Here is a 1,153,433-nt window from a genome sequence, read left to right on the forward strand (position 1 = left end):
AAAGCTGGAGGCTGAGCTAAATCCTGTGGGACCGACTGCTTAAGTCCCTTCAGGACCCAATCAGGGCGTCCCCTCAGGGCGGCCCCTCCGGCAAACACACACCGTCCTTCCTCACGTGGAAGGAAAAACAGCAGAAAGTGACGAGGGAAACCGCTTCAAACTCCTAAATGAGGACTAATTTCTTCTGCAGATGGAACATTTTTATAGCTGGAGGCTGAGCTAAGTCCTGTGGGACGGATTGCTTAAGTCCCTTCAGAACCCAAACTCTCCCGTGATTCTATATTCACGGTTAAAAGCAGGCGTTTTCCCAGGAAAAAGTTTGGGATAGCAGCATATATTTGTGGAGAACACACGTCACGGCTCCTAGGAGTTTGAAATAAAGTTGCAGGATTCGACAGAAAAATTTCTGTTGCTTTTTCTTATTTTAATGTAAGCTTAGAGGTACCAGTCCTAAATTTCTATTGAGTTAAGGGGCTTTACATGGAACAGGAACTCAGAATCAGTGCTTGAATTAATGTAAAGTAACGGAAATAAGTGCCTAAAGTGTGTGGGGAGAAAAGAGTAATTGCAAAAAATTGCTAGTTGTTGGGTTGAAAGGAGAGGCACCCGTTTTCCTCGCAGGGTTAAAAAAAAAGCCAAAAAAAAACCAAAAAAAAAAACCCAACCAAAATATAAACAAACAAAAAAGGTAAGCATTGACACATTGACATACAGCCTGAAGATCAGAGCAGATGTAAGTGGAGGAAACCGAATTATATAATTCAGTTAAAATTTTATCCTGAAGAGATACAATCCTGCAAGAGGACCTGCTGCCTGTGAAACTATTGTTTTGGCACTATGCAGAGATTGTCACACAGGATTGCCATTCCTCTCCCATGGCAGACACATTCTTGAGAAATGACAAGTACTTTGGCACTGTCAAAGTCTCCAAATTGTAATAAAACAACAGTGTTTTGGCACAAGATTGTCACAACACTGCAAAGATGACAAGAACTGTTGTATTCCCTCAAATTCTCTCAAACACAGTTGTGTCAGAACTTGAACTCAGCTGGTTTCAAGGTAGAGGGCAAATGCTGATATACCTTTCTTGATCTTTGATGGTTGGGATTTTCCACCCCTTCATATTAAACTCATGTGACCAGAACAATGTTCTTTCATCATATCCAACCCACCAGAGGCATCCTGAACTCCAGCAGAGCATCTCAAAAAAAGAATAAGCAGAAGTGGCATCACGAAGCACAACATTCATCAGTCAGTACTCCTAAACTACAGATTTAAAAGGTGATGACACTGCAAAAGTTGAACTGGCTACAACTGAAGGCATCATTCTCTTAGGGATGTTTCCCATTCCACCACAAATCACAAAGTGTAAGTTTATGTCACACAGGCTAGCACAGCTGTTTAATTTAAGTTGATGCCACTCAAGTCTCTCATCAAGGTTTGCTGTTAGCCTTCACACAAAGAGTTGAACAAACAAAATGCCAAGCAATACCCTTCTCTGAGTTCTCTCTCTCTGCAGGTTTAATTTCTCCCTACAAATTATTCATAGGACATGTCTGTCTCACTAAAACATGGAAATGTGTGGTATCCACAAGTGAAGAGTGATGCAAGCTTAAAAAGGGCTTAGAAAGGTTCTTCAGGGAAGATTATGAAAACAATTAATAGTGGCTGACAAAGGGATCTCAGTCTTCTTGGTTTATTTAAGGCATCGTTAAAAATCAGTGTCAATGGGTAATGGATTTGGTAAGAAAGGCTATGCAAAGATAGAACCATATCAAGAGGGTAGATCTAGGTTAGATATTAGGAATAAATTGTTCCCTGTGAGGGGGTGAGGCCCTGGCACAGGGAGCCCAGAGAAGCTGTGGCTGCCCCATCCCTGGAAGTGTCCAAGGCCAGGCTGGACAGGGCTTGGACCAACATGAGATAGTGAAAGGCATCCCTGCCCTGGGAAGGGGTGGGATTGGATGAGTTTTAAGGTCTCTTCCAACCTAAACCATTTTGGGATTCGATAATACCCATTAATACAGAGAATTTGCTAAAAATAAGTCATAACTAAAAGCAAAGAGTAAATTTTTTAGCAAATCTACCAGATTTTCAAGTATCCAGAAGGATTTTAAGAACCACAGGGTTCTTTTTTAAAAGTTATATTCTCTATTCAGACCCCAGCTAATTCAGGACATCCTATGGCTCCCATTTTCAGAAGTCAGATCTATAGTCAGGGCGCTTGCTATGAAAAAAACTTGAAGCGAAAAAATAACCAATTCCATCATACATGGACGTTTGCCAGTACTGTAAAGGACCCATAGAGTTTATTTGATTACTTTTAAATAAAAGTCAGTTGGTCAAAGATTGTTATTTCCCAAAGATTTAAAGCTTTATTTGGAAACAATTTTTGTTTGGCAACTTCCAAACTCTTTATGTCACCCCACTGTGACTGTATAAATGGCCTCATCGTACTGACATTTTCCTTCAAAAGGCATAACAAGCCAACTAGTTTCTCTCTACCTCGTTCAGAGCCACCTGCCATAAATACTTTGTATTTGATTATTGCTAAGCTGAATTCCAAGCACCCAATTCACCCCAGTTTATAGCTTCATAACAGTCTGGGTTATAAATGATTATCATCTCCCAAATGGCAGCAACCAGTGCTGTTACTGTATCCCATAACTTCTCGTGAGAAAGACATGGAAGCAGCATCTGAGCATTTCATTAGGCAGGCTGTTTGCTTTTCTCACAGAGTGAAGCGTGTATCTCCACCAGATCTGCCTGACAGATCAGCCAGACAAGATAGAGGATTTAAAGGAGATCATTTATGAGAACTGGACAAACTGGAATGCTCCAGAAGCATTGCCTGTGCTCCCAATCCTTAAGGGCCAGGTACTCTTACCTTTCTACCACACCTGAAAGACTGAGAGACTCTGCTTGCATTCAGAGCAAAATATCCCCTCCTGCTGAATTCAACAATCAAACTGGCTACAATTTTGACAAATTCTGTTTAAAAACCAGAACAACCACGTGAGCTCCTTTCAGTGACTTTCCCTCCCCTGCAGGAACACATCCAAAAGTTTCAGTATATGCACTTCATCACAGCAGACAAGCAGCCAACAAAGAATTATCTGCCCCACTGACTTTCACACACCCATTTCTAATTGTTCTTCAGCGCAGCTTTCGGGGAGAAAGGATGAGGCAATGTCAGCAATTCAGCTTTCCGAACGAGCACAAAGCGTGGCTCTAACAGCACCATCACGATGACAGTCAAGGGGCCATTGTCCACACGGTCATGGTGGAGCACGGGACCACAGCTGGGAGCCAGAATGAGTTGGCAAACATCTTGTTCCAACTTCTGCTGTGCCATCTGGCTTCCAGAGAGGTGACTGACGTTAAATGTATTTTCTCTGTATTGCCATCTGGCAGCTGCTTGTACAACAACAGAGTAACATGCAGAATTTGGCTAAGGCTTATCCCAAGAACCACATCAAGGATACTTGTAACACAGACTCTGAAATGGAAAAAAGCTTACAAGGAAAGTTTTGTCAGCTGCGGGCATTACAGGCACAGAGTATTGCAGGTAGGTAAGAGGCAGTGGGAAATTATACATCCCTATGTTTTGTGTGTGTTTATTTTACAGAGTTCCCATCAAAGTTTCTACAGGCAAGGAAGGGACACGCAGGTTTCCAAAGGACACAAATACTGTATCCAGTGAAATGTCTGTTCTTAAGAAGCATCAGCACATCGGCAGTGCTGTGGAAGCACGATCATTTTCCCAACTTTAGAAAAGCAGGGCTTTCTTTTCCTGCTGTAATGTTGAATGCCAAAGGTACTTCCGATAAAGGAAGGAGATGGAAGGAATTGATTAGTACAAACAGTCTCAAAAAGAGAGAAACTGCTACTTTAACAGAAATTTCATCTAAAAATGTCAGGATTGCCAAAAGCAGTGTAACTACAGTGTAATAATCCCTGTAATGCCAGGTCATTTTTATAAAGGTCACATTTGCAAAGCCATAGTAACCTTGCTGAGCTTTAAATGTAACAGAATAGGGTGCTTCCAAAAAACAGAGTAGGATTTCTAATAAATATGATCCCATGACAGCTTAAATCAATCAACTTTGTACTCTACCTCCTGCTGGGCACTCCTGCTTTTTTCCTTGCTCCTGTGTTGGTGCTCATATGATTCACAAATAATTTAAACCTAAAAAACCTAATCCAGATGATTTCTTTTGTGAAAGGAGGTGAGGGTGGGGGTGTTAGTTTTCTTCTTTTTTTTTTCTGTTTGGTTACTTTTTTTTTAATGAGGAAAAGTAACACTTAAATGCTAGAGGTTTGGCATTCAGAGTTATGTTGAAATGACTCAATGTATTTTATCTCTACTCTGTAAGAAGAACATTAAATAAGGCTCTGCTTCATTTCCAGGTATTTCTATAAATTAGATGTAGGATACACTAAATCTCTTTAAAAAGGGTTTGAGTGAAGATGATATGAAAACAAAAATGTCTGTTTTCCAACACATTAGCAGTTCTGCTGATGGTCATTCTCCTAAACATTTAATTGAAGCACAATGAGAATTAGGTGGAATACTAGTTACACTACTTAATCACCAAATACAAAACATTGCTTTCTTTAGTAAATTTCTAAAATTCAGCCTGATTTCTGCCTTCACTGTTGCAGAGCTCTTTCACGGGAAAGAAAGATACAATAACCTGCTTCAAACCCAACAATATAAGTGAAAACAGAAGTATGAAGAGTTTTGACTGCACTTAGAGAAAAATTTGGGAGCCAACAGCCAAGCATTTTGTCAATAATACAGCAAAGACCTCAGCCCAGCATGAACCCAGGGCATGGCTCTGTGGAGTGCAGGTGTCCCACTGCAGACCTGGAATGGTAATGTATGCAGGCCTGAAATTTCAGTCCAGTCTGTACACTGCAATGTATAATAGAAGAGTCATTCCATCCACACTGGAGCTGCTCTTGGCAAGAACTGCAGCCTCCACACCTCTGGCTGGTGCTACCTTGAAGTTCAGCAGGAGCATTAGGTTGGCTCTGCCTGTTCTAAATTTGGGAGCATTTCTGCATCACAGAGAGAATAAATAGTGCTAAAAGATAACAGAGGTGCCACATAGTAACTTTTTATTTTACAAGTGGGTGGAGTGAGCAGTGTTCTCTGTAAATTCCAGCTTCATGAACTCAAGTATTTATGCAGCTTATAGGGACTAATGATCATTGGTTCCTGATAATTAGAGGCTTTCCACTTCATATGTTCTTCTCCCCTTTGAAATTAAGTTTAGTTAAAATGCTCTTCAAGGCACCTGTGACCACAAAGCAGCTAATACACTCCTACTAAAAGCTAAAAAAAAAAAATAACAACATGTGGCTGTAGTAAAAAGGAAAACCACCAGCCTTGGTACAAAAGACCAGAAAAACAAAGTGCTGTATTTTTTCCTAGTCTGTACTTAGCAAGAGAGGCAAGAATTGAGGCACCACCACATCAGAAAACATGAGCTAAAGGACAAGCAACACAAAAGCTTGCAGAATCTGTTCCTTTTTCTTATTTTACCATGCTTCCATGGGCTTCACTGCTTGTTACCCAGGTGATGCATCTTCCCATTGGAAGTCTCAAGTCTCATGCCTGAATCATTTTAGGTGGTTTCCTGCTGTTTTGGTTTGGTTTTTTTTGCTTTTTGGAGGTCATGTATGTACATGCTCGCATTAAAACCAGACATGACAAAGTTTTCTCTGTCAAAATCAGATTTAAAAATTTACGTAAAGGAACACATCTACCAAAACCATAAATTATTCAAAATGATTGGGTGCTTCAACAACAGTTTCTCCCTTCACCCAATCCTGTCTTTTATCTTTATTAAGATAGAGTGCAGTCTCCTTCACTTTCTTCCTTCTTGTTGCCCCAAAAACACTTGCCTGCTCTTTGATGCTTTCCTTGCTTGGGCTCACTCCTCCCTTTTTTTTTGCTGTAGCTTTCCCTATTCTGACCAACCATTTACATTTCTGTTTTTAGCACCTTTCATCATCCTCTGCTATTTCTTCAACCTGTGTTTTCAGATATAGACCTAGAATAAATGGTTTATTCTTGTTCTAAAAGAAACCAGGAAATTATACCCAAAAAATGGTCCAAGAGGTCACAGAATTTGATGCAAAATGGGCAAAGAGTAGCAGGGGATTTGTAGCCAAAAGCAACATTTCCTAGCAGAGCTTTTAGCCAAGCATTTCCTAACCTGCTTAAAGCTTGTTGCCTTGATGGTGACCAAGCATGGAATTTTAAGTTCCTCAAGCATTTTCTTTGGTTTTTTTGCAGTGTCATTTTTTCCACATACAGAATATGAAAATATAAATAATTTCAAAATGTCCACCTCTAATCTGTCTTAGCTGAGCTGAGGGTGGCAGTGCATACTGGTTTCTCTAGATTAACACATAATGAGGACTGCACTGGCTTTATGTTCATCCCTTTGCTTTATTAGTATTAACAGAAATATAGAACTCTGGGCAACAATTCTATAAAAATGCACCATTTGGAAAAGTTTTTTTAGAAAAAACCAAAACTCTTCTGTGTCCAATACTGATTGTCATTTCTGATGTGAATGAAGCATTTCATGGCTTTCATTTTCACATGCCTCTGATGAAAATAGTAGTACAATATTGGCACCCTGTACCTAAATGTCAAAGCATTGCTTTGTGGGGCTTTTAATATTTTGTTTAAATATTGAAGTGCCACAAAATTGAAACCTGGAAATGCTATGTTTAAGTTCTTTCCTTTTACTTTCACACTACTTATAGCACAGCCATAACTTTTGCTGTCAAGCCATTTGCTTATTTTTGTATAGAACAGAGTGAGCAAATGTTGGTAATTCAGCTTCTCAAACTAGACCTAAATCTTGGGCACTCAATATTGCATTTAAAGATGCCCAAAGGGGTTTGAAATGGACTAGCTCACACACTGGCAGCTTACCTTAATATAAATTCTTCTCATAATTATACTTCAGATATGTTCCCAGTAACTTAGAGCCAAATATTTAACATAAAGTGAAAATCTAAAGAGGCCCTACAGGGACACAGGAACCTGAACCCAAGAGGCCTTCACTGACCCCAAATCCTTAAAATTGGCTCTGCCAACTTGTCCCCTTTCTGGAAATGGCAGCTGCAGTGCCTGTGTCCAAGAGAGACTTGCTGCATCTGGGCCCCCAGTGATGTCCAGTCCACCTCCTGGATCCCAGCCCCCAAGCAGAATGTCCTTTCAAATAAACTCTTTCCAGTGCTGCTTTGACCAGAGAAAGCATCTCCTTGCTCTGTGTTGATTTCCATCCTCCCCTCCCGAGGCTGTGAGCTGTCCAAAACAGTCGTTTACAAGGCAGTCTGATGGCTGCTGGTTCCTCTCCACTGGCCAGGCACAGAGAGAAATGTAGCTTTACTTTTAACAGCAGCTTACTCCACTGGAAGTTGGATATGAGGATGAAGATGGAAGGTGATATAGCTATTTAAGGAATACAAAAATTATCTGTTTAAATTAACTCCACTTTAAAACAAACGCCTCCCTGTAAACGCGTTTCTGACCCTTCAAAATACACAGCTGAGTTCAGAGGAGAAAAGTCAGAATTTCCTCACATAAATTCACCTTTAAACTTCTGAACACATATTCAAACTTTACTGGGACATAATGTGAGTATCTTGACAGGCCAGCATGACCATCTTTTGCTTCACACAACAACCTCAGCTCACCTTGCTGGGCTTTGTAGGGTTGATGACTCTAGAAATGGTTCTGTTCAATGCCAGCTAGGTAAGGTGTGGTTCTCTAGGTGTTGCCCTTCCCCAATTCAAACCCCACATCAAAGTGTGCTTCCTTATACTCCATTCTTTTGGCAGTGAGAAATCTAAAACAAAGCCAGCAAAGAAAAGCAAAGTATGTGGAGTAACCCATCCATATCATCCATATTCCTTTTGACATTTCCATCAGAGATGTGCAATTTTCACTTCACATCTTTCACCAAGTTTTTTTAAAGCACAGCCAACATTAAACCTTTACAAGCTAGGGACTACAAATCAGTTATGTCTGAACATATGACAAGCGGCTACAGTTGCAATTCCCACCCTTGCAGAAGGCAAGATCTGTTGCTTGAAAAACCCAAAACAAACAGCAACAAGAAAAAAATCCCAGTAACAAAAAACCAAGACAACCTTGTGGACAAAAGCATCTTTACACATGAAGCTGGGGTTCTGAGTGAGCCAGAATTTTTGAAGGAGTACCTATGTGTCCAGACCCCAATTCCTGCTCCCTCTCTCCTGTCCAGGAGGGAGCATGCCTGTATGGCACAATGCAAAGTACCTATGTGTCTTCAGCTGTCCTGGGAGACTTCACACAAGGTCAAACCCTTGGTGGGCCATCAGCTGGAGCACTTCTGAGCCTGGACAGCCTTTCTTTTGCACTTCAGCTGGCAAGGCAAAGCATCTTGCCAAGTCTTCACCCTCCTTAGCCCATGCCGGGTGATTTCACAGTGAGCCAGCAATTAGTCAGACGGGCATGTTGTCAGGTCATGTGTCAGATACATTTATCTCATTTACAAGCAGAAGATTCTCCAATGAATAATTCAGAAAGAAATAATCACCTTCATGGTCCATTTTCCCAACCCCAGGCTCTGTCTCTAACAAGCACCCACTGAACCTAGTGAGACATGTTGCCTACAGAAGGAGCAATTTAAAAATCAGTGTGTGCACACGCAGACATCCCCCCCCATGATTTTACTTACTGCTAAAGGCAAACAGCAATCTGTTGGCCCAACCCTCAGTCAAATCATGTGAGGCTTTCCTATCAACTGAAAATGGAGCTGGACTGAATTTAATAATCTGAACCCATAAAGTTCATCATTCACAGGCTCTCATCATCACACGTAAAATGATCTGCCTTTTGGAAGCTACTTGTTATTTTCTACTCACTAGCCTCTGGGAACATGGGTTTCCACAAAGCATATAAAAATATCAATAGCTACACTTAAGATACTGCCCAGCAAATCTAGGGCTAAAGGAGGTAAAGTTGCATCAGAAATGTTCCCTTGAGCTTTCCTTTTTTAAATTATAATTGCCATACTTTGTAAATCCATGCCCAAGTCTGTTTTCTCTTCATTGGTGCACGAACCTCAATTGTCAAACTATTAAGATGGTGCAGAGAACCTATTTTTTCATCTGTATACTACCTCATGGATTACCTTACTTTGTGCAAACATAGCAGCAGAAATTTTGGTAATTAGATTACGTGGGATAATTTGTGCTAAATAGCAACTCTGATGAAAGTGTTAAAACATAACCCATTCCCCCAGCCTGTATTTTCATGCTGAGAATGGCTGGTGAGATCTGTGTAATTGTGACATCCAGCCCAAATCCCAGTATCTGAAGGAATACGTGGAAGAGCAAACACCAGTCCATTTTTCCTAACTATATCAACTAGTCCAATTCAAAAATATTATGATTCCTCCCAAACTATGCTTGAAGATCAGCAATTTTAATCACAGGAGGAATGCAGGAATAACCCCTAAACTTCACACACAAAATTATGTCAGAGACAGAACAGACCTATAGATTCTGCCTTTATGGCAAGAGGCACAACAGAGGATTGGGACTCTAAGCTGGACATTTTCAGACTTGACATCTCACTTGCTTCAATTTCCAGAATCCACCATGAGACTTCCTGAAGGAAATTGGGCTCAGAGCAGGTTGGCACCTGAACTGGACAAAATCTGCTGGCATCTCCAGCTGCATTCCTGCCCATACTCCCGTTCACCTGTGAGATGAAGGTGAGTGCCCTCCAGCCAAGTGGAGCTGTTCCCAGTAAGCCCAACTGAGGAGTTCAGCCTGTATATGAAAATCTTGTGACCATTTAACACCTTGCCTGTCCCATCATTACACAGAACACAATGCTTAATTAGCTCTTGATTATTATTCCCATTACTGTAAATTAATATTAACAAGTAGCAATGATTCTCAGCCTTGATGAAATGGGTCCCCTTTTCTGGGTTTGATAACTGTTCCCAGACACACAGATCAAAAGACACACTGAAAATCCAGAGTGCACTGACACTGGGAGCTAGAAACCAGCTGTGGCTCCAGGTTCATAGGTGGACTTTTCTGAGTGCTTATTCTTGCACATGTATGTAAATGTAGATCTCAGTTCTGCAGTTTTAGTCCACCATGGAGTTACTAAGCACGATGGCATTTCATTGCCAATATAATTTTATAGAGGCACTGGTTGTTAGGATGCATCTTTGTTCACCACAGTTAACCATACTGTCTCAATTCATCATGCACCCACCAGACCATAAATCTGCTAATTAAAGAGAGACACATCTCCAGCTACAGTATTTGGACAGTGCCTTCCTCCCAGGCATGGATTCAGGGATGTTTCTCTCACAGCGCTGTGTCAGCTTGATGCTTTCACTGGTCACAGCTAATTAGGACTGAGTGAGCTGTGCTATTGTAGCTCTAAAATGCTGGTGTTATAAGCAGCTCATACCCAACACAGGAGGCTGAGAGGAGCCTCCTGAAGGCACAGCAGTCTCCATAGCAGCCTCCCTGCTTCCCTGACCATAGTCACCACTTTATACATTTTTTATTATGGTCAGGGACGCTGTTATGGAGACTTCTGTGCCTTGGAGCTGTCCAGGAGCAAAGACAAAGCACAACTTGGAGCAGGCTCAGTTGGTTTCAATTCCAAGACTCATACCCTTCTGCTGCAAAGTGCAATGGATCAGGTATGAAAGTTGTGTAGGACAGGGGGTCTCTATCTGAACCTTACAGAAGGGACCATTTGACCTGGTCACCATTAAGCCACGTGCCATTATCAATGCTGAAAGCCTGCGTGAGCACTGCCAGCTTTGCCCATAAAAGTTCCCTGCTTTTCTGTAATTATATCAGGGATAATAAGAGCCCTTAATGGGGTTATTTATAATCTTTGTCTGATCCATCCTCTTTACTCCTTAGCCATTACCACATAAAGATCCCTACTTCTGCACAGGGAATTAATATTCCAACCATGTCAACAGTGCATTGTCTGATCCTTTCTTAGAGGGAAGTTTCCAGCTCTGTTAAAATCAAGGAAAAGATCCTATGGGTGTCAATGGTCTTTGTTTTAGGACCCCATGAAAACTTTTTCCTCCTGACAAAGCAGAGTAAATTTTCCATAGACCAAGTGTTGCTGAGGCAACCTGTTAATACTGAAAAATCAAACATTTAAAATTCCTTCCCATCTTCTCAGGTGTTGCCACATCTACTTGTCCCCTGTGGCAGTGATAAACCCTGGCACTAAGAGCACATGCATGTTGTCCACAGCCAAAGGAGAGACAGTGATCCTCTTACAAAAGTCAGGTCATTTCAAAACTCCAGGCATCCCAGAATGTCCTCTTAGTGAGCAATTAAAATTATTCTTTTCTAATATTTGAAAACTTTTAAACTAAAAAGCACTTTTAAATTATCAGGTATTTTGGCCTTAAGGGTGAGCACACCCCTTGCATTCATTGTGGTGTTTCCCCAAGGATGTGTGGTGCTACCCAGTTTCTCTCTCAGCTAGCAAGTTCACAAATTGACAAACTATAAGAAGGGCTTTTTTTATAGAATGAAGAATCAATAGCTGTCTACTTGGATAGCCTCAAAAAGTGCTTAACTTTTAATTGAATGCTGGAAAAGAAAATGCAAAGCACAAGAGCTCAAAACAGCATGAAGCCTGCATAATTATCTTTCTCCTTGCAGTTCCTCATGTGGGCTGGAGACTAATTAAACACATGTGCAGGCTACAAAGTGATTTGCAGGGATATATCTTTTGTCAGTTTGCAAGGGGACCTAAGCAGAAGGAAAGTACCAGCAAGGAACAGGAGCCACAGCCAGCTGTCTGATACTGTCATTTTCACTGGTACCTTGGCTTTAACTTCAACCATCTAGAGCAAAGACAAATTAGATTTTGCATCTGCTTTGCAATGAGCCAAAGTTCAAGACAATGGTGAACTCGGGCTTCTAGAGTGGTATAAACACACATACAGGAGTTTTGAAGCACTTGAATGCTGACTTCATGCCCTATACAGTTATATTTTTCATTATAGAGCTACCTAGCCTAACATGAGGCATTACATAACAGAAATAAATTAAAATTAACATTTTTCTTCCTTCTGGTGCAGAAACACAAAACCAAGTAAAGCTTTTAATCTTAAAATCCCTTCTTTACCATATATCATGTTAACAAACATGATAAAACAGCCATTAAAAAACATATCTGTTTTTAAATTTAATACTTTTGTAAAGTATTTCTCCAGCAAACAAGCCCTACCTCCCTCTTCTCCCTCCTTTCCAGAAGAAAAAAAGATTTCAGCCTGTTCACCAGGGCCTTAAATCATGTCTCTTTTCACATCCAAAGTAAAAGCACCTGCCCAGTCTGGCAGGATTGAATTAGAGCCCAGCAACCGTTGCCCTAATAGGAGGAAATATTATTAACTTTAATTCATTCACATCAGCATTGATCAGAAGCAGTTACTGAGTACCAGGAAGATACTGGGATGTCAGTACATGGCACTCAAGGCCAGTGCAATTACCACAGAAATGAAGGATGCTGTGAGCTGTCCAAACAATTGTGTGCAATTATAATGGAAAGTTCTGATCTGTGGATTTCACCCTGCAATGCACTGTATGAAGGCTCTCACATCCAAAGGCTTCTGTGAGTCTGCAGTCCCCAAAAAATTGTCAGCTACTCCATAAACTGTACCTTTTTTTAAAAAGTACATTTTAAGGTGATGATGAAAATCTTCAAGTGATATTTCCCACCAGTGAAGCACTGCTCATAGCATGGTGCTGCTCCAGGGTGTGCAAATTAAAATGAAACTCTCAGATGTGGCGGAGTGTGGCTCTGGCAGAGTAGTTCAATGCCACTCTAGAATCCCAAGAGCTCTGGTGGAGCAAGACTGGAAGACTTTGGATGTGTTGTCAATCTCTCAAAAAGCCATTAAACTTTTAGATACCCAAAATCCAGAAATCCCCAAACCCAAGGGGTGCCTTCCTGAAAACATTTGCTGTGAGAGGGGCTGTGGTAGAAGTTGGGATGGGTGAAATCTTCTAAGATAAATGATCCTCTCTCATCTTCACCAACATTTGCACTCCATTTTAAAGCCTCCAATGTGAATAAATGCACCACTGAATCTTCTCCATTTCACAACTCTTCTTCTGCCCAGCATTCCCATTCTCTCTCCATGCCTGGGGAAGCCCAGGAGGGGTTGTGGGGACACAGCATAGGTGGATGACTGCTGTCTTTTGGTCTCACTCAAATGTTCTCTGGATGAAGCTCCTTTCATCACCATTATTGCCCCACACTCCAGCAGGAACTTTCAGTTGCCAAACTCCCTCTCTCCCTTTTCCAAACCACTGAAAGCGGGAGGGGACAGCGGTGACAACAGGGCTGGCTGCTCACATGTGTCCCCACCTTGGCAAGCACCACGCTCAGGTTCAGCCCAGTGAATACCAGCTGAATCCGTGTGAGCTGCCTGGGGCTACTTCAGGCCCTCAGCTATCCCAGAGCTGTCCGGGAGTAGCTCTGATTTCAGGTGTCCCCCGCTTGCCCAGCCCGTATAGCTCGGCTCCCATGGGATGCACAGCTCCTGGCCGCCTCCAGTCCCCATAGCGCGGCCAATGCTGCCACCCTAATGCGAAGCAAAGAATTTTCTGCACCCGGCAGGAGGAGAGAGCCTCTGTCACTGTCCCTGCACTGAGTGCCCTCAGGGAACCAAGCTGAGGGCGCGGCTGGAGGGGATTTTGTCCGCTCGTTTGCAGAGATTTAAGAATAGGCATCAGCAGCCTCTTGCAAGGCAGGGGAGTTTCTAGGAAAGGTATGCCAGGCTGGGGAAAGGGATGAAAAGTGTTAGAAGTACGGCCCTGGCTGATGGGGAGCAGGGAGAAGAGAGGCCACTCACCCTTCACAGCCCCTGAGCAGTCAAACAAAGAATTATTAGCTTCTTATATTCTCTTTCTCACAGTCATATGGTGTTGAGCTCTTTAGCTTGTCAGAGTGACCTCGAGAAAAGTTGGGAAGTTTCTTTTCCCAGTCTGGCACTTGAAGAAGGAGCCAGGGTTCTTCAGTTCTCACTCTCAAGGTTGTTTATTGTATCTTATCTATAAAATTCTTTCTCCTGCCCTGCCGAGGTGAGGTCCGTCCAGCAGGGCAGTTCCAGGCACTCTGCCTGCCCCCAGGGTGTTGTTATGTCTTTTTACTAAGAACTACATCTACAATGTTTACAATTACTTCCCAATACCTATCACCTATGTTAGACAGAGAGCTTCTACTCTAAACCAATATAAAAGTGCCAACATCTCAGCAGAAGATGGAGGCCAAGAAAAAGAAGGAGAACGGCTGGACAAGCTCAGATCCTTCCATCTTGCCCCCCTGAATCCCTGTTCTAAAAACCCCAAAACCTACTTTTTCACCTTGTGATAAATTTACTATCATTCTACTTAATTTGTCATGGCTTAAAGATCTTCATCTAAGGCTGGTAACTTGCTCCACGGGTCATAATGAAAACCACAGGCATTTTGGGCTCTGTGCCAGGGTCTCTGAGACCCCTGGCAGGGGTCTTTGCTACTCAGGACAGCCAGAGGGATATTCTGGGTCCTGACAATATGATGTGAAAAATCGTTGAAGAGAAACCTTCAAAGCATATCTGGCAGAGCATTAAACTGATGAGAAAAGACCACTGTCACTGTTATCCATCCTAAATCATTAGGTAACATGATTTAAAAAAAAAACAAACAACAACCTAGAAATATGCAGAATAGCTAAAACAATTGCTGATGCCTATTAGTTGAATATTTTGTCTCTGTGAACGTCTCGGTAGCTGGTGCCCGGAGCAGCGGGGAGGCACAAGGCAATGCTGACATCTACCGTCGGCAGCCCCGAACCGCCCGCACCTCCCAGCGCCCGGGAATCCCGGCTCCAGCTGGGGCCGGGCACACGCATCAATAAACCGAGGAAATATAACCCCGGCCATGATGTTACAGCCCCAGAGAACGAGTGAGCCGAAGCGCAAATATTTATGGAAGGGTCTATTGCACTGCTCTCAATTTTGTTGCTGGGCTAAGGCACCTTCAAAGTACATATTCTCAGAGCAGGTAAACATTTGCTTTCTTTAGGACACCCACAGGACTTTGGTTCATTAATTTCTTCCCCCTTCTGGATTTATTTTCTCTATTAAATTTTACACTGTTCCTTTCATCCAATTAGTACTAAAATCTTCCCCCTTTTTTTATCATATAGAAAACAGGTTTTATTCCCTGCAGCAAGAAAGCATAAACTGCCAAAAAAAAAAAAAAGCCCCGAAGATTACAAATGAAACTTATAAAGGTGTTTGTACTTGTGCTACAGTGTTTGAACGCTGTGTCTGTAATAACAGCAAGTGACATCCAGGAATGCCTTGTATTGCACCTTACAGGAGCCACCAATGGGGGGAGGAATAAACCTTGGAGCTGCAAACCAACTGCAATACTGAGAGGCACTGGGAGTTATTAGAAGCAGAGAAATTGTGTATGGCTGTGCATCTGTTAGGGAGAATAAGCAGCACCCACCCCTTCCATGCACAGCAAAGCAGGCAAAGTGGCTTTCAGGTGTGTGTGAGAAAAGGTTGTAAAAGTTTATTGCAAGATGAGCAATACTGCAAGATGAGCTATTCCTGCTTAGTGGAAGAGTCTAATTAGAAGCAATTAATTTACTTACAAAGTGGTATTACAACCATTCCTGCTGGCATCTCCCTGGCTCACTGCGCACAACAAGCAGCTATTGTTGCAAAGTAGGACAGACATTGGAAAAGATCCTGCTATTTCTGACATATCTCATCAAAAGTCACTTGAAAATAAAAGAGGCTTTGGGCTTGTCTTTCCTCTCCCATCCTTATCTATATTCTGTGCTGGTATGCACGAGGCCCAGCTGGGGAGCACTGGCACAAAACTCTGTAAGATCAACACCCCACAAGCATTTTAACCCAAATCCAAGGTGTATTTGGACAGGGGTGGTGGCCTTGCTGTGACTGGGGAGGAGAGCAGAAGCTGGGCTAGTCAGAATTTTTCTGATGGAAGAGTTCATCAAGAAAAACACCTCAGGCTGATAAAGGTGATGGGGCTCTCCAGTGCTGTTGTTCTATTTCTAGAGACCCATACTGTTGTTATCATCAGATTTCTAAAGTCCATACCTCCTTGATGTGTTCTCACAGCCGCAGATCTTCCCAACACAGACTCCTTCTTCTGCATGTTGCTCTCCCTCAGTTCAGGGCTCCTCCAAGGTTCTCCCCAACTGACTAACCCACTCCCTTTTATCCCAGTTATCTTCATTGGTCACAGCTGCAGCCCAGTTAAGGACATCACAGCTGCAGCCCATCAAGGACAACCAGGACCTCCTGGGGCAAAGCCTATATACAGATATTCAAATACAATACATGCATTTTGCTAGGACTCAAAGGCCACCTCTACTATACTCCAGTATGCTGGAAAGCTTGAGCTAATCCCCTTCTGTTGCTCAATTTGGGCTCAAATCTCTTTCCTGCTTCTTCTTGTTTTGGTTAATTTAGAGGAGGAGCAGGGAGCATTTTCTCCCTGCTTTAACAATGTTGTGTTCCCTCGAATAAGAAAGGGGGCAACCTTGGGAAAAAGCTCCCCTTTTTCAAGCTAGAAAAGTGGTATCTAGCCAGACTCTTCTCCTTCCTCGTGTTTATATTCTAACACCATCTGCCTCTCGCAATGTGTTTACTGTACACACGTACCATAAAGAGTTGTTTGTTTGTTGGATGAGCGGGGTCACGGTGCTCTCAGTATCCCAGCTGTATCCTCCTGGTTGGTTCTGACTGTCTCCTTGCAGGAGCTCACAGGTTCCCTCTGCACAGGAGGTAAAATGGCCTCTGTGTTGATGCTTGTTTTTATTAAGAGAACATTTGTAGAGCCGCAGTAGGGTGGAGAGCTTTGTTTTGTGGGTACTGAGCATAAATAATTTCCATGTGGGTGGGAAGGAGGAGGAGGAAGGACTGCATGACACAGCAAGGTGGGGGACAGGAGTCTGTGGGATCCTGGTGGCCACAGGCCACCCTCTGTCACCCCTCAGCAATGGGGACCTGAGCTGACACCTTGTCATCTTGGCTGGAAGCACTTTGGGGAATAAAATGGGTCTGGATGGTCCCCAGGAAGCTCCAGCCCTTTTCCTGCAGCACAGGAGGTCCCACCTGCAGCCCCTGAGTTGGGGGAGGCTCTGGCCTGTCTGGAAAAGCTGTTTTGAGGGAGATGCTGTGCTTTCTAACACAGTAGCAAAATAAAACATCTCTGTGTCTAAAGGGAAAGAAGAAAGTACTGTTCTTGTGCCGTGGCTCAGATTATTCAGCCCTACCTGCATGCCAGGGCACTTAAACCAGCAGAGCAGACCAGGGCTGGCTGCTCTGGGGCAAGGATTCCCTTGGGGTTTGGGAGGTGCCCACAGCTGGCACCTTCCAGCTTAAGGAGAGTTGAAGGGAGCTATTTTGAAGCAACAATATAATCCCACTCTATTTTTTTTCAGTGTATGAGGTAATGAACATCTTTAGTGCTTAAAGGTGCTGTGAGAAGCTGCAGGGCATGTGTGAATGCCAACATTTTATAGAAGGGGTAGTTTTACTGCCAGCAGACTTTAAAAAAAAAATCCCTGCAGTTTATATTAATAAGAGTGGATGTTATTGCATGTCAGGAGTTATTGTGATTTATAAAGTACTTCTTAGGTGGTGTGTAATGAAAACCCTTGGCTTTCAGTCCCAGTCACTAATGGGAGATGATAGCAGCTTTATCTGCAATAGCCAACTTGACCTGGAACCTTCTGTCACTTTTAATGATGCTTCAGTGCTGCCTTCTGCTTTCACCTGAGTTTGGGGTAGAGTCAACTTTCATGAAGTGAAAAAATAAGAGAATCCTTTTAGGGAAAAAAAAAAAAAACAAACCCAAACCTGTTAAGGGGGAGGACTGCCCTGCTTGGTATTCATGTCCCAAACAGCCCTGCTCTGGAAGTGCAGTGCTGCAGAGTTTGTCCTTTAATAACAAGCTCTGTCTGCTCTTCCCAAGCCTCTCATTCAGGACTATTACTCTTCTCTTGAGAATTTCACATCTTAGAGTTGACAAAAACATAACAGGGGGAAAAGGTGTGGAGATGAGTGTAAGTACATGGATGGGTCCACAGCTAGGAAATTGTTTCTAAGTGTGCTTCTTGAAAAGAACTTTTAAAAACCAAACTGTATTAAGACCCTCACAAACCTATATTCAACACCAAAAGTGTATTGCTGTGAGTGCAGAAGAGACTCTTTCAGAAGGGGATTCCATGCTGTATTATTCCTTGTCCCAAAAGCATGTGTGTGTGTGTGTGTATATAAATTTTCAAAAGCAACAGGCACAGGGCTCCTTTGTTACTTCTCTGTTGAGCTGTCCTTTAAAGGATTAGGTAAGGTGTGGGTACAGGTTGATAACTGGGCATCACCATCCTGCCAGAACACAGCCCAGCACAGAACTTCTGACCTGTGCATCAGCTTTGCAACATGAGCTGTTTATTTAATATAGTCCTATGGCACCCCCTGTCCTGGAGCAAGTGGGAATTCCTGGAAAGGCAAAGAGCTTGGTAAACTCCCTGGGTCAGGAAAGGTGTCTCAGAAATGGCTCCAGCCTGAGCAAAGCCCAGGACACACTCACACTGCTCTGGCTCCATAGGGCAGCAGGAGGAGGTTTCATTAAGAATTTTATTAATCCAAAGTAATTAATGTATCCTGTTGGGCTAAATGCAACAGAGTTGCTGGGAATCTCCCTGCAGAGCTACATTTTTTCTCTCTGCATGCTGCATGTGACTGTAGGGCTGCAGGCACAGCAAAATCCCCACCCTGGCCTCTCCCAAGTCCCCTGGGGCAGCCTGAGACCCAGCTGCTGGAAACACATGCAATAACACTCTTTTCCAGAGGTAAGGAAAGGAGCTTCCCACCTAGGGGGCTGAAAAAAATTCTCACAAATTCCTGGAAATGGGGTCATTTTTGGCAGTGAAGATGGGTGATGTCACTTGGTCTGGGTTGGACATTTTGTCACTGAGCAGGGCTGGCCCCATCCTGCCTCACTGGACACAGAAAAAGCTCCTCTCAGGCTCCTGCAGGATTTTCACACCTGTAAAACCCCCTGAGCTATTTTACTGGCAGCTGGGACATGTGGGAAGGCTGGAAAAACCTGTCTGAATGGAATTGCTACTGGATAAATTGTAATTGTACTTGGCAATCCAGTCTTTTAGGTTGTGCTTTCTTTATTACTAAACACAAGACTAGTTCAAGGCAGAAATATGATGTAAAAGGAAAATAAAAATAAAATACACTTAACTTTGGGTGATGACTGCCATCCTCCTTTGAGATGCAAAGGCACATCAGGAAAATGGCAAGGAATTCTATAGAATCAGCATAGCAGGCACCAGAGCCAAGTACAAGGGAGGGTACAATTGCCTTAGAAAATGGCAAATATTTTACAGAGAGCCTCCCTGTGAAATGCAGGTGGAGAATGACCACAGATGCTTCCAGGAGACTTAATTGTCCTTGCCAGCAAGGCTCATTATCCATACATAAACATATGTGCTGCCTCTCAACAGCAAAATGCAGTTTTTTCAAGAGAGTATTTTAAATCTGAGCTGCTTGAGTGTCAAATTGGTTCAGTCTGGCTTCATTTTAATTACAGCATCCATTGGATCATGCTGGTGGGTGAGGGAAGATATGCTGCTACTTCTGTAGGCAAAGAAAGGTGTGTTTGCAAAATTACTGCCTATAAAACACTGCTCTGTCTTCCAGCATCACCACAAGAGTGAGAATGGAGGTCAGCAATGAGCCTTAGTGCCTGTTCCCCTGGGGTTTACATCTGGGCTTCGGCCAGGGTTACCTTCTTAAGAGAATGCTGCCTTTTGTTGTTGGAAACTATGAAAAGTGAGAGCTGCAGCTTGGGTTTGTTGCCCCACAGCACCTGCAGCCCCTTTTACCAGAGCAGGCACATGGAAAACACAGCCAGGTTAGACCAATAATGGTGTTTAATCCTCATTCTGCATTTCTGTGAGGCACTGGAGAGCAGAGCCCTAGGGAAGCAGGCAATTTCCTGCAGGTATTTAACAAGGTGTGGCAGGAAAATGAGGAGAGGGCAGCACCTCTGCAGGCAGGATTAGCAATGAAGGGGCTTTCTCCCCTCAGGCCCCATTTGTAACCACCTCACTGGTGATGAAGGTGAGGCCCAGGTACTTCAAAGTAAAGTGTAATGTTGGGAGTGGGCTCAGAAAGAGCTGCCTTTGAAGTGTGACTTGAGAATAGTGGGTTGGGCATGGGACGAGAGGGATGTCTTGACAAGTGGAACAATTTGGGTGGAAGGAGGGAGAGGATTTTTTTTTTTCCCTAAGCTATTGTATCAATGCTAACCCAGAGACCAGTTCCCATCTCCTCAGCTTGGCCAGACTTCTCAAATAATAGTTACTTGTGGTAGCAATCAAACTGCTGGATATTCTGGTTGGTGAAGTAGAATTGAAAGGTGCCAGGATGCAGCTGCTGTCAGGATTATAATAGGGTGGTGGTCACTCTCCTGGGAATGAACCAAACCCAGTTCAGCAAGCTGGGCTTGGCTGGGGTACAACACCCTCAGCTTTCAGAGCTCAGCAATCCTGCTCTTCACAGAAAATGAAATAAAACTACTGTGGTTGTTTTTTGTGTACCCCAGCCCTTGGTGAAGGACCCTGGGGGCCCCACCACTGCAGCTCAGCAGCATGAAGGGACACTGCTGACATACCACCTTTTCCCCACAGCCTGAGCACAGTCTGTGAGTTTTATTTACTTTTATTTCCTTGGTCTGAAAAAGTATGAGACGCACATGTGCATGATCTTCTCCCATGAGCAGGATTGCAGACTTTGCAAGCATTATTGTTGGGGTGTCTTCCTTCTTCAAATAGCCAAGTCACTACACTTAAATGTGAGTTTTCAGGGATGCTGAAAGCCTTTTAGAAGTTCATTTGTCCTTGTACTGTAAACTTAGCAGCAAAACCTTTGAGAATGCAGGAATGGAAACTCGATGCCTGCAGCAATTTTCTCTAAGCTCATACCATTTGTGAATAAAGGTTAATAATGTTTGAAACTCTTAAAACTCAGTTCCATTTACCATCCTTAGGCAAAGCAAAACAAACCACTACCAAAAAAAAACCAACCCACCCTGTAAATATTAATTCAGGAAAACAAGTAGCAGGTTTTGTCCCATCCACTATCTAGAACAGCAACCCAAAGTGTACAATCCAGCCCAGGCACTAAAACCATCACCAATAAAGCCAAATGATAACTGACCTAACAGTAATAAGTTAAAAACAAGAAGACCTGACAGTCCATCATCATCTCCAACTCTGTTCTTGTCAGTGTTTAGGGCTCTGATTCTTGCTGGTCCCAGCTAAAGGTGGCTCAGCTTCCACTGCTCTCTACCTCCTTACTGCCATGAGCTTTTACTCACAAGACAGGAGTTTTCCAAGTCCAATGGCACATTTAGAAAACAAGGTGTTTTTCCCAGATGGAGGCTGAAGTCCCTAACACAAGCAGTGATAATACATTGAACCCACTGGGGACAAAACAATCACAAAAACACCCTACATGTTTCTAGCTCAGTCCTCATTAGTAAAACCTCAAAAACAGCACAAACCCACAAAAAGTGTCCTCTACACAAGGCCAGGAATATCTGAGCCCTGCTGGCCAATTCCTGCTCCTATGGAGGAGTGGTGACTGTAGCCTCACAGCACAGCTGTAGCTGAACAGAGTTTGAGGTGGACAAGAGGGGATGTGGAGCTAGAGAAGTACCTGAGGTTGAGGGGTGCTGCCAATGTCTTGCCCTTGTTTGGATTCCAAAACTCCCAGTACACAGGCTTCTGCCCTGTATTCAAAATTTATGAGCCAAATCCTGCAGAAACAAAGACAGTGATTTTAAAGAAAAATCACCCTGAACTGGAACTTCTTATTGATTTGTTTGTTTCCCCTCTGGGTCTTTCAGCCTGCTGAGTGTTGCTGAACCAGGGTTTTCCATAACCATGAGAGGTACACGTTTTCCTCTAAAAAAACCCTCTGAAAGCACTTGGGGTGCTGACAAAATGCCTGGCGTTGGAGAGGCTTTGGGATCTGGCTGCAGCTGAAGGTGGTTGCATTAACAGCTTTCATCAGCTGCAGCCTGGGGTGTGGGGCTTGTTAGGAGTGCAGTGGCTTTGGTATAAAAGTCTGCTGCACCCCACTTTGGTGTGTCCTGAGTGAAAAGTTTGTGTTCTTGGTGGTGGGTGTGTTTGATGTGGTCTGGTGTATTTATCCTTTGGGGGTTTGTTCTCCTGTGCTGGTTTGCAAGCCTGGCCCTGAGTGTAACTGGGGACTGCTCTCCACAGCAGGTGGGGTCTGGCTTTTGTCACCTGAGTCCTAACTTCATCCTCTAGGAGTCCATAGTGTGCAAAGAAGTACAATCATATTCATTTTCTGTGATAGTTTGGCTTTTCCTCCTGCCTTGTTTGTTTCTAAAGAAACAGCACCACAGTTAGGACTCCACAAACTTGCCCCCTGTTCTGCAGCAGAACACTTGCAGAGCCCAATCTCAGAGCAGTCCCAGTCCTGCTAGGAAAGCCTGGCTTGTGTTAATAAGGTCATTGAAGATCCTAAACCTTCCCCAGCCTTCTGCTGGGGTGATTGACCTTCTGAGGAGTTCACTTGGAGCCTCTGAAATGAGTCAAGTCTCCCACTGTGTCCATCAAAGGAAGCAGCTCTCTGTGATGAGGCAGGGCCTATCAGGATGTCAAAAAATAAATTGGACTGCTGGCCAAGCTGTCAGAGCCTGTGTCAGAACTCAGGTGGGTGACAACCAGGCACTGTTATTATTATGGAAATCACCATTTCTGAGATTATATCCTCCTTGCCCTTTTCCCCAGGTGCTGTATCTACTTGGAGCTACTTTCTGCTTAAGCAGGGCTCCATGGGCAGGAAGGGAATTTCTCTGGGTTATGTGAGAGCCAGGACAGAGCTGAGGCTGGACATGGGCTATTCCAGCTGTCCCAGCAGAGCTTGTGTCTAGCTCCCACAACAGGAGCAGCTGTAACAATCATCTACAGCTTCTTTTTTCATCTCTTCTTGGTCACTTTTTGATTTCCCAGGGGACTTAGGTTGCCCAGAGAAGCTGTGGCTGCCCCATCCCTGGAAGTGTCCCAGGCCAGGCTGGGCAGGGCGTGGAGCAGCCTGGGATAGTGGAAGATGTCCCTGCCCATGGCAGGAGGTGGAGCTGGATGAGCTTTAGGGTCCCTCCCAACCCAAACCATTCTGGGATTCTCTGGCATCCCCTGAAAACACCAATTCCCTAGTGGGGCAAGCTGGCTCCAACATTTGTTCCCATCCCTCCAAAGCCATCCTGAGTGCCAGCTGCTTCCCTGCTCTCTTCCCACACACCTTCCTGGGGAGCACAGCCTGCAGCCCCCTCCAGGTGTGCTGCCCAAAAGGCCTTTGCCCGTGTCTTGCATACAAATTGCTGCCATTGAGGTGGGGTTTATTTTCCCCTTACCTGAACTACTGTGAGAATTTCAATTTACTAAGAGAATAGCCTTTAAGGTGTTAGCTTCTGTGTCCAGGGAGATTGTGCTTTTAAGGTTTTCCTGAAAAAAGTGCGGGTGGCAGAAGGGAAGCCCATGCCCCCGAGGCCAGCAGCTGGCACAGCAGCCTCCTGCTTGGCTCCTCTCTGCCATTTTTGGGATACTCAGGTGCTGTTTCAGGGCACACCAACAAATTTTTCACTGCCAGCCAGCCTGCAAGGAAAGGCTGCTCTGCGTGGGTGATTATTTTATTTTCTTGCATTTTTTTTTTTCCTTTCCCAGCCCAGGCAGAGCCTTGGCAGAACTTGTGGCTCTCCTACGTTGCCATCTGACGGCAGCACACGCCTTGTGTGGCGCTTGGCATCAGCAGGGCACCTCGGGCACAGCTTTGGCTGAGGAATGGTGGAGCCTCTGCCCTGCCTTAGGGCTGTAAGAGCCCTGGATTCATCTGTGATATCCCACCTGGGGCTCCTTCCCCCTGGGAATCAGGAGCTCCTCTCTGCAGAGGAGAGAGCAGGAAAAGGAAAACCAAAATTCAGGTTTCTGCAAGATGCACCGTGCATGCACCAGCTTGCTTTCAGTGGCTGCAGGGGGATACCAGCATTGTTTTGCCTCTTTTTTTGAGACCAGGCAGAGCTCACTCCTTTCTTATCATTGCAAATGCATAACATCCAGCTCTTTCCCTCTCCTCTTAAAGAAATTGCTTTGAAAATAATCTACTTTTTTTTTTTTCCCTTTTAACTGAAGGAGGTTCATTTGTCACTCAAACATACTTGTTGGTTAGCTGCATGCATGTGTACTTCTCAATTTGCTTAGAGGGCTGTGATAATCCTTAAATCTGCTTTTAAGCCGGCCTGGTCTCCCCATCCTGTCTGCTGTGGGCAGCTTGTGGCAGCCTGAAGTTTAAATAGCTGGGGGCACCCAGGGATGGGCCATTACCACATTTAAATGTTCCTTCTAAATACTAGGAAAGGCCTCAGCAGGGAGAAAAAAAAATATTTGCATGCTTAATTAACTGACCAAGCTAATTAATACGTGCCCAGCTCCAGGCCTGCAGGGAAGGTACCAGAGTCAATGGATCCAGCTGTTATTTAACAGAGCAAAAGCTTTACTGCCTCAGTGAGGTTAGGCATGCAGTGGGCTAATGCCTCTTATAGCTGAAATATTTGGAAAAAGCCATCCCAACTCTGCTAGAGCATCAGCAATCAGTGGATTTTTTTACTCCTGGCCATAGGAGGCTGCCTGCACTGGGCAGGGCTTGCTCCTGCTTGGCCCCACACGCCTGGGGCAGTGGATGGGGATGCTGAGCTTCTCCAGGTGCCTTTAGGAAAGTGCTGCTGGCTCAGGATCTGCCAAGCCTTCCCTGTGGGTAGACTGGAGGTGAAAAACAAGCAGGTTTGTTCCATGCTGAACATGCCCACGTCTTGTCACACAAATGTGCAGCACGGATGAAAACAAAAAACAAGCTACAGATGGACACTGGCAACCTGTCGCTAAGCACAAGCCTCTAAATTCAAAATAAACATAATGCAGCAGCTCAGTGTGGTCTCAATGGGATCCATGAATTTCCACAGTGGATATTGTAATGTCCTCATCCTTGTTTGCACCTGAGGCTTGATTTCAGATTTCATCAGTGTGTAAAATAAATTCCTGAATGGGTCATAAAGTCTTGGATTGGCTATTGGCTACATAGGGGAGTGTCCAAGTGCCAGTGAGGTGGAAGGCCCTTGGGAATCCCTGGAAGCTTTGCCAGAAGTGGCTCCTGAAGGTTCCCTGATCTGTCCTGGGGCTTGCAGATGCTGCCTGGGTCACTTGAGGGAAGTTTCTTCAATCTCAGTAGACACTTACAACAAAGACATCACAACTTCAAGGGCCTTCAAAAGGATTTTTCCTTTTGAAAGCATTATTCCCATGCCTGTGTCCCTCAGCTGTTCAGCAGTTTTTCCTTAATGCCTCTCCTTGGCCTCTGTTGCTGCAGGAGGCACCTCCTGTCCCCCCAGCAAGCCCAGAGAGGAGGCAGCTCTGCCCAGGAGGTCTGACAGCTGCACACAACAGAAACAGCCAAAGGCAGCCATGCAAATGTTGTTTTCCTTATTTCTGGAGGGCAGGAGCTGCAGCAGCAAAGGCATTTCTCTAGAGCTGCAGCTCCTCTGGGCTGCCTCCCATGCAAAACTTTTTTTCTGGAGGCACTTAAGATTTAATTCCGGATTCCAAGGATTTCTTCTCCTACCCAAGGAGATAAGAGCAGCTGCACTTGGCCAGGCCCAAGCTCCCTCTTGTCTGGTATTTCATCTTTGGCTGATGAGAGATCAGAGGTATCTGAGGAGGCAAAAGCAGACACTTTCCTCGGCTGACCTCCCCACCAGCCAGACATCTCCTTCCTGTGGCTGCCAGAGCCCCAAAAACCCCAGTGCCTGCCCCCTGGAAAGGGCTCCCAAATGTGCACATGAAAATCGAGACCCAAATGGCTCTGGTGGAGGGCCTGTGAAGCTCACAGAGTTCTGAGTAATTAATTGTGTGGCACACAGATCTGTGTGTGTGTGCCAGAGTAATTAAGTGAAGTGAAACACATGCTCTTCCAGTCTTACATGCTGTGGTTAAGACAGAAATGAAGAAATGAAGATGACCATCAAAATGAGTTATTTCTCTATTAGCCAGGCTCATGGACATCTCTCAGCTATGTAATTAATTTTAATTGTGAGTGAGTGACTCCTGTCAGGGTTTCAAGTGAGATAGAGCATCTCTCTCCCACAAGGCAGACCATAACTATTCCTGTATACGAGGGTCTATGGAGAGTGGAGATTTTTTCATATTTGAAAACGCTCCAGCTGATGGAAATAGAGAAGCTCCTGCTCAGAATGTCCCTCTTCACCAAGGGACTGAAGGGGTCTCTGCACATCAGCAAGGAACACAATGCCTTGTACTTGGGTTTGCACAGCCAGAGACAGAAACAAATTAATACTCTGGTCCTACAAAACATTTTTTTCCTCAAAGGCCATGACTGACACCAACCATCCCCTGGTGAGGTGAGAGGACCTTGTAGATGCTCAAACTTCTTCACATGCACCTCAGTTGGATCAGCTGGGTTTGTTACCCTGTCTCTGCTCCTTTAGGTGGTGTGCAGCCTCCAGCTGTGCCAGGGACTCCTGAGTACAGGAATTCATGCACAGAGGACAAGTTACAGCAGAGGGAGGAGCAGAGGCCACAGCAGGACTTCACTCTGCTCTTCTCTCTGCCATGAAGTTGCTGAAATTCCTGGACAATAAAGGGTGCCTTGTTTCTGCTCTCCCCAGCCTCACCAGGGGTGCTCTGAGGTCCTCACCAGATGAATTATCCATGGCTGAGCCTGGTGAAGGAGATGCTCAGGTGAGAGCAGCACAGCTGCACATGGGGGTCAGGGAATGCCTGGATGGGAAACTTTGAGCAAGGCAGGTCCTGCACTCTTTGTTGTCAAGCAGGTACAACTCCATGTGACACACACGATTTTTAACTATTTGCATAGTAATTTAACTTAAAATGCATTTAAAAGGTCAAAGTGCTAGAGCACAAAGACTTATAAAGTATAACCTTTATAATTACCCTTATGAAGAAAATACTTACACTGTCTTAGCTTTCATTTGCTGCTGAAATACCTTCTAGTGGGATGGAAAAAAAAAACCCCAAACTATGCTATGTTTTAATTGCAGCCTGGCTTTTGATCAGATGTGTATTTTGAAGGCAAAAAAAGGAAAAAAAAAAAAAAAAAGAGGAGGAGAGAGAAAAATGTGGCTTTGTGTGTATTCTGCGTTACATTATTATTCAGTAAGCCTTAAACCGTAAAAGCTCCTACGGGAAGATTCATTATCGCATTAAGTACGAGATAGGGAGGGGATGCCTTGCTGGCAGCCACAGACAATATGTTGCTGTTTTACTTTGTTTGGGCTGATCCCCCCGCTCCCCTCCCCTCTGGGGGCTGTTTAAGACACAGTTGGATGGGGGGGGGCATAAAGAAAAAAAGAAAAAAAAAAGAATGAGGAAGGCAGGAAGGCAGACGGAGGCAAGTGACCGCAGTGCAAAGCGCTGGAGGTTTCTAACGGCTCCCTCCGACTTCAAACACCTCCCCAGGCTGCAGAGAGCCCTCAAAATGCGGCTTCACGGGGCCCGGCATCCCCCCGTGGAGCCCGGCATCCCCCTGCAGAGCCCGGCATCCCCCTTTAGTGCAATACAACACTGCAGAGCCCGGCATCCCCCTTTAGTGCAATACAACACTGCAGAGCCCGGCATCCCCCTGCAGAGCCCGGCATCCCCCTGCACAGCCCGGCATCCCTCCATGGAGCCCGGCATCCCCCCATGGAGCCCAGCATCCCCCTATGGAGCCCGGGATCCCTCCACGGGCCCGCATCCCCCCATGGAGCCCGGCATGCCCCCATGGAGCCCGGCATCCCCCATGGAGCCCGGCATCCCCCCATGGAGCCCCGTATCCCCCCATGGAGCCCGGTATCCCCCCATGGAGCCCGGCATCCCCCATGGAGCCCGGCATCCCCCCATGGAGCCCGGTATCCCCCCATGGAGCCCGGTATCCCCCCATGGAGCCCGGCATCCCCCCATGGAGCCCAGCATTCCCCTGAGAGCCCGACATCCCCCATGGAGCCCGGCATCCCCCATGGAGCCCGGCATCCCCCCATGGAGCTCGGCATCCCCCCATGGAGCCTGGCATCCCTCCATGGAGCCCGGCATCCCCCTGCAGAGCCCAGCACTCCTCCATGGGCATCCCCCGTTCCCCTGTGCTGGGCTCTCCAGCCCTGCATGGGCCATCCCTGCCCTCTCTACTCCTTTGCAATGTTGTTTTCTCTCCCCTGGTGCTTTCCCCTCCTGCCCTGTGAAAAGTTCTCTTTCTATCCCCGGGGTGGTGGGATCGTCAGTGGTCCAGCTCTGCCAGGGAAAAGAATTTCTGGAAACAACCAAAAATATTTGCAGAGCACCCAGATGTCCTAGCTGCAAGAAATGGGGAAATAAGTGTTTTCCTCCCTTAATCACTGATTTACAAGGGCTCAGCTTGTGGGTGACTGATCTGAGCCAGCAGTGGGGGAAAAAACAGAGCGGAGATTTTGGAAAAGGCTCAACACCTGTCTTCTGACAGGAGGCAGGTTTCAGGCATCTCTTATGGGATGCTCACTAATGAACAGCCTAGCAAGCAGGGTTTCTTTTTAAATAACAGTGTAGGCCGTCTTCTCATACTGATGATACACTTAAAAAAGAAGATATTAAAGCCCATTTATTCTGCTTTGAAAACAAAAATCCTTGCGACAGAGGCCTGGCTTGGATTGTTCTTTTGGTTAGAAACCTCATTCTTCCTGCAAGGGAATTCTGCAGTTTCAAGACTGACTGGTTCCCTAATTTGTGTCTTAAAAAAAAAACAAAACCAAAGATACATCACTTGCACATTATATTTTATTGATGTTACTGTAAAATACATATTTGCTTGCATTCCTAATTGGGGAAGCACAGATGGCAGTGGCTTCTGCTGGAGTGATACGCTCTTTAAAATATCTGGTAACATTACAACAAAGTGTAGTCATTAAAATAAGTGTCTGTGTGTGCTGCAGGATTTTCGTTCTTAGGAGCAAAGCTCTCCCCTGTTTTAAGGAGGGAAGGCTTGGTTTAACCCATGCCTGGGCTGGTACCTGGCATGGAGGAATAAATCCAGCACAGTGGGATAAATCCGGCATGGTTCACCTGACCGTGGTGCTGCCAAAACCGCTCGTTTGAGGGCAGATTTATTCTTTCTGCATGAAGGTGTTCACAAGGGGGTGATATGTCCACAGGATCTGGAGCTGGGAGAAGTCATGGATGAATTTATTTTGGTGTCGTGTTTGTAACAGAAGGGTAGCTGAGGAGCAGCCACTGCCTCCTGGAAAATGCATTGGTGCTTAGGGTGTCCTGAGGGCTTGGCCCTTGGAAGGACACTGCTGTTCTGGAAGGGGAAAAATAAGAAGAATTAAGAGAAAAACAAGAAAATGAGGTTGCATGGGATAAAGGCTGTTCATCTCCAGAAGACTATTTTAATTATCTCATCCAAATCAAACTGTCGTGAGCAACCACAGAGCAAGTGAGCAGCACTTTACAGAACACTTGCCATGTGTTGGCAGCAAGCAGTGAGCACGGGTGGAGAAGGAGGGAGAAGCTCTTTCAGTAGTTTCATTTTAAAAGCAGCTTTGTGGTGAAGCCATCAGGTGCCCTCTGCACTCTGACCTGCTCTTCTCCCCTGCTGCAGCTTTGCCATGGACACCTCAGGCCCTACAGCTTAGGTACAGCTCTGCAGCATCACGTGTGGGCCACACCAGTGCCCTGATGCCTTGCCTTGTGTTAGGAGGGTTAAAATGCCAGCACCTCATGGAAAACTGGAGTTTCCTTAGCTCTGTTTTCAAAGGCTGCACCCCAGCCATGCACTCCCTGGTGTTCCTGGTGAGTTTGGCAGCCTGTGCAGAGGCTCATCCTCTGCCTGGATTCCCACTGCAGCAGCATTCCTCATCCTGCTTGGCCACACACTCGGAGCCATCAGCTCCTTTGTTTTTAATTAGCAGCCTTAACGACCCAGCTCACAGAGCCCTGTGGTTACCAGGGCCTCCCTGTTGTGGTTTGCTATGGAAATGAAAATAAAATCTGTTGGCTGTAAAAATCCAGGCCTTTGGCACAAGAGGGAGTGAGCAACGTGAGAGCAAGGTATGGAAACCATCTATCACTCACCTCCCCTGCCTGCTCTGCTCCTGCTGGAGGGGAAGGTGCTGCCATGGCATGGGATAGGATGGCTGTAGGGTCTTTGTGTGCTTTCTCATGGCAAGCTTGCCCTTTGTTCAGATTTAGCAGGATTGAAAAACCATAGGGAATGCCATGGATGTAAATATGGCTCGTTGTTTAACACAAGGTGTGATTTGCTGATGAGGGGTTTTGGGTTTTTCCCCCTACTATTTGTGTGTTGAAATTACCAGGTGTGTGAGGATTTGGGGGAGAGGGGCAGGCAGGTGAAGCCCTGGGGAAGGGTTTCCCTCATGGCAGCACAGCTTCCTGATAAATGGATCAAGAGCAGCTTGGGGGTGTGGAGGGTGAGAGGCTGGACATGACCTGGACATGTGCACTCACAGCCCAGACACCAAACCTGTCCTGGGCTCATCCCCCAGCCTGGGCAGCAGGGGAGGGGGGATTCTGTCCCTCTGTCCCCTCAGGTGAGACCCAGCTGCAGAGCTGCCCCAGCCCAGCACAGGAAGAACATGGCCCTGTTGAAACCAGTCCAGAGGAGGCCACTGAGATGATCAGAGAGATGGAGCAGCTCTGCTGTGAGGGAAGGCTGGGAGAATTGGGATTGTTCAGCCTGGGAAAGAGAAACTTCCAGATGATCTAATTTTAGCCTTCTAGTGCCTGAAGGAACCTGCAAGAAAGATTGAGAGATTATTTACACCGGCCTGGAGGGCCTGGCAGGACAAGGGGGAATGGCTTCAAACTGACAGAGAGTAGGTTTACACTGGATGTTAGGAAAAATTCTTCCCTGAGAGGATGGTGAGGCCCTGGTACAACTTGCCCTGAGAAGCTGCTCCTGGAAGTGTTCAAGGCCAAGTTAGACAGGGCTTGGAACAGCCTGGGATAGTGGAAGGTGTCTCTGCCCATGGCAGGGGGAGCAACTGGATGGGCCTTAAGGTCCCTTCCAGCCCAGGCCATTCTAGTCTGTGTTCACATTTTGGAATGAGAGGAGTTTCCAGTGCCTGGGCATGGGAAAGGTGGGAGAGCTGACTCCTCTAAGCTTGGAGCAAGCTGTCAGTGCACTGCTAAGAAAGAGTCAGCCAGGGAAGAAGACTCCCCTGGCTCTCCATTCCCCCAGGCAGCATTCCCCAGGGGCACCAGGGAAGGATAGGGTGGTTTTGGGGAGTGCTCCAAATGGAGCAGGTCAGCAGTGCTGGCTCTAAGGTATCAGTGTGTGCCTCCAGCCAGAGCAGGTGCTGGGGGAGGAGGCTGGGAAGGAGGGGGGTGAGGTACCAGCTGCGTTATTAAGCCGGATCCCAAAACCTTTGAAGTCAATAGAAAAATTATCCTCGACTTTGATACACTTTGGATTGCGCCTTTTAAGTCATGAGAAAGACATCCTCGTTATTAAACCTGCAGCAGAACGCTACTGTTGGCTACATATGCTTTTATTTTTTAATGGCAGTGGTAGGCTTAGCCTTGGGCACTATCTGAGACTCATAAATAACCCATGTCAAGTGTAACACACCTACTGAACAGCCGGAGAAGACAGAGGACTTGGCTGTTTATCTCCCTGCATTTTTCAGTAACGAGCCACTTGTACCTTAGGAGGGGTAGATGTCCTCTAGCATTCATTAATAAAGCATCCCTAAACAGCCAGCCTTCTCCTTGATCATGCAGGGCTAATGTGATAAATATCTTCTTTCCACACTCTCCTGACAACTGAAAGGCAGGAATGCAGTCTAACTCCCCATGGCAGTTGGGCAGGAATAGGACAGGGCTGATTTCTCCCTCCCCTCTGTCATGTGGAGCACCCGCTCGCTGCCGGGACAGCGAAAGCAGAGCAGGGAAACCTTCTGGGAAAGCATTCCCAGCACTGCACTGGGGTCACCTCCTGTGGCTGTGGGACAGCTGAAACCCCATGGGAAAAGCTATCAAAGTCACTGTGGGTGGGACTTGGAACAACCTGCTCTGCTGGACACTGCCCCTTCCCATGGCAGGGGGTGGAAGGAGAGGAGCTTTAAGGCCCCTTCCACACCAGTTCTAAGATTCTTTGATAAATTCAGAATAATTTCAAAATATTATTTAATAGGCACCCACAGGGATGTGTATGCAAGCCCCAGCCTGTTTGGTCAGCAAGGGGAAATTGTTGAAGGTCAGATGCCACCATCAAAATAGGTTGGGGACCACCAATTGCTCTCAGGAGCCAAAACAGGCCTAGAAAGCATCTGAATTTGTTCATCACTGCATGTATACAGTGTTTTGGTATTTTCCCCCAGTGGCTCATTCCAGCTGGAAGGCTTTATGTGAATTTACATCACTGAGATATATAGATATAGATATAGACACATATATATATAGATACATATATCTATACATATATATACACATATATACATACATATATTTATACATATACATATGTATGTGTGCAAATTTAAATTACATATACATATATTTATGTAAATATACATTACATATATATATGTAAACATATGCTGATAAATTGTAGATATCAGCCATGCAGCCATTAACCTGTCCCACAGCAGCCACAGAGACACTGGTTTAATTCAGGCAGCAGAGAATTGCACCAGGGACTTAAGTTAGACCCTTACATCACTTGCAGCACAGCAGTCCTTGAAAGCCCCTGTCTGTCAGCTTGTATTTGGGTTTTTTGCTCAACTAATGCATCCCACCTCTTTCCCAGCATGCAGATATCTCACCTGAGCCCTCCTGGTTTTGGATGGGGCAGGACAGACTCCCCTGCTGGGACTGCTGTGTACAGGTATTTTTTTCTCTCCCCCGGCCCCGTGTTGTTACTCTCCCTTCCCACCTTTTCCCTCCCTTCCCTGCTAATGACCAAGGAAGGCTGAATTCCTGCATGGCCTGGCTGCTCTGAGGCTGACACAGATGGGTTAGCTCAGCTCTCTGCCCCCATTTTATTGTGCTGATTTAACTGCACAGCAAAGCCAGGGCTTCCTGCTCAGGAGGTTTGAGATGGCTGGTGGGGAGCAGCTCTGTGATGGGCTGGGTTTGCACAGCAGGATTACTGGGGATGCCTGCTCTAGAGCAGCCTCAAACACTGAGCCAAAGCCGGTTTGCTTCTAAGCCATTTAACCCTTTCAAAGGAGAAAAAAAAAATAAAGGAGGTCAACCATGAAAGAGAATTTAATAATTGCAGCTCATACATAAATATTTGCTGCTTCTCCCAAGTGCATGATTCCTCTAGTTAAAGAGGACTACCCATGAGACTCTTGGTTTAAAAATATTTCTGTTTCCAAAGCCTTTTAAGGACCTTATGTAGTCCATATTGCTGTGGGGGAGGGCCAGGGAGAGGGGCCAGAAGGGGCCTGGATATGCAGAAGCAGCTCTTTGTCATGTCCTCTATTCCCTGGGTCAGGGTGCAGAGGAGACCCCCTCCCTCCAAAAAGCTGTTCCCTGTTTCCTTCCCCTCCCTGCCCCCTGGCCTGGCAGGAACCAGAGTAACAAGCCAAGGTCTGTAGAATTTTTTTCCCCCTTCCCAAGCAGCTTTCTCCTGGCACAGCAGCCCTGTGCCATCCTCAGGGCAGCAGAATCCACAGAGGAGCACAGTGAAACAGCATCCTGGTAACTGGGAGTGTATTTCCAGGCAGCCCTGCTGCAGCAAGGGCAGGCTGAAGGACAGAGCTCAGTTCTTGCCTTGTGTCTGAGCTGGGCTATGGGAGCCAAAACAGGAGGGAGCAGACAGGCCTTCAGGCAGGAAGCTGCTTTAGGGGAATGTGGATTAATCCCCCTCCTTAGCCCCTCTTTAAATGATCACAGGCTGGAGGGTATTTTAAAAGAGGCTAAAAGGAAGACACTTCACTGCTTTATCCCCATGGCTTTGGATTTTCAAAGGAATTTGAGTATCCAGAAAGATTTTTTTACTTTGCACAGGCCATGCATTCTCAGCAGTCTCCTTTTCTTGTGCCATCTTTTCATCTCCCTGATCCCTTTCTCCCCATTGCTGAGCCACATCTGGCTTTCCTGAAAGTAAAGCCTCAAAAAAATAAACAAAAAAAAAAAACAAACCCAAACAACCCATACATGGTGTTCCAGCACTCATTTTCCCTCTGAGAGGCTGGGACGTGCAAGGACAGCCCTCTGCAGCAGAAACCTTGGAGTAGAAGTGTTAATTGCTGAAGGTTTGGGGTTTGGTTTTGCTAACCACAAGTGCAAGTGGAAACAGCCTCATAGGATACAGTTGCTGTGAGAGCTGGCAGGTGTTAAATAGCACACCCAGGGCTCCAGCATCCTCCTGCTGCTGGCCTTTGTGGTGGTTTCTGACTAATAGGCGTCAGCTTCACTTCTGCCTTTGAGGAGCCTTGGCAGATGCTCACTGAGCCACCCCCAGGGCTCCAGGCAAGCTAAGTTAAAACCTTGTTCCAACCCCGGGAGGCACAGTCCATCCCACAAGCTGATGTATCAAATGGGGCTTCTCCGAGGGCTTAAAAGCAGCTTTCCACTCTCTTGCATGTGGGCAGAAACCCCAAATCCTTATGACATCTATGTGAAACTGCCTCTTTCATGTTGAGCAGTTTCCATCCAAGACACTGAACTGAAATTTTATTTTGATGTACCAAGTGTGCCTGAGGTTAGTTTCTTACAGGGCAGGACATGGTTATACAAAGAAGCAAAACTGACTTTTGGGGGTTGTTTCCCCTTTCAGAAAACAGGTCTTTCCCAAGGACTCTTTAAACATCTCCCTTCTCCCCTCAGCCTCCTCTTTCCACCTCCTGATCTTTTTCAGGGGTAGGACCAAAACTCTTTGTGAAATGCAGCCTTGCTATTTTTCTAGCACCAGGAACCCCAGTGGTGAATTCCATGTGGAAAATTCCATGTGGTTGGGAGAGCCAAAGCCTGGCCCTGCTCTCGTTTTATGTCCATGATCTGTGTGTGCAACAGGGCTTTGTTAATACAAGAAGTTCAAGATCAGGAACGTTCCAAGCTTCTCTTTTAACTTCTAAAAAATTAAATATGGAACGGCTGGGGAGTTCCTGGTTTTCCCAAATATCAAGCATTTTGCTTATATGAAGAGGATTTGGAATGAGAGTTTTTTTCTGAAGCCCTTGAGCTTCCAGCTGGAAGGCCAAGTGTGGTGTGTGCCAAGAGCCCAGGCTGGAAGGGTAGCCAGGACCAGGGCCATAAGTTAAAGATGGATTTTCAGGTGGGTTCAGGGAGAAGCAGCCCCGGTGCTGGCAGCACTACTCCAAACACAATCAAACCAGCATTCCATCTAGGACAGCTCTCAGGCAGGGATCCCCCATTCCCCTGGCACCTGCAGAGGAGATGAGGCTGAGGCTCTCCCTGTGAGGCACACAGACCATGGTGCCACGGGCAAGGAAGTGGCTCTGTGCTCCTCCTGCCTGTCTTGGATACAAACCCAATTCCTTCACTGCATCTTTTCCATCTTTTCCCACCCAGCCCCTCGTGCTGCCCTGAGTATCTCCTCTCCTGCACACCTGCCTCTCTCTGTTGTGGCTTGGCTTCCCTGCTCTGCTCACAGGAAGGGCCCAGGGGACATCCCAGCTGTGTGGCACCTCCATTTCCCTCTCTCCCCCAGCTCTCACCTACCTGGGTGCCCTGGCAGCCTTTTGGCCACGTTTGACAGAGGAGTGACTGTCACTGTGATATTTTCTGAAAAATCCCTTTGCCAGGATTTCTTCTCCTGGGAAGCTGGGAAGCTTCAGCTTCTCCCTGTTTTGCTGCTTTGAATGTGATTTGGAGAATTGTTTACCCAGCATGGGAATTGTTTTAACTTAATGACCAATCCCAGTCCAGCTGTGTCAGGACTCTGGTCAGTCACATGTTTTTATTATTCATTCTTTTCTAGCCTTCTGTCTGTATCCTTTCTCTATAGTTTAGTATAATTTTAGTATATCATTTTCTTATCATATCATATCATATCATATCATATCATATCATATATCATATCATATATCATAAAATAATAAATCAGCCTTCTGAGAACTTGGAGTCAAATTTTCATCTCTCACCTGGTCCTGGGGACCTCACAACACCACAGAGTAACCACGGTCAGAACAAGCAGCACCCTTGGTTTTCACCACTGGGAGCAGGGGAAGCACCTGCAGGTGGGGTCTGCTCCTCACCAGCACATCTGGAGCCACAGCTGCCAAGTGGAGTTGGCTCAAATAGAAGGAGGAGGCTTTTCCTTGCAGAGAAAGATTTTTTGGGAGGAGAGGGTTAGAAATGAAGGAAGTGCAAGAAATGCACAGAGGCTCGCAGAGGGTGACGGGGAGTTGGTGCAGCTGGAGCAGCGCAGGAGGTGCAGCCAACACCTCCTGTTCCTGTGCAGTCCCTGCAGCCAGCCTGGCTGGCCCTGAGCTCTGGGTAGCTCACCCAGCCCTCTGCTATCAAAGAACCCTCTGAGATCTGCTTTTCATGCCCAATATGCTCCTCCAGACTGGTGTGGTGCAAACATTCTGCAGGATGTGACCCAGCCAGTTCTCCTGCAGGAACCCTTCCCAAACCCTGGCAGCACAACCCCCTCCTCCCTCTGCCTGTCCTTGGCTGTGCCCCTTTGATGCTGCAGCACTCTTCCTTGGGGTGCTGCAGCCTGAATCCCATGGGAATTCCAGGCTCATGGCCTTGGCCAGACAATGGGGATGTGCAGTACATCCCATGGGGTGCTCTGGTCCAGCAGCAGGTGGTTCAGCATCAGTGCTGCATGGCCCAGTCAAACCCATCTTCCAAACAAAAGGAGACTCTTAAAATGCCATGGGAGGGGTAGAAGGGAGTCTTTTCCAGGAGCTGTTAATACAGCATTTTTGCATTGGTTTATTTTATTATTTTTTACATAAAACTATAATTTGAGGACTGAGTTTATCAGAATGTCCCTTATTGCACACCTGGCAAGAGGGAGGAAAAGAGATTTATTTATTTTTTTAACCTGTGGAACATAAAGGAGCTAAAACATCCCTGCAGATCCTTAAATCCTTGATACTTCTGCATTCCCTCAGAAGCTGAAAATGAGCAGAGTTTAATTTTAAAGCCCTCATTCTGTGCCTTTGAAACAAACGTTCTCTCCCTTCTGATAAATGATTAAAGTACCAGCGATTTATTTTTTAAAGGAAAAGACCACAGGAATTTCTGAGCTCCACACCCCAGCTCAGGTATAAATTTGTCCTTGCTGAGATGATGTTCCTGTACTTCACTCCTCACACACTTCCCACCTTAATAACACAGGGAACAAAAAGGGGTTGCCCCAAAATAATAAATGCTATGATAAAAAATGGTGGCTTTAGTAAACCTATGCTCAATATGGCACTTTCCAGGGGTGATATTCTGATGCTGAATTCAGTAACAGTGAATTTGGTTTTTCAGGGTTTTTTTTTGTATGTGTGTGTGCACACTTTGGCTTTTAACAAGGTTATTGCAACCAATGTTATGGACGAACTTGAAGGTGCAAGATTTTATTCTTTCTCTGCCACCACGGATAATGAAGTTTTATCAACTCTCTTTTATTATAGTAATCTAAAACTGTATCCTGTAATAGGGTCATAAACATTTACTGAAACAGAATGCTGAGTGAATTAGAAAAAGAGAGCAAAGCAGGCTTTAGGGTGGACAAATGGAGAACAAAAGGGAACCCAAGTAGCTCAGGTGTCTCTAGTCCAGAGCCTCAGTGAGCAGTGCTTCTCCACCCTCATCACAGGGCCAATGTGTAGCCTGGGCATCTCTTGCTTCATTCCCATCACTGGGATTTCCCCTGGGTTTAAACTTTACCATGCCCAAAGCGAGGTGCTGAAACGCTGCCCTGATATCTCTATTTGATCTCTATTTCTTGTGATATCTCTATTTTTTTCTCCCTACAATTTAAACCCTTTCTGGTGTGTTCTGTGGTGACTTCTGAAGTATTGTTTCACTGTGTAAGTGAAGCAGGGGGCTGTTAATTCCTGAGCCCCCATGAGCAGCACAAATGCTGCCCAACTGCCACCCCCGGTGCTTTCAAAGAGCAGCTGTGCAGGGCTGTGCCATGGCAGTTGCAATCACTCTGCAATGACAAGAGGAAAAACTGATAATCAACATCAAACTCCTCTGCTGCCTTTTACCACAGAGAAAGTTCAAGTGTGGTGGAAAGTTTTGGGGGTTGCTGTGTGAATTACCCCTCGCTTGCTGGCTCTGTAACCTTTAGTGGGGAAAGTTTGCAGGCTGGGGAGGAGGGCAGGCATCCCACGCCTCCCCAGATGTGGGAGAGGAGCTTGGGACCCTGCTCGGGGGTTTTGAGGATGGTGAAGAGCTTGGGAAGGATGGATGCCATACACAGGGGGATCTGGAGAGCTCTGGGAGCTCAGGTAGTGGAAAAATGTGGAGTGTGTTTCGCTCTAGGAGAGTTCAAAGTGATCCCCTACAAACACATGCAACTGCACAGGCAACTTTGTCATCTGCTCTTGGTCCTTCAAAAAAGCACACCTAAAAATATCCATCACTAATTTTGGGAAAATGTGGAGTGTGTTTTGCCCTAGGAGGGTTCCAGGAGATCCCCTGCAAACACATGCAACTGCACAGGAAACTTCATCATCTGCTCTTGGTTCTTAAAAAAACCACACCTAAAAATATCCATCATTAATTATGGGTAGCCAGCCTCCCCAAGGTGTAAATGTGTAAATGTTAAGGTGTATTCCCTTGCTGAGAAATAGCTGATATCACACAAAATAATAACCTGGCCTGTTATCAAAACATGATAAGGTGGCCTTTGCCATGCCAAAATTGGCTCACAGCACCCTAAAACAAATAGGCATGGGTAGGCAAACAAAAAAATGGCCAGAAATGTGATCATTCCTTGTGTGCAAAGGCCACTTGGTGGGAAGTGCTCAGGCTCAGCCATGTGGACTTGAGTTAGTGTGGGGGGGTAAAAATGATCTGGAACACGCTGGTGTTTGTGTGTAGCCTTGATTTCACTTGGTAAATACTGTGGTTAAAAAATCACTGGTTGTTGGAAACTTGATCAGAGTGAGCAAATAATATTATTCCTTAGTTATCTCCACGTGTTCTCCTTTCACAGAGCTTGAGCTGGGTACTGCTTGTTTCTGTCCTCTCTTCCCTCTGTTGCCATGCCTGCAGCTATGGATTAACAGCAAACATAAAGATTATAACTAGCTGAAAATTTTTAGTGATTTCATAATATAAAATTCAAATTTAAAAAAGGAATTGCCAGTTCATTAATTGCCATTCACCAACCTGTTTGTTTTTTTTTTTTGTTTTTTTTTTTGTTTTTTTTCTTGAGAACACTGAGGATCATGAATCATGAAATATGTTTCCAAAAGTAGCAAACTTTAGTTCAGGTGGACATTTTTCAAGTTTGACTGGCAGAAATATAAATGGAGGGAAAAACCCCAACAATTCAGAGTTTTGATGGAAAAGATTCTACCAAATTGCACATTTTTCTGTGTCAAGGTACATTGGAAAGGACATGCCTTCACTACAGTAAACTTGCAGAGCTGCTTGGTTTTCTTCTGTTTCTCCTACTCAGGACTAATGATTGTGACAAATTTATAGTAGTTTGTACTAAACCCTAACTTTTCCCTTTTTTTTTTTTGTCTTAGTGGAATAAGTTGTGGCCCAAAAGGACTAATGTGATGTAGGGAGTGATGTGGTTGAAATTTTATTCTACAACTATACAGGTTTTCCTTTAGGTCTGTTGCAGGTGGGGTTTTTTTCCCCCCCTGCTTTGTTTTAGTGAAAATGGGGAACATCATTGTGGAAAGAGAAGCTTTAAAAATAACACAGGATCTGGAAGCTGCCTAACACAAAGTACATAAATTATCAGAGCCAGCTTTCAAAATGTGCCTGTGCAAGTGTTACACTCAGACACGTTTCCAAAAGTGAACTGGAGTGGTTGTAAGATAAATGGTGCCCCAGAGAAAAGCAATAAATAGCCCGGCCACGTGCTCGCTGTGCCTCGGCTCTGTGCTCCCATTATTTATGAAAAGATGGAACTGCAGCTCCAGAGAACCCTTTGATCAGTGTATTTATTTTTCTAATAACCTTTAAAGACAATATTAAACCATCCAAAACACAAGAAGCACTGCAAGACTGGAAATTTGAAATGGATTTTTAATATGCATTAAGGGCAAAAAAATTGGGATGAGTGCAGTTTCCCTTGAAGTCTCTTGCTGATAACTGTGATACTACAAAAAAATTCTTAGTCCACTGGAAACCAGCTCTTTTCTGCACTTTATATTGCTCTTTGTGCTCTGTCTTTGCTTCTTGCATATGTGGATTATAAGACCTTTCAGCCCTTCTGTCCTGTGATGGTCAAGGGAGACTCTTGCAGAAATATAAGTATTGTAGCTGTTAATATGCATGGGAAGGTTAATTTAAACTGGAAGAGGCACTTACGGAGCTCACTCAATTTCTGGATGGCAAAAAAAAGGGCTAAATTAAAATGAAGATATTGGTTTAAGTACTCTGTTGAATTGAGACCTAAACATGAAAATTGAAAGGAGAAAGTCTATATATTTAATGCCACTGAAAGAACAAGACAAAAAAACCCCAGCCACATCTGCAGTACTTAGTTATCAAAGTAAAAGACAAGCCTTTGTCTCACAACAGAGAAAAAGCTGGTAAAATGACAGAAATTCTGCTTGTGAGTCTATAAACAAGATTGCATTAAAAACACTGTTAAAACTGGCTTCTGGGAATTTCCATCTGAATTCACATTACTTATAGAAAGTATCTAGATTGTACTGGATGGCTGGATCTCTGTGTAGATTTTGAGTTATCCCAGCAAAGGTACAAGAAGTCAGCAAGGCTGAACACTCAGCCAGCAGGTGAGTGCATATAAACACACAGTAACCCATGGGATATGGAATATGGAATATAGAATATGGAATATAGAATATGGGATATGGGATTTACCCAGCAGCACTGACTGGCTGGGGACTGTTTCCATGCAGGTGTGATCCCAGTGAAATACATTTATAGGTGACTTTGGATGGTCTCCATGTTGTCCCTCTCTGAGGGACTTCTCAGCATCCAAACCTTCAGATGTGTTCATGTCAGTTTGCTGAAGGATCTCGTGTGCAGTTCCCAAATTATCCCTCTTTGAATAAGTAAATACTCTTAGGTGATGGGGTGGGTTCTTTTTCAGAAATTGCTTTGAGAAGTGAAATTTGAAAGCTAAACAGCACAAGGCTCATCAATATAAACAATTCTCTCCCTTAGAGTCTCACTATACAGAGATAAATCTAGTCTGAATAAGGAAAAAGAATTTTCAAACAGAAGTCAGCAGAGAAATGCATCATTTGTGTGGGCATGAATCAGGATGGGGACTTACCTGCAGTCTCACAACCCCATGATTACTTTAAGGCATACCCTGAAAATTCCAGGACTCTTTATTGAACATTTTTCCCCTTCTCTGTATAACATAAAGAACAAATTGTTCTGATGTTATGCAATTTTGCATGCCTGAAATCATGGCTAAGCTTTAAGCAGGGAAAATCAATAAATGATGTGTTGCCATCAGCCATTTCTATAGCAGCTTGGTGTTATTTTAATGTGTTCCTGCTGCAAGGGGAAGGCAGGGGAGCTGTACCTGCTGCTGCAGTTTGGTGTTAAATGTTACCCCCTCTCTGGGTGGGGCACAGGGAGCCCAGTTCCTCCCAGTGAGGCTGCAAGGTGTCCCCTCTGTCCCACCAGTGGCTGCCACCCCTGGGCAATGGTGACATCGGGGGATGAACGGGCTCCTTGTTCTCCAAGGAACCACCTCAAGTTGGTCTTCTCCTCAACCACCTCTGGCCATGAGGCTGCATGTTGTAGTTTGGGAGAAATGGTAATTCAGGCAAGAGCAGAAACTGGAGGGAGGTGCAATAATGACTATTTGTACTGTGAGGGACAGGTTGGCACTTCGTGTAATAATTCAGCTAGAACCTGCAACCCTTCCTGCTGTGCCTGTGCTCGGATGGGACTGTCCCTCCCACTCCTTCCTCACTGCTCCTGAATGCTGGGGCAGGCAGGACAGCTCACAAATATGGATGGGACTGTCCCTCCCACTCCTTCCTCACTGCTCCTGAATGCTGGGGCAGGCAGGACAGCTCACAAACATGGATGGGACTGTCCCTCCCACTCCTTCCAAACTGCTCCTGAATGCTGGGGCAGGCAGGGCACCTCTGCCTGCTCACAAAGAACACCACACAGCCCTGGGCCGAGGAGTTTTGACTTCCTTGCCCCTCAGGGACCTCTGTGAAAGGTTAATTCTTCAGACCCAGGACTTGGGAAGTCAGGGTGGGATCTTTGTCCCTTGTAATAGTGGTGGATGTGTGGCAATGAGTGTCCCTAAAGTCTTTGGGCAGCTCCCCCTGATGGCACTGTCTGGGGATGTTTGTGCTCTCCCCAAGGACTCCCAGCCTCCATGCAGCCTGTCCTGAAGTCAGGAATTTGTTGAAGCTAAAGTGGATAACTATAGCACCAGGAAATACAGAGCAACACTGTGCCACTTCCTTAGTGAGGTAGCTGTCACTTGTTGCCTTCAACTTATTCATTAACCCACCAGGAAACATCACCAAATAATGTGTCATCAATAATGTGACATCAAATAAACTTTTAACTTCATTGAGCTCCTCTAAGATAATGGATGGGGTTGTTTTGCTTGCCCGGAGAATTTAAAAGCTAAAAGGAGAACTGTAAAATCAAATCAGAGTATTAATTTCTGAGTGGAATTTGAAAAAAAAAAAAAATGAGAGTAGCTTGGGATGATCTGAAAGTGTTCAGAAAGAGAGAGCACAGTCTACCCCAGTTTCCTTTTTCCCCTGAGGTTGATCCAACTCCAGCCCTGGCAGGAAGATTGTGCATGGATGAAGCTGCTCAGTGTTAAAAAAACCTCTTCCCTGTCTAATGCTGTAAGTTACCCTACACTGTCTGCAAGCTGTGATAAGAAACAGGACAGTGCAGTCGAGATACCATGCTTTAAATTTTGGATAATGTACTAGTGGGGTGTTTAAAACAGCTAAAGTGTGAACTGATCATGCAGGCATAAAAGCTGCACTGGTTACATAAAATATAATAATGTTCCCTTCAGCTCAGTGACATGTTCCATGTAGGATATGATGCACTATATGAAATCAGGAACATATTAGAGAGCAGAGAAGAGTTTCAAAGTCCAGACAGGAGTAAGGAGTAATAGCAGAGAGTAGAACATGATGATATATGACATGAGGAGGAAATAAGAATTAGATTGAATCTCAGGGAAAATTGAAGTTCTCCATGAGAAGATAAATATAATCTAAAACAAAGATATTTGGTAGGAAGGAGCTACTTAAAAGGCAATCCCATTGGAAGTGCCTAAGTGGAAAAAATCAGATATGAACATGGGATGTGACTGAAAAATAGATGTGTAAATGGCAGTGCAATTCTGGCCTGTTCTGTGACAGGAAGGCAGGAGGAGACATTTCCTCACACAACACACAGGTGACAGCACTTGGTAGGAAACATTACCTTTGGGAGCCTTGATAATAACACCCAGTGACTGCAGGAGAGAGGATTCTGCAGAGAAGTTTGGGATGCATTAGAGACAGAGCTGTGCCAGAGCACAGCTGAGCAAGTCTGGCTGAGTGGCCACCAGCACATGGATGGGTGCTTGCAAAGAGCTGATGCAGGGAAGTGTGGTGGACCGTGGGCACAGCAGGTCTGGGACTGATCAAATGAAACATCTGCTCATATTTCTGGGGAAAAAATGGTCAGTTAAGCTGGTGCAGCTTCAAACAAAGGGATGGGAGCCCTGACATTTGTCATGTAAAAGGAGTTTTCACCACTGAGTTTTTACCTTTGCTCAGGAGCCAAAGGGAGTGTAACACCATGTGTCTCCCCATTTTGTGGCAGGGGGGTTTTGGGGCTACCACTGACAAAGCCGAGGCCTGTAAGGAAGAAGGGCTGAGATGAGCTGGGAGGTTGATCCACCTCTCATTTGTCCTGCTCTGCCCTGAAGCCAGGACTGCTCGAGAGCTCAAAGTGTTTCAAGTACTGGGGGTGGCCAGTGGGTGTCAGTTTTGCTCTATGAAGCAGCTGATGGAGCTTCCCTTATCTCAAGTGAGAAACCACCTTTTAAAGGAGGCAGTGGAAAAAACCATTCCCATGGAGAAATCTGAGGTCAGCCCCACAGCTCGGTTATTCTGGTTTTTCATAGCTCTGTCATACTTTAAGAGCACTCACAGACAGTAATTCTTAGACAAGTCAGTTTTCCTCTTTCGGTATCTCTGATTTTAGGGCAATGACAACTAAATGAGGGTTTTCAACAGAGCTCTTTTGTCTTACAAAAGAGGAAGCCACCACCTACATCCAGACAAATGCTTTATTTTAAAGGGTCATATGTGTAAATGTGCAAAAGTCTCGCATGAGCCTTCCTGGATAACCTCATTGAGGGTTGTGATTATGTTGCCAGCCAATTAAGCTAACTCAGTATAGTGCAGAAATCACTTAAAGATCAAGTCAACATTAAGGACCTATAGTTAGTTTGGATAAAATTTCCATAGAAAACATTGTCTGATTTTAAGGATCTTTTTCAACAGCTATTTTTAATGAAACTTCAGAGCTGAATGTAAAATTATACCTTTGTTGAATTAAAAACCAGCCCAACAAACCAGCAGCAAGCCACTAGGAAAAGCATTTGCCTTTATAATGCAAGGATTAAGCTGAGACCTCGGGCTTCCATAGGACTTCTTAATCCACTCTGTGAGTGTTTGGCATGAAGAAATCTTGTTCTGAGAGCGTTATTCTCAGAACTAGTGTATGGATGCAATAAACCAGCAAAAGCAACAAGGAGAGTAATTTTGAAAACAAAGATAATATCTGAAAAAGTTCTTCTATTCATGTCCTCATTCATAATGCTGTAAAATTTGAATCTTTTATTTTTCACTTTCGTAGATTTTAGACAGTCTTTTTAGATGAGGTCAGTAGGAGGAATCTGTTCATGTTAGTGGTATAAGCTCAGGCCTGTTTATTAAAGAAAAGATACCTGATAAAATAATGTCTTCTTTAGCCATCATTCCACTGCCCAGAATTTTATTTGGAAGAATCCCCTGAAGTTACTAATAAATAGAAAGAAACACACATCTCAGAAGAAAATGACCACATATGTAGCCAGGAGCAAAATATTGCCTCTTTAATATAGAGACCAAATGATGTGTTCATTGATTTATATCCCCAAAGGAGAACTAAAAAGTAGAAAGGCCTCCCTCTTAAAAACAACAACAAAAAAAAAAAACAGGAAAAAGGAGGCATTTTCAAACCACAAGAATGAAGTTATGTTTTCTTTGCTTCCACAGTTATGTGTGGGTAATGTCTGGATGTAGAGAAATGTTATTCCTTTCCTCAAGTCAAATAAGAATAATAAATAAAACTTTGGAAAATGAAGAAGTCTTATACCCACTAAAAGAATCAGTCTCCTAAAAAGGGCTGTGGAGCACTCTGTCAGCTCTGCTGCTGGAGCGAGGCAGAGCAAAGCTTTGCAATAAAAGTTAACATGCAGCTTTAAAAGGCTGTGGTCACGTGTTGCTTCATGCAGTGCTAAGAGGAGCATAAAAAGATGCTAATGTTTTATTTTTATGATCTAAAATGTTATTTGCGGTTAATCAAAGTTAACCTAGCTCTGCTTAAAGCTGATTATGTGGCCAGTTAATTTCAGGTGTCTCTTTTCACAATCAAGCCCCAGGACACTTCTAGGATGACACTTTGCTTACAGGCACAAAGGAGGCATAAAAACCCCTTTTTAAAATGTCCCTTTGCCCGCTGGCATTCCCAGCTGTGTGCAAGTCCCTGCCCCAGGGGTGTTGCTGATTCTAACACAGCTGACAGAGGAGAAGCAGTACCATCAGCTTTATTTCCTCAGTGAAGAACAGAAGTATGGACAGGGATATTCACCCACTCTGAGGAACTGATTTAGCCAGCTGGTATATGCAGCCTCCCTCTGTGGTCATTGGAGAAAGAAATGCTCCTCTGGAGAGTGACTACAATCAGGAATCTAATTTTGGTGCTTGGAGCTGCAAAATGGACACATCAGTCATTTCCATGGACTCTAGAAGAAGATGAGGAATAGGAGGTGAAGCAAGGTGCTTATGGCAGAAGAGCCCTTGTGAATGGAGGGGAAATAAATAAACTCCTGCAAAGCAAGCATTGTAAGCTAGTCACCCACAGTCCAGACTTGGGCCTAGGCCCCAGGCTGTCCTTCATCTCTGAGATGACAGTGTCAGCCTTTGTTCAGCTGTGCCTCTTCTGGAGGTGAAAGGCTGGGCGTTTTTGTTTTCTCAGATTATTTTGTGTTCTGACTTCATGACCCATGAGACCCACAACACCCCATTTCTGCAAGGACCTAAGGACTGGTTTGTATGACAGCTTTTCAGTGCTCAGTGCAGCTGTGATCCCTCACACTGCACTGCTCCCTCTGAGTCCATGCCTTGTGCTGAACAGCTCAGAGGGGACTGATTAATCCCTGACCTGGGACTGCTGCACTCACCCTTGAATCAGGTCTGACTGCAGAGCCACACACCTGCAGCAGTTGTTGTCAGGCTGAAAGACCTGCTCAGTCCCTGACATCCACAGGAATCACTTTTACCAACCTAGCCTTTTCCTGGCCCTCTACAAGCACTGGCTTGATACTGGAAAAGCAGAGAAGGAAGAGGAACAAGAACTAATGAGGGTAAAGTGTGTTCCTGTAGATTCATGCTGACTTTTCTGTAGCTATGCTCACTGAACAGGGGTGGTGGTGTTTTTGGAAATGTGGTGAGTGAGGACTGAAATGATTTAACAGGACATCCTTCAGGTGCTTTGAAGAAAGGCCCCACAACCACCCAAGTAGAATAAGGGAAAACAGCCTGTTTAACTTGCAGGGAGATCTGCAAGCTCCTGCAAAGTCAGGTGTGATGTGAGTTCAACTCACCAGTTACACCCCTCATGCACAGCACTGCTCTGCCAGCAAAGGAGAGGGGGACACATAACCAATGGAGATGTGGCACTTGGGGACATGGGTTGGTGGCAGGCCTGGCAGTGCTGGAGCAACAGCTGGACTCCATCTCAGAGGTCTCTTGCAAAACCTAAATTATTCAATGATTTTGTATCAGCTCCTGCCAAGTGAGAGTGTGCACAGTCAGTGACACAACCTCACTCCATGAGGTCATGACCTCACTCAGGTCAACTCTTACTTTCCTCCTTGTTCTGTACTTTTCAGAGTTCAAGCTGCGTTGGCACAAACAGACCTAAATGACCTGGATCAGCCTCAGCATAGCTTTCACCCATGCTCCTAGCACAGGTGAGGAGCTCATTTAAGCTCAGCCCTGGAATCTGGCTTTGTTTGAGGAGGGGCTGGTCTCCTACAAGCCATGGACCCTGATGTTCCTGACCTGCAGGCTGACTCCTTGGCTTTACCTCTGAGCTGCCTCATCGCCACAGCTTCCCTGAAGATCAGGGTTCTTGGTTAGACTGACCATCATCTCTGGCCTGGGTGCTGTGGGATGGACCCTGGGCTGCTGAGGCTCCTGCCAGGCTGGCCTGGGGCACCCCTGTGGCTCCTGGGCCTGGAAAGCCACTTGTCAGTGCTGTGCACTTAGAGGCTGGATTCAGTGAGAAAATGTCCCTATTCCTCAATTCTTTGCCAAGCTTTAAAAAGCTGTAGTAGAAACTCTTTTCAAGTACAGAAATGCATGCATTGAGTGGCTGTATCTATTCTGTATTTCACCCAGCATGACAAGAGCAGGCTGAACCCAGCAGGTCAGTGTTGGAAGCCCTACAAGAGCTGCTCCCACAATGTTCATAGCTGAATTTGGTAGAAGTCTTCTGTGTTGTAGAAGCCCTTTCAAACCCAAATGGCAACTGTGACATTTTGACATTCAACATTCATGGTAATCCTGTCATAGAGAAGTGGAAGAACTCCATTTCCCCCAAATTTTCAGCTGTTGCAAAGCTGTGAGCCTGGTCATTTTTCACTGAATCTTCCCTGGTACTTTGCAATACTCAACATAATTCATACCTGTCATTTTGCCAAATTTTGAGTAACAACTGTCTCTCTGCCTAAATGCCTCCAGCAGCTCCAGTAATTTAAACAGATCCAGCACACTTCTGTATTGCCTGCTTCACAAGCTTCATAATTCTGTGATGTTCTCTGTGCAATACAGGATGTATATCATTCTCTTGGTACTGTGTTTTCCAGCCATAAGCAGAGCAAGAGTTAATTCTTATTTTTGTTGAAGTACTAAGTGGGAAGCTAGGTCATGCATAAATCCTCATTGTGCTAGGTGCTGTACAAGCAACGAATAAAAATGATCCCAGGCTCAAGGATTCTCTGTTAGTAGCTTGTGTCATAATTAAATTTTGTTAGGACACTTTAGAATTTCCCTTCCTCATAAATGAAATATCCATATACATTTATATCTCTATAATAAAAGACAAAATCTGTACACTTTTATTGTGGATGATAAAAAAGAAAATATAATACTATTTTCCAAGTAACTTGGATATAGCAATTGGGATGTGTGAGGGTGAGGGAAAATATCTGTTTCTTGTATACTTCTGGGTTTTATACACCTAAAGTTGTCCACTTTATAGAGAAAGGAAGAAGTATTTGCTGTAAAAATAGTCTCACACGGAGCACACTGAATTCAGGTGGAGAGCACAGAGCAGGAGCTGGTGCCCTTTTAAGAATCAAATATTGTGTCTTCATGAATAAAGCTCTGAGAGTAAAGATAAGAGAAGAAAATACAGGAACCATGTGATATATTAGCAGAATGTTTTACAAAGTCCCCCACAAAGCATCCGCTGCGCTTGAAAAGCCTAACCAGCCCAAATGAAAAACTATTCACAAATTTAGTATTCAGATTACATACTCTGCCTTTTCAACTGCTCTCTGTACAATGAATGCCTGTACAACTACACTAACAGACACAGATCTACAGTTTCTGTGGCCTTTGAGCTAATATGAGTATTATGCCTCTCCATAAATTACATCTGCATGTCCTGAAAATACCAACTGTTTTAATAGGAATTAATCTATAGGCTTTTATCTTGGTGAAATACAAGGGGTGCAGTATGTTGCGTCCCTTTTAAAATTAATAGAGTATGCTCTGAAGGTATTCAAGGATGTTCATTATTTTCTTTATAGGTCCATTTATTGATACATATAAGCATAAAACAGTGCTTCATTGTAGGGAAGAGGAGGAGATGGAATAACGAATAAGATTGGTGCTTATATGGTTTTTAGATTGCCCAACGCACAGTTAAGTAAAGAAAGGTCTGTGTTTGTCCTCTTCAAAGTATATTGGGACTGGATCCAGTTTGCTTCAAAGTGCCCCTTCTGTGGGAAGGGAAGAGAGCTCAGTCCAACAGCAGAGAGCCGGTGCAGGGGTCTGCTGCTCAGTGTGGCACATCAGCCTCCTTTAATTTGCTAAGTGTACATAAGTCTGGACTTACACTGTGCTGAGCTACTATTTACATATAGAAGATTTTGGGAGTGAATTCCTAGAGCACCTTGACCTTATACAGGCATATAAAAAAGGGAAATTAGAAACTTTAAACCAGAATTTACATAAAAAGTATGATGGAGGTTTCGAATAATAATTCTCGCGTGTGCATGTGCATATACACACACACACGCATATATGGGTGAAATGTTTAAATATTTAGCTGAAAACAGGCTGAGCCCATCAAACCTATCAAAGCACACTGCTGTCAAATGATGAGAAATTAAACCCTCCTGTGAGACCAGGGAGCTCTGTTATCTGCAGCACACAGGAGGGGAACCAAGGCTCATGGAGACTGAGCAAGTGCCAAGGAGGACATCACAGGACATCACTCTTGAGCAGGTGGCTGTTGGCACAGCCTGTGATCCCAGGGACAGCTGGACTTGGGTGGCAGGACACTGTCCCAGGGCAGGCAGGGGTCCTGTGGCTGGCAATGGAAAGCCCAGGAGCTCCAGGAAGGGCTCTTGCAGAGGTGTGCCAGAGGGACCTCTGTAATGTGGCAAAGCTGAGAACTGCTCTTGGGACACTGCTTGGCAGAAGAAACACTCTCATTGCTTTAATTGCTGTGTTTCAGAAATGCAGAACTGAAATACCGGGCAATAATGGCTTGGCCAAAATCATGCAGAGGCCCTCTGGTCATTGATGGATGTGAATCTGGCTCTCCTGATCCCCAAGCCATCACTTGGCCCTCAAGATCACCAGAGCAGCTTTGCTGAGCTGGGCAAGCGAATCACTGTGGAGCTCTTGCTACAGGCCAAGTTCTGCCAAGTTCTGCCTTGAAACAGTGATTCAGCCCAGTGTTGCTGTAGTGAGGATGTGCTCATCTCTGCGGCCCTCGGAGTTAGCAAGCTGATTTACAAAGCCAAGTCCTGCCACTTTATTCCCTGTACTTTTCCCTTGGTCACTCCTTGTTTACACAGCTTCGTTTGGTTTCAAAAGCTTGCAGAGCAGCTTGATTTAAAAAATCAGAAAATATTTACTGTAGAGGATGGGTCTGGCTTTTCCCATCAGCTTCCATGGCTCAAGCAGGTTCCAGCAGCTTTGGGAGAAAAGCTGTTAGCTATTAAGTTATTACCTGTATGGAGAGCCAGCTGGAAGCTTTCAGTTTTCAACATTTTGATGAAAAGCACCATAAAAATCTTGACAACAAGAGTTGTACCATTTCAATGACATGTTTTGCATTTGTCCCCACTTTTAATGGTCCGTAAAAGTGATCGAAGGCTTCAAATTGCTGCCGAGGCCCGCATCTCAGGAATTTTTACCCCCCAAAATGAAGAGGGGAAGGAGGGGTGGGGGGAAAGACAAAACACCAAGTGTGTGCTGTTGAGTGACTTCATTTGGACAGCTTTTGGGAAGTCACTTTCCATCTGGAGGAGAGTGTCCGCAAGGAGAGTTATTCCGGCATAAACTGTTACGGTGTAATTACCCAGCTCCAGCTATGCCAGTCTATTTTCTGGTGTAGGCAAGCCAAGTCTAGTTGTTGATACGTAGGCGTGGGAAACACGAAGTCTGCTTTCTAGGCTCAGCTCAGAGTGCTCTCTGTGGCCAGTCCCCTGACCTTTCTGCCTTCTTCCTATGCAAAAAGAGAAGAGTTAAGTTAAACACGCTTCACAGATGTGGTGTAGTGACTAATTGGCTCAAATTTGTGGTGTTGGGGAGAGAGCTGTCAATTAACTTTAGTCTTGGGTTGGCTGAATCATTTGGTGTCTTTTCCAAAGTGGGGTTTGTCTCCCTCTCTCAGGGTTGGGTGGCTCTGCTGCTATCCTATAAAGCAGAACCTCACTTGATGTGAAGTGGCAGTGCTTATAAAACCTGGGGTTCACCTTGCCTCTAACAACAGTATTGTGCTTGTGTGTAGTGAGAGCAAGAGTTAAGGCTTTTGCTTCAAGATTTTGTAGTTAAGATTTTGCCTCCAAGCAAATTTTTCCAGTTCCTAGAGTCTTTGATATACAAAGAATGTGGGTATGCAGTGATGGTGGTACTTCCATGGCGTTTGTCTGAAACTCAGTGGCAAAATTCAGGTGTTACTCTCCTTTGGTACCAATGAAAAGCAAGGATAACTCTTCCATTATTCCCATCAGTTGCTCTGTTGGGTCAAAAGGCTCCAGGGTGTATGGGCAGCCTGAATACTGATGCTTTCTAGTGCGCACTTGCTTAATTTTGCAAATTGAAATGTCATAATTTCAACCTCAGCTTCTCAATGGGCTGTGAACTCTGGTGCCTCATGATGGCATTACCAGGGTCACCAGCGCCCAGCAGCTCAAAGAGAAGAGAGCAAGGACAATGCTGTTGCACCTGGTCCAGGACCTGTGGAAAGCAGGGAAAACTTCCATGAAGAAACATAGCAAAAATTCACCCTCAGACACGAATGTTGGGTTGGGCCAAGCCCCTGAGGGGGTTTGAGAGGGTGTCCCCTCAGTGTGGGGATGTCGCCTCGCTGTGGGAAATACTCGGGGCCGTTCTTTCACCCTTGGCTGTAGGGCAGCGAAAGGACTTGCCTCAGGACATGAATGCTGCTTTTTACACTTTTCCCACACACCGACTTCCCGGGACCGGGATGGAATACTATATAGAGGCTTTACTCGCACCCCGGCCGTCTCCACGCGGAAACTCCGCTCGTATCAGCCGCGAATGTTTAATTAAGCAACAAGCCGGGCCGCCCCCCGGGCGGTTATAAATAGAAGTGCTGAATCATGACTCCGCCGGTCCCTCCACCCGGCCGGCGGGAGCCCCTGGGCGGCGGCTGCCGGCGGGGTGCGGGGGGTGCCCGCCCTGAGGGGCCGCGGCCGTGCCCTGAGGGCGCGCGCTCCCGCCCGCCCGCGTGAGGCGCGGGGCGCGCACTGTGGCGGCGGCGGCGGCAGCGGCGGCCGCACTTGTCCTGTAATCGATTGCCGAGCGCGCTGAGCGGCCTCGCGCCGGCTGCGGGCACCCGCCCCCCGCCGCGCCGGCCCCGCGGGGGCTGAGGCGCCGCGGGGCGGGAAGGGGTCTGAAGGTGGTGGGGGAAGCGAGTGTGTGTGTGTGTGTGAGTGTGTGTGAGTGTGTGAGGGACTGAGCGTGAGTATGTGAGGGATGAGTGTCCGTGGGATTGAGTGTGAGGGTGTGTGAGGGGCTGAGTGCGAGTGAGGCAGCGAGTGTGTCCGTGTGAGGGACTTTGAGGGGAGACCTGAGTGTGAGGGAGTGAGTGAGTGAGTGCGTGTGCAGGGTTGAGTGTGAGTGAGGGAGTGAGAATGTGTGAGTGGCTGGCTGTGCGTGAGGGGAGAGAGTGTGAGCCCGTGAGGGGGTATTGAGTGTGAGGGAGGGAGTGAATGAGTGTGCGTGGGTTTGAGCCTGAGGGAGGGACAGTGTGTCTGAGGGAGTGTGTGTGAAGGAGGAGGTGTGTATGGGTGTGAGGGAGTGCGCGTATCTCTGAGGGAGTGTGTGTGTGTCTCAGGCAGGGTGTGCGCGTATCTGTGTGTGAGGGAGGGAAGGGAGTGTGTGAAGGAGGGAGCGAATGAGTGTGTGTCTCTGCGTGTGTGTGTCTGTGGGAGGGAGGGAGAGCGGCCGCCGCCGCCGCCGCCGGATCGGTTTCTCGGGGTTTGACCAGCTGTCCCAGGCTAACCCTCTGCTCTCTGAAGATGGAGGAAGTAAAAACAGGATTACCCTTAGCTACGGCTCCTCCGCCGCCTTAGTCCCCCCACAGCCAACTGCCGTGCACAAACACACCTCCACTGGGCAGAGGGAGCCGACACTAATAAACACACAAACAAAAGGGGGATGGAACTGACTCACTGCCTGCGCGGCTGAGGTAAATCTGCGCCTGGCTTCTTATTATTTCTTTCTTTTTCTTTCTCCCCTCCCTTCCTCCCCTCCTCTCCTCTCCCTCCTCGGTCCCCCCTTCCCCGGCGGGAGGAGGGACAGCTCCGTTCCGGGGCCGGCGGGACGCGGGGCTCGGTCCGTCCGTGCGGGTCTGTGTGTGCGGAGGGTCCCCGAGCCGAGCGCGGCTGTGCAGCATCCCCGCGGGCGCCGATGACTTGTTGCTGTTAGCCCAAAATATATATTAAAAAAAAAAAAATTTAAAAAAAACCCCAACAAACCAACCAAACGAAAAAACCCCCACGAAGACCAGAAGGCAGCAGGGGCAGAAGCCGCGGCGGGTCTCGCCGGTCCGTTACCCAGCCCGGCCCCGCTGCCATTTCCCTCAGCGCCCGCCGCCACCTGCGCGCCCCCGGGGGGCTGCGGCCTGCGGCGGGGAGAAGGGGGGAAAGGGAATAAAATGACAAGCGAGGCAGGACTTCCATGACTTTGACAGGTTGTGGCAGGGGCGGGGAGAGGCAGGATGAGGCGCGGAACCCGGCGTCGCCCAGGGCCGGAGCGGCGCTCCGGGGAAGTTGGCCCGGCTTTGCTGCGCGGGGTGTGAGTGCGCCCGCCGGGCCCCCCTCTTCCCATCCCGCCCCTCATCCCCTCTTCTCATCCCGCCCCGCAATCCCTCCGCTCCCCCCGATCCCGTGGAATCCGTAAGGAACCGGTGGATCAAGTTTTCCTCTCTCTCTCTCTCTCTCTCTCTCCGCGCTAGTTAATCGCATTGCTGTAGCACCGGCTGACCTCCCTCCCTCCCTCTCCCTCCTTTTTTTTTTTTTTTTTTTTTTGTTCTTCATCTTCCTTCAAAGTATGTGCCATTCCTGAGCGAGTTTCCCCGCCGGCTCATCCCGGGGCTTCCCGGCTCCCCGGCTCCGCATGCCCCACCTGTAAGTGGCGGGGGCGAGTTTCTCTCCCCTATCCCTCTCCCCTTCCCCGTCTCTCTTTCCCCCTCCTCTTCTCCCCCCGCCTTTAAAAACCATTTTTTTAAACTTTCTCCATCTTTCTGTGTCTTCAGCTCGAGCAAAACTCTCTCCCTCCATTCCTTGTGGAGAGGCTCAGCAGCTGGGATTTGCCATCACCAGCCTAAAAATGGTGACCAAACTTTTTCTTCTCCCTCTCCTCTTCCTCCTCCTCTCCCCATTGAAGAAATAAAAAAATAAAATTCAAGCCGTGTTTTCATTTAGGTTATGGATGTTTCTGTGTTTCTTTTTGTCTTCCTTTCTCTTCCTCCTCCCTTCCTCCCCTTTCTTTCCTTCCACTTCATTGGCTGGGATGATCTTTCCCTGTTGCTTCTGATGTTTCTTTCTTTTTCTCAGTGTGTGCCTGCCTACCTGGACTAGGGGAAAGATAAGGTAATTTTGAAGGGCTTGAGGAAGTGGCTTACCTGTTCTGAAAACTTTTTTGCTTTTTGGTTTTTGTTTTTGTTTTTTTTTTTTTTAGATTTCTTTTTAAGAGTTGTGAAAATCAGTAATTGAAGAGAGTTTGGTAGCAGCTAGGCAGGTTGAAATTTAAGTGTTATGTGCTGAATGCCTTGGGAATTTGATCTGCTTTATACCAAAGAAGAGCACACAGAAAAGTATTTATTTATTGGGGGAAAGGCAGGGAGTGGGGAGGGAGGGAAGGAAAGAGGGTTAAGGGAGGGGGAGGGAAGTGGTTTTGGAGACAAGAAGTGAAGCTGCCTGTTTTCCAGTAAGTAATGGAGAAATTCCAGGAGCCAGGGCTAAATATACTTGGCGATCAATACAGAAATGGCTCATTGTGAATAATTTAGCTGCCTGGTGCAGTGAGAGTTTTGAAACTAAAGGCAAAAAAAGAGGCCATGGAGGGAGAGAGGAAATAAAATTTTCCTCTGGTCATGTCAGATTCTTAACTTTTCTACTTAAAAGAACATAGTTATGATTATTGATCTCTCCTTTTTTTTTTTTTCTCCCCCCCACAATATATATCAAATGATAGCTAGGGGGTGTCATTCTATACAGTTACTTGGGTTTCGGGAAAGTAATAGCTTGTTCTGTGTCAGCAAAGTGCTTCCAGAAACTTTAATATTGCTTCACACCACAAAATGTGTGATCTGGGAGTATGAAATGTGATGTTTGGCCCTGTGCTGTGGCAAATAAATAGGGTTAGAGTGAACAGGTGTGTGTACAGGTGTGTGTGCACACAGAGGTGTGGGACAAAGCTGGAACAACTGTGTCCAAGGGGAATGGACACAGGAGGGTTTATTTTGTTTAGACCAGGAGGCAGTGTCTTGTAGTGTGTGTGAAAAGAGCAATTGTTAGTAATATCCATATCCTCCAAGTCTCTTCTGGCTGCAGATAATTGATAAAGCAGTACCATCCCAGCTTGAAGAAACAAGAAGAAAGTCAGGAAAAGAACTCTCAGATCAGGCAAAAATGTGAGTGGGGCACAGAGAGAGAGGTATGTTCAGACCAGGATGATCCAGGTGCCACCTGGCCAGGAGGCAGCTGCATGTCTGCTCACATAATTTACAGGAAGAGTTCAGTGATTTGCAAACGAGCATATGCAGCGCGCTTGTGTGTTTCTCTAGGCAGTGGTTGCAACAGCAATAAAATGGGCAACTACTTAGGGCTTTAAGTAAGTTTAATCATTTAATGGTTGATACTGACAGGCGTCTCTGAGGGTGTACTTTTCTGCCTTGCAGCACTGCACTTTGACTATGGAAGCAGAGGCTGTTGATGGATATATTACATGTAAGTAGTCATTTTGATTATTCTGAATTACTTTTCTTTTCCTACTCTCCTTTGTATAATGCAGAAACCTGAAAGTTTAGCTTCCTTGTGTGCAGTGTCGGCACTGACACTGAATTAGTAGCATTTACATATAAGTTCTCTGTATGACTGAGACATGCATGGGGATGGGTGCATGGGTGATTATCTCTAGGTTTAAATATTTGCTGAGGGTGAATGAACTTTGCAAGTTAGAGAGAGTTGCTCTCCAGAAATTCAAACTGCAGCCAAAAACTTTTTATACCTTTCCCTATGTATTTCTCTTGTTTTCTGTGTGTGGGGGGTCGTGCTTTGTTTAACTGTCAGTTAACCCAGAGCTTTTTGGGGAAGGTCTGTATGGTGAATTACTATTCCAGTCTTCCCTTGCCCAGCCTGGATTGTCCCTGTCTGCTAATGGAAAAGTAATCCTAACTTATTTAAAACCAGCAGCTGGGACAAAGTTTGCCACAGGAGTGTGAGTAATAAATAGGGTTCTATTAAGACAGTAGCTTTGAGGGAGCTCTTAAAATCAGCCAAATCTTTCTTGGGGCAACTGAGAGTAGAGGTGTGACAGGCTCTGGAAGACCCCGCTGGTGAAGGAGGGAAGGGCAGGGGCGAAGGGAGCGAGCGGGCTGTGGTTCTTCATGTTAGTGTATCTGTGCCGAAGAAGGGATACAAACGATACAAACTTACGGGACCTGTGTTGTGCTCGCAGGTGACAATGACTATTCGCCTGAGAGGGAGCACTGCGGCATGGCCATCGACCTCACCTCTAGCACTCCCAATGGGCAGCACACCTCCCCCTGTCACATGGCAGGCAGTAAGTCTCCTCTTAAGCCTGTTTCTCTCTAGCTTAGGGTTGGGTTGGCTTGGTCCTCCTGGTCCTTGCTTTGCTTACCAGGTCTTAGCCACTGCTGTTGGCATTGCTAATAACAGAGGAGGACAGGGAAGATTTTCTTTTTGTTTTTTTGGTTCTTGTTCGTGCTGGTGTCTCATCTAAACATGAATGGGATTACTAGTCTGAACTATCCCAAGGTGGCATTTGAGAGCTGGTCCGTACCCGCTCCAGGTAGGAAAACACTAGGGTTGACATGTGCTAGTTTTGTTTCCTCAGGTTCTGAAATCCAAATGGAAATTATTGTTGTTATTATTATTACTACTTTGCTTCCCAAAACAGCTTGAAGTAGCTTTATTTGAAAACAAACACGTTTTATTTACAAAACTATAGTTGATTTTAACAAACTGGAATTTGGTTTGGAATGTTGGGTAGAAACTGAGAGTTTAGTGAGTCTGCACAGTAAGTGTCAAGAGCTGATAATATTTATAGAGTTATTCTCCTTTTATATATGGGAGGTGGATAAATGTAGTTTACGCAATTTCATAAAAGCAACAATCTTCATTTTCTGTGTGTGTGAGTGCCCTACCTTGTTTAAGTGTTGGTTACAGTGTTATATCAAGATATTTACCTTAATGTAACCTCTGCACTTAGAGTCCTGAAAAAATGTAGCGTGCTTTGCTTTCAACATACTTAGTGTTCCTCTCTATGCGATACTAATTTTCTTTCTGGTTTGTGTGTACTACAGATACATATTTAACTATTTAAACCCAGGGTTAGTATAATACCCTACCAAAATCTCTCAAAGAGAGAGCTTCTAGGGTTGCTTGCTTAAAAATGCACAGTGTATTGTTCTCAGAGTCTTTCTGAGAAAAAGATGTTACTTCCCTTTAAGAATCCTTTCCGCTTGCAAATTACGGGTAAAGCGCAGTTTTACGAGCCTTTAAACTGAGGGTTATTATGAAGATCTCTCAATTATATACATGTTGCTGCAGAATATGATTTCTAATACCATGGACTGAACTTTATATGACAACCACCCATAATTCAGCATCTTTAGACAATTCCAATTGTGCTGCACTGGGATTCTGATATACTTTATTATGTTGTAAAAGTTTTACTACTCACTTTCTTCATTTTCTTTGTTTCCTTTTTATTAATGGGAAGGCTTCGTTGGAAGGGAAAAAAGTATCTGTGTTTTAAATCTTCTTTATAATCGAGACTGAAAACCAAAGTCAAATTAGGAATAAAAAGATCTAGAATCAAGTCATGCAAAAGACTTTAACACACTCAGTATTTTCATGTTCATTGTGTTAACATTTTCAATGGTTTTTAAACTTCATTAGTTCTTTGCAACACATATGTATCTGCAACCTTGGTGAATATCTTATTTTTTTAGAGGGTTTTTTTGGCCTATCATAGGTGTCTCAAATGCTTTGAGATTAGGACATGCTGCTGTTGAAAAATTAAGGGCTCTGCCTGGGTTTCCCAAGCCAAACAAATCACAAGCTTCTTATATTTATTGTAATTTATTTACTCTTTGCAGGCTTAGGATTGTTTTGCAGAGAGGCAGCTTGTGCTGCCTTAAACATGGAAGGTATTGATCAGGGGTTGTGGGATTTTGTGGCAGCTGTTACATTGGTTCATTTAAGGTTTTTGGCCAAATCTTGAATCTGGCACATGTAGGCTAAATCGCCAGGCTGGGCTTTAGAGCTTTCCACCTGTTTTGTGGGGCACAGGAAATCCTTTTAAAGGTTTGGTAACTCAGGGGCCTGCACCTCTTTTTAAAAACTCTTTTGGGGTTTTTTTGGTGTTGTAAAAGGAGAGATAGAGATGGAATAGCTGTTTGAAATATTTTATATGAATTTAGTAGCTCCAGTGGACTGATCCATCATTTTAGGTAGAGACAGTGGCTGTGTTCTATTTCAGACTGGTTTGATTTCCAGTGGGTTGCTGGAGATTAAGTGATGTTGGCTGCCATTACAGCAAAGCCCAAGGCATGTCATCCTGGCTGGGTAGGACATGGGAGTGGAGGAGGTGATACAGAGGGAGCAGACCCCAAATATTTCACTCCTGGGTTGGTTGCCAGTCACTGCCAGAAGCACATGGCCCTCTTTGGCTGTGTGCTCTGGATGTGCACCTGCAAGGTAGAAATCCAGGTTTTGACCTTTGTTCTCTTCTTGCCTTCCACTGAATTGTTTTGAGCCACAGCTCTTAATTTAGTCGGAATTTGTGTCTGGCTCAGAAGGAGAAACACCAAAAGAAGGAAATTTCTTGGATCTGTGCTGAAATGACTGAGTAGTGCTCTCCCAGCAACAGCAAAATTATGTGCTGGGTAAAGAGTTTTCTATGTTCATTAGCCCCTGGCAATCTGTGTAAGTAGTTCTGTCTGGATTACTGATGTTTTCAGGTTCTATTCCAAAAGGGTTTGGGTCGAATATTTTGGCTGCTGCATCCTTTAACCTATTGTCATTTTCAAGTATCTAGATGGTATTTGTAGGTTACGGACGAGGATGACACTCAATTTTCCTTGTGAATGAGATGATCCTGAAAGATGAATCACACTAAATCACCTGTCATAGCTAACTGATGATCTTACATATACCTGCCTTTAGCAGAGCACTGCATGTGTGTTGGCAGATGCTCTGTTCTAAAATACTTCACTGTAGTTTTATGTAAGCAAAGATTTAAAATACATGTAAATAGTCAAACCAAAGAGGTTGATAGATCATCTCACTTTTCTCTACAGCAAAAGATGAATTAGTGTTACACCTGCTGAGTACAGATGATATATTTACATAGCCCCAAATCTGGAAGTCCAGATTTTCTTTTGATCTTCTATAGGAAAACTCTTACAAAGGCTGACAGGCAGAGCTGGGTGTCACAGGCTTGCTCAATTAACTTTGTATTGGTACTACAGAGTTCCCTGCATGGCCCTAAGCCCCCCCACAGACCCCACCGAGTTCAAGGGAGTCTGTCTTGTTCCCGTCCGTGAGTGCTGAACTGGGCTGTGAGTGATCAGAAACCTCCGAATAGGAGCTGGCATGCTAATTAAAGGCTAATGGGGAATCCTTATAAAAGAGGCTTTAAAAAGAAATAATTCCCAGTCACCTCCCCACAATGCCACACTGAGTTCTTACTACAGTTATTAGAGATATTTTTTTCCTGTAGGTTAAAATGGACTTAGAGGAATGTCTGCTTTAGAAGCTGCAGGGGCACAGTTGTTCAATTAGTTGACTCAATCGTTGCTTTGTATAGGATGAAGGACACTTCTCCAAGATCCCTGGCCTGGTATCATAGGGAAAATAGTAGCAGCAGCTATTAGCATCTGACAGTCAGCAACAAAGGCAATTTCCCCTTAAATTAGAGGCTTGACAGTGGGTGTCCCAGTTAACTTTCTTATCTTTGCTTTCATAGACAAAAGGAGCCCTTAAATGAAACAGAGTCAGAACAATCATAAATATCAAACCCAACATCTGATGTTTGAAAGCGATTAAAATTGTGGTATGCTTTCAGGAGGTGTTTATAGTAGCTGGAAGCGTTAGTAAGTTATGAGAATTAATTCATTAAGAGAATCAGCCATGGCGGCTGACTCTGCTGCTGGAAATAATGAGGCGATGGCGTTTTCTCCGTGGTGGGGAACGATTGTGCTGGCTGACGAGATCACTAATTGGGACAGCAGCACTAAGTGGGGATGATTTCAGCAGTGCTGTTTAAAGAGAACTTGGGTAAGGTTTCATTATAATGTAGCCAATACTATTTTACAAGTGATCAGGGTGGACTGTCGGTTGTACTTTTTTTTTTGTGGCATCAAAGCCCCAGACCTTTCCTGATCACTTTCATTTTTGAAGCCTGAGTTGTCATACAACTCCTGTTTTGTCACAGTTGTGTTGTCCTGAGCAGAGAGTTACTTGTACCGCAGCTGTATCAGCACATCTGTAGGTATAAAGAAATGTAATTTTGGAGCCTGATTTTGGAATTTTCGTTCCTGTTGGAATGAAACCACATCAAGTTAAAAGTTGCTCCATGCCTCAGCTCCGGGGCAAACAAGCCTTGTCACCACCAGAATTTACTCCCAGGCATGTGAGGCTGAACCTTGCTCTGGGATTCTTTCCTGGCTCAGGATGTGTTGTGGGCTTTTCAGTAGGATGAGGTGATGGAGGCTTTCCTTTAGGGAGGGTGGTTGAAGCTGGCCAGGCTGGGCTGCAGAGAGGGACTGAATCAGTGCTTTGAGGCAGTCACTCCCCTGATGTGTGCACTGGGGCATGAAGAATTCTGGCAGCCAAACTACTGTGCTTTGAGCTGGGGATTCAGGTCTCCTTTTCTTCCAAATATCTTGGAAAGTGCTAAAAACTTGGACCTGATCACCTCGAGATGCTGAGGAGTGTTCTTTCCTCAGCAGCCTTTCAGGAGTATGGGAGGCAGCATTTATTGGGCTGGGTATCTCCTGCCTCAGTGCAGGGAGGTGGACTTTTCACAGTCACTTGAGATGCCCTCTAGTCCTTTGTGTCTGACTTTGCAGTCTTGACCCTTTGATTTTTTAGCACTCAGCTGTGGAATTGCACGGTGATGCCCAATACAGATGTACCTGTGGTTTGGCAGGTTGAAGGACAGTGAAGATGGACTTTGCCAAGATGAGCTCAGACATGAGGGATGAGCTCAATAAAGTGTGGCAGGGAACTGTAAGAAGTGAACTCCTTGGACACTTACAAGAGCACAGTCTTTGCTTCAGTCTTTTATCCTCAGACTTCCTGGGAATTGCCAGGGCAGTAGTGGTAATCTAAGTTTTAGCCATTTAGCTTTCTTGGAGTTTGAGAAGAAAAAATATTAAATGGAAAGGCAATCATCAGGATTTTAACAGAAATAGAAGGGTTTTCTACACCTAAGAAATCAAAGCTCTGCAAAGTAGTGTTACACTGTGTTTTTTGAAAAAAAACTACAACTCAAACAGAGGAAAGGGTTAACTGGAAATTAAGCATTTCCTGGGATGTAAATTGAATTGTTATACCTTTATCCACATCAGCTCGGATTTTTCACAGTGATGTGGTTAAAATCATGACATAGTTCCTCTGATAGGAACTCTATGTAAACCAAGCCAGAGTAGCCACTGAAATGAGTTGGTGTTTGAGTATCTGTAGCCCACACTGCAATGGTGAAGGGCTCTCCTGTGTGTTTTTCCTGTCTTCTGTCACAGTCCTGGCATTCCCTATGGAGCTGCATACTCAGCTGCAAAAACATTCCTCCCTCTCAGTGAGTGTTATAACGAGGGTGGAGTGAAATGATCAGTTAATCTCATTAAATAAGTTTTTATTCATTCTGATGGAAGTCCCTTGAAAGGTCATCTGCCAGGGCTTTGTTGCAGCACACACCTTCCTTGGGAAGCTTCTGTTATTCTCTTGGACTGTCAGGTTCAGTTAACTTTCCCTGGTACACACCCTGTTACAACACTGTGCTCTTGCTAGCTTTGTAGTCAGCAAATTTTCAGTGTTTGCTTCTGGAATTTCAGTTCCTTTTCAGACATGCCAATGAAAAGAGCAATCCTCCTCTTCCATGAAATATGACACGTTGATGGCAGCTGGATGACAAGATACCTGTTGGAGGAGAGTGTTCTGTGTTTCCCATCCCTGAATCTGGGGGAAGGTGCTGCTTCTGTTGAAATCAATGGATATTTTCTCTCAGGAAATTGCTTCAAAGACTTGTTTCTAGTTCCTGTGGGCCACAGGCTGTGTCTAGTCCTTCAGCTAAGTGATGGTTTGCAGCTTTAAGTTTTAGAGGTGGAAATGCAGCTGCCTGTGCTACCTTTGTGCAGTACTGAGGGTGAGCAGTGCTCATCCTTCCAGTACCAAGAGGGGCACCCTGAAAGACTGATCCCATTCTATCTGGGAGAAAAGACAGAGCCTCCTTTTCTGCCTTTTGCTTCAGTAATCCCAGTGAATGAAAATCCTTGAAGAGCCCACCTTGAAACAGGTCTAAAATTGACCTGTTCTGAAATTCTGTAAAAAATTGAAGAGAGGGCTGAGCCATTGCTCTGTGTAGTGTCAAGACGTGCTACCAGCCCAGGTGAGGAGCCTGTGCCACAGCATGTTGTCCCTTCCCTAGGGTGCTTGTTTGGGGTCAAGGCAGCCGACTGCCACATCCCAATGGAAGGAAGCAGAGCTGGGTTATCTGAGAAGCAGTGAATGTGACAGATATGGCTCTGGGCTAGGTCACCAGAGGCCCAGTTTTTCTTCAAATTCTGGTCATTGTAGGGAGTCCCTTCATGTTTCTGTGCCTTGTTTTTTTTTTTTTTTCCCCTCTTGCCTTTTATTTTCTGAATCACAGAAGCTGTAGATCACTTAGGATGGAGACTTGGATGGTACATGTTAGCCTTTGTCTAAAGTAGGATGTTTTTACAATATCTTTTTGCTTAGGGGTTATTTTGCATTTAATTTTTGCAGCCCCACAATGAGACGCAGTCAGAAGTACCTTAATACCAGTGCAGCTTATTTCCTGTCCAGCACAGGAATAATTGTGGTGGTCCTGAAGTACCCTGTTGTGGTGTATGTGTGGAATTTTAACTCTTCCCACACCACTGAGCATTGCCAGGTCTGTGTGTGGATGAGCCCCTATTCACACTGCCCAGCAAAATGTGCCCTTGATCTGGAGCCAGGTCTACATTACCGGCTTCTGCTGGCACTGCTGTGTCAGCCTGTGGCTTTGAAGAACTGTAATCCCTCACAGGCAGAGAGATGCTGGCAGAAGCTCCAGCTCTGAGCACAGCCCTGGCTGGCAGGGTCACCTGCAAGTGCTGTTACAGGTGTTACATTGGAAAGTACCGTAAAACAGCAGGCACTGTTCCTGGAAAAGCATGGGCTTGATTGATCCCCCTCATTTCTATGCTGATAGGTTGTGTCAACTTCTGTGAATTAGAATGTCTTTTTTGGGTTTCTTCACTGACTTTTGCTCTCTCTCTGCCTCTTATTTTTAAAAAAATCTTTCAAGTTTGGGGGTTTATTCCTGTAACGCTGTGTGGCCATGGCATAGAACCACAGAGGTAGTGGGCCCTGCGTGCATTGTATGAGATCCTTTAGCTCATGGTTTCTCTGTGTTTGTCCTGTCCAGAGAGGTCACAGGGCTCTTGGTCTTCCCTTTGGTGAAGCTCAGGTTGGTGGTCAGATCCCTGTGTCCTCTCAGGTATGGGTGTAGGCACAGAGTTTGTGGTGATTGGGAGTGAGGCTGGGCCCAGCCTCATCCCCAGTGGGCACAGCTGTGCAGGACAGGTGAATGCTATTGAAGGGAACAATAGGGGCACTGAGCAACCACCAAAGGGAACAGAGGGCACACAGGTGCAGGGCATCAACAGGAAGGGATAAAAGGCTGGGCTGAAGAACAAGAAGGGCAGATGCTTGCAGCCTGCTGAAGTGCTATGATATTAGTCTGTATGGGCAGGTGCCTGAAGCCTTCTGAAGAGGTGAGGTGTTCCTGTGCATGGGCAAATGCTTAAAGGCTTCTGGAATTGTGTGGTGATGCTCTGTGCATTGTGGCCATCTCAGCTGTAGCATATGCTGTGACATATGGGGGGGAGGTCAGTCCTAGGGCCAAACCATGCTCCCACCCCCAGTGTGGATGGTGTGTATATCTGTGTGTCTACCAGCTGGTAGTGAAAAAAAAGAGGAGTTGAAGTGTATCGTTCTCCTACACAGGTAGGAGACCCTCTTCTTAGCAGACTGTGGGCTTTACACAAGGCATCAGCCAGGGAATCTGATTCACTGCAGACCTGTGTGCTCTCTCCACCATGGTTTCATGTTACTTGAAGAAGCTGCACAGACTGGTTTTTTCTAGCCTCTTTTCCTGCTGTGGTTTGGTACCTACCTCCTGTGAGGTTGCTCTGGGCACAGGTGTAGTCACTGCAGTAGGGAAAGAGAAGGGGAAGATCAGTGTGAATATTCAGGTCCCTGCCCTGTCTGGAGGACTTGGTTCTACTGTCCACCCTGAAACTTCATGCAGTGGGGTAGAAGATCCAGCCACACCTTGGTGCTGCTGTTGTCAGGCCCTTTGTCCTGGGGGTTGGATGTCTCAAATGTTTTTCAGAGGAGGTAGGAAATCCTGAAGTAGATAAACCTTATTTATCCATTCCCCTTGTTGCCTGCCCCACTACCATGTTTTTTTGTTACAAACTGTCTGGTGTGAGGAGGTGAGGTGGGCTGGGTTTCCTCTGCAGCCAATGGAAGATCTGGGCAGGGCTTACGGGAGAGATGCTCCGTTGGCCGTTAAACCGCACTCATGACAAAGCCTTACATTCCCATGGCAGGGTTTTCTTGTTTATCCCCTCTGTTCCTCCACTTGAACAAAACTGTGAACTTCAGCATCAGGCTGGAGTTTTCTCAGCTTCTTTTTAGTGGTGTTTTCCTTGCATTCTCCCCCCCCCCCCCCCCCCCCCCCCCCCCCCCCAGCCTTTAAAACCTCCCAATTCCGTCAGAAGAAAGGGATGTTGTCCTGGTTTTTCTCAAGGGGCATGTGTTCTTTCAGTCCATGAAAATTGATGTTGGTGAGTGGCACAGAATGCTGGCTGCAGAGCCTTGTGATATGCTCAAGTCCATGGTCATTTTTCTCAAAATTACTCTTTGATTTGGGAATGCCTGTGTGCGGTTCTGTGAGAATTCATACCTAATCTTTTCTAGACAGCAACTTAGCTTTTGGAGATTTTATGATTCCTTTTGCAAGCAAAGTTGCTTTTTTAGGTAATGATCTAGCCATAAAACACAAACTGAGTAAGTTTTTGGTAACTCTATCTGTGCATCATTTAAACTTCAGCAGTGTGAATTAAATATCTGCTTTACTCCAAGGAGCAGCAAACAGGATGGTGTGAGTTCCCTTCTTTTGAAAATGAAACAAATTGCTTCTTTCTGTATGAAAACAGCAAGTCTCTTTACCCAGAAGAGATATGAGGTTTATTCATTTGAGGAAGAGTAGCTATTCTCTTAAAGTTGTGGATGGTTTAAAAGCTTCCAGGAAAGAGTGGCAGTAGACTGAAGACCTTGCTCTGGTTAGCAGCCAGATCTGTGATAGAGGGAGGCAGCTCAGGCAAAAGAATAAAATGGTTCGGTTTTTAATCTTATTTCTTGAGAAATTGATATCCTGCAGGGTTTGCCTTGTCAAGATAACGGCCCCTGAAGGAGAATAAATCTTATTAATTAGCAGTTTTGCATACTGCTTTTAATTGTTCGTTCCCAGGTACAGGCTTTGTATTGCATGTGCATTGCTGTCGTGGTGAGGGGCCTCTCTCCTGCAGCCCTGGAGAATCTGCCTGAGTACAGAAATATTTCAGAATACACCACTGGGCCTTAAATTTACTCAGTGCCTTAATCCTCATCACCTCTCAGATTTAGGCATGTCCTAAATGCAGTTGTAAGTAATAGTTTTACAGTTTAATCTCCCAAAATTGGGTCAACCTTACCAGTTGTTTTGACCTTGTTACCAGCACAGGTAGTTCCTGGTTGAGTCTAACACATCCCTGTGCAGCTGTGTGGAACAATCTGGGGTATCAGCTTTACTTGAAACCCCCTCCTTGAAATTTTCTCCCTACCTTAAATACACAGGTCTTTCTATTCCTGTAGGGTATTATCCTTTGGATAATCTAAATAGTATCACAATATTTTCTTGGTATATCATGCTTTTTCAGCTTTAAGAGCATTATAAAGAATACCAGTTGAAGAGATACAAATGAGTGGACAAAATTTTAGGCTGAAGAGGTGGAGAAAAAGTAGGGAAATTAATCTTAGAAGAATGCAGCTCCTGCAGGTGGAAGGCAGTCAGCTTCATAATTTGTGTATGTGACTGCAAATTGTCAGAGTATAGGTAGCTCTCAAGAGTTCAGAAGAATGCTGTGCTAGTTGTGTATGTTAGGGTCAAGCAGTACATAACGTTAGCAGGCTGAGAGCTCTGTGAGTTTATTCTTGGCCTTCTTTTAAATTTCTATTCTACGAATTGCACAATTTATTTTTCTAAAATCCCGTGTACCTACACGTGAATCCCAGAGTGTTCTCATAGTCTAAATGCTATGACCCATCGGCTGCCCCCAAATTACCTAATATCAAGTAGAGAAGGTTGGCGGCCAAAGAAAAATATAGGAAAATGTGTCCAGCCCTGGTTGCTAACAAGCCTATGCATGTGCAGTGCAGTAATACAAATGGAAGGCACTTAGCGAGGGTTTCAGCCACATATAACAGAGAAGTACAGGCTTGAAAAATGCTAGGAAAGTGCAATTCTTATGAAATGAGGAAGCCAGGAAGAGGAGAAAGAGGTATGTGAGTTGTGCCTTGGCTGAAGGAAAAACTATTTAGCACCACCCTTTTCAAATGTCAAATGCATGGGGAAAAGTTGTTGGAAGCCAGTCTCTGCTAAGTTTGCTGCTTGCAAAACCTACTTTTTTGTGAGATGTTTGTGCAAAATCACCTCTCTGCTCTGCCTGTGAGACCAGACATGAGTCAGGCTATCAGCATCTAACATGGTTTCAGGTTGCTGTCTTACTGCTCTTGGTCTAAAATGCTGGAAAGAAGTGTTTGCTTTTTTCTCACTTTTAAAGTGCTTCATTCATTTAATGTCATTAGTGCTTTTGTTACTTAAATTTACCTTCTGACTGGTAACCATTAAATATTTATAGAGAAATCAATAGTAGTGAGATTTTTGCTCAAGTAAATATATATCACATATGTACTCAAAACCAAAGCAAACTGCAGTGCATTCCAGGAAATAATCTATAGTGCTGCTCTGTAATGTTCTTCCTCATCTTCATGTCAGGATGTTTTATCTGTGTCCCAGCTCACCCATTCCTGCCCCAGAACTCTGGCTGTTCTTTTTAACAGCCTAGAACAATGGAGCCTTAGGAAAAAGGTAGAAGTGTTTTCAGAGTAGCAATGTGAATGATAATTGGTATATAATTACCCAAGGTTCCTTAATGACTGGATGCAGGGAGATCCTTAGGTTTGATGCTATGTCTGACGGACAGAGACTGCTGTGCTGGAAGGAGAGAATGGAACTGGCTGGAGGCAAAGCCAGCCCTTCCCAGCATTTGGGAAGGGAAAAGTATTTTTGAGAGAAGGTGGTGATGTGGCAATGGAAGATGATGGCTTAAAACCAATGCCTAATAAAACAAAACAAAAAAAAATTAGGACTGGGCTTAAAATGGCTTTGGAACCAGGCTTAATTTCGTTGGAGGGGAATAGACAAAGGTGTGATATAGACAACACAGCCAATGTGCACAGAGTAGTTTATTCTCCATATTGAGTCTCTGCAGCATTTTCTTGAACAACTACTGATGAAATAAATCTTTGTAGACAATCCAAGAGATGACCTTAATCAAGTGTTCTGGCCAGGTGTTTTGGAAGGTGGAAAGTTTCCTTATGAGTCAGTGATGAAATTTCAATTTATAATTATGACTGTAGTTTATAATAATAATTCTAATTATATATATAAACAGTTTAACCTACTACAATGTAAAATGGTAACATTTGCTGAGCTTTGGCTGCTTTCAGATGGTGAAAATGTGCTGGTGGTTGTTGGCTGGAATTCAGAAATATTTGTCAAAATTTTGTGTGCTATGTGAACAACAAAATTTTGTGTGGATTAAGCAATTATTAATTCTCTCCCATTATCCGTCAGATAAAACTACAACTAGCTCATTAACCAAAATTAATTGTAAATAAAGCCGATCTGTTGTTGAGGAAACTAGTTAGAATGGTAATTGGGTAATGATGATGCATTTAATTTCCAACTGCAGATTTAAAAGCTACTCCTTTTGGCAGTGATAGAGCAAGGTGTTCTGAAATGAAGCCCGGTGCTTGTCACTGTCATTGTCCTCTTAATTAATGCCGCCAGGACCGCCTGTGTTTTGAATCTAATTAGTGTCCCCTGCAGAGCACTTGGAAATGTCCTGATTGTGCTCACACTGAAGCCAGTGGTTAAACTATTTAGTGACCTCTGTGGGCAGGAGGTAACACAGGAGGCCGTGGTGGTGTAGGACATTGTGCACTGCTGGCTTTGCTCCTGCAGCAGCACATCCTCGTGCCTGAGCTCTGGGAATGGTGGCTGTGCTTTGGGATTTGCTACTCACTTGCCATGGAGATAGATCTGGAGTTTCAGGCCAACAAAACTGAATTGTGACTCAACGTTTTAAAAATGATTGAGTGAGTAATTTTCTATGCAGTTTCATTTCAGTATCTTTTGCCCCAAGGATTATTTACTGTAGAGTAACTTCCAGCATGGTTTTGCTGCTATTTGTAATGTTGAATTTTAATAAGAGAGGACTTGTTTAAATAGGATAATGTTTTTATCCTAAATTGCCCTGTTTTAATGGTAAAATTGGCTTCACAAATAAAATCAGCAGTTGTACCTTCTAGCCACGTGCACAATTTCTTGATTATTTTTTTACTCTGTTTTCAAAATGTATTAAATGCTATTATGAGATGAGCACAGTGTTTGATTCTAGCCAACCACTACTTCAATCATTAACAAATGGGCATTGGGTACAGAATACATCATTCAGGAGGGCCACCAAGTTGATCAGAGGGATGCAGCACCTCTGCTATGAGGAGAGGCTGAGAGAATTGGGATTGTTCAGCCAGGAGAAGAGAAGGCTTTGGCATGACCTAATTGTGGCAAGAAAAATGGAGAGAGACTATTCACAAGGGTCTGGAGTGACAGGACAAGGGGCAATGGCTTCCCAGTGCCAGAGAGCAGGGTTAGATTGAACATTAGGAATAAATTTCTGACTCTGAGGGTGGTGAGGCCCTGGCACAGAGCAGCTGTGACTGACCCTGGATCCCTGGAAGTGCCCAGGGCTGGGCTGGAGAGGGCTTGGAGCAACCTGGGAGAGTGGAAGGTGTCCCTGCCCATGGCAGGGGGTGGGATGAGATGAGTTTTAAGGTCTCTTCCAACCCAAACCTTTCTCTTATTCTCCTTATCCTATCATTTGTAATCACTCTACTGATTTTTTTTTTCCCTTCTGACTTGGTTTAGAGGGAATTACAGAACTAAAGCATCGACTTAATCTCTAATGTTCCTTCTTACCAGACTTGAAGAAAATATAGAATAAATACATTTTACCTGTTTTATTTTTAACTATTTCTCTGTGAGGCTTTTTTTTTTTCTTTTGTGCTTCCTGGTCCATGGGGAGAAAAACCCTTCAAGCATGTTTTAGTTACATCACTAATATTAGAACTGAGTAATCGGGTGGCTTTGGCAGCAGTCTCGTTTATAAATTGTTGGTGAGCAGATGGCTCACCAAGTTGGCATGCCAGCTCCAAACTTTCACAATCATGAGTCAAGTTTTAAATCCCAAGATTGTCTTACATACCATGAGGGTTTTTTTTTTATTTTTAATGTGTGTTTGTTTAATAAATGTAACTCTCGATGGATCTTCTCATTCCTGAGCTGTGTTTTGCACTGAAGCATGGCTTTTCAGCAGTCTCTGGCTTTGGGAATGCCTTTTTTCCTTACTTTAATGAAAGCAGAGACTTTTTTTAGTCACATATCTGAAAATCTTGCTGCTAAGAAAAACTAATAAATGTCAGTGTAAGGGACATAAATGTGAGACTTGTCAGTTCTGGCTAATGTCAAACAGTTCAAATGATTGAGATCATTCACAAATGAACTTAGAACAACTTTTGGTTTGTATGCACAAATATTTTTTAGGAATAATGTGCTGGTATTTGTTATCCTGGGTAGGCAGCTCTATGCCAATTTGTTTGTTTTCTGAGTGCAGGGCTTAAGTCATTAGGCAGCATCGAGTTCAAATGTTGCATTTTGAAATGCAAGAGTGAATATTTTCTGTAAGCAAAATGTAGCAATAAGGAAACTGGGCCGAGCAAGAGTGCTCAGACGTTCTCCCTGTGGACACAGTGAAGTTCCAAAAGGGTCAGATCTTGATCCACTTGAGAATTTGGACTAATATTATTGGAAGGATTTCTGCTTTTTTCTTTTACTTTTTCCTTTTCAAGCTATTCCTTTAAGTAAAATTAATATGCTATATGTGGCTTATAATGCATTGTGGGACCTGTTATGGAATGATAATTAGACCTTATTTCTAAATGATTCCACACAAAGTGTGCTGTTGTAAATGCTAAACAACTGTGTTTCATCCATAATCATGTAATTGGTGTGTGCAGCTAATTAGTGTGTGTTCAGTTTAGGCCCAGATTTTTTGGAAATGTCTCCTGTTCTGGTCCTGATTTAGCAAAGCTCTTAAACAGATGATTAACTTCCATTGGCTTTAATAGGACTTAAGCACATTCTTAATCAGGGCCATTGTGTCAAATCATGTCTCTTGGTGACAATCAGAAGAACCTGCCAGAGCTGTAGTAAAAATATCTGTAGGTCCTTCTTAAATTTAGATTAATCATTTCTTTAATTGGTGAAGCATTTTGTTTCAGAATCTGAAACTCTGTGTAGGTACCTTGCGCTCTCTCTCTCTCTCTCTTTTTAAGCAAATGGTTATTGTCACAATCTAATTGTATGTGTAAAGTTTAAAGATTTTAACTAGCTTGGCAGGCTGTTTACATCAAATCTGTTCAATACACCTTTGAGATGGAGAAGAAGAAAATAGGCATCTGAGAGTGCCTCACTGGAATATAAATGTCAGTGCTGATAGATATCTATGATAGAAAATTTGTGTGGGAGTAATAATTTAGTAATAAAATAGGTCAAATTAATTTTTATGCTGAAGGGGATACCTTACAATAACCATTTTGTAATTTTATGTTTGACAGTTTGCTCTGCATTATGTGGATAGGTGGAGCTGAGATAATGTAATCCATTTCCAGTTGTAAACAAGATTGCTTTAAGAGCTGCAGTAGTAAGATGCATGTTGGCTGACTTTAAGCTGAAAGGTAATTGCCTCTGAATATTAATGTGCATGTGGGGATTTTGTGTTTAATTCTGGGATTTCATATTTGCCCTATAGCAGCTCTGAAGAGGCCCTTGTTTTCCCAAACCCCACTTTGCTGCTAATTGAAGCTGATGGCAAGTGTTGAATTTTGGGTCCTTTGCTTCAATTTTATGTGGCCTCTGTTCCTTGGAGAATGCTGCTTGCTTTGGCTGTTTTTTTTTTTTTGCTGTTTTTTTTTTTTTTTTTTGTTAACCACCTTTCAAGTTGAGGATTTTTGGAGATGTTTGTTGTCCTACAGCAGCTATGAGTAGTTCTTGGGATGGAGGAGCAAAGATGGAATTGTAGCTTATTGAAAAGGGGAGAAGTTGCTGCACTAAGTAAATTGGAGCCTCTTAGAGAAATGAGAGTTAAGGTGCTGATCCATGTACTCTGTAGCTGGCAAGCTTTCTCATGAGTCATTTAAGACCTATCCAAAGCCCACTGCACTCTGTGGGAGATTCTCTAATTCCACACAGTTGTGGAGCAGACCCCTATCACAGGGGCAAGCTGTAGGTAGTGACAAGCATTGTCTGGGGGAACATCAGCTGGCTGCATTTGTTTTTGAAATTGTTTTAGGCATGGAAGGCCTAATTACAAGCCAGATTACGAGCAAGCTGTACCTCAGCTTTCCATTTCAATTCCAGCCCTTGGCTTGTACAAGCTGTTCCATTAGCACTGCTTCCAGCAAGGCCCAGCACTGGGAACAGCAGGACTGGTGTTGAGCAGGGTGTAAGTGCAGCTCTGCTCTGGAGCAGTCTGCAGCTGAGCAGTGCTGCGGGAGCTTGGCAATCTGTTGTGTGCAGGGTTTTAACCTGCACACCTTTGAATTGCACCGGGTGTGTGGGCTGTCATTAGTTAGGGCTGTTTAAAGGTCTTATAACTGGCAGGTGCCCCAGATGCCCTTCTAGCTGAGATGACTATTCCTGAGACAAGCACTCCAAGCAGAGTCCAGCATTCCTTGTTCTCTGTGGCAATGCCAGCGTTTTCTTCTGAAAAAGAAAAGCCAAATAACAAAAAGGGGTATTTTTAGCTTGGATCGATTTGCTGATCCAGTTTAGTGCACGGTCTCACACAGTGAGAGGGTGGTGTCTGAGCAGGGATGGGAGCTCCTGGCTCTTTTTCTGCTTCTGCAGAGACAAAGGCACTCTGAGCTGTGCTGATACCTCACACAGGTCATCAACTGTGTGGTCAACAAGGCGGGCAGTTGGCTTTTCTGCTGCCTCTGACCCAGTGCAAAGGGTGGCTGCCTCTTGCAGAGGGATGGAGCCAGCAGCTCAGAGGTGCTGGGTTCACAGCCAGCCCTTTCACAGGTTGCCTTTATCTCACAGCTCACATTTGGACTGTAACCTCATATAACAGCTTTAGTTAAACAGTGCTGGTGGTATGAGTGGGAGCCACTGAACAGAGACAGACTTGAATCTTCCACACTCCTGCACCTTGCACAAACTTTGGGGTATTGAGCGTTTTGGTTGAGAATGATTTTTAAATTTCTGTAGTGCCCCATCTCCAGTGATTTGGTCTGACACTTCCTGAAGTTAGGGGAGTCTTGGTGGTATTTCAGTCATTTTTGCAACATGATGCTGCTTGTAGCAAAGCTGTTCTATGGATGCCTTTGCTAAAAAATTACTTAGCTACAGAAACATTTGACTGTAGGCTGATAAGCAGAAAAAGTGAGGGTGTGTGGGTTTGTGAATGTATGTTGCCCATTAAGGAGTCTCACTCAATGCTGGGTGCTTCATTACAATGAGAAAAATAACATAAAAGGATTTTAATAGCTAATTAACTTGTTCACCAATGGATCAGGCACTGTCTTAAGGGCAGTAGTTTAAAAGAGTCCATTTAATGAAAGTTGACTGGTGGCTATTCCAAACTTTGTTTTATAATAGCATGTATTTTTCAGTAGCTCCTTGCCATGCTGTAATGTGGTTGGAGTGGGAGAAATTAGAAAACTGACCATTTCCCGGCAGATAGCGATAAGTTTCTACTCAGTCAGAATGCTCTATACACTGTGATAGGTTTATAATTATTATCCTAAGATTGATGTTTTTGGGGAGGAGTGTAAATTTGTGCAGCAGTAATCCATTAAGAAATCAATAATCATTCCATCCTCAAATGCAGTTTCTCTTCAACATTATAAATACACACCAAAGATTTGAAACTCTGCCGGTTTCCCCTTCTCCACCCCCCTCCTCCCGCTTCCCTGAACTCCCAAGTTCAATGCCCTTTGTTGTGCTGGAGAAGCAGTTCCATGGTGGGACTCTTCTGTCAGGAAAAATAAGGCTGATGGTATTAGCAGCACCCTGAGAGCCAGTAACACTTCTTAGTGCAAACTTTGCTTTCCCACCAGAAGTACCCTTTTTATCATGGGGAAATTCTCCCTCTCCACTGCCAGGATTTCATCCCTGCTAGATGGGGATGATGAAGATTCATCCCTTGTTCCTCTGCAGAGAACAGTGGAGAGGAAGTATTATAGAAATGCAAAGTCGTTGTATGTGTACATTTCCTTTTCCTCATTCAGACTTGGTTCTTCATGTAACAGTTCAGAGGTTTGGCTATCAGAGACCAGCACATCCTGCAGGACTTCCCTTTTTGCTCTGAATTCTGCCTAGCTGGGCAAACACATTTTTGAATTGCTGCTGTAAGTTATCCCCTGATGCAGAGAGCTGGAAACATCCTTTATCTAGGAGTGAGGGTGATTATAACTGATAAATGGTAGCTGAGTGAGGAAGAGTGGGAGTATTATTTATGTTTCTTTGTGGAGGAATAAATTAGATGGGGTGAGGTGCTGGGTCAGCCTGGTTTTGATCTTGCCAGGAAAATTGTGGATGGAGCAGGGAGATGCTATTGCTGTAGCAAGAGCCATAACACACAGAGTACATCTAATATTATGTTTCCATGTCTTTTACTTTTATTATTCCTCTACTTTCTTTTTGCTAGAGCTGGTTGAAAAATCATTTCTAATTTAAAAAAAAAAAATCTCATTTTTCCATTTCAGTTTAAATTACTATTATTTTTAGCCAGCTCTGCTGTTGGTTGAAAAAAGGGGCATTTGTTAATGACAGAGTTGTTTTTTACACCCATCATAGTTATTTAGGTCTAAATTCCCTCTTGTCATCTGCCCTGAAAAAAGCATGCTTGGCTTGGTATGGGTAACTCAGATATGCCTTTTCTTCATCTGAGAACATTGTCATCCAATTTAGGGATGGTCACCACCTCTTCAGCTTTCAGAGGGAGAAGAAACAGTGTTTATGGTACCTTTGCTTTTGAGATTGGAGAATCTCAGATTGTCTGGAGTCTAACAAGTGTAAAGTGTGAGTTTTGATTGTGATTTGGTACATGTGCCTTGGCTTATTTGGGAATAACCATGGGTAGATTCATACATGTATTTTAGTGTTTGCAGACAGGGAGTGTGGGTGAGCTGGTGATGAACAAAACTGGACACTGAGAAGCCAAACACTGATTCTCACCTCTGTAAGTTGTTCTAGAATAATCCAATGCTATTGTCATGGTAAATTCTCTGACTGTGATCCAGTAGGGAAGGAGCTTTCACATGTGGTTTGACCATGGGGACACTTGCCTCTCACTGGAAAGTGTAAAGTTGGATGCTAATAGGAAAAGATGCCAGCAAAAGAAAGATCTTGTCAATTGTGTTCAGTAGATTTTCATTCAGCATTGACTTCTTGTCTGGTGAATTTGAGTGGGTTTTTTTTCTGTAAGGCCATGAACCCTATACTGGGTACTTTCAATAAAGAATAGTTCTTCATTTACCTAAAATGAAGAAATTTACCTCTCTCTTGCTCAGATGCTGGCAGCATGTAAGTTTAGCAAGGACTAAGGAGCAAGGACACTTTATGGGTTTTGACTCTTCTTATTTCAATACCTTGTAACTGGCTTCACTTCTTTGGTCTTCATACTGATTAATGCTGTTATACGTCACTAACGCTTAATTTTGAAAATATCTTTTATTTTCCTCTTTCCATCAACTTGTGATACTGAAGCAGCAGCTGATTGACAGCTGACCTTTTTCTGCAATGGTTTGCTGAAGAGTTCATGCCAATGACATGTGGCTTTTCAGTGAAATAGGAAGACTTTATCACATCTTTTTGTTTTACCCATTACCTTTTTTTTCCAGTGGTTTGCAGAACAGTGAGTGCTAAAAGCCCAGTATCAGCTCACAGGATGCCGAGTTTAACAGATAGGGCTTTATTAGCTCTCGGTTGCATTTGTCTTTACTTCACAAGTCCCTATTTAGAATTACCTGTAAGTGGTTATTTTCCAGTGCGGTTTGCAAAGACAAACCACTTTTTTTCTTATTGTTGTTGCTGCTGGTTTCTTTAACTGCTAAAAGCTCATCACCATGTATATAACTCTTATGTGTCCACTGATAGCTTGAATGGCAAGTTACAGAAAGTGGTGTAAGTGGCTTTTTGGAAAGAAAATTCTACAAAGAGAAATATTTAACAAGCTGAACAATTAAGAGATGCCATCTCAATCAATAAGTTAGAGTTAATTGGCTGTGTACAAAGCATTTTTAAACAACTTCCCTGAAGAGTCTGTGTATTGAGCTTAGAGTGCCTTTCTAGTGAGGCTATTTTCAAAGGCTGGTTTCTTCGAAAAAAGTGATCGTTTTCAATTTTTTTTTCCTAATTTCCAGACTGAATGCCATCTTGCATATGGGTCTCATTGAGCGAATATAAGAGTATTTAATAACAGCTTTTAATTTCTTCCTTTGTGAGTGTGTGCCTCCCTAGGAGTATCCCATGTTCTAGTGACTGCAAACTGCTGGTCTAGAAAACAGCAGCTGCTCTCAGCCTGTGGGCAATAAAAGCACTTCAAATGTGCTGCATTCAGGCATCTGTGTTACCTCATTTTTCTATTTCTGTTAACTTTATCAAAGTCTCCCATGTGCAAGACATTGACCACAAGCCACGCGTTGGGAACAACGGTCCTAAACTGATAGTTCATCTTCATGCTTGTAGAGGTGTCATAAACCCTATTGGAATCAAAAGGAAAAAAACTCCAAACCCCCTTATTAGTACCCTCAGGTTATGGATGCATTTTCAAAAGGGTATTTTAAGCCAAGTTTTCAAAACCCTCTTCAATGATGGACAGGCATCATTCTCTGAACCTTGGGAGACTGGAGGTTGAAGAAGAGCTTCCTCTCTCTTAGCGGGAGCCACCTGTCTCTTTGGAATGCCTTCCTCAGGATGTTGTAGGGCTGACTTTCAGAAATGGCAGAGATTGCTAGCAATTTGATCAGGAATTTGATCAGCAGTTTGATCAGGAATTCGTGCAGTTGGACATTGGAAGAGTTGGTCCACGTGGCTCGGTCAGTGAGATGGCAACCAAGCCTCACGCCCGCTGCAACACCTGTCTTCTATCTGCAAGTTCATTTCACCAGACCAGTGTTTCTTGCTTTGTGGGTTGTGTAGAGCTCTTAAATGTATTTAATGAAGCTGCCTCCCTATGTTTTTTTCCTTGACCCCAATGTCACCTATAAAAGTCAAGGTAAATGGTAAGAAAGGAAGAAATCGCTAGCATGAAATTTGGAGAAATAAGTAGTTCAAACAAAATACTTCCTTAATGCTTTTCCTGGAAATTGTTCTTCCCTTTTGACCCACAAAAGGTCTTCACTGTGACTTGTAAGCTAAAGGACTGTTATTCTGGGTAATAGTTCTCATATAATTTGAGCAGTGCTGCTTTCAGATGAAGAAATGTTAACAGGTCTTGTTCAGGCTGGCTCTCCCTTGTGCAGTTGGGTAAAGGAGTGGGGAGTAAATCATTGAGTAGGTATATCTTCCATTCAGCAGGAGCTGCACATGATGGGATTATTAGTATTTCTAAACTAAAGCCCCTGACAGATCCTTGGATGCTTAAAGCTGTTGTGATGCTTTACCAGATGGTTCAGAAACTCAGACTGGAATATCTCATTGGCTGGTGCTAAACAATGACATTTCAAACCCACACGTTTGTTTGGATTTTAATTTTCAGGAGGATTAAAGCTTTTTGGGATATGGGCTGTCTCTTTCCATATATATGCTCAGCACCTTATGTAGTTTAGATGCTTTTGCAGTGTCTTTATAATTCATCATATTACAGAATATTTGGAACTGTTGCACATTTTTAGCCATGTGGTCCAGCAAAGTGCAGACAGGGATAAGTGTGCAAGTTGTTCAATGCAATGAGTGTGATGACTGCGACTGCTTTGTCTTGTGTCTGGTAATTGTGTGAGCAGGTGATTGTGCTGAAATGTGCCACTTTGGATTATGTATCCCTCTGTTCTTTTCACTTCTCAAATCTTGTCTTTGAAGGCTCAGTTCTGTAAATACTAATGTGTTTGCATAACTTGTATTCAGTGCAGTGTTGATGCTTATTCCTCTTAGAGGTTGAACTGTTCAGTCCTGACTCTACTAAATACATTGAATGAGACCCCGCTGCTCTTGGGGAGAAGATTAAAGGAAACTGGTTGGGTTTTATTCTCTTTCAGTCCCATGACATTTTGAAAACTGGATGGAGTGTCCCTCTGGCAAAATCTAAAAAATTTTTACGGCCTTCCAAATTAGGCAGTCCTCCCTGGCTTCCAACATGTCTGTCCTGGTTAAAACGATGATCTCTCTGCTACTTCTGAACTGCCTTGGAGCAGGAATGGAAGTATTACTATGAAATTCCCTTCTTAATTCCTTGGGGCAAAGATTGCTGTTTTGTTGTGTGCAGATAATACTGGGTAGAGGTAGGCTACTATGTGAAAATGTGCACAGATCACTTTGGGATCGGGGAAGGATTTGAGATAAGTGTTTGAGGAACGGAGAACTCGTTTATAATGCCTGTTTAAACAACAGTGTTGATGTGCATTCTAGAGAGCAGTGAACCAGGATGCTTTGTTGACAAGTCTGGGAAGTTTGGCCTTTTTTTGTCCCTCTCTTACCCCTGACAGCTCAATTAAGAGAATAGCATCAGTGGGAAGAGGGTTCAGTTACGTTGAGAAGAAAAAGGACGTTTGACATAATCATTTTTGTGTTAGACTGGTACATTCTATCCCGCTGTTCTCCATATGATTCAGTCTATTTGTGCATGATTGTTGCACAGTATTAAATAATGTGCCTTTTTTTCTTTTTTTTCTGTTAAACAAGTATTCCCTTAGCTTGTCTCAAAAAGCTGACACATGTTCATTCTTCACTCAGGGAGTTCTGCATCTGTCGACACTTCAGACATAATCAGTTTAGATTTCAGCAGCTGATTAGTGCTCACCTCTAACCAAACTCAGAAGCTGTTGCTCCAAATGGTAACAAATAATATCCTAATTAGTCCCCTGCATAATGATAGCAGGGGCCGTAGCTGAAAGCTCCTGCTCTCTGAGGCCTTCCTGTTCTAGTCCACTGGCCTCGCAGACTGTTGGATCAGCATTTACTCTGAGCTTTTCTTCCCCCGCCTTAAAATGCCTTGCAGAGCAATTAATTATGCACCTGAAGATAGGCATTAGGCACGCAACAGTATTCCACACACAGCCATGAGCGTTTCATTAGAGGCAGGTAATTTGTGTGTGATTATGAAAGCAGGAGCAGGAATGCTGGGCAGCACTCCAGGATTATCCTATAGCGCCTGGAGCCGGTGCGTGTCCCTGCCAAGCTGTTTGACCCGGCCGGCTGATGCAGCCGAGCGCGGCTCACGCTGCCTCAAATTGTGCCTCAAATACGAGCACGACTCCTCTCGACTCCAGTGCCTGGCTGGCTGTGACAACACCAAGTTTTACCAGGAAGTTTTATATGGCTTTATGCTTTTCTGAGTCTGATTAGCTAGTTAGCAAAACATGCCCGTCCCTGTCCATTAAACTCTGTGTACTTCCTCTTAGCTAACACTTATTTTGCACAAGCCTGGGGATTTCTTTTTTTGGAAATAAATCTATGTCTACAGAGGCGTAGTTTAATAAGTGCCACTCACCGGGATGGTACAGTAGCCACTGGCATCTCTCAGAACAAAAGTCATGTGAGCAACTATAGCTGGATTAGTGTGACCTCAATAGTACAGAGAATTGAGGGAAGAAAAGAGAGAGGATGAGGGGGAAAATGCCTTAAGATGCCTTCAGGAAGCTGTGCAACTAAAGTTGTCCGAAGGCAGGCTGAGCCAGCTGAATACCAGAGTACATAAATATCCATTCGTTTAAAAAGGAAGTTTTAAAATGTCAATTGGATTTTCAGGTTTGATTCAATAACTTTTTTAAACCCTGCTTAACTTTGAAATTGAGAGGGTCTATTTTAAAACATAAATCAACAGTAACAGAAAAATCACTTAAATAACGGCAAAACTGCTGCTTAAATATTTGCCGCTGAAATGTTAAGAGTGTCTAGCTACTAAAATTGGGAATGTCACAAAATCAGCACCTAAAAGCAGAGCTTGTTGCTGAAAGTGCTTTATTGCTGTAGCTGTTGCTTTTTCTGTTGGTATGGGGATATTTTCTTCACTTTATTCAGAGTTCAGTTGAAGTGGGTAAGGCGGCTAGTAGGTGGAAAAGCAGAAAGATTTGTTCTCCTCTGCAAGCTGGTGAATAAAAACTGGTTTGAGAGGTTGAGGCCAATTCCATTTTGCATTCAGGATAAGGCTGACATGAGTGATGAATTAAAAAATCACTTAGAAAATGAAGTTGTTAATTATCTTTAATGTATTAACATGTAAAACAAATGTGTGAATAAATGAATGTTAAGCTTTTTAAATAAGTGCACAGTCTATCCCCTGAGGTAATAAAAAGTGCCTAATCCACTATAAAGCTTTCATTGATTTGCAAAATCACTGGTCTCTGTGGCTAATAGTTTTTGTATAGAAAACAACTGAGAAGTCCAAATACAAGATTTAGCTGCAGTATTTAAACTGAAATGTCCCGGTTGCTTTATTAAAATGCAACTTTAAAAGACTATTACATTGCTTTGAGTATGAATTGATGCACCATGTCTTCTTTTATAAAATATATTTATCTTGGAAACAAGGACTAGAGTATACCCAATCTATCTGCGTTTTGGTTCTGTATTCCTGAGAAAGTTGTTAGCTTAACTAAGATAGAAATTATACAGCTTTTTCAAAGTGTATGTCTAAATGAGAAAACGTCTAAATGAAACATTGTGGAAAGCTATAAAAGATGGGACTCATCAGGCTACAAGGAGGTGGCAAGCTCCTTCAGTCCCAAACCAGATTTGTTTCAAATATTCGTTAAGGAATTGCCATTAAAAATGAGGAGGTACTTAGGACTTTCCGAATTCATGTCAAATGACTATATCAACATGAAAAAATCAGAAAATTGTACAGGAAGAGTTGTCACATTTGGGCTGGAACACTGAAAATGAGATGAAATGTGGGAGTGCGTGGTGCACGGTCGGAGGCCAGGGACTGAATTTCCACTGTAACCTGCATGCCTGGAAATGAGAGAGGAGGAATAGGCTGGGTTTAGGTGATGTTGAGATATCTCTCAGGCAGCAGTGTGATAAAGTTAGGAAAATGGCACGTGCTATGACGTTGTCTTGCAGGTGGAGTGTTTCCAGTGGAGAAGGGAAATACTGATGCTGTTTCACCAGCCTGAGCAGCAGGGTAGCCTTGTGGCCCACGCAGAGGTCTGTGCTTCAGCCACAAGACATCTTCTGTTTCAGGAGCTCCCTTTTCAGTCTAGTCTGGGAATCTCTCCTCTCTGTCAGGAAATGAAGGTCTGTTCTGCCAGGTCCAGTCCACCTGGTAAAATAAACCTAAAGCAAGGCCATGGGATCAGGCCCAATGAGCAGTACAGGAAGGGGTATATAGCAGGCAGGGTGGCAGGTTATTTAAACTTACACAACTGTCACGAGAAGCAGCAGACTAGGAATGAGGCAGAGTTACCCTTTTGCTTGTGCCAGAATGTGGGCAGCAGTCTGACACATTTCTGAATGGGATCATATGGCACGATGGCCTGACGGCAGAGGGCTCAGAGTCACGTAGGGCAACGAGGCACTTTTACCTCTGCAGGGGTCACCAATTGTGTGTCTGTCTGAGCCCTAGGCAATGCCTTCCTCATCTCAAATACTCACTCCAAGGCTGGTGGCAGCCCCTCTCCACTCTCAAGTCCAAGCCAAGGCCTGCAAAGACTGTGCATGTACACCAGCATTCCCTTTACATGGATCACAGAGCGGCTGTGCAGCAGCAGAAATGTCTTGTCCATGTTCTTTTCATGACTTTGTGCAACTTGAGTTGGCTACCCTGTTGATTGGCATGAGCTTCAGTAGGAAAACCAAGATTTTCCTTGGCAAGACCTATGCTAGGTCTATGCATAGCTCTTGCCATAGGTCTCTTCCTGCAGTTGCCTACAGGAAGTCCTGGGATAGATGAAGGTATGGTTACGAACTCCCTTTAGCTGGATGAGCTGTTCTGTATTTTACTACAGAGCTGGGGGAGCTTGGAGTTAGTGAGGACTAAAACTTTGTTCCTGTTTGCATTTGCTGTGCCACAAGGTAGCACAAAAATGAAAATCTCCAGACAGTCTGTGTTTCAGATGAATGAGTAGCAGCAGCAATCAATGCTCAGACTTAGGTCTGAACCACTGGAGATTTAACTCTCCCTTGGCTAACTGAAGTTCTCATGGCTATGAGAATTTTAGCTGAACCACATACTATTTTTCATGAAACCTCCTGCAAGTTTTGACTAAGTAGGCTGGCCAGTTTGCTTTGATTTTTATGGAAGATGCTTGTACAGATCAAAACCCCTCAGCTGGTGCCAAATTTTCATTTGGTGTAAAGTGCCCTAAGTATGGATCTAATAAGGGCTTCTCATTTAGAGCATCTGATATTCTAGTTTGCTAACTACTGGTTTTGGTTTTTTTTAAATGTGCAGTCATTTTTATTTAATGTAAAGCTCCATAATAAAACAAAAGGTTTTGTTTCCTTTCCCATGTGCTTATCATAAGAAGAAAATAAGTGCCATTCTGCTGTAATAAGGTTGAAATAATGAATTCACTGCAATGATCAAAATTCAGTTTGGTCATTCCTTCACTGTGATTTCTGTCAGACAAACAAGCTGTGCTGCCCAGGTAGAAGATGAGATAAACTGGAGATGGCTGCCTGGAATTTTCAGACAGCACTTTGTAGAAGGAATAAGTTTTAATGTTTTTGAGATCTGTAAATGTGCCATGTTAATGCCAAAACAGCCTGAGATATATTTTCAAAGTACAGTTCACTAATCCTGCGATCAAATAGTGGGATTTATGCATGTACCTCCCATGAGCTGCTTTGAAAACATAACTTTAACTGTCAACAGTTTCCTGGACACACATTTAAAACTTAGTGAATTCTTTAATTGCTAGGAGTAGGAATTGGCCAATGCTCTCAGCTTTGATCACATCTGAGGTACATACTGAAAGGAGCTACTACAAGAGAATTTTTGGTATCTATGGCCTAGAAAAGCTGGGTTTTTCTAGGAGATGTATTTCTGTAGGAACATCTATCTATAGTGCCGTTCAGGAGAGGCCATTCCAACCACCCTTACCTCAAGGTATCTTGTCTGTCAGACCTGAACAATACAAACTTGTTCATGGATATATGCACTGAATATAATTTGGTGGTTTGGTGGGTTTTTGAGGGCATAAGATTGACCACAGATTAGTATGTGCTCACCTCGAGATGGGTTCTTGGAATGTGATCCTTCATTATCTCATGGATAGTGTGACAAATGGGAATCAGGCCTTGCAAATTCATTTCCATGCCTACACCTCTTTTGGCTGCTGGGTTACTATCACTGCAAGGGCTGCTTGGCAAGAGGAAGGAAATGTCTGGTTGAAAAATATTGCTGACTTTTTACCTGCTTCCTTGGAATGGAAGCCTGAACAGCACATATCTTTTTTTCTTCTTATCAAGGAATTTGTTTCCTGGAGGCAATCTGAAAAATGGCACCTGGTATCCCTGTGTGCAAACAGACCTCAGTGTAAGGAAGCATCCTGTAAATACCACATGAGCAATACTGGGCAGACCTGGTGGCTTCAGCATTTTTCTGCAGTAAAGCTGGGGGAAAGTAGAACAGTTGAGTTGAGAAAGATAGATTTAAAAGCCAGGAAGAAAAGTGTCTTCCTTGGTTCTCTTGGTAGTTCTGTGGAATAATCACTTTGGAAGCAGCTGTGACACATGAGAGGAGCTCATGATTGCCATTTAGATATGGGATATTTTGAGAGACCAAGGACTTTGCTAATATTTTGTTCGATACAGGACATGCTAAGAGATAAGAATGGTAAATTTCCTGTTTTTCTTAAACCCTCTCAGTGATCTGTAGCATTTGAGGTTCTTAGCTCAGTGCAAATGAGCAAAGTTGGTGGTTTTGTCTGCTCGATGGTGGTGTAACTAGCAAAATTGAGGACATTTTAGGGAAAGGAGGCAGTCTTTGGAATAATTTTGTTTTTCACTTTTCTGAAAGGAGTATCAGGTGGCCTATGCTCACTGTCTTTTATTCCTTCTGAGCTCCTGGTTGTGGAGCTTTTGCTGTTGGCTGGCTTTTCAGCAGTGACTGGTCCAACACAAACCACTAGATCCAGGAGCTTCTGCAGATTCATCCAGGGCTGCCATTGAGTAAGTCTGCTCTAAGCTCAGTTAAAAACTTGAGATTTCTTCTCCAAGTTACATTTGCTTGAGTTAACCAGGCATTGAAACAAATCTGTGTACTTCTGTTCTTCTTTTTACACTGCTGCTTTTTTCTGGACCTTTTAGCCCTGTGAAACAGTTGGCGTGTGAACGATGTCTGTCCCTCCTGTACTGATAAAAAAGCTTAAAAAGGTCTCCTCAAAATTGTCTCTTCTGCTGGGAATCAACCTGCCTCCTTCAGTTGTTCTTGATAATGTATAGGGTTTGGTATTTGGCATTTCCCTGATTGTTTTTCATTGGACTGTTTCTGGAATAGTAATAATATGCTCTTGAGAAAATGAATTGGGATTTATACAAGTTCTTCAGAATTAGCAAATGTCTTGGATCTGATTTTGGAAATGCACTAAAAGCAGCATGGGTAGAAGGGGTTGGAGGAGAATCTGTCCCTCTGCCCCCTCAGGTGAGACCCCACCTGCAGAGCTGCCTCCAGCCCAGCACAGGAAGAACATGGCCCTTTTGAAACCAGTCCAGAGGAAGCACCAAGATGATCAGAGAGATGGAGCAGCTCTGCTGTGAGGGAAGGCTGGGAGAATTGGGATTGTTCAGTCTAGGAAAGGGAAGCTTTAGGAGACTTTTTTGCAGCCTTCCAGTTCTAGAAGATGACAAGGAAGATGGAGAGAGACTATTTATAGGGCCTGGAGTGACATGGCAAGGGGGAATGGCTTCAAATTGACAGAGGGCAGGGTTAGATGGGATAATGGGAAGACATTTTTCCCTGTGAGGGGAGTGATGCCCTGGCACAGGGTGCCCAGAGAAACTGTGGCTGCCCCATCCCTGGAAGTGTTCCAGGCCAGGCTGGATGGAGCTTGGAGCACGCTGGGATAGTGGAAGGTGTCCCTGCCATGGCAGGAGGTAGGAGCCACATGGCCTTTAAGGTCCCTTATAACACAAGGTATTTTTTGATTGCATGAACATTTATGTGCTTGTTTACCTTGGAGTAATGCTCTCCTCATTCCCCAGGGGTCTGAAGACACTAGCAAGCCCCTTGGGCTGGTACCAGATTTGAGTGACACCCAAGAGCCTTGTTGAATGAAGCTTTCTCGATGCATTAACCCCATACTTTGCTTCTTTCCTGGTTCCCATGTGTGGTACTGGCATTTCTCAGCCACATTTCTGCCATGATCTGTGGTTACAAATGAAGGACCCTCACTGAATCTAGTCCTGGAGGAGGCAACTCTGTCTCAGTTTCCTTAAGCCCCCATCTTAAACTTGGCTAGACTTTTGTCCTCCTCTCCTCTGCAGCTTTTCTATAGCTGCTTTAGTTTCTAGAGCAAACATCTTTACGTACAAACATCTTTGTGACCCTCATCTGGGTTTTTTGCTCTGTCTGGTGTGCTGAGCTGTGGTTTTGAGCACTTGTGCACACTAACCCCCAAGCAGTGTAGGCACATATGGCTGTAAACTGATGAAGCTATTTCAAGCTCACTTCTATCAAACATCACTTGACATACGATGGCTCTGTTCCTTCACTGATCTAGTCCTCTTTCAATTTAATTTCATTACTTTGCTTTTTAGCAACTGTAAAATGATGTGCAAATGTTATACACTCAAGTATGGTAAGGGGAAAGTCGACCACAACCACATTTTGGGCTTTCTATATTTCTGTCCAACACATAAATAGACAAGAAGAGTTTTTCTAAGTAAATAACTACCTATATATTTTTAAATAGAGGTTTAAACTGACTTGTGGAGTCATCTTGTTATTTCATTCCAACATGAAATATTTTCACTTTTGGCACCCTTTGGCTCCAGCCCTTATCTCTATTTACTCTACAGGCTCCTCCTTAGATCTTCTTCCAAAATGTTTCACCTTAGCTATTGCTGTCTGGTGCAGAATCTTCTGCTTTTTAGCACTCTGAGTATACAACATCCCATGAAATTCCTTCATGTCACTGCAGTACCATCCCTGGGAATTCCAGAGGCTTTGCTAAGCATGACCTCTTCTGCCTCGCTCCAGCTGCTGCAGTCTTAAGCACATTGCTGTCCACATTATGCTAGCATTTCATTCCTGTGGCATGCAGTTTCCAAAACTTTCCCACCACAGCTGATTTTCTGCATTAGGGCTAATAATTATTCTTCTTATCTCTTTACCAGATAGAAAGTGATATTAAACTGAAGGCCTTTCTAATATAAGTCACTGGAAATTAGGTCTGTGTTGTAGAAATTTTGGTAGGGGGTCCTTTTTGTGACAGCATAATTCTTGTGATAGATGAGAGTTAAGCTCCTTTCTATACAATAGGTTATATTCCTTGTAAAAGTGTGATGTGAATAAAAAAGGTTTGGGGTTTGTTATTCATGGGGATGCAAGTTTGTGGCATTCCTTCTTTTTTTCTTTTTCTTTTTTTGATGGTATTATCTGAAAACAACGTAATAGGCTTATTTCTGGTTTGCAGGGAAGGCATTTTTAGTGCTAGCTGATAGTGAGCCAAAGTCTCTGAAACCTTAAAGTTGTGGTTAGCAGACAGCCAGTCTAGGAAATTAGGTCACCATTACCTCACTATTCTGTTTTCTTTTTTTTTTTTTTAAATTCTGTAGTATATCCTGTAGTTGACACTGCTGCTGTCTTACCAGTGACACCCAATATGGATTGGATCCCATGCTGGCAGTGAGAAGGGCCTGAAGGCAGAAAGGGGTGAATTCAGAGTGTGAAATTAGTGCCAGGTGTGAAGAGCAGTGGGGGATGGCTGGCTTATTCCAGAAAAGTCTGGGCACAAACTAGGAGGAGTGGCACTGTTGGATCTGGGGGATTACAGAGCTCAGGGCTGGAATTGCTTCCCTGAGGGCTGTGGCTGGGTGTGATCCTGGTCCTTGGGGAGGCAGCTGTAGGTGCTCCTCCTGCCTGAGTGGGTATTTGCCCCTGCACTCTCAGCTGTTGCAGCCTCCACTGCAGCAGAATCATCCCTGTGTGGGTTGGTGGGATGAGGTGGGAGCCAAAGTAACTTGAAAACCCATACCTATTTATATAAATATAAAAAAAATTTGATTTTTCTTCTCTTAGAAACGCTATTAGCGGAGTCTGGGAGTAGCTGAAAGCTTTATCCCCATCTGTTACACTATGCATGGCTCTTCTAAGGTGTGACCTTATCAAAGCTGGAATCAAAACACACAGTAAAACTCAAGGCAGGCTTGATCTAGTTGAGATTCCCTTCAGTAGACCATGGCAATGGGGAACAATGGATGTTCATTCTTTCTTCAAGTGTGGTTTTATCAGCAATTAGTGTGTAAAAATAGTGCTTCCAGGCTTCAGGATCCTTCCCTCTGCTTTCAAATTTGTATTTGCTCACTTCAGCTAAAATAAGGAAGGCTTCTACTCCAACTTCAGTAGTGACTGAGCCAGTGGAGTCACAGCAGCCACGTTAGAAGAACAGGTATTTGTTCCTTGTCAGTGGGGTTATTTGTTAAGTTCCAGCTGCAGATCTTTTACTGTTGAGTTTTCTCCACAGGCCAGCAGGAGAACAATTTATTGTTGGATTAGTCTTCCAGGCCCAGGGCAAAAAACCTTTCAGAGAAACCTGACATATCATTATACAGGGCTGGATTTTTTTTTTTTTTTTGATTGCTTTTCAGGTGTGCTTTCCCTGCTTTGGGAGGGCTTTCATGAGTCAGTGGGAATACTGTGACTAACTCAGGATATATTATAGGGAGTGAAGAGACTGGGAAGGGGAAAGAGAGATCCAGTGGACACATTTTGTACTTGTCTCTAAGCCCCAGACTCCAGCAGAGGAGCAGATGACTTGAGCAGATCAAGGCAAAACTGGCATCTCCCCCCTTAGCCTGAGTCTCTTAGCCTGACTTAGTGCCCAGGGAGACTGTTCAACCATGCAGGTTTGGGTTTTTGGGAGGGGTGCTTGTTTTTGGGGGAGGCAGTTCCTGACACAAGTTGCAAGGTGGGAACTGTAATTTGTATATTGTTGAATTAGCTTGCAGGATTTTAATAAATACAATAAATACTACAGCATCAGCTTTTTTCTTTTTTTTTTCTCCTTCTTCACCTGTGACAGCTTCAGTTTACAGACTCCATTCTTCTTGTGGAAATTTTATTGTGTGACCGTTTCCTTGTTTAGTAATACAGTGGCTTGGGAGGAAGCAACTTTATACTTTTGATCTAATTTTAAAGCCTCAGAATAGGTCATTCACTCCTCCAAACAATTTCTGAAGATTTTCAAATAAGGCATAACTTGATTTAGAAGGTGAGGAGTAAAGTGTCAGGGCCAAAACTTTGAAGGAGCTTTTATGTGTAACCTTATTGGGATTTTTAATGGGCTAAATACAGCACTGTAGGCAGAAGCTGTAAGCTGAGAAGCCCTCCATCTCAGCAGATCCTTGGGGATATGCCCTTGGGAGGGTTTCAGACTGCAAGAAAATGTGGAAAAACAAGAAGATTGCTCTGCAGGGATGGACATAATGTAGGGAGAGGTTGGGAAAGATAAATCCTTCTGGCCCCCTTCATTATGAGAGTAAAACGACACTTTTGGCTAGAAGCCAGTGAAACCTGGGAGATCTAGGATGGTGCAGACAGGACTAGCAACAAGTTTTGTCAGGGAATGGATTGGATGAGTGCAGATCTGCCTCAGCTCTGTGGTTTTTGTTCTGAATACAGAGCATTAACCCCTCTGTTCCTGCTGCTTTCCAGAAGCAGAAAACACAGCCGAGCCACTCAACCCCTCAGAGCAGATGGGGGAAAAAAACTGCGGTGGATTTTAATGAAACTTGGGAAAACAAGCGGAGGTAGAGGAATGCTGTGACAGGAGGTGTAGGATGGCTGGAGGAGCATGTTGTTGTGATGCTGACCCGATGATACAGAGGTTAGCAGCCGTCCCATCTTCCCCACGCAGTCAAAATTCAGCAGCAGCGTGTAGAGGGTGGGGGCTGCCAGCCAGATTGGCTCCCTCAGAAGGAGCGTTCAAACAAACAAACAAAAAATGTATTTTTTTAAATCAATAGAAACTGGAAATTATTTTTAGCAAGAAATGCTGCATTCCATCATCCCAACAGGTGATTTTGATTGAACAATTTGATATTTTGGTTTCACCTGTGTTGGCCCACCAAGGGTATGGCTGAGATATGGTGTTTTTAAGGAGACAGGAAAAATGCCAATCATCTTGAAAGCCTTAACTCTTAAATTAACTGAAATGCTGCACCTTTCTTATTTCTATAGAAACTAATTTTTTTTGTAACTGCTAATTTATCTGTGCCTGTGATAGGCATAAAGTTTGACTTGGAAATTAGACTTCAAGGCTAGTTTTTCAAAAGCTTTTGGGGTTGTTCTGCTCCTCTCAGAGCACATCTACTGCATGCTCAGAGACATGAATGCAGCTTCTGGGCCAGCTCTAAATGAGCTGGTGTGTGCAGGCAGGGAGGGCCAGGAGTGCACAGGATTTGGCTATCAACCCTCCCAGCCCAAGGCAGCCCTGGCACTGCAGCTGTGCCCCAGCACCCAGAGACAAAGGGAGCAGCAGACAGAGGAACCTCCAGGTTGAACATGCTCAGTAGCCTGTGGGCACTTGCACAATCCTATGATCTTCAGGGGATGCTATTTCATTTTTTTTATGGAAGTTGCATGTAAACAAGCCAGGGTAGAATTTTGACCTGGAAATAGGATCTATTTGGGAATAAGCCTTTTCCAGAGCTATGTAATGATAGTTTTCATTTCTTCAGTTAGAAGCAAATGAGGGCCACAATCCTAAAAAGGCTCACATGGAGGCTTTATTTAAGATTGACCAAGTACTGAAATTAGCCTGTAACTTCAGGGCTCTGAAGTTCATTGTGCTCTTTTTGAGAGTTTCTGACCATGGAGTGTTTTACCTGGGAATTTTTGTGCTAACTGCTGTAAGTCTAGCCATGATATCTTTTTTGTTTCCAGAGCCTACAATTTAGTGTCAAGTCCAACTTTCTACTGCCAGGAGTTAACAAGGAGCATTACTTTATAATGATCCGAGGTAGAGCTGTCAGGTTTATTAAAATGTCCTTTTTCTAACATGGAGGAATTAGCAGTTGTATTTTAGAATAGGAGGTCAGAATGATGAAAACACCCACGAAGGGTAACTCTGAACAGCCTGATGTCACTGAAGCTTTCAGCAACCAAAACCCTTAAAAAATATTTTACAAGATTTAAGGACACCAGGCATTTAATTTTACATCCCTTGGGGTTTTGCACTGGCATTGACCTATGGAATAATTCCACTGATAAAATTGGGATTTTTTTCATGAAACTTATAACTAATCTGTTGCTGCATAGGAGGCAAAATATGGGGGAAGGGTGCTGAGGTGTTAACTGTTGTAGTACCAAGGAATCATGAATGAAATCCAAATTGCCTTGTGTCTGAAGGCTTCTGAGGGCACTGGGGAAGTGTGAAAGGAGTTGCTGTTTGCAGTCAGGTCATCACACTTAGAACAGCGTCTCAGCTCCAGTTCTAATTTTATGCTCTTACTTGGCTTGCTTTCAAATAATAACAGTATCTACCATTCCCAGGGTGCTGGTTATAAACCACACCAAACCTTTGAATCCTTGAGTCCCTTTTCTCTATGACTTTTCCTCCTCTGGGGTATGAAGTACAGGAGTGTTATCTGCCCACCTGGAGCAGATCTGAGAGATGCTGTGGTCTGCAGGAATGAGAACTGGCTTGGAAGGCAGGAGGTGGTGAAATCTACTTCTGGATCACCGAGCAGACTTAAGCTACTTCACCTTTCTGTTTTATTTTCCTCCCCAAGGAAGTAAAGGGGTAGGGATGTTTCCCTGCCAGCCTCCAGGATGGGTGGTGGGCAGACAGTTGATTAAATGCCACCTGAATCCAGGACAGGAATGTCCTTTAGAGGCTGTTCCCAGTGGCCTGGCACAACCAGAGTGGTCTTTCCGTGTGCTTGCTCTGTGTGATCTGTGCTTTCTGCATTCCTGCCCGTGTTTACTTGTGGCTCTGGAGAGGGAGATGTCACAAAGGTCAGCCAGCTCTGTGCATTTTCACACAGACATCTCCAACCCCCCGGTTTCTTGTGGGGTGCCCTGGTGCTCTGAGGACACTTCCCTGGTTAAATGTGGTCAAAGGCTGTGTGTCCACTGAACACCAAGAAGTCACTTACAGGAATCCTGCCTCTGGTTTTTGGCTTTTCTTCTGCAGTTTTACTTTATGAGCACCTTTCCTCCAGTTGGGGGAAAGGCTGGCAAACAAACACCCTCTCACCTGCCAGCAAGGACCACACCTTGGCCTTCCTGAGAGTCATAGCAGTATGTAATTTATTGCAGGGAGTACAAATCTGTTTTCCAGTTCTGCTCAGACAGCAACCAAAGAACTCAAACCAATTGGTGATAATGCCTGTTAGAGTAACCTCTAACCTGAGAGCAGCTGCTCTTAATAAAAGACAACTAGTCTTTGCTTTTTTATATTTTTTAAAATTCCTTAAATACTACAAAAAACCTGTTGATCCTTCACAGTTTTGCTGTAGGAAGAAGTGATTGTTTTTCCATCCCTCAGGTAAGGACCCAGGCTCCCATGGTGTGTCCCATTCCTGGCAGCAGGGAAATGATAGGACCCTCATCCCTTGCCTGCTTGTTCTCATGTCCTTGCTACCAGAGGCTGTGTGTTCCTCTTCTTCTGGTTGAGTTGTGTGACCAGGCTGGGCTTCAAAAATCAAGTAAAAACCTGAAGCTGTGAAAAACCAGAGTTCAAAAGCTAAAAGTGTTTTCTGCAAGAGGATTTCTTAATTTTCTAGTTTTTATGTGGCTGTTCTGGTTTAGAACATAACCAATACATCTCTCTTGAGCAGCTACAGCTTTTATAAAAATTACTTATAAGAATCTTTTACATTTAAGAAAGTGATTTTTCTCCATTACTTTTCTTTAAAAAAATCCTCGAAAATATCCAAGCATGTGTTTCTATAGAATCTTTTCTTTTGTCTTTCTTTTTCTCTTTTTTTGTGTTTCAGGAAACCTGTAAAAACCTTCTTTTCTCTTTCAGTTCATAGGTCTTTAGGAAGATTGTTTCTTTCAGGGCGGGTGGGGAGCTGTGTGAGTCAGCCTGCAGGACTTCAGCCCTAGCAATACTTGCGGAGTAAGGAGGAACTCCAGCTCCTGTTAATTCACTCTTTTCCAGCAGTATGCTCCCATGCACACTCATAACCTAGGATTAAAGCTGGCCTTGCTCAGTGTCCTGGCTGGAAGCTTGATGGGAAGGAAGGCTTTGCATGACGGATGACCGAGTGCAGCCGTGTGTTCTGGCATTTTCAGGGCAGATCACAACATGCCTGTGACAAGTCCTGAGTTAATTACTCTGGTCACACCATTGGAGCTCAGGCCTGTCCCCAGAAGAGCAGGGTATGTAAGGGCTTGTTGTTTACTAGGCAGTGAAAGGAGCTGATGAGAAACCTTGGAGCTCCCTGCCCCATCTTCAGTGGAGAGAGTGTCAGTGCTTTAGGGAAAGGGAACAGCCAACAAGCTGTGGCTTCTGTGCAGCCATGGACAGGAGTCCATGGGGGTGGACAGGTCAGGTCCTAACAATCTCCTCATCCTAATGTCTCTCAATGCTGCCATTCTCTGCACTCCTTAAACCATCCTCCCCCCCTTCATTAGTGGTGGTTTTCCTTTTGCTGTTTCACAGGATGTTAACAGCAGGTTCTGCCTTGCTGTGGGATGCTCTGTGCGAATGCACGTAACCTTGTTGTAAAGTTGTAGGATATGAAAGCTTTCATAGGTTAGTCTGTCTCTCCCTGTCCTTCCCCTCCTGCTGTTTCTCTGTAGTTGTTTCTTTCATGGGAATAGGGGAAAGAAAAGGGTCAGTTTTTACTTTTTAGAGTGGATTTTGGGCATTATAAACCAGGATCAATGGAAAGATTTTGACTGTATGTGAAAGACAAGTGCATGTTATCTTTCCCTCTTCCCAGCTTGAGTTTCTATTTCTTTTTCCAAGAATCAATAAAGTAATTAAGATAAGTACAGGATTTTCTTCTCTCATAAATTAATCTGTAAAAGGGAATTTTGTATAAGCAATTCCAGTAACATAAAACACTCTTGACTAAAACTTTCTCAATGCCAGACGAGGCCTATAATATTGCAAGGAAATGACTGGAACATCACATGTAAAACATGGAAATGAAGGCACAGGTAAGCCATGGAATTTTAGGTTTTTTGAAGGACCAAAATAAGCAAGAAAGTAGAACAGGGGGGTGGTGGGCCATCTGAGTGTCCTCCCCCAAAGCTGGGGAGGCTTAGCAATATGGTCCAGCTTTACTTGTTATCTGCCAAGAATGACTTGCTCTAAAGATGATTAGGGACCATTGTCTTAGTAATAAATGGTTTCAGCTGGAATGGCTGATAAAAGATTGTCCAGCTTCTGTGTGGAAGGATCTGTGAAGTTCTGCACTGAATAATGCCATCCACGTGGAGTTCATTTTGAGGAACTTCAGCCTTGCAGAGGTGAGGTATCTAGTCCAAACTAGTAATTTCATCTTGTCTGTGGGCTTCTCCAGAAACCAGCATCTCACAGAACAAGTGGGATGAAGTTATTTGCCCTCTGGAGACGCTTATTTCTTTGGATTGACTTCACAGGGAACCTAGGCAGTGCTAGCAGGGACTTGGATAAACTAGCTGTTAGATCTGTACAACTAGGTGGCATAAACTTGCCCTTGCAGCAGTAAATGGTGAAGTGATGGTTTAACTCCCCATGGGGAAGGACCAAGAGAGATGGGAATGTGTGCCCAAAACCTTTCTGGAATTTGAGTATGGTGAGGCCACCTCTCATGTTGGTTACTTCAAATGCAGTGGTTGTTTTGATATGCATGCTCATAACAGTCAGGATCTTTGTAGCAGCATCCAGGGTGCTGTCTGCTAGTGGAACTCTTGTGCTCTAGAGTGAGGAATTTGGTTAAATATACACACCACCAGATGATTCTGTCTGAGATTAAACTGGGGATAAAAATGACAGACTTCTGTATGTTTGCTCAAATAACAGAGATATAGTGACTGCTGTACAAGCTTGATAGTACTTTTTATTCCTTCTGGTGTTACTGTGGTACCTGGAATCCTTAGCAAGGAGCCAAATCCTGAGAATATTTATGGAACTTCATAAATATGAAACACTTTCACTTTCCTCTGCTTATTTTGCTGATATGACAAACTAAACTAATCAACCTCACTGAAACATTAACACTGCTTATGCAACATATCATTCAGGCTTATTGCTCTCTGTCCCCCCTTGCCCATCGCCATTCTGATTATTTAGTCTGTGGACTTTATGGTGTTTTGTGTGACTTTTACATGGAATGGGGAAAAGGATCTCAGTCTGGAAAGTGCTTTGACTTACATCATGGTCAGAATTATGTCAAGGATCTTCCTTGTTCTTAGGTGGAAGAACACCTCCCTGAGCAGGAGTTGTGCCAGCTTTCCTCTCCTTGCGGAAGTGACTGGACCAGCATCACACCCTTGGTTAGAGCAGATACTCATCTGCAGCTCAGCTGAGTCACAGTGGCTTTTTGAGGCTTCAGTGGCTGCCCCTGGCCCCATCCTTGGGCAGCACAGCTGCTTCACAGAGGGCTGGCTTCACTCGAGGAGCCTTTGTGGGTTAAGAGCCAATTTAGCATTTGTGAGGTTGTCACAGCGATAGTACAGCCTGACAAACAGCATAGTGGATAAAAGGATGCAGTCCCTCTAGTGCAGTTCTCTGCCCTAGATGAGGTGCAGAGTCCAATTTTGGAGTTACTAGGTCTGAAGCTTCTCTTGATCACATCTTGATCACGTGCTCATTCTTTTGAACAACTCTTGCAAAAGAGCTGTTCAAAAAATTTAGAACATATAAAGCTTTATTTAAATGTGTCTGAGGCGTTGCCTCTATCTTCCCCCTTTTCTGTTTATCCAAGAGGGATTTCAGAGTGTGATGTGTTCTAATGATTGCTTGACTTGTGGGAGAGTATGGAATGCCAAAGGTGTGACGAACACCCCAACCCATTAAAAATGTTGCTGCTTTTTTCCCCGACAATACAGAAAAACTGAAGGTAGCAGGATGTAGGGGATGTGTAAGACCTGCCAGTGCCAAATCTGGGCTCATGAGTGCTGGTCCTGAGTGTGAATGGTAGAGAGCTTACTTAATTTCAGCTCATAGTAATGTCTTGCTTTCTGCTGCCCATAGCTGTTGGATTTTTTTTTAAACGTAGAATTTCATCTGAAAACATGGAAAGTTTGAATAAATATTCCAATATGAGGCCACTCTGTCATCAGTGTGTTCCCCACTATCCATGTTGTATCTCCAGGTACATAATATTGCAGGCTGACTAGACCTTTCCTCCCCCCAGGCCCCCTAATCCATCATACCACATCCAGACTGCTCCAATTCTGAAGTTTTCTGTTATTGTTTGGTTTGTTGGTTTGGGATTTGATTTTTATTTTTGGAAAAATGAACAAGTCCATATTCTCAGTAACAAATGCCCTGACACCCAGCCAACACTAAGTACAGAGTCCTGGCTACTGGTCATTTACCATTTCTTGTAAACTATTTTTTTGCTAAGTTCCCTCACTAGATCCACAGTTAAGAGAGCAACTGTGTGTTAATCCAGTAAGCAGAAAGGGTGCAGAGAAGCTGCTGCAGCCTTTGACCAGCAAGGAGCAGTCCTGATAGCATCTGTTGTGCGAGGATAAGGACTGGAAATGACAAGGCCAGTGTTGGAGCAATGGTATCCGTGTTTCTCTACCCTTGAGGACGAGGGGGACAAGTGCCTACATGTGTTGGATTTTGTTAGCTGGATCCAGTTGCTGTGTTGAGTTAATGAAGGTCATGCTATTCTGTGGAATGTTGGGAAAGCAGGAGAAGCCGAAACCGAGCTGGCCCATCCCCAGGCAAACTGGTTTTAACCAGGAAAAAGTCAGAGAATGCTAAGAAACTTCTTGTACATCACCTCAGGCGGTTATGTATTCTGTTTCCTAGTTACATTTTTTTTTCCTGGTATCAATTCCAAAACAAACAAATGGAGAGAGAGAGAGAAGGGAGAAAGAGAAAAGCATTCCTTAAAATAACCCTTTAACATCTTGGGCCAAATTCTCTTCTCCTCGGGCCTGAAGATGCAGCCTGTCTGTGCTGATACCGGTGGGGAGCACCCCAGATCTGTGCTGCAATGGTTGTAAAATGAAACACTGATCCCTTTTTCTTCGTTCAGATGTAGTGTCACAGGACTGTGGCCCATCTTAGGCACTGCAGTAAATGACAGCATAGGTGAATAGGCAGTGCAGGTACAGACTTCCTGACAGACCTTTCTTCTGTCTCTTGGGTAAAACAGCACTGGGCAGGAAGGAACCCCTGGCACTGTTTGGGATCTGCAGGCACAAGCTTTGATATTCTAGCAGTAGCTTGGGTATTCAGAAGTAGTTGTTCAGCACTAGTGTTTCCTGTGGGGCTTACTGGGAGAAATGGCATGACCAAAGGCCACTCCCAGAGCGCTGCAGTTTACTGCCCTGCCTTGGGAATGCTGAAACCTCAGGCTCCAGGGCTGACTGCACATTTTCACTTCACTGGGGCATTTGCATTGCATGATTGTCATACTGCAATGCTTGAATAAACCTTCTTTTTTTGTCTGTGGGTGAGCACATCCACTTCCACTCCTACTCTGTGTTATTCTAGTCTTTCAGCTAACTTTTGCCTCCAAAAAGTTAGGGAGTTGATCATGCCCCACTTTGGAATTGACCATTTGATCTGCTTGAGAGCAAAAGTAGAAGACATTTCTCAACTTCCCTGCACTGCTGCCCTCTGTGTCATCCTGTTTTGAGCTCCTCTATACAGCTCTTTAAGTGCTATATAAGGTTCTGAAAAGTATCACGTTGCTTGGCTGGGTGCTGGAGGCAGGAGGGCACAGAGTCTCTCTGGCGTGCTCCAGCAGCCAGTGGAAACAAGGGTAAGCCAGCTCGTGTACGTCTTAGCTTTGGCAGGGATGATCAGAGCTGGAGCTCAGCAAGAAATCAGCATTCCCTCTGCAAGTGAAAGGTCAGGAATGCAGCAAGCTCACTGCCTTTTTAAGAAGGTTGAAAGTTTTGAAAGTTTGCCCTCTGTTTTTTTTTTTCTGAAAAGAGAACAAATCGGAGGATAACAGTCCCATTTTCTGGTGTGTGTTTGGCTGAGAATGTGTCATCTAATCTGCTTAAGAAGTGGTCACATGTAATATTTTGAAAAATTGGTAACCTCTGGGTCAAATCCATTCCATTCAGTCCTGCTGTTTGCTTGATGATTGACCAGTAGCCAATGATGTTTGGTATCCAGCTGACATCCGAGTCCTTTCCTGAATTCTCCTGCCAGCAGTTAAAGGTACAGTAGAAACAAAAGCTATCAGCAGATATTTCCTCATTAAAACCTGTGCTGCTGGGCTCAGGGCAGACTGATGAGTTCAGGCTGCTGCAATGTTTTTCAATCAAGGACATCCAAACCCAAGCTAAGAAAAGAGCAGAGCTTCACCAGCAGCAGCACATGTGTCTGCATTTGTATATATGTGTGTGTGTACCTCTTCTATCAAAAGCACTGGCACAAATGCACTGTTATCAGTCTTGCTGTGAGAGTGGGTGGGAAACTATTCAGAGCAGCTTTTTCCCACTGGAAGCCTTTGGTGTCTAGAAATCAAAGCTCTCTGCAGATGTGTGTGAGTCTTGATGAGATCTAAATTGAGAATTCTGAAATCCAGATGGAATTTGTGATGAAAACAGATGTGTGATCAACACCCTTGCCAGCTTAGAAGGCAGAGGCTGCAGCAGCACCATGAAGAGCTTAGGCTCTTCCAGCCTGAGTAAGAGTGTCTGGCAGATGCCAAAGGGAGGCAGAGGTTCTTCCTTCCACCTGAATCAAGGTCTGCTTCCTCTTCATGACTTTCACAATGTCAACCTTGATATTTTCTGTTCATGCAACCCTCTTTAAAGCTGGTGCTTGTCGTGTTGTTTATAGAGGATAAAATGGATTGAATATTAGATTCTGTTCCCCATCTCTTCAAAGAGATGCTACTTTGGTGGATGTTGTTTCTTCTTCTTTCCAAATTACTATTAATTACCTATTTTCCCTTAAATTAACGTCCAGATTCTGTGTGCTTAAATCAATGTATTCCGGTTGCAATATAAGAAAAAACTACAAAATAATTTCCCTTCTTAGTATGGTATCCAGCCATACTTTGAATTTGGAAATAATGAGTCATGGAATCAACAGCACGTGATGTGGTCTTTGTCAAAGACATCTCAACAGGCATGGGGTCACATTTGTAACATTTATACACTTCTTCCCATTCGCTCAAACAATTTCTCTATTGTACAAACATATGCAAAGTCCTGCCTTTCTCTTCCTTGAAGCCTGTGTTAAACTTCAGTTGTCACTTGGATTTATATTCCAACCTTTTCTTCATCAAATTCATTGAACCTAACAGTAGATAATTTAAAGGCTGTATGGTGATATCATTTTCTGAAGGACTCATAAAAGAGGCAGACTGCTACTTCTAGCTTGAGCCAAAATATATGGAGGGAATACTCTGCAAGTTTCTTTGCAAGCAGATGTATCTTGTCCGTGACAGAGAAGGCACTGGCTTTACAAATGCTGGGAGTCCTGTAAGTGCTCTCTGTCACCCTGAATTAGGATTTGTTTCTGCTTCCATTGACTTAAGCACATGAACATTAATCTCCAATGTTAATCAATTTATTGTCTCTGAACCCCCACAAGATAAAGAATTACAATCTCTATTTTGCAGATGAACTGAGTTGCAAAGAGATTTAGATTCCTGTTTAAACATGTGTTTAGGCACCTAAGGATGCAACTAGATGCCAAGGAAGATTTATGAAAGTGTCTTAACTGATCTTGAGTGGAAGTTTAGAGCCCAGAGAATTGAAGGCATTTATAAATTCAGTAAGGCACTGGAGTATCTATAGGAACCTCGTGCTGACTTCCTTGGTCTCACCTGTGTGCTCACCTCTGGGAGCAGAGCTGGATCAAGCCAGGGTTGTGGCAGGTAGGCAGGAAGGGCAGTAGGGTCCTGGAAGAGCCTGAGCCCTGTGCTTGGGGACAGCACTGTTCACACACACACAGCCTTTCTGTTTGTTCAAGCCTTGTCATTCCATCGCTGCCCCCTTCCCACCCCAGGGGAATTTTCAGATGCTTTGTTTCCAGGCACAGCAGAGGGTGCAGCTCCAGAACCATGGAGGTGTAGTGGCTGCAGAGCTGCTTTGTCCTGTTGTGCCTGGGCAGCCAGTGAAGGCCTCTGAATTAACCATCTGTGCTGGAGAACAGGATAGGAGGCTTAGCTGTATCACTCTCCAAAGTATTATGTAATTGTCATATATAGTACAGTTAAGGACATAGAGAGATTTCAAATTTTTGCTTTTTTATTTTTAATTTTATAAAGATAATTATTTAAACTATACCCATTTCAGAAATCCTTCCGTAGCTCCTGATGCAAAAGACTGACTTGAGACTTGTTTGCCTCCTTGCTGCCTGCTGGGTATGAGCTTGTTGTGGAAACCACTAGGTGGAAATGACAAATAATAAATTTGTTGGAAAAGGCAGCTTGTAAGCAGGAACCAGAATGAAATTTGAGTCAAGTTAGATGAAAATGTTGGGGGAGAAAATGCTTCAGCAACACTAAAATGGCTTTTGATGTTTGAAGGTAGAAGATGTTTCTGTGTTTGCTTCAAAAATATGTATTTCAGCTCAAAAGGGCCAGCACTTGAAAGGGGGTGGTGACACAACTTCAGGAAGGTTTTATTTTCTTTTTGCCCAAACAAGTGTCTTGAGTCAACTCAAATGATTTTCATTGCAAATGAAACATTTGTTTGTCTGACCCATATGATTATTTCTTTGTGTTTGGTAGTCATTGTGAAAACTCTCTTTTCCCTGTGTCTCCTACCAGAACTGCAAGTTGGAGACTGGAATATTCCACCTCCGTGTGTGCGGGGTGCAGCTGCCTGAAATAAATCTCCAAGTTTTAAACATCTCAGGCTCTGCCTCATGGTAGATGCTTTATTCTTACCCTGGAGTGAGAATCCCCTGTTGATGGTATCTTTTAAGGAAGCTGCTAATCCCAAAGCCCCAGGCCAGAAACCTGGCAACAAAACAGTAAGAAGGCATTGTTATATGAGCAAGTCACTTTGTGCAAAGAGTCTTTAGCATATATGCACTAAAAAAGGTGGTTGTGAATGTTCCAGAACTTTAAAAGAAGTCAGTGAACTCACTGTGCACATGCAAGCAGATAAATGAAGCATGGCATGTGATATATAAAATTATATATCCCTCCTGGGAGTACTCACAGTGCCTTCCTGAGCCCCTCAGATCAGATTTGGCATAGGGGTAGTTGAATCTAACATGGCTCTGACTGTAGCCTTCACAACTAGAATTGTGCAGGTACATAGGCGTGAGGGGAATGTGACAAGGGAAAATTGAATGTAAAGTCTGCTAGACAGCCAATAAATTTGGTTTATATCTTTATCTTTTCCTTGCTTGGCAATTATTTCAGCAGGTGCTGAACTACTTTCTGCCTGCTGTAAATGAGGGGAACTCAAACGACCTACTGTAAATTCTTGATATTTCCTGTACTTGTGAGAAGACATAATCATCTGAAGAACTTGTATATTTAGTGTGGATTAAGATGATTTTTAAATAATGCCTTTTTTTTTTTTTTAAGCCCAAGATTGGTCATAACTAGTGTGAGGTTGCTTAGTACTATATAAATGAGATGTGTTCATATTGTCACCAAATAGGTAACAATGTATTTTTAAAATGGTAGGGTGGAGTTGCTGCTCAGGTCATTCCACATTATTTGTTGTAATTCAGTAGCCAGTTAATGACAGCATCTCGCTATTAGGTTATAGCCCTTCTAGGTTATGGTTTTTAGAACCGTAAAGCAAGAGTTACAGGGTTTCAGGGGTTGATTACAGAGAGGTTTATTGTTATTTCTTACACTTAAATCTGCTAGGTAGGTTAAAACAGCCAAGTAGGAGATCTGGAATAGCAATGATGTGCAGTTAAACACTGAAAAATGCCTACCTCTTCTAGAGAGTAGAGCTATTAAAGTATTGCTTACTGTACATTAATATTCTGTATTCGTTACCTGCAGAGCTCCTACAGGCAGTAGAGTGAGCAGGCTGTACCATTTGTGACTTCATGCTCCAGCATTCTCGCTTGCCTGCACAGTTGACCCGATCCTGTATGTCATCAGGGAGGAGATGTTTAACTTGTGACACTGCTAATCCTTTCCTGAAGGCTTTTCGTTCTTCCTGCACGTTGTCCTTTCGTAGCTTTTGTGAGCTGGAACATGCTTGCTCAGCCCACTGATGAATTCATGTAATTACCTATGGATGTACCCAGGTCCTGTTGACTTTACCATTAAAGATCAGGGATTGCCTAAGTATTGCACTGAATCAGGACCCCCAGGCATTTTCACATGCACAGGCTAATTTGGGAATTGGTGTACCTTATTGTAGTCCTCCACCGCTGGGAATGGAGAGCAGGCTGGGGACAGCCAGGAGCACAGCAGCCAACAGGGTGCTTGTGTCCCCCAGGAAGTCCTGCAGTTCACCTAAGTGGGATACATGGAAACAAATCATGATGTGTTAGACAAAGTTCAGAGTGTGTGTTTGTTTAATCCAGTTCTAGCAAGTTGGTCTGTGTGCAGGTGGGAGTTCACAAAGGCACACATCCCTGCAAGGAATCTACAGGGTACTGCTGTGTGTGTAGTGTGTACCTCTGCAGGAACCCCCTTTGCAGGAGCTCTGGGGGACAGAGCCCTTCCTGGCTCAGCCAGGTTCTCATGCAAGGGTAGGGGTGACTTGTAGGTGCTCTTGGTAAATGTGCTTGTCTCCACATTTTTATTATGCTGATACAAATGCAGCTAATGAATGCACTGTGATAGTGCTGTGTTTTACAGGGAATGTTTCAGTACTGTCAAGCCCGAAGAGTCTGGGCTGAGCTTGCTATGTGGAGGCATCAAGCCTTCAGAGAAGATGATTGTCCTCAGCTGGAATGACTGACACTCCTGGGAATCACAGTTACAAAAAACCTTGGGTCTCTAGTTCATATATTGTTCCAAGCCAGTAGACACATTCTATATTCCCTGTAGGGGCTCATTTGTGATCCTTGCTGGTACAGTTTGCACTCACAGGAGTGCTCACCCCTTAACAAGAGGGGAGATGTTCCAGCCTGGCCTTCTGTGGCATTCCAGTTTTCCCAGGCTGGTGATGGAGAGGTGGACCTTTCCTTTCTCCATCCCTTCAGAAGCCATCCGTGCTGCTTCCTCAGTGCTTTGATATTCTGCCAGCTGAGGGAGGGAAGAGCCATTTATAAATATTTCTGGTAATACAGTAAGTACTCTCACATGTTTTGCTCACTCATTTTCCGTATCCAGAAATCTATCCGACCAGAATCAGTTCACTCTCTTTTATTAGCAGAAATAGATCCACAACAATTAAAATTGATTTAAAAAAAAAAAAAAAGGAAAGAAAAAAGAGAAGCAGCAGCAAGCACATCATATTGACTGTGTGTATATTCACACTGGCTTCCAATCCATGGATAATTACCCCTCAGAGATCGTGTGCTATGTACAGTATGATGATGGAATTATGCACTTTAAAGAGCTTTAGTGAGCCTCTCAGGATGCCAATTTCTTTCCCCTTTTCTTCTTTTTTTCCCCTTATTTTCATTGCAGTGAGTAATGATTTTTAAATGCACATGACCTGTCCTCAAAACCAAAGTTGTGTCAGTGATGTTTTGTCTTTGGGTCTGACTTTCCTTGAACTGATGCAGTAGAAGTGTACCCATGAGGTGAAGTTGGATGGTCAGGGGATCTCTTGGGATTGCTGATCCTCATTAGTGAGGGGAAAGGCGAGTGGAACTTAAAAGTGCTCATTGTCCTTGGCAGCAGGTACCCAAATTGCACTTCCTGGAAGGAAAGAGGGCTTGAATGAGGCTGTGGGTACAAATCCATAGGAAAGCAGGCTTTGTTATTTGGCTGGTTGTGGATCACCTGACCTGAACACTAAGAACTAAGAAGGTAGTGGTTTCTCTGACCTCTTTGTCAGAGCCAGTTGAACTGTTTTGATTTGCAGTTTCGCACACACTCACAAAATTAAAATATTGTCTATACATTTCAGCCTAACTTGTTTTTGGCAAAGTGATAAGCAAGTAAAAAACAGGGCCTCATCGTAGGAAGTGTCAAGCCATCTTAATTTTAGGCAGAAATACCAGCTCCTCCTAGAGGAAAAGAGCCAGTCCATAAATAGCTCCCAACAGATCCTTTACCCAAGCAGACAAAAGGGTGTGACGTGCAGGAGTTGCTGCTAATGCCAGATTTCATCTTTCCACTGGTAATGTGTCACCTGGGTTTGAGTTTGTCTAAGGTGTGACTTGGTGTTCAGGCAGGAGTGTTCATTGATACTCAGTGAGCAGCTCCCCAAATCCTTTGCAGCTCTTGGGAGAACATCTCCAAAGGAGTTGGAAGGGGAGGTACCTATGGAACCACAGCCACAGGGACTGAGGTTGCAGGGCTGCTGCTCTCTGTGTTCTGTGACTGCAGCTCTATTTACAGATTTTTATCTTTTGTTGACATCTTTAATAAATGTTTGGTAACAGCAAGTGGTGCTGCATCCTGTTCCACCAGCCTGGACCAGCGGGCTCTTGTGTTAAAGGGAGAGCTCCCAAACACAGCTTATTGCCCAAAAAGAGTCTTTTTAACTGATGTTCTCACAGCTGCCCTGCTCCTGTTAAAGGATGAATGAAGGCAGGCCTGGGAGTGCTCCCAGGAGAAGGCTGGTGTGTACAAGTCAGCCCTCTCCTGCCATCCCACCTTCCTCAGGGCTCTGTGTCCCGGGAGGTGCAGTGTCCTTGCTGTCCCCCTGTAATCTGGGCTGCAGAAGCAGGAACTCCTTCCACCATCCACCAGAGCCTGTGTGCGTGGCTCTGCAGGGTGGTTGGACATGTGGGTCCCATGGAGCAGCTGAGTTCATGGGACATGTTTGGGAAAGGCCATCTGAGGAAGTATCAGATGTTTCAGTGTATGCAGCTCTTATGTCTCTGACTTCCTGGTTCCCCTGGCTAATGGTGAGTGGTGCTCAGAGGCACTGGCAGCCCTTTTCTGTGTGCTGGGTGATGGCCTGAGCTCCTCAGCAGCCTGAGCTCTTCCAGCTCAGCCTTCAGTCCTGCACTCCCTGCTCTGTCTGGCCACTGCAGTCCATGGGGGCTCCTGGCTGCTCTGGTGAAAATGTGCTGGGGGCTTTTTGTGCTTCAGGAAATGTCCCTGTTTGTGTCCCTATTGTTATTGTTTTAATCTAACTTAGGGAGTCATTCCTTACTCGTTAAAGATGTAAATTTTAGGTGCCTAATTGTGTGTTTTACTTGCCAACTCTCTTCATCCCCTTTCTTCCATGATCCCACCACTCTCTTCCCTTCTCATTCCTTTAAATGTGTGTAGATGATGAATAGCAAATCTTCTCATAGAATTCTTCAGGAATATTTAGTGTAGGGTTTTGCTTTTGTTTGCTTTTCTGGTGACTTGGAGATGGCATGGTGAGAAAAGAAACATGTGAGCTAAACCTGTTGGTTTGAACATTGTGTCAGAAAATATCCATAAATTGCAAGTTACTACACAGATGTATAGATTTAATGAGACTGTGTAATGCCATTTATTTATGCTAAAGAATCTGACACATACGGTACTGAAAAAAGTTAATACTCTAAGAGTTATTTTATATTTTTCCATTGCCATCTGTCACTGCCTACATAATAATGATACAGGTGAAAGCCTAGCACTGCTTTAAAAAAAAAAATCAGAATGAATAGTCATTTAAATGTCTTGCTGCTTTAATAGCTGGTGTGTTTTAAGTTGTGGGAAGGAGGCAGCAGAGATACCCTCCCCCTGTTTTTAGTATATTAAAATTTGAGTTTAAACAGATTTGGATTCTTGAAGTGACTTAAGAAAATGGAAAATTACTATAAACTCTACAGTCCTTTACATTTGGAAAAGTTAAGGGACTAAACCAGATGCTGCCATCCTTGTAACATATCATAAGTGGCTCTTGGAGCAGCCCTTTCATGTGCATCTTGAGATGTGGGTGAAGTTTTGTGCTCTAAGTTCTGCCTTAATGGGCTGAACTCAGTACTGCTGGAGTCTCTGAACTGTGAGCAGGTATTTCCAGATCCCTAAATCCTCATCCTCATCTTCCATCTCAAATAAATTAAAAAAAAAAAAAGTAACCCTGTAAGGACATACAATTTTTTTCTTTAGCTGCCTCAGGTAAAAATACATGTTTCAAAGCTGCACCACGCTGACAGAAGCCAGCATTTACAAAGACATTGGCTCTTAAGAGGTCTCCTTCAACATTGTGTAGCCATAGTGTGCTTAGGCAGAGCTGTTTCCCTTTTATTTCCTTTACTCCTGCAGGACTCCAGCCCGGCAGTGGCTGTGAGGTGCACGGGGAGAAGTCCCTGTGCTCAGGCATTTGCTGAGATCCTGGGCTGCACATGGACCTGGGGAGCTGCCCATGGCTTTGCAGCAGCCACCTGCCTCCCAGGGTGCAGACAAGGCTTTGGCTCAAACAAAAACAGGTTTTGTTGTTCGTCTGCTTTTTACAATATAATGACAAAGACAGAAAATATTTTGGTGGCAGGTGCTTATCCTATAATTTTCCATGGGTTGATGAGTTGGGGAGGTGCCTTATTTAGAGGAGGAGGACATGGCTAGGTCAGGTTGCATTAAGATGATTTAGAGTTTATATAATGAGAAATAAATAAAACTTTTCCTGAAAGCTGTGAATGATGATGTATAACTTGGTAATGAAAGCCTTTCACTGATTTAAGATAATGTCTTTAGTGGTAAAAATGCCAGAAAATGAAGCAAGGTTCTGACCCAGAGAAGTGATTCCACTGGCTTCAAACAATTTTTTCAGGTATATTTTCAAATATAGTGTAGATTTCCTAATGGAAAGTTCCTTATAAATGAAATAATGATTACTGTTATAATTACTACCCTTTGTGTATGCTGGAAAGCATTTTAGGAAGTCCTGCACTTTTTAAGAAGCAGAGACAGCAATGAGTGAGCCAATAAGGTTTTGGTCTCTTCAAATGGATGTTATCAATCACTTTATTTTTGTTTATAAGGGATGATCCATATATAGCTGTAGTTTGTCAGCATTTTCCATTACAAACTTCTGGTTTTTGTACGGTATAGAGCTCTCAGCAGCCTCTTAGGGGTGAATGTTGTGTCACTCCTCAATGAGTGTTTCTTCTGCTCCCTCATTAGAATCTGAACTGGTCTTAAAAAAGTGTTGATGGTTTCATGTTTTGAGAAAAGCGTGGTTCACTACAGGACTGAGCCTTTATTTTCCTCCTCTCTCTGCTTTTCTGTGTGCATCAGAAATAGCTCTACTGAAGTAAAGAGGAGCTGTGGTAGGAGAGGAGGCTGACAGTATTGAATGTACACATTACAGACAGTAGGAGACTTGCTTTAGGTCAGCAAGGAAAAGAGAGACCACCCACAGCACCAAACCTGCCTCCTGCACTGCACAGCCACTGTGACATGGAACTGCACAATGGAAGGGGCCCTGGAGAGCACCTGCTGGGCACCACTGCCCCCAGCATCACCTGCCCCTCAGAAACAAGTGGGAAATCATTCACACAAAGGCACAGAGTCCCAATGGCTGCAGCATGCACGAGGAGAGAGCAGGGGAGCACAAGGGCTGGGCAGGTCTTGTGTAAAGACAGAATTTGCCAGATGACATTTCTCAAAAAAAAAACATGTCTTGTACAACAGCAAAAGGAGAGGAAAAAGAACCATCCTGCTGCCTCTAAGCCCGTCAAAACAGGGGAAAAAAACAAGAGAACAATGTGTTAGATATAAAGATATATCCAACAATTGATCCTAGTTTGACCTTAGGGAAAAATCCATGAGTCCAAGACTATCATCTGAGTTATCTTGAGCATCTGTGGAGGAGGCAGCAGCTAGGAGCAGAGTCCTGCTGTGTTCACTCATCTTGCAAAGGGATCAGGTTCTGGCCCTGCAAAAGGGTGGGGGGAATGGGAAAGGGAAACTCCTCCTTGCACCTGTAGGGAATTGGCAGAAACCTTGTATGAAGTTAAGCACAGTATTTGTTGCACTGTATGGCTGTGGAAGTGCAGGCACACAGGGAGGGGAGGCTGGGTCGGCAGGAGTACTTTTCCTACCCTGGGATATGAATACACGACTGGCTTGTGTAAGTGCCGCTTGCGTCGATGCATCTGGGGGTGAAATTTGGCCTGAGGTCTTTCTGGAGAGGAATCTTGCGACACTGAGCAATCATATATATTCAATTAGGATTTCATCCTCTTGCCAGATGGAGGTATGCAGCATGGGTGACTTGTGGTGAGCAAACAGTCATGCCTGAAGGCTGGGCATCTGGGGCAGATTCCAGGCTAGGTACTGCCATGCTTGCTTACACCAGGGAACTCCTCACTCAGTGTCCCAGCCTTTGGACTTGAGCAGGAATCTCACTGAATGTGTCCTTGTGGGAGACTGGAAGGATTGCTGGCTCAAAACATTTCTGGCATGTGTGTCACTGAAACCATCAAAATTGGGCTCTGTGATAGAAAAGAGATCTCAGCTATTAATGCTGCTCTTGCTGGGATGCTGTTTCCTTAAATCAGAGCCCTTCCAACTTTAACTGTGATCTTTTCAGCTTCGTATTTGCATAAGCTTGTATGGCCATTTGAGCTTAGAAGTTGTTTCACACATTACAGTGCTGCAGTCTTCATTCCTTGTGTCTGGTCCTGGAGAGCTGCATTGAGAGAAGCCACCTGGTGATTTAGAACCATTGCTGCTCAAAGTGTGTGGTGACATCTGGGGTGCTGCTCCACGTGAGCCAAAGCTGCTTCTTGTGATGGCACAGTAGGGCTGGTCAGGAGCCTGATCCAGCTGAAAAGGGTTGATTTTTCTCAGGAAGATTGGTTTTCAACCAGATTGGTGTAGCACCCAGTTCCATGATCACTGGTGCCAGTGTAAAAGATGGAAGGGGTGGGGATTGAGGGAGGATGGCAACCACAGTTTGTGTCAGCTAAAACCTGACTGAAGCTTGGCTTAGCTATGCAACAGCATCCTAATTTAAACTAAACTTGGGTGTAACAGACCTGTTAGTCTACACTTACTGCACATACCACCTCCAGAAGATATGAAATAAGTCTTCTGTTGCATGTAGTGAGAGTTTAAATTGACTTCAGAGGTAGCAGGCTTAAACTGAGATTCTTCAATGTGAAAACTAAAAATTTCTAAGGATCCCTAAATAAGCCGATCAGTTCTCACTGAATTTCTGGCGCATTAAGCACCTCCTTGTGGGCTTGAAGAATCCCGTTTGTGGCATGCAGAAAAGGACTCTGCATAAAGTTCCTAAAGCATTCCTTCCTCTTTTTTATTAGTTGTGAACTGTTTGGTTTGATTGAACTGGTGTGAACGAACAGAACCCTGCGGAGTTCGCTCATGACAAGATGGTATCACCATCTACCATCACCCTAACTTGGTGGCCAAAAGCGAAATCTTTAGAGCTCTCAGTAAAGAAATTTGACATCCAGCCTTGGGAACGTCCGTGATCACACATTTTGGTACTTGAGTCAAGAAAAGAGTTGGGTCATTTCCTCTTTTGCAGGTGACATTCACCCTCATTTGTTCCATCCAGATTCAGCTTTACTTCTCTCTAAGTCTCCAGAAAGCTCCAATCTACCATGAGAGCAAAACTGGCTCCTTTCAAATACATCTTTATAACCCTTGGCTGAAACATCTTGCATTATCTTGCATTTCAGTGTTGGAAGGACAGCACTGCCCACAGCTGCCATTGAGGAGACATCTTCCTTTCTAATGAGCAGCAGATGTCTTGAGCAGATCTCACTGTGCTTATTCCTCAGCATCACAGCTTTGGAGTGATGCCTGCTCCCCAGGAGAATGGGAGACCTGCTCATTTCTCAGGAACTAAATAGTATTTGCTAAAGCTATTTGTGTTTTATGTCAACCTGTTGGCTAAGTGCTTTGTGGCTATGAGGTGACAACAGAGCCGATTCTGTGCCCTGTTCTGCCGCTGCTTGGCTGGCATTCTCACCCCTTGTGTGTGTGCCCTTTTTAAAAAGGGGAGACTTGCTGGTGCTCCCTTGTTTACACATTTAATAGCTCACAATTAAGCTGAAATGAACTTGAAAAGAGTCGTTAACTAAGGCCGAAATTCTATCAGCAACAAGAAACTCAAAGATTAAGTTTTCTTTCACCCAAGACTATTTTGTACTATTTCAGGAGGAAAGTATGTTTGAACATGCATTAAAGTCTCACTACACTTCTGGAGTGATGTAAACACCCTCTTTAAGGACCCTTTTTGCTACCAGAGAGCTCTTAGACTGAGTAAGAGCCAGGGATCATTGTTTCCAACTTCTGGCATTCCCTACCTTGAACTTTGAAAGGTTTCTCCTTTGAAGGGTTCTCCCCGTTTCTCCTTTAATTTTCATCTTACAAAACACTCATCGGTTTGCCATTCTGGTTCTTAAAATTAACTGTATTACACTCACCCTTGCTGAGTGCTTTTGATAGTGTAGAAACAGGGAGTTTAATAGTTTAGGGACACATCAACTCCTAGGCTTGTGATGTGCAAGAATTGGGTTCAAAACCTGTTCGAAACTGGGTCATTTTCTATTTGTCTGTAGCTGCCAATTAGCAATGTCATTAATCCACTGCCTAGGAGAAGTGCATGATTAAAATAGACAGTGTCACTGACCACTGACAGGACAAGATGCACAAGGCTATGCTGTAGCTGCCTGTCATTGTGCTGCTGTAGGTTGGGCTCAGCCTCGTTCTCCAGAGGAAAGCAACAATTTCTTCATTTCTTTGCATCTGAGTGTAACATCATACAGGCTTTGAATGCTGCTTTTTGTTGTGTTCTGGACAGGGAGCCTGGAGCAGACCCTGGGTTTGCTGTGCCCCACCTGGCAGCCACTCTCTGGCCCCTTTGCTTAGGGAGCACCTTGTGTCTGTGAACGTCCTTCGCTGTGCTCGCCCACAGAGCCATCCAAGGCTCCTCGGGGGCGGCGGTTTGAATTTTGCTCCTCAAGGATGAATGTCTGAGGCTGGGCCAAAGCTTTGTTTGCTGCTGGTGAGAGAAAGGGCGGTGGGGGAAGAGGTGTGGGAGGCCTTGAGGGGTCTGGCTTGACTTGCTGCTGCTCTGGGAGCAGCAGGAAGGGGCTGGTGGTGCATGGCTGCTGCCAGGAAAGGCCAGCCTCCAGCTGGAGACCACAAACCCCAGTGACAGTGGCCAGCCTGGCTTTCCAAGGCCACAGATAAAATAAGCATTGACCTAGGACAGCAGACAGTGGAGGAGACAGAGGGGGACAGTCCAGACAGTCCTGCCTTCTCCCTGGTGTGTGACAGGAGGAATTCTGTTTCTTACTGGGAATTGCACTCTTGTTCCTTGCTTAAGATGATACCCAGTGCTTTATTTTTACGCTCCACCTGAGGATCAAGTCTCTCAGCAAGACAGAAGGGTTTTTTCCCCCCATCTCACTTTTGAGGGAAAAAATTTCCATGACAGAGGATGAAATACCAGGAATGTTTTTTTTAGGTGGACCTTCCAACTTCTGGTTTGTAGCCACACTAATTTGTGGGTGAAGGAAATATTTTTGTACTGAAAAGTTCCCAGGAAACTGTTTAATAGGGAATTGGAGTTTAATTGGCACTTATGAGACATTAACAATAATTGTATTCAATTTGGCCACTCAGGATAAAGTGTGATTCAGGATCAGCTGATTTATGTGCTGAACAAAAAGAAAGAAAAAAACCCCAAACCCACCAAACAAAAAAAAAAATAAAGAAAAAGGAAGCAACATTAATGTGTGGACTGGTGAATATGTGCCATTAGCTTCGTATTCCCAAGTAGAAGCTTTTGTGGTGCTTGTCATCTGTTTTTCCCCACAAGGTGTTTTGCCAGACTGGAAAAAGTAGAAGGAACGTATATTAGCTGGAGGGAAATGGTTTGACTTCAAGTTGATGCTTTTGCAGTGAGCTGGATTACAGTTTTATCCCTGCTATCTCTTTTGCTGTAATTTTTTTTTTTTAGGAATGTCCCAAAAACTTTAAAAAACCCCAGCAAAATCCATTTACTTATTTATGCTTTTATCAAGCTTGTGGACAAGAAAGGCAAGGGAACATGGGGTAAAATTTGATGTAGGGCCTTGTGTGTGATGCAGGATAGCCATCCACATCCCTCGAACATTTATTTTTCCTTTGCAGCAGAGTTCATTGTGAAAACAAAGACAGTGCCACTAGTAAATGATTGCAGCTTCCGAGGCTGGCTGAGAACAGAGAAAACAAACTATATGCAATTTAAGTGCCTGTTTGTTTGCAAGCTGCCTAATATATAGAGCCAAATGATGTAAGGCAGAGGAGGTGACCTGATTAGCAAAGCCCTTGCAACGAGCTGAGGAGATCCCTGCTCCCCTCCTTGGAGACCTGGTCCCAGCTGGAGGAAACCTTTGTGCAGCTACAGAGGGTTTCTGAAAATGGCAGTGCACTGTGTGCATGAAGGTGAGGGAAGGAGGAGGAACAAGCAGACTGCACAGCTCAGGGAATAGCTGGCATGTTTTGAAGGATGCAGCTTGAATTCCTTGGGCTTTGTGGGGAGGCTGTGCTTCAGCAAACGGCTCGCGCCCACTTGGACGTGCCGCTCATCCTGTTGCATGAAAGCATCATTCAGCAGAAAGAAGTGCTAGGGGAAGGAAGATAAAGTAAGTGGTCTTACCATTTGTAAGCTCTCCCAACCTTGTTCTCATGTGTGCTGAGCAGGCAGAGCTCCACAGCTGTGAATGGGAAGTCGTGGTGCTCAGTCTGCACTCAAGTGTTTATTAATCCAAATCAGAGAAACTGACAAAAATTTATATATGTAAGAAAACATGTAAGATCCAAGACTTTCTCTTGTGAGTACATGTATATATGAACAGTTGGGCTGTGGCTTTTGGATATTTTGTGCAGTACTATGCCAGGACAGCGTGCAGGCTCGTGGCAGCAACCTGGGGTTTTAGATGAGGAGCCCAGGGCACTATTTCTGGCTCTGCTGTAGCTACTTGTGTGGCCGAGTGTATGAAATGCTGCTCCTAAAGGCAGTGAACCGTTTCTTTGGGCTTCATTCTCAGACTTGCTGAATGCCCCGAAAGGCTGCTATTATTAGAGGGAACTGCCATTCCTTCCCTCTGAAAGTGGGCTGTCCATAAATCACCAGTGTGTGCTTTCCATGGGGAGGTGGGTCTGGGACCTCAGCTCTCTCCCTGACAGCCCACAGAGCTGCCAGAGCTCCTGCTCTTCCTCCTTTCTGCTCAAAAAGGGTGGATCCTCCCAGGCAGAGGGCTGTTGGCTGTGCCATTTGGGCTTGGCACCAGGGCAGGATGGCTTCCCATGGCTTCTCTTGCTGCCATGGTGGGGCCAGTCCTCTCGTGCTCCCCCATGCAAACCGTCTCCTCTTGTCCTGTTTTTATCCCAGGGCACTGCCTGTGGCCACGTCCTAGCTGACCTCTCAGTTTGTTTTGACCCAGACCTCTCAGGGCTGTTTTTTACTCTTTTAAGAACAACAAATGTATCTCTGTGGCAACAACAACAAAAAAAATTAATTCCCTTCTCTAAGTGATGCACTCAAATATTTTGTAGTTACAAAAGACCATTTGGATGGCAGTGCCTGTGCTGATACTGGTCTGCTGTGATCTGATGCAGCAGTGTCCTTGCTCTGGATGGGCTTTCTCATAACAGTAGTTTCTTTTTATTTTTTTAGCTCCCATTAGTGCCTTGATGAGTAGTGGAAGATGTTTCAACAGTTTTATGATTAAAAAGAAACATCTTACCATTGCTCGGTCTCTGGTTCCTTTACTTTGTTCATTATGCTTTCCCTGGTAGGAACAGCAGTGATTTAGAATTGCAGTGTCAACATCAGTCTTTGAGCCTTGAGTTTTCTGGGAAGGGGAAGAAGGGAAGATGAAGGAGGAACTCTAAATAGTAGGGTTTTTTCTTCTGACATTTCCAGGCCAGCTATTTGAAATGGTGATGCCTCAGAGTGTTTACTTATAGTTCTGTCATTGGGTTCACGTATGGGGACCCCTTGGCAGTTGCCAAGGAGTACATGTGGCCAGAGTTTGGTGTGGCTGGGCAGTGCCAAGGCACAGATTTGTGCTCCAGCTCTGCTGCTGTCACCAGCGCTCATGCCAATGGCCTTAGTACAGAGGTCAAAGACTGCTTAGATATGAAGGCTGAATCACCTCCTTGTTAAACCCCTCAGCAGGATCAAGGCTTAGGGAAGCAGACACGTGGGCTTGCCTTCTGGCTGACACTGTGGATGGAGGCTCTGACTCTGGGACAGGCCTTTTGGCAGCTTTGACCAGCTCTTGAGGCATTGAAATGGGGGCATTTGGTGATTAAAACACCCCTGCACTGACACCCCTTTGTGAAAAAACCCGGTACATTTGTTTCCTTTAAAGGCTTGCTGATCCCACAAGCTCTCAGTGGTTAGAGGAGGTTTATCCTGTCACCTGAGGATCACAGAAATCAGCAGTGAGCCTGCCAGTCTCACCAGGCAGATGTGAAAGTTCTTCAACTGCACGTATTTCGCTTGCAAATATAAATAATCCAGCAGTGTAGGCTTTGCTGCAGCCCTGTTTGCCTTGGCAGTGTCCCATTGACATGAATCAGAAGGTGGGAGCAAAAAAGCACTGGAGGCTCATCCTGAGACTGGTCTCCCCTCCATCAGGGAACCTGTCCGTGCAGGCAGGGTGATTGGGAGATTACTGGCACAGCCCACAAGCCTGGATTCACTAGATCTTTGCATTTGGAACAGTCCTGCTTTGTTTCCTTGTGCTGTGCCTTTGGGAACCTTGCCTCTCTGGGCACTGGGCAGGAGAGGCCTTCAAGGAGCAGCCCTAGCTTTGCCTTTGGCTCCTTGAGAAGAAGGCAACTCTCGTGGTCCAAGTTGAGAAGCAGGAGGTCAGTTCTTAATCCTGCATCTCTGCAACTTTTGGCAGGTGTCTGGGTCATACTGTACCCCTTAAGATTTAAAATAAGGTAGAAATTAGGAATTGAAAAAAAAAACAACCAAAGGCTTAAAGAAATAAGCAGTTTTAACTTGTGATGCCATCACCACTGTGAGTCTCGTGATGATTTGAGCTTCAAGGCTTTGATTTAATATTGATAACAGTAAAAAGTTTATCATGATATTGGGATGTGGAAAATACATAGGTTTAACTTGATTTTATTTTTTCTTAATTTCAGCAAATTCAGTGAAGCTAGAAATGCAAAGTGATGAGGAATTTGACAGGAAGCCCCTGATTCATGAAGATATTATCAGAGCTCACGATGGAGGAAGCAGCCTGGAAGATCCCTTCATTGGGAGTAACGAGATGGTGGATAACAGAAAGATGCAGGAGCTATCAAGCGAGGGAGGAATCCGGCTTCCCAATGGTAAACTGAAATGTGACGTCTGTGGCATGGTTTGCATTGGGCCCAATGTGCTAATGGTACATAAAAGGAGCCACACTGGTAAGCAGCTGAAAGAAAACTGTGGCGGTGTTGATGTTACCTGACAACTCTTATCTCTTCCCTTTTCATTCTTGGGGTAGCAGGAGGCTGGGGAGGGGGAAAATGGGCTCCGTTGGTTTTGTTTCTCTTCCTGCTTTCCAAACTCTGGTGCTGCTCTCTTGCTGGTGAGCATGGTGATGCCTTTACTTTGATTTCCAGCCTTTTGTTCATAAAAACAGTGCAAAAGTCTGGAAATTGCTTTTCTTACTGTTCTTGACTGGAGCACCATGGTGGGAGTCATTCTCTGGCACGGGGGCGGGTGGCTCGTGTTCTTCCTGTGTGTGCAGTGCAAAGCTTCTGAGCCTTTAAGAGGAGTCTTAGATGTTCTTCCATTGGAGGTGCTCACAGGTGGACAAGACCAGCAGCTTCCTGGCGATCTCACACTTCTTTTGGAAGTGGCTGGGCCTGGGATGAGCAAACTCTGCAGGGGACACTCATTACCCAGTGATCCTGATGCCAGGGAGGGCTTGCTGCTTGTGTGACAGCTCCCTCAGGGAGACCTCAGCTGAGGCACCCACCTGGCTCCCCTACACCACCTCAATGCCATTCTGGAGGCAGATTTCAGTGCTTGGTCTCTCCTAGCACTTGTATTTTTATTACCATTTGGAGTCCCAAACAGCTTATCAGGCTTGTGGGTTTGAGAATTTGAGAGGCACAGGGAACCTCTGCAATATGCTGATTGGGTGGGTCTTTGTGGTTTGAAAAACAAGGCCTTGAGCTTAAACTGGGGTATTTTGGGGACGCTATGGCTAAAATGGTGTGCCCAGGAAGCTGGTACTCACTCCCCTGTGCTGCCCACTTCTCAGGTGGGAGCAATAGTCATCTCCAACAGAAGTGGACAGGTGGTGCCAGAAGATGATGCTCTCTGGTCTTGCAGCAGTCTACCTTTGATTCAAAAAAGCACTTAAGCTTGTGCTTAACTTTTATGAGATTTAAGCACATGTAAGTCACCTGAAGGGCTTCAAGATATGCTTAACTTTGGATACGTGCTTAAATCTTATTAAGGTTAAGCACAGGTTTTTGTGGTGGAGCCTCAGTGGGTGTTTGTTGTTTGTATTTTTTGGGTATTTTGCTTTTTATCTTTGTTATTATTTAATGGTGTGAGAGACTCACACTGTGAAGATATAAAAAGAAAGGTGGAGATCTAGAGTAAGAAAGACTGTGTAATCCCTTTGTAAACCTGGTAGTTTGTAGTCCAGTAGTGTGCTCTTGATGGGCAAGAAATCAATAGAATTTCTGTACAGAGGAATAATAAATATATATTACATAGTTAATCTCCTCTGTATGAGTTGTATTGATAAAAACTTGACCTAAGTGTGTAATGCAAAGCGTGGCAGTATCATTTATGATGCACTCATGATTTTAGACAGAAATTATGAGAGGGGGAAAAGCATTAGCTGGAGAATCAAAACCTTGATTAACAATTTGACGTGCTCTTACTAGAAGAGGGGAAGAGAAACCAGAATGTACCAGACTGAGTCTCCAGCTTTCAACCTTCCAAAAAGTTTTCACTGGCGCTTGCACGTATCTGAGCATATGTATTGTAGGTGCATCAGGGTCCATGTATTTGAACTTGAGCAGCTAAACTAGCTGTGCTAAATTTAGATTTAGGTACTTAATTAAATGGTCTGAGTTTCTGAGATACTGAATAGCTGGTGCATCTTTTAAAAAACAGGCAAGCTGCCTTTTTCATGTTAAAAGAAAGATGTGTAAATTCAAAGCGAAAGAAACAAAATCTCCTCTGCGTGCGGGCGAGACGGCCGTCTGCGGGTGCATGGGCAGCAATTGCATAACTGGTAGCTTTTTCCTTGGGGCTACTGCTGGTTCCTCAGAGAGCTCTGACTCTTTTCCCATCAGAGCAGAGGAGCTGGGATGTGCTGTTCTATACAGATGATTTCAAGCATATAGAAATGGCATTTCTCTTAATGCGCAGCTCGGTGCTCTGTTCTCAGTAAACCAGTTGGCAAATTTCGCAGAGGATTTTTTTTCCCTCCACTTTCTTTGTTTGTTTTTTAATACATGCTGCTACTTTGCTGTCCACAACAGAAGGAGAAGTTTGCTTGGATTTCCACATCCTGGATTTTGAGGCATATTTTTAACGTACTGCTGGTATCTGTCTTGTAAAGTGCAGTATTTTAAAATATATTGCCACTTCCTCAGCAGTGGGGCGTGATGGGCTGGCCCCAGCTCTGGAATGAGCCCTGACCTGTGGGTAGTCTGGTTTTGCAGCCCAAGGGAGAATGGTGGAGAGAAGGGAGGTTGTCCCTAGTGAGTGGAAACAGATGACATTCTTTATCAGCTAATCCAAGTGGCATGTACATCCCTACCTCTCAAAGCCAACTCAAGTATGTTTTGGGAGCTGAATCCTGCTTTCCTCTCCTCTTTAACTGCACACAACCAGAGCATGATCTGGCCAGTTGTTTGCATTGGCAGAAACTGAAGTGCTTTTCCCTTCCCTGAAAACCTGTCAGCATTTTATGTAAGTCACCCAAAATGCTGTGGTCCATAGCAGAGGCTGTAATTTGTGTGTGTGCTGGGATGAGTGCAGCTTTCCTTGCACGGGGGATCGAGGCTTGGCAAGAAGCTGTGCTGTGGGCTCTGGCTGTGCTATGCACAGAGAAGGGCATTTCTCCAGCCATGATTCCTTTGTTCCTGAAGAGCAGTTGTCTTCCCTGCCAGATTATGGTAGTTCAGTCAAACAGATACAGGGATGGGGAAAATAATCTGTGGCATGGGTGAGGCCAGAGTAGGTGAGCTCAGTGTCCCATCTTGGATCCTGGTGTGCAGTCACCTCTTCCTGTGGTAGATGATCAGGCTGGGAATTGCTCATTCATACCTCAGATCGTGGTCCAGGTGATGCTCTGGGCTGCAGCCCTGCCATCATGGAGCCTGTGGCACTGCTGATTGTGCCAAGCACAGCATTTCTCTGAAAAACTGCTAATTGAGGTGAAGTGTTTTTGTACTCTGCCTGGGCACCAGGAGAAGGCCTTTCTATTTATTTGTCATTGCTGACAGAAAATAAATAAAATGCTTGGTGTGGGAATTGAGCGTGATGCAATCCCTGCATTAGTGAGCAGGGTAACCCCCTCCCTCATGTGCCACATCCTTGTGTCAGAAAAATAGCATGAGCTGCATTTATTTCCCTCTTTTCCCATACTGTGTTCTTTTGGTCCAAATTTCATACTCCACAGCACATTCCTTAAGTTGTAGGGTCTCTATCAGGTTTTTGTCATAGAATATTGCCATTGGATACTCCAGGGATTTGTTCTTAGGGATGGAAAGGGAAGGGGGGAGGAACAAGAGGCAAATAATCCAGGTTTTCTGAGATCATGAGAAGGAACCTCAGTGATTTCGCACCTCTTTACTCTTTCTGCTGTGGGCCTGAATTAAAATTTCCTTGCTCTTTGTTTCTGGTAAAGCAGGAACTGTATTCTGCTATAGCTGTGCTCTGCAAGGCCCACGTGTTGTTCTCCCTTTTGCTGTGAATTGTGACCCTTTTTTTTAATCTCTTTTTTTCTCTGCTGTAGCATTCAGTCCCTTATCCAGTTCACTGCTAGATTTGGAAATGCTTTCCCTTTTCTAAGGGAAGGCTGGCATCATAGAATCATGGAATGGTTTGGGAAGGGACCTTAAAACTCATCCCATTCCACCCCCTGCCACGGGCAGGGACACCTTCCATGAGCCCAGGTTGCTCCAAGCCCTGTCCAAATGGCCTTGGACACTTCTGGGGACTGGGATTCCACAGATTCTCATCCTCATTGTTTTATGAAGCACAGAGGTTAAATGCTTTCTCTGTGTGGATGTAGCAGCAGCACAGTGGCAAAGCCCAGCCTGGGCAGAGACAGTGGGGACATCAGCCTTGCCCCACTCTTACTTTGGGCTGCTGTATGTTTCTTTTAGGCTTTTTTGGGGGTGTTAACTTCAGGATAGTCTCAGATCTTTGCTTGGACTCCACAAGAAGAATTTTGATACCATAAGTCAGTGAAATGAGTTGTGTGCCCACGAGGGGGATGTTCAACCTCTGCTTTAGCACTCGTAGTGTTACAACTGAATTTATGCAACCCTGGAACTCTGAAAGAAATTTAACTTTTATTCCATGCAGAGTTCAAGTTTTTAGGACAGAAGTAATAAATGAGGAAAAAGCCCAGTTGTGTTGTTCCATGTAAAAGGCTTGTATGCCTAACCAGCTAACCAGGAGCAAATTTAAACAAATGGTCATATAAACACATTTTGATGAACTCCACTGGATCGCCTCTCTCATTTTGCTGGCAGAAAGGGTTTTTTTGTTTAATTTCTAATTTGTAACCTAGTGCAGCCTTCTTGTCTCTTGCAATGTTAATAGATTTGGTGCTGAATCAAAAATTTTAGGGCTAAATTTCTGAAAGTCCAGTTTTCTACTTAGGTTCTGATGTCTAACTTTATGAAAAGTCATCTCTTTTCCTACTTAAGCATTAAGGAAGGGAAGCTGAGATTTTTGAAATTGCTCTGGGCAGAAGGATGTGTTTTACTTGCAGTTCTCAATAACCAAATTCTTTTGATAGTTTTGCCAAGTTCACTTAAAAGATTTTTCTGTCTTAAGAATGCAGAATCATAAAGAATCATAAATTTGTGCAGAGGACAATTGGAAATCACCCAGGATTTCCCAGGAATTTTTCACGAGAGATTTGTCACTAGTGTTTTATAATAAATTGCCCTGTCTGGAAGCAGGTTTTTTCCAAAGAAAACCCCTGCTAAAATCACTGATTTCATGTGATGTACAGGCTGTTGAATGAATCAGAACAGTAAGGAGGTAGTTATGGTCCCTGGAATAACTAACAGAGAAATGGAGCAAAGTCTGCTGCTCTGTGTCTTATTTGGGTAAATGCAGGTTGGAGCTGACTGCTGTCACTGCTTTGGGAGCACTGCTGGTAATTCCCTTGTGTTCCTGGGACAGAGCAGAATCACAGCAGTTGCAGCATCTGATGGATTAGGAGAAATGTTTCATTTTAACAAAATGAATATTAACAAAAAGCTTATTGTGGAAGGGTGAAAATCGGTATTGTTAGTAAGAGCAAATACTTTCTGATGGCAGCATGGGCACAGTAATTTTGTATTAAGAGGCTGGAAAGGAAAAATCCCGTTTGAGAAGTACTTAAGCTGTACTTTGCATATCAAAAGTATCTGCCACACAAAAAAGGTTGAGTTCCCAGATACACATTTAACCAGGAGAGATTTTGAAGCCCCTCTGGACCTGGTTTTTATGTAGCAGGACTGCTGCTGTAGGAATTCCCTAACTGTGTTATTGAGAACCAGTGCATTCATTTGTGAGTCACTCCCCGTTTGATTTCAAAAGGACAAATGGAGGAAAATCTAAATCTCCTTGGTTGCCAGGTCTGTGGGCTCTACATCCTCAGACAAATTTCTGTTTTAATACAGAAAATATCTCAGCTTTGCAGCGAAAATATCAGTGTTTTGCCACTGGTCTGAGATTCAAAGAAGGTTCACTCATACTGAAACTTCTGCACAGCACTTCCGTGCCAAGGCGGGAAAGGAGTGCTGTTGTGCAGGGAAGCTTCCAATTAAGCAGAAAAAGGAGTTGGTTTGCTTTGTGAAACAACATTTGACATCTGTGAAATCTATTAGTAGGAAGTTCATCGGTTCATTCGCCTGGTTTCAGGTTGTATCAGCCAGCCAGCTCTCGTAGCTCGTGCAGTGAAGTCTCCATCCTGCTGTCAGATATGAAAGATGCTGTGAAAGAAAGGCCCATGTCTTGCCTGTCCTGTCTAAAGGGGGCCACTCACCATTTGTCTCAGGATTTGTTTACATGAGAGCAAGTTAACCTGTGCACTTCAGATACCTGTGTAACTCAAGAGCAGTAATATTTCATTGCTGTTTTTCATTATTAGTTTTCCTGGAGGAGACACAGCAGTAACGGATGCATGTTAACAGTGAACTGTGAGGTTTCAGCAGTATATTACTATAACTTAGAGGCAAATATTGAAATAATACCTTTTAATTAATATTTTATTTAACTGTAAAATGATAAAAGTCTATGGATGTATTTATTTATTAATTTAATTATTCCCTGGCACAAGCCCCTCTTACAAAGCCTTTAGGAAAGATAATACTTGGCAGCTCTGGCTTATCTTGCCTCGTCCATTCCTGAAGTAACTTAGGTAATTAAATTCCCTCTGCTGGAGAGCAAGGGTTTTTAGGCATTCCTGGTTTTGTCTGGCTTCAGACTCTAAATCTGGAGTTGAAAAGAAACATCTTTTTTGTTCTGTTGGCTCTCCCTCCCCCTCTTGCCACTCTGAAAGTCACTGAGTTGGAGGCATTTCTGCACTGGTTTAGCTCAATAATAGAGAAGAGGTTTAACACTTAAAGTAGATGAAAAGTTTTTTGTAGTTACGTTGCAGTCACATAGTTTCCAGTGCTGAAAAGCATAAAGCTTGCTTAGCTGCCTTTCAGCAGAGTTCTTATTTTATTAAATCAGTGTAAGTACATAGAGTCAAGCAGGAAATACATAGCTGTAAGTGATGGAGAAGCACACCATGCTTATCATTGTCATTACTCTCTTGGAGTCGTGTGTGCTGCCTTTAATAGGTCCAGAGTTCTGGGTATGGCTGTGTTGCCATCACCCCCCAAAAACACTTTAAGCACAGTCAGGGACCATCATGTAGAGAAAAGCTGTGTTTAAAGACTTTTTGTGAGTGGATGTTTAGTTTGAAGTATGATTGATTTCAGCTTATGGATAAAACCTCTGAGTTTTCACAGAAAAGTGAGGGAGGTGAATAAGGATGTCAAGGTTGTTATGTTGTTACTGGTAAGTAATAATTCAGGAGAACAGTTCACAAAACTACCAGGAAAAGGCAGCAGGAGAAATAATTGGAACACAGTCTTCTCAAGGCATTGAAGTGATAAAAAAAGGCTTGTTTGTTAGTATCTGGGGTGGGCATCAGACAGCACAATTCTTGGAAAACCAACAGAATCTTCTTGCTATGCAGTCGTTACTGCTCTGTGCACCCTTCTATTGGCTAATGGCCTCTCAGATTAGCTGTGCTAAATGTAAAAGCTGCTAATCAATAGCACGAAGGTGTGACCAAAATTGCATCCCTCAAGCCTGCGGCTTAAACAAGGAGCTGGAATCGAGTGATTGGACAAAAGTGTAACAAACACATCAAAGCAGCTATTTACCCGGAATGGAGCCAGTAGGAGAAATGAATTCAGGCTGCCTTAAATAGATACAAAGGTTATTTAAGGTAAAGTGTGCTATTGGAGCGGATCTGGCTGTTGCAAGAGAGGAGCAGACTACGGGTGATTTTGTGGTGAGTGTTTTCATGTCGTCTTTGCCATCAAACTGTGGTGCAGTGGCTATTTGAATTCCTGACTGAAAGCTTTCAGCATCTTTAGAGCAGCCAGTTTTTGGGGGAGTAATACCTGCTCATATGTGGCCTCCAAAATGTCAGAGATAAGTGGGTGATGTACTGGGTAAAACGCAGTAGCTGCATAATTTTAAATACAGCAGGAGTAAAAGGAAAGACTTTAGACTTGGTAAGAAACGTGCTACCTTCTTTCATGTTGTCATCCTGAAACTGAAGCTATCATTCCAGAATACTCAGAAATGTGTCAAAGGAAAGGGTTTTGCCTGTTTTCTCAGACAGTGAAAGCAAAACAGAAAAGAAAAAAAAGAAAAACCCCATGTATTTTTCTACTGCAGTCTCTTTACAGATCTCTGTTATGGACATTTTGAATTGATGTAAAAGAAGATAATGGCTAATCAGATCATTTAAGTATAGTGTGGGAGTTTGAAAGGGAAACCACAAACTCTTTATCAATTCTAATGAGCTCGTGTTCAGAGTATTGGAAGAAGAGCTTTATGCTGTGATTTTTTTTTATTATTATTACTCCATAATGTTCTCAGTGAGACTGTAGGAACCTTAGTATCTCCTTGAGTACCTCTGTGGCGGCCTCAGATGTGATTTCCATCTCCCACATGTGAAATAAAGTTGCAGAGTATGGCATACACGTGGCACACCTTGTGCTGCCCTCCTGGCAGCATCATAGTCCTGGCAGTGATTTGATCCACTGACACAAGAATTGCTTGTGGACATCTGTAAGAGCTCTGTCCCTCCCTCTTCTTCCATTTGCATCTCCAGATGTGTTTTGGATTTCACCCTAGACAGGCATGTGAACTACTTTGATACAAAGGTAGCATTCATTTTGTCCAGCGAGGGAGTAATTGGTTTAAAGCAATTGTAAAAGGCTTTGAAGAGATGTGAGAAATCACAGAGTGTGTTTGTTTTTACAAGGTGCTTCAGGCCACTGAATTCAAACTCTGAAGGTCCCAGCAGGATCTGGCCAAGATTCTATAATCGATGATACGCTGAAAAATGTGGATGAGGTTGCTTACATCTGAAATCTGATGATCAAAACCTTGTGAGCTGGGGCCCTGCTTTGTGTAGACATTGGGAAATGCTTTAAATTGGAAGAGGGTAGATTTAAATCAGGTATATATGGAAGAAATTCTTCCCTATGAGGGAGGTGAGGCCCTGGCACAGGTTGCTCAGAGGAGCTGTGGCTGTCCCATCCTGAAAGTGTTCAAGGCCAGGCTGGAGGGGATTTGGAGCGATCTGGGATAGTGGAAGTTGTCCCTGGCCATGGCAGGGGGTGGAGCTGGATGGGCTTTAAGGTCCCTTCCAACCCAAACTGTTCTGGAATTCTGTGATGTAAAGTCCAGCTGCAGTAAGGCACTTGGATAAATGGCTAGCACCAGTATATGCTTGTGTTCAATTGATCTGCTCAGCAGGTGATCAGAGCTGACTACCTGTGCAAGACTGCTGGAACAGTCTCACTGTCCTCAGCAAATGTTGATATCAAGTGTGGTTTTGATAATCTTCCAGAAAGCCTGTGTGAGTTCATCAGGGGTTTTCCCCTAAATAATTTTTTTAAAGGTGGGGTTTTTTTAATGGACCCAATCCCCACTGTTTAAGGCAAATATGAAGGCTTAACATAAAAATAAGCTTTGGATGTGTGTGTGAGTGTGTGTGAAGACATGGGATGAAGTGATAGGGTAAGGACTAGGGTTTCTGTTAGTTTTTCATCAAATCAGTCTTTTAAATTTATTTCATATAGAGTGCATATTTGCTTGGTTTACAGTTTAATGGTGTAAGATTTTTCTCAACTTTCAGTACTGCCCAGAGCTTGCAACCCTGATCCTCACTTGCATCCATGCCCTCCATATCACTCTAGCAATGCAAAGCAGCCTTTAAAAAGGGCTGTCAGTTAAAGTATAAGGCAAGCAGAAGGTTTGGTTTGAACCAAAGACCTTAACACCTTTGCTAAGGTCCAGTTATGATCAGTTCTGAATACTCATATGGATTGGACCTATTCTAAATATAAGTGCAAAACCACAGCTATGGATCTAAATTTTCAGCAGAGCTCATCTTTTATGAAGGTAGAAGCTCTGAGGTGAAGAACTTTCAAGAAAACCAGGAAGCATTGATCACCTCAAGGAAAGAGCCTCAAATCACTATTGGAGGCTTTGCCCATTGTGCAAAAGAAACGGCCTCTGACTTTAGAAGAGCCGTGTGATGGTGGTGGTGGGGACTGTACCCATGTGCAATGGCACTGGTACAGAGTGGGAAAGTGGCCTCTGTGCATCCTCCGATGTGTGTTGACAGCTCTCTCCCTTCCCCTTCCCTTCCAGGTGAACGCCCCTTCCACTGTAACCAATGTGGAGCTTCTTTTACCCAGAAGGGGAACCTGCTGAGGCACATCAAGTTGCACTCTGGGGAGAAACCGTTCAAATGTCCCTTCTGTAGCTACGCCTGCCGGCGGAGGGACGCCCTCACAGGACACCTCAGGACACACTCTGGTGAGCCCACCTCGGCTTCTCCTCACACCTCTTCCTTCCTTTATCACTACCGTCCCAGTGCAGCAGGTAGTGAAAACAAAGCGTAGCTCTGGGTCCCTACCGTCCTCTTCAGAGAGTGCAGCTCTCAGCTTTGGGAAAGCCTTGATGTGAATCAGAAAAGTTGTGGTTCAGCCACACCTCTCCTTTTGTGTAACTGAGCTCCTCTGCTGATGCTATCGCATTTCCCTCTCAGTGTCTCCTTGGGTGTATCCCGGCTTCGCTGGCAGATTGTTTTGACATTCTGGGGCCCAAAGTGGCTGTGAAATTCCAGAGATCACAAAGAATAACTGTGGGCTCTTGGAAGCCGGCTTTGCAGTTCATACCCGTTTCTTCATCTAATAAATGCCATATGCTGGTTGAGTTCAAACTTGTTCATCTTTCAAAGCCCTCTAAATTGCATTTTTGATTCAGTTAGATCTTGCTGTAAAGTCTCCTAGCTCATGGCAGCCACGGCACTCACCCTAGAGCTGAAGGTGGTCAAGAGAGACTGGGTTTCTCTTTCCTTGTTAAGTGATAGGATCATGTCTGTATCATTTCTACTTGATACAGTTTCTTGATGAGTTGATGAGAAATACCTGTCTCATAGCTGTGTGGTGTTGGAGCCCCAGCAGTCAGGATCAGCTGTGGTTTTAGTCCCTCTCCCTGCACCAGGGGACTGCATTCTGCTCACTCACTCATCTGTGCAGGACTCCCAGTAAGATCTTATCTCCTGAATGTTCAACTGGTGTGTTTGGGCCATTTGTAAGAGGCTGTGTGTTTAATTGTTGAATGAGCAGAGATAATGGGACTGGTGGCAAGTGGCAGCATTAGGAGTAAACTTCTTTGAGGTGTTAGCAAATGTGTGACTACTGAAATACAGTGGTGGAAATGCAACTGCAGGCAGAAATCCTGCATGAGTTTCCTGACCCTTTATATGTATTTCTTCTCCAGAGTCAACCTCACTTCTGTAGGTGTTTCTGGAGCATTGAATTGGTCTTAGGATACAGAGTTGCTTTGGCATTTCCAAGAATAGGAAAGGGTAAGCTAGCAAGCTTCTTCAAGCAGATTTGGGAGCATGCAGGATGCTGTATTGATGGCAAATGCTGAAAGAAAGCTTTGAACTTCCAAGGGAGTACAAGAGTTGGGACCAGGTTGTGAGAGAAATGCTTGAGCTGGATTTGATCTGAAGGTCAGTGGGGAAAATGTCTGTGGAACTGTGAGCTGCAATTTTCATACATCTGACTATACCTGAAGTTTCAACTGGAAATTTAAAAAGAAAACAGGCCACAATGCAAATGTTCACAATTGAAACAAAAAGGGAGTTGTGACAAAAACATATCCCATATTACCAAACACCAACATTGCAGTTGGAGACCTTCTCACAACATGAATATAGATTTTGTTACCTGCCATTGACAGAGATTGTTCTTCCTGTGTGAAGAACAACACGTGGCTGACGGTTCTGTGTTTTGCGTGAGGATGGAATGTCAAGGTGTGGGATTTTCAGAAGGCACCTAAGCTGCTTAGCATGAGTTCCCTGGAGCTCCTTCCCTAACTGACTTAGCAGTGCTCAGCTCTGCTCAGTTTGTAATTTTAGGCTTTGTTTTCAATGGAGAAAGTGTCACCCCTCTAAGCACTCAGGTACAGCAGCTTTCAGCAGAGGGCCGGCAGGAACAGACAAATGCTCTCACAGTACTCTCCAAGGCAGTTCTTAGAATTCTTAGCATTCACAGGTGAAGAGTTAAAACCTGGATAATTACCCTAAAACCTGCTGTCCCCCTGCACAAAGGTGAAATGCCACTCTGGCCATGGAAGTTAAGGTCTGTGCCTGCCATATAAGCAAGCTGGGTTGGCTTATGCACACCTGGATGATGGAGAAGAGGGGTAGATGTCCCCAAGGGACTTAAAACAGTTTGATATCAGTGTGCTGTACAAGCATGCTGTGCTTTCATAAAGTACACATCAAAGTCTCTAAGTAGGCTTGGAAGGTGGAGCAGATCCAGCAGCTGTAGGGAAGGTCTTTTCCAACCCAAATAATTCTATGATTCTGTCAATGTTTGCATCTTCTGCTATTTCTGACCAGAAAAGAGGATATTGGATAAAATACAGAAAGAAGAGGTTGAAAACTGTTTTGAAATAGGAGACTTCAAGCCAGTTTCAATCTGGCACACCTAGTGTCTAAATTGAGGTGAGTCTGAATATATTTTTGTACGAGGAAAGCTCTTTAGATCAGATCCTCAGCTGATGGAGATTGGAATTACATCCTCTAAGTAAGGAAAGTACTTCTGTTTTACACCAGCTGAGAATCTGGTGCACAATTTCATGAATGCAACATCAATTCCCTTTTTTTGAATATTCTTTGGATATTCTCTGAATATTTTTGTATATTCTTTTCCTACTTAAATAAGAGTTGTATAAATTAAAAAATACCCAAGCAAAACCCCTTAATCTTTTCTCCTTCCTAAGAAGGTGTAAACTGCTATGGAAGACAAATTATGCAATGAAGGAATTGAAGAATTCTGTCTTATTTTTTTTTCCCCCCCTCTCAGTTAGTTTGACTTGTGGATTTCAGAGCACTTTGCTTGTGTCCCCACTTAGTCAGTGACATCGTCTCACTGCTGCTTTTTAGTCAGTTCTTCCTGTGCTTAGTGAAGTTTTCGTACAGTACAACAGAAAAGGTAAAAAATAAGGAAATGTAGATGCAAACAGAAATTAGCAGAAGCATCTCTGAGATATGTGAAATAGCTACTACTTAGTACTAACATAAAAATAATGACCTTTTTTTTCTGTGGATTGATGTTTGTTCATGCTTTTTAATGTTATTTCCTGTTAGTTTGAAAATGTTTCTAAGCATCATAATCTACATTTTACCTCCTCTTCTTGTGCAGAATCTTATCTTACTGTGTAAGTGTTCCCAGGCCAAGTGGTTAACAAAATATTGCTTCTCATCTGTAATGCTGCTACTGCTGTTTAGCCCTAAATAATTAAGGACTTATCGTGCTGTGATTTACTCCTGCAGTTATTTACCTTTTAGGGACATAGACAGTTCTGATGAACTTTATGTCTGTATTTTCCTCCCACATGCAGCTGCTTTGGTTTCAGGAATATAATGATGCCTTCAGGACATCAGTAGGATAATGCCTGGGGAGAGATTCATGCTCAGAATTACACTAAGAGTGGGCAGGTACCTCAAGGTACTTCCAGGACTTTCAGGTGTTGTTTTCTGAATTAACTCCATATTTCCACAACCCAGATAATATAAGAGAGGTGCCAGAGAGGGCTTCCAGGATGGGAATGTAAGGCTGTGGAGTGCTGGAGCAGAAGTTGGTCGCCCCTTCCTGCAGGATGCACTGGATAAATCAGCAGGGATTGGCTTCACCTTGCCTGGCTTTTGCTGTTTAAAGGGGAAAAACATCCAGAAAAAGCCAGTCTGCTGATGGCATCCACAAAGTACCTTCTGTCTCACCCTGAGACATGCCTGTCTTCTCCATCCCCTCTGGAATTGCACAACAAAAGAATGGTAAAGACAAGCTACATGAGAAAAAATTTCTGCTGTAGGCAGTTAATGAGCAAATCCCAGAAGTTTTAAGGAAGGGCAGCAGAATCTGACAGGTCAATCTGATGGTTAAAGCCATTCAGATGTTGGCCTCTATATTTTGAAAGGTATGACAGTTTTACCCCAAAATGTTGATGCTCTTTTACCCCAAAAAGCCAGGCATCCTCAGATGGGCACATAAACTTAGCAGTTAGGTTTTGGCATGGATTTCTCTTGTGTCTAAAATGGAGCTGAGTCAGCCCTCCCCTCATAATGCTATTGTAAACATAAATGCTCTGACAGTGCTTGAAAAAGTCAAGGCTGCAGTCATGAGCAATGTGGAAGAGCCCATAGCAAACACAGGCACCTCAGTTTGCAGAGCAGGACTTGGGCAGTAAGTCAGAAATGAGGGATGGGATCACTTGCTAAGGAGAAAACAAAACTCAGAGTAGGTTTTGACTAAGTGAGCATCATCCATCCATTGCACTAAGTAAGGATGGTCCTGTGTGCCAATTGTTTAGTGCTTAAAAGGCTGTCTCATCATATGTGTCCACACAAACTGTCCACATGGACATTAATTCTGGAATTTCCTGATTTTTCTTTTTACTTGGCAGCTTCAGTCATGTTTGTTGCTGTGGGAGTATCTAAGTGTTATTCATATATGAAAGCAGTTTTACTGTCTCTTTCTTCCTAAAAAAATGGGTAGTCAGATTATTATTTTTTCATAGAAGATTATCCTCACAATACATTTTAAAATTTGCTTTGAAGGTACTGCTTTCCTGTCTAGAAAGTGTCCCCTCCAAACAATTTTTTTGCTTTTAAGAAATATTTTTCTTCCCACTCTTTCTCTTGCATTGCTGCTGCATGTTGTTTATTTCTGCCCAGCTCTCCAATAGCACTGCACTAATGGTAGCCCTTTATTTGCAAAAGAAAAGCAGAAAGCCTTTGTTTTGAAAAGAAAGGCTTAGGCAAAAGCTCCCAAAAGCACAATCTTAGCAAACCATGTACAGTGTGCAAGATGAAAGGCACCTATAATTAAAAAAGAAAATACCCTGTTCATGGAAACTCCTTCCATATTTATTGGTTAGCAAATCCATCCTTCTCATGTCTTCTTGTCCATGAGGACTTTCCTTTCAGCCCTGCCTGGGAGCCCTCCCAGGTGTGCCCACAGCCCTGGAGTTGGATGGCAGACCTGAGGTGCAAGGAACCTGTTCCCCAATCCTGATCACACACTGGCCTCAATGCATGTTTGGGAGAGCCCCACTTCTGAGCAGCTCGTTTTGGCTGAAAAATTGGATGAACAAATGCTGGAATACACAGTGCTGTCCATGAGTTCTCAGCTGTGAAAAGCCAGTGAGAATTACTGAAAGAGTGGCAAGGATGGTTATTAAGAATAATGAAGTCAATGTTTTAAACTGCTCTTTTTCATCTTGAGGGAACTTTTGCCACTATTAACATCTCCACTCTAAAAAGGCCCAGTATCTGCTCTGTAACCATGTTTTTGAGGATGGGAATGTCATAATTAGATGAATCTTGTGATCTGAAGTTCTCATTACACTCTGAACTGGACTGACTCAAACACTTTGTGAATGGGGAAAAAAATTCAAAGCAGACACATAGGGTACAATCTGAAAAATCAAATGTGTATGTGAAGAGGCATGGGGATATTCTGCATACAAATGCCATTTCTCCAAATAGGTTAGCAAACAGCATCTTCCCTGAGTTGTGATGAGCTGGTGGGTATTTATGCTGTTGATCTGATACTTAAAGCTCTATTTAATCAGGCAGAGCTGCTCTTCCTCTCAGGTTTTCTTACGCTGTTTCAGTTAAACTCAGTGGAATTACCCTCGTCACAAAATCATTTGGGGTTTTTCTTATCAGGCTGCGGGTTCCAAACTGCTGTGAGCATGTGCGCAATCCTGCAGCAGCTCTGCTTCTCATTACTGCTTCCAGCACCTTGAGGCCTTCACTCCATGCTGGAGAGAGCCTAAAATCTCTGATATTCTGCTTTCCATTTATTTCTGTGTGAGTTTTTAGAGGGGAGCTCAGAATGTGTACAGGGTGGGAGTTTGCTATGCCTGAGCTTTATGCCCTGGGGATCCTTGTTTAAAATTCAATCCTGTGTGGAGCCCTCTTGTATCCCATGCTTTGCTAGAGCCCCACCTGGACCTGATCCTTGGAGTGAAGGGGTCTTCTTCATTTCCAGAGCAACTACTGTAATAAATACTCGTATTTATAGCCAATACCAATTAAGGTATTGGCTATATGGAAAAGTTATCTTTTATGTTCAATATTATCTCAATGTAGAAGCTTGGTCTTATCTACAGAGCATAATTACCACTGAGAAATCATGAATCAAAGAAATCTTTGATTTAAAGATGCTGTAGGATCTTGATCATTCCAGGAGAAGCATGTTTGGTCTTTGTTCTCAGGGCAACTTGTGAAAAGATATGGTTCCACCCAAAGCAAGGAATGTTCACTTTTATGTTTTTGTCTTGAAATTCCATAAAGATTACCTCTTACCTGCTGTAATTTAGGAATCAGTCTTTAACTGTTCAGTGCAGGAAATCTGCTTTTGACAGATGAAACAGAGAAACAGGAGGAGTGGTCCTGGCAAACAAAGGTAGATGGGCTGTGTACCAACTCACGAATCCCTCTCTTAGGGATTAGGTATCAACTTTGTTTTCCCCCACTCCTGTCTGGAGTGTGTGATTGAGACAGCAGGAGCAGATGTCCTGCAGCTGCCTGTGTCTTGTGGTGTCCCAATGCAAGTGGAGGAGGTGGTGGCACTTTCAGTGCCTGGGTGCTCCCTGTAAATTGGCTGCATAGGGAATTCCCCCTCTCCTAGAGATCACAGGCACCAACACCATGGGAACATTGTCATTCTTAGTGTCAGTTCACAGCAAAATCAGGTGCTAAGGTTTGTCCTGGTGTCTGGGAGAAGGTCCCTCCTGCTGCCTCTCTCAGTGGACCATGGCTTTGCCAGATCTAGCAGCAAATCCTCTGCAGTGCTTGGAGGTAACAAGGCTCTTGTTCAGTCAGGAGCATCACAGTGTAAGATTCACATGGGGTTATCTCTCATGAACTGTGACTGGTTCATTCCTGATGAAATACCCATGCAAGGATGGAAGCTTGTGTTTGGGATGGAACTGCTGCCATCAGTTTTCTGTGTGTCTCCTGTCTCCCCTCCATGTTAGCAATGCACATCCTGGCATCTTTACCTGGATTCTGTCCCTCTCTGTGTTGCCTCAGGCCACATGGAATGGAACAAAGCACCTAGTCCTGCCCTTCTGGGCTACAATTTGGAGCACACACAGGCCCCTCTCTGCTGCTGGGTGCTGCCAATTCCTAGGCCAGCCTTGCTGTTCTGGCACAGCAAACAAGACAGTGCTTTCTGTTTCCTCTGGGCTTTTATTCTGCCACACAGCTATATGTGGGATTTCACTGGCATCAGAAAAGCATGAATGTGGTAAGACTCCTGCATGTTGAGCAGCAGTGCTTCTAAACACCGTGCCTAACCTGTTTTTTAAACATCCAGAGAGACTGTTTCTGTTGCCTCCCTAGGGAGACAATTCCACTTCCCATCTGCTTTTTATAGCTGTGACTCTCATCCTGATATTTAACCTTAACTATTCTTTCTTTTGGTGTAGATTATTGCTCTTTCTAACACTGTCTTTTGTGACTGTGAGTTATTCTTGTGCTCAGTTTACACTATGATAGGCTGTAGTTGTATATCTAGCATTGATTCTGTTTTAGTCTGCCTTTATCTTCCAATCCTCCAGTGTCTTTTTTATTACTAATTTTGAATGTTTTTGCTACCCTTATTCACTCGTTTATGAGGGAACTAAATTACAAAGTCATTTGATGCTTTGGAAACAGGGGCCAGTACAGATGCAGACCCCTTAACCTTATCTCTGCCTCAGCTGCCTGCCAGTAAAATGGAAATAAAGAGCATTTCTCCACCTAGTTGAGATGGTGAGAGGGCAGCACATGGGAATCATGGCAAGGCACAAACGTATTGCTGCGATGAAGGTCATGTAAGTACATCACAGAGTACTCAGTGGTGCTGGTGCCCCAGCTGCACAGCACTGTACATGATCTCCTTAGGTTTACTTAGCCTTTGTGCAGTAGTGAAACGAGATAATTACAAAGTGGAAGGAATAATAACTTTGTATTGTTGCCATAACCACTGAGGTATTAGACCCCGAGAGCAGTGTGATTATCTCAGACACAATAGTAAGGTGATTATTAATAATACTAAAGGACTTACTACTTAGCCTGCAATTTTTGCATCATTTCTTTAAAAACCCCTATCTATTCCATCAGCCCCAAGCCTGTGTGAAGTTGGTATGAGTTGTTGCCTCCTTGTTATCTGTTTTTCAGTGATGAGAAAATGAAACAGGAAAACCCCCATGAGACCCAATTTGCAAATTCAGGGACCTAAGCACCAAGGTAGCTTTGTGTGCATCACTTGTCTTTCTGCACCACAACTGCTGCGGACAGGCTGGCAGGTGAGACTCTAGTAGCTCAGGTATTTAAAGATCTGTAGTCCTTTACTCCTTTCAGTTCCAGCTAAAAACAGTTGCCTTGTTCTTCTTGTCACCAGGGATTGTTTCAGAAATGCGGTATTTTTATGCTCAAGTTAGCACATGTACATACAAACCCTGGATTTAAGGTGCAGGTGTTGCATCTGAGGGATTTGGGTGTCTCATTGTGTTAGGATAAGCTGGAGGGACATGATGCAGCACACCAGGAGCCCTCCTGCTCCAGAGCCAGCTACTGAGGTACCTGCAGTGGGTTTTGCAGACAGAGATTCAAGGGGTGACAGAGAACTTTTTCATGCAGTTGAGATGCAGACCTGGTTTTGACATGAGCAAGCCTCATCTCAGCAAAGCCAAGGCCACTTCTGAGCAGCAAATATCACAGCAGCTCTAAGGAGCAAAGAAGTGTTTTGTTCCTTTTTCCCCCTGAAAATTCTTTTCAGGGCAAAAGCTTCCGCATATCATCTCTGGGGACAGGAGACCCAGCATTTGGAGCTTTTGTCAGTTCTTGAAGGAGTTTGTGAAACCTTTCAGTTTGGGAATGTTTGAGCTTGGAGCCCAACAGTGGTGTGAGGCCTTCTTTCATTGATATCTCAGAGCTGTGTTACAGGGCAGTGTGACAGGGAGAACCACCCCTGACATTTTTGACAGCATATGTTTTAAGGTGTAAAGAGGTATTTTTGCCATCTGGAAAGGAAGCCAAGAGAAACTAAAGGGGGACAAAAATAACCCATAACCCACGCCACAGCAGAGTTTAGGAAAGCTGCTACTGATATATTCTCCTGAGCTCTCAGCAGCCTGTAATTATGAATTGGCTTACAGCTAAGATATTGATGGATATCACTCAAGAAGGAAAATGAGAATGTCTAGATTTTTTTACAGTGAACCTGTACTGAACTCTGTGTGACTCTCCTCCTATTTATAACCCAGAGTGAAGTTCAAGGAAACTTGTCCTGGAGGTTTCCCATGAGAGGGAACTGTTTTTACCTGACTAAAGCTCTCTGGATATTTTCCCATTTTTTATTTGATCTAAGTGTGAACTTTCTCCACCCTCTGCCCCTCCTTCCCTTCTGGAGTGGTTAGAGAGGTTGATTGCAGCCAGGATTACACAAGAGATGCCAGTTGCACACATGTTTTGCATAACTGTGCTGTGTTGATTTCAGACAGGGTGCCCCAAGTTCCCTCCCTGCCTTGCAACAGCCAGTCAAGATCTCTATCTTCATTCCTGAACTGGAGAAATGCTGGTGAGGCCCTGACTACTGAACCTTTGACAAAGAGCACCTGGATGGGACAGAGCTATCCCTGTGGAATAGGGATTTTCTACCTAGAATTTGTTTGGGCTCTTTGTATCAAAGGTGCCAGAGTTGTTGTGCCACTGGGAAGGGCTGCAAGCCATCTGTGCCAGCTGCTCTGTGTTAAGGGAATGTGCTCCCCAAGCACATGTCCTTTCCTTCTATTCCAGCAAGAGGCATGAATGTTCTCATGTGCTCTGAGACAGCCAGGGACCTCTCTTGGGGAGAATCCTGACTGGAAAATTGAGACAGGCTCGTCCCAGTGCTCATTTTGGGACTAGTTCCATGTGGCTTTTATCTTTAGGAGCAGTGAGGTCTGCTTGATTTCAATGAGAGTTAGGGGCTTTGACAGCCTAAGCCCTAGCCTGTGTTCCAGTTCCTTTTGCCAGGAAATAGGTGGATCCTTTCTTCCTCCTGCCTCATTTATTTGGAGTGCAAGTCAGACCAAACTGCATGGGGCTTTGACCAGCCTGGTCTAGTGAAAGGTGTGGGAATGGGATGATTTTCCACCCCAAACCATTCTGTGATTCTGTGACAACAGCACAGGGTCCCCCCCAGCCAAACAGAGCTGGGGCTGTTCCCAACAGGTGTTGCCTCGTGGGACAGAGCTGCCCTCACAGGTAGCCAGAGCCCAGATGATTTAAGGACTTCAAGGTCTTTCTAAAAAATAAATCACATGCAAAAAAGACACTGCAGAGAATCTGATGTTGAGATTTTTATATAGAAAAGTGACATGGGCCATAGACTCTCTCTCACTTGGATACCCTTCATGTGCCTGCTTTTTGCTTGTTTCCTTGGAGACAGTGTCTTGTCTGAGAGCAGTTAGCCTTGGCTGGGAAAGGCCTGACATTTCTGGTTTGTGGGATAAAGCTGTGCTGATGAATTTTCCAACAACCACAGAGGCAGGATTTGGTACAGACATAAGCAGCTCTGAGCAGGGTTATCATGTGGGCATCTCTAATACCTCTCTGGGGACACCCCTGAAGTCCCTGGTGTGAGAGCAGGGTTCAAAGATCCTCAAGGAGAGCCCAGCAATCCCTGTCCCTCAGGTATCAGAAACGTTTGACAAATTTCTCCCTTCCCTTTCCTTCTTCCAAAGAGCTGAGTCAGCTGGACTGGCATGTCTGGAACTCTGTGGCACCAGAGCAGGCAGTCTGCCAGCAGCATTACACACTGCATCCAAGGGAACACGTCACTCCTCTCTCTCTCTCTCTTTTTTTTTTTCCCTTTGCAATCCCCACCCTCTCCCTTTTATTTTTCCTTGTTGATCCGTGTAGGTGAGTCAGAGAAACCTGCTCATCCACAGCCTGTTCCTTCTTGCCAAATCCTGGAGCAGCACTCCCAGTTCTTGTTGGGTGTCAGGAATGGGTTATGAAAACAAAAACTGATACAGTCGGTGTACTGGGTATGGAGCTCATAGGGTAAAGGCACACTGAATGTGCCACCTAGAATGGCTTCCTAACAGAGTGATGCCTTTTGTAGGAGACACCTTATTCTGTGATTCATATATAATATTAGTTTTATTCATATAAAACACCAGGGTGGAGCAGGGAGATTATTTAAGGCATAAATTGGGGAGAAAATCCATCTTGATTCTGAATTTTGAAGCAATGGAAGAATGGAAAATTTCAAGTAGGAAAACAGGGAGTTCACGGAAGTGGTTTTGACTGACGTTTTGGTATCAATTGTAGTTCTACTAATCTGAATAAATTCCATGGATATTGCCACATTTCCTCAGAGTGTACACTATTGATGAGTTTCTGACCCCAGGAATTAAAACATCACAAATCTGGCTTCCCATATCAGATACTAACAAATAATAGCACAAGGTGATAAACTGGCCTTTTTATTTACCTTACAATATTTATTTCATGAGTGGGAAGGGAGTGAGTGAGCAAACATGCAAGGTAACTTTTCCTTTTTGGTCAGCTGACTCCAGGAAGCCGGTGTCTAACTTGGGGTGAAACTGCAGGTGTTGGTAATGCTGTAGGGCCAGGTGTGTCTACTATCCATAGCTACATTTCCATCAGGCAGCATCAAACCTTGATTTTTGGCACCTTCTGTTGGAATGAAGCTGTTCAGCTGCAAAGGATAGATCATTCACCAGGAAAAGTGCTTTGTTGGACTTTTAGGTGCCATAGTAAAATGTCCGTGTTAGCTATATTGTGAAAAATGTATCCATTATGTTCATATGGTCTTCTACAAGCAGAGAGTTTGTTCCAAGAGCTAAAAATGAGCCAATTTTGAGAGGCTGCAAGTACAGCTCTGGCTGAGAAGCACGAGATTTCTGCCTTGATCAGCATCAAGTGCTGGAGGGCAGGCCCCGGGACAGGATCACACCATGGTGAAGAGAAAGCAAAGGCCATTTTGTGTCAGGTGATCAAGAGGACTTTGTGTCAGATCACCAAGATGACTCTTGGTGAGACACAGTCATTTCTCTGAGTTCCAGCCCAAGAGAAGAGGAGAGAGGAAGGTTTATTGCCCAGCCACCTTGTGCAGGGGAGGAACCCAGACGGCCAACAAAAAGGGGCTTGACACAGGCAAGACATCAGTGTCACAGTGGGAATGAACCCAGATGTTCTAAATTCCCATCTGCTGACCTAGTTACAAGACTTTCCACACAAATTAAAAGAATAGATATTAAAAAAACATTTTTTTCTTGATAATGAGGAACAAGAAAATTTACATCTTTTCACTCTTGATCCAAACTTCGGGGTGAAATCTCCTCTTTGAAAGAGCTTAGTGTAGCTTTCAGTGTGATTTTTTTTTTTCATCAGGGAATGTAGTTAAGTATATTCAGAGTTTCCTAAATTCCTGTTTTTATAGGAAACCTTTTTAAAGTATTTCTGCATGCTTATAGAGCTATTTTCTGTTGTTCAGCTTTTCTGTCTTTACTTTCAGCCTAAGTAGTTGCTTTTTCTTTTCTTATTTTCTTTTTCTTCCTTTTGGTTTAATTTCACACCCATATTTAATTCCCTTACATTTTGTCAACTTCCCTTTCAGTCACAATTAGTTTCTGAATCTATCCAGGACTTGTAGTGCAAAGCTAATTGCACCAAAAAGGAAACCTCCTAAACCCCCAAATCTTTCCTTCCTTCTTTTCTACTCATTCTTTCTACTGAACAAACCTAAAAAATCCTGGGTATTAAGAAATACTCTGATATTGTTGGGTTTTATTTTTTGTATTGAAACAAACAATTAACAACCCCCTCCCCCACAAAAAAAAACCAAAAAAACACAACACAAACAACAGCAACAACACAAAACTAGGAAAAATAGTGAGGCTAGCAGGAATTGCAGAATTTTATTACCTAGAAAAGATTAATCTAGCTTCAATATCAGACCTAGATACTTGATGTAGATGTTTGTGCTAGAACAGAAGCTGCCCAGTATCTCAGATTCCTCCTTGAAAGGACCCTATCATCCTTTAAAGGATACCTGTGCTGTTCATATTGCTGTGCTGAGATCTGCTTTTACACAATGCTCATGATTTCCTCCTGCCAAATACTGTGGTTAATTCTGACGGTGGAGCAGTAAAGACCACTGGTGTCAGTGAGAAAAGTCCCACCTTTATTTCGAGCTGCTCTGCATTATTGGTGCTAAACACACCCAAGTTGATCAGAGTTGTGAGGCAGACAAAGCGCAGGGGATGGCAAGGCTGCACAGGTGGAAGGACACAGTCACTCTCCTGCTGTTTGACCTCATTTGACACTGGTGCAAGACATGGCAGAACTGCATGCCTGAGCAGCAGATCTTGATGAGGGTGACACGAAGGCATGGGCCACACTGATTCCTGGGCAGTTAGAGAAGTGTGAATAACAATTTTCATGTCCCAAAGGAGCCCATTAGTTTCACAGCCTGACCTGCTTTTGGAAACAAGATTTCCTTCAATGTTGGCCTTGATCAAAATAAGCGCAAACTCCCAACATCAGTGGTTAGGAAAAGAAGAGGAGCTGTCAGTATTACTCTTCCCAAGTTGCTGTTATCTTCATGACAGCTTGGTCTTAATTGTCTGTTTCCAAAACTTTGTTTCTGACAGTGACAAGAAAAGGGAAAACTTACAGGAAGGGAGTGTGTTCTTCCTACCTGCTAATACAAGACATAAAACTGAAAGGTGCCAGGTGCTAAAGATGTTTTTTCTCACACAGGAGCTTGTAGGTGGAACAGGGGAAATCATTGCCACAGAATGAGAAGAAAAGAGTTAAAGGGCTTGCTCAGTGATTTTATACAGGAGAAAACTTACCTATTGTTATAGTGAAAGCTAAACATGGTGTGTCTCTATCTCCTGTTGTTTGTATAGTATAGGATACCTGCTAGCACTCTGGCACTGCCTGCTCCAAATAATTCTTAGGTTCTGTTGGCTTCGTAATGCTCAGGGGTTTCTGCAGGATATGCAAAGGGGCTGCACTTGAAATAAATGCAAACTGCAGAGAGCTGATGTGAATTGGCTTCCTAGAGAAATCTGGCCCAACATCTACATTTGTTTTACCCAAAGAGGAAACAAAAACCCCCAAACAAAAGCTCTTGTGAAGGGAGTGTTTGTCCAGCAGCATTCCTGATCTGCACTGAGGTGCCCACACCCAGTGCTGCCCCTGGGAGCTGTTCCTCCCCACCTGCAGTGGAAGCTGGGCTCGTGATGGATGACGTGTGGATCTCCAGGCACCTCCTGACATTCCTGCTGAGCTGTGCCACTGCCAGGGAGCACACAGGACAGGCCAGAGAGGAACAACAGCCCAACCTAAACGTGTTTGTATTTTACCTGCTCGCTCTGTTGCTGGGGCAGGGTTAAAATGAAGAGTAGCCAACAAGCACATTTTGGAAGGTTTGCCTCGTGAATCAATTAACACTCCACTTATCAAGTCAACTTTATATAATGTTAAAGGTCTGAAGTGGAGTGGAAAGTCACAGAGTTAAGGTTTAACCTCTTTCTTCAGCCTGTTCCTACCCACATCCTGATAGCATGGAGACTTTGCAGGTTGGACTTGCCAAAGTCACCTCTTGTATTCCCTGGAAGGCCTCTACCCCTTTTGAAAGTTAGTGATGATAAACCTGGCTGCTTGTAAGTCACTTTGAAGCCAACCAGGTGATAAAACACCAGTTATTTTGTGGACTTCCTGGTTTATGTTAGTTCATCTCAGCACCAGAGTGCAATCTAAACAGAGTCCTGTTCTAGTATTATTTAATCATGTCAGAATCTATGTAGAATTCCTAGTAACCCTATCAGTGCTGGGGTTCTGGACTTTCTGGGACATGTTGGTATGGGACTTGGACAGTGCATCCAGGTCAGTGGCCTCATAGCATTAAGTGCAAAGCATTTGCACTTGAAACTTTCAAATACAAGTGGGGAGGGAAATCAGAATGCTTCATTGGCATTAATGTATACTAAAAATTGAGTGTCAGGTTCCTTTTGCCAGACGTGAATGGAGGAAACAGTTAAACCACGAGAAATACACGAGGAGAGCTTCTATGCAGTGTAATATGTGATTCTTGAGACATAGAATTACAGCACCCACGAATTTCATCTCTTTCAAAACTAAATGCAACATTATTGTCCCTATCTGTGTTTTCCTTAATTTGGTGCATAATTTATTTACATGGTTTCACATAGACAGGTACATTTTCCTTTGTTTTTTGCACATACACAGATACAACATACAAACCTGCAAAGTGAACAGGTGCTGCAGGAAAAAAATGTGCTGCATGGGAAAAAAATGGGGTGTAAGATTCTTGCTTTTTCTTGGTTTGAATGGGTGCTGCAAGATTGTGGCAGAAGCTGTGTGAATATTTGGACCATTTGGAAGACTTCAGTAAATCTGTGACTGTGCCAATGAAACAGGAGTTTGTTTGTTTGTTTATTTGTTAAACTTCTGGCACAAAAAGGGCACCTATTTATTTATAACCCTGGTGGCAGATTGAAACATTGTTTTATCTGTAAAATTCTGCAGATTAGTTAATAAATAAATACAATCTAATGAATCATATAACACAGCCACTAATAGCTGCAAAATAAATTGAAACATCTATTAAAGTAATAACAGGCTGCAGGCAGAACCTCCTGAAGATACAGATAAGGACCCAACCCCTTAAATGCTGTACCTGAGCACTGATATTTGCAGGTTTACTCTAGATTCTGGCTGTGTCTTTCTTACAGACAGGGTATGGATAGGAAAAGTTTCTCTTGACTAGTGCATTTACTTCTTGGATGAAGTCCTCAGGGTTTATGTATAATCTGGTGTTGAGCACTGTTTGTTGTGACATACTGAGGGAGAACTGAGCACTGGTACAGTACTCACTGCTTGCTGCTTGTTTGACAGTGCTGTAAACAACTGGCAGGTGGATGCAGGTGTCAAGCTGCTGGTTTGTGCCCTGGAGGTGTTTGTAGGAGAGGCAGGTATGTCTAGAGAACCCCAGAGTTGGAGGTGTGATGTTTTGCTGTTGTTTTACTAGGTGCTGATGTCCCACGAGGATCCAGCTGGGTTTCACTGCCAACTGTAATAGGATGTGGTAGCTGTCAACAAAAATCACTTATCATTGACTGCCACTGTGCAAAGAGTCAGGACAAGCTGCTTTTCACTTGCTGAGAACCTCACAAAATGTTGTGGCTGTTGAAGAGCCACGTATGTATCAGTTACAATTGATAATAATGTTGACTGAGAGGCATTGGGCCACGAGGTCATGAAGTCAGTCAAGTGCTCTGTTGTGAGTTCCAAGTCAAGATCTGTATGTAGGCTTCTCCTGTTGTACTGCTGCATTTTGAGTTTTGAACCTTTTGAGGTGCCCAGAAACCTTGCTAAGCACAAATCTACTTGTGTGACTTCTGTGCCACATGATCTGGTGACCCAGCCCTTTACTACATGGGTCATTATTAGGGCTCATGGACCCTATTATTATTAGGGTTCATGGCCTCATGAACTCTAATACTTGGCCCAAAATACATTAATCGAAAAGGTCCTTGTGAAATGGAGACATCAGAATTCCATGATGAATTCAGAAATGTATCCACATCCCTTGAAACATAGCCCAGGTATTGCTGCCCCTTCTTGGACTGGGAAGATTAAAAAGTTAATGTGAAGTTTTCATAATGTGACTAGAGATTTTGTTCTTGCTGAAAATTAGATTGCTTTAAGATGTCACAGGTTGGGCTCTCAGGAGAGGATGCACTTGACACTGTGTGTTTCCAGTCCGTGTGTTTGTGTGCTCCAGCCTTTACTTCAGATGTTTATGCATTGTGACTTTTGCATGCAGGTTGTCTTGGACAATCTTGGGCTGGCTGTGGGACTTGACCTTATTTCTGAAGTCCAGTATATATGAGTATTGTGTGTGTAATCTCACAGGCAAAAAAAAAAAAAAAAAGAATAAAAGGCAACGCATCAAAGAGCCCCCATGAATTTCAATTAACACATTTACAGTCATTAAGCACAGCAGTGAGATACAGCTTCAGAGCGGGATGCAGTTCCCTTTGCAAAGCTACGTGCTGCTCAGAGCCAGCATGGGCTTAGGTCTCACTCTAATTTTTTTGTGATTAGTTCGTTCAGGGGTCTGTTATTCATGTAAATATTTTTGTGTGTGAGCCTTTGAGCCAGGCAGCTCCAGACAAGCCGAGGTGCAGTGTTTAATTACAGTAGCGAGGCACAGCCACCGTGTTGCATCTCCTGAGCCTCAGCCCTCCTGCTGCAGCCTCAGCTCTGCCTCGGCCCTCTCTGCCTCTCAGAGCTGCATCAAGGGCAACAGCAGCTGTTATTGCCACCTTCCTGCAACTATTGCACCCTCTCTTTTTTGTCCCTTGTGGGGTAAATGACGTCAAGCTCGGGGCATTTGACATCCCCCTGTGCTCAGTTTCCCAGTCTGAAGGACTCCATGCAGCACGTGGCCTCACAATGCCATGTATTATTTCTGATTTGATTTTCTCATTGTTCCTCTGTTCTGTGCCATCCTAAGTATCTCCTCCTGCTCTTTAATGTTCACTCTCATATCTAATATAATCATAGTGTATTATTAAGTCCTTAATTTCTCAGTAGAGGTACCAGTGCTATTTTTCTGTGTCTCTCTACTTGTGAGTGCTCCACAAAATTAGCCTCTGTGCATCTGGCAAAGTGCACAAGTTCATTTACATGCTGTGAAGAAGGGAATTATTACCTTAATCATACGTATGAATAATTGAAGCCCAGGAAATCAGAATAACTTGCCTGCAGTCACAAATTTGTAGTGTAACCAAGAGTTGAACTGTATGCTCCTAGTCCCAGCCCAGCACCTTAAATCACATTTCCTACCTCTGTATTAAAGCTGATTGTGCTCTGATAGGTCCCATTCAAGGCAAAGGGCTGCTCTGTAGGCACTGTGTGACTGCAGAACAGTCCCCTTCACTTAGGCACCTTCCAGTCTGAGGGAAGAAACCAATTAGTGAATGAATAAAGGTTATGATTATGATGGGGGACTCACTGATATGTTGAGATGCTCAAATGCATCCAGGAAAGGGCAACAAGGCTGGTGAAGGATCTGGAACACAAGATCCTGTGGAGGAGTGGGTGAAGGAGCTGGGGTTGTTTAGCCTGGAGAAAAGGAGGCTCAGGGGAGACCTAATTGCTCTCTAGAACTCCCTGAAAGGTGGTTGTGGTCAGGTGGGGATCAGTCTCTTGTCTCGGGCAATAGGACAAGAGGATACAGCCTTAAGCTGTGCCGGGGGAAGTTCAGGCTGGAAATTGGGAAAAATTTCTTCACAGAAAGAGTGATTGGGGATTTGAATGGTCTGCCCAGGGAGGTGGTGGAGTCACTGTCCCTGGAGGCGTTTAAAAAAAGACTGGACGTGGCACCCAGTATCATGGTTTAGTTGATAAGGTAGTGTTAGGTCATAGGTTAGACTTGATGATCTCAAAGTTCTTTTCCAGCCTAGCTCAGTCTGTGATTCTGTGAAGTATCAGCTCAAAAAAACATTCTAACTTTAACACTGCTCCAGAAAGCTTCAGTTGGAGAATACTGATGTTGCTCCTAGCTCTGGGGAGCTGGGGGCTGAGCAGGAGTTCAGATTCTACAGAATTAAGTGCCACTCAGTGCACTGCTGTCAGAGGGTCTCTTGGTCTGAGCCAAAAGTAGCTGTGTTAGATGGCCATGCAGTGCAAAAGTCTTGGCTGGCTCCACTTCCACAGGCAATAGAGCAAAAGTACTGGAAATCTGGGGCAAGCCTGTGCTCCTTGCACTGGGCCAGCCCACGTCACACGGGCAGCCATGCCCAGCCCTGCCTGAGCAGTGAGTGCTCGAGCTGTGGCCATGGACAGGAGCCAATGGACAGGGAGCAATTCTGCTCTGCTTTGCTGCACAGGACAATGTGCTGCACAGGACAATGTGCTGCCCAAAACAGGCACTGTAGAGTCTGTGCTCTTAAGGGATTTTAGCTCACTAAAGTGCATTGCAGCTCTGAACCCATTCCATAAGCCTTTCTTGCTCTATGTGCTCATGGCAAGGTGGGACCTGGGATGCCTTGTTGTTTCCCTTTGACTTACTTTATATTCTGCTATTCACTCCCATCTCTTTTGAGAGCAAAATGCTCTGTGAATGCCTTGAGGGCTCTTTCTCTTTCACTGACCTCTTTTTATGACTGTAAAGAAGTTTCCTTAGGCCCAAGTCTGCTTTCTGTCTTGAATATTGACCTTAGAGTTACGCCATCTCGTTGTCGCTGCACACAGACTTCCCAGCTATCAAAGTTCACCCACAGGACTCAAAGTATTCCTAACTCAGAAACACCTTGCTTTTATGTCCTCCTCCTCCCTCCACATGAGCATTTTAATTTCACAAGCAAAATCCATTTTACTGTGAATTTCGATGAGTGGTTCACCTGTTTCCAGGGCAAAAATTGTACTTCAAATTTAAATGTCTTTTTCACTGTGACTGTCATAATATTTTCCATTTGAGGCTGAGATTCCACCGTGGGTTTTCTGTGCCATGTTGTCATCTGTCCAAATCTAAGCTTAAATGTGTGGAAATTCTGACATTTCAGTAAGAAATATAAAGTGGGTTTTTTATGTTCTTCAAGTTGGCTGTTTCATAGGTGTGGCCACTGGGTTTTGCCCAGCACTCTGGCCTTTCCCAGTTCAACAACAGATCAAAGATTTCTCAAGTTTTTTGGGCTTGTTTGCATTGACTGTGCCGTGTCATTTTTGTGAGAGTAAGTGACGGTGATTTTTTATCTGATTGTTGATCCTGAAAAGCTGATAACAGAATAATTACCCCAAACCAGGCATTTCCTGCCTGACTTTGCTTGGCAAGAGATGGTTGTGTGTGATGCTGAACGTGGTGTCCGTGTACGTGTGGATCTTGGAGAATGCAGCTTCAAATCAAGCAAACTTGGAGTGGTTTCACAGTGAAAATGGCTCTGAGGTATAAAGAGCCATTCTGCTCTGTGGTAGAAACTCTCTCTTTAGATTTGAGAGGAGTTTCTTGGGGTTTTGAGAGGGGTTTGGTAGATGTAGTGCTGTTGGACTCCTTCCCCTCAATGCCCTATAGTCAGAGACTGCTTATGCCCAGGAGTGTGAGCTACATGTTTTGGGGGCAAATTTTGAATATTGCTGTTTACCTACACTCAAGTATTTGACAAAGGCTGAAATATTTTTCGTCAGTCATGTGGTGTCATGTCAGGTTGTTATGTGGAACAAAGTATGCCGTTGAGATTATCACTGAAATTGAATTCTCTAAAAGGCTTTTGCAGCTTTCTATCAGGTAATATGAAATACATAGAAATGTACACCCACTGGCAACATTCACTTCCAATTTTTTTTTTTTTTGTCATTAACTTCTTTGAGAATACAAGGGGATATTTGCAGCTCTTTCAGTGGCTTGACATTTGTCACAATGATACAATTTCGAAAATGTTGACTGTAATTGCTACCTCAGCTCACTGAACCTCTTAGCAAACGGGCTGTGAGAATTGCTGGTGAAACAAACTCCTGCTATCAGAACTGATTCCATTGTGGTCTGACCTGATCAATTGCTCTTCAATGCAAGTCCCAGTCACTCTGTGTAATTTTATAGCGTAAATCTCTGTGTCATTTTATAGCATAATATTTTACACCTCTGGGGCTATGATGTGATTGCAGCTCTAGAGCCAGCAGGGACAGAGTTGGGAAATGAACCCAAGGGAGATGTGCTTGATACTACTCAACTGGTGCTCACAAACTTCATTCTTTGCAGCTGTGTATTAAGCAACATGACCAACATTTGCCACATGTTGTTTATTCTCTTATCTTTTCCCCAGAGAAGAGAAAGTGTGTACAGCCCCTATTCCTTTCCTTGAGGAATTATGTTCCTCAAATCCCATATTGCCTGTAGAAATCATGTCTTTATCATTAACTTTTATCCTCCCTATTAACCTTCAGATTTGATGGAATTTGGGTAGCTGACCGTCCGAGATATCATTGGAAAAGCTCTGCCATGTTGTATGTGAATAGTTCCTGAAATGGTTGCAATGCAGGGAGCAACCATTTGAAGAGGTCTAATAAAACCTCCTTTTTGACTGTTAATTATTAATTTTTTATAATATGAGCTTGTAGCAGAATATTTCTCTCTGTGTTAAATGATAATAATGTAATTAATTGTAGCTACCTAAAATAGCAGCAAGCAATCACCCCTTTTCCTTGTGTCTTAGAGTTTATCTAAGTTGCTTGATAGCTTAGTGTAGCCAAACTGGGTGGGCTAATTCAGCCCTGCTTCAGCTCAGTTAACATAATTCCTTCCATTGCACTGGATTTTTTATTAGACACCACATTAGCTTCTAATGAAGGTGTCAGAGTGACAGACATTGATGCCATCTAGATGCACAATGAAGCATTGTAATGGTGATTATAGAAGCCTCTCCATCCTGGGGAACCTCTGGTGTATTTTCCTAAAGGTGCCTCCAAAATGAACTGGCTGGTTTATGTTTAAGAGCTGGGGCTTGATCCACATCGTTCACATCAAGGGCAATTATTCTGGGAATGATAATGAGTCTCATGCTGGGCCTCCACTGAGAATTCCATTACCAGCGTTCAGTTATGGCAACAGTGTAAGCAAGTGAGCAAACTGAAATGAGGGCCACAACAACTCTTTGGTCTAAGACACACTTTCTTGAGGATAAGCCTTGTCTCAAAACAAAGAAATCGACCGTTTGCATACTTACTAAAAGCAGGGGTTTTTTTTCCCTTCATTGTGCCACTAAAATGTGCATGCAAACTTTTTGGGAAAACCTGAAACTTTCTGCAAGCATGTTCTTTTCATCAAATTCCTTTTTTCATGTTTGAGCCCTCTGCCCAGCTCATTCTTGGCTGTGCCTGTCCCTCCACAGATTCCTTGTGTTCCCCCATCCCAGTGGTGACGATGCAGTTTGGCTGCAATTCGTACAGCTCAGATTTCATTAAGTAAATGACTGTGAAAAGCTTTCAATATTGGGACAAACCCAATAGAAACATGTAGATTACCCAGCAGAGGATGTTCTCAACTTCTTTGGCCAGAAACTAAAATTCTTACCTAAGATTTTCAAAACTCTGGAAGAAGTTTGACCTTCCCCTTCCCTCAGCCAGCTCTGAAGTTTGCAGCCAATGGTGTTTTACTAGACTTGCAGCACTGACTTAATAGCTCTTTAGTTATTAGAGGATAAATGTTCATGTTCTACAAGTTTAAATTATATTAAAAGCCTTTATTAGCACCACTTGGCAAAATACCTTCTGGCTAGCTTTCTGGCCTTGGGCTAGGCCATTCTTGTGGTTTCTTAATGACATACTATGAAATGGATATAATTTATGAGAATTTGGTGCCAGGTTTTGCGTGTATTAAGAAGCATTTGCCGTTTGTGCTTAATGCTGCTGAGCAAAATGAAAAAGATTAAAAACTTGAGTTATGTCTTGCATTCATCTGGCTTGATTTTCATTGTACATGGCTTTTTGTGTTTTTAGGTATATATATTTATTCTATATATATTTTTTATATTATCTGGTCTCTGAATTACTGGTGGTTTTTCAGTTCTGGCACGTAGCAGTGCTGTTACCAAAGTTACTTTCAATTTATTTTCTAACCCTCCCTGAGTAATTTTGGCAAAGTGTTCTCAATGAAAGAACTCTGAGCCATGTAATAGGTTTCCCCACAGCTGGGAGAAGAATTAGGCCACTGGGGCAGCTCATTTTTGTGACAGCAACTGTGCCAAGGGCCAAAGGCCTCAAAAGTTTCTTTCCCACGAGACTTGGTGCTGGGGTGTGATTCAGCTGCTTGGTATTTTCCCCCCTCTCAGCATCTGTTTATTTGCTTTGCCACCGAGGCCGCCTCCTTTTCCTTCTGCTGCTACAGCGTCAGTGTGAAAAACGGATGGGGCAAAGCACCTGGCGGGTGGGAGGAGGCGTGTGCGGTGGGAACACGGGCCTGGGAGAGAGACCTGGGGCTCGAGTAACCTTTCTTAGGTGTGTTTCCATCACAAGAGTTGTTTGTGGCGGAGGCGGGAGCTTTGCTGATGGCTGCCGTGGATCTGACCCCGTGCTCTCGTTCTTTCCGCAGTGGGGAAGCCTCACAAGTGCAACTACTGCGGCCGGAGCTACAAGCAGCGCAGTTCTCTGGAGGAGCACAAGGAACGCTGCCACAACTACCTGCAGAATGTCAGTCTGGAGGCTGCAGGGCAGGTCATGAGTCACCATGGTGGGTGCAAACCGCCTCCAGAGCTCTCTTGGACTTGGAGCGGCTCGTGCGGGTTTCTTTCCATCTCTTCTTCTTCCTTCCTTTCCATCACCTCCATCTCAGAGATTGCTTACACTCAGAGAGGCAGGAGGAGGAAAAAAATGATGGGCTGAAATCCTCACTCTGTCTAGTTCAACAGCCCTATTTGGGCTTATTTTGTTTAAGTCAGTATTTTACTTTTTAGTATGTGCACATATGCAGACATGAAAATAAAGCCAAGTCACCTGTTCAAAATTACCCAAAAAGTCATGTAACAGAATCATAGAATGGTTTGGGTTGGAAGGCTCCTTAAAGACCCTCCAGTTCCAGCCCCCTGCCATGAACAGGGACACCTTACAATACACCAGGCTGCTCCAAGCCCGATCCAGTCTGGCCTTGGACACTCCCAGGGATCCAGGGGCAGCCACAGCTTCTCTGGCAACCTGTGCCAGGGCCACCCTCACAGGGAGGAATTTCTTCACAATGTCCCATCTATGCCTGCCCTCTGGCAGTGGGAATCCATTCCCTGTGTCCTGTCCCTCCATCCCGTGTCCCAAATCCCTCTCCAGCTCTCCTGGTGCCCCTTTAGGTGCTGGAAGGGCTCCAAGGTCTCCCTGGAGCCTTCTCTTCTCCGGGTGAGCACCCCCAGCTCTCCCAGCCTGGCTCCACAGCAGAGGAGCTCCAGCCCCTGGAGCATCTCCAAGACTTCCTCTGGACTCTCTCCAGCAGCTCCATGTCCTTCTAGTGCTGGGAGTCACAGCCATGTATAAAATGTATGATTCTCTGCCCCTTCCTTTCTGATAGTGAGTGATCATTAGAAAAGATAAGGAGGGCAGAGGTATTCAGAAGTCATTATTTTTACCCTCATGCCTCCAAAAAAGGGAGGGATGGATGTAAAACTCTCTAGAGCAGAATGGAATTCAATAGTGTTGTAAAAAGTAATTGTAACAAAAAAAAAAATGTTTGTATGCATTTACATTTGCTGGTATTAATATGTTAACTAACACTGCATGTGTTAATATACATAAGGGCTGAAGATTGCCAAAAAGATTGTTGAAAGCAAGAAATGTCAAACTCTGTGAATTTGTTTTCAGAAATTTCTGGAGCTATTAGTATGGATAATGAGCATAATGTCTCAGACTGCGGGGTTGAAGGCTTATCTGTAGCACTAGATGCTAAATGGTAACTGTCCAAAAACACTTAAAATTTTATTCAAAATTAGTGTCTCACAAACTCTTCTAAAACTGAACTTCTTTTAACTTTTCAAAGTTGTCTTTAGATGTTTGATACTTGAAGACTTTAATTTTTTTTTACTATTCAGAAAATATAAAAATGGGATGTTTTCCCTTTTAATTTAAAATTACCATATACCTACAAATACCAAAAAAGTTAAGTTTGTGGGTAAATGAAAAGGCAAAACAACACTTCCATTTTTTTTTTCATTTTGCTTATCAGGACTGAGTGGAGACATTGGGCTTAATCTGGAAATAATTTCTTTTAAATAATTTTTAAAACCCTGAAAATGCAAGCTGAAATAAAACCTATTCAGCATTGCTACTTTAGGCTATATTTTGGTGACAGAAATCTCCAAAATTTTTTAAATAGTACTTTCCCATGACCAATTTAGGCCTATAAAGGCACATTAGACAGTTTTAGTACATGTTGCCAAAATATTCATACAGCTCTATTAAGTAATTGCTCTCTTTCTAGACACCCTGGAGACTAAAGTCAACATTTAAAATGTCATGGATGTTTTAAAGATATTGACACGAGTGATTATGTGCCTGAGGTGGCTTTTTTTTTTTTGTAAAAGTCAGTGAAAAGGAAGATTTTCAGGGCTTTGCTCTGGAGGTACCTGTTGTGGGCTTGGTCAATTAGGTAGGAGTTGAACCACTGAATTGATTCCCAACAAAATACCCACTCCTTGTGCCTGTCTTGTTAACCAGGGAGGGATGCCTTCAGTCAGCCTTTCCTTAGGGAATAACAGGAGCCTGCCCACAGCTCTGACAGCCAGGATGTTTGAGATCCTCTTGTGGAGGAGCTTCCCAAATGCTGCTCCATGTCTGGATTTATTAGACAGTTATTTATTAAAACAATAAATCAAATTAATTAAAATTTCTGAGGAAATCTAAAGCTTTTTTCTAAGCTGCCTAATGCCATGACAAGAAGGGTAAGTCCTTAACCTTGTCTGCCCAAAGAAGCTGCAGTGATTGACCTTGCATTGATTTTTCTACCACCTGAAGTTAAACCAGTGCAAATCCCATGTGGACAGTTCTTTTATTTACAGCCTGACTGACTTTGCTTGGGCTTAAAATAGAAGTGTTCACACAACCACTTCACTTTTCTCAACAAAATTAGCTTAAAGCAGCACTTTGAATTCAACCAGTGCCTCTTTCTCCTCTGGGCAAATATGTCTGTGCCTCCCCTGGTGAATGTTTAAGGGGATGTTTGATCCAGTGTCTTCCTTTTAGTTGTTTAGTGAGGGCACAGCGAGGCCAGGCAGTGACAGGAGCTCCAGATTCAGCTGGGACCAGTCAGAAATCTCAGCTCCCATCCCAGCACCACTCACACCAGTGAAGCTCAACATGAGGGTCATGAGCACCAGCCTGTAGAGGTCTGCTGCAAAGTCCTTTTTCCTGGGACTGTAAAGACACCAGGGAAGAGTACAAAAATGGTTACTCAGCTTAATCTTAGGCCTTATACTAACCCTGAAAAATCTGTATGCATTTCCTTGTCTCCCATGTTGCACATGGAAATTATATTCCTGAGGATGACTAAGACTATGTTTTGGAGACTTTTATTTTGCATCCCACTGGGGTGAGCTTTCCTAATTCTATTTCCAAATACTTGATGTTTTGTTTTTTGCTGGGCATTTTGAAGCATTGGAGTGTGTTTTGGTGTGACTCCTGCTCTCAACTTCACCACTGCACGCAGAACAGGGAGACGTGGGGATTTTCTGATCCCTACCAGCATCCTGCTCCTCCTGATTTAACAACACCAGCATTGGCCAACACTAAGCATTGATCCAGATTATTTCTGCAGAGACTAATTGTTCCAGAAAACTGGAAGCAGCCCCTAGAGGGTTTGGATTTTTTTCAAGCATTGTGCTCAAGCCCATCAGTTTACAGGCATGCTGCAGACATCTACTTTGGTGCTTTCAATTATCTCTGTCTTGCAGATGGCTAGATTGCCTGACTGAAGCCACAAGGGGAAACAAGAGAGGAGGAAGGAGGGCTGGTTTTGGGGACTGGGGAGGAATATACAAATCTCTGGGTCTTGCTCCATCCTCTTGCAGGGTGCCAATTGCCTGTCGAACTGCCCCTCCTTGTGTTCCTGTTCCCTGCTCAGCAGGACAGATGCTGCAAGAGTGATCCCATGATTTTGTTGTTGAAATTTTTTACCTAAGCAGTGCTGGCTCTGGAAGGAGAAATTAGTCTGCAGTGTGTTGGGGGTGGCAAAAGGGACAGTCCCTGCACGCCAATAACATGCCCTTTGCAGGAAAGAACAGGGAGAAATGTTGAAGGCTGGCTATGGTTTGCACCCGGGTATATCTTCTTCTCCACTGCCACAAAGCCCAAAGTCCAGAGAAATTCTTCCAGGAATGGAGAAGGGTACTCTTTTCAGGAGAAGGAGAAAGAAGCCTAGCCCTAGGCTGTGAGGCTCAAAGGCCAGCTCCACATAAAACACACAATGGCCTTGTGTCTTTCCCTCTTACATAGTTGCTTAAAACATCGTTAAAATGCTGGTCCCACAGGACACTTCCCACCAGGGTCCATGGGAATATTTCCTGTCATTTCTCTGCACACACACACTTCTTTTAAATAGCAATATTGTGAGCCTCAGAAAGGAAATTGAGGTTGATGGAGTAATACTAATTTATACCAGCTGAGACTTAGCCCAGTGTCTGGTGTCTGCGCACAAAATATTTATCAGCAAAACACACGCTGGGTAATTTTTTTGCTTCTCTTTTTTTTTTCCCCTATTCTTTCCTCACTGGTACAGCATAAACTATTTTAATAGTTCATGTGGTTTCTTAAAAATTAAGAAGTAAAAAGTTAAAGATATTCACTATGATTGCAAAAATAATGTCTTCAGGAAAAGAAAGACTGTTCTGAAGACTATCCAAGTTTATGAATTCAAAGTTTAGCTCAGAAACAATACTTTTATTAATTACAATTGGGTATTGACAGTGTCAGAGGCAGTGAACTCTTCCATGGGCAGTCCAGCAGCACACCCTGATAGCTGATGAAGAACATCCCTGAACAGAAACATACTCAAGCGTGGGCTTTTCCTGGGCTGGAAGTTGGATTTTTAGAATAAAAAAGTCTTCCTGAGCTGAGACTGTAAATGCTCAGCATAAAATGAGTTGCTGTATCTGAGCTAGTTATATCTTGTCAGCTGTTCAAGGTAATGAAGTAGGATGTACTACAACAAAAAAGGAATTGCATTTACTGCTGAGTAAATGTGTACACGAGCTTCTACTACAGAGCAGCTGATTGTTGAGAGCTGGTAGCTGTGTGTGATCATTTTGGTTTCCCTCTTTCTTATTTTGTTTTTCCTTTAAAAAGAAAGCAGGCTGGACTATGTGTCCTTTATTTGTGTGTTTTTTACATTGAAATGAAATTTAATGTATCTAGAATTGTCAATGTGATATTTAACTTTTTGGGTTTCTGAAATGTGATATCTCATCTGTTTGGTCCAGTTTTGCCTGCTGTTTAAATGGTTTCAGAAACTAGATTATTTCCTTCTTTCCCTTCTCCCAGGAAATCTGCATAACAAAACACACTCTGGTAATGTATTTCCATCATAACACAAATATTAGTGTGATTCAGTGATTCTGTTGCAAAAGAGAAGTGCCCTGGATTATAGACTTTGGGTTCTGACGTGGGAAAAAGTACCTTCAGCATGAAAGCTGGAAAACAAAATGCTTTTATTGTTGATAATTTTAGTTTTAAAATGAGTCCAAGCAGGATTTTTGCCTGACTTAGAGAAGAGCAGATGTCTTTTTTAGCACTATTCATTTTTCATGGAAGAAAGGTTTCAAATTATGTGTAGGAAATTTTACACACATATGCCCAGCAGCAGAATTATTTAATTATTACTTAATTGTTAGAAGACCATACAAATGTCACTACATTTGGGGCTTATTCAGATGGCTTTTAAAATAATCAGGAGCTTTGAACTGGTTCAGGATGCTTTGTAGAGGTGTTCCTAGGAGGGATTGAGCACCTTCTTAGTACCACACCACCAGCCTTGTGTGTCCTGTGCACCAAGGGCTGGAAGTGGCACCGGCGTGGACATGGCCCTTGGCTGTCACATCCCAGGATTCACACCCTGTGTGCATGCATCCACTGAGCCTAGGTAAGCCAAAAAAGGACAGTCAGAGGCCAGTTCCCAGTGAAAATCAGCTGTCATCATCTTTTCTTTCTGCCCAATTCTCCTTGGTAAATACTTGAGTAGTGCAGATAGCTCCTGACCAAGCACGGTATTTAATTAACCTTAAAACTTTACCCGTAGCTATTAAAGTATTCCAGGACTCCCAGTCTGCACTGGGCATTAATTAGGTCACTTCAACACTGCATCCCATTTTGTTGCAACATTAGATTCATTTCATATTTATGCTTTTTTCCCCTCCCTTTCAGTGATGCCAGCAGGACTGCCTTGTAAATGAGAAACCATTGTGTTTCTCAGGGGGAGCATCCTGTACAAATAAAAAAGCAGCAGAGTAAATCATTTTACAGCATATGGTAGATTCTAAGCCTCAAAGTACTCAGCTTTCCATAGCAGCAGAGGCACAAATGGAATCAAATGAATAAATTGCCATGTTTTCTTATTATGGATGTCTGAATTGAGAAGTTCACCTGAGCAGATACTCTGTTTTGTAATTGCCTGGTATTTGCTCTTCCTTACTAGAAAGATGGCAGAGACAAGGCTTTTATCACCCCATTTTTGGAGTATTATGTGCTAGCAAACAGCTGTGTTTAGGAACAGGGGGGTGATTATTCCATGCCAGGATCCTGAAGGTAGTGCAGTTCCCATGGGAGGAAAGTGGGCTGGTGGTGTTCATTTATGGCACTGTCTGGGAGAAGGTGTCTGTGACACAAAAGGCTGCCATGGTGAGAGACAGGAGGAGGGCTGGCAGAACAGGAGGGTGCCAGGCCTTCTCTGCCACCTCTGCAATACCCAGCACCTTGCTGGGAGCCTGATCTAAGACACAGAATGCAATGGGTTCCTCTCAGTTTACAAACTGGAGGAATTCTGTGCCACATCACCCTAGTTTCTGTTTTTCTGCCATCCATTCTTTATACCCCAGCCATCCCATTAGCCCATGCCCTAGTGGCTGATCCCTCTCAGGTTTTTCTTGCTACCTTCTGAGGATGAATGCAGGACAATTAGGCCTGGTATTAAACTCATAACAGCAGAGCAGAGCTGCCCACTTGATAGATAATGCAAATGACTGAGGCTCTCCAGTCCTGATCCACAGTCTGGTACCCCTGATTAGAAGAGGATGATTAGAAGAGGATGCTCAACAAAACCAAAGTACTTTGTAGGTGCTTAAGAATGGCTGTATCAGCAAGTGGCATAAAACCCCATGCAAGTGGCTCACTACCCTGGTTAGGAGCCTGTGCAATTCCTACATTTTAGCTCTAGCACCTTATTCCCTAAACTGACAAATGTCTGGAGTGAAATGAGTAAAGACAGAAGAAGTTATTGATTTTTTTTGGTTTCTCTCAAATACAGTGTATGAGCATTCCCCCTGATGTAGTTAGCACAGGAATGCTCCCTGCTGATCCCTGCTCCCTGATGATGTGAAGTGAGATGCAGAAAACCTCTGTTTGCAGACAGTTAGATCTGTGCTTGAGGGGATAAAATATTAATCAAAAAATGGGTAGTTTCTGTGTCTGACTCTGAAGGGAATTTCCATGTGATGGTAATCTTGCAATTCCAGTACAGTGTGTGTTGATTTTACAGTCTCATTACAGTGTGAAGAGAGGAAATATGCATTAGCAAACTGATCCTTCATTTGAGAACCCTTTGTCTTAGGGAACACACAGCCAGGCCCAGCAAACACAGCTCATCAATGCCGTGTGTGATTTTTTAATCATTGAGATTAGTGCAAAAAGATAATACTGAGAGTGATTATGCTGTATGTGTGAAGGGAATACACAAAGAATGATAACTAAAGGTTTACAATGTTGACAGGTGACCATATTGAAGAGAGAATAATACAAAATGTTGCCTAGAGAGTGAGTTTTCAAAAGTGTCCTCTCCTCACTGGTATTATGAGTGTCCAGAACAAAAGAAGCCCTTTTATAAATGCTTAAATTTGCATTTCTGCTAAATAAGATGGTCCCAAGGAGAGATATTTTGTGAACGTGGCTCTGCTTACAGGTGATTGCTGTCTTGATGCCCAAAATGTTCTCACACCTTGTTTTATGTTGTGCTGCACTTGTTGCACAATCAGCAGGGCCCAAATTATTTGTGTTCTGTGAAGTGTAGACCAGACCTGTCTGATACCATTTTTTTGGTTTTATGTAGTACCTGCTCTGGAAGATTGTAAGGAACAAGAGCCTGTGATGGACAACAATATTTCTGTGGTGCCTTTTGAGAGACCTGCTGTTATAGAGAAGCTGACAAGCAACATGGGAAAGCGTAAAAGCTCCACCCCACAGAAGTTTGTGGGTAAGCTGGAAATGAGCCTTTTATTCTTTTTAGTGCATGGCTATGGGTTATGTGGTATTTGTAATAGCCAGAAGAACAAGGGGAAAAGTAGCACTCTCACAACTTGATTCTGATACAGCAATGGAGGTGGTTAAATCACAGCAAGAAATCATGATAATTATTGAATTCATTTTACCAGTCCAGAGAATTCAAAAGTGAAGTCCACTATCATGAGAATGCCTGAGAAAACTTTGAGTTTTCTACTTCACACTGTTTTGTTTGTGAGGTTTTTTTAAACTTCTCTCTAGCCCTTTTGAGATTTAGATTTGTCATCTTCCCTCTCCTTGCTCCAGAAAAACAAAAACAAGCTAAGACTGTCATATAATTATCTGTCTCCATATGTGTTAAAGAAACAAACAACAAGTATCTCAAGACTTCTAATTTGTATTAAATTCCTGACACTTGGCAACAACTGGTCTGATAATACTGGAATGAGGAAGTAAGTCACATCCCTTGTGTTGGAAGAAGAAGTTCTTGCTCCTACTGCAGCACTCTGCTCACAATAAACTTATTAATGCATGAATAAGAAACAGCATTGGATGGCTTTTGGTTACCAGATTTAGAATCCTAGGTCAAGAATTCATATTTTACTTTGTGTCTTGACATATTAAAATTATTCAGCTTGTAACAGGTGACAGTATGGAGAATTTTACTTGGGTTTAGCTGTAACTTAAAGCTTCTTTTTACTGCTACTGAAGCAATGCAAAACTTCTTAGGAGGGAAGCTGGAACAGAGAATTGTTTGGGGTAAGTGTCAGACTCTCCAGTCACATAATAGGCGTTTTCCTCACTCACTCACTCCCTGAAGGGCAGTCACACACAACTTAAGGGTGTCTCATGCTGCCTGCTCTGAGGACACTTACAGAGAGCATCACAGGACTGTAAGTAATTAGCACAGCCATTTAGAAAAATTGTTGCCCCTCAGGTAAATGGAGATTCAGATGGATTAGTTAAATCACCCCTGAAGGTGGCTGTAAGTAAGCTGCATGGTTTGGAATAGCAGGGGGCCAGCAGTGTGCAGCAGCTCACCTGGGGGGACTGACACACTGACCTGGCTGCTCTCAGTCAGCTGACCATTCCCAAATACCAGTGCCAAGCCCAGGTAAGGCCAGCAATGATCCATCCCACATGGGGAACGCTGGGAGACATCAGTATTTCCTATGTTGTTATATATTTAAACCAGAAAGGTGATTTTACTTGTCCACTCGTGCAACCATTGACCATATGTTGTTCTTGTGTTCAGAGGTAAATTTACTGATTGGAAATCTTTGCCTGAGAGATGCTATACCACATTATTATTCTCTTCAGCAGGTTATATACTTTGTTGTTAGATAAATCCTTTTTTTATCTAGTATCTAGTAACATATCACTATCCGTATGTAGGATAAAAAGTACCTCCTTTCATTTTTACCATATCTTATTTTTCTGATCTTTAGTGGCATCACAGTGTTTAGATTAAATAATAGCAGTCTTCACTTGGCTGCCTTTTTTTTTTTTCCTCCCCTCCACCATGACCTCACTTTTCTTCCCCTTTTCTCCCCAATTAAATATTGTTCAGCTCTATCAGGAAGAATGTGTAATGGTTCTGTTGCTTGCAGGAAATTTTCCTGTGCATACTGCAAGCATGGCACCTGTCCAAAACAACTTAATGGTGTTTATGAGAAGGTCATGTAAGCATAAGCTAAAATCTTTGCATGCTACATCTATCAGTGCTTTACTGCTCTTTCTGATCAGCAATCTCCAAGGGACTGTGGTTATGGACCACAGTCTCTCCTATGGCTGAATTTTCAGGAGGAAAGGAAGCAGCGTACAGCAAATAGAATGAATTCATTTCTGCATGAGAGATTTGGTTATATATCTGCTCTTGAGGTACTAGTCTTACCAAACCAGCTGAAATAGTGGAGGCACACTCCAGAGAAAGTAAAATTTGTGATGTGCAGGAGTGAGAGTACTTCATTTTGCTTCTTGTTCAATGAGGGAGAGGCAGATACCTGTTAAATTAAAAGCAGCCATCTTCAGGCTGATCATGTGAAGCAAATTCATGTATTTTCAGTAGGAATTTGGAGCTTCCTCTCAGAATGTCACCGAGGTCAAGAACTGGCAGGATGCAAAAGGAGACATTTATGTGGCTTACGATAAGACCATGGTTGTTAGAGTAAGAATTAAAAATACACGGGCGTCTCAGAACAGATGAAGATCAGCCGGCTGCCAAATTACACTCAGCTTCTGGTTAATGGGGGTCAGGGAGAAACTTCCCCAGGGGCAAATGCTGGAACAGCTTCCTCCAAGGTTTCTTGTAGCTTTCTCCCAAGTGTCCAGCACTGCAGCTGCTTTAGATACTTGATGAGATGAACTACAGGTATCACAGGACAGCTGTGCCTGTGTGCTTTGATCTAGCTTCAAATACCTGTTTGGGGGTTTATTTGAATGTCATATGGCCAGAGGGGAGAAAGTTTTTTCTTCTGCTTCACTAATGTAGGGCAAGGATAAATAGACTTTGAGCATAGTTTAAATGAAATTTCAGAATGATTGGGCTGATTTAAAGTACAGAATTGGCTAAAGAGGAATTTAATTTGGAAACCACATTGTACTGGTCTATTGGACCGTTTATTGGTTACTTCTGAGCTCTGCGTTTTACGCCCTCTCCTTCCCATGTTATCATTTATTTTGCTTTTTTATGTCACACTCCATTTCTCAGACTCTGACATCTTTGGAACTGGTTCATAATTAAAGGAATAAATAATTCAGGTCACTGGCAATTTACAGCTTTCTTTGCTGTCTGTGCTGGAGTAACTAAACATGGATGATGAAAGGAATCAAAATAAGGTTTGCATCATTTATGCAAGTAGCCCATAAAGGATGGGTAATATTTCTTCATCTGTAAAGCCTACAAAGGACTGACAGTGTGTTTGGGAGCTGGATCAGACCCTCAGCAGATCTACTTCTTATCCAAACACAAGAATGACACAGGAGGCCAGAGCAGGTGACAGGCACCAGTGGGCACCAGACAGAGTGTCCAGTTGCAGAGCTGTCCATCCTGTCTGTGGCAGCACAGCCATCACAGCTTGCCAGACCACAGCAAAACACTGAAAGGAGGATGTTTGATGGCAAGAATCATCCACAAGTTGTGTCAGATTACCCAGGACCATCACTGAGTACACATCATAGGTACACAAGCATGGTATGGTGTCCAGCCATGTGAACAGTATTGCTGAACAGAGGAGGAATATTCATGTGCTTCACTTTAGACTTATATTTAATTACCTTGATAATCAGGGCTAAGTTCCTCAGCAGAAGTGATGCATCATCATCTCTAAGGACATCATGGTTCTTCTCTATGCATCACTTTAGAATAAGTCACTCTGAGTGGAATGAATTATTATAGTCAAAAATAAAATGCTGAGTGATAGCTGTGTTGAAATGTACTAATGCAATTTGGAAGAGATTTGGGATTACAGTTCTGTTTCTTATAGTGGTTTATACACACTGTGTTCCAAGCAATTTTGGCAAAAGGTGATAGAAGAAGCTTCTTGAGTAATTTAATTCTTGAGTAGCCAAACCACTTGTAAGTGGTGACTTCTTGAATATATTAACTTATGCTACTGGGAAAAAAGTCTGGTTTTATGTACCAAGGAAGTGAAGTAACAAAGACAATGAAAACCAACCAGTATTGTTTATCAGACTTCATAAAATCAGCTTTAAAAGTTAGCTGTCAACAACCAGCTAATTGCATGTGTGAACACATAGGAGCATGTGCATCTTGTATCATGTACATATAACCTTTCCTGTTTAAAAAGAAGTTATTCCATGAGCTTTGACTCTCCAAAGCCATCACTGAAAAAGCAGTGCTGCTGAGCTGAGCCCTGGTGTAAGCAGTGGTCAACTTGTTCACTTCCAAGGAGAGCTGTGATGTGTAGCATGGTGCCCTGTGACTGCCATAATGTACCAGCATGTGGTTCTGGTTTTGCACATCTGTCATGCCATTGATGTTAAAAGCTTACAAGGATGTGAGTGAGGATTCACAGTAATGAACCAGCCAGCTTCAGCATCATTAGGTATAAATTTATCCTGTGTCAGTGAAAGGTGCTTTTGTCTTTTACCAAGTGAAACAAAGCTATACATCTGCTTTCTCTATTTGTTTTCTTACCTTATTAGACACTAGGAAGGGAGCAGTGTGTGTGTGTCTTTTTTTTTTCCTCAGTCCAAAAAGGATGGAATATTTTTTTTTTTTTGAGGGAGGAAAACTGCAAAAATCAGCCTCCACTGTTCCTGTAAATGGCTTCATTCTTGGCCACATGCTGTCATTTAATGTTTGGGGGTTTTTTTCTGCTGGTTAAAGGATTTATATCTTGTGGCTCTTAAGGTGCCACCATAACAAGCCCCCTGTACTTGTTGTTTGGGTTTCTCACTGTTCAGCTCTGTTGTTAGGTAGGTGCAAGGCACCTCAGATTGTGAGCCACGTGTGAAATGGTCCCTTGAATTTTGGGGAGAGTATGTCTAATGATATACTCTGTCAGAACTTCAGTGGCCTCAATATTTCAATCCAGTTGTATTTCCTAACTTGAAGTGTGGACACAGTCAGGCTCAGTTGAAGATTTGGAATTGCTCTGGAAGTTGCTACAGCCACATGTTCCAGCTGGAATAAATTTTAAAAAGAAAAGAAGAAAGCTCTTGGTGAGGTTACTGTTTTATCCATCTCAGGACAGGAACTTCTTAGGAGGTCAATAATAAATTGAAGGAGGTTAACTTTAGACTCTGGAATAATTTCACCCCAAGTCAGGAGGTTTCTGTCTCTTTTGCAGTGAAACATTGCAGTGATTGTGTTGATTTTGCTCATGGATTTGCTTTTATCTCTTAGGTGAAAAGTTCATGAGATTTGGCTATCCAGATATCCCCTTTGATATGAACCTAAGCTATGACAAGGAGGCTGAGCTGATGCAGTCTCACATGATGGACCAAGCCATCACCAATGCAATCACCTACCTTGGAGCTGAGGCACTTCACCCCCTGATGCAGCACACACCGAGCACAATTGCAGAGGTGGCCCCGGTCATCAGCTCAGCTTACGCTCAGGTCTATCATCCCAGCAGGATAGAGAGGCCCATCAGCAGGGAAACAGCTGACAGCCACGAGAACAACATGGATGGCCCAATCTCCCTCATCAGACCAAAGAGTCGAATCCAGGATAGAGAGGGCTCCCCCAGCAATAGCTGCCTGGATTCTACTGACTCAGACAGCAGCCACGACGACCGCCAGTCCTACCCAGGAAACGCTGCCTTAACCCCCAAGATCAAGCCAAACCCGGCTTACGTGAAGGAGGAGGCCAAGCCTTTGGATGTCACAAAAGCTTCTAAGGGCTCTTTAAAGGATATGTACAAGGTGATCAACGGAGAAGGGGAGCAGATTAGGGCTTTCAAGTGCGAGCACTGTCGCGTCCTCTTCCTGGACCATGTCATGTACACCATCCACATGGGCTGCCACGGCTACCGGGACCCGCTGGAGTGCAACATCTGTGGCTACCGGAGCCAGGACCGCTATGAGTTCTCGTCGCACATAGTCCGGGGGGAGCACACATTCCGCTAGGCCTTCTCATCCAAAGGGGACTCCTATGAAGTACAAGAACTGCACATGAAGAAATACTGCACTTACAATCCCACTTTTCCTCAGACATTGAGACGCCTATTTTGTTGTTGTTGCTGTTGTCGTTGTTGCCGTTGTTTAATTATTATTATTAACCTTATTTTTTGTGGACCCAACCTCATTTGCTCTGCCCAGCTTAAGAATGGAGAGAAGGAAGGGAATGGATAAAAAGAGGGGTTTGTTGTGGCAATCAGTTCTTGGGGAGTGACCCGCCTTGCTTGCTGTGGGAATTGGAAGGCAGTCTGTGTCCGTCTCAGTCAGTTGTACACCATGTCCTCTTTTGGGATGTCGCTCAACCGTGCCAGGTGCTTTCAAGTCCCAACAAGATGCCACTCATTTGGAATTTCAGAGGAATAGGTAGAAACATTTCAGAGGAGAGCCTTTTTCTAATGTGAAGATACGGTGCGAGCTTTCGGTGGCTGGAGGAAAGGGGGGGAACTTTGTTCTGCAGAATGAACAATTATTTTCAAAGCAAAACTGGTAGGGAGTTAGGAGCATGAATCAAAGTCAATATTCCTCTCAAAATTACTTTCAAGGGTGAGCTGTTTTCCTGGGTTCAGTGTGTATTGCCCCTCTAGAATGTAAATAAATGAAAAAAGAGAAAAAGAAATGTATGTCTTAACACTGTACCACATTATAGCAGTTTAGTTTCATAAGTCTGAGGGCCTTCTGTGGTAAGTTTGAGGCTTTGTTTTTTTTATTTTCCTTAACTTATGAAGCACCTTTTTTTAGAATTGTTGATATTCTGTTACTCCATACCTATGTGTTGTCTCACTGGCTTCTTAGAGACCCTTGGGAGCCTTATTTCTTTAGTTGCACCCTAAGTTTTAAGAAAGAACATTTAGAAATAACATTTAAACTTGCTTCTAGGACAGTAAGTGGCCTAGGGGTGGGTGAGAGCCTGTAGTTTACTCAAGAGGTTCTGCTGCTCTTCAGAAATACTTTTGGGTTAAAATTATGGATTTAAAAATTACGAAAGTGCTAGTAGCAAAGGATTCTTTAAATATAGGTATATATAGATACATAATTATGTAAATACTTTCTCATTCTACTATCACAGTGTTAACCTCTTGGCAAGAGCCTAAACTAAGACTTGCAGCTGGGAAAGCGTTACGAGCCATATCCTTGGCCAGCATTAATCCTCTTGGCTCCATTGAATTTAATGGAACTGCCCCAACTATTTCAGCTACATCAGGATCCTAACCTTGACTGTTTTTTCTTTTGTTGACTTCTTACTTCTTAATTTGCTGAACCACTGACTTCCTTTTGTTTGTATATCATCAATTCTGCTGAATTTAGGGGTGAAAGTATTAGCAGGTTTTGCTGGATAGGCTTTGCTCCCAGTGAGCACAGAAGCCCAGCAAACCAACAGGTCACATATGATCTTCCCTGCTTCTTCAGAAAGGGATAAGTGGAGATGTAGGTGCTGGGTATTGATTTGGGCTTAAAGATTTCTTTTTTGTTCCTAATTTAATAATTTCCCTGTAGGGAAAGCAAATGGAGAAGCACACTCTAGAGAGAGTCCTTGAGCTACAGACTGGACAAGAAAACAAGTCCACTGATCTGTTTGGTTTCTTTCTTTCTCTCTGAGTAAATAACAAAGCCAGCAAGCACCCGGCAAGTTGCATCAGTAAAAACTGGGCTTAAACCTACAGGACAGATTGCCATTGAAACCCAACTGTTTGTACCAATCACAATTGAAATGTTGTTGTTTGGCAACAAGAGCACAGCTTGAGAATGGAAAGATCTGGATGGGTTTAACCCGCTCCGCACACACGGTCTCCATGCGCCTGGGGAGACCTTTTCCAAAGGATAAAGTTACTAAAGTATAAAAGAGAGAGCAAGATCAGGCCATAATGAATTCCCATCTGCTCCCTCCAATCTGTGCACTTGATGCATATGCCAGTTTGCTGTTCGTTTTGAGGGTACTGGATTTTTTTTTCTTCTTCTCTTCCTAGACCTGGAGCATTTGAAAGTAGGAGCTGAAAGGTATTGATTGAAATCTTTTTATGGTGACATTCTTGGCAGCTAGAACCTGTGTTTAGAAAGAATACAGTAGATCATGGCCAGATTACCTGATGACTGCTTCCCAGCACTGCAATGCTATTAAGTAGGAGCTGGTAAAGTCTTGCAGTAGCCTATTAATTATAATACAATATGGAGAGAAATGTCATCTTGTGTAATGTGAGACCTATCAAGGCTGGGAATATGCAGGCTTTGGAGAGACAGATTTAAAGATCTATTCCCAACATTGTTCTTAATGTCGTTGGGTTCCTCCCCCTCCTTCTTTCTTCACCCTAATGTAGAGGAAACTGGGGCAAATGAACCAGTGCCATCCTCTGAACCATTCTCATTGTCTTGTGCCTGGTGCAGCCAAATTTTGTTTGTGCAGGAGAAAAGCAGGGAGATGCTGGAGGGCATCACTTGCATTCTGTGTGGCTGCTTGTCTGCAGTGAGGGAGGTGGGCTTAGGGGACGGCCGGCTGTGCTTCATGTCAGGATGTGCCTGGAAATACAGAAAAGAAAAAAGTGGCAGTGATTTGCTGAGGCAGGAAAGGTCATTTAAGAACAAGGTGGAAAGGAAAAGGTTCTTGGACCTTGAGGGTTGCTGGGCTTTCCTGGGCCTCCAGAAAAAAACATGCCCAAGCTAGAGAGAAAGGTTGCCGGCAAATCCTTTCAGTCTCTGAGGGAAACACTCCATTCTCCCCTCTGTGGTCAGTGAAAGAACATTGGGCTGTGGTTTCTTGGAATAGCTAGCACTAGGGAAAAGTGTTTAAAATTTCTGCCTTTGTTTGGGAAAGCACCAGAATACGGGAAAGGTAGAGAATCTCTTGTGTATGTACAGATCAGTTGGCTGCAATTACATCTGCAGTTCATCTGCACTTGGGGTCACTGATGACTCACTGCTACCTCCAGTAAGGTGTATTCTGTGGGAGTTTAAAGGATCACATGGGGACACCCACTGATTTTGGACCTGGCTTCAGTTAAGTCCAACTTCTTGATCTAATGGTAGCAGATGAGGTCTGTATGTCCTGGTAGCACAGGGAACTGGACAAGTACTGGGGAATTATCTTAGTGAAACCACATTTTTTGGAGAGGAAGAAACTTGAGGGGTCACATTGATTTTTTTATTATCAATGTCCTTTTCTAAACACTCACAGGAGACTTTTATCCTAGAGTTAGGAAAAGAGGAAAGATTAAATTCTAGTTCAAATTTTGAACAAAATTTTGAATTAACATGTACTTTAGAATTCAATTCCTACTGAAAATTATTAGAGAGCTTTATGTAATGCAGTTTGTTCCTTCCAAAAGTGAGCAAAATGGGGCAGCAGAGATTTCTTTGGGTGTTTTTTTCTTGTTTGCTCCCTGCAAGAATTGGATTTCTAAGAAAAGCTCTTGAGTTTCATCAAGTTCATTAGTCATTCATAGTGTACTAGGAATTTCAGTAGCTAATCCCTGGCCTCTAAATCCCTTTGTTCTGAGTATTTGGTGCTGGAAATCAAATCTGGCTGATTTTTATTCGACTCTTTTGAAATTCTTGGAATTGGGTTTCCGGTTAGAAACATACATTTGCAAATTTAGAGTTGGCTTCCTGTGAGCATTCCCCATTTTCATTAAAAAAAAAAAAAAATCTGGGCACTTCTCTGCCAGTAAACCCTTTTGCTTCTTTTACATCAAAAATGGCAATACTCTGACTCAGTTTAGAGGATTACAAGCCTATTAATTTAAAGAGAAGTGTGACTGCTTATTCTGCTCTTGGTGTGATCCATATCCTTGGAGCAAAGGGCATTATCTATATATCTGCAGTTATGACTGATTTATTTTACAGCCACCTCTCTTTGTAATCAGTTAGGAGGGCACATCAAAATATATTGCATTTTTCAGTAAAGCCTACTCTTTACTCAGTAACTTATGAGATTAAAATAATTTTATTCTCCTTAAAAAGTGCTTTCATCTATGATGTGATGTGAAGGGTGTCTAGGTATTAACCTGTAGTGGTCTGTAGCAGAGAGGAAGATTTAAAATGGGTTAATGGGCCTGGTTTTTAGTGGTACTGGTTTCTACAATGTTAGGACCCAGCTCACAAAGTAGCCATGAGGACCTAAAGTATGTTTACTGCAAGGTGAAGAAATTCTCAATTGTCAGAGTTTGCAAATTTCTTTCTGTTTACAAGGGCTTCCCTAAATTTGTGCTTTTGGGCAGGAGGTCAGTAATGAAACCCAACCCTTCAAAACTGGGCTTTCATGGGGCATTATTACTGTTGCCCAGGCCCTGGGCTAGCTTGTTCTGGTTTGAAAGAAGCCAGACAACAGACACTCCTTCCTCCAGAGAGAAACTTTGGAGATAACTGCAGCAAAGGTGCTTATTTCAGCCAAGGGCAGGAGCTACAGTAATGCAGTTCCTTCACTGAATAAATTCCTTTCCTTAACTCTTGCTGTGCTTTTTAATGTAATGAGGAAGGCTGCCAGAGTCACCTAAAGTCAGTGTGGGATTTTAGGAAAAGGGTGATGAAATTGGCTTTTCTGCCAGTAATTCACATCTTAGCTTGGTTTAATAGCATTTAAAAACAAAAGTGGATGGCCTGTGGTCTGGGGCAGCTGGAGAGCTTGACAAAGTACATTTATATATATATATATATATATATGGTATTGTGTAGTTAGAGGTATGCTTTATTATATATGTGCCTTTTCCAAATGCATTTTGGGAGATCCTGATGTCGTTTGTGATATCCTACCAGACCCTTTCAGAATGCACAACAAAAACCAACCCAAAGGAAACATCCCTCCTCCTGCTCTGCACCCTCCCTGGCAGCTTGACCCAGAGAGAGGACCCTGGTCAGTACTTTGCTGTGAGATTTCCTGGAGTCAGACAGCTTTTAGGAGTGGGGAGGGCTGAAAATGACCCCAGCCAAGTACATTCCAGCTGTCCAGCCAGAGCTGGTCTGCAGCTGGTCCCAGGGAGCACAGCATTCCCAGCACAATGGCAGGACTTGCTGTGGGAGCCCTCAGCTGCACCGTACCCTGCAGAGAGCCAGGGAAGCGCCTCCTGTTTCCTCCCTCTTTAAGTAAAGCACCCTTTAGTGGACTTTGCTCTGCTTTAGAGTTCCCACTTAGGTCTGGGAGCAGACTTTAAAGCTCTTGCTTCTTGCTTCAGCCTGGAAAAACAAATGTGGTGAGTCCTTTGGAAGTGGTTTGCAAGTTTGCCTGTCAGGCTGCTGCCAGCGCAGGAATTGGCACAGAGAGCAGAGAAGCTCATCAGCAGGAGGCATTCAGGGGGCTCATGAGCTGGAGCACTGCTGTGAGAGCACAGTGCTGCTTCTGGGACTTTCCCAGGGGTTGGTGACCTGGTTACAGGTGCACTTGTTCCCCCTGCAGGGCTGCAGAGCTGAGTGTGCCAGGAGGGCCACCGTGGGCAAGGTGGCTGGGCCAGCAGGCTTTGGGCAGAGCCTGAGCCCAGCAGCAGCCCAGAGCCACCCCCTTGGCAATGCTCTCCCAAAGAGGGGTGCTGAGGGGAGCAGTTAGGTAGAAAAGAGCTAGAATTTGCTTCATAGTGAATCGAATCCCTTTTATCCCATTGATGTGTTCTGAGATATAAGCAAAGGAGAACATCACTGCTTTCCAATTTGGTTTCTAATTTGACCTTCTTGTGTCCTTCTACCCAGCTCTGAAATGTGCAGAGGACAGTCAGGAGGAGGGCTGGGCTCAGGCTTTGCCATGCTGCATGCTTAACAGGCCAAGGAAACAGTAAAACCAGTCTCTGTTTAATTCACCTACCTTCCCAGTTGATTGTGTAGATTCCTGGTTCCTGTTCACTTCCAGCCTTTGGAAAGGTGGTTATCAGTGTGCACACTTAGGTCCTCATCTTTGAAGATAACTTCCCATGCTATCTCCTTCTGTACAAACTTCTCCTTTTCATCTTGGGGTCTAATTAATCAGTGGACAGAAATGACCATTTCAACAGAAACCTGCATAGTTGTAGTAAAACTAATATTTTTTTACCATTGGAAAAAAAAAAAACCACAAAAAACCTGTGATATTTTGACTAGCAGTACTAGGTGAAGTATTTCAACAGAGTGAATGACAATGAAGTTAATCAGATCATGTCTTGAGAGGGGCTGGTTTCTCCTGTTGGGAGAAAGGGAGCAGCCTGGCCCAAAGCTGGGGCCAGCACTTCCTTTCCATAGCAGGTGTTGGTTTAGGCGACTGCACTGCAGCCCAGGAAAACATTTGAGCACCATCAGCCTCGTGCCATCCCTTTGGCTGGATGTGGACATGCACAGGAGCTTTGCAGCTGGCTGTGTGTATCCTGATCCCATTATCTGTGGGATCAGGGTGCAGCACAGCAGCTCTGGGCAGGCTGGGTGGTGGTGCTGGAGGCATTCCCTTATTCTGTGTAGCAGCCTTAATCCCTGGCCCTTGGTGGTACCTGGGTACCCCCAGGCTCTGTCTGTGTCACCCAGCTGGATAAAGGATGGGAACCTCCTGTCCCTTATGGGCACAATGGGGCCAGTTTGCAGTAAATTGGGCCATTTAGTTTTACCTCAAGTGACATCGAGTGAGAAAAGCTTCTTGCAGGGGTGGAGGTCACTGAGTCCCTACTATGCACTTACTGGGATTTGACTTTGCTTACTGGAAATGGATGTTGGTTCCTGAACACACTGTAACAAGGGAAGGACTTTTTTTTTGGTTGTTTTTGTAGTCATTCAGATTCTGAAACTGTGATCAATTATTTGACAAATTGTCAAGTGTCCTCAGAGCTTGAACACGTTCACTTCCTCACCATGTAGCAGTCTCCTCTGGCTTTCTGTGCTTTTCTCTTTCCCCCTTTTCCTTCTTGGAGCTTTAAGTCTGGGCCTGCTCTTATCTCCTGTAGCTTTGGGCTGTCTAGGGGTTTGGGGGGGGTGGTTTTGGGGTTTTTGGGTTTTTTTTTGTTCATTGGCTGTACAGTCTGTTTACATATTTTTGTACTCAAGTGTAGTTTTTTATTAAAAACAGAAAAAAAGAAAAAAAAGTCAATTTGAGAAAAAAAATAAGGTACGTACTCTTTGTAACACTTTAAAGATCTAGGGTACCTTTGAGATGACTCTACAGTGATGTAATTATAATACTGTATATTTGCCTTCCTTTTTAGTTGGTTTTATTTTCTGTTTTGTTTTGGTTTTTTTTTCCTAAAATATATATCTTTTTATGAGAAACTGGAAACTTTTAATGCAAATGTTTAGAAAGATTTAAAATTGTAAAGTTAAAAAAAAATGTCATATAATTTTTTTTTCCTGTTGGAAGAAAATGCTTTAAAAAAAGTTTTACTACTGTTATATTCCAGGGTGGGGGTTACCAACCCCAAATTTGCTTCTTATGCTTCATTCTTGGATCCTGCTTTCTAAACATGATCATTGCAGACATGGATGATTTGCTTGTATTAATTCTAAAAGCAAAAATCGCCAACATTTGGGTTACTTTTCTGTTCAAGTGCAATACTTACCCTGACATCTTATTAATGTACAGTGGTTTCTGTGTTCCTTCCTCAGTCCACACAAATCAGTGAAACAAAATGCTCTGCCCTAAATGCATTTAAAGATATGGTTCAAGTAAACTGATTGCGACTGACAAAACATGAGAAAGTGTAAATTAAGGCTAAAGCCCATACTTTACCTCCTGCTTGTCGTTGGCATTGAAAGACATCCACATCCAGAATTAAGGACATACCTGTTCTTGACTCTTCCTCCCTCTTCTTTTCTAATTGCAGCTTTTTTAAGAAAAGCACTTAATATTGATGTTTATTAAAAATGACAAAAAAAAAAATAAAAAGATCTTTTGGTCTGATCCAAAACCCACTCAGTGGAGACTCCTGTTGACTTTGAGGATGGATTTTGGATTAGGCCTAATCTCTTAGCTAGGGCAAAACTGCCCTTTACTCTAGGGAAGAGATTTGCCTGCGTAAGAATTACAGGACTCGTGTCTTTTATCTACCTGAGAGACCAGAAAAGCTTCTTTAGAGTTGTCCTTGTCTTATATAAGTTTAGATGGGACTTGTTTTACATATCATACGTATTTATATATAGTGTATTTTTAATGCCTTCCCTCCCACCCCCCAGTAGACTGAAGCCGCTGTTGTGTAAATATGTATTTAGGTACGTAATAAAGAAAAAGGAATAAAATCCCATGGAGACTTCTTGGAAAGGCAGTTACTGCGCATGCACAGTAGCCACTTTTGTCTTTTAAATTTGTATTTAAGAGATTTCTTTTTAATAATAACAAAGGCGAGGAGACTGTATCTATCCCTTTCTGATTGATTGCCAAAATCGTTGCCCAGCCCCCAGTGTCTGAGCTGAAGAAAAACAAGGTTCGGTGTGCGGCTGTGGCGGTCCTCGCTGGTCTCACTCCTTGAGCCACAATGTGGGAGCCTCCCGTGGGCAGCTCGGCTCCTGCTGCTCTCGGGGCTGCGCTGAGCAGCGGGACCCGGGCCCGGCCGGGAGCGGAGCTCCGGGCTAAGGGTGCGGCCGCTTGTCCGGCATCTGCCCCGGCATCTGCCCCGGCCGCTCCGGAGCTGCGCTCTGCCCCCCGCGCTCCTCTTTTCCTGACCACAGCCAGGCGGCTCATCTGGGAAATGACCCCTTTTTTCTTCCAGGTGTAAGAATTTTTGGTTCTGCGATAGATCTGCCGAGCTCAAATTGAGGAATCTTTAAAATTAAAAAAAAAAAAAAATTAAAAAAAATATAAAAAAGACATCAGAGTTTACTCCAAAAGCCAGTGAAGACACTGGGAGTTGTCCCATTTATGTGTTCATTGGAAGGTACTCTTATAAAAGGAGTTGAGAAACAATCCCTTTGACAGTGGTGCATGTGAGCAACCCTAATGTAAACCTGTATCCCCCTGCTAAAAGAGTTTTGCCGCTATAGACTGAACTATGGGACTTGTTGTTATTTTTATTTTCTTCTTAGCATACATGCATACATATGGTTGCACATCTGTATGTGTGTGCTCTGTACCTGTGTGAGTGTTGTACAGCCATGTGAGAGTGGGAGTCCGTGTGTGTGTGTGTGCGTGTATAAATAAAAGAAGCTGCAGAAACTTTGTAATACTTTGTGAAAAGGATTATATTATAAAGGTTTGTACTGTCTTGAGTGCACAGCTACTGGAATAAATGTAGGGAATCTCAGGAACAAGCATATAATTTGTCCAAGAATTATTTCTTCTCAGAAGTGTAAGTGCAGTTTTTAATTCTGTATATTATTTAATATTTTACCAATAAAAATAAACTTCTGACATGAAAGGGTTTTCCATTCAAGCTTTCTGGACACGTTGGTGTATGCATGCACGTTTCTTTCTTGCAGCAGGAAGCACACGTGACGGTTTGGCAGGAATTTCATTTCTACCTGCTCACAAATCCTGTTAATTAGTTAGAGAGACTGAGTGTGTTGTGGGTTGGGGATCTAAGCATGGGTTCTGAGAGGGGAGAGTTGAGCACAGATCTGCTTTTAATCATTGGAGCTAAAGAAATGCCTTCCATCAGCTTCAGCATCCCTGAGAGAAGTGTCCCCAAGGGTCCTGCTGTGTCAAATGGTGGCATCAGCCACCTGCCAATGGCTCTGTCATGTTTTTGAAATGAATTAGTGCCCTTAGGTTTTTCTGGAAACACTTGGACTGCACACACATTTCCTTTGAACCCTTCCCTCAGCATGGGTTTTTGGCTGAGTTTCCTCACCCTTCCAGAGGTGATGTAGGGATTTGTTGGGCAGTTCTCATTGCCCAGCCTGTCCTTCCTTTCCTAACCCAGCTATCGACCCGGTAGCATTCACAGTACAAACTCTTCCGACTAAAAGGAAGATCTCATGGACCTTCAGAAATTGTTTGTTGTTTGTTTTACAAATCTCTTGTAAATTCTTGGTTAAAGATTAACCAGCCTCTCCCCATAATAAAAGTGTTCATCATTCACATGAGAATGGAAATTCCTTAAGATATCACCTGAATAAAAATTAATCTTCCTTTAAGTCATGTTTGATGTCTGTTGTCTCCAAGGAATGCTTCTGTTCAGTGAGCAGAATTTCCTGATTCCTGTCACACAGGATTGCTGGATTACTGATTTTGCTTTAAAAAAACCTCAAAATTCAGCTAATGGGACTGTCTGAATCTTTAGTGCATGAAGGAGAAATCCCATTGTGCCATTGTAGGACAGAAATGACTGGCTTGATGGACCCAAGGTCCTGTTCCAAAATTATTTGAGATATTGATGCTCTTTTCATTGACTTCAGCTAAGAGTCTGAGATGATGAGGGAAGAGCTCATAGGCAGAAATTAAATGACTTTCTAATCCTTAGGACTGCTGAGTCATTTTCAGGGGTGAGACTGTGTGTGGCCTCACATTATTAAGGAAGAGGCTCTTAGAAATCTCCTGGCCTTGATTCAGGGCCAGCATGGTGGTGTGCCTGTCTCTGGGCAAGAGTCACACCTTGGGGGCCATTGCCTTTCCCTTTAGATCACCCTGTCAGCAGCTGCAAGCAAAGGGCAGGTTGATCTCACCAGTTAAACTCTTATCTAGGCAACAGGGAATCATGTCTGATCCTTCCTCTGCGTGGCTTTTCCTGGGAAACTCTCACTGCATCAAAGACAGCCTTTTCTTCTTCAAAGCAACAGATACTTAAAAATTACTCCAGTGATCAGTGTCAGCAATGATGCCATCACCCAGTTCCCTTTGGTCTGTGGGAGGCCAGAGGTTCAAAAATACGGAATTATTTTCTTTGTTGCAGCATCAAATGATGCACCTGCAGTGGTCTTTGAACTACAGCATCACCCCTCACATTGATAACTGGATCAGTCTTGTAGCCAGGTAAGCTTTTTCTGTTTTCTTTATTTCTGATCTGCCAGTCCAGCCCTGCATTCTGCCAGTGGCCTTCTCCAGCTTTACCAAAACCAGTATCATTTTCCCACTTAAGAAAGGTCGAGCCTTGGTTTCTGGCTTTGGCTTCTATAGCACTAATATTTCTATTTTTATGCTGTACTTTCAAGAACTTACTGGAGTTTCTTCTGAGGGTGAGTTTGTTTTTAAAAGGTGGTGAATCAAAGCAGGTTTTCCTCCATCCCTCTGCTCAAATGTCAAATCCCAGCCCTGTCATGAATCATTTCCCACCATGACACTGTGGAATATATAACAGGGCCCTTGTTAATGGGACACAACGGCAGGGCCTCAAAATCCCATTATGAAACTCGCAATAATCGAGGGACTAAAAATAAATTTTGCTTGGATTGCAGTTTGAACATGCTTGGGTTGTTTTTTTCTTTCTTTTTAGTCGATCCTAATGTAGTTAGCCCTCAATAAACCCAGCTTTACCCTTGTGCCCTTCAGTGCTTATTTTTGTCTCTTCTGGGTGCATCATATAAACATTGTCATAACTTCCAGCATGCAATTATAAATGTTTGTTTTGGGTTTTTTCACAGCAGAGTACCTCAGGAGCCACAATGACTTCTGGATTCAATGAAATATGAGTTGAAAGGATTACTGTGTAAATGCAGAGTCGCCTAAAATTTTAGACTAAGAACGAAAGCTCTTTTCAAAGGAATATACTTGTGAAATAGCCTTTGTGTTTCCTGTTAATTCCTGGTACAAAGATTAGGACTGGAGTCCCAGAGTATGGTATTTTCCAGGGATTTCTGTCAGTGGAGAAACAGAGCCCTTGTAATGAGACTACAGAAGTGCTCAATATTATCTCATTATTTTTCATTAATCCGCGCACACCAGCCCGCCTCCACACGCTGTAATTCCATGTTACCACCCATGTTCACATTAAAATAGGAACAGATTATTCAAGACTCCCACACAAATCGTGAACCTCTATCCCTTCTGATCTGTCACTGGCCATCCCTGAGACAGAGAAACCTCTTCCCTAGGCAAGGAATCATCTTTAAAGGCTGGCAACCCAGCCCTTCAGAGCTAAATGCCTATTTTTATTCCTGGCAAATGCTCCTGTGGTATCCAACATCCAAGCCTGGATGAAACTACCCTGTCAGAACTGATTTTTAACAGAAAATTGCTTTTCAATGAACCCATTCTCTATGGAAAGTGTATGCTTTTCATAGATTTGGGGGATTTGGGGATTTTTTCCCTCAATAAGAAAGCCTGAAACTCTAAACCCTCGGAAGGTTTTCTGTGCTATTTTCTTTTTTTTTTTTTTGGTTTCAAGAGGAAATACTTCCCTGCCCTCAACTCCTGTTTTCATATCAGTTCAAATAATGTCAAGACACTCTTTGCTGCTCTTTCCCATTATTTTTGTTACTTTTCCTGTTTCAGGCTGCCTGCGTGTAGTTGATAGGGTGTGGTGAGGAATGTAAATTATTATTTTCACGTAGGTGTGGTAGCTATTCAGTTGTAAATCCTGTTTTCAATCCTTCTGACTATTTTATTTGTGATCTGTAATATTGATTTGTCTTCTGAGCAGAGAACACTGCAATCTATCAGGAGCAGGGACATTTTATTCCTTGCTAAAATAATTCAAAGCACTCCCAGAAATCTGCAAGATGGGGAAGAGATCTTCCTTGAAGCCTTTTTTTTCCCCCCTCTTTGAAATGAGTTGAGGAATTTGTTTCTGCGGTTGATTTGTTTTTATCAGTTAGTTGCAAAATCTGACCAGCCTTGCCTTTCAAACCCATCTCCCATGATAACCTGCCACTGGCTGCCTCTTGATAACTGACTTTAAAAAAAATACAAGTTAAAAGGTTTGTGTCTGAGCACAGCTCGGGGTGGTGGAGGAGCAGGGCTGAGCTACCACAGGCAGCTCTGCAGTTGCTGTTGGAGTCGAGGGAAGATGCCAAGCTGTTCCCAGCTCCACACAAGCCGTGCCTGGAACACAGCTGTATTTTCCCACAAGCTGTGAGCGCCTTTTGGCAGCCACAGATGCTCCAGCTCTCCAAAGCCTTTCCAGCTGCTCTTGCCTTGGGAAGGAGGAGATGCTGGGTCAGGCACCAGGGGTATCTCACCCATGGACCCAACCCTCTGCTGCTGCAGATCTGCATGGCCTGAGCAGCCTGGTGGGAGCTGAGCTGATCTGCCCCGTGTCTCTGAGAGATGCCAGTGATGCCTCAGGTTTTAGCTTTTATATTTTTCAGATTCTGTGCTGCTTTAGTGTGTAATTCTGAGCTTCAAATGAGGGGATGGTAAGCTCTCTTCACTGAGCAGGGAGACAAAACAATTCCTTCTCCAGCTGGGGACCAAGGACAAATGATCCAAATTTCAGGCCCAAGAACATAAACAATGTGGACTAAAGAGAGAAAAATAAGGATGGAACTTCATAACCTAAAGCTGTAATTGGAAAATAAACTCCAATATGCAAATGGACCAGAACTTATCAAAGTGACAGACCCTGTTACCAGTTGTCCATTTTGTGACCATTTTGGTGCATCTTGGGTACAGCCCTGGCTGGGCTCTTGTGCTGCCCAAGGTGGATCCATTGAGGCCTTTAATAAATCCCCACTTTATTCTTTAGCTCTGTCTGGCCTGTGCTCTAGGTCAGCCTTCACAGGGCATCACCAGTGCTGCTCTCACCCCCAGGGCTGCTGTGTGAGCTCCTCTGGCTGTGCCTCCTCTGTGCCCAGCCCCTCCTGATTACCTGTCCTGGTAACAGCTGTTATAGCCAAAACCATTGTCACAGCTTCTGCCTGTGTTAGTGCAACTTGGCTTCTAGCTGTCAGTTCAGTCTATCTCATTTTGGGATAAATCTGGAATTTAGGAGTAAAATCACTGCTGATTTTTTAAAAATTATTTAATTTTTTTATGACTAGCTTTAGGCCTGTAGCATCCTTGTGCCTGAGGCTGACTAGCAAGAGTTGATGGTGTCTGTGAAAACTGAAGTTTAGGTGTCACAGGCTGCACACTCAAAGCTGATGGCCCATTCAGGCCAGTGTACTACAGAAAGCCTGCAATACAGTTGTCCTTGGATACCTCTGCATATTGTTCTCTATCAAAAAGATCTTTTGAAGGCTGACCTGAGAACAACCCATGTCCTTGCAGCTTGAAAGGCTTCTCCTTTCCCTGAAGTGGCAGAAGTGTGCAGTGTTTGGACACAGGTTGCATTTCCCAAGCAGTGAGTGCATGGTTGGGATGTCTGCAGCACATACTGAGTGCTATGCTGCTGCTGTGTGGCCATCAGGAGGCATTTAAAGTGCTTTTTCTTGGGAGTTCTTTACAAAAATTTATTTCTTTGGTCAAGTGTTCTCTTTTTTTGCCTTGAGCTTTCCTCCCCATTTCTTCCATTAAGAAAACAGTAGCTGTCACTAGACATTAGAACACAGCAAGGTTTAAGTTAAGGCAGGTTAATACTGATTATTTGCATGATGTTTGTTTCTAGAAGCCCCTCTGAGCTTGGTTGTGTTCTAGCACTGAGAAAAAATAAGTCCTGGCTCACAGTAATGTATTTAACATCTAATTATAGAAAGAAACCGAGCTTCTTCTCTGTTTCAGAAGTCCAAAGACCTTTCTTTTATTTGTCCAAGCCTGGTTATCAGATTTGGAGACAGTGTTCCAGTAACTGCCCCTTTGGCATTTTGCTGCTGCTTAAGACTACTCCCTGTGTAGTTCCATGTGGCTGTACACAGAGATGGATCTCCTTGTGTCCCCAGAGCAGCTCCACAGGATTTGTGGAGCAGTGAGATGAGCTCCCAGCTGTGCCCTGTGGTAGCTGAGCTCTGAGCCTTGGCTCCATCCCCACTCTCAGGACACAGCTCCCAGCCCATAGCCAGCATCACTGGGCCTGGGGTGCTGGATCTGAGGCTGGGATGTGCTGAAACACGTGCTGGCCAAATGAGTCCAGCTGCCCAGCAGATCCGGATGGCTTTGGATAACTGACATCCTGATCTTTATCAGCTCTGCCTCCTCTGTGAATGTTACCGGCTCTGTTTCTCTGGGGTTTTTTGTTAGATCTTTTGATAAGATATTAAATTATCTGGGTCTAAACCAGATCTGCATTGCTCAAAACACTGCAGCTGGATGATGTCCTAGTCGTAGGTCCTAGGTGAAACTCACTGGTAGAAAGATGGGCTTTGATCCTTTTAATATGTGAGCACTAATTTTTTGTTTTCTCCAAAAGCAAAAGAGAGGGAGAAAGCATTAACAGTGTCAAACAGATACCAATTTTACCCTGGTCATATCTGCTGGAAAGGAAATTTCTAGGCTGAGACTGGTGTGATACACCCTGTGCAAGACACTTCAGCTGCTCTTAGAAGACAATTTTATGTAGGAGTACATGTAAAGGACGTTCAGTGTTTGGTACAGACTCAGTTCTAGAAGAAACCCTGAGCTCTTAAGGAAGAGGATGTTTTGAAGATAACATCCCTAGCCAGTTGCTTCAGCCTCATGTGAAATTGCTGATATTTTAGTGATCTCTGGCTCACCTGTTCTGCCAAATTGAGATGACTGTAAGGCTGCTCACACACTTCATTTCATTGCATAAATTACTGTGTTGCCAAGACTTCTTTGAGACCCAGGCTGTCAATAGAGAAACCTTTGCTGTTATTTCAGGCTGATCTGTGCATGCCTAGGCAAGGCTGAATAAACCACAGATGACCTCTGATGTAATTTTACCTTTAGTCATTTGCCCCATTCCACTGCCAAGCTTGCACACACAATCTCCTAACCTGGAGGTTCTTTTTAGGGCAAAATAATGGTGGAATGAGCCAAATGGGGATTTTCACAGCATGGTAATTCTCACATCGCTGCCCTGACAGGGTACCCTCTAATTCATCATTCCCAGAGCCTTTGCACCACTTGGCTTATTCCTGAGCAGAGGGTTCAGTGCAGGCACTGCCTGTCTGTTTTGGGAGGTATTTGGGCAGGAGTATTCCACAACAGCTATTTTGGGCTATTTCCCCTCATCGAGAGAAGCTCTAGTGCTTATCTCAATGGAACGAAAGTCAAGCCTGTTCTTCTAGATAAAATGCTTTCCCCTCCAACTGCCTGATGCCTTATCTCTGGTCTTGCAGCATCACCCATAACCCCTCTCCTGACCCACTTAACTTTCTGCTTTCAGCAGAGCTGGGCTGGGGGCAGGGAGACTTGATTAATGAATAATATTCACTTTCTTCTAATGTGAAAACTCTTCAAGTGGTCCATGCTCATGTAATTAGGAGAGAAATCTCTATTCTTAATCAGCTGATAAATTATCTATGGGCAGACCTTTAAGAATGTATTTCAGGTAGCTTTGGTTCACATAAGTTATTGGGTTTTAAGCATTTTTCAGAATTTCCTGACAAAGAAAAGAACTTTAATGATATCATTTGACACTTGTCACCTTGTTTTTCGTTGCCTGTTTAAAAAACAACCCAAGACTGTGTTGTCTCTTTTCCAAATCCAAAATAATTTCTACAAAATCAATATTTTTGCAAGCATAGCAATAAGCTAATGCTTGCCTCTTGAGCTTCAAAAATTAGATAGAGACTGAATATAGGCAGTTAAAGCAGTGAATGTGTTGCCTCTTACATTCCAATTTCAGCAGCAGGTACAGCCAAGGCAAGCTTGTTTGTTAATTATTTGGAATTAAGCAGACACTTTTAAGCCATTTCCTAGTGAATGATTATCTATCAAAATGTTTTTATCAGCTGGAACTGACTGATGTTCATTCAGATAGTTTCTTGGAGAACCAGCATGTGTGTAGTTAAACAGAATTCAGTCTAGTTTCCTGTTTGAATCTTATTTTTTTTTTAGTGCCTCCATTCTTTCCAGTGTGGGAGAGACTGCTCAGAAAATGCTCTTCTCCCTGAAGCTGTGTGCAAAGAAATCCACTGGTGTGAACAACACATTGGTGTGAACAGTCCTGTTCATTTGTTGCCCCTGGATGGTCTGGTGAAACACAGAAGGATAAAAATTCTGATCCTTGTGAGTAAGATTGCTAAATCTGGGGACGCTGGACCTTCCAGGATGGAATTCTGGAGAGGACACCATGGACACTGCACTTGCAAACATGATCAGGAAGTGGGACTGACATAAGGGTCTTCCTCCTCCTCCCCACACCAGTTTAGGGCACTGGTGAGTGCCTTAGAGAGGCTGAGCCCTGCCAAGGTACAGGTGACCAGACTCTTGCTTGACTTTATCGTTTCAGCTCCAAGAAAGGGGTGTGATCCCTTTCCCACATCCAAGAGTTGTCACTGGGTTCTGCTACAGGGAAATGGCAAAGCAGCAAACAAATCAATTAATGGAAGTCTTCACAAGGCACACAGCCTCTCGTGCTCTTGCCTTTGCCTTCCTTGCTGCCACTCTGTGAGGTGTCACTGTCACACCTGCTGCTTCCCAAGGACAGTTTCACCACATCACCTCTGGTTTTTGAATTTTTTTTCCATGCCTTCATTCACAGGTGGGGAGGAAGAGTGAAGCCTGCCATGCTTGGCCAGCGTGGAGCTATGATTTCACTGTGCTGGCATATTGCGTTGCAGCCATGTGTCACAGATCTTTTGCTTGTCATCTCCCATGTTCTCACTATTCCCTGTCACTTTCAAATTAATTCATTGTTAATCACTTACCCCACCCAGACGATACCCATATTCTTCTACTTGCAAAGCACCACCTGATGCTTCATTTGGGGAGAATGGAGGGAGGGACAAACAAAGGCTGACAATTGCACTGTGAACCAGTAGAATTAATTTGTCCCATATGCAAAATTTAATTTGAACAGGATGAATAATGAAGCTCTTTGGTCAGGGCACTGCTTTTCTGATACCACAGTGAAGTTTTTCTATACAAGAGAACAGAAAGACAAAAGGAGTGAGATCTTCCTTTCCAAGTTGGTGTGGGATACTGGATGGATGACTGGGGGAAATTGGCATTAATCATGGTTATATTCAAGGGTAACCATCTTCTCAGTGCCATTGCCTGAGTCACTTCTGGTAGAATCACAGAATCATGGCATGGTTTGGGTTAGAAGGGGCCTTAAAACCCATCCAGTTCCACCCCCCACCATGAGCAGGGACACCTTCCACCATACCAGCCTGCTCCAAGCCCTGTCCAACCTGGCACTGGACACTTCCAGGGATGGGCAGCCACAGCTTCTCTGGGCACCTGCTCCACTGCCTCACGCCCTGGGTAAGAATTCCTTTCTACCATCTAATCTAAATCTCTTCTCTTTCAGTTTGAAACCATTCCCCCTTGTCCTACCACTATCTGCCTCTGTAAAAAGTCACTCTCCCTCTTTTTTACAGCCGTGCTCTGAGTCACAGAATGCTTGAGGTTGGCAGAAACCTCGAAAGATCACCTGGGACAACTCCATCCTCAAGCAGGGCCACCTAGGGCAGGTTGCCCAGGGGTTTTGAATGCCTCCAAGCATGGAGTCACTGCCACCTCTCTGAGCAGCCCATGCTGGTGTGTGACCACCCCAAGAGTTGTAAACACGTTTTGTCTGGTGCAAAGCTCCTGTTGGGAAACAGGATGCCCATGTGGAGCAGGGTGGATAAGATCAGGGCAGAGTTCCTCCCTGTCTTGGCCGGCCTCTGGGCTCTGAGGAGCCACCTCATCTGCCAGCCCCCAGCAAGGAAGCCTCAAACCACAGCTGGGAACATTTTGAAACAGAGTTTTGTCACCCCAGAGGAAACATTGTGGGGGGAGAATAGGCCCTTGTAGCTGTGAGCCAGTGATGACAAGATAAAGGCACCCAGCTCACCCTCTGTACCTGTCCAAGGAATTTCAATCCCTTCCCTTCAGGATATGGTGGAACAGGGACATTTCTCTTTCACAGCTCTCCTCGCTCTTTTGTTTCCTAATGCAATGTATATGCACACCTATTTTTGAATGTATGCATATGTAGATGGTCTGGCAAAGTGGGACGTGCTAAAATTGTGATTTTTGGTGCACAGTTTGGGGAAACACAGCCAGGAGAGTCTACAGAAGGATTCCTACTGTGTTATGTGGTTCATCTCAGGTACCATTTGGAGCCCAGAGATGGGCTTGGCTGATGTTTGACCTCAAGCCAAATCCCTTTGTACCAGAGCACCTTCCTCAGTTCACAGGAGGCCTTCTGCCTGCAGAGGAGTTGCAGAAGAACAAAAGAGTCACGAGGTGCCCAGAGAACACAAAGTGTGGTGCAGAAGGGGCTCTTCAGGTGGCAGCTTGGTGATCTGGTGAGTGATCAGGTAATTGACAGCTGGTCTCTGCCATCCTCCTTGAAAGAAGGGACTCAATGTTGAATCTCTCTGGAGAACAGAGGGAAGGGAAGCCAGAGAATCCCTCACAGGTGGAACGAGATCATATAAAAAGCTGCAGAATTCCAAATGAAATTGATTCACTTTGCTCCCAAACAAGCACCTGAATCGGTATGAATCAATACAAATGGCATCAATAAATGTATCTTGTTTTCTTCCAGTTTAATATCTGTTTTCAGAAGGTTCTCAGAAAGCATTTTGATACACCAGTGAGTGAAATACTGCTGTCAGATAAATTCAGATTATCCTGGGCCACTACAGGGTATTATATCACAGAATGAAAACAGGCAGCAGAGATATAAAAGCAAAGTAACTGTTAGTGCTGATTTCTTGGGAAATGTCAAAAAGGCTGATTTGAGAAGTGGTGGTGTTTGAATCCCAGCACACACTAACATTAGTTTTGCTGCTGTTTGCCCTGAACTTCTGCAGCACTAGCAGAGAGAGCTCGGTCTCCAGCAATGCCAAATAATACTGTTATATTCAATTTTGTGAATTTTACCAATAAATAAGAAGTATGACTTGGGTTTTTTTTCAGAATTTAGTCATCTCTGGCATATCTGGCACTACTTCTGTTTTAAAAAAGGCAGTATCGTTACCCAAATTGTAATGACTCCTGAATTCTTTGAAACCTAATTGCAGAGTATGTTAATCTGGCTTTTAAGCTGTTTTCTAACATGAATTGGTGTTGGTGCATGTTTCTACTCAATATGTGATGTGTGCCACCCAAAAAACATGAAGTTAACATGAAAACCAACCAAAAGCTGGAGTATTGAAAAGGTCAAATACATTATTAAGCATTAAAATTCTGAGAAGTCCCTGTTGTGCAGGAGATCGTAACAAGAAGAGGAAACAGCACAACACGAGCGATCTCTTGTGATAAAGATCTGGTGGGCAGAGAAGAGCAGAGGAAGTGGAGCATGTGTGATGATTCCTGTTACAGGACGTGGCCCTCTTCTTCCTCCTCCCCATCAGGTGGTGTGCTCAGGGCTTTGGCTGAAATATCCTGGAATTTGGTTCAACTCTAGAAATAACGTTACATTTTTGTTTATTTTGTCAAGCGAATGGGAACTTTTGTTTTAATAATTCTAGAAAGGCATCTGAGGCTGAAGTTGTCCCATCCCTGTAAAGCATCCTCTTCTCCTCTGCCTCCCAGATCTGAGCTAGAAGGAGATGATGCCACGGGTGCAGGGTCATTGTCTCTGTGTCATGACTCAGACACCTTTGTCCTGAGACCTGGCATGGATCTCACTGTCCCATTTTGACACCAAGCAGGTACCCCATTGCTACTGACAAGTAGGTCTTCAACAAATATCCCTATTAAAAAAAAAAAAAAAAAACAAAACCAAAAAAACCAAAACAAAACTGTAAAGGTTTTGAAGCTTCTGTTGCCATTTTAAAGCTTCTGTAAAGCTTGAGCAAGTTTGTGGTATTGAGATATTGGCACCATCTAAGGGATGAGCCAAAGTTGGTTCAATTTCCTCAAATATAAAGAAGTAAATTATTGTTCCTGTCACTCAGTATCATCTGCTGTGTGCCTCCACCACGAAGGCTTGGTTTTTGTGTCAATTAATCATTCCCCTCTGCCTTCACCCACAGGTAAAGCTGATGAAGGGGGGAGGGTGCCGGATGCTCCCTGCGTCCCTCTGTGCCTCAGCTGCCGCTCATCCCAGAGCATCCCGATGTCCCAGAGGACAGGAGTGAGAGCATCCCTCGGGATACCCCGCCTCAGACTGGCCCTGGGCACGGCTCTGCCCCACAGTGAGTCACTGGATGAGGACACTGAGGGGCAGGAGCAGGAATGGTTTTCCTAGTGCCTGCGGGTGCTGGGATGGATGCTGGGGTCTTGCAGCACTGCTGAGCATCAGAGGGGACATCGGTGTTTCTTGGTTTTATCTCTAGTGTAGGCACACGAAGACAAAAAAAGAGAGTTGAGGAGATGAGTAAAGCCGTCCAATTTCCCAAAGCTCTCTAAGAGCCATGGGTGATTAACAGCTGGGAGCACTCAGGCAGATTGGGTGGGGTTTGCTAACTCAGCCAGGCATGCAATCACACCGGGGAAGGGGTGAGGAGAGGTGATGGCATGGGAATGTGTCATGAAAGTCATCGAGGGAGTGAGGAGCCAGGGGAAAAACCTGCTCTGTGCCCGGGGAGAACAGGCATCACATCAGTGACTGTGTTAGGGAAGTGCTGCTACATGCACAGAGATTCAGGCACCAGCCAGGAGCCCACGTTGGCTCAGGGGAGTTTTTGACTTGAGTAAAGTCACTCTATAACTTGATTGACCCAAAAACAAAAGGTGAAAAAAATTACTTCACCCCCTTCACTCCCCACACAAGCTTTATCTAGCTGCACTAATAAGTTAGAAGCACAGAGGTACAGACCTGAAATGGGCTGTGAGAGACCAAGCAGTCTAAAAACACCACAAAGAGACAAGAAGTTTAACTGACATGGCAAAAAATAGCTTAAATCAGGGTAATATTTATTAAAGTCTTCATGCAGATCATATTCACATATAGTGTGCAAGGCAGGTGAAACCCACCTACCCTGTCCTGGCTCAGGTGGAGACAGTACATTCTGGCAGAGTGTGGTTCATCTCCCCAGCACCCTGAAGAACCCCTGGTCCCCTGCTTTGTGTCTCCCCATCCTGCCCCAGCAAAGGTCACTGCTGCAGGGCAGCAGGGCTGGCTCACCCACCTGGCCCCGGGCCTTGTGAAGGGCTGGGATAACACAAACCCGTACTTTCAGCTGCTGTCATGCTAATTAGTCAGCACTCATCAAGATAACTAGAAAAATAATTTTGCAGATCGTATCAGACTAGTTTGTGGTTGGCTTGAACTGGTGCTTCATTCTGCAGATACAGAAATGTGCAGCATTTTTAAAAGGCCAGACTGTTAAAAAATGTTGACTTATGAGGTTTCTTTTTTCCCATTCACCCCAAAAGGAAAAAAAAAAAAATCCAAACAGAAGCCTAATCAGCGTCTGTTGATTTGCTTCCTTCCATGGCTTTATTTCTCCTTTTTGCTTGCTACCTGGTGTTTTCCCTGTCTTTTGAGATCCCTGTGAAGCAAAAGGGGCAACGAAACTGGCAATGTAATATTTTCCAGCTACCTCTACGCTTTGCTGTGCTGATATGAAAAGGTAAAACATAAAACCAGCCCTGAGATGTTCCAGTTTCAGGCCTCCAAATAATGTTCCATCCCTCCTGCTAGGACAGCAACTGCCTTGCTTTGTGTGTAGGTAGCAGAAATGATTCTTTGCTGGCTGTACCACGGGAACCCCTCAGCTGATGTTGTTGTACCCCTCATGCAGCTGGTTTGAGGATCCCTGGGATTTAGTCTTGGAGAAAACAAAGTAAGAGAAAAAAAGTAATCATTCAAAAACCAAAGAGCTTCCTTTTACCTCCTGACTCCTTTCTAACACGAGCTGCTTTTTTTGGTCAAGAACCTTCCTCTGTTTCAAGCAGAAGCTTCTCGGGCAAGATTTTAATTTTTTTTTAAATTTATTTTTTTTTGTCCCCCACCCCCATGCATGAACGATTGGCCTAATTCAGGAACACTAAAACTCTTACTCTTTTTTCTGAGCAGCAGAAGCACACCCGTAATTTCTCAGGGAATTTCTTGCAGCAGCAGAACCTGGTCCCCTCCCAGAACGCATCCTTATGTAAGGAGCAGCTCAAGCTCGCGTTGATTGCTCCATCAGACTGGCGGCTGTATGGAAACGCCTGGCGTGTTTGTTTGTGTGCCGGTGGTTAATGCTCATTAGCAGCGAGACTAATAGCACTGCCTGGAGCCAGGCAAAGTGCGAGGCGCTCTCTGCGAGAATTTCCCCAGCCGGCTTTGGCAAGCGCGGCCGGCGCTGAACCTGCGGCACCGCTGCTGCTCCTCCTGCCCGGGAGAGCTTTGCTCCAGGCTGTAGGACAGCATCTCCCTGCTCGAAAACCTCTGGGGGCTCAGTGGGTTGCTGCTGTCCAAGGGACAGTGATGGAGCCATCCCAGCAGTCCCACTGCACCTGTGCTTCCTCTGTTTCTTTGTGATCTCCTTCCTCTGCTGCCGGCTGCTCCCCCCCAGGCACCCCCTGCTCTGTTTTTTTCAGGTTTTGCTGGCTCATTTCTCCCCTAGCCTCTGTTATTTTCTTTTCACTCAGGGGATTATCTGTGGGTGACAGCAAATGGGAAACTGAGGCATCTAGCTGCAGAGTGTGTCATGTGAAATATGTCAGCAGGGCTGTAGTGCTAAACGGGGAGAAAATACCACCAGACTGACAGCTCAGAGGGAGATAAGGGTGCTGATAGCTCTGCTCTCTCTCCTAGGCTTTCCTGGACACGTTTTTGAGTAAGAAGATGCTGTCCTGGGCTTTCCTGGCCCAGGAGAGATGGGCTAAAAATCTGACACAGCCCAAGGAGCAATACAGGTTTCCCCCAGTTCTTTTGCACTTAGGGAAAAAGCTCAGTTAGGGAGAAAGATGAGAAGTTTGATTCTTGGGGATAAACAAGATTTAGGTGCCCAGAATCAGTTGCCCACCCAGAAATGGTACCTGTGAGGTTGAGGTGTCTGTTGAGCTGGCCTGTATGTGTGAGTAAGCATGAGGATGGCTGCATGCAGTCAGAGGTGTCTGCAGAGACTATGCCCAGAGACAATGCTGATAGCTCTCTTCTCTCTCCTGAGCTTTCCTGGCCAGGTTTTCAAGCAAGGAGATGCTGTCCTGGGCTTTCCTGGCCCAGGAGAGATGGGCCAGGGCTAAAAATCTGACACAACCCAAGGGACAATATGGGTTTCCCCAGCCCTTTTGCACTTAGAGAAAAAGTTCAGTTAGGGAGAAAGATGAGAAGCACTCTTAAGTTTGAATCTTGGGGATAAACAAGATTTATCCCCAAGTTTCCCTCCCCAAAAACGGTACCTGTGAGGTATGGGTGTCTGTTGAGCTGGCCCCTATCTGATGGTAAGGATGAGGATGGCTGCAGTCAGAGGTGTCTGCAGAGACCATGCCCAGGGGATGTGCCTTGTCTGAGGCACTGGATCCCAGCTCTGACAGCTATGGACTCACCTTGTCAGCTGTGCTGGGTGGGGGAAACACAGCACAGGCCTTGGAAGGAGATAATATTTTAGGTGGTTATCAAGGAAGGAGCTGGGCTCCAAATAGAGTCACTCATTTCTACTGATGGCATTTTATTAGCGTTGTCCTGTTTGGGCTTAGCAAGATTCCAAGTCTCTCTTGTGGCAGGAGTGATGGTGGGTGTGAATGGCCAAGGTTGGGGTCTGAAGGTAACTTTGAAGATAAAATACACTGTGGTGCTCCCTGTCATGGCTGGAGACTTCCCAAGGATGGGAAGGGGGACATGGGGTCATCACTGCAGAAGGGCCTGGACAAGGGATGGCAGTGTAGTGTCTTAGTGGAGAGAGGGCTGTGCATCACTTGGAACCAAGGGAGTGCTTTTCTCCAGGATCCCTTGGGAGGAGAAGAGCCAAGGAGAGGGGGTCTTCATTGTGGTTTTGGGTGCTGCAGGTTGGGCTGGGGACAGAGGAATGTGGATGGGGCAGGGAAGCTGCCATGGCTGGGCTGAAGAGGCCAAGCTTTGGTCCAGGCATGTGCAGAAAACCATGCCTGGGTAATTGTCAGGCTGGTAAAAAAAAAAAAAAGCCAGTTAAAGAAGAGGTAATAGGTCTTCATGGATGTGACTAGGGATTCTGCTGCTTGTGGAGCACCTGATTTTAAGTCTCTTGGGATAAAATCCATCACACATTTCCCTTGTAGAGAGAGGAAGATCTAGTGTCCATCAACACAGGCTCTGCTGGATGGTCACACACAAATGAGGTCTGAAGAGGAATGTCCTCAAGGGTTTTAGTTAAGCAGGTGGTTAAAATGCAGAATGTTCATGGCCCATGCTTATGGGCATCCATAGGGTGTTTCCATTCTGGCATCCATAGGCTGCTCCTCTGAGAAGAGTGTCCGAGGGATTTGGCCACCACAGTCTCACTCATTTTTTTCAGACAGCTTTGGGCTTCTCAGCCTTCTGCAAACATTGCCATTGTTTGTCTGGATGATAAGTCCTCATGTTCCATGTTAAATAACTGACTATCACTGAGGGATGGTGGCACCACAGGAAAAGTAGCCTTTTCTCCTGGATGAGATAGTCTCAAGTGACAATTTCACTCTGAGTTCACCTCATCTTCTGAAAGAGGCTGAAATTAGGTCTCATGTTGGGTAAAAATGAGATACTGAATGAAAGCTGTTGGTTTTACTATCTCCTTCTCCTTTTTTTTCTTTTTCAAAGCAGAAATTCTTCAGTACCCAAGTTCTTGATTTGAAAGATCAAAGTGCTGAACTGAGGAGTGAATGCAGACTTATGAGGAGGTAAGATAAGACAACTCCATCCTCATCATCCAGTGATGGCTTCCTGGTCCTTTTGTTGAGCTGGGGCCACTGCCCCTCACGTGTGGTGCTTAAAATTATCTTGTCTTGAGATGTGCAGCTCTTCCTACCTGTTCACAGCCCAGGGAATACTCCATCCACCCCACAGGTTTTTGCTATGGGGATCAGCCTTTTGGGAGCTCCAGTAAGTCTCAAGACTGCAGCCCTTCAGCCTCTTTTCAACAGCCTGACCTAATAAAGTCAATTAAAGTGGCCTGTGAGAGCCTTTGGACTCTCACAGATATAAAACAGAACCATAAAAACTGACGCACTGAATAAAATAGAATAGCACTCATTCTGGAATAGAAGCTGATTTATTTTAACTTGACTTAATACATTTTTTTATTCTAGCTTAAGAGCATCCAGAAAAGTTCCTCTAGTCAATTTTCAAGTGTCAACAAGCTGTTTTTCTTGGTCTCACAAACTCATCTTTGAAATGGGAATAACTTAGTCTCCCATATGGTGTCGAAAGCTACTTCATAGCGGAAATCTCCTGTATATTCATACAAAATTTTAGAGGAGCAGGTGGAAATTATCTGGCAATTAAAGTTAGTGCTATGGAGCTAGGACTTGGAATGACATAGCCAATCTATTCAAAGACCTCATCTCCTTCTGTCAGCAGTTGGTTACGTGACTGTTCATGGTGCTGCTCCTCATGGGGGGGAAAAGCCCTTGAGGAGATGGCAAAAGATACCAGCTGATTTCTGATAACTTGCTTTGAGCTGATGGTGGCATTTATCTGAAAGGAAATGGTTAAAAGCAGGTCTTTAGCAGCTCTGGTTCTGACATGGTTCTGCAGACTTATTGGGGTATTAATGAAGAAAAGTAGCGTTCTGTGAATGCAGGAAGTGGCCTCCAATAAAGTTCACAAATTTCACAGAAAAACGGACATAGAAAGGTCAAGACTCTCCTCAGCCATTTGTCTAATTTTATTTTGAGCAGTAGATTTCTCTACTCATTTAAATTACTCAGGTCTGAGCAATAGCACAGGATGGTTGCCCCCATCTCAAGGGGAAGTCTTCACCAGCCTCTTGCAACAACAGTCCAAGGTTTATCCCTCACCATTTTTCAGAATTGCTCAACATTTTCTTGTCTGTTCGTAGCTGGTGTTGGATCACCACATTTTCCTCCATTGCAGAAATTACAAACTTCAGGGGTTTTTTTGTTTGTTTCTCTGGCTTTTTCCAAATTATGCAGAACTCTTCTACTTCCCTCAAAGGGTTTGATCAAACTTTCTAAACTTGACTGGAAGACCTGATGAACTAATTTACCTCAAGAGTGCATGACTGGTAGGGAGGTATAGGCATGTGTAAACACCTGTTTTGGCTGAAAATTGATTTGAAATATTGTTTCAAATATCTATAAAAATGAAGCCTAGCACTTCATGGAGACACTGTCAATAGAGAGGAAGATTTGCAGCCTCTTTTAGACACTGCTCCTGTTTTAATTTTCCTGTGATGTTAAGGTGAGGAGCACTGTGGCATGGCTGTGAGGTCTCTGCTGTGCAGAGAGAACCCCAGGTGAGACCAGTTCCCTGTGCAGCAGATGCTCAGGTGACATTCCAGAGCCATTGAGGGCCTGCTGCTCAGGGAGCTTTCTCCATCCTGCTGAGGCCAGGAGGAGAGCAGGGAATTCACTGCTTGGCACGAGCAGTCTTGGAAGAGGGGAGCGCTCAGCTGCCTTAAAATTAAGCAATCAAAATTAAAAGGAAACACGACTGACCTCGGCTGGAAGTTGGTACATTTTAAATATGGGATGGTGCTTTTTTGCAACCTGCCTAAGAAGTTTGCTAATGCCCCTGATTTATTAGAGAGGCTGAGAGAAACAGCTTTGCACAGCAGGATAAGCATGCTTTTGACTTGGTTCCAGGTATGACAATAGCTGAGAGCCATCAAAAGTAGGAAGAAAATAGCTGCCAACACTTCTGTCTGACTTGGATGATCCTGATTTTCCTCTTGCTCTGTCAAACCCTGCTTGCTCAGTCCTTTCTGATGGAATTGAGGGCAGAACGTCCTTCTGAGAGCAGCTTTTGTTCCTATCAGCATTTAACTGTGCTTCCTTTGTAGGGTATGATCTGCAGAGCCCTCTCCTCTGCCTTCCTGTGCTTCTCCAAGAGGGAATGCTGGGTGCTGAGCACAGACAGTGGGTTGGACCTCCAAGTTTCACAGAATGCCAGCAGCAATATTCAGAGACAATATTCAGGAAAAAGGTTTGCCATTGGAAGTGAACTTCTGAAGAAATATTGTCTCCTGCTCCTGACTATGGCAACTGGAATTAGCAGACCAATCCTTTTCTTCCCTTCTCCCTGAAAAAGGCAGTGGGAGGCCAGGTAAGCCTTCACCAAATCTCGGCAAGGAAATACCTGAGCTGGGGAAATTAGCTAGAAAATCATGCTAGAAAATGTGGAATATTAGACTATATTAGGATTTTGCTCCAAAATAAAGCCAGAACCCGAGTTTTGGAGGTTTTGTGGCACTGGCAAGGAATATTTTTGCAATGTTTATGAGGGGGATGATGTGTGGGCTGTGCAGTTGTAGAGTTTTGTTCCACATGCTCACGTGCCACTGCAGCTTCAGCTTTACAGAGCTTGTCCTCTTCTTCTGGGAGAGGGAAAAGACAAGTACCTGTTTGGATGACCAAATAGGTAAGGTGGTGTATAAAACAAGATTGAAAAATATGACCTTCTCACTGGAAAAAATACAAACTTCAGGCATTTGGGCACTTTCCTAGTCCTTTTACAAAACTTGGAAGCAAATGGTTAAAAGCAGGCTAAGAATATTTACCCACAGATTAAACAAAATGGTAAGTTTTTTGCCTGTTTTTCCCCATCAAGCTGTTTGAACCTGCTAAGAAATTAGTTTTGCTATGAGTTTTCATGCATAATTTGGGTTGCATGCAAAGGGATTTTTTTTCTTCTAATATGTAAAATAATTGGAGTTTGAGCAATGTTGTATGTTTGAAGCTAATACTGCATGTAACTAATGGGTATGAAATTTGAAGGAGGGTACAGATCATTCTTTGAAGGAAAAAATGCCACAGTTTGCATGAGTTCAGTTCATGTATTTTGTCAGCTGCAGCTTTTGCTCTGTCCTTTGAATTTCCAGGACACAGCCTTTATCTGAAGGCTTATACTGAAACTCTGAAGCAGCAGTCCATGATTTTGAAGGAGAGGATGAGGGCTTTTTCCCTTACCTAAGGAATCTGCTCTTGAACTGAAGACCACAGCCTTTAAAAGCCTGGAGTGGTGATGTCTGTCTTTCAGAAATCCATGCAGGTGTGTAACTCATTACTTTTTTACCCAAAGGCATTTCTCCATGTGTTCCTTCACTAAGACTCAAAAATTCCACACTGGAATGCAATAATATTGCTCAAGGAAACTGGAGATTGCCTTGCCTTGAAATAAATCCTGTCCCCTCATTGCTAGAAGTGCCTGAAGGTGTGTGCACTACCTGTCCTTAGAGTCATAAGCTATTTAATCATAAACTACAGGTACCTATGAGTAGCCATAAACAACTTGGATACACTAAAAACTGCAGAGGGGGGAAGGATTAAAAGTTGCAGGAGGGCAGAAAGAGGAGCCTATGCTTAGGGCCACATCTGCCCTGGTACCCAGGGATGTGCTGGAGGGGAAGAGGGAGCTGGGAGAGAAGAGGGTGTGAGGCTGGAGCCTCAGGGTGCTGCTGCCCTGACCCCAGGCTGCTGCCCAGCTCCAGCAGGGTCCAGCTCATTTGCTGCTCTTTGAGGGTTTGTGTCAGCTTGGGAGGGATTTTTCAAGGCTGTGCAGAGTGTGAGGGTGGCTGGGTTTTGTTGTTAAGGAGAGCAGGGTGTTTGTTCACCAGCTGCTGACAGCTCTCTCTCAGGGCAAGGAGGGAGGGGGACAGGATCTGTCAGTTTGGGGGACAAATCCTTTTCCAGACTATCCTGCCCTGGCCAGCAGTTTCTGTAGCTTTACAGCATGTGTACAATGTGTGAAGGGCTGGGAGGTGGGGATTTTTTTCCCCTCCATCAGTCCCCAGCTCCTTTCCCCTGAAAAATCCTTGTGCTGCACTCACCTGCCCTGCACTAGGCATGTGGGGTCTGGCACTAAGCAGCCCCTTACTTTTTCTTCCCCCACACCTTTCCAAGGGGTCTCAAGTTTGGGACATAGGTCTCTTTTTTCCCTTCCCTCCTCTCCTGTGGTGGATTCATCCCAATTCAAACCTGGAGCTTGAAGGAGGTGGGCACAAGGAGGCTGAACTCAGACACTGTGGGTCAGATTGGGCTGCCTGACAAATCTGAAGTGTCCCTGGGACACTGCACTGTGCTGGCTGACAGGGAAGAGGGGAGAGGTGATAAATGAGTCCCAGAACTGCTGTTCTGAGTGCACAGCAAGGGCCACAGGGCTGCAGAGTAGATGTGAAAACACAAGCACTGGCTACAGGCAGGCTGTCTCTCCCCAGGCTGGGAGCAGCTCCTTGCTCCCTGCAGCCCAGAAGCAGCTGGGGAGGATGGAGTGGTCACAGTCATTATTTTATGGCATGTCAGTAAAACTCCTGTGGGAAGGGACAAGCAGGCTGCCCAGCTTTTCCCCCATCAGTGCTCTTAAAAACACAACATCCTCTTCTGAGGCCCCAGCAAGAGGCTCTGCACACCTTTTCAGGTGCTTGTCATTGGTCTTGAAGATGCAGATTGGCAATAAGTGAGGAGATTTTGTTTTTCCTGAGGTTGGAAGTGTTGTGTCAGCTCTAAATTAAGACAGGTTTTGTCTGGGTGGTATCTGACACACAGCTTGCCACTTGCTAAATCTGAAATTAAGATGTTTGGACCAAAACAAAATCCCCTTCTATTAAGATATTTTAGCTCTGTTGTCTTCTGTGGGATACTGAACAGAAGCTGCTATTTAAAGGTATTTTAGTGGGAAGCATCCATGGATGCTGATGGCAGCTCTCTCTCCACTCTCTGCTTATAGGATGCAGACATTCTTCTTCAGCTTCTAGACACTACATCTGCTTCTTAAAGACTGGGTTTTTCTCAAGCTTTTCCAGTCTGACTCAGGGATCATGGTGCAAATGCTGCTTCTTTTGTGCAAGATCAGTGCAGCCAGGCCATTTGGTCTGGCTGTGCCCTGAACTGAGTGGTCACACTGCTCATCCCTGAGTGTCACTGATGGATTAGGCTCCTTTGGGTTTTGGTGCTGGCAGTCCATGTCACCCAATGGCCACAAGGCTCGTGCAGGAGTGTTTCTTTGATATCTAACCACACTTCTAAGGAGGATCCCTCAGGGCTTGCAGTTCACACTTGATGTTTGCTTATTTTCAAATGCAACACTTCAGCAGAAAGAGGACACCCTTAATATGGAAAAAGTCAAATTCCAGCAAATCCAACTGTGGATCTGGCCCAGATTTCTGGCCAGAAACTCTGATTAGAGCGAAGTAGCTACCCTGAAGTTCCTGCTCTCCAATTAGGAAGATGTCACAGCTAAGCAGCAGTCTGGTAAACTTAGGGATGTTTTTATTAAACAGCTTTGGGATGCAGAAGTATTTACACTGACCTTGTTTTTCAACTCTTCTGAGGGCCAAGGAGGAAGCTGGAGGTTCTGTAGGAAATAATCCTCCTTCATGATATTGCTTCCCATCTGTTGGGTTCGTTTTTAGGGTTTAGATTTATTCATCTCTCAGGGAGCACAGGGATTCATCTCTCAGGGATTTCACAGGCAGGAAACTTTATCAGGGAATTATCTCAGAGCACTTCTGTGTGGCATGGACAGGAGCTCAGTGCCAGGTGAGGGGGTTCAGGACAGGAGCTCAGTGCCAGCTGAGGGGGTTCCTGGGGGGCCCAACAAGCTCCCCCCAGTTCTGTGCTGTACCACAGAGCGCAGATCTGTCCCTGCTGTGTCCAGAGCACAGATGAATGGGGCAGGAGGGTGAAGTGGGACCTCAGGTCCACGTGCAGGGAAGTCAAAGCCTTTGTGCTGCATGAGGAAGGAGGGATGAGCTGAGTTCTCCCCTCAGTGTCTGTGGTGATAGTTTCCCAAAAACATCATCCACAGTTGGGATTCTGTGCAGTGGTGGAGAGGATGACAGGCAGTCAGCACTCTGGTGCTGTCACCAGTCCTAAGCCTGCATAGAGGGTACAATTTTCCCAAGCACTTGAGAGACTCATCATTTCCACTTCAATCCTATGATAACTCAAGGGGATGTTTCCCATTTTCCTTTTGGTGCCCAGTAAGATGGTCAGTGAGTTAAAGCAGGAGCAGCCACCACATCTGAAATGCAGAGTGCCACATGTCCACAGCCACACAGGGCTGTGAGTCAGATCCTGACAGGATCAGGTGGGCAGAAGGCTGTGAGGAGCAACCTGGGCTCCCAAATCTGGTGTGGCACTAAGCAGGATGACCTGCAAGAGGTGAGGTGACCCCAGGCTTGACAGACAAGCACCTGGTGGTTGGTGTGTGCTTTAATGGAACTATTTATAACCTTTTGGAAAATGTCATTAGAAGTGAAATCACCCATTTGACTTATGGTTTATTGGTCCCATCTAATTAAAGTGGGAGAAAAATTTCCATGAGGAGAAAAGTGAAAAGTGCTGTGGTGAGTGCAGGTGGGATCCCAGTGAAATGGGATAAATAACTCTGGCTGCAGGAAATGGGGGGAATGGTTTCCTGTCACACCCAGCCTGCCTCTCCTCATTGAGGCAGGGTTGGGGTAGTGCTGCACTCATTATGTGATCCTTGAGTCATTCCTGGAGCTGGCAAATGTGGTTTTGCCACCTTTCTGCTCAAGGCACAGTGACCTGTGTGTGCTGCAGTGCTCTTGACCTCTTTTATTGAAGGACCTTGAAATGAAGGCAATGCTGAGTCCTTTAGCAGTAGACCTGTGTAAATTAGGAAATAGCCTCATAAAAGCATCTCATTCTGTATTTTCCCCTGCTCAAATTGGAATACATTATAGGAGTTTCAAGGAACAGGGAAGCACATGGTGTGGAGCCATGGAAATTATGTCCATCAGCCTTTTCCTCAGCAGCCTTTACCTATCTGGGCACAAATGCCATGGTGTTGCAACAGGGCAGCTGGGCATCACTAGAGCAAGCTAATTTTCATTTCAGTATTGCCCTCACAGGGTATTTTCCTGCTCTGCCAGTGCCTGGTGTTTCACCTAACACCTGGCTCCAGATCATTTATGGGGCATGGAAGATTTCTGCTCCCATTTGAAAAGCTTGGGTTTGTTCAGGTGGCAGCAGCATCACTTGGCATGAGTGAAAACCTTGATAAAGTGGGAGACAAGTAACCTTTCTTGCCTGGTTCACGAGTTTCAAGGCAGTGTTGGACTCCATGAGGAACAAGGGGTTTGTTAGCTCTTAGAGGCAAAGAGAGTTATTCCATTCTGTGCCCATCTTCTCAGAGGCAAAGCAGTCATGGCACCTCATCCTCCAGCACCAAGCCACCTTTAGCCTTTCCCATGGCTCTTCCCAGTTCTCCATGGCCAGGCTGCTCCAGACTAAGGCAAAGCTTGGAAGGAGCCTGAGGGAGGGCTCTGCAAAGCCTTTCCCATGGCTCTTCCCAGTTCTCCATGGCCAGGCTGCTCCAGACTAAGGCAAAGCTTGGAAGGAGCCTGAGGGAGGCTCTGCAAAGCCTTTCCCATGGCTCTTCCCAGTTCTCCATGGCCAGGCTACTCCAGACTAAAGCAAAGCATGGATGGAGCATGAGGGAGGGCTCTGCAAAGCCTTTCCCATGGCTCTTCCCAGTTCTCCATGGCCAGGCTGCTCCAGACTAAGGCAAAGCTTGGATGGAGCATGAGGGAGGGCTCTGCAAAGCCTTTCCCATGGCTCTTCCCAGTTCTCCATGGCCAGGCTGCTCCAGACTAAAGCAAAGCATGGATGGAGCATGAGGGAGGGCTCTGCAAAGCCTTTCCCATGGCTCTTCCCAGTTCTCCATGGCCAGGCTGCTCCAGACTAAGGCAAAGCATGGAAGGAGCCTGAGGGAGGCTCTGCAAAGCCTTTCCCATGGCTCTTCCCAGTTCTCCATGGCCAGGCTGCTCCAGACTAAGGCAAAGCTTGGCAGGAGCCTGAGGGAGGCTCTGCAAAGCTGCCATGGCAGAACAGGGAGAGCTTTCCTTGTGCTTGCTGCAGAGCTGGGCTCCTGGCACCCCCCTCCATGAACCCCTGCTCTCACACCTGTTCTCACTGCAGAGACACTTCTTGCACCTCCCACAAGTGCACATGCTTGGGCTCCAAGAGCCTCCCTGGATTTCGGACCTTCGTGTGATGGGAATGAATTAGACTTGGCTGAGGGATGGGATTATTGCAGACCTGTCACTTCACAGTATGTTCCTGTTACAGCCCACACTCGTGTCTGCTAGTATTTTAAAGTAAACTTTAATTAGCATTTTCCTAAGAGTGTGAATAAATTGTTTTATTGTTGTTTTGCTGTTGGTTTTGTTTTAAGGAAAAGAGTGTTTACTCACCAAGGACATGTTTCCAAACTCTCCATCCGCAGCAGTCCTGGTTTTTTTGGTGTCTCATCACAGATCCCTGTAAAGCTCTGCCTGGGGCTGGGAGCAAGGCTCCTCAGGGCCGGGGTAAGATGTGCAGTGGAGGTCCATGCAAGTGTTGGAGTATTTCTGAGTTGGAGCAATGCTGTCAGACTCCTGATGGCCATGTCTCACCCATTTACTAGCAAACTATTCCAGGGGAGTTTCTCCAGTCTCAGTAAAGCTGTGTCTGCCTTGGTTCGGTTACCTGTGGGCTTAGCTTGGGCTCATTGACCTCAAAAGTCCTGATTAACTCCTGTCTAACCAAATCCAGCAGCACTGGGCAGATCTGCTCTTATTGTAAATACTATCTGAGCTGCCCTTTGCAGGGGATGTTGAGTGTGTTTTCCAGCCCTCAGTCCAGGAAGGGTGAAGCAGGTGCCTGATGTGGTGCAGAGATCTGCTCACAGACAGCAAAGGAATGGCAGGGACGTTTTGCATGTGGCTGAATTCCTGCAGAATTACTTTACTGCTGAAAATAAGCACACTAATAATGTGTGAAGGGTTCTACCCACCCAACCCACCTATTAGGTGGAATTTGTGAAAGTGGTGGAGTAATGGATGAGCTATGGTGGAATAGGGGATGAGCTACAGACCTGTTTGTCCTCTTTGTGGGGACAGAGTTAAGGGAGGGCTGGGAAATGGGGCTGGGGCCGGGCTGTTACCTGGGAGTGCTGGCACAGACTGGGATCCCCATCCCATCCCACCACTTTTAAAAGGTGCTGTGAGGAAGGTAAACCCACTGCCTGGAATACCAGAGGCAGGGAGAAGTAAACCAGCAGCTGGGGGGAAAAAAGGAGTAAATTTAGAAGCCTGGGTGGTAAGGAAAAATTTTGGAGGGAAGAAGGTGCTGCCTTAGGTGAGCCACTAGGACTCCAGTGGCTTTTGCATTGCAGGGAAACACACTTGAGCAAATGTGCTGGTGTGAAGTGTTCAGGCACAGAGACTGCCTCCTTTTAGTTTCAGCCATGCATGGCTTTGGTTCCACCCATCTTGTTTAAACAAATACACTCGGTGGGGATGAGGCAAGGAAAATCCTGTTCTCCGCTCGCCTGCCTCCTTCCCTCTGCTCCTCCAGCAGGGACACTCAAAACACAGATGGAGATCAAGGCGTTGGGTTTTAACAGATCCAAATCAATTTGATGTGTCCTTAAAAAATCCCACAGTCATTTCCAGTGGCATCAGCAGAGCTGCTAACAGCTGAGCGTGTGCCCAGTCACTTGTTGCTGCTTGCACTGGTTTTCTCATCATGAAACCATTCTTTCCCTGTCATGTGAAGGCTCCAAGTGTGGCTTTTTGGTGGCAGCAACACAGGAGCATCTTGAGAAGTTACAAAGTGGGTTATCTGGAGTGTCACCATGGGAGCAGCAAAACTGGGCTGTCATCTTGTGCTTCTGAGCAGGGCTTGTTCCCAGTTGCCTGGTGAGACCTCTGTCAGTGAGTGCCACATGAAAAGGCTCCAGGCAGGTGATCAAGAAAAGGATAATGGATAATGAATCAAAACACCCAAATCTCTCACCTGTCAGTAGGAAAAATGGGCTACTGAGGCCCTGCCAGCAGTTCTCCACAAGGCACAATCTTCTTATCAAAGGAGATGTCTCTGCCCACTGGGAAGGAGCTGCCCCCATTTCTTCCTAATATCAGATGGGCAGCCCACGCTGCACTTACCCACTGGTAAGTGCAGTTACCCATTGGTAAGTGCATTTTTTCACACAAAAATGTATTTTGTGTGAAAATACATTTTTGGTGACTTGCAAAATCCCATGAGGCTTCAAAATAGGTAGGATTATTCTTTTTATGCCACTTTTGCTTTATTACTTTCCCTAGGGAAGACCTCAGACCTCTGCAATCCAACCTCCCACCTGGAGCAGGACTTTCTCCAATACCAGATGATGTCAGCTGTGGCTTTGGCTGCCCAAAGCCTGATCACTGCTGTGGGTGTGGATGCCACCACTTTCTGGGTGACCTGTTGCAGGTTTGTCTACCCTTCTAGTCCATTTTTTTTTTCACAATATCCAATCTGAACCTCATAAGCCACAATATGTGGTCATTGCCCTTACCTGCCAATACCAAGAGGAGTGGCCCTCTCATCATTGCAATCCCCTGTCAAATCCAGTGGGCAGGAACCTGTAGAATTTGGCACCAGTTTCCCTTTTTTACTGGAGGAGAATCACTCCTTTTACTCCTTGGCATTGCTGCTGAAGGAGAAAGGGGTTTCCTGTGGCCATGACCTCCCCAGCTGGGGAAGAGCAGTGCCAGGCTGCTGAGGAGAGGTGGGAATGTCCAATCCATGCAAATCTATAGGGCAAACTGTTTCTTTGAAGAAAAGTTCATTTGTTTTCCCTTGTGGCTTATTCTACCAAAATTGAAGAGAGAGAACTCAGAAGTTATTGGAATCAATTTTTAGTATAAAAGATTACAAAGAACTGAGTGCTGAAGCACATTCCAGGTCTCTCCTATTGTTTTACCCTTCTCCTGACTCACCTGGTCTGGTTGTTCTGTGTTGCTCCATCCTGGGGGAAGCAAAGCACTCAACATGTTGCTCACCTCTGCTGTGACCTCTCTGATGCCACACCTTTGTTGGATGACAGCAACAAAAACAGCACAGAGAATTCCCAAAAGGGTGAGGACTCCTTAATCCCTTCAGAAAACCAACCTGATACTTCATGGGTGGGTCCCTGCTAGTCTCAGGGTGAATTAAAATCTCCTTCCTCATCCACAGCTCCCAGCCTTTCAGATCACCCTGAATGAATGCAAGGGCCAATCCCCCGTGCCTCTGGCCCCTCTTGCCTCCTTGTTTGCAGAGGTGGTGCTTCATGGGGACAAGGGTCTCACCCTCTTAAAATCCCAGCTGTCTTCCCTTTTCCTAATTCCACACGTGCCTGTCTAATCCATGGGTCAGTTGTTTGCCTGGAAGCCAGCAAGACAGTCCCCTCATGACCAGTGCCTTAGCCCAGCTGACAGTTTTGCTGCTCCTCCAGTGACCTCCCTCAATGTTTTCCAGAACTCTGTTTCTCCCTGGACTGAATTCTGTGCCTGTTTATTTAGCATCTTTCTTCCATCCTGTGTTTTGCTCAGACACGTCACCATGGTACCGAGGTTCCCTGTGGTCAGTATTAGATATTAATCATTGAGATGGTGGAGGATTTGTCTCCATTTGCACAGGAAAAGGATAAAAAGAATTCAGTTTTCCATGTTATGGGATAGATTGTGGGTGAGACCAGACTCATGGACCCCATTCCTGTTTAGTCAGTCCAACCTTTCCATTTGGGGCTTAAAGAAAGACACGTTCCATAGGTCAGACCCCAATCCCTATGTTATAAAATCTTGACATTTTCCTGCCTTCCCTGGATTTGCAAGGTTGTGATTTATCAAGCAAGAACACAGGAAACCAACACCTTGTTCTACAGCCTAACTGCAGGGATGATTCATATGGGCTGCTGATGGCACCTGACACTGCATTTTGGCTGCTCTTCTGGAAACAGTGAGCCCTTTGTGGATGTCTGGTCATTAGATGATGAATTTTTGTTTGCTCCCACCTGAGCTTACCTCAGGCTCAGATGCCACACATCTTCATTAATCCTCTTAGCCCTCCCTGGTTTGGTTGCACCTTGTTCCCTGAAAGAAAGGAATTTGATAATGCACCAGTGAAATGAGCTGCAGTGATCTGACACCCAAACCCAGAAACAAGCAACACCTTCTCCACAGAAAAGCCCCACCAATTACTCTGTCAGTTGTATTTGCCTGGCACAGTCCCAGACCACCCCAAGGCTGGGATGTGTGCTGGGCAGTGGCTGCTGGGATGGACTGGGGGCACACAGAGGGGCTTCTGTGGGCTGGATGGGGCTGTGGCAGTGCTGAGGAGCAAAATCTCCAACACATAACAGGCACAGAATCTGTCTGAGTTCAGCAAAGCACGTTCTGTAAGCTCGGGCTTGTTTAATGGGAAAAAATTAAAAAAATAAAATAAAAAAAAAGAGGAACCTGCTGGAAAAGAGGGGATTCCATGGCTGTGGAAGGTGCAGACAGCCCAGATCCCATCATGTCATGGGATTCCCCAATGGATCCTCTGTGCCCTCAGCTCACAGTGAGTGGTCAGGGCTGTGCCTTCACCTGCAGCACCTCAGGGGTTCCAGAGAGAGGCCTTTACCCCTCTGAGTCTGATGGCTCAATGGTTATGGCTTGCTTATGGTTTAATGATATATAATGATGTAATACTTGTCACTTTTAGCAATTTTCCATGGAAGGCAGGGGTGACAGTAAATACATTTTGCTCTCAGGTTCTATGGCATGGCAGCTGTTTGTTCGTACCTGCATGACAAAGCCTGTCCCAGCCCTGTCTCCAAAGGCAGTGCAGGGCCAACCTGTGAATCCCCAGTAGGTAATTACCTGCTCCTCCACAGGAATTGGGAATTTCTGGTGGATTTTATGTGCATATGCACAAACAGGAATTCACCGAGGTTTTTTTCCCAGCAATCTCCTTAAACCTTTCAGAATAAGTGAAACCTTTCAGAATAAGTGAAACTTCAGTGCAGCAACTGGAAAAATGCAATTTTTTTTCAACTTTCTGCAAGGGGGTAGCCAAAATTTGTCCTTTGATACCAAACCAGCTGCTTCCTTAACTGTTGGAGAGCCTGTATCCCTCTGTTCTTCCATCTTCCCAGCTGCCCAGAAGCCAGTGCTGCTGCAGGATCTGAGGGCCAAACCCTGGATCAGCCTGGCTTGGTGTCACACACACCAGACATGCAATGGCTTTTCCTCACCATGACTCATGGAAATGGGTGTGCCTTCAGCTTCTTTTGGAGCACTTAACTGGAATAACTCAAATGGAGAGGGAACACCTTGTACCTTGCCTGGTGTGCTTGTGCTGGTCTTGCTACAGCCCTGGAGCAAACCCAGGGTTCTCATCCTGCCTGAGAGAGATCCTGGGCACAACATTTGTAGGTTTTCCAAGTGCCACATCCATGCATGCCCTTCTGGATCACAGAAACAGAATGTTTTGTGTTGGAAGGGGCTCTCAAGGACCATCAGAGAAGTCCTGACTCTGTTGTGGTGAATGGCAGAGTCCCCATGAAGCTGAGATTTCACAGGACTCTCCCAGAAATACAGCTCGTCAGGTTTATGGTGTAGCTTCTTCTTTTCCTTTGGTGCAGAGTTCACTAAAAATCACCTTTTCCATGTTGCACATCTGCCTTCTACCCCAGATCCTGGGATTTATGTATCAGGCTACTGACAACCAAGCTGTTCTGTCTGAAAACCAAAGTATTTTTGTGCAAAAAGCATTAGCATTTCCCATGGGAACTGTGGTTTTCCAGTACCTTCTGCTTCCATTCTCCTTTCAGGACCAACTTTTGTTGCAACCTGCAGCTCCCAGGGTGTGCTCCCAGCTTCCCCAGACAGAGAGTGGCTGTGCTAAGCTAGGAAAGTCTTTAGATTTCAAGCTCTTATTAATTTGGGTGGAAAAAACTTAGGTGGAAAACCTAAAGGCTTTAAGGGACAAAAACTGAAGCCCAGTTTTGGGCACATTTTTGAGTCATGGTATTTTGCTGAATTTTTCTTTTCTCCTGTGTGGAATTCTGATAAAACCAAAATTGTGTATCAGCACTTTCTGAAGGAAAATACCTTTTCCTCCTAATTTCAGTCGAGTTTACTCCTGTAACAAGAAGGAAGTTTTCACAATAGTCGGCTTGTGTGAGATTTAACAAACACACCAAAAGGAACTTTTTAAAATTTCATTTTTTTAAAAAAAAAGATAATTTTAAAATCTATTTGTTGCCACAGTAGTGGCTTTCTGGCATTGAGTTTTGTAAATGATAGCACTGACGTAGTGATAATTGGGTGTATGCTAGTCCGCCTAAGAAGAAAACGGGGCTGGTTTTTTTTTAGCCGCAAAGTTCCTCCCGGAGTCAGAAAACAATGCGCCCAGCTATTTCCAATCCATGGAAATCACTGGTTGTGTTTATGCAGCAATTAAAGGGGGATTACAGCCGCTCCGGAGCTCGGCATCCCGTCCCTTCCCTCCCCTGGGCACCCCGGGAGCCTCAAAGCCGCATTGTTCCCGCAGCCGCCAGCGGCAGCCCCGGGCCAGGGCGGCATGGGAGAGGGGAGCGGAGCGGAGCGGAGCTCCTGCCGGCAGCGGCATCACCGAGAAAACACAAAGCGAAAGGGCGGGCCAAGGAACCGGGCTTAGGCTCTCCTCTTCCAGAGGTGTTTTCCGTGCCCATCCTCGGCACAGGGCAGCGGGAAGGGAAACGTCCCTGCCAAGCCCAGCCTGGCAATCAGTGGTCCTGCGGGGCATGTGCCGGGCAGGGCGGGGGACAGGCTCCCGGTGCTGGGAGCCCTGATTTAGCGGGATGGGCTCCCTTTGGAGGTGGCATCCCCAGGGACAGGGCTCCTGCTCTTCTTGGAGCTCCGGCTGGGGTGGAGCAGAGGCGAACGTGTGTCCCCGTGGGCAGGGTCCCCATGAGCAGGGTCCCTTTTTGAGCAGGGTCCCTTTTTTAGCAGGATCTCTGTGAGCAGGATCCCTTTTTGAGCAGGATCCCTGTGGCTCCGAGTGGCCCTGTGAGCAGGATCCCTTTTTTAGCAGGATCCCTGTGAGCAGGACGCCGTTTTTAGCAGGATCCCCATGTCTCTGAGTGGCTCTGTGAGCAGGATCCCTTTGAGTAGGATCCCTTTTTTAGCAGGATCCCTGTGAGGGGGATCCCTGTGAGCAGGATCCTGTTTTTAGCAGGATCCCCATGGCTTCAAGTGGCTCTGTGAGCAGGATCCCTTTTTAGCAGGATCCCTGTGAGCAGGGTCCTTTTTAGCAGGATCCCTGTGAGCAGGATCCCTTTTTGAGCAGGAGCCCTGTGAGCAGGAGCCCTGTGGCTCCAGGTGGCTCTGTGAGGAGGATCCCTGTGAGCAGGATCCCGTTTTTAGCAGGATCCCCATAGCCCCAAGTGGCTCTGTGAGCAGGATCCCTTTTTGAGCAGGATCCCTTTTTGAGCAGGATCCCTTTTTGAGCAGGAGCCCTTTTTTAGCAGGATCCCTGTGAGCAGGCTCCCTTTTTTAGCAGGCTCCCTTTTTCTCAGTCTCCCTTTTTAGCAGGATCCCTTTTTTAGCAGGATCCCTTTTTAGCAGGCTCCCTTTTTAGCAGGATCCCCGGCTCCTTTGGCCCCAGTGGAGCTGGATTCCTGCTCCCCATGGAAACAGCCTCCCATCCCTGCCCTGACAGCCCTAATCCTCCCTGCACAGCCACCCTCAGCAGCCTCTGGCTCTCTTATCCCCAAGGATCTTTTTTTTTGACAAATATTTACAGGCAGCTGCATTGCAGAGGGGGCAGTGAGCCAAGGAGGGCAAGGACAGAGTGGGGGGCATGGCATGGCCTGGGGTCCCTGCAGCCTGTCCCCTGCCACCCTCCTGTGTGGGGAGACGTGGCCGTGCTCCCACAGGTTGCAGAGGGAAGCAGAGGATGGGGGACGAGGTGCTGGGCACAAGGACACAATAGTGCCACCGAGTGCCACAGAGCGACTCCGAGTGTGGGACTGAGGGAAAAGGGACCGAGGAGAGATGGGTGATCCCTCCAGGAGCATCCTGGGCACACCAGGAGAGCCCAAGGGAGCCAGGAGGTGCTTCCTGCCCAGCCCCTCCAGCTCCCAGAGCTCCCTCACTCCCAGGGCAATGCACACAGAAACCCGGCTTTGGACAATCTCTGCAAGAAACAGATCTGCAAAGGAACTGCAAAAGAAACAGCACCACCAAAACCAAAATAAAACCCAAGCCCCCCACCAAAACAGGCTTTGTGAAGGGCAAGTGTTCTGACCCTGACCTTGGTCATGGCCACAGCTGCACCAAACCTGAGTGCCTCACTCCTAAAAATGACAGCACCTAGGGCCAGAAATACCTGTGCATGCAGGTGGAAGCTTACTTTTTCTTTCTTTTCCCTCTGTAGAGTGCAGCCAGTGATTCCTGAGAAGGGAAGATGAATGCAAAAGCTGAAGGGCCTTCATTACCCTATTAATGGTAGGTAAAATAAATGGGGGCCTGAGAAGCATTGAGCTGGGAGCAATCAACAGCCCATGTGGTGACATCCCCCCCCTGGGCAGGCAGCATTGAGAGCATGTGTGGGGATGAGTTGATGCTACATAATGCAAGAAAGGATACCTGAATTTTGCAGCATTTATTGGCTTTTTCCATCTCCCTGTGTGGCTCTTCTGCACTGTAAACTGGCCAGTGCAAAAGATGTGCAATGTCACAGGGGCAGATCAAGGGCCAGCGGGTTTTGGGTTGGTTCTGAAGCTCTTTGGCACACCCATGGAATCATGGATTAGCCTGTGTTGGGACAGACCTCTAAAGACCATCTAGTCCAGCATCATCTCCAGCTAGACCAGGATGCTCTGAGCCCAGCCCAGCCTGACTGTGAATGCTTTCAGGGATGAGGTGCTTGATGATGATTGATGATGATGATGATGATGATTTCATCCATCACTGCTCTGGGCCGTCCCGTGTCCCTTGCAATGCTGGTTACAGAGGTAACACCTGCTGCCAAACCCCTGGCAAAGAGCAGGCTCCATCTTTTCCTTGGGTTTTGCCTCAGCTTTGTCTCTCCTGCCTGCGGCAGCCGGCACTGCCCGGCAGACTGCGTGGCTTGCAAGGGCATCTAGTGGCCGAATGCTGCAGGAGGGATGCGGGCAGCCCGAGGTCCCCACGCAGGGGCTGTCCCACAGCCAGCACCTGCAGAAATGCTGCCAGGAATGCCGTGTAGAAGATTTCCACCAGCACTTCCCAAAGTTTTTTGGAGGAGCAGCACTTCTCCAAAACTGGAACTTTTCAGGTGGCATCGACCCTCCTTGTGCCGAGGACGTGGCACTGATGTCAGTGACAGTGGCACCCTGCACACATCACTGTGGCTCCCTGGCTGCAAACAGCTCTTTGGAGGGGCCCTCTGCTGCTGCACAGGTTTTGGGGGTGGGATTTATTGAGCTCGGACATCTCTCAGCTTAAAAAGAATCTCAGAATTGGGTGGGAGGAAGAAAAACCATCCTGTGCTGTTTGCAGAGCCAAAATTTCTCTCTAGCATGGTACAGGTGAGCAGAACCAAATCTGCTGCTGCCCAGAGGAGCCAGGCACACTGCAGTGACACCCAGCACTGCTTTCACTCTCTTTAAATGTTCAGAGGAACACACCTGTGTCCAAAACTCCCAAAAAGTAAAAGTGCAGTGTGCTGTATTGGAGGCTGATAAACAAGGCTCTTTTTTAAGGCCCCGTGACTCATGTCTCCTGGATTTTATAGGAAAATGCACATAAAAGCAATTACTGGGGTGTGAATTATTTAGTTTCTTAATGGCCTGACAGCTTTGACAGCTCCTAGCTTGTTATCTAAGCTGTTATCACAAACCCTCTTGATCTCCCAACTTTAACATGACTTTTAATTATGCTTTCATAAGAGTAAAAGGACAGACAATCTGCAGTCTGGTTTCCATTCAGTCAAACTTATTTAAACAAGGGAAACTTTTCCTCCTAGTGAGTAAAAAGGGTGATTTGGATGTGTAGGGAGGTTTAAAGCTATGTCTGACGAGGTGTCCAAAAACAATTGCACAGATAGCTTGGAGTCTGTTCTTTGTATGATTGCAGGATGGAAAAGAAAAAAAAAGTCAATTTAAGAGAACTTGGAGAACTTGGCAGCAATGGTGATGGACATCACGTACACAGAGAGATGTGAGCTGGAAACACAGTGTAAAAGTTAGAAAGGTAGCACTAAAATTACAGTAAAAGACACAATGAACAATGTTACAAAGTAAGTTTTCTTTAGTCTTCCAGATCAGTCATCAAACAGGTGGGAGGGACCAGGTTAGGGGGTTTGTACAACCTGTTTTCTTTCTCCCTGGGCATGTGCATTGAAACACATCCTTAGTGCAAACATCATATATTCATTTTTCTATATGACCTACTATAAGCATCTCTTATTGGAAAAGAGCAGCCTATATGACCAGGAGGGCTCTGGAGTTGCAGAGGTATTAAATAGATCCCATACATCAGTTTTTTGTTGGTCTGTCCAGTGACAGGCTGCTGTTTATCTTAAAAGATAAAACAGCGTGTTAGGGAAATGCCTCTCTCAACTGCATTTCTGTGGAAAATGTTTTTGTAGGGGGAAAATGTAAGGGAAAGGTAAGATGAGAAAAGGGGGAAAAAAAAAGAAAAAAAGTAACTTGAGAAATTCAGGGGCAATAAATCAGCACACCAGATGGTATTCATCTGTGAATGCCGTGCAGAGCTACCAATTTAAAAAGACTGCACGGGAGTGTGCCATTAGAATGCAGACACAATATCTGCCCAGTCTCACTGCCCTTCTCTGTGCTGCCTGGCCAGGGGACTTGGCTCTACCTGCCCACATCTCCAGGTGTCTTCAGAGTCCACTTGGCATCCCCACTGCAGCCTTGGAAAATTTTATGTGTCTTGGAAAATTCTGTTTGCTGCCTAATTCTCTCAAGTGCAGCTAAGTGTATTCTGAATAATCTCCTTGAAATCCAAGAGACTGATTTGCAATGGTCTTTCTGCCAAGTGACACTCCTGCAGAGGAAAATGCTTTATGTTGAGCTCACATGCCTTTCCTGCTGGGTTTTAGATGGCTTTTGGGTGCCCTGGCCCTGTGTAGAGCAAAACTGAGAGTTTGTGATCCACCTGCACGTGGAACTGAAGGTCAGCAGGGAAGTTTGGTGCTGCTGTCAGTGTGTGATCCAGCAGAGGCTGCTCCTGGTGTCAGTGCCACTCTACAGACCGTCCTGGCCATGCTGAGTGGGGCTCTACAGGTAAATCTCCTGGCTGGGGTGCACTGGGTGGGAAATAAAATGGTTTAATCCAGTTTTGGGGCTGCAGCACAGGGCAGCAGCAGGAGAGAGCATTCCCAGCTGGCTGGAGGGAGCTGCCTGCACTCCCAGGGAAAAATGCCAAGTAAGGACCAAGCTGTAAAATACTGGGAGGGTGCACTCAGTGTGCCAGGCTCTGAGGAAAACAACACACTTTTGTCCAATTTGGGATTTTTAGCAATTCTTTGAAAGCAAAATAATGGGAATAAGGGAATGCAGGACAATATGTAGAAAAAGGTAGCAGGTAGATTGCAAAGCCCTTGTTGGGAGTTTGGGAAATTGCAGCCTGCACAAACTGGGAGGTCAGTGACATTAAGCAAACCCCCCTGAATCCTATTCCCACTCTTCCTTGCCTTGAGGATAAATTCTGTAAAAGTGTGAAGCTGCATAAGACAGGGGACTCTTTTGGTTTGGGGATGAGCCACACATTTTTCCCCTCTTTTAGATTAAAGGGAGATACTGGTTGTGAGTCCTGTTTAGAATATATTCAGAGTGTCTCAATTAAAAAAAAAAAAAAAAAAAAAAAAAAAAAAAAAAAAAAATTGTTCTTTCATTCTCCAGTCTGAAAATTATGATTTGTAAAGAAAAGAAAATTGATTTAAAGGCCACAGAAACAAATTGAGGGGTCAATTTTGATTTTAATTCCAACAATTAATTAAAGAACTCTTCTGGAGAGGTTTGTAAAATTAATATTGATCTCAGATACCAGGCACTCTGCAGTCATTCTCCATCCTGGTTTCAATCCTCCTGTTGTGATTAATGGATGGGGTTTAGCAGCAGCAGCAGCAGAGCTCTGTGACAGGGCAGCTCAGCAGTGCTGTGCTGGGACTCATCCCAGGAGCACAGAGCTCCTCCTGACAGCAGAGCTGGCACCTTTCAGCCACATCTGGCCACACCAGTGTCACATTCACTGGGTGCTTTGGTGTCAGCTCTGCTTTGTTGGGGAGGCAAGAACACATTTGATGCTGGAAGAAGCAGAAAGAGCTGGTAGGCGCTTGGAAGGGCCTGGAGCACAGGTCTGATGAGGAAGGGCAGAGACAGCTGGGAGTGTGCACCATGGAGAAAAGGAGGCTCCAGGTGGACCAAAATTCTGGGGTCCGTCTCTTCTCCAATGTGACAAGTAACAGGACATGAGGAGACAGCCCCAGGTTGCACAGGGGAGGTTTGGATCAGATGTTAGAAAATATTTCTTCTCCCAAAGGGCTGTTGACCACTGCCATGGGCTGTCCAGGGCAGTGGTGGAGTCCAAGTCACCATCCCTGGAGGGATCTGGAGGATGTGGCACTTGGGGTCGTGGGGTGGTGCTGGGATCACAGCTGCTCATGATGATCCTTCCCAAATGGAACAATTCTATGATTTTAAAAGAAAATTATCTGTAGAAAGATTGCCAGAATTGCTTCATGGTTTTGAGTTGTTTTGGGCAGTTGGGTTGGGATTCCCTCATGGGCTGGAGTGTTTCACCAGCAGGGATCTCTGATGGCCAAAGAAGAGATGCTCAGAGTAGGTGCAGGAGGCAGAAGGGCTCCTCCTGCTAATGGGATCTGTTCCATCTGGGTGTCCTGTTCCAGAGAATAGGCACTGCAATGGGCAGAAGTACAGCCTTCACTCCCTGAGCAATGTGCCTCTTCCTGCCAAGATCTCATCCTATCCTGTGGTAATAAAAGGGAAAATCCTGAAATACTTACAGAAAATTGAAAAAAATATACCTCATAGGTGATATTTTCTCTATCTTCTCTTTTCTTTATTCTCTCTCTTCTCCCTTATGAACACTCGTTTTAAGGCAGCAGATTTCAGAGGCGTGGAGGTGGGTGAAGGGCATAGTTCTGTTTCTGACCTCTGCTGTCTCTGTTTCTGTGCCATAAACATAAACATTTAGGAAGGGTTAACCTGAGCAGCTGCCCAGAGCACTGCCCCAGTTCCCCTTCTCCTTGCAGGTGCCCTTTATACCAACTACAAACCACACATTTCTCCAGCTGTGTGGGAAGAGTTTGCCAGGAAAATCACCTCTGCCCAGGGAGTTTGGTGAGGCAAAAACCACCTCAGTATTTGCAATCTTACAGTGACAACAAATGGATTTCTAGTGTCACCTGGGCCTAACCCAGCTTTAACAACATTACTGAATTGTATGTATAAGCCTGGGAAGTGAATTTCCAGGCTCAGACATAGTTTCTACCTGCTCAACATTAGTCATGTTCACTTTATGGGAGAGATTAACAGGTGAGAGGTATTTAGCATAACTTTAAGAGTTAGGTGCAATTCTAGTCACAATGTAGCATGAAAAACAAAAGTCAAGGTTTTCAACGTTGGGAATTGCTGCATGGCTGGAAAAGTATCCCTGACAATGAAATACAGCTGATATTTAGTGTCTCATTGTTTTATTTACTACTGCCTTTACAGCACACCCAGCTAGTTAGCCAGCTACTTATAAAACATATTTAATGTTTGGAGACACTCAGTACAGCTATAAAATGATTTTTAAGGGCATGCAAACATCGTGTTTTAATGACTACAAGCACACTCGAGTTCCCTCTGGAAAAAAAACCCAAATAAACCCCCATTTTCTGAGCAGACTCAATTGTGTCATCCTGAGTTTTGTAGATGAGCTACACAGCTCAAACTGGTTGACTTCCCGGCACTTGATGGGAACCATTTAAAAGGATAAAATTGGAGAGATCAATACCCCTTACATACTGTAAGTGATGCAGCACCGAGTACTCAAGGGCTGTTAAAACCCTGTGAACGACTGCTCAGAAATCAAACAAGAGGGGGGAAAAAAAATAAATAAACAACGCTGCACTGTGGTTTTAGGGACTTAGTCCTATTTTGTTGCACGGAGGTTTTTACCTGCAGAGCTGGCGGTGATCTTTCAGGCAGGTTTCCCTGGGTTTTATTCTTTGGTTTTATTCCCTTGGTTTTATTCCTTGGTTGATGCGAGTTGGAAGGAAGGCAGTATCCCAGCGAGCAGGCAGAGATGGGAAGAGGCAGCCGTGTGTGTTTCTATCTGCTTGTGGCAATGGGGAATCCAGAGGCAAACGGGCTCAGCAGCCCCTGGGTGCAGGTAATTGAGTGCTGGAAGCACCCGCTCGTGTTTCATGCTCCAAGGGTTAATGCTCTGCTGGGGCACTTAAACCGAGCTCCTTGGAGAGCTCACATGATATCTCCTGCCTATCCCTCAGCCACCACTTTGTTCCTCCTTTCAGTAAATCCTGATTATTTAGGACAGGGTAGGTTGGTTTGTTTTTTTTTCCCGTGGCAGGCTCATGCTGGCTCACCCTTTGCACATTATATTCATCAAGAGGCTCTGCTGCATTCCCTAAGGATCTGTGCTTTTTCCTGGAAGTGTGAGGAGGGACTGGGAGTCTTGGGAGAACCATTAGTTCATTTGGAAAGGATTGATATGGATCTGGCCTTCTTCCAGTGCCTCCACTGTAGAAATGATAATTTATCATTGAAAAGCACATATTATTTTTGTTAGCAGATCAGCTACTTCAGTCTCAACTTTTCTGGACGGGTGCCATGGAAACCCAAATGATTTATTATAATTTAGAGGCTGGGATTGAAGAAGCACCTCTTTATCTCTCTCTGTACATCTCCATTGACTCTGAGCTGTCCTGTGGCATGTAGGAACACTCCATGTGCTACACCAGGGAATTTATAAACCACAGTGATGCTGCACGTGTGCTGCTGCCTCTCATCTGCAGGTACCTGTGGGCAGGTAATGGGAAGCTGCCTTATGTTATCAGCAGGGTGGCCAAATAGTACAGGACAGCAAACTTTCTCTCCTGTGATTATTTTGCTGGTGCAGACACCAAGACTGAGACATTTAAAGGAGAAGATACATATCCCTGAGGCTGAACATAAAATATTTATATGAAGAGGCCGTGGACTAATAAATTTCAGTTATAAATGTTTACAGCTGAAGGTAGTAATAAATAACCTTCCAAAAGCAATATTTCAATTTGCACTTATTGTACTTTACTGCACGTTATATTTTCAGGAAACAATAATAATTATAACAGGACATGGAATTAGCTCATGTTTAATGAATGATTACCCAGTTTAGCTGTGATCATTATAACATCAGGGCACAATTAAAAGTGGGAAATGTTGTTTATTCTGGAGAGACAGGGGACTGTACCTCCATGTATACATCCAGCTAATGCATGATTTGTTCATTAAGTTGGGACTGAGGTGGGTACTTTTTAATAAATTTGTCAGGTGACTCCCCAGCTTCAGCTGTGCAGGCTTCACATGGTCTTCAGCAACAGAGGGTTAAAGCCAGGACAAAATTTAATTTTCAACGACCTCAATGTCCATCTCCTACTGATTTGCTAGAACCCAGCTTCAGATCATCACTCTGGTGTTCACTGCACCCAGCCTGGCTGCTCTCTCCTCATTGCTTAGGGCAAGACTGTTGTCATCTTTAACCTGTGTGTGCCTTGTGTCTTTGCTTCGAGTTGTCACCTTGCAATCAAATGTTTGGGATGGGTTTCAGAGAGAAATCTCTTACCAGGTGATGTGGATGGAAATGCTGCATTGGCATCTCTGTTGGGTTGATTCAGCCTTGAGTGGTGCAGGTGGAGTGGTTTGTACTGCCTAAAAATGAGTCACTGGGTGCAAAGCAGGCACCTGCTAATGAATTTGATTGTCTGTCTCATCTTATGGTGACAACAGCTGTGTTGTGACAGGGACCAGTAAGCTCTGGCCATAAGGGGAGAGCTCCTGGGTTGTCTGTCTGGCACATCAACCTGGGACAGGGAGGGAGATAATAGTTACAGATAACTGGATATTGCCTTGGCAAGCAAGCTAGAGGACTCCTATCTCACCCAAAGCCCTGACAGATGGGCTTCACCTTGTCTTAGGAGGGGCAGCTGTACAAAATACAAATTGTTAAATCTGTGGGCAATGCAGAGACAGGGACAGGCTTCCACTGAGGTTAATTTCACAGACTGACAGAATATTTGGAGCTGGGAGGGGCCCATGCAGAAATCAAACCCACAAGCTGCCATTCTTAGCACCACCTGTGGCTGTTTGCCTCACCCTAGTCCCAGGGAGCTGTGGCTCTCCTAGGGGGGCTTCTTACTTGTTGCTGACTGTGGCCAGCCCTCTCCATGGTCTCTGCTTGGCTTTCACTCAGCAGGCAGCTCCCATGTGGCTGCACATGATGAGATGACATCTCTCTTCTCCAATGTTTGATATCCTTTAAATGATTGTCGGCTCTCCAACTACACACTGTGTTAATTTTTCTCTTCTGTATCTTTTCTGCCTTTCCTCTGTGTCTTTCTGCTTTTCTGCAGCCCACATGTCTCTGTGGATGAAAGACTGACCTTGGCAGGAAAGGTGTTCTTGGCCTTTCCCTGTGCTGCAAGGACAGACTGGAGCTGCAGCCAGGCTGAACCACGGTGCAAGGTGCCTCCAAAGCTCTCTACAGGTAAGTCTCAGAAATGTTTTGGCCAGTCTGGTACTCAGGATACCCCTGGGAATATGGAGATGCCTGTGGGGTGATGCCTTGAATGGGAAGCACCTCTCTAAAATCAAGGCTTGAGTCTTGGTGCTGCCACTGTGCTGGTTGAAAGATGTGGGTGAGACAAGGAGTAGGGAGTGAAATGAACAGGCTGCTTTCTTAAATCCTATGGGCAATGCAAAGACAGGGAGAGGTTTCTGCTAAGGTTAATTTCACAGAATGACAGAATATTTGGAGCTGGGAGGGGCTCATAAATATCATCAATTGAACAGCCCATACAGAAAGAGCAGGCAGTGAAATGAGCAGGCTGCCACAGCCAGCAGGAGGAAACAGAGGAGCCTTGCTTGGAGCAAGCAGGGAGCAGGAACAGCTTGGCAATACAACCTGCACTTCCCAGTGCTAAGTGCAAGCTGAGTTTCCCCATGTCTGGTTGGATGAGAGAAAACAGGATGGGCACACTTGCAGGAGAGGATTGATTGGCAGCACGGGAGAGGAGGCTGTCTCCTGAGGGAAAGGTGCCAGCCATTTATAATCCTTGTACTGGACAGCTTTGTACTGCTTTTCCCACTTCATAAATGAAAGGAGTGTTTTCCAGGCATGTCTAGCCCCATTTGGAGGTGTTGGACTGCTGCACCAGCTCCTCCTGAAGTTTGGCATCCACAGGAAAGATGTCTGGAGATGGGACAGGGCAGCACTGGAAAAACATTGGGACAGAGTTCACTTTTCTTAGATTCTCCCTGGCCTAATGTGCTTGGTGAGCTTCCTTGTGGCTTCCTCTTCTTTTCTAGGGGGGCCTATGAGAAATTTGACAGATTTCCCCCCATAGTTTGCAAATCCCTGAGATGAATTTAGCTGGGAAACCAAACCAGTCGGGTTGGCTTTGCCGGGAAAACAGCTCATCTGGAGGCTTTGATCTTCACTGCAATGCTTGGAATGTGCAAGAGACAGGGAAAAAAAAAAATAGAGAACTGGGCAAATACTTAAGGCCCACTGTGACAGCTCCCTTTAGCAAGCACTTCACCCAGGAGCCATTTGGAGAGCTTTCAGCTGCTTTGTCTCAGGAGTGGCCCTTAAATGGGCAGGGGAAGGCAGCAAAGGCAAGACTGAAAGTAGGGACACGGCTGTTAGGGATGCACGGTGTTTGCATGCTCCCCTCCACACTTCTGGGCAAGCTTTTGTATGAGGCTGTGACCCTTGCATCCCAAAATTGTATTTCAGACAAATTTTTCCCGTTGTGAAAGCAGAAGGAGCGTTCCCCAAGGCACATGGGCAGCTCTGCTGCTCTGGAGTCAGGAGCACAGCTGAGCATTTCTGTGTGCTGGCATGCAGGAGTAGATCGGAGATCCTGTGCTCTGCCCTCAGGAAATGCATCACTTCAGGCTCCTGCTCACCTGCTTTGCAGCAGCTTTGTGCAGGACAGCCAGACAGATGGAAAAATGGGCAAAATGATGAAAAATATTCATACATATTAAGGTTCCCATCAATTATTGAGTTACCAGTTCACTTATTGAAGAATAATTATTAATATTTATAGCATCCAGATTGCTGATGATAGATTAACTGTGATGGCATAATTTAGCAAATATTTTTAAAATAAAACATTTAACAAATAACATTTCCACCATTTTTCCATCTTAAAAAAAGTGTGAAGGCCTCATGAATATATTCAATCCTTTTCTGATTTTAAAGCACGCTTTTGAATATTTTATTATTATTATGGATTGCTTTATTGCAGATTTCATCCTCAGGTTGTTTCCCAATGAACTTCTACACTCTAAGGCAGAAAGAAACCTATGGCAAAATAAGCTTATGGTAACAGCACCATAAATCCACTGTGTAAGTACAGTAGTAAGTAAATGCATTATATGGCTCTATTTCATTCTACTGATTTCTCTTTCTGAAGCCTCTGTAGAACAATGATTGATGTATATGAAAATCATTTAGCACATATTAAACCAGGGAGTCAAAATATTATTTTAAAATTTTCCAAGACCCATTGATCTAAATTTATGTCAGAATCTCCTAAAAGGTTACATTGCCCCATGTTTTGCAGTATTCATTTTTCATTGTAAAAGTTCCTACGTGATACTGCAGCAAAATCTAAGATAAATATGGGTGTAAAAATGCAAAATTCCACAAATTTCAGACACAAAACAACAAGGGAAATTTGCAGTTTCTTGTAAATGTCAGATTTGTTAAGGCTTGTTTGGGCTTCTTTGTTAAAAATGATTTGCTTGTATTTTTATCCCTGAAAGGTTTATTTTATTGGAAAAAATGGTTTTGGGGCAGATCTTTCCACCTGATGTTAGGACAAGCCTATGCCTGCCATATTCTTAAGGCAGGAACTCTTCCACCAGATGTTTGCTGTGAGTGATACTGCAATGTTTTCTAAAAAATTACTTAACTGCAGTTCATCAGGAAAAATGATTCCTTGGCTTCCTTCACAAAAACACGGTGTCAAAAATAGATGTGAGATCTTGTTATTTATACTGCTGAAGTGCTGAATGGCCTTGCCTGAGAACAGACTGTTCCTGCATCAGGAGCTAGGCTGGGAGATGGCCTTCCACTGAAGAACCAGCTTTTGAAGGGGACAAATGGAGCATCCTAAAACTGCTGCACAGAAGTGGTGGTGGAATACCATTGGCAATCCTGAGCCATTTCCCCAAGAATCCCCGGAAAATGAATTTTCTGTTCATTCATCTCTCCTCCCCATCCTTCCTCTCTGGCAGCCAGGATGGGCCTGAGACTTGCTCCTGGTGAAAAGAGGTAGAAAATTCATGCTTTGCTTCAGTGTTTGTAGTGAGAAATGAGCTTTTTAAGGAAGCAGATCTGGAAATGTCCCGGGCTGTACCTTGTGGCTCAGCTGAAGATGAGCTGATAGGCAATGAGGATGACTAAATTTGTTCAGTCAGTGGGTGGACATCCCTGTCTTGCAAAAACCATGATGACTGATCCATCATAAAAAGTTGGGCTATCAAATTTGCTATTTAGCAAATACAAACTGAAAAATCCTCTTGTACATCTGAAAAGATGCCTGCCTGCAAGGTGTGAGGGTCCAGCTGCCCGACCTGCCCTTTAGTTACCATTTCATAGGCATGGCTAGTCAGGCTGGTCCTTTAGGAGGTCATCCACCCTGAAATTCAGAAAGGAAGCTGGCTTGCAGGTTCATTTTGTTTAAATGTGTCTATTGTAGTTTATTTATTCAGGGTAAAAAAAGAAAAAGAAAAAAAAGAAAATGCACAGTTTTTCCAAAGCTAATTGGAAAATTGTGTTGCTAATTTCTTTGTTAGTGCCCTTTTCAAGGTGCAGGTGCCACTCCACGAGACTCCTCTGGACATCAATTTCTTCTGCCCAGGGTCATTTTGCAGCTGTAATCTCCCTGCCATTTTTATTCCTGGAGAATATATAGAGTTTGCAAATAATATTTCCTCGCCTGAAAGACAAGACGGTGCTTCTTTAGTAGCTGCTGTTCTTTGAAGTGTGTGCAAGGGCTTTGCCATCCTGCAAGCTGTCTTTGGGGTTCTGCCTCCTCGGGTGGATCAGAGGCTATTTCTTGGCATGAGGTAATTGGAGGCACCGCAGTTGTGCAGCGGGAGGCAGGGGCTGCTCGCTGCTCGCTGCCTTCTCCCCACAGCTCTGTGCTGTGCCTGCTGACACAGCCCTGCTTGCTGCAGGCACTTGTGCTTGCTGGGCCAAATCAGGTCAGCAGGATGTGCAGCTGCCTGGTGGCTAAAGCAATCAGCTGGAGCTCCAGGAGATGGAGCAGGGCAGCGCTGACGGCGGGGGAACGCGGGCACCCTGCGCGGCCGAGGTGGCCATTGCCTGCCCACCTGGCAGAGCGAGGGGCTGGGAGCTGCTCTGCCAGGCTGCTCATTTGCAAATAGATGCTTGTGCTCATCCAGGTGTGAGGAGAGAATGGGAGATGGCTTCTCTTGCCAGCAGAGCTTAAAGGTAGGTGAACTTTCATAGTGTCCCGAGCACCCGCAGAGGGGAAACAGAGCTGCATGAGGCTGTCACACATCCCACACACAGCACCAGCGGTCCTCAAAGCACTGAGCATTTCAGAAACACCTTTGAAATCACCACCCTGGTCATTCAGGTCTTTTTACCCATGAGTGTAAATGCAAATTGAGGTTTTCTTTGTAGAGGATATAAGTGAAACTCGGATGTGGCGTGCCTGAAAAGCCTGACCTATTTATCTCCCTCTGCAATTCGGGTCATGGTGATCTTCCAAAAGCAAAGCTCTTCTCATTCAGACATGCAGAGCTTGAAGGTGCTGCTTGTGTCAGGTACAGGACTAGGGTGGGAGTGTCATGCCAAGAGCTTGTTTTGTGAGAAGCAGTTGTTGGGTAGATGTAGCTTCTCCAAAGAGACAGCAGTTTCCTTCCTCATCTTTGTCACCAGAGCCTGAAGCCAAAATGGATTATTTTTTCCAAGTCTTAGGTTCCTGCAAAGTGGAGCTTCACTTGGTGGGACTTCAGTCTCATTGTAGGTTTTCCATGGAGCTGCTGGGCTTTTCCTGCTTCCCTACTCCCACCAAGGTGGTGGGTGCAGCACTAGGCCGTGGCTGATGGATGGGGCTGTCATTCAAAACCTGCAGTTCCTCAAAGGTTGCTGCTCAGGGGCAGCTGCATGGCAAAACAGGAGTTTCCTTTGGAAATGGGGGAAGGGAGATAGGCAAAAATGGTGGCAGTAGCACAGCAGGCTTTCCTGCTTGCACCAGTTCTTATTCTCAAAGTTAAAATCCACCATCCTTGCAGGAGGAGCAATGCAGGACTGAGCAGTGCCTCATCCTTTACTGGTGGGGTCACACCTGGCAAGGAGGGAAACCATCCACAAAATGGTTTTCTTGGAGAAAAGATGTCTTCTGGCAGATGGCTTGGCCAGCCAGCAGGGATTACAAACCTCTCTGGGAACCTTTTCTTTATGGCTAGTGAGAAGGTGATATTGCTTGTGACAGCGCAGAAAGATTGGCTGAAATAAAATAAAGAGGTTTCCATGGTGATCCCTTCATATTGCAGTAAATTTTCATCTTGCAGTCAGCTGGGTTATATTTCTTCCCCCAGAGGAGGAGTCCTTGGCTCCCCCTGCATTATTAGTTCCTGCTGGTGCTAAGGGAAGGCTGGCAGGCCCTGAGTGGAGCCACTGACATGGACAGCTCTGTGGTGGCCTTGTTAATTATCCTAAAGAGGTCAGGCTGCCCAGACAGCCTGCAGGTGCTTCAGAAACAATCCTGCTTTCTGGCTTGAGCTGCAAATAGACCAGGAATAGGTGTGAAGATGTAGCTGTGGCTAGAGGCAACAGGAAGGAAGTAGGTTTCTTCCCATTTTACAGCTGGGGAAAGAACCACAGACAAATTGGGTGGCTGCCCCAAAACTAGAGCCCAGGTGCTGTCAGAGGAGGGAATTGAGTGCATAATTCCCAGGGAATTGAATGTGTAATTCCTAGGCTGTGGCACAGAAGACAACTTTTCTCCTGAGGTTAATACTGGGGAAGAAGAGGAGGAAAGGGGAAAGGCAAGGAAAGGGGAGAGGAAAGGAAAGGAAAAGGAAAAGGAAAAGTCTTTGCGAGATCACCTGCGGGAGCACCACAAAGGGCAGAGGCAAGGGATCCTGCCAGGCTGTGGCTGTCAGGGGTGAAATCTCACCCCTCATTTCAGGAGTGGAATCTGCCCAGCAGAAGAGTGACCTTTCATTTCAGGAGCCAGGGAAGCCCCCTGAGCTGTGGCAGGCAGTGACTCACGGGTTCCCCATCAGTGTGATCTCTCCTGCAGAAATGAGCAGCAGCACGACGTGTCTCACTGTGGGAAGGCTCAGCAGAGACTTTCCCGGCGTGTTCCCATCTGCATCTGAACTTGAGAGTCATGCACACAGTGCTAGTCGAGCTCTGCCACCCAAAACATGCTTCATGTGAAAAGCATTTCCCTGAGAAGGTGTGTCATTGAATGCAAATGAATGCTGCCTTGAGATCATGGTAATTTATGCTGCAGAGCAAAGCTCTTCTATCTGCTTCATGCACACAAAGCCAAAATAACCCTGACCCACCTGTGGCCTCACTCAAACCTCACTCAAACAGTCTTTGGGCTGTTGTTGTGTATTGAGTACAATTCATAATGGGCTGGAGACTTGAGAAGCACTCAGGGATGCTGTGATTGGGCTACCTGGTATGGTCCAGGGTGTGTGGGCACCCTTGGGAGAGCAAAATGTGTGTGAGGATGAGGGGACCCTTGGGAGAGCAGAATGTGGGGATGAGGGGACCCTTGGGAGAGCAGAATGTGGGGATGAGTTGCTCCTAAACATCAAAATTGCCAGGGTCAGCCACCTGCTCCTGTTCTGCTGGGAACTCATCACAGGGAATGATAAAATGAAGCCTCTAAGACATTCTCCTTATTTCCCTTGAAGGTTTGATTTCTTCCAGAGCTTGGGAAAGCTGAGGGTTTTTTTGTCTTTTGGGAGGACACAGGACAGAAGGGAGCTTTGGTGGGGAAAGGAATGGGCATGAAGTAGCCACTCTGAGCAAGAAAGTCACCCCATTTCCTGCCACTGCCAACTGGGGCTCAAGCCTTTAGCTTGGTAACTGCAGTAGGGCAGCCATAAAAGCCTGATTGGCAGCCAGCTTTTAATGTGCAAGCAGTGAGGTTCTTATTATTAAATTAACAAAAAGCTGTGATTCTTTCTGTAAAGGAAAGGAGCTATTAATAAGAAAACAACAACCAAAAAATAAAAAAAAGAAGAAGAAGAAGAAAAAAACCACAGAAAGAGATCACAAGCTGACCAACTCTGCAGAGAGAGGTTGAGAAAGTCTCATTTTAATAATAAATAAAAAGGCATGTAAGAAAATAGAAGGCATAGGTTGGAGGCAGTGCTGTTGAGCTGCAGTGCCTCAGGTCCCAGGAAATCTGCTTGGGGTGATTGCCCCCATCTTCCCAGGAGCCACACGTGGGTTTTGCCAGGGTAAATTTGCTTTGCTAATCTACCTTTGTGTCTATGGATTAGCTTTATTTACTCAAGAATTGTGGAGGTAATGTGGAGGAATATTCATGGTTCTATTAGTTAAAAGTCTTCTCTTCTTGTTATCATCATTTCAGCATGTCATTCAAGGCAAGCACCAAAAGCAGATGTTTTAGGGATTAGAAATGCATTTTTTCCCTTTGTTTTGAAATAGTTTCTCTCCAAGTTAGGTATTTAGTTGCCTGGCTTTGCCAGAGAAGCCTTGTAATGCTCCCCCACCATCCAGTTCTATTCCAGCAGAAAGGTTTATAATATATTTCTTTCTTTAAAGCAAAGTGGAAACTCCTTTCTGTAGGAATTTTTACCTCAGACCAGCCCTGCTTCTCATCTGCTGCGTGTCGAGATTACCCTGGACAGCCTAACAACCTCAGCACTAAACAGGATTTTCCATCAAAGACCCCAGGCATGTTTGGGGAAGACTCAAAGGCTCCCCAAAGCACATGAGGAGGGAAAGAGAACCATTTATAGCACAGTCAAACACGCGCCGAAATTGCATGGAATGGTGACTTCAGATCTCAAAACTACCTTTGGCCATGTGGCCAAAAGGAAAATTCATCTTTTTTACCAGCAAGGCCTGCTGAAGATGGGCTGGAGCTGTGTTTCACCTGTCCTGCAGGTCCCAGACACTCCAGGGCACTGCTCCCGCTGGGATCCATCCACTTGGAACATGCTCAGAAATCCCATTGAGGTAGGCAGACACCAACTCCAGCGACACGGCAGCTGCAGGAATTTGTTACTCTTTATTAAAAAGAAACTGGGGAAGTTTTTTTTTTTTCTTATAATTCCTGTTTGTTAAGAAGCGTGCACGCACCTCATTAACTCCGATGGTGTGGTATTTTTGGCCGGTTGCATTGCTGAGCATGTGTTAAGCGCCCATGAAGTGCAAGAAATTACCTTTGTAACAGCAGTGGTGTCTTCTGAATGCAGTTATCACCTCCCCAGCGCTGATAAGGTGTGAAAAATGATCTTCCCATCTACAGTTGTGTCAACTGAATGCAATTAGCACCTCTACATGTGTTTAAAATCATGACCGCAGGTTATAAGTTTGCAATACATTAGCACTTAGTCCCATCTTTGTGAATTGAGGGGGAAAAAAAATATCTCAGCAGAACTGGTGCAGTGAATACAATTAAGTGCCATTAACATTCCATTAACTATTTTTAATGAAGTAAATCCAGCCCCAGATGAGTGAACGATAGGTTAGGGACTTAGGACAGGATTTGCCTGCTATGCAGACATGTGTCAGTGGAAAATCTCTTTATTCCAGCTGGACCTTGGTTAAACAGCTCTGTTAGGCTGGAATGGACAAGCCAGGCTTTTCCCTTTGCTCTTGGGCTAGAGGCACAGCAGGATGTTGCATGGAGAGCAGGCTGTGCCTTCTTAAAGGGCTGCCTTCTTTAAAGGGAAAAAGAGAGAGGAAGAGGCAGAAAAAACCCAGTAAGTAGTTTTTCCTTTGCTGCAAGTAGCCAAGTCCCAGTGTATTGATCATTTATTGTATCCTTTTCAGGGTATTAATCTCCAACTGCAATAAAATAGAGCCTGACTATGTCTGTGTATGGAAATCTTTCCTGGGGGGAATAATTATTGCCAGCAGGCTCCAAACTTCTTCATTTTTTGCTGTTTTCCTTCCAAGTTTGACTGAATAAAACTTTTTATACAGAGGCTCAGTGTGACTTACACAAGAGCTTCAGGAACTTTTTAATGCAAACATGGCATTCATACAGAATGGTCATCTTCAGACATCAAACACTTGCACTTTCCATAGGAATAATTGAAAGGTGCAAATAAGAATCAGTGCAAAACACCCCTCAACAGGACTGAAAGGTGTGAAGGAGTCCAGACCAGTCTCTGTGCTGGGACTTGCCCAAAGCCATACTTGTCAGGAAGTGTTTCTGGTATCACTGACAATGCTCCACAACAGTGAGAATCCCCATATTGGGGCTTGGGATGGAAGATGGATGCAGCAGCACCAGCTTCTCTATCTCACCTAGATTTATTTTTAAAAAGCTATTGATTTTTCACTTTCCAGATGCATCTGGAACAGCTGGGACTTTTAATTTTAATTTGTATTTAAATTTTATTTTCCTTTTTTTCACTACATTTGTAATTGAAAGGGATAGCTCCTCATCTGAGAGTGGATGCACAGGGCTTCTCCCATCGCTGGCAGCAGTCCCATGCTGGTTACAGACCCTGGGTCTTGTATGGGGTCATTTCTCCCCCTGCATCACACAGGACATAAAGCTTTACTCAGTGATCCCTGCACAGAGCCAAGTAACTTGTGGCTGAGCTAGGGCATATCTCTGAGAAAAAAAATAACCTATTACTGACCTTCCCCTGTTTTCTCTGATTTCCACACTGCAGGGCAATCTGCACAGCAATAACTGCTCTGAGAATGATGAGCACCTGCAGAGGGCTCTCTGACAGTGATGTTGGCCTGGTTTTAACCAAAATCCAGTCCAAGGAAGCAAGGGAGCTTGGCTAAGTCAGTGCATCAGTGGTGAGGTCTGGCTGGGGTTGGCTTTGCTCTTGGTTTCTTTGACTTTCTGGTTATATGAAATCTACAGATCCCAGCATGAAAATTGTCTGTTGGGGATTCACACCTGTACTTTTTCTTTTATGAAATCATGTCTTTTAGTAGTTCCCTTACTGCATGGGGATAAATGCCTCTCTGCTATGTATTGTCCACACTTAGTGATACCCTACTCAGCTCTGTTTTTCAGTGCCTGGCACTGGTGAGAGCTGCAACATCAATCTGCTCCTTTTCTCAGGGTAATTCCTGCTGGCTCCACGCTCTAGGACTCACTCTGCTTGTCACAGTGGGAGCTGCCAGCAGGAAACAGCATCCAGACCAGATAAGGTTGCACCCTGTAGGCAGAGCAGAGCACAGATCCTGCTGGCTGTGGGGGAATCTGAGGCACAAAGGGGCTGTGCCAGGTGATTGCCCCCTCTCTGAAAGCCACTGACATGTGGTGGGCATAAAGTGGGTCAGGGAGGAATGAATCTGTTCAAAGGAAAAGGCTCAAAGCCAGAAGTGAGAGGAGACAAGCCAGCATTGTTAGGAGTGAGTGGGTTTGGGGCTGGAGTCCTGCGGCGCTGCCGGGAGGATGCGGCACTGACAGCCATCCATCCATCCTGGAAATGAAATTAATGAAATTCCACTCCCTCAGCCGGCCTGGCCTGCGGCCCCACGCTCCCATGGAGGATTGCTGATGGTGCACATTGCTGCAGGCTGAGTCCCAAGCTGTGAGATCAGCCAGAGAGGCTCCAGCAGCCCCAGGAAGGAGCTGGGGACTCCAGGACAGGGGGGGACAGCTCATGTGAATATGAGGGTGGTGTAGGCACAGGGTTTGTGGTGATTGGGAGTGGGGCTGGGCCCAGCCTCATCCCCAGTGGGCTGCAGCTGTGCAGGACAGGTGAATGCTATTGAAAGGAACGAGCCATGGAGTGCCCAGGGGCACTGAGCAACCACCAAAGGGAACAGAGGGCACACAGGTGCAGGGCATCAACAGGAGGGGATAAAAGGCTGGGCTGAAGAACAAGAAGGGCAGATGGTTGCAGCTTGCTGAGGTGCCCTGGTGTTACTGTGTGTGGGCAGGTGCCTGAAGCCTTCTGAAGAGGTGAGGTGTTCCTGTGCATGGGCAAATGCTTAAAGCCTTCTGGAATTGTGTGGTGATGCTCTGTGCATTGTGGCTGTCTCAGCTGTGACAGGGTGGGATGACACTGAGGCCCTTCCTTGGCTGCTGGAGGGCTGCAGGTCAGCCCATAAACCATGGGATGTTCTGGGAGGCAGGAGCTGATCTCAGTGTCCTGCTGCTGTGAGCAGGACAGGTACTATTTCCCTGGAGCCTGCCTGGCTTCTGTTTTCTAGTGGACTATGGAGCCCAAAACCTCTTGTTGAAGCAATGGGAGGGGGCTGCAATCAGCCCCAGTTTGAAGTGTCCCTTCCTGAGCTGAGGTGCAAATCTCCACTACCATCTCCTAGCTCTGTGAGCTGAGCTCCAGGTATGTAAGGAGAGGAGAAGGTGGCCAGTAACTGAGGCTGGGAGAGTACCTCTGTGTCAGTAGGGTCTGACAGGACCTCCTGGCCTCAGGAGCAGAAAATTCCAAAATCAAAGAGCATGATCCTTGCTTGTGCCTCCTGCTGGGTTTTCCAGTGGTACACTGGGGGAAAACAGTTCATTTAGGTTAATTGCACAATGCAGATATTTATAAAATGGTATCTGTTTAAGCAGAGGAATGTGCCTTTTCCTGATGAGGGCTCTGCAAAAACAGCAGTGTGTCACTTGACCCAGGCCTTTAACTGGAACCGTCTTGGCAATTTAATGAAATTAAATGGCTGGACTGTGGGGAGTTCATTAGTAAGTAATCCAAAGGCTAAAGCTCTGTGAGCTAGTTCAGCTCTCAAGTGCTTATTTGTGTTTGCCAGATCCAGTAAAGTGAAACCCCTTAATAGGTGCTGGCAGTATTTGTAGCATACTCTCCTCTGGTCTGGAGACCATCACACAGGCACTGGTGTGATTTCATATTTCTACATGATTTTTTTTAAAATAAAAAGCACTTCCAGGACAACCATAGGGTCCCCTCTGTGCTGGGTGCCTTTGCAGAGGCACTCTTGTTCTTGATGCCATGATTCTCTTGCTTCTGGCAAAGCAAGTAAGGGAATCTCATTTCTTTCCAAAAAAGCTTTCAGAGATGGCTGCTGCTGCCAGCAGTGCAGTGCTGAACCTGAGAGGGACTCTGGCTTCCTTGTCATGCTGGGACTGTGGGCAGTTTTATTTTGTGCCCTTTGCCCAGGGGTGGGGAGCAGGGGGGTAAAGTTCCTCTGGGATTCTGGCAGGTTGTTTAAAAGGATGCTTGTTTCATGTGAGGGGGGATTCAGAGGAGTCAGGAGGGGCTATGGATCTTCCTCCTGCTGTGTAAAGGACCTCTGGGTTTCCAGAAGATAATGTGCTGAAGTTTCACTCTTTAAGTCACCAAATATAAGCAAGATTTACAAATAAGTGGACTGTGGCACTACTAAAAGTTTGGCAGGGAGTTTACTAAAGGATATTCTAGATAGTCAAAGGCCTAACTCCAAGATACCTAAATTTATTTTTTATCCAAACCATGTGCTGGCCCTTAAGGCTTAACTACCATGAAAGCCCTCAGGGAAAGTTCTCTACCCCATGTCCTAGAAGCAGCACTTAATTTTTAAAAACTTTTTAAAATCTGTTGGTGTCTCCAAGAGTCCAAACCTCTTGTGTAGTCCAACACCATCATGTGGTCAAGCTCTTGAGCTGGAGTTGAAGTGCTGTGGATTAGATCCACGCAGGAAAATTTCCCTGACCTGAAATCCTACAAAAAATGGGGTTTTCATTAATGAACTCCCCTTTGTGGGAAAATTCTGGGATTTACTGTAGCTGCTGCACGAGTTCTTTTAAAAGTAAATAATATGATTGGACAGGTGCTCCTGCCAAAGAAATTGAACATTGAAAGATATGAATATTGTAAAGGGGGAAAACATCAGTCTGAGCAATAGATATCCCAAATATTGTCCAATCAGCAGCACAGTTTTTGTCCTGGAGTGTATGAAATGCCTCTGGAATCAAATAGATTTTGAAAGGATGGTCAGTGCCACACATGCAGGAGGCCTGTGTCTGGTTATTTACAGCATGGCTCTGCAGTCCCAACAGAGCTTCTGCTAAATTAGGCATTGCCAAATGAACTTAAATTTACACCATGGAAAAAGGGATTGTATCCAGAGCTGGGGTGTGAAAGGTCCCGTGGCAGCTACAGGAGATTTTAAGTTCAGCTTTAGCCCTTGTAACAATCCTGTCTTGTCTTCTCTTCTGAGGGCCAGCTGCTGACCTTTGCAGGTCCCTCTTCTCCTTCTCCTCCTGGCTCGGTGAAATTCAGAGGCTGATAAAAAGACAGAATTAGCCACAGCTCTAAAAATCTCCATTTCCAGTGTGGTGCTGGGAAGAGCCCTGCTGTGCCCCTCCCCAGTGGTGCTGCACAGCTCCCAGCCACAGCAGTGAGACAGGTGGGGTTTTGTTCCCCAAATGGGATGCAGCATCCCAGAGATCACATCCAAGCAGTCTTTCTGTGTCGGCAGTCCTGCTCTCACGGTCCAGGCAGGACAAAATCCACACACAGCCCAGCTCCAGTCTCAGATCCTGCATGTCCAGGCTGTGTCCATGGCAGGGAGGTCACACAGGGAGAAGAGTGCTGAGAGCAGAATGTGGGTACTTCCCTCCCAGGCTGGTGTTTTAGCAAGGGAAAGCTGTGCAGAGCTGTCAGAGGAGGTGCAGGGTGCTCCCCAGCCTGGAGCGCTCCTGCTGGGGTTTGGCTGGCAAAGGAGGAGCTCTTCCCAGCGAGGGAAGCAGGGATGGGCAGCAGGGACAAAAGCAGCACAGCAACGACACCTTGTGCTGCACAGCGACGGCTGCGTGTGCCTGCCAGGAGAGCCGAGTGCTGCTCCTGCTCCTGTCCCCCTGCCCAGCTGTGCAAACCCCTTGTCCCCCTGCAGTCCCCACTGTGGAGGGGGGGTGGAGCCGACAGATGGGGGAGAGCCTTGTCCACAGGGCAAAGAGGCAGAGCAGGATTTTGGCAGCAGAAGGCAGGGAAGAGGAGTGAAAAGGCTACAAAAGAAATTTCTGTGTATTGCACTCTCTTTTTCCTTTATTCTTTTGCCATGGCATCACTGCAAAGCACTGGAATATCCCCTGAGTGCTCTGTGGAAAGCTGTGCCTCACCCATCTGCAGGTAACAGGTACACCAGCAATATTTAATTTTCTTCTTGCAAATCATTTGTTAGTGCAAATATTCTGTCATATCTGGGGATCACTGTGGCTGAAGACCCATTTAAAGATACAGACTGGCATTTTGTCCCAAACAAGGGCACTATACCCATCCCTCACCACTCTGCACCAAAATTCCTCCAGACTTGCATCCCGGACTCAAAATCCAAGGTTTCTGAGGGCAGGTTGGGTTGGTGCCTCACCCCTGCCCAAGAGCAGCCTCAGTGAGGTGCCAACCCAGCCCACCACATGGACAGTTCTTTTTGAGACCCTTCAGCTGTAACCCTGGTTGAATTGTGACCATGTTTGTGCTGAATTCATGCCAAATCAGCCAGCTTTGGAGCAGTGGTGGGTGAATTTCTTTTTGAAGCTTTGTCTTTGCCCACCAGTGCCTCTTGGCACAGCTTGCCAGAGGGAGGCCATGCTCCAAGATGTGTCAGGAATAAAGAAAAACCTTGGCATGGAATTCTGCAGCATCCAACTGCTGTGCTTTGGTATCCATGAGCAGAAAGCAGCTCCTGCCTGGCCTGTGCTGCATTAAGTCTCTGGGTAGGATTTTTGGAGATGCCTGCAGCACTTAGCAGCAGAATGGCTGCCCAAAGTCAATGAGACTTTGTTCAGAACAGCCTCGGGTGCTTTTCAAAGGCTTGGTCTCTTGTGGGCCTCTTTAAAGACTTGTAAATTACAGTTAATTCCTGTGGTTTAGGTGTATTGGTTGATAGAGCCCAGGATTACATTCCTGTCCTCCTTAGGATCCCAGCCTGGATTGAAGGGTTGACAGGGAGCAGCTCCTGCCTTCACCTTCAGTGTCCCATTCCCCAGCCTGGAGGGACAGGTCTGCCTGCTGCAGCTGGGACAGTGCACAAGAACTGAAATTCATCCAGCAGAACTTACTGGAGAACAAAACAAAGCCCACTGAGATGTGTTCATCATCCTCCAGGTCACCTCCAGCTAGGAGATGGGGCTGCTTGCAGGGCACCTCTGCAGGGAAAAAAAAAAAGAGCAGCTGTGGTTTGATGTGTTTGTGATGCCAGCTTCTCTCTTTCATGTGGAAATGGAGGTTCCTGTTGCACCCAGGCTGAAAGGAAAGCCAGGACTGTACCCAGGCCACCTGCCTACAGAGCCCATATGCCATTACATGGCTGTGAGGGCTTTCTCACTGACTTTGGTTTGGTTTTTTTAGGGAATATCAGATATTTCTGATAGGATATCAAATATATCCTTCCCATGTTGTTTATAGATCATCAGGAAGAAGCTCCCCCCAAAATGAATTAAAAAACCTGACAAGTTCCTATCTGACCTGTTATTCACTTTGGAGCAACTTCTGGAATTGGCTGTGGGTATTGAACCAGCTGCAAGGTTTCATCTGCTCCATCACTGAGTTTTCCAAATTGTTCTGATCAGAAGGAGCTTGTTGCCTCCCATAGTCAAGGCTGTTGGCTCCAGGGCCAGATTAAGTGATCTTGGCCTGTAGGTCAGTCAGGTAAAACACAGTCTGCAGGAAATAATAGAGGACTCTAGGATATGGAAGGTGTGTAATAAAAGGATTTTCAGAAAAGTCACTGTTTTTGTCCAAAAACCAGTGTCACAGCTCAAAGAATGGTAGACAAGGGCTGGTGTTTCCATCTGGATGCCTGTGGAGCCATCAGATTCTACGATTTTTGTTGTGATGTTGGGCTTTAGTGCTGGACTCCATCAGAAAGGAGGCACAGTTGTGCCTGTCCTCTGGGTCTGATGGGAATGTTCCTCTCCCAGAGGCCATTTTCAGTGTTGTGACAGCACATCTCAATTCTGCTGAGATTTCACAGAAAAGAAAAAAAAACTCAGAAAAACCTTGCATGCCTCAATATCTTCTCATGCAGGTTCAAAATGGAGACCAGGGTTGTCCTCTTTGTGTGTAGTGCAATAAAAATTATATTCAGAAATATATCCAGGTGGTTTGCTGCTCTGAATCTTCCTCTGCTGGACTGGAAAAGGGTCTGTATAATTTAATTTGTGGAATCTTGGGGAGCTCAGAGTAGAGGGTGCTGAGCAGAAGACAAGGGGCTCCTGTCTATGTCCTGGGTTGTAGATCAAGTCTTTGAGGTGAATATTTGGTTCTGTGAGCCTTTCCCAGCATGGTTGTCACAGCCCTGAAGGTGGCATTGTGTCATGGAGCTGTGAGTCAGCACTGCCATCAGATCCTGGTTTGGAAACTTTTTTTGGAGGCTGCCTGACCATGCCTTGGCCAAAGCAGGGGGAGAGCCATGGCCATGGCTGCTCCCTCTGCTCTTTGGTTTTCACTGAGGATGTTTGAGAAGCTGTGGCTCTTCCATCCCTGGAACTATCCAAGGCCAGGTTGGATGGGGCTTGGGGAAGCCTGGGCTCATGGAAGGTGTACCTGCCCATGGCAGGGGTGGAGTTGGGTGGGCTTTTAGGTCCCTTCCCACCCAAACAATTCTGGGATTTTTTGCTCACCCCAGAAAGTGCATTGGGTGAGATCATACTGGGGATGCAGCATGTCCAAGGTCAGCTGTGTCACCTTCCTTTTCTGAATCTCTGCACACAGACAGCCCAGCTGCTGGGGAATCAGGGAGCACGGATTGAGAGTAGAAATAGCTTTGCACTGAGAAGCCAATACTGTGTCTTCACTCTGCCCACACGGAAGGCTAAAACCTTTCCACTGAAACTGGGAAGGATAGTTGGATTGCTCTTAGTCATCTCCAGTGCCTGTGTGGATGGGGGCAAGGGTGGGTGACACGTGTGATTCTTCCCTTTTTTTTAATTTTAAATTATTTTTCTTTTCCCCTTGCACCTGCAGATTGAAGTGTTGTTGTTCAGAGCAGCTGAAGGGCCACCTCAGAACAGTGCTGGGAGGTCCACAAGTGCTCAGGCTTTCTCTTGGGGCAGCAGAGAAATAAATGAAGGAAGGCAGGAGAGCAAGTAAAGCTGTGAGTAAGTGCACTGAGTGTTGGGGAGCAAAAGGGGGCTTGGCTGACCCTGGCTTGCTTGTTGAGGAGATGCCTTCCTGGGTGCAGCATGAAAAACTCCCCAAGTGAAGTACTTGTGAATTATTTTAAGGTGGGGATGGCATTGTTCATCATACTAAGTCAAGTGTGAAACCCCTTGTGTATTTTTAATCTCTTAAAATAGATCTTTAGGAGCTGGGTTTGCTGCTAATTGATGCACAAAATGGTGCTAACATAGAAGGCATCAGCTCGTATCAGAGAGAGGTTGTCTGTTGAGTACAGCATTTGTGCAACAGCTGCTGGTAGGATTTTTGTGAACAAGGAGAGGTCTTGTGTCTGTATGAGACCTCTCTGGGCAGGTGTGAGCTCCTTGGCTGATCTCTGTCCCATTTTGTGGTTCCTCCAAGCCTCATGAGAAGACGTTGGCAGATGAAACACTCCCCAGAGTAAATCCCCACAGAGGAACCCAGAGCTCTGGGTACAGGTTCACCTTTTATTATTTCCCAACACTTTCAGCAGCACATATAAGCAGAGGAGAGGGGACTTGAGTCATTTTGCTGCTCATGGAACTGACTACTGAGCTGTTTGTACAACTGCACGGGAGGACAAACCCTCTCACAGCCTCTCTGTGCTGACTGCCATCTATAAAAAGATCTTGACAGCCTCTCCTGTGAAAAGCTCTCACACCTCCCCTCTGCAGCATGCCTTTGATGCTGGAGCAGGTGGGTAGTCCTCAGGCTACTCAAGTGCCTTTCCTTTGTCTTCCACGCTGCTCTGTTCCTGCCTGCCCACCCACGTGTGGCTCTGTGAAGGTTGTAGGTGACCTCTTGGAAGTGTTGGTGCCCTCACTCTCAGGGAGCAGGAACAAGGAGGTGCTTGAGACTTTTTTTCTGCTTGGATGCTACAGGTTTGTCAGCTGTGGTGACTGTAATCTGTAGATCCTCAGATTTCTGGGAAAAGGAAGAAGATAGCACTGAGACTGAGCTTGGGTCAGATCCTCCATCCTTCCCCAGGCAGGAGTGCACGAGCACTCTATTCTCTGCTCCCCAGCTCCTACTTCATATTGGACTGATATAAAGGAAAAATCATCCATTGGTGTAATGGGATCACAGAAACCCAATGAGGCATGAAATTATTTTCCTTCTTTCCTGGATAAATCCCTTGTTGTAAATTAAACAGTTTACCCATTTAACTACAGGTGGATCAATGTCTGTGTCAGTCTGCTGTTAATAAGGAGGGAGATTATCCAGGACAAACTTGCTGACCTCTTGGGTCTCTCTTGCTGATGATGAAGTAATGTTCTTCCCAAGTTGTGCTACCACTGAGATCCCTGGGGAAGCTGGGAAAGGAGCTCAGCATCAGCAGCTCTCAGGGTGGGGGATCTGGATGGAGGGATATCTCCACATTTTGGGTTCTCTATGCACAAAAATAGTTTCCATTCCAAAGAAAGTTGGGGTTAGCACAGGATCAAGTTGGTAGACCTTGATCTACCATGCTGGTAGACCTTGGAGCAGGTGGAGAGAGCTATCCTGAGCTAACAGGAGCAGCCTCTGGCTGGGCTGTGCCCTCTGGACAGGGTATCCTTTCAGGGGCTGTGCTGAGCAGCCTGGCACAAGGAGGGAGCTTTGTATCTGTGAACTTCCCCAGCAAAATCTGCAATTGCATCCACGCTCTAGCAAATGCAATCAAGTATGACTAAGCCAACTGAAAGACAGGACTCATCTGGATTTTCACTGAATTGTCTTTCCAAAATGATTTTGAAGTACTGTTTGTTTTACACTGTGGATGTAAATTATTTTTCAAAGTGCTTGAGGCATGGCAAGAGTTTTATCCCCAGGCTTTATCCCCTGAGGAGGTTTGACTGTGTGATAGGAGGAGTAAGTGATGGGAAACTTAATAGTAAGAAGAAAGAGTTGAGCTTCTCAGACTGCTGAGTGCAGGAGTCACTGAAGGTTGGATGGGGTTTGGAGGAACCTGGCCTGGTGGAAGGTGTCCCTGCCCATGGCAGGGGGTTGGAACAAGGTGATCTTTAAGGTCCCTTCCAGCCCAAATAATTCTGTGACTCTATAAAAACCATTTTGAGTCACAACAGGCCAGGAGAAGTCTGGGTGAGGAATAAAACATGAACCTGTTACTTCCATGACCCCTGCTGCTTGCATCTTCTTTGTTAGGACCCTGACCAGTCAGAATCTGACTGGTCAATCAATATCTGACCAGTCAGAATCACAGGAAAAAAAAAATTGGTTTGGGCTGGAAGGGACCTTGAATATTATCTTGTTCCACCCCTCTGCCATGGGCATGGACACCTTCCACAAGACCAAATTGCTCCAAGCCTTGACCAACCTGGGCTTGAACACTTTCAGGGATGTGGCATGCACAGCCTCCCAGGCAGCCTGTGCCTCACTGCCCTTACAGTAAACAATTTTTCCCTCATATTTAATTTGAACCTACTCTTTTTCAATTTGAACTCATTCTCCCTTGTCCTGGTACTCTAGGATCTTGTAGATAATCTTGCCCCATTTTTCTTCTAAGCTCCCTTCAGAAAGCCACAATTAGGTCACCCCTGTGCTGCCCTGTCCTGCTTGGTAGGTTCAGGGGAAGGTGGTTGGATTCACTCTGGGCAGGGTCAGGAGAAACAATGGAATTCTCAGAGTATTCAGGAGTGTCATGCTCACAAGAAACAGGATGCTGCAATCAGTCTTCTCAGGGGTCACCCACTCCCTCTCTGCTGAGGCAAAATCTGTCAGGTCAAACATCTCCCAGGGGTGGGTCCAAAGAAGGCTCCTCACCCTTCCCAGCCACCTGGTGTTTCTCACTCTCATCATCATCAATCTCATTCTTGATCTAAGCTTAAACCTCTGGATACTTCCATCATTCATGAGCTTCATCTTCAAGAAGTAATTTCCTTCCTGTCAATAGAAGTGATTTCAATATTGTCTCCTTTCCTCTTCCTGTGGTCTGATCTTCCACTCTCTTCTCCTGGGCCCTGTTTTCTGGACACGTGCTCTTGCCTGTGCTCCTCTGCAGTCCATACCTTTGCCTTAAAGCCAATGCAGCACTTATCCAAGGGCTGCTTTGTTTCTTAATGATGACAGTTAAGCTGCAGTAATCCTGCAAGGGCTTCTTCTACCTCATATCAAAGGCAAATTGTTCAAATTTTGATCCTCTTGTTAGAACCAGCCTCCTCTATCACAAAAGCTGCAGTCAGCATGAGAGATTTAAGTTAAGCAGCACTTTTCCTATTACCTAACACATTTTAACTTTGGACTGGGAGTAGAATTAGTTCTGCAGTTATCACTAAAATAATGTAATCTTTCTGCATAAGTTAGCAAAAAAAAATACCTGATTAGTGCTCTAAAAACTGGCTGGGTGCTTATAACTCATGGTCATAGTTGGCAGGGCTCAGATGCAGCTCTGTAACAAACTGCAGGGAAAGCCCTGCCCCACTGCCTCTGACTGCTCCCAGATCATTCCCCTCATCTCCAATTTCATTTGATCTAACTATAGCTCCCTGGCAAATGACAATTCATAGCTAGGTGGTGTTCAAAGTCTAATTGCTCCACAGTTTTCTGAGTACTTCAGAATTTCTTAATTGCATTAGCCAAGGTGAGAATAATTGCTGCTTTCATATCCTTGAAACTTCTCATACAAAAGAGGCTTATGCAAGAATCTGCTCATTCTCTCCAATAAATGATCTCTCTGTTATTACAGAGAATGTTTTGGGGGACTGCTGGGAAGCATTCCACCACCCCATTATGCACCTGAACAAAACCTGAAACTTGCAGGCACAAGACTAAATTATAGTCTGGGGCAATCATCAGAACACACTTTGGGTTTGAGTTTTTTGGGACTTTCTTTCCTTTCTTTTTTTTGTTTTTACTTTCCTGGAAGTTGCTCTTTCAGAAGAACGAACCCCAAACCTAGAAATAACCCAGTATTTTGTATTTGGGGACCTTCTGGGTAGAGGAAATCTGGTCTTTACAGGTCACTGGTGCTCTGACATTGCTCCTGGTGACAGATGCTGATGTGGAACTCCTAGCCTGTGCCAGTCACTGTCCTTATTTTTCCTTTGTCCATGGAATCCTTGATCAGGGACCATTTCTCCCCCTGGTTTGTGCATCTTCAGGATCTCGAGCCGTATTCAAGGTTTCTAGATGTGTTGGTATTGTAGCTGTGTGCCTGTGCCTCAAGTGCAATAAAGCCACTCAGGCAGGGAATTAGACATAATGTTCTTCCTTAAGCTCCAGCAATTAAGTATAAACATATGCATGCACAATAAAATGTCATGCATCCCTTCTGAGGCTGTGACTACCATTAGAAAAAGAAAAAAGAACCATGTGTTTCCTAACATGCCAATTGGATCCACTTAGTGTGAGAAGAAGCTATTCAGTGAGTCAAGCACTTAATCCAAGAAGCAAGTTGTATATAAATTTCTGATAAGGTAGACAAATTTCACACCCTGTTCTGGGGAAAATATTACATTTCATGGTGCTTTACAGATGATGACAAATCCTATTAAAATCCTGAAAAAAAAAGTGTACAAGTTAAACATGGATATTTAAAATGATCTGGTTTTTTTGGATGCAGGAAAATAAGTAAAATGGGTATTTTGTAGGAATAACAGCAAGTGCCATGGAGGCTTTACACAGAGTCCTTGGCAAGAAGTAATCTGATTACAGCTACAGGGCCAATTTCTCTTGCAGCACATGAAATAATGCTCAGGAATAGTCCAAGTACTTCTTCTAGTTGCTAGACAAACTCAGAGGATAAATAGGATGGAGACTCTAATGGTGAGGTTTGAAGGACTGCAAGAACATCAAACCTCTCAGGTTTGCTCCAGAGCTGTAAATCAAGGTGGGTTATGCCATCATTCTGAGGCAGCCAAGCTATAATTTAGCTTTTTCCAGTTGCTGTGACTGGCTGAAGTACAATGGCAGGAGCTTTGCAGAGGTTTAAATGATTGCTTTTTAAGATGAGATGCCAGAGCTGTGGGTGCAGACCAGAATGTGCTGTATCTATCCCATGTCCATCCCATCTGGGCTGGGGCAGACCCATGCCCCTGGGACCCAGCAGCTGTGCCTTCTGTGTCAATTTTGCTACAGAAGCTTCCAAATCCTCCATCTGGACTCCAGTGTGGTGTTTGTGAGGTCCCCAGGACAAGGTGAGAGATGAGAATCTGACTCCATGTTCTCAGAAGGCTGATTTATTATTTTATGATATTATAGTAAAGAATGCTATACTAAAGAAAGAGAAAGGAGACATCAGAAGGTTTAACAAGAATGAATAATAAAAACTTGTGACTGACTCCTCAGTCTGACACAGCCGATGGTGATTGGTCATTAATTAATAACAATTCACATGGAACCAATCAAACATGCACCTGTTGGTAAACAATGTCCAAGCCACATTCCAAAGCAGCAAACACAGGAGCAGCAATCAGATAATTATTTTTTTCATTCCTCTCTGAGGCTTCTCAGCTTCCCAGGAGAAAATCCTGGGCAAAGAGGACTTTTCAGAAAATATCATGGTGACACTCCAGGACTAGAAAGGTCTCAAGGTAGCTCTAAAGGTCTGGGGAGCAGTGTGAAATCACATTCCTAGGAGTTGGTGCCACATAATGGCCCAAGAGAAAAGCTCTGATCCTGAAGGACAGAGGCTTGTAGAGGCCACAGCAAACATTTTTGGGAACTTTTCTAGTGTTTTTTGACAACAAAGTGGTGTGGAGCAAGAAATTCTGCTCCAAGAGTGTGGCATGCTTTGGTTGGGAGTACAAATATGGACCAAATCCAGACATGCCCCATTTCCTTGCTATAAACCAGGTGATGCTGAACTCCTGGTTTTCTCTAAGCTGTAGTAGAAAACAGAACAGATTCCAAGGCATGATTCCTAGTGGTGTGATAAAGATCCTGGCAGATAGAGCCATTGAATCTATCTGCCATGGATCCAGGAGAACCTGGTTTCTCACAGGCTTGTCCTGCTCCTTGGCACCTCAGCATGCTCCTAAGTCCAAGCAGGTGTCATTTCTTGCCTGCGACCGAATATGAAACCAATATTCTGGGACAATTTGTCTTGGAAACTTATTTCCAACTTATTTACTCAACTTCAATAAGGACCATGATGTCTCCATGAGAGTTAAGTACTGGGAGGTGCTAAAATGGCCATGAGTGACCTTCTCTGGTCACATAGGATGACAAATGATCACCTCGTGGGGACTGTGCTGGTTATCAAACACACATAAATATTTGAGGGGGAAAATTGCCTCCAAACACAGATTAGTTTACTAAAAATGGCATCAGGAATGACTCTTATGTCAGATGGTGTGAAATGATGTAAGGAACAAAGCCTTTTTCAGAGGCTCTATTACAAGGGATGTATGGGATGCTGCTACCATAGTAATTTATATGGTTTCCTGCAAGCAGGTCCATAGATTTGTTACCTACAAAGACTGTCCATGCCCTTGGAGGGAAAAGACTGAAATTTTGTCAAATTCTCTTTAGAAAAGACAAGAAATTTTTTTTCTCAAATCCTAACAAAATAGGTTATTCTTTTCAGAAGGAGAGAGGGGCTCTCAAAGGAGAATTTTATTCCCAGTTGCTCCTTCTGTAAGGTTTCCACTTTGGGAGTGGGAAGAGGACACAAGGTTTTCAATTTGACTGTCAAGCTTTGGACATGAAATTCTGGTTGAACTGAAGGAGATGAAACAGGCAAGCTTGCACGTGCAGCTCCAGGAGGGTGGGAAAAACATCCTGGAAGAACTGGAAAATCACCCCTGGAAATGAAAAGGAGACTTGAAACAACTTTCAGGTGTGAAAATATATGACTACAGTGAGGATGCACTTTTTGATTAATATTTTCAACTAAAAGCTGGCTGAATGATAAGTGGCAGGAGAAAACACCATGATGTGGTTCCCTTAACATGTTCCTCTACACAAAGGGTAAAAGAAGATCAATGTTGGCATGAAGTAGTAAAAAAACCATCTGCCTTTAGTCAGAGGAGCTGTTGCCATCATTATCAAACAGAAAATCCTAGGAACTGGTTTTGCTCTCAGGACATGCAGTGTTTGTTCTTACAGAAATACGTTCTTAGAAAGATGTTTTTAGGTGTTCATGTGAAGTGAAAGGGGGCAATTGTGGGAGAAACTGGAAACCCACTTCAGAAATCTTGCTTACTCCTGATTTCAAAGGGAGCTGAGTGCAAACTGGGACCAAAGGAGGTTTGTGACTAATTTTGGGTCCAAATGTGTGCTCAGGACCAAAGGCTGGTAAGATTTCCTGGCATTCACTGACTTAGTAGCAATGCACAAGGTTTATGGAAAATGCCTTTCAATGTGCATTTTTCAAACAGAAGGGATGGGTTCATTTTCCTGGGAATGAGATCCTAAATTTTCTGTGGTATTTCCCTGTAAGTATTGAGAAGTTTCTCACCTGCTGGAGAGGCAGCCCTGGCTCCCCAATAAGGAGGCTAAAAGAGCTGTTTATGTGATTTAAATGGTTACAGCTTCCCTCCCTTCCAGGTGTTTGGAAAAACCCCATCCTCCTGCCAGGAGTGCTCCTGAGCCCCTTGCAGAACTGCTGGGGAGTTTCTGAGAGCCCAAAGCAGGGCTGACTGCCTTCCCACTGAAACTTCTCATGCTGAAGGAGCTGGTTTGCTGCTCATCAACTCTGCCATTTCAGCAAATGACATTCTCAAGGGTTTCTTCTTTTGGCTTTCTCTTTTAATAGTATTTTTCCTGCACTACCAGAGGTACTTTCTGTTCCCCATGAAATCTCCTGAAGTGTCACTCTCCCCAGGGTGAAACAAGGAACCCAGAGATGCTTCAGGAGGCTCCACATGGTCCTTGCTGATATGCCACACAAGAAGATGTGTGAATGTGACACCTAAAGATATGGTTTAGTGGTGGGCCTGGCAGAGCTGGACTCAATGATCTCAAGAATCTCTCCCAAACGAAATGATCCTGTGATTCTAAGATGATGTGAGACCTCTGGTAGGAGAAGAGGGAAGGTCAGGACTCCTGGCTAGGAACTGGTTGTAAGTGAAAGTGATTTGGAAGTTATCTGATGGGAAATGTCATGTGTGCCTAAAAGGAGCAGGTGGGGCTGTTTGTTCTTAGTTGTCTGTGTGAGTTTTAAGCTGGGGGACCTTTCTGTGGCTGTGACCTAAGGCTTTCTGTCCTGTTTTTCCTATATAATGCTCTGAAATGTGTGTCCTTCAGCTCTTGAATGTTTGCCCTCCCGTTGTATCCCTTCAGTAGAAGTGGATGAGCTGATGAGGACCTGGCTTTCCCTGGCAGCCTGCTCAGAGGGTGCAGCTGTGAAAGAGGAAACATCTCCTTATCTGGTACAAGGTCTTATGCCATGGGAATGTAGACTTCTCTTCTGTGTCTTGTCAGCCTCAAAGGTGGGCAGAAATAGTGTGGTGTGGCCTGATGCTGTTGAGATTTTACAGAGACACACCAGCAAGGCTTCCAGGGCCACTGGGAACTTGGGGATATGAGCACCCTGAGTGCCTGTTGCCACTGCTGTGATTTGGGGTGTATTTGCAACACTTTCTGGAAGTGTTTAGATAACTTAATGGTCCCTTTGTGGCATCTGAGGAGACAGGATTTGACACACCTTAGTCAGTGCTTTGACAAGGAGAAGATTTGTATTTAATTAAGTCTGCCCTGCAGGACTGGGTGCGAGGCTGTGGGAGGCTGAGCAGGTATAGAAACAATGTTGTCCAAGTCCAGAAATGCAGAAAGAAATTATGAGTTTAATGGGGCATGAAATTATCCATTCTGTTTTCTTCAAAGTTAATTGTAGTTCACTACATAGCCTGACAAAACCCTTTCAGAAACCCAGAAACATTTGCCTTCAGTGTAGGATGCTGATGTGTAGCTCTGAGGGCTGTTAGCAAATTACTTGCCCCAGACACCAAAAGGCACCAAAGAATGCTCCATGTTCCTCAGAAGAGTCACAGATGCTGATGGAGAACGTAGAACATGCTGTATTTGCTCTCTGAATTTTTGAGTGCCTGTGATGTAGGAAACGAGAAACTCCATGGCTCTCTTAGAGCTGACAAATGTTAGTTAGGAAATTGATGGATGACAGTATGATGCTCTAAGGAGTTGGTTTAATCCTTCCCAGGGAGGGGAGCTGAGTTTTGGGGCTGGGTTCCTGGGCTGCCTTGGGCACACAGGTGTGAGCATGGGACAAAAATATTGCCCCAAATCCTGGACAGACTTCTGTGTCTGCATCCTCATTTTGCCCCATTCAAATGGTTGAAAATTTGCTCAAATGCAGAACTGCTTCAGCATAAAATTCTTTATGTTCAAGTAGTCTTAAAATTTAGACAGTCATGTGAGTGTTTGAAGGTCTAGTAGTAGGATGAGGGAAAAAGGAGTGAACAGAAATTCCCCCAGTCCAAACAGTACCAGAATCTCAGACTCTTGCAGTCAATTTGTGTTGAATATAAAGCAAGTGAAAAACTTAAATATTGACTTTTACCTCAGGCTTGTGCACTGTCCCATTCCCACCCCATTTGAAGCCCACACCAGCTATTCCTGGCTCAGCATCCTTTACCTCTGCTGCCTTCTCTGTGTCATTGGTGGGAGGTTCTTCAGCAGACAGGTTTAATGACAGGAAGATTTATTTCTTTTGCTGCTGTGCAGGTGAAAAATTGGCTGCTCATCCAGTGTTATTTAGGTGTGGCTCAGTGGCAAGTGACAACTTTCTGAAGTTCTGCCACAAAGAGAGATGCTGTTGAATGTGATAGAAAGGGGAAGAACCTTTAAAGCTAAAATAGAAATGTAAACCACTAGCAAATACATGTCAGTTGGCTGAAATTACACCTATTAATGGCTTTATATGGAGTGATTGAGAATCAGCCCTTTGAGTATCAGTAACTGTTCTGGCATTGGTTTCCTAGGACCAGAAAAGAAGGCAAATATTTTCTATTTGTTGGAGACTGTAGTTGAATCATGAACAACTCTAAAAAGGAGGGAGTAAAACCCTAGGGCCGATCTACCTCTTTTTACCTTGAATTGCACAGGGCAATACTGATTTCTGCCTGCCTCTGATACCAAGGCTCATATTTCTTCTATGCTTTTGTGGTCTCCAAACAAGGAGACCATTTTATGAACCATGTCTTTAGACAACAGTGGGATGTCTGAGGGCTCTCCATCAGCTGCATCCTGTCCAAACTAGAGTGACTACAAGGAGAAGTTTGAGGAGTGAATAGCCTGCAGGACACAGATCCATTCTGCTCTGCCTGGTGGCAGCAGCTGCAACCCAAAAGTTGATGGCTGATGTCTCATTCACAAGGCTTGACAGGTTTGGGTGCTTCTGCTTTGGAGGGAAAGGCTGCCACAGTCACAGTTTTGCTTCAGCACCACTTTGTTCTGATGGGGCATTTTTTGATGTCATCAGGAGCTGTGGCAAGCCACACACTAGGTGCTGACAAGTGCTCCTGACATAGTTTAAAAATAAACTTGCTGTGGATTGTTAAACTCTTGCAGTGTCTGTCAACTGGCTCTCCTTTCTCTCCCTCTCAGTGAGCTGACTTGGCTTTTCAACAGAGACTGGGTTTCACCACAACAAATTGATGTTCTGTCCTGTGCTTTAAAGTTGTTTTATGGTTGATTGTATGATTTATTGCTTCCACCCAATCAACAGCTGGAATGTCAATTTCTGTTATCTTTCCTCCAAACCTATATTAACAGTGACCCTCTGAGCCACTGTTAAAGCAGCAGAACAAAAGACATCTGGGAGAGATCTCCAGTCACCTGCTGGGACAGTGGGACACTCTGAAAGCTCTGATCCACTCTGCTTTCCACCTCTTTCTCTGGGGAAACCACTGCAGTGTGTGAAAAGGTTTTTAAATAAAAACCTGTGCTTCACGTTTAAAAGGGAGGAAATTCCTGTTTCCTTGCTCCTGCTCCATCCTGTTGCTTCTGGATCTGCCTGACAGATGCATTCCTCCCTGCAAACCTCTCTCCTAATTGTGAGTAGCAGATGCCAGTCTTCCTCAGCACATGTTGGGATGTAATGTAGCCCACAGCCATTAGATTTGCTTTGACTCGTTCAAACCACACTGATTCAACACAGATTCTTCAGGCTGAGGCAGCACTAATGACTTGTCAGCATATGGAATAGGATGGATCATTAGATGGTCACTGATAGTTTCATTTTGGTTCTGTTGGGTTTTTTTTTTCCCTTATTCTTCAGGAAATAGACCAGAAAATTGTATTTTTTTTTCGTTTTCCCCAGGCTTTGTCTAAAAATAAGCCATAAATGTAGCGTTGTATTTGGCTGTGTTATTATTTGAAGTGCAAAGGTCTGTGATTGATTCTTCTAGAGGGCAGCTTAGCCTTAGATTTTATTTAAATTATGAGTGTATCCCTTCCTTTTAGTGACGTTTTCTAGTTTTCCAGACTTGCTTGGAATCTGTGTGATCTTTGCAACACTTCATTTATGAACAGTGACATAACAAGATTAACACTGACCTTTCTGTAGCAAAGGCACCCCCTACCTTTCCCCCGAGACCCACAGGCTGCTCTTGGGTACAGCTACCACCTCATACTTGGAATTCTTTATTGATTGTAATGCATAGGCAGGCTGGAGAAAAAATAAAAGAGGAGGATTTACTCATTTTGTGGAGCACAATTTCTTGTTCAATTAACATATGGAAAGTGAGATAGTTTTTGTCTTTTGTCCATCAGTTTACATATATGCTCTATTCTTAAAGTTTGTAGATGGGGTTCATCTTTCACTGTGTTCGTTGTTTTAGTTTAACTTCACTTTTTCTGATGTATGAGTGCTCTGAAGGGCCAAGGAAAACAAGTTGTGGTTGTCCAGCATGGAGCACCTGTGGGAGTCAGAGGGAGGTGAGAGGATGCTCTCCTTCATCCCTGTGTTGGGGAAGGAATGGGAGTAAAGGGGGTTTGGGGAGAGGAGCAGAAATGTGATACATCAGAGACAGGACTGCCTGGAAGGCAAAGGGAACTCCTAATCCCTGCAGTTATTGCTGTCTCAGGGGTTTGCATGGGCTAATTTAAACTGTATTTGTGCTACTGTAAATGGTATTTTTACAAGTGATTTGTGCAGACAGACTGCATGCACAAGGAGTAGGGGTAAGACTGTATTTTGAACTCTGTGACATACTGTTAATCTGATATTGAGATGACAGTGGAATACAACAACCCTGGGTACAATTTTTCTTAATAGCTTGATTTGAGACATTTTTGATTTTTTTCTAATTCAAACCTAAAGGAGAGACAACATGAAGCAAATGTTGAAGATACCATTTTTAGTTCATATTGTGAACATGTTTGATCCCAGTTTGTTACCTGGACTTAAAAGCAGTTTAAGAACTCAGTAAAATTGCTTCTGACAAAATTCTGAAGCTTTTTCTAATAGCTAAAAACCCCCATTTTCTCAGTTTCTTTTTCAGGATGAATTGTATGTTATACAGTGTAGAAAAAGAGGTTTCAAAGAAATGGGTGTGTTTCCTTCTGAATATTAAAACCTCTTGGCCAGGTCTGTTTGCAGCTCTTAGAAAACACAGGAATATTTTATATTATATAAAAATATATATATAGTGTATATATATTGCAAGGTACTTTTGGTGTAATGCATGTGTTTGACTCAGCTCTTTCTTAAATTAATGTTTCTGTGTATAAACAAACTGGGGAGAAGGGAAAGTCCACTTCCTTTTGGGCACCTGAGAGAAGGAGAGGTTTGGCTTTGGTACTGCAGGTGCTTTACGTTGTTTATTTATTTATATATTTATTTATTTACTGTTACCTCTGCTTTCCCAATGACTGGAAATTTCTGTAAATGTAGGTAAAACACTGACATCTAGTGCCTGGAACCAAGCAGCCAAACATGCTCTGAGACTCCTGCTTTGGAGCCCTCCTGGGCTGGGTTTAACTGCTCAATAATAATGTGGACTGCAGTATTTTATGGTTATTATATTCATGTTTGTAAGTTCAGACTGAACACATTTGGGGCCATTTAGGCTGATGTGCTCTTGTGCCCTTGCTAACCATGGCTTTCTCCAGGAAACAGGAGGAAAAGTTGAGCCAAATATCAGCTGAGAGAAACAACTCCTTCAAGTGAACTGTCTCACCACAGCTTTTGTACTTGCCTATCTCCTCTGAAAAAAAAGGTCTCCTGATCCCTTTTGGAGGGCTTTTTGTCCTTTTTTTGTAGCAGTCTTATGCTGGTGGTCCAGAGGCAGCCTAGAGATCCCTGATGAGCCATCAGAGGTTTCCCTTTCTCAATTTCCAGCTGATGGACTCCTGCTGTCAGCAGAGCTGCAAAATAAGTTACTTAACATTTTATGCCTTTATTATCATACAGGTGCTTAGAATTATTTACTTCTTTCTGCTTCTGATGATCTCTTTTAATGATGACTTTTAGGAAATTATTTCAAAGAATCTCAAAGACCCACAATGTCCAAAGACAAAAATTTAAAGTAATTGGCAATTCCTGGCAATAGGACTCGTCTCTCTGGCTTCATTCTTTGGGCTGCCCTTAAACACAGAAAAAACCCCAACCAACTAAACAAAAACCCCAAACCACAAGAAAAAAGCAAACCCTCTTAAACATGGTTATCCCCCTAGATTTGATAATTTTTTCCCCCACTACAAACAAAGAAGTCAGTGTAAAGTCTGCTTCAAAGACTATTCTTGCTAAATAGATTTTTATAACTTACTCTCCCATTTCTTATGCTTCTTTTTATCTTCTTAAACCAGGATTACCTACTGATTTTTAACTGGCATTTAAAATTATTATTATTATCTGTAGTAATAATTTTTAGGCCATTTTGAAGATGACAGAAGAAAGCTCTGGTTTGCTTTGCTACCACTGCCCCCTCATGCCCTTAACCCCAATTCCCTTTTTTTCTAATGCTTAATCAGATTTTTTTTTTCCATTCATTCTGCAGGATGAGTAGAGAAGGCATGCACAGCTAGGGCTACCAAGCTGTGCATTTTTTCTCCAAGGGGGAGCAAAAATGCAGTGAATGTTGCAGGGCTCATTTCTGCAGGTCAGGCTTTGCTGACTGGACCAGTTCAAAACACATTATCCTTCTTCAGATCATAAAGAAAGTGTTTGAAATTCACATTCAGACTGATAATGTACCAACCTAAATGTCTTTAAACAAAGAAATAAAATATTTGTCAGGAATTTCCATGTGCAGAAACCAGTGAGACAAATATTTAGTTATTACTCATGTTATTTCTACAGGTGACTCTGATGTTTTCAGGTACAAAAATGAATGAAGCCAAGTTGGTTAGGGGTAGATGGTTTCCTAAAAAAAAGGTTTATCAGACTTCATGGATGCAACACTACAAAGATCCTTCACTTTGCTCCTGCCACACTGTGCTGATGGGACAACAGAAGCAGAAATACAAGCCCACAGCACAGGCTGGGAGCCACAGTGAGTGGGCTATTAAAACATGTATATATACCAAGAGCTGGCTCTTCTTATTTCTCCAGAGGAGGTAGTTAAGCCTTTAAATCAGCTAAGAAACCAGCTCAACAGTGTGGAATAATTATAGGGCATTTCTTGCTCATTTTTATATAATCCATTAAGTATCTCCTAGATTTATCTTCCTATCTCTCCTGTTATATGTCATTTGCAGTTTCTACTCTAAATAACTATATTTATGGGATTAGCCAGCAGACAGGCTGATGAGATTTAGTATCTGGGATCTAAACTCAGTATTTCTTTCAATCTACCATTAATAAACCTTTTTTTTTTTTTTTGTGCATTTCTTGTCTAAAATGACAGTGTGAGTATGTTCTAGATACTTTTGCTTTATTCTGACTACAAAAATATAGGAATTGCTGAATGAAGTTCTATGCCAACCTGTCTTTTAGGAAACCTGAAATCATATCTGAGCTATTAAAGTTTAATAGCTAGTGGGGGGAGAGAAGTAATTACTTCCCATAACATCTTTCTCTATCAAGAATTTCGTTGTAACATTGATGCAAAATTATTCCACTGGCATTATAAACTGCCATGTAATGTCTGATAATGACACCTCTTACTACCACAGAGAAACCTTTGTTATGACTTAGATTACACATTCATATCCTGCACCAAATATGAGGCTGAATAAAATGAAAGTAGATAGCTAATATATCAAGGTGGCATTTCAGCTGAGAGTTATAATTTTTTAAATACATATGTGAGAACATGAAATAAATTAGCCAGATTTTTGTCTCGCCAAAAAGGGGCAAAACTCAATTTTTCTGCATAGCTATTTTACACATTTCCCATCAATAGGAACAGTGTTAGCAAAGCTCAGTTTTCCTTTTGCCTTCACTGTTGGCTCTTTAGTGAATTTTTTTACATGGCTGCTGGTGATTTTCCTTATGCCATTTTTTTAGACAGGACAGGAAAAGCCTGAAGTTCATTTTGCCCTCCCTTTTTCAAGCTGATAGTCCCTAGTTTAAAGTCTCCCTCCATCCTTTGCTTTTCCCCCTTTCTCATGCCACAGTGTCATTCCATAAAGCCTAGGCAGGCATGAGTAGGATGGCAGTGAAGAGGCTCCCAAAATTGTTTTGCTGTTGGAAAATATGGGCTTTGTTGCAATCCAACACAATGAAGCAATGTAGATCCCTTCAGATGCAAGATTTTATTTGTTACCTGTTCACTCTTTTGTTGAAAAGTCTGGCTCAAACTTTCTGTAATTTAGGTTTGACTTGGTGCTCTCTTTTGTTTTAACCTTAAATATAGGATGTTGCAAAAATTTCATAACATAGGGAAATAGGATTTTATGTATAAAATTTCAGCTTTCTAATGAAAGAAATTATTTGGTATTTTTGAATAAGACTATGTTGTGACCTTTTTTGTCCCTATGGACTTTTGATATATCTTTAAATGCTACATTTTTGGGATGGAGAGTTAATTTCTGACTTTTTCTGGTCAACCATGCTTGTATGGGAGCTGAATTCTTTTAAGGGGATTCAAACATATCACCTATAAATTCTTCAGATTTTCAGACTCAAATCAGCTTCTCTCTCTGTCAGCTACAGCCTGAATTGCTTTTTAAAATTTTTCAATTAAAATTTTAATTTTTAATTTAATTGTTCTGATTTTTCTTAATCATATTACAGCAAGGTTGTTTGCCTTGCCCAAAGTTTCACTAATGCCCATCAGCAGGGCCAGGTTCCTAACACACATGGTGCTCCTGCTGATGGCATTTCAAGTGACCCTTGTAATCATTGAGCATCCACAGGCAGTGAAGTTTCAGCATTAAACTTTCACTTCACTCATTTGGGGTCTTAATTGTGCTTTGAAACGTTTGATGGCTTGGCTGACCTTTCTCTGGGTTAACTGAAGACTGAGATTTGTCTGCCAGGAGGGAGCTGCTGAGGAGACCTTGGAGCGTAGCACTTGATTGGTGTCACTGAGGCAGAGTGCTCTGGTATCTCTGGGGTTAGAAATGCCTCTGAACTTTTTATGGGCTTTAACTGGAGCTATAGAAAAAGGAAAACCTTGGGAATGCCAAGAATTTTACAAAGAGTAGGTGATGAGTATAAATTGAACAGCCACTTAACATTAAATGCAGGGATTGGAGGCTATAATCCCTTTTTGTACTTGTAAAGCATTTCTAACCCTTCCTTTCCCCAAGGGAAATCTCCCAGGGGAGCAGTGAATTTCCCTGCTAGTGAGAAAGTCCAGCATTGCCATCTCCCCAGGCTGCTTTCCTGCTGGCATGCAGCAAGGGCACCCCAGGTAGGACTGGGGCAGGACTGGACTTTGCTGAAAATCCTGTTTGTAAATTCCCCCTTTCCTGACCCGAAGTTATTCTGGAGATCTGCAGAGATAAAAATTACTAAAACTAATTTTATCTTTTTTTCTTTAGGTCTGCATAGAGGGCCAGATGATGCCCACAATGAGTGCAGGTATTGCACCTGTAGATTTTCTCCTGCCCCTATGAATGCTCCTGATTTTGATGCTGGCCTTATGGCTCTGTGCTGACATTTGTTCTGGCAGTCCCTGTGGAACCTGGCACTGTGTCCTGCACCACCCACCTCTCATCTCTGTGTAATTAGCCTGAGAGCCACGAGGCAGGAACCTTTCCTGGCTGTGTTTGTGCAGGAGGCCAAGGGCAATAACAAACTCAGAAGGTGAGCAGTGGGGCAGGCAGGGGAATTCAGGCTGAGGGATGATTTGGATCAGTGTGACTGATGAAGGGGGGCTCATTTCAGGGGTCTGCAGGACCTACATGTCACACCAAAGAGACAAACCATCCTTTGGGGTGCTGCTCTTCAAACCTCCTTTCTTGATGGCAAAAGGGAATTTGGTGCCTGAAAACAAGTCCTCTGCAGAAAGGATGCACAGCTCATCCCAGGCTGCAGATAAGTGTCCATATTCCCACTGTAAGTGCTCTCATTAGCAGGACCTGGGGGCTCTACATCAGACCCTGGTGGGGAGGGTAGAGTGAGGAAGAAGATGAGGGCCAGTTTCTTTCCAGCCTGTGGGAAAGGGGAAAACCCTGTGGTGTTGGGAGTGACATTGACAGCCTGGGATGGGGCACATTTTGGCAGAGATTATGAAATCAACTAATATAAACCTGGCATCTTGTCTGGGGCTGCCCAACAGTCACACTCTCAAGCACAGAATCCCCATGCATTTAAAGTGCTGTCCCCTTGGCTGATACCTTGTTAAATATCAGCCTCCTGCACTAATATTTTATCTTGTAATTACAATCCCAGAGCATGCAAAAGAAATACCAAGATGAATTTAGTCGATTACCTTCCCTTCATCCTTCAGAGCATTGAGTTAACCCCAGCCACTGAATAATTGCACCTGCAAAATAGGTTTTATTGCAAGAAACAAGAGCAGGAGGACTCTGCAGCCAGCAGAGATCAAGACTGGTTGCCTCTGCAAAGCCATTTCAAGCCTCTTGGTTTGAGACTATGTCATTAGCTTGTGTCAGTGATTAATTTGAGAAGTATATATTCAGTAATGGACTATTTATTGTACAAAGTTTAGTCCATAATCTCTTTACTGCTAGCACATCTCACAGTAGCATTGTAGCTAATATTGAACAAAACCCTGAGCAGTGCAGTATCACCTTTTGATTTCTTCACTTACCATTTATTTTTCTTACCAGGGAGAAGTCCTGCACACCTTGATCTCTCAGCAAACCCATGCTGGTAGTTTTTCCTGCTTTTCCAGGCCTTGGTCCTCAGCTCATGTGATGCTCAGTTAAAACATGGTTTAAGCACCATCCAGGGGGGACACTGAGGGGCAGGACAGTGATGGCACCTGAGGAGGAAAGGAGCAGGGCTGGAGGCCACAGGTCTGCAACAGGAAGGTAAATGTTGAGAGAAGAAAAAAGTTGTTCAGTGAGAGGCAAATCAGGAGAAAACTGGAGTGGATAGACTGAAACTTTTTTGCTTACTGTTAGGCTGTCAGAGTGCAAGTGTAGCTCATGTTTGTACCAGCCAGTTGTATTTCCAGCTCAGGAGCATGAGCTCTGCAAGGGAAGTGGATGCATTGTCCATTTTTAGTATATCTTGTGGTTTTTGTGGGGGGGGTGGGGTAGGGAGGGCAGATAAAAATGCTTGAGGTGCCCAGGGTGTGTGAATCCAGGAACTGCTTACATTAAACTGAAAATGCCTCGTTTGGTACAGGCACAGTTGATATGCCTGGGCCAGAGGGCATGTCAGATTCTGGGGAAGAGGGATAAGAAATGCCCTGGGGACCTCTCATCCCTTCTTAGTGCCAGACTGAAGGGTCAGGGGAGAACCATTTTTCTTTCTTTCCTTTCATCCCAGCTGTCTGCTGCCTACACACCCTGAACCATCCTCAAGGGCCTCAGGGTAGCACCCAGCTCAGCTTTTCCAAGTGTCTGCAGCAGCAAACCTGCTGCCTTGTCATCTATCGAGGCTTCCGGGCAACTATCTGCTTTACCCGGGCTTAAAACCAGCTTGATGCTACCAATGGAAATGTTTCCGTGTTGAGAAGGAAAACCATCTCTTTCCAGTTTGTTTGCCAAAGTCAAAACAAGGAGAGTGTGAGGTGTCATCAGCAGTTGATGCAGTGATGTGCTCTTCTGGGATTTTCACCTGGGTGAAGGTGGCTTCACCCGGTGTGAAGGTGGCTCACTGTGGATGCAGGGTGTAGCCAGGGCTGGGTAATCAGCTCCCCCTCTGATTCCGTGTCCCCCTGTGTTAGTGATGAGAGTCTCCAGGGCAGGAATCCCTCCCACCTCCCCCGGTTCCTGCGGGGTGCGGCTGGCCGGATCCCTGCAGCGCTCTGCCCCCGTGGGACACGGGGGGCACCCTCAGCGACGGCAGAGCTGTAGCACGGTGGAACCCCGTGGTTTTTAGCCAGAGTTGCGTGTGCGGCCCCGCCAAGGCCGGGTTTTGGCAGCAGCAGAGCCGTGAGAGGGCGGTGTTGGACCGCGGCTGCGGCGGCCGCACGGGGCAGCGCCGGCAGCGCCCGGCCCCGGCGGGTCCGGAGCGTCTGCGCTGCATTTTGGGGTGTTCAGGCCTTGGTATTTTGCAGCAGAGATTCGTTCCGATAAGATCTCCTTTGCCCCTTTCTCCTTTTTTTTAATTTTTTTTTTTTAATTTTCCCTCTCTCTCGTCGTCTCTCTTGTCGTCTTTCCTTTCTTCTCTTCCTCCTCCTCATCTTCTTTCCTTCCCTCCTCTTCTTTCCTTTCCTCCTCTTCCCTGTTTCTCCTTTTCTGTTGAGGTCTTTCCCAGACCTTCCCGCAGTTTATGAAGCACTCCAGCACTGGAGGGTGACTCTTTGCCAGCTGAACACCCCTGTGATCACAGGTGAGCAGCTGGCACAGCCAAGAGCTCCCTGATGTCCCCCCACACCTGACGTGGTCCTGAGAGGGCTCCCAGCCAAAGCTCAACACCACGGCCACCTCTGCCATGTGCTCCCTGAGGTGACCCTCTGGATATCAAGCCCTGGAGGAGAGGTTACACCTCAGGTTTTCCCTGGCTTGAAGAGAATAAAAAGCCTCCTTGGTGAAAGCAATCTTACCTGAACAGGTAAAAATATTCCTGGTTATTTTGCTTTGCACAGTGCAAAGCTGCATCTTTCCCTACACTGCTTTGTTTTATCTTATTTTTCGTGGTTGCAAATTATCTTCTTTTCTTTTCCAACCCCCAAAACTTTCTCTAGATGCAAACTATTGCACCTGAGTGAGTGTGGTAGTGAGCTGCCTTCACCTTTATCTGCTGCTGTGGACAGATGACTCCACACTACAGCAGAGCACTTGCAGATTACTGACTTTCTTCTGTGAAAATTTGCCTATCAGTGTAAGTGGCACCTGGAGATGGTAAAGCAGAGCTTCAGGTACTCCACCTTTCTTTCACCAGGTCAACAAGGAGATTGATTTTTCTTCTTGCTATGCTTGCAAAGCCACAGGTTTGTTTTTGATTCCTACTCTGTATGACAAGGATAGGAGTTGGGGGTGGGGGGGAATGAGGAAAATTTTGAGGGACCAGCTCTGCCCCTTGCAGTTATTGAAGGGATGCCTACAAAGGGGGAGTGAAGGGAGAGGTCTTGCCAGGGCAGGATCAAGACAGGTCTTGTCAAGACAGTATGATATCTCTTATAGCATCAGTGGGTCATTAATGTTTGAGCCAGCCTCTTATTTCACTGCAGTTGTCTGTGTTGTCAAGGCTTTCCTCAATACATCAAAAATGTGAAGGACTAAACAGCCCCAGCAATGGCTGGAACAGGAGTTATTCCTGATGTAAAGCAAACCCTGCTGAGGGACTCTCTCTCTGTGATATTTGTGATGGTGGGCAAAGGGAATGACCAACATGAGATGATTACTTTTCCCTTTGTGCTCCCTTAGGTTAAAGTTTAGAGAGGACAAGGATAACCACCAGGTCTGAATCCTGCTTTTGAGCTGATGGGTGCATTGCAGGCTCTGCTCCCTTTGCACCCTCAGCTTCCCCCAAAAGAGGAGGAGATGTGTGGGAGCCAGAAAGCCAACCATTGGCAGCCCTGTGTTGTGTGAGATATTTCATTTTCAAAGGTGGGGCCATTTGTACCATCACCTTCCCCTGATGGCTCCCCAAGCCTTGCTCTGCCAATAGAGCTCAGCACAGAGATGTCATTAGAAAGACTAACATGAATACCTTGTAAAGATCAGGAGGCTGTTCTGCAGAAAGTCCCTTCCAGCACTGAATTTTACAGTGGTCCAAGTGGCTGGCAGGTGCAGTTTGTTTTACCTGGTTGCTTGGTTGCTTTGATCTTTAAAAAGTCTCGTAAATACCTAGGGAAAAAAAAAAAAAAGTGGTTCACTTGTTCTGCATAGTAAAAAAAAAAATCCACCCCAAATTGGGGTGGAATGGAGGGAATATTTGCACAATGGAGGGAATATTTGTCAGTAATGCTAAACTAGAATTTCAATGGGAGAGGGCCCAGCCTTGGACAGGTTTTCCAGGTTAATTGAAAGGAATGTGATGACATCTGAAATGCTACTTGCTCTATGTGCTCGTGGCTTTGTTAAGCATGGAGATCAACAGAAGTGCATAGGTAACATCGCTCTTTACACCTGAGCCTGTGAAGAGAAGATGAGCTAGTTTAATGGCTCTATCTTTTTACTGAAATCCCTCTTTGTTGGGTATCCTGGGGTTTACACTGACTAACACCTTTCCATAAGACATCTCTCAATCAACAGAGACAACTATATTTACTGGGCAGCACTTTCCCCCTGCTTATCAGCACGTCAAGCAGTACCAAAGCACACAATCTCTCCTCAATCCCACAGCAAATCATTCCTTTTTTTAAACATTACCTACTGTCAGTAATGGTGTTGGAGATGGGTTAAGATAGCCACGCTTCTGCTTCATACCTATAGAGAGAGGTGAGCTTAAAGCATCTACCTGAGAGGTGCCACCATTTAGGAGGGAGACCCTTCTCGGCACTGTTTTGCTGTTTGGGTTTTTTCCTTGTAGATACACTTGAAAAGGGAAACAAAAAAACCCCAAAGCAGTGGGCTATGAAGAAGTGGGTTTAATGTTGACAATGGCACTGTGCAGTGGGAGTGTGATCTGGTTAATGTTCCAGAGCAGAACAGCCCCTCAGTTCACATCCCTTTCCTTGGCAGTACTGGCAACGCTTCCCCCAGAAGTTAAAGCCATGTGTCTCGTTTCTGAGAGAGGCTTATTCATAAAAAGGGAGGAAAAATTGATTGTCCGATCCGCAGAAGGAAAAAAAAACCACACAAGGGGATAAATTATGGGAATTAAGATGGGCAGATAGATTTCTACGACTCGTGTATGTAAAAATCTGTTCCTGGTAGACTTGAGCTGTGTCATTTTAGATGCATTTCTCCAACCCACGTAAATATTCCTGTCAAAAAATCAAATCTGGAAAAGAAGGAAATTTCATTTTTCATCAAAGCTCTACAGTGATCTCGTTATTAAAAACAGAGGGAAAAGATATATCAGGAAGGCAAAGCAGTTGCAGCCACATAGTTGTTTTCAATAATCCAGTGAGTCACTACATAGAAGAGCCTTTCATTTCTCCCTGTGGTTCAGACAAAATTGTTTATTAAGATTTTGGTGCATTATTTAAAATTAAAAAAAAAAGGAAATTGTACCTCTTTATTTTAAAGACTGTTGCAATAAAAATTCAGATTATTCAAATTTATCAAGTGTATTTTATAAGGCAGTAAGCACAGCAATTTTTTCCTCATACCACAAGATATTCCCTGGCTTTTCCATCTCATTCATAGTCATACATAAGGAAACTGTTTACAAGGCATTGATACAGGGAGAAAAAAATATTATAGAAATGAAAACTTGATCCAACCAATGGCTGGATTTGTAATGAAAGACCTAAGTGGAAGGTAAACAGCAGCCTAATGTAACACTTTAAAAGCAAATTATTATACATCACTTATTGAAAAGTGATGGATAATAGCTGCAAAGGGGATCTGTACTTCAGATCTTCACCCATGCAGAGGTGTGGAATAGAAGCTAATTGCATATGTAGCTATAATGCACACTGAGCAGCCAGAACAGACAAATACACATATTTAAGATGTTTCACTTTTTTAAAATCCCAAGGTCGTGAACTTGCATTTTGTTTTTGTTTCTTTTTCCCCAGGAAATTGGACAGGAGGCTGGCTGAAAGTGTACCAGTGCTCTACAGGGATTTCTTGTGCCTTTTCAAGGAAGGATTTGCTGTGTTTTAGAATGTGTAAATATTGTTTGGGGCTTGTTTTGTTTTGTTTTGTTTTTTATCTCAAATGCTTGCCAAGGAAATTGAACTGTACAAACATAATTAGCCAGGGGCTGAACATTTAATCTTAAATTCTGAGTCTTCATTAAGTCTTAATTTAACAACCTTAGGAGGGAAGCTTGCATCCACTCCTGTTCATAAGGATGGATGGAATTTGTGGCAGGTTTTTATGGCAGAAGAGGGAAACCGCTCAAATGGGGAAAGCTCAGAAAACTGCTGAAGCCAGTTAGTGGTCAAGTGGTCATGTCATGGGTAATAGGACCATGGTGGGTGGGGCTCTGGGCATCCTGATCTGGTGGAAGGTGTCAAGGTGTTGTGTTTTTGGCCTTGGGATCAGATGAACTTTGAGGTCCCTTCCAACCCTAACCATTCTGTGGCTGGGAATTTAAGAAGGTGCTATGGGAGAACTGGAAGGCTTGTGGGGTGAAAAAATGAGAGCTTTGCCTTTGTATGAGAGTTAGTCCAAATCAGAATGGGGTGTTTGGGGATAGGTGTTTTTTTTCCATGGGTGATCTTCCAATGGTATTGTTATTTTTACCTGAAAAAGGGATAACTCCTGAATTTGAATCAATTTTAGTCTATCAAGATAAAATAAACTACTAGTACCTTTTATTTTTATCTCAATTTACTGAGAAAATTATACACTATGCATGATAGGGGAAAAAAATCTGGAGGGAGAAAAATTAAATAAAACAAATCCTTTTATTCCCTTCTGCAAGTATTTTTATAAGCTGGGAAGCCATGGAGAAATGTGAAAGTACTGTGATTTCTCCTACACCTTCCTTTGCCCTTTTTCAGTGATAAGAGCTATCAAATCACATCTTTGTGAGGAACCCTCTGCACATCGAAAAAAGTCCAAAAAGCAGCAGCATTAATTCCTGTGAGTGTTCATGCCAAATCTGTTCTTTTGTTTACTGTTGTCAGGGGGGTGGGACCATTGTCATAATTTGAAGTAGCCCTCTTTTTTTTCCTGATCACCAAATATTCAGAAAATAAGTAACAGAGGTTAAAAATAAACATGGAAATCCATTTTAAACCTTAATAATAAGATTTATATAGTACCTAGTACTTGCTGAAAGTTTCTTTTCTATGCATGCTTCTAGAAAGTAGAAAAAGAAAAAGTTGCGCAAGAAGAGAGCATTCACCTTGCAAATGGCTGGATTCCAGGAAAGAAGAAAAAAAAAAAGGGAAAATTTGGGCAGAGATTTGCATGGCTGCCTGCAGACAAGGCGACCCACTGGCCTGCTGCCTGCTCCTGGCCTGCCAGCGGAAGCTTTGCCCTTGCCTTGGCAGCAGCACCCTGAAATGCCACTGGGCTTTGTGCTGCCGTTCCTGGTGGGCAAGGCAAGGAGGGGTGGCCTGCATGGAAAGGCACCCCCAGGTACCACCTCAGCCCCATCGCTCCTGCTTTTGCCACTTTGGATGAGGACAAGTGAGTCCAGTCCCTGAGTTTGTAACAAGTTGGATTGTAAATGCTCTTTGGTGCAGTCTGCTAAGTTATTGAGTGCTTCCGCTCACCTACAGCTTCACGACTCCTACAGCTACATGGAAAATTTAGAATAACAGAACTATTTCACATGGCAACAACGACCTGGAAGGATCTGACTGGTGCAGTTCCTTCAAATCAACCCAGTGTGAGCTTCTAAGCCAATGGGCTGGTCCCCTGTGAGCGACCGAACATCTCGTCCTGGACGTGTTAACAGCAAAGCTTGAAATAATGGTGACTTCTGGAAACCAATTTTGATAACCAGACTCTATTTGTAAGGTATTTAGAGCTAATAAAGCTGCTGTGGTCTTGGGAGTGCCCTTTTCCTTGAGCACAATGGGAAGCTCTTCTTGTCAGGATTGCTATAGAAACAATGAATTATCAGGCAAACGGGACCATCCAGCCAATTGTGCCAGACGGGGGATGTGTGCTGATAACGCGGCAGCGTTAATTTGCTCTGCTTTCTTGTAAGTAGAGCTTGCATTGCCTATAGAAATGTAAAGAGGCAGGTGAGCTGGAGTGTCTATTATTTATAGACACAGTTTGTGCTGTATAAATGAATTTTTCATAGGAAGACTTTTTAGAAAAAGAAAAAAGGCTTGAGAAACTGTTTGGTAAATAATTATGACTGGGAGTTTCAAATGTGCTTTCAAGAATGTGTGGGCATCCTTTAGTCCCCCTTAAAAATTTTCAGATGCAACCTTGAATCTGTTGTAAAGAGTGGGGTGCTTTGACCATGTGTGAAATACCCCAGCCCCATTACTGACACTGAACCATGGCTGGTATTGCCTTGTGTCATCTTGCAAAACTGAGTCACCCACAAGCAAATGCAGATATTATTAATATGTTGATGTCCTTGTACTGTATGGCTTGAGAAGTCAGCACCAGACTGAAGTATGATCCAACAAGAAGAAGAAGAAGAAAGAAGCAGAAACTTCAAGGTATCAAGTGGATAACCTCTATATTTTCTTTATTGCATGTTGCTCAGTGCCACTTGGGAGGATGTTCCTCTATTTTTAAAAAGAAAAAAGACGTGAACTATGGCAGGAAATCACTGAGCTGAGAGGAGTTTGGCTTCAGATGTGAGAAATACCACCAGGATCACAGAGAAGGCAGGGGAGAGGTGGGAAAGAAGGATGAGTGAGAGAGGACTAGGTAAGAGACTGCTGTATTTGGATATCATATAGGAGTTGGGAAGAAAACAAAAACACCCATGTTTTTTCCATGTGGGTGATGGGAAAAATACTGCATCTTCTCCTGGGTTGAATGAGGGTGGTGAGGCACTGGCACAGGTTTCCCAGACAAGTGGTGGATGCCTCAGCCCTGGAAACATTCAAGGTCAGGTTGGATGGGCTTCTGAGCAACCTGATCTAGTTGAAAATGTCCCTGCTTATTGCAGGGGGTTTGAAAGTACCTTTAAATCCAACCTAAACTATTCTATGATTCTGTGAAACGTAATGGAGGCCCTTGGGAAAGGAGGTTGCCAAGGAGTTTGATATATACAGGAGGAAGATTAAAAAAAAAAAAGAAACAATATGATACTCTAATTCAGAGTGGACAACATAGGCCTGTTTTAGGACTCTTACAATAACTGAGAGTGTACTTATATCTTTTTGCTATGAATGAGATATAAACACCACTAAACCCCAAGTATGGTATAAAATGTTTTCTTGAGATCAGCCTTTAGTTCCAGAAAATACAATTAGAAAGCCTGCATTGTATTGGCTGCTGCTGCAATTTTGTCTTTATAAGATATTTTTTCTATTATCTAATTGGGTGGCTTCTTTCAGGTTCCCAGAGTACTCTTCTTTGTGCTTCAGGGGAATTTTTGTTACTCCTCAAACAATAATTCTGAAAAAAAAAAAAACCCACACACAAAAAAAAGACAAAGTAGTGCATTGCACCACCCCACAATGGGCCCAGTGTTGATGCTGGATTAACTGTCCCTGGTGAGTGGCTGAGCTCACATCTCTCTGCCTGCCTGGAGCTCCACTCTGCTCTGCCTCTGGGGTTATGATATCATCTCTCAAGTCCTGCAAACACAGCTGAGCTCCACACTGCTCCCATTGTGGGTCCCACTTCTCGAAATGTGGAGCTGGGGATCTCAGCTGTGCAACAGAGTATCAATGGAGGAGGTGGGGACACCTCCATGCCACTCTTTCTTCCCACAGATGTTCACCACAGGTATCTGCAAAGGCCTTGGACTTCCAAAGAGTGTATTTATTGTTCTGCTTCTTCAGGTGTTAAATGAAGAGCCTGCACCTATAAAGAAACACCCATAATTGTCTTGACATCAGTTTGAGGTGGGCTAGTAGGTATTTCCAAGGGTCTTAGCTGTCTGCAGGTGAGAAGTCATCATTCTCTTGCACAAGTTTTCTTCTTGCATGGGCTTTTGGCTGCTTGTCGTGTGTGAGGCTGTGCTGGCAGGCAAGAGGATACTCAACTGAATATTTCTCTGACACCAAGTGTTTGTATTTGTTTCAGGGTTGCCCACTCTGTGCAGAGATGCCTGCTTCCAGCTTTGTGCACTCTGGCACGTGTTGCCTAATGGACCAGGGCCTCTCGTTCAGCACGGCTGACAAGGAGCATCTCTGTCACCACAGCTGACACACACTTGCTTTGTTAAGTGACATGAGATGCTGCAGTGCAAGGCACAAGTTCTCCCATGCTTTCAGCTAAACAATTTACTACTGTGCTGCCCACATCCTTCTCTGCCCCAGCGAGTGGGAGGGCCTGGAGATGGTTAGATGTGTCCTAGCCTGGCCAGCTCTCTCCCCCCAGATGTTGCAAGGAGCAGTGGAAGCAAAATGAGGTGTTGACCTAATGCCCTACATGTAGGGCATTCCAACCTGCCCTGCCTGACAGGTCCCAAACTGCCTGCTGAAGTTCAGCTCCATGTGGCATTTTCTGCTCTGCTACACCACAGCTGCTCCAACCCTCCTGTCTCTGCACCATCCTGGGTGCAAGCAAAGCCAGGGGTTTGGAATGTGCGTGTGTTTCTGGCTGCAAAGTGAAGTATTTTCTGCAGATCAGATGCTCATCAGCAACTGGGAACACAACCAAGGAGGTTGGGGAGGAGAGGAGGAAGCCACACTTGATCCCACAGAAACCACAAACCTAATTTCAGACCGAAGGCAATTAGCCAACACACATTTGGTTAGGGTGGCTGTGCTACTCTGTAAAACGTGACCTTTTAATGGGCTGGGGAGGCGGATCTGAGTCTGTGCTAGTCTACACTGGCAAAGGAAAACCACCAGTGGTTAATTATCATCAGGAGAGGGGAGCAGGGGTGAAGTGGCCCTCAAAACCATCTCTGTGCACTTCCAAGTCCTGCTTTGCACAACGGGATCGTGTCCCTGACTCCATGCCATCACAGCCAGCCACCCTCCCAAAGGCACCAGGATGCTGCAGCATCCTTGGCTGGGCAGTGCTGACTCAGGCCCAGGGTCCCGTGCCTGCTCCCTGGCACTGCTGTCCCCCAGATATTTCACAAGCAGATATAAAAATCCCTGAGTTAGGCTCTTGTGGCTGTGCTCCCTGCAAGGGGAAGCAGTAAAAGGCTGATTGATGCTCTGAACCACAAAAGCCTTTTATTGCTGCTTTCTTTTTTTTAATGTAACTGTCTTGCCCTTAAATGTCTAATCCCTTTCTAACAGTCTCGTGGAAGTGGCAGGGCTCTCCATGGGTTAAGGGCGGTGTTTTTCAAGAGGATCAAGTTGTCCACCAGGTCCCCAAAGCCCCTCTTTCCCTGGCACAGCAAAGGAGGTGCTGTGTGGGCAGCAGGTAAGCTATGTGCTGCCAGCTCCCAGCCCTCAGCTTTCTGGGGTTGTTGGAGAGTTATTCCATCACTTGAAGTATTCCCTGACAGTCTTGGGCACTGCTGCTCCTTCAGGGGAGAATAAAAACCCCAAGCTGATCTAAGAGAAGCAGGGATTTAGGAGTTTGACTCCAGGCATATACATTTAAAGACATTGCCCAATTATTTCTTCATTTTTATTAATTACTATTAGTCATTTATGGCCCCTTTTAAATTCAACTTCTCAAGAAAAATATTGCTTTAGAAAAAAAAAAAAAGGAAAGTCATTTCATGAACAATTAGCAAAAGCTACAGCTGCACCATAAAAGAGAAATACTGGGGGGGAGGAATATTTCAAATTGACTGGGGCATGCAAGTTGTTGAATGGATGGAAAGCCAGCCAAAATCCTAAGGAAGGGGTGATGCTGGAGAGGGGCAAAAGTACACAGTGTGGCATTGCTTGGTTCATTGTCAGGCCTGCTGTTAATTACTGGCTTTAATAATGATTTGGAAGCAATAAGAAGTGTTAATTGCATCAGAAAATGATGCTACATGGGGAAGAGCTGAAAGCAGAGGTGAGAGCAGAAGGAAGTGCAGTGAGAGAGGCAGGGAAGGCTGAGGGGTGTAAGAAGGATTTGATTTCATTCAGGCTCTGGGGGCTTTTCTACAGTTTCCCCCAGTAAAAGAGCACCAGTAATGTTTGTAGACAAGGAAGGGGCCCACAGATGTCAGACAGGAGGGTTTGGTTTGAAGCAAGAACCATGGAGACCCTTCCTGTCACCCTCGAGGGAGGAACAGAGACTTGTGGTGTAAGGCAGGCAGAGTCACAGAGGCAGGCACAACAAAACAATACATGGAGGGGCAGCTGACTTCAGAAGGACCCCAGACAGTATAGCAGAGTGTGTTTAAAGGAAAACACTAAAAAGGCAATACATTGCTCTGCCTGAAGGAAGGGGGAAAACAGAACCCAGATTAATGTAGAAATTGCATTTAATGATCATCTTGAGAAGCCATTGGACAAAATCAAGGGAGTCAGCTGCCACAAGCTGTTAAGGAGGGAACCCTCTGCCCACCGGATGCCAGTGTTGCCCAACATTAAATCACATGGAGAAAACTCCTCTGGCAAGAGAATATTTGGTGCTTAAAGGCACCCATCACTCCAGCTACCCAAACACCACCACACTCAAAAACGCACTCGCAACTTCCTTGGTGGCACCCTTAAATCTATTTGCAACTCATCATTCTGGAGGTAGGCAAAGGTGACAAAGCCAAGGACGAAGCACTGTGTAAAATTTGACTTGTACTGAGCGGGCCCTAAAGAAGCCCAAGCAGAGTTTTATTGCGCGGCTCCTCGGGCTGACAGTCTCCATTAACCATCGGTTAATACTGCAGCGTCAGAGCAAAGCCAGAGTCGCAGCCCTGTGCTGTTAGAAAGTGTCCTTCAATCCAGCAAGAGACCTCGGGGTGAGAATATTTTGCATGAAGAGCCACTGGTGTAAAGAGCTGAGCCTCTCAGCTCTGCATTGCAGTCAGCGTGTCGTGTGCCGTCCCTCCACGCCACAAATATATCTACAATTTCTCAGCTGGGTGCCTTTGGAAGCCACATACTAATACGCTTATATGGGAAGAGAGACCAGGCAAGGTTCAAATAAAGAGCTCATGTAATAAATAAACATGAGGTCAGTATGGGAACAGCAATAATTGCTTTGTATGACAAGATTTGCATAGCAAACATTTGTGATTAATGTACAGCCGGCGTCAGGTAAGGAGCCTTCGCTATCGTTGCTCCATCTGCACCTTCCAATCTAGAAGGTACAGCAGCTCCAGCCAGAGCAATTAGTCACTGTTTACTGAGAGGCAGATTGAGCAAAATTTTTCTAGTTCAATATTTGAGCGAGTTTCGCCTCACAGCCTCCCGTTGGATCCGCTTCTGCGCCAGGCAGGGATCGCGCTTCCTTCCAGGGGGTGGCAAGGAGGGATGATCAGCACTGCTGCTAATCTGCTCAGCAAGGGCACGGGCTGGCTCCCAGCCTCTCCTGCTGGCCTCACCCAGCTGGTGTTCTCAGGGAAAACCCTAAGGAAGAGGCTGAACACCCTGCATGTCAGGGCTCTGCTTCCCTTTCTGCCTTTTCTTTCACCTGCCTCTGCCTGTCATTCTCAGTGTCCCTCTGCCGCTGCTGATGCCACCACAGTGGGATGCAGCACCGAGGGCAATGACACCTCCTTCTTTACAGCCTCCTTCTGCAAAGCCTGGCTAATTCATTCCAGCTAAACTTCCAGCTCTTTGGCCAAAGAGCCATAATCTGACTCAAAATACTATTTTGATTTGGGGATTTTTTTCTTTTTTTTTTTTTTTGGAAAGGCATGCAAGCCTCTGGCTTCCCTGGAAAGGAGGCAGTTTGGCTGGAGGGACTGGGGTTATTCCTCTGAGGTTAATTCCTATGGGAAAACCATTCCACTTGCTGCTGCAGTCTTCCACTTAAGCTGCTTGGGGGTGCCAGGGAAAGCTGTCAGGATCTCTGGGAAGTCACTCCAAGAAGTACTTCACAGACCAGCTGGAAAGGCATAAGGAGGGTTCCTTCATGTTGGTGAGATCCAGACCAGGGTGAGCACGCTTCAAAACCTAGGGCACACCTTTTGGGGAGATGAAGTGAAGAACTGAAGGTGTTCTTCTCTTGTGCAGAGTTCAGTTGTGACTGAGGATGCCAATCAACTCATCAAGACCAATAACTGGCAGCTGCTGTCTCCCACCTCTGATGAGATTTTGAGATTTTCAGTCTCTGCCTTGCCAAGACAAATCTTGATGAGACTCTGGTCCCCTGGACCTGTTAGGGAGGGTGTCTGTGTTGGCATTTCACCCTTGTGCTGGGGTGGGTGGTAGTGAGGGGGATGCTGGGCTGATGCTTGCAGGTCCCTGGCACTGCAGCTGTCGCCACCTGAGAGCATCTAGGAGGTGCCACCAGGCTGGCAGGGGACATCAAGGAGGGGATGCATTGGTGGGAGATGCCATTACACCTCTGTGCCCCATAGAGTTGCAGGCAGGCTGGAAAACGTGGCTCTTATCAGCTGCTTCATTGCCAAGTCCACCCACTACCGCACTGAAGAGGGATCTCCAAGGTGTTGTCAATCTGCCCTATTGCCCTTACAACCTCTTTCCCTCCTTTCCAGCCCTGCCACCCTAAAGCTTCCCAACTGCCTCGGCTGAGCACTGGGAAGCCCTACACTCACCTTGGCGCTGAGAGTGCAGGTGGGATGCCCGTCTCTGCATGAGGGGCTGTGAGCATTCACGGGTGTTTTGGGGCACAACCCAGGCACGAGGGCGACATGCCACGTCCTTGGCCGGATCAGGCGTACGGCGGTGTCCCACAGCGGAGAGGAGCCCGGGCGCGCTTCAGCTGCCCAGGATGCTCCTCACACCTCAGGCGCGGCAGCCGCTGGGACGGGCTCAGCCCGCACTGGGGCTCTGTTATTTCGGGGGGCCGTGTCGGGAGGTGTCCCTGTGTCCCGGAGCGGGGTGTCTCCCCGGAGCAGAGTCGCTACCCGTGCTACCTCACGGCAGAGCCCCCTCGGGGTCCCGCTCCCGGCGGTGCTGCCGCGGCCGCCCCTCACGCAGGGCCCGGGCCGCGCACCTGCCCCTCAGGCCGGGCGGGGCGGGGCGCAAAGGCGGGAGCGGCTCGCGCACACGGGCGCGCGCGGCCCCGCAGGTGCGGAGCCCCCGTGTGGGGAGGGGGGGGCGCGGGGCGGTCCCGCGCGGCGCCGGCCCCCGCCCGCCCCCTCGCTCCGTCCCGCCGCTCCTCCTCCCTCACCCCCCTCCGCTCCTTCCTCCTCCTCCTCCTCTTCCTCATCGTCGCGCTCCCGCCGCTCCGCTCCGCGCGTGCTGGCGGCGCAGCGCCCCGCGGCCCGGCAGCGGCGCGGCCGCCCCGTCGGCGCCGCGGCGCGCCCGCGGAGGGGCGGCGCTGGGGGCGGCGGCTCGGCGGCGGCAACTTTTGGGAGCCGGCGGCGGCAGCGCGGAGGCTGCGCGGGGGATGGCGGCGGCCAGGCAGCGGCGGCGCTGAGGCAGCGGCGGCGGCGGCGCGATGCCGGCGGCGGCCGGGGGGCTGCTGTGGTGGAGCTGCTGCGTGCTGGCGGCGGCGGCCGGGGCCCCGCGGGCCGCCGCGGCGGCGCAGGCAGGTGGGTGAGCGGCCGGAGCGGCGCGGCACAGCCGGCGGAGCGGCGCCTTCCTCACAACTTCTCCGCTTCCCGGTGCGGGGTGCGGGAGTTCGTGCGGGTCCCGCGGAGCGGCGGCGGCCAGAGGGCGACAACCCCCCGCGGGAAGCGGAGCGGAGCCGGCGGTCGCGGGTCGCCCGCGCAGCAGCGCTCCGTGTCCCCGCTCCGTGTCCCCGCCCGGCCCCGGGGCCGCCCTTGCCGGGGGAGCCCCGGGCGGGCGCTGTGCGTGTCCCCGCAGGTGCCGCTGCCGCCCCGACGGGGCTGCGCTGCCGAAGTTGGCGTGGCGGCGGACGCGGCAGCGTTGGTGCCCGTACACCTGTGCGTTCGTGTGTGTGCGTCGCGCGTCCCGGCCCCGCCGCCTCAACACCGGGCCCAGGTGTTCACGCACCGGGGAGGGCGAGCGGGCGGCTTGGAAGTTAACGCTGGAAAAGGCGCTTTTTCCTCCGGCAGGGTCTGCCCGGAATTTTTAAGTTTCTGGAGGGAAACTTGCAGCGTTGGCTTGAATTTTGTTTTCCTTTTGGCATCCGAGCGGCGCTTTCTCGCCGCCGTAGTACGAGCTGTGCCGGCTCAGTCGCCCCGGGAGGGCACGGGGATCGCCCCCCGCTGCATCGCCCCTTTGCTGTGAATAAAACATTAAAAGGAAATTTCTTCCGTCTTTGTAACTTCGCTTTCTTTTTTTTATTTTTTTTTCCCTTTCCTCCCCGGTGATGCAAAATTTATGCTGTTTGGGCGGTATTGGTGCAACAGCTCCTCGTTCTCACAATTTAGTTTATATTTTGGGGCTTTATGTAACAGAGAGAAGGAAGGATACGTTTGGTAAGAAGCGAAAGGAGCGTGTCCTGGCTTTGCCTGCCTGATTGGGCTTTGAAGGCGGTTTTTGATCTTGGGACGCAGTTTACTTTTTCGCTGTGCGATTGTTTCCTAACCCTCGAAATCGGGAGGGGTGAAATGCTGGGCTGCTGCTTTCTTTTGTATATTCTCTTCCTGCCGTTTGAATCGGTAAATCCCCGCTGAAGAAGAAGAATGGCACTCCTCGTTTCACAGGCGCTGCTTCTCTGTACCTTTTTGCCTGCCTCCCTGTTTACACGCAGCCTGACTGTTCGCCTCACTTGATACTTTTCTTGTCTCACACTTTTCCCGTAGCCTGCCCCGGTTTTGGGCAGCAGCCGTCCCCACTGGGATGCTCCCGTGCTCTCCAGCAATCCTTCCCACTGCTCGGACCGGGCTGTTGGCGTGGACGATCACAAAAGCCTCTCCATTGCTGGATTTATACCCCTGTGAAAATAAAAAGCATCGGTCCAGGGTTGCTCGCCTGCCTTCCTGTCGCCTCTGGGGAAGCCTCCCGGATCTGTGCTACTGAAAATCCTCTGTGCCCTGCACTGTGCAAAACAGAAAATCCGTTTATTAAAATAGAAGGGCTGGAATGACATTTCCTATTTGGCGGGGTTTAGGCACTGCTGTGGGCACTGGCAGCTAGTAATGATTAAGCCTTGCTACTTGGTGATTGCTGGAATAGCAAGGCAGGCTGGACAGGGAGCCATGATTTGCAAGTATTTAGGACCCCCCAGAATTTGGGCTCTCTTGGCTTTTGGGGGGCAATAGGATGGGGCTCTGGCTGCCACCCTCATTTTCGGTGCATCGAGAGAGATGGTGATGCCGTTGCTCGTGCAAGCAAGCTGTTGGCCAAACTTTTGATCTCATTATCCTGTGTGCAAATATGTAAACACGTTGGGGTTTTCTGATTTCTTCTGTCTCCGTGCTTGGGCATATAATGTTTGCAGTGCACAGCTCAGTCGGGGTCACGTGAGCCAAACAGCTTGGGCTGTTACCTGGAAGCTGGCGAGTCTTTGTTCTGCTTGAAAATAGCTGATAAATTAACTCCATTTTCTGATATGTGGGGTTGGTGAGTTGTTAAATAATTACAGCCAAATTAACTTAGTCCTGTTTGAAGTATTCAGCTGTTCTGAGGGTAATTGTACTTCAAATATTTTTGCAGTTCATTTTTCCTTTTTTTTTATTTCCTTTTTTTTTTTATTTCCCAGTGAGAGAAGCGTGTTCAGGCTGATGTATGGGCAGTCTTTAATTTCATGCCTTTACTCCTCTCTGGGCCATGTCGGATGGGACATGCCACACGCCTTCAGAGAGATGCAGCTCCTCTCCTTTGCTACAGCCCTCCTTGGCACCTCTCCCGTTTATCCCGCCTCGATGTCTATTTGATGGTTAAAATTAGGCTGAGCTCTGAGTGCCTTTGCAAAGGCACGATAAATATTGACTGGGAGTTTCAGAGGGCCTGGCCCCTGCACGGGGGTCGTTCTGTCTGGGCCTTTCACCAAAGGGCAGCGGGTGCTGTTGTGGGCTCAGCACCCTTCTGGTGTCCCTCCCGTGCCACACAGCCCTTCAGGTGTCTGCAGGAACATCTCTGCATGGGAGCCAGGACAGCCTGCTGCTGTCCCTGCGTGTCCCCTGCGAGCCAGCGCTGCTGCAGGGCAGAGGAGCCTGGTTCTGGCACCGCTCTTGGGGCATCCCCAGGGATCCTGGGGCAGCTCCAGCACGGAGTTGCGCCACGCAGGCTCTGTGCCTGCACCTGCCCTGCCGAGACCGGCACTGCTGCGTGCCCCAGTGACTGAGTTGTGACTTTGCTTTTTTAAAAAAAAAAGAGATGGTAATTGATGTTTATGTGTATGGAATTTGGCACTAGGAGCTGTGCTTGTAATTAACATGAAAACAGTAATAATAAGGACCTGAAATACATGCCTTATGAGTAAAGCAAATGAGACTTGGCAGGAGCAGCTCGTGAAGGGGGAAGCCTTTCTCCTGAGCCTGCACGGTAGTGAAGTGGGCTGGGAAGCAGAGAAAGGCACATTTGTCCATGGCAGCAAAGGGCCCAGCACCCTGTGGGCGCTCCTGGCTGAGCCCCAAGTGCTGCATTGCACTCCTGGCCGTAGTGCTGGGTTGTTCTGAAATGTGCCCTCAGTTTTCTAGCCACGCACCCTAATGGAATGAATGTTTTATTCTAGTTTTCAGAGGGTTTTAGTTCGGTTGGGTTTTTTCTGTTGTTTTGTTTTTCAATTCAATTTCAGCAAACCGCAGCACGTTGACTTGCGCTGCATCTGGATCCAGAGCGTGCACATCTTCCAAAGGCTTTTTGGAGAAACACCTTTCTGTGGGTCACTGGTCAGAGCCGGGGAGCTGCTGGGGTGGGAGCTGAGTGTTTCCTGGGCGGTGATGGTGGAAGGGCTTGCAGAGTGGCCAGCCCGCAGCCTGGCTCTGTGAGCATCTCTAGATGGCAGCAGCCCCCAGGAGCTCCCGGCATGAGGACGAACCGCCCGGAGCTGGGGCTGTGATTTCCCAGGCGCTAGTCCTCCTGCTCAGCTCTCCTCCGCACCCCTTTCCCAAGCCGAGGAGCAGCTTTTCAGGTGGCTAACGGGGAACCAGCCATCCCTGGAGTCCTGTCCCCACCTCTCGTGCCCCTGCATGTGTGACAGGGCAAGTGTAAGAGCACACTGGGAGAGTGACCCAAACACTGAAGTGCTTAATATGAACAGCCAGAGGAGCTCAGGTGACTTGCTCTGGGTGACTCCTTGAGATAAACACTAAGTCGGTACCAGACCAATGACTGGGGGTGCTGAAGGTGAATGAGTTCAAACTGGGAATCAAGTGCTTGGTCCTAATAGTGTAGGAACTGTTGTGGTAAGCTAGGAAAGAAAATAGAAGATACACGGTCAGTCAGCAGCATGGGCTCAGATCAGATGGTCCTTCTTGCTCAAAAAGATGATGTAGCCCAAAGGTTTCATTTATTTTTTGTGTTTTTGCATGACAACAACCCCCTCCTGATTTCCTTAGGACAGTAAGGGTGGGCCAGTACATGATGGTTGGTGAGGGGCAATAGAATGGCTCCCTGGAAGCTTCTGAACTTTGTGTCCTGCCTGTGCAGATTGGGGTTTAGTGCTGTGCAGCCAGGCATTTATGCTGTTAAAACCACGGGCAAGTGATGGCAGCTCCGTGGAAACAGCTAAGCCAGGTCTGCCCTCGTGCTCTCCACACACTCTCAATGCACTGAGGCAATTTTGCTGGGAAAGGAGAGGGGGCTGGTTCCTGGGATTTGGTTTTTACTGTGGCAGGAGCGAAGGCAGGATGAGGTGAGTGCAGCTGGGCTGTTTGCCGTGAATCACTTGTGTGCTGACAAGTCCTCGGGGTGTGCAACAGGCTCTGATTTTCACTGACTTAAAGGGTTTGCTTTTGCAAACAAGTGCAGGCTGCTGGTGGATTTTATGTGTGCCCACGTAGCCAAAGCTGAATTATCCCATGGGAGCATGCAATCTGCCAGAGAGATTCATCATTTCAGCAACTTTAGTTAATGTTTGTTTAGCGACTTCTTGTTTTGGAGGAGCGGTTTAAGCCGTGCTCGGTGGCAGTTCCCTTGTGATGAGCTGTGTGTCCACGTGATAAATGGTCTCATTTCTACTGTCCGCTACCTCTGCTGGGCATATGGGCACATGCCAAGCCTCCTGAAGTCTTTGAACAGCTGCTGCTATATATATCTCCTTATTTTCTTTTTTTTTTTTCCCCCAGCCTGCCAGGGAAACTTGTCCTTCTTCCCACTTTGTATAAAGGGTGTACAAAGTCCAGGGCAGATGAATATTTGCTCGTGCATCAGTGATTCGTGAGGGTCTGATGTGGGCTGATGTTTGGGCAGCAAAGTCAGTATTTCAAACTGCAGGAGTACATACTGGTCACACCATAGGCTTGTACTGAATACCAAGAATATAAATATTTATGAGGAATAGAAATTTATACTGCAAAGAGTATTAAAAAATTTTTACTTTTCCGGTGGTAACTGCTTTTTGTTTCCATGCCTGCAGCCTATAAACTCTAGCTTTTGACAAAGAAGGAGGTAGGAAAATCAAGTAAATAAAAGGCAAAGTAAGCCTCAGACTTTTAGCAGATACAGTTCTTTTTGAACTATAAAAAAATGATCAGTCATTGTATAAGTGTTCCTGTAAAGTCCTTTTTAGTGATTTCTAAGATTATACTCATGCTATGTTCAGCTCCTTTCTCTCCCAGTGTCTGTGCAGCTACATGTACAATAACTGAATGGGCATTTATAGCTTGATCTTTCTTAATCTCCTAATAAGTCAGCAGTGCAACGTGGGCTCTTGTCACATGGTGACATGCTCCTGTGTCTCATCACCAGCTGCTGTTGAGCTTACAGAAATACAGAGCTTGCAAAATCTTCCAAAATCTCACTGGGACCACCCTGAGCTCAGAGCAGTGCTGGCTGCGGTGCCAGGGTCCGAGCTGCCCCATGGTCTCCCTCCTAGGCTGTGTTCCCAGAGGAGCTGAGGAGGAAGCTGGGCTGTGGGACGTGCTGCTGATGGGTTTTAAATTCATGTGCAGAGGCTACTGTGGCACTGCAAGGCATTATGTGACCCTTTGCCTGCAGCTGCTTGACTAAACTGCCTAATAAATGTCTATTAAATAGAGTTGTGATACCTGACCTCTCTCTTTTTCTCACCCCTCCCAGTTGTGATTCATGTAGGAAATGGATCGTGCCAGAGGGAGGTTGAATAAAAAAGCTTGCATTGCTGTAAGAAAAAGAGAAACCAAAAACCCCTTCTGAACAAAATTGGGTTATGGAAAATTTGGAAAAGCCCAAAACTGTGAAACAGCGGCACAGCCTTGGCTGTGAGAGCAAGACACTCTCAATGTCCCAGGTTGGTGATGATACACTGGATAAAGCTCTGCAACCTATGCCTGTCTTACTGACTTTAGCTGTGGCTTGGCTCTTTCTGCTCCACTGAGACTCTCCAAATGGTGCTTCCACCCCTTTGTCTCCTGTTTTCCCAAGAAAGCCTCTCCTAGGGGGGCAGGCACCTCTCGATTGCTGCCTCTTGCTGAAGTCCCTGAGCAGATATTGCAGATGTGCTTGCACGCTTTGCATTTCAGCATATGCTTAAATAACCTTGGTGTGCAGAGCTGAATGTGCAGGGAAGAGATTTGTGGAGGTGTTTGGCTCATTTGAAGCCCTGTGAGTGCTGAGGACCTTCTCTGGACATGGCTCCCGTGGCGGGAGCTGGTACGGGCAGGTTGGAGCTGCTTTGGTGCACGCACAGGAAGCAAAACCATTACACTTAACTTGATACATATCCCAATGTTCAATTTCCATTAATTGAAATTACGTTGAAATATTGAACATTTTAAACATAAAAGTTTATGTACCGTGCTTAGTATGCTAATGGAATATTTTAGTAGTCTTTTAAGGTTAATGTCGCAGCCAGATGCAACGATAAGCATTTGTTCCTAAGAATTATTTTGCTTTAACCCCTTTTGCAAGATTGTCCCTGTTCTGGTGAGTGTTCATCGGCTGCGCTGTGCCTGCCAGCCAGCTGTCATTTTAAGGTGGTCTTTTTGTCATCCAATCCACTATGCAAAGTTGAATTGTAGTTATTTTTGCTCATTATCTTTGGCAGTAAAAATGTATTTATCTAAATTTAAATTGCTGTTTGCTGAGGATATGTGACAGTATTTAGAATTCAGTATTATTTTATTATCTCTTTGAAAGGATAAAAAAGGCTCATTTATTTCAAGAGATATTTCTGCAAGCATGTAAAAATACCAATGAAGTAGCTAACGTTTTCCAGTTGTTGTTGACTTCAAATTTAGCAACCATTGTCCCTGTTGATATATTTGATGCTCTAAAAATGTACTTGCCATTAAGTAGGAAGCTGAAGTGATTGGTAGGCAGATAATATTCTTCAGTAGCTATTAATAATGCTCAGAGGACATAGGCATTGGAGTGTATGGAAAAAGCCATGGAATTGTGTAGGACGGAGGCAGAAATAATGCATGTAGCTGTTTGATTTGAAAGCCATCCTTCTGCAGCGCAGCGGCTGCTGCCTGAATTAGCACGTTGGGAACGGGAGAAACCGATATGCAAACAGAGTGCTGTGCAGCTCATTCTCTTTAGGAAATTCAGGTTTGATCCCTGCTCTTTCTCTTCTTCCATGAGCTGACTCGGACCCGGTGCAGTGTGTGGGGACCCTATTCTGCAGGGGGCTTTGGTGCTGGAAGCTGGGAGTTGTTCCTCCCAGAGCCAGCTTAGCTCATGGGAACAAGGGAGTTAATAGCCCATTCAGGGAAAATGGCAATTTTCAAAACAAATATGAAGTTATTGCCACTCTTTCTTCCTTTGTCTGTTTCTTCAGCCACAGGAGGACCTCTGTGCCAGCACAGCGAGTTTCTCCCTGGATTTCTCAGCAGAGTATTTCTTTGTCTCCTGGAGTTTTGAACTGCTCTTACAATCATGCATGCTTGGATCCTCTCGTGCAACATGTTTTAAACTGCTGCCAGCTCACGCAGCTGTGTGGCCCTGGTGTCACCTGGGGCTGCACTGTGTGTGGGGAAGATCATATTAGAAAAATGTGGAATTATTAGAGCCTATAAATAGTGGTGATAACTTGTACAGCATTTATGTCACCCTCGTGCTGCATAACACACTGAAATCCTGGGCTAGGTTTGTTTCTAGTGTTGCTTCACGTGCCACTGTGAAACTTCATTATATCACGATATAACAAGCAGCTGCTGTGTAAGTAATGTGGTGCCTGCAGCACAGGTGGGGGGTTCTTTCTGGAGCAGCCAGCAACTGTAGTGATGCTTCACATTTTCCCTGCCTTGGTCCAGCTTCTTGGAAAGGAAACAAAATCAGGTCTGCGCTGAATGTTTCTGCCTGTCCAAGGGTTTTGGTGTTCAGCTTGAACCTTTAATAAAATTGCTAATAAAAGATTATTTAAGAAGCTTTTACTTTCTTGTGGTAGCCTGAGATTGGGGACAGGAAGAGATTGCTATTTTTCCTTCTGTTTTTGGAAGATTAGCTAACAGATTCACACAGTGTTATTTGCTGCAAATTTCTTCGTGTTAATTTAAATCCAATATCTTGGATTGTGAGACTCTGAGTCTTCACAAAAAGAAGAAAAAATCTTTAGCTCCTCTGTGTGCAGAGAAAAGTCAAAACTCGTGTAGCTTAAGAAATGGGGGAAAAATTCCAGTGATTGTTTTTATAAGCCATATTTTTAAAACCCTTTGTAGTATTTTATTCAGAGGCTGATTGAATTGTGGTTTTGCAGTGTCTTGCAAATATTGCTGGTGAAATTGGCAATGGAAACGTGGGTTCATTAAGACTTAATAGCTTTGGTCCAATTGCTGCCACGACATGTGGTTAAGGCATTAAAATGTGTGGGCTATACCTCATGCTATGGTACAGCAATCACTGGGTAGGTGTCCTTTGATACTGGAAAACAATCTTGCCAGACTGTTGCTGTCAATTTGAATAATCCCACTCTTGCTGAAGGCCCATGGAAATGAGACAAAACATGGCAAATAGTGGCTCTTTCCAAAACAAGACTGCAGAGTGTGTGTGATTTCTGTAGGTCCTCTCTGGCCCAGATGGATCCTGTCCTTGTGGGCGTAAACCTTCTGCTCCAACACTCTGTACCTTGGGCTTTTCCTGTGTTAGAAGTGTCCAAATTGTTCCAGGCTGTGTGAGAATTGCTGTGACACTAGTTCCCTTTTGGTTTTTTTTGGATCTAGTCTGACTGGTTTTTCAGTGATGTGATGAAGTGACATCAACTCCTGGTACATTCCTAACATTGGTGTTTGGGAGTCCATCTTTTTTGGCTTAGTGGTGACTGGGTCCTTGTGTTGGGTAGCCCCTGTCAGGTTCAGATTTGTTTGTCTTGCCTTTTGGGGCCAGTGTCAGGTTTTCATTGTTTGTCCTGAGCTTTAATCCTGGTGTTTCCCTTGGGCACAGATGGTGTTTCAGTGCTTTATGAGGTAGTGCTGCTGTAGGCTGCTGAAGGATGAGCACTGGAGCAATGCCAGCAAGGAGGAGGGATGCACTGCTACCTGCCTTGTTACTCCTCAATTTGGCCAGTGCTGATGTGAGCCCAGGTGCCAGGGTTTCTTGGGGGCCCAGCTGACTCTTGCAGAAGATCACCAAAGCTCATCTTATGTGTGTTCCTTAAACCAGCAGTTGATTAAATTCCCTGAGAACTAGTATGATCTGCAGCATGCCTGTTTTTCTAGGAATATCTGGAATAAAACCCCTGTTTATTTGATGGCAAAGTCTGAGGTTTATTCTGGCAGGCAAAATAAAGCTTTCCTTGGGATTCATCAGTATAAGGTGCTACAACAACATCATTTCTTGATCACACAAGCCTGGCTTAGTAATGTTAAGGAAGGTGTATCTGGGTGCCACACAACACAGGACTTTAGTGTCTTGTGGAGATGTAATAAAGAAAACTATCAGTGGCAGGCTCCAAAGTATCAGGGAAGGGCAGAGAGGAGAAAAAGCCACCTCAGATCCTCTCTGGTTTGGCTGTAGTTAGGGGGATGAAATGAATAATGAAAATGCCTGAGGGAACTGGAGCTGCTTTTCCTTGGGTCTCTGAGGGAATTGGAGCTGCTTTTCCCTGGATCTCTGAGAGAACTGGAGTTGCTTTCCCTGGGTCTCTGAGGGAACTGGAGCTGCTTTTCCCTGGGTCTCTGAGGGAACTGGAGTTGCTTTCCCTGGATCTCTGAGGGAATTGGAACTGCTTTTCCCTGGGTCTCTGAGGGAATTGGAGCTGCTTTTCCCTGGGTCTCTGAGGAAACTGGAGCTGCTTTTCCCTGGGTCTCTGAGGGAATTGGAGCTGCTTTTCCCTGGGTCTCTGAGGGAATTGGAGCTGCTTTTCCCTGGGTCTCTGAGGGAATTGGAGCTGCTTTTCCCTGGGTCTCTGAGGGAATTGGAGCTGCTTTTCCCTGGGTCTCTGAGGGAATTGGAGTTGCTTTCCCTGGGTCTCTGAGGGAACTGGAGTTGCTTTCCCTGGATCTCTGAGGGAACTGGAGCTGCTTTTCCCTGGGTCTCTGAGGGAATTGGAACTGCTTTTCCCTGGGTCTCTGAGGGAATTGGAACTGCTTTTCCCTGGGTCTCTGAGGGAACTGGAGTTGCTTTCCCTGGGTCTCTGAGGGAATTGGAGCTGCTTTTCCTTGGGTCTCTGAGGGAACTGGAGCTGCTTTTCCCTGGGTCTCTGAGGGAACTGGAGTTGCTTTCCCTGGGTCTCTGAGGGAATTGGAGCTGCTTTTCCTTGGGTCTCTGAGGGAACTGGAGCTGCTTTTCCCTGGGTCTCTGAAAGTGTCTGTGGCTCAGGGACTGTGCTATCAAGTCTTCCTGCTGATATGCTTCTTGAGTGAGGTGGCAGTGACTACTTCAGTGGTAGTCTTTGTTTTTAACTCTCTAGTTAATTTCTTTCCCACCAAGTTTGGGTTTCCAGCAGTATGATTACTTATGGATTTGTAAGTCAGAAATAGCTTGGTAATTGCTATATTCCTTTGCCCCCGGTAGCAACAAGCATCTTAAATTTAACGCGTCATCCACACAGAAAATTGATATTTGGCCAAAACTCACGGGCTCTGACAGCTAATCTTACAGAGCTTTTGCTTGACATGTAAAATAGAGACTTGGGGTTGACATGCACAGGAAAATTGACGGTATTTAGGATTATTCCATGAAAGAAAAATACTCCTTACGATTGGCTGAAAATAGTTGAGGATGATTAAATTTAGATAAAAACCTCTCCCTAGAGGTCACAATGTGAAGGCCTGGGACATCAACTGCTTGGATCATGTGCAGAAAATCCTGCATCACCTCATATTTCAAAGCTGGATTTTGCTTTATCTTCAGGATTTGTCTAAAGAAACTGTGCTCATGAGCTGCTGACCAGCTTGCTAAGAATAGTTTTCTTTTAATGTGTTTTTGCTTTGATTTTCCTCCCTAGAATACATCCTGAGTAGCAAGAAAGCCCCAGATGTCTTTCACTGAAGGAATTACAATAAGGAACATTACAGTGCTTCTGATGGAGTTACCTGCCATGTTTGTACAGATATTTGGCTCTCAGTTGCAATTTAAAGGACTAGAAGTTTCAGCAGAGAAACTTATGGCACAGTTTGATGGTCATGTACTGCATTGCACCAGGGTTATGTGATGCTCTTTTTTGGGCAAATACACATTTCAGCATCTTTTTTCAATATTTGGTTTGGGGTCAGTAAGTCTGGTTGTCTGGGCTTCTCAGAACTCCTCAGTATCTATTTATTAAACAGAGCATTTGTGTTCAACAGAAAATGTAAGACCCAATTTGAAAATTAGGCCCACGCAATTATGCAGTCAGGTAATAGCACATGTAATTGCTTGCACAAATGGTCAGTTAGATGTGTAACTGTCCATTTGCATGCAAAATTAACCTGTTTTGCAGATTGGGCTTGGAATATTCATGGTAGAAAACATGGCTTTCTGGAGGTGGGTGGATTGTCACACCTTGCCCTTTCATTGGTGTCTTCTTTTTATGGGACTGATGTGGTTTAGTCTTCACCTGTGTTAGAAACCTGAGTAAGTTCAGCCCCCTTGGGCTCTGCTTTTGTTGTACTACAGATCTGTGACAACTGTTGAAAAGATAGTGAGGGGAATGTATGTGTTACACCCATGCATGTATTAAATTTAAGAATAAACACAAATGCACACAAACAAATTGCTCTGGAATTTACTGCTTTGATGACATTTAATGTGATGCTTTCACAGTAGCAAAAGAAGTTAGTTTGATTTGTATATTTTTTTATGTGTATATTTTCACATACACTTCAGAGTTACTTTTATTTTCCTTTTTTATCTGGTATGCTGTCAAAACATTTCAGTGAAAGAGTTCAAAGCAACAGCTGAGGAATCTGTAGAAATACAGTCATCACTTTGCAGTTAGTGCAAGCACTTGTTCCTCTGGCACAGTCCCTGGGTGCTCACATGGGCAAGGCTTTTTGTCTCTCTGTTGCCACTCCATGTGTTTGAACATTGATTCTCCTTTTCCTGAAAATCCAGAATAATTGTGTAACTGGCTCAATGTGTGTAGGCTTTAACCTCCAGAGAGAGGTGGTGGCGATTTGTTATCAAAATTTGGTGCTGTTTCTGAGGAGGGAGTACTTGTTTGTGCCTTTAGAGAAAGGTGTGTGCTTGTGTTTCTCTCCAGACTGGGATGCAGGAAATACTGTTGTTCTCATAGAGCAGGGAGCCTTGCTGCCACCCATGGCATCATCTGACTGTGCACATTTTAGGGCTCAGTGTGGCACTGCCTCATGCCTGAAAAATTAAATTTGGCAGAAACCTTCAGTTGTTGTTGTCTGGGACCCCAGAGTTTTGAAACTCTGAACAGCTGAAACCACAGGCTAGGCAAAGCCTTCAGGCCAGACCTGGGGCAGTGGGGAGTGCAAGAGGGCATTATAAATGAAATCTCTCTTCTTTTAAATGCTTTGGATGGAGTTTTTCCTCGCAGCTTCAATGGCAGTGGTGTCGTGGGGCGCTGCCTGTGTGGCTGCTGCTGTGCAAAGTGCCCAATGCTGCTGTGTCAGCTGCTAGAGCTCCAAGTGTGCATGCAGCTCCTGCTGCTGTGCTGCTCCCTCCCAAGGAGGGATTTTCTGCGAGGAGGCCCCCAGTGTGCTTCAGCTCTGGCTGAAGGGCAAGGTGGCACCTTGGTTTTGTGCTGGCTTGTCTCCCCAAAGCGATGCTACGCTGAGCCCGAGAAGGATTAAGCAGGAGCATATTAAGGTCACTTTTTATTCCTGAGCTAGAGGTTTATGTCCTCTGTGCATATTAATTTCACAGCTTGAGATATGGTAGAAAGGAGAGCAAATAAGAGTGCAAGTGTGTTGGGTAGCCTCGGCAATTGAGCTGGAAGAGAGAGCAGAAGCTAACAAGCTGCTTTTCCTTTCCATGCTGCATTAGCATGAATGATGGAAAAACAGTGGAAAGATTCAAGCCCAAAACTCCAAAATTACCAGCAATATATTTTAATTTTGTTTATGTCTGCCTGGCATTTAATTCATTTTAGCTGGTGTTTGTGGGAGGTTATGGGGAGAAAGAACAGAGAATTGCAGGTTGCTGTATGCAAAACTAAAATCTTTTATGTCTTATATGCTTATAAAACAGAGGTTGCAAAACTCTTCCTTGCACCTTCCCAGTAGCTTTGATGAGGGTTATACACCCACAGAGGGTGAGGGAGATGGTGTCAGAAAAGCAGAGTTTGTAGCTGACCTGCAGCCAAGAACACAGTTGGAGGATTGCCCCTGTAGGGTGCTTGAAAGAGGCAGCCGGGAGTGGGAGTGGTGTCAGAGCACAGGAGGCTCTTTCAGCTCTGTCCTGGCAGCCTTGATAAATTGAAAATCCTTTTTGTGGGATGCACAGGCAGTCTTTTCAAATTCCAGTGTGGGTGATTGCATTTTCTTTATTCTTCTGTGTAGGACCTGTCAGCCTTTGGGGAAGGTGGGAGCTGGACAGGGGGTTTGTGGGCAGGAGCTGCTGGCTCTGTGATGTTAAATGTGGGATTGGCCTTGCTGGACTTCCCAGAGCATTTAGATGTTGCTGGAAAAGTTTTTGAGGCCATTGATGACCACCTGCTCTCTTTTCTGCTGTGGGAAACGTGGTCCTGAAGCTCTCCAAAGCCATGGATTTCTAATCCATGGTGTCAGTTCAGCTTCATGAGATGGACAGCCTTCTGAGTAAAAATATAAACCCATAAAGCATTCCAGGATAAGAAGGGATAACAAAATGCGCTGTGGAAATTACAATACTAATTATATTACATTAGTACAGAGGAGCTAATAGCTCTCTCTGCTCCATAGCAACTGCTGTGCTTTGTCACAGGTACTGCTGTGGGAGAAGGCAGATGAAAGGGTTAAATCAGGTTATCCAGGAGCAGCAGGACCTGCTCTCTTCCCAGTTCTTGTTCTGGAGCTGTGTGACTGAAAGCACTGTGGGGTCACTGGGTTGGCAGGCTTGACCCCACGATGGGAGAGGGGCATGAAAGCTAGTCCCACAGGGAACTTGCAAAGCCTTTTTACACTTGTTTTTGTATCACTCTGCCTCCTCCTGAGTCACCTCTGCAACTTCCACAGCCTCCACTACAGACTGGTTTATCTCTTAATCTGGCCATGTAATAAAATATTACAGGTGAATTAAAAGATGTTTTTATTAGGGCACTTTTGGCTTACTGTGAGCAATCTAAAAATAGACTGTGGATATTCTTGATCTTTAGAGACATTAGCCTATCTTTAAAAAACAAGTAAGGAACGAGGTATTTTATACACAGCTCTCAGAGCTGTATGAAAAAAAGCAGACTACAAAGCACAGCGCAGGAAAATTGATTCATCATCAATTTATTGCATGGAGCTCTAGGCAAGCTCATCTCAAGACAGAACAGAGATCTATAAAATCTTTTCATCTGAAACTATGAATTAAATTGGGAGGAACTGCTGATGATGAGAGGCCAGAACCAACTCTTAAACCAGGCGTTCTTTTGGGAATGGGTCTTCTGCTGCAGCAAGATTTTCACCAGCCAGGGATGTGGAGCTTAATTCTTATTACCCTGCTTCTCTCCTTACAGTGAATCTGGCTTATGCAGGAGCAAGCCTGCAATACTCCCCCTGTTCTCCCCACCCTTGATTTCAGTATAATTTTTCCTTTCTTCATCAGTGTGTCTTCTTAATCTTGCAGTTTCTTTGCCTGACGTGTTCTTCTCTTCTTCTATTGTGTGTGTGGATTCTTTAAACCTCCTACTGCCAAGGAAACTTGCCTTTTTCAGCTGGAGACAAGCAGATGCATCTCCATTGTAAGATCACTATATAAATAAATAAAACTTCTTCATATATTCCCTTTGAAGAAGCAAGTGAGACAATGCTCAAGAACTCCTGCCTGCTTTTTTTTTTTTTTTTTTGGCATTGGGGGAAGCTGTATTATGTCAGCGACCTGTAATAAATAGCACTGCAATGAGAAGCGACAGCCTCATTCACTTTGCATCCATGCAGAAACAACTAAGCTCTCTTCCCATGCCACAGGAAAAAAAGAAAAAAAAGAAAAGTGAGAAAGAAGGGAATTAAAGAAAAGAATTGACCTTGGCTTGCAGTTGCTCTGGTAGTAGCGGGAAGCAGTGAGACACTGAAGTTTTGCAGGGGCATTGCCTGTGTTACTGCAAACTGTGCAGCCCAGAGTGCAGCCTGTGCCTTCCTCCTGCCTGCAAGTGAATTCAGCCAAGCTCTTAACTGGCAAAAAGTGCTTTGGAAGGCTCCTCAAGTATTTTGACAGAGGGTGGGGAGGGCAGGAAGAAGGGCTTACACAATACTGAGGTGCGGTGTAGTCAGACCACTTCTCTGCATTTGGTTATTTTTTCATCTCTCCTGGATTTGTCAGAATTTATGGTGATGTTAAGCTAATTTGGAGGCTTTCTTGCAAATAAGAGTATATGCTAAATAAAAGGGGGAAAATGTAAAGACCTTTGAGAGCACTGGTTGAAAGCAGGCTGTACTTTGTAACACTTGCTGTTAAATCTGTGGATGGTTTTCTTTATTACTTTCTCATTCAGGTGTTTGGTTTTTGAAGTTTGTAAAACTTCTACCAAAAAAAATTACTTTTGTTATGTGCTGGGGTTTTATATCAGCAGGTGCCCGCCCTTTCCCTGTGTGGACTCTCCATCTGTTTGTGCTGGGATAGCCAGAAAGTTTCTAGGGATTGGGGACTGCAAGCTCCACTGGCTTTGGGGTGCTGTGGGTGTGGATCCAGCACTCCCCATCCCCTCTCCTGGTAGCTTTTCATGGGAGCTGCTCACCCTGTTATAGAAACCTGGCTTTGCTGTGGGATCCAGCTGGTTGGGATGGCTAAACCCCTCCTTTGCTTTGCCTGGGAAGGAGAATGGCAGCTGGCACACTCTTTTAGCATCAGGCTACTGCTGAGCACAGTGCTGGTGTTCCTGTTGGTGTGTCTGTGTGTCCATCTGTCTGTTGGCTGCTGTCTCTATTGGGCCGCACAGGCCTGCACTGGAGACATGAGAGAAGATCTCTTGCCTGCAAAGGTGTGGTTTCCCATGGCAAGGTGAGGAAGGTGGAAGGATGCAGCAGGAAGAGGGCAACAGGAGAGAGAGAATACTCAAATCAGTTTTGTTTGGTTATGGTTAGGAGTTTTTAATGGTGTTTTTTGTTTGTTTTGTTTGGTGTTTTTTAGGAGGCCTTTCAGGCAAGCCTCGCTTGCCCAGCGTCATCATCTGCTGGGGTCATCCTGCAGTAAATACAGTTATTGGCCCTGCCCCTCGCTGAGCAGGGGAGGGGTTGCTCAAATTGCACTCAGTTATCTCCCCCAGCAGTGTGCCTGCTCAAGGCTCCTCGTGGTAAGAAAATGCAGCTCTTGTAGCAGGAAAAACTCACTTCCCACTTTTGGGGAGGGTTCTGGTCCCTGTGAGCTTGTCAGAAGGAATACCTGTGCATTGCACTGGTGGCTGCATGCCTCTGTGAAGTACATCCTGTTCATGTAGTGGTGCCATGTCCCCAAAAACCACACCAAACCTCCAGCTGGGATTTTCCATGTGCTGACCAGCCACATCCTTTCCTGCTGGCAAGGAGCAGAGATGCTCTCTGGGAAGGAGATGGCACCATCCCAAACTTCAGTGGGGGTCACAGCAACACAGAGGGTGTCTGGTGAAAACTGGGGGAGCAGGGTAGAAGACATCCTCAGATGGCTCTGCACCAGAGAGGCTTTGGGACAGAAATACAGGGAGGAAAAAAAAGCTTGTTTTGTATTTAAGCCTCAATATGAAAAGAGTGGGACACTTAACCCTTTCCTTCTGTAGGGTTCCAGGGAGTGGGAAGATGTGCAGTAAAAGCAGTTGTCATGCTGCTTCTATGTCTTTGTGGGACAAAGTTTTTTTGCAGCTGTTTCTTTATTATAAATTCATTTGATATTCAGCATATAAGCAGTAAAAATAATTAAGCCATTTAGTATTCCTGCAGATACCCTGTGTACTTCTGGAAGTATTTTGTTGTGTTTCAGCATTAGTTAATGGATGCTTACAATAAACTATCACTTGGATTGCCTCTCATTTCTTTCTACTGAGTGTTTTTCTTCTTTAACATAGAGTGCCACACAGTTGTAGTGGATGGTTAATGTGGCACATGAAACACTGTGCAGTGTAATTTTCAGAGGGAAAAGGATAAATACACATGTGTACTGCTGGCATGATGCTGCCTGACCCCTCTCCGTGACCAGGTTTGGGTTGGGATGAGGAGGTGGTCATTGCTCTTTGTCTCACCTGAGCGCCTGGGAAGGAGTTGCCCATGTTGTGCTGAATTCCTCTGGATGTGAAGATGACATTTTCTGTTCTTGACTTTGTGGCTGGGCAGCCTCTCTGGGTAGCTCCTCTTTTCTGCCCAGTTAGACCTGTGGTAACTTCAGCATCAGGTTGGGCAGTTGAACTTGGCCCAGAAGTGCCAGGATTTGGAGCACTTAGACGGATGTAACCTGCTTTGCAGCCATCCAAAATCTAATTTCTGAAGTAACTTGGTGAAAAATGAATAGGAGAAGTTGTCTGCCCATTTTTTTTTTAATATAGTGTTTTTAGGAGGTCAAACCACTTTGTTTTGTTATCTAACTATTCTTTCCAGTGTCTCATTGTAAAGCTTTTGTTAATTAACATTTAATTACTGGGTTATGATGGAACCATGGGAGTCTTATCTGAAAGCAAAGCAATTGGCATACGGATTCATTATGATCAGAGCAACCCTAATGAATGTCAAATTAATTCATAATAATGTGACACTAAAATGTTAGGCATATTGTTAATAATTACTGATGTGCTTTTTACCTTATCCACTTTTAGTATTATTGCTTTTTACTATGTATACCAGAGAGCCAGCTTTTCACTACCTATCTTTTTACACTGGTAATGCCAGTCTGCTTTATCTGCAAATAGCTTAATTATCTGTTCATCTCTTTCACAGTAATTAGATACAGCATGAAAGCCAGGAAGTTGATGTAAATAAATGTAATTTATTTTGGAGATTCTGTAACTGCGTGTTGTTACATAAAAGTGACAATGTAAATAATGAGGATGGTCTGTTGCTTGCTGTCTTTCATGGGAGAAAGGGGAGGGGAAATACGTCAAACATTGTCACACTTGTGATTAATACATCTGTGGTTCCTTATTACAGCTATTTGACAACACATAGTGATTTATTTTAAATAAAATTGTGTATTTGATTCTTGGTTTTAACACAAAATACCTAAAACCAGTTTTCTGTGTTAAATGCAGTTCTGAGTTTTCTAGCTTGTATTTTATGGCTTCGCAGCCATATTTATTTTGTTGGATTAGTTTTCTTGCAGTTTCAGAACAGGAGTTCTTGAAATATAAATGAAAAAAAATCACTGTCCCAATGTCTGTGAGATATAGTGGTGGGAGGAAGCATATTTCTGTGAGATAGGAGGACAGTGTAGTCTGTCAGGCATCTTTATTGCTTAGAAACACCCATTGCACAGTGGTTCAGGATTCAAAGCTGTTTATTAATACTTGTTCACCTACCCAAAACACTTCTTGTGTGTTCCCCTGATCACAAAATAGTTGCAGTGAGGCTGCAGGTATGTAAAAATTTGACGAGATAGCATGTCTGTCTTTCACACCACTGCTTGCCCTACCTGCCTTAGAACTTGGAGCCTGGGGGATGTTTCTGAAACAGCAAGGAAAATAAAATTAGAAATTTCTAAAAAATCAATTTCAACCTGGCTACAATGAGTGTAAAGTTACTGAGAGCTTTTGTGGGTGTCTGTGCAGGGTTCAGGCTCCACTGCATCATCATGGATCTCATGCTTTGCTCTGCTCACAGGCCAGTGTGGATGTGCAGGTTAGGTTGAACTGGTGCTGGGGCATGCCGTGGTCCATTGCATCCTGCTGAAGGAGTAATGTCCCACTATGGTTTTGTCTGGCTAAATAAAGTTGGTTTTGTGCAGAGGGCATTGCCCTTGGGTTGAGCTGCTGTGCCAAAGCCGCTCTCCTCCACCGAAAGCAGCAGGGCTGGTTTCTGCTCAGCCCAGTTTCTGCTTTTAAATCCTACCAAGATCCAAAGGGTGTATTTTCTTTTGTCCAGAAGGAAACAAGCGGAATGCTTTTCCTGTTGGTGGAAAATAGTGATCAATAATAATTAACTTGCACCATCTTCTTTCTTTTCCCTCTGTGAGGAGTGCCTTACTATTGTTTTTGCAGAGCTGCTGGAGGTGCAGTGGTGCTGCTTCCAGCTCCAACAGTTCCTCCCTCTTAAAGCTTTGGCAACATAACCTCTGCCAGGAAGGTGGCTGTGAAATCCCTTGAGTCCCACGTGCTGCCAGGCAGCCCCTCGGAGGGGTGTTTCTATTTTATCTTCTCTTTTCCCCGCTGCAAACAGCGTCGTGGAAACGAGAGGAAAGGCTTCCATGGGCTGTGCCTCCAAAGGTCATATAACACTTTATGTTTTCTCCGACATGACACAGCGTGACAGAACAAAGTATTTATCTTGTGTACTTGTCAGCTTCGTTCTGCCAGCTCCCAAATGATGAAATACTACCGAATATGCTGCTGCTTGTTTCCTTTAGGGACTTGCGCTGATTTGTTTAAAGTGTCGTCTGCACCCAGTAAACGCTTCATTTATTACAGCTGACACCTGAAAAATATCTGAGGGAAATATATCAAGGCATCACACAGATATTATTTTTGTTATTTGTTGTTTTGTACTTATGTCTTAACTTGAATGAAGTTCCCTAATGGTTGGTTGTGTTTTTTGAGGTGCCACCTGTGCGTGTGTGTGTGTTTTGAACTGCTGTGATGGGGTTTCTGGAGATGCGCTCCAGTTCCGTGACAAAAATGCATTTTGACTCCTGACGGGGTCAGCTTAACTGTTAATTATTGCGGTGAGTCACTAATGAGCTCTCGCCTCAGGAACTTTGTACAGCCTCTCCTCAAACTTTTCCCCATTACTTGTTCTGATGCTTAAGCGAAAATAAAAATAGATCTCTTGCAAAACGGGTGGGTGGGGAAGTGAATGTTTGAGATGGTTAAGTGACCCTTGTAATGGTAATATGTGATGCAAAGGCTTTCAGATATAGCTCTCAGTATCATATTAGGCTTTGTGGGGGATTTTTAAATTTTTTTTTTGTTTTACATTAAGTATTTCTCCATTGTCCCTGAAGAATAATGTGAAATCGAAATTCCTCTCTCAGCAAAACAATCAGTGTAAAAATAACAAACATCAAAGAGAGAGGGAAGCAGTTTGCTCGCAGTACTAATTGCTAACATTATCATGTGTCAAAGTGAAGAATTAAAATGTGACTCTAAGTTCCTAAAAGTGCACTTGCTGTGCATTCAAAGGCCATGTGAGGTTGAAGATGTGTGGGCTAGCAGGGCTACAGCCAGTACTGGACCTCCTGCAGTTCACTGATGAGTGCAAATAGGAGCTTTGGGCATGCAGAGGAGCCCCTCTGACTGCTGCTTCAGCAGCACAGCTTTGTTTGGGTTTTGAAAATGCACAGCACAATGTGTCTGCAATGTCCTGCTCTGTATGCAGGACATCTCTACAGTCACTGTACAGCATGTGTGTGCACCTATGCAACACCCCAGTGCTGTGTATAGGCAGGGGAAGCGGTGGGGTCTGGATTTTGGGTGTTTTACGCTATTGAGCCTGAGTCATCCGCACAGGGTGTGCCACAGAAGCTGTGGATGCACTGGGAAAATACAAATCTAGGAGAAATATACGTGTATTTATAGGTTTTCCTACCCCTAGGTAAATAAGCAGTGCTGGGGAAAGAAGGCCTTTGCTATACGATGGGAAATTGTAAGTTGCAAGTATATTGCGTGCTTTAATGTTGTTTTGTTTTACAGCCATTGTAACAATTTTAGTTAGTGAAATTAGATTCCTTGCTTGAGTAGCATCCTTGTTCTAATTTACTGTGATGTGCCTCGGTGCATGCAGGCTGGAGAGGAAGAAGGGCCCCACTCCTCAGCTGTATTTTCTCACTGTGGCTCTGGACAGGGCAGCTGGAGAGGGCTTTGAAGTGATGCTCTAAGCTGGTCCTAGGGTTTACTGGCATACCCCCACTTCTTCCCTGCCTTGGTTCCCACTCCTTTCTCTTTTTTCTTCTTATGGAGAGATTTTTTGTTGCAAGGACTGTTTTTTTCCCCCATGTGGCTGTGCACAGTGGCACCCAGATTTCAATTGGAGGTGGGAGCATTAGGGAGACAGTTGCCATGATGGTTATACAAGGGTAAGCCTCATGAAGATGGAGCTGAGGAGCAGTGTTTGCTGCAGTTTTCTGCTGGGCAGTGTGATGTGCATGCCCAAGGTAGTCCTGACCACAAGGTGCTCCTTGTGTGTATTTGCTTCCAGAGGTGTGAGAAAGTGGGGCTTGACAGGTGGCCAAGTTTCCACCCCAGATGGGGAGGATTTGGCTTGAGTGGGAATTGCCAAGGGAAGCAGGTGATGCAGCCTTCTGATCTGACATAAAGCAGGGGTGGTATTTCTGTCCACTGTTCTGGATGAGCCAGGCAGAGCTTGTGATAGCTCCTTACTCCACCAAAATTTGGTTAATCACAGTGAATTAGGAAGCTACCCTAGGTAGGGGGCTGCCTTTGACATATGTGAGGCTGAACATCCTTTTGGAGAGGAGGATCTGAGTGCCCCTGCAAGAAGGATGAGTGCTTGCTTGAGGCAATGAGAACTGAGCGTGCTGGTTCCATTAAATTGAATATGCTGGGAAAAACCATCCCCACTAAGCTACTGGTTTTATGCTCAGCAAAGTTTGGCTGCATCTCTGTCTTATTCCTTTTGAACAGAAATTGCCTCTCATCACAGAGAGAGCTTCAGTGAGGTGATGAAGTGTTCTCTGTGTAAAGGCAAACTCCTTAAAAGCTAATTGGTGTCAGTCATTTCTGTGCTGATATTTCACTGCTGCTAATTTAGCAAACAGATGGTGGTCCGTATTATGGCATATGAGTTGGGTTTTTCCCAGGGCCAAATGATTACATCCCTGGTTTTCAATTAGGAGAGCTTGCCAGTTACCTGGAGTGCTTTTCCTTTTAATTATGCACCTATTAGGGCAGGTAGGTGGCCAGCCTAGGGGAAGAAGCGGAGAACTCAGTGGCATGGACAAATCCTTGTTAGGAAAAACCTATAAAACTGAACACAAACTGAAAAACCACATGATGGGAAAGAGGAGGAGGTGCACAACAGGGCAGCATGATGCACAAGTCTTTTTTTCTGCTCCTGTGAGCATTGATAAATAGCTTTGAAATGCCTGTTTGGCAGGTTGTGGCACATAGGTGGCTGCAGCACATGGGAGGAAAGGTGAGGTCTGGAAGATGCTGTCTGCAGGCTGTATGCTTATTTTTAGCTCAGCAGAGTTCACTGGTTGAAGGAGACAAGCCAGGAGGAAAGGCAGCCCCGAGCAGCCTGCAGGAGCCTGCTGTCTCCCCGTGCTGGTGCAGGTGAGGGCAGATGTTTGCTTAATGCCAAGGAGCAGCAGCACGTGCTGCTGACAATTCATGAAGTCTCTGATTGTCATCTTCCTTCCTATCCCAGCTAATAACAGTCCAGGCAATGAAGAGATACTTCTCTCATAATTATCAACATCTCATTTTCACTTTGAGTCTCAGTTTAAATCATCAGGTCTCCTCTTAATCTGAATTGTTTCCTCGAGCTTATTTTCCTCTGTGGAGCGGGCTTTTATTGTATTTTATTTTGATGAGACCATTCATCTTCCCTCTGCTCTGCTGCTACCCAAACCTGTTTCCTCATTGTCCTCAAGGACCAGGAAAGGAGATGAAAGAGGCTTTGGGCTTGAATTAGCCAGTGATGAAGTTTGGTGTCCTTTGGGATGGAGACATTAATGCAGCATCATGAAATATGAGCTCTGTCTTCACTTTGGGTAACTCTGATAATGTAAGAACACAGTTAATCATATTTGGCTCTGCAGAGGGTGTCTAATCTGGGAAAAACACCTGCCCTGAAGATGGCAGGAATATGTGAGAGGAGCAACAAAATGGAAGGAGGAGCTCTAGCAGGGCAGGCTATTTGTGTAGGAGGATGCAGCACTACTTGGGGCAGCCCTAATTGACAGGATGTTGTTGCAAATGTCACAGATTCTCCATTTGTTGCTGTGTGCAGCCTTTGAGCGTGCACCTTCTTTGAAGTCTTCCCCAGATGAGCAAAACCTGTTACTTGGTGCACTTTATGGCCTATTAAAAGGCAGCACTTTGTTGCTGAAGTGCAAGACTGGGTTTGAGCTTTGTTTGGCTTTACATTGTAAGTGGGGAGCCACTCGGAACTCTCAATTTAGTCAAAAGCAGTTGCTTTGCTTACTTCAGGAAGCAGGATTCAGGCCCAAAATAATTACCTTTTATTTATGAGCATGTTTAAATGCCTTTAATTGGGTTTAGTTGCAGTATCTTTAGTCTTTTAACTTGAAAGTTTTTTTTCCTCAGTCATAACTCAGCAGTCAATCCTTTGGTGTGGTGTTACAGCTCTGCAGATTATGTGTGGAGGTAATTAAGTAATAACGATTGAGGTGCAGGGTATTTCCTTGGGATTAATGACTGTCTGGGAGGAGTTGATGGCCCAAGGTGTAGCCAAGGGCCATTAACACCAGCCAACTAATAATTGTAAGAAAATGCCATGTGCCAAGGTCATTACTGCTATTAGAAGTTGAGGGCAATGAGGAGGTAGGTGTGGGGGGAGATGAAGTAACACAGGAGGTATATGGATTTTGGAAAATGTAATATGGTCTTAATGGGTATCTGCATGATGTACTTGTTGATTAGCCAGTCTGCTCCTTCCCTCCATTCCTCACTGTTCTGTCCAAAGCTTAATGGCGAGGATCAGGGTGAGCAAGGATGATGCTTTTCTTGTCTGGTGCCCTTTTTCTTAATGGTGCCTTGTATTTGGTCCACTTTAGAGGACACTTTATGCATATTATTAGTGCCATTTTTTTCCTCTAAGAGGGAGTGTTCAAAACCCAGCCTAGCAGCCACCAAAAGCATTGAGAATACCACAGCTCAGTGGGATAAATGCTGATTTGTCTCTATGAATAGGAAGGAGAAGATTGGTGCTTTTGAGAAACCTTCAGGTTGGCTAAGTGCAAATGTTACAGTGTGTCAAAGCACTTGGGGTTTGTAGCAAAAGGACTGTGTTTCAAAGCTGAAATGCAGCTGCAGTGTGGCAAACAGCATTTTGGGGGTTTGGTGGACAGCTAGACCTAACTGCCCCCCAAAGGCTGTAGGATATAAATATAAACCTTCAGATAACATATTGTGTATATAGCAAGTTAGAGGCTTAAGAGGTTGGGTGCACACAATTTGAATTCTTGTTGTTTTTGACTTCAGTTATCAACTTAAAATTTGTGGCAGAGGAAGAGACCTGTTTTGTGCAGATTTTTTCTTTAGCTTAATATTCCCAGCATCAGAGGAGTAGGACTTCTGTTTACATGAGGCTGTTGAGTTTTCTCTGTGTTCTTTCCCTGAAGGGTAAGCTCTGCTAGGAGTACTTGCCTTTTTCTCAGTCCCAATATATCACTGATCTTCAGCAAATGGCACCTGGATTTATGTTTTTAAGGGTTCAGAGCTGTAGGACTCGAATATCCCAAACTGGCAATGCTGGAGGCACTTTGGAGGAGCCTTTTCCTGAGTGGTGGATCTCTCATGGCTGGAAGCATTCAACCATCTTTATCTTGACATGGTGGTTTCTATGAGTGCGTAACTAAAAAAAAAAAAAATAATGGAAGTGGAGTGCTGTAGGAAAACTCATCAGAGGGATCCATCTCAGCTGCTGAAGGATGGAGCCAGATTTGTTGGTATCCATGGTGGCATCCATGTCCATATCAGATTTGATGCTATCCATGGTATAAACAACTGATTTCTTCCTTGCCAAGCTCTGGTCTTTGCTGGAGCAATGTGCTTGCCACTGTTTAAAAAAGAGGTTCCAGTTGATTTCTCTGTTATTACTCACTGTGAAACCTGCCCATTTTCCCATTTGCCTGGAGTTCAGGACGAATGCTTCTTTTAGAGGTAGGACTTCAAGGTGTCCTTTTCAAAGGGGGTTTATTGAAAAACATTGTGAGGTCCAAGCAGTTTTGGAATAGTTGAGCATCCTTCCTACCTTGGGAGAGGCTCCCAGCAGCTCAGGTGAGCAGCAATGCAAAAATCAGCTTTAGGAAATCTCCCATTGCTGGCATCTTTCCACAGTCTCTGGTCATGTCCCAAAATAGGTGTGTCTGGCTGATTAAATGAGTGTATTTTTAGATAGGTGGATTTTTTTCTTACACTCTTTAGTTCAGATATTTAAGAAAAGTTTTGAACAGAGTGGGGGACAGATGCAATTGAAAAATCATGTTTTTCTTAACTTTGTAATTTTCTTGCATATCATTGTAATCTTAATAATGATAAATAATCTGGTAAAAGCAATTATGGCCTGAATAATAATCCTAACTAATAAACAGAATGTACTGTGTAATTTTGGTCGTTCTCAGCCATCTGGCTCCAGTCTTACTAATTGACTTAAAGCATAGCAACAATGTCAGCAACATACAGTGTTCAGTTCAGCTGAAGTTCCTGAGCAGACATTCCTTACAGAAATCTGTTGGTTTTTTTTTTTTTTTGAATAAAAAATAAATCAATAGATCAAAATTATTGCTAGCTCTATTACGGCAGCACAGATCATGAATCCATCAGTACTGTCTTCCACTGAGCTCAAAAAAACTTTATTTATAATGATTTGATTGTGTATGGTTTCATTATATTCTAGTGAAACTGCAACTGAAAGACTTTGAATGTATCCAGGGATCTAAATTCATGCTGGCAGTTACTTCTGAAGCTGACAGAATTTAAATGTTTTCAGTGTTGGCTGGACTTAAGGTGTCTCTTAAAACTCAAGCTCTCCCTTTGGTGGGTTGCTATTTGCAGTTGGGTTATTTTTTGATTAATGCATATCATTGCTCAAATTTCCAAGGTTTTCACTCAAGACTTTTAGACCCCTCAGTTTAATTGACCAAAATGAAGCTGTGTGCTCATCTCTGTTTTTTCAGATGTAATAGTTTGCCAACGTGGAGCTGGTTATTTTTTTTCCTTACTTAGTGCAGAGGTGATTTTCTATTTTTTTCTAGCCAAAACCACAATGTAGTGACTTTGTGGCTGATTTTGCTCATTCTGGGTGCTTGAGGTCTTTTATAATTACTGTGATGAAGTATTTATAACCATTCCAGCCCCCAGCTTCACCACTCAACACCTATCCCTGGGAATTAGGGTGCCTGCTCCTTTGCAGTGGGGCTTTTTTGGGGCAGGCAATTAGTGAGGGGAGAGTTGAGTGCTGAAGTGGGATCAACCTCTGGTTGCCCTGATGGAGTTTTTGGGTTTGGTTTTTCCAAAACACTGACGGCAAAGCTTTGGTGGGCCCTGTGAGCAGAGCAGGGTCCCTGTTGGTCACAAGCCTGTCCTTCACATCACCCTGTCCTCCAATTCATCTGAGCCATGGCTGCCCTGTCAAGTGTCTGTTCTTGGGGAGGACATGGAGAATTGCCTGGATTTGCATAATGAAGCAAATATCCTGGTTTGCCATTCCAGCCACTGGCATTTTCTGCATAGTTGGCTAAATTTGTTTATGCCATTTGGACAAGTTCTTATACTTACACACTCTTAGAACAATTTAAGTGGTTTCAAGAAGTGGAAAGACATGAACTGTAGTTTCACCCCTCAATTTTGTGGAATAAGCTGTGGTTAAAGGAATTACATGGCATACTGAGTAGTTGCTTATTTATTTTTATCTACATTACTGTATATAATAATAGCTGCACTCAAATACTGTCCCCTGTCCTGTATCATCAGATAACATTCACCTGTTTGAGGGGTTGGATTTGTTGTAAGCTTTCAGTAAATAATGATGGGAAGAGTTAGTAAGGAAGAAATGCAATTTCTGTGAGGTCTGGTAAGGATGCACGGGTAAAGACTTGAAGTTCAGAGGGAGCTCTGCAGTCTGATCCATGTTTTTAGATGTCTGTGTATGGATCTAGATGAATTGGTGACTAATCCCAAACTTTGCAGCCCTCTGAATGGGAGCAAAGAGCTCCTTTGGTTCAAGCAAAGCCTTTGGGTCAAAGCCATGTGTGGGATGTGTGCCAAAACGTGGGATGAAAGTTGTTTCATTTTGGGCTGAGGCAATAAGATGCTCCCTGGCAGTATTTTTAGATGGTTTGTGAGTGAACCTGCTGTGCAAAGAAGGTTGGACTCCATTCAACATCTATTCTGGGTTTTGTGGATGTTGTTTTGGTTGGGTTTTCTTTTTGTTGTTGTTTTTTGGTGGGTTTCTTTGTTTGTTTGTGGTTTTGGTTTTTTTTTTTTAGTATGGTCTGCTAAATTATTCCCTGTCTGAGGAGCAGCCTTTATTGGTGTGTTTCTGATCAGTGCAAAACCAGAGATCTGCAGGGAATACTCTACTAAAGTGAATAATTTATTTTTTTTAAAACAAGAAGCTGTATTTGCAGCGTGGGGCACTCGGTCTGTGCCTGACAGGAACATGTAAAAGCCCTTGCTTAGGTTGATTGCCTTCATGATATGCTCAATCTGAGTTAACTTGTTTTCTGTACCCTCTACCATTTCATTTTGTAGTAGCAAATAAAACTTGGATGTGGTAAATGTAATGTCTGCTGCTGCTTGATAATACAGGCCAGTGAATAAATGAACTTCCTCTGATATTCCATATCTTCTCCTAATAAACAGAAATGCTGCAGTGGGACTGCGTGTGAGTGACTTGGAATTACTTATTTCTACCTTCTCTCCTTAAAGTTGTTTTTCTCATGCACTTGCATGCTTTCAGTTTGCCAAGAAAATAACTTTTGACGTGAGATTTAGGATTGGTGATTTAAAGCAGAATCAGGGTACTCCCCACATGATTGTTGAGTTGGGGTCTGTGATTCTGCAGTGTTTCAGAATTTGAGGACTTTGGAAATGAAGTCCAATGGCTAATTGAATCTATTGAAACTAAAAATGAAGGAAAGTATTTAGGAATTTTCTGTGTTGGAGAGCAAAGGGAGTAGCAATGACAGATTTTTAGATGGTTCTTGATGGTGTACTGCTTATTACAGTTTTCAGTTGTTTTCCAAACATGTACTTTAAAAAAAAATGTCAGTGTGGGAGGCAGTAGGGAGGCAGAGACTGTGAAGATTTTGGTACATTAAAACCCAGTCATCCTCCAGATGGGTCCTTCCCATGTGCTGCAGCATGTGGAGGTCTGGGAGCAGGGAAACTTCTGATGGGAAGCGGAACAATGCCCGGTAGTGCAGATTTCCAGGCATGGAATGATGCACTGCCAGCATGCATTGGTACCATGCAATGCTGCAGCCCTCCTGTGCTTTCCATGGTGCTGTGAGCCCCTGAGAGAGCCCTTGGCACCTCCTGCCCTGGATCCTGACTTGGATTCATCCTGATGATAACCAACAACAGGATTTGAGGAGGAGCCTTTGGAATTAATGCTAAAAATATTCAGGTAACCATCTGAGCGCTTGAAGTAGGTTTGTTTTTTTTTTCCCAAGGCATGGTGAGGAAGGAGATGAAGACTCCTCATCTGTTTGCTGTCCTCATAGAACAGCCTGGCTGCTGAATAGCTGAGTGACAGGCAATCTGGCCTATCCATATGACCATATTGTTTTCCTCCCCTAATTAGCCTGGTCCTTACTGTGCTGATGAGGAAACAGATGCACTGAGCAGCAAATTACCTTCATCTTCCCTCCACACAGAAAAGACACAGCACTTAATTGACTCATTTGATCTCCGGCAATTCAAAGCAAGTAAAGTGGAAATATTTAAAAGTGGCACTTCATTTTTGAATAGGGGAAAAGTATGTTGGGATGCATGCACTTGTGTATAATGTGGCTTTACAGTGTCAAATGTGAGGGTGATGGTGAGGCTTGTGATGTCTTTAAAGAGAGGCACAAGCAAAACCAGTGAAAAAGTACCCTATTACTTCCTTTGTCAACAGCAAAATATTTGCATACTGAACTGCACTGATATTTCTCTACAGATCCTTGGCTGTGAATGTTCCTTTTCTGTGCAGCATGCCTTGCTGCACATATGGCCAGCTGAAATGCCTCATTCCTGCATCTCTGAGCTCTTGTCTGTGCTCCTGCCTGGGCACTGGTGATAGTGCAGGGGTCCCCTATTACCCCTATTGTCAGTTTTTCCTGCATTTACACAGATATGTATGTAGTTTTCCCTGTTATGTTTTTTTTTGGGGGGGGGGGGGTTGGTTTTTTTTTGTTTTTTTTGGTTTTTTTTTTTTTTGGTTGTTTTTTTTTGTGTTTGTTTGTTTTTGGTTTTTTGTTTGTTTTTTTTTGTTGTTGTTGTTTTTTCGTTTTTTTCTTGTTTTCATTTGTTTCTAATGCAGATATATGTGGGTACATTTTGAAGGTGCTGCTGAAGGGATTGAGGAGAGTCCTCAATGGCTGGTGCCTGACATGTGCCCCAGAGCTGGTGTGGGGCAGTACCTGGCCACTTCCTTGTAGCCCTTGGGGTCACTGGGAAGCTTTGAGCAAAGCTGCACACTGCACATTCCAAAAATTCCCATGTGGACAAACAGGATGTGTCTGGCACAATGCAGTCTAGCCTTAAAGATGGGGGAGAAAGCTGGCTTTTACTCTGTACCCTGTGTGCATTTATGTCTTGGGTCCCCAGGGTGGAAGTCACCTGGTCCAGGTGAGCAGTCACTCCCTGAATTTACCAACTCAGGGGGGCTAAACGTTTCTCATGATGTCTGAATCCTTCAAGAGGTGCTTTCTCCTGCAGCTCTCTGCAGAAGGGAAATGGTTACCATGCTGACATTGTGGTGGCCATCCCCTTTGTTGGGACACTGTACCTTAGCAGATCCTAAGGGAACTTTGAGGTGCAGGTATTTCTTCTCCTTTGCCTCTGACCTAATGTGTCCTTCACCATGTAAGATTGCATCGCATGGTTCTGCTGCACTTTATTAAAAGCTGCCTCCAAGTCTGCTTCCATTTCCATTGAACTCTCAAGTGTTTAGGCAGTAATGTAAGTACAGTGAGAAATGATACTCACTTCTAAAAATTTTAAAAGTTTTATTAAAACCTTAGCAAAAAACACAACAGAAGACTGAATAGAGAAAATAATACAGTGCTGGGAGTAAAGGATTTTTTCTCACGATGTGCTCATTTGCACAATGGATGTTTTGCTTTTTAACTTTTTAGTTTCTCTTAAAGTTTTGTCAATAGACTCGGCCATATATGGGTTTTATTCATATCACCTTGCATTTCTCACATGAGGGATTTTTTTTTAGAACTACAATTAGAATTAAGAATACAATTTAAAAGATTTAAAGTTTCTCTTTCTATTACTAAAGCTCCATATTTATACTGGCAAGGTGATCACTGAAATGTGTTCAGGTAGTACCAACTTCCCTCAGTGGACTGCATGTCATCTGCTTCTTCCCCTTTCCCTAAGCTTTCCACCTTCTGCATTTGTTACAGATGCCTGTTCAATAGATTGCTATTGCTGCTGGCTTTGAGTTGGCTTTCTAAGACCTTTTGCTACTTGCTTTCCAGTTCTACTTAATGTTTTCGTCCAGTTTATAAAGTGTAAGTGTGAAAGAAAACTTTTGGATTGAGTGGGCCCAGTTCCTTCAGAAAAGCTCCTGAGTGTGCACCAGCCCAAAAGTGCAGTGCTAGTTCAGTAAGCAAAGTGCTGTAAAGAAAGGCAGATGTAATTAGAGGGGACATTTTGGATGCAGTGGGGATTACAAATGCTCTATTTGCCATGGTAAGAATCCTGACATATCTGTTACCTTGGTGATTTTTTTTTTTTTTTGGTAGCAATGAGGTAAGGGATATTTTTTGCAATGAAAATTGCATTATTATGCTTATTCCAATTTACAACCTTCCAGGGGAAAGAAGTGGGAGCAGGTAGTAGAGTCAAATATCTCTAAGCAGGTGTATTTTTAAAGCTTTTTTCTCCCTCTCTGATTACCTGATGCTGAATTTCTTACATTGAACCAAGAAAGTAGAAACAAACTGCTACAAAAGGCAGAAACTACAAAGGCAAAGATATCTGTAATACAAGGATACTGGAAACATAATTTTAATTAGTGATACAGTAAGTGGCACCTTTTTACCTAGTGTGGTATTACTCTCATTTGTGTGATTATCTGTTGCTTTTAACATTGCATGAGCTATAACAGAACTGATAAATGAAAAGTGTGTCTGCTGTTGAGTCAGACTGCTATGTTTGTGATGAGCTGTTCACATTTTAAACAATTTGTGGGAGTCTTGCAATTTATACTAGTAGTTACATATTCTGGGTGAGAGACCATTTGAAATGCAGTTGGTGCATTCTTCACCTGTGTGCTTACTGTGCATTCTTGTGAGAAAATTGAGAGTCAATGAAAGGACAACTCTGCTAGTATTGGTTATTTGAGATTGTTTAATTTTAATTACTGTTTTCAAGTAGCTGTGATGTGCAGCATGTCCAAGGCTCCAGACTCCTGCTCTGGGGTGATGTGCACAGCACAGAAAAAATAGAAAGGGCTGTGCTGCCCTCACAGAAGGGGGATGTGTAGGGCAGCCCCTGGATGATGAAACAGCTTCCCCAGGGTGCCATCCCACACCTGTGGGTATTTATGGATAACCACAGTGTAAGTGGGAAACACAGACATCTCCTCCTGAAGTGGATGGGCTTGGTTTGCTGAGCCTCTCGGTGGGTGCTGTGCACTGTTGTTGCTCTCCAGGTGTAACTGCAAGGACATCTTGAAAAGCACAGGTTGCATGGTTGAGTCAGGAGCAGAGCAAAGCTGCTGAAAGGTAAAAGCAGCTGCCTTGCTAGTCCTGCCTAAAGAAACCTATAAAACTCCTGGGGGTTTGAGCTGAGGAGGGGTGCTCCTCTGGGTGGGAATCAGAGCTGGGCTTGGAGTGTTGTTCTGGGACAGCAGCTCTTGGCAGCTGTGGCTCTTGTGCCTGAGAGATGTTTTGCAGTGGGTCTGAATGTGGCTGAAGGTCTGAACTCTGCTGCTCAAAAAAATGTGGAAGGTGCTGAGGGGATCCAGTGGGAAAGCTGTATCTGCAGGCACCAAGTGTTACCTGAGGGGCAGTCTGTGAAGCCTGGACTTGAAAATTTACTTTGTTACTGCCTTCTTCAAGATATAGTCAGGATTGAATGGGTTTAGGTTTGTTTTGAGTGGGTTTTATGTTTGTTTGTTTTGTCTTGGGTTTCTTCTTGATTTTCATTGTTCTCATTCTTGTTCTGCTTGGGCTGTCCTTGCTGACAGATAATTATATCTTGCCACTTTTAGGCAAGAGTTCTTTGGAAGTCTGCAAATCAGGGCTGATATTTCAGACCAAATGAGCCCTTGAAATGATTCCTGAGTACTCAGAAATGTGTCCAATGCAGGCAGAGTGTCAGAGACCCCCGGGCAGTGCTTGGAGGCAGGTGCTGGTGCTCCCTCCTGCCTGGGTCTGGAGCTGTGTGGGCAGGCAGAGCAAGCCTCCTGCAAGGGGTCAGCAAAAGGGTTGGGAGCATTGCTCCTGAGTTTGTTTTCCATTTATATTTATTGTCCTTCTGTTCCTCAGCCCGGGATGAAGGAGTGCCCTAAGCATCCCAAGTGGCTGATGTGCTGAAAAGCACCCAGAAGTGTATACTCCCCTCCTGTCAAGGGAGATGTATAAAGGAAGAAGATTACGTTGTTTAACAATGTTTTGTTACATTGTTAAACAACAATAAAAAACAAACAAACAAAAATTTAAAAAATGAAAAAAAGCATTAAGAGCAGGGGGAAAAAAGCCATTGGTCTGAAAAGAATAGTGATTTTAAAATGTGGCAAAAAGGATCAGCTTTTGTGTGCAGCAGTTGCCACTCAAGGACTTCCAGGCATTACTGACAGTGTATTACTTGTATTACTGAGGACCTGTTTTGGTGCTCTCCTGCCTGAGGTTTTGAGTGCTGACAGACAAGTATTTATGCATGTGCTGCACCACTGTGTCGGTCATCTCATCACACAGTGGAGAATTAATTGTTCCACTGTGGAGAAGATCTGAATGCCAAGTGCCTTCCTCCTTCCCCTACTTCCCTGCTTTTCTTCTTTCAATATTTAGGCAAGGCAGCTGAGCTTTAATATAGATTTCCCCATGTCTTTGCATACATCATTGAGGGACTGTAATTCCACAAACTAGAATAGGTCTCAAGTAATCACCTCTTGAACTCAGTGGTGAAGCTAATTGAACAAAACTTGCTGGGAAAGACACAAAATAATTTAGTTTGTGTCTGTTAGGTTGTCAGAGTGTGGCTATTGTAACAAAGCTTCCTCTCCCCATTCCCCCCCCCTTTTTATTCCCATGACTACAGTTTAGGTATGTTTAAAGTATAATTAACAGGAGAGCCAGAAAATATGTTTTCTTTCTTGGTGCTGAAAGTGACTAATTGTTAGTTGTCAAGATAACAGGATTTCAGGAGCGGGGAGATAATGCTGTTTCATGGGGGGCATACCAAATGCATTTCCAAAGTGATCCAAAGGTGGGGCTTAGGGAGTGGTGAGGCTCCAGTGAGAGTGTGGCAAGATGGAGGAGACCTGGGTTAGAATTTTGTCTCATTTCTTGACCACTGGTGAGGGTTTTGTCCTCTCCAAAATGAAATCTCTCCTTTGCGCTTTCCCTCATGATATTTGCCAAACTGCGAAGTGATAGAAATGAGGTTTCCTTGTGTTTGCAAAATGTTTTGAGATTTATGTGTGAAACTCTTCATAACCCAGGTAGTACTCATTACAAATGCGGTCTCAGCTATGAGGCTTGTGCTCCTTACTTGAGTGAAATGCCTTTGATTCACTGGGAGCTGGACCCAGGAAAAAAACCACGTGTGGCTCACTTTTCTCAATGTTTCATCTAATAGAAAAAAAAAATATACAACTAATGAAATGATTTTTTATTTAACTGATTGGGAGCTCCTGGTAGATACAGATCCCATCCTGGTGCAGGGACACCTACAGTGAGCAAAGATGTTTCCACCTGTGTTGGTGGGGCTCTAAATGTGAGTTCAAATTGAGGAGAGAGTGAATTACTGGTGCTTCTTCCTCCTGGCAAGGGAGATAACCGGTAGCTATTGTCAGTGCCTGTGGTAAATTGCAGTGTTTAGAGTTGGCAATTTCGCAGGACTATGGCAAGGACAGGTTTCTGGCTGCAGCCAGCCAGACGGAAATCCTCTGACAGGGGGCTCAGCTGGAGCTGGCTGCAGCCAGGGCTGCCCTGCCGACATTCCTTCCTGTCCAGCTGAAGCGTTTTCACTCACAATTCAATTTCTCTCCCCTTTTAGCAGCAAAGGAGGTGTAATTTTGGTGACTGCCTGAACATTACAGTGTGCACAGAAAAACTGAATGCATGATCCATCTCGCTGTGGCTGCAGCGTGCCTGAGCTGTGCAAGGTGCAGGTGTGCACCTGCAGGCTGTTAGCGGCAGAATATAGACCAAGTCTGTCAAAAAGTGGCTGTTTCATTAATTTGAAATAGCTGCCTCTCCCAGGATCTGGCTTGCTGATTGATTTCTGTGCTTGCAGGGGTCCCAGGCCCCTTGCAGCGGACGCTGTGCTTGCTTGTTTGCCTCCCAGCATTTTGGTCCCCTGCATCTTCTCTCAATAGCACTTTTCTTTGCAGTGAAAGCTTCGCATAGTAAGGACCTCACAAGAAGAATGAGTGTTACTTCCTTTTCTTTCTTCCTTTTTTCCCCTCTCCCCCTTCTGCTCCCTGCATCCACAGTTTTTGCTCTGTGCTGCTGGGCCAGGAGCTCCTTTGTTGTGTCAATAGGACTGGCTGAGCCCAGGGGCTGTAGCCCTCTTTTACCCATGACAGCTCACTAGGAATATGTGTGTGTTTCCCTGTATCCCTTTCTTTTTTCCTCGTTTTCCTGTCAGAGTAATTAGTGTGGCTTTGTGGCTGAAATCGGTGAAGAGAGGAACAGTGGAATCTCTCTGCGCTGAAGTGCAGCAGAGGCTTTCATTAACCTTATAATGGAGGGAAAAAACTCAAAATTAAATAAGTCATGCACTGTAAGGAATGTCACAACTTGCTGCCCCTTTACTTTGTGCAGGACAGGAGGCTGCAGGGAGGCTGAGCCCTGTGTCTTGTGCATTTCTAATCCTCAGCAATTTGGGGCTGCAAGGGAGGGGGGCTGCACCTCGTGCTCCCATTTCCCCCTCTCCCACCACAGATCTCTATTTCCTATCCCAAAGATGAATTTGCAAAAGTTGCAGTTCAAAGTGATGCACAGGGAAATGGTTTACAAATACTGTATGGAAAGCTTGGTGTTCTGATAAAATGCATGTTTGGGGAAAAAAACTAAAGTTAGCATGATGAGAATGGACTTCTGGAAGATTTTGGCTCACTCTCTTCCTCCATGTCTGAGCACTCATTCCTGTGTAAATGCCAGCTTTTCCCTTGTTGGTACCCCTGGATTTGAATACCAGTGTAATATCCAGCTGACTTTATGCTTAGGTGACTTTCTTGTAAAATACTCAATTTTCATTAGCTTTCTTATTAGTCTACTTTTTTCCATGTGGAGTTTCATGTAATATTAATTGGACATTAGGTGAACAAGTGTAAGTCAGCAGTTTTCAGTCTATGGAGTATTTTTTCTTTTTTAAAATTTTTTTGACAGATGAAATGCTTTTTGATGAGAGGTGGTGGGTTGGATGCTAAAGGTGGTGAGCATTCAGCTCCTGTATTTTTGTGGCTTTGAATAAATTAGTGTCAGAGATCTGGATTTAAATTCTGATTTCCCTGTTCATTCACTTAGGCCAGTTATACCTGTTATATCTAGAGCTGCTCAAACTTTTTCACATAAATAAGTTTCCACTAAGAATATGTTTGGTTTAAATCAAAATTCTCTCGGAGAAAACTGCTCTTGTGTTTTTATTTTTTTTTTTCTCCTAACAGCTGAGTTTTCACACTGCCCTAAAGAAACTGTTAATTCCTTCTTCCCCACCCCTGCCCCTCTTCTCATCTCATTTCTTTGTATCTTTCTTTTTACACGGAAATGAAATGAAACATTTTAAGATGCTGAAATAGTCATCCAGAGGTTACCAGGGGGTAACAGTTACATCCCATGAGGAGGGAGGATAGTCAGTGTCACCCTGTGGTCCAGATTATACATTTCACATGTTCTTTGGAGCTTCATATTCTCTATGTTTGAGCAAACAGCTGCTTTTCTAACTCTGAATGACCTAGTTTGAGGTGTGTATTTAATAAGATAATTTAAATGCCATGAGAGTAGAATGCACTTTTTGTAAACAGGACTTGGAGTACTTGAGTGCTTACATTTTGCTTTAAAAATCTCCTTGCTGGTTCATTATCCAGGGGCATGTCTGGCATTGGATATGATTTTCAGTACTTCCCTTATAAGTGAGTAGTTTTATAAAAGACTAGGAGTTATTACAGCCCTAACTCTGTGTGTAGTTAGAGAAAAAAGTGAATAAAAAGTCTAACAACCATCATCAGTCTGTAGGAGCTGGAATGAGAAGAGCTAACGATCGCTATCCGAGTGATAAATGGGGGAACCATCTGAGAGGGCTTTGGCAACAAGAGAAGACAGATGAAGGCAAAATGGCTCCTCTCTGCTTGCCTTTTGTTCTTTGAGGACTATTGTGATTAAAGCTTATTTAGCAATCTAGCTCCTATCCTGGGCTTAAATGAGGTTGTGAGTTAACTGGCACGCAGTAATAAATTAGAGCAATTAGTGATTACATATTCCTTTTTCTTATGGGGGTGGTGTGCCCACCTGGAAAGGGAGAACCTGATCTCAGGGCTGAGCATGTACCTGAGGGAAACACGTGTTGGGGTGTCTTCACTGAGGGCCTCTCCTGCCCTCTCCAGTGGATGGACTGCATCATTGTTCATGGGGTGGGGATGCAGGATGTTGGAGTCTAGCCTGTGTGGAGCACTTGTGCTAAAAGGTGGTGAAAGGATTGAAATAAGACTTAAGGAGTTCATTTTGGAAACAATTTTGATCAGGTGCATTTGAGTGCATTTGATTTGCTGTGTTTAGATGATTTTGAATGGTTCAGCTAATGACAATCCTTCTGGAGAGAAGCATTGTTCTTTTAATGCCAGACCAGCCCAGTTCGGCAAGCTGGCAAGGACCAGGCTCTCCAGAGGCACCTTAAGAAACTTCCATGGTACATAAGATAGTGCTTAAAGTTCATCATCAGTGCTTTAATGTGGAAAGATGAGCTTAAGTGTGTGTAAAAAGCTTTATGGGATTGGACTGCAAGCGGGAGAGGGACGTGCTTTTTTCTCTGTGCTTCTGGAAAGGTCACTGACTTGGTGGGATCCTATCCTGACAGAAACCACGGCTGTTTCCTTTGTCAGATGTACCTGGAGCAGCTTTTGGGCAAGCAGGAGGTCAGGTAAGATGTGGTGGCAGGCTGCCTGCTCCTGTCAGTACCAATGAGGGGCTGCAGCCATCCTGGGGGAGAGCTGTGCGCTGTCTCACCCGCTTTGTCACCGGCTGGAAATGGCTCTTACAGGGCACGGTGCTGCTGCTGCCTCCAGTGTGAAGTGTCACTGCTGCCTGGCCTTTATGGGGCTCATTTCCCAGCTGCTCCACCCCTGAGGACATCAAGCCAAGTGCCTGTGGGCTGACTATCATCCTCTGGTTTGTAAACTGTGCTGACACTTTTCCCTTGCTCCCAGAGCCTGTAAAACTTTAATCCTGGAGAAGACACATGAGTGGGAAGTTTTTAAACTGGTGAGAGCGAAACTCCTTCAGTTACTCCCATATTTGCAGAAGGGTGTGCAGGGGAGCCCTGTGTGATTTGTGCATCTATAGGAGAGAGGACCTGAGGCAGATTTCATCTGGTTGTTTTTACCCAGACATTGCAATTTCTAAGCTTATTTACTGTGCTGCCATGCTGAGCCATAAAACTTGGAGGTGTACAGGGAAAACCCTTGTGCTCCTCTTCTTGTACCATTTGGGCTGGAAATAGCAAAGCAAATTTGTCATATGGGAACAGCCAGGTTTTGTTCCCACTTTTTACCATGTGAGGAGAGCACATGCTAAACAATTACACACCTTTTTTGTGTTCCTGCACAGCAGGTGCAGCAGGAAGGGAGGTTTGGGCCATGGTGATGTTAGAAAGAAGGATGTGAAGAAAAAGTAAAAGTGAATGCATTCTAAGGATAGATCTTACTGGAGAGGTACCTCCTGCTTTCCAAGAAGATGAAAGGCTTATATAAATAAGGTAGGCAGTGAAGTTTAACTAAGAAATGGAATACCAAATTAAAAATGCGAGTGCCAACTCACTCAATACAGTGTCAGCCCTTCTGATAATGTGCTGGTCTCTGCAACTTAGAATTGATTATTCAGTCAACTATTCCTTTCTTAAACAAGCAGTTATATACTGGCAGGAGGAAGTATAGTGGGGTTTGATCCTGTGCATCAGATAATTAACTATACATTCATACAGTGATATCTAGGCTACAATTCTATAAAACCACTGATAATAAGATCATAAGTGTTAATTAGTTGACATGAATTTATTCTGGTAAATTCCATAGCTGCTGCTTTAATTGAGTGACTCATTTCCTTAGGTAGGCCTTAGTGCTGTGCTACTCTCCTGTCACAGTTCCCAATTTAGAAGTAGCTCAGTCTCACAAGATTGGCAGTGATTTGCTGTTGTGCTCAAAGTAGGTATTTTGATGTCTTCCACAGAAAACAGAAGAGAAAAAAGTGCTGTAAAGGGACATTTTAGAGTTACTAGTTAATACTGTATAGTTTGGTCTCCAGTGCAGTTACCAAAAGTGCTCAAGCTGCTGTGGGGGGAATGTTTTGATACTGACCTTAGCCTTGGATGATCTTTCTCTGGTTTCCTTAGATTTTGTTTTGTACGTGCAGCAAACTTCTTTCAAAGCTGTTTGTCAGCTGCTCATCACTTGTATGACCTGAGAGTATAAGGGATGTGCCACCCACCCAGCTGGCTTTGGATGCCTCTGTGTTCACAAAGATTCAAAGTGGAGAATTGGGTTTCTTCTGTTGTTGGGCATAGTAAATTAGAAAAAGGACTTGTTTTTTGCCTCCTTTCAGGTTTCACAGGTACTTGGTGAAGCCTTGTGGTAGCCTTGGTGGTTTTCAAGTCTAGTTTATGTGAAGCAGTGGAGACACAGTGATTCTATGCTGTTTACTAACTTCAGAGATAAAAGTGCTTGGCAGATGGGATCTCTGAACTGTTCACAAATTCACATTGTGGGGGACTCAGCCTGCTTAGTCTGGTGTCACATCCCTGAATTAGGTGCAGGATGCACTGCTCCATCTTTGTGATTTTAGGGGGATTCATGCTTAATGAAAATACCTCATTTTGTTACCAGAATGAACTTCTGCAAACAAGCAATTGATTGTCCCATCAGATGGTGCATTGTCATGGTTTGACACTGGCCAAACACCAGGCACCCACAAAAGCAGTTTGCTCACCCTCTCCTTCTACAGCTGGGCAGAGGAGAGGGAAAAAGAAATTATTGAAGGGCCCATGAGTTGAGATAAGGACTGTGAGAAAACACTCTTAAGGGCAAAACAGGTTCAAATTTAGAGGTAATTTACCAAATTTAAGGTAAATTTATTATTAACAGGGTCAGAGGAGGATAATGAGAAGTAAGAGAAGCCTTTAAAACACCTCTCCTTCCAGCCCCTCCCTCTTTCCCACCGACAGCACAGGGCAGACAGGGCACGAGGGTGTTGGTCAGCTCATCATTCAAGGTCATCTTTTGGTTCAGGGAGAGGAGTCTTTCCTCTGCTGTGCTGTGGGGTCCCTGCCATGGGACACAGTTCTCTGTGAACTTCTCCAGCCTGGATCCACTCTGATGAGCAGCAGTCCTGCCCAAACTGCTGCAGTGTGAGTCCCTCCCTAAGGCAAACAGTCTTGCCAAAACTGCTGTGGCATGGGTCACTCTGCCACGGGGTGCAGTGCTCCAAGGACAGGCTGCTCTAGTTTGAAAGCAAGGGCTCCCTCTCTCTCTGTATCTCTGGAAGGATGGGCCCTCTCTCTCTGTTCAGGACTCTACTGCATCACAGCTCTCTGGCATCCACCCTCTCCAGCATGAGCACTTCTCCCACAGGCTGTGAGTGATCTCTGCAACCCTGTGGGCCTCATCCATTGCAGGGGCACAGCTGCTTCCCCATGGTCCTCACCACGGCCTGCAGAGGAATTTCTGCTCTGATGCTTGAAGCACCTTCTCCCTCTTTATTTCCACTGCCCTTGGTGCCACCATGTTGTTTTCCCCACGTGCCCTCACTTCCTCCTCTTCTCTGACTAGAAGAAAAACTGCTGCTCGTGGGTACCACTGCCAAAATGTTCCACTAATTCAAAGATTCTTGCAAGATTCTGCAGCACCAAGAAGTTGATCTCATTTAGGTTCTGTGTCAGGGAATTGCTCACCATGTTTCTGCTGCTGTTGCGGCAGCGCTGTTGCTGTTCAAAGCCTCTCCTCATGTGGGGTGCCAGGAAGGAGAAGTCCCTGCCCCTGGAAAAAAACTGCCTGTGCCCTGTTTTGATTTTCTTCTTAACTATGTCATCACAGAGGTGTTACCACCCTCTCTCATTGGGCCAGCAGCATGTCCATCTTCAGAGCCATCAGAGATTGGCTCTGCTGGACATGGTAGGAGCTTCCAGCAGCCTCTCACAGAAGGTACCCCTGTGGCCCTCCCCTGCTACCAAAAATCAGGCTGTGCTAAATCAACACATTTATTTACTAACCAATTTTGGAGATGGAGTAAATTCCCTTCTTTCTTAGTTTTCTTCTGGAGAAGCCTGAAGTCTTATCTGGACCTAATCATTTGCATTAATATTATGGTGTCACAAAAACAGATTTATGTCTGAGAAGGGCTGCAAGGAGGCACCAAGAAAGGCACAGTCAATTTGATCAACAGTGCAGGTAAAGCTTTGGGGGAAAGCTCTGAGGCTGAAGGCCATGAGAGCTTGGTGACCTCCTTGAGGAGCAGGTGGGTAAGACACTGACTGAATTAGGGAGTGAGGGCATATGGTCACAGCTGAACACTGGTTACAGGACTAAGAGGGCTTTGAACAAGGAAATACTTTGATGCTTGAGTAGGTCTGGACAGCAAGAGGATAAGGTGCTGCTAGAAGGAAGGAGCCATAAGCCTATGGGTTTTGAACCTATATTGTTCACATTTATTAACTCAAAATTATTAAAAATCTGGGAATAATCAGGGTCAGAGGTGACATTACATGGACATAACCTTTCTGGTCCAGTAGGTTGTGTGTATATTGGTAAGCTGCAATCCCATAGTGGTTTTTTCCTATCCTGTGGTGCCCTCCTTGGCTCTCCAGCCAGAGGTGGGCTGCTCCCACTTCCCTCCAGTGGGAGGGGGCATTTGGTGAGCAGCACTGAGTGTGGTTCTCTGCAGCCTTTTTGGGATCAAGGCCTTCAGTGTGAGCAATTATCTCCTGAAGGGAGATGTTGTGAGACTCTTAAATTAGAGACATCTTATTAGCCACACTTCACGTACCAAGCGTTTGCTATAAAAAGATGCACCTTGCTGCTAATACTGAGTGATTAATTTGCAAGCCAGCAAGTTGTTAGATTGTGCTAACAATTACCATATTTGATAGATTAAAGCCCACACGAGGGTATTGGTTACCTTGGGAGTTTATTTACAGTTCCTGATCTGTGGCAGGCAAAGAATTCACATGGTGTGACAATGACTATATCATATCTCAGTGATCCCATCACATTTAAAAATTATGTCCAAGCTGAAAGTTCTGAAAAAAATGTGCCCATCTGTTTGTTATGAATGGACTCAGCCCTTTCCATTTTGAAGCTTGGCTTCTTCCTACAAGAAGCCATCAGCTGGATGTATGGTCTGTGGAGAACTTCCCTCCCATGAAAATAAAACTAAGAATCCAGGAAACTTGTGTTTTGCCCTGAAATGAACATGTTACCATTTAGACTAGAATTGTATGTATATATTTCTGTATATATATATATATATATATACACACTGTGACCATCAGTCTGTTTTTGTGTGTGTGTAAGCTGTATGTAATATATAGTTTGCACAAGAAGCTAAAGTTTTTCTTGCTGGAGTCTCTTTGGTTTGGCACCAAAAGTGTTTAATTGTTTAGTCAGAGGAGGAACATGATTGGCTTTATGGTCCAATGGTCTCAAAGTTTCATGTTTTTCAAGGCACAGGTGGAAACAATTGATGGTGATGGTGGCAAAGACAAGGAGAAAGTCACTGCCTCAGCTCTTTTTCTGATCAGAAATAATGTCCTATGAAGTGACAATGAAATTCTCTTGGTATTCTTTTTTTGCAAACTGATATCCACCCAACCAAGAGTTATTGCTCTCTGCAGGACTTGGTGTGAGCATCGGAGCTGATGTTAACAGCCCTCCTCTGCAGCAGTGGCACCTGGGAAGACAAAAATAGATGTGCCCCAAAACACCCATCCCTTCAGGAGATTTTTGACCTGCATCCTTGCTTATGTAAAGTTTTTGTACCTTTTGTCTCTCTCTTTTCCAAGTGGTTTTATTCATTCTGACTTGTGTTTTAATAACTCCTGAGCTGCTGTTGTCCTTGCAGAGCAGAGAGGAGGACTTTGCACGTCAGAAACCTTCAGTGGTGGGCAGCACACCAAAGGTCATCCTCCAGCTGGTGAGATTCATGGGCCATGGGCAGCCATTCCCTGCATATCTCTGTGCCCATGTCATTGCTGGGCACTCTCCCTCTCTCCTCCCCTTGTATTTGCACTGCTATTTTTCTGAATGTCGAAATGAACGATGGAACCGCGCCCTGCAGAAAAGCTCTGGGGAAGAGCAGTGCTGGGATCTCTGGCAGCCCAGGCAGTGCAGGGGGAACAATGTTGCCCTTGTTCTGTCACCCTTTTGGGCATCTGCAGCTCCTGCAGCCCCGGAAGGCAGGCTCTGTCCCAGGGACACGGCACGCTGTGCCAGCTTGGGGCTTGCGAGGGCTGGCACGGCCCTTGGCACCCTGCTGATGTGGCACTTGGAGCAGCACCACATCATCTGCACAGGTTTAGTAGCCATGGGGCTCAGATGAGTCACTTGGGGTTGTTTTTCTTGTTTGTCTGCTATCCTGCAGCCCAGTTAGATTTAACAATGTGATTCATAGTCATTTAGTCTCCGTCATCATCATGTTTATTCTGCAATCATCACTAAGAGATCTCTTTCTCTTGGTTTTTGGTAAATTTTCTGCCTTCTGCCCCTGGTGAAGCCAGTAGCAGATGATAAAAAAGCTTTGAAATTATGTTAAAAGAACCACAGCTGGTATAAATAGATTTTACTTTGATGTATCTGATCTGATTTGTGTTACCTGAGGATCAGGCCTTAACTGTTTAATTCTGCTACTTTAGTTAAAAAATAGTACTCAGCCATGAATTGCTTTTCACTGTCAGAGCCATCTCCAGCTCAAGGTCTGAGGTGAGTGGTTGGTACTGTGCCATGAGGGTGGCTCAGGTGACAGTGGTTTGGGGCTGACCATGAGGATGGTACAAACATGTTAGCAAAAACAACAGAGTGCTTGGTAGCATCTAAAGCAAAACTGAACAAGGTCTCAGTGAAACTCAGCATTTCAGTTGGAAAGGTTGATTTCTTAGGGAATGTTCATAGTCAAAATATTTTGAACAGATTGGCCTGTGGTCCTTCTCCTCTCTGTTTAGACATGGGTTTTCTCCCAAGGAGGACTGCCTGGTCTGTGAGAAAACCAGGTGCCTGACATAGCAGTAAGACCTGCCATGAATGATTTGTGCAGAAACCAAGAGGAAGATTGCCTAGAACAGGAAAGGAAATGGAAAATTGTGTGGGTGTTTTTTTGGTGACAAGATACAGAGTGGGGGTAAAAGAAGACAAGACTGCTGTTATTGCTAAGCTTTAACATTAGCTAATTATTAGCAGTTAACAAACAGGGCAGTGTTATTGATAGTAAATTGGTATGAGCTAACAAAAATCTGAGCACAAGCACAAATTTTTCCTCCTTGCATCTGAACCCTCTGGTGGTGATACAGGCTTTGCACTTGTGTGTTGTGCCCATCCAGAGTAGTTAAGGGAAAAAAGGTGGAGATACAATCAGAGTTCAGACAGGAGAGATGCCTGCAGAGGGAAGTGTCATATAGATTTTGGTATTAAAAAAAATTAAGGTAATCAGTGTAGACACAGAAGTGAAAGAGAGGCTATAACCTCAATGGCCATATGCTACAAAAAAAACAAGCAGGAGGAGGATCAGTGTAGTGCAATATAAACTGCAAACCCTCTCCACTGGGCTTAGCAGGACTTAAAATAAAGGAAGAGAATAGTGCAGCAAGTATGACAGAAGAGAAAAACACTCCAGTGCTGCTGAAGAGATCAGCTAGTGTCTGCTTTAAAAGCTGTGGTGAGCAGTGCCTCACTTTGTGAAACCATGATCTGGGGTCCTTGCTTTGTGCCAGGATGCAGCACAGAGTGTGTGTACCAGCTGTAAAATCCCTCAGCAATGAGGGGCTGCTCATATTTCTCACAAAGGGGAAACACTGAAACCAAGAAAACCTATGGCTTGATGTCTGGGTGTTTACTGTTGCAAGCACATGTGCCTCAGTTTCCCTATCTGTAAAATTATTGGAAGGGCTTCTTCATGAAATGTGTTTGGAGATACTTTCTCTAAATAGCTGCAGGAAGGCTTGGGGAGATACCTGACTGTGCCCAGGAAACACTTGGGAGTTAAGCAAATATTCTCTTGAGAATGAAGCTAAATTTACATGCCTTCAGGAAAATGGTTGTGCCTTTCCTGAAAAGATTTCCTGATTTCCTGAAAAGACATTTTTTTAAATTCTCTGCAAGGGACGTGACAATATTTGCAGCATTAATGGAATATTCTATCTGAGGAGGAGATGTAGGACTGTTAATCATGGGCCCTTTTTTCTTCTGTGTTTGCTTTGGTCCTTGACTATTACATCAATATTTAGCATTTGTCTTAAGTTCATTTTAATTCAGTCTCATTACATGTACTTGTTACTTGTGATGCTGCTGATTTGAAAAGCACTCCCAAAGTCCTGGGGATTTTTCTGGCTTTGTACCATTCTTTGAATTTTGTGTTCTACAAGTTTTTCATGTATCGCAGACTGATGGGGTTTTTTTTGGCTGTAAGTCAGAATAATGTTCCTGGGGATGACGAGAGTTCACTTTTTCACCCATTTGCTTGTCTCTAAAATGCAGCAAGATGCTTTTTTGTTGAGTGCTTGATTCCATCCTCCCACTCTCTCCTGGCTTTAAAAAAGGGCAATTATCCAAAATTCACACTTACCTTGTCACCTGTAGACAAGGCATCTCTGGTGCCTTGTGTGAGCTGCTCCATGCTGTCTGACAGGCAAGTGTGCACCAAAGCTGGGATGGGGAATTGCTTGGGCTGGGAAGGAGCCCATGGATGGACCAGGCTCCAGGACACTGAGGCAGTGCCACAGCTGCAGGTGTGGGTGTGTACCTACAAATGAGGGGCTTGCAGGTTTATGGGATCCTCTGTGAGGCTCCTAGACCTGCTGGCACTGAAGATTCCCACTGTCCTTATTGCCAGAGTGCTGCTTTGGGATTGAGGAAGGTAGAAAATTAAACAGCAAATAGTACCCCTAGTGTGCCCAAAAGGCTCAGAAGTCTGTGCTCCCATGTTTGGGGAAGCCTTTCTCCTGAAGGCACTTTGGGTTTCACTTGCTGCAGCTTTGGTTCAGCTCTTCTGAACCAGAGGTCAGTGCACACCCCGAAGCACAAGGATTTGTGTTTCTTGCAAAGCTTTTAATCATGGCAGTGGTAACCCTAGTTGGTCTCCTTTTAATTTGTGAGTTATTCACATGTGGTAGAAAAGGCAAAATGTGTTGAATGAGTTTTGCATGATTAATGGTTTTGTCCAGAATTATTGCTGGTGAAGATGCAGTATTTTATATTTTGGCTGACATATAAAAGCAAGGGAGAGCCAATTTTTTTTTTTTTTTATTTGAGAGTTTAGAATGTCTGTCTCTTTATTGGCTTTATTTTTAGGGATATAGACGAAGCAGATTGTAAATTGTGAGTAATTTAATTTTAATTAGCTCTACTAAAAGCTTTATTACTCTTTCCTGTTCCCTTTCCATGAAAGTGATAGCAAGGCAAACGTTTGTGATCCTGAGTGCTGTAAGAAGGTGCTGTTTTTCAAACCTCCTGGCACAGCTTGTCAGCATCTCTAAAATTCTTTGTAATCCCAAAAGCCAGCACTTCTGAAGTGCTCAGCTCTGCCCAGAAAAGCTGTGACAAATGGTATCTGTGCCAGGGAGTGGGCTGAGATTATTAAAGAATTTGCTGTTATGGTTATTTTAGCAAGTGAATTGCTTGTTTGTAGGGGTTCCCCCCACCTCCCCCAAAAAGCTTGTTAGATATAGATTAGCAGTATCTCTTATCTGTAAGGCTTTGAAGTTGCTCTTACTCAAAAATGAAGGAACTAAAAAGAAACAGCCAAACAATCAAAAGCCTGAAAAAAAAAAAGAAAAGAAAAACAAAATGAAAAAATCCCAGAGCCAGTGAAAGAGTAACTGCTGCCTGTTCTGTGGCACTCTGAGGCAGATTTTTGTTGCTCTCCCATCTGGTCCAGGCTCTGCTGATGGAGGCTGGGGGAGATTGTAAACCTGGAGTGCACCCACTTGCTCCTCTCCTTCATCTACTTTCATGAGCTTAAAACTTTGAAAATCATCCTTCATGGGACATCCTGCCTAAACCTCCCATTGCTGTTGTTTATGCAGAAATTAACTTGCGTTATAGTAGAAAAACAGGGTGCAAATTAATTGAGAAAGGAGATGGTTTTTAAAGTTGCAAGGTACGGTGATCCATGCTGGTCAGTGGGCTGGTGCAGCTTCTTTTCCTTACTGTATTTCTGTATTACCTCCATTGCTGTTGGAGCACAGGGCAAGGACCAGGATGTGCCTGGGGACTGGCCATGGTTGCTGGAGGGCATCAGTGGTGCCTTTCCCAGGGGGCAGGGACAAACATGCCGTTCTCTTTGAGCCTGCTGTGGCCCTCAGCCCTCCCTGACCAAGATTTCCAGCTTGCCTTGAGGTTTTGTGCTATATTTGGGTTCACCTGTGAATGCTATCAGATGTCCTTGCCACTGGAGAGCTGTGCAAGGTCGGAGTTACCTCGTTTGTCACTGCTGCCCTCCATGGCCGTGGAATGTGCTCCTGAGGCAGCTCTGCATCCCTCACCCAGCCCTGGCCATGGAGACACCCTCCTGAGTTGCTGCACAAAGGGGGTGCCTTCTGCAGGCTGATGACTTCTGCTGGCCCTCCTGCACTTTTCCTGGCTCAGTCTGGCTCTCCCTGTGCCTTTCTCAGGGAAGAGTTTGTCCAGGGCAGGTTTCCATGTCCAAGAGATCTGTTGTGCATCCCAACATTTGGATCTCCCTGGTTGCTCTGGGAGTGTTGTGTCACCACCAGGGACATTTGGCTTCCATTGCTGCTGCTGTTTACTTGTAGTGGCAACACAGCCGGTCTGTCCCTCTCACTGTTGCTGTTTGTCCCAGAAACTAATTTCCTCTTTCCTCTTCTTTCCTCTTTACTCTTTCCTCTCTCCTCTCCTTTCCTCTCTCCTCCCCCTTTTCCTCCCCCTTTTCCTCCCCCTTTTCCTCCCCCTTTTCCTCCCCCTTTTCCTCCCCCTTTTCCTCCCCCTTTTCCTCCCCCTTTCCCTCCCCCTTTCCCTCCCCCTTTCCCTCCCCCTTTCCCTCCCCCTTTCCCTCTCCCTTTCTCCTTTCCTCCCCTTTCTCCTTCCTTTCCATTATTTTCTTTCTTGGCTCATTCTTCTCAAACAGCACCAAAACCCACCCCCAGCTGACCAGTTGTGTGCCAGGGACTGGGTTGCACAGCGTGAAAATGCAGCTCAGCTGAGTGTGATGATGGCTTTGGAAAAAAACAAGGAGGGGGAGGAAAATTCCAAATGGGATTCTCTCAGGTAATCTCACAGTGAAGCAATGCAAGTGTTAATTACTGCTCTGAGTGACAGGTGGAATTATCCAAGTGTAATGCTGCTTTCAGGTTGAAAAAAGAAAAAGGGCTATATTTACAAAAATAAGTTATTTAACACTCACCGGGGTGCATCTTGGCTAGCATTGCAATGCACCTATTAAATTTTTAGTGCCAGATTATTATTCACAGCCAGGGTACAGAAGTTGTGGAGCAGCATAACCCAAGCAACAATTATTAATTAATCAGGTGTTGTAAGTGCCTAAAGAGAGCAGTAGGCAAATGATAAGAGCCTCCCTGGGATACAATATACTTTTTTTTTCCAGATTGCAAATTAGTTAAAGCATGTATAATAATGTGATGTCCCCTTAGCAGATATTGCATCCATTATTCTTTCTACTCATATTAATAAACCCATTGATGAATACCCTCATTCTGTACACTGTTCCCAAAAATGATTTGCAGTTGTAAAACCTTTTAACTCTGCAACTGTTTGTACTGAAAGGCAACTTTGGGAGATGCAGTAAATTATTTTGAGGGATTTGAAAATGCTGTTTATATCCATTAGTTGCTACAAATGCCAGGGTGCTATGATTTAACTGCCTCATTCTTCCTTACCAGAAGAGGATGTGTTAGATAAATTTTCAAGTTGGTAAAGATTGAGGGAAAAACTTCCTGTAAGAGAAAAACACCATGAGGTATGTATGTAGTTTTAGTTTTCTCCCAGGGTTATCAATAAAGTTTCCCTCTGGGAAGGGTCTCTGGAGCATCCTGCAGAGCATGCAGTTCTGGGGAGGGGAGAGCTGCCATTCATTCCCATGGGGATGATGGAGGGGTGGGAAAGCCAAGGCAGGACTGCCAGAACTTGGCATGCAAGGTGCATTATGAATGCCATCACTTGGCAGGATTATGTTTGCAAAAACAAATCAGATTTTTTTCAAGCTTCCCAGACTTATTTTGAGTGAGAAACTATGTGTTAGAGCTTATTATCACAACTTAAATGGTCATTTTTGGTGTCACACTGGCTCTGTATAGCTCATCATTTTCAGTGTAATTAGTTTGCTTTCTGGGAGCTCTAATGCATATGCATTTGAGCAGCTTGACCTCTCAATGTAATTTTCCTTTCTTTTTTTTTTTTTTTTTTCCCTTTTACCACTGGCTCAAGAGTATTTGTAGGAGGACAGGGGGAAAACCAGGACACTGAGGTAAGTCCTGTTCCTGAAGAGCAAAGCAATATCATTGGAAGGATATATTAAATAGCAGCAGCCCTGCTGAGGCAGAGCACGGTGCTATTTCCACTCTGGCTGGGCAGCAGTCAGGGAGTTTATGGCTGTGTGCCATCCCCGTGGTCTGCACAGCCATTCCCCTTGCTGGAGGGTAAATGAGTTTGCAGGCAAGGCATGAAATGATCCCACCAAGTAAAAAGATGCCTTTCTCTCCCCTCTCCATCTTTGTGTGGCCACAGTTGAGAGGGAGCAGCTGTGGGTGGGGAGGGATAACTCCATTAAGTGCTCCCCAGCACAGAGCTGGAGACTCTTCTCTGCCTGCCTTACCTATGAAAGTGGAACTTGGTGGTTAATTCCTGCCTAAAGAAGGGCTCCCTGGTGTTCTTCCTGGTACAAAGTCAGCTTTGTATAGTAGATGCTGACTTCATCCCTTAGCTCATGGGGTTGGGACTGAAAACTGGAGATGGGGCAGGGTTGGGTTTTTCTGCCCTGTGGTTGGTTTGAATGATGAACTCCTGCAGGTGCACAGTTTTTGTTTTGCTTCTTCCCTGCAGCTCTCTTGGGAAACGTGGGTCCTTTGGTGTGTGTCACTACTTGGGAAGGCAAATGTGGACCTTTTGTGGTGCAGTTCTCCAAGTATTTTCTTGTGATAAGTGGCTTTTAGTTGGGAAACCTCCTGTGCTGAGCTGGAAGCAGGGTGGGTGACACACTTGGTGTATCATAAGTCGATTTTTGGAGCCTTGTCATGAAGTGTTTGGTATCTGGAGCTGAGGAACTGTCTGGTTGTCTCATAACTGGGTATTCTGGTGGGGGCCCTGGGAATGGCAATATGATCTATGGTCATATCTTCACCATTCAGCTGTCATTCTTGCTTTTCATTTGCAAATGAAGATGTGGGTAACCTGCTTTTTAACATATGGCCCATTAGCTACCTCCTGCTATTCAGATGGTAATGTGGTGGACCAGTGGTGATTTAGCACTCTGACTTGTATGGACAGTAACAGATTGTTTATGCTGGTAATGACACTCATTTCCATATCAATTCCTCCTGCTAGACCAATGCCTTAAAATAAAAAACTTATGGCAGGACAGTACTTACCCAGACCGGCTAATGGAAAAGCCTTGTGTTTGTCTTGGGTACTGCCTTGAATTGTTGAGGAACCAGACAGGAGAGGAGAAAAGGCTCTTGCAGATAAATCATGTATATAAGTCTCAGGGTGAGTTACAAAATCCCAGCAGGAGCAGTGGATGTGAGGAGTTTGAGGCTGAAAATAATAACGACTTTGAAGGATTAGTCAGAAAATACTGTTCTAGGTTGCTAGCAGATAAACGTCAGCAGGGGACTCTGGGGATCTGTCTATTTTTAATATGAACAGGGTTCTGGCCTTCTGACTTCCCTGGAGTGGCAGTGATTCCTACCAGTTGAGCATCTGAACAATTTCAATGAAGGACTTGCTTTGTAGCCATACCAGCATCTGAGATCTTCCTGCTGTGCTTGGTAGTCAACAAGAGATGGCCATCAAAACTTGTTTTGTTTGGGTTTTTTAAAGCTTTGAGTGGCAGGTGGCTGGAATTCTAAACATGAAGCTGGCAGTGATAGGTTTGTGGTGAACAGACCTGGTGCTGCTCTTTGGGCAGAGGTTGTCAGAGTAGGTGCTTCTAAGAGGTCAGTGTCAGCTGACAATTGACAACATCAGTCCATCCAACCCTTTCCCCTCTTGGATGCTGTGACAAGTGAAGCTAGTGAGGGTGGTGAGCTCATGAATTTGTCAGACTCGTGTCAGCGTGGCAGTGACAGATGGGACTGATGGGACAGTCTGCCCACAGAGGTGCACCAGGACTGCTGCTGAATGTCAGCACTTGGACTGCACCTTGCCACCTCCTGAAACTTTGTTATATTTATTTGTTTGGCAGTCTCAGCTTGAGCACTGTTCTTGGATGGATGTTGAGTGTCCAGATGGGAAAGGGGAGCTGGGAAGAGTGTGAACGGAGCAGCAAGAATGATTGGGAGCTTAGGGGACAAAGGATTTGGTGACTGCTGGTTGTTTAGCTTACAGAGAAGGTAGAAGGTAGGCCTGGTGACAGCTTTGAGGTGGCAGGATGTGCAGAGAGAAGCAGGTACCCACATCAGGCAGGATAAAGAGATGTAGCCTGGAGCAGTAGCAAGAGACTGTCAAGTTACAGATGCACTCTGTTGGAAGGAGGAGGCACAAGTGGGAGACACTGTGTTACATAGCTCCTGCAGATACTTTGGATTAGGCTTGTAGACACTGCTGGTCCTTCCAGGTCTATCTTACTCTGTGTTTTTGTTATTTTAAGCATAGAAGGGAAATCCACAAAGAAATGTACATGTCTATTTTTAGGGAGTTGGGTAATGGTGTGAGAACAGAGAGCTCTGCAGAATTTTGATATTACTATTGCACTCTATTACACAGAAATGCTTCCAGCACCTGAGGAAAGGTGAGGCACCAAACTGGAGGGGTGAGTTGCTAACAGAGCAAGAAAGGATCCCAATGTTAACAGCAGTGAAAGAGGAACTGAGCTGGGGAGTGCGACACATCCCAGGTTTGCTCTGAGCACACAACCATGGGGAGTTTTGCAGCACTTCATGCATGGGACAGCACATTCTTGCTTGTGCTTGAGCTGCCAGGCAGGAAACTGCTCATGTCTCAGTCACTGCAGCTGGCAGCAGTGCAGGAAAAGTCACCATTATTTAACAGCTATCAATTGCAAATGGAACAAAGAAGCAAAGAGTAACAAAATGGGCTCCCCAGACCACAAACAGAGTGGGCAGCTCAAAGTGGAACTGGTGGGCAAACCTGGTGCTGGGCAGGAAGTGTGGGTAGGTAAGGTTCAAGAGGCACAGGTTGTGGTTGCCACTTAGAAGTTCAGTTACTTTCCTGAAGATCCCAGGCTGCCTTTATTACAGGTTGATACTTCTTACATTGTTTTGATGCAAAACATAGAAATTACGTATGTATATTCCAAATGTGATGGGTGCATTATATTTTGAAATGAAAATGATCTAGAAGAGAAATAACAGAGAACAAATAGATATTTCAGGACAGCTATTACAATTATTGTAAATGCTGTGCAGAGCTCTTCCCTTTTCTTCCACATTTGGCTTCACAGCCATTTTCGGGAATGGAAGACAATTACTCAGGCTGAATGCTCCTGTGAATAGAATAAAGACACTTGGTTATTAAGAAATCCAGTAGACTACAGCTGAAGTATCAATAAGCATTTGTCCTGTGGTATAACGACACAGGTGTATTTTTGAAGGCATGTAGAGAAATGTTGCTTGCCATTGCAAAGGCCAGGAGCAGGTTTTATGTCATTAAGCACTCCAAGATGTGCAGCATCCATCAGCAGCTTTTCTGCAGTAGAATATCTGATCATTTCTGGAACTTGTAGAAGACTTTGCTCAAGGTGCAGGAGTGCATAGACCAAATTTCTTGGACATCAGCACATTTTTGTTTTGGACATTACCCACTGAGGAGCAGTCATGTCTGATCTGTGTGAGACTAAAAGAAGTTGGGCATAAAAGTCATATTCATAGAGTGGTTTGGGGTGATGATTGATCTGTGGAGCATAGGGCATGGGAGTTGCTTTAGCAAGTTGATGTGCTGCTGGGTGGAGTTGTAGATTCTTGCTTTATCTCCTCTTAAACAGGTGGATTTGAAGTTGTTGTTTCCCAGAACTGGGAAAGGGCTTTATGTAAAAAGTTCCATTAACTACGGCTAATTAGGTAAATATCAACCTGTAAATGCTGATGCTGCCTTGCACTATAAATTCTGAGGTCTAAAAACAGAGGGGGGGAAGTAAATGCCTTCCTTAAATGGAGTTGCTAAATACACATAAGTCTTACTTATCAGAAGGAGCTGAAAGTTGATTAGTTTTTCTAATAAATATTTTCCCACCTGTTAGTATACAATTTTTATATGAGAAAAAAGACAGCTAAAAATTTGGTTCTAGGAATATCTGGACGGTGCACTCTGTGGTAGCAGGATGCTGGAGAAAGATTAATTAAATAATTGTGCCAAAGAAGAAAAGGCAAATTGCACCATTTAATAAAAAGGAAGACGTGTGATGAAAAAGTCCAAAATGACAGCATGAACAGCTGCAGGCTGCCATGGAGAGCTGGTGCTAACTTACAGCATGAAGATGCAGTGAGGCATCTCACCTAGGATTTACTCTGACAGCTTTCACTTTCCTTCATCCCTGTCTCAACTCTGTTACTAAAAGCTTTCCCATAGTTACTGCTAAACTTATCTCTCCTTTCTGGAAGAAAGCTTTAGCTGCAGTTCCTTGTGAAAAGTGGCCGATTATAAATAACTTCAAGATAAGAAGTTTTAAACAACCTGGTACCCTGAATGTCTCTGTTCTCCAGACACACAGCTTATATGGTGGAAAATGTGCAGTAAAGAAGAGGAAGGCATCAGTATCTCAGTGGGAAAGCACAGTCCATGTGTCATAAAACCCTGTGTATTCCATCGCCTTCTCATCACTCACTCCTCTGGAGCAGCCTGGCAGTAAGGACTCGCCTTCATGTGCATTTCCCCACTGTCAACTGTAGTAGCCAAATGTGATGCAAAAGTCACCTCAGTCTCAACAATCAGGAACTTGCAAAGGAGGAACCCTTGGAGCTTGTTCCAGGCCAGTTTGTGCATTTCTGTGCATGTTTAATAGGTTTATTTAGCAACACCTTCAAAAAAGTGCATTGAAATAATCAGCTTGTACTTCTGTACTCCTTCTGCAGACATCAGGAGTGAGGATGCTGTGTGTTCAGTCCTGTCAGTTACTGAAGAAGAGATCCAATCAGGTTTAATAATCCATGAATTGCCATTGTGTCTTTGTGCCTTGCCATGCTCTTCTCGGGCTGAGGCCGGGCTGTGGCTGAGCAGGGGGCAGGCTCACATCTTGGGAGCAGTGCCAGCCAGCAGGGCCACTTACAGCTCACATGCCTGTCTTTCCAGAGCCACCAGAGGAAGAAGATGAGGTACCCTTGGAGCTACTTTGGCTGTTTAAGCTACAAACAGAGCTCCCAACACAGTGCACAGCTCTTTGTGCCTCCAAGTAAGTCTCTTGGACATCGTCATGTGAGAATTACAAGGACTTTAATTTTCCTGTTAGCACAAGCAGTGCTGTATTTTTTCCCCCTGCAGCACTGCTTTCCCTGCAGGAAAAATAATCTGCAGTAAAATCTTATCAGGACTATTCCAAGCTCTGCGTGGACCAAAGGAACCCAAAACAAATCCAGCTTACGGTTTGTGGTCGGACTCAGCGAAACTCAGAATGCCAATGTGCTGATTTTTATCTTGGACATCAGAGAAACTGAGAAAGGCTGCTAAAAAGCACTCTTTTCCAGCTGTAATTTAGGAGCTGCATTTCTTTCCACTGCAACTGTGCATCCTGACTGGGGCTGTCTGGGAAGGGAGGCTCAAGGCTCACTATTTAGGCACCACGTTCTTCCATATCAGTCAGGCTCAAAGGGACAGAGCTTTTTCTTTGTGCCAAAGGTGTAACACCAACAAGAATCCAAACTTGGCAATTTTTGTTCAGGAGCCAATAGCAGGGTGGGTTGTTGGGCCCTTTGCCTTTGGACACTGGTTTGTGCTTGCTCAGTACTGGAAAACAGCGTGGTAGTGGGTTAGTGGGATATTTTTAAGCCCATTGCATAGTGCACTTTGGCAGGTGATTTCCTGCTGTTCATTGGTTTGTATTCCTGCTGTTCATTGGTTTGTATTCCTCGCCTAGCAGCGAATGTTAAGACTGCTGACCACATCTGAGAGGCAGTAAGATGGAAAGACAAATATTCAACATGAAATATTACCTGCTCCGCTATTAAAAACCCCTTCCAAACACACATTTTCTAATTTTTGGGTTTTCCATGTCAGACTTTTGGTTTAGAGCTTGTTGTACTCTGCTCTTTTTTTTTAGGAGCCAAATATTTTCAGCTAAACCTGAACTATTATGTTTTTTCCTTCTGTTTTATGAGTGCTTTTCCAGGATGAAAGGTTCGCTGGAAATGTTTCTTTTCATTCAAGTACCTATATTTTATGGTAAATTAATACCTGCTGTAAGTTCCTTGCAGGTATTTATATAATCTGTATCAACAAAGGATTTTGGTATTTTTCCTGCTTTTAGCTTCATGCATGTAGATATTTCTGCTTGGGGATTAGAATAGATATGTGAAACTTGAAGGGAGGTTGAGGCTGAAGAGGAGTGTTCCCTTGGCAGAGGATCTGCCAGAAGCCTGACCTTCTGTAGAAGGTTTTGCTCAGGAAAATTGACTGTTCAGACAGAGCCAGAGGTCACTCCCAGCTTGTGGAGCTTCCTCCAGGCCATAGCTTTTGGCCTCTTTGTTTTTAAACTCGTTTTTCTAAAATGGAACAAAGCAGGCACATGGGAGAAGGGGCTGAGCACCGTGAAGGCTTGCCAGCAGCAGGACAGCCCCATAAAACCCTGCATCACAGCATCCCTGGGCATCAATGTAAATCCATTCAGTATGCTTCTTGCTTCCCAGCCTTATAAAGTCGTTGGAAAATGAAGTGAAAAATGGTGCACTGATTTCTAGTAACTTTACTCTGCGGGAACCAATTTGGAAGCATTTGAGTGCACATTTGCAGGAGGATTTGGGCACGAGGACCGCGAGGTCTCCAGCAGTACATTTCCTTTTAGAGGCTGTAATTGGAGCCCTGAAATGTCTTTAAACGCTTTATTTTAGAAATAGCTGAGGGTTTGGAATGAAGTCATATAAAGTTATGGCAGCACTTGATGATTTTAGGAGACTTTTAGCCTGCCAAATTGGAGTGCCGGTGTCGGTGGGCGCAAGCCTCTGGCCGGCTGTGGCAGTAATCAGGGCTGCTGTAAATCACAGCTGTCGGTGAGAGCAGTGGGAAATGAGAAATGCAGGGTTTTATGATCTTTTCTGAGCAGGACAATGAGCATGTAGCTTAGGAAGTTTTACAAAACATCCCCTAAAGGAAGGGAGTTTCGTTGGTGACATTTCATGTGAGCAGATATCATTAGTGAACTTGACTGCTGGCGGCTCGGGGAAACGCGCCACGTTCTACATGGAACTGAATTTCCCAGATGCTGGCGTTTTCCTCCTTACATCTTCCTTTCTTATTTGTGTAGGTGTGAGTGCAGGAAAGCAGGGCATGAAGAGCTGGGTGTTGGTTGGTCTCAGCATCCCACTTAGTGATTCTTTTATGGGTATTGCCTTTAACTGCTGGTTTCTTTTAACCACCGCTTTCTTTTTTTTAGCTGATGGAGAACTATTATTTGCAGATCATTTTCCCTGACGTGGGCATCCCACCCAGTGCTGCAGGCTGAAACTCATTCTCAGGACTAGAATTGGTATCAGCTCCCTGGGAGGTACCAGGGCAGATCTCAGCACCAAAGAGTACCTTCATATCTTTGGGTAAACACAAAGTAAAACCTTCATATTTGGCTGTCATTTATACTTCTAGCAGTAATTTAAGGTCTTCATAAATTGACAAACCCCCCCTGTGGAACCAAATCTTAGTTGACAGCAAACAAATGAATGAAACACATCAGTTGCATCCTTTGGTTGGGCTTCATGGGGAGCAGAATGGCAAAGGAAATGAAGTGAAGACCCAAGCTCATGTGTGAGCTCCCTCCCACAGGTGTATTTGTATCCAGAGAGAATTTTTTTCTCTACAGGACCGGAAAACCAGAAATCAAATCTTAGGGAAAGAATCAGCAACTGAAATATGTTTTCAGTAAAGCAAAAAAGCAAAGATACCCTTTTACAAAGGGTAAATTTATAAATACAAATTTTTTACAAAGGTACAAAATTACTCAGAGAGTAATTTTGACTCTCTGCTTTTTAAATGTGTTTAGGTCTCTAATGGCTTAATGTGTGCAGCTGTAAATCTGTCTTGGCACTGTACTGTGATAGCAGGCTTGGTTTTCCTTCTGTTTTTCAGACCCAAGAGTCTGAACCAGTCCTGCAGGCACTGCCAGTGCACAAATGGACTCTGGCTGGTGGGCTCATGGACCACCCTGGACCCTCCCTCTAGAACTCTAACCAGTTCTGGTTAGTAGATGGTTTTGACCTACTGATCTGCTCCTCCTCTTGCATCAAATTACTTTATTGTGTGGGCATAATTTCTGTTGTTCAGGTTGTCCTTCCCAGGTTCCAGTTGCTGTGCCACGTTGTCTGTTTAGCAGAATAAAAAGAATGGTGAGGAGAAAAATAAAGCTCAGCCTCTGTCCTGCCTCACATCTGCTTTACAAGGCAAAATTTTCTGTGTGTGCTGTTAGAATTTTTCAGTATTAATATAAATGTAACAAAGCATTTAGAACCAGGCAAGGTTTTATCTGGTAGAGCCTTCTCTCTCTCCCAGGCGGCATGGGGCCAATGAGCTGTCACAGGGTTAGGAAACTTCAACATTTTGTAACAAAAACTCTTCAGAACCTTTGTTCCAAGAAAATAATTAGGCTAATTTGACACTGTTGTCTTGATCGAGGATATATGCCCTGTGTCTGGCTGGCTGGCTGCAGCACTTGGAATTTGAGAGCACCAGATTCAGGATGCAGTTCACACATCCTCTTAGTGTTTATAAACAGGGAGTTTTAAGTCATGTAGCTGAAATTTTTTTTTATTGATGAAAGTTTTCTGCTGCCAGGGTTACCCACAGTGGAAGAAATCAAATCTGAATTACACTTGACATCTTTTAAGAGTAGCCAGGAGGGTGCCTCAACACATCATAATATCTCTGAAGTATTTTATTTCATGTCAGTGTTGTGGTTGATATTGTGTGCATGTCTTCTTTTTTTTTTTCCCTTTGTACACACCACTTGCTTTGCTGGTCAAAATGAAAATGATAGAAAAACATTTCTGTAGCCTAAGTGACTTCAGGAACTTGTAAACCCATTGAAATTAAAAAAAAGGAAGAAGAGCATACTTGACTCTGACCTTCCCCCTCTTCAAGAAAAATAATAATCCTTTTTCTGTATGCATTGGATTTTGAATGAAAGCTCCCTTAGTTGTCCTTCAGGCTTTGGATGTTGGATACTGGGGGGGAAGGTTCCCCCTTCTCCCAACAGACATTTGGGAGTGAGTGACCCACTGCTTCCCATGGTGTTTCTCAGACTTTTCTGAGTCTGAATTACCTGTTTATTGTGTCCAGAGGTCCCAGTGTTGGCCCAAGCCCCTCCCTATCCCTCTGTTGGTTTCAGCAGAATTTAGTCTGTGTCAGTTTTAATCTCTAACGACCTTGTGAAGTCATTCACGCATTAACTCTGCTCCTCCTCCCCACATAAATCTCATGTCCAGCTTTGTGGGTAAGGAGGGAAGGAGCGCAGTGCACTCATTTCAAATAAGCAGATGCCCTTGGGCAGAGGCTTTGGATCCTGGCCTGGTGCTGGGAAGCATTAGAGGAAGAAATTCCCAGTCCTGTTGTGTGAGGGTGCAGTTGCCCTGCTGGTTTGGGGATGTGCCTTCAGACACTGTGCCATCTGCCCACATCTGATGCAGCACCCTGCCTGGAGAGCATCACTCTCTTTAGACCCTTAAAAAGGTCTTTGCATTCTTTGTTGTTGTTGGTCCTTAAATATTTCTTCCTTCTAGTAGCCTCTATCTTCAGTGTTTGTCAAATCCAGAACAGGGCCAGTTTTTCCTGACTCAAACCCCCAGTTGGTTATATTTATTGCAAAAATCTGGTCTATAAGGCGTAGGAGCCAGGACTTGTGGAGGAATGTTGATTCTGCTCTGCAGCTTGTCTTTAGACATTAAACAAGACTTCAGAGTTGGAAAGGAAATGCACTATTTTAAAATTGTATGGAATGGCCAGTATTGAAAAAATAATTTAAAAATAATGAATCATCTTGTGTGTATAAACAGAATGGCATTGAGTAAAATAAATAGAAATATAATTCAATTAATATACGTGTCTAAATATAATGACAGAGTTGAAACACAGCTGCTCTGTGCTTATTGAACAGACATGTTTTGACAGTATTGAAGTGAAAAAGCAGAAGCAATTATCCTACATTTTTACCCATTACACTTTTGCTGAAAATTATCTGATCCATTTAAATACTCCTATTTCAGTGAAGGGGGATTTTGCAGTATATACGATCCTGACTGAAAAAAAAATCCAAACCCACTAGTAGGAAATTATGCCTTTGTGGCATGTTAAAATTCCTGCCACTGATAGAATAAAACTGTGCAGGATAACCAGTGAGACTCTCCTGTTGTAAAACATGAAATGCAATTATCATTGCACCAATGATGTCTTCTCAGGTTGAAAGAAGTGTTAGACATAAGTGAAGACTTGGCTGAATAGTTGTGTTTTGGGGAATGGGGATCAAGATTCTCACCTATGTCTTCATTTACTGCTCTCAATTGCAGAAGAAGTTAAGGTGTGTTCAGGAGTCCAGACATTCCTCAGTCAGGAATATCATCACAGAATCTCAGAATGGTTTGGGTTGGAAGTCACCTTTAAAGATTATCTAGTCTAACTCCTCTGCGATGAGCAGGGACATGAGAGTTGCTCAGAGCCCTGCCCAATCTGACCGTGGATGTTTCCAGGGATGGGGCATCCACCACTTCTCTGGGCAACCTGTGCCACTGTTTTACTACCCTCATTGTACAGAAAAGAAAAATAAAATTCCAGTCCAGCTGCTGCTGGTGCATCCTGAGAAGGGGGAGCTGGTGCTGGTGAGCTTTGGAAAAAGCACGTAGCAACACATTTCAGCTTCCCCTTCAGTTCAGAGTACAAAGGGATTTGTGAGCTCCAGGGGTTAAGGCTGGCAGTAATCCGACTGGCAGTCCCTCAGTGAGCTGCCAGTGGGAAACCCTGCTATGCTAATGGCATTGGACTTTCTGTTTCTTTGAAGCCTGACTTTCATGGAATCAGTTAATGATGGTGAGTTAGGAAACTGGTTGTTTTGCAAAGTCAATAAATGGTGCCAGTGTTGGGTGATTTTGTTACAAACCTCTCATTAGTGCCCTGAGCAAACAAAGCAACTTCCAGTCCTGATATTTATTGGCAGCCAGGACCCATGGACAACTCAGTATCTTCTCCTCTTAATGTATCAGAGGAATAAATAAAACAGGGAAATGTATGAAAATATGCTGGCAGAGCTTGATTAACCTTACTGGAGGCAGCTTTTGAATGGAATATAGTAAATTAAAGTCCTGATTGCATTCAGTGATACTTGTCTTTCATGGCCACTCATTTTGGGAAAGAACCATTGGAAGACTCCAGTATGCCAAGGAGTTTGGGTGCAAGCACCTTTCACACTGCAGATTTCCATGGCATAGCCAGCTGTGAGTTAAATGTGTATGCCCATGCATACAGGTTCCATTTTACTGATGAGAAACAAATACCACAGAAAGGTGCATGCTGGTGGTGCAGGCCAGGAGATGACACATCCATTGCCTCCTTCCTCTGGCAAGTCATTGCATCTGGTGATGTCAGGATTGAGACCTGTCCTGAGCTGTATTAGGAGAGAGGTCCATTACATGAAAAGCAGTATTTGAAGGCTACTTTTGAAGTCTTAGGGTCTTCATACTCTTAGTTCTTCCTAAAGAGTACTGATAGTGCTATGTATTTGAAACCATAAAAGCCTACAGATACCATATCAAGTTGTTCAGTAGAGAAAATCCACCATGCCTGCAGTTAGGCTTCCACCATTCCAGTCATTTCACATCCTGTTGTCATCCCTCTGCAGCCCTCAGGGGTCTGAATTCCTGTTTTGTTCAGTTTGATAGATACATCATTCTGTGCATGCTGTCACTTTTTGCATGCTGGGTGGTGGTGTGCTCTGCGATATATATGGAAGTGCTTCAATAGGAAGAAAAAAGTCTCTGTACGTAGGCATTACTTGCTATCAGATCCTCATGGTTTGGGCCAAGTCATTCCTGAAACAGGCACACATTTGTTTGCTCTGCCTAGGCACTAGCGAGATGCTTTAGTATCTGTCATTAATAGCAAAGGAAAATAGTTGGTTTAACTGGGGGAGAAAGCAACAGTGGAGGATGAAGGTCCAAGAGCAGGTGCCAAATTTCTTTCAACTAAATTGGCTGCCAGTGTATACTGTGAATGAAGAAAATTGAGAACGGCAGCTAAGGCTTAACTAATGCAATCCTATTTGGGGCTGCAAACAAAGGCTTTGGCCTCTGTCCACGGGATCTGACCTTTCCATTGTGGATTGAAAGTTAAAATGATGGCTGGATTCTGTTTGACTAAGAAGGTACGAGGAGAACGAGACGGAAGCAAAAACCTTGGCCAGGTCTTGCTGAAAAGTGCAATTTGTTCAATGCTGGAAAAGCAAAAAGCTCTGTCTTCATCTGCAGCTGTCACTTCGAAGCAGACTGAACAAAATCCTTCAGGACTTCAGAGGGTGATGGTGTCCATCCAATGCCACTGGCATGCTGGGCTGTTAAATAATCCTCAGCCCTGCCAGCCTTGGGAGTTATTAACCATTGTCACAACTTGCCTCCAGCTCTGTCTCTTGGGGCATCTTTTTCCCATTTGCAGTTATTCATATGAAGAGCTCTTTGGGTCTCGTCCAGGCTTAGCTCTTCGTTTTCCCCTTTGTTGGATGCCCAGGGAAAGGCTCTCTGAGAGGGGCCTTTCATTGCTGCATTCACAGGCCAGTCTTGGCTGACTTGCTTGGAAATACACACACCAAAGAAGCAAGCCCAGCTGTTCCCTTAAAGCAAGTGACAGTAAAATTACTGCAGCAAAAACCTGATACAACTAATGGGTGATCTGCTGTACACAGGTATGAGCACACACCTGAAAACCTGCTGGTACAGCCTCCTGGGGGTGGCTGTGGGATCCCCAAACGTGCTGATCTGGTATCCCAGACAAAGGAAGGAATGAATCTGACTCCACGTTCTCAGAAGGCTGATTTATTATTTTAAGATACTATATTATATTAAAGAATATTAAGCTAAACAATACTAAAGAATACAGAAAGGATACTTACAGAAGGCCAAAAGATAATAATGAAAACTCGTGACTCTTTCCAGAGCCTTGACACAGCTTGACTGTGATTGGCCAATAAGTCAAAATAATTCACAGCAGAAACCAATGACACAATCATCTGTGGGTAAACAATCTCCAAACACATTCCAAAGCAGCAAAACACAGGAGAAGCAAATGAGATAATATTGTTTTCCTTTTTCTCTGAAACTTCTCAGCTTCCCAGGAGAAAATCCTGGGCAAAGAGATTTTTCAGAAAATATGATGGTGACATGCTGAGACCAGAGGGCAGCCCAGAACACCTTGGGGAAAGAGGTGGACACAATTCTGTGGGCATGCCCTGGGTGCTGTGTCTGTCCAGGCTGGGGTGTCAAATGCACAGTAGCATCAGAGGTGCTCTGGCTGGCCTTGGTTCTGCTGCTGGGTATCTAACAGCAGCATAGCTGACCTGAAACAATGTAGGGGTTTGCTTTAGCAAAATATCTATGGTGTTTGAGTGCTTTTCTACTCCAGTATTTTGGTTTTTTTTTACAAGGCTAAGTCAGAAAATCTGGAGTTGTTTTAGAGTACTGCTCATAAAAATTGTTTTAAGAGCCTTATAACTGTAAATGCAAAAGCAATTATTAGCAGGAATCTCTGTTAGATCCATGCCCTAGCCAAAGCCTAAAATTGTCAAATGCAATGGCAATTAAAGTATTAAAGCCAGCTTTCTCTTTTTCTTTTCTTTAACCTTCCAGTGAGATTTTACATAGTCCGCTACTGGATGTCTTTTAATGCTGTGCACGTGAGGCTTTGGGGAGGTACAGGCAGTCAGTACTTGGCTTTTCTATCAATAATGTTGAGAAAGTGGTTTCCTTATCTGGTGACAGCAGACTGCTACTTTAGTGGTGCTTAGGTTGCCAAGAGCCTCCCTGGCTTGTTAGGGGTGAGCTGTCAGGCCATGAGCAGTGGTCTCCTCACTGGAGGAGGTCCTTCTGTGGATCTGCCTGTGCTGGGGATGATGTTCCTCATCCCAGTGTGATGAGCTCCATGGCATGGCCGGCTAGCAGCTGGGAAGGCATCTCCATCAACACAAAGATTTAGGGAAGAGTAATTTCCCACAACAGAGTAACTACCAGAGAATTAAAGTTAGAAATAGGAGACATCCTGCTTATAGTGAAAATCCATCTGCATGTTCAGCAACAGAGCATTATGTTCAGAGAGGGTGAAACATCTCCTTTCCCTGATTTTTTTTGCCCTAAAATGCACCATTTACGTCGCCTCTCCACCGTGCTGAGCTTCACAGCCACGGCGGGTACCTCTGGCAGCCTCTGGAGCCCCATGGCATTCCTGCAGAAACAGCATGGAAGACTATATCAGTTTTGTGGGAGAGGTGACCAGCAGCTCCAGTGGTGAGCCAAAACACTTGAAAATGGAACACTTTTTGACTCAAGTGAACACTCAGACTCTTCTTCCCTGCTGATCCTGCCACTCTGGGGGACTCGCCTCGAGAAGAAACCACTGAGGCATTGCAACCCAATAGGGTTGGTTTTTGGAGGAGTTTTTCTTCTTTTTTTTCAAAGGAAACTAACATTTTCTAGTGGGAAAACATACTCTCTTTCTGTCCAGAATGTTTTCCTTTAAAAATCAAAACAGAAGCAAAATGCAATCTGTTCTGACAGGAGCAGGGAGGGAGGGAGGAAGTATTGGCTGGCTGTATGTGTGCTGTTTTTGGTTTAACTCATGGAAGACAAATTTCTTGGAGTTTCCTTGGAATGCCTGCACATCACAGGAGGCTCCCTTCTAGAAGAACAAGAGCATAGCTGACCCTGAGCACCCGTTCAGGGTGGAGGCAGTGGATAGAGAGATGAAAGCAAGAGCAAACACTCTTGGGTCCTTGCTCAAGGAGGAGGGAAGAGCAGTGGGAAAGGATTCTTCAATACATATCTGAACTCTTTCTGAGGAAAAGAGGCAAGGCTTTACTTCAAACGGAGTAGTTATGGGTTGCCTTTTTTTTTTTTTTTTCCTTCCCCAATTGCTGTTTCTTTTGAAATTTCTTGGCAGTTTTAGGAATTAAAAATGTAAAAAATCTTTAGATTTACATTTTCTTGTTCTTTTTTCCTCAGTGTTTTCCATTCTTCATTTTCCCAGAGATAAAATTAAGGAATGTGAATAGTGAGAAGAATAAGATAACCACAAAAAACAAAAACCGCATTTGATTTTTTTCCCCTTGAAAACCACTGAAAATTCCCTTTAGACCCCCTTACATTCTAAGATATGATTTCAGTAAACTCTTCAGCATTTCTTAGCTCTCTTTCTAAAGATCTTACTTTCCACAACATCACTGAATTTAGGAAGAGCCTAAGATTGTATTGCATTCGGTGTTTCCTGGTGGGTCTTGGAAATGAGATGTTTGTTTAACAGTCCCGCACTTCATCTGCTAATTGCTTGGGGTTTTTTTCCCCTGTATGACTGAAGATCTGGGTTTTAAATGGCTGGTAAATGCACACATGAATGTGCACACCCAGACACTGGCAGGCCAATCTGTTTGCTACAAACTCACTTTTTTAATGCCTTTTCTTTTTTGGTTGTTTGAAAAATCATGTAAGCATAATAGGGATAATTAGCTTTGACTATGAGCAAATCTGGCAATAAAACACATTAGCTACAGCTTTAAATCAACATCTCAGCCTGCAGCCTTAACTCATAGTCCTGGTAAAATCTAATTAAAACTGAAATGATCATCTAGGCATTTGATTTTAATTGCATGTGCGTGTGTGTTTGGCTATTTGGCCTGCACAACCGATTTCCGAGAAGCGGCCGAGTTTGCTGAGAGCTGCTTTGAAACCGATGCCATAATCACAGGGTGAAGACACAAAAACTTAACAGACACAGTTCAAAGCCTTCTGATGGGTGATCTGAAAAAACAGTCCTACAGGTAGCATGTCTGAGTTGTGTTATTAGGTGCTGCCTAAGAATATTAGTTACGCATTGCAAGGGAAATATGCCAGAAACTTGAGCTGAAATGTACAATAACAGAGGAGCTTCAGCTTTCCCCTCCCTTGAAAGAAGAGCTCTGCCTCGACTCCAGCCATGAAAAGGCATTTGTCATGCAGATTAAATCTCTTCACATGGGCAGTTTGTGGGGAATCACAGATGCATGTTGCCTGCACATTGTGACTTCCTCTGCACTGATTTCACCTTGTCAACCAGCCTTCCACCCTCTGGAAGAGCTCGTGGAGGGCACTGGAGGCACCAGACCTACTCCTGCCATTTGGAAAACTTGCTGGGCACGTGCTGGCAGCCCCTGTGCCCCCAATGCCTTTGGAAGGGCACCTAAGGACGACACCTAGGTGCTCCCCTCCTGGAAATGTCTGTGTTCCCACTGATCTGTTCTGACTGGGAATGTCACCTCCGCTCTCTAACTATAATACCAACAGAACAAATAAAAACAATGCAAATTGGCTTGTGTATTTCAGGAAGAGCAACCCCTTTGGGATCAGGGAACCCTTCTGGAAGCATGATAGATCTTTGGGAACCTTGGAAATCTCCCAGGATGTTCCTGGACACCCTGAAGACAATGTAGGCTTAAATTGTGGTTGGGATTTATGCAAAATACAGCTTAAAACTGAAAGCAAGGACCTGGCTATTTTGATGGGATGTCACTGAATTTAAGTAAAGCTAAAGTTGAAGTGTGTTGCTCCCATTTTATTTCCCAGTGCTACCCAAAATAAGCAGAAGAAAGTTGCCATGTGCTTTGAGAAACCAATGCTGCAGTGTTTTAATATGGAATGTCTACAGTGGGCTGAGTGCACCCTGAATTGTGCAAGATTATAGGGTCGAGGCACTTCTGCAAAATGCAAAAAAACTCTTGATGTAATGGCTACAGTGGTTGAAGATGATGGGTTTTTTTGCAGGTTCTCACTGACAATAGTTATAGGTGTGTATAGGAAGTGCTGCAAGATGCAGTGTGAGCAGAGTATTTGGGAAGGGCAGGAGCTCTGGGCTGAGCTCCTATTGCCAGAGCTTGTGCTGTGGTAGCAGCCCTAACACTGAGTACAAGGTGGCTTTAGGCGTGGTGAGCGTTGGTTTGTTAGTTTAGTTTTTGGTTCATACAGGGCACTTCGTTATGTTACTTATTCAGACAAACTGACAAATTTTAGATGTTTCTCAGGCATCCATAGGGTGTGGCCCTTCTGGCTGACGATGTGGGAGCTTTTGCCTCTCACTGACTTCATCGTGGGCTCCAACCAAGGTGATCCAGCTTTTGGTCTGCTGGTGGATGGCTCACCAGCACAAGTGACTGATTTGGCCAACTCAAATGGATCTGGCCTATTTCTTCAAGACATAGTATTGAACTTGGACCATGGGCCTCTCTTCTCTTGACTGAGGGAAGTTCTGTACATAGTTTGTGATAATTGGGAGCGGGGCTGGGCCCAGCCTCATCCTTAATGGGCTGCAGCTGTGCAGGACAGGTGAATGCTATTGAAGGGAATGAGCCATGGAGTGTCCAGGGCCACCGACCAACCACCAAAGGGAACAGAGGGCACACAGGTGCAGTGCATCAACAGGAGGGGATAAAAGGTTGGGCTGAAGAATGAGAGGGGCAAATGCTTGCAGCCTGCTGAAGTGATGTGCTGTTTCTCTGGGCAGGTGCCTGAAGCCTTCTGAACTGGTAAGGTGTTATTCTCTGTGGGTGGAAGCTTTCTGAAATTGTGTGGTGATGCTCTGTGTATTGTGGCCATCTCAACTGTGACATGTGCTGTGACAAAGTTCAGTCTAAATTGAAGGAAGAGATGAGGTTGGTTATGGTGTGTGCTGGCCTCAGCCTTGGAGTTGTTGTTCAGTGCTGCACAACAGGAGTTTGAAGAAGAAGGACAGGTATGGGGAGAGAGTTTGCTTGAGAGTTAAGGGCAGGCTGTTCACCAGGGCAGACTATTCAGAGCATTTCAGCTGGTGGTGCACGGTGTTCCCCAAAGCCTGGTAACTCATTGCCTAAAGTCAGCTCCAGCCTGAATGCTACTGATTAATGCCTGGAGATCCCAGTGGTCTTGGAAGCAATATAGTTAAGTAAAAGGCAATGGGTTGGATAAAAGGTCTTAAATCAGACTAATGTTGGCAAATGTCACTTGAAAGAGAGGGATTTTGGAGGAGAAAAAAAGAAATGTAATTTCAGAATAAATTCAAAGGCAGGGAAGTGGGCATTCCCACAAACTTATAAAATCTCTGCAAATGAGGAAATCAGCCTGCTCAGATTGAAATTTAATCACAGAAAGGATTTCATTGTAACGAGGAGAAATATAATTACCACTCAAGAAAGGAGAGGGCTTTGTGCCTCTCGGCTGGCACGCGGCTGCAGGAGAGATGGTGTCAAGAGGGGAGGGAAGGCCCACAGCAATTGTCCCCCCAGTAACAAACACAATCCCTGCTGAAAACTGAGCCAGATTTGTTAGAGAGGCAGCTGTGGCTGCTGCATGTGTAAAAACCCTGGAAGCATTGCTCCAGGAAGGAGCATCCATGTTCCCCAGTGGTCCAGGAATACTCCTTGTGGATTTTCAAGGTGCTGCTCTTCCACCTCAGCTCCAACCTAGGCACAACTTGAGTCACTCAAAATGCCCCTGGGGTTGTGCCACAGCTGTAGTTACACTTCAGACTCATTCAAGGGCCATCTGAAAAGTCAATAAAAACAGCAATGAAGTGTGATATAAATACAGAAGTTTTTCTGTGGCCATAAAAGTATGTATTGGTGTGCCCGCCCTTTTAAAAATAAGCAGGTGTTGATATTTTTATTTTAAGAAAAAAAAAAAAGACAATAAAAATCCCACCTGTTGTTCATAGTGCAGCAGCAAGAATCCTTCCAGGAGCAGGCTGACCACACTGCTGGACTTTAGCTTTATTTAGAAACAATTACAGCCTCCTCAGAGCTCAAAATATGTCCATAGTTTAACAAGTCAATATTTTCTCTGTTATCCCCTGCTGAACAGGCTGTTGTTGCCTCCCTTGTTTTGTTATAGATGCAATTCAGCCTGGGTTGGTTTGATTGATATGTTCTGTTTCTTTTCTCTATTTATGGCATTGAGCTCCTGGAGTCTCCACTGACTTCATTAGAGTATTTTAGAAAATAAGTATCCTCAGCATTATTTTCTTTCCTTGGCCTAGTGGGGGAAGAAAAAAAAGTACAATAGAAAAGCACATAGTTTAAAACCAGGCAGGTAGTTTGGGCATTCAGTGGAGTGGGGAATGATACCAACAATATTTTTAAAAGTTCCTCTTCAGCATTCTATCAACTGCAAGGTTTTTAAAAGAAATTAAGATTAACATATTTGACAGCTTTTGACCACATTTGAAATTGCTGCTGAAGTGCTTAGTGGGCAAAACTCACATTCTGCTGCTTTAATTTGCTTTTAAAAAAATTATTTTGTATCCCCCTCTTTCCTGCTGAATTTTAGCAATGTTGCTTGCTTCATCTCAGATGCTCTCATGGCTGATCTCCTCAGGAGGAGGGGATGCATTTCAAGTGGCAGGGAGGAGAATTAGCGTGTGGCTGTACCAGCCACCTGACATGGTGCAAGAGAAGAAATTAATTACAACCATTGCTGTCAAAATACACGAGGTCCCACATTGATGAGTGCTCTGGGTCTTTCCCTGAATGTAGTGGGCTACCCCAGTGGATTGCTTGAAGAAAGTCCCATTAACTTTTAAAATAGGAAGTTTAATGGGACAGATGTCTTTGTGTCAGCACTAGAAGAGTTAATAAGATTAGGTGAAAGAAAAAAAAAAATTAGAACTCTTTAATTGGCCAGAATATGCAGTGCTACATCTCCAGTGCTCCGTGCCAGCAGAGGCGTTTGGCTGGTGGGAATTAAACAGAGAATTGTGCAAATATTGGGAACTGTTGCTAAAATTATTCAGTGTTCTTTTTTTTTTTCCTTGCTACTTTAGGATTAATTTGTAAATTTGCTCTTGATAATCATTTATAAAATAACCATAACCCTGGAATATTTCAGGTCACGTCAAGATAGTGGTTTAAACACGCTGAGCCTAGTAAAATGAAAAGTCAATCAGAATAGGAATGACTCCTGTAGTATTTCATACTGCTTTGAAAAAACTGGTTCCAGGGAATGAAAAAAGAGAAGTGAGTCCTTCTATGTTCATGTCTAGTGCTGCTGCTCTCAGAGAGTTGTATGTCTAGGAATTCTGTGAGAACATAAATACTTGATTTTTTTTTTGTGGTTTTTTTTTTTTAATCTGTGAAAATACTGTCTTTTTTCTTAATTAACTCCACTATTAAACAAAGAGCAGTGAGACATGCTCTTATGGTGTGTATTTTTACAGCAGAGTATTTAAAGCAGCCTGTTGGATAATTTCATGCTGCATTAAGTTCAGTAAGATCTTCTCATATGCATCATTTTTACTGCTTCTTATATCTTTGGCCATAAGCTTTTTAATTGCCATGCAAAGAAATATAAAACAAAATTCAATAAGAAATATATTTTTGGTTGTTTGGCTCCATCTGAGGCAGTGTTTCTCAGATGATGGAGTGAACCATGGCTGTAGGTTTTGTTTGGAAATCGCTGGGTTGCCTTTAGAGTGCTGCCCTTGCCTCACCAAAGGCTCTAAAAGCAGCTGGATGTGAAGAAGAGAGGTTTTCTTAGGGCAGAAGGCTCAGCCTCTGGAACAGAAGAGTGCTGGTAATTCCAGCACTTACAGCCATTTGTTAAATCTCTAGGATTTGGGAATGAGCATCCCAAAAGCACAGGAAACACATGGTTTAGGGGTTGTCTTGCCACTTCATTTTCTGTCTGGGTCTTGCACCTGTAACCCAGATAACTTTGTCTTAGCCCACAATGTTTTTTTGACTTTCAAAGGCCAGAAATATCAGAGGTATTGAAATTATGTGTTTTTCTGAACAAAGCTTTTCTCAATACCAGCGTGGTTGGGTTTTGAGGAAACAGCTCTTGCAGCAAAGGAAAATGTTGTCAAAAAATGATTCCTTGCATGGTCTAATTTAGAGCTGCAGATTTAAGATGGGCAGGCCTGGGACACTTTGCTTGGTGGTGTTTTTGAGGCTGGACCATTCCATAAATATTTAGGTTTACATTTCTAATGCTCACATGCAGGGAGCCTTTATGAATGCAAATACTGTGCTCATGACTGAACAGTGGGTAAACTAAAAAATGGAAGCTGATGTTGTATGTTTTAGAGAGGAAAAGGAGAATTAAAGATGAAGAGTTGGACATTTCTGTGACTCTGAGTGCCTGTGGGTGAAAGCCCCTTCCCAGAGAGCTGCTGCCTGGTGGGCCAAAGAGAGATGCCCTGAGGTTCACCCTTGTGTGTTTCAGGTTGGATTATGGCTCTGGTTTGGTGTTTTGGCATCAAATAGAAATCTCAAAAATGGGGTAAAAGCCAACTTGATACTTACCCACTGTTGCCTGATAGTGTTTTTAATTGTATGACAGCCAAGAACTCCCATTTTAGCCATGTGTTTGCTAACTGGCTGAGCTGATGTAAAAAGCAGCCTGAAAAGCCCAAGCTGAAACTGATCCTAGTTTAGTGTTAAATCCAGACTTTAGCTGCTGAAAGATTATATAAAAACTAGGCTTTTCTTATTGCTTTGCATTTTCTTTGCTCTCTGTGAAAGAATTTTTTCAGACACACTGACCAAGAGGCTTGGGGGCTATATTGGGTACGTGCATTTATTTGAACCCTCTGTGCTCTGAGATTTAACCCAGTTGTAGAGGACTATAGGGCTGCTCCAACACTGCCCCCTTCTCATCTTCAAATGCAGTCAGAGAGGAACTTGTGGCACAAGTTGTGGTTTGTCTTCCATGCTGATTATTAAAAATGAATAGGGGGAAAAAAAAGCCTGGCTGTGGAGGATTGAGCTTGGAGGTGTTCCCCTGCAGCATGGGAAATGAAGACTGCTCTGTGGCTGGGGGATTGGAGGTGGATCATTGTGCTCACTATGGATTATGGCACTTCCCTTTTGCAGGGGTCAAAGGGCTGTGGGCTCTGTGTACACCCCAGGAGAGTAAATCTCTCCTGCTGGCTTTGTCTTAGGATAATTATTTGGCATTGTTTGCTCATAGACAGTCTGGGGATGGACAGAAATTGTTCTGTTTCTTCCCAGTGGATTTATTCTTTGGGGCTTTTTTGTTCATTCTTTGAATTCTAGTTCAAGTAGGTGGAATATTCCTTATTTTCTTTCATTATAAGGTAAACACAATTACGGTGATATATCCTCTCCAATTTCTGTTATGACTGTGCTTTGAAACTATAACCTGTTTTTAGCTGAAAATCCTTAGAGGAAGTCTAAGGAGCCAGAAAATGCTTTAGTGGGAAAGCTATATGTTTAAATAAACCTTACAGAGATAGTACTCACCCAGCAGATGAAAAAATGAAGTCTGAGTATTGTTGGGTAGGAGAGTAGCTCTGAATCTCTCATTCCTTTCTATCTAAGGTAACTTGATTATCACTGTAATCTCTTTTGTTCTGTCACTTTGAAAAGACAGTCTCATCTGTCATTCTGTGGGGAAAAAAAAACCCTGACAAATAATTGCAGGCAAAAGCAAATATTCCTTATTTAAGCATTGGTTTAAAAATGAGAGTAATATTTATATAGCCAGAAGCACGCTTTATATATATTTTTATATATATATGCATATATATATATATATATAAAACAAAAGGCACTGCCTCTTTTGAGCCAAGTACATGGCACAAGGTTTGTGCTTTGTATGGTTTCTGCAGGAGGTACCTGGGTTGTTGGGACCTTACCTATTAAAGGCTTTATTTTCTTAGCAGATAGCTTCTGCAAAGGGGCACTGGCATTGCCTGGTAGTTGGGGCATACAATGGGGTGGGGAATGATGCCAACAATATTTAAAATACTGTGTAAAGTGTAAAAATATGTAAAATACATGTGTATGCATCTGTGTGCCAGCACATACTTTTATCTTCAGGAAGGGACTTTGGCCGTCTGTAGGACTAAACTGTAGTCAGGCACCTGGGAAATGGGAGGTATTTTGTTCCACCAGCTAAGGTGCTTATGAAAATAAGATTCAGTTGGGTTAAATAATAAAGGAGAGGCATTCAATTATTTTTTGGTTTGTTGGTGCACCCTGTGAAAACTACTCTTCAGTCAATAATAGTAATTACTATTACCAACTCTCTGTGATGTGTGATAGCACATTGGGTTAATTAAGGATTTCTATCCCCAGCATGACCAAACCCAGCACTGAGTGCCTCTCCCATAACCAAGGGCCACATTAGCTGGGCAGCAGATGCACTCAGATACACAGATCATTGTCCTCTGTCACCATCCAGCAGCTCCCAGGCCTCTCCTGCTCCTCCTGGGCATCCCTGGAGCTGGATGAAGCTTTGGGGGCCGGCGAGGCGTCGGGCTCTGGCTGTGCATGAGGATACCCAATTCAGGAGTGTGGGTTTTTGGCTGAGGTTGGCACAGCTGCTGCCCTTGCTGGCAGGCAGGGAGGACACCTGTGTGCCCCTGTGAATGAAGGCAGCCTTCACTTGGGGGATGCTGCCACAAGAGCCATGCCCCGCGCGGAAGCGTGAAGAAAAGGCTGATGCTCGGTGCCACGCGTGCTCGGGCGCATACTAAGGAAGCAGCAGGGGAAGAATAAAAGGCACTGGCTCGTTGGCTGGCCTCGCTGCTATTCAGAGCCTGCCTGAATTAGCAAGGCTGGTGTAAAACCATTCTGCACACCACAGTAATATGGTAATCCTGGAAATGCAGGAAAGGGAATCCCTGCACTGTTAAATTCGTGGGAGCTTTTTGTGATGAGATCAGTGGAGCTTTCATCTCGTTTGTTTAGTGTTTGGGAGAAGAAGTAGTTCCTCAGCATCTGAAACTGATTTTGTTGAAGTAAGAGTGTCATTTGTTTAAGAATGCACGGTAAAAAAACCGATGACTTTCCAGTCTGAAGCAAAACTGGGACAGTCTCTTCTTAGTATTTCACTGCAGTTACAGCTGGTGTGAGCCCCTCTGGGCGATGCCTGTCAGAGGGAGCTGGAGCACCTGGGAAAGGCTTTGAAAATCAATCAGGGCTCCCCTCTGCTCTCCCCTGCTGCCGTTTCCCCCTGGCTGGAGGAGCCTTGTCCTGTTGGCAGAGGTCCAGTGGCAAAGCCCTGCTCATGTCCAGATGCCATTCGAGAGGCAGCTCCCGTGGCCGCCTTCAGCCCGGTGGTTCCAGCTCTGCTCTTGGTGCTGGCCGTACATCTGCCCTTGCAGTCTCAGCACACACAGCAACATCTTTAAGCTGTGGCTGCCCCTAACACTGTCTGAATCTGCTTTATTCTCTTGATGGAGAGACATCTCCCATCAGACATTTTAAATAAGAATTTAGTGTGAGTGATGTCTAGTGATCTCTTAGTAATTTCTTCAAATGCTTAATCATAGCTGTGTCCCTGAATATCTTCTCCATCTCAGCCACAGGACTTTTAAGTTGTGACAACTACTTCAAGATAAGAGTGGTGTGTATAGAATTTTTGTGTTTCTTTTTGCAAGAAAAAAATTATATATGTTTGCCTTATGTTTTGTTCCCTGTACTTTCCTACCTAGTGCAATTGGACCTGAAAGTGAACCACTAGACCTCTAAGACAGACCTTTTTTTTTTTTTCAGATGTTACCTGTTTTTCAAGTTATTGTTGTTCTTTCTTTGCATCACCTCAGCAGAACCAAAGGATAACGAAGACTGATAGTAATCATAATTAAGCAAAATCTAACTTACAGGAGCTTAAAAACCAAAGGATGCTGTTCCTCAGGGGACAAGGGATTAGAACTGCTTCTGTTTCCTCTTGGTAGTTGGTGTCACTGGAGGTCTGTAGGCTGCAGATAATTGTGTCAAAATTTTGCTGTCAGGTGTTGATCTCTCAAGACAGAAAACAAGCTCTCTCTGCCCACCTTTGAGCCTCTGTAGTCTGGAAAATGGCTTTCAGCATCACTCTGGTGAAGCTTTCTTGCTGCATTCAAGCCTGAACTTCCCCCTAAACCAACTGCGTAAATGTCTGGATGACTGACTTGAGGGAATGAAGTAGTGGGGAAAAATAATTTTTAAATTAAATATATATTTAAAAAATTTAAATATATAGTAAATATATTTTTTTTGGGACCTGACTGTATTTTTTTCACTTTGCTTAGCCACACAGCAATTTCACAGGGTATTTCAGCAAATTAATTCTTCTGTACTAATGGCATGCATGGATATGTGAAGGCATTTCCCTGTTTGTAATGATGTACACCAGTTACATTCATATTCTGGAGGAATCCTCCTTACTTGGGAGGGTTTCTTGCCCTCTAGTTCTTGGCCCCAGTCCACAGGGTTTGGGATTTGGCTGTTCTTGGTGTCTTCTCTGAGGTGGACTCACTCTGGGAGTGAGATGTGTTATTTCTGGTCTCTGTTTAGAGATGAACAACAACAAAAAAAAAAAGGTTGTCTTTCCCAACATCATTGCACTTTAGCCAAATATTTGCATTGCAATTTGTGATGAATTATAAATGAATCAACAATGTGTCATGAATTTAATATTCAAGAATACCCTACGTGTCACATTACCTTGATTTCCCCCTTTATTCCTGAAGCGTAGGCAGGCTGCTGAGATTGGCAGATGCAGAGTGTGAACGAGGTACTTTCTGAGTCAGTGGCTACAGCTCAAATTCCTTCACGAGGAATGGTGTCCCTCATTTCAGGCTGTCAAAACAACACTTGATGGAGGCTGCAGTTGCACAAGCACTGTGTGGAGAGCAGTGTGAATATTGGAGCTGTGTCTTCCTCCAGGGCTGGCTCTTCAAGCAGGGATCAGCTCTCTCGTCCCTCCCCTGTGGACTGGCATCAATGAGATGGTCAGCTTAGCTTGGGTGGCCCCACCCAAGGAGGATGGAGGTGGTCTGGGCCAGCCCTGGCCCCAGGTGAGGCCAACAGGGGCTTTGCTCAGGGTCCTGCTGATTGCTGTGATGGAGGCAGAGCTGGGGATGTGTCCAGCCCAAAGTGACTCCTCAGAAGGCATAACAGACACATCATTACTAACTTGTGCTGAGTAGTTTGCTGACAAAAATGAGCCTGGTTTTTATGCTGTATCACAAATGATTGATGGTTTTAGGGTTGTTGGCCCAGGTGGGCAGTGGGAACCATTGGGCTGGTGCCAGACCTTGCACTGGTGGTGTCAATAAGCAAAGGCATGTCGTGAGTCTCAGTGTAGCTCACCAAGCTCATTCCCAGGTAGTGAAATGTTTATAGAGTGTCTGTGCAATTAAAAACTAGCTGAAGACACAAATCCTGTGCTGCTAATTCCAGTCTCTGCTGGAATACCCCAGTGATCAGTACTGGGCTTTCTGAGCAGTCCCAGATGATGAACTGCTGATCATGCCCTTTCTGAGCTCTCCATAGTTAGGTCTTTGTTTACCTAAACAATTCAGCTTCTATTTGGTGTATTGTAAGCACAGTCATTAGCTCCTGTGCTTTGCTAAGGGAAGTAAAGCAGCATGTTTTCTGCTTTGTTTTTAATGCCATTAAGTCAGAGGCTGAGACTGAGCTTTAGGTTTTGCCCCAGGAAACAGGAAGCTCAGAAACTCCAAATACTGATACTTTTTCTGTTGTACAGGTTTATAACTGACACAATTTTCAAGGTGTGAAAGTTGTCAGGAGTTTTGCTGTGTACTTGGAGAGCAGGAAAATGAAGTTTTTTTTTTTTTTTAAGGGAGGCTGGGCTAACACTGACGTCATCTGAAAGACTGTGATGTAGGAGCCTGCTCTGAAGTGGAAGTATCCTGGTACTGCTCCACAGCAGAGCAGACCTTTGTGTTCCCATGTCCATTTTTTCCTTTTGAATCATACCAGACTGATTAACTCATTCTCACAATTAATCAAAACCATGTTTTGCTGGCATTGTGGCAGAGTTGAATCTCAGTGTAACATTTCCACAGGTCCTATTAAGTTACTGTGGAAGGATTAAAGCTCATTTAATTGCCCATTTTGTTACCACGGCAGCTGGTCTAATTTTACCATCTTGTCATCCACAAGATCTGCTTTCTGTTCTCAGATACCTGGCAGTCCCAAGAGTTCACATTTTTTTAGGTGCAATCATTCTTGACTCTAAATTTCCATGCCTGTATGAAACCTATACCTCAACAGCTTTTAGCCTGGGGAGTGTAACTTAAAGCAAGGGCTTTGAAGGGATGCTCCAGATCAACACCAGGTAACAGACACTGGTGATTCAAAGGAATCTGCCAGCAAGGATCCTTTTTGCTGCTCTTCCTGCCAGAGCAGACCTGTACATCACTTTGAAGGACTCTTGGTGACTTTCAGGCGTTTTGTGTTATAAGTGAATACATTTTCCTGCCTGAAACGAGTGATAAATGCTCGATATTCAGTATTATAAGGAAGCAAACTGTTAGATACATGGAAACTGTTGGATGTGTGAAGAGAGTGCTGTAGGAATACTCGAGATGGTGAAGAAAACGGAAAATTGAAGGGAGAAAGGAAGGAAAACTAATGCAGGCTTTTTTTTTTTTAAATATTGTTTTCTACAAATGGACATATTCCCCATACAGCTTTGAGAGTTCTTGACAGACATATGTGCAGCCATGGAATCAGCAGACAGGCAGCTTTGAACTGTGCAGTGGATGCACAAAGAATATTGATTCATCCAAGCTTTCACTAGCCTTGGTAATAAAATGCTTCAGAGTCCAGAGTTTCAAATGGCCAAACTGTTCTTCAACCTTGCTTGCACTGTACTAATGACAAACTGGCTTTTGTTCAACAAAAGGCATCGGGACTTCTCTTTCCAGCAACCTTTTAAATAAAAAAGTTATGGATGTAGTAGCAATCTTCCCTCATTGTGGTGAGGTCTTTTCTATGTCCCTGTTCTGTCTAATGCTGTTTGTTTGGTTATCTGGGGTCCTTGGAGGGTAATTCATAGGGAAAAAACCTCTAAAAAACCCATCTGGAGCACTAATGTAACTTGTTGCTGTTTTTCTTCTTCATTTTAGCAGCTATTATGGGAATTAGCTATCATTTAGATGATTTTTTTTACATACAGAAGAAAGAGTTCTTTTCATTAAATCTCTCCAAGAGGAGACAATCATCATGGGGCAGTTTTGTGGGGTTTGTTCATGCTCTTGACATTGCACCAGACAGATGCAGTGATATAGTGAGAAAGGCATTTTTTTTCCTGAAGCAATGTAGGAATTTCCCTCTTGCAGGTTTTAGGCTGGTACCCCATGCTTCTCATGCAAGGTGTGCACTCTGCTTTAGATCCAGCAGAGCAGAAAGAGAGGTAGCTGAGCAGACTTTTTGAGGTCAGAAATGTTCTGTGGTTCCACCCAGGCTTTCAGTATTGACTGAAGGAATTGTGGGTTTTGCAGCAGAAACACACAGAAAGGATGAGGAATGAAAGGAATTAATGGTTCCATTCCTCTGCTTCACATGAGGAACTGCTAAGTGCTTCAAGTCAACTTTTAGTTGTCAGCCAGCCCTGTGGCAGGAGGTTTTATCTATGTTACCAGGATGTATTTCAGTGTCAGAAAGGGATTGGGAAGATGGGGGAATGCATTGGTGGTTAATAAATTGCAACATTTCCTGCCAAAATTTTCTCCTGCCACTGCCACCATTGATCTTTATCCAGTCGTGCATCTCTCTGAGGGCTTGTTTTGGGGTGTTTGCCATGCTGTGCCACATTTGCAACATTGTGTTGTGTTTCTCTCTCCTTGGGTTGAGTTTGGATAGGGAGAACAGTCCTTTTTTTCTGGGGAGCCTGTGCCCAGGAGTGTGGCTGGATGGTGATGGTATGTACCTTCACCTTGGCAGCAGAAGTGAGCAAATCTCTTTGCAGTTCTCACATTTCCTGAGCCTCTCTTAGGATTTCCCTGCCAGATGTTTCCCATTCAATCCATATTGGTTTCCATTACCACCTTGGAAATTGACTTGAGGTGGAAATGAATATTGCAATTATTTTGCTGACTTTTGCATAAATTAGTGTCATTTTCTCTTAAACCTCCTGCCATTTTGGACACGTAGTTTATTAAAAAATAATAGTAGCCACTTGCAAGTGTTTGTTTGTGAGTTCAGTGAAAGGCTTGGTTTTGTGTCCTTTAAGATGCCTGGCTCCCAAAGCAATATTCTGTTTTTGAGGCAAAAATCTGAGGAGTTCTGGCAGGGGCAGCCCTTGGCTTGTTCCTCATGGGTATCCTGAGTGTTTCTCACATCCATGCTCCTGTGGCTGCCCTGGCAGGGGTTGAGTGGAGGATGCAGAAAGCGGAGGCACAGCTTTGTGTGGAGTTGTTGTTCATGGGAGCCCAGTGCCAGCACACAAGAGTTAAATGGAACTCTGTAAAATCCTTAACACTGCACTTGATGTTCTCTTTAGGAATCACGAAGCATGTAACGTCCTTATGTTCTCCAAAGGGTTTATTTGGCAGCCTGTTAGCATCTCACTGTGACGTGACTGAAGGGGGAATAACCACAACAACAAGGTGCAGGGAAAGGAGGCAGCAGACTCCAAACTGGAGTAACAGCTTCATAGCACAATACCTTTGAACCTGTGACCCTTCTTTTCTTTCCCTGGATGGGTAGCAGGCCTTGATGACCTGGAAGACAACAACATGCTGGTCAAATGGTGATTGGGACTCAAGTAATTGTCCCTAAGGTTCCCCCTCACTGCTGGATTCCAGTATGTGTGAGGATGAGCCCTCCTGAGCAATCCAACACAGGGTTTGCTCATTCCCTTTGGTCTTCTGCAATTATCCAGATTTCAGGCCCAGAGCTATCTTTGCAGCTAATCAGGAGCATTGTGAAGCTGCAAGGTGAATATTTCCATCATTGGGAAAGGAACTCTCTGCTGTAGGTGGAGATGGCTGCTTATGAAGAGGCAGTAAGTAATCACGGTAGGAAAATGAAAGAAAAGGGGTGAGCAAAGGATTAGGGTATTCAAGTAGCTGGTAGATTAATGGGGCACAGTGCATACCTTTGGGTCCTCACTTCTTTGATTTGAAAAACAAACCAACTTCCAGCTCATCTGTAATATTAGTTTTCATACAGATGCCTTTAATCCTGCAGCTTCCATTTTCAGAGCAAACAAAGATGTGTTTATTTTCCTTATAAACCCTTTTTCCTATCCTCAATGCAGTTCATGCCTGAGATAGAGAGCAGGAGGAAGTGTGCAAATGGCAACTTGTCCAAGGCAGCTTGGAGAGCCACAGGCTGGGCACCCTGGGGGCATCTCTGCTTGGTTCCTTGGTTCCAGCATGGTTCCTGCACCTCCAGACAGGGAGTCACTGGCATGTGGGCTACCCCAGGCTGTACACTCTTGGACACACACACACACATATATTTGTGTTACTAGGAAAGTGACTGCTTTGTGTCACTGGAACAATTTTCCCTCCAGGTGAGCATCTCACCACATCTGAGCAGTCCAACTGATGCCTTGTGAAGGGTGACCTAGAGCAGAGGCTGGGCAGAGTTAAAGAATAAAGCAGGGATTTATTAAAAGGATTTCCTCAATGGATCTGCCTTGGGCAGCACAAGAGCCCAGCCAGAGCTGCACCCAAGATGGACCCAAAATGGTCACAAAATGGACAACGGGTCATAGGGTCTCTCACTTTTATAAGTTCTGGTCCATTTGCATATTGGAGTTAATTGTCCAGTTACAGCTTTAGGTTATGAAGTCCTATCCTCCTTGTTTTTCTCTCTTCAATTCACCATTGCTTGTACTTTTTGGGCCTGAAGCTTGTAACAGCTGTCTTTGGACTAGCTGGAAAAGGATTGTTCTGTCTGCCTACCCTGTGAAGAGAGCTTGCTAATGCTTAACACAAAGCTCAGAGTTAAGCACCAAAGCAGCACAGAATCTGAAAAATATGAAAGCCAAGACTTAAAGCATCACCACCCACCACACTTATTAACTTCCACTCTGACAATCTACTGGAGTTCCTTTTGGAACCACTCCATTTGGGAAAAGGTGTTGCCTTGCAGAAAACCAGGAGAGGAGGCCATGCAGTAGAAGTGATGCTGCAATGTGAAAAATTAGCACATGTTTTGTAGAGGAATTCCAGAGGGAAGAAAGCTGTGGGAAACCTTGCAGTCCTTCCCTTATCTTCCTGCTGTTCTCCTTTATTTTAAATGTCTTTCCTTCCTCTCAGTTTGCTGTGGATTTGGACTGGGACAGCTTTCTTTCCCCTTCTTCCTGCTTCCCAGCTTTTCCTCTCCCCTTGCCCAAAGGAGTTAAGGGGCTGTAGTCCTGGAAGATCCATGCAAAACATGGGAAAGAATGACATCCCCCTTTTGTAAGCCTTTTTTGTGTCATTTGGGATTTTCAGAGGCTGTATCTTGTTTCTTTTTTTTTTTTTTAATGATCCCCAGAATTAATGCAGTGATTCAGTGTGTCTGAATGTGTATGTCTATGTGTCTTAGGGTGATTTTGTGATGATACTGTATTCCCCTATACTCTGCTTTATGTCCAGAAATGGTTCCTGTAGCTTTCACCTGCCCAGTCAAAATAGCTCCCCAACACATCTATTGCTGAAAGAGATGAGCTGTGTCTGAATTTTGCAATATTTAAGAATTCTATACATTATTGTATTATTGTATTATACACACCTGTTGGTCCAGACAGAAATCTCAGATTCATTACTGGAAGAACAAACACCCAACCATAAGCTCTGCAAATACTTAGGTTTGCAGTAATAATGTTTACAGCACAACAATTAACCAGCCCAATTCCCCCCCACTCAATTATTTTATACGGTGCCTCAGCTGATTTAATCAGCTCTCTTTCTAACAAGTCTATCCTTTTTAAAACAAATGGATTTCCAGTAGGATCAGATTTTCTTTCCAACTCTTTTTATTGCTGGTTTCTTTAGAGATGATTTAATTGCTGTAAAAATGGTCTTCATACTTGCCATTCTTGATTATATTGCTACTTAACAAGCTGTATTAAATGCGTGAAAAAATCAAATCAGAAAATTGAGCACTAGACAGTAACAAGGAATTTTTTTTTTACTTCAGTACTGTTGCCACTGATGGGAAATCTGTGTAATCAAGTTATTTTTGTATTATCTTCAAGCTGGGAGGAAAAGAAAACTTGGGATAATGAATAATTTGAGAGTAACTACACAGAAATGCCACTAAAAATGATGGCTCATGAGTTGATCTCAGTCTCTGCCTCCTCAGCTGAAGCATTTCCTTTACCTTGTGCATGTCACAGGAGCATGTTGGGAGCCTGTCACAGTGTGGAGGTTCCCAGGTATTTTGAATGGAATTAGTGCTGGGGAAAGGGGCCTCTCTGTGGTGGTGTTCACAGGGGTCCCAGGACGAGGGAAGGGAGTGTTGACTCCATGTTTCAGAAGGCTGATTTATTATTTTATGATATATATATATTAAAACTATGGTAAAAGAATAGAAGAAAGGATTTCATCAGAAGGTTTGAAAGGAAAAAGAATGGAATGATAATAAAATCTTGTGACTGACCAGACAGTCTGGACAGCTGGACTGTGATTGGCCATTAATTAGAAACAACCACATGAGACCAATCACAGATCCACCTGTTACATTTGACAGCACCAGATAATCATTGGTTACATTTTGTTCCTGAGGCCTGTCAGCTTCTCAGGAGAAAACATCCTAAGGAAAGGATTTTTCATAAAACATGTCTGTGACAACTCTCCTTGTCTCATCTTGGCAAATCTTCCCCAGACAGAGCAGTTCTGGGTATGTGCAGCAGATCCAACCCATGGTGGACACATGGGCTGCTGGGCAGCTGCTGGGGCAAGTTTTGGGTGGATTCATGATCCTAAATTGCTGTCACTCCACAAAGAGCTGTGGTACATTGCTGCAGTGGTGTTCTCCAGAAAGGGGAGCCCTGTCATTCCCCTAGAATGGAAATCAGATGCTTGTGAGGTCCATAAATGAATGTCATCCTGATGTGGCTGAAGGCAGTGGTGAAGCTCTTGGGGCTTCCTTGGTACAGGTCAGGGCTGGAGAACCCCAGCCTCTGTGGGCAGCTGCTAAATATCAATAGTCCTGTCTGCTGCCATGGTCCTTGTGGTGCCCCCACTTTCCTTTCTGCAAGGGGAAAGGCCTTGCAGGAAAGGTCAGCAAGCCTCAGGTTCCAGCACCTCCCCTGTGGGAAACAGGAGCAAATCCCGGGTGCCAGGCAGGATGCAGGTGCACAGGAGAGGGACAGTGTGGGGCCAAAGTGTTGCTCTCCATCAGAAAAGTGAGTGGCACCGTTGGGATGTAATAACTTGCTCAGAAGGAAAAGTTTCTTTCTAATGTCCATCATTTAATGGTTGGCTTATGCCCTTGAAGTGAGATGTCTTATATGTGTAATTCAGCCACGGTAATTTCATTCTAAAAGTACCCTATTTGATTAAGAAGCGGCCATGAAGGCAAATATCAAATCTCCAGGTGGGAGCTTGGCCTGGCAGGAGAGGATGAGAAGCTGCCATTAAGTGAGGCCGGGCTGGGGTGTCCCCTCTGACCAGGGACACAGTGTGGCACGGCCCATTTGTCGCAGCAAGGATATAAATTTGTTTTCTAGCACTGACATGTAGTTGTCCTTTCCTTTATTGCAGCAATAATTTCTTAAAAATACCGTTAGAAAAAAGACAAAAGGAAGCGTCGAGAGCATGAAACTTGGATCTTAATTTTGTCCTAACCTTTACAAAATGGATTAAATAACTCCTGCAGGTAACACCCAGCAGCATTTCTCACCTGAGTGTTGATGGCCCATCAAAAGTGCTTTAGAAGGGGGAAGCTCTTCACCTTGTGCTAGTCCTTAAAGCATGAAATGTCGGGTGCATTTAAAGAACAAAAGAGATTATGTGGTCTGGTAGAAAAGCAGGGAAATGTTAAACCAGTCTTGTTGAACTGGAGATCTCTCTGCCGCTGAGGTGGGGTCTTTTAACTTGTGATTTTTTATGCTGCCTCTATAAAATACTGAGATGCTCTTGTGTGGTGGTCCAGCATCAAGTTATCAGAGAAAGTGGAGGAAGGTGTTTTCCATCAGAGAGGAAGAATTGCTTTTCCCAAAGGTTTATGGCAAAGCTTAGTGCCTGGCATTGTGCTGGCACCCAGGACACAGCTCTGGGCAGGAGCCTGGGATTTAGAGAGCTCCTGCTGCTGGTTTTATGGAGCAACCTGTGCCTGTGAAATGCTGCCTCTGGAGCAGCTGGACACATTTTCAGCAAAGTGAGAACAACTGCACAGTATGGAAATGGCCTGGCTAAGGTGATTTTTATCCCAGCACACCTGGAGGATGTTTTTGCTCTTCCTGCTATTTGGGGGTTAATAAATTCAGAGAGGTGGTAGAAGGGTACAAGAATAAGGTGGTTGTTTCTTGGAGTGAACTCCCTGGGGTAAACCAGTGCATTTTAAAATAAGACAAAACATTTACACCCTGTGCATCTGCCCTAGTGACTCACAGGTGCCTCTTGAGGTGTCTTCTGATCTGTGGAGTGGGGAACAAAGAGGGGAGGTGGGATGCTGTGTTGGGAAGTTAACCATCACATTTATGTTTTCTGAAGATACATAGGAGTGAAATCAGGCTGATAGCTGCTGAATTGCTCCAAAAGGACTGACCTCTCCATGCATTCCCAGACTGGTGTGTCCTTGGCTGTATGGTCTGCTCCCAGCTTTGCCTTTGTGGTCTTGGTGCTATTTCCATCCTGGAAGAAGCCCACACAGTGCTTCTGGCCCTGTTAAATGGCTACAGCACATTTTGCTGTAATAAAACTGGGGTGATGAAATAGTGGTGGAGAGGCTGATTTAACTGCTTTTGCAGGAAAAGAAAAAAGAATTGGTTTTGTTGGTTCTCTTATTTTCCTTCTTTTTAGAGGAGGGAAATGAAATACAAATACAATAGAAATTTGAAATACAAATACAGTTTACAGAGGGAGAGTGTGTATTTGTTCAGCAGCATTCTTAGTTCTTCTCTCCACTGTTTAGCCCTCACAAGCAGCCTGTGAGAGTGCTGACCAAGGCTGTTTTAGTAGCAGGAGATAAGAGCCTTGAGACAGAAGTGCATCATGTAGTTTCTAATACATTCAAGTAGGAGGTCCAGTTGGAAACACCAGGGAAAGAGCATTTGTGCAAGTTCTTGGGCAGAACAGCCTGTACCTGGGAAGGGAACAGAGGCAGCAGTGCTGAGGGTGGCTCTGGGGATGCAGCAGCTCCAGCTCAGGCTCTGGTTTCTCAGCCCTCCTTCAAGATTCTCCCAGGGATTTCCCTGACTCCTTTACATTAGAGTCCCTGTGCATAGTTTAACTGTTCTAAGCATTTTCTGTGTAAAGAGTCAAGCTCTGTGTGTGATCCTCTAAATCATTAAAAATGGGTCAGTGAGCAGTTTAGCAGGAGCATGAACTGGCATCTCCCCCTTTTCTGTTTATCATCATTCATCTCCACCTGCTTGCCTTCAGAAAAAAAGGGCTCAGGGTAGCCCTCTGAGCTGCTACTGCTGTTGTACTGAAACCTGCTGTGTGTGGGCACTCAGACACGTGCTACCATGCTGCAGGAGAGGCCAAGGCACACATAATGCTCACACAGCTTCTGTTCAGGATTCACAAGCATAAAAACCACAACAGATGATATTTTGTAGCCCTCTATCACTGTGGTGTTCACCTGGTAAAAAGCTGTTTTGTTACTGGCACATGAACTGCCAGGCTGTTGGCTAATTAAAAATACATTTAATTAATAAATAAATGATTCAAACAAAGGTGCAAAATGAAGGGAGTGGACAGGGAGGTAGAGATTTGGGGGTGGGTTTCTTTAGCCTGGCTACTTGCTGGTGGGTTTTGTACTCTGGATGTTGTGTTGATGCCTTGTGAAGGCTGACCTAGAACAGAGATTAGACAGAGCTAAAGTAAGGATTTATTAAAAGGCCTCAATAGATCCACCTTGGGCAGCACAACCCAAAAGGGCTGCAAAAATGAATGACTGCTCATGGGGTTTCACACTTTTAGAAGTTCTGGTCCATTTGCATATTGGAGTTAATTGTCCAATTACAGCTTTAGCCCATCAAGTCCCATTGTTGTTTTTCTCTCTTCAGTCCATGTTGTTTGTGCTCTTGGGCCTGAGATTTGGATCATTTGTCCTTGGTCCTCAGCTAGAGAAGGAATTGTTTTGTCTCCCTGCTGTGAGGAGAGCTCACCATCCCCTAATATGAAGCTGAGAACTACACACTAAAGCAGCACAGAATCTGAACAATATAAAAGCTAAAACCTGAGGCATCAGTGTTGTACTGAAATGTGCAAAAGTATGACTCAGTGGTAGGTCCCAAGTGGTGGTCAAACATTTCTCCTGCTCTTGTAATGCAAGGTTGGTTGTCAAGCTGGTGTTTTATGTGCCGAGGTGTGGGGATGTAGCCATGCAGATCTCCAAGGAAATGGCTTTTCAGTGGAGCTCCTCCAGTGGACACAATGTGGGGGCTCCTTCCCTATCTCAACCTGAGGAAGCCTTGTAGCTTTCCAGGGGTGAAGAGCTGAGAGAGGGGAACAGGAGGAGGCTGGAATCTGCTGTGATGCTTTTGCCAAGAGTGGGGAATTGGTCCCAAACATGGGACCAGTCACCAGTCCAGCCCAAACCCTTCAAGGGAAGCTGGCTTTTCTGTGTGCCTTGGGTGGGGGGAACCAAATTAATCTCTAACAGCAGTAGGCACAACCCACTGCTGGAATTAATCACTTGTTTATGGTGGTGACAGCTTTTAAGCCCAAGTTCCCAAGTTCATTTAAACACCACTAAAATCTTTGACACGTTTTAAAATACAGCGAGGAACACGTTTGTGGAAGAAAATTCCACAAGGAGTCATTAAAGGCCGAGAAACAACCTGTGGCTCAGGAGGTTCTGCTCTGTGAGCTGCTAGGAACTGGGGGAGGATTCTGAGAAATATGGAGAGATGAATGATGGTACCTGCTCCAAACATATCCCTGTTGGACCTTCACTAGAACAGGAGGAAGCCAGCTCAGGTTTTCCATGTGCTCTCTTGCTGCCTTTTGGGCTGGTTTTGGAGCTCTGTGTTCCCCAGCCTCACCTCCACACCCCTGAATTTCCCCCAAAACCCCCTTCTTTCAGCAGATTCCTTACCTGTTATCAGGGGAGTGTTATAGCAGCTAAATATCTCAAGCACCTTGTCTGGGAGACTTATGGTGATAATTAAAGCAGTGCTTTCCAGCCTTCTGCTGCTCTTCCTTGGATTGCTGGAAAATGGGGAACAAGGGCTTGTGCCAGCCAAGAAGGAACCCTGGAAATCCATGTTGATTGATTTGGTGTATTTATTTGACCTGTTAGTGAATCCTTGCTGATGGGTGTGGGTACCTGCCTTGTGAAAACCTCCAGGTAGAGCAGAGATTGCCCAACTTACTGTAGGTCATGTTTATTTTACCTTCTGTTCTAAAACAAAACAAAAAAAAAAAAAGGCATCATTATGTGATGTAATTTAATCATCATAAACGTACTGTGAGTTGAATTATTCAATTATGGGGAAGGGTAGTAGGATGTTATCTTTTGGGATTTAAAACAAAAAGAGCCAACTGATTTGTCCCGTGCTACAGTTATGGATGAAGCAGCACAAAACATCTAGCTCAAAAGACAGGCAGAGGTCGTGGCTGGTAATCACAGTGACACCAGGATGAGTTTTTCTAGACCAGCTGTGAAATTGTGCAGTAAATTACATTGCATGTGATGTGTTATTCCCTGGTTTGGTAAATAAGCTTCTTGATGGAGGCCTAGCAAGGCAACTGCAGGGAGCTGTGCTGGACTGGGTAGCCAGGTGCTCATGTGCTCACACAGCTGCAGTTGTCATCTTTGCTGCCTTGATCTTCCTTTGACCATCCCTTCAGCTGGGTGCTTTCCCTTCTCTTCCCAGCTTATTCAAAGTCTGCTGTGTCTTAAAGCCCTGCATTGCCTGTTTCTGCAGGTGAGCAAGGGCTGCCTGGCTCATGGCTGGTGCATGGAGGATGCTTCACACTCTGCTCCATTTATCTGCCCATGGCATGGCTGATCCCAGCCCAGAGCCACTCTGATCCCTCCATGTGCCCATGGCATGGCTGATCCCTGACCAGAACCACTCTCTAATATCTTCATCTGCTCATGGCATGGCTGATCCCTCCATCTGCCCATGGCATGGTTGGTCCCAGCTCAGAACCACTCTGTTCCCTACATGTGCCCATGGCATGGCTGATCCCTGCCCAGAACCACTCTGATCCCTCCATGTGCCCATGGCATGGCTGATCCCAGCCCAGAGCCAGTCTCTGATCCCTCCATGTGCCCATGGCATGGCTGATCCCTGCCCAGAACCACTCTGATCCCTCCATGTGCCCATGGCATGGCTGATGCCAGCCCAGAACCACTCTGATCCCTCCATGTGCCCATGGCATGGCTGATCCCTGACCAGAACCACTCTGATCCCTCCATGTGCCCATGGCATGGCTGATCCAAGCTCAGAGCCAATCTCTGATCCCTCCATGTGCCCATGGCATGGCTGATCCCTGACCAGAACCACTCTGATCCCTCCATGTGCCCATGGCATGGCTGATCCCAGCTCAGAGCCAATCTCTGATCCCTCCATGTGCCCATGGCATGGCTGATCCCAGCTCAGAGCCAATCTCTGATCCCTCCATGTGCCCATGGCATGGCTGATCCCAGCTCAGAGCCAATCTCTGATCCCTCCATGTGCCCATGGCATGGCTGATCCCAGCTCAGAGCCAATCTCTGATCCCTCCATGTGCCCATGGCATGGCTGATCCCAGCTCAGAGCCAATCTCTGATCCCTCCATGTGCCCATGGCATGGCTGATCCCTGACCAGAACCACTCTCTAATATCTTCATCTGCCCATGGCATGGCTGGTCCCAGCCCAGAACCACTCTGATCCCTTCTGGGCAGGAAGAGCTGCTGCCCCTGGCCATGTCTGAGGCTGGATCCTGGAATTATCTTCATTTTTTAACCAGGGAAGCACAGAATAACTCTTGATGAAATTGAACTGAGGCCATCAGGATCTGATCTCAATAAAAATAGACATTTTTTTGTGAAAACAATAATGCAGTGGGAACATCCAAAGGCTCAGCTCAGGTATGAAGCTGTGGAGTGCATCAGGTGGAAGTTTTTTCTGTAGCCTGTGTCTGTTACCCAAATCAGGTAGGAGACTTTTCTCCCCTCACTTTGTTCAGGGATACCTTGTCCCTACCTGGAGGAACAAGTGAGCAGTCACCTGCCTGGAGCAGGTATGAGCTACTGTGGGGGTAATCCCTCTGCACATCACCTCCCTGGCAGCAGGTGCTCTCCAGGAGCTGAGAAATGATATTACAGTATCTTCAAGAGGTTTAATGACAGCATAAAAAATGTGGTCAATATTCAGTTAACTTAAAGATTCAGTGTTCAGTGTTAGTTTTTGATTACATGTAGCTGTTCTCTTCCCGGTGGTAGCTGTTAGGATCATTTGCCATGGCAACTCTGTGGTATAGCACTGAAATCTTTGGCTGTAGTTTCTTCTCCAAATCCTATTTTCACTCAGATGTCCCCATAAGCAATGAAAATAGATGTACTCATATGTTTATTTGGAGGCTTCCTTAGTAAGGAGGTGTTTAATAAGCACCTACCAATGGAAGCAAATTGAGTTCCTTCAGTCACAGCTGGAGTTGCAACTTTTTCTCCCTTGATTATCAAGGAATATAGTCTGCATGGAAGAATTCAGAGCTCACAAAGACATCTGGTTGCTAAATAATAGAATTAAAGTAGCTACAGCATAACGGGGAGCTGCTCCTGTGTTCCTAATGAGCAGAAAGTAGGGTTTGGGTGAGGGAAATGCATTAGCTGGTAGAGGGAAGGAAGAAGGGGAGAAAAAAGAAAAGCTATGGAGGGTAAGCAGAGAGAAGGGACCAAGTGAAGTGAGGAGAGTGCAGAAGAGAGGAGATGAGGTGCCCTGGCCTGGAGCCTGAAGCAACACAACACCCAGGGACTGTTTGCTGCCAGAAGCTGATGATGGTGGTGCTGGAGGTAGCTGGTGATCCATGTGGTCCCTCAGAACTTGTAGGACACTGTCTCATGCAGCATCTAGCTGTGTCCCCAAAGTTTAGAGGTTCTTTTTCTCCCTAAGTGACTGTATAAAGGGCATTTTTCTTCCTAAGTGACTGGCTTGTTGGTTTTTATTCCTTTACTAATTTAGAGAGCAGGAAGCCAACTTAACAGCTCTGTGCACAGTTCCTGTATTTAGCTATGGGAGACAAACTGCTCACGAGAGCAGCCAGGTGAAGCCAGTGGGCTGGGCTGAGCTGCACTTTGCAAGCCACAGTGCTGGAGCAGTCACTTGGGGAGCTCCAGAAGGCTTTCCCACTCCTTCCAGGTGAGGACCAGCACAGGCAGAGTTAATGGTGCCTTGAGCTCTCATCTCCTGATGGAGTCTTTCCCAATGGGCAAAGCCCAGGTGCTGCTGTTGCCTAATGATAGGTGCCCCCTTTCCTCCATGACAAAGCCAGTGTGGTGTTTGGGAGGGGTTCCTGTGGGGTCTCATCCCCAGGGCTTGGCTGTGTGAATATCCTGGCTGTGCTGTGTGGTGGATGCTGCTTTTGCTACCCGAGCTTTGCTTTCTCTCACTTGGCAGCTGCAGAGTGCACAGTGGGGTCCTCTTCCTTCTTGGAACTCATCTGCAGGATGGTTTTCAAGAAGAATTCAGAAGTGGTCTTGGGGGTCTCTGTGGTCCTGGCTTGACCCCAAGATGTGTCAGAGTGTTTTCCCAGCCTGGCAACCAAAGGAGGAGTCAGGATTCTTCTCTTTTGGTTTTCAAGGTTGTTTATTTGTTGTTATCTATAACTTTCTTTTCCTGACCTGCTGAGGTCCGTTCAGCAGGTCAGTCCATGGCACACTGCCCACCTTCAGGGCAGTGTTGCCTTTTTATACTAAAAACTATGTGTACTTTATTTACAACTCTTTTCCAATACTTATCACCTATGTTAGACATGTGTTCCTACCTTAAACCAATCCAAAAATGCCACCATCACAGCTGAAGATGGAGGCTAGGAAGAAGGAGAAAGAAGGACAAGGCATGCCCAAATTCCTCCATCTTGGCACCCTGAGCCCCCATTCTAAAAACCCCCAAAATTCTACTTTTCACCCTGTGACAAACTAGCTATCATTCTACTTAAACTTTTGTGGCTTGTAACTCCTCATATAAGGTTGATAATTTTTTCCATGGGTCAAAATCAAAGGCACAGGTGTCTTGGGCTCTGTGCCAAGGTCTCTGAGCCCCCTGGCAGGGGTTTGAGCCATCCAGGACAGCCAGGGATGTCCTTGCTTCTGACAAAGTGGTTCCTTTCTGGCTTTGTGTTTGCACACTATTCAGGCATAAGGGGAAATCTCTAAGATTTGGAGGAGTCTTCAGGCCAAGAGTATTCTTCCTGCTCCATTGCAGACCTGGGTTATTTAGGCAGAAGAACACATTTGAGAGACCCTGGCAAGGCAGACTGTCCAGAGGATAATTTTTCAGGTGCGATGTGGAGAATCTCTGCTGAGATAACAAACCCCACATGTGGTTGCATGTGAGCCTGTCACTGCCTGTTTGATCCTCGTTGTAGCCAGCAGGAATTGAAGGCAGCAGTAACTTCCTTTGTCCCTGATGATCCCAAAGAGGCTGCCCAAGGATGGAGCCTCACATTGCTGTGGAGAGTGAAGGATGGAGAGGCCACCCCTCAGGGCTGCTGCAGGAGATGCAGCATGGAGGGATGGCTTCTCTGTTTTCTTTACCTTCCACAGACAAATCACGGCTGAGAAAAGCCTGAATGTGGGTTGGTCTTATCCCCCTACTGCACTACACCTCCTCCAAAGCATTCTGTGTTTGTTATTCCTCCCCTCTTTGTTGGGAAACCACCCTGAGGTTAAGTGTTGTACGTACCAGCTGAGAGGAAAGGTTGGCTGAGGTGATAATGCCAGAGCAAGGACTCTGGTTTTATGGAAAAACAGGCAGTAACTGTCCTTATCTCTTATGCATCACTGCATGAACCTTTCATCTACTCTGCTCCAAGGAAGATTTTCCCATCTAGTACTGTTACTAAATATATTTTCAATGCAACCTGAAGTGATATATTTCCTTACTGTGTGTTATTGTAATTTTTGTGTGTCTGGTTTTATGGGCACAGCACTGACATGCATGTTCTCTTGCACCAGCAGTGTGCAGGTATCAGAAATCTTTATAGTAAAAATCCCCTGTGAACTTCCAGTGTGAAAGGCAAAATGACATCCAACTATCATCCAAAACATCTCATAGGGGGTGCTTTGAGTTTTGTCCACTTCTGAGCTGCTATGAGATGGAAAGTTTCACAAGGTCATTCTCTTTTCTTCTATACCTATGTGATTTTTGAGCTGGTCACATTGTTACAGGAGCAAGCAGAAGTGTCTGTGTTTACCTTGCTCACAAAATATTGCCAGATAGCATCCTGGCATTTCTGGCTGCCACATTCCTCACTGCTGTTTTGCTGGTTCCCAAGAAGAGCAAACCTGGGGAATCAAGAAATTGAAGCTTTTCTTACACATTTTTGATTGCACAGACCACAAATGGATTAAATTCTCAATTAGTATATTCCTGCATTGAAAGCTTTGTGTGAGGAACTGATTTATTTGCTGCTTAAACATGCAGAGCAGTAGCATATGTGAAAACACATGCAGGAAATGTAAGGTGCAGGTTTTGTGTTGGTTTATTTATTTTTTTTAAATGGGGTTAGTTGCCCTCATAATGGAGAACATTCATTTACGTGGTGTTCTGGTAGCTCTGTGAGCTTCACAGGGAAAACAATTTGCCTTTGGGGACAAATGTCTAAGGATAAATTAATTTTCCAGGGTGTTCATACCTGAGTCACAGAAGGGTGCAAATTCAGCACACTGCCTCCCAAAATCCACCCATGTGATGTCAGCTGTCTACTGCACAGATGGGGAAGGAGCAGCGCTTTGCAAATCCCCAGCAAGGAACTCTCTGAGCCTCTGGTGCTCACTTTATTAAATGGGCAGCCTTGCAGACCATCTAGAGTTTCTGTAGGTATTGGCTTTGTAGCATTAGGTGCCCTTTTTTTGGTTTTGTTACTTTTTGTTGAGAGAGCACGTGTGTATTTTACAGAAAAATGGTGGGGACGGTTCTGACTGGGGCAGGGAAAGTGGAAGATAAGCCAGGCAGTGTTAGCAACATTTTGTCTCACCTCTGTAGGATTTTCCAGTGCTCTTCAAAAGGCTAAGTTTGGGGGAAAAGTGACACAACAGCAATTTAAGGACTGCCAGAGGTTTTCAGTGGCGTAGAGCATTGCTGTGAAGTGACGTATGGAGAAAACACTGGTCCTGGAGCCAGTCTAAATTTATCACAGTGTCACAACAGATGGTTTAATTTAAATGTGTGTCCAGCAGTTGCCATTTCAATAGGTTGCAATCAGCTTGAATTGATATTACCTGAATAAATCCGAGAGCTGAATAGCACATCCATTTCTGATACGGCAGTGCAGGGCACATTATCTGAGAGTAAAAGGAGTTGGTGCAGCTCTGACTGTTTTTGTAACCCAGCTCAACACTGCAGAAGAAAAGAACAAATTTTGGTATATTCTGGACTCCTCCAAATGCAAAGTGCTTGCCACTGCAGTGTCCAAGCTGGTCAATGGCTGTGGTTGCTTGTACAGGGATGGATGTACGGTCTGCTGATTGCTACGTGCCATCATCTGCCCAGGCTGGCACTATTCACATGGCTGTGAATGGGGCATTCTTCATTGGAATTAAAAGTTACAGCCAGTTTTCTGCAGCTACATTTGGTCTTGGGACAGGTCAGCCCTGGGCAGCATGCTGCAGTTAGGCTTCCCTGTGGTGCATTTGTGCTTTTTCCTAGGGAGAAGTTTTTTCTTGTCACTATTCTGGGTCACATCACATCTGGAGTGTGTTTTTGACGAGACTTTGCTGTCCCCACTTACTGAGTTTGGGTTTCTGCTGTGGTACCTGTACTCAGGTACTTTGGGCTGGAACTCCACTGGATGGTGTGCTCCAAATCAGCTTTAGTTGAGAGCAGCTAAAGCTCTCGAGTGGCTCAGAAGCCTTTAATCCACAGGATTGGTTGGATCTGGTCTGCTCTGAAGTTCCCAAATGCATGTACTGTGGATGTTGGGGCCTGAGTGCTGCTGTGTTCCATTTTCCAGGTCCCTTGGCAGTGCTGAGCTCTCTTAGCTGATGTGGGATCAGGATGCTGTACACGTGGGTACAGCTGTCCCTGCTTTTCCTGCCCTGGGATATTTCCATCCAATGGGATGTGGAGTGTTGGATGGGAGAGGAGGTCTCCTTGCAGGCTGGACAGCCTTTTTACTGCCTGACTTCCTCTCTGAGATCCTGGGAAAACCTCCATACTAAATCCACCTGATCTGATTTTATTTGGGGGAACAAACTGCTTCCCATCTTATGGCTCCATCAGCTTTGTAAAATCTTTCATTTTGCTCAAGTTCAATAGTTCTTGCAGACATATGGAGAAATAATTACATCCCTGCTTTTCTCTCCTCTTTTCAACCCACCATGAACCTTCTGCTGCTGTCCTGCCTCATTTGTTTCTCCCTCTTATTCTCCTCATTAAATAAATTTCGGCCAGATTGTCCTGTCAGATGAACAGTAAATTAATATGTTGTAGCCCAAACTTCAAAAAGGAAAAAAGTATTTAATTGCAATTACTTCTGTTCTTATCTCACCATTGTCAGTTTTAAAATGGCTATTGACTTAACTGGGGACAAGGCATTGCTCCCTCTAATTTTGTGTTGCTTCTTAATTTTCATTAATAACTTCCTGTCCCATTTGTGTGGTGAGCAGTTGTGCCAGTTGGCCAAAATCTTTCCTCTTTGTTGGTATAATGGTTAGGGAGATTTTGGGGCTCTAGGCCAGCAACCTCCCTGATTGAGCTGGAATGGGGAAGTACCACTTCCAGAAACTCTGCAATATAAGATAGCAAATAGCCCAGCAAATGGCTCTAAAATGCATTCATTTAGCTCTGACATTTTTTTTTTGTTAAGTTCTGAAGAGGAAGCATATGGAAATTATCTTTCTGGGTTATATATTGAAATACAGGGGCTCAGGGGCAGAATTGTAACTGGTGCACTTATGAGTTTATTTTGCAACTCATAGGTATGTTTCCTTACCTTGTTATATGGCTGCTTCTAGGAAGAAAATATTTAAGTTTGCATTGCACTGCTTTTGATGTCTGGAAGCCTTTGGTTTTTTTTTTTTTTAGATGACTCTTTACATCAGGTTTACAGTTCTCCTGATAGTTTAAAGGAAAGGGAGAATGTGATCTCATGACTCTCAACAAGGCCTTAAAACTTTGACACTCTCTTTTCCTGGAGGACAAGATATATTCTGGTCATCTACAGGCCTGTGTTTTTCAGTGGCAGCAGCTTTTGGTGCTGTCTGGAAAGCAAGGCTGCTCACTTTGATGGAGAGAGGGTTTCTGTCCTCCTTGACTTTAGAAGAAAGAAAGAAAACAGCACTTCAGTTCTTTTTTCTTCAGTGTATATACACTGTGTCATTATATAATAAACATGTTATTCCCCTTTTCTCCTGAAAAACCTTTTCCTTTCAGTCACTTGATGCTGTGGGGGCATTTCTGGTTCTACACACTGCAGCATCTTTGTTCTGCAGACAACAGTGAACCAGAGGCAGCACTGGGGCAGGATTTGAAGCTCTTCACTGGGAAAAGGAAAAGCCAAATTTACACCTGTATTTTAATGTGTGAGGCACGATCTAAAGCACATCACAGACTGGATTTTTGTTTGCTGTTTTCAAATTGTACATCCAACTTTGCCATGTTCCCATGACCTGATGGAGTAGAAATGAGTAATTTCTGTATCTGGAGGGCTTTTGCTCTAGCACCTCATTACCTGCCAGGAATGTCTTAATGCCTCTTGTGCCAGTTCTGGTTTTCCAAGTGTGACAGCCAGCTTTCTGCATTTCAGGGCATCAGAGGTCAGCCTGTGCTAAGGCAGGTGACATCCCACTGCTGGGGGACACAGAATTCCCTCTGTCCTGGCTGAACCAGGCTCCAGCAGAAGGCAGGTGTTTTTCTGCACCTGAGGCATCAAGAGCTAGCTGATGTCTTTGTGGCCTATTTGTCACCCTGAGACTAAGCCAAAGGAGAGAGAGGAAATTAATAAATGTTAATATATGCTGGTTTAATTGAGAAGCACTGTTTTCATCAACTGCTGTTTGAAGAACAGGCTTAAGTATGTTTGTAAGCCCAAACAAATGTTGGCTTTTTAAAGCTGTTGCTCAAATACAGGGATCTTAGTGCTGCTAAAGAGGTTTAAAGCCATGAGCCCAAATTCTATGGATGAATAATGTGGCTGGGATTCAGTAAAGCCTATTAAAGATAATATTTTTCTATTCAGGAGCTCAAGCCAAGCTTAAGCCAAGTCAGCCTTCAAATCCTGACTTACCAGCCTTATTTTGTGTGTTGCTCCAGCACCACAGCACTCAGCATTCTGTGTTGTTTGGAACAAGGGGAAGTGATCTCCATCTCATTCTTGTTTCCAAAAGCATAAATGTGTTTTTCCCTTCAGACCTTTCAGAGGCTTCACCTGTGGTTGAAGAGAAGAACAAGATTGTTCTGCTGCTGACAGAGTTCAGCTGTTTCTGCTGTTCTTCTCACCATCTCCAAGGCAGAGGAGTCCTGGGGCAATGATTATTACATAGGGGAGTAGGATCCCTGAAAGCCAAAGTGAGACTTGTGCTCAAAAATATTTGGAAGGAGTTCTTTTGCTTTCTTAGGGAAACAGGCTGAGACATCCTTGCATCCTGAGGCTCACATGACATTTGCCTAAGAAACATTTTTAAAATTGTTTTTAGGTGAAATTAAGGTCATATCTGTAAATTAATTACACTTGAGACTTGGACAGCATTGCAATTTAAAAGTTAGAAACCAGAGCAGCCTTGTTCAGATTGGTGGAAAAGTCTGCAGACCTGTTTCTACATGTAGTCATGGTTACTTGGCTTCTGTCTGACAGAAAGGTTTGTGCCTAATCCACCAGGCAGGTAGCAAAGATAAGACCTGTTGACTACAATGTGTATCTGGAAGACCTTTAAGGAGTTTGCTTGGGGAAGGGATGCATATTAATAAGTACATGTGAGTTCATGCACAGCAATGTGCATGCAGAGCGTGGCTGCCTTGCTCTGCATGCAGGCCCAAAATAGGGCTGTTTTGTCAGAGATGTGGTGCTCCAGGTACCAGAATTAGGATGTCCTTGAGTTCAAAGTGAATTCTCTGGTTGAAAGCAGGTTATGAGGGTCCTTGTGTTCTGGTTGATTAATTCTTGTGGTTTCCTATGGAAATGGTTCTTTCATTATTTCATCGATACCAAAATTAAAGCGTGGCCCGTACTCAATAGCAGAACAATGAGCTCATTGTGGCACACCATATAGCACTGACCTTTCTGAAGCAGAGCAGCAGATCCACATCTATAATATTAGGCACAGCTTGCTGATTGTGCTGGCTGAGATCTCTGCAAACTGGGTTTCTCCAACTGAGATAACCCTGGAGAAACAGCCCTTGTCGCTGCCGAGGATGCTCCAGCAATGCATAAATTTGTGTAGTGCCTTCCACCCTCCTCCCTGTCTGAACCAGGGTTTATTTTACCCTGCTCAGGGTTCAGTGGGGAATGCAAACCTTTGAGGAGTGAAGCAGACTATTGAGGCTGGCCAGGCTGGGCCTGCACTGACACAGCTCTGTGTGTGCACAGACCGCTATTGATTTGGGGGCACAGACGCCGATTCACGGGCAAGGGGCTGGCCAGCAGTACCCCTGCCTGGGGATTCGGCAGGGAACAATTTCCCCTGCAGAAAAATGGGCCACTTGAAAGGCATTTGTGTATCCAACCCCAGCTGAGGGGCTGGGGAACAGAAACCCGAGTATGGGCACTTTTTTGTTTTAAAAGTGCACAAGAAGGGAGTTTTTGTGACTCCGGGCGGATTAATTTCACGTTTTTGTTGTTTGTTTGGTTTTTTTTTTTCTCCTCCCACCCCTTGTACTAGTTCATTTGGCAGCATTAAATCAAAATTCAGGAAGCTGCTGGCTGTGCTCATGCTGTGTCAGGTGTTTCAGACAGCCTCCGTTGTGACCAAGAACCGTTGCAAAAATCTAAACTGGGCAACTGCTGGAAGCCAGAGATTAATGGCATTTCCTGAGTAATTTTTGAGTAAATAATCCCCTGTGTTTATTTTTTTATCACAAATAGCATCAGGAAACCTGAGAAGATATATCAACCTCATTTCCTAGGTGCTTTGACATCCAGGCTACAGAAAAACAAGGAGGTAGAAAAGCAATCAGATGTGCCTGTGCATTTAAAAAAAAATCAGTTTTCTTTCTTTGGATATGTATTTATGTTAAGGAAATAATCCTTGCACATAAGGCTCATAGGGCCAAAAGAAAATATTTCCAAAAAAAGATGGAAGAGCTATTTTCATAGATTGATCATAGGATCACAGAATGGTTTGGGTTGAAAGGACCTTAAAGATCATCCAGTTCCACCCCCTGCCATGGGCAGGGACATCTTCCACTGTCCCAGGCTGCTCCAAGCCCTGGCCAGCCCGGCCTTGGACACTCCCAGGGATCCAGGGGCAGCCACAGCTTCTCTGGGCACCCTGTACCAGAACTTGGGCCAGCACTCTCACAGGAAGGATTTCTTCTCTATAGCTAATCTTAACCTGCCCTCTGTCAGTTTAAGCCATTCCCCACTGTCCTGTCACTCCATGCTCTTGAAAATGTCTCCCCTTGGCTTTATTGTAGGGCCCTGTAGGCACTGCAAGGTGCTCTAAGGATATTTGAGATGGTTTGGCTATTTTTGTGGATAACCAAAAGCCACAATTCTCAGTTGTTAATTTTGGTGTAAGCAGAGGTTAATTAGAGGCTGGGGCTGGCTTCTGTATGTGGTATTCACATTCTCTGAACAGGGAGAGACATAATTCTCTCTCCCAGGATTTTTCCTGGGAAAGACAGTGAGAAACCTCAGAGAAGAAAAGAGAAAACAATTCTTATCTCTATTCACTGCTCCTGTTGTTTTGCACATGTGGAATGTGTTATGGAGATGGTTTACCTGAAGTCATCTGTTAATTGGACACCGGTGAAAGTTGTTTTGAGTGATTGGCCAATTACTCAAAGCTGTTGTGACTGTCTGGGGACAGTAAAGGGTTTTTCTTTAGTATAGTTTAGTATAGTTTTAATATAGTATTAGTGTAATATAGTATAGTTTTAATAGAGCAACTGTTCAGCATTCTGAATCATGGAGTCAGAGCACGTTATTCCCTGGCTGCTTCTGTGATATCGGTAAGCGCATGGGGGCAAGGATCTTGTTTTGCTGCCTGAGGGTGATGGGGATTGGAAAGAAGTTGCTGCCTCAGGAAGATGCTGATGGTGCCTCCAGCAGCAGAAAGGATGCACAGGACCAGCTGGAGAAGGTAGGATTTGCATTGCTCACTGTCCACAACATTCCAGTCCAGAGAACAGGAGAGTAAGCACTGGCTTAAATGAAGCAAACAGCACAGTGTGGACCCTTGAACCAAAAAGCAATTAAAATGTGGAGGCTGGGAAGGATCATTTCCATTTAGGGCTGCCCAGAGAGCCTGTGGGGTCTGCTGGGCAGGGGTGGTGGTCAAAGAGGGGGAGAGAAGCAGCACTCTTGAGAGGAAAGCAGAGCAATGTGCAGTATTTGAGGGTTTGGGAAAGAGGGAAGTGAACATTAGGACTATAAAACTCAATGCCTACTAAGAGCTGCCTGCCACAAGTGCTCTGCAGAGAGCTGTGATGGTTATTTTCCCCGTCTGTTTTTTAATTTATGGTACCAGAAGCAGGAAGGCAATGCCCAAAGCCTAATGCAAAATAAAACAGAGCAGTTTTTGATTGCGCTGCACAGTCAAGTGGAAAAATGAGATAACTGGGACTCCAGTTTAAGGCCCATCTGAGCCAAACCCAAGAGGAGCCTGGCTCCAGGTTGTGTGGTGGAGCCATTGGGGCTGCCTTCAGGAGGGGAGCTGAGTGAGGTTGCTCAGCAGCCTCCAACAAGGATGCAGATCAGGAGAAGTGAATTTTTGTAGACGTTAGAGTGGCTGTGCTGTTTTGAATGTACCTTACGTGTCTGAAGTTCAGCTGCTTTATGATGGGCAGAGTCCTCCAGCCTGGTCTTACAAGAACTGCTGGGGTTCATGTAAGATTAATGGTGCTGCTGTCAGAGGTATTACCTAGGCAAAGCAAAATTGGCAGATGGAATACTGGATTCTTTTAGAAAGGTTAGTAGAAAAAAAAATTCCTGTGGTTTTTTCCCTTCCTCCAGGACTGAATTAGTCAGGATGCCTGGGAAATCAAACTGAGTCACGGTGTTTACTCTCTGTGAAAAGTAATGCTCTCTTTTCCCCTCCCTGGGGTTATGTTTTTACAAAGGGCAGTGCGTGAGCATGGCTGGCTCCTTTGGCACCTCCTGGGCCCGGGGGCGTGGGAATGTGCCAGCAGGAATGGGCTAGAGGAGGTGGGGGCCGTTCTCCCCTCTGATGGCCTCCCATTGTGCTGCACCCTTGGCATCCAAGTGGGGAAAGAAGGATGGGAAGAGAAACTGCTGGCTGTGGCAGCTCCCGTTAGACTCAGAGTAACGTGCTTTATTTATTGGTTTTGCTGAAGAAATAGTCAAAAACAGAAGGCAAAGCAATACCATCTTCCAGAAAGTTAGAGATGCCTGTATGTGTCACTGGAAACCAGTTGAGCTCTTGGAGAGGCTTCCAGCAGGAGTGCCCACCCACCCTCTGGTATTCTGGAGAATGGCAGCACATCCCTGTTCTTGAGGCAGTGCTGCAGTGAGGTCTGAAACCTTGCTCAGATGGGAAAAATATGTTTTGGAAGTTGACAAGCACCAGCAACACCTGGGGAGTTGTGTTAAATTAGTGATTGAGAGGTGGCATCAGAACTGGACTTTTGGAAGGATTTCTTTGTAAGAGAAAAGTGGTACAATGGAAAAGTAAATGAAGTCAGGGCAAAGGGGAAGGTGCCCGGGCAAGGACTGGGTGATTTGTGAATCTCTGACTCCCAAAAAGTTCTGGGCTCACCAGCTCCTGGAGAGAAACAGGGTGCTGTGCATGGAGGGCTTCTGACCACCATGGGTATTTGTAGGTGAGCCATGTGCTCTCCTTGCAGGACTCTTCCTCTGTCCCCAGGTTAAATTGGTACCAAGCACATCTCGGCCTCTCACATGTTGTACGGCGTTACTTTAATCTATGGAGAAATTCATAGGAACAAAATGCTGTGTTTTGCCTAAATTCTCTCTGAACAAGTTATCCCTTCTTCTTTGGCAAGCCAGCTTGCAGAGATGCTGAATCCCAGGCAGTGTGAGGCAGGTATTCCCCAGAGATTTACACTTTCAGTATCAATCCTATTGTGAGCACCCAAATACAGAGAAACCTGAACACATTATGCAACTGCTGACCTTGATCAGGTTCAAAATTATCTTAAACGTTAATCAGTAGCAAGCACCACTTTTATTGTGGGAAGTATTTCATGTGGCATTCAAGCATGATTGCTGTAGTCTGGGGTCTGCCTTTGACTTTATTATGCTTCAAGTTTTCCCAGTTAATTTATCAAAATGACATGCAGCTCTGGGGGGCAGCTTTGTGGTGTATGATTTACTAAATAGCACTCTGCATTTCTGAAAGGCTTTTAAAGTTACTGCTTTCACACCAGGTATATTTGTTGTTCTAATGCAGGTGACTTCCTCTCCTAGTTGTGCTATCCTCCAAGCAGAGCCCTGTAGAAATAGTTTCTAATAGCAGAAAGTGAATTGCAGGGTTGGACAGTGTCTGGAAAAAGGCTGTTTTCTCACCCAAATGCTACTGAGCCAGTTGTTCGGTTTCCTTTTGACACACACATCCATTAACAGATTAAATGGTGAATTTTGGTTAGAGGTTTGGAGGCAGCCATCATTTTGTGAAGTGGCTGCTGGCATTGTAATATTCTTTTCACTCAATTTGAAATTCACCCGTTGCTTTCAGTAGAAAACGGAATAACTTTTTAGACCCTCTAAGTATCACTCATGGCACAGTAATTTTAATTGTTGTCAGTTCCTGGCTGCTAATGAAAGAACATGAAATTTGAGTGTTTACAATATCTTTGTATTTCAGAACAGTGGAGGAAGGGTTGAAGAGGAGATGGAGCCTGGGTGGTTCTGATTAGCGCAGCAAAGCGAGGACACTGATGCTGTTTCAGGATGGGGCTCATTTCTTTTCTTTCCAGGGAACATTGGCATTTCTAGTTCATTAAGTTCCAAAATAGGATTTTAGGCAGGAATTCCAATTTTTGACAAGTCATTTGTCTTTACACCTAGGAAAAGACCATTTTCTTATTGTATTAGGGAATTTGGCAGGAGTGTGTTCTCCTTCCCCAGTCATTCATAGTTGTTACTGCACTTTGCTATGTGATGATACAGTTGTATGTAGGGATTTCTTCCTTCCAAACCTATTTTCCAATCTTTTTCTAGCGGCGCACCTCAAAAGAGAATGATTATTTCAGGAACGTGCCAAGGGTTAGGTAAGGACTGAAAGGAGTAAGCAAGTCAGAGAAGAGGCATCTCAGTAACAAAAGAAGAGGCATCTCAGGAATAAAGTAGATTTTATTGGTGGAAGAAAGTAGAGAATGGATTCAACGATGTGGAGAAGTGGAATTGCCTGAGCCACAGATTATTTTTGTCTCTGAGGTAAAACTCAGAGCCTGGCTTAGGTCACGTTGTGTGAACTGTTGGCCAGCACTGGCTGCATACCTTGGGAGGTTGACACAGCTTGATGACTGGGTGAACTGCTGTATTATTTCTATTTTAGAGAAGCTAATGAAGCAGTTGTGAAGGCCTGAGAACAAGGTTGAGAGGAGAGGCTGATCAGGGAAAGCAATACACTGAACAATAAAGGAGCTCAGGGTATAGGGACAAGCTGCTGTCAAACCTGACCCAGAACAGGAATGAAGTGCTGGGAGTGCTTGGCACTGGAATGTGATTGTTTCACTTTGGAGGTCTGTGGTCATGGGTGAGGCCACTTGGAAGTGAGACAAGATGATGCAATACCATCCCTGCCTGGGTGAGTACGTCCCTTCTGTGTTTTGGAGCCTCAGCACTTGTACAAACCCAGAGTGTTGTGGCTTTCAAACAAATACTCTTACTAAAGGCAACAGAAAAATACAAATTCAGAAAGAATTGTGGGAGTAGCTCTTGCAGACAGTGCATGGAGATTTAAGCTGCCTCCAGTTGACATCAATAGGAGGGGTGTAGTAATTCTTTTCATCCCTTCTCTTAATTGCAGATGCTTTTTACAAATCTCTCGAGAGTGACATCTGGTCCTGGTAGGAGGCTCTAAAATTGTAGGTTTTCTTTACTGCCACTGTGCATTCTGTGGAGTCTGCTGAATCTTGCTTGCCTAGTTGCAAATGGGAGGTTTTAATTCAGTGAGTGTGGGATTGGTGATGTAATCCGAGGAGCTGTACCTTGCAGCAATCACACAAATGTCTCTGACCACTTTCCAGTAAACTTTTCAATGTCTGTGCCTGTTGTAAGTCTAAAAGTCAGTGCCCTGTGACATGCTCCACTTTGGCTCCTGTGGCATTTGCACTGTCTGCAGCTGCTGTGGCAGATTAAATTGTGTGTGACTCAAGCAGGGAGTGGGGCTGATCTGACAATAAATGTGTATTTTAAGTGTGGCTGTTGCGTTGCATTAACGTTGTTTATCTTGCGATGGTCGCCGTGCGTTGGCACATGACGTGGGGGATATTAATGATGTGGAAAAAGGCAGGGCTTTTGGAGGGGCTCTGCTGCTGCTAAGTCATGTGCAGTGGAATTGGAGTAGTATCTGGTCTGCTGAGAAAATAAAGGCAGCTAATTGCCAGCATTTCTGTTTTCTTACTCTTTCTTACTTACAAAAGACTTTTCTCAGCTTGGTTAATGTATTCCTTTCAGGAACTCGTGTGCTTTCACATGCAAGGTAACTTGTGTGAAAGCATTTGCAAGATTAATTTTCACTTTCTCCCCCAATACTCCTGAGAGTTAAAACAACCATGTACATTCCTATTATTTTTTGGGCTATATTTGCCCATTGGGCTCTTCCTGAGATGTAGAAGCTGGAGATAACAAACCATGCAGCATGTTGTGCAAAGGTAGCCTCTTCCCACGTACAAGGCCCATTAGGAAATTTTCAGCTATCATTTATTGAGACAGGAGGTAGATTCTCCTTTTAACAATAATTTATTGGCCGATTTATAAAAGTTGCTAGTTAAATTAGGTGGAGTGGGAGGACTGAAAAATGGGGGTGAACAAGCAGCCTACTGAAGAGCCAGCCCTTGTTCCATGAGCCATGGTCCATACCATTTTTCAAGCATTAGTAAGAATCAGTTATTTCTCTTGGTTTTCTTTCATCTTGCTGGAATCCACATGGTTCTTGTTCCACTCCACGCACTCTGATGAGACTCCTGAATCATCTGCTAGTTAAATAAAAATTTAGAAGTCAGTTAATGTTTTAATGCAGAGGATTTGTAAGCTTGGGTTTGGAATCTCTTTAGAGGGATACATTTAAATAAGGTAAAGAAATATTATGTATAGATGTGTGCTGTTATGTGGAAGTCTATTTCTGTGGAAATTACCTGGCATTGTTAGCATCTTCCTCAAAGATTCGTGTCAAGGTTCTGTTATTTATTAGGTATTTTCCTTTTATTTAGGAAAAAAAAAAGGATTATAAGATTTTTGCCAGCCTGTATCGCATTTAAGTCTGTTAAATCCCCTGTATCTCTCAGAGACAGAATACCAGAGGCTTGGAGGAAAGTGTTAAACCTGTGAAGCTGACGTAAAAGATAATATGGCCACAGGCTTCACCCTGAGCTCTAATAGTGAGAGACTGCCTCTCCCAGCAAGGTTTACAGTTTAATATCGCTCCCGAGACGTGCTGTCATTAACTGTGACTCTGGAACCAAATCCTGGGTCTTGTTCCATCTTAGGGACACTCTGAGGGCTTACAGTGTTTATAGTCTGGAAACCAGAAGTTTCATGGCATCATGGAGATTGCAGTTCCTTCCGTGCATTAATTCTCCTGCTCTGTCAGCTGCAGTGAGACGAGGCAGAGCTCCTTCACTTGTGCTGCGCTGCTGCTCTGTGAAACGCCACAAAAACTGAGTGCAGCTGCTCAGGCTTGCTGAACTTGGGGAAAAAATTACTCTTCTTTTAACAGATGCCACTTAATTTGTTTCTGGAGGATGCAGCTCCTTCTATTACCTGTCAGTGCCACAAAAAATGATGTTGACTCCTTGGTAGTCCTTCCTTTATATTTTCTTCATAACAACCTGTGTACGTTTTGCCCACTGCAGTCACCAGAGAAAGTTAGAAGGGTCACAGAGCACTGTGGAGTGCTATTTTCTGTTTGTGGAACCCACACTGCAAACCTCCTGTCCCTGATTACTGTCTACTAAGTGCAAGAAGAGTAAGAGCAAGGATCAAGTCATTTTTGGAGGGTAAACCAGTTTTGAAGTTGTGAAGACAACTTGCTAGGAGGTAAAAGAGAGGCAAAAGCTTAAATGACTTGAAAGTAGAGTTTAAGCTTCCACCTGCTGTGGTTTGAGGACTTCTCTTGGGGAGGTAGCAGCCTCAATTGATGGCATCCCTCACTCTTCCTCTCCCCTGGAGAAGCTGTGCTTATCCCCGGGTGTTGTGGTCTGTGCTTCTGAGTCTAAGTCAAAACTGAACTTCAATTTACAGTAACTGAATAGGAGAGGCTGAAAAGCAAACCTTGGGTAGAGCCAAGTGGAAATTTTGTATGTGAGATGTGGAGTTCTGCAGTGTTTAGTAATAATGTAACAGGATGGAAATTAAAAATAAGCAACTTGTGTAGGCTAGCACCTGTGACAGCTGTAGTTTTGCTGTGGTCATGAGATGATCACCGTGTAACAGGCCTGAACTCCAGCTTCTAATTCTGTAATTCCTGAGCAATTGTAACTGTCAGGGGAGCTCAGTGTAAGCTGTTGCATAGACCCTTGTAACATGGCTGGCAAAGACAGTGACAATGGATGCTGGAAGCCTCAGGGATGTCTGACTGTGGCATCCCGTATTTATATCTGCCTCAAACCTCTTATTAACCTTCCCATAATGGATCTTCTGCCTTTCTTGCTCAGGAATGCACTTGGGCTGCTGCTCAGCTCTGAGAGTATTTGTAAATCCAGCTGAGCCCTGTGGGAATTAACTCTTGCTGAACTGTGTGCTCAGCTGAGACCTGGATTCAAAGGCCACTCTTTTTGTTCCACAAGTTTCTTTTCCATAGTCAGCTGATGTGATGTGATGTCTGTGACTCCCACCCACGGCAGATGCCCTCTATCCCACTATTGGTCTACCAGACTCTGCCTTTTCTCTCAGCTCAAAGAGGCTGTGGCCACCTGAGAAAAAGATTTTCTTTAGTCTTGGGTCTTAGTGGCACCAGTGAGGAGCCCTCACTGCATGAAGGACTTTTGGCCACAAACTTGCTTTTGGCTGCCATCTGTGCAAATTTATGTATTTTATCAAAAAAAAAAAAATTTATTTGTTAATTCTTATTACTAATATTTTATTATAGATTATTATTTATATTTATTATTTGTATATTTTTGTATGCATATATATGTATATGTTTATGCATACATACTTTGCACATGTATTGATTTGCACATGTTACTCTACATAAACATCTGTGTATAAATACATATATATTGTTACTTTTTGGTAAACAGCATTTCCTCCTTATGTTTCTGTGCATGAGAACTAGAACTGTCTACTTCAGGAGGTATCTACCTGAAGAGAATTAACATCAAGAGGCCATAAATTATATTAAAAAAGTGTTTGTTGTTAAACTGTGATAAACTTAGCCACAGGGAAGCAGCTGGCACTTTATTGCCAACAAGTTCCTTTGTGTTCCCCTTAAGCTCCAGCCAGACAATGGCACATTTATAACTTTTTAAAAATTAAATGTGGAGCAAAAAGAGGCATATTGGTGGGATTGCTCCGAAGTCACACAGCTGGTTATGCACCCATTGGAAGCCTTTCTTCCTCCTTTTGTGGCTGATGAAACTGGGGGCAGTGGTAGAAATAAAAGCAGAACTTGAGGAATCCTTTTCCGGTCTCTAGCTTTGCCATCTATCAGCAATTAAATAGAAAATAAACGCCAGCAAATGAAACCAACCTCAAACTGCACATTTGCTATGGAATAACTTCATGGACAGATTTTTCTCTCCTTCTGGAGAAAAGGCACTCAGTTTGAAGTCTCAAGGCTCAAGTAATTTTTCTCTGCAGTGAGAAATGGCAGGCAGTGCAGTAACCTTCAGAACATGTGAGTAACACCAGTTCTGTGTCAGGAAGCCCTATAGCTGAAATGGTTTGGCCAAAGCACCTGGAGTCAGAGTGCATTCAAAATGTGCTTGGTCACAACTCACCTTTTATAGGGGTGTAAAAGGAATGGAGCTCCCTCTGAAGGGTTTTAAAGGCTGGTGGAGCGAGTTCCTGACAAATTGTCTTGGTGCTACTAAGGCAAGTCTGGAAAGTGTCTCTGGAAGGGGGGAGTGTCCTGGTTTCAGCTGGGATGGGGTCCATCATCTTAGTTGCTGGTGCAGTGCTGTGTTTTGGATTTAGGATGAGAGTAACTCATCCTAAAACTGACATTTTAGTTGTTGCTGAGCAGTTCCTACACGAAGTCAAGGTCTTGGAAGCTTCTCATGCTGCATGGGGGGAACACAGAGGTGGAAGGAGGCAGGTCAGCTGACCCAAGGGGTATCCCACACCATATGGGATCAAATGTATAAACCAGGGGGAAAGCTGGTCAAGGCCAGCTTGGGCATTGGTCAGCAGGTGCTGGACAACTGCATTGTGCAACATTTGTTTTCTATATTATTATTTTATCTTTATTGTTATTATTTTCTGGTCCTATTAAACTGTCTTTATCTCAGCCTGTGAATTTTAGCTTTTCCCCCTATCACTGTGGGGCAGAGTGAGTGAGCAGCTGTGTGGTATTTCACTACCTGCCAGCTGCAAGGGTCACTGACTCTGTCCTGAAGTGTATTTGCACCTTGTCCTGCTGTGAATGAACTCCTGGCTGTGGATGGGGAAATGTGGTGTAGGAAGGGAGGCATGTTTAAGGAGAAGGAGCATGAGCACTGAATTGAGGGTTTCCACATTACGAGGCAGCATTCCCTTTTCTTTGAACAACACTGGGATGGTGGTGGTAGAAGTGTTTCTGTTGGGAAAAATAGGAGCTGTCACCTGATGGGGAGCAGAAGGCTGTCCAGTTTTCTCCTCAGTTCTAGCAAACTGTTGTCTTGTGTAATCCCTTCTGCAGAATTTACTGTGCCTTGCTCTAGAGTGCCAGGTTGCCACGCTTTTGTTTTTCCTCTTGCTGTGGGTTAAGAAACTCTCATTGCCAGTCTGAGTCCCCTCATTGCCTACATTGCTCTCACTCTGGTGCCAGCATTGTATTTAGCAGGTTCAGTTTGGGGGTTTTTGTTTCTTTGTTTAGTGGAAATTTATTCTATCTCTTTGGTAATGTATATGTAGGAAACAAGTAAATGCCCTGTTAAACTTTACTTTCTAAATCCAAATAAGTTAAGTTCCTGAGTCTACCTGCAGAATGTGGGCTCAGTGTTTACTCTGCATACCTGTAGCTCAGCTTCTTTCTGCTTGAAACCATCTCTCTGAAGGAAATTCTGTGGCTCCCTCACCAGGCACTAACACAGGTCTTGCTCCACCTCTGCAGAGACCCTGCTTGCAAAGCTGCCCAGCTGCCTCATGGTATTTTCAGGAAAAAAAATCAACAAAACCCAGCCAGCTGACCAAACCAAAAAACTCCTCAACAAGAAAATCCCCAAACCAGAACAGAACCAAAAAACCCCCAAACAACATCCTCAAAACAAACAAAAAACCTCCAAACAGCACTTGCTGCTTCACTTCTTCCTTGCAGTTTTGTCTTTGCTTTCTTGCTGTGCTCTCTTCTGCAGCAAATTTACTCCTCCAATCAATTTCTAATTTCCTGGGTTGTTTTTCACTTTTTTTTTTTGGTGCCATAGATGTATTTTTCTTGTGTGAAATCTGCACGTAAGTGCCTGTGGGTCTTGAATTGTCCATGCTGCCTCTCTGCTGTTACAGCCTCATTCCCTCTGGCTGAACTCTGGCACCTTTCCCAAAAACTTCTCTAGTCTTTGTACCATTTTGGTGCCACTCTTCAAGGTGTACTTTGTGCATCATTTCTGTCAGATATTTACTCAGTGTGCATCCTCTAGATCCCATATACTTTCATGTTTGTTGTAATTCTCAAATGCTTCCTCAATGCTGTAATCTCCTTTTCTCCTGTAGTGCTTGCTTATAGTCAGAGAGAATTCGAGCAAAATCATCAGATCTGTTTCCCTTAAGAAAATGTCCTGGTTTGATTTCTGAAGAATCAAAACTTCTTGGGCCTAAGCCCTGTTTTTCTTGCCCTCCTGTTTCACCAGTTAAGCTCATCTCTCTGCTATAGCAGAGCTTAAAGGCAGGGAGGGTGCCTTCACCTTCCACTCTTGATGTGCAGCCACCACCTGAATGCAATCTTCAAGCAGCAGGACAGCCAACCAGGCAGGAACATGCTGATGTTCATCCACACCAAAGGAATACAGAACAGCACAGGAACAAATTCCAGGGAAGCTCCCTTGGTGATTTTGTTGTTGTTGTTCTCTGCTTTTTAACTTCTCAGCAGGGATAGAGGCTTTTTGCATTCCTGCCTGGAAGCTGACAAACCCACACTGCTAGTTCAGTTTTGTGTTAGAGAGCCCCTCTGAGCTGGAGAGGAGCCCTGCAAATCTTGCAGATACCATCCTGGAGGCAGACACAGCTCTGTGTCTGAATTGATTTCAAACTGCCGTCCATAATCTGGATAATAATCTACTATTCACAATTAGATGTAGTTCCAATTTCTTGAATGCTCAAGCAATCATTTTCTTTGGTAATTGAGTTCCCCCTAGAATTCCCTCATTCTGATCTCCTGCTCAGAAAACGAAGCATATTAATTTGAAAAGCTGCATCAGTGCCTGCCCAGGACAATGGCAGCAGAATAATTGCATGGAAATCTCTTACAACAGGTTTATTTTCATCTAATAAAGCTTTCCCTGGTGGTTATGCTGCATGCCATGAATGTGATACAAGCTCTAAGGTCTGCATCTGTGTGCTTGCATGGGCAACTGGGTTTAAGTCTAACATTGCAAGATATCTTTGTTAGATTTTTTGCAAGTGTTTAAAGATCAATTTTTAAAGTATTTACCATTCTGTCTTTCTTTTCATGATGAATTTTGGGTAAGAGAAGGGGTGTGAGAGGAGAAGTGTCACTACAGGACATGAAATAACATGATGCACACACACTGCTGTTCTCAAGGCAAAAAAGGAAGTTTATTTTCTGGTTCTAACATTTATAGATTTTTGAAAGTGACTGTGGATTGGAGGGTGACAGTGCCACCCCTCCAATGACGCTGGACAAACAGTCTAGTAAATTTTTCTTCTTCTATAAAAGAATGCAAAACAATAAGTTATTTACAGAAAGTGTGTGAGAAAGTTCGTTACAAGAATGTAAACTTCAGAAGGCTTAGAAAATCTTAAACAATCAGGGTGACAGAGAAGTGACTCCTTCTGCCTGCAGGATTTATGCATGTACAGTATACATCTACACACAGGGGAATAAAAGTTTATCTTCCAGTCTTCAAATGGAGATGAAGTTGAGTTCTATGCTTGGGCATTGGTCATGGGATGCGGGGCAAACAATTAATAAGGGACTAGAGGCCTTTACAAAGAGCTGATAACTCAGCAGGGAAACAAAGGAAAGCAGAGAACAGGTGCAGAGGGATGACTACCCCTAGTGCCAGGAGCCTCAGCCCTCTGTGTCAGTGTGGTTGGGATTTGGTGACAATAAATATAAACCTTGAGCTTGTCAGTGATCACCTTGTCTGGCTTATAGTTTGACCAGGAATTGCAGTTCTAGTTCTGCAGTTTAGGGTGTTGTCCAATACCTTTTCTCTTGAGGGTTTGCCCATGGGGACTATCTGTGTATGTTCAGACCAAGTAGCAGATGCTATTATCATGAGAGATGTGTCTAGAGAATGGCCTTCAAACATTATTAATTAGTGCTTTTGAGCTCTGGGCTGGAAGTTGGTGGATGGTGGGCCTACTGTGTTTCAGATTTCATGGAATTACTCTCAGTATTTATTATAATGATTATGGTTATTGTTTGTTGTTTCACTTGCTGGGGTATTTTGTGAATTGAATGCTTAAATAACAGAAGATGTGAAGAAGATGAAATAATTATAAGGTGATAGCAGGAACCCTCATATGGAGATGGAATTCATGCTTGTCTTATATTTCCAGATAGGACTTCTGTTTTCTCCCCTAACAGGGTCAGGTGGCATAGTCTGGCATTTCCAGAGGGTCTGTGTGGCCAGCTCCTGTTGAAGCTGACTGGATTGTGTGAGTCTTACACCTTGATATCCCAAACACATTTTGGGCTTGCTTTCCTGCCATGTCTGTTCAGCAGTTTGATGGACTTAATGAGGCCCAAGGATGCAATGACTTGAATCAGAATAAGAGAAAAGCCATCAGAAATGTGTCCCACAGTGGGGCTGAAGTATTCTGGGGATGCAGAGTTAGTTATGAATGAAAGATCTTTCCTTTTCAGACTTGCAACCCTCCCCTTTCCATAAAGGGTAGCACAACCTGTAGATGAATGCCTCCATAAATAGTCAGAGTATGTCAACAGTTATGGAGCACTATAATAAAGCCTCCATTCTGGCCTTATTATCAAGCAGTGCAAGATGGCCTGGGAGCCCAGTCCTCAGGGGGACAGGGTGCCCAAAGCTGGGCTAGCTCCAGGCCGATGGCTGTGGGCTGACCCCCTTAGCAAGTTTGGTGATTATCAGCTCTCAGTGACTGCAAGCTCTCTTAGGATCTCAGCTCTTGCTTGCTAGGTAGGGAGCCCTTGGCTGAGGCTGCAGCAGAGGGCAAGAGAGGAGAGGGAGAGGTCCTGGCGTTCCACAGTGATGTTTATTGGGGGAGTCTGTGCAGGGTCCCAGCCACAGCTCTTCTTCTGGCCAATGGGCTAAAGTAGGCCCCTTTTGTAGGGTTAAGGGGAATCCAGACTTGACCAATAGTAAGGGTTAGGTAACATAGCCTACAGGGTTACAGAGATAAGCTTTGGGGCGGGGCTCAGGGAGACAGGAACTTATGTTGCTGTCTCAGCAGTTCCTATTGTTTGATTCTCCATGGGGCCTTAGCCAGGTCCGTGGGGTTTACTACAGAGCACAGTGGTGTAGCTTTTTATTATTTACAAGGAATTGCTGTAGAGTTTTTACACAGTAATCCTACAGCTGCACCATTTCATAACAGAACCTTTATTTCCTGGCAATCAGATGAGTGATGTTTCAGATGTCAGATTTTCCAAGAAAACTTGAAGTGCAAAGCCCTGTTGAGAACCTCTCCTTTCCTCTCCCACTAATACTGATCAGCTAAAACTATTTCAAAAGAGTCTTCTTTTCCTAGTGAAAATGCTAAGAAATGCCAAAGAAAGATCTTCCTTATGATCTTAGCTGTATATGAATATATAAAACCAAGGAAAATACAATGTATGTACCAAGCCACACCTTTGCTGTTACATTTCCACTTGCTAGGTTGGCTTAATGGGATGTAATGACAAGAGGCTGAATGTTGAGGCACTTTTCTTCTGCTTCTGTCAGTGAAGTCGCTCTCAGTTTCTGTAATGCCTCCCCTTCTGCCAGATATAAATATCCTTGGCAAAAGCACATTTATTATATATACAAAAAACAACCAATCCCTGGCGTATTTATTTTTTTTCCTGCCTCAGTTTATTGGATAGTTGAAAAAGCTACCTGTGCCTTCCTAAGTATGTGTATAGATGTGGAACCATAAATGTTTAACTATTATTGAAGGTGGCATTTTATGTAAAGCAGAGGGTAAGCTGCAGAAGCCAAGCTGCTCTTTTTGCCAGTGGGTTTTCCCTAGTTCCTGCTGTCAGCAGTGCTGATCTTCTTCTTCTTGCCATGTTCCACATCTCTTTCTGTGGGTGTTTAAGATTCATTGCTACCAATCTTTACAAAATAGTTTTGGGGTAGGACTTAGAGTTTTCCCCACAGCAGCCATCAGCAGCTTCCCTCCTTGCCCATTATTTCTCTGTGAATTAACATTTTGGATGGGGTCATTCTGCTCTGTGTGAATTGTAACATTGTGCACATGCACATGACTTAGTAGTGGTCTCAAAACCCAATGAGTGTGAAGAAGTTCTCCTGATGTAGCCCTCATGCTGGAATGGGAGTTGGCATCCTGTTTGGAGAAACTGCCTTTGCTTTTATCTGATGGACTCCTGTGGCTCTATCTCCAAATTAATAGAGAAGTGAAAAGGTTTGCACATTCTGGATTTGTGGAATCAGAGGGGATGATAGGTTAAGGAAAATTTACATTCCTTTCATCCCCTCTCTGATGTATTGGTCCCCAGAGGGTAGATGAGCTGTCCTTAGGGCTGGCAGCAGCATTCTTTCAAAGAAAAACCCTTCTGCCTTGTTCTTAGAAGAGAGACAAAGCATGTCATGTAGGAAGGGGCATGACTGAGAGAGAGAAAAACAAATTACATGTGCTGAAATAAAGGGACTAACAAGTTCAATCAGGCCAGCCACAAATTCCTTGATGTCATCTGTGATTGTGTCAGGCCTCTGGATAAAACACTTGAACTTTAACAATAGACTGTGGAGTTCAGCTGGCTGCTTGGGGTTTTTTGGTTGGATTTTTTTCTTTTCTTTCTCTCTTTTTAACACAATGTTTGTGTTTTTTATAACAAACACCAGAAACTGTGTAGGTAGCCTACACCAACAGAATATAGTTGTTAATATATTTTGGCATTCAGAAGTAATCTGTGTCAAGTATTGAGTAGCTGCTTCCCACTCTGCTGGCGAGTCCAGGGAAATGGCAGGGCACGGGAGGAGCATTGATTTCTAGCGTATGTCATTAGAATTGCATTATCAAGCTTGGCACCAGGTCTGTCTTAATCCATCTTTTCACATCCTTTGGAGGGGAGAGAGAGAGAGAGATGAGTGCTGTCAAACCAGGCAGTGTTCAAAGCTCCCCTATCTGATGGCAGGAGAGCCTGGGCATGGCTGTTCTTCCCAGCCCACATCCGTGATCAAAAGCGAATTGAGACACCATCCTTCCAGCCATCTGCTGCCTTTGGCATCTGCTGGGCTGAAGGATGGCCATGGAGATGTCTTCTGTCCCTCCTTTTGTGTGACAGGCAGTGTCATTGAGCTCCACAACGACAGGTAGCTGTTGATTTAGCTCACTGCTCGCTTTCCATTTTTCTACCAGCCGGCACGCTAAGAGTGATGGAGAGAAATGCAGCAGTAAACCTGAAGGACAGGGTTGGGTGGGGGTTTGAAAGAGTGCTCATTACTCTTAAAAATTTGCTTGTTTTGCTTTGGCTAAATGGGCTTTAGTGGGATGAATCTTGCAGGGTTTAAGGAGGTAAATCCTGGTGGCTGCTCTTGTCCTGACGTCGCTGCCTGGAGCGAGGTGTGCAAACATAACCCTCTTCAGTTTTCTCAGCTGACTCAGGGGGGTTTAAAATCAGGTTAGCTTCAGATTTGTTCTTTTTGTTTGCATTAGAAGTTTTCCCACTTCAGCCCTGTGTTTTACAGCTGTTCCTTAGAGGTCTGATGCTTTCAGTCGTATCTTGCTCAATCTGTAGCTGTGTATTTGTCTTTTCCAGCTTGGAGAGGTATATAATATGTCATTTCTGCCAGCATTTGTCTGCTTTACCTAAGACACCTCAGTGCTCATTGTGGAGCCACCTTCTCAGAGGCAAGTGCCTAAAGATGAGTGAGATTCTGGCTGTGATGTATTAAAAACTGACAATACAATATCACCTTTACAAATGTGTGTGGATGAGCCCATACCTTATTTATGTATGTGTAGATAAATGTAATATAAATGAAGGGATGATTAAAAAAAAAAAACAACAAACCAAATGTGTCCTGCAAGGGACCTAATTATAAAGAGGCAACAAGCCTAATTAGGCCAGATGACATGGTAACCTTAATTTTTAACACTCCTTGACTCTGTAGATCCTCAGCAGTTGTAACTTGGAGTTAATGCCAAGACACAGAACTTTTGTCTTGGTATATAAGGTTAGAGCTAGGAGTTTCTGGAATGCCACAGTTATAAAGAAGGCATATTCAAGCTGTTGGTAGCTTGAAAAATAAAAATGCCTGGAGCTATACAACCTGTTAAACATCAACATCCACTTTCAAACCAAAAAGAAAAATATCCTGTTCTTCATTAGAGAGAGGCCAAGCTGGAATACTGAATGAAAAATTAATTTTTTACAGGTATTTTAAAAAATAAACCATCTGGGTCTGAATTTGTTCCTGTCACCTAACAATTACCCTGTTTTTGTTAAAATAAACTTGTTGCTCAGTTCCTGTCCATCATCTGGTGCTCCATACTTCAAACAGGGAATTTCTTCCAGCACTAAATTGACAAACCACTTTTATCTGAATGCCAGGGGTGGTGTGGGTACAATTCTGGGTAAGAGTGATGGGGCCCCTGCTCAGAGTCACTGGGGACTGTGAGGTGAATTTGCTGGAAAGCTTTCCTCAGCATGAGAGAGAGCTACCAGCAGCTTGTGTACACTGAGAAGGGGAAATCTGATGATGGGAGACAGAGAGTGAGGTGGGAGCTGGAGTTGGTATTTGCTTGCTGCAGATGCACAGGGTTAAATCCAGTGAAAGGGTAATTTTGGGGTTCCTGGATGTTTGTCATAGCAAGCCAGCCAGCTGTTTTCCCTGCACACATGTGGTGTTGGTGTCTGAGTCATGTTTTCCTCAAAGGTGAGGCATGGTGAAGTTTAAATGCAGTCCTTTGCTGAGCAAGGCTGTGAGCCCAGTGTTCGTCAACAGATTTTGCTTATTGAAAAAATGGTCATGACAGTAAAAATAGGAATTCAGGACCCAAACTAGAGAAGTTGGATGCTAAAATATACAGAGAGGCCTCGGGGGACTTTGCATCTCTTGTAGAAGCTGAGGCCAGCTGGTTTGTGCAGTTTGAGAGCTGATTCAGTTTGTTGCTGGCCAATGTACACAAGTGGCACAGTGTTAGCAGGGTTAAATGCTATTTCCCAGGGCTCAGGTTGAGGACAGACCTGAGCTTGGTTTGACTTCAGGATGCAGAGCTGAGGTCAGCTTGGCCAGAGGCTCCCTGCTCTTGTGCAGGCTGGAGGAGACCTTGGGATTGATCTCTTGTGTGATGGTTGTGCCTTGCCAGATTGGGCTGTGTAAGCACCCGGTACTACAGATAATCCTTTCTTGTCTTGGTCACATGGAAAAATGGCATTTGGGTTGATCTTAAGTAGCTCCAATACCTGTTTAAATGTTCTTGACTGATTTACAATTGCAGCTTCAGTGAGAGGGGGATCATACTGAGTTCTTCCTGGTTATACCAGATCAATTTTACCACAGATATGGGGTCATTTATTAGCACTGCAGTATTTTATGTTTGTGCATCTTTCTCTTCTAGAAGGCTTGGGTAGCTGGTTTTGCAAAGATGTGCAAAAATACAGCAGGAGGCATTTGAAAAAGAAATTGGTAGTGAATTTAGACACTAATACTAGATTTTAGACTAGACTCAGAGGTAGGACCAGGCCTTTTTGGGAAAAGTACTTTTTTGGGAAAAGTACGTTTCTTTCAGTAGGTTTCATACCCACACTGAAGCCACCCAAAATAGCTAGATACTGAAATGTAAATCTTGTTATTAATCTCAAAAGCTGTGGAACACAATCATCTCATTGAGAATTATGGCCCTTAACAGCTCCATCTAAGACTGCATTATTAGCTGAATAGTCTCATTTTGCTGGACATTTAACCTTACATACACGTAATTTATGATGGATTAATTTAACAAGTTTTAAAACTTCCAGAGTAGAACTAGGGTTGTGATCCCAATTCTGATTGTGAACGAGCTTTATTCCAATTTGTTGTGCTTCTCTTTCCTTTGTGGCAGTTCACAGTACCTGTAAAAGCCAGCAGTGTACTCTGTGCTCATCCCACACAGGTCCAGGCCATCAGATCCACATCAGACCTGGAGCTCATCTCAGTTTTGTGGTTGACTGCACGTTGGGATGGCCTTGATTGTTTTGATTCTCCTTGAAACATTCTGTGGTTTTGTGCGCATGTGATTTTTTTTTGGTTGTTCTCTGCTGTATTTTGATATGCAGGAGGTATTCAGATAGGTGAGCAGACAAGGAAAAACAGGGTTTAGTGGTGGTGGCAGGGAAGAAACACTCAAATGGAATCACTCTGCTGTGCACCCAGCAGGGATATTTCATTTCTGGCAGGACTGCTTTGCATTTACTCCAGCTACTGAGGAGGCCTGTCGCCACAATTAAAGTAGTTTTTGTGGCAGTGGGTGCATCAATATCCAGTCTATTCTTTTCCCAGAAATGCCCATTTTCTCATTGGCATGCACGACTGCATCCTGTGACAAAGCTGGAAGTCTGCAAGAACACCTCCAGCCATAAGTAACCCCTCAAAAACCTGTAAGAAATTAACTCAGATTTTCTATCTAACTTGGATCATTAATTAATTCTATCTCTGCCCCCATTACACAATTAGAAATATTGCCAGTGTCCAAATGTGCGATTACTACATCTGTTAGGAAAGGGAAGAAACAAAAGAATTAATGTTGATGATAATTTATACTGACACACCAAGGATGGGGAAAACACTCAAGGCACTGAAGACCTGGCTGGAGCTTTCAGCTGAGCATTTGGAACAATCTAATGATTTGGACATTGTTCTTCTTTCTTATCCTATTGTTTTTCCTTTACCTCCTGCTACTGAGTGACCACAAAGTGTTTTAAAGCACACTAGTGTACTGTCCACACATCAACACTGGAAAATGTTCCAGGGCTTTAGAAAGAGTTGTTTCGCAGGGAAGTCTTTGAAATGGAAATATATAAATCTGTAACTTAAAAAAAAAAATTATTTAGCTTTTTGAAGGACTGTACAGGGTTTTTCAATATAGCATGTTGTGTTAATGTCACTGAGCCTGCTGAGTGAGAAAAGCTTTCTGCCTCTTCACCTTCTTGTCTCTTTTGCATGGCAAAAGGGACTGGTGCTTAGGGGGAAGAGGCAGCCTGGCCTCTCCTGCAGCATCTCCCTCTACCCACAGTTCTTTTGGGGATGTGAGGTCCCTGCCTACCTATTGTCCATGAGTGCCTTTTGAGTCCCCTGGCACTGCCTGCCTCTCCAGTCCTGTGCCAACAGCAAGGTGTTCACCACCTCCTGTGCAATTTTTTTTTTAATTTTGTCTCTTTTGAATCAATCTCCTCCTAATTTTACCAGTTGTCCCTACTTCTTGTTCTGCAGCACTTGGCAAACTGCACTTCTTTAAGCTTATCCACTGCATCTATGTTTTGGAACTGCAAACTCCTCACCTTCTGCCCACAAACTGGGTAGTGTGGACCCTTGGGCAGCTCCATCCCCTTCTGGTGTTCCTTGGCTTTGCTCAAGAGCTGCAGCCTTGCCCAGGCTGGCAGTGCCCACGGGATGGGGACGTGCCAGGGCCCTGTGAAGCGGCAAAGCAGCACCTGTCCTTCTCACAGTGTCCCTCCAGATGATTCACAGCTTTGTGGTGATTCTTCTTTTGGAGGCCACTGCACAATGAGGAAATGATTTCAGATAACTGTCAGTGATGACTCCAAGATGTGAAGCTGTGACTCCCAGGACTTCAGCATGGCATAGGCAGGGTTTTGGTTATTACCCCTACATGTGAGCTCAGCTAGTGAGGCTCAGCTGCCTCCTCCTTGCTTTTTGACTTTGTGCTGGTGTTCTTCCCCATTGCTGCAGCATTTGACTTCCCCCCCCCCCCCCCCCCCCCCCCCCACTGGCTTAGTTTCACCTGCAGGCTCTGAGATTTTACCATTTCTCCCTTCTACAGGCCTGTGATGAAGGTACTGAATGAAATCTTCATGAATATGTACCCCTGGGGGGACCCTGATGCTGGCTTTTCTTGATTCCCAACCCTTTTGCTTCCTAACCAGCTTTTAGTCCATAAAAGATACTTTTCTTCAGGCCCATGACAGCTTAGTTTCTTGAATAATCTTTTGCATGGGCTTTGTCCAAGGCTTTTTGAAAATCCAATTATTTTGAAAATCCCTTTTATTCACACACCAGTTGACTACCTTATATGACTCCAGGTTATCAAGGCAGGATTCCCCTTTGTAGAAGACATGCTAGCTCTTTTCCCCTGAGGTCCTTCTTATCCATATGACGAAGGAGTTTATTCTTCATAATAAACTCTACAACCTGAGCAGGGTTGGCAATGGGACTTTGTGATCTCCAGCTCCCAGGACCCTGACCTGGGCCATTTTACTGCAAAGGTGCTCCTGGTCCTTCTGAGGGCCAATGAGGTGGGTCCCTCACTGGGAAGCTGCCCTGGGGGTCTCCTCAGGAAGTGTTTTCAGCTCTAAATGCTGAGAGAGAGGTTTGAACCCTCTGGTGCTGCCAGACTTGCAGGTGATGTTTATGTTTGGGGTGGATTCCTGGGCAGCCCCTGCAGGTGCTCGCTGCTGCCTCAGCAACAACCACCAAAATGTCTGGACACAACCAGGATCCTCCACTGCCTTTGGGAGGATTGATAGAGTTTTCTGGATCTCCTTCAGGTGTCTTGCTTGTCCTTTTCCTTCTGTTTTTCCTGTGAAAGAGCTGCTCAGGGCAGTGGGACATCAGAGGAAATGGTGGCCGCTCTCCAGCTGGCTGCACCCTCACCTCAGGGCTGCTCTGGAGGGATCAGCAGGGCTCTGTCCTGCATGAAATGTCACTTTTCAGCCCCCTTCTCCTAAAGGGGAACATGACTGCAGCCACATGTTGCTGTGACATAGAGCCCTGGAGGATCTGGCACTTTTGAGGCATTTCTGCCCTGAGAAGAACAGAGTGGCCATGGGTGGCCCCTGGGCTGGGGCAGCTCTGGGGGGGTGGGTTTGTAACAGGCAAAGCTGCACATCAGTAACGAAACCACGTGTGCTCATCCACTGGGGAAAAAAGAAACTTGTGAGTCCATTCCAGAAACCATACATACATGGAACAAATTAGAGAAAAAAAATAAAGAGCTGTGGAAAGAAGAAACTTAGTGTCCACATAAAGAAACTTAGTCTCCACATAGTTTGTCCCTGTGGCTCTGGGAAACTTGGTGTGCATGCAGAGCAGAAGGCACAAAGTCCCTGAAAATTTGTGGAGGCTCCAGTGAAGCACCATCAGCTCTTTAGTGTGATGGTTGTCAGAAAAGAATTCAAATGTGCCAGGTCTCACATGTTAGCAGCTCAACAGATGCTACTGTAAACATGATGTCCCAGCAAAACCATGTGATTAACGCTGCCTAGCAGGCTGGCACACAGAGAAATGCAACTTGAAAGAGCATTAGAATGGTGTTGTTATTGATGTATTCTGTTAATAGCAGTGGGTGGTGACTCCTGAGATTTCTGATGAGTTATGCTCATACACAGTTGGAATGAGAAGGTGCAGTGTGGGTAGATTTGCTGTGCTGCTCCCTTGTAGTCTTCTAAATATTTGGTAAGCAGAGGAAGGATTTGTTTAGACCCTGGAGAGCAGGTTCCTGTTGTTCTGTTGCAGACAGAGCATTTTGTTAGGCTCCCATGAGTGATGGCTCATGGCATTGTGCTGGGCTGTGTGTGGTGTCCTCAAGGCCACGCCTGTGCCTGTGGAATTTGTGTCCATCACTGTGGAATTGGTGGGCATGGTGCAAGAACCTGCCTGTGCCCCCTGGCCTTTGTCTTAATGAGCAACTTTCCCTTTTCAACTTGGGAGTGTGGGGAGGGGGAAATCTTGATGATTAAAGATGCTGTGCTTGCTTTTTGATTTCTTCTTATCGATGACTCCTCACGATGCTGCGGCAATGCGTATTCCCCATGAAACATTAATAGCTACAGGCTTCTCCTTCCTGAGGCAGCCTCCTGATGCCCTGTCAGGGGAGCCACACACCAGCTGGCAGGCAGTGGAGCTGCAAGTCAGGCTCAAGATATTCCTACAGATGCAGAGGATGGCTGGCCCCTCTCATGTTCTTGTACTTAATTTAGCACAACTTTAAAATCGGCATTATGGATCCTGCCCAAGTCACTCTGTGCATCAAATCCTTTCCTTGCTCCTTTAGTGAGTTTATTTGAAGTGGTCCTTGTGAAGAGCCTGTCTAGTTTCAGGAGATGCTGGAGGGTTTTACACTGTGCTGGTCTCTGCAGCACATGCCAGGCTGTGATTGTGGCCGTGCTCAGGACCGGGACAAGCTTTTCACCTGATTTGAGTAGGGGCAGGATGTTGCCTGATGTGTTCATACAAAATAGTGTGCTGTTCAAGTGTTGCCTTTTGGTTTGTGTGCAGGTTCTTCACCACTGGATATGCAGATATATAAATTAATTATATATACAGACATATATATATATATTAATTAAATATATACACATACATATATTAAATCAACCATGTCAACCGATGGTGCTCCACTGTGACTGCTCAAAAGCTGAGTTGTTGCACTGACTTGGCTTGATTTCTTGTTATATAAGTGAATTTGCTACATGCATAGCTGTAATTGAACTTTTTGGACTAGATTTCATTGGGATAGCTTTCTTTTTTTCCTTCTTTTTCTTGATTTCTTTCCAGAAAATCTGTAGTCATATGGTGAGATAAGTGGGAATATTGACACTACGGAATACTTGTCTCAAGCTCTACCAGATCAAAGCTTTTAGGGCCCTCTTTCTTCCTTTTGAAACTGAGCCTGAAATTGATCTGCGCAGCTTGTTTCCTAAAATTGGAACAAAGATGGGTATCTTTATTCAAACTGAAATTCTGATCCATAAAAATGTTCTTAATTTTAGATGGAATTTCATTGATTTTTGTATGGCCAAGTCCCAGTTGGTTCCCTAAGTTGGTGGATGAAATGCAGCTGAGGGAAGGTAGGCAAAACTAGGTTTTCAAGGACTAAGAAAATGTTTTCCCTTTTGCTGGTGCTTCTTTCCTTGTTCCCATTGTGATGGCTGTTAGTGGATGGACCAGCTCTGAAGCTGTAGGACTAGTCAAGCTGTATGTTGTATGCTGCAAATTAAGAGTAATTTAGTAATAACTTTTCAAAAGTGTCTGCCATTTTTGGTGGCCAGCTGGAGCCTCTAGAAGAAAATTTTCTTTGCAGTGTCCTGAAAGGAAATTCCTTTAAAGCTTGTTATAAATGAGGTGTTTCAAACTTGCCTGCTTTAGATCTTGTAGATGATGTAAGCTTGCAAACAGAGATATTTGATGTCTTCAGTTTTGCTTTGTTTTGATTTCTTTTTTTAAGTTCTCTTGCAAAAAGGCAGCTTCTGAGGGAAGTTAGTCAAAAGGAGGAATAATTTAGAGCAGATGTTTTGTACATCTATGGCTGTGTGTGCTGCTAGACACAGTGGCTGTTTTAGAAAGGAAGTATTTTATCAACAGATCTACAATCTGTCAAACACAACTGACTGCTGGAGAGTCTGTCAGGAACAGCAATTTGACAACTGAGATAGACTTGCTGGAGCTGTTGAAAGCAGCACCTGCTGTCAAAGGGGTAAGGAAATATTTAGGCATTGGTTAACATAGAGAAATAAAGAATTTTTTCTTGAAATCATGGAGTACATATGCTCGAATTTAGAACAATCTTCATGTTCTGAGGTATCAGCATGCACCTGTCCTCCTCAGATCTCCTGGCAGGTTGAGGAGCTGCATGTGGTGAATTAAGCACAGACTCTTTTCTGTTTGTTTGTTTGTTTGTTTCTAGAGGATCTGATATACGAGAATCCTAATTTCTTAATGAGCATTCATGGGGAACAGGAATGTCATGTCATGGCTTTTTAGTTTCAGCCTGAAATTGGAAAAAAATATTGACTTTCCTAATGCATGATTAATATTTTTTCCTTAATGAAGAAAACAAGCAGTGAGCTAAACATGGTAGGCCGTAAGTGCAGCTGGCATTTTCAGTGCAGGGCTGAGAGCTGGCCGTGTGGGAAATGCTTTTTTACAGAGTGGAAAGAATTCCTCCCTGCAGTGCTAGACCCAGGCAGGCACACACACATCCCCTGACACTCTGTCTGTGCTCTGGGCTGGCAGGAGGATGGGCTCTGATGGATGGTTGCCTTGCTGGTCGTGGATGCCCCTCACCCGTTTCATTATTTAATTACACAGCAATCTGAATGCTGGGCAGTAAAACTGCATTTTCACCCAGAGCTGATTTCCATTTAGTCTGTCATGTTAATAGTGAAATAAATTGCTCTAATTGCCTGCAAACTTCATCAAATTCATATTTCTTCCTTTTTTTTATTGAATATTTATTAAACTTCATGTCATGTCTTGCTTGGTTGGTAAAAGTGGTCCAGTCTGTGCATAACATTATGCTTTAAAATGCAGGGTGTCACATTTTCCCTCTTCCTCTTGAATTTTAATTCAGATTGTGAAGTTTTGCATTCATGTTCATATTAATCATGCAATTTGAAGAAAAAAAGAGCCAGTCTGCAAAGCATCCTTGTCTCTACATGAGCTCTGATTCTGCTGAGCCTCTTATTTAAAGGAAGGAGCCTCTTTGGGGCCAGACCTGAGGCTGGTGTGAGTTTTCCTGGCAGAGGGGTCTGCTCTTGGTGTGCATGGACTGAAAAATTCAGTTTAAATTTCTGAAGTGCTCTCCCCCTTTGAGCTGTATTCACATACTTATCAACTGCAGGCATGTGCATGAGTGGTGTGTGTGGGGCAAAAAGTAGCAACAACTGAATTTTAGTGGTACTATTCAGCTGTCAGTGTTTCCCATTCCTATTCCAATATCTCTTAGCTAGTCAATGACTCTCACTTACTCTTAGATAGTTTTCTCTTGAGAATCTTTGTGCTTGGATTCTTTTTTCCCAATTTTTTGAAGGTAATTTCTGGACATCACATTCATGGGGAATATGTAATAGAAGTAAAAATGAAAGGCTCCAAAACCATATGGCAAAGGAAAAAAATAATGAAAGGACTAAATGGTATTTTCAGGGATTGATATTTATTTCCCCATATCTCATTATTTTAGAGGCAATTTGATGGTTTTATTTATTTCTGAGCAATTGATTTGCATACTGTGTGTATTTGTGAGACTGACTTGGAAACCTCCAGGTAGTACCACACTTAAATACATAATGCTAAGTAACATGCACAAACCTTCCAAAGACTGAGGAATTCAGATGGGGCCAGGTATTTTGGGGCAGTTGTAGGTGCCTTAATTGCCTGAGGAGGAAGGTAGATCACCTCAGCTCTGGTGAGAGTGGTGAAGAAATACTGCAGTGCTTGGAAAATCCTTCAGCTGCTCTGTAGAGTACCATTGGATTTTAGCTCCTCTGGAGTTGGTCTGTTTGAGTGATGGGCCTCTGACCTTTGAGGCTGAGAGCACTTTTCTGCCTCTCAGATCTTTGTCAGTGAGTGCTCACCAGCTCCTCTTACCACCTGGTTCTGCCCAGTGCCTGGGATGGCACTGCCAGCAGTGTCAGGGACATCTTCCCTCCCCTGCTCGCCTTCCCTAGGGGGTCTTGGAACCAATTGTAAGAGCAGTTGCATTTTTATTCTTTAGATAAATTGTTGTGTTCAAATGCATACTTAGATTGCTATGTTTTGCCTCCCTTGTCAGCTCTGTCGGTTCCAAAGCTCACAGGAGGTAAAATTCAGCCTGTTCAGACTCCAAGGAAGGTGGTTTCATGCCAAGTGATCTTTTTTCCAAGTGCTTGTAGGTTTAAATTGCTGCATAGTCTCTTCTTTTTTCCTGCTCTGCCATTTATCCATTGAAAACATGCCCCTTAAAAATTGTGATTAACTATCCCTTTCCTTGGTTTTTCTATTTTTTGGTTATTTTTATTTCCTGCCCTCCCCAAGCTTTTAACCACACCAACTGGTGTTATTTATGGCTATGATTAAAATACAGTACATATACAAAATGCTGAATTGGGAATAAATCTGCATTTAAAAATATATAAAGAAATTAACCAGGCTATTGATCAACCCAAGTGGCAAATGCACTGAAGAGGGTTTATCTCTGTGTCAAATGCTTCTGTCAGAAAAACTCCAGTGGAATTGTATATCATGATTTCATGCACCATTCATAGTCAGTGGTGGTGTTACAATGATAGAGACTTGCTGAAGGAGTCTTAGGCCTCTTTAACTCTTTTTCTTTGTTTTTTTTTCTTTTAATTAAAAGTATGATTTGTATTCCAACTAAAGAAATGAACGGGTAAGTACTTATCAACAGGCACAGCTTTTGTGTTTATTCATCCGAGGACTAGAAGCACATATTTTAGCATCTGAATGATTATAAATATGTTTACTAGCTATCAAAATCAGAGCTGTTTAATTTGAGAATACCAATTCATATTCAGATGCCTTTTGCTTTTCACTACTAGTATTAGATATCCTGTTCAGCATTCATAGTCCTGGCATTCATCATTTTTGGCTCACAATGTATTGAGCTGTAACTGAGGCTGGTGTCACAGTGGTTAAGGGACACAGGGTGTGTTTGGATTACTCTTACATCAATGTGTCTTGTCAGAAGGACTGAATGGAGGCATTAGGAGTACATGCAGTTTTACCCACTGCAGCAGGAAAGCCACACTTTTTAATTCTTCTTGTTTCTAGTGCTGTACTTGTCCAAGGGAAAAATGAAGTACAAAGTCAGTAAATAAGCCTGGTGCAATTAAAAATGATTGGTGCCTGCCTTGAAATAGCCATCTCCAAAACACACCTTTTGTGGCTGGAACAAAGCTGTTAATGATGATGATCTAGGAACTACCAGGGCACACTTGTGTGATGCTGCATTTGTTTCCTGTGTTGTCTCTTCCAACGTGACAAAATGTTCATCTGCTGCATATCCCCGTTTTTGCTCCTTTTTAAAGTGCCTTTTCAAGGTGTCTTTCCCAAAAGTTCATCCAGATGGGACCTTACATCAAGAAAAAAATAAAAAGGGAAAAGAAAAGAGCAGGTCAGCAAGCCCAGTGCTTCCATGTTCTGGATGGAATCCTGACAGGCTTTGAGAGCAGCCTCTGATCCTGTAACCACTCCATTGAAAACAATGGGAAGGAAACCCCTTCCTCATTTAGCATGGGTAGGTTTTGTTGTAAAACCTGTTCTCAAGCTACACTCTCATTTTCAAAAGTTGGAGGCAAAACACTATTTTTATTTTAAATTTTTTGTATTTTAAAAATGTCATTTTGGGGCGTAATTCCATCTTTCCTTCCTGTCTCTGTCCTAGATGGTCTCTCCTTTTTCCTTCCTCACCCCTGTAACAGATATTATAGCGGGTGTAATAACAGATACATGGATATAATAATAATGATCATGTTTAGCAGCTCAGTTTCTCCAAAGCCCTGGGCTTGCCTCCCAAAGCAGAGCACAGATCACACTCAGATGGTTGCACAGTGATTTGTGAACATCACTTTTCACTTCAGCAGCTCTGTGCTGGCCTCTGAGCTGGAGGGCCTTGGCAGTTCCTGTCACTCTGGTGCTGACTTTTCCAGGGTTTTGGGTCTGCTGAAGTTGTGAGAATTCACGCCAGTGTTTGTGAAGTCTACCATGGGCTACCCTTTTGCAACTGAAGGACAGCTGGCAAACAAACTGTCCCAGAGATTTCATTGGGCTTTGAAGGGTCACTCAAAATGCTTTGCTAGCAACTGTGAAGACCTGCTGACGTTTCATGGATGTCCTTGATGACTCACAATAATAAATAGGAGCTAAATATAGGTGTTTTTATCAGGTTCCTCTGGCCATTTGGAAGTTTGATTTTGTCTCTCTAGTTCTTTCCATGAGAGCATTCTGCTGCTGAGCGGTGTGTTCATAGTTCTCTCCGTGCTTACTCTGGTAGTGCCCTACTTGCTAAATATGGTCAAGTCTTTCTGCCACAAGACAGCCCTTTGCTGTTCTTCCATTCCTTTCCTGGTAGTCCTTTCCAATTCTTTGACCTTTTGTTTTCTTGATGACTGATTTTTCTCTTGAAATAATCTCCTTTAATCAGCAGAAGTCGCCTGGGTTCCCCTCCATACATTAGACCTATTGCTGGGTATCACTCAAACCCCTGAAGCAGGGCTTCAGATGAAATTCAAGTTTTCCTGATGTTGATCTTCTGTCTAGAATTGCTTATCATGTTTCCAAGCTCCTCCTGGCTTCTTGCAGGTCTGGGAGATTACTCAAGGGATGCCTGTTCTCCATCTGTACATCCCCTCACAGGATGGGGAAACAAAATAATGGGACTGTTTTCCTGTTGTGTAGTGAAGATTCTGTAAGCTCTATAATTTTTCTTCCTGGTAAGTTTGTTCTTACCTAGGTTGTGCATTAATCATTTTGTTTTCCAGTGTATAATATTTTTCCTCAGGAGATTTTTCCCTTCTCCCCCATCCCTGCCTTGCATACCCTCTGGTTTTGTGTGATGCCAGCAGTGGCTGAAGGTAAATACTATTAATTTGAAATCTGAGCATGCTGTGCAAAGGCTGGGGGGGGGGGGGGGGGGGGTCCAATATGTTTGTTTTTGGAAAAAAATAGCGCTGTCCTGGGAAGTGATATTATCATACACTTGTCTCACAGACTCTTCAGGGCTCACATTTCTCACATTTTCAAGTGCCCTGTGGTTAAGAGATGGATCTTAGAGGTGAGTGTCCAAAAGCACTTGGCATCCCTCAGCTCCTGTGGGGAACAGCTGTGCCCACAGAGGGTGAGCCCTGCTGTGGCAGGCAGGAGGATCACCAGGGCAGTCTCTTGCTGCCTTGGGTATGGGCTGTGTTAACCTCCTGCTGCAGCATCTGTCTGGTGACATTCTGGGGAGATGGTTGATTTGATGTGAAACTCCACGTGGGATAATCCATTTAAATTACCATAACTGCAGCCATGCTCCAAGTCCAATGGAGTCAAAGCAAATTGTTTGCCCATTATAATTCTCACTAATTGCTATAGTTTTGATACAGCAAGAAGTACACAAATTCAATAATTTTTGAAGAAACCTCGAGGTGAGCAAAGAGCTTACTGGGGGAGGGGAAGCCTTCAACTTAGTGATGGATTTCATTCATAAGAATTATTGTTTTGCCAGCAAAGCTTTCAGCATGCTTTGCAAGTTCCAGCTGTCCTTTTAAAATCCTATTCAAACGGTGTTGCAGTGGTGATTTCCCAGAAACAAATCTGTTTCCTGTCAGTTAACAGGAAAATTGCCCATAATGTTGGGGTTTATCTTCCTCCTCAAGTAAAACCTGGTAGCTGGACCCTAGTTAGTGTGTGAATAGTCACAAATACTGCAACACCCAAAGGTGGGGACATCTACAAAGTACTTGCTCTATTTGTTTTGTAGGCAGGGGGATCCTCAGCGCTTTCTGAAGATTGATCCTTTTTCTCTGTGTGGGTTTAAGTAGCACAAGTGGTTGCTACTGTAGGAAAAAATCATTTTCTTTGATATTGCCACTTGAAAGGCAAGTTACAGTATTGAGCTTAGTTATTCCCTACTTTATTTACTCTTTTTTATAGAAAATATGGGAGGAAAAAATATTCAGCATTTGTAGAGAGATACTTGTGTTCTTCTGCCAGATACAGAGGCGTGAAAGAAAGCATTATGCATAACAAGATATTCTCAGGAGATCTGTTTAGCAGAAGGGCACAGTGTTAGATGTAATTTGTTTACTGACAGAGTTTCCAACAATGGTGCAATGGACCAGGAAACATCACTAAAGTAATGAATCCTTTCCTTTTTTAAACTGATTATATTTGAAGAGTGCAAATTAACCCGCTTTTTGAAGCTGCTGCTTAGGTGAAACAATTTGCTGATGAAAAGGCATCCCCCAACTGGCTTCAGCAGCTGATGTGGATAAAAGGTGCAGAGGCCATGTACACATAGGAGAAAAGCTGTTTTCTGTAAATCAAATGCCAGTAGCAACCAGGCTGATCTAATCCAGGACCTACTGTAGTGAAATGGTGGGGCTAGGAACAAAGGCATTACGTTGTGTGTAAAGAAACTACTGTCAATAAAGTTGGCTTGCCTGAAGATCAGCATAACTCCTGGGTATTTGGTTAGCAGGGGACTACCCAACCACTGCCTGATCTCCTCACACAGCACAAATGTCTGTCAGCTAACCCTGCTCATTGGTGCCTGAGTTGGGTGTTCCTGCAGCCCACTCTTCATCCTGGCGGCTTGCAAGGGATAGGGCACAGATATTATGGGGGATGTGATCTGAGAATCATGCAGGGTCATTACTGCTGTGTCTCAAACAGAGCACAAGGATCTCTCTACAAATGCTGAATGCTTTCCTCCCATGTTTTCTATCAAAAAAAAAAAAAAAGTAAATAAAGTGGGGAATAACAATGATCCAGCTGCATTCTGAGTTCTCCAGAGAAATGGCTCAGGATCTTGCAGAGCACCTGAAAATAAGTGAATGTTTCCCATGTTTTAGGCAGGTGCTATTGGTTATCCATGCCTGACAAAAGCAGAGGTACACATTTATAGCATTTTCAGCCACCTGTGATTGTGACTTGTCTGTAGTGGGCTCTTTCCTTTCACGTCGTGTGCTTTTTGTTTGTAGTGAATGCAAGAACCATGTGCTCATCTGAAAATGAATGCAAAAGGAGTATTTGGCAGGGAAAAAAACTCATATGGGAGATTTCCATATGCCCTGCTGAGAATTAGGCTCAAGTATCAGTGGGAACTCAGTGCCCAGCTGCCATTTGTCTCTGCTTTTAAAAGAAGTTTTTCCATAGAAACAGTGCGTTATAGTAGATGAATCTGGTATTGTTTTTAGTTTGGTCAAGTGAAGGTTCTTTTGGAGGAGTAGTCTGGCTTGTCCTCTTAATAAATCATTACAAAATGATCTGGACATGTAGTTTTGATTTTCTTAAGCACTGGAGTTGGGCTTGAATGACAGAAACAAGCATTCAGTGTTATCTGATGCACTTGAGACTCCTGATGGATAAATAATTCAGCCTTTCAACACAATGTTTTGTTAGAAATTAGTGTGTCTACTGGGTATAAAGCAAAGAGGTGCCATTCATAGTAATGCAGACACCTCCCTGGGGTTATTGACTATCCTCAAGTGAGATCTGCTCACTTGAAATGATCACCTTTTTCAGAAAAACACATTTACTTTAATGGCTTTCAGTATCTCTAGCTTAGCTGTTTTGGTGACTGTTTCCATTTCAGTGATTAATGCTGTTAATAACTATAATCAGAATTCTTTTTAATGCCATCCTCTGGTAAAACTAGTAATGCTAGAATTTCTGTTTTCCATGGTTAAATGTATTTTCTGTATAAAAATTACATGCATATCTGTTTCTTTCTGAAGTAGAGCAAAGCTACCCAGGATGAATGCTTGCCACAGCTTCTGCTTCAGTGTTTGAAAAGCCAAATATGAATGTGCCCCTTTTTCCTTCTCTTAGCTGAATTGCACATGAAAAACCAGAAAGTAGATGCCAATTTCATGTTATAGAACCTTTATAAGTTGTTCTGCTTCAGGCTAAACCCAGTTTCTTCCACCTCCTGGCACACTGAAGATGATGATGACCTCTCAGCAGCCTCTGAAGTATTCCATGATGTTTAATTCTCACTTAAAGACTTGGTGTTTGCCAGCAGATGATGTTCTCACATATTTCCCTGCCTTTGGCCTAGGTGGGGAATGCCAGACAGCATTGTGATATTCTGCTCTGCAGTGATTTTTGGCAGGAGGTGTTGAAGGCCATATGGATTTTACCTTCTGTAAGCTCATCCCTAATCCCATTCCTCCCGTTTCATTTTTGCAATTGAATTATTAGCTGGCAAAGAACTTGGAGTTAGGTCTGTGAGAAAAACAGGAAGCTCTCAGAATAAGATAGGAAGACAGAGATGGATTGAAAGTGCCTGTTCTGTGGTTCACTGCCCAGTCCAACAGGAATTGTGGTGCTGGTGCAAGTAGCTCAAGCACAGGTGGAAAGAAAAAAATTAAATTAAAATAGCATGACTTTCCTACCACTAGATTAATAGATTTTATTATTTATCCCACCACTAGATTAATAGATTTTATTATTGATTTTGTTTTAAATTTTTATTTTATAAATTTTATTTTTATGCACTCATGTCTCTGACTTTCCCTTGGTCTATTTGGTAAGAAAATCTTCTCAAGAATTGTTGTTTACTGAATTTTCTACTCTTTATTTTCAAGTCTGTGACTGAGAGTTTTAGAGTTTGTTGGTTTGGTTGGTTTGTTGTCCTTTCATTTTTTTTCCTTTTGTGGCCCTACAATTTAGAAATATTTACTAAAAATCCTTAGGAATGGCTAACTCAATGAAAATAACTTACTTTGCAGAAGAGAGTTTCACTCAGGCTACAAAGCACTGCTTTGTTCACAGATAGACAGTGGAGGACAACAGTGAATTATGAATGCAATGGGTACCTGGAAAATTACCCTTACTTATTTTCCTAGTGGTGATGATGCTTTTGAAAAGCACCAGTTAAGTGCAATAATGATTTTGTCTTCATATTTTTCTTGCAGTACAAGTACTGGAAAATGTTCAGAGATATTGGTGCAATAATTTCCAGGGGGAAAAAACCCCAACAAACTGTCTCCATTCAGACTTCTGAATTTAATATGCAGGTGAATGCAGATGCAGTTGAGCTGGAAAGGGGCTTTGAAGGGCTCTTCCTCTTGTCTTTTTTCTTCTCACCAAAATGACAAAAGGTGCATTTATGGATCAAACTGAGATTTCATTGTGCAAGTTGTCTCTCCAGAGTTCTTCCCCCAGGTCCATGGAAGCCCAACTCCCTGCTTTTCCTCTTGCTTGGGCAAGAGACTGCCTGGTCTGTGGTGATTCAGTTCCCAGAAAAAAACGTGATCAGAATCAACAGGTGTTTATTGTACCTGAAAGATTTATTTTTTTAAGCACTAGCATATTGTGTTTATTTTGATGTAAGCTAAATGGCTTCTCTCAAGAGATACCAAAGCTGCTTCCAGTTACTGATGTTACTTCCCTTTAGCAGTAGCTCATGGCAAAGCACCATAAAAGTGGTGTCTTGTAATAATCTGCAGTAGAGCTGTTTGGATTTAAGGAAAATGCCTGTGTTTGAGTTTGATCACCTCTCACTGCTGTGTGCAGAATGACATCAAGGATTAGGGAACCAGTTACACAAGACATATCAAACAATTTCTTGCTGTTAAAAGACAAACTTAAGTAGTACAGCAAACTTTCTTTTGAATGCCTTTGTGTTGTTCTCTCTTATTTAAAAGGGGAAAGAGGTGACACTGTACTATCAGCCAATTAAACCAAAAATAAAGTATGGATATCTGACTGGTTAGCCAATCTGACTTTTTTAATTTAAGGATCAGGGTTTTGTGGCACTGTTAATTGCAAGGAGAATGCCATAAAATGTAGCTCATCCTCAATTTAAATGTTGTTTGATTATCTATCTAAAATACTATGCATGGCAATTGAAAACATAGGAGTGTCCTGTTCCTTTCCCCCAGTCAGTGGCTGTTTATTAGGAGACTGTCTTCTAGAAACTGATTTCAGTGTTCAGTCTTCCCTTCTTTTTTGTTTGCATTGGCATCCCAGGTGATTCCATGGCTACAGCATTTGTCTGTTCTGCAAGATCTGTGCATCATATTACAGATATTGCATTTATGTGCTGGGAACTGGGTGCAAGGTGGTGATCACACACCATAACATGGCAGTGAAAGACACGTGCAAACCCACATCTGGCTCCAGAGGCTCCAGGGGTTTGTTGGGAGGCTGCTGTGAAGGGGGGGGTGTTTGTGCATGGCACACTCTTAGTTCTCTGCAGGCACCTGCTCCAGCTGTGCTGGGCTGCAGGCAGAGGCTGGGCTGCTGTCTGATGGTGCTGCTTGGCCCCTGCTGTCCCTGAGCTGTTCCATGGGGCTGTCCAAGCTGGGTGGGGGCCTGCATGGACTCAGCACTGGTGGAAGAACGTGATGGAGCCCATGAGCTCTGTTACCTGAGTCTGGCAGCTGTCCAGGAGCTGAGTCCAGCCAACTCACTGCCTGCTGTTCCACCACAGCTCGAGTTGGGAGAAGGCAGGATGTGAGTCTTTGCCTTTGATTCTGAACTAGAGAAATAGAAAACGCTCAAACCAGTCTCTCAGAAGTATGACAAATACCATAATGAAATCTGTTATAATTTCTTTTGCCACGAGTGCTTCTTTTTTCCCTTGTCTCAAATAGTTAAGCACAATACCAAATGCAGCTGCTGAATGCTATCCTGTGTGGCAGTAAACTGTGGAGCTGTCACTTGTGGAGTTGTTCAGGGTGTTTGGGGGCTCTAAGTTTGTAGCTAATGACCTCTGTAGTGGTCATGGAACCAAAAAGCTGGAAGTCAGAGAAGCATCCGGGCCACCCAGTATATCAGTGCTTAATTGACAACGTGCAAGACCTGCTTCTGATTTATAGCCTGATAAAGGGACACACTTTTTATGTTCTGCCAAGACAATTGGCAGAATATTTTAGGCACAGATGGCACATTAGCCCTGGACAGCTGGTTCCCTCTCTGCTGTCACATCCAAGGACCATCTAACTAATACTGTCACACATGACCCAGTTCACTGGGTAACCGAGAGGGGTTCTCACGCGTGGCTTCGTGTCGGCCTGAAGGCACATGAAAATCAATCTGCTAAAAGACTTGCCTCCAAGAGCTTTCCAAGACTTAGCACCCCACCATGCCCTTCTGGCTGTTCACTTGCTGACCTCCCTCTTTTCAGCTGCGTGAGCGTAACCAGAGTTTGTTTCTGGTGCTGGAGTGTGCACATGTGCAGCCTGCAGAGCGTGGTTCTCTCCTTGCAGTGTCCTCTACTCTGCATCTGCACAAATGTGCATTTGAAAACACAAAAAGGCAAGAGGCAAAACACACATATGTAGCATGAATCTCTTTAATGTGAGGAAGTAAGGGATCACTGGAAGGTGGCTGTATTGAAAGGTGTATCTTTAATACTTGGTAAAAAGGAAAAAATAAGACATGTATTATTTATATAATACAGTATATAGTGATAGTATAAATTATGTGTAGATGATAGTGAGGATAAAAAGAACAGAGGATGAAGTAAAACTTCAAATGCTTTTGGAAAGAAAAAAATCTAACCCCAGATTTTTTCTAGAACACAGGCAGGAAAGGTCTGAGGTGGAAAGCTGAAAGTTATGTTTGTTGGCAGATGAAACACATTTCTGAGATCAGAAACTTAGTATTTCAAGGTATGGTCCCAATAAAAGTAAAACAGGTTTTCCATAATTTCTTGCTGTTCTATCAGAGCTTCACTGACTTTGCTGCGAACTGCTGTGCCAGAAAGCCTTTAAAATGTATTTTGGTTTACACTATCAGATAGAGTCCAAGAAGAGGTGATGGGATTAGTGTGAGCTTTTATTGATGCCAAGGTATTAGACCAGAAACATTGGAGTCTTGTGTTTGTGTTTAAAGATACAATTTTAATAAGGTAGAAGACAATTTATCACAGGAACAGTGGTCTTGGATTGTGGAGAGGTAAACAAGCAGGAACTAGGAGGGAGGAAACATCACCCTGCCAGGGGAGCACTGGGAAAATATCCACTTGCATTATCCCTGATCTCTGCTGTCAGCAGAGTTTCACTGTCTGTGCCTTGTGGAGAGCAGCTTGGTTTGTCCTGGAGCAAGGAACATGGGGATGGATGTCTGTGTGCAGCATGATGCTCATGGAATGCAGGGGGTGCCAGGGATCCCAGTCACATCTTGCAGAATTTCAGCTAACTGGAGCCCCCGATCCTCTAGGTGCTACTTATAGAAATTGCGTGCTGTTTTAGGGGTTAATGATAACAAAAGAGAGACTGAAGAACCATTCGAGTTATTTTCCAAATTAAAACTGAGGTCAAGGCTTTGGATTTTTATTACAGTATTATCTGCTGTTTTCATTAGGGTTTGCCCCCAAAGGTGAGAATTTCATTGGTTTAGTGGAGAAAGCTGCCTAAACATATCATGAAGCTCTTTATTTAACAGTAATGGAAGCAGAGAGCAGTAGTTGAGCTCTTTTTAAACCAAATCAGTATTAAAGACATCTCTCTGAGCTGTTTATTAAATGCCTCTGTAGAAGTTTCAGGCTTTCATTTTCAGGGAATCTGGAATATTTCAGCATAGAATGTGCAGCTCTAGGTGTGAGACCACAGTGTCAAATTTCATTTGCACTGGAGTCACTTACAGGTGACATGTAAGAGTGCCTTTTAAATTTGCTTTCAGAGGCACTGGAATAGATTTGTAAGATTTCCAGTGTACTCTGTGCTGTGTGTATTACTTGACTGACCAACTGTCTCTGAAGAATAACAATTTTGAAGGCTGTGGCAGAGTCAGGTAACCTTTGAAAGACTTTGTGCTGCGGTAACAGAGTGAAGTACATCACACTGATTCAGCCTCCCAAGGGATTTGGTAATCTATAATTAACCAATTAGTGCCAATCACCAGCCTGGTTGGACATTAAGGATCGATTAGCATTGGGACTGACGTTGATGTGCTCCAGAGTCCTGGAATTTCATTGAGCAGATGAAGACCTTTGTGCAGCAGAGGATGACACTCTGCCATGGTCTCAGTACAGAGAGGAGGCTTGTTAACCCCAGGTAGGAATTAAGAAGTAATTGGTTGTTCCCAAGCTGAGCAGGTGACTTTGGGGGGTGGAGGAGCCAGCTTTAGGCTGGGAATCCTGCAAGTGGAATGACCTTCCCTCCCATTTTTTCCTTCCTTTTCACTGCTGCCTGTTTCCCTTTAAACAGTGGGGAAGTGCTGAAATTCAAGCATATGTGCCAAAGAAGTTTGCACCGTGCCACAGAAAGGCAGGTTTGCACTGTACACCTGGAGGTGTTACCTCCCTTTCGTGTTCTTGGCTTCAGAATTAAGCTATGGGTAAAATAAGTATGGACAGGAGTGAAAAAAAAAAATCTATTTGAGCTTGTTTGATTATTTGTAACGTTGAAATTAAAAATTTTAACTGCACTGAAAACTATATATTCCATTTGGTGTAATTACAGACAGCACTTCTGATTGCATATGAGCCATAGGCAAAATTATTAGCAAATGGGTGCACTTGTGTGTGCTCACTGGCATGCTGGTAATTGTTTCATCCTTTCAGATCATCTGTGTAATGACAGAGATTGTGAAAGCCCTTGTCCTAAGCTTTTATTCAGTAAAGGAGCTGTGCTTGATAAGGCATTATGGTTGATAAGAACCATGCAGCTAAATGAGTACATGACAGCACCCAAGTGGACAAGTGGATGAGTAATGGAATATCCCTTCAGTGACTAAGGAAAAGTTTACTTCATTTTCAAGAGCAGGTTGTTTGCTGGTGCTTTGAATTTCCCAGTGCCTGTTTGTTATCTCTGGGAGTATTTTTATCTCTTGCTGCCCCTCCAAGTTTTCGCTTGGAGGTTTTGCTGCAGTGTGAGAGGAGTGTCAGCTGATGGAACCAGCTCTCCCAGACTGCTCTGGCAGGAGCAGTGTTGCTCTTTGGGCTTTGCACTTGCTGGGCAAGACTCCTCCATAAATTGGAGACTCCGGGTTGCTGCCATATCCATAGGAACCAGCACCAAGCATCCATGTTCTGAAAATGCCAAAAAGAGCCCTGGTTCACTTAGTGCTGTGTTAGACTGGCAGGGAGGACTGAGGAGGCAGCTGGAGGTGGGCACAGGTGGTGGCTCTGACCCATTTCAAAATATTCCTGCTGGTTTTGGCCTGTAACAGGGGAAATGGCAATTTGGCACTTTGGGAGTGTCCTGGGCTGCCCTGTGTGAGCTGGGAAGATTTCCCGAGGAAAAACTCAGTCAAAACTCAGTCAAGAGTGGACTCCATGTGAGCTGTTAAGGTTTTTGGCAAAATGAAGATGGTGTTTTGAGTGAAAGTTCACTCCAGGTGAAATTTCAAAACCTTTTTGATCACCTCCATGAGTTTCATGCAGACTTTTCTTTCCTCATATTGTGGTAGCTAGTTTAGGAAAAAGAAGGATGTGTCAGAGTTGGTTTTGTTACAGTTGGACACTTTACCCAAGTATTCTTCTCAAAAAAAAAAAAAATGAAGTGAAATCCAGTGTAGACGTAGAACAAGTCATAATGACAACTTTAAATCACTGCTCTAATTAGTGAGCACTTCCTGGGGACTCATTAGAATTATAAAAGCATTATTGTTGGTATGCAGTGGCTGGAACATGTCGAGTTTTGGCCAGTTCAACAATATCACCTTGAAGAAAAGAGTTTTTGCAGCCTTTAAGAGTTTTCTGTGGTTTGTGAGAAAGCACAAATTGCAGTGTCCTAGAAATCCTTTATGAATTGGCCCTTATGTTCGCTCTTATAAATGAGGAGGGGTTTTGAGTTTATATGCCACAGTCTAATAGGTATATAGTGACTGCTTAATGGGATTTACATTCTCTCAAACAAAATTAGGGTGGTAAAAGACAATGCAACATGCTGTAATGTAAATGGGACTGACGGCAGAATTAAATGTTTGTGGAAACAGGGCAGCAGATCTATCAAGAGCTAATTAGACAGAGAGTTCAGAGACAGACTTGGGAGTAAACAGCACCAACAAAGAGAGAGGGAGAGCAAGAAAGAGAGAAAATGGAGCCTTTGTGCACTGATGAAAAGGAGCTATAAACAAGGTTATTTAAATTGGAAGGTCTGATGGAGCCTGTCCCGTGAGAAGGACTTACTCTTATCTGAACCTGTTGATTAATACAAGTTGAATGGCAACTCTGATAACCCCTTTTATGTGCAAATAGTTCCTCTTTGTTGCAGTTTGCTATTCTTGGTATCTTCCTCTCCTACACTTTTTCCACAGGATAATGTTTCCATTTGAGCCTTTCTCTCAGGCACCAGTTTAAAAACAAAACTTTGGCCAAAATATTTCCAGAGAGCAGCACCAGGGCAGAGAAGAGTGTTTAGCTATGTCCTGATCCCTGCAGGGGTGTGTGCATGGCAGGAAGGCAGCCCTGCAGGGAGCCATCAGGTGAAAATGATGAAGTGATGCTGTGCAATAAGGGCACAGGGGATGAAGCTGGCATGTAGAGGATGCTGCTTGCCTGCCATGCCATCAGCTGGGCTGTCCTTGCCATGATTGCACCATTTGGCACAGCCACTGCCTTGTGCAGACTTCTCTTGTCACATGAAGGAAGTGAGATTTGTTTGAGGAAAACCCTGTGAATATTTATTTCACAAGGGTTAGTCCCTGAATTTAGCAGGAACAGGATTTGATCCAAATAAATTTGTTGTAAGGGAACTTGCAGAATCGTTAATAATCCATTGCTGAGGTGTTTAAATGATTTTTCTTGAGTCTTCATAACTTTTCTTCAAACCTACCCTAAGTAAGTCTCTGGAATTAAGAAATTCTGAATAAGAAATAACATGTTAACTTTGTGATTTTATATTTATAGAAGGCTTATTCAGGGCAGTCCATGGCATTTCCCTTATTATCATCTTTGGCAAATCTTGGTCTGGGTTTGGTTGTTTTGGTTTTTTTTTTCCTTTGAGCTGTAAATAGATGGGCCTTGCTGAATTTTGCACGCTGATGTTTGTACTGGGAGGGGATCAGAAAAACTCTTGTGGTTTTGGGTTTTTTTTAAACAGGAGAAGTGCCATTTTAACATTTGATTTTGCTATTTTAACAGCAGAGAAGCTGTGCTGGTTTCTCTGACAGAAAATGCCATTTTTCAGAGGGAACCATAAAGCCTTGCCACGAGGGGTTGGTGAAGCAAGAGGGAGTGCCATGTCTAAGGACCTTTCCCTGTAGTTTGAGCTCAAATTTCTGTCTGAAACCAAATCCACTGCCTCTGAAAGCCTGATCAGATAGGAACTCTCTGTGTGAAGTGTATGACAACTCTGGTTTCAACAGAAATACACTAAGCCTTGTCTTACTTGCTCAGAGATGCTGACTCTGGTAGGGAGCATGATTTTATCTCTTGGGGAGTGTTATTTGATGAAAGACATCTGGGCTTGTGCCAGGAAGGTGGAGCCTGTGCTGAGTCCTGGAGCTGTGGCATGGGGAAGGTGGTTTTTGCCTTGGCTCAGGGCTACTCCAGCAGATCCTCCTGCATTCTCATTTGTGACATAACTTGGTTTTTGTTGGGATGCTGGAAATCCATACTGCTTGAAGTTTATTCCTTTCCTTGGAATAATACTCCTGCAAGGATTAAAATCATGTGTTTTTTTGTTTTTTTAATTTTATTTCATCTATGAAGATGCATTCCCCAGGGAGAAAAAAAACCAAAACAAACTGGCCTGGGTGTAGTAGTTACCAATCAGAAGTCAATTACATTTTTCTTTTTTGCTTGCTTAGTGTTCTTACAAGTATAGGTCACAGTTTTCTTTGCCTTTACTTCAGCAGAGCAGCATCCTTGTGTTTGACAAGGTCTGTGGGAAACCATTGACTTTCATGTTTGTTTGATTGCACTTTAAAAATGAAAGCTCTGCATTTGGGCTCTGACAACAAAGGCACGGGGATGTTCTGGATCCCCTTTCTTTGGTGCCTCATGCAAAGAGCAAGGAGAGCTGGTGTGTTTGAGAGGTTTTTGTCAGGGATGGGATGTTTTTGCTGGGGGGTGAGCTGGTGACTGAGGGGGAAGTCTCTTTTTCCAAATCTTCTGGCAATACCCTCTGAAGAAATTTTATTTAGAGAAGGGTGCCCCTGCTCAAATGGCAGGGAAGAATCTGCAGGTAAGAAGCCAAACTTGCCATGAATCGGAGAGATCTCTAGCTGTAATAATAATAATAGATTATAGTAGCAGGCAGCAGCAGTGGTGCAGTGTAAATGGCACAAGCCTGAGCATATGTTATTGCTTTGCTGGTAACTGGCACCAAGCTTGTGATTGAAGGCAGAAGGATAAAAGCAGACACCTTTTTTACCTGCTTTCAGTCACACTAGAACCTTTGACAAATTATTTTCTTGTTTCATGGGTTTCAGCTGAAGAACACAAATGCAACAACTCGAAATGTGTGAGGGAATTTCACCACAACTGCACACACAGAGCCCCAAATAGATCTCCTTTGTTTCTCTGGGGAAAAAAAAAAAAAAAAGAGGTAAAAATATTAGTGCTAAAGAAATATGGTTTGGTGGCTTTCCTTTCTCATTTTTAGGAAGAGTTTCCACTGAGAGTTTCTCAGAAGAAATGACCATTCTGAGCTTGGTGCAGTGAGTCCTTTGCTTGCCTACCCTGTGCTAGCCCTGGCTGCAGTTCATTCTGTGAAATGGGAGCAGAGGTGTTGCTTTGGCAGGGAGGTGCCAGTTTGAGGTCTTGGGTCCAGCTTTGCATATAGCCAGTGTCTGCAGTCACAGTCACTGGCTGTTCCAGGCTGCAGGGCACTCTCACTTGGTTTTATTATAATACTTTGAGCTTTTATATGGACCTTTTTTTCCTGTAGGAAGCAAATATTTGTCCTAAAATTTCATCCCCCTCTTTTTTTTTTTTGGTACTTTTAGAACATCATAAAATGCATCAAATAATGTAATTTTGTTAATTTTGTGCTGTTACATACACAATATAATTTTAGTGCAGTGGTGTTCTTCCAACAACTTTGTGGGCAAGTTTCATTTTATTTCGTGGCAGGAGAATTTAGAAAGCTCAGAGTGAATTCTTGGGTGTAAAACCCTGCCCCTTTGAAAAAATCTGCCCTCTTTGAGTTTCAGCTTCATGAGGCTGTGCTGAAAGCCTGGGTGGCTCTGCTGCTTTCTTCTGTGGTGTTCTAGTAATACAAAAGTCTATTGATTGATTACAGTTGCCAGATGCAAGTACTGTACAGGAGTAGCCTGGCTTCAAATTCCAGCTGTAAGCAGATTTTTAGCCCAGGCTGCTCATTGTCCACCCCCTCCCAGCCAGCATCCTCGCCTGCTCCCCCACGTGATAAATAACAGTGTCTCATCAAGGTCACTGGGAAAGGCCCTTTTTTACATATCTCATAAATTTTAGCCAGGTGCCAGTGATGTGAGATTAATGTAATGGCACTCCAGCAAGCACTCAGGCTTGTCTTAATTATGCTAAGGTTGCTGGTTCACCGTTTCTCTTCATCTGTCTCCTGCTTTAGGGAACACTAAACACTATGTCATTAGATTGTCTGTTCCACAACATTGGCCCTTTGCATTTACAAAGTCATCAGGTGCCTTATGACCTAGCTTTTCTAAGGTATTAAATTAAATAAATAGTGAAAACAAAACAAAAAAAAATAATTAAGTAGAAAAGGAGGCTGTTGGTGGAAGGAGGGCAGAAGGAAGGGGTATAAATGCACTACCACCCACTACCTCTGGTGGTAGTGGGAAGGGCTACAAGCTTGGGGGATTGATTTTCCTGTTTTATTGTGGGGTTTTTTTCCCTCTCTTTTTTTTTTTTTTTTTGTGTGTGTGTGTGTTTTAGGTTTTGGTTTTTTGTTTTTTTTTTGTTTTTTTTTTTTTTTTTTTTTTGTTTTTCCCTTTGGAATTTAAAAATCCTCTACTGCACTGTTTGAGGAATCAGTTGAGAAGGGGTTCCCTGAGGCTCAAACCAACCTTGGATGTTTCTTCCCTGAGCTCTGGGAAGGGGACAGGGGACAGCAGTCCCATGGCACTGAGCTTTGTGTCCTGCCATAATAAAGCTCCTGTTTAAGGCAGGGAACCATTTCCTCCTACATCTGGGGCAGTATGAGTAATATTTCTTGGACATTTGTTCCCTTCCATCTGCAGGCTCTGTTTAGCAGCCTGGAAAAAAGGCTGACCTTGATTTTAGTTTTATTTATTTTGTGTTTTATGGCCACAATGAAATAGACTTTTGTTTCTAGTCTGAGCATCCCCTGCTGGCTTTCCAGGGAGGAGAGTTTGGAGATAAGCAGAAAGGACTCTCTGATGGACCAGTTCTCATTTCTGTGAGAATAAATGCCTCCAAAGGGCCTGAACAAGGCTTGGGTGGGAGCTGCTTGGTGGCTGTACCCAGACTGGGGCAGTCTGAAACTTTGCCATGAGAAAGGAGAAATCAGGGGTCTGGGATGTTCAGTGTCAGCTCTCTGTGATGTTCTAAGATGGCTCACTCTAACTTTGTCCAGCAGTTCCTGAAAATCAATCTGGGGATTGCAGATGAGACAAGTTTTTCTGTTGATTCGCATGTTTTGAATACCTCAGGTCCCCATTTCTGCAACCAAGGCTAGATCAGAGTGTCGTGCTCCCTTCCCTACCTAGTACTTGTAAAAATCTTTTAAAAAGGACAGAAAAAGTATTCTTCACAGAGGAGGGCCTTATGTGAGGCACAGAGATGCAGGCAGAGCAAAGCAGCCATGCTCTGAATAGCACACAGGGCCCACCAAGGCAAGGCAAGGACCCAGTGAAGAGGTGGGGAGAACAAAATCTGAGTTTTTCTCAGTTTTGTACACAAAGCTGCTGACTCAGGGCTGCTGCTGTGTGCAGGGAATTGTGTGCCTACACCTCCCTCTCTGCCTGGATTTCCAGAGCCACCACAGGACCCTGAGCTCCCTGCCTTGCTTTCTCTGCTGTTGGGAATTAATGCCACAGCCACACCTAACACCATGGGGTGTTTTCCTGCTGGCAGGGAAAGAAAGCACAGTTGGACCTTGTAAAAATCAAGTGCAGAGGTTTAATGTTTTTAAATACATCAAAACTGATCTCTTCAGTCCATAGCTAAAATTACTGAAGACAATCTTAAAGAGTCCTAAATCACTTACTGGGTACTCCACCAGCTGCTGGTGGCTCCAAGGCACAGATCTGTCACCTGGATGTCAAAGCATCAGGTCAATAAAATAGGCATGGGATGTCAGCAATTACCAGTGACACAGGAATTACTGCTGTCACTGTATTAACATAATTTTGTTAACTTTTTTTTTGTTTGCCAACAGCCTTTCTGTAGTTGACTATCCATGGAAGAATTATTTGTTATAATTTATTTTATCATTATTTTTAACCCCCAGACATTGTTTTAAATTCTCCTGCAGTGTATGTGCAAACAACTTAGCTGAAAGTGTTTTGAAAATAGTCTTAGCACCTCTGTACAGGTGTAATTGCAGTGGAAGCTTCTGTCTGCAGCAGAGTTTGCTGGTTATTCCCAGCCACAATAACTGGGAATGTGCTATCTAGTAATGATCTGTGCTGGTGCATTGTCATTATAGTGAAAATAAACCCTGTCACCACAGTAGGAAACACACCTATGGCTTCCTCTAAAATGTCTGTGAGAAGAAACCATAGCCATGACAAACCCAGTCCTAATGGCACATTTCAGAGCATGGAAGGTCTTGCACCACCAACTTCTCTTAATGGCACAAGATTTATTTTATAAAGTCATCTATTAATCTGAAATTACCATGTTTGTACACAGCTTCAATTTTAGCTTTGTTTTGCTTGTCTCTTGGTTTTGTGAGTAACCTTTTTGCCAAAATATTTTGGGGGTGGGTTTAGGGCTAAGTGCTCCCAGACCCTTGTGTCTGACCACCAGAAATGTGAGCAGGATACATTTTTCTTTTCAAAACTCTTGACTTTACTGCAGGGACTATTGACAAGTGTGTGAACATCTATCCTGATGGCCCTTGGAGGAAGGCTGCAGCAAAAACATTGATTTTGTTACCTGATTGACCCCTATTTTCTAAGAAATAAAGGCAAAAGCTGGGGAATGTAGATGTAAAATGAAATAGTGCATTGCCTTGTTTTGGTCAGAAGTGAAATGTTTAACAATCAAGTGGCAAATGCAGTGGGGACAGATGTGCTTTTAAAACACCACTATTTTTCACTGGAATTTTTCAATCTTCTGAGGGTTTTGTGTTTACCCAACTAATTTATTACTTTGATTGAGTGCAGTAATTGCATGTTTAACTGAAGAAAATTGCTTCATTTAAACTAAAGGTTTATCTCTGTGTCAAAAAGCTTGTGAGCAGGCTGGGTGGGTCTGGCTCTTTTCCTTGCCTACCCACCTGGATTGGTGACTGGATTTTTTTAGACCTCCTTGCTAACAACAAGAGCTCTCCCTGTTACCCAAGACCCTGGTGATTATGTCAGCTTCTTTTCAGGTGCCACATCCTTATTTTAAAAAGAAAATATTGGGGTGGAGAACCTGCCTAAAAGTTTGCTGCAGACCGTGGTGCATTTTTTTGGCCTATGGAGTGAAAAATGTGTGCTTTAAGGAAAAGGGTGGGGTAAAAGCCCACCAGCTCCAAGTGTTTTGAGGTGAGAGACAGTTTTGGAAATGCTTTGTTCACTTTGAGGGGGCTGGAGTTAAAAAATGAAAATTGCTTTTGCAGCAAAGTGCACCATAAGGTCTGCAGGGACAGATTAGCACTTTGGCTCTGTGTGCCTTTTATAGTAAATGCTGCTTCAGTGGTTGCTCTGAGATGGGATGTGAAGGTGAGAGCAGTTAGGAATTGCTCTAGCCCCTGTGATTCACAGTTACCATCACATTAAAATATGGGGAAGCTCTGGTTTTATGCATTGGCAGAGACAGCAATGGATCCATCAGGCAGTTCAGGGCAGGGGTTTTGGGTTGGATGGCTTGTACCTTCCTGAGCTATTTCTGTGCAGCTGGGACAGAGGAAGCTTCATTTTCCCCCTGAAATGATGCATTTAGTCAAGACTGTCTGGATGATGGCCTGCTTTGATCCTTGCTGCACATGGGCAAAAGGAAGGGCAGGGGGGTTAATTCTGAACAGGCTGGAGAGGAGCAGAGGCAGCAGGGTTTTACCTGTGAGTGCAAGGTGCTGCATCTGTTGTGGGCAGGGGTGGCACTGGATAATCTCCAGAGGCTGAGGTTCAATTCACCCTGGTACTGAAATTAAACCCTCAGCCCATGAACAACTTGATAATCCCAAATTAGGGATCCCAAAATTTGATAATTCCAAATTAGGGCCACACTATCACTGTTAACTCCTTTGAGGACATCAGAATTGCCCTTCTTGGGCAAAATTTATTTATTTATTTGTGTTTGTTTTAGAGCTGCCTCAAGCACACCTGTGACTTGGAACTTTGCACTCAGCTCAGGAACATTGTTCATGTATTTTCTGTGAGCCCTTTGTCTTCATCCCTGGTAACACAAATCTGATCTCCCTTTGATCCTAAAGCAAGAGATAGCTGAGAAATACCTATGAGAAGGCAAATCCACTTCAAGGTGTTCATGATTTGGTTTAGGCTGGGAAATAGAGAGGGTAAACTGGCCAGAGAGCCAAGTGCTAGAACAGTTTCCTGCCAGGGGCACTGGGCAGAGGCATCCTGGCAGGTTTGGGCTGGGAAATGTGAGGCAGGTTGTGCAGCCTGATGATGTGCCATGCCAGGGGCTTGCCCAGAGGTCCTGGGGGCCATCAACCCAAATTCCCCACTACTGAGGGCTGGGAAGGTGTCTCTTGATTTTGTGCAAGTTATTCATGCAAATGCAGGCTATTCTTGGTGCTACCCAGGGTCCACGTGCTTCAGATGGTCTAACACTACTCTTCTCTTCTCCACCACTGTCTTCTCACTTCCCTGAGCTGAACAGGAGCCAAATTTTGGCCATGGTGTGCAGTCAGTGACCCACAGGTTTGTGTCCACCCACTTCAGTCTGCAGGCTGACAGAGAAAAAGGGGATTTCTGTTAATGCAGTGGTGTCTGAGATACCTGGGCAGCTGTGGGTGACTCCCCTGAGCAGCTCTGAGCTAGGACAAAGCCTGGTTGCTGAAGAAGAAAATGAATCCTATAAATGGCTTTGATACTATTAGCAGAGAGGACATCACAACCTATATGCAGAAGAGGAAAAGGTCATGGCTGGGTTTGCTACCTTAAATGTAGTTTAATTTCCTACACTACATCCAAAAACATCTTTTTCAGTAGGGGATATCCTTTAACAAAGACATCAGTAATGAGACACAAACCAAATATGTATATTTATATATCACAAGGGGAAAAAATCCCTCCAATGCTTATTTACACTCTGTGTATGCTGGGTGGGCCATGCTTATGGGTTGTGTCTTGCAGATTTTAGGGCCACAGAAACAAGCAGTCTCTGCTCAGGAATAGAATTTCTTGCATTTTCCAGGTCACAAAGACAGTGACTCAATATATGTTAAAAATAATGAAAACCTGTACAGAATAAAATGATGGTATGAGTAAAATGTTGTCCAGAACATGCTGAAATAAGTGAATTTTTAGTAAAAGAGACCCCTCCCCTTGCAATTTTCTTCCTCCCATTTTAGTGAGTGCCTATTTCACTAAGCTCAATCAGCCCAGTTGCTTCCAGTTTGGCCAAGTCTCTGGCTTGTGCTTCATTGGCCAAATATGTGTCAAAAATAAAGCTTGACAGAGATCTTGTCACAAGAGGGACTTCCTCATGAGGGCATGTAGTGCTAAGACTCCAAGGGGAAATGGCCTTAAGCTGAAGGAGGGCAGCTTTATATTGGATATTAGGAAAGAAATTCTTTATTGTGGGGTTGGTGAGGCCTTGGAACAGTTTTCCCAGGGAAGTTGTGGCCTTCCCATCCCTGGAAATGTTCAAGGCCATGTTGGATGGAGCAGCCTGGTCTAGTGAAAAGTGAGGGGGTTTTAAGTGGAGGATCCCTGAGGTCCCTTCCAACCCAAACCATTCCATGATTAAATGCCTGAAGTTTTGCTTATAGTGGACTTGGAGGTGTAAAAGGTGAATATATCAAACATCTGCCTGGAGAGACAGAGGTTTGTTTCATTAAAGACTGAAGGAAAGTTCTTGGTACTGAGTTCTTGCCAACTTTATCCCAGTTCAATATTTGCCTCTCGTTTTAGAGAGTTTGTGTTTGCCTGCAGGTGCAGAAAAGGAAGAGAATTGCTTCATTTAAATGAACCTTTTGTTTTAAACTATAAATAGGAAGTCATCCTTGTTTCTCACTCGTTTAATCAGGCAACTTTTTATTAGTCTTATTTTGACATTTGTGTTGGAATTAATGTGATTGGCAGCAGAATCCAATAAATGAGAATTTCAGAGGTGTTTCTGCGCCACTAAATGAACCTTTGCCTGCAGTTTGACTTGGCAGCACTTGTAGAGTTCTGCATCAGCTGGATTTTATTGTGTGGGGAGATAGATAATCAAAAAGGGAATCTAGGTGCCTGCAAATTAAACATTTTGCTCAGAGAGTGCTCGCTGGTGGCTGAGCAGCAGTGTAATGTCAGGGAGGGAGGGTGGGGGAGCGCTAAACGCCTCGTCCTGCAAAAGCACAATGGCAAATGTTCAACAACGCTCTTGTGTCAAAACAAATCAGATCATAAGCAGCACCAGCTTGCTTTGCTTTGTTTGCAGGCAACTTCTCATCCCTGCCTCGTGATGAATGGTGCTGATAAGCACAGGGGGAGTTGCTGTATATAGTTAATGTCTGCTTTAATACCTCTCTGAATATTAATTTCCTAGCAGAGATGTTCTTTACGTTTAGCCCTTTGCAAGACTTCCAGAATAAGTCATGGTGCTGCTACACTAATGCTGGAATTGGTTGAATTGTGCCAGTATATGATTTTTTTTCCCCTTTTTTGGTTTGTTGCATTGATGAGGCTTTGCACTGTGCAGAGAATGGCAGCATCCAGCAGTGGACTTGACCTCACTCGTGCTGGGCCAGGAATTTCAAAATCAATGGGTCACACTCTGCTTCTTGGGTACAGAGCCAGTCCTACTGAAGCACACAGTGCTAATTTGTCTGAATATTGATAATATGTTGGGAGAAGTCATCCCATCCCACTCCCTTACCTCAGTGGACCTATTGATCTTTTTTTGTTGTGTTTCTGTAATATATAGAATTTGGTCTGATGGTTAAAGAAAATTATCCATCGAGGAAGTTAATTTTCAGTCATATGTGGTTGGACATGGCAGGAGCCCTGTTGCTACCCAGTTTTAATAACTTCAGGGGTATTTGGCTGAGTCACAGTTGCTGAAAACAAACAATATTTAAATTTTATAAAGAACTCCAGTGATCCTTGCTGTTTTCCTATTTGGAACACTGTGCAGAGATGGAGATCATTGTTGTTGTTGCAGCTTTCCCCAGGACAGGACCAGAACAGATGACTCACTGGTTTAAGCTGGCAACAGTCAGTCTGTCCCCAGCACTTTGTGCTGTATTTCTGGGAGCCAGTACTTTTCCCACAGACCCCACTTTTGCAGTTACCCTCCAGAGAAACTTGGTGCTTTCCTCCATGACAAATGGGTTGGGGAACGGTGATGTATCCTGCAAACTTGTGCTCTGGAATGTTTGTATGCTGCTAACTGGTACCACCATCCACATTTTGGGACAGGGTGAGGAGCTTTGTGCTGTTGAAGCAAAGGAGGATTCAGATATGGAGCCTTAAAGTGCTTTGAGGACGTGCTGCAGGTGTAAAAGCACCTGGCTGAAAAAAGCAGAGTGCTGTCCTGACCCCCTGCTCTCCACATTGACACATGGCCTTCCTGGGGGCTGCCCTGCTGGAGCAAAGACATGTCAGATGTGTTGGTTATTAGGTTATTAGGGCTGGTATTAGATTATTAGGGTTGGTCCCACAATATTCACTGAGCAGTCTAACCAAGGCTGATGATTCAACAAATGGCACAGGACGGTTTTTGATTATTGACTTAACTGAGCAAATGGAAGGTGTTGAATGGAACAAATACCCCCCAGAAACCTTACTAAAAGAGCATTTTAGATGGTGAGCATTTGCAGAACACCTGAGGAACTGCACTGAGCATGTACCTTTAAGTCTGCCTTTTTCAGATGCTCTGCAAGGCAGTCTTCAGCTGGATGTTCTTTTCTCCTGAAAAAGGTTTTCCTTGGGCAGGCTCTGGTTCAGACAGGCATTTAATGCTGTTGACTGGACCATCAGTGTATTCATGTGTCTGCTGGAGGAGGGACACAAACATGCTAGTGGCACTCAGGCTGCTTACACATGGTCTGTGATGGAGAGCATGGGGATAAGGGCTGTTTCCTCCTTTATTTAAATGTGCTGTCTATGCACAAATACACATATGTGTTTCTATTCCTCCATCAAGCATCCAAAATAAACTTTCTTAACCCTTCATTGAGTCTGGGTAAGTCTCAGAACTCCTGAGAGTTCCCAGGAAGATGTGATCAGGTATGTGGGCTCTGGTTTTGATGGTGGGTTTGCTCATCACTTTGCTACAATGAGCACCCTTCACAAAAATAAAGTAACAAAACATATGTCATGGCTTAGCTTCAATATATTGTTTATTTAAAAAACCCAAACCAACAAAACACATCCCAGCACTGTTGTGGCCAATGTTTCAATCACATATGAGGCAGTAGGACTGAAGACTTTTTCTTACTGCCTTTTTTCTCTCCACTTACCATAAAAAGTATAAAGGGCAAGCAGCAGATTATGAACTGAAGCTGTGTATCCAAACAAGCAAGAAAAAAGCATCTCAAGGAAAGCCACAGGTTTGAGATCTGATTTTTCTAAATCATAAATAATGTATTTCATCTGGCTTTTCAGATCAGGGGTTTCAGCTCTAAAGGGCATGCTGGGCAGAGCTGATGGGCAGAACTGAAAAGATTAGACATGTAAATGACATGAGCTGCAGAGAGGATTTCATCTTTTCTGGAAGGTGGGGGGGAATCCTTCATCAAGTGTGTAAAATTTCTTTAATAACGAGACCTGGCAGGGAAATTCATGGAGTTCCAGCAGTGATAATCAGTGCTTCAAGTCTCTAGAATAGCCAGTGAACCAAAAGATTTGTGTTTGCCTAATTCCTTCAGGACTTGAACACGTGAAGGTCATTGCATTCATGCCAAATAAGGGCACACACAAAGAAAAAAAAGAACCCCAAAAGAAAACAATAGAAAGGTTGGATCTTGCCTATAATTATATATTTTTTTGTGATTTAGGGATTGCTTTCTGCAGATCATTCTTAGTGCTAAGTCTGTCCAGCCCCACTGCAGGCAGGGATCAGCCTTGGATCCTCTTGGACAGTGCCCAGAAGCTGGTGTTGAGCCCAAACTCCTAATGTGGTGGGAGAAAGAATTCACAGATGCATGTACTTACCTCCTGCATCCACCACCCCCAGTGGCAGCCAGCTGAACTGGTAGCTGCAGATCAGGGCTTAAAATTTCTCACTCAGACCTTGTACTGGTTTTTTAATGTGCAAACCCTTGCCAGAATTAGTCAAGGTGGGCAGAGCTATCCTGTGAGGGAGTTAAACACAGGGAAATTGTGCTATTTGCTGGATCCCCAGGATGAAGGAGGAATTGATGAATCTGACTCTATGTTCTTAGAAGGCTAATTTACTATTTTATGTACTTAGATTAAAGAATGCTATACTAAAAGAGAGAGAGGATCCTTACAGAAGGCTTAACAAGATACTAATGAAAAACCTGTGACTCTCTCCAGAGTCCCAACACAGCTGGCTGTGATTGGCCCATAAGTAAAAACATTTCACATGTTGGATAAACAATCTCCAACCACATTCCAAAGCAGCAAAACACAGGAGCAGCAAATGAGATAATATTGTTTTCCTTTTTCTCTGAGGCTTTTCAGCTTCCCAGGAGAAGCATCCTGGGCAAAGAGGGTTTTTCAGAAAATATGACAGTGACAGGGAGGTAGCCCTGCACCATCCCAGGGTGGGCCACCACCTCTGTTCCTGGGGGTGCAGGTGAGGGATGACTCCCTCAGAGTAAAGGGAGGGAGTCTTTTCTGTGCTTGGACACAGGATTTAGGAGGTGATGTGTCACTTGTCACCAGCTGTTTTCTCCTTAGCTCGTGTTTTGCTGGAATGTGTAAATCCCAAATTGTACATCCCAAGTTGTGGCTCTTTTTCTTAAAAGGCTAATTTGTTATTTTATGTACTTCCATTATATTAAAGAATGCTATACTAAAACTATACTAAAGAATAGAGAAAGGATCCTTACTGAAGGCTTAACAAGAATAATATTGAAAAACTCGTGACTGAGTCCTCAGTGTTCTGACACAGGTGGACAGTGATTGGTCATTAAGTAAAAACAATTCACATGAAACCACATTCCAAAGCAGCAAAACAGGGAGAAGCACATGAGATAATTATTGTTTTCCTTTTTCTCTGAGGCTTCTCATCTTCCCAGGAGAAGAAATCCTGGCCAAGGGGTTTTTCATGAAAATATGACAGTGACACACAAAGGTTCACCATCAGTGAGAAAATGTGTGAGCTGCTGTGAGGAGCAGGAGGGTGCTCCTGAAAGGGATCCAGGCTGGGCTGTGGTTGGGATATTAATCAGGACATTAATTGGGAGCAGCCCAACCTGGGAGTGAGCTGGAGCCCCTGCAGGCTCTGTGAGAAGCTGTGCTCAGGGTGGACTAGAGCTCAGATTTAAAGGCAATTTAGAGCTCCACTGACTTGTAAGGTAGAAGGGTGGTGTGGGTTTGCTTCATTCCTCAGAGATAGTGAACCAGTGCAGGGGAAATCCAAGCTGCCTTCACCAAGCAGAGCCTTGACACACAGTGTAAAGGTGAGCCATGGCCTTGGCAGTGCCCAAGGAAAATACCCTTCTTCAAATGCATCAGGGAGCCTAAGTCTTTGTAGTGGCACCAAAAAGCCTGAAGGAGGAAATGGTATTTGTGCTGCCAGAGAGTGTTTTCTCTAGAATTCAAATAAAATTCTTAAGAGTAGGAAGGTGAGGGAAAATTTGCATGTGCTTTGACAAAGCCTTATGTTTTACTCCACCTGATGCTTCCCTCACTTTGGAGCTGGGAGAATTGTCATCTTTTCTTTTTGGTGATGTCACTTAATTTATTTTTTTTTCTCTTTCTTGGGGCAAATAACAGTAAACCTCAACAGTGTCTGCAGAAGTTCTGGGTTGCCTAACCAATAGCACCCCTGCTTTCCTAAAAACATGAGTAGCTTGGGGTTTAAAAAGTGGCATGTTTAGAAGCCTGTGGGTTTGATTATGACCCACAGAAAAAATTACCAACCTTATATGAGGATCTGCAAGCCACAAAAGTCTAAGCAGAATAATAATTAGTTTGTCATGGGGTGAAAAATAGGTTTTTGGGGTTTTTAGAATGGGGGTTCAGGAGGCAAGATGGAGGAATCTGAGATCGTCCAGTCTTTCTCCTTCTTCTTGGCCTCCATCTTCTGCTGTGATGGTGACACTTTTGGATTGGTTTAAGGTAGAAGCTCACTGTCTAACATAGGTGATAGGTATTGGGAAGTTATGGTAAATAATGTACAGGTAGTTTTTAGTATAAAAAGATAACACCACCCCAAGGGTGTCAGTGTGCCTCTGTCTGACCTGCTGAATGGACCTTGGCAGGCCAGAGAAGGAATTTTATAGTTTAGAAACAATAAACAACCTTGAGAATGAGACCAGAGGAGTTCTGACTCCTTTGACAGCTGGGCTAGGAAAAGAGACTTTGTAACACATCTCAGGGTCACTGTGACCAGCAGAAGTCCCAGGACTCTTCTGCACCAGAGATGGAATGATTTGGGGTTTTGCCACCAAATTCTCCTATCTGACAGATTAACCTGGGTTTGTGCTCTGGCTCTGTGCAGCAATGTGTGACCGTTGCTTTTGTCACTTGTGGAATCTTGTGTTTTAGCTCATTTGTCTTCATAATGAGCTCTGTTTCACACTTCTTCAGACAGGCACAGATGTAGAAATGAGACCATTAGGGAAGGAGGAGGATCCTGGAGGCTGAACTCTCAGAGAGAACTCTCTGGCAGTACATGGAGGGGGCCTGCATCTCAATACCTAGCAAGCTACCATGGAGGAGATGCCCCTTGTCCTCCTCCTGCTCTTTCAGACCATACCAGTTGTCCATTGCTAGCCTGTGGAACATAGCCAGGGTAGGTCTGTCTGTCTGTCTGTCTTCACAAAAGCTCAGCTGTTGTGAGCAGTGCCTGAGATGGGGACCTGGAAGAGATGGAGCCCTCCCTCCATCACAGCCTCAGTTTTGCAGTTTAAAGCAATGGTGGACTCTGTGCCTTTTTTTTTTGCCTATTGTCTTTTTTTTTTCAGAAATCCAAGTCTGAAAAAGGAGGATTCCTCTGTGTAAAGTGTTTGTTGGGCTGTGCCCCCAGCAAGTGCTGTGAATCAAAAGGCTTGAGCTTTTTTTGTGAAATGAGACAGATTGCTGCCGAGCCTCTCCAGAGGACAGCTGCTGCTGCTCCTGGTTTTCAGGGAAATTGTGTTGTGGGAGAGAGTGGCAGGGAGGGCTGGAATAAACCCCTTGTTTACTCTTGGCTCTCCTTTTGTCCTTCCCAAGCTGCAGCAGGAGCTTGCAGGAGGACAGGGGCTACCAGGACAAGGCTTTGCAGAGAGCTGCCCACGGCCACCAGGCAGGGGTTTGCTCCCTCAGAGGTGGCTCCTTGGATTGCAGCTGCCATGTGGCTGTGGGAAATGCTTCTGCCAGCACTGTCTCTGAGATGGGTTTCCAGGAAACCTGGATTATGATTCCAGATATTATTTTATTATAATTATAGTGAATTTAATATTTTAATTATTATTGCGCTCTTTGGGGCGTTCATTGATCTATTTATTTTTATGGCACGAGACTCCTGCTGTGTTATCTCATCTGGGCTGTGGTCCTGATGCCTGATGGGGCAGAGATTTGTTCAGGGGACTGATCCCTTCCTATCAAGGTCTTGCTTAGAACCTGTTAGTCCCATAGTTACCCTTTAGGCTCTCCAAGGTAGGACTTCATTTGTGTATTTGTGTGTGCTTGACACAGAAGAGCCATGACCTTCCATTGAGTGTGTAGCTATTCCTGCAATGGAAATACCACTTTCCTCTCTCCTCTTGCATGAGAAAAAACATGCAAAAGTTATACAGGGGTGGCCCCTCTGTGCAAAATAGGACAAGAGTCCTGCAGGTCCTTGGGTATGGAAGGCTTCTCTCTTCTCTGTGCAAGCACTTTGGCCAAGCTGGTTTTTCTTACACTTTTTGTAGTAACATGGAGGAGGTAAAAAAAAAATGCTTTAAAAGCACAGAACCATGAATGTAAGACAGAGCACTGATACCCTCTGAACCTCAAAGTGAGTAGCTGCAAGCTGAAGGGTTTTTTTGTGATTTTTTTTGGGTTTTTTTTAAATTTTTTTTAAAACCCCACCAAATTAGCTCATTGCAAGTGTAGGGATACTATATATTCTGAGAGATTTTCCAGGGTTTAAGTGTAGCTATTAGCTGCCTCCTTTTAAATGAGCCATTTCAGAGTGATAATCTCTCCCTATCAGATCATGATTTTGAGCAATTGGTATCTCTGATATTAGCTTTAACCTTTCCTGTGTAAGCTCATTAAGATGGAGGAAACATACACAGGGGAGACCACACAGAGCTCATCTTTCAGAGAGCAGTCCTTCCTCTTTAGCAAGGGAAACTGCTTAAAAACCAGTCAATAGAATGGTGTGTTTTTCCCCAGGAGAGCACCATGGAATAAATGAGATCGTGGATTCATGAGAAATCGTGTCACCAGTCGGTTCCAATGCTTTGGTCTGGGTTGTTGATCTCTCAGCAAAACCTGGGGGAGTGGAGCAGGTGAGGGAGAGCACAGTGAGGAGGAGCAAGGTGCTGATTGGTGCTGAGGAAAGGATGATTTTTCAGAAAAAACCCCACATATGGGGCTTGTTTCCTTTGTGCTGTGATCCCTGCAGCAGATCTGTTGCTGTTTACATTTCACCCTAATCTGTACAATGTTGATCTAGATGTTTAATGAGTGGATTGGTGTGAAATCAGGCTTTAGGCTCCCAGGCAGTGGCTTAGTAAATACAATAAGCAGCCACTGTTCTAGCCTGGAGGAGGTGTTATGAATTTTTTATCACTTTTTTTTATCACATACCATTCTGACAGCATTTGGATTCGTAGAAAGAAAATAACCCCAACCCCTCACTTTCCCAAGAAATCTCCATTTCAAATATTTACACAGTGCAGCACAACCACTACCTAATTGTTGGTGAGTAAGCCCTTCATGTGGTTATGACAGTGGGGGAGACAGACACTTGAAAGAACCATTGCAATATTTACTCTGACAGGCAGATTGAGACAGACCTGCTGGGAGAGGGGGGTGTCAGGCAGCCTTGGGGACAGGCATAACCTGCTGCAGGCCCTCATCAGTGTTTAATTTAACTCTTTCTGTCAGCTGGAGGTAGGGTTTTGAGCAGGGGTGGTTTTGCCATCCCTGTTCTTTATGCTCAAAATGCTTCCTGGAGCTGCTGGACAAGCTATATGCAGTTGCCCCAATAATACTCTTTCAGAACTACTGTCTTGCTCTTAGCCTCTTGTAAAGAGACTAAAAACCCTCCAGAAGACTGAAAGTGAAGAGCAGCCCCTTCTAGGTAGCTGTGCTAAATCAGAGGGTGAAGCCTTTTGAGCAGGAGAGCTGAGGGCAGTGGAGGCAGCCCAATTCTCCAACATTTTGGGGAGATTGCTTACACTGCAGGGACACAGAGTGCTGAGGGCTGTGCAAATCCAGCCTTGGAGCAAACAGAAGAGAAAGCTGTGCCCTGGCTCCCCAGAGCAGCACAGGAGGAGGGGACACCGAGCCCTTGTGCTGGCACACCTGGGGAGGGGCTGGGGGGCTGCCCTGCCAGTGGCCACCAGCTTGCAGCCCTCCCTGGGGCCCTGCCCTGGCCCAGGGGATCCTGGTGAGGCTCAGAGGGCTCCAGGTGTACTCACAAGTGTGCCAGGCTGCTGTGGTCCTGTTATGTTTTGCACCAGAAGGGTGCAAAATGCTGAGCACGCCCTCTGTGTGTTCACAGAATTCAATTTTCATTCCCATTTTCATTGTCATGAAGCAACCAGGGGACAGGAGCCCAAAAGACCTGCACCCAGGTGTGCCAGCAGAGCCTCCTTGCTCTGTGCTGCTTGGGGATGTGGGGCTGCAGTTGCAGTGCCTGCTGCAGCACACACAGACTGGAGAGACAGTGAGTCCCTATTAAAAACAGGTAATGGGCCGTGACGTCCACTAAATGAGGTCTTGTGATAGTCACAACAAATGCAGTGGTTCAGGCAGATGAACATAATTCTGTCAGTGGGATTAAAAGGAAATGCTTCAAAATTACACAGATGGTTTTCAAGGAGTCATAAAAATTTAATTGAAACGGGGTTTGTTTTTCTGGTTGTTTTTATTAGTTCTTTGCCACGTTGCCATAGAGCACTGGGTGTGTGAATTAAAAAGGATTTTTAGGGAGGTTAGGTCAAGTGGGAAAGGATTTGATGGGACCTGCTTATAAAGAGCTCAGGGGAGGTTTCTTCTTGCCCTCTCCTGCAGCTTTGCATCTGCCCAAAAGGAGGATGCTCCTGCTCATTCCTCCTAGCAAGGCCACCTGAGGGGAAAAGCAGGAGCACTCAGGGATGGGGTGGGCAGGGCTGCTGGGAGAGAACCTTTCCTCTTCAGGAGAAGAACCCATTTTGAATTGTTCTTTGTTGATTCTTGTCTGGGCAGTGCCATTTTGCTGGTGCTGAGGAGCTGGCCAAGCCCACAGCCTGCCCTGGCAGCTTGTGCACAGAGTGCCAGTGTCCAGTCTGCCCAGCAGCCTGGCTATGAAAAATGAGAGCAGTCTGAGGAACCCCGGGGTGCATATGGGCTCTCCCATCCAAGGCCTGCAGCCCTTCCAACTGAGCTGCAGGCCTTGGCTTTCAGCCTTCTCAGCCAGTTTGGTTCCTTGAAAATTGAGTGTGTGTCACAGATTACAGCAGAGCTATGACTTCGTTGTGAGGGGGTTTTGCCTTCCTGCTGCTCCTTGCAGAGCTGGAACCTGAAAGCTGGTGGATGGGCTTCTTTTTCATTGCAGACCTGATGATGGCTGGTGCCTGTCTGTAGAATTCACATATGTGGCAGTTAACAAGTCAAGAGTGGCTTTGGTATGATGGTAAGATAAATACACAGAGTTCAAAATACAATTAATTTATTATCTGCTTTAAAAATAGCAGTGATGCACCCTGAGATGTGGGATCCTTGTGTAGGAGGAGATGTGGCAGCAACTGACAGAACCAGAGGACACAGTCTGAAGGTGTGCCAAGGGAAATATAGGTTGGATATTAGGAAAAGGTTTTTCACTGAAGGAGTGATAAAGTTCTGGAATGGCTGCCCGGGGAGGTGGTGGAATCACCATTCCTGGGTGTGTTTAACAAAGCCTGGATGGGCACTGGGTGCCAGGCTCTGGTTGAGGTGTTGGGGCTGGGTTGGACTGGATGATCTTGGAGGTCTCTTCCAACCCAGTCATTTTGTGATTCTGTGAATTTCTGTGAGATGATCTCCATCCCAAACACATCATGGGTTAGTTGGGAATTGAACCAAAAACCAGAGGCACAGAGTCCAGGCACTCTGGCTCATCCTGGGGCAAATTCTGCCTGCAGTATTTGGGCATCTGATGTCTGGGTGGGGGGTTTGGATCCTGGATACCCTGCAGGTACTCAAGATCTCTGCCAGAGTGCTCATGGGTGCCACGGGAAAGTTTAGTGCCACCAATGAAACATCTCCCTCTGAAGAGCTGTGTCTTTATTCAGTGTTTCACACTGACCTTGTGTGTAGTGATTTCATCCACTCTTTGAATTCTTGTGTGGGATTTAAAGTTAACTCCTTGGGGGGAAGGATTTTCGCCTCTAAACACTCGGGTAAGGAGATGTGTTTCAAAGATTTCCAAAGTTTAGTGCACTGTTGGAGAGTTAATTTCTCCTTTTAGTGCTCACCTGGCATTGCTTTGCCTGTTGTGCAGCCTGTGGAAAGCTCTGCAAAGTTTGGCATGGGATTTGTTTGACCCTGCCATGTGATGAGCAAATTCTGCCTGCAATGTTTGGGTATCTGATACCTGGGTGGGGGTTTTGGATCCTGGATACCCTGCAGGTACTCAAGACCTCTGCCAGAGTGCTCCTGTGCTCATGGGTGCCATGGGAAAGCTCAGTGCCACCAATGAAGCATCTCCCTCTGAAGAGTGGTGTCTTTATTCAATATTTCACACTGACCTCGTGTGTGGTGATTTCATCCACTCTTTGCATTCTTGTGTGAGATTTAAAGCTTACTCCTTGGGGAGGGCTTTTGGGCTCTAAAGACTCGGGTGGAAATCTCAAAGATTTCCAAAGTGTTGCAGTGTTCAGTGCACTGCTGGAGAGTTCATTTCTCCTTTTAGTGCTCACCTGGCATTGCTTTGCCTGTTGTGCAGCCTGTGGAAAGCTCTGCAGAGATTTGCATGGGATTTGTTTGACCCTGCCATGTGATGAGCAGGATCAGGTTTTAGTGGTTTTATCAGCCTGTCAGCGTGCATCATTTTCTCTCAGGGGAAATAAGTGATCTGCTTGCCTTTCCTGCTCATTTCACATTTGACTTGATGCTCCCACTGTAATCCAAGATACCCTGAACTCTTTTAATCCTGCTGCTTTGGAGGCAGGGATAAAAGAATGTGTTCTCTGAAGACATTTCCTCTGCCTGTGGGCTAATTGGGGCCAGGGGTGATTTGAAGTAAGCATCCCTGTAAATGAGCCCCTGACCAGGTTTTGCATTTCTCTGTCCCTAGTCTGTCCTTACATTTTAGGGATTTTGATCATCAAGATCAAGTCTGAGGCAGCAGATCTCAGTCAGAGCTGTGCTTAAAGCAGCTCCTTTTATCTCTCTAAAGCAAACTCTCCTAATTTTAAGCAGGTAAGGAGGATTAACACTAGTTAGCAATTTGTCTCTTGCTCTTTAATATGCTTGTAGCCCCGTGGGGACAGACACTGCCTCCAGTGCCTCAGAGGAGGCCAAGAGCTGGACAAACAAGGCAGCTGGAGGGCTCAAGTGGGCCTTAGGCAAGAAATAAATCCCTGCCTTTTGCTCAGCTATTCACTCAGGCTTCCCTCTGGCTGGGTAGCTCGGAAATCTCCTGCTCCAGCAGCCCTGCAGCAGTTCTGCAGACAACTGTTGAAACCTACCTGCAAACAGGAGGCAGAACTGCTCTGTTTTGTCAGAAATTCGCCCTTGAACGTTTCCTGCATCTGTGATGCACCTTGGGGGATGAGTTTCAGATTTCCCACTGCAGTTTTGTCAAATTTGCTTTATATGAACTGCTTTGAGACCCAAATGGAAGACGTGGCCTTGCCAGGCACCTTGCTTTGTGATTTGTGCTTGTTCCAGCCTCAGTCAGTGAGGAAAAACAATAGCAAGGAAACACCCCACCTGTGCTAAAGCATTTGAAAACGTGGGATTGAAGGGTGTCTGCTGCACAGTGACATCCTGCCACGTGCTGGGGACTTGCAAGGCCACTGCAGGGTTTCTCAGAGGTTGCCTTGTGCGACCCTTTGAAGGCAGAACACGATGCAGGAAAAGCCTTCTCACCAAAAATCTTGGGAACTTGGCTGAATAAAAAGGTTTAATCAAGACTGAAGAGGGCTTCAGTGCTTCTGAAACACTTCTGTAGTGCTTGGGTGAGTGGGGATAGACTGATAGAAAGAAAGCCTAAGGTTTGTTTTTTTTTCCCTTGCACACAGACACTGGCAAAATCAATAGTTTCATCTTTGCAGTAATTCAGGTGACAGTGTGCATAGTCACAATCAAAACACTTCACATGAAAAACTGCCACTGTTAATAGGAGCTTTTTAAACAGAGCAATTGGCAGCTACCTGCTTGGCTTGAATGAATTTATTAGAATAAATTAGCCATTTTTCTTTGTTTCCTCTACTCCTGTGTTGCAGGTTTTCACACAGCCTCCTACGCCTTCCTGTGTATTTAAGGTGCATAAAACAAATGTGTAGAATCTGCCTCAATTCCTGGCAGCTTCAGCAATTAGTTGCAATTTATTGGCAAAGAAGAGGCAACTTTGCTGTTTTCCTGGTGAGAATTGAGTTTACTGCCCTGTGTAATGGCACACAGAGGTGCATCCCTCAGAAGCAATGACTGTCTGGGGACTCCTCATTGCTTGGATGTCCACTGGTGCTGCCAATCCACTGTGCTTTAGCTGTGGGGGGTAAGAACCCTGCAGTGGGCCAAAGAATCCATGGAGACTTGCAGAAGGATTTTTGGGCCAGGCAGGATGCATTGGGTTACTCATAAGAAAAGCAAATTTTGTGCTGGTAATGTCTTGCTGCTGGGAAGGGATGTGAACTGGTGGGGTTTGTGCAGTGCACTCTGCCAGGTGAAGCCTCAGGTTTTGGCTTTTATATGTTTCACATTCTGTGCTGCTTTAGTGTGTGGGTCTGGGCTTCATATTTAGGGCATGGTGAGCTCTCTGCACAGAGCAGGGAGACAGAACAATTCCTTCTCTAGCTGGGGACCAAGGACAAATGATCCAAATCTCAGGCCCAAGAGCACAAACAACGTGGACTGAAGCGAGAAAAACAAAGAGGATGGGACTTCATAACCTAAAGCTGTAATTGGACAATTAACTCCAATATGCAAATGGTCCAGAACTTATAAAAGTGAGAGACCCTGTGACCAGTTGTTCATTTTGTGACCATTTTGGTTCATCTTGGGTGCAGCCCTGGCTGGGCTCTTGTGCTGCCCAAGGTGGATCCATTGAGGCCTTTTAATAAATCCCTACTTTATTCTTTAACTCTGCCCAGCCTTTGCTCCAGCTCAGCCTGCACAGGGCATCACAGGTGCAAGAGACCACATTGTAAACAGAAGCACTTTTTTTCTCCTAATTTAACAGTTTTCCTTCACCTTTACAAATCTTTTTGGTGTGTTTTGGTTTTGTTTCTTTTTTTTTTTTCCTCGGTGCACTTGAACTTTCCTGACCTCTTTTCAGACAATTTCAGTATTTTCTGCTTTCCTCCATAGAGCCTTGGTCTCTTGCACAGCAGTGGCTGGGCAGCAAGAATGCTTGAACAGTTGCCAGGAAAGTTCAGCAACATTCAAAAGCAGCACAGAAGAAATTATTATGGATTCTGGGTGCTTCATTCCACTGTTTTCAGCACTGCTTGATCCTGTTGTTCTGCCATGTGTTTTGGGAGACCCTGTTCTAGCTAAGATATGATGGGATGGTGCTAGATACCCCCGGAGAGTGCAAACAGAACTTCTGACAGCTCAGGTGGGCTGAAGTGGATTGAAGGAAGAACAGCCAACCAACAGTAATCATCATTAACCAGCAATTAACTTGTCTTGGTTCACTGTTGTGGGCCAGTGCTTTTTCAGATGTCACAACAGGATCTGGGCAGCTACAACCTCAGGTTGTATCACTGTGATAATTTTTCCTCCCTTTGTGCTGTCAGCTTTCACTTCACTCCTGTTGAGACAGGCAGGATGCCTTATGAAAATCCCTCTCCAAGTGCCTTGTTAGTGTCATTTACAGCCTCTGATTTTTTTTTTTTTTTTTTTTTTTTTTATGGCATCTTCTTAAAACACCCTGTAGCACAAGATGTTGTTTGGTCACTTGAGCACCCAACACCCTTCTCTGGTGATTTTCTGAGCTGTCCAGATGAGCATTCTGGGCTTCACCTGCATCACTGGACAATGTGTTGAGCTGTTTATCTCTTTGGCTCCCCATCACAATTGATGTTTTTGGGAGGTACAACTTGCTGCTGCCTTTTCTGCTGTGGGTGGTGAAGCCCTCCAGAGGGGAGTGGAGCAGGAGTGTGGCTGGCTCTGATGTAGCATCTTTGGGGACGCTCTACTTGCCCTAAATAATGTTACCATAGGGAATGTGCTATTGGTGCTTTGCCCCTTGAAGCTATGGTTGCTTCTCCTAAAACAAATTGAGGTTCTCCCTGCATTGGTGAAACGTGCACCAATTCCAGCCAGTGGTGGGCAATTAGTCTGAATCCAGCAGAAGCTCTGCTGCCACAAATTGGCAGCTTAACTTTGATTCCTCTGCTTCTGCTGCCACAGCTGCCACTGGGTCAAACACTTCAGCAAGGGATGCACTTCCACTGCCTACAGCCCCTGTGCCATCAGGGAGGACCTGCACTGCCCAATTCCCCCTGGCACAGCCCCTGTGCCACCAGAGGGGACCTGCACTGCCCAATTCCCCTTGGCACAGCCCCTGTGCCACCAGAGGGGACCTGCACTGCCCAATTCCCCCTGGCACAGCCCCTGTGCCACCAGAGGGGACCTGCACTGCCCAATTCCCCTTGGCACAGCCCCTGTGCCACCAGAGGGGTCCTGCACTGCCCAGTTCCCCCTGGCACAGCCCCTGTGCCATGTCCAAGGTGGCAGAGAGCAGCTGGTGGCTGCCAAGCCCCGGCAGGGCTGGGGCTGCAGGTGGCACTGACCAGGCCTGCCTTGTGTGAATTGGTTTTATGACAGCCCTAGAAGGAGGGGGGACAGGATGCAACACCTGGCCCAGTGTTTTTGATCTTCTCTTCTCATGTGAGATGGCAGTGACGATATGGAGAGGGTACCTGCCTTGTTTTAGGGCTGTTCTCTGTAATTTGAGCCCGTCCCCGTTCTGAGAGCTGCCTGGGTTCAAGTGTGAGAGCAGTACAAATTGTTTCCATTTTTCCTGATGGCGGAACTGTGAGACAGAGCAGTGTTTGACCTCCCACATCACATTGCTGACATTTGGCACAGCTGAGTATTTTGAGCACAGATTTCTTGAATGTCAGGCCAGTGCCCTATAAACACAGGTTGCCTTTTGTTGTTTGCTGGGCACAACTGTGTGGGAGAAGCAATAAAGCCGCTCTGTAGGCAGGGCACTGAGGAATGCTGCTCCATTTGCATATGAAAACATTTATCCTAACACTCCGAGCTAACACTGAGGGGTTTCCATGGGCCCCGGAGTCTGGCAGAAAGAGGGTCACACCACCCTCTTCAAATGAACTGCGTTAAGTTTAATTAAGTCCACCACCTCCTGGGAAGTTGCAAGCTCCCAAATTTCTTAATTGCCGACTGTGCAAGCGAGGCTCGATTGTAATGTAGGGCTTGGAGATTGTCCCTTTCCTTCCTGCCTGTAAACAGCAGCAGCAAGGAGTGCGTGGAGCAGTGGCTGCAGGGGCAGTGATGGATGAGGCAGCAGTCAGGTGGCAGATTGGCTGTGGGTGCTTTTGGGGCTCTGGGAAGGAGGCAGAGAGGGGCTCTGCCGGCTCCACCATCTGGACGAGGCACTGGGAGGTGCTGAGCTTCACGTGAGAGCAGGAGGAAGAGGAGGGTGCTTTTCGCTCGCTGCAGATCAGAGCTGACACTTGGATGTGTTCAGGGTGCCATCTACCCTCTCGAAATATTTATTTCTTGTGCTGTGCTCAGTCTAATGCAATCAGACCACGGTGTGGAGGGCTGCCATATCCTCTTAGCTCGGGATTTGTCTTGCAGTGAGAGGCTCTGCTGCCCCCAAAGCACGCACGCATATTGCAGGGGGGAAGGAGGAAGGCTGGAGCACCAGCTCCGTTCCAGCAGCCTGGCCTTGCCTCCCTCCTGCTGTCACTTCCATCCCGCAGCCCTTGCTCCATGCTCCACCCTGGCCTTTGTCACTTAGCCCAGGTGGTGTGAGCCTAATTCCCTTGCATTTCAAAGGGAAAGAGCCTCATTGCCTTTTCATTCCCTTATCATATGGAAGATAAAGGAGCCAGTTTAGTTCTCTCTTGAAATCCAAAAATGTGAATGGATTTGTGCTGGTGTTAGTTTGTTTTACCATTTCCACTGAACAGTAATGCCCTCTGCCTGTTTGCCAGGCACTCCCCCCAGCTGCAGGGCAGTGTGCTGTGCCCGTGCCAGCCTCAGAACCTCTGTGCTGAGCAGAAATGTTCAGTTTGAGCGTGCTAACCCTAAGTTAAATTATCCATTGTGTGTGTACAGTGAGGGAGGAGATGGCTTAGGAGAAGTTTGGTTGTGTTTTTAAAAATCACCTGAGTCCCTTGGACCTGGGCAAGATCCATTCCAGCAGCCTGGCCTTCCCTGGTGTCACTTCCATCCCACAGCACTTGCTCCATGCTCCACCCTGGCCTTTGTCACTTAACCCAGGTGGCGTGATTCCCTTTTCATGAGGGAGAAGATAAACCAGCCATAAATCTCTTGAAATATAAACATGTGAATGGATTTGTGCTGGTGTTAGTTTGTTTTACCATTTCCACTGAACAGTAATGCCCTCTGCCTGTTTGCCAGGCACTCCCCCCAGCTGCAGGGCAGTGTGCTGTGGCCATGCCAGAACCTCTGTGCTGAGCAGAAATGTTCAGTTTGAGCATGCTAACCCTAAGTTAAATTATCCATTGTGTGTGCACAGTGAGGGGGGAGATGGCTTAGGAAAAGTTTGGTTGTGTTTTTAAAAAATCACCTGAGTCCCTTGAACCTGGGCAAGATCCATTCCAGCAGCCTGGCCTTCCCTGGTGTCACTTCCATCCCACAGCCCTTGCTCCATGCTCCACCCTGGCCTTTGTCACTTAACCCAGGTGGCGTGATTCCCTTTTCATGAGGGGGAAGATAAACCAGCCATAAATCTCTTGAAATATAAACGTGTGAATGGATTTGTGCTGGTGTTTGTTTTACCATTTCCACTGAACAGTAATGCCCTCTGCCTGTTTGCCAGGCACTCCCCCCAGCTGCAGGGCAGTGTGCTGTGGCCATGCCAGCCTCAGAACCTCTGTGCTGAGCAGAAATGTTCAGTTTGAGCATGCTAACCCTAATTATCCATTGTGTGTGCGCAGTGAGGGGGGAGATGGCTTAGGAAAAGTTTGGTTCTTTTTTTAAAAAATCACCTGAGTCCCTTGGACCTGGGCAAGATGCAGTGTTGAATTTGTTGAGCATAACACAACCACTGGAGCCTGTTATCATCAGTCCTTCAGTACCTGTGCTCTTGGTCCTCTGAGACTTGTACAGAACTTGGACACTCATTGCATAAACACACATTGAATAAAGAGAGTGTTTTACTGGAAAGAATGCTTATTCTGCTCACCTCCTAAATGATTGTGATAGTTTGATTTAGCTCTTTGCTCTTGCAGACTTATTAAATTTTTTTTAAGAGACTGGTTAACTTGGACTCACCACCCCATTGTGTCTGCAGTTCAGGCTAAAACTGTTTCAGATCAATAACATGGAGAGCAATTTTTCAAGCTTCTCTGTGTGGATGAGCTAAATCATCAAGGGCTGCTCTTGTAGCTCTGTGTGTTACAGCAGCATGTGGAGGGAAGAAGCTGAAATACAGTTCAGGAGGGGCTTGACCCCCATGGAAAGAATGCACTGTTAAGTATTCTGATTTTTTTTAAGTGAAATTTACCTCATTTTGGCTTTACAACCCATTTGTTATAAATATACATTTGTTATATTTGTTTGATATGTAGTAGGCATTTGATTTAATAAATTTAAAGCAACAGTGATGGATAAGAGATAGTCTCCAGCTTGATAAAGGAATTACAGGAGCAATCCCTGAAAAAAATTGTTTTGTGTATGTGCATTTGCAAATCAATTCCCATGATCTTGTTTAATGTGTGTATGGCTGCATATGTTCACTGTGGGATTTATAGTATTTACTGACTGAGTTGAACATCCTTTTAAGTTGTTCTCACAATTTAGTGCCAGATAAATAAAAATGCTTGTGATTTCCAGGCACCCTCAGCTGAATGAGAACTGGTGAGCCCAGCAAAGAGCAGAGGGGTGTCAGCTGTGGACCTGGTGTGTGTTTTTGGTAAGGTGTGTGAGCCAATGAGTGCTGATAGATGAGAGGCACTGGGTGAAAGGTTGTCCCCCTTTCAGCCAGCCATTCCCAGGAAACATTTTTGAGATGCCATGTTGTAGTTTTTTTTTCTTGTCTGAGAGGTTAATTTTGTTTTTACAAAGCAGCATAAAGGCTGTTGCTGTGTGTCAGGCAGACACAGGCATCTGGAGGGGCTCAGACCCAGAGGTGCAGCAGCAGGACAGGCTTGACAAGCTCTGAGGGGACCTTGCTTCCTCATCCTCTGGTGAGAATGAGGGTAGGAGACAGTGGGAGCAATAGTAACACTTAATTAAAAGGTACACTACTATCCCCTGTGTATATTTGCAAGTGTGTATAATGTAATTAACATTACTTTAAAGCTGCATGGAAAAATACCTGCTCCTCTGGGGACTTGGTAAGCAGCTAAAGGACTCTGTGTGCAATGCCACCTCCTTTCTGAAGCAGCTAAATGGAAAATCAGTGTTGGAGCAGAGCAGCAAGGCTCATTAGGCTCTATAGCTGCATTGCAAAGTGGGTTGTATTGGTCTGTATTTGTCCCCAGCTGGGCTGGGGGAGCAGTCTGTGTTCCTCTCTCTCTCATGGATGGTGTCCCATGGCCATGGTGGAGCCACAGCAACCCCTTCATCCTGCCTGGCCAGTGGCTCTGGGGTGGCAGGGAGAGATGCTCCAGCTCCTGGAGTTGTCAAAAGATGCACAGGAAACTTGCTGGATGCTCTCTCTTATCTTCAGCAGGTAAATTAGAACACAGGGTGAAAGAGAAAGACAGGAATGGGGCTGCAGGAGAAGCAGGGGAGACTTGCATGCTGCTGCTGCTGCATGGGGTCAGGCTCTGACTGTGCTGTCAACCTTCAGATGTGTGGGTGGAAAAATATAGCAGTGATGGACAAGGTCTTCTGTGCTGTCTTTGTGGCTGGAAATTTACTGTACTTCTTCTTGAAAAGTTCTTAGAGAAGCCCTGACCCTGCCACCCCCCAGCAAACAAACTTTGATGCTGATGGGGTTTGTAACTAGAGCCTTTGGTACAGCTCCCAAAAAAAGGTGCTCTGCTTAAATGTGCAGGTATTTTACCACTCCAGTATCCTTCTACTATCTTTGCTTAGTTTGCCCCTCAGAGATTGTTTGTAGTTCTTCACTGTGTTTGCATGAGGAATATTAAAAAAAAAAGGTGTTATTCCTAGCTCTGTGTGAGATTGCCCTGTTTATGAAATCACACCAGCTTGAGACACAATTACCACAAATAATTGCCAAGAATGCTTGCTCTGAAAACAGAATCTTCCAGTTATTGTTGGCAATGCTTTTCACAAATGAAGGTTGGCTATTTAAGGCTGAATATTATGTTTTTGTAGTCAATTATCAGGCATTGAGACTGTGAAGTCCAGTAAGATGCTATCCTTAAGTGGCATTTTTTTTAATTGAAGGAATGAGAGGAGCAATGTTCTTGGTCCTTCAGGTGATGGGGACAAAGAATTTGGCAGTCATTTCATCATCATTTATATCATCCCAGAGAGGTGCCACAGTGAACTAAAAAACCAAACCCACACAGCCAGAAAAACCCTGTCCTTTCTGGCAAAGAAAACTTTAGAAAATGTGGTTGTGTGTGCAGCAAGAAACCTTGTTTAGGTTATTTTCCAGCTGCACCTGGTGTGGTGTTGCTGTGCCTTGTCCCTTTGCTGTGTGGTGGGTGACAAAAGAGCCCCCCTGTGCCCCTGAGAAGGATTAACTCTGCTTATCACATGGCAGAGTTACTTTTGATTCCTTCAGTCTTTGGATTCCTTCTCTCTCAAAATCCTAATTTCACGTACAAATGGACACGTCTCAGATTTTTATCCAAATAAGAAGTAAGTGGCTAAAGGCAAAAAAAAAAATTTTGGGAATTGTTTTGGAAGGAAATTCTCAGGTTCTACTGAGAAAGGCATAGACACATTCCTCCGTCATCAAAATAGCTAGCAGGGCTGCAGGGAGGGGGTGAGGGATAAGAAATGGAAACTGAAAAAAGAGCTTTTCATTCCATCTGCTCCCTTGAGAGACAGGGGGACACAGGAGAATGATGCCACTAATCATTGATACTGTGGGGTCCTGACTCTTCAATCCATCTGCTGAGATAAAAAGCTGCCATTAGCTGAGAATTTGGTGCTGAGCCCTTGCTCTTTGCAGGGGTTGGACAGGAAGGGCTGTTTGCTCTGGTCTGATGGAAATGGGCAGGTTCAGGGGGGGCTCTGCTGGGTGCTGCCCTTGCTCTGGGGAGCTCAGCAAAGGGCTGGATAATGCTGCACTGTGCTCTTGCCTGGGTTTCTGGCAGGCACTCAGCTGCTTGGGGAGTGCATGGCTTTAATCTCAATAGCATTTTGTTGCTGTTTACCCCAAGGACTGGTGGATGCTTTTATTTTTAGATATGGGTGCTGGTGGGGCTGTTTCTCCTACCACTCCCTTCCCTCAGGAAAACCTTTCAGCGTGTCAAAATGTTAAAACCAAGGTGGACCATCTCCCTTGCAAGGGAATCTGCCCTGAGCTGTTATTGATGAGAGAAGTGGTCACTGGAAATGAAGGATTTTAGGAAGAATTCTGATGAAAATCAAGAGATTGGGAGAAACACTGACTGCCAGAGATGGTTGGGTTGCTTTGCTGTGTGCTGGAGGTTCTGTCTCCTAGAAGAAGTGGCAAGTTTAGATCCTGCCAGTGCAGGAGCAGAGCTGACTTGGTCATTTCATGGTCAGAAAAGCTCCTCACTGTGGAAGGAAAGGTTTGGATGCTATGATGATAAAAGTTTCTGTAACTTTAAGCAACCATGAAGCAGAACAGCTCCTTTTGTATTTTAAATTTATTTCCCAGATACAGTGTATGAACTCTCTTTTTTTTAACTGTGCAAAATTATTGTTTAAGCTGTGACTTTGCCATACCAAAGCATCCAGTCTAATATTCAGATGCTGAGTATCTGCAGATTCCCCTAATTCCAGTTTTATGTCCTTTCAAAATCGATGTTGTGGAGTTTTGCATTCCTGAAAGCCAAACTCCAGAATTGCTGTGATTTATGGGAATTTCAGCTTTGATAAAAAGCAAGTTGCAGAATGTGAGTATTAAATGAATAAAACCAAGGAAAACTCCGAATATATATTTTTGTGTGTGTGTATATATATATATACACACACACACACACATACATACATACACAAAGATAGATATCTTGTGTGCATATGTGTATAACAAATGAGTCTGAGGAAGTCCATTCCATGGTGATGCTGATGTGGTTAAATTAAAAGCATTAAAAATGTCACATTTCAAATGCAGCGTCTTCACATTAGGAAATAAATTATTTTAGATGCCTACAGATGTTTCCCTGAGTGCAATTCCAGGTCACAAGTTCTTTTCCTCTCACAAATACAGCACAGAGTTGTAGCAGGATGTCCTTAAAAAACAATTCCTTTGTGGAGAATAACTAAGTGAATTTACTGCAGGGAAAGCATTACTTAGTGACAGAAATATAGCAGAGCTCTGGACGTGTGCTTTTGGTTACTGAGGTAATTGAGAAAATTAAAGGATGATTCTCTTTGGCATGAAGTGCCTGCTCATGCGTTGGGCTGGGAGCCTCATGCAGCCTTCTTGGAATTCCCTGGCAGGGGAAGGAGCTGGGAGTTCTGCAGGGCTGGACTCACAATGTTTGTTTTTTTGTTTTTTTTTTTTTTTTTTTTTTCTGTGTTGTTCTCACTGGAGTTGTTCTGTTTGAAACTGGAGAATCAGTTAAAGAGTAATTTATTAACGGGACAGTTTTCTCCATGTTTAAAAGCTTTCTCTATGCCTGTGCACGTCCAGCTCCCAGGCATTTGTGCATCTTAAAACACGTGAGCAGCTCCCACAACTCAAGGGCATTGCTCACGTGCTCTGGGAGTTTACAGGACTGAGCCCTCCTAAAGAAAACCTAAATCTGAGGCTGCCTCATCTGCCAGAGATCCTGTTACACTGAGAAGGTGCTTTAGGTGAACTTTCTTGTAGGATGAGGCTCTAAAAAGTGGAAGGAAAGAGCCCAAGTGGTGTTCTCAAAAGCAGCCTTTGATTTGGGGTAACTCCCACCTTGGAGCTCCCTGATCTTATTGTGAGCTGAACCTTCAGCCCTGTTGATTTTTGGGATCCCAAGGACTGTGTGTCAGTAGCCATTTCTGGAAATGCTGGCTAGAAGAAAAAGGAGATGGGGAAGAAAAAGAAAAAAAAATGCCAGGAATAAAGGGAACAAAAGCTAGCATGAGTAAATGGTTTTATTCAGAATTGCAATAAGTGATGGACAGTTATTTTCATATAAGCTGTTCATCAGGGTAATAGCATGACTGGTGTGGCATGGCCTTTAGCTGGCAGGGAGCCACTGGGTCTCAGTTGTTTTTTCCTTAGGCCATTGTCAAAGGATGTGATTTGGGCTAACTCCCATCTTTAGGATCCCACCTTGGAGCTCCCTGATCTTATTGTGAGCTGAATCTTCAGCTTTGAAATGTGTGATCCTAAGGACTGTGAGCCAGTAGCCATTTCTGGAAATGCTGGCTAGAAGAAAAAGGAGATGGGGAAGAAAAAGAAAAAAATGCCAGGAATAAAGAGAGTAAATAGGAAAAAAATGCCAGGAATAAAGAGAGTAAATAGGAAAAAAATGCCAGGAATAAAGAGCTAGCATGAGTAAATGGTTTTATTCAGAGATGGAGATAAGTGATGGACAGTTATCCCTGTTTTCCTATAAGCTGTTCATCAGGGTAATGACATGACTGGGGTGGCATGGCCTTTAGCTGGCAGGGAGCCACTGGGTCTCAGTTGTTTTTTGCTTAGACAGGGCATTGTCAAAGGACACAGTGGCTCCTCACTGTAAATCTCACTGCTATTTATGCTGCACCAGCGTGCCTGAGTCCAGGCAGGACTCATCTTTCATGAGGATTTTTTTATCCACTGACCAATAATCCATAGGGTTTGAGCATGGTCTCTTCCCTCTCTAGTCAACATCAAAAGAAGATCCCAGCGTGCTGAATAGGGATTTTTCTCTCTGCTGCTGTGGCTGGGGGTGTAAAGCAGAGCACAGTTCAAAGATCTGCGTTGCTGAAATTGCCTTGTAATGCTTTATTCATATCTTTGATACTGCCTGACAGAAGGCAAATTTATTCATTCTGTTGCCTGGCTCTGATAGAGAGCTTAAGTCCTAGAGTAAGTAAGATAAGTAGTTTGCAGAGATGCTGTTTAAAGCCTTTACCTGTTTTTAGGGTTGCAGGAGGACAGGGAGGCCAACACAAGTGGCCCTTGGGAGATGACCCAGCTCCAGGGAAGCCCCAGCACCAGAGTGGGTGACTTAGGCTGGTCCAAGGAGCATCACTGCAGGCAGGGATGGGGCCCTTCTTCGTGTTGGAAGATAAGTGTGGGCAGCTGCTTACTTCCTTCCTAGCACAGGGAGCCCCAAAAACACCCCAGTGCCTCTGGTGGCCCTCTGGCCCTGCTGTGGGCCACAGCTCCTCTGCCACTGCATGGTGTTAGGCTGCACCCCGAGGCTGGAACTGGCCCTTGGCTTCTCAAACCCCACTTGGCTTCTGCTAGAGTCCACCCAGTTTTTTCCAGTGGTTTTCCAATTTTCAGTTTTACAGTTTGGGTCTTTTTTGTTGAGTAAGTGATGTGACACATACACAGAGGAGATATTACCAGCTGTAAGGTTTTATGGTGTATCAGGAATGGAAGAAAGCAGATTTAGGACCTTGGCTTATCAGACCTCACTTGGCTTCTGGTAGAGTCCACCCACAGGTTTGTCAGGATCCCTCTAGTGCTGGGTTTCAGCTGTTCCTTAGGTTGTCACCTGCCATGACCTGCAGAGGACATGGTGTTGTGAGGATGGTGCCATTTCCTGCTTGTCCTTCACTGCTTGGAGATGGATGTCAGGAGGATGGGTGACTCACCCACTGCCCTCCCTTCCCTAGGGATGGGGAGAGCACCAGTCCTTCCCAGATGTCAGCAATCTCTCCTCATCCCCTGTTTTTCCAATTCTCAGTTTTACAGTTTGGGTTTTTTTTTTGTTGAGTAAGTGATGTGACACATCACACAGAGGAGATATTACAAGCTGTAAGGTTTTATGGTGTATCAGGGATGGAAGAAAGCAGATCTAGCTGTTGGCAGCAAGTATTAAAAATGAAGCAGGTTTAGAAAGGATTATTTCTGCCTTTTTATTTGGAGAAATAATCTCTCTTTTAAAGTTAGTTACTAATATGCCCCATGACTATACATTTATCTCTACCCCTAATAAAGGATTTTATCATTAATACACATGAATTTTCACTTACATTATAATCCAATCAGAGGCAAATCTCCCCCTTTAAATGCAAAGTGTTCAGCAGAACAGGGACTCTGGGATAATTTGTTGAGTAAGGTGGCTCAAACACAGCAGAGTCAGTTTAATTTTCACTATGCTTTTTGGTGCAGCAGAAGTTGCTTTTTTCTCTTTAATTTGTGTTTTCATATGCACATCGTGGAGGGCTGGAAAAAACTGATTACAGTGGGCAAACTTGGAGGCTGAGGGGTTTGCTGGGTGTGGGGAAGGAGCTGATGGAGGAGCAGTGGGAACAGGGCTGCCCATGGGGAGCAGGCAGAGCACAGCTGAGTCAGGCTTGTGGAGAGGAGAGTGCTTGCTTGCCCTTGATATTTGGCTTTTCTTTCCCTTTTTCTTCCATCAGAAACCAGTAAAACCAGTACTCAGTTTGCCCCAGCCTTATTTTTACTTACACTCAACTGAGTTTTGGTTTTCTTTCAATAAATGCCAAATGATTGTGAAGCTCAGTTGGGCAATTTCAGAGTGGTATTTTTTCCCTCGATGTGACTTTGTTTCTCCCCAGTGTTACAAATTACATATTTTAGCAAGTCAGTAAAGTAACTCCAGGATCCACAACAGCCTGAGACTGCTTTTCTTTTTTTTTTTCTTTTTCTGTCATCTGCCACTCTGGCATTTCTGATGTTTGAATTTCTGATGTTTGAAGTGCAGCTAGCAGAACAGACAAACTTGTGTGCCTACCCAGTCGGGAAGGTGAGGAAAATGCTGGGAGCAGAGTCTATCCCAAGCAATAATGTGATACTGCTGTTTCCTGCAGTTTCTAGCAGTGTGCACTCAGGACCTGTGTAATGCTTCCCAGTCTCAACTGTGGCTCCTAAAGTAGTGACAGAGGAGAGGAGTAAATACCACTCAAATATTTCTTTTTATTAGGGCCTGACCTACCCATCCCTGAATTAGGGGAGTCCTTGCAGAGCCAGGTTCCAATCTCTTCCCTTCCTGCATTGCCATGGAAGCAGTGCCAGCCCAGCATGGGGCAGACGTGGCAGCAAATCCAGTAGCCCTCTGTGAAGCTCAGGAGGTCACAGTTTCCCAAAGTGTGGCACTCTGGTGTCCTCTAAAACCCTTGGAAGCTGAAGGGAAGAGCTCAGTGCTTTGCTGAATTTCAGTCTGCCCTAGCGAAGCACACAGGGGATCCCTTGTTCCAAGGCAGGGAGATCCATCCATCCATCCATCCATCCCTCCATCCCTCCCACCTCTCTCCATGGTCATTGCCTCTCCTACCACCGCTGTTTAATTGGCATTAAATCCAATTAAATCCCCCTCCACGGATCCATCCCTCCATCCATGGATCCATCCCTCCATCCATCCATCCCTCCTCTCTCCATGATCATTGCCTCTCTTACCACCACTGTTTAATTGGGATTAAATCCAATTAAATCCCCCTGCATCCCTCCATCGATGGATCCATGGATCCCTCCATGGATCCCTCCATCCATCCCAGCTTTCTCCATGATCATTGCCTCTCCTACCACCGCTGTTTAATTGGCATTAAATCCAATTAAATCCCCCTCCATCGATGGATCCATGGATCCCTCCATCCATCGATCCCTCAATCCCTCCATGGATCCCTCCATCCATCCCAGCTTTCTCCATGGTCATTGCCTCTCCTACCACCGCTGTTTAATTGGCATTAAATCCAATTAAATCCCCCTCCATCCCTCCATCGATGGATCCATGGATCCATCCATCCATGGATCCCTCCATCCATCCATGGATCCCTCCACCCCTCCATCCATCCCGGCTTTCTCCATGGTCATTGCCTCTCCTACCACAGCTCTTTAATTGGTGCCGCAGAGCTCCATCCTCCATCCCTCCCTCCATGGATCCCTCCCTCCATGGATCCCTCCCTCCATGGATCCCTCCCTCCATGGATCCCTCCCTCCATGGATCCCTCCCTCCATGGATCCCTCCCTCCATGGATCCCTCCCTCCATGGATCCCTCCCTCCATGGATCCCTCCCTCCATGGATCCCTCCATGGATCCCAGCTTTCTCCATGGTCATTGCCTCTCCTACCACTGCTGTTTTAATTGGTGCCTCAGAGCTCTGTGCTGCAGCTCTCCCAGCAAAATTTGCATCTCATTTTGCCACATCTTTATATCTTATTATTCCTTGGGCAGAGGATATCAGTGGGGTGTCTGTTCCCCCCAGTTTTTATGGCCTCTTGTGCTGAGCTATTTTGGTTTTGGTTGTACCTTGGCTTTGTCAAGTGCATTGGCATGGTGTAGGATTGGTGTTGCTCAGGTCTTACAGGACCCTGATGCAATATGGGCTGCTCAGGGTGAATATCTGGGTGTACCCTTTACTTCTTGCATTTAGGGTGTGCCTTAAAGCCTCTGGTGCCTCAAGAGGGCATTGGGATGCAAAGCAAACCTTGCCCATAGGCACTTGACCCTTCCTGCAGCTCCTCCCGAGGTGCCTGGAGGAGGGTGGGGGTCGGAGGTCTCCATTCCTACAGAACCACTTGGGAGGGCAAAACAACCCTAAATTCCCTAAATCACAAAAGCCTAAAGGTGTGCCCCAAAATGGCCCCAGTGGCACAGAAACTCCAGGCAGAGGGATTATAATTAGGGATTTACCAGGTCACCTAACACACGCTCCTGCAATTTAAATTGTGCCACGCTGGTGTCTCCTGGTTTGCAGCATTCAGAAAGGTCCTGTGGTGAGGGACACTGACTTGCCACGAGGTGATCTGGGCTGAGCTCTGGTGCTGTTTCACATAATGGGGTCAAAATTGCCCATGGGGAGAGCATTTAGAAGGAGGTAAAAATAAACCCGCTAAATATTTGGATAAACCTGTAGCTGCTCAAAATGCTGATGGCTTGATTATTTGTCTTTGTCTAGTTAAATGCTGGGTTTTTTTAATCTTTTGCTACCAAATGACTGATCTCAAAGAGGCTTACAGTAAAAAATACATATTTAATTTGGAAAAAGTCTTGCAGGGAGGAATGTATTTTTGCTGGTTTGCACAATAAAAGAGCAAACCACTTTTCATTCTTGCCTGATTTCAAAGACAGAAAATTGTCATTTTGCCATGAAAGGCTGTTTTTGCTGACACAATTGGTAGTTTAGCTCTGCTTTGATTTCCTATTCTAAATATGTTGCAAGATTATAGGGTGCATCCCAAGAAATATTCAGCAATTTTTTTCCTTTTGAATTGCTTAAAAATTAAGATAATGATTATGAACATGGCATAAGTCTATGCAAGATGTATTTTGTTTCCCTCTCCTTGACACTCACTGTGTGCGCTCTTGGGATGATATTTTATTACAGGACAGCAATTCCAGGATGATATTTTGAGCACATCAGTAATGAATTCAAAACTCAATGTAAGACCAGAGTCTCAGCTGGTGTAAGTCAATGTCATTCCATGGAAATCAGTAAAGCCATGCCAGTTTGTCCAAGATGGAGATGTGCCCTGTGGTTATTTTCTCCATCTGTCCTGTAGCACAGAGCTGGTGTTGCCACCACAGGTAAAAATTAAATGTATATGAGGAATAGAAGAGGGGCTCAGGCATTTAAAATTGTGAGGAAACTCTAAATTTAAATGTTTTCCCCTCCAAAACAGGCAGAGACTGCTAATGATGATCATTCCTAAGAAATCTTGAGATCATCTCATCTATTGATGACTCTGTATTTGTTTCCTCAGTGGTTTCCCAGCAATACCTTGCTATGGAAAACATCACCCATTTATGCTTCAACTGGGAGCTGGTTTGGGACAGGCTGAGCCTCTCAGAAGTTTCCCTCAAATCCCCTTTCCAGTGAGCACAGGTTGTGCTGCTCAGCGTGGCCACAGCCATTTTTTTTAAATATTAAAAAGGTGTTGCTGAAGCAGCAGGGACCACTCTGATCTCCCTCCTCTCCTGTGACAGAAAGTGGATGCACTGCACATTTTTTACTTTCCCAGTTTCTCAGTGAAACAGGGATAAGAATTATTGTTACACGTGGAAACCATATTTTTCTTAAATCTTATTTGTACAAATGATGAATCTGTTTTGGAGTTTCCACCATTACCCTTGCAAAGGAAAAGGAGACAGGGATGTACATCCAGTAAGGGACGTTGGGAGCCTGAGAAATGCTTTTGGATTAGAACAGGAAATGTAGAGTCAAGGTAGAGGTGCAGCCCCATTGGAAATACCTCTATTACCATGGCATTAAATTAACCTTGAGGTTCCACAAGTTCATTACATGCAGCTGTTTACATTGGCTTTTTATGAGAGGTTTTATTCAGGGTGAAATCCATAGCTGCACTATTTTTACAGACAAGGAGCCCCTCGTGGTGAGGGTTGGATTTTTTGCCTACTTATTGATGGCAAATGCTTGAAATTGTGTTGCAGATCGAAAAGTAGAAAAAAAAAATACAGCTTTTGTTTATGTGGAGTCACTCTTGCAAATGTCATGTTTGCATATTTTGAAATTAAAAATCAATACACCATTACATATCAAGAAAGAATATTTCACAGCATCTGTTGTAAAAAGGTTATGGATTTCCTCATTAGCAGCTGGCTTGGAATAGAGTGAGAAGGAATGGGGCTGTTGGCAGGGCACTTTGGGAATGAGCTGCTGGGCCTGGGAAAACAAATACCCCTCTGCTTTTGGGAGCTTGGTCACTCTCTGAGTTGGTGCCCTGTATATCCCTTCTCAGGCCACATCAGAACTGCTTATTCTTGTTGTACTTTATGTATCAGGTAGAGGACTAGTATTTTTTTTCTTGTAAGTAGCTTCTGATGCTAATTTTCCAGGACAGAGCTAGAGAATGAATCTTAAATCCTCTTAAAAAAACCAGCTAAGACAGACAAGGAATGAAAATGATAAAACTTAAAGCCTCTTTCTTTTCTTCTTGTCTTTGTTTAACCAGTCAAGGCAACTTAGTCACAAAAACGTGTTTTGCTTTATGTATTTTGCTTTCACAGAGTTTCCCTGTGTGTCAGTGGCTAGGCTGGTGCAAATCAAATCCTACCTGCAGCTGTTCAGTGTGGTGGATGCAAGGGCATGTTTTTATTAAGAACACACACCAACAGCCCTTTTAGCAGAAAACCAGAAATAACTGCTTACTGGAAAGTGAATTATTCTTCTTGAGTCAAAGCCAAGGATCATGTATTAAAGTAAGAATTTCCTTGTTGTTGCAAGAATAATGTTTTTTTGGTGGTCAGCATGTAAGATTTATGTTATGATTCCCCTATTCATGTCTTTGATTTTTAGGAGCACAAATTTTATACGTGATGTGCCACTAAATACAGATTTGACTAGCCCTAAGTTCCTTATTGAATGAGTGTGTGTGACTAATTCAGTGTCTGGGACAGAAGCAAACTGTTCTCTTCATTAATCACAGAGGCTCCTTATTGGCCACCAGTTCCAAGTGATCTCATTTTTGTGCATTTCTTTGAAGTTTCTGGAATGAGCCAAGGCACAGAGCTATCTGTAGGCTGTGTTGGATTAGGTTAGCTGCTGGACAGATAAGTTTGTAGCAGAGTATCTTCTAGAACTGATCTGGGGTTGCAGCCTCACCTATCTTTCTTTCCAACCACTGTGTATTTTATCAGCCTTCACCAATTTTATAAACTCCCCCAGGACCAATCTCCTTCTTTTTATGTCTGTAGGAGATCATTGTGGAGATGAAATGAGAGAAAAGGAAAACCAATTAAATAAAATACTTGGGCAGTATCTTGGCACCCAAGCTTGAAGGTTGAGAACTTGTAGGTTTTCATGTCTTTTATCTCTAAAATTATTCAATGGCACTGTAAGAAAATGTAAGGATTTGAGCAGTTTGTGTTCTTCAGAGGGGTGACACCTCAGCCTGGGGAATTTTTGGCTTGTTTGTTGAGTTTGGCCCTTGCTTTTGGTGCCTGGTCCTCATGCTGTGGAGATGTGCTGGTAGCCAAAGGAGCCAGGAGAAGCTACATTGTGCTTTGGAGATGGGATGGCAGTGAAGCCACATCTTCAGTCTGTACTATACCCATTATCCTGCCTTTCTGTGGGGCAGGAGAAGGGGACATGAGTGGTTATTTACCCAACTCAATCATGTGCTTCCTTATCAGGCAGTTCCAACCAATAAGTCCCTAAGCTCAGCTGTCATTAACTCTGTGCATATGGAAGATTAAAAAGTGTACTAAAAAAAAAACAAACCCAACATGAAAGAACAAGCACACAAATGCATTTTTAAAATATATATTAAAAAACATACCAACCCCTAAGTGGAAAAGGTGAATAACTGCTTTTCTGCTGGAAGACAGTAAAAAGCATGCTCACACAAATCGTATTGTCAACCCCTTGAAGTAAGAGAGTTTGGTAAAATGCAAATGACCATTCCTCAAAAAGCTGCTGGGAAGATGAAGTGACTGCCTGTGCTGGGATAGATGGTCACTGGGTAAAGATCTATTGTGCAGTGAGTCGTGTGGCAATAAAAATAGACAGATAAATGCAGGTCAGCAGAGGAGATAAGACAGGCTATATAATGCCAAGCCACCTTCTGAGGGAATATATAAAACCACGAGAGCCTTTGCAACAGATGACATGAAAACTTACAGCACTGGTGTTTTCCACACAACAGCAGCGCAAATCTTTTTTTTATTAACTAAGTTGAACTTCAAAATTATGTTATGACCAAAAATCAATAAAGAGAAACTGATTTAAGTTCATCCAAGTGTGAAGGGGTTTATTACCAGTGCTACATCACTCTAATGATGTACTCTTAAAAATTTGGTTTTGTGATATATTACATCTATTATTGCTAAAAGGATAAAACTGCAAAGCAACAGTGGACATTAATAAATCAATTTAAAGAAAAATGGGCAGGTAGCCAGGGGAAAACGAAATCCAATTTGCAGTTTTTAAACACTGTGCAATTGTAATGTATGCAAATGACACCCACGCCGAGGCCCTGGGTTTTCAGTTGCTAATGGGATTCTCTCCTTTTGTTTGTTTGGCCTAGGATAATCCTCCTCGGAAGCTGCTCTGTGAGAGTGCACTGATATGTAATATTTCTGCAGCTAATTTTCTCACTTAACCTTCTAGATTGATCCACACTATAAAAACAGCCCACAGGGCTTTGTTGATCAGGTTGCATGAAGCATTTCTTGGGGTTGTTGAAACACAGAACATCTGTCTTCCTGTCTCTGTTTCCATCCTTGTCCCGCTTGTCAGGCGTGTGCTGTGCTGAAATGATGCTGAAATGATGCTGGCTTTCTGCTCATTCATACAAGAGTTAAAGTGCAGCTGTGCTGGTCTGGTTTTGAATAGTAGCTAGGAAAATATTCAAAAAATACAAAAAAATTTCCTTGTTCTCTTCACCTAATTTATAACCAAAATGAGGTGTATTTTTGGCAAAGCCAACTTTGAATTCCTGTTGGGAAGCATTCATTGCCCTGTCCCCTGATGCTGTGTGCTTGCAGTCTGTGCTCTTCGCAGAGAATTACAAAAGATCCTCTTTGCCCGTGACCTTTCTTATTCTAATGGCATCTGACAGTGAAAAATGCTAGGATTTTCAAAGGAGCCCGGGAATTTAATTGGACATCCACCTCTTTAAAACTCCTTCAGCAAGCCAGGCTTATTTATTTTTATTAATATGCCCCCAACTCCAGGAGAGAGCAACAGCGCGTCCATGATTACAGAGAATTTGTGAAACGCAGGGATTCAAATGAGGTGCCAGTGAATAAATGTGCTTTTGTCAGCCCTGCTCTAGAAACTCTTCAATCTGCATTTAGTCCAGGGGCTTCTTCATTAGGGAGAGATGTAGGGGACAAGTGACACCCTGGCAGTGGCAGTGTCAAGCTCCAGGTTGGTTATTTCCTAACGATCAGCGTGCCAAACTTGCTGGGATTCTGGAAGGGAGGAGTGAGGTTTCTTCTCTGTTTCTTCTCAGTTTCCTCTCTCTGTCTTTTTTCCTCTCTCTCTCTTTTCTCCCTCTTCTCTTTCTTTTCTCTCCCTTCTCTCTCCCCTTCTTCTCTCCTCCTACTCCTCCTTAGAGGAGATGCTTCATCCCAGGTGGATCAGGTCTGTCCTGCTCTCTTGTCCACATGCTCACCCTGCAGAGCTGGCAAAGATGAGGAGCTCTAAAAACAATGTTTGCCCTTTTTTTAATGCCCTTGTTGTGAGTTCTGTTGATTATTTGTGTCTGTATTTCTTACTTGCTGAGTGCTGGCCAACATTGTGAGAGGGCTCAGTGAAATTAAATTTTTAAGAGGTTGGTTGTGGGTGTTTTTAATAGCATGTAGTGCTCAAGGAATGTGTATTCAAATTAGTTTCTGTAGTATCCTCCAACTGCTCCCTCTAAGCTTGGGGAAAGCTGAATAAAACATAGATGCTTTTGGAAATTGTTTTCAGCACCAAATAGGACTGGGATCTTTGCTTTCTCTCGTGTAATCTCAAGCTTGTTAGCAACCACTTCAACTTCTTGTTAAATCAGTTTTTAATTTCTTATAAAGTTGCACATGACTAATGCAACATACAGACTCCGGAAAGAGGAAAGTTAAGATGCTTCTATATTCAGGAATTGGCTCAAGTGGTGATTTTTGATAGCCAGAGGCTGAGGCTTCCAGCAGTGTGCAGATCACCTTCAGGAGGCTGGAAGGTAAAGGCAAGGCAGCAGTGAGCAGAGACATGGCAAAGCTACTGCAGGAGGATCACTACAGTGATACTTGAGTGCACATCTTTATTAATATTGAAATGTCAATGGTATTTTTAGCCCAGCATTTATTACCCCTTTGAGCAGGGTGCCTAAATGAATCCAAATGTCTTGATAGATGTCTTTCCTTGATGCCTGCCCCAGAATAGTTGAGAACCAAACAATAATTACAATCACTTCTATACAGGCAAGAGAATCATAATCTTGGATCTTGCAATTTTCTTCTGTCTTTAGCTATCATACAAGTCTGTCATTCTTGCAAGTTTTAATTTCTGGCATCTGCTTGGCAGGGGTAAAATTAGCTTAATTGCTGTTAGATTTTTCAGGAAGTCTTCCAAGCGTTACTCCAGCAGACAAATTGTGTTTGCCTCTCCACAAACAGAAGCAAGTGCTAGTACGTGTCCCAGAATGTATCACAGCCACTCACCAAGGCTTTCACAGCAGCCCTCACAGCCAGGGCACTGACAGCAGAGCCAGCAAGCAGAAAACTTCCCTGGGAGCAGTGATCTCTCATCAGTCTGGAGTCATGGGATGGTATTGTGAGGGTCCCCAGGACGAGGTGAGAGATAAGATTTGACTCCAAGTTCTCAGAAGGCAGATTTACTATTTTATTATATGATATTATATTAAAAAGGCTATGCTAAAACTATACTAAAGAAAGAGAAGGGAGACATCCAGAAGGCTGGAAAAGAATGATGATAAAAACTTGTGACTGACTAGAGTCCTGACACAGCTGGACTGGGATTGGTTATTAATTAAAAACAATTCACATGGAATCAATCAAAGATGGACTTGTTGGTAAGCAGCCTCCAAACTACATTCTAAGCAATCAGATACTTATTTTTTCCATTTCTTTCCATTTCTTTTCCGAGGTTTCTCAGCTTCTCAGGAGAAAAATCCTGGTGAAGGGATTGTTCAGAAAATATCATGGTGCCAGGATCGCACCACAGGTCTCACTCACTCACTGTGTTTGTAGGGCTCACTCCCCACTGTGTTTGCTACCAAAATTTGTCCTGTGGAACATTGGACTGCAGCTTGCAGGCAAGGATGAAGGATGAACATGGATCCAGTCTTTCCCGAACCTTTGGGATCCTGAAGCCTCTCAGGGGCCCGCTAGTGAGAACACAGCAAAGAGCACACTGAATGTGTCCATGTAGGAAGAGGCAACACCCACCCATCCACAAGAAATTGGAAGCAAATATTTATTAACTTCCCACAGTTGAGGAGGAACTCTTGTTGTCATTTCAGTTCAAATTACTAATGTGGGTGCTAGTTTCAAAAAAGGTATCTGAGTCCCCAAATCCTGGCTGTGGTCTTGGGCATGGGATAATTGAGCAAGTAATACTTCCTCAATATTGAGAATAATTAAGGATGTTGCCACATGCAGGATTATTTGTGTGCTGCCAATTCTACCTGCTCTGGGAGGATTAATTAAGACAAAGAATGTAAAACTTAAGCCTAATCTATTTTTTTTTTAAACACTGAGGGAAAAATATATCTAAAAGAGCATGAGGAAGTAATTTTATTGAACTTGCAGTTTCCTTTTGCCTCTCGTTGTGGTTGGATTGTTTGTCCACAAAGGATTAATTTGTTACTCTTTTTTACTGATGGGATTCTTTTGGTCATGAGCCTATTTAACAAAGAGTAATAAAAATAACACCTGTGTTGTTCAGTGGCATGGACAGGGCTTCAATATTTTCTTCTTTCTCATAATCTAGGGATTCAGCTTTGGGAAAACACAGTTGAGCTGGGGAGAGTAAAACTTCTGTAATCTCCTCTAAAGCTCAGCCTTTCCACTTCATTCAGTGCATCCACAGTCATGTGCTGTGTGGGTTTGCAACTGATTGAAACATTAACTTTCATTTGGTGTTTTGTAAATACTGCTACACAATTTGTACCAATGTCCTGCAGATGTATTTCAGGCATTGATGGAGCTTTTTCAGGTTTGTGCACGGTGTTTCCTGTGCTGTGTTTCTTTTGAGCAAGTTGTGTGATGCTGTCTGTCCAGCTGCACTCACCAGAGAGCAAAATATGATGTGTTCCTCTACGGATCCACAAGATTTTCAACTTCTTCCAAGAGCTGTGTGTGAAAGCTTCATTTCAATTAAAAAAAAAGGAAGGATTTCTGATGTTTTGAATGAGGCTACTCTTCATGCCATCTTAAAAAAATCCAGTTTCCAGGGAATTCTATTGATTTTGGAGAATCTGTCAGGTTAGTCCTTACTTCATCAGTCCTTCCTCTATAAGCAGAGCCTCTAAAATTGATGATAAAAGGCAAGCATCAAAAAAGGTGAGATAATTACCTGGAGCAAGCAAGGAGGAGATTTGCTCTGCATTATGCAGGACTGCTACTTGATAAAGACTTCACTTTTATATGTTTGTTTCTGCAAGGGCATATTGAGTGAGAATTAGATGGAGCCAGTTTGGCTGGATTTATATTGGCAGGAGATAACAACAGTAGATGAGAAACATGCATGTCTGGGCCAGAAACCTGGTGTTGCAGAGAACAGGCCAACAATATTCACTGATGTCCAGTTCTCTTGGCATAAGCTGGTGCAGTTCTTTCTTTTGAGGTACCTTCTGCTTCCCCTGGTAATTTAGCATGATTGCATAATGATAGCAATTTAGTGTTAACAGACCCTTAAGTTCAAAGTCATTAGCTGCAATGAACTCGAGATGGAGTCAAGATTTATTTAATCTGCATTCTGCCAAAACTAGGAGGTAAAAGCTAACATCAGTCAAATAAAGCATTGCCACTTGTCAGATTAAAAACCCCCTGGTTCTGGTTGATGGGTTAAACTAGGCTGCTGATTTGGTCACTTCTGAAAGGACATGCTGTCTTGTACTTGAGGGATCAGAAAAGCTGTAGATGTCATCCCTCTGAGCCATAAAGCTTTCTTCTGTCTCTTTTACAACCTTTCATCAGCCCTTCAAAAGTTCCTCAGGCTTGTGTAGTTAGGAGTCTCTTTATCTGTCAGTTTGTTTGAGTTTAAATACTTGGTGGAGCCATCAGATTTTCCACAAAACATTTGGGATGTAAATGTGCTTTTGTAACCTGGGGTAGAAGGGACTGGGGTTCCAGTTTGCCTGATATGGCAGCTTTTAATGGGACTTGTTCTTCTCTGGGACTACACAGCTTGTCATTCCCCTAAAAAATTCCCAGGTGATGCTTCAAGTCAATGTCTGGGCTTTGTTCAAGTAACTCTGGCCAGCCTGAAGCAAAAATGGGGGCCTGCAAGTGAGTAGTTATTCTCCCAGCATGCTGGTGCAGTGGTTTATTGGTGAATATGGAGGAAATAAGGAGTGGTGAGAGTATTACAGCTCCCTGGGGAGATCCAGCTTGGGAGCACTCAGGACCTTGGATGGGAAGCTCCCAGCCCTTGGGCACTGACCTCCAGGCTGACCAGTGCTTTCCAGAGTCCCAAGATCAAACCCATTGGCTGATTTTGGTGCAAAGTGCACAAAATGCACACCTAATCGTTCAAAGGAATGATTAGAAATGGATTTGTAAACCCCCAAACAGCAGCACCTGCCATTGCTTGCCCTGACCCCCCATCTCCCCTTCTTCTCTCACCCCTCTGCAATTTTATGGCACAATTTAGCAGATATGCAACATACAGGGCCTGGCTGCTGCTTTAAACATATTAAGATATTTTTTAAAAAATGATAGTTATGTCTTTAATTGCCTATTACCTTTCCTAGGCCATTAATAATGAATTTCCAAGCTTGCAAACTGGGAGGACAAGAGGCAGCAATGTGTTTTCTGCCAGGCCTGGTGTTGCAGGGAATAGTTTCTGTGTCTAACACACCATGTCTGTTTGCATTTTCCATCGAATTTTTCTTCCCTCCATGTTGAGCAGATGATGTTGGTGCTGAAACTGATGTTGCTTTTTATTTTTCTATGGGTTGTAATGCATTAGAACATCTCTCAGAGGAGAGGTGTGTGGGAAGAGTTATTTATACTTGGGAAGAAGTGTGCCTTCCCATTTAATGCCTGGTCCTTGAGTTCAGCAGCTCTTTAACTGTAGTATTCAGTAAGTGGGACTGAATGTCCCATTTAGCAAGGTAATTTCTGAAGAATGTTGTTGAAAACAAAAAGGAAATTGGCAAGAATTGTGCAGCTGGTTGCTTTTGGCCAAAGTCTGTTGACATAGGTGACGTTTTCACTAAATGGAATAAGTTGAAAAAAGCAAAACAGAAGGCAAAGACTTTAATAATCTACACAAAGTCTCACATGGGATCTCCATGGGCATTTTGCTTCTTTATATGTGTAAGAAAAAGGCAGAAATGATGTCTGTGTGGGTATTTTTTTAACTGGTGCTGCATGGCAGGAAAGCAGTTATCATTCTGCCTTGATCCTGGGGCTGTGTGATGCCTTGGCACTGAGCCACAGCCAGTGCTGCCAAAATAACCTGGCTGGGACACCAAAGGCCAGGAAACAAGGACCAGCTCAGGGCTGGGATGATGGAGTGATGAGGACTCTGTGCTTGCAAACCTCTTGGCACCATTTACAGCTCCTCTGTCATCCGTGCCCTTACTGGTTTCTGTTACTCTGCTTTCCTCTGGGCTCAGTCTGGAGGCTGAGGTGGACTTGGCAAGGTGGGGAAATTATCTGTGACCAGACACATAATGGGATTTTTAGACATTCAAACACTTTGGGGCTAAACCCTGCTTTATTCAAAGCTTGTTGGAAAAAAACCCCAAGATGGTGCAATCAGCTAGCAGGGAGTAGGCAGCAGGAGAGAAGTAATTTTTGGGCTTTTGAGTGTTTTTGTTAATAAGAAACCAGTGGTTTAACATGCAGGCCTGGGAGCAGGAGAGCTCCCAGGAAAAGTTTTGTCTGGCACTTCAGGCTTCTTTTGATGGTTAAATTCTGAGCAATCAGATAATTATTGTTTGCATTTCTTTTCTGAGGTTTCTCAGCTTCTCAGGAGAAAAACCTGGCGTGAAACTGGTGCACCCAGGTGTAAAACTGGCCTGGGTTTGGAGATCCTGGACAAGGCTTTGTTGCCAGCTGAGCTGCAGAAGTGGCAGCCCAGCACAGGAGCTGTGTGATGGGGCCCTTACTGGTTCTGGAGCTCTTACTGGTTTCTGTTACTCTGCTTTCCTCTTGGCTCAGTGGCTCTGGGGGCTGAGGTGGACTTGGCAAGGTGGAGAAATGATCTGTGACCAGACACTGGGCAGGATGCAAGTCTAGGGGCAGGAGAACTCCTGGGAGAAGTTTTGTCCAGCTCTTCAGGCTTCTTTTGATGGTTAAATTCTGAGCAATCAGGTAATTATTGTTTGCATTTCTTTTCTGGGGTTTCTCAGCTTCTCAGGAGAAAAACCTGGTGTGAAACTGGTGCACCCAGGTGTAAAACTGGCCTGGGTTTGGAGATCCTGGACAAGGCTTTGTTGCCAGCTGAGCTGCAGAAGTGGCATCCCAGCACAGGAGCTGTGTGTGATGGAGGTTCTCGTGCCTTATCTAATGAGGTCTGTGGTGACAATGGATTAAATCACAAGCCTGGGGAAATAAAAATGTAATGGCTGCCTGTAAACAGCATCTAAGGTTAATTTAAAATTTTCTCCTAAGATAATCAGTGTTTATTAAAAAAAGACATAGGTAGCTGTCCCTAAGACCAGTGGATTGTGCCGGTGTGTGCTGTGCCATGTCCACAACACTTCTCTGTGGCTTTGTTGGAACAACAGAATGCAATATATGCTGTTGGGGTATATTAAGAAATCTCTGTGGTTATATTCTTTTCATCAGATGGGGTTAGAAACATGGAACTTATGGCAATAACTCTGCTCTGGTTCTGATGAACAACCAGCAGTCTTGGAAAAGTGCTTGGTTGGCATCTGCGTGGGTTTCTGCAGGTCAGCCAGATCATCTGATACTGAATTGCAAACTCTAAAGGAAACCAGTCCTCAAATCCTGTGCTGTTTATTGATCTGATACATTTGCTGGTTCTGGAATACAAAAGCAATGAAGGAATGAGGAAATTCAGGGCTTTATCTCCAAGGAGGGACACACCAGCCGTGTGTTCATTCGAGCTGTGGTGAGCACAAGGCAGAGCCAGTCACGTGCCGGTGCCACTCTTTCCCTGAGAGAGAGAGACAAAGAGAAACCTCTGGTACCTCTGGTATGTTAGGAAAAATGCATGTTTACAGTTTAGAGCCTTCCATTTTTGCCTTGAAGATCAGTGGCAGAAGGATTTTTTCAGAGCTGTCCCTTTGTCACATCAGAACAGTGCTCACAGAGCGTGCTGCATTGCTGAACCCCACAAGGGAGTTAGAAGAGTCTTGAGTATTGCTTTCTCTTTTTTTAGTTTGTCATAACCTTAATGTAATTTGAAACATGTCTCTGTACTTTGTCAGCTGTGTAAGAACATGTATTTGTCACAAAATCCCATTAATATAAACACCTTCCCTTTCCAGTTTGATAGAAAGGAAACTTCCAGTTGGAGTTGTGTTCCTTCTCTCTTCCTGTGAGTTAGTTAAAACAGAGGAGTTAGCATAATAACTAAATTAGTTAGGGTCAGTTTATCTGATACCAAAATGAGCTCTGCAATGCTGCAGCTGCTTTGCAGCAAAACCACCAGGAAATTCGGTTCTTGGGTGTTTTGCAGTGAGTTTCCTAACATCAGTGTATTTATTTCTCATTAACTTAATGGAAACACTTAAATCTGAATGATATGTGTAATAGCAGATCCTGTCTTGCTTCAGAGCTTAGCAAAAAAGAAAAGGAAGTCAGTCTGAAAAACTTGGTCCAAATACTTTTTTGCTCTTGAGAACTTTGGTCCAAGGACTTTTCAAAAGATGATTAGAATCAAAATGAGTACTGTCAACCTCTGTGCTGAGCAGCCATCTCCTGTGTCTTCCATGGTTATTCTGGTATTGTTCTCAAGTATGATTTTGTACATTCTAATGGGGGAAAACAACACACTCTGTTGGTTTTTATCATTTTAAGGTAATTTGATGTAGTAGGAGCTGCATGTTGATCAACTGATGATAAAGAGGGGAGTTAATCAACACCTATTAGGTACTTGAACATTATAACAAGTGAAGAGACAACTTGTGGAGGAAATCAAGAGTTCTTTTTGTTGTCCTTTTGGATTTGTTTTAATTCTGGCTTCCTGTAGTTGCTTATTTGAGAGGAAAACAAACATTGTAGGTGAGACTAGTTTGAATTAAAATCATACAACCCTGAAAATCTACTTTGTGCATATCCCCTTGAAGCCAACATCCATGAGCAATTAGTATTTCCCAATGGGGAGCTCTGATTTTTCAGTTAATTTAATCCCAGGGAGAGGTTAGGTTTTTTGACATTTCTGTTTGTGGGGACAGCAGGGAGTGGCACAGGAGGTGCCACAGTGGGCACTCACTGTTTAAAGGCAGAGCTGGTGCTCTCTGCTACAGCCACAGCCACCCCTGACACCACAAAGTGTTTCATGCTCAGCTGCTTGATGCTGCAAAGTGTGAACCCACCCAAACTTCTTATTTAGGTCCAGGAGGGTTGTATAAGTCATGTTTTTGATGCATTCCAAATTGTAATCTACCATTTCTGTGTAGGTAATGCATGGTTTTAAAAAACGTTGTTTGGTTTGTCATTTACTCAGTCTTGAGGGAAAATAATGGTATTTTTAGACATTCAAACATTTTGGGGCTAGACCCTGCTTATTCAAAGCTTGTTGAAAAAAACCAAGATGGTGCAATCAGCTAGCAGGGAGTAGGCAGCAGGAGAGAAGTAATTTTTGGGCTTTTGTATGTTTTTGTTAATAAGAAAGCAGTGGTTTAACATGACCTAGAATCACACATCATAAAAACAGATCAAGCAATCCTTTATTGGCTTAGTTGTGTCGCTTTTGTTGCTTTCTTTAGCTGTGCATTTGTACAAAGATTTTGAATTGAGAAATTGAGTTTGAGTGACACTTTTCAGTGGTGTGGTTCAAAAGGGAGAAAATGAGACATTTTGAAATGTCTTGAAGCACAGCAGGCTTCACTGCTGTGAGGGTGGTGACATTGCAACTGCATGGAGAGAGTCCCATTGGTCTCAGTGGCCTCTGGATTTCTCATGTGATTTACATCTTAGTGTAAGTGAAATTTATCCATTACCCACCTATTTTCTGTTTCTTTCTCTAGTTTTGTGGGTTTTTTTTTCTCTCTGTGTCTCATATTTACTATGAAATAAAACCCAAACTGTTGTCACTGGCATATTTGCACCTTAATTTGGGCAGAGGCATTTCTGAGAACTTGCATGCCAGTGCTTTTGTGCTGCCCCTTTGGCAATGAGACTGTTCCTAAAGAACTGAACAGCAGCAGGGACCAACAATCCCTTCCTCCCCTGGGGGAGGTCAGTAACCAGAATAGAATGAGCATTTAGTGCCCTGAGCAGCCCCACCTGGGACCTCCACCCACAGACCAGGATCTCCAACCAGGACTGTTGCCATCATATTTTCTGAAAAATTCTCTTTGCCCAGGATTTCTCTCCTGGGAAGCTGAGAAGCCTCAGAGAAAAAGGAAAACAATATTATCTCATTTGCTTCTCCTGTGTTTTGCTGCTTTGGAATGAGGTTGGAGATTGTTCATCCAAAACAGAGGTTGAGGTAACTGTTTCATTAATTTCATGTGAATTGTTTTAACTTAATGACCAATCACTGTCCAGCTGGGTCACACTCTGAGAAGAGAGTCAGGAGTTTTTCATTATTATCTTTTAGCCTTCTGTCTGTATCCTTTCTCTATTCTTTAGTATAGTTTAGTATAGCATTCTTTAATATAATATAATATAATATCATAAAATAATAAATTAGCCTTCTAAGAGCATGGAGTCAGATTCATCCTTCCTCCCCCTTGCCTGGGGGACCCTGAAAATACCCCAGCAGGACAGTCCTGGCCTGACTTAGGACAAAGGAGTGGTGGGGTGAGGTGCTGGAGCCTTGTGCTTTGCAGACTTTGGTGCATGTCCTGCCTGCAGGAGATGCATTGTGGAGGACAAGAGTGCATTTTACTGAGCCCTCCAGGAGTGCTGCTTGTGCTTTCTTGATGTAAACTTGTCTAAAGACAAGTTTGGAGAGCATTTTGAAGAGCTGGGAGGAGAGAGGAGCACCTCTAGGTATCCATGCTTGGCTGCATCACGCTGGCAGCACGTTTTCCCTGCCTTGCAAAAGGAGGGCAAGGTGAAGGAAGGACCAGTGGAGCAGGGGACTTGTAGCCATGTGAGTGTTTATTGCCTGTTTCGCTTGGTTTGGTGTTTCCTTGGCAACATCCCCCGTGTGGCTTGAGATGCACAGTGAAGTGACACCTGTTGTGTCTGTGAGGGACTGGGAGAAAAATGGGTTTTGTGAAGCAGGTAGAAAATCAGTCAGCTTGGGGCACCCTTGGCTCTGAAGTTACACTGCATGACAGACACGGAGGCACAGACCCCGGGAGCAGCAAGAGTCTGCTGGGGTTGGGTTGTAGTTCAAGGGACACAGGAGGGGAAATGCAGAGTAAAATAATCTCACTGAAGTGATTCTTGTGTTGAGTAAATGAAAGTGCTGTTTTTAATGGAGACTATGGAGTGAACTGTGGTGATTGAGGGCTGTGAATGAAGCACATCTTGTGGAAGAGGATAATATTTCAAGGTAGACAGTAGAGAGAAAATGAACACAGCTCTTTGGGGTTGTGCTTTCCTTTTCCAACTGCTTGTCTACCTTTTTTCCTGCTACTGAGTCAGCCTATTAAAGGTACTGCTGTGTTTAGTATTGTGCAGAAGCTGAAAACCTCAGCACAGAGTGCCCAGTTCAGACTGAGCAGTTACTCAGCTCCCATTAATTCACTTAAACAAGAGCTGGATTTTGAAAATTGCATGGCTCTCAGGCTCTGTTAATAAAGATTTTGGAAATCAGAACTCTCTATTTTAATGCCTGAACAGGCATTTATCTCATCTGAGAATGTTCCAAATGTTTTTTCCCCCAGCAGCATGATACAGGAGGGAGTCAATGTGCTTGTAATGGGTTGGAGTGGGACGAGTGGCTCAGACAGTGAGGGAGGTCCTGCTGGAGGCTGAGCCCTGAACTATGGGACTCTGCACAAGGGGATGAGCCATGAGCAAGCCCATGCAGCTCCAGAGTTCCCTGTCTGTAAAAGAGCTGGTGGTTGAAACCACTGCTGTCCTGCTGCACAACTTTGGGATCTGCCCCTGCCCTGAGCTTGGAACATGCCCATCTCTGTGCCACATCATGAACATCCTTCAGTTCTGGAAGGGACACTCCTGGTTTTCCTTGTGACAATAAGTGTTTGTAGTACTGGATAGGGCAGATCTGCTTCTGCCAGGGAAGGGAGCTCCCTGGGATGTGTTTGGTTCCTGTCAGCTCCCTGGAAGTGCCTGGAGGTCATCTCACCTCTGCTCCTATCCCTGACCCATCAGAGATAGGTATTCCATCCTGCAGGATTGTGGGATTGATGAATTGTGTGTAAGGCCCTTTGCCTGTCACTGCTCTGCATTCCCAAATCCTGAGCTGCCACTATGGTTGTTCCCCGAAATATTAATCCCTAAATCCTTTCCTTACACCGCTAAATCCGAAGCAATTACAATCTCTTCCCTTTCTCTGCTAATTGTATTCATTTGCAAGCAGACCTAGCAGTCTCCAAGGGCCATCCTTTTAATTTCCCTTCCACGTGTAGCAATTAGCTGGGGGCTGTTACAGCCTGAAACAATGAGTGCACTGAACAGGTTGGAGAATCCAGTACAGCAGCAAAGTTGTAGGGCTCTGATGGGTGGAAGTGAGGAGGCATCAGCCAGGGCTTGGCATAAACATCTCATTGTCAGCTAATCAAAGCCTGGGGAAGCCCAACCCCTGGGGCAAACAATGGTGGAATCCTGTTTTAGTCAGATTTTAAAGGAAAAATAGGAATAATGGATCTCTCTCTCTCTCTTTTTTTTTTTTTTTTTTTTTTTTTTTTGTGTGTGTGTTTTGTTTTGTTTTTTCCTTCACAATATATCAGATATGAGTCCTGGATTGCCCTGGGGAGACAGGTGTGTGTTTTTTCAGGGCTGTACAGAGAATTCATATGGTGTAAGAAATGTTTGTGTCATCTGGACTGCTTGGTTTTTCATTGTAAAATAAATGCACATCTCTAGCCTTTTTAATGCCTTTTTTTAGAAAAAAAAGTCTTTATCACTTGGCAGGGATGTAAAAAGTTAATAACAGATTTATAATTTTATTAGCATTTATGCTGCAAGTACTAGAGCGTTCCCCAACCCAAGTTTAATGCATCCTTAAAGTCCTTTTTATTAGCTTGTTAATTCCCAGCAGTACCATTTTATGGAAATGTGAATGAATTTTTTTTTTTCTGGAGGAGAAACAGTGATTTAGATCTGGATGATGAAAACACAGAGGTGTGGGTTTTTTTGGTTGGTTGTTTTTTTTTTGGGGGGGGGGGGATGATTCTTCATTTTTATTTCTCCAAAAGTGCCTGTTTGATTGTAGCATTACAATTCCTCCTGACAGATACAGGTGACAAGGAGTGGGCACCTGGTGTCGTCCTTTCCAGCAGGGAACCCTGACAGAGCCCTGGGCAGGCAGGAGCACTGTGTGTGTGCTGGGAGGGAATGACAAAAAGCTTCTTGGTGACGCAAACCTCCTCATTCCTTCTGCTTTCTGTCAGAATTGGCCACTTCCAAACTCAGGTTGGGTGGGATTTTCTTTTTTTGTTTATTTCCTAGGTGTGTCTGTCAGACATGAGGTCCCTTTCTGATAGGTTTATTTTGATAAATACCCTTTATGTTAACAAGATACTTTGACTGACCTTTCCCCTCTAAGGACAGGGAATTATTTTAAAAACAAAACTGATTTTCTCATTCCACTGGCACATTAAAAATTAAATTACTTTGAGGGAGGAGCCGTGCATATATTTCAGTCTATTCAAACTGTGGTATTGTGCCCATGTTATTTGTATTTTTAGTTCATATAATGGACAATATGGTGTAAATTAAAGATGTTGCACCCCATATAAGCCCTTTTCATTGCTTGTATAGTCATCCATCCGTGATTCCATGTGGGAGCCACTGAATTTGTGGTTATTGTTCTGCTCTGCACATAGCAGGAGCAGACTTGTGCAGTAAAATAGATTTCAATCGTTTCCTGTATCACTAATTGTAATTTCCAGGGCTCCCTCTGTGACAGAGCGAACAAAATAGAGCTTTGAGAAAAACTGTCATTAGCCCCGTGGATCAATATGGTTTAGGAAATACAAAACAACTTCAGTTGTTTAAAAATAGGAAGTGCCAGAGGGGGTTCCCACCACCCTGCTGGAAGCAAATCACAGCATTGATCTGTCTGCAGTGTAACTGCAAAATTTGCAGAAAACAGGTGAACCAGCTGGGAATATAAATGGAGCCTCTCTGCAAGGCATGCCTGTGTCAGGCCTGGCCCTCCTGGGATCAGCTGGAAGTGAGACAGTGGCTGGTTTTTGGGGGATGAGCAGGGAGGGAGGCAGTGCCAGCCTGAGGATGCCTCTCCCAGCACAGCCCTGCAGTTCCCTTCCCATTCATGGTTTTTCTTTTTATCTCACTCCCTCTCTCAGATCAGAAAGATTTCTCAGGGAAGTCACAAGTTTGAAGAAATCTACCCATGAGCACAGGACAGGTGATAAAAAGAGAGAAACCCCAGGTGAAATGACACCAGTAGCCTTAGCCCCAGGTCAGGAAAAATGCTGGGAAAAAAAAAAAAAAGGACAGTGACCCTCTGGCTGTTTAAAATATGTGGAGCAGTTGTATGGGCTCAGTAAAATGTTTCTCAGGTAATTGGCTTTGAGGTTTCTGAAATAATCTCTGGCAATTTCATTTCTTATTTACTTGTCAAGGTTAAACTTTTTTACATCCTGCTACAAAAGACATTTCCCCTTCTCTCCTTGCAAACTTCACCTCCAAAGTGACTGGAGGGCATCAGTGCCCTGGCCAGCACATCCTCCCTGCTTTGATATGGGGAGGGGTGTAGAACTTGGGAGCTGTTTTGGAGAAATGGAATTTTGGGAATTTGGAGCGTGCCCATTCATCCATGTGTGGCAGAGGTGAACCTGTGAACCTGTGTGGGGGCTGTTAACACTTGGTTTTTGTGCACTCTTCATGCACAGTATGAAGTGGGGAGAGCCCTCCCAGGATCACGGCCGTGGCGCTCACCGGGCTTTGCAGGGATTAAGGGCTGAGGCTCTGCTTGCTGCTATTTATTAATGAATGATTTATGAAGGCAAGGCTTAGCCCTCCACTGGTAACTCCACAGATCCTGTTACATTCCTTCCCAGCCCTCAGGCTTGCTTTGCAGGGAAAATGCAGCAAGGCTAGGGCAGCAGCAGCACTGGTTTTGCTGCACGAGTTTTGCTCCTGAGAATCAATGTAGGCAGCTGTAGGTGTCTTAAGGAATTTGAAGCACCTGGGGGGTCCTGGGCTTTTGTCTTTTTTACTGACCAAAACTGAAGTTTCTTTCCTATGTGTCATGTTAGTTCCAGGCAAGGAGGAATTTTTGACTGTTTGGCTTGTTCTATTTCTATCTCAGCTTGCCAATACTGAATCTGCTACTTATTTTAACTGGTATTTTAGCTTGCCAGTAGAATCCCAAATTAAAACATCAGGGTGATGAAAGCCATCTTTGTCTTGACCAAGAAAGAAACTGTGGCATCCCAGGACTAAAAAAGTAAATTTCTGTGGGCTGAGCACATGTCTGAGAGAGTTTATTTACTGAAGCAATTGCTGGCCAGTCCTCTGAGCACAGGATTCCTCCCAGTCTGGCAATGAATGTCAAACCAGGGCGTTAAATCAGCTTCTGGGGGAACTATCCTTGTTTGCTTCGAGTCCTACTTGGAAAACCCTGTTTGCAGGACACTAATTAATGGTTCTCAGTGAGGGTGAAATCAATTACAAATTGCTGGAAAACCCTGATAAGCTCTTTAAAGCAAAAGAACCCAAATCTAAGTAAGCCTATATACAAAAACTAGAGAGGTTGGCTTCAATTAGCTTTAAAAGATGCTGAAATATAATTTTGCTTGAGTACCAAGATAGATGCATGCCAGGATCCCTCTTTTATAAATGGGTGCCTCTAAGCATGATTTAATCCCAACAGGAGCAATCATTTGCAGTAGAATTGAGCAGTCATTGCCCCCTTTTAGTAGCAGGCTGTGTCCCAGACTGCTGGCAACACTGACTGGTGGCAAGATATTCCATGTTTGGATGGCTAAAAATCCACAGGAGGAACCCCACTCCTCCTGTTTTTAAGATCTCCCTATATTCCTGCATTTTAAGAATCACTAGGCTAAAGATAGACAAGACTGCTTAATCCCTAATTAACCCCTTTAGTGAATCTTTATGGGTTACAATAATAATATATTAGAGGGTTTCTGTGGTTTCTCAAGCCATGCTTAAATGTTGGATTCTCCTGCTATGTGTTCAGAGAGCTCCTTGGCATTTGTGCAGTAGACAATAGCTGAGGGAAATGGTCTTTTGTCAAGTTAGAATCATTCACTGAGAGCTGCCAGGGTTTGCATCTGAAAAAGACATCTTACACAACTGTTTCTTTAAATATATGTATTTATTTCTTTTGTCATGTGTGCTTTGTCCATGCTGTCAGCACATTTTTGAATACTACAGCATGGTATTTCAAGACAAAAAGTCAGACTTTGCTACACCTCAGAAAGCTAAGTGAAGTTTGGCTTGCCATTCAGGAATGTACTGTATGTGAGGCAGCACTTCTATAAATGCCAGTGATGTCCCAAAGATTTGGGCTTTTGAAAATGCCTGGTGTAAAGAAATCTCATCTTGAAGACCTAGTTTTCTTAGAGTTGTGTTAAAACATGAAATGTTATTTTCCCTGACTTTTCCTTTGTTACTGAAGGACAGCCTAATAAATGATTTCTTAAAACTTTTTCTTTTCTCCTTCCAAATTTTGCATTTTCTCAGTTTGACCAGGGTTTTGCAGAGCAAACACCAAAAGCACAGCTTTGTGGTAGAACACCTTGCTGTCCTGAGAGCTGCCTGCCCTTAGAGTTCCACTGGGGTAGCTAAATCCCTCATTTCTCTCTTTCTAGTGCCTGGGATGCAGAACTCCAGACTGGCAGGGAGGAAATAATAGCCCAGATGAAATGTTGGGAGGATGCTGTGCAGCTGGGAGGGTGGCAGATATTCCTGTTGGCAGGCTGGTGGTTGTAGCAGAGCACAGGGAGAGGCAGGCAGTGCTGGTATTGTCAGTGATGGCAGAGCATCATCTGAAATATTCAAACAGCAGCTGTGGTGTTTTGGCTGTTGCAATCTTGATTGTGTCAGCACAGATAGATTTCTCTCTGTTTTTCCTGGAGAACATAATAGTCAAATGAAACCTGGCTAACTACAGCCTTGGGGCTGAGTTGCTGTGCTCTACCTGGGATGTGGTTGCAATTTTTGACAGGAAGACTAATGCCTGTTTTATTGTGTATTTAAATTTGATTTGGGGGTAGAGGGAGAGAACGTTTTATTAAAAAGAGAAGGAGAATAACTTCTTAAAATATTTCCTGTTGCTCCTCAGGCAGGCTGTGGAAGAGAGGACAGGGAGATTTTCTTTTTCAGGAGGTTTGGGTGCCACAGAAGTGCTTCTGTAATAATTCCAGCACAATACTGACGTAGATTAAACAAGGCAGTGTAAGTAAGGGCTTAAATCAATCCTGCTTCAGCCATTCAATGAAGCTGGAAGTTAGCACTGGCTAAGTTACACCTATATTTTGCAGGAATGTAGTTTAAAATCATGGAGTTCTCCCACCCAAGCAGCTTGGCTCAGATGAAGGGGTCTCTGGCTCATGAGGTTTGTGGCACTGATTTGTTGTGTTCAGTGGCAGCCATGGCAAAAGCCCCTTTGAGCTCCTAATTTGTGAGCACCCCTGCTCTCCTGGATGGGCAAAGGGAGCCTGAGATGCTCCTGGGTGCCACAGGGAGTGTGCCACGTGTCCCTTGGTATGGTCAGGGATAGTTTTGTGGCTCTGTTCTGCTGTGTGTAAAATAAGGATGTGATTTAGCCATGGAAAGTCTTGGAAAAGTCTTATCTTTCACAGGCTGAGGTTATTTCTCCCATGGAGCTGCAGAGGTCCAAGATATGTGGTGTTGTCACCACCCAGTGTAGCTGTACCCAAAGCTGAGCTGCTGAATGAGCTGGGAAAGTTCAGCAGCTCATGGGGGTTTTTCAGAACAGCTTTTGAATTTGGTTATGGTTCTTTTCTTCTGGAGAGCACCTGTATTTGGAGAGGAAAGTGGGGTTTGGGGCCTTAGATACAAATATAAACACTTTTCATCAAAGTTACATATGTGAGATCTGCAGTCTGTATGTCAGGGGCTGGCAAACAGCTCAGGATCCCTCCAGCACAGGATTTGAAAATTGTCATTTGTCATCTTAGGCTCCCATGTGCATTTTGTGAGGAGCTCCATAAAACACAAGGGAAAGAAGAGGTTTGCTGTAAACTGATGTGCATTTTCTGTGCACAGTTGCAAGGTCTCACTGTGAAATTTCTGGACACCAGCAACTGAAAAAGATTAAATCTGCTCTTTTGGCAGCTCTGCCAAAATTCTTAGATTGCAAAGCCTTGTGAGAGCCCTGGGCATAGAGAAAAAAAAAAAAAGTATATATTATATAAAAATATATAAAATATAATATTATTTTTATATATATATATATATATATATATATATATATATATATATATATATATATATATATGTAATAATAAGAGGGAATTATGGGCAAAATGACACCAACTTCACAGTTTGGTTTGTATTTGGAGACAGACTGCCTTGGAAATGCACATTTTCAGGAGCTGAACATACGTTGGCATCAGCCAAAATTATGGGAGGATTTTTATTTTTAGGTATGTGACGCTCCTGTAGGTCCAGTAAAATAGAACAAAATAAAAATCCTGTGTGGCTTTACACAGGCAGTTTGCAGCTCAGTTCAGCAGCAGTTTGGTCACCCTCAGGTGTGCAAGAAGCTCTGTGATTCTTGGTTTGGTGATTGCCACAGCAGTGCAGATGGCTCAGCTGCTCTTTGTCTTGCTGTCTTAGAATTTTTTTTTTTATTTAAATGAGGAAAGGTAAATGTGGGTGGGCAGGAGGGGGAGGACCTTGTGCTGTACTTGCTATTTCCATCTCACTTTCCAGAATTTTCTCAGGGCAGGGTGACCTTTAGCAGTCTCAAAATGAAGGCGCGTTGAACTATTTTTTTCATTTTTTGATTTTTTTTTTAATATATAATACAGGTGGCTAATAAATATAATATTGTGATGGGTAGAGGACTCTCCCAGACATAAGGCACGTGAAGAGCATGTGGCCAGTTGAGAGCTGCTCTCTGGAGTTGGCTGTGGTTGTCAGCTGCTCCTTGTGTCAGTGTGTCCGTGGACTGTGGGGGAGCCGGTGGCTGAGGGAGATGAAATAGTTTCAGTGCTGAAAATCATTAGGAGAGGAGAAATCGAGTGTGAACAGCCCTGCAGGTTGTTCCTGTCTGTGCCATGTGGTCCTGCCTGTCCCTGCCCTCCTGGTGCAGGTGCTGTGCTCAGAGTGGCAGTGGGAGAAGCTGTGGCAGTCGTGGATGACAGCAGCATAAGCTCGACAGTAAACTGCAAACAGAGAGGTGTTTGTGAGTGTATTCACAATGAAAGGTGAGATTTGATCCCAACTCTCTGCAGATTTGTGTATTCATTATTTCAGCATTGTAGAATCCTGCAGTTCCTCTGTAGATCCTCTTGGAGTTAAATTTATGTTAGCTGGGCATCACCTAGAGGATTTTTCACCTAAAAAACCCTCAGCAGCAGAGAGTTTCATGGGTTAGTGGGAGAGATTGAGCTGTTGAGCTGCTCTGAAATCCCAGGGGAGTCCTGTGGGTGTACAGCCTCAGGTGAGCTTTCTGGAGGCTGGCTGGAAATTGTCACTCTCCCCAGAGCTGGAGATGTCACAGAGGTGCTGCCTGACAGGTCCAGAAATGAGACATTACCATCCAATTAGCAGGACTACTTAGTGACCAGTTTTGGGGGGAAATAATGAGATAAATGCTAGGGTTGTTGCTGCAGATGGCAAAAGGGGTATCCCAGATCCCAGGTCTTGCAGGTACAATGGGTTGGGAAAGGGAAGTGACCCCATTTTGCATTAAATTTGAGTGCATGAGCTGGGTCTGACTTCTCCACATCCACTGACTTCAGGCTGCCTCTCTGCCCTTCTCTTCACTGCCTGCAGTTGTCAGCTTCTGGCAAAGCCTGTTGAAGTTGCTGTGAATTTTCTTTCTTCCCCCCAAGAAAATTTTAAGTGCCTTATAAACCAAACTGGGGTCTGTTGTAATTTGTGTGAAAACTGGATGGAGTAAACATTCTCCCTAAACAATTGTTTTTTGTTTTGCCTGTTGTTTGAAAGGCTGATGGTGGTGTTTTCCTCCAGCCTTTGGTTTTAGAAATTATTCTAAATTCTAAATATTATTCTAATATTCTAAATCTAAATTGTAAAATATTCTGACTCTTTTGATTTGGGCTGTTGTTGGGGTGGTGTACACTTGGTAGAAGTCTGACACTGTGAACACTCCTCTGTGAGGTGTCCCCTGCATTCAGCATTTTTCTTCCATAATAGTGATTAATGAATAGCACAACATTAAATTAGTTTGAGGCTTATTAGCAGAGCTGGTCAAGTGCAAAAATATTTAAAGGTGTGTCATCATTCAAGAATCAAATTTAGGGCTGTAAATTGAACTTGTGTTGTCTTTGGAGTTACATGCACCTGCAGGGGCTGGTTCAGCATGAACAGCAGAGGACAGTCTTATATTCAGAAGGATACAAAGGAAAACAGCAGAAAAATGTTTGGGTTTTTCCCCCTTCCTTTCTTCCCCATCTCTTACCTTAGGAGCCTGCAGGCTCTCCAATGATTGTGGGCTGTAATTGGAAATTGACTCCCTTGCTTTTCAAATCTTTTCATAAGACTCTCTCCTACTTCATTAAATCATTAAATGAGTTTAGCAGGTATTAGTTTTGAGCTTTATTAATTGTGACTTGTTTTTCATTATGAGATAATTGTCAGTCACGAAACATAACTGCTGTAACATATCTAAGCAGACAAAAGTTTCCAGGAGGCAGGGAGATAAGAAATGCAGAAAGGTTGCTTGTACAGAAACTTCTTGAAATAAATCCTTCTCAGAGGTATTTAAGCATTCCTGGAGATGCCTTGTTTGGTGTGTTAAACCAGCAGCCTGGAAGCTTCAGGATTTCTGGCAAGAGCTTGGTGAAGCAAGTGATGTATTTATGGTTTGGGTTGACCATGGATATAACCAGTCCTGCCCTCAATGGGAAATATTTCCAATTTCCAAGCAGGGCAGAGATATCCAGCTTCTTGGAGGCTGTGAAAAATGAGGTTTACTCTCCTGGTAAAATTTAGAAGTTTAATAAAGGACAATAGGAAACAAAGATAATAAGGCAAAGTTTTAAAGGCACTCAGCCAAGAGCACACCTGCTATTTTGGAGACACCCTTTACATACCTTTTCTATTGCATCAGCTTATTGCATATTCATAAGCAATTATGCATATTTAAGCTTTTCCCCAAACTAGTTTACTTGTTCCAAGAGCTGTTCAGCATGGCTCCTCCTCAGGTCTGCCTTTTTAGAGCATGCCCATTTTTTGGCTGTGGTTTTAGTCCATTCTTGTTATCACCTCCAGCTTGGGCTTTGGTCCATATTTTCTGCAGGCAAGTAGGTGGGTGCTGATAGTTGGCATGTCTGTAGCAGGGGTCTCCATCACATGTTCATTGCATTTTACCCCAGCCAAGCAGGCAGTTTAATTATCTATTAAACGATCTATTATAGTTTAATTACAAACATAACTGTATCAGCTGTTTCAATACTAAGTTTAGTCAATAAGAGAAATAAAAACGATATCTTTATAGCAAAGTTACTTAAACATTATCCTTATAGAATCCATTTTTAATATTTGTGAAAAGCCAGTATTATAATATGTATTTTGAACAGAAGCTCAGTGCATACTGTGGAGTGCCAGCCTTGTGAAGGCTGACCTAGAACAGAGGCTGGGCAGAGTTAAAGAATAAAGTAGGGATTTATTAAAAGGCCTCAATGGATCCACCTTGGGCAGCACAGCCCAAAATGGCAGAAAATGGATGACTGGTCACAGGGTCTCTCACTTTTATAAGTTTTGGCCCATTTGCATATTGGAGTTAATTGTCCAATTCCAGCTTTAGGTGATGCAGTCCCATCCCCCTTGTTTTTCTCTCTTCATTCCACCATTGTTTATGCTCTTGGGCCTGAGATTTGGATCATTTGTCCTTGGTCCCCAGCTGGAGAAGGAATTGTTTTGTCTCCCTGCTCTGTGAAGAGAGCTCACCATCCCCTAATATGAAACTCAAACCCACACACTAAAGCAGCACAGAATCTGAAAACTATAAAATCTAAAACCTGAGGCATCCCCAAGGGAGATTTAGGCCTTCTTTCAGGCCTGGAGCCGCTCACAGCCAAAATTGCTCTGATTTTCAGAGGCCCCATGAATTGTGTGTGTTCTGTGGGTCCCCCTGAGCATCCCCAGGAAGGCACTGGGGTGATGCCCGTGGGCTCGGGGCTGTCCCTGCCCTGGCACAAGTGAGACTGGCACAGGGAGCACGGGGCCTGCCTGCTCTGTGCTGACAACAGCAGTGCAATTTATCTTCAGCTCTTTTCCCAGAACTTCTGGGAAACAAACTATGCATCATTTTAAAGATGCTTTCATGAAACAATTAGGCTGCATTAAATTATTTCTACTTTAGTGTTGCAGCGCTTTCTCAGCACAGACAGACCTTGATGCACAACTCCAGGGACTGGAGAAAACATCCAAGCTGCATGCACAGTTTGGAACTAATGCCTGGTAAATACATTTCAAAGTTTTTTGGGCTAGCAGTTATTAATCTAAATGTAATTCATCCTTCCACTCAGAATGAATTACAGTTGTAATGCCAACATTTGCAAGCACTAGTGAGTGATACTAGTAGCCTCTGAGCACCCATTCTTTATTGAAAATAGATTTGCCATTGCCAAGCAATAAGATAAAATCTTTTCTGCAGATGATGGCTTCTGGAATATATATAAAGAAAAATATACAGTTTCTGAGAATCCTGAGAATAAAAGTTATGTGGTCTTTTAAAGGCTGTGTCTTAGAAATGACAGCACTGCTGTGATTCCAGGAGCCTGATATTTCATCTGTTGTTTAATGGGCTAACAGAGTAAAATATCACCCTGTAATGATTTTGAATGTGTGTGGGTTTCTTTATAGCCTTTCATGGAGATGCAGGCTTCAGTTTTGTCCTGGAGAAGTTCCTGATATAAATTGGTAACAGATCAGTAAATCAGGCAGTGCTGCTGGAGGGAGCTGGTGGGCAACAGGGAACTTGTTGACTTTGCAGGGAGGTTGGAGTAAACAAATGCACCAAAAACTCTAAACTGGGCAGCTCAAATTCATTTTTGGAGCACTCACAGGGGGATTAATCTGTTCAACTGTTAGTCCCCTGTTCTTTACTGCATTAATGGAAGTAGTTCATTCAGCAAATGTAACCTGAAGCAAAAGCTATTACGCAGAGCAAGTTTCAGAATTGGAGTCTAATCCTGTGTGTGGCAGGGCCTTGCTGTAAAACATTCAGCAGGTTGTGTTGGGATGGATGCAGAAGGAAAGAATTTCCCTGTCACAGGCATCATTAATGCAGGGATTATGAGGATTGTAATCTGAAAGCCAGGCATGAGTTCCTGTGAAGGTAGTTAGCATCATGTTTGGTGTTAGAAAATTACTGTTTTCATCAGGGGATGTGAAGCTGCTCCTTGGCATTGCCCCCAGTTTTGGACAGAAAGAAAAAAAGAGAAGAAAGATGAAAATTTGGTGTGGAAGAGACCTGGGGCAGAGGAAGATCACTGTATAAAAAGTGCTGCAGAGAAGGACATGGAATGAGCCATGGTCTTAAATGCCAGCAGGGAGGACACGAGGCAGGAATTAGGGGGGATCTTTGTAACACTGAGGATGACAAAGCATTGCAATGAATAACATGGAGAGATGATGTTCTTCATCCCAGGAAGGTGCTGGGAACAGAAGTGGTTCCAAAGGCCTGTGTGTTTGTCCCAGAGATGCAGCATGTCTGTGTCAGAAACCTGTAGAGGGGTAAGCAGCCTCACCATTTTCAAGTTGCTCAAGAGTCACCACAAGTCAGTAAAATAATTTTGAGCTCGTTCTAACGTAGCCAGTGAACATTTTTAGGTGACAGGATTTACTTCTCCCTCAGCTGGTTGGTGACAGAAGCTGAGTTACTAGGTTAGGATTTTCTGAAAAACCCCTGGCTTGTAATCTGTTCACATTCATAAACAGATGCAGTTTCTTCTTCTTCAAGCTGATATATATCTTTTGCTTACAACCCAGGAAGAGAAATAGATATTCTCCTGTGTGTACTTGGAAAGCTTCTACCACAGATTTCAATTCACTGCACTCAGTGGAGTTCAAGATTGTGCAAAGCCAAACAGCTCTTTTATGGAGTCAATGGAAATGTTGTTTTTTAGGGCTTTTTTCATCATGATCTTCCTAGGCAAAGTTGCCATTTTCCCCTCTGCTTACAAACTGCAGCAAAAGCTAAATGTTACGGGCTGGAGTTAATCAAAAGGCTGAACCTGATGGAGTTCCTGTCATCATCTCCAGCTCTCCCTAAACGATGGAGGCAGCTGGATTTAACTGAGCAGAGCGAGGAGAAGGAGCAAATACTGTGTTAGGCTGATTTTCCAAAAGATCTGTGCACCTTGGCAGGCTGATTTGTTTATAATCACCTTGCAGGAGTGCAAAGTGAGCTCTCTGGCTGCAACACTAAAGCCATTAGGAAGGAGGATTATTGTAATGAATGCAGGTTGACACGGAGAGCTCTCCCTTCCAGTCTCTCCACACAGCAACTGTGAGGGAACCCCCCAAAATATGTCTGCTTTTGGCTGGCTGTCAAATCCAAAATGAAACACCTGTGTGCAAGATAAATTCATGAGGATGAGTGCTAACTGGTTGTCTGTGGTCCTGACCACCTGCCAGGCTTTAGGAACTTGCAGTTCTTTGTGTGTCTGGGTATTTATTACCTGTTTGTGGTTTGTTTGTTGTTTCTTTTTTCCCTGGGTCATCTCTAGTAAGGGTCAGGCAGTCTGTGGATATGTTATTTGTGCATAAGGTGTTGTGGCAGGGAATGGGAGTTGTATTCACTCTTTGCTTGTTTACCTTTAATCTAGATCCCTCTGTTTATGTTTCAAACAAGTGCCCATGGTAGTTTTGGACTTTGCAGCTTCATTTTTTGTTTCGGTGAGCTTGAACTCCCCCTAAAATCCATTCCCCCCAGAGGTACTTGGCTAAGGTGGATGGCCCTCCTCCACACAGAGGGAAGGATTCAAGGTCAAACTTGATGGTACTGCCTCATTATCTGGCAGTCCCATTAGCATTCACAACTGAGACTCTCTTGCATTTCAGTCTCCCTGCAGAAATATATGGGCTCTCCATGAAGAGAGGATTCCATATGCACCGCTTTTGGTGAAATCTGTTTATCCTCGCAGTTGGCCAAGAATAAATAAAACAGCCTTATGGTTCCCCTGAGTATACACTATATGCTTCAATTATTGGTGCATTATATTAGGAGCAGATGCTACATTCCCCCATATAAAAGGGAAGAAGATTTCTGAACAGTAAAACCAATTTTTTTTTGCTTATGCACTGTAATTATCACCATTTCTTCATTTCAAAGGCATCTGTCTGAGGCACCCTCGTTGTGTTACCATTTGCATTACATTTTACTCCTGAAGATAACAGTGACAGTGGTTGTTAAGGTTGGAGGGAGGATTCTGCTCCTTTCAAGTACTTTGAACCTTGCCATAGCATGGGGTTTTTTTAGCTTGAATTGCTTCAGGCATTTCTTCTGGGCACGTCAAATTGCCAATTTGCTCTCAAGAGAGCTGGCATGGATATAGACCTGCTTGCTTAAGGCTCTGTGATTTGGGCTGCTTGGGAGCTGCCCAGGGCATGGGGCGGGACAGACAGAGAGCTGTGGCATCTCCACACATCATTTGATTTGATTTTGCTTCTCTTAAATACATTACTACCATGCATTCTGTCTCTGTAAAGTACTTTGGTCAAGTGAACCTATGGGCTCACTTGTCCTGAAACTATTCAACAGAAAGTTTAGAGGGGTACAAAAAACCCCACAAAAGCACTTATGCTGATATCAGATACCTCCTGTAGACTATGGTATGAAACAAAATAGATAATTTTCAGTAATTTTTCCAGGCTTCCTTCCTAAAGGACATAAAACTTGCTTTACTTCAGTTATTGAGTCTGCAGCTCCAGCGTGCAGGAGTGTTACCTCTCCTCTTGTGCAAAGCTGAACTGAGAGCTGCTCTGAAGCTTTGCCCCCCTTTCATGGTAGGCATTATGATGGTAACACCAAAAAGGGTATTTCAGCTGTCTCAGATTCTTGTACCCATAAAACTTTCCTAATATATTTCTAGCTTCAGCACACTTCTAGGTGAGATATTCTGGCCCCTAGGAGATCAGCTCTTGGTAATTTTTCACCTGCGTCCGCTGTGAAATCGAATGTATTGCTTACCATTTGATTTTATCCCTGTAGCCTTTGGCAGATTGAGCTTTCCTGGAATAGGATGGTGTTTTCCCTCCTGTTGAATGCACAACTGCATCCTGTTCTGCATCTCTGAGAGCTGCTGTGACAGGGACTGAAGGAGGGCTTGAGGATGTGAGTGGCCACAGCCCCTCCCATAACCATCACATGAATGTGGCTGTCCTGAAACAGCTCTTGTGAGTCATTTTTAGGGTGTTTCACCCTAATTCTTGCCTTCCTGCAGCGTGGAGTCCTGCTCAGGAGGCTGGCAAATAGCAGAGCACTCCTTGGTGGCAGCAGGAACAGGAACAGTAGCGGGCCCTGAGGTCAGTCGGTCTTGGGGGGCTTGAGGATGTGGGTGGCCACAGCCCCTCTAATAATCACCACATGAATGTGGCTGTCCTGAAACAGCTCTTGTGAGTCATTTTTAGGATATTTCACCTCAATTCTTGCCTTCCTGCAGGGTTGAGTCCTGCTCAGGAGGCTGGCAAACAGCAGAGCTCTCCTTGTTGGCAGCAGGAGCAGGAACAGTAGCAGGCCCCGAGGTGTGTTTATCCAGCTTCCTCCCTTCCTGTGATATATTAACTGCTCTGGAAGTTTCCCAGCTGTTTCATGGGATAAATGATGGCAGTGGGAGCCCATATTTAACCTTCACTGCTCAGGCTGCATGCTTTGTAGTTGTCCTCTTTTATCTGCCTGGCTATCTGGGAAAAGCTTCAGACGTGTCCCTGCTGCTCCCCCTGCCCGCCTGCTGCCTGCACAGGGAAGGCACAGCCACTGCTTGTGTCCTTCAGAGCTCAGCCTCCACCTTCTGCATCCATGGAGGCACCACAGGTTCCTCCAGGGAGTTCCCAGAGGCTCCCCCAGCAATGCCATGGCATCCTCTGGCTCCAGGTTATTTGCTTGGATGTGGCCTGTCATTTGCTTTTGTTGTCAGTTTCTCTTCCTGCAGCTCAGGCAGAGGTGATTGGAGTAGTTTTCCATTATTTCAGGGAGTGATGGATAGAGGTGGTTTGGGTGAATAGCAGTGAGTGTCAGCTGTGAGATTCCCCACCCTTGGTTCTCCCCAAAAAGGATCCAGCCTGGGAAACTGTGTGTGAAGGAATTTCAGGTATTACCTGTGTCAGTGTTGCACCTGGCTGCATTGGGAGGCGTGTATAGCTATGCTGAGACACCCTGCTGATCCCTCCTTTAACCCAAATGTTATATACCTGGGATTATTTTTCTGGTTTTCCATGGATAGAAGGGAAAGAAACGGATGAGCTGTTGGGGCAGGCTGAACTCACCTTGTCTAAACCCCAGTGGTGACCTCAGGTAGGGCTGACACTGAATGGCAAATAAGCATTTAATCTAATTAGTGTGGATCTGAAGCTATTAAATCCTAAACTGTTTGAAAATAGAAGGGGGAAAAAGGGGGATGTTCTGCACTATATTGGACCACAAAACTGTCACTTGATGGACCCTAGAGCCATCAGAGGGCACTTGGGCATGTAGGGCTGGGTGTACACCTGCTGCTGTTACCCACCTGAAGCAGGGAGCTGGTCTTGACCCTGCAGAAGAGATTGTCATGCTGAGTGTTGAGCTGGGGTGGCTGCAGGGAGGTGAGAGATGCTGTCACACACCATCAGTGAAAAGCATGTGACACCTTTTCTCCTTAGCTGTTGTGTGTGACCTGCAGTAATGAGTCACCTGTACAACATCCAGGGATGGGAGATGCAGGAGGAAGCTATTTTCTGACTGGTAAGAAGTTAGCTGTGTAAAAGCCATGAGGGTGTGGGGAGGAACAGGCAGGGTGTTCTCCTTCACATTTCCAGAAGGAAGAGAATCAGTTTGGTTACTGTTCCTCTGAATAAGGAAAAATTAAAATCTGATTGACAGTGTCACAGGTGCTATGCAAATAATGTAGATAAAGTACAAGTCCTCAGGATCTCACAGGTAGTATTTGGACAGCAACAAGTAAATAGGGACAAAGGAGACAGAAGAAGTGGCAGGATTCCAGCAGAAATGCATGGGCATAAATGTTCATTTTGACCAGGGACTCAGGAATTTGTGAGCATGACACACCCACACACCCACATCCAATAGTTGTCTTAGTCTTTAGCAGTATGTGAGAGTACACAGAGAATTTGAAATTATATTAGGTAAGATTATGTGGCTGGGCAGAGGGAAGAAGGGCTCTGTGGCCACCCAGGGCTTCCTCTAGACCTGCAGTTTTGATTCTGTGATGAGTTTTCTCAGAGTATTTTGCTGCAGAATTCCCTGGTTTGTTTGTCTCACTGCTTTACTTGCACTTCTGTGTCCACCCAAAGAGCCTCTTTAGGTTTAGGGCTGAGTCTGGGTTTAATGCTTTAGGTTTAGGGCTGAGTCTGGGTTTAGTGCTTTAGGTTTAGGGCTGAGTCTGGGTTTAGTGCTTTAGGTTTAGGGCTGAGTCTGGGTTTAGTGCTTTAGGTTTAGGGCTGAGTCTGGGTTGAGTGCTTTAGGTTCAGGGCTAAAGCACTGGGTTTAGTGCTTTAGGTTTAGGGCTGAGTCTGGGTTTAGTGCTTTAGGTTTAGTGCCTCTGTCTACTCTGTTTTACCAAGGTACCAGCTCAAGGAGCCACAGGCTGAGATATTCCTACTCTTGTGAAGTATGTATGAACTTTAGAATTATTCAGAATACAAAGCAATCTTGCACGTTGTTTTTTGTCTGAATCTAAATTTCAAAATGGAAAGGGTTTGTTCACGGCAGTTCAAGGGTGCTCACCTTTGTTACATTCCCAAAATGAAAATACATGCTGTTCCAAAACAAACTGACTTCTGTCCTTGGTGCAGAGATGAGTGAGGTTCTATTTTCTCGTGTCTCTGACTTGGAGGCTGTGGAATTATTGTTGCTGACTGTAAACTGTATCCTTGACTAGAAATGGTGTGGGAACATTTTGTTTTAAAGTACAAGAGAGATGGGAGATGTGCAGTTTATTCAAGACTAGCGCTGCAGCCCTGGGTCTGGCAGTTCACAGTGGACATCTGCCAGCTAGATAAAGCCTTTTGCTTAATAAAGTTACAGGACAGGCAGTGGGAGCTGTGATTTATGAGCAAATAATCTGAAGCAAACTGATAGTGGGAAGTTTTTATGCACTTTGTGTTCCATTTGTTCTCAGCCTGCCTCCCCTTAGACTCTGAGCAGTGTCTGGTAAGGGGAGCTCATCTCCTCACTTGGGGTCAGGTGTATGACCCAAGATTGGCTTCAGGCACTGCCCATTCCTAACTACATGAAAAAGATCTTTTCTCAGTTGGAAGTGCAGAAAATAATGTGCACTTTCAGTTTGGGAGCAAGTTTTGACAAGCTTATCACCTTACTTGAGTGTATTTGGTGTCCAGCCTTCCTTTAAAGCCTAAACCAGCATCGTCAGTGTCCCCAAATCATTATTGCTCATCCCCCCCCCTAAACAGGTGAGAGGCAGCAAGTGCTGCAGGGTCTCTCCTTGAGTTGTAGCTTTTATTTGCCTGCCGAGGGGCTGCAGTGGAGGGCACTTGCTCTGCTAATGAGTGGTGCTCAGGAGCCATTTGAGCCCCTGGGAAACTCAATAACTGCACAGGTAGCCCCCGCTGAGGTCTGCAGAGCTGCTGCTGCTGCATCCTCCCTGCTGTGCCCGCTGATAAGGCACAGCTTGAATCTTCAAATGCCACTGGGAGGATGATCAATCTCAATCCAGTCCTTACTCTCTCCCCCCAGACGGCTTCTGCTGAGGAAGAGAGGAAAACATAAAAGCTGTGGCTTTAGGGCGTGAGAACGTGGAAGTTGGTGGAGTTAAAAATCAATCATGACCCGCAACAAAGGACTTGCAACTTCATCTCTGGCAGTGTTACTGCTGTGCCATCCCAAAAGCAAGTGAAAAACCATAAATGCAGACACAAGCAAAGATGAGAACTTGTGTATTCTTATTATTATCCTCAGTGGAGGAAAAACTGCTTATTCTATCCACTTACCAGGCAAACTGAAGTTAAAATAAAATAGGGGGGATCCTGCTTATCTGATGTTTGCAGCAATGCTGTGCATACCTTAGACAACAGGGAACTGACACAACAAAAAGTAAAATCTAACATTAATTCCCCCAGAAACACTTTACAGACCTGAACACATGATGCTATGGCTTTTATTCAAGGAGGATTTTTTTTTTTTGAGGGACTTTTTTGGGTTTTTCACTAATTTCAGCAAACTGATTATTTCCAGGAATGTACTTAATTCTGTTACTTTCCTAAAAGGGAGTAACAATGTTGTAAGGCTGGGGGTTTTTGGTTTTTCTTTTTTAATTTCAGGAATGTGTTGACACCCAGGTGCTCTCAGAGGTCTTCTTTCTTTTGCTGAGATTTTCCATCACATACATATATATGTATGTATGTGTGTGTGTATATATATATATATATATATATATATATATATATATATATATATACTTTTAATACTTTAAAGATAGATACTTTAAATATAGGATTAAAAATTCATATTTTGGCATGCTTCATGTCAAAATGTATTTTCAGGTAAGCAAATCCACAGAACTGCCTGAAATCCAGGAAGTGATTAAGTGCCTGCCTGGTCCTTAAGTACATGGAAGAAGGCTTGCAAGTTTTAAAATCAGATGTGAATTCTTACAGGGAGGTTAATTTAGTTGATGGTGTTTAAAATAAGAAGAGAAACCCTGTTGTTCTTACTGATTGCCAGGCAACTGATTTAAAAACTTCAAAAGCAGGGATGAAAATGCTCTTATTTCAGACTTAGTGATGCTTTATACCTTCCTGACTTTAAACCATTTTTCTTCCTTATCATGTGTTCCTCCACTGGCTTTTATTTTCCTCCTTGTTTTGGCACATCCCATATTTTTGATTATCTGGTATTGAGAATCCCAGATATCTCTGAACTCTTCCCAGGTGATGGTTTGGGATCTGTGAGTCTCCCCTTTGCAGGAGCTTTCTCTCTTTAGTGTTTTTTTGAGACTGAAGGCAAAATGGACAGATATTGTTACACCCAGAATATCCTAAAATGGAAAAAACTTGCTGCCAAGGTTACTTTCTCCCTAAGTTACAGATTCCTTTATAATCAAATGATCTAGCAATAGCTGGGGAAACAAAAGAGATAGCTCTGGGAAAGAAAGAGAAGATGCCTGAGTTTTCAGTTAAGCTTCTTTTTAATGAAATGCAATGACCTGCAAAAGTGGAAATCCCTCTTCCTGTTTGCTTTTACACCAGAGCAGAGGCTTAAGGTGTGTTGTGTGCTCCAGGTCTGCTCTTTGCAAGGTGATTTATTTGTGTCGAGTTTGCTGCGTGTCTGTAACATCAGGAGCCTGGTTGGGTAAATTAGAACTGAATGACAAGTTTTCTTTGTCTGGATAAATTCACCAAATCAAATGAACCTGAATTTTTGCTGGGTAGTGGTGCTTGATATTGCTTTATATTATTTCTTACTTTGTGTATATATCTTGCTATATATGTAAGACTTTATAAGAGTTGTAGCAATTTCTCCCAGCTGAGAAAAAGAGATTTCCCTAAGTTCATACATTTACTTTTTTTTCCCCAACTCCAACTGAACTTTTACAAATAATGGCATTACCTCCAGATCTAGAAATAGGTTTTTGTCTGCTATTCTTTGAGCTGTCACTTGCAGAGGTTTTATTTCAGGCTGATGAAAAAGTACACATGCTTTCCTCCTGCACACGTGCTTTACATCTCTCGCATTGCCTCTCAAATCAAACACTGAAATGCATTTGGAGAATTTCACAGTGGAAATGCAAACCACAACTTTTGTTGTCAGTTTAATTCCGAGGTTAAAATAGGCATTTAATTAATTTCTTCCCTGAAGTTGGGCTTTGAAATGGTGCCCAAACAAAATGATTCATTTTATCTACTCGGATTTTTTCAGCAACAATGAAATGTGTCGGGGACCTCCTCTGCTAATTTGTCTTTTTATGGTGGAGAATTCCATTGATTTTTGCAATTATAAGGTTGGAAAAATGTGTCCAGAGTTTGCACACAATGCAGCAACAGCCTGTGGGAGTGGGGAGAGGGAAGGAGATGATATTGCACAAAATTTCTTTCAGTCGCAGTTCACTCCTCTCACCTGAATCCTCAACACTTGCACAGGGGCTTCTGGAATTTGCTGAATCTCAGCCCTTGCTCCTGCAATTAGCCCAGGGCTGTTGGAATTCCCTCCCAAGGGAAGGGGCTGCAGGGAGGGTGCTCCCAAGCTCCCAAGGGCTGGGGTCTCTTGGCTCAGCTGCTGCTCTTTGCAGGTTTCTGCTTTTGGCTCCCAAAAGGACACGGGTGTGAGCAAGAGGATGTTGGTGAAGGGATGAACCTGCTGCTGAGGCACTTGTGGGAGAGAGGGGAAAAAGGAAAGGTGATAAGGGAGAAGGACAGATAAGGAAAGAGAAGCATTGCCAAGGAAAACCTTGAGGGCAGGGAGGAGGCTGCTTCCCTGGTGAATGCCCCTCTCCCTCGGGTGCTGTGCTCAGTGAACTCGGGGTGTTAAGTGAATGTATAACCAGGTAATCCAGGCCCATCAGCAGAAATTATTTACTGAACTGTCAGTAATAAGGAAAGAAACCCTTGCAAGGTCTTTGGCTCCTCTGTGAATAATTCCCACTTCTGTTTTGCCATCACTTTTGGTGGTGTTCTCCACCAGGTGGTACAGCAGGCACAACAGAAAGGAAATCAAAAAGACAGGATGATCCTCAAGGGAGTGTGTACAACCTTGATGCTTTAATGAAGCAAAAGTAATCTGTCTTTAAGAGAAAGATTTTATTTATTCGATTATACTGGACTGAAATGTGTTAATATCTAATAACCTGTGTGCTGGGAATAGCTGGTGAAGGAGTTGCAGCCCCAGTCTTTTTTCAAATATGATTTCAGGGGTAGTTCTGAGGCTCAGGTTCAAGGAGAAGTAGCATGAGATGAGAAAGAATTTGATCAGTGTTCTTAAAGATCGGTGAGAAGCCAGCTTTTAAATTTAAATATGAAGTTAGTGCCTTATAGTAAATGGCACAAGAAAAATCCCAGTTACTCTGCAAATCAGGAAGATTTTCCTCTGGAAAAGCCCCTGTTTGTGCTCAGGCAGGCTCATTGGTGGCACAGTGCTTTGTTGGAAGCAAGTTTCATGGACACGAGAGTGAGGTTGGTGCAGTGGCCACAATTCTGGCTCTCAGCCTTTGTTTTCTGCCAAATATTCCTGGTACACTCAAGACTGAGATGTGCAAGTGCTGTAGTAATCAGAGATGTAGTTTTGGTGTTTTGATAAAAAAAAGAGAGATGTGAGTTGCAAACTGTGGGGTCCTCCATCTTCCTCTACAGCCACACTATAGGTTACCTTTCCTAAAAGCATTCCTTGATTCTCCTGATGGCCCAGAATTAGTGGGGGCACTTTAGGATCCAGGAAAAAGGAAGGGATGTAACTGGAAGAACATGCCAGGTGTGGTTTCAGATTGCATAAATTCTGTTTCTGCCATGATGCATTTGGCTTTTGTTATGTGCAAATCCATGTGCTGACAACACCAGGGGAAGAACTTGTGGAAAGAAGCATCGATCTGACAGCAGGGGAGTGTGCACTGGCATCCCAGGTGGTCAGCTCTGTTAGTAAACAGGATGCAAAGAAGATAGAAAAGAAAGTAATTTTGGCACCATCATTTCTACTTCTCCCATTACAAAGAAATTAGGAACAAGATGTGTTTTGAAATAAAAAGCAGCCAGTTGTATAATACTGCTACGAAGTACCTGAAGGAAGGATCGTGACAGAATCAAACTGCCAGAAAGAAAAGCAGTTGTGGCTGTGGAAAAATAATTTTGGTGCTTTTCCAACTCAAATACAGGTATGTGGAGGAACATCACAGCATGACAATGAAGTGATACTTGTCATTTGTGTGACAGAGACAAATTAGAATCCAGCCATCTCAGGGTGGGAACGATTTTCTTGAAAATTAATGACTTGATTAGAAGGAGAAATGAAGCTTCTTCAAGGGGACATGCAAATAAAGGAGGAATCACTAAAACTGTCACCTGGTGTAAAGCGAACATTACACAAAGAAAGATTGGTGGGATAGTCTACAAAGACAAATTTGATGTGATATTAATCACACAGCACCAGTGGGCACAGGGAGGAGAGGGAGAGGAAGGATTCAGCAGGTGCATGACTGCTGAGAGGTGTTTCCTGCTGAAGCAGGGGAGGAGTATCCCATTCATCCCATTCCCCAGCTGGGTACATCCCCTGCACCCCCAGACTGGGGTACCACACTCAGGTGAGTTTTCCAGGCCCTGTATTGTTCTGGGTGGTGCTGCCACTATCTCCAAGGCCAGTGAAAGAGGTTTGCCTCCTTCCACCTGGACACAAAGGTCACAGAGAACCATTAATTGCACTAAGTGCTTATTGTTCCCCAGGGGCAAATCTGCAGAGCTTGGTGGGTATTTCTGTACTGGGAATTTCTGCCACCTTTCAGGAGGAGTTGGTGCCTTGTGAAAGCTGACCTAGAGCAGAGGCTGGGCAGAGTTAAAGACTAAAGTAGGGATTTATTAAAAGGCCTCAATGGATCCACCTTGGGCAGCACAAGATCCCAGCCAGGGCTGCACCCAAAATGGTCACAAAATGGATGAGCCATCACAGGGTCTCTCACTTTTATAAGTTTTGGTTCATTTTACATATTGGAGTTAATTGTCCAATTATAGCTTTAGCTTATGAAGTCCCATCCTCCTTGTTTTTCTCTCTTCAGTTCACCTTGTTTATACTTTTTGGGCCTGGAACCTTATAACAATTGTCCTTGGACAAGCTGGAAAAGGATTTATTGTTTACCTACCCTGTGAAGAGAACTTGCTAACACTTAATATGAAGCTCAGAGTTACACACTAAAGCAGCACAGAATCTGAGAAATATAAAAGCTCAAACTTTGGGCATCAGAGTGGGGCCATGAAGAACCAAATCTACGGGGGCAATTTGTTTGGAGTTCAAACCCAACCTTACCTTCCTGGGGAAGGAACCTGAGTGAGGACAACCTAGGCAGCTAAACCAAAAGTGGTGCTTTTCTTAAGCCCAGGAATATTACCTGCATTAATGACTACAGATAAGTAATATATTCACAGAAGGCTGTGGTTTGAGCTTGAGGTGTTTTCTTAGGTTTTCACTGAGTCCAAGTGACCTGTAAGATGTGTATTTTCCCATTCTCTCCTTTCTGTGGCTGTGAAGAGTTACAGGCCTTTCAGCCTGATGTGGGTAACACAGTAGGACCCAAAGCTCTTCATCAAACACTGTTTTCTCTTGTGCAGCACTACCAATGCAAAAGAGACTGATACCAACCAGTTCTCTTAATTACATCAGATTTATCAAATGCAAGTTGGATGGAAATTTGTCATGGTCAAGTGAGGGAGTCTTACAGAGACCTAGGAGAAAAAGAAAGTCTAGTCCCATGCTCTAGCTGCAGCTGACAGAAGCAGGTATGAAGATGAGCTGGCAAGCTCATGATGGGGTGATTTCCATTTCCTTGGCTGCTGAACATTAGCACCAGTGGCACTGAGGCAGCCGTGCACTCTTTGGGTGGTGATGCCAGGGACAAGCAGGGTGGATTTCTGCTGCTGGGAGAAGCAGATTTTTGGCCCATGTATCTGCAGGCTCTGCCAGAAGCCCTGGAAGAGTTTTCATACTTTCAGACATATTTTTACAACAATATGGCTTAGATTTTGTAAATGATAAGGAAGGCGTACATTACCGAGCATATGATTTTCCTCTGGGAGCTAGGGCTCAGCTCAGGCAGGATTTGTGGCAAGTCTTAGGGGCAGGAGCCACTTGTTTTCATTCCCAGTGTTTGCCCACATGTTCTTGGTCTGCCTACTTTAGAAAATGCCTGTTTTACTGTTGGTAAGTAGTGTGAAACACTTGATTTTCTAGCTGCATTGCACCTGTATCAGAACAATTCCCAAACTTACTCCCTCCAGGCCAGGCATTACCACCTGGAATTCCCTCTGCCTGCAACATGGCTGTGATACGTTCTTTTCTTTTTGCCAGAAAATAAGTGTGCTTTGCTGGTCCATACAGGACATTTGTTTTTCCTGAGATCAGGGTGATGGCTTCCTGCAAAGCCACAAGAAACCTTGTGAAAATTAACATCGGCACGTGGGTGCAGTTTTCACGCTGGTTGTCATGGGCTTGCACAAATGCCCTCATGTGTTCACATTTAACATGCTGGGTGCACATTTCTGTGCTTTTTCATGCTCTCAAAACATGATCCTGTACAGTCACTTCATGCTTTGTTTGCTTGTTTTAAAGTAAGATGACACCAGCCTGGGAAAGGCTGTAATAGCAGGGCAATGAACTCTCCAGCTACAAATTTCTCTTGATTTGCAACAGAAAGTTTTGAAGCCTCCACCTTTTTGCTGCTGTTTGAAAGCAGTCACTTGGACTGTCTTCTTATTACCCATGTATATTTAAACATAAATTGCATCTGACTGCAGTGACACTAATGGAGGTGGAGGCACTGAGATGCAGCCCCCCTTGCGGGGAGCGTGGCCAATAAACCCGCCGTGACTGGCAGCTGTTTCGACCACTTTAGACAACAGCAATTTCAGAAAGTGTCCTTCCCCTTCTCCTTGACAAGGAGGGGACAGCCAGGCCCCCTCTGAGGCATCCACGACCAGGTGGCCTCAGGGAGCACCCAGCTTTCCCAGGGTGTTACCTGTTGTCTTTTGTAATCGGGGATTTCAACCCCACCCTTTGCTAAAATATAAAAGGATTTTGTATTATCTCAGTGGTTTTGTAACATCCCAGCCATGTGCACCTGAGGTATTTGACCAAATATTATTAAAACTCTGCAAGGGCTGATAATCCTGGAAGTAGCGCGACGCCTTCCTGTGACATTGAAATAATTCAGTAATTTTACAGTACATTGGAATTTTGGCATTGTTCAGCCGCTCAGCTCCCATTAACTTCGCCTGGAATTTCTTATGTCCGTGCACACAAGCAAAAGTGTCAAGTTTCTCCTTCATGCTCCAAAACGCCATCTGAATCACAATTGTGCTGCAGCTAATTGTTATTAATTAAGCTGTTCCTAGCAGTCCAAGCTGGATTGTGCTTTTCTCTGCGTGTAATGAAAAGCGAAGGCGTTTAGTAAGCACGGCATTTGGGGAGGGTGGGAAGAACAAGACAGCCCTGCTCCTGGGAATATCTCTCTGAGATGCTTTTGGGGAGGGTCTGGGTGTTTTTAAGGATGGGGCCACCAGCTCAGACTCCATCCCACGAGCTCTGCTGCCCTTGGCTGTGTTTCCAGTCATGGGCAGGCAGCTCCAAGGGCGTTCTGCAGCGGGTGAGTTTGCACGGAGCCGCTCCGGCCGCACGTGCTCCCGCATCACTTAAGCACCACAAGGCCTTGGCCAAGAGCCCCCGGCACAAGGTTTGCCCAGGAATCACATGGCAGGTGCCCTGTGCCCCTCCTGCCACCTCCCTCTGCTCTCCCAGCTTCAGCTGAACGGGATTGTGGAGCGGAGGGAGTGAGAGGAAGGGATTAATGAAGTGGAGACCCCGGGAGCAGCCTCCTCGCAGAGGGAAAATTGGGAAAATTGCTTCCTGGTTTTTTTCTCAGGAGCAGTGAGGCACCTGGCATTCATCTGCCTTCTTTTGTGTTTGCTTGTGAAAATAAAGTCAAGTGAAGAGGACGTTGGGCAGAAATGTCATCTTCATGTGAGAGGTGGTAATGGGAAGCTGCTTCTGCTCTGTGCCATCCAAAAAAAGCAACCTGCCCTCTGTTATGTCTTTTATCCCCCTTGCCTTGTCCTTTTGTCCTTTTATCCTTGCCTGTTGTCCTTTTGTCCCCCTTGCCTTGCATTAAGAACCAGAAAACAGATGATTTTGGCAATGGCTGCAGGCTGTTATTCTAACAGTGAGATAATGGTTACCCTGTGCAGGATGAGAGGTCAGGAATAGTCTTGGGACTTCTCCAAGTCCAAAAGGATGGGGAATGGCTTTGTGTGCAGACCTTAGAAAGAAACCCAAGGGCACAGTCTGGTGGTTGCTCCAGATTCCTCACTTGAAGCCTTGCTGGAGCGAGCAGGGTGGAAAGGGAGAATCCCTGGAGAATCATCATGGCTGGGTGGGAATCTCCTGCACCACGCTTAGTGTTGGAAAATCCTGCAGATTTTCTCCTGCCATTCCCTCCACATGCCACTGAACTGAAGCTTTAATCTGCCCATGCATCCTCCTGGTGCTGCCACCACTTTTCTGGGGTCAGAGTTTTATATGGCATTGCATTTCTTTCATCCCTACAAATTCCCTGGCATTTTGCTGGGACACATCTGTTCTTCTGCTGGTGGTGTGTGCAGAAAAAATGACCAAATCTCAGCTAGCAGCCTGGGATGGAACCTGGAAGTCAGTGAAAGGCTTTATGGCTGTTTGCAGGGTAAAACCCCTCACCCTGCACTTACAACTTCCTCCCAGGGCTGCTGTTTGTGGCTCCTGTGATAAACTAGTCCTGCTGTTGCTGAGTGGAGGATTCTAAACTAATGGTGCTTCTGCTCCCGGGATTTACCATTTGGAAGATGCTTTATTGCTGTCTTGTGACATTTCCCTGCACTTTTATGCTCATTTATATAACTGATTTCTTTGATTTATGGCAGGTTTTCTTCATGTGTAACAATGTCATAAATTGCACAGCCCTCTTTTAAGTGGTTATGAATGTGAGATATTCAGTAAACTATGGCATGGGGGAAAGGGTTGGATGTCTTTTGAAGAGGCTTTTGACCCCAATCCCAAATAAAATAACCTGTTCTCTCAAAAGAAATCAGAAGGAAGCATCAAAGTAAGTTAGTATAGTCTGTTTCTTGACTAGCCAGCTGGTTGTGGGGCTTTTTAGTGCAAAATGTAAGTTATTCATATAGATAAAAGGATGCATGAGGCCACAAACACACAGAGTGGTGATGTTTGTGGGGTGATCCCTGGAGCTTTGTTATCCAGGGTCTGCAGAGGCTTTCAGAGAAGCAGCAAATTAATGTTGTTCTTTCAATAAACCTTTCTCTTCCCTTTCTGTTTGTAAACCTACTATTTCAGATGTTGCTATTTTTTAAGACCCTCAAACAAGCTCATATTTCCAAGGAGTGTTCGTTCAGTGGCCATCAGGGATCCCAAGCCTATCAAAGGCACTGGTCAGGCCTGTGAAATAAAGACCTTGGGTTTTGATTGTGTTGGCATCTTGCTTTGTAGGGGAAGAGAAACAGCACATTTAAAAATTACTTTCTGAGTTCAGCTGTCAGAGAAGCTTTCTGTTGACCTTTACAAATTGATACCGTCACAATCAATGGACAGAAGTTTAAGGGCAGTCTCTGGGGTGGGGAGGCAGGAAGGAATGAACCCAAACATTTATAAAATATATATGGAGTGTGTTTTAAAAAGCCCAGCAGAAATAACAGCAAGTATTAACAGGGAGTGTAGTTGAACAAATTGTTTCATGAAGAATTTATAACACCTGGTTCTAAGTATGGTTAGTTAAAACTTAGCTGTTGAGATGATTTCTGAAAGTATATAAAACCAAAAATAAGAAATAAATGTGCCTTAGGTTGGTGCAGTGCAGCAATAGGTGGGTGAGGGAAGCAATTAGAAATGTTCAAGTTCCTTTGTGAGATTGAACCACAGGGAAACTGCATTTGAGGTGCAGCCTGGACTCCCCCATGCTCCCTCCGGCCTTGGGAGGCCAAAACCATTGCCAAAGGCTCAGGAGGAATTGTGTGAAGAGAGAGCAGCCAGTCTGTGATTTCAGCTGCTGCCTTGCCAGTTTTTAAAGAATCTGTGAGACACACTGAGAAGCTCCTGGAACTCAAGCACGCAGTCCTCCCCTCCCAGGTGTAAAACAGGCAGGGGCTTCAGTGCTGCAGGAGCTTGCCCTGAATATTCTGCTCATGTTCAGGGAGGTTATCAGCACACCAGGGATGGGCTGTGCAGAAGAGGCTGCCTCCACACTGGGGCTGCATGTTCTTATGCACAGCATATTGAGGAAAAAAAAGGGTTCTTGCCTAGACTTTATGTACTGAAAGTTTGTTTTTCCTGCCTGTAAAGTGCTGTCTGAAAGCACCTGTTTTAATAAAACATATGGGGTTTATTACTTAGTGCAACCATGGGCAATTAGGCAAATAGAACCTTTGGTGTAAGGAAGTCTTGTGTAAGAGAGCACATGAATTCTTTGACTTGATGACCACTGCATATACAGCCCCCACAGACTCCAGGACGTGGTCTCTTTTCCTAGCCTAGCATATTTTGGCTCTAGATGAGGTGTGGCATCCACCTGGGGGTCCAGAGAGCCTCAGCACAGCCCTGCCTTCCCCTCATCTGCAGTACTCCCAAGTCCAAGTAATTTCCATTTCAGCTGTCTTACGTGAGCTGGATTCTCCTGCCTGCTTGACAAGGTTATCGTGTTGCTTGAGAACCTGTTATTTTCATTAATGAAAAATAAACTGCATTCAGTCTCAATTTAATAGATGTGTGTGTATTGGCTCAAATAGGGTATTTCTGTCAGCACCTTCTCCTGCATTGCACAGTCACCTTGAAGCACTTGGGCGAAGCAGCTCTGAAGTGTTGGCTCTGTTCTTGCCTTTTAATGGGGACACCCAAACCCTGCCTTGGCTATTTCAGGTGTGAGATACTGCTTTTCTTTAACTCCCAGGTGTTTTTCCAGGGACTGTTTAAGTCCCCCTGCAGTTTTGCCTTGTTGGTTTGCCAGAAGTTGGGAAGGCTGTTCTTTTCTTTAGGCGTTGAAATTTCACAGTTCCTTGAATCATTTTATTAGGTGGTATTTGGGTTATGTGATAATTACTAATGTAATGCCAGGAAGATTTCTGTGGGTGATCTTGGGGAAATACCTTTTACATGTCACCAGTGGCTTGTGCTTAAGCTGTAATGAGGCGCCTCTTGCTGTGTGCTTTAGTGGTGACTAATTACCCGTGCTGCAGGAGAGACATAACAGCACCTGTCCCACCCACCCGCTCCGAGCTGCGGCTCTTACATAAATGATGCTTAAATACTACTAAGGGGGATCTGTCTGAGGGCTTTGGGAGCACCTTGCTGTTGTATTTTCAATCCAGTGCAGGCAGCCAGGGCTGCAATCCCGTTCCCATCGCGGAGGCGGAATGAGCGCGCTCCCCTGTGTTTGCACAATGGTAATTAAAAGGCATTGGAGTGAGTGCTTGTTGTGGTGTCTGGGGGCTCTCTGGGGAAGGCAGGAGCAGGGAGGGAGGCAGACAGACCTGTGGCTGTCAGGAGCTCTGTGGAGTGGCAGGAGCTGCCACTGGGGAACGCGCCACCACCGCAGCACCAGGGCAGTGCTCTGTGCTAGCTGGGCACCCCTGGAGACCCCTGCCAGGGGGAGAGAGCCCTTTGTGTCCCAGCAAAGCAGCCTCCTCTGGGAGCTGGGCAGTGATTTTGGTCCAGCCTCACAGCAGATCTTACTTACTTGGCAGCCTTTGCCAAATTGATTTTTGTTGAAGGCGCAAAGACCAGACCAAGTGCCCAGTTCTCCTGTGCTCCCCCTGCTTCCACCTGTGGATGTGCCCCCCTGGTGCTTGTGGGTGCATTCCCTCCCCTGCTTCCCTTGGCATTGAAAAAACAATCCAATTCCTTCTCACTGCTGGGAGCTGTAGAGATTTCCACCACTTTGCCCTGGTGGGGAGCCAGGACACAGCGTGACACAGGGATAGAGGGACACAGGCTGCCCCTGCTGCTGCACTGGAGCAGGACTTGGGAAGAGTGAGGGCTGGAAAGCAGGGAGAGCAATATTTGGGCACTCTTGGACCTTTAGCTTGGCACTTGGAAGAACACATGGCCTTGCATTATGGTCATTTATCTGCAGGCTTATTAGTCTTAGAAGGTATTGGTGATGGTCTGTGCTTTGGTGCTGTAGGTGGAATTTTGGTTTGTGGCATTAAGAGTTAATCAAACACTTAATTTTGGGTGCTGCACTCAAGCGCCTGACTAGTGCAGGAATTGTCAGTCTGTAATGTTCTTCTGCAGCAACAGGGAGGATGATTCCACTGTGTGATGGTTTAGAGCAGCAATGTTTGCATGGACTAACTCTCACTCTGGAGTTGATTTCCTTGGGGAGGAAACATAGGTCAGCTGGAAAAGGGATGCTGGTGGTATTTCTTTTGTACTGGCAGGCCCAGTAAGGAGCCCAAAATGGGAGCCTGGTAAAAGGAGAAGAAGCTGGAGAGCAGAGGAGACCAGTGTTGTATTTCAGAGCTACCTGAAAATGATTTTCTTGTCTCAAAATGCAGCTTTACCTGAGCTAAGGCAGGTGCTGGGAGCAGAGACCACTCAAATCTTCCTTAGCTAATGTATGCTAATTGCTTGTTTGGATTATGTACTTCATTGGGAAGAAGCTCCCAAATGCTGGAGATATTTTGATAAACTAAGTTATTTTTTGCATCTGCTATGAAAATCCCACAGTCTTCCTAAGCTACCCCGCTGCATAAGTGGCTGTAAAAAAAATATTTTAATTTTAAGTGTTTTCCTATCACAACATGAGTGCTGGTAGCTTGCCAGTTTGACCACTGGAGCCACAAGCAGCTCCTCAAAGCCATCCTGATGGGGTGGTGGGTCAGCAGCGCGCTGCCACGTGTCACCCCCGTGTCACCTCCATCCCTCGGCTTCCCCACCAGCTTGGAGGCTTATCTGCTGCCTCCTTGTCAGAGTGAGTGCTTCCAGATTCACAGCAAGACCTCAAGGAGAGACAGATGACAGAGCAGATGGTAGATGACTAATTTGGCAAAGTTAGATGAGTGGAAATGGTTTGCTTTAATTGCTTGTCAAGTCCAGTACCTACATTATAGTTAAGAAGTGACTATTTACCCTCAAACAGAACAAAATGTGGAAAGGAGGTGTGTGTGTGTGTGTGTGTTTGTTTGTGAAGAGTAGGGAGAAAAAGTGCAGAAGTACACAGAGAAAAAAATTTGGTACCAAGGCTTGAGGCAGAAGAACCATTGTTAAAACTTCTTGTTTTCATTTCTGCCTTTTCTCAGTGGTAGCTGTGGGATACAGGTCCTGCTTAACATTATTCCTATTTATTCCTTTCTGGTTGCTGTGCCATTATAGAGATGTGACATAACTAAAAGAGAAACAATGCTGGAAATAGTGGCATAAAACAAGCTGGTGATGATGGCTTGATATGGTCATACAAGTGAATATCCATGAAATGTTGCTGTATCAATCTGGTCAACATTTTGATGGTATTTTTTGGTTGGTATGAACAGGAAGGCACATCAGTAAAATATGCTGTGTACCATCCACCGAAGGGATTTGGAGAGTTTGGCACAAGGAGGAGGTTCCATCAGCTCAGAAAAGCATTATCACACATAGCTAATCCTTCTTGATGGAGCCACAATCTCTGTCAGCCTCTACTGTGCCCAGCTGTTTCTGTTCATAAAATTGGGAATGAGCTTCCATTTGTCGGTGGCGCATGATCAGCTTCTCTTGGAGGTGGGACCAGCCTGGTAACACATATCCTTGCAACTTTTCTGGATGTGCTGGAAGGCTTTCACAAAGCTGTCTGAAATGATATTTGAGATTTTAGTGACCAAATTTTGGGAAATGAATTATTTTGGTCCCTGGTACTATCCAACACAGGGCCCGCTGTGCGGAAGAAATGCTCTGGAGGATGTGTTGGTGCTGCCTGTCCTGTGTCACCTCATCCCAGTGACACCCTGACAGCTGGGCAGCAGCTGGGTGGCCATGCTGAGCTCCTCCTGTGGCCATGTGGCTGCCCAGGGCTTGGTGGCACTCTCAGGGGTTGATTGCATGCAACTGGATTCAAATGGGATGATGATTTTCTAGTGTAGAGCAGACCTTGCGGAAGGAAAACACTTGTGCCAGCTGAGCTTTTAATTAGGAGTACAGGGAAAATTATGCTCTCCTTCATTACAGTCTCCCACCTAGGGAAAGAAAGCCTCCAATTCTAAAGCACTCTCCCAAACCACTGGGAAAATGGCTTGTGACCTCCAGGAGTGTTTTGCCTTCTCAGGGGAAACATCTGCAAGACTCTAAGTGCAGGCAGCCCTGGCTTCATTAGGACGTGCCTAATTGCAAGAAAATGCAGGGCTTTTGCAGCTCATTCAAGGAGAACTGTAAAATAATAATGAAGGGATTAAAAGTGTGTTTCCCCTTCCTGTGTGCCTACGTGCCAGGGTGCCCAGGCTGTTGCTGAGAGCGTGGAGCAGAAAGAAGTGAATGGGGATTGCTGGTAATTAGCTGTTCCTTAAGGGGCTGGAGTATTCCCCCCCATCTGGGGGGTCTTAACAAATTGCCACGAGTGTTTGCAATTATTAATAAACAGTTCTGTTAGCTGCCTTTCAAGAAAGCCTGATAATGGTGCTGTCTGTAAAAACACAGCTAATTAAGTAAATAAGTGGGAAGTACAGGAGAAGAATGTGTTAGAAAGAGATGATGACTGTTGTTGGGCTCATCTTTTATGGGGTGAAGGAACCTGTGATTATCCTTTTTATAAAGACATCCCTCAAAGCAGTTAGTCCAAGAATTTAAGGCTCCCTTTGTGCTTTTGGCCCGCTTGACAAACTGATTGACAAAGGGAGGTTGTGCTGCCTCCAGGCAGAGGCTGGTGCAGGGCAAAGGCACTGCTCTCTTGCATCCTTGCCAAAGAGATAATAATAAATGTTTTATGATTCAGAGGAAAATCTATTCAGATGCTTGAGATAACTCCCTTGGAGTTAGAGAGGAGGATGCCTCATCACTGCTTCTTTGAGTGTGCTTTGGGAGAGCAGCGAGACACCAGGATTTCAGGTGGGGGTGACTGTGGTGGAGATAATGGATTCCACTCTTCTTTAGTACTCCAGATGTGGGCTGATCTGGAAGGGGGTTGAATAAGAAATGATCTCCTTCCAAAAGTTAATCTGGGAGGATTATAAAATCCATTAGTATTAGAAGGAGCAGAACGAGAGGGAGGCAAGTGTGATTTCTTAATTTAACGTATAGATTTATCATCAACAGAGCAGAGCAAAATAATGGGCTAAAAAGCAGAATCTAATGGGCATTTTTAAATGTCTCCATTATTTGCCACCCTTAAGTGAGCATTTGAATGATTTGGCTATTTTATGAAAAAATGTCAATGGAAAATTAATTTCCGAGTCATGTGCATGAATATTGATGGAAAGCATCATTTCAATACAGACGATTATTACTGTTGTAATTGGGGCCATTAGGAGCTGCAACCCTGTCACTTTAGGTAGCTGGTGATGAGTAAACAACTGACTGTGAAGTGTGAATGTGTGAGCAATGCCTGAAATCCACTTTTGTGATGACCAAGCAGTGCTCTGCTCCAGCACCCACCCAAAATCCCCCATGGCTGGGGTGCAGGTGAGAAGTGGCCGCTGGCTTGGTGCCATCACTGCTGGTTTGGGATTTCCCAGATGGAAGAGGCGTGTCCTGGAGCTTTGGGATAACCTTAGTGGGTGACTCTGCACATGAGCACTCTGTGAGGTTTGTTGTCAGTGTGGAAAGAGCAGGAATGGCTGAGCACCTTTAGGTGGAGAGATGGGATTGAGGTGTGTCAGGAAATCAGGTCAGACTTGGGCAAAATGTAGGGGAAATGTGATTTTCCTGGCTGTGCACTGGAGGGTTTCCCTCATGGAGATGCCTCCCCTGAGCAAGGCAGAGAGTACATGACCAGAGATGCTCAATAAGAAGAGCAGCTTCACACTGGAGGCACATCTAAAGCTGCTCCTCTTTGCCCTTAGACACAGAGGATGAATATTTTTTATTAACCAGCACAGGTTCTGCTGCAGGAACAGTTAAAACACACAATCTTGAGGGTTTTTTTTTTTTTTTTTTGCTGCTCATCCATTTCTGGGGTTCTGTAAGACTTCACATCTAACAATACACACCAAAGTGCTTCAAAGAGGGTTCATGAAATACAGATTATGGTGGTTTTGGACGGTGTGACAAGGAAATTTTGTTGTGCTTGTGTTTATGCCTGTTTACAGCTGGAACATCCCTGCAAATACATATTATTTTAGCACTTAATTTTAAAGAGCTGCTACAACACATAGATGCCTGTTGCTGTTCCAGGAGAAGAGCAGGAGGTGCATGGGATATGTTCCTGCTCTGTGTTGAGCTCAGGGACACAGGGATTGGGAATCTTGTGTGACTCCTGCTCAGCTCCCACTTCACACACAGTTACTTCAGTGCTTTTTAACTTGGCAAATCACACCCAGAACAATTATTTCTGCCCTGGAGAGGCTGGGAATTGCCTCACATGGCTCAAAATGGGGCATAAAACTTTCAAAGCAGGAGTTCACAGCCTGCTTTCTGGCTGGTGTCCCTCCCAGGTTTGGCTCCCTGGCATCAGTGGGCCAACAGGAGCACCTGTGTCATTGTCCCTGGCAGCAGCATCTCTCTCGTGACAAGAATGCCTCTTTTTACCCCTTTGGTGGTGATTTGCCTTGAAAAACCTGCTGAGAGCATCTCTTATCTCTCTGTTTTAAAGGATTCTCTGCAGAGGATGGGAGGTGCTGGCCCAGCCCTTCCTCCTGCAAGTGAAGGACCTAACCTGCTTTTCTTAAATGCCGGCAGAGTTTCCTCTTTTGTGTTTTGAATGTGATATAATTATTAGGTGCATCAAAAGCATGCATTGCAAAGCTGAGACAGAGAGATTAATGACTTGCTGTAATAATGGATTATTAATGATCCATGATTATACCCACATTTGCTTTGTGACTTCAGCTTGTTCGGGTCAGAGCTCTCTCCTGCTCTGAGTTCTGTTTCTGCATCAGCTTCCACTGCTGGTTGGGTACCAAAGGAAAAAAAAAAGTGAATTCTGCTCCTCTCAATTGATGTAGGATAATCACTTTTGGTGTGTGACTTGATTTGAGGCCATCTGTGACCAACTTCTTGTGGAAGGAAACTTCTCTTTTTAAGATAGATATTAAGTGCTTAGAATTATCATGAGATAAATTTAAAGCATGATTTATTCTAAATTAGCTTTAAAGGGTTTTTGTATTTTTTTTTAATCCAAAAGAATTGATTACTAGCCATACCAAAAACTGGGAGAAGTTACTGCAGTGGTTTGGCTGTACAAAATTAATCTCAGATATAACTCCTAGCCCTGCTTCACATCTGGGCTGGCTTCAGCCCTGCTGAATCCTCTTGCAAGAACAGGCTCCAGGTGTTCCTGCCTCCTCACAGCAAACAAATGGCTGCATTAGCTTTCAGGAAACGTTTAATGGGTGTGCAACATGGAATATCAGTGTTGCAGTGTATGGCTTTATTAGCTGAGCTGCAAGAATTGTTGTCTGAGCTGTGTTGGTCCTTAGCACGGATTGCAGAATGGAAGGGAAGGTATTTATTAGTCCTTGGGAGCCTTGAGACAGAATAATACTTACCTGGCTGGAAATATGATCAGTCCTGTAATGGATACTGCTGTATTTAAGGAAGGAACACACAAACCCATTTTGGAACTGCTAAGCAAGAATTTTTAGGTGCCCTGGCAGGCACAGGGATGTGTCTCCCTGAAGACTTGGCACACAAGGGCAAGTCATGAGGGTTTTCTGAATAAAACTGTAGGACAGGACTTTCTATTTCAAAAATAAAGATATGCCATCTCCCAGTTGCAGTGCTTAATCCTTCCAGTGTTCCCAGTCCACCAGAGCTAAGTGAGGTCCCAGTATGACCATGTCTTTCCATCTCCCAAAATAGCTGTTAAAAATGTTATGAATGAAATTGTGTTTTGGTATGATTTACTCTAAGTGATAAGGTTTTACAGAAAATCTAAAAATTGGAATGTTCATGCTTTTAAGTTAAGCCTCAAAATGAGGTGCTAACTTCTGTTTTAAAACCTGAGCAAATCAAGCAGTTCTGTTTTTCTTCAACACAGTATAATGAACATAGGTCAAATATTTCAAAATTTTAACTGTAGCAAGAACTTTGAAATTGTACTTTTACCAGCTCATAGAAAGAAATAATATTCCAGCATTTCCTGTGGTGGGTGTGCCTGTTTAGAGAAGCAGCCCTTGCAGTGCTTGTTCAGCTTTGCTCTGTGCTCTTTAGCCCCTGGAAACACAACCCACAAATGGTCTGATCAACCCTTCACCCTGTGAATGGTTTGTAATGAAACCAGCCCAGCTGGTCACAGGAACAGCCTTCTGCTGCCATTTTTGGGGCAGAGGGAGATTCCTTGGGAGAAAACCTTGAGCAGGTCATGGGCTTCTGGCTGCCTCCTGAAGCCCTTTGCCGAGAGGCTGCTGGAAGCTTAAGTTGACCCAGAACAAGAGCAAATAATTCTGCAGCAGAGAGAGCACAGGCTAGAATTGTTCCCTCTTCTAGTGAGAAAAAAAAAAAAAAAAAAGGGGAAGGGGTATAGTAAATAAAACAGTCAATAATTGTAGTACTCTGAAACCTAATTACTTTTGGTATTTATAAAAAGGACCTGCATCATTCAAAATAGTGTGTATTAGCCAATTTTACTGATTATGCCTGCAGTCATGGAGAGTTTTGTTTGTATTGATCTGATCCAGAAGTGGGATTGGCTCCAGAAATGCCATTCTTGTCAGGCTCCTGTTTTGCATAATATAATGGCCATTTCAAAAGTTTAGATATACCCTGATTAATTTGCTCACAGATAAGAGCAACCCACAAGCTGATTAAGAGGAAAAGAAAGTTCTTTGAAACAAACAAACCAAAACCAGCCCAGCCCCACACCTGACCATTTAAGCAGCATCCCTGTCCCAGCAGGCTGAGCAGTGTGTGAAAAGGTGATCATGTAAAATGCTGCTTCTGGATTTATTTCTCTCTCTTTTTTTTTTTTTTTTTTTTTGTCATTGCATGATGGCAGCAGGCTGATACCCTGAGCTGAGCTGGGATTCTGTGCTGGATTTTAACTGGGCTTCAAAATGTAGAACAGAGCAGTGTAATATTAAAGTGTGTCCTTTGGAAACTGTACTAAGATGGTGTTTCCTGACATTTCTTTGCTGTGCATTCAGCCTGGGGACTTGTGGAGAGACAATGTGTTTTTTACTGTTGTTTTTCTTCTATTTGATTGCTTAAAGCTGGGAAGAGGTGGGGTCTTAAGGACAGTGATAGGGCAAACAATGTTGGGTGTAGGTCTTCTGCCCGGGTTGCTCTTGGCTTGTCCAAACTTCTAATCAGAATAGTGAAAATGCTGAATTATCCAGGTCAGCTTGGATACCCAAGTCTCTCCAGCCTTGTGTCCTTCAGCCCATGATGGGACTGGCTCTGCCCAGTGTCTGATTCTGTCACTGGTGGAACTCGTGAGGCTTTGCTGAGACCTGAGTTTGACCCTTTGGCTGCTGGGGTCAACCTGCTTGGCCTTTTTCCTGCATTTCTGCCTTTTTTCAGCCTTTCTGCATTTGGTGGTAAACACCAGCACTTGAGCCCATTTGGTGAGAGGTGTTTAAATTGCAGAGATGATCACAGGCTGTATTTCCACGTTCCTATCTCCACTGCTGATATTCAAGTGAATCATTACAGATTTTTGTTGCAACTCCCTGTATCAGTTTATACAGACTTTATTGTGCTCCAGTGCCCCTGTTCCATAGTCCTGATGGATTGTGCTGTGTTTCTTTGCAGTGTGTGCTGGCACTGAGAACAAGCTGAGCTCCCTGTCTGACCTGGAGCAGCAGTACCGGGCCCTGCGCAAGTACTATGAGAACTGTGAGGTGGTGATGGGCAACCTGGAGATCACCAGCATCGAGCACAACAGGGACCTCTCCTTCCTGAGGGTAAGCAGCCTGCTCTTCTCCTCCCCTCCTTCTTCCTCCCTCCTTCCCTCTGCTTCTTTTTTGGGGGAGCAGCCATAGGTGCTGGGCTGGAAAAGACCAGCCAGCTCCTGTGCTGTGATGGAAGAGGATGATAAAATGCCAGGGAAGTGCAGAGAACAAGAGCAATGTCATTGCTGTGACAGGTGCTCTGAGTGTGAGTCATTTAGATTTATCCAGGATGTGGGGGAGAAAGCTGTGCCACTGGAAGGTGACACCTCGCAGGTCTCTCACTCTGTGTTGCCCCAGGGCGGGTTAGGTGGGGTTTGGGAAGGTCAGAGAATCATGCAGATAAGCACTGGAGGACTGGGGAAGCTAATCCTACTAAAATGCTAGATATGGACTGATTTATAGACTAAGCAAGGCAAGAAGTCTGGGAAATGTTTGTGGAGCATTTAAGAGAAAGAAAAAAGTGATTGCTGAATGAACATGAAGACTAGAGCTATAAGCCTAAAATCTCTAGAATCCAGGGGAAGTCTGTGATAGATGAAGGCTGTAGTGCTTTTGGGGAACCTTGGTTGTGCAGTCCCTCAGCCCTCTTTGTATCAAATTTTGGAATTTTGAAAGAACATTTCAGTATGGTTTGCAGATACCCTGTTGCCCAGCTGACAACCACAAGAGGGAAAGGTGAATATTGAGTTAAAAAAACTTAAGCCCATCGTTATTTGGCATTTCACATTCTTTGTGTTTAAAGAAATATCCCACTAAAGGAGTGATCCAGGTGGGCATCTGAGGATGCTGCAGGTGATGTGGCTGTAATATGGAAGGTAGGTCTGAGGGCCAGGGTAGAAAAAGCAGCCTGTGCCAGTGTGGTTGCAGTCTGTGCTGTGATTGTACTCCCCATGACACAGATAAGAGTTTACACTGCTCATATTGCTCTCCTGTACCTCTTAAAAACGCTGCTGTCATGCTGCAGGATGTGTGTCTGTGTGTCAGTGGCACGTTCACGTGGCAGGAGTGCTGGAGTTTAAATCTGGCAGCAGGAAGAGGCAGTGGGAGGCAGCCCCAGCTGGTTGGGTTACACTCACTCATTCCCTGTGCTGGGTCCTGGGTGAGCTGAGTGCTCAATTCCAGTCTGTGAAACTGTGAAACTGAAAACTTTGCAGCACAGTTCCTAGCAAAGGCACAGCCAGGCAGTGTGTTTAGCTCTGCTTCATGTTGAATTTTTTTGGGGTTTCACAGCCTTGCCACTCCATCCATGGGTGTATATTTACTCAACATGTACACCAGGCTGCTGAAAGATCTGTGAGCAAAACTCAGCTACCAGACACGTCTGGAGTAGAGTTTGGGGTGCTAATTGCACCCAGACTAACAGGTTGCCTGTTAATTTGAGTGCCAAATGCCTCGGAAGTGGATGCTGCCCGTACATTTCACAGTTGTGACAGGTGGGGAAAGCACATATGCCTTTGAATAGAAATAGATACAGCCTTGGTGCAGCTGGAGCAGCGTTGGACAGGTGGCAGATCCTCCTCTGTGAGGGCAGGATCCTTGCTCTGACTGGGGCATCTCTGCAGTGTCAGATGCCTGCTGGTTCAAATTCATGGCAGGCAGTCCTTCCGCTTCAGCTTTCCTTCCTCCTGCTGGGAGGTGGGGAAAGCAAATTACTTGGAAATTAGGAATTAGTGTTCCTCACAGAGGGCTGCCATAAGCAGTGAGAAACATTGGTGGAAAGAAGGCAGTCAAATCATCAAATGAGATCAAGAAGGAAAGGCCCTGTTCAGTAAATGAAGGTGGTTTGGTCACCTGTGCTTTTTGGGTGACAGCTACTATTGCTTTTTTATTAGTTTTATTACTTCTTTTACCTGCATCTGCTCCCTCACAGATGTCTCAGCAAAAAAGCAGAACTTGAAGCAAAACTCAGCAAAGTGGAAGGCCTAGTTAGTATGATAAATTGTAGTCATTAAAGAAGAAAACCAAACAGAAGAGAACATGTTCTCGGCGAGGCAAATAAATAAATAAATGTTGGCACATTTACGCCGATAATTCGACATTCATTAGTCAGGCAGTATTACTCCTTTTATCATATTAAAAATGGTTTTAATGGCCAAATGAAGGTGGCAGATGGGACATAACTAAGAGAAAGGCTGTTTGTCTCTCTCAGACTTAAATGCAGTGAACTCTCCGTGCAACATCACACTCCTTCAGCCTTCTCCAGTGTTTTAGTCTCTGTTGCAGGAATTGCCCTCTTCCTCCACCAAAAACACTTCAGGTAGATGCTGGGTTATCTGTGTCCCCAGCTGATGACAGCCATGGCTCTGTGTGCCCACCTGCCCTCTCTGCAGTGCTCAGCTTAGCTGGGCAACTTCTTGCTCCAGGGCAGAGGGAAGGCCTGGTAAGCTGTAGGCTTCATTGCTGCTTCATTTTTTCTTCATTTCCTCATTGACTTCACTGCCTAGCTCTGAAGAGAGTGGTTAGGGATGTAGGTGTAAAGTGAGTTTGATGCTTGGTGGACCTTTCTTCTTTCTCTTTAAGCGACTACTCCCTTGTAATTTTGAAAAGATTGCAGCTTATCTGGCTGATGAATGTGTGAAGCTGAGCTGGGAGCACAGCGCCAAAATTCAGCAGTGATGTGGTCACCTGTGTGGGTCAGTAAATGTGACAGGAAACAGAACATTGTGTGTCACCTGCAAAGCACTTGGTACCTCAGGTGGCTTTTAGACAGCTCTAGGAAAAATGTGTAAAGTTTGCACTGGCACATGCATGTGACTCTAAATAATTACCCAGATCTAAACTAGGTAGAAGAACTTGAGCTGTTCTGATAGTGGCATGGAGCAGAGAAATCCTGCAAGTCCCACCACTTTGGACCTGCCCAAGGCATGTTGATGTTCACAGAGGAAAAGACATGCTGAGCCTTTTCATCATGCAGTAATAAACAAATAGCATAAATGAATTGAAGTGAAAAAACCCCATAATTTTATTTACCCGGCAGAGGAACATTAACAGATCAGCTTCCCATCTCTCATATTTATTTAGACATTTATTCCCTAAGTAGATTTGCTTTATGTCTGTGAGTTAGCTCTCTGGATATCTGCTGATGAAGACTAAGAGGGGCTGTCTGTCACCTGAATGAAGTGCTCAGCCACTTCAGCTTCCAGCCCTGCACTTCATGAGGAGCTGGATTTCTGATTGCATGTGCCAGTTTTTCCTTTTCCTGCTGTTCTTATATGTGAGCAGGGCAGGAGGACATGTCATCTGTGTTACTTTAATATCTATTTTATTTTGGTTCCTGGTTGTGTTATAGTCTGGGTATTGCTTTCCTGTGAGAGCTGCAATATGAACTCGTGTTCTGCATGTGCTGCCTCCAGCTCTGTCCCTGCTGCTTGGTGCTTCCCTGTGCTGTGACCACAATGGAGTCATGGCAGAGGAAAGGAGAACTCAGTAGCAGGAAAAATTGTGTCTGTGCCTGAGTGCTGGGTAAGGACAGATATTCCTGACATCTGTCTGACAGCTGCCTTGCTTTGTCCTTCTTCTGAGGCTCATCCTACTCACAGGAAATGTTCAAGGGCTCATTCAGTTTTTGCAGTCTTAGCTGTGGCATGAAATGAGGCTGAAGTTAATCAGCCCACGGCTGCTGCAGTGCCACCTCCCTGTGGCAGCCAAGGCAGGCTCTGCACTGGCACAGAGTGTGATTGAACTGGGCAGGACAAATACTGGGGTGGGAAGCAGTCCCTGGGAGCTGCCTTGTCCCTGTGGTGTGTCCAGGCTGCCCAGGGAGTCAGGAATAACAGTGGGAAGGGTCAGGCTCCATCTCCCTCTGCTTCCCAAGCCACCAGCATGCTTCACCTCACTGCACAGCCAGGCTCTTGCACTGGGATCTGCTCCATGAAACCAGATAAGCTGCTGGAGCTGCTGCTTGTCTGGAGTCTGGTCTAGGAGAGAGCTGAGATTTACTTTCCTGCATTGGACTTGAGGAAAAAAAACCTTGAGAAAAGCTCAGGTTGTTCACTGGTTCATGTTGCAAACAACTGTTTGAAGAACAGAAGGGGGAACCTATTTTAGTTTTGCTTGGCAGAGCTGGCAGTTCCTATTGTGGGCTGTACTTATTTCTTAATAACATCTCCATATTCAATTTTCAAAATAAAATACACAATTAGTGTATCACATACCAATCTTCTGCAAGTGCTTCTGTTAAACACATTTGGTAAATGAGAGTTATCTTTGACTAATCCCCTGGCTTTTAGCAATTCACAATCAGTAAATTGTCTTCTCAAGCCCAGATTTTATTTAACCAATTCAGATTATTTATTTTTAAAGACATGATCAAAGTTCTGTGCTGTTCCCTGCCATAACTCCCCCAAGTGATTATGAAACTCTTTTTTAACCACCATCAGCAGTCTTCAAAAATTATCTACCACTGCTTTATGGCTTCTTTTTTTCATTCACCTCAGCAGTGCTTGTGTAGCACCTCCAGCCACAGTTGCAGGGCAGCTGTCTGGGTGGCTGTTTGATGGTGAATATTACATTTATTGCAGAGATGCAGGGCCCATCTCCTCTCTGTCAGCACTCATGGCCCCATGCTTGGTGAGAAGCCCTGCCAGCCCCACCTTAGCCCGTTCCTTACATCACATTTAGGCTCTGTGGCAGGTGGGATTTGGCCATTTGGAATTTATGTCCTTTGCTATTGGTTGTGTTTCATGTTTGGAGGAAGTCTTGGTGGAACAGATCCCTCTGCAGGGTGAGGACTGTCAGAGAGCCAGGGGAAGAGTTGGGTTGCCAATGCTGCCTGGCCCCATGGCATTAAACAGAACTGGAGGGGTTTATAAACCCTTTTTGGTCTTTTGCAGCAAATCAGGGCTAAGCAGAGCCTTTTGCAAGCTCTGGTGGCAGAGCTGAGAGGAGATGTTGGCACAGAGAGAGGCTACATCAGAACAGGCATGTTGGGGAGGTATATGGGGATAGAATATAAGAAAATAAAGATAGTGTAGAAAATAATCTTACCCCTAAGGGGTTGCAGCTGGGTTAATTATCAGAAATTAGGAGCAGGCCTGACTTTCCCAGGCCACAGCTGTAAGCAATGAGCAGAAGAGGGCTGTAGGAGAGTGGGGTGGCTGGGTGAGAGGGGAACTGGAGTCAGTGGCTGCTTGGTGAAGAAGAAAGAGTCAGTGCTCTGAGGAGCAGCTCAGGAGAAAACACCAAGGGGGTGTGAAACTTTAGTGATAAGGAGACAGCAGCATGGAACCCCTGTGATAAGATGACAACAGGGAGGGGTGTGCAGGGATGGAGGGCATTGCTGAGCAGAGCAGTGTGATGCTGTGGGGGGTTCCTGCACAGCCCTGCATCCCTGCTGCAGCAAAATGGTGTCTGACTGCCCAGCTGCCAGGCTTCAGTCATTCCCTGCTCAGCAGAAGGGGCTGTGCAGTTCTGTGCCTGTCAGGAGCTCCCACAAGGGCTCTGGGGTGGCTGTGGCTCTGTGCAGGGGGATTTTCCCCAGAAGGGCCAGGAGAGCACTGCAGTGTGGCCCTACCCCAGAATGGGGATTTCCAGGAGGGGTTTGCTGTGGCATTTGTCGTGCAGTGAGTTGCATCACTTGCCAGGGTGTGTTTTGTCCTTGGCTGGCAAGAGGCAAAGTGGCCTCCAGGTCATTGCAGACATGGACATTGAGCACATTTATTTATGTGTTCCTGATTGCCCTCCCAGGACCTTACCTGTTAGAAAACCAAACATGGACAACAGAGGTGTGATGGTCAGAGCTGTGCATGCCACACTGGTGACTTGAGAAAGCTGAGCTGGAGCAGAGGCTGGGCAGAGTTAAAGAATAAAGGAGGGATTTATTAAAAGGCCTCAATGGATCCACCTTGGGCAGCACAAGAGCCCAGCCAGGGCTGCACCCAAGGTGAATCCAAAATGGTCACAAAATGGACAACTGGTAACAGGGTCTGTCACTTTTATAAGTTTTGGCTCATTTGCATATTGGAGTTAATTGTCCAATTACAGCTTTAGGTAATGCAGTCCCATCCTCCTTGTTTTTCTCTCTTCATTCCACCATTGTTTGTGCTCTTGGGCCTGAGATTTGGGTCATTTGTCCTTGGTCCCCAGCTAGAGAAGGAATTGTTTTGTCTCCCTGCTCTGTGCAGAGAGCTCACCATCCCCTAACATAAAGCCCAGACCCACACACTAAAGCAGCTCAGAATCTGAAAAGTATAAAAGCTGAAACCTGAGGCATCAACACAAATCTGGGTGGAAAGGGAACACCTCCAACTTGCTGTTGAGCACAACTGCTGTGCTGGGTGGGTTACAGGGGAGCACTTGCATGCCAGACCATGCTTCTGGTGTGGACAGAATGTTTCTCAGGGGCTGTGATCAGCTGCCAGCTGTGCTGGCTGAACCTGAGCTGAGTTTCAAGTGAGCTGCATCCCAGACTCAGAGGGTGGAGTGGGAGCAAAGGCTAATTGCAGAAGGCATGTGTGATACAGCTCTGCTGCTCAGGAATTAGGCTGCTTCTGCCATTTCCCATTACTTGTGTAGAAATAGCAGCTTAAAATGATCACAGCAGTTTAAACTCTTCTCAAAATGCCTAGGAAGCAAGGAAGGGAATGCCACAGGTTTGTCAGCAGGCCTGTCCTGTGCAAGTTCTGAAATGCTGCAGGCACAGTGAGTAGCTGAATCCAGGCACTGCTGTGTTAACTGGTGTTCCCATGGCCCCCCTCCCTTTGTATTGACAGATGTCACACTCCTCCTAGTCCCTAACAGAGAGTCAGCCAGCTCCATCCTGACCCCACCACTCCCAGAGCCCCCAAGCTGGTAGGGAAAAGGCATCCAGCACTTCCTGACCTAAATGTCTTCAGAGGTGTTAGATTATTTTTGTGCTGCTGTTGCTTATCCCCCTTGTGTTGTCCTGACTTTGCTGTGCTGTCCCAGGTGTGTGTAATTGAGGTATGTCTCTGTAGCTCTGCAGGCTGGCCTTAGCAGCCCCTGTGCCTCCCTTGGATGCTCAAAACCCCCTTTTTAGCATTGCCTGTCATGGTTTCAACCAAATTTGTAGGCACAGGACGTGGTGCTGCTCATTTTGTGTCAAAGCCTCTGGTCTAAGCCTCAGGATGCTGCTGCTGGATGCAGCTTTGTAGCCCACACCTCCCCTTCCTTCTCCCTGAAAAGCTGGGTCAATACACAATTAATCCTCAAACTGAGTTTGCCAAGCTGTAGCCAAATTTGTTAGCAAATGTTATACCAAATTTGTAGCATATCCTATTTAGCAATTATTTTTGGTGGCTTGGCATGAAAGGTACATTTGAAATTACCAGTGGTGTTTAGGAGGAGAGTGGGTGCTGTGGGGATGCAGGGCTGGAATCTCTGGGAATGCAGGGCTGGAATCTCTGGGAATGCAGGCTCCTGTTTTGGTGCAGCCATGAATTGTGGAGTGAAGATGTGTGTCTGTGCCTGCTGAGTGCTCTGAGGCTCCCCAGGAATCATTTTTTTGGGGTGGGGAGGTTGTTATGGAGGCTGGCTGCAGATTTCCAGGATAGCCTGAGTGTAATGGGGATGGCACTGGGCTGCTCCTCACATCCCACCTGCTGCAGGGTGCCCTTGTGGGTGCTGCCAAAGCCACTGGGGCAGTGACAGCCACGTCCCTGTGTCCATGTCCCCGTGGCTGATTTGCTGTGTAAAACTCAGGCCATCATTCTCATGGGGGGACAAATATCAGTCTGCCCCTTGCTGTGCATTCCCCCATGAAGGGAGAGCTCAGAGGCTCCCCTGCCAGAGCTCTTGGGGGCTTTGGGGGTGGATCCCACCATGGGGCTTTGTTTTGCCCCTTCTCTGGGCTGGCAGTGGCCAAGAGCTCCCCCAGCTCTCCCACAGCCTTTCTTTGCCTGTGTCTCCTTCAACAAGCAGGAGCATCCTTCAGCTGTATCATGTGTAGAGAGGAGAGGTCAAGATTTGAAGTCCAGCTTGATTAAGGAGTCTCTTTAAATTGTCTTTCAGCATTTTTCATTCAGCTCCTATTGTACAGCAGGCACCCCATGCCCAGCTGCCTGGGAAGCCTGTCTGATTCATGTGCAAGGCAGCAGCAGCAGCCACTCTGGATCAGGAGAGAGATCAAAGGAGCCTGACTTAAATAATTCAGAGTAGCCCAGACCCCCACACATGCTCAAGATCAGCAATGTCCTTTTCACTCCAGCCCATTTTTGTGTTGCAGTGAGGCTGCCCTTGGTTGAGCAGAGCACTGGGGAGCTGATGTGGGGTGGCTCCCCCGTGTCTGGGGGGTGGAAGTCTGTCCTTCTCACTGCTCCTCTGGAACCTCACAGGCCCCTCTGGCAGCTTTTGGGGTGCCCAGGCAGCTGTGGGATGCACAGCATGGCAGTGCTCCTGCTTGTGCCAGTGTGCCATCCCACAGCATTCCCACACCTTGCTGGGAAATTATGAGGTGCAGGAGTGTCCAGGACCAAAAACATGCCCAGGACATAAGGATCACTGCTCCAGGTGGAGTGTTTCCCAGTTTTGCAGAGGTACATGCTGGGTGGGTCACATGTGGAAGGGGAAAATACAGACCAGGAGTCAAATACTTCACATGAACAAAACTCTTGTGGTTTGTGGCACTGTCTAGGCTTGTTACTTTCAAAAAAAAAAAAATACAGACTCTCAATTTATTTATTTTCCCACTCTTTAGTGCCTGATTAGAATCTTCCTTCTGTCCATCCATGAAGGGGTCTGATGCCTGGGTGTGTGTAAAATACATGTGGCTAAGCCAGACCACAGAAGCTGCAGGGATGAGTACTATAAAAAATGTTGGTAGTGGAGAGGAGGACATTATTAAAAATAAAACAGTGCAAACCTTCTTAATTAGGTGCTGTTTCTCTTCAATGTTGATCTTCCCTCTAGGCCAGTGAAACCAATTATACCCTCTCTCAACCACCTTATGTTGTTAATGATCTTACTCTTTAAATGTAAACCTCTCCCCTACAAATGGGATTGGAAATGCTGGCCTTACTGAAATTGAGAAAAACAAACAGCAGAGTAAAGTTAAACCAGCCAATGGAAAAAAAAAAACAACCCAAAACAACTGTGGTTGCAAACACTTTTAAATTATAAATGGATTTGTTAGGTTGTAAAGCAAATGAGGAGTTTTCTGTCAAGCATACTAGGAAAGGTTATGTGGTGTAAATGGTGAGTGTAATGGGATGTGAAGTCTTAACCCCAGCTAGAAGATGGTATAAACTCTACCATTTCACTCTGTTCACTGACAAGCTTTGCTCAGATGTCATTGAGACTTATTTATTTTCCTTTTTGTCCACCCACCCTCTCAAATCCTCCAGTGGAACAGGGATGGGAGCACAGATGAGGTATGCAGAGGGATATAGCTACCTATGTCATTGAGGTATAGCAGCTGTGCCAAATGGAAGTGTGTTACACTTTCCTTTGAGTAACATTCTTCTGTTTTCCTGAACATTTAGGCAGCACATTGCCAGTTTTTCCTCTCAGCCTCCCTCCCTCCAATCCCATTTTACTATGGAATGAAATGAAATTAGACAAACCAACTGTGAGAGAGCTGCATAATCTTGCATTGTAATACACCGACTCGGAGTCCTGGATCAATGGGCTTGAATTACTGTTAAAATCCATATGAAAAGAAAAACAAAGTCTTTTGCTGTAAGCTGTGTCAAGGGGTGGAGGAGCAGAGGGATGGATTGAGGCTTAGCCAACAGTTTTTTGTGCTAAACTGGATCAATTTTAAAGGTTTCCTCTGTAGATGCCAGCTGCAGGGCTTTTATGGTTCAGAAATGTCAGCACAACTGTGCAGATTGCAGAATTCAGCAGCAATGCTCCCACCCCAAACCTGGCCACTAATTACAAATTACAGCCCCCACAGTTGGGCAGATCCTAGGTGCCCAGAAAGGCTGGGAAAGAGGGAGAAGTTGGCTTTCCTGAGCATCCTCCTTGAAAATAGGAATATCTCTGTTAACCATGTGGGAGCTGGTTGTGCAGCTCAGGAATTCTGAGGAATTTTGAGAAATTCTGAGAAATTCTGCAGAGAATGAAGCCTGGTACCACTGACTTCTCAGTGGAGATGTGCCTGGGGTCATACATCATGATGGGAAGGTGGAATGGGAAAAATTAGTTTAAAAAGTCAAGGGTTTAGTCCTGGTTCAAGGCAGTACTTCCACAGGGTAAGCACAAGCTGTCTCATCCACTGGTGCTCAATATTTGAAGTTAACTCAAAGGCTGATAGAGTCTGCATGCTGTACTGAATGGCATGAAGTGTTTCTTTTCCCCCTTTGGTGGTCATTAGTCCTTCCAGAGAGAAAGAATGAAGTGCTTTGAGGTAATGTCTGAACATAACAAACCTGAAAATGTCAAAAGGCAAGGCAGAAATATCACGCTGATTTTGACAAACCTGCACTGCTTGGTGCAGGGGAAAATAATACTGATAGCTTAATGCTGCTTACTGGGGAGTGGCTGTACCAAAAATGAATTTTGTGAGAGAGTTTGTGCTCATGCTTTAAGAAAACAACCTTAATGAGCACAACGTGGAGCTGAAACCCTCAAAGTAAATGCCATTCACTTTGAATATGGTGAAAGGGAGATTTGTAGCCAAGTGGTCCAAGGGCTTGAGTGGTGACCAGACCCTGATGTCATCACTTACTCTGATTTCTTATGTTTTGGAGTGTTCATTTATTTCTGATTCTGATGTTTTGGGATTGACTCAGGTCCTAAAGTGCCAGCAAAAAACCAATATTACACATTGGTGTAATAATGCAATATTACACATAGGTGTCTAATTCAGTTTAACAATGGTGGTGGTGGAAGTGTCTGTAAACTGCTGCCTCCAGACAGGGGAGCCTGAGATGTGCAGCAGGGTTGGCTTAAATTCTGTAAACCAAAAAACAAACCCCTGGTGTGATACATACCCCAGGAATAATAATTACAGTTCTGCCTCAAAACTGTGATGCAGAGTGATGGCCTAAGGAAGCAGAATTCACTCTGAATATCAGGGAAGCACTAGGGAAAAAGAAAAAGCAATGTTCTCCATTTCTGTCCCATTTGTGTGATGGTCTCAGGAGCACATGATACCTTACCTAAAATAGGGAAATGTATTAAAAACATGCCTGGATTCATGTGGAAGGGCACTGCAAGAAGGGACACAATGAACTTCAGTTCCAGATAATTGTCAGCTGTACTCAAGCAGAGAAAAATAGTGTAAAAGAAAATCTTTGCAGGTATTTATGCTGTGTTCTACCCACCATAGAGACTGGAAGCAGCTGCTCAGTTTCAACCTGCAACGTTTTTCTGGTGCTGGTTGCAGTCCCAGCTCAACAACTGGTGCTGGGCATCCTCCTTGCCCTCCTCCTCTGCCTGTTGGTTTTTTGGTTTTTTTTTTTCCCCTGGAAATGCTGACATTCAGAATTGAGGGCAGGTGAGGTCCATCAGTTTGGGAAGTGGGAGCTGACCCCCTGTGCTGTCAATTATCTCTGGTGCCTGGCAGCAGCGTGGCCGGAGGTCGGGGCAGCGGTGCCCGGTAATGACGGCAGGTGCTGGAACGCGCTCCCCTGTCAGCTCATCATTCCAGTGCCAAGGCAATAATTTGATCTCAGCAGAACAGCTGGTTTTAGACTACAGATTATCCACTATTTCATCTCCTCACGGAGCTGCAGAGCTGATTTGTTTCAGCTACAGATCAATTATGTCCCAAAACAACACTCGGTTCACTTGTATCTTGTGAAATGAAGATAAAATGGGTTCAGGCATTAAGGATGGATCTTGTATTACAGACCCTCTGTCCCTGCACATAAATACCCATCGCCAGGGAGTGAGAATTCATTCATTCCTGGGGCCAGTCCTGCTCATTTCATTAGGAGGCAGTGAATTATTTCAGCAGAACAGTGCATAGATAAGAATGAACTGTGCTTAAAAGGGCATTTATTTCCTGCGCTTCCTGTGCGTGTCCCTGGTTGGGGGATACCCTAATCACTCAAAGTGATCTAATGTATAGTCAAATACATCTGCTTAGAGCCTGTTGGGAAGCAGTGCATATTGTGTGGGAGGAGATCAGTCCTTGCATAGGAAGTGTTTTCACATAGGCTTTTCCTTGTGTTATTGGCCTTTTAGGCAAAAGTTTGTCAGTGAAATTGAGAATTTTTGCTTCATTTGCAATGAAGCCCCCTCACCTTGCAAATCAATGTGGAGTGAGCTCAGCCAGTACAGCCCTGGACTGTGCTAAGAAGCAGCAGCGTCCCAAAATCATGGAATAATGACTTAGCTAGAGCTATTCCTAGTGGGCAAGGCAGCATTTCCTTGGGCAGAGCAGGTCCAGCACATGTAAATCTATACCAGCATGGATATGTTGGCATCTTTCACAGCAGCCCTGCCATCCCCTGCTTGGGGATCAATTCAGCTCGTGCTGGTGGCTAAATAGAGCTGGCTGTAAGTATTCACCAAGGAAATGATGGTAAAATGCTAAAATGCAGCTTTTGCTTTGGCTTTGTGAGCCTGGTATTTGACCAAAAGGTGCAGTGTTTATTTAATAGAAGAGGTAATCTGCACGTGCACAAACACGTTGGAGCCAGCCAAGCCTGCAGCCAGGAGTTATAAAAATCCTATTTATTTAAATGACTTTGAATAGAGTTCACCTACTCCCTGAGATTTCAGTTTAAAAATAAATCATTTTGGTTGTGGTTCTGCACCTCAGCTCCTCCTGTAAAAGGTCACCTTTCTCCAAATGTGCCTTCAGGTTGTGAGGCCCCATCATGGTTTTTCTTTTAAAGTTTCAGTTGTTGGGTAAAGCCCTTGCTGTACCCAAAGTGTTGGGTTGTTCCTTCTGGAAGGAAATCACATATTCTTTTATATCTAATAAGGGCTGAAATTTTTCTAGGTGAAGCAACTGGTAGTTTTACAATGTCTGCTGACTAAACTATCCCTGCAACTCAGAGAAGCCTAAACCCAACAGCTCCTTAAACAATTTTCAATTTTTCTTTTTCTCCCATGAAATTTTAATGCTCCATCATGGCATGAATTCATAGTGGATGCAAATGTTTATCAGATCTGCTGCAGACAGCATCCACTGGATGTTAATTTGCCAGAAGCATGAATCCCATTGTGTGTGTGGTTAGCAGGGACTTCTCAGAAGCAAAAGGAGCCTGCCTTCATCTTGGCTTCAGAAAAGCTCCCAGTAAAGGTTTCTCTTGTTTCCTTAAATAAACATCTCCAGCTCCATCCTCCAGAGGCCTCTCAGAGTGCCCCTCTGGGGCTCTCAGGAAACAAAAAGGGCTCTTGTCTGATAGCACTCTTAAAAGGCAGTGCTTTTTCTTACTCCTCACTGAACTGTCAGGTAATCAGCCATCATCTGGTTCAGTACAAGGCTTTGTTTTTGTTTGTTTATTTTTTAATTGAGCTAAATGCCTCCTCTGCTTTCCCTCTGCCTCTGATCTCTGCTGGAGAGAACAAACCTCAGCAGTCTGGAACATCACACGTTTTCTTATGTCTCCCATATGCTCTGCTTCAGTAACAGTTTTGGCTGATCACTGTGACAGAAAAACACCTTTTTTATTTAAGCTACAGCTTTCTAGAAATATGTCTTTGGGCTTAATCAACATAACCTTCAGCAGTTCTTTGAAACCCAGGATCTGAAAGCCATGAATGTCAGAAACACTTTATGGCTTGTGGGAGCCTTCAGTGCTTCTGACAGATAAAAGTGGAGGAGGAGGCCATCAAAAAATGCACCACATACAGGCTGGAATGGGATCTTGCTGGTGGCTGACAGTTGTGCCCCTGCAATGGAAAGGAAAGGCTACTGGAAGGAAAATGTGGGACTAAAAGATGGGATATGCTTCGCGAGACATCCGTGCATGCTGAGCTTGGGCACCCTTTGCTGGCAGAACCAGTCCTCTGCCAAAAGGTCTTTTGGACGTCAGAGCTGTTGGTTTATTATTAGGACAGTACTGTTGTTGTTATTTTTAAGAAGGAGAGGATAAAATGAGACTAAATTACAGTAAAATGTCAGCAACTGCTGAAAATAGAGGAGTAGCAACAGTGTGTCTCTGGCATTTTTGCAGCCAGGCAAGCACACGCAGCAGGAACAGTGCCAGCGTGCAATTTCCATCAGCTCCAATTACTACCTTGGCCTGCTTTTAAATATTTAAAGTTTCATGTTTAATTTTGGATGATGTTGAATAACAAGAATCAAAATATGGAAATTCACTAAGGAGTATTGGTCGTAGCAAGCGGGTATCAATAATGAAAGCCGCGTGGGACTGAACGGCCCTGGTCTTCTAAGGCTTTTCCATTTCTCTTGTGTTCCCTGTCTGAAAGTGATTTATTAAACAATCCTCTGAAGGGATTGTCCTTCTCCACTATCTTTTATTATTGGTGGGAGCCAATTTGAGGCTCACTCTGTTGTGCAAGGGACCGGCTCCCTCGTGTGATTGATGAGCCAGATGGGAAGTGATTAGACTTTTACAAGCCCATGCTGCTTGGAACAATATTACCAGGAGGGGAAAAAAAAAAAGAGACTGTTCAAATTTCAGATTCATAGGCTATTATTGTTTCTGAGGTTCTCCTTCCTCCTCTTCCTTGTCTCCACATTTTTCTGGCTTGCTTTGCACTATCAGAAGGGTGCGTGGAAGAGCGGCCGGCGGAGGTAACCGGAGGAGGCAAAGCTGCCAGCTGTTGTGGGCAGCCACGCTTTTTTCCTTTATTGCAGTTATTTTTTATGAAGACTGATTGTGATTTGTTGCTGATACGCTTCCCCAGAGGTTTGCCTTCTTCAAAGAGAGGCAATAAACCAGGCAGGCTGTGGAACAAGGCTGGTGGGAGGAACAGGAGGACAGGTAGGACAGATGTGCTGCTTCCCTAAGTGCCAGGAGGGGCAAACCACAATTTTTTGTATTGGGCCTGTGTCAGGGTGAAACCTATTGGGGCTGTCAGTGTGAGACCTGTTTGCCCCTATCAAAGAGCATTTACTGGATCACTCCATGGATTGTGTGCAATGATGGCCTAGCAGACACTTCTCCCAAGGATCCAGTGGCGTATCATCACCCTAAGATTCCTAAATCATGTTTTCATTCAGGAGTTTTCACCTTGTTATTTTTTTATTTTCAAAGTCTTCCTCAGGAAATCTGTAAAAGTTTCCCACTGGAGCAATGGCAAATTGCAGCCAGACAGCTGAAACACAGGCACAGTACAGCAGCCAGGTATTGCAGTGACTGGGGAATCCCACTCCCCTGGTACAAGTTAAATGGGTTATTCCATTTTAGCTTTAAAAATGTGTTCTTTATGCACTCACCAAAGCCTTGGGGGACTCTCCCCTGTCAGAGCTGTTCTCTGAATGTTATCACTGAGGCCAGACTGAGGTGATGCCCAGCCCAGAACCTTTGGAGACAAAGATGCTGGGGAGATGAGCACCAGCACTGCTGCTCGTGGCTCCTTGGCATCTCAGGGGTGGGATTTCATCCTGGTCAGCTGCAGTGGAGCTTGGGCTGTGGCTGCTGTTCTGGTGGCATTGAAAGGATGCTTCATGAGCATTGTCCTGCTGTTGATGTTAAAGCTTTTGCAATAGGGAAAAAAAAGGTAATGGGTGATGTTCTGTGAGAGAGCTGATTGTAGATCACAGCACCTGGGTGAGGGAGGTGGGAAAGAGGAGGATTTGTGACCAAGAAAAACAAACCTCTATAAAATCCAAAGATGTAGAAATATTTGATGCTTCAGCTGAACAGGGAAAGAATTAGAAAAGTCAATTGTGGTTGCCCTAAGTGAGAAATCTTTTTATTTTACTCATCAAACCAAAAGTCCTGCAAAGCGTTTCTTTACAAGAATTGAATTTTTTTTGTTAATCTCCAGGCTCTTAATTTGTTTTAACTAATGTGTCCTAGTAAACTTCAAAGCAGTAAGCACCTGGATTTTTCAAGTGTGTTTTTCCTTCCCCTTCCCAGGCAGATCTATTTGCCACACTCAAGATTAATATGCATTTTACTTTGGTCAACCAAAAATTGATTTTTTTTCCCCCCCACCTCGTGCTGATATGTTTATTCTTTGAAAGCTTTCTCCAAACTAATAAGGATGGATTTTTTCCATGGCGTTTTATCAAATCTGCCTTCTCTTTTCTGGGTTAAAATTTGATGGAAACAAGCTATTCATAAAAATGCAGGTCAGATTTTGTTGTAATGAAAAGAGTTCTTGCCTCCATAAGAATTGTTATAAATGAAAGAAAATGAAGATCACAGAAGTTGTAATAAAATCTGTAAATGCGTGTATCATTGAACTTCATTGAAATGATTGTAAATGATGCTGTTAGATTGTCTAATTTTGCACAATTATCCCAGGAACTGCTCAGTCCCTGCTGGAGCCTTTTCTCTTGGATTTGCAATAGGTCATGGTAGAGTATTTTTCCCATTACTGTGTCGGAAGCAGTAATTGAGCTGCATCTGATCTCCCACATTGACTGGCTTTATCCATAGAAGGATAATTTATAAATGTACAACCAGTTGTCTTTGCCATTTTTAACAGGAGCCTGGAGCAGGCATAGAAGAGAAGGCAGAATTTATAGTCCACCAAGGCATTTTTTATCAAGAGTTACCTGTGAAAACTGATTTAAGCATATAAAGCAGGAGCAAGATAGTTCTGCTGAGTCTTGGACGTGCTTGTCTTGTGGCCCAAGGACTGGTGACTCCCTGGGCAGTGGGGTTAGGGTTTGACTGCCTACATATATTCATTGGGAATCCTTCTCCAAATAATCCAGTCCTTGCAAAGACTGATCTGGTGGATGCGAGGATTTTGCTTTGCTAAGCATTTCAGTGCATTTGGGGGTTTCTTCACATTGATCTGCCCAACCCGCTCAATAATATCATAAATAATTTATCTGCTGACACTTGGCCCAGCCTGCTCTCTGTGCACCTCAAAGAGATGTGCTGGGAGAGCTGTGTGTGTTAGCTCTGTAGGCAAACCCAAAGTTCAGCTGAAGCCTCTCCTGTGGCCTGGGCTGCCTCAGGCACGTGCCAAGGAGAGAAGGATGGATCTGCTGCAGAGCCTGGAGAAGGCTTTGGCTACTGGGAACGCTGTTGGGTGCTGTGCAGGGCTACCAGCTCCTGCCTGGGCACAGCAGCTTCCTGTTGTGTTGGAGCTTGAGCCATATGGGATTTTGGGTTTTAGGAAAGGCACCAAACCACTTGAAGCTTTTCCCTGCCCACCTGTAAACAAACACAGGCTGTGAGTACGGCTCAATGTGCGCGCACCGTACTCAGGGAGGGTCACAGGGGTGACTGCCTTGTGTCTCTGCACCAAGGCATCTCTTGGCCCCAGCTGCTTTATGCAGCCCCCACCTTGCTCCTAAAGCAACAGCACATCAGAACTCAGGCTGGCAGTTCCTGGCAGGTACCTGTGGATGGACTGGAGCTGTCTCAGCAAACACTGAGCCACGTGCAAGTTTATTCAAAACTGTTTCCATCAAAGGAAGAGTACATTATTTATGATTCCATTTTCCTCTCTGTTTGGAGAGCATTTATCAAATCAATCAGAGAATTAATTAGGTCATTATTATTTTTTCATTATTTGCCTAAGCCTTGGTGTATTTACACTACACAAACAGAAAGGCCACCAGTAAATGGGATCAGGAGCTTGAAATAACTGTTTTCTTCCCCAGACTTCAGTGGAGGAGCCTGAGAGTGGCTCTGCAGTATGACAGTTGGCAATGAAGTTTTGATATATAAGAAGCCATGGGATGCTGTCAAGTGTCATTTGTCATCTGTGTCCTGAATGACATGGGCTCTGTTCTGTGCTGTTGGACAGGCAGGGTCGTTTTGGGCCCCATTTCACAACCGAGGCACCAAGAAGTTATAAATCAACACATGAAAGGCCCCTAGGAGCTGTGACCCCTCAGCTTAACCCTTTTGCACAGGTTCCCCTGCATCTTTGTTAGCATCCCCTCCCACATCTGGTGTCACCTCCACCATCTTCTGGTTGTGGCTGGAGCTTCCCAGAGCAATGCCAGCCACCATTCCTCTGGTCTTTCCTCAGAAACAGGTTTGGTTTTTTTATTCAGACTGACTCATTTGGCCAGCAGGAGCATTGTTCCCCTGTACTTGGCACTGGTGAGGGCACACCTGGAGTGCTGTGTCCACTTCTGGCCCCTCAGCTTTGGAAGGACCTTGGGATGCTGGAGGGCATCCAGAGGAGGCAACGAGGCTGGAGAGGGGCTGGGAACACAAACTCTGTGAGGAACCACTGAGGGAGCTGGGGGTGCCCAGCCTGGAGAAAAGGAGACTCAGGGGTGACCTCATCACTCTCTACAGCTCCCTGAAAGGTGCCTGTGCTCAGGTGGGGTTGGTCTCTTTCTCCAGGCAGCACTGACAGAACCAGAGGACACAGCCTCAAGCTGTGCCAAGAGAAATATAGGTTGGCTATCAGGAAAAAGTTTTTTACAGAAAGAGTGATAAAGTTCTGGAATGGCTGCCCAGGAAGGTGGTGGAGTCGCCATCCCTGGGTGTGTTTAACAAAGCCTGGATGTGGCACTGGGTGCCAGGGTTTGGTTGAGGTGTTAGGGCTGGGTTGGACTGGATGATCTTGGAAGTCTCTTCCAACCCGGTGATTCTGTCAATTCTGTGAATTTGGTGATTTTGCCAAGATGAGACCAGCAGTGGGTGGCCTGGCTGGCTAGCAGGCTTGGGGGCTCAGAGCAGTGGGGACAGGGCCATTCCTGTCACCACATTTGCCATGGTGGCTGCACCTACAGCCTCTCAGACTGGGTTCTGTGCTTTGGGATTTGCTGCTCCCTGACCTGCATGAGAGGCAGGGAACATTTTCCTGCAGGGGCATGTTACAGGGAGCTCCCTAGTGAAGGAGGCCACCAAAATGGTGCTTCCCATTTCCCAGAGCATGGGACCTACTGGGCCAGGTGCAGTGGATGGCTGAGAGCAGGTGAGGAGGACAAGGGCTGTGGGGGAATTAGGGCAGCCCTGTGTGCTGGACCTAAACTGCTGGACAAAACCCAGATGTGTTTCAAGAGCATCCCAAGGTGAGGAGCCAGAATGGCTGAGTGTTTTCTAAGACCAGAGCAGGAGAAGGGGATTGTTGGGAATATGATGCTGCATGACCCCCGTGCCCCACCTCATCTCCTCCATGGGGCTTATTTTGAAGTAACTCTTGGGTTTTGTTCTTACAGCTGCTTGGGGTGTTAATGAAAAAGCTTTGCAGTGCAATTTTCCTCCAGGTGACCCAGCTATTCTGAAAAGCACTAAGGGCCACTGAGCAAAAGTGTATAATGTATAATTAATGCAATAATTGTATAATTTCATTCCCCTTTTCATCAAAGTTGCTGTACACAGTGCATGTATTAAATATGACTACAATGCTGTTTCCCAAGACAACTGCTGAAGATGAGTTAGGAAGTTCTCAATAGGCTATTCCATTTAAACATTTTCTTTGCAAAATAAATACAGGCTGTCTTGTGAATAAGAATGAGATTTGCTGAAGTCATTAATTAGTATGACTTTTTAAAAGGAAGATGTAAATGGAATAATTTACCACATACAGCATCTTAATTTTCTTAACTGTGAAATATTTTTCTTTTTTTACAACTTCCTCTCTGATGCTGTTAAAATGTTGCTGTTCAAGGCCTTTCATAAGTTCTGAACTTTGTCTTTGGTGGTTTTTTAGCTTGTGTTTTTGTCAGCCAGTCATCCAGCTCCCAGATTTTGGACAGAGGGAATATTGTAATTGTGACTGGACCATCTTTGCCTCCCTTCCTTGTCTCTCTGGGAATTTCCCATCACCAGAGGGTTCAGCTTGGTGACCAGAGCTCAGGGCCCAAGACAGTGAGTTTTGACCTGCAGTCAGATCTATTTTTCTAATAGATGAGAAAAGAGATTGCAGGGCTGGAGACCTCTGAAGGAAGCAGAGCTCAGTATTGCCATCATTGTCTCTTGGCACGTGAGCATCATGTAAGCTCTGGCAGTGACCTGGAGGCCTGAAATCCTGGAAAGGGACACAGGAGAGCTCTGCATTAGTGTGTGTTGACCTCATGTTTTGTTTGTTTTCATTATGTAGTTCAGTTTGGAAACTGTGAAGGAGGGAGATGAAAAAAATCCTTTTTGTTGGGTGGAAGGGGTTAAACTAAAGTTTAAAAAGAAAACTTTTGAGGGATTGTTTCATAAAGAAATTCAGAAAGATGAAATTAAGATCATTTAGTCTCAGAGCTTTTCCCTAAAGCTTGGAGCAATTTGTTTAAACATTGATTTTAAGATTTATTTTCCTACTTTTTTTTTTCAGTGGTGTGATTTTCATTCCTTGTCTGGTGTGCCTGTTAATTTTGCACGCTATCACAAGCCTAATTCTTCTCTGTTTCAAATGAATATCATATAAATTAATTGCCATATGATTACCATGTAATTACATTGTGACTCATGACAGTTTAGACAAAGTATCATAGCTGCATTTTAAGAAGTGATAAATGTTTGACTAATGTGTCAGAAAAATGTAAATATATTGTGATTATTGTGGCACTGTTAAACACATTAATTCTCTCCCTAGTTTCTGCAAGCTGTCAATCATGCTGTGGCAAAAAGCAGTCAATCCAACTTGCTAAATTTATCTGTGTTTAGGCAACATTTAGCATTTGGGAAGGTTTTTGCACCAAAGGCCAGGGAAGAAGGGAGGGGGCCTGAGTGGCACTGCAGGATCATGCATGACACTCTGGAGACACCTGTATTTTTCCAAGTCAGCTGCTTATTAAATAAATCTATCAAGTTCTAACTTTAGTTGAAAATTAGGAGCTTTTTTCATCGTGTTAAAACTGAGTTGCTGTTCAGTAAGTTCTGTGGCCAGTGTAAATGGGCAAAGCCTTCCACCAGCTGCTCTGTGGTGTCAGGCAGGCTCCTCTTGATGACAAAACCGTGTCTAGCACCTTAAAATGGTGTCTTTAGTTTAAATGGGTCTGAGGTTGAGGGGAATTTGAAATGCAGGGAATTCTCAGAACTTTGGGGCTGTAAGCCAGAGCTTAGAATTAAACACAGGATTTGATCTGAGACCTTGGGAAAAGCTTCCAAACTTAGGTGCTACAAGCAAAAATGTGGATTTATAGTTTAAAGCAGAGACAGGTTAAGTTAAGAAGAGGAAAGTTTAGAGTTTAAGATATAGAAAAATAAAAGTAATTACAAAGGTAAAGAAGTTTAGAATACAGTACTACAGGTTTGTATATAAAAAGCTTAACACTATCATCTAAATTAGCTTAGAATTAAACACAAGATTTGATCTGAGATCTTGGAAAAGTTCCCAAACTAAGGTGCTAGAAGAGAGAATGTGGATTTATAGTTTAAAGCAGAGACAGGTTAAGTGGAAGAAAGTTTAGAGTTTTAGAGTTTAAGATGCAGAAAAAAATAAAAGTAATTACAAAGGTAAACAACAAGTTTAGAGTACAGTACTACAAGTTTGGATATCATAACATGATTGGCTAAAAAAGCTTAACACTATCATAGAAATCCATAAGATGAAATATTTAAGAATTGAATCAAAAACATAATTAACATAAACTGTATTAACAGTGTTAACATTATTAACAGTGTTTTATTAATTAATAAATCCTTAAAAAGGATTATAATTAAGAAGATCTTATAACTAAGAATCTTGTAACCTTCTAAACCATACGATAAAGATGTGAGCCAAACTCACCCTTCCTGTTGATGTAGAAAATAAGAAAATAAATCACATAATCTAAAAATCTCAGAAGTCCTGTCTCTAACTCATTCAAAATTCCTTCAGAAATCCCCATGTGAGGTCTTTAAAGGTATTATTAGGAAACTGAGCAGCCAGCCCAAGGAAGCTACTGGAATCCAGATAGTGGGTGTTTGCTCTGAGTTATGGATGCCATCACCACTGATCTGGTCTTATCACTCAGGGTGAAGTGTCCCAAGGGAGACAGCGAGATTACAGAAGAGCACATTGCTGTTTTCCTGCTTTCTTTGGTGCCTGGCTGTCAGCACCACACAAAAAGTGTGGGAAACGTGGTAAAGGTGGGAAGACTTTCAGGAAGCTGAGAAAGCAGGGCTCAGAAACAGAGAGCAGAGGGATTAGCACTGCAAAGTCTGAAGGTAGAAAAGTTGCAATAGTACAGCAAGCAAGGAACAGGAAACAATAGCTTGGGTTTTAGGCTAAGATACTTGAAGACTGCAGGAAAATATGGTTAGCAAGATAGTAGAAGGTTTTAAGCTTAATAATGAAGTATTGTGTGTTGTTAATAGAGAGCAGACAAGCATTGTGTGAAGCAGGTGTGTGGGTGCTTTTAGTAATTAATTAAAACAACTGTCTGTGAGCTTTAGCAATGTGCTGCTGGCTGGGAAGTTTTTAAAATGCTCTGTAACAAAGAAATCTTTGGCTGCTGCTGGCTGTACATGAGCTTTTCCATCTTCCAATTGTCTCAGCCATGTAATGAGGCTGAGGCTGCAATAAAGCTCAAGGAATGAACCCCAGCAGTCCCATCCTGTTTGTGAAAAGCCACCAACACAAAAAGCTCAGGGTAAAGCAGAGTTACCCAGACCCTCAGTGACTCAGAGAGCCTCTGGGCTGCTGCAGGGATTTGGGTTGGGAGCTCACAAGTGCTTGTTTTGTCCTCTTCTGCTGCTCTGCCCCTGGCCCTGCCTTTACAGCACATCCCTGTGGTACTTGAGGCCCTTTCCAAAGGTGTGGAAGGGCTTCAGGAGCAATTCCAGAGTAGATCTGATCACAGCCCCCCCACCTTTCCCCCCACACCCTGCCTTGACACTGTGCCCTGGGGATTGGGTTTTGCCTGGATTAGCAGTGTAGTTGCTGATGTTTTGCCAACTAAATTAAGCAGCCATCAGGTGAAATGATTAATTGAACTGAGCCAGCGGGACAATGTCCTCTGCTCACTTCAGGCCCTGCTAGAAGCAGGCTGGTGGCAGCTGACAGCAAATAAACAGGCCAAATGCATTTGAAACAAAGCAAGCTGTGGAGGTGGTGAGGAGAGGAGGGGTGAGGGAGATATTTCTGGTGGATTTACAGGCTGGAAAATATCGGCCCCGTGGCTTAGGATCCCCTTCTTAATGCTGAGTGACAACTGAGTCACTCATCCATCTCAGCTGGGCTCAGAAACGCAGGGATCCAGCCTAGCAGGGCTGCAGGGAGCTGCTGAGGATGCAGGCATTTCCCAGCCACCTATTTGCAGCTGTCCAGCTGGAAAACAGTGTCCCAATGCCCTATAAACCCAGCTCTAGAGAAATTGTTTCTAGTCTGCAGCAGCAGTGTAAAAAATAAGATAAAATCCCACCCTAATTCTGGGAAGGGTGAATTTCAAAAGCCTGCACAGAGCTCAGTTAAGTTTTAACAGTTTTGGACATGGAGAGTTTCTTTCCTCTTCCTCCTTGCTCTCCTTTATTAGCTGAGAAAAGTGGGCAAGAAAACAAATGGAAGGACTTGGCTAATGCAATGTGTGACATTAGAAATTACCTTAATAATGGAATGCATGATTAGACCAATTAGAGAAGTGGGATGGAAATGCTGTGTGTGTGGGTAGTGCATGCTCAGCATACACAACCCCTAAAACCAGGGCTGGTAACCATCAGGGAGGCAAGAAAATCACTGTGTGCTTCCTCTGCTCCAGAGCTCTGCTTTGATGGCCTTTGCTGTGGCCAAAGCCAGGTCACCTTTGTCCTTCTGACTTCAATTATTTTTCTCTATACCTTTGAGAAAAGACATGGCTGTTTCAGTGAGCAGGGTGAAAATGAGCGTTTTCTAACAATTGTCAGTTTTTCCTACTCAATCTAAATGTGATGTATAACTTTGGGAAGGCTTAGACCAAATGCTGTGATTGATGCCATGGATATGTGACCACAGCCATGCATGCTTGAGCTATGTACAGCAGTGGTTTGCTTGAAAATGGGTTGAAAATGAGAATATTTACCTGTTTGTAAACTATATACATATAAATCCTATAGGATAGCAGCTTATGTGTCCCACCCCTCTAGGATTACCCATCTAAAAAATCACTCCCTCAAAAAAAAAAAAATTCTAAGAATTTTGTGTCTTTGCAAACTGAAAACTGATTTGTTTTGTTTTTTGGGTTTTTTTGTTTGTTTGTTTTGGGTTGGGTTTTTTGGGGGGGGATTTTTTGGGGGATTTTTGTTTTTTTTTTTTTTTTGTTGTTGTTGTTTTGGTTTTTTTGTTTGTTTGGTTGGTTTTTTGTTTATTTGGGTTTTTTGGGTTTTTTTCTGTTTTTTTTTTTTTCTTTTTTTTGGAGTTTTTTTTTGCGGGGGTTGGGTTTTTTGAGGGTTTTTTTGAGTTTTTTTGGGGTTTTTTTTTTGGGGGGGGGTTGGGGTTTTTTATTTTGTTTTGGTTTTTTGTCTCTGAGGGTTTGAAAAATAAAACCACTCTTTTCCAGCTAGGTCTTTTCACATCTCCCTGTATGAACACAGCAGCACTAACATTGTGGTAAATGATGTTGAAATGTGTTGAAATGCAAGAAAAAGCTGTAAAAGTTAATTCAGTGAGAAGTGCTGGGTAGATTTTCCAACATTGTTATTAGCATGCATGATATGAAAACCACCTACTTCTCACTATAGGAAAGACTACAAGTGGCTGACTGAGGAGGAACATTAAAATCTGGGGCAGTTCTTAACATTTTTCTTTGTATAAAATTTGAGTGTTCAGGGTGTACAGCTAAGCATTTTTTATATGGGACATGTTTTTCTGGCCTGCCACTTCTCAATATTGTTTTTTACTTGGTAGTCCCAGTGCAAATTTTGTTATGGGTGAACTGAGAGTCAGAGCAAAGTTTTGCTTGCAGGAAAGCACAAGCATCACTTTGGTTAAGAAGCTGGTGGCAGAGGCAACATTTCTGCTGTGTTTCTCAGGGAAATAGTGCTTTAAATAGGATTCTTTAGAAAGAATTAAAGGGGAGAAATAGGATTGCTCCTCTTGCCTTGTGATATAGGGCACTGTCACTTCTCTCTTTGTTTTCTGCTGCTGCAGTTTCAATCACAGGCCTGTGCTGGTGTGTTCTCCTTGAAGGCTGTTCTGCAGATAGCTGAGGGTTAAAAGCATAAACAGGCATAAACAAAGATGCTGTGTTGAGTAATAGGGTGTTCAAGGGCCTCATTTCAGATTGATGATGATGAATGAAAGAAGGGTTACAGAACAGAACAGGCAGGGGTGTCTGCTTATCCACAAGAAAATACTTGACACAGTAGAAAAGTAGGGAATTAAAAGTAATTTGCCTATTTCAAGTGCTGTACTTTCTGTATGAGAGCTAGCAATTGTTTAAATAGAGGGAATTGAAATTATACTACCTTTTGGCACAATAGGACTTATTCTAATTTTATCAATTAGAGTATAAACTTGGCAGTAGGAATGCTGATTAGGGGCACTTGGGCTGGGGTGTGATGGGACAGGTTCAAAGAGGTGCCAAGTGCCTGGCTATTGGCTTTATTAAGTGGAATTTTTTTTTTTTTGTTTTGCTTAAAACACTTCCCAGAGGCTTCCAGGTTTAAAGTAAGTCTTGTCCTGTGTGTGCACCTCTAGGAGTCCACACTCTCTTGCTTCAGGAGCCCTGGGTAGGAATTCAAGCCTGGCCATGGCACAAAAAGGTGACCCTGCTGCTCTAGTTTCCCTCTCAGGTCTGCAGCGTGGTGCAATGCAATTCCTGCAGCACTGTCACTCTTCCCCTCTGGAGCTCTGTTTTCCTCTGTGCCTGGGCAATGCTGATTGCACACTGCAGTGAATCCTCACATTGCTGCCCTTCCTGATCTTCCATTGCCCACACTTGTGCCTAGCAATACTTCTGGCCAAGAAAAGAGGTGGATTTTGAGGACAGGCATTTTAAAAGTTTATTTCCCAGATACGTTTGTTTGTTTGGGTTAAAACTTGCCCACCTCCAGCTGCCTGACCCCTCAGGCTCAGGATGTGGCTGCTCTGGTGTTGGTGACAGTAATGGGGTGACCCTGTCTGGGCTCCAGGCACCCACCAAAGGCACTCTCTCACTCCCCTCTGCAGGGGGACAGGACAAAATAGAGCAAAGAGTTCCTAAGTTGAGATAAGGACTGGGGAGATCACTCACCAAACACCATCACAGGCAAAACACGCTTGAGTTACAGCTATGAATTGATTTTTTTACAAACAGAGTTAGAGCAGGATAATGAGAAGTAAAATGAAACTTTAAAAACACCTTTCCCCCTTCCCTCCCTCCTTCCAGCTCTACCTGCTACCCCAGTGCTGCAGGGAGACAGGAATGGGGATAATGGTCAGAAACCTGTGGTTTCTCCTGCTGCTCAGGGAGAGGAGTCACTCTCCTGCTCCACCATGGGGTTCCTCCACATGGAGGAACAGTTCTCTGAGACCATTCTCTTAGTTCTCTGTGAACTTCTCCAACACTAGTCCATCCCATGGTCCACAGCCCTCTTCAGACTGCTGCAGCATGGGTCACTGTCCCATGGGATGCAATTCTTCAAGGACAGGCTACTCCAGAGTGGGCTCCTCTCTCCATGGATCTGCCACAGGATCACAGCCTCCTCTCAGGCATCCCCCTGCTCTGGTGTGGGGCTGCTCCAGGGGCTGTGCATGGATCTCTGCATCCCCCCTGGATCCCCAGGGGCTGGGGATGGATCTCTGCACTCCTGTGGATCTCCATGGGCTGCTAGGCTACAGCTGCTTCACCCTGGTTTCACCAGGGCTGCAGAGGAACCTCAGCTCTGGCCCCTGGAGCACCTCCTGCCCCTCCTTCTGCACTGCCCCTGCTGTCTGCAGAGTTGTTCTTCTCACATGTTCTCACTCCACTCTTCCCTGGCTGCAATTACAACTGTGCAATAACTTTTTCTTCTTTCTCCTTGAATCTGTTATCCCAGAGCCATCAGCACCATTTGTAACTGGCCCAGTTTTGGCCAGCAGCAGGTCCATCTCTGGAGCCACCAGGTTCTGGTTCCAGCAGCCTCTCGCAGAAGCCACCCCCATATGGCAGCCCCATAGCTACCAAGCCTGGCCATGGAGCCCAGAGCAGAGTCTGGAGGTTCAGAGCAAGCCCAGCTCCGATGGCAGCTCCGTGTTTGTGGCTCTGTCCCCTCCTGCCCACGCTGCTGCTGCTGCAGGCCTGAGGCACAGACCTGGACATGGCCAAAGTCTCAAACCAGCACAGCAAGACTCACAAGGGACCATCTGTCACTGCCCAGAGCCCTGCTCCTCTGAAGGCAGGAGGGATTTACAGAATCAGGGGAGCTAATTGCTTTAGTTGCTCTTCCAAGCTGCACCCAGCAGTCACTGCTCAGCCCAGCTGTCCCAGCCCTGCACGGGGCCTGGCTTTCTCCACTAATGGGGCTCTTGTATTTCTGCCCCTTCCTCTGTTTCTCTGGGGTCTCTGAATTCCCACACCCATTCCCACACACCCAGCACATGGCCATGCCTTTTGTTCCCATGGATCTGCCATGCTGTGGCATTCACATTCTCTGAAAAATTCCTTCACCAAGGGTTTTTCCCCTGGGAAGCTGAAAGGCAGAGAGAGAGGCCTTAGAGAAAAGGAAAACAATTCTTATCTCATTTGCTTCTCCTGTGTTCTGCTCATGTGGAATGTGTTTGGAGATTGTTTACCCACAGGTGATTGTTTCACTGGATTCTGCCGTCAGTTGTTTTGACTCTTTGGCCAATCAGGGCCAAGCTGTGTTGGGACTCTGGAAAAAGTCAAGAGTTTTCATTATTATCTTTTTAGCATTCAGTAAGTATCCTTTCTGTATTCTTTACTATAGTTTAGTTTAATATTCTTTAACATAATATAGTATCATAAAGTAATAAATTAGCCTTCTGAGAACATGGAGACAGATGCATCATTCCTGCCTTTGCTGGGGCTCTTTGATTCCAACACTGGCCCAATTGCTTTTCCTGTTTATCCCAAAGGAGGGGCAGTGTTTGTCCCCACTGGTTTTAGCATTTATTGTCTCCAGGCCTCCTGTGGGCCCTGCAGTAGGAGCTGGAAGCTCTGGTGTTGGCCAAGATGTGGTGCCTTGAGTTGAATGGTGGGGATAGAAGGAGCTGTCCAAGAGCTGCTTCTTTTTCCAGCTCTGTGCAGCCTCACAGGCTGAGAGGGCCATGAATTCCTTTGCCTCAGAAAACAGCACTCTCTGCCATGCTGGTGAGGCCTTGATCTGACAGAAGTCGTGCTAGAGGTGACTGTCAAGATGGTTGAGATTTTTTTTTTCTGTTTTTTTTTTTTCTGCTATGAATTCCTTTGCCTCAGAAAGCAGCACTTTCTGCCATGCTGGTGAGGCCTTGATCTGACAGAAGTCGTACAGGAGATGACTGACAAGATGGTTGAGATTTTTTTTTCTGTGTTTTTTTTTTTTCTTTCCTGTAAATGATGAGATTTCTGCTTAATAGGACTACAGAGATGTGGATGTGCTGTGAAAAAAAATTCCCCTGGCATGGCAGGAGTGAGGAATCCCCCCCATTTCCCATGTTGGTTATTGGAAGGAATTGTGCACACAGAAGTAATCAGGGTCACTGCTGGCAGTTTAACTTACTTTGCTCCTCAGTTACAGCTTTACGATAAGAGGTAAAGGCCATTTCAACATGACTTCTGTGTTTTGTCTCACAATTGACCATATGAATATGTACATGCCATCTTTGAAAACTACAACTTATTTAATCTTGGAATGGGTCTGCCATGGCACTTCCTTGCTTGACAATGTGGAAGAAATGGTGACATGACCAAGAAACCCAATTAGCAGCTCCAGTCCTTCCAGCTAAAGGAAGGAATCACAGCCAGGACATAAAAGGAGGAAGAATTGGCACAAGGATGCATTCCATTTTGCCAGTTTCCACATCTGGTGTAATTTCCAGCTAATGCAGGTGAAGCAGAGCAGGTTGCAGGTATTGCATCCAGGGTGAAACCCACAATAAGCCAAAACTTACTATTTTATCAGGATTCTTTTGGTATGAATCACAAGATTTTTTCCTAATTGTTTTTCCTAATTTGTTTCCTAATTTTACTCTGTCTAACAACCTCAGTCCCAAAAGTAGCCATGTTAACTCCATACAATCTAAATACTTGCTAGAACTACAAAAATTACATATCTTGATTTTATTTGGATGTGATACAATCAAACAAACCTGCCCTAATACGGGGCACACAAATTCTGTCCACACTCAATGATTTCTGAAATTTCAGTAAATACCTTTGAGTGCTAAAGGCTCTACCTGCTGCCAGTACGGTTGACTGATGCTGTGGGAGGTTTTATGTTTTATTTTTTCTTGATGCTGGCATCCCACAAGCACAGCCCTCAGTGTGGTTTCAGAGGGAGCAGAGACCCTGTGCTTCTGTGAGTGTTGTCAGTCTGTGCCCAAGTTTTTCCCTAAGTGCTGTGTCAAAGGGTTAAGTAAATACAGAGGCGTATTTAATCCTGCAACCTGTGTATTTGAAGAGATCATCCTTGAAACTACCACCACGTTCACCAGGAGCAAAATCCACAGCTTTGTGAAATTCAGTGGAAAATTGGCTTCAAGGAGCATTAACTCAGATTCTCAGTGAATGTCTTTCTTCTTGATTAAGAGAGAGGGGAAAAAAATGGAAAAAGAGCACCTTTAGATACACTTTTTTGCTTTCCCTACAAGTTTGAATTTGTCCACTACCAGGACTGTTTCATCATTTTATTTATTGATTCTGAGACAGAGCTAGGTTTAGGCTTAATTCTAGGCTCCAGCTGGTTTTTAGAAGGAGATCACGTTTACAGTGCTGAGATTTGTGCAGGGCTCTTTCCCCTTCCATGCCTCACAGCTAAACCCTGCTCGCTCAGATGTGGGAATTCCGTGGAATTTCACAGTTTCCATGAAGGAAAATATCTTTTTCTGCAAAGCCTTGAGCATGATTCCCAAAGGAGATGGCAGTGAACTTTTCCCCCAGCACCCAGGGATGCGTGGAGGGGTCATGGCCAGCTCTGACTTGGCCGTGGGGGCTTTGGAAAGGGGCATTTCTCATCCAGTCCTCCAAGATCCTCCACTGGATCATTTTTCATCCAGTCCTTCAAGATCCTCCACTGGATCATTTTTCGTCCTGTCCTCCAAGATCCTCCACTGGATCATTTCTCATCCAGTCCTCCAAGATCCTCCACTGGATCATTTTTCGTCCAGTCCTCCAAAATCCTCCACTGGATCATTTTTCGTCCAGTCCTCCACGATCCTCCACTGGATCATTTTTTGTCCAGTCCTCCAAGATCCTCCACTGGATCATTTTTTGTCCAGTCCTCCAAAATCCTCCACTGGATCATTTTTCATCCAGTCCTCCAAGATCCTCCACTGGATCATTTTTTGTCCAGTCCTCCAAAATCCTCCACTGGATCATTTTTCATCCAGTCCTTCAAGATCCTCCACTGGATCATTTTTCATCCAGTCCTTCAAGATCCTCCACTGGATCTTGGAGGACTGGATGAAAAATGCCCCTCTCCGAAGCCCCCACGGGGCTCCTACACAGACGCACAGGGTCTCTGCTCCCTCTGAAACCACACTGAGGGCTGTGCTTGTGGGATGCCAACACCAAGAAAAAGTAAAACATAAAACATAAAACCTCCCACAGCATCAGTCAACTGTACTGGCAGCAGGTAGAGCCTTCAGCACCCAAAGGTATTTACTGAAATTCCAGAAATCATTCAGTGCGGACAGAATTTGTGTGCCCAGTATTAGGGCAGGGGTTTTGGTACATCCAAACAAAATCAGGATATGCATTTTTTGTAGTTCTAGCAAGTATTTAGGTTGTATGGAGTTAACATGGCTAGTTTTGGGTTTCAGGTTGTTAGACACCCAATAAAATTAGGAAACAAATTAGGAAAAACAATTAGGAAAAATTCTTGTGAGTCATGGTCACTCAAATCAAGAAGAAACTGGATCACGGTTCTCCCAGTCTGCCAGTGGGGCTGGAAGCCCCAGAATCTGAGGCATTGTGTAGTGAACCCAAATGGCAGCTCTGCTATGGGTTGGAAGTGATGAGTGGTGCTTTTGAATCATTTGGCTTGTTTTTATCAAGTCATTCTGAATTAAGAGATATTAAGAGGAGAATTCTTGCTGCTCTGGGTCTGTTCAGTGTTGGAGGGTTGTGTAAAAACACCAAGGACCCTGTGGTTCCCCTCCTTGGAGCCTGCAGAGGCCCTGCATGGGTGCCTGCTGTATCCTCCTCCCAGCATGGTGTGGGAGAGACAGGCTCTGCAGTCCCTTCCTGCTCTGGGTTGGATTTATTTGATACCACGTGTGATAATTTTATTTTAGGCACCATAGTATGGCCACGTGTTGTTTTGTAGGAGCAGCACTGTGTCAGCCAGCTGGTGGCTTTTTGTTTTGCTTTTTCTTTGCAAAGACAAGCTTCAAACTCAGCTTTTACAGTAATGCAGGCGCATCAGCAAAGTGCACCAAGGCAGGATTTGCCCTTCCCATGCCCTGTTCCTGTAAATCACACTGTTTAGTGTGCAAGCTCTGTTTTTCAGTAGGAACTCGAAAAAAATCTGTCTTGTTTTAGCAAAAAAGTATGCAGGAGCTGTTTGCTTGAAGAGAGGTGAAGGCTACCAAGCCCTTGCTGAGTATGGGTACCAGTGAAGGAGAAGAGCATGAGTAAACACTTGTTCCATCATTTCTTTGCATACTTGGTTTTCATCTCACTTGTGTTAAGCTTTTCAGCTTTTGCATCTGCTATGTCATTTTGCTTTCATTTTTTAAGTGTTCTGTGTACATCTAAACCCACATGAGGATGATCTGTTTTCTCCTTTTTGATTCTTTCCACGGCAATAAGACATCTGGCTGCTCCTAGTGTGAATTATCAAGTCTCATTCTTTTAACCCCCCTCATCACTTTATTTGTAAAGTGCTCACCCGCTGAGATACCAGGGGCCATGTGCAAACAGTTTGAAACAACATTGGGAAATGAATGGCATGGGCAAAAACGATGGGATGCTTTTTAAAGCAGGAAATCTGTGAGTGCTGAAGAAGGCATGTTGGGGAGTGGGGGAGAGAGGTCACATCAGGCCAGCCTTGCTGCATAAGCCCAGGGCTGACCCTTCTTCCAAAAAATGAAATGTAAAGTCCAGCTCTTCCTCCCTGGGTGGTGACCCCAGCAGGCACTGGGATGTGACTTAAATCTTCTTCTGGGTTTGGCCAATGCTGTAAGAAAAGCCACCTGTGGGAGAGCAGGACCCCAGCATTGCTGGGGTGATGATCACTGCAGGAGTAGACTGAAAAGCTTTCAAAAGCTGAGCTGCCCTGCCTGAAAGTGTCCAAGGCCAGGTTGGATGGGGCTTGGAGCTCCCTGGTGTAGTGAAAGGCATCCCTGCCCAGGGAAGGGGGTAGGATGAGATGAGCTTTATGCTTCCTTTCAACCCAAACCCTTCTATAATTCCTGTGGAGACAGCTAGTGGGGTGAAGTTTTTGCATGAAGGCACTGGGTGCCCTGGTGTTCAGATCTCCCTGTGCCAGGAGAGTCTCTGGGGCTCTGCTGGAAGTGGAATTGTGGTGCTGAAGCCTGCCTGAGGCACGCTTGTGGCTCGTGGGAAGTCCTTGGAGGAAGTGTAGGGATTCAGGCTGAGCAAATGAGCTGGCTGGCTCTGGTTGCCTGCCACAGCTGCCAAATGGCTTTTTTTGGGAAGAGCCCTGCCAAAAAAAGGCCCAAAACAACATCATGCATCCAAGATGTTCAGCTTTCTGTGCTTGCTCCAGCAGATAGAGATAGCCAGGAAGACAAAGCACTGCTGGGATGTTCCTCTTTCCCCTCGTTCAGGCACTAGGCAGCTTCCAGGTGCCCAGATGGCAGCACCAGCCTGTGGCTGCTTTGGGACTGGCAGAGATGGAGGGACCTGTGTGTGCAGGGATGGGGTATCAGAGATCAGAGGATGGGAAATCATCAGCCCCACCTGCTTCTTTTCAGCAGTTTGAGGTCTTCAAGCATTGCCCTGTGCTTTCACAGCATCTCTGCAAAGAACCTGGTGGAAAACCAATAGGAGTTTTCATGGAAAAAAAGAGGGTGATAAATAACACATCACTGATCTGTGTAATTTTAAAATAACTGAAATGCAGGAGAGTTGCCAGTAGATGAAAAGAAACTCCAGATCTGATCTCAGCTTTGAGTGGCTGCAGGAGCTGAACAGTCTGTCCCTCTGTCTGGGATTAACTCAGTTTATCCTGAGCACTGTGGGAAGCAGCACTAGCATCAAAGAGGATAAACACTGGTTTTCCTGAGGCTTTTCCATCTGACAGAGCCTTCAGACCCTCACACTCCACCCAGAAGTGTTAGGACTAGTGCAGGCAGGAGGGGAGTGAACTCCAACCCTTCCTGGGAGCAGATTGCTCACATGGAAATCTGTCCCTGCACTGGGGGCTGCAGAGCTAGGGGGCAGGACTAAGCCAGGCTTTAGGGGACAGATGCCAAACACCAACAAGGGCATTATTTATTAATAGTGAGGTGGGTGCAGGTGTTGCAGAGACAGGGAGCCTTCAGCAAAGAGTCAAAGCAAATTCCTCTATGCCAACCTTCCATCCTCTGGCTGTTTATTCAGATGCCATACATTTTTAGCAATCCTCACTGGGATAAATTTAGTCAGCTCTTTCAAGGTTTTCTTGGGTAGAGATGAAGGTAGGCACAGCCCATGAGAACTTCAAGGGCAGGTGCCTATGGGAAATGAGAAATTTTGACCAAGTAACAGCTTGAGCCTGAAGTTGAGAAATTTGGCTTTGCTGTGCTAGATGGCAATGAGAAGACTCAGTGGGTAGATCTGAAATTGAGGAATTTATTCAACATAGCAAATGATGGGTTTGATTTTAAGCACTTGTCTTTATCTTCAAATGGGAATGAAGGGTTTGTGGAGCTAAGAGAGATGGAAAAAGACCCATAAGGGAGGTGGCTGTAAAAAATCAGTGTTGTTGTTCTGGTCAGATGACACCAGCAGGCTCTGCTGTGCTGTTTGTACTGAGGTGCTTGGCTGATATTTCTGTGTTACTAAATCAAAAGAACTCTTTGATTGCAAAGTGTTGATTGAAGAACAGCAGCCATGGCAGGAAGGTGTGGCTGAAAGCCCCAGGATGGAAACCAGTGCCACCTAAACCTGGTGTGTCTGGGATTCCCACCAACACAGGGCTGGAGGCATCTCACAACTGCACTGAAAGGATTTCAGCCAGGAGAGACAGGGGGGAGGCTGTACAATAATACAACTTGCTTGAACTGATTGAAAATCAACTGGACAATTTTCAGCCACAGAAATCAGGTGGCAGGACAAAGCAAATGAGTCCTACAAGACCATCTAAGAATCAAGATAAATGCTGAAGTCCACACAACATTATTGTGTGCTGTGCAGTGCTTGTTGGATTTCCTAAATGCCCTGAGAATGTCCTGGTGCTGCTGTCTAGATTGAGTCAGGCTTCTCAGATACTCACAGTGAGCATATTATCTATGCTTTCCTTTAAGGTGTTAAAGAAAAAAGTGCAGAAATGCTTATGATTATTTCACTGAGGTATAAAATAAATAAATATGAGGATAAAACTGATTTTGAGGGGTTTAGCCATTTCCTCCCTATTAGCAAGATTTGTGCTATGGCTAGGAAGGGTTTTGAAGAAGTAATTAATAATGCATTTATTTTTTACACAAAAATTCCTCTAATACTTCCCTATTCTTGTTAGCTCTTGGAAAACAAACTCAGTTTGAACTTGAGGGAAGAGAAGTTTGAAGTATTTTAAGCAAATTAACTTCTCCTAGGACCTTAACTACCATGCTGTCTCAGAATTTTAAATCAAATCTGTTTGAATAAAGCATATGAGGTCCTTTTTTTAAAATGGAGCAAATAAAACCCCAACCTCTGAAGCAGACCAGAGAAAAAGAAAGACAATAGTGCTTGGAAAGCAACCTCTTGGCAAAGAGGAACAAGAGCAGTGGAATAATTTAATTGCTCATCAGCTAATTATACGGTATTATAATGTTAATGTGTCTTCATCATGACAATGTAATAGGTATAGATTGAAGCATATGAAAAAGAAAGTGTTGATGCAGTAATTATAACTAAGAGTAGAGCTGTTAGAGTAATTACAGCGCTTCATCAGGTAATTAACGTATTGTTCAACTTGAGATGGAGAACAAAGAGTGAAGAAGTTAAATATTGAAGGACATGCCTTCCCTGCTCCCCAGCTCCCTGCACTTGCAGCAGGAGGTGATACTCACTATTGATACTGTGATTTTCTTATTTCCTTGGACATCTTTTGTTGAGCGGGGGTGCTTGCAGCCAAACAGGCCAGCAGCCTGGCAAGAGGTATTTTTAGCAGTTTATGCTTGTCTTGGTTTGAAAAGCCAGGTGTCTGCTAAGGAAGGCAGGAGCTTCCCTTGAAATGGAAAATGTAAACCCCTTTCCCCCAAATTGTTATAATTTTTGAAATTAGGAGGATCTCAGGCAAAGATATGGGAACAGGAATAGCAGCTCTTTACTAGGAAAATTAAAAATACAAATGCCATAGTACAAAACACCACTGCCAGAGTCAGAACAGGAGCTGACCCTCTGTGTGTCAGGATGGTGGCACAGTCCCATTTCATGGTGGCTCAGCCCTCCTGCAGTGCCAGCTGTGGTTCTGCTGGAGCAGGGATCCTGCACAGGGGGGGAGTTTTCCTCTGAAGCTCCAGGGTGGTGGAGATGGGCCTGGTGTCCCTCTGGGAATGCAGGGGAGCAGAAAGCTGCTCCTCTGGGAATGCAGGGGAGAAGAAAGCTGCTCCTCTGGGAATGCAGTGGGCAAAGGCTGCTGTGGTGTTCCCAGGGTCAGATTGTATCCAGGTAGGAATGCTTGGCTCCTCCCCTGGGTGGAGCATCTCCCCATGGGATGATGGAATTTGATCAGCCATGCAGGGACACTCAGTGGCCATGAACAGAAGAGATCTCCTCTCACAGCTCCCAGGCTGGGGGTTTGCTTATTTGGGTCAAATCCAACATGTTCCCCAGTCAGGTCTACTGTGGGGAAGGTGTTGGGCTGCCCCTGGCACGGCCCTGCCTGCAGCCAACACTGGGGGGAACCACTTAAGGACTAATCAGGGTTTTCATATTGATCACTGTTCCAAAGAGTCATGTGAGGTCTGTCCTGCCAGTGCAATTTGACTTAGGCTGTAGGAAAAACCTGCTCAGAATCTAGGAACAGTGCTGGAGAGGGGGTGTGATATATCTGGGTTTGATTTTTCATTTGCTGGTGAAACAGAGCAGGTTGTTTTCAGCTTTGTACAAAGCTAATGAGGAAGCCCTTGTGTCCTGGACAGCAAGTACTTGCAACATAAACATTACTTGGGTAATGTTTAAATTACTTAAGTAATGTTTAAATTACTTGAGTAATGCTAAGGAGTGGTTAAAGTTGCTAGAGCAATGCTGTAAACATGTGGATGCACTTAACCATGTACATTTACTTCCCTATTTGTCTGTACTGGTCTGTAAGATCTTATTTCCACCTTGGTGGGCAGATTTTGTCAGATCAGTAATTTTTGTCAGGGTATCTCCCAGTCAAGCCTACCCTTAGGCTGTGGCACTAGCACAGGGTGGGTTTGTTCCCTGTCCTTGCTCCATCAGGACATCCCAGCGCTGCTGCCTTTTACCAGCCTGCACTCTGCACACCTCCCTGGACAGCTGATGATGATACTGGTGGCAGCACTTTTTCATTTTGGAATTTTTGAACTTTCCTCCTTCACCTCAGCACAGGTTTCTATTGAAAATCAAACCACCTCACAGCTGATTGTCATGGCTAACAGCATAACTTGGAATGAAATTAGGGCAACAGTGGTGGGTTCATTTAGTGATGTGCTGATTTTCAGGTCAGTTTGATGCCTTGCTGCAGTTTATTGAAGTGTTGCATCCCACTTCAGTCTCTCTGGGTGCAATGTGTAGTCCTATATCCAGCCTAAGTGCTCAGAGTGTCTGCTCAGTTGGAAAAAATTGAATGTTAAAATGTTATTTTAAGGTAAATTGTGTCATGCAGCAGGAAGGAGGATGTTGTTCTTGTGGTGAAAGGGGTGCAAACAGATACTGTATGGTAACAGAAAGGTGGGATCAGTGTAAGAAAATGGGATTTGGATGAGGTGAGCTGCAAGGAGCTTGCCTGCAAAGGCAGCCAGTGCAGAGCCCTCAGGATCATGAGCTGAAATCACTGAAGTGCAGAAAAAGAGGGCTGAAAGGAAATTGGATTGCTGGTAGGGAAGGAATAAACCCAAAAAGAGCAAAAAGAAGTATGATGGCTAAAAGGACAGAGTTAGATAAGGGTGAGCTGAGTTCTAGGTTAAAAAAAGATGCCCAGGTATCAGAGAGCAGAAGCTTTGGAGCAGCCACATGATGATAAAGGCGAGGGGAATTTCAGGGTGGAGGTTGTTAAATTCATAAGGGGGATTACATGCTGTAAGGCCAGCAGGAGCACCTCCTTCCACTTGATCCTGAGCAACCTAAGTACATCCTGAGGGGTTTGGAGGGGGGTGAGAGAGAGGAGCTGGGGCTCTTGTGGCTCCATTGACCATGCCCTGGGATATGTGGGTGCATTAAGCTGACTCTGCCTTGGGAGTGAAGTAAATAAATGTGATTAAATATGTAAAAGAATATATAAATCTATATAAACAAATATAATTATATAAATCTCTTATATCCTCATCTGGAATGCCATAGTTTAGCACCTTGATTCACAATTGTTTCAGAACAGTGTTACTAAGGTCATGTATTAGCAGTAGGCTGTGTTTCAGTGCAGCTAACCCAGTCTGCCTGAGAACAGCTTCAGTTACTCTTCAAAATGAATGAAAAACAGACACCTATGTATTTTGAATATCTCTGGGGAAAAAATAGCCTGAAAATACAGTTATAATGACATGCCTCATATGCAACCAACTGTAGGCAAAATGGAATAAGGCTATGGGATCAAAAAAAAAAGCACATTTTAATACACTTTAATATTTTTCTAAATTGAATTTGCCATGTTCTGCAGAAGAAAAACCTTTTATTGAGCAGAATGATATATTAAATTTGGTTGGCCCTTTGCTGTTAGAAGCTGGGGAAGTTTGTTCCCTGGTAAAAAGCACATTTCTCTGTCTTGAAGGGATTTAATTGTATTTCTGTGAGAACCTCTGTCACAGGCATGGAAGATGTGTTCTCTCTTAACAAGTCTGTCTGTTTAGGCTTCAGAGTGTAACATCAATAGCACTCAGGAAAAGTTCCTTTCAGTGAAACAGGAGAGCTCAGTGTGGCACTGATGGATGGATGGATGGATGTAGAATATCTCCTGCTGGATTGCAGCTGGCACTCTGCAAATAGCTCAGGACTTCCTCAGCACTACCTTTCCTGCTCAGTCATGGCAATCTGATCCAAATGGAGCCCCTCAAGAACTGGCACTGCTCAGCTCAGCTTGAGGATCTGCTCTTAGTCTGGGGTCCCCAAAATCCTACCAGGGTGAAGCTGCCAGGGAACAACCAGGACGAGTGATCCTGTTGGTTCACCCACAGTGGGTCCTCAGGCTTGATGGGATTCTTTCTGGAGAGGTGAACTTGTTGGTTTTGAAATACTCATCATTCAGCTCCTTTACCTCTGCAGTTCTGGTGCTGGGCCAGACCTAGCAATTGAAATGTGGGAATGAAAATAGGAAAGTTGGCTCCTGCAGGAAGCAGCAGGATCAGCAGAGGAAGTCAGAGGTGGCTCTCCAGGGGAGGCCAGAGGTGTGCCATGCAGGCACTGGCTCCTTCCCCCCAGGCAAAGCTCCTTCTTGGCCCTGATCACAGGCACAGCTCAGTGCCCCCGGCCTGGCTCTTGTATTTACACCTTCAAAAGATTTGCTTTTATACCTGGGAATACTCTGCTTGTCTCTTCAGCTTTGGCATCCTGGCTGGAATCCTTTCCTAAATGCATGAATTCAGTGGTTCCTTAAACTGGCAAGAGCCACAGCTACCTGGTATTGGAATTAATTTTTTAGATAAATTTACCAGGTCTAATTTGGTGGCTTTTGCATCTTTTCATTGTTGGTTATATGTTTGCAGTGGGGCTGAGCAGGACTTTGCAATCCACCTCCTCTCCACCATTTAGTCTTGGAAATATTTTTATATTTCTCTCCTCTCCATTTCAGTGGTCACCCTTTTATTGTGGTCTTCTTTATTCTGGCTTTATCCTTGCTGGTTGTAACCACCATGTCCCATGTGGTTCTGGACTGCCTACAGAGTGTGTTGGAATTAATTTTTTAGATAAATTTACCAGGTTTAATTTGGTGGCTTTTGCATCTTTTCATTGTTGGTTATATGTTTGAAGTGGGGCTGTACAGAACTTTGCAATCCATCTCCTCTCCACCACTTAGTCTGGGAAATATTTTTATCATTTCTCCTCTCTGTTTCAGTGGTCACCCTTTTATTGTGGTCTTCTTTATTTTGGCTTTGTCCTTGCTGGCAGTAACCACCATGTCCCACTGCCTACAGAGTGTGTTGCAGCATCCCCCTGGTATTCACTTGCCCTTTAATCTTCCCAATATTTTGCATTCTGTTCTAAAGCACTTCTATCTGGGGTTGTGCCCAGGGCTGTCCTGCTCAGAAGTGCTTGGTTCACATTTGCCAGAGGGAATTAAGCCCCAGGTCAGACTCAGTGGCCAATGGGAAGTGCTGACTCTCTCCTCTTTAGCCTGCCCCATGTCCCCTTGTCCCTTGGGAAAATGTCACCCAGCATCACCAGGGCCTAATGCTCATGTCCTCCTCCCCATGCAGCACCATGCAGCTTTTTAATTTCTCTTATTTTCTTGCAAGTCATCCATTCAGATTTCCTGGGAGTGGAGAGTTATTGACTGTCTTTTCATGAGCTGTTATGAAGCAGTAAATAGAGGCAAAAGACAAATGAAGCCACATCCAGGAAAAGAAAAATCATAATTAATATCTCACTAGAATGAAGTGTCTTTATAAGGGCAAGAGGGGAAATGAAAGGAGAAAGAGAGATTAGCTTGACATATATCAGTGTTAAGCTAGATGTATATTCACTGCAGTTGTGACTAGCATGTGATGGACTAATAAGGGAACACAGAGACAGCATAGAAATGAAGCCTTTGAATGAACTCCTAAAGAGTTTCCATCAATTGACAGAGATGAAGATAAATCCTGGGTGTCAAAATTGTGGGAGTCATGGAATTGCATTTCCTTGTGGTGGGGATGCTGTGAATACTTGGAAACGGAGTGTTTAACTGCTATGAAAATGTTTAAAATGCACTGTATGAAGTGCATGCATCACAATGCAATGGGTAGCTCTGGTCCTCATGGGGAGGGCTGCTCTTTGCAAAAAAGGGTTGGCATTTATGTCAATAACAAGAGTAACCCCAGGTATGGTGGGCTGTGCTGAAGGAGAGATCTCAGCCTTCAGCACACGTGTTAAAGGTGAGAAGACACAGGATATATTCAAAAGCTGAGACATCTTCCCCTAATTCATGTAATAATTTGAAAGTGTAGGCCTGAGGCCAAGAACAGATAAATTGCTCAGGCAGTACCCAATAAATTACAGCTGATGTGTGACTGTTAGTAATTGTGGGGTCTTTTACAAGATCCATGTCTTGCACAAATACAATTACTGTATTTTACAGCAGCCAGTGCAAATCACACATTTCCATATTGCATACCAACATGGTATCTGATTAGCACTAAATTCAATTTGTGTTAATAAGCCTAAGGCAAAATTAGCTCGAGACAGTGTCATTTAGCAGTATTTAGACATGAAAAAAACAAGTTGTTTCATTTTGTTTTGAGTAGGTGTTCTGTAGCACAGCAAACAAGGGGATCCGGAGTGTTAGCCTGAAAGGTTTTTCTCTCTAGGAAAGATGGTTTCTGTTACCAGGGAGGCTGGAGGTGTGAATGTTGACATTACAGAGGGTGTGACAGTCACAAACTCAGACCTCTGGGCTCACAGGCAAGAGTTCAGTCAAAATAATGTGAGAGTATCAATGGAATTTTTCTTAGGAGTCCAAGAAGCCCATGATACAGCTCAATCATACATTTCTAGATGCTAGCAGTAGTTGCCTTTGGTGGTGTGTTGGACTTAGGTACTTAAAGCTTAACATGATTTAGGAAAGATTATCAAAGTGTAGCCCACAACACAAAGTTGCTACAAGGGATGCTGAATCTTGCATGTCAAAATTGTGGGAGTCATGGAGTTGCATTTCCTTGTGGTGGGGATGCTGTGAATACTTGGAAACTGAGTGTTTAACTGCTATTAAAATGTTAAAAATGCAGTGTATGAAGTGTATGTATCACAATGCAATGTGTTGGACTTAGGTACTTAAAGCTTAACATGATGTAGGAAATATTATCCAAGTGTAGCCCACAACACAAAGTTGCTACAAGGGACACTTTCCTGCTCCTGAGCCCTGCAGAATGCTGTCTTTAATTGTACCTGAGAAACCCCATTGATGTGGACATGATAGTTGTGTTTTGCCCAGTCAGCTGTTCCCAGCAGGATTAGCCATAGCTGGACCTGTGTCCACTAATACTGTGTGAAATGGCTTTTTAAAGGGTACTATTAATCCCTTTAGTGGCAATTTTCATATGCAAATCCATTAGGAGTGCACAAATCCCTTGGCTGTTTGTAAACCCTCAGGGCACTGAAGAACTCGTGTAAGGTTATTTTTTCTTTTCCCTTTGAGCTGCCCTTCTTGATGCTTTCCAGTTCACTGCTGTACCAAGCCTGATTTCCTCCCTAATTCTACTGGGGGGAAAAAAGTATTTCACTGGAGCTGAGCCTTTGCTTGGCTTTCAGGAACTTGAAGAAGTAACTTTATGTTGTGCCCCTCTATTTATGTATGCACTTAATTAAAGATAACACACTGTTACCCCCATATAAATTGTGAAGTGGCCCAAAATAATTTTTTTCCTGTGTAATGAGCACGCTGCTCTGCTTGTTTTATTAGATATCTGCTGATTTACACTTGCTAAGGATCCATCCTGGACCTCCTTCCAGTCAGATGGGTGTGAAACTGCCTGCAGGACCTTGATTGTCAGTAAAAAGCCAATGTTAGCAATTTTCATCAGGCAGCATGGAAATTAATTAGCCCAATTTTATGGAAATTAGCTCATTATAAATAATTTTAGTTGGCCCATTCACAAAGCACTTTACACATTAGGGAAAAAAAAAAAAGGAAAAAGGAAAAAGCAAAGCTTTGTGAATTGGATACCGAAAAAACCCTTTCTAAAAACAAATGCTCTTCAGCAGCTGTGCCATTGGCAGGGGAGGGGTGGTACCCGCAGATTGAGCCTCTAGACTGTGCTTTTTTCCCACTCAGAGCCTAAAAGAGCAGCAGGGAGGGATCTGTTGGGAGCTGCAGATGTCCTTGCAGAGCCTGAGGTTGCACGTTCTGCTCCTGCAACCTTTGGGCTTGGCCAAGGGAGGAGGAGGAGGTGGTGGCAGGGTGGAGATTGACGTCTCCCAGGGGTGCTGGTCCTGTGGCTGAGAAATAAAACAGTTCAGACACAAATACATAATTACAGGGGTGAGAGTGAGTCCAGGGGCTGGAGAAGCTCTGCCATCTCCTCCCTTTGGATTTTTAGGCTGTAAGGAGTCAGCAGGAAGGGCACCCGGGGTCTGAGTGATCTCGTGTCTGTCACAGCCCCAGAAGGTCCCATGGATCAGCTTGGCCCTGGGACATCTCCAGGCAGTCCAGACTAGACAATCCTGGGGCTGCTGTGTTTTGATCCCCATCTTTTTTTAGGGTTTCTTGGTTCTGAGGAGCAGCTGGCACAACCTCTGTCCCCTGTTTCAATTTTTACCCACTTGGGTGCTTTTGCTAAGGAGGGTTTTTGGATAAAACCTGTCTCCAGACTAGTCATGGAATACAGAGGTCATGCAAGGGGACAAATAGCTGCACCCCAAGGGAAGCATTGTCACTTTTCTTGAGGTGTTTTCAAGATTTGCTATCTTCAGGATGTCTAAAAGTTTGCCTGGGATTCAGACTAGTTATGGAATACAGAAGTCATGCAAGGGGACAAACACTTGCTCCCCAAGCTCAAGCCATGGTCGCTTTTCTTGAGGAGTTTTCAAGATTTGCAGTCTTCAAGGTGTCCAAAAGTTTACCTGGGACTCATTATTTTCCTCTTGAGTTACAGAGCAACCAGCATGAACTGTTGAAAACCAGTTTTTCTTTCTGGAACTGTTCTCTCTCAGCCCCCGTTTCATTCTTCTCTCAGAACTGTGCATTTTGTGAACTGTTGTCTCCTTTTGGGATGGCTTGGTACATCCCCACTGAGCTACATGGGTGGGTGCCTGGCTTAAAATCTCAAACAGCATTCTTGAAACACCTGGAAAGAAGCTGGGGGAAAAAAAAAACTTCCTAATTTAGGGAGTGATGTGTCCTGTGTTCCCAGTGAGCCAGCTGTGCTCAGGTTGTGCCCTTGCTCAGCCACAGCCTCTCCTGTAAATAAATCCACTCAGTTACAGGAGTGGATCAGAGCATTGTGTCTTGGGAGACAGATTCCCATTTGCTTTTTGTATCTCTCTGGGCATTTTCCTGGGAATAATTAGCATCCAGCTGGAGCAGCAGTAGGATTTTATTTTCTTGCAGCTCCTTCCTTGGGTGTCTGGCATTGCAGGTGGGTGAGAGAGGAGCAGAGCACCCCAAAAGGCTCCTTTCTCTACCCTTTTGTGCAGCCTCATGAGCATGTGAGGATGCTCCCAAGCGTGTGGCAGCACACATGAATCAGTCCCTTCTATAATTCTCAATTTTCTCAACCCCTCTACATAAGGAATTATGGCACAAAAGATGTGGCTCATGTTAAAGTGTGAGCTTTAAATAAATTGAAGCTGAAGGAAAGTTTTGGAGGTGAGAAAAATCTTTCTGGCAAGTGACAACATCAGAATTATTACTCCTTCACGATTTGCTTAAGCAGCCACTATAAACAGCTTCTAATCAGGCTCCCTTGGTGTTTAGAGATATCTGTGGATTGATTTTAATTAGATTGGCACCTCTTTGTTAATTCTATAATGTTTGTTTGCTTATAAGTTAAGAGTATTTGGATGCTGTGAAGCTGTTTAACTTCTTTAGTTAAATTTGAATGAGTGGGCTCCTAGACATGCTGTTTTCTCTGCTAGTGGGGTTTTACAAGGAATAAGTGTGGGCTTTTTGTTTTTTTCTTTTTTTTTTCACACCCCTTCAACTGCAATTTGAAGCACCTTAGGCAATCCACTGTATTTAACAACATTACCATACTGGTAATGGCACAGACACAGGAAAAATGTCAGTGGTTGGGTGTCTTAGAATGTAATTTTTTGGTGGTTATTCCAGAGCAACAGGTTTTGGTGTTGATAAAAATCAAATGATGGAAAACATATGTACAAGATGTTTCAGTGTCATTAATGCCCATTAATAAACCTGAGTTTTATCTGGAGCACCCCAGTTCCCCTGCCTGCTGCTGGAGCTGCCTCTGTTGGGCTGGAGACCCGAGCCAGCATTTTTCCAGACTGAGGAAGAGTTTAGATCTCTGTCAGCTGTGAAGATGCTTAACCCACATGGACAGAATTGGGGCTGGAAGTTGGATTATGCACTCCCTTCTTTCTTTCTTTGGTGTGAAATTGCTTCACTGGAAAAATAGCTGATTATCTCTAATCTGCACTTTTTCCATTATGTTTTTTGTTGATTTACCTTGATTTCAGTTTGTTTTTCATAGTTATTATGGACTTTAGTCTACTTCCCACAGATTGTCAGAGCTCTTCCTATGCTGAACCCATTTCTGTCTGATTATGCAAGGGTGCCCCTGATGTGATCCTGATGAAAAGTACGTAGGGGGCTTGTAAATTGAAAAATGAACTTTGAAACACACCCTCCCTCCTGCCCAAAATGGAGAGTGTTCTCCATAAAAAGAACATTCAGCAATGAAATACCATTTGTGCTGTGCTGCCTTTATAAATCTGGGCTCAGAAAATGTGACAGGGCATGTTTTATCACTGATGTTATCAGGTCTGCATAATTGTTTCTGCAGCATCCTGCTGCAGCCAGGCTGAATTTGCTTAAGTTCACCAAAAGAAAATAACTTAGGAGTAAAAGCTGGGCCACAGAGAAAGTGGCTATGGAGCTGTCCATGCTTTACTTGCAGCACCTTTGTGCTTTTGAGTCCTTGGGTTTCATCCCTTCATCTGGCATTTCTGCCTTTCATCCTAGATCATCTCATCTCTGCTTGATCTCAAATCTGATGACAAAAACAACCCAAACTTTCTCCTGCTGCAACAAGTATTTAATTCAAAGGCTATCTGAAAGTCAAGAGAAGAAATTTCACTGTTTGCTGAACTAGTTGGTCCAAGCAGCCAAACATAGCACAGTATTTTCTTTTAAAAAGATTGATTATAGCAAGCAAGATGATTCTTCTTGGCTGTGATAATTTTGATTCTTAAATTTGAAAAAAGAGCACAAAATTATGTCTTGGGTCTAAAAATGTTTGTACAGTATTTGCATGATGGCACAGTCCAAAAAAACCTCACCTGAGTATCATGACAGGAAAAAATATTTCAGAAGAGGGAGTTCTTCTCTGTGGTGTTTCAGTTCAAACAGTCCAGGGGCTGGAGAGACTGTGGGTGATGAAACACTGACCTAGAGAAGCTGTGGCTGCCTGGAGTGGTTTTGGTTCAATAATTTGAGATTTTTTTTTTTAAGACACATCCCTGGAAGGGTCCATGGCCAGGCTGGATGGGGCTTGGAGCAACCTGGGATAGTGGAAGGTGTCCCTGCCCATGGTATTAGAAGTAGATGGTATTTAAGGTCCCCACCATCCCAAGCCATTCTGTGATGACTGGGATTTAGGGTTGGATGGACAGGTACATCCCCACTGAGGTACATTGGTGGGTGCCTGGCTTATAATTTGAAAATTTTAGCCATTAGAGGGGTATTGGTGATGGTTTCTGTATGACATGCCAAGCAGCAACCAAGCCGGCTGTCCTAGGGAGGCTGCTGCTTTTCCATGTGCCTTCACCTCCACTTTCTTCTTTCCAGTGGCAGATTTGATTTCACTTCCCCCTGCAATCTTTGCACTGGGATTGGGATTAGTTTAAAAAATCCGGTGCACTGTTCTCCCATGGAAGCATTTGGAAGAATATTAAAGTCCAACAGCTTTAATTTTTTCAGTCATACCCCTCTGGTGAAGGAGAACCCACAGCCACATTTCTCATGTTCCATGTGGGCTGAGCTCTCAAACATGCTGATGTTAACCATTAACTTTTAATAAGACACACAAAATCCTGCAGAAAGGGGCTCTCAGTGCCTTGCTCCCATAAACTTCAGCTTTGACTTTAGTGATGGTTTCCAAGCCCCTCTCTTTGAGAAATCCCCATAGCAGTTTTTTTTCCTCTGAGGAGGAGGTGAGCCCCTTGCCTTGACACCAGCAATGCCCATGGCTCCTGACTTGCAGGCTAAAGTGCAAGTGGAAAATGGGAATATATTCAGTAGAAAATATTCAGTAGAAAATGGGGAAAAGAGGGGTCTGGTCTCACTGCAGCTGTATCCAGTGATGAATGCTGGTGTGGGACATCCATACTCCCTCCTACACAAGGAGATTACCTTAAAGACAGTTGTAATAGTCTGACTTAAACCTCTAAATGCAATTAAATCCTGAGTTAAGCCTGAAAAATGTGATCTGACATCCTGTCTTTGACTCACCGGGTTTTTGTGTTAGGGTATTACGGCGAGCGCACTGTAATGGATCACACACTCCAAAGAATGTGCTGAAAGGGCTGGGGTAAAGCAGGGACAGCACATCAGGCTGGATTTTCTGAGTCAACCATCAATTTCCTTTTTGTAATGTGTGCTAACGTCTGACAGCTGAATATGTATTTAATGAGATTTTGAAAACATGGACTTTTGATCTATTAGAACAACACGCCTTGTGAGAAGGTGCCTGTGCTGCTGCATAGCTGAATGCTTTAGGAAAATGAATTCACTTGAAAGCTAAAGAAGGCTGAAAACCAGCTTGTTAGCAGAGGAGATGCCATCCACTCTGTCCCAAAACATTGCCTCAGCTGAGGGGGAGCCTTGCCCTTTTTTAAAGGCTCAGAAATGTTTAATTAACCTCGCTCTTTCCCTTATTTTTCACTTTATTTTTATGCCATGTAACCTATGAGCCCTTCCATCCAGATGTCCCTCAGATGCTGCCTCCCACCTCTTTGGTGGGAGAGCTCTTGATGAAAGCTCAGAAAACTTCAATTTGACCTTAATTTCAACTCCCTTGAACACTCACCACTGCCAGATCAATTCTCTCAGCACAGTAAGTGTGAACGTGTTTTCCCCAGCTGATAATGCTTTTCAGCTTCATACCTGAGCCCTCTGCTTGCTGTTCACAGGAGATTGCTGCTTTTCGTGGTTTTCTCATGGCCTGGGAGTTTGGCAAAGGGAGGGACTTGCCCTTTGGGTCAGTGTTGCCCCCAGCCTCTACTGCAGTGCAGGTAATAAGTAATATCCAAAAGAAATACAGCAGATATAGTAAAAAGTATCAGGAGTACCAAAAATCTGTCAAAGATTGCTTATGAAGAACTTGTGCTGCAAAAGGGGCCAGGGTGATTTAGGAAAGCATCTAAACCACCAGGATTTCTCTGAACTTTGAGCATTGCTGCAGCTTTCCTGTTACTCCTGTGAATCAGCCTACATCAGGTTTCAGCAGAGTGAACTCATCCCTGGTATGAGAGCAGTAGTTTAGGACTGGTTCTTTAAAGCTAAGATTAGCCCTGTATGCTGGAGATTTGCAATTATTTCCAAAATCTGGAAGGCTCCTAATTATTAGCATCCTTCTGTGTGGAAAAGCATGATAAAGTTGGCCATAGAGCAGTGCCTGGGCTATCAGTTTTCATAAATATTTAGAGGTGCTGGAATAAAGGAGAGCAGAGAGTGAGGTGATGTGCTCTTACTCTATCCCATTTCATGGTTATGATAAGGGCTGGTGTGGCACTTTCACCAGGGGAAATGTGGCAGTGTTGGAGCCATCTGGAGGGATTACTCCACAATTTCCATTGTGCCTTTAGATATCTTTTCCTTTTCTGTGCCTCTGCCTGTGACTGAGCCAGTTGAAATTCATTTACCTTCAGTGACAGGCTGGTACCTAAACAGGCATCTGCTTCCAGCCTGTTGCAAGTTTGTTTTTTTTTTTTTTTTTAAGCTGCACCAACAAATTTTTTTGGGGAAAACAATCGATAGAAGCAATGACGAGCTTCGAGCTGCCCAAATTGTGAGGCAGTAATTGCAAGTGAATGGTAAATTGTGCTGCACTTCACCTGAAACACTGCCAGCTTAAATAACTCCAGGTGTTTTTGCTCTCTGACTGTTTTTGGATCTTTATTCGTTGTGGGAGATCTGAGCTGAAAAGTTGGGAAGGGCTGTGAGCAGCCACTTGCTAAGTGGCCATTGCTACAAGTGGGGCAGGTGGGATTTCTCTTGCTTTATAAAATGTTCCTCTGTCAGGGTTATGTCTTGCAAAACAGTATAAAACAAGAGCCTGGTAATTGCAGACAAGGTGCAATTTAAAATCTCGTGTTTTCCAAAGGCAGAAAGCTGGGTGATATAAAAAACAGTCAGAAAAAACACTGTAGAGGTGTCATGTAATGAGATAATTGTATTTTTCTTTCAAGCACTTCTGTCTTGCCTTGGTGGGCAAAAAATATTTACTAAATACAATGCATTTTCTATTTTTCTTAGATCTGCAAGAGAACAGCAAGTAGTCACAGAAAGGGAGTCAGCTAAAGGCTCAGGGCAGCAGATAAAGCAAGTGCAAGTTCTCTGTTTGCAGAGGATGCACTTTGATGCAGAGCAGCTGGGAAAGGTATCACAGGGTTTCATAGTGCAGGCAGCACTTTCCAATAATTATTATTTTTTGTATTTGATGCTTAATATTTTCCATGATCCTCAGCTAAAGAGTAGAGAGCAGATTTTCAATTTTTCCTAGCTACAGGTGTCCCAGAAGTAGCTGGAGGGGTAGAAGGCAGCACCATCATCTTCAGCATAGCTCAGGGTCTCCAAAATAGCTCAGTTCATATGCTTCAAAGCTGATCAAGTGGTCCTGGCTTGGGTGAGCAAGATTAAAATAAGGAATACCCACCTGGGTGATTTTTTTTTCCCTCCATGTTTGCAATGCAAGTTGTTTTTTTTTTCCCTTAAGAAAGCAGAGGTTTCTAAAACTGCCTCAAGGATCAGATTTTGTGTTTGTTAAGGAAATACTGCACTATTCCTTTGAAGGTCTTTGCCTTTGATAATTTTGTGTGTTGTTTCTAACACTGCTGTTTCCTGGCCAGCCATGTTTCTGGCAGTGTCTCCTTTCCCCTGGTTGGATATTGCTCTCACCCTTTTTGAACCTTTTTCACACGGTGGGGTGAGGGAATTCTCACCATTTCTTATGAAACTGCCATGTTAGAAATCGTGATTCTGGCTAGCAAGAGGCAGGGATCCCAGCCATTCCCTTGGCACAAAGTCACATCACCTGAACTCAAGCCTGCCTTCAAACCCATAAAAAAAATGTCTCTTGAAGGATTTAATATACTTTAACTTAATTTTATAGGGACCAATTTTGTCTGCAAGCCTTATGTAGGTGCAAAAAGGTTTGTTTATAAATGCTGACAGTGTATCTCTGTGTCAGATCCATAGAGAATCCTCTCTTATGGGGTGTAGGAAATATATCTGCTAGAGATAGTGGCACTCAAGGAGTGTCCAGTCTTTTTTTGAAGTCTCTGTCCCTATAGGTGAGACAAAATCTCTGAAGTATGGAACAATGTAGGACAGATTGGAACTTGTGCCAATTGCAGTGACTGGTGAAGGAATTTCAGGTGAATCAGTTTGTATCTGCAAAGTATAAGTCCCCCCTCAAAAAAAACCCCAAAAACCAAAAAAATACCACCAACCCAATCAAAACCTTGTAAACTTTACTACTCAAACCTCCACAGATTTTGAAGCCAAGAAATATATAAATAAAACCCCTCCCAGATTTATCCAGTGGTTTGGTTTTTTTTTTTTTTTTTTTTTTTTTTTTTTTTTTTGTGGTTTTTTTTGTGTGGTTTTTTTTTTTGTTTGTTTGTTTGGTGTTTTTTTTTGTTTTTGTTTTTTTTTTTTAAAGTGTCCTGGCCCAAAGACCATGATTGCTAAGGCAGGTGGAATTTTCTTGGAGTGTAATAAAAATAGTTTTTCAAAAACCCTCTTCAGCTATGAAAAAAATGTTTAATTAATAGGTTTTTAAAAAAATTGTTCCAAGTTCTCTAATCCTTGCCTCAGTATTTGTATCAAGTCTGTTGGTGAGTTTTTGCAGAGGGTTCTGTGATGTCTTCTGTCACCAGCTCTTGAGCCAGCCTTACAGTATTTTGGGAAGGATTTCCATGTCAATGACACTTTTCCCTTTTCCTGAGCAAGCAATTGAGCTGGCTTTGTGTTTGAGTTAAAAGGGCCCCAAAATGTGTTGTAGTTTCATGTACTCTGTTGGGCTTGGTTGAACTGCTTTGCTTGTGGAAGCACAGGAGCTGTTTTATTTTGTGTTTGTGTTCTGAGAGAACAGTGAGCAAGTCTTCAAGAGGACCATGAGGAGATTTTAGCCACAGCAGACCCCTTCCATAGCTGGATAAATGGCAGGCAAGAGAAAGCCAGGCCTTTCTAATCTGAATGCAAGCCAAACTTCTCCAGGGGATGCTGCAAAGTGAGATTATTTACCCTCATATGGGTGTTTTGTCAGTTGGAAGTGACCCACCAAGGTGAAAAGAGAATATTTGTGGTGTTTTCAGTCAAGGCTTGAACATGGGCACCAGGAGGGGCTTGCAGGTCAGTCCCTTCAGAGATGAATGAGATGAGAGACTTTGCCCTTGTCTCACTTCTGAGAAGAGGCCTCGAGACCTAGAGAGTCTGTTACTTTAAGCTTGAGATAAAGCTGCCAATGTTCATTGTTATACTCTTGTAATTTGTTACCAAGGCCATAGACAAAATAAAATGCAATTACCCTTGTTTGTTTTGCAAACTAGTGAAAAATTTAGGAGGCTGTGAGAAGTGGCAGTGAATCATGCAAAAATGTTTGTGGTTAAAATCAAATCTGCTCCTTTCCAAAGAAGAGGGCCTCTACACCTTAAGGCAAGGCTCAGGGGAGAGAGCTTTGGTCTGGTGTCAGCAATGCTCAGGCTCATCCCAGTGGGTGTAGGTCAGGACTTGGTGTACATAATCATAAATCAACACAAATTAACCCAGCTCTGGCTTTTGGGTTATTTTTTTTTGACTGGACCTAGTTTTTGGCACTTAAAGGTGTCTTAGCCCTGAAGTGAGTGGTAGCCCTAAAATTGTAAGAGGGGAGTTGGAGTTGGCCGCTGCTGACGTGACCTGCAGTGAAGCTTCAAAAGTTGTGTCCTGGGGAGCTCATTTACCTCCTGGTTGCTGTTCTTCTCTGAGTGCCTCTCTTGCTGTGCCAAGATAACCTTCAAGTAGCTCGAGTTTGAGGCATGGAGAAGATGATAACACTTAGCATGGATGATGCTCTCAAATCACTCCAAAGAGATTTGGGCTTGGGGAGCCGTTGGATGTTTCTTAAAAAGAGTTTGACAAGCTGAAGTTTCTCCGGTAGGATTACATGGTTTGAGGGAAGACCACATATATCAAAAGCTTCACAGCACTGGCTTAGTTATTGTGTCTTCCATTCAAAGCTTTTTCTGATCAAATTTGGCTTTGAATCCATGCCAGCCTCATAAATCTGGTTGGTGGTGGTTCTCCCCTGCCCAAAAGTTAAAAATAAAAATTACAAAGACTTCAAACTGTGCAGTAATGATATGAATAAACAGTCTTTGTGTACTTAATACAAAACCAGTTAAGAGCTTTCTTTTTCTCATAGATTAAAAAATAGCCAGAAAGGAAATTCATTGAGCAAATTTAGTGCCTTGAAATATTTCAAAGAACTTGCAGGCAGTGAACATTTTCCCTGTTTGTGCTGGTGACCCTTGTGGTGCCTGGGGGAAATTTTAGTGTTGAGAGATACTTTGAAGCATTGAAGAACTACTGTGGATTTAGGCAATAGTCTCTAGTGGATTATATTTTTAGGACTTCATTCCTTTTTGGAGATGGGCTCCATCCTAGAGATTTTGGGAATGTACAGTATGGAGTCATACTAGGCATTTTTAATACTATTCAAAATAAGCTTTTTAGTTCTTAGAAGATGCAATACTTTTCTACGCACATGCTTATTTTCCTGGGGAACTTGTTTTCTAAAGAAACTTTCCTGCTGTTTAAACTTTCCTGCTGAAAGTTAATGCTCTTGGTGAGACTTCTTGGAATGCTGCACAAAATCCCTCCTCTGGACCAGGGATGCAGCAGATTGTGTCGATTGCCAAGAACTAATCCAACACCTTTGACTTTTGAACAGCATATTTGCATGCTGTTTTATCTTCTGAATGTCACTGTGTTGCTGTTTCCCATCACTGATCGTGCCTGGAGTTCTTCTTGTAGATGCATCAACCCTCCATTCCCACTTCTAGCCTGTTGCTGACCATCCAGCAAAGCTTTCTGACATCTCTTTAACTCAGAGCATGTGGGTAAATGTCTTTGGCTTGCAGGACTCAAGTACGTGCTTCACTTTGCTAAAAACAGATGAACTCTTAGGCACTTGCTCGTTTAAAGTGATTGTTTTCTAATGACATGAGGTTTCTTCTCTTAATGTGGTTAACAAACTGCTGATGGCCTGTTTCATATTCTTCACACACATCTAATATTCGCAAGAATTATCCATCTACTGTACTTTGGAAAAGTGCCATGAGTTGGCACTGAACTATTCTGAGGGATATTTTTGCTAATAAGTTGTGTTCAATCACACCAGTCTTTGTTACCATCTACATACATCATCCTTAATAATTTCTGTTCTCTTACTGGGTGACTGGAGCTAATTTTTAAAATTGTTTTCATGAGTTACTGAAGACAAATAATGTTTATCTTATGAATCATCAAATGGAGTTTTTGTGCTAAAACTATGTAACTATTAAATATGCAAATAGTTCTTTTGACAGAATTCAAATTCTCCTAAAACTTGACTCAATAAATGAAGGTGAATCAAACTTATGGTTATGATTCACAAAATTACATGTGAACCTCACAATATGTATTTAAACTGTGCCCACTCTTAGGAATAGAAATCACAGAGCCAAGTTGCAAACTGGTTTCCAGGGAGCTGTGACCAGCTTCTCCTGTGCTTTGCCCTTCCTGCAGCTCCTGGCTTGGATGCCTGTGTCAGAAATCTGACATTTTTGCATCAGTTTACCAGAATTTCTGAGAATGCCTTCAGTGGGAACTCTGTCCTCATGTGGCTTTGATGTAGCTGTGCTTTGCATTGTGGATGTTTTCTGCCATGTAAATATGCTGTTTTATTGGTGTGAGTGTGTGAAAGGCTAGTTCTTTGAGGAATCTGAAATGGGCACAGTCACCACTAGCAGTGCTCCCACAGGATGATTGATCTTGAGCCTCAAATATGCAATTGAATAGCTTTTAGGATTGCTCCAGTCCTTAACATTTCAGTGACATTCTAGAGCCTGTAAATGTAAGTTCAAATACCTGGAATCATCTAGTGCATTACAGACTCTGTGTTGTTGGGTACAAGCTTGTTATTTTTCCCCAAAAAGTGCTGTCACAATTAGGTTGTATAAGCTTTTTCTGTAAATCAATCTATTAAGCTCCATATTGAAGGGTGACATAAATAAATGCCTGGCATTCCTTTGTTGCTGCTTGGTAATATTGAACCTAAATCTTAACATTCAAAGGATGAATAAATTATAGACCTGTTAGTTTTATGTTTTTCCAGCTTGCTGGTAGCAATCCCATCATCCTGCACAGCTGTTCTGCCTTTGTCTTGTTCCACCAATAGCGACATCCAGTGCCTTGGCTCATTATCTTCCTTTCAGCCTTTCTCCCTCCAGCCCTGTCTTGGTTTGAAAGACAGGTGTCTGCCAAGGAGGATTCTCTTGGAACAGAAAATGTGACCCCGAAATTATAATCACTTTGAAATTACGGGGCTTTCATGCAAAGATGTGGGGAAGGGAATAACAGATCATTACTAGCAAGCATTTGTATTACAAGAGAAACAAAAAAAGCAGCAATGAGCAGGAGCACAAACCCCAAACCGGCTCCTTGTGCCCTTCAGGTGCAGTTCCTGTCACGGCCACCAGGGGCGCTGCTGGCTGCCAGCCGGGCAGGGCGGTGCGGTGATTCCCGCCCAGCAGGGGGCGCTGTGCGGCGGGCCCTGAGGCGCCGCGGTGATGGCGGCTGGGCTGAGGGGCACCCGGGTGGCAGCTGCTGGCCGGGCTCCTGCTGAGGCGGCCGCTATGGGGACACCCCACACATCAGCTCTGAGCCCCCCAAACTGCCAGGAAACAAAAAAAGAACCAGCAGAGTTGCAGTGCAGGGAAAGCACAGCAGAGTGGGGTCTCCGAGCCCAGCGCTCAGGAGGGGCCGTGGCGGCGCCTCACAGGCAGAGGGCCCGGCAGAGCCAATCCCAGTGTTTGGGTGCCTCACGGGCACAGGGCCCGGCAGAGCTGATCCCAGTGTTTGGGTGCCTCATGGGCACAGGGCCTGGCAAAGCCAATCCCAGCGTTTCAGTGCCTCATGGGCAGAGGGCCCAGCAGAGCCCATCCCGGTGTTTGGGTGCCTCACGGGCACAGGGCCCAGCAGAGCCGATCCTGGTGTTTGGGTACCTCACGGGCACAGGGCCTGGCAGAGCCCATCCCGGCGTTTCGGCGCCTCACGGGCAGAGGGCCCAGCAGAGTCCATCCCAGCGTTTCAGCACCTCATGCGTGTCCTGAGCTCTGAGCGACAGGGAAGCAGGTAAACAGCTCCTTTGTCCCCTGATCCCAGACTGAGTAAAACCCAGCCAATCCTCCAGGGGAGCCCCCTCATCTTTTTCTTGCCCCCAGGCAGGAGGAATTTCAATGGAACATTTTCTGTTTCCCAATTGTCCCATTTGTCTCGCAGGCAATGCTGTCCAACCCCTGCATTGTCCTTCCTCCCGGTAGCAGATGGGAGAAAAAACCAAACCCAGAACAAGCCCTTTTTAATTATTTCAATATATTTTGACTAGTTATGCAAAATTTTGTCTTCCTCTTTGGAGATGCAACATTGCTCTGCCAGTGCATGGAACATTCACAGGGCCCTGGCCCAGGGCTCCCTGGTGACTTGATCAAGGGCTTTCTTGAAGGATGATGGTGGAGGAAGGCTCAGTAATGGTGATTATATTTTTATTAGGTACTTACACATTTCTGGTGAGGAATCTGTTCACTGGGGAGCTGTGCTAAAGGAGGATGACAGAACATCCATGTGATTGTCCTGGTTCCTTTTTTAGTGCCGTTTCTGCTTCGTGGACAGAGTCTAAAATCTGTTCATTTCCCAGAATCTCATTAAAGACTAATTTGGAAAGCTGGAAAAGAAAATACCTACTTTGGATCAGTCTACCTACGTTTAAAATAATTGCAGTTGTTGAACTGACCAAAAGCTCTCCAGGTAGTTAATCGGTAGTTTCTGTTTCCATAGGTTCAGCAGTCAGGGTGAAGAAAGAGAGGAGACAAGAAGGGAATTACTATTCCTCCTGTTATAATAAGGCCTTGATTATTCTTGCATGAAACAGATTTTATTTATCTCCTTGAGCATTTCATAGATTTCCTTTTATAAGGTTAGTAGAGGTACTTTTTCATCTTGTCACAGCTCATTCCTCCCACCCTTCCTGGTGTTGATTTTCACTAGCTGCAGGGTCAGTGAGTCCAAGTGTATTTTGTCTTTCAGCTCTTTGATCATTCAATCTTGGCAGGGTTATTTTGAAGGTTTAAGGCTTTTAAAATATATTTTAAGTCATTGCTAAATGATTTTGGATAATGAGCTATTGAAGAGCAGCAGAAGACTTCCCCACTACTACCAGCAGCAGGATAAAACAAAGATAAATGCAGCACTGATATTCCTGCCTTTTGGGAAAGTTCTGCTCCTTCAACATTTGTGGTAACCCTGATGTGGGATGACAAGTTAAAGCATCCAGAAATTCGGCAGAACTAAATGCCCAAAATGCAGAAATGTATTGGCAGTGACAGAGGGAATTGTGCTGGGAGATGTGACGGCACGAGCCCGCCGCTGCCTTGTCTGAGCTGCAAGCTCAGCTTCCAAATCAGCAAAGTGGGAAATCAGAAGTGCCATGAAGCAACACATTGGCAAGCTGAGGATGAGCTGAACTGAACCAGGTTATTCCACTCAGCTCCTCAGAAATATTTCAATCTGAGCTCGCAGAAATGTTCTGCTTTCCTTCGGGATTCTCAAAATTACCGCAAAGGAAAAAAAAAACATTAGGGAAAAAGAAAATATTATCAGTTAAATAAGCTGATAAAAGGAAGAGAAAGAGGCACTGCCAGGAAGCTGGGCTTGGGTCAGTGGAGCATTTCTGGCTCAAAGCTTGAAATCCATCTCTGTTGCCTTTCCCTGCTTTACAGAAGCTGTGACTGTCATTTCGGGGCTGAACAACTGTGAAATGGTTGCTGCAATTTCAGGCTATGAGTTTTTGTCATCATTCTTGTCCTATTTTACGTAATCTGTAACAGAGCAGGTATGGATTTTATTCATCCTTATTGTTGAGAGGAACATTTAGGTGGGAATCTAAACTGAGCAGAAACAGGTAAGAAATGGTAGGTGACATCATCATTCATTCCCCCATCAGGACAAGAGACAAGCACATTGCCAGGGTTTCCTATGGCCTCCTAAGGAGGGCAGTGGGAATAATGAAAAAGTCTGAAACATGTGCAACAAAAGGCAATGGATTTTCTCTGAAACTGCCTGCTTTCCTGATGGCTTAGTTCAAATATACCCAGAATTCTGGGGTATGCCTATCACAAAACATCAAGCAAATCCTTTGGGCTGTGAATTTCTGTGTAATAGATCAGGGATCACTGGCAAAGTCCTCCAAGGCCACTCTTCTGCAAATAACAAGTGGTTTTCAGGAGGAGAGAACCTTTTGAAAACATCTGTATGTCCAAGGGAGCTGTTACCAGGTGCTGAACAGTGGACATAAGCATAAGGAAGGTTTGAGAAAAGCACTGAAAGATTTACAATTCTGTTGAAAGAATGAGCTGGTAGGAAAAGCAATTCCCAGAGCAATTATAATTCACCTCTGAGGTGTCCAAAGTTCACAGAGAGGCAAAGACAGCCCTAGATCTTGGCAACAGATAGAAATGTGTCTTGTTTTGACAATGAAAAAGTAGCAGCTTGAAAACCAATGTTTAGAATATACATAATTCTATAATAAAAAAGGTTAGTAAGGTAGAACAGTTAAAAAGAAGAATCTGTTCATAAATCTTCCTCATGTCCCTACCACAGGAGCTAAATTCAGTGCTCAGTTTGCTTTGCTTTTAGACATCCTGCTTCATCCTACAGGGCCAGGTCTGTGATGTGCCTGGGGTCAGGTTTGGATGCTGTTGCTCAGTTTTTCAGTGAGATACTTGCCTTAGAGTGTTCATGATACGATGCAGAGGAGCTCCCAGGGGTGGGTTCTTGTCAGTTTTCCATAGTCTGGAAGATTTCGGTAGCAAAGGTCGTGTGGAGACCCAAGAGCAGCCTTGCAGTGTCTCAGGAGGGTCTGCCAGACTCTTCCTCAGCAGCTGCAGTGATAAAACAAGAAGGAATGGGTTCAAAGTGAAACAGAGGAAATTTGGTTTAGGTATGCAGAAGAAATTCTTCCTTGTGAGGGTGCTGAGGGTGCAGGTTGCCCAGAGAAGCTGTGTCTGCCCCATCCCTGGAAGTTTCCAAGGTCAGGCTAAACAGGGCTTGGAGCAACCTGGGATAGTGGAAGTTGCCCATGGCAGGGGGTGGAACAAGATGGGCTTTAAGGTCCCTTCCAATTCCAACCATTTTGTGATTATAAAAGCTATAAAATCTGTTCTGCTCCACTTCACATCCACCAGCAGCATAATCTCTCTCAGATGCTGCAGTGCCTCAGAAAAAGATTCTCGAATGGAAGCCTGACAGTCCTTGAGTGCCTGCTGTGCCAGGGTCTCTCCCTGTGTTTGACACTGTATTAAGAATTGCCATGTGCCTCTAAAGCAATTTCCTAGCACAGCATTCCCAGGCTGGCTGTGCCCCGGGGTCACTGCTTCCCAGGGACAGCCCTGGGACTGGCAGCTCCCACAAAACGCCTCTGTGCCTGTTCCTCTGGCAGCACACAGCGTGCAGCCCCCTCTGGCCTGCCCCCACACATCCATGGCATGTGCAGAGCCCTGCTTCCAAAGGAGCTGGGCTCTGCAGTTCAGCTGGAAGGCAAAGGTTAGTACAGTTGTAATTATGGAGTTCTCTCTGAAATAAGACATGAGGCCCCTGCTAGTTCTAGGCCTGTAGGAAAAAGTAACCACTTGACACGAGTTTGCACTGTGTGAGCTCTCCTTGGAGAAACCCTCATGCACTTCACAGGGATGTGTGCTGAATCTGAGGATTTCACTGTAAAAGAGAGCTACTGGGAATGGGGAAAAAATTCCTTAATTTTACTGAGTGTGCATGATGTTCCCAGTAGGCAAATTATTATAGCTTAAGATTATAATTAAATTAAAATGCAATGTCTTAGTATTTCCTGGGTAGTGCCTGCATGAAACACCAAACTATTTATTTCAGGGAGAGATTGTGTAACTTTCCTGGTGATGACTGGCTAGAGATACATGAATAGTCTGGAGCAATGAAGGAGTGACTGGAATACTAAACCTTGTTCCCAGAGGCACGGGGATGAGAGTGTGCATCCTCTGTGGACACCCTGAAAAAGGAGCATTGCTGTTTTACCTCTCCTGCCCTAAGAGCATGGCTTCTGACTGGTACAGAATGACAGCTGGAGGGAAAAAATACATATGCTAATTACTCCAAAATGAATTAATTGCTGTTAATTATTTTATCACAAAATCAATTAATATTGTACTGCAACCCATTTTTAATTAAAGGAGTCGATAAAAATCAGATAAACTGTGGACACAGCAAAATTGTGGCAAAACTCCAAAGTTAGTCTCTAATAAGAAATGAAGCCCCAAACAGTTCAGCACTGAGATTGAATTAGTTGTTATTTTTATTAAAAAATAAGAGCCCACAGCAAAAAAATGAAAGCAGAAGCTTCTTTGTGAGGGAGGGTAAAGCTTTTTGTGGTCGTGAATGAAGTTGAAAAGGACACTAGTAGCTTTAGGTTTTTTGTAGCTATCTACATGTTTCTGAGGTAATTTTCATCTTCATTTAAAGGAAAAAAAATAAAAGAATCACTGTGTTCCAGTGTTTAGCTTATTGTGCTTAAAGTGATGCTTGAAAGGGAATAGATCTTCAATACTTCAATACTTAATCACCCCTTGAACAAAAGCATGCTTTATATTCTGCACCAGCAGTTAAACAAACTCTCAGTAATTTTGGTTGTGTCTTGGAGTAAAGAGGATTCTAAGGATAAGAAAGCAAATGAAAAAAAAAAAAATCAGTTCTGTGGCAGTATCTGGGTAGGAATGTGATTGAAGGGGCGGTATGTAATAAATTCAGGGCCAGATCTCAGGGTGACAACTCAGCACTGCTCTGCTGGCATTCCTGGGGTTTGTGCTGTGCCCATCTGAGAGCCACAGCTGAAAGAGGCTGCTGGGAATTCAGGGACACCAATCATTCACAACTGGATAATGGCAAGAACAAAACCTGGAGAACATCAGAGGCATAATTAATCCACTGCCTCTGCTTTTGAGTCATTATGTGGGGTATGTGAGTGGGTGGAAGTTTGCATTAGAAAGGAAGATGTTGTACTGCTGTCTAGAAAAGGATTTGGATGTCTGGTGTGTGGCAAAAACATGCAGGTGTTTGGATGCTGGTATCTTATTTTTGGAATGATTTGCTGGCTGGTTAATGATGGCAGCCAGGAGAAATGGATACGGGCTTCCAGAGGATGGGTGGGTTTTGTGGGGAGATGCAGGAATGCTGTAATGTATGTGCCTAATAGAGATAAAGTTATCTGGCCTAAATTTTTCAAACTCATGAGCAGAATTTAATGTTTGGGGCTTCATTGACTAATGCACAAAGCAATTTGAGTAATGAAAAACTGCTCTTTGTCAAGCAAAAGCAAGAGGCATTGATGGAAAAGCTAATTTATTTACTCTTTTATGGAGAGAACATGCTTTGCTGAAGTTCAAAACTGACTGTGCAGCTATTGATGAGCATTCCAGTGAGTAAAATGGCTAATGAAAGCACTGACACCCTCCCTGTGCCTCTCTTTTGAGACTTGGAAGTTGCAGCTTTGCTGAATGTTTGTAAAGGAAGGGCTCACAAGTGCTCTTTGGTGTTGTGTGGTAAAAACTTGCATTTTTCAAGTAGTAAGTGCTAGAAATGGCTTGTTTCAGAGCACTGAATGGCTGGAAGGCTTTGGGTATTCATGGGCCTGGCTACCCCATCCTTCCCTTGCCCTCTCCTAAAGCCCTCTGCGCTCCTGCTGCAGCTGTGGCTCCCTCAGAGAATCTGTGCTCCACACCTTGGGGGCACAAGAAAACTTGCTCATTTTCCCTCCAGCTGAAAGAGGAGGGTCGTTGCTGAAATTCACCCTGCCCCATGTCTCATCAGCAGTTCTGACATTGTTGTGTATTTATGGGTCCCCATCTGCTGTGTTGTTTAGGAGCACTTTGGTTCATAATTCCTGATTCTAGAGACTTGTACAATTTTGCTCTGACCAGTTGTGTAACACCCACGTGTGGAGCTGCCAGATGAGTTGTGTACTTCATCTGGCTAAAGTCAAGTCCATCTTCCTCCCTAAAGCTGTGTCCATGACCTGGCTACACCAGGCTGGTTGCCTGAGCATAGGAATGCTGTGTGTTGTTGGCAATTTGAAGTCAGGGTACGAATTAGGAATTTTGCTAAAGCTTGATTGACAATCTGTGGTTTCGCTCTTCTCTGTGCCATGGGTCTGAACTGGGATTTTAAGCTGCAGCTTTTGCCCAAAGCCATTAAATGGGAGGCGTTGGGGGTCTCTTTAAGGCTTAAGGGAAGGGAAATTGTGTTTGGGAGATGGAAGGAAAGAAGAGAAGAGCTGAGATTTGGGCAATTTAGTGTCTGCTCTGACAAATTAACTCCCCTAATAAATGGGGATTTGAATCCTCACCTGATAACTTCTCTTAGACTCACTGTATCACATTCACAAGCTCTTGTTGTTATAAAGCTTAAGTTCTGTTATGTGACAACAAGGATATTGCAGTGTGTGTTAAAAGGTATCAGCTTCTTATAAAGACAGAGGTCTTTGAGTAAAAAAATGTTAAAAATCTGACAATCCTCTCTCTGGAAATCAGGGGGCGATTTGCCTGAGAAGACTTTTGGCTATGGTCCTGCAAAATTAATTCCCCCCTGTACCAACTCCTACGTCCACGTTCAGAAATGGAATGCCAGCTGAACAGTGCTCACACACACAAGTATGCTGCAATGGCACAAGTGCCTACAGTCTAAACTATGTCAGTCCCACAGACATTTTTGGTGGAATTGTATCACAGTAACCTGTGGTGGTTTTGTGCAGACCTCTGCCCACGCTGGAAAGCCACACTCATGTTTAGTGTGGGGAAAGCCTATCCAGACTCCCACACATCGTGCAGTGCCAGGCAGCTGATTGGATTGAAAGGAAAATACAGGAATATACCAGTGTAAAACACACCTTGTAATGTTAATATTCTTTTTCTATTGACCTCCTTAAAATTAAGTTGTGACCTGAGCTAACAAACACAGATTTTAATGATGCACCTTAAAACCAATAGCAAAACTGTGTTATTTTCATGTCACCTACACAGAAGTCAGTAATGTCCCCTGTCTGGGTACTCCAAGTTACACGCTTTTTGCAAAAAAAAAGGTGCAATTTTTTAAAAGAAAGATATGTCTAGAGATTTCTCGTTCTGTTTTACACTTCATGTAATTATCACTGTGTTGTTCCATCATGTTTTGTAGCATGATGTAAGAGGACAAGTGCAGTTATGTGCTCACCGTGGAGATGGCAAATCTGAAGAGATGGAGGGAGTTCTCTCTGATATATGGCTGGGCTTCAGTCATGGATTTTTTTTAGGTTTTTTTAATGCTTCACTTTTTGCAAAGGTCAGTCTGTCTGCAGAAAAGTGACATTTCTGTGAGAAACACAATCTAGTAGGCATGTACAGAAAAAATGAAATGCAGACTACACCACATCCTCCTTGTTAGTGCTCTTGAGTATACACACTCAGCTTTGAAGATCTCCAAGCCACATTCCTGGTGACAGGGGTTGCTTCAGAGGAGGTGGGATCCTGCCTGGCACGTACTGAAGCATCCCTTATGCAAGGGTCTCATGTGTTAGGCAGAATCCTCAGGTGTTAGGCAGAATGTTACAGAGAGTAAACAGGCAGAGATGAAATGTTCTGACTGACCATTTGATGAAGGTGGGGCTATGAAGTACCCATTCAGCTTTCTGGCTTTCAGACATTTTCTTGCTCTGCTGTCTCCAACATGTTTGTCTGCCCTGGCCTCCTCCTCCTCCTCCTTGCCTTTGATCGATTTTTCATGAGCTTTGTGCAGAGGGTGACTCATGTCCAAAACATGAGCACAGCTGTTTACTACTGAGACCTGTGTGTACTTCACAGAAGGGTGTTTTCTCTGTTTCTGTGAATCTGGCAGAGCTTCCTTTTATCCATAGCCATGTTTGTTCAGAAGATGGAAGGTTATTTAGAGAAAGCAATCAGGGGACATAACCTTTTTTCCCCTTATTATCAGAGGTTTATGCAACATGACTTTGAGAGTCTTTATCACAGTTTTATGCATTTAATCCACTTAGGTTGGAAGAAAGCAACCAGGAGAGGGGCAGGTGCTGCACAGTATCCCACAGATACTAGTGAAACCAGAGATTGTCCCCAGAGCAGGATGTCTCCCAGTGCTTTATCTCCCTTCAAAATAATGCTGACTTTGACTATAGGGCAACAGGCAGTGCTGCAGGGAGTGGAGGTGATGTGCTGGCTGTTCCTTGGATTTGGAGCAGGAGGTATGGCAGGGTAGGGTGCCCAAGGTAAGTACTCTTAGAACCCCTTTGTTCATCTGGGGTTTAGCCCCTGGTTTTGGGGGGTGTGTGTGTATGGTCAAATGATGGCTCTGGAAAATACCAGCACATTTCCTGTAATCCTCAAGATCCTGTGCTTTGCACGTGCGTTGCTGTGACTTATGGAAAAGCTGAGTGCTGATGCCACAGCCCCTAAGCTGTGGTGCACGGACCTTGGTGGTCACTGGCCTCATTATTGTTGAGACCATCCTGATTTTGGATATTAATTACAAACAAGTGAATATTCCCCTGTGTTCAGAGACTCACCTGCCCTTCAGCAGGCTGGCTCAGCAAGGCAGCCTGATGCCTTGTGAAGGCTGACTTGGAGCAGAGGCCCGACAGAGTTAAAGAACAAAGTGGGGATTTATTAAAAGGCTTCAAGGGGCACAACTTGGGCAGCACAAGAGCCCAGCCAGGGCTACACCAAAGATGGACCAAAATGGTCACAAAATGAACAACTGGTAACAGGGTCTCTCACTTTTATAAGTTCTGGTCCATTTCCATATTGGAGTTAATTATCCAGTTACACCTTTAGGTTATGAAGTCCCATCCTTCTTGTTTTTCTCTCCTCAGTCCGTGTTGTTTATGCTCTTGGGCCTGAGATTTGGATCATTTGTCCTTGGTCCCCAGCTAGAGAAGGAATTTTTTTGTCTGCCTGCTCTGTGAAGAGAGCTCGCCATTTCTTAATATGAAGCCCAGAGTTACACACTAAAGCAGCACAGAATCTGAAAAATATAAAAGCTAAAACCTGAGGCATCAAGCCTGACAGGGCTTCTGACCACTTCATGGGGACTTCTGGCCAGAGCTAGGCAGCAAAACTGCTCCATACCTACTGCCTGCTGCTGCCCATGGAGGGATATCCTTGGGAACACCTTCCTGTGGGTCTGTTAGTCCAGGAACCAACTGCTGTCCCCCGGCACGTGCCTGGGAACAGTGTGAGAGCAGCAGCAGAGGCTGACAGGCTGTGTTTGCGCTGGCCCAGACGGCCAGTCTCGGGAGCCGTGCTTATAAAGCACTTCCTAATGAAGGGAAAAGAAGCCAGAGAGTTATTTTCTAAGAATAAAAATCCCTTTATGGTTTTTTGAGAACTACTTTACACTTTGCACAAATGATCGCCTAGCATCTGGCAGGCTGGGTTTTTGCCATGTGTGGCAGAGGATACAGTTTGTGTAGTTGCAAGCAATCAACTCAAAAAGCTTTTGTGTGGTCCTGGAGCCCAGGAACTTGTTAATTTTGAGCAGTCGTTTTCTGCATTTAGCCCATTAGAGACTCTATTTTTGGTGACCTAGTTTGAGCTCTTTAAAAAATAATCAAGCAGCATTTTTCAGATCTGATTTGTAATGGGACTGTGGATTGGTTTTGCAACTTGAAATGAAAGTTAGGGGAGGGGGTAGAACTTTTATCTGCCTGGTCCTTCAGAGCCAACATTTGCAATTGATTTTAGAGGGCCTCTAGGAAGGTTAATCTGACAAAGACTGTGGCTTGGCTTCACCACTTCAAGGGTTATTGTTTGACTTGCCGCTGGGAAAATAATAAGGTAGCCAGGTTTAAATAATACTTTCTGTGCAATAACCTCCAGGAGTGCTAGCAAGTATTACTGGGCATCATCCAAACACTGTCAGAGCCTGTGGATTTGCCTGCTCCCCAGTGTAGGATGGGGTTTGGATTGGAGAGGAGCAATTGGAGCACATGCCAGAATGTCTAGCCGTGGGTTACGGGCTGACTGCCGTGGCAGAGCTGGGTCAGGGCTCCCACACAGAGATCCTGTTTCTGTGCTCTGGCTCAGCTCTGGGAATTAGTGTCATGAAGGAGAATTGCTGGCCTCTGCCTGCCTGTGACTGCAGGGGGTCCCTGGGCAGGACAGACTTGCAGTTCCTGTGAGAGGAGAGGGATGCTCACAGTGAGAGCAGCTCTAGCCAGGCCACGGCATTTTCAGGTGTGCACTTGGGACAGTTCCAGAGAAACTTAAACAAAGAAAAATACCTACAAATCAAATCCCAGTTTCTGACTTTATGTACAAATTGTTTTTGCATTTTCTGGCCCTTCAAGATTATGTTCCCAAATACCAGGTTGGCTGGAGTGGCATTGTAGTGGAAACATACTTTTTTTACTTGTTTGTCCTTCAGTTTCTCTGGATACCCCTTTTCTCACTGTGCAAGGAAGCTGCTGGGGGAGCAGACCCCAATTTCAGGCTCCCTTTGGAGGGAGAGCAGCCTGGTGAAGCTGGCATTGCAAACACAGGCACAGTGTGATCCTCTGAATCCCCATGAAGAGTCTCTGTGATATTTCTAAGGATCTGAAAATTAGAGATTGAATCTGCCAGCTCTGAAGGAAGGGAGAAGGCAGCTCCCCTTCTCTAGGAGACACAGCAGTCCCTGGTGTGGAAATGTTCACAGGTTGTTGAGGACAGGACAAATGTGCAGGCAATCATGTTTGGTGCATGTGTGCTCCTCCTAGTCATTGTCCCCAGAAAATCTGTCTCTGGGGCCCATGGAATGGGAGGGATAGAGCTGAAACATGTAGAATTACACCAAAGGTTTGGAGCAGCTGTGAAACTCTTCCTTGGTTCAGCTGAACCTTCTTGTCACTGAGGTTAGAACTGGTCCTTTGTCCCTCTTGATCTCTGCTCAAGGCCAGGCTGTGTGGGGCAGAGTGCAAGTCTGGTTTAAATTGGAGTTTCTTCCTGTTGAATGCTCTGTGCCTCTCTTTTCTCAGCATAAATATTCTTCCAGGGGCCACAAATTGTCAAAGATGAGAATATAATTCAGTTGATATTGGATTGTAATTAAAAACGTTTGGCCTATTAGAAATATGAGAATCCTATATTTAATTTATATTTGATTTTTTCTTAAAATTAGAAAATCAGTAATTTACCAGTTTCCATGGCCATTTTCCTGTTCCTGTAGCTCAAAAGTATCTTGATCCAACAAACAAGATGTAGCAAATGTTCTAAATAGTGTTCAATTTTATTTTTTTTTACTGAAAAAATATGTAAATGCCCGAGAAATTATACTTGGAAAAGTGGCTACTGCAAATTAACAGCATTTCACATGGATCTTACTTTGCATTTTTAATGCCCATAATGGGTGTCCCAAATTACATGATTTGCATTATAAACCAGAACAGCTCCTGTGTCGCTGCTGCTGTCCAACAGTTGAATAACAAGGCTTTTCTTTCCAAACTGTATAAATACATATTTACCCAAATGATGCAATTTAGGGCTCTGTTATTTATGTTTTTCTGGTCGGTCAATCACGCTGACATCTTTAATTGCCAATGCTTTTTAAATGCATCTGAGTGAGTCTGGTGTTTGAGGAATGGAAGTGCCAGGCATAGGCTGGGAGTGATCATTTTGTTGTTACACTGACATTTTGGCTCTTGAGTTGGTGCTGTCTCTTTCTCTGCCTTTGTCTTATGGGAAATGTTGTGTTATTGTGTTGTTCCATGTTCAGCAGTGATGGTTTTACCTTTCCCCACAGGGCCCCTGACACTAAGGCAAGGGTTGGGGACATGCTGCCTCCTTGGGCCACTCCTGTCCCATGCTTTCATTGTGCAGGTGAGCTGGCCCATGTATCATCAGAAACCCAGGATGCAATGTCCAGCCACTTAAGGCAGGAACACCTTTGGTGTCTTTGTCCTCCTTGTCCTGCCTTGTTTCTCCAGGCTCCTGCTGTCTGAAGCCTCTGGAGAAAGAGTTGAATGATCTCCATCACGTAATCCCACCATCATCAATGTTATTGATTGTTCAAAGTCCTAGCTTGGCTCATCTACACCTGCCTTCAGTAGTTTTTTGGGATTGCTGATCCTCATTGTCCAAGGAGATTCAAGGTATCAATTCCTGCATCATTAGTGTGGTGTCCCCAGTGCTTGAATTTCACTGCAAACTGGTGGTTAGAATCATAAATGATGAACTCCTTTGAGTCAGCTGGAGCCAGCACGTGTTGACTTCTGGCTCAGATATGAGGAGGGAGCAGGTAAATGGGTGGATAAACTCATACAGAGGTTCTTTAGTGCTGTCTCCCTTACCCAGACAGGTTCCTGAGGCATCCAAGGATTCTGTGTACCTGTTACTCAGTGCCTTTCCCTGTTGACTGTCATTTTCTGGTTTCAAACAGATTTATCAGGTTCCAGTGCCAGCGTGTTCCAGCAAGGATTGGAAAATCATCACAGGGTAGATGGCAGGGACCCAAATTCATTGCTATCTGATGGGATACTTATGGCCTCCCCACAGAGATTTACTGGAGTTCATCTTCACCACACTGTTAGTCTCAAGAAGGGGAAACCAGCAGCTGTGCTTTTTGTTGCTCATGAACCTGCTGCTCTCCCCCACCTCTGGATCTTGAGCAGAGCCCTGCAGTCTCCCCAGCTTTTCTTATCTGTCTCCATGCCACTCACAGAAGAGGTTTGTTGTCGTGGGCGAGGGGGTGATGCCAGTGGAACAGTTTAAATAGATTTTGCTTTGATGAAATAAACCCTGGAGAAAGGTAGGAGTTGTGGGTTGTGTCTTAGTACCTCATAAACAGGCATGATGTCTGCTGTTTGAGTCAATGTCATAGCTCTGTCTGCAGCTTAGAAACTAATGTTCACTGACAAATGGGCTTCAGGAGGAGGGGGAAAGGCCAGTGCCACAAATCTAGCCATTGCTGAAATGCCCAGGATCTGAGGCTTTTCAGAGAAAAGAAATGCGATTATGATGAATGATGGAGGCAACAGCACTTTGTGCTGCTCTAATAATACCTAGCCAAGTGAAAAAATGCAATAAATGCCTGTGGTTACCTGGCTGTGCAGGAGCTGTGCTGGTGCCAGCCAGTGTCAAACACAGCCCTTTCAGCCCATGGGGGATCAGGGAGGAGAGCTGGTTGATGTGTTGGTGGCTCAGGGGATTATTTCCCATGCAGGAACTGCAGATGCAGTGTCGGGATCTCAGCTTGTCAGAGTGACCCTGAGAAAAGTTGGAAAGTCTCTTTTCCCAGCCTGGTGCTTGAACAAGGAGTCAGAGCTCTTCAGTTCTTGGTCTCAGTGTTGTTTATTGTATCTTATCTATAAAATTCCTCCTCCTGTCCTGCCGAGGTCCATCCACCAGGACAGTTCCAGGCACTCTGCTTGCCCCCAGGGCAGTGTTATGTCTTTATACTAAAAACTACATGTACAATGTTTACAATTACTTTCCAATGCCTATCACCTATGTTAGACAGTGAGCTTCTACTCTAAACCAATCTGTAAGCCCCAACATCACAGCAGAAGATGGAGGGAGGCCAAGAAAAAGAAGGAGAAAGGCTGGACACACCCAGATCCTTCCATCTTGCCCCCTGAACCTCCATTCTAAAAAACCCCAAAAAATTCTTTTCACCTTGTGATAAATTCACTATCATTCTACTTGATTTTTCGTGGCTTGCAGATCTTCATCTAAGGCTGGTAACTTGCTCCACGGGTCATAATCAAAACCACAGGCATTTTGGGCTCTGTGCCAGGGTCTCTGAGACCCCTGGCAGGGGTCTTGGCTGCTCAGGACAGCCAGAGGGATGTCCTGGGTCCTGACAATGCAGGAGCTATCACGGCACCCAGCAAACACCATTGCCTCAAGAGGGCTGGTGGAAAGCAGGCAGTTTGTGCTGGCCTTTCCCCTCCACTCAGAGTCTGAGTGCTTCCCAAAAGGAAGCTGCTACAGTCCTCCTGTGGGTTTTCCAGGAGCTGCCATGCTGAGCCTTGGCAGAGCTGAAGGTGGTGGGAAGGGAGTTGTCGCGGCTCCGGCGGTGGGAAGTGAGGGCTGTCTGGACAGTGTCTCACTTGGGGATTGCCAGGGCAGCCGCCAGCTTCAGGGGATGCTCACCAGTGACACAGCACAGGATCAAAGGTTTTCCAGCACTTCTGCACTTGCCTGCATTATGGAAACAGGCAGATTCTTGGCTCACTCCCTCAAACCACCAGGGTTGGTTTTTTTTCATGAAGAGAAGCAATGTTCTGCTTTTAATCAACATTTTCCTGGCATCCTGTTTCTTGTGTTGACCTCAGTGCAGCAGTGCAGTATGGAGGCATCTCTCTCCCTGGCTCTCATTTATTTGCTACTTCCATATTACATGGGCCTGACCTCCTTCCCTCGTGTCCCAGTCCCTGAGCCGTGTTTGGCACGTTGCAGCAATTCCAGACCTCTGGTAAAAGGCTGTACACTGCATTTCATGCATATGTGGAAGGCTGTGTCCTTCTGGAGTGAGTAATTAAACCCAGAGCTGCCAAAGGGGAACCACACACCATGGAGTCACCGTGAGTCACCTCTCTGTTTACAGGGCTGCAGGAACTGTCCGTGGTGTCCCATCCTTTGACCCCAGCCTGTGCCCATGGTGTGGTGAGCAGGAGCTTCTCTGCTGAGCAAAATGTACAAGTACAAAGGAGCAGAGCTGCAAGCTGCATCAGTAGCAACACACATGCACCTCTAAGACAAGGAGAGGGTGGGAATAGCAGCAGTGGGATTCTGACAAATCAGGAATTAAAGATACATAACATAAACAGCTCATTTGCCAGATGAAAACCCAGCAGGATGATGATAAAGTGCACAATGTTTATTGATATCTGAATGACTATTTGTATTAAAAAAAAATGCATTTTAGAATTTAGCATAAACTCAGTTATTTGATCCTAGCACAGCTTACTATTTATTAGGAAATATATGGGGGTTTTATAGCCATTGTTCACCTTAGGGAGAAAATTAAAAAAAAAAAAAGAGATACACATTTTATTTTAATAGTACTGACTTCATAATCTAAGCACTCTTAGCAGCTTGGCTGCAGAGTGGAAAGAAATAGTGGATATTTCCATTTATCCTTTGTTATGGAACACTATCACCTCTCTCTATCTCCATCAGCAGAGCTAGGTAATAATTTACTGCAGTGGACGCTGAGGGATATCAGCTCCAAGCGCTCCAGTCCAGGTAGTTTGTCATCATGAGCTTTCAAGAAGTTAAATTAAGTTGATTAAGGGAGAAGATCTGTCATGTCAGCATTTTTGCCCACCTAGAAGGCAGCACTCCTTCCCTCCCTCCTTATTCCAGCCCGTCTTCCTTGTACTGAGTTTTCTTGTGTATGGAAGTAGCTTTGAAGAGCTGCTTTCTTAGCTGTGCCTCAGAAATAGCAAATGTTATAAATATGGAAATCTAAATGATGCTGATTAGCCAAGTGTTGTAGTTTGAGGCAAAAAGTTCAATGAGAATATGAAGAGCAGGAAGGGTATTTGGCCACTGTGCATGATCAGCCCTTCAGCAGCTGCAAGAGAGATTCATATTAAATCTTGGGCCTAGGAAAGTCACTCAGTAGCTGTAAAGGATGAACACACATGCCTGGTATAACACTGTCTTTCTGGAAATATTAACATCTTGACCCATAGCAAAATTTCCTCATACATCCTTGATCTGCTTCAGGATCCTGTTTGGTGCTGTCCCAGCACAATGTTTGGTGCTGTGGCTCAGAGCCCTCAGTGGTCCCTCAGCTGAAGTCCTCAGGCTGAAGCTGACTTTGACTCTTTGTCCTCCTGCCTGCACCAAGGCTGAGCCTTGGCCAGGGAAGATGGACATCATGGAGGAGGACATGGTACTGCAGTGATAAGTACAGAAAGTCTCTGGTGACACCAAAGGGAGTTCCTGGTGTTATCCCAGCTCTCCAGATTAGTCCTGAGCTTGTTTTCTTCTCTGAAAGGAAAATATTTCCTTCTTCTTGGCCTGTTGCATAACTGCTAATATTGAAATAAACACTCAGTGCTGTTGGTACAGCTGAAATTAATCCCAGCACAACTTCCCTAGAAGGAAAATACCTGTTGTGAGCAGCCCTGGAAGGAGGTAAATCTTTTTGTCTGTCCTCCTGCTCTGTAGCCCTTCCCTCTGTGGACACACACACATGCAATCCCATCAGCAGCTCTATCCGGTCCCATTCCTTGGGTGTCCTGCAGTGCAGCGAGGGATGGCTTGCTGGCAAAGATACCTCCAGTTCCATGAAAGGATATAGCATGAAGATAATTAATTAAAACTGTTGGGAGTTCCTGTGAAACAGCCTGTGATTAAACATGAGGATTTCTTGTGGAACAATTAGATGAATTTGGCCTCAGGTATCTCCCCTGACTTCGTGGCCACTGGTGAGCAATACTGAAATTGTTGGAATTGTTGGAGTTCTGTCTGTTTTAATGGATTCACTTTTAGTTATGAATCTCATCAGGAACAGCCAAAGCAAAGGACAATTTAATTTAATTTGTAGGTGTCCTGTGAATTAACTTTGACTACAAAAGAAAAGGAAAATTCAGTTTGCTTTGTTATTAGAAATACCAACATGTGAAGAGATATGAGGATGTGCCTTCCAGATCCTTGTCTCACACCTGTGTCTCCAGTCTCATACTTGCAGGGAGAGTGACAAAGGCCATGATAGTGAAATTTCTCGAGCTAACATTATCCCTTAGAGGCAAAGCTGAGTTGAGAGCCAGTTCTTTGTTCCCTGGAGTTTGCTGTGAACCCAGCTGTTGGTATTTTTGGGTCCCATTCTGACAGATATTCTGGCAAGGGAAAGCATTGGAGTGCCAGGGCTGTAGTGATCTCTTTAGACAGAGGGAGTGCCTTCTGAGAGTTAGGTGCTGGTGAGACACACTAACCTTGGCTCAGTGCAAGCCCAATGTGATCTGCTGGCAAGGAAAACATGGATAGGCCAGTGAACCTTGCCTGGAAATGGCAGGCTTGCTGGGATGTGCAGACCTTACCACTGGCTCCGTTTTAATGAGTAATTTGAAAGTAATTCTTATATAGAGCATCAACTTTCTTCTCTTTTCACTAAGCTCTTAGCATTGGCTTGCAAAGATCATGGCTGTTTCTCTGTAACTGCTGATAATTTGTGTTTTACTCTTGACTTTTCAACTTCATTTCAGTTAAAGAATTCCATTACAGAGTGTAAGGGCACTGTGTGACACAGACCTTTCCCTTCTCTGGAAAGCATACAGCCTAAATGCACGAGAGAGGGCAAGAAGGCTGGCAGTTTTCTGAAGGTAAAGGAAAAATTGCTTAATCCTCTCTTGGGGACCAGCAAAGCAGAGAGATGAACTAATGGGCTGGTGGAAGGGGAACGGAGTCTCTAAAGGAGGAGGAAAGAGAAGAGCTGAGCTTGGCTTGTTTTGTGTAGAGAACAAAAGCTTAAATGGTCAACTAATTGCTGCCAATACCTGGGAGCAGTTCAAGCTAAAGGATAGTGGCAGCACACAGGCACATGCCGAGTAAAATGAGCCCCCTTGGCTTTGGAGAAGGCTTGGGCAGGTGACAGTTCCCTTCTTTCTCAAGCTCTGGTTCAACAGAAGCCAAAGCCCACAGCTCTTGCAGTGTCGGGTCTTTAACATTCACACCACCAAATGTAATTAAGCTCTGCAAGGGCTGCACCCTGGGTAGAATTTATCTCTTGGTTTGTAATGCTTTAATTTAGTATCAAATATTCATGGACTGGCAGGGTCAAGTGAGGATAGAAAAGTACTGTAACAGGCATAGGCAAAGTGGGATGAGAAAGAATTCAGCTTAAAGGTTAGTCATCCATGGAAACCCATTAGGAAAAATACTGTAAATAACTTCCTGCATCTGTGAGTCTCAGAGCTAAACATGAGCCACTCCTCCCCTGACCCATGGAACTGCCAGAGCACGGGCTGTGCCAGCTCACACACAGAATTCAAAGCAGAACTATACAGTTACACATCCAAACTCTTCCAAATCCTGCAGCACGTTTGGTGTGCTCTGCACTGAACAAGTCTTTTGCATCTCATGGGTTTAAGGACAGAAAGGGGACAGATCTCATGGGTTTCAGGTTTGAGACATCTTGTAGATATCTGCGAAGGGTTTTTGTGAGACCAAATGATTTTTTTGGGAATACCCTGCCTGTTTAAGGACATGGTTCAAAGCCTGTAAAATTATGCTTATTGACTTCAAAGGATCAGGATCGACACTGTCCAATTTAATATTCACAAAACTAATTTATTCAAAAAATGAAATCACTGAATTGAGAAAAACTGATGGATTTATTCATTCAGGAAGATCTTTATGTGGCCTGGAAGGTGTGTTTGGTGTATTTGTAGGGAGTTCTCAGGTTGGGCAGACTGGGTTGGGAGGAGGGGCAAGCACTTTAATCCATGGGACCATGCAGGGAGGTAACTGAAATTCAGAGCAGCTGGGAATAAATACTGAGCTGGTCAAAGTCCAAGTGCCTTCTTTTGTCTGGCACCAGGTTAGAAATAAGGAGGAGAAAAAGAATTGGGTGAGCAGGCCATGGAGCAATGTGGAAAGAGGAGCTGCACCATCTGGAAGGGTGTGGGACTTTAGGAAGTGTGTGGACAGAGAGGGAGCTGATGCTGAGCACAGACTGGATGCTCCATCTCCAGCAGTAAAACACCCATGGCCTGCTATCTTCTGGTTTCCCAGATGCCTCTCAAAAGCACTGCTAGCTACAAGTAGAAGAGAATTGGGTAAAAAGAAAAGCAATTTCGAGCCAGAAATGCCTGCAACTTCAACCTGGTGCTGGAGCTGCCAATTGAGCTTTCAAGGCAGGCAGGGTGCTGGGAGAATGAGAACTGAGAAAAACCTGTCACTTGAGCCAGGATTTCCCCCTTATCTCACAGCAACATGCAGTGAGGAAACTACCTAAGGACTGCATTTTTAGACACCCAAGAAATCCAAAGACAAGAAATTCTGCAGGAATACAACACACAAGCACTCTTTTAAAAACATATGTGTATCTGTAAATATGTAAAAAGCCATATATAGCTGAACTCACACACCTGTGCTGTGCAGAAGTCCTGATATTTCTGAAAAGTCCACAGGTGCAAAGCTTAATTCTGCAAAATCCTCAGGCACCTTTTAGAGTTAAATTAATACTGATGTAATTAAAATGGTAATGCTATTTGTTAAAAAGAAGAGTATTTAAATAATTCATTTTCCTATTGGTTCTGTGGAGTGTGCTTAGGTTTAGCAATTATATGCTAACTAAAAACAGCCTCTCCTGTAATGATTTCATGATAATCTGACCTTTGATGGTCCTGGCTCACAGCAGCTGGCACTTTCTGCAGAGTTTACAGACTGTAAAGTAATTAATATCAATGAAATACCACTGCTGGCCCTTTGATGTGTTTGGGTCCTTGAACACTCCCTTTTCTCTCTCTCTTGAGCATTTTTTTTCCCCTGATGTCCCTGACTCTTGGGAGTCTGGCCACTGGACTGCTCCTGATGAAGGGCACATCCCAGCTGAGGGGTGCACTGGTGAGCACCCTCTCTTTTGGGGTTCAGAAGACATAATAGACAATATGCCAGGCTTAATTTAATTTAATATTAAGCACAATAATAGCTCTTGAAAAGCTGTCTTTCAGGGAAAGGTAATAAGGGTATTAATAAAAACAGGTGAGGAGAGATGCCCTGGTTTTAGCTTCCTGCATTATTTCATTACTGTCAGTCAGCACAGAACTCCCTTGAGATTATTCCTGTGTAGTTAATAACATTGTTTCTGTGATGACTTTAATGACTGAGCCTTTCTTCCATCCTTAGCTGTGACAATAACCACTCTGCTTTTTTTCCTTCAGCAAGCTATTGTGTGGGGTTGAGCACATTAAGGAACATTTTTAACTATAGAGGTTTCCTCTAATTAAGTTATTGGCAAAAGATTGCTTGTCCAGTCATTTGCTGGTGATGAAAGAAAGAAAGAAAGAAAGAAAGAAAGAAAGAAAGAAATTATATCTTGTAGAGAGTATTACACTTTTCCTGCCATGCTTCCCCTAAAAAAAGAACAAAATGATATAAAAATAAGCAGTAAGATTGCAAACTCAGGCACTCAGAAATTAGATAGTGCCAGCATGATTGGTGTCTGGATCTGTCCTTCCTCACTCCTGATCATGAGCTTTTCCCCTTTCTTTTCTTATCTCTTGCTCTGTACCCCATTTTTTCTTTTCATAAAATCACATTTTCTCCAAAAGTTTTAATTTTTAACCTTTTTAGAATTTTTATGTCAAGACCAAATATCTTTTTCTGCTCTTGTGTCTCAAAAAGAGACAAATAATTTTCTCCACAACTTTTCCAACACCCCCCTCCATAAACTCACCTGTAATTCAAAAAAAGGTGTTTGCACACCTTGAGGGAGCCACCATTTGTTCATTGGTGCAGTAACTGCATGTAGTAATAATGGTACATTTAAGATGTCTGGTCATTCTGGACATGATTTAAAAGTTCCTGTTTCCTATAAGATTGTGCATGCAACTTGGTTCAGAAACCACACAGAAAATGCAATGAGTGGGAGAAGTTTCAGTGTGCCCCCTTGAAGAAAAGTAGTGGAATTAATGCAGAGAAAAATCTTATTTTAGGGCCAGTGCAGTCACTGCAGATTAATGATGGTTCCCCTGGTTGGTGGCACCCTGCATAACCTCAAAAAGTGGAGTTTACATTTCTTTCTTAAAGTAAACCTCTGCATTTGAAAATCAGATCATTTACTAATTGCTATCATCTTATAAATTATGGATCTATCCTTGAAGGAGATTTTAACAATCTATTAAAGCCTGAGTAACACAGTTATTCTCCAGCTTGCAGATAAACAAAACAAAAACACAGCTTTAAAAACAAGAAGCCTCTTCACTTTTTATCTAAATGGAAATAAAGCCAGCCAGCCAAATCAAAAGCCAGCTATTAATGAATCTCTTCAGGGTTTCTATTCTTGAAAAGATTAGAGTTAAAAAGGCTGAAATAGTTTCAATAGGTAGGTGTGATGTTGAGCTCAGACATTGTATTTATATATGCTCAGCTAGAAGTAAGAGTTGCTAAAATCCAATATCTGGATGAAGATTCTCCTCTTGAGTGAAACCAGACAAACAGTTAAGAACTCCAATACTCACTAATTTCAGTGTGCAAAAATGTCCTAGAGCACCAATAAAATCTGTTCCTCCCAGGAAACGCTTTTAAAATACTCATTAAAAAGTGGATGTTGCAAATATGAAACAAACAGAAAGTGGGTTTTTAGGAAACTGATTTTCTTGGAAAAGTGAAGCAAAGCTCTCCAAAAATAAGCCAACTGCTTTTCTAGGATTGGACAGCCAGCTATTTGCTTCTTGCAAAAATGTAGACTGAGAATGTTGAGCTGAAATTTGGCAAGGTTAACACATTTTCACTATGTGTAGTCAGTTCCTGTGTCCAGAAATAGAAACAGCCTTTTGCTTGCAGGAGTGGTGGGGCACCTTCACCTGCAGTTTAAACAGAAAAAATAGAAAAGTCCTGTTGTTCAGCTCCACCTCTGTACCAGATCTCTGGGATGTTTAATTCCTTCTGCATTATTCTAAAGAGTAGGAATTGCAACAGCCAAGAGCTCCTGTTGCTTCCACTGAAGAAATGTTAATAAATGCATTTAATTTACTTGTATAACTATATATTTTCCTGTAATTCCTACCAACTAGCCTGGCTGTGTATTAGGAAAAAAGCAATCACAATATCTGATGTACAAACCAGTCACTCACCATATATCAAATGAACAAATAAAGGTCCCTTGTTCCATTAAATGACCACAAAACATTCTTAGGAGCTTCACAGGCACCTTGCTTACCATGGAGTGCAATTCTGGACACCTTGTTAGAGCTTGCACTGCATTTGTCATGGGTACTCTGACTTCAGATCAGACACTTGACCTTCCAAACCCATCCTGGAGAAGGCATCCTTCTTCACCTCTGCCTTTTGTTCCCTGTGTATTTTGTTCTCTTCAGCCATGGGCTGCCTCTGTTTATAAGCTGGAGAAGCTGGGAGTGCTTCTGAGCTGTGAGAGACTGGGCATCCATCCTCCTCCTCCCTTTCTTTCATTTTCTGCCCTTGGGAAGACTTGGGAATGGATAGATGGGCTCCCTGTGGTGCTCCAAGCAGTCTCATGAGCCAGAGCACCAAGGAAGCAGACTGCTAAGACTTTCTTCAGCTTAGACATGAGCAAAAATGTGAGGGGACAGTGAGGAATGTAATGCTCTTTTCTTCTTTGGTACGTAAAGAAAGAAAGTATACAGGAGAGAGAGAAGGGCAGGAAAGGAGAGGGGTAGTAGAGAGAGGAGCCCCTTGGAGTCAGAGATCAATCCTCATGGAGATAATGATCAATGCTCGATTTTTTGCAGATCTGAGGGTACATTTATATGGTAGTACAGGGTTCAGCTACGTGAGGATACATATAATTGGTTACAGAGTATTATGTGTAAGACAAAGAGCTAACATATCTTTGGTCACATAGCATAGACTGGCAAAGGTGCCAGCAGAAATACTGCCCCATATCTTCTCCTCACATCCTTAAAACATCCTGCTTCACATCCCTTTTCCTGGGGTACATCTTGGCAAACTTCATTATGTTGTTTGCCCAAGGCAGGGTTGTGCAACCCTGCCCAAGCAGAGTTGTGCAGCTTGCTTCTACCCAGTGTCTGCTTAAAATGCTCTCTACAAGTTTGGGATGCCTTATTCTGCCAAAATAAATGCACTGCCTTGGTTCAGCCCACTGCCATCTCAGGATGCCTGAGGTAGTGCAGGCACTGTAAATGTGACCATGAAGTTTTGACAGCACAGCCCTCACCTTGGCTTTTTCAGTGAAAGTGTCCCAAGACCCTTGGATGCACTCAGCTTCTCCTGGGCTGTGGCTCTCAGAGGGAAATTGATAAAAAAGGATATCTTTGCACATGGTTATTACTTTCCTAAAACCCTTCCTGAGTGTTGATATTATTTAGTTTATGAAGTAGCAGTTTGTGCAATTTTATGTTGCCTTGAAAGAAACTGTGATTTACTCGATTTGAAGCTCCCAAAAGCAGAGAAAGCAAAAGGCATCAATCTGTGCTGTTGGAAATCCTGTAACTGGGTGTGCTGCTATAAGCTGGTGTGCTTTGAGTGTCTGCAAAATGCAGCATCTACTGAACGGCCTGAGTGGTAAAGCATTTTGTAACAGCATAATGCTCTCATTGTAGTCTTTTCAGTCTCATTTAGGACTAAGCTTTCCCTTGGGAGATGATACAATAAACTCCCCTGGAAACCACACTGCAAATACGTTGAAGCCAATCAGGGAATACAGTGTGATGTCAAAAGTCTTACTGGCTGGCTAAACGTGTATCTTGCACAGTGTTCCTCAGGACAGACAGATGTTAGCTGTGAGGATGGGCTTGTAACAGAGAGCAGGCTTTGTCTAGGTCATAATGTGGCTCAACATAAACAGCTTGGGATTTATTGTGCGCTCTCAGCCAGCCTGGGCACCTCAAAGTTCTCAGCAGACACTTCTAAGCAGATATACAAACAGAGGAATTATGTTTTAGACTGGAAACATTGGGAAGATTCTCAGATACTGATATAACCCTGCTCAGTTTCTCTGTTCAGAGGATATTTACAGCTGAAAAGTGGGCAGAGACACGTGGGGCAAGCTGACACCTGAGCTTCAGTTGAAGAAGTATTAGCCAGGCTGAATACTTGGGTACCTCATTAGAAACTGTATTTCAAAATTTGAAAGCAAAAGGGTTGGGGTTTTTGGTCCTGTTATGTGCCTATTTCTACTTAATGTTCCCATTCCCACATTATTTTATTATTATTTTGTTTTTCAAGTCCCAATTATTATTTTGTTTTCTCATCAGTACTTTAAAAATGACTCAAGATACATATTTCAAAGGCTCCCCATGTTTTCACCCCTCACCTTTCATTCCAAATGCCAGATTTGGACACTGTCCTGCAGTTTAAAGGTTTCTAGACTGGAATTTGTTTTTCTTCCAAGACCTCCCTAGACCCTACTGTAATGTATATTAGCTCAGACCCAGCCAAACATCCCTCAGATCAGCAACAATGTGTTTCCTACATCAAGCTCAGTAAATAAATAACTGCATAGCTAATCCTCCCATTTTAATGTATGAAAAGTCCCACTCTTGGAATAATGCAATATAAAGACCAGCCACTCAGAAAACAGAGCTTTAGTTGAACAATTCCCCAGGTGGGTTCTGTAAATTATGTAGCAAAATCTGCACAAATTTCCAGTTGCCTTAAGAAAAGATGCATCTGACTAACTGCTGCTTTAGAGGGAATTGAGTGCTGTGTTCAGTTCACTGATCTGCTGCTCAGGGTGTTTTGTAAGCATATTACCAAAGAGGACCAGATGTCTGTGAGGGAAAGAGTATGAGTTAAAGTTCCTACCAACTGTCATAAATAACTGAATCACAGTTCAATCCTGCAGCATGCAGCAGTGCAAGGACAGCTCTTAACAACATTAAATCCAAGCCCTTCCTTTGCTGTTAATGCAAATTGAAAGACTAGCAGAAGATCCTCTTTCTTTAGTAACCAATTTGAATAAAAACTGCATCTTTAGTGCTGTGGACAGTAATCTTTCTGCAGCTGCCAAGGCAGCTCTAGTTAGCATACACTGCTTGCTCCTGACCAGGCACTAGGAAAGGTTTTCTACAAGCTGTGTTCTGGTATGGATCAGTGTGCTCAAACTTAAGGGATTTCTACTGAAGCTGGTAGAGAGTACCTGGAAAACCACTGGTGCTCAGGAGGGCTTAACATCACAATTCCTTTCACAGGTGTTGACATAATTAAAGGATGCAAGACATGAGCTTGTAGTGGGACAGAAATTCCTTACATGAATGCCATGTTTGCTCCGACATAGTCTCTAAATGGGGTGTCCTCTCAGACAGGAGAAATGTCAGTGTGTGCCACATATTTCTCATCTGAGAGAAGCTGACAAAGGCTGGATCCTGTAAATACCTGAGCTGCTTTGAAAGTCTCAGCTTCTCATGTCATTAGAAATTCATAACTCTCAATGAGCAATGCATGGAACAGCTAATTGAGCTCCATAAATTGCTATTTCCACATTTTGGTTGCTATTATTTCTCCCAGAGTTAGAATTGCAAGTGATGTAGCTGCTTAGAGACTACTTTATGGTTATTCTCACAAATAAAAATTTTAATTGTGACAGTGACAGGTGTGTTGCATTGCATGGATACAAATGTATGAAAAAAAAATTAATTGATGGTTACCAGTATGCTCACAAACATGCCCAACTGAATTTTTGAACTTCAAGTTAGGCAGATGTTGACTTTGTTGTATTGTGGGTTTTTTTCTTGTAATAAATTTTGTTTTCTCAAAATTTAGCCAGCTGGGTGTTGGGAAGTTCTCACCAGATACAAATGCATAAAAAAGTGAAATGGGAGATACTCTGTTCAAGTCTACTTGAGATGTGAAAAGTTATTCTTTTTTTTCTAATGTTTGTGAATTAAGCACACTTGTTCTTCAGGTGATCATTCCCTCCTGCACTAGAGTTTACTGATACTTTCAAGTGAGATTGAAGTAGATCAAAATGTTCTTAGCTTTTATGGAAAAGGGGAAAAACACCCTAAAAGAGAATTAATTGTCAGTGGTCCCACAGGTGTGAGCTGACCCCTGTGGCAGGATTTTGTTGCTCTGATCAGCTGAGGCAGCAGGGACATTACCAGATCAAGTTCAGCAACTGGATAAATGTGTCTGCAGCTGAAATAAACCCCACAATAGAGTTCTCCTCGGTGCCTCTGCCAGAGCCCAGCCTTCCTGATGGATGTTAAGAAGCCTTGGTAGTGTTTATAAGAAACATCAGCTTCCCTAATCGTTCATTGATCTGTTGTTCTGGGCAGAATGATGAAGCTTTCGCTGTTATTTTGCTCTGCTTCACTCAGATTCACTTGATTCAAACCAAAGGACAATTTAAGATGGCAGGGCACAATTTTACTCTCATTTACTCCCAGCTGACAGGATAATTCTGGTTTTGCTGTTGGGAGCTTCAAGTGCTTCATCTGTGCTCAGCTAGTATTAGTTGTAATTAAGGGAATGGGCTGTCTAGAGCTCAGTTTTAGTTCATCACCTGAAAAAGAATCTCCAAAAAGAACCCTTTTGCTTTTGGTGTCATTTTGAGTTTCTTCTTCAGCCTCTGCAGGGCTGCCCATCTTGGGCAGGATCCCTGGGGAGGGCAGAACCTTCACTAGCTCTGTTCTTATCTCAGGGTACCTATTTTTAGGTTTAAAAATCAAAAAATTGGCTATATTTTATGTAGAGTCTGTTAGGAGACTGGTTTATAGACTGACATGGCTGTTCCTGGGGTGCAGGACACTGCTGGATACAGGGACAGCAAACTGTGGAGTACAGGTGCTCATCTCCTGTTTGAAAATGAAGATAAAGGGCTTTTTTCCTGGTAAATATATCAGAACCCTGTGGTTTGGTATGTTTTTTAAGCAGCTCATGAGGCATTAGATATGTGAAGTGTGGGCACCGAGTTTGTGGTGATTGGGAGTGGGGCTGGGCCCAGCCTCATCCCCAGTGGGCACAGCTGTGCAGGACAGGTGAATGCTATTGAAGGGAACGAGCCATGGAGTGCCCAGGGGCACTGAGCAACCACCAAAGGGAACAGAGGGCACACAGGTGCAGGGCATCAACAGGAGGGGATAAAAGGCTGGGCTGAAGAGCAAGAAGGGCAGATTTTGCAGCCTTCTGAAGTGCTAGGATGTTGCTCTGCATGGGCAGGTGCCTGAAGCCTTCTGAAGAGGTGAGGTGTTCCTGTGTATGGGTTGGAGATTTCTGAAATTGTGTGGTGATGCTCTGTGTATTGTGGTTGTCTCAACTGCACCATTCTAGCATGAGGAAAGATGATGCAGAGCATCATATCCAAGGTCTGAAGGAACATGAAGTTCCTTCTGAAGCACAACCCAAGGCAACTAAAGAACCAGCAGCCAGAAAACAGAAGCTGTCACTGGGGTTCAAGGGGTTGCACAGGGCACATTTCCCTGACCATAATGTTGGACATGCAGACCATGCAAGTTTGTGGGGAAGAGGGGGTGGCTTTGAACCAAAGACATTGAGTGGGATGTCCCATTGTTTGTAGGCACAGAGTTTATCGTGACTGGGAGTGGGGCTGGGCCCAGCCTCATCCCCAGTGGGCACAGCTGTGCAGGACAGGTGAATGCTATTGAAGGGAACGAGCCATGGAGTGCCCAGGGGCACTGAGCAACCACCAAAGGGAACAGAGGGCACACAGGTGCAGGGCATCAACAGGAGGGGATAAAAGGCTGGGCTGAAGAACAAGAAGGGCAGATGCCTGGAGCCTTCTCAAGAGGTGAGGTGTTACTGTGTGTGGGTTGAAGCTTTCTGAAATTGTAGGGTGATACTCTGTGTATTGTGGCCCTTTCAACTGTGATAGTCAAGGATTAATACTTTTTCCTCCCCTGACACTCCTTTTATTTCTGTTGGAAGCTTGTCCTTACCCAGGGGCTGATGCTTGATAGTTTTTGTTTTTCCTGAGGGACAGACTCACAGGAAATGTTTTTTGCAAGTGCCTGCAAGCCCCAGCTGGAGAATCAGACTGGGAGATGGCACTCAGCGTTGTGAGCCACTTCACCTTCTTGGGAACACAGATGGAAGCTGGAATGTAGCAGCTGAAACAGAGCATTAGGATAGCTGAGTGCAGGATACCTGCTCAGGAAAGTGTCCAGCCTTGAATTCAAGGGATGAGAGGTTCAAATCATGCCTGACCCTGGCATGAGGTGCAGGGGAGGAGATCTGGCACGAGGACTGGCGAGTCAGAAGCCAACAGGCATCTTTGCAGTGACTCCAGCAGGGCTGGGAGTGAGCTCCAAGTGGGCAGGTGTCCACTTTCAGTCAGAAATTGTGCCTTTCAGTCTATCTGAGTCAGAGTCATGTTAAAACTTGCAGTGCCTGGCCAAATGACAGTGTTGGCCAGAAGTGGCTGAAATGTGAGATGCCTTCTGCCTTGCTAGTACATTTTTTTTCAAGATGGACCAGTCAGAAAACATCCTACAAACCAGGTTATTGTTCTGCATTTTTCATTCCTGTTTGAATTTAAACCCAAAATGAAACCCTGTCTTAAATGTATCAGACTACTAGATTTGGTTGTCAGGTGGTTGTTTCCTAGGAAATTAAAAACTCTTTTGGATTTATTTTAATAATTCTGTATTGCAAGCATGAACATGGCAATGTCTCCAGCAATTAAGTGTGTTGCAATATGGTGGAAGCCATGGGACTGCAAAGAACCTTCTGGTTTGTCACAATACTTGCCATACTTTGTCATTTCAGCTGGTTAAGACCAAAAAAAGTGCAGGGCTTCTGAGACACTTCACAATTATCAGCAACAGGGCTTTGTTGTTTTCTCTGGTGGGCTGTTGTTTTATTTTGGACTTTTTTTGGCTTTTTTTTTCCCCCCAAGTTTGGAATGAAGATTTTCTGCTCTGTGTGTGTGTGTGGCGTTTCAGTCCTGTTCTAAATTGCAGCCCTTTCAGGTGGAATTGCTGTTTGGCAGCAAGACATACCCTAAAAATAGAAAATGTGGTTATAAGTGACAACAATTGGCAGGGAGGACCTGTTCAGATGCAATTTTGGAACTGCTTTTAATTTTTTCCACTCAATTCCAAGTTAAACATCCATTTAAATTAATTAAAGCAATCACAGTGTCCCTAGAATATCAGTGGAGAAACTGAAGCTGTGAGTGTAATTTAAGTATTTCCTGAATTCTGAGGAGATGCTAAAAAAGGCAGCTTAAAGAAATTTTTGCATATGATGAAAAGCAAATTCCTGACCAAACTGGCTAAGCTCAAATGTCTGAAGGCAAAGAGCTATCATGAAAGTGCTGTAAAGCTTCTGATTATAATGGAATCAGTGTCCCAGGGTATAATGCAGCTCTACATTTAATACCTAGCTGCTGAACCCTACTTCTCAACCTACCTCCACTGGCTGGGTTCTCATCAGAGTCCTGTCAGGACAGTGGGCTTTGTTTAGATGCCAAGCAAGCCTGGAAATGGCTTTTCAGCAGCTTCAGCTGAGCACAAGTGCTTGACTTCAGAAGGATAGCTAGTGCCTGGATCTTGTGGCCTAGAAATCATTCCTTATGTACACTGCCACACGTATTAATAACCTTGCAGGCTTTTATAAGCCTAATTAAAAGGCTTGTGCACACTTAAATGTGAAATCACGGCAAAGCGCTGAAGCAGCAAAGCAGGATCCTGTCCTTGGTGCTGCAAATCCATTGCTGCCTTTCTTTATTAATGATGCATACAGGACAGGTTGAATTCTCTGCCTGCTGTTGCTTGTCAGGTTGTTTTCATTGCAGCATCGACTGGAGTCCCCCTCATGTTGGTTGTAGTCTGGGCACGTTACTCTGAGCAGGATTTTTCTTTCAGTGTTTTGTTGAAGGTATCGACTTTGCCAAAGGGAAGGGAGAAGGGAGTGCAGCCACTTAAGCACACAAGTGGTGGTATCAATTCCCATCCATTAAAATATGCACATGCACACAAACACACCACTCTGTGCAGTGGTTGCAGGCACAGGGTGAGGTGAGCTCTGAAAAACAGACTCAAGAGACTCTCTCCAGTATGGAGATTCTGTTTCCAGGGTCTGTCTAGGAGCATCCTTCAGACTGTGCCAAGTCCTGCTGAGGATGGTGGGGTCGTTGTGAGTGTTGAAATGACATTTTTCAAAGGTATTTCTAGGCCGTTTATTTCAGTTCCTTAGAATGAACTTTATTTTCTAAGGGAGTATTTTTCTCTGGGTTTGGGTGTTCTGTATTTTTTTTTCCTAACAACATCTTAGTTCTGTTAATCTTTTGGACTTTGAGAAAGTTTTTCTAGTTATTGGGTTTTGGGGTTTTTTTTCCTCTTTCCAGCCCAGGCAATCAATTCCCAAATATGAGCAGGAGGGTTATTGAGCAGTTCATGTAGAGCCAGCAAAGATTTCAGCCAACTCAAAGGTGCAGCAATCATTTTGCTAAAGGTTTGGATTGCAGTTTTGATCCAAAACTAGGATATATGGGTGTGGATGGTTCCAGCACTGCCAGATGAAAATTGGAGATGAATCTTTGCACATGTTCAGTGATCAGTTCCATTTGAAAGTACACAAAATGGGTGTTAGTACAGATGTGTGTTATCTTTGCTTTGTCGTCCAAACTGGCCCCCATGTCTCCCATCTGTTCCTGTTTGATGGTGAGCTCTTCCAGAGGTGTTTTCCATGTTATGTCCCTTCTGCCCCACCCTGAAATACACTGTACAACACAGAGTTACTTGCAGACAGACAATCTCATCTGAGCTGTGGCATTGCCCTAGTGGTTTCTGTTCATGTACTGCAGAGGCTTTTGACCTGCTCTCTCCTTTGAGTTGTGCAAAGTCATCCTTTTGTGAATCCTTAATGTCCTTAATCAGACATGAAACAACACGAGCACACACACCACTGCTCTCAAGGTGAAAAAAGGGAAGTTTGTTTTCTGATTCCAACACTTATAGATTTCCAAAAGTGACAGTGGATTGGAGGGTGAAAGTGCCACCTCTCCAATGACACTGGACCAACCAACAGTCCATCAAATTTTTCCTCCTCCATAAAAGAATGAAAAACAGTAAGTTATTTACAGAAAGTGTGTGAGAAAGTTCATTACAAGAATGTAAACATCAGAAGGCTTAGAAAATCTTAAAAAATCAGGGGGACACCTTAATACCTTACAGTGAATTTCTGTTCATTCCAATAAACTGATAAAAATGGCTACCTCTTTATTTTCTACCTTTTAAACAACTGCTTCCAGTAAACTCACTAAAATTAAAACAGGAATGTGCTTGAAATCATTAAGTTGAAACAGAATTTGTTTTTCAGATGATTTGGTTTCTTTTGTCTTGTCCTAAAGCATCCCCTGCCTGGGAAATCCAGGACAATTAAAGATGGGCCATGTCTGATGTGCTTGTTTCATTTGTGCCTTTCAGTCTATCCGAGAAGTCACGGGCTATGTGTTGGTGGCTCTGAACCAGTTTGAGTACCTGCCCCTGGAGAACCTGCGCATCGTTCGTGGGACCAAGCTCTACGAGGAGAGATACGCTCTGGCCATATTCCTGAACTACAGAAAGGATGGCAACTTTGGACTCAGGGAACTAGGCTTGAGGAACCTGACAGGTAAGTGAAACTTGGAAGTGTGGTGCATTAGTTGCAAGGAGGAAAAGGAGCTTGTTGAGTATTTGCCCGCTGCCATCAGTCACTTGCGTTCTGCAGGAGACTGAGGTACCACAGGAGCCTGGCAGTTGTGTGTTCAGTCTTTTTTTGGTTCACTAAAGTACTTCTCTCCATAATGATCCATGAGCAAGAGCATATTTGAAACAAAACCAGTTGTTGAACGATAGTTTGCAGTTCTGTGTGTTGATATCATGAGTATGTTGTGATCCTTGATTATTGCACATGTGTTCCTTCAGGTGCTGGCTATATTCTGCCAGGTTACCTCAGCTTTAGCATCCCCTGTGCCTCTGTATCTTTGGATTATTTAATTGTATAACTCCCTTTTCTAAGCAAAAATAGTCAATTATATATAATGAGAAAAATGAAAAAAGTACTCTTTTTTTTTTTTTTGAGACAGAAATGTAAGCAAAGTCCACAGCTTCATGTTTACCTGTAAATTCAGGGCTGGATCATGCTGTGGGGTAGATCAGCCATTCATTTCCTCCATCTGAGGATCCAGACTCAGTGGTTTGGGAGATTAAAACTTGCTAAATATCAGTGGACTGAAACTTAATAAAGAGCAGGCAGTGGCTCTTCTTAGGGAATTTGCTGGAAGTATTTTATTTATACCTAGTTCCTCATCAACTATGATAATTTCTACCCTAAACTTTGGTAATTTTGATGTGGCCTTGTATCTCTTGGTGGCTGAAAGCTGACTGATAATCACTGACCTGAGCTGGCTGTGGAGGCTGAACCTCAGTATGGAGAGTTGGGAGCCTTCTGAGCTATATTTAGGCACCCTCCTCTCTCTGCTTCTTCTGTCTGTCAGTATTCAGAGTAGCATGAGTGCTTACAGTTCCCTGTTCAGCCTCACCAGGTTGTAGAGCAAGGCTTTTAAAAACAGGAGGGAAAAGAAGGCCTGAAATATTTTATAAAATAAACCAATTTTGGATGACTCTGATTAGGCTCTTTGCTCTGGTCATATTTTTGACAATTTTCTTTAATGAGACCATCATGCCAATATCAGAGTGCTTCCCAAATGTCTCTAAATCCCTGCCATCTACTGCTCTTCGCTCTGTCGCTGTCATAATCCAATTTCTTCCTCTTCTGTTCCCATATTTCTCCCTACCTTTCTGATATAGGGAGTTCATTGTGACTTCTCTGCCTTCACATCATACAGAGACACAGCATTGGGTGACAACAACATTATCTCTTTCTTTGTGTATGTTTTCTGGTATTTGGGTCTCAAAATGCCTTGTAAGGACACTGGGCTAGGTGAAACTAAGAGAGGTGAAGTGAGGTCAAGGCCAGACAATTATGGAAGTCTTTCCTCTTGGGGCTGAGGTGGTTCTGCCAGGTGAGAGTTTTACTCCTAGGGCTCGTTTAGCTATGGCTCCGCTGCTCAGGAGGGTAAAAAAACTTATCTTGTAGGCTTCTGCTCCAATTTTGGTCTTGAACCAGCTTTCCTGTGCTATTTGGCAATTCCTCAGACTTCAGAGGTGCCCTCTGGGAGCTGCTGTGATGTGACAGACGCAGCACCAAAACTGCCCATCAAGTGGTTTCATTTTCTTTTGAGGTGTCTAAGAAAACTGGCCTTAGCTCAGCCTGTGAATCTCTCCCAACATGACATCATCACAGCCACTTCTTCTGATTTAGGTGTTTACAAAGGCCTCTGATGGGATTATTTGACTCGAAATGAATTGTTGTCTTCTGGAAGAAAAGTGCCCTAATAACACCAGCTTGTCTCCATGGAGCACTTAAAATAGCTTCTGGGTGCTGAAAGTGAGCCAATGTGTGCTTGAAAATACTCTTAATGTTTTCTAGCTGCCATGGCAGGGCCTCATGAGTCTCTGCAGCAGCTGTTCTCTGACCAGTTTGTGCACTGGTGAAGATGCACTGGGCTATTTTAACCACAACCCCTCTCTTGTTGTGCATGCTCTTCCCAGAGCATGCTCATCCTTCATTAATTTTCCTGACACATCCTTAGCACTAGGAGCTGCATAAATATAACTGGTGGATGTGGGAGTTGGTGGTGTTGCAAGGCAGTGATGGATCAGCAGTATCTGAAGCTATTCTTTAGTTTTACCCCAGAAACCACGGGTGAGCTGCTAAACTGAAAAGGAAGCAGCCCCCATGGGCTCACATTCTTCAAGTCCACTGCAGATTTGAAGAGACTGGCTTTGAGTCGTGCATGTCTTCCATTTGAGTAAAATATTACATGGCTCTTGTCTTGCATGTGAAGCATTGTCATTCCAGGGCTTATGCCTTGTTCACCAGAGTCTGGGAAATTCTGTTTTTATTCGTGCAGTGCTGGATGATAGGCTCCTGAGGGTATTTCTGCCTAGTGCTGTACAGTGTACAAACACAAGCCCTACTCCCTGTGTTAAATAAATGAGGAAGCTGCTCTCACCTGCAGCTTCTCCTCAGACACAGAGTTTCAGCCTCCTGTGCTGTACCACTGCAGTATTTTCTACGTGTTGTTAACAGCTGTGTTTTTATTGCCAGATATGTCTATCAAGTCTTCATATTTAAATGTAACTTTAAATGCTTGAATTTCCTCCCTTGCACTATAAAAAAAATGACAACTGTGAAGGCAGTTAGTTTTATCTCACACAGAAAACATGATCCAATTCTCACTCATAATGTCTGTCAAACCACAAGGGAGTTTTGTTTGTATAGCTTAGCCCAGGACCGTGTCCTAAAATGCGTGTGACACTTGCAAAAAATCTTAGCTATAAAAATGCTGTTCTCACTTTTTACAAAAACTTAGTCAATGGTTCCACAAATGTGTCAAAACTGAACTGACACTGAACTAATGAAGTGGCTGCTGCCATCTCAGCTGGACTCATCTCAGTGTGCAGATTCAGCTGCCAAATAGCCTCACAGTGAAAAGGAGGGTTTGACATCCTGGCTGTGATCTTCAGCCTGAGATGAGCAGAGTAGGTGGTGCTGAGGCAGAAGGTGTGCCAGCTTCTTCTAGCCCTTGCCCAGGAGCCACTGCAGGTCACCAGGCACTCAGCCTCAGCTTACCCAGGGAAAGGGCACCATTGGTGCTCATGTTTGGAGCACTCCAAACAGAGAGGGAACCTGATGGCTGCATCTCATTACTGCCTGAGAGGGGAAAGAGGGACAACTCACAGGTGCCAGAACCATTTAGGAAGTGTCTTGGTTTGAAAAGACAGGTGTCTGCTAAGGAAGGCGGGAGCCTCCCCTGAAATGGAAAATGTAAACCCCCTCCCTCCAAATGACCATAAATTTGAAATTAAGGGGCTCTCAGGCAAAGATATGGGAATAGGGGTAACAGTTCTTTATTAGGGAAGAAAATAAAAATAACATAAACAATGCAGTAATACAAAACACCACTGCCAGAGTCAGAACAGGAGCTGACCCCCTGTGTGTCAGGGTGGTGGCACAGTCCCATCCCATGGTGGCTCAGCCCTCCTGCAGTGCCAGCTGTGGTTCTGCTGGAGCAGGGATCCTGCACAAGGGGGGAGTTTTCCTCTGAAGCTCCAGGGGTGGTGGAGATGGGCCTGGTGTTCCTTTGGGAATGCAGGGGAGAAGAAAGCTGCTCCTCTGGGAATGCAGTGGAGAAGAAAGCTGCTCCTCTGGGAATGCAGGGGAGCAGAAAGCTGCTCCTCTGGGAATGCAGGGGGGCAAAGGCTGCTGTGGTGTTCCCAGGGTCAGATTGTATCCAGGTAGGAATGCTTGGCTCCTCCCCTGGGCAGAGCATCTCCCAGTGGGATGATGGAGTTTGATCAGCCATGCAGGGACACTCAGTGGCCATGAACAGAAGAGATCTCCTGGAGGGAGGATGGGTTGTGGAAGAGATAAAGAAAACTGCTCAATGAACAGAAGAGACCTGCCCCACCTCTGCCAGATGGGAAATACAATACAAGCCCAAAATCATACCTTACAACCTAGGACAAAAGTATCCCATATTTTCCTCTGTGAAGATGAATAAGAGAGCTCTACTGCAAGTTATGTGTCTTTGAGCAGTGACAACCTCATCTTCCCTATTGGCCTTGGGGACAGAAGGGTCTGGGCATCCCTTGAATTCTTTGGATATATTAGAATGAGGTGGATTCAGCAGTGATAAGTGCAATAACACAAAAAAAAAAAAAAAAAAAACACAGCAAAAGATTTACGGGTTTTCATTGTTTTTCAGGAATGCAGATAAATTAAGTGATAAATTAAGATAACTGAGGTTCATGTGAGAAATAGATATTGCAGGTTAAATGATTTGATCAGTGATAGCCAAATAAAGGAAATCTAATTTTATGAGCAGGAGAATCATTTAAAAAGGACCATTTTCACAGGTATAGAAAGTAAATTTTGCAAAACTGCAAATTTCCCCTTCAACAGATGTGTGTAATTGATTTTTCTACCTTTTAATTTTTGATTAAATTTGGTTTTTATTTTTCTGCAGAGCAAAATTTTTATGTTTGGTGGTTATAGTATTCCCCCCCACAGGAAACTGAAAATGCTAAATGGTACTTTGGAGTAGCATCACTCCTTGAAAAGGTTGCTTTTCGAGCAGTTTTTTGCCTTTTTTTCTTTTAACAAACTCATTTACTGTAATTATAATGAAGCTCATTCAGGTTGGAGGGAAGGCCATGGGAGGAGTCAAGTTTTGTTCGCTGTGCCTCTTTTGGACCTAAAATTCTTTTGGAAATCTTGCTTAGATGTCTGCACAGGACCTGAGTGATGGCACATCAGGCAGGGATGGCACATTTTTGTGGCAGGGATGAAGGCCACCCCTTTTTTCTTGCCTTCATCACAAAACTCTTTTCTCAGAGGACAGGCAGGAGCCAGTCCTGGTGTCCAGGGTGCCTGTGTGTGACACCCACCGGCTGCTTGTGGCACATTCCCTCACTCCTTAATCGGGATGAGCTGGGAAGAAAGCCATGTGTAACTTGCCTCAGGCTGGCTGTGCAACAGGTGGGGGAGGCATCACATCTGTAACCTCGGAGAGGGGTTGCTAGGATACATGGAGGCGTGAGGAATTGGTTTAAAAATCCCTGCAGTCCCTTTGCGTGCGGGGCTGCGCTGCCGCAGGAGTGCTCTGTAGGAGAAGCTGCAGCGGCTCTGTGCCTGCCCAGGCGTGCTCCTCTCCTGGATCCTGGCAGCTGCCCTGCCCACTTGTGTATCCCAGCACAGCTTTGTGGCTGGCCAGTGGGGAGGAGAAGAGGGAGGAACAAGGGAAGCGTGGCTGTGGAGGTTTCTCTGTGTGCTGCTGATGCCCCAGGTTTTAGCTTTTGTATTTTTCAGGTTCTGTAGTGCTTTTAGTGTGTAGTTCTGAGCTTCATATTAGGGGATGGTGAGCTCTCTTCACAGAGTAGGGAGACAAAACAATTCCTTCTCTAGCTGGGGACCAAGGACAAATGATCCAAATCTCAGGCCCAAGAGCATAAACAATGTGGGCTGAAGAGAGAAAAACAAGCAGGATGGGACTGCATGGGCTAAAGCTGGAATTGGACAATTAACTCCAATATGCAAATGGACCAGAACTTATAAAAGTGAGAGACCCCGTGTCCAGTCAGGCATTTTGTGACCATTTTGGTTCATCTTGGGTGTAGCCCTGGCTGGGCTCTTGTGCTGCCCAAGGTCTATCTATTGAGGCCTTTTAATAAATCCCTGCTTTATTCTTTAGCTCCATCTAGCCTCTGTTCTGGGTCAGCCACAGACCTGAGGGACATGCAGAGAACCAGCCCTGAGTCTCCCTTGCTCATCCTGTCCCTATGGAGAGAGGGAACAAGGCTTGTGGCTGCCCCCAAGCTCAGAAATGCAAGTGTGCCTGCTAGAGCATGTCTGTCTTTTCTCCCCCTGTTAGACTCTTTCCCAAGGAAAAAAACCAAACATCCTATTCCAGCTGCTGCTCTCCTCAGCCATCACAGGTGTGATGTGACAGCTGGGAGAGCCCAGGACCCACCCCTGGTGGCAGTGGGAGCACGGGCTCAGGCTGCTCCCTGCCACTTGGCATCAATGCCTGGGAATGCTTCCAGCCTCTCCTCAGCTGCAGATGTGGCCCTGAGGAATCCCAGATAAGGGGCCTGCAGGCTGAGGAGCAACTGCCTCCAGCTGGCAGAAAATTATTCTCAGGTCTCAGCAAGGCAAAAAACTGTGTTTTATATGGTCAGAAATAAGTAATGATTTTGAGCCTTGTGAGATTTATATTCGTGAGTTTATTTTGCCCAGTAACAAAGGTGGGACATTGGTTTTAAATTTCAGCAAGGCTAGAATTTTGTGCAGTGTCCCTGAAGGGTTTGGATATGCATTTTTCATGCTAAGTAGTATAACTAATGTCTGTAGTTCTTTTCAACTCATTGATCAACAAATTATGCTCAGTTTTTTTTTTTTTTTTTTTTATTTCAGAGCACTTCACTGTTTTCAAATCTGTTTGTAGTGTTAGAAATGTGCAACCTTGTTTGGAATGACTATGGTGAGGATTTAAGCAAAAAGCTCATCTGAATAATGATATACTGGTAAATGTTTTTAACTGGAAATTCAAAGGATCCCCCATGTGTGCTGGTATTTTCCTTGCCCCCAATGCTTTCACATGAACTAGGGGTCACATCTACTGCAAATGGTCTAAACCAGTTTATTGAAAGTAATGCACAGAATTATTGACATGAGCCAGTGCTGTCATGCAGCAGGATAACTTCATGTCACACAGCCTCTCCTGCAACAAAACAGAGTTTAAAATCAAGGGGAAGTGAAATGAGGCCTAATCCTTATCTGGTGTAAATTGGCTTACTTGCTTTGACTTTGTAATGAACTGAAATTTAAATTGCTGTTTACTTCCTTCAGTGGATAATTTAATTCATACTTTAATTTATAAGTTAACTAGTGCCTAACATCCACTTAAGACCTTTTAAGGATGTTGTGTAGAGGGTGCTCTGCCAGGATTAATACCAGCTAATGACAGCTGACTCAGGGCATGTCTGCCCTGGGAGCTCTGGCTCCTCCTTGAGCCAGCATCCAGCCTTGCTAGCTTTGAGAATGGTGTTGACCACACCACTTGGGCCCTGTGCTTGCTCTGAATAACCCAGCAGATCATTCCTGCTTAACTATGGTCTCTGCAAACAGAAGCACCTTCCCCTGGTTTTTCAGGGTCTTAATTATGTGGCTACTGGCTAAAGAAGGCTCTGCAGGTAAAGACTTGGGTCTAGGGTAGATGGAAGAAATCTTTCCTAACCCTGCAGTAATCTCCACATCCGCTGCTTTATTTGGTGAATCATACCACTTCTACAACAGAGCAAATAATGCTTGCCTGCTTTAATTAGACCAATTTTGAGGGTGTCATTGAAAATTCTATTCAGAGAGGATTTGGATTCATGTGGGATTCAACTTTAACACTGTCAAATGTTAGTTTAAATGCCATTTAAAAAATGCATCTAGGTATGTTGCCGATGTTACCTGATAATGCCATGTAAAATAATAACACCACTCATTCTATTTTTTTGTGGCAATTTCGCTCTTTCACCTCTCTGCAGTAGTTCTATCTGTGCATTTTTCAATTATGAAGCAAGAAATTCTCCCAGTTCTGGAGGTGTGAAACACCCTTTAGCTTTCTGGAAATGTGGGCAATCAAGATAAGTCCAGTAATACTGAAGCCTTGTGGTAATGGAGTAGCTGTGCCTGGCTTCTGTTACTCGAGAGCTTCAGCAGCATAGGGATTTCTCTGTCTGCATGCTTCACAGGGAGTTAAACATCTGAACAGAGTAATCCCTCCATTTCAATCACACGGGTCAGGAATGGGAGACATTTCAAAATATCCAACTTTGGCAGACAGATCTGTGCTGAGCTGCACTATAACTTCAGTAAAGTGCAGTAAGCCATACAGTCAGAAGGGATCTTACAGTTTATAGAGACAGCACTGCTGAACAAATAGATATCCCAGCCTCCCAGCAGCTTGGGAAAGAGAGGAACAGCTGGGTTGTTCTCCCCAGCTTAGGCTAAGTCTTGACTAGTTGTTCTAGACATTGCTGCTCCAGTAGTATATCTTCTTCAGATGAATGAAAGAAGCATCACTTTCAGTGTTTCTTGTTTGGTTTGGGGTTTTTTATTTTTTTATGCTTTCCCCCCTTTCTTTCTACAGTCTTCTGAATTCATTGATTTTCTCATTTCCTTCTGACAGGCTACAGCTGACAAGGAATTTTGTGCTTTTGTAAAGTAATTAAAGTCTTGTGTTACATGGGGAATGTAATCTATCTGCGCTCCCTGGCTAAAGGCAAGTTGCAGAGCACGATAGTCCAGTTGTCACCACCCACAGTGGGGACGTGAGCTGTGAGCCACTACTGGGGCAGAGGGGCCAACCTCCAGGCCTGTGGAGCTGCTGACTTCCAGGGCTGAAAATGGCATGAAACTGTAGGGATCAGGTGTCAATTCAATGCCTTACCCTAAAGCTCAGCAGAAGCATTTCAGTACACAGGTCTGGAAAGCAGCATATGCTCACAGACCTTCATTTTAACCTAAGTCCAAGAACGAGCTCCTTTTTCTAGCTTTTCTTGCCAGCCTATAGGAGTAATAAGAAGTAATACAGAAATTAATATATATAAAATAAGAATTTACTATAGAAGTAATAAGTTTGGGTTTAGGTCACCATTCATTGCAAAAAACCCAAAAAGTCCTGAGTTCAAAGAAGGTTGGATCACACCCCTAGGTTTACATATTGGAACTAGCTGGTGTCCCTAGGATATTTTCATGCCTGTTAATTTTCATGTCATTTGCTGCAGAGAGCAATTCCCTAGAAACCCTATATGGAGAGACTGGAGAGGCAATGAACCAAAAACTTTCCTTTGCTGCATTTAGCTCCCAGAAAGCCCCTGCAGACAGGGGCCACAGGGCAGCCTCCAAACACTCAGCACAGGGGGTGGGTGTCACGGAGGCTGACAAAGGCAAGGCTCCAGCACAGCTTGTTTGTTCCTTGGCTGCACAGAAGCCTGTTTGCTGCAGTGTCACAAAATCTCAGCCTGCCAGCACAAGGATGAGTCTCATTAAAGCCCCCAGGGGGTATTTACAGCTTGGGTTGGTCTGCAGTGGCCTGGGGATGTACAGCAGTGCAGGGCTAGCACTGAGCAGCAGGTCATTAGAGCTTATCTGAAACAGAGTTTGATCACACAAGCTTTGTCAGCTGGGATGTGACAGGGAACCACTGCTGCCTCGAGCATGTGTTGGGTGTTGGTGTGCAAAAGAAGCTGCAACAGACTCAGCCCCTCTGCATCTCTGCACTGACAAGTCCTGCCTGCAGTGTCCAGGGTGAGGAAAACTCTTGGTAGCATCCGAATTTGCACGCAGGTAACAGCAATCCCTGGTGGGGAGCAAGGGGTTTGCTGCCAGGAGCTTCTTTCTGTGACTGGGGAAAGGGAACTGCAATAACAATTGCAATCAACCCTTCCTGACCTGAATCATGGAACTCCCTGCCCTGGGATGCGTCCAAGGGCAGCAGTTCCAGGCAGCTGGGTGTGAGTGTGCTCTGGAAACAGGGGAAAGACAGGAGGCATCTGCCCTGCACTTCTGCAAAGACACTGGGGCAAGCCAGGCATGGGCAGGAAAAGGTAACCTCGAGGGCAAATAGAAAGAGGAAAACAGAAATGCAGCCCTGCAGATGGGAAATCAGAGTGCACAGAGGTAGGGGAGCCCAGCAGGTGCCCCAGGGGGAACAGCAGAACAGCAGTGCTCAGCTGGACTGTAGCTGCACAGAGGATGAAGGAGCAGCCAGGCTGTTGGATACAGAGCTGCTGGAGTTCTCTGGGTCAGTCCCACCTGGCTTCAGCCATGGAAAATGAGCTGAGACTGGTGTGAAGTGCCAGCGTGAGGCAGTCAGAGCTGGAGGCAGGTAATGTGTGTGGACAGGGAGCTGTCCGGGGGCTGCAGGAGCCTTTTGTGCATCGCGAGGAAGGCGCCTGCGGGCTGGAGTGGGGGAACAAAGGTATCACATGAGGAGAACACGCTGGAGGCCTTTTTCTTTGATGTTTGGAAATCGCTCAAGGGGCTGTCTTCTCTGAAACCCCTTTGCCTTGCCTTTTTTTCTTCTTTTCTATTTTATTTTTTTTCTCCTTGGTGAAACTTTCATAGATGTACTTTAAGGCTTAGAAGTGAAAGCACATCCATCCATCCAGCCCTTGTACAAATGCTGTGCTCACGTTGGAATTCCTTGGGGATCTGACTTCTGCTTCTGCCTGTCAGAAATAGCAGAGCCACGTGCTTTGGGTTTGAAACTCTTGATTTGGAGGGAAGCTGCACAGGAGGAAGGGCAGCATCAAAGACATCCCTGTCTGCCATGCTGTGGAGAGAGGAGGTTGTGGTGTTGCTTTGGGGCTTTTTTTATTGTTGGTGTTTTTTTTAGCTGGTTAGCTGGGCATGCATTCAGATTGATGGTACAGGCTGTGAAAACTTTGGGTGATGGTTCCATCAGAAGGGAGGTCAGTCACCTTCCAAAATGACTCTGGGGTATGGGTATCCAAGGGCAGGATTTACATGGGGAGATTCAAGATATTCTTGCTTAAACTGCTGCTCTTCCCCTCCAGCCTCATGGTGTAGACTTGGGGTGAGTGGAAGATTCTCAGGGAGCTTTTTTAAAATTGAGAAATGACTGACAGGGCAACCTTCTGTGAGAAAGGAACAGTTGGAACAACAAGGGGGAAAGTGCTGAAAGTGCTAGGCACTACCTGTCTTTTAAAAATGAAAAGGTATGGCTTATTTAAGAGCTTTTCATGCTTTCTCCTAACAACTAACTTGCATTTTCAATCAAACAAATTATGTTAATTGAACAATAATAATTGAATCTGGTTTAGACTGAATTTTCTTTTATAAAATCATGCTGCTTCCTTCTTGTTAAGCCAAAGCAACATCAAATAAGTGCACCTGAACTAGTGGTGAACTTGAGGTCATGACTGAGTTCATTCCCTGGCTTGAGGGACCAGGCCAAATCCTGCTGAAATTACTCTTGACTAGCATTGTACAGGAAGCAGAGAGGATGTGTAGCCCAGGAGATGGCTTTCTCATCTCTGGTGGAATTAACATTAAATAGTCATCTTCCCCTAATATTCTTTACAAACCTCAGCCAGTTAAAGATCCATTATCCTGAGCACAATGCTACAAACACTAATAAAAAAATGTAATGTGGAGGTGAGTCAACCATGAATAATAACAACAAAAAAGTCATAGTGCAGAAAAGGGCAAAGCAAATACAGGGAGGATGAAGGAAAAGCACCCTGTCCCAAACATGGTCGGTGGGCAAGCTGGGCTGGACACAGCTGAATGTGTCCTAGGCTGTGGAAGGAGCCCACAAGGGCTGCTAAAAGATTTTCCTTCATGTTGAATCAGTAAGTACAAGCTGTGGTTTGGGAGAGCTGGACATTGATTGGCATTGGCAGGACATCCAAAGCCTGAAGTGTCAATAGTGTGGCTATGTCCTACCAGTCTCACCATGACCAAGCAGGAATTAATTGTGTTTTGTTCTGAAATGGTGATACCATGCTCCCTAATTTTTGTAATTCCCCCCACCATGGCACTCTTGAGCTGGATGTCAAAGCCCCCATCCCACAGGCTGGCATTTGCTCCCAATAAGGTGCTCTCTGAAGTGCTGATCCAGGTGTGCTCTGCAGGGCTGCTTCAGGTGAAGGTGGCAGTCCTGAAACACTTCAGCAACAGCCAGGCTCAGAGTCTCTCCTGCTTGAGAGAGTGCCGGTCTGTGAGTGAGGTTTGATGTCTTAAAAGCAGGCACAGAGCTCAAGTATGCACATGGTGAGGTTGCAAGGGCAGCATCCTCCCTCCTCTTTGTGTGTCACAGAAGAGCTGAGAGGGATATTTTAATGGCTTTGAATGCATAACAGCTTAATCCCATGGGCTCTGCAGTTAGCCCTGTGACAGCTCCATAAACCTCCCTGCAGCCCCCATCTCATCCAGGAACAAGACTTGTAGATGTTCAGAGCTAGTGGTTTTGATTTAATATTCAGAAGCATTCAGCTGCCCAAATAAAGATAATAGTTTTGCTAGTTGAGAGATTTATTAATATGTTAACATGGCCTTAGTTTTAAGCCTTCTATTTCTCCCTTTCTAGAAAAATGCCTTACCACAAACCAGCCTTGAAGTTTGGAAAAGGAATCAAAAGCTCTGCTGAGCAAATTTGATGACAACTGATGGGTTGAATGAGCTATGACCTCTGCTGGCCTCATTCTGCTCCATTTCCCCTTCAGGCTGGTAGCAGTGGCTGGAAGTAAATATTAATCTGCTAATTTACCCTCTGGTATAAATAGAAAAAACTGTTTTGTCAGTGAGCCTATCCAACCTTACTGCTTTGTTTCTGAGGATGAAGTGGCAGTGCTGCCTGTGTGTTTGTCTGCCCAGGGGATTTCTCTCAGAGATACAGGGAAGGGTTGCTTTGCTCTCTGCTTTCTTAGGTAGGTAATTAGAGTGGTAATCTAGGGTTCAAGGATAGCCAACAAAGAAACCTTGCTTGGGTTTAAATAAAATTGCTCTGTAATGTGACTTGTTAAATTGAAACAAACCCCACATGAATGTTCTTTTAAATCCATTTACAAGTGCCTTGTATTGATTTAGCCTACTTCAGTAACTCAGATGAGCTAAATTGATGTCTGTGCACTAAGTTAAGTACATTCTCTTGGGATTTCATACCTGGCAAACTGACTTGACTTCAAAACTGATTGCAGTTAAAGCAGTGCAAGCTGTGTGTGAAGAATAGGCCTTTCTTATTTGTTGCCACTGGTTGGGCCAAGAGCAACGTGACACCTTGGGGGAAAAGGTGTCTTTGCCCTGTTAACTATGATGCTGGGGTGCCCTACTCACTGTGCCCCTAAATTTGACTTTGAGCTGACAGTAGCAGCTTTCCTTCTACAAAGCAGCTGTGTGAAAAAGACTGTTTAATCCTTTTTTTCCCCAAGATACTGTCCCCTGGTGTCTGGAGAAGGAAAGAGAAACAAAAGGCTTGCAGACCTAGTTCTCTACCATCCTGCCTAATGCCCCCCAGGCAAACAACAGTTAGGAGCCCTCAAGCAAAGGTTTCTTTCCATTTTCAGACAGTGCCTCTCAGCTTTGGCTAATCTTGGTGTCTCTCTGTGCCTCATACCAGAGTCCCTTCAACCACTAAGCTGACAGGCTCTTTTTATCTCAGCCACCTAGAGCTAATCTCAAGTGCCCAAGCTGACACTTGTGGCCAAACCTCTGCTTCACTTGACAGTGTGGAGAGGAATTGAAGCCTAACCCACCATCCTGCTGAGCATGGCAGTGAGGACCATGGTTTCCCTTTATTCCACACAAAGACAGCATGTGGGATATGGTTCAGGTGTGCCAGTTACCACAGATTCTGTGAGTTATTTGTTCATAAATTGCCCCTCAGCCTTTGAGCTGCGATAGTTGGTGCTGTATGAGCTCTTTGCACCCTAATGGATTACAGAAATGTGGTTTGCCTGATTGTTACATAGGATTACTGGACCTATTAGCAAGGTTTAGATGGTGAGACAGTGTTAAACAGCAGCAGCAAAATCTCCTCAATAAGCAGTGAGCTTTCTCTTACTTGTTATGAAAAGTGTTTCTGCATTGGCACTTCAAAAGTAGGGGCTGTGTTCCTGTTTCAGGTCATGATTTTGCAAGTAAATCTAAACTTCTGTAAATGGTAATGTATAGACCTGAGCTCCTTCCTAGAACATAAGGGTCAGCAGTTTACAGCAGACTCATCTGTAAGCAGCACTTTCCAGTTGTAGCTGAGAAACTCATAGGAGAAGACTGAAAAAAAATGCCCTTGTGCCAAATAGCTCAATGTGACCAAGACAGGAGGCCAACAGTGGAGCCAGAGAGGTGGGTAAAGCAAGGACAGAGAGAAAGAGCAGCTTCTCATGGAGCATCAGTTCTGCACATCCAGAGCTCCCAAGACAGCCACGTTTCATTTCTGTTTGAAGGGAAAGGGGGTTTGAGGGGAAGGATTTGAAAGGTCAATGCAATAACTTGGTGCATGTCCGCATCTTTGAGCTACAGCGTAGAAGAAAGAACAAAAGATGTTTGAAAATGTATCTGGTGTTTGATGAAAGGTGGCATGACGGTCCTATTGAAGGTGGGAGAAGGCATAAATAGTTTATGAGAGAATGATAGGCTCTGGAAGATCCTGAAAGTGAATAAAATTTGCTTTTATTTGATGTGATGAGGAGACAGGAGATGCAGGGAGAAGAAAAAGGATTGTTTTGAGTGGTGAGCTAGGGAAGTTGTCACACAGTGGAATTCAGAAGGAAACAGAGAAGGGTGAAATTTGCTTCTTAAAGGAGAGGTGCTGTCATCAATACATGAGAAGAGCCTGGACAGGAGCTGAGGATTCAGTGATGGAAAAAGAAAGGCTGTGTTAGAACAGAGGTGGCATAAATGTGTCACATAGATTGAGACTCTGAAGAAGAGGTGGGAGGAGAAAGGGCTGCAGGTGGCAGTGGCTGGGGCTGAAGGAAGGGCTGAGTTTGTTCTCTGTGACAAAGTTATCTGCCTGGCACTTAGAAAGGTATTGTCTAGCTCTAATCTGCCACTGCCATCTCCAGGTGTATCTCCAAGTACCTCCTGGGAGATTTTGTCAGGAGTGGTGGATGCTGAGCAGCTGGGGAGGATTGTCCAGCCTCCCCTGCCACCAGAGGCTGTGTTTTCTTGTGTCAACACACTGTCATGCTCGCAGATGTCACCAGGAAACAAATAGTGGCTTTTGTAGCACAGGCCCATTCTGAAGGAGAGACTGGGATCCCAGAAGGGAGGGTTTCAATAAATGCACAAGGAAGCTGCAGGGGTTGAAGTTCACATTGTGTTTTTCTTACTGGCACACTTGGTGTATTATCTAAAGGGATCTGTGAGTGAGGTGGTAAAACGGGGCTTTTTTAATTATACATCACCCAGCAATCTGATAAGGCAAACAAAGCAGCCAGCCAAATAGCACAGGCATGAGCCACTTCAAAATAATAATGTAGCAAGAACAATAGGGGAGTAATTCACAGCTCCCTAAGAAATTTTTGCAGTTCAGAGGGGGTGAGATAGCAAGCAGCTATTGACTGTTTTCCTTTCATGTTTTCCACCTGTCTGCTGTGTGATTGGGAAGTATATTACCTGAATCCTTGTGGGAGTTTTCCCAGTATTGTTTTAAAAGCCTTGCTCTGCAAGAAACAATCCTAATGGAAACCAAGATGTGGGTATGAAGTGAATACAGGGAATGGAAGGAGAGTGACAAGTAATTTAAACTGCAGTTTAAGTTCTTTATAACTTTTGTGACATGCAGATGTACTGCAGCAACTCCAGCATTTCCTAGCCCCTCTGGCACAGTGGGGTGAGCTGGCACAGGGGAAAGTGGCAACCTCAGCACACGAAGAAGTCAGTAATTCTGCAGCCTGAGGGTGCAGGGTGGCTGTGAGCTCTGCCTTGTGCACAGAGCCCAGGGATGGAAATCCCAGCTGCCTCCTGGCTCAGCTGCCCTTGGAGGTGGAGTGAGGAACCTGGCATGAGCCACAAAGGCTTCCCCAGGCACTGAGCAAACATTTGGGCTGCAGGCCAGGAACGTTCCCCATGCTACCAAAGTCATGCTGGTCACAGGGTGAGAGCTGAGTGGCCTGAAGCCAGCCCAGAACATCCACTTGAGACACCATGATTGCAACACAGGAGTAACCTTTAAGGGAAAACAGACATCCTGAAAAACCCTGACCTGATCCAGAGCCTTGCAGCAATGCACGTTTGAGCTGCTGTCCAAACCAAGGAGTAGAAAAGAAACCTCACAGTGAGTGAAGAACTAAAGCAATCAACCCACAGCTAGATTTCTTCTCCTTCCATTTTAGCATCTTCATTTCTAAAGGAGCATTTACATGCTGGAGAGATTTAGTAGAGATACTCATTGCAAAGGAATAAGATGGGGAAAAGAAAGTTTTCTGCTTTGTTTCTTCTCTGCACGTGTCTGTCTGTCTATCCCTTCAGCTTACCGGTTTTATTCTTGTGGCAATATTATAAGGGTCACTTTCTATAGCCAAAGATCTAAAATAATAACCCCTGTTTTCAAAAGGTGGTGATGGCCACATATTTAAAAATAGAGAAGCATGGAACTCACATTAGTAGGAGTTAGCCATCTAAGAACTTTTTAAACTGGTATGGACTAGGAACATAAATCCAGTTTGGAAAGGGCAGGCCACAATCCTGGAGTCTCAGGTTCCTGTGCTATTCTGAAAAAGAGATTGAGCAGCTTAAGTTGGATAGGCAGGTTTGTGAAAGTCAGTTTGAGGATTCTTCTGAAAACCTTAGATGCTCAAATTTTGTGATGGCCTGAGAATTTCAGCTTCCATTTAAAACCAAATAAACCCATTTCCAGACATCACAAAGGCAGAGCAGAAGTGAAAAATATGAATCCTAAATTCTGACAAGATGGACTGCACATACAAAAAATAACATTGATTATTTTTAACATCTCAACATTTTTTAGTCATGATGTCTCGTGGGCTGGCTGAGATTCTGGAATGCTGGGGGCTGGTTTATTCCACTTTTGTAAAAATAGCACATGCAAAAAAGCATGTCTAGCAAATGCAAAAAAGCTGAAGAACTTTCCACACCACCTTTTATTGTGTGCTTGCAGGGTGGAATACTGTAACATACTTTTGCTTTACTTTTAGAAAGTCCTCATTGGGACTTACTGACAAATGTACAAGTCGTTTCTATTTCTGTGAATGCAGTGTAGAAGATGAAACTTTCTGTTGCTGGCCACTTTCCAGGCAGCACTATCTGTTTATTACGGGCCATGTGTAGGAATGGAGTCATAAAAAACCTCTTACCTTGGCAAAACCAGAACACTAATCACTTTTGTATTAGCTCAAATAAATCCCAAAAAAGTAAATGCTGTGGATTAGAAAGATAATAATGTGTTAATCCTTTCTGTGGTCACTAACCATTTTAAGCTGTTCCATCTCTCATGCCTGAAGGATAAATCCTCTGGCTCTTGATGAAAGGCTAGATAGTGAAGTATGTCTGCACATCAAACACCGCACTTGTTATCAACAAACACATTTTTCTCACTCCTGCAGATAATTTTTGTTCCACTTTTACCTTCCATCAGAGATCTCCCTTTTCCTCTCCCACCCCATACCGTGGTCCCCTGTCACCAGGACTCCTCACTGATGAAGAGGGGGCTTTACAGAAAGACCTTCTTGAGCTCCTGACTGATGAAGGAGGTTCAGAATGATTTCTGGCAGAAACTCTCCCCTATGGGAACAAATAGGTGACATTTTGTACAGTCAAAGGGACTGATAGACTTGCAGCAGTCACACCCAGCTAGCCCATTTTATAGATTAGGTGAATCAAAAAATTACCAACAGAATTGTTATGGATGTGCTCTAACACTAGTTAAAGTCAGGGAAGAGGTTTTGCAGCTTTTAAGGAGCCATTTGGCAATGGAGTTGCCCTGAGCTAGAGCCAGGAGAGGGAGCAAGGGAAGCAGTAGAGCTGAAGGCCTGGAGGTGCTGCACACAGTTTTCAAAATTTATTTCTGATTTTAAAGAAGTTTAAAAAAATCACAGCTTGAAAAGCTCCTGACTCTAGGAAATGCAGTAGCTGGTAGCAGCAGTTTCAGTTGCACATGCCAAACTGAGACATGAAGGCAAAAACATCCTTCAGATCAGTTCCTGCTCCTAATCTCCAATAAATATTTTTAGTGGGTATATCAAACAAAGCCACAGCAAGTGCCAGCACAGCCTGTAAGCCAGTTACAGGGTTGTTCACATCATAGAGCCATCAACACACTTCTGATTTTTCATGTTTGGCACTGGAAGTGGTGTTTTTCTGTTGCAAAGTGAATATTGTTCCTTACACAGAAATGCAGGAACCTCATTGTATGCGGAACAAGCAGTTGATTAAAGATTGGAATAGTAATGAATGTATTAAAGTGGAATGTACTTGGGTAATTGATTAATTGGTGCAGTCTAAGCTACTTGCAGAGCATTACATTCACTCTCTGTTAAATCAATTTTTGTTTTTTGTCCAAGCCTTGTGACTGAGAGCTGCAAAGCACGCACAACTATTGAAATCTTCCAGACTGGTTCTGTGGGAGCTGGGAAGTGCCCAGGATCCCATTTTGCAGCCTGTTGCTTGCCTTGGATCTCACTCTTACATTTCATTAGTATCTCAGGACTGCAGGCAGGTGGAAGATGTAATTAGTAATGCTCTTACCTTCCCACAGCCCACTTGTGCATTTCTCCCACCTTGTTGCTGCTTTCTTAAAATGAAAAACCCATGGTCTCATGCAGAAAGAAGTGGCACGGTGACATTTTAATTAATGTGTTCATCCAAGGGAATAGAGGATTGTGGTGAGGAACTTCAGCCTGGGATAGGAACTACACATTCCTTAGCAACACAGGAATACCAGAAAGGACTCCATGATTACATTTAAAAATCACAGAGCACCTGAAAGCCACAGATTGATGACTTGGGGCTAACCCCAGAACAACAAGCTCTGCAAAGCAGGACTGTGTTCAGAACTAGTTATTGAGGACCAGGGAGGAGAACAAGATGGGGTAGGATAGACTTCCAAGAGCCTGCTTTATGAAAAGCTTCAGTCTCCTACTTTTAATAGCTGTTTGGCTATTGGTAAAGAATGATATTGTAGCATACAATTCAGTGAACTGATGGAGCACTTAAAATGTACAGCAGACTTTGTGCCTTTTGTGGGTTTTTTTCTGGGCTTTTCAAGGTCTGTGCTGCCTTCTGCTACTCTGTGGCTGTGACAGCACTTGTGCTGTCATGTAGTGACTGACACAAACAGATCAAGGCTCATTGCAGGCATGGTGTGTGCTCAGAGGATGCTGGGGCAGCCAGCAGCCCCTCAGTGATTCTGTTCTCTCAGATGTTCTGGAGAGCTGGGAAAGCCCCTCTCCCAAGAATTCTCCTCCCTGCTGTGCTTCTGAGCACTGTAAGGAAGTGCAGCTCTGTGTGCCATCCTCCTCCCCAGTTACTCTGTCCCAGATGGACATTTCGGGCATCAAATCTGTTCATCCTTGTCATAGTTTGTTGAAAACAATGAGGGAGGCTTTTAAAAACATTTAACAAACAGAAGCTGGAGGAAGGTTAGATTTATTCACAGGGCACAGACCCATCCCCAGAGTAACCAGCTTACTCTTGTTTTGTTATTTGCTTAGGAGTATTTCAACAGGCCTTGAGCCTGGAGTTTAGAAAAATGCTGAAAGTGAAGCACTGATATAAACCAGTAATTAGTAAATTACTGAAATACAGATCTCCCAGTTAGAGAAGCATATGTATAAACATTTGCAGAATTAGGGCCTAGAGTGTTTTGTTTGCTTCTAAACCCTCCAAGTATGCAGTTGTTTGAATCTTTCATTTTGATGCCTAAATGTGCCCTTTTTAAGAGCCTTCCTTCCAGTTGCTACTTTAAAGAAGGTTTATATGTCTAGCTTTTTATTTCTCATACAACCTAAAGCTCTACCAAAAGCCAGTAACACTAAACATCAGCTATTGTTGGCATCTGAAAATTAAGGCTTAATTCCCCAGCATGAATATTCAGAGTTGGGAGTCCCTAACATTGCAGTATAATAAACACCAAGACTGCAGGCTGCCTCATTCACTTGCATAGGAACTCTTTATTATCAGCAAACACGGTTGTGACAACCACTCTGTGGCAACACAGCTCTCTATCAAATATCAACAGAATTCTCATGAGTTTCCCTGTGAGTTGCTGGAGTGCACCGTGCTGTGTGATGGCCAGGGAATGCAGCAGGGAGGTCTGAGCTTTGCCAGTCACTTGCAATGTAGGATTCAGCTAATGGGAGTTTATTAGCCCTGAGGAACAGCATTTAATGAGCTGCCACCCTCATGCCAGGCCTGCTATCCAAATGGTGAATGGTGCCTGCGAGCTCATAAGTGATGTTTGAGAGAGAAGGAGGACACAACAAGAGGTTTCTGGTATTCTTTAAGCAAACCCACAGAAATCCCAAATGGAAAAGTGGGTGAGCCCTTGATAATCTCTTAGGAATGGAAATAAAAGGTGTGTTCCTCTGCCTGGCTTTCAGTGAGTTACACTCACAACAGTCTTAACCAAAATGTATGGGAAGGAGATGTAAACATCTGTGGTTTTATACTCCTGTTTTCTTCATCAGCCCTTGAAAACTTTATGAATGTGCTGTTCATTAATAACACCATTAAAACATGGGTGTTTCCATAGGTGGATACTCTGCTGTCATAGTGGGGTAATTGTAAATTAAGATAGCAAATATTCATGTTATTTTGGATGTAATTGGAAAAGAAAAATCCTTGATGGTGTGCTCTTCCTCATCATTTTGATGTAAATATGCTTAATAGCATCACTGTAAAACATGATTCTCAACAGTACTTGGTGTAACATTGAGTGTAAACTGTTCCTTAATTAGTGCTGCTGTTACTTTGATTTATTCCTATAGGATGGCTGCTAGTCTTGACAGCATACCTGCTTCTCCACTCTCTTAATTGATCATTGTGTTGGTTTATTATTTTAATCAGAACTCTGACCTGCACTGAAAAATGAAAAGAAGCCCATTTTGCAGAGACAGACAGCCAAATCTCTTATCTCTGCTTTCTTTAGGTGACTCTCTGTAAGAGTCTCTCTGATACTGCAACACTGATTGGCGAGAACAATTTACCACTAAGGCATAATAAGGGAAAATGTAATAAAATGTCACCAGACACTGCTCATTTACAGTTGTTTGGCTAAAAAATAGGTTTCATAAAGCTTAAGTGAACTTGGAAATCACCTGAGCACATGGCTTCCTGGATTTATGGCTCAATAAGCCTCGATATATGCTCATAGCCACTTCAGAGTCCTGTGCCTATTCGTCTCATCTGCAGTCAAAAATTGTGCAGAGGGATGTACAGATCAGATGTGGCAGGGAGCATCTTCCAGGTGGCAGACACTGGCTTGAGGCCCAGGAAATGTGGCTGCAGGTACAGGCACCCCCTTCCTGAATGACCTTTGGCAAGTTGCCCCTCTTTATTGTGTCTCCACCCTTTTTTGGCCAGTGGAATAAATTTAGTCACTAAACGTGAGTTTCCTGGGAGGTACCTAAGACAAAGAGGTTACCAGTCTCTTGTGGGCCCTGCCCACCCTCCTGCAGGGCAAGTATTTAATGACAGGGGTATGTTTCCTTGATGGCACTCCTGAACTCATACTGCCATGCCTATTCCTGCAAGCATGTTAATTAATCAATTACCAAAACAGCATGAGAAGAATAAATACTGCACTCTCAAAGGGCTTACAAATTCACAAATGGACCCAAACTAGTTCAGTCCAGTGCTGCCCTGTGGCCCTGCCTAATGTATTTTGATGCTGGTATCTCAGAGTATGGACTTATCTTCAAAAGAGGGACAAAAGTGGCATCCCTGCTCAAACAGGGATTGCTCAGATTACTGCCATGGAGTCATTTCCTGCATGTCACCACCACCCAGCAGTTCACTCTGTCCCAGAATAGCACTGAAACTGCTCAGAAGAAATTTAAGTCTCTTGCTTGTGTTGCAGTTCCAGACACCTGTAGCTGTATGCCTACCATTTCCCTTTCCTCTTCTCTGGAAGAGCAGCTCCTCATTCCTCATCTCCTGGAGTGGAATGTTGTCCTGGCTGTGGGAGGAGGAAGGCAGTGGCAGTCCCTGACAGTATTTCTAGCATGAGGAATTGAGTCCCAGCCCAGTATTTCATTATCATTACTGATTACAGAATTCATGTTCAAGAAGAGCTTGCTTTTCAACTTTCACTTGGTATAAAGCAGACTGCTTGCACACTTTCAGCCTGGCATCGTGTGGATATTAAGAGGGAAGGGGGTGTTCTGGGGTCAGAGATGTGATTTTCTTCTGATACTAAAGACAGGCTGTTTCTGTGTTCAGGGTAGTAAATCTGTATCTGGTTGCCCACAGCACTTCTGTGTTCAAAGGACTTCCTTGCTTTCAAGATTCTTTGCACCTATTGCTTTAAACTTCCCCCTGCTTTTATAGGGTTCTTTATGTTCCTACAGTCTTTGGGACTCTGTCCTGACTGACATATGAGCTCCTTACCTTACAGGTTGCTGTGCTTACATTGCTTTCCTTTGGAGAAACCAGCTTGAGCTGTGTCAGGTTTTGAGTAGGAACCTGCTCCCTTGCCAGCAGGAATTGCCTGAATCCAGTTGGCAATTCCTTCCATGAGACCTGGGCTGGGCTTGTTGCCCCAGTGCTGCCGTGCCCTCTGGTCCTTTGTTTGTGGCAAGGCAGTTTGTCCTGAATCAGAATCATGTTTGAGATAAAGCCAAAATAAAATTATTGGCTTTTTACACTTGTTGGCTTTTTACACTGGTTTTGGATGAGACCTTCTGTCATTAGTCTGTGATATATTTTAATTTTTAAATTGTTTTACATTTCCCATGACAAAAGAATGATTTAAAGTGAAGATGAGAGATTTCCTTATGCAATATCACATCCTTCAGTGCTTGGCTCCAAGAAAATTGCACATTATTACAACATGAATCAGGTTAGATGAGCATTTGCCCAAAGGAAAGGTTTGTGTCTCTGTACCTGCACACACAACCTAAAGGCACAGGGTTTGCTTTAAAACTCTTTTCCTTACTGATCATACTTGAATTTAAAAAAGCATATATATCTTAAAAGCATATGAATGCTTTGTATGTAGTACATCCCCTGGAATTTTACTGAATGCCACAGGTATATTGCATCCAAGATAAAGACCTGCTCAGAAAGGGTGTCTACCTGAACTTTCCAAGGCTGAAGTGCCCCACAGCTAGCTGGTGTCCTCACCACTTTTTTTCTTGCTGCTATATTTCTCATCAAATCTCCCACGAGGAAGCTGCTTCTCCTGGTTTTCCAGGTGCTGTGCAGGGCTGGGGTGGGAGCTGCAGGGTGGGATGTACCTGGGAATGCATGTGGCTCTACACATGCCATGAAGCCGTGCCTCCCCTGGTGTTAGGCAGGACTAAGTTTGTAAACCCCACAGTTCAAAAAGGCCTTTGTAAAATGTGATCATAGGAAGGGAAGCATTTCTTTGAGACTATTCCTGGAAAGGTATTTTAAATAGTCCCTAAGCATACTGTTCCATTTAATCTGGAGAGGTTCCATATTTAATATGAAGAGGCAGAGAAGACAGAGTGTTGTAGTCACAGGCTAGGCTTGCTCTCACTAGAGGCTGAAGGGAGTTGGGTTTAGCTGCTTGGCACCATGTGAGTGACAGGAATTCTGAGGGCGTGAGGCTGGGAGATGCTTCCAAGGCTGAAATGCCCCACAGCTAGCTGGTGTCCTCACCACTTTATTTCTTGCTGCTATATTTCTCATCAAATCTCCCATGAGGAAGCTGCTTCTCCTGGTTTTCCAGGTGCTGTGCAAGGCTGGGGTGGGAGCTGCAGGGTGGGATGTACCTGGGAATGCATGTGGCTCTACACATGGCATGAAGCCGTGCCTCCCCTGGTGTTAGGCAGGACTAAGCTTGTAAAGCCACAGTTGAAAAAGGCCTTTGTAAAATGTGATCATAGGAAGGGAAGCATTTCTTTGAGACTATTCCTGGAAAGGTATTTTAAATAGTCCCTAAGCATACAGTTCCATTTAATCTGGAGAGTTTCCATATTTAATATGAAGAGGCAGAGAGGATGGAGTGTTGTAGTCACAGGCTAGGCTTGCTCTCACTAGAGGCTGAAGGGAGTTGGGTTTAGCTGCTTGGCACCATGTGAGTGACAGGAATTCTGAGGGCGTGAGGCTGGGAGATGCTTCCTTTTGGTTCCTACCTTGGGAGGATGCACTTGTGTGTGTAACTGTACACACAGAGCAGCTCGGCTGGAAAAGTGATCCCAGCGCTTGACACTGAGCTCGGAAGTGAAATTTCTCACAACAGCAGCCAGCATGACTTGGATAAACTTTTAAATCATTGAAGATAGATTTGTGTAAGGCTAGTGCCAGCATTTAAATTTCAGCAGGAGAGCTTCTTTAAGAGATGAAAACTTTCTCTGATTTCTCAAGCATGCAGTGAGAGGCACTGCATCCATACCTGTGTAAGAACATCCCCAGAGATGCTGATGTGGTCTGACTGCACCACCTTAAACCCACACCTCAGTGGTGCTATTACAACGTGTGTGTACAAGCCCTTGGTCAGGGTGCTGCCCTTGCTGAATTTGCTGTAGTGCAGCTCCACTGGGCGTTAGTTTTTAAAGCAGGTAACACCTTCTGCTTGTAAACAGGGATTACAAACAAATGCCTGGTGTTAGAGCCACAGCTTAAACGAGCTGCAAAGTTCAATACAGGGTAAATGGGAATCCCTGTAGGCTTCAAATACAAGGACATTTTCCTGCTGCTCTCACAGGTTCATAAGTGAATGGGGCACCACTGCAGTCAGTGTTGTTACAGCACAGTAATAAATTAAATTGGGGATTTGATTCCAGGACTCCAATGCTGGAATAGTTACTTGGGTGCAGACTCAGGGCTGGGTGGGGGTCACACTTCTGAAGTCATGCCATGTGGAGTTATTCCTGATCCTTTAATTCCTTTTTAGGATTTGCTAAATAATTGCCTTTTTTGATCTAGGAATAGCAGTTACAGTTAGCTGCTGGTCAGGGAACAGTTAAGCCTTACTCCAAGGCTATTTTTAAATGTGGCAACAACTGTCTTCAGTGTTTGTAATCTGTCCAGAAATAGACACCACTTAACAGGAACTCGAAGCAAAGAGAAGAGCCTTTTTCAGGAATTCCCACTCTTCACAGCCTTTTGTTTGGAGATCACTTTGAGCCCAAGGACACTTGTGGCTGCCTCAGCTCAGTGATCTCGGGGCAGGTGAGAGCAGCACCTTCTGGAGCACAGGCAGCTCCACCACAGTGGTCCAGGAGGGGACAGCACAAACCCACACTCACAAAACCCAAGGTCTGTGCAGGCCAGGACAGGGAGCTCCCCCAAGGCCAGCTGGAGTCAATCCAGCATGGTCCCGCTGTGTGGGCATCCCTGCCACCATGGAGTGTGCGTCCTGCTCCTAGTTTGTGTCCCCATCTTATCACTCATGCTGAGCCTAATCACTTATCAGGCAATTCTAGTGTGAACAGCAGTTGTGTACTTCAGTGGCAGATCCTGTTAAGTTCAAACCAGCCAGGGCACACTCATTATGTTGGGGAGAAGGGGAAAAAATCTCCACAATTCTAAGTTCATTCTTTGGGGGGGTGGGTGGCATTTGCAGACAATGCATCTGCCTTCCCTGCTCCTCATCACATGGGTTATTCTTTATATTTTGTGTTGAGTGCTGCTGCATTACGTGCAAGAATCAAAAACAGCCTCTGGAAAATGTGTAAGTCAGCAAGGGCCTGTTTCCCTTGGTCAGTGCCTGTGGTGAGCAGTGCATCTGCACACTGCTTGCCATAGCTGCCTACCATGGAGGGAAGAGCCACACTGTTGTCTTCTGTATCCCTGTGTCTGTGTTGCACTCTGCCCACAAAGCTCAGCTCTGGACCTGTAATTTTAGGCAACCCAGAGGGATTTTTATGCCTGCAAGGCTGGATTAGGTTTGGGGTTGAGTCTGAAAGTGGAATCAGCTGTCTTGGTAAAACCACATAAGTATGGGAAGGTGCTCGAGTGTAACTGGAACACTGTTACTGGAACTGAAGGGTGTGCTTGTAGAGCATTCAGGGAGCCTGGCAGGTCCTCAGGCTTCAGACTACAAAAATCCTGAGGTACCCATCCACAGTTACATCCCCAGGCAGAATATAAACCTGAATATTACAGGTGCGTTCTTGACTTGCTGAATCCAATGTACATTTTGTCTTGCTGGAGTGGGATAGAGCCCTTTAAGGTGTTATTTTCTCACTGGAGACTGGAAAATTATTATTTTAAAATAGAATAGAAAGCAGCTCAGTGTAGGCAAGCCACTGTCATTTGCCAGAGACATTTCTGGTATAAGAGCAAGAAGTAGTACTTTAAGCAGGAATTGAAAATGTGGTTTTCTGTGCCAGGGGTTGAAGATTATAGCTGCCTGTGATTTCTGTGTCTGATAGTTCAGAGCTGTGAAGGGAACATTTCATTCTCAGCCAGCTCTGATACCTGAGATCTGTTCTAGAATATCCCTGAAAGTTAACACCACAGTGGCAGCAGCTTGTGAGCAGTTCAGGAGGTACAGCCAGACCTGAATTGCACACCTCATGGGACACACCAGGTTTACTGTTCTTAGAAGGAAGGCAAAGAAGTCACTTTGCAAAGTGGTGACTTGCTTTTGATTAAGCAGACTAGTATATAATAGTAATTTAATGATGAGTTTGTGACAGTGTGTTTTGTCCCTTATGTTGCCTGTCAGAATTCACCCCAGTGGGGTTTTTATTTTTTTAAAAATCACTAGGTACAAGTGAAAAGACTGACCTTCAAAGGAACTGAACTTCAAAATAAGGTTATGGGAAGTGCCAGTGACTGATAAGACATCTATGAGTGTAATGCACCTCTGTATTGAGGCTCTGTGTAGAAAAAACAAAATAGACAACCCTGCCAGGGTTCTCTTGAGGGCAGGAATTTAAACCACAGGTGTGTAATGAAGGTGATAGTGGATGGCTGCAAGTTGAAAAAGTGCAAGAAAAGAAAAATGGAGAGAAAGTACTTAAAAATTCTAATTGTAGCAATAGAAAGGCATACATTATGTAATAATTTACTTTTCTCATGATAGATAGATAGAGCCTAAAGGGATTTTTAGCCAAGTATGTAGATTGAGATGAAAAACTAGCACCCCAAAGGCTGTTAAAGGGAGGTCAGTTCAGCTGTTTGCTGGCTCCAGCCAAAGGACTAAACAAGGACAGAAGTAAGCTGAGATGAAAACATTACTTTTGTTAGGTCAATATGCTACACTATCTGTTTTTAATTAGGCCATGACAGTGAATCTCTGCCTCTCTTGCACTGCTCCTATATTCAAAGTTCATCCAGAATATGCTAATGTAAGGCTTTTAGTATCCTTTTAGGGATACATTTAGCATATTAAAAGCATACTCTGAGCATTAGCAAGACGTACTGAACTGGTGGTTCACAGTCAGCCAGACCTGAAGTTTACTGAGGCCACAGGGTGTTCTGTGTCCTGTAAATTATTACTGTGTACACTTTTTAAATTGAAAAAAGGTCACTGTTTTCCTTACTAATTAAGGCTAGAAGCTTATTCCACTGTGCCCATCTGCTTTAATGTGCTGCTCTACAAAATCTCTTTTCTTAACTGATTTATTCAAAACATGTAAATATTTCTTAGATTCTTCTCCATCAGGAGAATCATGACCAAGTATCCCTAAATGGTGAGCTCATAATTTAGCCACTGTTAGTCAGAATTTGGACTTCACAGAAATTCAGGCCAGAGGGAATTGCTATGTCCACTGGACTCTGGCTATGAGATGTGGAGTTATTAAGACCTATCATTCAGAATTGCAGCAGACTGGGGGATCCTCATTCATTTCTCCTCCTTCCCTGAAAGCAGTCCAGCATTTTTCCTCCTCTCTGAGTGAGTGCCACTCCTTCAGGACTTCCATGGCTTCCCTGTGCTGCAGCAAGGACTCTTAGCCTCCTTCCATCCTGCTTCACTGCTCCCCAAGAACAGGCCACCTTTGGATGAACCATGGCTAGCACCAAACCTGTCTGAAAGCAGGAGGAACCCTTGACAGGATGTCCAGGGATGGGAACTGTGATATGTAAGCAGGAAATACCCCATATCAGAAATGCCAACAGGTTTTGTGCAGGTAGATCCCTTTGCATTGTTTTAACCAGTTTCCTACACACCTCCTCCTGGGGTACCTGCTATGGAGTTGGCCATGAAACCTGGTTTGAGTAAAGTAGAGGAGCAAACTCTTGCTGTTCACTGACTTCCAGTCCAAATTAGGAAGTGGTGGATTTGGTTCTCCAGAGGAGCCAGGAAATTAATGGAAGGAGGTGCAGAAAAATTTTAGGGTGGTGGTCATGTGAGGACAGCAGTCACTGAGCCCCATGTGCTTCTGTCCCTCTTCATTCCTCAAGTACATCTGGGCCCTAATGAGGAGATACTGCCTCCTGTCCTCTGGAAAGGCTTTGGGCTTCTTTGAAGGTGTGTGCTTCCTTCCCTTGTGCTTCTGTGAAAAATAGTTGTTCCACCTTTGCTTGTTCACACCTCCGAGGGATGGTTTCAAGAGCCAGCTCGGAACAGGACACTAAAAACTGCAGGCATTTTAAATAGAATCAAGTAATTTCAAAATTACCATAGTAATTTGCATAAATTTCTGTGTAATCACTTTAATACATTTTCAGGCTCCCCAAGGCAATGTTTTAAGCCATGTTACATAGCAAAAGTGGGATGAAACAAATGAATGCTCATGCATGTAGGGCAGGATTTTCCGAGGCAGTCGCTGGTGGTGGTGCTCCAGCAGGATTTTGCGTCACTGAAGTCCTTGATGAGAAATCTCCCCAGATCCCTGCTGAAATCCCTGCCCACACAGAGTGGGGCTGCAGAGGTGCTGACCCCAGAGCCCTGCAGGGTATGAGCACAGTCTAGTCAAGACTTTCCTCTAGAAGCTGTCCGTAGACTTCAATGTTACTATTTGCATATTTTAGTTTCAAATGCTCAGGCTCTTAGAGGGCTGAGCCTCATGTGACGCCACAGTTTCCAAAGATGATCTCACTGTGAAACCTGGGAAGGGTGTGATTTGTGCAGTTACATATCCTACATGAAACAGCCTCAAAAATGGCCATTGATTCATGCAATGCCTCTCTGGTTTTTGAAGGAAGGCTTCCACAAAGGAGCTTTGCCTCAGCCCTGGCCATTTGCTGGGCTGGCTGGTACCCTTTCCCATTCAGAGTACATGGAGTATTCTTGCCTGAATTCCTGTTGTGTTACTGCTCATGTCCAGCATATTTTTCTACTAAAATGATGAGCCTTTTCCTACCCAGAGTCTCTTCCCTGCCATGGTATGGGTGGATTGTGATCAAGCCAGGACGTAGCTCTATTTCAGAAAAGAGAGTGGATGGAGATTCAGAAGCCTTTCACAATAAATCATGATTTCCAGTCATTATGGCTCATTTCTGAACCTCATTCAGTTCATTTTATTCAGATTTTGTCAGTAAAACCAGACACAACATTCCAGGGTGCTGCATTGAGTAGCCATGCTGAGAGCCCCATTTGCACAGAGCCTGGCTTCTTGGCACTTTGACAGCCCTGGCACTTCTGAAACTGTTTCCTGAACCATTTTATTGATTGTGTTGGCTCTTCAGGTGGGGTTCAGCACTTGGCAGCCCCATAATTTGCATTTTCTTTTGGTTTTTCCCAAGTTTAGTGTCGCTTTGGCAGGAGAGCAGAGAGGGCTCCATGCAGGTGTCTGTACATTTGGTCAGTGCCTCAAGAAATTGCTGTGACTCAAGAAATGCATCATGAGCACTGTAAAGAAGCTCCTCTATGCAAATCTGCTCTGGAACTGATTTTGCTGTGCATCACAAGAGTTACTGAAGATGATCAAAGTCACACTAAGCGTTAGAGCAGACTGCAACAATTATTTCTTTATTTGATGTGTCAGTCTCTTATTGTTCCTTGTTCTAGGCTGTCTTATTTTAAATCTGTACATTTTCAAAATGGTTTCACTGTTCTGTCACTAAAGATTCAGCTTTCTTAGTGAACCCTCAAAGAATCAGCTCTTGACTGACTTTCTGTCTTGGCAGGCAAAGTGTTTACCTTTCAGCTTCTTCTCTGTATAAGAAATCTACTTCATTTTCCCTTTGTTAGGATTAAAAAGAGTACAGTTTGGTACAGCCTACTGTGCAGTAAATTAATTTCAAGTCTGAAACCGATAACTCTTTCAACAGGAAAGAAATTTTAAGAGATACACATCTGTGTATGCACCTTTTTTTTTTTTTTGAGAATTAAGGCAGGCATGAACTTGCCTCAACATTACATGCTTATTTCTGTTGTAGTTTCAATAGGAATTTATGTAAAATAAACTTAGTATATACACCAAGAAATGCATACACAGAGCATGTAATTTTATGGATACTTACAAGAAGTCCTATTTAGGTTTAAAAGTGTTCAGTGTAAAAGCCAGAAATGCATTTCTTCAGTGATGGGTAGATCTCATTTGAAATGTGATTTGCTCTTTTCTTATTTGGGTTAGTTTAATTCTCATATGCTGGGTATTGAAAAAAATTCTATTTTAGCTTCAGAGGAAGTTTAATTCAACTAATTGAATAATCTCATCTTTTTGTTTATCCATGGAAGAGTTACCACTTTGTGTAGCATTGAATTTAAGGTGAGGTTTGCATATCAGCAAGGTGATTCCACCATAGTGATCCGTGCTGGAGAAGTTTTGCTCAAATCCTCCCAGCAACCCTCCATTAACACCCACAGGGACTTTCATTTTTCTTCCAAACAAAACAGAGGAAGTGTGTGTGGGAAATTGGAGAAGTAATTAAGATGCCAAGACATAGGAAGCAATAGGCCTCAGCATCATCAAAGCTTTACTTGATAGAATTCTCCAATTTAAAGCCGGCGCTTGCAAAGGTATAACACCAAGGTAATTAAACTTGTTTTGTAGTTTGGCCACTTTGCCTGTTATCCTGCTTATTTGGGTGGTATTTTATTAATGATCTCTCAAGGGAAAACTACTGTAGCTGGCAAATTAATGAAATATTGATAACAACCCAAGTGACGTGTGTGTGACTGCACTCTGGAGAAGCCTGACCTGAATGTGCTCTGCAGGAAAGTCAGCACAGAGCCTGCTGTGAGCCCAGTGTCTCCAGGGACACTCCTGGGGGAGCAGGTGGGCATCCACAGTAAATCAGAGTCAGGAGTGGGCCCTGCAGCAACAGCCACAAACCTGCTGAGCTGAAAAGGCTAAAAATGAGCTCAAAGAGCACGCCCGAAAAGGTTGGGCCTAAGTGAACAAAATCTCCCTGGAGGTCTGGAGGCAAAGAAACAGGACACAGCTGGAAACATGATTCCAAGAGAATCTGGCAGAGAAGAGGAAGTGACAGAGAAGCCCCTCTTGGTCCTGGGACAACAAAAACATCCCAGTGCAGCAGATACCCCTGCAAGCACCTCCCTGATTTTTTAAAAATCCATCCCCCATTTCTGTATGGGAATAAATCACACAAGACTCCATTTTCTTCATGGTGGAAAAAGCCCATTCTTTATTCACATAACTCCTTTTTATACAGTTTCACAGACCTCATGTGTGACTCCAGTTGGTAAGTGGCTTTCTTGCCAATTACTTTATTGGTTAGTAACAAGTTCTTATCCTGTATTTATTGTGTGTACATGCAGGAAAAGTTGTTTGTGAGAGATAGTTTTCATTTTTCTATCTAACAGTGTAAAACCAATTTATACAGGTGCTAATTATTTTTCCACCCAGGAATAGATAGTTATGTTAATGAACTGCTCACACCAGAATTGCTTTCTCATGGAAACTTGCAAAGGGCTAGCGACAAGGCCAGCCACTGATTTTGGGAGAGTAGCCTTGACTTTAGGAGGCCTTTCTTTAATTTTTTCTACCTTACTGCAGCATTGCTGTTCTGCAGTAGATGCCAAATGCCCTTTCCCTGGTGTATTTATGACAGGACATCTTTGACTTTGGCCTCTTCTGGTAAGTTGAGATGAAAGCTGTGTCTTGGAGTTCTTTTCCATTGGTAACCTTAGTTTGTTTGCCCTGGTCATGAGAAACACATGTAAAGAAACTGCAGCCTTCCTGGAGCAGGCTTGAGGCAGAGGTGTAATACAGTAACAGTTAAAATAGCTCAAACAGGGTTTGTGAAACTTGCTAGTTAAAATTTTTGCAAGGCCTCTGGTAAAACAAGAGCTTTTTGGAGTCATTCAACCTTATTAGCTCTGCAACTGTTTATGTACCTCCATGTAGTTAAAACACAAACTGTTTAAAAATAACAGCATTGGGAGGATGGCCCAGTTTTCTGAAGAATAACAAGTCATTTCCAATTCCTCTGAACCCTTCTCCTCTTTCCCTGAGTGTGCAGCATTTCCTTAGTTTAGAAGCTTTTTGATCATTTCAGAAATTAACATTGCAGCGGGTTCTGAAGGGATGTGCTCATCAAGGAAACCAATTCAGATAACAAAAAGGCACAATTGTTCGTTGTCTCTCTCTTGTTATGGGGAAAAAAAAGACCCTGCAGGCTGATCAGAGTCCTCCATAGCTGCTTGGCTCTCAGATACTGCCTTCAGTCCCCTTCCCTGATGGACAAACTTCACTTCCAGCTGGCCAGATTACCTGTAGGTGACAGTCTGAGGAAGGGGGGTCAGAGAGGGAATGAATGTGCATGTTCTGGAGAGTTTTTCCCTCCTAGATGGTTAGATAAATAAGGAAGTGTGAGAGGAGACATGCAGCCTAATAGCTTGGGAGATCTTGGGCTTGGCATGGGTGAGTTACCTCTACTGCTCTTACCTTGTTTCTCCATCTGTAAAGCAGACCAGCAGTAATCCTTTGAGGATTTCCCTTTTCTTTTTCAGTGGTGGTACTCCACTTTGGATTTCCCTTTTCTTGTACCCGTGCTGATCAGAGTCCTCCGTAGCTGCTGGCTCTCAGATACTGCCTTCAGTCCCCTTCCCTGATGGACAAACTTCACTTCCAGCTGGCCAGATTACCTGTAGGTGACAGTCTGAGGAAGGGGGGTCAGAGAGGGAATGAATGTGCATGTTCTGGAGGGTTCTTCCCTGCTAGATGGTTAGATAACTGAAAGGAGTCATGTAGCCTAATAGGTTGGGAGATCTTGGGCTTGGCATGGGTGAGTTACCTCTACTGCTCTTACCTTGTTTCTCCATCTGTAAAGCAGACCAGCAGTAATCCTTTGAGGATTTCCCTTTTCTTTTTCAGTGGTGGTACTCCTCTTTGGATTTCCCTTTTCTTGTCCTCGTGCCCACACAAGTTTGGGATCAAAGGCTGTCCCTCCCTTTAGGGTTTCTGAAGCCTTAGGTTGCCCTGTAACCAGAAACAGCCTCAAGCTTGAGTGGTTGGGTTTTTCCCAGGTCTGAAAATGAAGCCACAGGACAAAAGGCATTTTAGCAAGGGATATATTGGGCAGGTACTTATGCACACAGCCCAGTGGTACAGGGAGTGGAGCTGCTGAAAAAAGAAGCTGTTGCCAGTACGGCCTCTTCACTTGTCTTACACCCAAGTGCACACAGCAGCCTTAGTGACTGCTGATGTGGAAATGTTCTTTCAAACCAGGCATTCATAATTAAACTGAGATCAAATACTCAGCCTTCACTCTGGTGCTAATGATGTGCAATATCTTCCTTTTCTTGTATTATTTTTTCATGTTTGTCTGTGTGCGTGCGTGTGTGTATTTTTGCAGCAAGTTGGAAATTATATTTTTAGTCAAGAGGACTAATTAATAATTCATTCATGTATAATGATGAAAGTAGCTGATTAAAATGTATGTATAGCTTCAAAAGGAATAATCTTCAGAAGTTATAAGTGTTTATAAAGTCCATCTCACCCCCAATCTTCTCTTCCCAGCCTCTGTGCAACAGCTGTTGCTATTCCCATTCACAGGTATCAGGTAGTAATTATATTGGGAAATGTGATTCAGAGTAATAAAGTTGCAGTTGCAAGAGGTGGAATATGAGAGAAATCAGCTGCAAACCTTCCTTTAGCCATGTGTCTTCTGGTGCAGGGCCACAATATTGGATGGTAATGGTGTTGGTGTTCTACCTACTAGTTCTCAGTGTCTGTATTTCTGTCCTTTACTCTTTCCTTGGAAGGCAAAGAAACAAAACCATGAAAATATAACACAAGGAGAAAAACTAAAAAGAGAAGAGAGATCAAAGTCTTTAATGAACGTAGTGTGTGTAAAACCACCTGCAGGGGCAGATTTGTCATGGTACATTTTTGCAAAAATCATTAACTTGTCATGGCAAAATGGAAAAACTAATAAAACAGCAGTAAAAACAAGTTAAATTCTGAGCCTGGAGAATCAGCTTGTCTAAAAAAAATGACACTTTTTTTAGGGGGTCAGCTCTTACTTTCTCCAATCCTGTGTGACCATGGCCCTTTCTCTTTTAACCTAGCCCTTTTCCAGACCTCAACATTTCTGTAGTGTTTTGTATTTGACATGTTGAAGAACACTCGTTATTACCCTTTCCCCTCTAGATGATCCATTTTTTTTCCCTCCATCCTGGTGGTTGTACATAAAATTATAGGTTATTCCACTGTCCTAGTCCTTTTAGCTACTCTCAGTTTATATTCTCAGCTCAAAAGTACTTTAAAAAGTTCCAACAAGTTTTTAGGCAGAAGAGCACTGACTGAGGCCTCTCCTGTTGTATCATGTCTCTGTGAGCTGTGAGTCCTTATTTTTTGTTAGTGTGGATAAGATTGTTACTCCTTGTGAAACAAAGTCACATTACATGCACAGCTGGCAATGTTCAACTCCTAATAACTCATCTGTGTTTGCATTCTGAACTAAATGACCTGAGAAATTGTGGGTTAAAATGGAAAGGAGAAGGAGGAGAGGGTAGGCAGATTAGAAAGAAGAGAGGTTCAGGAATGCTTTCAAAACTGAGAAATCTTAATTTTCCAGACCATCTAAAATGGGAAAGCCATTGAAATGGTAGGACTAGATGTTCATCTGGTGTCAATAGACATGGTTCACTGGTTATAAGGGAGCTATGTAAATATCTATCTCCTAAGGATGCAGGCCACGGATTTTTTTTTCAAGGCATTTAGAAACCAAAGGAAATGTAAGAGAGCTGTTTATTTCTAGAAGCTGTGCCAGGTTCACCCCAGATGAGCAGGATGTCTGTGCTTGTGCCCCACACCTTTACTGTCCCTAATGCCCTGTGAGGGCTGACCTAGAGCAGAGGCTGGGCAGAGCTAAAGAATAAAGTTGGGATTTATTAAAAGGCCTCAATGGATCCACCTTGGGCAGCACAAGAGCCCAGCCAGGGCTGCACCCAAGATGAACCAAAATGGTCACAAAATGGACAACTGGTCATGGGGTCACTCACTTTTATAAGTTCTGGTCCATTTGCAAATTGGAGTTAATTGTCCAATTCCAGCTTTAGGTTATGAAGTCCCATCCTCTTTGTTTTTCTCTCTTCAGTCCATGTTGTTTGTGCTCTTGGGCCTGAGATTTGGATCATTTGTCCTTGGTCCCCAGCTAAAGAAGGAATTGTTCTCTCTCCCTGCTCTGTGAAGAGAGCTCACCCTTTCTTAATATGAAGCTCAGACTCACACCCTAAAGCAGCATAGAAACTGAAAAATGTAAAAGCTAAAACCTAAGGCATCACCCCATTCAGCCAAACCTCTCCATTAGGATTTTCTGCTGCAGGAAGGTCCCTGCTGGCATCACTAGTGCTCATGCTGCTGCCACAAACAACACCTTTTGTGGCTTGGACAAATCACTGTGGAGGCAGCAGTGACAATTTCTGCTCCTCAGCTTGGGCTGTCTCACACATTCCATCCTGCCTGGGACTCATTTCTTCCTGGAGCTCATTAAAAAACATGTGGGAAAAGTGGCAGTGAGTAGCACTACAGGCATTTAGCTGGAGTAGTGAAGCATTACAAGTTAGAGTTGCTCTTGTTTATTAATTGGCTTTTTTTTTCCTTTCTGAAATATAAAAATTTCTATTGGTGAGAGAGCAGCAAGCAGGTAGTGTGATATAATGACAGGGCTGGTAACAAGCTCAGGAGCCCACAGACATTAACACACACAAAATCACACAATCTCTTGGCCCTCTTCAGAAACAAAGTGTTCTTTGGGTTTGGGTTTTTTTTTGCACTAATTTGTGCCCCAGGGGTGAAGCTCCCAAATGTACTCTTGCAAGTGTTAGTTCCATGTCCGTTGAAATTCCATTGCAGAACTTCCCTTTGCTGCTGAAGGATGAAATGTTACCTCTGCATTTCTGGTTTTAGCCCCTCTGGTGCCATGACATCTATCCTGCACATTGCACTCTGTGTGTGATGTGACAGGGAGAATATCTTTTGAAAATATATTGTGGTTTTCATCTACCAGAGCCCTGAAGTGCATTAAAAAAGCTTTTTGAAGAGCTCAAGAGTAACAGAATTTTGTTTATTTTCTTAGGGGTTTTGTCAGTCCATGTAAAGCAGTTTTCTTTGAACAAGTGACCTTTCTCTTGGTGGTGCCACTGTGCCATGCTGGCTGTCCTGCTAACACTGAGACAGAGTGGTCTCTTCTTCAGGATGAGGAGTCTTGCAGAGAGACCTGAGCTACCAGGGACCAAAAAGCTGCTTCAGGACACGGGTGGTGATACTCACATTCATGCATAGATTTTGAAATGCTAAGGTGATGTTACTGTGGAAGATGCCCTTTAGGAGTGTGGGTGGGTATGAATTTGGCTATTTTGATTCTGCACCCCAAAATTGCAAAGCAGACTGTTACCCGATGAGAGCAGCACTTTACCGAAAGCAGTGGACTAATGTTTGACACCCATGGTAGCCACTGTTTTTCCATTGCTGCCTTGATAATTTTTTATTTTCTTCTTTGATTATCAGGCCTGGCTTTGATCCTCAGGAGCCTCCTGCCCATCTCCTACTCCTCAAACTAGCTATTCTTATCCTCTGCCAGTTTGTCAGTAAAGATAGTGCTGCTTCAGTTTCCAGCTCTGCTCTCTTTTGGCTTTAGCACCTCCTGCCCTTTAGGCACATTTATTTTCATCTCTTCTTGATCTCTCTGATGGAACAGTCCTTGTTGTTGCAATAGTCCAGAGGTCAGAGGTGGTTTTCATCTGTCAGTCCAATATCTTTCTTAGTTAAAATCATAACCTGCAATATATTGCAGTTACTCTTTCTGTGAGAAATATAGTATTTGGGGGTGTACCAAAAGAAGGCCTGCCCTTATGGTTCAGAGTGTTTAAAGCAAGCCTGAAGCATTCTTTGTATCAAATCAGCTCTTGTAGCTCTCCTTCAATCACACTGCCAGATTTTTCTTTTATTACTTCGAAGCAATTTTTTTTCCCTTCTTAACTTCTCCACCTTTTTTATTTTCAAAGCTTTGCTTATGTGCAAGCTTCTGCTCAAACTTCCTTCTAATTGGTGGTGATCCATAGGTGGTCATAATCTGGAAAATGCTCTTATTGCTTTGCATTCTTTTAATTATTAATATTTTAGTTGCTAATATTCAATAGCATCTCATTATGCAAAGCCTGAAGAGCCACAGCTTTAGCAGGGTCGAAAGCACCAGAGTTTTCTTCTGAGGAGATAAAAATTTATGGTATTTACTGTCAATAAACTTGTATCAGCAAGGGGGCAGAAAAGCAGAAAATTGCAGATATGTGAAGAGCTTACAGAATAAAGAATTAGTTAATTATTTTTCTAAGATGGGTAAGACAGTGTAAAATCCACAGTTAACAGTAATCGGGGTGGCTCATTCCACATTTGCTTTCTTAACACTTAAAAAGAATAATATTTTTTTAAATTGAAAGCAGGATGCACTGATTCTATTGGTTTCATGTAGAAGAGAGAAAACAAAAAGTGATGAGCTCAGCTGTTTTCTCCTGCTTAATTCCTGCACTCAAGATTTAATGGACGTGATAGAAGAAGTTCTGCACAGAGAGGCTGGTGGGGCATTAGAACCGGCTGCCAGGGAGGTGGGGCAGTCACTGTCCCTGGAGGTGTTTGAGGACAGCCTGGACATGGCACTCAGGGCCATGGTTGACAAGTTGGTGTTGGGGCATAGGTAGGACTCGATGACCTCAAAGGTCTTTTCCAACCCAGCTGATTGTTTGATTCTGTGATTCAGGCCTCACTGGGGCTCTCTGAATCACAACATTGCCTGGTCACTCTAAAGCAAGCAGCACCCAGCCAGGAGGTAATTTGGGTAGAGAGGAGAAAGGCATGATACTCATCAAGTGACAAAGATGCTGAGGAAAGAAAGTCACCATGCTTTTGTCCACAGCAATAAATCCCCCAGCTCTGGATCCTTATTATCTGCAAAGGCTGCTGCTGACAGGGTTGTGATGCCCAGCACCAGTTAGCCTGTGGCTCCACATTAGCTGCAACAGGGATCCTAATTGTTTTTTGACAAATCCTTAGGAAGGCTGCCAGAAGTCTTCTGGCAAGCACTAACAACTGGTTTATGGTTCTGCACAAATGTCCAAACTCCTGATAGAGGTTAAATGTACTGCATTAGCAATTGTATTCTATTTGATTATGTCATAGGAAGAGAGATGTGATGATTTAGCGATTCGCTCGGGAGCAGTTTGAAAATATTGCAAACTTGACAGATGGCAAAAAGATAGCTTAGCAATGTTGCATTATTCCTGTAGTGTTTTAGTTGCTAACACCTGTGCTTGTTCCATGTTAAAACAACAGCACTAGACCAGCACTTGGCATGGCTCTTTGTTGCAGATTGTCAAAGACATGGTTTCTCACCTGGGAAGGCCTTACCTTCATTTCCATACTAGAAATCACAACGTTGTCTTTCCATAACAAACCAGGAGTGCAAGCAGGACATTCAGCTCCACTGAGTTCAAAGTGCCAGAGGAATCCAAGTGCTGCTTGCTTTCTTTGTACTCCACACAGGAGCTGAAATGAAAATGTGGGCAGTGGCACACAAAGCCAGTTTGTCTCACAGCCCCTGCTCAGAACAAGCCTTCCTGCACCTTTTGATGTGCAAGGCTTTGAAGATGTGCTAGGGGAACAGGTAGTCACAAAGCCACGTGCTTTCATGCAGGATCCCACCACACAAGAGCACTAAATATGCAAGTCTCATTACAAACAGCCCTAAGGTAAAGAAATAAGGAATGGTGAGATCCCAAACTGGCCCCAGTACAACCAGGACAGAAGAGAGGCTGGGGCACTGCTCTCAGCAGGCTGGCTGGTGGTCCTGCTCCAAGGAAGAGATATTTCAGGGCAACACAGTCCTTTGGTTGAGAGTCAGCTGCCATAGGCTCACTTTTGGTCTCTTCTGCCCACGTGGCTCAGCCTGGTGCCCAAAGCAAGGAGGGGAAGAGGCAGGGTTAAAACTATCCCCACACTTTTATTCAAGGATTTCTCTCTTTCTGGGACCCCTTACCTCCCTGCCCAGTGCAGTTGTGAACACCACAGGCAGAACAGGGGCCTGACAGAGCATGGTCCAGCCCCTACAACCACCTGTGAGCCTTCAAACTCTTCATTCTTGTGTGCAGAACTGGACAAAACTCTTAGGAGATTCCCATTTCTAAAGCTACCAATGTCCATAACCTGTGTCACTACACCTGCTATGTGACATTGTGATATGTGTCATTCATCTTTTTCTTGGTATGTGCACTTAGTCTTGGATTTTGCCAAAAGAAACATTTTCTTTTCTCCAACCTGCAGAGTTTTTTGTAGTCTTTGCCTCCCTTTTTAAATTCTTTCCTCTTTCCATCATATGAGGCAATCTTTGTAGTCTTTTCATTCTAAAAAATAAGTCAAAAAATGAAAAAAAAAAACCCCAAAACATGGTTTGAGAAAATTTGTGTTATTCATCAGGCCAATCATATTTTATCCATTAAGGAAGAGAAGAACTTTCACATGGAGACTTGCAAGCTTCTGTGGGATGATGGAACAAGCAGTTTCAGATATGGTAAAATCATCATGTGGAAAACCAAACTGTTAAATGTTCCAGACAAGATAGCTTTTCAAACCCTGGCACAGGGATCAGTAAATATCCAGTAATTCTGTGACCACCAGTTGTTTGAAGGCAAAGATAGTCAACTTGTTGCCTTACAAGGCCATTGTGTCACACAGGTTCTGATGAAGATATTGTCTATTATTTGAACTGCAGCTGCTTACCAAGGGACTGAAATAAAATCAGCACTGGTAGGAATTTCTGAAGCTGCTGATATCTTGGAATCAAAGAGGAGCTGAAGCGTGGTCAGGGCACACAGGGAGCTGTGCCAGGCACTGCAGGGTGCTGGGTGAGGGTCCCCCACAGCTCCAGCAGCAAGATAGGACAGCCTCTGTTCTATCTTCATCCTGGCTGCCCAAAGCTCCCAAGGAAAGGTGGCTCAGCCAAATCTTGTGCAAAGTGGTGGAGAGAAAGGGTTTGTGGTGGCTATACCCATTGTCCTTTCAAGTGCTTGTTGGGGAGGAAGATTCAGGGGAGGGAAAGGTGATGTGAATTCAGTGTTGTGTTGACAGTCAGACAACCCCTGTGAGCTGTGGTGGGAAGATGGAAGGGGTCTGCTCTAGGGTGTGTTTGATGGGCTCTGGGGAAAATGGAGCTTTCCTGCGTTTTTGGTTTTGTGCATATGCCTTATCTTCTGAAAGGCTGTGGTGACAGGAAGTGGGAGGTGATAACTCAGAAGGTGTTTTGAGTAATGATGGGGTGTTACATGGTTTTCAGAGGAGAATGGCTCAGGCTCATTTTCTGCCTGGTGTTTCAGTGAAGGAGTGCTGGAGGATTAATCAGACGTGACTCCTCTGGAGGAGATGTGCTTACACTGCTAACTGCAGGGTGGCTGGAGTTGTGTCTGCAGCCTTTGGCAGGTCTGTGTGAGTTTGCTCTGCTCGTGCCCACAGCTGAGGCTGAGCTGTCTCTGCTCAGTAACACCCTGTGTCAGAATGCATTAGCCCTGGTCTAGCACTCACTGAAGCACATACAGAGCTCTTGGGGGACTTGCATAAAGCTTGCTCATCTGTATGAAAGCAGTATCTGTTTAGAAAGGTACTTAACTAGCTCCAAGTGAGTCAGCTCAGCCACCAAGCACAGTGAATTGCCCCACTTGCAATGCCTGTGTGTGTGACAGCTTGCCAACCCACAGCATCCACGAGCTGGTCCCTTCTCCTTTGGCCACCAGCCCCCAGGAGAAGGGGGGATTGCCGTGCTTGGGGACCAAGGAATCTTTTCTGATGTTGTCTGACAGAGCAAAAGCTTTGGTCTCCACATCACTGCTCTCTGCAGGTGCCTGAGATGGGCATTTGGGGGAGGGGGTTCAGTGTTCTGTGTTTTGCTGGGTGTGTTTGAGAGGCTCCCTGGTCACGGGTTAAGGCCTCGCATTGTGCATTCCAAGGCTGTGGCTCTGCAGGTGTCCCCACAGCCACTCTGTCCCATTCCCCTTTGTGTCTCCATGCCTTCCTTTCACCTGCCTTGTCCATCTTCTGGACCACCTGCCCAGGGCAGAGGCAATCATGCATACTCTGTGTGCGGGAATTCTTTATGGAATGCAGAGGAGGCGATTTTATGCTATCATTGATAATAAGCAACATCACAAGATAGCAACAAATTGATTTTTTTAATCATTTCATCTTCTTCCCCTACTATTACAAGGGATTATTCTGTCTGTTAACCTTTCAAGCTATGGTGCTAATTTGCTTTATTGCTTAAAACCCAATGTGAATTCCCCTCAGGCTGTTCCAGAAATTGCTTGCTTTGTTATCAAAGGATCAACAATTCACTGAAAACATCTGCTTTTTTTTTCCCCCTCAAGCCGTTTTAAGAAGTATATAGACATGTGTACAAGGAAGAACAATTGAAATAGTTTAGAAAGTACTGCCCCTCCTGTAACAAGCTGTTCATGGTGCTGTGCAACAGTTGTACCCTCCCAAAATGCTCACTCATCCCCAAAATGGTGTGTTGTCCCAGGCACCCAATACAAATCTTGGCACAGACACTTAAGATTTGTATTTTTTTCCCTTTTGCACTACAAACTGAGCAGACCCAAGGAAAAGGTGAAAGGGTGCTGAGCGAGATTTCCAGTGAGTACTGGGTTGGTTGGTGGATTTAGTGATGGCACATGTGAGCAGACAGACTAATCCTCACTGTAGCACCCCTCCTCATGGCTTTCATCACACAGATGAGAAGGTCTAACAGCACAGGCATGAAACAAGGACTAATAAATACATTTGCAGACTGCTGGCTGGTCTGTGGAAGTGCCTTCTGCAGTCAGGGGTGCAGCAGGCACCAGTACTGTTGGTGCTTTCACCTCCATAGTGCTCTTCCAAGTATGAATCTGCTGCAACTCCCCACTGGCAGCAATGCATTTCCTTTAAAATCAGGCACTCCTTTCCAGCATTGTGTAACAACAGAACAGGGAAGGACATAGGAGGAAACCTAGTCTGAGCTGTGTTGACTGTTTCTGTGCTCCTTTACTGCTCATCCTTTGTGACTTAAGCTTTTGCATTTGCTTGAGTTTAAGCTCAGAGAGTGCCCCTTTGACTGAAGCTGGGGTTTGGGTACAAGCTATTCTTCCTGTCTTTAGATTTCTGTTAGACATAGAGTTTTCTATGAAATCCTAGTCAAGGTTCACTGAAGACATGTTGTAATTAGTTCATTTGTTTGACATGAGATCCTTTGAAACGACCTTCTATGAGAGCAGCAGTGTGCAATTGTCACCTGCTCAGGTCTGCTTTGGTTGTGTGGCTCTTCTCTTTGTTCTCACTCGTCATTATGATTTAATTGGAATTCAGCAACGCCCCTGACGGAAATGGAGAGAAGGAGTCAGGCAGGAGAAAGCAAGGAATGTGAAAATGAAGCATAGTATAAAGGAAGCTTTTGTAAATTGGATGCCACAGAAGGTGAAATCTAAGCAAGTTGTGTTTCCTGGGAGCATCTGATTTCATTCTTCATCTGCTTACTGAACTTAACGAGTACAACTGTTATTAAAACCAAAGCTATTTTCCATGACCCATATTGTCTGTCTAAAACCTCTGAGTCCTGTAAACATCTCTGCCAGGGAAATGAGGCTGTTGGAGACCAGCTTCTGAGGGCATGGAAGAATCACTTTTCCCACCTGGACTTTATGGCCAAAACAACTAATCTGACTTTACTGCTACTCTCCTGCTTCTCATTCAGTGACTTTGGCTGGCAGGGAATTAAGCTAACCCTTATCTCCCTGAAAAATTTAATAAAGCTTTGAAATCCCTTGTGCTATACAAGTGATCCACCAACCTAATCGAAAAGCCCTAATGAGATCTTCATGTTTCTGACAGACTACTTTACATATGGTTTTCCAAAGTCTATAACCTTAGTTAAATTCATGAGATATTTTACTTTTTTAATTTAAAAAAAAAAATCACTATTTTTGCAAGGGAATTTTTAGCAGTAAGAAGTATTTTCCTGTGTCTATAAACTAGGAATAGCCCTTTCCATTTGTGACAGTAATAACCTAGCAGCTGAAAAAGCTAAAATTTTCATCATGGGCATGGAATTCAGGCTCTGAGCTATTGGTTTTAGCTATATGGAACCAGTTTATCAAAGAACTCTTTCTATCTTTAGCAGATTTTTATATATGTTCTGTTTTACACTTATAAACACGCAGGAATAAATATATATATTTTTTTAATACAAATTTTTCTGGCATTTTGCTTGCACTGCCGCTGATCACCAATACATCTGTGTTGGAAAGCAAACATTCTCCATCTTCTCTATGTATGGTTTCAGCTATGAAATCAGAAAAGTGGTTTTAATATGCTCATTGTAGAGGTATTTCCTTGGAAACCTAAGTTCTCCTTCTGATTCAGGGTCTTTGCAAACAAAATGAAAAGAAAAACAGAAGAGAATTACACAACAGCAGTAGTTTCTTTAACATGAAGCAATGTACCAATTATTCCATCTGGCTACGTTGACACCTTTTTATGGTTTATTGCTCATTTGGAAATGATAGTCACAATTCCCTTGTGCAGAATGCTCTCATTCTTCTCATCAGAAGAGCTGACAAGAAAGCCCAGATCTCACAGGGCTTCAGGGCAGCTCTGGGCTGGGCCGGCTTCTCTGCAGCCAGGAGAGAAATGTGTCTGAAAACAGGGTGCCCCTGTGGCCCCTGCACCCCCAAAAAATTGTCAGTGCCATCAAATCAAAATTTTATGTAGATTCAGGCTGATGTTGATGGATTTCTTTCATTTAATTGAGGGAATTGAATCTTCCGACAAAAAAATACTCTAAATTAAGGAAATAAACATCACCCAAAATTTCCTTTATTTTCAAATAAGTTCTTCAAGTAGATGGAATGGAAATGCCAGTACTCTCAATTCAAGTTAACAAAACACTTGGTATCATTATCTCAAAAAGATTTCTTTCAAAATTGATCTTCCAGTTGGCTTTAACTCCATTAATATGTATTTTTGGGAAAACTCTAAAATCTTCAGAAATCTCTCTTCCAGTATTCCCAGCTAGTGGTGTGTTGCAGTAAACAGGTCAGAAGAGAAATGCAGTTGTCTCAGCTGGAAGAGGGTGCATCAGAGGGCCTCTGAGGAGTTGAAAATCTGACTCTGTAGGTGTTGAATACCCTTGAAGGACACCAAGAGCCTTTAAGGATGCTGATGCCCTGTGCCTGCAAACTGGAGAGGGGAGCACTGCTGGAATGGAAGCAGCTCGGTGCTCAGACACAGCTGCTTCACACAGATCCCACTCCCTTCCACACTGCCAAGCTCTGGTATTCCAGGCACTGGATTGTGACAGCTGTCAGTCCAACAGCTGAGTGTCAGCTGGCAAAATGCACTGTGCACTGCTGCCTGTAGCAGTACACAATTGTGCCCAATATTCATTAAAAGACAGCAGATTTGAAGCATCTCACAGAAAAGAAGAAATGATGAGGATGATGCCTTGTGAAAGCTGACCTAGAACAGAGGCTGGACAGAGTTAAAGAATAAAGCAGGGATTTATTGAAAGGCCTCAATGGATCCACCTTGGGCAGCACAAGAGCCCAGCCAGGGCTGCACCCAAGATGAACCAAAATGGTCACAAAATGGACACCCAGTCATGGGGTCTCTCACTTTTATAAGTTCTGGTCCATTTGCAAATTGGAGTTAATTGTCCAATTCCAGCTTTAGGTTATGAAGTCCCATTCTCCTTGTTTTTCTCTCTTCATTCTGCCATTGTTTATGCTCTTGGGCCTGAGATTTGGATCATTTGTCCTTGGTCCCCAGCTAGGAAAGGAATTGTTTTGTCTCCCTACTCAGTGAAGAGAGCTCACCATCCCTTAATATGAAGCTCAGACTAAAGCAGTACAGAATCTGAAACTATAAAACTAACACCTGAGGCATCAGGGAGGGCAGTGTATGGAGCTATGAAGGCTTGGTTCGTTATTGCCTCTGGACCATGGAGCAACCCAAATGATCATGGAATTCTTCATGCATTTGCAGGGGGAATCCCACTCGTGCTCTGCTAGGTGCTGTCCAAGCCAGTCCTGAAAACAGGAGGAGGTGGGGGGGCAAAGGGGGTGTGTTACTGCCTCTTACCCCCCAGAAAAGATGCATCTTCTCAAGAAGTTCTGGTTTAAACTAGCTGGCATTCCCCCAAGAAACATCCATTGGGTTTGAAAATTTCCAGAGAGCTCTGGTGCAAAACAAGGTGATTAAATTTCAGAACTCCTTTAACACTGCAAGATGGGGGGGAAAGCTCACAGAGAAGTGAAGGCAGACACATGGATTTGCTTTGGAAATGGAATTCAAGAAGGAACTCACTTGACAACTACTTATTAAAGCTATAACTGTGGAATCTTCAATTCTGAAATTAGCCTCCCTGCTCCAGTATAAATGTCTTTGCTCCCTGTCTTATTTGTCCTTCCTTATGTCTCCACAGGAGTGGCCTTGTGCAGGAATTTCTAACTAGCTATCTCCCACCATGTTTTGTGTATGTTTTGGGCAAACAGGACTTTAGCCTAGGGATCAGATGATTTACAGAGTGGAAAAATACTGCTTTATAATAAAAGGAGGATATTGAATAAACCCCAGATTTAATACCCGACCTAACAGAACACCCTGATGAATGTAATTGCATTTTAAGCATTCTGATTGAATTTTTGATCCATATTGCATTTGTTTTGCTTGTGAATCTTTTTTGGGGGGAAAAAGTGTCTGGAGATTAAAGGATTACTGAGTTCTTAAGAAGCCAAGGCAGCTGCTAAAGCATCTGAATATTCTTGCTGAAATTTGGTGGGAAACCTGTATTAATACTTTCTATTCTAGCAAGCCCAAAAAGCCCAGGGGAAGGGGGACGAGGGAGAAGGGCTGTAAGGGCCAATTGCTTCTACAGGTGAACAAACTGCAGGGTATTAGCAAAAGCTGGAACAAAACAGTGCTGTAATTGAAATAAGAACTCATCTGAAATTATTATGGGGGAGGATGAGGCTTTTTTTCTCTCTAATTTTCTGATGAGGTGGAAAGAGTGAGCAGTACACTCAGTTTATAAGAGTTACTCATTTCTGTTCTCTCTTAGTGGCAGGGAGTGTGGGCAAAGTGCTGCAGCCTTTAACCCCTGGAAGTAAGGCTCTTCCTGCAGGACACAGGGAGGCAACAAATGTGTTTAAAAAAGTGGTTTTAGCAGGAGAGAAGGCTCCAGCAGGCACCTTCAGCACAGAGTGTAAGTGATAGGTTTACCCAGAGGACATCATTAAAGTCTTTTAGGGTCAGGGTGTGTCTTCAGGCAGGCAGAGGGCAAAGTGGCTTTGCTTTATATATACACACAGAGCTATGGGGAGCTGTGAAACTCTGGCTGTGCAAAACACCCCCAATTATCAGGGCCAAATGGCCACTGCATGTGCATGTAAAATAAAGCAAATATGCTACATTGATTTGGCTGCACACAGGAGCAAAGTCATCATCTCCCAAGGACAGATAAAACCCTACCAAGCACTGTGAGATCCAGGGAGGCCTTCCAGGCTTTACTGGGCTCTCCCAAATCTACAGTGTGTTTTAGCAAATGCTGGCTGCCTCTTGAAAGCTGCTTCTGGCTGAACAAAAACTCAAAGCAAATCTTAAGAACCTGATCAGGGCACTCAATAAGCAAAAGGCAAACTCAGCAGTGTTGATGGGGAATGACTTTTGGCTGGTGGTTTTTGATCTGTAAGAGCAAGAGATCACCATGTCTATTGCAGCTGAATTTGTTAACAAAGCAAAGTGTCATAGTTTTGTTGCTCTGAAATGATACAAGCAGTATTATTTTTAGTGTTCCAAAACTGTAGGTTTCATATTTTATTGGTAGCACCACTTTAAAATATGCTTAGCATAATTTCTGTGCCAGTCAAAGCTCCACAAAACATTGAAAGTGAGGACAGAACTAAGGAGCTGAACAACAAAAGGAGCATTGGAAAAAAAATGCCTAGGGAAAGAATATTTTAATTTCTTCTGTCTAGTGCTTTTGATTATACACACAATGTGGGGCTGAGGGGAGGCTTTTTTCTCCAAGTCTGGAGTAGGTGGATGAGGTTTGCAGATATTTCTAAATGCCAGACTTTCCAAATCAATTGGAGGTGGGTAAATCCCCTGAGAACATTGTGAAGTCCCAAGTGGTTTTGTTCAGGAAAAGAAACCCCTTAGGCATGAGGACAGGGGTAATAATCTTCATTAGACCTAGAGAACAGTGAAACATTTCAAGAGGAAAACTGATGCCTTGGTGAACCTCTGGCTTGGTTTAAAACCAGCCTGAAGTAAAGCATTTTGAGTCTTCTGCACAGTTCACATTGGGCTAAAACCTGTGGCCAGAGTTGCAGCTTCATGTCTGTTCCACCTTTTTTTTCCCTTAAAAATCCTGTGAGGTGTTTAGGGTTGAAGTTTGGGCAAATACACTTTCCATATACACTTGCCTTTGGGCAAATTTTATATTCCCAGGCACATTATTTAGGATTGTTTGTCATTTTCTGGCAGCAGAAAGACATGCCCTAAGAAAAGGAACAGCCTGCTTTGGTTGTAACTGGAATCTGAAATTCTCAAATCATGTGGCGTTCTTGGTTTTGGTTAACTGTCCAAGCCAAGTGCAGGAATTTAAAAAGTCTTTCTGTGTGTGCTGGGAATGTGTTTCAGGTGTGGTTATGCCTACCCAGATCACTTTGGTTTGATAAAGTACACTGGCACTTGGATTTTCTTCTTTTATCTATGTACAGCTGAGAGGGCTGGGTGCCTTTAAAACTCCTCAGAGCAAGCCCTGCACCAAATGGCAGGAGTAAAAGGCCTGGCTGTTGTGCCAGTCTCACCCACAGCTGTCATGGCCTAAGAGCTGCCACCTTCTAATCCCATTTCTGCCATCTCAACCCTCTTGGTTCCTACTGGATGTGCAGGAGGATCCAGTTCCAGCAGCACTCTGGATGCATTTATGGTCTTCTTTTTTGAGGTTGTTGGTGGATGGAAGCAATCAGCTCTGAAAACTTTGGCTGTCACATGTAAAGGACAACAACTGAGTGGGAAAAATGCTATGCCACCCGTTCCAGGGCCAGTGGGAACACCTGGATAAACCCTTCTAGCCTCCTGCACGAGTCTTTCTTATGGCCAAATGGGGCAAAGATTTTAAAAGAAGGAAAAAAAATAGAAAAAAAATTGGTAGTTTCTTTCATTGTTTTTTTACCCTCCCCATTTTACATCCTTCCAGCAGAGGGGTGAAGCTGTCTTGTTTTTACTGACCAGTCTGCAAAGATAAGGCAGTGTGAAGTCAAATCTCTACAAGTCATTGGGAATGCAATTGAGAATAGCCACAGTCCTCTGCTGGCTCTAATAATTCCTAGTTGGATTTGCTTGTGTCTGTCATTGCTTTGCTTATGATTATAATGCTTATGGAAATGGAGCTTAGCATCTTTTTATTTTTTTTTGTTGGAAGAAAAAGACCCTTAAGCCCCATGTATTGAAATGAACTCATGTAATTCATAGGAGCTAAAGGATGAAATAATACAGGATCATAGTTATTTTTGCCCAGAAAAAAAAATTACATTAATCCTGCCATCCCTTCACTGCTAGCAGGAGTCACAAAAGGAAATCTCCTGGGTCCTCTGGCAGTAATTCTGTAGTGACCTTTTTGTGCTTCCCTGACCTCTGCTCTGTTGTGATGGGAAGGAAAGGGCAGCAATGGGAGATGACTGAGGGTGTTGCCCCACACTGGGCAGTCAGAATGAGGGAACCAAGCTCAGAGCAAAGCCAGCTTAGAGATTCCCCTCCTAAGGGCTGGAGCTGCTTCTTGACTTCACTCTGCAGCAACGAGCTCATGGCCTAATTCTGATGGGTCAGACATAGTTGCTTTTGAAATGACCAATTACTCCACCATCAGTCAGCTGGTCATAAGCAATTTACATCTCCTGATCAAACTGTTTTGCCATTCAAAATAATGTGCTGATCCTACTGTAGATATCAGTGCTGCGTGAAATAATCATTATTAGTTTCAGAATGCACAGTGGGCACCGTGGCATCTTATTAAAAGCCAAGATTTGCCCAGGCTAATGTTCTAATGTTAAACTTTTTCTAAATGTAATTAGATGTTTGTGTTAAACCAAGAAGCAAACCTGATGTATAATTTGGGGTCACAGACCATTGAAGTCAGTGAATGCACTTTATGAATTTCATATGGAAACTTAGAGGTCAGGAGAACAGCATGGGAAGGGTGGCCAAATAATGCAGTTTAAAAAAACCTGTGATACACATTCAAGTCCAAGTTTGCTGTAAGAGAACTGTGGAGTGGGGTCTCAAAATGCTTGTGAAAAGTCTCCCCCTTCCTTGTTGCCTGGACCCTGTGATTTTACATAAGTATAAAATGGGGGCTGGTCAGTGAAGCCCAGGCAGCAGTTTTGGAGCTCAAGTGATGATGCTCAGCTTTGGATTAAAAGAAAGAGAGGGCTTTTTGGTACAGAAGGAACAGAACAGTATATATCTCAAAGGCTCAAAAACCAGGCAAGAAACAGAACCTATCTTCAATGAAAAGACAAAAAAGAACAAAGCCAAACCCTTCAAATTTTTGAACCACTCATGGGAGTTTGGGGCCCTCTTACACTGAAGAGTTAAGCTTGGCCTTGCTAACCCTGTTAATGGATGTTGGTGCTCCCTGGGCTTATCTTGTTCAGCAGGAAGGGAGGAAGTGAAGCAGGCCAGAGGAGCAGCTCTGTAGGAAAAGGGACAGAAGCCACAGCCTCTCTAGGAAGGGAGGAGTTAGCAGTGCCTATCAGTTCTCTGCAGATTTGATGCCTACCCTCAAATGTAGTCTGAATTTCTCAAAATGTCAGCTTTTAAAACAACTTTCCTACTCCTCAGCTGTGGCAGGCAGTGCAGCATTTGTCCTTTTTATGTCTTTTTGCGTCACAAGTTATAATACAGTTAGGGTGAAAAGAATGAAAAGCATTTAATTACTGGGAAATAATGAATGTCCAGGAATCACAATATTTGGAGTCCCAGTCACTGTTTACAGGAAAATGGTTCTCTTTTATAGCTTGTGATGGTTCACATAGATACCATTAATCAGACATGTTATGTTCAGGCTCCTTTTGCCTTAATGCAAAATGGGTTTGTAAGAGGTCCACAAGTTGTGTATTTTAGTCCTAAATGTAATTCAGTTTGCAGGAAAGATAAAACCCTGCTACAGGGAGAGGAGTTCTTGGAGCTGCGCCCACGTTTTTTGAGGATATAGCCTTGATCCCCTAAAAGGGTTCATTGCAAACTATTGAAAAGCAAATAATTGTAGGTAAAAAAATTCTGTATGATTTGATTTAATTACTCTCCCTCAGTCTTATTGTGATATTGTTTGATACTGTTGGCTGTGGCCCCACTTATCCTGAGGTTGCTTGTTTAAAGGCATGATTGCCAAAGTGTGATTTTCAAATTGTTAGACCTGGAATGCCATCATTCAGGATAGCAGGTTGTAGGATATTTCCTGTCTTGTTTAGGCTTATAAATAACAGTTATTCTCCCCAGAAACATGCAGCAAACCTCTGCTGTCACAAAGCAGAAAATGTGTCTTTTCAAATAGCTTAACACAATGACCTACTTTGGGCTTCTGTTTTCATAAGGTACTTTAATTTTTGGAGGTCAGAGTTGACATTCCTCAAAGTAGTTTAGGTTTTGAAGAGCAGTGGCTATTTTCCCCACTAGAAATAAGACCCTCTTCTCAGTATTGCAACCTACCCCCTTCTGGTACTATTTATTGCTCATGAAAAATCTTGGCCCAATGACATAAATAAGAATTCTTTTGAAACCTTGGCTCTAATACAGGTTCCCTTCCTCCTCCTGCTGCAGCTCCATGTCTGTTCAGCATGATCAGGGAAGGAGATCATTCCCTCTCTCTATGCACAAATGACTTTTATCACCTTCCTCCTCCATCCTCTTCTCCTTAGACCAAGCAACTCTATTTCTACCTGCCCTTATTTTTTACCTCATTTTTTTTTCTCTTTGGGTTTTGTCTCTGGGTTCCCCTTGTTTTGAAGTGCAGTGCTGAAACTCAGCTGGTGACTTGCAATGGCTGAACAGTGTGAAAGGATTATCTCAGCCACTGCAGCCTCTCTGCACACTGCAGAGGGGTGTTCACCTATTCTTGTGACAAGGTGTCACAGCTCGTGATCATATCTTAAGGCTGAGGATCAAAATGCTTTCCTGAAGAACTCTTTTTCTCCTCTTTCTCATTCAGTATTTGTACAGTGGATTATTTCTGTTTAAGGACAGTCCTTGACACTTGTCCCTGTGAATTTTTTTCTTTTTAGACTATTTTTTGGATATGTCAGGGCTATTGGAATTGTAATTTTATTCCACTCTATATTTGAGGTGTTTTTACACCTTCCCATTGTCTGAAACATATGAGCATATGTTATTGTCATATGTTAAGGATCCTTGTAGGATCCTTACTCTGATTTTGACCTCAAGACATCAGAAGCTGTTTCCTGCACACAGCTACTCAAACAGCTGCCACCCATCCCCAAAGTTTTCCCAAGACTGTCTTTCCATAGTTTGCTTGTAAGAGTATTAGGCAGGGCAACCTGACATTCCATCTTGAGTAGAAGAATGTATATTTGCTAGAAAGATGTTATGGTTTTTTTGAAGTGTTGGCCTTGTGCAGTGAGCCAGGGGCTCCTGATGTGAGTACCTCTGTGATGTTCCACGCCCTCCTGCTGGGCTGGCTGGTGGGAGGCAGCATCCAGGCCCAGCAGCTCTTCCTACTGGCACCTGCAGAGAATAGAAATGCTTTAAACAGGGCTGGAGAAGGCAGTGTGTCATGGATTCCCGACTGGTGCTTCTGATCTCCCACAGAGCAGCCATTCCAATTGAGGTGGCAAGTGGCATTGGACAGAGCTGCTGCTCCTCAAAAGGAGCTCATGTTTGGGTCTGTGTGAAAAGCAGAGCTGCAGGTGTGGGGAAGGACACATGGGGCTGGACACCAGGCTTCTCCAAAGGGATTGTGCTGAGAGCCTTGAGCACCTCTGCAAGCACAGATCCAGGCTGCAGCACTCAGGGCAGCATAAATCCACCTCATGTTTTTTTCACATGGTGGCTTCTTCTCCATAGTAAATATTTGTGTCATACAGAATGTTAAGGAACACAAAATGAAAGACTGGCCAACCTCACAAGGCTGTAGTGTCTATCAGAAAATCAAGATGCTGGCTCTGTGTTCAAGTGGCACTTCAGGCTGTGTGAGCACAGGGAAGCATCAGGCTGCTACTGAACTTATTCCTAGTAGGAAAAATGGGTCGTTTTGGTATGGATGTTTGTCTCGGTTTGAAAAGCCAGGTCTCTGCTGAGGAAGGCAGGAGTCTCTCTTGAAATGGAAAATGTAAACCCCCTCCCTCAGAATTGTTATAAATTTGAAATTAAGGAGCTGTCAGGCAAAGATATGGGAATAGGAATAGCAGTTGTTTACTAGGAAAATCAAGATAACCATGCAGTAATACAAAACACCACTGCCAGAGTCAGAACAGGAGCTGACCCCCTGTGTGTCAGGGTGGTGGCACAGTCCCATCCCATGGTGGCTCAGCCCTCCTGCAGTGCCAGCTGTGGTTCTGCTGGAGCAGGGATCCTGCACAAGGGGGGAGTTTTCCTCTGAAGCTCCAGGGGTGGCGGAGATGGGCCTGGTGTCCCTCTGGGAATGCAGTGGAGAAGAAAGCTGCTCCTCTGGGAATGCAGGGGAGAAGAAAGCTGCTCCTCTGGGAATGCAGTGGGCAAAGGCTGCTGTGGTGTTCCCAGGGTCAGATTGTATCCAGGTAGGAATGCTTGGCTCCTCCCCTGGGCAGAGCATCTCCCCATGGGATGATGGAATTTGATCAGCCATGCAGGGACACCCATTGGCCATGAACAGAAGAGATCTCCTGGAGGGAGGATTGGTCATGGAAGAGATAAAGAAAACTGCCCCACCTGGTTTTAACAGCTGGCCCATGAACAGAAGATACCCCCAGAGTTTAAAGGGATGAGTCATGGAAAAGATAAAGAACACTGCCCCAGCTGGTAATAGAATCCATACTTTTGGTTCCATCTTGCACTGCACCTAAGACAATGGTGCAATGCTAATTTCACCATCTGGGTGTAACTATTAGAAGAAAATGTTTGCAGCTGAAAATATTGCATCTATGAAATTCCTGCTTTTGCAAACTGTTTGCTTACTTTGGTGGGGAAGTTATCAGTGCTGTATTTCTTTAGAGGAACAAAGTATGGTATTTCCCCATGAGGCTCTAGCCCTGCTGAGATATATGAAGCAGGCCTCTAAATTTACCTTTTCCAGTACATCCCAACTGGCACATCTTTGCAAAGAGTGGTGTGGGAATTGTGGCTCCCACAGGTCTGGGTGCTGTGTCCCTTTGCCTTGCTGACAGTGAACTGTCACCTCCTAAAGTCTTGTCCTTTGGTCACCTTCTGTGAAAGATCCTCTGCTGAGGGGTTTTCTACAGACACTGTAGGTCTCTGTATTGCTGCTGGACAGAGTCTGTGCTCCTGAGAGTCTCTGACTCCCCAAGTTCAGTTGCACGGCCCAAAATATTTGGCTTGGAGCAGAACCCACCCCAGCATGGGCAGAGGTTAAACACAGAGTGTTGTGCTGAGCAGGTGGGAAGGAGAGGTGGGCAGTTTTTATTTGGAAGGGTCAGAATAGTTTGAGTAAAAATCAGCCCATTCCAAGAGCAGTGGATTTTTCTCAATGTTTAATCTTGTGTATGAAAATGTTATTTTTCAACACCAAGTTAAAGGAAATCATGTACTCAGGGAGCTGCTGAGCAAGGAAACTGGGAAGTAGTGATGGAGATCAGCCAGTAGTTAGAGTTTGCTGCCTCAAGTGTTTCTACATGCTGCAGCTGCATTCTGAAATGGTTTATTTGTCTAGAACACAATTACTCCTTTTTTATTATTATTAATTTTTTCATCCTTGGACCAGTAATTTCAATGTCTGTGGCATCACATCCCTGATTTGGGAGGTAGAGTGACCATTGCTTCCAGGCAGGTGCTGGTGTAGCTTTTTTCACTGGCAGTGTGGATCTGTGCTGGGTGGGACGGTGCAGGAGAGCCATTCTGGAGAGCTGCCTCTCATGGATCAAGGAATTGTTCTGGAGCCTCCAGCATGGTGCTGCCTTGCTTTCCCTGGCCTGATGTTGAAATATGATGGCCAGCCTTCACTGGAGAGGTTCTTCCCTTTCAAGGGGAAAAATCCACCCTTCCCCCTTTTCCAAGTTTGTATAGCTTTTCTTTCCTCTAGTTTTGAGGAGCTTTTTAGATTTTCTGTTTGTGTTTATTCTTGGTTTACTGAAAAAGCAGCAGAGGATTTTGTGTATACAGCAGCAGAATTAAAACAATCAAAACAATAGGATTTAATTACAGGTTGGCAAGTCAATAATGTTATTTATAACACAGGTGTTGTATGAGCAATTTCTATTTGTTAGTCTAATGCTCTTTTCCTACTTGTCTGAAAGTCATTCCTGTATTTCCAAATTCTGGTTTAGCTCACTGATAGTAAGTTTAGCAGTTCTTATTTGAAGGTTACAGCAATATAGGACTTGTTTCTTTCTTCTTTTACAGGCATGAAAATAATACTAATAAAAACATTTTAGATTTACACTGTTAAGGGTGTTGGTTCATTTCTTCTGTGAGAACTGGAGAAAAATAGACTAAAGCATCAATATCAAAATCTAGCCCCTAGGATAGCTACAGAATATTGTCTTCAATTTAAGAAGAAAAATTTTTGAAATTCCTAAGGGAAGTTTCTGTATTTTTTCGACTGAATCATTGAAGTGGGAATATCAGAGTCATCATTCTCTTTTTTTATTTTAAATAAAAGAGCTCAAAAGCTTCAAGGAAAAAAACCTGTTCAATGTAGAAGACGGTAGGGAATGCTATAAACATAGCAGCTCTAATTTAAACCCATCTTTATACACAGAATATTTTCTTGTGTATTTTTATTCCATTACCTCTTGCTCCTGTAAATACTCCCGCATTTCTCCACATCTTGTACAAAAATCTTCATAAACCAAATGTTTATGCATATAGTGGATTGCAGCCTGCTTTGAGGTGTAAATCAGCTTTTGAGAAAGCCTGTGCAACAGTGAATGTCTGTTTGGTGGAGGAAGCTAAAAGAGACATTGCTTGTTAACTGAAAGTGCAAGAAGTGCATTATTTCTCATTTTTAGTATTGGGAAAGAGCTGTGTCTGCTACTTTGTGGAAACGCTTTTTCTCTCTTTTTTTTAAGGATGGTGACTGCTTTTTCTCCTTTAATTTTTAAGATTTGATAAAGTCTTTACCAAGAGGAAATAGATATTTATTTTTGAAAATATCTTGCTGTTAACTCTCTTCATAGGCTGTGCACACAGATGAGTAATCAACATATTAAAAAAACCCAAAACAAAACCTCAGTGATTTTCCCATAATGGTAGCTAGCTTTAATCAAAACTTCGAAACATTAATGTTATATTAAAAGCAATCACATTTGCCTTCCACAGGACAATGTGGGTATGAATAAACCAATTTCTTAGGGAGCTGAAGACTGCAAGATCCCTCCTGGGGCGAGGAGCCAAGGTGCATATTAGCTGTTTAGCCAATGAGCAAACTTGCAAGTTAATAAAAGCACTTAATAATTCTGTTTTGGAGGCGAAGCTGTGCTGCAGTGGTGGGAGGCCCAAGGCCTCTCGGTGCTGGAGCCCCGTCCCTCGGCAGAGCAGGCAGCAGCAAGATGAAAGATCCTCCCCAGAGCCGCCGTGACGTGCGCCTCCAGAATGGGGACAAGAGCTAATTCCTGTTCTGCACACATCTCCCCGTGCTTCTCAGAGAGCAGGAGGTGCTTTTTGTTCACTGCTGCAGTCCAGACAGATGGCAGATTGCTGCAACCTTCCTGAAGTGTCCCCACGAGGAGAGAGCTCCACCAAGCACACAGCAAATGCCCTGGGCCTCGGCTGTCAGGGCTCTGGGAGATTCAGTGTTGTAGACTCCTCTCAAGAAGTTGAAAAGTGGTGCAAGTTCATTATTGGTGATTCCTAAAATTGGCCTGATCCAAAAGCCGCTGTTAATCTTGTAAATCATTGCATTGGTTCCGAGTTGTATTCTCTGCGGCCTAATTGTTTGCTCTGTGATTCTCCATCCTAAGTATTTCCACAGTGAGACTTCTTGAACTTTTGATGTAGAGACTTCCAGTCCAGCATTTTGAACTTGCATTTCTTTGTGTGCTGGCACTGCAAAAATGGCACCCAGCAAATACCACACTCACAGGCAGCAGCTGGTGATCTCAGATGGAAGAGGCAGGAAGGTCTTTGTGTAGGTTTCCTGTGGTACTTTATTTCTGGTGATCTCAGATGGAGGAGGCAGGAAGGGTCTTTGTGCAGGGTTCCAGTGGTAGTTTATTTCTGGTGATCTAAGATCGTGAAGGCAGGAAGGCTCTTTTTGCAGGTTTCCTGTGGTAGTTTATTTTACCTACAGACTAAAAGAATCCAGGAACAAAGACTGGGAGAGGTAGAGGGTCCAGGATTATATACTGGTACAACGGGTGGACCCAACAGCAGCAACCAATCACCTGAAGCTGTGGGTGGGAAAAGGATTACAGTGACCAATAGGGAAACACAAGGGTAAACAGACAGGGGTACAGACCAACAAGGGTACAAAGAACAAAGAAACTTCTAGAACCTTGAAAATATATGGTTCTAGGCGGTTGAATGGCCAATGGGCCAACAGGGGGAGTGGCACTGGGGTTGATTGACAGCATGTCACAGGAGTCCATGGGAGAGGTTAAAGTTTTGGGGACGTTCTCCCAGGGCATAGCCCCAGGAAGTCCCCTAGCACCCCACAGGCCTCACAGTTCCCCTCCCACCACTGCATGCAGGGTGAAGTGGTTTTCTTCTTCCAGCTCCACAGTAGCTTGCAGAGCAGGTCTTCCCCAGCCACAATGTAAAGGAGCACCTTATGGTTTGAGGTTAAGATAATGTTCTTTGTTCTGCTGGCCCCAGGGAGCCTTTGACAAAGCATTTCAAATGGAAGCCTTCAAGACTTCCCCTGCTTGCCTTGCAGCAGCTGTTCTTTTTCTGTCTGCTGGTTTTGGCTGGCAGAGGATCTCACATTGTTAGTGTCTGTAGCTGTGCAGCACCCTCAGGAGTCAGAGACTTGGTGTTGTGTCTGTAGTGCCAGGATAGGGATAACCTGCCCAAGGGAGCAGAAAACTTTGTGCATAGCAAGAAAATTACACCTGGGTCTTCTGGATCCCAGATCTTGCTGCAGCCACCAACAAATTCTGCTCTCAGAATTACAGCTTTCCCCTCCTGTTTAGCATGGTGTCCAGAGTTACTGTATTACAGGTATATAGTAAAGCAAATTAAAAAAAAAAAACCACAAGAGGCCTTTACCTTGCTTTGGCAGAAGTATTGCAGTTGCCCAGGCAGGGAGCAGGAGGTGCCACCAAGTGTATCAGGTGAATCTGCTGTTTCAGGTGGCTCCAGATGTTGTTTTTTGACTGAAATGGAGGTGAATTTAGTGACAGTGAGAACAAATTACTCTCTAAGTTTATTAGAGGTAATAGTGAGTTATTGTAGTCAATAAACCACAGGGCTTCTGGAAAAACTGGAGTTTTAACTTGGGAAATGAGGTTCTCTTTATCAGGTAAAGATCAGAGATGGTTTGGCTTTAGCAGATGAAGACCAGGAATGCAGGAAACATGTTACTTATTTTCCTTTGAGAGATGTTCCATGATACACTTTGTGCAGTACTTTTTCAGAGGCAAGTTAATTCAACTGGACCATTTAGAGCTATAATTAAGAACACAAACCTGTGGTACTGGTCTTACATCCAAAGAAGGCTGTTGTAAAATTACAGCAGGTACTGAGAAAGGCGAATGATCTAGGTGCATGGATCTGCTGCTTTATAAGGACTGTCTGAAAAGTCTGAGACTTCACTTTGGACAGTTGAAGGCTGTGTGATTATCATGTGAAAAACCAGGAAGGCAATGGATGAGTTGGATTTAGAATTACTGATCACTAAATGCTGCAATGCTAGAGCAAGGGGCACTAAGTGAAATAAGTGCAAGGTTGATTTCTAGGAGATAAAACAAAGGATTTCTTTGCACAGGGGGTGCTGAACACCTGGTGGTGAACAGTCACTGCCTTGTAAATCTGGAAAGACAGGTACTGCCAGCAGGCTCAAAAGGGTTTGGCCAAGCTCAGTGAGGACAGGTTCATAAATGGCTGGAAAGGGACTGGACATCCCCAGAGCAATATCTGTGGATAGAGGGGGTGTTGAAGGAGAAGCCAGGCCACCTCCTCTCCCTGAGGACCATCCCTTTTGCCATATGGCCTGGACTGCCAGGCCACTGGCATGTCCCAGCCAGACATTTGTGGTACTTAATAGACACACTGGACACCTTCCACAAGTGCCCAATCCCCATTCAATTAGTGCTGCAAATATATACACCTCTGCTCTTAGCATTTTCTTTGTGAGGCATTTGTTTTACACTGGGGAGGAGACAACCTGCTGAGAATCCTGAAAGTATTCTGCTTTTCTGAGTAAATGCTTATCCATTCCACAAAGCCTGCTGCCCATTAATTACCCTGCTTTTGCAGTGCCCAGGCAGGGAGCAGGAGGTACCACCAAGTGTCTCAGGTGGCTCCAGATGTTGTTCTTGTAGTAAAAATGGAGGTGAATTCAGTGACAGTGAGAACAAATTACTCTCTAAGTTATTAGGGCCAAAAAGGCATCATCACATTAGGAACTTTTCTTAGGTGCCCTGACAGCTGTTTTGTCTTGTCTCCTTAAAAACTTGAAAGCTTGCTGTGTAAAATTGTTGTGTATTATCTTTAACAAGTGGCTTGGAATTCACTCAGGGTGAGCATGCCAAACTTCCTAAAGATTTGAAAGTTTCAGGAAAATATCATGAAAATAAGTATTCATCGCACAGTGCTGTCATCCCTTGTCTTAAAGACATCAGGAAGCCCTTTCATGACCTTTCTTGTGAAAAGGTAATGAGGAAAACATTTCTTGGCTTTTTATGCATTTCTAATCAAAATGATAATGAGAAGAAGCAGTTCACTCTCTCATGGTATGTTTTATTTCAGTCCTCTCTGCTAGTTTTGTGCAACTGCTAATATCTTGTTATCATCATATTCTCCTGTCAAAATTTCAAGGCACAGGGAGCTTTCTGACAGGACAACCTTACTATTGCCTGGGGAACCATATTTTTAGTTTCCCAAGATAATGCACACTTTCTTTTTAGATTCTGCACATTTTGAGAAAAGATCTTAATTAGAGTTAGTTGTGAACATGATGAAAATGTAAAACCTGTTTGTTTCAGTTTTCATGCACTCCGCTTTTTGCAAGACATTTTGAGTGCTGTAAACTAGCAAGAAAGAGAAGAAAATACCCTTCTTATTAAGTAATATACTAAATATTCCCTTTGCAGTAATGCTCCTGTTTTAGCAGTTATCCCTTTTTCTCACTCCCAGCTGGGAACATGCTCTTCTGTTCTTCATTATGCCCTAGAGAGTGTTTTGAGCCTAATTGGTGGAAGGACAGATCATTTCAGGGCTTGTCCTCTGGGCTTTTTTTGGGCCATGAGACCCTGGCAAAGCTGCAAGTGAATCATGTTCAGTGGCAATATGTGCTTCTCTCAGAACTGGATTGATTTTGTAGGGGAGGCTGTTTCAGCAGAAGTTACTTTGGGGATTTCCTAACTCTCCCAGGACAGTTCTGCTGATGCACTATCTCAGCTTTTTCTTTAAAAAATACTTTTTGCTTTGAATATTTTCCTTTGTAATATATATTAAATTTTTCTCAGGGCAAATCAAAGGGAAATATTTACATTTGCTGAAATGAAATGTTTCAAGTGATCTGAAAAAGGAATCTTTTTTTGCTAGGGGAATTTAAATTTTTGACTTTCAGCTTGAAAGACAATGAAGTCAGACTTCAGAATTTCCAATCTCCTGAAACCAGGACTTGCAGGCTTCACCTAACATGGTTATGAAACTATTTCCCATGTTTTCTCTCTGTAGCAGCTCTACAGCTGGATTATTTTCTCATCTACAACAACATGTCTTCACTTACTGGTTCAGGAAACTAGGCCAGATAATACCAATGATTTAATCCCAAATCAAAATATCACTTGCAAATTTATCTCTCTCCTGCAGCAATTCAGTCCTGGGTGGTGGAGATATTTCATTGGCCAAAGCAGTCAGTGCAGAAAACAGTGTTGGGCCAGCAGAACTAGCACAGCTATTTTGGCACTCTCTGGATGCAGCAGGATTTGCCAGGAGAGCCTGTAAATACATAATAATGATAAAATCTCCCCCTCCTTTGAGGCTGTGGTCCTCATACTGCACCACTGAAGTTTGTTGGGGCTTTAGCCAAAAAACCAATGTCTCCTACTGTTTTTAAATAGGGTGAGCCCTGGCTAGTTACACTGCAGTAGTGATAGTAAAACTAACAAATCCTTGTTTTTCTTGCTGCTGTGGCCAGCCTGGGAGTCCCTGGAAATACTGTCTTATCTGCCTTCATTTTTTGGCTTAGGAGAGACATTCTCTTCTAAAAGAGTTTGAAGTTCCCTACATCACTTTTTTTTTCCTCTTCCCAGTGTTATAATTGATTTCAGGAATTAGTCATCTCAAGGTGGCTTGTCATTGGAGTGATTTATTAGATCTGAGCTTTCTGTGATGTCACATTGGAAATTTTAATGAGGAATGTGCTTCTTCTGCTGTTAGAAGTGAGAACATGAACTGCTCAGTGATGGTAAAACCTCCCCTTCCCTGGGGGTCTGCAGCACATGGTGCAGCACTGGGACAGACCATCAGGTCCAAGCCTGCACCTCCCAATGCTTTAGCAAGATTCTCCTAAATTCCACAGGAACTCAAGAAAAGCATTTCCTTAATGCCAGGCCCTTGACTTTTACCACAACCTCCCCAACCCACTTTCCCAGAAGAAGATGCAGCTGGGCACAAGGCATGGCATTCTCAAGGGATGCTCATCAGGTTTTTGACTCTCAAGAGGCCAAAACTTTGGCACACCCCTTCTACCAGCTGTTACAATCCAAATTAATACAGAAGACCAAAGGAAACTAAGCCTCTGTGAATCAAATGGATTGAACCCAGAAAGGTTTGAAATACACCCAAAGATGTGATGAAAACTAAACGAGACTAGATGTTGGTGCCAAAAAACTTGATATATTTTATTTAGCAGTAAAAGAGGTGAGAAAGAAAGAAGGGGAGAGAGAGGGGAAAGGGGAAAGGGGAAAGGGGAAAGGGGAAAGGGGAAAGGGGAAAGGGGAAAGGGGAAAGGAAAGGAAAGGAAAGGAAAGGAAAGGAAAGGAAAGGAAAGGAAAGGAAAGGAAAGGAAAGGAAAGGAAAGGAAAGGAAAGGAAAGGAAAGGAAAGGAAAGGAAAGGAAAGGAAAGGAAGAAGGAAAGGGAAAAGGGGTTGGAGGGGGTGGCAGGGGGAGTGTGACAGGGGTTAAATATCAACATGCAGTCCAGGACCCCATTCAGGATTTTGGTGGTTTTCTTGCAGCTTTAATACAGTTTTGCTATAACAGGCAGAAGTCCTTCATGAAGATATTTAAGCTATAAATTATAATATTTCAGTCTCCAACACCAGCAGCCTCAGTTCACCTCAGATTTCACCTTGTTCTTCCTGAACTTGGCAGGGATGGGTACAGCTTTCCCTCTGCTCGGTCCTTGTTAGAGCTGAAACATCCTGCAGCACTAAAATTGGGTGTTTGTGATTACTTGACAGGAGCAATCTCTCTGCTGGTTTATTTCTGACACCATGTCATCAAAGCTCTCCTGAAACAATGTGCATTCACATGGGAACAGAAGCATGTTCCCAGTACATGGGCACACTTCTATTCCTGACGTGCTGTGAGGTTTTTCTGCCTTGTTCTTTATAACAAGGCCTTGTTCTTTATAACAAAGCAAGCAACCTGCCATTACAGAAATGGGGTTGCAGCAGGGAATATTAGTAACTGCTTCCTCTTGGTAGGATTTTTCCAAGTAAGAAAGAATGCAAATTTGGAAGGTCTTCAATTTTGCATGAAATACTGTGGAGGAGGGCTGGGAATGCTGCAGCAACAAAAGCCTGACTTCTTTATTTTCTTTAATTCTGAAAGATAAAGCCCAGAGATGGGGAATGAGCTGTTACTAGAAGTAACAGAATAAACTGGGCACAGAAAAATTTTGATAGGAACATTTTTCCAATGGTAATGTTGCGGACTTCAGAAGTGTCAAAAATTCTTTGTCCTGATTTACTTGAATTTGCCCAGAGAAAGCAGTTGGGGAAGGGACTGTTCAGATTGTTTTGCAGGTGTCAGTGTTATGCCAGCTCCATCTTCTAGATGGCCTTTCTGTGCAAACTTGCATACACAGCCTGTTCCAGAGCAGAAAATTTCATGTTCAGTTATGCTGAACAGTTAATGTTTGTTCTCCAGGAAAGTGCTTTCATGAACCATTAAGTTGACATTTCCTTTACGTAGCCCATTTGATTAAAAAAAAACAAAACAAAAACAACAAACCTCTGAAGACCCAGAAATGAAAAGCTCTGTACTGAAAATAGACCATGTGTTCACACTGCCTATGTGTCCAGGTGTGGCATCAGGTAGTCCTGCAGCAGAGCCCACTTCCAGAAGGAACCCAGGGACCATCCAGCACAAAAGCAGCTTTGCTGCAGGTATCCCTAAAGGGCAGTTGGCATTTGTCCTGATGGACCCTCCTTCTCCTGAGTGCTGACTTGTGACCTCTCACAGAGAGGGTGAGTACAGGGGAAGGCAGAAAGAACATGTCTGAAGGGCAGAGCTGCAGATATAGGGCAGGATTTGAAAATACTGTAAATAAGCACAGCTCCTCAGGATGCCTTGTGAAGGCTGACCTAGAACAGAGGCCAGAGTTAAAGAATAAAGCAGGGATTTATTAAAAGGATTTCCTCAAAGGATCCACCTTGGGCAGCACAAGAGCCCAGCCAGGCCTACACCCAAGATGAACCAAAATGGTCACAAAATGCATGACCGGTCATGAGATCTCACACTTTTTTAAGTTTTGGTCCATTTGCATATTGGAGTTAATTGTCCAATTACAGCTCCAGCTCATGAAGTCCCACCCTTCTTGTTTTTTCTCTTCAGCCCACGTTGTTTATGCTCTTGGGCCTGAGATTTGGATTGGTTGTCCTTGGTTCCCAGTTAGAGAAGGAATTGTTTTGTCTCCCTGCTCTGTGAAGAGAGCTCAGCATCCCCTAACATGAAGCTCAAACCCACACACTAAAGCAGTACAGAATCTGAAAAATATAAAAGCTAAACCTGAGGCATCACTCAGGCTGGAGTGCCATGCTAAGGCCTCAGCACTGATAAAATAAGGGCATTTAGATGCTTCTGGTTTCAAAGATGCTCTGATTTAAGCTGCTGTCCTCCAGTGGGCCAGGTGTAGCCAAACCCTAGTGAGCCACCAACCCTGTTACTTGGTGATCACCCTTGAATTTGGAAGCTCATGGAAAGGTAAATCACAAACACAGAATCACCGGGTTGGAAGAGACCTCCAGGATCATTGAGTCCAACCCAGCCCCAGCACCTCAACCAAACCCTGGCACCCAGTGCCCATCCAGACTTTGTTAAACACACCCAGGGATGGTGACTCCACCACCTCCCTGGGCAGCCATTCCAGAACTTTATCACCCTTTCTGTAAAAAACCTTTTCCTAATGTCCAACTTGTATTTCCCTTGGCACAGCTTGAGACTGTGACCTCTGGTTCTGTCAGTGCTGCCTGGAGGGAGAGCCCAACCCCACCTGAGCACAGCCACCTTTCAGGGAGCTGTAGAGAGTGATGAGGTCACCCCTGAGTCTCTTTTTCTCCAAGCTAAAAAACCCCATCTCCCTCAGAGGTTCCTCACAGGGTTTGTGTTCCCAGCCCCTCTCCAGCCTTGTTGCCTCCTCTGGATGTGCTCAAACATCTCCAAGTCCTTCCCAAACTGAGAAGGGTAGGGCTGCCCTGGGAATGTTGCACCACCTGAGAAATCCCTGTGAAACAGGCATCTGGTGTGAGATAATAACCTCCATGGGACAGCCCTGGCAGGCACAAGTGTTCAAGGGTGCCCTAGACACAGAGCAGAAGGTCTTAAAATAACTCCCTGGGCTTTGCAAGCCAAAGTTCATTGCTCCCCAACCTCATGGTGTCAGGACCACAAAGTGTCACCTGTAACTGAAGTGCAAAGGAGGAGAGGTTTGGAGCAGAACTCAGTCTGTTACTGATACCTAATTATCCCTTTCCAATGCTTGTGGCACATGGGAAATGAATAAGGGACAGAGCCTTTATTCTGTTTTATTTAGACTTCCTTTCACATTGAAAAGTGTCACTTTTGAATCCGGGTGTAATTTCTGGGAGAAACTTAAAAGCCCCATGACCCTCAGAGGAAAAGAAACCTCAATTAGAATCAGCAATATCAACAGAGGAAATTGAGAATGCAGTATCACATCTTCCAAGTGCCAAAGCATTGAGACCAGATGGCTTCAACTCAGCTTTGCAAGTATTCACAAGAACATCTGGTTCCTTGAATGCATCAGCTGTTTTACCTCCTTCTGAGCTGCAGTAAGTTACTCATTTCTCATGTTGCCACCCCTTAGACAGAGTCCTCAAGAAAGGCTAAAATCAGTGTGCAATCCGTGACTACTTACCCCTGTGATTTGTCAAGAAACTGAATCTTACAAGTAACAATCAGCTTTATTTCCTTCAGTCAGTCATAACATCAGGAAAATGCTGTACCTCAGCTGTTGGGAAAACTTTCCAAGAGCCTTGCTGTGATGAGTTCCTGGCTATAGACCCCCACCCCATATTCATGGCACTGCTGACATTTCAGAAGGCTTTTTTAATTTTTTAATTCCTTTTTTTTAAATTTTAAAATTCAATCTGAATTTTAAGAGAGAGAAGGGAAATCCTGTGTGGAAGCTACTTTTTGTAGATTTTGAGTGTTTTCTCATGATCTCTGCCTTCTTTCATTGTTCATCATTGTGTGCTATGCAATGAAGAGAAGAAGAGAATGCTGAGAGAGCTGGTGATACTAGGAATTGCCTTGGATTGGTTCTTATGACCAAATGCCTTTTCTTTGTGTGGCCTTTGCACCAGAAATACCATGGCAGATTACAGCCAGTTTTGTTTTCTGGCCTAGAAACCTCATGGGTGTGCCAAAACCAGTAGTAAGGAAAAAGCCTTGAAGTGTCTTATACTATAGTTGTAGCTTTCTGTTTTAAATGTGCTGTCTTGGGTGGTAATGGGATGGATTGCAGATTGCCCTAGGCTGAAGCAAGAACACACTCATTTTGCAAAATGAGTGTATATACAAGGGAGAAGGAAAAAATGGGATGTTTTATGGGGTTTTTATTACTTAAGAACCTCCAGTAATAAATAATGGGTATGGTATTTGATCCAGCCGTGTGTAGGAAGTAGGAATCAATGTGAACTTCATTCTGGAACTGCAGCCTGTGGGTTTTCCCTCTCTGTGCCATATAAATACAGAGTATTTCAGAACTCTGAGTTCCCTGCTCAACTGCCCTTTTCTCTTTTTTTCTTACGGTAGATGTGAGTTGCTCTTTCTGCTTGTTGATATAAAATAAACCAAAGAAAATGGTAACACTTGATTTCAAAGGCTTATAGGGTGTCATATTTGATAGAAGGCATGGGCTTGCATCCTTTGGACAATATGCTTTTAGCAGAGCTCATGGTGTTTTTGGTTGTAGGGGTTTTCTGAGCAGTGGTATTTACTCTTAGAATAAAGCAGAGCACAAAATTTTTCATACAGGCAGGAATTTATGAAGGTAGCAACACCATGTAAGTGCATTTCATCCAGTCCTTTTGTTACAGCAACAGTGGCATCTTAAACTGGAGAGGTTTTGGCAGAGGCTCCCCAGCACTGGGTGTTTCTTTATTTTGTTGTTATTTCTCCATTTGTTTTTAATGACAACCCCTGGCACTCTGACAGATGCCTTCTGTTTGGTACTCCAGAGTGCAGGCATGGCCCCTTGAGAGCTTGGCAAGACAAGAAAGGGGGTATGTGACAAGTGCTGGAGCAAAGGACATCATATCTGTACTGAGATTATCTCCACAATATGAATCCCCTAGAGAAGCAAAGCTTTGGAAGAGACCGCTTTCCTGCCTTAACCAAAAATGGGCATTTAAGCCCATGCCAGAGGCTGTTGTCCTAAATAAACTATTGCTTGTGTCTTCTCATGTCATTTTCCATTCCCAACAACTTTTAAATTAGGTCCAATCTATTTATCCTTTTTTTTTCTTTTCCCTTGCTTAGACTTTTTAGAGGAATAATTTTTCATTCTTCTCAGACAGCTGAGTTGGAAATGGACTTTTGCAGGATGATGGTCCTGTCAGTGATGGAGAAATATGGAGTGTCAGGGTATGATGAAATATCTTCCAGTTACCCTGGCTTTCTCTGTGGGAAGCTGGCTAAAGGCCAATTGCAGTAAGCCCTGGAATATTCTGTAATTAATGAGTGAAAGCTCCCACCCCTGAGAAGAGGCACCAGGGTTGCACATCAGTAAGTGTGACTTAAAATCTGTCAGAATTGAAAATACTGCATGCTTCCATGGGATTGAGGGTGTGCAGAAAAGAGGGGTCAGAAAAGAGAACTTGAACTTACTGAGAAGAGGGGAAACTTTCCAGGGACCTCATCTTGACTCCAAAACCCAGCAGTGCATTCTGGATCTGCCCCAGATCTGAGTGGTTCTGAAATTCTGGTTTGCCAGAAAATAATGATTCTGATAAAATTCCAAATAGTCAGCAATGGCTCTTAGGGAGAGGCAGCTGAAATTTCCTCTAAGTTCTGTGTCCCATAAACTTGCAAAAATCTCTGGGATTGATCATCTGGCATTTTAACTTCTGTGTGTATAAAGAGATGAAATCCCTATAAAAGGAGGCTTGTTTAGTAAACTGAGGCAAACTGAAATCCAAAGAAACCAAATCTTTTGTGGTATAATGTTGGAATCCTAGATACTGAGAATTTTAAATTTCCTGTGTTAGAGGGCACAGACCCACAAGAAAGTACTATATTTAACCTGAGGCCATAAAAAAACCTTCCAAAATTTATTAATTACACTAAGATGACAAATATGTAGTTTAATTAAAAGTGTGTAATATCACTAAGTAAAAAACTTAAGTTTTAGAATATAACAATATATATAGAGCAAAAGAAAAGTTTTAGAACAGTAACTAATTATTCTTCTTCACCTTCTTCTTCATGTGTTTAAGTAATATCTTGTAATTAGACAGAAAAATCAACATTACAGACTTTGATTAGTTATTGAGTGAAAATTAAAAATAATTTGTGTCATTTCTTAACTCACAACTTGAAATAGAAATAAAAATAATAAGCATCTAAACCTAAACACTAAATACTCTTTCTCTCCCTCTCTCTCTCTCTTTATATATATATATCTACAGTACAATATCTAGTGTATAGTGTTGTGTATATATATTTATATATATACACATATATGTATTGTATAACATTCACCAAGACCCTTTCTAAGTTTTTCTCATTGATTATAAGTGTTATCTGCTTCATTCATTTAAATACTGTTATTGTATCAGTCAAATATTTTTCCAGTTCCTAATTGCCAGGCTGGGAGCTGATAACTGATTTATCTTGACCAAGAAACAGCTCAGGAATGCCAGTTATTTGGGTATTAATTAATTTTCCTAAAGGCCTTGATTAATTGAAAATCCACATGAGTCTCTTGTATTTTTATTTGCCTTTTTGAGTATTAGATTTGCCTTAAAATGGGTCACTCCTTTTTGTACTAGTAATATATTAATAATATACATGAGCACTGGTTTTCTGCAAATATAAGGTTCAGTAGTGATAGAAATATTTTCAGCTTACCCAAGACGATTTTATATTTGTTCCAAATGAAAATATTTCAAAGAGCAATTCAGTCAAATTAACACAATAGGTATTTCTGCAGAAGGTGCTGATAAAAGCATTGCAGTGGAGTTAAATCTAGTTGTTATTTGAAGGGCTGCTTGTGCTGCTCATGGCTTTGATTTCTGCTCCTTGGTAGAAACTCTCATCAGCCATGGGAGGCAGTGAAAGACGTTTCAGGTCATCCACATGGATTTTTCTGGTTTTAAGTGATACACAAGGAATTCACATGTGCAAACACATGGAAACATTTGAGAGCAACAGCAAAACATGTTTGTAGTCTTTGAGAAATCTCACTTGCATGGAGAGTGAAGAAACTCAAAGCCTAGAGTTAATTTTTCATTACAAGTTTCACCCCTTACATATTATAACTTTTTGGCACCACTGGGAGCCACACTCAGGCCAAAATATTGTCTGTAATAATTTGTATAATTAGGCATTGGTTGTTACAGCTGTTCTTACAGTACCATGTAAGAAGACTGGATGTCTTTTATTTAGAAGGATGCTGACACATACACAGGGTTTTCTAGAAATTCATCAGTCACAAGGTTAATTACACAACATATCAACAGACAAACAAACTTCTCAAGTCAGTACATCCTTCTGCAAACCCAGAGCCAAGTTAAAAGTTCAAGACTCTTCTTTCTTTAATATGTATTTTGTCAAGCAGTGAGAGAGAAGCACAGAAGAAATTCATGCTACCATCCCATCCAGTTTCTGCTGTGCCTCCTGTCTGACCCAACACACTTCACAAAATCCAGGCAATCCATTCACCCTGAGTAAAGTTCAGCATAACCTTCAGCCAGGGGAAGCACCTGAAAGCTCTCAGGGCACGTCTGCTTTTTAGTTCAGTGTCTTGCTTGCTTAGGCAAAGAGTATTGGTTATTTAATGAACAGTTCAGAATCATTGGGAAAAATTTCTGAGGAAAAGAACAGCATGGTTTTGGTATCCCTTATTTATAGAGCCCTGTCTGCTCTCCAGCTTCTCTGCATCCAGGATACTTGCATTGGATTAATTTCTGAACTCGGTATTACTGGAGGACTAATAATACTAATACTACTACTAATAAAGCATAGTATACCTCAGAGGGAAAAAAAATCACCTTGCAGCTGCCAGTATGGAACACAGTTCTGTATTTTGTGGGCTAGTGGCACATGCTGCTGATAATCAAAACTTCCCTCCATCAGTGGGATGTGGGTTTATAATTTTCTGATAGGCACAGTTGGTTGTGTTTGTGTGTTCATGGCTGATTGATAGCCCACTTTAACAGCTGTATCAAGGGAAATGCTTTTGCCTATGGTGGCTTCTTCTTTATTGGATTTTTAAGATACAAATTTAATAAATCTCAGTTTTAATTAACAAAGTAAATATAAAACTGAGTTATAGGTTTAAAGGGAAAATGTACAGGAACCCCATGACTGCACAGATCTGATTTTTTTTTTTCTCAGCCTTGAGACATATTTAGTCTTCTGTTTATTCTTGTTTGGCAGAAATGTTTCATATGCTAGGAAAGGTTAATTATTTCTGAAAAGAAATCAAAATCACTGAAGAAAAAAAATCCTTAATTTTTAATTATAGGTAGTTGTTTATCAGCTTAAGGTTGTTCTCCTGTGTATTTGATATGTGGCCATATTATTCTTCTTCTGTCTTATTTTAAGAGAGTGCGGTGAGTCTCTTTATGGGGCTTTTTTCTAAACAGAAATTTCTTTAGATCCCTCTGAGTCCTTACTTTGCATCTGGCAGGTTTAATTTTAATTTACAGTGAGGGTGCTACCTGTGGCCTGCTGGGGAGAAGCAGCTGGTGCCTGGTGCTTGCATTCCTCTGCTTGACCAGCCATCATCTCTGTGCCAGAGTTGGGCAACTGAACTCCAGGTTCAAGCTTGCTTGGACTTAAAGCACCTCTTCCATAATTCAGGAGCAGGTGCAGAAGAGCAACTGCAAGAGAGGTGTCAGACTGAGGTGACTGATCCAAGTGTGACTGCAGAGATCTTAGAGTGGCTGCTGGAGCCCTGGGCACTTGGTCCCTCTTGTGCCAAGTGCTGGCATGCAGTCAGGGACATTTCTCCTTTGTTCACCTTAGGCAAAGGGGCAGGAGCTGGCTCAGGGTGAAAGCATCATTGGGTTTGATGTGGGAGGAGTAACTAGAGCGTTGGCTGGTGTAAAGTTTTCTGGGTCTCCTAGGAGGTTGGGGGAGAATAGGGCCAGGGGGACGAGTAGGGCAAGTATTAGTGCAAATCCTAGAATATATTTTATAGTATAGTATAGTATAAAAGATATTTTATGGAAGGGCTTGGCAGGGGGAGGAGCCTGGGCTGGGCTTGTTTGTCGCAATAGGGCACGAAATGAACGACACGCACAGGCTGAAACATCCAAGGCAAAAAAGTGTGGTTTATTTCTGGCTCCAATATTTATAGACTTTCAAAAGTGACCGTGGATTGGAGGATGAAACTGCCACCTCTCCAGCCACACTGCACAAACCAACAGTCCATCAAATGTCTCCTCCTCCAGAAAGGAATGCAAAACAATCATTAATTACATAAAAGCGCGTGAGAAACTCCATTACAAAAATGTAAACATCAGAAGGCTTAGAAGAACTTAGAAGAACAGGGTGACTCTTGTTTATCCAAATTCTTGCTGTCACCCAGTTCTTCTTCCCAGGTGAACCAGCCTCTCCCTTCCCAGACAGTTTCACACCTGGCAAATTCACAGGAGAGATGGATTCAGAGGGAGATGGTGCCCTCAGCTGGGGCCCTGAGCACTGAGTCCCATCCCTAAGTGCTGCTTCTCCAACTTTGGAAAAGGCACAGGAGGAACATTGTAAAAATTCCTCAGCAATCCTGAGCTCCCCTGGGAAGTACCTGGCAGCTTTTGGGTGAAAAATAACCAAACTTCTGACAACTGCAGACAGGAGTTGGCAACACATGTGCACCCAGTGCAGTGGCCCAGTGGGAGTTTTGTTGAACTGTTGGGGGGTATTAAACTAGAAGGGTTAGAAGGGTTAGCTTTGCTTTCCAAAAAAAAAGTGTCTTGCAAACACCCAAACCTGTAATTAAGTCCATAATTACTAGGATGGTTTGTAAGTGGATGTTGGTCCAATTCATGTGAGAGTATGAGCTCTTCCCAAAATGCAGATGTAGCAGCACTGTCGTTTCCTGAGATCACTCAGACAAAATGAGGAGACAGCCTCTAAGAAGGTGTGGGGAGGGTGGTTTGGGAGCCTTTTTATTTTCCTCTCCTGTCACTGTGTTCATGGAATTGGTTATTTTCTCTGAGCACCCACCCAGGTGCTCAGCGTGTGTGGGACTGTGTCTGGGAGACTGGCTGGTAAATTTGACAGGCTTTTTATTATCTTTATTTTCATTTAAACATTGACATCACATCTCATTGCCTTCTCTTGGCTGTAATTAAAGATCCTGTGGAATTAAGAAGCATTAAATTCCTTGAGATTTCAGCCTTGGGAATTTGCCCAGAGGCACACAGCTTACAGGCCTTCACTAGGCTTCACTTTCCTGGAGTCACCTCCCCCTCCCCTGATTCATCCAAGCCTTTGTACAAAGGAACCATCTTTTCAATTTTGCTAATTAATTGCTCTTGCCAGCCAGCAGATGTTTTGTAGCCTTTGAAGACCAGGCATAGCAAGGTTTGTAACTTCTGCAGCCTTACACTGCCTATGCAATTTGAACAAGGACACCTGAAGCTCAAGAGAAAGGCAGGTTATTAAAGACAAATAAAGGGTTACAATAATTCCAGGAACACCCTCCCTCCCTATACTGGATTGGATGAATATTCCCATCCCTTTACCAATATTTTTTTAAGTTCTGGGCATGGTGCTCTGTGAACTGAGAATGAAATTATCATTCAAGAGATCTTGCAGAATTATTTGTTTATAATTTGTGATCTTAAAGGCTGTGGTAAGAGAAGCCACAAAGATAACCTTGGGCAGTGCAGGGGAAGAGATTCAGGCTTGAATCTGACTTAGCTGAGCCCTGAGGCTGGGAGAGGAGTTGCTTTGGTTCCCCCTCAGCAGCTCTGCTCACACCCCATGGGCTGTTCAACTGCTCCCCCTCTCTTGTGTAGGGTTATTTGGGAAGGCCTTTGGCAAAAGTATTACCAAGATTTGTTCTTATTGCTCAGGATAGCAGTTAGTACAGCAGAATTGGTGGGTCAGGGCACTTGATCTTCCCTCCTGTTGTCTACATTATTAAAAATGATCTCACTGAAACAAACACCATCAATCAGTGCCAGCTGCAGTTTAGCAGGAGTATAGACAAGGACAAACCACACATTTGCTGCCTGCAAAGAGAGACTGTTTGGGCTGGTTTAACTGCAGTAAAACACTGGAAGCAAACTGATTCTTTTGCCAGGAAGAAAATATATTCTGCTATCAAATGTGACCAGGAAGGCAACCCACACTCCTGGATACAGAACAGGAATGGGTCAGAAAATGCCACTACTGAGAGCTGAGTATGTCCTATTAGTGGAGACATAGATCTCACTGCAGTTTTACTTCTGTGTCACAACAGGCCACAGCATCTCTCCTGATCTACTGCAGCATCACTGAGAGCACTTTGGGTTCACTGCAGTTCCTCTGCTGGGGGGAGAAAGGGGTGTCTTGGCTAAATGTTTGTAACCATCAAAATAATGATGGAAGGAAAGAAAGAAAGAACAGGGGTGGTGTAGGCACACATTTTGTGGTGATTGGGAGTGGGGCTGGCCCAGCCTCATCCCCAGTGGGCACAGCTGTGCAGGACAGGTGAATGCTATTGAAGGGAAGGAGCCATGGAGTGCCCAGGGGCACTGAGCAACCACCAAAGGGAACAGAGGGCACACAGGTGCAGGGCATCAACAGGAGGGGATAAAAGGCTGGGCTGAAGAACAAGAAGGGGCAGATGCCTGGAGCCTTCTGAAGAGGTGAGGTGTTCCTGTGTATGGGCAAATGCTTAAAGCCTTCTGGAATTGTGTGGTGATACTCTGTGTATTGTGGCTGTCACAACTGTGACATTTACTGTGACAGGTTTTCATTGTTGCTCTTAAAAAGACAGAATGGAGGGCAAAATGTTGTTAAAATTAGGATTGGTGGAGGATGAGAAGGGCTCCTATTTAAGAGCAGCTGGAAGAACTAGGGGACACTTGAGGAGAGTGATGGTGGTCTTAAAACAGGGAATGCACTCACCCTGAACTATCTCTTGTGCTTAGTACTTTGTCACCCACTGCTTTAGCTCTCTGTATCCAAAGTGGTTATTCTGGCATGAATTCATATGTGCTTATTTTCTTCACTCGAGTATCTGGTTCAAGGTTAATAGTTTGTCATGGTTTGACACTGGCCAAACACCAGCCACTCATGAAAGTCACTCACCCACCCTCCCCTGCCACAGCTGGGCAGAGGAGACAAAAAAAAATGAAGAAAAGGTTCATGAGTTTAGATAAGGACTGGGAAAAAGCACTGCAAGGGAAAAATAGGCTCAATTTAAAAGGTACGAAGTGAATTTATTACTAAGAGAGTCAGGGGAGGATAATGAGAAGTAAAATAAGCCCTTAAAACACCTTAATAAGGTCAAAAAGGTGTGGTTGAATGTGACCATCACAGAAAGCATGTGAATTTTGGGGATGGAGAACTGTTAGCAGGAGCATTTTATCTGTGTTAGCACAGGCTCTGTGGCTCAGCCACATAGACAGGCTCTCTGACACCCCAGCAGATCTGAAACCTGATTGAAATGTCCCTTCAGAAGCAACAAGCAGGACTGACAGAGACCTCTTAGTAATTATTACAGTTGAAGGGGAAAAAGTAGAAGTTGGGATAGTGGAGGCTCAGACCTCAAACCCATGAACTTGCAAAGAAGGCCTTACTGATTTCTGTGATTAACATGCATGTTCCTCACTTTACAGTCCTTCTTGTGGTTATCTGGCTGTCCCCAGCCACAGCACTGGGAGGGCTAGTGCAATCCAAGGTGTTACAGACTGTAGGAGCCAGGAGTCCCTCCACAGCCCTCTGTGCAGGAGGAGGATGTTCATGTCATTCACCCAGTTTCAGCACAGGAGAGCCAGGGAAAGGCAAAGGCGCCTCCTACCTCAGACAAATTTCAATTAAAATTCCTCTTTGAAGAGTCAGCACTGTATCTCAGGAGAGGTTAACAGCGTGGCATAGAAATGTGAGAGCATACTTGAACAGATCCCATCCAGAAATTTTAAGCTCAGCAGACACAGACTCCTCTTTGGAGCCCAGAGAAAAGATTAGTTGGGTTATGCAATTGCTGGAGCTGGCATAAAACCAGCTGCATGCCAATTACTAGCCTGTATGCAAATACTTGTACTGAAATTCAGGATGCAGCTGGACGTGGCTCTGGGCACCCTTCCAGGATTATTCCCAGCCACATTATGACAGTTTTGAAAGAGAAGGGCTCTATGGAGCCAGTAATTTTTACAGCCTTTCAGAAAAATGGAGGAAAGTACCACTACATCCAGATCTTGACAAATTTTTTCAAAGAGAGAAGGAATTTCTGCCTGTTGATGCCAATCAGGATGTACTTGAGGCACTTGCACTCCAAGACAGAAGGCCATCAGTCTGTTTGCCAAGTTGAAGGCCTGAGTGCCAGATGTGCTTGGGATAGAAAGCAGCCTGCTTGGTTTGTCAGAAAAGAGGTGAATACACCACCAGATAATGGCAGAGCTGAAACTCCTGGGGGTGCTGCAGGGAAGCCCTGCTGCCTTCAGATACCCCTGGCCCTGCCCAGGTTTCTGTCCCTACTGCTGCTTGACTTCCATGTGGAAAGCTGGCCTGGATGCAGCAGCAATGCCAGACAAACTGCCATGCAGCATTTACTCTCACAGACAGAGCTGATGGCAGGAGAGAAGTGACATAGCAGTCTCACATATCTCAGCTGATGGAAGGGACAGACTGAGAGCTGCCACCAGCATACATGAAATACAATGTGATCATTTGATCAAGATATTATATACAAATGTCCTGGCAAGGAGAGGCTTTTAAATGCCTGGGTCTGTCTTGGCAATACAAAAGTGATTCAGTCAAAGAATGCAGCCTCATCCTGGCTGAAGAAATGAGATCATGATCCTCTACTGAGGGAATTTTGTGAAAACTTCAGGGGAAAAAATAAAACTAAGTTCTCTCAGTGCTATTTCTCAATTTTGGCCCACAAAGATGATGTGACATGTAAGATAGTTTTCAGTGGAGAGGTGGTTTCTTTATGAGTTCTGTTTGGCTCAATGGACCTCATATCTATCACGTGAACCCAAGCAACAGTTTCCTCTCTTTCTGTCCTGGAGCAGGACTCTCTCCACTGCTTTCCCATATTTCTTCAGACTCTTTTGAATGTTGTCTGCCTGCCCTTTACATCAGGGAAAGAAGGAAGTGGAAGAGTCCCTTTTGAGGTTTAGGTTCCTGTGTCTTACACTGCACCTGAGCAGTCAGAGGTGAAGGAGGGTGGTTGAAGAATCCACCTGTAGTCTTACCCCCTGGCCACCTGGACTGGTGGCTCACTGGAGAGTTTGTGGAGGAATCTGCAGCTGGTGGAAATGCCCTGGAGGCACTAGGAAGCTCTGCTGGCAGCAACTCACCTTGTAGGGCCACTCACCTGGAGAAACATTCCAATCACAGCAAAAGCTCTGGAGAAATGATGAGGAAAAATGAATGGGAAACAACGGTGGTGAGTCAGGAGAGGTGGCTTGGTTGTGTGTCAGCTGATCAGTGTGATGCTGTAGGGCATTTCAAGAGGGCACACAAAGTGACACTGAGATCTGTTCAGCCTTCACTGAACAAATTTGGAGGGTGCTTGATGCAGAAAACAAGGGTTGTGTTGTGAAAGGCACAGGCAAGGCAAGCGCTGATACAGCTGCTTTGGGTCATTACACCAGAGTACGTCCTGTAGGATGCTCACTGTTAAAGATAACCTGACAGCAGAAATAAATTCCACTACTGGGGTATCTGTCAGAGCCTCCAGGCTTTCTGGAGCCTGCTGGGATACCAAGCAGACTTTGCCCTGTTGGTGCACCCAGTGTAGAACACATCATCACCTCTTCTGCTCCTTTTGTGAGCACGCACAGGAAAGATGATCTGGTTTGGATTCACAAGGTTTTAATGATGTTTGAATACTCAGGTGTCCTGGCTGAAATCTACACTCAGAGGTGTGTTTTTTGGAGCAGCTGGAAGGAAAGCACTGCCCAGGAGTGGTGTGTTATCAGAAGAGGCACACAGAAATACCCTGCAGAGCCAGCTCACCTCTTCATGAGTGTGCTCCTGTAACTGGGACTCGGGTATCCCCATCAGGGAGGGCTGGGATACCTGAGGATGAAGTCATGGCTGCTGGGAATGAGATGAGTGCTCATTCCTGGCTGTTGGAATATTGCTGCTCTCACTGAGCACCCAGAGTGTCTTCTGGGCTGAGCCAGCCATGTGCCACTTTCTCCCTAGACAGTAATTTGAAACTCATCACTGATTCTCTCCAGTGACTTAAATAAATGCAATTTTCTTTTTGCTAACCAAAAATCAGAAGATTGAAGGGCAGCAGTTCTGTCATTGATCTCAGTCCACATGTCCCCTTTGCAAGCAATGGGGGACAGTGACACAGGCTCTGTATTTCAAATACTGGAGCATTTCTTTATACATGCACATGATGTGCTTTTAAATATATGTCAACTTCCAGGTGGGTGTTTTGTATCACCTAATGCTCACCAGTAGGTTAAATTTTAAAATGAAGTATGCTTTCATAAAAATTGAGAGAATGGATTGCTAATGGAGTGTTGTGAGTACTGTGGTAGCAGATGATTAATAACTGTAAAAGAACAAAATAACTTGTGTTGGAAGTACTATCTGGAGGTCATCTGGTCCAATCTTCTGCTAAGAGCAAGATAACTTCAGACAAGAATCAGGTTGTTCATTGTTTATTAGAATCTCTAGAGATGGAGATAGCACCAATTCTCTGATCAGTCTGCTCTTAACCACACTCCAGCTGGGAACAATATTTTCTCAGCTCCAGTCAATGTTTCCCCTGTTGCAGCTGGTGCCTGTTGCCTCTTGTCCTTGGGCACCTCTGAGAAGAGTCTGTGTTCCCCTCTAGTCTTCCTGCAGGCTGCAATTAGAGGTCCCCCCTTCCCAGTCATCACTTCTTCAGGCTTGTTCTGCCTCTTTCCCTGACTTGGAGGGACCCACAGGAAGTCCCTTGGATTGTTCCAGTTGTAAGGTTGAGATCTGTTAATCTACCTGTCAAGCCCATGAATTATATTGAGTAAACAGCAACTCAAGGCACTTGGCTTCTAACACCAGGTTCAGAATTTGACTGGACAAAGTGAGGCAATTAGCATCTCATCCTGAAAATTAATATCCCTGTAACAGAGCCAATATATTACAGGAAAGCTCCTCCTGCAAAGTCAACAGGGTCAAACAGCTTTTGAAAAGCTCATGATGGGAAAAGAATGAGGTGGGTAAAGCTGTAAACAGGTAGTGCTGCTCCTGCAGTTCCCATCTGCAAAGGGAAGGGCAGAGTTGGGGCTGGTCAGAGTGTCTGACTGGTTATTTAACATCAGGGACATGTAATGCTGATGGCAAGGGTGTGGCTAACAAAGATAACATTGATTTGATGCTCCCTCCTCAAAGCAGAGTAATTACTGCAGAGCAGAGACCCTCCTCCGGAGTGGAGGGGAAGGGAATGATTTAGTTGTGAACCTGGGCTGGGTGCTTCAGGGAATCAAGATCCAAGTAGGCAGAAGCTGCTGTGGTCACTGGAAGTAAAGGGAGAAAGCACTAAGATCAGTTTTGTAACAATTTTAGAAACAGATTCTACAGCTAAATAGACATTTACAATCCCTACTGCATAGAATCTAGCAGGACTGGGGACACAGACCATTCATTTCCTTTAGCACAAGCCAAGTATACTGAGTGAAAAAAATTACACTTCACAACAGGCCTGTTTCTGATGAGCAGAAGCACATCTTAAACTGAGTTCACACCCAAGTGTTTTCTTCCCTTTTGGTTGGGTGTAGGGCTTTTGTGTTACTTGTTGGATTCAGCTGTTGCTACTCTCTTCTGCAGTATTTGGGATCACTTTGTCCATGCACAGAACCCTTTGGGGCCATGTGTCTGACACATCTTGTGCCCAGTGGCCATAGGGTGAAACAGTGTCCATGCCTGACACAGCCCTGCACACACATGCAGGCACTTCCCAAAGAAAAATGTGATCATGGAACATCTGGGGTGTTCATCCCAAAGGGCTGGATATTTTGCAGTGTTTTTTCTTTCTACAGAGTTAACCAGACAAAACCTGGCAAAACCAGGGCACCAGGTAAATGATTTGGTGTCTTGTTTTAAAAAGGCTGTGAGAAAGCAGAATTCAAGCATGCACAGACAGAGAAATAATGCAAGTACAAATGTCTTCTCTGGCTGAACCTGTTCATGAAGTAGATATTCCCTTTGGGGGGAGATGGCTACAAAAGAGTGGCCCAGAGCCTGCTGTCCTCTAATCAAGTAGCTAAATGGTTGCAAGAGCCCTGTGAGCCTGTCTTCACACACCTCAGGTGAGGAGGGTACCCCATCCAGCTCAGTGGAAGGTAATCAAATGATCAATTTTTATTTAAGCAGCAAAACAGGGAGCTAGGATTAGAAGATTTATGCTCAGGTTCTACAATAAGTAGAAATAAATATTATGCTCAGGTTCTACAACCCAGTGTTCTTAGTTATTGAGCAGTTGGAAGTACAAACCCACAGGCTGCACATAACACTGATTGCTTTTGATAGAAATAAAGAATATCTTGCTGTTTCCATCAAGCCTTGAAACTGACTTCCAGCTAATGACCCAAATAAACTGTACTTGAAATTGTATAATTGAGATCGAAGGCTGTCTGGGGCTTCTGCTTGGGATATAGATTCCACATCCATGAGCTTTTGAGTATGGTCATTGAGCTGAAATGGAGAAGGTTAAAACTCTCATTTTCATTACCAAACACCCCCATCTCCCAATACAAATGTGACATTTCAATTTTGCACAGTCCAACTCTTCTTAAATCATCTGTATAAAAACTTCAGATCTTGATTGATGATGGATGAGCTATTGTCTCCTGAAGCACCCAGTTCTCATTACCCTTTAAGACAGAGCTTATTAATGATGGACCTGAAGTGCTTTCCCAGTGGGTCATCAGCAATGAACTGTGCTGTGAGGGCTCAAAAGACTTGGTTTGGCATGAATTTTCCAGGCCTAAGCTGTTTTCAGATGATGCATTCAGCATCCTGGGTTAAACAGGAGAAGAGATCCCCATCACTGGGGTGTTTGTGGTAAAAATGCAGCACTATCACCCTGCAAAGGTGCTTCAGCTCCCGTGAGGCTGACCTTGGGAATTCAGTGTCATCAGCATGTGTTATATAATACATACATGCAGGATATTCCTGTATATGGTGGGGTGTAAAAGACAGCTGCTGCCTTCATAGCCAGCTTGAAAGGTTTAAGCTATATTCTGGTTTGCTTTTGAAGTGGTCAGAGTGGACCTACCCAGTTTGTCCTAATTAACTCCCTCCCCTTTTCCTGCCCACTTCAGAGCTAGCTCTTTTCCCTCTCACCATGCCATCTTCCAGTTCCTAGTGCCAGCTGATTTTGTAACACCAGAGAAGAGCTTTTAATTTGCAACCTGGAATAGCAATAGCCATTTTATAACCATTTTTGTAACAATTTTAGAAACAGATTCTACAGCTACATAGATGTTTACAACTCCCACTGTATATAAACATACATGAGTAACTTTCACTCCAGGATGCATTAGAGAATGAAAACATGTTTTGCCAATTTAACCCACGTTAGAAATTGCATAGCAGACCATGAGGGATTACACTGTATATCAAAAAAAAGCCAGCTCAATAAGATGCCCTTTTAACAGATGGAAGAAGAAAAGTGGTTTTCCTCTCTGGTCTAAGCAGACACCACCCTTGCAGAGCCAGTGTCTGTTTGCAGTGATTGTGTGCTTCTGGTGGCTGATAATGTGCTTTTAGTGACTTCAGTCAAGCTCTGAGCCCCTTTTTGAGCTTGCCACACTAAGAATGAGCTGTGTGTGGTGTACCTGTGTGTGTGTTCCTGGCACTTCAGTGTGAGGTGCTTGTGTTTCTTGGTTGCCAGAGACCTGTACCTCTCCATCTCTCCTGTTAGCATTGTATGGTAGGTTACCAAAGTCTGTGGGAATGTTTTACTGGGATAATGAAAGCAGGAAAACAGCAGCTATAACAGCAGATAATGCATTTCTGATGTATCTTCCTGAGTAAATAACCATTTAAGAAAATTTTAATAATATGCAGATCAAAGTTCCCCACAATCATTTGAGAGTAATAAGCAAAATAATGACAGAATTCAGTGGCAAGGACACATGCTGATTTATTTTTGTGTAACTTTGGCTGCAGAATTATACTGCTTTTAAGCCAGTAGAGTAGTTCTAATAAGGAAGATAAGATTTGTCCTTCACTTCAGAATCAAGTGGCAGAAGCCCTTGGTGCTACTCCTTTGCTCAGGACACAGGGCTACAGCCCTGGTGCCAGCCTAGGAGATCATGGTACTCTGAAGAGTTGCACCTTCCAGAAAGATTCCAAAGTTGTCAGGCACTTCTAGGAACTCTTCCCAGTGAAAGCTAGTGGGTCTTGTGCTTAGAAATCCCCTTTTGTACCTTGATGTCCCTGAGCAGGGTGGAAGCCCAAGGGTAGCACTTGCTGCTAGCAGGGTCATACTTGTACTAACAGTTTTCCAGTGTCACAAAAAATTGGTTTAGAAGACAAAAATACTACCCCCAGATGGTATTTAAAATGTTTCACTCTGAGCAGTCTGGTTTGGGGCTTCTCTGGCAGGAACTGGCTTCTTTGTTCACAAAATTCACTCAGGGACTTGGCATTTTCTCTTCTGCTCCAGCCTTGGAAAGAGCTGAGCACAGAGACACCTCAGGTGTTGCACACAGGAGAAGAATCCTCTTTTTGTCTGGCTTCCATTGCTGCCTGCACAGGCAGAGATCCTGCCTTTCTCCTCCTGTTCATTGTTTAACTTTATCTCCCACTTTCAGGGCTGTAAATTAAAATGAGATGATGACTTTATGATGATGAGTTCATTATACAGCAGCTCTATTGTATATTGATTACAGTTGTGCTTCATTTGCTTAACATGTAACAGAGTTTATTAGCTCTTCCCAGGCATTGTTCTTGCTAAGAGAGGGCAAAGAAGTGCAAAATGCATTTTGAGTTGAAGTCAGTGAAGCCAATGCATCTGTGCTGATTTACACACACCGAGGACTTGGTGTAAAGAAAAGGAGGATAGGTTGGATTGGGAAGGTGGAGTGGAAATGAATCTGGGGCCCAGAGAGCAGGAAGAGTCAAAGACAAGTGCTCTAAAGCTTGTACTAAACTTTGAACTCAGTGTCACTTCATATCCACAAGAACACACTTTTGATATTAGTCAGGTGTGTTTGCACCTCAGCACCTCAATAACCTGGAAACTTTAATTCTGTCACTGGTGAAAAATGGTGCAGTGCAGGGAAATTGGAGGGACTGTATCCCATTTTTGGGAAAAAGCAGCAGAAACAGCACCTGCTATTCAGTGATGAGGCAAGTCAGAGCATTTTTGTGCTTACTTTTAGTAAATCACAGTGGAAGGTGGTGGCTTCCCTGAAATACAACATATGATACACTTCCTGCTTACCTTCATGCTGAAAAAAAGATCTCCACAAATTAAAACTATTAGAATTACTTTTAGATTGAGATCCTGCTATACAAGAATGTATCAAAGTTCCTAGCAGGAAAGAAATTTGGATAGGCATTGTCATGAGGGGATGCTCTGAAACCCAGAAATTGTGCCAGCTGACAGAGGAACTGTGTAGAATTGTGTGTGGGAAATGGGCTTGAAGAGATTTTTCAAAGCTTATAATGTATTGTAATTAGAAAATAGTTGGCTTCTGATTGTGATAGCATGAATTATAATATCTGTATTATGTCACCCTTCACATGAGATTGAAAATAGAATAAAAGTTTTTAAAACACAGTTACCCCATCTCTAAGTAAAAAAAAAAAAGCTTAATCCAACAGTTGTGTGTGTTCAAGAAGCAATAAATGCAGATTTTTCACTGTTTTAATGTTATTTTTAATCAAAATCTGGGCCATAATGGATTAGGTAATCCAGTATAGCTGAGACAACACAGAGAAATCATCACTGATCATGATTTCAGGTGTTCTTCTAAGACCCCCTTTATCCCCAGAGCAAAATTGTTAACAGATGCTGTATGTTTTTTTCCTGTGATCATAAGAATATTATACAGACAGATCATTGCTATATCTCTAATCTGGACTGTTTTTCTGGAGCAGATTATTATCATTGTTCTCATTTATAAGCCCCTTTTCAATGAAAAGCCAAGCTTTTAAACCAGAGGTTTCTAAGAAATAGTAATACTGATTAATATGGTGGGAAGATGTATTTACAGATGATCCTTAATTTAATACATTCCTTGATTGGGGGCTGCTTCATTTACATGCTGTGACCTGGAAACTCTGAAATTTAAAAAAGAAATAGAACACAGTGATGTGTGTAAAGGTTTTGCATTCCCACTCCCGCTTTTAAAACGTTTTCCTGGCAGATGAGGATTCTCAGACTACCTTAATTGCTACTACCAAAGTCAGGAATTATTCTTAATGTCTGTGTGTGGCACTCCTGGCTCTGCAGCACCACTTCATGTCATTCCAAGGTGTCATTAGTAACTAACCTTCAGCATTTCTCTGCTGAGGCTGGAAGCTCTGACACTGACTCACATTTCCTGTTAACTTTCATCAAAGTCACAGGCATTGTCTGCTGCTTTGGAAATAAAAGAGACAGGTTAAGTAGAGGAATTGTGAATTTGAACAAGGGTTTAGGGGATAAGAAGAAAAAAGTTTTTGATCCAAAGGAAAGCCTGGTGCTATAGCCAACAACTGTTAGATCATTTTCATGTTGAGATTTGATGAATCAAGTCTTCAGAGACAGGGCAGCAGAGCAGGTTTCTAAACAAACTGCTATCCATGTGAAAATAAAAAGAAAATCCAAAAACCCCAACAAAACACACGAAAGCCCCACAACTTAGGAAGAAACCACAAACTTTTACCTGTTTAAAAACCATCTGTAGCACAAAGCTTCCAGCAAGGCATGTCCATAAGAGGTTTGGATCATAGTGTGTGAGATTTGGACAGTTGCTTGGAGTATTGGGGTGTTTTGGATGATGGTATTACAGCAGCCCAGGCTCTTACATAACATTTTCTCCAGACCTCATCCTGCCTGGCCCTTCTCATGTCCTGTGGGCTCATCACAGCATAGTTCTTTATTTTAAGTTTTAAGCCTTTCTGCAAATTAATGAAATGCAGTATAGTGTGATTGATTGCTTGTGTTTTTCAAGTCATTTAAGTGCTGAAGGTTATTTTACCTACAAAATACAAAACTGTTCCATACATGATCACACTGGAACAAAAAGTAAACAACTGTGTGTCAGTCTTCATCAGGTTTCCTCTGTATGTGAATAAAGGATTCCTGTTTACAAATACTGTGAGCTGCTTATCCTCCAGTTTGCAGATTATTTAATAAGATTACAGTCAGAATTTTCTTTTGCATTTAAATTTCGTGCCCTCTCTCCAACACACATTTAGCAGTAGATTGAATCAGCTGTCTGAAGCTTTACAAGTATGTTGTTCTCTTGTTCTTGTGCACAGAGATACTGAATGGAGGGGTGTATGTTGGCCAGAACAAATTCCTCTGCTTTGCAGACACCATTCATTGGCAAGACATCGTGCGGAACCCCTGGGCCTCCAACTTCACTCTGGTTCCAACCAATGGCAGCTCAGGATGTAAGTACTGCTTTTATTCTCTGCCTTGTCATCCCCTCAGCATGAAACTGGATAAATGTGGCCACAAGTTTTCCCTGATCCTCTGTTACGGAGAGTTATGATGGTAAATTTTCCTAAGTTTGTTTACTTCTTGGAGGACCACTTAGTCTGTTCTCAAAAACAATGTCCATAGAGGGTATTTGTGAACATCATAGATTTTCTGAATTTTCTCTCATCTGTTTTCTTTCTTCTGCGTTTTCTTTTTCTTCTTTGTTGCTAAAGCCACTGTGGTGCTGTGGAAGCACAGACATTCTTGTTTGCTTTGCATTTGTTCCTGCTGCTCAGGCTGGTCCTTGAGCCACAATGGTCTCTCTGTAGCATCATAATTAGCTGCTGGAGTAATTATGGTAAAAGCTCATGGATATTCTGACTTTAGATGAGAAGTGAACCTCAAAGAAATAGTTATCCTGTTTTCTTGTGTGTATATTGCTGAAGAGAGAGAATTTGCAGAGGATGGGGTGTTCTTCACAATATAATAAATCATTCTCTGCTTTTTACTACATTTCCTTTGTTTTAATGCTTTCCATTCCAAACTTGAAATATCTGTGTGCTTAGAGTTTTTCTATTTCCCTTCCCAAGAATTATTTGCCTTGAGTGAATCATTCTTATGATTCTTGCAGCAATAATGGATTGTAGTGAATGGTGGTGACAGGGATACAGAGTGTTTAAGCAAAATATTCCATAATGGAGTAAAGTGCATTCAGAATGAATGCTGTGCTGTTAAACAGTACCCTCAGGATGTACCAACACTGAAATTCAGAGTCAGGCTGGGAAAAAGTTTATATCACATGTCAAAGGTGGCACCACAGTAGACATATTGTTCTGAGCATTCCAGATTTGGGGACATTTTGGATTGCTTTCAATATCTGAAGGTGTCCCTTGAGGATGTATAAATGACACATTGCCTCTCTAAATTTCACTACAGCCAAGAAACATTTCATTTCTTCTGTTGTATGGTGGCAACTCAGAAAAAAAATAAAATATTGAGACTCTGGATAGGGACCATTTGATGAGTCCCCATAATTTCTAAGCAGCAACTTGTTTTTAACCAGGTGCTTTGTGGTGCAATAGATTTTATAGAAGGCTGCCTTGCTTTTGTATATCTCATCTGCTCCCCTTAATACCAGAGCACAGGTACTTGTGATAAAGCTTCCTTCAGGAGCCTGCCAAGCTGCACTGCTCCTCCACATCCCAGCTCCAGAGCTGAGCCTCATCCCTTCTGCCTTCTGGCTGGAAACCTGACATAGTTGTAATGCAGCCAGCTCTCTTTATTTGCATCTTAAAAACCCTCATCACTGCTGATGATCAGTTCTAGGCAGAGCTGATGAAACCTTTGAAGGTGAGGGAATGCCTGTACCCTTTTATGAATCATTGCTTCAAGAAAAAGACTTGGTTCTTACTCTGTTTTGTTCTCTTATTGGGTTTTCTTTTAACCTTTCCCAGTTCTTCAAGACAAATGCTTTTGCTCTTTTAAAAAAGCAACCAAGATCAATACTATCTTTTTGAGGTAACAGAAGTTCTACAGGTGACTCCAGAAGAACTGGAACAAGATCCATTCTGAGTACTTTTAGAAACCCACTCTGAAAGCAAAGGAGGCAGATGTTAGTGCCCACACACAGCTAGATGAAAGGGTGTGTGTAACAAAGTCCAGTTTTCTTCAAACTTTTTTTTTATTCCTTTTGAGTTGCTTTGAAATAGAGGGAAGGAACAAGTTGTGCTTTGCCATTTGTATTTGATAAATAAGATAAACAGCCTTTTTTCAATGATGATGGAGAGCTATGTACCAAGTCAGCTTCATTAAGATAGCCACACAAATTTTACTCTGTTTTTCCTTACTTGGGATGAAGCAGTGCACAACTGGACTGTATTTAACTTAATAAACATAAGAATCTTCTGAGAAACTCGATCCCATCTCAATACAATTCACGAGTCCTGTGAAATTTGATTAAATTAGCTAATCCAAACCATTTGTCTTCACAGCTTGCAGAGGTGAAAATATAAACCCCATTATACAAAAAGACAGCAAATGCTTAAAAAGGTCCTAAGGCTTTGGGTAGCAAAGAACTCAGGTACAGAAATCACCATTTAAAATAGTCTGTAATTAAATACCTGTCTATGTGTGGGTGCATGCATGTACTGTGCACACACATTGGACTTGGAGAAATGAACCTTGAATTTTGACCTTGGAAATTGGTAAAGAATCTCATTAAATAAGGTATATGCTTCTCAGTTTTGGTTCACTTGTCACTTTTCACTACCTGCTAAAGTAATGTGAGTGCTTGCTGTGCCCAGCCTTGCTTTTTTCCGCTGCTGCAGATGATGCTCAGTGCATTACAAAGTTCTTTTCTGCACAGACTGTGACTCAGGCTTTTCTGGATCCAGCATGTATATGTATTTACTGTTTAAGTCTTGGGTGTCTCCTAATTTCCAACAGAAATCTTGGCTAAATCCACTGGAATACAGAAGTACGTGTTGCTTGGCATTATTGAGCATATCCCAATGTCAAAATATTTTGGAAAGAACTACTGGATTTTACTGTTTATCTACAAACCTTTGTAGGAGGGAATGTGAACCAACCAAACCTGCTGTGTGAAGCTCAGCAAAGTCCATCCTAGCAGTAATTTAGGGAAATCTGTGACATCCTTTAAGACCTGGCTAGCAGCATCATGTATCACATTTAGCCATGACTGGCAGGACTGGAGGGCACCTTTTACCCCAGGAATTGTGAGGGCAGTGGTCCCTCACTGTCATAGTTGAGACAGAGACAATACAAAGCAACACACTCCATTTTCAGAAGGTTTCAAACCTAGTTTTGTTATAGCATGCATGCTTTTTATACATTCTTACAAAACCCATAAGTTTATGCTTTACTCATTGGTCACCAGAGACAAACAAAGTGCTCATTGGAATAGGCACTTGCAGGTTTCTCTTACTTATCCTTCTTTCACTCTTGATTTCTATGTCAACAACCTTGTAGAAAATTATTTTAGGGGTAAACATGGATCCTCTTATCAGACTTCTCTCTGGCTCACAGAAGTTGCTGTAAAACCTCTCCCACAGCTGGCACAGAATACATGCAGGGACAGAGGCTGTGACCTGCCATGGGTGTCAGAATTTGTTACCTCATCCAAACACAGTTTGACACTCTGGCATCACTGGTGTTGTTTCCAAAAAAAACAAACCTGCCCAGAGGTGCCTACATGCCCAAAAGAGGAGTGCCCAGCCCAGAGAAGACCCCCATGCTTGCTGGGCTTTGGCCATGGCCAGAGTGCCTGCAGCAGGCTGGTGTGAATGCAGTGTCACACCAGGCACCAGCGTGTGTGGGAGCTTAGGCACAGCCCTGCAGGGAGCTGCCACTGCAGGTGCCCATGCTGTTCCCTTCCCCAGCCAGCTGGGAAAGCTGATAATGGTCTGATTTCAGGGATAATTTCACTTGAACCCTCTCTTGCTGCTCCACTGCAATCAGCAGAGGAAGGCAAAAGGGTGGAGTGAAAGGAAGAGGCTCTGAAGTAAAATCAGTCCCCTGCCTCTGTGGCTATTTCATACCTTGGGTCTGCCAATTCTGGTGTGAGAAATAGCTACTCACTTTTCATAGTTTAGGAAGGTTTATTAAACCTTATCAAAAATGCAACAGAAGACTGGATAAAGAAAAAAGGTTATGGTGCTGGGAGCAAAAGATTTTCCCCACCATGTGCTCAGCCCCCTCACAATGGAGGTTTTACCCTTTTTAACCCTTTAACCCCTCTCAAAGTTCTGTCCATCAACCCCTTCTTTGCTGTCCAGTGGTGATCTCTTCCTCAAATCCTGATTGGAGATCAGATGTCACCTTAGTGGCAAGCCAGCCCTCCCAGATGTCCCAGCTCCAGCTGTCCCTTGATAACCATGGGAGGGGGTACAACATGACTATAAATCTATAAAACTTTTCTTAACCTATATACATGATATTTGTCCATTAATTCTGAGAGTCAATCACAGCATTACTCATCTATCACACTGGCAATCTCCTTCATTCACATCAGTGCCAAACAGAAGGGAATATGGCCAGTGAACTCTGTGGCTAAAGCTCCTCTGATTCCCTTCTTCATTGTCACATCAGTGCTGAGGAGCCTGTTGAAAAGGCCGTGGTGTCTTGAACACTGACAGAAATCCTGCAGACATGTGAATCCTGAGTTCTGCTTCTCCTTTTTTCTTGGAGTTCTGATCAAATGCATGCAGGAGAGCTCATGTTGGAGGCCTCTGAGTGACACAGTGTCACCGTTCAGTGGCTGCTGACTCAGTGCTCAGATAAACAAACCCTGCACCAGGGACCACACGTGCTTCAGCTCGCCCTGGACACAGCCTCTGTGCCTGGCATTTTGACTCACACACACACACACACTGAAATATTTACACCTCCCAGTAATAGTAGCCTCCTCGAGCCAGGTCTCATAAGCTCTTGGGGGTCTATTACTCACCCAAGATAGCTCAGCTACCTTTGGAGGCTTAAAATCAGCAGGATGTCTTTTGTGTTGCAGTGTTGGGAACAAAAAGGTTTAATAAAAGGCAAAATAACAAACAGAGAAAAACCCAGCCAGGTGCAAGAGGTTCTTGCTCCTGGTAAAACCCCTTACAAAAGCCATTGGTTTCTTTGTTCTCTTCTTTTTCTAGTAAATTGCCCAGGTGAGACTTTTTGGCTCCTGTCCAATTGGCTATCCTTAAGTTTGAGGTGAAGTTCCCAGGCCTATGAGATGCCTTTTTCACCTAATTGAGGACAGAAACTTCTGGGCATCTTTCCTTTTTGCGGGGACAAAGGATAGTTTTGTTACTCTGTCAACAGGGGGCACATTCCTATCCCTTCCCATTCTGCCATCTCGTAGCTGAAGCTTTTGGAATTAGTGCTAACTTGAAAGCAGCCTTCTCTTGTGTTTACCTGAATTCTGTGCTGCCAGCCTGGGGTTTTAGGCTGAGCACATCGCAATGGGAATCTCCAAAGCACTTAGCTCTCCAAGGAACCACATTTTCCCTTTAGGTTTGCTTTATTGAAATTGTTTCTGCAACAACACTAAAAATCTATTTTCTCTCCTTCCACAAATCAGCCATGAATTCAAGCATTGACCAAACATGCTGAAGCTTTGCTTTGCAAGAGACTATTCCCCTGTCAGACATCCACTTTTTGGATTCAGTCCCTGAACTGAAGAGCTGCAGCTCTGCTCTTCAGAGGTAGAAACCCAGGGTGCAGCTCCTAGCAGGGAAAATAAATAAAGCAGGGAAAAAGAATTAGGCTTCTTGCCTAAAATGCCTCCAGATTAGTAGAGATCTCTGAGCAGCTTTTGGGAGAGTCTCCAGGGAAAATCTGGCTGCTTTCATCTGTGTCTTCAATGTTCTCCTCAGTTTTGTTGTTAGCAGGAGCTGGACAAGCCTCACATTTTGTCAGGTGAGCTCTTTTACGCCATTTGACCAAGACCGTAGTATTAAATGAGAATTTTCAGAGGAACTTTACTTGGAGCTTTTGTTTCACAGAAAAGTTTGTAGAGTTTGAATTGTTTCATTGAGGTCACTTCCATAGCCAATAGCATGTTCAAATCAATCAATAATGCTCTTAAAAATACTGAAGCTGTAGATGCTGTTCATGATAGAGTTGCTGACTGTTTGGGTAATATGGATGCAAAAATCACTCTAAAATTTTCAAGTTTAAAAAAAATTAAGTTGCTTTTCAAGGAGTTATTTTAAAAAATGCTGGACTTTTCTTGAAATTTGATTCAAGTCTTTTCTTGAAACCAAGTTTTGCTCAGACTGAAGTGTAGTGAGATCTCTGGAAAAAATTCCCTTTGTCGATCTGGCTTTTCAACTGAGTGCCTGTCAGCTGTGAATAAAGCTGGAATTTTTGGCAAGGTACTTTTTCAAACAGAACAACTTCAGTTCCTTGCTCTTCACAGCATGGTACTCCTCTGTCATTGCTTTGTGTCTAATTGCAGCCTGTGGTGTGAGAACAGCCCAGTTCTGAGCTGTGAGAAAGGAGAAAAGACTTGGTCTTCAGGGGTGTGCCTCAATAAATCCCTTGGTGTATTCCAGGGAAAAACTGCTTGAAAACTCCTCTCTTCCAAAACTTGGCTCTTCTTTGCCTATTGATTCATAGATTTTTCAAGAGCAAAAGGAGCCTTGAAACATTTTTAGCTCTATCTCCTGTATGCAGAGGCCTGGAGTATCAGCAGCTTGCCCGGTGTGGAGCTCAGTGACTTCTCTGAGCACAGCTCATCTTCCAGCCTGGCTTTCCCAGAGGTCCCAGTGGCCATGGCCTCTGGTGCTCTGTGCACTCTCCTGGCACTGCCCTGGAGCTTTGCAGAAGTGCAGCCATCCCTCCAGAAATTGGTTACTTGCCAGTATTAAAAGGAATAATAGCAGCTGCCTTTATCTCTAACCTGACCACAATTTTTATGTTGCATCTTGCACTTTCTGTGGCTGGCTCAAAGAGCTCTCCTAGCCAGCTTTTTCTCTCTGTGTACTGTGTCATCAGCTCACCTCCTGATATTCTTCCAGAAGCTGGACAGATGAGGCTCTCCCATCTCCCACAAGGAGGAATTTTTTTCCAGCCCCAGAGGAATTTTTATTGCTCATCAATGTAAACTGTGTATTTTTCAGTTTGCTTTTAGAAGGCTGAAGCCAAAGCATGTGTGGCATTTTATTCCTCTTATAACCAATAGAAGTAAAAATTAAACCCTTTGTGTTTCAGCTTCATGTGAAGAATTTGGTGTTCAGGCAGTTCTGATATCTGTGTGCTTTAGAGACTCCTTTTTTTCCCCAGCCTGTGTGTTCTGTTCTGAAATATGCAATCCTGTGTTTTGCTCTATAAAAGTCATTTGGTGTGAGTGAGTCCAGCTTAGCTGCCAGCCTGGCTCACTCTCTGATACTGGCTGCTCCTCACTGTAATTTGCTGGGATTTCACTCTTCTTGTCATCTGTACACTTTATTGCCTGGCATATTTTAATAATTTCCAAACCTTTGTCTGGAATATTAAGAAGTGTCAGTCCTGGGGATCCCTTGGGAGCAACACCCCAATTGTATTATAATTGCTCATTTACAGCTACTTTTGGAGAGTCCCCACTTAACTGGGTCTTAGTGCATTTTTCATGTGTTTTATTAATATTGAAACATAGAGACAAATGTAAGGAAATGTTTACCATTTAGCCACTGCCTTGCACTTTAATTAAAGGAACAAAAAATGGACTTCCCAGCTGCATAGCTGCTTATGAAGTCAGCCTTCAGTGCTCCTGGCAATCCAAGCTGTCAGTGACCTTACCTGGGAGCAGGTGTCTTCGGAAGCATTACAGCTCAGTTTGACATCCTTATCCCTCTGTTTGGTTGATGGGAAACAGTGCTGGCTCTGTAATTTTTTTTTCTTTTTTTTTTTTTCTCCTTTCTTAGTTTCTTCTGTCACACTGTGAGTTGCTTTTTCAGGTTAACTTGCCCCCCAGCCCTGATAACTGAGCTTTTGTTGGGATGTGTTCTGCTGCCAGTTTACCACATGCTAGCAAAAGGAGTAATAGATTTCTAAAATGCACTTCTTTCAAATATTACAGAAATTGGAACAATCTGGTAGAAACTGAGTTTAGCAGATATGTTTTTATGTCAAACTAATTTAAGGCAAGAAGCCCCTTACAATTTTTAAATTATTATAGGAGAAAATCAGCCATGTGGATATGTGTACAATCTTTTCAACATATGTACTATATTCTTGTACTGTGTTTCACAAGGAGCATGAGTTGATATTTGCATGGAATTTTGTACAAGTGATAAGCTTTATATTCTCCCCTGGGTATTAAGAGTCTCTGTTTGGAGTTGCCAGCAAGAGATGTGGGTGAATTTGTGTGCAGGTGTTTATTGCAGCTACAGAATGAGGCCTGACAGGTGGGCAGCCCCTTGATTTAATGTTCAGTGGTGACCTTGTAATTCTTCACAGAGCACAGTAACTCAGCTTTTGTACCAGTAGTTGGGATATTACAAAAGAATCACTTTTACACTCATCTGGAAATTTATACTCAGGTCAGACCATTGGGTGTTTAACTCTGAAGTAATGATGTGATAGCTATGAAGAACAGGGGTTTGTCAGATCATTGCCATCTCTCCCAAAGGTCCTGACCTTGCACCAGTTCTCAGGTGTGCTGTGCCTAAACTGGGTAAAAATGCTGTTCATGTCCACACCAGTGTTTTCAACTGGGCCACCCAAAACAGCTTTCTGCACAGGACCAGTCCTGCTGCCCTTGGGAAGCCACAGCCACAGTGGTGAAATATGGAATCTTGGATCAGAGCAGGAAAAGGATGGAGTCCTTTCCCTCAGGTGTAAAAAAGCCATTGGTCAGTAAGGATTGAGGAGAGGTGAATGCAGCAAAAATAAAAGTACAAGGAAAGCTTTCCTTCAGACCAGTTGCTTCTGTAATAGGAGACAGTTACATGTAAATCCTGAGTATTTGTAAACCAACCCCCCAGCCCTCAGTACCAGGACACAGATGAGATAACCACATTTTGCCCAGTTATCCCTGCAAGATATTCTGTGTTTTTTCCAAGCACAAGGATTTTGCTCTGCAGAAGGCCAGAGTAACAGCAATTTATTTATGTATGCTGGTGAAAAGAAAAGAGGGAAGTGACTAATTCATGCTTAAAGCCACCTTTCAGAATAGCTAGTGTATCATTTTTGGTGTACATCTAAATTGGAAACTACCTACGGAGAAAATGGCATTGCAGAAAGTACACCCTGAAGACATTTGTTATTGCAGAGTTTGTTAAATTATAGCCTTTCATTGAGGTTATTACTTGGAGTTCAATTAACATTTTAAATGTATGTTTGGAGACCAGCAAACAGGGCCTCAGCAGACAGGTGGTCTGGGTACAGAACACGTTCCCTGCCACCAGCATCACCATGGCAAAGCAAAGCCAGGAGGAGAAGCTGTTCTTTTCCATAAAAAGCCACAAACATTTTGTGAAAGCTCCTTCCATGTGGCTTCACAGGCTTAAAGCACCACACTTCAGCAGCAGTAATGGTTTCATGGACATCTCAGCTGGAAAGAAAATTTGTATCAGATAGACAGAAAAGTCCCACATCTGCCTTTTGTTCAGGCTACATGGAAGCTGCTTTTCCTTCTATTAAGGAATCTCTAGTGCAGACATAATTTATTTCTTTACCTGGAACTGAAAGGCAAATACAGTAACAGAAAAAATTGATTTTAAAGAATAGTTTTTGCCAAGCAGATGTACCTGAAGATGGAGGAATACATGAAATCTAGTGGTACAATGAACTTGATTTGCATTAGAGTGGCAAGCTGAACTGCTTGAAGTTGCCTGTAATTTTTTTTCCTCAGCCCAGAACAGTGTGTTTTAAATAAAGGGAATCAGTTTAGCTTTCTAGTAAATACCTTCAGCCAGCATTTTCAGAAGGGATTTGTCAGTTGGTGACTGCCCTTGAAAGAGATTTGAAAGGCAAGCAGACGTGGTATCTAATGGAAATACAACGCCTCTCACAGCTGAGTTACTGAATAAAAAGGAAGTAATGAACACAAATAAGAAAAAATAATGCTGTGAGGGACAGAACTCCTTATGCTGTCAGACCCCAGCAAAGTAACTGCTACAGACATGGGGATTTCCAGAAGTCATGGGCACAGAGAAAACCAGCATTAACAGGTTCTGAAGAATCTCAGGCGTGGGCATCCCCTGGCACTGAGAAACATATTTTGCAAAAATGTAAACAAAGAATCCTCAGCTGCAGAACCAGCCCCATCCCTGCCAAAGTGCTGAGCAGTTTCACTGAGTATCCTCCTTCCCTCTTTTAGCAGTTGCAGGGTGAGAGTCAGTCACCCCATGGCAGAGGTCACCATGCTGATATATAAAATATTGCAGTGGTTCTGTAGGTACAGAACTGAAGTAGGGCTCCACGTGGTAGTGTGTAGCAACTCCTGGCAAATGCTTATCTGTTAATGGCAACCTGTGTGTGCATAATGTATTACTGCACAGCACCTGTTTATGAGCAGATTGGTGCACAAGGGAGAGACTTTCAGGCTGAATGAAAGCATTCCTCTCCATTACAGGCAGCTTGTTTATCACAAGCACTGGTGTTTCTTGAAAGTGGGAAACAACCCCCAAATACTCAGAATATTTTAAATAGCCTAATTGCATGGTGATTGCCAGATTTGTAGCAAGTGGGTGGCTGGGATTGGTCTCTCACAGCAAGCTTCAGCTGCTCTCACAACCTGCCTTCAAAGAGCTGCTTAGGGAAAGGGGAAGGAAAGAAAGAGTAAAAAATCAGCTGCTGAATAGTGTCTGCAGGATCTGGAAGCTGCTGTCTGCCTCCCACCCTGCATGTCCTCAGATGGGCTTGGTGGGCGCAGTGTTGGCACCACCCAGGTGGCTTCTCCCAACACCCTGCTGCCTTCATCAAACTCAAAACCACCCCAAGTCTTTGTTGCTATCACATCTGTGATTTTTAAGGATTTTGTTTGTTCTGTCTGTTCTGGCAGAAACTCTCAGAACTGTCCTGTGGACAGCCTGGCTAAAGGGCTCAGTCCACAGGTCTGCTCAAACCCAGGACAGCTTCAGAGTCTTCCTTCTGTGACAGTCCCATCATGCCCAAAGCATCACCTCCTAGCAGATCTCTGATAACTGAAAATTGTCCAGGAAATTGTTTGAAATTTGTATGATCATTTTCATTAAATTTTTGTGAATAGCAAACATTAAATCTAAATATCGGAATATATGTCCAGCCATCGTTTTCCAACAGAGAAGGGGCTTCTGTGATCCAAGTATTGCTTTGAAATAATCAGTTTTGTTTCAAATAGCCAGAAATATATTTTTGATAAGCACATTAAGAGGCTTATCCAAACTTGAAAAACTGCCCTAAAACTGGACTCCAGATTTCATGGGAGTGGGGAATTCAATATAATTGACTCAGAAGTTGATTAATACATTAGCAGTTCTAAATACACCCTGCCAGACTCTAGGAATACTACACGGGATCTAGAAAGAATAAAATTATTTTTGAAAGCCAATTCAATTTCAAGTTTTGATTTCCTTTCTTTGAGGTTATTACTTTCTTTAAAAAATGAAAACTTTATGTCCCTCTGTTGGAACTTTTTTACTACTTTGGCTGCATTACAGGAACATTATAACAGGACAGTATTTTGACTGATGTGGCATTGACTGACTTGACCTGTGTGAGGAGCTGCTATTAAACCCACACAAAAACACCCTGAGCTGTGTTTGAGTTTGTTGAGAGCCTCCTCTGAAAAATCTCACCTAATGGCGCAGGAAGTTTTCTCACAGCGCTGCACATCCTCTCCCTCCAAAAAAGCAACTTATATCTGCATCCTTGCATTCTCAGCTGAGCTGTGCATCAAGGAATAAGTGCTGCAGCTCCTATGGACAGAGACCTGGCTCCAGATTTGTTCCAGACATGCTACAGGTGCCCATGTGCCCCCCTGCTGTTGGCTTGTTTGTGGGCCTGGATTTCCTGTGCTGTCACACCAGCAAAGTGCCAGGCCTGAGAGGCAGTGAGCTCAGGTAGGGAAGGATGCAGGTGTTGCAGGTGTCAGTGCTGGGCATCACAGTCACTGCTGCTAAGACAGGAGGTGTAGGCACTTCCAGACAGCCCCATGCAGGGGGAAATGCTGAGCTGAATATAAAGGCATAGAAGATGTTGGCTTTCTGTGGTCTCTGTCTGCTGGAATCTGCAGTGCCTTCCTCTCACAGACCTGTCTTCTGCTCACACTCAAATTTCCTCCTTAAGACAGGCTTTTCTCTCCTTTTTTCTCTTTCTTTTATTATCAGCTCTGGGGTTCTTCAGGGTGTGGGGGAGCAGGGCTCAGTTTCCTCCCTGAAAATCTGTACGTCCTGGCTCTCATCTCCCAATGGAAACTGCCCCAGGCTGGTCTTAGTTTGCATCTTGTCTACTTTATCTGTTGAAATTCTGAGTATTAAGTAATCATTAATTTAAATACAGGAATAATCCTAGGGCTGCTCTGATCCATGGCTCCCCAGTGAGCACAGCCACCGAGCTGCAGCACGAGCCCAGGGATGGTTGTGTGCTGTGCCCAGCTCTGTCCCTTTGGGCTGGAGAGCTGTCCTGGAGAGGGATGGCTGCCAGCTCTGTGCTCTCCCCTTCCAGAGGGCAGCCCTAGAGTGTTTCTTGGCTTGCTCACCCGAGAGGGGAGAGCCTTCATCACAGGAAGCAAAGGAGAAAAAGATTGAGAGGCGTAACTCAGCACCCTGGGTGAGAGCTCACATGCAGGTGGTGGAGTAGCACCCTCTCCTTCCCCACAGGGGAAATAAGAGCTACTCCAGGATTTTGAAGGGGCCTGGGGTTGTGATCTGTGTGCTTTAGGGATGGTCCACTGGAGGGAATGTGTTTCACTCTGTCCCCAGTGTGCAGGGACCAGGCTGCTCTTCTGCTCCTGCCGTGCTGAGGGAGGAGGGGCAGTTACCTGTGGCTGATTTTTTAAACAATAATGATTACAACGGAAGGATTCCTGAGGCTTTGTTGTTTTTGATGAGCCTGCCAACAGCAGGTATAACTTGACCTATCCTTTTAGCCTTCTGGCTGTGTCTCCCCATTTGCTCAGCATCCCTGTGTGCATGTTCAGGAAGGCATTTGATGCTGATTGGAACTAATTCACCATCACAGTGGGGGGAATTCACTTACATTGCTCTGTGCTAACAGCTATAAGCAGTGATAATTAATAGCTCCTAATTGCTTAATCAGTGTAAAGTTTTAGACTATGTCATATGTGAAGGTTTTTATTTTGTGTGGATGACTAAACCCCCAATTAATGCATCGAGTCACACAGCCTTACCAGCGCTGTCTGCTCCAGACAGAGAAAAATAACCAGTGTCTTCATTACCCCCCTCAGGTCCCTTTCTGTAGTCATTACTGTGGCCTGAAGACATTTTTCTGTAGCAGCTGCAGTAACGTTACAGTGAGCTCCCTATCAGCTCAGAGCTGTCAGCAGCAGATATGAATCCAGCAGCCTGAGCCCATTCGGTGCTGCTGACATGCTCTTCTTGACTTTCCATTTATTCCTTTACCCCTGGTGGCCAATCTCCCTTAAAATCAAAACTGTCTGCCACCAGTGGATCTGGCAATACTCTGTGATTTTGCAGTTCTCAACACACACTCGCTCCCTGTGCACACACAAGGCTCGTCTCCATCCCACATTACTCAAGGTAATGCATCCCTCTTTGGTATTCAGTTTTTGTTTTCTTTAGTGCTGGCTAAATTTTATCTCTGCTCCCTCTCCCTGCTCCCCCTCACGCTGTCCCTGTATCTCTTTCTGTGCCTGTCTTTCAGGGCCTATCTCTTGGATTGTTTTCATTTCCCAGACCTGTTTCCCAGGCCAGTTTCTTTTCAGCTGCTTGTCCCTGAGTCCCTCTCCATTTGTGTTTGTCTCTTTTCTTATCTGCTGAGGAAGATGAGGGGGAGATAGAGGTGTTGACTGGCAGAACTGGAACTCCCTGTTGGAAGTGATCGTGAGCAGGAGTTTGCTTCCACCCTTACAGAGCTCCTGGCTGGATGCATCCTCCTGCCAGGTGGGGTTGTGTCAGATTAGGCCATCCTTTAAAACTTATTTCTCATTCTGTTTCTCTCTCAACAATGTATGAATTATTCTATAACATTTCTAAGTCAGCATTTCTTATCTCAAGGTTTACAAACAGATACATACTACCTAAGTCCTCTGTCAAACTTTGAGAATTCTCTACAAATTCATTTCTCACAGGGTTGGGCTCTAAGGGAGGGATGGATGGATGGATGGATCCATCCACAACAGGTGCTGTGCTTTTCCATAGTGTAGGTGCTTGTTTATTAAACCCTACATGAGTTTTCTCTGTAAAGGGATCCCATTCATATTTGTGCAGGGCATGGAGACTTCAGGGGAGAAGCAAAAGTACAAAGAGGAGACAGCAAAGTCAGTTTCTTACAATAAAAGCAACAATACCAATGCAGGTACAGCTTGTTAAAGAAATGCCTCAATTATATGGGACTAATCCTTCTTTGGAAAACTGTTTGGTGATAGATCCTTAGGTGAATTCATCTGACATGAGTGAAAGCATATAGTTCGTTAACAGTGGAAGAATTGACCCTTAGATTTCTGCATCCCATAATGCTTCTACAGAGGAAGAGAAAATGAGCCCTAGATATTTGTATAACACATTTTCTTCTTTTACAGAAAGTTTTACTTTTTCTTGCAACGTGTGTCTCTCCTGCCATTAGGGAAGGAAATCCTGGGAAATGTGAGATTCTCTTAGGTAATTAACTTTCAAATCAATAGCAGAGATCTGAAGGCTAGCACAGGGCGGGTAGGAAATGCAAAATGATTTTTACCTAACAAAGAAGTGTGAATGAATGAATGAACATGTGACAATAGGAATAGTCAGACAAGGACAGGGAAAGCATTATGGCCTGATAAAGGCAGAACAATCCATCACAACAATAGTATCTTTAATTCTCCTTAATGCTGTGTTGCAGTGTTTGAATTACAGTTGGATTTTGTTATCTATGCATACACAGAACTAAGGAGTTTAGCTGCCTAGAAAAACAACACACAGGCCTATAAAAACCTTGTGACTCACCTAAGCCATGCAAAGAACAGCCTGGGACTCTTACCACAGAGTATACCTGGAATTTCTTGGACTTTGGGTCTGGTTATATCTAGAAACATCTCTCTGGCATCTCTAGCCTTTTTGCAGGAGTGAATTTTTTAGGCAAAAAGAGACTGCCTAAAACTATGGCTTGTAACCACCTAAGCCATTTTATTTTGTCTATTTGCACTTCAGTATCAGTGTGTTGCAGGTATCCTAACACTGAATGCTGATTTACAACCAGATAGAAACCATCTGTAAATGTAAGCTTTGTGCAAAGTGAGACATTTCTTCTCTTAGTTCTGCTTTCCTTCTCCTACTGAGAGGGGTCTGCTCGAGGCAGCTGGCAGAGCTGATGGGGAAGAAGCAGGGTTTCTTCTCTGTCTGACACTGAGCTTAGAGCTGAGAGGAGCACTTCATTTTTCTTGTCTCTTCAGTAGCTAAATCCTTTGTGGTTTTACTGTTTCTGAAATAATAAAGCCAGTCTGGAGTCAAAGGGAAGCCCTTCTCAATTCTTAGGAAAATACAAGGATGAAGTAACCTTGGTCTTTCCCAAGCTAGTGAGCAAACATTTTCTGCTGGTGACTTTCCCTGGCTGGGAAAGCAGAAGCATTTCCCACAAATAAAACTCTATCCTGCAAATGACAAGGAAGGTGCTCTGCCCAGAGTCCATAATTCAGATCTGGGAACATCTTAGCCAAGGGCCAAGATAATTAGCTAAGGGAAGACAGCCCAGGAGACAAAACATTGGTTTTCTCTGTGCAATTTGCCAAAGCTAAATTAATTCTCATGTTCCAGTGGGAATCTGCCTTTTTTTAACCTAGATTTCATTACAAAACCTGTGAAAATTATGGAAGCCTCCAAACTGGCACTGTGTGTACAAAACAATGCTACTGTTCAGGAGCAGAAATGTACTCCAGTGTCCCAGTTGTAATGGGGAGGTAGGTTTATTTTTGTAGGTTCTTTCCTTCCTTAACTTGCTTGGAAAAGGAAAATGTGCCTTCACTAATGTGGAGAATCAAGTAAATGGGCCAAGGCTGTGCCCTGCAGAGAGGTTTTTGGGTTTTTTTTTTGCCAAATTCTTTTAGCCCTTTCTGCTGTATGTTTAGAATATTTTAGACATAAGGAATAACAGGAATGATTTATGCCACAAATTGTTTCATAGTTTTTTTTCTTTTCAAATCTGTTGCCTCACAGTCTAAAAATCTTAAGAAATATATACAGGAAGATCTGTGAGTAGTGGTATAATTCCTCCAAGGGCCTTGTCAACCTTAGGGCCAATACATTTATTATCATTTAAGCCTGACATACTGATCTCATTGTGAGACCTGCTCCTCACATGAGTGGTTGTAATGCTCCTGAGTGTGTATGTTGACTTCCACAGGACTATTTCTGTCTTAATTTTGCAGAGCTGGTCTTTAATGTGTTTCAATCTGTCCTTATTACAGGACAGATTTTCCCTTAGTGGGGAAAACCTGGTGAAATACAGAAGGATGTGAGGGCAGAATCTGGATCAGTTCATACTGAGAGCAAGGAAAGTTATTTTTTCTCTTTAAAGCAACCAAGCCAATATAGATACACTATTTGGAGGGAGTTTGGTTTTTAATTCTCAGTATATTTGACCTTCAAAAGGACATAAAACAATGCATTTCAGAGGTGTGCTGCCTACAAGCTCAGCTCCTGGTAGTGTCTGTACAGCTGAGAAAAGTGAAAACAATGAAACAGACACTTTTTAGTTCCCAGTGAGAAAAAAGGAAACTGGCAGCCTTTTCTTGCTTTATTGTTAAATATCTCTATTTAAATGCAAATCATCATCTGACACTGCCAAACAAAGTCATGTAACAGCAGCAGGCATGCAAGTTAAAAAAAATTTTAAAATGATGTTTTGAAGATGCTGAATTGCTTTTATTTCCAGGAGGAATAGAGGTGGCTGAATAAATTTTTGACTGCATAGCGAGGCTCAGCACATAGGTGCTTCAGATATAAGGATTTGTATTTTAAGTACAACTTTTACAGAGGTGTGGGCAGGCTCTCTAGTTAGGGATCACTTGGAGGGATGCTGAAGTTTCTTCTATGTCATCCCACAGCAGTATTACAGTGGAAAGCCAAATGTTTACAGAATGTTTTGGGACAAAAAGGGGCAGGAGCAGCCAAATTGCTGCCTTATTGTGCCTCAGGAATGTGTATTTACAAGTGACCTGTGCTTTATGGTGCTGTGTGCAGGGTCTCCAGCTTCCTCCCTGAGCACCACACCTCTGAGCCCAGAGAGGAATGAGACTGGACCTCAAGGAAGGACTGGGATAGAGGAGAGTCTTGCCCGAGGAGCCCACGTTGTGAGTGGGTTGTGGCTCCTGAGCTGCCCCAGCAGGGATGGGAGGGTTCCCTGAGTGTGCATCCATCCTGCTCCTCCTGCTGATCAGGAGTAGCTAGTTAATAAAACCCACCTCCAGGGGAGCATTTCTATTCAGTCCAGCAAGTCCCAAAATCAGCTAACAACCTGTATCTTATCAAGGCTCATCTGTTAAAATTCTTCCTTTAATTTGCTGTTTACCTCACCTTTCTGAGCTTTCATTCTTATAAATCAGTGTGGATATATTTGCTTTCTGTGCAGGGTTCCAGTAGTCTCTTAATAATCATAATAATCGTTATTACTGATTAAAGTTGCATTATTCATGCCAGATGGAGTGCCCTCCCTGTCAGCCAGAATGAGTTTGCATTTATGTAGTTATAGTACATTTGTGATCTAAATAAACAGATGGTAGAAGGTGACAGAGAATTATGTGCTGGTGATATCAGCAACAATGTTTCCCAAGTATAATTGCTTTAAATGAACATGAATGCAACAAGGAGCTGGTAGCTTTAACAAGGTAGTTGGCATTCAGTGTGGTAATTACCAGGCAGCATCATCAATAGCACCAGGAATGCCAGGGGAGGAATGCTGGCTTTGAAAAATTAGTGACAGAGAGTCTGACTTCACAGGGCCATCAGGGTGGGTTTGCTCAGCTCTGTAGCATCTCACAGGTGTGAGCACGCTGCTGTAAGAGGAGCAGTGTTTATCTTTAGGGTGATCCAGCCTCAGCTGAGAGACATTTTGCATTTTCTCCAGCGCCAACTCCCATCAGGGCACATGGCAAGTATTTGATTTAGTGTAATGGAGCAGTGTTAGCAGCAGCAGCTGTTAATACACGATTGAAAGGATTGAACCTGGATCAGGTTCAAAGGGGAAATTCACTTAACAGAATCTCAGCAGTACTCAGTGATGTATAAAAGTTTAATCAAACACAAGGTTGGCTTCCTGCGATCAAAAGCGCAGCGATAAGGACTGTGCAGAGTCTTCCACAAGATTTACGTTGGGTGTCTCACTCACCCCATCAGCTCTGGCTTTGTGAAGGGCAGGCCTGCCTGCCCCTCAGGCACTGCCACACCTGGGAGTGTGCCTGGACCTTGGCCATGTCCAGATGGCAGCCATGGAATGGGGTCTCCCTTCCCTCTCAGCCCAGATGGGTGTGGGACTGTCCGAGCGCTCTCTCCTGTGGTGCTGAAGTGCAGCCAGAGGAGAACATTCCAGCTCTTCTCCTTGCTTGCCAGTCCCTCTCACATGGGTCAGCATTTTGCCATGACATGGACACATGAACTGAACTCCCACCTCAGTCCAAGTGGATTTCAGTCACTAATTACTAGGTAGTTCATAAAAAGCTTCTGTTGCTAATGCTTCTTCTTACAGCTGTGTTTTACAGTGAAAGCACCTACAGTTCTTTTTCTTCAGGGACTAAACCTGTCAGTGTAGGCACAGAGTTTGTGGTGATTGGGAGTGGAGCTGGGCCCAGCCTCATCCCCAGTGGGCACAGCTGTGCAGGACAGGTGAATGCTATTGAAGGGAAGGAGCCATGGAGTGCCCAGGGGCACTGACCAACCAGCAAAGGGAACAGAGGGCACACAGGTGCAGGGCATCAACAGGAGGGGATAAAAGGCTGGGCTGAAGAACAAGAAGGGCAGATGCTTGCAGCCTGCTGAGTGCCCTGGTGTTACTGTGCATGGGCAGGTGCCTGAAGCCTTCTGAAGAGGTGAGGTGTTCCTGTGCATGGGTTGGAGCTTTCTAAAATTGTGTGGTGATGCTCTGTGTATTGTGGTTGTCTCAATTGCACCATACCAGCATGAGGAAAGATGATGGAGAATACCATGTCCAAAGTCTGAAGGAACATGAGGTTCTTTCTGAAGCACAACCAAAGGCAACTAAAGAACCAGCAGCCAGAAAAAAAACTCCTGTGAGCTTTGCTGTCACTGGGGTTCAGGTGGTTGCACAGGGCACATTTCCCTGACCATAATGTTGGACATGCAGACCATGCAAGTTTGTGGGGAAGAGGGGGTGGCTTTGAACCAAAGATATTGAGTGGGATGTCCCATTGTTTGTAGGCACCAAGTTTATGGTGATTGGGAGTGGGGCTGGGCCCAGCCTCATCCTTAATGGGCTGCAGCTGTGCAGGACAGGTGAATGCTATTGAAGGGAACGAGCCATGGAGTGCCCAGGGGCACTGACCAACCACCAAAGGGAACAGAGGGCACACAGGTGCAGTGCATCAACAGGAGGGGATAAAAGGCTGGGCTGAAGAACAAGAAGGGCAGATGCTTGCAGCCTGCTGAAGAGGTGAGGTGTTCCTGTGCATGGGCAAATGCTTAAAGCTTTCTGGAATTGTGTGGTGATGCTCTGTGCATTGTAGCTGTCTCAACTGTGACAATTGTTCAGATGAAATTGGACAGGAGGTAAGTACCTGTATAGCTTTTCCTGCATAGCCATCTCCTCTCCTGTGAAGGAATCAGCAGCTTTTACATAGGCTGTGGAAAGCAATAGTGATGGCACTGAGTGATGACATTGTTCCTCAGCCCTCCAGACTTGCTCATACTTCTTTTTGGTTTAAAATGTCTGTGTCATTATGCATAGCAAAAATGTATTTAGAGTATAAAGCATTTAGATAAGTACCTGTATTTCATAAAAGTTTGACACCAGGTCTGGTGTTGGGCATTTTTTATAGGCACTGTTTCAACTATGCTGAAGTATAAAACCCTTTCAAAGACAAGGTGGACTCTCATCTTTTCATTTGCTGGATGTTGAAGGAATGAAAGGAAGGCACATTTCCAATCTCTCTCTTTCTGTCTGTCCTGCAGGTGGTCGTTGCCACAAGTCCTGCACAGGACGGTGCTGGGGACCCACAGAGAATCACTGCCAGACCTGTAAGTGTGTAAGAGCGAGGAACAAAGGGCTGGAAAACAATGTAGCAGAGATCCTACTTGTTTTTTCTTTCAGTTGTGAAGGGATACTATAAATTCTGGATTCAGTATAACTCTAAAATGTACCAGGGTTTTTTTCCCCCCATATATTTTTATCAATAGATTATTTGCCTTTTTTTCCCTACCCATGTGAATGATATGTGTCTTTCTTCCCTTGGGATTTCTAAAACTCCTTATGCTAACTTGAATTTTCTTTTCACTACTGGGTGGCAACATGGAGCATGGCTCTTGAGAATATTGATGGCAGATTTGGAGCTCTTTAATGACCACCTGACATGGCAATGTTCCTGATGCCAAAATACTCTGTTAATTTCAATGGTAGCCTGGGAATATTTGTTATCTTGCAGAACTGTTTTCTTTACAATAACTTCAGAATATATTTGAATTGTACTGGAAGAGAGAATAATAGCTTTTTTGTGAAGGAAGTAGTAAGTGAAGGGTCACTTGTGCTGTGTTTCTGTCCTTGTGAATTTAGAGAGCATGAAAATGAATTCCTTCTTCCTTCCTGAAGGAGCTTTAAGTTCCTTCACATAGGCACAAAAGAGCCAGAAGTACAGTCACAATATTAGCAGATAATAATAAAAGAGGAGAAAATTGAGGGCTGTTTTTTCTACAAGTTTTTTTCTTTTTCCTGCTTACAGGAGGGTGAAAACCAGTTGCCTTTACTGGAATCACTCTCCCTGGGAAATGAAGTGTTTGCTGGGAGCTCCCCCACAGAACACTTTCCCAGCTTATTTCCTTGGCTGAGCTGTAAATGGGAGGAAGGACTGTGACAAATGAGCCACTCCCAGGGGAGCACCCCAAGTAAGCTCTGAGCTAAGGAGAGTCAGCCCAGAGTCATCTGCCTCTTTCCTGGGACTGGGTAGGAACAGTGCAGAGATGCTGCTTTTTGGGGCGTTTTTGGGGTTTTTTTGGTTGTTTTTTTAGTGTCTTAGAGTAAGAGATAGAATGGAGTTAGAACTGTCAGACAGCTTGAGGTGAAGGTTGGATGAGTCTGAGCAGGAAATCCAAGCTGCCCTGCTGCCCCAGTACCTGCAGAGACCCTGCCAGGAGCTGCTTTCCCTTTAGGAGCATCAGCTGGTTCTGCTGGAGAAGTTGCTCATAGTTCCAGCTGTGTTCTTGTATCACTGCTTCATATTCATCTGCAGTCATGGTTAAAACCCCCTCAGGACATACTCTAGGACTAAGGGACAGTGATGCAGAGCAGATTCTTCTTTGTCTGAATTGAGCTGGGACATCTCCTTCCTCTGCTCACAGTCTTTATGAAGGCACTGAGGAAGTCAGTGCTCCTTAACCAGGAAAAGAAGTTAGATTCTGGGTTGTGTGCTTAAGTAGATAATGGAAAGGGACTTAAACCCTACCTGACCAAATTGTTTTATATCATGATTAGAATTAATTCATGTTGGTTTTTTTTTCCTTCTGGCCTGATGAGAAGCTTGTTTTTCTGTTAAAACTAGTAACTTTGTAAGAAGCTGCATAACCCATCCAAATGGGTAGATTTATTCAGGCCTTTTGTGGTTATCATATCCAAGAATAGTTTAAAATAGTTCTTTGCAGTTATGTTCTGTAAGGAGCCCATGGTGCTGGTTCAGGCTGTGTCTCCAGCCTCATGGCAAGTCCAGCTGTGTTCCTGCAGAGGTCCATGTGGCAGGATCAGCTCCCATGGTCTCAGCCTGCTCTCAGATAAGGGAGCTGATTGGTGGATTAAAGTGGAATTAACAGGGAGGGAAGAGCTTGTCTGCAGGGCTGGGAAGGCAGGAGCTCAGCAGGGCTGCACACAAGGCTGGCTCCAGGAGTGACAGCTCTTAGTGGCTGCCCTTGCAAATCCAAACAGTGGGGACAGGCTAAGGCACAACCATGGGGTTAAAATATTAAATTAAGAAAAGCCATAACCCATCCAAGTGTAAGGGAGGTACACAGATCACACTCTTCTTCTTGAGTAGCTACTCCACAACCTTCAAGCCCACTCTGATGGTCAAGGACAGGAATTAGTTTTACATCACAGACTTCTTCTCTGCCTCCATGGCCTCGCTGCACCTTGGACAAGCAGCAGGATTGAAGGAAGAGGCTGGCAAAGGGTATTTCTTCATTGGGTTTTTGCACAATGTGTTTCCTTCAAAATGAGTGAAGCAAAGAGGGAGAATTTGAGTAGGGGCTCAAAACATAAAAATGCAAGTGGGATTATGCTTTTGCTGCCTTAATGTATGATTTTAAAAGACATACCTGGCTTTTGGGCTCACAAATGTTGTTAGATACAAGCTGTGTTGTGCACACTGTGTCTACCTTAACCCTGTCACCTTGGATGTACTTCTGTCCAACACATGTAGGAAAATGCTCCAGCAGTGCTACATCCAGTGCCAAACCATTTTGATCCTAGAAGCAACTCAGAGCTTCATTTTGATAATTTCTTTTTTTTTATTGAGGATTGAAGCAAAAAAATTTAATGAGGCCCCCTCCCAAGATAAGATTTAAATTATTTTCCTGGGAAAGGATAAAAAATGAAAGATCTTAATCCGTGTCTTTCATTTCAAATTACATATGGAAAAAAAAACCAAATCCCTTTGTTTTTTTCATGAATATCATCTACCTAGCTGCTTATGTTGCCTTCCAGCAATGTCTTTGTTGCTAAGTCTGTCTGAAACACCACCTGCATCTAACTCTGTTCTAATGTCTCTTTAAATGTGACAAGAAAATTCATGTATTTAAGAAGACAATTAATAGGAAATTTAAGCCAAGCTGTTCTGTTAGGAGATAGAGAAGATAAAATTCAGAATGCTGTTATACACAGTTAGCAATCCTTTTTACTTTTATAATTAAAATATTAGTAGATGCTAATAGGAAGGATTTGAAATTGAGATGATATAACTTGTTTCAGTGTCAGGAAAAGCTAATATGAAAATACCTTAAAAAAGACTCTGTTTTTCAAATTGTTTTGGGCACACACTGAATAGAATGCAAACCACTTTAAAAAATAATAACAAATGCCTTTGGAAGTTACTAATTAAATTTGAAAATCTATGGTTAGGTTGTTAAAATTTTTGCTGTTCATGTCTGTTAAGAGTTTGATGCAGAAATTAAAACTTTTACAATTCAATATATTTTTAAAGTGACAGATTATGCACTTTTTCCCGGAGGATTGTAACTGAAAACACAACAATCTGAATTAGAATATAGACCCAACTAAGGGAATGCAAAAAAACAAATATAACCTATAAATCAAACCTGAAACACAAAACATGTAGCAAGTGTCAAGTGCACCTTGACTCTGTGTAGGCACAGGAGTGTGGTCAGGGCACAGCTGTATTTATACTGTCCTTGTGCAGCTGGTATTGCTGAGAAGGTGCCAAATTAGAGCAGCCAAAGGCAAGCAGGATCCTGGTGGGGCACACAGAAAGAGCTGAACCAGCAGCTGGGATCAATCAGGGAAACCCACACTTCTGCTTGGAGCCAGCATCTTTAATTAAAACCCTTGTACTGCTTTAGTAACTTTGCGTGTTGGGAACACTTTCATTGATTTCAGTTACTTCCCATTTTTGCCCTCATGGATTGGTATTGTCCTGACACAATTAAAGATGAGGGGAAAATATAAAGGAGACTGATCATTTGCACATGTACATGAAGTGGTCATTTCATCACAGTTTATTGCAATGAAATGTTGGTAGAAGTTGACAGTCTCACCCAGGAATCCATCTCAATGCACAGCAAATTTTTCAGGACTTTGGTGTTTATCCTTTGGTCCTGGCCTGACTGTGACAGTTCTGTGCAGTTGAACCCTCCAAATTCTTGGGATCATGCACAGGATCTGTAGGAATCCAGGCAGGTAGTTGTGCTGACCCTCAAAAAGTCTAATTTGAAGCTTGGGGTCTCAGCTGGGATTAGTGAAGCTCTCCTCACTATTGTGTTGGGTGAAGATATGAGTGCCAGGCACCTGAAATGCCAAATAGTTTGACATTTTGGGCAACATTTATAATTCAGATAGGTCTTGAGTTACAGCTATAAAATCAATTTATTGTATTTGGGGGGTGGGGAGGGGGAAGCTTGTTCTCTTTTAAACCAGTGCAGCTAGGGGTTACCCCTTGAGAATGATTGCAGGAAGCTGAAGTGGTGAGTGGTGTTTATTGGCATCTGAGCAATCAGATTGTTTCAGGCCTTCAGAAAATAGACAGAACTGCCTTGTGTTTGTTTTGGCTTGGGGAAAGACCTTAAGTCCTTAAGATCCAGAGCCTGCCAAGCTCATTAATGTCTTGGGGTGTGTGGTGCCACTGAAGACACCTGACAGGTTCTCCACAGACCTGGGCTTTCAGTAGCAGCTATAATGCAAATATGGCACACAGGGAAACAGGAGATAGATAGGATATCTTCTGGCCTTTTCCAGAACAACACACTGGCATTTCTGTGGGCATTGTTTGTTTTCCCTGAAAAACAAACTAGGGAAGAACAGTGACAAACCTTTGCTTTAATTAATTTTGCTTCAGGAAAACCCACAGTGTTCCCTATCCTGAAAAGCATGGTAGAGGCCCTCTTTGAGCTGGTGTCTAACCAGAAGCAAAATATGCTTTTTGAAGGCATCCAGTTCAAATATTGTGCTGAAGAGAGGAAAGAGAGGGCTGTGTTCCCCCAGATCAGCCCTGGTGTGAATGGCCCATCCCAAGATCAACCCCAAAACCTTGATGTTATCAGCACTGTGGTCCAGCCAACTGAGCTGTTCCTCCAGGAGGAACCAGTGGCTCCATGGACAGGGTGGATATTGTGGCCCACACCCAACAGCAGCTGGTTCTGGGTAGATAAATCAGAGATTAATTTGGTGGCTCAGGATTACCCACACAGAGGGGCTTTACACCAAAACTTCCTGGGGTTTTAGTAGAATGTCCAAGAGCTGTGGGGCACAGCAAGGGATGCATTTAGCAGTGGGCTCCATGCATGGCCTTGAGGCACAGCCACGAGGTAAAATGTGGCTGTGGCCATGTCAAAACACAAGTGCCATGGTGAGGGGGTGGCAGAGCCTTTGGGTGCTGGCCCTTGGCTCCAGGAGCAGCTGCTCCCTGGGCAATGGCACAGGTGACCACAGAGGGTTTGGGGTTTGTTTTTTTTTTCTTTTTCACAGAACTGGATGGCCTCTGTGCCCTCCACTGGGAATTTGGGCCCTCCTTCAGGTCAGGGTAAGGCTGGGCTTTGCCTCTCTGTGAGGCACACAGTGCCCAGTCCAGGGCAAATCCTGAGCTGGTGGAAAACAAGACACACACTCACAGACTAGGGAAGGAATTTGTTCATTTTCATGAGCCAAGACTGTCACACAGTGTGCTGGTGGCACACAGCCACAGGTGCCATTGTTTCACATCTGTCTTAATGTTTATCAATACTGTCACTTAAATAAACAAATCTTTTTAATGTGCTTCTCTGGCAGTGTTGACAGTAAGTGCCTTCACAGAATTTCCCAAATTCCTCAAATTAGATTGCAAAACCACAAAAGCCTTTTCTTTCTCTCTGGGGGTTTTCCTCTGGTATCAGCAAGATGAAAATGCTCTAAAAGTGCATTGTTTTATTCTGTAGATCACAAACAATCCCTCCTCTTTAGTTATTTACATTTTTATGTCCTAAATAAATATGTAGCAAGAACTTTCAGCATTACCTTAAGTATTTCTGGCAAGTAGTGAAGGGATTTTGGATCAGAATGTACTTATAAAGATGATACTTATACATTAAAATAGTAGAATCGAGCAGAAAGTTGGATGGAATTTTGTTTTTTCTTACTTCCTGAAAAGTGTTTTTCATCGAGAAGTAATTAAATGCTTTTTAAAAAATAGGTGTTGAAGGTTAATTGCAGAAGTGTATCATCCCAGTTTTTATCAAAAGACAGCTGACAGCATGGTAGGCAGTGGTGGCTGGTTTAGTTTGGATAATATTATTTTTTTTTTCCATAAAATAAAGATTTCAGCTGAGTGAGGGAGGGGAGGTGGATGGGCCACTGGGTGACCATTCTTTGCACAAGGTTAAGCCCGCAGTGGTGTGGAGCAATCCAGCTGGTAGATGTCCTTGCTCCATTCTGTGAATGAAGGCAGGATTGTGTTAGTTAGAAATAGCGAGCGGTGTTTCCAAACGTGCTCCAAGGTTGCAGTTTGTTCTGCTCCCATTTGCCAAAGGGATTGCCACCAAGGGCAGCCTTTAGCTCTGACACTGGTGGTCTCACTCTGAATTTCATTCATTTATTCTGTGTTGCTGTTCTTGGTGGGGAAAACTCTCATGCAACTGGTGGGCTCTTCTGTTATTTCTGGGGGCAGGGGAGACAATGGCAAAACCTGTTTTAAAAAACTAATGATTTAAGAGTAACATTCCTTAGGAATTTCCAAGGCTAAGAGGGCACACTAAAAATTCCTTTTCCACAATCCTTGAGCAATATGTGTGCCCCTAAAGAGGGGATCATGCAGGCATTTTGGATACAGATACTGTGCAGATACTCTGGATACAGGTGTCCCGAAGATGTTCTGGATACTGGTCTCCTGCAGGCATTCTGGATACAGATGTGCAGATGTTCTGGAATACAAGTGTTCTGCAGACATCCTGCATCAAGAGAAATATAGGTTGGATATTAGGAAGAGGTATTTCACTGAAAGAGTGATGAAGTTCTGGAGTGGTTTGCCTGGGGAGGTGATGGAGTCAGCATTCCTGGATGCGTTTAAGAAAAGCCTGGATGTGGCACTGGGTGCCAGGGTTTAGTTGAGGTGTTGGGGCATGGGTTGGACTCAATGATCTTGAAGGTCACTTCCAACCTGGTGCTTCTGTGAACTCTGGAATACAAATGTCCTGTAGGCATCCTGGATGCAGACGTTCTGGATCCAGGTGTCCTGCAGACGTTCTGGATCCAGGTGTCCTGCAGACGTTCTGGATCCAGGTGTCCTGCAGACGTTCTGGGGTCCAAGTGTCCTGCAGGTGTCCTGCAGACGTTCTGGGCGCGGGTGTCCTGCAGACGTTCTGGGCGCGGGTGTCCTGCAGACGTTCTGGGCGCGGGTGTCCTGCAGACGTTCTGGGCGCGGGTGTCCTGCAGACGTTCTGGGCGCGGGTGTCCTGCAGACGTTCTGGGCGCGGGTGTCCTGCAGACGTTCTGGGCCCGGGTGTCCTGCAGACGTTCTGGGCCCGGGTGTCCTGCAGACGTTCTGGGCCCGGGTGTCCTGCAGACGTTCTGGGCCCGGGTGTCCTGCAGACGTTCTGGGCCCGGGTGTCCTGCAGACGTTCTGGGCCCGGGTGTCCTGCAGACGTTCTGGGCCCGGGTGTCCTGCAGACGTTCTGGATCCGAGCACCAGCACCACTGAGGCGTTTCCCTTCCTCCCTGGTGGTTTTCCCAGCGCGCTGTGGGTGTTTTGCTCGGGGAGCAGTCGCAGAGCTCTGTGCCTGGCCCCGTGTGTGACGCTGTCCCTTTCTGTGCCCCGCAGTGACCAAGACCGTGTGTGCAGAGCAGTGTGACGGGCGCTGCTACGGGCCCTACGTCAGCGACTGCTGCCACCGCGAGTGCGCCGGCGGCTGCTACGGACCCAAGGACACCGACTGCTTTGTACGTGCCGTCTGCCTTGTTCTTATTCCTCTTTCTTCTTCTTCCTGCCAATCACTCTGCAGAGTCTTAATGCTTTAATCCATGAAATTCACAGTTTCACCCTTCTAATGTACTGCATGCACACTCGCAGATTCAGGATGCAAATTTTTTAGCTTTTAGGATTTTTTATATTCTATTAACATCATTTATCTACTTAATATTACTCATTAACAGATCTATGAGATTTGTAAATACAGATTGGGAACTGTTAATATGCTTATCTCTGATTTTTATCTTTTTCTTTTCCAAAATTAGCTTTTAGAGGTGACAGCAGATTTTTAAAAGTATTTGTCATTATATTTGAACATGGCTTTTATTAATGCTCTGTGTGCTTTTCATATCAAAGGCAAGAGTACTATTTAGATTCTCTGTGCAAGGTGTTCCCTGTTTCTGCCAGACTTAATTTAAATTCAGGTTTTTTACCGGGCATGCTTCTCTGTGGAGATGGAAGGAAAGTGGTTCCCAAAACGCTCTCCCTCAAATGCATATTACTACATGTGTGCTTCAGATGGAAAGAAGAAATGGCTTTTTCTTTAAAGAAATACAACCTAAATATCCAGGTCTTTATAAAATCTGTCTTGTTTCTAATCCCTTATTTCTAAGAGTTTTAGCAGCCTTAGAACCCAAAACTGATCTCAAAAAAATGTGTAGCTCATCACACTGAGTCGATGAGACAAGTTTTACTAATGATTTCAGGGAAAGCAAACCTAGGTCTAAAGTAGATTCAGAACCTGCACAGAGAGGTGAATTTTCCAAGATACCCATGTGCTCAAAGAGACCTGTGAAGTTGACTGCCAGGTGAGTTGGGAGGAAGGTATGGAAAATTGCATATATTTTGAAACTGTGGGCAAGTGACTTATAATTAACTGGCAAAAATACATCTTTCCCTGGCTGGCTCTAACTGCTTGATAGTGATAGGTTTTGTGCTTCAAAACCACACTCTAAATGCTGTTCTTTGGCTGTTGATGAAATGTAGTGGTGGCCTGACAGCCACCAAGAGGTTTTGCTAGAGCTGTTCTCTGTGGCCTTTCACAAGTAGATGCTCAGCACATATGGGGTGGGTGATCCAACAGTGTCTGGAAGTTCTCTGTTGGCTTTGAACTAGAGAGACAGGAAAATACCAGTCTTTCTTGTGTCATGGACAATATAAATAGGTAAAGGGAAGAGGAAAAATGCAGTCATTGGGTCCAAATGAGCATTGAGGAACATCCTCAGAGCTGATGTGTTGATGCTTTCAAGAGTTAAGGACTGTTACCAGTAAGTAAAATTTTACAAAAGGAAAGCCTTGTAAAATAATGGCTCAGGCCTGCTACTTTTGCTAGGTAGAAAAGGACTGTTTGAGAGAGACTCAGCTGAATTGGGGTAGAAAAACAATTTACATAACCATCATGTGTTCTTATAATGGTGTGTGGTGATGGCTGGATTTGTTTGTTATGATTTGAAGCCATGTAACTGATAAGGGCCTAATTGCTTAAAAAGGCCTGGTTTTTGCAATAAGTAACTCTCCTTTGCACCTGCCTGGGGACTCTGCATCACTCTGGACCCTCACCCACAAAGTTCAAGTTATTGGCAGCATAAGTTGGGTACTGCTGCAGCCTGAAAGTTAGACTGTCTGAGTTGTGGCAGCTGTGGATATACACATGCTAAAAATCAACTGGTATGTTTTTTCTGGTACAGCACAGAGGCATCCAGGGTTTATTCTCATTCCCTTCTGGCCCCAGAGCAATGTAAAAGAATTTCAGCAGGGGTCTGGCAATTTTCAGGCCTAGTCATTACTTGCTTAGACACAGTGGGTGAAGAGTGTAACCCTTTAGGCTATAGACAACTGTGCTTAGCTTTCAGCTGAGACACATAACTTTGTTTTTTCCCTGTGTATTTCCTGTGCTTTTATTCACAAATTAGCAGCATTTAGCACAAAGTGCTAGAAATTTGCATATATTATCGAAGCAATTACAAATGTATATAAAACATTTCAGTCATAAATTATAAGTTTTCAGATCTTCTAGATGAATTTTTCCTGAAAATTGCTATGTCTCCAAGGAGTATTGGTGTGCTTTATGCATTTGCTAAACTGTTATCAGAGAATTGTCATGTACATGATGGAGTACCTTTGAAGTCAACATGTAAGAAATTGGTTGAGGAAACAAACTAAATTAGTATTTATTAATAAGCAAAAGTACAGCTTATGAAGCATTACAAATCCTTTAGAGCATTATGGCATCTTGCAGCAGCATCCTGTTCTAAATACGGTTTTAATATCTGTAGATAAAATTCATCCATCCTCCTCCATCTGCTGCCATGCACTCATTTGCATATTCAGTTCTAAAAGCAAGACAGTAATCATCATCTGACATAAATGCAAGCAAACATGCTAAGGCAAAGTTTTACTGATGTTTTTATCTCAGATTCAAACTGGGTCTAGAACTTAAAATGCATAGGAGGGCCTGGCTGACTGCCTAGAGAGCCAGAAAAGTCACACAACCCTATTTCTTGGCTGGACTTGCCATCCAGTCCTGAGTAAAGTGTTTATCTTGGTAAGGGTTAAAAAAATCTGTTTCTATGACAAAAACTGGCAGGTTTTATATTAGGCATTGTAAAGGACCAGGCAAGGCAGGATCAGCAGTTTTGCTTAGCACATGCTCCATGCAGGACAGTGCTTTAATCACAGGTCTCCCTGCTCATTCCTTTCAGCAGCAGATTTTGTCCTTGGATACATGATTAGCCCCTCCTTTCTGAAATCTTCTGGCATGGCAGGTCCCAGGGTCCTGCTGGTCCTGATCCAAATGGAGATAAGGACTGCTAGTAAAATCAGCAGAAGGGAGGAATCTTTTTCTCTTTTCTCTCAGTCCCAGCCCAGGAGGCAAGGGACAGGACGTGAATATTATTGTCATACTTGTTCACTCTTTAAAGATGTAGAGCCATCTTTTCTTTTAACAAAGTAAAATGGAAAAAGACCAGAAAGATTCACTCCTAGACTAACACTTCTAAAGCAGCCTGGATTACAGGTTAGTGAGGAGGCAATACCCAGTAACAGTGGCTGCTTAAACTGCTAGAGGGATCCAAGTCAGGCTACAGCTTTCATATTCATACAAATTTTTCATTCAGGGTACGCTCTGTGAAAATTACTCCAACAGTTTTCTTATAATCTGCAGTTAAATCTGTAGACATGATGTGTGCTGATAAGGAATGTCAGAATCGGTGGGGCTTTCTACTCCTAATTACCAACCTTGCATGGTCAATTGTTTTCCCTGCATCCCATTACTTTTGTTATCCACACACTCTCCTCTTCATTTGTCAGGGCCCTGTCCTCTGTCAGCTGTGTGTGGCAGAGCCTGAATGCTAAGTGGGACAAAGTCCTATTTTCCTCTCTCAGCATGTGAAGCAACTGACCTTGTTAAACTTGCCACTTAGGGAAATGGCCCCCTCCTGTGCTTGCTTAAAAGAAGTTCTTATCCCTCTTGCCTCCTAATTGGGAATTACAGTTTTCAGCTGGATGATGTATTCACACTGTAAGAAATATAAAGGGTTGGACCTCTGAAAAAGTCATTAGCATTTGCTTAGAGGATGATAAATAGCTGCTCACTCTTGGCAATTTTAGAATGTCCTATCAAGTTGAGAATTAGTTGATTGTGAGACGTTATGAAACAAATTACAGCATTGTTTTGGTTTTGTAGGAAGTGTTGTAACAGGCAACTGTCACTAATTAAAGGGGCTCACCAAACTCCCTAATTAAAAAAGTCACATATTTGCCAAGATCCTAGCAAAAATCCAAGTAGCCATAATGAATGTTAGAGAGCTCTGTATCATGTTCCTCACTGTCACAGCAAGTCTGAACAATCAAAGCCATCTTTTACACCAGAAACCCACCAAAACCCTAAAGCAGCTATCTGATTTAATTCCTTTTTTTTTTCCTCCCTTGTTTTGCAGGCCTGTATGAATTTCAATGACAGTGGTGCTTGTGTCACACAGTGCCCCCAGACCTTTGTGTACAACCCCACCACCTTCCAGCTGGAGCACAATCACAACGCCAAGTACACCTACGGGGCTTTCTGTGTCAAGAAGTGCCCACGTGAGTGCTCTCTCACCTGCCCTGCTCTCTGCCTTCTCTCAGGGGGAGCTGCACTTGCATTTCAGGAGCCTTAAAAACAGAGAGAGAATGAGAGCTGAGTGCAGAGCACCACCTCTCCAATCACTCCACGTGTGCTTGCAGCCTGTAATAACCCAGGTGATAGCTAAAGACATCGCCTTTAGCTGTGATGCTAATAGTTCCCAAGGATCCTGGAGTGATTTTCCTAAAGAAAGGTGGTTTCTGTTTTCCTGGTCAACTGCTTGTTACATTCATGCTTTACATCAGTATTTGTAAATTCCAAAATAGTGGAAATAGGTAGTTAAAATAGTGGGATTGTAAAACGGTATGAATTTTTGTTTCAGAAAAATAACAGTCCACCACCAGCACCTGGTACCAAATGCTTCCATGATACTGATGCACCTAGCTTGGAGTAATGATGATTTGACAGAAAGTTACCCTGAGCAGTTCTGTCCCAATGAGGAATAAACTTGTAATACTGACAGGAATGCAGTCTTAAAACTGCAGAGTAAAATTAGAGGGGAAGAGGGAGTTAAAAAAAGAAGAATCCCATGCATGTAAAACCCACATGCTTCTGAGATACCAGCCAGATGATGACAAGTAACAGAAAAAATTGTAGGGTCATCACTTACACAGTCTTTGGATCTGCTGGTTTAATTGGAAAGAATAATAAAGGAGATAGTGTTCTCGCTCTCCCTTTCATTCCATAAAGGTTTACAGTTGTGCATTAATTATTTTGTCCATAAATTATGTGCAAGAAGGATGGGTGATCTGTATTAAATGGAGCCATAATTCAACCCAGCCCAAATTCCAAATTTTGAATCTCTGTGGAGGAGTGACAGCAGCCAGGGGCTGTGACCAGCAGGGCTTAGTTCTGCCTCTAATAGTGGTGGGTTTGCTGAAGCAAGATTGATTTGTTAAGAGCCTGATATCATGCACTATAAGGGTTATAATTCTTTGCCCATATACTTCATTGAACATTTACTTTTTTTTTATTTTTCCTTTCTTATCAGCATTAATCATTTAGCAAAGTAGGATCAGTCTATATTCCCTTTGGCTTTTGTTTTACAGGGAAAACATCGAAACACTTGTCATTGTCCTGTGCACTGTTTTATCCCAGATGTCTATTGTGTGCATTAAAAACACAGGACAGACAATCTTGCTTTATTTCTCTCCAATTACTGTAATTTTTGTTTTCCTACAAATAATAATAAAGCTAAATAGGGGGAGAAAGAGGGATCAGGCCTGACAAAAATGGATTTTTATAAGTCTCTGATAACGTGCCTATTTTGCCTATACACTTCTGAAAACACAGAACTTTAAATGTTCATGTCACTGGGAAAGTGCTAAGGTAGCAATAATTCCAAAACACACCCAGTTTTTATTCACTTCTGCCAACATCTCCTTTTTCTTTTCAGACAACTTTGTGGTAGATTCCAGCTCCTGTGTCCGGGCATGTCCAAGCTCCAAGATGGAAGTTGAAGAAAATGGCATTAAGATGTGCAAGCCCTGCACTGACATTTGTCCTAAAGGTAGGCAGGGGTTCAGTATAAATTTACTTGAAAGTAGTCTACACAGGGTGTTATTTTGGCATGAATTGCCCTTCTTGAGTGTGTTGTAGAATATGAATAGCCTTTGAATACCCACGAAAGTTTGAGCTAGGTAGGTTGTGTGTCAAGCACATAAAATAGAGTGAAAATTTATTAAGTTGAAATGGCAATATAACCAAACCAATTGCTTTTTATTAGATACAAATGAAGGGGATTTCTCTGTTGGTTTTAGAGAAATCTGCAAGAATTCTTCCTTGTGTTATTTTAATGACAAGTATTTTCTGGAGGTGTTTTAGCATTGTCCTTTTGTCATTCCGAAGGGGGCCATACGAAACACCCTGACTCCAATGTCTGGGATGTCTCAATTTGTCAATACAACATTAGGTTTCCATTTCCTTGCTCTGTCTCTGCTTTCCCAGAATCTTCTACCCCCTTTCTCAATGTCTCAAACACAGAGCAGTGATTGTTCTGTTGAAATCTGTAGGTTACTTTGCTGTTCTAGAGTCCAGACTTTCTGCTCCCTGCTTGAAGCTCTGTGCAGCAAAGCATCATAGGTTTTCCTACACGGCCCTATGCAACTTTTCAGTCCTAATGGAAGCCAAATCTGCCTTAATTGTGGTAAATAATTTGTGTTGTTGTTGAATAGAGAGTTTTATACGTGAAAACCCAGGTATGGAGTTCCTTAATTTCTCAGGAAGAAAGCTATCACATGTTTGTAAAAGCTTCTGCTGGTAATAGCCATTAGAGGATCCCAGTCAGGAAGAGAGATTACATGATTATGTGGTTGAAGTCATGAGGAATTTGTTCCTGGATGCATCCTGTGTCCCAGAAATGCAGTAAATTACATAGACAGGCTACACAGAGAAGTTTCCTCGCTGGTTGCCCATTTTTCCAGGTACCACTAATTTGCTGATTGAGCTGATAAATAACAAGTTATTTATACAACATTTAAAGGGCCTTGTGGCATGGATGGTTAAGTCCACAAATCCACCAGAGAAGGGGACCTCTGTGATGCCTTGTGAAGGCTGACCTAGAGCAGAGTCTGGGCAGAGTTAAAGAATAAAATAGGGATTCATTAAAAGGCCTCAATGGATGCACCTTGGGCAGCACAAGAGCCCAGCCAGGGCTACACCCAAGATGGACCAAAATGGTCACAAAATGGACAACTGGTCACAAGGTCTCTCACTTTTATAAGTTCTGGTCCATTTGCATATTGGAGTTAATTATCCAATTACAGCTTTAGCTTATGAAATCCCATCCTTCTTGTTTTTCTCTCTTCAGCCCATGTTGTTTATTCTCTTGGGCCTGAGATTTGGATCATTTGTCCTTGGTCCCCAGCTAGAGAAGGGATTGTTTTGTCTCCCTACTCTGTGAAGAGAGCTTACCAACCCCTAAAGTGTCAGAACTACTCATTAAAGCAGCACAGAATCTGAAAAATATAAAAGCTAAAATCTGAGGCAGCATTTCCCCCAGCAATGTTATGCCCCTCAGTTTCTGCAGTGCCTGGTGCACCAAGAATTGGTAAGGCTGGGCTGAGTGGGATTTTTGTGTGCTGTGGTTTGTGTGGCTGATACTCACCTTTAGATCCCATGTGAAATACCTTAACCTGTGTGCCAGGGTGATGTTGGGTTTAAATTGGGATGTGCTTCTTTGAGAATATGTGTCAAGGATGCTGTTTGATCCCCTCTCTGCTGAATGAGATGAAGACTGGTGTCTGTAAGGCCAAGGTGTTCTGATTCAGTAATTGTTCTCCCCAGTTCTTTACACAAGCTCCTTGTTTTGGCAGCATGTGATGGCATTGGGACAGGGAGTTTGGTGTCAGCTCAGACAGTGGATTCCAGCAACATTGACAAGTTTGTAAACTGTACCAAGATCAATGGCAACCTTATCTTCCTTGTCACTGGGATTCATGGGTAAGTGACAAAATGTTAAGATGTTATGTCATGGTGCCAGCTGAAACCAATTGCATCCACCTCTTAATGATGGCTGCAGGCTTCTTTTATGCAATAGCAGATCCAGGATCAATTCATTTTCTGCCTTCCATTGTGAAAAAAAGCATTGCCTGATTCTTAAGATTCAACCTCTAGGAAAAGAAAGGATGGATTAATTGTTTGCACTAAAAAGAGAAAAGACAACTATGATTCTCTGGTTACTTTATGAGGTCCTCAATACTGGCTTACAATAAAGGCTGATCAGAGAACAGAAGGGAGAAAAGTCACCTTCCATGAGTTTGTTTAAATTCTGTATGGCAATAATATGCAGAATATGCAGAGAGGCAGCCTCTCTTAGCATAGCTTGTCATAATCAGTACACACACATGCACAAAAGCTGCCCTCTTGTCAATGAGTTTTGAAGAATCTATTCAAGTTTCAGAATTCACTGGTGTAGAAATCCAGTATTTTGGTTTCAATTTTGCTCATTGTATTAGAACCAGAAACTCCTCCAAGTGTCACATGGCTCTGCTCTGGCCAAATGACCCACTGAGAGGCTGGATGGGAACCTGTTAAATCTCACAGGACAGGGAAAAAATCAAGTAAATCAAGTAAATACACAACAAGCAGCTAGAGCCCTTGAGCAATTTTGTGTGGATTAATCCAGCGCATTACATGAAATTTAATTTCGAGTATAAGGACTGCTTTTGCAGGAAAAATTATATTAGCTAATTTAAAATTCGAAGTTAAAAGAACCAAACCCAACCTTGAATAAAATTGTACTAGTCTGAAAAAAAATCTAAATTTGGACTATAAGCAGAAAGTTAGAATGTTCTATTCTGTTTTACAGAAGAGTAGGACATGTAATGTTGAAAGTATGTAGCACTTTGTGTCTCCTTCTTGATGAAAAAAACTAACTTCAGCAAGCCTAAAGTATGAGGGCAGAGTTCTGCAACCCTAAATTTTTCTACAGCATGGATTACATTAGTAGAGGTTAAAAGAAGAGAAGATTTGAGAATGAATGAAAAAATCTAGAATTCTGGAACAACTTTTTTATTTAAAGTTTCAATGGCATTTTGCAAACCAGCAAAATGAAAGGGAGATTTAAAAAATGACACTGACTATACAAGTAGTTTGTTATATAAATGGGCAGTATAGAGAAACAACAATTTTACTTATTTCCTCTTCAACTTTTGTCACAAATTCATTTGTTCACAGTGAACTGCAAATTTTAGAGTATGAATTTTTATTGGTTTAGATTGTAGGGACGTAAAATCTGGTTCTCTGGGGAATTGGAAGACTTTTGGTGTGGCAGAGAATAATTTCAATGAAAAATGCAGAAAATATTTTTTTTGTTGTTTCCATTGGAAATTGTGCTGTTGCAGTTGATCCTGTCCTATATTTTGATCCTGTGGTTCTGTAGCCTAGTTCTTTCCTGAACACATGAACTTCAAGTCTTTGGGATTTGTTATAATTTATGTAAATATATATAGATGTAATTATGAATGTTTTCTACACATCTATTTAAAGTCATTAAGATATACACTATTCTACAGTTTTATCTGTTGATAAAACAGCAGACATTTGGCTGTTTAAGGGGTTTAATTGTATATCTGCATCTCTAAAGCTATTTTATCTTCAGAATTTAGAGGTGAAATTCAGCTGCCTCATGTTTATTGCAGGCAAGGGTTTTTCCTTTTTTGATGGTAATGCAATTTGAAAGCCAAGTGCTGTGTTTCTGTTAGGTAGTCAAAACTTGTTATTTAGTTTTGTGAGAGCCCCACATTGTTAAAATGTGTTTGATGCCTCTGTGGCCCACTGGGCTTTTTTGTTAACACTCTAGAAATCCTTTTGTAGCTGCTCAGGGTGGTTAGAGGTGACCCCACCAGTGTGTCACCTCACAGATTTGTGACTCCTGTCCCCAAAGACAGCCAGGTGGATCCACCTGCACATTTCTGTTCCAAGAATCACATGTCCTGGAAAGCAGAAGGAGGAGAGGAGGAAATGTGTGCTCCATATTTATTGGGGATGTTTCCTGCTCTCAGAAAACACACAAAAATACCATAATATGCTATTCCAGAGGAATTTTGGTTTGGTTTAATCTCCTAGTTAACTTTTAAATAGGAGAGGAAAGTAACATATTTACTAAATGATGGCACTCTTAAAATGGAGGTCATCTTCATCTTTTTACACTATGACATATTCTAAGTTTAAAGTTTTAATTTTTGGAGGTTATTTCATTTCTCAATGACAAACTTGCTTGACAAGGATCCATAGTTTTAGAGATTCCTTGTTCAACACCTTCTAAAAAGTGTGCCCTTTAAATGCCATGTGTCAGGAACTGCTGGCATGCTTTTAGATTAATTTTGCTCATAGCTTGTCACTTCTTTCAGAAGCAGCTTTATTAGTCCTGGTATACATTCCTGGAAAAAACACTGAAAATTCATCTTTCCTTCAGGAAGGTCACTCATGGTTGTTTAGAATTCCTTTATTTTCCATAGCATAAATATTTGCTAAAACATGAATAGGCTTTATGTTCCTTCAAGATGATGTGGGAGAAGTTAGACACATCTGCAGGAACAAAAGGCTGAAGAAGCTTGGTGCATATCCTCATAAAAGCAAGCACCTTAATGCTGTTTCCTGCATGGTGTGGCTGTGAGAACCTGATCTTTTCTTATTTAGAGTGTCACATTGTGTGATTTTAATCTTTCAGAGACCCCTATCACACGATCGCTGCCATCAATCCAGAGAAATTAAATATCTTCCAAACAGTGAGGGAGATAACAGGTAACACACTTCTGATCTCCTATAATCTGCATTAATTAATGAACTCATTCTCACTTTGCACTTATAGTTGTCATGTGTTGGGTTTTCTGAAGAACACAAGGTACTTGTTTTCATTAAGCTGACCATGCTGTCATTTTAATGAAAATTTATACAGAAAACTGCACTATCAGTTGATTTTCACAAGTGTGCTGTCCTTTGAATACAGGATGCCCATTATGGCAGATGCTCAGTAGACAAAGGCCCTTGGTCCCATGTTAGCAAAGTAGGGCTAGTGTTGCAAGGGAGGGAAATGGGAGGGAAATGTGAGGACAATAGTGCTGAAATGTGGGAAACCATTTTCTTCACCTGAAAGCATTTGGAAGTTCTAGTCTGCTTTTACAGCTCCTTCCCTTGGTCTAACAGAGGATGCTGCTGCAAGTTAGATTTTGTACTTTAAAGACAGATGTGTAATGGGGTTGTGAGTGGTGTTGGTGTGTCCTGTTTTTTTGTGACTTTTCAATGGGGTCATAGAACTGGGTACTCAGTACTGTGTGTTCTTGTTTCACCATGAGGGGGACACAGAGGGAGATAATACAGCTCTGAGTTCTCATTTGGTGTCTGATTATATAGAGGGAGGGAAATGCAGAAAAAACCTGTTCTATTTCATGCACAAAAAACCCACCAAAATAACTTTGGGCAGCACAGCTTGATGCATGGAGCTCAGCGTGCTTCACCTCTCAAAAGCTGTGAATTTCAGCAAACCACTGGGATTAAAAATGAAAGTAAACTTTTAATCTCTTCCTAATTAATATCAAGGATAATCTGGCATCCGGGCGAATATTATTTGCCATTCCTAAACACAATAATGGACAGTCTCAGCCATGCTGCTAAAGAGGAATTACCCCTGTAATTACTTAACTCTATGTACTGCATTTCAGCCCAGTGCTGAGACAAGGGCATGGGAAGCTGTCCTCTCTGGAGGTCTGTGCAGCACAACACATCCTGAGGACTTTCCAAGTCCTCACCTTGGCAATTAGGACAATTTTCCTTCTTTTTTTTTTGAAGGATATGGTGGTGAGCAGCCTGAGAGACTGCAGCTTTCCTCATTTATTACTTTTCCTCAAGCTGGCACTGTCTTTCCTTTCTAGGCTAAGCCTGTCCTAACTCACGCGTGGCTGAAATAATTTGTGTTCACATGTTTGCTTTTTCCTCCTTCAGGGTATTTGAACATACAGTCTTGGCCTGAGAATATGACAGACTTCAGGGTGTTTTCTAACTTGGTTACCATTGGTGGGAGAGCTCTCTATAGGTAAGGTACTTCTCTGTTGGTGGAATAATTTTTTTATTAGCTTTCTGTGATTCTTTGTTCAGTAGCAGAGAATGCAACATCCCTTGGGAAGGACATTGTAAATGGATACATTTTTTTCCTCTGTTACCAAGGTGTTCATTATCAGTATCTTTGCTAATCAGTTGTTTATAATGGGTAATACCTTCTCAACATAATTATTTAAAAAAAAACAGTCTTGGTTTCATGGCTGTAGCTATTATCACACTGACTGGAACTACATTTATGGTTTAAAATACCTTGTGAAGAACCATAGTTTAAAAGGAATGAATAATAGAACTTAGCCTCATTATTAGGAGTTTATATGGTTGTGATTAGGCGTGCAGGCTTATATGCCCAAACAACAAAGTGCTTTTAAGAAGAGGTAAAAGGTGGAAGAACTCTGAAATCACTGAGGCACCTTGCAGGTGAGGAGTTCATGAGCTCTGTAGTGCCATTTTTACCAGAGATGTTTCATGTTTCTGTGTGGAAACTCGGATGGAGAAATTGGTTTGAACATAAGAAATGCTGGGGGAAGCCCAAGGAGGTACCTGAGTAATTTATACAGCAACCTCTGGATCCCCACTTTGGAGAGGGAGTAAATCAGACATGGGATTCTGCTGGCATCTTAAACAACTTGAGCAGAATATGAACAGCAGTGAAACCTTGAGGTTGAATTACAGCCCTGCATTCTGTTCCAAGGCAGCAATTTTTATTTGGAACAGCTGGAAAACAATTATCATCATTAAAATACAATAACTTAAAGGATGCCCAGAAACTGGATATTGTCTTCACTAATCTTCAGTCATAAAATATGTGCAGTCATTTTCATGTTGTGCAGACAATCATTTACTGCTCCTTTGATGAAGAAAGGCGATAACCACATCTTACAACCAAAGAAAAATGAAATGTAGAGAGTGAGCTAGAAAAAAAAATCCATGAAAATAACAATTTCTTCCTGTATTACTTGAAATGGCATTAATTTGATGCCTGACAGAAGATGTTTTAATATATTTTCCTTAGCATATAAACTATCATAGGGTGGTTTAGTAGTAATGTGGTGTATTAATAGTATTAATGCTGTTCAAACTATTAATGCCATTGAAAGAACAACCTGAATTATTTTCAGATTTCCTATCACCACATTATCACAAAAAAATCTGTTAATGGATGAAATGAAACTGGTTGAGGACTTCTGCTGGCTTACTTGGCCTAGTGCTATGAGCATCAGAGCTTGTGGTATCTCACTCCTGACAGGACTCATCATTTCCTAGCCAATGGAACTGGATGTTGACTCATAAAACATTTGTGTTACCACAAAGTAAAGGTTTTCTGAACAATTCTCAGTTTTTGCAGGAAGATCATCTCGACACTTGGAACTAATTCCAGTTGGCAATTCCCTATCACATATAGCAAACTGTGCCTTCTGAAGTTAATTCCTATTTTCTCTCACTTTTGTTCTCATCCCAGTGGCCTTTCCTTGCTCATCCTAAAGCAACAAGGCATCACTTCCCTGCAGTTCCAGTCCTTGAAGCAAATCAGTGCTGGCAACATCTACATCACAGACAACAGCAATTTGTGCTACTACCACACTGTCAACTGGACCAGCCTGTTCAGCACCCCCAGCCAAAAGACAGTGATCCACAGGAACAAAAAGGCAGAGAACTGCAGTAAGTACCTGCTGCTCACTGCCACCAGCTCACCTGCAGGCTTCTGCAGCTCCTTGGGCATCAGGGGAGCTTTCCTCACTTGCAGCATCCAGGCATTTGGCCCAGTCTGAGCAGGAAAAGGATTTTTTTTTAAGGTGTAAACAAAGGAAAGGGAGCAGAGAGAATTCACTGCTTCCTTAACATGATGTGAACGTTCCAGTTTCACAAATATGAATTCCAAAGGCTGTCACTGGAATGTTCATGACTTTACAGCCCTTTCCTTATGGAGTGGTGTGGTGGTGTTTGCAAGGGTCTCAGGACGAGGTGAGAGATGAGAATCTTGACTCCATGTTTCAGAAGGCTGATTTATTATTTTATTATAGATATTATATTAAAAGAAAATGATATATTAAAACTATACTAAAAGAATAGAAGAAAGGATTTTATCAGAAAGGTAGCAAGGAAAGAAAAGGCATGATAATAAAATCTTGTGACTGTTCACAGCCTTGACACAGGTGGCTATTGTTGGTCATCAATTTCACATGCTGGGTAAACAATTCTCCAAATCACATTCCAAAGCAGCAAGACATGGACAAGCTGAAACTTCCCAGCTTGTCTGGAGAAAAGGATTTTTATCCTTTTCTCCTGAAAAGCTGGGAGATTAGGATTTCCTAATGAAAGGACTGTCGATAAAATATGTCTGTGACAGAGTTGGGATTAGCATCTTCTGCTTCCCCCACCCTAAGTGGCCCTATCTTAATCCAGAATGGTGATTTTGGGACTGGTTTAGGTCACCAAGTTGTTCTTTTTCATATTTGACTTATCTGATAAAAAAATACTGCTTCAGGAAAGCTTACATGCCAGTACCTAGGCTGAGATCATAGCACTGAAAAGCCAAAGAAAGCTCTGTAGCAGATAAAATAACTTGTTTATATAGAAATCAGGCAGCAAATTGCATCAATACAGACATATTGTAGCAGCAAAGGAGTTCATTTGAAGCATCTGTTAGACTGCTTGCAGGAGAAGAGATTCATTAAATTGCTTTATGTTTAAGTGATATTGCTGGTTTTTGTGCTCTGACCTGCCAAAAATGTTTGCTTTGGGTTTTCTCAAGCTGTGGTTGTATTTTTGACTTGCACTTAAGTTCTTTCTTTCTGCTGGTTTGAGGGTGGTTTTATTTGTTATTTTTTGAGGGATTTAATTCCTTTTTTTCCTCTCCCCTCCCTTTGAAGTGCTGTTCTGCTCTGTTTTGAGAGAGTGAATGGCTGTGCTCATCACAATAGTGTAAATGTACCCTCAGTGTTAGGTGAAATTCAGCTGGAGCTTTGTCTGTGCTGCTCAATTCCTTTTCTAATCTCTCCTACCATGGGAGAGCCACAGGAAGTACAAAGTCTTGTTTGGTTGATCTCCACATGGTTTTGGTTGTGTGGCATTTGAATTATTATTTTATTAGGCTATTTCTTTACATACAAGTTGGAAAACTGAAATTCAAGAAAATGCTGCTTGCTGTCCCTGCAGACAGTTCTTACTGTGGCTGTGCCTGAGTGTGTAGGGTTTTTTTCTGCCCCTACATAGAAAGCCAGCTATAAATAGAGTGTTTATTGGAAAATAGAGGTGCTGCCAAGAGGGATGGCACATCTGCCCAGGACTGTGGCACTGCTTTTTGCTTTCCCCTGCAGTGTAACAGCATCATGTGGTGAGGAACCACATAGTTCTGCACTTGTGCTCTCTAACAACTGTGTTTTGTATGGCATAAAGAAAGAATTAGCTCTTCTGAGATCTCCCATATGCAATTTTTGGGCTGACAGAACAGAAAAAGGAAGAAGCTCAAGGCTTTTTTGACCGTGAAAGAGTCACTAAGGTTACATTCCCAGATCTGACTAGGTCCCACCTTGCCAGGAGATACATGAACTTGTGAACCTCCTGGAGAGCACAGGTTTCCTCTCTACCAGATGAAAAACTGCTTACTATGGGAGAAAAATTATGGTCTTGGTGCTCTGATGTTTTCTTACAACAGATTGGCTCTAGCTGTCTGCTTTTCATGCAGCATTTAATGAAAGAACAATCAACTTTCCTTCATTCCCAGACATTTAATATAAAAAGAAACTAAGCAGTAATGAGGTGGACCACAGGCCTCATGTCTCATACAGGAATGATTCCTCTTTGCTTCAGGTTTCTGTAACCCCCACATGTCATGAGACAATGGGAAATCACTCAGGTGAATTTTGTAAGGTGCTTTTTGCCCTTCATGGAGCAGTGTCCCAATTGTTTCACTTTTTTTGAGAGCTTTGGGACACAACAATTGAACACAGCAGTTTGGAACATAATCTTGCATTAGTTGTCAGGGCTTCTTTGTCAAAAACCTCTTTGCCCTTTCCTGGGATCACTCAGTTTGAGTCCCTTTGAAGCTGCCACAGCTACTGAAAGATGGGCTTCCAGAGCAAATGGAAACTGGGATGTGCTGTCACATCTTCCTCTCACATGCAATATCTTGTCACTACATTTGCACACAAAGAGAAAATGCAAACTTCATTTCCCCTCTAGCTTGGTGAGGATTTTATATAATAGACACTTACCATTTTCCAGGAAGAAAAACACTCCTAAAGACATTTCAAGAGATTTAACACTGTGGAAATCTTCAAGAAGAAAGCATATCTCATTTGTTTCCTTTTTAAACAGTCACAAAGCAAGCTCCAGTTTCAAGGGGCTGGTTTTACAAATGGACTCTGACCTATGTTCATTAAATGGACAATGAACACAGGCCAGGGGTCAAGTGGCTCCATCTGGGAGGCAGTGCAGTCCTAACAGGAACAGTGGCTTTTTCTCTCCAATTGGAGGGCAATGCAATCCCAACAGGAACAGTGGTTTCCTCTCTTTGCACATCTGTGTGAGGGAATATCAGCATCCAAGCTCATGTGCACAGAGAATGGAGCAAACCACCAAGAAAAGGGTAGGGAGATTTTACCTTTGCTCCATGCTGAAGTGAAAAGTCTGAAAGTCTACTTTTTTTTCCAGCATGTTTCTGGGTTTTTTTGGGTTTTTTTTTGTTTTTTTTTTTTTTTCTGGAATAGTCAGAGGTGAGTCATGTGAAATATGAGTGCACACAAAATAAATGCAGGGAAAAAAAATGTTCTTTTATCCAAAGTTACTTGAGCAATTCTCTCAGCTTTAGTGACACCTGCAGTGTAAGGTGAAACCCTTCTAGGCAAAGGTTGTTAGAGATGTGATTATTATGAATTATATCAATCTAGCCAGCAATTAACAACTTGAATAAATGATTACATTCATTATCAGGCATGATGTAAAGCTAATTGAAGTCTGCAGGAGTTTTCCTATTCAGTTTATGGAGCTTTGGATCAGGCCCAGAAGCATATAGCCAAATAAAAATAATTTTTCTTTTTTTAGTAGCTAATTTTCTTGTGTTCTATTTAGGTTGGGGAAAAACATTCAAACTCTCTGCTTCTAACCTGTGTGGCCCCATTAATAAGGCATGAGTCCTTCTTCTAAAACTCCTGACAAAATTCAGTTTCTGTCAAGAACATTATTGTTATTTCTTTACACGTAAGGCCATGTGATGTGCTGGAGCTGCAGAACATGCTCAGCCCATGGAATTGCCAAATAATGTGTCAGAAATTGAAATGTTTCTTTAGCCATCCCCACAATTAAAGAAGAGAAAGGCGAGAGAAATGAGTTTTTATAAGTTGTCAAAACAACCACTCCCTCCTTGCCAAGATTCTTTTATGAAAACATTTCAGGAGGAAATCATAATCTTTTTGTTTCTGTTGCTTTTTTCATAAGACTACAGGCACTGTGTTGGCTACTTTTCAATGGGGTAATCATGATTTTCTTTATTGAAAAACTCTCTTTTTATTTGTGTACAGTTACTCACTGTATTTTTGGAGCTATCTTGTAATAATATCCCTTGTTATTTGGGCAGATATTTTAGTGAAATACTCTGTCTGTGCAAATAAATTCTGATCCCAGAGTAGTTTGAAGGGGGGACAAGAATGAAAAGAAAGGAAATCACTAGTAGTAAATCACAATTTCAAGTCACAAAGAAGGTGAGAAAGCAAACAAGGAACTGCCTTTCTGTGATGAGTGTGGAAAAATGAAATCAGAAGAGCTAGCAATATTCTTAAAATTAAAAATGAGAAATGAAGGGCTCTCCAAACCAGGTTAAGTTTTTCTTTGTTGCATGACAAAGATTTAAAATGACTGATTGATTAGAAAACAAAAACCATATCAAACTATATTAAAAAGTTTGTTTAATTGTAACTAGAAGAATTTCTGGCTTCGTGGTTTTTCTTTTTGTTTTTATCTGCAGGTTCAGGCAGTGGCAGCATAGTGGAACTACTGACATCTGATAGTTATTATAAAAAGGTTAATATGCTTAAAAGGAAGTCAGGTGAGGACAGTAAAGAGAAGCTGAATTTTGTGTCTCTGCTCCTCCTGGCTGTGCTGCTCTGGCTCCTTTGGCTGCAGCAGCAGAGCTCAGGGAAGGAGGACAAAGCATCTCTCTGAAATGGCCCCCTGAGTCCCTCTTGCTGTGCTGGAATCTGTGATAATTAATACACTTTAAAGCATACTGAGCACCTGCAATGACTCCTAAATGAAATAACTTTGTTACCTGTTCCTGATTTGAGCTTTGAGGCAAAAGAAAATCCAAAAAGATACTTCTGAGTACTTTTTGGATATCAGCATTAAAAATTATATGTGATATAGAAAGAAAAAAAATGAAATCCCAGCCTTTATAAAACATGTTCAGACTTCTCATGCTTGAGGTGATTTGTGGTGTATTGAGTAAGGAAGTATTGGAGAGGGTGGTAGAACTCAAGCAGTGCACCTCCTTTTCATTTATTATTCCTCTTAAGCTGTTTCCAATGGTTTGAAAAGCAAACAAGTGTCTGTATTGTTGCCATCTCTGATAGTTCAGGTCCTTGCTGGGTTTAATTTACTCAGTCCAGAGTGTAATCCATCTGTGTAAAACATTGCATTGTGCAAAAATAAATTCAAATGATTTCTGTCCTTTCATGTGCCAGGGTTAGGTTGAAAGTGCACCCAGACTTCCTTCAGATGCTGGAGAGATAATATGTTCCTTTTGCTCTTTGCTCATTTTCTCCATCTGTCTCATCATCTAGATATTTACACAGGGAATGATTTATATGAAATAAAAATACAGACTTACACTGTTTGAAACAAACTTTCCCTCTAACCCTTAGTTTATTGTGTATTTTCATGTGGGCTTGAGGGTTTTAATATAAAGGCTCTTTGGCTCTTCAGGTACTTTTGCTGTAAACAATTTTAAAATCACAATTAATGGTGTCTTTCCTTCAGTTATTTCCCCACTGTCCATAAGTTTTCTTTCAGGGAGTCCTCAATTCATAGGTAGCATTTGATATTTTAGTTTAATAGAAGTTTAGTAGATTCAGACAGTTGATTTTTTGAATCCTTTAAATTTTTGCCATTTATCATGTCATGTGTCAGGGAATTTTACAGGTTGATCTTTACTTTTTATGAAGAAAAATCTCAGATTTTAACCCTATTGGATTCCTGTCTCTTTGAATGCCCACAAGGGACTGGGAAGCAGCAGTGAACAATTGTTTCATGCTTACTCACCTCCTCCTTGCCGTTCAGGATTTTAGCAGCTTTAATCATGTCCTTTCTCCCCTACCTCTCTGTTTACTCCTGGTTTAGAAGCTCTTCTCTGGTTTTGATCATCCTTGGAGCACTGTCTTGAATCTTTTTCCTGCTCAGTTTTTTCTGAAAGGAGCAGAGCAGGAGTCTGTACAATATTCCAGCTGAGTGCTCTGTGTATTTGTGTTGTGGCACAATGGTGATTTGGTTTTTTTCTGTCCTATGATTTGTGGAAAAAACTATATAAAAAACTTGTACACGTTGTGAAGTAGGTGTGTATTTTTATTTAGTGCTGGGTGCATGCAGGGATAGTTCTTTAAAGAACAAGTGCACTCTCTGGGAGTCTGGTTTCTTTTTTGTCTCTTAATTTGTTGTCTATGTGTTAAGTTTCACAATAGGTTTATATTTATTTATATTATATAATTTCTATTTAATTTTTATTATTTTACATAAAATATAATGGATAGTATAATATTCTATATATAAATATAAAATAAATTATAGATATATGTCATTAGATATACATGCATTATTATGAATTAATCTATTATGTAAATATTTATATAATATATAAATGTACTCTATATTTATATATTTGTTTTGAAATACAATATAAATTTATATTTCATTTATATTATTTTATATATATTTACTAATTTCACGTTACAGTTTGTTCCTATCAGTTCTTGTACAGAGCGACCTCTTTGATTGTTTCTTGTTGTTTCAGTTTTGGTTTGCTTCTTGTTATGTAGTTTCAGTTTTGGTTTGTTTCTTGTTATGTAGCTTCAGTTTTGGTTTGCTTCTTGTAATGTGGTTTCAGTTTTGGTTTGTTTCTTGTAATGTGGTTTCAGTTTTGGTTTGCTTCTTGTAATGTGGTTTCAGTTTTGGTTTGCTTCTTGTAATGTGGTTTCAGTTTTGGTTTGCTTCTTGTAATGTGGTTTCAGTTTTGGTTTGCTTCTTGTAATGTGGTTTCAGTTTTGGTTTGCTTCTTCTTTCAAGGTCTCTGTGTCTCTTCTTATCTTCCTCTAGTTTGGAAGTTTGCATTCTTTTTATTTTGTTTGAGGTAGTTTTGTAAGTTACAGGTTTTTTTACGAGTATAGTAAATTAATTGGGTTTTTAGTAAATTAATACAGGTGTTTTACAAGTACAGTAAATTAATTAAACAAATTAAACAACTGCAAACAGCACACTTCACCTAACTCTGCAGTGGATTTGGGACCAAAGTGAATTTCGTGTCTCACCTGCTCCTGGGCAGTGGGGACGCCCCGGTGACGTTTCGGAGCGTGTGGGATGCCCTGGGGTGTTTTGCCCTGGGTTTGGGGGGGCTGTGTGCATTCCTGACAGCACCCCTGTCTCTGCAGCTGCTGATGGCATGGTGTGCAACGAGCTGTGCTCCAGTGATGGCTGCTGGGGGCCAGGGCCAGACCAGTGCCTGTCCTGCAAGCGCTTCATCCGGGGCAGGACCTGCATCGACTCCTGCAACCTCTACGACGGGTAAGACACTGCCCTTGGGTTCTCCCCAAAGCTGCTAATTAGCATTGCTGAGGATTTCAATGAGCAAGTCATTTGGGGTTTGCATTAATCAGCATCTGGCTCCCCTGCCAGTATTACTGGTTTGGGGTGAAACATGTCATGGGGTAAGATTTAAGGATTTCTAAATCTGAGCTTATGTGGAATGCTTTCCCTGGTATTCCACTGACTAAAGTTCTCGTGCAGCATCATCACCTTGCACCTTTTGTATTGCTGGTAACATGAGCAGTTTGATTTAGGTGAAAAATTTCCAAAAACCCCTCATTTTTCCCTACTTGATACTCTTTTTCAGAACCATACAATTATATTCTTTCAGATGAGTTGGATTCAGGCATCTGATAATGAAATTCTCTGAATAAGGACCCCAAAGTAGAAAAACTCACTCTCTTTTTCATAATGCACTGTGTAATTGTACACACAAATATAAATTTAAAAACCAGTAGGAGTTCTTGCCCCTTTTTCTATTGCTGCTTATACTGGGGGAATACCTCCACAGCACAAGGTGGTTGAATCTGCCTTATGACAGAAAAATAAAGCTGACCTGAGCAAATGAACTCCCACAAATGCATGAAAATATTCTCAACTCTTCCACCTGGAGAAGGCTTGCAAAAAATTCTTTGTCAGAGCACAGTTTTATGTACTTAAAAGCTTCTCTCCTCCCCCTTCACCCCCCAATAAGGAGAGTTGCAGACCCCAGTCGTGTTGCCAGTGTACTGGAATAAGTTGGTCCCTCCTTGTTGTCTTTTGCTGCCATGGAGCCTGTCACAGTGAGAGCATGATGAGACTCAATCAGTATGTTCTGTTCTCTGTCCATCAGTGAATAGCACTGACACTTTCCACAGGCTCAGTTCTGTCCTAAATATGTGAAAATATTTATAACCTGGGCTGGGGGAGAACTTTTTGTTTGTGGGAGAGCTCTGCATGTTGATGCTGTAGGGCAGCAACAGTTCTGCAGGGTGGGGTCAAGCTGTATTGGACATCTCTTTTAGTCCTCAGCAGAAGAAATCCACTCCCAGAGCCAGGGAAGGGTGAGCTCAAGTGAGGTTTTCCCCAGCTCCATCCTGATGTCCTCAGCAGATCCTAATGGCTGTAGAGGAATGAAATGAGCAGTGATCACCTGAGCTCAGAACCTTCACCTGGATGCTTCTGGAGCCCCCTGAAATGAGTGTGCAGCACATGTGTAACTGGTTAATGCAAATATTGTAATTGGTTAATGCAGCAAGATGGGATCCCCCTGCAAAGCTTGGCCTGGTCCACTCTGAGCCCACTACAAAGATTGAGTCTGTCTTTAGTGGGGGAGAAAGAACTTGCTCAGATGTGAATTCATCTTGGCCTAGAACAATGTGGGATGTGTTGTGTTGGGAGAGTGCTGAAGGTTTGTGGTGAGGGGAAACTGGCAGCTGAAATATTTGAAGGAAGAAATTCAACCTACCTTCCCCCCCCCTTAAAAGTGGTTAATAAAAAGTGGTAGTTTCTTGTGGATACATGAAATAAATGAGTAAAAGGATGTGTTTTGACAGTTTATAGATTGGGAGTTCAGGCTAGAATTATTGCTGAAAACATTGAGCCTTTTGCAGAACAGGCTTTAAAGCATGTGTTCATAGAGACCTACCTGCAACAAGGGCAGCTCTGCCATCAGTGCTCACATGTGGCAAGTGGCTTCCTGAATCTGAGCCACAGTCCTGTAGGTGAAAATCAAGAAACCAGCAGTTTTGTCCTGTTAATGAAGTCTGTATTTCTGAATGAGAGGAAGGCCCCCACTATAGTTTTGTATTGCCAGCCAAGGGCTCTGTACAAATCACCAACAGGATGGGACTGCTAGGAATGTGTCTTGAGCTGTTTCATTTTCCAGCATCTGTCTCACTACATGGTTATGACAATGGGAGCATGCCAGCAGCTCTGATTTTATAAATTCCCACATTTTATGTTGGTGAAGAAGGTGTCTCTGCTTCAGGTGCCTGTGGATGAGGTGGTGGCCATGACAGGCTGCTGGCCTCAGTGCTCCTGAGATCAATTCCATCAGGTGAAGACCCAGCCAGGTGAGCTCAGTTTTGTCTTGGAGTCAGATTTCTCCTAACCTGCCCACAAAATATTTCCTCAGGGAATTCCGAGAGTTTGCAAACGGCTCTGTGTGCGTGGAGTGTGATCCCCAGTGTGAGAAGATGGAGGAAAATATGATCACCTGCTACGGGCCGGTAAGGACACAGCCTGTCATGTTTGTGGGGTTTGGTTTGCTTGGTTTGTTATGGTTTAGGGTAAAAATGTGCTGAAGGAAAAAAAAATCAGTGAAACAAAAGCAGAAGACTCAAATATTCTGCTTGTAGGGAAGGAATTCTGCTCGTGCTAAATTGGTGCTGGGGTCTGCCTTGGATCTGCCTCCTTAAGAAAGTGATTCTGAAGGTTTTCCTTTTATTTCTTAAGTTGTCTTAATGCTTTAGTGGTTCAGGTGCATGCAATTTTTACAGACTGACAGCATGCAGTTGGGATTTAAGTGCCCTCTTTTATCCCTATTTTCATTCTTTATACACCACCCCCCTTGCCAAAAAAAAAGTGCTGGAATTTGTCTCAGTCCCTCAGTTTGAACAATATGCTGGGGGTTTTTTTGTACTTAGCCTTTAAGTTCTTTTGATAGATAGCATTTTTCATGCATCCTAAATGATGGTTAACTCTTTCTCACCTTTATAATGGCCAGTAACTTTTCTTTCAAAGATTACTGCTCATTTGGGAGATAGAAATTGTCTCTTTCCTCTAGTTTGCTGTGTATTACCAAGATTAAAAGTCACAAGTATACTGGAAATGAGGAGTTGTATTTTAGGCTCTTCATAATTGAGAAAATATAGCCTGTGATTTATTTCCTTATTTCTGTGACTTACTGAATGGAAAAAAGGAAGGCATCATAATTTTTCTTACAATACTATGGTTTTCTGCCATACAGCCATAAGGCAAGTAGCAAATGTTACAAGTGTTCAGCCCATCAGGGAAATCTGGATTTGTAGCAGGGTGTATTGACATAAAATCCTAGGCCAATGCTCAACCTGATTTAGTTATAAACTGGCTTATCATCACAGCTTTAGAATTTTACTTATACATTGCCCAGGAGTCTTGGTTTGTTGGTCTTAACAATTTGGTCTTCATGTGTATTAAGGAGACCTTGTAGTCATTTATCTTGTAGAATGAAAGACCTTGTGTTCTTTCATTCTTGCTGTGACCAGATGCCATTGTGCAGCATGCTTGTGGAAAATAGTTTTGGGGTGCAGAGGCAGGACATCCCACTGAAGGCTTTGCAAAGCTGCTTCAGTACTGAATAGTGTAGCAGAAAGTTTCTCAGCATTCAAGTGGGCACCCACTTCACTGTATTAAGCCCACCAATAATATTAAGAAGCCCATCTAGAAGCTGGTAATTAGTCTGGCACTCTACAGAAGTGGCCAGATGGCCAAAAGCAGCAGGATTTATGTGTGTGCTGCTCCCTAACAGAGGCTGGAGCCATGCAGGTAATTCCCAGTTCCTTGGGAAGAGAAGCTGCTGCAGGTGTTGCTGAGTGTGTGCCAATGGCAACCCTAGTGCAGCAGGAAAGGACAGAGTAACTTGAATGCTCTACATTTCTTTCTTCCATGCTCTCCAGGGACCTGACCACTGCACCAAGTGTTTCCATTTTAAGGATGGTCCAAATTGTGTGGAAAAATGCCCTGATGGCTTGCAGGGGGCCAACAGCTTCATTTTCAAGTACGCCGATGAGGATCGGGAGTGCCATCCGTGTCATCCCAACTGCACCCAGGGGTGAGTGCCAGCTCTGCAGGGAGCCCTCCAATCCATGCACTGCTCCTAGCACAGGGTGCTTTAGAGCTAGTTTGGTTTAGTAAAGCATTTGTCCCACTCCTGAAAAGACAGTGTGCAGTCGGAATTTAACCTTTGGTTTTCAGTCTCTCAGGTTTTAGTCACGAACGCCCAGCAGTTTATCCCAGAAAAACCCTTTTGAAGAGCACAGAGAAGAACTTTCCATGGCAATGCTCTTAGCTTTCCTTCTACACTGGTTTGTAGCAAATGCTGCCCTTTCACTTAGTTTTAGGCCTGTAAAATGACTGTTTTTAGTACTTGCTCCTTGACAGAATCTCTACTACTTGGTGAACTAAGCCTGCAGTACTACTGTGAGACCAAAGTGTTACTGCTCTCCTTTCCCTACAGAGACTGATCACAGGGTTTGAAACCAGACTTTGCTCAGTCTCAGGCTCCTGTACATCAATTTCTGAAGTCCTGTTAAAGTGCACAGAATTATTTGTTACACTTGGAATTTGTTACACTTGGAATAATACAGCACATGGATCTGAGCCAAAATGAAGAACCTGCACAACAAAACAATGGTCACATGCACACCTGTAGTTTTGCACAGGCTATGTAAGTTACAACTGCCTTTTCCATGGGGCAATTCAGTGTCCAGCATACAAGGAAAGGAAGAGGCAGCAATGGGAAAAAGAGAAAACATCAGCCAGTGAAATAATCTTCAACAAGAGGCTCTTATTGTTTAGCAGCTAAAATTAAACCAGTAAATTATTCAATGTAATCTTGATGTCAACAGCTGTTGCCATTCAAAATGAGACCTTTTGCTGGTTTTGCAAATCTAATTACAATAGAACCATTAGGGAAATGAGAGGGAGATCACAGAGACACAGCCAGGATCTGTTACAGATTTGTCTCCCCCCCAGACCCTTTAAATCAGTTATGCAATAAGAAAAATGCTGCTGCTGTGGAAGAAGAGGGTAAGAAGACATAATATTAAAAGACCAGCTCACTCCAGGAGCTCTGGTCCTGGCTTCCATAGATGGAGAAGGTGCCAATGCTGATCTAATCTGACAAAACCATGGATGTGTGATGGATGTACTGTGCCTTGCAGCTCTCCTGGCCTCCAGGGAGCAACACTTCTTCCTATTCCCTCCTCTTTCCTGAGGAGTTCTCACTGACCCAGCTATTTCTAGTTGTGGCCCAGCTGTGTTTCTCCTAGACCAGGAAGGGAGCAGAAGGTTTTCCATGCCTTTCCACTTCTTCATAGGCATTCATATTTTGCAAGTGGCTGTTTATTTTTATCTGCCTGGATTGAGACGGGAGGTTTTTATGTCTTGTGCTGAAAATGTGACATTCTAGTTCATGCACAAATATGAAGGGCATTAGGCAGTTCTAGCAGACCTTGGCAGCCCTCATTGGCAACTGTTGCTGACACTGGGTTCCCTTATGCCAAGTTATGTTGTCCTTTTAATCCTTGGATTTCTGGTTTTCCCTCCTTTTTATTTTCTCCTTCTGATTAGGTGAAAGAATGTCCCACAGTGTACCCATCCCCAGAGAAAGGACAAGTAAAAGGGCTAAAGGTGTCTCCCCTAGTTGTGTACACAAAGTCCATGATATTCCCATCTCCCAGATGAGGAACTATCCCTTTTCCATGACACTAATTTCCCTGTGGAAGTCTTTGTCCTCTTATTAAAAAGTTGATGTGTCGATTCTTAGGTATTTTTTTATCCCTTAGAAAAACAATGTTCTCTTCTCCCCAAGTCTGGGTAAGCGTGGCTTATTATTCCTTTTAGTGTTCCTAGAGACTTAGTGGCATGTAGTTATGTTAATGAAGCTGTTAATGACTGTCCAAGATGTTTGGGGTTTGCAGGTTGTCTATCTTCTTGCCAACATTGCCAGGGCCTGAACATGCCCATAGAGAGAAGGGAAATCAGTTCCTCTCTCCTTTCCTCCTTCAAGGCTGAATTCTCTGGTTTCATACCCTTCCTTTAGAAAGTAGTGCCTAAATTCCTCTTGGTCATGATTCTTCACTGAAATAGGTTGTGGAGAGAACACAGCTTGTTATTTGGCTCATGGCTGAAAGGTAGTGAGAACTTAATTCTGCTTCATTCCCCACATCTGTTCTCCTGGCTGCCAGATCAAGTGCTGGAATTACAGCAGTGCCCTCTCAGTAAAGCTGGGACACCCATCCAGAAGGGCTGAGCTGCTGCAGAGCAATGCTTCCCAGGATGGCATTATCTCATTCCTGCAGTGCTGCTTGATAAAATAGGTTATTAGTTCTCATGTGATGTGTTTCCAGTCATCCCCACCAGTTGTCACCAAGAAAGGATCTGTCCCACCTCTGTTTCCTGTGTTTTGCCACAGGTTCCATCTTGGCATTTGCAGAGGACTGCTTTAGTGAGGTTTGCTAGCACCATTCTCCTCCCTTATTCAAGCATAATGACTGTTTCTCTTAATAGGCATGTAATTATCCAGCCCTGTTAATGATCTCACTTTGACCAGAAGAAGTGTCAGACAGTGACTTCCTTGGGTGCAACCACTGTGCTCCTGCCCTTGTATGCCTGTGATAAGTATCAGCTGCTTGCAGCCAGTTTGGAGCAGATCTGAGGCACGTGGGACAGCCATCCCACTCAATTCAAGAGAGTTGGAAAGCATTTGGTGCCTCTTCTTGCAGAGCCAGCCAAAACTGAACACTTGCACAGGAACAAAACACTAATTACACAACAGCAAGTGACAGCCTGCTTCCTTGCTGGGCAGGACACGAATGGGAGAGCTCACTGGACACCTCCCCTTGTCACACAAATGTGTTTTGTCACACAGCTTTTTGAAGGGAGGGCATTACTCCTCACCAAAATGCTCTTTTCCTTCTAAGCCATGACCAGAGAAGTCAGGGGAGCTCCAGCAACAGTGTGTGGCCCTGAAAGGATTGGAGGGCAGAAGCACCATGTTGTCTCTAAAGCTTTGATGTATTTTTAGGAAGGAAGTTTTAATTCCAGATGGACTGGAATTCAGTCTGGATACTGAAAGCACACTCTGGATAAGAAAAACTGTTTCTTTTTTGTATTGCAAGGTTTCCTCCCAGCCCCTGCTCCAGTTCAGCTTTGTTCCTCTCACCTGTTAGCTCAGTAGCCCTTGGGTAGAGCTGCCTGATTTTATCCTTAACAATAATTGTGTGACCATCAAAAAAAGGTTTTCTCCTGCCCAGAGATAATCCACTTACACCATTGTAAAATCAGTTCTGTTTGTTTCCAGTCACCAAGATTTTTTAGACTTCATCTGGTGTGGAATGGCTTTGTCACCCCGTATCTGTGAAGTTAAAACCCCACCTTTCAATCTTAAAGAAGGTTGATAAATGACAACATTTCTGGCTTGTTCCTGGAAAAAAATAGTTGTTACTGCAATTTTCAAAACCCCAAATTTCCTTTCAGAGGATTATTATCTATTAAGCTAGGATGAGCTCCAAGTGTAATTTTCTGGATAAGCTGTATTGAACTTTTGTAAGGTACTGAATATATCATTAATGAATTGGCATGTCTCAATTAACCAGTTCATTTTACAGAGCCAACTTGGAAAAGAAAATATCATCCAGACTCCAAGCAGAAGGAACACTGGGTGTGAACAGCATGTATGATTGTGTCAGGCTTATATGGGTCAAAAAGCCTGGAATGAAGGGAGTTCCCTCCTGGGGAAAAATACCTGATGGTGCTTTTTTGGTGGTACATAATACCCTGTGAATAAATACTGCCATGACTCACACAGTGTTGTACTTCCCTGAATGAAATGAGGACAGCCACTCAGGAGGAACCTGGGAACTGCCTCACTAGGAGTAATGGAATTGCACCTGGACAGAGTGCTCTCTTTGGGGAAGCCAAGCCCACTGAAGAAGATTACAATTTGAAATAGAAATCAATGACACTTCAACTTGCACTGGGTGAGGTCCAGCAGTACAGTTTGGATTCAATCCTGTTCTCCAAATGAACATGTGAAGTGACTCCAAGACTACAAGCTCTTGATGTCAGTCTGCCAGTTCTCTAAACCAGTAGCAGGCTCTTAGACCTCTAATTTGAAGATGCTCTTCTTTTTATTTACAGCAAGAGTCTGAGCTCAGCTTTTTTTAGCATGGTAGGAAATGGACAATCTGAGCAATTCTTCAGCCTCCTTCATTGCTGAGCTTGTTTTTTCCAAATTGCTGAGAATGCCATGAAAGGAAGGATCATTGGATGTGTTTGAGATGAGTTACAATTCAGACAGTCCTGAATTCTGAAGTGCTGATGCCCAGGACAGCTAAAATTCCAAGAGTTCTCTCTGTTAAGTTTTTGAACTGTGTTTAAATCAACCCTTAAATTTATGCATTATCTGGATTTTTAACACATCTTTTTTATGTCTGCATATATGCTGGAGGAAGCAGTCATTGAGGAAATCCTTCCAGTTTGTGTTTGCATGTCAGAGTAAATGTCTTATGTAAAAAGAAGAATTCAAGTTAACAAACACAGGGTAAGGTGTGCTTGGTCTGTTCTCCCTGATGAGCAGGTACAGGGAAATTGAATTCATTTTCTAATGGCAGAGTGATTCCAATTTAAATGCAGCAAAAGCTGAGGAGTGGCAAGTGATGGTGAAGCAGAAAGAAGATGTTGTGGGAGCTTATTTCAACTCTCAGGTTTTTTGACATGCATATCCTTCCATCAAAGCCAACCTGAAAAAAAAGCAAACTTTAAAAGAGTTGGGGAACGCACCTTAAATTTAAAATGCCTCAACAGAAGTAAGTTGCAGTCTAGTGATGTGTCAGATCACCTCTGCTGCCTGTAGCAGATGTACAGCCAAAGGGCCTGTTAATAAAATGGCTCTGAGATCTTGTTAAAGAGTGGAAATAAATGGTTTGGTTTCCTTAAATGCCAAGGGCCAGATACTCCCCATGGCTAGAATGCCTAGCTGGGCATGCAGCACTGAAGGGGATCAGGTGGTTTTTACCCAAAGAGCTCAACTTTAGTCTCTGAGAATCCTGACTGCTGTGTAAATGTATATTTGACTTGCTGTTTGAATGCAGGGGACCAGGAAACCAGTTCTGCTCTTCATGGGGGCAAGGGACATCCACACTTGCCACACACGTGTTCTGCAAACTCTTTTCCATGGCTGTGTTTTAGTGGTGCTGGATTCTTTGCATTTCCAGTGCCTTTGGTGAGCACCTGCTGATTGTGCAGGTGGAGAACTCTTGGCAGCATGTAAGGAAAGCAGAATAAAAGGTCTGAATCAGCAGACACCATTTTGCTGGTTTTTGTTGCTTTTGTTGGAAGTTGATCCTTGAGTTTCCCTGTTTAAAAAGGATTTCTTCAGTTACCCTGGCGGGGAGCTTAGAACAAAAGGAACAATTGCATCAATTACAGAAAGAAAAGCAAGTTTTGGATTGTGCTCCTGGAAATCTCGACTTGTAAATTAACAGCTTTTGTGCAGTAATCACTGGTTTGATGACTCATAAAAACACACGGGAAAAGCAGCCCTGTTGTCAGGACTCCCACTTACACAGGTGAAAGTGCTGTTTGAGCCAAGATGTGGCCTGCCTTGGAATGCTGTTTCTATTATTGTTCTTCTTGTCTCAAGCTATAATTTTTTGGTGACATAGGTCTCTCTTAGTGAGAGAAGAGCTAGAATTAAGAATGCAAAGGGGATTCCTGCTCGTTGGGTGTGTAAATAACAGCTGTCTCTCTTTCTCTCCCTGTTTCCACTTTGGATTTGCTGCAGGTGCATAGGGCCACACCTGGAGGACTGCATTGGGCTGATGGATAGGTACTGGCTGGCTGCTGGCTGCCTGTGTGTCTCCATCCTGCACGTGTGGACAAGGGCGCATGCGTGTGCATGTCCTGGGGCGTGGCAATGACGTGGTTTGTTCTGTAATTGCCTGCAGGTGTAGAGGCCCAGCTAGTCATGACTGCATTTTCTATCCATGGACACGGCAGTCCACTCTGCCCCAGCACGCTAGGTAACATCCCCACCCCATCCTTCACACCTGCCATGTCATAGCAGCCAGTTTGAACACACACACACCTTGTATGCTGGGAGATCTGCCTCCCTGCATCCAAATTTGCTTTCTGTTTGAAAGCAAATTAGGCATTCTGCTCTTTGAAGCTGATTTTTAAAAGTGTTTTTATTTTGAGCTTAAATCAATAAGGATTAAATTCTGAAATTTCCTGTTGGTATTCATTTTACAGATTGAATTTCCAAATTAAATTTTATTAGATGGTAAAAATTCTGGTGAAATTGGAATGCACATGTTTTCTCTTTATTGGGGTTTTTTTGGTGTTGTTTTTTGTTTAAGACAAAATTAAAAAGCAAAAGAGCCTCTTTCTTTCCATATGCCTTCCCTTGAAAATGTAAATGTTATAGCAAAACAAAATTTCTTTCTTACTTCACATGAAACTGTTATTTGATGGTTTTTTTCATTTTCCGTTTAAAAGAAAAATTGTAACCTTGCAGCAATTTTATTTTTCAATAATGACAATTGAAACAAATTAATGTAGGCTTTATTCTGCAATCTTTTTTCATGAAAGCCCTACATTGCTATTGAGTTTGTTCATTCTTAAATTCAAACTGGTTAATATGACTTCTAGGCTTTGGGATTACTCTCCTGAGCTAAGATTAGATGAAAAATGCATAAATTCAATCAAACCCACCTCATTAAGATTTTAAATCTGAGTTTTTTTCTTGTCTTTTTCAAAAGGTTTTAAGGTTGCCTTTCCTTCCTAATTGTGTACATAATGTGAATAGACCTATTTCTAGCTTATGAGGGAGAACATATTTGGACTTGAAAAACAGTGCACTATAAATGCTATCAGATGGTACACTTGTTTATTAAATCAGTATCAGTTCTGACTTAATTCATTAACCAATGAATAAGCAGCAGAAGATGAATTTTTCAATATTTTAATGTTTTGTTTTAATCTTTCTGATTTGGGATATCCACTTTGAGATACTTTTGTGGGGCCTCATTTTCAGATGGACTCATCCAAAGAGAGCTGCCCCAGTTTTAAAGGCCCCAATTTCAACATCTTTGCTTAAAGCACATTTACAGAAATAATAGTAATAATAATAATAATTAATAATAATAATAGTTATTGTTATTGTTATTTTTTATTTAAGTTTAAGGGCTTTAGCAAACTACAGAAATGAGAGGAATTGTTTTACTCTCTTCAGTGGTTTTACTCCTGCTCCCTTCAGTCTCAAATGTTTCCTGTTTCCTTTGGATCTGATGGATATTTTTTTGTTTGTTTCAGCCTTGCTGAATTTATTCTAGGAAAACTACTGCACTGTGTTTAAATGTCAGTATGTATTCTTTCACTTTCAAGGCAAAGAAGGAAACTTCATACCTCTATAATAGATTTGTGAAATTGTGCTTTTTTTTTTTTTTTTTGTGAAAATGGTTCATTCTATTTCGTCTAAAAATGGGCAAAACTGCACTGGCAAAGTGACACTTTTTTTTACAGTAGGGCTGTAAATCTAAAATGGATGTGTTTAACTTCAGATAGAACCTTCTTCATGTCTCTTTAACAGCTGTGCACCCACCTGAGACTTATAAATCTTAAATTAATTAATAATCAGTCTGACCCTTACCTATTGACTTGAGTTTTGTCCATTGATGTGAATTATCAGTGAGTAGAAGGGGACAGATTTTTCTGCTAAAAGTGAGAGCAGGGCTTTAACCCAGACAAGAAATTCCTCATCTTCTCCTATTTCCATTTTCATAGCAGTGTTGCTTTCCTTTCCAGTTTTTTAGTTTGCAAATTGTTTATGCCATGATTCATTGACTTGAAGGCTTTTGTAAGAGTCTGGTAGAATAGCAAAGAATTCTTTCTGTCATGTTTAATCAAGATGAATCAGATGTGCATTACATGGCTTGTTTTCCAAATGGCTGGTGAAACTTCAGTTTTTCTGCTTATCTTTAGTCCCTTCAAGTTTGTGGGAAAACAACCTTACTTTTGGCAATGCATTTCTTTCTGCATGGTTTGGTTTTGGGGTTTTTTTAACCTTTAGGTTCAATGGAGTTCTGTCCAAAAGAACAGCTTCTCATGCAGCTTCCTGTATGGATTATTTCTGTAGGGCTTTGGTTTTGGTTCCACCTTCCGTACCAGACTTTCCTAGAAATTATCAAACCAATGATGGAAAGCAGAAGAAGGCTGGAATTTGCCAGGATGCCCAAAGGAGTTACCCATCCTCCTTTCCTGGCTCTTATTACAATGCCACTCCTCCTTTTGCTACCTTCTGGCAGTTACATTCAGTGTTTTTTGTGGTTGGAATAGCACACAATAGAACATTCCGGCATATTCTGGAACACTCAGCAAAAAGATGAGTATGTCTGCTGCCTAGATTGGCATAACTATTGTCTAAAAGGATGATTCAAAAACTATAAAAATAATGCTCTGTTGTTTATTAAGAAAAGACTCTGGAAGTCAGGAAAGGCTGGTTCTTTTCAGGTTCACCAGAAAAATTTGGCTAAGTGCAGAGATTTCAGTGAGACTGTGGACAAAGCTTTTACCCAAAGTAGGAATTTTAATTGGTTTATCCTTGTTAGACTTCATTCACCTTAATACTAGGAGAGAATAGATCATCAAAGGAGGAATGAGGTTTCTGTTTTCTGGAGCATGTGAGATTGTACATCTAGAAATGTGATAGGAAAGAACCAGCAGCAGCACTCATGTTCCTGGTCTGAGTAAGCTGATGTCTCTGTTTACGCCCCGAGAAAATTTCATTTACATTTCCCTTTTAACTAACAGAAACTAATTAGCCAGGCCCAGTATTGTCAAGTGCTTCAATAGAATGTTGTGTAGATGTTAACTCTAATTACAATGCTGTTGCTAGTTTTGTATCCAAAAAGGATGTCCTCTCAACAAATCATCACTTCCTCAACAACAACAACAACAAAAAAAGCTGGTTTTTATCTACTGCTTATGTGTACAAGAGCTAATTAACAGTAAACCCTGTGTAATGCAGGCAAATCCTTTCATAGCTGTTTTGTACCCTGTCACAGTATGACTTCAACAGAATTTCACAGCAGCTCTCAGTAGTTGGTGGGGAAGGGAAACCACCTCTAATAAAATGCTTATGTTCATGGTTTTCACAGTGCTCAGCTCCATTGCTTGGAGGAAAGCACTCCATATGCTCTCTGCTTTTATAGAATAATTATATTATTCTGGAGGAGCAGAGGATCTCTGTATAAATAAGAGGCAAAATAAGATCTGTGAGTACCAGTTAAGCTATGTTACTTTGTTGGTAAAAGATGCTGCTCTCAAGAGACTCTTAATATGGAGCCTTCTGAAGCTGCGTCAGAACAGAGCAGTTGAAGAAACAGGTTTATTTTTTAAAAATCCAGACTAGAAAAAAACAGTTTCAGATACTTTCTCTGTGGGTTGTATACATCTTACATGTCATCAAACAGGCCAAATTCACAGAGTCACAGAATGAGCTAGGCTGGAAAAGACCTTTGAGATTATCAAGTTCAACCTATGACCTAACACCACCTTATCAACTAAACCATGGCACTGAGTGCCATGTCCAGTCTGATTTTAAACACCTCTGGGGACAGTGACTCCACCACCTCCCTGGGCAACCCAATCATCCTTTCTGTGAAGAACTTCCAATGCCCAACATAAACCTCCCCTGGGTCCTCCTGTCCCATTGCCTGGGAGAAGAGATCAACCCCCACCTGGCCACAATCTCCTTTGAGGTTCATGAAAGAGATTAATAGAGAAATGCCAGTTCTGTGGGTGACCTTGCCTCTTCTGAGCTGGTTCTGAAGCCAGACCTTTGCTGAGGGTACTTTAATTCTTGCCATGGCATTTCCCTGCCTGGAGCTTTAGTAGTACCTTTGGAGTACCCCTGGGACATGAATGAAAGTCACTGTGGTCAGTGATCTTGTGACTTCCTCCAGTTTTTTACCACTTCCACATTTTGAGAATGGCCTTCTTGTGAAAGGGTGTAGGTGGGTATTCCTTCTTTCCTGTTGTACAGACAGAATCCTAGAATGGTTTGGGCTGGAAAGGACCTTGAAGCTCATCCAGTTCCAGCTCTCCCTGCCATGGGCAGGGACACCTTCCACAACCTGAGCCTCCAGGCCCCATCCAACCTGGCCTTGAACTCTTCCAGGGATGGGACAGCCACAGCTTCTCTGGGCAGCCTGTGCCAGGGCCTCCCCACCTTCACAGGGAAGAATTTCTTCCTCATATCTGACCTAAATTTCCCCTCTTTCAATTTGAGGTCTGACCACAGATCAGAAAGATTTGTCTGTGATCAGTGAGGGTTTTGTGCTTCGTCTGCTTTACTCAGTAGGGTTGGCTGGCATGGACTCATGGTATGGAAGGGCTTAGTAGGGTATGCTGCTGTAGAGAGAAGTGAACTGCTAAGGTTGGGAGAGTAAAAGAACTGAAGCAATTCTCACATAATGCTGTTTAAAATCTCTTCTGTGGCTCCAGTGGTTTGAGGATCCTGTTGAGAGAGCGTAGGGTAGAGTAAGGTCAGAAATCTGATGTTCCTAGAAGTTTGTTGTACAAGGAGTAGAAGGTGGACAATAAACTCCTGCAGGATCTTGATACTGTTGATACTTATTGACCAAGTTTCCCAGCAGCTGTGCTCATTTTTGATAAGAAAATTATTTGTTTGGAATTGACTAAATGGTGTTTACTGAAACTATGAACAGAAAAAATGATGAGTGATGAAGGCCAAATGTGATAGGTTACTGCTGGAAAAAAGGGAGCAATAGGAAGTGCAAATTAATAAATGGTTTGTTAGAATGGAAAACACACAGTGCTGTTGCTGAGGTGATTGCTTTGGTTTCTCATCATCCTTATGTTGTGGGTCTGTATTGATTTGGCTACACAAATAATACACAATGCAGAAATAAAATTGTGCCATGGAGAAGTGACCTTATTATAAAGCAACAGTATATATCTCACCGCTCACCAATGGGTTTCTCTCATGGCTGGAAATAAGGATTTAATTTAGATTTAATGTTGTTATAAATTAATTATCCATTATTAAATATACATTTGTAGAGCTTTAGAAATATGGAAGATGTAGGGTTGTTTAAACCTCAGTGAATGGTTCCTTAATAATTCATTAATATTTAATACATAATAAATCAGAACTAAATCTTGTGGTCTTACTTCCAATCTACCTGTGCAATGTAGGATTGGTTACTCTTAGAAAAATTAACATGACAAATGTATTAGAGTTGAGAGCCCAGCCCAGACTTAATTCTCTGCAGTTTGGCTTACTCCTTGTGGCTCTACTCAGGTGTGAAGGAGCTGCAATTCCTGCATGAAGCAGCAAGCTCTTGGCTGGGGTTCTTTGGAACATTTTGCTTTTCATTGCCTGTTTAGCATCAGTTTTCTGGAATGATGGAGCATAGAACATGTAATGCAGATGAAAATTTGCACATTAACATTACCTTTTTTGTTTGTTTTACACACTAAAATATATGTTTACTTCTCAGTTAAATTGCAAAGGTTTTCCTGGCATTGGATCAAAACTAGCAGATAACTTTTTAATGATGATAGTATAGTTGTCTGTCAGTCCTTTTCCAGGAATGGAAATACCATTTTCAAGTCCTTTGCAGGAATGGAAATACCAGTGTTGAATTTGATACTTTACTAGTGTGTAGCAAACAGTACATGAGTTAAAGTAATTAAACAAGCTGTAGGTTTCAAGGAATTAACAAAGGCCTGACTTTGGTGCTGTGTGTGGGAAGTTGTACCTCAACATTTACCAAAGGTGGAAGCATCACCACAAATACCAGCAATCATTCAGGAAGAAGAGAGCATTAGGAAATCAACCCATCAGACAAAATTACTTATTCTTACTATATTTTTTTCCATGCTGTAAAGTAAAGTAAAAGGCTGGGAAAATGTCATGTAAATTATCTGTACCTTTGGGTAGTAGTTTCAAAAAAGTAAATTCAATTTCTAATGGGAAATGTGAGCTAATACTAAACTCATTCCCTATGCCTGCCCTCTCTTTGTTAGTTCAGCTTCCTTTGCATCTCCTGTCTGTAAAGTAGAGGTATTTTGCCTCTTTTCTCCCTGGTTACAGTGGTAGTGGAGAGAGTTGAACAAGAATGTAGACCCTGTACCTTCAGAAAGACTGTTTTCCCAGGAATGTGTGTTGGAGAGGCTTTAGAGAGGAGCCATTGGAAATAGTTCCTTGTGTCTTGGAATGAAGTTTAGGAGCTCAAACAGCTAAAGGTTGTTTTGGCTGAAAGTGAAGGTAGATTCTCCTCTAGAAGTACCCAGGTAAGAAGACAAAGTTTTGTTGAGGATGGCACCAAGTCTAGCAGATTGAAAAGGAGAGTTGGGTGTCTGTCAGATATAAGATGGGTGAAATTTGAGAGACATTCAGAGCAGCAAAATGCCGGTGCATTTCTAATGAAGCTTATTAATCCCTGGAATGATTTTCTGTGGTAATGTTTTCTTCTCCAGCACTAGACTTGTGAAATCAAGACTGGGAATTTTTCCCTGCTAGCAAGATGAGTTGGTGCTGAGCTTGGGGGCAGAGGGTGGTGTGGCTCCTCCTACCATGGGAAGGACACTCCAATGTCTGTGACAATAATTTCCAGCTGTGATCAGTTCATCATCTAAGCTACAAAGTCTTTTAAATTTTGACTCTGAGTACTGAGTTGGCAGAGACAAGCAAATCCAACTGCTGAATCCTGAGCTTTGGCTCCTGACAGCTGTGGGTGAGGCACAGAGTTCCACATGACTTTACACAAGATTTCTGTTCTGTTCACACATGCTTGCTCATTAGCAGTTAGGTCAGGTAAAATTCTCAGTTTTCAGACTGTCCTTTTCTAGGAGAGATGAGAAACTCATTCAGATCTTATCTGTACTTTTGTCAAAAAGCTTCATGCTTTTTTTTTTCCAATCTGATGTAAATTTTTAATGACACCATTTTCACTTGCTGGTGAACAAGATCTTTTGCAGACATATTGGCTGTTTCATCAATAGAAGATAATGTTGAAAATCATTTCTGTGGTTATCTGAGATTGAACAAATGATAAAACAGGCAAGGAAAGATTATGGGATAATGTGAAGAGCAGGTGCTGGCTAGTTCTGATTGAGCTTTTCTTTGGCAGAGGGTTGTGAGGAGGTGGCTCTGTATTTGCCTGTTGTGTACATTTCTCAGCAGAGCTGGTAGTTTCTCATTCTAGAGAGTTGTGGCATTTATGAAGAAATCTGAGAACAAATACAACCTCATCCTCAGGACAAAGGCCAAGCTATGGTTAAACATGGTCCAGTCATGACGTAATCCCTGATTTGTTAATGATACAAAGTTTTTCTAGTAATGCCTAAAGGAAAATTCTCTGAAATGCAATCAAGCTTTTTAATGAAAAGTGTGAACTTTTTCCTCATACAATTTGTCTTGAACTCCCAGTACACTGCCTGTGACATACCATGTCCTTTGGAAACACAGGATTTCAAAGCAATACACCACTGTTGGGCACCTCTTAAAATGCTCACCTGGATTTTTATGACATGTTCTTACTGTGTTCACTGTTCCACTTTAACTCAGAGTTCTCTACTTGTAAATCAAATTACGTTTAGATGTGTCACTGAGATTAGGTAGTACAGATATGTCTTAGAAGGCACAGAAGCTGTAAATGACCATAACATGGGTGAAAAGAAGTGGTGATAGCAGAAAGTAGAAGGAAGCAAAAGTATGGAAGATGTAGTTTTATTAGCTGCCATTTCTTTTGCTCAAGTTAATCCTGCAAGGTTAGAATCTGTAGGCCTAATGTCAGTGTAGGTCAGTTGAAGAGGAGGCAAGACACTGCAATCCCTGCTTTTGGTAATAATGTTCATCTGCAAATTGGTCAGAAAATGATGCTGGGAACACAGACCAGGGTATGCAGATCCTGTAGGCTGGTTGGTCAGAAGCAAAGAAACTGCAATGATGTGGTAGACTGGAGGGAAGATGTGTAATTCCAGAATTACACATGTAATTCTGCAGCATGTCAGTGGCTAAACCCATCTCCTCCAAGTTCCCAGCAGGCTGGAATCAGCCATGGGTATGTTTTCAGTTCATGCCAGTGGTGTCTGTATCCATGGACATTGCTCTGCTTGAGTGAATAGCCTTCCTTAAAAAATATGTGCAAATTTGAGAAGTAAATCACATCTTTCCCTGCCTCTAATGGACTGATGAAGGGAAAAAAATGAAGAGGTAAAAAGTATTCCTGCATTAAAATGGACCACTAGTTGTTAATATGCATAGTCTCAATCACAGCAGGGATAATAGGCAAAGAACAGATTGAGGAGATAATATCCTTGCTTTAAAAGTGTCCCATCTCCCATAGATGTGCTTTTCCCTCCCTCGTGGCAGGGATGTCCTCTGCATGTGAATAGCTTGGTGAAGTTCAGTGCTGTCTCACTTCAGCTCTGGGTGAATTCTTTCTGCTTCCAGTTCCTGGATCAACCAGTGGATCAGGGCTGCATATTCTGAACTTGGGGGTGTTTGAGTCAACTCTTAATCAATGGATTTTTAAAATAGGGGAGCAGTTTCTAGGAAACTTCCAGTGAGAAGAAGGGTATCACTAAGAAAGCAAGCCAAAACCTACAGCTGTATCAATATGGTTGGATATATTCTCCCAAGCTTTTATCAGCCTTGTTGTGCTGCTAATTACTTTATTACATCAAATACATATATTTTTGAAGTGGAATGAGAAGCAATCCCTCTCTCCCTCATGACACAGGCAGGGGCAAAAAAAAGGTATTGAAGTCTTCTCTCTCCTTGTTTTGTTTTATTTTATTTTATTTTATTTTAGTGACCTCTAATGAGCTTCAGATTCTGTGAGATCTAAAAGGCACAAAAACTCACCAGGATCCACTACCTGCTAGAGTACTGGTACTTAGGTTGGGGGATTTGGTGGAATGGGGAAAGGAAGGGGGTTGTGACTGGAAGAGGAAAAAGAGATTTTTAAGCTGGATCACCATTTCCCCAGATGCTTGGCCTGTTCTGTTCTGGAATTTTAGCAGCTGTCAGAAGACGAGTTTATTAAACATTTAAAAGCTGCACAGATAAAGCAGTAAGTTCTGGAATGTTCTATCATACAGAAATTTGGGGGAAGGAAGAGCTATTTTACTAAATTCTTATTTATCTCAATGTGGGCTGTACTTTACTGCAAAACAATCCTAATAGAAGAGCAGTTGGAGAGTCGGGGTTGCTCTTAGCATGACCCTCACCATGAGCTGCTTTCCTAACTCAGTTCTGTCTGTCACTGTGGAGGTGGTGGGAGGCTGCTGTGTGCACAAACACAGCCCCGTGCTCAGCAGAGCTGAGATGATGCTCACAAAGGGGCCAAGGTTTCCCCTGGCTCCTTTACAGCCCCTGGAGAGGATGGGATTCCTTTGGCTGGCTGTGGATATGGAGGAGAGCAGTGACAGTGGGTGAGTTTGGAGCTTCTGTGCTCAACTTTTCTTCTTAGAATGGCCTTTGGGGAAATGCTGGCACTAGAATTGAGAGGAGTTGCAAGATACTCCAGAGTTTCCCTCTGCTTCATTTGGTAATATAAGAATGACTGATAAGTTATTAACATAGAAGAACTTTTTGGTTTCTCTATTAACATAGAGAAACCTTTTTGGGCATAGTATCATATAGGAGGTGATCCTGTATAAACCTATGTCAGGAACAGGATATCAGTTTTATATGAGCTTTTTCCCCAGTAAGCAAATGGGGTTTTCTAATGATTGATGTAATTTGTGTAGGATGTTTAGACAGTATGGTATTCCAGTAAAATAATAGTGATAAATCCAAAAGCAGCATCAGGCATACTCAAAGAAATTCCTTATACTCTGCTCTTTATCTGCCTTCAATTTTCCTCCATATTTATGAGCATTGGCTGCATTTCTTCCCTGCTATGCTCCACAAAGATAAATTCTGCATATTTAGAACTCAAGTGATGAGTAGCTAAAATCTGTGTTGAAGCTAACAGCATCAAGGCCATTGCTAGTGTTCTAATAAATGCCTCAAATACTCTATTTATATAAACATGCCAGTGCAGAGTGAAGTGTGACTGTTTTGATTTAGGCTTTGAAGGAAAGATTTTTATCTGTGGGTGTGCATGAATGTACATAATACATGAAAGATATGGATGCATATTTCCAAACACATCCTGCTACAAATCCCCCATGCACTCTCATCTCAAACATAGGTCCAAAAGATGCTTCAAAGTCACCACTGGTTAAAAAAACTCTGCTGAAACCCTCATAAGCTCTTCTTACAGAACAAATTATTGGATATGACAAGAAACTTGAAGATGGGAACACAGTGTGATAGTTCTGTTCTCATCTGTTTGTCATGTCCCATTTTGTTATCATAGAATCAGAGAATGGTTTGGGTTGGAAGGGACCTGAAAGACGACCTTGTTCCACCCCTGCCATGGGCAGGGACACCTTCCACTGTCCCAGGTTGCTCCAGGCCTCATCCAACCTGGCCTTGAACACTTCAGGGATGGGACAGCCACAACTTCACTGGGCAACCTGTGTCTCAGCACACTCACAGGGAAAAATCCCTTCCATATATATGATCTAAATTTCCCCTCTTTTAGTTTTGATGAACCCTTCTGTTTTTTTTTCTTCTGCCAGTGTCCAGTGCTGAATGTTAGTCTGTTCCCTTCTGTGCAGGGGCTTGTTCCCCTTGGAGGGGTGCTTGGGCAGAGGTTGGGGCTCTGTTCAATGTACAGATTTTTTTTTTTTTTCATAAGAGAAAAATAAAGTCATAAAGAATTCAGAGAAAGGAATCTGGTTCAGAATGTCAGACTTGGTCCCCAAGTACAGTCTTTGGAGGCTCTCTACTGTGACATACTCCTGGAGCTTGAGAAAGCAAATGCTTGCTGTCCCAAATACTCAAAGCTGGAACAGGAAGCAGTCCAGTCTTCTCAACCACTTAAACAAAATATCTGCTCTGTGCTCCTTAAATCTTCTGAATGAGTACTTCCAGGAAAGACTGGCATTCCAAAAATCAGGCACATATAAAAACAGAGATAAATGTATTTTCTGAAGAAAGAAGTTGATTTGGAAAATAAAGTAAAACTGAAGGACATGAGGTAGAGAAACCTTCTTGCAGCTCCTTAGAGGTAGAGAATCCATGTGTGCAGTCTACAGGCACAGTCACGTGTGGGTTTGGATATTTCTTCTGTTGAATAGCTCAATTTCAGCAAACACTTAACTGAACTTAAGTGAATTACAAGCACTTTCCACTAGTGGAATTAAAAAAGTGTTTAAAAAAATAACAAAAGGAAGAGCACAATATTCAAACAGTTTTTCTCCTGATAGTTATTTAAAATACTCCTAAACGTTCCTTCATGATCTCTATTCGTTGTATTTATAAAAACCTATTGCAGAGCAGAATGTTCCAGTTTTGAGCCTGGTGTCTGCTAAGGAAGGCAGGAGCCTCTCTTGAAATAGAGAATGTAAACCCCTTCCCTCTGAATTATTGTAATTTTGAAAGGGGCTCTCAGGCAAAGATATGGGAGTAGGAGTAACCGTTCTTTATTAGGAAAACTAAAAATAAAAATGCAGTAACACAAAACAATAGTAACAGAGTCAGACTAGGAGCTGACCCCCTGTGTGTCAGGGTGGTGGCACAGTCCCAGTCCATGGTGGCTCAGCCCTCCTGCAGTGCCAGCTGTGGTTCTGCTGGAGCAGGGATCCTGCACAAGGGGGGAGTTTTCCTCTGAAGCTCCAGGGCTGCTGGAGATGGGCCTGGTGTCCCTCTGGGAATGCAGGGGAGCAGAAAGCTGCTCCTCTGGGAATGCAGGGGAGCAGAAAGCTGCTCCTCTGGGAATGCAGGGGAGCAGAAAGCTGCTCCTCTGGGAATGCAGGGGAGCAGAAAGCTGCTCCTCTGGGAATGCAGGGGAGCAGAAAGCTGCTCCTCTGGGAATGCAGGGGAGAAGAAAGCTGCTCCTCTGGCAATGCAGTGGGCAAAGGCTGCTGTGGTGTTCCCAGGGTCAGATTGTATCCAGGTAGGAATGCTTGGCTCCTCCCCTGGGCAGAGCATCTCCCAGTGGGATGATGGAATTTGATCAGCCATGCAGGGACACTCAGTGGCCATGAACAGAAGAGATCTCCTGGAGGGAGGATGGGTTGTGGAAGGGATAAAGAAAACTGCCCCATGAACAGAAGAGACCTGCCCCACCTCTGACAGATGGGGATGGAATACACAGCCCCAGCCACATCTTCCATCCTAAGACAGAGCTATGGTGTGTATTGTCCATGTGACCCAGCTCCCACTGGCTGTTTTGGTACAGATTTGATGTGGGTTCAGATTTCCTGTGTTCCTCCAGGAATTTAACAGGCTCTGCCATGGGTTGTGCTGCTCCCTGGTGCCTCTGGATGTGACAGTGAATGAACAGCAAACAGTGCCACAAAGCAGGCCATGTTTCTATTGGAGAAAAGTGTGTGTTTTCTGGATGAATAATTTCATGTGCACAGGCCTGATGAGCCCCTGACTGCCACTGGTTGCAGAGCAGCAGGCTGAGTTGATTGCTTCTAACAGGAATTCTTTATGCAGGGAGAAACTCCTGGAGCTAATGCTGATAGTTTTGATTTCAGAGCAGTCCATCAGCATCCATGGTCATTACAGCTCTAGTTTCCTTTATTTAATGCAAAATATTATTGTTTGCAAAGAAAATGGGAAATATGACAATTTTATAAAGCAGATTGCTCTTTTACTTGCTGAACTGGCTTCACCTGTGAGTTCAGTCTAGTGGATTTAACTGGCTTTGTGTCACAGATAAATCAATCTACATTATGTGGGGCCTGACTTGGCATAATTTAATAAGAATGCTAATCTGTTTATTTAAAGCACAAGCCTCAAAACAGAGTCACTGTGCAAGCTTTTAACAATAACATTTTTTTAAAGTTCAGGCAGTAAAGAAAAATCTCAGCCTAAAAATGGCAAAGGTGCAAGAGATTGTATTGGGACTTTTCAGTTTTAGAGGAGGAGAAGCCCATAAAAAGCCTTGATATTGATGCTGTAATCCCAGAGATTTCAGTAGTTATTCCTAGTCAGATGTATTAAAAGAGAGTTAATATTGAGAGCTCTTAGTAATTTAGAGTGAAAATGTAACAGAGTGGTAGTTCTAAATTATGCCATTCAGATTTAAAACCATTTTTTAAGACATCAATTGTGCACTGTGTGTGGTAATAAAAATGTCACAGATTTTGAATCAATACATACTAATGTGCAGAATGTTAGGCTGTAATAATTTTCAAAGCTCTACTTAATATTTCTTTCTTTATCCTCATTTACTTTGCTGAGTGAAATGGGGACTCCTACATTGTTAAAAAAGAGGTATGAGTAGAACATACCTTTACAGGCATTGATACAAGAACCAGTATGGGTAAGAAAAAAGCAGTTTTGTCAACAGGTACATGTTTGTCCACATAAGCCTTGGCCAAAGTGAAAGCTGTGTCTCCTCTTTAGGGATATTTAACTGCTAAGTGCACCCAGACACAGGCTGCAACCCTCAGGTGATTTTCCACATTGAAAAGTTGTGGCTAGTTGACAGTTTGCCCATCTTTGGATTAAATGTGGAATTGGTAGTAATTGTGTAACTGTGAGATCAGCTGTGAGTTAAAATTTGTGTTTACTCCTGATAAAAACTCCCAATCTGCACATAAATAGGGCCATTTATCAGTATTCAAACACCCTCCGATTTGGAGGGGAGAGGGGGGAGGATGCCTTGTTCTAGAAAAAGAGTATAAAGCAAAGCAGTCCTGGTGAGAATAACATCAGATGAATCCTTGCCACCCCTGGGTGAACACCAGGCACTCTGGACCTTGTGGCTGTGGAACTTAGCACAGCAGAGAGAGCCTGGTGAAACATCCACACATTTGCTTCCCAGCCCAGTTGTTTATCTTGTGTATTTTAAATACTGAGATTATCACTGCAGGATTAGTAGAATCCATCAGATCTCTGAAAGGGCAGCTTCAAAGTTGGCTGAACCCCCACTGATGGAAGTGGTGAGGAATGCAGAGTGTGGGAAGCATCCATCAGGAGAAAATAATGCCTTGATAAATCAAGGATTTGTGAGAAGGAACTGCTTAGCAAACACTCAAGGTTGTAATGACTCCTGTTTGGATATACAGATAAAAACTCCAAGCAGGAGGAAGCTGATACAGGAACTTGGAGCCTTCTAAGAGCTTGGCTTCAAAGCTTAGTTTCTTTACATCTCAGACCAAATGGGTCAGTGCCAAGGATGGAGAAGCAGGTGGTGTTTGTCAGCTTTACTCCATGGACCACAGCTCCATTTCCTCTCTCCTTTCTGCTGCACTCTGCAGTCAAGAGTGTGGGACAAACCCTGTACTCATCTAAATCAGTAATTAGGCTTTAATATCTGATCTCAGGGCACTGTGGGAATTGCAGGGGTCCTGATCTTGTGGAGTGCATGGAATGGTGTGAGCCCTGCTGCGGAGCATCCCTGTCCATCTTGGAATGCTAACTTTGAACTCAATGTCAGCTTTGGCGTGTGGAAGTGGGTGTTAGGTGTTTCTAAATGTGGAAACACAGTACCCTTTAGAAAAGAAATATATATATATTATTCATTTCTCCTAAGGGAATACTGGAATCTTTCTTTCAACTTTCAGCCACAGATACAGTTTCTAGTTTAAGAGGCAGGATTTTCACGTTATGGGGTTTTTTTTCCTCCCACAGCCTCCCCAGCTGATGCCTTTTCCACTTACTAATTGGTATTCTGTCCTCAGTTGAGGGAGGGATGTGGGATAGCAAATTAATTATATGGGGTTGAACTATGATTCAGGGCCATGTTTCTTGGACTGCTAAGCCTGTTTTGATGAGCATGAAAATCCAGAAACACCTAGCAGAGATTGTTTCCATCCTCTGGAGTAGATTTCCAGTGTGTAAAGGAAAGCAGTGGCTGTATCAGGAGTTTCCTGTTGGTGGCTTAGTGGTGGAGCTCTAAGAAATTTGAGCCAGGATTGACTTTTGGCTGTCCATTAATTATGCTGGGCAGGCAGGACTGACATGGAACTTTAGCTTTTCTGAGCCTTTTCAGCCCTCCATGCTTTTTAAAATTACTTTAACATGATGGGGGCTTTTGACAGTGCATTTTTTGTCTTTTCATCAGCATTGCTCATGGCATTAGTTTTAAGTGGGCAGCAGTCTGAGGGGGGCAAATGTCAGGAATTGCAGTCATGGAGGTGGCTGTGGGACAGTCATGTAACAAAAGTAACTGGATTAAGCCCTTAATGCCACTAGAGAAAAGGAGATTTGTGTGCCCAGCTGCCTGTGAAGCCAAATAGTTTGTTAGTTGCATATGCAAAAAAGGATTGGATAAAAAAAAAACCAAAATGGGAGAAGGTTTTGTGACTTGAGCAGCAGCTCTGATCAGTGCCACCTTGCAGGGATCTGTGTTGAACAACCCCAGCAGTGGCCCAGCAGAAGGGTAAACAGCTTAATGGAATCCATCAGGGTATTACAGGTAAGGCTCTGCAAGCATGAAAATAAGCAGAGAACTGAGGCAGGAGAACTGATATTAGCAGAATGATATTAGCAGAACAGAGAGAAAAAGCAAAGTCAACTCAACAAACACGTGAAAATAACCCCAGTGAGGGGGTGGCACCCTGAAAACTGGGTTTAGGAAATAATCCAGGTGTGGTTGAAAGCAGTGTGAAGTGATAACAGGGAGCTGTGGCTGCAGAGACTTGGCATCTGGTCCTGGAGCAAATAAACCTGAGTTGTTGACTTTGGGGCTTAGCTCAGTAGCAGAGAGAGGAGAAGCTGCTGGGTATGTGACCACATCCAAGGCTGGGGTGTTTGTGACTTATAGGATTTAATGCAAGGGTAGTGGATTTGGGAGTCAAGGGAATTGATTGCTATTTGAGTGGAAAATACTTTTTTTTAATGTATTCCACTGATTTGTTTAGCATTTAAATACATTAGTGTATTGCACATTGTACTATCCCTTTCACGCTTCTTTTTTAAGCTTGCTTGAAAATATGTTTAGGTGGTACCTCCTAAAAATTCAGGTATAATATACCATATTTCACATTAGCAACTAAAATGCTTGTTTGGTAAAGTCATTGAAAATTATTTCCTTTTTTCAGTTACCTACTAAAACTGAGGACATTGTTTCAAAGTCAGTGAGAGTTCACATGAGGAATCATGAAGATCCATTTTGAACCCCCCTTGTACTCTATAACAATAGAAGAGCTACAAACTTTATTTTATTTTCTTCATTACTTATTATGTCCCCTTTAGAACCATTTCTTTATTATAGTCTATCATGTAAATATTATTTGGACTACTTTTAGAGTACACAGTACTATAAAACTCCAATTACTTACTTTGACAACTGTTATGTTAGTTATTAATATGCACTTTAAAGCTGAGAGTTCTCCTGCCTGTTTAGTCACTCTGTGGTTTGGTGGTGTTTGTTAAAAATTATATGACTGCTCATACAGCATAAAAATGAATTTAAAAAATTCCTCTGCTCAAGAGCATTAGGCAGTACAAGCTCCCTAGGAGGCTTTTGGTGACCAGTGTTTTTCATAATTGCCTGTTAGAGTTTCTTGCAATGTAGCAAGACATGTTAACAAAGAGGGGCATTGTTTGGGGTGGATATTCCAGATTCTTTAGCTCTGCACTCAAAATCACAGAGTAACCACTGGGGTTAGAAAGGACAATGTATTTTAAGGAGGAGGAGGAGGTGGTACTGGACTCATGTTCCCCAAACACCATAACCCATTTCCCAGCCTGACAACATTCCCTTTCCTTTATTTGCAAGCTTAGAGTTTCCATCATGAAGTCTGTGAAATGCAATAGGCCTTTGTGGTAATGTGTTTACCCTGGGAAAAAGTGGATATGAATAACTAAATTTAAATACTGGATGTGGGAGTGTGAGGCTTTCTCAGTGGTAATGTAGACACGCCTTCATGCACCATACCAGGTGAGATGGCACTGCTTCAGGAAAGGTTGTAAAAAGAAGAATAAAGAAAGGGTTATATAAAACAATTTAGTATTTCTGAGGGAGACTCTAAAATTTTCTGTCGCTGTGTGGTACATTTTTATTAATAGGCTGTAATGTACCTTTCATCATCATTCAGATGTAACTGAGGGAGGCTTTTAGAGCACAGCAGTGACATTTCCACAGTCTTGACAATAGTTAATCTATGTCCTGCACTTACCAGGCAATGGTTTCAGCACCATTGTACTCTGCAGTTGCATGCTGGGGTTTTACCCATCTTTTCAGCAACTCTGCAGCCACTGTTGGAGGGATGTTAAATGCTCTGAGTGTGTTCATTGTTGGCAAGTTGTTGGTATGCTGTGAAAATGCTCAGTTGAAGGTACTGCTATGAGTTTTTCTCTGGAGGGAGCCTGATTTCTCCACTGCCTGTGTAGGTGATCTCCACATCTTGCCTGTGAAGTTCCCTCTCACTTCCTCCATGCTCAGGAAGGCACATTGTGTTGCTATTCTGGGGATTTTTCATGGGCTTGTTTTCCCCTGAATGCAGGAGCCCATGAGTTGATGGGGGTGGAGCCAAAGTCAGCACAGGCAGATCTCTCACAGGAACCTGCAGATACCTGTGTCCTCATTTTGCCATTGCAGATTTGCATTTGCCATCAAAGTGCATGTTGTGTTTCCTTGTCCACACGACTCCTCACATGTGCATGGGGGTTTGTAAAGAAAAATGGAATTGGCATAATGATGAAAAACAAGCAAATTCCTACCATGTGTCAATGTGTTTGCCCTGACTTTCCATCTGGGCTGGAATTCATAAGGCAATTAATGAACTTTCCACATGACTGTGTTTTATGTACCCAAGCACTCTTTGGTCTCTCACTCCTAGCTGTGGAAGTAAAGTCTCTGATTCTGATTGCCAGAACCCCCCTGATTGCTGCTGGAGTCATTGGTGGCCTCTTCATCATCGTCATCATGGGCCTGACGTTCGCCGTGTACGTACGGCGCAAAAGCATCAAGAAGAAGAGAGCGCTGAGAAGGTTCCTGGAGACTGAGGTGAGCCTGGGCTGCTCCTCACAGGCTGTCTGGGGAGGTATTCAGGGCTGCTCTGCTTTTATATTAGACATGTTCAGGTCTTCCCTTACCTGTAGAAATCCTTCTGCTTACCTGTGCAGACTAAGCTGGTTCAAGATGCTGCTTTTCTGCACAAGTACTGATTCGTAGCTTCTGAAGACCAGGAAAAGTTTCCTACCTGATTTCTCAACTCCCATCCTGCTCTCCACTGAACTTCTATCCCAGTTCATCAGTACATTTAGCAGCTCTCATGCTTAACTATTACAGGGTTTCATTCTGGCCATATTTAGATTGACTTTTAAGGCTAAAGTTCCTTCAGCAAGCTCTGGCACAAACTTCATGCTTAAAGGCAGATGTTGTAACTTGCTGTTGTTCCAAGTGCCTACAATACCTTTCTAGTCCAGATTTTGACGAAATTTTGTAGTTTCAAATTTTGTAGTGCAGATTTTGTCAAAACCTTGTCATAATGATCAGTAATAATAATGTATTTTATTAAGCCAAGATACTCCACAGAGCTTAACCAACTGAAGTCCACAGTTCTACTGGCAAAAACATGTAGCAGAGCTATAGCAGAGTGCTGTGGTGGCTCCATCCTGCTCTTTGAAGTGTCACTAGTGAAGGGGGCAATCTAGGAAGTATATTTAAATATAACATTAAATGTATGTCTATCAGCTACTGCAGTGGTGATTACTGCAATCTCCTCAGTGCAATATTTGAGACACTTTGCAAATGATCGTATTTTTAAATTAGGGTGCCCCTTTGTGAGATAATAAAGCTTGGAAATGCTGTTAGCTAGTGACTCTTTGATAAGGCATTATTAACAGTGCTGTTTTCTCTTCTGTTCCAAGGGTCTGCTCCCACTCAACTCCACTGTAGAGCCTGGAAGTAAATGATTTATGCATCCCCAGTCTGTTTGCACAAGTATCTCCATGTTTGGCTAGAATTTGTGTTGCTTGTTAAACACTGTTCAACTGTATAGAAAGCTTAACGATACTCAGTGCCTTTAAATGAATAAATCTTGCCACTGTATCAGCCCATACTTAAGCATAAATTATTTTAAGCAGGTGGTTCTCCTTGCTTTGATGTCCAGATTTCATTTTTCATTTGGTCAGATAAAAGCTGTGGCTGGCAATAGTCCTGAGGGACCAGGGCCTCCTACTGAACATGTGGGGAAGCTGCTGTTTTGGCTGAGAAACTGAAGATTAAATCAGGAGCATCCTGAAATAAACACACAAGCAATTAGCTTTAGTTGAAGTCTCTTTCTAATTGAAGGCTGTAACAGGACTTATTCTTCCCATAGATCATTCTCCATCAAACCCTACAAGCCTGGTTTTAGATCCCCACAACACATTCCCACCTCTCCCTGCCATTCCTGTGCTGGTGGACTGTGGCACAGAACCTCTCTTCATCCTTCACAAACTGAAACTACAAAAGTGTGCTGCCAGTATGCCTAATTTTCTTTTAAAGCAAACCTTTCTTTCATGGTATAAATACTGAACATCTAAAGTGGGAAGGAGGAAAGAGAAATCACTCAACTTGTTGCTGTTTGGTTTTGTTATCTTTCCTTACCCATTAATTGCCAGGTACTGGTAGTTTTACCTGAACAAAACTAATTAGTTTGGTCAACTAATTAAGTAGTTCATGGTGCCCAAAGAGCTGTAGAAGTAGTTCTCAAACTGCAGAGCATGGTGCATTTAGCCTTGTAAATAGGTAGCTTTGAAGTGGTGCATTGTTTTCAAACCAATTTGAGTAGGAGAAGCTCTGAATTATTTTCCTCATCCTGTGAAGGAACAAAATGTTTTTCATGTGTTGTATTGAGTATTGTGCTCTACGTGTATTTTTAATTTAGTTTTAAAGAAACGTTTTTCTGGCAGAGATGGTATGAGATCTAAGAGCATTTTTAACTGAATGTGCCATTGTGCCTCATTTACAAAGTTTCTTGGGACATCTTGAGGAAATTGTTTAATTGCAGTAAATTAGTGGTGGTTATAAATTAGTTGTCTGCTCTAAGGTGTTTTCTCCCTAAAGCTGTCTTCCTGTGTGACAAAACAGAAGTTCAGAAAAACCATCCCTTCCTCAAGACAGAATAAGAATGTGATGAGCCGTTTAGTCCAGGCCATTAAAAAGAAATATGGCCAACTTAAAAGACACTAAAATGGGCAAAAATAGGATGTGGTACACTGATAATAAATGCTATATTTCTGTCATGTAGAAAATATTTATACTGCCTCCATTATCAAAAGTCCTTGGATGTGTTACTCTGACACCAATTCAATTTGCAGTTCATAATTCCATCATGCAGTTTCTGGTGGAAATTACTGCTTTTGAGTGAGGACTTGCTTTATCAGGTCTTGTTGTATTGCACTACCACACACGGTTCTTACGAGGTCTCTTGGTTTCATGGCATTGCTCGTTGGCTTTTGAAGATGAAAAATCCCTCCAGGAGTTGGCAGGGCAGGGGTCAATAGATCTCCTCTGCTGTCTTATCCCAGAATTTCTGTGGGTTGGTTATGGCTCTCACTATAAACTTGTGATGGGTCTCTATGATGAACAGTGTTTGGGAGTGTTGGTTTTCCTTGCAGCTGGTGGAACCCTTGACCCCGAGCGGCACGGCGCCCAACCAAGCCCAGCTCCGCATCCTGAAGGAGACAGAGCTGAAGAGAGTCAAAGTCCTGGGCTCTGGAGCCTTTGGAACAGTGTACAAGGTGAGAGCCTTCCCCACACAGCCCTGAGTGCCCTCTTTTACCTCTGGAGCGAGCAACTTCTACATTGCAGCAGAGCAGCCTGTCCCAGGGGTGGTTCCTGAGCCCTGCAGAGCAAGGACACTGGAATTGTGTGCAAGGAACTCATCTGTTGTATTAGCAGAGAAATGTCCCAACAAAGGAATGATCCATCTGACTCTGTTCTCAGAAGGCTCATTTATTACTTTATCATACTATATTATATTAAAGAATACTATACTATACTGAAGAATACAGCAAAGATACTTAGAGAATGCTAAAAAGATAATAATGAAAACTCCTGACTCTTTCCAGAGTCCTGACACAGCTTGGCCCTGATTGGCCAAAGAGTCAAAACAACTGTCAGCAGAATCCAATGAAACAATCTCCAAACACATTCCACATGAGCACAACACAGGAGAAGCAAATGAGAGAAGAATTGTTTTCATTTTCTCTGAGGCTTCTCAGCTTCCCAGGAGAAAAATCCTGGGCAAAAGGATTTTTTCAGAGAATGTGAATGCCACACTCATCCTCAGCATCAAATGGTGACATGCAAATATTATTTCTTGGTGAGCAAAGACATGTCAGCCCCAGTCATTTTTATGTGCCAGAGGGCTACCCGGGCTGGACTGTCCTGCTGGCAAAGTGCAGCTCCAAGGTTTGCCCTTCTGTTATTGCCTTAGAACATCTTTTATCATATTCCAGCTTTTGGAAAGATGGATAACTGGTGTTTTTCATTTCACAAGTGTCACCTGGCTCTTGCAACAGCAATAATACCTAGTAAAAACAATGCCATTACCTAAACTTCTTGTTTCTTCCATTTAAACAGAAAAGATGAGTTACTTCAGGGCACCCTTTAACAGCTGGGATGTGAGAGTGGAACCCACAAAGGAGAAAGTATTTCAGTTAAAGAAGTATTTATTTTTTATGATCTGTTGGTCATGTCCAGATCTCAGAGGGATGAACTAGGGCTTAGGGGTCAAAGCAATTCCCCAACCCTTTGGGAGCAGCCCAAAGCTGCTAAATCAAGGTGGTAGGTCAGAGCACCTGCATGTGTCCTCAAACAGGGGAGCAAAGGAAGGAAGCACAGAGCAGGTCTCTATAGCTACAAGGTGTTGGAATAGATTTATGAATAATGGGATTGAATATACTTAGGTGATAATAAAGTGATAGAGATGGATGCCATGAGGTTGACAAGAAAACAGCAATAGACAAGAATGATGGAAAAGTAGCCCAGGATGGTTTGTGAATTTTAAATTTAAATTTCCTTTTTAGCCGCCTAAGTTTTTCATCCTCAAGTATTTAGTAGTTAGACAAACAGCCCATAATTTTTTCACTCTAAATATATTATTCTCAGGATGTTCTGTTACTTCATGATGTAATGATCTGCTGATAATCAGTTTTGAGAGTTTACTAATAGCTTCAAATTTGAGCATCAGAATCCAGACAGAAAATACACATTTTTGTTTAATTATATCCAAACCAGTATCAGAATTTTATTTCAGTCACTAGAAAATGTGCATCATGCCATGCTGCCATTGCTCTTTACAAACCCTGTTGTGGACAAGAAATTCAAATGTTTCATTTTATATCAGAGTTTAGTTTTGATGTAAGAAGTGGTTCATGGATTTTTTTTGTACTTTTGTGTATTCTCCATTCTGTGATCTGCATAATATGACAGAATGTGTCAAAAAGAACTGTAACTCTGAATCAAGTTTTTCTGATTGTTGTCTTATTAGTCTTCATTTTTTTCTTTTTCTAGGGGATCTGGGTCCCTGAGGGAGAAACAGTAAAGATTCCTGTGGCCATTAAGATCCTTAATGAGACCACTGGTCCAAAAGCCAACGTGGAATTTATGGATGTAAGTAAGACACAAGCAGTATTTTTGAGTTTTGGCAGGGGTGGTGTCTTTCTGTAGCCCACAGAGGTTTTAAAGACAAATTCCTGTCAGTTTTATTTCTTTATATTTAATTGTACACAGTGCCTGGCAGGGCTGGGTTTTCTACTGCACGTCCCCCAAGATACTTGAAGTTTTCCAATAATTTGTTTTTCTGACAGTATCAGACTAAAACTCCTCTGTCTCATGGGCCAGATATTGTATCTTTCTGTGGCAGAAAAGACATGGAAGAGAGAGCAGGAGTTGCAGGGGAGGATCTTACCATGCACACAGGTCTGTATTGGTGTAGAACTCAGAGGAACAGAAATTCAGCTCAGTTTTCCCCCACTTTGGTGTTCCAAGACTCTGGGAGCTGGCAGCAGCAGCAAAGCATAACAGGGAGAAGGGGAAAATTAAAATATGCTGGATTTAGAAGTCCTTTTGCTTTACTAATCTGAAATACCATGGATAAGAGGTCAAGATGGTAATTTCCATGAATGTTCTATGATCACAGAGGCTTTGCACTCAGTTTTCAGCTCTGTGTCAAGATCAAGGCTTACTGACACCATGAATCTTTATGTCTTATTCAGTGACAATTTTTTGACAAGTCATAGAAATTTGCACTCTTTTTGTAGGTCCCTCTTGTGAACTTAAAAATTGCATGTGACTTTTAAGTCTTGCCGGTCTGTTCGGTGTGTAGGCCTAATTTGTTAGCATTAATGAGATGTAAGCCACAAGGAGAAGGCACTCCCATTATTGTGTAGTCTATTCTTCCACCTAGAAGTGAACAGAAATGTGCAGTTATGGATTTATGTGTTCCAGACAGCTGGTTCATGTCTGAGTTCTTAGGCAGTTGAAGGAAGGCTGTGGAGAGGAAGGAATTTCCTGTGTTTTTTGCAGAGCACTGCACATTTATGTTGGTTAGATCATTTCCAACCTCGATGATTCTATCATTCTGTGGTTCTGTTGCATTCAGTAATCACTTTGCACAAATAATAAATTTTAAAAGGCAGTTTTGGCACTGCTTAAAAGGAACTAATTGCACTAAAGGGATAACAAGTATTAGATACTTTTGCTTAATAGACAAAGAGTCTTGCTAATAATAGAGCTGCTCAAAGAGAAGAGGTGAACTGGATGTCAGTGGTCAGTCACTGATACAGATTCCAGCCTAAAGGTATTGTTATCACTGTGTGGAACTGAGCAATTTGTACCAGATCAGGATCTGACCCCTGATCTGATAGAGAAATAGCAGTAATAGCTCCTCCTCTGATACTGATTAACCTTGAAGCAAAGAAAACATAAGGTCCTTGGTAGAAGGCAGAGTTGCTTGTCTGAGGTTTCACAGCTCAGCTTAGGTCAGTTTAGTTCACTGGACCATACTTCTCCCCACTGTTTGCATCAGAACATCTGATAAATGGCTCAGAAATGAAGAGACTTTGGGGAACTCTGGAGATTTTTGGCTTTACAGTTACAGTAGGAAGGCTTTCTCTTTAAATTAATATTTTCTCCCAAGTCTCTGACCCAGTGGCTGCAAGATGAGAGAAAAGTTAAAGTTGTTTTGAGTTCTTGAGGTTAAAAATAACCCTTAGGTTGTTTTTAATCATAATAAAAAAGAATTAGACTTCATCATTAGTTGATACAAATGGTAATAAGGAGAAATAATATGTTTTCTATCAGTGCTGCTTTTGATATACATGCAGTGATTTGTAATCCTTTTCTGTACTGCATTGATGAAGATGATTAAATTTCATTCTTGTGAAATAATTGCTCATCCAATTATACAGAGGTTCTTGCCATCCTTACCTCCTAAACCAGTTGTTTAGTTTCTGAAATAATACATTTTTAAAGAGAATGACCTAAGCATTATTTGTTGTTTTAATGCAACTACTCCTCCCTGTCCCAAAAAAGACATAGTTTAAAACATTTAAAAATTTAAGCTAAAATTTAAATTATGAGGACATAACCTAAATATCTTTCACTGAAATGTGAGTTAGAGTGAAAAAATGTGTTTTACTCAGTGTCACTTCAAGACTTTAGTCAGTATAAAACTGGATACTTTTTTCTCATTTTATAAGGAAATATTCAAATGTACATCTGAAAGCAGAATGCATCAGTTGTACTTCAGTAAAAAGAGTGTTCTGAATAATGATTGTTGGTTAAAAGCACTTGTGTCATATTTTGAAAGGTATATAGGTGGCTAAATGCCACTGTGAGCAAGGTGGGGTTAATTCTTTCTTAAAAAGGGTCTGCCAATGTTGGCAGTGAATGGGAAGAGGAGGTTGGTGGGAAGGTGTCATTACATGAGTCACACCCTTGGCTTTGTAGGTGTGCTTTTGTCACCAGTTCTTCCTGGGTTGGGAAAGTCCTTGTACCTGTAAATAAAAGTTAGCATTCCTCTTTAAAAGGCTCTGGAAAATGGAAAGCCTTTGGTAAGCAGCAGTTTGGGTGCAGAGGGAGTATTTGGGATACTTCAGTGGATGTGGATGTTAGTGGCACTGCCCATAGACCTGCTGAAAACTTCTGATGCTGGAAGAATGTGAGTCTAAAAGGGCTCTGTGAGCTCCTGAAATTCTGCTAAACTTTATGCTGAAGGAGTAAAGAAAGCAATTTGGCTCCTGGGCTGTCCCTTCAGCAGCCTGCAGCCCTGCTAATGGAGCAGTAATGACTGCAATAATATAATGCCTGATGGCAGCTCTGCTGCTCTGGCCAAGCACCTCCCATCAGGAGATGATGGACTGGCCATCATCCAAAAGCACAGCCCTTATTTGGGATTTTTCTTTTGAGGGAGCCACACCAGAGTTAATTTTCCAGGCTTTCTCCACCCATTCCCAGCTAGCCCTTTCCCTTTGCTCCCTGTGTTTGTCCCTGGATTTATCACTGCAGTAGGTCTGTGTCTGCTACAGCAGTACAAGCTGGAATCTGCTGAGTAGCCTGGACCAGGGCAGAGCCAGACTGCACAAGAGGCCTTCTCTGGATTTATTTTCACCACACACAGGTTGCTGTTACTATTTTGTCAAATATGGGTTTACCCCATTTCCCCACATCCTTCTGAGTGTGTATTGTGTCTGGGATAATGTCTAAAGGATTTTTCCCTCAGCATGGTTATGTGCTTAAGTTGCAGGGCAGAGTTTCTGCTCTGGCAGGTCCCCAAAAGGGGCTGGAGTTTGAATTCAGAGTGCAAGTGCTCTGCCTGCAGCTGTGTCTGGCAGGGAGTCACCAGCAAGAGCCAGGGGCATCAGGAGGAAGCTCAGTCCTGCTCCTCACCCTAAGGCTGGGAACAGAATTTATCATGGTCCTGAGTTTTATGGAGGGAAGAGAATCTTGCAGTGAGGAAAACAGGCAAATGTGCAGCTGAGAGGCTGCTTGATAGCAGAACAGGGACTTAGAATTTCACTTGGGAAAACAATTTCACCTTCTCAGCCTCAATTTGTTTGACTGTTATGATTGTCTGCTATGTCAAGTAGCCATTGGCCTGGTCAGATGGTTTAACATCAGCCCAGATACTCAACTGACAATTTAATAAATTCTAGAGACATGCTGCAGTTGGAAAGCATAGCAAACAGCCTTTGAGGCTGAAAACAGGTCCTTAAAAAACTTGTCATGGGGAAACAGCCAGCTGGTGAGGGCCTTTCCTCTAAGCTTAATGTTTCCAGGATGTAATCCTATGAGCTGTGGTTGTGTCCAGGATTTTGATCCACTTACAAGTTTAATCTATCCTCCTTGAGTTTAAATGCTCCATTATCTGTTAGAATATAATTAGAGGCTGCAAGCACAAGTCAGCATCCACAGAGTTCCTTGGGAGTCCCTGAGCTCATTGAGATGAAGACAGTTTGACTGATGGTGGTCAGCTGATATTGGGCCAGAAGCTAATAATAGAAGGCAGTGCTGCTTAGCTAGGTGAGAAAGTTAACTTGGGAAAAATTAAACTGAAGGCTTTGGGATTTATGGTTGGAAATAAATTTCCCATTCTCATTTGTTTCCTAGTAAGAGAGCTTCAGAGGCAGTTGGTTTCTTTTATGGTTTTATAATTAAGATCTAGAGGCTTCCTGGCTTGGTCCTGTGCTCACTGCAGTTGCTGCTGTCTGCAGTGGCAGCACTTGGAGTGTGGGAGGACATTTGTCACACCAAGTGCAGAGGTGGTAAGTGACAGTGACCTCCACCAGACATGTAGCAAGCAAATTAAAGCTGCATGTAGGGGACTGACACCCACATATTTTATTTATGTCTGGCCTAATGAACTAAATGAATAAATCACTCAGATGTGCTGCAGAAAAAGCTTTTTCTAAATTGTATGCCTGTCTTACAGTAAAGACAAGCCCTCAGCTTGAGGATATCAATATCAAACTTATCTTCAGTTCAGAGGATTGAAGACCAAAAGAATTATGTAGCTGACTAGAGAATTCTTTCTCCTGTTCAGCTGAAACCCCACAGAGATATGGATAAGCCTAGATGCTTTCTTTTTTTCCTCAAGTATGTCTAGATATTTGAGGAAGTACAGCTAGCCAGTCAGGTGAGGAAGGTGAGAGAAGACTTCACTTTTCTTGGTGTCCACTCTTGGCTTCAGACACAGGAAGGTTCTACGCTGAAGCTTTTTGGTTCTTTGCTTGGCCCATGGTGGCATTCATAGATCCCTTGAGGCTACAGACACTCTGTGATACACAATTCCTCAGCTGACACAGCTGCATTTGTCCTCAGCCTTTTTGTAAGATCCTGCCTTATGTGACTATGAGGGTGACTGGTTAAAAATTTTTTAGTATTTCAAAAATTAAACATAGCTACATATCTTTTAGTATTACTATATAAGTATATAGTAATTTAAGTTAAATTTTTTTTAGTATTCTGTGTACACATCATGCTCGTGCCCAGCCCAGTGTTTGATCCAGGTCTTCAACAGACCATGCAGATGCTCCTGAAAGTCTGAAAAGACATTGCTACCAACAGTAGTTGGATCCAGACATTCCACTGCCTGCCTGGCTGCTTGGGAAATACACCAGAGTTAATCCTGAATCTCAGTTGAAAGGGCAGGTTTAGGATCAAAGGAAATCCTTTATGGCAGCAGTGAGACGTTTTTCCTTATCCTCTTTTGCTGTCATTTCTGTGCACATCCTCCTTTCCAGCTGTCTGTGAGCACTGCCTGGCTCTGTGCTCCACTGCAGCTCAAACAGGTTTTCTCTCCATCATGTCAAGCTGCAGGAGGTGGGGGGCAAGGGGTGACATTAACCCCTGTGATTGTAGGAGTTATGTACATAACCCCTGTGATTTTAGGAGTTATGGACAAAACCCCTGTGATTTTAGGAGTTATGGACAAAACCCCTGTGATTTTAGACCTCCTTTTGTGCACCTGCCCCTCCTCCCCACTGGTGCACAGTTTGAGTGTGAGCAGAGACACTTCAAGGGGAGCTCTCCCTATCAGTCCCAGGCACAGGAGCTCACTGGGATGGCAATTACAATTTCCAGCTTGTCCAGAGATGCCAGAAATCCAGCTGTCCTTGAGAATGCTGCATACCATGCATAGGCCCCCAGAGTGCTCAGCCTCTGCAGAAGCTGGAAATCTGAGCTCTGATGAAGGTTAGCTGCTTTTAGTCATCTGAAGATTAACTGTTTCAAGGCTACATTTCTGTTATTTCCATCTGAAGCAATATTTTTTCTTTAAAATTGGCTTCAGTAATTTTCCCCTTCATAGTGTTTGAGAATAAGGTGTGTGTGTAGGGGGGTTAATTTTCCATATGTAGGAGCCATGTGGCTGTGTGGTGAAAGTACATACACAGAAAAGATGGGTTACAAGCACAGACAGACAAGCCAGACTGCCTGGAAACAATTCTGCTGGCATAACACCCTAACTGGAAAATGCAGTGAGGGAAAGTGAGTTTGCCTGCTGCTGGTGGTGGTGGGAGAAATCTGAACCCTGCTGAAATCCATGGGAGCTGGGAACTGGCCAGTGAATTCAGCAGGGCCAGGACCTCACCTCAGAGTAATCCTTCCAAGAAGTCTGCCACAGGTTTAAGGAAGAATCCCATGCTTTAGTGAGGGACTGACATTAGGAGCTATTCCTAAATGAGTCAGGAAGTGCATTCAGATGCTCTTTGTTATGGCAATTGCAGAACTCCTTATTTCAGCTTTGCAGTGCTCTATGATGTGGAAACCCTGCATAAGGTTGGGTAAATCTGTACATGGGAAGAAGATGAGGTGGGAGTGTTCATTTATTCACAAGGAAATATAGCTGTGGATTAACTGAAGGTATTAAAGGGTCTAATCAAATTAAAATATTGAATTTGCAATATCAAATGCAAATATTCTAGCTGTAAAGTGTGTATGTGTAAAGGAAACATTTTGAACTGAGATGTTGTATTACACTCTGTATTTCAATGTATAAGGCACCCCAATAACAGGATTGATACTTGTCTCCTTGGCAGGTACTTTTGGGCTTGGTTACTGGAACATGAAGTGAGTTATTTGCTTGGCTGTTTATGTAATTGTTCTGAAGGTCAGGATCAGAGTTGCCAGTGTTTTATCAGGACACAGGAGGAGAGAGGTCTTTTGAAAAAGTGTTAGAAATTGAACAGGCAGAGGATGGGAATATTAAAAAAAAAATAAATGCAGAGAGGTGGTGCTGTGAGTATCATAAGTGGTACACAATAGTTTAATTAGGGGACTTAATCAGGAGCTTATGGGATTTGTATTTCCACTATGAGTTTTCTGTTGGTCTCAGTACCATGTGTTTTGTTGTTTTTTTTTTTTTTTCTTGGCACTATGCTGTACATTTCCACCCTTTACCCTGGGTTAGATCTGGGCCTGGGTCAGAATGCTCTCCTCCAGCTTCTTATCTTCCTGGACTTACATGCTTGTATCTGGATGGGGCTTTTAGGAGAGTAATCTTCCAGGCTTCAGTAAAAATTTCTGTTGGATGCTGTAAAGCCATGAATTCTGGGGACTCATCCCAAGAGGATATAATGCCTGCAGGTGTGGAGCTTTTCATCTGCACAGCCAGTGGTTGGTGGTATTTAAGGCAGAGGGGAAATGTTCCTCTGCAGGCACAGATCCTGCTGGAGTGGAGGGCTGTAGCTCACAGGCTTGTAATTATAAACAGGAGAAACAGATTTCCTTAAACAGCAGCAAAGTGTCTGGAGATACTGGGATTCTTCTCACAGTCTTGCTGAGATCCAGATGCAAAGTGCAGAAATAAAAGTGACAAAACATGGTAAAATCATTAAATTAAGGAAAATAAGGTCTTTTAATAATGCTTGGTATGTTATGAGAAGAAGCTGACACAGATATCCAGTTTTAAAGCAGATTTTGTCTCTGAAAACAGGGTGACAAGTGTTGCCTTATCACTAAAATGGAAAACCTGTAGTTAAGAAATAGCTTTACATTCTTTCTCTGTGCCTCCAGCTCCTATTAGCAATATAAAACAGGCACATGTTAATGTTTAAGTTCCTAAAGGGCACTGTCTATGCCAGAATGTTGCCAAACTGCTAAAAAATGCAGGGTTTTATGGGACCCCTGTTAATAAAAGAGAGGTACTGTTTCCACAAGCTTAACTGTAATGCATCCCAAACAAGCCATCACTGGTTTGAGGTTAATGGCAGATCTAATGAGCTGCCAAGTCAACTTAAAGTTAAGGGAGAACAAGGCTTTTTATGTTGTAAGGAGAAAAAAAAATAATCCATATATACACACAAATGATCATGCTGTGACCATTTTTAATAGGAATGTAAGGGTACAGAAGCACAGGCTTATAGGAGCTGAATTTCAAGTATCACTGTCAAAATACATTTTCCCTCCAAATACTGTAGTTTGCAGTGCTTCTCCCTCAGTGCTTTGTTGCAAATAACCCCTCAAAAGTTGTTTTCTGTGCCTCAGCACTGATCCAGACACCTCTGATGCATCAGCAACTGTCATAGATTTATAAAAATAATTAGCATCTGCTTGCATTAATATTGTACCTATTATTCACAAGAGCCAATCACATATTCCTACTGCTGCTTGTGATGGAAGAAATAAGACAGAAAAAGGTGGTTGCTGACTTGCTGATAATATTCTGCCAAGACTTTTGAGATATCAGTGTAATAATTGGGATAAGCTGATCCATTTGAGGTCTCACTGGGGCTGGTAGTCCACAGAGCAGCAGATGCTGGTTGGAAATGCCTGGTCCTTCTCTGCTGAAGCTGTAGCTCCAAAAATAAGGAGATTTTGCAGAGCAACATTTTCCATACTAACTATGATAGTGTTGCTTCTTGTTGTGGTAATGCAGCATCTCTTGGACCTGATGGAAGTGTGGTGAGATTGTCCCTGCCCTGGAAGGTATTCAGTCAAGACAGACACAACAGATGAAGGAGAGAGGAGTAATTATTACTATAGCAGTTTAAAGATGGAACTCTGAATTGCAACACAGATCCCATAACCTCTGAGAAAATTACTTAATTTTTAAAATTGATTTTTAATTATCTTCAGGTTTTAAATTACCTTAGGATGTTTATGTAGACAAGCAAATACTATGTGAGGTTTGTTTTTTTTTTTCAGACAAAGCTGTTTTATCAGTTAAGAATGTGTCTGAAATGATGTTTTCATTAGCTTTTTCCTAGATCAGGTGTTTCAAAGATGCTGAATGGCACTTGATACATAAAGCAAATTGTCTATTAGCAACAGGAGAGAGAGAATAGGTATTTTTCCCTCTTAGTTACTTGCAAGGTGAATACAAGTGTATCCTGAAGGTTTCTGCTTCATCTAGAATACCAGACTTTTAATTACAGAGGTGAATAAGCATGGTTCAAACTAGAATTGCATAGATTTCTCACAGGCCAGGGCCTGTTTTTATCTTCATGTTTTACATGACAAAAGACACAGAAATGTTTAAGGAAGTGTGGTTATGTGGATTTTTGAGCTGTGCTGACAAATTGCAGCTTGGAAGGCTCTCCTTGGTGAGCTTGCTCAGGTAAATTCTGAGACGTGGAGCAGGGCAAAGGTAGGAAACAGCTGAGGTACAAAGAACAGTTTATCTGATTATCTGAGTTATATTATCTGATTATCTGAGAGATAATCTGAGTTTATCTGATAGAAATGTGAGATCTCAATGAGTTTATCTGATAGAAATGTGAGATCTCAATGAGATAGGGGAATGTGGGGCAGGGCCTGGCTACAGGCAGTTCCCAGGGCTGTGGTTGACTGAGCCATGTCAGTGGAGAGGCAGCCCCTGGGCTGAATCCATTTGGAAACATGCTCCAGTGTCAAGGATGCTTTTCCTGGCTGGGCAGTGCCCTTTGAAAGAGTTCAGGGGGGTTTTTAGTATGCACAGAAGCAGAATTTAGCTTCTTGTTTTCTGAAGCTGTGCAAATTGTTTTGGTTTTTTTAGATGAAGTCTTGTTGGTTTAGATAAATAGCTAGAGTCACCAGCTAAAAACACAAGTCCCTCTGAAAAGCTATTTTAATAACCAAAGCATTTGGAAAAAAATGGTATTTGGACTGAGGAGAGAAAATTAATTTCCTTGTTGGGATTGTTTACTTGGCAAAATATTGAACAAATATTTCTTGGTAAAACATTTATTAACTTGCTGAAACTTAAAGAAGAGTTTCTGCTGAAGCTTTTCAATGGGAGATATATTCCAGTGAATTCCTCAGCCAGAAGATGTGTTTTGGAATGTGATAGTGATTGAAGCACCTGGTTTTATCACTTTCTGAATGAACTCTGGTGAATTCCTTCTTTGAAGTCATTCCTTGTTTCAAAATTCAGACTGTGTTCATTAGGCAAGAATATTATCAAATCCAAATTGGAATGTTGAACATTTTATGCCTGTGGTTAAGTTGTGGACAGCAGGAAACCATTTTCCAGAGCTAGGCCATCTCTGAGGATTGGAATGCTGTGTCCTGCCTTGTTTTCAGCAAGGGTGGGAGATGTGTCTGTTCTGTGATAAATCTCTTCATCAGCTGAGGGGCACAGATGGGAGCAAAACTCCAGCCCAAAAAGAAAGTTATTGATGCCAGTGTTAATGGCAGGCTCTCAAAGTGTTCTGGAGCTCCAGAAAACCCCTTAAACCACACTGTGTCACCTTCTAAATGTTGGTAGCTCCACTCAAAGTTGCAGATTAGCCCTCTGCAAAAACATGAGTGGTATTTCTCTCAGTGATGTGCTGCAGCTTTCTGGGGCTTTGGCATTTCACTGGCACAGAATTCCACTAAAAGTGACCAAGGAACTGACAAGTGATGGTGTTTTGAGCTGCCCCTCAGAGGTGCAGCATCATCTTTGATACCAGTAAAGTGATCACACCATGGTGGTGTTAGGTCTTTTCAAGAAACAAAAATGTGAAGGCATGGAACAGGGAATAGCTGGATTAATGATATGTAACCATATTTCTGCTTTATAAATCATGTCAAATAGTAATTGTGTTGGTTAGGAAGGCTGATGATGGAACAGCTATGGATACTTCTTCCTGCTCTTGATTAAATGTCAGCCTCTTGACTGCTGATCTTGGCAGTAAGATGCAAAATAGGTGCTGGCAGACAAAATCTCCACAGTGTGGGTGGGATTAGGGCTTTGTAATCAGGCTGCAAATGGACCCTCCCTCAGAGCTGAAAGTCAGCTTGGCATGGCACATGCACACAGCTGCTCTGGATATGTCCAGCACTAACTTTGACACAGTGGTAGTGTCTTGAGCTTCCAGGTTTCCTTATAGTTCACAGGCTGGAAAAGACCTTTGAGATCATCAACCTATGACCTAACACAACCTTATCAACTAAACCATGGCACTGAGTGCCATGTCCAGTCTTTATTTAAACACCTTCAGGGACAGTGACTCCACCACCTCCCTGGGCAGCCCATTCCAATGCCCAATCACTTTTTCAGTGATTTTTTTTTCCTCATGTCCAGCCTGAACTTCCCTGGCACAGCTTAAGGCCATGTCCCCTCAATTCTGTCAGTTGTTGCCTGGAGAAAGAGCCCAACCCCACCTGAGCACAGGCACCTTTCAGGGAGCTGTAGAGAGTGATAAGGTCACTCCTGAGTCTCCTTTTCTCCAGGCTGGGCACCCCCAGCTCCTCAGTTGTTCCTCACAGGGTTTGTGTTCCCAGCCCCTCTCCAGCCTTGTTGCCCCCTCTGAGTGCCCTCAAGTGTCCCAGGGTCCTTTCCAACCTGAGGGGCCAGAACTGGACACTCAAGGTGTGCCCTCACCAGTGCCAGGTACAGGGGCAAAATGCCCTCCCTGCTCCTGCTGGCCACAGCATTCCTGATCCAGGCCAGGAGCCATCGGCCTTCTTGGCCACCAGGGCACTCTGCTGGCTCATGGTCAGTGGCTGTCACAGTACCCCCAGGTCTCTTTGTGCCTGGCCACTGTCCAGACACTCTGACCCCAGCCTAGAGCATTGCAGGGGGTTATTGTGGCCAAAAGGCAGGACTTGGCCCTTGGACTTATTAAATGTCATCCTACTGGGCTCTGCCCATCCATCCAACTGTTCCAGGTCTCTCTGCAGAGCCCTTCTACCATCCAACAGATCGACACACACTCTCAGCTTGGTGTCATCTGCAACTTCACTGATGGAGGACTCAATCCCCTCATCCAGATATCAGTGAAGATATTAAACAGAACTGATCCTTGGGGGACACCACTGGTTCTTCCTGTGCCTGGAGTTTCCCTGGCAGTATCACTTAAAAAGGGCCTTTTTCATTTTTTTCCCAGACAGCTGCAAGGCTGTTGAAAAGCACTTTCACCCCAGTTGGCCTTGTCAAAGTTTGCTGTAGGAAATGCTAGGAAAAAAATGTTTGGGTTTTGATTTGTAGAGTCCTATTAGCTGGATAGTACCTTTGGAAATGCAGGATCTGTGATACTAGGCTGTCTTATGAGCATAATTAATGATCTTGAGATTGTGGTAATTCACAAAAGAGAATAAAAACATGACATAAATTATTATTTCATCCTCTTTGGAGCATTTCAAATTAGATCACTTATAAAATAGGCACTCCCTCCTGCAGTACTGTAAGTTTGAATGGTGTTTGTCTACAACTTTCTGCTTGGTTTCTGTAAATTCAGGGAGATTTTTCTTTTTTGAGAGCATCCACACAGGCAGAAATAAAAACTATTAAATACAGTTGTATTTATGGATTTGACTGAGGTGTTTGTATTGGTAGCAGGCAGCCACTCATTGAAACATGTTTGGTTTGGGAGTTCTGTGGCTTGCCCTGACGGATGCCAGGACTGAGCATGGCCATACATAAAATGTCTGATGTTGTAGTTGCTCTGGGGGTTATTGCAGATGCCAACATTTTATCAACATGAAAAAAAGAGTCATTATGAATATAATGTTACATATGTATTACCCTGATAGCAGGGTGCCCAAATCTTGTGGAAATCAAGGGGGGAATTTAGCTGAATTTACTGCCAAGGAACATAAATACTTCAGAGTTAACCAGGTATCAGCATTGCCACCCACACCTGCATGAGGTGTGGGTAGCCCCAGCCCTTCCCCTGCCATCCCCACCCTGCCCTTTGAGGGCCCTGGGTTCTTTAAAAAGTCTTTTTAAGGATGTTTTAATCTTGTCTTCAGGAGAGGAGTAGGTCAGCAGGAGGTAAAAGAAGGTAGGGAAGAAAAGGTGGGAGGCAGAGCTGTAGAAACTTAGGAGGAAATCACAGGCAGAGCAATGTGGATGTAACACAGGGAGCAAGAGGCAACTTTTGAGGACTTCTGATGGAGTCAGGAGAGTAAAAATCTGCCAGTGAACCAAACAGTCCAGTGAAACTTCCCATGTTCAAATACCATCCCTGTGCAGTACCCAGGTCCTGAGTGTGGAGTTCTTGTGCAGCTGAATACAGATGAGGGAAAGCTAGAGATGAGTCTGATTTGAATTCTCTGTTGTGAGAAATTAAATACCAGGCAAAAAGTAGCTTTGATTAAAACAATTCTTAGTGTTGATTATACACTTGATGAAATTAGGCTTTAATCTGATGCTTTATCCCTTTAAATTGATCCTGAAGAAGGAATGTGTGATTATAAAGTCAAACTTTTCAGTGATACCAGAAAATATCAAAGATATGCCTGAAGACTGTTCAGAAAAAAGTGAGAACTTGATGATTTTTTCTTTCATTCTAGAGACCTTGCCATCACTCATCCTAAATCAAAAATCAAAGCAATGACTCCCTCCTTTGGAAAGGTATGGGCAGCCAAGGCTGAAAATACCTTTAAGCTGCTCAGTGGTAATGTCTGTTTAGCCTCCTCTTTAAAATTATGGCTTTGTTAGACTGCACGGTTACAACTTCAAATATTTTTGCTAGTTGCATCAAAATAGTAAGAAACAAATCACTTTGGACAGACTGCTCTGAAATAATGATGTGTGTCACAGGCTGTAAGTAAAGCATTTGTCACAATGACATGATATTTTTGCTGTTAAATCACCTACTTCTGATCTCCAAGGTGGGAATCCCCAGAATGAAACCCACTGTTACTTGTCCTGACAACTTTCAATGGGAACAATTCTGGTTGCTGAGGTCTTTGGCTATTATGCATAAAAGTGAATTGAAAATGGGCTAGATTTTGCTTTTCTCATCACCATGATAATTTTTTCAGGTCAAGATTCACAGAAATGCTGGCAGGAGCTGTCTCTGATCAGATGTTTGATGGAAAATCTACACTTGGTTTGTTGTGCAATAGGGGCCTGTTGTTTTAGAGCTGATGTTCCTCCTCTGCTAACTCAGGCTCTGATGAATTGGGAGACTTAACTGGCACAAAGCAGGGAGAAGGAACAAGCATGTGCTGTGGGGGTTCTACAAAATTTATCCCCTACACTTCCAAGCATTTGGGCATTAATTCTCAGCACCTGAGCCCTGTTGGAGTCAGCACAGTGGTCCATGCCCTCAGTGTTCGCAGGGTAGGGATCACAGTGCTGCTTTCTTTTCCTAATTTATTTTATGTTGCTCCAAAAAACAAAGTGAGCCAGCATTGCTTCTGTAAGTGCATGAAGGTGTTTATTTCTGCATGAATAGGACTTAATGCTTCTCTGATGTGGGCAGGAAGGTTTCAGCCAGAAGTCTGCAAGTATGACCTTCAAGAGGGAGAGCTTTCACATCCCTGATTTGTGCTAGTTTTGGGTGTTTGAAGGAAAGTGGGGCATCTCTCTAATGCATTTGAGTCACATGGGGCAATGGCTGGCTTTTGAATTCAGTGTCAACAAGGCAGGCAGTGCCTGTGAGCAGTCAGTCAGACTGGTGCCCTGGGTGCTGTGCAAGTGCTGTGACAGGCAGGGCAGTCTCAGAGGGTTTGCCTGCACATTTAAAGACACATCACAGCTGCAGAAAAGGCTCTCAGCAGTGAGAGAGCAGCCAGAGGCCAGCTCTGATGGTGGGCAGGGGAGAGCACAGTGCTCCAGTGTTGTGCCATGCCTGGCTCCTCACCATGCTGCAGGACACTGGCCTGGGGCCAGCTTCTCCTGACGGCACTGGCTTGATAGGAGTCAAGTGAGTGGCACTTGTCTGGGGCTGTTCCCATCACATTTGTGCATGAACAGGCTGCAGGGTGTGGGCCCTGAAGTGGAATTTTTATTTTTTATTCTCAGTTTTAATCCTAGAGTAGTGGCTCACCTGACAGATGAGTTTCCAGAACTTTCTGAACTAAGTTAGTCTCACCATTTAAGGTGCAGCACAGCTGTACTCCAATATAAGTATGCTGTGACTCCACTGACTACCCTGTGAAGCTCTGCCTAAGGTCCTCATTGAAAACTCAACCAAGAAAAGCCCAAATCTCTCACATCCAAAAAACGTGAAGTCCAAAATCACCCCTTCAAAACCTGCAGCCTCCTTAATCCTGAGAGTTTGTCCTGGCCCTGAGGAAATACATGCAAGCAAGGCTTGTAGTGTGACCTTCTCTGTTTGGTTACACAGAGAAGTTCTTTAACAAGGCTTCCTAAATGTGAAAAATGCCAAAATTTTAAAAGTTTAATAGTAATAAAATGGTTATAAAAATAGTAATATAATTAGACTAATAGAAATTTGAACAATTGAGATTAGGACAATACGAGACAATAGAAACAAAGAGTTACAGACAGTCCAGGTACCTTTTTCTGGGCAAAATAAGCCTAAAAAAGGACCCATGTTAACAGAGGATTAACCCTTAAAAGCATTGACCTGTTGCATATTCATACACCTCATGCATGATGCATAAATTCCATTCAAACACAGGATTCTGTCTGGGCAGTGTCAGCTTCTTCCTCTTAATCCTAATGGCATTTTCAGGGCTGAGTGAGGCAGAGAGAAGTTCATTTCTTCTGATAATGGAGCAATAAATTCTCCTTCTCTGAAAGATTTAGGTGTCCTGTGGCTGCTATCTCAGTGCGAGTCCTTTCTTTAAAGAAAAGTATCCTACATAGCATAGTTTCTATTTTAACATTATGTTATAACCTAAAACTATATTTAACACAGTACTTAAGAAAATTTATACAGCATAACTTTCTAACATAGCACATATAATATTCACTTTAATATTTGTGAAAAGCCAATCATAAAATACGCATTTTTCACACTAAAGCAAAACAGGCACGGAGGGAGTTGCAAGGAGATGGTGTTAGTGCAAAACTCTGGCTAACAGCTCATTAAACCCCCTCAATGACAGGGCTTTTGGACCTCTAGTGATTTCCTGCTGTGCCAGGCAATTCAGCATTTCCCTGTAGGAAAAGCAGTTGGCCAGGTGAGTGTGAATTCAGCATCTGGATGTGCACTGCTGCACTTGATGCAACAACCTCTGATGAACCTGTACTTCTGTAAGCATTCACCTTACCCTGTGCTTGGAGCATGGAGGTGCATGTACAGAAAGATTATTAATTTATTTTAATAAATTTTAATTCCTGAGTCCTGCTTCTCCGGAGAGAAGTTGAGAGAATGTTGTGCACGACCTGGGGGTCACAGAAACCTGTTTCCTCAGGAATATTGGCCCAAGCCAGACTTGGGTGTATAAATCACAAGAATTAAGCTTAAAGGAGCAGTAGCACACCCACATTGAGAAGGGGAAGAGGAGAGGAATGATCCATGTGACATGATTTCTTTATACAGAAGAGCATGTCTGAGAAGGGTAGGACTGAGCTGAGCATGGAAGGTTCAACTGAAGTCACCTGTGGTGAGCCTGGAGCACACACCCATGGTCCTGCCAAGCTGCCTGCAGGTTTAGCTGCCTTCTGAAAAACTGTTTGAAGCACAGCAGTGCTGGAAAACCATGAAAGCAGCATCCTGCATGGGCAGTACAGAGGAAATGCAGCAATGGGTGTCACGGTCATAGCACCAGTGTGGGCATGCGTGTTGTTAAATGAATTTTTGTTCTGTCTCCTAGCCATAGACTACACAGGCTGAGTCAGCTACCACCTAAACAATTGGTAAGACCTAGCAAACAAACAAAAGGCTTTGAAATATAGTAAATTCTGGGCTGTGATTGGATCTGCCCTGCAGCAGGTCAAAGGTGCATTCCAGAGAGATGTTTACCCCAGCCACTGGAGGAATTGAAATTTAATGTAAAAAAGCAGTGTATTCAGTGTAGTATCTCTCCTGTTAGCTCAACTGTGCTTTCAGAAAAATGCACAGTGCACTATGAAGTCAGCTTTTAAATACATTTATTACTCAACAATTACTAGGAAAAACAAGCATGGAGTTGTTCTTTCATCTTTTGTTTTGCTTTGTTTGAGGGTGTTTTATGGCAGGAACATTTAGAAGCAGAAGGTCAGGAAAAGAGATTTTTCAGACTTTGTGCTTACTTAACTCTTTATCAGGTAAATATCTTCATTTGGCTTAAGAGGAGCAGTAACATTTTACTCTAGGCTTGCCAAAGTGGGGAAGCAGATCTGTGATGCTCCCCTTGAACAAGGGGATGTGGTGTACTAATGAACAAGGGCATGAGCTGAAGAGAGTTGTGCCCTGGGCTGCTCTGGGTGGAAATAAATGTTCAGCATGGCATTGCCTCACTGCTGCTGGCACATGCACCTTGCTGAGCCCCCTGGTTTGCAAACTGCATGATCAGAGAAACAAAACCAGTTCCAAAGGCTGTTCTTCAGCAGCCACCATGCTGGCTAATGTTTATGTTCTGTTTTCAGCTGTAATTGTTGGCAATACCATGTCAAAGTAGGAAAGGGGGAAGTTAAATACCATCTTATAAGATATGCTGTAGGTGTACTCAGAGCACTTTTTCTTCTCACAGTCTTCAGAACTGGGGCTTTTTTCCCCATCCTGGTAGGTCAAAATGAAAATTGTGCTTTAGTTGGAGTTACTTTCCAGAAGCAGCAGCCAAATTAAAGGTATTTATGACTGCAGAGTATGGATAGATCAGGAAACAGTTTTAAGTGAGATTTCCAAATTACAATTCACCACCCCAGACCCCTTTTGACATAGCTGTGCTGACAGAAGCCAGTAATAGGTCTGGTGATTGCTCATTGCACACTCAACCTTCTTTGGGCTGCTCTCTTGTTTCTTAGTGCACACAGCAGGCAGATAAGTGTGAACCATTAAAGTAACATTTATGTGATTGTTTAATGTTACTGTTTAATACAGGCTTGTGTGTATAAATCACAGGAGTTGAGCTTAATGGAGTAATAATGTAATAATCACATTGAGAAGGGATGAAGAGAGGAATGATGGTTGTGAGTTTTTTCAGGAGAGAAAGGTAAAGTGATCTGGGGCACTGTTTCCACTTGTGCTCCAGCCTTCCCATGTGACTTTGAATAGAAGGTTTTTGGTACCTCAGTTTCTTCTCCATTAAATTAGAATTCCAAACTCATGCCTATAATTGTGCCAGTTGAGTGTAGAGAGAAGAGCTGCAGACCCACAGCTACAAAAAGGCCCAGAATATTGCAGAGGCTGGTTTTGAGAGATGCCAGTGCACCACCAGCCAAGTTTGAGTGTAGGTGCCTCACCTGCTTAAAATGTTTTAGACAGTTACATTAGGAACCAGGCTGCTGAGTGTCCAAGTGCCACAGAGATTACAGCTCTAGGGTCTTGCATGTCCAAACAGGTTTGAAAATGGAGACTTGTATTCCTTATTTGCTGAACAGATTCTTAAAATGCTCCTAAGTCATAATGTTTCTGTTGTTGCTTGTTTTGTCTAATTAGGCTCTAGCAGAATCTCTTTTACTTTGTGTTTTGCTGTGCTGGATACACATAGCCCTGATTTTAGTTCTTCTGTAGATGGAAGTTCAATAAAAATAACAATAGCTTTACTAATGAGGATAACTATGTGAAGCCAGGATTCATGCTAAATTAGTATCTGTTACTGGCTTAGATCTATAATGAAGATTTCCTTGCCCTCTGTGTGTGTCTTAATTCATTACAGAGAAGTCCATTATACTTTATAAAAGACATTTTGACTTTTTTTCCTGAAACTGTTGCCCAAAACTATTGGAAAAGCAGGTGCTTTCCTGTAACATCAGAATGAGACAAATGGCACTGCTTGCTTTTATTGTTGTATAGAAGTGGTTTTCCTTTGGACACAGATGGACTTGGCAATGGAAAGTAGCTGGAGACTAATGGACACAAGCTTCAAAGCTTTCTGTGTGGGCCCTTGGAAGACAAAAAAAAAAAAAATTCTCATTTTTGTTCTAATCAGTCTGGGTTAGAAAGAAAAGTACTCCAGCTCCAGGCTCATGGGGAACCTCTTACCTTTACTCAGAGGCAGAGTGGGCAGCAGGTGCTGTTGCTGTATGCATCTGCAGGAGAAAAATGAATGGGGTAAAAAGGAAAAAAAAAGAGGCAGAGGAATTTTGTGCCCTGGAGACTGGGTAATTCACCTGTCTACAGGTATTTATTCTTTAGGAACACTTTCAAGTCACAGCAGAAGAAATGCTCACATTGTTTCAAGGAGTCCCCCCCATACTTAAGAGTTAAGTGAGTGGGAACTGTATTCATTTGAATGTGAGTAAAACCAGTTAAATTCAGATCCCTTTTCTAATTTGTTGCATCAGAATCTTTCTCAGATCTGCTCCTCCATTATCCCATCAAATAGTCTCTATTTATTCATTTATTTCTTTCTTCACATACATTGAGGAAGAAAAGGGAAGGAGTCACTCCCCCCAGTGAGGACCATCTGCTCTTTTCTTATTGGGAGGGAAAAAACCCTACAATTAGTGTCTTGTTCATCTTTTTGTTTTACTAAAAAAAAAAAGAGGGGGAAAGAAAGTAAAAGAACTATTATGCAAATATCTGCAATTTGGTTTCAAATATTCTTTGTACTATGATGAGCAATTTCCTTTAATACAAACTCAACCTACTTGCCAGAACCATTTTTTATTTTTTTTAATTTTGCATTAATATAAGGAAGGGAAAAAACCCCCAACTTTTATGTTCTTCTGGTGGCAAATTTGTCTCATCCTTTTTTTTTCTTTCTTTCTTTCCTTGGCACTATTACAGCTGTTATTCTGTAAGTTGTCAGATGTCATATTGGGTTTTTTTGAGAAAAAAAGACAGCCAAAATAGCCTTACAGAGCCACAATTCCATCTCACTTTTCATTGTTCCATTGCCATGATGAAATGGTCTTGAAATGGAGGACTCAGTGAATGAGAGAGAAGAGCTTTCTCCTTGCTATATTTGAATAGTTGCTTGTGATGGCTGCATTACCTCTAAGAAGAGTTATTTAGGGTTTTTATAAGGAGTTCCTGTGCTACTGGTCAGGGGTGTGAACTCTAGGGTCAAATAGCATAGCCAAGATTAAACCTTCTGGTCCTTGGTCCTGGACCAGCTTGGTAGCTGAAACCTAGCATGGTAGCTGAAAACTTCTCATGGTCTGGAAAAGGGAAATAAAGTCTTTTCTGTGTGGAAAGCAAAAGCGTGGAAAAACAAAAATGAACTCATCCAAGACCTGATGGGAGAGGTGATGGAAGAATCAGATGCTGAGCTAAGAGGCTCAGATTTAGAAAGCAAGCATGGTGTAAATTACTTCATTACCTGTGGCTGTAACTGGAAGATTAACTCCCAATATGCAAATGGACCACGCTTATAAAAGTGTCCAGTTTTTGGGTGTAGCCCCTTGGTGTGCTAAATGTACCTGAAGGCCCTTCAATGAATGTAGCTGCTTTTTATGCCCTTAAGTTTGGCTGGCCTCTGTTTGTCGGTAGTCCCAAAAAGGCATTAAAACAAGACCAAGGAGACTTTAGGTGAAGTGTGTCACACCTGCATCTTTTCTGTGGCTGCAATGGGACAGGGAATGTGGAGCAGTGCAGAGTTTTAGATTTGTGCAGACTCTTGTTTTTGGGACTCAGAACATCAACTTGGCATTACATCAGCCTGGAGATTCCCTAGGAATGCCTACCACTGGACAGACAGGAATTCATGGTGCTCAGGGGACACTGATCCCCTTTAGCCACCTGAGTATTGGAATAAATTACATGGGACTCCATTTTCTTCATGGTGGAAAAAGCCCATTCTTTAGTCACATAAGTCCTTTTTATACAGTTTTATAGACTTTGTGGGTGACTTTAATTGGTTAGTAGCTTTCTTGCTAATTATTTTATTGGTTAGGAACAAGTTGTTACCCTGTATTAATTGGTCACTTAAATTCTCAATGTCTATGCGCAGGAAAAGTTGTGAGAGATAGAAAAATGAAAACTATCTAATGGTGTAAAAACAGTTTATACAGGTGCTGGTTGTTTCTCACCCAGGAATAGATAGTTATGTTAATGAACTGCTCACACCAGGATTGCTTTCACATGGGAACTTGCAAAGGGCTAGCCTGACAAGGAGAGCAGGTTTGATTTTATGAAGCCTTTCTTTATGGTTTTCCTACCTTACCACAACAACTCGAGTGCATTGAGTCTTTGAGCACCCTGGGCTAACCTTTGGATCACTTGTATTGTTGCAGGAAGCTCTCATCATGGCCAGCATGGACCACCCACACCTGGTGAGACTCCTGGGTGTCTGCCTGAGCCCCACCATCCAGCTGGTCACTCAGCTGATGCCTCATGGCTGCCTCCTGGATTATGTCCATGAACATAAGGATAACATTGGCTCCCAGCTCCTGCTGAACTGGTGTGTTCAAATAGCTAAGGTATGCAGTTCATGTTGGAGTTTTTGAATAATTTCTTATTGCTTTCATAATTAACTTTAAAACATGACTTTTTGTTTGCATTGGGTTTTTTTCAGGCCTGGTTTTGTTTCTGAGAAGGTTGGGTAGTTCTTGAAATACACACTGTTTTGGCTGCTTTACAGTATTATAGATGACTTGTCAATATGTGAACCAAAGTGTTTTTCTTGCCTGTTGTCTTGGTTTGAAAAGACAGGTGTCTGCTAAGGAGGGCAGGAGCCTCCCTTGAAATGGAAAATGTAAAACCCTTCCCTACGAATTATTATAATTTTGAAATTAAGGGGCTCTTAGGCAAAGATATGGGAATAGGAATAACAGTTCTTTACCAGGAAAATTAAAAATACAAATGCAATAGTAGAAACAAACAAACAAAAACCACCCAAAAACAACCACAAAAAACACCACTGCCAGAGTCAGAACATGCCCTGACCCCCTGTGTGTCAGGGTGGTGGCACAGTCCCATTCCCTGATGGCTCAGCCCTCCTGCAGTGCCAGCTGTGGTTCTGCTGGAGCAGGGATCCTGCACAAGGGGGGAGTTTTCCTCTGAAGCTCCAGGGTGGTGGAGATGGGCCTGGTGTCCCTCTGGGAATGCAGGGGAGAAGAAAGCTGCTCCTCTGGGAATGCAGTGGAGAAGAAAGTTGCTCCTCTGGGAATGCAGGGGAGAAGAAAGCTGCTCCTCTGGGAATGCAGTGGGCAAAGGCTGCTGTGGTGTTCCCAGGGTCAGATTGTATCCAGGTAGGAATGCTTGGCTCCTCCCCTGGGCAGAGCATCTCCCAGTGGGATGATGGAATTTGATCAGCCATGCAGGGACCCTCAGTGGCCATGAACAGAAGAGATCTCCTGGAGGGAGGATTGGTTGTGGAAGGGATAAAGAAAACTGCCCAATGAACAGAAGAGACCTGCCCCACCTCTGACAGATGGTGGTAGAATACCCCCAAACCACATCTTACAACCCAGGACAACTGTCTTTCCAACTTAATGAGGGGTTGTTTCTCGAGGTGAGGGTGAGTGAGGAAGGAAGCCCCTTTGTGAAATCTGGGGCTGGACACAAGGTGATTTTTCAGCCTCCTCTGTTGCTCACTGTTAATACATACACTGGTTTTCAGCTCTTCTGGGTCTGCATTGCCAGATCTGTCATCAGTTGTCTGCCAGGAAGATAAACATGTCCTTCATATCACTCCTCACATGGTGATCCTGCTATGTTTGGGTCACAAACTATCCTTGGCACAATGTTTTACAGCTGGTTTTAGGCATGTTTAGGTGTTCATTGTTGTACTAAGAACAAGTACTCAGCACTAACAAAATTATTTGCAAAGAATAACAAGATCTTTCAGTGTAGAAGACCATAACTTATCCATTTTAAAGGTTGCTTTTGAACAACTAGGGTTGTTTACTACAAGTGGCAATTTGGAGCCTGCCTTTTGCATTGAGTTATTTGTAAGTTGTTTAAAGTTTTAGATTATTTTGGAGAAAATGCTTGTTATAGACACGTGCCCACAGACTGCTATCTTACATTATATCTGCAGCCTTAAGTGAATTTCCTACAACATCTATTACAAAATCTTAATTCAAGTTGTAATGTTAATCTTTTGTAATCAAGTTGTAATGTTAATCTTTTAGCACTGGAAGAGAAACCTGGAGATTCAGCAATTGTTTTGCTCGACTCAATATTAAGTAAACATTTGCCTCTTTTAACAACTTAAATACAAAAATATGTTCTTATAAAAGTAAGAAAATGTAGAAATCCAGCTAGCCCTTTTTTGTTCTTCAGGAGGAGCAGAATTTTGGGGAGCATCATGAATAGGGCCTGTTTTCTTTCCAAATCAGATCTGTTTTAAACCTTGCTGAAGAAGCAAGTAGATAAAGTGGCTGTAGGGCTGGGGAGAGGTGGGGAGAACCCAAATCTGACATTGCAGCATTTTGTAGATGTGTCAATGTCCTGTGCTGTGGTGGTAAAGCAACCAGAGTTGCTGGGGAGTACAGGAGCTCACCAATGGGAATTGCCTGTGTGGAAACGTGAAAAGGTTTATTTAGGGCTGATACCAGACCTGGGAAGGTGGGAGACAAAATCCATGTTCCTGTTTGACTCTTTCTCTCCACACAGCCTCCTGCCCATCTGTTCTCCACTATTTGATTGATGGTGACTGTGATTATTTAATGCAAAGCATTTATACAGTGCCATCCCTGCAGAGGTAATCCTCCGTGATTTTCACTTTGTGTGTGGGTATGGCCCTTGACTCCCTGGGCCAGGGCTGTGCTGGCTTTGCTGTGAGCCTTGTAGGGGGCAGACAGCCTGATCCACAGCTTACAGAGCTGGCAGATCTCTGGGAGGGCCTGTGGAAGGCAGGTCCTGGCTTTCCCATGGTGGTTCTTACCAAAGTGTGTGTTGGTGGCTTTTCACACACAAAATGGGACTGCTGGGGTTCATTCCTTGAGCTTCTATTGCAGTAGCAGCCTCATTACATGGCTGAGACAATTGAGAGTTGGCAAACCTTATGTACAGCCAGCAGCAGCCAAAGATTTCTTTGTTACAGAGCATTTTAAAAACTTCCCAGCCAACAGCACATTGCTAAAGCTCACAGACAGTTGTTCTAGCCAATCACTAAAAGTACACCTGCTTCACACAATCCTTACTTGTATTCTTTTTATTAATAATACACAATACTTCATTATTAAGCTTAAAACCTTCTACTATCTTGCTAAGCATATTTTTCTGCAGTCTTAAAGTTGATTTTAGCCAAGCCAAAAACTCAAGCTATAGTTTGATACCCTTGCTTTCTATACTATTGTACTTTTTCTACTTTCAAATTTTAGAGCTGCAGCTAGCTCTAAGTTTTCTATTCTTTCTGTTTCTAAAGCCTACTTTTACAGCTTTCTAGAAATCTTTTTAACTTTACTACTTCCCACATTGTGAAGCAGCTTCTAAACTTATTGCCACTGTACATGGCTTCAGCCTAATGTGGGGTTTGGATTTAAGGACATTCCCTGGGAAATTGTTGCTGCTGCTTTTCTTGGTCACCCCTGTGATGGGGGAGGAGAAAATGAGGTGTCACAGACATGTGAGAGATCTGGGGTGGTAACCAAACAGTGCAAAGAAGTGAGATCAGAAATGTAATATCAACTGATGCAGTGTCAGGAAGAGAAAGGGAGTTCCTTTATGATAAAAGGTGGCCTGTTACTGATATGAATTTAGTGAAGTTTATTTATGCTAGTTTATTGAAACTAATTAAATTTATGTTCTTCCACATCACAATAGTCATGTCAAGTGTGGTTAGAGGGTGTGCACAAAAAATTGTTCCAGCTATGGTAAGAGGAAAAATCTTTGAGATCACCAGACAAGGAGTTTCCAAAAAGTAGAATGAAAATAATACGAATTTTACATTAATCTGTCACATTTAACAGTGACTAGGAAACAGGAAAGGTACCATTTGCCTTGAAATAAACTGATCCCCAGAGGAATGAGTGCAGAAGGCAGCAAGAGGCACAAATTCCTATTCACTGCAGGAAGGTGCACGTGTGTGTCCCACATTGCTGTCCCCACTGTGCCCGTGTTTCAGGTGCTGTCATACAGCTTGGGAGTGTTTCTGCACATGTTGCTTTCCTAGGCTGTGAGGAATGATTGGTTGTGTCTTTCTGCAAGGTACCAAAAGCGTGATTAGCAGAGTAGGAAGAGGCAAAAATCATCAGTGACTTCCCAGTCCTGTTCTCTGCTTCCTGAAGCAGCTCCTGGTATCTTTTGCTAGATGCATTGTTCTACCTTCACCTTCCCTATTTTGTGGAGAGGATTTTCCTTAGCAAGAAGAGGACTGAAACCACTGGAAACACCTCAGGTCTGAAGTTCAGGCTGCTTTTTAGGAATTGTTTAAAATCAAGTTGCTGTTGTTACAGAGTCCCTCCCTAACAGTGCTTTTCTCCATCTGCCAGTGTGCAGGCACTTATTTATGGAAGTCATTGCTTCAGAGCTCACTTGTTCTGCCAGGCTGTTCATTTCCATATGTCTCTACTTCTGTACAACTAGATGCAAAGCTAGTTAGCCACAATGCCTGCTTGCCAACCCACATATGGCTCTGGAGATAGCTTCTGAAGGTTGATGACAGGGCAGTTATAAAGCATTATCTACTGCCAATTGGAAAAGGCTTGGGTGCTTTTTCTCTTTGCTTATACAGATTGTGTTGAATTTATTCTGATGTTACATCATTGTAGGGTAATTGTGTTCTCCTTCCAGAAGCTTTAGCTTCTTATTTTATGGATGAGAGCTATAAAAATAGAGTAGCCCCCAAGCATTCTGCATAAAACATGGTTGTTAGACAGCAGCTGTGTCTAAGGGGGCTCTTCCCTTCTGCTCTGCAGATTCACAAGGCTTCTCCTGGTGTCTCACTTCCATGGGGACTGTCTTACTTAGAAATCAATGTTTAACCTTTTAGCTCTGAGATCAGCACAGCAGTTTTATGTAGAGTTTGCTGTCCAGTAAAGCAGTGAAGTGTGCTCATGTATCAAGGTATTTTGTAGTGGGAGCAAGAGTGTCCACCTTGGTGACTTCAGGAAGGAGGGAATAATAGTCCATGAACACCTTTAGTGTTGGCTCCTTGAGAAGTGGGTTGAAACTTCAATTCTGTATGGATGGCACAAGCCTGGAAGTGAATTCCCAGCAGGTGAATCCTTCTCAGCCAGGGTGTGACAGGTCCGGAAGATTCCACAAAACAAACAAACAAAAAAGTGCTGTGTGCATTGATATTTCAATGTGTTGGATGCAGTTTCTCTCAGGGCTGCCCCAACATCCACACCCACAAAACTTGGAGATGTGAGGGTGAGCATATTCTCATGGAAATGCCTTCAAGAAGGGAAAACACATCTGGAGGGTTTTAGTCAGGAAAGGTTGGTTTCCCTCTGCCACTGGGTGAGGTTATCTAAGGGACCTGTATTTGAGGCTGTATTCTCTCTCTCTTGCTCTAGTGGAAAATAAGCTGGAGTTCTGTTGGAATTATGGTAGTGGGCTTTTGTGCTGTGCTAAACTCTCTGTCTCTCTCAGGGGCTTACAGAAATGCAGTTCTGCTTCTGTAACATTTGTAACATTGCATACAGCACATAGACCTGGGCAGTCCCATCTCCTCTTTTACTGGGTTTTTTTTTTTTTTTTTTTTTCCCCTGTTACAAATATGGTTTCTTTCTGCTGCTGTTGATTTGCATTGCATCTGCACTCATTTTGCTGAGCACTTTTCAAGGGCAGAGGAACTTTTCCTGTCCCAAAGTCAAGGCAGAGGAAGAGTCAGGAAGGAAACTCCCTAACATGAGGCAGCTTGCCTGTGATCACCTAGGCTGTGGAGGAGAGCTCAGCTCTCCTGGGTCTCAGCCCCATCCTGTTCTGCCCTGTATCCCCCAAGGGCTTCCAGACCTGGTTTTTGTGTTCTAAACTATAATAATTCTTTTAAAACCCCTCAGAATACTAACGAGGTAAAGCACAAGTAGGTGGTTACAATGGAATGCTGTGGAAGGAAAATCAAGTACTTCAGGGGATTACTTTTTATATCTTTTCAATATAAAAGAATTCTCAAATTACCTTTACTAAAGCCCTGCAGAGTATCAGTTATCCAGGTATGCAGGAAAACAATGTTTGAAAACATTCTAGGAATGAAAAAAGAGAGAGGAACTTGGGGATCAAATTTTAATGAAGCAGAAGCACATCTTCAACTCTGCTGAGTGCTACTGCAGCCACATGGAGTCATTGCTGTGTCTAAGGATTCCCTTCCAGAGGCACAGAGCTGCAGATGGAAGCCTCCAGGAGTCACTGTGAAAAATGCCAATCACTTGTATTTAAAAATTTAAAAGTTTAATAGTAATACAATTAGAGTAATAATAATTTGGACAATTTGAATTAGGACAGTACGAGACAATAGAAACAAGGAGTTACGGATGTCCAGGTACTTTTTTCTGGACAGCATAAGCCCAAAAAAGGACCCACGTTAACAGAGGATTAACCCTTAAAAGCAATAACCTGTTGCATATTCATACACCTTGTACATGGTGCATAAATTCCATTCAAACACAGGATTCTGTCTGGGCAGTGTCAACTTCTTCCTCTTAATCCTAATGGTGTCTTCGAGGCGGGAAGAAGTTCATTTCTTCTGATAATGGGGCAATAAATTGTTTTTCTCTGAAAGATTTGGGTGTCCTGTGGCTGCTATCTAGCTGCAAGTCCTTTCTTTAAAGAAAAGTATCCTACATAGCATAGTTTCTATTTTAACATGTTGTTATAACCTAAAACTATATTTAACACAATACTTAAGAGAATTAGTACAGCATCACTTTCTAGCACAACACATATAATATTCACTTTAATATTTGTGAAAAGCCAATCATAAAATACATGCATTTTTCACAGCCACCAAGACAAAGGCTCTTGCAAAGCCTCCTTGGTGCTTCTTTCTGTCCTGTTTAGCTGCTGTGGGTGCCAGGGCTCTGTGCCATCCTGCAGCTCTCTTGGCCAAGGAGGGCTTGTCCTGAAGGGGCCTCTCTCCATGCCAGACTTTTTGGGAAGGGGTTTTTGTCACTGCCCTTCTCAGCTGGGTGTGACCTCACAGGCTGTATGAAGTTCAAAGGATCTATGTTGATTTTTGAGAAGCTGATCCAGAAGCATCCTCAGTGCAGTGGGTTTGGGCCTTCACTCCAAGTGTCTGGAGAGAGGGAGGGCCTGTGGGGTTGCACTGTGAATTGAGGACTCTTTCTTCTCCAGCAAGATTTGATGGATTAGGACCAATGTTAGAGACAGCTTTTGTTACTCTGCCACAGATGGGGTGAGAGAAGCTGTGAGAAACAAGAGGAGTCAGGGGTAACTGGACGGGCTGGGAGGAGGTGGAGGGCAGTTCAAAGTCTTTCCCTTTCATTACAGAATCCTACCCACAGCTCAGTGGCTGTTCCATCCTGGAGTGAGCAGAGGAGTTTAATGACAGTCATCTGTCAGCTGTCCACATTTTAAGCTTCAAGATGTGTCTGTTCCCAGAGCTGTTGGCCTGACAAGGCTAATTGTACAGTGATAATGGCCTTCAGCCCCTCTTGACACCGTGCTGCCACTGGCCAGCAGCAGGGCCAAGGCCTGGCATAATTATGACTCCAAGCAGCTCCATTAGCATAAATGGAATTTGCTAATGCAGTGCTCCATGAGGAAGTGCAGTGTACAGAAGAGAGGGATCTAAACCAAGGGCTATGAAATTAAAGCATATTGAAACAAGGCTTTAATTTTGTAGAGGAGCAAAATCGAAATACATGGGGGAAAGTGTCATTTTCCTCTCTTGAATCCCTCTACAATTTCCTTTTTCTCTTCCTATTTGTCATGACTATTTTTCTCACTCAGCTGGAAAGTTTGGATATTCACAGATGGAAGGGAAGGATCCTTTTCTGGTGTTGTTGGAGAGTTCTCACTCTCAGAAAACATGATGCCATTGATTCTCAGAGAGGCATTACCCAACCTTGCCCATACCAAGGGACTTTTTGGTACCCTGCTGGGTGGCTCCCAAAGCTCCTACAAACATGAGAAGCCCTTGCAGCAAACTTCAAGTGCATCTTGCCAAGTTCTTCATCCCAGCTTTTAATTTCCAAGTGGTGGAAGGGTTCAGATTTCTTTCTTGCTCTGATGAACTGGGCTGTCTTGGGCTTATGAGAGATGATGAGCAAGTTTCTCTTGATCCTCTCAGATATTTTTTTCCCATGCAGGGCATGTTTCTCTGCATAACTATGAACCTATTTATAGAGAATTCTGTGCAGTTTTCTTCCCCTTTGCTCACCAGTCATTTCTTCTGGAGTATTGAGCTGGTTTAGTAGCTTTTCTGCCAAACCCAGTAGCCCACAGAGGTTTCCTATGGAAAGGATTAAAATGAAGGCAAGCTGAGAAAATTCATCAGCTTAACTGCTGGCCAAGTTCTTCTCGTTTCCCCTTCTCCTTTCATCTCAGATGAACTGTCCACTCACTATATTCCCAGTCTTTCTTTTGCTGTAATTTTCTTTTATTTTCTTCACTTCTATCTTTCCCCTACTTTAACAGTGCTTCGTGTCAGCACCTATTTCTTGTTTTTTTCTCCAGTGTCACCATTTCTCTTTCTCTCTCAATCCCTGGCTGCTTGGCTCCCTTCAGGAGCATTGTGTCTGCCACCCATCAGAGCATTTATGCTGTCCTGTCTCACTCCTGGGTTTGGAAAGGACTCAGTTCCTTCATTTCTCTCATAATCATAAATAATAAAGGTTTTGAAGAGGTTTTATAGTGGGGGAAGGGATGGGTTTATAGTAGGTTATAATCCTAATTTCTCCAGTCTTAATCTGACTCATGGATTATCTAAGTTCCCTCTTCCCTTCTCTCTAAAAATCCAGTGTTCCCAGAAGCGTGGTTCATGATTGTGAGGGGAAAAATAAAAAAGCCAAAGCAGAATTTCCAGTCATTTACAAATCACATCAGGCCTTGTGGAGGCACAGCAATGAGCGATTTATTGCACAGAGACAGACAATTTATTGTTTTGTTAAATGAAAGGTGCACTTAGCCCTGACATTTATGGGGTTTCTGATATTAGAGACCTGACAGCCCCAGGCTACAGAAGCTCTGCAGGCTTTCCTTGGTGCCCCAGCATTCTCATCAAGTACACTGAGCTGCATCTGGGGACATGGGACACTCTCAACATCACATTTTCCCTGGCAGTCCCCAGCAGACTGGCTTGGGAAAGCATTATTGCAAACCACTCTTAAATCAAATTCAAGATATTACAGGAGCCCCTATGAGGGTCTGTCAGGATTTCCATTATAAGCACATATTTTTCAGGTTTATAACTCAGCCATAAAATTCTGCAGGACTGTGACGTGGCATAAAATGCCTCAGCCCAAAGCTTTTATTATTATTCCAGAAATATATGTATTTGGCTATTTTTTAAGTTGCAGAACTTCAGAAACAAAAGCTGGATTATTCTCTCTATATAGCCATAAATTAAAATGCAGTTTTCCCTAGTGAGTACCTTTCTCTCAACATTGTATTTTATTACAAAACTTATGCTGCTTGGATAAGTACAAAAAAACAAGGGCCAAGGAAAACACACACAGAGAAATATATATTTAAAATATACATATTGTGTGTATTATTATTATTATTAGGATATAAAAGTCTTGGATAGAGAGTTATTATATATTTTATGTGTTATTATATACAAGAGGAATTATTGTAGAATATGTATTATTATATTATAATATTATTATAATATTAAAATATTATATATTTATTTATTTATTTATTTATTTAGTCAATGAGCCAGAATAAAATCCTTGCTGCTTCTGTTTTTATTCACTGTCTGTGTTAGCAGAGGGGATCATATTCCACACTCCTGCAGCACATTAATATCTCCTGATTAGAGGGGAAATAAAACTGGGTTATGTGTCCCATGGAAAATACCAAGCATTAAAAGAATGCATTAACCTGAACTGAAACAGTTCTGAGCAGTTCTGAGTTTCCCAAATGAGGATTTTTTTCCGAGACCTTTGAAAAGTCTTTGGATTTGTATGACTTTTTTTTTTAAATTAATGTTTAAAATTGTTCAGAAAGAGAAAAATGCAGCTGTCTTTCAGAAAAATTTTTGAGCTGTTTTTTTCCAAAATGGTATTTTTGTCAGGTTGCTTCATATGAATAAACCAGATCAGTATTAGAAAAATAAGGCTTATTTATTTTGGAAAATAAGGTTGCCTTTATTTTCCTCAGCTTAGGGTTAATTTCCTATCCATTGAACAACTTTTTCTTTCCACAAGTCATAAACATTATTTATATATACAAGATAAAGAGAATTTGGTGTTTCTGAACTGGAGGGTGACTCTTTCTGCAATGACTTCATTTTGGTTTTTTGGTTGGGGCTTTTTTTTCTCCATCTTTTTGGACTTAAATACAAACCTTTTGGTCTCACATAGAGGTAATTGTAAGTCTAAAATACACCAGACAGGTGTGTTGTCATCACTGTATAAAACTCTGACTAAATCTCCTCTAGATAACAGGGAAAAGCATCCACTTATACCCAAAAAAAAGAAATCAGCTTGTAAAAGGCGCAGTGGTTTGGGGTATGTGAGGTCACCACAAAAGAGTTTCAATGTTTGGTTGTATTTAGTTGAGCTAAATGCAGTTTTGCATGCTGAGTGTTAGCCATAAATTTAGCATGGTTAAATACCCAAGAGGAGAACAAGTGTGTAAGGTAAAAAACAGCAGTGGCATGAGAATGAATGAGCCTTGACTGGCTATGAATAAATTTAGGGTGGAGATTAGAAGAAGGTTATTAGCCACTGTAAGTGGTAAGGTGCTCAAACCCAGTAAAAATAATGCAAGGTAATCAATGAATTTTAAAGTGGTAAGTTTATGAGGCAAGTGTGGGCTGGATGGCACAGTTGCTTTCAAGGGGCACAATTTGATGGCACAGTTGCTTTTATTTCCCTTTTTTAAAGCTGAATAGTGACAGGACAAGAATAAACAATGAAAGAATGTGTACCCACACTCTGTTCAGAGACAGCTCAGCTCTGGAATTTGGAGCTTCAGGAGACAGAGATCAAGCTGTGGTTTGCACTTTGGATTGTTTCTTGTTTTTCTGTTTCTTACTTTCTCACCTTACTCCTTCTTAATTCAAATTAAATCAGATTCTCGTTCTGTTAGCTGAACTGAATAATGCATCACTCAGTTTTTATTGAAATCAACCAGGGTATTCATGCAATGATGATGCTCTTCTTGTCAGTAAACACATCAGAATCAATCTTGTGTGTTCAGCAGGCTTCACCCTAAGAAAGAAAATGAAGCTTTCACTTCATCTCTGTTTTCCCCTTGCCTTTGCCTAGGGCTTGCTATCAGTAATTCATAACTGTATATACAGTAGGTGGAAAAAACACATAATGGAATTATTTAATGAAGACTTTATTGCATTTAAACATAAGGGTTCTAGTTTGTCTTGGAGACTAATGACTCAAAACACTCTGCAAAACTGGCAGCTCAGAGAAAAGATAAAATAACAGTGTCTCCAATTTTGGCTACATTTAAAAGCACTTCATTATGGTTCAGAGCTCACCCACCTGGACAATATTTTAGTGAAGAAGGAATTTATTCTATGTTTTCCCAATCTTTCCCTATCTATCTTGCCTTCCAACTCTCACTGTTTCTGGTGAGATATTCAGACCTACACATCTTTTTGGATTACCGGTAGTCACAGGATAATGTCTCATTTTGTCTGTCACCATTGTTGCATCCCTCCCATTAGTTATAAATTCTTTTCTACTCTGCTTGGTACAAGTACAGCTTGTTACCTCCTTCTCTGTAATCTTTCCAATTTTGCTCTTACTTGACTTTCTTTCCCATACACTGTTCTGTCTTTCTGAGACAAAAATCTTAATAATGGTGTTATGCTCTATACAGATCTGTGTATCTTGAAATATAAGACTAAGACTAATAATAAACCTTTTTACATCTCATTTTAAAACCATGAATGTCAGAAAGAAAGGAAGTTTAATCATAGAAATGATAGGAGAACTTTGTTTTGACAGCTCTATATTGGGACTATGTTGTGGGCTTTTTTTTTTTTTTTTTTGCTTTGCCTCCCAACTGGGATAAGCATAGATTTAATTTGTAGCATTTTATTTTGGACATAGAAAACTGCAAATTGGTTTAGAACTGTGCTTCCTCAAGGACCATGGCAGAGCTAAGTGGTGGTCAGGCAGGAATTGCATGAAACACACTTGTTTTAGGGTTAATTTGCAGAAAATTATAATAAATGAATGATCTGTAAAGTGAGCAGGCTTTTGGCCCTTTCTCTGTGCAGTCTAACATGATGCACATTTCCTGTGCTCTCTGTCTCCTCCACACAAGTTAGGAAGGCTTCCTCTACAGGGCAGAATCATGTCCAAGATTTTGGGTGTCTATATGAAAATTGTGGTTTAGCCCAGTTTTCCTGGTGATTTGTGCTTTTGTAAAAACCTCAAGGGTTGTTTGCATATTGTTTGGCTTCCTTGGAGCAGGTTTCAGCTTCACTGCCAGCCTTTGCTTTGGCCATTGCATGAATGGGATTAAAAATAACTGATGTAAAACATATGAGGAGGCTCCTTTTGCCTGACAGAGCTGGCCACTGCTCAGAACTTTAACATTTGAATAGAGAGCAAGATTATACTTTCCAAACAAAGCTGCAAAAATGCACTTGGCAGATTTCATCTAGAAGTAAACTCAAGAAAGTTAGTTTTAAATACATCCATAATTTCATAATTTTTACTTTATTTCCTGGAAGGTGCACTATGGAATGTCAGGTGGATCATATGATAACATATCTGTTTCTGACAGAATATATAGAAAAATAAAATTTAAAAGCTTTTGAAGATACTCCTTCTTAGGGCCTGTTTTGTTGCAAGAGAAACAGAGATGCTTCCAAAGAAATAAGATGTGTCCATTTTCTTTAAGTAGTAGATGCTCTTAATGCTTGTTAATATTGTAAAATTTTACACAAAAGAAACTGATACTACCACTATGTATTTTGTTATGATATGTCACATTATGATTACAGGATGTCACATGTCATAACAATTTAAAATAATGTACAGTTCCTTGAGAAAAGGGAGAGAAATTTTAAGAGAGAAGTTAAAAGCCCTTTTTTTAGTGCATGCACATGCTTGGATTTGTATTGGCAGCAAAGTATCAGGGCTCTTGGTGTTTTGCCCAGCAAACAAAAGACAGAAACTATACATGGCATTCTTGAATTGATTTCCTTGGTAAAGTTCAGTGTTGTGTTGCCTCTTGTGATGAATTTATCCAAAGTGGGAATCCACAAAATGAGAATTAGAAAGCAGAAGCATTGCAGGGAATATTGCAGCAGTGCCCAGGGCCTGTCTCCTGCCCATGCAGTGCAGGAATTGTGCTGCAGCAGGTGCCTGGGGGCTTCTAGCTAAAGAGTGGAGCTTGTGAAGTCACCTGGCACTTGCACTGGAGGCACCTGGGAGGGTTTTTCATTTCACACTCAGTTTGTGTGCAAGACCTGTCAGGAGCTGCCTTCTGCTTCCACGTGGTGGCCATGAATGGATGGCCTTGCTCTCCATCTGGGCTGCACACAGGGAAAACAGACACAGTTTTTAATCTTGAGGTTTTGCCCCAGAACAAATTAAGGTGAAGAAAAGGTCACTTATATTTTAAAGCAGCAGACAGCAAAATGCACTGATTCCTGAGCTCAAACCTCCCTTAGGCTAACATGGCTTTTCAGTGGCACCTGCACCCAGTGTCATTCAGAAGGCAATGATTCAAATGGGACTCTGTCTTCATGGTAAAAGACAAGATACAAGGCTAGAAAGGTCTGGATTTTATTCCTGGACGTTTCATAGAATTTATTTCCTTTTTTTTCCTTTCTTTAATGAGGTTAAGACACATGAATTGAACTCTTTTCAGCAAATGGGCTTGCACCCTCAATGAAATAAAGCATTTGGAGGATCTAGTGCAAGGCACTACACACATACCAAGTGTTACTGCTCAGCTGCTTCTAATTGAATTTCATAAGATCATGTATTCCAGACCTGCCAGTTTGTTTATTTACACCAGCCTGAAGTGCAGGAGTCAGATTCCAATTTCCAGACCCAGCATTCACCTTGGTTCCCTGAGAGTGTGCAAATTGATAAATGCAGCTATATGTTACAGCTTTTTTGGCCTGTACCAACAGGGTGCTTGTGTGAGCTCCCTTTCAGGTAAACTTTTTAGATGGAGGTGGTTTATGTTAACCAGTTCTGCTGGGCACTCACAGGGGTTTTATCAAATCAGAGCTGGCAGGTGGCAGGGCTGAGATGTGGCAATGCCTGTCTCAATACATGTGGAATATGCATAAAAGTCAGGATGAAATCGTTGTGTTGAACATACCTCATAGCTGCTTTTCTCAAGTTACATGGGCATACTTTTATTTCCACCTCAACCATTTAAAAAAAAGTCATTATCTCTCTATTCATACCAGGAGGAACATAACTTGGCTGAGTCAAAAGTGTTTGAGCCAGTTAAAATAGTCACAAATACCATGAGTAAGAATGATTAGGAACACAGATATGTGTCTGTGGACCTGGACTGTGTAATTTAAATCTTTGCTTTTCCAGATGCAGTTGACACGAGACATCACATCATTTATAGCCCATGGTTGGTTTATAAGTTGATATGAGACATCACTTCATTTATAGCCCATAGTTGGTTTATTTATTCATTTCTGGTAAGTTTTTACCAAAACTTACCAGAAATGAAAAGCAGAGACTTACAAGTAGTCCTCTTTTTATAATTGATAACATGAGCTTTCACTGCCCTAAAGAGAGCCAGCTGATGGTATTTTGAGCCCAGCAGCAATTGGAGATGGTTAAAAACAGCAGGTATTTTAACCTCAGCAGATCTGTAACACATGACTTTTTCTAATGTTCCTAATAGTCAGTACAGGTTCAATAACAGAAAAAACAACTCTGTAGTTGTTTTCTTTACCATTTCTGAAACACAATTCCTGGCTTATTGCCAGGTACTTCCTGTAATTCTTTAGGAAGAAAGAAAAAAAAAGCCAAACAAACAAGTGAGAACCCAAAGGAAAGCCAGCCCTTTGTGTGGAACATCAGCAATCTCCAGAAGAGTCTAACACAAATAATGAGTCAGGTAATTCTGCCTCAAGGGTGCCAATGTACTTGGGTGCCATATGGAGCTGGATGGTTCTTCTCTTCATGCTAATTAGCAGCCAGAGGAAAACTATGTTTACCTTCCCAAAGCTTTTCCCATTCCAGCAAACAGATTTTCCTGGCCAGCTACAATCTTTTGAAAGTGTCTGGGCTTAAGCATGGTGATCTAATAGAAGGACTGGAACATAAGAGCCCAGGAAAATGTTATGTAATTGAATCTGTCTCTACATTCTGATGGCTGCCTGCAGAGTACATTCCTTTTTTCATCCATCACCTTGTTGATGCTCATTTACCTTGGCATTTGGAAAGGCTTCTTCTCAGATAACATCACAATTAAAGAAAGGGTTCTGAAATTGAGCTAGCCTTAGTGGAAACTGGTAAAAGGCATGTAAAACCATTTCATTTATTAGGACAGCATGCCATTTACAAAGAGAACTGTAGATGGCTTTCCAAAGCTGCCATGTCTCATTAGATTCAGCACGGTTCAGACTGCAGTCTCTTGGCTTGTATTGTCATAGAAGCTTGGGCTGACATTACAGCCCATAATACTAGTCCCCACAGGGACTAATTTATGTTTCCTGCAGAAACAAGCTGTATTAATATTGCCCACATGTGTCATTATTGGCCATTGGTGTGTGTAGGTGATGCTGGTGTGTGACACTTCTGTAACATAGTTGTTGGAATACCAACAAAGTTTCTGTGCTAAATAACTGAGACTTCTGTAAAACCTCAGCCTGGAGTAAGAGAAAATGTGGTGTTCTCAAATGCTGCTCTATTGTCTTGGTGCAGCCAAGTGCTCGGTTTTATTTCAAGCAGATTTGGGTAGGAAAACCATGACTGCAAGTGGGGGTGATATTTTTTCATGGTTTGAGCTCAGTGTAAGTTGAGTAACAGCTGGTCACCTCACAGATCCAGTCAAAGGCCTTCTTAAAGCTGGAGAGAGATGTGTGATGGTTTTATTCATAGATCTTTACTCATTGCCCATGAAAAAATGAATCATTTAGAAAACATGTTTGCCAGTTGCTGGTTTGTTTTAAAAACACACTAAATATTTTAATAGTAGACTCAGCACTGGTAATAATCTTGCTTTGAGAAAGGGGTTGAAGTAGTGACCTTGAGAGGTCCTTCTGACATTTCTGTGTCTGTTCACAGCCTTTCCCAGAGAACATGTGGGCTGGTATAAGTTTCCCTGTTATCTAACTTCTGTATTCCAAGGCCAGATAATGTCCAGTAACAACCAAAGTAACATTCTCTACAGGGCTTTTCTAAGTGTTGGATCTTGGTTGATTGTGACTTGCAACAGGCATTACCCTCTACTTCTATTATAAAATATTATAAATACAGTTATTTGAGATGAACTAAAGAAAGGTAAGAAAATAGAGTTCCAGGCTGAGTAATTCTGACTGTTTAGTAAAGGGCAAATACTTCTGTCAGTAGCACCATTAGAAATAAAAATTAGAAATTTCCAATTCATGGAAATGGTGAGGCACATTATCAGAACTACAAAATAAAGTCTGAAAAGTACTTTTATTTATAATTGATATTTTGTACTTTTCTGCCTTATGCTGGCCCTGCATACTGAGCTGTGAGCATTGCTTTACCTTTGTCTGACAGCAGCCATGTGCAGAGCACAAATCTCCAAGTGAAAACTTGGAAAGGAGCAAGTGTGAGGTGAGGAACGCTGAAAATGTTTAAAGAGCTGAATATACAGAGTTTCAAAGGAAATGTGATTTGCTTGGTAGCAGTTTGAATTCCAAGGAGCAGCTCATAACAGCTCTGCTCATACATGTGCATTGTGTCCTGACCTGGCTGTTAGTGGTTTTGCCCCAATGGCAAATAGGGGTGCAATTTCCAGAATTCTTTAGCAATTTTGCCATTGTTTAGCTTCTGCAGAAACAGTGCCAGCTCCCAAGCAAGATGCCCTCCAGTTTCTTCTCCTGCCTCCTCCATCCACTGTCCAACCTCTCAGGCAGAGACAGAACACAGGGAAGGCAACCTCCCCCATCTGTACCTGTGGGACTGTGGTTGCAGATCCCTCCTACACTGCGTACAAAGGCAGAGTGGCATTGGGAAGGGTGGATAAAGAGTCCTTGAGCCATGCAAAGAGCCACTGAAGTACAGGGCATGAGCCATTCCACATGTACTTGAACAGATAATGGCCATAAGCAGATTTTTCTGATAATAACCAGTGGGATCTGTGAGACAGGAAAGCCAGTCCATTGCAGTGGAGCATCAGTAAATTCTCTGTTGTCTCAATTGTCTTCTGCCCATACTTGATAAAAACCACATGTGCACATTATTTTCAGCTTTAAAAAGAAAAATGCACAATTCCTTTTTTCCATGAATTTGCCTACCTTCTCCCAGGGTTATTTCAAGAGCACAAGCCACAAGTGCTTGGGGAGTCAGAGGAGCATTTGTGAGCTCCCAGAGGTTCATGTGCTGCTGGCCAGCGACCCCAGCTGGAAGGTGGCACTTTGGGATGAACTAAAGCAGTGGGATTGTGGGAAAGCTGCAAAAGGCAGGCCTCAGAGACAGCAGAACTGTGATTAGAGCTAAGCAGTAGCCATGAGATAGGTCAGCAGAAAAATGATGTAAAATGTAGAAAAGCAAGGACAAACAGAACAATGGTGTGTGTATTAATGCTTGTCTAGAATAACTGCCTAAGCTGCAGAAAAGTGAGATATTAGGAAGTTCTAAGCTTAATAATAGAGCTCTGTGCATTGTGTTTTAAGGCTTACAAGCAGGTATTGTATTCAAAATAAGCAAGCATTGTTTTAACCAAAGGTACGTGTGGGGGGATAGAATGTGAGAAAATAAAGATAGTGTAGAAGGTCATCTCACACCTGAGGAGTTGCAGGTGTACTAATCACCAAAGATTAGGAACAGGCCTGCCCTTAACTGGGCACAGCTGTGTCCAATGAGGGTGAGTGCCATAAAAGAGGGGGTTAGGATTAGGAACAGGCCTGCCCTTAACTGGGCACAGCTGTGTCCAATAAGGATGAGTGCTATATAAGAGGGGGTTAGGATTAGGAACAGGCTTGCCCTTAACAGGGCACAGGTGTGTCCAATGAGGATGAGTGCTATAAAAGAGGGAGTTGGCTGGGTGAGAGGAGAGTTGGAGTTTGTTGGCTGTGCTGTGAGGAAGAAGGAGTCAGTGCTGTGAGGAGATGCCCATGAGAAATCACCAAGAAGGTATGGAACTTTTGCAATAAGATGACAGCAGGTACATGTGCTTACAGTGGTTGGATAGAATTATTGTCAATGTGCTTTTGCTTTGTGTGAGTGGTCAAAAAACTTATCAAGTGAGTTGTAGCATTAAGTTCTTTGTCTGCTGCCTGGGATGTGAGCTGCTGGCACCTTCCCATTGTCAGAAGCATGTAATGAGACTGATGCTGGAAAATAAACCAGCTCAAGGCACATTCCCAGCAGTCCTGTTCCATTTGTGATTTGTACACAGCCCCCAGCCGGTGATAGGGGATGTTTGGACACTGAGAGGAGTTTGAATTGTAGCCAAGATTGGGAGCCTTCAGGGGACAACTGAGCAAAGAATTCAATGTATAACCTATTAGATTAATTAGGAGATTTCCCCCCCCAGCTTTGTGAATTAAGAAAAATAAGCAAATTCTGTGCAGCTGTTGTGTTTTCATTGCTGTGATGCTGCATCTCCAAGGTGCAGAGAAAGCCTGGAGCTCCTCTTTGCTGTAGGCAACTCTCTTGGGCTCAGGGGTTTGCAATGAATGTTCCTGGGGCTCTCCTGTGGGAGGGGCTTGGCTGCTGGAAAATTTGTTGGAATATTCATCTCGTGCTAGGCAGTGCAGAAATATCAGTTGGTTTTTCACCCCGTGGTACTGAAGGCTATTACACTGCTAATATTTCCAAAGTGGTCGTTGATTTTGGTATTTCTTGACTCTTTAGGCAGTGAGGGGTCTCTGTAAGGTAGCAAACCTTAAATCATCCTCTTCCATCTGCTTTTTCAGGCAGTTCAGTAATGGCTGCTGCAGACAAGTCCACAAAATAGCTATTTCCCATTAAATTGTATTCACCCCATCCTTGTAAACATATCTGAACAGAGGGAAGAATCTGTCCTGTCATTTGCATTTATTTTGTGAGTTTTAATTTACTTTCTGCTGGCATTCAGGTCACCAAAACAGTGTTATGTTTCTTGTTCTGTTTTTCATCATATAAAAATAAATGTCAGGATAATCATTTGAATAATCTCTCTTTTTTTTTTTTTATCCTGAAAGGCTAGGTACTTTCCTTTCTCTAGTCTCCTGTGTGTCTTCTTTCTGTTTAATGTAACCTTTCATAGATTAAAAAGGCAATGATGTTAATAGAATTGCATAATTGTCAGGAGATAATGTTCTCACAGTGAAATATTGCTATTGAGACTTAGCTAAGGCATTTAGAGCAAACAAGCATGCAGAAACAAAACAAAGATGTTTATTTTCAAAGTGACACATTTTTGCCATCACTGGTGTCTAAATCCTCAGATTTCTCATTCAGCCTGTGTGGGACTGGGACTCCAACATTCCCAGAGCAGCACTTCCTACTGGGAGGTCCAAAGGCTCACATCCTTAGTCATGACCAGAGAGGAGCAGAAATTTCAGAATTCCAACCCAGATCCAGCCTTCCCAAAGATCTAGGCATGTTTGGGGGCTTGGTTATAGTGGCCACCTTGTATTTTAATTCCATATCAGTTCAACCTGTGCCTATGCAATTACACAGGGAGGAAAAAAGGGTAAAATATGAGCAAGTGGACTCATACCTCATCACTACAAAAAAACTCCTTCCTACAAGGTTGGATTTCAAAGGTGTTTGGGCAGAGACCAGTCACTGCCAACCTAATTTCTGAAGGTCAAGTGCAGAGTTAGTGGAGGATGGAAGTGAATGGTACAGTATTTATGAAAATATTTTGCTAATAGATGTTGGTAGCAACAGAGGAAAGGTCAGTTTGGAGCTGAGCTGATGGCATGGAGCAGAAGAAGCTAAAGGCTGTACATTTGTGCAAAGCCAAGGCCCAGCATGTTCTTTTCAGCAATAAGAAAATGAAGCCAAGTATTGTCTCTGAAATGCTTTTGAAAGCACGTCTAGATTTCTCCTTTCTGGATCAAAGTATGCTGAGTATGTAGCTAAGAAAAAATTCAAGTTACTGTAACTATCTAAGCAACAATTTAATGTATAAAAGTTCATGTTTTATAAAAAGATATCTTTAATATTGCAGAAATATTAATCTCAGCATCTGCAGAAGTCTGAGAAAAACTGCTTCAGTTTCCTGTTGGCAGTTTCATGAGTGAAACCATGAAATGAACCTTGAAGTGGTTAATGGGCATCTTTTATTGTACCTTCTGTGGTTGTGTTTGAGACACTGTGCCCAAATGACATGAAGAAATTGGAGCTGGAAATCCATCTGAAATGCAAGTTTCCAGGTGGATATGTGTGTGTATAATAGAACAGATGATGCCAAGTGCAAGGGTTGTCCCTCCACCTTCTATTTAGGGGGGGGATTTTGAATTTCAGACAAAGCCAAACAATAATAATAGAAGGTTGCATGAAGGTTAATGTTGTTTAGGCAGATGGTGAATTGCAGATTCAACCTGTTGTCACAATAATGAATGTGTTTGAAAAGATGTTCATGTGGCAAATGGGAGAAAAATGAAACAGAATATGCACATGCTTGCACACGCAGACCTAGCATTGCTGCCTGCCACTCATACCCAAACCTGCCCATATATGTGCTTCTTTGGAGATTCTGTATTGACCCTCTGCCACAAATCAATATGAAAAGTAGGGCTACAGATTCAAAAGCATGCACTGTTAATACTGATGCCATAATTTTGCCTGGCAGCAATGACAGAAGCATTTGATCTGAGTCAGGTGAAATTTTATATCCCTATTAAATGTAATTTCCCCCCCTTCTCCAACATGTCCATTTTTTACCCTTCTCTTTTTTCCCATTTTACAGCTTCACAGCAAAGTAGCCCACAAAAAGAAATGTTTTACAGGGGCCTGGAGTGCTCAGCCAAGTGTTTCTCCAGTGCTTTGAAACTCTGTGGTTCTTTGTCCTCAGGAGAGCCCTGTTAGAATATGGAGTGGCTTTTTTGATGAAGCTGTATCTCCCCATTCAGTCAGGTATTTAGCTAAAATAGTATAGACCCAAAGCTTCATGTTTTACTCTAAATCCCTTTGAAAATAGGTGAGCAAATCCCCTCTAGTTGCAAAAAATCCATTGGAGTCAAAGCATCTGTGGGGATTTGTTCAAGCTAAATAAAAATAATATGGGAGGTCAGCTGTAGCAGTAGTGATAAATCATTTTATGAGGGACACAGCTTTCAAAAAGGGTTCCTGGCCTGCCATACTTGGTAAGTAGTCATCCAAATTACCTGAGCTTGTTGCCAGCACCTGGTTCAGGACCCTTGTACACAAGATTAATATAAATGGGCAGGAAGGGGTACAGCCCACTGCTTCAGAATTGATTCTGTACCTGGAATCCAAAGGAGGTTTAGGATGCTTGCACCTTTTGCAGGCTCAGTTGCACATATCTTGTTAATACTTCTGTTTTTCTGCAACTTTTATTCAGAATGAAAGATTTGGGGACATCATTACTGGAAGTTTAGGACACATGTAGAAAATTCCCTTTCTGTTTGTACAAACCCACCAACCCGTAGCTGAAGAAAATGCATCTGCTATAGAAAGAGGCAAAGAAGAGATACAGAGGAAGCCAAAACTCTAAATATAGCCTTTGCAAGGATAGCAACTTTATCAGGCTAGGTTATGTGTCCGCTGCAGAGGTAATTCTCCATTTGGACTTTTAACAGACTTTAATCTTTTTTTAGTATTTTTGCAATGATTCAGTGTAAAAATTAAAAATACTTTGCCCTTCCTCCAAAAGCCATTAAAAAAACCCTTACTTTTTCCACCCTTCTTTCTGCCCATGAGGAGTTGTCATTTTCCATCCATTCCATTTTCTCCAAAATGTGTATTCAGCTCTTTTTAAATATTCATTTTCCCATTATATTTATAACCTCACTGTGATCATCTTTTGCCTAATTACTTACCTGATTGGTTTCAGCTATATCCTGAGGGGGAATGCCAGACTAAAACCAGCAGTGTCACTAGATAATGTCTGGAAAGTGGGAAGTTAGACATAGTTAACAGGGACCCATCAGGCTGCTTTGGAGAATGACAGTCACCAGAACCAGTGGAGGCTGGAAAATGAGGATGATGATGTTAATAATAAAAATACCCATCATATTTATATATTTTATAGAATATATATTTAATATATATTATATATAATGTATTATTAATGTTGTTATTATTATTGTTGCTAAATCGTTTTTATTATGTTTGCATAATAATTTATCTATTCATCATTTTAATAAATTTATTATTATTATTATTATTATTATTATTATTATTATTATTATTATTAATCTCATGTATTACTTTTCCATGGCATCAACATTCTGTAGGGAATCCTACTTGCAGAAAAAATTTCTCAGAATCTCAGGACACATGAATGTGTCCTGTGTTTGTGCCAAAACCTGATACTGACCAGGTGTTGTGCTGGCAGCTGCAAACCCTCAGTAGGGAACCTGGGCCTTTAGCACTGTATAACCCAAAAAATACCTTTTAGATGAAAGTTTCTTGTCTTATCCCTTCCATTGTAGCAGAAAGAATCGGCTGGAATAAATAGAAATAGCAGTAGTTATGTTTAAACTCTTGACTGTCTACCCTCCAGCTGCAAATATTTGCTCCCAGTACAATCCAAGTGTTCAGTGAATTGGAGAATCAAAGGTGTGTTAGCTGTGTAGACACAACTGCTTAATTTCAGAGAGCAGAGTAAACAACCTGGAATGAAATTTTGGGAAGGAAGAAAGTATTTGAATTGATCAGCCTCATTAGCAGACTGCTGCAATCACCCTTTTTGCTGTGAAATCTTTGCAGTGTAATTACTCACACCTTGTGAGAGGGGATTGCTGGTATTTATACAGGTACAGCTGTGACAGGCAAGATAGGGTTTGGCTCTCATGCATTCCCAGTGGTAGATATCAAGGAGGCAGGGACAGAGAGAATGGCAGAGATGTTTGCAAGGACTCCTGGCATTGCTCTCTGGTGATGTATACTCTTTGCTCCCCAGCAGTGTGGAATTCTCTGAAAAACCTTTAGTTTCTGTCTTTCTGTCTGTTGGAAAACTGCAGGTCACAGCCACTGAGATCAGTTTGAGATCCATGTTTACAGGCAGAACATCAATTAATAGGGGCAGAGTTTTGGCTGATGGATAAATAATGAGTATTTCTCATAGGAAAAAGGACCATTTCAAAGGTCACTCAGTGAAGGATGACAGCAGCCTGGCCCAGTGCTGGAAGATCAACCCTTGTCTGGTTTTCCTTGGCCTGGGGGTGTTGGCCTTTCTCCCAGGTGACACAGCTGCACACCTCTGCAGGAATGCTGCTCTTCAGCAGCAATCCTACATGAACTTCCCTGGCTGTAATGCTGCCTCTCACCAAATCATTGGATGTGTGATGGATCCAGGATTCCTTGCTCTTTGTGCAAGCTTTTACAGGAAGTTTGAGTTGGTATGAGTTTATAAGATTTTACTTGCCTTGTGCTTGGCTTCCAAATACTCTTTATTGCAGGGATGCCCAGTGCAGATGTGTCTTCCCCAATAATAGATATTTTGGGAGGGGCTGCACTCAATTCTAAATGCAGCTTTGTCTCAGCTCAGCCAGCACAGCTTTGTTTGGGTTGGTGTGTGACAAAGGGAAGAACAAAAGCCTGGCGTTGTAACTCATTTTAGTCCCCACCAAAACAAAGAGGAGAGAGAGAGAGAGAGAGAGAGAACAAGGCTGTTATGGAGATTATCATCATTCTTTTGAGACACAGTGGTATTTTCCCAAGGAGGCAATGACATTTCTTAATTACTCTCTTCATGGGTAGCCATGTGTAGAGATTACTGGGGGCTCAGCAGGGCATTGTTCAGCAGAGCCTCAGAGGAGGATATTGCTGACAGAACAGCCCTGCACCATGCACTGCTCCTCTCCTTCCCTCACTCTTCATTACACCAGCTAATTACTGCAGCTCCTGCTGCCTGAGCAGCAGGGCTTAGCCCCTCTCCCCCAGCAGCCCTTGGCTGGCAGGGTAATTTGCAGGAGCAGGGCTGCTCCAGAGCTGCTGTCATCCTCCTGTCAGGCTTGGCTGCCAGACCAACAGCCTTGGAGTGGGAGGCAAGCTGTGCTCTGAGCCTGGGGAAGGACATGAGCATCAAATAGTGCTGGGGACTCCTTGGAGCTGCCATGTCCCAAAGGGACATCTTCAAAGAATTTGCCTTAAAATGCACATAACATGTTTGGGTTCATTTCTGCTCTTAGGTGTTCTTCTCCATGGCCAGAGTAGAACAAGAACAGGCAATTTTTTTCAACTTACTGCCTCAGTTTCATTTCCAAGGAGAAAAGATTGAACATGCTTGTGGGAAATGGAAAGATAGAAACTTCCACAGATACAGGAGGGTTTGATCTGCAGCCTTGGAAGGAGCTTGGGTTGATGTAAAAGTAGAGTACACAGACATGAAGCAGAAAAATCATAACTTATGTTTTTATAGTTGTAAGGAAGAATATACCTTAAGCAAGAAACTGTATTGATAAAATAGTGAAGGGTTTATAATGTAGGGGTGTGGTTGTATAGAGTAGCCAGTGCAAGTGTTACAGGTAGCTTTTTATTCAGTTATGTGTATCTTTATGTCTAAAACATTGAATTACATAGCTATATTTTCACCTTATATAATTATATATTGTCTAATCAGCAAGAAATTCATCTTTGTACCTTGGAAAAACCTCACTTCCCCCCCTCCCTCCCTGTCTCCCAGATACATATTTCTGTGGCTGTGTGGTTAGAGAGCATGAAAATAAATCCTGCTCCTCTAGCAGTGAATTCACATTTTGATTCCACTGACAGCACACTGTGATGCTATCGTGTGATATTAAACTTCCAGTTGATAAAGAAGTCTGAACACTAGTATCAGCTCTGTGTGAAATATGGTTGATTCTGGGTGTACACCAGAAAAACTGAAAATAGACTTGCTTTGAGCCACAGCCTTTAACAGCTTGGTAGTTGCAGACACAAAACCAGAGTGTTAAGAACTTGGCAGCTGTGACATCCACCATCACAGTCCATCAGATGCTATATTAATAGAAAAAACAATTTTGAATTTATGTAAAAAAGGCAAGTCAGTCTTCTTGATTTAAATAAATAAAGTTGGGGTGGTTTTTTAACAGATTTGTAAACAAAATATCCATAGGTTATAAGAACTCAAATATTTACATAACTGGGTGTAATTATAAATATATATATACACACTTACAAACTGAACATAAAATGAGCAAAATGGTTTATTGAATGTATTCCCTGCTTAGAGCCATGTTTAAGTAGCCTGTGATCCTTTGTAAATCTGGGGTGCAACATTTGCTTTACAATTAAGTGATCAGTCTCTGTCCTGCCATTCTTGAAGAAGGGAATGGTGTCCCAGCTGTCCCCTTTGGAGTCCAGGACATGTCCCCCTCTCTTCATGTATTGAGGTGTTGCATTCACAGGTCTATGAGATCTGTTAAACACAGGTGATATGTGATTTTGTTGAGTTAGGTCTTATGAAGTGTCTTTTTACCTAATTAAAACAAGGAACTTCTAAGATTTTTTTTTTTCCTTTTTGAAGAAACAAAAAATAGTTTTGTCACTCCTTCAACAAAGAACACATTCCTATGCACAGGCAGATGACATTTGATGTATTCAGTGGATCCTGGGTACAGTTTTGCAGGCCTGCCAGGCTTTTTGTTAGTGACTGTAAATGAAGATTGTCCTGGTTTTTAGCTGTTCTAGGAGACAGTCTTCCCAGAACCTGTGTGTTTACTGTCCACATTTATTGATGAATGATCTGTCAGAGATTTTAAGGCATTTTTGTGAAAGCTTTGTTCTGGAAGGGATGGCATATCTAACAGAAGAAAGAGCTGGGAATAAGTAATTTCTGGGCCTGGAAGCTGTGGTGTGAGAGAGTTAACTGCCCTTACACTTGCCTGAGGCTCTAATCAGCAGACTTGGTGGTAATGAGTGATTTCATGGGGCCTATTGCTTAATTCCAAAACATGGAGCTATTTAAACAGCTCTGCAGTTCATTACAAAGTCAAATGTGTTTTGCCATTTAAATGGACAGAGGTGACTGTGAAATAGAAGTGTTTCTATTTATTTCAACTAAATATGCTGTATGTAGCAAGATGAAGGAACATTGAATAATCGGAGCTCAGGATTCATCTTGGTCAGTGTTTATTTGGTGCCTGGGCTTTTTTTAGCTCACGGTTTTGTTCTGTTTGGTTTGGTTTTAATCTGATGTCATGAGGAGAGCAGTAGTCAGGCAAGAAGAGTATAATGTAAAAATTTGGGGCAGTACCTCTATTTTGAAGAGGAGTTTGAATAGTAAAGTGTTAGAGGAACTAAAAAATAAAGAGACAAATAAGTTTACAGTTTACTTCATAATTGAAATCCCCTGACAATAGTGTATAAGCCTATTAAATACTGTTGGGTCAGTGAACATGCTGTGAAAGCATACAAAAAAGTTACTAAAAAGTGAAGTTGCAAAGAGTTACTAATGTTACTAAAAAGGAAACTACAGTGTAAATCAAAACCAAGGACACATAATTTGTTTTTTACTTGCTGTAGTGGCCTTTTTGCAGCATGAACAGTCAGTCTCAGAGGGGCTTTCATAAAGCTGCTCTGTTTATCAGCCAGAAGTGCAGGAAGGAAGCCCTAGGACTGCTTGGATGTGTGTGTGTGCATGCCAGAGTATGGGCCAGTGGAGCCTGCAGAGCTGCACCCAAGTGTTCAAAGCTCTGCAAGCTCCCAAAGGTTCCAGGAGGTGTCAGGAAAGGGAACTCAAGCTGGGGCCTGGATCTCTCTTTCTCCTGTTTATCATCTCAACAGAGATGATAATTCCAGAGGGGCAGGAAGAGAACAGAGAGCTCTGAGCAATGCTGTCCCTTCTGGCTTTGAGGAGAGCAAAGAGGCAGAAATCACTGGAAGATATTGTCAGTGAGTGGCCTGCTAAGCCAAGAGAATGCAGAGAACCACGTGGTGCTGAGGAATCAGCCATGATCTCCCCAGGCTGGAAATGGCACTGAAAATGGCCCAAACACTCCTGTGTGCAGGAGGTGATGTGGTTGGATGCCATGGATGTGAGGACAAGCATTTTACAGCTTGTGTGATCTGTGTGGGGCATGCTGAGGGTGGGTGTCAGGGGATGCTGACTGCATGGAAGTGGTGTTTTTGTCCAAACATCATCACCACTGGCAGCCTTTCCCATGCAGAGCATTCCAGGGGACATCTGTCCTGCAGGAGTGGCCTCTTGAACCGAGGTCTGGTGGCCAGACTGGTTCTGGACAGGGAAAGTTAAATTGGCACGCACACTGATGTTTAAAAGGGGTATTTCATCTTTCCAGTGCAGTTTTTGGGTTGCATTTTGATTGCTTGGTTTTGCTGTAGTTCATGAATTAATGAATTATATCCAGGGAAAGGAAACAGCACTGTGGTAGAGCTATGCAGAAAGAGAGAATATGGTACATTAACAAAAATGAGCAGAGCCAGAATGGACATGAGAATGGAAACTGAGGGGTTTATTTTCATGGTGTGCACTAAAAAGCATGGACTAGGTCACCTAACTTAGTTAAGTCTTTCAGGCTGAGAACAGGGTAAAATTTCCTGTTTCCTCCCCTATTTCAAGTCATTTTGCAGTGCTGCTAATGGAAGTAAAAGGATCTCATTCAGCACTTTAAAAAGTGGAGCTCTGCATCCTTTCCTTTTCTCAAGCATTTTCTAGCCTAAACTCTTGATGACTCTCCATCCTGCTGCCTGTAAAGGGTTTGGATAGAGGAGCTTCAGGAGAAGGTGCCAGGGCTTAGGAGCCCATGTCAGCAGGGCCAGTGTGAGTGTCCTGCAGCACAACCTGGGGGCTTTGAGGAGAAGCAGAGGCCACAATCTTCCTTTCTCTTCTAGTACACTGTCTTTCCCCAAATTACAGCATGAAATACCCATTAATTGTGTCACAATTATCATAATCCTCATACACATCCTATTCACCACAAGCATGAGGCTATAAAATCATTCTTAGTTTTTCTGCTGGTGTTTCTCTTTTTCTAAATTGTTGCACAGTGACTGATTTTAATTGAGGCACACTGGACACAAAGGAATGCCTTTGAGATACTTTCCTTTTAAAAATCTGCATGCCAGCAGTATCTCCACTCGATGCTGACTGGCACAACTGCCTTTCCTAAGGATTTCATGTGCCTTCAAGTGGTGTTTTTGTATCATTACTTTGCAATGCCATGGGAGAGATCACGTGTCAGAACAGTTAAAACCCCAAATCACATCTGTGAATATTATGCAAAGAATAAACTGTGTGTTCCTTCTCTGTGGTGGTGTTTGCAGGGGTGCCAGGACAAGGGAAGAGATGAGAATCTTGACTCCATGTTTCAGAAGGCTGATTTATTATTTTATGGTGTATATTATGTTAAAAGAAAATTATATATTAAAACTATACTAAAAGAATAGAAGAAAAGGTTTCATCAGAAGGCTAGCAAAGAAAGGAATGGAATGATAATAAAATCTTGTGACTGCTCACAGCCTCGACACAGGTGGCTGTCATTGGTCATCAAATAAAACCAATTTCACATGCTGGGTAAACAATTCTCCAAATCACATTCAAAGCAGCAAAACATGGAGAAGCTGAAGCTTCTCAGAATACAACAAAAGGATCCTAACAAAAGGATTTTTCACAAAATTTGTCTGACACTTCTCTTTCTCTCTCTCATGTCAATGCTCTCCAGGTCTGTGCAGATGTTTGTGTTTTAATATACAGCTCTGTGTTTATTATTGCCTATATTATGGGCATTATAATATAGGTGATATAATGCCTATAATAAACCTATGTGGGGGTGGTACAACCATCCTGCTCAACACCCTCTACACTGCTGCCAGAAAGGAGAGAGAAGATTCCAGGGGCATGCAATCCTTGAAGGGACCACAGTGGCTCATCTGGTCTCACTTCCTGCTCCAGCAGGGGCATCCCAGAGCACAGGGCACAGGATTGTGTCCAGTGAGGAAGCACCACACCCTCTCTGGTCTCTGTTTCAGAGCTCAGTCACTGAACGGGAAAAGTTCTTCCCTTCCTGTCCAGGTGGAACTTCCAGAGCATCAGTCCCTGCCCATTCCTGGTGTGCCATTGCTGATCCCACAGGGCAGAGCCTGGGCCCTGCTCTGAGCCCTCCCTGCACACAGGGACACCCAGGGCTGAGGGTCCTCTCAGCTGGGGCTCCTCTCCAGGCTGAGCAGCCCCAGCTCCCTCAGCTGGGGGATTCTCCAGTCAAAGTTGCCACCACAGCCTCATTTTCTGGCTTGCCTCACCTGCTGGGAAGTCATGAAAAGTCTCTGTCTTCCTTCAGAGCCTTTTTGGGACAGCATTGGCAGGAGCAAAATTAGGGATTGATTGTGTTTGCTGTGTTAAGTGTCTGTTTGGTGCAGTTCCACAAGGAATGCAAGAGGTCTGTTACATGGGTACCAATTAATGCAGAATTAGACAAACCCATTGGAGTATTACAACAGCTATATTTATTCCTTTTTTTCCTTTTTCTTTATTTTTTTTAATTTAATGAGGCCTAATATTCTCAGCTAGCCTGGCGCACAAGACCTTCAGCTAAAACTGTCAGCTAATGAGGATTTTCCAGTGTGTTTAACCTGAGGCATAAAAGAGGAGCACAGATATGTCAGTATTCCCTTGATTTAGCTGTCTCTTCTCTGGATTTTTGAGTAAGACACTTTGAGTGCAGGTTGGGGTTTTTTTAATAATATAATTGAACAATATAATATATGGCTAATATCATATATTGACTATATATTGACTATGTTATAATAATATAATATATAACAATGATATAATGTATTATATGGATATAATATTTTAACCATATAATTGAATATATCCTATTTTATTAGTGCAATTGAATGCCTTTTTGTGGTGCATTTCTGGCAAGCAGAGCCCAGAGGTTCTGGTTCCCTGCTCCCCCAGCACAGTGAGGCTGTGTGTGTGCCAGGGCTCAGCAGCAGCCGGGCTGTGCCTCCCCTGCAGCCAGGGAGGGATTTTGCCTCCAGCTCTGCTCTCTCTCTCTCATTATATGCAGGATCAGGTCTGTGCTGTTCCAGACTCCTGCACAGCCCCTCTGGAGAGCTGTCAGCTTTCTCCTCTGCCAGGCTGGTTGACAATGCAGCACATGAAGTTGTGGAGCACAGAGCTCTGCCACCTTTAAGGGTTGTGGGTTTTTCCTCTTTCCCCCTCTGGCTGGATTTTTTCTCTGTTTTTTGCCAAGAGAATTGTTTTCTAGAGGAGAACAGCCTGTTTCTTATTCAGCTGCAGGTTGTAAATTACCTAAGGCTTACAAATCAAATTGGTTTTAGTAATAAATCCCCTGGTGCATTATCTGTTGTTTGCAATATTTCATGTATGCAAGCTATTCAGCTGATTCTTTTTTATAAATCTCATTTTTAATCAGTCAGTCACTAGCATTGACCTTCCTAGTCAATTGGTGTATAATGATAGTTCTTACAGGATACTTTTTTTTATCCATGAGTATCACAGATACCCCTTCTGTCCAACAAATAACCATAAAAGCAGACATCCTTCTGCTCCTTCACACCTAGGAAGTGCTAGTGCTGGCAGCCAGACACCTCAAGTTGTTGTTATTATTATTATTGTTATTTGGGGAGTACTTTCTGCTTTTCATTCATACAAAATGCCTACCAACACAATACTTCTTATTGTCAAAATAACCTTATTATTTGAACATCTTCTCATACCATGGCAGGAATCCCACTCACAACAGGGTGTTCTCTGATCCTGTTGTCATCTTTTTTGTCTATTCTCACAGGCAAACGTTTGATCTCTACTTCTAAAGCTGAATGCTTTTCAGCAATACTGCAGGGTTGTTTTCTGTCACTCCTGGTTTTTACTTCTGAGTTTTGTCCTCTGGGACAAAACAAGTGTGTGCTGTGGATATTTGTTGTTTGCTGCACATTTCCTATGTGCAGCTAACTAGAATTAATAGCCCTTTGTCTCTCTTTGGGAAGTCTTGTCTGCTATGCATCACCTGGGTTGCTAACAGACAACTTTTTAAACTACAACATTAAATTACAACAATGTCTGTAGCTTAAGCAAACTTTTTACTAGGCAAGTTATTCTGTGGGTGTTTGCAAAAGTTCAGGTGCATGGGACATGAGTGCAAGAATTAAGAAGAGAAGGGAAAGCAAAAATGTAGAAATGTAGATGCTGTCTACATTGTAGAACTAATTTCTACTTTGCAGAACTAATTACTTAAATTACTCACATTTCCAGAAGCAAAACTCAGAAACTGTTTAAGATTAGTCAGCTGTTCAGAGAGCCAACTTATTCCTAGAAAAAGGACAGACTATTATAATATTTATAATGCTATACTACATTTTTACTGGAAGTTTATATAGGGGATATGAGCTAAAAAAGCACTCTTCTCCCCCTAAGTGTGAGTGTGATTAGGACCTGAAGAACTCAGCCTCTCCATTTCCTGATTCTGCAAAATGAGTGCTTTTCATCAATGATTTTTCATGTAGAAAGAGAAAAATTGCTGAGAAAGAGAAGGTGAAACCAAGCCCTTGTCACATGTGTGTCACTGACAAGGAGGTGATGGCTCCCACCCAGCCAGGGCAGGGGCAGGCAGAGCTGGCAGCACCACAGTCGCTGCTCTCTGCCTCAGCATCCTCAGCATCCTGAGCCCCAGCTGGGATGAGCTCCTGAAACCAGGGAGCTGCAGGCACAGCATTTCCCTCCCCAGACTCTGGGTGGGTTTGTTCAGAGCTGCATTACAGCTGCACATGAAGTGCAGCACATAAAACCACTCAGGTGTCATTGCAGACAGATATTTTCTCTTTCAGCTCAAATACTTTATCTCCTTAACTCTTCTCAGTGCAGGGAGGCACCTTTTTTACCTCTCACAGGAGGGCTGCTGACCCTCAGCTCCTGCTAAGTGGAGGACATTGTGTTAAACAACAATGCTGACTCACAAAGGGAAAACAGTTCTTTTAAAGGTTTTATAAAATCTTTCCCAAGGGCTGCTAAGCCTGCCTTGCTTTAATGCTGGGTTGGTCTTTTTTTTTTTGTTCATGAAAAGATTGGAAGTAACCCACACACACTTCCACAATTTCTCATCCTCTTGTACATGACTTTCAGTCTTCAGACAAATGTCATGAAAAGCACTTTTGCACAGGTCAGTGCTTCTGTGGGGCAGGGTTCCCAGGAAAATGGGATCATCCTTTACTGTCTGAAGCTGGATTTGTAAACAGTCAAGTCTGAAATTGTCATGACAGGACCTTCATTTGATGTTGCTTTTTGGAGATCCCTATTGCTCTTTAGAATATTCACATATCAAAGAAATCTTCTTCCTCAGAGGCAGAAAACTGAAGTGCACTGCAGAGTTCACATTTTCTTAGAACAGGCCATCATCTGACCGCTCCAGTAACTCTTTAACAGGTCCAGCTTTCTAACAGATTCTCTCTGAAGTACTTCATTACTGTTCACTGATTTAAATGTCATCTTTGTGTTCATTTTCAGTAGTAGCATGCAACTTAAAAGTGGGCAGTGGGTGCTTTGTTGATAATAAGAACGATAAGCTGATGCTCGTAGAGGTTCCTGTTGACTGTCACTGCCTTGTGTCAGAAGCCATCATTTATCTGCAGTTTCCTCACATGCAATGACTTGGGCATTGCAGTATTTCTCTTTTTGTAATTCAAGTGATACCAAAGTCTATAGTTGAAACAGGCAATCCCCTAGTCAGGGAATCATGTGCTCTGACTCCATGATTCAGAAGGCTGAACAATTGCTTTATTAAGCTATATTATGTTACACTAATACTATACTAAATTCCACACTAAAGAATACTATACTAAGAAGATACTCAAGAAAAACCCATGACTGTCTGCAGACAGCCAGGACACAGCTTTGACCCAACTGGCCAAGGAATCAAAACAACCTTCACCAGTGTCCAATTAACAATCTCCCTAACACATTCCACATGTGCCAAACAGGAGCAGTGAATAGAGATAAGAATTGTTTTCTCTCCTTCTCTGAAATCCTCACTGCCTTCCCAGGAAAAATCCTGGGAGAGAGAATTATGTCTCTCTTTGTTCAGAGAATGTGAATACCACAAAAGCCAGCCTCTTGTTTCAGCCCCAGGATGATCTTCTATTCTAATGGCAGCTGGTGAGTAAACACAGAATACTGGGGTGGGTTTAACTACAAAGAAGCCTGCATGATCCCTTGTCCATGACAGCGCTCAGCCTCCATGTTTGACAGCCAGAACAGCCAGGGATGCTTCAGAGAAAGTGCCCATGTTGGCTTGAATTGCAAACAGAAAGGTTTGGGGGGGCATAGGAATACCTATTTCTTCTAAATCACCTGAAAAAGTTGTCAAAAACACGTAGCCCTGCAGGTAGAAGAATCCCTCTCAGGGCTCTGCTGCCAGCTGGCAGCACTGTGCCATACCATGCACTGGCTCTGGGGGACAAATATGCCCAGCCTGGCCCACAAATGAAGGACAGGTTCTTTCCTTGCTCCATCTGAGGGCCATGCTCTGGATGTTTGTCTGGTTTTTTTCCTCCTCATTTTGTGATGGACCTTCTGTTGATAAGAAAATGGCATTGCCTGGATTAAACATTTCAGCCCCCTCATCTCACCACTAAAGCCATGTGTAAGGGGAAGGTGGCACAGGATTGCAAACAGGGTGCCTCCTTCTGCACAGTGGCACTTCCCAGTCTCTCCACTTGCACAGAGCTCTCTTGGCTCTGTAAGCTCCCTGTTGGCAGTGCAAGTGTGCAGTTAGATTCCCACATTGACTATCTCCTCTCCAGGGTGGACAAACCCCATTTCCTCACCCTTCCCTTGTATTTTGTCTGGTTCTTTGCCCTCCCTAATCATCTTCTGTGTCCTCTGCTGGGCTCTCTTTGGTCTGCTGACATCTCTTTTTTACTACATATGCAATTTCAAATAAACAGAGGGGAATAATCTCCTCTGACCAGCTGCTGGTTATTTCTTGCTGTACAGCTCAGTATGGGACCAGTCTTCAGGACAGCAAGAGTGCCCTGCTGGCTACTATTCAACATTGTCCTGAAATGGACACTACACATTCCTACCACCTGAACTGAGCATTTTTCCAAAACCCAACTGTTTTCCAGCTTGGCATTTCTTTGCAGTGGGAATTTTCCCTCAGGTGAGAATGTAGGAAGGACTGTGAATTCATGACTGGAGGCTGTATCTGCTCTCCTTTCATCTGGAGCAGAGAACATCAACGATGATGGAGCATAAATAATGTTGGGACACAGCTCTGACAGTGAAACTGTACTGGCAGCACGTTCCTTTTCTGCATTCCTGTCTCCATCTGATGCTTAGCTAAGGAGCACAAAAGGGAAAAGTGAGATTTACTGTGCTTTGGCACATATTCCTATGGCAAAGGGAGTGAGAATCCAGAGAGATTGGGATTGCCATGGAGCTTGAATATTCATTCTAATGGCATTCCTCTGTCTAGTGGTGCAGGAGTGCCTGTGATTCTGGCTGGTGATCCCTTCCTGTCTGTCCTTCCAGTCAGCACAGATCTCACAGGAGAATGCAGTGTAGAACAACAAGGAAATCTCCAGCTCTGTGGGAAACACTGTACAGAGCTTATTATTTCTGAAGAACTGCATCATGGAAAAACATGCAAACATCACTCCCATCATAAAAATTTACCATGGGTACTAAATGGAGTATGTGGCAGGGATCACAGGTTATTCATTTCCATGCTAAACTCTGACAACATGCCAAATGCCACAGAACCAGATCTGGCTAGAACATCTTGTAAACCTGAAAAATCAATGTCCTGGCTTGTTTCTTTGTTAGCCTTGATCTCTCCATCTCCTGAAACAATGTGGTAGATTTGCCATCTTTTGAGTGGGCCTGCAGCTGCATTTGAGTGCCTGTTGTGCTGATTGTTGAAGAGAGGGACTGAACTCCCAGTCCCTTGGGAGACCAGCATCCCTGCTGTTGATTTGATGTTGTTAAAATCACTCTGTATCGAGAGCAGGGAAGTGTGGGATGGCTTCAGATAATAACAGCACAAGATTGAGGGTAATGTTTGTGATAAACCACATTTGTGGGACTTTCTGTTCCACCTTTTGCAGGCCTCCTAATTCTGCTGCATTTCATACTCCTGCTGTGCAGTGCCAGTGGAAGTCCTAACCTGATTGGTATGTAACCATAATGAAAGTGATGAATTTACTGGGTTTTTTCATATTCTCTGAGTTCATTTCTGGAAGACAATCTAGGAATAGAGTGTTGCTGCCAGGATGAATTATCTGCTGTCCTTTCATTCAGATTGCCCCACACTGTTGAATTAGTGCCCAGGTCAGACTTGAATGTGCATTTCTGTCCCCTTCTGTCACTTTCTGCTGATCCATTTGGTATTTGATAGAGGCTTTAAAGAGTAGGAAAAGCAGGTTCCAGTCCCAGTGCTGCACAAAGGCAGGAATTTGGAGTGTGTTGGGAGGGTTCACATTGCTGCTGCTGGGGAGCACAGTGCTATAATTATCTTAGAGGTGCAGGTGGTCTGGGGGTGAGTGCCTGCTAGCAGTGTGATGTTTTAAAATCCATACCTTCCTCCTATTATTTTTGGTCAAAAATGAGAACTAGAAATAGGGAGCAATTTTTTCTTTCAAGCTTACCACTGTCAGTTGGGTTTGTGTTGATTCAAGTGCTCTTCCTCAGTGACCTTCATCTCCCCATGCCTGTGAGATGTGAAAGATTCTGTTGACACAAGCAAAGGCTCAAGCTCCCTCAGCTCATATCCCAGACAGCACTTTAACATGGCATGTTTGATGCTGCATATTTCTGTCTTGCTGACAAAGTGGCAGTGAAAGTTATTGCATTCATCTGGGAAAGGGAATGGAGCAGAATGAAAGCCACAGCAAACAGTGCTGCCTTTCCTTTCTTCCCTGTCCTTGGCCACTGAAACCTCTGAATGTAGGAGGCAAAACAGAGGGGGCTGGGCACTTAAAACAAGGTTTAGAAATGCACCCCCCAAAAAATTAGGGCCTAAAATTAAATTATCAGGTGCATAACAGGAAAACAAACCCAGGAGTTTATTTGCAGGAGCAATGACTTCTGCATTTGCACTAAGAAATCAGCTTATGCACACTAAAATGTGATTGCAGGGTAGTACTAGAGGAAGTACCAACCCTCCCCACCCATATTTGTCTCACTGTACTTTTCTCAAGTGCTTTACACTGCCACAGAAATCTGGAGGAAGAAGAATCCAGCCTGTTTTGCTTCATCCACGTCAGGGCCACTGCAAATCTCTGCAACACATTTGTTGCCAAATCAGCACAACCTGAAGCAATGAGGTTTGAAAAGGCAGTAATAGGAAAAGTACATAATAAAGAGTTTTTGGGTTTTTTTAAATTGCAGATTTGGGTATTTTTATTCTTTGGTTAAAACTAGGTCTGCCTCCCAAAGTGGCCACTGCTAGCCATGCCATGGTGGTTTGTGGTTTGGACATAGCCAACAGAAACTGCAGTGCAGCAGCACTTTGTGATTCCTGTGTCATTGCAAGTGAGAGCACATCCTCAGATCTAATGCAGCCTTTTCCTCCATCCCTTTCTGTTTCTGAGGACCCTGGTGCTGGGGCACACAGTCCCCTTTGGCTGTCTTGTGCTCTTTGAGGAACTCCGTGCCTGTGGGACTGTCACTGCTCCTTGTGCTGGTTTTAGGCTGAATGAGCCAAGGCAGTTGGAACAGTTTAGGAAGGTGCTGGTTACTGTTCCTGGGACCTGAGAGAAATCTGGGGGCATTTTTGTGAGTTATACAGGTGAAACAGGTCAAGGCAGGCTGGAGACACAGCTGGCAGCTGGAAAGGCAGAGAGAGTTGGGACTTGTCAGACAGGACAGAGAGGAGGTCTAGGTTAGACATTAGGGAAGAAATTCTTCCCTGTGAGTGTGGTGAGGCCCTGGCACAGGGTGCCCAGAGAAGCTGTGGCTGCCCCATCCCTGGAAGTGTCCAAGGACAGGCTGGATGGGGCTTGGAGCAACCTGGGACAGTGGAAGATGTCCCTGCCCATGGCAGGGGGTTGTAGATAGATGATCTTCAAGGTCTCTTCCAACCCAAACCATTCTGTGGTTCTGTGAGGAGACACAGAGCTGGCACAGAGGGAAACATGCCCTGTTCCCTGCTGTCCACGAGTAATGGGACATCTCTGTGCCAGAGTGGGAGAATAATAGAGACAGCAGATGCTGTGCTCTCAGTTTTCAAAGCCAAGAATGGTTGCTTGGAGCTCATTCTGATGCCTCAGGTTTCAGCTTTTATATTTTTCAGATTCTGTACTGCTTTAGTAGTTCTGAGCTTCATATTCGGGGATGGTGAGCTCTCTTCTCAGAGTTAGGAGACAAAACAATTCCTTCTCTAGCTGGGGACCAGGGACAAATGATCCCAATCTCAGGTCCAAGAGTGTAAACAACGTGGACTGAAGAGAGATAAACAAGTAGGATGGGACTTCATGGGCTGGAGCTGTAATTGGACAATTAACTCCAATATGCAAATGGACCAGAACTTATCAAAGTGAGAGACCCCGTGACCAGTTGTTCATTTTGTGACCATTTTGGTTCATCTTGGGTGCAGCCCTGGCTGGGCTCTTGTGCTGCCCAAGGTGCATCCATTGAGGCCTTTTAATAAATCCCTACTTTATTCTTTAATTCTTTGGTCTCTGCTCTAGGTCAGCCTTCCCAAGGCATCAGGGTGTAGGGAAAGACTTTTGGAAGGAAACCGAGGTTCTTACAATCAGGGATAGGACAGGGAAGGAGGAAATGTCCCCACTGTGGGTAATGAGTGGAAATGCAGTAAGACCACAGAAGCTGGGAGCCTCTGGAGCAGCTTGGCCAGCTGGGAAGTTTCAGAGTTTTGGGTGCTGCCATCTACTGTGGAAAGCTGTCCCAGCTGGAGCTGCAGCATTGCTGCCCTCCCAGCCCGGGGGGCTGCAATCCAAACATGCATTTGTGTCTGTGTGCTCTGAAGAACAGCCCTGCCCAGTGAAGTACTGCAATCATTTCCCAGGCCAGCTGGTAGGAAATCATGGCTATAAGTCTATCAGGGAATTACAGTTTAATCACACCCTGTAGCACAAAGACTGCACTGGAGTTGGGTATTTTACATGAAAGGCTGCTATTGAAAAAATGTTACCCTGCACTTCAATAGATCCTTGCTGCCAACTGTGAGCTGCTTCAGCTCTGTTCAGCTGGCAGAGTTCACTGATGACAGGCTAAGAACTGGCATTAAAATGTGTGCCAGTGCAGAAAGGAAACACACCACAGGGGGTTTTTAAAACAGTCCAAGAGAAGAATATTGCATCAAGATGACCCCCATGGCAGGCAGAAATGATGAGGAGGACTCCATCTTCTCAGAAGGCTAATTAATTACTTTATTATACTATATTATTTTATATTATATTACACTCTGTTACATTATATCTAAACTGAATCTATCAAGCACTCCACTGCACAGCATCTCATGATTGTCAGCAGACACTTTTGACACACACACACACTTGGATTTAATTGGTTACTGAATGAAAACATTCTCACTAGAATTTAATTACTAATTTTCTTCAGGTAAACGCTCTTCTACAATGCATTCTACTTGTGAACAAACACAGGCACAGAAAATGAGATAAGAATTGTTTTTTGTTTCTCTGAGGTTCAGAGAATGTGAAACCCAGAAATATTCTTGGCAAGTTGTGCCTTGCTTTTCTCTGTGAAGAGAAATGTGGTGACAGAGGCAGACAGAGGGGTGGGAGAGAAGTGAGCAGGCAGGAGAGCTGGAACCTGTTCAGAGCCTGGGCTGGCAGGGGAGACCTGAAGGAGCCATGCTTTTTCACCTTTGGAAAAATGCTTTATAGGCAGTGTGCAAACATTGATGGAATTCTTCTGCCAGCCAGTCAGCAAATAGCTTAAGCAAAGGAAGGGGACAGAGCAGCTCATGTGGGGCTTGGAAGCCCTGTGAGAACTGGTGGCTGGTTTTGTTTGCCTAAGAGCTCAAGTGATTACTTCTGCCAGTCACCATGAGAAACTTCCCAGGGCTCCTAAGGGCCCCTTCCCACTAAATAATGACAATTACCATGGTCCTGATCAGAAGAGGGGCAAGGACAGAAGGGGAAGCTGTTTGAGAGGAATAAGTAATTCCTGGTACATTAGCTTTGCTTGGCCTTTAAATTCTTGGTATCCATGTTTATTGGCAGCTCAAAATCAGGAAAACATTAAAAAGGAAAGGAAAGGAGAAAGGGAAAAGGAGAGGGCAAGGGAAGGCCCAAGTAGTATTCTTTGGGTTGCTGAAAATTGGTCATGGGCCCTGAGATGTTAAATACAAAATGAGAAAGAAAAACCTACTTTAGAGGAGAAAGGTGTAAAGCAAGTCTACATTTTTCCTGACATGTTGTACTTTAGTAAATACAGCATAAATAAAGTCATGGCAGGCTCTTCTGCTAATTTTCTCTGTGGCTGAAAAACTGGGGGCTTTTTGTAAGTATGTCTCTGAAATAAGTCCTTTGCTTTTGATACCTCAGGCTTCAGGGTTTCTGAAGTAGCCTCTTTTAAGTTTTGTTCCCTTCTAGCTTTCCCAGTTGCTGCTTATTTGTGAGCAGCCTTACTGGATTTTGTGAACCAGGGTGCCCATGGAAAGAGGTGAGCAGCTGCTCGAAATCCAGGAGAGCAGGCACACAGCTCAGGGCCAGAACAAGGTTATTTCTTTAAAGGAATTATTTCTCTCCTGGTGAGGTGGCCTCATTGTACAAACTCCTGCTCTTCGTGGAGTAAATCTCTATATCAACTCTATCATCCATCTTCCATGAAAAGTGATCTGTCTGGGCTGCAGAATTGTGCTTTCTGTCCAGTAGGGGATGAGTTTTGTTCCATGATTTCAGTTGGCATTAGATGTTTCAATAGGTGTTCCATGGTAGGAGATGGTTTTGTTCCATGATTTCAGTTGGTGTTAGATGTTTCAAGAGATGTTCCATGGTAGGAGATGGTTTTTGTTCCATGATTTCAGTTGTCATTAGATGTTTCAATAGGTGCTCCATGGAGGGGATGGGTTTGTTCCATGATTTCAGTTGTCATTAGATGTTTCAATAGGTGTTCCATGCTAGGAGATGGGTTTGTTCCATGATTTCATTTGGTGTTAGAGGTTTCAATAGGTGTTCCATGGTAGGAGATGGGTTTTGTTCCATGATTTCAGCTGGTGTTAGACGTTTCAGGAGATGTTCCATGGTAGGGGATGGGTTTGTTCCATGATTTCAGTTGGTGTTGGATGTTTCAATAGGTGCTCCATGTTTCAATCCATGCTAGAAATGCAGTTGCATGTCTTCTCTTGGAGTCTCAGGAGTTGGGTCTGGTCAGCCTCTTGGTCACAGTATTGGGATGAGGATGAGGATGGAGGGTAAAGCTGAACCTGATAATCATGCAGTATTTGAAGGTAGGCAGGATGTGAAGGTACATTTTGCTTCCTCTCAGCAGCTCTCTGTGTTTCTCACTTTACTCACTTTAATCTAAAGGCCATAGAAGTTGAAATGTGTCATTGCTGACAGGTGAGGTTCTCAAGAAATTTTCTGTATCAGAGTACAGAGTAACCATTTCATATTTGTTGGTTTTTTTGTGTATGAAAATAATTATTCATTGAGTTGTTTGGGTTGGCCACTGTTGCTCCAGTTGTCACTGTTAGTATCTGTTAATCAGCAAAGATAGATGCAAGAAGCTTTTCCCTTTCTGTGTTCTGTAGAAGATTGTATTACTTCTTATAATATACCTGCTAGATCTTTCAGGAGTTGAACTGAATGCAATGTAACCAGGATGTGAACAAATAAAAAGTCCTGGTGCAAGTAGCCATTAGTTGTAAAAATGAATAATAGAAGAAAAAATGTATTTCTTTTAGTAGAATTTATTTCTCTGGTTCTGGATTTGCTTTAACTTGTGTATTGATTTTGCTTGAATGCCAGGTGTTCTTGTTGTCCTCTTTGTTTCTGTTAATACTCTTTTAAAATAGCCCTGAGTAAGCAGGAAACTTTGACCATTAACAAGATCCCTAGAGTATCTTATCTATTTGTCTAATCCCATTTATCCCAGTATTGGAAGACTTAGTGCTTGGAAGCAAATGAATTTGAGTCAGGCACAGCTCTCAAACAGAAAGTTTTGGGGCTGGATTAGGAATTGACACAAAAATCCTCTCAGTTTGCATCTCTTGGACTTGGGTGCTGGCTGTGGTCATTTATGTTCCCTCAGAAATGCAACCAAAATTTATTTATTTATCAAAAATATTTATCAAAATCTCAGCCTGGAGGAATCTTTAGATTTCATGGTAAGGTTGGGGTTTACATTTAGATTTTTTCCCTCACTTTATCTCCTTTTGGCTAATTCTCACCAGTTTGAAATGTGAACTATTACAGTTGATATCACTGATTATTAAAATTAAAACAAAAAATGCCTTTCAGTCATATACATATATATGGAGTGCATTCAACCACATCACCTTGAGCTTCCTAAATTTCCTAATTTACATGCAAACTTGTTATCTCTGAGGTACCACATATGCACAGGCTGGACTCCAAATATTCCACTTTGGGAACATGGACATGCAATTTCTGTGTTGTATCACTTGTCTCATGCTTCAGTTTGAGATCCAAAAGCCATGGGGTCGAAATGTTCTTAATTAAGGCTGTTCATGCCTTTGGCAATCCCATCCATCATAGATCTGTATTCCTATAGATGAGCTCTGGGTTTATTGATTCAGCTTCTGTTGTGAAAGTAGCTGAAGAAACCAGCCCAAACTAGAAATGAGACCAAGTTTGCATCTTCATCAAAACTTTCCCCACCTTGAAGAGCTGTTTGGGATTGGAATCCCAGTTCATGCTCATTATAGAAAGAGTTCTTTTCTAGATACTCAGAGCTGACATTTCCCTGAACTTTTTCAAATTAGGATGTGGGATGTGGTTTGAACTCATTGTTAGGACAGCTCTAAGGGCTTCGTTCTTATGCAGACAGATGTGATCCAGTGAATTTCAGGGGGTTTAGAGCAGCATAAGACCAGCTTGACAGAGGGAAAAATTAATTTCCTACCAAATCTGATCTTTACCAGAACCTGCCTTGAGCAGCTGACTTGTCTGGTTTGTAACTTGTAGCTTTGTGTTAAGGTTTGTATTTACAGTGTCATTAGACACAAATTCTTCCAGAGAGAATGTTGGTTTGTTTTTTTTTTTTCTTTCTCATAATTAAAACAGTGAGAATTAATGATGGACTGGGGAGGCTTGCTGTTTCTGCAGTAATGAAGTGGACTGCCTTCTGTGGCTAAGAAAAAAAAGTTAATACAGTGATTATTTTGGTCTGAGCTAAGTCCTGTTGTAAAATATAGAAGTATTAAAATTGTATTAGGCATGTAAAAAATCACGACCCAGAACAGTAAACACACTGCAACTAAGTAGAATAGCTTTGATTTTAATGCTCAGCTAATTACATGAGAAAATATGACAATTTCTTTCAAAATTCATCTTTCCCTGATTTTATTCCTTCTTTTTTACTTTACCTAGGAATATTTAAACAAAAGTTAGTCACTTGTGCTGGCTTTGCTGAGCCACATCCCTCTGGCCAGCAGTGATGGCAGAGCCAGGGCTAGGAGAGGAGAGAAGCTGGGCCAAGGGGCAGGGATTGCAGCTCCCTCAGAGTCTGGGTTCGTGCTTGAAAAATCCCATAAATGTTGGCAGCTCAAGCTGTTTGTATTTAATGTTTTGTCCCTTTTGTTTCTGAAGATCTCTGTGCCTCACTCTCCCTGGAGCAGGGTCTCTTATTGTGTCACATTGCCTTGGCAGCACAGGGACATGGAAAGGTGGGAAGTCAGTAACTTCTGACTGACATGATCAGCCAAAAATTGACATCTCTTGTGCTGTTTTAACGAGCCTAGCAGGTGGATAATGTGTTACAAATTTTTCCTCAATGATTTGTAGTTAATTTAAGAATAGATGGCCAAGTCCTTCTTTTTTTGAGACAGATCCTGACCTGCCTCTGCCTTGGATTCAGTGCAGCAGCCATCATTCTCAGCTTTTCCTACAAGTCATGCTCAAAGTCCTGGTCTACCTTTGTCCTTCCTGCATGTCATTGTCTCATTTGGACATCCAGCTGGCTTTATGTCCTCCCCTTTTCCATGGCTGTGTTTTGAGCCCACAGGAGACATTTCTTGGAGAAATCCCCCCCTTCCTCAGCCACCTAATCCAGTCAGCAGACTGAATGTCTTCTCACTCTCCTGCTGAGTGAAAGCTGCTTTTCACTCCCATCTGGTCCCTTGTTGTTTCACACAGCTTCTGGAATAATACTCTTCATTCTCCTTTGCTGCTGTTAATTCTTTCATAAGAAATATGCAACCCAAATTCCTACTTAAAATATGTGCACTGGGATGTTTCCAAAACATTTGGTGCTTGCTGGGCCAGCTGCTTCTTGTGATGTACCTGTTTGTTCAACACATACCAAGACTCTGCTGTTTGGGTGTTGGAAATATAAACATAACCATTAATATTGGTCTGGGATCGTGTTTTCCTCGGCACATGAAGGCACTGTGGGGCCACGAGACATGAATTATCCATTGACACTGTGAATACTGCAGCAGATATTAGAATAGAGTGGAAAGATGAACTAAACTTTTAGCTCTTTCAGGAGCAAGTTTGAGAGTCAGATATTAGAATAGATTTTAAAGACATTAGAATTGATTTTAAAGATATTAGAATAGATTTTAAAGATGAAATACACTTTTAGATCTTTCAGGAGTATTGTGTAAATGCAGGGTCACCAAGGGGAGTGAATGAGGCATCTGACTCCATGTTCCCAGATGGCTAATTAATTGCTTTATTATGCTATATTGTATTAAAGAATGCTATATTATACTAAAGAATACAGCAAGGATACTTACTGAGTGCTAAAAAATAATAATGAAAACTCCTGACTCTTTCCAGAGTCCAACACAGCTTGGCCCTGATTGGCCAATGAGCCAAAACAACTCCCAGCAGAATCCAATGGAACAATCACCTGTGGGTGAACAATCTCCAAACACATTCCACATGTAAGCACAACACAGGAGAAGCAAATGAGATAAGAATTGTTTCCCTTTTCTCTGAGGCTTCTCAGCTTCCCAGGAGAAAAATCCTGGGCGAAAGGATTTTTTCAGGGAATGTGAATGCTACACAAGAGCAAGTTTGAGAGTCAGATATTTGGGGAATATCTTTCTCTAAGTCTCCTTGCACCTCTGTCCTGTTGCCCATGGTTGTGTTGTAAACCCCATTCCTCAGGGTATTATGAGGTCTCCAGCTTCATGAGCTCTTCTGATTTTATTGAAAGCAAAATCAAAGAATGATGAGCATGCACACAGAGTTAAAGACACTTGATATCTGGAAGTCCAAAAGGCAAATAAGAACAGAACACAGTAAGTATTTATAATTTTTCTTTTTCTTTTTTTTTTTTTTTTTTTTAAGAAATGGACTTTGGCCTTGATTGTTTCAGTGGTTGACATTGGCAGTATTGTGCCTGTTATGTTGGCTGTAATCCCAGTTCATACCAAGGCATGAAATGGAGCTGTGTGTGTAAAGGTGAACCTTCTGGAGTACTGAGGGACTGACTTCTGTGGCAGTCTGCAGTTACAGTACTGCTGCTCTTCCAGAAAATACTAGAAAGATTGTCCAGGCTTGCTGTCCTGGATGTGCAGAGTGGTCCAGTTTGTGGCATGAAGGTGCTCCAGCATAGTGTCTCTCCTGAGAGCAGCTCACACCTCAGCAGAAGCAAGTGGCAGCTGTCAGAGCTATGTCAGCTTTGCAATCCATAAAATAAGGCCCAAAGTGTATTTATGTAGTGTTCAGGGTTTTTCCCCCTCAGGACAGGGCTGGATATTTACTTAAATCTCCTTTAAAAAATGGAAAGGAAGCTATTTCCTGTAAAAGAAAGATATGTGTAAGGGCTTGAGTTTTCTTAGAACTTTTTGGACTTAGGCTGGTTTTCTATGGAAATTACCCTCATTGCAATCTCTGTGTCTCTCTTCAGTTTCCCTTGCAATAGCTTTTCAAGATGTTGGTTGAATTTATTCAGATTGGACAGGGGAGAAAAGGTCTCAAAGATATTATCTTTGTATGAGTTTCATAAAAATAGGCATCTAGATAGATGAGGCTGTGATTAGTGCTCCCACTACAGGCAGAAAAGGCACTGTAGGCTCAAGACATTATTAAACAGCTGAGAGTCCAAGAGGGAGCCTGCCAGGGGAAACCTGCCTTTGGGCTGTCTCAGGGAGTCTGGCTGCTCCTGCTTGCATTCCCTTTGCCACACAGATTGCCCAGCCCTGAGAGCAGCCAAGTGAAAAGAGCCTTTTGTCCTGGATGTGTCTGCAGCAGGGTTTAGAGCAGGGTATCAGTGCACCTGCAGCATCAGCATGACCTCCAGAGAGTGCTGGAAAAGGATCTAAATTCCTCAAATCCAGCTGTTCCCCAGCCCTCCACCCTTGACAGGGGACTTCTGATTGGTAGAGATCCTCACAGAGGACTAAGTTGGTCTCTGGTAAGCTTTTCTTGTGGTTGGGGATATCATCCTTGCTGCAAGGTCAGTTCTGCAGGTCAGTGCCCATTGCAGGTGGAAGGGGACACTGGGATGGATGTCCAGGGAGCCTGTGACCTCCCTGTGGGACCCTGCAGTGCCCCAAACAGCACTCAGAGCTGCACATCCAGGCTCCTGCCTCGCTGCTGTGGTGGCTACACAGGAGCCTGGCACATCTGTGCTGCACCCACCTTTGTAGTCAGCTTAGGTGTTCCTAAGTGCATGACCCACCCTGTACTTCCACCCTCAGAAGAGGGAAAGCTTCTCTGGGTTTGCTTCCAATGAAATCAGAAGAGCTCATGGAGCTGGAGACTTCAGAGTTCCCTGAGGAATGGGGTTTATAACACAACCATGGGCAACAGGATGGAGGTGCAAGATTCCATAGAGAAAGACATTCCCTAAACCTCTGACTCTCAAACTTGCTCCTGAAAGATCTAAAAGTTTAGTTCATCTTTTAAATCTATTATATTTTAAATCTATTCTAATATCTGACTCTCAAACTTGCTTCTAGAAGATCTCAAAGTTTAGTTCATCTTTTCAATCTGTTCTCTTTTAAATCTATTCTGACTCTCAAACTTGCTTCTGAAAGATCTAGAAGTTTAGTTCATCTTTTCAATCTATTCTAATATCTGCTAGAGTATTCACAGTGTCAATGGATAATTTATATCTCATGGCCCCACAGTGCCAGGCTGCCTTCATCTGCCAAGGAAAACACGATCCCAGACCAATATTCATGTTTGTGTTTGCATTTGCAACACCCAAACAGCAGAGTCTTGGTATGTGTTGAACAAACAGGTACATCACAAGAAGCAAGCACCAAATGTTCCCATTCCTGAGCTGCTCCTGTCCCTAGGGGACCGTGGGTACCACAAGTTTGAGGCCAGGACATTTTCAGCCTGTCTGAAGCAATGTCACAAGAATTTCCACAGGAATTTCCACAGGATTTCCCACTCTCAGTAGTTTTCCTGAGGGCAGGGTCTCTCTGACCCCTTTAGCAGCACCACAGCAGCTGCCATTCAGCAGTTCAAGCAAAGAGGATCCATCATCTCATGGGCAGTGGTGCAGCTCCCCAGGGTAGGTGCAGGAAGCCCTAATTTTTGTTCAGGATAAGTGGATGTAAATAGGGCTGCATTCTTCCTTCCAGCAGAACTTCATGCATTTGTGATCAACAAGGCCCCCTGGAGCTCTTTGGAAAAGCAGTTCTGTGAGCAGTAGAGCTGCTTGAGAGCTGGTTGCCTGTGATTTATATCTCATGATTAGGTTATCTGGAATTTAATATGTTCCTAGTGCTAGTTAAAGTATCCTCAATAATGTCTTTCCTTACATGGAGTCTCTTGTGCCCAAGAAAGACTGTGATCACAATAGCAGGAAAATAATACAGCCTTGCTCCTCTCCTTGCTACCTGCTTTCAGGAAACTTATAGGAACACAAAGCTTCCAAATCATGTTGAAAACACTCATAAACTCTCAGAGACAGCCAGAAAAATAAATATGCATGTCACAGTGCATCAGCCTGATTTCTTAGGGAGCCAAGCATGGCAATGGAGCAGCAAAAGAAAATAAATGTCAATTCCAGTGAAAACAGTAATGGTCATGTGTGAGCAGATGAGGTGCAGCTTCTGAGAAGCTCTCACTGCCATTCATTCTGTCTGTGCTTGGCTAGGAATTTATCTATGAATATTTCTGGAATCTGAGGTTGGAAGTTCAGTGTGTCCTTATGTGCCAGAAGTATTTTTATTACAGTGAGATTTGGAGAGGTTGTGCAAATTTAGTGGAGAGGCAGAGCCAGAATTACACATGGGTGTGTTATAATCCAGTCATAACAAGCTCACAGGAGCTCATGTGAGAGCCCAGGCATTCTCACCCACCTCAGTGCCCCTAAAAAAGCTCTTTCCATCACAGTCCATAACACCTGGGGACTGCTGGGAAGCTTTTATTGACCTGATTGTTTTATCCTGTCCTCAGAGACAGTTTGATTCTCCCTAAAGAACCCTTACTGTAAGTATCTCCTTAAAGGTATTGCTGTTGGGGGGGGTCACATTGTGCCTCTGCCTGTGTTGTAATCAGTGTGGTTCAGTCAAGGTAGAGAAATATTTAGAAGCTGGTGCATGTTAGTTTTAATTGGAGAGGAGAAAAAGTGCAGCATGATTGGGTCCTTGGGGAAATGGTGAATTTCTACAGCTGATCCTTTGAAAGATCTCAGCAGTTTTAAAGAGAGAGGGAAGAGCTGTGAATGAAGCAGCCAAGAGATGGGGGAACAGCTGAAAAAATGCCAGCCAAGAGAGTGTGGGAACTGTGCTCAGGGATTTGGATCTGATCCAAATGAACCAAAACCAGTGTGAGACTTTTCTCCTCACTGCAATGATTTTGCTATTTGCAGACCTTTTTAGGAATCCTCTCATTTCAATGGTTCCTGTGTCTGTGTGGCAATTTGGCAGTGCTGGAGCAATAACCTGACTCATGGAAATGCTGCTGCAGAATCACAAGAGGAACAGGGACACCTTCTTAGCCAGGTCCCCAGAAGGTCTAGGTTAGAGGAAGAGGCTGAATCCTCTTAAAAGCCCTTTGGCTACTCCAAGCCAGGTCCTGTGTGAATTCCATAGCCAGGGCTAGCAGTTTGACCTTGTAAATCATAGAAAAAATCGTGGCTATAGATCAGAGTGAGAGGCAAAAGGTGGTGGGGTCATAGCTGGGGAGAAAGCTCAAGTATGAGAAGACTTGGGATTTTAGAGAATCCCAGGGCTGCTGGGTTTCCTCTGCTTCCCCAGTGAAAAATCCATTTCAATTTGATTTGTATGTTCCATCTGGGTGCTGTGCAGTGGTAGCAGCACTGACCCAAGGCTTGAACCTGTCTCAGTTGTAATTAATGGAAAAACTCCCTTTAAATTCAGAAAATCAGGAATGGAGTGTTAAGACACTTAAAATGTTACTATCAGTGGAAATACACCTGCCCTGATTGCTCTGTGCACCACTCAGGTCACATGTTTCATCTCAGCAGCTCTCAAAATTTCCAATGTATTCACCACCCACATGCTCAGATCTCGAGGTGTCAAAGTCATGAGTCCTTTTCTTTTCTTTTCAAATAAGTCATGGCATCCCTAGCTCTGGAGACAACCTAACAAAAAAAAGGAGCTGTAGCTAAAGTATTTGCTGTAGCTGGGAACTGTACAGAGATCAATTAAAACAGTTCATGCTCACTGAGAGGTTTCTCAGGTTTGGGAACTAAGACCTCCAATGCTGGGATTCACCTCAAAATAAATGGATTTCAAAAGCTTGAGCCAAACCTCTGATATTTCTGGGATCTAGGGAAAAAAATGGTTTAGAGGCCACGATGAAAGTTTTATTTTGATATTTACTACTTTAGAAGTAGTTTCTCCCCTGTGTAGGACTGTGGTCCCTTGGTAGATCTGCAGAGCCCCTTTACAGGATGGTGAACCAATATATGGCACAAAGTATCCCTGCAGTCAGTGCTCCAGACCTCAAAGGGTGGAATTCTACTTTATTTTCTGTGAGAATCCTGTAAGAAAGCAGTGTTTAAATTGCTTTGGGTGTGTTGCCCCTATATCTCCATGGGGTTAGTGTCTGGGTAGGGCTGAGCTGAGGGAGAGGGGAGCAGGGGGGGACACACCTCAGTGCTCTGCTGTCCTTTGCCTTGCCCTGGCTGTGCTTTGCATTCCCAGCACCCTGAGGTGGCCAGGGAAAGGTGGCAGGTGCTGAAACCCCAGGGAAAGGTGTTTGATGATCCCCCCACAGGCATGGGAGGGGGTTCAGGCATGGCAGGGAGCTCGTGGGGCATGGAGGCAGCTTGACTTACACTCTGTGGGCTCTCACTGTCAGCACAGCAATGCTCTGAGCCATTGATAATAATGGGATGGTTGAGCTGGGGGAAATAGGTGTCTCTTGAAAGCACATTCCTGCCTTCTACATACCCCATTCCAGCACTCATCTGTGTTTATTGAATAAGGTAATGGATTATTTAGCAGGTTCCTCCAGCCATTATCAGAGAGCACACTCTGTTTATGTGCTGGCCTCTCCTGTTCTGTCACTGTCATAAGTTAGTCAATTAGAAAAAGGAAAAAAAAATGTATGTAATAGGTAACTATGGTTACTTGTGATGTGGGTTTTTAAGAAGTGCTCAGAAACCTCGTGGCAACAGAGTTTGGGAGTTCAAAGCTGTAATTTATTCAAGAACTCTCTTGAATCAGAGTATCAGAAGCATTTAGAATAGATTCAGAACATTTTCTTTTGTGGAGCAGTGTTGCAGTCCCATGTACAGACTGACTGCTTGCTCTGCTCACGTGAGAAGAAAATAGGAGAGGGACAGGGTAAATGTGCCCTTGTTCCACTTTTCTCCTGCAGAGCCTGCTGGCCCTGGCACTGGAATAGCTTGTGAAAGTGGTGGTTTCTGAAAGACTGCTTCCATTGTCCTGTTGTTTCCCTATTTACCCTGAAATGGTGATTTTAAAAGTGGTAAAAATACAGAGCCCCAAAGCTGCAGGAGCATCTTTCAAATAAAGGTGCCTGCCTCAGAAACTCAGCCCCAATCATGTTGTTTGCTCAAAAAGAAAATAAAATCCTCCATGCTTAATTTAATGAGGGCACAGGATAGTCCTAACAGCTTTTAGTTGGACTGAGAGTGCCCTATGAAACACGTCTTGAGGTAAAAAATTTCACCTCTCAAGTGTTTGAGTGGAATTCTGTAGCTATTTGCCTTTGGCAAAGCAGGGAGCTGTTGTGGAATTTTTGTCTGAACACACAAGATAGTGCCACCAGTGTTCCCTGTCTGCTCCCTGGGCCCTGCCCAAGAGAAGGGCACTGTAACTTCACCTGTCCAAAACCACTGTCTCAGGCAAACCAGCCAAGTGCACAGGCTGCAGCATAGACCTGTTTTGTCATATATTTTGTTATCATAGCGTGCAACTGCAACAGATGAATATTGGAAAACCTTGCATCCAGTGCAGGACATGCCAGTTTATCAGCACACTTCCAGTGGAAAATTATCTGCTACAGGGTCAGGAGTCATTTCCCAAGAAAGCTGTCTAAAAAAAAGTTTGTAATTAAGAGAAGACACTGGACTGGACCCTCTGTTAGATGTTTGCTGGATCCCACCTTCACACAGGTGTTTTTGCTTTGGCCCAAGCTTCATTTCTCTGAAATTCTGAATGCTTCCCAAAATTCCTCCTGTTTAGCCCACTGGAAACACACAGCATGTAATAATGAGTGAAGGGTGCATAAAGCTGGGGATGTTGCAGTTCAGCCAGGTGCAGGGCATGGCCATGAAAGGTCAGGGTAGGGTTTGGTTGGAGCGCTGCAGAGTTTGCAGTGTTTGCGCTGGGGCGGTGCTTGTCCTGAACCTGAGGGAAGGCTGGGCTTGTATCTGTTAATCTGGAGGTTCTTTATTAATAGGCTGCACACTTCATTGATTTTTAATTAATTTCTGAAGAGACACAGAGGATAAGTGCTGCAGCCCACAGACATCTCTGTACTTATTGCAGTCCACATCTCTATTGATTGCCTGCCTAAGGAGCAGAAGTAATCCATTTTAAATACACTTTCTTGGAGAGGCTGAATGCACTGCACAATGCTCTCTCCTGACTGTAATTGCATTGGCAAGAGGTCAGGGGCTGGCTGGGGGAGCAGCAGCCCATTGTTCAAGTCTGCTGCTGTGGGCTTCCTTCCAGGAGAGCCAAGTGATCTCCCTGCTGGGCAGTTTGGAGCTGCAGGATCAGGAAAGTGCTCACAGCTCCCCCGTTCCAGCTGCACTAGGAACTCCTTTATGAGCTGCTTTTGGGAGCAGCTGGAGCTGCTCTGACTGAAGCAATTAATGGGAGGGAGAAGAATGGCATTCAAAAAGCCTGTTCAAATGGATAGCTCTCTTTGGTTGCCACTTGGGAAAGCATCAAACACTTTCCAGGAGTGTGTGATCAACTGGGGGCTGAAACCTGAAGTCTCTGAGCACTTCCCAAATCAGAGGACAGGTGAGAAATAGATAAATTTCTGCAGGACTTGGATGTCAGGTATTCCTGAAAACCTTTATTTCACTGCTTCCCAACCCTGATTCAATCCACTTAAACACAGCTGGATTTCAGATGCTCAGTGAAACTGTCCATGTAATTCATATAGTTTACAAATAATCTGCAGAAAACTCTAGATAGATTTGAAGATCTTTTTCTGTAAATGGCATTCAAATTATTTGTACAAACACACAGATGGGATTTCTGCTGTCTTCTTCAGGCCGCTTCCTCCAGAGACCTCTCCATTAAATCTCTATGGTTCTACTACAGAGATTGCTTCTGCTGGCATGAGCAGCACAGCCATGATTTGCTTTTGAAAGAGCAATTTGAAACAGCCTTTGTCATCAGGGCTGTGATCCTGCCAGTCTCTAAACTGCAGTTGCTTTGCAGTAAATGTTATTGCCCAGCAAGGAGAGTTTTGCACTGGTAAGTTTGTCATTCAGGCAGTTATTTCTTGTTTAAAGGCCTCTTTCACAGAAAAAAGGTGTTGTTGGTGCAGTTGCAGCCAGAACTGCACTGCTCTACACTTATTGTGAACCAGCTGCAATTTCTCTCTCCTCTTTGGGCTGCAGCCCCCTGAGCTGTGGTTTTCTTCAGAGCTGATGGGAGAGCATCCTTGTCCTTTTCAGCTCCTTGGGAATAAGGGGGAGTAACCTAGGCTGGGCCACCTGGGCTGGCTGAAGGGCTAGCACAGCCAGCATTTGCCCCCAGAATGGAGAATGGAGCTGGCACAGGAGAGCACCTTGCACCCAGCTGTCTGAAGAAAGCACCTGAGATCATTGCAAAGTGGAGATCAGACCCAGCTCCACAGCTCCCTCCCTCAGGAACCCCACACTTGGCTATGAGCTTTGCAGCAGCTGCACAGATGTGCCTGTTGATGGGACCAGAACTCAGAGCCATGTCCAGTATGAACAGCATTGAAATAAAAACCTGGCCTGCATCTCATTGCTTATACTACTTAATAGATTTATGTAACATCTTCCATTAGAAGAAGGTGAAGTGCTTCACAGACTCTTCATATTCAGCACCACCTAATCCAGAAAGCTCCATCATTTCAGGGAGCCTGGGAGATAACTCATCTTTCCTCAGGAGTTCAAAGGAATGTTTGATGCTGCAGTGGAACAAACTCCCCTCCTGGTGTTGCCTGAGGAGCTCCAGCACCTTCTCAGCACTGAGAACTTGATTTCAAGGGCCCCACAAGCTCAGAATTGAGAACCAGTCAATTTAGCAGTGACCCACTTATCTGTGCTGTGAGGGGGTGAGATGACATTCCTGAGATGTTAATTTAGGATTGGAGTGGGCCTGGGCCCATCAAGATGTCTGCTCAGTCCAGTCAATTAAGCATTGAAATGTCATGAGCTTATGAAATTGCTTCTCCTCTCAATTCTCTCCACTCTTTCTCCCTTTGTGAATCACCTGTCATTTTGGAATAGACTGCATTTTTCCTGTAATTCTCATCTAATCAGCCTCATGGCCTCTTTCCCTTCACTTGGCTTCTTGAGTTTGTTTCAACCTATTGTGCTTTAGCAACATCTTTATTTTGTGTCCTGGATGGAGTTTAGTATTGGAGTAAATCAGGCTTTTGCACTCCTATTTCTGGAACAGCTAAACTAGCATGGTGCAAAGCAAATATCTGGTGCTGAGTTCTTTTTATCCAGACTTGTTCTTTTGATGTGTAACTGGCACTTTTATGTTGCCACAGGTAGTGTGTGTTCTCCTGTGGTTGGTATGGAGCCAACTCATCCCAGTTTTGTGCTTCAGCTGAGCCAGCCCATGTGTGAGCAGAGAGAGTTTGTATTTCTGGGTGAGCCACGTGGAGAGATGTAAGACTGACCTGTGTTCCAAACATCACTGCTATTTTCCTAGCTCAAGGTACTCGTGCAGGAGTTGGGTTTTCTCTGGTTGCCTTTCCATAGGGACAATCATCCAGCTGCACTGGGAACCCATCTCTTGAGCTAAGTATAGATAATCTTCTGTGTACTCTGAACTCTTTAGTCTGAAAAGATTTAGCCAAGTCACAGCAGGACTGTGAGGAAAATGCTCATGTCACAACTGCTCAGATGGCATACCTGGCAGAGTTTCTGTTGTCTTGTCCTGCTCAGGTGGACAGGACCAAAGCAACTGTAGGCAAATCCAGATAGTTGTATCAGCTTTGTGCATCTGAAGATGGCCAGCTTGAGATAAAAGCACTTTTACCCTGAGATACAGCTTGCTACACATTAATAGCACATTGCTTCAAACTCAGACTGAAGAGAAATTAAACCTTGAGAGCTTTTCAAGTGAGCACGAGATGAGAAGGAATACATGACTATCACATCAGCTTTCTTTGTCTGCCCTTTACCAAAGAGAGAGAGAATAACTCACCCTCTATAACTGAATTAAACTCCTGAATATTTGGGCTTTCAGGACTGGTTCTCCCTTGCCAGCTCCACCAGGGCTGGCAGAGCTGCAGATCTTTTCAGGAGCCCTTGGCAGGTGAGCTGCTGGAGATGTGCTTAGCACAAGGGGTGAATGAGTACCCAGCTCAGATTGGTATCATTCCCCCTTCCCTCCCCTTGGCTGTGATGTGACCTCCAGTTCCAGCTCCCAGCCCACCCAGGACATCCCACTGTGGTGAATTGGAAAGGTAAGATGATTTCCAGAAAGCTGGGAAAGCAGGCCTTAGAAACAGAGAGAGCAGAGAAACTTAGAATCAGCTGCAGCTGCAAAGTCTGAAGGTAGAAAAGTTAAAATAGTACAGCAAGCAAGGACAGAAACAATAGTTTGAGTTTTAGGCTTGGCTAAGATAGACCTTAAGACTGCAGGAAAATATGCTTAGCAAGATAGTAGAAGGTTATAAGCTTAATAATGAGGTATTGTGTGTTGTTAATAGAGAGCAGACAAGCAAGCATTGTGTGAAGCAGGTGTGTGTGTGCTTTTAGTAATTAATTAAAACAACTGTCTGTGAGATTTAGCAATGTGCTGTTGGCTAAAAAGTTTTTTAAATGCTCTGTAACAAAGAAATCTCTGACTGCTGCTGGCAGGATTTGAGCTTTGCCATCTTCCAACTGTCTCAGCCATGTAATGAGGCTGAGGCTGCAATAAAAGCTCAGGGAATGAACCCCAGCAGTCCTGTGCTGTGAAAGGGGAAAAAACCCCACAAGCCAACACAAATGGTGCCCCAAATGGGTGAGGATTCATTTAGAATGTGTGCTTAGTGCAAGGTGTGAGTGAGTCCCCAGCTCAGGCTGGCAGCATCCCCCTTCCCTCCCCTGGGCTGTGAGGTGACCTCTTGTTGTATTTGTAGGGACTCCCATGGCAGGCAGGAATGATGCATCTGACTCCATGTTCTCAGAAGGCTCATCTATTACTTTATTATGCTATATTATATTAAAGAATATTGTACTATACTAAAGAATACAGCAAGGATACTTACTGAATGCTAAGAAGATAATAATGAAAACTCCTGACTCTTTCCAGAGTCCTGACACAGCTTGGCACCAATTGGCCATTGAGTGAAAACAACTGACAGCAGAATCCAATGGAACAATCACCTGTGGGTAAACAACCCCTAAACACATTCCACATGAGCACAACACAGGAGAAGCAAATGAGAGAAGAATTGTTTTCCTTTTCTCTGAGGCTCCTCAGCTTCCCAGGAGAACAATCCTGGGCAAAGGGATGTTTTCAGAGAATGTGAATGCCACACCTTCCAGTGCCAGCTCTCAGGCCAGCCCAGGACATCCCAGCTCTGCAGCAGAGCAGTGTCAGTGTTTCTGAGCAGTGTCAGTGTTTCTGTCCCACAGCTCTCCCTGGAGGAGCAGCTGCCTGCCTCAGTGTGCTTGCTCCTGCCAACCAAGGGCACAGTGTTTTCCTTGAAAGTGTATTTTTAGCCCAAAGCAAAATGACACCTTTTCCATGGGGTGGGCAGGGGAAAAGATGATCATTTGAGGCTTTCTGCAGTGACTCAGATTGTTAAGCAAGCCTTGAGGTATTAGGATGGTAAGAGAGCAGTCTCCAAGGCTGCAGATTAATGTCCATGAGAATTGAGCTGGGCTTGAAATTTTCTTCCTTCATGTAGCTGAAGAATGAATTTGATGAGTCTGCCATGTGTGCTGGCTTTGGTGGGTGGAAGTTATTATTAAAAAAAACAGGCTGCTCTTAATTCCTGGGTGAGATAAGATCAACATGCTTTCAATTTAGGGAAGCAATTATATTTAGTGTAGAAAACAAATGAAGAAAAAGTATTTATAGGGGGTTTGCTGATCTTCAACTGGTATTGCTGAAGATCTTGGGGCAGGTGAAGGTCTTTATGCTTTTTAAATTTGATTTGTTCTTGCAAAGTGATGTGTCGTGCAAGACAGAAGACATATGTTAAACTTCAGTTAGTGATTCAACACACTTGAGTTCATCTCTAGCAATTATCCCAAAAGGATTTTGATTTAATGACTTACATACCTGTTTGAATTCTGTCCTGAGTAATGAATGTATTTTTTTTCTGGAGATGAAATCCAGGCACTTGAGGGAAAGAACTTTCAGGCAGGACTTGCAGGTCAGAGTTGGGCATTCCCTGCACAGTAGCTGCTGCCACTTCTGAAACAAATCTAGAAGCATCCTCAGCAGGGAGGTGAGACTCCAAAAAGTTCAGCAAAGTGAAGGAAGTTAAGTTACAGCATCTGGAATAGTCTGTGCTCACACCTCTCACGCTCTGAGCTGTACAGATGGAGGCTCTGCTCAAGAGCTTCCCCCAGAAACTGGGAGGCAAATTACAGCAGTAGCAGGAGGTAACACTGGTTATAATAAAGTAAGGGAACAGCAAATTCAAGGCAGATCTCAAAGCTGTGATTTGCCAGAAAAACTTAATTTTCTTTTTTAAAAAATCCTTTTATTCTCCTATTTCCTCCACCAGCCCAGCTTTGGTGATACTTGCACAGCACTGGAAGTCCTAATGCTTTATGAACTTAATTTGATGTTTTCTCCACTGTTCAGCACTTGGGATGATCAGGAAGCTGTCCCAAATCATTGTCTTCTCTTGTGCCATGGGATTTTTGACACAAAGTCTCCTTTCCACTGTCCCACTTGTATTTATTGCCAGAACATTTTCTCATTTTCAGGTCTGATATTTTTCCTGTAAAAAGACCAAACCTGACTGTACCTGAAGTGACCGTTCCAAAACTGTCACAGTGCCAGAAAATTTATAAACACCCCTTAATAAAATTGCAGAAGATGTTTTTTCATGGCTCTTAACAAATAACTTTTATTCTGTTCAACTCATAAAATGTCCTCCTGGTATTCTCTCGTGGCTTTTTTGGGTGGGGATGCCACCAACTGTGTATTTTTTTATCATACCTCTGTATCATATTGATAGATTAAAGATTCATATAGAGCTTTTTTTCCCTGCCAGGTTCAAAAATATCTTCAGATAGTGCTTCTCTGCACAATATATGTTTAGACAGTGTTGCTGCAGTGAATACTGTAGGATTCCCTTTTTTTAGATCCTTTTCCCTCATTTGGATAGTCTCATTTACTGGAAATACATATATATATATATATATATATATATATATATATATATATATATATATATATAATATTATTTTATATATAATCTAATTTTTATATTTTTGTATTTATATATAATATTTATATTTTATTTTTATATAAGTTATATATATATATATAATTTATTTTAATATATTTTTATACATATATATATTCTTTTATACTTCTGCCACCCATATTTAAAGCTTGTTGATAGGGTATCAGGAAAATCAAACGTGTTTCCACTGGGTATTCCCAAGAGGATTTACATTTTTGCAGACCATGGGCCCTGCTGAGGATTTTGTAGCTGCCAACCAATCCAACAGGGGCTGGTTTTGGCTTTTAGGTGACACAGGTGGGAGGCAGCCCCAAGAAAGTTATTCCTGCAATGATCCACAGGCAGTTATTTCTGCCCTCTTTCTGGGCAGAAAAGAGAAGAAAACCAGCTGTGGTTTTTCACTGAGCAGCAGTGAAAGTGTTGGAGGTTACACATTTTTCTAGTTCTTGAAAAGAGTGTGAGGTTAGGATGAATAAAATAGAATCTTGCTAAAATGATACTAAATAATAGCACAGAATTGGAATAAATGGAAATGAATGAATAGAATAAACAGTGAAACATCCTAAAGCTTTGGCTTATAGGTTTGAAAAAATGCTTGAAATTAGAGACAGTGAAATAAGACCAAAGAGGCATGGTTAGGAATTTGGTTGTGTAACTCTTCCAATGAAGGATGGTTTTGCACACCTCACCATCCATCCCTGCCATCATTAACTAGAAACAGGAGGCTGAAGCCTTGGTACAGCTCACCTGTTTTGATTTTACCAAGACAAATCCTGTATTTTCATTTTGGCCAAAAGCAATCTGCAGCATTTTCATATTGTTTCAATGCTGATAGGTACAAGTTAATCTATTAAAGAGTATCATTTTATTTGGGCCTGATATATTCTGATGCCAGCAGAATTCCCTCATCAACTGGTATGAGGGTGTGATTCTTGTGTGACTCACAATTGTTTAGCCCATGAGATGTATTTGTCTTTTAACCTGATGTCAAAAACCATTATTTTTTTAAAGACTTACAATTCTGATGGCCAAAAGCCAAAAATATTGATTTACTCTTGGCAGGAGGGTGTGTTTGCTGTAAGTAGCAGTGCTTCTAAAGAATAACTTCAGTTGCTTTATGCCAAAGAGCCCCTGTGTCCTCTTTAACAGCCCTTCACGGTGACTGCATGAAATACTGTTTATGCCAAACATTCTCCCACATATTTTCAAAGCTTTTACTGGGGTTTGCCTTGAAATCTTTCACCTAAAACCAGTTTAGGGATCTATTTGATGCTTTTTTGCAGATACATGCACTTTGATAGAGTCCTACAGGTGGAATGGACCTTAGGGCCCATCCAGTGCCATCCCCTTCCTTGGGCAGGGACACCTTCCCCTATCCCAGGCTGCTCCAAACATGTTTTGGTGTTTTCTACTCCAAGCCCCATCCAGCCTGGCCTTGGGCACTTCCAGGGATGGGGCAGCCACAGCTTCCCTGGGCACCCTGTGCCAGGGCTGGGTCCACAGACCATGGGAGGCAGCCTGTGTGGGAACAGGTACCTGTGATCTCCTCAGGCTGTGGAGGGATAATCAAATCTGGCCCATGGCACTGAGTAATCTGGTTATTTTAATCACTGCATGTGACTCTCTGAATTATCATCTGTATTATGGGATAATATGATCTCTTTGGAATTCAGCAATGACTTTTTAAAAATTATCATATATATTATACAGAGCTAATATATTAAGAGATACCTTAAAGGCAATTGTCAAGTGTGTGATTTCATCTCTAAGTTCTAATAATGGTGGTTAATGTCATAAATGCCTTTTAATGAAATTATAGGCTTGTAACCCTGCCCAACTATCCTTTGTGTGTTATATAATTAATCAGACCAAGCTTTGGTGTTGATCTCAGTGTCACAAAGCATGGTGCAAATTTCCATATGCTGGTGGATGGTTAGTCTCCCATCAGAATAAGAATAAGGTTAAGGCCAGGCAGTTTGAGTATATGTTACCTTATCTTTAAAGGCAGCTGGATGGGCTTGTTAACAGAATATACTTCTAACAGAATATATATGCTCATAAAAAAGGGCCATTGATCTAATGCCTTATTAGAATACTACAGGCAATATTTTAAGGGAGTGAAAAGGTGAGGGAGTTGCAGCACTTGGAATAAAGAATTGTTTTCCTTCTAATCCACTGAGGGTAGGGAAAATTTGTGACCAACTGAAAAACCATTTGAAGATGGACAAGAATCTTTGTCTTGAATTAAAGACACTTGTCTGGAATGTGACAGAGCTGGGATTGTTTCCTAGTGTGATCTGATTTCTGGGGAGCTTTGGCTAAATTGATTCTTTTTTATGGTCATCACATTTCCTGTCTGAAGAACAAGGACCATAATATTTCTTTTCTTTGTCTCACATTTCCAGATTTTAAGCTTGCTGAAGCAAAAGAGCTATCTATATATTATTTTATTGGGTTTTTTCTCTTTGGTAATTGAATCTTACAGAATCATTCATACTGGACTAACTCAAGGTCATCTAATCCTGCCTCTGTTCTGAACAAGAAAAATGTTGAACTTCTCCCCTCTAGGCCATTTTCTCATTGTAAATACTCATAATTGAACCAACCATTTTGCATGTCACCAGTGAAAGTTAGCTCTCCAAAATCATGTAAGGCTAATTAGCATTATTGTACTATTCTTCTTCCTTCAGGGAATGATGTACCTGGAAGAGAGGAGACTTGTCCACAGGGACCTGGCAGCCAGGAATGTCCTGGTGAAATCACCAAACCACGTGAAAATCACTGACTTTGGCCTGGCCAGGCTCCTGGAAGGGGATGAAAAGGAGTACAATGCTGATGGGGGCAAGGTGAGCACTGAACATGTCTGCAGGTAAATCTGCCACGCTGTGACAAAGCTCCTGCAGGTCCTCCTGAGGTTGATGTGCCCCTGTGGGACTGTTGTCTGTGTGAGAGAGTCTGTCAGTGACTGAGCAAAGCCCTGCCTTGCAGAAGGACTCTCTGGTGAAAGCACACATAAAAGCTGCTCGTTTTTTGCACAGTGAGCTTTTCCAGGCACTGAATTATAATATCAAAAGCAGTTTTCACACTCAGAATTAGGGGTTTTTTTCACATGTTCCAGGTGTGTCTTGTTTTGAATACTTTGGTTCAATGACTGGTGGATGTTCTGGGGCATTCCTGCCCAGCCTGTTTCTCTGGCCAGTCAATAACATGCAGTCCCGTTTTCCCAGACAAGTAATTTTTGTGAAAACAAAAGGGAAAGCCACAGAACATGAGAATTTAGCTCTTCTATCACATTGGAAGAGCCTGTGTAGTTATGTCTTGTGTCCACCTCTCCAATACCATGCTGAATGCCAGGCCACTAAAAGCCAGCCTGAGGATAATTTTCAAACCAGATCTTTTCCCCTATTACTTTCCAGCAAACCACACCATGGCCATGTAGTGCCTTACCTCATTTCTGCCAATTTCAGATTAATGCATGATAAAATTCAGGAGGCAGTAACTACATGGTGCTTCTGGCTGCTCCCTAAACATCTTGAAATTCCCCATTTCAATCTGTCAGAGAATCCCAAAGGATTTGCTTCACCTGTCATTCCTTTTCCTGGATGTTCAGTTTGCTTTCTGTGGTTTTTTGTGCTCACTCATGCCCTTGTCTGGGACAAACAGCTGTTCCAGTGTGAGCTGTTCTCTGGGATGAGCTGCTGCCTTGTTTGTGTACCTGCTGCCCTTGGATCACCTGGCCAGGGCAATCAGGGAGGTGAAGAGCTTGAGAGGAGCCACCAGTGCTTTCCCATTTCACCATGGGAAGATACCTCCTGGCAGGGAAGGTGGGATTTTGGCAGCTTCCCCTGGTTTCCTTCATTTCTGTAATCCTCTTCTTGGTAACCCTCCATCTGACAGTGAATGACAGTAAAAGAGTTCCCTGGCAAACCAGCTGTTCCCTGGCAGCTGTGTCTTGGACTTGTTAGCCTGCTGAGAGCTCTGGAGCAGGAATTAGGGCAGATGTATCAGTTCCCAGGTCCAGAAAAGCATCCTGTGAAATCAGTATTGAGAGCATGCTAAGGGAGGTTCAGACTGGACAGTCAAGTAGTTGTCAACAGAGGTGGTGCAGTTTCCATCCTGGAAGGTTTTCAAGTCCAGACTGGAAAAATCTCTGAGTAATTTGGCCTGAACCTGCTGAGAACCTGAGGTGGGACTAGAGGCCTCCTGAATCACTTCCAACCTGAGTTATCCCACCATGAACAAGGCAGCTTTGCTCCTTCAGCACCTGTTCACACCTGGGATACATGGGAATGAAAGCAGTGCACTCCTGCAGAGTTCAGTGGGGTAGGATGAACTGTCTTTGCAAGAGTTAAGGCAGCCTTTATTACAAGGTGCTATTTTTGCCTTAACTCTATAGGTTATGTTCATTAGTGAACTTCATGGAAGGTAGTTTCATAAGGTTTGAATGAAGACACATCCTCTGCTTTTACACCCACCATCTGTTCAGATTTTGCCTGCAGTTACTCATCCCTTTGGTTTATTCCAGTACCTCTTCCATAATTCCAAATTGGAGGCAACCTATAGGAGTCCCTGCCAGGTAAAAATCTCCTTAATGTTCATCCTTCAGAAATCCATGGACTGCAGGGCTGTGAGGCCTTGTAAAGGCTGACCTAGAACAGAGACTAGATAGAGTTAAAGAATAAAGTAGGGATTTATTAAAAGGCCTCAATGGATCCACCTTGGGCAGCACAAGAGCCCAGCCAGGGCTGCACCCAAGATGGACCAAAATGGTCACAAAATGGACAACTGGTCACAGGGTCTCTCACTTTTATAAGTTCTGGTCCATTTGCATATTGGAGTTAATTGTCCAATTACAGCTTTAGCCCATGAAGTCCCATCCTTCTTGTTTTTCTCTCTTGGGTTCACAGTTGTTTGTGCTCTTGGGCCTGAGATTTGGGTCATGTGTCCTTGGTCCCCAGCTAGAGAAGGAATTGTTTTGTCTCCCTGCTCTGTGCAGAGAGCTCACCATCCCCTAATATGGAGCTCAGAACTACAACATTGAAGCAGCACAGAGCCTGAAAAATATAGAAGCTAAAACCTGAGGCATCAGCTATGCCTGCTGGGCCAGCTCAGGAATGGGAATCACCATGAATCCCATTTTAACAGGAACTCAAGAAGATGGGCTGGAATGCAGGAACAAGGTTTGGTTTGCCTGCACACCCTTCTCTGTCAGAAGAGGTGATTCACTGACACAGCAATGAATGTGGGGCTGCTGATTTAGTTTGGGGAGCAACTTTTCCCACTGCTGTGCTCATACAGAGAGCTGGGATGGTTCCTGGGATGGTTTCTAACAAATATTAGAAGTTAACAAGAAAGCACTGCAAATTCTCTTCATTGCCTGCTTACCATCACAATGATGATGGGGATGGTGAAGTGTTTTGGTCCCTGCATTGTAACCTGGCCTCATCAGAGAGCAGTTGAGAGAGCAGTGTTGCTATCTCAGATTGCAGAGATTGCAAACTGTAAAGGAATAAAAGCTTCTGCATTCCACCTTCTCTGCTGCACTTCAGATTTAGGGGAATTACATGCAATTTCTGCACTGGTCCCTCTTTATGAAGGTTTGATGAAAACACAGATTGTTCCATTACTTCTGAATCAGTAAATATCACAAGTTCTGCAGGTAACTGGTTCATCTTTTCTACCTCCACATTTTATGAGGCACAGCCAAATTTTAGAGGTCAGGAACAGCCATTTCCTCTGTTTTTTTTCAATCTCACATTGAAGGAGGCAAGGAGAAAAAGTTGTTGTATTCATACAGGATCTGTTTGTATTGTTTTAATAATGTATTTCTAAGGTTGCATTTCTCTTGTCCTTCCCTAGATGCCAATTAAGTGGATGGCTCTGGAGTGCATACACTACAGGAAATTTACCCATCAGAGTGATGTGTGGAGCTATGGTAAATCTGCACGTGATTAGTTTCAAAAGTTGTGTCTTTTAAAAGCATTAAACCAAGCTGTGTTAGTATGTTAAAGATATCTTTTTTCTTAAAGGAGTTAATTCCAGAGGCATTTGCTCTTCAGGTTTTGGTTTGGTTTTTTTTCCTTTAAATGTGTAACTCTAAGCAGCAATTGTTACTGTCTCCTGTGTTACTGCCCTGCTCACTGAAATATATTATCATGATGTTCCCCACTGGGGTGAGTACCTCCAGGTCTGGTCTGGTAGCACTTTGGCTGATTATTATGACAGAAGAAGACTTCTTTCAGCTTAGCCATGGATTCATAAAAATACAGCTGCAGGTCACAATTTTCAGCAGTCTTTGAAAAGCTCAACTCTAAAAGCCAAGAATGTCAAAAAACATTTTCAGGCTTATGGGACTTTCTCTACCTAGAGTCAGATAAAAGGGAATTTGTCATAATACAGAGCAAATATGGCAAGAGAAAGAAAAGGAAGAGACAAGCTCTCCAAACTAACTAGAACAAGCATCTATTTAATTTCACAGATAACTTGGGAATTGGTGAGCTACACACACAAAGAAAGTCATATTTGAGAAATGAGGTGTTCCTTCAGTGTTGCTAATGGTGATTCAGATGAGCTGTTTGCCACATCTGCTGAGGTCTCTGTCTGTTTATCTGGTACAGCTATTACCAATAAAATCATGTATACCTTTGTAAATGGAAATTTGCAGCAGTATCTGGGGCTATGGAGTCCTATGTGCATGTCCTGTTGCCATATTATTCTGAGCCAAAAGGGTGTGCAGCTCTATTCATTACTCACTTTTACCTGTGGGTAGCAGCAAAAGACACTGTTTGCTGTGGCTGGGTAGCTGCCCTCTTCTAGTCAGCTGAAAAGAGCCCGGGAGAGTTCAACTGATCTTGTGAAGCTGCTCTTTCTCTTCAAATTCTGCATACCCTGGATCACTCAGGAGAAAATATGCCTTCATTTATGGAATTCATTTTAAATGCAGGAAGCCCAGAACATCTGTAATCAGAAAGGAAAAGACCATAAACAATTGACAGTAGTTAACAATATTAACCATAGTTATTTAATATCAGCAAGGAGAAGAATGAAGGTGAAATAAATGTGGTTTACTCATGTGGTAATTTTGCCCATCACTTTTCACATTAGCATGACAGTTGTCAAAATATGGTACTGATCTGAGGCGTGCCTAAAATGACCTTTGCAATTCAAATAAAAGTTAAACAAAACAGTGTGAGAGCAGCATTGTCAATATTTATGATTCTGTTCAGGCACAAATTCTTTTACTTATGTTATATGATCTTTATTTCCAGCTCTGAAGCCAAAACAAATCCTATGGCTTCTCAAAAAGAGAATCTTGGGTTTGCAGTGCAGCACTATCATAAACTCAGCCCCATGAGGTGATTTAAGGGAAGACATGGTAGCAGTGGCTGTGAATGGCTTGCAAGGCAAAGCCAATGACCTCATGTTACTCAGTGCTGTACCTTCGTGGGAAGTTGATGCTCTAATTTAGGGAACATCTGTGCATTTTCCCCTCAAAATAATAGAGTACATCAGGCACTCATTTCCCTTTCTGATAAAAGAGTGTGATGCATTCTATTGTTATTACACCCATTTACTTTACCACCCTTCATTTGCCTCAGACCTTTCTCATGTGCCTCAGGTCTATCTTACACCAATTTCTTACACCAATAAAAATGAGGGAAGTTGCTCTTGAAGACTACCACAAGGTGCTGTTTCACCCTTTTCCAGAGTTAAGTGGCAGATTGTCACGGTTTAAGGCCAGATGGCAGCTGAGCACTGTGTAGCCACTTGTTTAACTCCTCCTGTCCCCCCTGTCCAAACTTCAGTGTTTTTCCAGGCCTGGTGAGGAAGAAGAGCTTGTAGTCCAGAACTGGGCCAGGATACTCTGCTGGCCCATGTGAGGGAATCTAAGCACTGTGACCCCAAACACTGACACTCTTTGTTCTGCCTAGGAGTGACCATCTGGGAGCTGATGACCTTTGGTGGGAAGCCATACGATGGAATCCCAACTCGAGAGATCCCCGACCTGCTGGAGAAGGGAGAGCGCCTGCCCCAGCCCCCAATCTGCACTATTGATGTTTATATGGTGATGGTGAAGTGTAAGGAATTGTCACTTCTGATACCCCTGTATTTTTGTAGTTTTTAGTATAGTTGAGTTGAGGATGTTTACATGGTGATGGTGAAGTGCAAGGAATTGTCATTTTTGATCCCCCTGTGCTGGCTGCAAGAGGGACCCTGATTTAGAACATTTGCATAGGTAGAGCTGGGAAACAGGGCAAGCTGCTGCCACACAAAAGCTTCCCAAGATGCTGTAAATTCCATTTCAACAGTGTCTGCACATCTTTTGCAGTTTTGCAATTGTTAGCTATGAAAGGCCCAGCTAGCTCAGCCTCTTATTGTCATCATCATATTTCCTGAAAAATCTTTTTGCCCAGGATTTTCTCCTGGGAAGCTGAGAAACCTTAGAGAAAAATGAAAACAGCAAGTATCTGATTTGTTTCTTCTGTGTTTTGCTGTTTTAGAATGTTTTTGGGCATTGTTTACTAACAGGTGGTTGTTTCATTGGTTTCATGTGTATTGTTTTTACTCAATGACCAATCACGGCCAAGCTGTGTCGAGACTCTGAAAGGAGTCATGAGTTTTCATTATTATCTTCTAGCTTTCTGTCTAAAACCTTTTTGTATTTTTTAGTATAGTTTAGTTTGGCATGTTTATATGGTGAATTGTAAGGAATTGTCACTTTTGATACCTCTGTGCTGGTTGCAGGGGGGACCCTGGTTTAGAACATTTCCATAGGTAGTCTCTGGCAGAGCTGGGAAACAGGGCAGGCTGCTGCTGCAGCCAAACAAAAGCTTCCCAAGATACTGTAAATTCCATTTTAACACTGTCTGCACATCTTCTGCAGTTTTGCAATTGTTAGCTATGAAGGGCCCAGTTAGCTCAGCCTCTTATTACTGTCAGATGTTATCTCGTATTCTTGCTGTGAAGTCAAAATTGTCTGATTGTTATTGTAAACCCTTGTCATTTCCATGACAATTGATTCTGATGTAAAAAAGATAGGATTAAAAATAATTATGGCACATGGATACCCAGCCAGAGAAGGCTGTGAGGAGAAACCCCATTTCCAAATATTGAGGAAAGAAATCACAAAGGTTTTATTGTTAGTAGAAAGAATGATGATTGAAATAGTAATAATAAAAAGTAAAATTAATAGAAGAAATGCTACAGAGAGGATTATTTTTTTGTCATTCTTAGTCCAGTATAAAAATTTATGAATATTTTTACTCTAGTAAAAAAGGAAAAAAAGTCTGCACATGGTTTCTTCCAAGTTTTTTTATCTCCAAGATACCCCCTCTAATGACAGTATCCTCCAAGGTTATGCTTCTAATTTAAAAAGAATTAGAAATATCTCTCTGATATTTCTGGCTTAATTTAAGTGAGATTAACATACAGACATCTCATCCATCATATATACTCCTTTCCCTTTTGCTTTGTACACAAAAGCCCTGCAAAAAAAACAAAAAAAGGAAAGGACAACTAGAAGTAAATTAAGTATCTTCTGAAAACAGTTGTACTGTGCATGGAAGTATGGAAATTAAATTGTGCAAGGGCTTTGTTGAGTGCAAAAAATGTCCCATGTGGTGAGACACATCCTTAATAAAGGTCAGTCAGGGCTGATATCCAAGTGTGCAAGGTGGAGAAAATTGCAAGGTGCTGTTGCTGGCTGTGGGACAGAGAGGAGCCCAGCAAATTAAGGAGAATTCCATCTAGTAAGGAACAATCCAGCCTGGCCAAAACCAGGTGTTTCCCCTTTTATGAATCATAGAATTCTAACTTTCCATTCTTCTGGGTTCTTTATTGCAACTTTTCTTTGGGCCAGAGCTATCAAGCACTTCAAATTTGTGCATTTGAAAAAAACAGAATTATTTCCATCCTTGTCATTTAACTGTTTTCTTTCTCATCTTTCATCCAGGCTGGATGATTGATGCTGACAGTCGGCCAAAATTCAAGGAGCTGGCTGCTGAATTCTCCAGAATGGCTCGAGACCCTCAGAGATACCTGGTGATTCAGGTGAGCAACCCTGCAGCATCACAGGGGTGGGGAAAACAATTCTTTCTATAGCACCCAACTCTTAGGGGTGTTGGCTTGGAATGTTTTGAAGTGTTACTCCCCACCCCTCCTATCTGAGCCTAAATAGCTGAGATATTTGACAAAATATGTCAGAACTTGGGTCAGAAACTGATCTTGTATGGGAAAAAGAGAGAAGAAAGAATAAAAGCTCTATCACAAGAATGCCAAAAACATGGTTTTGCTTGATTCATGCAGCTACTCCCTTCTTGTCATCATATTCCCAGTAAGAAAAAAACAAAAACCAACAAACAACAAAACAAACCCACAAATTATGTGGATATAGAGCTTTTGAACAAACAAAGCAGCATGTGTGGTCCCTGCAGCCTGGCTGCCAGGGCATTAGGAAGGCTGAAATTCTCTCATTGGGAAGTTAATCCATCTTTTGATGTTTTTCCTCTCTCAATACAATCTGTTCAGGGAGATGATCGTATGAAGCTCCCAAGCCCAAATGACAGCAAGTTCTTCCAAAATCTTCTTGATGAGGAAGACCTGGAAGATATGATGGATGCTGAAGAGTATCTTGTTCCTCAAGCCTTCAACATTCCTCCTCCCATCTACACCTCCAGGACAAGAATTGATTCCAACAGGGTAAGAGCAAGCTCTGACAGAAAATATTGGTTATTATAAAAGCACAGGTGGAGATTTAAGTACACCAATCAAACAGAGGCCAGCACTGCCTTGGGAATTACAAGCTCCCTTTGTAAGGAGAGTGGCTATAAAAATGTTGTCACTGGGCTCCCTGTTCATTGTGCCTCAGTGAATTCTAAATTAATAGCCCAGCCTTGAGTGAACAAAGGCTCAGCTTGAGCTGCCTGTCCTGAAAGCACAGCTGAGGCTGCTGAAGTCAAGCAGGGCTGCATCTGCACTGTGATGTGGCCAGGAAGTGCACAGCCCTGGTGCTGCCATCCTGTTCACTTGGCAGGGCTGGCACTGAACGAACTGAGGGTAGCTGGAATATGCAGATAATGGAGCTTTTGTGAATGGAGGCAGATTTCCAAGCCAGCCCCTTTTCCTGTTTGCATGTGATGCTTTCATAGCCCCCCTTCCCAAATGTGTGTTTGTGCTGAGCACGTGGCAGATGCTGGCAGGCTGAGCTGGGCACCCTCCCTGTCAGGGGAGGAAATGCTCTTCACTGCACATGGGGACTTGGGAGAGTGTTCAGGGGAATTCAGCTCACAGAACTCCAGCCATCTGAGGGGTAGGGATACAATCTGAGCTCTTCCCCCAGACTTCATTCTGTGGTACTGAACATTGCTGCCTCTCTGGGGCATTTCCAGTGGGATAAGTTCCTTTCTGGAGGTGTCTTTCTCTACTCCCTAACTCCTGACAGCTGCAGAGCAGTGTCAGTCCTGCTGTGGGGGAGCTCTGGGGTGTTGAATCCTGTCCTGCATGTCTGTGCCCTGCTGCAGGTGAGCAGCTAAGTCAGATGTCTGGAATCTGTTTTCCCTCCTCTGCCTGTTCCTGTGCTTGGCTCCAGCCTTTCAACATCTCACTTGCCACCCTTCTCACATAACTGAGAGCTGGTGAAATGCATTCATCATGTGAGGGCATTCACACAGGCATCAGCTGTGTTTTAACCAGGCACTTGTTTTCTCTCCAGCCTCCTTTTGGTCCAGAGTCACAGTTTAAATACTAAGTATAGTCCCTTTGAAATGCTGCTGTTTATTCCTCATGGTTTAGACACCTTTTGGACATTTATCCTTGGCTGAGGTAGTCCCAAATTCACACCCAGGTGTGAACTGAATACAGCATGTGAGACAGGGAAGAGGTGAGTGAGAGCCAAGTGTATAACCTGAGCCAGTGTCCATGCTCTGGCCATACCTACAGGAAGCTCCTTACCCTCTCCTGAGGAAATCAGGCCTTTCTGGGAATAAGGAAGACAAAATCTGGGCTTAATAGCCAGTTTGAAAGGAAATTGCTGCTGTTTTCAAGGCAAGGAAACTGGAGATGTCTGGATTCATGTAGCATTTCTCCTGCATCACTGAATGACAGTGAAGTAGGGATGAAGCACAATTTAGCACTAAGTGAGAAACTTTCTTTTTGTGACTACAAGAGTTAATTGATGGTAATCTGAAATACATCAGGTTTACTACTAGCTGTCTCTGGAGAGGTTGTTTCCTTTCCTGCCAGCTTCTGAGCAAAGAAGGGAAGGGCAGCAGTTACCTCTGGAAGGCACTCCCTGTCACAGGGATGTAAATCACTGGAGCTTGGTTTGCCCCAGTGAAGTTCTGCCTCTTACACCAGCACAGGGCTGAGAGGGCAGGGTCTGACACAGTGCCTTTGTTATATTCATCCCTCTCCCATGTTTGCTGGAAACACTGGGACACATTTAAAGGAGAAAGGCTTAATAGAAAAATGTACTTGCTTTTACAACAGCTCCCTTTGCCCTCTGTTTTGGTACCAGCCCAATTGAGGAGCCCACTAGAGCTGAGGAGATTCCAGTGAAAATCCTAGATTTAATAGTCTGAAAGATTTATTTACAGCATGTTATTTGGGCAGCCAGCATGGTCACTGGGATATTCATGGAATGAAAACACAGGCATTTATTTCTAATATTATCATTAGTGGTGGTGGTGTTGTTATTACATGAAAATTTAAATAACTTTCACAATGCCTTTTACCAACTTCAAAGCACACCATTTCAGCTGCTTGCACACATGTGATCTTGAACTCAGCAGAGCTGCAGAAAGAGACCCCAGGCCTCATTTTTGCCATACAGAGAGACTCCATCACATTCTTGACGTGACATCTCCTTTCCTCAGCTCACAATTTCCCATCTTGGTTTGAAACTGTGATCTTGTACCACTGAAGACAGTGGGAGCTTTGCTTTGCAATTCAATTTAATGACAGTAACAAGACTGTATCCTCTTTTCAGTAACTTGCTGGCAGTTTTTCTCTGGCATTGTACAACAATCAAACATTTAAACAAAGCTGGAATTACCTTTTGCCAAAAGTCTGCAGTTTGTGAGTCAGGCTGTCTGACCCAGATCAGACAGAGAGGTCCGAGAGGGCTGAGCTGGAAGCCCTGCACTCCTGGTTTCCTCTGCAGAGGTGTTTTCTGGAGGTGTAATACATGTGTGCAGAAAGCCACATACATTTCTGTTGCCTTTGTGAAGCAGTCAGTTTCTCAGTACATTGACTATTCTTTTAGTGAAGATTGATTTAAAGAAAACACAATCACCCCTTTAAGGTAATAGTGCATCTGCTGTGCATAGCTCAGTACAGATGGATGTCAGCTACAGGAGTCACATGGAATTGAAATGCTGTCAGAGCTCTCTGTCTGCACTTGTCTGATTCTGTCTGGGTGTTTCCTTTGGTTAGTCTCTGATTTATGCTTGTGCATATTGATATTGCACAAACTCATTAGGGTGCTGCTGCAGCCATGGACACCAAATGAAAGGATACAGCTCAGGTAGCTTGTGTTCACTATTTCTGGCAAATTGCATTTATGGGGAGATAGTGAGGCAGCTTGGTGAAGTTAAACACACAGACAAGAGCTGCATTTTCAGGGAATAAGTATGGAAAATACTGTATTTCCCACCTTAGCTGCATCAGTGCAGGTTTAGTGGCCAAGGAGTCCATCAGGGCACCGTGCTGTTTCTCTGTGCTGGCAGTGGTGGTTCAATGTTCCAGCAGCACAGCTCCTTGGGGACAGAGGTGGGCAGGAGGAAAGCAAGGAGATCATAAACCTTCTCACACATAAGCTTTGAAGTCAAGGAATATCATTGTTGCTGCTAGTAATAAAGGGATGGGACTATTTTCAGGCTAAGAACCATTTATTGCTCAGATAAACATCAGTCTCAGAGGCTGTGGGATTTTAAGGGAGCAAGAAGTCAGCCATAGCTCAAAGTAGTCACAAGTTCTTTGTTACAAGACAATATAGAACTTTCTACTCTAATGAACAGTTGCCACAAGGTGTATTTTGCTTTTGTAACCTATCACCTTTACTTATTCCTACTGCACTGTGGGTACTTTTGTCTAATAGGCCTTTGTCACACTTACACACATATGCTTCAATTATAACTTCTAAACTCTGAGAAGTTAGAACTTTCTTGTGCTTGTAGTACTCTCTAAGAACTCTAAGTACAAGAAAATTCTAACAGAGTTCTCAGAACTCTCTTGTACTCTGTACAATCACACCTCTACATGATAAACCTTTCACTATCTTATCAGTACAGTTTCTTACTTAAGGTATATTCTTACTTACAACTATAGCAACATAAGTTTCTGATTCTTCTACTTAATGTCTGTGTACTTTATTTTTAAATCAATCCAAGCCCCTTCCAAGGCTGCAGATTAAACTCTTCAGTATTTGTAGAAGTTTCTGTTTTTCTGACTCCCACAGAGGAAGAAAGGAAGAACAGGAGCATTTACTTTCTCAGGAAAGCCCTGAAGTTTCCCTGTGGTGATCTGAGATCTAAATCCTTGCAGCTTTTTGGTGGGAGAGGCACACTCCCACCAAATGTGCATTTGGATGTGCATTAGCACTGCAACGCTGCAGCCCCTGGACAGAAGACTGGAGAGAGGGAAGGCTTCTGGGAAGTTGCCAGCTCCCCAGGAAGTCTCACATCCTTCCTCCTCCAGGGGTTACACAGATTTATGAAGCTGCAAGGCTCAGACACAGCTCCAGCATTTCCATGACATCCATGCTGGCTCCCTGCTGGCGTGTCCTTGGGACCTACCTGTGCTGCTGGGAGCAGAGCCCTGCACAGGCTCTGACCCTGGCCTCTCTTGTGAAGTCCAGCTTTTAAATAAAAATTAGCATCCTAAGCTAAATTGAATTCTTTCATTGGATCTGAAACTCTCCAGCTGCAATTTTGTCTCTGGCTTTTTCCAATTTTTATTTTCCACTGTCCAGAGATACTCCAGAAAAATAGAGTTTCAGAAGCTCTGTGCTTCTGAGAGATAAGCTGAATCCTCAGCAGTGTTTCCATGAGCACAGGACCCCAGCTAGTGCTCGAGTGTCCTGAATTCCCATCCATTAGATGATTCATTCAGGTATTTGTAACGAGTGCTGTCCTGTGTGTGCAGAGATAATGCTAATACAGCAAGCACTCTGTGTGCCCCACGATGCTTTTTGCTCCAAGTCCTTGGCTAATTCCTGATGAAAACTGTCTATACTGTTTATTGATGCTGTCCCTGTAATTTCATTCCATGCACTGTACATCATGGAAGCACCAATTGCCAACCCTGCAATTAAATATCAAGCAATTTTAATGGTTTTTCAGAGATGTCTAATCCATATGTCCATGGAGATTGTCCTGCTTGGCTGAAGCAGCCTGTGGGACACTGGGAGCAAGTGTTCAGCTCTCTGAGCAGGACCTGGTGTGGCCTTAGGTCTGGTAGTGCAGCATTCTTGTCCCTTGGCAAAGCCAGGAGGGAGCTGTGGTTTGACCATGGTTCCTCCTGTGTCCAGGGTTTAGCAGCACCTGCTCCCCATTGCTTTTCCTGTAAGAGAAGGGAATTAGGTGTTCCTGCCCAAGTCATTCCTCCAGGTGTGTCCTGGCCACATGGGACTGATGGCAGTAAAACTGCTTCAGCTTGAAGTTAATCCAAAATGTATGTGAATAGACCTCCAGGCTGTGTGGGAATGTCACTGTCATATTTTCTGGAAAAATCCCTTCACCAGGAATTCTTCTCCTGGGAAGCTGAGAAGCCTCAGATGAAAAAGGAAAACAATATTATCTCATTTGCTTCTCCTGTGTTTTGCTGCTTTGGAATGTGGTTGGAGATTGTTTATCCAACATGTGAATTGTTTCTATTTAATGATCAATCACAGTCCAGCTGTGTCAGTACTCTGGAAGAGGTCACAAGTTTTTCATTAGTATCTTGTTAAGTCTTCTGTAAGGATCCTTTCTCTATTCTTTAGTATAGCATTTTATAATATAAGTACATAAAATAATAAATTAGCCTACTAAGAACATTCAGGCAGATTCTCAATTCCTCCTTCATCCTGGGGACCTAGCAAATACCACATGGGGCCAGCATTTTGTCCAGCCTTCTAGAATGGCATAGGCAAGAGTCTCTTGTCTCTTAATTCCTGCATCAGGTGTAGAAATTCTATTTGAGGTGGAGTTTGTCTTTTAGAAAGATTGTCTTGATTGTATCAAGTGGGGTGGAAAATGCATCACAGTTTCACTGGGTAATTAATGCTGACTCCTTAGCAGGGTTTGGATTCTGTTCCTGCCTGCCCTGCACACTTTTTTGTGCTAGATCTAAGGAGCTGCCAGCTATCAGAAATCTCTGGTACTCATGGTGTGATTCTTGGGGTGTCCTGTGCAGGGCCAGGAGCTGCACTCAATGATCCTTGGGGATCCCTTCCAGTTTAGGATATTCTGTGATTCTCTGATTCTTCTGCTTAAAAGGCTAAACAGGATGTTACCATTTGTATGTGTTTGCTGCTTAATGATGACAACACAGATGTCCTTTTCTTGGTTTGTTTGTGGTGTTTGCCACCTTTCTGCTTCTGCAGGATTGTCCCAAAAATGACCAAGTCTTCCCCTAAATTTGATATCTCTTATGGCAGTCTGTCAGGTTGTGGTCTTCTTTATTTATTTCTATCCCTTTTCTTTAATTGCTGCTCCTTAAAAGGTGATCAAACACTTTCTGAAAATCTTAGTAGTCATTTATTTTGCCTCTGTCACTTCCTTATGCAAGTGTGGGAATAAAATCTCCAATGCCAGAACAGATGGTCTTGTAAATGAACTAGACATTGATTCAAAGCATTTCACAGTGTTTCAGATGATTACACTGAGTAACTCTAGATCAGCTCTCTTGCTTCTTTAGAACTGCATGATTACTTGGAGAAGTTTGTATGAAGCCCTTCTGCATGTCTTTTGCTAAACACTCCATTTTGTGTATTTCCCTAGGAGAGTCTAAGCAATTTACTGCCTTCAGACCTTTAGGGTAATTCTGCAAGTCCAACAAACCCCTTTTCAAGAGCTCCAATTCCCATTTTCTGCTTTCCTAAGTTTTATTCTGGTGATAGGAGGCTCCTGTCTGTTCTGCTCTGCCTTTTGCATTAAGCACTTCCCCAGAGCTGTTGGTGTTTAGTTGGTGTCTGGCACACCACCACAAGTATTTTTCCTTTTTTCTTCTGGAAAATTCTTCTGGGTCTGTTTCTAGCCTTTGTTGAAAGTGTGGATAGCAGCAGGCCAACCTTGTCCATGAAAAGCAGGAGATGAGCCCAGACTAATATTAATTTCATTGCTCAGGGTGAAGAGGTACTGAGAATAAGCATGCAAAAATACACTCTAAAATATATTACATGAAAAATTATTTTGGTCTTAATATTTTACATAAAAAAGGAAAGCTTCTTACAAAATATGTGTATCTAGAACAGGTATTTAAATACTTTTTATTTAAATATGTGCTTTTTAAAATGTGCTAGTCTTGCTAGAGGAGAAAGGCAGAAAATTCCTATGGAGGACTCAAATGGAATAGATAATTCCTGGGTCTTCAGAGAGAATTCACTGAAAGTGCTTTATTGCAATTAGTTTCTTGCTTTGCAGCCAGGCTGGCTGAAATCAGTGACAGCTCTCAAGGAGTAAACCCTTCTCAGCCTGAACTGATTATCAGGACCAACTGGTCAAATTAACTCATGATTTTGCAGGGAACTGCCTTAAAACTGGAATTTTTTAATGCATTAGCTGTTTTCTGTCACAGTCTGGCTTCTTTATTCAGGCATCTAGCTTTAGAGTCAGAGAAGAGGATAAAGAGTTAAAAAGGATAAAGAGTTAGAGACTTTGCTATAGAATTGGATGGTATTTTAGCTTCTACAAATGGTAAGATGGATTAAAAACAAAACCACCAGTCACAGTACCTTCTGTAAGCTCAGTGGATCTGGTGGGAGAGGCTGGAGCTGTACATTCTTCCATCTTTCATGTGTGACATGTAAATTCATTGAGCTTTAATATAAACTGGTTTAAAATCAGGCAGCATCTGCTTAATCCATGAATAGCTGCTGGCTGTGTTAACAGTAAAGAGAGCTCACAGCTGATCCATTTTCTTCTCTATCCTGAAAAGAAAAAGCCAATAGATACAAAAAGAGTAAGTAATAAATATTTTTACACTGCACTGATGAGGCATTCTTAGAAAACAGCAAGCTAAACAACTCTACATAATTCAGTAGATGGAAAAGTGGACTGAGAGTCAGGAAATAATTATGAGAGCCGGGAGAAAATTTTTTCTTTTGTGACAAAATGTGAAGCAGAAATTGTTAATGGAAAATATCCATTTGTGAGGAACACTATTTGTGGTTTTCTTAAAATAGTAAAAGCACCTGAAAAATACCAGGGGGCATGATTTGCAAGTGCACCAAGCAGAGCTGCAGCTTGACAACTTAAACAGCAGTCTGGTCCCCAAGGTGGAGAGGGCTCAGTGTCCCAGGGCAGTGGGACTCCTGGGATAATGCTTTGGGAGGACTCCCAGGTGGCAGGAGGACTGGAGAGCATCCTGTAAAATAAATACTAAATACTGTACTTTCTAAACATAGATGCAATGGAGCTAAATGCCAGCACAGCCTAAAAAGCCCCCTTTGTTAGCCAGAGTAAAGAGTCTGCCTTTCTTGTTGAATGCTGTGGGAGGGGAGGGAAAAATAATTTTCAAAGCTATAAAAAGACTCTCCAAAAGATGCAGTTGGGAGAAGTGGGAGGAGGCACAGATGAAGTGTAGATTTAGAATGTTGAGAAATGATTATTTTATCCAAATCAGCTGGATGGTTAGTTCTTTTAGACTATTATTGCCACCAGAACCTCAGCCCTGCTCTAAATCAACTCAGCATTTCATCAAGAAGCCTATTCTTTGCTTTAAGAGACCAAGAGTGCACAATTATGGGTTTCTTTTCCCCTTTGCATAATAAAATTGGGAGATTATCATCAAGTTTCTATTCAGATTTTAGGAAGGCTTTTTTATTTTATTTTTAAAACTCATCTTTGTCTGTAAAAGCTCCCTGTTCAGGCCAGCATGTGGCAATGATTACTGCTGTAAAGGCTTCGATGGAGATGTGCTCTATTTCATTCTCAATGAGGGTTGATGGCATTTTGAGAGGCTCAGAATATCCTTTGATTACTGTATAAAAAAGGCTGGGCAAGATGGCAGTGCAGCATGCACTAGGAGGGGGCTGCTGCTGCTCCCAGCATCGCTCATCAACTTTCTTTTGTGCCTTTCTCTTTTTTTTTTTTAATATTTTTTTATTTTTTGTCTTCCATGTCACAATCAAAAAATCACGGGTGTGTTGTGGTTTTGGTCTTATTCTCCATCCTTCCCCTGTTTTGGGATTTGAAGCTTGAGGTTTGTACAGAAAAGAAGATGCTGCTGGTCCTGTGCTTTGGACAGAGCAAGAGCAGTGCTGACCCCTCTGTCCCACAGGGAATTGTTGGAACAGGTGGGAAATGGCACCTCATCCCTCTCAAATCGTGGAGAATTGGCTCACTGCTAAAAGGTGCCATTACTGTAAAGTGTCTTGGAGAGTGTATTAAAGAAGAGAGTGACAGAAAGCTACTCATGGGTGACAGGAAGGATGGGGGAGTCAAGGAGATTGGAAGGAAGAGATAGGCAATGCCAGCTGTCTCTGTTCCTGCTCTGCTCTCTGTTTGACACTCAGATGCATTAACACAGACTGAAAGGCAAAGGGAAACCTTGCATCTCCATTCCTGTGTCATGCTTAGATCAAAGTGCAAATTGTGCCAGCTGAAATCCATTTGCCAGCCCCTCTGAAGGTAGGGTGGAGGATGGATGCAGGTTTCTGAGCTCCAGAGAACAGCTGGGTTTCCAAGCCTTTGGTGCTATGCAGCAGAATGCTTTTATTTCCAGTCTGGGTATCAGGCACAAAGAGAGGAGGCTACAGAAAAGCATTTCCCCTACCTTCTCCTGTCAGTGTAGCTGGATACTGAGTTTTGTGCCCAAATTTGGCATCTCTTAAGAGATTATTTTATTTGGTGGGCTTGTCATCTTTGACTTCTCTGCTTGGTGAAGTGTTAGACTGAAAATATGTGGTTTATATCTGGGATTTTCCAGCAACAGCACAGGAAACACTCTGTGCTGTGTACAGGTATGTTGTTTCCCATGCCAAGATTTTGTTTGTGATGTATGCCATTTACTGTTCACAATCCAGACTAAATTAATCCTAGAAGGCAGTTTGGGTGTCTCAATCCATATGGACTGCTCTAAAAGAGTTAACAAGTATGAAAACAGACAATTATGAGAGAAAATGATGCAAGAGAAGGTGGTGATGATTTATCTTTAGCTGAGAAGTTGGTCAGTACTGAGCTGAACCCAGGGGTCAGTGAAACACCCAAACTGACTTTGGACAGATTCAGGGATGTCTTAAACCCCCCATTCTGCCAGGACATGGGCTGGCATACCTCAGCCTATGGGAGCTGAGTTACAGCCCAGGATGCCTGCAAATCCTATCTGTCCTCTGGCTAACAGCAACCAGGAAAATGTTAGATGTAGAAAAAGACTTCATCTTTGTTTCTTCTATTTATTTTTCCTTCTCTGATCTAAGCTGGATGTTTTGTGTCTCAATGGTGAAAGCAGCAGTTGTTGGAGACTGGAGCAAACTGATGCTTACACTGTTTCTATACTTGTGATCAACATTTAAATTAAACATGTGAGATATTCTGAGAAAAGGTACTGCTGGAAAAGGGGCTGGGATGTCATCATTTCCCATAAAGATTCCCCAGTCCCCAACTTTATGGCCAGGGAATGCCAGACTTGTATCAGGTGCTGTGAGCTGTAGGGATGGATATGCTTGAACCTTAACAGACCAGTGTCAAATCCTTTCTATTTATATTTCTATTTCTATGTGGCCTTTCTCTGAGCAGGGGCTGGGACCAGAAACCCCCAGGGGTCTGCAAAGCCTTCCAGCAATTACTGTACAAACAGCATTCAATTTCTATTGAACATTGCACAGTGATCTCATGGTGTGTGCTTTTCCCTTTGGTTTTCATCTCAGAAATATTTGCTGGAGCAGGGCAGAGAAATCTGCAAATTCTGTGGAAGCAGGACTGCAGCCAAGCAGAGGTGGCTGTTTTCTTGGAATGGTCTTTCCTATTTGAATTTCAGTTTGCATCTGTAGTAAAATACCAGGCTGCTCCCTTGGAATTTGCTTGGGGGCTGGGGACACTGCATTGTGTGCTCTGCCTGCAGCCCCACCAGACCATCCCCAATATTATTCAGATCCACTCCCACAAATCAGCTGTCCTTCCTGGAGAACTGCTGAGATTTTGGTGCTTGCAGCAAGGCCTCTTACCTTAGGATGCCTTGCTTTGGTGACTGGAGGCTGGATACTCCCTTAGTTTGAAATTAGGGCAGGAGTTTCTAGGGGAAGGAGGAGAGTGAGTTGTTTCTGGGGGCACACAGCCCAGGACTGATGAGTGGTACAAAGTGTTGCCAGTTTTTGCTCAAAGCAGGTAATTATTGAGTTGCCTGAGGCCTGGAGCACAGGATACCCCTGAACAGCATCCCAGTGGCAAGGCTGGAGTGTTTTACTCCTGCTTTGGTGCTTTTTTTGTGAAGGAGAGGAGGAAGGAGCTGGGTTTATGCACTTTGAGCAGGATCAGAGTGGGCTCAAACATGTGTGTACATTCATGCTGGCAAAGCCTTGCTGAAGCAGAGAGAAATCTTTGTCCTGTGAGTTCAGCAGGCTGCTTAAGAGCAAGGAACAGCAGTGATTGTGCAACCTTGTCAACATTTCTGTGGCTGCCCAGGAAAACCAGCTTGCAGCAGCAAGGGGACTGGACCCAACAAGGCTTTGATTTCATTGCAGTTTAAGAGGCAGCCAGAAAATATTATGTCCCTGCTATAAAGGAGGAGATATTTACCTTCAGGAGATTTTAGAAGCAAGGAATTGGAAAATGAAATTAATGAATAGAAAGCAATAACACAAGCCAATATTCACAGAAATGTTATTTACCTCTCTTGGATCAGGGCTCATTTTACACAAATATTGGCTGTTATAACAGCTGATGTGTCATTGGTATTTTGTACCAGAGGGCCTTGGAAAAAGGCTTTAGGAGACATTTTCTTGGATTTCATTCTTTCTCCACCTTGTCATATTTTTGCCTAAAATTCAATCATGTGGTGTACAGAATGAAATCTTGGGCATTTCTGGGGAGGGCTGCCCATGGAGTGTGATGTAAAGGAGTGAGGCTCCTTCTGGAGTGTGATGAGTTCCCCTGTCAGTGGATGTGTGCACTTCCCAGCTAATGGGGATAGCTCACATTACAGCATCAAAAGGAAGCTGGGATTGATTTTTTTTTTGTATACAAGCTGAGACTTCTTAAGTAGGCTTATGTAGTGAGGTCCTCGAGCAACCAGCCTCTAATGTCTATCTCAAAAAGGCAGAGATGATAATTCCAGTGAGACTTTTAGAATCAGAAATCCAAAATTCTAGAGCTTTTCAGTAAAGCAACACCTGCTGATTTTTTCAAGATAGTATTTAAAATGCAAAACCAACACCACACCACACCACCCCCCTCTACCAAAAATTCAACAAAGTAAATTGCATTTCACATAGAAAACAAAATGTTTTACCTGGTAAAATCCAAACATATTTTCTTCTCACAGTGTGATTCATGTCCTGACCAATAAGAGTTGTTTGAGGGGAATCTTGGAAGCCTACAAAATTATGACCTCACATTGCAATTACCAGTCAATTTAAGCACACTTAAACATTTATATTAAATTTTAAATATTACATTTTCAAACCAACTTAATGGCACCACAGTTGTTTTCTTTGCCTCCTGTTCTAATGGAGCAGTGGCCATAGGGTATCAGCTCACGGGGAAAAACAGTAAAAAGTAAAAAAAAGTGCAGACAGCAGTGGTGGAGAGCCATGTGTAAGGTTCTATGGTAAGGGGTGTTGCAAGACAAATATGTTTAGTACAGCACTATAGGGGAGGCATTAAAAAAACACAATTATAGTGATTTTAGTTGGCAGGCCACTGACTGGAAAGGCTCTTGTCAGCAAAAATAGCAATAAACACATTAATGGCAGTTCATTGTCTGCTGCCATCTTGGGACAGGGCTGTGCTAAGAGGGCCTGTTACTGTGGTGTTATAGTTGCAGAGGATGTATTTAAATATTAGAGTCACAGCCAAGAAGAGCTAAAGATAGGACAGTGGCTTTAGCCTTTTGTGCTGAGGGTGGAGCAGAGCTCACAGACATACAATGCCATCCTGGAACAGTATTTTTTTAAGCTGCTAATCTTCTAAACTTTTACTGGCAGAGGGGTACAGCCCTGTGTACAGAAGTCAAGCCTATTGGCAAAAGACTTGCTTTTCTAAGACACACAGCTTGTTGTTGGGGGTGAGGCATTTGCCCGACTTAATTTTGAATTTTGGGTCCAGTTAGGAAGCCTGACTGATGTGCATGTTTCTCCAAATTAGCTCATACAGCTCATGTGACTTGTTTCATTCATGTGGCCTCTGGTTATGTATCCATCATCCATTTTTCTTTCCTATTAGAGTGAAATTGGACACAGCCCTCCTCCTGCCTACACCCCTATGTCAGGAGTAAGTATTTCACATTCAGCCTTTATTCTTCAGGCTTACCTTCTTTCTTCACTATTTTTTCTTTTTCAAACTCCTTTTTCCTGCATAAATGACTCAAAACCAGGTAATGAAGCGTTGATATAAGGAATCAAATAGTTAAGATCTGTGGATTCATGTGCAGACTCTAGGGAGCCACATCCATAACTCTGACAAACTTTTCTGAAACAGCATTTAGGTGAAAGGCTTGGATGGATGTGTACATCTTTCCTTCCTGTCTGTAGGTCATGATGTTGAAAGTTTCTTGCATGTCTGTACTGACAAGCAAAATGGTAGGTTGAGTTAAACCATTGAGCTGAGGTGCCAATACAAACACAGTCCACCAGCCTGAAATGCACTCCCTGATGGAATTACACATGGTGTGGGTGACCCCATGATTCCCACCACAGGACACACTCAAAGTATCACCCCAGGATAAACAGAGAGTGGTTTCCTCCAAGTCAGGAGATTTCCCAAACATGAGGTTTAAAGGGCTCTGATCAGAAATCATGGGAGGCTGCCAGAGTAAGAGAAGAGAAAACACCACCTTCACCTCCTGCAGCTGTGTGTGTCCAGCCTCCACGTGCCTGGTAGAGGATAAGTTTTCCTGCCCCATTTCTATCCCTTGAGCACTGCTGGGCAGATGGATGCTTTGTGGAAGCCTGGAAGCTCAGGATGGGCAGGGCAGGCACAGAAGGCTCAGCCATGACTTGCTGTTGAAGCTTCTCCCCTTGGGATCCTCCTTTCCCATGCTGTGTGTCCTTTGTTCCAACAGAACCAGTTTGTGTACCGGGATGGTGGCTACACTGCCGAGGTGCCGATGCCATACAGGGCTCCAGGCTGCATCATTCCTGAAGCCCCAGCTGCCCAAGGGGCCACAGCAGAGATCTTTGAAGACTCTTGCTGCAATGGCACGATGCAGAAACAGGTGGCAACCCTGGCAAAGGAGGACAGCAGCACCCAGAGGTACAGCGCTGACCCCACCGTCTTCATTCCCGAGCGCGTCGTGCGGGGAGAGCTGGATGAGGATGGGTACATGACACCGATGAGAGACAAACCTAAAACAGGTAAAGTGCTGCCTTTCCAGAGAGGCTCCTGGTCTAGCCTGGCTGCATTTCTTCTCTTTTTACATCACAGCTTTTCATCAAAAATGGCTTTATTTAGTTACCTGTCAGGTTGAACCATTCTGACTAGGATAATATTCCTTTACATGGGGATTTGGTTTTCTCTCCTTAATTTTCTACTTTGAAATACTCAAATGTGCCAGTATGTCAAAGCTGGTAAGTCCCCCTTTCACTTTTTATTTTTTAAGAAATAACAAGAGGAATGAAAAAAAAGCCAAGCCCCCTTCTTAGCCAAACACAAATCTTCAGTTATTTCCAAGGAAATATCTTCAGCCAGCCACAGTCCCAACTTTGCTTTGTTTATTGATCTTCTTATTCTTGGCATTGTGCTTGGTAAATGTCATGTTGAACCTATCACAGAACTGATACACACAGCTGGCATTTTATACCCAAGAGAAGTCTAGGATTGAAAGAACAAGATGTGCTTTAAAGAGAGCATCACTGCAAGGGAAAGATTGCCTAAATCTGTGCCTGCTCAGTGTGCTGCACTTCCCAGTTTGCCCTCATTCATTTCTTCCTCTCTAAATAATGATAACAGTCATTTAGATGTAAGGGGATGTGTCATTATTAATTTGCTTCCAAAGCTTTGCATTAGCTTTAAAGAAATTAATAAATGCAAATGTAAATTATGTCACAACTGTGTTTGCTAAGAATTTGGACGCCATTTGTCCTTTGTGTTCCGTGATGGAGGAATGGAGGAGCCCTGGGGCTTGACCCATGGCACTAGCAGTTGTGGGAGTCTCTCTTGCAGTGATTTACTTTCAGAGTGAGCCCACATTTATGTACCCATACAGTGCACCCTGGGGATCCTCCTGCAGAGTTCTGCAGGAGCCACCTGAGCCCTCAGGGATGTGGGAGCAGCAGCTCCTTCCTGACCCCCTGGGCACAGACACAGGGTTGTCGTGGTGTGGCCACACACTGTGTGTTCCATGCCAGCTGCAGGGTTCAAACCAAAGCACTGCTTGGCTCTCATCACTAAAAAAAACACATGTCCTGACTATTCAGCTCATATTCAGTGACAGCTGTGGGCTCAAAACTATTCACTGGGTCTTGAAGTTTTGCCTTTAATAGTTTTGGCCCCATTCTGGATGAAACCAGGTGACCCCTTGCACCAGGACTCTCTGTGGAGGTGTGTGCAGAGCCCTTGAGTAGCACCACGCTGCTGGAATTGGGGTGTTAATCCACAGCAAGTGATTTGAGGCAACTGTAGCCTGCTCCAAGTCCCATTTTGCAGCTGATCTAAGGCTCTCTTGTTCCCTTTCCAGGGCTCATTTGTACAACCTTTTTTTCATAATGCTTCAAGGCCCTTTGTCCTTCAGGGATGGAAGGTTTTTAATCAGGCAAATTGTTCTGTTAGAAATGAAGCTGTCTTAAAAGTTAGCCCTTGGGGATAGGCTTTGTGCAGAGAGCCTAACTAAGATTCCTATAGAGTTTTCTGGATGGAAGGACTGCAGAGCAGAGGGTTTGCTAATAGGTCCAAGGTTGCAGAGGCAGATGTTGCTCAGTGTGTTTGGGTCTGTAGATCATATACTGAGAGGAAGTCCAAGGGAGCACATGGGCTGTGGCTCAGCAAGAGCTGTAGCTTAGTTGGCCAGTGTATTTGATAAAAATATCACAATATTGAAATAAGTTTTGATATTTCTAAGTGAAAGGATGTCTTGGAGTTGGTTGCAGATTGGGTTGGGAGCCAGGAAGGAAGGAAGGAAAGAGACTGAAAGAAGGAGTGTACAACCTGGCCTTTCCCGCTTTTGGCAGACGTGGGGTTTGAATGCCCAGAGAAGCCAGGTGGTACCAGCAAAGGCCAGTGGCAGAGCTGCTGTCAGTCTTCCAAGGTGTCTGTTTTAACCCACATTGTGTGGAAAACTTCATTTTTCACAAGTGTGTGTTCAATGTAGTTGGCTCCTGATCCCATCTGGAGTTCTTGGAATGGCTGAGGTGGAGGAGGGTGCTCTAGTCCAAGTGCTGGTACACGGATGGATTACTGTTGGAATGTTGGGGGACACAAGACAGACTTTGGACCTGGTTAACATAAGAGATTTGATAACAAGATGCCTTAGCAAAAGCAAACAGAACTTTGAAAATTAGACCTAGATTGCAAGAAATCAAACAGGTTTACCAGAAAAAGAAAACCCCATTAAACTCTGCAAGCAAGAGATGTTGTTATATGCATAAGTTTATGTATGTGATTTTTAACCTAATCATTGTAGTACACATTACTAGTCTCCCTAAAATAGTATTTAAGTGCTTGTATCCCACAATAAAGTCAGATCCTGATCACAGAGTCAGTCTCCCCGTCTCTCTCCATCGCTGACAGATTACTGCCACTCTAGGCTGACTTATTTTTAATCTTTCCTCAGATTACCTGAACCCAGTGGAAGAGAACCCATTTGTTTCCCGCCGGAAGAACGGAGATCTCCAAGCTGTGGACAACCCGGAGTACCACAGTGCTCCCAACGGGCAGCCCAAAGCAGAGGACGAGTACGTGAACGAGCCCTTGTACCTCAACACCTTCGCCAACACCTTGGAAAACGCCGAGTACCTGAAGAACAATTTGCCAGAGAAAGCCAAGAAGGCCTTTGACAACCCAGACTACTGGAACCACAGCCTGCCCCCACGGAGCACCCTCCAGCACCCGGACTACCTGCAAGAGTACAGCACAAAATACTTTTACAAACAGAACGGACGGATCCGGCCCATAGTGGCAGAGAATCCTGAATACCTCTCTGAGTTCTCCCTGAAGCCTGGCACTGTGCTGCCCCCGCCACCCTACAGACACCGGAACACCGTGGTGTAGTGGCTGTGCTCTCACTCAAGTGGAAAGGCAACCCCTTCTAGCTGCCTCACTCTCACTCCCCCTTTCTCCCTGCCCCTGCCCCTCCTCCCTCCCTCCCTGCCTCCCTCTCTTTCTCCCATGAGCTTCCTCTTCTTGCCAGTTCACTCATTTTTGATATTTCTAAGTGAAAGGATGTCTTGGAGTTGGTTGCAGATTGGGTTGGGAGCCTGGAAGGAAGGAAGGAAAGTGACTGAAAGAAGGAGTGTACAACCTGGCCTTTCCCACTTTCGGCGGACACGGGGGTTGGATGCCCAGAGAAGCCAGGTGGTACCAGCAAAGGCCAGTGGCAGTGCTGCTGTCGAGCTTGTTCTCAGTGATTCAACTGTAGGGAAAGCCACAGAAAGGCTGATTCTTTCAGCAGGAACTGATGAGAGTCTGTACAGCATTCCTGGAAATCTCCATGCAATTTCCATCAGGGTGAAAAATGGACAATTTTTATATCCTGTGTGATAGTGTAGTAATTGAGATTGAGAATCCAATTTCTTTCTCTAACACTTTCTATCCCAGCAACTGAAAATGGCCAACATAGCTTTTCAAAAACATTCAGATCTTCATTGTGGCTTTCCAAGAAATGATGATGTGACTCCCACATACAGCTAAGCCCCTCTTCTGAGCCACACCGTGATTTTGTGCCAATTCCCAGCCACAGAGACTCCTGCTCAGAACTGGTCCCTGACATGACCATTTTTGTATGTGTGCCAACACAACAATCACTCTAAACACAAAATACCTTTCAGAAGAGAGTAACAAAACCACACCTCCAATATGTTCATTTGAAGCTAAAAACCAGGCCAAGAAATGAAGATTTGTATGCCAAAAGTTTTGCTTTCCTGTTTTATATCAGCTGACTATAAACACTTCAAAAGATTGTCACTAATTCTTCCCTCTTTTTCTTCTTCATGGTCATGAAGGGAGCTGGGGATGCTGTCAGGCAACACTGAGGACAAGACAGAGAACTGAAGAGTTTGATTTTCTGTGGGGTGGGGTGGGAAGGGTCCTTTAAACTGGAAGACAGACACTGGACTGGAGAAAACGCACATAGCGGTTCACTGGAAAGTTAGTTTGCACTTAACCTCTGATTTTATTTGAACTGTTTTCTGGATTTTGAATGAAGCAATATGGAAGTGACCAGCAAAATACAAAATAATAATTTTAAATTAAAAAAGAAATATAAATTATTTGTAAAGGATGACTGTGGAAATGCCAAAATGAAGCAAATCAAGTCTTTGGAACAATGTCTGCCATTCCTGAGAGGCCGATGCAGTGACTGCTTCAGAGAATACAGTGAGAGAGCAGCCAGCTCTTGCTGCTGCTCTATGAAGGACAGCAGAGCAAGCCCTGGGAAGGATCAGGGGAGGCAAATGTCCTGCTCTGCCTTGCAGCACAGTACAGAATACCATTTTTCTAAAAGGAGGATTACTCTGGCACAGAAGACAGTGCATATGAGGTTTGAGAAGTCGTAATGTGCATGATTTGCAGAGCTTTCTGTCAAAAATGTAAATAAGTATGAGTCAGTCTCCTTGCGCTTAGTTCTGCTTTTATCAACCTCAGTTTTTAGGTAGACACCCCCTGACCTGCTCCTCTTTGGAAATGTCTTTCAAACCAGAGTTCTGGACGTTTTTAGTGATCTGGGGCAGATGGAACTGGGAAAGGAGACACCAAGGCTTGCTCCTGGCACACCAACACTGTGTGTGTGAGAGCATTTGTGAGCCTAATTCCCACCAAACATCTTAAGGAAGCTTTGGAGATCTGCCTGTCTCTATCCATCAAGGCTTTTAAAGGGAAGAAACAATACCTGGTGGATGGCAATCTTGGGTGATGCAACAATATTTCAGTTTATGCACTTCATCTCTGTTAGGGCTGAGATCTTTAGGGTGACCTGACCTGGCAACAAAACCAGCAAGAACCAGGGGTCTGGAAATGGCATCACCCTCCTCTAAATTCCTGCCATTTCAACACCTTGCCACCTTTAATCTTAGGGAAGCAGAGGAAGGGAGTAAGAACCAAGCAATAGCTACCTGAAGCTTAGTGGGTCAGCTTGACAAAGGTGTGAAGAGATGTTAAACCTGGCTTGGTTGTTTCCCTTGTAGATGGTAAACAAACTGTGATCACAAGGCTGGTTCAGCTGTTGGTGCACCAAGTGTGCCCAGGTGTGCATCAAGTACAAAGCTGAAGGTTCTGAAAGCAGCAACAACAGGTACAGATCTTTGAGCTGGTAAAGGAGATCTTGGGTCAAGTGGTAACAAGGTGGTTTGTGGTGATATGACCACTGCCATGGCATAGATGGACACAATCTGCACTGAGGGACCTCTTCTGGTGCCTCTGGTAGCTCCTCACCACCTTAGGGGACAGGGGCACACACTGGGCAGGGGCTGGGGCACAGGGGGTGGCACAAGGCCCTGGGTGGCTGCTCCAGGGAAGGTTTGCCCACAGCAGTGCTCACAGGGTGTCTCTGCCAGGCTGGGACAATGTTGCCAAGCTGCCTGGGACAGAGAGCAGCACAGCCACATGGGTGTCCTCTTTCAGCAGGACCATAGGTAGGTGGAGAAAGGTTGATTTGTCCCCAAACAGGTCTTGTAACAGAGTAACTCCTGATGGAGAAAAAAATATAAAAAGCTGGCTCAGCTCACATGTTTAAATTGAGAGCTGGACTCAGAGGCTGCTGGGGCAGAGGCAGGCACACCTCCAGAGCCAGGCACAGGGATGGAGCTGCTCACACAAGGTGAGGCCTGTTTGTTCCTCTGGTAATGAAGTAGTGCTCATGTTAGAAACAAGCCCATGGAGTAATCCAAATGTAAATACTGGTGGGGTTTAACAATTTAACGTTTTATTTCTTACAAGGCTTGAATTATTTATTAATTTTATTTGTTGACTGTGGGTGTGCTATAATATATTAAGTAGCATGGAAATGCAGAGGTTCCTGCAGGTGGGGCAGCAGGAAAGCTGGAAGAGGAGCTTGGGCTCTGCCTGGCAGCCAGGAAGAGCCATGCAGTGCCATGCTAGTGGGGTCTGGGATGGCAGAGGCTTAATGAACACAGTGATTCGGGTGGAGGGGAGAGCTCCACACACTGCAGCTTCTCAATTAATTTTTTTTTTAATTATTTTCTGAGCTTCTGGTTTGAGTTGCAGTGGCCAAAACTGGCCCTTGAGTTCCATGCTGTGCCAGTCACCCTTTGCCCAACAGATGGGCCTGTGTGGTGCTGAGGCTGCTGGTGAACCAACCCAGAGAGCAGCAGATATCTGAACCCTGCCCCTTTCCTCTGCAAGAGAAGTTCTGAGCTTAGCTGGCAGGTTTGCAACAGATGGTTTAATGATGGCTAAAGAAAAAAAGAAAGGGAAACTGAAAGCAGAACTTTTTGGCTGCTTTGATTCCAGCAGACACTCCTGGCTGTCCCTAACTCACATCTTTGCCTTACTGGGTATTGCTGCTGGCTTGGGGAAAGAACTTGGGCAAGTGCACATGGCAAAACCATGGCAAGCATTCAGCTGGGATTCATAGGGCATGAAAGATGAGGGCCATGGTCTTTAATGCACAATGACAGGTTTGGGGGAAAAGCACATAAATCCACACACAAACTGTGTTTTGTCAGCACAAAGCAGCAGGTGAGGATGTCAACAGAAGTACTTGGGCTGTGATTCACTCTCTAGTGCTACAGAAGTACCTGGTTATGTTTTGTGGGTTTTAGAATGCAGTCTCCTGTTTAAAATGTTCTGGTTCCTCCTGTCATGGCCTGTGTCACAGGAGAGCAGTGAGCAACTTTTCAAGGGCACGTTTTTACCTGAGTGTGGATCAGCCATTATCCAAGGCACAAAGCAACCTGCTAAAGGAAAGAGAAAAACATTTATTATTTTCTCCTGATCTCTTTCAGTGTAACTTGTCCTAGCTGTTATTACCTACCTGAGGGTTATTGTGAGCAGATGCTGGGGCCAATTGACTCACTGTAACATAATTGGCTGAAACCAACTCCTTTTACATTTACTTCTTCAGATTTTTTCAGATTTTTCTTTTTCTGCAAAACAACCAGGAGGGATTTTTTTACATGGCCATTGGCTCAGATGTAGCAGAGTATTTACAACTATATTTCAAACAGGTTGTCTTTCTCAGGTAGCAAGAGATGGAAATAAATCTGCAGTAGGAGCCACCATGTAGGTCTGTTTGAGGTACCCTGAAATCCTTTTCTGTGTACAAAGAAATGCTGTATTACCCCTGGATGTACCACTTACTTGGCAGGAAATGTGCTTCTTGACTGCAAGGCTCATCTGCAATGATCTGCCACCTGTTCCCACTAAAGATCTCACCCTCAGCCACCACCAATGTCAGCCCAGAAGGAAGGAAAGTGGCAGCTCTGGAAGAACAGCTCACCCTGACCCTGTGGATCCACTCTTTCTAAAATGTCCAAAAATCATGTTTCCATGTTAGTTCTAATATTATTTTAGCATAATTTTGTGTGGAATAGTGGTTTGTTCCAATGGCAGGCTCCTTGCTCTTGAGGAAATCACAGGCAGGTGAAGTTGAGGTTGGTGGTGGTGCTGCAGTGATGGCTGGGATCTGCCTGTAGTTTTGGACAATGCAGAGCACTTTTTAGGGAACTTTGTGGTTGTTCAGGTCTGACTGTTGGTGGTGGGACTCGGTGGGCTTGAGCTGTAGCCAGTCTCATCTCCTAACCAGAGCCAGAGGGACACCTTCTGCCCAGGGTGTCCTCCAGCTGGGGACTGTGGCAGCAATACAGGAAAAGGTGTGAGGGGGATCATCCCAATAGGGAACTAGAGGAGTCAAAGCTGGGTAGTTTTTCCCCCCTTTTTTTAAATTTCATTTGAGAAGTGAGCTTTGTGGACCTTGGCAGAGAGGGGTTTCAAGGGGAGTTTTGTAAGGTGTTAGGCAGTGTGAGTAGTTCTGTCCCAGTTCTTCTCCCCTCACCAATAAAAAAAGCCATGAAATCAGCCTCCAGCAGTGTTGTGGATGAGCCCTTCACCTGCTGTGGAGGTGCATCCTGGCCAGCACCCTCAGGCTGCTGGCTCAGGTGTGACCAGGGCCACAGGTACAGGACCCATGGGCTGTCACTGAGTGCCATTTGCCAGCACTTTGGTCCCCAGCCCAACCTTTGAGCTCTCCTAGGGGGGAAACACTGCATTGTCCATAGCAGTCTGAAGACTAAACCCTTTTGGGATAACCACAGTAGGGAACTGTGACTGGTATTTTCTAAGTGTAGATATGTAAGCTGTTCTTTCGAGGTAAGGTACTCTGACATATGTAGCATAAACTGGTCCTGCTGTTAAATGGGTCGATTATTAACTGAGCAGCTGTGTAGGGGGTAGCTAACTTTGAATGCATGAAATCACTGTTCCTCTGGATTTGGGATGGGAGGTAGGTACTGGCTGCTTGTGGGGGTACTTATGGTGGGGTAATGCAAGAAGGAAATGCAGGTGAAGGAGAAAACTGGGAATTTTTTAAAGGATTTTAAAGATGGAAATCGGTACCCATTTGATACATTATTCACAATGGTTTTAATCCCTTCTTTTGCTCAGTTTTTGCTACTTCCCCAATATTGTAAGCTGGAATTGCTAAATAGGTATCAGGGAAGGGAAACTGAGGGGAAAAGAAGTCTCTTTCTAAGAACAGAGATAGCCAAATTTCATTTCCTGACCTGGTGGTCTTGAACCACTGACTTTTCAGATGAAGCTCCAATTCAGGCCCGGGGTATGACATTAGTGTCCCCTTGGAATCAAAGGCTCCCACCTGGCAGGGGACACTGGGGTAGCACTGGGCTCCTGGTGCCAGCATGGCCCAGCCCAGAGGAACCAGCAGCACACACAGGTGGGGTGGTCTGGGTTCCTGTCAGTCCTCCACGTTCTGAAAGAGCCACAACATCAAACAACAATACTTCTGCCTTATGAAGTACCTTCAGAAGGAGAGAAGTGTCAGCAAGTTGGGGAAGACACTCATTTCTTGCAAAGTGATGCATTCAGAGTTAGCTGCCTTTCTGAAACAAAAATAAAAAGAAATTCAATACCTACTGTATGTTACTTTGAAAATGTGAATAGTATTTTTATAGCTTGTTAAAGACACAGCTAGTTGCATTTGTAAATAAGGATAATGTTGCTTTTATTTTCCTTGTGGACACCATTGTTTGGAACATAATTGTCCTTAGGGTTGATTTGTATATAGGTAATTTGCTTGTGATTTAAGCCGCTCCTCCCCTTTCCTTTCTCTCCCTCCCCACCCTCTGGTTTTGGTTAGAGGTACCATTTTCAGCATTCTGTGTGATTCTGTGTTTTAGCACTGTTGTGGTGTGTTCAGACTTTCTGCACTTGCTTACACAGTAGGGTATGCCAATCGTGTGTGGCGTAATGTTCCTTTAACCTTTCCTTTCTCATATTTTAGCTGTTGGGAATTATACACTGTTAAAATACTTACTGACCTGGGTTAATATTAGGTACATATTTTAGCATAATTTCCCTTCTTTTCATGGTTTCTCGGGTTTTTTCTTTTGTTTTTTTTTTTTTTTTCCTTTCCCTTCCCTTTTGTCTTGTTTGGAAGCTGGGAAGAAACCTGTGGATCTTCTCTTTGTGTGGTTCTATTCCCCACTCCCGTGTGCAGCCCAGAGTTTCTCCTCATGGTCCTTGGGGTAGAGCTTTATCTGTTTGTTAAGGCAAATGTAGACTGCGACCCACCTTGCATCAACCCACGCTCATCCCAGCTGAACAATTTGAAAACTGTTCTGCCTTTTTGTTACATGAATCTGTCAGAAATATATTTTTAATTTAATATAAATGAAATTCAATAAAATATGAAACAAAGTCTCTGTGCACCAGTGAAATCTCTCAGAGGGTGGCTTGTGTGCTGCCAGTGCCACAGAATCTCTATGTCCATGGAAAGCCCTGGCATGGCCCTGACCTGGGGCAGCCACACACCCTACCCCAGCAATCCCAGGGTTGTGCAGTTCTGAGCTTTTCATTCCTTTTAAAACAAACCGCAGCCCATGAATGTGTTGGTGCATGTGTCCTCTGCCCCAACTCACTCACTGATTCATCTGCCCATCTTCTTTGCTGGAGGGAGTAGAGGGTGGTGTGGGGAATTATGCCTGTGTGTATTTAGACACAGAATTCAGTGCATACATAAAATGTAACCCCAAGCACCTCATACCCGTTATCCCAACAGGCACCCTCTGGGTGTGCACCCCACACCTACATGCCTTCATCTCACACCCAGCACCACAGCTTGGCCAGGGCAAGCTGCACCTTTAAATCGAGTTGGAAAACACCTTGGAGATGCTTGCCACGCTCTGAGAGTGAATTAAAAGATTCCCTCCCCAGGAGCTGCAATGCCCACTCTGTGGCTCATTTCAAACCCACAATTCACACACAGACCTGTGAGATTGAACTGAGGCCAGTGATTTAACTGAATCCCTGCCAGTGCCACAGGTTAATTCCCATGGGGTCTGGCACACAGCTGCTCCCAGTGCCCCCAGTGTGCCTTGCTGGCTGCTGAGCATTGCCCCCATTGCCAGGCCTCTGGAAGGCATTTTAAATTTACCTAGAAACCCATGAAGGTCATGTGGCTCTTTGAGGCACATTTTAAAACACTCCAGTCTCCCTGGATTGCCACTCTTTGTTTCACAAATGGCCTCAACATTTTCTCCCCAGCAGCCTGGAAAGGTCATTGCAGACACACACACAATTTTCAGGGCTGAAATCCTGGAGCATTCCCTACACAATTCTCAGGGCTGGAATCCTGGAGCATTCCTCACACAATTCTCAGGGCTGGAATCCTGGAACATTCCCTGCTGCCTCCAGGGAGCAGGAGCACAAGCTGTAACACCACCACTCACTCAGAACTGGTTAGGATGATGGAATTAAGCATTCCCACTTCAGAGCTGTCAGGAATATAAAGTCTGTTTGCCATAGGAGGGGAAGGGGAAGTGAAAGAGCCCTACTGCAAGTCCATGTCCAGCCACACACCACAAGGCTGGAGCACACCCAGGGACACACACAGACACTGGTGGAGCCCCACGTGCTGGAAAATGCCTGGTGCAAATATTTGGCATCACTGAGATCTTCACAATAAAATAGGGCATGACAGAACTCCAGAAATGCTTCAGAAATGAGAAATACAAGTTTTAACACACACCCCCTTTTCCCCAAGTGGGTTTTACTTAACTGGCCATAATATGAAGGAAAGAGTAAATCAATCACCTATTTTGTAGTGAAATACATTAATTTAAAGCCCTCTGCTACTCAGTCAGAGTAGCTTGGCAAAGGCCATGGGGTTCAGGTGTTTAAAGTGGCATGGAAAGCACAGTCCAGCTTTTGCAAGCAGTTTCATGCTGTGTTAGTAGAGATGAAGTTGTTTTCTTGAACCCTGATACATCAGTTTGGCCCATGGCTGCTCAGTGTTCAGCTTACTGAGGTTTGCAGAGGCAATACTGGCCAGCTGGCACATTTTGTCCACAGCAACAAGCCTGTGCCCTGAGCACTGGGGAAATTGGTTTTGCTCCCTCCAAATGCAAAACAAGCAGCCATTGGTAGCACTGTAACACCTCTGTTAAAGCCTGGGACCTTCCCAGCAGGAGAGGCTGCTTAAGCAATTTCAGTAACAGCCCCAGAATTCAGACAAATCTCTTTAAAGCTTGCACTCAGTTTGCAAACCACACAAGGACTGTAAAGCTGCTGAAGAGGCCAAATGAGCCTCTCATTTCAAACAAGCTCTCCAAGGCACTGACGTGAAGTAAAACAGGAAAGGAAAAACCCATCAGCAGGTAAAAATCAGCTCAGCTGCACTGATGAGGCTGAGACTATTGCAAGGTTCAGGAGCCTTTCCTACAGCAACTCTCAACAACTGGGCCAGCAAACAATTTGGAAGCTGCTGCCAGAAGCCAGGAAAAGTCAGGAGGGAGAAAACCAAGCTGCCCTTTGGCTCCTTTAAGCTGCCTATAACACACTGCTCAGCCTAATTTCTGTGCCAGGCTGGCAGGGAGCCCATGCTGGTGGTGGGACAGGCTGTACCAGGCATTGCCTCTGGCTGGGCAGGAACACAGGGCTCTGAGAGACAGCCAAGAGCAGTGCTGCAAGGGCAGTGAGTGGGGAGCTTACCTGAAATGCTGGATTTCTTCCCTGGTCCCTTTGTTTTGGCAAATCCTCTCCTGGCTGAGCCTGAAATGGGTCCTCCTGAGGCATTTCAAGACCACATCACTGAATGTCTGCCAGCTGAACAACTGGGAGAATTTTGGCTCCAGTCAACCAAAACATTTGCTTGGTCCTTTTGAAAATTTGATGGAGGGTGGTGTAAGGGCAGTGGTGCTTTTTGGGGGAGCTTTCATTTGGGTTTTTTCTTTAGCTTTGTACACAGATTCCTCCCAAGAAGGTTCCTAGAGGTGCTTTGGAGTTTTGGTACAGCACCAGCGCATTCCTTGCTCTCTGCAGCCTGTCCCAAATAGCTAAACTGCTCTTCTGCAGTCAAAGCTTGTTCCTTCCTGGGGCAAAAATTATTTTAAAAGTTGGCCAGAAAGTAGGCAAAACCATCAAAACCAGCTCAGACCTTTGCTCCTCACTCACCTGGGGTTTTGCTGTTTGAGTCCAAGCCCTCCCCAGCCTCCAGAGCAGCCACCAAGGAGATGTCCCAGTCTGTGGCCACCACATAGCACCCAGACTGTCTCAGCAGCCACAGAGAAAACCGACATGGGAGATGGTGGTTATGACACATAAAGGCAAATTGTCTGGGCACTCATGGATACCTGTGACAATAATTTGCCCTTGAGACCACAGGGAGCCTTCACATCCTCCAAGAGATGATACTGCTGGGAACAGGTGGGTGAATCCTCAGCATGGCCACAGTCACTCTCAGGGAGCTGCCATGAGTCTCTACAGGTGACTATTTAGAAAAAAAAAAAAGAATTATTCTACTTAGAAAACTCTTTCCATGCTGTCTGCAGCTGTTCATTCCAGCCCATCTTCCCCACCAGAACAATGCATTGCTGGGTTTTTAACCCTGACCACTCAAGTCTATCCAAAGCCTTTGCTCAAGGGCACAACCAGCAATTTCAAAGGGGCAACCACTCCATACTCCAACCTGTCATGCCTGCTCACTGCTCCAGAAGGAACAGCTGACAAACAGCCAGCACAACTGCAAAATTATTCTTTTCCTTATGCTAAATCCTCCCCACTACTCTCTGCTTTTTTCCACACCAAGAAAAGCCTTTCCTGTCATGCAAAGAAGATCTGTATAAGCTGCTTCATGCAACACACTGGCAAGTCAACAAGATTGTGGCAACAAGGGAAGAAGTCATCTTTTCCTTTCAGCCATGAGCACAGAAACCTGCTTTGTCCCTGTCACACAGGGTACTGCTTGCTGTGCCCCCTGCAAGGGCCTTGCACAAAGGAGGAACAAGAAAGGAAATATTTTGTTCCCACAGAACAGAAATCGCCATGATTTTTCAGAGCTCTTTACCAGCATGTGTTCCTGGCAAAGCAAGGACCAAATGAGGGAGGGGATGGGCCCAGGGGAGGGGAGGAGGGAAGCATCTGACCTTTTTCATGTCCTGCTGCTTTGGCACCTGTGTCTCCCTCTGTGTCTCTGCCTCTGAGCCTGCTGGCCCAGCTGGGCACTGCAGGACTGCCCCTGCTCTGCTCAGCAGCTGAACCATCACACACTGCAGCCTGGCACAGGGAAGGCAGCCTGGAAAGCCACAGGACACAGCTCCAGTGACATCCAGCTAGGATCCAGCTACTCAAAGCCAGGTCAGTCAGCAGTGAGTGCTCCTGCACCCCATTGCCTCTGAGGGACACACGGCAGCACCTGGGCATGGAAACACCTGCCCTTGGCTCCTCCTTTGCCAGGGAGGGTAGTAGTTTTCCACTGAGGAGTTGTTTCCTTATTCTGTTACCTTCTAACATGGCAAATGGCACATTTGGGTTCTCCAGTTGTGCTGAGTTCCACATCATTTCTTTCTGAACCCTGAATCCTGCCAAAGCAAGGGAAACAAACCTGAGTTAGGGGTACACAGCCAATATGACTGAACACTGAAGCCACCCTGCCTGCACTGCTGTCTGTAAGAAGTGATTTACACATGAGGAGAAACCCAGCAGGAGCCTGTCCCTGTCAGTGCTACCTTTGTGAACGAGGCATTTCTGGAGGCTCTGACTAAAGTGACAAAAAACCAGAGGCAGGGGCACCAGCCCATGAACAAAGCCATTTACCCCAGCACTGCCATGCTGTGACCTGAACAGAGAGCAGGGAAGCAGGAAAGAAATTGTTTGAGAAATATTTTGTTGAATGAATTTGCTGCTTTCCTAAAACCAGTGTTTGGTGGGCCTGTGGTGGCTTCCAACCAGGAGCCGGGAGTTGTGGAAGGAAGTGGGGACCACAAAGCCTCTGAGGACCCCAGCACATATAATATCAGCCAGAGTTAAACAGAAATAGTTTTTTGTATCTGGGGCAGACAGATTGCATGTCATGCCATTAGATGTATTGTCTTGGTCAGAAGAGAGAAATGAGGCAAGAACTTTCTTTCTCTGCTGCTTTATCTGCTCTATGCAGAATTGTCAGCTTATGCAGAAATACCAAGCATCAGACAGTGAAATGTTTGTACTGCATTTGCATTGTTTCCAGAGCACAGTAAAACATTCTCATTTTGATTGAAGGTATCTCTTAGCCTCAAGGGAGAAAATGATTGTGCATGGAAGGCAGGACTGATGACTGAGTAGGTTTCCAGTGCTGGTCCAGAGCACAGTTACCATGGCCTGAGCTGTCTCCCAGGTCCCAAGGGCAGCAGAACCATGAGCTGACCCTGCCAGGCCCTGGCTTGTCAGCACCCACACCCCCCATGTGCTCACTGGCCCCAGGGGATGGGCACAGACCAGGCAGACACATGGATAAGGCACAGCAAACAGGCTGTGGGAGTGCTCATGGAGGCACAGAGCACAGCTGTGCACACCAGTGAGGCTGGAGAGATGCAGCATCTGTCCCAGAGACCTCAGGTGTGCTGCCACTCCCCTCCCCACACTGCTGTGCTCTCCAGTTGGCTTTAACTCTGTTTCTGTACCAATGCCAGTGACCACTTCAGCACAAAGGGAGCATGGAAAAATAACTCAGTGTCAGGGGTTTTACTAATCCTGCTGGCTTTTTGTTCTTTGAGCTGTGGCAACCAAATCTGTGACCAAGGAGCTTCTGATGGGTCTGATGTCACACAAATTTACAAAGAAGTCTGCAGGTGGATCAAAGCCAGGCATTTGTAATGTAAGTGATTAAGAGCAGCTATTTGTGTCCCAGCACAGAGGCTGAAACACCTGAGGCTGTAAACCCCAGTGCTGCAGGGGTCTGCCTCCATCCCCTGCATCCAACCACCAAATGTGGGAGAGATCATGGAAACATTAATCTCATTAATGATTCAGCTGATTTAATTGTGTATTTCTTTGGAATCCACATACTGTTCTGAGTCTCTCTAGGTAAGTGGGGCAAAACCTCACTGAGCTCTAGTGGCATGGAAGAACTTTACCAGGTGGCTCTCTGAAACTGCAATAGTTAAAATAAGTTAGGCTCCAAAATTATCAGAGCTCAGAATAGTGAATTATTCCGTGGGTACCTTTGTGCAGGGAAGCTGCTTCACTTCAGTCAAACAGAATGGAGAAACAATGGAGCATGTTTCCTGTCACATTAGAAATATTCTTTAGCTTTTAATAAAGACAAAAAGAGGAGGAGTAGGTGGATATTTTAGAAGCTATTATTCAATAGTTTCTAATGGTATCTACAGTAATTTGGGAATAATCTTGAGGAATGACATCCATAACACAAGAGATGGGCTATGTCTCTGGCTGCTCCTTGCAACACAAGGAAAATTAGGAAACCTTGCACAGCACCATGGGCTCAGCCATCCCAGGCTTCAGTGCCTTTCTGAATAACAGATTTAAAATGCTTTTGAACTGAACAGAAGAATGAAGACTTTGGATTAAAGCCACAAGGCAGGAAAGGATAGCAGGAGATGCTTTTCCTAAGCGATAGAGCCAACAAACAAACCCTGACCTCCTAATTCCCAGGCCAGGGACCTACTGAGCAGGTGACCCCATTGTGTTGCAGCCCAGCATGGGCACATGGAGCTGCTCAGGAAGGGGACACAGTTAGGACAGCTGACCCCAACCAACCCAACAGATATCCCAGCCCATGTCACCAGATCATATTCAGTATATAAAGCAGGGGGAGTGGAAGGAGGAACATTCAGAGTGTTTTGTGTTCCCAAGTTACTGCTACACATGAAGGGACCCTGCTCTCCTAGAGATGGCTGAACACCTGCCTGCCCATGGGAAGGAGAGAATTAATCCCTTGTTTTGTTTTGCCTGTTTGTGGCAGCTTTTGCTTAACCTGTTAAACTGTCTTTGTCTCAACTCACAATTTTCCTCCCTATTACTTTTCTGATTCTCTGTCCTGCCCATCGTGTGCAGCTGAGTTTGGGTTAAATTGTGACACACTCTGCCATGCTCACACTCCCTGCTGTCAGATCTGACAGCTGGCTGAGAAGGTATGTGGGTCTGCCCTGAATTACATTAGTTTTTAACTCACTGAAGAGGTAATTCTTTTGGGTTTTCATACCATCCTTTCAAAATCCACCTGCTGTGCTTGGCAAGCTGGCTGTGAGAAGGTGGAAGAGTGCATTGGGATGGCAGACAGCAAACCTAGACATCAACATGCCACAGACCCTGTTAAGAGAGAGTTTAGACTTTAACCCCAGCCTGGTTTCGTTGTGTGCTGGGTTTGGAGAGAGCAGGGAGGTTCTAATGCAGCCCTGCCACATCAGATGTGAAAACAGGAGGTGCTCACAGCCACAGCTGCCTTGCAAGTCCAGCTGGAGAGCACAGCATTGCTCTCTTGAGGAAAAGGAAATATTTGTTCTTCACATGTACCACTAATGACAACAGACACTTTAGCTTTACCATACCTTCCTTTGGGTGGGGACAGCCTCTGACACCACCAGAGCAGACAGCTCTCCTTGTGGCTGTGACTCTTCTTGTGGCTCTTCTTGTGGCACCAGAGCAGACAGCTCTTCTTGTGGCTGTGACTGGCACCAGTTTCACCACATCTGCAAAACACATCATTGTAAACTCATTTCCTGCCCTGCCCCATTTGTGACAGGAGGCTGAGACTGCTGTGAAGAACTAACACAGGGGCCTCTGAGATTGCAGCACAACCAGAGGTTTTCCTTCAAATACCAAGAAAGACACTTTTCAAGAGCATCAGTGCATGGGACATTACCCCAAATGAGAATTTCTGCAAGGTGCAGTGCCTTGTGTACTGGAGGAACTCCAGGCTGAGCTGGAATGAAATTTCTCCCCAGTGCTTGGATTCATGCAGCAGTGGTGGAAGATCCATGCAGTCTGCACTATGTCTGCCTGTCCCACACCAGGCTGTCATCCCCAGAAGTCACTGCAGGGTATCACAGGGGCTGGCAGGGCTGTTGCACAGACAGGGCATCTCCTGACACTCTGCTGCCTTTTCATTAACACCTGGACTTTGTACAAGTAGTTGTAACATTCTCACTTCCTTCTGGAGCTTGACCTGAAGGAAATAGACACATTTAGGATGCCTGACATAACACTAGAAACTCTCTGGTCAGAGGAGGGCACTGACAGCTCAGTCAGAAGGGGACACAAGAGAGAAAATGTCCTTGTTCAGAAAGACTTTGTGCCCTCTTGCTATGCTTATGTGGTCCCACTGTGCTCACATGGATCCCTTGATCAACAGCTACTTTTCCTTTAGAGTAAGTCCAGAATCAGCCTGTCAGGACACTTCTCCACCATGAGGTTCATGAAGAGTCCACCAGATGGGCAAAACAGGGGAAGTCTCGGTCTTAAAGTCCATCACTTAATATCTCTTCACTGGAAAGCCCTGATTGTTGAACAGGAAAAAATATTGAGTCTACTGGGAAGTAAAGTGCCATCTATTACATCAGTTATTCCTCCCCATGCTCATTAATCAGGACACCAGAAGCAAAAGCTAGTGATATTTATATCAGGAAAAAAAGCCTTTTCCTTTTCTCTTTTCCTGTGCCCCACAGAACCAAACCTGAAAAAGAGAGAAGGATGATGACTTTTCAACTTGATTAATAATGCAAAACCTGAGGAAGGGGTGAGCTGGGCAGAATCCTGAAGAGAGATTGCAAAGAGATGGATTTGCTGATAGCACACTTCTGGCTCCTGCTATTCCTCTCTTGACACAGCCTCTGCTGCCTACCAGAGCAATCATATCCAAGTGTAATTGTCTAACAATTTTTCCACACTGAGGAAATAGTTCTGATTACAGACATTAACAAGTTTAGGCATTAAGCTTCCTCACTGTAATTACCCTTGAGCTTAGTCTCACAAATGAATTAATGTGCTGATCGCTTGGACTAATAGAACAAGCAAAAGGGTGATGAATTGCTTCCAAATCAGTTAAAATCAAGCGTGACATCATTTAATTAATTTCAGAGCTCGAGGGGAGGAGAAAGGGGGTCAGCACAATGCTGAAAAGAAAGGTCTCTCTCCCTTAGTGATTTCTTTGGAGACAGAAATATGCAAACAGGGGAGGATGGGGCTGGGGAAAGGGAAAAGGTGCACCAGGTGAGAAGGAGGATGCTGAAGATGGAACTGTGCAATTTCTGTGTTTGAGCAGGCAGGCCCAGGTGGCTGCCTGAGCAATTCAGAACTGCTGACAAAGGTGCAATGCATGGGCTTCTCCTGGCTGTGAACAGATGCACTGGTCACCTCACTCTGAATTTTAACCATTCCTTGTGGTGGTGTTCACAGGGGTCCCAGGATGAGGGAAGAGATGAGAATCTTGACTACACCTTTCAGAAGGCTGATTTATTATTTTATTATATATATTATATGAAAAGAAAATTATATATTAAAACTATACTAAAGAAAGAGAAAGGATTTCATTAGAAGGCTAGCAAGGAAAAGAAAGGAATGATAAAATCTTGTGACTGACCAGAGTCCTGTTGGTCATGAAGTAGAAACAACTCACATGGACCAATTAAAGATGCACCTGTTGCAGTCCACAGCAGCAGATAATAATTGTTCACATTTCCTTTCTGAGGCCTCTCAGCTTCTCAGGAGAAAAATCCTGGCAAAAGGATTTTTCATAAAATATGTCTGTGACAATTCCTGAATTCATACACAAGTCCTGCTTCTCCCCCAAGCAGAAGGCCCACTCCTGTCATTCCCAAGGGTCCCAGTTCCCCCATGGTTGCTGAGTCTGACAACAGCACTGCCAAAACCCCTCACCTTGGTCATGGATCCTGGCAGGGGATCATTTGCCAGGCTGTCAGCACAAGGCTTGGCTGGCCACAGCTACCAAGAACAGACAGATATTTACCCTCCTTGACTTCTCCTCCTGGTCAGGTGTTTTTAGAAGGGAGCAAAAGGAGTCAATGGAAAGGACCATTTTGGCCCAGTAAAAATGAAACCAAACACTGCAACCAAACAGTGGCAGAGGTTCAAATACTTGCACTGATGCCTTTTGGAAATCTGGCCATGCATTGCTGGAGACCCAGTGCTGCACTTGGTGTGCAAGCCACCTTTAGGGCTCTAGAGAACTGGAAGGGAAATCAGAAAAAAGTGGTCTGGTTAAAAACTGATTTTTAAGGATAACTAAACTTCCAGCACAAGCCTCCTGTCAGTCATTTCCTGAAAGTCTGGTGGGATGAACTTATAACTCAGAGGGAATTATTCACTCAAGCACCACAGGGGAGCTGGGCCTTTTTTGTACTTCTGTTCTCCAGGTGCAAAGAGGTAGGAATAAAAAATACCCACTCATCTCTGAGGGATGAAAGGTTTACAAAATGCTCACAAACTGTGCTACAGAGGAAGTTCTCTCCTAAGCATCTTGCAGGGCTTCTTGGCAGCATGACAATGCCATTCTAATGGCAAGAGAGGAAATTGCTTTTACAACATGACATTTGCCACACAATTAAGGTGAAGAGCTGTGTGCTATAATAATTTTTAGTATTAAACACACACAGTAAAAATAAATGTTTAAAGGCACTTTTTTTTAAATATAGGACACGATGCTTTGCACATTATTGAAAGAATCCTTACTGGTACACTGAGCTTCAGTTCAAACTGTGTAATTATTACAAGGAACTTTTTTTCTCCCTTTATATATGAACTGCACCTAAGAGATCCAGAAATGAAAGAATCTGAGCTTTCCTAACTTAATGGTTGGAGAATTTGCTCTGTGTGTTCCTTCTTTTACTTCTGTCATAGCCAATGATGGTCTGAGAGATTAATAAAAACAAATACCTGAAATAATAAATATCTGAAAGAGATAAATATCAAAAATCTAAAACAGAAGAGAAACATCTGGAAGAAGAGACAGAAGAGAAATATCTGAAACAGATAAATAAAAATGTGTTATGCACTTATTGTCCAGTGTCATAGCAAACTGCATTACACTCACAAACTGCAGGGAGAGACAGGAAATCATATAATGATTCACAAGTCTTTTTCAATTTCCACAGCACTCCTTTCATCACTTCCCAGACTGGATGTAAGGCTTTGGAATTGCCATCCTGCAGCCCACAAACATCAATTAGGAGCCATCCAGGAAGATGCAGCAAAACCAGACACAGAGGCTCTCCCTTTCTATATTCAGAAGGTGTTCTTGTATTCATGGTAATTTTTTTATATCACCCCAATGCCAACAAGATTGCAGACAGGATGCTTCCTGTATTTCTTTTTTTCAAGAATATTCTTGTTGCCCTGGTCCTGACCCCAAATCAAAACCTCATCTTGTCTCCTATAAAAACTAGCTTCCCAAGACAAGGCCTACTGGGAACACAGGCTTTGGCACTACCACCAAAACTGTGGGGGATGAGATGCTGGACCACCATGCAAGAATTATGTGACTTTGACCTGGTCTTTGGCTCAGATCATATGGGAGGCTGATAACCTGGATTTCTAGTTAATCTGGAGCTGGAGTCATGTCCTAATGTGCAAACCCTGCCTTAGGAGGTTTAGAAGGAAATGCCCCCAAGGAGGAGAAATCCCTCAGGGCTGATGTCACATGGAATGCAGGGTCGTATCCCAGCAGCCATCCCCACAGTGTTTGCATTTCTAATTTAATATTCATGGATATGCAGGCAAATGTCCTCTAACTGCAACTTCAGCCCAGCCAAGGTGACTGACCTTCTACATTAAGTGCTTCCAAATTTCCAATCTAGCCAGGATGTGAAAGATCTGGGCTAATTATTGGTTTGTTGGGAGGTCAGAAGTACAGAGGGAAGATAAGGGAGTTTCTGATGGTTATTTAAAGGCACAGCATCAACTTCAAGGGCTTTGGGCTTACAGTGATGCACTGTGCTGGTCCCTGTTATTCAGGTTGGGTTATCCAAAAGTTGAGCCAAAAAATCTGGGAGGGCTTCAGATAATGGGACCTGCCACTGATCCAGATGATGGTGAAGCTCAATAGTTTCAGGAGACACCCTCTCTGTGCCTCCCCCTGATTTTTGTCCCACTCCATTCTAAATTCTTAACATCTGGGACCCACATGGACACCATAATACCATCCCAAACTGTGTGTGCACAGCACTTACAAACAGTGCTTAAAGCATAATGGCTTGTTAATATAACATATGTCACCACAGAAGTGATACAAGCCCTTTCCCTTTTATATCCCTTTCAGTAAAGCACATTTTGAAACTCACTGACCTTTATTCTTTCCTTCTTTATTTTAAGTTCCCTGGCATTATGCAGGAAAGAACCATCAGTGTGAAGAGGAATATAATGCAGCTTATTACCACTAACAAGGGAATGGCCCATAATTCTAAAGGGACAGAGCCTCAAGTGAGCTATGAAGGTCATCTTGTTGCATCCAGAAGGAAAATGCAATACTGACTGGGCCATGCTTCCCATTTCAGATCCACTGCAGTCTGCTTTCAGTTTTGTTGCAATAAATAGTAAAAATGAAAGGTTTTTCTTTCAGATAAAATTTTGCACAGTAGGTCCTCCCCACTCTGGGGGGATTGAAGGTAAATATCTGTCTGGATTTTCCAGCACTACTTATATTCCTCTGGATTTGCTGGTTAGTTTGTTCATGAATCTCTAGTACCTGACTTCCAATCCAGCCACTGCTTCTCCCTGCTGAAAACACTCAAACCTCTCAGTGGGTAAAGGCACAAACAGCAAACTTACAGGCTTGACCAGGGTTACCTCCAGAGCTCTCCAATAATATATTGTTTAGTTGTTGGAAATCAGCCTCTGCTGGGATCCCCCAGTGCTGCTTCCTGCAGCCAGGAGCTCAGAGCAATGTTCAAAGATGCCAGAGCTGTGCTAGAGCCAGTGGGGCACGAACAGCTCACTGGAGGCACCAAGCAGTAGATTATGTGCTGGACAAGTACTCAAGGCTGAGGAACTCATTTTAAGCCTCAGGCCATGAATGAAGATAAACAGCAGTTTACCCTCCCAGCCCTTCCTGCATCAGGGATGTGCCAGAGCCCTGCTGTGGGTGAGCACTGGGGAAAAGCATTGCTGCCCTCTGAGAATGGAGGTTTGCTTTTTGTCCTTAGCACAAACACATCAGTGCAGTGCTGCAGTCACTGGTAACTGGGGTGTAATTGGGATAAGATACATTTTTCCATATCCCCCTTCCTTGGTCCATCTTTCTACAGCCCTCAGAGAGCCTGGGGGAGGGAAGCTGAGTTGGACCTTCCTCTGCCTCAGTGTTGAGAATCTGATATTTTGGCCTTGCTAAATGGCTCAGGATTTGTGCTCCACAGCTGTAGCAGTATTTTCTTTGAGTTGGTTTCAAAAGGAATATCATCTTTGGGTGGGATGATGTAGAAAAGTAAAAGCTAGTATTATCCCTCCCATCACTATCCTCCTTCCCAGTTAGAAATGGTGCTGTGTAAAAAGGTGTCAGGAAGAGCTGTGGCACTACCAAAACTTAGTTTTCAAAATGATGACAAGGAAACATTGATTAAGAAGATCCTGATCCCACTGTTTCATTCAGTAAGAGAAGGGGCACATGCAAATCCATGGTCATGTTCAGGCTTGAAAGAGAAAAGAACACAGCAAAAAATACTGGGCCATGCTGGGCCACATACCTGAACATCAGCTCCTTATCACTAACTAGTTCTTCACTGATTGATGAACAGTTGTTTTTTGTTTTTTTTTTTAGCAGCTCTGCCAAACATCTGACCCTTCAAGTAGGAAAGACAAATTGCAATGCTGCATAAGTAACAAAACCCAGGGAGCATCTTCATGGCTGATTTAATGATGCAGAAAGCCAAAGAAGCCAGAAGAGAAACTGTGGTGGAGCAGCATTTCTGTCCATTCCCAGAAGACCTGATCCAAGAACTGAGCTAATTCTTCTTGTGAGAGGACTGGCAAGTGGCAAAACACAGCTCCAGCCTCTGAACAACAATCCTGCATATCCCAGCCTGCCAGCCTAGAGCCACAAAACTGCTTTTGGCTGAGCAGGCTAATGCTGCCAGTGGTGCTAATTATACAGCAGCTTGGGCAAAAGCCAGTCCTGCTGAAGGCAAGGGGCTCTACTCAAGAAAGGTGAGCAGCAGAAAGCTCTGCCAAATCCAAAACTTTGGCTGTTCTTCCTATTTGGCCACATCCCTCACTCACACCATGCTTAGCCCGGTCTGGACTGAATAGTGACAGAAGGAGAAACTGCTTCAATTTTTTTAAATAACAAGCAACACTGTAAATTAGTTTAAAAATGTAATTGTGTTTCTGGTGTATGTAGATGCCCTCTCCTTTAAAAAAACCACTGTGTGCTCTTAGGTACTCTCCAGGTGTCAGTGTTCTGTGTCAGTCTCAGCAGGGATGAAGTCTTGCAACAATATAATAGAGAAAAATGCCTTTTAGTCTCTATTAAATGGATGGATCAATTAAATCTGTTAAAATGGGTTCTAATCTGCCACCACTCTGAGACAGACACACATGTTTCCAGTACAAGCTAACAGCACCAGCACTAACTCTATTCTTGTTAAAGGTGTATATTTCGTATGCTTAGCTTCATATGCTGATAGATGTACTAATTTTTTATACTTATTCTATACTCACATCTCTATCTGCCTGAAGTATTGAATCATTACAGAAAATCTGTGCTTTTGCTCTCAGTTTTAGTCAGGAACTGAACTGATCACCTCTGGGGGATCAGAGGGGCATTTAAACTACAAATCTGAAGGGAAAAGACAACAGTTCCTATCCCTTCTTCACATACAGCTAGCCCTACAAATGCTCCCATACCAACTGCTGCTGCTTTTCATTTTAATTCTTTTCAATTACAGCTAAGCAACCATGCAAATTTTTCAATGCCAAGTTCCTCCCTTTCCTCCTAGAGAAGCCAGCACAATTTTCACTGGTGAGCTCTCAAAGGAAAGCAGAAATGGGCTATCACACTAAGCACTGAGAGCTCCCTGGCTTGACAGGCCACATTCCCTCTGAGCAAAAAAAACAGCCAAAAAAATCCAGAGAGCATCTGTATTTGGATTTCTGCACACCTCAACTGTTTGCAGAGGAAAGAGCAGTTCAGCCTCCTCATCACCCTTTTAGACTTGTCTCTTCTGCACAAATGTGAGCTGCTCCTCCTGGAGCTGTGTGGAAGCCACCTCCTTCTGCTGGCTCTGCAGTGGCCCACTGCAGTCTGAGCAGGGGCTCTTGGCCTTCAGTGATGCTGCACTTCCCTGGAGACTTTATCTAAGACATCCCCAGATGTCTAATATTCATTTTATGCACAATTGTAATTTTTTAATTGAATCTTTTTGGAACTTTTGCAGCCATGTAGGATTCTGCACCCAAATACAGACTTTGTTCTGTTATCTGTGGAAATGTTCCATATCCAACCAGCAGAAGAGACCAGTGAGTAACTTAAATGCCTCTGTGAGATGCAAAGCAGCTTTTATTTAAATATGTAACAGCACCCCATTTTTGTGTTAGAGGGCTGAGAATGGGGCCCAGATGCTATAAATCCAGCTTTATTTGCTTACACATGGCATTTCCCTGACCACTACCATTCTGAACCAGCCAAATCTGTCAATCTAATGGAGATATATGGGCACTAAAAACATGCACTGGAAAACTACTGGCACGTTGTACAAAATGATCAGATTTAATCAGCTGATAAATTATTCACTTCAATGGAGAGTCAAACCTATGACTTGAATCTATTTATGGATGTCTGATTAGTGCAAGTAATTTTCCATTGCTTTATTATGTTTGCTAATACATTATGAAAACCATGTTGTGATAATACTCTTGCTTAAGTCATTTTGCTGTAGGAGCACACAGCAGAAAGCTCATTCCAGCCAAGGCCAGGGACATGTTCCAGTGGGCACCACTTAGTTACACTCCACTCTGCTATTTCCAGGGGCTTCTGCAGAGCCAAGTTGCCAAGAGAGTGGGAATTTCATTTAAGGGAAGCTGTTCCACTGCCAGGCTCTCTAAGTGGCACTGCTCTCTTTTCAGCCCCAGCTGCCACTGTGACAAAATGCAGGAGGAGAGCTGTCCTGGCTGCCCCCCAGCCCATGATGGATGTCTCTGGTGCCTGGAGGGGGAACACAGCAGTAAATTGCATCACACCATGGAGTATTTGTGTAGGAGCACAAGGACACAGGAAGCAGCAGCACTGATGCAACAGAGCTTGGCAAATCAAGTCCTTGAGGCTGCAGGCAGACCTGGGAGCCAAAGGAGTCTTGGGAGTGTCACATCTAACTCCCCTATGAGACAGGCCTGAGAATTTCATCCCATGAGCCTGTACTGAGGGTAATGTACTGAGGGTACTGTACTTTGTACCCTTACAGAGCTGCTTGCAGGTACACAACAGGAACAGGCACAAGGTAGCATGATGGAGAAAAGCCCTGACTCCATCACTTCTCTACTGCTCCAGACTCACCACATGTCCAGAAACAAGGTTTGCACCCCAGAAGGCCTCCAATAATTTTTCCTGGCTTTGGGGAGGACTGAAAGGACTGCAGTGGCACATGTCACACCTGCAGAGCCCCAGGTGCTTTGCCCTGGGCAGTGATGCACTTTTGAAAAAGACCAAGAAGGAAAGAAGCCAGAACTGAAGAAAGAGCTGGACAGCACCAAGCCCGTCTTGGGGCATGATTTTGGAGAATGCTCATCTCAACAACCCCTGTGAAAAGGCCATCGCACCGGGGCACCCTGCCACCAGCCTGACTCTTCCCTGCCCTTATGTCCCCTTCCCCATGGCACAGAGCTCCCAGCTCCAGTCCCCTCATGCCACTGTATTTTTATTTTACACAAGGTGTTGGTCTCCCTTTCCTGCAGCCCATGGAAAGCATTACTTGCTGAAACTGCAAGAATTGTGCTTAAAAGAAGCAGGTAATTGTTATAAATGAGAGCAGCAGGAGCAAGCAGAACAGGAGGAGCCCACGTTGAGCAGCCTCCTGGGTCAGTCCTATGGCAATTCCTTCTCTGCCATAGGGAAAATTTCCTGAAAAGGCAATGGAGAGTTTACCTATTTTTCACCTCTCTTCTATGAAAGCCAAGCAGGTCAAACCATCCCAGGCTTAACCTTGCAGTGACACCATAGCACTGAGAAGACACTTCAGAAGGAAAAGGCCATGAGGTTCACATCCCATGGCAGGGACCTGAGCATTCTCAAATTCCTCAGCTGTTTTTGGCACTGTTTAATTTCTGGCAGTTTTTCCCTATTATCTGTACTTTTTTACTTTTGCCAATGTGCTGAAGCAGAGGGATCCAGCTGTGCCAGGACCAGGATGGGGCTGTACAGCTGTCCTGTCATCCACAGGGCAGTTATGGCTGGCACTACCTCAGGTAGGCACTGCTCCCCTTTTCCAGCCACATCACTGCTACAAGGCTGTGTTTAGTGACCTGGCTTAGGTTTAACAACTGAAAGGTGCCAGACTGACACTCACCCTTTGCAGACAAAGGGAACTGATCCCTGACCCCACACGCTCCATCCACCAAAGGTGTGAGGTAGCTCAGCTCCCAGGTGAGAAATGAGGCAAAAGCACAGCACGGTCTATAACTAATGGAGGTTAACTCCACACTCAACGAGCACATTGCTTCCAGCAACAGCTTCCAGCTGCAAAAAGCCCAGAATCTCTGGAAATGTGGTCTCCCAACTGCCACACTGCCCTCTGGGGCACAGGTCCCTCTCTTAACACCATGCAAATGACATTAGAGGGAGGCAGTTGGGAGTGAGGAGGCAGGAGAGAACCTTTTGTTGAGACTGCGGAAATTTTCAGTAAAATGAAAACAAATTGCTCTAAGTAAACCATTTGTCACAGTCTGATTACTCTGCTGCCACCCTGGGAACACCAATTTGTCATGCTAGATCAGGATAACAGCAGGCTGACTGTAGGAGATGGCATCCAGCCGTCTGGCTTTCCTTCCTGCAACACGTGAGAGCAGCAGGGATCTCCTGCTACCTCCTTCCAGTGCCCAGCCCTCCCTATGGACACACTGGGGCCTGTGCAGCCAGACCCACACTGAGGACAGACAGACCCATCCTCTCAGCAGATTCCTCCAGCTCCTGAGGAGGAGGCTGCTGAAAGGATGGGTCATACTGCAACCTGAGACCTGGCCGGTATTCTGCTTTTATTTAGCCCAGTGTGTTTACCTGGATGTCTTAGATTGGAAATGCAAGATATGGCTGGGGCTGTATGTTCTATCACCCTCTGTCAGAGGTGGGGCAGGTCTCTTCTGTTCATGGGGCAGTGTTCTTTATCTCTCCCACAACCCATCCTCCCTCCAGGAGATCTCTTCTGTTCATGGCCACTGAGTGTCCCTGCATGGCTGATCAAATTCCATCATCCCACTGGGAGATGCTCTGCCCAGGGGAGGAGCCAAGCATTCCTACCTGGATACAATCTGACCCTGGGAACACCACAGCAGCCTTTGCCCACTGCATTCCCAGAGGAGCAGCTTTCTGCTCCCCTGCATTCCCAGAGGAGCAGCTTTCTTCTCCACTGCATTCCCAGAGGAGCAGCTTTCTTCTCCACTGCATTCCCAGAGGAGCAGCTTTCTTCTCCACTGCATTCCCAGAGGGAGACCAGGCCTATCTCCAGCAGCCCTGGAGCTTCAGAGGAAAACTCCCCCTTGTGCAGGATCCCTGCTCCAGCAGAACCACAGCTGGCACTGCAGGAGGGCTGAGCCACCATGGGATGGGACTGTGCCACCACCCTGACACACAGGGGGTCAGCTCCTGTTCTGTTACTGTTGTTTTGTGTTACTGCATTTTTATTTTTAGTTTTCCTAATAAAGAATGGTTACTCCTACTCCCATATCTTTGCCTGAGAGCCCCTTAATTTCAAAATTATAATAATTCAGAGGGAGGGGCTTTGCATTTTCCATTTCAAGGGAGGCTCCTGCCTTCCTTAGCCGACACCTGTCTTTTCAAACTGAGACACTGGACTACAATGCCTCAGTTTGTGGGACTAAGATGCCCACAGCAGGGATTGCTTCTGGCACCAGTGGTTGGCATAAAATTGTCCTGGACTGAATTTTGGCACTGAAGTGACCTAGCAATACACCTATTGGTCATCATTTCTCTTTAAAAGTCCATGTCACCTGTTAGCTATACCTTCAGGAATGATGCAGCTGAGCCTGGCCCAGTCCTGATCCACATTTCCCTCTCCCCTTGTGATATCTTAAGAGCTTCAACATTCTGTTGGTGGAACAATTAAAAAAGAACAAATAAACAGAGGGGGAAAAAACCCCAAACTAAAAAAATGCTACCAGACTCACATTTAAAGAGATGCTTAAAGAAAGAAGATTAATGCAAGCAGGCAGCAAGTAAGGATTAGCCAAAATTCATAAAGCATGGTAAAACAGCATAAAAAAATCCCAAGTCCAAGAATTAATTCCCTTAGCATCACTGTCCATAGCTAATAAACACTAATTTGAGTCCCCCCTGTTTGTGTCACCCTGAAATGATGCAGCAGTTTGTAATGCTGAAACAAAACAATTAACTCCAGTCCAAGTAAAAATATCATTCAGCCAATAAAAAGAAGGACAAACCCCTCAAAATGTAATTTTGGATAAATGCTCCATTCATTCCAAAATAAATGCTTCATCTCAGATTATTGACCCGTTTCCTAAATCTCTTCTCCTTTTAAAATGGTAGGTCAATATTTAAATAAAGAAATGCCTTTTTGAGAGAAAAGCTAAACAAGTTTTCTTTGCAAACCTCAGGGTAAACTAGCTAAGAACTTCCTTTTATCTTCTTTTCCATTTAGGGACTATTAGGGTTTACCAGGTCCCCACTGAGCCAGCAAATTCTATCTTTTCTTTCTTCCTTACTGATTTATTCACTATATGTCCTCAGCTTTTCCCACTGCTCCTCTGGCCAGCAGCAGATGGGAATGCCTGGACCTGTGACCCACCACACAGTCCTGGTCCAACTCCTTCTCTGAAAGTCACAAAATCTGGGAGGAAGAGGCAAGGAGAGATCCCAGAATACATCACCCCCACAGAAGAGCAGAAATCAAAGCATTCAGTACTCACTGCAAGAACGATGGGGTATTTTAAGAGCATAGGAATATTCCATGGCAAGGAAAGACAAAATGTTCCTGAATTTTATAAATGCCTCCTTGCTCTCAGTCACTCACCCAGAGCCCCAGGAATGGCCTCAACCTGTAAGCACAGCAATCTGCTTTGCCACATGGGTCCCCAGAAGCAGAGCTGTCAGTGTGAAGTGAAGCATTAAATGGGAACTTGCTCAACACACACACTGGTGGCACTGGTCACACTGCCACTGCTGGCCATTCTATTTTATTCCATTTGATTTCAGAAACTGTAACATACCTTCAATCATAGCAATTTCTGTTTTAAGTGAACGGCCTTTAAAAATAACATTTAAAAAAAAAAGTGTCATGAGCACTGCAGGAACACACAAAGCAAGAGACTCAAAATGGATCCTGCAGCCAGACCCCAGAGCTGCACCCTGACCAGCTCAACTCTGAGCATGTTCCAACCCCAGAGCACTGGAAACATTGTCTTGAGTACCAAGAACAAGGTGGGAACTGTGAGGCTGAGCAGAGATGAGGCACAATTCCCTCAGAGCCCTGGTGATGCTCTGGGGCTTTCATGTTGAGTGCTTTTTGACTTGGGCATGCAGATATTTATTTATACACAGAGATTCAGAGCTAATTAGACATGCAACAGGTCTCTGCTGGAGCTGATAGTGTTGAACAGGCTGTGATTGCTGCCAGAACATTTTGGATTCAAGGCAGGCAGTGTGGACACAGTACATTTATCTAAGGACTTCCAGGGGTTGTAAACATCAGCATTATCTTTAGTGAGGATGGCAGGAAGATGCAAATTCTTACCTTGTCCAAGAAAAAACCTGACAGCAGCTCTTACAATGTAAGGTGTTCTCTCCAGCAAGTGAAAGGTGTGTGAGGAGGGCAAGAGGAAGAGTTCAGGCCATTTTGCTGCTTCAGAAGGAGCCTGAGGCACAATTCAGTATTCATACATCTGCCTTCCCCATGTTTAAAAGTATGGTTGAGTCTGCTGAGGTAAACATTACATCCTAAAGAGCAGAGCAAAAAAATATCAGCTACTGAGGAAAGTTAGACAGAGTAGTAACTGTGCTTTTGTCTTGCTGCTCTCTAGGTGGTTTGATTTAATAACAAAGAAAAATTTTGATGCAGCAGCTAATATAGACTGGGACTTGCATATCTGAGAGACATTTAACAGAAATGGACAGATCTGTATGTGTGAGTTTCAGCTAAATGCTGTATAGCAGGCATGATAATAAAGTACTGGGCCTTTATTATGGCAATTATATAAAATGTATTCCCATGCATGGGCAAACAACCTCTGGGATCACTCCTAAGGACACCAAGTGGAAGAATTCTAAAGATACTTCTAACAGACCAGAAGTAAGGAAGGAAAGAAAAGGCATACAGTCAACATTCCTGCCATTTCCAAATGGGTCCACATTTCATATTAGATCAAATGTTCAGGGCTCAACAAAAAATAAACCCCTACTGATTTAAGGATTGATATTACTGCCTGGAAGGTAATGATAGCTACAAGCAGATGATAATTCCTTAACTGTTAATATTTGTCCTAATCTACTTTTATAGAGCTTCAAGCAGCTGCTTCCCAGGGATGGACATGAGTGGTTGCTGCAGCTGAGAGAAAAAGCTGGGGAGGAAGCTACCTGGTTATCAATAGTATTTTATGTCCTAATTCAACAAGAGTTGGTCTTATCATCCCATCTTTGCATCAGTTCCAGACGACCCCACATGCAAACCAACACAAGTGAAATGGGAGACCAAGGTACAAATGGGATTTCTTTTTCTCTGCAAACCAACACAAGTGAAATGGGAGACCAGGGTACAGAGGGGATTTCTTTTTCTCTGCAAACCAACACAAGTGAAATGGGAGACCAAGGTGCAAAGGGGATTTCTTTTCCCCGCAGAGACCATTTAGCTCTGCCCTGTGACTCAGCAGCATGAAGTCCCCAATTCCCTTCAAGAGATTGGTCACAAGCACTCATGAATGGTGAGCACGCCAGGGTAAGGCAGTGAAAAGTGCTGGGAATTCAAAAGGCACGTTCAGTTGTGCTTCTCTAGTTCAAGGAGCACAGAGACTTTCCTTTTTACTGTGGCCCGGCAAATTCCAATTGATCTGAAACCAACTTGCATTTTCTAAGCGTTGCTGCTGACTCTGAACTTCGGAGAGAAATCCAGTTGCTAGAAATTAAAGTTGCCAATTAAAAATCAGTCCATTTATGTGGCTTAGGGGAGCTGAGAAGGAGAAAAGGAGAGAAAGGAAAAGCCAAATAACTCATTAAGTGATCTATATTGTGCCAGTACAGTTGGCAATTATAATTATCCTAATAAGACTTTCCCACTTATATAAGTCCTTCCATTCAGGGATCTCAAAACACTTTGCAACCACTAATGATGTTGGATTCATAACATTCCTGACCTCATTTACAGGAGAGGGAATTGAGGAAAAGAGAATAAACACCATTTTCTGTAACAGAGAGCTTTCACTTTTTAACTGCCTGTATAAAGTTTACATTTGAAACTAAATCACTCTTAAAAATCAGGGTCTGTTGTGAGCTCTTGAGAGGCAGAAGTCCTAGACTCACAATGTGAATGCAAAAAAACCTCCCAGAAGAATAATGAGAATTATGTGAACTGGGACAGGCTGTCTGCAAACAGTCTGCAAAGAGCCTTTGGTCACCAACATTTATCACCCTGGACTAATGCAGAGAACTTCTTCTGCCTCTGCTCCACACACAGAAGCATCTCTGCCCTACCTGAAAGAGCAGTCACATGTGGGATGGGTGGTAGCAGTGTCCATGTGTGCACACCCTTGCGTTTGGCTCCTCTGGAAGGAAAAACGAGAAAGAAGCAAAATGAAATCCTGGGAAAAGCAAAAAACTAAGTGGAACAATGTCTTGGTTTGAAAGACAGGTGTCTGCCAAGGAAGGCTGGAACCTCCCTTGGAATGGAAATATGACCCCCTTCCCTTCAAATTATTATAACTGAAATTAAAGGGTCTTTCAGACAAAGATATGGGAAAAGGAATAACACTTCTTTACTAATATATATATGTATAACAAGGTAACCAAACAATACCAAACAGAGCATAAACCCAGTCCCAGCCCTCTCTCATCTGTCAGGAACTGGTGAGGCACAACATTCAGGCTCTGCATTTCCAAAAAATCAGAAGCCATGTCCTCAGATTGGAGACCTGAACAGAATCAGAGATCCAGAAAAAATTTTAAAAAAAATTAAAAAACAAAAAAACAAACAAACAAAAACTTCTGTGGAAAACATTGAAAGAATTTGAATAACCTGAAAGAAGAAACTGACACAGGAAAGAATGGCATCCTTCAGCTATGGCAAAAATTCTGGTTTCTGCTTCTGTGCTAGCCAGGATAAGACCTGTCAGAGGAGGGTTCAGGAGCAGAGGGGAGGCTCTAGCCCTGCACTAACACAGTAACTGTTATCCCAACAATTCACTCCTCTGGGAAAGAGCCTCTTTCTGTGGACCATACAGCACTCTCCCAGTGAGACAGCCTCTTAAAAATAAAGTTGGCCCCTAGAAATAACTCACCTGTAAATAATAATTCACCTGTAAATAATAATTCACCTGTAAACATGTTTGTGCTTGCTGCAGGCTTTGTGTCAGAGGAAAAAGGTTTCTGCAGTAGTTTGGGACCAGAAAAAGCTCAAAATTAAAGGAGAATTGCAGAATTGCAGCTTCCATTTGGGGGTTGCAAACTGCTGCCATCACCATTCACCCCAGGGCTCTGAGAGCCTACAAAACATGCTTACACTGGCAGCCCACATTTTAGAGTTTACAGAATAAGCACGTTAGTTTTAAGGCAGGGAGGAGCTTGTAAAACTATTTTCTGCAAAAATAAAAGAATTTTACTCATTTCAGACTGCTCATGAACCTGCTAGAGAGGAGTCATCTTATAAATTCTCCTTTGTGTGGCTCTTCTCCACCCAGTAATCTTCATCTAAAAATGAAATTAACTTTCTTTCTCTCATCATTGAAATTCCCTGTCCAAACAGATAGCCAAATAATGTTAATACTGATTTTAATTCTGAAAAGTACACAAAAAAGGGAAATTTTCTGATTATTAATGGAAGAAAAGCCCTATTTAGCATATCTAAATGTAAAGTGTAAGATTGATAACCCATACAATAGCAATCATGGAAAAGTTACAAGATGGAATTATTCTCTCAGGGCTTTTATCAAGGTACTTACCATAAGTTAAATGTGAAATTCACACAGAAATCATTCAGAGAATTCGGCATTCACATTCTTCTCTACTCTAAATAATTCCCCATGCAACAGTAAAATTCTCTCTTTATGACTGCATAATTCTGGTTGTGTCAGCAATTAGCACGGGAAGTTTTAGGGGTGTGCTGCATTTTTTTAAGAGTGAGAGGGAAGTGTGCATTGCAGGAAGCCAGGATGCTCTGGATATGCTGGATTTGCTGCCTCCTAGACACAGAGAAAGGGGATGTGGGCCATCACATCCACCCAAATCCCATCCTTTCCTACAAGAGAGTCCCAGCTGAAGCTGCTTCCCACACTGAAAACACTGCTGGAGAATTGAACCCTGCAGGAGATTTGAAATGAAGATTAAACTCTGTCCCAGTGGAACACCTTTGTGTTGGGAGGATGAGAAGCATCATGCCCTTCATTCTATGTGGAAACCCAGGGCACCAGGAATGTTTCTCTGTCTGCTCTGGGGTGCCCTGACCCCTAGGGGAGCACTGATTTTGACCCTCAGTCATGGAGAAAGTTTCCTAGACTTCAAGGAACCCACAAAAGTGTGGAATAGATTATAGAGAGTAGTGTAGGTGTCTCACTTGGTGAGAAATTTAGGTTTTGGGATTTTTAGTATGTTGTGGATGGAAGCAAGATGGAGGGCACAGGGTATCATCCTGGGTTTCTTCTTTATGCTTCTTCTTCCTTCTTTCTTCATGGGTTTGGGTGGCATTTTGTAATTGGGCAGAAAAGTCCCCATTATGGGCTCAGTGGGGGATCAGTTATTGGGTTAAAAGGGAAAATAACCTAGGTGTCAGTTCTTAATTGGAGAGTTTAGTCTTGAAAGACCTTGTACCAAGAGATTGTGAGCCATTTTGTGCCTTCTAATGAAAAGCTGCCAAACTCACAGTAGTGAGACTGTTTTACTCATCAGAAATAATAAACACTTGAGTCTGAACATGAACTACTGTCTCAAGTGCCTTCAATCCAGACCCAGAGTCACCAACAACTGGTACCACCACAATTGGTGACACCGTGTGAGGATCACAACCTTCAGATTATGAGACTGACTGCTACCCCCACAATTCTTTGTGTTCCAAAAGCACTCCTAATTAGGATTACCAGGTATTAATACTATTAGGCATTATTATTAGGTATTAATCCATGTTTTTCATTGAGGAGAAGCTTTAGTTACTCCTGACAGTCACTGGAGGGAATTCCTGCTGTGCAGAGAGCAGAGCAGCATTCTCCTGCCTCACACCCATGACAGGAAAAATGCAGTGTGCCATACAGCTAAAAGAACATTGTGCTATTTATCATTGCTGGTCTTCAGCAAGTTAAAGAAGGCCCTTGTAAGGTCCTCCAGGGAGGAAAATAACCCCCTTTGTCCTTTTAGCTCTTGATAAGTATTTTTAGGAGGCAACATGCAGCATTAAAAGGGACAGAAGCAAAGCTTCATTTGTTTTCCTTCCTCTCTCTGCCTCTTATTCAATTTTGTTGCATACCTGGACTCTGGATCTGGGCAGGGAATGTGCTGGGGAATGAGGTGAGCAATTGTATGTGATTTCAAATTTCTCTGACCCCTCCACATCCAGCACTAAGCTCTATTTCCTAAGAGGTGAATTTTGAAGGCCATATATTTCTGTGTGCCCAAATTCTAATCTATCTGGCCATTTTAAAATCACAGAAGTGGAGGGAGGAAAAAAAGCGCTTTTAAAATGCCATGCTGGAAACCATATAAAAAAAAGCCTCCACAAACAGGAGCTCAAGCCTTACCTCAATAGAGCCAGAGGAAAAAACCAGGATTTAAGAATATCTGAACAGGAATAGACTTGATTAACTCCAAAGGTGGTACCACAGACAGGAACCATCCTTCAAATTCTGTGTTTTGCATTAGCAGATGTGAGGGCATTGGGAGAGATGCTCCAATACCCCTAGCCAGGTTTGTGGGGTGCTGGCAATGCCAAACACCTCCAATATTCAGCTTTGCCCTTTGGGACTGACAAAAGCTGTTCCAATCCTTTAATTACATAAATTTACCAAAGAAGCCAGAAGAGTGGAAAATGGAAGAGTTTGTAAATGCAATACTATCACTTTTTTAGAAAAAGTTTCCAAGCCTGGCACCAGAAGTCCCCAATAAATACATTTGTTTCTTTCCATATTCATTAACATAATTTGCTATTTTCATCACACTAATGATATGAATTCATTACTACTGCACAGTGTCTGTACATCTTGTGAACTCATTTTAGGCATTGTGTCAAGGTTTCTTTGCATAGGCTGATGGGGGTTTTTTTGTTGGTTTTTTTTTCATTTTCCTTAGCCTTTGTGGTTCAAAAATTTTGCTAGTTTTCTTTCTATTTTAATTGTTTCTGGGAAGGTTAGTTGGAGCCATTTGGAGCAAGACACTTTAAAGAAATCTCTCTAAGGGAATGAAAAAGGTTCTTTCTTTCTTCTTACATTTCTAAGCCATACTTCAAAAGAGGAACACGGGGCACTCATGGTGCTGGTTTGGAGTCAGAAGAATTAAAACCCTCTTCATGTAAGCAAAACACTGAATATTTGAGTCACCTGTGACAATGTGTCCACAGGGTTGTAGGGAAAGCTGTTCTGGACACAAATGAGGACCTTATAGTGGTCCTTTAGAAGATAAAATTTATCCCCATTTTTGTAGTGTGCTCCAGCAGTCACAGTAAAAAAAAAAAAAAAATCCCATTTGGATTCAGAGAGTAAAATTAAATTTACTGCAGAGATAGCCCCCTTAGGCTGCTTCTATATTATTTTTGATGGGGGATTTTTTATTTTATTTCATTTTAAGCTGGATGAATGGGCCAAGAGCAACAGATATTCAACAAGGCCAAGTGGCAAGTCCTGGACTGGGGTCACAACAACCCTGGGCAGGCTGGGGAAGGAGCAGCTGCCCAGGGAAAGGCACTGAGGGTGCAGGTTAAGGCAGCTGAACATGAGGCTTGGGTTTAGGTCACCTTCATAAAAGCATCAAAAGAGTGCATTTGAAAATGTTTTGGTGTCACTGTGGCAAGCTGAATGTGGTCACTGGTGTGCAGTGAGCACTCCTTTCAGCTCTCTGCTAACCCCACACTGTTCCAAATTACAAGTGGCATGAAAGATTTTCATAATTGTCTAAATATATCTAACCCACAGGTTGTTAATTGCAACATGTCAAGTCTCAACTCACCACCAGAATAAATTTCCCCCCTCAAAGAGGAATAACAGAACAAATACTAAAACTTAGCAAAATGAAATAAAATAAAATAAAATAAAATAAAATAAAATAAAATAAAATAAAATAAAATAAAATAAAATAAAATAAAATAAAGAAAAAGCTTCAGAAAATGAAACGAGAATATCCTTTCCCATAACTTCCTTACAGCTGAGCATTGAAGTCCAGGGAGTGAGGAATTGGAAATTTTTTGGCTCTTTGTGAGCTTCAAGCTGGACACAAGTTTGAGATTATGCAGACAAAATAAATAAATATGTATACTAAATATAAAATACATAAAGGCACATGTGTAGATTTCTCCCTGTATTATGAATTAACAATTATTCAGATTAATAACACTGTGTTGCTTTCTTCACTTCAGCCATCTGCCTGCACCTACCATGTTTTTACACATCAACATCCAGCTTGTGTAGGCAAAACCAAGCTTCCAGCCTCTCCCAAGTTTCCTGGCAGCATCCTTTCCATCCCAAACTGTGGTATTATCTGAGACCCCTGTCAAAGGAAGGAAATTATGAATCTGACTCCATGTTCTTAGAAGGCTAATTTATTATTTTATGATGTATATTATATTAAAGAATACTATACTAAACTATACTAAAGAATACAGAAAGGATACAGACAGAAGGCTAAAATATACTACCAAGAAACTTGTGACTCTCTCCTCAGAGTCTGACACAGCTTGGCCATAATTGGCCAATAAGTAAAAACAATTCACATGTTGGATAAACAATCTCCAACCACATTCCAAAGCAGCAAAACACAGGAGAAGCAAATGAGATAATATTGTTTTCATTTTTTTCTCTGAGGCTTCTCAGCTTCCCAGGAGAGAAATCTTGGGCAAGGGGATTTTTCACAAAATATGATGGTGACACCAAACCACAACAGCCCAAGGAATAACCCCAAACCAGCAGCCTCCACCTGCAAGCTGCCAGGTTGCCAAGGGGTTGGAGGGGATGCCATGTGTGGAATGTGCCTGATCTCTCACTTTGGATCAGGCACTGGTAGTTCAGCACATCATGACTTCAGCCTGCAAAGGACCTGCCTAAGAAAGTTGTTCTTCAACTCCTTCCTTCTCAAGATATTTGCTAAAATACTGCCTGGAACTCCTTGTGGAAGAGCACAGCTGAGTGGACTGGGCACCAAATGCATTTCACTATGGTGTATTTGTTACTGTGCCCTGCCATGTGGATGGACATCAGGGGAAGATCAGATGTATTTGTGTCCATGGGGATGATGATTTCCACCCTAAATTAACTAACTTTCAATCAATGAATCAATATTTCTCTCACAAAGAAGAAAAGAGAGCTAAAATGTATACTGTGCAGAAAAATACAGTACAAATTTATTGAATAGCTCAAAGATAATATGTCCAGAGACTTCAGTCATTTAAAAGCCCTCAAATGTAATTTTGAAAATTGCTTTACCAAGCTAATAAAAAGGGAACCAATGTAAAACCCCAGAAAGATACATATTTATTAAGGGTTATTTCTCCATTTTTCACAATTACTGAAGGTTAGAATTATTTCTTATTTGCCAATAAAAGATTTTCTAGGACTCTTCAGGTACACATTACAGAGCAGTTACCCAAATGATCATAGCCAAATGAGACTACTTGGAAATAAACTGGCTGTATGTGTAACTAATAAATATAGCATTATGTGTGAGTTTCCAAGTTTTCAAAAAACAGCTAAAAGAGTTTTCCATCCAGACATAAAAAATATTTCCCCCTCCAAAAAGACTGGCTGAGACCATATGTGCTGATAGATGTGGAGTCTTGACATACCAGAGCCTCACCTGTGTTTGTCCTGGAGAAGGCACAGAGCAAAACAACTCAGGACAAAGTGTCCCCAGGTACTCCACACTGGGGACCATGCAGGGCTTTGCTGTGGGAAGTTCTCCTTGGAGCCACCAACTGATGGATTGGGCAGCTGAGTCCTTGTCCTTCAGACTTGTCTTTGGCCTTAAAAAGCCACTTTTAAGGGCTTTACACCCAGAAAAGCCACAAGGTGATTTCCAGCTCTGTGGAGAAAAGTACAAGCATGAATATCCTTTCTTTCCTTGTTGCTCTATAGCCTCAGAGGAGGGACTTCATTTCACACAAGTGTGATTTTACAAAATCCTGGCAGTCTCAAAAGCAAAAGAACACAAATAATATTATCCAATATAACATCCAACTTCTATAGCAAACCAACTGCAGCAGCTACACAAAATCACAAGCATGTTTAGATGCCTTGCTCATGTGTTGTTGGAACAGCCTTTGCAAATTGCCATTAAAATACATAAAATCACAAGAAAGGAACAGCATTTATTAAGATTGCATATGCATTCAGCACTTTTGTAACCCTTAAATGAGCTACACTGGAGGGCTAACAGGATTTTCCAGGTGTGTGGTGGTGTTCACAGGGGTCTCAGGACGAGGGAAGAGACGAGAATGTTGACTCCATGTTTCAGAAGGCTGATTTATTATTTTATTATATATATTATATCAAAACTATACTAAAAGAATAGAAGAAAGGATTTCATCAGAGGGCTTGAAAGGAATAGAAAATTAGAAAATATGGAATGATAACAAAAGCTTGTGACTCTCAGAGTCCGAGACAGCTGGACTGTGATTGGGCATTAATTAGAAACAATCAACATGAACCAATCAAAGATGCACCTGTTGCATTCCACAGCAGCAGATAAGTATTGTTTTTCTTTTTCTCTGAGGCTTCTCAGCTTCTCAGGAGAAAAAATCCTAATGAAATGATTTTTCATAAAATATCATGGCTACAGATGTAATAAGAAAGGAGGGAACACTGCAGGGGTGAGAAGCTCACCTCAGGACAGGCTGTGTTCCCCTCTGACAGTGAGGCACAGCCCCAGAAAGAGCACATCACCTTCCACGGAGCCTAGGAAGTCTCATGCAGCAGGAAGCAGAAATGCAGGTCCTGTGGCATGAGATTTTTCCCTGGGGGGGATCAAAAGCCTTCAGGGCACCCACACCATGGGAGCAGAGAGCCCTGAGGCAGGCAGATCCCAGCCCCAGGTTTGGGCAGCAGGGTCCTGCCCCCAGGGCTCTTTCAGACACAGACTCTATGGGACATATTTTGCCTCTCAGCTCCTCACTCAGATTTCTCCCCTTGGAGGTATTTTGCAGTGCTCTTTGACCCTTGCCAGCCAGTGTAATTAAGTGTTTTTGACAGGCTCTAGTGCACTGCCTACCTCCATCCTCAGGAATTTCTCTGACTCCAAGGGCCATGCTGAGAGCTCTGGACTCAGCTTGCACATTTCTGGGTGCCACATGCACTGCATAGGGCTGCCAGTCTTCCTGCACTTTTCCTTCTCTGGGGGATTTATTCCTCCCCTTCACTGGCACAGCAGCCCTGCTGAATGGGTCTGGATATGCTTTAATTTCTGCAAAACTCAATCATCAACTTGTCTCCAGGAAGTATTTTCCAAAGGGGAAAGGATTGTCATTTTCTTCAGAAATAGGCCATAACATTAGTTATCCAAGTTTTCTTGGAAAAGACAAGCTGTGATGCTACCAGGCTCCAGCAGTCCTATTTCAAATGACTCCCAGGTGTGAGAGGTCCAGAGACCCCAGGCTCTGTCCCCAGTTCACCCTGTCCATCTTCTCTGGAGTTCCTGCAACTCCCCAGCTTGACACATCTGCTGCTGCTCAGTTACTGCTATTTTTTAATGATCTCATTTCCCTCCAGCACATATTGATGCTACTGTGCTGTAATCACAGGAAACTCAGAGTAAACTCAGGGGAGGGGGTTTGGGATTTGTTTATTGATGTCTTTTTTGTAATCTACTGCCAGTGTAGAAGTGTTACTAGCTCTAAGCTTTGTAATGGCAGCACAGCTCTCTCACAGAGACCCTGCTAGCTACCCTGGGGCACTGAGCCACACTGCCCATGTCAATAATCCAGGAGTCAATTGACAATCTGGAGTCCTAATAACAAACAGCTCCTGTTTCCAGCCAAGCCATGCCACTAAATGTTTGCATCTCTTCTTCTCTGGCACAAGCCAGAGCATCTTTGCAGTGGCTCCTTCTCCACCCACACATTTTTTGGGTGCTGTGTGCCCCTTCTTACTTTCACCACAGTGCGAAGGCTGACAGTGGTGCCTTGTGCATGCTGACCTAGAGCAGAGGCAAGATGGAGTTCAAGAATAAAGCAGGGATTTATTAAAAGGCCTCAATGGATGCACCTTGGGCAGCACAAGGACCCAGCCAGGGCCTCACCCAAGATGAACCAAAATGGTCACAAAATGGACAACTGGTCATGGGGTCTCTCACTTTTATAAGTTCTGGTCCATTTATATTGGAGTTAATTGTCCAATTACAGGTTCAGATTATGAAGTTCCATCCTTCTGGTTTGCTCTCTTCAGTCTCCATTGTTTATGCTCTTGGGCCTGAAATTTGGGTGGTTGTCCTTGGCCCCCAGCTAGAAAAGGAAACAGCCAGAAACCCTCCCAGGAAGGCACCTGGGAAATCTTAGACACTCCAGTCTTATCAGAGGTTTCCTGTTAAAGCAGCTCTTCCTTTGATTTCCATACTGTGAGTGAGATTAAGAAAAATTAGTTTCCTGCATGAGTTCCAAGGCCTTTGTGAATATAAACGCAGGTGAATTCCTGTTGCATGTAAGTAATTGATGGGATTCAAATATCCTGACAACTCCAAAAATTGAATTAATTATTTGAAATAATCAAGATTTTTTTTATTTGCTTGGGGTTTCTTTCCTTTTCTCTGAAGAGGAGTGAAACACTCTGAGAGATCACATTCTTTGTTCTCTTCCTCCAAATTAATTAGAATAAAATAGAAAAGAAAAAAAACTCAGAAAAACTAAACCCATAATTCTTCACTCAATTATTTCACTTTTTTCCAGGACTACAATCTGGTTGCAATCACTCTTTCATGCTTTTTGAATCAGGGGTCAAGTGTGTGTTTGAACTGGTGTGAGTATGTAAGTTAATTTTCAGAGGTAATAGGGTTGTATCCAACCACAGCAAATCCAGTTTGCTAGTCCCAGGTAAGAGAAAATCTTATACTAAAAGCCTAAAATACTATGGCTCCGTGTTTTTTTATTAGATTTTTGAAACCTAAGAAGAAAAATGCTCTCTCCTGAGGTTTTCTTCTGGTTCCCAACTTCTGGATGGCTATGAGGAAGAGTCCACTGCAACCTCTTCATTTGTAGTGGGCAAAGAGTTTTACACTCTTCCTACTTTATCCAGCTGTTTATATTGATTATGTTCATGGAAATACTGTATTTTGAGACTTCTGATCTCTTGTGAAAGGTTAGAATAAACAACTTCAAAGTTACTGTGGAAAGAATGACAGACTATTCCCTCCAGAGACAAATTTTATATCTGAAGCCAGGCTAAAAGAGCAGGAAGAGATTTGGTGTGGATTCACATAAAACATGAAAGCAGAGTTAAGGAATCTGACTTCAAGACCCTCCCTGAATCCTTACAGAATCTGGATCCAGCAGTTCAAAGTTGGGCCCCATCTGAACACAGAAAGCCCCAAACCATCGATCATACCACTCCAATTTTCAATTTTTTCACATTTCTGTTTAGGAATTTTCTGTTTTGTGTGCTGCTTCACTGGAGCTTGATGAAAATCAGACACAAAACAGTCACACTTAACTAAAGACTAAGCAAAAAAAGGCAACAGAATGTACTGACTTTACAGTCAATTAATATATGAATATTAAATGTGTTTCCCCTCTTCAACCCTCTTGTTTTCTCAGGAGTTCTGCCAAGGGGCATTGTGCTTTGGATATTCAGATACTTCTCAATTCTGTAATGGTTTTCTAGTTGAAGTCATGCATAAAGGGATGGAAAACATAGCCTGCTTTACTGAAATCAGACCCTGTGAGCACTGATGAGCTATTTTTAATATTCCTAACACATGAAGCCTCTGCTCCATGGCATTTATGTAACTTTTCTTTGTTTAGTTCCACCTCCATCATAACATAAGTATTTGCAGATCACTGAAAGCAGATCTCTTGAAAAGTATAAGCTACTTGAACACATTAAATCTGTAAAAACCTATCAGGTTTATAAAGAAATAATTGAGTGATAGGGCCTTGTTTGAAACAAATGGGAAAACTACCTCAATATAAATGATTTTCCATTATCAGAATTTAACTTCTTCAGTTCCTCCTCAATAAATTCCTTGGCTTTTATTACAGCTGCCTGTGCTGAAATGTTGCTATCTGAGACAGGCAGACCTTGTTAGACATCCAGAATAGCTATTTTAAATTTTTTCTTATATTAGCAAGTAGGTAGAAATCTTTCTTTTAACTTACTCAATGCAACAAGGCAAGTACCAGGGAGGGACTTTTGTCAGAGTGTCATCTCAAAAGGCTTCATCTGGGACAGGGAACCTGCTTATTTGGTCCTGATCTTGGGGCCACAAGTGTGGGTGAACTCATGGTTTGTTGAGTTTCCAGGGAGCCTAAAGCCAGCCTGTGATGGGCTGTGCAAAACTCTGTGGCAGAAATCACATTAATACTCACACCCTATCTCAATTTGATAAATTGAACATTTGACATGTAAAGTCAGGATGCAATCTGGTGGCCTTTCAGTGCCCATCACCCTCCACACCTGGCAAGGGCTGGAGTGGCCACATATTCTTCTTTAGAAATTCTCCTTGTCAGGCAATGACAGATAAAGCCTGCCCTGGCTGATGGGCTGTAGATCAGATTACCACAGAGGGAATTTCACAATCACACTAGATTCCAATATTTTTTTCTCTCTTTATTCTGGCTAAGAATTCAATTTCCTTTTATATGAAAAAATATGGCCAGCATATTTTTCTCATCTAAGCTGAAGGTAACTTCACTTAGAATAGCTTTGCTAGAAGCCCTTCTCCTAAATGTAGTGCAATGAACTTTGCAGCTTCTTTCCAAGTTGCAGAATGCTCTCCATTTTCACTGGCTTGTCCTGATTAGACCTTTATACTTCTGACTGATTTCCTCTGTGGTTCATGTCCATGCCAGGCAATAAGGTGGAAATTTTAATAACACAGTTTTGGGTGCAATGTTATTCACAGGTCTGCATCAATTCTATGACTACACTCCTGAAATTACCCTCTTCAGTTATCTCTATTAATTTCCCATGAAGTTTAAGAGTTCTCCATATGTTATGCCCCTAACCTGGAGCCACATCACATTGGTTTTTTAAGCCGCTTCTACTTAATTTCATCTCAAAATTCAAACAAAGTATTTCTTATAATGTATTTTACTTTTCAGGTTTTTCTTGCTGGTATCATGGCCAGGCAGCAGTTTAATTTTTTTTTTTTGAGTGTTCTCTTGCAAGTAGAGTCAGACTCACTTATGAGATTCAAGCAGTACAAGGAACTCTTTTTATGAGCCTGATCTGAATTTTGATTCTCTAATAAAAGTTGGAACAGGAGACAAAATTGGTGTGATTTAATTTATAATCTCTGAACCATGCCATAAACGTAGCCCTCCTTCTCTGCTTTCAAACCAGTTCCAATTTATTCCTGTGTATTATTTACACAGATCCATTTACTGAATAGTTTATTAAGAGATTTTCAGGTTGGTCTTGCTGCTTGGAGTTATTTTACATAAATTGAGGTACAGCTACTGGTTTGTTACCCTGTTTAGCATACATGCAGCAAAGAGGAAGATCACCTAAAACACACAGTATTGTTTCTGCTCCATCAGGGCCTCACAGAAGACACTTGTCCTGTCTGAAGAAAAATGTATAGCAAGAAATGAAATCCCAGAGAATAATCAAGGAGTCATAGCTGAGTTTGTGAAGCTTGTCTCAGCTGCCCGTGCTCAGCAAATTTCATATTGTGAGCTAGGAAAGAGGGCTGAAATCAAAATCAAGAATGAGGGCATTAGGCACTGGGGAGGAGCAGTCTGCTCACCTGCTCAGCACTTCAGTTGGCAAAATGCTGGGCATGAACATGCAGGCATGTGGGAAAACCTTCTTTCTGAAACCTGGAGAGGCCAAGCCCCTCTCAGCACCACAGTCCTGATGACTTGGCAGTAATGATGCCTTAAGTTTTAGCTTTGATATGTTTCAGATTCTGTGCTGCTTTAGTGTGGAGCTCTGAGTTTCATATTAGGGCATGGTGAGCTCTCTTCACAGAGCAGGGAGACAGAACAATTCCTTCTCTAGCTGGGGGCCAAGGACAAATGATCCAAATTTCAGGCCCAAGAGCATAAACAATGTGTAATGAAGAGAGAAAAACAAGGATGGGACTCCATGGGCTAAAGCTGTAATTGGACAATAAACTCCAATATGCAAATGGACCAGAACTTATAAAAGGGTGAGACCTCGTGACCAGGTGTCCATTTTGTGACCATTTTGGGTCCATCTTGGGTGCAGCCCTGGCTGGGCTCTTGTGCTGCCCAAGGTGCATCCATTGAGGCCTTTTAATAAATCCCTGTTTTATTCTTTAACTCTGTCCAGCCTCTGTTCTACATCAGCCTATACAAGGCATCAGTAAAGCACTGCTAAATTCCAGAATGTACCAGCCACTCCCAGGATCAAGAGTGGGCAGAGGTCTCTTCACAGAACACTTCCAACTCCAAGACAGTCCATGGAGAGCTGCAGAAAGGAAAAGCACAACCCTTCTGAGAGCTGTTAACCTCAGGACACTATTTTAATTACTCAAATTGCAATAAATACTGCAGGTAAAATACAGCAGAGATGACTCAAAAATATCCACTTATGATTCTGGGATATGCAGTAGGAACATTACCATAATAAGCTCTGAGGAAATACAATGAAAACTATTACAGCTCCAGGAAAGACACATAAAATGAATATAACAATATCTGACAGAGAAAAAGGAAGAAAGGTACATAATTTAGAGTACTGCTGTTACTGCCTTTAAGACAGATATAAAATGAGGAGTATTGCAGTTACCTAATTCTGGCAGACACACAGTGAAAATCATTAGTTATCTAGCTCTAAGGAGGATGTGTAATATGGACTATTATTGTTACCTGTCCCTAAAAGACAGCAAGAAAGAGGGGGAGAGAGTGGTGATGGAAACCTGGACTGTTACCTGGCTCTGGAAGGCAGAAATTATGGGAAGATTTGCTGCTGCTCATAGCTGTGCTTTACAGCTACTAATTCATGGAAGGAGAGCTGGGGAAAATGGAATGGTCTGAGTTATACCATGGCTGGCTGGTACAAGGCCAGACTTCCAGCTGGGTGCAGCTGATAAAACCCAGTCACTTTACTGTGCAGACTTTGGTTCTGTGGAGAATGAGAGGATGGGGAGGCAGGAACACCAGAGCCCTCCTGGAGCCAGGACAGACTGTGCCAGTGATGCCTTGGACTGGCTACCTAGAACAGAGGCTGGGCAGAGTTACAAATAAAGTGAGGATTTATTAAAGGCTTTTGACAGGTACACCTTGGGCAGTGCAGGAGCCTGGCTGAGGCTACACCCAAGATGGACCATGGACACGAGTTTTTATACAGATATAAGTTTGGTCTCTTTGCATATCAGGGGTTAATTGTCCAATTGCAGCTTCAGGTAATGAAGTCACATTCCCCCAGTTTGCTCTCCCCTTTGTTTATACTTTTTGGGCCTGAGGCTGTGATGATGACCTTGGTTCTCAGGTCTGACCATACTGTGATGAGAGCTTACTAACACTCTATACAGGGTTCAGAGTTATAAACTAATCCAGTACAGGATCTGAAAAATATAAAAGCTAAAACTTAAAGGATCACCAGATATCCTGGGGGACTGGCCTTGCCCTGGATCCCCACCTAGATCCTCAGCTGCAGCAGCCTCAAAGGAGGCACCATTTCTCCATGTACTCCCAGGAGCAGGAAGCTGTGGGTGAGAGCAAAGATCCAGAGAAAGGGATGGCAGAAATGTAGTTTTTGAGAGCTCTGTGACACAGGATGTAAAGGCACAATAAATTTACATTTCTGCAGAGGAAAAAAAAAGTGCTTGAAGCTTTCTGTAGCCTTCAGGGTCTATTCCTTCCCTGAATGAATGATGCCTACTTGCCTACCTTCAGAGCAAAGGAGCAACAAGTTTGTTGTTTTGTTTTTCATGCCTTTATCACAAGATACAGTCATCACTCAGATGGCACAAATGCTAAATGGAATACCTCTCCAGTTCCTACCACACTCCTCTGTATTTTCCTCATACTCAGGCTCTGAATTTCTTTTCCAAGGGTGTAATACTGACAACACTTAAGGTCCAGTGAAGTGCTTCATTTTAGCTCACTCAGTTTTAAGGGTCAGATCCCTTATTAAATTCCAGCCTAAGGAACTCAAAAGAAACTCCACTGCTGCTCAGATTAATCCTTTTTTTCCTGTTTTGACCACTATTTGCTGTCCATCAGATGGAAAGATGTGAAGTTCAGCTGAAACAAGTGCATCTTGTGATTAATTTGTAGTATGAAGAAGAAAGGCAGTCCAGAGAGCAAGGAAGGGAGCACTGAGTGGGCACAGAACACTCGCCTTGCATCCACAATAATTCCATCACCTCCTCTGACAACATGTCATTGGATCTCATCTCCTCCCAGGCAGTAAAACAGACCACACACCACCCTGAGATTTTCAGGCAGAAGCTGTGAGCCTGCAAACACCATCCAGAAATGCCTCTTCCCAGCATTAAGTAATGGTGCTGTTATCACCAGGGTGCACTGCTCATTGGCACATCAAAGATCACGGCCTGAAACTGCCTCCCACTGGATGCACAGCCTCTTCCAAGCTGGAAAAGGCACCTGAGTGCTTCCCCCAAGGGGAAAAATAGGCAGAAATCAGCACAAAGTTTTGCTCCTGTACCTGCCACACGGACACATTCCAATGAGCGGGGGAAAGCTCCTTGTGGCAGAGCCATTCATTTGTCTTTAATGAGGACAACTGGATACAAAAAGTCAAGTAAATTTGTAAATTACTTCAATTTTTGCTCCAAATTCTGAAACTAAAAAAAACAGCAGTTATTTTTACTTTAATTTGATTGCTCTGTGAGTCCTTATATTGACCTGAACTAGAAAGGATGACCTGCTGACAGGGCTCTTCAGACACTGCTCCATGAGAACATCTTCTCTTGGGGACACGTGGAGACCTTGAGCCATGCAGACCCCAAACTCCTGGACACTGAATTCCTGTCCTTAATACTGTTTTACACTCTTTGTCAGGCAATAGACTCTTGGTCTTAAACCATGTCTAAAGCTGTTAATCCTCAGCCGTGTTTTTTGGGCCCCAAATTATTATTACCAAAAAATTGATGGTGTTAAAAGTGGACCCAAGTTATGCAAAGTTATGCAAAGCTTTGCTCTCCTGGGTTGACCTTAGAGTCAGCAAGAAGCCACTTCAGAATGCTGTTCACTTGGTGAGAGGAGAGTGGCACAACGCAGACATCACTAATTAATAAAAAATTAATAGGAATTTTAAATACCTAGTTTGATGATTATATGAAAAGATACAATAACCAGAACTGAACAACTTCTGATTCCTGGGATCAGGTTTTTTTTTTTCTGATTCCAGTTATCTAATAACAGGGACATGGTATTCTGGGAATAACATGCTGTTCTTTCATTGACTTGCCTAAGTCTGAAAATAATTTTTTTTTTAAAATCCTGTCACCTCTTTCTTGTCTTTCCCCAGACTTTGTTTTTTTCTCAATCTCTCTTGCTTTCTAATTTTTCTCTTTTGCTGTCATTTTTAATGAGTACACTTGGCTAGATGACAAGATTTCTGCAGAAATATGTCAACATTTGTCTTCTTTCCAATACACACTGGCAAAATACATTCAAAGACTTTGAGTTTCAGAGCACCATGTTTCTCTCTAACTTTCATATTGATATGTGCATTCCACAAAACATACATGACCATTACTGGCATATTTCAGTGGAAAAAGAATTATACACTATATAAATAATTTTTAAAAAAGAAATTGGGCAGCTACTATTAAATATTTCAATTATCACTAAATTTCAATTCTCTGAGGAGAGCTGGGTATAAAAATATATCAATTCTATTACATTATGACACAAAATAATTTAAACTATCTAAGAAACATGCAAGAAATAAATTCAAGAAAATTCTCAAGCCCAGCCCTCATATTAACATTCACTGCCAATCTCTGGGCATGGGTTCTGCAAGAATATGAGGAATCACTGACACTTCATAGGGAAATGGGTTTGTGAGCATTTAAACTCTGAAACTTTTTAGCTCCATAGCTTGAGAGACTGCTAATGGTTTTGTGGTTTCCCCTAACCAGTTCTCCACTTCTTTGGCACCAAAAAGTTATAAAAAGTTGTTGGTCCAATGGAAAATACTTGATTGCAGGGAAGAAAAATCGCACCATTTTCTCCCCAGCTCACTCCAGCAAGAATTACACTCCCCTGTACTGATCAAGCAGTTATCTCTTCACTCATACATAGAGAAAAGGGGAAAAAAAAGGGGGAGCTGAATGACCATGTAGAAGAAAGGAAAACAAAGAAATTCAGGTCATTTTTGCAGATTTGAAAAATAAGAACAACCTTAGCTCTGAAAGCAATTGAATTAATTCATACCTAAATGTTCCTTTTGCATCTTTGTTTTCATTTATTTCCTGCTTGGTACCAGCAACAGCAACACTGAAAGGTGGTGCATGACAACACAACCAGATGAGATATTTGTTGCAATGGCTAATTTGTACTCAGTAAATCACCCTTACAAATGCTGTGAACTCTCCTTCCTGCTTTCCTGATGCTTTTTATTCCTTTGAGAGCACAGTGAGTCCTACAGCCAAAGTAAATTCCCAGGACGCTGGAGGAGGATTTTGGCTCTATGACTCCCAAATATAGAAGGTGATAAACTTGTTTTCAGGCTGCTTTGACAGATACATGACCAGAAAGTGTTATATTCACATACTTGGCCTTTGCCCAGGCACAAATAGGGAGATAATGAGACAGGTTTGTGCCACAGGGGATGCCCTGGTGTGCAGCAGGTTTTGGGGCAGAGGACCTGAACTCAGGAAGGCTGGGCAAGGAGCTCCAGGTGAAACAAATCCCACATGACTGCTCTGATTTGGAGTTTAACTCGGGAACAGCACGAATCTTCCCTTTGAAAAGTCTTTGAAATCACTTGAAAGAAGGCAACAAAAGGCATACTCCTAAAAAATTAATCTATGTGATTTTCTGCACCCCACAGTTCCTTCTGTCTGGGTTTAACTATCAGTTTAATTACTTCTGATTCCATTTTTTTTCCCATTTTTATATTGGTTGCACTGGAAATTCCTGCAGATTCTGAATGCTTCCCTCAGTGAGCTACCTGAATAAAGCTTCAAGTAATAATACCTCAAACCTGTGAAGATGCCACTGCTAACCTCAGCACAAAGCACAGGCTGCACTCCAACAACTTAGATTGCTATTGACTCAAACCCAGAATCCTTTGGCTTTCAGCTGTACTTTTGTCAAAGAAATTCAGAGAGGAAAAGCGGAATAAAGTCAAAGAGTAAGTTCAGGAATGACCCCTTTACAGTGACAAGGGTTAATGAAGATCTAATTAAAACTGACTGAGCCCCCACTCTTGCCCAGAGGAGTGGGGGTGACTCCTGACAGCCCAGTACATGCAGGGGGAGGATGCACAGCCCAAGGCTTTGCCCACCCACCTACAGTCATTCCAAGCAGAGCCATGAAGGGAATTCTTTGGAATGCTCTAGGGAATGCAAAGAAATTCTTGTTCCCTTGCACTTCATATCTTACTTACCCCTACCCTTTGGATGAAAATGTAGAAGAAAACTTATTTGACTGACTCAGTTGTAACACTAACAGATTTCTGGGTGGGTAAAGAGACTATTCTGCATTATAGCAATTATTTCAAACAAAAAGTCTGTACTCAGTCTAATCACTGTTAGAGATTAAGACAAAGTTCTAGGGGAGCAGGTGATATATTTTGCCTTGTATCCTTAAATTTACCTCTCCCTGCAGCTGTCCCTGGGGTGGTATGACAGCAAAGAGGTCAGCCCAGCTGGGTCCATGCAAAAGGAGCACCCTTGTATGGACAGGGAGAGCACCTGGAGGTGTTCCTCTGAAAACACTGACCATTACTGGCATCTTTCAGTGGAAAAAAATTATACACCATATAAACAATCTTTAAAAAAGAAATTGGGCAGCTACTATTAAATATTTCAATTATCACTAAATTTCAGTTCTCTGAGGAGAGCTGGATATAAAAAGACCTCAATTCTGACATTATGACATAAAATAATGTAAACTATCTAAGAGACATGCAAGAAATAAATTCAAGAAAATTCTCAAGCCCAGCCCTCAGATTGACATTCACTGCCAATCTCTGGGCATGGGTCCTGCAGGAATATGAGGAATCACTGACACTTTGTAGGGAAGTGGGTTTGTGAGCTTAAACTGACAGCTGGGGGGTGCCCTTGGGAATCCAGGAGATGTGCAGGGAGAGGTTTTCTTCATGGATAAGCAGCCATCATTGAGTAGGAGGAGAGGGTAGGAGGGCGACAGAGATGAGGGACCATCAGGCTGGAAGATGCCAGGTCTAGGAGGGACCGGGAATTCTTATCCCTGAACCACACCATGCTGTCAGATGGGCAGAAAAAAGTTTTGGAGGATATTTTGCCCATTTCTACGCAAATGTCCACCCTAACTAAAACTACAGAGAAGCTGTCACTCAGTATTTTGTTGTTAGTCACAAGTGAGCTCTAAGAAAGGCAAACACTTTAAACCAACCTGCTCTTTGCTGCCAACAGAAGCAGAGAGCTCCCAGAGGCACAGGACCAAGGCAGGATGTTCCTGGTTCCACCAGGATCCAGAATTCATGGCTTATTACCCACTTGTTCCTCCTTGTGGAGAACTCTGGGTTCTGACTCTTCCTTGGTGTCTCATTCCAACATCCACAGTTTTTGCTCTCCAATTTCCATTTCAAGGGCATCACTGCTTCTCATCAGGTTTTTGCCTATGGATATTCCAAAGGTTCCTATATGAGATGAAGTGACTTGAAGTTAAAAGCACAGCAAAAACACCATAATCCATTAACACAAGGTAGAAATGCAGCATGCATCACCAATAAAAAAATTAGTTTGATTTGCTAGCCTCTTTTAGCCCTTTAAAATACACCATAGCGCACAGGATTATTTCATGCATTGCACACATCTGCTGTGCACAATGAAACAAGAACTGAAGGCCCCTTTTCCTGGAAGATGAACTGGGAGGCACTTTGCTGAAGACATGTATTCCTTGAACTACCCTGTTCTCCAACCAGAGTCATCTGCAGTGGGAAAACCAAGAAAGCTTTAGGGACTGTAATATAATAAGAATTTTTGTCGTCTGCGCATCTTTAATTCCCAAAGAAATGTCCTGGAGTACATGGATAGCAACTGTAGCACAGCTGCACAATGCTCAGGCAGCCCCACAATAAATGGTTTTGGATGTAGTAATACATGTTAAATAGATACTTTAATAAATGTTTAATCCATATTTTAGACCAGAAGATTGCTTAAACCCCTTTCATTCTCAGATCTGCTGATTAGAGGGTAAGAAAGAACAGTGCATTAGAAATACAGGTTTTCAGTGACAAATTTCAGAATGCCAAATCCAGCACAGTCAGTGTCTCCCCACCCCATTTTTGCTGTCTTTGGAAGCTCAAAGGAACACTGAAGTCCTGATCCACTTTCTGCATGCTGGTCCTCGTGGTCCTGAGGGTGTCATCCTTGTTTTGTATATCAAGTGGAGAGCATTAGTTTTGGTCCTATTTATGGTATTATTTCACTTTGGCTAAATAGTTCCTTCTCAACTCTGTGGCCAGTTTTATCCATCAATCCCCATAAGAGGTTTACAGGACAAACACTACCACAGAAAACAAATTTCTTCCCTCCCTGATATGTGGCTTTTTTTTTTACCCTGTTCACACTGAAGTTTATCAGGAACTGAAGTTTCCTGATAAAGACACGGTATCTTCAGGCCATGCAAACTCAAACCTGAGGCAGAAAAGACAATGCCATTGGCTGTGTCATTTTCCATGGGATATATGGGAAATTCCAGGCTGACCGGCAGGAAATGCAGCAATGAATCCACCCACAATTCAGTGAGGCAAGCACAGAACAGCAGAAAATTGCAAAAAAAGGATTTGTACTGAGTATACAGCATGGGATGTATATATTTGAACATCTCATAAATCCCTTTCACATGTTAAAATCACAGGTCAACACTGCATCTTCCATCTCAGCATTTTTGTAACTTTTCACATCTTAACTTTTTTGCTTCATACACCTGCCACTCTTGTACAGGGTTATAGTAGAGGAAATGTATTGTACTTGAATATCTGTACACAGGCGTTGCCCCAGGAGGTCCCAGTTGTCCTTAATTGGGCTGCAGCTGTGACTAGTGAAGATAACTGGGATAAAAAGGGGGCGGGTTAGCCAGTCAGGGAGAGCCTTGAAGGAGCCCTGAACTGACAGAGAACATAATGCAGAAGAAGGAGTCTGTGCTGTGAAGCTCTGCAGCCATAAGAACACACCAAGGAGGTATGGGACTTTAGAACTCTGATAACAACAGTATATGACTCTAGAAATAGAATAACAACAATACAGCAGTATGGGACTCTAGAAATAGAACAACAACAATTGGTGATGCCGATGTGATAGTTGGTAGAAGATAAGACAGCCAAGAGCTGCAAAGGATGTAGCCTTTTGGTCAAGGAGCTGTGAAAGAGTATGGCCTTTGAGCAAGGAGCTATGTGTGTTGTACATGGCCTTTGAGTCATGGGGGAAATATGTGTGTTGTACTTGAAGTATTGTATGTAAAACCTGGTTCTGTAAGTAAAAGAAAAGGGGGAAATATAGTAGAGGTGGCCTTTGAGTCCTAGCAAAATAGAAGTATTGTACTTGAATATCTGTATATAGGCTTTGCCCTGGGAGATCCCAGTTGTCCTTAATTGGGCTGCAGCTGTGACTAATGAAGATAACTGGGATAAAAGGGGGCAGGTTAGCCAGTCAGGGAGAGCCTTGAAAGAGCCCTGAACTGAGAAAGAACAACATGCAGAAGAAGGAGTCTGTGCTGTGAAGCTCTGCAGCCATAAGAACACACCAAGGAGGTATGGGCCTTTAGAAATCTGATAACAACAGCATGGGACTCTAGAAATAGAACAACAACACAGAATATTCCTCCTGTCCAGCCTGCTGATGTGGTAGGAATGCCTTCAGGAGGAAGCTGTGCCAGCAGAGGTTCAGCAAATGCCAATTCACTTCATGAGAGAGCTCAGTATAACCACCCCTCTCGTGCTTTCAAATTTAATTCTAGTTTGTAACAAATGATCATCCTTTGTGCTGGAGCTTCCCTTTTCCTGATCCCTGCTAATGCACTTAATCCCTTTCTTGTTGCTGGTATCTGGAGGTCTTAATGTCTTTAATACATTTATTTTTTAAGCACCTCACCGAGGTGGGAGTTACATAATGCCCAGATCACTGCTGCCTGCATATCTCTGACTGTCTGGGTCCACATGGTGTGCCCCAGGTCAAAGAGGAGGTTTGTGCTTGTGGGAAGAATATTATCTGCTCACTCAAGTCAGGCTGTAATACCCAAATCACTAATGGCCTGCTATCTTCTTAGCCCAGGCTTTCTAGTCTTAGTCTTTGAACTCCTTGTGGCAGAGATTTCTCTTCCACCAGGAAAACATTTCAGTTTCTCCCACAACAAACCCTGTGCTTGTAAAACAGCTGTTCTGATAGAGCTCAGAGAATCAGACAGAGAAGTTCTGCAGAAGGCTGGGTTTGGCAAAGAACAAAGGCCTGAAGGGGAAAAGGAAAAAAAGTGAAAAATATATAGGACATGAAAACTTTTGGAGAAAATTGCCCTAGTTGCTGGGAAATTACCCATTATTTGGGTATTTAGAAATAAAGGAGCTTGTAAGCACATGTTACATGAGTCAAATAATATTAGTTCAAAAGTAATATTTTTATTTTTCCTGCCAGTGGGTGCAACATATTTTATTAGTAGGATTTCTCAGTTTTCAGCACAGAAATTCAAAGTGTCCAGCAGGGATCTCTCTCCCACTCTGCCAGTTCCTATTTAAATGACCAGAACGTGGCCATCTGAGCTTGCCTTTGAGGCAGCACTTTCCAGTGTCCCAGAAAGATGATTTCTCAGTCCTAAAGCAATGGAGAGTTTCTGCAGCAGCTCTGTTCACAGGGCTAAGTGGCAACACCTGCTCCAGCAGAGGAAGAACAACTCTGGTAGGAGGTGAGACAAGAGGGGACACTGGTGCTCCTCTGGGAGCACTGCCCACACCCCAGCTCCCCAGTGAGGACATTTGCAGGAGCTCATGAAGGAGCTGGATAAGGTTTTGTCACAGCTTGGCCAGGAGTATGGGCTGAACTGCTGAATTCTGTGGTCTAAGGACAAAGAGAGCCAAAGGGCTTTCCTCAAATGCCTTCTCTAATGAAGAGGCTTGCTTTGAGAATTGAAATAGTTTCACCATCATGGAATAGGTAAACAAAAAAAACCCCAAAAAGACAGAGACATTATTCAAAATTATATTATATATAGAAACTAAATTCAGATATTAAATTTAAATAAACAAAAGGTTATATAAATCCTGCTAATTGTCATGGGAACTTCCAGCATTTCACCAGACACCTTTAGCCAGTAGAACATCTTTAATGTGCATTCACACAGGGAATAAAAGTGATCTTTCCCTTGACTGTCTGCCATTTGCAGTCTGTCAGTAGCTCCAGCTGGACTAGCACCTGTGTCAGAATATTTTTATTCCAGCATCAAACATTTTGACTGAAGTTCCCCATCAAACCAAGCTGCAACGTGGGGGCAACCTGCATTACCCTATGCAGAACAAGAATGCCAGAGGTGTTTTGATTCAGTGTCTTCTGACTTTAGCCCCAGGATTTTTGGCAGGCAGCCTGAGCCTGCCCATCACACTGTGCAGGCCAACCAAAAAGGCATTTTGTGCCAACAGCTCTTGCTGATGTAAAGAAGAAAACAAGAACATTGGTCTGATTGGACCCTCTACCTGGAACAAGAGGACAATGACAATCCTAAACCAAGCATGTTTATATTATTAGAAACACATTTATATTGCTATATTGTTTATATCTGCCCATGGGGGTTTTTTATTACAAACATTTGGCTGAGCACTTTGCACCCATAGAGAGGCCTGTAAGCTAAAGCAATGTTCTTCCTAAAACCTCTGGTGAGAACTCTACCTTCATTGAGGCTGAGTTCAACATTTTTTTTAAATCCTGAAAAAGGATTTGAACACATAAATTTGTGGGAACTATAAGAACCAGCAGGGAATTGAATGAGATTGATTTGGGGCAGCCTGTACACTTGTCTTGAGCGCTGCCCGTAGTTTTAAGTCCAAGTTGCAGTTAACCTTGCTGTGTTGGAGCTGTTTCAATTGATAATTTAATAATTGATCATTTAATTTTTTAATTGATAATTTTATAGAGTTGACCAACATGGCTGCAGCTCTCTGCCATGCAAATTGCAGCAGGCACAATTTTCCCAAAGATTCTTCCTGGAGAAGGCAGTGAGAACTTCAGAGAAGGAGAGAAAACAATTTTTATCTCTATTCACTGCTCCTGTTGTTTGGCACATGTGGAATGTGTTATGGAGATTGTTTACCCAAAGTGATTTGGTTAATTGGATACCAGTGAAGGTTGTTTTGATTCCTTGGCCAGTTGGGTCAAAGCTGTGTCCTGGCTGTCTGCAGACAGTTGTGGGTTTTTCTTTAGTATCCTTTTAGTATAGTATCTCTTTAGTATGTAATATAGCATAGTATTAGTGTAATATAATACAGCTTAATAAAGCAATTGTTCAGCCTTCTGAATCATGGAGTCAGAGCACATTATTCCCTGGCTGGGGGATCACCTGTTTCTACTATAACCAACTCTATAAAATATGGCATTTCAAGGGAGCATATGGTGTAAGTTAAACACATTGTAAGGAGTTTGTAGTCCCAAGCCTGCAGCTCCTTGTTTTCAGTTGAGGAAGGGTATTCATATATAGTAACAGTGAAAGTGATGGTTTTCAACTTCCAGGGAGTTAGACCAGAGGTAGGAATAAGTTATTTCTGAGGATACCATACACTGCCTCTGCCCCACCTGCCGGCTCCTGGCAGAGCCCAACCTCTGTTCAGTCTGTGTCCAGACCTGCAATTCCCATCAGGAACAGAATCAGTCCTGTACAGCCTAACCCCTGTGCCTAGGAGGAATGCCAAGTGAGGCATTAAGCATCATCACTTGTCCAGGGTAGTTTTCTGAAAAAGAAAGGGCCAGGACTGTTTAATTGTGACCTGGATCCACACACATGTGCTTAGGCTCCTCCAGAGCGTTTTGCATGCAGGTCTTAGCATGTGATCTGCCCAATTCAGCAATGACCTGTGTCCACAGAGCTGTACAACTGCAGGGAAGAATGGAGGGGGATTTTATTTACAGGGGAAAAACATAGAGAAGGCAGAGTTATCTCCAGAAAGCTGGCACAGACCTGTGAGTGGCGGGCTAATTGATAAGAAAAATCTCACTGCACACCAGAAGCTGCAGAGCTTATTGCTTCTGCCACATCAAGCCTGTGCTGTCCTTGATAAGGTTTCCAACACAAAATCCTTGCTTCTGACATCTGCTGCTATCATCCAACAGATCAGATGACAGAGGAATGAAGAATACTAACCATCACTAGATAAAGCAATCAAGAAAATCCACATATGTCTCTATATGCAGACAATGGAAGTGCAAACAGGACTGGAAACAGTGTCTCTTACTTCTTGGCAGAGCAGTGCACACCTCAGGCCTAGTACCATAAAGAAAGGCTACCAGACTCTGCAAAGGCCTCTTCCTCAGCTGCATGCTTTCCATGGACAGTGATTTTTTTTTCCTCCAGACTTCTCAATCTGCTATATTGCAACAGACAGAGCAAATTTGAACTCTGTTTCCTGCAGGTGCAGCTCTCCCTACACAGAGGAGTGCCCAAGGCACCAGGCCATGGCACAGAGCAATGTGTGGTCCTTGAAGATTATTCCTCACCTATTCTTTATTTGCTTAATAACTGAATCTTTTACACTGCTTAAAGACTTCTCTAATTGAATCTTTTCAAAAATGTTGTGCTGAAGCAGTACCATTATGGCTAAATGACATAAGGATTTTTAAAGCAAAAAAAAGGTAAAAGCAGAAGGAGCCTGTGGGCTTTCATGAATGGTACTTAATCTGTTAAACCTTAGCTTAAACACCACCTACATTTTACCTACAATATACTAGATCAAATCAGCATTTTTCTTTTCCTTTTATCACTTAAAAAGAGATGGGAACTTTGCACTTCACAATGAGTTACAGATTTCCAGCAAAATGGTGTTTAAGAGGTGTATTTATGAATGTTTTATTTGTAACTCAAATATTTATAACTGTCACTATATTTATTTACCTCTTTAGAGATGCCAGATTTTTAGTAACATGTCTGCATGTATCCTACCCTAGTAAGAGACTCAAAACAGATAACTAGATGGTGGTGACAGCATTTATTGAGTGGAAAGCTGTATTATTTTTCAATCCCCAGAAGAGAGAACTGACATGTGCAGTCCTGAAGTGGTGTTACTCTGCACAACAATCCACAAGAACTACAAACTGCACTTAGCAGCAGTAACTGAGTCTGGAGAATCAGAGACAAACCAGAGCACCAGTAACACCACTGACATTTGGGGTTGCTTAAAATGACCAAAACAGAACTGAGAATTTGACTACTTTGCTTTTTCAGATGTTCTGAGACCCTCATTTCAGAAGCTTTTAAAATAGTAGAGCCGAAAGGACAGAGGGAAGGGATTTTTGACAATTTAGGCCCTTGATTACACCGCTCAGAAAGTAGGGCACAAACAGAGCTTCTTAGCAAAACCATAGGCCTGAACACCCTAAAATACTCCAAGTTTGCTTTTAGTTCCTATCTGAGTTTATAAGCCAGGCCTTACACCAATTTCAGCCAGTGTCTACGTTATCATTTCTCTCTCTCTTGCAGCAGCTCCTAGGGGATGTAACTGCTAAAACAGGAGAGCCTCCATGAAGGTGTTACATGACTAAATCCATCCACAGCTTCAACCACATGCAAGGAAAGATTTCTCTGAAGAAAATTCAGCCACACCAGTTCTTGGTTCACCTGGGGATAACTGGGGATAACTTCATCTTTAAAACAAACTACAACCAGAACAGAAAGTGCTCCTGCTGCTCACAGAGATCCCCTCTCACTCAAAGTTTCAAACCAAATTTTCCCAAGAGTCACACCTTGCTCATACAATCAGAAAATCAAATTTAAAAACAGAACGTAAACATCGGCCAGAGAGCATCAATCCTCCTATGCAGCACAGTACAAATGTTTGGAAGCTGTTCAACATTTTGTCTTTCTGCTTGTAGAATTAATTTTTGTCTTCCAAAAAGTCATTTTGACTAGAAGAGGATGGTGTAAGTCAGTGAGAGTGGAGAGATGTTGCTGCAGGGCTGGACAGCTCTCTGCAAGGGAAGGGCTGTTTGGAGTTAGAGAACAGAATCCAGGTGCCTCTCACCCTGTGTGTCCACCCCACCATGCTCATGTCCCACCAAACTCTCTCATTCTCAATTACTGACTGTCAGACTTTTCCCCATTTTTACATTTGCCTGTAGCATTCTCTAAAAGACACAATTTTTTTTTTTCAAGTAATTACTCACACCCCAGATGGATGAAGCATCACTCAGATCCTGCAGCCTGCAGCACAAAAAATTACTTTGCACTGCAGTCCCACTGATGACTTTCCACAAAGTTTCCTTTCCAGCATTCCCCCAGCTCCAGCCTCAGAGAACTGCAGCCCTGACAGGTACCTTTGCTCTGCCCCAGTCCACTTGACATCCCATTCTCTCAATTTTCCTGCCTGCAATATCTGAGCCAGCAGCTCCTGGAGCTCAGCTTAGCTCCAAGCATTTTAAATCCATGGATTTGAGAGAAAATTATTCAGCTCTTTAATGAGCTCAGCTCAGGGGTAAATCACAAAATATAGCCAAAAGCTTTTGGGCCCAGAGCATAGATGAACCTCAACACCATTTAGGATGTCCATGAGTTGTCACAGAGCCCTCAGGTTTTATGTTTATTCCCAACATTATGGGTCCTGCTACTGCAGAAATGCCCAAAAACTCCTACATCACCTAATGAATTTTGAGTTTCCAGTCCATACAAGGAAAAAAAAAATATAATTTCTAATTCCTGACTTTAAAGGTCTGAGAGAATCTGTACATCAATTACAAGGGGCCAGGAGCATTCAGAGTTTTCATTGGCCAAGGCCCTGTATAAAACTAGCTATAAATGCATCCTTGTTGCTGTTGCCCTCTGCCACTTGTTCAGCTAAGTCTCCAAAACAAAATCCTTACCACTCCAAATCAAATTAATACAGCAGGGAGGGAAAGTGAAGAGAGAAAAGTCATTTCCCTTATCAGGCATCCTTACAGGATCAAAACCTGGCCTTCAAACCTTTCTTTTTATCAATATACACTGCTGCTGCCCCAGCCCATGGAAGTGAGCAGGTCTGTGCAGTGCTGGGGGCTGTGACAGCACAGTCCCCCTCCCTTGCAGGAGCTCTGCACATTGGACAGGCAGAGTGTGATAAACTCTACTCTAAAGCTTCCAACAGCTTCTTTTGCCCCTTTCCAACTTCCTTTGACAGCTTTATTTTGCAGGAAGCAAAAGCTTTAAAAAAGGAGGTGAATGGAACTCTTGTTTGATCACATTGAGACAGAATGCCTCAGAGAGAGGTTTCTGAAGAAGAAGAGTGGGATGCTTCAGTTCCTGCCCCATCTGCTATCAGTGACAATAAATAGGATATTGGTTTTATGAACATGATGCAAAACATTGGCTTTTTCCCCACCTCAAACATCAAAGAAAGAACACTTACAGTATTCCAGGATCCTTTCTGGCAGATCTACAAACTCATGTTCAGAGGCATTTACATAATTTTGATTCTGTTTACCACTGAAGACATCATTTCTTGTTTCTCTTTTCTATGGTCATTTGAGTTTAAGAAAACCAAATGTTTCTTCTTCCATTAGTTCACACATCTGCCCTAGTAAGAACAAACATTGGGAAACAATGAATTCTCCTTGCTGGCAGATGTCCATTGAAGTTCTCTGTGTGAACACAAGCAAGAAGTAGAAATATATTAATGCCCAATAATATCTGATTTTAATTTTCTTTAACTAGAAAAGGGCAGGAGGAAGGAACCAATGTAAAAGACATAAAATGACAAGATCCTGGAGAACAGCAAAAAGTGGCCCTTGAGTTTTGGCAGCTGCAGCTGCCAGAATAAACCCATTGGCAACATTCATGGTGAGGGGTGAGATCCTCTTTTGGACAGAGCAATGGGTCAATTTTTAAAACTGTGCTTCTTCCTGATGCCATATTTTAGGAGTTTATCTGTAATGTCTACATCCCAAAATGAGTTTACATTACTGTTATCAGTCATTTGTATTGTTGTCACCTATAAGTCATGTCTAGTCCTGACCAGGGGGAGCTAAACAGCTCTGCTGTATGGAAAGTACATGCCCAGGTCTCACTTTGGGATCCAGACTGACTCCAAAATAAAGGTCTGCAAAATAACTTCTCCTCAAGTTCCCACACTGCATGCCATCCTTGCCCTGGGTCACACACTCATGGAATTACTGCATTGTGGGTTATTATATTTGCCATCCTACACTGCCTTGAAGCATCCTCCACAGCTGTTGCAAAAGATGATCCCAGGATGATGCTCACTCTTTCTTCAGCTGTTTTTTCTGCAATTTGATACTAACACCATGAACACCAATTTAGCTACCCCTTGGACCAGAGACTAACTATGGAGCAGCCAACAGAGGAGAAAAAACACACAAGAGGAGATGGACAAGCAACTAACTTTGAATCCACAACATTATAGGGTCTTGATGGACCCACTTTTGTTGTCCTTGAGACACAAAATGTCCCATGTCCCAGGGATGGATTATATTTGCTATTGTCATGCTGTGACTTTAAGTCTTCCTGACAATACCAAGGGTAGGTAGGGAGGGGTAGATAAGGAAGAAGCAGCACAGAAGATAAAAATGAACTTTCCCACAAAACTGCAACAAAATTAGAGCAAGTTTGGGTTTTTGGGAAGCAGTGGGAATAGAAGAGAATGTCCTACTCACAAGGGCTACAGGAGAGGGAAGGGGGAGCAGAGGGTGATTCACTGGAGTGGCATTGCAGAGTTCCTCACTGCTGAGGAGGAAGGCAGCAAAGGGGCCTTGAAAAGGACATCTGAGAAGTTCCTTGGTACAAGCAGTGACAGGAAAATCCTTCACAAGTGATTGAAAGAAAAGCCTCAGTTCTGAAGGACACAGAAACAGCTAGAAAAGGATGGCCTTATTAAGAGGTATAAAATATGCATATTCAACAACAACAAAAAAAATCAATACAAAGGTTACTCCATTTACCACAACATCAAGGCTGTAGTTACTTAAGCATACAGAACTTACAAAGATTATTTCGGTGATACAGTACTTGGTCAGTAATTCAATTACTATGCACATGCCTACATCAAACAGCTACACATTTAGAAGATCTCTTTGGCATATTTCCCAAATTGAACCTTCATGCATCTTTCATATGGCCAGTGTAATCAAATTTATGTGTACACCTAGCAGAACAAGCACTTTAAGTAATAGGACATAATCCTTACACCAGTTTTTCTTTTTAAAAAAAATAAGAGACAAAAACACCTCCCTCCATGATAAAAAAAGAAAGCATGGAAGGAGAGAAGAAGATACAGGAGTGAGAATATTCACTGCTCTGATAGTAGTGAGGGCTGGTGCAAAGCCTGCAATGCAGTGTGGATATCCTTACACTGATCTGGGATAAGTTTTTCTAGCCCACCAAGAAGACTGTGAGGACCAAACATCCTCTGTCCCCCTGTGACAGTCTCAGGTCCTGGCAGATCTGTAAAACAGCTTTGCCCTGCAGCCTGGCTCAGTGTAGCCTCACCCTCCCCTGCTTCCAGGCATGTTCCAGCCATGCAGATGCTTTGGACATGACTCCTCAGGACAGCAGCCAAATAATTGAAAAGGATCACAGAGGTGTAAATTCAAGGTTCCAGTTACCAATTCCATCCTCAAAATGTCAGTGCAACAAATTTCAACAGCACTATATCTCCCATTCTTAACTGAGTTAAATTCTGCTAAGAAAACCATTTGATGTCCCATCTAGCTGTAGTGAATGGTGATTTATTTCATACATATTTTATTTTAGCAATGCTGCATTTAGGCAGTTAAAATTTAATGGGAATATCCACCTTCAAATTCTTCCCATCTGGATTATATAATCTTTACTACCAAGCTTTAGTCTGCCAATCTGTGGACCTGAGAGTGATTTCACTACTTTCATCCAATGAACTAAATCTTCTCTTTCCTTTTTATTTAATGTTCATTTCCTATCTTTTCCCCCCGCATAAGACAAAGGGTGAGCAGAGAGTTAACAATAATGAAAATCTGCATTTAATACTAATAACAACCCTTGATTTTAAAGGCCACACTGGATAAAATTTATAAGGGCTAAAGTGCTCATAAATTTTACAGCCTACTACACACTCACAGATTTATGCACATAGAAAGGAGCCAGTCATCCACAGAGCTGTAGCAGTTTCAGATGTACAGTCCCTGTTAAGCAGATGACTTGTTCAACACTGCCTGTTGCTGCAGTAAGGTAGAAAAATTATAAAGAAAGGCCTTATAAAATCAGGCCTGCTCTGTTAAAATCAATGGCTGGCCTTGTCAGGCTAGCCCTTTGCAAGTTCCCATGTAAAAGCAATCCTGGTGTGAGCAGTTCATTAACATAACTATCTATTCCTAAAACAACTAACACCTGTATAAACTGGTTTTGCACCTTTGGATGGAAAAATGAAACTATCTCTCACAAACAACCTTTCCTGCATGTACACACTAGGGGTTTGAGTGACCAATCAATACAGGGGAACAACTTGTTTCCAATAAAGTAATTGGTAAGATAACTCTAATCCTCTAACCAATTGCAGTCACACACTGTAAAACTGTATAAAAAGGAGTTCTGTGAATAAATAGGGGACATTTTCCACTATGAAGAAAATGGAGTCTGTGTGATTTATTCCAATAGCCTGTGACTATGGGAGATGTCTGTAATCATATTTGTTTCCAGGTAATTACATGTGCTAGGACAGTCATGGACCTGAAGCACTAAGAGCCCCTTTTTCCTCTGTCCTGCTTGCAGGAGTTTGTTCATTAAAGACAGTGAAGGAAAAAGGACTGGGCTGTGAGTAAGGATTGTGGTGATACTCCATGCTGAGAGGCAACGGCTCCTTTCCTGGGATGCCATGGCTGCCCTTGTCTGAATACAGCTGTCTGAAGGGAATAATCAACAGCTACACTGGGACTTTTAAACTACCCATCTAGCTCCAGCATCCTGGTTGTCCAAACCAGCTGCTAGTCAAGTACTCTGCATTTTTCTGGGACAGACTAGATGCACTACTTTTGCTGGTTTTATGTTGCAGAAGTCTTTGACAATATTAAATTTGGGGCTCACATTTCAGTGTATGCCATAGACTGGTCTCCTCCAGGCAAGTCTCTGCTGGGCTGAAAGGACAACCACACAAGGCTTTGACAGGGAGCACAACTGAGACTTCAAACAAAAGCTTATGGGGCAAGTACACACCAGCTTCTCCAGGGCACAGCAAAAGTAGTGCTGCAGAGAAAGATTCTCCAAGGAAGTTTTCTTCCTTACTAAAGAACTCTTTTCTTTTGCCAAATTGTTCTGTTGCCTAAACTATGAATGCTGTCCCTCTAATATCTCCCTAGGTCCTCCCATTTTCTCTACTAAGCATTTTCTTACTCATACAAAAAATTTTTAAAAGCTGGTTATTCTTCCTATCTTGCTATGCACTTGGTAGCCAAGATATCTGATGGCCCTGAGTTCTGCCAGGAAACACTGAGATGGCATATAATATTTACAAATAAAAAATAAATTGCAGAAGAATTGCTGCAAAATTTATATTCCACCACCCCTGTTAAAGCCCTTGTTTAAGGGGATTTTGATTCCTTAGAAGAAAGTGACTTCAGGGAGCACAAATCACCTGGAAGTGGCAAATCAGACATTTGAGCCCATCTCTCCACAGGCATGGAGGAATGACATCACAGGGTGACATCACTGATTGTAAGAGCATAAGAAGATCCAGTACAAACTCAGACCAAAGATTTCCTCCCAGGCCCCTTTCTTCAGCAGAGGCCACAGAATCTCAAGCAGAGAAAAAATAAATAACCCTGTCACAGCACTTTCCATCCTCCATCAAATATTTTCTTCAGGCGATAGCTCCACCTTCTTGGATGGTGCTGAGCATGAGGGCTGCAGGAGCTTGTGCTCTCCATCATCACCTCTAGCATGTCATGCAGCAAGACTGCCCCAAAGTGCTCATAAAAAAGCAGGGAAGAAATATCCCTCCACAAGGAAACAAAGAGCCATGGAAAAGTAGGGTGTGTTATTTGCATTTTGCTGCAGCCTTTGTGCTTTTGCACCCCAGCTTGGTCTGCAGCGTGGTGTCACACAAGCTTGTGACAGCAAACCTGAGCTTTCTGTGGCAAAGGTGATAGACAGAGACAGAGAATTCCAGCAGGAATTCTCCAGGTTAATATGATCCCTGTACATTCTGAATTATGCAATCAAGTCCTCTTTCTTTTTCAGCAAATAAAATCAGTGACATGGTAGGAGGAGCCTGAAAACAGCGGGATAAATGAGAGGACACACAGTCTATGGCAGTGATAACTACACCTGCCAAATTCACACCACAACAAAATATTGCCTCTGCTTCTGAGAGCTGCTGGAAACACAAATGGTGTCATCTGATAAGAAATCCCAGATATGGGAGCTGATAGCTCACCTCCTGCCAATGTTACCTTCTGTCCCTCAGAAAGGCAGCATACCTTTCAAGGAAATCAACCCAACTATTGTAAAAAGAAAAGAAATCTCTCCTGGTGTATTTTAAAGGGTTTACTGCAATGTGACTCAGATTTAATCCAAAATGTCTAGCTGATACTTAATTTCAGGCTTCCTCTGTGAGCTCCTCACCTCTCTCACTGTGGCAGCTGCTGCATGTGGATTTGCAGCACAATGTTAAGCTTTTCCTTGCACTCCAGCTTACACTTGCACGGGAAAGGTTCCATGGCATGAAAACTTTGCTCAGCAGGTCCCCACTGCAGGACATGCTCCCAAGATGACAGCACCAAGCCTCCTCACATGAATGGGGCATTGCTGATCCTTTTACATCTCCCAGACCAGAATCTAAGGAAGTGCCACTTCTGCACAAATAACCCCTCAGTTTCTCCCTGTTAACAAGGAAAAACCAAAACCCCACAAAACGAAAGTTTCCTTCTCCTGCCAGGCTCTGTATCTCTGCATCCTGTATCACACTGGGACTCAGGACCTCTCCTATACCCTGGGGAAAAAAAAAAAAAGGAAAAGTGGAGGAATCACTGGAGGAGATGTGCTGGAATCATCCTTTGAGAAAAGGCTGCAGAGAGACAGCCATGGCAGCCACAGGACAGCCACCCAGTGCTGACCTTTCCAGGTAAACCAGGCACTGCAATTTGCACAAGTGGCTGTGCAACTTTCAGCACACACTTCCCCCATGACACTGAGCCCCACTGTGCTCTATAATCACTCCATTTTCAGGAGGGCAAACCCCAGCTAGCTATCAGTTTGCACATTATGCTCAGAGTTGGTGCTGTGACAGCACCTGTCTCTAGGACTGTTAAGTGAGTGGCCAGATTCCCAGTGAGGAGAATATGCTCCTGCAAAGCCTTACAGCAAGAAGAGGCTGCTCCATAGGATGCTCAGCAAAGTATGCTGCCTTTTATTAACATCCTTCCTCAGCTACCACCCCCTTTAGCTGTTTTTCCTTTGCTGAAGGAGAAGAAGGAGTGAGTCACCTTATTTCCTCAAGGCACATGTGGGTGTGAGGCTGCTCAGCACCACAGCCACACCTGGAGGACAAGCATGGGGCCAGCAGCTTCATGAACTCAATTTTTTGCTGAGCAGAAAATGCTTCTACAAAAAGCAAGGAGCAGGTAAGATGGGGGAACAATGCAGAGAGAGTGCCATGAGCCAGGCTGGCAGGCAGCATGATCACACTGGTGTTGTGGGTACCACCAGAGGCAATTTCTTTTTATTCAGGAATAAATACCGAAGATTAATTTAGGGGTGAGCAGGAATTTAAATAGTTGTTTTCCTTGGGATTGGGTTTAATACCACATTGTTTTTTGCAGGTATCTAAACTAATGATGCTTGAAAAACCCACTTCCTGGGGCATCCCACTGCAATGCAGAGCAGTGCCTGGGAAGGCACCCTGCCCACCACAGCTCTGCCTCCCTGAGCCCACCACTAAATTAGCAGTCCTGTGAGCACCCAGATTTGCATAAAAGAAGCAGTTATCAGCAATTAGTCTTGCCAAGGCAAAAATTCTTCGAGGCCACTTCACAACTAGTGACAGATGCAGTATTCCCAAGTTTAAGCTATAATTTAGTCTTAGACTGGACAGGAATACATGGAAAACAGGTTGTGCATTTTGAAAAGCCTCTCATTTAGGCATCTGAAAAATAATAGAAAAAAGGGAAGGAGGGAAGATGAATAGTGACTGAAAGATAGAATAAACTGCAGGCACAGGGCCAGAATTTATTGCTCAACAATAGTAAGAAATATCCAGACTATTTTGCTGCTGAATAAATCCATTTACCTGTTCTTCACATCAGAAAATTTCATATTTCCCAGCTGTCCTGCTCCTTCAGGGTTTAATCACAGGTATCAACAACAGTGTGCAGGCTTTGGCCCAGCTGAATTACAAATATCAGACCTGAGAGGAGCAGGAAGAAAGGATTGTACTGAAGAGCAAACCCACTCCCACCTAGGACATTAGCAGTGGAGTCTTCCCATGGTTCCCCAAAATTTGCACTAGAAGGAAGCCCAGGCTGAAGAATGACCACAGTTTGCAGGAAATTCCAGTGGCTCTGGGTGCCAGGACATCCAGGACCTGGTGAAAGTCCCTTATGCCTTGCCTGAAATTCCAGCTGTCCTCAGTACGATTCCATCTCTGTATGCAAAACCCGTGGCAGAAAAGGTGAGTGAACTGTGCCAGGAATTTCTGAAGCAGCTGGTGCATGTAGTAATCATGGGATAATTAATTCTGGAAGGGACCTGAGGAGGTCTTGAGTGCAAGTACTGCACAAGCAGGTCAGCAACAACTTATGATGAGCTTGCTCAGCTCAGTTCAGCTCATCCATGCTGCATGCTTTCCAGGAACTAATTAACTCTCTTTCCTCACAAGATGAAACAAAGCTGGGATGAGTTTTTTCTCATCATCTCTGGAGAAATGGGGAGCCTTGGTGGCTCCCATCTAGCCACAATGTGGAATGAAAAATTCTCCTGGTCTACAGAGCCGGGGGAAAGCAAAGAGTAAATCTTAAATCTTGGTGTCAAAGAAAGGAGAGGAGCTATGAGAGGGGTAAGTACCTCTCCTCACAGGGCAGCAGGCAGTGATCCTCCTCCTCTCTCCACAGCAACTTCTCAACATATGCCCTGGATTATGATTTGCATATTCCTGCTTTAAGGAGAGTTTCCAGATTCAGAAATGGTGAGGCCACTCCTCAATTCAACCAGCTGATGTGGAACAACCAGACATCAGCTGGGTGCATGCAGCAGGGAGTGCCAAACTCATCCCAGTGCAGGCATGTGGCACTTGGGACATAGCACAGGGGTGACAGAAAGGTCAGCCAGTGTTAACAAGCAAATAAATAACAAATGGAAGCAAGAAGACAGAGAATCTGTCCACCTTTCTGAACTCTTTAAAAGCAAGCAATATGTGTTCAGGACCTTTTCTGGGGACTCAGAAGCCATTCTGATCTGATGGTACACACAAGTAACAGAGATGGGTTCATTCATTTCTGCAGGATTTAGACATCTGTAATTCAAAATAAACTACATATTTCAAATTTTTTTCTTCCTGATACAAAGGAATCCTTCTACAAGTGAAAGGTTTTGCTGAAGCAGTGGTAGACAGTCCTTTTCCTATCACCAGTTGCTTTAAAAAGGAACGTCAGCACCATTGATGAAGTTCTCAATCCAGCATAACTCTGTGCACAAGCTCTAAATCTTGATAAATGTCATTATTGGTACTATAACATCACATTCACAGAACACCAGCAATACATCTTCATTTTTATGGCCCTCCCATCCAGTCTGCATTTGAACAGGACAGGCCCCAGCCAGCCCTGTGCAAACAGGAGGATGCACAAATAAATGCAAATTCACACGGTGTAAAAGTGTGAGCAGAAAGCTGCAGCCATCTCAGATTGCACCCATCAGTCACTGCTAGAGGATGGCACATGCTTCAAGACTTTCAACTTACTGGAGGTTTTTCCACCATAAACCAACAGTTCATCATGTATTAACCTTTTTCCTCAAACACCTCATCAACATTAGTCCAACTTGACAGAGCAGAAATCCACATGTTGAATGCAACAGCCACTACTGCTCAAACACTTGAGGAAAAGTTTTTCAGAGTTTTTAGTACCTACAGATCAAAGCAGCATTCTCCATTCCTTGTTTTCAAAAACAGGTGAACAGGCTTGGCTAAAATAGTAGCAATTTTACAATGTCAGCCTTACAGCTGTGTTTGTACAGAAGATGAACCCAAGCAATTAAAGACTGAAAAAATTATCAGCAATTAAATACAGCCTCGCAATTTCCAGGAAACTGAGGTAAAAAAACCACTATCTGACACATCTATTGTAATCCACACAGCTGTTCACAGTGTTCTTCATATCCTGGATAAATACCAAAGCTATTTTTGCTCACAGGTTTTGTTACCTAGCTGTGGCTGTCTCATTTTGCAATGAAAACAAGAAAACAGCTCCCTTACACATCAGATCTCCCGGAGCTTAATTGCGTAGCTTGTAAATGCAATTTTTCCTGACACAAGGACAGTTGTTTGGCTTTACCATGGGAAAAAGTAGTCCTTAAATCTTGGTGTCAAAGAAAGGAGAAGAGCTATGAAAGGGGCAGTACCTCTCTGTACAGGGCAGCAGGTAGTGATCCTCCTCCTTGCTCCATCGCTACTTCCCAACATATTCCCTGGCACCTACCGCTTCCCAGGCTCCACTGCTGCCTAAGCAACAGCCTAATCTTTCCTCTCCCTCATTGCAAGGCTTTTTCTTACTGCCTTTATCTGTACCCTTCAGAAAAAGCACAAGCAAGTCCCTAATGAGTTTACAGCAGCCCTGATCCTCTCTTGCAGTGTCAAGCCCTGCCCAGGATCAAAGCTGTTTAACTTGTCTCTGCAAGCGGAAGGCAGGAGCCTTGGGAATCAGCTGTGGGACTAAGAGGTCACTTCATGTGGGGAGATTTTCTCCAGGGGGATGGCTCTGCACCCTCCTCTCAGGGTGCAATCTGATCTCATTTCAGAAAATAAAGAAATTAAATTTTCTTTTTCCCTGATCTCTGTTTTTCTCCTCATATTTCCAGCTGATGTGCTGATAATGCACACGTGTGACTGAAACCAGCACATCTAACAAGGCTTTCAGAGCCACCTCTCCTCCTCTTGTACTTCTACCACTTGCACTTTTCCCACTAAGCTTGTCTGTTCAAATTTCACCTCCCTTTCCATCTGGCCTTATTTGGGCTCATTTATGCTAACAAAGTAAATATATCATTATATAGAGGCATAGCTGCTTAATAGGAAGGAAATCGCGGTTCAAAAATATTTTGTTACTTACATAATTAAATGCACTCATGGTTTTGTACACCCAACACACGAATTGTGTGTAGATGGTAGATTCATGGCTTGCCACAAGGTGAAAGCACTGAGAGCTCTCATAAGCAATGAGAGGGAAGGACTTCCCTTAAGTCCTGCTTACAGGAGTATGACCCATGCAGGCCATGGAACATGAAACATTTCTCTGCCTGTAAGACCCACAAAGATATGTGTGGCTTTGCTTTCCAGCTTCATACAATCTCAAAAAGTATTTCAGAGTATTTCCTTCAGAGAGGATCATCAAGGGACTATGAATTATAATGGCAAACTCCAAACAAAAGAAGCAGCAAAGGATGATGTGCTTTGATGTGGGAATTTAGAGAGAGGAATAATGGCTGAGACACAACAACCATGGTCCAGCAGAGGATGATCCAGTAAAACCAGGGAAACAGGGAGGTACACAGTCACTGAGGCTAAGGCAAGCCATTCAGAAGAGATGTGCTTTTAGTATCCATTTGCAACCATCCCTATCCTGATGTTCTTGTTTTGCACGTGATGAGTGACACATTGCAGTAACATCTTCTGATAATTACATTCACTGGACCAGTAAGGAGGAGGCAGCTGACTTCAAACCTACCACAAGACCAGGAAAAATTGGATCACCATTTCAGTTAGAAAACTGGTCAAACTAATGATTTGGGAGGATATTTTAGGGTAACAGCTAATCCCTCCTCCTGCAGTGATCAGGTATTTATTTGGGACACTGAAATGAGATTTCATTCCCAAAACACTAATTACTCATCTCTGAAACTCCTAAGCAGTATTCTTTTTTCTCTGAATCCTTGAAGACTTCAGCCCACTCTCAACCTGTGTAGCTCATTCCTCACTATTCTCTCTGAGTCTATGCCTTGTAAAAGGACAACAGACTGCACTTTAGTGAAGATGATACTGATGTTTCTGACTTCTAAGCTCTTCAACCACACTCACACACAGAAAAAGTCCCATAGTCAAGTATCTGCCAGAATAAGGGTCTCCAGTCAAGAGGGAGGAAGAAGAGCAAGAAGGTTCCATTATCTGTTTAATCCTTACAACAAAGTTGTTCATCAAAACCTCTGATGCTGCCAACTATGCATCTGTCCCTTAAAAAGGGATGGATTTCTGTGGATTTTCAACAAAGTCCCTAAAATTAAGAACTTCTTTCCCCACTTTAGCCAATTCTAATGCTGAAAATTAGACTGGAATTGAGTCAGGGAAAATAGAGGAAAAATATCAGGAAAGCCATTGTGCAACTCACATCTCCTAGATCTATTGCAGTGCCTCTCAAATGGAGCAGGAAAAGCCCTGCTTTTTGTCTCAAACACTACAGCAAAAAACATTTGTCTGCAATGGCCAGGAACCATGCTGAGATACACCCTCACTGTTTGCCAGTGTCACCAGAACAAAACAGTTTGCTTTTCCTCCACTGTAGATGCCAAATTACATGATCAGGCACAATTAAAATTACTCCTTTCCTGGAAAAAAGTTGTGGATTCACTCTGATTTGGTCTTTTTTAAACTTCTGCCAAGATTCTAGATCTGCTGCCAAGCTTCTGTTCCACTGCTAATACAGACTTTGCTTATTGATCTAGTCACAAGAAGGAATGGTTCTGTAACCCCACACCCCAACCACCAAGCTGCTGGAGTGCTGCACTTTTTAATATGTGGATCTAGTATTAGTCACATGTTCCAAACCACAGTTATCATGAAAAGCTTTTCACCTTCTAACACATGCACATTGTGGTGTTGCGAGGTCCCCAGGATGAGGTGAGAGATGAGAACTTGACTCCGTGTTCTCAGAAGGCTGATTTATTATTTTATATTATATTACATTAAAAGAAATTATATACTAAAACTACATTAAAGAAAAAGGCTAGAAGGCTAGAAAAGAAAGAACAATAAAAACCCGTGACTGACCGGAATAATAAAAACCAGGTACTGACCAGTCCCTGACATAGCTGGACTAGGATTGGTCATTAAATTAAAACAATTCACATGCTGGCTAAACAATTCTCCAAATCACATTCCAAAGCAGCAAAACAGGGAGAAGCTGAAGTTTCCCAAGAGAAGAAATCCTGGTGAAAGGATTTTTCATAAAATGTCACATTGACAACTCATCTACTGATAAAGGTGGCAAGTGTAGGTGAGTGTACTGAGCTGTGTGGTGCTGACAGATTTCCCGGCCCCAGATTCATATACAGTTCCTGCATATGAAATGTAGTTGTTGGACATGCCTGGTACTGGACTTGTACGTGGCCAAAAGGGTTAATTTACCACACAAAGGTTTTTAGAAGACACCTTGTTCTTTACAATACTCTCTGTAGCTGTTATGTGCTCCCCTGACCAAAAACACTGTTGAGTGATTCCCTACTAAAACTGGGAGAAAGGCTGCATGTGATAAAGGGGAGTGACAAACCATATCTTCAAAGCAAGCTATGAATTTGGAAAGATTTACACAAACCTGTGTTCTTATTTCCTTCAGGAGGCAAACCCTGCCCAAAGTGAGCTCACTGTGAGAATGCATCCCTGACAGTACAAATAGTCTCTGATGTCACACATTAACGTTCCTGTGCAAGTTATGAGGCCATTTCCAAAATTCACACTTAATCCTGGTGTTGAACAATTCAGCCTTCTATCAGTAGCTGTCTGTGCTCAGTCACTGAATGGCTCCTAGCTGGCACAGAAAAGTCATTATTTATAGCCCAGCACATTTTTGGGACAGCTTCTTCACATTCCTTTTGATAAACAATTGCAAGCAGGGCACAGAGAGGTCATCAGAGCCTGAACACACACCCACAGTGTGAATTAGAACCCACATTAGAACCATTTCCAGCAGGGTGGGCCTCTTCAGGGTGCAAGCTGCCCAATAGAATCTTCCAAGCCCTGATTTTGATGGTGCAGGAAAAGGCTGAATGCCTCTCTCCCACCCAAGCATGAGCTCAGCCCAAGATGAGCATATAATCTGGGAAAAAACAATTACTTGGAATGAAGTCCAACAGAGCAGCTTACCTAGGCTGGCATTTTCCCTTACACCTCACCCAACCAAAGTGAGAAGGCTGAGAAGGATCTCTTCTCCTTCTAGCAACTGTGAAGCTGCTGGGATTTCTCAGAAGGTGTCCCCACATATACAACACACAACAAAATAATCAGTTTTAGATAAAAAGTATGCCAAAGGTGTTCTTTACTTCAGCCTTTTCAGTATTTCAGTAACTGGAGCACAGCAGAGAGTTCAAGGGCAATAAGGACCTAAAGGCATATAAAGAAAGATATAAAACTACAGTTTTTCCTATTTTCAACCAAATAAAGGAGGCCAACAAGCTGCAAAGAGAGGCCTTTTCCTCTGAAATAAGTGGTTTCTGCAACCGAGTTGTGGTGCTACCCCTTTTTATGGTGAGTTCTTCTTTATATTCTCCAAGTTGCAAACTAATGTGACAAAATGCTACTACATAGTGCAGAAGTGGAAAATAATATTGGCAGGTGCAATCCCAAGACTTTTCTTCATTTTAAGGAAAAAGTAACTTTGGTTGCAATCCAAAAGAACAGTATATATAGGGGAAGCTCCTTGATAGCTTCTAGCCCCATTCAAGCAGGTTCATTCATGATTACCACCCTGCATTTCCTTGCTAGCACATGGAAAAGCAGAGCTGAAAAAACTTCTCTGGCAGGGAAACCAGTAAAGCTCCCCTGGCCAGGAATGAGGTACTGCCCAGAAGTGACTTCAAGCCTTGCTCCAGGGGGAGGGTGAGGTTATTCCTGTGCCCAGCTGACTGTGAGGACACTTTTGGCAGAGGAAAGGCAAGTGACATCTCCTCTAATAGAACAGGACAGCTGATGGATCACATGGGCTGCTCAGAGAGGCTGTACCAGGGAAAGCACACATCTGAGGGACACATGGTGTTTAATTGTGCTGCTTGAAGGGGACAGGTCATTAATCCTTAGATTTTCTGTCCCTTGCACAGGTATTTTTGCATGAGGCTTTTCCAGTATTTCAAAGCAAAATGGCTTCAATCAGTGCAAAACCCTGGGGATCTTCACAGGCCAACCCACTTTGCCAGGTTCCCTCTTAGAAAAGGTGGTGATTTCCATTTCTTTAGAAAGTTACAGCCCCCACTGTACCAGCTGGTAGCCACAGCCTTCCAGGTTAAAGCAAATCACATGGAAAGCATGGTTAATGCTGGATTTCCTCAGAGACCAGGAATGTTTTAGAAAGGCCACTGAATCTCATAAGTCACATATACAATGTCAATGCACATCTCAATACAAAAAGCAAGCATTCTTCTTCCAGGTATGAAAAACAACCTCCCAAGCCCAAGTCTCAGTGCATCTATGTGCACTTCAAGTCTCTGGAGCATCCTTCAAGTCTCTAGAATAATCTTAATTATATGAGTCATGTACAGTCAGTCCTTATGAGTCAACCCTATTATTTGTAAGCATCATTCTTATGCTTTTTCATCTGGCTATAAAAAGAGAAGAAAGATAATACTGCTGCCTCTCTAGATGACATTATTGACCTTTCTTTTCCGAAAAAAGAAAGGTGGAGTTTGTCTTTGGCCACTATGAGTGAAATCCTTTCCCCAAATGTGTATCCTGAGGCCTCAATCAGGCTAAAAGTGAGCTTGTAAAAGCAATTTTTAAAGATAAGAATTTAATGTGATGCATCTTTGGTACCTCTGTTGCCAGGTCTGTACCTCTGCCTGCTCCTTTCAGAGGCAGGAGCTCATGGTGGGACTCATGCTGAGTAGACCAGAGAGGGACTCATCTGCCTGATGGGTGCCATGAATGTTTAATACCAGCCATGGAGCTCCACTCAAGGGGGAGACTAAGGCACAAAGAGACCAGGAGATGACTGAGAGGCAGCAAAAGGAACAAGCACAGCCCAGAATCCTGGATGTGCAGGAGGATGCCAGCATGTTGATGAGGATTTGGCTCTGTGGCCATGGGAGAAGGACAACCCAGCTCTGAATCCCAGTCTGTCCCTAAGACTTGGGATTGCCCATCCACAAGACCTCTCAAGCTGGCTGCCCTCCCTCTAGGCTGGAGAGTACCTATAGATCCTATATGTCTGTTCAGTCACCTGCACAGGCTATTAAGAAAACATACCTTTTATTTTCATTTGAATTACAGGAGCCCCAGTGCCCTCTGAATGATTTCCTGCATGTGACTAATGAAAAAGCTCCAAACAAGTGCTTCCCTGAGCCATGTCTCTTCCCTCCTTAATATGCTAGCTACCTGTCAGATTACAATGACAGCTCCATTTGTTTGCGATTTTTTGGACAAAAGAGGAACAAATGCCTTGAACAGCAGAAACCTCCAGTGGTCTGCAGGTAGTGAGGGTGATCCTTTATTGCAGTCTACTTCACACAAAGCTGTAAACCACATACATCTTTTGATATAGGTGGAGTAAACTACAGCCACTTATGGGCAAAATATCACAAAGCCTTCCCAAAAACCAATTTTGCAGTTTACAGTAAAAATGATCCCATGTGACCTTTGCAGACCTACCTTACTAAGAATCTCTAGTCATTCATGCACTCAGTTATTAGGGCTTTAAATGAGGCTGATTATAATTTACATACTGAGACTGTCTCTAACTTTACCTCAACCTACTAAAATGACACATTTTCCCCTAGGAAGAGGCATGTTATGTTGGCCAAGTCATTTAGGATATGATCGTGCTACCGCCAGCATCAGGAATTACATTAGCAAAGAAAATGCACATAGAAGAGCAGGATTTGGCTTTTCTAATGGCTCAAATTTTGGTTTCATTATAAGATATGACATTTTAAGTTTATTGGCAAGTACTCCCTTCTCTCCTTCTTCCAGCACATAATACAGATCTTTTATTATTTCCAAGTGTCCTGCCTTTGCCTGCATTAAAAACCCACTCTCCTCTCCCCGGCCTTGAATAGTTATTAGGCTGCAAAATCAGTTTTATGAATAGGTGTGACTTTGAATGCCTACACTGCAGATGTGACCTCAGGGTAAAATGGAAATGCAATGTCATCTGCTGGGAACTAGGCAAAGAGGAGAGCTGGTGAGCAGGGAAGAGGTATCTGAAACTCAGACGTGACTAAAGCCTTTTCTGCTCAGTTTGTTTTCACCAGGCCGTTTGAAAAATGCAATCTCCTGCCTTTGCATTCAGAGCACACTGGCCAGATTTACAGACACCTCTCACTACAGGTACCAATTCCATCTGACACTCCTGGATTTTGAGAGGTCCCTCAGCACTGACACTGCAGGTCTTTATTGCCTGGACAATTTATGCACACAGCCTCTAGCGAGTGCCTTATGAACCTGTGTTAATACAGCACCTGCAATTTGCAACTTTTTTATTTCCAGGTTGGGATTTCTGCAAGATACTTACATCATTAATGTGTTACACATTACCATGCAGTTGTAGCCTAATTGTCCCTAGGTTTCTCAGCACAGTCCCTCTGGAACTAAGGGCACAGGGATCCCAGCATTGACAGGACTTGCATCCTGGAGCAGTAACAGATGTCCTGAACACCCCATGGCCTGGGAAGCAGCAATATATGCTGCAGTCATTAGTGACTGTTGAGCAACAAGGGAGTTTGACATGTCAGATTTGCTTTACCTTTGGCAGCAAGAGCAGTCCTGGCTCTTCAAAAGACACCGAGCAACGTGCTCAACCAAAACACTTGGAATAAATGGCATAATTAAAGTGCAAAACCCCACTGTTGCTCCTTCTCAGTCATGCAAAGGCAAGAGCCAGCAGGGAAACATCTTGGAGACACTATAAAAGAATGCACAAAATAAAGAGCAATGCACCTGTGACCCCTGCCAGGGTTGGCACATCCTGAGGTGAGGCCAGCTGCAATCTGTGCCCAGTGTCAGCTGGAAGGCCCTGCTATCAGCCAAGCTTCTTTCAGCTCTACGGGGATTTTTGAAGGAATTTTGAATGAGTTAGAGGCAGGACCTCTGAGGTTTTTAGATGGTGTGATTTATTTTTCTTATCTTCTACATAGACAGGAAGGGTGAGTTCAGCTCACATCTTTACTGCATGGTTCAGAAGGTCACAAGATCTCTAATTATAAGACCTTTTAAGGATTTATTGACCAATAAAACACTGTTAACAAGGATATTTATGTTTTTGACCCAATCCTTAAATATATCATCTTATGGACTCATGCTACAGTGTAAGCTTTCTCAGGTAATCATGTAATGACACACAAACCTACAGCACTGCATTCTAAACTCCTTTTTTACCTTGCAATTACTTTTATTTTTTCCATATCCTTAACTCTAAAACTCTAAGCTTTCCTCAACTCAGTTTAATGTGTCTCTGCTTTAAACTATAAATCCACATTCTCGCTTCTAGCACCTAAGTTGGGAGCCTTTTCCAAGGTCCCAGATCAAATCCCCTGTTTAATTCTAAGCTTTGGCTCACAGCCCCAAAGTTCTGAGAATTCCCTGCATTTCAGATTCCAACAAGCTCTGCTGCAATGTGTGCTGTGTCTGGCCTGTGTCTCAGGTACAGGGCTGCATTTGCCCAAGGGTCACAGTCTGAAAAAACGTGAAAACAGGAGTCTGCCATTGCACTCCCTGATAAAGGTTCCTTGCAGAAAACAGAGAAGATTATGCCCCTGTAAATGACAAATAGCATTAGGAGAAACTGCTTCTGTTCCTTTAACTTCATCTCTCCATACTCGATGTACCTCTCCTTAATTTCAACTCTCTGGCTGTGACACCAACCCTCTGGTTTAGAGACACCACAGCTGAAAATGGGTGGCTTTTCTCTTCTTTTGGTTTGCTGACAATTAGCAAAACTGAAAACCAGGGAACCTTGAGCAGTATAAATGAACTTGGGGATTTGATGGTTGTTTAATGAACACAAGACCACATTAGAGGGCTGAACTTTTGTTTTGCAATGTGACACTATCTTATTTCTTCGTAGCTTTATTTCATAGTTCTCCTGCCCCTGATTGACTTTAATGGTCTTAGAAGTGCAAAAGAAGAGAGAGAAAAGGGGAAAAAATATTTTGTGCAACTTTATGACAAATTAAATGAGAATTTTTCTTTTTTCTTCTTCCTTTCCAGATATTTAATGTTAAGCAGAGACTGCTCCAAAAGTGCAATATTTTCAGAATAAAACTCACAGCATTTTTTCTATTATGATTAGACTTGACACCCCAGATTCTCTCTTCTAAACTAAGCCCTTAATACTTACAATCACAGTGTACTTACAAAAATATGGAAAAAAAAAGAACATTACAATAGAAAATGAAGCTATCAGTGGGCTTTGGATGAGTCCAATCATGGTTAAAATCAAGGATTAAGTGAAACATTCATTTTGTACAGGCAGAGAGCTCACGTTGCACTGCTTTAATAAGCATCTGTCCAGAAGGAGAGTGGGCTTTACATGGTCAAGAAAACCCAGATGAATTCCTGGTCTGCAAGAGGTGTTTCCCCATTGGGCATGAAACAAATGCATTTGCTTTGTTAAGCCTCAGCTTCCAGCTATCATCACCCGCATCACAGCACATCCTCCCCCTGCTCCTCTTCTGCCATGACTATTTGTGACACAATTCTTAGGGCCAGAAAACCCCTGCATCCCACACGTGCTTGTCCTGTACCAATAGAAGTGTGATCAACACTCACAGTGGGAGGGCTTGAATCCCTGCTAGAAACAACACTGACAGCTTTCTTTTTCTTTCACACACAGCCCCCGTGTTTTGCATTTCTACACCAGCTAATTCCTTGTGATGCTCTCAACATGAACATGATATCCCAGCCATGTCTTATCCCAGCTTGGATCAGACACTGTCCCCTGCCAGGCACTTGGACTCTGGCAACAAAGCAAGGTACACAGCTCTGTGTAGTTTTTGCACACACACACACACCCACCCTCTCCTCTATTTTTATCAGTGTTCAACAGAGAATCATTTGGCTTTGCGCTCTTTATGGACAAACAATTAACACCTAAGTTCATTTTGTAGACAAAAAGATTTTGTATTCATTTTGTTGACAAACTGTCTTGAAATCATGGAGGAGACTCTGTTTGACAGTCCTGGCACATACTTGATTCAGTGGAGAAAATGCATTCAGCTAACTGTCCAATCAGTTATGTAGACAAAATGAATTTCATCATAATTCTGTCAACAAAAGGCTAACTTGCTTAAATTATTCTCTCAACAAAATAAATTAACTCAAAATCCTTTTGTCCACAAAACAGATTTAAGTGTTTAGTGAAGCCTTGTAAATATAGTCTGTTAGCTTAGCATGTGCAACTCAAACATTTGGCTCAGCAGAGTCACCAGGCCTTGTCTTATCAGTCAGGGCTGGTCTTGACTCTTTCAGCTCCTCCATTCTCTGTGAGGCCAGTCCAATAAGACCACCAATCACCTGGGCTGGAACATGGAGTCAGCCAGAACCCCAGGAGGGACTTTTTTCCTTTTTTTTTTAAATTTAATCACTAGCAACTAGCAGGAAAAATTTGCAGTTAAGTATAGCAAGGCTAAACAAATCAGTCTGTTCCTCAAAAGAGAGGCTTCATCCTTAGAGCTGAAGTTGGCGTGGAGTTTCCATGACAAACCTCCTGAGAAAATAGCAACTTAATGAGGGACTGCAGCTGAGATACCTCAGTAGATTTCATATTGTGACCATGAAACTGTAATTACTGTGCTTTAGATATCATGTGTCTAAAGTCTTTTACGCCTACAGAAAATTCCCTTCTGCCTTTTCTGTGGTGCTTCAAATTCAAGTTTAAGTTCACACATTCACATCCTGCTCAGCACCTAACTCAGAGAATGGAAAGCAATCAGAGCACAGGCATTGCTGCAGGGGGCCAAGTGCACCAAGTTCTGCCCAAGACAGTGTAAGGGCAAAAGGAACTGCACCAGAACCAAAGGCAACCACCTGCCCTTGAGCTCACAGCACCATCAGTAAGGATATTTCTGGTGTGCCTTCATGGCACCAGCCACTGCAGGGGACTCTGTGTTGTCATCTCCCATCTCATGTCCCCCCAGAAAAATACATGTCCCAGCCTGCAAAATGTCAGGGGTGACACCTTGCAGCTCAAGTCAAACATGTCACTGTCATATGGATTTACCTCTGGAGAATGAAACCCCCTAAGATAAGTCTTTTATCTGTTTTTAATAAGTTTCTTCTCTGTCTTTAATGAGTTTTTTCTTTACCAACCACTGCATCCCCTATTTTTCAGCTGCATTTTAACAACAAAGAAATATAGAGAGAATTATGCCTATGTTTTTAGTGATAGTAGTCAAGGAATTTTTCAGGCTGGTGGAAAAATGAAACTCTTCCATATTGCTTCATTGTATAAACAGAGGGTTTTTTTGTCCTTTGTTGGGGGTTGTTTTGGTTACAATGGAATTAAATTCCAGGAGTCTGGAAGGTGTACAGTAACACAAGGAAAATACCATATTAATATAACACTTTATGAGCATGAAAAGAACAAAATGCATTCAAATGCAAATGCAGCCTGTAAGAATGGACAAAGCTCTATGTTTTTCCATCAACATCTTCATTTTGCTAAAGACCAGCTAAGTCTTGAGCAAGATGAGTGCCTCTGTGTGTTAAGGTCCAGACCCTGAAAAGCCTGCCTGTGGCTGAAGTCTTACTCAGTGTTTGAGCCACTCCTGCATTACCACCTTGTATGAGTTCTCACTGAAGGACAGTGTTTATTAATCCCTTCAGAACCACATGGTGTAGGCCCCAGAGGGATGAAGCCTGCTCCAGTGTCTATCCTGACCTCTGGGAATTTAACAGAGCATCTAAAACTGTGGGATTGTTCCCTACAGCTCTTATGGGCAACTAGTTTTTTTCTGTGACATGATCTGAATATACCAAGCATAGCAAAAGGTCTAGCAGGGGATTTTCAATGAAATGTCTATGTGCTAGACAACCAGGTGATCCTGAATTTCAGTAGATCTGGGTTTCTAGCTGCCACAAAGCTCTTTTGACATTTCCAGCCTGAAAGAATGCATTCTGCCCACTACATTTCAAGAAAAAATAACAGTAAACAACTGGGGAAGCTTGTAAATAAATCCCTGAAAAGAAGCCTAGAAAATAAGCACAAGCCTCAGCCTAGAGGATTCCCTGGCAAGCAGTAGGAGAGCTTTTTTGGGAGCATGTGGCAGGGAAATAAGGTATTCTTTTACTGGTGTCACTTCTGACTGTCATGAAAGTGCTCTTGACCCACCCCATCTGATAGAGCACAGCACTGGCCAAGGCCACACCACTGAATAAAGCTCGAGCACATTTCAAGTAATTTGAGACCAATTTCTTCCTTTGTAATGGCTCTGCATCATGTGTGTCACTACCTTGTCTCCCAAATGGGTCCAGAAGGAGCAATGCATTAGAGTGAAAGAAATAACCCTGCAGGCAAAGCCAGGCATCATGACTGCCAAGTTTCTTTTTGCAGACAGAATCAGAGAATATTCTGAGTTGGAAGGGACCCACAAGAATCACCAAACCCAGCTCTTAAGTAAATGGCCCCTTCAACACATGAGAGCAGCATACACAGGAGTTAATTCAATACAAGGAAAACCTAAGAATATGGAGTAGAGAAAGGCTTTAAGACACACAACACTGCTGTCCTGGGGGTCCCCCCTAAGCTGCTCCCACCACAACAACCTGCAGGGAATGGAGTCCTTCTGACTCTGTACTAGTCCTCCTTGAACCATGCACTGTGAGCAAAGGGGTCAAGGACCTTGGCTTACCTTAGCCTGTGCTCAGACTTGGGCAAATCTCCTCATCCAGACCTTCAGTACATTGATATCCAAACCAGAAACACAGCTGCAGGGGAGTCACATGTGGGAAATGGATTTGTAGAGAATTTTTAAAGCTTGATAGAAGGTTTACATGTATTTGTATGTCAATACTTCACTGTACACAGAAAACAACAAACAAGACCATAAAAAAAGTTTTTTCACTCAAGAGAGGAGGAAATATGGGAAATGGGTTTGTAGAGAGTTCTCAAAGCCTGACAGAAGGCTCACATAGTGTGTGCATCTCTATGCAAACTCTGAGATAAGGAATGCTGACTTAGAAATGCCATGGAACAGGAGAGACATTGTTGAGAGAGAAATGGAACTAGAAACAAGTTTCAAATGATGGCCTTACTAATAAGACTGGATACTTTGGAGAAATAGAACTAAGAAAGATGCATTGTAGTAGGACCCATGAGGGAGAATTTTAGATTATTAGCTTTAAGGCATCTACAGCATGGTGTGGCAAAAGCTGATAGACCAAGAAATGTTTATGAAGAAATAGTTGGCTTCTAATTGTGGTGGCATGAATTATAACAGCTGTATTACCTCACCCTTCACATGAGACTGAAAACAGAACAAAAGTTCTTAAAATGCCTCTCAGTTGCCCCATCTCTGGGTCAGAAAAGGGCCAAATCCAGCAGTCACAGACAGAAATGGCTCTCACAAGGAGACCCAGCATGGGGAAAGCAAGGAAATGTGGGAGTGGAGAGCTGAAAGACACATGGCTCTGTTTGTTTGTTTCTTCTTTAACTCAGGTATCTCAAACTCTCCAACACCTTAACTTGGAATTCCTCTTCGTGAAGGAGAACTTCGGAGGACAGAAATGGAAATTTATATATAAAATATACATGAGGAAGGGAGGGGAGGGAAAGGAGTGATTCTTTATTATGGCTTACATATCATTATACATTCAAAAATTCCAAGGTAATATATTTTTCTTCATTGCTTGGATAATAAATCATCATTCGATTACAAAAGGGGAGTTCCTGGATGGAACAGCAGCATTTCTGAAAAATACTCCTGGCAGATGAATGACAGGAAAATTTATGGATAATTCAGTTGCCTGACTGTCCTGCCTCCAGGAGAGAAGTTTGTGCCAATATCTAAACCTTTCCTGACAATTCACACAGCAGACATTGTACTTGATAGAGCGGGGTTTTTAGACCTCCCTTGGCTTGATTTTTGTTGTTCCTCCCTTGGCAGCCTGCAGAATCTGTCATGGCAATGCAAAAGGGTTAGGAAAAAGCTATCAAAGATGCTACTGAGCCTGTACTAGCAGGACTGTTTCTAGGACATGTCCATATGAAAAATATACTGCTGTGTTCCCCACTTAGCCAGAGTTGTCCAATCAATCAGAGATCTTTCAAGGGTCACTGGTATTTGTAAGAGTTTTCAAGCACAAAAAATGACCATCCAGTCAACCATCAGCTTGCTGTTTTCTAGTTTATCTTCATTTCATCTCCCAGGTTTTTTTTCAGCCAACTCTTAATATTTTTCCCCTGTATAAGCAAAGTTATTTCACTCTTCAGCTGGGGCCTTTAAGTCATTCTTCATTTTTCTCCCATTAGACTCATAACTAGGTGTAAGTCTGAAAATCTGGCAAAATGTTGCAGGAGAGGGGTGAGGCAGCTGAAGGAAAAGGTGTGGCAGAAGGCAGCCAGCTGCAGAGGCAATCCTTACTGAAATAAGGGCAGAGAGGCAGGAGTCAAGCCCCATCTTTTCTATTGGTACTCACTTCTGAAAGGAAATTGCTGTTCTCTTTTATGAGCAGCCAAAAGGAACCCACATCTCACCAAGCCGGGGGTCCAGCCTTGGAAAAGTGTAACTCAGCTCTTGCAGAGTCCACTGCTTCTGGTGGAAGGGCATCAACAAGCACTTCTTCCAACAGGACCATGCCCTGGAAACACAGAGGTTTTCATCTGGGAATTGCCTGTTTTAAGGTGGAGGACAAATTACATCCCTGCACCAGGCTTTGTGGTTTTGCACTGCTCTGCTGCCAAAAACCACAGAGTTTGGCTCAGAAAAAGTCTTTTTCTTTAGGAGAGCTAACTAAGACAATCAGGGGAAGCAGCTGAACATATGGGCTGAGTTCTCTGTCAGTGAAAATGAGACACCAACTTCTGAAGCAGACATGGAAAGCCTCTCTTTGCAGGTGGCAGAGGGAAGCTGTGCATCCCACCTCCTCCTCGTGCCAGCATGTGAAACAGCTCACATGAATCATGCTCTAGGAATGCCTCTTCCTTAGCAGTGATTATAAGGAGAGCCTGGATGAGTAGCTCATCTGCTGCCATCTGAAGTAGAAGGAAGTGGATTCGTTACTTTGAAAGCAGAAATAGAAGGCTTTATTTCCTGCTGGTTTCCTGTTTCTGGTGGCAGTACAGAAAGAACAAAGCCAGTAAAGCCAGCATGGTCTCTAAATTTTTCTCTGGGAGATGTTTTATCTCCTCCACCAGTGCCCAGATTTCAAGGGTTACACAAGACACAATGCTGTGAAAAATCAAACTCAAGCTTCCTTCTCAACTGCATTCCTATTGGGCACTAGTCAGTGCTATACATCCAAAACATTAAAGACCCCCAAAGGCTCTCTGCACAAAGGAATGTGAAGTGTTTTCCAAAGGAATCATCCAAGAATACCAACAGTTGTAAACCAGTTTGTCTTTTTTTAAAAAGTGAAGATGTTTGGGCAATAAATGCAGTAGAGTAACTTCAGCAATGACATGAGCACAACACTCTGATGGGCCACATTATTCTTGAAAAAAATCTGTCTTCCAGACATGTTCTCCAGGCCTATTTTCCTCACTAACTCTTGCAGTATCCTCCCTAAAAAAATTTAATAGCCATAATTACACTGGGACATGAAAGGATTTATGCCAGCTTGAACATCTCTTATCAAGCCCCTCACCACTGAGAGGCATTAGGTGTTCTTGAATTCTCTGGACTGTTTTCATCAGTGAGACCAGCAGGGCTGGGAAGAAATCATGATCTTAGCCTTTAACACTCTGTACTGTGTTTGGACCCCAAAATCTACATTCCCTGAGTGCCAAACAGCACATTTACAGCCACTTTGGCCTTATTGCAATTGCCTGTAGCTTAAAAATATACACTTCCCTTATATATGTCCTCATCCCCAGCTGAAATATCTTCTGTGGAATAAACAAGCATTCTACACATCTCTCCATTATGGCGTCCTTTGGCAGGATTAGGATGTGAGGGTGCTGCACACCTGATGCAGAAAAGTAGCTGCTTTGAGTTTTCAGCCAGGCATGATCTGTCAGTGGATAGAAATCTCATCTCTGAAGCCCTGGGGCCTCAGCTTGAGCAAGGTAATGTAACAGATTTTATTAGCAGTTTCAGAAAGGTAATCTAACACTAGATTAGCATTAAATGGCCCAGCAAAGTAGACACATGAAGGCATCTGTAAACATCATCCCATGCCCTTGATTGCAGGAATATCTGTTTTTTAGGCAAAGAGGCAGTATTTTATTTATATATTTTGATTTTTTTAGATGCTTTTATTTAGATGCTTTGAGGGACCGATTTGCTCTGTATACAAACTACTGCGTGCTTAATGTCTTGGTAAGCTCTTTCCCTCATCAAAGCAAAAATGACTTGATATATCATATGACTTGCTAATAGATGACTAGATAAAGCTAAATTGTAAAATGATCACTGCTGTCTCAAAGCTTTCCTAATATGAGAAATGTGATCAGAAAATAATCTGCTACTGAGAAGGCAATCCGAATCCCCTTCGGGGAACAGGCTGCAAGAATACAGCACTGAGGATGATATATTAGCATTTCAATAAGAGCCTGGAATCAGTACAGAGGCTGCCACAGAGGAATTGCTAAAATTTCTTTATCTTTATCTGCTAATATTTCTGGGAAAATTGTAATATTGGAAAATTGCAGAAAAACCAAACACCTTCCTTAAATTGAATTCAACCTGCAACTGTGCATGACCTGTGCAAAACCTACAGAATATGATTTTCCCAAATTAAAAGCAGAAAATTCAGCCCTGGATAGGGTTCCTTTGTCAGTGCTACTTATAAATTTTAGGGTAAAGATTAATACTGAGTCATTATATTCAGAAACAAGCATTATGCCTGAGTGACCCATTAGAGACACCTTAGAGTGGTTTAACTACAAATGGGGCTTCCATCACTTACCCACCATATCTTGGAGAGATTCAATAGCCTCAGAAGCTTTGTCAAAAGATGCCACAAGGTTTTTTGGTTTGGTGTTTCTGTTGTTGTTTTTTTTAAATGTGCAATATTTATCCTTCATGTAATATCTCAAAAGTTTCTTCCATGAAAACTGAGCAAGCAATTACAGGGTTGTGCACCTGTTTTTCATAATAATAAGGCATTGTAGGGATTTTATATATAGAATGAAATACTGCATAGTAGAGAATTTTAAGATAGTAAACAAAGGAGCTTAGGCAACTTTCTAACAAGCTTGAATGATTTATAGCTTCTCAGGCTCTAGAGACAATCTTGAAACTCCAATGACTTTCTGCCGTGGGCACAGTTAATAAAGCTTGAATTTCTAATCTTGCATTTTCCCCAAATGAAAGTTTTAGCTAATCAAAACATCCAGCTGATGTACCAAAGCAAGTACCATTGAGTGCTCCAAGTACCCAGGAAATAACAGACAGCTCAGGTTACACAGAGCCTTCTGAAAAACACATCAAAAGCATGTACCAAACTGTTCCCATTTCCCTCCTGAGTTCCAGTCATCTGGCGTATGAGCAAGTCTCTTGGATGTTGTACAATAATGAAAATTATCAAATACACACATAGTGCCTTTTAAAGGGAAACAAGCATTAAGAAAGAATTATTTTGGGGGGGGAAAATGAAAGCTTGTCAATACTTTTTAAAGGTATTGGCTGTGTTTTCTACCCTGGTGCTGCATTACGTCCCTGAACTAAACATTGACTGAGCTTTGGCATTTGCATGTGGTGAGAGGTGGTCCCTGGAAAAGGCTCCCAGGTGAAGAGACAAGACAGAGACTGATTTCACGTGGAGTTCCTGGCCCATTCTGGGGCACCACCATGGACTGCATGTTGGTAGAGCCCCAGCCTGGTGCTCCCTACACCCTGTGCTTGGCTCTCAGCATCTCCCTGGAGCACACTGCCCATGCTCCCTGGCAAAGCAGCCAGCACAGCACTGCATCCCCTTTAAAGTATTATTGTCCATCTTGCCAAAGCTCTCCTATACAGGATGGCTCAAACCCCTTCCTACTGCTTATGCAGTGGCTCTCCCCCTCTCTCTCAAAGGCACATACCTCTTTGTACAGAAAAAAAAAGATTTATTACTTTAGGAATGGAAAGCTACCATAATAGGCCAATGAAAATAGCTAAAGTTGTAGCCACTTTGCCTAGCAATTACACATGTGACAAATTCATTTATCTGCTAGTCCAACAGCTTAATTTACATCCTCACTTAACTGTTAATTCTGGAAGTGCACGTCACTGCAACAGAAGCAGGGACAGCAAAGACTGGACCCTCTTGAAAGAAAACCCCCTTTAATAAATACCTCTGCAATTAATTATGCAACAAAACCAGCCACCAGCAAGCAACAAGAGGGAAGACATCACAGTATTTACATGTGGGAGTAAAACATCAATGTAGTAAGAGGCAGATGATGTAGCAGAGTGAGACAAAAAGCAAGCTAATATTCAAAGGAATTCAGGTGAAGGAAATTTAAAACATCACTTACTAGGAGAAGGCTGATGAAAATTAATTGGAAGAGATGGAAGCACTGTTTCTGCATCAGGAGAGCAGAATTTTTCAATGTCTGTAATAAAATGATGATTTATAACTCTTCAGTGAAGAAAATTTACACACTGACTAAGACTCTGGTAAGGTTTAGATCAGGTCAGGGATTTCCTGATCATATTTTGCTTTTGTCAGAAAGTGCTGACTCATCAAAACCACATCTGTTATTTACCACTTAAAGTTTGAGTGGTGTTTATTTTTGTCTGGATTCCTCAGGTCCTGAGTGAAACCTCTGGTCAAAAATAAGAGGGGTGCAGAGTAGAACCAGGAGCTAAAGCACTTGTCTGCTGTGTAAAGGACAAGGATGCTGAGCTCAAGCTGACCCAAGCAAGAAGGAAAGCTGAATTTCAGTGTGTAGCATGCAGACAAGGACATTGCCACAGTACCACAGTAGCATCTTGCTCAGGATCAGTGAAAAGGCAGTATCCCACTTGCTCTCTACATACAGAATTAGAGGGTTTCCTAAATCCTAGTAAGTCACAAAAATGGAAGACCAGTCCCTTGTGTGATGTTCTTATGCAGAGATGGACCAAAACCCAAAAACAACAGCAAACTTACTTGTCCAGTAATTTTAGCAAGTCAAAGGAGTGGGTCTCTCCTTTATTTCTTTCTAAATTAAAGCCATGGTTCCCATTTTGGGAGGGCATCCAGCAACAACCACCAGCTTTTCTGTAGTTTGACTGTGTTGTGGCTCATAATTCACTGGGCACGGTGCTCAGATGTCCTCCAAACAAGCCAAGGGCAATAGCCAGCAGATTTTCAGCACAAAGGCAGCATTTTTTTGGCAAATGGATGAACCACCATGAGTTCAAAATAAGCATTTAAAATTATTGCCCTGCATTCTACATGACAATAAATAATGTGGTTTTGCACACATGTAGGTGGCTGTGGCTTCCCTCAATTGAGATATAAATACATGGCATCACATGTTATTGCACAGACATCACATATCATCCCATCAGAGATTGGAGCAGAAGTGATCAGACCTGTTGTTTCTACCAAATTTGAGAAGCCTGGGGAGTGGGCTGAAGGAATCCACACAAAGCTCAACAAGGAAGTAAGAAACTTGCTTAAACTATTGAACGAATATGAAATTTCCTGATGCAATCTAGACAGTTTATCACTTCTGGGGCCAATAACACTTTACCTATTACTGAGAGACAATTGTAAAAAGAGTCACAGTAAAAGGGTCTTAAGAGGTAGCCTGATATGACTAAGCCCAACAGCTGCCTCTGAAAAAGAGAAATATTTGGCCATGATGCTGGGGACAGGACAGTGCAGATACCCCTCTGGACGTTTTAGCACAAAATCAAAGCCTTCTTGGGAATAGGAACAAGGGGATCACAAAGTTTCTGTATTTCATGATCCAGAACGTGTTGTCTCTCAGCATTGCCCTTGTTATTCTGACTTTGTACTGCCTAAGAATAACTTTTACCAGACAGCATAAATCCTTTCCTGAATGACTCACAATCTCTGAAGGTATAATTACTGTAACTGAAAAAAAAATATTTAATTTTCAATCTTACAAGAAGAATCTTCAAGCTGAGATAAACATATAGAGAAAAAGTTGAAATCACAAGGCCCAAATCCTCCCATGCAGCCAAGTTTGACAGACATCATGTGAGATAAGATCACTGAAAAGGGAATTATCAGAGGAATTTTGTCAACCAACTGGAAATTAATTCCATCTGAATTCATTCTAATTGGCTGTTTAATGGTAAAGCAATAAATATTTTAGAAGGAATCTGGGTTTAAAACAAAAATGATAATTTATTTAGTCTATATAGATTTGCTCAGCTGTAAATCACTGATGCATCAGATAATACTTTGCATTTTGTCTTGAAAAATCACACCAAGTAGAAAATACAATTTTCCTGTGTTATCAGGAGTGGCAGAGGCAGCTGGCTCTCTCCTTGTAATCCTTACTAACATAACTGCATAATCACCTCACTGAGGACTGAACCTCAGCTCTGAGGGCTCTGTCTTCTAGTTGTTAGTTTCCAAAAGCACAGGGAAGATCCTCCCCAAAGTGGAATTTGCATCACTAATTATTATGGAATAATTAGGCAGAACAGATGCTGACTTTTGAACTCACTAAGCCTTGTAAAATTCCCAAGGGTTCAGAGTTTTGGTATCACTGAAATTTTCCTTTCTTTCATGTGGGAACTGGATTGCCGTCACCAAGAGCCATGTGATGGTACCAGGATTACAGTGACCCATCACATAACCAAGTTACACTGACCCATCTAAATACTCAGAACTAATGGATCTCTCCTAGTGGTTTTTTTTAGGCAGACTCTACAGCTTAATATTTTAATAGAGAATATCTGTGAGTCAATAATAAGGCTTTCAAAGCATTGTAAATGACAGGGTATTCTTCTAAAATACAGTGCAATTTTTAAGAGATGGATTTTACTTTCTTCCAGTGTAGACAGACACAAATGAAAGATTTTAAAAGAACACAATCCTTTTGTAAGTTAAGACTTGCCTACAGTGAGTTTTGCTGTACTTAGAAATAGTCTATAACATTAAGTATATCTTGCAAGCAGGAAATGCCTTTACAGATGTCAAAAACTGCACTGGAATACTTAATTAAAGAAGCATTTTAGACTCAGATGAAAAACCTAATTCAAGTTCCTCTACAAGCCACCTGTCTATGACACCAGCAGAGTTTCATGTTTTCTTCAGACATGGAATTCTAGAATCATGAAATGATTTGGGCTGGAAGGGAGCCTAAAGCCCATCCAGTCTGCGGCTACACAGTCCCACCCCTACCATGGGCAGGGCCACTTTCCATTATCCCAGGTTGCTCCAAGCCCTGTCCAGCCTGGCCTTGGACACTTCCAGGGATCCAGGGGCAGCCACAGCTTCTCTGGACAACCTGCACCAGGTCCTCACCACCTTCACAAGGAACAATTTGTTCCTCATATCTAATTTAGACCTACTCTCTTTCATTTTGATGCCATTCCCCTAATTCCCTGTCACTACATGCCCTGGTGAAAAGTTCCTCTCCACCTTTCTTTCTCTCCTTTCAGCTGCTCAGCTTAAGCTGGGAACTATGTTCAATTATTTGCTCAAGTTTTCATTTCCTGAAAAAGAAGAGGGGGAAGTTTTGCTGAACTCACAACCACACACCCAGTGACACTTTCTGGAGGTTTCTGCCAGCTAGCCATTTGTGTTTCATGAACAAAAGAAGGGACTAAACTAAGGATAAATCTCAGTTTCTGCACAGCTTTGGGATCAACACTTACAAGTAGCTCCAGAAAGTCCAAATCAGTGGTTGGGATCAGCAGAGGTCACTGGTACCTATGTGAAGGGAGGGTCAGGACAATTAAAACCTAATTCCCTTTGGGAAAGATGTGAACTACTCCCTGGCAGCAAAACACTTAACAAAAGTATGAAAACTGAGTACCCTGACCTGACACCCAGTGAGACTGATCTATTCTTCAGTGGTAAAACTGCTGATGAAAGGTAGTGGAAAAGAATTTCAACCAAGAGCAGCAGAAGGTGGTTTCGGGAAGAGCTCTCTTGGCCTGATGGTGTTTTCCTTTAGGCCATTTTCACTGCCAGGTGGCAGAAATTAGCTTCTTTCTGAAAATGACTCACAGACCCAAATTCCTTTCTGGAGGATCCTCTCTGGAGAGCTTACACTAACAGTGTGAAGAGAACAGCTTCTAAGCCACTCATGAAGTGGCTGTAAAAGGTGGCAAAACAAATATCTGTGCACTTGTAATGGAGCCACAGATGCTGTGAAATCAATTTGTCATTGATTAATAGAGAACCTGTGCCTCTGGAAACTCTGGATCAGTAAGCCTTGACTCCCACTGCTCCAAGGTTGCTGCAAGGCTGCATCATTTACTTCTTCAGGTTACCAGGATTTTATGAATTAATATTATGTAATAATATTAATGATATTGTAATAATTGCAGAACAATTACAAACTAACAGCAAAATCTATACTAGGCCAATCTTGATCCTGCTTGGCAAGCTAAACCTAGCAGCCCCATCCTAACCTGAAAAACTCCAGACATTTCCAACTCTATCCCTTTTCCAGGACCCCACACTGCTCCCAGCCTTAGTTTTACCCTTACCTGCCTCAACAGCCTCACTCTCTACCTGGCCAGCAGTCCTCTTCTGAGCCTACACAAGCAGATCCCAGATTGGTCTCTGGGCTCCATTTGTTGCAAAAATAGAAATAAAAGAGTTTTTTGCAGAAACGCCTCATTTCAGCACTTACAACTTTTTACTGGGTGGATTAAGCCATGCATGGGATCACAATCAAGGCAGATAATTGAAATTAGTTCCACTCACCCAATTATCAGGACCAAATGTCATAATTGCCATTTAAAAAATACAACTTCTGCCTTGTTTTTATATGCAATAAATCTATGAACAAGTTGCCACTTTCCAAACACTCATATTTCTATCACTCTCTTTAGACATGTGCATACCTCCCAAGTTTCCAGTGCCACCTCTAACTCAGAATTTTGGATTACATGGTTCTAGGTGTATCTGCATTTTCTCTCTGCACAGGGGCTGTGGGAACAATGGGTTTTCTGGTTCAGTTGCTGAAGCACAAAAATACAGAGTGAAAATAAAAATGACAAAGAGTCCTGGATCAACCATTTTTTTCTCTGCAGAAAAAAATCCCCCCACCAAATCATTTCACTTGACATTCCATTTGCTCTGTAATGAAATGCTTTGTTCCGCATGCCTGTGTGCAAAAGAAAGGAAATACTGACTCTAATAAAGGAGCAGCCCAGGGAAACCTGCCTTTCAGCCAGGAGTGCTGACCTCTGTGTGGGTGACAGCACTCTTTAGAAAGGAGCTGGGGAGGACCTTCAGTACCTACAGCCACCACATTTCTCTGTGCTGTGGGAAGAGTCCAGGAGGGAAGGAGTGAGAAAGACCCTGCACTGCAAACAGGACACTTCTAGGGAAGTGAGTGCCCACTGACCTGGTGGAGAAAAAGAGCCAGGGGGACAGACTGGGGACACCTCACCTGAAATCAACTTCACAGAATCACAGCCCAAGCTGACATAAAAGGGACCCACAAAGATCACTGAGGCCAACCCCTGGCCCTGAACAGACACCCCAACAATCCCACCCTGTGCCTGAGAGTGTTGTCCTAATGCTCCTGGAGCTCTGGCAACCTTGGGGTTCCCTGGGGAGCCTGTTCCAATGCCCAAGCACCCTTTGGGGAAGAACTTTTTTCTAATGTCCAATGTAAACGTCCCCTGACACAGCTTCAGCCCATTCTCTTTGGTCCTCTTGATGCTCTGTGAAGGCTGACCTAGAGCAGAGGCCAGACAGAGTTAAAGAATAAAGCAGGGATTTATTAAAAGGCCTCAATGGAGCCACCTTGGGCAGCACAAGAGCCCAGCCAGGGCTGCACCCAAGATGAATGAAAATGGTCACAAAATGGACAACCAGGGTCTCACATTTTTATAAGTTTTGGTCTATTAGCATATTGGAGTTAATTGTTCAATTATAGCTTTAGATGATGAAGTCCCATCCCTCTTGTTTTTCTCTCTTCAGCCCACATTGTTTATGCTCTTGGGCCTGAGATTTGGATCATTTGTCCTTGGTCCCCAGCTAGAGAAGGAATTGTTTTGTCTCCCTACTCTGTGAAGAGAGCTCAGCATCCCCTAATATGAAGCTCAGAAGCACACACTAAAGCAGCACAGAATCTGAAACATATAAAAGCTAAAACCTGAGGTATCACTCTGCTAGTGATCACAAACAAAACATTTAAGCCAAGCAAGAAGCCAGTCTGAGACTTGCTAAGCTGAGTCAATACACTTCTAAACCTCACAGCAGGGTATTCACTGTAGGAGTTTGTGTGTCTCTGTCAAAGAAAATCAAACTCAACTTTGGGGTGGCTGAAATTGCACTTAACATTTTCCCAGACCATGGCTGTCAACCTGTTTTATGCAGTCACTTAATCCTGCTGAAAATCCACAGTAAAAAATCCATGTGAGAGGCAATATCTAGGGAATACAGGAAGACAAGCACATGCAGCCACAACCCTGTAAAAGGAAGCGGTGTCAGGAGACTAGAACATTCAGGCAAGCCACTGACAGCTCCCTGGGAAGCTCGTATTTCCCAGGAAATTTTAGTCACAGCTCTGTCACTGCTGACTTCAGTCCTCAGCTGTAGCCACAGCTGGGACAGGATGGTCTTCCTCAGTGGAAGAAAAAAATAATAAAACCCAGCACCTCAAGATTTGCCATTATGGCAAACATCAGTTAATGTGTGGTCTTTCTCCTGGCCTCTTCTACTGCCTTATTGCCAGACAATTTTTTGCTGCCCAAGATTGACATGTTTAAGTGTGTGGACAGATCTAGTTTTTTCAGACAGTACTACGAGATATGTCAGATATTTCAGACTGTGCTGCTCCCTTGCAGAGCATGCTGGTTTTTATAGGAGCTGAACACACACACAGTGGTCACAGCTAATAATCAGTGGGCCTGATTGCCACAACTTTAATGACAGCTCTCAAGAAGTTGTGAAACTTCAGCTCATAGACTCACAGCATTAGGAAATGACATTTTCATTAAAAAGGAAAACCTAGAAATGTAATTATCTTTTATCCCAAGAAGTTCACAGAAAGGCAATGAAAGCAGCTTGATCCCACAAATCACCTCACAGTGCTCACAGCAGAGCACATCACCAGCACTCAGAATTTCTCTTGGCAGCCTTGTCTCCTGCTCAAACCTCTCCCACAGGGAAAGTCCTCTGAATTCCCAAAGTGCACACACAAAGCTCAGAAAAATCAGGAACTCCGAATATTTTTTTTTTTTACTTTCTTCTCCTGCACACACACACACATTTCATATCTGCCTGCACCAGCAGCTGAACATAAATTCTGGATAACATAAGTGACTTACACACTAATGTCTCATCTATTTGTCATTATATCTCCTCCCTGTGTGTTCTTCTGTTCACAGCAGTTATTCAGATGACTTTGTCTTGTTTTACCAGCCCTCCCTGTGCATGCAAACAAACAAAAGAAATCAGCAATTCCAAGAGGTGTTCTGAAACTTTTATCTCAGCCTCTCTCCCAGATTTGCCCACTGTTTAGTGTCTTATGGCATTGTGCAGCATGAAGGTGCACAAAAAACTGGGAGCATGGTCTTTATTTTATATTGTTACTGAGCCTTCAGCAGTGAGAAATTAGAGGGCACATCCAGCCAATTCTTGGCATGCTCACAATTGTACAGTTGTTCAGCTGAACCACAAAAGAGCACATTTTGAAGGTGCTTTTATTTTATTAGATCACTACATAGTATTTTTTCATAATCTGCTCTAAAAAAATACCTTTCCAAGACACTGAGACTTCAGTAGTAATTTTGTGATGCAGTACTTTTTCAGAAAATAAATTATTTACAAAAGTTCATTTTTTTTAAAGAAAGGAGTTTTAGAAAAACATTTCCTACAATTCCTCTTTACACAAAGCATTTAATTCCTCTCTACACACAGCTTTCAAGTCAACAAGTCAAATTCCTCTGACAACTTGTGAGGCAGTGTTTAAATTCCTGTTTAAACACTGCCTTGTAAATGGCACAAGATGAGTAAAAAGTTTTTATTACATATGTACAAACTTAAAATTACATTAATTAATTTAGAGATAACCTATTCTTTAGTGATGTATAAATAACCACTAAACTTTACAAGCAGTGCATATCATAATGAAAACAAAGTAAAACCCATTAAAAAAAACAAGGGAAAAACAAAGGAAAAACAGGAAAAGCACACAGGAAAAGCACACAGGAAAAGCACACAGGAAAAGCACACAGGAAAAGCACACAGGAAAAGCACACAGGAAAAGCACACAGGAAAAGCACACAGGAAAAGCACACAGGAAAAGCACACAGGAAAAGCACACAGGAAAAGCACACAGGAAAAGCACACAGGAAAAGCACACAGGAAAAGCACACAGGAAAAGCACACAGGAAAAGCACACAGGAAAAGCACACAGGAAAAGCACACAGGAAAAGCACACAGGAAAAGCACACAGGAAAAGCACACAGGAAAAGCACACAGGAAAAGCACACAGGAAAAGCACACAGGAAAAGCACACAGGAAAAGCACACAGGAAAAGCACACAGGAAAAGCACACAGGAAAAGCACACAGGAAAAGCACACAGGAAAAGCACACAGGAAAAGCACACAGGAAAAGCACACAGGAAAAGCACACAGGAAAAGCACACAGGAAAAGCACACAGGAAAAGCACACAGGAAAAGCACACAGGAAAAGCACACAGGAAAAGCACACAGGAAAAGCACACAGGAAAAGCACACAGGAAAAGGAAAAAACAAACAGGAAAACCGGGAAAAACAAACAGGAAAACCGGGAAAAACAAACAGGAAAACCAGGAAAAAACAAACAGGAAAACCAGGAAAAAACAAACAGGAAAAGGAGAAAACACACAGGAAAAGAAAAAAACAAAGGAAAAGGAAAAAACAAAGGAAAAACTAAAGGAAAACCCAAACCCATCCCATTAAATCACTGCAGGTTTCACAGAGCTCTGTTTGCCCCAGAGGATGGGCTCCTCATGAAGAATTTTAAATCAAACAAACCACTGCTATGAAACCTCAAGAGTGAAAGGGGTACAAATCCCAAACTCCTTTCCCTGCATTAAATTCTGCACATCTTGGTTTATTTCCACATCCAAACTAAAAGGGAACAGCTTTTTTTAGGAGAGCCTTCATGACATGGTAAGATGGCAGCAGGCTGCGTTCTCAGCTCGCCGCTCCCAGGAGGATTTTGGAGCCCCGGCTCAGCAATGAACTTTAGGGGAATAACAGCTGCACTGAATGGATGCTGGGCTGTGGCTGAGCCTGCAGGGCTGCAGAAAGGAGGCAAACCTGCTGTGACACCATCCCTGCACAAGAGGGAGGTGCATGCTGCTTCCTACAAGGGCAAGCAGCCTGCTAATCTCTGCCAATGAATCAGCCAGGCTGAGAGCAAAGCAGCAGGTGAAGGAATGCCTTGTTTGGTTCTCATCCAGCAAAGCTCCAAGGTATTCTTGAAACATCCTTTTGTTTGGGATTACCAGGTGTGAGAGGAACAAACCTGTCAAATGGAGGGGTCTGAGATCCCCCTCTGCAGCTCTGTTCCCCAGGAGCCTCCTGCCCTGGCATCAGAGGGGGCAAAGGAACACTTTCCCAACCATGTTTTTTCTGGCAACTTTCCTGTTCTCGGGTCAAATTCAGTGCAGAAAACCCATCTCATAAACATCATGGCATAGGATGAACTAATACAAATTACTGTTTATTACATTTTTCTCTCTCCTCCCTTTTTGATAGGTTTGTAAAGCTAATAATCAATATCTTCATTAAATAGCTGTGCATCTGAGCCAAATATAATATCAAGTGAAATATATATGCAATAAAATCTAAATGATCATATAGTTCTGAGAGCTTATGAAGACCTAGGCTGACAAAAGCTTCCACCCCATGCATCTAACAGGACCCTACATATTGATATCCATTAGCCCCCACAAACATTACCAGACAAGAGCAGAGTGAAAAGTTGTACAACAGAAAGCCAGCATATTGCTCAATATTTCCAATTAAAATCACTGTAAAAAAATAAAATATATAACTGTAATGTGAATATACAAACCTGGATATGTTGCTTTATAGAAAATGATAGTTACAGATTAAAAGATAAATATGTCTCCAGATGCAAAACCAGAAAAATTGTTAGCATTATTCCCACAAAATCAATACCAATCATGCACTGTAGCCAACCAGGAACAGCTGATAACAATCAGGAAGTGCTTGATTCAATTCTGCTTTAGTGACAGCAGTGGTAAGTCAATAACTTCAAACAGCAGTTTTTAAAAAAAATCTAATATTTAGAGAGGCATATAATAGGAACTCATTTGTAAGTCAAGATTTTAAGCAGATATAAAAACAGAGCATGGCCCTAGTTACCCTTCAAAAGATATTTTTGCTTGGGTTTAGTTCAGCACTGGGAGAGAAAATCTGTGTCTGTGGTACCACCATCAAGCCCTACCTGGCATTTGCCAACATGCTAAAGGCCTCCAAAACTTGGAAAGAATTAAAAAGAAAGTTCTCCATGGCAGGTACATTTCTGCAGATGTGCCATGGACAACTTTAGGGAAACCATGTCCTCAAAGGAGCAGTCAGAGCCCTCTGTGCAGCAGCTTTGATAGGAAGCAAATGGGGCAGGAGGGCTACAAGGTGCTGCATTACCAGACTCCTGAGTACTGAGGGGGTTTGTGTGCCCCAGAAAAAACAGAAAGGACAATGAAGATGCAGTGGAAAGCTGAACCTCTTGTGGTTACTGTTCCAACACTAAATTTCTACACATTTCTGTGCCCACTCTGAGTATAGATAAGACAAGATCCAGTCCCTGGTCATGTACAAATAAAGATGGAATGAGTGAGATTAATGGGGGGAGAGTGGCAAAGATCAAGGCACCAGGACTCTTACATACATATTTGCACATGCTTGGAATGTCTTTCACCTATTACCCTCCCTCTGTATCTCTGGATTCTAATGCTCAGAAATTCTCAAAAATATGACAACAAAAGTATTTGAAGGGGTTTTTTGAAAGGCCAAAGCAACTAAAAAGTATTCGAGTTTTTACCACAAATTGTGTAGGCAATATTCACTGATCATTAACATTACTCAAAATTTTCCCTCTCTATGATGATATTCAGGTTTGGTTTTTGCTCTGTCAGACTATCCCTATTCAGACTGACATCTTCAGTGAAAGCTGCTGTACATAGCAGCCTTTTTGTCTGGAGGAAGAAAGGGGACTGCAGTTTTAATAGTGTGGTTATTTTCAAAATTAAATGGAGTGGGGGTAGGAGGAGAACTGTTTTAAGGATTAAAAAATAATAGCAATTAGTGAGGAGATTGTTCTCTTCCCTGCAGAAAATTCTGTCATCACCATACCAAAGAATATGGATTCAATATCCTGCAAATATGGCAGGGACATATAGCCTACCTAAATTTGTCAAAAATAGGTGAAGTTTTAGAAATAAAGCACAGTGATTTCAGAGCAATCTAACTTCTAATTCCTGACCAACTCTAATAAAAAAAAAACGAAGTAGCTACATAAGAGACCCATGTCCAACAGCAATATTTTAAATCATTTTATGCTACTGATACTGTAACATGAATGATGGCTGTGCCTAATTAATCTCATCTCAAACATTTGATGGAGAGCTTAATTTGCTAAAGCCCAAAGACAGGAGCTCAGAGTGTGTGTTTCCTCAACCAGTCCTCACTGAGCTGCAATATGCAGTCACAACCATGTAAAACCTGCCATCAGGAGAATAGCACTCAGACTAAAATATGTTTCTGAATTTACACCTGACTACCTTCTGGACTTTTAACTATTCAGTGGCTGTCAGGCTTTTCTTTGTAGCCCAGAGATTTTGTTTCCTTTTGTTCCCAGCCTGAAGTTTGAATGTTGATCACTTGTCTCTGGGAGCTGGGATGCACAAAAATGTCTCTAACAAGACTTTGCACGTATGAATGTACAAAACCACTCTAAAAATATACTTATGCATAAAGAAAACTATTGAAGCATCAGCTTTCCCATACAGCTGCAGATTAAATGTCTCAACATAAAAGCCAGTTTAGCCAAGTTTTTTGGCAACAGAGACACAACACTTTGGTTTCAAATACTCCAAGAGGTGAGTGCTAACAGATCCCCAGGACATGGTGCATTCCAGTCATCCATTCCACCCTGGGCAGCTGGACACAAAATATCTTAGCCCTACCAAGGGTGGCAGAGCCATTATCCTCTGAGAGCCTATCCAGATCTCCTGGTGCACGTGGGATTAGTCACACAGGCAATGATGCAAACCACAATTCCAATGTTTCCATACAGATGAAATATAAGCAGTGAAATCAAGAGATTTAATATGTCTGGGCAGCATTGCTACCCAGTCACTTGGCTGGTAATAGGAGCCATTTCTGAGGCATGAAATACCCAACTGACCTTGAAGGCAAGGAGCTGAGGATTTATGGACAGGAAGCAACCCAGAACACCTCACCATGGCTGAGTTTTATTTTCACTCTTGGAAAACGCGGCAGATCCCTCACATATGATAGCTGCTGCCTCCATTTAATGCTGCAACAGCAAACAAATTGTTTGGCCTGCTGTGAAAACCCAGAGAGAACAGCCATAAAAAAATAGATCTCCATTTAATTGTCAGTGATATGCAATATCATCAGGCTCTGAATGAGTCATTTCTCTGTGTTGTAGCTGTATAGGACACAAGATGAAATAAAAATGATCTGGAAGGCCTAAGATAAGAGTCCTAGAGGGACTGGACAAGCAGCCACTGGTGGCTCCAGGCAGTAGGTTCCCAAGGGTTGTGCAGACACCCCAGAAAACAAACACCTCCCATCAGTGCCCCTGCAGGCTGGGGAGCTGTGAGCACATGGCCAGCAGTGCTCCACCTTTGCAGAACAGGGAAGGTACATCCCAAACACCTGGCAAACCCTAAGGAAAAGCCTTGGAAACTGAAGAGTACGTGCAAAAATCCCTCCTACTGCAGTGGGAAAGGGGCAACAACAGTGTGAGATGAATCTCTAGCACTGTGTCAGCGATGCTGCCATTTCCTTACAAGGGGGGCATGTCTGCCCCAAGAGAACACTGAAAACTTGTTCCCTCCCTTTCTCTCCACTAGTGTCTTCCTAGGAAATGGCAATTGTCTCTGCAGCCAATTCAGTAGCTAACTGGCATGGGGAGGTATCAGAGAGAGAAAAAAATGGCTGTACAGTGAAGGTGTTGAAAGCCCTTTGAAGATAAATCTCAAAAAGAACAAATGTCCAGAAAACAAAACCACCTAAAGAGGAGTAAAGGGAAAGGTTCTGAGCAATTTCCATATTATTTTTCATTGTTAACTAAAACCATCTCAGAGCCAGAACTTTTGAACTATTTATTCAGCTGCAAGAAGAGCTGTTCCAGCTGACGACTGCACGGAGCCCACCACAGGGGCATGCATCGGGCACTCGGGTAAGCCCAGGAAGGCAGTGCCATCTGCAGGGCTCGGAAAGCACTCACGACTCTCGTTTATTTGAAAAGCAGTAAAACATTGCTGCCGTGGAGGAGTGGTGAAAGAGCACTCCCCCTCTGCACTGCCCAACAAATAAAGCAGGTCACATCTTCTGAAGGAAATTACTACAGCTGATAAAACTCTCTCAGCAGCAAAAGTAAGATAAGAGAGGTGTCACTACACCAAGCAGAAAGAGATCTTTCAAAGCACTGAAGTGAGAGGAAGGAGTTAATTTTGATCTCAGATCATCTGGTAAGTCACATCATCAGCATTTAGGGAAGGCAGGACATAGCACTTGTCAGTTAAAAAGGGGAAAACATCTCTGGGGTTGAAGCAACAAGGATCTGGAATGGCCTCTCAAAGAGGGTCAAATCAGAAACCTCCTGGACGAGGGACTGCAAAACACAGGGCTTGTATTAACAAAAAGCTCTATTTGGTGACCCAAAACATCTTCATGAGTTCTCTATCTGTTTACTTGCAATGTTTGCATCATAGAAGAGATTTGGGAGGAGAAGGCATTCCCTGGAAAGGGGAGATTCACTTTACTAGGCAGTATTAGCATTGGAAAATAACTGGCTACATGGCTTCCATACCATGAGCACGGACCAGGAGATATTTACTGACGTGCTTTTTTCCTGCGCTAACACACAGCTTTAAAATATTTGTCTTCCACCAGGCTTTTGTTCCAACCTAATTACCAAACAGTTTTCCAGCCAGCAGTGTATTTAGAGCCTAACTCCAAAAGAACAGGTCTTCTGTTTCTTTCCTGTCTTAATAGAAAAATACATCTGCTGCCATGTTGTTATCAGGAAAATATATATATATATATTCATTTTGTATTCTACTGTCCACTGTCCTGTTGAATTTTGCATTTCAGCTTTTCATTGCTCTTCAGGGAATGCCTGAGATTCAGAGATCTTGGAATAGTGAATCAGGGTAGGGAAACATTTCAGTACACAAATTCACCCAGCTGAAAGCAGTGCTGAGATTACAGATTGAGCCAGAGGGCTGGAACAGTCAGTGTTCTCTAACTGCAAGGGCTTGAAAAAGACCTCTCTATTAATTGCAGATAAGTATATTATGCTTGGCCCCACACTGGGCTGTCCACCAGGCAGGTTACTGAGTAACTGGTAAGATAAATGAACCACAAACCTCTCATCATTCGAAGCTTTGCCCATTCATAAAAAGCCAGTCCTACATTTTTTTAATATACTTCTGTACAAAAACAATTTACTCTTAACTGAAGAACAGGGGCTTAGCTGAAAATGAAACAGGTCTATTGCTGTGCACCAACATCCCACAGTAACACCAGCTTATTAATTCTAGCCTACCAAGCTCTTTGAATTCTCAGAAAACCATTGCCTGAAAATGCTATTATTTTCCTGAAATCAGCATCTGTTGTTTTCAGTGTGAGCTATTCACTGTCAGAAACAGCATCTGAGCATCCCTGCTCTCTGTTTCCGAGAGAATCACCGCCCCCACCATAACATTTGTTTACTCCCCGTGCCAGAGCAACTGTGGCAGTGAGAGGTCAATACCCTGCCACAACATCTCATCCCATTACCTTCGAATCATGCGAGGAGGGGCAAATTACAGCGGGTCCCTCACAAGTGCTTGACTAAACACAGCCCTCGGAAAGCAAATTTTGGTGGGCTGGGAGCAGCGAGCTCGACACGCCTTGCTGCAATTGCCTCTTGCTTATCTCCACGGGCAATTAACAGCATCTCCCTTGAGTGATGGGTTCTTGATGGGCTGGGAGGATGTGCTCCTGAACACTGCACACTAGCTGAGGTTTAATTACAGGCCAGACTGCTGCTTCCACAGCCCTGGCACTCAGATGGAGGGCTGGGGACAGAGAAGGGGGGTGGCAGGAAGCTGCTTGGGCTCCTGTTGCCTGTTCCCACCATCCCACTGAAACACTCCCTTCCCATCCTGCAGTTCATCTCTCCTGCAAAATGGGAAAGAAACATGGGCTGTTGATGATTTCAGAAAGGCTTTTAAGCCACTAAAGCACCCATGGAAAGCACTGCTGGAAACCTTTACAGTCACAATCTTTGGAAATCAGACCTAGGCAGACACACAATTGTCCCCTGAGGAGCACATGAACCACAAATGGCTCCAGCCTTCTGGTGAGAGACAATCGTCCAGGACATCCACAGGTAAAAGCTGTTCATTACAAATTTCAGTGGTGAATTCCCAAACACTCCCATGACAGAGGTCCAAGAACAGTCAGCAAGCATGACAGACAGAGAGAACAGGACTGGAATTTAATTTTCAGGGGGTGAGTAGAGTGGGCAACATGAAGTTAAAATTTTCTGGAGACTCTTTCTTATAAAATAAAATTTAAAAAGTAAAAGAAAAAAGTAGTAACATGGAATGGGAAAACAAAACAAAAAACCCTGGAAAAAACAAGAGCTCAGTGCTAACTGCAAATATTTACCACTAACAAGACAATTTTCCATGGTGATTACACTAGCAATGACCATCATAATAGCACAGTAAAAGTCAGAATTATTACTTTATTTAATTATGTTACTATTGCAGATATAGAGGGAAAAGTTAATACTCTACTGTGCAAAAATAAGATATAGGTTCTATGACGAGATCACACACATTCTGCTGTGTATTGGAAATATCAGAGATTGTAAAAAGAGAGCTGATGGGAGGGAAGGCAAGGAGGAGGAAGATGGAACTAAATTAGAATGAGGTTAAAATATATTAACTAATGTTGGAAAATAATTTTGGAGCTGTAATACCTCCTCATATTAACAGTTTTCAGGGTAGCTATTTTGCCCAGCCTCAGGCAGCACTGATGAAAGGAAAAGTGGCTATTAAAAGAAAAAAGGCAAAGGAACACCATTTAACACTTGGTCAGAGTGTAGGGAAAATGACAGAAAACATCCTTGGAGTAATGCCCAGCAACAAAGAGCTGAAAGGGAGGCAGGCATGGCCTCACATGGACATCCACCTGCTCAGCTCTGTTCTGTGAACGCTGCTGGGAGTGTTCTCCACAAGCACAGCACCAGTGTGGGCAGGAGCCACTCACCCCCCAGCACCATTTTGAGATGCTCTGCACAGTCAGAACCCTCTGTCCCTGGGGTTGTCAAGAGAGAAAGTAACAACAAAAACCCAAAAACTCCCAGAATTTGTCCCTGAATAGCAATATATTAAAAAATAATCAGATTGTTTTGACAGGTGTCCCATCATCCAGCAATAGATAAAAAGCTTGATTCTGTTTCCAGTTGCACAAAAGTAATGATTTTGGCATTTGTGGAGTAACAAGAGCCTTAAACTCACAGACTCTAACAAAAGATTCAACCGAGTCTTAATTCAACCCTGAGTCTTAAGCTCACAGACTCAAACAAAGGATTCAACCCAGAAGCCATCGTAGTTTTATCGTAGTTCCTTTAAAAAGGAAGAGGAAAGGAGAGGAAAAACCATGACCAAGAAGAAATCGTATTTACACTTTGAAGATGCTATGTGAAAGTGAAAGAAAATTCATGAGGTAAAGACTAACTGTAGACAAGAGGGAGAGAATTGACTGACAATACCCACTGCATAAAAATGTACCCTCTGCAGCTAAGAGAATAGTGTGCCTGAAATCCTCTTAGTTTACTGTACTAGGAAGAAAATCACCACAGTGCTCAGGGGATGGACCAGGTGCCAGGATCTGAAACATCCCTCTTTTGATCACTGCACCCTGCTAGAGAGCTGTGTCCTTTCTGGCCCATAAGCAGGTCCCTCCATTCCTCACTGCCTCATTCAGATGGTGGCTGGACTTGAACCTCAACCACTCGGCAAAAAAGACAGGCAAAACCACAGCAAGGTACAAAGTCATGTAAAGAACCCAAATATGGATAAACTCCAAGAAAAACATTTCTAAAAAGTTTTGGTTTTTTTTCCCCTCTTGAATGGAGGACTGGAAATAGCTGTCACAAGCTTTCTTGCTGCCCATAACACCCATCTTTACCAGAGAGCCTTGTTGAGTTCATGCCATGTATTCTCATTGCAGAATCCAAGTAAGATCTCAGCTCTTGTCTTCCCCAGAAGCTCAATAATTATCTTAAGTTGTTGGAATTTGAAAAGCAAGGAACTTTCAGAACTTTGGGTCTAAGCCAAAGCTTAGAATTAAACACAGGATTTGATCTGAGACCTTGGGAAAGGCTTCCAAACTTAGGTGCTAGAGCAAAAATGTGGATTTACAGGTTAAAGCAGAGACATGTTACGTGGAAGAAAGTTTAGAGTTTAAGATATAGAAAAAATAAAAGTAGTTACAAAGATAAAGAAGAAGTGTAGAATGCAGTGCTGCAGGTTTTTGTGTCATAACATGATTACCTAAGAAAGCTTACACTGTAGCATGAGTCCATAAGATGAAACATTTAAGGATTGGGTCAAAAACATAAATATCCTTGTTGGCCGTGTTTTATTAGTCAATAACTCCTTAAAAGGTCCTGTAACTAAAGGTCTTGTGACCTTCTGAACCATGCAGTAAAGATGTGAGCCAAACTCACCCTTCCTGCCTATGTAGAAGAAAAAGAAATCACATCACCAAAAACAATTCAGAGGTCCCATCTCAAATTCCTTCCCAAATTCCCCACAAGTGAATTCTCACATTAAGTGATTGATTTTTACATGCACTGAATTCCCTGGAACACAGGGAAAACCTGTGAGCAGCTCAGAGTGGTTTCTCCTGCATGAAGCCACATCAGTATTTCAAGAATGACTGAACCAGTTGGGTCACATGAAGGGCACAAACTTCTGCTGACTCCTCAGAACAGACCCATGAACCCAACACAAACAGTTGCTTCTTCCTTAAAGCTGAGCTTTGCACCTCCTCTCCCTGTTGCCTAAACACAGTGGACAAGTGACTGCCAAGCTGCCCAACACAGTTTAAGTCAAACCCTTTTCTTCAGAATTTAAGAGGATCTTCACTGATCCTCAGAGCTAAGCTCTGAAGAAGAGCACCAGGGACTGGCCATGAACTGGTGTGACACCATTCCCACCGCTTTGGTCCCAGACACCCAGCCAGTTTTTCAAGCAGCAAACAATGCACCTGTCAAAGCCAGGAGCAGTCAGTTTCTCCAGGAGAATTCCATGTGACACAGTGTCAAAGGCTTTACTAAAGTCTAGGTAAATAAATCCACAAACTGAGCTGCAGAAGTCAAGCCTCTGCTTTTTTTTGGCCAACTCTCCCATTCACAGCTTTGTTTAGATTACAGATTGCACTGTATTTATAGACTAAAGCTGTCATTTCTTTGTAAAAATGAATTAAACACCTGTGTTATTTCAGCACATGTGTAACTCCCAAAAACACAATGATCCAGAAGAACCAGAAGTATCTTAGGCACCAGTTAACTCTGGTTTTGCTGTATCTCAGACTTCATCATCCAAGGCTTGGGGTTTTTTAAAAATAAATTACATATGTTAAAATGTTTGTCATACCAAACTGAAAAAAGAGAAAAAAAGTACTGACATGAAAAAGCAAAGCAATATGACTCATGACAGACACCAGATGCAGCCTTATCACACTGCTTTAGCACTGGGGTAAACACACTGACAGCTGTAGAGACTCTGATGATCCATATTTATGTCAGCAATATCCAGACAGAAAGGAACATATGCAGTTTGTGAGCTGAAATTTTCAGCCAGCTCCTCCCAGCTGCCTTTAACTGGATTCAGAATTAAGTGTTGTCAGACACAGGGCACAGGAAATTCACTCTTCTGAAGGTGTGCTAACACTAAAGAAAGATTACAAGCTTCTAATTGGCTTAAAGGTGCATTTATGGGCTCTTTCCTATCTATCAAAATACTTGGGAAGGCCTCTCCCCCTGCATGGAGGTTCACACAAACACTACCACACCTAAGCAAATTTACTTTCATCAGTAGCTCTAATAAAGCCAATAGTGCACTCAAATTCCCAGCAGTGCTCTCATTTACAGGATCATAAGCTTCAAGAGCCTTTTAATTTTTTAACAGAGGGGGATGAAAATCAAGAAAAGTTGATTCTCCCTAGAGCTCTTGCCTTAGCCCTGGAATTGAACATGGAAACAGAGAAAAACCAGTGCAAGATCCAGGGTCAAAAGCTGACCCTCATTGCTTGCTGAAATCACCCAAGCAAACCAAGGTTGACTGTTCATGCTGAGAGACAGCCATGTTTGAGGAGAAGACAACTATCTTTGCCACTTCAGTTCTGAAAGAGGGTCACCAAAGAACAGTAAAACATGTAAACTTTACTCTGCAGAAACCTGTCATTAACTCAGCAGTGCTGAGGGTTAACAGTCCCATCACCAGCATCCAGAGCAGAGAAATGTACACCCAGCATTTACTTTTTTTTACCAAAACATCAGAGTTTGAGGGCTCTGCATGGGACATATGCACATGCTTTGCTTTGCTGTCAGCTTTTCACTGCTGCACCTGGCAGAGGCAGGTAAAAAGGAGCACAGATCCACATCACCACTTCTCCAGCAAGCTCTTGGCATGAGAGCTGCTTGGGCTATTAATCAACTTGCCATCTGGCCAAGCAACAGCTAAGAAACTATGCAGAGATAAAGGGATAGAAAATGTTTTCAAACTCATGTGCAAATTTTTGAAGTTTGCATGATCTTGTCTGGATAACCAGCTACTTTTCTCACTTCCTTCACAGCCCTTAGTAAGCTTGGCCCTTGCACTTCAGTAGAATCCCCAAGGACATCCTCATAAATCCTCCAAGGGATGAGCCCAGGGCAGGGCCATCTCCCTACTCAGTGTGGAGCAACTGGAAAATCTCCTTTGGCATGAACATTGTAGGAAATCTGGAAATCTGAAAGTTATATATTTAATAAGTATCCAAGGCCCCTACAGATGTTGGAGGTCACCAATCCTGGCCACATAACAGGAACACTCTCCAGCTGTAATGCACTGATCTGGAAACTTAAACCCCACTACTGCCAGTGGTGGACTCTGAGGCAATGGGGACTGACCCAAAAGTCCAGAGGAAACACAAAAAATTATGCACAGCACATAGATCACTTAATCTACTTGAAATGCCAGCTTGTCATCCAGCATCACTCAGCTGCCTTTAAAAGCCATGCTGTGTAGGATCTGAAAGAGTTGTCCTCCCATGCCTGCAGGGGGGTTGTGCACACACAGCACCCTGACACTGTCTGCACACAGAAAATTCAGAGGCTGCTTTCTCACCCTCAGCTGTGCAGGCACACGTGTCCTACTAACAGCTGGCAGACCTGCTTTCTTTCTCTTGCTCTTGGTTTATCTATTTCACCTTCAGAGTCTGCAGCTAATGAGTAGTGCCACTCCATCACAGAGGCACCCTCCTGGGGGGCATTAAATCACCCAGGGGCAGTCTCTCAACAGCTTCCTGCAGGGCCTGAAACTACCACAGATGTCTGAAGACGTGGGACTTGATTCCAGATTCATTCACACTAGATTTATTCTATTTAAATTAAGTTTACTGATGTTGATGAGTGTTGCTCCAGATTCACATGGTGCACAAAACAAAGCTTTTCAGGCAGTGACTCACACTGAGTTAGTCCACTTAGCTATGAAAAAATGTATTTTAAATTACTAATTTCCATGACAAATGAAAAGGTGTTCATCATATCACATCCAGGCTGAAAAATCATCAAGGCATAATAGGAGAAGCCTCTTTTTAAGAACCATGTTCCTTAGATCGGCATGGCAAGAGACTAGAAGACAGCCTCACCTGTGAGAGGCTGCCTCCATTATGAGATGTTTGAAATGAAGGACTTTTCCCTGGAAAGGTTTGAACTCTTTATGACAGACCATAAGCAATATCCTTCATCTTCTGCAGCTGCAGAATGCCCCCTGAGGATTGAGGAGCTGCCAGGGAATTCAGCAATTTGGACTACTAAGGTCAGATGCTCAGCTGGCATTAATCACAGCTCAGCTAACTTTCATGGAAGTACAGGTGAAGATCTTGTTGGAAGAGATGTCTTTAGCATTGCAAAGAGAGGTGCCCAGGAAGAAGAATGTCAGCTGGCTAAAACCAAATTTCTTCCACTGAAATCTCTGCCATGTGCCCCAGCAGCTGATGGCAAAGCAGGCAGTAACTGGCACAGACCTGCGTGCTCTGCTTTCAGAAAGAAGTTTTGTTTGAGACCACCTCTTGCTGAGTGGCAGTTTGTGATTAACTTCCTCCAGCTTCTGGAAGAACAGCAGCAGAGCAGTAAACAAACACACATGCAAATTTATATGATTCATCTGCTTGAGGAGAGAGCAAGCAGACCTAAATAAGAGGAGCAAAGCTGCCTTTAGCCAAGCTTGTCTCTGATTTCTGCAGAACCCTTCAGGGTCCTTTCCTGTCTCTGTGCTGCCACCAACAGCCACTGCCTTCAGCCCTGTCTCTGGGTCACCCTCCCCTCACTTGCAGCTGGCATCAAGGAGGCAGATCCACAGGACATGGATCCTGTGGATCCATCCTGGATTTGAGCTCCCATATTACTTTTCAGCCTAAAGGTAAATTCAAACCCATGGCACTGTTTCCACAAGACACCACTCTTCCTGATAAAGAATCTTGCTTTAAAATACCACTACAAAGTACTGGTGTTTTACCAGGAATTCTGTGTAGCCAGCTAAAAAATACTGAGATTTTAATAGTGTGTGTCAGGGGACTTTCTGAAAATCAGCCCTTTTGAACATATCAAACTGAGCACCCAGAATTTAAAGCACTCAATATTTATCAGCCACTTTAAAATGCTGGCCCTTGATTATGAAGGAGTACAGCTGTACAAGAAGAAACAGAAGCTCCTCATGGGAATGATTTGATCTTCAGATTTAAAAGGCAAGAGCCCAGCAATATTTACTTATTTGGCTTTTAAACAAAGTCAAGGGTGAAAAAAAAAAAGACTGTGGCTAGCAGCAGCAAAGAATAAACTTCTCATTAGTGGGTTGTGCCAGATTCTTCATCTAAAAATAGTCTGTTCAGCAGCTTTTGAAAAAAACCCCACCATCCTGTTTAATTGAGATGCCACACTATATGCAAAAAGAACAATCAGGAATATTATTCCTCTCTTCTGCAGTAGCCATGTTTCACATGCTGCTTGCTGAATCTGATCTAGGAGTAAAACTACTTTACAATATTAGAACTAATGGGCTAAGTCAAGCACAGAATTAAGGGGTTTCTGCCACCCCCTTCTTTTCTGGGTATGTCTCAATAAAAAGTAGAATTGGCACCAGTTAATATTAATTTACACAATTAAAGAAGGAATGAGGTAATAGACATAGAATATGACAAAACAAAAATCTTAAAAGAGCACATGGCAGTGATTAGTAAATCCAGCTTTGTACCTATAAAACCCAAACAAAGAAACCTCCCATTTTCTTTCCTGGAGCTACTCCAGTGGAGAGCAACACAGACCTTCTCCAGCTCTTAGAGGTAAAAATTGCTGCAGGAGCTGGTTGTTTCTGTGTTAAAGTTATTTGTAAATGATGACTTCATTTGTGGAAACAGAGGTTGATGCTGTAAAATAAATAAAAATGCTCTTTAACTGCACTTTTCTGAGGACATCAATAGTTTGCATCACCAATGTCTCATCCATTCAAGAAAAACTGCAGGTCATGTTTCAGCTGAGCTGTCTTTTGCTGACATTTCCCAGCTGAAGGCTTTAATAGACCAAGTGGAGGGAATTTTCATATATTTGTTACCAGAGCGAGCTTTTGTAGAGAGGATTTTGGGATGTCACAAATATTGCAGGTTCTTTTTGATTTGTAGCACAGTAACAATTCATGCAGAGAGCAAAGCAAGTCCCTTTACACCAATAAAGCCTGGCATTGTTTCTTAACTGGATTAAAGTGGAGTCACTCAAAAGAGGAAAAGCTATTTCATTCTTTACTGATAAAAACAGCTTAAAGAAATTATCTGTTTTATCGTGTATCCACACCAGCCTGAATCTCTAACAACTCTGTCAACATGCACTCAGTATCATCCTGCACACCCCAGCTAGTGGTGTGTCTGACAGGGGCACTCTGTGGCTCTCAGGAGAGGCACTGCCTAATGCACCCTCTCAGAATTAGGACACTCTCCATGATCATTTCTGGTACAGTGACCATTTCCCAGCCTTTGTTTTCCCTGTAGTCCTGTGACTTCCTAACTCAGAGTATTCTGTCAGGCTAATGAACAAGGGACATTATTAGTTTGTGGACCAGCAGCTTTCCTAGAGGAACTTCCTGAAAGAATCCCTCTCCTGTGTCCCTTGCCCATGAGGTTTCCTATAGGAAATGGCAGCATGGCCCATTACAAACATATATCAGCCATTTCTCACCTAATCAAATTAATCTTTTAGAGCAACTAAAACAGCTTCACAAGAGTATTTGCATTCTCAGGAAAACCTGAGCAACTTCAGATGTCTGGAGCTTATGTGATTTTATAGGCATTCCTCAGGTGACTTGGATCATCAGGCTTTATCATGAAGAAGAAAAAAAAATCAATTTTCTTTTGTAAATTCTAACAACAAGGGTGGCCTGGGACAAGCAACAGCTGAAAAGAGATGGAGCAAGAGGACATAAGAGAAGACTTGATAAATATCCCAAATACATTTGTGCAAATTCCTGAGCTTCGGGAATGTCTTCTATGCCCTCTGTGCTTTCATAACACTCCCGAGGAAATCAGATTTACCCCTTTGGCAGCAACACACCAGGGCTAAAGCTGTTCTGCTATACACCAAGCCAGGTTAAGCACTAGCCACAGGAGGGAAGAGAGGGATGTACCAAAGGCAAGGGCAGGTAACACCCCACAGCAACAAAGCATTTCATAAACATTTGCAGACGTGCTTTGTCGTGTGGAAAAGAATGACCAGAAAGGGGTTTAAAATGCCAGGCTGATTTCTGGCACTGCCCCAAGCTGGCACCTCTCCCAGTCCTGTTCAATCTGGATGTTTATTAGGCCATAGATGTACTGTAATTAGTGATTATACAAGATACTATCTGCTTAAATCCCCCAGCCCCTGTTTTCTGTGTTTGCCACATTCTTGATGTTTCTTCTGCCCAAATGAGCATCCTTTTTGGTAGCCACCCAAACAGGGTTGACATCTAGCTTGTTTCTTGGTGACCTGGGATCAAGTCTCTGCACCATCCCTGATCTGCCTGTACTCAGGCCTCCTCATTCCACTGCACAAGAGATATTTGCAGCACTGTAACATCTGCCTCAGCTTGGGTGGGGAAGATAAGTTTACCTAAAGCACAGTTAAACATTGAGACTCTTTACCAAATTAGCTGCAAAGGGTTTGAAAAAAGACCCCAAATTTTTTCTCCTTACTTATACAGAGATATGACCACAGAGCAATATTTTACTGTGGAAATACTAATGGAAATTTGAAGACCCCTTGAAACAATCACCACCCATAACTAGGGGTAGCTGGAGGCTAAAATTAATTATTCCCTAAGTGTCACAAAATTTTTTGAAAACTGTCCAGGACTGAACATGCTGAAACCAAAATACTTATGAGAACACAGAGCCTTGCATATCAGAGACTGAACCATTCCCCACCACATAATTAACACACACCATCAGAGTCACCAAGCACAGGGAAGCCACCACACCATGTTGCTGACCCTCTCTAGCTCCTCTACCCAAAGCACAGCTATTGGGAGTCCCAGCTAAGGACAGGTTCTGCACTGGTTTTCCTTGCAGAGAAGAGATGCCAAAACTGTTCTAACCTGAGCTTGAACATGCATGAAAATAAATTCAGTAAAAAAAAAAAATATTAAAAACCACCAAGAATTCAGCTGCCAAACAAATGCTCACCTTACTGGGGAAGTTGCATAACAAATATATTTAAGGATGCCAGCACAATGTCAGGGTCAAAATTTCAGTACAATGGTAGAGCCACAACCACCACCAAAGAAGACTGCAAGCATCTGCCCTTCTTGTTCTTCAGCCCAGCCTTTTATCCCCTCCTGTTGATGCCCTGCACCTGTGTGCCCTCTGTTCCCTTTGGTGGTTGCTCAGTGCCCCTGGGCACTCCATGGCTCGTTCCCTTCAATAGCATTCACCTGTCCTGCACAGCTGCAGCCCATTAAGGATGAGGTTGGGCCCAGCCCCACTCCCAATCACCACAAACTCTGTGCCTACAAACAATGGGACATCCCACTCAATGGCTCTGGTTCAAAGCCACCCCCTCTTCCCCACAAACTTGCACGGTCTGCAGGTCCAACATTATGGTCAGGGAAATGTGCCCTGTGCAACCACCTGAACCCCAGTGACAGCAAAGCTCACAGGAGCTTCTGTTTTCTGGCTGCTGGTTCTTTAGTTGCCTTTGGTTGTGCTTCAGAAGGAACTTCATGTTCCTTCAGACCTTGTATATAATGCTCTGAATCATCTTTCCTCATGCTGGTATGGTGCAGTTGAGACAACCACAATACAGAATATCACTACACAATTTCAGAAATCTCCAACCCACACACAGTAACACCTCACCTCTTCAGAAGGCTTCAGGCACCTACCCATGCAGAGCAACATCCTAGCACTTCAGAAGGCTGCAAAATCTGCCCTTCTTGTTCTTCAGCCCAGCCTTTTATCCCCTCCTGTTGATGCCCTGCACCTGTGTGCCCTCTGTTCCCTTTGCTGGTTGGTCAGTGCCCCTGGGCACTCCATGGCTCGTTCCCTTCAATAGCATTCACCTGTCCTGCACAGCTGTGCCCACTGGGGATGAGGCTGGGCCCAGCCCCACTCCCAATCACCACAAACTCTGTGCCTACAACATCAAAGTGTATCTTTTTGTATCTTTAGTTGGATATGTTTCAGCAACCATTAAAGCAGAGAGGCAGGCATGCACTTTCCTAAAGTCAAGCACTTTGGAAGACAAGTATTTATTAAAAACACACCCCATTATAAATTCTCCTTGCTACAACTTTCTGTGTGTGCTGGTAAGAGGAAGAATAAGCAATAACAGACAATGGGCAAAGAATTTTGGATAAGTGCCAATCAGAGGCTTTACACCCCTAGTATCTTTTCAGTGTTTTAATACAACTGATGCGTATTGACCTTCAGGGATAGCACTCCAAGAACACGGTCTCATTCCTCTCATATACCACATTTAAATACAAAAATGCCAAAAGAATTATAATTACACCATTGCAGAACAGTGTTCTCAAAAATAACCAGATTTATTATTCCGTTCTGAGGACACGTGTAGAGAAATGAGCTAACTATATACCCACCCATCTGAATGCTGACTGTGGAGTTTATGCATCCTGGCTGCAAAAATCATAAATAGAACAGGAAGGTGAATCAGAGGGTACAGTTTTATGGCTATAATTTTGCTTCCTTCTTCAGATCAGATGGCTGAGCTAGAAGAATTAAGGCCCATCAGACATCATACCATATGTCTGCTCAAAATGTTCATTAGGGATAATACCCAATATATGGTGAACCAAATATTTAAAGGAAGATTTCTTCAGGTTACTCTTTCTTATGCATACAACCATGTTAAGGAGCTGATTCGAAGAACAAATCCAAGTTTAAAGAATTCCTGATTTAAACACTTAATGTTACAGCTTAAAAATTTTATCTTCTTGAGTTGCGTTCAACTGGTTTCACTTAACTTCACAGCTCATGTTAGCTTTCATCTGATTTAAAAAAAAAAAAAAAAGTTAAGAGCATAAGAAAGAATCACCAGTTTTTTCTCTCTCTGTGATTCACTCGGGAGAAAGCACACAGCAAAATCAGATTCACCAGCAGGCTGAGATTGCCAGTTACTTGACAGGCGGGTTTATTACCAGACATGGCAATTTACAGGCACAACCTGACATTTTGAAATGCCTGTTCTCATACTGCTGTAAATTTCTCACTGCAACTTACATTACATTTAGGAAACAATTCAGTTAGGTCTAAAAACCACCTGACTCCAGCTGCTTCAATATCCCTTAAGTCAAGACTATTTCATGTTAAGCAAAGCACCAATGAATCTGAAGAGTTGGTATTTTGAGAAGGAGCAGTTTCTCTCACACCCCATAGAAAGGGGGGAAGGGAAGCAGGTTGCAGACTTTCCTCCCAGCTCTCAGTTCCTTCAGGTCTCTGCACAGGAACCATCTCAGTCACCCTGAAAGCACCAGGGGTGAAATCTCAGCACTAACTGCAGCAGAGCAAAATTCCACACCAAGGAATGTGAGAGAGGAAAGGGGGTGTTTCTTGGTGGAAGAACCTAAGTATGCCATTATTTGGGGGTAAAAAAGGGGCTGTGGATTTATGAATGAGTCTTTACCTTCTATTGTAGGAGTTGTTTATATATGAACTATATTTGCATAATATGCATAGCTTACTGTCATACTAACACCATCCTTCTGCATTCATTTCCAATGTCTGGCAAGTGTCTACAAAATACTACCAGAAATTGGTGCAAGAGGTGGAATACTACCAGGAATTGGCACAAGCTAAGACTTTTTCATTTCATAGTTTTGGATCCCTGCACATGTTGCCTCGTCCTCTCCTGAGGAAGAAGGTGCTCAGAAAGCATCTTCAGCTGAGGCAGCTGTAAGATTGAGCTTTTCATTTGCACAGCACCCAGTGAAACAAGGCCTTGGTGCTTGGGAGGGTTTATGAGGCACAAAGACCACAATTACCACCCATGTATTTTATTAGGAGCTTTATGGGAGCCAGCATTGCTCACCTCACTTGGCATAAGCAAACACATTATTGAACACACAAGGAGTATCCCCTATACCCATCACCTGCCTTGGCTCACTGCTAGGCACCTCCTGGCTGTCCCTGGGACAGGGGGAGGCAGAGGAGCTCCCCAGGCTTGAGGAGAGGCTGAAGGACTCCTCTGCACCTTGGGCAGTCTTTAACCTGCAGCTCTAATTCTACTACAGGCTCCCATCAAGATCTAGATCAGTTCACATCCCTTTCCCCCCCTATAAACCCATGAGAGCATTTCCCTCCTCCCATGCACTTTCTACCTCACCTACTTTACAAGCCTGATTCCTCAGAAAAAGGGAACCCCTCTATGCAGCAATCCAAGCTGTGACTGGTTCCCTAGGTGATTCTTTAAAACAAATACCAATACAAATATTTCCTAACAATTGGCTGAACATCCTTCCCCCCTTCCCCCCAGCCAGGTACCAGGAATGTGCTGCAGATATTCCCCAGGGCTCCCTAGACTTCCCCAGCAAGGTCAGAGAAGATGAAATACTCTAAGCAGAAAGCAACAACTTTAATTTCAAGGTAAAAGCCAAGATGACAAAATTTGCCTTCCTGCCAAATGTAGAAGAGATACATTTGCACGTTTTTTTCTAAAAGAACATATATGAAGATCTGCAGTGTGCAAAGTCCCAAGGACTGCAAATTCTAAGGCATTTTTTTTTCCTTTTCTTGCTTTCTCTTATCTGAAAAAAAGGACTTTAAGATGAGTTCTTTGCAGCAGAGGTCAGCGTGTAAGACGCTGCTTTCTGCCGCAGACCCAAGAGTCCCCAGCAAGAAAATCCCAGAAATAAATATGCCTGTACAAAACCCTCCAGCTTTGATAAAATAACATTTTGACTGAATAGCTATTTTACCTACAGTGTTCTCTCTAACTTCATTCCAACTACAATTAAGTTAAGAAGTACTGCATCTCCAAACCTTTCTCCTCTTCTGTAACCATCCTAAAGGATTTAAAACAAAAAAACACAGCTTTTTTTTCTTTCATAGAACACTATTAAATCTGCATTCTCACTTTACAGTACAGTTAGAAGCAATTTTATTAAGCTATTTAGGATTGTGGAGGGCATAATATGAAAATGATCCATGTCTCCTTTTTCTACTGATTCATAATATGAGAACAGGAGTTTGAGCAATGAAATTACCAGCATGCCAGTGTCAAATAAATGAAAGGTGCCACTTCACACAGCACGTGGGCATCTTACGGAATTTCCTATTGCAAAAAGCCTAAATGTCAGGTAGGACTGAATAGAAATGCAATTGCACAGCACAGTTATGAATGGTAGGAGTGCTGCCCATGGAGATGCCATTCCTGCACTGAGATACTCCTGTTTTTTCCTGGCTGTAAGGGTAGAAGATGAACCTGCAGTCCCCACCCATTCCTACGGCAGAATGGCCATCATGGCAATCCTTAGAAAACTGTCCAAGCCTAAGGTGACATTGTTTCAGGCATGTGCCATTTTCCTCCTCATCATTTCCAAGGTGTAAAACTGGACTTGTGTGGCCTGATTCCAGAGCTCCTCTCTTGGAGTGCTTATTTCACTGGATATTACTGATAGCACCAGTGTACAGCAAGCAGCATGCCAGTAGGTAATGAGCAATGAATGTGCAATCAAATCTGGACAAGAGGGAGTTTTGCAAGCCCTTAAACCTCAATATATTTAACAAACATAAGCAAATTTGCAATCAGAAATGCAAGGCATAATCTAAAATCCCTAATTTCACATCATCAAAGTAGATGCTCTTGCTCCCTGGGTCTTCAGACAGGGGAGATGAGGCCAGGCTGGCATGTGAACAACAGAGTTTTGAAGTGATTTCATGTCCACTGTGTTACAGTGCAGGTCACAGGCACAAGCTGGACACACAGCATGGCATATTCAATAGACAACACACCAGACAGCCAGCATGAAATCAGTGCTTCTAACTCTTTTTAAAATTCTTGGAGTACTTTGCTTTCCCTGAAACACAGAAAGGAGAAATGATCTAGTTGATTTCCTCTTGTACATTTGATTACAAAGGATGTAATTTACTTCCTTCAGAAATAGCTTTGAGTGCTAAAGAGCCTTAAAACTTCAGGACAGAAGCCACAGCACCATCTGGGCTGTGAATTTAGGGACAACAGCCCCCCGGGATGGCAGCTGCAGTGAAATGAAGAATCATTATGGTTGTTACACAGCTCTGTACAATTTCTTCTCTACTGCTGATTGCTCAGAAACCCACTGAAGACAAGGTGGCAAGCTGAAGTGTTCACCATGACCTCTAAAACAGGGGAGGGACAGGGAGCTTTATGGTCTATGCTGACAAAACTCAGAAGGACAAAAAGATATCAGAAAACAGGTGAATCTCCAAAAGAGGGAATCCCTCCATTTTGCTCCAATTTATTGGTATCTGATAGAAACCAATAAATGCAAAAACAAATGCAACTAGCTCAAGTGAAAACCACTACACAAAGCTTTCTTCATTCCTTTAACAAATAAGATATGTTCAGCTTCCATACCATATCAGGTATTGTAGGAATTTGCACTCTGGAGAAAAAACATAAGGAGTTCCTACAGTATCCAAGCCAATAGGCTCACATTTCACAGGAAAAAAAAATCCCAACACAACAAAACACAACAAATGACAAACCTGATATCACAATGTTCACATGGTGATACTTTAATTTTTATGTTTTTTGCTTTCATTGCCTTTTATTTTTTTTGTTAACACGTACTTATGCACACTAAAGATTACATGAAAGTCATTTGGCAAAGATAACACACAGTAGGATTTGGGAATGTGAAATCAAATAATCCCATCAGCTTTATATTTAGTACCCAGCTAGAAAAAGGGACAAGATCTACCACATCCTTTCTTGTTTACCTAGTGTAATTGCTTTTGAGCTTTCTTGCAAGTGGATTTGCTGAGCAACATTGTTTTCTCTTCAGTAAGGCTGGCTTTCACCCCAATCCACAAAGTTCTATGATTACAGCCAATAAGAAGGATAGACTAAGATAACCTTAAAGGCCAGTGTCTCTCTTCTACTTCTTTCCCTGTACAAAATAAAAGCCGAGTTTCTGACCATCTTCATAAAACACATGAGCAGCATTTTGATGAATAAATGCAAAACTGTGAGCCTACAGGCTTCCAAAGCACTCTGTTGATGTCCTGCAGTTAGGCCTCAGGAGAGCAGGGGGACAGGAGAAGAACAGAAAAATAAAACAAGGAAGGATTAATATCTCAAGAACCAACCGACAAAGAGAAGCAGAGAAAAAGAAGGTAGAAACAGAGACTGAAGTCAATTCTATGTTAAATCATTCTGTCAAGAGTACCTAGCCTGGCAGCAATTTTGAGGTGATCATGGTCATAGAAACCAGGAGCTTCTGACCATTTCTGCTATGCCTGGCAGAGGGACTGTCCTCCTTTCTTATCTTTGGCAAGATGCAGCTTCTGCCAATGAATTCTACCTGTGCTCAGCAGCACAAGTGATTCCTCTTCCTCCTCCAGCCAGCTGCAAGGATGCCTCCACAGATTGCATCCCACCCCTACCAGATTCTGAGATTAGCTCAGGCAAAGGTACTCTCTGTGGACACTGTTAAAGCAAGTGAGAAGGTCCCAGACAGCAGCAGTTGAAACATGCTAAGTGCATTTCAGGGCTCCTCTATCTGGAAAACAGCCAACTGAAAACAAACCACATGGGTATTTTATAATAAAGCTACATCAGAAAGCTACATAAAAGCTATATCTGGCTATATTTTCCCAGACAAGTAAACTGCATTTGTTCCTCAGGCTATTGCCCCTCAGGATTTTTTCCAAGGTTTTCAAATTACTCGAGTAAGTACATTCTTCTAAATCTTTGCATCCTCTTCTGGAATAAAACAGCTCTCAGAATTATTAAAGCAGATATATTAGTGTACTGGGCCAGCTACCTTTCATTCCTAATAGTTCTCTACATACACAGAGAGAAAGAGGAAAATAAAAAACCAAAAAAACTCAAACTTTAAAAAGACAGAGAGATAGGCTCCATCCTTTATATCAAATCAAATCTGCTTTAGCAGGTCTTTTCTGAGCTCCCTCATCCTTATTGGCCATCACACTATTATACAAAGCTGTCACTGCATGTGAGATACTTTGCTTCAGGGAGGAAATTATCAAGATGAAAGAATTACTTACTCCACTTCCACCAACCTTGTGAATCATTCATGTTCCTTACCTGAATCACAGCCAGCTGCAGCATCTGTCACAGCCTGGACCTAAGCCACGTACAATGTAACATTTACCAGTGATCGTTCAAAATATTTTAATAAACCTCTTTTAAATACACACATTTTGTGTTGGCACACACCACAGGAAAACCAGTTTATTGTACTGTTCAGTATCTTGCTAAAGCACTATGATTTTAGCTGAAAGCTAAACAGCTTTAAAAGGCAAGGAGGCACTTTATTTATTATTTTTCAAAAGCTCCATCTAAGACTAAGGCACATTTCCCCCTGGGCTTTAGTAACAGCAGGTTTTAGATTCTCAAATGAAAACTGAAGGAGGTGAAATCCCACAGTAAGGAATCCTGTACCTATGATCAGGCTAGGTCTTACCAAGGATGCCTCTGTACAAACAAGCACTTGTCACCTGTGCAAAATCTCATCTAAAGCTCCCAAATATTGCTGGGAATGCTCCAATTTCACCTTGCAGACTATTTTAACTCAGTTTTCAGCAGAACCCGGATGAAACCTTATGTTGTGTAACAGGAAAATCAGTATTGTAGTATGCCACGCACACCTCAGTGTCTCCCTTTAAAAACCAGGTGTCTATCCTCAGACCCATAATATTCTGTCTACAAACAGACACTCCTTTGGGGCTAATTAAGATGCTTCATTGCTGCAGTAGACCTCTTGTTTGGGGCAGAAATGAGCCAAGACACAGACTCTCATTAACAACCTGAAAAGGGTCCCAGTTTACTTTCCTTTACAGCTTAACCATCCTGACTCTGACAACAGCAAACTCCTGCTGCTGGCTTCTCTGACAGACCCTGACTGCTGGCTATTCCTGCTGGAACATGACAGCAAGTATTTCCCTGCTGCCTCTGACCAGAGGCTTTTACCTGGCTCAGCTGTGACTGCAGGCTCCAACAGCAGCTCTAACTTCATCAGACCTAGGCTGACCTCACAGCAGATCTTCTACAGCAGCAACTCTCTCCCTTGTTTTGCTCTTCTTTGTGTCTCTCTGGATCATTCCTTCTTCCTCAAGGTCTTCTTCCCAAGGTCCTCTTTGTCAAGGCTCTCCCTGGCCTGCCAACCCACCCCTTTTATCAGACTTTATTAGTCACAGCTGCAACCCATTGAGGGCTGCTCTTCTTTGGTAATCAGTACAGCTGTGACTTATTGGGGTGAGGTCACTTTTAATCCCTTCTTCTTCACCTACATTTTATAACCAAGTTGCTGTCACATTTACATGCCCTAGCAGGTCAATTCTGCCCTGAAGCTTTTGTGTTGCTCGTGGTAGCCCAGGTCTCACCAAGGCAGAGCAAAGGCAGCACATATTGAGCTACCCAAACGTCTCCTGCAGTAATGGGATTACAGTGAGGATTGCTTTAAAGCCTTCATTTAAAGCCATTAAAAATAGTCACTTTGCTGTCAGATTATTAATCGCCTGTCATAATATTCTTAGAGGTGATTATAAAAAGTATATTTCTGTGTAGTCAGAACGCCCTCCTGTCAGACAGAGCAGGGAATGAAGAGGCAGCAGCAGCAAGAGTGCTGTGGCACAGGAACACTGCCACCTCCTGATCTCCTGCCAGGCACACACTCAGCTGTGTGGAACCAGATTGTCAGAGCGGTCTTTTGACCTGCCTTGGACTCACCTTTGGGCACAGGCACACGCTGTTCAGCTAACACAGGATAATTCATTAAGCTGCACTAACCCACCTTTGAGGCTGAGCTCTGTCGAGCCAGATCTCCTTTCTCTCAGCACACCATTTGGGTGTTTCATTGCTGTAGCACCAGACACATCAGCAGCTGCTCCTGCCACCAACCATAAAAACAAAGCACATTTAGTTCAGGGAGACCACAGAGAGATGCAGTGTGACATGTTCCAGAGCCTAACATGCTTCCTTCATGCAGAACTTGTTGCTAAATTTCACACAAAAACACAGGGCAAAGCAGCACATCCTGAGACAGTTCTGGGGACAAAAACTGCTGAGGACCAAGCCACCAAGCCCAGCCCTGCCTGTCAAAAAGCTTTCACAGGCAGGTACAAGTTGGGCAGCTGCAACCATGGTGATTGTGGAGAGCATAAGAAAGTTTTGTTGTGAAAACTCAAGCATCTCACTCACTGCAAATGAGTAATTTCTTTCATAGTCTTTGTGACTCAGTAAATAGCTTCTTTTCCTTCTGGTTAATACCAATATGATCATGGTAAGGGCAAGAGTACATTTTATGCTTGGGCAGGTTAATTTTCATGATTATTTTGCAAGGCATCAGGGTCTCCTACTGAGGCATCTATGTATTCATTACACTTCAGCAGCACAGAATGAAATTGTAAATGCATACTGCAAATTTGGGCATTCTGGTTCAGTGGGAATAAGAAATTGTGTCAATGGAACAAGTGATCTGTTCCAAATTTCTGGTTGTGATATATGGGAGAAAATGTTAAATAAAGTAAGGAGTATTACAGACAACAGCTATCTTAAAATAATATGTCCTTGAAATAGAGAATAAAACAAAAAAAAATCTCTCATTTTAGGTTAGATTTCCACTCTATCAAATAAAGACTATGTTAAACTTCCAAAAGTAGATTTAAATCAACACCATAGGTTCAGCTTCTGGAAGTCCATATATTTTTGATGTGCCTTGTCATATCCCATTTGCACTGAAGCTGCTCTTAAATTGCCCCTAACACCTCATCATGGGCTGTAAATTTACCAAGAGTCTGATTCCCAAATATTCCTAAACATGCAGATCTGGCTCTTAGGAAAAATGGCTGGGTTAAAATGTTTTTTCTGGGGGAGGACACTTCCCCTCCTCTTGCAAGCAGACTAATTCAAACATAGCTTGGAAGAAAAATGAAGTTTGCTGATAGCAAAGCATCCAACATCCACTTTGCTGCTTCAGGTAGGAAACCACTCAAAAGTGAGAGATTTTACCTTCTCCAATGGACACATCCTGGCTGGGAAAGAGCTGCTGGAAGGGCTGAGGGCTGTGCAGGAGGGGAGCACACCTGAGACCACCTGGGCAAAACAGCCAATGGCAAAGACTGCACCTGCAGCTCTTCACACCCCTGCACATGCACCCAGAAATCCAAGAAAAAGCCATCCCCAAGGTACATAACTAGGGAACATCAGTGACCCCTGTATGCCATGGGATGCCTCTGCCAAGGATGGAATCACTCCCCAGCTGCCTGTCACCTAAAGGAGCCCTGGCTGTTCCCTAAAGGAGCCCACTCCATGTTTCTGGAGCAGTTGGTGAGCATGGCTGGCAAAGCAACTCCCTCACTCAAACAGAGGAAACATGAGAGCTTGAATTATGTGCATTTATTATGCTTGTCTCTGGTGTTTCTCTGCAGTCACATTTTACTTCAGGAAGCACACTATTTTTTGTTACCCTAGACTACAATTAGCTACAAAAAAAATGACATTTTTTAATCTCGCCTTTTCTGTCATGTCTTAACCTCCTTAATACGCATGTAATAATTTTTATCTCCCTCCTGCACTTTGATTAACTTGTCTGGCACTGCAGCAGCCACAGAGAATCCCCAGCCTTTACCCTGTCCTGCAAGCAGCATTCTGGAGCTCTGACACTGGGGCTGCTCTGTGAGCCCAGCAAGCCCACCCTGAGATGGGGGCCCTCCAAAAAGGGACAGATTTCAGTTCCATCACAAAGTGATGCTGATCCTCTCTACCTCAGAGAAAAGAAAAGTACATGCTGGTGAGAAGAAGCAATGCTGCTACACCAGGTTCTTGTTATTAGTCAATCTAGCAATCAAAAAGCTCATGGAGCTCTGCTTGCCCTCAGCCTGAACAAAACAGAGTTCCAGTTCTGTGATTTGAGGGATCATATCATGATCTTACAGGTTGAAGCTGATTGGAGGTCAAACCACTTCTTTCACAGAAAAAGAATGTTAAGACCTGTAACCTTAGAGGGTTTGGGTTCTTAAAAAAAACTTTGGGCTGGTGGGATGTGGCATAATGACTTCCAGTGATGCTGGTCTTGAAATCAAATTCAATTTAAAAATCGTTTGCATGTCTGGTATTCTTTTTTCTAATACCAATGTAGTCAACAACGAGAGAAATGATCCAGGCAAGCAATAGGTTAATTTGAGACAAAAAGAAGCATTTTTATGGATTTCTGTAGGTGAGGCTCCACACAGGATGAAATTCAGTAACTTCAGCTGCAAAGGGAGACAGTAAATGGTGTTTACTGCTGGCTGCAGGAGCCATGACCTCATATCACAGAAACCTTAAAATGTTTGGGTTGGAGGGAACCATTAAAGGTCATCTAGTCCAACCCCCCTGCCATGGGCAGGGACAAATGCACATGTACCCAAAACCACTTTCAGAGTGGAAATTAATTAGAACTGGGTGAATTAGTCTCTGTGAATAATTTAGCAGCTACATCTTACATTAATTGTTGAATAATTTATTCACAAATACATTTTCTCAATTATATGACCTCTGCTGCAAAGTAATGAATGTTATTTGGCAAATAATTTACTGTAGAATATTTAGATGAACACATTAATTCTGAATAAATTTCACTATTACCTCATTACTTCCAAATTCACTGAGTGATCTCAGCATAGACAGCAGCCATCTTTTGTAAGTAACTTCTCTTGCCTGGTCTGGTTCATCCTCATTTGAAGGTCTCAGCACATATTCCAAAATATTTCAGCTTTTTCTGGACACATTCTATCTGGATAAAGCCTGGAGAGCTCCTAGAATAAATACAATGGTGTGCAGGCAGGTGCAGATACAGGTAGACAGACCAGGGGGGAGCAGCAAACCTGGGAATTATTCAGACAGAGGTTTTGGGGGGGTTTTGAAATGTATCTGCAAGTATTCAGTCTCACTGAGATTTGAAAGGACTAAACATGTAATTCCAAGGCTCTTAAGAAAACCACAACCTTTGCTGAAATACGTTTTCTCTCCAGAGTACAATGATTTAAACTACTAAGCACCAGGGCAGCAGACTGGGCACAGCTGGAGTCACAGTCCAAAAAATGGAAAATGCCCAGGCTGCTTTACAGACATCATATACCTTGGGCCTTTAGATGGGGAACTGGCCTGAAATATGTAATCAACACAGCCTCAGGAACCCTTCTGAAAACAATGTTTGCTCTCTCTTCCTGGACATGAGCAACATCCCAACACACTGCCAAAGGGCTGTGCTGGATTTAACCCTGCCTTCAGGCCAGGCACAGCAATAGAGAAGCTGCAAGGTACTGCTCTGCACCTGCAAATGCAATGGAGGAGCATCAAAACACCTGGACAGTACTTGAAAGGATGTATGGCACTGATTTATGGCAAACATATAAAACTTTATTTCTTCTAACCATGCTGTCATGGCTTTCAGTCCAGTATTCTCCTAGCCAAGCGCTCCAGAAGAACATAGACACACACAGGCACTCTGGCTGGAGGGCTCCAAAAGAGTTTTTTGCTTCAATTTGCAGAAAAAAAGCAATGCAGCAGCTAAGCCAGGGACAAGTTCTGCAGAATTTCATCACCCTTTACTTGCCATTTTTAATGAAAAGCTGACATCTTAGAAAAAAATTACTGCTGAATTTGCTTAACCAAATTGACAGTTAAAAGCAAGAGTCCCCTGCTATTTTCAATCACACTGACAGCTGATTTTTTTCTAGAAGGGGATAGCATATCTGACATAAATATTTAACAAAAAAAAAAATCCCTATAAACATGAAGACTGGTAATTTTGAGCTTCTATTTTTAACCAAACAAACTACTTGTTGGGCTGTCACTGGGGGGACTTGCGATTTCCCATGTTCATAAATCAATTTGTCCCATCTGGGACAAAGAATATAAGCAAAGGGATTCACTGTCTTCTGAGTCCCTTTTCAGCAGCATTAGGTGTGGATATTATGGAGCTCATGTGTGTTTGAAACAACCTACTTGATGGCCTGCTGTTCTCTGCTGTTCAAGGAAACACAGGGAAATGCTGTGCTTGGATTCTCTGCTGGAGAAGGAAACACAGGGAAATCCTGTTCCACCACTGCAGCTTGGAACACCTCAGACTGCACCTCAGGTAATGAGGATAAAGAAGAGAAACGGCACTGTGTACATTTGGGATGATTTCATCTCCTTCATCCAGAGAATAAATGTTGACCGAGACAAGACCTTTATCCTGCAGGGATCATATGTATTCTCTGCCTTTCCTGTAGGTTTTGCATGCTGTGTCCTGAACAGAGAAAACCAATCTTTTCTTCCCTGGATTTTGAACTTCTCTTGCCTTGAGTTTGAATAGAAAAAACAGCCAAGACTGCTCAGGAACTGAAGAGCTTCTCTTGCCTTATTTCAATTTATTCTTTTGTTTGTTTGTTTTCCAAATGTAACTGCTTAAAATTATTTTTCACTTTCCTGTGGCAACCTTTTGATTAATCTGGAGAAGGTTTGCTCACATACGGTCTAGAGCCACAGAAGAGAAAGTGACCCATAAAAGCTGTGGACTCTCCCTGCAGTTCAGGCAAAATGATTTCTCTTTTCTGCAAATCCCCCCTATTCTAATAATAGTTCATACAATTTATTCAAATATATATGGAAAAGAAAAGATTATCTGTCCCACATACACTCACAGATGATCTTGGCTGCAAGAGATGATTACCAGCTCTGAACACAGACACCAGGCTGAAAACTTGGGGAGTCACCTCCAGTACCATCCCTTCTCCATAGCACAGGAGAGTGTAATTAGATGACAGATCTTGATCTTCACACAACAGGAGTCAGGTGTATTTTTGATTCATTTTCTGTCCCATGCATTGTGTTTCTAGTATTTGTTACTTTGTTTTAATGCCTCATGTCTGTAATTCCCTTCTAAACAATTTATCCTGTAACTGATCTGCAGCTGGAGGAAACTGAGGAGAGACTGGGAGTTTTGCCACTTTCATTTTACACCTGCTTGGTTACACCTACAGGATGCTCCTTTTTCATGCTCATTTTCTTCATGTCTCTTTCAATTATAAGCAATCTTCTTCAAAATATCATCTCTAAGTAGCTTCCCAAGGAGAGACTAGCTTCCTTTTCTTCCTTCCATTCACATCTCCAAAAGTTAGCATTAATAGTGTCCCTTGGGATACTTTAGGATTACCTTACCCCACTATTTTCATCTATTTTCTCTAACTCTTACTCCCTGTATTTGGCTTCTGTGGCATTCCCCAGAAAACATTTTTTTTCTGAATTATAATAAAGCTGGCTCTGTTAGAAAATTTGCACCAGTGCAAAGACCACAAAAGAAGTTGTACTTTAAATATACATAGATCTTGAGACACTCCACTAAAAGGGGACACAATTCACTGACAATTCATTTCTTACAGTTGTTTAGTTCCATTTGCTCCCAGTCATGGCTACAAATGATGGTGATCTCAGTTCTGGATCATTTAAAAGAACTAATCATCTTTCCCATAGTGGAACATGACATCTGCTTTTTCACCAAATTCTGGGCTAGGAGCATCATTTAGTATACAGTCAGAATAACTCAGCCCTTATTTTTACTGTCTAGCTCTTTTTCAGCTTTGGTTTCTGAAGACCCTGAGGACAAATCTCTTGAGCAGCTTCCTGAGAAGGTCAGGATGCCCTTGGTCCCAGCTGGATTGATGCAGGAGGCTTCAAAGCACTCAGCACCTACTTTTCCTTCCCATATTTGTCTACATCCTTCCTTGTTCTCCTATAATTCTATCACCTGAGATGGTTTTGACATGCTCAATCTGATTTAGTTTCCTTGTATTTCCCCAGGGACTTGAATTGTTCTTCACAGCCCATTTAGTTTTCCTTTAGAGAGAACACCATTTGGTGTAAATGTATTGTCCCCAGCCCCAGGAACAGGAAGAGGAGTATGGAGCAATTCCAAGGCTGCTCGACTACTTTAGCCCTTACTCTGCTCCCTTCCATCCATGCAGGATCCCCCACTAGACCGAGAGAGTTTTGATGGAGCAGCTGTTTGATTTCTCTCATTTCATCCATTCCTTGCATTGTCTGCTTGAAAACATGGCCCAGACACAGCTTTTGCCCCTCATGCTCAGCAGTGAGATGTCAGGCATTCTTAACCACACAATCTCACACTGCAAAAAGAAAAAGGAAAAAAAATAAAAAAGAAAGGGAAAAAAGTCTTCAGGCAAGTAAAGAGTATAGAGTCCTTAAAAAACACAGGCTCTGTTTCTTAATCACCACGTGCTGCCTGCAAGAGCAGTATTTCCTTTTCCACTTTTAAGAATTACTTGTTTTGTTTCCCTTTTTTTCCAGCTCAGCTGACAGGATAGCAGTGTTTCCTCATTACCTTCAGGGAGACAGGCAGGCATCACTCAAAGCAGTGAGAGCAAATCCTTTGCCCTTGTCCAAAAGCACTGAGACAAGCAATGCAGGCCCTCAAATTCCCTCTGGATTTTCAGATACAGCAGCTCACCTTGCTCTGTGGTGTGGCCTTTTTCTCTCCACTCTGCCTGATCTGCTGTGCATTTGCTGTGATGATACAACAAACACCTGGAGCCCCACATGATATGTGGCATTAAAATGCTCACACTTTTCTAGATGAAATTTCCTGATCCAAGATGGAAAATAGGGTGGAGCATTATCATAAATATCAAACCAGTAACTCTGGAGTGTTCCCAGTCCCTCACTGCTCTTCTGGGCTACTTAGCCAACACCATAAACTGCCAGGGTGAAGGAGTTGGATGGGAGCATCTTGAAGAAGTACATATTTGTCTGCCAGGCAGGCTTTAGAAATGTAAACCCATGTAGGAGGATCTATGCTTCAGGCTGGCTCCTCTAAAGTGAACAACTTCTAATTAATTTTTTTTAAATACTGCTACAGGCATTATTTAAATTAAGGCAAAGTGTCTTCTACTTTCCTTTACAGAAAGGCATTGTAAATTATATTTAATCTGATTAGGTAGGGAAAAATAAACCAGCTGTACTTCTAGAAGCTTTAAATATGTCCTTTTAAGCAGCATTTGAAAGAACACTCTTTATAGCAACTGACTTTAATATGAGGTAAAGCACATTTAAACAGTCAGTTTAAAATACCACACAATTATAATATTATTGCAGACCCGTTGTTAGGAGGACACCTTACAGAGGGAAAAATATTTGAGCAAAAACTGCTGTCACCAAATTGTAATCTACTGACTCTGAAAGTGTTAAAATGTTAGACCAATATAAATTTAAGATTATCCACCAAGGAAATGAGCTTTGAAATCTGCACCACAATGTATTTAGTTACAATTTCATTTCAGAGAGAAATTATATTTAAAAAAAAACCCCACATAAATAGTTTCAAATAAGGAGAGATATACTGGGCAATCAGGAAGGGATTACATCTCCTGGCCATTTCCTCCATCCAGAGGACTTTATTTTTCAAAGCAGATGAATCACCTTCCCACATGAGCAATGAAAAGTCTATTTATCATTTTAAATCAATGGTCCCAGCTGACTCAGCTGAGCCTTAGAAAAGGCCCCTGGTGCTGGATGTGGTGGTGAAGACTGCCCAGGATACAGAGTTTGGGCAGAGCAAGGACCAGAACCTCAGCCTGACTCTTTCTCCATTTTATTGTATCACACCTTTGTTTGCTAATAGAAGAAGGTGTGAACGTGAAGACTGATATTTATGAAAGAGGTGAAATTGTAACCCAGCCCTGCAGTTTGTTCCATGTACACAAAATCAAACCCAACATTTACCTTGGACTGGTATGATCTCCTCAGAGAGTTCAGGACCAGAAGCCGAAGGAGATGTTAAAAAGAAGGTTCAAACTGACAAACAGCTACAAGTAAACACCAGTGTTTAGCAGAACCCCACTCTGTGACCAAGGTGTGTGTGTGTCACAGCAGGGCTGAAACCAAAAAAATAGAGATTGTCATTTGTGCTTAAGTTAACAATAAAGAGCTGGAATAATTTGTTATAGCATTTACAGAGATCCAAGAGAATATGAAACACTTACAAGTATGCCATGCTGAGGAGAATTCTTCATTTTTGAAAATGCCTGAACAATGGCATTCAGGAGTATTTTGCCAGCTCTTTTATTTTTTTTCTTCCTGGCCTCTTGTCACCTGATATTGAGAAAACCAAGGCAAGGTTATACTTTGTGGCTGTTTTTATGTTGTTCCTTCCTCATTAACTTCTGGGCCTCGAGACCTAAGGCACTTTTTTGGGGTAATGGGTGTCAGCTGGGGAACTCTGAAGAGTTGTTGCAGCTAAATGCAGAAAATCTGGACCCTTTTCTACACTCTCAGTCCCACCCAAGCTCTTAAGAGGGAATTAAGCCCATGGTTCTAAATGGCAGGCACAGTACAGCTGAGAGGTCAGTTCTCTGAAGATCAGATCACCTCAGAAAGGAGTGCCTGTCATTCACAAGAATTCTGTATTACTATATACTTTACCCAGTGAAAAATGACCCATCAAACTTCATCATCTGTAATCCAAAACCAGGTAGGAAATGAAGGTAACAAGCAGCAATAACAGAAGTCTCCCTTCCTGGAAAAGTATGGCACTTCTTTCACTCTAATCAGCATTGGTGCACAGAAATCTACCTGACCCTGCTCATTTGGGCAGATCTTCTGATCAGAGACCCACAAACCAACTGCTACCTCTTAGGGAAGGATATTGAGTAACTTGTTACAAAAGTATCCTACCTTCTAAACCCATGGAAATCTAGAACAGTTTAATCTTTCTCACTAATAATTAACAGAGTTTTAATCAATTCCATTCTGAAATTTAAAATAGGCATAACACTTGGGCACCTGTAATTGTCTTTATGGAAGTGAAGATTTCCATTAGATTAGGGCACTTTACATAGATGAGGCAAAAATTTATAGGATTCAGGGGCTAAAACCTGAAAATGCAAAGGCTCTAATGCAAAACAGGATTCACATTTGTGGTTATGAAGACAATTAACCACAGGAAGGTGATAGATTCACCTCCTCTGGATGACTTTCCCAATGGTTTACTGTATCTCACACATAAGACAGTAGAAAAGCAGTAGTTATTAAATGACATTTTCCACTTTGTGTTTTACATGATGTCGAAACAATGGCAATGATTCCTCCTGCCTTTACTGTTAACAAAATTTGCAGTTGTTACCTGTCCACATTTGGATACTTTATCATAAAATAAACTTTTAAAAAGGAAATGATATTGTTAAACCCTGGAGCTCAGCTGAAATCACTAGTACACGACATGCAGCTAGAATTAAAATTAAGCAGTAAAATTGGTATGTAAATATTGTACTATCTATCATTCATGATTCAAAAACCAGCCAGGAGAACAGGAACCAAAATAACAAAAGGTACGAGCTGTAATTGTATCACTAGGCATCCTTTATGCCTCTAATAAAGTACTGGAGCTTAGCTGCTGCTGAGAGGAGGAAAAGCTGATAGTACCCTGGTTGATGTTGCAGTACAAAGGAAGCAGAGAATCCTCATCTGCAGATAAAAGAGACATAAGCACTAATGAAGACATGCTTTAAAAAAAAGAACTCCCTCCCAGTCTAGTAGCCTGAAGGCATCTTAAGTGAAACGTCTGAGAATGAAAACCAATCTGTTTAATTAATGCTGAACACTAATCGTTAACACCAATTACATAACAAAAACTATCTCAAGACAGGGATTCATCTACTAGGAAACTAGATACAGTAGACAAAACAATAATTAAAGAGCTGAACATACTTGGTTCTCTAACAAGTTCTAGTACATTTACAGGTGTGTAGTACAGGATTGTATCCCTCAGCTGTGACATGGATGAGCCATTGGGGCTGGTGAGCTCTGTGAAGTGGGACTTCATTCCAGCCTGACCTGTGATGTTCACTGCCATGGTTTACTTCTACTCCCCTGGTGAAGCTAGAGGCTGCTATTTCCCAAGCTTTTCTCATAACTGGTTTGGTTTAACTGGTCCCTGAGTCAGCATTTTGTGAGTAGGATGAGCCAGAGCATAAACAGCAGCTGTTCACAGCCTCTTCTCAAGCAGCAGTGAGGTGGCATCAAATGAAGACAGGAAGTGACAAGCTCAGAATACATGAAGGAAGTTACCTGCTTCAAATACTGCAAAAAGTTGCAAATGCTACAGAATACAGTGATTCCAAAAGTGAAGACATACCATCATCATGGGTGCAAAAGGAAATAAAACTCTACTGAGTTGGAAATTGGAACTGCAAATGTCAGAACACAGCATAAAATCTGAGGAAATAGGGAATGATTTTCTTGTTCATCCAGTCTTTCCCATTCCTGTTGCCTGAGGCTGGCTGTGGCTGCACATGAGACAGTCCTTTCAAGGTTCTTCTTTTAATTGGAGATTCTGAGATTGCACCTGTCTTTTTTTCTTTTTCCTCTCTCAGGAAAACCTACAGTGACCTCTACAGTCAGTGCTAAGAGGGCTTGCTACAGGGTTTTCAAATGGAGTAGCAGGGTTACTTGGTGGACACATATAACTGCATGTCAAATGGCAAAACCAAGACTGGTTGCCTTGTCTGTGGTGTGCTTCCATTTTAATTACACCTTGAGCCCTTTGCCTTCTGCTGCTGCAAAGCTCAAGGTGTAATTATCAAGGTGTAATTATGAGAGATCCTCATAAGATGGAAAAGGCAACCCCTGCCTCGACAGCTGCAGCCAGCTCTGCTCTCCTCACAGGGCTGGAGCTGCTGCCTGCCCACAGGTAAAATAAGCACAGCTCATCTCTCCACCAGACAGGTTATGCAATTCTGATTGCTGAGTCCTGCCAGCTGCACTTCCTGAGGTGCTCTTAGAGGAGCATATCTGTCTCTGGTACAGCAATCTTCACTTCCAAATACCTGCAGGGATCCCTTGCTGTGCCCTTTGCTCCCAGCACCCTCATTCCCAGGTGCTATTCTTCTTCCTTTATATCTAACTGAAAAGGCTGAGATGCCCAAAAGTAAACAACCCAAATGGATCATTTTCTTGTCTGAATCAGATCTTTGCACTGTGCAAAGCTCACACCTCCTGCTGACTGGTGGACCCCAGGCATAAAACCTCAGCAGTATCTCCAAGAGATATAATGGTTGGTGTTATCAAGAAACTGCTGAGCTGCTGTGTCTGATACACTGCCTGTAAAGCAGTCACTTCCACCCAGCCTAACACACTACCCTGGATCAGCTGCTTACTCCCTTTGCAGCTCTGAAAGATGCTCACTCACTTTAGGTCATTTGGCCAGAATTGGCTGTCTCAAGGCACTGTGCAAAGCTGAAGCCCTTTCTCTCCCTCCCTCTCTGGTTCATTTCCTCTACCTTCCCCCTAAAAGCATCAAAGCAGAATTTTGCTCAGTCTGTCCACTCCCTTCTCTTCCTGCTCCCCGTTAGCAGCAAAAAAGCTTTTCTTTGTCAGATTTGTTGGTCTGTGACTGACAAGCAATTACAATAAGTAATTTCATTTCAGTGGAAGATAATAAAATGTGATACCATAACTACCCACAGAGCCCCCAAAGTATTCATGTTCACTTTAATAACCTGGTGAGATGCTGTTAATCTTGACAGAGGCTGCCCAGCAGGTGCTGGGGAGCTGAATCTTCATATTCTTTCCCTGTTTGATGATCCTTCTACAGGGAAAGCTTCAAGCTGTTAAAATGCAATGGCCCTGCTCTATTTTTTAATTACATTTAGTTTATTAGAGATACAAAATCAGATGCATAACAAATCCTGGAGCTTGCCCTACCTTATTGAGAAGGAAAGGGACATCTGACTCATTTAGGCTCTCACAATCTCAGATGCATGGAGCTGTTTCCCTCTGGGAGACAGAGGCATTGAAAGGAAATACACAGCAGAGGGGGAATTCTGTTGTTTTCAAAAGCACATGGTTTTTACTGATATTCCCTGCCATGCACAGGGACCTCTTTGACAAAAGTTGCCTTTTTTATCAGATGTTCCTCCTAAAGCCAAGTTGTGCCAAGGAAATCTGGGTGCCTGTTTGCCATTTAAAATTCAGTCTGCCTGTTTCCTCTGGACCAGAGAGTAAGTGAGCTGTGTAAGGGTGAGGGGATAGATGCACCTGGTGCCAAAAAATATAGGCCTCCTCCCTTTAGAAAAACTGCCTTTACCAGCACTGCAGAAACATTAGCTTCTCTTGAAACATCACTCCTGGGTGCACAAGAGGAGGAGTAGGGAGAAAGCAGAATCAAAATCCACAAGCTGCTCTTCCATAGCATCTTGTTCATGTTAAATCCACTACTGTGAATAAATTGTTTTCTAAGTTCTTGAGAAGTAACTGAAGTGCTTATAAATAATCCAAGGAAAATACAACAATAATTGATATGGCTGTCTCCCTCTTGCAAAGGTAATACACAGATTTCCATCAGGTTTCCCAGCAGGTGGCTTCCTGATATGACCTCTTCAGGAAGGAGGGTCTACATGGCTCAGATCTCACTCTGTTGCAAACTGAGAGATGGGAAAGTGTCATGGTTTGACACTGGCCAAACACCAGGTACCCACAAAAGTCACTCATTCACCCTCCCTGCCACAGCTGGGCAGAGGAGAGGAAAAAAATTAATGAAGGATTTGTGAGTTGAAATAAGGAGTAGGAGAAAACACTCCAAGGGCAACAGGCTCAACTCAAAGGTAAAAAGTATTACTAACAAAATCAGAGGAAGATAATGAGGAGTAAATAAGCCCTTAGAAACAAACACCTTTTCTTCCCCCAGCCCCTGCTTCCTTCCAACTGACAGCTCAGGGGGACAGGGCAGGGGGGATTTGGTCAGTTCATCACTGAGGTTTTCTTCTGCTGCTCTGGCAGAGGAGTCCTTCCCCTGTGAGACCGTGGGGGCCCTGCCATGGGAGACAGTTCTCCATGGACTTCTGCAGCCTGGATCCACTCTGATGAGCTGCAGTCCTGCCCAAACTGCTGCAGCGTGAGTCCCTCCCACGGCACACACTCCTCCCCACACTGCTGTGCTGTGGGTCACTGCCACGGGGTGCAGTGCTCCAAGGACAGGCTCCTCCAGCCTGGGAGCAGGGCCCCCTCTTCACTGGGGCTGCCACTGGAGCACAGCCTCCTCCAGGCATCCCCTGCTCCACATGGGCACCTCCCCAGGGCTGGGGCTGGATCTCTGCATCCCCCTGGATCAACAGGGACTGGATCTCTGCATCCCCCCTGGATCCCCAGGGCTGGGGGTGGATCTCTGCATCCCCCTGGATTCCCAGGGGCTGGATCTCTGCATTCCCCCTGGATCCCCAGGGGCTGGATCTCTGCATCCCCCCTGGATTCCCAGGGGCTGGATCTCTGCATCCCCCCTGGATCCCCAGGGGCTGGATCTCTGCATCCCCCCTGCATCCCCAGGGGCTGGATCTCTGCATCCCCCCTGGATCCCCAGGGGCTGGATCTCTGCATCCCCCTGGATCAACAGGGACTGGATCTCTGCATCCCCCTGGATTTCCAGGGGCTGGATCTCTGCATCCCCAGGGGCTGGATCTCTGCATCCCCCTGGATCCCCAGGGGCTGGATCTCTGCATCCCCCCTGCATCCCCAGGGGCTGGATCTCTGCATCCCCCCTGCATCCCCAGGGACTGGGATGGATCTCTGCATCCCCCCTGCATCCCCAGGGACTGGGATGGATCTCTGCATCCCCCCTGCATCCCCAGGGGCTGGATCTCTGCATCCCCCCTGAATCCCCAGGGGCTGGATCTCTGCATCCCCCCTGAATCCCCAGGGACTGGATCTCTGCATCCCCCCTGGATCCCCAGGGACTGGATCTCTGCATCCCCCCTGGATCCCCAGGGACTGGATCTCTGCATCCCCCCTGGATCCCCAGGGACTGGATCTCTGCATCCCCCTGGATCCCCAGGGACTGGATCTCTGCATCCCCCCTGGATCCCCAGGGACTGGATCTCTGCATCCCCCTGGATCCCCACGGGCTGGATCTCTGCATCCCCCCTGGATCCTCAGGGGATGGATCTCTGCATCCCCCTGGATCCTCAGGGGATGGATCTCTGCATCCCCCCTGGATCCCCACGGGCTGGATCTCTGCATCCCCCCTGGATCCTCAGGGGATGGATCTCTGCATCCCCCTGGATCACCAGGGGCTGGATCTCTGCATCCCCCCTGGATCCCCAGGGGCTGCAGGGGCACAGCTGCTTCACCCTGGGCTCACCACAGCCTGCAGAGGAATCTCAGCTCTGGCCCCTGGAGCACCTCCTGCCCCTCATTCTGCACTGCCCTTGGTGTCTCCAGGTTGTTTCTCTCCCATGTTCTCACTTCCTCCTCTTCTTTGACTAGAAGAAAAACTGTGCCCCACTTTGTTTTGATTTTCTTTTTAGATATGTTTTCACAAAGGTGTTACCAGCCTCTCTAATTGGCCCAGTTTTGGCCAGCAGCAGGTCCATCTTTGATTGGCTCTGTCAGACATGGTGGAAGCTTCCAGCAGCTTCTCACAGAAACCACCTCTGTGCCCCCTCCACTACCAAAAACCAGGCTGTGCAAAACCAGCACAGAAAGGCATGAGCATCATTTCAGTCTTCTATTCTTCGACCAATATATGTACAAATCCTCTGGAATTTTAAGAGAAGTCATTATTTGTGGTGAACACTGCTCTGAAACACACTGCATACTTGTCTCAGAGAGTTCATTCCCCTGCACTTCTGTCATTTTTTTACAGAAAATGAAGCTTTAGAAGAGCAGAGTAATAGATCTGTTCAAGATAGCTGAGCTGTGTTTTTCTCCAAACATTTCTCAAAGCAAAACTACAAAATGTTCCTGGTATTGTCTAGAAATCTACTTATGTTACATCACTAAATATACTTCCCCTTATTCCAGAGGGTCTTCTTAAGTTTGCATAGTGAAAATGGAAAAAATTAACTTCTGTATTTCCTTCATATTGAAAACCTGGGAAATAAATAACCTTGGGCTTTCTGTCTTCCAAGAAGAGGGGTGATGCAAGAACAAGCTAAGTGCAGCTGAGTTACTTCAGTCCAAACCAAAGAGAGAGCCTCTTGCATAAAATAAAAAGGTCAAGAGTATAAAGATGTGATCTCGATGGGGAAGGGAGCCAAGAAAACAGTTCAGTATTTAAATAGCTGATTAAATAAAATATAATTAGAGCTAAGTTGGCCCCTTTCCCAGAGTTCATAAAGGCACACAAGGAATCTCCTCTGGGGGCATGCAGCCTGACACGTGCCTTGGTTAAATCAGGCCATTTAAACAGCTGACCTTTTTTAGTGTCAGCTTCTGTTTGTTCACCTCCCTCAGCCCTCTCTGGAGCTACCCTTTCATACTGCTTGCCTCATGTCTCCCTCACCTTTAGATGTGTCAGGAGACAAATTAAATAAACCAGAACTACAACAGAATGAGAAGTTCCAGAAAGTCTTTGTTGTAATTTATTTCCCAGGTTTGTGGAGCAGCAGCCTGACTCACATGGCCTCAGAGGGTTTGGTGAGCCCAGCTCCCTAGAGTTTGGAAATCCCAAACTGTAGAAGACAAAGCTGTTTTGAGGGAAGCATTGCACAGAGCTAACCCAGGCAGGTATTTGACCTGTTCTCATCAAGCTCCCAGGGACACCAAAGCCTCATTTTGCATAACTCCAGTTGGCTGATGTGCTCTCTGCTTGACTGGCACCAGTACCCAGTGCTCTGCTAAGCCTGAGGAACAGATTTTTAGCAGCAAATTAAATCACTTGAGCACAGCCCACCCCAACCTGTTTCACAACTTCTAGACAGGTGGGGTTTATTACATTAGTCCATTCCTCAGGCAGAGAGTTGGCTTCCTGTGTTGACACTGACCATATGGACATATGGTCCATATGGTATGGAGCACAGGGAATCCCACATTTAGAAAGAAAAATTCACACCAGTAAAGAACCTGCAGATGCCCAGAGAAAAAATAGGTGAAGATTGGGATGGAGAGGTTGTAACTGCATTTCTCTCTGCCTAAAAAGAATAAAGTCTGATTGAAAAAAAAAAAACAACTGGAAGTCAATGAGAATCTTTGCAGTGCCTAGAGGAAACTTTTAATCCCAATTTGATTTGGGAAGAAGGGGGAGCATTGCACCTATCAAGACTTTTTTTCTCTGAAGTGAAACAATGACTCGGGCTCTAGAGCTAGAGATAATGAAAGGACAAATTATGCTGCACTGCTCAAGGAGATACACACATTTACCCTGCACAATGTGTTGTGCAGGAGGCACCTCCCTTCCAGGTTGTTTGGATATTTTTGATTAACTCTGATTCCTGTCAAAGTTCATTTGAAAGAGAATAATATAAATTCAGGACATCTACATACGTGGAAAATGTGTCCAACCAGTAAGTCCAAATTCCAGTCAAACATCACCTCCCAATTATTTACAATGCTACAAATATTGATTAAATATATACATTCATACTGATTTTAGTCTTAATTGATGCTCCACATAATTTGCACACATGTTTTCACACTCATCAGAGGAATACAATCTCAAACACTTTGAGAAGAACACGGAGTGAGCAGAGTCCTAAACAAACAGACAAATTCTAACAGCGTTGAATGAGGGTAATGGAGAGGATTTTGTATGTTTTGTATCAGAGATCCTGAGAAATCTCTCAGGAGTCTTTATTATCCCCATTACAGCAGCAAAGATGAATCTGTGAGATGGAAGGCCATGAACAAAATGAACATAAATATTGTGGAGCTACCTAAGGTCAGAGAATAACTCACAGGACCCTTCCCAGACTTGCTGGGTTCACCATGTGTTTCTCCATCCATCCTATATAACATTCCTTTAAATTGTATCTCCTGAATGTCAGCACCAGGCTGCCCACATGAAAACTGACCCTCCTGGCTGGTAGTTTTGCACCCACTTCATCTTCCTTTCAGACCATTATGGCCCCAAGCTGGAAAGATCAGAAGCAACTGCTTGGAGATTTCATCCCATTATTTTAAAGGTAAGGAGTAAGATGAATGGAAACTCCCTTTCAGTGGCTAACTGGGGGTGCCTCAGGACCTGTGAGCAGGCAGTGTCATTTGCCAGAATTATTTACAACCCTGTCCTTCTGCAATAAAGAGATGGAGTTCATCCTTCAACGCCGAGAGCACGGAGAATAGCAGGACTGCCTCTCAGCTGTGAGCTTTCAGCTGCCTGCTGTGACTCTCACCTCCCAAAGCTCTCTCCTACTGCCTGCCCTGAACACAGTCCTGGGGATGGTCTCCTCACAAGTCTCATGAAGATTTTGTGATTCAGAAGGAAACTGCTCAGAAAAAAGTCCTGGTGTCAGAGCAGCTCAACACACCATGCCATGATATAAATCCTCTCACTCACCACCACCCCAGATCAGAGACTCTGGACATAGCAACCTGGCAGAAAGGGAATTAAGTAGTGTATAAAAGCTAATTGATCAACTATTTAGACAGCCTAAACTCTTTTAAAGGATGAAAATGTACCTACTTTCACTGACATCAAGGTGCTGATACTGTATCATGTCTGCAGCACTCCAAGTCTGCAAGGCCCCAGATAATGTTTTTGCTGTCTCAATGACTGGCACAATCACCGGGTTCGGCAAAATCGTGCTCAAGTCTCTGATTTTTTCCATCATGCTGAGTTAGAGAACTTATGGGTTAAGAGGAAATCCTCCAGTTGTCTAAGTACACAAAAGGCCCAGACCACAGCAGTGTGAAAGAAGAAGACACAACCACCCACATTACTCCAAGCTTTAGCCACCAGTCAGCCTGTTGGCCAATGTATGAAGAGATTCTTTTGAATGTCCAGCTGTGCCAGACATGAAAAAATTACCACATGGATATTTTTGTGCTAATTCCCTTACTCATTTAGATTCTTTCTCCTTACCCTTCCTTCCACTTGGTTATTCTGATATGTTATTCAAATGTGTCACAATTAGCAGCATTTTCCCTGTGACTGACCTCTCCTATGCTCCCACCAAGTTGGGGTTTTTTTCCTATCTTCTTTGCCTTGTTATGCTTTGTAAGGGAAGGGTTTCTCTGGAACTGTTGTCCAGATCTAATAAACTGGAGACTCAAATGTTCTTATGAACACTTACCTCCTCCAGGGTTGCAGGAGATTCTGATTTCACTAGGGGAGAGGGGCTATCCTGAACATGAACAGCCCCAAATAGTTCAAAAAATCTCACAAAAATCCCAGTTGTCCTCAGTTTCCATGGTTCCCTACTCCAGAATATTTCATTTTTCCTGGTACCCTGTGGCATGTAAGGAGGGAAGCTGGTATCAGAAGCATGAAAGATGAGGTGGGTATTCTCCATCTCCAGTACAAGCCACAGCTTTGCTACTTGCCCCTTTCTAAGAGGAGGGCAGGTTATAAACCCACTCAAAACACCTGACAGCAGCCTGACCCAGTTTTCAGTGTCTGACAAGGAAAGAAATGAAGACACACTGCTTTCACCTTCCCTCCTTGTGATGGAGGTAACGCTGTCTCTGTCTCTCTCCCCACCAAGAAAACACCACATTTCCAAACCCAGGCAATGACAGACTGCAAAATGTAGATTCAGCACATTTTCAAATATATCTTGACTTACACATCAGCATAATGGTACTCCTCCTCTCAGGAAAAGATTCTGATTGCCCAGATCAATCTATTCACAAAGGTGAAGAGAACTTCCTTTTAGCCCTTTAACAAAATTATCTCGGTCATCACAAGATCAGCAGCAGGCATCGGTTCATTCCTTGCAAATTTGCAGAGTTTGCTCTTTTTTTTTTTTTTTTTTGGATGTGTGGTTTGCTTTAAACCTTACTTATATAAGGCTTATTTATCACAGCCACACGGGCTAATTCATGTATATGTATTTAGTATAAAAGCATTTGAATTAATGTTCCCAGCTTGTTTACTTTGAAGGACTGAATGCCCCCTCAGGAAGACATATTGATCTTAAAGGAGGCCATTCTCTGATGAACACTGGTTCCTGCAATATTTATGGCATCTGAAGCCTTTTCTCTCCTCTTGATCTTTTGAAAAGAGATCCCAAAGGAGAGCGACAAAGCTTGGAGAGTGGAGGAGGGAGAAGAAGTACAAGAGGGGTCCCTTTGCTCTGAGTACAACATCAAAATGTAAACAGGAAGGTGATCAAGGACTGTGGTCGTTTCTAAATTAAGCATTTAAAATGTATATTAATAAATATGAGAGGAAAAAACCCATTGAGCCAACTTTGTAGAGAATGTTAAAACAGAGGAAAAAATAAAGATCTGCAGCTTTGCTCAGTTTTGAAGCTCAGTTCTGCTAATTTAGGGCATATCAGCTGTGGTTTTGAGGCCAGCCAGAAGAACAGATGTCAATGGAAACAGCAGAAAGCAACTCCTGTACAGTCTAGCACTTGCCATCTTTTTAATTGCTCCACATGGCCATATTTCTTGTAAAAAATAAAATATTAAATACTTTTCTGGCTTCTTCAGAACTGAGTTTGCGCTCCATATGAGCTGAGAGAGAGAGGAATGCCCACTTGATATCCATGTGATGTTCTCCCTCCTCCTATATCCTGAAGGAGAATCACAGTTCCTGGTTTGGTTTCTGTTTTCATGGCACAGTAAGGAACAGAAAAGGCAAAACACAAGTTGAAAGATCTGTGGAGGATCCAGCACTCTAACAGCTGAGTCAAAATATGTCACTGAGCCACTGCTTTGTCCATACTCATTTACTGTCTCAAGCATTCTGCTTCCTCACCATAAACAGAGGGAATGTCTTCTCCTTTTTATCCAAAACTTATAATTCACCAGGAGCAGGTGTCTCCACGTGGACAAAGAGCAAAGACCAAGGCAGAGAGCAAGCAGGTTTGCTGCTGGGGTGGCCCCACTGCCTGAGGGAGCTGCCTCCACACTTAACTGGTTTTATTGTGTGCTGAATGCAGCCCTAGATCTGAGCTACCTTGTCCATACCTGTTATCTAAGGACACAGAGTGTACATGCAGAGGGCAGGCTCTGCTGCTCCATCACCAGCCTTGCCTGTCCCATTCCCACAGGGGATGTGGGAGTGCAGGTAATGAGTAGGAAAATATCAGTTTCTCCCATTTTGGGAGGAAGTACTGTGATATTCCACAAAGCAGGTAACAAGCACATTCATTTGTGCAGCTCTATTGAATGGATGAGGTATGGGAAGCTTCCAGATCTGAGCTGTGCCTGCCCCCTACCCTTCCCTTAACTGAGAATTTATTTTCCACCAAAGTCCATGCAAACATCAGAAACCAAGGCTGACTCATGGATGGGAAAAGATGAGGCCAGGGGCCTTGCTGCAATATGTGCCATTTTCAATCAGAGGGGTGTGCTGCACCTGGCTAAAGAGGAATTTGATGGGAGATTTGACTAAACCAAATTATTTGTAGGTGTAACATGATGGAAAAGGCAAATATTCAGGGGGAAAAAAGGGATTAAAAGTATTAGTTTTGAAACAGGTCTGGGAACTTTGATTTTTCAAAGTGACCTGCATCTGATTCCTCCTTGTTGGAACAGGGGATGCAGATGGGATACACGAAGGGGACAATAAGCAGGTAACAAGATTTTGAAGATCTAGTGTAGAATAAAGAAGTTGATGATGGCACATAGGCTCTTCTTTGCCCCTTTTCCAACCAATACCCAGGAGATGCACCTGCCTGCTCCAAAGATTCTCCCAATGGATTTACCCAGTGGAATGGATTGCCCCAAGATCTTTTGGAGGCAGAAACTTTTTAGGAAGATGTGACAAAACCTATTGACACTTCTGTGGGTGATTGCAGCCTGTGTGCATTCACAGCAACATGTAACTTCAGCTACAAACCCTGAGGTGAGTCTTACAAAAGAAATCCCACTAATTAGGCACCCAGAGGTGTCATTTGTCACATGTCCTGTGCTGACCTGCAGCACTGCATTTCCAGGGCTGCACCCACCAGCCCCCACAGAGGGGGCTGTAAAACGTGTGCCCAAGTCCTCTCTACATGAAAGCTTCTTCTCAGCTGGGCAAAACAGCACAAATCTCTGTGGCTGAAGATCAAGGGGGAATGGCAGAAAACAGAAGCTGCAGGAACAAAGACTGATGCTGTCAAAGTCAGCACAGACACTCTCCCTGATTTTGGCAGAGCTGGGATTTCTGCATTCATTTTGTTTCAATGTCAACATGAGGGGAAGTGTAGAAATGTGTTGTCAAGAGTTTTACTGGAGGAATTAAAATAGCCAATTTCAGGTTAGCTTTTTGTTTAGTAACTTGTGTCATCCTGTCACCAAAGAGCCTCTCTTGGCTGTATAAAGCACTTCCTTGGCTTAGTCACGTGGAACATAGATGTGGCAGCACTTCTCTCCTGAAAATGTTTGTTTAAGGGGAGACTACAAAACTGAACCATGGCAGAGGCTCAAGAGGAGAGATGGGAAAAGGAGTGTTTACCAAATAGTTCAGCACTGGAGAGATAAACGGACATTTGAGCTCATTTCACTACATAATGTTATTAGTTATATGAAATTAGACTGTCAAATACAGCTCTATAAAATGCACAGGGAAAGCAAGAGGGCAAAAAGGAGAATGAACACACAGGGGACAAATCACTGTCACTCACAAAGGAGTGCCTGGCAGACTAAGAATTAAGTTCACTCCTCAGGGCAAGCCATCCCCAGCTGTTATATAAATACATTTTAATGCCCCTGTCAAGACTACACCAAGAAAAAGGCAGCGTTCCTCAACACAGTGTGTCAGGTGTTCTCTGTCACTCACAGAGCTTCAAAGAGGCACATTTATATTGCAGTTTTGTCACTTCTCCCTGTAGCAGTGCTCAGGCAGCTTCCCTGGGCTGGATGGAGCAGGCAGTGGCTGTGCAGAGCAGCCAGGCACAGGGCAGCAGCAGGAGCTGCTCAGTGGGGTTGGTGCCACGCTCCCCTTGCATTGCTGATGCAAACGGGGAATCTCTTGGACTCCCTCAAGCCCCTCTGGGCTGTGTTGCAAAACCGGCATTTGCCAGGCTGCTTGGCTATTCTGCACGGGACTGAAGGGGCAGCAGGGGGCAGGGGAGAGCTGGCAGCCAGCCTGCAGCAGAGCTCGCTCAGCCTCCACCCGGGGCTCTTGTTTCCCAGCAAAGCCATTCCCAAGGGTGAAGTTCAACCTCATGTCCTGAGCAGATAGAAACGATGGTCCCAATCCCCAGAGTATGCAGTTTCCTCCTCTTCCCATTAGTCCAGGTCCTACTGCCTTCTCTAAGCTGCAGCTTGGTTACAAACAGTTTTGGGGTGACTGTGAGCTAGACTAGAGCCAATCTCCGCTCAAGCTACGACTTTATTTTTCATTTTGAAGAGCCCTGCAGCACTTTCTTCAGAAATAAATGCCAGGAGGAACTTTTCCCCTTGCCATCACACAGCTGACAGTGCTACAGCTGTCAGTCCTAAACACCTTCTCCAGTAAAATCAGAATCATTAGTCCAAAATTGGCTCTATTTGAGATAAGCAGCTCTCAGACACAGTTCCATCAGCTCAAGAGGAGCGCAATCACATCCCACCTTGTAAATGCACTTTTGGGTTTCTGCTGCCTTTCCCTCTGAAATATGAATTTGGCCCCAGCTAGTCTGTGACTCTGAGCAGGTGGGAAACACATGGTGTTTAGCACACAAGAGACCAAGAAGGATATAATATGCTACAGCCATGAATAAGCAACTCAAATGGGAGACTATAAAGGAGGAGCTTATTTCATATGCAAGCATTTTCATGTGGGCTAATGCAAGGCAACCTACAGCCACTGCACACTGCAATCCAAGGACCCAGGTTTACAGGGAGAGACAGATTTTGCCCTTACCCTTTGGGCACAAATCAATAATTTGTTCTCTTCTTGGCATCAGGCCACTGGAGGACATGGCACACCCATCCCTGTACCCCCAAGCTGTACAAGAGTTTGCAAAGCTTTGCTTTAGCCAGAACACTGAAACAAAACAAAATGGTTGTACTTGATGGCCTTAGTGGTTTTTTGTAACCTAAATGATTCTATGTTTCTATGATAGTAAAATCCCACAAAATGTGTCTAAAAAAAACTGGATGTGGCACTCAGTGCCATGGTTTAGTTGAGGTGTTGGGGCATGGGTTAGACTGATGATCTTGAAGGTCTCTTCCAACCCAGTCATTCTGTGAATTCTGTGAAAATCAGAAAACCACCAAGCCTGTGAAAGTGCAACCCTTCTCATGGCACTGACTGGAAAGTGTAGCCCCAACAATTACTCTGGTAACAACAAGCAGGAGGCAGCAAACATCACTTTTACTGCCAGAGAAAGCCAGCATCAGCACGAAGCACAGACTCAGAGCCACAGCCCATTCCTTGGCAGGCAGGTGTTGAAGATGGTAATAGTGTGTCTGCTGCTCTTGCATTGTGACTTCTGCTGATGTGAATATCTGACCTGGCACAAACTGGCATCACCTGCTGCAAAGAGGGACAACAATACCAGCTACTGACCCAACCCACAGCGTTGCCAGGGCTGAGGGACAGAGGCATCGTTTTGAATCAGAAAGGGTTTTTCTTCTATGATTTGTTTCATTCTCATTTTGTTTCTAAATGGCTCCTGGTTTCCTGCAATCGCTCCAGCAATAGCTCACGTACAGTTACATGCCAAGCTCCCACAAAACACGTTGGGAAGAGCTATTTCCCTGGGCTCAGCAGCCCCGAAGGGAAGCAGCTGCTGCTGGGTGCTGTGCTCATCCCCCAGTGATGCATGGGCCTGTCTGGGCACGGGCTGCGCTTCAGCGCGCAGCCCCTGCGAGGGGCACCTTCCATCAGTGTCCCTGGAGCAGCAGCTCTGTAAAAGACGCCGTGGGATCTCATATTTCTGCAAGCACATGCATGCGATTTACAGCCTTCTAGCCAGCAGCACCACAGCACAGATTACTGCATCCATCATTCCCAGGAGGGGAAGGAGGTTGCTAAGGCAGAGGGAGGTTTCAGTTGGGTGAGACTTGGTCGTAAGTCTGCCTCAGGCAACACACAAAGCTTTGGCCAGAAGCAAAATTGCATCCCCCAAAGCTGAGGCCTCATCCTGGCCTTTCCTTACCTATCCATAGCTAAAGGCTTCCATCAGAAATACCACACCAGTGATTCCTCTTCCAAATGCACACAACACACAGAGCTAGCCAGTGAGTTGGCCTTACCTTCCTGAACTTAGAGACCAAAGCCCATGTTACAAAAGAGAAGATTTCCTCAACCATGTGCCATTTTACTGTCATAGAAACATAGAACCATTTAGGCTGCAAAAAACCTCTAAGGCCATCAAGTCCAACAGTTCCCCCAGCATTGCCAAGTCCACCACTGAACCATTTCCCACATGTGCCACAGGAAAACAGCTTTTAAACCCCTCTAGAGGTGGTTACACCAACACTGTGTCAGGGCTTGATAATCCTTTCAGTGAAGAAATTTTTCCAAATATCCAGTCTAAAATAGCCACCACTGATGATGGCATAACAGCCTAAATGATTTCAAATTGCACCTCCATTTGCTATGAATATTAACAAGCAGGACAATGAGAGGAAGAAAAGTGTTTTCTAGAGATATATTTTTACTTGAGAGACCTGGCCACAAGACTGTTGAAATATAGGATGGAGGGAAGAAAGGGAGAGAGATCATGATTAGCCTGACTCTGTCCATATCTTTAAGCATATCACCAAAGAGCTTAATGGAATCATAATGAACATGTTCCTGGGTACATGTGCTTTTCCAGCAGCTCTTGTATAAGACAGACAGCTCCCTCTCCTGGGATATAGCTCAGTCCCTGGAACATTTACAGAGACCTTGAAAGGGCTCATCTTTTTATTCTATTTTTTCTACTTTCCCCTGTGAAAGTATTTGGTGATTGTGTGGGCGTAGAGGGGAGGAGAACATATTTTACATTTTAGATGGCAGCCTTTTGGAAATGTCTGACACAACAGTGCCAACAACCAGCTTGCAGACTTGGGGTTTAGAAAGACCATAATTCATTGGTTCGTTCCAGTGGGCTCTAATTTTTGTCCCTGCATTTCCCACTCTTGAGGGCACTGTTAGGCAGCCAAAATCACTATCCTTTCCCTGAAAGAAGTCAGCACTATGCTGAGCTGGTACTTCTGCTCCCAGGGAAGTCCCATTTTGGTCTCTGCTCAGACTGGGGGCTCCTGGTGGGGTTTCTCATAGAAAATCAGAAAAAAAAAGAGGGTGGATGCCAAACTGGAAGCTTCTGGAACTTTATCACTTATGCTGCAACACTCCAAGTCACTTGGCTCCTGAATCTGGGAATTGACACAAGGCTCACAATAAAAACACAGGGTTTGGTTAAGAATTGTTGGCTGAAATCACAATATCAATCCAAATACATAGGTCATATAAATGTGAAAGTCAAAATAATTTAAGAAAATACAAGAGTTAAAAGCAAAAATTTATAACAAACTATGGGAATGGTCTAAAAATACTTGCTGCAAGTACTTGTAATGAAATAATGACAAGATGGAACTGCAGCTCTTTTTATTAGACAATATTATTGAGTCCTTATGAGGACAGTGCCTAGCAGCTTTAGTTAGGGCAGAACTCAGTCCAGGAGATGCACACTGCACAGGGTACATAAATTCCCACTCCAGGCTGTATCTTTGGAGGTAAGGCCTGAAGGGCTTTGCCAAGGAAAGTCTGTTATCAGTGCTGCTAAGGACCTGCTGAACAAGCTGTGCACACTGTGGTGAGACAGTTCAGCCCAGAGCCTGAGCCTCTCCAACCACTCACAGGAGCTGCCTTTCGGTGTTAAGAGGGCTGCAGTATGTCAGCCCATGCCGGAGCTAATGGATGAGCAAAGACACAATGCTGGAGGACATTAAAAGGCAAATCATAAAAAAAAATAAAATCACTCCAGAGCTTTACAATAAAAATGGGCATATAAAGGAGGCTCAGAAGAGATTGCTACTTTGTTCTAAACCAAGTCTGAAATTAGGTAGAATTTATCAGGCAGCTTTTGGGCCAGAGATACAATAAATGCTGATGTCTTTCTTATATCAGGTCTCTCATCTATTGTTCAGAATAGAAAACATAAGCTTATCTACACTGTATCTTTCCCCTTGTTTTTTTGTTTCCATGCTTTTCTCTTTGCTTTGAACAATTAAATGATGCTACAGATAATGTCCTCTTTATACAGGTACCCCATAAGTGCAGTGGTGGTGCTCTGCAGTTGGCAAAAATCAGCCATTGCATTATATGCTGCAGAGGGCTTATCAGGGCATGCCAGCAAAGGGCAGTGACATGCCTGGGTGACAGAAATTGCCCTTAAACAGTCTTTACTGTCTGGGGAAGGAGAGCAGAGGGTAGGAGGAGAGTGTGCCAATGTGCAAGAAAACAAATTTATTGCTTTCTGCAGGAAGCAACTTACCATATCTCTAACAGCTAATGAACAGCTTGCTGTTTGCTTCCACTGGAGTTATACCTTTGGTGGGATAAGAATTGATGTCTACCCACTTATTAAGCAATATTTTAAAATGGGAACTCCTCTTTCTCATTTCAGAACAATGAGGGTAGAATACAGAAGCTCCAGAGTGAGGTTTTTCAAAAGTTCTCACCACTGTCACCTCTCTGGTCTAGGTAGCAAAGTCACAGCTGATCCCTGATCTGTGCATGGCTGCTTCTGGAACATGTCAGGGCCTATTATATGTCTGTGCAGGATGAGGAAAGGAAGGAGCAGATCCAACCACACAACAAGGTCAAGTGCTATCTGGGAGCAACATTAATTTGGCCAAGACCCTTCCAGCTAATGTGGATTCCCTCATGACTCCTAATGTTCACACAGGAAAACCAACCCTTTAATTTCAAGGGCCTGTTCAAGATGATTCTTGGCAGTTAAGCATATGGAACTCACTCCAGGCAGAAGCATCCCCTTGCCAGGGTCACCAAAACTACAAAAAAAAAAAAAAAAAAAATCCACAAAACCCTCCAACAACATTTTTTGTGTTAGAGAATCAAGGCATTATTTATTCTGCCCAGGATGCTGCTCTGGCCAGGATGTGCAACAGAAATAATTTCATTCATACATAGCCCAAGTGTGCAGAGAAAATCATTCCATGACACATGGATTTTACTAGGTGTTTCAGATATTTACCCAGTCAAACCCCACAGAAATTATTTGGTTCAGTGTTCATCAGTCCCAAGTTATACAGTTCTTAGTATTTGGTTTTTTTATTGGATTTGGATTTCTTCACCTCTGATGCTAATTAGGTGCTAATTAGGTCCTCATTCTTAACTCTTTTCCCAGACCAGGTGTCTCCCACCATGCCAGAGGTGATGTTTGGAGTTGATGGTCTTTATGTTTTGTGTATCTTCTGAGCTACTCCCAGTCTGCTGAGACCACAAGCTCATCAGGCTTCATCTGGTGGAACAATACCCTGGAAAGAAATTTCAGATCCTTTCCCCCTATGCAAAGGCAAACATAGATTCATGGTCTCAAAGGTCTTACCAACCTAGCTCATTCTGTGATTATGTGAAAACTGATTAAAGTTACATAAAAATTTTTTAAACTGCATATCATCTTGAACACCAGAACTCAGACTGAGATTTCAGGAAACACAGAAGTCTGGCACATGGGGACAGGGCAGGGGTGTGTCTTGGTCCCTGACAGCCCTTGTCTTTCTCACAAGGGGCACTGCTCCAGAGCAAGGTGACACTATCCTCACACTGGCCCTTGGTACCTGTGCACCACAATGGCCAGGGAGAGCGGAGGCAGGGAGAGAACAAAACCATCCAGAGTCTGCCAACAATCACCTCATATCCTCAAATGTGAGGTTTAATAACCTGTGTCTTAAGTGTCTTGCTTCAAAAATAGTTGTTCTGGGTTTGGTTTTTTCAGTGAATTTTTCTCCCATTTGCTACCGGGAAGGACAATACAGGGGTGGGGTAGCATTGCCTGAGAGACAAATGGGACAATGGGGAAACAGAAGATGTAGCTGGGTGCTACAACCTTCCATTGAAATTCCCCCTGGCTGGGGGCATGAAAAAGATGAGGGGGCTCCCCTGGAGGCTTGGCTGGGTTTTGCTCAGTCCCATTTCTGGGATCAGGGGACAGAGGAGCTGTTTACCTGCTTCCCTGTCGCTCGGAGCTCAGGACACCTGTGAGGTGCTGAAACGCTGGGATGGACTCTGCTGGGCCCTCTGCCCGTGAGGCGCTGAAACGCTGGGATGGGCTCTGCTGGGCCCTCCGCCCATGAGGCGCTGAAATGCCGGGATGGGCTCTGCCAGGCCCTGTGTCTGTGAGGCACCGAAACGCTGGGATCGGCCCTGCCAGGCCCTGTGTCTGTGAGGCACCGAAATGCTGGGATCAGCCCTGCCAGGCCCTGTGTCTGTGAGGCACCGAAACGCTGGGATCGGCTCTGCCGGGCCCTGTGTCTGTGAGGTGCCCAGATTGGCTCTGCCAGGCCCCGTGCCCGTGAGGCGCTGGGATCGGCTCTGCCGGGCCCTGTGCCCGTGAGGCACCAAAACGCTGGGATAGGCTCTGCCAGGCCCTGTGTCTGTGAGGCATGGGGATCGGCTCTGCCGGGCCCTCTGCCCGTGAGGCGCCAGGATCGGCTCTGCCAGGCCCTCTGCCCGTGAGGCGCTGGGATCGGCTTTGCCGCGCCCTCTGTCCGTGAGGCGCCGGTGCAGCCCCTGCAAAGATCTGTTGTGCTTTCCCTGCACTGCAACTCTGCTGGTTCTTTTTTTGTTTCCCGGCCATTTGGGGGGCCCAGAACTGACATGTGGGGTGTCCCCATAGCGGCCACCTCAGCAGGAGCCCGGCCATTGCCAGCAGCTGCCGCCCCGGCGCCCCTCAGCCCGGCTGCCTCAGGGCCCGCCGCACAGCGCCCCCTGCTGGGCGGGAATCACCGCACCGCCCTGCCCGGCTGGCAGCCAGCAGCGCCCCTGGTGGCCGTGACAGGAACTGCACCTGGAGAGCACGAGGAGCCGGTTTGGGGTTTGTGCTCCTGCTCGTTGCTGCTTTTTTTGTTTCTCTCGTAATACAAATGCTTGCTAGTAATGATCTGTTATTCCCTTCCCCACATCTTTGCATGAAAGCCCCATAATTTCAAAGTGATTATAATTTGAAGGGAAGGGGGTTATACTTTCCATTCCTTCCTTGGCAGACACCTGTCTTTCAAACCAAAACAGTAGTGTTTAACAAACAACATGAAAAAGATTATCATACAAGGTCAGTATCTCCAGGCTAGAAGGAAAAGGAAGAGGCTAATTGGCTAGAAATTAATAAACAAAACAAAAACCAAACAACACAACCATGACCTAGAAGTGGGTAAAGCTAAATGCAGTCCCGAGTTGGAAAATGTGGATTTAGAGCAAACATTTGAACTAATGTGTTTAAATTAATACGCATGAAACAAGTGTTTAAATGAATAGTGAAATTCTTTTACCCCGTTCTTAAATAACTTGCAAGGCTTTTTCAAAACAAGGAGATGTGAATATTGGTAATATAGACAAACATGTCTCTAACAAGAAACCCCTGAGGGTGTAGTCATCCTGGGCAGTCTGTTATGTGGTAGCCTTAAATATGAACAGAGCAGCTCCTTTACTCTCTTGACTCACACAATCCATCAGTGTCTGTGCAACCCTGCCTCCCTGTGGGCTTCTACCACAGCTCATTTCCCATGGCACCAGTTATTGCTTCAAACACACCACCAGGAATGAAAAATTGATAAAGAAATTGGATTTGCCAGTGCTTCTTATGCCAGGCAAAAGAATAGGAAAGAGGAAGGGAAGGGAAAACCTTCCTCCATTGTCAGGGTGTTTGCTGGAGGAGAGAGGAGCCAATATGTCTCTTTTTATTTCACTGGGAAGGAGGGAGTTAAAGGGGAGAGAGCTGGTGCTGGTGCCAAGACACTGCATGGAAGGTGATCCCTGCTGACGTCAGGTTGGAATTACTGCTGCACTGCCTTGCCAATGCCCCCAACATTTCCTGCCTGCAGAGACAGAACCAAACTACATGAGATGAAGTCTAATTAAATTACTGTGTGGTCTCTGAAATACCAGTGCATCTTAAGACTTTAGCAGCATATCTTGATGTCTCAGTCATAGAATCAGAGATTGGTTTGGGCTGGAAGGGAAAATAAAGCTCATCTTGTCCCAACCCACACCATCAGCAGGGATACCTTCCACTGGACCAAGTTGCTCAGAGCCTCATTCAGCCTGGCCTTAAACACTTCCAGGAATGAGGCATCCATGGCTCCTCCAGGATGGTGCCTCACCAGCCTCACAGGGAAGAATTTTTTCCTCATATCTAATCTAAGTTTGACTCCATTCCCACTTGTGCTGTGGCTACACGCTCCTGTAAATAGGCCCTCTCCAACTTTCTTGTAGTTCCACCATGTACTGGAGGGCCACAGTTGGGACATCCCAGAGCCTTCTCTTTCTCAGGCTGAACAATCCCAATTCTCTCAGCTTTACTTCCTTGTGGGAGCAAAGACTGCTTGCAATCACAACAAAAACCACCAGCACAATTTGTGACAGAAAATAATGAAAATTGGATCTTGATCAACCAGAAGACTACCCAAAGGTAGAGTTCGTTTGGAAAAGAGCCCCCATCAAACACATCTCAGCTGATTCACTAATGGAAGGTGTTGGCATAGATGAACTCCCTTCCAATCCAAACTATTCTATCACTTATGCCACAGCCTCTAATGTGTCTTTGCTCCGAGCCACAAGCAAAAAGACCAGGAAAAATACTTGACCAGTATATAAGAGCAAAAAAGCCATCTGGAACATCAAGTCTGTCTCACCTTGTTCCAGGGAACTCCAGACATGATATGGGGCTATCTTAGAGGACTAGGCCAGCTCACCACACCCATGGGTCATACCTAGAAAAGACTCCATCCCTCCCCAGCTCAGCCTTTCTAATAGGAGTTGGAAATCTTTTCCCCATGCACTGTTCTTCAGTCCCTGTACATGACTCAGTACAGTGAAGACAGACATCACTTCTCCAAAACCTGCAGTCCTAAAGATGTACCAAAGAGCAGCTAACACCTTAAAACCACAACTGACTTCTGAAAGCACTGGCTACTATTTTTGGAAGGCAATTCTTTGCTTTGAAGTACCTTGTTTAAAAAAATACCAGTTTTTTCCTCCTTTCTGCTGATACTTGTGACAGTAGAATCTCAAGGTCTCAATTACTCTGCTGTGCTGAACCCCGTGGAGATACTGTGTTGTAGCCACCCTGAAATGAGGCACTTAATGAGATGACTGAAAGGAGTAATCAGGCACTAGGTGAAACACAAATCTCCGGCTATTTGGGATTACTGACTCTAAACAATGAGCTGAATTATATTTCTGTTGCATTTATTCACAAATCCATACAGGGCTTTTATCCTTACTTCAAAAATACATAAGCAGTGTGATTTGGAGAATGACATTCCCTGTCACAGCTGAGACCACAGGTGACTGTGGCTGAAGCTGGAGATATCAACACCCCAAGAGTGGAGTCAATGGACATGGACAACTTACTCAGCAGGTCTTCCTGAAGGAACCATTTCTTCCTTGAATTCCTCCTTTCCAAGTCAGTTCAGTGGTGGTGGTATGTTCACAGACACTACTGAGTAACAGCAATATCCCTGTATTTTCTGTGCTGGTGTTTTCCACACTGATATTTTCCCTGCATTTGCAGCTACAAGGAAACTGCCAGTTTCTCCACAATCCCAAAGTGCCCCGTGTTCACAGAGGCAGGGAGCACTTAGTGCCTATCAATAGAAAAGCTCTTTGCACTGGTGGAAGCACATGAGAACAAACCTAACAAGAGGGCAACAGGACCTGCAAGACAAGGACTCTCACCCAGAAACTTTCATAGCCAGCCAGTAAAAAAGAAAGGGGAAATCTAATGGAAAACCTCAAACTTACCTGCATGGTGGAAGAGGTTTCTCCTATCTCTTTAGCATCAAAAATATGGCCATAAAGGAGTTCAAGGAAGAAACTACATGGTCTCTAGAAGTCTTGACAAGAACAGCAAGAAGAGGAGTCTCCATCTTGGGCTGAGGGGAAGGGAAGAGTGAGAGGTAAAGATCTGTCTTTGATCTATCTTTCCTTTTTGCAGGTAGGATGTGTATCCCAGCTCCTGCACATGATGGGCCTGCTCCCTCCACAGTTTTCCTTTTACAGAAACAAGAACCACCACCAGGCAGATAAGCACTTCATTGTAGTACATAAATAAGAGCCAAAAGCAACCAGACCAGTTTTCCCATTAAATGTATATTGTCCCCATGAGCCTGAAATGAAGGCCTGGGTCTGAATGTATTGTTGACGGGAATCCATTTGCAGAGGCATCAATTATTATGACTGCAATAAATCATTTACAAAGTGCTGTAAATTCCAAACAGAGTTGAACAAACACAAGGCTTCATCATTACCCATTTCTCTTACAGCCAGAGCTGGGCTCAGAAGAGGTGCCTATCTTAAACAGGATTGATTGGAGGTATTGTACTCAGGGACCTGTACTGTGAAAAAGGGCTAAACTTTGTAAAATAAAGGGTAAATCAAGGTTAAACCTCATTCAGGCAGTTACAGGGCTGCAGTGTTAACCTGCAGCAATGCCTGAATTTGGAACTTAGAGCTGGCTTGAGAATGCCTGAAGGGGAGGTGCAGACACACCTCCTTTGCCATGGGGATATGTGTGTACAGAAGAGGCTCTCTCACCTCTGGAGATGATCAGAAAACACTCCATGGCATCTTCTGTCTGACTCCAGAGTGTCACTGTGCTAACCAATGGCTTTGTTCAAATCACCTGTATAGGGATAGATCTGGCCAGTGGGAGTTTCTCCAGCAATATTAGGACTCAGAATTTCTCACTGCATCTTTTTAGAACCAAAACTAGGGACAGATTCTGTGAGAGACGCTGTGTGAAGGTTTCACAAGCACTCATGCAGCAACCAGCATTAAGGAGTGAGAGTCTGCCCTGCATCCCTGAGCCACATGTGACACTCTGCAGGCAGCCAACACGAGGGCAGATCCTGCTCCAGTGCTCCTCTGTCTCATCCAGCTGCTGGGACCCATTGCTGTGAGCAGGTTTTGGGAGTTTCTACAGCTCAGCCATTATTTTGCAAATCCCTTCCTTACAAATAAAAAAATAAAGCAATAGGTAGATGGCACCAACACGAGAGAGCAGCAAAATCAGCTCACCTGCTTAAGCCAGTTGTTCTTTGGGTTATATTTTCTCTGCCAGACTCTTATTTTGAATCCTAGAGTTCACTTTCTCTTCTGGGCCAAAAAGCTGCTACTGATTTCTCTGAGTCTGAGTACTGCTGACTCCTTTGTCTGAGCCAGCCACATTTGGAGCTAATTTCTGCCAGTTTTATCCACTGCAAGACCCACAGAGGCATTTAAAAATTTGCAGCCAGCCACAAAGGCCTTGTTGATCATTCAGGCAAACCCAGGGCTCTCTGCCCCTTACCCACATCAGACCAGAGTGACTCCAGCAAGATGAAAGGTGATGTGACTCTGAGGTGGATCCAGCCTCCTGTCAGTGAGATTGCAGCCTGACCTGCAGGTTTGAGAGGCCATCTGGCCCAAGTATGAGCTCTGGACTCGATTTCTCTTCACAGGGGCATCACTGGCACTATAACAGAGCAGAATCAGGCCTTTTGGAAGCAATGAAAGCTGAGATCCAAAGTCACAGGACTTGGCATTGCTGCTTAATCACTGAGCCAGCAGTGATTTTCTCATCCAGACATACCTTGAAATCATCCCCAGAATGCTGGCAGGGATCTGGAAAGACATGGTGATATATTCTGCAGTATGCTGTATATCATATTTCTGTGCAATTTCAAGAATTGCTATATCAGCCAAATCTTCACAGAATATTAAAAATAGAAAAGAATTTATAAATATTTTACATTCAAATTCTCTGCTAACAATTTGCAAATGTCCTGATGTAGCATAATGCAGTTGATGAGTGAATAATTTTCCTCAGTTTTGGGGTACATTTATCAAGTTGTGTCATTGCCCAAGTGCTGTGGACAGTAATGGTTTTCTTTGGGGTCCATGTAGGGCATGTAGCCCAACAGATTCCTGGCCCACAACCCACCCCTAATGCTTAGGCCTTGGGCTTATTGCAGATAATGGATGCTGGGAAAAAAACATGAGAAAGAGCAATGCAAGGGTGGGCTTTCATGATGAACAGAGGCACTGGAGACATCAAGAACTGATTCCCTTTCTCCTTTCATTGCCTCAGGGAAACCTCTGCCATGAATTACTTCCAGTCCATGCTGCACACAGGGTCCCTGGCTAAACTGTGAGCCTTGGGCCATGCATCCAGTCTGAGCCAAGGAGCTCCACCTTGCCACTGTGCTTCCAAACAAGATGAGCAAACTGCTCTCCTAGCATGGACAACGAGGGGGGCTGCAAAGGGGATGGAGTTTCCCAATAAAGGACAACAAATGATGCTGGTTTTACCAGAAAGACACATGGAAAAGTAATTTTCTGTCTGTCTGATTCACATGAAGGTGTGTGAAAGATGTTTTGTTTCCGCTTTTTCTTTCTGTTCTGCTGAATCTGAAAGCATGTCTTTGCATTTCACCAGCTGGTTTCCTTTCTGGGGTGTGCTTAAGTTATTTGTGAAGGAAAAAAAAATGCACAATTTGCCTTGCTTCCCTGACCCAAAATAAATTCCAGGCACATCAGACCTATTCCTCACTGGCCTCACCTGGCACAAGATGAGACAGTGGAGAGGGTTGATACTGGCCTCCTGGCTTGGAGCTACACAGCTCATTTGGCATCTGTGGTCTTGTAACTCTTTCCCTGAGATCTCCACATATCACAGAGCTCAGGGAAGCCTGAAGGAAAGCAGTAACAAGAACATTCTTGCCCCTTTCCCTGCCAGGCTCATCTTAAAAGGTCAGGCAAACACAGCCGACCAAATTACTCACACAAAGAGCTCGAGAAAGAGGAAGTCTTTGCTCAGCACATGTTAGTTTTGGGATCAATACCTGCAGAAGGCAACTGCCAGCTGCACCATGTTCAGCACCCCTCCTCACTCCAGCTGCACTGGGGTCAGAGCTAGGTTTTGGGAACACAGCACTTCCAAATACCATCTAATTTAGCAGGATTTTGGCAATTCTTACAATACAAGCTGCTGCTATGTTTGCCTACACAATTGGCTACTGCCTGCCAGCTGGTGGCAAAGCTCTTGGCTGCACCTTGTGAGAACCTCTCACTTGTCCTCCAGCACTCCCCTGCCCTGGATCCCCAGGCTGCCTGAACTTGGAGCAGCTTAAATGGACCCCAATCATCTTACAAGAGAAGAGTGCACACCTATGGCAAGAGGGGGCCCATGGAATTACTTGCAGACAACACTCCATCAGACAAGAGCTGAGGTATATTTCCTGTTTGCAATCCTACCCAGACACAAAACTTCTCATTTTCCACAAGCCTTTTGAAAGTGTGTCCCTTCAAAAACCTCAAGCTTCAAAAGCCCTGTGAAAAAGCCTCAAAGTACAGAAAACTTCTATCCAACTCAATCAGCGGGAACCTCTACAACAGAAAGAAGTAAACCAAAGCTCTTGCCCACAGGTTGGGAATTTTCCAATTCAGGCTTTTGTGACTCCCACCCATCTGCACTAATACAATAGCAGGGCCATGCTTGGCTCTGTGGCCAACTCAAATGCAGTTGGCAGAAACGGGGAAAGAGATATGATTGTGTTTCTCCAGAGAAAGTTGGTCATTAGGAGGGTATTATCCAGATAGTGGTTATATAAACTGTGCCTGAATGGGCTTTATTTACAATAAGAAAAATTGCCAGAAAGTGATCAGAACATATGCAGTCTGATGAAAAGGCTGCACTTGAGCAACATGAAAAGCCAATAATCTGTGAGGAAGTGGCTGTTTGATAGCTAGGAATTTTAAGCAGGGATAGTGCTGGGGGGAGGGGTATTTCAAATCTAACCAAAACATCAGTTTTTACATTTCTAAGCAGTCCCAAACCCAGTGTGAAATTAGGAGTACAAACAGGGAGAAGGCTGCTGCAGCCCAGGGCCAGGTTCAGACCTGATTTAGACTTTCTGCAAACTCAGTGTTTACAGCAGTGCATCCCCTGCCCTTTGGCATTCGACCATTTCATTTCTCACAGGCAAATCTTATCCTCACACATTTGCTACCAAGCAGGTCATACACACATGAAGTGATGCATCTGCATTTATAATGCAGTGAATTTCTTTTTCATGAGCATGTTCCAAGTCTCCTTGAGTATGTATAATCTTGTGATGACCATCTGATGCCCATTCCTTCTCTCTTTCCCCACACAGGTTTTTAAACTCCACCACAGAGAATCAGAGCTTTCTAGCTTATTCAGTCTATGAAAACTAACTCTTGATAAGCCTTGTGTCCTTTTCCTATCTCCTACATGCTTTATCTGATGTAGAGATGAGAACTGCCTAGAGGCTTCACTGTGTGGGCCATCCATGGATTTGTACACCTTTACTGAGAGATGACCCCTACTGCTTTCCCAATCCTGCCAGGATTTTGGGGTTTTTGCTAAGCATTGGCCCATATTTTCATTACACTTTTCCACTGCAGCCCTCATCTCTCCATTGGTAATGGACAGGTCAAAGCCCACTGTTTCCCGCAAGATCTTAGGTTTCTTTTTTTCTTAAAGGCATTATGTTACACTGTGTTGTACCTCACACTTCACTACCCAGTCACTGCCTCTCCTGAAGATGTTCACAGGATTCATCCCCTACCCTGAAGAACTCTGTACCACCAGAAAAGAGACAGGCTCCTCCAAAGGGACACTGGTATCTTCCCAAGACACACATTTCAGATAAGCAAGCTGTGAAAGTTTCTTTTTCTCCACAAGATGTGTGACTTCTAGACAGCAAAAATTAAGCAGGATGAATGCTCAGATCGCTGAGTTCACAAAGCTCTAAGGCATAAGAAAGCTTCTGTGATGTCAAGCCCCTCTATCCATCCAGTTAGAAAAATGAGTCTGCAATTAATGGCAGAGCAGAGTTAGCTTTAGAATTATATTGGAGAAGAATTTTAAATGCACAAGTTTCAGTCCTTTGTCTCCCCAAAGGGGAGACTTTCCCATCTTCCTCATTGTTAAAATTGCAAACACCCACAAGAGGCAGTACAGCATCTTCTGCAAACACAGCTATTTACTGACACCAGCTCAGTGACTGTGGAAACCCCACACTTCTTCTTGCAGGATAGCTATACACCTTCTGGGGTTTACCTTCAATCTTTTCCTCTCCTAAACTCAAGCCTCAAATTTAAGATCTGGGAAGTTTCTTCCTCATAGATCACAGGCCCTTCCCACATCATAATGGTCACCTGCAGTGCTACACAGAGCATATGGAGGGAGATGGTTGTGTTTGTTCAAGCCTTGTTCCTGCAGCATGATTACTCCTCCATCTTCCAGTGCAGGTGCTGTCACATATGGCCACTATATTCATCATGTTCTTCAAACACACAATACCAACTTGCTCCTAACTTTCAGCTTTAAAGTACTCACAGATTGACACAACTGATGCTAGTTTCCCTGGTAATTTTTCTTCTCTGTTCAGATGGACAAATGAACATTGGACTCCCTGAAAAAAGAAGCACATGGATTGTTCATTAGGAATTGAGTGCTTTATTTTATGCATTGTTCTATTAAAAAAAAAAAAATCTTCCAGCTGCCCCACAATTACATAAGGTTGTAATTGCTCAATATTTAGATAGGTGATATTTAAGGAAAAGATAGGCTTTGAATAAAGTGTCTCCTTTCCTTTCAGGGTTAATGGTGAGCAACATCCAGTTCTGCAGTTGGCTAGAGATTGGTTTTGGAAAGGTGACAGTGACATGGTCCAGCTCTTCTGCCTATTGGTATTGTTTGACAATCTGATGCCAAAGCACTGAGCACAAAGGAAATTATCTTTATAAAGCTGTTTAAAATTGTCTTTAATTTACCAGCTTTAAAAATGGTCTTTTTTTTAACAAACACTCTCACAGCACTCAGAGATTTGAGGGCTTTTCTGCTGTATTTGAAAAAACAAAACCATTTTGAAGAACCTTCTTGAAGTTAAACGAGATCAGCAGTTTCTTTTCAAAATAGAAGAATAGTCATGTGCAATTTCTAAGATGTTGCCAGAACTACATCAAAAAAAAACCCCAATCTCAGAACACATCTATCCAGCCATGTGGATGCTGAAGCATTCTGCTAAAAATCTGCTTAGCATAATTACACTCTGTACAAAGTTCCCCACCACCTGAACCTCAAGAAATGGGGTGCTGTTTGTCCTGTATTAGCAAGGAGATGTCTGGTGGCATGGCCACATCTTTAACTGGATGCCTGCTTCACCAGTGCTACTTGGTTCTTAGCAAAACACACAGAGCACCTACTGTGCCATTCATGAATGCATCACATTCCCATGACAGCTGGCAGCCATTGCTTGCTTCCTAAAATATTAGGATAAATGTGTTCTTGTTTCTTTTCCCAGATGCAAACAGTGAAAAGGGAATCAGTCCGTGGAGAGATGAGGATAAGCTACAAATCTCTTTGATCCTTTAATATCTGGGGAAATAATCCTCTGGGATCTTCAAAACCCCAAAGAAATTAATGGAAGGTCTCCCAAGAGGATTGAGCTTCAAGTCAGAAACTCCATCCCCATCACAGATATTCACAGGTGTATTTTTACAGTACTCTAACAGAGCAGGGCAGATCTCCTTTGTTTCAGGGAGGAACTGAGATAACAGGCAAGGTTTGAATTTGATCAAGACCTGGAATAACCACTGGTACAAAGTATGACTCACAAAAACACACAGCCATGAAACTCTGCCAGACCTGCAACTTTATGTATTTCATTTCCTAAAAAATCTGACCCTAGGTGACTGCTGCTCTGACTGCTACCTGCTTTCCACAGCTCCTTTTCCTGTTTAGGTGACAGGACCAGCAGATCACCATAGCTGAGGCACCAGGGTCACACAGATGCCCCAGGGCACACCAGCTGCCCACAGCAGACTCACAGTTGCCACCAAGGCTGGGGCTTTCCTCCACAGCAATTATTATTGGAGATTAGGCATAAAAAGTAAAGAAACCAGCAGGACCTTGGCAACCCAGGGTAGATTTGCAGGACTGCCAGCAGAAGAGGAGGGCAGAAGTGAAGCACAGTGAAAAAATAGACAGTAAAACCTTTCTTCTTGCAAGCAGAGCACGTTTTTGGCTGTGTGACTGAACAGCAATAAACAGAGAGCCAGAGACAATAACCACAAGGACATTTTCACAGAGCCTCTTCCCAGGTTAAACTCAATTTCCCACTAGCTTGTCATTACTGTGATTATGGGACTGTTACTGCTGGTGCATCACAGCCTGAGGTGTAATGCTGCCAACACACAAGTGCATCACAGCCCTGGCCAGGCAGCATTCCTGGGAATGCACTGCTCCTACTGGAAGGAAGCATGCTAGAAAACAGCTCCAGCCTGGAAGAGGCCACTTTGGGAGCAGGAAATTGCATCATAACTGCACACAAAGAACACCATGATGGAGCTCAGTGGTGGTAGAATGGGACTCAAATCCCCAGGATTAAGTCCTGACTTTGCAAAGGGCTCGTTCTGTGAGATGGGCTGGGGAGGCTGCCCAGGCCTTTTTGTTCATTCTCTGTGCCCACCCCAGACACCAAGGGGAACAAGGGGCAGAAGACAGGGATGCCATCAGCTTGCTGGTCTGTTTTCACATCTCAGGGGCCTGGGATGCTCCAAGGAAACATCCACAAATCACACTATCTCTCTACTTTGAACAAGCCACGCGGGACTTGGCCAGGCCAGCACTGTAACCATCCAAAGTAACCTGCTGCCAAGCCAGCTTCTCACTGTCTGGCTATAAATCTGGGTCTGACATATGCATATGCCATGTTTTCCAGCTTTCTGGCTTTCTGTCCTTTATTTTTTAATTCCAGAATGATTACAGTTAAGGAATACTATCTCATCAAAATGCCTATCAGCACACTAGCTTGTAAACACTCATAATAAGAATGGCTAATAAAATACAGTTTATTAGCCAACCTTGTACAGTATTTTTACAGCCTTTTCCACTCATCACCGAGGAAAAATAAATCCTTTGCAGCTGTTCTGAAACTGGCATTGCCACCAACCTCCCTTGGTCTCACTTGTAACAAGCTGAGTAATTAAAGTCCTTATAGGAACACCAGGGTTTTTTATTGCCCACCACAATCCAGTCCTCTGCTCTCTGACTCAGAGAGGAACTGCCACAAATATTGTTTCCTAAACAGATCAGCAACAAAACTTGCTTCTGTTGTGTTAAATGATGGAAAAATTCAGCAGCTCAGCAGCTTGAGAGTCCTTGTTCCCTGTGCCAGAATGCCAAGGAAAAATCCAGTGACCCCTCAGAAGTCTGGCAGATCAAAATCCCTGCTCAGGTTTGTGGAAGAGCTGCCCATGAATCACTGGGGTCAAAATGGTAACAAGCAAATATCTGCAAGTGTGTAGGGTAGGGGGAAGTCTTCACTACAGGAAGTTCTTAGGAATCAGTCTGGAGTGATGGTGGATAAGTGATTATTTGTTTAGGGTTTAAGCAAACTATAAATATTTTGCTTATATTTATGCCATGATCTTGCTTGTTCTCAGCCACCAACTGAGCAAATGAACCACTACATATAAACATTGTAAAAAGCTTAAACCACTGATTCAAAAGGGAGTGATTTCCTTAGTGGAAAACCATGCACAGGCTTCTCTAAAACAAGATGCTTTTTTGTAGCAAAGTCTGTTTTTTCAAAGGTACTTGGTGAAGTCAATTATTATGATATATGGAGTTACTTCCCATGAGGTAAACATAAAACCAAATGCTTGGCCATAAACATAAACCTCCTAAGTTTTCCTCCTCCTTCTGTCCTTTTATCTCTTTTTATTGCTACATTCAGAAGGATAAATTGGTAATTTATTGAAAAATGAATGGTAACATTTACCAAAGTGGCACTATTCACTACTCATTTTACTGTGAAGAGTCTGGTTTTAGGAGCTTTTCCTTTATGTTTTTTAACACGAGCATAAACAAAAATGGTCCTGAAAAGATGACCAAAGTTATTTTCTCTCTTAACTTGCTTCATTTAAAAAAAGAAGCACTTAAATAAAGAAAGGAAGGAGGTTTCTTTGTGGAAATACTTTTCCTTATCAAGTTCTCAGTGAGGCAATCCAGTACTGCAGCCTAGAGGAGGTAGTAGAGGTAAAGAGATGGGCCCAGGGCACCTGGGAACCAGCCAGCAACAATTCTCAGCAGCTTCAGTCTGGGATCCTTATCTAGAGTAACAAAAATCCCTTTGCCTGCAGGTACTAATTTCGACCATTGACCTCACTAAGGCAGCCAGATCATCAAAGAGATTAGCCCTCATTAGCACCCAAGCCTAGGGTACACTTACTGCAGTAAATGTACGATTACAGCAAATCCTTCAGACACTGTCACAGCACATGCCACAGCTGAGATAGCCACAATACACAGAGCAAAAAAACTTACACCCTGTTCTTCACTTGATAAGTTATTTCCCATTATTCCATTATGTCCCCAGCAGCTCACCTGTACCCCAGGTGTCAAAATCAGTCTGGTCCAGACCAGGCAGTGTCTCCTTGCTGCTCTCAATGCTACGCTGGGCTCCATCTCTGGCTATACCTCACCCCCAAATCATGTCAGGGTCACCATACAGTATTTGTCACAGCTGAGACAGCCACAATACACAGAGTGGCACCACACACTATCAGAAGACTGCAAGCATCTGCCCTTCTTGCTCTTCAGCCCAGCCTTTTATCCCCTCCTGTTGATGCCCTGCACCTGTGTGCCCTCTGTTCCCTTTGGTGGTTGCTCAGTGCCCCTGGGCACTCCATGGCTCGTTCCCTTCAATAGCATTCACCTGTCCTGCACAGCTGTGCCCACTGGGGATGAGGCTGGGCCCAGCCCCACTCCCAATCACCACAAACTCTGTGCCTACAAGACACTGCCAGCAGCCCTTAGCCCAGGGCAGGGTTTGCAGGGAAGGTGAATCACTACTAGTGGCACAATTTACATCCCTGACAAAAAGAAATAATCCTCCAGCCCAGATCACAGTGATGCGTGGTGCTGCTTACCACAGAATGCTCTAACTATGGATTCTAACACAGTGAAGCTTTCAAGGTTCACCACAGAGCAAAACTTTGGTCTTGACAAGATTCTTCCTTCCCCAAGCACCTATTATAGAGTGAACTGAGCAACTGAGGGCATTTCTTGTGCTATTAGCACATTTTAATGAAACCCATTATATTAATATAGTAATTCAGCTGGACTGGAAACTGTCCACGTAAGTCACCTGTGACTACACTCCTTATATTCTAATTCTTCCATTTCTACAGGGCAAATTACTCCTACCTTCTGCTATGCCCTGGAACTGAATAGACAGTGATAACTTTCTGTGGGACAGATAATTCAATTAAATCCATTCAGTTCCAGAAGTTATCAGAATTCAGAAGGAGGAAGTCTTTGTCAGCTGAACTTCCACAGGGCCTAATACTCTATATAATTTATATAATGACAAGTGTACGAAAATTGTATAGGATTTTTCCTCTAAGAGCAGCATCCTGCATTGAGAGACAACATCTCATTATAAATACATCCTCTGAAGCACTCTAACAATCTAAAAATACAGCCTAAGAGTGAAGTCACACTGTATTTGGTACCATAGTTTTCTATTTTATACAGTACTTATGCAACCCCATTCAGCAGATGCTTTAGGCAGTGCCCTTGAAGGACTCAGGCATCCTCTAAGTCATCCTCTCACCAGTGGACAGCCACACATGAGTGGAAATGCAGGATTTGGATTAGGTTCTCTGCATAAGTGGATTTTATGCTGCTGCCCATTGCTCTGGGTAAATTCAGAGATGAAAAACCAAACAGTGTGCATGGCATGGAAAGGCTGCAGGATTTGTTTCAGAGAATGACCCACAAAAAACCATGAGGCAATGAGCTTTACTCTTCAGCTGAGCCCCAGGGGCAGTGCTGCTGAGCACAGCTCTGCAGGTCCTGGAAGCTTCAGAAAGGCCCTTGGAGAAAACATTTTTTTAAGGGAGTTATGATACTGCAAGTCTAGAGATCAGGAGCTTTGCCTGGGGAGATGCCACTGGCAAGGGATGGCTGCAGACAGAGAATGAGGGGTGGCTGGTCTCCAGGAAGGTGTACTTTGGCTTTTTAATTCTGTAGGAATTCCAAGCATCAACCCAATGCTTCCAAATCAAGCCTAATATGAGTCACAGCTAAAATGACTGGATAGTCAAACTCAAGCCAGGCAAATGGGTGAGAAAAGGGTCTTCAACCAGCATAACAGCAGCTAAAGACAACTACCATTATTGACTGGGGAAATCTGTAATATCTCCTCCCCTCTACACAGGATGAGTTCTCAGATTGGCACCAGAAAACCATTTTAAAAAATTATATACAGTACTGCCCATTATTACATGGGTTTGAAAATCTAACCAGCGTGGAAGTGGCTTTCTCTAGCCTCACATTTCTGTTTCAACACTGGGAGAAGCCCTTCTTTTGAGTTAATCCTGATCTGCTGAAGATGATACATTAAATCAACACCTGTGAGTTTTCAGTAATTTCTCAAAGGGAACAGCCTTTGTGATGGATTTTCTCTGGTGAGGAATGTAACAGAAAGGAATTGTGGTAAACGAAGGAATTCTGCTGAAAAGCCACTCCCAATTTAAAGTAGATAATGAGCACCAGAGCTATTGTGAAAGCAATTAATTCTAATCACTTACCAGACAATAAAATTTAATTATGGGTTCTTTGAAAACTAAAAACCCAACAATTATTCTTAATAGGCTTTTCTTGATGGCAGATAGGGAGCAGAATTTGTTGAGGCTGGTTTTCCTGCAGTTAATTTTTTTAAAAAAACAGCTTTCAGTTATCAATGTATGCCTAGGCTTACATTAATATATAAACCAGACCTATTGTGCTAAGTTGAGATCCCACAAGACAGAAAAACAATCTTCAAGGAACTCCTCAATGTGCTTTTATATAATTGGCATTCTCCTCTCTGCTGAGGTCTCAGATCTTTATTATCTGTTCAGGGTTTCTTTCAGCTCAGAACAGCTGGATATCTCCAGCTTCAATTCAGGCACATTCTTGGTAGTAAGAATGGAAGTTACAAGTGTTTGTTTTGCCATGCAAACATTCAGGTGCTGTTTAGGTGAGGAGTACCAGGTGTGGCCCAGACCACAGCCAAACAGGTGACTCCTGCTCTGTGTCAATGTAGCTGTGGCCCACATCCACTTTCTTCCTACACCAGGTGCTGCTTCAATTTCAAAGAGAAAAATATCTACTCTCCTTCAGTCTAGCAGCCTGTCTCAGCCAGGCTGAGCTACATGAGGACAGCATGAGGCTGGAGAAGGACCATCCCTGGTATTTCTCATTTTAATGTCCTGCTCATCTGTTTCTCTCCCAACTAGCTACAGAGCACAACTGCTCTTGCACCTGAAGTAGCTTCCAACCCCCTCAAAATCTAACAGGATGTGGGGCAATCCTCTCTACAAGGAGTAACTGAAAAGCCTTTACTGGAAACATAAGCTAAAAAATTTAGAATTTCCCTAATGGGTTTAATGTCAATCCACCTTCCCCGGTAGACTCTGTGCCCTCTGGGGCTCGTGCCCAAGTGCCCTCAGGGTCTGCTTTTTCTGTATCAGATGGTGAATGGCATTACTATCCTGTGTGTCACTGGTGTCTAGGATAACACAGGCCTACAGCTCCTCCCCAGCACCATGGCAGCACCTCTTTGCTTACCCTGCTAAGCTCACAGCCATGTTTTATTTTCTATATGAAAACTGCACAGGGACACTCCTCACTGCTCCTGAGGCACCAGGTGCTTCGGGATCCAAATGAGCAAAGCTGCAAACCAGATAAATTCTGGCATCTTTATCGCTCTAGGAAAAGCACTAAAAAAAAACCTCAGTGCCTGTTTCAGGATATACTAGGAAATCAGCCCTGCTGGCAGTAAGAACACACTATTTCTGTCCTTTCAGCTGGCTACATCAATGAATTCCAAATTTAACCATAGGCTCAGGTTTGACCCTCAGCAAAGGTCACATTTTGACCACTTCACCTCCACCATTTTGCCTCCCATGAATCTTGACAGGCAGCAAACACTTCAGCCCATGCCCCGCGATGCTTAGTCAGAACATAACCCACTTTTCTAAGAGTTGTTCCCAATGCTTCTGTCAGAAGGGGATGGATTGTAATGCCTCTCAAAGACAGTGAATAGCAGAGGGACACTTTAAGCTAGAATGAGGTCTCATTAGTAGAAGAGATCTTGAAGGAGAAGAGCTTGGCAGCATTTAGTAATGCTCAGGAAGTCAGAAAAAAGAACAAGATTATCTAGAGCTGGAAGAGGAAATATTTTTCCTGAAAAGGCACCTGATTCCCCATATGAATATCTTGGGTGATCATTCACCCCAGAGGCTAAAAGTAGTGTAAAATGAGCAGAGCAACATTATGCTGGCTTTGCACTAGTGCAAGCAACTCCATAGAGACTACCAAAATCCCATACCCATAGGAAACTTCACAGTATATTGTGGCATTCACATTCTCTGAAAAAATTCCTTCACCCAGGATTTTTCTCCTGGGAAGCTGAGAGACCTCAGAGAAAAAGAAAACAATTCTTATCTCATTTGCTTCTCCTGTCTTGTGCTTGTCTGGAATGTGTTTGGAGATTTTTTACCCACAGGTGATTGTTTCATTGGATTGTGCTGTAAGTGGTTTTGAATCTTTGGCCAATCAGGGCCAAGCTGTGTCGGGACTCTGGAAAGAGTCAGGAGTTTTCATTATAACCTATTTAGCATTCAGTAAGTATTTTTTCTGTATTTTAAATATAGTATAGTACAGTATTCTTAAATATAATATAGTATAATGAAGTAATAAATGAGCCTTCTGAGAATATGGAGTCAGATGCATCATTCCTGCCTTCGTCAGGGCATCCCCTGCTAATACAATAGTATATGAGTAAAAAACCTGGCTTTTAATAACAGGAAACATTCCCTGGAAGGATGAATTCTGACAGAACTGCAAACCCTTGGCACTCCTTGCAGCTCCTTGCAAATCAGCTGCACTTGCCACCCTTGGATATTGTTTCAGACAATCCAGAGCATTCATCCAAGATTACGGTAATCCCAAAGCACTCGCATTACTCCCTAGCAATTATTCATTGTTTCCCAAAAGTTCATTATCATAAAGCTTGAACATGATTTGCAACAAATGCTTTTGTCTTTCAGTTTCATCGTTACAAACTTCCCTAAATTAAAAGGGTTTATCTCAAGTGGTACTATCAGCCTGCAGAATTCAATATATTTTAATTATGAGGATGAGTGAGAGTTGAGCCTTCCTAGATAATGACAAAATATTCTCCATTTAATTAGGCCACATCAAAAGGTTCATATTTAAATTCTCTTAATGTAAAGGTGAAATAAATGTTATAGCATAACTAGATTATTGAAATCTAGTTATGCTATATGAAATCCCTGATGAGGGGGAGAGAATGATGCATCTGACTCCATCTTATCAGAAGGCTAATTAATTACTTTATTATACTGTATTATTCTATACTATGTTACACTATATTACATTACATCTAAACTGAATCTGCCAAGCACTCAACTCTGCACACAACTGCACAGAATCTTGTGACTGCCTGCTGACAGTCCCAACACACACTTGGTCCTGACAGGCCAAGGAAACAAAACACCATCACTTTGGGTAAACAATCTCCAAATTGCATTCTACTTTGGCACAAACACAGGCACAGCAAATAAGAATTGTTTTTCCTTTCTCTGAGGTTCAGAGAATGTGAAACCCAGAAATATTCTTGGGAAGAATTGTGCCTTGCTTTTCTCTGTGAAGAGAAATGTGGCGACACCAGACTATTCCTTATAAAATACATGATGCAGTGGTAGACATTGGGATGCAGAAGGAAGAAAAACAGAGGATTTGGGAGCTGTTTGGCAGCTGACTGGTGCAGCAGAGCAGATTTCCATGTCCTGCAGATGGCTAATGCAGTAGTGTTCATATGCTTTACATGGCATGGCAGCACCATGGGATGGAAGCTTCCCAAGGTCCAGGCTGCTCTGACTATGGCTTGGAATTAGAAACACTGTGAACAGCAGGAGCCAGAGGTCCTCTCTCATTGACCCCCTCATGTGGGCTGTGGCATGAGCCCACCCTCCTGCCAGTGTTTGCTGGCATCAGACTGGCACACAGGCTGCAGGTGTGCATCGAGACTCAGCACAGCCCATGCTGCAGTTGTGGGACTTGGTACTGTGATAACTTCCAATCCTTCCCTACCTTTATAGAGCCCTTTATTACAAAGATACAGAGATGTTGAGCCCCAAGACAGACTCCTAGATGTCTCTGATGCAAGCACAAATAGACTTTTAAACCTTGGGAGTGCAAAATATACGTGGTGTGTGGGGGAAGGAGAAGAAGATGCTTTCAAGGCTGGTGGCAACATCCAGTCCAGGAAATCCAGCAACCTGAAAGTCAAGCAAGACTCATTTCTCTGCTCACTGCCCAGAGCTCTTTCAGACCATGGAGTCATTTCTACTTGGTTGTTTCCTAGGACTGTCACAAACGTGACTTTGACTGTTTTAAATGGCCTCAGAGCAAAGAGCTTTCCTAAAGTTTTTCAGAAGGATTTTTCTTTTATTTAAATAAAGAATACACTTTCATCTTGCTGTGTTTTAAGAGCTCTATCAGGAAAGCAGAAAGAGGTAGTGCTGAATTGTCCAATCTCTTACATTCTTTTCTTTTTGCTTTCACCAAGCTGAACTATCCCATCCTTGCTACTAACCTGTGCATAGGCTGCCTGAGCAATTCCCAAGTGATTTAAAGGGTGCTAACTTCAGAAGAGTAAAGTCAGGAAGGTGATCAACTGGAGAAAGAGCCTGACTTCAATATTCAACAGTGTCTCCTGGGAAATCAAGCCTCCAGAGCTTCCTATCATTCAGCACTCTTGGAGAGCTATCCTCCAAAGTGTGCTCAGCAGACTGACTACTGAGAAAAAAAACCCCACTGTTCCTAAAAATTAGTTCCCTTTATATTTCATCAGGGCTCTTGTCACCATTTCTTGTGCTTATCTCAAAAGTTGTGCTTTGTACTGTCTCTTATACCTTCATGAATCTCTTTTATCAGCTCTCTTTTAAGACAGTAAAAAAGAGTAAAATTATTTGAGTGCTCGTAGATTAGGATATTTCTTAACTCTGAACAGCCTCCTCTTTTATCTGTCATTGTCAACCTCCCCAAGAATAATAAGAAAAAGACATTTGTAAGAGAGGATCTGTTGAGAGCAGAGATGAGCTTGGTACAAAGGATACTAATTGTAACTTTTTTTTAGCTCTGCATTGATCCCAACAGCTGTAGATACTTAAAAATCTTTTCCTATAGTGTCCGCACAAAAAAAGAAAGGCACATCAAGGAAAAAGTTCAGCCAAGCATCACTGTCGGCCTGAAGTAAGCTGGAGGATGATTTCTTGACTCCTTCTGACCATGACAGAAGTTGGAGTTTCATTCTGCATCAGAGCAATGGGGAGGGAGGGGAGGAGACACCAAAAAGAGATGCAGCAAAGGCAGCGGTGTGGATAGAGGGAGGGAAAGGGCTCAGAGTTGAGCACCAGCAGCAAAACATTAACATTACTGCCTAATTACACAGTACTCAGAGTGTATTCAGCCCTGGTGTGTTTTTCAGGATTCCACTCCAATTGTATGGACACCAAAGGAGCTGTGGATGAAGTACCTGCAGCTGCTGCAGCAACAGGAATGTGTGTACAAGTACACATGGATACAGACACACTGTCAGCTAACTGGCACAGCAACACTGCTTCACAAAGTTGAATTAACAGCAAAGTTTCCCTATTTTTCCAGAACTGGCAGCCCCTTTATAAAAGTTCCCATCTCTCCAGTATTTGTTAGCCCACTGCTCTATCCTGTGTCTCCTCACTTGTATTTCACAGGTCTGTCTCAGGGGATCACAGTTTCTCCCTTCTCTGGAACACACACAGCTGGAGTCCTTGTCCTTCTGCTCTTTTCCCAGCACCTCCTCACCTCTGAGGCATTTCAGAAGCTCTGCACTAAATGATGTGGTCACTGTCACACGTAAGAATGATGGTTTCCTAACACACCAGTGCTCAGCAATGCTTTAAAAAGAAGACTCAAAAAAAAGGGCAGAATCCTGGCCATGCAGAATTTAAGAATGAGTAGCTGTCACAATCCAGGCATTTATTTCATTTTCAACTCATAAGGTGAGTGACAAAACAAAAGCAGAAGAACAAGAGAATACAGATGTTTTAAGATATTGCTTTTTTCTCTACTAGAGGTGAAAGCAGGGTGGGTGGATGTGAGATGACACCAGCTGTTAATGGGATTTTTGCCACTGAAAAAACATGCACAGGTTGCCTTTGGAGGGCTGCTTCATTAACCACCATTAGTCACCAATTTCACAACTGAATGGGTGAACAATTGATGCCTTTGGGCACTTCTGGAGTTTTGGTTGGTTTGAGGGTTTATGTTGTTGTTGTGAGTTTTTCTAATAACATCTCTACTCAAAAGTGCAAAGCTCTCCCTGTGCACAGCAGGCAGGGTTGTGTTCATCACAAAATACAGTACTGAAGAAATATCATGAAAAGAGCACTTGGGATGGCAACTACAAATAAAGTCTGGCTCAAAATTTGGTCCTGGCAGTTGACACCTAGTGTTCAGAGAGTCCCTTGGTAACTAAAGGCAATCACAGACTCTGCTCATACCTTTGCTCATATCAGGAACAGCTCTCATCAGATTCTATATCCTTCCTGCTGGTTTCAACATTAATTAAAAAAAAACCAAACAAACAAACAGAAAATCTCTTCACCTTGATTCTCCTCCACACTCAAAGCTTCTTGGAACTGAAGGGAACTTGGGAGCACACACAAGACACAGCCCAGTTTTGCTCATCTCACCCACACCACCCTCAATGCACTATCTGCAGCTTCAAAAAGCCCTGCTAGGTGGTAGCCAGCTCCACCACCAGATACCCAGCACCAGAGGGAGCAGCATTTCTTGGCAGGGCCTGCAGGCATCGAGGGATGTGTGTAAGAGGTAGGTACCTAATGCCAGCAGTGCCTTGGATTTGGAATCCCAGGCAGGCAGAGTGTGGCTGGAAGAAAGCATTCCACTTCAGCTTACTCTAGCCAGTGTCAGAGCAATTGTCCAGCTTTGAATGCTCCTGGGTGTGCTGTGTGCACCCTGCAGGCCAAGAATGGCAGGCACATGTTCCTGGCTGCTCCAGGTTTAGACAAGGCCCTCCTGCATGTGCTGCTGGCCACAGAGCTGCTGAGATCTTCTGCCCTGCAGACAGCCAAGGATAACACACCCCACATGCTACAGCAGGGATCTGCTCCACAGACTGAAGGTGCTGCCAGAGCTGAAAAAGCAGCAGAGAAGGTAGAATGGAAATGAAAGGGTCATTGAACTGGGAGGGGGTAAAGCACTGCAACACTTTCACTTCATTTTCAAAAGATTTGATTTTAATGCCCACAATCATGGCACAAAGTGTTGGACAGCAACATGTGGGAAGTCTTTGGGGAGTTCTCCCCTTTTGAAGGCAGAAACAAGGCTGAGAAAGAGTCTTTATGATACAGGGAGAGCCACCTGAATTCACAATATTGAATGAGAATGTGAAAAATAGTAATGATAATAGCCTGAAGGACTGAGCAGAACTTGGGAGCAATTCTAGGACACACACATGCAGCCTTTTTCTCCCATCAAATGTGCAGGCTGAAAAAGACCAAACAAAAGCAAGATACATGGAAAGATGGTTAGGGGCATGATCTGAAATCCACTCTCTTTTGAGGCACCAGAAGCAGTAAGATTGCAGGCTGGAGAGAGTTCTATGCAGTGTTCCCATTGTCAGTCTGTCTGTAGTGGAAGAGACTCCTGGAGTCCAATTTTCCAGAGTATTTGAGAGCTTCAGCAAAAAGCTTTGTCACCTGTCAATACAAAGCAGAGGAGGACTGAGCATTGCAAAGGCTGCATGACAGAGCAGGCTCCACACTTCTGCTCTGCCACCCTGAAACTTTCTGCTGCAGGTCCAGTCCTTGAGTTCATCCAAATCAATACCAATTTCAAGGTGGCTGGGCACAGCAGCCCTCTGGAGCCTGTATGTCCAGCTGCAGAGATGCAGATATGCCCAGGCTTCCTTTGCAAGACAGCTCTGTCCCATGAGAGCTGTTGTTTACAGCTCAAATGTAAAGAGAACCAGGCTTGTTTTCCTCTCTCAAACTCAGAGATTAAAACTCTACAATCCAAACAGTTCAGCGAAAGGCATCAAGCAGGTGTGGTAATAAATTTGGGCTGGGGACCCTTGTTGTGGCTGTCAGAAGGTGTTTTGCTAGTAGGCAAAGGATGCATCTCCAATTCCCAATTCCTGCTAACCATGCCTGGCCATCATCCTGTGAACCTTCAGCTTGTTATTCTCCCTGCCTCCATTCCCTCCAACCACAGCAGAAGCTTTTGAACAGCTGGACACCAGTTCAAGGCACTGGGCTCCATGTCAGTGCCCACCAAAATCAGAGGGAGTTTGGCTGCTGTGCTTAATGAGAGCCAGATGAGGCTCTTCTGTGACAGTCAAAGCCCCTTGCAAAGGAAGGCAAGGTACTGCTGGCAGCAGGAGTCCCACCTTGCATTACCTAATATTTATTCCCCATCAGTGTGTGAAGGGCTTTGTCAGGAGCTACATAAAACCCACAGTGACTGGAACTGGGACTGCAACAGGACAGGCAGCAATTCCACCTGGATGGCACTTCTGAACTGGACTGCCCCAAGGATCACTCAAGAAAGCACAGCTACATCCTGCTGTAAGGTTTAAGGAGCATACCAGGATAATATTCCACTAAAAAGCACTTCCCATGCCTAATTCAAAGATGTTACACACAACCCTGTGTGAGATATTTGCTTTGAAGTGAAAATGATGCAGCAACAATTTCAGCTGCACAGTGCAGGACTCAGGACTTCAGAATTTATATTTTTTTGTTTGGTTTGATTTGGTTGGGTTGTCATTGGTGTCATTTTATATGCTAGCAAAAAGAAGATATATTTAAACCACTGTGCTGTCATGATTTTCAGATACATTATTTGTCAGAGGCAATGAGGGTCCAAACAGACTGGTCACAAGGGCTTGGAAGCTCTGAAGGATCTTATGTCTAAGAGGAGAAAGAACAATATGGGAAGTACCTTGAAGTTGGTGAGCAGAGCAGTCCCAGTGTCAATAGCCATCCTCCTGATCACATAATTATCATGGACAAACCTGGTGCTGCTGTTGGGCAGGTTAATCACCAGATCTACTTTCCCATCCCCCAGCAGCCTGAAGAGACAAGGCACAAGACAGTGTGACAATGTGTCCTTCCTAATAAAAACCTCAAATTAATAGCACAGGCAAGCAGCTGAACAACCCTGAAAAATGTCCTTTGAGCTTAGTCTTTGCTGAAGAAATGAGGGTGGAGGGGTTAAGGCACTAAGCTTTATTTAGGATTTTGGATTTATTTCAGTTCTAGTCAGCAATGCAAAGCAGTATTCAGCCTTGATACAGCTCAGCACAATTGTTTGTTGAGATGTTTAGGCATGACCTCAGTTAAAGGCATGACTGACTGTCATTAAAAGGCTAAATATTCAGATTTCATGTATCCCTGTATGAAAATATAACATGGAGCAATACATGTAAGCCATACTAAACAGGACTGTGCAATGAGATGCTCATTAAGCTGAAACCTCCCTGCTGTGGCAACTCCAGACAGAATCAGATAAACCAAAACTTTTGGATTGAATTCAAAGCCCCATTAAATCCCTACTATTGATCTCAAGAGGACCATCAAGTTGCCCCTTGCATTTGCTGTCCTGGATTGTGAACACACATTGGACAAGGTGGGTTGGTCTCTTACCTCCTGACTGAAGGGAGGCTGGGATTCTGGCTCTCCTGTGATGGCCATGCCACAGGATTTGCTGGGATGCCATTAGCATTGAGCCAGGCTGAGGTTGCTTCTGTGGCATAAAGCTGTCCCAGGGAAAAAAGAAATATTTACTATGTACTTCAAATACCAAAACTCTTCACTGAACTCATGTGGGCCTGACCCAACACACAGCCTTGTTGTCAGAGCTGATTTTGTAGGGCATTTTTCATAAAAAGGTGTCTCTCCATATAGAGAGACACACAGGGAACAGAACAACCTTCCCAGCTTTCTGTTATCTGTGATTTCTTGATGGATGGTAGTCAGTGAATGCTAGTAGCACTTCCAGAAGCAGTGAAGCGGCTTAGGAAAACCTAAATCCCTGTGACTTTCAATAGGGCTTAAGTTCAATCACTTGTAATTTTTTTTTTTTTTGCCATGTTTATTTTCTTTTTAATGCCTAGTGCTAAGTTTTGAAAAGCAGAACTCTCACCAGTCTTCTGTGGCTGTGCTGCTTTTCCATAGATATATGGGTGCAAAATAATACAGAGGAGTTACAAGAGGGATGTAAACACCACAAAGTTCATGTATCTGCAACCTGAGTGTCACTGAAAATGCAGCATTGTACAGATCTATTCCATACAAAAGGTTTTCCTTCCTTGTCTCCTGCCATACATGGCATCCCATTGGCATTTTTATTTCCTGGAGAAGCTGGGGGAGTGTATAATGTCATTTTGGCTGCAGAGCCAAGCTCTTTCCTTCCCTCACAACAATATTCTCAATTAAACAAACATGAAAACTTCTAATGGGTGGTACCTGCTGCCTTTATGGATCACTCAGCTAAAAATCCCTGTTGTACATTGAAAACACCCTTTTTTCCTCTATCTCCAAAGGAATTCCAACGTTCCTGTAGCAGGATGGGGACATGTGAGATTTTGAAAGCTGTCCAGCTTTAACTAAGTGGAACCACCTACCTTGAAGCCTTGCTCATGCAGCAGTTCTGCTACACTGAGGAACCTGGGGCGGAAGGACTCCTGAAAAAGGACATTTTTTAGATATAGCATCAAAAGTAGGATTTGGAACAGTACATTTTTGGGCAACGTGAAGCTCATCCACACCGTGCTAAGAGACAAATTCACCTTTCTGTGCTGAGTGTGTGCATGGACAGAAATGTCTGCATGTGCATGTACAGCACCATTCCCAAGAAAACTGTCTGGATCCTGAAGCCCAAGTGACTGTGAACTGAGACATTGTGTTACACCAGAGTAAGTGTTCCCATACTAAGTCAGACTGCAACCACCAAAGATTTGCTACTTTATATTAAATATCTGGGCAATTTCCTTCTCAAATACACCAACTAGAGTCTCCTCAGTTCTTAATTAAATATATCTTCAATCATTGCTCAAACATTTGCTTTCACTTCTGGCAGATAAGATATATGGATGGTTTTGAGCTGCCTTTGAGTGCTCTGCTTGCACATTCACACAAATAAGAGCTTGTGCAAGTGTGAGTGCATTTCTAAGTCCTATGGGAATATGGAAATGGAGTCAGGAGGCTGGGATGCCACATTCCCAGGAGGACCTGAATGCCTGACTTACAGCATCTCTGAAAGATTGTCTTATAATGCACTTCCAGCCTCAACATCATTTAGAAAGGTACAACCACCTCCTGCAGACATCTCCACTTGAACAAGCTGTTTAAAGAGTAACAGGTGAGAGACAGTATCAGCCTAAGTATTTCTGGGGTGTTGAAGGTACAGCAATGCAAATATCACATGCAACACATGCCTTCCTCACTCCCAAGGCAAGCCAAACCTTGCTTTTAACTTTAGCCTGCTCTGGTCTTACACACATTTGCAAGTAAGATTATTACAAGCTCCCTTGTTCCTGCTGGAGCTACTGATGGCTTAACCTTTATGGATGAGAGAGCAATATCCTGAAGGGTCAACAATTTCCTAAGAAGAAAAGGACTAAACAGGGTTAGTTTTGTTTTTTGGTTTTTTTTGGTTTTTTTTTTCCTGAGCACTCATTCTGAAAGCCATCTCATTCTGTACATTAGCTGGAAAATATAAATATACAGTGTGACAGGGTTGGCAGCTTCCCAGTCAGAGAGAGTGGTTCTGCCTTCTGGTCAGGGGTGTTGCTTTTCACAACAGTATTATAAACTTCTATCAAACAAGTACTGAACACTTGTGACACATAAAACAGCCTCTCTATGAAAAGAAATTACAGCTGTCAGCTTGCATTGGAGCAGCCTCAGATTTACAAGCTGGCTGAAATAACCTGTGTAAGAAAGCATTAGTTACTAAAGGTGAAAAGTACAAGCAGATTTACTTAGTGGAAGGTATTTATTGTAGGAGAATTGCATTTTTTTTCCTTTATCTGAAAAGTTCCATTTCTTATAACCCCTGATGTTTTCCAGCAAGCCTTGCTGTTTGTAAAAGACCACATCCTTAGCTCATTCAATACAGTTACATCAGTTCTCACTGAGATCCAGCTCAAAATGAAGCCAACCTATCTCCTGTGAGAATCTGGGATCTGTATCCAAACCACAGTGGAGGATGCAAAAATTCTGGTATGTAAGAAACCAAGCCAGAAGGTTACCTTGAGACAACAGACTTGAAGTGCCAGGATTTAAAAATAAAATACTCTATTAATGCTTTCTGCATCTTGTGTCTAAGACAGATGCACTCCATCCCAGAGATATCATTGAATAGCCCAATCAGGAAAGAAAAAAACTAGCTTTTCAACTTTTTTTGCATAAAATATAAATTATTTAATGGCTGAGTCAGGGTTTCAGCATCACAGATTTCTCCAGACTGTGGGAAGAGGTAGGTTAACAGCTGACATAAGCTGGCAGAGTTTCATTGGTCTACCATGGAAGTCATACTCCATCTCCCCTGGGAGAGCACCACACCTCTCAGATCCTGGGGACCCCTGCCCTGGGCAGTGTCACTGAGTGCTCTCAGCTAAAGGACATCCCAGCAGGCTCACAGTCCCCAGCAGCTGCCCAGCCTGCCTTGTGCTGTGCCCTGCATGCCAAGGAGCACTCCCTGCCTGAGCTTGGGTGGTAACTGGGCTATCCCCAGCTCAGCATGGCACAGGAGGTGACCTCTGGAACTGCACACCAGCCTGGCAGCTCCCAGAAAGGAGGGTTCTTTGCCTGGGCACACTGGGCTCAGTTGGGACTACTGCAGATCACAGCAGCACCATTTGATCTTGATTTGCAAAACACCCCAGAAACATTTGCAAGGAAACCAAGATCTCCCTCTCTCCTCCTGTTAACTATATCCATTTGACTTTTACCTTCAAGAAGCAGTGTCCTCTAACCTCAACATGATTAATAGCAAAGGTATAAATGTGCAGCATACCAAATCACTGAAATATGAGCCTAGCTGCTTTGGAGAGAAGCAGAATTCAAGACCACTTTGCCTCTTATTTCTCTCTCTGCAATAGATAAAAATTCATTCTAAAAATCAGAGTAAGGTGCTAATCATGAAGCAATGAAGCCTTCAAAATTGGGGTGTGCTTGGAGCTCACCATTTATTGCAGGTGAATCACAGCACCTTCCTCTGAGACAACCAGGGGAGCTTGTGTGTGTGCTCTGTGCACCAGAACAGTTTGCAGAAACCATCCTGGCATTTGAAAACACTCAGTGGTGGTTGAGAGAGGCTATGTGCTATCTGTCCTTCTGAGGTTGTGTTTCCCTGTGATGATACCCCAATAATTTTGCCTGTATGAGGGAGGTGGGTTCATGTTTGTGAATGAAACAAGAAGAGTGCTGGTGTTCACAGCCTGCCTGATGCCTCATTCCTTGTGCCTCTTATTTCTGCAGTGAGGGGCTCTCCTTTTTTCCAGCCAAATACTCAAAGATCATTTACAGTCTACATGTCAGGTGAAGGTCAACATTTCAACCTTCCCTTCCCACAGGGCTTTATTGCCCCTCTGTTTCAAAAAGTACATAGGTGACAATCTCCAGACTGGGGAGGGGGCAATGCCTGGTTCTCAGAATCAAATTTATACCTCTTGATTTGAAGTTTAATTATAGAATAAATATGCTGAGATGCAGAGAGATCTTTATGCGATTGATCTGTTGTTTTTAAGTTTCTTTTGCAAGAAAATAAACTGTAAACCACTCATTAAAAAGACAGAATCTTATTATTTTTAAAAGGTTTGTGGAGTTGAGGTTTGGGCTTTGTTTTATCTTTTCTTTTTCCCTTCTTTTTTTTTCTTCTTAAAACCTTTGTACAAAGAACATTTGGCTCAGTTTAACAGCTACTGACACAGAACTTACATAAATGCTTTCTATAGCTAAAATGACTTCCTTTTCTGCCCATTCCCCTTTAGCTGCTATCTGGAAAACACACTTAAATTTTAAACAGTGCTCTCTCTCCTTTTTGCTCCTCCTGTCTTTGCTTTTCTCCTTTCATAAATGCTGTTTAAAATATGCAGTATATACAGCAGACCTACAGTACCAACTGCCCAGAGTTTCATACTGAACTTTTAAACTTTACCTAGGTAGCAAGCAATTTTTCTGCTAATTAGAGATAACTTAAAGCAACTGTTTCCATCCCCAGATGTGTGTATATATGTTGACATTTAAGGACTCAGCAGTAATCCTTGTTAGCAGGTCATGTTCCTTTCTGGCCACTTTTCACACACTTCCCTCACATCCTCTGCTGGCACAAGCAGCCAAAGACATTTTTCACACCCCAGTTGTCTGACAGGAAAATTCATCTCTTCTTTGATTTTGTTTTATCAGCTTTATGCAATCAGGTAGAGCATCAGCTTATTGCAAGCACAATGTGAAAATGGCAGGAAGCAATCAGATGGTTTTCTGGGGCCCAAGAATGTTCTAGATGCATTGGAAGTGCATGAATTTTTGAGGAACATCCTAAAGATTACAAGTGTCTCTGATTTCAGCGCCTTATGCAGTCAGTAACTATTCCTTGATAAAGAACCAAGACCTTTTTTTCCTTTTCTGTGTGTTTTCATCCTGAAACACACACCCTCCTTGCTGATCCAGGCCTGTGAAAAGGGCAGGGCAGTTCCTAAGGAAAACTCATCAAGAATTTCCTCATGTAAAGGCTCTTTGCAGAACCCATTGCACTGGAGAGCATTCCCATCACAACATCATTTGAACTTTCTGTCACACTGAGCAACTCTCAGTGATGACAGCAAGAGATGAAACCCAAAAATCCAAGCTCAAGTCTAGGATGGAGTCAGGGTCTGCATCCAAGAGGCAATCCCTTTGAGAAGGTAGTTCTGACAAAGTGTGGAAACCAGAAACATTACTACTAAAATTTGGCATTGGCTCTTCTTTTCTGGCTCACAAACTTCTGGTTTTTCTACCTCCTCAAAGGGATTGCCTCTTGGATGCAGACTCTGCAGATGCCCTGACTCCATGATACACTAGAGCTTGGATTTTAGGGTTTCATCTCTTGCTGTCATCACTGAAAGTTGCTCTGTGTGACAGAAAAAACTTCTGTAGTTCCAGGAGACTCTGATAGTTACAGATAGAGGGAAACCCCACCAGACCAGCCTTGCTGAATGCAGTAAAGATCTCCCCATGGTGTTTGCTCCTCACTGTCCCACTGCACTTCAGGATGAAATGCAGAGAAACACATTTAAGCCATAAAGCCACATGAATGAAAGCAAGGCAAAAGCTACTGAGTTCCTCTGGCTTGGCCCTTTCTAAGCTTTGATTTTTAGGACTCACCTGGATTCCAATCAAAATTCCTTTCTTAGGAAATGTAAATCCTGTGGCAAGCAGAGCCTTCTGGAAGGCAGAGTACACATCCTCCCCAAAGCATGCAACCTGCAGAAAGGCACAAAGAATGCATGAGGAGAAAACCAAAACCAACCCAAAACCAGTGCTTTAAAAAGAAACAGGAATGACATTTTCAAACAGGATCTTTTGCTTCTGTGTGAAGAAGACAGACTGCTCTGCATGGAGACTGCAGGCATGGGGAACAGAATAAATCAGAAAATCATTGCAGACAAATCTCATCATTTGACTGAAGCAATAATGGAGGAATAAGCAATGCTTTAGTTTCAAACAGCACACTGGGGAGTAACAATTGATTCTGCTAAGTTATTGGGATGCTGTACACAGCCTCTGCTCCAGTGTTTGGGATTGCACTGCAAATTATTTAACATTAGAGAAGGCTTAGATACCAGTGAGAGCTGTGCACACAGGCATGTTCCTCTGTGTGCCTGCAAAGCAGGGTAAGGCAGGGTTTGTGCTCCCATGTACTCCTAGCATTGCTTGTGAAGGAAAACCACAGGATATAAAGATGCTTTTCCACTAAAAGTCCACAGATTAACAAAATTCAAGTAAATTTTAGTATTTACTTAAGAAAAAAGCAATCAGGCCAATTAATAATAATTTATTTGAGATAAATTATAATTTTAAAGAAAAAGAAACCAGTAAGAATCATTTAGCAGCTCTCCAGCACTCAGAACTGGATGTGGAGCTCAGTTGCTGACAGACTGTTGCATGATAACAATCTTCTGAAAGAGATCAACAGCATTCCTAACCAAAATTTGGAATTCTGGTGACAAAAAGAGGAATGAGTGAGCTTTTGTGAAAGTTGAAAAAGATAAAAACCAACCAACCAACCTACACTTTTTCTGGTCAGCTCCACACTTGTTGAAAAACAATCAGAAGCGGAAACTGTCACTGATTTTTCTGTGAAATAACAAATCTACCAACATATACAGATGGGATTAAAGAGCTGATTGAGAATTGCTCTCCCATTTTTCACTTGTGGTCCTTCCCATCTCAGAGTGAGCCCTCACATTCCTGGTCTCACCATGGTGAGCAGAAAACAGTACTTCATTAAAAATAAATTATGATTTGCCAGATCTACTGAAGTAAAGAAAAGAAAAACTAAACAAACAAAAATCCCACAAGGGAAGGGATAAAAAAAGTCATGACAACATGATATAATCTATGTTTTCTATATGTTTCTATGTGTTCTATATTCCTGGACTTTTCAGGGTGACAGACAGACCCTCCCCTGTAGGCTGCCAGCCTGTCAGGAGAGGTTTATCATTATGGCATGGTCCACAGCCACAATACTCAAAGGGACCCCAGCACTGTCTTCTCCTATTGTGGGAACCATGGCTTCCAGCAAAATAAATCTCTGCCAGACAGATGTGACAAATTCAAGCCCAGATCAAGCCATGTGTGTGAAAAATGTCTGTGAGGAATAACTGAGCTTTTTACCCAAAGCAAGTTATTATCCTTACTTCACTATAAGGAAGACTTTCATAACTGTCACACTTTATGGCATTTGTGAATATGGATCTTTCCAACTCATAAAAGTTAATAATGCCTCCTTTATGACCATGATAATCTCTAACTCTGTATAAAGCCCAGAAAAATAATTCTTGTCCCTAGTTACATTTTTATGCTTTTTTTTGGTGAGGAGGTTGTCTCTATATCCTATTTTGTTCTGAAAATCAGGAAGTCACAGAAGTCACTTGATTTTTTTCTGCCCATTAACTATACAGAAAGGAAATCTTCTGCAATACTGATTTCCAGCACATTATGAAGAGTAAAATAAAGTCATTCTGGAGAGGTGTAGGAGACCTGAGGCTATTCTTACTTTGTATCTGGGAACTTTTCCATACTAAAATGGTAAATGTTTCCTTTGGACATAGCCAAGCTCACATCCAAGAGAGCAGCCCAGGATCTGCCACCTGCCCAGGGATGGTGCAGCAGACTTAAGCCTGATCAAATTGTCTGAGTGTTTAATCATTTTCCAAGAGGGTTTTCTGGCCCAGAATAAGTTTTTTGCTATTGCAACTCATTCTAGAAGTAACAGAACACATGGAATTTAAAGACCACTTGGGTGTATCTATGGACACCCTTGACAGCTCAGCAATAATTCATGAAGAAGCCTTTTGTTCTATGTGAAGCAGGTGATATGGATGGAAACCTGTGCCTGTGAGGGTGAGGATGCTGAGCCTGGCCCAGCCCTGTGCCCTCACAGCATGCCATAACCACACCAGGAGATATTCCAGCAGCACCTCACAGCCTGGCTGCACAGAGAGTGAGTGGGCAAAGCTGCCCAGGCTCATCCTGCCCACAGCCCCTGCAGCCACCACGTTTTATTGTCTCTTTCTTTCACTTTTTTATCAGGCAACAAGAAAACACCACACATTTCTGTTGCCTTTAAGGAACTGACACATCCCAAGATCAGCCACTCATGCCCAGGGGTCTCCACGTTGGTGCTGCAGCAAGTGTCCATGGGACTTGGGAGCTGTCACCACTTGTTTTTCAGAAGCTCATGAGTCATAAAACAGCCACCCAGAACCCAACAACTCTCAGATAAACTCATTTCAGGCTATCACACCAACCAGGTCCTACTCAGGGAGCTGACATGCAGGTAAACAGGGACATCCAGTGGCTGAAAAAACTGGTTTTTCCAGGTCATTGTGGGTTTTGCAGCTAAGAAAGATGTTTTCAATTTTCTGAAGAAGCAACAGATGCCATCATGATTCAGGCAGTAATAAGATCACTTTCAAAGATTCATGATGTTTAAAGTCAACTTGGTTTAAAAAAAAAAAAAGTAAATCTAAAAGATACCTCCCCAGTAGAGGCCATTTCACACCGGAGAACAGGGTCAGCATCTCTCAGCCTGGACCAGGAAAACATTGGGGCCTGGTGAAAGAAAGAGGCAGGTGGGAGAAGGAATAAAAATTGGATCATTAAAAAAATATAAAAATTCCAGCTACACTTAGGAGGGACAGAAAGAGACACGAATTTATCCAAAAAAAGCAGTGGTGGAGGCTCATAAGCAAAGAACTATTTGGTAAAATAATTCCCTCAGCATCTTGATGGTGGAGTGGAAAAAAATGCCCATCTATTCCACCAATAAATCAATCATCCAACTCTGGCATCCTGCTCACATTCCAGTGGTAGATTTTCAATCAGTGGTAGCCCACTATCAGTATGGTTTTAAGGACACATTTTTAAACAGAAAGGCTGTGAAGCACTTAATTCATGGAACAAGGAGAGGCACTATCTGAATCCACTTGGTTTTCCAGAGAATGCTGTTCTCCATTAAATGTTTCATTTGCAGAACTAAAACTATTCCATAAGAATGCCCTTTTTTTGCTGCAAACAAGATGAAACTTTGCAAATTATTTTTGTATTTTCCCCCTCCCCCATCCAGAAATATCCATTTGTAATTTTTTTCTCTTTATATGCTAATATTAAGCCCCCTGATCACTGTTATTATTATCATCATCATCTGAGGACTTAGATCACAGCACTGAGTTCTCTTGTCTCATTTAATCTTAAAATAAGAAACATGGAGGGGAGAGAGGAAAAGAAATTCTCTGTTAAAGGAACAATGACCACATGTAACAAACATTGAATAAATTTCTTACTACCAAGTAATTTTCTGGAGAGCTTCTCCACATCTTAAACTACTAATGGCATTTGCATAAAGGCAGCAAGATTTCTGCTAAGAAACAAATCTATTTTAAAATTTGAAGCCATAATTCTGTCCCTGGAGGTCCCCAAGTGTAACACTGAAGATAATACAGCTGCTGCTTCATGACTCCTAACAGTGACCAGTTAAAATGAGACAGGAGAAATTCAAAAGGCTTCTCAAAAAATGTTGTGTGTCTTTGAGACTTTTAGATCAGTTTTGTTTCCACTTTAAGTAAAGAGAAAACGTTTACAGTGGCCAACTCAAGCAGAGATATGGCAGTCAAAATGGATTGTTTTAATAAATTTAATACATGGATTAATATAGTACATTGTCTTGCAAGCTAACAAGCAGCAAAGCCTTCCACCACCTCCCTAATTTTTATCTGCCATGAACATGAAAATGCATCCTCAGGAGCAGACTCTGGTACTGCAACTAAAGCCTATTTAAAAATTAGTCATTTTCTACCCAGGATTTAATCTTGGTCAGGCCCTGATACTTGCACCAGTCTGGGAGCAAACATGGCAAGACAGTATTTCAGTCACTAAAGCCTAAACAGTGGTACTCAGATCCACAAAGGAGCAGCTATGTTGACAATGAAGAAAAGAGTTTTGTATTTTCTCTTAAGAACTGCTAAGGAAAAAAGATCCTGTGTCCATGCAAACACTACTAGCAATAAATGGTAAGAGGATAGGAAATATGATGCATGAATAACAACAAAGAGGCTAAACTGGGATGTTTTTCAAAGTTTAGCATTTCCAAAGGTGTTAGCAGGTTTTTATATTTGACAAATCCACTCAGGATGCAAGCAGTATAAAAAGCTTTGTAGGGAAGTTTCCAAGAATAAAGCTGGGTTCTCTGCTCTGTAGCCAGCATTCCCAGGAGAGACAAAACTCTTGGCAGTTCAGATAACAACAGTGCAGAAGCCCCAGGTCTAAAGAGTAGGAATGTATAAAAATAAATTAGGCTCACCAAAAAAAAAAAAAAAAGTCTCAATTTTGAATTTTGGATAATGCCTATCTGTGGCATCAAAATGAAATGTAAAGATATATCTATACTGGCTAGCTTGGGACATAAATTTGACTTGCATTTTAATAGTTCTGAACATTTTATTAGTAGAAAGATGTTAGGTGTTTTCTGCTTCCTCAGTTTTCACTTTATATGGAAACTATTTGAGCTTGAAAGTTTCTGTACAAACAATTCTCATTATCCTTTGGATTTTCTGCACCACTGCTTTAGATTTTTTTATGACTACATTATTTTTTTCTTCCATTAAGCATTCAAAAATACCTACCATCCATTTTATTCTGTTGGGTCCTATACAAGCTTAGCAATTATGGAAAGTAAAACCTTGGCCTTACAGAAATCAAAAGATGCAAGACTACCACCCCTATTTTAACCAGTGGTGTACATAAAGGGGATGATGTGGATTTCACAGCCCATGTCCCAGGTCCTGCAGATAAAATGTGGGGGCACCCACAACACAAAATTGTGCATGTCCACATGTTTATTATATAGTATTATGAAGTAGCCTGCACTTCAACTCTGAAAGTGTAAATTTATTATGCAGTTCATAAACAGGATTCAGAGTAGGTTAGATGCTAAAAATAAATGAAGACTTGGTTTCATTGGATAATTTTCCTCTGATTTTTCTCTAAAGTTTCCAAACAGATTATCTTGACAAAAATTCCAAAAGGTCAATTTGACCTTTGGCCAATGAGTAAATTGTTCTCTCTGGGCATTAAAGTACTAATTGTAAATTAATGTGTTGTGTGCTGGCTCAGTGGTGGGACTCCTGTGGTTCTTTTGGAAACCATACCTTAATCCCAACATATCTGGATGGGAAAATGGGATGTTCCATTGTGGGGAGGGATGACTCATTAACCTGTTTCCCAATCATCACTTTAGTGGCCACATCAATGAAGTCCACCCCCAGAGTCTTGGATACAAAGGGGAAGGAGCGTGAGGCCCTCAAGTTGCACTCTATCACCTGGTGGGATCAAAAAAAGAGAAACAGCAGGGTCAGGCACTGTGCAGGGAAAAATTACATTGATTCACATTTTTTGAAAGCAGCCCTGAGTCCTCTTGGCAGATATATTCTTCAGACTGTCAAATAGGAAACATAGAAATTGGGATCATTATTAAAAGAGGGAAGAGGGGTGGGGAATGGCCACCCTGAGATACAAGCAGCTGAGATCCATCTCTACTGTCTGAATATCAGAGTGAGGGGAGCCAGACCTCACTCAGAAAATGTGCTTTACTATATCCTAAGTTAATGTACAAGAGGAACACATGCACAGGCATTAGGAACAACCTCCAGAGGTCCAGCCTGTTCTTTTCCCATGGTGATGGCACTTCCTGAATGCCAGGACTGTCCTTGCTGACCTCCCCCACCCACATGTGGCAGGCATTCAGCCAGGCAGGGAAGTACCACAGAAGTTCTGCAGAAGTTCTTCTCTTGGAGCTCAAGAGCAGAAGAGGAATTGCTGGAAGTGAGAATGAAGTGGAGTGAAAGGGGGTGAGAATAGTGAAGGTACAAGTAAAAGCAGGGGCTGTACAAAGGCACCACTGTGGGAAAGCAAGGAAGGGAAAACTCTGTTCTCTCTCTCTGGGGAGTTTCTGAATGACCATGTGTGAAACAGAGAAAAGGTGAACAGTAAGTACATTTTACTCAACTCATAGCCCAAACAGACATTTTCACCAATATTGCATCTCTTCTGTTTCCTGTCAGATTTTTTTCCTGTCCACTGTATCCTCAGTCATTCTCTGCTCACATTCCTCTGACCTCCTTCCATTAGCAACAGAAAGCCAACTGTTACCCAGAAGGGGTCAGACATTGCTGTACTTCTGCTGCTAATAGCTACTAGGACTATTCCGATAACCTTCCTAATAGCTTAGAGTAAAGGTTTCAACACTTACACTGTCTTGCTTTCTTTTCAATCCCTTTGAAGGCTTAATTCAACATCAAGATGATGTTGAGAGTTAAAGATGAGAGAAGATATTGGAGCTCTAAAAGCCATGCTACCCAGTACATGGGATGAGGTGCAGGTCCCAGTGCTGCCCATCCTATTCCAAACTGGCAGTTTTGGGAAGGACAGCAGCCCAGAATGAAACAAAGCTGAGAGACAAAGCAAGCAGACTCTCTTCACCCTCAGTGTGAAGGCAGGGGAGGATGCTCTCTGTCACACAGGCAGGGAGAGCTGTGTGACCAAGGGTGGCACCAGCCCACACCCTCTGCCAGGGCAGGTTTGGTGCCACTGCCACCATGTCCCCAGCAGAGGTGCAGGACCCACAGAGCTCAGCACAGCACAGGCCCTGCCACACTCACAGCAGCTCTTACCAGCACATTGCTGCCTTGCACCAAGAACTGGATATTGAATGGACCAGAGATGGCAAAAGCCTTTGCAATCTTTTTTGTAGCAGCTTTTACCTATAAAAAACCAAATTTAGAAAGTGTTAATGTGTGTATATAGAATAAATAATTAAGTTCCACAAAATAGAGAGGGTCATGGCAATAAATCACTAGACTGGTAGATTTCTTTAAACATCATCTCTCTCTGCCTTGTTTTTTTCTCTATACCCACATTTTGGCAATAGCACTATTTCAGAAGCAAACATGTTTAATTTCCCTAGTAACTTCGAGCCTGAAGTGTATTTGAGGGCAGAAGTAAAAACCAGGTTTTTGTGTGTGTGAGAAAGCAGAGGGGAGAAGGAGAAAAACAAAGAATCAAAGCCTTGCCCTGTTGTAATTCCTACACTGGAGTCTTTATACCTTTCTTGGTGACATAATGAATAATGGTTTATTATTTGAGAATAACTAATCAGTTTTGGGAGTGTCCTGAAAATCTTTCACCAACATGCCTGTGCCATCACAGATCAGTGGGAGGTGTCTGAGTAGGAACACTCTGGAACAAAGTGGGAGGAAAGCTTTATTTCCCAGGTGTGTCAATACAAGGGTTTGAATAGCTTTGCTCCAGGAGATGGCTATTTTCAGAAACAAGACTTTGGACATTCTTGGAAACAGAGCTGGAGCACAGATTATTGCATTACAGCTTTTGCTGGCTTCCAAGCAAACCCCTAACAGGATGACATAAAGGAGCATGGCACATTTCATTTAAAAAAAATTCATCCTAACAACTAACTCTGTATCACAAGGTTTATTCTTGAAAGGGGAAAAAGTCAAGATTAGGTGAGGTTCATTCATCCTGATATTATTTTTGGAAAAGCAGGCAGCTAGAAAGTCATACATCTGACAAAATCATTTTAAGTATTGTGGGAGAAAAGGAAGTGGAAAGAGAACCATGGCTTATGTATAAATTAGGCAATAATTTACTGCTACAGAAGCTGGTTCTAAACCAAGGAAACAAAAAATCCTATGGGTCTAAAAGTGTGCACTGTTTAAATTACTGGGATACAGTTCAGATAATTGGCTGAAATGAAGCCAATCACAGGAACACTGACATCCTTCACTTGCACATAGTACACTGGCCTTAAAAAATCATTGCTGATTTGATTTCTCCACTGTTGGTGCAGGGAAAGGAAATCCTCATTTCCTTTTCTCTTTTCAGAGCTAGAAAAACACACACCTTCTCCAAGGCTTCCTGGCTGATGCTCTGTGTGGGGAACATGAGGGTGGCATCTCCTGAGTGAACCCCTGCATCCTCCACATGCTCTGAAACAGCGTGGGCAATGACCTGCACACAGCAAGGAGAGAGCACTCATTGGTTGTCACATTCACATTCTCTGGAAAAATCCCTTCACCCAGGATTTTTCTCCTGGGAAGCTGAGAAGCCTCAGAGAAAAAGGAAAACAATTTTTTTTATCTCATTTGCTTCTCCTGTGTTGTGCTCATGTGGAATGTGTTCTTTGGCCAATCAGGGCCAAGCTGTGTTGGGACTCTGGAGAGAGTCAGGAGTTCTCATTATTATCCTTTTAGCATTCTGTAAGTATGCTTTCTGTATTCTTTAGTATAGTATAGTATTCTTAAATATAATATAGTATCATAAAATAATAAAATAGCCTTCTGAGAATATGGAGTCAGATTCATCATTCCTGCCTTCATCGGAGCACCCTGCAAATACAATAATTGGTCACTTCACCCTCTCAGAAACTGCTCCTTCCTCCCCAGCACAGCCCAGCCTCCTGAGCAGAACTGTAGCTGAAAAAGGATACAGATGGAGGAGGAACAAAAAGTGAACTTCCTAAAATTTTGGGGAGAATATGCCTGAAGTAGACACTGAGACACTGGGCATATGAACGAGGAGACCACATCAGAGTCTTTGCTATCATGGTTAAGCAAATCATGAATATGATAAAACCTACCACAGCCTGGAGATCCTGGGGCTTCCTTCCTCTCTCTAACACATGTGGGCTCAGAAGGTAAAAGCTAAGGAGGCTTTAAACCAGCTTTTTAAAGTTCTGCTTGCCAGAACACAAACAACAAGCATGAAATAACATCACTGGTATATCATTTTATTCCCCCTCTTTTGTGGTGTTCTAAGCAAACAGAGGAAATCCAGGCCTAAGGATTTAAATTGACTTAACTGCATCAAGGCATAAAACCTCAATACCAAAAAAGTGATTGTGTCTGCTGGTTAAAAATTAAAATTGAAAAAAAATAATTTCTGTTAATTGTGAACTTTGTGGGGGTTTTTTTTTGCCTTTGCTGAGTAATGAAAGGCAAGACAAAATTGCAAAAAAAAAAAAGAAAAAAATTGAATAACTGTGGTAATTCCATAACCCATGATAAAGTTCTGAAGAAAGTAATTTCTGAAGGTAGTGATTTGCAAATCTGGTAAAAATTATATTCAAAAGGATTCATTTGCATGGATAAGCAATGCTTAAAAAAATAACTGGTTAGATGTATACAATCAGAGAGGTGGAGCTTTTCAAGCACAACACTTTTCAGCCTAAGATGAATTCTTCTTGTTTCTTTACTCTCCTCAGCATGAATCCATGGCTCTGTAGTAAATCATTCAAATTACACATTTCTGCAGATCTCAGATCCTGAAAAAACAAGTTTAATATTAAAGAAAGAAAAGTACTTACTCTTCCTGCCTTGGCTACAGCGTCCATTTCCACCTCACGGGCATCTTCAATAAATTTAGTGAGTACCACAGGGTAATCCTGACATCAAGACAAGAAAAAATTAAAAAGGTTTTGTAAGAGAGTATTTGTAGACCACCTAGGACCCTTTGGAAGCAAAAGACGAGAAGAACAATCTATTAATATCCTCATTTTCACAGATAAGTGAACTTTGTAAAGTGCGGGAAACTTGGCACAATTTCCCCAAAACCACTGATGCAAAAAAGTTTGAGCTCTCCATAACAACACCAGGACAGGGAAATTTGGGGCAAAACCACAGAGATTATGGCACAAAGAAGACAGCAAGAAACTCATGGATGACCTCTAATCCCATCTCCTAAAGACAGCCCTTAACTCCAAGGTTTTCAATTCTTCCTTGCTCTGAGCCTCCCAACCACCTCACTGCACATGGTGCTTCACAGAGTAACTGGTCCTTGCCATTCTCAATGACTTTCTAGAGTGGTTGGTTGCTAGTTTTGAGTCATATATTTTATGCAACTGATCCATTCCTCTCTAATTTCTCTGCCTGGTTCCTAAGTCTCCCAGGGAGAGGCTGTCACTAATTATAGTTGGCCAGGATCAACCTGGCCTTGACCCTCACTACCTTCCCTGGTAGTTGTTTTCCTTCCTCTGCTTCCTGCCTGTCTCTGGGATGGCTAGCACACACCTCCACTCTCCTCTAATACTTTCTCCTTCCAGACACTTGCTCCAAAAAAACTCTAATCTACATTCTTCCTGGCCAGCTTTGTGTCTCAACATTTTACCTGTCCCATCCACTATTAACTGCCTATTATTTATTAGAGAATAAAATGAAATAAATGACAGTTTGTGCATGTTTTAAAGGCTCCTCTTGAAAAAATCCAAGCAACTCCAGAAGTTACAAGACACAATTCCTTCCATTTATCAGTGCAAGGGTAAATTCACAAGCAAGGACAATGCTGAAGCCTACACTGTTTCATAAATTTAGTGGCTTGTGTCCTGTTCCTTTCTGTCTTGCTGCAGTTTTTCACCTGAAGATTTTATATGTGCACACAACCTTGTTTACTTCAATCTGTCTGAACCTGCATTAGAAGTTTTGAACATTATTGACAACATAAATGTCAAAATGACACAGCACTGAAACAGCAAAGTCATTAAAACAACAGAACAAGAACTGGTGGAGTTCTGCTGGATGAAGCAGAACTACGTAAGGCTTTGGAACCAGAAAAACTGAGCCTATGTCCCACAAAGGAGCTCTATTAACACTGGGAGCTTCTGTGGAACCACTCACAGGCCACAAAGCCTTGGCCAGACTGAAAAATCCTCCCTCATGTAGAAGCAGAACACTCTAATTTTGTTCTGGTTTGCTTTTTGCTAGCTTGGCTTCAACTATAACATAGTTTTTGTCAACACACAACACTGGATGAAGGAAGACATTCTTCCCTTGGCAGTCTGACTAAAATCCAGCATGTAAATCTAGGGTAAGTCTCTTCAGGATGAGAACCAGAGTACCTAAAACCTCCTGGTGTGCAACTGGTCATTTTTGCAGTCAGCAGCAGAACTGGACAGCATAAGGATCCCATGGGAACACCCTCTCTTTCCCCTAGGAATGTGTCATGTATTGGCTAGGCTCAACAAATGCAACTCCAGAAATGCCTCCTGCACCAGGGATGAGACATCTCAGAACCAAAGAACAGCACTGCCCAATTCAAGTCAGCCAAGCTGTGACAAATGAAGCTGACATGGGGTCTTTTGTGGGCTACAGCCTCCTCTAGGGCCACCACAAAGCCACCCAGCACCCAAAAAGTGATGTGTCCCACTGAGTGGGGCTTAAGGCTGCTGCCTGCTCTGCTTCTATGAGTGTAAACACAAAGCAGAGTGCTTCAGATGAAGTACAAAGGGAAGTTTGGCATTTTGGGAGACCCAAAAATCCCATTGGGGAGGTTCTCAGCAGGTTCTGCTAAGAACCTGCACATCACCACAGGATGACCCCATAGTCTTCTGAGAATAGTGAAAGAATTCCTTCTGATAGAAGTAACAGCTGCATTACCCCTCTAAAACTTGGTCCAAGATGGTAATAAGTGGTCTCCTTGCCTCCACACCAACCTATCCTTCAGGATATTATTACTGTGAAAGGTATCTCCCTTTCATGCCACCATTCCTTGCTGAAAAGTTAAACTTGCACCATTTGCCTCATACACTTAAAGACCTCATGGTTTAATTCTTGTTCAAGCTTTAACCACCTAAGAATCCTGAGAAAGCAGCAATATGTCTGACTTCCCCAGCCAGTTGTGTTTTCAGAGAGTTCATTCATCTTTGATTCATTTATTTTTACCTACTTTTTTTTAGCAGCATTTATGGTGTCACAGCCCTGTTCTGAACAGTGACCATTTAAATAAAAAAAAAAAAAAGAAGAAGAAAAAAACCTTCAGAAGAGATGCCAAGATGAAGTATTTAGTTGTTCAAAGAAGCCAGGCAAAACAATTGAAAAAGTAAGCAAAAGATGCTGCCATTTCTATGCTGGTTGGCATAACCTGCCACTGGCAAGCCTGGAAGGGTCCCAGCTCACAGGACTACATCCATTTACTTAATTAACTGGTCAGAAATGTACATGCAGGTAAAACAGCTCTTCCTACTCCATGCAGGCATCCTGGTGGGGTCAGTAAGGATCTTTGATATTATCTGTCAGGGAACAAACTGAGGAGTCCAACTGTCTCCTCCCCAGGCAAGGAAGGGAAAGAGTGATAAATACAATAAAGGAAACAAAGAGATAAACCACAGTAGAGATGAAACAAATAAGGGGAACACAAAAGGAACTGGCAGCACAAAGAGGTACCTGGGAGACTCTGGTAGCTTCTGCTAAGAACTTCTTCATTTCGTCTTCAGTGAATACAACATTCATTGCAGACCCACTGTGAGATTAGGAAAGAAGAAGTCACTGTCACATTTTCTGAAAAATCCCTTCGCCAGGATTTCTTTTCCTGGGACCTTGAGAAGTCTCAGAGAAAAATGTAAATAATAATAATCTGATTGCTGCTCCTGTGTTTGCTGCTTTGGAATGTGGTCTGGACATTGTTTACTAACAGGTGCATGTTTGATTGGTTTCATGTGAATTGTTTTTACTTAATCACCAATCACCATCAGCTGTGTTGGACTTTGAGGAGTCAGTCACGAGTTTTTATTATTCATTCTTGTTAAGCCTTCTGATGTATCCTTTCTCTTTCTTTAGTATAGTTTTAGTATAGCATTCTTCAATATAATGTAAGTACATAAAATAATAAATCAGCCTTCTTAGAGCAAGGAATCAGATTCCTCTTCTCTCATCTCATCCTGGGGACCTCACAAACTCAACAGAAGAGAAGCCAGGTCAGCCTCCCTTGTCAATTCTAGGGAGAGATCAGTGTGGGGCACCAGGGCACAGGGCTCACAAGGTTACCAACCACCTCTGCATGGCAGACTGGCCAAGGAAGCTCCTGACTCCAGCCACTTGCCTTGCTCTTGACTCAGAGAGGCAAAGTTGGTACCCAATTACCCTCCACTATCCTTCCCAGAGGAGACAGGAGATCTCCAGAAGCACAGTGGAGAAATAAAGCAAGAACTGTGTTTTCATAGCCTTAGCACTGCTGCCAAATGCCCTTCCTGAGCCAAGCCCTTGAAGGTGCCCCTAAGCTGGGGAGATGGCTCCTGAGCCACCCAGCCCCAATAAGGCCCAGACTTTCCCCAGGAGCTCAGGCCAAACACAGTTGGCTGATTTCAGCCCAATTGCTCCTCAGGGACACATGAAGTGAAGCTTGCATGGGTCACTGGCAGTGGTTGTGACAGTGTAAATCCAGATCCAAGGCTGTTCCTTGCTGGCCATTTCACTGTGCTCCTCCCCTAATGTCTCATTCTTTAAGGGAGTGAGCACAGTACAGCAGATACCTAAAAGCTGCTTTCATTGTAACTGCCAGAATTATCAGAGAAGGGGATCTAGGAGAACATGGGTCCAGAGTATGATTCAAGTCCTTTTTAAAGACAAGAATCTTATTTAAAAAAAAGTTTTTTCCCATTTCTACCATTGATGCTGAGCCTCCCCTTTGCTTTGTTGGGCAAGTCCACAGAGGCTGTGGGGGAAAAGTGGAAGAAGGATCTATGCCACAAATCAGTCACTTTATCCTAAGATAAATAGACACAGGTACCTAGGTGATTATATTTACCTCTTGGGCTGATGTAAATCAATAGAGTTCAATAAATCCATGAACTTGTGTCAATAGTACCACTGAGGACGTGAGCTGGTGTACACAGTACCTAACTGGTGGGGAAAGGCATTCAGTTTTCCAAGGGAACTGGCCAATATTAAAGGTCATATCTGCTCAGAAAATGAAAAAATCTAGCTGTGGACTGCTGCTGTTCTGCAGACAGAGGCCAGGCTGTGCTAGGACTTTTCACACTCTTGTTCCTCAAGTTTTACATCCTCCAGTTTCATCTTTCTCCCTGGAGTCCCCCTACCCTGCACTAACACACATTAGCAAATACTTAACACAGAAGGGGCCTATAATGGCTTTAATACAGATGGAAACAACAGGCTAAAAGAAGTGTTCCTTAATATCTACAGAATGACATCAGGAGCAGTTGTTACCTTATACTTGACTATACTCAACTTTACTCCTGACAGGAGAGCTGTTTTCTAACTCTCTTGAAACCCTACTGCAAGTCTTAGATACCAGATAGAAAAGTCACACTCAGGAGTTGCTTCAAAAGGATATTTCCTTCAGGGCTGAAGAAACCCTTCTCCTTTTCTTCTTTTAAAATAAAAAATGTGCTTGTCCCCCAGCCCGGAAAACTGATATTAAGTGCTTCATTTTGATATGTGTGTCTTTCACATGAAAAGGATCCTGTCTCCAATTTATTTCACTTGTAAACTGTGCCCAGCAAACTGCTCTCTGTGCTGAGTCACCCAGCTATGGAGAAACTTCTCACAGAGAACAGCAATCATTCAGAACTTGTGAGTTTGCTGTGTGCATGTGCTGGTGTAACCTCCTCAAAAAGTGTGTCTGGCTGCTGGAAATGAGGGACTCTCTACAATGTCTGTTTAATGAGAAGCAGCTGCCACAGTGGAGGGACATAAAACATGCCTGTAAGCAGAGAAGCTTGGCAAATAAGAAGCTGAGCTCAAAAGATGCACTGTCATTTTCTGAAAACAGATGCCCATCTCAATAAACAGCCTCAGCAGGTTCCCTTCTCTTTTTCCTGGTGGCAAACAATCTTCTGACTTAATTGTAAAGGTAACAATCTCAGGAACCTGAAAGAATATCCCAGATGGTTTGTGGTTTTGGCCTTGAGATATGCAAAAGGTAATATAGCTGAACAGAGATTTTTATTATTATGTTCTACCTCTGATCTGTGCCTGATGGACTTCAGGGCTCCATTGGCTTTATTAATTGGTTGGAGCAGGTGTCTCATGGGCAACTTGATGCCACTTACACCTAGCACAGAGTTTCCCACACATTCCCTGAAGTTGTTCTGCCTGGTCTCAGAGAGGTTTTTGGACTTCATACCCCACATTGCTGAGCTCTGACAGCTGAGCCTTACCTCAGAACATAGGAGGGCCTCAGCAAGCAGGGATAACTCACAGACCTTGCAAATTCAACTGCATCTCTCTAAAGAAAGGGAGGAAAAACATGCTGTGAACAAGAAAATATTTTAAAGTCATTCCAAAATTCCAATTCTAACTGCATTTACACTTTACTAGCAAAGTAAAGATGAGGGGAAAGAAGCTGGAGGCTGCAGCCTGTGCTGAATCTAACACACATTACACTGAATGAAACTCCCTGGTTTCAGAGCTGGCACCTTCAGAATTCCCTTGTCCACAGAGCTTCACTGGGAAAAAAGAGCAATGCCAACACATCTCTATTCCTTTGCAATCTCTATCCTGCTCCTCAAGCCCAGCAGGATACCTAGACCAGCCTGTCAGTGGTGCTAACTTCTGCTGGGTATTTACCACAGGTTGTTGAGGTGCTTTAAAGACATTTCCCTTCCAGTTTCCATCCTCTGCCAGTGCTGCTGCAGCATCACTTTCCAGGGATCAAAAAGTTCTTCAACAAGGGCAGTAAAAAACTGCCCAATTGAAGTCCAATGCCTTCAAAATTGTGAAATGTATCAAGATGAGCAGATGCACATCCCAACCCCCAGCTGCTTCAGCATTTCCCAGGTGCACATCCCAACTTACCAGTGTGCTGACTGCCTTCCAGGGAGCCTGGGCCACGTGCAGCTCATCCAGGACAGCTGAGAACACGGAACGATCTTCTGCCTGGTCAATCTTTAAAGGATCTGTGCCAAGAATCTTCACTCCACTCTGGTGCAGTGGCACTGCCAGGTTGTTGGGAATCTGCCCACCTACAGAAATAATGCAGCCACTGCATCCCTGTTGGAAGGCAGAAAGGAGCACAGTCATGTGCGAGTTATCTTAATAGGAAGAGGTGCCACAACAAAATTCCAATATTTAGATTATGTCCCTTTGCAGGTTGCTGTGAACAAAGACAGATCATAGGGCCAAAAAGATGATCAGAGAGCTGAAGCACCTCTCCTGTGAAGACAGGCTGAGAGACATGGGGTTGTTCAGGCTGGAGAAGAGAAGCTCCAGGAAGATCTTATTGCAGACCTTATTGCAGGAGAAGAGAAGCTCCAGGAAGACCTTCTAGAACCTAAAGAGAATTTATTAAAAAAGAGGAGAGGAACTTCTTACATGTACAGATAGTGATAGGACAAGGATAAATGGTTCTAAACTGGAGGAGGAGAGATTTAGGTTAGATGTTAGGAAGAAATTCTTTACTCTGAGGGTGGGCAGGCCCTGGCACAGGGTGCCCAGAGCAGCTGTGGCTGCCCCATCCCTGGAAGTGCCCAAGGCCAGGCTGGACAGGGCTTGGAGCAACCTGGGATAGTGGAAGGTGGCCCTGCCCACGGCAGGGAGGTGGAACAAGATGATCTTTAAGGTCCCTTCCAACTCAAGTCATTCTATGATTTTATCATAATTGTGCTGATCCAGTGGCACCCAGGCTGCAGCAAAGTGTGATTTGCAGTGTGTATCCTCCCTAAACCAGAAATTCCCTCCTCAATATCACTCAAAACCCAGCAAAAACTGGAGGTCAAATTCCCTAGAGAACCAGAGAAATTTGCAGCTTTCCCATCAACCCATGATTCCCTAAGTCCTGCTTGAACCACAGGCTGTTACTCTGTCTGCATGTCAGGTTTAGGTGCTTCTGCTTTTCAGTGGGGACAAAGCACTGAGCTGACACACATTGCCTTGCTTTCCAGGGGAAGGGCACTGCACTAGGGACATGCATTGCACACCAACAAACCCCAGCACTCTGCCCTGTGGGGTCAGGTTTCCTTCCCATGTGCTCCTACCCATGTAGACATGGAAATTCTCACTACAACTGAGCCTACCCTCCCTGCTTGCTGTGGCCTTTGCACCCAGCAGCACAAACAAACAAGATGCTGAGGTCTCTATTTTTCAGTCTAGCTCTTGGAAAAAACAGCCTCTTCCATGCTCACGGTCAGAGATTTCCAGAGGAGCAGACATTCATGCAAAATCTTTTTTACTCCAGAGATGCAAGGCAGTAACCTCCAGCAGAGAGGCAATGGGAAACAACTGGAATTATTGGATATTTTTCTTGCCAGCACTGCTACTCAATAAGCAAAGCACCTTTGCTAGCCCCAGAAGCCAGTCTTTAAGGAGTGTAACAAAGCTAAGCAGAGCATAAATCAGAGCCCAACTCTTCATACAGTCTGCAAAGCTATGGATACACTTAGCCCTTTGTTCTAATTAAAGTTCCTTATTCCTGACTAGCTTCTCATTTCTGGCAGTGCCCTGGATAGTAGCAAGTATTTCAGCAAACTGTCCTGGGTGTTCATTTCCACACAGGTTATTTGTAAACACTCCAATTCCAGAGGTAGAAGGGGCAGAACAGGTGGCACAGCACCCTCCAGCCACAGTGGAGCATTTCATGTCTGTCACTGGGCAGCTTTGCATTTTAAGTGAGAAAATAATAAACAGTAAATAACAAGAGACAGGTGATCTTGCTTGCTAACACACACCTTTCCACAGGTGCAAATATGGGCTTCTTTTTCTTTTTACATAGAATCCCTAATGCTTTCAAGCAGAATCTAGTCAGGTGTGAAAATTTTCAGTAGAAGAACAGGCCTTAGAGTACCTACAACAAAGAGCACATTACTTTCAAATTAAAGATGGTGAAACTTTGCCCAAAGGACAATCTGGCCCACAGAATAGCTCCAGTGAAGTACTCTTTTGAACCAAATGTGTTTTACAGTTTTACCCTAACAAAAACTTAGAAGTTTTACCCTTTACTTCTAACAAATGAGAAACATAAAGCAAGTGATCCATGGTTTGGCACTAAAAGATAGAGGAACAGTGTTCTTTTAATTAACAAGTGTGTTTTTCCTGAAGCAGGTCAGCTTCACTGGCCTTCCTGGAAGAGGCATTCCTTCAGGGATTTAAAGGGATTTGGAGTGGCAAAACTGTAAACTGAGAGCAGAATGGACTATAAGTGACTGGGCAAAAATAGATGGTAAATGATAGTACAGTCCCCACTCAGCTTTGATGTGACAATTTCCTGCCATAATAAAGATCCAACAGGCTGGCATTTAAGCAGCACTTACTAGCCCAAGGTTATTTGCTCAGCAGGCTAATACACAGCATAAGATGATTATTTTTTTTCTTTTCTTTTTTTTCCCCTTTTCCTATGCAGTCACTGATGGGATGCCATGATGCTGCTGGCCAACAGCAACCACGTGAAAGAGCTTAGGACAGGCAGTGAAAAAGGACAGGGGCTGTTTTGTGCCCAAAAGCAGTTGTCTCATGACATCAGAGCTCACCACGTCCAGCTTGGAAGAGAAATCCATGCCTTAGTGCTTCCAGACCCATCCAAACCAGAGTAACTCCCTCAAGTCCCAGAGTAATCCCACAAGGATAAGAACCAGAGTGTGAATAAGCAAACCCCTCCTTGCAGCTTGGAAGGAGGGTAACAAGTCAAAGTAGCTTTGCTTCCAAGGTCAACCAACAGCTTAATCTATTCTTGACATATGTGAAATGTGAAGTGTCCCAGCTAACAGCTTCTCCTCAGCTGCTGCTCATTTCTGCCTTTAAAACAATTCTAGTTACTGCACATCTAAAATGCAAATACTGCCTACATCAAAGTTGGGATAGAATTAGGGACTTTAGCCCTAAGGAGACACAGGAGATTCCTTTTTCAAGCAGATAGCAAAGAATCATATACTCATTTTTACTCAAGGAGAACCATAAATTGAATCTAGATGCTGCTTATTCTTTACTTTAAAATTCTGCTGCTGTTTCCCAAAGCATGTTCCCACCCAAAGAGCAACCACTGTCCTGACAGGGAACACGACTGCTCCACTGAGAAATGTGGGCAGGCAGAAAGGGACTCCACTGCTTATCACTTTGTCATCAGCCATATTTTAATTATAAAGAAAATTAATAACATCCTTGCCATGAGATATCGTTAAAATACACGCAATACATAATCTAGTGAGAGAAGCCTAGAGAGAATTATTTTCTCCTTTATAACAAAAATCACTCTTTTTATTACTACCTTGCTGTTATGTCATTAGTAATAGAGCTGGGGTTTCTTTTTCCCTGAGTTTGAAAACAAATTAGACCATTAAAATTGTACCTAGGAGCCTCCTTTACTTTTATGAATTGTTTCAGAATAATCTCCAAAACAGAAAAAAGAATCAGTAGAGGCCCTCAAGCAGATAGATATTAAAATAAAAAGGGAACATCTTCTCTGGAAACAAAAAGCCAATAAATCTGAGGGAAGGAATTTTATTTATTTTTTTAAATTATTGTCCTCACAGACTACCACCTAACTCTGCATACTTGCAGTAAATTAAACTTTCCTCCAATGAACAGCTCTGTTATGCAGAGCTCAGACTGGCGAGTCACTGCAGCTGGAATGTCACCTGGAGGTTAAAGAGGACACAAGGAAGAGAAAGAGGGGGGACAGCTGAGCACATCCCTGGGAGAGGGCTGTGTGGAGCTGTGAGCATTTCTTGGTGGGCAGCTTGCAGCTGTCTCAGTGCTGTTGGTAAACTCTCTCCTTGAAGCAGCCTAATTTATCTGATCAGAAAAGCAGGGACAAATCAGTGCACCTAATCACTTGGGCTTAACAGCTGTACAAGCTCTGCTGCTAATCCTAACAGAATTAGGGAGCTGAAAATCATCTCTACAAAGGGCTCAGGGCTGTGTCCACTGTTTGCTGATGGTTTTAGATGCAGTTTGCCAATGATCCATGACTTTTCAGTCATTTCCAACAGTTCATTGTCCATTGGAACACCAGAGGAGGCAATGACCAGGAGAGGTTAAAAGAACAGTCTGAAATCATGACACTGTTCATACTCTGTATGTGAAGATGGGAGAGATGGCTACCTACAGGATTGGTGAAGGATCTCAGAATCTGATTCATTTTTAATTTGATCTTTTCCCCAGGGGCTGAATTCCAACTGCATTTGCCTGAGGAAGTATTCTCTTAACAGCACATTAGCATTTGGCTTATTCATTTTTCTAAAGAAATGACATATAACAAATAATGTATCTTAGACTACACTTGCTGGAGGTTTGGGCTCTGTCCCCAGCTCTGCCCAGGTTCTTTTGCATTACTCTGTGCAGGCCTATCTACTCCTCAGTCTCCCTACTTGCAAATTAGGCATAATCATACCATTACCTTATGTTACTGCTGAAGAAAAGTGGTTTTACTATTTGTATTTCCTATCCACCTTTGGAATTATTAGACAGAACAACACTGATTTTGGATGTTTAGGCTCAGACTCTGATGGCTTTCACACCTCCAGCACAAATATCAAGTTGGTTGTTTTGACACCCACACCAGAGTAGCAAAGTCCTCTGCAAACCCTGGGTATGACAGGATGATGCTGCTGTTATTAGACCTGGAGATCTGCATTGCCCCCCATCAAACTGGCCAAGCCTTGCTCTGACAAGCAGGATAATGCAAGTTTCAATATGTATTCAGTATTCTTTGCACATATTTTTCTTACCCAACCTGCTAATTACTAGCACTCCATGTGGAAATGAGCTCCCTCATCACCTATCTCTACCTTCTCTTTGATCCTGAAGTAATTAGATGTTGTATTTCATCAGTGTTATTTGTCTGACAAACTGTCACACCAGTTTCCTCCATGCCCCTGCTCAGAAGTTCAGTTCTGTTAAGTAAACAAGAGTTCAGAGCCTCATGGAAAATCCTAAAGCATCCAAAAATCAGCCTTTAGGAGTCCAGAGAGCCACCAGACTCTTTGGCCTCTTGAAAAATCTATATTTTCCTGTAGCAGTCTCTGTTTTTACAAAAATTTAAAACAACGTGTACAAACAGGAAAGTATGAACATGCAATCTAAAAATGGTCATAGAAAGTATTTTGCAAATGGCTGAAGAACAGAGCCTAGAGACTGGAACTTAATTTCTGCTATTCTTTGGCCTGGTTCCAAACCTGGGAATGATCAAAACATGGCCAGATTGTAAAACCATTTTAGAAATTTGCACCCATTCACAAAGGAGATGAGCTCAGATCCTCATACACCAGGAAAAAGAGTCAAGAAAAATCACAAGTTTAAGATGATCTAGAGAAGATTCCAGACATTTCTGGAAAGTTCTTCAGCAAGTTCTGCAAAGTTGCTTCAGCAAGTTACATGGCCAACTCATGCTGAATTTCAGTGTAGATGAAGTTCCTGAAAGCACCTTTAAAAGCCTCAGCAACAAATCCAAGATGACTGTGTTATCTGCTAGAAATCAACATTTTCAATATTGGGGCCAACTGTTTACATTATACACCCCACATCATCAAATATGTCTGGGACTCTCCTCCATTGTGGCATTCACATTCTCTGAAAAAATTCTTTCGCCCAGGATTGTTCTCCTGGGAAGCTGAGAGGCCTCAGAGAAAAGGAAAACAATTCTTATCTCATTTGCTTCTCCTGTGTTGTGCTCATGTGGAATGTGTTTGGAGATTGTTTACCCACAGGTGATTCTTTCATTGCATTCTGGTGTGAGTTGTTTTCACTCATTGGCCAGTCAGTGCCAAGCTGTGTTGGGACTCTGGAGAGAGTTTTCATTATTATCTTTTTAGCATTCTGTAAGTATCTTTTCTGTATTCTTTAGTATAGTAAAGTATTCTTTAATATAATATAGTATTATAAAGTAATAAATTAGCCTTCTGAGAACATGGAGTCAGATGCATCAGTCCTGCCTTCATCAGGGCTTCCCTGCAAATACAATACTCCATCTCTTAGATCAGCATTTTTGAACACTTGAAAATTGCTAAAAGACCAGTGCAAAGTCCAGATCAAGAGCTGGAACATTTTCTGGTTTGATGGCAATTCCAATGCCCCTCCCTGGTCTGCCTGCCTGTATTCTGGACCACATCCACTTGCCAACTGCACTGCAAAGCCAAGCCTACAAACTCTTGAGCCCACATTGGTGTGATGCACAGAACTCCCTCAACTGCTCCAGGTGGAGGACTTGTGCTTCAAATCAAGGGTGTGCTTAACTGCTAAGGCACAGCAGTGCAAGGGCAGAACAGTTTGTGCGATAAATGTCTGTGCAGCAAATTAAGCCTGCTTGTAAATATTGCACAATATGGCATCTTGCAAAATAATTTCATATTTATTTGGCATTCTTTATTGAGCAGCCTGCTAGGAGCATCAGTGATGTGTAAAATGCAACACTGGGATCCAAAGCAAACAGCTTTTGCTCTCTTCCCTCACCCCCAGCTGCTTCGCAAGCTAGTGACAGGAATTTTGAAAAGTTTGGGTTGCTTCATGGCTTTTTATAGTGCTTCTGCTTTTCTTTACCTCATTTTGGTAGATGTCCAGGATCCTTTCCAGTGACAACTCCTCAAAGTACAGTCTGTCACACTCATCAAAATCCGTGCTCACTGTCTCTGGGTTGCAATTCACGACCACGGTCTTGTTGCCAAGCTGACGCAGCGTGCGGATACTGGAGACAGCACACCAATCAAACTCCACACTGCTGCCTGCCAGGAGACAGAAAAGGGGGCAAGGAAAAGAAGGATGCAGAGAAGAAAACATAAATAGATATCCTCAGCACTCCAGCTTAAAGAAGAAAAAAAAAAATAAGCCAGCAATGCCTCCTGTCAGCTCAGAGTCAGAAATGTAATTGTCCTCCCGTGGAAATTAATCATCCACAAAACGTGAAGCTCCAAGCACAACAGGTAAGTTGGCTCAGCTGCTCAGGAGTGACAGACCTCTCCAACATGTCTGTCATCCTGTGCTTAAAAGCACTTCAGTGTGCTCTTGCTTTCCATCCAATCACTGCTGCTTCCCAACCAATGCACTCCATGATAAAGGGACCAGTGGGATAAACTGAGCTCCTGTTATTATAACACAGGACTGCTTATTCCATGAAACACAAAGCATGTGTGAAGAACAGAGGACTGAGGTGGTTTTTACCCTTCCAGAAGAGCTAAACCAACAAGAAAAGAATTACATCTCAGTGGGTTTGACATTCCTGTACAGTGACTCCAGGTAAGGCAGATGAGAAGAAGAACATTTCCACAGCCACTCTGTGATCCCTGGATCTTGCTTTAAAGGCTAGTGACTGTGGCAACACTGTGGGACAAGCACATCCTACTGTCCCAAACCCCGAGTGACCATCTTGAAAGGAAAAGATGGTCTGTGACCATCCTACTGTCCCAAACCCTGAGTGGGCACTGTGACCATCTTGAAAGGAAAGAGGCACAGAGGGGGCCTGGGTGAGCACCAGGACTTGGTGCCTGGCCTTGGGCAAGCTGCAGCTCTCAGGACTTGGGCAGTGCTGCAGGCTCCAGGGAACACTTGAATCAAGACTTGTGCAAACAGCTACTACCCCACACATTTCTGTGCTCAAACATCTAAAACAGGTACCACAAATAGAGAATGATGCATAAAGAACATCATTAAATGGTTGTGCTTACAGTCTACAAGAAAACCTTGGCCTCATCGTGCTGCATTCATTTATTACATGATTGATAACTACTGATATTACTTTTATATTTAATTGTGTGACAAGATATGTTAGAAATTCAGTCTGTGCTTAATTGCTGCCCCCACCACCTAGTCACAAACTGATGGCTGGCACAGGTCACTCTCTGACAGGCACATGAGTTGTTTCCTCACTTCAGTCAAACAAGAACCTCAAAACATGCCTTCAGTTAAACTCCACAGAAAAAAGAGGAAAATCAAATCTGAACCTGGATGTTTCCAAGACAGGACACCAGATGCTCATTCAGATTTTGTATTCCACTTCCATTACACAGGTATTTTTATAGGTATAAGAAACCTCAGCTGAGGAACACAATGGTCATCTGGAGCCCTCATCTGACTGCTTCAGAGACAACCTGGGAAAAGAGCTGAACAGCTGTTAAGTGTATTCCAGGCACAGCCAGTAATGATCATACCCAAACATGGGAAGAAGGGAGACAGAAAATAAATAGTAATACTAGTAATGACTGCTGTAACATAACCAGACACTGCTCCTCAGGACACAACTGCTCCATCAATACCTGCATTCCAAATAATTTAGCCTCTTCTAACCTGGAAGAGAACATTGAGTTGATCCCACTGAATTCTGATTACAATACTGAAGGCATAAAGGAAAAGCACACTGTTTACTTGTCACCATGATATTTTATGAAAAATCCTTTTGCCAGGATTTTTCTCCTGAGAAGCTGAGAAGCCTCAGAGAAAAAGAAAAGCAATGATTATCTGCTGCTGTGGAATGCAACAGGTGGATCTGTGATTGGTCCATGTTGGTTGTTTCTAATTAATGGCCAATCACAGTCCAGCTATCTCGGACTCTCTGAGAGTCACAAGCTTTTGTTATTCCATTCCTTTCTATTCCTTTCAAGCCTTCTGATGAAATCCTTTCTTCTACTCTTTTATTATAGTTTTAATATATCATCTTCTTTTAATATAATATATATCATAAAATAATAAATCAGCCTTCTGAAACATGGAGTCAAGATTCTCATCTCTTCCCTCATCCTGGGACCCCTGTGAACACTGCCACACTTACTTGCCTTCAAAGGAAAAAAAAAGTGAAAAAAATCCAAAAAAACAACTTGGCTATTGCATCTAGGAAATATTTTACAGCTACAAGTAATGGTTTCCTCTAGCAGTTTTTATTTAGCTACAACTTCTTCCAAAGATGGTCTTGATGGATCTAATCAAAGCTGCAGAGCAGATGAGACCAAGAACAGACCTGTATGTCTATTCTAAGCAATGAGGAGCTTGAGGTGAGCAGTGCAAAATGTATTCACATACATTCTATCAACTTGTGAAATACCACTGCCATCCTTTTCATTTTTTTGTAGCCATGCCACCCAGCCTGCTGAACAGCAGAATCATTCACAAAAAATAAGCCTAATCATGGAGTGTTGCTCCTGATTTCAGTCATCTCAACATTCATGCTGGAAAAGGAGTTCAAAAAGACAAGTCCTACAAACAGCAACAGGAGTGCAGCATGTGACCTCTCCAATCCAAGCCAAGCAAATGGATGGAGTTTTCAATTCCAGCTTTCATAACCCATCACCAGTTCTGGGAGATGCAGAGCAGAAATATTTCTGAATAACAAGCAATTTTTCCTTGTCAATAATTGCAAGCTATTTGGAGAGATCCATGGAAAGAAAAAGTGAAAGTCATCACATAGAGAATTCAGGAGTCTGTCTACCCAATACTCACAGCCATGAGGAAACTGTTACTCTGTATAATGATCTGAGTGGGTTGGAAGAAAAAACAACATACAGAGAATTGCTCACACAAAAGCAGCTGAAGATATCAAAATATTTTCAGAGTCACCTACACTTACAGCTGTAAAATGCATAGTGACAATATCATCATGAGCTGGCAGTAAACATATAAGATAGGTTTGGGAGCAACAAGCTTCTATACAAGGTATGAGCTTCTCAAGACCTCAACATGTGAAAAAGTGAGATTTAAAAAATTCTGTAAAATTTTGTGGAAATCACAACTAAGTACCAAGTGAAAAGTAATAAAATTCTCCTGCTTTTTTCAGGGTGTGAAATGAAATCTCCAAGTATAAAATACAAACCTTCTGTTAGGAATTGCTGTCCTGTGCACTGTGCTCTGGAGGTTTTTTTCACCATATGAAAAGAGGAACAAAGGAACCACAAGAATATCTGAAGAAGGCTTGAGGGGACAAGGAGAACAGAGGAGTTGTAAGGAAGATTTACCTATGTGGTATGGTCCACAGCCCAACACCATCACTCCACAGTCATCAAATTTTACATCATGTTCCTGGGGAGGGAGACAAGAGAGTCATTAGGATCTGTACTCCACAGCACCTAACTCTGTGCTTTTCAGAATAAACAGTTTCTGGTGTTCAGCCCAAATCCAGCAATCTGATCCTTCAGGGCTCCAGTCTCATCTTGCTTACTGCAGTGTAAATCAAGTGCATCTCTCCTGGAATTAGTAGTGCTGCACCCAGGCAAGAAGACAAACAGCACCTCTAATATGGGTATTGAAGCTGCCTAAAGACCTGAGAAGCTTCATATAAAAATAATGTTAGGATAAGATGAGGGAAATAGGACTTCTGCATTCCCAGCACCTACCTGTGCATGTACAGGTGATAAATAACAGGCTCTTAACAACACAGTGGCATTAACAGTAAATGCACTGGATCAGGATTGGAGCCAGAGAAAGTTCCAGGCCTGCTGGAAGGGGATTTTATGTAAAACCATCCAAAAGAATTGCTATGGAGACCAAGGCATCTGCAAGATTTCCAGAAATAACATGGAATAGGGAAAGAAGATCAGAGCAGACAGCAATGAGGCTGTTGTTTCTGAGGGTGCCTACCTGCCCATTGTAGGTGACATAGAGGTAATTAGTCACTGCTGGGTACTCTGCTGCCAGGGTGTCAATCTGTACAGGAAACAAAGGGGGATTGTGACTTGGCCAGTGCAAGATCTTTCTTTCCTAAATGCAGATTTTTGGGTCCTTTTCTTTTGCCTCTTTCCCTTCCTACTGCTGTTTCACTCCTAGTATTATTTTCCCATCATATCTTTTCTCAAAAGGAGTTGACCTGAACTGTCCTGTGCTGTTAACACAGCCTGTGCTTTGCCTTGCCCCAGCCCTACAGTTCACTCAACACAACCTTCTACCTTCTCTTTCTAAGCTGCAGTTTTAGCTCTGCACCTCCTGGGTGAAACACCTACACAGCCCAGGAACTCTCCCCTGCGTGCCAAGGCCCTCATTCTCTAGTTTGTCCAGCAGATTACAAAGATTCCACCAGGTTTTCTGCCCTTTATAACTAGACTGTCTGGAATCTTCAGACTACTCTTGACCCCATCTGACTCCCACACAAACACACACACAATGTCACTTGGAAATCTTGTGGAGCAGCAGCACAATTACTATGTGTTTATGTTACAATATAACTCATGCTCTGATAATTAAATGGTACACAAAGCAAGAGTGATTTTAAACCACGCTTTATATGCATATGTATACTTTAAATGTATATGTAGACTAATTAAATGGTCCACAAAACAAGAGTGATTTTAAGCCACCTTTTATATATATTTTTCAACAATTTCTTATGTAATTAGCCACAAGAGAGCCCAGAAGAATATTTTGCCCATGAGGCAGTTCACAAACAATTTGTGTCAACTACTCATAGCATGTTATACTTGGTACCCAGTCCATCTGGGTCACCAGCAACCGCTGAAGTTTCCTGAATGAACATCTGAAACATTTCTACAGAGAATACTGAACAGGGAAAAATATGAAAGCAGTCTTGACATGAATTTTTATGTGCTATACCATTTAAAAATCTATCCAAACTTCAAGCAGTTCCAGGAATCCCCACTGCCTGTCCAAAGCCTTGTGAATCATGGAGAATGTGACCTTACATCATTAGCACCAGGTGTCTGCTGCTCATTACTGTTGCTAATACTGTGACTTGTACTTCATGGCTCCATATGCTTTGAAGGCACACAGGCAGGCACAAGTAGAATGACCTTATTAAGTGAACCTTGGCACAAAAATCAATCCAGCACTGCAGTGCCATATGCAGCAGAAAGAACACAGTGTAAGACCAGGCAGTTTCTGTGGCCAGGTGAGCCACAGAAGAAAAACAGCAGCTGGAGAACAGAAAAAGACTTGGCACCTCGAACTGGGCCTGAGGATACAAATGAACTCTTTCAGAAACGTTCAGTAGTTTGGGTTTGGTTTTTTTTACCATCTTTAAGGACAGAAAACCAGCTGGTGACAGTTCAATACCAACATACCTTAAATGCAGCAGCCAGCACCTAGTGACACTGCCATGAATACCAGATGAGCTCATTAGGCTCATGCTATCACAATGAATAGCAAATGAACCCATAACAATAGCACACTTCAAATAAAGTATTAGCCTGTAAAAATTTACTACCAAGAGAGCAGAGATATGCTCTCCATGGTCCTGCCATGGTGGGCCAGCATTTTCAGCCTTTTCCTGAAGCCACATGTATTTCCCCCTCAGCCACAAAGAATTTGAACAAGAATATTCTGAGTGTCTCCTTGGGAATGTTCATGGCATTACACTGATGCCTGCAGTGCAGAAGGAGCAGCTACATGGGTGAACTGTGCTCTCCTCACATCAACACCTGAACTCCTGAGGATGTTAACAGAATCAGGGGTTTCTAAAGACAGAGAGGTCTCCTGGCACTCTTGGAAGCCCCCAGCAGGGCCAGTGATGTTGCTCACATACCTGTTTCACCCAGGGCACTATATCCTTCCTCAGCCTCAGCTCACGGCACTGGACTTCAGTCAGCCTCAGGCACTTCCCAATCTGCTTGTCAGAGAACCCCATCTGCTTGGCTCTCCTCAGTGTCTCCTCTGGAATTGTTTTGCTAGGATTAAATAAGAAAATGAGGCTTTACAGCAATAACTAGAAGATACATAACAGCTTTTGTCTCTACACTGCATAAAGTTGCCATAGGATCATGCATGTGAAGGCAAGAAAAGTAAGAAGACCCAACATAAAACATCTTTTTTACCCTTGGTGCCCCACACAAACACCTCTGTGGTAAAGTCTGCAGGCAGACTGCAAGCAGTAGGAAGTAAAACATTTACTTTCCCTGCATTTTTGAGACAGGAATCAGTGCCCAAACCTTAACTTAATATCTCCCTTACATATATATACACATATGTGTATATACACATATATATACATATAATATCTCTCTCCTCTTAGTCTAAATTTTAAACCTAGGCCTGACCAGACTGGGCTGGACCAATCATTATGTTTGTGCTTCCACCTTCTGCCTCTCATTGCAGCTGCCCACTCCACTCAAAGGCATGAAATTCCTGAAGCTCTGGGATGGGATGGAGCCATTCAGAGGCACAACTGTGCCCTGACCCTGTGACCATGGTGCTGAGCTGGGAAACACAATTTATCCCAAATTTTTTTTCTGTTGTTGAAGATGTTGTGCCTACCTTCTGAAATGGCCAAAAAGCATCTCACCTCAGACATGGGCAGCAGAAATACCCTTTGGATGCTCACACACAAGGTAGGTTTTTTTCTTGTAACAGTCTCAATAAACCCTTTTCCATATCTTAGTGTTGCTTCTTGCATTAGGCAAATGGAGAGGGCATTGACCAGGTAAAGCAGGGGTACCTTTTTGATTTCATATTTACAACCAGGGTCTCTCAATACTTCCATACATTTCTGGGTTTTTTTGTTCTTTTTGTTCTTCCATACGGTTTTGCTTTTCAGAAGTCCTGGTTTTGCTGTTTATTTGAAACACATTGCTTCCCCCTGCCATTTCTGAAATCAACATTTACCTGTCCATTTTGCTCTTCATTTTTTTTTCATCTTCTCCATTCCCTCTTCATTTACTCTACTCTTTTCTCTTCTACTCTTCATCCCACTTTGTTTTGACTCCACCCTTATAGTTTCTGCCTCCCTCTCTTTCTAAGCTACCTTTTCTAAGCTTAGCTTTTGCAAAAACATAAAAAACCCTGTATTTTTATCAGTACTACTTTTTACACCTTCATGACAAGAGCATTCTTGCCTGCCCAATAAATCAATATCTTACAAGCAAGTAAGTTCTGAATAAGGAAAATGGAATGATTAACAAACAAGCAATTTTCCTAAATCAGAGTTTTTGAATGATGTCCTTTGCTCGACAGTATTTTAAAATAAATACCATTATTTTATTTGTGTGGGAGAAGACTGGTAAGACCATTTTATTGGAACATGTCAGGAAGCTGAAGCATGAAAAAAAGTCATTGGACTGGATTTTCCACTCTGGCTTAGGCATGGAGCAGCTCTGCTTCCCTCAGTAAAGTCAGGCTAGTGTGAAACAGAAGAGAGTCACACAAGTGTCAAACCAGCTGTTCTGAGAGCAGCACTGGGAACCAGAAACTCTTGGGTTCAGATCCCTGGATGGATAGGATTTGTCCATTTTCCCAATGCCACCTCTCTCCTTGCCCTGGAGTATGCAAAGAGAGCACTCCACCTTCCTGCAACCAGCACAGGAGAAAGGGAAAGCTGGTGAACATTTGCAGGAAAGAAGCATTCACAGTAATTCCTCTCCTCTACACAGTGCCCAGCTTAGCCCCACAAACAGCTTGCTCTGCCCTCAGGGGACTCCAGGCAAGAGCACCATCTGCACCCTGGATCTCCTCTACAACCTGCACCACATCACTGTTCTTACCCCAGCAAAGCCTCCTCTTCCTTAGGGTCAGAAGGGAAATTGTGGCTGCCCTGTTCCTGGAAGTGTTCAAGAGAAGGATGGATGGGGCTCAGAGCAACCTGGGCAGGTGGGAAGTGTCCCTGCCCATGGCAGAGGGTGGAATGAGATGAGCTTTAAGATCTCTTTCAACCCAAACCATTCTATGATTCAGTGAAAAAGTCCTGCCTAATCCAGCAGGCTGAGCTTCCCAGGTTTGGATTGCCCAAAGTGAAATCCACTTTGTGGCACCCCACTGTATTAAAAACAGTTTCCATGCTCCAATACTTCTACCAGAAACTACTCCACTTCTCCTCAGCCCATTCTGCTTGCTGATCTCAGCTCAGAGGCAGAACTTCCTGCACAAATCATGAACACCAGAACTGAGGGCACAGATGTGCCTTTTACAGAAGCAAACACAGCAAACTCCACCAATTCTCTGTCAAAACTGATGCTAGCAGTCACTGGCTATTAAGGACCCAGCCTCCTTAGAATGAGTGAGTAGACCTGATGACCCCAAGAAAATGAGCCTCTTTCTGAGCAGTTTACTCCTTTGCCCTCCCTCCCTTCTGCCTCAGGAACACACATAGCTGGCTGTCATTTGATTACTGTCAGAGACAGCAAATTGCCTTCATTTGCAGCTTGTTTTCATTCCATTTCTTGTATCTCATTATAAGAATATCATTCACTGTCACCCTCCCTCCCAGCTGGGAGGGTAGAACAAAAGCAGTGATTATTTTGCACCGTGATTCATTTGCCTTGGGCTAGCAGCTTAAATTAGGTTAGGCCACTCACTAATCCATGCAGAAAGGTAACTAGTTTTTTACAGGAAAACTAGCATGCAAAAGAGAAAAGACAAGTTCCTAGAGGGGAAATGGAACCATGCATTTTTTCCATGTGCTTTTTCTTCTGCTGCTCCTAAAGCATGATAGAAGAAACCAGCAGAATTGGTCAATCATGTTTAATGGGAACTGAATCAGAGAATTGCAAATCCTCAGCACTGCTATGGAAATCAGGCTGCCTCTCTACATGTGCTGGACACACATTTTCATAACTGAATAACTTCCATTTACTAATCATGGTAATTTTTAGCATTTCTGTCTCAACTTTCATGGAAATAATATAAAGAAACATGCAAACACTATGGTAGGGTTATGCTTATCTTGCAGATAGCAAAACAGACATGCAGAGGTTAAGGGGTGACAATTTTTAAGGAGCAATTCCCCCTTTGCTCAGAGACAGCCCTTTAGACAAGGTAGAGACACTAAAGCCAGCAAGAGCAGAATCAGGCTGATCTCTTTGAATATTGGACAGCAAATAACCCTTCAAGCTCACCAGAAATCCAGCACTAAAAGACAAGACAAAAATTCTCAGTCCTGGATACACCAAATCACATGACCCAGTCTTACATCACTACCTCCCACTTTGCCCTGGAGCATCACTCCCTTTTCCTACACAGAGCAAAAAGTCTTCCAAAGATTAAACCCCCTCACAGGCTTAGAATCAATTCTGAAATGAGGGAAGACAAAGTGACCGTGATTTCAGACTTCTATAATGCTCCTCTTCCTAACATTTGCCTTTACAAAATAACAGACAGGAGTTTTAGAGCTTCAAATCCAGACAATTAGACTTTTGTGCATTGCCATGATTATTAAATGGTTGTTCACCTCCTCAGAAAGCTGTAGGCCTCTGCTCATTTTACAGTTTATAAACAAAATAAGCTTTTCCCCAACCTTGCTTGTGACTGTTTCAGCCTCCAGCGTTGATTTGTAGTTGCTTTTAATTGAAAATTCCACCCTGTCATCTTTGGAATTCCATCCACTCACTTCTTTGACAACAAACAATAAGAGAAAATGGAATAAATTCTGCTTAATGAGGAAATTTTCACCTGGCACAGAGAACCTGGAGAAATCTATTAACTGACTGGAGGAACAATGACAGCACTGAAATTGTCAGGAGACCCTGCTCACTTCAGCAGAGCCCTCTCTTCCACTTGACCAGCTTTCACCTGACCCACTAATAAAGATGCCAGCAGAAGAAACACTCTTTTTGTCTCCCAAATCAGCCTCTAAGTCTTTTCAGGTATATTGTCAAGTTTATGCCCATCCACACGTTATTTAGGCCCATGTAAATGGGTATGGATCAAAAGGATAAGGAATATTTTGTGAGCTGAGAGCCACAGCCTGAGCTGGGAGCATTTGGGGTATGACTTCTGTGAGCTGTGTCCCAGTTAACCATGAGCCCTGTAAGCTCACAGGCTCCTCCCTGCCTCATCTCAGGAGCTACAAATGTGGCTTGGATATGCACAGAGGAGCTGCAAAGGTGAGCAGCTCAGCCCACAGGTCTTGCACTCAGCTCCTCCCAAATTTGAAGTGATTTAAGCCCAGACTACACTTTAAGCCCAATTTTGCCATAGCAAGCAGAGCAGACCAAAGTGCATCATACCCAGTCCTGAGAGAGCTCTTCCTTTCTCAGTAGTCATAGGCCTGAAGGTTTCAAAAACCTGCTGAATTTCAGGCTGAGTTATGTACAAAAGCATATTCTTTCTCATTTCCTCACTGTCCTGCTCTGCTTCAAGGATCCTAGTGGTTTCCTTGATTACTTCTCATGTTTTACAAGATTTTGAACATGTTACAATTAAAATAATGAGATCACAATATAAATTCTCTCCCTGCTTCTCTTCTTAAGGAGACAGATTGTTACCAGTTTTCCCCTCCTACAAAACTCATGAGATGGCTTACAAAAAGATGTCAAAGGAGTGTTTAAGGAAGCAGGAGCTGCAAACCAACAAATCTCACTCACAGAGCAATTGTCACTCCAGCTCTCTGCACCTTTAACATCCTGGTCCCTGAGCTAATAAATCTCATTGTGGACATCTTGATTTAAGTAACATGAGCCTCACACTGTGCCCTAAGACCTGAATGACTCACTCACAAGATTAAGTGAGCTAAAGCAGCAGCTTGCACCAAAACACAGCCAAGAAATGGGTTGTAGATGTTTCCTGAAAGCCTATTTTCTATCCCTGGTAAAAGGGAGCTTTGAGGTCTTTGCTGGGATGCCACAGTACAGACTGCCCTACTCCTAGCATTGCACATACTGGTTACAGAGGCTCCCCAATGGCTTTTTAAGGCAATGCCTGGATATCCCCTGCATCAAGGAATACATACATATTGCATTTTCACAAGTGTTCAGATGTTTTGGAAGAAAATACAGCTGTGAAGTTATTACCAGTGGCTCTACAAGACAAATAGAAAGTATCTTATGTTAGATCCACACAAAGCACAAACAGCAGTGCTGAATAGCTGCTTGTATTTTATTATCCTCATGTACTGTATTCTGAACTTTTTCCCAAGCCTTTCCTGCCCTAGAGTTGACAAAGAAGACAAAAGTAGAGAGGAGCACTACAAACATGTCAGTGGCAACTCCTCAAACTGCATAAACCAGCACAGCCTCATTTCCAATCACTGCACCTGCTCTGCTTGATGTCCACACAAGTCCTGTGTGCCACACTGACCTGTCCCCAAAGCACATGGGTCAGCAGAAACTGAGAAAAGTGGGGATGCAGAAGACCCTGTTGAAGAGCCCAGGTTATTAATGGCCTATCTGAGTTTCCCTCCCTGCAGTGCTTCCCAGCTCACCTGCAGGTGCAGGGTGCTCATTCCAGCACCTGTAATTTCTGTGCCTACTTCCAACAAATAGCTTTCAAAGCACACCTTGCAGGTACCCCATCAGGGACATGGGCTCCCAAAAGGCCTTTGCAATAAACAATTCTCCCATGGGTAACTAAGCAGAGCACCCAGCTACAAATGCTGAGCTAAAGTGGGTCTGCACCCTCCCACTTCTGTCTTTCCCCTTTATTAACTCAAGTCTTTTTGGGTTAGCGATAGTCAGGACTCCATCTACTCCTTTCAAGCACACAACAGGCCAGGAGGTGTTTTCTCACAACACCCACAGAGCAAGGACATATCTTCCTCCAAAGCAAAGCTCCAAAGCATAAAATTATCAAAATATGATTAGTGCCATAATTTCCCCCTGTTAGCAGGTTGGCTAGTTCAGTATCTGCCAAAAAGGTGATTTGCTGTTTCCATTAAGGTTAATTTGAAGAGTTGAGATTTTAGGTGACAGAGTTCAAGTCACTGCACAGCCAGACTGTCTTTGAGACTTTGGGCAAGCTCACCATCTCTGTGCTTTGCTCTTCACAATGGTGGTTTACAATGCTCCTCTTTCCTCAGTTGAATTCTACTTTACAGCCTTTAATCAATATTGAAATGTTCCTCTTTAGGCAATATTCTCACACTTCTGTCTGCTGCAAGATGGCTTTCCTGGGTTTTACTTGGATGTTCTCCAGCAGTGAATGTGACTCCACTACCTCTACTTTTCCCCCATCTCTAGGAGCTCTGAAGTGATGGCAAATACAATTAATTGCAGGTTCCATTGCTACAGAGATACCTAAATGACTTAGGAGTACAAGTCCTATTGATTTTCAACAAGGCTTTTGTCCCCATGTCACTTGGGCCTAAGTGATGATTTCACCATGGCTGCCTACCTCTTTACCTCTATTTAATCATGTTGTTTGCACATTCTCCTTGCACACAGCCACTGTTTTCAAGGATCCCAAAGTGAGGAACAAATAAAAATAATCATGGCTTCATGCAAACAAATCTTCACTACAAACAGTCAAAGAATAGACGTAGATTCCAAAAGAGGGTTTTCTTTGCCTAGTCCAGTATGCCTTAGATGTTATTTCTAAGCCTGGGTTTCAGCTGTCCTCCTGGGGATGCTTGGTATCACTGGACCCTCCTTCAAATCTGACTTGCTCAGGACTGGGTCCATAACCATGGCCTAAAAGTGACATCTCACTCCTTGCTGCCTCAGACAGCTGAGCATGGTCTGTCCAAACTCCCACCTCCTACATGAGCTCTCAGTGTGATGAAAAGCCAGTGGGGTCTCTCCAGGCCCTTTTTGCCATTTTCATTCACAGGACTGGCAAAGCCATATCTAGGGAAATACTTCCCAGATAATAGCAGATCCTACTGCACTGCCACTGCTTCATACAGCATCACCTGTAATGCACTGACAGCATGGCATGGTGCTTGCTCCTTCCATGTGAGTGTGCACAAGTGGGTTTATTTGTTTATGCGCATGGTGGGGAAGGCTGAAGTTAAAACAACAACAATAACCCCCTCAAATGTAAGATTCCAAAATAAAAAATATGTAAGGTCACAGGAAACCAGCAGAGGCACATGTTTGACATGTCTGTGATATTACTTGTTATTCTCACAAGTACACTCAAAATGGCTTTCTTTTCCCAGTTCAACTCAGGCCATTTGCTTTCCTGCAGCCACATCACATATCTGAAACAACTCTTTCTCCATCCTAGAGGGCCCAGAGGCAGAAATGGAACCACTGCTGCAGCATGACAGAGCTATACAGTCCCAGCCAGCACCAGGCCCAATCTTCTTTAGAAAAAAGTTCAATGGGACAAAAGTAAATGGGGCAGAGGGTGCCCTTCCCAGTCCCTACTGTGCCTGTAAATGGCTGTCCTTGCCTCTACACCACAGAGACAATTTATTTGCCCCAATTTATGTTTACAAACATTTACAGGGCAGAAGTTTTTCCCTCAGCACTGCATTATCCCACAGAGCCTTTCACAGGTGTAAGTAGATCCATTGCATGGATCAGTGACATTTTCTGCTCACCTCTGAATCCCTGCATGTGGGCAAGGATGCAAGGCAGCATGTGGTGTGTGAGAGCTGCTTCCTGAACTGCTCTCAAAGGCCTCCCCCTGCCTCTGATCCCCCTTCCCCATCTGTGTGTCTCACCCCCACTTGTCCTAGCTCTTAATTTCCTCTTGGCAGAGACCAGCTCCTTGTTACCAGTCTCTTCAACAGCCCTGCAGGGACCAAATCAAGACTTTTGTTACTCCAACTGCATCCAAAACCTCTCTGCAAAGAGCCCCCAATCCAACACAGAGACAGGAAGGGGTGGATCCATCCAAACAGCCTGTAACCAGCAGCAATGCCCATGAACAGGGCATTCTGCTTCTGGGAACTGTACCCTAACAGAAAGATTTAAAGCACTGATGGCATCACCCCTCATTCTTTTCTGTTGGAAATTATTCTGTAGCACAGGTAGAACTCATGCCAGGCTTGCTGGGGACTGGAAACAGCTGGCTGCAGGAAGAGCACATGTGTGCCAAGTCTCATCTGCATCACTCAATTAGCTTTCCCCTGGCTGTGGCAGAGATCTGTTCCTGATGTGCCTCACTGGACTGGCCTCTTAGTTCAAGTCCCAAGTGTTCTTCCCTGGCTCTTTGCCTTTGTGCCTTCAATGTAATGCAGCTGGACAGCCCATCCCCTCCCTCCTGTGCTAGCTAGGAGGGAAGACAGGTTTCCTGCAAAAGTGTGAGCAATTCTTGAGCAGTGAAAATCCGTACTGATAGTGGAGTGAAAATCTGCACTGGTAAGTGAATGAGGGTAAGATAATTTATATGTTGAGCCTGGAAGAAAGAAGGATTCAGGGTGACCTAACTGCAGCCTTCCAACACCTGAAGGGAGCCAACAAGAAAGACAGACTATTTTAAAGAGCATGGAATGACAGTAATGCCAAATTGATTTTTGCCTTTTTTTCTTTTATATATTATCTATATTCTTCATATATTTATTTGTAGCTCTGTAGCCTATCATAGTATTTGTAGCTAGTGTTTTACCTACTCTATTAGACAGTAACACAAAATAAATTCCCCAGCAGCTCCAAGCTGTGTGGCCAAGGTTAGATTCTCTGCAAAGCCACAGTTGAAACTATTGCTGAGACATTTTCATCAACAAAGTTTAGTTCCTATCTAAAAGAGGGAGAATTCAAAGAGAATTGAACCAGGGGGAATAACCTTACCACTTATGTCTCTAATTGGGGATTCTTGTCAGATATGCTAATTTGCAAAACCTATATAAATTGTATATACGTTATGCTACATGTGCATCTTTGGTGTTTTCCACCTGGGAAATTGTGCACCTAAGGATCCTTATAAAGATAACCCCTTTTATCACCCTAACTATGTCTGGCTCATGGTTTTAGGGCAAAAAAGGCATCAACAGGATGAGGGGGAACAGGTTCACGCTGCCAGAGAGAAGATTTAGATTAGCTATTACAAAAAAAATTCTTCCCTGTGAAGGTGGGGAGGCCCTGGCATTGTTGCCCAGAGAAGCTGTGGCTGCCCCTGGATCCCTGGAAGTGTCCAAGGCCAGGCTGCACATGGCTTGGAGCAACCTGCTGTAGTGGAAGGTGTTAGAACTAGATGATCTTTAAGGACCCTTCCAACCCAAACCATTCTGTGATTCCATGATACCATCCACAATCTGATTTGAATTGCAAGAATCCACTTCCAAGGGACACAACATTGCTCGTGTCTGATAAAAATGTAAGGCTGGATACTGTCCAAGGGCTCTCTGTAGCAGGCTGCCTGTGCTGCCTGGGCACCACAAGGATGAAAAAAGGGTAGGGTGGTAGCACCTACTGCTCACTGGTCATGCAATCACCTGCCACCCATGGCAGAGAAAGGGAAAGCAAGCTCAGGGATATAGGAGGGTTCAGGAAGATTAGCCTCTGTGGAGGATTTATATACATACATACATACATATATATATTATTTATCTATATCTATAAATATATATATATATAAAAATATATATAAATGAGGATTTATAGCAGCTGAGGATGCAGCCAACCTCTGGGGCTTCATTCCAGAGCTTGCCACTCCAACGGTGACAAACTGATTGTGGATATGTTGGTTTTTTCCCCTCAGGATCTGCACACATGTTTAAAAGGCCAGATAGAAATGCCATGTGACATAGATGTTAGAGGACAAAAACTCCTGCAGCCGAACAACAGATTCCTGCAAATAATCACGTTATTCCTCTTCTTCCACCTCTCTCTCCACATTTATTTTTGTTTGGCTCCAGATGCCGCTTGCTCCGGGTGCAAGGGAAGGCAAGAGCTGCTCAATTAAAAGCAGAGATGTCGCAGGTGAAGCGAGGAGCGGCTCAGAGCTCGCTGCCTCCGCTGCGCTCCCAGTGCCATCGTGTGGTGACACCAGTGAGCACAACGGGTACCCGAGGCACAAAAGCCAACAACACTCGGCCAATAACTCAGCAAGGAGGCTCTCCCAGCCTCGTAAAACATGAAGGGAAAGCTCAAGTCAGCAAGAGTCTGAACTGAAATATAGCCCACTTCTTCAATTTACTGCTATCTTTCCTGTTGGATTTTATATGGTCATTTTTCTTGAAGGAAGAAGATTTATATTTAAATAGGTCTGGAACCATAAGTGTTTGAAAGAGTGGTACAAAAGCAATACTCACACATGCTGCATGATCACAGCAAAGCAGAAAAGCTTAAAAATCAATAGTCCAGGCTGGAAATAAAATGCAGTGTATGTGACCCTCAGGTGCAGTAAGTCAGACAAGTTCAGTGTTGAGTTTGAAAGGTAACTCTGTCCTAGGTACATGAGTTACTCATCACAGGCCATCCACATTCCCAGTCTTAGCCTCAGAGATACTGAGGATTTTCCATAATAAAGCATAACTTCCATAATCCAAGAAGCTATTTTACCAAAAAGAGTGTGCTCCAAAATTTCTGCTGACCGAGACAGTGAACTGAGTTTTAAGACACCATCATTTATTCCAAGCACTTGAATAAACTTCTCAGCATAGACTGCATCTGTGCTTACCATAGGTTTCTGAGCAAGATTCCCAGGAGAATTGTTGTGTCCTAGTACAAGGCTTTTTTACCTGTTCTCTTCCTTGAGGATCTTCTCCATGTTGGCAATGCTGCGCATCTTGTACAGGAACCACTTGTCAATGGCTGTGAGCTGGTGAATGACATCCACAGGGACTTCATCCTCCAAGGCCTGCCAAAAACAGGACAGCACCAAACAGCTCCTTTAACACACTGCACAATACACATCTAGTCTGAAAACAGCTAGCAGAAAGAAGTTATTAGATCAAGCTGTACAAATGAAATGTTCATCTACCTCCTGTCTCCTGCAGCAACGGAAACTGTGCCCCATGAGGAGGGCAGGAAGACTCCAGCCACTTCTCCCTGTGCTCTGGTTCCAAAAGCTGGCCTCTGTTTCAGTGAGAGAGGCAATTTGCTTTTCACAGAGCCAGCAGCCAGACAAGCTGATGGCACCTAGGCTGGGTGGCCACTGAGAACATGCTCAGCTAACTACAGGGAGCCACATTCAGGCTGCAGTGACCAATCCTCCATCTGCACCTCTTACCTCTCAGGTTGCCTAAATCTCAAGCCCACTGCCAGCATCCTAACTGCAAATGTAAAACAAGAAGCTCTGGATTCTCAGATGTGAGGGAACATTTTGCTTTGGAGCATAGATTTTGATATAGCCTTGAAATACAGGGCTGAATCAAAGTGTGTGGCCTTGCATTACCTCTGAAGCAAGGCAAAGTCAGGTGCTGGGTGATGCTTGCAGCTACAGCACAGCTCTAGCTTCTCTCACTCTGCCTCAAGATATTCAAATTTCCAAGACCAAGACCATTCAAATGTCCCTTCTTTCTTGCTGGGGTTATTGATGGGCTTTTTAAAAATCGATTATTTACAGCTATGAGGTAAAAAAGAACCCCACAGAGATATTACTCACATAAGACAATGGGTTACAAAACATTGTAATATTAAAAAACCCAGCACCTCAGAGAGCCCTCAATATGATGTATTTTCTATCAATGCAATTTCTTGGGTCTCACCAGTAGTGTACAGTTACAACTCTCCTGACAAAGCAACTATAATCAACCATAATGATAATGCCAGCACGGTATCTTTGCTGAGCTAAAGTAATCAGGTTCATTAATTTCTTACCATGTTTAATTGTTTTCTTGTAAGGCAGCATCCCTGGAACAAAGCCAGAGCAATGCCATTGAAAAAAAAAATTCCAGAATTAATCCAGGAAAAAGCTTGGTCCACTGCACCCCAGCATTATTCCTCCAAGTTACAAAACTTGGAGGGCACAATGTTGGCACCATCACCATGGGCTTCAGCAATGGGGAGACCTTTTGTCCACCAAGTGGACAAGGGATGGGTGGCATCTCTCTGCAAAATACTGACACCACCTTCTGCATTTCCTAAAGAACTCCAGCCAGCTCTTGCAATTATCTTCTTGTTCTGAGAGGTAACAACTGCTCACTGGGATTTCCTTTCTGCTCCCAAGCAGTGGGGAAAGCCTCTAAACACATGCTTTGCTCCTTTAGAGTACCCAGGCACATACCAAGTCTTCAGTACACTATTGGTATGAGGCAAGTGGTAAGGAGTCCTTCCCATCCTGATTCTTTAGTGCTTGAGGTCACATTGCCACATCAGTGGTATCTGAGCAGATCTTTTTCCCTTTTAGGTCCATCTATTTTTACAAAACACACGCAGACTTGCACATCTTCAGGATCTCCAATTCTCAGTCAATGGTCCCTGAGTCACACATACACACACAGGTAGCATGACCATATATCCTTAAGCTGGTTAGGACTTTATTAAAAAAGTCCCAGGGATCTTCAAAGGAAATTGAAAAATAATGTATCCCTTCCACTCATTTGTCAGAGGAGGGGCAGAGAAAATTAATCATCTTCATCCCTGATGCATAAATCTGGGAGACAAGAGTGGAGACTGGGAGAGAAGAGTGAGTTTGCAGACATTTCTTGCTCCCTATCGCCACACTCCAAGGGCAAATCAGGTTTCCAGGCAACTGTGTAGAATTTGCTCAGGGAGGCCCTGAACTCCAATGGCTTTCCTCTCTTCAAACCAACATGAAGGAGTACAGCCAAAACACCATGGAAGCAGGAGGGGAGAAACCCAGCAGGACAGTGGGACTTTGGAGCCCTGCTCAACATCCAGAGCATCCCATCCAGCAGGGACTGAGGTTTACAGGACTGCCTTCCCACCAGGAGCCATGGAGCAAGCCTGGCCTCCAGGCCAAGCAATGAAGGGCAGCTCAGCTGCCTATGCTTTCTCTAGGGTCAGCACCTTTGTTGCTTCAGTTCCACCCTGGCTTCTCACCAAAGGAATATTTAGCTGCCTGTGGACAGCAACACAAGTGCAAACTGTACATCTGTAGTGTGGACAGTTTGGAGACCAGGGCCCTGGTGTGAAACAGAGCGTGCACCAACTCCACAGCCTAAGCCTTCTGAGGCCACTTGTACATAAAGTTAAGAGCAGCAGAAAACACCTGACACAACCTGAGCATCCCTGCTCATCAGGCTGTTCCATCCTTGCAGCACTCCCACTCTAGCCAAGGAACAAGTCTCATCTATGTCAGCCTCTCTCCTGTGCCTTCTTTTACATGACAACAGGGAGCCCCATTACAGCAGCAATAGCTCTGAATGGCAGCTGAACTCCCTCTTCTTGCACCTGAACACTTGCTGTTGTCATCATCCAACAGGCAAAGGAGAGAGAAAAAGTAAAAAAAGCAAAAAGCCTTGGAGGGCTGACTAGTGGGGAGGAGAGGAGAAAACATGTAAAATATAACAAAGGTCCATCCTGTTTCAAATGGAGCTGATGGCTAATGGGGACTTACTGTTGGTTTTTAAAGGTCAATGAGCTGGGAAGGGATTTCCATGCAGACAGCCCCAGGTGCCAGAAGCACCTCTTACTTGTACTGCTTGCCTCAGTTATTAATGGGGATGAATTTGTGTTGGGCAGAGGCAACTCTTTATAAGGCAGGACTAAAGAGTTTTGCTTGCTTTTTCCAACAGATCCCAGTGAAAATACCAGCAGCTGGGAACACCCAGTGCTCAGTGGGACCCAAGCTCACCTTCATCTCCCCAGATGCCCTGGGTTAACAGGAGTCTAATTTTCATCTTTCATAAAATCTCTCTGAACCACTCAGAGACTCAAGAAGTAAGATTTTTCTCTCAGTCACAAGAAAAAGGCTGTAATAAAGACCAAACACAGCTGCTGAAGGATGAAGACATGCACTTCCCAGCTTGAAAAACAAGAGGGAACAGCTGGACAAGCCACACATTTATAAAACACTTTCTGATTTTTCTTCAGGCCATTTATAAGAGGAACAGCTAGTGAAAACCTTTTAACTAACACAGCACAGGCTCAGCTCCTCACTCATGTGGAGGTGTAACGAGATGTACCCACACATGAGCACAAAGGTCTTAAAGACTCCACTACACAAAGTTGGGGCATAAAAAAAGCAATTGGGCATTCCCTGCCAGGAAGGTTTGCAATCTTAAAAAAAAAAATAAAAATCAAGCTATCCAGGTAAGCAGGAGCTGTAAAACACAGCTGTGCCCTTCTCTTCATAAAGGATATAGACAGATGGACATGTGACCTGCAGCAAAACCAAAGTGTTAAATTGCACCTACCTTCTAAAGTAACTAACCCCACATTTACCACATGATATACACAGGCAAACACTGAGAAGATGAAAGTAGAAATAAACTTGTACCCAAGTCCCCTTATAATAACACTCCCTGTTACACAGGCACGTTCAAGGCTGAAGTGATTTGACCAGTGTGACAGGAGAGGGCTCAAAAGAATGCTACAGGAAGCTAAGCTGGTTTAGAAGAACAGGGGATCTCTTGTCTGTGAAATTTAACATACAGTTATGTAATTCTTTTCATTTCAAGCCCATACCAATGCAACCATTGCAAGTAGACAAGACTTGTAATGAGACTGCTCTCACACACTGCAGTTTGCCATTCTTTATCATCCTTGGTTTCAGTTCTCAAAAGGATCTTCATTTATTCCTTTCTAATCTGAAAAACTGACCTATTTTGGCACTTACACTGATATAAATCAGGGCTGAACGCTAGCCAATGTTTAGCAGACAAATTCAATCTCATAGAAGAGGAAAGTGATCCAGGTGCCCACCAGCACCCAGATATGAACTAAAGTAACAGGACACCAGAATGCCCCTGATACTGAATGCAGTGAGCACAGGCTCAAATTGTACCACCAAAAGGCAAACACATTGCCTGACCATGGAAGATGCAGAAAGCAAAAGCAAGAATCCTACTCAAAGTGGTCCCAGTGAGCTTGACAGAGGGAAGCAAGGGAATGAAGAATACTCAGCCTCTGTCACCTCAGGAGACCCAATCTTGTAGCTCAAATTCAAGGGATATAGGTATCTTAGGCTGAAAGATGTTAGTGGGAGTGTGTATTCTATTTGTCATCTGTCAGAGGTGGGGCAGGTCTCTTCTGTTCATGGGGCAGTTTTCTTTATCTCTTCCACAGCCCATCCTCCCTCCAGGAGATCTCTTCTGTTCATGGCCACTGAGTGTCCCTGCATGGCTGATCAAATTCCATCATCCCACTGGGAGATGCTCCGCCCAGGGGAGGAGCCAAGCATTCCTACCTGGATACAATCTGATATTTGGAACACCACAGCAGCCTTTGCCCACTGCATTCCCAGAGGAGCAGCTTTCTTCTCCCCTGCATTCCCAGAGGAGCAGCTTTCTTCTCCCCTGCATTCCCAGAGGAGCAGCTTTCTTCTCCCCTGCATTCCCAGAGGAGCAGCTTTCTTCTCCCCTGCATTCCCAGAGGAGCAGCTTTCTTCTCCCCTGCATTCCCAGAGGAGCAGCTTTCTTCTCCCCTGCATTCCCAGAGGGACACCAGGCCCATCTCCAGCACCCCCGGACCTTCAGAGGAAAACTCCCCCTCGTGCAGGATCCCTGCTCCAGCAGAACCACAGCTGGCACTGCAGGAGGGCTGAGGCACCATGGGATGGCACTGTGCCACCACCCTGACACACAGGGGGTCAGGGCATGTTCTGACTCTGTCAATGGTTTGTTTTCTTTTTTGTACTATTGCATTTGTATTTTTATTTTCCTAATAAAAACTGTTATTCCTATTCCCATATCTTTGCCTGAGAGCCCCTTAAGTTCAAAATCATAACAATTCAGAGGGAGGAGGTTTATATTTTCCATTTCAAGGGAAGCTCCTCCCTTTCTTAGCAGACACCTGTCTTTTCAAACCAAGACAGTAGGTCAAGTCTTTCTATCTTTTGTTACCTTGGCTATTGCATATATCCGAGTGCTGGATGGCTCAGAGAGCTCCTTCTGGAGATCCACAGTGGCTGGCCAGGCTTTATTCATAGGCAGCTGTGAAACAAAGCCATCCACTGAGGGGTGGCACATCCTCAGGGCCTTTTGGAAGCTCTCCTCGAACGTGCGGCCGATAGCCATGACCTGAAAGGGAGAGCACATCCACATGAGCCACACTGAGCCAAGCCTGGCTGTGCCCTGAGCAACAGGGTGGGGAGAATTCCAGCCACAACCACAAGCACACACAGGCATGGCAGCCTTGGGACTCCTCCCTAGGATAGTCCTGTTGTCTGAGCCTTGGTAACCCCACTTCTAGATCTGACTCTGCTCATGGTATCAATGGGGAGTTCCAGACAAGTGACTGGTTGGTTTTTTGGTTTTGGTGGACTGCAGTTTTGGTTTCCATTTCCCTGTCTGTAACACACAGGAGAATCTGCTCTCCTCTGTAAACTGCTTTAAGGGAAGCGCTCTGGTAGAGAGAAACATTATGCAGCAGCATGGGTATAGTAATATAAAAGAATATTTCTGTTTAACAGCCTGTTAGAGATAGAAATTCACAGTGTGAATTTTTAAGTTCAGGAGAAACCTTCTCCTGCTTCCTTTAAATTACATTTAATAGTAACTCTCCCCTGTAAGGGTTCTCTTAAATGATTACTCCTCCTTGGCATAGCAGCACTGAAGGGGTTTCCCCCCTTCAGTCTTGACAACATATCTAATAAGAAAACAAGCTTTTCTGTCTAGAAATCTGCGAGGTAACAGAGTTCTTTCTCAAACTTTTACATTTTTATTTCCCAGTGCAGTGACACCTTAACAGCATAAAAGTCTTCTCAAACACAATGCTGAAAAATGTCAAAAGAAAAAATAACATCACTTTCTCTTTTCTCACAGCTCCAGGCCCACTGCCCAGCACAACAGAGCTCAGAAAAAGCCAGGCCAGACTGTTCAATTAATAAAAATGCAGTAGGTGCTGCAATCAGGCTTCAAGTTCAGGCCTGGGGAGATGACTGCTCCATACTAATAGAGACACAGGGGCAAGAAACTCTGTGCTTCAAAGACTCCATCTCCTACCCACAGGTCCTGCAGATTAACATTCTTGCTCAGTTCCTCCACCAGCTGCAAACTGCATCCCTTGGGCTTCTCCACCCCTGCTTCAGCTCACCTGCCCTGTTAGAGCACTGACTCTCCCTGTATTTCTGTCCTGCCTGGAAAAGGACACAGATTCAGGCTCTTCTGTGACAAATGAACACTGGAAAGATTCAACATCTCCTTCTGCAAATGTGTATGGCCAGGAAGTTCCACAGCAGGTGGTGCAACTGTATTTAGGAACTCCAGTTCTACAGAACAGCCCCAAAACCCCTAAGCAGAGAGGGTTAATATCATCTCACTGAAAACAAAAAACCCACCTCATTACCATTAAAAGCCAAACCTGCCAATGGAAGATCAAATTAATTTTTCCAGTTCTGATGAAGGCTTCTTGTTCAATGACAACAATGATATTAAGAACATATTGCATGTCAAAATAATTTAATAAAACAACTATTTGAAAAGACAACTGAAAAAAGACAATTATTTTTCTTTGGTAGCTGATATTTAATTAACTTATTAAGTGGGTAATTTAAATGATTTTGTCTCGTTCCCCCTTCTTAAAACATGGTCTGAAAATAGTGCTATTGTCCAGACATCTTAAAATCTGATGTAAGAGACTTCATCTCTAAAAGAAGGCAAAACTTGAGAGCAAGATGACAATTTGTGTTTGGATTTCAAGGCTGAGACCTAGCACACAGTTTTAACACAGAGAACAAATAATTCAGGAAGAACTGAAAGCTGTGGCTCATGGGCACCAATGAAAATCTTAACATACTACTACTCCTGAAATTGTTCTGTAATTAACCACCACTACAGAACCTCAAACTAAAAAAAATAACTCTCAGAGCCCTGGACTGAGTCTTAGGAATGAAGTCAACCCCAGGTGATCCATAGTGATCTCTTCCTTTAGGAGTCAAACCATACCGTGATATCCAACATCACACAGTCCTAACTAATTTCCATTAATTATAGTACTGGGTAAAAATAATTTGAGCTTAATATATATCCTCCAATTCATTAGGTCTTTGAAGATAAACACTCTGAGGGTTTCCAAGTAAGAGAAATGGCTTTCCCAAGTGGTGGAATGGGAGGGGAGAGCGTGGCACTTGCCTCTCCCACACTCTTCATGGAGCTCCCGATGCGGTTGGAAGTGTGCTGGAAACGGTCCAGGTCCCAGCGGGGTATCTTGGTCACAACGTAATCCAGGCTGGGCTCAAAGCAAGCAGAGGTTTTTCCTGTCACCACATTCTTGATTTCTGGCAAGGGAATGCCCAAGGCAATTTTGGCAGCAATGAATGCTAATGGATACCTGTCAGAGAGGAGAAGCAGAGAACAGTAGAGTGGAAAGAACTCTGTTTGCAAATCCCAGGAGTGGATCCAGTTAAACAGATGTGAGGTGCCCATCCCTCCTCAACACAAGGGAAGGCTCCCGTGCTCAAGCACAGCAGGACCCACCCAGCCTCCTACCTCAACACATTGCAGAGCTACCTCCCTAGATCTGGGACTTGCTTTTTTTATCCACCATGCCACCCCTTTCAGTAGCTGTCACATCCACTGTGAGCCCACTCTAACAGATGTTTAGCTGCAAGTCTGTCATCGAGAAAGAAAACAATCAAACGCCCACCGTCCAACAACACTGCTATCTCCAGCCTGCTATGGGTCTTAAATAACCATAAGAGTTGTTGAGAACTGCAAATTAGAGATTAATTTGTGCCTCTCAACAGCATCTGCAAAGTGCAATTAAGAAGCCAATTTTTAAACAGCCTGCTTTGACCATCCTTATCTTGATTAGTTTATGATTAGCCAACAAAACAAAGGCAGCTAGCAATGCCATTTGCATCAATCTGACAGACAGCTCATTAATAACTCTGCCCTCTGGGTCCCAGAGATGATTTGCAGCCAACATATGGATGCAGTGGATGTGCTTTGCAAGGATTAGGCTCCCACACACATGCCTCCTGGGAGCTTCCCCATTTGTAGTAACAGCATCAGCAGGCTGGAATGACCTGGAGGGCTCACTAACCCCACCCTCCATCTCCCAGCAGGACCAGTTCTCCAAGGGTCAAACATAATAGATGCTGACAAGAGCTGTTCTTAGAAGCTTCCCATGCTGAAATCTGCACCTTACTGACCTGACTGCTCCAGAGTTCTCTCTAACAGCCAACTTCAGTCTTCCTTGATGAAAACGTGGCTACAACTCCATGTTTTAACTACATGGAAGGCAGATGCTGCAGCTATTTTTCCTGGTAGCTGTCACCTACTTATTTAAATAATATATTGATCCAAATCCCTTCTTCTCTCTTTCTGTTCTGCTCCCCTCAGTTTTTCTGTTTATTTATTTGTTTGTTCTGGAACATTTTGGGTTTTTTTTAAATAATCTTACCCTGTTGCCTTGGAGGCCAAAGCTGAACTTCTGGAGAGTCTGGCATTTACTTCAATGATGTAGTACTCCAAGGAAGTTGGATGCAGAGCAAACTGGATGTTACATTCTCCCACAATGCCCAAATGTCGGACAACTTTGATGGCACGATCCCTCAGCATCTGAAACTCCTCATTATTGAGTGTCTGGCTTGGAGCCACCACAACAGAATCTCCTGTTTGTCACAAGGTAGCAGAGAAGGAAAATGAGAAGAAATTGTGGCCACACAAGTCACTGTCTCTACCAACCCACTACCAGTAACGACATTACCAGAGATTATCACTTGTGCATGCACAGCTGATGAAAAGCACAGCTAGTCAGAAGCCCAGAGCTGGAGACAGGCTAGGGAATCTTATGCAAAACACAATCACAGGTGTAGGTTTAATCTGTTTCAAATCTTATCTGGCTGTATTCAGGACCTGAGCAGTATTTTTCTAGCCCACTTGATCAATCCCAAAGCTCTGTCAATAACACCAGGCAGAACAATACTGCATATAAAAAGTCACTGAGCCAAGCCTACCTGTGTGGACTCCCATAGCATCAATGTTTTCCATGTTGCAGACAGCAATACAGTTATCAGCAGCATCTCTCACAACTTCATACTCTATCTCCTTCCAGCCAACAACTGACTTTTCCACCAGAATTTGGTTAGTCATTGCAAATGCCTGGGAATAGGTTAGGGAAAATAAACACCAAAAAAACCACACAACACTTCCCCAAAAGCCTGCACCAAACCCCTTATTAGACTATATTGCACATTTAAGACTTCTCTCCAGACATCCCAGACCAAATGAAAGATGAAAATAAGTTCATAACATTGAGAACAAGCACTTTCTATTTCTCTCTTTCTTAAAAATTGCTTTACTGTTATTTGAAAGGCACATTTGAAAATATGTATGTGATACAATGGGGAAAAAAGGGCTGGGCGTGTGTACCTGCAACAGTATATAAATAACAAATAGGAATATAAGAATATTTAAGGCTTCAATCATGCAACAGACACACTTTTATGTGGGCAGCCCCAAGGACTTCAATAGGAGAGCACTGCAAAAAGCAAAATGACTGAGTGATGGGAGTGTAGGTGCCAGCAAACAGTATGTAATTAATAGCATTAATAATGCTGCTTGTCATTGGCATACTAACCAGAGGCAAGGGTCATGATTTATTCTTGAACTAATCTTGAAAGTATTCCTCAAGCACATGAGGCAAAAATGAAAAATACAGTTTGTTGGTAAATGAGCATAATCTAGTGAATACATGGCTTTAATATTAGCAGATAGAAAACATTAATCAATACTTGCTTAAAACCCTAGAAAGTGATGGGCACATTATCAATCCATCCTTTAGCAAAGCTTCTTGTTATAATGCTGCCCATGAATTGGCTCTTCAGCCTGCTCCCATCTGTCCTTAACTCAAGCTGTTACTTAAACCCTGCCCTTAGCTCAGTTGCCAAATTCACACATAAAAAAAGAAAAAAAGGTTATTGGAATGGCACTTCACACTGGCTTAACCAGACACTGACCTGGTGGGGATGTAGCAGGAGCACCCAACCACTGCTGCAAACCAGCCCTGGATGCTCCTGTATCCTTCTCCCACTCAATGAGCAGACTCAGGAGACACAACCTCAAGGCCCAGGTTAGCTGAACTAGCTGTGCTATCAAACACCCAGTGCTCAGTTATCTGAGTTATAAACAGTTCATTCCAGTGCCTGAAAGTCCAGTTCACTGAATTACTACAAATCATAACTGCTAGGCTGGAAATGAGCATCCAAATTTGAGTTAATTCAACAAGACCCAAATTGCTTTTCACTGTAAATTTTGAAATATCAATACTGAACTGGGAGGTGGTGTAAACTCTGAGGGACAGGAGGCCTTGCAGAGAGATCCAGATCAATTTTAGCATTAAGCCATGATTAATGGGATGACATTTAACAAGTAGAAATGCCAGACTTCAAACTTAGAATGAAGCACTACCTGGCAGAAGTAGTAACTGGGAACAGCCCTGCAGGCAGGAACCCGAGGGTGCTGGTAGGCAGCAGGCTTACTTTAAAAAAAATAAAATAAACAACCACAATGTGGTGATCAAAATCAGGTTTTCCTGCTGAAAAAGGTTTTGATATAAATCTGTCAGACAGCTGCACTCCCAGTGTTTATGGGTGAATTTCTGCTTCCTCTAAACACAGGCCATGAGTGAGCCTGAGGAAGTGACATGTGCCAGCCTCACCATGGATCTGCAAGGTGGAATTCCTGCCCTTCCTGCCTCCCCCACAAGTGCCAGTCCTGCCCCCTGAGCCCCCCAGAGCTGACCCTACCCAAGCAGTGTTTGTTCAGCACTGAGCACACCAGACCCAGGATCTGTTTGCATGACAGCAGAGGTGGGGAACACAAAGAAGTCATTTGCATGTACAGCTCTTAGTGACACCTGCAGTATTTCTTTCTAGAGATCAGTGAAAGATTAAGAGGCTCAGCAAACCAGGGAAAGACAAACCCAAGAATTCTGGAGACCCTTAGAGATAGTTTTAATTCATGAAATTCTGCATTTTTGACAAGGAAAAAAAGCTTTTGATTTGTTTTCCCCAATTATCTGTTAACTTTTCACAGCAATGTTTAAACAATCCCGGATTGTCTAGAGAAAAAGACCTGTCTTCCTAGCCAGAGACAGCTGGTAGTTGTCAAATTATGAAGTGTCATCCTGCTAAATGAGCTTTTGACCTAGGAGAATTACCATCTTTTGACAAAAAGAAGAAGCCCAAGCCTTCCAGCCTTCTGTCCCTAAGACCACATTATCACTCAGCATTTCAAATGTTTCCACTTCCTTGACACAGTTCATAATAATTTACTCTTGGAAGTAGGTGAATATAGACCAAGGTATTTCCTTTAAGACCAAAACTGCTGAAAAACTTGCTCAAATTATGTCTTGTCTTGAATTTAAAAGATCTGTCATTGAGCTATTTTCATTACCTGTCAGCAGGAATGATGAAAAGAGGGCAGTTCCTACAGGGCAACATTTTACAGATAAGATGAAATGTAAGGTATGTACGATCCCAGTGTCTATGACATTAGAATAATATTTAAGAAAATCAGATGTTCAGATATTCCTCAAATTTGCAGTTCCAGACATACCTTTGTACCAAGGTCCAGCAAACTTTCCTTATCAGGACAAATTCCAGATCCCAGCCCACCAAGGGCATAGGCAGAACGTATCATGACAGGGTAGCAAATCTTTTCAGCTGCCTTCAGAGCATCTTCAACCTTACAGGAGAGGGGAATGCATTTCAGAAAGAGATAGCAATTCAGATAAATAAAGCCTTCAACTCTGGTTACAAGGTTAACTGGAAATCCCATCAGTAAGACACTAAACTGTCTGAAGATAAAATTAAAATAATAGAAGTTCACTTTATAATATTCCCTTTTTCTGCCAAATAGCAGAAAACTGGAACATGGAGGTGATTTCTGCCCTTAGCTGTATGTGGACTTCCTTGCTGACCTGCATGGACAATGTCCTTACATGATCTGTCTACAGAGACTCCAGCATGAAATAACCCCTCCTAAAGACATCCCAGTTTAAAACCTGTTTGGTTTCCTCCAAACTTGAACAGACCTTTCCACCAAACTGAATTTTATGTTTTCATACTCCCATCCTCAAGAAAGATTTCAATCATGCTGATTTTGAGGATGTCCAATCCTAATTCTAAATGTCTTGTATATGATTTAAGAAAAGTACCCCTGACATGCCACATACTTTTGTGCTGCAGCACAGGAGTCACCCCAATATAATTTACTTTTCTTGCCAATTGGTAAATTAGGTTAGGTTTTTGCAGTGCTTAACTGCATTTTCACTCATTTTAAATCATGGTGACCCAGCATTAATCACCAAGGAGTGCTGTACACACTCCAGCATCCACAGTTGCATTCAGCTTTCACTCTACAAAACCATAAATATTTTTACTAAGTCAAATGGGCAGCAATAATAGCAATCACATCTTCAAATTTATCTGATTTACCGATTCCACTGCAAGGCTGGGAGCAATCTTTTCATTTAGCTCAGTTAGTTTGTCAGAAAAAAGCTTTCTATCCTCTGTAGCCATGATGGATTCTACTGAGGTACCAAGGACCTTCACACCATACTGCTGCAGTACCCCTTGCTTGAAGAGTTCCACTCCTGCAGAGGAAACCAAGACACAGCTCTGAGGATTGAGAGTAAAGGAAGAATCATAGAATTAAAGGAGGACAGAATGGTTTGGGTTGGAAGGAACCATAAAGTTCATCTCATTCCACCCCCTGCCATGGGCAGGGACAGCTTCCACTACCCCAGGTTGCTCCAGGCCCCATCCAGCCTGGCTTTGGACACTTCCTGGGATCCAAGGGCAGCCACAGCTTCCATGGGCACCCTGTGCCAGGGCCTCACCACCCTCACTGAGAAGAATTTAGAAAATTTAGAACAAAGATAGTACTCAAAAGATATCTGATTAGCTGACAGCTTGTCTGGCCTCATCCACAAGTAATTTTATTATTTTTGTCAGAACTCATAACCATAAATTTTCCATCCTCAAATCCATGAAACCTGGGATAATACTACAGTTACCAGTTAGCCACCACCTGCAACACAGAGCAAAGCAGCACAGATGAATATTGGAGCAAGAAGTTATATGAAGGTAACATTTCCTTTTGATCTCTGCCTCAAGGTGGTCAAAACATCCCAAATCCAACTATGATTACTAAGATTCAAGATGAAAAGCAGGACATATGAGTCAATTACCAAACCCAGCAATTAAACGTTAAGTTCACAGTTTAGGAATGACTGACACCCCCATGGTTGGAATCTCTGCCTCTGTGCCTCAGTAGCCTGGCCAATGTGTGAGGTTTGGATGCCTGCAGAAATAAAATCTGCAGAACATGTGGTAGAGTCATAGAATCATCCAGGTTGGAAAAGACCTCTAAGATCAACAAGTCCAATGTTAACCTAGCAGCACTATGTACACCATTAAATCATGTCCCCAAGTGCCACAACCATACATCTTTTGAGCACTTCCAGACTGATTCAATGCCTGACCATCCTTTCAGTGAAGAAATTTCTCCATATATCCAAACTAAACCTCCCCTGGTGCAACTGGAGGTCATTTCCTCTGGTCCTGTCCCTTATTACTGTACTTGTTATGTGGTAAAAACCATGATTTAGCCTTCATGGAGTGCCAAGGCACCTGTACCACACTCACCACAGTTGAGAGCAGTCTGGCCACCCATGCCCAGGATTAATCCATCAGGATGCTCTGCCTTGATGACCTCAATGACAAACTGAGGAGTGATGGGGAGGAAGTAGACAGCATCAGCCTGCTTTAAGCCAGTCTCATTGGTCTGCACTGAAGCAATATTGGGATTCATGAGGACAATTTTCACATTTTCTTCCTGAAAAATTAAAATCTGTGTTAAAAATAAGCACATGTGGGGAAAAAAGTTAACAGCAGCAGCAGCACCAGCAAGAAGAGATGGGATTCATCAACAAGCAGTTTACCAACAGCAGAATTTTAAAAATTATGTATTGTCCTATAAGAGACTTCTGGTCTGAAGGCTGAGCCAATGCCAATTCTTTACTTTTGTGCCTGTGAATCTTGAGGGAATGGAGATTCCCACGACTCAGAAATTTGATTGAAACTGTTTAACACATTTAGGAGTTATATAGGAGAGACAGCTACAAACTGCAGCATACTCACTCATGTCTGTCTGCCTTTGGATTAAAGGTCAGATTAAAGGTGACAAAGCAAAAAATTTAATCAAAAGTTAATCTTTTCTTGCCAAGCAGTAGGTCTTTGAAGTTCTCAGATTTTTGTACCAACTAGTAATAGTAACAAAACCACATTTTTTTGATTTTCCATAGAAATACCTTATTGTCCTGGTATTATCAGTTTAAAAATCTCATCCCACAGCTTTTTGTATTCGATACTGTACATATTAAAAGACAAACTCTGCCTTTCTATGCAAGATGACAGCCAAAATTTTACACTGCTCTCTGTCACAGATGAGAAACTGAGATAGAGTAATAATAGATAATGAAGTTTATCTGTTTCCTGCTCTAACAGTCTTGCTACTCTTTAGCTACAGACAGAAATGCACTAAGTTTGCTCATTAATAGAAAATTCTGAGTCAGAGCTGGGCAGATCAATCCCCTTCATTCTTGAAATATCAGCACCTAATGAGGAAACCAAGTTTTGCTAAAGATGAGTGTGGCCAAGCTTAAAAAACCCCACATCAACCACATGCAGTAGACCTGCAGATAGAGAAAATTGTTCTATTGCTTTGTTGCAAAGATAGACTGTAAAGTGCAAAGGGTGCGGCCTCATTTTTACAGGAGCTCATTCTAATCTCCATCAACTTCATGTAAGGCTGAAAAACTACAAACATAATTTTCAAAAAATGCTAGTTATAGATGAAAATTACAAATCAAAATGTAATTCTGAATATATACATGGAAGTTGTTAAAAGGTTAAAAAACTGCAATTCCCATTGAAAAGAGGAAGAGTAACAATATTTTAAAAATATTATAAAGACACAAACTGGAAAAAATGCTATGGAAGTGTTGCTAGGATCAGTAGACAAAGTGCTATTTTCCCTCAGCTCACAATAGGCATGAAAATGCCACAGGATTTTTCTGTGTTTGTTTAAAATTTGTGATTGTTTGTCTCACTGCTTTGGGGGAACAAAAATATAACTCACCTGGAGCAGCAGGATTCTCACTCAGAGCTCTCAGGGTTCGGGTGTTGGATAACATTTCCTCTCCTTTCTTTGAAAACTTAAAATACTGCCTTAAAGACTGGCTGTAAATTTCTGCTGGCTTTTTTTCCCTGTCACAAGTTGGATTTTTTTTTCACTGAAGCACACTTTCCTTGGAAATGTGTGGAACAGGGGAGGAAAAGAACATATAAAATCTGTATGGAAAATATTTTGGATTTAGACAAATGATCCTTAACTGCGTAGTTTTCATGGTGATGGTGAGGGAAAAGATCAAAATATTCTTCTCTAATAAATGTATTCAGAAATTCATGGCTACAGTTCTGTTGAAACAAATGGGAAAAGTTTATCACTTTTCAACAAGCTGGACTATCTGCACATCCCTTATCTGGGACAAGGTATCTTAAAGATCAACTAGCAGTGATGATGAAGAGAATTAATGAGAGAATTAATGTGAGAATTAATGTCTCTCCCTGTGCTGAGAGAAAAATTTCATTGATAGCACATCATTCTGGCCCAATTGCTTGGGATGTTGGATTTTAATCCACATGCTGTTTCCTCTTGCAACCCTTTCCTTCAACTTCTGCCTTTTTTAGTTTTTTGTAAACATACAGAACTCTGTGTCACGGCCACCCACTCTGATGGAGACATTTGTTACAACTCAATTAAAAGCAATGGATTATTGACACTCCAGGAGGGCTCCATTTCTCTTTTTGTGTAATATCCACCTGTATTCAGCTGAGTTGGGATAATCCCCACAGAAAGTTTTCCAGAAGATTTTCCAGGTGACCACAAGCCAGTCTGTTGTCCACAGATGCTTCCAGGCCTTGCTCTTCAGGGGAAGTTCTTGCCTTTGATGAATATTTTTTCAGATACACATTTACTGACTGTGGAAGTCCCATCTCCTCAAGACTTTTTAGTCTTTAAAAGAAGCACCCATTTAACTGTCCAGGACTGAATATCAGTATCAGCACCTTCTTATAATGAATGAGCATCCAAGAGCCAAGCCAGAGCAGCAGCACACAGCAGAATGAATCAGAACATCACCACTGAGAATCAGTGCTGATTCATAACAAAAAAAATCAAACAAAATGAAGTCTAAGGGAAAAGAAATTTCATCCTGTTAATTGGATGTTCTCTCCCAGCCATGTTCTGCAGCTTTCCCTGGCAGGACTAACCAGCCACTCCTCTCTCCCATGCAGCCCTGAATGCCTCTGCCAGAGGCAAGGTCAGGAAGGGCGAGCTCTGCCTCTGGATCAGCCCACAGATCACAGCAGCTCTTGGGTGGCCATGTGAAGGGAAAGTCAAGCTGGGGACATTTATCACTAAAAAAACTACTTTCTTCCACAACCCCAACTGAGTTTAAAGGCCAAAGAGGGAAAAAAAAAACCCAAACAAAAAAACCCACCAAAAATAAATTTAAAAAAACCCAAAAAAACGCAAAAAACAAACCAAACATTAAAATAAAGGAGATATCTCTTTTCCAAATGGGTCATATTGACACTCCCCAACTCTGGGATCCTCCACTCCTGGCCTGTAATTGTCTCTTGACAATGTGGTCAGTTTGAACCAGTAGCCAGCAATAGCAATACAGTACACAAACAACACACATGCAATACAAGAGGTGTTGCAACATGGGGATAAACCAGGGCAGCCCAGATTATATTTAATATTCCTAAAACTGATTTTTTTGTTCCTTCACTCCAGGGCCAGCACAGGAATAGAATGTTTGTGGCATCAGGACAGCCTCAGAACTGCTCACAACCATCACATCTCATCTGAAGGCAGCTGCTACTTCTGCTGTGACTCAGTCAGGGCTCCCTCTTCCCTCTTCACATGAGGTTAGACATGATCTTGGGACCCAGGTAACTCTTACATTACCAGTAATAACCCCATCACAGGACATGAATTGCTTATTGCTTATTTTTCCTATAGTCATTTATCCTCACTAGCTTCAGATCCACAATTGGAGGAATCAGCTTGGCTGTGAGAAGGGAAAGATGAGGTTATAAACATACAGAACTCTGTGTATTTTCACAGTATTTCCTCACCTTCAAGGCTTTCACAGCCTGTGATCCAGAGTAATCAAATTCCCCTGCCTGGCCAATTGACAGACCCCCGGATCCTAGAATGAGAACTTTGGAGACCTGCAAGTGGCAAATGGCATGAAAACAATCAGTCCCAGTGTGGTGGATGTTGACATGAACAGACACTGTGCAGCACTGAACAGTCTTAAATTACAGAACATACATTTTCAAAAGAAAAGAAGTTGCTTTCAAAATCACCCCAGTTTTACTTTTTGGAGTATTTCTACTGGAATTCTCCCATAAATCTCTATTTGGAGAAACATGTGATTCATGGATAGAGCATACAATAAACATTTTACTTGTATCATGTGCTTATAGACAACAATGCCTCACTTTGGCTACCCACAAAATCCTGCTGCCTCTAAGACAGCAAAAACTGTACGAAATTCAGCTCACGTTAGGAATTTCAGACTTATTTGCTAAGCAACCAAGCACCAACATTATACTGCTGGCATGAAATCTCATGGCCAGATTATCCCAGGGCACCTGATTATACTGCTATGAGAGCACCTCTCTCAGAAGAACTGCAAAGAAAATACATGAAACATCAGAACTTAAAACTCTTTCAAAGAAAAGAGAGTTAATAACACAAGAGAGGCCAGATGACTGTGAGATAAGCAGCTGTCAGGACTTTTATAAGAGAAGCCTCCTTTGACTTCCATGTGCTATTTCATTCAGTTCAGTAGGAATTAACTTGCTCCCAGGCTCACTGACAGGCATGAAAATATCTGTACACTGACCTCCACTCTAGAAGCTGTCACTCCAGCCTTGGGGAGGACCGAGGGAATGGTGGTGCCTTTCCCTCTCTTAACCAGGGAAATAAATGAATCAAATAGGAACTAGGAAAAACAAACACATGTATTTACTGTCAAAGCTGAACTCAATATATACCAAGCAAAGAAGGAAAAAAAACAGGCCATTTGTGAATTCATGCAATCAGCTCTGCTCTGCTGCCTTCAGCAGGCAGATTTACACCATCTCAGAGAGGAAATCATTATTTGAAATTTATATAACAACTTTGACATATCTGACAAAGCTGCATTCAAGAAAGTGAGGTCATAATCAGGAAGAAAACACACATCAATCATGTCTGTGTGCTCTGCTTCTCTGTGGCTGCCAGTGCAAGGAGTGAACGTGCACCAAAAGCTAAAACACAGAGGAGCACACACTGAACTAGCTCAGGGAACCAAAAGCTAAAACAGAGGAGCACACCCTGAACTAGCTCAGGGAACCATCTGGAAGGGTGCCTACCACAGAGCAGAGATAGCTAAACATCAGTTGTGCAGAATCAGTGTTGTCCTTCCAGAGGAGGTGCCAGAAAAGGGCTCTCCAAGCAGGCAGGGCAGGCAGCAGGGCTCTCAGTGGGATCAGCCACTTAGAGCAGTGGGACTGGCTTCCCACTCACCCCACACCTGCCAGGTTTCTGCCACACAGCCCTGAGGCTGCCTGACTGCTGGGAATTACCTGTGGAAGGAGTATGGATGGGTCCTGCAAGCCTGTCAGGACAGGCTCTATCTCATCAAACCATCCCAGCAGTGGGAGAGCACAGACTTGGAGAAGACACACAGCTGAGTTTTGGAGTTCTCTGATATACACTAGTCAATCAGATTGCTATAAAAGTTCCTGATATCAAGAGATTTACTTGCAGATTTAATCAACATCATCAAATTAAGATTAACATAAGCATTTCTAGGTATTCTTCCATCTTTGTCTCTCAGGAAATGCTAAATAGTTTATTTATGTTCAGACATGCTTCCTCTGCCTTCCACATCCCCTGATGCTGCTTAGTCATATTCTGTGACTATGCAACCAGTTGTTACAAAATTTGTGTGAAGTCACAGATGGGGGATTAAAATTTCATTTCACTTAGGAGAACCAGAGTGAGGAAGTATGAATCCATTTACATAACTCTACAGTAATTATAAAATTTGAAAGTGGAACTAAAGTATATTAGAAAGTTAATGATTTTATTACAAAGCATCTGGCTAGTATTTTTTTACATTTAAGATAAAATCCTATTCCTTTTGCAGTCTCTTTTGCAAGAGATTTTAGCCTGATCCTGCAAAGGCTTAAACACTTTAGTAACTCCCAACACAGATAATCCCAGCAGGACTCAATACATACACATGATATGAATGGAATCACTGATCCAAAGCACTAAGAAGTCAATAGAGCTCTTGCTGCTGATTGTAATTAGCTCCAGATCAAGCTAAGCAGACACAAGCCCATGCATGACTGGGATGCTGACACTTCCAGACCCAAGATTTAGGGCCACCACCAACTGGTACAGCAGCTGATAAACATCTGCACTCACAAGGCCATCAGAAAGCAAGCCCAGATCATCCCCATACATTACCTCTGTGTCCCTGGGCCCAGGATTTGCATCTGGATAGAACTGCACTGTGAAAATCGATCTGCTCTCATGCATAATTCCCTGCAGGAATAAAAGGGACTCTCTTAGACACCTCCTGACAAGCAAGTGAACAGAAAGCCACACCTTATCTCTGCAAGCACTGAAGGCCAAAGGACTGATGTGTTTCTAGGGGCTGTCAAATTGACACCCATTTCATTCCCAGCCTCCTGCTCTGCTGTTAACCCTGCAGGGCCTGTGCAAGGCTCAGCTGTCCATGGACTGGGAGGCACAGTGGAGATGGAGCTTTCACTGCAACACCAAACACTGATAGGCTGTAAGCATCTGACAGAGCAGCTACACAAGGCTCCCTGCACACACAGGGCAGAGAAGAAAAACATACCTGGCAAGAAAAGATCACCTGGGACAATGAATGGTTTAACCATGCCAAGCTGATTGGTTCTGTCATTGAAAAAATTTTGGTCACACTCCTGATTTCCATAATTAATTTTAAATGCTGACACGGGGTTGGGCAGAGTGATGAAGAGGACCACTGTTGTGGACAAACAACAGCTATGAAGGACCTAAACTGAGTTTAGAGACTGTGTTTGTAGTTTCAGCTGGAGCCAGGAAAAAATGATTTCTCATTTGAGTGGCCTGATAGCATCAAGAAGCAAGATCCACTGGGAAAGCATCCCATAGGTGTCACTGCTCATGAGCCCCAATTCCAGATAGGGGTAGAGAACTTCCTCATGAGGAAATTCAGGGAAAAGCAGCCCTGATCCAACCTGCTTCCCTTAGAAATGGACAAAGGAGCCCAAACAGTCTCACATAGAGCCACAGTGCCATCCAGAGCTTCAGGCTGGGATGCCAGGATAGGACAGGGATGAGAGCTGAGCTACTGACCACAACATTATGCCATGAGTTTCTGCTCGCAGAGTAAAGAATTCCATCAGTCTGTCACATTTTCCCTAAATGCTCATGTTCCTTGTATTTACATATAAATGTATGAAAAAACTTTTTTTTAATGTAAAAATGTAAAAAATATATTTTAAAACTTCTAAAAGTCTTCACTCCATGCCTTGTCAGTATTTGGAAACTTGTGCTGGCCCTGTCCAGCTGTGATAGGTCAGGTCAGACCCAAAAAATGCTTTTTTTTCCAAGCTGAGGAATGCAACAGACTCCACATGACAGAGTATCCCAGCCCTGACCCTGTTTTTGCATGCTAAACCAACACAGTCCTCGTCCCTCCCCATCTATGAAGGTTTAGGAGACTGTTGCTGCTTTGGGGCTCACAGAAATGGTTTTTTAGCTCACATGAAAGAACATCATTCTACTAGATCCATAAGATTCCTGTCCAACCCTATCACCTTTGTCTCCAAATTCCAGCTAAGGCAAACATGAAAGGCCTGGGAAGGAATGGGTTTAGTTTGTCAAGACAGTGAAAATAAACTCATTTCAAAAATTGAGTTGAACAGCTGTAAATTTTTTGCATCAATGTTTTGTTTGGTAAAATTTGTCTATGTTTAGATACCTTTCTGTGTTTAGATATCCTTCTGTAAGGATAAAGAAAACACCAAATGACAAACCAAACCTATTCTAAAATCATCAGATGGGTAGCTCAGTACAGCACTGTTCAATCTGCCAGACTTGATAGTGAGCATTCAACTCTCAAAACAAGAGAGAGAGCAGTTTCCCTCATGGAAATATGCCTTTTGAAAATACCTTCTTCTCATTGATTTCCCGATAACTAACAAGAAGCTACAAACTTGCACAACACTGGGCATCACGGAAAAGATTTGATGTGGGCAATGAGAAACCTGAGATCTCAAACATGGATGTTACTTGACATTGGACTTTTATCTCAGATCATGTAAGCTATTCTCTAGGGGCAGCCCCTCTTCCTCATGACTTCAGTAACTGGAATTATATTTACAATAACAGACCAAATCAGATAACAATGATATCCCTTTTCTGTGCTGGGCAGCACAGAAACAACACAACAAACTGGTGACAGGGGCTTGCACATCTGTGGCACAAACCCTAAGAGAATGGTTGTCAACTGTCATTTTCTGGAAAAATCCCTTCACCAGGATTTCTTCTCCTGGGAAGCTGAGAAGCCTCAGAGAAAAAGGACAACAGTATTATCTCATTTGCTTCTCCTGTGTTTTACTGCTTTGGAATGTGGTTGGAGATTGTTTATCCAACATGTGAATTGTTCTTACTTTATGACCAATCACAGTCAGACTGTGTCAGGACTCTGGAGAGAGTCACAGGTTTTTCATTAGTATCTAGTTAAGCCTTCTGTCTGTATTCTTTCTCTATTTTTAGTATAGTTTTAATATAGTATAGTTTTAGTATATTACATATATTCTTTAATATAATATCATAAAATAATAAATTACCCTTCTAAGAACATGGAGTCAGATTCATCTTTCCTCACCACAACAGGGGACCCCAAAAATACCACAAATGGTAGCTAAGTGAGCACCACCAGCAGTGGGGAAATCATGGAAATGAATAAGGCTTCTGTTCAGGGAAATTCTAAAGTCAGTGCAGTGGGGCTGGTACAGTGGGGTACCCATCTTACCCTGGCTGTAAAGCAGGGCTCCAAGTAAAGCAGATGATCAAATCAACAAATTTAGCCTTGATATTGTGAGAGCAGGCTCACAGGAGGTGAGATAATCTGTGCAGAGCTCACCTCATTGGTGTTGTCATTGGCATTCACAAAGAGAGGCTTCCAGCCAGGAGGGAGGGAGGAGCCATCAATGGCATAGCTGTGGTTCTGAGCAGTGATCACAGCCTGGCCACTCACTGCATTCAGGACAGGCTGGTTCTGGCCTCTGCAAGAAAAAGGGATCAGAGGACACAAGTGCCAAATGTGTTCAAGTGCCACAATTAGGAGGAGCTGGTAACTGTGGGACTATACATAACAGTTCAATAGTAGCAGTAAAATATTGGCAGCCAATCTCAAAATTATAAATCCTAGGAGAAACTGTGATATTCTTCCACTTGATAGGGATAGATTACAGCAAATACTTTCAAAAACACTCAAAAAAGCAAAGCATCACATGGCAGTTGTCCTGGATTGAAAGACAATGTGTGTAATCTATTTGCCATCTGTCAGAGGTGGGGCAGGTCTCTTGTGTTCATGGGGCAGTTTTCTTTATCTCTTCCACAACCAATCCTCCCTCCAGGAGATCTCTTCTCTTCATGGCCACTGAGTGTCCCTGCATGGCTGATCAAATTCCATCATCCCATGGGGAGATGCTCTGCCCAGGGGAGGAGCCAAGCATTCCTACCTGGATACAATCTGACCCTGAGAACACCACAGCAGCCTTTGCCCACTGCATTCCCAGAGGAGCAGCTTTCTTCTCCCCTGCATTCCCAGAGGAACAGCTTTCTTCTCCCCTGCATTCCCAGAGGGACACCAGGCCCATCTACACCACCCTGGAGCTTCAGAGGAAAACTCCCCCCTTGTGCAGGATCCCTGCTCCAGCAGAACCACAGCTGGCACTGCAGCATGGAATGGGACTGTGCCACCACCCTGACCCACAGGGTGTCAGCTCCTGTTCTGACTCTGGCAGTGTTGTTTTGTCTTACTGCATTTGTATTTTTATTTTTCCTAGTAAAGAGCTGTTATTCCTATTCCCATATCTTTGCCTGAGAGCCTCTTAATTTCAAAAATTATAATAATTCAGAGGGAGGGGGTTTACCTTTTCCATTTCAGGGGAGGTTCCTGCCTTTCTTAGCAGACACCTGTCTTTTCAAACCAAGACAGCAGTTTAAATGAAAGGCAAGGAGAATGGCTGGGAGGAAGGAGCAATGTTACTGAGATGCCAGCTGCTCCTAAGGCAGCTCAGCAGCAGAGCACTGCTGTTCCATAGCCCTTTCCAGTGCTGAGCTGCTCTGTCTGGCAAAAAGAGCTGCCTCACCTGTTGGCCATCTGCATCTTGTAGGAGGAAGCTCCAGCTGCTATTCCAGTGATTAAATGCCCCATACTAATTCCAAACAGGGGCTCCGGGCGATTGCTCTCCAGGACCTAAAATGAAAAGGTTTTCAACAGATATTGGAGTGTCTCTGTCCAGCAATTCCAGCATAAACCATGCCAGTTCCCTCACAGACTTGGGAAAAAGGTCAATGTCAGAGTGGCAGCCGCCTATGAAGGAAAGTTTCCTCCTTTCCTCTGGTTCAGAGAGAAGCCTCAGAGCACAGCTTGGTGTCAGACTACTCACAGAGAATAAGCAATGACACTGCATTACAGACATTTAGTGACATTATTCCAAGTGGGAGCTCTGAAATCAGTGCTGTTCTTTCCTAAGGTCACAGAGGACCTGAAAGAGCCCAGGGTACTTCAAGGCACTGGTATGGTAATTGTGGTCACCATGTTTGCCATGTATTGTTCACCAAGGTCTATAAAGCCTTGTAGTAACTATTGGGCTGGAGGCAAATCCCACCAGACCAAGATGAGGAATATTCCAGGCAGCTGAAATGGCTGAGCAACATTTGGCCCTGTAACAGGTTAATACAACCAACTTCTATTTCAAGCACTTGAAAAAAAGGCAAATTAAAAAGTATAATCTGCCTATAGGCATTGCACTGTACCTTTCTGACATTCTGAATCACTTCCTGGGCCTTCATAGGATCCCCTGGACCTCCAGAAATTATGAGTCCATCATAATCCATGCCAGTGAAATCATGGTCCCATGGAACCAAATGCACTTCTGCACCTCGCTAAAAAACACCAAACAAAATACAAGTAAGGGAGTCAGAAATTAAGGGAAGAGAGAAACAAATTTTTGTAAGGAGGTTCTTCCTATGCTCTCATGTCCCAGAGCCTGAGCTTGTATTTCAGTCATCTCCTTTTCCCATTATCAGCTTCTCTCCACTATCTGACCATACTACCTTCACAAAACTGACAGACTTGGCCCCTTGGAGCCACCTCAGTGTTTGTCAAGTGACTCCAAAATTCACTGATGAGATCAAAATTTACTGATGGAAAGCAAAAGTGTGTATGTAAACATGTAACATATGTTCACTTTTACACAGTGCATTCATCCTAATGCTAAATTAGGACTTCACATCCTTGCTCTATGGCATGCCAGAAGCAGTCCTACACATCAAAACTGAGACAAACATCCACACTAATTAAAAAAATGAATCAGGGAAATCCTGTGCATCTAGAGAATATGAGGACATTGCCTTCTGTCCTCCTGTGTGGCTAAAGAAGCAAGAACTGCTACATCACTGTGCTAAAAACAGGAGAAGCTTTTCACAGAATTCTAGAATCAAAGAACAGCTAGGGATTCATGAGCCTCATGAGGCCATCAGGTCCAATCCCTGACCAAAGCAGGGGTAATTTCCACTTTAAGGCAGGTTGCTGAGAGCCTGGGGAAGCTGTGTTTTTAGTATCTTTAATTATGAATATTCCACAGGTACTGGGGGCCTGTTTCCACCATTCACCACCATCATTGCATTTTTCCCCCTCATTTATTTATTTTTAACAATGTTGGGTTGACCTTCCTCCATTGTTCTTTACAGAAGTTTTGCCTCATTTTTTGAAAACTCATATTTTGGGGTTCTTCCCATGGCTGAGAGGTTGCTGTACAGGTCCTCTTCCTTATCCCCTCAATACACTATACCAAGTGCAGAAAACACCTCCCAGTGCATAAAAATCATCCTAAAAATTGTGCCTCACTTCAGGAGGGCAACTAACATTAAAATGCATGAGTGTCCAGGTGGAAGGAAGGCTTGTGAGCACAGCTGAGGCTCTTGCCAAAGCCAAACAAGCGACAAGGAACATCAAGCACTGACCCACCTTTACCAGCAGACGGATAATGTTGTGCTTCAACCCACAGTCAACAGCTACAACTTTAATTGGATTCCCTCTGCCATAAATCTTGACTTCCTATAAAAAGACAAACCATGTTGTAAATGACAGATGTCCCCAAAACACAGAGAAGATGGGCAGAAGAACTTTTCACCAATGTGCAGCAACTGGTACTTAATTTATGTGGAAATCTCCAGGAGTACTGCAGACATTATTGCTTCCTTTATCTTTCTGTGAAAGTAAAAGTTAGAATGCTGCTTTATATACTGTTGATTGCATTGATACCTTTTTTAAGTTTTTTTTTGTTGTTTTGGTGCACACTTTTAGCTTTATATTAAGTGTTACTAGGATCTTTCCACAGGGTGATGAAGACAAAACAATCCTATTCTAGCTGGAGACTCAAGGAAAATCTCTTCAAACTTCAGGTCCAAAGCACAAAAAAGGTGAAAAGAGGAGGGCAGGCAAGCAAGCAAGGAGGATGAAACTTCTTCATTTGAAGCTATTAATTGGAAAGTTAACTCCTGTATGCAAATTGACTAAAACTCATAAAAATGTGAGATCTCATGACCAAGCCCTCTTTTGCTTCCATCTTGTAGCCAACTGGGCAGTGTGCCAGGGTGTGGCCTTTGAAGGCACTTCAATAAATGTCCACTTTATTCCTCTTAACTCTGTCTAGCCTCTGTTCCAGCTCATTAAGGCATCAACAGCAGTAATGCAATTCCTAAGCAATCACTTGTTTCCACAGCTCATGACAAGCTTTTTTCCTGTGTGTCACCTCATTAGCAGTGCAGCAAAAAGCCAATTCTCACAGATTATTGCAACCCAAGAGAAACAGGCCAGACACCCAGCGAGAGATTTGCAGCTGAAGTGCAGTCATCCTGCTGATGCCAGGGGAGCAAAGGCACAGCTCCATCACATGAAACACCACACCAGCCCTCCAGTCCCAGTCAGAGCAAAGCACAGCACAGCTGGGGACAGCTGGGAGTGACCTTCTGTGCACAATGGCACCTATGTTCATATGGACCTGGCAGTTTTATCTCACACCTTCCCTTCCAGCTGCTGTTCCTTAACCCATTCCACAAAATAAATTGTCAGCAGTTCCAAATCTGGACCATCATGCTTTGTACACCCAGTTATCCACAGGTCACAGCCAGAATGGAAAAAAGTGAAGTCAAACCAATCTATGTTATATGGCCTTGGTACTGTGCCATTGTCAGACAGCTCTAGCACTAATGTAAAGTTATTTATGGACAGCTTCTTTCTGAAGCTTGCTGAATTATTTTACTTGCTACATGACTAGAGGCAGCAGTTATTGATGTTATTCATCAATAAGCACATAAGGTTGCCTTCTCCTCCTAAAAACAAACTCTGTGCTTACCTTCAGTAACACTCAGCTTCTGAAAGCTGATATTGACAAATGTATTTTGCCAAAGTGGCTTTTCTCTTGGGCATCATGGAAAAAAACAATTTTTTTTCCTCTTTTACACCAAGTACTTCCCTTTTAATCAGCTTCCCTGGCATCTGTATCTCACATCTGGACCTCCTTATGAAAAGATACTAAAATCCATGTCCAATATGGCTGGTGCAGGGTGACAAACTGAATTTTTTAAAAGGAGAAATATGGTTAGCCAGAAGCAAAGACATCCTCTCAGCAGATAATCCAAGATGAAGTTTGTTAACAGAATATTGCAACTCCTCCCCATGTGTTACACTAACTCAGTTCTTGTTTGAACTTTTATCTTTGCAGAGATTGAAATGCAGAGGTTTCTAGTGATGCCTTAGGATTCAGCTTTTATATTTTTCAGATCCTGTACTGTTTAGTGTTTAACTCTAAAACTCCATAGCCTGTCAGCTACTGTTCTCCTGTTTTATTCAGACAAAACAATTCCTCTCTAGGCCTGTAACTCAAGGACACCTTACTGCCTCACACCCTGAAAAGTATAAATAAAAGTGAGTTGCACATAATCAGACTCAGGTTCCAACAGTCCACAGTTGAACTGTATCACTCCACAGGGATTTTAAGGGTCCTCTACATGCTGTCCTTCAAGCTTCTGGGTGGTAGGTTCCAAAAATCCCAAGAACATTAAGGTGTTCAGTTCTCACAGAAACTAGTTTAGTGTCCTGTGTCAGAGACCCCTAAGAAAAAAAACTCACTGTCCTTTTCAAAAGGGGCTCTTGAAGATCCCTCAATTTCTCACAAAATCCATACTTTAAAAAAAAACAAACAAACAACAAAATATTATGAAGCAAAGATCTCTTTCAAAGGTTCTCCTTAGTTTTCTCATGACCAGAGAGAGTTGTGGGGCAACACTACTTCAAAGTACTTTAATTACCCTTACTTTCAAAACTCTTCCTGCTCAAATGAATTAGCTATGATTTGTTACAACACTTCCTTCAGCACCAAGACTGATTTTAGAGATTGCTGTCTCCACAACCCATTTGTCACACTCTGTCCTGCAGAGACCTGACCTGTCCCCTGCATCTGGCCAAGAAACTAGACTGGGAGCTGGATCAGAGAACTGTTAAAATCCATTCCTTCTAAAGCCAGAGGATTTCCCTCATCTGTTGGCAGCACAGCCCATAAAAAACTGTCCCAGTCTGAAAGGATTTTATGAGAGGGATGCAAACCAGTGGTTGGGGAGAATACAAGCTCCTGCTGGAACTAGTGCTGAGAACAAAAGCAGTACATGGACCTGCATGTGTGGAGAGATATGACCTCTTAGCTTGGACTGGTTACCTATGTCTCATCTGCTCTGCAACCCTGATGATCACATGCACCAAAAAAAATCTCCAACAAGAGTGCTTGCAGAACACTGGCAGTTCTCTACATTCCTTGCCCTGGGTAGACAATGTTAGCAAGCACAGTCTGTATCACTAGCATTTAATCAAGGTGGCAGGGGGTGGGTGGGATATAATAAGAAAATCAATCACTCCTAGTGTACAATAGATAAGCAGAGTCCAGATCATACTGTATGCTGATTTACATGAAAATCACCATTTGGCAACAGATGGATTATCATGTCCAGTAATTACCAACATTAAACAGCTTACCTCATTTACAGCTTTGTATGTGATGCTGTTTTTTAAGCCTATAAAATGAAGTTATAAACATAACAAGACTGCCAAAGTGCTGTTAATCTTATTCTATCTCCCTTTAAGAAGCTATTTTCAGCATCTTTACAGTAATTCTGTCACAGTAATTGCAGAGTTTAGCATCAGCAATCTTACCTGTTTCTGAGATTTACTGACACAAAATGGCTCCCCCTGTACCTTGCAATCCTGGATCACAACCTCAGTAAGCAATTCCCATCCTTCTGTGTAGCACCAAGGCCATGACTCAAAACATAGTGGAGGTGCTGGCATGAGCTGGGGAGATCCCCCAGTGTGAGATTTGCAAGGCAGCCTTTGCATTGCAGTGGCATCCCAGTATGCCAGTTACTACTGTAAACCCAAGATTTGGAGATGGAGAGTGCTTCAAGCTCCCCCTTGCTTGCTGACCATTCAGCTCAGGGCTGCTTTTCACCCACACCATGAATGCACTGGCTTGTGTACAGAACAGTACACAAGCAGCTATTTGCAGAGCTCTTCCAGAGCCTCACTGATCTTGAGGGAAGTGCAAACACCATAACAAGCATGGAATTTGCAAAAGGGACTCATATACTCAGTTCTCACTTCTTAATGGAATTAAGCATCCAGGGCACTCCTTATCCCCCAGTTAAACCCCCAAAGGGGCCACAGTTTAAGACATTGGGAGTTGCATTGGTACAAGAATAGTTACTATTTTTAGTATGAGCCTGGTTTCCCTACATCCATGTCACAGTTGAGACAGCCACCATACACAGAGCATCACCACACAATTTCAGAAAGTTCCAACCCATACAGAGTTAACACCTCATCCCTTCAGCAGGCTGCAAGCATCTGCCCTTCTTGTTCTTCAGCCCAGCCTTTTATCCCCTCCTGTTGATGCCCTGCACCTGTGTGCCCTCTGTTCCCTTTGGTGTTGCTCAGTGCCCCTGGGCACTCCATGGCTCATTGCTGTCAGTGCTGCTCACCTGCTTTTCATAGCTGTGCCCATTGGGGATGAGGCTCAGCCACAGCCCCACTCCCAATCACCACAAACTGTGTGCCTGCACATCCCCATGATTTCTAACATTCTTCTCAGCTTGTAGTTGAACACTGTTTGCATGCCCACCTACCAAAGTAAAAACTTCACCTGCAGTCTGTTCAGATCTATAGACACAGCAGCTAATTCCAGAAACAGTAGATATAGGGGATTCCTAATGTGGTCTGGTTTTGACATCTAGAAATCTCTTCTGGAATCACCCCCAACAAAATTACACCCCATCACAGATTATCAAATGGTATTGTGAGTTTGTTTCCTAATTTTTTTTTAAGGAAAGAAACCATTCTTTTTATAAATTCTTTTTATGTTTGAAAACATCCACCACATACCAGGTCTAACTGTATCCCCAATATTTCTCTGTCTTTGTAACACACAGTCCTCTGATCAGAGTGTGGTCCAGACCACATTCAGCTCAACACAAACCATTTTTTATCTCCAACACTGCACCTAAGGAGCCACAGGGATATTGAGAAAACAGTCCATCAAATGTCTAGAAAGGTGCATGGTTTGAAAAACATCTCCAAATTGTTTGTTTAGAAAAACTGGTTGATCCCCAGAGCAAATGAGGAGCAGTTACTACCTGGTGTGTACTATAGAAGTTGTTCTCACCTTTGTTGAAACTTCTGCAATTAAGTTTTGCTTATTTGGGTCTACAAACTCCACGGGTTGACCTTCAAACTCAATCTTCCCAAGTACTGTGCCCTGTGGAAATACACCATAAAAAACAAAGCATGAGCAAAGGAGAAGCTGTGAACACTGGGATGAGGTGTTGACAGGCCCAGCAACCAGAACAGCTGTTTAAATATGGGGTTTTGGCAGTTTATAACCATTTTTAGCATTTTCAGAAGTTTATGAGCCTTCCTCAGTATAAAAAAAAAATCTGTTTAAACCCCTTCCTTCAGGGGAGAGACATTATCAGCAGTAGTATTTGTTAATAGGCAGTCTGGCAAGCTGTGTTGTGACATGAAATTGAGTTGTCTTCCAAGAAGATCAGAATTCAGATCCCCACATAACTGTCACATAGATCTGGGAGTAACCCACAAAGCAGTTTGAAGATTTTTTGGTTTTGGAAACCCACTGTGAGGTTTTCAGCTGCCTCCTCTGCACAGCTACAAGGCAGAAGAACTGGTGTAAGGCAAAGCTATGTAGGAGGCAGGTCAGCCCAGCTGTTTTCTGAATAAACTGTTAAAAATAAAAATCACCTCTAGCAAGCCCTGCTCTGTGTTGCTGTTACCACCTGGCAGAAGTTAGGACACTCTTGTTCTTCTCATTGGAAAAAGAATCCCTGCTTTGGCTTTGCCCCACTCCTGAAGTTAATGGGATTAATCTAGGGTTATGCTCTTCTCAGCATGGGAACAAAGTGTGCACTACAGAACTTTTCAAGGATGGAAAGGGGAAGTAAAACAGAGAAGGTCAATGTTTTGTGGTAAATTTATCACATCCCACTTTCATGATCAAACATGTTAAACTCAGCTTTGCTCTGGCTATGACACCAGTATTCACACTGGGATTGCTCCTTGGATTCAGTGATTCTCCTTTGAGATACTGCCCTGGTTTGCCATACCTAAAGTATCCTTGCCATTTCTCTAGGGCAAGCAACAGCCAATAGCTTGCACTGCCATGCACACTAATAAGGGCAAGTTTTGAGGACAGTTTTGCCCCTAACAGTGGCTGACATCCTATGTCTTCTTTCTTACACCAAAAGCTGCTCCAAGCTGCTTTACATGAAAAAAAAAAAATCATCTTCAGCAAGTCCTGTTCTTGGAAATGAGGCCCCTGAGGGGTACTTGAGAGCCATGGTTCTGAGTGCCACTATGCAGTGAGTTCCATAAATGCTGATGACCAAGCCCCTTGTTCTCAGCCAAATGGTGCCCTGCATTTACTTTCAGTCCAGTTTAACAAGTCATTGCTTATTTCTGCATGTACCATAAGGAGACCCTGTTCTCACCCCCAGTTTTTATAGAGAAAGGGAGTGAAATACTAAGTAGGTTTTTTTCAGCCTGAGAGAACTGGGTGAAGAGGTGACATTATGCACTTTAAGAGCCATACACCAATACCATTCAAAGTCATGGTATAATGGGACTCACTGCTAAATTACAGGACAAACACTGAAAGTATTAACTTTGGATAAAAGGAATGGTGATCTATTATGTCTTAAGAAAGCAGAAAATATATTGCCATTTTCTATTGTATTAAATTGTACTTGTATGCTATCTGTAAGAGCAGGACAATGCCACATCTTCCTAATAGAATTCATTTCTACAAATATTCCTTTATTCAAGATGGCCCATTCCTGTTTTGTGCTGTGGAATGAAAGGGGGCATAGGGTTGGGCTGCAGACTGAAAATTGATCATCTAAAGAAAAGAGCAGCTTCAAATAATCCATTAGGAAAGAAAGCCCTCCAAGGCAAATTTACATTCAGACTGGCTTTGATCACTATTTCAGCCAGTGTGAAGTGTACCTTCACATTAACCTTCACTCCATAACATAATCCTACCCATGACCTTCAATTGTCAGCTCTTGGAAAACAGAGAAAAGTAATAACTATTGAAAATAATAGCAGGCTTCAGCCAAAAGAAACCAGGTTAGGAATACATCTTGGATGACTGTAGGCATTCCTCTGTCTCAGAGGGGCAGGACAATTTCCACTGACCAAAGGTGCCACTGTCTGTGAACGAATATCCACAATATCTCACAGACTTGTTGCTCTCTCTGACTGTTTCTGAGTTAAGATGTGTTTGATACCTGTTGTGTCTGACACTACCTGAGGCCTTTCATTTACATCACCTTGTGCTGGCTCACTTGTGCAGGACAGGAAACCCAGAGCAGAGCCAGGGAGAGGGGGCTCCTTGGGATCAGAGCATTGCCCAGCAGCACAGAAGCCTTTGGAAGAGCACATGGATCTGATCTGAAGTCAAGGCAGCCCAGCAGTACCATTGCTACTCCAGGTTTGGAAAGGGCCCAGCAAGGTTAATGCAACTGGATCAAGGGAAGCAGATCATACCTTGTCACGAATTAATTTGGACAACATCCTGGTATCAATCCCATACAGTGCAGGCACCTGAAGAAAACCCAAGGACAAGTTAGAGAACAAGCAGCTAAAAAAATGGAAAGAAGACAGCACCCAGATCACCTTTATGAAAACAAGTCACAGAATCATAGAACAGTTTGGTTTGGCAGATTTTAAAGCTCATCTCATTCCAACCCCCTGCCATGGACAGGGACACCTTCCACTAGAGCAGGCTGCTCACAGCCCCATCCAGCCTGGCCCTGTGTTAGGAGCTCAGGCTCTCAGCAGCAGTCTTACCAAGGCTGCCTCACTGCAGCTCTTCACTTCTCCTCCCTGTTCCCACTCATAATTAGCTAAGATGCTCAAATCTAGTTTCTGCTCCAAAAAGCACAGTGGGACAGCTGGGATCCTCTGGATACACAGATCTTGATCTCTGTGATCAGGAGGTGCAGCTACAGGGTTCCTCTCAATGGACAGCAACCCCTGGACTGGTAGGGAATCTGCCACCTTTATGCTCTGCAACAATAAAGAGCTCATCTTTCCATCCAGGTCAGTTCTCATTGTGCTGTTACATCTAGTATTGCTCACCTGTTCTTCATACAGCCACTCTCCCAGGCTCCTAGTAGCCTGCCAGTGGCTGTACTCATTGCTGTAATCCTGCACCAGTAAACCTGAAACCTGTAGAGAGAAGAAACATCATTTTGCACTGGAGGATCACCTTTGTATTTATCCTGTACCTCCAACTTGCACTATTCATTCACCATAAACCATATCATGGGCAGACTTCAGGCTAGCTCATGGCTGTACCTGGGCATTTTTACCAGGAAAATCACAGAAGAATGTGCCTTGGTAACCAAAGCTGCAAATTGCACTGAGCTGACAAAACACTTCTTGTCAAAAGAAAGAAAATGGAAATTTAGGACAAGAAAAAATGTTTTATTTTGATTTTTTTTTGGTAAGAAAACTTATCACTTGTAAGTAGCCTTTCATTTCAAAAGTCAGCTCCATTTTTCAATAGAGTTTGTGTGTAAAATAGTTATTTCACCTCAGAACAGGTACTTCCAGAAGGCACATGGCTTAGTACAGAAATCAAGATGGAGTATTTTTTGCTACCATTCCTTCACAGGAAAATACCAGAAGAAGAAAAAGAAAGGTTGAGTATCACTGATTTCTTCTATGAAGGAGCCAGTAAACTCTTACTCAGGCTACTGGGCATAACCCTTTGATCAGCACTGCTTCTCCCACCATTACCTTGATCCCATCAGACTCCAGAAATCTCCTGAGGCCTATTTCATCCAAAGCAGCTGTGTCAGGCACTCCACCATTCCCAACTATGGGGTTAGCCAGGGTAAGAATCTGCCCTTTGTAGCTGGGATCTGTCAAGGCTTCAGTGTATCTAGGTGAAGAAGCAGTAGAAGGAAAGTACATAGGTCTGGAGTCAAAAGGAACACAACAGAACCAGTGAAAACAAGACAGGTCTGAATTCCCAAAAAGACAGAAATGATGTTCATGTGAAGATATTCTCAGAATAAAAGCAAACACCTCTGTGAATATACCCTGCCTTTGCCATTTGTGGTTAAACATTTGACATGGAGAACAAGGAAATGCTTTGGCTTGTCATGTTTCATTTAAGGAAAGCACATCAACAAACTCAGAGTCCTTTGATTTAACATGAGAATCAAGTACAGGGAGGGCAGGCAGATCTCAGCCCTGCACAGAGTATCACTGATAACAGCTTGGCCTGGCCTCTCCCTGGGCACACCCCTGGCAGTGCTTTGACCTCCATGTGCTGTAGGAGCTCTCCCCTCTCAGCAGCAGCAGAAAGCTCCAACTGAAAAACCATCAGACAACAGAGCTGGTTTTGCCCAGGTTTTGTCCCTTCCACACTCTGGAGCTTGTCTTGGGGTGCTCAGGGCTGTAATTGCTCTTTTTGTGGGAGAGGACAGACAAGTCTTTGGGTTTCCTCCTCACTGCTCTGGGTCCTTCTCTGCCACCAACCCTGCCATGGTCCCACTTCTGAAGTTTCTCCCTGGCATTCTCCATGTTCCCAGCCACAGAGCACCATCCATTTCACCTGACCAGACTCCTAAGTGCTTGGAAGCTGGTTTGTGTATCCCTGCAGAAGGCAAGTTGAGGACAAAGCTTTGGGATTCAGCATTGCACCCCTGGTCACACAGCCCCAAAACATGTCCTGTCATAGCCCCAAAGCAGAAGCCTGGCAGTTTGTGAAGCACCTGAATGCCCTTCTCAGCAAGGACAGAGCTAAAAGCACACTGGAACATTCTTCTGCAGCAGAGGAGCAAAACTAGGACTCCACAAAGTATCATCCCTGCAACTAGTAGGTCCAGTCCCACTTTCAACCATATATAGGGGGACAGGGTAAATGTGGTCTATATGCTCCTGTTCCTCAGCTCCAAATTAACAAACAGCCCCTCACTTTTTCCCTTAGTCTATAGTATACTCTTGCAAATCTCCCTTAAACAATTATTGTCTTTCAACCCAAAAGCAGCTGCAATTTAGCAACAGATGAAGTTATCCCCACAAATATTGAGCCAAACACATAAAGAGACTTTGGGATGAATCTGCCCTGTACAAAATATAATAAATTATTGTCATTATTGTTTAAACAGTACCTAATTGGCAACTCCAGTCATCTACCAGATATCAGCAAGTCACAAGAGACATTTTTATGGAACACCAGACTTACTGCCAGAAGATTAATTGTCAAACATTGGGAAAATCTTCACAAAAGCAGGACTGGCTGCTGGCAGATATAAACACAGCACACCAGCCAGCACTGAGAAATGACAGGTTGAATAAACACTGGCCAGGAAATATTTTCAGGTAAGCCTCTCCTGGTATTCAAATCTGTATTTGCAGCTGCAGGTAAGCAACCACACAAAGTGCAGTGGGATCCCAAAACTGCAGCAGGTACCAGGCACATGGCATGGGCATGCTGGGCACTGTTCTCTCCTTCTGAGCTTATTGGTTATGCCTCCAAAAAACTACTTGTTACTGACAAAGCTAATGTCATTGCCCTTTGATGTCATTTGTGACCAGCAAACAAGGACAGAGAGCCATGGCTCTGGGTGGGGTGTGCAGGCAGAGCTCAGACAATGCCCTTTAAGCAGGAACAATGCTGTGTGGAGCACAGAGGAGCAGATGGAAACACCAGCTCCAAACGTGCTGCAAGGTCTAACCCTTGCTGTGCCTGCCCAGAGGTCTGCCTGATTTCAGTAAATTCCCGTCAACCCATTCTCTCACTAAAATATCATGGGAAACACACATTTATTAGAGATAAACACCTTTATGGGGCCATTTCAAACATGGGACATTTCATGGGTTGTAACTCTTCTTTCTTAATGAGAAACCACCTCTTTTTGTTTCTATGCCAAACATACAGCTGCAACAGTAGGCTTATTTTTTTTTCAGCAAATGCTTCTGAAAAGTTCATCCTCTTGCTTTTCTATCAAAAATTCAACATTTCATCCCTAAAAGAGTGCTCTTGGCCTTCTAGTCCAGAGCAACACGTCAACATTTCAGCGAGCTTCAGCTACTTCAGGCCCGAGAGCTGTATGCACATAAAGTGCTTTGCCTCCCATTTCTATACCATGAATCAGAACATGGGGGTCCAGATGAGGAGACAAAGTGCAGAGCTGCCTAATAATCACCCATGCTGACCCCACTCAGCACCCAGAAACACCCACTTCACAAAAAGCAGGTCTGAGACTTATCAGCACCCCTGCACTCACCTCTTGCTCCCTATCATGACAAACTGCCCTGTGCCCCAGCAGCCTGGCACCTCCCTCACCCTGGCACAGCCTCTTCCTGTGTCAGGGAGAAGGGACAGCTGGGTTCCTCTGGATACCCAGATCTTGATCTCTGGGATCAGGAGCAGGAGGTACAGCTCCAGGGTTCCTTTCAATGGGCAGCAATCCCTGGACTGGTAGGGGAATCTGCTACCTTTATGTTCTGCAACAATGCTGCAAACTCTTGTTTTCCATTTCTCTGAATCAATCAAGGTCATGTTCTGTTTACAGGGGGCTCCGAAGATACTTCCTTACATTTTTAGTGTTTTCTCCATGCCCATATGCTGCCCAGCACAGAAGAGATCTCTGTCACAGCATCCTCTCCAAATGATTAGACAATGAGCAAACACAACTTCTACTGCCACAGTAACACATGGAGAGGAAATTAATCCTTCAGGTCCTACTTGACTTTTGTCATGTGCCAAGATTTATGGCCCATAATCTATCAATGAGAAGAGAACTCTGGTGCCCTCCATCATTCTGATCTATATTAAACAGTGGCTTGTTGGCAGGTATATTAACACAGCCAGTAATTAGTGCTGTCAAAATGCTTAAATAATTGTCTCCTAATGCAAAACTCTGCAAACTGATTCCCCTCTGCAGCAATTTAACATTCTCACCAAAGGTATCATTTTAAAACTCAACCTGTGAGTACTGAGATCTCCAAAGGACAGCATAATGTGGGGAGCACAAAGCAGATGAGCAAAGACAGCTATGAATGACTGCAGAAGCAGCTCAGGCATTAACAACTTCATAGATGTCTTAAATCCCCAAGGACATTTCCCTGTCCTTACCAAAAACCCCATTCCTCTGCTCAAGCAGTCCAACAAAAGCACTGGCAGCATTTGGCTGCCAACCTAAGTCAGCCATAGGTTTCTACCACTTGAGAAGACAGAAAATCATGCTAGGTTAGGCATCAATCTGATCCTGCCCTTTAGCTGCAAAGGCACAGAATGCAAAAATATCCTTACCTGTGGTGTGAGCCAACAAATTACATAAGAGATGGGTCATAAAGGTGACCAACCTGGGGTTTAAAAATTTTGCACTCAGAAGCCAAGTTCCATCACCAAGAAGGCTGCAGATGCTTCAAACTTCTATAGCTGATCTGGGCACTAGAGGGACAACAGACAGCTTCTCTGCTCTGACTCAGCAATTCAGTAGGAAGTGATCTGAACCCTATGTATCTCATTATCATCATTAGGTCAGTCTTTAAGGTGCTTATCACCACAAATGCTTTGGCACAAGGGGTCTGCCTGAAACATCTTCATTAATTCTATCTCTCTCTGTACCTCTGGACTACAATGTAGTAGATATTGAATATATAGAAAAATAAATATAATAATATAATAATAATATAATAAATATAGAAAACCACCTGCTTGGATCAGAACCCTACAAGCTTGGAAAAAGCAGCTTTCACACTTCAACAAGCTTCCAGAGAAGTCCTGATGCCCGGATGCCATTTGCTGTTGCCTTACCCAGAGAGCCCCATGTTGAACACCACTTCCCCTGCTGTGGAGGATGGATAGCCAAAAGAATAGCCCTTCATCTTCATCCCATCTTCCAGCACCAAGTTTGCTGTCTGCACCTAGAGAAAGGCACATGAAGAGACTCAAACACAGGAGGAAAGGCTTGATGTTTATTCAGGCATCACCTAGGATACCTGCCTTTCATGCCTAGCACTGTAGGTACTCCTGCCCTTCTTCCACTCCCAGTTGCCAAGACATTACCTCTTTTACCAGCCTGATGCCTTTTTTCTTTCTGACTCTTAGGAAACCTTGTTATCCTAATGAGCTGACAAACCTCCCTGCAAGCAGAGTATGTGCTGCTTTTACTGTGGGATCACCCTTTCCCATGCCTTAGCTCATTTTTTCTACATACGACATCTTGTAATTTACCAACATCATAACCCTGCAGGGAAAGGATCACTTCCCTCCTCAATGTTTGCTCAAGGCCTGCTGCTGACTCTGCTGGCTCTCATCCAGCTCTGACCTTTGATAGGTGCTTAACTTCTGGTGCAACCATACAGCAATGCCACTAAAATAGGTATGTGTGTTTAATGAACTGGTGTCAGACAGCAAAATTCAAAATAGCAGTGTATTCTGCAGTAGGACACTGGACCAGAGGAACTCATGGATCAGATGGATGCTCATGGTCTCAGTTACCTCAGGGACAGGCATAAATTGTGCCAGAAGAAGCAGCTATGAAACAAGCAGCTTAGAGGAAATCATACCCCTTCCAGAGAGGGTTCAGCAGAACTGAGTCCCACACTAACTGAGGGATCCCTTACAGGCTTCATCACTATTTCACAGCCAGGCAAGTGGGACAGAGTGAGTTTTACAGAAGTCCTTAAGAGATTCATTGTCACAACTGGGTCTTTGCACATATCAGACTAAGTGTACCACCCTCTTTGGTCCCACTTGGAAACTAAACCTTTCTTACTCTGTCCAGGCACTGGATGGGAAACCACCAGAGAACTCCAACTTCTGACAAATAAATAATGACTACATGCACAGCAGAAATGACAGAATGAGTTGGGAGATTCCCTCAGCAGGATCACTGGTGACATGCAGAGGAGGAGAAAGAGTAAGCAAAGCTGTTAATAAATTTGCCAATGAATTCCTGGCTTAAAAGAACTTGGACTATGAACTTCCAGGACCCTGATAAACCTCCAGCTCTGGATGGCAAGCACAGCTGTCTCCTAGGCACAGGCAGAGTGACCACCAGTGCAAAAATCCCAGTGGTTTGTGCCACAGGAAATGTGCCAAGCAAGTCCACAGGAAGCAGCTCTTACCATGATTTAGCTTCATATTGGTTTCTTTTACAGAACTATTCCTCTTACTGGGATTTTTAAAAGAAAAATCAAGATCAATTTGCTGCAGAAAGGAGCTGGAGAGCTACTTCCCATTAGCTGTAAATCAGATGAACAATCACAGCAAGGAGAAATTTCATTCTCAGTATTGAACATTTTGTAACCATCATGCCAAACATTCATTTACAGCCCCTCTGCAGTTACAAATACCACACAGATCAATTACTAATGTACTGCAAAATACACTAAAAATCAAACTGAGATGCCAAGTAATTGAATTCTGTGCATCTGGGATGCTTTTAGCCTTGCCATTTTTTCCTCATTAATGTCAAACACCCAGTCATTCTCCAAAGATTTAGCCATAACTTTTGGAACCATCCCACACCACTGGACAGTTTAGTCAGCAACACCAACATCTCCTCCCTCCCCAGTTATAAACACAATTTTTGTGGCTAAATCCCCTAGGTTTAGACCAAATTAAAATGAAGTTGTGGGCTTCCCAGCACTGGGCACACCTTGGGGCAGTTGCCTCAATTGTGGTCCTAACTGCCACCAAGCCTGGCAGAATCCTTCAGGAAACAAAGTCCACAATGGTGGAATGACCAGAAAATTTAAGATTCATCCAAGTGCTGAAGGCCAAACCCCAGAGCAATCACTGTGAGCTTCAGAGCCTCACCCTCACTAAAGTTCTGCATGGCCTTCCTCCCACCACTGCCCACCTCCCTTCTAAACCAGACAGCACAGAAATCATTTCTGTTGAACAGAAGCCCTTATTATACTAGTAGAGCCCCTACACAGTGTTCAGGTAATGGGGAAAAATGTCCCTGAGCAACCATAACCTGCCTGCAAGTTCAGCTATAGCAGGGAATAGATGTTCAAGTGTTTCCCTCCCTTCCTTGATTTATTATTCTTAATTAAGTGGTTGGTTCATTGAGCATTCTCAAAGCAATTATTCTTGCTTACATTTCCAGTGGAGGTGTTACCTTATCCCTAAGCTGCCAGCCTACCTTGTTTTCTCAGTTTTGTTTTTAAGGTGAAATGTGATTTACAGGCTACAGAGAAAGCCTCTTGGCTCAATCAGGGATCAGTTGGGAGAAATACTTCCTTTCAAAAAAAGAACAAGCAAGAAATAAACAACCCCCCAGAGCTTCCATCAAGTCCTTTTGTCTTCACCCTTCTCAAAAGCATCCCCACATAGCCTCAAATAAATCTCTGTTGTAATTTCAACTAAATTGTTTCTACCACACCCACCCAATATAAGATATGCCACTTGCAATCTGATTTCCTCTTCCTACACATCAGTAGCTTCACCTTTAGCAAAAGGCCCTGTGCTCTAGAGAGGCTGCAGAACTCTTCAAGAGCTTTGAGGATGAAGATGGCTAACAGGAAGGGTCATGTTGATGTCACATTGACAGATTTTGTGTATTTTGTCAAAGCAGCTTGAAGAGTCAACTCGTTCAGGTCCCACTTCATCAAGTAAAGAAAGCACTTAAGAAGTTAAAATAAAAACAAACCTAAACCCAGTAAGAAAGTAAGAAAGCAGATGAAATTAGTTCCCTGCTGGAGCATCCCTTCCTATCTAAAAAGTGGATGATAAAGATCTGCAAAATCTCAAAAAATCTTCAGTACAATTCCACACAGCCCAGCTCCTCTGCCGCATTTCTTGGCCCACACCTGGCTGGCTACAGAACAGCTGGCATATCAGAAGCAGAGAAGAATCCAAGATCTCCAAGATTCCTTCTACAATAAAAAGCTGGTGCCAGGACTGAGCTACATTTCACTCTCCCAAGACCAATAGCCAGCAAAAAAGGAGTAATTTTCTCTTTGATAGAAAAATCAAACTGATTCTCACTCTTCTTGTGAGTACTGTGCCATCACAGGCTGGAAATCTATCTGGGCATGGCTAACAGTCAAGACTTTCTTTGCCAACCCTGTGTATAACTATCTGTATCTATCTGATTTTGCTCTGGCACATTTGTTCCTGGCTAACATTGAGACAAGAAGACAGGGAAATAAAAAAGAATGAATCAAGATGAGTGTTTTGGGATACACCAAAGAAACTTCACACTTAGAATATTTTTTGGGGAGAAGCACTGGATTAATTCCTTTATAATCCAAGACAAAGCCACAGTTTCTACAACTTGAACCGTCCTCAAGGCTGTTCATAGCAATGCCACAAATATTTGTCCATCACAAAACTCAAAGGAGAAGAGTGAACCAAGCCAGATGAGGTACCCAGCACAAGTCGCTGAGGACCCATGGAAATGAGCACCCCTTTTCTCCCCCACAGTAACAATTCACAAAGTTCCCCCATCTATATGGGAATGGGCCCCATTTTACATCCCCTTCATCTCCAAAACAAGGAGTGCAGTAGCTTGTGACTCATCTTTGGCTTCCTCACTCACCTCTCTACTCTCCTTGCAGTCACTGCCCCATTTCTTTCCACCTGCCTCAAATGCATTTGCAGAGTCCTTTTGCAGTAATGTGAAATAGTTTCTAAAGCCAGCACTCCACAAAATTTTCCTCATTTCTGACTACATTTTAGCTCATTCCTGGTGGTTTTTATAGCTCTCCCAAACCTCTCCTTACTGAGCCAGCTGTACTGTTACAAGCCACCTATTTATTGCTCACACTACCTTTACATGCCCATTTAACTACATTGGCCTCAGAAGAGCATTAAACAATAAGAACTTCAGCCAGCAGACTCTCTGCCTCTCCTGAATTTTAAACAAGCTTGATTAACCTGAAACCAGTGATGTTAAGCATCCCTACTGAGAGCCCTGAGGGGTCTCTGCTCTGCTCCCTGCTCCTCTTTCACTCATGGATGCCCATCTTTTATTTAGAATGGAAAGATGGTATGTAAGAGAGAAATATGGACCTGTGAGTCCCCACATCTAACACTACTCACCTACAATGGTGTTTTCCCACACAGGGTGAGTTTAAACTGGACAGAATACAAACTTGGGAGAAGCATTTCTCTAAAACTACCACCTCTCCCTCATGCTGTCTAATACTTCACTTATATACAGGTTAGATGTTTTCATTGTATTTTGTTATGTTTCCTAAAATAGCCCAGCAAGAAAAAGCAATTAAAGGCAACTAAATGCTCATTTAAGCCTGCAATAATGGAAGAATGAGACCATTACCTAATACTGCCATTAGTCCATACACAGCATCATGGATCATAGAATGTCCTGAGTTGGAAAGGATCCACAAGGCTCATCAAGTTCATCTAACTCCTGTCCCTGCACAGGACAATCCCAAGAATCCCATCATGTGCCTGAGAGTGTTATCCAAATGTTTCTTTAACTCTAGCATGCTTACATTGCATTTCACTCTTTCCTCAAATTCCTCAAAAATACCCATTATCTCTAGGGCTGCTTGGAACACCAAACCCAGCCACAGGTCACTGCTTGCTCACTTTGCTCACAACTAGACTTAAGTTCCACACTCTGATGCAAAGAAACTGGGAACTCACATGCTGAAGGAAGGTGTATTAGCAGGAACACTTCTTGCCTTACCCTGAATTCCACTGAAGAGGAATTTTTGTTTTAAAAGTATCATAGACTAGTTTGAGTTGGAAGGGACCTTAAAGATCACTGTGTTCCAATCTCTTGCCATGAGCAGAGAGCCACCTTCCACTGGATTCTCTGTGCAGCCTGTTTCCAGTGCCTCACCACCTTTGCAATAAAGAATTTATTGCTAATATCTAATCTAAACATTTTCTGTCAGTTTGAATCCATTCCCCCTTTGTCCTGCCAAATAACTGGTCTGTTGCAAGGAGGTCAGAGGAGTCCTGATTAATGAGTGGCTGTGGGGCAGGTAAGAGAAACCCCAGTGCACAGAAGTGATACTGATCAGCCCCCTAGACCACCCTGCCAGGTAAGGCAGCACCTGCAGTCCAAGTCTCTCTATGCTGTTCCCTACCACTCTGAAACACCACTCCTCCAGGTGCTAATTCTATTGCACTGTTCATTCAACACAACACCTCTGCAAAAGTGCCTCTTCCATGCAAAGTGCATGCTGAGAGAACTCACCCAGCACTTCAGTGCTACAGAACTGCCACACAAAGTCCCACTTCACCCATTTATTCCAGCTCCTGTAGCAAAAAGCACTAGAAAGCTGGGGGAATCAACTGAGTGGTCCAGCCCCAGAAAATCCAGAGTTGATACACTGATGCCTTCACAAGAGTTGTCTACCTCTCCAATTGACCTCAGAGCCACTGTAGTTTCTAATACATTGAAAATGGATTCTGTATGGATTCAATAGAATTTTATGCCTCAAGTGATGCACAATTTTGAATATTCAGCCAGTTCATTCTCATATGGACTGAAACATCTGTTGTTAGCTATCAGTCCTGTAGAAGGGTGAGGTGTTCCTAAAGAAAACACTATATAATAATTAACTGAAACCTTGAACTTACACCTTTTGGTGTAATTTGCCCCATAACTTCCATTCCAGACTAGACAAAAAGTGTGTTTGCTTAGCTAATAAGACCATTTAGCCAAGCAACCCCCTTGCTTAGGGTTCAGACAAATTTCCTCTGGTTCATGTCTCTAGGTAAGCCCTGTTATCTGCAGCAAGTTATCTCTGCATGCCAAACACATCTATTAAACAACAGAAGTTCACTGTTACCTTGATGCTCAACAGTCTGGTACCTGTCCTTGAGAAACTCCAGTGATCAGCAGACACATTGCAAAACTTCAATCTGCCTTTCAAAGTCTTCACCACTTTGCAAGCTGTCAAAATTCTTGTCATCTTGAAAGCTGCTGATGGGTAACTAAAGTTTAAAGCACAGAAGAGAAAACAAAAATCTGCTTGTATGGATTTCTTCAAGAATTGGTGCTGACAATATACTCCTGTAGATCACAGGGGAAGAGCACAGAGGCACAGCAGGAACACTGAAGTGACTGTACAGCACTGCCCTCCACCTCCCATTTATTCTGCCATTAAAAGTCCCAGGTGCAGCCCCACCTCCTCCCAGCCCTCCTCAGAGGGGTGCTTGCTGCTTAGGCACCCTTGCAACACTTCTCCTCCTCAGGCTGCTCTCTGAGCACTGTCACAGGGGCTTTAACTCCACCTGGAAGATAGCAAAGCCTGAAAGAGAAATCACCCCAAGAATACAAGAGCATGTAGTGGCAGGACAAGGGGGAGTGGGTTCAAACAGAGAGAGCAGGTTTGGATGAAATATTAGGAAGGAATTTTTCCCTTTGTGGGTGGGGAGGCCCTGGCACAGCTTGCCCAGAGAAGCTGTGGCTGCCCCATCCCTGGAAATGTCCAAGGCCACATTGGACAGGGCTTGGAACAACCCGGGATAGTGAAAGGTGTCCTTGCCCATGGCAGGGGGTGGCACTGGATGATCTTCAACATCCCCTTCCAACTCAAAGCATTCTATGATTCTGAACAGCACAGGCTGTGCACAGTGTGGTTTTGAGAGCTCTCAATGTGGGGTCTGCACACTGGCTGTGGGACAGCCTGTGGCTGCCACAAAGATGTGAAGCAGGAAGACCAAATCCCACGGAAAGATGAAATCTTTATGCTGCGTTTGTTCCAGGTTCCAAAGTGCTGTCTGTCCTCAAATAAATAAAAAATTTTTCACAACAAAAAAAATAAATGGTTGCAAAAGAAGAACATCTTTTGGTAACATTTCAATGGGTCAACACATGAAAAAAGGTGAAATTTTCCACATGTTATTCCCCAACTATAGATCTTTGTGACTATAATATTTTGCCTATAACACTTCACTCTTCATAAAGAATAATACTCCTCATTAGCCAGAGATGAAAATGCCTCATTAAGACAAAAGCTGGGAGAGAAGTATGCCCATTTATTATTCTTCAGGAACTAAAAAGAAGAGGCATCTTTTGAAGCCCAGGTGATCAAAGTCTTAATTGGCTCAAAGCAATATACACCCAGATTTCTTTGTGCAGCTGGACACATTCTGCTGTAAAGGATTCTGCAAAGGATTTAGGTGACTTAGTCAGTGGCATTAATAGTCATGACTTCTTTTTATGCAGTGGTTTGAGATTAGTCTAAATTGACACCAGTACCACACAAAAATATTTCCTGTGCAGCTCATTATATATTCACCAGGTTGAACAGTCATGAACAGCATAAAAGATAGAAGAGAGGGGAAAGGGTTTGGGTACCCTGCATCACATGAAAAGCTTTTTGCATATTTGAAAGAGAAACACATAGAAAAGGCCCAAATCCAGATGATTGGAAAAGATAGACAGAAATAGGGCAGAAAACAGCCTGGGTGTAGAGAAGCTCACTGCTTCAACATTTTGCAGGTGTGCAGAGCCAGGAGAACCAAGCCAACAGTAATTCCTGATAACTGTGGTTTAGGACATAATTTTTTCTATAAGAAGATATCTGGCAATCATTCTGATTTGTTGAAGCAGCTTGAAAGGCACAGATTTTGCTTTTTGCAAACAAAAACAAATAAATACAGGGGACTGGAAAATGTATTTGTTAGCTCTTCCTCCATTTGCTTGGTTCTAGTCTGTAGTGATCCAGAAGCCAAAGCCATGCCTATAAGTGACTGGACTGCAAAAACCTCTACTTTGAACAAGAAAGGTCATCTTAATATCCAAACTCATGTGAGCTCACACATGCAGTTCAGCTTTCTTCCAAAGTCACATTATGCTAGCTTTAAACTGCCAGGAGTACAATACACAGCACTTGGAAGGTTTTTTGTTATGGCTGTGCTGAACAGGAAATTCCACACTCCATTTTACTCTCTGCCAACATCAGGGAGTGACTTTGGACCCTGGGATACATGTTTGAACCAGAACCAAACCATGCTGACAGTTTCAGCACCCTAACTGCTAATTCCTAACTTCCCTCTCCCACCATGGGTGCTGCAGTGAGGCTGCACCGTGAAGCTGCTGGATCCACATAAAAACTCACCCCTTCCTTCCACCACGAGGCCATGGATGAGCACAGGGCATCAGGAATGAGCAGAAAATGGACCATGCCTTTTGGCAGAGTGGCACTGTGCAGCTGCAAACAGCTGCATAACCACATGCACCCTGTATTCAGTGTGCCAGGGATCTGCTGGACACATACACACCTCATGTGGCAGCTGTATGATAAGGATTAAATGTTATATGGGTGAACCACAGGGGAAAAAAATAGTTTCCTTTATCACCTACAGAGCAAGGATATTCCACTGATTACTGCTCTATATTTGACCCTGCTGTCTTCCCTATTTTATTATCAAAATTGATTAAATCTACCTCAGACCTTCTGAGTTGAACAAGGTTATAACTCCAGTAGAAGATTTTTAAAGCCTCCTCCGTGATAAAGGAATTTCCCTCTGCCAAAACCAAAAGAAAACATCCAAGCTATTTGTCTCTCTGTCAACATGCTAAAAAAAGGTCACAAACTATTGACACCTTAAGGCCAGAAAATTTATATACATTCCCTAAAGAAGCCTCAGCTCTGGAAAACCTGTTAACACACAAACAAACCTCCTGTGATATGGATAGATTTTAAAGTATGCACTTTTAAAGACCAGAAAAGGCAGAATCACTAAGAGATGGAATCAATAAGGGAAAAAAACAAAAATAAAAAACAACTAAGGAATAGTGGAAAAAGAGCAGAGACCCATGGTTTTATGAAAATGCAATCACACTGCCTAAGCTTAGAACTTGCCAGCCAGGACATGACTTCCAATTGTAGCACCCCTACAGAAAGTTTCTGGAAGAAGGATGTCAATCAGAGAAATCAGGAATGGCAGAAGAGTCACTCAGACAAGAACAGTTCAGGTACTGGGGGAGAAAGGTGGGAAATTGCAATTCTGGCTCACAGAAAGGCAGAGTGCCTTTTGCTTCATATTCAGTTACACTATTGTACAGAGAGAGAGACTGGGGGAAGGAGAGCAAAAAGCTCAGTAAAATAAGGAACTTTTTGTTATTATTTACAAGTGGAAAACCCCAGAAACAAAATTCATCACACAGCCCCACTGGACCATTAAAAATGAAACAAAATCAGTGGTCTGTGGCTTTGCAAATCCCCAGGGACAACAGATTCAAAGAATGGCAAGTGCCTACATTTTGAGAGGTTTAAAACAAAGTGCTTGATCTTGAGAAGTGCTCAGAGGAGATGGGGCCCTGCTTAGATGCCCCAGAAGAGGTGCCCCAAAATGGGAGCACCTAAAGCCCTTTGTCACAGATGGGAAGCTCTGCTTTAAGTAACCAAGCTAAGCAAGGTTTTTCATTTTCAAGTTTTCTGTAAAAAGCACAAGATAGTTCCAGTCTTGCTTGAGAGACAAGAGATCAGGGCAAATCTGTGAGCATGTTGGGCCAGATTCACATCAGTGCAAGTCCCAAGTAATTGCCTTCAGCTCAGTGGAGCTTCAAGTGGCATAAGTCTCCCCTGAATTGGGACAAATGTAACAAGCAGCCCACATAAATTGATTGGACTCTTATTTCTTATGGGTGAAACCAGAGAAAAGCTTTTTCCCTCCATATGTCCTTCAGATACTTTTGGAAATCTCTCCTGCCATATTTCAGATTATGTCTAATACCTGACCACCCTGTCTTGTCTCCACTAAATTACATTTGAAAAATATTGACTGGAAAAGCAGAATAGTTGAAAGTTCCAGCAAAATTGCAATTCTCTGCCACCACTGGGAAGAAAACAAATATTCTCCTCTACAGCTCACACAAAACCTGTTAAAGTGATTTTGAAACTCTCCCATTTCAAGGCAAGCTACACTTGCTTCCCAAGGAACTTATAATGAAGAGTTTTGAAAGCACCTGAAAATATTGAGATTTCCCATCTATTTCCTAATCAGGTGTTAGTTTATCAAGAGAGATCACTGCAGACCTAGGTAGCAATTTTTGATCAAACCCCATTACCTCAGAGACAATAACTTACTTTTTCTGCAGCATATAGTGGGGGAATAAACAAAGTTCTCTTGTTCACATGCAAATGAAGTAACAGCATCCAGACATCCCCCATCTCCCAGTCCTCCTGGATTGCTGCAGGAGAGAAAGCTGCTTTGATCTAGTCTCAGAACAAATGAAGCATTTCAAGAAAACCCTACAATGTATGGAAAATGGCAAAACAACACAAGGTGAGAATTTCAAAACTAAGGCTGATCCTCACCTGTGTATACAGACAGAAACCAAAAGGAATAAGAACCAGGAACAAGTCTTATCCCTCAGCTCTCCTGAATTCTGTAGTTTAAAGCCACAGCCAGAACGGGGGATTTTTTCCATGGAGTTTACTCTATTTCAGAGTGATGCCTCAGGTTTTAGCTTTTATATTTTTCAGATTCTGTGCTGCTTTAGTGTGTATTTCTGAGCTTCATATTAGGGGATGGTGAGCTCTCTGCACAGAGCAGGGAGACAAAACAATTCCTTCTCTAGCTGGGGACCAAGGACAAATGATCCAAATCTCAGGCCCAAGAGCACAAACAACATGGACTGAAGAGAGAAAAACAAGAAGGATGGGACTTGGTAACCTAAAGCTATAATTGGACTATTCACTCCAATATGCAAATGGACCAGAACTTATAAAAGTGAGAGACCCTGTGACCAGGTGTTCATTTTGGGTTCATCTTGGGTGCAGCCCTGGCTGGGCTCTTGTGCTGCCCAAGGTGCATCCATTGAGGCCTTTTAATAAATCCCTGCTTTATTCTTTAGCTCTGTCTGGCCTCTGCTCTAGGTCAGCTTTGACAAGGCATCAAGAGGAGGTCTGGAGAAAAAAGTATTTTAAATTTTAACAGGAGAGGTTCTTAGCAGATCTTCAGATTCAGGTGCTTCTTTTTGATTCAGTCTTACTAACTCACATGATTGTGCCAGGAATGATTCAATATAAACTCAGATGATTTTTTTTTTTCAGATGGAAACAATTCCAAGTGACAAGGCAAGAACAGTAACTAAAAAGGGACTACTCCTAGCTGCCCACTGTACTCATGCTTGCAGCTTGTTAGCTTGTTTTCCATCCAACTCAGTGCCTCCCTGAGATACAAAGTGCTCAGTTCTCTTCAGTCCAAAGTCCTTTCTACCCCTGGCTTTTAGCTCTTTGCTTCTTTCCATAGTTTCTCTGCATGAGTAACAGTCTCCCAGCTCTTTGGTGTGACTCTCTAGCACACCCCACTCCATGGGTCCTGAGAGCTGCTGTCCCTTGAGCATACTTCACAGGACAGAAGCCAAGAAATAGTAGAATCCTACAAAACCTTAACTATTTCCTGCAGAAGGCAATAATCCATTTGAAAATCAGTATGAAATCTGTTTTAACAGCACACTTTAAACCTTATTCCTAAGTCCCAACCTTGCAGCCCTCATTTGTAGAAAACAGGTGTTTCTGGGTAAAGGAGAACACACAAAGCTGAGCCCTGAGCCAATGTAAATGAATCAAAAACACAAGGTGCTTTGAAGAGGACATACAAACTTCATGTTGGTGAGGGCCTAAGAAAATAATTCCAAAATTCAGGCTGTCCTCCTCGTGATCTTTGGCTGACAGAGGCCCAGTCTGAAGAAAACATGGATTCATTCATAGGGATGGAAAACACAGTACCTATAACTCAAAATATCTTCCTAACTCTGATTGAATGGCACTCTTTTTTTGGGAGTCCAAACAAACAAAGAAGTATAAAGAAATGTTTTAAATTGAGTTGCTCAAAATCTGATTTTATTAAGTACTGAAAGTAGTTATTTTCACTACTACAGAAGACTTTTTTTAGAGAGATACTATTATTACTCTTTTAAATTAAAAAAATTCCTTCTCTTTGTTTTTTTTTAACAAACTTTCCAAAACAAACCTAAAATCAAATTTCAGTTAGCACACTAAGTGAAGTTTCATTTTGATATATTAATTGAAATGTCAAAAAGCATCAGAATCAAACTGAGATGCCGTGTCATTTTCCTTCAAAAACATTAGTTCAGTCTAGCTGACAGCTAAGAGCAATTCAGTTCTGTGAGGTAAATAGTTTGCTCTGGAAACAGACCCTCATGCCCTATTCACAGTTTCATAAAATGAAAGAACCATGCCTCAAAACAACCAAAGTATCCAGGGGTGGCAGCAAATCCCACAGGAATTCAGGATAAAAAAGTGTTCACAGTCAACAGGCCCTGTGACAGTTTCAATTAACATCCTATATGATAGTTTTAAAAGCTAAAAAAGATTTTTCATTTTGTAAGGAAAAATAATGCAACAACATCATTGAAAATCTCAAATCAATACCATGTGAAAGAGCTTTCTAAAAAAAAAACCAGCAAATTTCTTGCTAATTCTGAATTACCTAACTTAGCACCCTTCTCTTCCAAATTTTGTCTTTAAGCAAAAAACCAAGACAGCATTTTGATTAGTAAAGTAAGTTTATAAAATGGTTGACAATAACTATTCCCACATTAGAGAAAAATTTCTTTTCAAGGAGATTACACTTTCTATTAAGGCTTGAAGAGCCATGGGTACACTCCTCTGTCTGGGATACAGAGCCCATGCTTCACCCAAACTTGACAAAGATAAGGCTCTTATCTTCAGCAAGAGAAAAAGAATCAACATCTTGAAAACGGGTCAAATTTCATAGCTGCTGAGATTAGCAGCTCCTCTTAGATCAGCTGACTTGGAAGAAACAGAGAAAACCCTTGCAGTGTCTGGAAATGACTGACATTACTCCAACAGGTCGATTTCACAAGGTCCTTAGCCAGCAAAAGCCCAGAGCTGGCAGGAGAGCACTGCTGGAGGGTGATAAGGAAAACACAAAGTGCAGTTTGCTCCCAGAGCCACGAGGAGCACCATGCCTTGGACACAGCTCCTATTTCCATGGTGATGCCACCAAGGGAGGCTGGTGCCAGGAATCTCAGAGATACCCAGAAGGTGTCTGCAGTGTTTGACTGCAGGCTGGAGCTGAATTCCATTTACTGGAAGATGTAAGGAGCAATAATTCTCATTCCCTGACATTTTCTAAATAGACATTTTCCAAACAAGGGCCAGGATTGGCAGTCATCCTTTCTCCCCTGTGATTCTAGAGGCTCAGACATTACACTGGCTTGTTACTGTGGATCATTAAAAAGGCCAAACTGGCTTTAGGAAAAGCTTACACAAATTCAGTCTCCCCCATGCTAAACATTCTTTACAGAGTCTAAAAATAACATGATCTTACAATACAAGATTAGCTACATTTGCTCAAGACTCCTGTTACACTTGCTTCCTTCTGCAGCAGCCCTGTCATGGGTGAATATGTGATAGGTAATCATACCCCAGTGTGTTTGGTGTATCAAAGAAAAACAAAATTGACTTGCTGTTGATTATATTCTAAATAGATATGCTTTTATCTAGGATGAAGGCTATAATATACACTGTCCCCAAGCTGCTAATTTATGCACATAACTGTTTATGTGCATTTGCACAGGCACACACAGTGTTCATTGGGCAGTTTTGTCTTTTTTCTTTGACTTGATCATCATCCTTTCCCCAAATAAAATAAAAAAACTCTATGACTGAACCATTTTCATGGGTATTTTGACCTGAATAAAAAAATTCTATGACTGAACAATTTTCATGGGTATTTTGACCTGGAACAGAACACTTGGTCCAGCCTTCTTGGTGGGCATGTACAGAGAATTGTGGCCAGCCCCATCACACACAACCCTGTGATCTTGGGTCTAGGACCAGGGCAACCCAGAAGAGAAATAAGGAAATGAGTAGAGAGAGAGAAAGCATCCATCAGAAGATACAAGCACCACAACAGAAATGTGTGTTATAGACATTTATATTTCCTAGAACAAGAGGTATTCACAGCATTCTGAAGTGGGATTCATTGGAACTGCCACTGGTAGGACAGCTGTTGCTTGGACTACACCAAAACTCAGATAAAACAGGCTTCTTCTTCCCAGCACATTAGTGGGTCAGGCCTAAAGCTGCCCTCAATTTAAGGAGAAAAAGCAGCTCCACTCAAATGGTGTAACACATGATCAGCCTCAACGATTAATTTATGGGCTTGTACCTCAAGTGTCTGGGTGAAGTGTCCTCTCCCAGCCTTATCTGAGCAAGAAATACTCTCTTAATAACATGTCCTAACATCTTTTACCACAACAGATGTCATACCCAGTGACAGGAGAGGCTCACAGCTGCCTCTGGGGAGATTCAGCAAGGACATTAAGCAAGCCTTTCTTTACTGAGAGGGTGGTCAAACACTGGAACAGGCTTCCTAGAGGTGGCTGATGCCCCAAGCCTGTCAGTGTTTAAAAGGCACTTGGACAAGGCCCTTACAACACTATAACTTCTGGCCAGCCCTGTAGTGGTCAGGCAGTTGGACTGGATAATCCTTGTAGGTCCCTTCCAACTGAAATATGCCATATAAGAGGAAACAAAGTTTTCTACAGAAAGCTTCTTCCCTAATTTCCTGAGAATCAAAAGTGAATTAATCATCCCTCCAGTATAAAAATATTTACCCTTTGGAAAGGATATACACAACATCTCTCTCCAGTCCAGTTTCTTACCCTTTAGCACCCATGCAGTACTAGCTGTACTAGTTCTGGGAGAGAGAGTTAACCTTTCATAGGAGTTACTTCATGTGGCCTTGGCCTCTCACCTTATATACAGCATCTGTGATCAATCAGCATTTTCCTTGTTGCTTCATGCCTAGTGCTCCAGGTTGGAAGGATTTGCAAAATTTGTTTGTCTCAATCTTTTCCTCACTCCTACTTTTTTTTCTTCCTGTGGATACCCTGGGGAGAAAAGATAAAAAGCTTTGACTGTTGCACACAGGGCTATGCACTGAAGCATTTTCTTTAACTTACACATAGATACAGGCATTAGGCAGATACACACCTGAGGATACAGATCTCTCTTCAAACAGCACAGCAAAGTCTTGCTATATGGATCTGTAATGTCATTTGAGAAGGGATATGATTTTAGCTGATTAAAAACATTTTTAGGGCTGGAGAGCAATGAGGTTTGAAGAAGTAATTGATGCTGTCAGGTAAGTGTTCAGGATTTCAACCTCAGAACTCCAGCATGGTCTATCCAGATAGCATTGCTGTAATAGCAAGGCAGCTTTAGGAGCTAGTCAGCCATAAGACTGTATCATGCTCCATGGGGATGGCAGACATTAGATAAAGTTTTGTACCCAGCAAGACACAGAATCCCAGGATGGTCAGGCTGGAAGGGACCACAGTGGCTCATCTGGTCCCACTTGCCTGCTCAGGCAGGGTCAACCAGAGCACAGGATTGAGTCCAGATGGGTCTGGAATATGCCTGGTGAGGGAGACTCCACACATCTCTGGTCTCTGAAAAGTTCTTCCCCCTCCTCTCCAGGTAGAGCTTCCCAGGCATCAGTCCCTGCCCATTCCTTGTGTGCCATTGCTGGGCTCCACAGAGCAGAGCCTGGGCCCTGCTCTGAGCCCTCCCTGCACACAGGGATGAAGGCCCCTCTTGAGGTTGAACATCCCCAGTTCCCTCAGCCTTGCCTTGTCCAGGAGATGCTCCAGGCCCTCCCCTTCATCTCTGCAGCCTCCACCGGATCCACTCCAGGAGTTACCTGTCCCCTCTTGTACCAAGAAGCTGAGAACTGGATACTCCAGATGTACCTCACCAGAGCTGAGTAGAAGGGCAGGATCATCTCTCTCAACCTGCTGGCAATGCTCTTCCCAATGCATCCCAGGATTCCTGAGGCCTTCTTAGCCACAGGGGCACACTGCTGTCTCATGGACAACTTGATGTTCACCAGGATACTCAGGTCCTTCTCCACAGAGCTGCTTTCTAGCCTGTAAATGTCACAGCACATACAGCAGTTAAGACAGCCACCATACACAGAGAATCACCACACAATTTCAGAAAACTTCAACCCATACACAGTAACACCTCACCTCTTCAGCAGGCTGCAAGCATCTGCCCTTCTTGTTCTTCAGCCCAACCTTTTATCCCCTCCTGTTGATGCACTGCACCTGTGTGCCCTCTGTTCCCTTTGGTGGTTGCTCAGTGCCCCTGGGCACTCCATGGCTCGTTCCCTTCAATAGCATTCACCTGTCCTGCACAGCTGTGCCCACTGGGGATGAGGCTGGGCCCAGCCCCACTCCCAATCACCACAAACTGTGTGCCCACATGTAGAGGTGCATGGGGTTAATAAATACTGCTGTTCTTTCACAAACACAGCATTTTCCTTAGCAAAATCCCTAGGAACAGTCTCCTCCCCACAGTAACCAGCTGGCACAAAGAGAATCTGTGCTTTTGAGCGAGGGCTCTCATTGCACATCTTACAAGAGGGCACAAAGCACTGGCTGACATGTGAGTAGGAGCAGTGCTGAGGTTTTAGATGCAGTCAGGCTGTCCTTTCCCTGAAGATATTCTGCACTGTATTGTCCCTGTCACCCATTTCACTCTGACACCTAAAAATGTTCAGCAAGATTTAAATCAACCAACCCACGGCATCACTCTACATCCCAATGCAGCAGGTCCTAATTCTTCATTCATTTGAAGAAGACAGGATCTCAAATACTGAACAGTTTTGTCTCTTTCAGCTTCAGCAAAGACAAATCAGGTGATCACTGAGGAAAACTAGGGAGCTGTAGCTCACACTGAAAAGGCCAAGGGATGCTTTTCCTTTCTCCTCTAAGCATGCAGACCTCCGCCTCAAGGAGCACAGGAACTGAGCACAGAAAGGCCTGTCTGGGTAATGCTCTGACAACTGCCCTCTGAACTTCCTGGATCAAGTTCCTTGCACTGCCAGAGTCAGGAGTGTCAACATGGTACAGGAGTATCAGAAAAAAACCCCAAACGTGCACATCTGTGGATTTGACTCAGCCCCACAACAGTCAGAACTGGGACCTGAATATATCAAATATATGTGGGGGGTTTTGAGCCAACTTTGACTAAGAGCCATAAACACAGGGTTTAGTTTTCAGATAGTTTCAGATAGTTTACTCCATGAACAGATGTGGTTGTAATGATACCAGATTTTAGTAAAATGAGAAATCAAATTGTAAAGCAGAGTAGTCCAAAGGTGGACCACTTGTAGCTTGTTCACTTTCCTGTACTGATTAAAGTAATTTAAATACTTTTCCATCTTTATCCACTGACATAAATAAACAAAAATAAATTAATTTATTTCTTCCTCCTATGGATTCCATCACACTACAATCCATTGTAACCAAAGCAGCCATAAACTACCACAACCCTAATTTATATAGGCCATAAATGGTCAAGAAGAGCTTCAGTTTGTCCTTTCTGACCTGAGGGAGGAAATATGGCTTGAAAAACACAGAATACTGGTATAGTGGAGAGCAAATATTGGCTGGTAAAAAGGGTGAGTGGAAATGTTACAGGGACACAGACCCCAAGAATGCTTTACCCAAGCATTATGTCTTTCCTCTTCCAGCCAGAGTGTCAGCCAGTCACACACTCCTGCAATCACATTTAACATTAACATTTCCAGAGAGCTGAATTCTCCCTCTCCTTCCCCTCTGCCCCTTAACAATCCCCTGCAGCTGTGGCACACTCAGGAGTGTGCTTTGAAGAGTTTAGATGCTCATTTTGGGCAGCTTGGGTCTGATTTCCAGCATCAACAGCAGAAGAAATTGGTCTCGAGCCATGACTTTGGAAAAGGCTTTGAAAAAGACTCAAACTTTTTATTCTGTTGATTCCTGTGAAGCTTAAAGCCTTTATCCATACAAATTTCTGGCTTTGCCCTAGCCCTTCTCCTCTCCTGACCATTACCACATCACTTTACCCAGTCCAATGCAGTTTTTTTCATCAGACTCTGACACTAATACAGTTACCTGTGCAATCCAGCAGGTAGAACAGCAGTGTTGACACATTGTGAATGCTTCCAGTTTTCTGTTTACCACCATCCTCTCATTATCAGCTTCCTGCAACAGATGGACTGTAATTTTACAGGCACAAGAAGAGTCAGGAACTGGGTGGGAGAGGCAGAAAAGGCTGCTGAGAACCCAGAGGGGAAAATAAAGGCAGAATGTTGTGGAAGAAATATGGAGACCTATGTTTAAGCATTAGGCCAGTTCTGCCTTTTTTCCAGGGAAATGGGTTCCAAGAGATGCAACTAAAGACATAAATAAATCTGTTTCAAGCTATGATGTCCCTTTTGATGGGACAGGACCCACTTTGATAGCATCAGCCACAGGTCTCTCTAATAAAGGTCCCTAACAACATTTCTATCCATACTGCCAGTCAGCTACCATATAATCTTTCCAAATCTGCAAAGGATCATGTGGGGAACTGAGATTAAATTTCATATTTTCATTGCCTGCATCCCCCAGGAAAAGTCACAATGAACCCCTTTTAGATTTCTCCAAAGGGCAAATAAGCAATAACTAAAAATCATCCAAGCAAAATAAGGAATGATAAACTCTATATGTTTTGACAGTTGCCAGCTTTCAAGCTCACCACACTGGAAATGCTATTGTGTTCTGCATTCCCTTATCCCCCCCTCCATGTACCTATAATTGTGCATAGGGAAGGTAGGAAACCATGAGGCTGAGAATGTAGTGAAGAAACTGCCCCTTTGCTTTGAGCAACATTATGAGCTGGAAAAATATTTTCAATCCCTAATGGCTACGCTTTAAAAAGCCCTTCTGAAATCAAAACCAGGGCAAAATAGCTCAGATGTAAGAAGAGCAGGAAGCTCCCTGACACACAGCAAGCTCTGTTCCTGTGTTCCAGGCAGTGACCCATCAAGAGATGTCACTTCTCAGAGAAGAAAGAGTGGTGCTGTGTCCTGGCAGGGCCAGCATGGCTTGTGGCTGAGTGACAGGCAGCTGTGCTGGCCCTGTGCCAGGTGGGATGAGCCCTCTTTTCAAAAGCCTCTGCACAGCAGCTGGCTTTTTAAAGAGAAAAATTAATCCTGTGGGGTCAGGGGCACATCTGATGTATGAAATAATATTCTCAGGTGCATATCCAAGCCTGCTTTTCTGCAGTGTTTTAGTCAGGGGCAGTTCTCTTGACAGGGTCAGTGAAGTCTGGTCTCAGCAGAGCTCTCTGAGAGTCATCTGGGAAAAGCCCTGCTGATCCATTTTCTTTTTGTGCTGTGTCTAAAGAGCACACAGCAGCACCAAACCCAGCACCACAGCTGAAGAAAAGGACCTTCACCACAGCTGCCTGTTGAGATACCCACAAAGGTTCTTTACCACCACTTCAGCTTTCTTATGTTAATAACTCTTAACTCTCCAGTCCCTGCTCAGTCATAAAACTGTCAACACAATTAAAGCTCTTTCAGAAAGGACAGTCTGATCCATCCTCTGCTTTCAAGGTAACTCCAAACCCATCTTCACTCCAAGAAGCAACAACTGCCTCTGGGGCATTGCAGACACCCCAAGTCTTTGCAAAGAGCTGTTCTGAACATCTGAACTATGAGAGGGTTCAGCATAAGTTTACAGCCTCTATTCCACAAGAGACAGGAGTCTATAAGAAATTGGAGTGATTACATGGCATCACACATTTATGGGGGCAGGATTTAAAGTCTTTTATTTAGGTGTCACAGGGCATCTGAGCACTGACACTGTTAATTACAGCTATTAGCAGCACAGGGGCTGTGCTAGATGATGCTAATGAATGTATACCTGTGCCTTGTAGGTGTGTGACTCACTGACTACCTGCAGGAGGGGAGAGTGGTTGGAAGGGGAACTGTAAGCTACAGGAAGACTTCTAGGACACCAGTTGCAAGAAAACATTTTGGGCTGAAATTGAGCCACAGATTTTATCATAGCCAATCTCTGAGAAGCTGGAGACTGTAGATTCCCTGCTGTGACTGGCTTTGCATCAGAATGAGAGTCTCTGTTTCCTCACCAGCTGCCCTCCCCGTTGGGACCTAAAGGCTGAAAATTCTGGGTAGGGCACCAAGCCTGACAGAGCTGAAGAAGTGTTTGGACAATACCCTTGGGCAGATGGTGTGGCTCTCGAGGAGTGGAACTTGATGATCATGGTGGGTCTCTTCCAATTCAGCTTATTCTGTGATTCTGTGATGTCCCTGAAGGAGATGAGAAGCTCTGAATAAGTTCCTCCTCAGAGCCATCAATCAATTGCCTCTCCAGTGATGGGAAGGGCCACAGAAACAACAGTCAGACAAAGCCTAGCAGGAGCAAGGGACAGGAACCAAGGTGAGCAAACTCAACGGAAAATCCAGGAGGAGTGATCTTCTGAGAATTGCCTAACAGGATCTCTGAGAAATAGCAGATACCTTAAACCTACCAGGATGGCAAACCCAGGACCTAAAGGTACATATTTACTGACCAAGACAAACCTAGACAAAACTATTATTATAAAGGTGGATGTGGATAATAAATATCAAGATACTGGCACAGGTGCCAAATCATTGCTGGATCAGATCAGACTTTGCAATGCTGCCTGGGTGTCCCATTGTTGATAGTATAGACACTTGGGATTGAAGGTCCTTTAAAAACATGACACTCAATAGTTTTCCACAAAAAAGAATTGTACGCTCTAAGCAACAGCAGGTTCCACTCTAAAGAAGGGGTAAAAGATAGCAAATGAAAAATAAGGTCCTCTCAGTGCCCCTCAGAGTCCTTAGAGCACCTGTAAAGCCTAACTGCATTGCTCAGTGTCACAGAGACTCTGGTCACTGCCACCCCAAAGTGTTCACACAGCTAAGCAAACAAGTCTGCAGTCATATTCACCACAGCTCATCCTGTACATATGCAAAGGTGAATGGAGGTTCAGACAGATGTCAAGCACAGAGTCAGGGTGTGCAATCAGTTGTATCCACTCACTGGCAATCACATCCAACCCTCTCATTGAACTTTAAAGAGAGGTTTCAGAATGAAAGTGCCCTACACAGAACTGCTTTAGTCATTATAGCAAAGCAAAAGAAATCTGACTTGATGTCAGTCCTCTCCAGGGACCAAATTCTATCAAAGTCTCAACAATCTCTACTGTCTTCCAAATTATCTCATCACCAAAACAAAGTTCTTTGCTCAGTTTTCAGCAGTTTCCTGAGTGGTTTTCTTTGCTCCTGACCATATGTAGCCCTTACTGATTACCTCTTCTCAGTCAAGTCTGCTCTCCAACTTCTCTCTTTCATTTGCTAAAATAGAATGGATTCCCACTGCTTTGGGGGATATCGATATCTTATGGTCCACAAGGAGGAGAAAATGCTAAAATGTCACAGAGGATTGCTACGTGCAGAACCACTGGTCTCTACTCCCTACACAGCAAGTAACCCCTCCCGTCCCACCCTGAGCAGGGCATGGATGCGTTCCCGATGTGCCAGCGGAGGGCACAGGCACAGCCGGCTCCTCCGGCTCCTTCCTTGTGGGACAGAGGCACCTAGTGGCTGAGCGCTGAAAGCTCGGCACACTCCGATCAAGGATGTGTTTGTAGCTGCAGTGGGATGCTGCCGCTGGTGCCGACACGCAGACAGGTTGCTACAAAGCTGTTCGGCTGCTAGCTGCTCTGCCCAGGTTCGCATGCCATAAAGCAAAATATAAACACATAGCACCTGGCCCAGTATTGCAGAGCAAGCCCTCCCAGAGGCCAGGCTGTGCTGGATGCCCGGGCAGTGTGCTAGGGAACACACACACCCAGCTGCCAAACTCTCCAGGAGTGGGAGTGAGGCTCGGCCCCTCCCTGTGCCTTTGTGCTTGACAGCCTCCAACAGCGCAGCTCCATGGATAACCTTCACCTCTGAGAGCTGCTGCAGCTGGTGTCTGCTAGCTTTGAGAGCCTGTGGGTCACTGAACCCTGCTCATACTCATGGCACTGTTCCATGGCTTTACAGACACCCACTACAGCCCTTTCCAGGTACCTCTTTTCCAGCCTGAATAGTCCTGGCCTAGCTACTCAGTCCTTGCACCCAAGTCATTGCACACAGCTGATGATCTCTCTTTTGGCCTTGTTAGTCCTAGGACTTGTACCTCCTCCTTCTAGTTTTCTGTCTTGTTTGAGGTGAGATCAGGACATAACACAGTATGTGAGATGCAGGTGAGCCACAGACACATCTAACAGCATTCCTAGTTTTGTGCTCTTTTCCCTTCCCCTCCCTTCCCACTTTTAATTTTTTTTCTTTTGCCTTGTGAGCAGTGTTTTCACAGAAATACCTACACAGCTCTGAGTGGGAACCACTAGCTCATAGCTCCCCACTGTGTTTGTGCATGGAGTCAGAATTCTCTGTACTGAACGCTTGGCTTAATAACCTGGTCACAATAAGTGCAGGCAGGACACAGGTAAGCTCTGCTCCCCAGAAATACTATCAATAGAATCAACTAGAACAGGTCAAATTCTGTGACCAACACTTAGCCTTTGAGCTCTTCACACAAGCTGCTAAAAGAAAAACTACCAATGCCATCTGTAAAGAGGAAAAAATACAGTAAAATAAAATGCTTTTCCCTTCTCCTGGATATCCCTCTGAAGGGGAAAAAAAATCCACTCATAATGCTAAGATATAACACTTGCATCACCTTCCAAATCCAAGCTACTTAGGTTCAGAATGGCATTAAGATCTTCAATTTCTTGATGTAAGTTTGCATTTTTACTGAGATTGAATATGGGGAGCTGTGGCTCTAATATTAAAGAATGGCAAAGTTTCCAGAGTTATCTCTAGTTTACACAGAGCACCATGGCAGAAAAAATATCTGATATTCAAAACTGTTATTTAAAATGAAGAAAAGGGCATCTTTGATTTTGATCTTTTGTATGTCCTAGGACACTTTGGACATCAATCTTAGGTATACAGTATCTTCAGCCATGCTGCTGCTGCTGAATAAATAATGTGTAAGAGAGGCTAATGAATACAGCTGGGAAGCTTCTCACTTTTACTCTGTGCTGTCTGAAAGAGAAACACAAAGAAGCCAACACCAAAAAGAAACAAACCAAAGCAGAGATGGGGAGATAAATGCCACAACTTGGATTGCATCTCTTAAATGTCCACAAAAATCTTGTCTTGCAGTACTTCTGTGAGGTAGTATTCTGCTGAGACATCCCTTGGGCAATTTTTCAGCAGATGAAACCCCTCTCACCGCCCAAGTACTTTGCCAGTACATTTTCCCAGGACATTCTCACACTCCTTGAGGATAACCATGCTTTGTGGAGCATTCCATGCAGCCTCTCAAATTCCTTTTTCTAGCTGACAAGGCTACAAAGGACACTGTACCCTTGCTGACTGCCCTCCCTGACATACAGCATGCAACTGCAAAGGAGAACAAGCAACCCTCACGTTTGCTATTGTGGGGTTTCCATGCCAAGCCCATCTGGCTCACAGCATGGAGCCTGCTGCGTGAGGCTGCTCTGACCCTGAGAGGAGGCTGTGGAGGCAGGGCAGATGGCAAAGCACCATTTTGGAAAGGCCACTTGTAAGTCTGCATCCACTCTGCCCACACTGGGCACCTGCTGCATGGAGATTCGCTGCAGGTGAGATTACAGAACTGATGGATGCCTAGAGGCAGTGAAGGACAGTCTCCAGCAGGAGACAGCTCCTCTCAGGAAGGAGATGTTTCTGTATGCCCTCAGGCAGGATGCCATGTAGTATGCAAGCAGCTGTAACATCTGTCAGAGATTTTGGTTTCATATCCTCGCTGGAATGAGGAGGGAGCAGACACCCAGGCACGCTGAGGTTTTCTTCAATGAGGACTGTGAAACATCCATTTCATTCACATAATCCACAGATATGCTACAGTTGGGACCACCAACAGCCAGGATTCTTATGTTGCTAAAAGTTAGTAAGGATTTGTCTTTTAGACAATGTTGTGGAGCAGAAAGTATTATATCCTTTAGTTTTGTCACAGGTAGAAAGATGTGGGGACATCCATTCAACCATTGATTGCAAGTCACTTCAGAGACAGATTTTGTGGGGCTAACTGTAATGGGACTGCCAGGAAGGCTACTAGAGATTTTTTTCTCACCATTTTCCCTGTGCTCTCACAGCTGCATCCACACACAATTCCTCTCTAGATGTGTTCTGAACAGGTCTGCAGTAACAGCTTTTAATTTTTTGGTTTTTTCAGAGAACGCAGCGTGATCCTTTCCAGACAAAGCAAACAACCAGGCCCACCAAACAGCCCAAAGGGACTGGGATTACAAGAACACAGAAGCAGCTTTCCTCTCAAGATCACTCCTTTCTTTCATTCCCCATTCTGCACGGCAGGTTACTAAGGATGAATCATGAGTCTCTTCCTTGGGCTCTGAGTGACAGCTGCAGCCTGGATTTCTGAGTTCATCCTGGGCAGCATCAAAGCCAAAGTGACCATGACCAATTAGAAAATAATATACTGAAACATAACTCCCTGGCAGGATAATTTGGGAGAACCATCTTTGTCTTTAAGTGATCAGGAAAAAAAAATAATGTGAGGAATCAAAGAAAGATTCAGAAGCTGAAATGCTGTGCTTTATGCTGGAAGTTAATACTGAACTGTGCCTGAGGGAGGGAGGGCAGTGAATACTGCTTTGACCTGCAGATGGAAGACCATAATATAGGGCTGTGGATTTGGCCTTAAGCAGAAGACTCCACATTATTTTTTGCTGATGCTAGAGCCGCCTCCCTGAATACTAAACTGCAGTCCATCTCCCTGCCTTGAATGCAAGGCAATGTTTACGTGATTGAAATTCACTAAACAAGCAACAGCTGAGTGAAAAACGAACTGAAAGCAAACATAATTGCAATTCCCTCTTTTATGCTTGTTTCTTGCCATATCGTGAAATAATTTACTTTTTTTCTTTAAGGTCTAATTTTATTGATTGTAATAAAGAATGGACATATGGACAGAAAACCAGAATCCTTACATAATACAACTGTCACAGACATGAATGCAGCAGCCTAATAGATTCTCAGGATGTTTGCAGTCACCAGCGTGTAAACTCTTAGAGCAACAGTTTCCCCTAAACCCACCCAGATGGATTCAGCTCCTACAAGGGGCAGTGTCAACTGCACTTAGACCTTGACAAGCCACTAAAAGCTTCAAGCTCAGCCACATCCCTTTGTGCTTCCCTAACAGAGACACACATGCAAGCCTGCAGTGCTACAAGTGCTGGGGAGCCCCAAAGCTGCACCTGTCACACACTTCAGCAAACCACACCTCAAGCAGGGACATCCCAGGTCCGTGGGGTCAGAAGAAAGGGAGCTGGGCACAGTGTTACACCAAGCAGCAAGGCCTGGATTGTGGAACACAGCACACAAAGACATGTGAGCCCAATGAATGCTACCTGGCAGCACAAAGGACATTGTTCATGGGTGGCTGCACGGGGCACACTGCCCCATGACAACATCAAGGAGACCCCCAGCAGCATGGCAGCACAGTTATGGTGCACTTGGGAGGAAAAGCACTCCTCAGGTCTAAGGAGTGCTAAGGACTCATGGGGACCTAACCTCTTCATGAGGAAGATGTAGCTCAGCCAGCACAGGTGAGATGCAGCAGCTCAGCAAGGTACAGCAAAGAAGAGCCCCTGTCTCCCATCCAGGCTGGGTCCCACCCCAAGTGAGGGAATCCTGCTCAGCTCATTTTCCTTGGGCTGACCCTCTGTCAGCACCAGCTTATCCCCAAACCCATGGGGTGCCCATGCACTCCAGGCTGGTGTGAGGGGCCCCTCATCCCACAGGGCCTCCAAGCTCCACACAGCCAACTGAACCAAACCCCACAGGGACCCCTGAATGGGACTACACACCACAGGGCCACCTGTAAGGGGCCCAAAATCTCACAGGGCTCCCAAAGCCAGACAGTGACAATTACCCTCAGCCCTACAATGTCCCAAGCCCCACAAGACCAGCTGCGAGCGACCTTACATTCCGAAGGGCTGCCTAAAGCACAGAGACCCAACAGCAGAGGGACTCTAACCCCACAGGGCCAGCTGCACCCGGCCCCTAGATGATCAGCTGCATGAAACCCTGCATGATCAGCTGCAAGGGACCTCAGCTCCACAGGGCTCTCTAAAGCAGACACAACCTGGAGCAATAAGCTATGACCCCATAGCATCGGCCGGACTGCACCCCCGGCCCCCTCAGCGCCGGCGGCAGCAGCCGCGGGCCCCGAGCCCGCCCCTGGCGCGGGAAGGAGCGAGCGGCGGCAGCGGCGCCTTCCGGGGCGGAGCCGGGGCGGGCCTGGCCGAGCCGAGCCGAGCCGAGCGGGACGATGATGGCGCAGCGGGCACTGCCGAACCCCTACGCGGACTATGACAAGTCCTTGGCCACCGGCTACTTCGACTCGGCCGGGCGGGTGAGCGGGGCTGGGGCGAGGAGGCTCTGCCGCGGGGATCTGCCCCCAGGCCGTGTAGAGCTGACACCTGTCTGGTTCCAAACGCGGTTCCCCGGGGCTGCCCGGTGTACCGATGCCCACCCGCGTTGCCTTCATGTTTGGTGGGTTTTGTCTCCACAGCTGACCCCCGAATTCACGCAGCGGTTGAATAACAAAATCAGGGAGCTGCTGCAGCAGATGGAGAAGGGCCTCAAGTCCGCCGACCCGCATGACTGCACCGCGTACACTGGCTGGACAGGTAGGGTCGGACCCAGGGAGCAGGAGCTGCCTGGAGCTCACCTCTAGATCAGGTCCTGGCAGACCCTGGCGTTTGGCCATTGGAATTGTCACGGTAGATCCACGTCAAGAATGGCTCTTGTTCTGCATGTTTTAGTCCATTAGAACAAGGGGATGTCTTTCTCTGGACTCCCCATTTTTGAGGCAGGTTTTATGCTGCAGAGGGAAGATCACAGTGTCACAGGGCAGGACTGGGTCTAGTCTCGGTTAATAGCACTGGACTTACACCACGGAGAAAGCCAGCACTTGTTTGAGAGTAGGCATGGGAGCCTTCAAAGGGACATGCTCCAAATCTAGCCATGGTGGCGATGATCACAACAGAACCAGTGCTTCATCCACTGCTCCATGAAGTAGGCAGGTGTACACGCTAAGTCATTTACCTGCAAGGAGCCCTTGCATCTGGCAGCAGTGAGCTTAATGGCCTGAGATAATGTCTGTCTTTTCTGTTTGGGCTGTAATTTATCTGATGACCTTGTCTGATTGGAAGATTGCTCCATTCCTATTCCCCAGGTAGTGCCACTCCACTTAGTGAGCGCTAGCTTTGCTCCAGTTCCTGCCAGAAGGAGCAGAAATACTAATGTGAGTATAACAAGGTGTGGAAGCCTTCCTCATACTAACTTGTTTGCAAAGCTTCCAAGAGCTTGTCTTTCTCCTATTCTGCATTTTCAACCTGGTTTTCTTCCTTGGAAGTGTGCCCTGCCTTTGCCTCCCTGTTTCTGCCCACTGGTGCCAGGGAGGACACACCTTTCTGTGTGCCCCAACTTCAGCTGCTGCTGTGTGCTTTCACATCTTTCCTGCCTTCTGTGCTGTGCCACACCCTATTCAGAGACCCTAGGGTAGTTGAAATCAATCTCAGGCTTGCTGCAAGATTTTTTTGGTGCTGCTGCTTTTCTTTTTGCAGTATACTGCAATCATAAATGGCAACTTTCTACAGTACAATCTGGGTGTGGCTGGCTTGTGTGTGGGTGCTGTGGAGCTTAATGCCAACAGTTTGCTTATGAGAGTGGTGTTCAGTGTGTTGGTGCTAACTAACGTTGCAGCTTGATGACAGCAGTGCTAGAAATGCCTGTTTCAAAATTTTAGTAAGGCAGACAGGCACTGAGAGCACTGAAGAGCAGTTCATAAGAAATGCTAGGATGCCAGTATTAAATTCCAGCGTGGGAGAACATTGATTTCATCAGCTGCTGTCTTGGCAGCACTCTGCTGCTGCTGCCAGTGAATTTATACATTTCTGCTGAGTGCTGGCTGATTTCACCTTGGCAAACATGTTCAGTTTTCCAGTTTGTGTGACCCTGCGCTGGGGTCCCCTCTGATGAGAAGAACTGCTATGGTAAGAGTGGTCTTCAGTGATGATTGCAGAGTCTGCCTCTGGCCAGAAAATTCAGGAGGCAAAGCAGGAGGATAGTTGATGTTAGGAGTACTCATGTTAGGATTACTCTTGGGGAGAAGGAAAACACTTTTCCCCAGAGGCCGTGTTCCTTTTCTGAAGGTGGTCCTAAGGTACTTTGTGTTGGAAAGAGACTGCAGTTATGAAACAGTAGCTGAGAGCTCTGGTTCAGGATTTCAGCTTGCTTTCACTTGGAAGGGAATTTCTCAAGAGGGATTCTTCTTTTTTCTTCCCAGAGATCATTCCTCAATGGGCATACAGCCTTCTTGCCTTGGCTAATAGGAAAAAATCCATGGGCAGATTTCCTGGAAGTCACAGCCAGCATGGTGAAGTTTGCAGATGTTACACTATAACTTTGTCACCCTACCTTCTTTTCCAATTCTAGCTATATTAATTTATTCAGAGGTGGTTTCCAGAGACAAAATTAATTGGGCCAAGACAGCAGCTTTTTCCTGTAATTGCTTGTGTAGGAAAGGCTTGTTGAGTATCTCCTCATGTGAATCATTGCCCAGCAGTCTGAAATCAACCCTCACTCTCGTGGCCGCTAATAAGGGAGATTTGAAATATGGCTCTCTTGGCACAAACTCTGTGAAATGTAACGTGCTTGAGTGTACTACACTGCACTCAGTAATACACAGCATATGCTGGAATTTTACTTTGGGGCTCTTTTCTTTCCCACCACACTTGACAGAGCCCTGTTCCCCCAGTGTGCACTCGTGCCAGGGAAGCCACGGCTTCTTGGCACGTGAAGCTGGAGCTGAGGGAAGGAAGGACTCAGGTTTTCAGCTCAGAGGCACTGAAAACACACTTTGGATCAAGATTATCCAGTGTATGGCTGAATGCCCTCAAAACATATTTGAATCAGCTTGTTACATTCTCATTCAGTTCCCCATGGAGATCAGGGCCCCATAGGCAGCCCCTGGTGCATGCCTAGGTACAGACCAGCCTCAGCTGTTGTGTTCTGCTTTGGCTTTTCATCAGCTTAGGGGAAAAGGTTTTTCCCTAATCTGTTTCACTGGTATCATGGTGTTGACTGAGGGAAGCTGAACTGCTCTAAGCTAATTCTGAATCAGAAATATTTCAAATCCTGGTAGAAGCACAGCAGCCTCATCCATTTCCAGACAGATTAGCCTGAGGACACTGAGGGATACCTGGATGCCTTTTGGTGTTTGTGATAATGCAAAAGGCCTGGCTCTTGCTCCAAAGACTGTCTTGACTGGGAGCATAACTGATGGAAAGGGAGTGGAAGGAGTTCACTCCTGTCACCAAGTGACTGCAGAAGCCAGGATGCTCCTGAGTCCAGTGCTTACTGGACTGTTGCATCCTTCAGGGTGATGAGGTATATAAGGGAGAGATTCACCTTCCTCCACACTGTGGTAGTTCATTTGGAATTTGTTTCCCATGCAAGCATCCCCTTCTCTGGCAATGTCTTAGTCACAGACTGCCTCTGAAGCTTCCCAGTGAGTTCAGCTGGCCTGCCCCATCCACAGTTTTTGGCTGGCCCACTGGCAAGTAGGGACAAGGAGCAGGGCTCAGTTGTCTTTTGAAAGGAAAGCCATGTAAGAATGAAATTACAGCTGAACCAGTTCAGAAAAACTTCTGGAAAAACACTTTTCATTCACTTTAGTGCAATATGTTCATTTTAACCCAGAACCCAGAGAACTTACATCCCTTTTAGTCATGTTCAGAATAATGGAAATCCTCAGATAATCCCTACAGAACAAGAGAAAGTGAGGCTGCATTTGCTGAGAGATAATAGAGTGCCTTGGGTCACTCACATAAACCACACTCCTGCCAAATGCTTGGCAGGTAGTTTTTGTGAATTTTCTGTTCTTGGAGATAGTCAGTGTTTGACTGGACAAGGCCCAGAGCAATAGCATGCAAATTTGAGGTTGACCTTCCTTTCAGAGGGTTGGAGCACATCACCACTGATCCCTGCTAACCTAACCTGTTGTAGGATTTTGTGATGGGGTAAAAAGTTTACCAGAAGAAGCTCTGTTACCCAGGTTTTAAGGCAGGATAAATGCTTAGGTATCCTGGATAATCAATCATGCAGTCAGAAGAGAAGCTGCAAACTGACTCCCCAGCCAGTTCTGAACATGGACTTCTAGAGATGTCTCACTGTTGCATGCAGTGTGGCTTTGGCATGCATTTAGAAGTGCAAGGTAGCATCCCATGTGTCTGCACCAGGAGAAATGCTAATTATCCTTTGAGCTGGGCAGTAAAGCTGGTCAATCCCTGCTCTTTTGCCCCATGCCTGACTTAATAAAATTACATCAGCTGTCTCACTAGAAACCATCAGGCTTCATCACTGTGCAGAGAAAGGACTCTGCTTCTTCCTCTGTGTTTGACCTCCTGTTTTGAGGCTGCTGGCTGATTTACTGCCCTGGGTCAATGCAAGATCTCTGAGATCTTTAAAACTCAAGTTGGTGGGTTTGGAACAAAATATCCTCTTGTGGCAACCTCCTTTCCTTGGTAGAAGAAGCTCAGCTCAGCTCCTGCTGGGTAAGGAGGCATGTTCAGAACTGTCTAAGGGCATAACTTGCTTGCAAAGCAAACTGCTTGCAGGCCAACAAAAGAGCAAGTCTAAACTTGCAGAGAAGTTGAGGCACAGCTTCTCTTTGATCAACAGAATGATCATATGGATGAGATTCTCTTTCTGCCTACTGCAGAGCTTCAGCTCACATTTCTGCCTACTGCAGAGCTTCAGCTCACAAGCAAGACCTTACCTGGTATTTCCAGCAGTGCCTGCTCTGTTGAAAGCAATGGTTGCTGAAGTCAGGGCATCAGCACAAACTGGCTGTAACTGGCACAATAGTCTGTAACTCCACTGCCTCACTCTAAAGAAATCTCTAATGCAAAACTCTGTACCTACCCTGCAGGAGGGTGAGAGGAGAGAGGTGCTGTTTACTGTCCTTCTGAAGGTGTTGACTAAGCAGGCTTTGTGAGGCACACAGGATTGACTTTGGCCTTCTGATTCCCTGCAGTGAGCAAGCATTGACACTCAGCTCCTGTGTACTGGCTTTCTGCATGCTGGAGTGGCTGTTTCAGTAAGCAGAGCCCTGTTGGTCCTTCAGCTGCACATGTTCAGTGCAGCCCTGTACCATCAAGGACTCCCTGATGCATTCCCCATCTCGTTCAGATCTGCAGCAGGGGCTAGAAGCAAAAAAAAAAATGGACGTCTGAGAAACTACAGAGAAAAAGGTCCAGTAGTAAAAAATCAACAGAACAAAGCCCAGACCTCTTTGGCAGTAGCAGGCCACAGGCAGCCACTGTATGGCATTCTGCTTGGAAACAGTCAGAGGTCACAAAATTAGATCACATTTCCAAGTGGAACACTGAACACCAGACCTCCAAGGCGCACAGAAACGGAGCAGATCCACAGCCTACCTAGCTCCATGTGTCTGGTGATGCTGTGTTTGTATACCACTTCAAGCATGCCAAACAAACACCCAGTCAGTCACAAACCTACCCAGTCAGTTGTGGTGAGGAGGGCATTGGAGAAGGAGTGGGGCAGAGCTGTGGAAGAGCTTCTGCAGAGCAACACTGCCTTAACTGAACCAAGTTCACTGCCTGGATAGTCTTGTCTCTGACCTGCATTGCCTCTGAAATGCTCTGCCTGCACCTTGGCACACAGGTTAATACCAGATATCCCCACCCAGGTGACTTTGTTTTGTATCCCTCTACATACGCCTGTCAACATTGCCTCTTCATGCTTGTGCTTGCCCTCCTCTGCTGCCTTGTCCCCTCTGGGGCTCACAGGTGGCAACAGAGTGTCCAGAAAGCTGAAAGCAGCACTGCTTGCACCCTTCTGATCAGTTTGGGAGGAAGGAGTTCCTTGAGGAATTGTGTTGATTTGGCATAGCCTGATTTTTGGTAGCAGGGGAGGGCCACAGGGGTACCTTCTGTGAGAAGCTGCTGGAAGCTTCTACCATGTTCTACAGAGCCAATCTCTGATGGCTCTGAAGATGGACATGCTGCTGGCCCAATGAGAGAGGGTGGTAACACCTCTGTGATGACATAGTTAAGAGGAAGATGAAAAGAGAGCAGTTTGTTCCCCAGGGGTGGGGAGGCCCCGTGGCTGCCGCCATGCTGGCACAGCCTGTGGCAATACACTGTGGCTGAAAGGGTAGGGCTGGGCTGGCAGCATCTCCTTCCCTGCACCCCACATGTACAGAGACATGAGCCAGAGAGACTGCAGATCACACCTTATGTACCTGTGGGACCTGCACACCTTGAGTTTATTTTTAACACCTCTCCACATGAGGAGAGGCGTTAAACAGCCCCAGCGGCTGCCACTGCCCACACGATGGTGTCGGGACTGCCTGGCCAGCACAGAAACAGGATGGGCGATTCCCTGGCATGGAACCTAGATGAGATCAACTTCTCAGTGCTACAGGATCCTGCAGGAGTCTTTGAATTGGTGGGAGTTGTTGACAGTGGTACTACAAGTAGCAGTTTGTCTTCTAGTCAGAAAGGAGGAGGAAGTGAGGACATGTGAGTGAAAACATGGCAGCACCAAGGGCAGTGGAAAGAAAGAGGGAGAAGGTGCTCCAAGCACCAGAGCTGAGATTCCTCTCCAGGCCGTGGTGAGGACCATGGGGAAGCTGCTGTGCCCCTGTAATGCATGAAGTCCACAGGGGATGAATAGATCCACTCACAGCCCGTGAGAGAAGCACTCATGCTGGAGAGGGTGGATGCCAGAGCAAGCTGTGATCCAGTGGGAGACCCAAATAGAGCAAGAGGGCTCCTGCTTCCAGAATAGAGAGACAGCCCTTGCTTCCAGACTAAAGCAGCCTGTCCTTAAAAGACTATACCCCGTGGACAAGTGACCCCTGCCACAACAGTTTTGGAGTGACTTTGCCCATGGGAGAGACCCCATGGCAGAGGAAAGACTCCTTTCCCTGAGCAAACAGAAGATCTCGAGTGATGAACTGACCGAAACCCTCATACCCTGTCTCCCTCTGCTGTCCTTGGGAAGGAGGGAGGGCCTGGGGGAGGAAAAAGTATTTTAAAGGCTTATTTTACTTCTCATTATCCTCCTCTAACTCTGTTAATAATAAATTTACTTTATACCTTTAAATTTGAACCTGTTTTTCCCTTAGAGTGTTTTTTTCTCCCAATCCTTATGTCATCCCGTGAGCCCTTTGTTAATTTTTTTCTCCTGTTCTCTGCCCAACTGTAACAGAGCAGGGTGAGCAAACAGCTTTCATGGGTACCTGGAGTATTGCCAGTATCAAATGACAGCAGGAATAAATTGAGAAAACTAGCTTTAGATGCAGTTTATAAGACCTTTCAGTTTTAAATAAAAAGGAAAAGTGAATGTTTTGGGAAAGCAGCTTCATCCTTTTGTACAGGTCATTGGTTTTTTGGAGTCTTTCCAAAGATGCTTGGGCCTGAGAGGATAAGGGCTGAGAAATGTTATAAAAGAGGAGAGGCAAAGAAATCAGAGGAAAACAATGCTGAGATTTACTTTCTAAGAATTCAATCCTTGCAGTGGTCTTGGCAGGATACTTATGTGCATAATTAGGGTGGTATAATGGCAGTGGGAATAGAAACTACTTACAAAGCTAAAAGTTCTATATTAAAGCAGATAAATCAAGAGTGCAAGTTGTGCTCAGACAGCTATCAGGCTAATAAGAGTCTAGAAGATGTGCTGGGTACTAAATAAATCAAGGAGAGTCACTTGACATTTTGTAGCTGGAAAAGAAGGGTTCCCCTTTAAAGAAGGGCTTCATATCCACATCCTTACAGACTTGAGTGATGCCACTGTACAGCTGAGCTCTCTCTAGAATTGCTGGCACTGAATTGCTTAGAGAGAGAACAAGGTTATTAGCTTCAGCAGGAAATGGAAATTTTATACATAATGTACATGTGGAATTGAATTGTCTGTAACATGAAGCTTTGGAGAGTACCCATGCAAAATGAGAAAATTATCCAAGTTTGAAATTGTCCTCAGTACCTTGGACTGTAATTCTGCAGCACGCTTGCCCCCTTGACCTTAACACATCAAAATCTGCAGAGATTGGCTCTATTAATTTAGGCTTAATGCAGGACCTGAGTCTTCTTAGAAATGGTTATTGTTAAGGGGAGAAATAAGCTCCTCTCAAAGTGATGTAGGCCAGTAGCTTTCTTAAGTGCAGGTTTGAGGATGGCTCCCAGATCAGAAGTAGGGTTCAAGTGTGACAGACCTGTCAGGCACAGACTTACTGAGAGCTCCTCATTCACCAAATGAAAGCTTCAAGAGCTGGCTGAAGACAAGGCACACAGAGGCAAAGGGCAGCAATTGATGACACTGCTCAGTAGCAGAACCATTTCTGTAGCTGGCCAGTCCATTAGAAACCTCTAGTGAGGACCATGCAGCCTTTTCCAGTATTCCAGGCAGCTGTTTGTGTTTCAGACAAGGGCTGATCTCATGAGTGATTGCTGCAGAGGAGAATTGGGCAGTCCCTTTTTTCTAGGATGCACCAGTCCTTGCTTTAGGGCTTGGGACGTGCTCAACAGAAGGAGATGATGTCCAGGGAACTGCAACAACCTTGCTGGTGCTTCCCAGTGGAAAGGAATTTAAAAAGAATAATAGAAGGAAATTTTAAAAAAGAGTCAAGTAGATGTCTGGATGTCCTAAGGATGCTGTTTCTCAGTGCTGATGGTGTGTCACTTTTTTAAAACCCAGTCCAAGCTAAGTGACCCAACCCTTTACCCCCTAAGCATGGGGAAGAGATGGAGAGGTGACAACTCAGTTCTGCTCTCTCACAACTACTATCTTCCCAAAGATGATTTTTTTTTCCCCTTTCACTGTTGAGCAAAAGTCACAGGTACAGTGTATGGATTTAGGTGGGTTTGTCTAAGTCTCATCTTTTGCTCCTTGCTGTGAAAATTCTATGTAGTTAGATATAAAAGAATTGTATATGAAATTGTAGGTATATTGTATATGAAAATATACAATATTACATATATATGTAATTGTATATGAAAATTGTATGTAATTGTATATAAAACTTTATGCAATTCTGTTCTCCAGGCCTTCCTGGGTCAGACCCTGCTGTTGTCTTGACCTGCCATCCACTCACAAGCAGCAGCAAGTTACAAGGAAAGGAAGCTGAGTCCCTGAGAAGCCTGTCTGTCAGGCTTATACCCTAGATGAGAGCCAGGCCAGACTTTTAGCTTCACTGAAGTAACAGAACAAACATTTCTAGTGGATGCAACCTTTCTATTCCTTCTGCAGGCATTGCTTTGCTGTATTTGCACCTGTTTGATGTGTATGGAGACCCAGCCTACCTTCAGGTGGCCCATGAGTACGTGAAGAAGAGCCTGAGGTGCCTGACCAGGAGATCCATCACGTTCCTGTGTGGTGATGCTGGGCCCCTGGCAGTGGCTGCTGTTGTGTACCACAAGCTGCAGAACCAGAAGCAGGCAGAAGACTGCATCATCCGGTAAAAGCCTTGCTTATGTCTCTGTCCTGACCTTCCTCTTGCTCACAGAGCTGCTCTGGGCTTGGATGAGGCACTCTCTGACAAATGTGATGACATTTTGTTGCAGTCTTGTGTGAGAAATAGTCCAGTAAGTTAGCAAGGCAGCACAAACTTTTCCTGCCCTGGTGAAAGAGGTGGTTTAAGGACAAAGATGTTTGCATGGCAGCCTGCAAGCCTCTATTGTTCAGCTGCTACTGCCATCTTAAAAATAATTCTGATAAACACAGGAAGAAAAAAGTGCCAAAATTAAAAACAAAAAAAAACCCAGAAGGTGGGGTTTGGTGGTTTTTGAGAACATTTTAATTTAGCTTTGCAGTCATTTTGATGAAAAGGAAAAATGTGGTAAGATTATTAGATTTAATTTTGGTACTTGCTTCCACTTGCTGTTTATTAGTTGTCTTTGACTTAAACCTAAGATTGACAGCATCCCTTTCAACTGCAGAATGCAGCTGGTTATGATTCATTTATTTCTATTTCCTGCCTTTCCTCGACTGTTTTCAGATGCATTTTTGTTGGGTACTTAAGACAAGAAAAGGACAAACAAGCTGTCATAGATCAGCATGTGGCAGAGGAAGGAAAATAGTTAAGGAGATGTATTTGCAAGCATTTCTCAGTTAAGGGAGATGGGGTTTAAGAAGGTGAGAAACAGCCCTGTAGAGAGTTTCCACTTCTACCTGATCAGCACAAAGAAAGACAAAACCCCTGATGTTTCAGAGCACTGACTGCCCTTAAACAGCCATGAGAAAGTGATGCATAATAGCAATTAAAAAAAGCCACAGGTGGGAATCAGAGGTGTCTGTATGGTTTGGACACCAAGTTCCACTCCCTTAACTAAGAATAGCTTCTGGTTTATGCAGATACAATCACATATGTAGATACAATGTCCTCTGTCTGAGGACAGAACTCTTTCTTTGTTCTGGTAATAATCTGTGGGTTAGATTTTACTTTGACAGAGTGGTAAGTCTCACTGAGATGAACATATTTGTTAACAAAAAGGGAATTAATCTATCAAACAGTACTGGTCAGTTGTGGTCAGTGCATAAGTCCCAGGTTGTAAAAACAGTCCCTAATTCATGTTTTCTTGCTGAGGTCTCCCCTCCCCATATCCCTCTTGTTCTGCCCGTGGTTTGGTGGCAGAATGGAATCTCGTGATTGATTTTGCACTGCCATCTAATGGTATAATAAAGTCAGAACACTGGAAATTGGTTTCTTCATACACCTGCAAGAGGAAAACAGAAAAATGTGGCTTTCTCAAATGTACAGTTCTACTGTCCTTACTCTGCCACCAATTCCCAGAGCAGTTAGCCTGACCATGCTCCTTTAAAATAGAGTATTTCTTTGAGAAGTAGCTCCCTAAATCAAAACTCTTAAATGGTTTTTGAGTATGCTGTTTAGTTACAGAGCAATTGCTAAGCTGTGCAGTGCAAGTGCACAGAAAGAGCACTTTCATCAGAGCTCTTGGAGAAGAAGAGCCTCTCTGCATTTTGTCCTCTATCTTTTAAAGCACCTCATCTTTACAGAGCCAGTGGAGAGATTCCATCAGCCAGGTTTTATCTACAGTGGAACAGAGAGAAGCTTGCTTTTTCCTAAATGAGTTCATGACCAAAAAATATGCTTTTATGCTCTAGAGACACTAATGTTTCAGGGCAGCCTATTTTCTTTTCCAAGAGCCTGTGAAAATCTGAGCCATGTTCTAGGAGCCCTCTTTTTCCTTGCACTTCCCACCAATTCAGAAGGTCAAAGCTTTGCTTTCATAACCAATGGTGTACAAAAATCCCATTTTGCTCTACAGCTGCCTTGATTTCCCTCTGTGCAGAAACTGCTGATTGTTGACAGTTGAGGTGATAGGCTGATGAGGTGAATAGGAGTGGCTCTTTCTTTCAGAGACCACAACTTACCCCACACACCTGAGAAATGCATTCTGCATGCAATCAGTCCAGCAGCATCCCAGGCATCTCTTTCTGAATGCATGACCATGTTTCAAAAACAGCAGAAACTCCTGGCAGGCTTCCTCTCCTGATGATCCTGCTGGAAAAGCAGTTAGAGGTAAAGCAGTAATGCACAAAGAACAAGTGGTCCAGTTGCTCAAGATTTCCCCATAAAAAGAAGATATCACATTCAGAACTGAGAAAATCCCTAACATTGGTATTAAAATTACACATCCATCCATTCCTTCTTTGTCACCTGACATTTCCTGACATCTCAGAGCTTAACATCATCACCAGCCAGCTTCCCTTCTGGCCAGCCTGCTGCTAGGCAGAGTCTGTTTGTCCAGATAGCTGCTTGGAAACCCTCTTCATCTGCCTTGCTTAGACTCTGCAACAGGTGCCACAAGGCCTTTCCTTTCAGCTCCTGCAGCTGAGAGAAGAACCCATGCCTTGAGTGTAAAGTCTGTCTCTTGGGTTTAAAGAAACTTCCTCCATGGAGCAGTCCACATGTCAAGTGGTACAAGAGCCCATCCACCTTTAGACACTGCTCCCTCCTTTCTCCTTCAAAATCCCTGCTCACTTTGAGTCCAGTGCCAAGGGGATAAAAGTCTCCTGCCATGAGGAGTAACAGCCCAGCATCCTCTCTACTTGAGGCATTTGGTTCCTTCTTTGCAACTCAGTGTTGCAAAGTCCCTGGAGCCCAGGGAGCCAAGGCTGTCAAGGCACCTTTTCTGTTCTTCACACTGCTGTGGCAGGGAACATCAGCACACACAAAGCTTTTCCTGGCTGGTTTCACAGCTGGAAACAGTCAGGGAATAGCCTTAAAACCACTTATGCTGATATTTTAAAAGTGATGGCACTTTTCAGATTGCTGCCTTACAGGTGAACAGAAAGATAAAGCCAAATCCAAACACACTGCTACCTGCTGCCCTGACAGGAAAGGACATCCAGTCTTTCTGGAAGTGTGATGAGAGGCAAAACAAAGGAAATATTGCATCAAGGGTGAATTGGGCTACAAAGCACCAGTGTGAAGTGCTGTCAATCTCTGTTAGCACCACAGGAATATCACCAGCTTTGCAATATCATAATACAAAAGTGGCAAAGAAAATAGTTGACTGCAGCAGACCTCACTCTGCACTTGTGGGCTGAAGCCTGGTGCCAGGCAAGCTGTCCTCAGCCAGCCTCAGCACTCCCACTTTGCTAAGCTGTCCTCACTGCTGCTCAGTTCTCCCTAGAGGATATTTCTTCTATGTGCCACAGCAGCTTGATGTTAAACAACATGTGTAGCTCCACCTCTTAAATTTTTAGCTCATGGAGACACCTCTTTCTCACCTGACAGCATAGCCCAGGCTATTTGTAGCATGGAGAGGAAGGGGCTTCTCTATCAGGACTTGAGAGCATTCGGGGTGAGATTTTTCCACATACCATTAGCACTAGTTTGACTTTCAAATATTCCTTAGGCAGCCAAATTAAAAGGATAGCCCTATAATTTGAAAGTGGTGATTTTTGGCAGAGTGTCCCCCTTGCCAGTAACATCACAAGGAGATAATGGTGGGCAGTCTTTCCTGAGCACTCAGCAGCTTTATGCTGACCATTTCTTTCAGCCCAGGTTTCCCCCTCCTGTAGCTTTCCAAGCTGCTGTTCTAAAACCCAAGCACATAGTATGAGTGCATTGTGAAGAGCAGAGCAGACTGAAGCAATCAGCCAAACAAAAGGCAGAAGGGGAGAGGTGATTCCACACCTCGTGCAGTGGAAGGCTGAGAGTCAGAGCCTGGCCTGACAGCTCCTAGGGCACAGCAGTGTGGGATTCATTCTCTGAAGCTGAGAGGAGCAGTGAGAGAAGCAGAGAAAAGAATGATCAAAACAATTCTTATCTCATTTGCAGTGCCTGTGTTGTGCCAAAGCAGAATGCAATATGGAGATTGTTTACCCAGAGTGATGGTGATTTGTTTCCTTGGCCTGTCAGGGACAAGTGTGTGTCCAGACTGTCAGTCCGCAGGCAGTCACCAGATTCTGGGCAGTTGAGTTGAGTTGGGTGCTTGTGCAGATTCAGTTTAGATGTAATGTAATAAGAGTGTAACATAGTGCAGAATAAGATAGTATAATAAAGTAATTAATTAGCCTTCTGACAAGATGGAGTCCTCCTTGTCTTTCTCCCTGCCACGAGGGTCGCTTTGATTTCCGATACAGCAGCATGAAGGAACAAACCATGGGTTTGAGTTTTGAGCTCCAGCCTTAGTGCTTGTCTATGGCTTTGAGTGTAATGTTTGAGTGCATTTCCCTCTCATCTCCCCCATGGGGATGTTCCATTGCAGTTTGCTGCACCTGCACAAGGCTGACCCCCGAGTGCCAGATGAGCTCCTCTACGGGCGCATGGGCTATCTCTCTGCACTGATATTTGTCAACAAGCACTTCGGAGAGGAAAAGATCCCTCAGAGTCACATTCAGCAGGTACTGTGCCTTTTGCTGATTTCTTGTCTGTCTCTTCCCATGCAGCTCATCTTGGGGCAGGTAAAAATCAATGCTAGATGTAAAGAACTCTGGCAGTAAGGGAGAAACCACATCATGGTATACCTGCTTTTCTTTCAAAGGGACAAAGCAGTGCTGTCCATGTAAATCCATAGGCAGTACAGGACTGGCATACATTTCATTCCACCCTCTGCTTGGGCAGAAAAACAAATCTTGTTCTGTGTCAGAATACTCTCTGTGCTGTGTCCAGGGCAGCAACATTTCCCTCACCCACATTTGTTCTCATCCCTTCACAGGTTTGTGAAGCAGTTGTAGCCTCAGGAGAGAACTTAGCCAAAAAGAGGAACTTCACAGCAAAGAGCCCACTGATGTTTGAGTGGTACCAGGAGTACTATGTAGGAGCAGCCCATGGTTTGGCTGGGATCTACTACTATCTCATGCAGGTAAGAAACTTGAGGGGATGGGCCCTTAGCACTGTTTCACATTTCTTTGAACAAGGAACAGCATTTGAATTGGCTCTTGGTAATGTCAAACTGGGAAAGATACCTTGTCTGATGGACCTAGCCATGTGATTATCATGCATTTCCAATTGTAAAGGTTTTCTTCAAATCTAAGATTGAATCTCTGACCTTGGAGATCTGTGGAGAAACATGACCTGCATTAACCAGCAGTGTCACATAATGGAGGCCTGTAGCTCAGCTGGGTCTGAGTTTCTCCCTTATGTTAATTGCTTCTAAATTATTCACATTTGTTGGTATCTGTTGGCTCCCTGCATTTTCTGAGGTGGTTACTTGGAGCAGTGTCAGATCGTTAGAGTGAGAATCTCTGAGAGTAAAGCATGGTGAAAAAAATTGTGCTCATAGTAGGAAAGTGGGAAATGCCTTTGTATCCAAAGCAGAACCTGCTTCTAAGTTTGAAAGAGGTGGGACTTTGATAAAGGAACTGAGTTCTGCAGTGCCTGAAGCAGGCAGAGCAAGATAAGAAGCTGGGAGATGCAGTACCCCTTTGCTTTGATGCTTTCTCACTATTTTGCACAACTCACTGAGCTCTGTCAATATTCCCTGTACTGGCTCTGAAAAAAATGAGGGTGATAATTCCCCTATGTGGGTCCCTTTGTGCATATTTACAGTGCACAAGCACTCAGAAAAATAACAGCAAAAAATAACATTTAATCTTAAAGCATTAAGAGCACCCATGAGCAACACAAATTATTTTGGTGTAGAAATAGTCTGTAATATTTTATTAGACATAACTCTGAGAGCAGGTGGAAAAGGAAGCCACCAGCTTTCAAGGATTTGAGCTTTCCTTCAGTCAAAGTTAAAGTCCATATACAGGATCAGTAGAAGTCCTGTGAATATAACTTTTCTGTTGCTCAGAGAGGAAGAGGTGGTTGGTGGTTTTTAAGAAGATTAGATTTAGAAGATTTGGCAGGAGGGGGATGCAAGGTGGTTATTGCCCAGAAGCACAGAATAGCAAGCTAAGAGCAGGGGAGACAGCAATGTGCTGTGAGCCTAAATTTGTACCAAGTCCCTGAGCTTGTTCCCAAGTGGCTGTTTAAATTTTAGTCTCCCAAAAAATACTGCATGGGCTTTATGCTTCTCTGCTATATGAAGTAAAAGGAGCCTGGATCAGCCAAGTATGATGCACAAAAAGCCTTGGAAGAAGCAAGAATGTGAAATATGGAGAGGAAAACATCTTTTATCTCTAATGGTTTTACAGCACAAGTATTGATTTTTCATTTTCCAGTTCCCAGCCTGAGAACAGTGTGATCCTTAGATGAGAGTGTTCATTGCAGTCTGCCATGGGAAATTAAAGCTGCACAGATTTCATGTGGGGCAGTGTCTTTGGGACACTGAAGCCACTCCCTTGCATTCATCTGAGGTCAGCAGTGAAGTCAGCCTCTTGAAATCACCCAGCAGCATCTGTGAAGATTCAGAATTGCAGCCTGCCAGCTGGGCTGGCCCAGCAGCTAAGGGCTGAGATGCTCTAGGTGCAAGGAGTCATCCTTAATACTGATTTTAGACTGTTATTGCTTTACTTTAGCTCTGGGTACCTGAAGCTATTTCTGCTCATCTTTAGGAAAAGCAGCAGCAAGCTCTCTTGCTTAGAGGACCAGGTGACATGCTAGGAACAGTCTTTGTTTCTGGGATGCAGGGTAGGACTGGAAATAAGTTCTTGCCAAAAGGCAGAACAACCAGTGACTGAGTAGGTAATTGTGAAGTATGAAAGGCCAAACCAAAGAAATTACTTAATTTACAAGGAGCAAGAGGGAATGTAGCCATAGTTGACTTTGTTTCCACCTTTTGGGCAGACCTTGGGTCTCTTAGGGACAGACAGAATGGTAATTCTCCCTGATTTAAATGTTTTCTGTCTCAGCCTGGCTTTGGAGTGAGCCAAGTAAAGCTGCACAACACAGTGAAGCCCAGTGTGGACTATGTCTGCCAGCTCAAGTTCCCATCTGGCAATTACCCTCCCTGCATCGGTGACACCAGAGACCTCCTCGTGCACTGGTGCCATGGAGCACCAGGTGTAATCTACATGCTTCTCCAGGCATACAAGGTACCAGACACCTTGCAAAGACCCTTCAGAGACCCCTACATGTGAAACTTCCTCTGCAGCAGATGCTGGGACACCCTCTTTGCTTGGAAGTAGGATGGCTTGTTACAGTGAAATCACCCCACACTAACCTCTGATATAGAAATTAATCTTTTAAGAAAACATTTCTGAAAATACCCATCAGTTGTGTGGGCTGCCCTGTTGCAGGTGATGGATGGTCACAACTAGTTGTATGTGAAGTAATGGTCTTACATCCCCACTCATGATATCAAAAATACCCTCCTTAAAAAGTAAACAGCAGAGTCACTTCAGCAGGACACCCAAGCCTCTGCATCCCACAGGGATGCTCTTTGTTTGGAGGACATTGCCTCAGCAAGCACAACAGTTTCTTGTCTCCACAGGTCTTTGGGGAGCAGCAGTACCTGAATGATGCCCTGCAGTGTGCAGAAGTGATCTGGCAGTATGGGTTACTGAAAAAAGGCTACGGACTGTGCCATGGCACAGCTGGCAATGCTTATGCCTTCCTGGCACTGTACAACCTCACTCAGAACATGAAATACCTCTACAGGGCCTGCAAGGTAAGAGTGTGTGTGCCTTCTACATCACTGCCTTTGCCTTTGCAACCCAATTTCTAGTGGGGCAGACATGCAGCTAGATCTGACCAGCTGCACCAGAGTAATCCTTCAACAGTGCAGTCACTGTCTTACAGCCTGTACAGAAGGGATTTCCCTCAGAAGCCTTGCTCTGCAAGGGGTAGTGTGGGGACAAGGGATAGAATTTTCTTCTCAAGACTTGCCTTTAATGAAATTTGGACGCTTTTTGTACCTCTTTTCTCAGTTTGCAGAGTGGTGTTTAAGCTATGGGCAGCATGGGTGCCGGACTCCAGACACACCATTCTCTCTCTTTGAAGGTAATCTCAGTCTATATCCTTGTGTTTTGCTCCTGGATCTAAGCTGTTCTAGCACCAAGGAAAACAGAATACAAGCTCCACTGGAGTCTTTGCAAAACTCAGTGTAGAGGATGGAAAGAAAATTGTGCCCACTGGGTTTTTCTACCCTTGCCCAGAAGCAGTCTCCCTGTAGCACAGGATAATGTCTTGGGTGGAGCATCTTGTCTGTCCTCTCAGGCCTCCCACACAGATTTACACACAGATCTCAAGGAGAGTTCTTTCATGGCTCCTTTTGGGTATTTGTAGCCTGGCTTCTCTCTTTTCTGTACATTTTTAAGGATTGAAATCCTTCATGAGTTTGATTCTAAAGGTGAGGAACAAATGGAGCTGCTGTTATGGGCCTTGGTGGCTCCTATGGCACTTTGTGCCTCCTGCTAACAGCTCCCCCCAAATGTGCCATCAGCAGGTATTTGCTGAAGGAGCCAGCCCCCCAGCTCGCCCTGATCTCCCCAGGCTGCTGCAGGCCAAGGGACAGGAAAAGTTCTATCAGTCAGGACCTTGGGCAGCAGTGTCTCAAGGACTTTGTCAAGAGTTTGACAAAGCTGCCCAGTGTTGAGCTTGTGGATGGGTAAAGCAGAAGGGAGGGAGCTGGAGTGGAGAAAAGACCCATAGCATTTTGCCAGGTGTTTTTCAACATTTGATTAACTTCAAAATGCTTTTCCACACTGAGGTACCAAAGTTGCTTGGGAAACCTGGGCTCAGACCTTGAAAAGTATTTAGGACCTTTTCTCCTGTCTTCATAACTCATTCCCTCCCTGGATAACTGAGAAAAACGGTGCCTAAAGGGAATTTCTCTGAAGCACAGTGTGTTTTTTTTCATCCTCAGGAATGGCTGGAACAATTTACTTTCTTGCTGACCTGCTGGTGCCTACCAAGGCCAAGTTCCCTGCATTTGAACTCTGAATCTGAATCCTGCTTGGCAGTTTGCTGCCCTTTGTCCTTCTGCACTTGGAAATGCAGTTCAAGGCTGCTTTTTCCTTTTTCCAGACTCACTGTTGTTCGCCTAACTGAACGTAAATCCATCCTCCTGGGGGCATGCTGAGTTCTCTGACATTTCTAGTTATCTCATTACATTGTTTAGTTTAAAAGACAGAATGCAGATTTTGCTGGTGTCCCTTAAAAACTCAGGGCTGCAGGTGGGAGCAGGGAGAACTGTAGAGTATTTTGTTGGCTACAGAGTTTTGCTATTTCCTGTATCCCATTTCCTGGGAAGAAGTTTTCTATTGAATGTAACCTGGGCTATTTATCTTCTTTTTGTGCTAACAAATAGTTGCAGGAATTTAGCTGCCTTTGGAGAACAACAGATGGAAAACTGAGACTATTGCCCTGGAAGTTGTTTTCAAGTGTTTTCTTTCTGAGCACCCAGAGAGCAGATGGTTCAGTGTCTGGGCTGTGCCACGTGAAGTGAATGTGATGGACTGTGGAGTCTTAGGTATATTTTTAATATCATATTGCAACTGGCAGAGCTGGGACTGACATGCCAAAGGCTTGTCCTGAGTTTGCACCTATCTGCTCTAAAGGCAAAGGCTATGTATAGCTCTTCTGTGCATTTGTTCCAGTGACAGACAAGTAATCCACTGCCATCTTACATTAAACCTTGCTATTCCATTGGTCATCCAATGGCAAACTCCAGTCCAAAAGTGAGCTAAGCATGCTTGCTTTTGTGGTCTCTTCTTGTTAGCTTTGAGTGTTTATTTTGCAGTCTTTATTTAAATGTGTGTATTAGGTGGTGCCAGGAGCCCACCAGCAGGAACAAGGGAAAAGAAATGTAAGCCACTGAGATCTGACAGTGTTTAAGCTATTGGCTGTATGGATGTTATTTACATGTTTTCTTTTATAAGCTTTCCCAAACCTGGATAATTTGAGTCACTTGTTTGCCTTGCTACTGCTTGTTGTAGTTTGATTTGCAACCACTCATCTACCCAGCTGGAAAATCTGCACTAGCTTAACTGGCTTTGATGTGTCAGGCAGATCAGGTACTTGCAGGGAGTGGATGTGCTTTTCCATCCTTAGCTGATGCTGCACCAGTTCACAGAAATTTGGAGCCTGGCTCTGTAAACCACTTTCTTAGCACTGAGCATGAGCTAAACACTGAGCTCAGGGAAGTTTACAGATGCAGCCACACAGCTTTGTGCTGTTTGAGAGCAGCTCCTCAGCCTGCCCAATGTGGCTGTGGGTTTTCATCTTTGAAGGGCTGAGCTGCTGAGGGCCTCAAGTCCCAGAAGGGTAGGGGAGAAATAGCAGGGCAGCACAGCCACTCTCCTGGGCCAGCAGTGGCAAATCAGGGCCACCAAAGCTGGCAGGGTTACACTCACACGTGCCTGAATGCAGGGCAGCTTAGCCCCAGTGGCACAGGGAGCTCCACGAGAACCTCCTGGGTAGGCAAGGAGCAGAAACCAGCCCTGGAATGCTGATTTGTTTCCTCAAAGCCCACACTCCTGCTGCCCTCATAGGTTTCTGAAAGTCCATCAGAAGACAGCCTGAACTGCAGAAAAGCTCATCTCCTTGAGGGTGGGCATCCCTGTCAGAAGGCTCAGACTCATGTGGACACAGCAGCAAGCATCCCCTGTCTTTCACAGGACCTGAGCAGCACAGGGAGCTGACTGGGAAGCAGAGAGGAGTTGCCTAATCAAACAGCACTTGAAGTTACCTCCCAGCTTGGCTGGTGTGCTGGCAGTACAGGGACACTGCTCTGAGCCTGGGTTTCTCCTGGGCACCACTTCTGTAAAAGGAGATGGTTTGTGCAGCCTGGGTCATAGTGGCATGAGAGCATAATGTCCCAAGGTTTGTGCACTGATCAGGGGAGCATCAGGGCCATGTGTACAACTGTTGAGTGGAGCACTTGTCTAATAAAAATGCTGAAACAACCAAGCTTTGGGTTATTTCTACCCCCTGCTTTGTGACCAGGATTCATGTCTGAAGGGATCCACATATCCCACAACAGCTGTGCTCTGCTGGGAGCTCCTGGAGGTTCAGTGGCCTTCCACCCACCTTGATTGTTAAGTATATTTCACATTTTTCCCTCATCTCCAGTCCATCAAGGCCAGTCCTGGGCTTTCTCTTGCAGGCTGTGCTTTCCTCCCAGGGCATCCTTTTGCACTGGTGTCTCCATCCAAGGCTGTACCCTGCCTCTGTGGCTTTCATTGGAGACCAGAGTCCTGCAGGTTACTGTTGGTTGCACCAAAATACACCTGTTTGCAGTGCTGGCCACCAAAAGGAAGAGGTGGATCCTCCTAAAAAAGCACCTCCTGCTCAGTGAAAGGAGGAACAGGGCACCTCAGGGAGGCTGTGACTGTCTAGCAGCAGAGGCTAATTTAAGACCAAGCTGTCAGGAGTGGGATGGATAGAGGTGATCCTGCCCTCCACCACAGGCATATATTAAGTTGCTTGAGATCCTACACAACCTGGTTTTCTATAGTTTCTATTCAGGTTTGTGGTAAAGGTCTTGAGAAAGGGAGTCAAGCAGTGAGGATGAGGAAACAGCATAGTGCAGTTTCTCTGGTTACTCTTTCTCATACAGGGGTTTGGTGTGGTGCTGCCCATTTCCACTCACCTTTGTGCCAAGGGGAGGGAGCAGGACAAAGTTTGAAAACTCAACTGGTCCTGTTTCAACAAGCCACCTGAGAGGGACTTTATCAGAAGTGTAGAGATATTTGACACTTGTTGCTGGTTGTGTTTGTCCATGGTGGTGGTCTGTTTAAAAAATCAAAACTAAAAAACATAAAATAACCTATACTCCCAAGAAACAAGTAAAAACATATTTTGAATGCTTTATCATCTGTTTGTGTTCACCTCCTGTGTATGCAAGTGTGATCAGCAAGATGAAAAACATCCCCAAGACTGTTAACCAAATGCCATGTGTATGTGTGCATGTCCCATGAGAACCCAGCGTGGTTTCAGCTCTCAGGAGCTGACAGCAGCCTCAGCTATCAAAGATGTGACAGAGAGGCAGTGCAAGAGAGCAACAGATAGTGCTGTGTCTGCCTGAATTGCTTCATTTCTCATTCCTACATATTAACTTTTTAAATGCCCACTAACAGCTATCAGCACGGACACTAAATCAGTGACTAACATTATTTAAAGATTTTGCCAAAAAATCCTGCCATGAGCTGTCCTCAGCCCCTGTGGCCTTAGCAGTCAGACACACTGAGCTGATAAATCCATTTATGAACTCCCACTGCAGGGATTTGATGCACCCTTTGAAACCACTTTGGAGCAGGCTGCTGGCTTGTCTTGGCAGATGCTCTCCTAGAGTTAATAGGGGAAAAGCACAGCAGAAGAGATCTCAGCCTCCACAAACTCCAGCTCATTGACCTGCCCCAGAACAGACTGCTTCTACCTGACAGGCTTGGAGCTGAGCCAGGTGGAGAGTAAGGGTGGCACATCCCACATCCAGTACACAAAAGCAGCTCTGGGAGAAGCAGCCAGTGGGCCCCAAAGCTGCTGGCTTACCTGAGTTATCCAGCCAGACCTCCCTGCACCACTATCTAATCTTTCTTAATTCCCCTTTTTTTTTTTTTTTTGTCCCTGTTTTTGCACCTCAGTGTAATAGCTTGGCCAAATCTGAGTGGGATTCTTTGATGGCAACACCCAAGGGAACATGTCTGGGTCCCAACAAGTCCAGAAGTCCTGCTCCAGGCCAGTTCCCAGCACATACAGATAATTTGTAGCAAGTTTTTGGCCTTTTTTAAAATACATATTACTTTTATCACATTGAGAAGACCAACACAGGTTCTTCACCTGTTCCTGCCCAGAAGGTCCAAATCCTTTGGCCAAAGTGTCCCCTGCATTCCTTTGGCTGCACCTGTGAAAGAAACCTGAACCCCCAAGTTACAACTTGCTCGTTATTCGTGCCTGAAGACAAACTCCAGCAAACCAAGAGGCAGCAGATGAGTTCAAAATAAGCACCTGAGGAAAAAGGCTGGAGCCCAGCCAGACCCACCCCTGTAGGGTGCTAGCCTGTGGACTATCAATGCAGGCCAACCCCAGTGTAGGGAATAATGTGCTCCATGATTCAGAAAGGCTGAAAAAATGGTTTATTAAGCTATATTATATTACACTAATGCTATGCTAAATTCCATACTAAAAATCTACTATACTAAAGAAAAACCCATGACTGTCTCCAGACAGTCAGACACAGCTTTGCACATTCTACATGTGCAAAACAACAAGAGTAGTGAATAGAGATAAGAATTGTTTTCCCTTATCTCTGAGGTTCTCACTACCTTCCCCAAGAAAAATCTTAGGAGAGAGAATTATGTCTCTGTTCAGAGGGTGTGAATGCCCCAGGGGACCCCTCGCAGAAGGGCGTTGGTGTCCCCAGCAGGTGGCAATGCAGCCTGACAGCAGCGGCCACCCTGTCACTTGCAGCACACACCGCACTCCTCAGCTGCTCGCTCCTACCTCGGGAGAGCTCGGGTTCGGCTCCTGGGAAAGGCACTCACAAAAAAGCCCACACGAGAGAGGCTGTATCCGTGTACTGTATTTGTGCACTGTGTGGGATGAGACGTGTGAGAATCAGGAAAGCCCTTCTGAAATGCACGGCCTCTGAGTCATATACACCCCTGGGAAAAAGAAAAAAACAATTAGGAAATCTTTTCCAGTCCTGCCTGAAGCCACACAAGCTTCCCATTGGGGAGGACAGCTCATGCTCAGGTGATCAAGGAAACCTGCACATACTGAGTGACAATACTTTATGTCCCCACATCAGCTTTACAGACATTACACAAGCCCTGCCACCAACTCCCAGCCTGCAGGGAATAGAGAGCCAAATAATCCCTTTTCCACAGGTTGCCCTTCACTCTGAAGTCTGCTGCACCAAACATACTTCCCCTTAGAATGCCAGAGGGACTGGGACATCCCAGAAGGGCAAGAGCATCAAGAAAATCCAACTGGGTATATGTGTAAGGCTACCAAGGCTCACCACTGGGGTATTTGTCAAGGGAAAAACCCAGCTAAGGTAGAGCTGAAACTCCTGTAAATGGGCTTCCAGTGCTATCTCTCTGCCCAACAGGCTGGAATTTTGGTACAGAGTTTGGCACAGTGGTGCCAAAGAGCTTCCTCACTGGGGACAGGCAAAGCAGCCCTTCATTGCAGGAGTTTCCCCTATTCCCAGAAGAGATTTGGAAGAGTTTTCTCTGTAAATGAGGTGTTCCACCTCTATGTGACACTCCCAGTAGTGGATAGCAAGGGATTGATCAGAGCAACCTTGGTCCCCCTTCAGCTGCTGCTTGCCTTGGCAAAAGGTATTTTTTACCTTTATGTGGGCCAGTTCTGGAGCTGCAACTGATTGAGGGCAGTTTAGGATCCAGCCCCTCTGCAACAGCTGAACACAGGAGTCAGGGGAATTATTTAACTTCAAACAGTTGGTCAAATTTCAGATATAGCTAATAAACTTCTTTGTGCCTGACCTTAAAACCAAGTCTTGGTTGGATCCCAGCAATATCTGACAGGTAGATTTTTGTTGCTTCTTTTTTTTTAAATTATTTGTTTGGGTTGGGGGTGGGGAGAGGGTTTGGTTGTGGGTTTTTAAAAGAACAAGCAAACTCTTCCAAGAGTGAGAATGCCACTCATCAAACATCCCCTTACCATGAACTGGAAACAGATACATCAGCATTCTCCCTTTAGGACAAATGTACATTCCTTCTACACTCCCTGTCTTTGCCAAAGATTACAATATATCACAACATACCAGCTGGGCTTCAGAGAGCTCCTTCCCAGCTCTGGAGGAAGGATCAGGGATGTTGCTTGGCTTGGGGACTGCTCTGCAAGCCCATAAAGGCTGCTGGCACTACTGCAAACATGGCATCTGGAGTCTGGGGATGAGCATTGCCCTTCACCCTCATGCCACCCCACTGGCACAATTAACCTTTCAAACAGGGGATGAGCACAAAGATCTCTGTCTCCTGGGTAGGTACAATGCATGGTAGCTCTGAGACCCAGAGAGAACTGGTGTATCTTTGAATCCTGCAGGATTTTTCCTGGGTCAGTATCAAACCCACTCCCTCAAAAGCAGAACAAAACAAAAATTCTCAATAGAGCTGCTGATTCAAGACAGTCTGCTATTGCCTCACCCACAAAGCTTTGTATTCCCAAGTGTTCCCCAAGCCAGCTGTCACCCTTAGCATGGTGGTCCCTCCCACTCCCTTCTGCTGCTGACACTTCTGCTTTACCTCCCTACCTCAGTCACCCACTTGTTTCTCCCTCCATGCTGCCACTTTTGGGGAGCAAGGGTGGTAGCTTTTACTTTGGATCATTTCACAAATCTAGTGTACAGCAGCACAGCAAGGGGAAGGCAAAACGCAGTGTGAGAGGGAAGGCAAAACCAAGGAAACACAAGGAAACTGAACCCTTCCTTCCTTAATCAAGGAAACCTGAACCCTCCTTCAGCTCACAGGGAGGAAGTCAGGACCTCCCAAAAACAACCCCATTCCCAGTATTTGGACCTTCTGGATGCTAAGAGTACCAGCAGCAAGGAAAGGAGAGAATAAAGTTCTTTTTCATGTATCCCTCAACTTCAGAGTCACAAAAGCCATTTGGTTTTGCCACCCTCTTTTCTGGACAGGACAACTTGCAGCCACCCTTCACCCTCAGATGCCCTGCAATGCCTTCATTTTCCCCAGAGGGTGAAAGATGATAAATTTGGCCAAAAAAGTACAATAGACCCTCTAATGACTGACCATGGGTATGACAGTACACTGCTCTGCTTGCTCTGTGTCAAGGAAGACAGACAGAAATGGAGAAGGCACACAGGCAGCACTAAAACCGACTTGTAAGCCTTAAGAAGGGAAAAAAGAGCAGGACTGTGAGGAGCCATTTAACTCCATCTCCTCATGGCTGGGGAATTTCTTGCTAGCAGGACACGTGTCAGGCAGCCCTTGTGGAAAGCTCATTTTGCAGCAGTTGCAATTTGCTGCAGCATTTGCAGGGTTGGCAGGCTGTAATCGAATCCACTGGGAGGATTTTGCTTTCCATAAATCCCATTGGAGCCAGGCCCATAAATAGTTGCACTGTAGTGTAGAGCTGCATACAAGGCAAGAGCAAATGTTCCACATAATGACTGCTGGCCTTAATCACACTGAGGAGTGGATCATATTTCCACCATTTTGTCAAGTTTTATTATAGATCCTCCTCTTGAAGGATACCCCTAAGTGGTGAGGGGGGGACCACAGAGGTGCCAAACAGCTTCCTCACAGCAGACAGGCAAAGCAGCCTTTAATTGCAGGGGTTTCCCCTATTCCCAGAAGAGATTTGGAACAGTTTTCTTTGTAAATGAGGTGTTCTGCCTCCAACCTGACACTCCCAGTAGTGGACAGCAACAGATTGATCAGATTTTTATGAGTGTCTGAAAAAATAAAGAGAGACACACACCTCCAGAGACAAACTTTAAGACACTCCAAGAAAATCACCATAAAATACAAACTTTGAATAGAATTATATCCTACATCCAGGGATACCTTTGTTGGGAATTCAAAGCTCATTTATCACCGTGGGAAAGAGGACAAACCCCACCTGGGTGACAGCCACATCCAAAACCAGCACAGCAGTTCCCAGAATTGGGCTCACCACCCCATTAGACTGCAGTGTTAATACCTGCAAGCCTGACAAATTCATCTGCAAGAAGCTGGGCTCCAGACTGGAAGGGGGAAGTTGCCAGTGGAAGCTTTTGGGAAGCTCTGGTGGTTCATCATCACAGGGGATAAACTCCAAGGTGTTTATACCCCCCAAAGGCTGAGAAATACCCAGTTTCAGCAGGGCTGACCCCAGGCTTTACAAGCCTATGGAGAAGACATTTTAATGTAGGGATCCCAAATGAGTACACATGAATCTGGGGTTTGGGAGCACACTTTTTAAAACAGAACATCATTCATCATCCTCTTTTATTATATTCACAACACCAGTTCCCTGGTTTTCAGCAGCAGTAATCTCATTGACTCATTCCAATAATCACTTAGCCTTCCACTGAACAGTCTGTGCATTCAAGTGTGGAATTACTGCTACCTTGGAAACCCCAGGAGAATGATATTAGCACTTAGTCCCTATACCCCAGATTTGGGACAGGCGGTGTCAGCAAGGGGGAAATAGACTTTCTCTGTAATAACAGAAATATGGTCTGACATGCTTTTAGTGGTTTAAATATTATAGCTATTTTACTGCAAGAGGGCCTGATATGGGACTCTTCCCAGCTGCAATTGTCAGAAAACCTATAAGGAAGACAATCAACTTCCTACAAATTTCCCTCCTTTCTATTTTTTGCTGGACCTAGAGAAAAAAAAAAAGCAAGCAAAAAAAAAAAAAACCAAACCAAACCAAAACAAAACAAAACAAAAAAAAAAAAAAGGTAGTAAAACATATCACTGAGAGAATACAGAAATATGGACAAGACTCACCTTCTTAGGAAACCAGGCCAAGAAGAGTGAATCACATTACTCTGACTATGGAGGTTGCAATCAAAGTATTCAGTTAGAAAATAGATTAGATATACCAGAACAAAACTCTTTAACAATTCACAAGCTGCTTGGATCTTCCTTAGATAGGTGATGGACAAATTCCCCAATGAATTGCACCATTTGGAAAAAAGAAATCTGTCCTACATTACTACCCTCAACACATTTTCAACTGTAAATGGCTCATGCTGTGCCCATGCAGAGCTGAGTCCTTTAATGATTTCAGCTGATGGAAGTTTCACATGCCACCCTGCCACCACTTCTGGTCTGAGAGGAAGGTCACAGAATTCCAGCATGTTTTGGGTTGGAAGGGACCTTAAAGCTCATCTTGTTCCACCCCCTTCTATGGGCAGGGACACCTTCCACTGGACCAAGTTGATCAAAATCCCCATGCAGACACATCATTTCCAGATGGGATCCTACTGTCTCCTCTGTCCAGTCAGCTCAAGACAGTGCCCCTACAGCACTTTTGAAGGCAGCT

The 1,153,433-nt window shown here is 43.6% G+C and overlaps 4 protein-coding genes and 2 long non-coding RNA genes across 20 annotated transcripts; 5 read left to right on the forward strand and 1 right to left on the reverse strand.

Annotated features, from left to right (window-relative positions):
* Positions 1-53,341: 53,341 nt before the first annotated feature.
* On the forward strand, positions 53,342-171,521 carry IKZF2 (IKAROS family zinc finger 2). 7 transcript variants are annotated; one of them, XM_077181044.1, is made up of 10 exons: positions 53,342-53,584; positions 54,447-54,524; positions 54,954-54,989; positions 56,300-56,348; positions 57,079-57,183; positions 114,961-115,227; positions 124,952-125,119; positions 148,015-148,152; positions 155,710-155,853; positions 160,750-171,521. In XM_077181044.1, the coding sequence occupies exons 4-10, from the start codon at positions 56,315-56,317 to the stop codon at positions 161,472-161,474; spliced, it is 1,581 nt and encodes a 526-aa protein (XP_077037159.1). In that variant the 5' UTR covers positions 53,342-53,584; positions 54,447-54,524; positions 54,954-54,989; positions 56,300-56,314; the 3' UTR covers positions 161,475-171,521. The 7 variants fall into 7 exon arrangements, with proteins under 7 accessions (XP_077037159.1, XP_077037158.1, XP_054492350.1 ...); XM_077181043.1 differs by lacking the exon at positions 54,447-54,524; XM_054636375.2 differs by lacking the exons at positions 54,447-54,524; positions 54,954-54,989.
* A 17,530-nt stretch (positions 171,522-189,051) lies between these two features.
* On the forward strand, positions 189,052-246,183 carry LOC143694484 (uncharacterized). 6 transcript variants are annotated; one of them, XR_013182976.1, is made up of 9 exons: positions 189,682-189,912; positions 190,215-190,384; positions 197,445-197,592; positions 203,548-203,618; positions 206,221-206,404; positions 211,759-211,892; positions 213,661-213,761; positions 245,522-245,786; positions 245,868-246,183. It is a non-coding gene; the product is annotated as an uncharacterized LOC143694484 (long non-coding RNA). The 6 variants fall into 6 exon arrangements; XR_013182975.1 differs by lacking the exons at positions 189,682-189,912; positions 197,445-197,592 and adding an exon at positions 189,052-189,439; XR_013182977.1 differs by lacking the exon at positions 197,445-197,592 and having other exon boundaries at positions 189,668-189,754.
* A 461-nt stretch (positions 246,184-246,644) lies between these two features.
* On the forward strand, positions 246,645-255,071 carry LOC143694485 (uncharacterized). Of its 3 annotated transcripts, none has more exons than XR_013182980.1 (4): positions 246,645-246,979; positions 248,376-249,051; positions 251,752-252,766; positions 252,990-255,071. It is a non-coding gene; the product is annotated as an uncharacterized LOC143694485 (long non-coding RNA). The 3 variants fall into 3 exon arrangements; XR_013182981.1 differs by lacking the exon at positions 246,645-246,979 and having other exon boundaries at positions 246,988-248,672; positions 248,806-249,051; XR_013182979.1 differs by lacking the exon at positions 246,645-246,979 and having other exon boundaries at positions 246,988-249,051.
* A 5,967-nt stretch (positions 255,072-261,038) lies between these two features.
* ERBB4 (erb-b2 receptor tyrosine kinase 4) lies at positions 261,039-851,602 on the forward strand. 2 transcript variants are annotated; one of them, XM_077181048.1, is made up of 27 exons: positions 261,039-261,338; positions 489,003-489,154; positions 574,835-575,021; positions 658,679-658,813; positions 678,611-678,676; positions 686,161-686,279; positions 690,246-690,387; positions 691,824-691,937; positions 693,742-693,868; positions 696,600-696,673; positions 697,871-697,961; positions 699,447-699,646; positions 706,621-706,753; positions 708,891-708,984; positions 710,413-710,567; positions 716,467-716,541; positions 734,445-734,577; positions 737,178-737,300; positions 739,078-739,176; positions 759,995-760,180; positions 819,895-820,050; positions 823,064-823,139; positions 825,136-825,282; positions 827,157-827,254; positions 827,732-827,902; positions 841,622-841,913; positions 844,328-851,602. In XM_077181048.1, exons 1-27 carry the CDS (start codon positions 261,245-261,247, stop codon positions 844,762-844,764), a joined length of 3,876 nt encoding a protein of 1,291 aa, XP_077037163.1. In that variant the 5' UTR covers positions 261,039-261,244; the 3' UTR covers positions 844,765-851,602. The 2 variants fall into 2 exon arrangements, with proteins under 2 accessions (XP_077037163.1, XP_077037164.1); XM_077181049.1 differs by lacking the exon at positions 716,467-716,541 and adding an exon at positions 716,304-716,348 and having other exon boundaries at positions 261,040-261,338.
* Positions 851,603-1,014,214: 162,612 nt separating this feature from the next.
* CPS1 (carbamoyl-phosphate synthase 1) lies at positions 1,014,215-1,106,058 on the reverse strand. Its single transcript, XM_054636161.2, has 38 exons — positions 1,105,936-1,106,058; positions 1,099,967-1,100,076; positions 1,095,931-1,096,075; positions 1,095,268-1,095,357; positions 1,094,674-1,094,730; positions 1,092,278-1,092,370; positions 1,087,534-1,087,623; positions 1,086,321-1,086,449; positions 1,085,651-1,085,757; positions 1,084,417-1,084,558; positions 1,081,722-1,081,799; positions 1,080,106-1,080,204; positions 1,079,330-1,079,425; positions 1,075,769-1,075,958; positions 1,074,557-1,074,714; positions 1,073,676-1,073,804; positions 1,071,074-1,071,218; positions 1,070,518-1,070,728; positions 1,069,245-1,069,443; positions 1,067,016-1,067,192; positions 1,061,787-1,061,905; positions 1,051,038-1,051,179; positions 1,049,144-1,049,209; positions 1,048,522-1,048,585; positions 1,045,124-1,045,305; positions 1,038,455-1,038,649; positions 1,037,818-1,037,885; positions 1,035,083-1,035,158; positions 1,032,232-1,032,309; positions 1,030,770-1,030,877; positions 1,029,524-1,029,613; positions 1,028,003-1,028,173; positions 1,025,334-1,025,408; positions 1,022,457-1,022,555; positions 1,017,713-1,017,772; positions 1,016,733-1,016,845; positions 1,016,029-1,016,158; positions 1,014,215-1,014,785 (listed from the first exon to the last, which is right to left on the reverse strand). Exons 1-38 carry the CDS (start codon positions 1,106,056-1,106,058, stop codon positions 1,014,687-1,014,689), a joined length of 4,503 nt encoding a protein of 1,500 aa, XP_054492136.2. The 3' UTR covers positions 1,014,215-1,014,686.
* Positions 1,106,059-1,126,273: 20,215 nt separating this feature from the next.
* Positions 1,126,274-1,146,377, forward strand: LANCL1 (LanC like glutathione S-transferase 1). The gene is made up of 9 exons (XM_054636163.2): positions 1,126,274-1,126,430; positions 1,126,590-1,126,707; positions 1,135,358-1,135,565; positions 1,139,848-1,139,983; positions 1,140,298-1,140,444; positions 1,142,378-1,142,560; positions 1,142,959-1,143,135; positions 1,143,395-1,143,467; positions 1,144,333-1,146,377. Exons 1-9 carry the CDS (start codon positions 1,126,347-1,126,349, stop codon positions 1,144,407-1,144,409), a joined length of 1,203 nt encoding a protein of 400 aa, XP_054492138.2. The 5' UTR covers positions 1,126,274-1,126,346; the 3' UTR covers positions 1,144,410-1,146,377.
* The last annotated feature ends 7,056 nt before the right edge of the window (positions 1,146,378-1,153,433 follow it).

The sequence above is a fragment of the Agelaius phoeniceus genome, chromosome 7 (genome assembly GCF_051311805.1).
Source record: "Agelaius phoeniceus isolate bAgePho1 chromosome 7, bAgePho1.hap1, whole genome shotgun sequence".
NCBI lineage: Eukaryota > Metazoa > Chordata > Aves > Passeriformes > Icteridae > Agelaius > Agelaius phoeniceus.

What these genes read in the sequence shown, in the direction of transcription:
- ERBB4 (XM_077181048.1), top strand. Translation starts at nt 261,245, where the DNA reads ATGCCGGCGGCGGCCGGGGGGCTGCTGTGGTGGAGCTGCTGCGTGCTG. An exon ending in CCAAGGACACCGACTGCTTT is followed by an intron (nt 686,280 to 690,245) that starts GTACGTGCCGTC and finishes CTTGTTTTGCAG; the next exon opens with GCCTGTATGAATTTCAATGA. An exon ending in GAAGGTTCCTGGAGACTGAG is followed by an intron (nt 734,578 to 737,177) that starts GTGAGCCTGGGC and finishes TTTTCCTTGCAG; the next exon opens with CTGGTGGAACCCTTGACCCC.
- LANCL1 (XM_054636163.2), top strand. Translation starts at nt 1,126,347, where the DNA reads ATGATGGCGCAGCGGGCACTGCCGAACCCCTACGCGGACTATGACAAG. An exon ending in CGCGTACACTGGCTGGACAG is followed by an intron (nt 1,126,708 to 1,135,357) that starts GTAGGGTCGGAC and finishes TTCCTTCTGCAG; the next exon opens with GCATTGCTTTGCTGTATTTG. An exon ending in CTCAGAGTCACATTCAGCAG is followed by an intron (nt 1,139,984 to 1,140,297) that starts GTACTGTGCCTT and finishes ATCCCTTCACAG; the next exon opens with GTTTGTGAAGCAGTTGTAGC.
- IKZF2 (XM_054636376.2), top strand. Translation starts at nt 56,315, where the DNA reads ATGGAAGCAGAGGCTGTTGATGGATATATTACAT. An exon ending in ACACCTCAGGACACACTCTG is followed by an intron (nt 125,120 to 148,014) that starts GTGAGCCCACCT and finishes TTCTTTCCGCAG; the next exon opens with TGGGGAAGCCTCACAAGTGC. An exon ending in CACCCCACAGAAGTTTGTGG is followed by an intron (nt 155,854 to 160,749) that starts GTAAGCTGGAAA and finishes TTTATCTCTTAG; the next exon opens with GTGAAAAGTTCATGAGATTT.
- CPS1 (XM_054636161.2), bottom strand. Translation starts at nt 1,106,058, where the DNA reads ATGACAAGAATTTTGACAGCTTGCAAAGTGGTGAAGACTTTGAAAGGC. An exon ending in CTGTGGACCATACCACATAG is followed by an intron (nt 1,045,306 to 1,048,521) that starts GTAAATCTTCCT and finishes GTCTCCTGGCAG; the next exon opens with GCAGCAGTGTGGAGTTTGAT. An exon ending in TGCAAGGCAGCAATGTGCTG is followed by an intron (nt 1,028,174 to 1,029,523) that starts GTAAGAGCTGCT and finishes TGATCCCACCAG; the next exon opens with GTGATAGAGTGCAACTTGAG.